Source organism: Pleurodeles waltl, chromosome 2_2 (assembly GCF_031143425.1).
Source record: "Pleurodeles waltl isolate 20211129_DDA chromosome 2_2, aPleWal1.hap1.20221129, whole genome shotgun sequence".
Taxonomy (NCBI): Eukaryota; Metazoa; Chordata; class Amphibia; order Caudata; family Salamandridae; genus Pleurodeles; species Pleurodeles waltl.
This window is the reverse complement of record NC_090439.1, coordinates 867,374,814-868,528,246: the sequence shown is the minus strand read 5'-3', so window position 1 is coordinate 868,528,246 and position 1,153,433 is coordinate 867,374,814. Positions and strand designations below refer to the sequence as shown.

General features: G+C 45.4%; 3 protein-coding genes and 1 long non-coding RNA gene across 4 annotated transcripts; all 4 read right to left on the bottom strand.

The window, feature by feature from the left end:
* Positions 1-130,597: 130,597 nt before the first annotated feature.
* On the bottom strand, positions 130,598-147,758 carry LOC138274246 (trypsin-like). The gene is made up of 5 exons (XM_069218979.1): positions 147,709-147,758; positions 143,133-143,289; positions 141,490-141,743; positions 139,748-139,884; positions 130,598-130,787 (listed from the first exon to the last, which is right to left on the bottom strand). Exons 1-5 carry the CDS (start codon positions 147,746-147,748, stop codon positions 130,638-130,640), a joined length of 738 nt encoding a protein of 245 aa, XP_069075080.1. The 5' UTR covers positions 147,749-147,758; the 3' UTR covers positions 130,598-130,637.
* Positions 147,759-283,030: 135,272 nt separating this feature from the next.
* On the bottom strand, positions 283,031-296,664 carry LOC138274230 (trypsin-like). The gene is made up of 5 exons (XM_069218978.1): positions 296,615-296,664; positions 292,070-292,226; positions 290,436-290,693; positions 288,690-288,822; positions 283,031-283,220 (listed from the first exon to the last, which is right to left on the bottom strand). Exons 1-5 carry the CDS (start codon positions 296,652-296,654, stop codon positions 283,071-283,073), a joined length of 738 nt encoding a protein of 245 aa, XP_069075079.1. The 5' UTR covers positions 296,655-296,664; the 3' UTR covers positions 283,031-283,070.
* Positions 296,665-428,145: 131,481 nt separating this feature from the next.
* On the bottom strand, positions 428,146-1,013,992 carry LAPTM4B (lysosomal protein transmembrane 4 beta). The gene is made up of 7 exons (XM_069220520.1): positions 1,013,575-1,013,992; positions 812,866-812,977; positions 728,587-728,660; positions 719,125-719,247; positions 633,165-633,263; positions 484,186-484,281; positions 428,146-428,838 (listed from the first exon to the last, which is right to left on the bottom strand). Exons 1-7 carry the CDS (start codon positions 1,013,671-1,013,673, stop codon positions 428,764-428,766), a joined length of 678 nt encoding a protein of 225 aa, XP_069076621.1. The 5' UTR covers positions 1,013,674-1,013,992; the 3' UTR covers positions 428,146-428,763.
* LOC138282698 (uncharacterized) lies at positions 997,368-998,413 on the bottom strand. Its single transcript, XR_011200986.1, has 3 exons — positions 998,352-998,413; positions 998,211-998,266; positions 997,368-997,937 (listed from the first exon to the last, which is right to left on the bottom strand). It is a non-coding gene; the product is annotated as an uncharacterized lncRNA (long non-coding RNA).
* Positions 1,013,993-1,153,433: the final 139,441 nt, after the last annotated feature.

Genomic DNA, 1,153,433 nt, shown 5'->3' with positions numbered 1-1,153,433 from the left:
GGATTGTCAGCGTGCGACAAATCGTCCATGTCTTCATCATCGGTGTCCAAACTTTTTGAGACAACAATCTTTTTTGGCTCGTCAATGTGCTTCGATTTAAATTTCCATTTTAAATGAGAGGACAAAAGTTTTTTAGTACTATTCCCCTCCTTCACAGGAGGCCTGTGAGGAATCAAGTCCTCAGTCTGTTGTGAGGCAACCTCACTGTCCAATTGCGCACCTTTAACAGGTTTAGCCGTAGCCTGTTTGCATTTTCTGCCTTCCCCCGCAGAATGGGCCAGAGAATTGGACACCATGGACTTTACACTATTTTCAATGTTCTTAGACATTTTATCCATAGATGCTTGTAAAGCATGTTTCACTGATGACTGGATAAACATGTTTAAATACTGTTTAAAAACATCCTCATCCTCATTGATTTCAGGCATAATTGGGGAACTGTCAGGATCCATAAGCGAAAATTAATAAAAAGATTTAGGCCAATAAACAGAGAAAAAACAGAAAAATTCGAATAAACGATTAAAATTGAAGCAAATTTAAATGTCTGGGCAGGAGGGGGTTAACTGGTTGAACAGCAAGCTCTCCGGTGAAGGAAACCACTCCCCGAGGGCGGGGCAGTATCAGGAAGCCGGCTACCAGAAGGAGCCGCGCCCCTAGCACTTGGACACGGACCGCAGAGAACAGCGCAGTGAGCCAAGCCGCCTGAGCAGGACGAACGTCGCCGGTAGTCCTACGAAGCTTGAAAAGCCGTCGCCGAGGTCAGTAGCGCGAATGTACACAACACGCTGACAGGAACCGGCGGAATGCAATGATAGAACACGCGGAGGTTGAGATGCGCACAGCGCGAGAACAAGGTGGTTGAGGGGAGGGGAAGGGGGGGCAAGAATTAATGTGTGAAACAGTGAAAACAGTAGTAATGAAAAACCATAGGGCAATAAGTAACCATAAATACATAGACAATCAAAAAATACAAGTATTACAAGCACAATTGAAGGGAAACCATGAAAGAGTACTTATCTTGACTGTGAGCAGCAAGAAAAGAGGGCTGCTTGCAGTCAAGGGTAGACTCTACGGTTGGTGGGTTTCCCTTATTGTTCCAACGTTTGACTCTGTTTTGCTCCCATTGGCTAGCCTGTTGCTAGTCCTTTTGGGAGCTGTAGTTCTTGATTGCTGCTGCTTAAAATAAAGTAAAAAAAGAATGCATAATAGAGCCTCCGGTCTTGACATAAAAGTGTCATTATCATGGACAAACTCATGTCGAAGTACCACAATGAGTTATTTTGCCACTGCAGTCCTAGACTCTGACAACTTACTGTCAAAATGGGGTCTCTAGTTGGCAGAGGAATGCACCCTCTCCAAGTAGGGACCACCACTCTAGTTAGGGTAAGTCAGATACACACCCTAAATTAATCTGTGCTCACACTCGGGTAGCTTTGCACACAGCAGTAAAGCTTAACTTAAGAGGTAATGTGTAAAGTATCTGTGAAACACTTCAAACAGTAAAACAGTGAAACCACCACACAAAGAAATACCATAACTGGTTAGAACAATATATATTAATTTTATGGGTAAAACAAAACCAAAAGGTAGAAAAATAAAAGCCTAGATATACATTTTTAAAGAATAAATTGAACTGTAGTGCTTAGAAGCAGAAAGCGCCAACTGGGGCTATCTGGCACACTAGACCAGGCCAAAGTCAAACGTTCAGGCTGACCGAGATGGATCGCAGGCCGGATACAAGGCCCACGCAGGGCCTGCTGAGCAAAAGTACCTTGTCTTTTTCCTGTTCTGATCAGCGATGATGATGAATCGGTTCTGGGTCTGTGCTGAAGAAAGCAATGGAATGTGCATCAGCGTCGACCTGGAGGATGAAGGCGTGCTTAGGCACTGGACCATGCAGAGGGGACGATGCATCACACAGTCGAGAATGCAGTACTCCAATCATTGCAGCAGCAGCAGGCTGTTGTTGATGACGATGCAGTGTCCTTGATCCTCGCAGCAGCACTGATGCCACAGTGAAGCATTGATGGCAAAGGTGATGCTTTGGTTATGATTGGTGCAATGAGGTTGATGTAATGTTCTTTGCAGGAGGAGCCAGAAAAACCCCCTTTCTGGGTCCCAGGACTGCCTTTGGCACCACTTGGCAGGGCAAGACCCGCAGGCTAAGGCAGAATTGTTGGAAGTCTTTTGTGTCATTGAGACTTCAGAAAACAGGAAGCAAGCCAGCAAGTCAGTCTGGGTTAAAGTGATGCAGGTCCATTCCTTCTCACCCAGACACAGGACTGCAGACAGCAGGGCAGCTCAGCAAGGCAAGAGTCCAGCAAGGCAGGGATTCAGCAGAGTTCTTTAAGCAGTACAGCAGTCCTTCTTACTGACAGAGCCTCCACAGATCCGGAACTGTACTGATTTGGTGGAGTCAGAGACCCAGTACTTATACCCAGTTGTGCCTTTGAAGTGGGGGTGACTTCAAAGAAGGATCTTTGAAGTGAACAGAGGTCCTTTCTTCCCAGCCCTGGCTCTAGACTATCAGAAGGGGGTAATCAGCCTTTTGTGTTTGGACAGACCCAGCTCTTTCAGAGGCAAGTGTCAGCTCCTCCCTCCCATCCAGCCCAGAAAGACCCATCAGCCTAGTGATGGGCCATCAGGAAGTGAATGGCTCATCATGCACACCCTAGCTCCCTTTGTGTGTGGCTATCTGGTGGGAAGACACAAATCAAAAAAATGAGAGGGACTGGGAGAATTATGGTCCAGTGTACAGTCTCCCAGAGCCTACGTATATAAGTAGAAATAGTACACTGTTCCATTAATTGTGTATGCAGGGAGGGAAAAAGGGTCAGTATTGACAGGAGAGCCCTCACGCATCTTTTAGGATGCTGAGCATCATCATTGGGCGATCTCCTTCATCAGACCGGCACTGCAATGCCTGGCGGACCAACCACACATGGTGGTGGTGGCACTCAACGGAAGTAATGTAGCAAATGAGGTCTGAGAGAAATACTGACAAAAGGAGAGAAAAATACAGTTAAAATTGACTCTGACCCATAAGCATCATGATTTAATGAATCAGAACAAAGATCAGGCCAAGATTAAAAAGAAACATCGGGAGTTGGAACGGGGAGTAATGTCCCACAGCACTCCAGAGAAAGGAAAAAGGAAGTGTACCTAGTCCTAACACAATGTGGTCAACATGTTTTGCGCTGCTATAGTCACAAAAATGATCCCTTGGCGCTTCATCAGGACCAAAATAACTACTTCTCCTAATTATATAAAACAAGTGAAATAAGTGGTAAAAAGTCACTTACAGAACGAAGACTATTTTGTCTCCGTCAAATAGTCAATAGGTCGCCCTGCATGCAAGATAAAAGATATAAAGAAATAGACATACATTGGTGTCTACCAAATAGAAGCAACATGAAAAAGATGTGATTACCCCAAATTATACTTCAAAACAGGTTTAAAAAAAACTGTTGGTATATGTCTAACAATAAATGTAAATCCAAGCGTCATGCCCCTAGGTAAAAGGGGGAGTCTCCGTTATAAACTCTGCTAAATAGCAGTATGTGTTGGAAATGCCTTGTATAACGTTGTGTACAGGTACAGTGAATGCTCCTAAGACCAATTGTGGATGATCATATTGCCCACTTGGAGGGTGAGTCTACGTCAAACTGTTTAAATGATCAATAGAAAAAACATGCTTGCACCGGCCCAAATACACGTTTAGATTAAAAATGCTGAGAGAGTATCTCAAACAGAGCCATGGCCAAAATAGCACTTACTTGGAGTCTTCCCGATGCGGCAATTAACCTACCCAGGGTCGCATGCCTGCAAACATTAGCACAGCGTCCCGGTGGTTATTAAGTACTCGGAATGAAATGCGGACACTCACGTTCAATCCGGAAGTCGGCCGTGATCGAGAGTCATCATGGAAATAGAAAAAGGGACTACCAGATGTAATGGCGACGATCATCTTGGTAGAACCAGTGTCAAAAAAGGACCACAAATACACGTATAAATGTATTTAGTAGGAAAAGTAAGAAGTTCAGGTATAGAATGCTATCAATTGATAGCCTCAAAAAGAAAAGACATCAGGACTAGAACCATTCACAACTGATGTGGTTCATAATATTCACAGAGTAGTATGCATTGGTATAAAAGGAAAAGATGTCACTCATAAGCCCAGTAATTGAGCACCATAGGGAAACCCTGCAGGAATTCTCAGGGGCAGACTAAAATGTAGGAGGCACAGCTGGACATGCCGGCACCAATGGTGTCTTAAAAATATGTTGATACAAAGCTGGACATGATTACTGTTACCATGGTCAACAGGTGTTTAGTCAGACAAAGGTCACTAATGTGATTTTACGGTGATAGGGTGCACCATGGGATATCAAAATTCAGGCCCTCACTGGATGTTGTGAGTCTGAAAATCCAACGTTGTTCAATTCGAAATAAATGTTTGGGATCACTGTCATTATATCTAGGTACCTGTAAAACTATCCACCATAAATCGTCGGGCCCATAGTGTGCTTCCAGGACATGGGAACTTAATTTGGTGGTAATGCGAGAGTACCTGATATTGCTTCGATGTTCATTAATTCTCTGTTTAACAGGTCTGGTCTTACTGCAAGTTGCAGGGGCAAGTAATCAAGTAGATACATTGTCGAGTATTGCAATTTGTATGTCTGTTCAAATGCCAGGTACCGACATAATTCAAATCTAATTGGTTAACTCGTTTGGTCAAACTGCAAACATTACAAGAATCACATGGGTAATGTCCAGTAACCGGAGGTAAATTCCATAAAGTTGTCTGATTTGACGTATCCCGTTATATACATGGGCGTGTATGTACAACTAAGGCCCTCATTCTGACCTTGGCGGGCGGCGGAGGCCGCCCGCCAAAGTCCCGCCGTCAGGTTACCGTTCCGCGGTCGAAAGACCGCGGCGGTAATTCTGACTTTCCCGCTGGGCTGGCGGGCGGTCGCCTTCAGACCGCCAGCCAGCCCAGCGGGAAAGAGGCTTCCACGATGAAGCCGGCTCGGAATCGAGCCGGCGGAGTGGAAGCTGTGCGACGGGTGCAGTTGCACCCGTCGCGTATTTCACTGTCTGCGCAGCAGACAGTGAAATACATGTAGGGGCCCTCTTACGGGGGCCCCTGCAATGCCCATGCCAGTGGCATGGGCACTGCAGGGGCCCCCAGGGGCCCCGCGACCCCCCCTACCGCCATCCGGATCCCGGCAGTCGGACCGCCGGGATCTGGATGGCGGTAGGGGGGGTCGGAATCCCCGCGGCGGTGCAGCAAGCTGCGCCGCCGTGGAGGATTCAATGGGGCGGCGGTACACTGGCGGGAGCCCGCCAGTGGTGCCGGTCCGACCGCGGCTTTACCGCTGCGGTCGGAATCCCCATTGGAGCACCGCCGGCCTGTCGGCGGTGCTCCCGCGGTCCTCCGCCCTGGCGGTCTTTGACCGCCAGGGTCAGAATGAGGGCCTAAGTCTTTTATGTTGGGAGATCTCTTGAATGCAAAAAATGGGCTCATAATCTGTGTACCCCCACTCTGTAGAATGCTCCAACATTTGTTGATGAGTTTTTTAACAGTATTGGACAGAGGGGTATATGTGGATAAACAGGTTATCTGGGCCTCTGGTTCCCTTGCCACAGGTGCTAACAAGGCCTCCCCATGGTTGTTTCGAGCCCTCTTATAGAATGGATTGATAACCTTCTTAGGATAGTGACGGTTGTATAGTTTATGTTTCAACTCAAGAGCCTGGGAATCAAAAGATTGCACCGAACTGCAATTATGACGTAACCTCAAAAATTGGCCCACAGGGAGATTGTCACGCAGGGCTTTTGGATGATGGCTGTCGTATAAAAGCAGACTGTTCCAGTCAGTACTCTTGTGATAAGTGTCAGTCACAAGTTTGCCGTCAACAATCCTAATCATTAAATCCAGGAAGGGAACTTGAGTAGTGGAAGTATGAGCAGTGAATTTCAGGAAGGGGTCTAGAGTATTGACCCAGTTGGTGAAAAGATCAACCTCCTGTATAGAGCCTTGCCAGATGATGAGAATGTCATCTATATATGTACGCCACAACTTGATGTTCTCAAAGAAAGGATTGGAATACACAAAGCCCAGCTGTCTCCCACCCCAGATGTGTATTGGAGGCAGGCAGAAGGCACAGATTGGTTTAAGTAAGGAAAATGCCTACTTTCTAAAAGTGATTTTTTTAGACTTGCAACTTAAAATCCAACTTCACCATACATTGTAATTTTAAATTGTGAGTCCAGTAACACCAACATTGAAATATCTATCTTGTCCCAATTGGAAATTACACTTAGTAAAAGGCAATAGTGAAAAACAAATTTAACAGTCTTTCACTACCAAGACATGTAAAGTTTAAAAGTACATTGCACCCTGGCCTGTGGGTACTGCAGGGCCTAACTTATGACTTATAAGTATAAAAAGGGAAGGTTTAGGCCTAGTGAGAGGTTTACTTGCCAGGTTGACATGGCAGTGTGACCCTGCAGACATAGGCTTTGCAGTGGCAGTCTTGAGACATGGTTAAGGGGCTACTTTGTGGGTGGCACAATCAGTGCTGCAGGCCCACTAGTAGCATTTTAGTTACAGGTCCTGGGCACATGTAGTGCACTTTACTAGGGACGTATACGTAAATTAAATATACCAATTGGGTATGAGCCAATGTTACCATGTTTAGAGGAAAGAGCACATGTACTTTAGCACTGGTTCGCAAAGTGTCCTGAGTCCTAAAGCCAACAAAAATGGGATAAGAAAAAGAGGGGTGACCCTTCAGAGAGAGACATTTTCCAACACTTGCTGTGTATGCGACTCATGGCTCAGTATGATTGGGAAGTCATTGATGCCTGGAGAGAGAGAATTGCTGGTTGATGCCTGGAGTGAAAGAATTGCAGGTCATGTTCAGCATAGGGTTCACAATGTTCCTATAGCATACAGAGAAAACCAATGGAGATTCTGGATGACATGGGCAAAGAACAATATTGAGCTTATAGACCCTTCTCGCTGGGTCTACTTGGTGGTGATCTCTTTAAATGAGTCAGTGAAACTGAGGTTATGTATGGACTTACACAGTCTGAATTTGTGCAACTTGGTCTCCTATTACTTTTGGCAAAGATAGTTTATTAATCACATCCAAACTGGGTTGGTTGATATGCCCTCATCATGGAGACTCCATCTTCGCTTTTTACGGTGATTTAGGCCTATATGTACGAACACATTTTCCCACAGGCATAGAATGGGAAAAACCTTTTGATATATCAGGCCATTGGACTAGTTCAATCAGCCAATATGCAGAGTCACAGAGAAACCAGAGAAAGGAAAAGCACTGCTTTGTACATGTAAATCAATGCCTGGCAGGCTTAGAAATACTTTTGTTTGCTAAATTGTTCTTGATGGAGTTGACAACCTAGGTGGGGGAGTGCAACCTTCCTCCATTTGTCTACCCCTGTTTTAGGCAATGATGGCACACAAGGTTTCTCACCAACAGATGTTTTTTTTGTACATTTGCTATATAGGATACTTAGGGGGTCATTGTGACCCTGGCGGTCCAACGACCGCGGAAGCACCGCCAACAGGCTGGCGGTGCTTCCTGGGCCATTCTGACCGCGGCGGTAAAGCCGCGGTCAGAAAAGGGGAACCGGCGGTTTCCCGCCGGTTTACCCCTGGCCCAGGGAATCCTCAGCGCCGCCATGGGGATTCCGACCCCCTTTCCGCCATCCTGTTCCTGGCGGTTTTTACCGCCAGGAACAGGATGGCGGGAATGGGTGTCGTGGGGCCCCTGGGGGCCCCTGCACTGCCCATGCCACTGGCATGGGCAGTGCAGGGGCCCCCTAACAGGGCCCCACAAAGATTTTCAGTGTCTGCTTTGCAGACACTGAAAATTGCGACGGGTGCCACTGCACCCGTCGCACCCCTGCAAATCCGCTTCCTTTTACAGGGGCTTCCTCTTTGGAGGGGCTTTCCCGCTGGGCCGGCGGGCGATCTTTTGGTGATCGCCCGCCGGCCCAGCGGGGAAGTCAGAATGACCGCCGCGGTCATTTGACCGCAGTGCGGTCTTTTGGCGGTCTCCGCCCGGCGGGCGGCACCCACCGCCCGCCGGGGTCGGAATGACCCCCTTAGTAGCCTTCAACCACGTAGATAAAAATATTTTTGGAAGATGCTAGCAGCCTGGTGAATAGATTATTTCCTTCAAATTCTGTTGAAACCACTGCATGGTAATACATTGACTTGTTTACTGTACAGGAAGGGTAAATGTTTATCCATATCCGAATTACATCCTTACCTCACTACAATTATGCCATTAAACTCCTGATCTTGATGTTGCTCCTAGGTGATTACGTACCTATCTCCCAAGTAAAACAACTGTTTGATTAGCAACATGATGCATGCTGACAATGCTTTCTTTCTCAGTTTTCAGTCACTTTGGAAGGCAATGGATTGCTTGGACAGAAAGAATGCTAGGAATAATTAAGTTCCATCAATGACCATAGCAAAAGCTGCAACATTTGGGATGAAGAGAACAAACACAAATCGATTCTTTGTAGAACTGAACTTACTATAGTTAACTCACACAATAAGTTAAGAACAGAGTTGACTTCATCTGTAATTAGGAATCAGCAAGTTAATTTAAAAAATCAAAATATCAAAATTGGCCTCAACATATTTTTCTTATTTGTAGTGATATAAACTTTTGAATGAATACCATAATTTCTGAATAGAAGCAACGATTTTGTAGCAAAATGAATTCTAATTTAGGGCCTGATTCAGATCTTGGCAGAAGTGGTCCTGTTGTCGTTTTTCCATCGGATAATCTGTCCATCGACTAGATATCAGCCCGCTTTGTTGAGATGCAGGCAGGCAGGCCCATAAACGAAAGTCCGTTGATGAGCCGCCATCACTGCCAGAATTTTACACCCATGTTGACGACGCCATAGGCAAAAGTGGCTAGCGGCGGAACCTGAGCCAGTTTTTACCGCCAGGCCAATCACGATGTGCCTTCCCGCCGGCATAACTGTGGCAGGTAAGCCTCCACACCCGAGTTGGCAAATTCAAAGGCATATAAGTTCAGAACTTACCTATCTTCTAGTTTTCACTTTCCTTGCCGCCATGAATCTAATCGTACAAGTCCTTCCTGTGCTGCTGCTACTTGAGCACGACGCAAATCGACCCTGTTGTCGTCAAAACCGAAGGTAAGTGACTTTTTTTAACTGTTACCATTGGAATTGTCTGTTTACATTAGCTTTGGACTCGTGCATTTCTTATAAATATCTACAAGCAATAGTATATTGATGTCAAATGCATATTTGTGTATTGTGGTAGTTTAAGAAATTTAAAGAAACATGCATGTATATTTTATTTATATTTACCAATTTTGTCCAAGCTGCCTTCATGCTAATGGACAACCACACAAAAAGTCACATTAATCCCAAATTCATGGTGTGTCTATACATGTGTATCTAATCATTTCGCTAAACTATCAAATCAGATACGTATGATTTACACATTATTTGAACAACATCAATCAAATACAATTAGTAACAACACTACACAATGCAACAAGCTGGTTTGCAAGAACTGTACATTCAATGTCACGTCTAAGCTTAAAGCACTTCACATATGTATAAATTACACACTTCCCTTTGTCTAGTGCATTTTCTGTATTTCATGTATTTCATTTAACTCTAATATTTTATGTGTAATGCATATGTGTTTATTATTAATACTTATCAATTTTACATAACCACACCTGTATCAACATGAAAAATAAATGTAAACATTTTTGTGTAATGTCCATTATCATAATGAATGCTTGCACCAAAATTACCATGTCCTTTACAAATGTTCTTCACTAATGTATGCACTATGCACATATGTCAAAAATTAAACATGTTTTTTTTCACTGTCCTAAATGAAATTAGGTTCACGTTACTCACATGTTCATAAATAACATTGTCATCAATCAATTACTTAGAAAAGTTTTTATTGTTAAATGAGATCAGTCTCCCAAAAACATATATGAATAAAAAAACATGATTGTCAAAAAACACAGGTTGCACTACATCAATTTTTAGGTTTATGTCCAAGAATTTGCCTCCTAATTACACTACCAAGAAACAACCTCCTCAGGAAAGGGCAGCTACTGGGCACATAGCAGGCACCTCAAGGAACCTTCTTGGGACGGGTGGGCGTGGGTTTCACAGGGTTCAGGGACAGGTAAGAAATGAAATCAGGTGGAGAAGAGGTAGAGGGGGTGGGAAAAGATTGGGCTTGGGAGGTAGAGGAAGTTGGAGTGGGTGATATGTGTGTCTGTTTTGCCGGTGCATGCGGGTCTGGTGTATGCGGTTTATGTTTGGGTGTGTGTTTCTTGAAGGTGTTTGGTGTTCAGGTGAGTGCGTCTGTTTTTTGGGTATTGTTGTGGGTGTGCTTTTCTCTGAGTGTCTCTGGATGAGTGTGCTGTTAAGGTGGTTAGTGTGGTGTGTGTGTCTGTATGTCTTGTAGATGCATGTGTGTCTGGTGTATGTTTGGATGTGGGTGGTTTTGTATGTGTTTTGGATTTGAGTTACTATGAGCATGTGGGGTTTGTGGGTGTTGTTTTGCATGTAGGAGTGTGTGCGTGTGAGACTGTGTTTGTTTGGATAAGTTTACTGTTGAGGTGGATGTTGTGGTTGTGGTGTTTGTGGGTGTGCTGGTTTTTGTGGGTGTGCTGGCCATTGTGGTGATTGTGGGTGTGGTGGCGGTTGTTTGTGTAGTGGTGGTTATAGTAGTGGTGGTGCTTGTGTCTGTGGTGTTAGGTATTGTGGGTGTGGTGGTAGGTGTGGTGGTTGTGGTGGTGGTTGTGGTGGTGGTTGTTGTGCCTGTGGGTGTACTGTTCGTAGTGCATGTATGTTGGATGGGTATATGTTTGTGTTGCTTTGTGTGTTTTTGTTTATGTTTGGGTGTGGGTATGCTGCTTGTGTCTGTTGGAGTGAGTGCATGCAAAGTGAGTGTGCATGGGATTTGGGTGGGTGTTGGTATTGAGTTGAGGAAGAGACCAGAGTAGGAGCACAAGGTTAGGCCAGTTGAGGAGCTGTGGTCAGTGCAGAGTCTATTTTCACAAGCGATTGCTACATGTAAGACATTAAACTATAAATGGCATCCAGAAATGCAACTATTTTTTGCATTTGGCATCTAAGGCCCTGGATGCCATTCACGATCACTGTCTGGTCTACCGCGATGCTGCATAACAGGTCAATAGCCTCTTCACTGAGCATTTCTGGGAGGACAGGGGTGGGGGGGAGGTACCTGTGACAAAGGAGGCCCCAGCTCTCTTTAGGGGGTGGACAATGATGCAAATGGTACAGGAACTGTAGGGTCTACCACCACTAGGGACTGGTCACTTGTGAAGGCCTCCGTTGATGATTACGAGTTAGTGGCCTCTGTTCCAGTCCCCTCACCCTCCATGCCACTGTGTCCTTCGGTCTCTGGGGTCTCACTGCCCGACACACAGTGGGCAGTTGCTTCTCCGCAATTCGTGGCCAATATCCTCTTTACCTGCTCAGGAAGATGCAGAAAAGACTGATACACCATTGTTTTTGGATCTGTGCAAAGACAAATTATCATGAGTTTTAAAAAAATCCTAATTTTCATATTTCACCTCCTTCAAGCCTTTCAAACTTAAATATACTTTTCCTTTCCATTACCCCATGCATGTAGGGGACATCTTAAGGACCCATTTGTTCACAGTTTTGTAATTTACTATCATTTCTCCCATGTCATTCTTGATAATTTCTCTTAAACATTTCACTTTTCTCCTGGAATTGTTTAACACCTCTGCATAGTACAGATTGGTTGTTTAGATTAGTGAACTCATGTTACAAAAATAAATGTGTAGCAAGAATCCTTTTTACCATGTACATTGCACATCTGCAAAAGTCTCTTTAAATAACTCATATTCATCAATATAGATTTATCATCTGAACACAACAAAGGATACAAAAATGTTGTTTTGGGGTATGTGTTACCCTGTCAGCAATGTGTACACATCCCTGTCTGTTTTAATTAATAATGTTTGCCTATCAACGTCATGTTTGTAAAAACAGACTGACTTGCAGGCTAGTTTGTGACGGAGTAAGGCTTCATGCCAGTCTGCAACTGTGAACATGAACTGAGTCTAATTTTGAAGTGATAACATATTTTCACATGTTTTTGCTAAAAAATGTTGCCATTGTTCTCGTGTTCCTAGTTATTTTGGATCACATGCTCACTGTTCTTTGTATATTATACCTACTCCTCAAGGTGTGGTTTGGAACATCCACAGTATCATAAGTGCATTGTATGCTATGTTACCTGTAAAGGGCTAATATAACCTCCTCACAATTGTGATGGAGCATCACACCTGACACAATCATGAATTGTGACCTGTTTGGTACAACTCTCCCTCATATCACAGACAAAATCCAGGCGCATCTTTTTTGTTAGGTGGGCATGTGTCTGCTCAAAGCAGTCCTTTGGTATTGATCAGAAATCTAGTGGTAACATTTTCACAAATCAATACACAAAGCATATCATCATACACCTTGTGCAGAACTTACACCTTCCCAAACACTTCTTATGCGTTGGATGTGTGTCATCCTTTATGTTGATGTCATAATTTTTAGCTGTAACCAAAATAAAATGATGGAACAATAAAAAAAAAAAAAAAGTACTTACCCCCTTGATGCCTCTGTTGGGCTCTCAACTGACCATCAAGCTCTGGATAAGCCACCACAACTTTGCGTGCCATTAGCTGGGTCAGGCTGCAGTGCACGCGCTACCCACGTTGGGAGAACTGGCGAAGCTGGACTTCTGATGACTTCATGGCCCAGTGTTGTAGGCCTACCTACCTCTTTCAACAGTGAATGCTGCGCTGCTTGTAGAACCCCAGGGTCCGCAGCTTCTTGCCGATGGCCTTAAATTTGGTCTTTTTCTGATGGGCACTGACCTTTATGGATACGGAAAAAAAAAGAAAAACATTTTTGGTTATGTCTATTTGTATTGCCAAATGCTAGCCAATGGGAGCAAAACAGAGTCAAACGTTGGATCAATAAGGGAACCCCACCAACAATGTAGTCTACCCTTGACTGCAAGCAGCCCTCTTTTCTTGAGCGAGCAGATCAAACAGAGTCATAAAACAAAGGGTAAATAAGTCCAATAATTGCTAGAGCGAGGGAAGCGGAGCAGAAGTCCTGAACACGGGCAATAAGCCAGGAAACCGTTGGTGAAGGACAAAGGTCCTGAAGATTGTGGAGAGTTGAATCTTGAGGTTTTCCTTCGACAAGAGTGGAAATGGAGGAACTTGCACTATCCCGAAGCCTGAGGTAATGCTGGAGTCACTGGGATGGGAAAAGAAAAAATACGTGTTAGTAGAAACAGCAGTAGGATAATATTCACCTCCGTGTCTGTAATAAAATTAAGACTTTCTGTCATAAATTACTAGTAAAATCTACATTTTATGTCAAGACCGGAGGCTCTATTATGCAAGTTTAAAGCTTGTCAATGACTAAAGAAGTTGCAGTTCTAACAGGTTTGCAATAAAGGTCCTAAAAACATTGTCATTAGACCAATCGGCCGACCTGAGAATGTCCTCCAAACTGGAACCCAGGGAGAATGCTTTAGACGCCATCACTCCCCTAGAAGAATGGGCTCCAAAAGTGGAAATATCTATACCCACTAGGGACATGACCCATTTAACCCAACGGGCCAAAGTGGCTGAAGAAACAGGTTTATGGGGCTTACGAAATTAAATCAAAAGTTGGTTAGCAGAGGGCGTTCTCAGGTTATAGGTTCTTTTTTCATATTCCTTTAAACAGAGGCCCACACATAGTTTTGGTTTGTCAGGAAAGAAAGGATAGAAAACAGAGTGTAGATTGGTTTTGGTACTTTTGGAAATATGAAATAGGACACCCGTAGGTAAGAACTGACGGGCAGAAACGTCTAGAGATTTAACATCCGAGACTCGTTTAATAGAAATCAGACACAACAACATAGTTAGTTTGGCAGAAAGCATTTTTAGAGAAAGACCTAAATTGTCTGGCCAATTAAGAAAAAAGTTCAAGACTAAATAAACATCCCAAATACGGGAATACTTGGCGGACGGAAGCCTGCAAGAAGCTCTAAACAACTTATATGCAATTTTTACTCCTCTGTGGACCATATACCACCAGTCGATATCGAATCATAGCGGGCGCCCCAGCCCGTGCGACTTGCATCTGAGTCTAACACAAGATCGGGCACAGAGGGGAAGATGGATCTGCCGTTCCAAGCATCTAAATGGGATATCCACCACTAAATCTCCATCCGAGATTCCTCGTATAGAGACACGAGGTCGGCAAAAGCCAAACCTCTGCGAAGATGAAGAATTTTTAGTCGTTGGAGAGCGGGATAATGGAGCGGTCCTGGGAAAATGGCCTGGATTGAGGAGGAGAGAAGACCCACAACCCTCGCTAGGGACCTGAGAGAAATTAGATCTTTTTGAAGCGTGAGAGTCAGTTCTCTTTTGATTGAGGCAACCTTGGCAGAAGGGAGGAGAAGAGTGGCCGAGACAGAGTCTATTTGAAATCCTAGAAACTCTATTTGTTGGGAAGGAACGACCATAGATCTTTCGTGATTTATAAGGAAACCTAGCTCTGTGAGGAGCGAAGTTGCAGTATGGAGATGAGAAAGAAGAGAAGACACGTTCTGATGCATGATAAGAATGTCGTCGAGGTAAATTATAAGTCTGATACCCAGAGACCTAAGATAGGCTACGACAGGTTTCAACAGTTTTGTGAAGCATCAGGGTGCTGACGAAAGGCCAAAAGGAAGGGAGGAAAACTGATACGTTTTTGACCTCCATTGGAACTGCAAGAATTTCCAGTGAGCAGGATGAATAGGAATGGTGAGATAGGCGTCCTGAAGATCCAATCTGACCAGCCAATCCTATTGAAGAAGAATATCTCTGAGATGGATGATAGTTTCCATCTTGAAATGCCGGTAGACCACAAATTGATTGAATGATATGAGACTGATTACCGGCCTTAGTTTTTTGTTCTTTTTGTGGAGAAGAAAAAGGGAACTCATGAAACCGGAAGATTCGGGGATGCAAGGTTGGATCGCGTTTTTTTTTAAGAGCGATTGAATTTCTGAAGAAATGAGAGAGGACAGTGACAGAGAGAATCTTGGTGGGGGGAAGATTGGACTGGAAAGGAGGAGAAAGAAGCTCGATGTAATAACCCTGAACGGTGCTTAGAACCCAAGGGTTACGATGAAATTGACCTCCATTTTGGAAGGAAATAACATAACCGGCCTTCCACGGGAAGGCCAGAAAATTGTCTTACCTTGAGAATTGCTGGACTGGCGTAACGGTGTCCACGGTTGCGGAAGCCTCTTGACCTTTGCGGATAAAACTGCGGTTTAAACTCCTGTCCGTAGGAATTGAAGGAGTTGGAGGAGCCTCTTGTGCCTTGGTTTCGGTATGCCCGTCCGGTAAAGCGGCTTCTGCCTCTACTGGCCCGTGCAAAAACCTGTTGGTTAAAGACCTTTATCTAAAGAGGAAAAATTGGAGACATAACGGCTGAGGACTTTAATAAAAAAGAGTCACCGAATAGTTTGCCGTCGGCCTAGATGCCAGGATCTAAAGTGGCTAGGTTAGCTAGCGTAGGATCCATCTTTAACAGGAGACCCTTCCGTCTCTCATGGATGATTGCTGAGTTGGCGTTTCCTAAGAGGCAGAAGGCTCTTTGAGTCCAAAGAGAAAGATCCGAAGGATCAATCGGGGAATTCTCCAGTCTGGCTGATTCAGCTAAATCGAAAATTCGAGCGAGGTGTCCTACTACATCCAGGAGTTTGTCCTGGCAAGTCGTCCAGGCCATGTCAACCAATTTACGGGGATCCTTGCCAAATTGTGTGAAAAAAGTTATGAGAGACTGGTCAATAGCAGGAGTGGCGGTTATGTTAGATTCCAGTGAGGGCCTAGGGCATTCTGATCTCAGTTTTGCACATGTTTGCTTGTCCAGAGGAAGACGCAGGCAGGATGCAATGTAATCTCCTACGTGATCCAATGAAAGCCACTCGGTAGAGTTAGGGTGGTGAATCAGGGAAGGATCAAACATCGGGACACCCTCTGAATCGACAATGCTGGGAGAGGAGTTACTCAGAGAGAGTTTGGGACATTTGGGAGGAGGCGAGGATGGAGGAAATAAGTCATCAGGATTGTCAGCGTGCGACAAATCGTCCATGTCTTCATCATCGGTGTCCAAACTTTTTGAGACAACAATCTTTTTTGGCTCGTCAATGTGCTTCGATTTAAATTTCCATTTTAAATGAGAGGACAAAAGTTTTTTAGTACTATTCCCCTCCTTCACAGGAGGCCTGTGAGGAATCAAGTCCTCAGTCTGTTGTGAGGCAACCTCACTGTCCAATTGCGCACCTTTAACAGGTTTAGCCGTAGCCTGTTTGCATTTTCTGCCTTCCCCCGCAGAATGGGCCAGAGAATTGGACACCATGGACTTTACACTATTTTCAATGTTCTTAGACATTTTATCCATAGATGCTTGTAAAGCATGTTTCACTGATGACTGGATAAACATGTTTAAATACTGTTTAAAAACATCCTCATCCTCATTGATTTCAGGCATAATTGGGGAACTGTCAGGATCCATAAGCGAAAATTAATAAAAAGATTTAGGCCAATAAACAGAGAAAAAACAGAAAAATTCGAATAAACGATTAAAATTGAAGCAAATTTAAATGTCTGGGCAGGAGGGGGTTAACTGGTTGAACAGCAAGCTCTCCGGTGAAGGAAACCACTCCCCGAGGGCGGGGCAGTATCAGGAAGCCGGCTACCAGAAGGAGCCGCGCCCCTAGCACTTGGACACGGACCGCAGAGAACAGCGCAGTGAGCCAAGCCGCCTGAGCAGGACGAACGTCGCCGGTAGTCCTACGAAGCTTGAAAAGCCGTCGCCGAGGTCAGTAGCGCGAATGTACACAACACGCTGACAGGAACCGGCGGAATGCAATGATAGAACACGCGGAGGTTGAGACGCGCACAGCGCGAGAACAAGGTGGTTGAGGGGAGGGGAAGGGGGGGCAAGAATTAATGTGTGAAACAGTGAAAACAGTAGTAATGAAAAACCATAGGGCAATAAGTAACCATAAATACATAGACAATCAAAAAATACAAGTATTACAAGCACAATTGAAGGGAAACCATGAAAGAGTACTTATCTTGACTGTGAGCAGCAAGAAAAGAGGGCTGCTTGCAGTCAAGGGTAGACTCTACGGTTGGTGGGTTTCCCTTATTGTTCCAACGTTTGACTCTGTTTTGCTCCCATTGGCTAGCCTGTTGCTAGTCCTTTTGGGAGCTGTAGTTCTTGATTGCTGCTGCTTAAAATAAAGTAAAAAAAGAATGCATAATAGAGCCTCCGGTCTTGACATAAAAGTGTCATTATCATGGACAAACTCATGTCGAAGTACCACAATGAGTTATTTTGCCACTGCAGTCCTAGACTCTGACAACTTACTGTCAAAATGGGGTCTCTAGTTGGCAGAGGAATGCACCCTCTCCAAGTAGGGACCACCACTCTAGTTAGGGTAAGTCAGATACACACCCTAAATTAATCTGTGCTCACACTCGAGTAGCTTTGCACACAGCAGTAAAGCTTAACTTAAGAGGTAATGTGTAAAGTATCTGTGAAACACTTCAAACAGTAAAACAGTGAAACCACCACACAAAGAAATACCATAACTGGTTAGAACAATATATATTAATTTTATGGGTAAAACAAAACCAAAAGGTAGAAAAATAAAAGCCTAGATATACATTTTTAAAGAATAAATTGAACTGTAGTGCTTAGAAGCAGAAAGCGCCAACTGGGGCTATCTGGCACACTAGACCAGGCCAAAGTCAAACGTTCAGGCTGACCGAGATGGATCGCAGGCCGGATACAAGGCCCACGCAGGGCCTGCTGAGCAAAAGTACCTTGTCTTTTTCCTGTTCTGATCAGCGATGATGATGAATCGGTTCTGGGTCTGTGCTGAAGAAAGCAATGGAATGTGCATCAGCGTCGACCTGGAGGATGAAGGCGTGCTTAGGCACTGGACCATGCAGAGGGGACGATGCATCACACAGTCGAGAATGCAGTACTCCAATCATTGCAGCAGCAGCAGGCTGTTGTTGATGACGATGCAGTGTCCTTGATCCTCGCAGCAGCACTGATGCCACAGTGAAGCATTGATGGCAAAGGTGATGCTTTGGTTATGATTGGTGCAATGAGGTTGATGTAATGTTCTTTGCAGGAGGAGCCAGAAAAACCCCCTTTCTGGGTCCCAGGACTGCCTTTGGCACCACTTGGCAGGGCAAGACCCGCAGGCTAAGGCAGAATTGTTGGAAGTCTTTTGTGTCATTGAGACTTCAGAAAACAGGAAGCAAGCCAGCAAGTCAGTCTGGGTTAAAGTGATGCAGGTCCATTCCTTCTCACCCAGACACAGGACTGCAGACAGCAGGGCAGCTCAGCAAGGCAAGAGTCCAGCAAGGCAGGGATTCAGCAGAGTTCTTTAAGCAGTACAGCAGTCCTTCTTACTGACAGAGCCTCCACAGATCCGGAACTGTACTGATTTGGTGGAGTCAGAGACCCAGTACTTATACCCAGTTGTGCCTTTGAAGTGGGGGTGACTTCAAAGAAGGATCTTTGAAGTGAACAGAGGTCCTTTCTTCCCAGCCCTGGCTCTAGACTATCAGAAGGGGGTAATCAGCCTTTTGTGTTTGGACAGACCCAGCTCTTTCAGAGGCAAGTGTCAGCTCCTCCCTCCCATCCAGCCCAGAAAGACCCATCAGCCTAGTGATGGGCCATCAGGAAGTGAATGGCTCATCATGCACACCCTAGCTCCCTTTGTGTGTGGCTATCTGGTGGGAAGACACAAATCAAAAAAATGAGAGGGACTGGGAGAATTATGGTCCAGTGTACAGTCTCCCAGAGCCTACGTATATAAGTAGAAATAGTACACTGTTCCATTAATTGTGTATGCAGGGAGGGAAAAAGGGTCAGTATTGACAGGAGAGCCCTCACGCATCTTTTAGGATGCTGAGCATCATCATTGGGCGATCTCCTTCATCAGACCGGCACTGCAATGCCTGGCGGACCAACCACACATGGTGGTGGTGGCACTCAACGGAAGTAATGTAGCAAATGAGGTCTGAGAGAAATACTGACAAAAGGAGAGAAAAATACAGTTAAAATTGACTCTGACCCATAAGCATCATGATTTAATGAATCAGAACAAAGATCAGGCCAAGATTAAAAAGAAACATCGGGAGTTGGAACGGGGAGTAATGTCCCACAGCACTCCAGAGAAAGGAAAAAGGAAGTGTACCTAGTCCTAACACAATGTGGTCAACATGTTTTGCGCTGCTATAGTCACAAAAATGATCCCTTGGCGCTTCATCAGGACCAAAATAACTACTTCTCCTAATTATATAAAACAAGTGAAATAAGTGGTAAAAAGTCACTTACAGAACGAAGACTATTTTGTCTCCGTCAAATAGTCAATAGGTCGCCCTGCATGCAAGATAAAAGATATAAAGAAATAGACATACATTGGTGTCTACCAAATAGAAGCAACATGAAAAAGATGTGATTACCCCAAATTATACTTCAAAACAGGTTTAAAAAAAACTGTTGGTATATGTCTAACAATAAATGTAAATCCAAGCGTCATGCCCCTAGGTAAAAGGGGGAGTCTCCGTTATAAACTCTGCTAAATAGCAGTATGTGTTGGAAATGCCTTGTATAACGTTGTGTACAGGTACAGTGAATGCTCCTAAGACCAATTGTGGATGATCATATTGCCCACTTGGAGGGTGAGTCTACGTCAAACTGTTTAAATGATCAATAGAAAAAACATGCTTGCACCGGCCCAAATACACGTTTAGATTAAAAATGCTGAGAGAGTATCTCAAACAGAGCCATGGCCAAAATAGCACTTACTTGGAGTCTTCCCGATGCGGCAATTAACCTACCCAGGGTCGCATGCCTGCAAACATTAGCACAGCGTCCCGGTGGTTATTAAGTACTCGGAATGAAATGCGGACACTCACGTTCAATCCGGAAGTCGGCCGTGATCGAGAGTCATCATGGAAATAGAAAAAGGGACTACCAGATGTAATGGCGACGATCATCTTGGTAGAACCAGTGTCAAAAAAGGACCACAAATACACGTATAAATGTATTTAGTAGGAAAAGTAAGAAGTTCAGGTATAGAATGCTATCAATTGATAGCCTCAAAAAGAAAAGACATCAGGACTAGAACCATTCACAACTGATGTGGTTCATAATATTCACAGAGTAGTATGCATTGGTATAAAAGGAAAAGATGTCACTCATAAGCCCAGTAATTGAGCACCATAGGGAAACCCTGCAGGAATTCTCAGGGGCAGACTAAAATGTAGGAGGCACAGCTGGACATGCCGGCACCAATGGTGTCTTAAAAATATGTTGATACAAAGCTGGACATGATTACTGTTACCATGGTCAACAGGTGTTTAGTCAGACAAAGGTCACTAATGTGATTTTACGGTGATAGGGTGCACCATGGGATATCAAAATTCAGGCCCTCACTGGATGTTGTGAGTCTGAAAATCCAACGTTGTTCAATTCGAAATAAATGTTTGGGATCACTGTCATTATATCTAGGTACCTGTAAAACTATCCACCATAAATCGTCGGGCCCATAGTGTGCTTCCAGGATATGGGAACTTAATTTGGTGGTAATGCGAGAGTACCTGATATTGCTTCGATGTTCATTAATTCTCTGTTTAACAGGTCTGGTCTTACTGCAAGTTGCAGGGGCAAGTAATCAAGTAGATACATTGTCGAGTATTGCAATTCGTATGTCTGTTCAAATGCCAGGTACCGACATAATTCAAATCTAATTGGTTAACTCGTTTGGTCAAACTGCAAACATTACAAGAATCACATGGGTAATGTCCAGTAACCGGAGGTAAATTCCATAAAGTTGTCTGATTTGACGTATCCCGTTATATACATGGGCGTGTATGTACAACTAAGGCCCTCATTCTGACCTTGGCGGGCGGCGGAGGCCGCCCGCCAAAGTCCCGCCGTCAGGTTACCGTTCCGCGGTCGAAAGACCGCGGCGGTAATTCTGACTTTCCCGCTGGGCTGGCGGGCGGTCGCCTTCAGACCGCCAGCCAGCCCAGCGGGAAAGAGGCTTCCACGATGAAGCCGGCTCGGAATCGAGCCGGCGGAGTGGAAGCTGTGCGACGGGTGCAGTTGCACCCGTCGCGTATTTCACTGTCTGCGCAGCAGACAGTGAAATACATGTAGGGGCCCTCTTACGGGGGCCCCTGCAATGCCCATGCCAGTGGCATGGGCACTGCAGGGGCCCCCAGGGGCCCCGCGACCCCCCCTACCGCCATCCGGATCCCGGCGGTCGGACCGCCGGGATCTGGATGGCGGTAGGGGGGGTCGGAATCCCCGCGGCGGTGCAGCAAGCTGCGCCGCCGTGGAGGATTCAATGGGGCGGCGGTACACTGGCGGGAGCCCGCCAGTGGTGCCGGTCCGACCGCGGCTTTACCGCTGCGGTCGGAATCCCCATTGGAGCACCGCCGGCCTGTCGGCGGTGCTCCCGCGGTCCTCCGCCCTGGCGGTCTTTGACCGCCAGGGTCAGAATGAGGGCCTAAGTCTTTTATGTTGGGAGATCTCTTGAATGCAAAAAATGGGCTCATAATCTGTGTACCCCCACTCTGTAGAATGCTCCAACATTTGTTGATGAGTTTTTTAACAGTATTGGACAGAGGGGTATATGTGGATAAACAGGTTATCTGGGCCTCTGGTTCCCTTGCCACAGGTGCTAACAAGGCCTCCCCATGGTTGTTTCGAGCCCTCTTATAGAATGGATTGATAACCTTCTTAGGATAGTGACGGTTGTATAGTTTATGTTTCAACTCAAGAGCCTGGGAATCAAAAGATTGCACCGAACTGCAATTATGACGTAACCTCAAAAATTGGCCCACAGGGAGATTGTCACGCAGGGCTTTTGGATGATGGCTGTCGTATAAAAGCAGACTGTTCCAGTCAGTACTCTTGTGATAAGTGTCAGTCACAAGTTTTCCGTCAACAATCCTAATCATTAAATCCAGGAAGGGAACTTGAGTAGTGGAAGTATGAGCAGTGAATCTCAGGAAGGGGTCTAGAGTATTGACCCAGTTGGTGAAAAGATCAACCTCCTGTATAGAGCCTTGCCAGATGATGAGAATGTCATCTATATATGTACGCCACAACTTGATGTTCTCAAAGAAAGGATTGGAATACACAAAGCCCAGCTGTCTCCCACCCCAGATGTGTATTGGAGGCAGGCAGAAGGCACAGATTGGTTTAAGTAAGGAAAATGCCTACTTTCTAAAAGTGATTTTTTTAGACTTGCAACTTAAAATCCAACTTCACCATACATTGTAATTTTAAATTGTGAGTCCAGTAACACCAACATTGAAATATCTATCTTGTCCCAATTGGAAATTACACTTAGTAAAAGGCAATAGTGAAAAACAAATTTAACAGTCTTTCACTACCAAGACATGTAAAGTTTAAAAGTACATTGCACCCTGGCCTGTGGGTACTGCAGGGCCTAACTTATGACTTATAAGTATAAAAAGGGAAGGTTTAGGCCTAGTGAGAGGTTTACTTGCCAGGTTGACATGGCAGTGTGACCCTGCAGACATAGGCTTTGCAGTGGCAGTCTTGAGACATGGTTAAGGGGCTACTTTGTGGGTGGCACAATCAGTGCTGCAGGCCCACTAGTAGCATTTTAGTTACAGGTCCTGGGCACATGTAGTGCACTTTACTAGGGACGTATACGTAAATTAAATATACCAATTGGGTATGAGCCAATGTTACCATGTTTAGAGGAAAGAGCACATGTACTTTAGCACTGGTTCGCAAAGTGTCCTGAGTCCTAAAGCCAACAAAAATGGGATAAGAAAAAGAGGGGTGACCCTTCAGAGAGAGACATTTTCCAACACTTGCTGTGTATGCGACTCATGGCTCAGTATGATTGGGAAGTCATTGATGCCTGGAGAGAGAGAATTGCTGGTTGATGCCTGGAGTGAAAGAATTGCAGGTCATGTTCAGCATAGGGTTCACAATGTTCCTATAGCATACAGAGAAAACCAATGGAGATTCTGGATGACATGGGCAAAGAACAATATTGAGCTTATAGACCCTTCTCGCTGGGTCTACTTGGTGGTGATCTCTTTAAATGAGTCAGTGAAACTGAGGTTATGTATGGACTTACACAGTCTGAATTTGTGCAACTTGGTCTCCTATTACTTTTGGCAAAGATAGTTTATTAATCACATCCAAACTGGGTTGGTTGATATGCCCTCATCATGGAGACTCCATCTTCGCTTTTTACGGTGATTTAGGCCTATATGTACGAACACATTTTCCCACAGGCATAGAATGGGAAAAACCTTTTGATATATCAGGCCATTGGACTAGTTCAATCAGCCAATATGCAGAGTCACAGAGAAACCAGAGAAAGGAAAAGCACTGCTTTGTACATGTAAATCAATGCCTGGCAGGCTTAGAAATACTTTTGTTTGCTAAATTGTTCTTGATGGAGTTGACAACCTAGGTGGGGGAGTGCAACCTTCCTCCATTTGTCTACCCCTGTTTTAGGCAATGATGGCACACAAGGTTTCTCACCAACAGATGTTTTTTTTGTACATTTGCTATATAGGATACTTAGGGGGTCATTGTGACCCTGGCGGTCCAACGACCGCGGAAGCACCGCCAACAGGCTGGCGGTGCTTCCTGGGCCATTCTGACCGCGGCGGTAAAGCCGCGGTCAGAAAAGGGGAACCGGCGGTTTCCCGCCGGTTTACCCCTGGCCCAGGGAATCCTCAGCGCCGCCATGGGGATTCCGACCCCCTTTCCGCCATCCTGTTCCTGGCGGTTTTTACCGCCAGGAACAGGATGGCGGGAATGGGTGTCGTGGGGCCCCTGGGGGCCCCTGCACTGCCCATGCCACTGGCATGGGCAGTGCAGGGGCCCCCTAACAGGGCCCCACAAAGATTTTCAGTGTCTGCTTTGCAGACACTGAAAATTGCGACGGGTGCCACTGCACCCGTCGCACCCCTGCAAATCCGCTTCCTTTTACAGGGGCTTCCTCTTTGGAGGGGCTTTCCCGCTGGGCCGGCGGGCGATCTTTTGGTGATCGCCCGCCGGCCCAGCGGGGAAGTCAGAATGACCGCCGCGGTCATTTGACCGCAGTGCGGTCTTTTGGCGGTCTCCGCCCGGCGGGCGGCACCCACCGCCCGCCGGGGTCGGAATGACCCCCTTAGTAGCCTTCAACCACGTAGATAAAAATATTTTTGGAAGATGCTAGCAGCCTGGTGAATAGATTATTTCCTTCAAATTCTGTTGAAACCACTGCATGGTAATACATTGACTTGTTTACTGTACAGGAAGGGTAAATGTTTATCCATATCCGAATTACATCCTTACCTCACTACAATTATGCCATTAAACTCCTGATCTTGATGTTGCTCCTAGGTGATTACGTACCTATCTCCCAAGTAAAACAACTGTTTGATTAGCAACATGATGCATGCTGACAATGCTTTCTTTCTCAGTTTTCAGTCACTTTGGAAGGCAATGGATTGCTTGGACAGAAAGAATGCTAGGAATAATTAAGTTCCATCAATGACCATAGCAAAAGCTGCAACATTTGGGATGAAGAGAACAAACACAAATCGATTCTTTGTAGAACTGAACTTACTATAGTTAACTCACACAATAAGTTAAGAACAGAGTTGACTTCATCTGTAATTAGGAATCAGCAAGTTAATTTAAAAAATCAAAATATCAAAATTGGCCTCAACATATTTTTCTTATTTGTAGTGATATAAACTTTTGAATGAATACCATAATTTCTGAATAGAAGCAACGATTTTGTAGCAAAATGAATTCTAATTTAGGGCCTGATTCAGATCTTGGCAGAAGTGGTCCTGTTGTCGTTTTTCCATCGGATAATCTGTCCATCGACTAGATATCAGCCCGCTTTGTTGAGATGCAGGCAGGCAGGCCCATAAACGAAAGTCCGTTGATGAGCCGCCATCACTGCCAGAATTTTACACCCATGTTGACGACGCCATAGGCAAAAGTGGCTAGCGGCGGAACCTGAGCCAGTTTTTACCGCCAGGCCAATCACGATGTGCCTTCCCGCCGGCATAACTGTGGCAGGTAAGCCTCCACACCCGAGTTGGCAAATTCAAAGGCATATAAGTTCAGAACTTACCTATCTTCTAGTTTTCACTTTCCTTGCCGCCATGAATCTAATCGTACAAGTCCTTCCTGTGCTGCTGCTACTTGAGCACGACGCAAATCGACCCTGTTGTCGTCAAAACCGAAGGTAAGTGACTTTTTTTAACTGTTACCATTGGAATTGTCTGTTTACATTAGCTTTGGACTCGTGCATTTCTTATAAATATCTACAAGCAATAGTATATTGATGTCAAATGCATATTTGTGTATTGTGGTAGTTTAAGAAATTTAAAGAAACATGCATGTATATTTTATTTATATTTACCAATTTTGTCCAAGCTGCCTTCATGCTAATGGACAACCACACAAAAAGTCACATTAATCCCAAATTCATGGTGTGTCTATACATGTGTATCTAATCATTTCGCTAAACTATCAAATCAGATACGTATGATTTACACATTATTTGAACAACATCAATCAAATACAATTAGTAACAACACTACACAATGCAACAAGCTGGTTTGCAAGAACTGTACATTCAATGTCACGTCTAAGCTTAAAGCACTTCATATATGTATAAATTACACACTTCCCTTTGTCTAGTGCATTTTCTGTATTTCATGTATTTCATTTAACTCTAATATTTTATGTGTAATGCATATGTGTTTATTATTAATACTTATCAATTTTACATAACCACACCTGTATCAACATGAAAAATAAATGTAAACATTTTTGTGTAATGTCCATTATCATAATGAATGCTTGCACCAAAATTACCATGTCCTTTACAAATGTTCTTCACTAATGTATGCACTATGCACATATGTCAAAAATTAAACATGTTTTTTTTCACTGTCCTAAATGAAATTAGGTTCACGTTACTCACATGTTCATAAATAACATTGTCATCAATCAATTACTTAGAAAAGTTTTTATTGTTAAATGAGATCAGTCTCCCAAAAACATATATGAATAAAAAAACATGATTGTCAAAAAACACAGGTTGCACTACATCAATTTTTAGGTTTATGTCCAAGAATTTGCCTCCTAATTACACTACCAAGAAACAACCTCCTCAGGAAAGGGCAGCTACTGGGCACATAGCAGGCACCTCAAGGAACCTTCTTGGGACGGGTGGGCGTGGGTTTCACAGGGTTCAGGGACAGGTAAGAAATGAAATCAGGTGGAGAAGAGGTAGAGGGGGTGGGAAAAGATTGGGCTTGGGAGGTAGAGGAAGTTGGAGTGGGTGATATGTGTGTCTGTTTTGCCGGTGCATGCGGGTCTGGTGTATGCGGTTTATGTTTGGGTGTGTGTTTCTTGAAGGTGTTTGGTGTTCAGGTGAGTGCGTGTGTTTTTTGGGTATTGTTGTGGGTGTGCTTTTCTCTGAGTGTCTCTGGATGAGTGTGCTGTTAAGGTGGTTAGTGTGGTGTGTGTGTCTGTATGTCTTGTAGATGCATGTGTGTCTGGTGTATGTTTGGATGTGGGTGGTTTTGTATGTGTTTTGGATTTGAGTTACTATGAGCATGTGGGGTTTGTGGGTGTTGTTTTGCATGTAGGAGTGTGTGCGTGTGAGACTGTGTTTGTTTGGATAAGTTTACTGTTGAGGTGGATGTTGTGGTTGTGGTGTTTGTGGGTGTGCTGGTTTTTGTGGGTGTGCTGGCCATTGTGGTGATTGTGGGTGTGGTGGCGGTTGTTTGTGTAGTGGTGGTTATAGTAGTGGTGGTGCTTGTGTCTGTGGTGTTAGGTATTGTGGGTGTGGTGGTAGGTGTGGTGGTTGTGGTGGTGGTTGTGGTGGTGGTTGTTGTGCCTGTGGGTGTACTGTTCGTAGTGCATGTATGTTGGATGGGTATATGTTTGTGTTGCTTTGTGTGTTTTTGTTTATGTTTGGGTGTGGGTATGCTGCTTGTGTCTGTTGGAGTGAGTGCATGCAAAGTGAGTGTGCATGGGATTTGGGTGGGTGTTGGTATTGAGTTGAGGAAGAGACCAGAGTAGGAGCACAAGGTTAGGCCAGTTGAGGAGCTGTGGTCAGTGCAGAGTCTATTTTCACAAGCGATTGCTACATGTAAGACATTAAACTATAAATGGCATCCAGAAATGCAACTATTTTTTGCATTTGGCATCTAAGGCCCTGGATGCCATTCACGATCACTGTCTGGTCTACCGCGATGCTGCATAACAGGTCAATAGCCTCTTCACTGAGCATTTCTGGGAGGACAGGGGTGGGGGGGAGGTACCTGTGACAAAGGAGGCCCCAGCTCTCTTTAGGGGGTGGACAATGATGCAAATGGTACAGGAACTGTAGGGTCTACCACCACTAGGGACTGGTCACTTGTGAAGGCCTCCGTTGATGATTACGAGTTAGTGGCCTCTGTTCCAGTCCCCTCACCCTCCATGCCACTGTGTCCTTCGGTCTCTGGGATCTCACTGCCCGACACACAGTGGGCAGTTGCTTCTCCGCAATTCGTGGCCAATATCCTCTTTACCTGCTCAGGAAGATGCAGAAAAGACTGATACACCATTGTTTTTGGATCTGTGCAAAGACAAATTATCATGAGTTTTAAAAAAATCCTAATTTTCATATTTCACCTCCTTAAAGCCTTTCAAACTTAAATATACTTTTCCTTTCCATTACCCCATGCATGTAGGGGACATCTTAAGGACCCATTTGTTCACAGTTTTGTAATTTACTATCATTTCTCCCATGTCATTCTTGATAATTTCTCTTAAACATTTCACTTTTCTCCTGGAATTGTTTAACACCTCTGCATAGTACAGATTGGTTGTTTAGATTAGTGAACTCATGTTACAAAAATAAATGTGTAGCAAGAATCCTTTTTACCATGTACATTGCACATCTGCAAAAGTCTCTTTAAATAACTCATATTCATCAATATAGATTTATCATCTGAACACAACAAAGGATACAAAAATGTTGTTTTGGGGTATGTGTTACCCTGTCAGCAATGTGTACACATCCCTGTCTGTTTTAATTAATAATGTTTGCCTATCAACGTCATGTTTGTAAAAACAGACTGACTTGCAGGCTAGTTTGTGACGGAGTAAGGCTTCATGCCAGTCTGCAACTGTGAACATGAACTGAGTCTAATTTTGAAGTGATAACATATTTTCACATGTTTTTGCTAAAAAATGTTGCCATTGTTCTCGTGTTCCTAGTTATTTTGGATCACATGCTCACTGTTCTTTGTATATTATACCTACTCCTCAAGGTGTGGTTTGGAACATCCACAGTATCATAAGTGCATTGTATGCTATGTTACCTGTAAAGGGCTAATATAACCTCCTCACAATTGTGATGGAGCATCACACCTGACACAATCATGAATTGTGACCTGTTTGGTACAACTCTCCCTCATATCACAGACAAAATCCAGGCGCATCTTTTTTGTTAGGTGGGCATGTGTCTGCTCAAAGCAGTCCTTTGGTATTGATCAGAAATCTAGTGGTAACATTTTCACAAATCAATACACAAAGCATATCATCATACACCTTGTGCAGAACTTACACCTTCCCAAACACTTCTTATGCGTTGGATGTGTGTCATCCTTTATGTTGATGTCATAATTTTTAGCTGTAACCAAAATAAAATGATGGAACAATAAAAAATAAAAAAAAGTACTTACCCCCTTGATGCCTCTGTTGGGCTCTCAACTGACCATCAAGCTCTGGATAAGCCACCACAACTTTGCGTGCCATTAGCTGGGTCAGGCTGCAGTGCACGCGCTACCCACGTTGGGAGAACTGGCGAAGCTGGACTTCTGATGACTTCATGGCCCAGTGTTGTAGGCCTACCTACCTCTTTCAACAGTGAATGCTGCGCTGCTTGTAGAACCCCAGGGTCCGCAGCTTCTTGCCGATGGCCTTAAATTTGGTCTTTTTCTGATGGGCACTGACCTTTATGGATACGGGAAAAAAAAGAAAAACATTTTTGGTTATGTCTATTTGTATTGATGTGACACAATTTTCAGAAATCTCTCACAAACATTTCTAAAAAGTTAGTACAGCACATTTAAAAAAAAAAATTATTTATCTGAAACCACAAATTTATAGTGACCTATTCACTACCCTCATCACTTTGCATGTCCTTACTTTACAAATCAAGGCCAGTAACTTCATCTAGGCCAGGAGTCTGAAACATTCCCTGTAGTGAGAGCTACTTCTGATCAGTGCAAATCATTGTGTGGTACTGAAGGCTAAACACCATGTGCATTGTTACCACCCCCCGCCCCCTCCAGGCCAGCTACATTGGCTTAATGCCTAATGTCCAAAGAGTCAAATATTATGGTTACAACCATATACTATGACTAAGTGCAGTATGTAAAGGCTGCCATGTGTGTCAGTGAAAGGGTGGTCTTTGGTGATGGGTGATCATGTGTGTGTAGGAATGGGATATATTTGTATGGGTGATCAAGAGCCTGTGTTGCATGTACTTGAAACACAGGACATACCTTTCCCCATATGTGGCACCATCACATTTATAATACAAATAGACACTCATTATTCTGAAAATGGGATACATTTAAAGGGCAAAAACAATATTCAGACAAGTTCATAACTTGATTTTTTTTCAACACTTTGCGTTTCTCTCATTTCAACTTTTGGTTGTATTTTTTCAATACTTAGGGCATAGTGTCAAGAAGCCAGTGGAAGTAAGGAGCCTGCAGTTTGTAAATGGAAATCTTTGAAATGTGAGTACATTGAAATGAAAATTTACCTTAATCATCAAGATAACGTTTCATTTCAATTAACAGACATTTAAAAACATTGTTAAACATCATTTTGTTCACCACCAAATTATTGAATTGACTTCACTCAAATCACAACACTTCACTCCAGAACTAAAAGGGATGATTTAGCCTGTGTTTAAAACAAAACTAATTAGTTAGAAATACATTTTCCTTTCAAACATGTACCTTTTCCTCTGGTGTCCCATATAGCTGGCTGTATAGGGATAGGACCTCCGTGGTCAGCAATTCCAATTCCTCTGCTGAGAAGTTAGGGGCCCTGTCACCTGCTTTGCCAGGCATTGTGGCTCCCACAGGTCAGTAACAACAGCAAAAGTGAAGGAGGTATTGTTGGCTGCAGTGTTAGGAGGCAAGTGAGCTTTTTTTGAAGCATGGCGTACATGTACAGAACGTATGCGATAATCAATGGAGATGGACACATCCATTGGCTTTTGTACATTACTTTCACACACGTTAGTCTATGGCTGTGTCCGTTGTGGAGTTTTACACTCAGTACGTGGTCAAATCCTGCCGGCAGTCATCGGATTGCAAATGTCCTGACGGCAAAGTCAGGTGGTCGCCATTTTAGAATGTGAACCAATGTATTTTTAAATATCAAGTGCATTCCCACCACTCAAAATGGTAGCTAGTTTGTTTACATATTCAAAATGCAAACGTTAATGTTTTTAAACAGTATAATATTTATAAATAATATTTCTAATATTATAATAATATAATAATAATATTATAATATATTAATAATATTATAATATTTATATTATTAATAGTATATATTATAATATTTATAATAATATTTTAAACAGTATAATGTAATGCGTTATTGTGGTTAGATGAGATAGTGGTGATGTGTATTTTATACTTCCGATGATGGAACTTTAGCACAAACAAATTTGAAAATAATAATAATTAAAATTATTATTTAAAAAATATCAGACATGTAAAATTTGTTATTTTAATTTACAACATCAATAAAATGTTGTGTACACATATATCACAAAAACATATGAAATTTTACAAACACAAAACATGTGTTGATTATCAAAGAAAATGTTACACGTTTAAAGAGATATTTCTATTTTTTCTTAAATGCAGACATATGAACTCAGGGAGAGGTAGAAGACGACAGCCACGAGTATTAAGACCATTTCCAGGCCTTGCGACCATGGCAGAATGAGATATTACCAAAAAATGCAGATTGAATAGGCAAACTATTCTTGATTTATATCATCAGCTGGAGCCAGCTCTTCTGCCTCATAATAGAAATCCCACTGCAATAACACCAATGGTAAAAATCATGGCAGTACTTCTCTTTCTGGCCACAGGATCCTTCCAATACACCGTGGCAGTATCTGGTGGCATGCCACAATTAACTTTCAGTGGTGTGCTACAAAACGTTCTTCCTTCAGTGATCAGACACATCAACAGCTTCATCCAGTTTCCACAAAATGAGGATTTTGGCACTGTGAAGGGAGATTGTTATGCTTTAGGTGGCATACCACATGTGGATAGAGCAATTGATGGCACACATATTGCCTTAGTGCCACTACACGACAGAGATCAGGTCTACCGCGATCAGAAGAACTTCCATTCAATCAATGTGTACGTTGTCTGCTTAACTGACTTGTACATCTCAAGCGTGTACCCATTTCCCAGGATCAACACATGATTCCTTTGTACTACGGAACAGCAGCATACCCCTGCAAATGTCACAACTTGGATCTGAGAGGGCCTGGCTTGTTGGTAGGTACAATCTGTCATTATAATTATTTGGTTAATTTCTAGTTTAAGAATCTACAACGGGATTAGATATTTTTGCTCAATATATTTTTTATTTCACATAGGAGACTTAGCCTATCCTAGCCAACCATGGTTGTTATCATCACTGAGGAATCCAACAATGCCAGGGGATGTCCATTTCAGTGAGGCCCAAGGAGGAACACGGAGGCCAGTGGAGAGGGCTTTTGGGCTCCTAAAGGCCAGATTTCACTATCTGGACAAGACTGGTGGAGCCCTCTTCTTCTCACCTGATGAGGGGTGCAAAATCACCATGGCATGCTGCATGTTGCGCAACATAGCCCTGCGAAAGAACATCCCATACATTGCAGAGGATGGAGACTATGATAAGCCACTGGGTGAGGAGGTTGACATGTCAAATGAAGATGATAGTGGTGAAGAGGAAGGAATTGGAGTACATCAAGATGTTATTGACAACTTCTTCACTTGAGTGTAAGTATATCTTTACATAATGTTACATTCAATGTCAAAACAACTGGTAATATAGTGGGCATATCAGTCTGTGCTGGACATTTTTTATGAATGGGTAGTTCGGGAAATTTTGTGGCAAAGATGTTTGTTGATCAAATTTTTGACACATTGACTATTGTGTTCATTTATATTGTTTATCTGTGATTGTTCTAAATAAATATGTTCTCATAATTTATCACTTGTAATGTGTCTATTCTGTCATGTAATATAATTAATTGTTTCTTGTTATTCAGTTTTAGGATCCTTCACCATGTCATCTTCATTTGGACATTTCAAAGTTGTGGCATTTGCAGCTATATGCTGCTGTTTCAAAGTAGAAAGGGAACATGGGGTGATCCTGTGAAAGACACACACACTATGGATGTACATATCTTGTACAAAGACAACTTGCACAGTTGTTGAATAGAGGTTTTTGAGATTGCATTAGACTTGTTTTCTGTGAAATGTTGCCACTAAGGCAATATGTGCTGCTTAACTTGCTCTAACCATATATGTAAGTCAACCCATAGCATACTCATCTACCTTCACATTTGTTGCAAAATCCTTATTTTGTGTTAAGTGTATGAAGCTGTTGGTGTGTGTTATCATTGTAGAAACATTTTTTGTAGCATTCCACTCAAAGTTGGTTGTAACATTTCACCAGGTACTGCCACCGTGCATTGGAATGATCGTGTGGCCACAAAATGTGTTACTGCCATGATTTTGACTATTGGTTTTATTGATGTGGGATTCCTATTTTGAGGCAGGACGTGTGGCTCCAGCTAATGACATGAATCAATAATAGTTTGCCTATTGAATCAGATTTTTAGGATTATATCCCATTCTTCCATACTGTCAAGGTCTGGAATTGTAAAATAAAAATGACACAGGCTATTTGGGTTATGCATGGGTTGTACATTTTCATTTGAAATTTGACAATTCTTTCTTACAAATATATGAAATTAATACAGTAAGATTTGTGGTATTTGTTATATTTTTACTTTTTTGTAAATTGGAGAAACATTACCTAAATGCAACTTTTGTAGAAAAATATCTTTTAATTATTTTCCTTTTTAAAACAGTGATGGAAGGAAGAATTAAAAAAGTAAATACAACAAGAAATACAACACCAGTCTTTGACTTTGTAGTTTTAGGATTTATTTTACAAACACAAATAAACTGAAACAGGAAGAAAACCAAAGAACAAAGGAAAAAAAAAAAAACAGCCAATCATGGTGAATGAAACTATTATTGTGGAGGCAAAAATGTTTAATGTCCAATGTACAAAATACATCTGGAATCAAAAAGGTAAATGTGTCCAGAAAATAGTCCACACAGTGATTGGTAGTCACACACCGGAGGAAATTATGTTCTGCATCTCTTGCTGGGGTTAGTGGAGGTCTTGCCATCCTCTCCTAGTGGTCCGTATGAATGTCGCCTCGTGAGGGGGGAGAAGGAATCCACAGTTGCAGGGACTTAGGTGGTTGCAGGTGTATCTGCTTGTGGCAGGGCCTCCCTTTCTGTGGCTGAGGCAGGTGTAGTGGGCCCACATGTTATATGGCCACAGCAAGGGATAGATGTTGCTGAGAAAGCCCTGCATATATGGTGGTAAATATCAAACAGCACCCAAGTCAGTGAGCTCAAATTGGAGTTAAGATTCTGAATGTCTACACTGTGCTCCCTCTGCAACTGCCTAATGTCCTGGAGATCTGTAAAGATCTTGCCCATCATGTCTTGAGACTGATGTAGGGATACCAAGACTTGGTCAATGGTGGCCTGGGTGACAGTGAACCCAGCGGACTCACTATGCTGGCCCACAGATTCCTTCCCACGAACCCTACCTCCACTACCCTGTGCCCTTTAGCCAGTTTGCCCCTTCCCACTGGGTCCTGGCTGAACTGGAGATGTTGGTGGTGGCTCAACAGCAGCCAGGGCTGGGGGGCACATGATTGGGGTAATGTTCCTTTGAACAGAGGAAGTGGAGGTATCCATTGGCTGAGGTGCTGTAACAGCTGGGATGGGAGGTGAGTGAGACGCACTGGAGCTGTCTGCCCAGACAGACGAGATGGGCCAGCCAGGTCCTTATCATCTGGAGTTGCAGGAGTGGAGTCCTCACTGAAGGCTGGATCCTGGTATGGAGTGGAGGTATCCTCAGTGGCAGATATGAATTACAAGAATACAAATTGTAAAAGTCTGGATTATGCATTTTGAGCTACAAATGAAGCAAAGCAACCTAGTTTTTTTAAAAATAGATTAATATTATGATTAGACCTTTCAGTGCTTTTTTTGTTAATTACCCAAACATTGTAAATTACACATATGCAAACTTCAAAAAAAGCATGTGAAGAGATGTCCTGAAAAGAAAAAGATTACTTAGGAAATGTACATAAAACATACCACACATTCAACCGAACTCAGAAGAGAGGAGAAATGAGAAGTAAACCATTCCAAGTCTTAGCAGGCTAAAATTCAGACCAATATACAACTCAGTAGGATTAATGACATTGGTCATCATATGATCTTTGCCAGGTAAATGTATTATCATTACAACTTATTCCCACATACAAAAAACATTAAATAAATTCTTTAAGTTAACATACTTTGGTTTGTGAAACCAATTACATCACTTCAATGAAATAATAAGAAAGTGACAACATGCAAAAGTACATAAAATAATCCCAGTTTTATTTGTTGCATGAAATGGGGTTTGAGAAATGCCTAACATTTCTACAGATGTACACACATGGAAGAAAAGAGAGAATGGAAGAAAAGAGGGAATGACCAATATAACAGTGCAAACATATTTTCCAGGTACTCAAACAAGGCATGATGGTAGTTGTAGTCCTTTCAATTTGACATTACCGACACTTGGAAAATTGTAAGTACAGCTTTCCTAGTAAAATATGTGCAGTGAAGATGTACATACATTTACTAAATTATGACATATGTGAAATATGTTAAAAGGTGAAAAAACACTTATAAGAACCATACCTTAGTGGTATAATGGATGGGGCTTTGAACCTGTTATCTTAGCTACAACAACATACAATCAAACAAGCAAATACAAGACATGATCAATGAAGAACAACACACATATTAACCACACATATTGCCTGGAAGTAAAAGGATTGATGGCACCAAAATGCTACTAATTTGATGATGACAATTGATTTGTGGTTTTTAAAATTGGGTCTATATGCTTAACTTAAGAGCAAAAAACTACATTTATGTTTAGTGCGACATTCATAAGTCTAACTTACCAGACTCCACTCCACCAGGGAATCCTGTCAAGCCTTCAGGATGTAGGATCTGCAAGACCTCCTCCTCTCAAGAAAATAGTTGTAATGGGGACCTGGGAGAATCACCTGCAGTCCTCTACGCCTGAGGTGATACTTGGAGACCAGGGAATGCACTCTACCTGCAGGTCATTCCACCTCTTCCTAATTTACTCCTATGTGTGCAGGTTGTTGGCTACAGCATTCACTTTGTCAACTATTCTGGACCACCTTTGCCTTTTCTGAGATATGGTGGTATTTTGTACTGCTCCAAACAATGGTAGCTTTACTCTAATGATTTCATCCACTGTGACTCACAATTCTCCCTCTGTAAAACATGGATTTCTCCTCCTTTCCATTACGAGTAAATAAAATTGAATGTAATAGAGGACCCACAAGCTAGAGAAAAAAATTAAACAACTGAAACATTATCAGAGGTAGAAAAAAAGAAAATAACCTGACTTCTGTGAGTCAAATTCAGCAACCAAATGATGTTGTGCAGTGGAATGGCAAAGGATCATGGTCTGAAATGGAGTGTGTTTTTTAGTGTGATATGCAGGTGCTCACAATTAGCCAAAAGACATCAAGTGTGTGCTGCTAGCATCCATCCAATAGCCGCATACATAGTACAATGTTGACTGGGTCCCTCAACGGGCTCCTGTCATCAGGAACCCGCTGCTAGAACAATGCCAGCACAACCGTGAAATCTAAATCTGCTCAGCGCAATCCCGCCACCATGACGGCGACGGAGTAATGTTAGCCAACATAGGAGTCCACTGCGTGGGCAGCAGAAAATCGGTTATGCAATGGACTACACTCTGTTGACGCGAATGGAGATTCAGCCGACATACATCTAAATGTGGTGGTCGGAACTCCTTCAGCTTGACAGAGTACTTGAAACCACTGCACGGAAGGATGAGCTATGGGTTGAGCAATGCAGTTTCCAAGGCTCATATCAATCCTCAGTTTACAGTTAGGCTGACCTTTATGGTAGATGATAGATCTCTGCTTTTGGACAAATTGAAGGATCACATAATATTCGTTCACTGAGGGACTCATTAACAATGTTTTAGTGCAGGGCAGAGCAACAAGCCTTCTTACTGTTCTTAATCTAAACAAAAGGACAGGAATGCACTATAGCTACAAGATACGGCATTTCCATGTCCTTGTCCCCTGCACTGGCACACAAACTGCTGCCATGTGCCAACACATGCACCCAGCACCATGGTGCAGGGATGATTGTTTTTGTGCAGTTAGGGACACCTTCCTGCATACAAGCAATCATGAAATGTGTTTCCTCTTTCGATGTGTGCTGCAACATGCAGCACACAGAGAAAGAGGAAAACAGGCAGAAATAATGTTATTTCTCCCCATTGTGCCACCCTTACACCACCCCTGGGATGTAGTAGGCTTTTGATACATTCATAGGTTTACAAAACCTTGTAAATCTGGGAATGCGTCAAACTCCATGGGTGTTGCGAGGGAACACCCACTGCAACACCCATGGAACACCTCTTTGACGCAAAATAAGGCAAGACATCAACAGTCACAATCCCTGTCAGGGTGAACCCCAAAAGTCAGTGAATTAACTTGTGCTTAACTCTTAGGGAGCATGGCACAAAAGCAGTCAGGCTTAACTTAGAGGCAAGGTATAAAGTATTTATGCAGCAAACAAGCAGTAATTAAGTGAAAACACAGTACAAGAAAAATGACACAGCAATTTAGAAATAGTAATAGTAATACAATATTTGACAAACAAAATGCAAAAAATTCAATTCAAGCTGGAGTTATGATTTTTTTAATTTTAAGGTAAAAACTAGTGCCTAAAAGATTAAAGCACCAATCATTGATACTAGTCGCCTGAGCCTGGGTCAAAGTTGAAAAATATGGTCAGCCACGATGGCGCTCAAGTCAGATACAAAAAGGAAATTGGGCCCAGTTGGCACTTACCATTGGACTTCTAAGAAATGTACACAAAAATGTTTGAGAAGGTAGGCGTTCAGTGGGGCAAGGCTGCAGGTGATGTCTGAGGAGGAGGCGGAGTAGTCGGGAAAGCACTGAACAAAGTTGTGGTACTAATTTCCACATTCAGAGTTAATTTTTTGTTTGGAAGTCGAAAATCTTCAGCAGCGCAAGACTGGAGGCTGTAGAACATGAGGGGTCTACAAGGCCGTATACCCATCCTGCAAAGGACTGCTTAATAGGATTTGCTGCTGCAGAGAACAATGTAGTGGAAGCTTCTGCTAAGTAAGTCCGACCAGTGATGCAACTTGAGCAGATAGACAACCAGGTTAGTCCCTGTCTCCTCTCAGTTGTCAGAGTAGTTTTTAGCCAACAATGTTCTTAAGTCTCAAGGTTTGGGTTTTGGCTATATGGGCACCTTTACTACCACCTCCAAAGACCCAGGCCTGGGAAGGCAACACATGGAGGGTTGGGACTCATTCACTCAGCCGGAGTCCAGGTATGAGTTCAAGATGGTTGAAGCCTTTCCTGTCCCTGGGGCTCTGATCAGAAGGCCAGCCAACTAGCCGTTGGAGTTACACTGGTAGTACTGGGTTCAAGGCTCAAGCAAAGGAACAGGGCTCAAGCACCAGGGCAGGCCTCCGAGGTTGAAGGCAGGTTTCAAGCAGTACAGCAATCCTTCGAGGTGCAACAAAACAGTCCTCTGAAGTACACAATAGGCCGCAGCAGCAGGCAGTCTGCTGAGAGGACTTCTGCAGGTCTAGAAAGCAAACTGAAGAATGGGTCTGAGGGTCCTATTTTTGTACAGAGTGCCTTCTTTGAATTAGGATAATTCTCTTAGAGAATTCTCTTTGAAGTGCTTGGTGTTTCCTGCGTCCCTTGCCCTGGTTCCAGCCTGGCTGAAAGCACAATGCACTGGTGCTAAGTCCTTTGTGTGAAGGCAGGGCATAGCCTATTGATTTGCAAGTGGAGCTGTGCCCATCTCTGCCCCCAACATCCTCCCAGTGATGGCCCATCCAGGTACACCTAATCCCTCTATTGTGTAGCTGTCAGGGAGGCATACACAAAGAACAACTGCCAACTACACCCAGTCATGTGACCCAGGAACAGACTACAGGCACCAAATGCACCAAAGATTTAGGGAAGGAAAATCCCAACTTTCTAAAAGTGGCATTTTAAAAATTGTAACTTAAAATACGACTTTACCATTAAAGAGGGTTTTAATTATAATTTCTCAGACATCAAACATGAAATCCTCCTCACCTCCCAATCATTAGAAATTATTAAATTTAAGAAGGCAACCCAATGTTAGCCTATGGGAGAAGTATGCTTCACAGTAGTGAAAACACATTCAAAAGTTTTTCACTAACAGGACAGGCAAAACTTCAAAGTACAGGTCCAACCCCAACCTTTTATTTACAATGTATCCTGCCCTATGGGCTACCTAGTACCCCCCTTAGTAGAGACATATGTAGTAAAAGGCGAGCTTAAGGCTTGGACAGGGGATTATTTTGGCAAATTAGCAGTTTAAAAATGCATTTAGGCTGCAATGGCAGACCCGGGACATTTGTAAAGGGCTACTTAAGTGGGTGGCACAATAAGTGCTGCAGGCCCACTAATACTATGTAATTTACAGGGCCTGAATATATGGTGTACCATTTTACTAGGGACTTATAAGTGAATTAAATATGCCAATCACATGTTTAGCCAATTCTACCATCTTTATAGGAGTGAGCACAAGCATTTTAGCACTGGTTAGCAGTGATAAAGTGCACAGAGTCCTACCCATAACAAAAATGAATTCAGCAAAAATAGGAGAGGTGAAAGCAAAATGTTTAGGGGTGACCCTGCAGAGAAGGCCAAGTTCAAAAGTCGTCCACTGGGTTCACTTTGTCATGGCATGGGGAAGAATGCCACCTTCTCTTGTCCGTCTGCCATTTGGATTTTTTGCCTAGTAGTTTGCACTGTACAATGTCCTGAGGAGGGGCCCACTGTGATTTTTCTGGAATGGCCTCCAGTTGCAGTGAGAGTACTTGCATTCAAGTGCTGTACTGCAAATCCATGTTTTAGAATCAAAATATAGATCTACGAAGACCAGAATTCAAAATGCTGTAATTTAAAAGGCATGAACTACTGAGATGTGACACAGTGAATGGACGTTGACTGGAACAATAGAGTTGGCCCCTCAATTTCTGGGCTCTGCATTCTCTGACCGCTTGTGCTCCCTGTCATGGAGACGATGCAGCCAGTGCAAGTGGGCCAGAGATCAACTTGAATTTGCCCATCTCCCTTTTCCCCCACCCAAGCGAAGGGTCGAGCAGGCCAGTGGCTTATCACTGACCATAATGTCACCTCACTCCATTGAGGTGTATGGGGCCTTTTGATATTCCTAGAGCTGGAAGGGCAAATGCTTCTCTTCTACTTGGAGACAATACTTGGCACCCTGCGCATGCAGGTCCTCCCTTTCTTACCAGAGGCTACAGTTCATTTACCGCCTTATTAGCGCTCACATGGCCTGATGGGAGGGACGGGAAACATAAGTTCTGGCCCTCCATTGCAGATGAAGAAGTACAGATTTATGCTGCCACACAGCACACACCTTGATGGTGCTTCTGCCCCACAAACACCAGGCGCCATCAATATAACCATGATCCTGAAAGAAATCTGGTCCTCCCATCTGGTAGTGGAAACCAAACTGTAAGATGCAGGAACGTATGTCACACTCCTGTGCCAGGACCACCATAATGTGGCCAGGGGAGTCTCTGTTCCAGAGGGTCAGATCTTCACGCTGAAGGATGAAATGGCTACCCTCTGGACTGAAGTTCGTCACCTACTTGCAACCAGCAAAAACGTGGAACAAAGGGCGGAGAACGCTGAAAATCGGTCCAGGCATAATAGATGGGAATGAGGTGTGACAGACCTTTTTAAAATTTAAGAAGTGGGCAGTTTTGAGTCTGCAATCAGGAAATGTAGGAAGGGGGAACAGTTGGGGGTTATTTTTTCAGTTTGCTAGGTTTATGACCTTCACACACATGTGCACAGAGTCACAGAAATAAGAGGGGTCCCAGAGACATATCACTGACCTCCACCTCCCACACCCCCCCTCCGGCCAAACTCCCACCCTAATGACGAATAACGATGTAGAACCCAACATCATGAAACTCCTATCCTGGAACATTAATGGCCTGGTAAATAGAGTTAAAAAGGGGAGTGGCGGCCAGAGTGGTACATTGGCTTCAATGGTAAGTACCGCCAGCCTGTTGGCAGTACTTTCTCCGGGGTCGTAATGACCTCCTATATTGCACAGCAACAATGGTTATATGAGGTTGGGAATAAATCAAGCTGCTTTCTAGCATGGCTGAGCAGGAGAGGGGAGGAATTGAGGTGAGTGGGAGAAATCCTTCTGGAAGGTGGGCGAACGTGTAGCATTGATCATGAAATAGCTCATTTGCACGGTACTACCAACAACTGTATAAGGGGCGTCAAGCTGCATTGGCCCCAGATCTGGCTGAATTGTTACAGGAACTACACCTCCCACCCCTCACTAGGGAAGAGCAGATGTCCTTGGAACAGGGATTTTCCTAAGCAGAGCTCACGACGCCATTTTCGCCATGCCCAATGGGAAAGCGCCGGGACGCAATGGCTTCCCAACAGAGGTGTATAAGCGGCTTTTACGATTTGCCAGCCAAATATGCTTAATACAGTCAAAGAGACCTATAAAGACAATACGCTTCTTACTGATCTCTGCCACCCCACCATAATAGTGATACCGAAACCAGGCTAACTTTAGAACCTATGTATCTCCTACAGATCCATCTCTCTCTTAAACATGGAAGCAAAGGTGTTGACTGCAAAATTGGCTAGACACGGTGAACCATATGCTGGAACCACTGGCCATATTGTCCCTCAATGCAGAAAAGTGTTTGATTCCACTGGCTGGACATATCTTCATCAGACGTTAACCTCATTTGAGCTTGGACCAGTGGCCGCTGGTGAAGTTTGAAAGAGGTGGGGTGTAAATAGACCATCCAATATGCAGCATGTCAGTGTTTGTTCAACCTCATCAAGGAGTGATTACTGAATACAAACCCAAAGATCTTTTGTATAATAACATGGTAAAATGGTGTGTTTTCCAACAAATACTCAAGGGTTAATTGCATGGTTCCTGATAACTAAAGCTGAAGTTTTTAGTTTGTACTTGCAAATGCGAAACCCATGCACATGCATAGATACCCGAAGGAATACATTTATGTGTGTACACATACACACTTAGATGTATAAAGGGTTATCTACATGCTTGCATGGGGGCGTGGCCAAGATAGCGGACGAGACAGCCGTGTAGTACACAACTCCGTTTCGGGCCCAAGGAAATATCCTGCCAGGCATCGCCGTCACCCCAGCCACTTGCTATAGCAAGTGATGGGGCAATTAGAGAAAATCCCTGTGTCACCTGAGGTTGGAATCCTGCGCCGGGAGCCGTCGGACCGGACCGGACGGACAGGTGGAGGCACGGCCCGTGGAGACATCGGGCCTTCGTTAATCAGCCCACGACTCGCTGAAGGGAGTGACACGCGAGCGGCTCCCTGATTGTGCGGCGCACCGCTGGAGCAGTGGATATCTTGGGACCCGGCACAGTAGGGGACCCAAGGTGAGTGCCGCAACGAAGCCGGTCCACGCAAGCACACACTGGGGCACGTGGCCAGCAAACAGAGACATATGACAGACATGTCGCATGAGCGGCACAACATGGCGTGAGGAGCCACGGAGCTGTGGCTCTACTACAGGAATAAGCTAATATACGTACTGCACTCTGGCCTCCTACACTGAGACTTGCAGTGGTGATATGCCCCTGCCCATCCGGGATACCGCTGCCTGATGGGGGTGCCATGGGGACAGGCTACCCTGGGATCTGAAAATTGTGGCCCTGCAAATTAACGGCTGTGTCGCCGCATGGTGCATCACCTTCATTGGGGATCCTGAGGGGACACTTGGTTCTGCTAATGTCCAATGGTGTGACAGCGGCCCCCTATTACATCCCCCCTCCTTGTATGAAGATCTGGGCCCCTTCATGCGGACTGGGGTGTGCCGCTGGCGACTGCGGGATCATCGTGGCCTGCAAGTGTGAATCTGGGCTGCTGTGGGGAGGGACTCCCCCTCCTCCTTGCCCTCTCCTCGCCCCCTTTCTCTTTGGGCCCTGCCTGCATGACAAGTCATCCATATATCCGCACTGAATGGAAACACTGTAGGTAACATAACCTATGAGAAGCATATTACCCTAAGCAATTGGCTTGCATGAATAGAATGATGTAGAAAACAAAATCTGCCAAGTCACTATCGCAGTGCGAGGCAGTGACTCCTTCTGAGGCGTCGCTGGGAGCGTTCAATCTGCAAACTTTGGAGTCTACCCTCCGTGCTCATTCAGGACAATTTGAAAGGGTGTTGCAGGCTATCATGGACACTAAGCAGTCACTGGAGGCCAGAATTGACACTGTCTCTCAGGATCTTAATCTGCTCCAAGCCGATCACCGCAGGCTGGCAGACAGGGTGACGGAGACAGAGACCGGTTTGCAAGCCATTGACCCTGCTGTGTGGGACCTGCAAAAGCACGTGCAAAAACTGGATCTGAAAGTGAAAGTGCTCCAGCGGCGCGTGGAGGATGCCGAGGGTAGATCCCGCCACAATAATGTACGGTTCATAGTATTCCCAGAAAATGTAAAGGGCCATACCGCTGAACTATTCTTGGAGAATAGACTCATAGCAGAGGTGTTGAAAGGGGCACTACCGAAGTTTTTTTCTGTGGAGTAGGTGCACCAGATACCAGGCAAGGTGCCGGTCCCCAGACTGCCATCTCGTCCGCTCATTGCGCACTCTCTTAACTACAGGGACTGAGACATGATTATACAACACTTCCGTAACAACAGCCCAGAGTGCTGCAAAGGTACCTCAGTAACGGCTTACCCAGACTTTACGGCAGAGGTGCAGCGCCAAAGATACTCCTATGTGAAGATCAAGCAGCGCCTCAGAGAGCACAACAATCAATATGCCTTGATGTTTCCGGCCAAACTTCGGGTGATCACGGACGACCGCACTCATATCTTCTCCACATCTGCTGATGCCTGGATGTGGATGCATGCAAAGGGCATCACCTGAATGGCGGAGAGGGACGGTGAGGCGGAGGAGTGGCTCACATCAACTGCTCGTCGGAAGCCTCGGAGGAGGTTGAAGGCACAACCCACAAGAACGCAGGCGGCTGCAGAACGAGCGAAAGTGTTGAAAGACACGTCGATTCACACACAGAACTCCTTTACGCTGCTCCAAATTAATATGATGATGCGCATGGACTCGGACTCAGGCAGCACTGATTCGACGGTCACAGACATGCTTAGGGTCCCGAATGTCACTCCCCAGACAGCAAATGACCTCTAACGCACAGGAGTATGCCCCCAGGTACATGAGATTCTGGGGTAACACATCCACTGCTTCTGCTGTGGTCGGGGGTATACTGTGGACTTCGCGGGATTAGGGATCTGCACGACATCGGTGGATGGTGGGTCCCGTTGGTCAAGACCTGCAAGAAATGACGTAATGCTTAGTCCAGCCATAAATAGAGTGTTTCTTATGTCACATTGATAATTGTTCTCTATCACAGATGTGGCTGCGGATGGTGTTGTGGTAGCTACCAGTCATTCTTTTTGCTCTAGGGGCTGCTTCATAGCTTCCCCATGACAGCTACCATGTCCACCTGGTTTGTTTCCACATGGACAGCCCTCACGTGTGATTGTTCTAGATAAGTTTTACTGTTATTGTTAGGGGTGTTCACAAGTGTGCCTCTTGGCCACCAGATCTGGGGGTTTATGAGTATGATGGGGGTGGGAGGGTGTTTTCAGTATGTTTTGGTGGGTTGCACCGCATTTCAGTGTAATGGTCAAGCAGATATATTCCCTGATCTTACAGACACACAGCTCTTATTGGGATCGGGCACACGATATGGCACATGACACAGTACTACTTTTTGCATCATGGGCTCACGTAAATCGCAAACTTTTCAAGATTATAACATTCTAACATGGAACGCTCGTAGGATGGCTATGCCTGTCAAATTACATCGTATTTACTCATTCCTTAAACAACAGAGAGTACACTTTGCAATATTACAAGAAACGCACCTACTACATAATGATTTACAGTCACTGAAAAAACGATGAGGGGTCAGATATACGGCACGTCTTCATCTGCATACGAATGAAGGGTATTGATATGGGTGGCGCCTGGGGTGCCTTTTGTACACTGTAGACAGAGAGCGGACACAGGGGGTAGACATGTTGTGTTGGAAGGTCAGCTGGATGGTAAACCGGTCACTATAGTGGGGGTGTACGCTCCCAACTGCGTGCAAGGAGACTTCTTCCAGACTCTCCCTCCTGCACTGCTGTCAGATCCCATGGTGCCCACTATCTGGGGAGGGGATTTTAATTGTGTCCCTAATGTGTTACTGGACCTGCCCGCAGAGGGAGCAAATATTAGGCGGAATTCCAACCTCTTGGAGGCATGGGCATGGGCCAGGGAAAACGGGATACACAATATGTGGCGTATGGGTCACCCACAGCATAGAGAGTATTCATTCTACTCCCCGGAGCACGACAAACACACCAGGATAGCTCTGATTTGGGGAACCCCGGCAGTGTGTGCTATGATAACTTTCTCAAATTAACTTGGAAGGACGATCTCTGATTACTCTCCACTACTGCTAACTATCAGAGGGGAACGAATGAGCTCCACTATACCTACTTGGCGCTTACAGAGTGAGGAGCTATTGGACGCACCATTCAGAGAAGAACTGGCCACTTGTATTAAACAGTATTGGGAGCTGAACACTGAATCCACTACCTGGAGGGCTACAGAAAGGGATGCACACAAAGCTGTGGTGTTCGGTCACTGCCTATCGGCCTCATGGGGAGTGCATTGCTCCCTGCATCAAGAGGTAGTCACTCTAGAATAGGAGGTACGCGCACTGGAAATAGCAGTTGTGCAGGACACCCTTTACACTCCTTCGTGATAAACAACAGGTATACGGAGAAGCGGATCAAAGACTCCGCTGACACGACTACAATTATCACCTAGTGTGCCTGCATGCGGAGGGCGATCGTTCGTGGCAGCTCTTGCCATGGTTGCTCCGAGAGGAATGGCAACATACCCCTATAGGGGCCATCTGCTTGGTGAATGGGACAACAGTTTGCACACAGGAGGCCATTAACGGCGCCTTCAGTAATTACTACACGGAACTATATCGGGGCGGGAGATATCCGATAATCAGAAGCTAGGACTCTTTTTGTCCGAGACACCGCTTGCAAAGTTATCGGCCAGTAACAAGGCGGCACTTGATGAGTCCTTAAGGCTGTGGGAACTTAATGTAGCAATAGCACAAATAGCCCGAAACAAAACTCCAGGTACTGCACAGATGGTCTGCCGATCGAATATTACGCTACTTACTCGCAAAACTTATCCCGCCCCTTGCTGTCTGTGTATGAGGAAGCACGGACTCGTGGCATGCTTCCGGTATCCCAACGGGAGGCACTGATTGTGGTACTCCCCAAACCTAAATCGGGATCCCACAGATGTGAGGTCTTATAGGCCATTGTCCCTTCTCAATTTAGATTGTAAGATTTTGGGTAAAGTGCTGGCAAATAGTCTCGCCCCTGTTATACACACCCTAATACATGAAGATCAAAATGGATTTAAACCCACCCGTAACACGTTCCTGAATATACATAGGCTACTCGGCATCATTAGCGATACGCCAGCTGATGCTTTTGACAATGTGGCTGTGCTGCGCCGCCATGGGGATTCAGACACCCCATACCGCCATCCCGTTCCTGGCGGTTCGCCCGCCAGGAACAGGATGGCGGTATGGGGTGTCGTGGGGTCCCTGGGGGCCCCTGCAGTGCCCATGCCAATGGCATGGGCACTGCAGGGGCCCCCGTAAGAGGGCCCCACAAAGAATTTCAGTGTCTGCTTTGCAGACACTGAAATTCGCGACGGGTGCAACTGCACCCGTCGCACCTTCCCACTCCGCCGGCTCCATTCGGAGCCGGCTTCCTCGTGGGAAGGGTGTTTCCCACTGGGCTGGCGGGCGGCCTTTTGGCGGTCACCCGCCAGCCCAGTGGGAAACCCAGAATAATCGCAGCGGTCTTCTGACCGCGGTGCGGTATTCTGGAGGGGGGAACTCTGGCGGGCGGCCTCCGCCGCCCGCCAGGGTTAGAATCACCCCCCATGCTCTTTGCCACTTGATTAAGACAATCTGGCCCACGGAGATCGGGAGCCGTTGACCTCCCCTACCCTGCATGCTCTGCTCTTGGACAATGGTTCAAAGAAGGTCATCACCAATTTATACAGAGCACTGACTAAAGTGACCATTACACAGCACGAGGCAGCCCTCCATAGAAGGAACCTGGCTCTACCGATTCCCCTATCTGTTATGAAGTGGACTGAGGCCCTCCAACAGGTGCAGAGAGTGTCCCAAACCCCAGATTTAGATATACACAATTTGATTATGTCCATCAAACGTATCTGTCTCCATGAGGTATCCAACTAATGTACCCAACGGCGACTCCAGCATGTCCCCGCTGTGGGCTTCACGCAGCTAGCTTTTATCACATGGTTTGGGAGTGTGCCCCATTACAGAGGATCTGGCTGAACATTTTAGCAGACATCACAGATATAACTGGACATGCATTTACACCCACTCCGGAGTCTTGTCTTTAAGACATGCGTCCTAGAGCTCAGCAGCATAAACATATTCATAAATTTGCTGATCTGGCATTTATTATGTACAAGCGAATGATTTCTATGGGGTGGAAGGCCTCTCGACCTCCGGAATTGTCTAGCTGGGGTGCCATGACATTGAAATGGGCATGCGTGGAACTATGTGTCCTGCGAGCCCTGCGAGACAGGGGCAGGCATTTACAGACTATGACACTTCGGAAACATTGGTGGCCAAAATGGAGGCTAAGAATGAGCAGTCGCTGTGATTCCTTAAGAGGTATACAGAGGATTAATACAGGTATTAGCTTTTCGATGTTTGCTGTATCGAACCAACAACAAACAGTTTCCTAACTAAATACACATTACTAGTGGGGTACGGCCGGTGATGGAATGCCGTAATTACTAGACTATCACCTAACAACATGCTCAAGGGAATATCACAAGCGTTAGTTGTAGGAAAGTACCATCTTGCCTGGCATGTTACCCCCATATTTCACTGTATATATGTTGTTTTAGTCTATGTGTCACTGGGACTCTGCCAGGCTGGGCCCCAGTGCTCATAAGTATGTGCCCTGTATGTGTTCCCTGTGTGATGCCTAACTGTCTCACTGAGGCTCTGCTAACCAGAACCTCAGTGGTTATGCTCTCTCTGCTTTCCAAATTTGTCACTAACAGGCTAGTGAATAATTTTACCAATTCACATTGGCATACTGGTACACCCATATAATTCCCTAATATATGGTACTGATGTACCCAGGGTATTGGGGCTCCAGGAGATCCCTATGGGCTGCAGCATTTCTTTTGCCACCCATAGGGAGCTCTGACAATTCTTACACAGGCCTGCCAGTGCAGCCTGAGTGAAATAACGTCCATGTTATTTCACAGCCATTTACCACTGCACTTAAGTAACTTATAAGTCACCTATATGTCTAACCTTCAGCTGGTGAAGGTTGGGTGCAAAGTTACTTAGTGTGTGGGCACCCTGGCACTAGCCAAGGTGCCCCCACATCGTTTAGGACAAATTCCCCGGACTTTGTGAGTGCGGGGACACCATTACACGTGTGCACTGTACATAGGTCACTACCTATGTACAGCGTCACAATGGTAACTCCGAACATGGCCCTGTAACATATCTACGATCATGGAATTGTCCCCCCAATGCCATTCTGGCATTGGGGGGACAATTCCATGATCCCCCGGGTCTCTAGCACAGAACCCGGGTACTGTCAAACTGCCTTTCCGAGGCCTCCACTGCAGCTGCTGCTGCTGCTGCCAACCCCTCAGACAGGTTTCTGCCCTCCTGGGGTCCAGGCAGCCCTGGCCCAGGAAGGCAGAACAAAGGACTTCCTCTGAGAGAGGGTGTAACACCCTCACCCTTTGGAAATAGGTGTGAGGGCTGGGGAGGAGTAGCCTCCGCCAGCCTCTGGAAATGCTTTGATGGGCACAGATGGTGCCCATCTCTGCATAAGCCAGTCTACACCGGTTCAGGATCCCCCAGCCCTGCTCTGGCGCGAAACTGGACAAAGGAAAGGGGAATGACCACTCCCCTGACCTGCACCTCCCAGGGGAGGTGCCCAGAGCTCCTCCAGTGTGTTCCAGACCTCTGCCATCTTGGAAACAGAGGTGTCTGTGGCACACTGGAGTGCTCTGAGTGGCCAGTGCCAGCAGATGACGTCAGAGGCTCCTTCTGATAGGCTCTTACCTCTCTTCGTAGCCAATCCTCCTTCCTAGGTAGCCAAACCTCCTTTTCTGGCTATTTAGGGTATCTGCTTTGGGGAATTCTTCAGATAACGAATGCAAGAGCTCACCAGAGTTCCTCTGTATCTCCCTCTTCACCTTCTGCCAAAGGATCGACCGCTGACTGCTCAGGATGCCTGCAAAACCACAATAAAGTAGGAAGACGACTACTAGCAACCTTGTATCGCTTCATCCTGCCGGCTTTCTCGACTGTGTCCAAGTGGTCATGCTCTGGGGGTAGCCTGCCTCCTCTCTGCACCAGGAGCTCTGAAGAAATCTCCCGTGGGTCAACGGAATCTTCCCCCTGCAACCGCAGGCAACAAAAGACTGCATCACCGGTCCTCTGGGTCTCCTCCCAGCACAACGAGCGTGGTCCCTGGAACTCAGCAACTCTGTCCAAGTGACTCCCACAGTCCAGTGACTCTTCAGTCCAAGTTTGGTGGAGGTAAGTCCTTGCCTCCCCACGCTAGACTGCATTGCTGGGTACCGCATGATTTGTAGCTGATCCGGCTCCTGTGCACTCTTCCAGGATTTCCTTCGTGCACAGTCAAGCCTGGTTCACTGGCACTCTAACCTGCAGTGTACAACCTTCTGAGTTGTCCTCCGGCGTCGTGGGACTCCCTTTTGTGACTTCGGGTGGATTCCGGTTAACTTTTTTTCTAAGTGCCTGTTCAGGTACTTCTGCGGGTGCTGCCTGCTTTTGTGAGGGCTACCTACGTTGCTGGCTGCCCCCTCTGTCTCCTCATCCAAGTGGCGACATCCTGGTCCCTCCTGGGCTACAGCAGCACCCAAAAACCCTAACCGTGACCCTTGCAACTAGCAAGGTTTGTTTGCGATCTTTCTGCGTGGGAACACCCCTGCAAGCTTCTTCACGACATGGGACATCCATCCTCCAAAGGGGAAGTTCCTAGTCCTCTCCTTTCTTGCAGAACTCCAAGCTTCTTCCAACCGGGGGCAGCTTCTTTGCACCCTCAGCTGGCATTTCCTGGGCTCCTACCCACTCTCGACACTGTCGCGGCTATTGGACTTGGTCCCCTTGTCTTACAGGTACTCAGGTCTGGTAATCCACCGATGTTGCATTGCTGGTGTTTGTTCTTCCTGCAGAATCCCCCTATCACGACTTCTGTGCTCTCTGGGGGTAGTAGGTGCACTTTACACCTACCTTTCAGGGTCTTGGGGTGGGCTATTCTTCTAATCCTCACGGTTTTCTTACAGTCCCAGCGACCCTCTACAAGCTCACATAGGCTTGGGGTCCATTCGTGGTTCGCATTCCACTTTTGGAGTATATGGTTTGTGTTGCCCCTATACCTATGTGCACCTATTGCAATCTACTGTAACTTTACATTGCTTGCATTACTTCCTTTTGCTATTATCTGCATAATTTTGGTTTGTGTACATATATCTTGTGTATATATCTTATCCTCATACTGAGAGTACTCACTGAGATACTTTTGGCATATTGTCATAAAAATAAAGTACCTTTATTTTTAGTACTTCTGTGTATTGTGTTTTCTTATGATATTGTGCATATGACACCAGTGGTATAGTAGGAGCTTTACATGTCTCCTAGTTCAGCCTTAGCTGCTTTGCCATAGCTACCTTCTATCAACCTAAGCTGCTAGAAACACCTCTTCTACACTATTAAGGGATAACTGGACCTGGCACAAGGTGTAAGTACCTCTGGTACCCACTACAAGCCAGGCCAGCCTCCTACATTAGTAATCTATTGGGCCTATCCGGGTCCAGAAAGGAGGACAGGGGTACACATATGGGGGTTGCAGTACTTTTTTGTTAGATTTACATTGTACTAATGGACATGATGGCGGGAAATTGGAGAATGTGAACTACAGGCATTTCACTAGAATTTCTACTGTATGGCATTGTTGTAAGGAAGAGATATTATTCCATATTAGTGTTGCTCAAAATCAAATGATTGACCTAATGCCTGCCTAAGAGACCAAATTGCTGGAATGTGGTTTGACTTATTCAGTTGTGCAATTGTGACCAGTAATATATTGAAATTAATAAAAAGATTTAAAAAAATGTACATGCTTGCATAACAAATAACAAAATGCACTGAAAAAACAAAAGGTTACAGGGACGGTATGGTTAGGTTCTGAATTTACAAGCACAAAAACTTGGAAATTTAGCAGTTATAGTTAGAGATATTTCAAGTTACTATAATTCGTGCCCCCATGCACAGCTTTTTCTTTAATAATTTGATTGCTAATGTTTCATTTATATTCATAATAATAATGTTATAGAAGTTGTCATGAGTCCTCTAATATCTGGGGTAATTAGCAGTGCATGGCGAGGGCACAAGTTACCTTAGTTACCTTAGTGCATGAGTTATAGTTACTGGAAAAAACTCTAACTCTAACTGCTGAATTTTTAAGGTTTTGTGTGAGTAAACTCAGAACCTAACTATAACGTCCCTGTAACCTTTGACTTTTTCCTGTGAATTTCTATGGTTTTTAGCATGCACAAATGTAAATATAAGTAGCCTATGGCCAGGCGGACAACTATCATGCATGCACCCAAACCCAAGATGCACACAGACTTTGGCCACGGCCAGCATGAGTTTGAATGCAGTGGGTGTTTGTTTTCCCAATTTTTTGATTCACCCATGGATCAGCGGACCTGCAGATCGGATGAAAAAAAAATAACTGGGCAATTTTTGGCCCACAAGGTGTTCCTAAGGGACCCCTCTGTGTGTTCTATGCGGTCAGTATACCTGTACCCTGACTCCGTATGTGTTTTTTCAATCATATTCTCCAACCCCCGAGCCGATGCGACAAACAAAATGGCGGCTGCAACTATTCTGTCAGGTTGCGGCCAGCCTATCAGGGCCTTGTTTTTCCCCCAAATCCACGAATCCGAATCTCAGGGGCTAGATATCTATAATTTTTAAACACTAATATCTCAGAAACTACTGAACAGATTCACACCAAACCACAAAGTGTAATCTGCAGCACAGAAATTAGCTTTGTGCCAAATTTGGTGTAATTCCATTCAGCGGTTCGTACTGTAGGTGTGTCTAAAGAATGCAAAATCCCCATAGACACAGAATGGAGAAAAAGTGTTTTGGGACCCCCCCTTTATTTCAGCCCCCACTTCGCAGATCACCCCAAAACTTCAAGACAGCAGCTGAACTGACCAAAGTATAAGTTTTGAAAATTTCATGAAGATTCATCAAGCTGCGTCAAAGTTATTGGGGAAACAAAAAACACTATGGGGGTCATTCTGACCTCGGCGGTAAAAGGCGCTTACCGCCGGTCAGAAGGCCGCCATAACACCGCTGCGGTCGCGGTAAACCGCCACGGTCATTCTGACCCTCAAGAGGCAAACCGCCAAAAACCCGACACCAACAAAAGTCCGCCACACCAACGGCCAGCGTTAAACTGGCGAAGACCAAACCTCCACCGCCACGCCAACAGAAAAACGCCCATGCCATTACGACCCACGAATCCACGCGGCGGTCTTTCAACCGCGGTATTCCATTGGCGGTACACACCGCCGCGCTCAAAATACACATACAGCTCCAAAACACAGCCACATTGGACAATTTGAAATACACACACCTGAGACACATACACACAACACTCCCACACACCCAATTAACTATAAAACACACACCCACATCACCCACAAACCCCTACGACCACAAATCAGAGAAGAAGCCCAGAGAGAGACAGCACAGAATAGAGAACACCATCACACAGAGGCACACTACACCATCACCCACACAACAACCACGCACAAAACACCACACACCACTACACTCACCACACTCATCACCGCAAACACCACCCCACACCTCATCCACACCACCCCATGGCACCCCAAAGACACCCCAGGTTCTCAGACGCAGAACTCAGGGTCATGGTGGAGGAAATAGTTCGGGTAGAGCCCCAGCTCTTCGGGACACAGGTGCAGCACACCACCATTGCCAGGAAGATGGAGCTATGGCAAAGAATAGTGGACAGGGTCAACGCTGTGGGACAGCATCCACGAAATCGGGACGACATCAGGAAGCGGTGGAACGACCTACGGGGGAAGGTGCGTTTCATGGTATCCAGGCACAACATCGCGGTGCAGCGGACTGGCGGCGGACCCCCACCTCAACCCCCAGAATTTACAACATTGGAGGAACAGGTCTTGAACATCCTGCATCCTGAGGGCCTCGCAGGAGTAGGTGGAGGAATGGACTCTGGTAAGTCTCATCTTCACTACTTCATCCCCCCCACCCCACCAGCATGCCAACTCATACCCCCACCACCATCGCACATCCTCATTGCTAATGTCTCACCATCACAACCCACCCATCCCAACACCAAACCCTGCATGCCACCACAAACCATCGACAGCCATCACCTAAGCATGCCCACTGCACATACCCATCTCCCCCACAAACCGCCGTCACAACAGCCCCCACAAAGGAATGCCAGCACTGGGGTACACGGGCACCCACCCATTGCACGCTATGGCACACACAGAAGCAATAACCATACTCTTATACCCCTGCAGGACCCGAACGCCACCACACCGCCCAGGAGGGTCCAGAAATGTCCATCCCACCCCCAGAAGAGGCCCCCAGTGATGACAGCAGCTCTGTCTCCCTGGACCCAGATGACCAGCCCGGCCCATCGGGGACCTCGGGACAGTCGGTTCCCCTCAGACAGCCACAGGCTACAGCAGACCTACCCCCCTCTGGGAACACCAGCACAGCACCCACCCAGCGGGCCCATGCCTCTGTCTCCAGGACACGTCAATCAGCGGTGTGTCCACCACTACAGGGCATCCAGGTTAACCCACCACCCCAACAACAACAGGGACCTGGGGGCAGTGGTAGTGGGCACACGGTCCAGGGGACGGAGGCCCAGGGAAACAGGGGAACTGGGAGGGCTGCTGTGCGACAGGGGGGGGACAGGCCCTGGGAACCCACTCTCCACGAGGCCCTCTCCTCCATCATGGGAGCATACCACCACTCCCAGGAGACGATGGCGACGGTCCTGGCCAGGTTCCAGGAGATCCAGGTACTGCAGGAGGAACAGTTTATGGGGTTCAGGGAAGAAATGAGAAACATTAGTTCCGCAATGGGCACCATCGTTGTGGCTCTCAACCAGATTGTCACCACATTGCGGGACCATGTGGCACCACAAAGGGCCCCTGTCACTAGCATGGACCAGGAACAGGCTACCACCTCCGCCGGCGCTAGTGGACAGGAGGCCCCGACACAGCAACAACCGGCCACCAGAACCCCACCTCCTGCAGAAGCAGAACCACCCGGAAGCGGGGCCTGAGATCTAGGAAGAAGACAGAGTAGGATGTCAAGACCCCCGCCAGGAAAGGATACCCCCTGATGTCATCCCACTGTCCCACATTGTCACCCTGTCCAACCTTAAACTGCCTCTGCTCCACCTTCCACAGGCATATGGACAATGCACCTGTGAGACTGAGAATCTGGACTCTGCCATGGACATTCCTCCACCATCACCCATCACCGATTTTCAACCATGTCCCAAAATTGAGCACTTTAATAAACACACTTATTGCACACAAATAATCTGGAGTCTGCCTGTTTTTTTGAAAATATGTATTAGACATAAACGTGCCAAAATGACCAGTTACATTGTGATGACAACATACCACTGTCACACAGCTGTAGTCCATGGGCAAACAAAGCAGAGGTCACGCAGTGGGGCCCACATCTCTGAAATTGGAAGGGAAAGTCACAACTCTGTTAGCATACACTGGGTGAAAAGGACAGACAGTAGAGAGGCAGGAGACTGTAAGTAAATTTAAAATGCCGGTGTTGATTCTTACCTGTGTGTTATTGAAAATACTGCTGTATCACTGTGTCCCTGTTGTCTGTGTCGTCCTCTTCGTCTTCCTCCTCTTCACTCTCCGCAGGCTCCACAGCTGCTACAACACCACCATCTGGACCATCCGCCTGCAGAAAAGGCACCTGGCGTCGCAATGCCAGGTTGTGAAGCATACAGCAGGCCACGATGATCTGGCACACCTTCTTTGGTGAGTACATTAGGGATCCACCTGTCATATGCAGGCACCTAAATCTGGCCTTCAGGAGGCCGAAGGTTCTTTCTATAATCCTCCTAGTTCGCCCATGGGCCTCATTGTAGCGTTCCTCTGCCCTTGTCCTGGGATTCCTCACTGGGGTCAGTACCCACGACAGGTTGGGGTAACCTGAGTCACCAATTAGCCACACACGGTGTCTCTGTAGTTGTTCCATCACATAAGGGATGCTGCTATTTCGCATGATGTACGCGTCATGCACTGACCCAGGGAACTTGGCATTTACATGGGAGATGTACTGGTCAGCCAAAAAGACCACCTGGACATTCATGGAATGATAACTTTTTCTGTTCCTGTACACCTGTTCACTTTCACTGGGGGGTACCAAAGCCACATGTGTCCCATCAATGGCACCAATGATGTTGGGAATATGTCCAAGGGCATAGAAATCACCCTTCACTGTAGGCAAATCCCCCACCTCAGGGAAAACGATGTATCTCCGCATGTGTTTGAGCAGGGCAGACAACACTCTGGACAACACCTTGGAAAACATAGGCAGAGACATCCCTGATGAAATGGCCACTGTTGTTTGAAATGACCCACTTGCTAAGAAATGGAGTACTGACAGCACCTGCACTAGAGGGGGGATCCCTGTGGGTTGGCGGATGGGTGACATCAGGTCTGCCTCCAGCTGGGCACACAGTTCATGTATAGTGGCTCGTTCAAGCCTGTATGTCAGAATGACATGTTGTTCCTCCATTGTCGACAGGTCCACCAGCGGTCTGTACACAGGAACATTCCTCCATCTCCTCGCAAGTCCCAGCGGACGGTGCCTAGGAAGGACAATAGCGAGCACAGAGTCAATCAACCCACAGGTAAGTTCCCACAGCTTGCACAGTACACAATTCTCCATGCATTGAATGGCTTGTATGAGTGTCGATGCAAGGCCTAGGCATGTGTGACGCAGAAGAAATTAAGCCATGTGGGCCCTTGAAATGGCGGATGCCTGACCTGTGAAGTGCGACAATGGGATGTGAGGTCAATGCGCTGGCGGGGCACACCGTGGCGGTAGGCGGTCGAAGACCGCGGTGCAAAGCCGCATTGGTTAACCTTGAACCCTATGCGTTTCAGGAGCCAATGACGAAGTGCGCCGGCGGTCGCGGGACGCACCGCCGCGGTACGCACCGCCGCGGACGTGACCGCCGCGGACGTGACCGCCATTTTCTATCTGCTTAATCACTCGAGACCTGATCATCCACAGGAGAGGACCTATACTGCAAGTGCTGCTGTGACCTCGGTCTGGAAGATACAATGGCTGCTGCGACTGGGGAAAGGGCCCCTGCCTTCACTTCTGAAGAATTGGAGAAACTCGTGGATGGGGTCCTCCCCCAGTATGCGTTACTCTACGGTCCTCCAGACCAACAGGTAAGTACACTGGGAGCATGCTTTGGGGGCAATGCCTGTGTTGAGTCGGGTGGATGAAAGATGGTGGGGAGGGGAGCGATTGAGGCATGCATCAAACGACGGATGAGAGCATGTGCCACATGGCAAGGGTGGGGATGGGGGGCCACTCACATCGAGCATGCAGAAAATTATAATAATGTTATGTCTCCCCCTGTACATGTCACATAGGTCGGCGCCCATCAGAAAATCAACATTTGGCGTGCCATCGCCAAGGACGTCCGGACCCTGGGGGTCCACAACAGACGGGGCACCCACTGCCGCAAGAGGTGGGAGGACATCCGCCGCGGGAGCAGGAAGACCGCGGAGGCTCTGCTGGGGATGGCCTCCCAACGTAGGAGGGGTGCCACTCGTCAATTGACCCCCCTGATGTCTCGGATCCTGGGGGTGGCCTACCCAGATTTGGATGGGCGCGTGAGGACATCACAGCAGACACAAGGGGGTGAGTACCAGCACATTCTGCTATCTTAGTGCGCAGTGGAGGTGTCTGGGTGGGGGAGGAGGGCTGTAGATATCCCTAAGCCAGGGCGATTTCTGTAGGCTAGGCCCCTCCGTAAGGCATGGCCCTGTGCCCCGCCCCCCACCTCTGTAGGGTGCCAAGTACAGCTATCCATGGCCCTGTCTCACCCATGTGTGCAGTTGTCGTCCATAGGCTTGTAGGCCAAGTCCCAATGATTGAGTAGTGTACCCCAAGTGCACGGCGTAGTGCAGGGGGCTTCTGTGTCTGTCCTCTCCGCCAACTGTGTTGCCAATGGATGCACTCAACATGTCTTCATTTCCCCCCCCTTTTTTGCTGCTCTTCCTGTTCATGTGTGCATTAGCATCATCAGGCGGAGGAGAAGTGGCATCGGAGCACGAGGGAGCTGCATCTCACATGGCCCTGGAGGGCCAAGCAACCGACTCGGAGTTCACCAGTGAGACGGAGGGCGAGGGGAGCTCCACAACGGGGTCACGTGGAGACATCAGCGACACAGACACTTCCTCGGAAGGGAGCTCCCTTGTGGTGGCGCCAACATCCGTGCCCACCACAACAACAGGTACAGCCGCCACCCAGCGCACCAGCTCCGCCCTCCCAGCAGCCCCTCTGCGATCGCCCCATGCCCGCTCGCACACGAAGGCGGGCATCTCCTTCGCCCCAGGCACCTCAGGCCCTGCCCCAGTTACCCCTGCTGCCCTCAGTGAGGAGGTCATTGACCTCCTCAGGACGCTCATTGTTGGGCAGTCTACCCTTTTGAATGCCATCCAGGGGGTAGAAAGGGAGGTGCACCGGAGCAATGCATACCTGGAGGGCATTCATTCGGGTCAGGCTGCCCATCAGCGATCGTTCAACGCTCTGGCCTCAGCACTGACGACAGCCATTGTCCCCGTCTCCTGCCTCCCTCCTCCAACTTTCTCCACCCAGTCCCACTCCCCTGTTCCTCTGCCTATCCCAGACACACCTACAGACCAGCCTGCACACACCTCAACACCCAAGGGCAGCTCATCCAGACATAAGCACCACACATCACATGAGCATTCACACAAGCAACAGCCACATGCAGACATACCAACAGCCACTGCCTCCTCTGTGTCCCCCTCCTCCTCGTCTCCCTCCTCCCTCCCTGTGACGTCTCCACTCACACTTGCATGCACAACATCATCAGCCACTACGTCCATCACCAGCACACCCACCAGAACACTCCGCACACGTGCAGTCACCACCCCCACTGCCATTTACACGTCCCCTGTGTCCTCTCCCAGTGTGTCTGTCACCCCCTCTTCCAAACCACACAAACGCAGGCAGCCACCCACCCAACAGCCATCCACCTCACGACAGCCTCCGTCACAAGCACCTGCACCCAAAGACACCACACTTGACTCTCCTACAACCACATACTCTTCCTCCACTCCCATACCCACTGCACCTACCCTTCCCACTGCTCCTAAAAAGTTTTTCCTGTCCAAAATGAACCTCTTTCCATCACCTGACCCACCCCTCCATCTCGTAAGAGTCCAATCAGCACCTCAGCCACCACAACCCCTGGACCTACAAGGTCCATAGTACAGGGATATTGGAGTCCACCATCTTAAAGGGCAGCAACATCGGCCAGCAGTAAAGGGACAGCCAGTCCACCCCCTGGTAAGAAAACCAAGAAAGGCAAGGCCCGGCGTGAGAGGCCAGAGACGGCAGCCTCCAAAGGCACTACCCTGGCACCGTCAGGAAGTGGGGTGCCACCTGGCACATCTACAAAGGGAGGCAAGGGCCACAGAGAATCACGGAAGGAAGGCAAGGGCAGCACGGCTGACAAGTCCGGCAGCAAGCGAGCTACCCAGGAGGGCCCCACCAGCCCCATTCCGGGTGTGAAGGAGGACACCCACAGGCCCAGGACTCCAGCACAGGAGGGCCCCGGAAGCGAGAAGTCGGATGGCGAGTGAACTCCATATATTGGCCGGATATGGTGCCCTGGAGACACATGTCAAGAACCACTGAACAGGGCCCTTCAAGACAAGCACCGCTGAACAGGCCACCGCCATCTCAAGAACCGCTGAACAGGGCCCTTCAGGACAAGCACCGCTGAACAGGCCACCGCCGTCTCAAGAACCGCTGAACAGGGCCCTTCAAGACAAGCACCGCTGAACAGGGCACCGCCGTCTCAAGAACCACTGAACAGGGCCCTTCAAGACAAGCACCGCTGAACAGGGCACCACCGTCTCAAGAACCGCTGAACATGGCACTTCAAGACAAGCACCGCTGAACAGGGCCCTTCAAGACAAGCACCGCTGAACAGGGCACCGCCGTCTCAAGAACCGCTGAACAGGGCACTTCAAGACAAGCACCGCTGAACAGGGCCCTTCAAGACAAGCACCGCTGAACAGGGCACCGCCGTCTCAAGAACCGCTGAACAGGGCCCTTCAAGACAAGCACCGCTGAACAGGGCACCGCCGTCTCAAGAACCGCTGAACAGGGCCCTTCAAGACAAGCACCGCTCCGCTGGGCCCTTCATCTCAAGCACCGCTCCGCTGGGCACCGCCGTCTCAAGAACCGCTGAACAGGGCACTTCAAGACAAGCACCGCTGAACAGGGCCCTTCAAGACAAGCACCGCTGAACAGGGCACCGCCGTCTCAAGAACCGCTGAACAGGGCCCTTCAAGACAAGCACCGCTCTGCTGGGCCCTTCATCTCAAGCACCGCTCCGCTGGGCCCTTCATCTCAAGCACCGCTCCGCTGGGCCCTTCATCTCAAGCACCGCTCCGCTGGACCCTTCAAGACAAGCACCGCTCCGCTGGGCCCTTCATCTCAAGCACCGCTCCGCTGGGCCCTTCATCTCAAGCACCGCTCCGCTGGGCCCTTCAAGACAAGCACCGCTCCGCTGGGCCCTTCATCTCAAGCACCGCTCCGCTGGGCCCTTCATCTCAAGCACCGCTCCGCTGGGCCCTTCAAGACAAGCACCGCTCCGCTGGGCCCTTCATCTCAAGCACCGCTCCGCTGTGCCCTTCAAGACAAGCACCGCTCCGCTGGGCCCTTCATCTCAAGCACCGCTCCGCTGGGCCCTTCAAGACAAGCACTGCTCCTCTGGACCCTTCATCTCAAGCACCGCTCCGCTGGGCCCTTCAAGACAAGCACCGCTCCGCTGGGCCCTTCATCTCAAGCACCGCTCCGCTGGGCCCTTCATCTCAAGCACCGCTCCGCTGGGCCCTTCAAGACAAGCACCGCTCTGCTGGGCACCGCCGTCTCAAGCACTGCTCCGCTGGGCACCGCCGTCTCAAGCACCGCTCCGCTGGGCCCTTCAACTCAAGCACCGCTGGCCCATTGGCAGAAGGGGCAGGCCCGGATCTGTGTCGGGCAGGGCTGCACGATGCACTCTGGGCACCATGCCTCCTCCAGGACCAGTGGAGTCTGTAATCCACTTGAGAGACTGTGGCTTTGCATTCCCCAGGATGGCACAGTGGGCAAGCCACCCACTGTAGAGACTTGTGAGACTGTGCCGTTGCACTCCCCCTAGGATGGCACAGTGGGCAAGCCACCCACTGTAGAGACTTGTGAGACTGTGGCTTTGCACTCCCCAGGATGGCACAGTGGGCAAGCCACCCACTGTAGAGACTTGTGAGACTGTGGCTTTGCACTCCCCAGTATGGCACAGTGGGCAAGCCACCCACTGTAGAGACTTGTGAGACTGTGACTTTGCACTCCCCAGGAAGGGACAGTGGGCAAGCCACCCACTGTAGAGACTTGTGAGACTGTGGCTTTGCACTCTCCAGGATGGGACAGTGGGCATGGAGGCCCCTCGTGGATCTGGCGTCGTGGACTCATGTGGCTGAGGTGCCTCCCCTTCCCCCTGAGGTGCCTGTAGTTTTTCTATCTGATGCCCCTGCAGTGTTCTCTCCAATGGCTTCGGGTCTCCTGTGTGGGCTTTGCCCATGTGTTGAGGCCCATTGGACCACGTACAATGACTGAAACCCAATTTGGACAGGACAATTTACATATGTGTATATAGTTATAGATGTTTGAATTTTTTTTTTACGTAGCCTTACAATATATTTGAATTTCATGATCATTTTATTTTGTCTTTGCATTCTTCCAGGGGGTTTGGGGTGTGTCACTCTGAGTTGTTGCTCTGCATTGATGTGTAGGTAGTTGTGGGTGAGGGTGGGTGTGTCGCGTATGTGTGTGCCCGTAATCTTTTCTCCTCCCCTGTGTCGTAGGTGCAGTACTCACCGTTGTCTTCTGCGCCGGCGTTCGTGCTCCTGGTAGAGGAGCAGGTAGACAATGGCTGGTAGGATGTGTAGTTCTGGTTCCATGCTGTCCAGATTCCTCGTGGAGTGTGTAGAGGTGAGCGTTTTCCCGTTCGTAGTCTGTTTCTGCCGTGTTTTTATCAGCGGGGCTCCCGCCCCGGAAAAGGTGGCAGATTGGTGAGTTGTGATAGGGTGGGCGGTACATTGTCTCCCACCTGTCTGTTGGCGGTCACCGCCGCGCTGTTTGTTTGTCCCGCCGTGGCGGTCGGAGTGTTAAAGTGGCGGTCTGTGTTGGCGGTTTCCGCCAGGGTCAGAATTCCATTTTTTGGACCGCCTGCCTGTTGGCGGGTTGGCCGCCGCTTTAACACCGACCGCCAGGGTTGGAATGACCCCCTATGTCTATAGAAAAAATGGTTCTAACGATAACTACCTAGTGGCAATTGCCACTAGGAAATATATATATATATATATATATATATATATATATATATATATATATATATATATATATCTCACAAGAAAGTCTCGGAATGCAGTAACTCTACACAGCGGTCCTGGATGGGCTCCGAGAAGCCCTAATAAAGTTTCCAACACTCCTTAAAATAACAGGAGACCCAGGACACCTCCAAAGTGCAATTTAATTTATTTCAGCACGAACATCCAACGCGTTTCGGCAGCAGCCTTACTCATGGATATGCATGAGTAAGGCTGCTGCCGAAACGCGTTGGATGTTCGTGCTGAAATAAATTAAATTGCACTTTGGAGGTGTCCTGGGTCTCCTGTTATTTTAAGGAGTGTTGGAAACTATATATATATATATACATATATATATATATATATATATACACACACACACACACATATACATATAACCTAGTGGCTGTTGCCACTAGGTATATATAGTTAGAACCTAGTTTCTATAGAAAAAGCATTTTTTTACTTGCCTATATCTTTAGCTCCGGTTCATGAATCTACACAAAATTTTCCCAAAAAATTTGGCACTTACTTCAGCTGCTGTCTGGAAAGTTTTGGGTGATCCATCAAGCGGGGGCCAAAAAAAAGGGGGGTCATAAAACGTGTTTTCTCCATGTCAATTCCCATGGGAATTTTGAACAGGAATAGCGGCTGTGCCACTGGATGGATTTACACCAAATTTGGCAGAAATCTAGCGCTTTGTCCAGAAAGAACCCTTTTTGTTATTTGGTGTAAATCCATTCAGTAGTTTTTGAGATAGTAAAGAAAATTCAAATGTGTATGTATAGGAATGCGAAGGCTCCACGAACACTTCTGATCTTGTGCTGAGATCTGATTGCCTGCCAACACGTGAACAGTTGGAAGCCATCTTAGGACTCAGCTTAAGGCGACACCCATAAAGAAAAGACAAAAGCAAAGAAAAGGGGCCAGGGTAGGGACAACCTGACCTCTTAGCTACGGTACTGGGGTCCCAGAGGGACCCACCAGGGCACAAAAGCACCTTTTTTCAATATTTTTGCTGCAAATTCGCAACAAGGTCCCAAATCTGTGACAAAAATGTAAAAAGAAAGAAAAATAAGCACAGGCAACCACTCTTGTTTTAAGAAAGCCACCCGGGTGGGACAGGTTCCAGGGGCATATGAAAAATTAAGGAGGGGGCACAAAAGGCCATCCTCCTAGGGTTTATTTATGCCCCGGGGACCGCCACCTCCCCGGGACTTCATTTCATAGTATGTGGGGGTGCAGCTCGCCCCCACAGCCCCAAGGACCGCCAGTTCCCCAGGGCTGAATTTAAATAATGAAGGGGATCCGTTGCGGACCACCAGGGTTGTTCAATGTTGGAGGGGGCTGTGCGGCCCCTCCTCATGGAGCCAATAATGGCTCTAGGGGTGTGGGTAGACTACGTAGATCATGCAGAGAGTAATTTTAGCCATGCCAACCACTCCAGCCTGCTTAGACATGTTCCTTGCTTATTTGAGTAATGAGTCTGACAGCCACTAGTCATCAAAGTAGATGTACTTTATTGCCAGTATCAGGTGCTCTCACTCTAAAATTACGTCAAATATTGCATTAGACTAAAAGTAAATCTTCTGCCATGTTGGTTGTTTGCTTATACTTCCCTTTGTGAGACAGGAATGATTACACAATGTCATCCACAAGTAATTCCATCAGCTTGTGTGTATTTGTAAATTGTTGCATAGTATTGAGTAGTGTACTTTTACTTTATCAAAAGAAAAAGTACAGCCTGGACAATCATTTATTAAGTGTTATTCTTGCGTGCTGGTGAATGTTGTTTACTAGCCCACACCACCTCCCTTGAGTAAGCTTTGGACGGCTATGCAAAGCTAGCCTATATGAGTCAAGCTCTAAAATGGGGTGTTTAGTTCCCAGTGGTGGTTGAGCGCGGACCCCTTACTTGTGCAGGCCACACAACTAATGACATACCCTTTAACATTTGATGTCCAGCGATGAGAAACATAGTATCCCATTCCGGTATGCATTTATGGCACTTGATAAGTCCTATTTGGCCATATATTTCCTACGCACTAATGAGCAAATATGAAAGCGCAAGTCTCTGAGAAGGGCTTAAAGGTTTGGTCATGTGAATTAAAAGTATGAGAAAGGAAAGCCCCGGCGCACATATATATGTCATGTGAGGAAATGAAGGGTCAATGTTTTAACTGTGTTGTTATGACTAATTTGCCTGCACAAAGGAGAAAATGCCGGGGGCGGGGGAGGAGCTTTCAAGAAATGCTCTTGAAAAGTGTTTTAGGCCATAGTGTATCCTTTTCAACTGTAACACTACACACACTAAGCGTACATGAGCAGGGTTTCTTCTCTAAAGGGTTAGGGACAACAACTGATACCCACACCACAGATTGGGGTGTCGGACTGGACATGACTTTATGGGTTAGGAGGTAATCAGGGGGCCCCAAGAAATTCTTGCTCTTGTTGAGGACAGGACTGGTTCCATAGGTAGGGGGCTCCAGCTAGTTATTTTCCCCGCAAATATTTTTCCCGCCATCGGCGCAGGCCAAATCCACAGGAAAGGTGGAGGTTGGAGATTTCGTACCAATGGGTTGTGACACCCCTCGAGGAGTTCCTGAGGTGGGGAATCCTAAAAAATGTTTCCATGGTGGTGGGAGGGTGCTAGGAAGTTGTGATTCCATTAATCCCCATAGGTTATCTGGTGGGGAGGATGTGCAACCCTGGTGTGGTCATGATGGTGGGGGGTGCTAAAGGAGGGTGGCTCCACAAGTAAGAAGGTGTAGTGATAGCCCCTAGGATTCCTAGGTGGGCTAAGCGACTGACCCTGAGGTGTCAGGGTAGGGTAAATGGGATGTCATCCTGGACCCAAAATTAGTTTGAATCTGAGGTAGTGATTGGGGAGGTACCCGGCCGACTGACCAGTCAGGTAGGTCCTGTGGGATCAAACCCCAGGCCAAAGAAGGGGTCATGAGGTTTCGTCTGTTAGGGGGTGCTCTGGACTATCAATGAGTGATGGGCTGCAGAGGCTTTTGTCTAGCGGACCCCTGCTTGGGTCATCAGTGGTGTCCCAGCCCCAGGATGAGCCCGGGGGCCTTGTGAGGTGGCAATTGCTTGGGGGTGTCCCTTCAGCAAAGTGCCAAAGGCGGGTCCACTCACAGTGGCACAATTAGCGGTCACCTGGAGCCAAGTGGGAACTATCTTAAGTGAAGGGACTCTGTGCTCCTCTGTGGGGTGGTGCTGGCTAGCCAGGGATCTGTAGAGATCCTAAAGGGTCTCCCGCAGCACTGCAGGGGGACCCAGTAGGGCCCAAGGAAGTGGGCTTGGGTGAAGCTGACTAAGTGCTCGCGGGTCCTCCGATGGTACTCTAGGGGGTAGAGATCATCTCGTGGAGAAGACGGGGGCATAGGCCCTGTTATTGCAGTGCAGAACAAGGATAGGGTCCAGGTTCCCAGGTGGGTTCTGTGTGGAGTTACCAAAAATGGGGGAAGGGAGATGCGGGCTGCCTGAAGAGGCACCCTCAGTGCTCCTCCTCCGACACTTCCAAGGTGGTAGTGTGACCGGACTAGTATGCTTTTTAGGAGCCAGGCCAGGGCTAATGGTGCTTCTCTGTGAAGGATAGGGGCCAAGAGTTCTGAGTGGGCCGTCTTCCCATGAGTCTGCATCTTCAGAATGTAGGGATCTGGAAGAAAGAGGGTACTGGACTAATCTCCAGAAGGGAGACCAGCCCGTAGCCCAGGAAGAAGGTTCTAGACCTATCCAATGTGGAGGCAGCAGTGCAGAGGCACTGTACCCTTATCCAAAGGAGTGGGGAGCGTAGTGTTGTGTGACTCAGGGCAAGGGTAGACCTAATGTTGCTCGAACCATGCAGGAAAGTAGTGACCTACATGCATTTAACCTAGAACTATGAGGGGCCCTAGGGCAATCTGGTGTTCCGGTAGGGAAATGTGTTCTCATGGTTGGACAAAGGAGGTGGTCCTAGTGGCTGATGACCAGCATAAAGTATCGGAGGTCGCAGACAATTGGAAAGTGAGGTGTCTGGTCAGAATTCCTCGTCACTTTTTATCGTTGACCAGGTGAAGACTACTCATGTGTGGTGGTGACTTCTTCCCTGTAGGAATCAGATGGGCGTGGCGAGTGTGAGAGGATGGCTATGGCTATCTGATCTGCCCTGACGTTTTGCTTTTGGATCACCTGGTTTTTTAACCTTTTATTGTGAGGGTGCCTCATAGTTTGGGATTCACCCACAAAAACCTCATGGTAAAATGGACTGGGCGTATTTACTGCTGGTGCCACCTCGTTAAGCAAAGGCTGCAGTGACACAGAAAGGGTAGGAGGCCCAGACTGGTTACACGTGACCACGTGTGCACACACATTGGCACCCGTTTGAGGGCTGCACCAGGAGGATTCCTGACGTGCGAAGCCTAAGAACTGCACTTAGGTAGCCTGGCACAGAAGGGACCATGCGGAGTGGGTGGTGACCTGGACTAGGTGTTTTGAAATAGGTGTATACATGTGAGTGATACTCAGTATGCTTTACTTTCTTGACTGTAGTGACATTCCATCATATGCCAATGGGAAAGGCTGGCCTAGGGTGCAACTCCAGGTCTCTAAGGTTCACAGACTACAGACTTGCACCAATGTCCACAGTAACCTGTATGAAAAGAATAATGCATTAGGTTGCAAAAGCATATTTGTACAGCTTATGGGTAATCCAGGAATGTCATCTTTCTCTGACTCAGCTCAGGATTAAGGCCAATTACTGCTCTGTCCAGCTGCAGGAGCATGGCCTTGCATCAATCAGTCAGCTGTCACTCCATGCCAGGAGCCAGGCCTGCCCCAGTCCCCTCAGCGAGGTGAGGCTCCTTAGAGGAATTTCTGGGAGAGGCCCTGGCAGGAATGTCAGGGAGGAGGGCCTGTGAGTCTCAGAGCACATGTGGCAACTAACTCCTGGACAACGCCATTTTGAGCTTTCCCAGAAGACTGTGTAGGAAGGTTTGGACAGGGACAGAGAAGTGATGTGACACATCTAGATAGGCCAGAGGTGCAGCCCTGCTGGACATTCCTACCCCCACTTAAAAGCTCTTGCACAGGGGTAGGCTCTCACTCTTGGCTGTGTTTCTCTGCTGAACACTGGGACTGAAGACGGGCGTCATGTACAACTGGAAAGAGGAACCCCTGACTGCCACCAGGTAAAGGACTCTGCCCCTGAATGACTACGGACCCAGTAGGACACACTCCAAGGCCAGGTAAGCTGGTCCCCTTATGCTTCCTGCGGACCAGTGGGGGAAAAGACTGGTCCCTAGCGCAAGGAGAGCGTGCTGCCCAGAAGAAAAGAAGGCACCCAGATGAACGCTGGAGCAGGGAGTCGTGGGACTGGCTCCCTACCAATTTGGGAACCTTCTGGGCTAGGTGGCCTAAAGAGAGTGCTCCAGGTAGCCAGGGCTTGCCACCAGGAAGGAAATGAGCCAAAAATCACCGAAATTGGCCCAAAGGGGCATGAGATATCGTAATGTGAAGTTTGGTGTCCTTTGACCCTTTCCTGGTTAACGATGAAGCACATGGGGCTCTGCCGCCAAAGCACCGTTGCACATCCCCCACAAGAAGGCTGCCTGGGGGGAGCACCGTCCCGCTCCCATAAGGGGGAGCGGGAGGGGCCCAGGATGTCATACCTAGCCCCAGCACACAGAAGTTAAGACAGGCGATGTCGTCCCACCCCCACAAAGATTAACAAGGGGGGCCCGGACCCCATCTAGGGGCCCCACCAAGAAGTAAAGATGGAGGATGCCATTGCGCTCCCTGGGAGGATGGCCACTGGCTGAGGGTGCGGCCGGTGGCCGAAGAAGAAGTTTGGAAGCACCAGTGCGCTCCCCATGAAGACGGGGGAGGGACCCAGGAACCAATCCCTTGGCTGCAACAGTGCAGGGAAGGTGGGTAGTGCTGCCGCACTCTCTCCTGTGGCCGGTCCGGCCGCAGTACCCGATGCGTCTACCCACCGGAGTTGGCACAATCTCATTACAGAGCCATCTAGCCATGCAGGGAACTGGCAGGAGTGGACGGAGGTGGGGTCCCTGTGCCACTCCCCAGCAATCCATACCTGTGGGAAGGGGGGTGTCCAGGTGGGACCGGACACCCCTGAGGTGGTGATGGTCCATCCAGCAACAAAGCGGCTCTCCCCCAGTGCAGCAGGTGAGTGGCTTATAAAATATGCATGCTCCATAATGCCTTACAAGGCACAACAGTTTGCCTACAAGAAGTTACATCATGACTAACCACCAAGTGACTGTCCTTTAGGGACTGTCAACTGTGCATCATTTTTATGTGGAATAATTCGATGTGGATTATGATGAACCTTGGCCCACACACTTTAGGGGTGTGAGTAGACTGCATATGTTACAGTTAAATATTGCATTAGACTACAAGTGAAAGTTCTGCCATGTAGGTTGTTGGTTTATACCTCCCTTTGTGAGAGACAAGAATTGCATAGTATTGAGTAGTATGTGTGTGTAAGAAATATACTTTTGCTTTATCAAAAGAAAAAACACAGACTGGGCAGTCAGTCATTGAGTGTTGTTGTTTTGTGCTTGTGAATGGTGATTAGTAGCCCATACCACCTCCCTTGAGTAAGCCTTGAAATGCCCTGCAATGCTATCCTATGAGAGTCAAGCACTACAATGGGATGTTTCATTCCTAGTTGTGGTCGAATGCGGACACATTACTTGTGCAGGCCACACAACTAATGACCCACCCTCCAACACTCCTACACTACAGCTGCAGCTGTAGGGATTTTTTGTAAAACTTTTTAACTTATATAAGAAGGGACAGAGGGGGAGTCTCAAGACCTCCACGGTCTTAGGCCGGCTACCAACCTCCTGTGAGAGCTAGCATTGCTCCTACATACAGGGAGCTGCTGTAAATGCTGTTCCCTGCGTGCAAGAGCAATACTTTAATCTCCTTCCCTGTCATGAAAATGCCACTTTCAGCAAGCAGAAGCATTTTTAAAGTTTAAAGCTCCGCTTGCTGAAAGCAGAGTGCTTCCTTTTGCTTAGTGGGAGCTGTCACAGCTCCCACCTAGCAAAAACAAACAGCTATCTCCCTAGGGTGGGCACCTGGGGAGGTAGCAGGAGCCAGCCCTGTGGGGTGGCAGTACCCAGGGCCAGATATGGCTCAAGGAAAGGGTCCATATGGCCAACCTCCATTCATGTTTATGGCCCCAGGAGGTGGTGGTCCCCAGTATGAGGCCAGATGGCCCCCCTCCTTCTATTTTAAAAAGTTAGTTAGCCCCATGAGAGGTGGTGGTCCCTAAGTCCCGGGGGGCATGCGGTACCCACCTGATCATTTTGCATTATTGCCCCGGGGAGTTGGTGGTCCCCAGGGCTTAGGGGGGTCTGCACGCCCCCAGCATCGCTTTATCTATGTATATTCTCTGGGAGGTGGTGGTCCCCCAGGGCACAGGAAGTGCCCCTGCATAATTTCATTAGTGTAGCCCAAACGAGGAGGCAGTTCCCGATGCTGGAGGGGGTCATCCAGGCCCCGCATGACTTTATGTATTTATTGCCACGGGGAGGTGGCAGTCCCAGGGCCCGGAGGGGTTCTGCAGGGCCCCCCACATCTGTTCTTGTTTTTTGCCCTAGGGAGGTGCACTCTCCGGGCCTGGTGATGTCTGTGCAGCCTCCCCACACCTATTTCACATGTAGCCCCAAGGAAGTGGTGGTCCTCAGGTTAGGGAGGGTCTGCGCGGCCCCCTTCATTTAAGTACGTTTTGCCCCGGGGAAGTGGTGGTCCCCGGAGCGGAAGCTGAGTCTCAACATGGCTGTCAATGCTTCCTTGTTGAAGTGATGGCAGCCAATCAGAGCTGTGCACGAGATCGGGAGGATTTGCGAAGTGTGGGTGCCTCTAGATATATAAATTTGGTTTTCCTTTAATTTTAATGTCTCTTAAACGACTGAACGTATTTACACCAAATAACAATAAACGTAATCTTTTTACGAAAAGCACCCTTCTGCCAAATTTGGTGTAATCCCAACCAGGGGGCTGTAGTCGTGTTCTGAATTCCTATGGGAATGAACATGGGAAGTGCACTTTTTTAGACCCTCTATTTTTCGCGGACCCCACTTGAAGGATCTCCCCAAAACTTCACTTGCAGAACAAGATTCTTGAGCACAATGGTTTTGTAAAATGTTGTCAAACCGTGTCAAACAAAGATATAGGCAAGTCAAAAGACGCTTTTTCTATAGATACTAGGTCCTAACTTTAACTACCTACTGGCAACTGCCAGTAGGTAAGATAGATACATGTGTGTATGTATGTATGCATATATATATATATATATATATATATATATATATATATATATATATATATATATAGACATATATAGATATATATATATGTATCTATATATATATTATTTGTTTTTCCACTGAAAAAAACAAAGGTTACAGGTTTGGAATTTACTTGCACAAAACCATAGAAATTCAGCCGTTATAGGTAGAGTTATTTCAAGTAACTATAACATGCACCCTAGGGTAACTATAACTTGCACCCTCGCCGTGCACAGTTTTCTCTTTAATAATTTCACTGTTAATGTTTCACTGACATTTTTACTGATGTTATAAAGGTTGTCATGAGGCTGTAAGATATGGGGTAATTAGCAGTGCATGGCAAGGGTGCGAGTTATAGTTACCTTAGGGCGGGAGTTAAAGTTATTTGAAATAACTCTAACTACAGCTGCTGAATTTCTATGGTTTTGTGCAAGTCCCTGTAACCTTTTTTTTTTTCAGTGAATTTCTATGTTTTTTTAAGGTAAAATAATTGTAATTACTATATATTAATCCAACCACCGCCGCGCACGGCCTTCACGAGTGAGCAGCAGTGAGGCCCTGCATCCAGCCCACTTTAACCACCCAACCCCGTGCCACCTAGAATGAGAAATGCTCTGATAAATTGAAAAAAAAATGTATTTTGAGAAGTACAAATAGTGAGATCACCTTTCTGTACCTTAAATAGTTGAAGTTGAAAAGAATTTAAAGGTGAGATATGAGAACTGATGCACCTAGACTGGAATTCTCAACTGTTTGTGTGAAAGTCTGCAAGTTTAACCTCTAGGCTACAGGTGAGTCCTTACTACATAGTGTCCAGACATCTCTATGACATTCAATCCAAAGATGGTGATGAGAAAAAGACGTAAATCTTCCATCACTAGGAATGTTTAACATTCAAAACACAAGTAAATAATCATACACACTGCCATGAGATACCAGGATTAGAACCTTCAGCCTACTGAGTGACAGTGCAAGAGCTTCACCTGTAGGCCAGAGGCAACTCTGTTCTACTGTGCATCGAAAGGTAACTATAACATTTGAATCAAATATTGTGCTAGTGTGGCACTTTAATGCCGTTGTATGGAGCGACCATTGCAATAACAACCTCTCTCTCTCGCTGTCTTCTATCCGAAGGGATGGAAGAGAGAGAGAGAGAGAGAGAGAGAGAGAGAGAGAGAGAGAGAGAGAGAGAGAGAGAGAGAGAAAGTGATAGAACCACTGGAGAAGCGTCAAGGCCCCTGCAGTACCAGCAGGCTCTTGCGTCCTGTGGGAGCCGGGCATTGCTCCCCCAAGCAGATGCAACTCCCTGCTTGCGGGAGCAATGTTTTCATTTCTTTCCCTGCACACGTTTGAATGCAGGGAAAGACAGGAAAACTCCACTTTTAGCAAGAGCGAGCTGCTAGATAGCTCTGTGTTGCTGAAAGAAGAGTTATGTTTACTTTTGCTTGGTGGAAGCTGTTAGCTCCCACCAAGCTAAAGCAAGCAGCTACCTCCCAAGGGTGGGCACCTCAGGAGGTAGCAGCAGCCAGCCCTGGAGGGTGGAGGTCCTCAGGACCATCTATGGCTCCACGAGGGGGGCAATGCGGCCACCCTTCTTCATGTGAATTTGCCACAGGAGGTGGTGGTCTTCGGGGCTGTGGGTCCTTGATGGGCTCCCTCCTTTTAAAGTTATTTGAGCCCCAGGGTGTTGGTGGTCCCCAGGGCCTGTGGGGCTGCAGGACCCCCCCTTTCATTCTAATAGTATTTTCCCCCAGGGAAGTAGTTGTCCCCTGGGCATGGGGGGTATGCAGCCCCCGTAAGGAATCAAAAGTTAGCCCAGGGGAGGTAGTGGGCCTCGGGGTGAGGGGGTTCCACACCCCCCATAATGCTAAAATAATTTTGCCCTGCGGAGGTGGTGGGCCTTGGGGCGCAGGGTGCCAGCTCAGCCCCCCACATACCATTGATTTTGAGCCCCATGGAGGTGGCGGTGCCCAGGGTATGGGGGCCCACACAGCACCCTGCATTCTTTATTTGTTGCCCATGAGGTGGCAGTTCCCAGGACAGGGGCCCCGTGCGGCCATCCTCCATGCATGATTCATTGCCCCAGGGAGGTGGTGTCCCCGAGGCTGGGGGGCCGCACCCCACCAATATTTTGAAATCATAACCCTGAGGAGGTGGTGGTCCCCAGGGCTACTAAAAACCCTAGGAGGGGGGCTTTGTGTGGCCCCTATTTTAAGCCCCTTAGGCCCTGGGACCTGGCCCACGCAGGGGTAAAATCAATGAAGAGCTCAGGAGACCGTGTTTTTAAAAAGAAAATCTTAGCAAAATCTGCTGATCCATCTATGGATTTTTCTGAGTTTCTTGTTTAAAAAAAATGCTTTTTAGCCCTCATGGGTCCCTGGGGGACCCATGGACCAAGGCTCGGGCTCAGGGTATGCCTGCCTTGGTCTCTTTTCTTTTTTTTAAAATGCTTTTTGGAGGGACTCGGCTGAAACAGAGCCCCAAAATAGCTGCCAACACCTCCTTGTTGAAGTGTTGGCAGCCAATCAGATATCATCAGGGGTACAGTTGAATGTGCTGAGGATCCGCGTCCCTAGATATCAATATTTTCTAACCTTTATTATCTCAGAAACTACTGAACAGGTTTACACAAAATCACAAAAAGCACAATCTGTGTACCAAGTTCTAGCTTCCTGCCAAATTTAGGGTAATTCCGTTTAGTGGTTCAGGCTGTAGGCGTGTCTAAAGACCCTATAGGAAAATGCATGAGGAAAACATGTTTTGGGACACTCCCTTTTTCTCGGTCACTTGACGGATCACCCCGAAACATTTATGACAGCAGCTGATCTGTCTGTCATATTAGTTTTAAAAATGACATGAAGATTCGTCAAGCAGCGCCAAAGTTAATGGTAAAACAAAAAATGCTCTTCCTATGGAAATTAAGTCCTAAGTATAACTACCTACTGATGTCTGCCAGTCAGTGGTGTAATAAAGGCCCCCCAGACCCTGAAGTACAGGGGGAAGCCCAAGGTCCTGGGGTCGCCCTCAGCACAGTACACTGTGCGAGGGCGGCAGGCCCCTGGCTGGGTCTAGTGGGGAGGGGGCTCCCTCAAGGTACTTTGCAGGGGTGCCCCCTCAAAAATAAAAAGATCTGCCAAAAAGCCCTAGAATTTCTATGTAAGAATGCACCTTTTAAATTGTGGTATGTGCTTTTGTTTACCTTTAAACAGTAGACAATCACTCTATAAATGTACACGCCAACAGTATTTACTAATGACTTGGTACCACAGGATGGCACTTTGTGGTAAACAAACCATTAAAGAAAACATTATTTTTCACTATGTACTCAAGTAGCAGAATAAAGTGATTGTTGCATTGAAATGAAATGGGGTATGTTTATTGGCAGGACCAGGGTGCTGCTCGAGGCAGTGGTGGAAGCAGCTCTGGAGTCCTTTAGCTTTTAACAGTTTCTAGCAGTATGTGGGAGATGCTGAATAAGGGTCCATCAGCAGCATCAAAATAACCCAGTCACACAGGCATACTCATGCATATATGAAAGCATGCAAACATACAATCATGCATACACTCGTACATCGTTTAGGTAAAGGGTGTTGCTGTTCTACTCGAAGTTAAAGCAAACACCACACTGTAAACACCCAGGGAAAAGGCAACATATGCTAAAGAATGATAAATCAAAGGCAATCAGTTTTAGTATAACCAGTCATGCCCCATATTAGAAAGTTTAAAAAACTGTAAGATAAAGGGGGCCCTACTTCAACATAAAGACACTCAGGCTGAGAATGAAAGGTGAACTCCAAAACATTAAATATCGACATCTCACTGTAAACCTCTAGTCTAACGCTAGTCAATTAACTGTTCAATATTCCTTTTAACGTTCTTTAGATTCCATGCTCCAACACATTCCTATGGCAGCACAAGTGCGTAGACCTCTAATCTACGCACTTTGAGGAGCTAACGATAAACTTGGAAATCTACAGTCTGCACTCTGCATGGAGATTTCATGCTGAATAATGGGCACTTCATCTTAACAAATATTTTGAATACGTTAAATAAATTCATTTACATCAATGACATACCTTCTTCATTGGCTCCGTCAGTGTACAGACAATAAGTTGCTGGGCAGGCTGTGTCTTAAAATAAACATGGAAGATGAACTGTAAACCGGGGGCATTAACTGGAACAAAATGTGAGGAGCTGACGGCATCATGCAGGGCTTCAGTGTCCATCGCTCTGCAACACAATGGGGGTGATTCTAACCCTGGCGGTCGGTGTTGAAGCGGCGGCCAACCCGCCAACAGGCTGGCGGTCAAAAAAATGGAATTCTGACCCTGGCGGGAACCGCCAACACAGACAGCCACTTTAACACTCCGACCGCCACGGCGGTACAAACGAACAGCGCAGCGGTCACCGCCAACAGCCAGGCGGCAGACAATGTACCGCCCACACTATCACAACTCACCAATCCGCCACCTTTTCCGGGGCGGGAGCACCGCCGATAAAAACACGGCGGAAACAGACTACGAACGGGAAAACGCACACCATTACGCACTCCAGGAGGAAGGAGGACAGCATGGAACCCGAATTAAACATCCTACCTGCTCTCGTCTACCTTCTCATCTACCACGAGTACGAAGTCCGGCGCAGACGACAACGGTGAATACTGCACCTACGACACACGGGAGGGGGAGGACGAAAGGTTACGGCCACACACATATGCGACCCCCCCCCCCCAACTATGTACACACCAATGCAGAGCAACAAGTCACAGTGACACCACCCAAACACCCCTGAAAAATGCTATGACATAAACAAATTTGGAATAAATATTTATGTACCAAAAAGCTCCTGAAAATTATCGTACAACCATGAAAGATATTTACAAGAAAACAAATGATATACACATCAGTGTATAACCGAAGTAACAAGTCCTGCACATCCTACGAATTCATCATGTCCGTGGGCCAAAGTTTTGAGAAACAAGGGCAAAGCCCACACAGGAGACCTGAGTCCTTTGGAGAGAACACTGCAGGGGCATCAGATGTAAAAACTACAGGCACCTCAGGGGGAAGGGAAGGGGGGGCACCACAGCCACATGAGTCCACGACGCCAGATCCACGAGGAGCCACCATGCCCACTGTACCATCCTGGGGAGTGCAAAGCCACAGTCTCTCAATGTCTCTACAGTGGGTGGGCTGCCCACTGTACCATCCTGGGGAGTGCAAAGCCACAGTCTCTCAATGTCTCTACAGAGGGTGGGCTGCCCACTGTACCATCCTGGGGAGTGCAAAGCCACAGTCTCTCAATGTCTCTACAGTGGGTGGGCTGCCCACTGTACCATCCTGGGGAGTGCAAAGCCACAGTCTCTCAATGTCTCTACAGTGGGTGGGCTGCCCACTGTACCATCCTGGGGAGTGCAAAGCCACAGTCCATCAGGTGGATGACAGTCTCCACTGGTCAGGGAGGAGGCATGGTGGGCACAGTGAACCATAAACAGTGCTTGAGACGGCGGTGCCCAGCGGAGCGGTGCTTGAGACGGCGGTGCCCAGCGGAGCGGTGCTTGAGAAGAAGGGCCCAGCGGAGCGGTGCTTGAGACGGCGGTGCCCAGCGGAGCGGTGCTTGAGAAGAAGGGCCCAGCGGAGCGGTGCTTGAGACGGCGGTGCCCAGCGGAGCGGTGCTTGACAGGAAGGGCCCAGCGGAGCGGTGCTTGACAGGAAGGGCCCAGCGGAGCGGTGCTTGAGACGGCGGTGCCCAGCGGAGCGGTGCTTGACAGGAAGGGCCCAGCAGAGCGGTGCTTGACAGGAAGGGCCCAGCGGAGCGGTGCTTGAGACGGCGGTGCCCAGCGGAGCGGTGCTTGAGAAGAAGGGCCCAACGGAGCGGTGCTTGAGACGGCGGTGCCCAGCGGAGCGGTGCTTGAGAAGAAGGGCCCAGCGGAGCGGTGCTTGAGACGGCGGTGCCCAGCGGAGCGGTGCTTGACAGGAAGGGCCCAGCGGAGCGGTGCTTGACAGGAAGGGCCCAGCGGAGCGGTGCAGAGACGGCGGGGCCCAGCGGAACGGTGCTTGAGAGGAAGGGCCCAGCGGAGCGGTGCTTGAGACGAAGGGCCCAGCGGAGCGGTGCTTGACAGGAAGGGCCCAGCGGAGCGGTGCTTGACAGGAAGGGCCCAGCGGAGCGGTGCAGAGACGGCGGGGCCCAGCGGAGCGGTGCTTGACAGGAAGGGCCCAGCGGAGCGGTGCTTGACAGGAAGGGCCCAGCGGAGCGGTGCAGAGACGGCGGGGCCCAGCGGAGCGGTGCTTGACAGGAAGGGCCCAGTGGAGCGGTGCTTGACAGGAAGGGCCCAGCGGAGCGGTGCAGAGACGGCGGGGCCCAGCGGAGCGGTGCTTGAGATGAAGGGCCCAGCGGAGCGGTGCAGAGACGGCGGTGCCCAGCGGAGCGGTGCTTGAGATGAAGGGCCCAGCGGAGCGGTGCTTGAGACGGCGGTGCCCAGCGGAGCGGTGCTTGACAGGAAGGGCCCAGCGGAGCGGTGCTTGACAGGAAGGGCCCAGCGGAGCGGTGCAGAGACGGCGGGGCCCAGCGGAGCGGTGCTTGAGAGGAAGGGCCCAGCGGAGCGGTGCTTGAGACGAAGGGCCCAGCGGAGCGGTGCTTGACAGGAAGGGCCCAGCGAGCGGTGCTTGACAGGAAGGGCCCAGCGGAGCGGTGCTTGACAGGAAGGGCCCAGCGGAGCGGTGCAGAGACGGCGGGGCCCAGCGGAGCGGTGCTTGACAGGAAGGGCCCAGCGGAGCGGTGCAGAGACGGCGGGGCCCAGCGGAGCGGTGCTTGACAGGAAGGGCCCAGCGGAGCGGTGCAGAGACGGCGGGGCCCAGCGGAGCGGTGCTTGAGATGAAGGGCCCAGCGGAGCGGTGCAGAGACGGCGGTGCCCAGCGGAGCGGTGCTTGAGATGAAGGGCCCAGCGGAGCGGTGCAGAGACGGCGGTGCCCAGCGGAGCGGTGCTTGAGATGAAGGGCCCAGCGGAGCGGTGCTTGAGAAGAAGGGCCCAGCGGAGCGGTGCTTGAGATGGCGGGGCCCTCTTCAGCGGTGCCTATCTTCACGGCGGGGCCCTGTTCAGCGGTGCTCTTCTGCACGGCGGGCCCTCTTCAGCGGTGCTCTTCTGCACGGCGGGCCCTCTTCAGCGGTGCCTATCTTCACGGCGGGGCCCTGTTCAGCGGTGCTCTTCTGCACGGCGGGCCCTCTTCAGCGGTGCCTATCTTCACGGCGGGGCCCTGTTCAGCGGTGCTCTTCTGCACGGCGGGCCCTCTTCAGCGGTGCTCTTCTGCACGGCGGGCCCTCTTCAGCGGTGCCTATCTTCACGGCGGGGCCCTGTTCAGCGGTGCTCTTCTGCACGGCGGGCCCTCTTCAGCGGTGCCTATCTTCACGGCGGGGCCCTGTTCAGCGGTGCTCTTCTGCACGGCGGGCCCTCTTCAGCGGTGCTCTTCTGCACGGCGGGCCCTCTTCAGCGGTGCCTATCTTCACGGCGGGGCCCTGTTCAGCGGTGCTCTTCTGCACGGCGGGCCCTCTTCAGCGGTGCCTATCTTCACGGCGGGGCCCTGTTCAGCGGTGCTCTTCTGCTCAGCGGGCCCTCCTCTTCAGCGGTGCTCTTCTGCACGGCGGGCCCTCTTCAGCGGTGCCTATCTTCACGGCGGGGCCCTGTTCAGCGGTGCTCTTCTGCACGGCGGGCCCTCTTCAGCGGTGCCTATCTTCACGGCGGGGCCCTGTTCAGCGGTGCTCTTCTGCACGGCGGGCCCTCTTCAGCGGTGCCTATCTTCACGGCGGGGCCCTGTTCAGCGGTGCTCTTCTGCACCGCGGGCCCTGTTCAGCGGTGCTCATCCAGCAGGTCAAGGGAGCCAGACCTGGCCTGGACTCCCTGCTCAGTCGCCCTCGGACCGTGACGTTTCTGGACCCTTCGGGGACGGACTCCTGGCCTCTTCAGTGTCCTCCTTCCCAGCTGGGATGTGACATGTGGGGTCCACCTTCTCCGCGCTCCTGCTGCCCTTCTGCTCCTTTGATGGGGCTCTCGGGCCTTTGCCTCCCCTAGATGGTGTGGCTGGTGAAGTGGCCGCACATTGCTCCTTGGGGGCAGCCCTGTCAGTCCTCGCACGGCGGCCCTTGTTTTTGCGGGTCCTCTTGCCGGGGGGGGGCTGGACGTGTCCTTGCTGCTGATCGATGTGTCACTGCTGGCAAAGGGTGGACTCCAGAACCCATGCACAACAGTGACACTCGAAGCTGGGCTGGTGGTGGCTGCGGTGCTCTTGGGACTCTTTGCAGATGGAGGGGGGAGCTCATCGGAGGGAAAGAGGTCAAGATTAGCCAGGAAAAGCTTTTTAGGTCCAAGGTAAAGGGTAGGAGAAGTGGTGATGGGAGTGGAGGAAGAGGATGTGGTTGTAGGAGAGTCAGGTGTGCTGTCATTGGGTGAAGGTGCTGGTGCTGTAGGCTGTCGTGAGGTGGATGTCTGTTGGGTGGGTGGCTGCCTGCGTTTGTGTGTCTTGGCAGAGGGGGTGACAGACACAGTGGGAGAGGACACAGGGGACGTGTAAATGGCAGTGGGGGTGGTGACTGCACGAGTGTGGACTGTACTGGAGGGTGAGGTGGTGATGGAAGCACTGGCTGATGTTGGGGTGCATGCAGGTGTGAGTGTAGACGTCACAGGGAGGGAGGAGGGAGACGAGGAGGAGGGGGACACAGAGGTGGTTGTGACTGCTGGAATGTCTGCATCTGTGTGTTGCTTGGGTGAGTGTTTGTGGGATCTGTGGTGCTTGTGTCTGGATGAGCTGCTCTTGGGTGTTGAGGTGTGTGCAGGCTGGTCTGATGGTGTGGATGGGATAGGCTGAGGAACAGGAGACAGAGACAGGCTGGAGGCAGTAAGAAGAGGGAGGCTGGAAACAGGGACAATGGCTGCCGTCAGTGCTGAGGCCAGAGCAGTGAACGCTCGTTGATGGGCAGCCTGACCCGAATTAATGCCCTCCAGGTACGCATTGCTCTGTTGCACCTCCCTTTGCACACCCTGGATGGCATTCAAAAGGGTCGTCTGCCCAACAATGAGCGTCCTCACCAGGTCAATGAGCTCCGCACTGAGGGCAGCAGGGGCAACAGGGGCAGGGGCTGAGGTGCCTGGGGCGAAGGAGACGCGCGCCTTCCTGGGCGAGCGGGCACGGAGCGTAGGCTGAGGGGCTGCTGGGAGGGCGGTGCTGGTGCGCTGGGTGGTGGCTGTACCTGTAGAGGCGGGGGGCCCGGATGTTGCCGCCACCGCTAGGGAGCTCCCATCCGAGGACGTGTCTGAGTCGCTGGTGTCACCACCGGTCCCCGTTGTGGTGCTCCCCTCGCCCTCCGGATCACTGGTGCCCTCGGTGTCTGTTCCTGGGCCCACCAGGGCCTTGTGTCCTGCAGCTCCCTCGTGCTCCGATGCCAAATCTCCTCCGCCTGATGATGCTAATGCACACATGCACAAGAAGATGAAGAGAAAGGGTGGGGGGAGAAAAAAGAAGACCAGGTTGAGTGCATGCAATGTCAACACCGTTGACGGAGAGGACAGACACAGGAGCCTCATGCACTAAGCCGCGCATTCGGGGTACACTACTCAGTACTACTGATTAGGACAACAGGCCAAGAGACGTCAAACGCGCACATGGGTGATGCTGGACCATCAATGGCTGTACTTGTCACCCTACAGAGGTGGGGGCCGGGGGCACAGGGCCATGCCTAAGGGAGAGGACTACACTACAGAAAGCGCCCTGGCCTAATGTCACCCACAGCCCTCCTCCCCCACCCAAACGCCTCCACTGCGCAGAAAGATAGGAGAATGTGCTGATACTCACCCCCTTGTGTCTGCTGTGATGTCTTAAAGCGCCCATCCAATTCAGGGTAGGCCACCGCCAGGATCCGGGACATCAGGGGGGTCATGGTGCGACTGGCACCCCTCCTAGGTTGGGAGGCCATCCCCAGCAGTGTTTCTGCGGTCTTCCTTGTTCCGCGGCGAATGTCCTCCCACCTCTTGCGGCAGTGGGTGCCCCGTCTGTTGTGGACCCCCAAGTTCCGGACTTCCTTGGCGATGGCACGCCAAATCTCGATCTTCTGATGGGCGCTGACCTATTTGACATGTACAGGGTGGAAAGGAGGAAATCATCAATGACCTGCATGTTAGATGTGATTGCCCCCCCCCACCAACTTTGCCATATGGCACATGCTCTCATCTGTCGTGCGTTGCACTCCTCATTCGCCCCCCACCCCACCAACTTACATCCACCCCAATCCACACAGGCATAGCCCATTCCATGTGCACCCGGTGTACTCACTTGTTGGTCTGGAGGACCGTAGAGTAGCGCATACTGGGGGAGGACCCCATCCACGAGCTTCTCCAACTCTTCAGACGTGAAGGCAGGGGCCCTTTCCCCAGTCGCAGCAGCCATTGTCACTTCCAGACCGAGGTCACAGCAGCACTTGCAGTATAGGTCCTCTCCTGTGGATGATCAGGTCTCGAGTGATCAATCAGCTAGGAAATGGCGGTCACGCCCGCGGCGGTGCGTACCGCGGCGGTGCGTACCGCGACCGCCGGCGCACATCGTCATTGGCTCCTGAAACCCATAGGGTTCAATGTTAACCAATGCGGCTTTGCGCCGCGGTCTTCGACCGCCTACCGCCACGGTGTGCCCCGCCAGCGCATTGACCTCACATCCCATTGTCCCACTTCACAGGTCAGGCAGCCGCCATTTCAAGGGCCTACATGGCTTAATTTTGACTGCGACACACAGGCCTAGGCCTTGCATTGCCACACATACACGCCTTTCAACCCATTGCCATTCTTTAACTGTGCAAGCTGTCTGTACGTACCTGTGGTTTGCCTGACTCTGTGCTCCATGTTGTCCTTCCTAGGCACCGTCCGCTGGGACTTGCGAGGAGAAGGACGAATCCTCGCGTGTACCGACCGCTGGTGGACCTGTCGACAATGGAAGAACGCCATATAATACTTCGATACAGACTTGACTGTGCCACTATCCATGAACTGTGTGCCCAGCTGGAGCCAGCCCTGATGTCCCCCATCCGCCAACCCACAGGGATTCCCCCTCTGGTGCAGGTTTTGTCAGTCCTCCATTTTTTGGCAAGTGGGTCATTCCAGACAACAGTGGCCATGTCATCTGGAATGTCTCAGCCTATGTTTTCAAAGATTTTGAGCAGAGTGTTGTCTGCCCTGATGAAACTCATTCGGAGCTACATCATTTTCCCAGAGGAGGGTGACTTGTCTACAGTGAAGGGTGATTTCTATGCCCTTGGACATATCCCCAACATCATTGGTGCCATTGATGGGACCCATGTGGCTTTGGTACCCCCAAAAGACGATGAGCAGGTGTACAGAAACAGAAAAAGTTATCATTCGATGAATGTCCAGGTGGTCTGTTTGGCTGACCAGTACATCTCCCATGTAAATGCCAAGTTCCCAGGGTCAGTGCATGACGCGTATGTTATGCGAAAAAGCAGCATCCCCTATGTGATGGAGCAGCTACAGAGACAACGTGTGTGGCTAATAGGTGACTCTGGTTACCCCAACCTGCCTTGGCTACTGACCCCAGTGAGGAATCCCCGGACCAGGGCAGAGGAACGGTACAATGAGGCCCATGGGTGAACTAGGAGGATCATCGAAAGGACCTTTGGCCTCCTGAAGGCCAGGTTTAGGTGCCTGCATGTGACAGGGGGATCCCTGATGTACTCACCAAAGAAGGTGTGCCATATCATCGTGGCCTGCTGTATGCTTCACAATCTGGCATTGCGACGTCAGGTTCCTTTCCTGCAGGAGGATGGTGCAGATGGTGGTGTTGAAGCAGCTGTGGAGCCTGCGGAGAGTGAAGAGGAGGAAGACTCAGAGGACGACACAGACAACAGGGACAGAGTAATAGAACAGTATTTCCAGTAGCACACAGGTAATAATCACCCATGCCATTTTACATTTCCTGAAAGCCTCCTGCATCTCAACTTTGTCGATTTCCCCCCAGAACTATAAACATGATGTTTGATGTTCCCTTCCCTTTTCTGTGCTGTATGAGCCACTGCGTGTGCTCGGCTTGGTTGGCCCATGGACTAATGTTAAGTTACCTCGGTATGTGTAATTCACAATGTTAAAAATACGTAATTGATATGTAATGTGTCATACATTTGTAAATAAGACAGGCTGAGTCCTGATTGATTTCAGTGCAATGTGTAATTTATTATTAGTGCATAGATATTGGTACATGATAGTGAAACAGTGATGGGTGGGGGTGGAGTAATGTCCATGGCAGAGTCCAGTTCTCAGTCTCACAGGTGCATTGTCCATATGCCTGTGGCAGGATGGAGCAGGGGCAGTTCAAGGTTTGACAGGGTGGCAATGTGGAACAGTGGGAGGACTTCAGGGGGTATGTGATGCTGGCGGGGGTCTTGACATCCTACTCTGTCGGTTTTTTTGATCTCAGGCTCCTTTTGCGGGGTGGTTGTTGTTCAGCAGGAGGTGGGGTTCTGGTGGGCTGTCGTTGTGGTGGGGCCTCCTGTCCACTAGCGCCGGCGGAGGTGGTAGGCTGTTCCTGTTCCTGGCTAGTGACAGGGGCCCTGTGTGATGCCACATGGTCCCGAAACGTGTCCTCTATACGGTTCAGGGCCTGGACTATGCTCCCCATAGCGGTTGAGATGGTGGTGAGTTGGTCGCTGAACCCCATGTAGCGTTGCTCCTGCTGTGCCTGGATCTCCTGGAACCTGGCCAGTACCGTCGCCATCGTCTCTTGTGAGTGGTGGTAGGCTGCCATGATGGTGGTGAGGGCCTCTTGGAGAGTGGGTTCCCTCGGCCTCTCCTCCCCCCCCTGTCGCACAGCAGCCCTCCGAGTTGCCCTGTTTCCCTGGGCCTCTGTCCCCTGGACGGTGTGCCCACTCCCACTGCCCCCAGGTCCCTGTTGTTGTTGGGTTGGTGGGTTACCCTGGGGGCGCTGTAGTGGTAGACACACCGCTGCTTGACCTGTCCTAGAGACAGAGGCATGGGCCCGCTGGGTGGGAGCTGTGCTGTTGTTCCCAGAGGGGGTTGGGTCTGCAGTGGCCTGTGTCTGGGTGAGGGGAACCGACTGCCCAGAGGTCCCCGATGGTCCAGGCTGGTCATCAGGGTCCAGGTCGACAGAGCTGCTGTCATCACTAGGGGCCTGTTCCGGGGGTGGGATGGACATTTCTGGTCCCTCCTGACCGGTGTGTTGTCGTTCGGGTCCTGCATGTGGCAAGAGGGTATGGTTATTGTTTCTGTGTGTGCATTAGCTTGCGTTTTATGGGTGCCCTTGTCCCCCAGTGCTGGCATTCCCTTGGGGGAGGTGTTGTGAGGGTGTTTTGTGGGGGGGGGGATGGGTATGTGCAGTGGTCATGCTTAGGTGATGGGTGTCCATAGTTTGGGGATGGCATGCAGGGGTTGGTGTTGGGTGGGTTGTGCTGGAGAGACATTCTCAGGGAGGATGTGTGCTGGGGGGTTGGGGGTGAGGGTGGGGGTTAGCATGCTGGGGGAGGGGGGGTGAAGTGGTTGGCCTTGTACTTACCAGAGTCCATTCCTCCGTGTACTCCAGCGAGGCCATCAGGATGCAGGATGTTTAGTACCTCTTGCTCCCATGTTGTGAATTCGGGTGGAGTGGGTGGGGGTCCCCCGCCAGTCTTCTGCACTGCGATGTTGTGTCGCGAGACCATCGAGCGCACCTTCCCCCGTAGGTCGTTCCATCGTTTGCGGATGTCCTCTCGATTTCTGGGATGCTGTCCCACCGCGTTGACCCTGTCCACGATCCGCTGCCAGAGCTCCGCCTTCCTTGCTATGGTGGTGTGCTGAACCTGTGAGCCGAAGAGCTGGGGTTCCACTCTTATGATTTCCTCCACCATGACCCGGAGTTCTTGGTCCGAAAAGCGTGGGTGCCTTTGTGGTGCCATGGGGTGGTGTGTATGAGGTGTGGGGTGGTGTATGTGATGATGTGTGTGTTGGTGTGTGGTGCTTTGTGCTTCTATGTGGTGTGTGTGATGTTGTGGTGTGCCTCTGTGTGTCTGGCTATCTATTCTCTGATGTGTCTCTCTCTCCTTCGTCTCTGGTTTTTGTTGGTAGGGGTTTGTGGGTGATGTGGGTGTGTGTTTTATATGGTATTGGATGTGTGGGAGTGGTGTGTGTATGTGTTTCAGGTGTGTGCCTTTCAAATTGTCCAATGTGGTAGGGGTTTGTAAAGGTGTGTGTATTTTGACCGCGGCGGTGTGTACCGCCAATGGAATACCGCGATTGAATGACCGCCGCGTGGATTTGCGGGTCATAATGGGATGGGCGTATTTCTGTTGGCGTGGCGGTAGAGGTTTGGTCTTCTCCAGTTTACCGCTGGCCGCTGATGTGGCGGACTGCAGTGGAGGGCGGATTTTTGGAGGTTTTGCAGTTGTGGGTCAGAATATCCGTGGCGGCTGACCGCGGCCGCGGCGGTATTGTGGCGGCCTTCTGACCGGCGGTAAGCGGCTTTTACCGCTGAGGTCAGAATGACCCCCAATATTCCTTAGGCAGTCTTATAGCCTTTAATGGAGCCCCCTCTGTTATAACATCCATGGGCTTTAAAAAAAAAAGGTAGGCCCGGATATGCGCAGTGGGCTGCCTTTCTTGCCTGACTGCTCATGCTCCATATGAGGGTCAGACAACCAGATCATTTTAGAATTGCAAGCCAGAGGCAATACATTAAAACTCTGGAAATTAGAGGAACATGGCCCCAGCACCCTAGAAGAGAAACCACCCCTGGTCTGGACCCTGGTTTTGCAACTGGGTAACCTTGCTGTAGGAAGCGCCCATGGAGACGATCAAGGTCAATGGAGCAATGCCTGTCCCATTCCCTCAGGGACGTAGTACTAGACAGGGGTGCCCTCTATCGCCTCTGCTTTTTGCCCTATGTATTGAATCCCTGGTTTGCTGGGTGAGACTGAGAGGAGATGTCACTGGATTCCCAGATGTTATGGAAAAGCCTGAAAAAATGTTGCTATATATGGATGATATCTTATTGTACCTCTCAGATCCAGAGAAGGCTGTCCCGGCAGCTTACTCGGTATTCCAGTCCTTTGAAATATGTTCTGAATATAGGATAAACTGAATAAAATCAATATTGTATCCCCTGGGCCCATGGGATATACCGGGCAACTCCTACAGCACCCTCTGTGTGAAGAAGGTGGTGTTCAGACACCCTGGGATTGAGGTAACCCTGGACAAGAAGCAGTGCCTTAGGAAAAGACTAGACAGGGTCATTCACGACTACTAGGCAAATGCCAAACAAGGGAGATGGCTACCACTGTCCTTGATGAGGAGTGCTGCAATATTTAAACTTATTGCACTGCCTAAGCTACTGTATGTGCTTATGTATGTGCTGATGTATGTCCTGCAAAACACACCATTTAGTAAGTTTGTGTCCTACTTCGATAGAATAGTCAGAATCAAACAGCTACAGAGTATTAATGAATGTCAGTTTTCCACATGACTTGACCAGGCAATAACGCTGGAGAGTCTAGGGTTGGAAGACCACACCTGCATACACTATGTATACAGTGCAACAAGTATGAGGTGGTGTTGGACTCAACCAAGTTGGTGCTTCAGACCTGGGGCAATGGATGGCAGGGAAGGGTGACAAAGTAGATGCCGCTCCGGCATGAAGATGTGTCAGGGAAGTCAGAAAGGTGTCCGCATTTCACCATTGGGATATCATAGGCATCTCCATGTTAGGCGAGTGTATGCAAAGGGGAGTAAGTTGTTTGAATCCCTACAACAAGAATACCACTTAAGTCACACACAAAAATATAAGTTCCTGGACTGCATCATGATCTGCAGGCTGAGATCATAGGTTGGAATATAATCCCCAATAGAATCTTCCTGGAAGCTACGAGTCTGGGAGAGGGAATGAGATTAAAGGGGTATCACAAATATATTGCGTTATCATCAATAACAAGCCTGATATATTCATTCAACCTAGGGCGCCCTGGGAAAGAGACCTAGGATCTATGGAGACTCTAAACTGGGAATAGGCCCTAATGCATCCTAAAGAAGTAGCTAGTAAATCTAAATTACGGCTCATCCAGCTGAAAATCCTAAACAGAATTTACAACAATAGGTGCTCGCAATACCAGATGGGGAGTGCCTCAAACTCTCAATGCTTGCATTGCGGGGTGGGTGATGGCACATTTATGTACACTCTTTTGAACCTATCTCTAATTTCCAGATATGGGGGTACCATTGTTGGGGAATGGAAAGCCATCCTAGATGAGGCAATCCAAACATCACTACAGTTTTATCCTCTTCGGAATCCCATGCAATGTGAATCTTCCACATGCTGAACTTCTTGAAAGAGTCATTGGCCAGCTCTATGGTGGGTCGAGTGTACGAACTAAGTAGCAGTGGCTCACGGGCATGAATGAAAATTGAGGCGGAGAGGCCAAAAACATTTACAATATATGGGGCAAATGGAGGGAACAGAACAGACTTGAGTAGAAGGAGGGAACAACAATATCTTAAAGTCACTTCTGTGTTATAGTCAAACGAGTTCCTGTCCATCCATCTATCTGGGTAAGGATTGAAGATAGAACTGCATAAAAGGTGGATTTGGGCGTGAGGGATGGTTGGGTAGGACTATTGTATATGGGACTACTGCACTGCGGAAGCTATGTATTGATTTACTTGTAAAATGACTAGGACAAATTCTACTTTGGAGTGGATGTCAATTGTTCTTCATTGCAAAATGACATAAGAACATTTTAAAAAGCAGAGGAACCTATAGGTATCTATAAAACAAATGGAACTTTAGCTTGTCTTCTTTTTGCTTAATATTATTTTTTAACATCTCACAATACTTCCAATAGAATTATCAGAAAAAGAAAGTTGTTAAATTAGCTGTAGTATTAGTGTTTCTTCATGTTAGTATAATATGCAATGACACAGTTTACATTGTGGTGAATTAGCGTACCAAGGTCGAGCGTTTCGTGTTGGACAGTTGCTGGACCGAGGGACAAAGACAGACCTGTTTTCTGTGTACTGAAGCTTAAAGGAATAAAAGAAATTGAATCATGGCACGTCTTCCACAGATATTCTTTATTGTGATACTAGGATACACCACAACAATTTGGCAACAAGTTTGAAAGGACCCTGGCAACTTTCAGAGACCAACAGCGCAAATCCTTTCTGCATATCTAGTGGAAGGGATTACGAAGTTCAAGCTGTGATTGGCAAGAAGGGTTTTAAGAGCATTGCACAGTACTGCAAGTGGAATTTAATCTAAAGTAGGACTGTTTCACTACTTATAGACAGAGGACGACGAGAGACTATCGCGTGAGAACGAAGGATTCTGTCTCAAGCACTGAAGTATGTTGCCGGCTCACACATTTATTCTCGAACATAGCTTGACTCGTCCAGTCTTCCTTTCAAAAGTATATTGTGGTTAATAGAACATCGTACGCATGTTCGTTGCCATTGCCATAACAGCCTTCATAACTTCCACCATTAAAGGATCACAGTGGAAGATTGCGGTGCAATTATATTTAGAAGCATAGAGTGTGTTTCTATTCTCATTTGCACACCGTTAACGTGTATTTTTTTACCACTTGTGCTACCATAGTAGTGTGTTGGAGCAGGGAATTTCAAGTAATTATGGGCCAGATGTAGCAAAATGCAAAATTGCGACTTGCAATTTGCGAGTCCATCCGACTCGCAAATTGCAAGTCGCAATTTGCTATGCAGTACGGTGTCTCAGACACCGACTGCGACTCGCAATGGGGTCGCAATGACCCACCTCATCAATATTCATGAGGTGGGTCGCAAATTGCGGCCCCATTGCGTGTATAGGCACTCGCAAACATGGAGGCCTGCTGTAGTCAGCAGACCTCCGTGTTCGTGACTGCTTTAAATAAAGCAGTTTTTTTTTTTAAGTGTAGCCCGTTTTCCTTAAAGGAAAACGAGCTGCACTTAAAAAAAAAAACGAAACCTTTAGTTTCGGTATTTTTTCAGGGCAGGGAGTGGTCCCTTGGACCACTCCCTGCCCTGAAAAAATATTTTTGGGTCCATTCACAAAGTGGAAGGGGTCCCATGGGGACCCCTTCCAATTTGCGAGTGGGTTACCATCCACTTGAAGTGGATGGTAACTGAGAGTCCATTTGTGACCGCGTACGCGGTCGCAAATGGAATTGCATCCCACTGCGAGTCGCAAATAGGAAGGGAACACCCCTTCCTATTTGCTAATCGGAAATGCATTTTGCGAGTCGGAGCCGACTCGCAAAATGCATTTCTGAATAGCAAAGTGGCTTTTGCGCCTCGCAAACGGCGATTTTCGCCGTTTGCGAGGCGCAAACACTTTGCTACATCTGGCCCTATATCCCTTAAGTCGAAAGGAATATTGAACAGTTAAGTTGGTCCTGGTTTACTTCACACAGGAAACAGGTGAGGGCCAGTGTATATAATGTATATATAAAAATATTGTTTATTTATATATTTATATACACATATATGTTTAAAAGTTGAGTTTACTTAGGACTTATTGTTTATCAGCATGGCACAACAGAAATTTACCATTAGTCCTCCACATGCATTTTAGGTCTTGAGGACGGAGCGCTCAATGAAATGGGTGGAGTGGAAGGACTATTTTATAAATTATATTGGTGCCATTGATAAAGATGGAAAAATGTCAGAAGAGCTGAAAAAATAATTCTCCTACATTCTTTGAGACCAGTAGGTCTAAAAACCTATAATAGAATGCCAAAAACATTACCTGGAGGTGATGGAAATGTTTTCTGAGCAGTGCTACAAGACTTAGATAAATATTTTGCGCCTAAAGTGTGTATCGACATTACCAGATTAAAATAATTTCAGCACAAACCAAATAAAGGAGAATCTGTTCATGATAACATAGCATATTTAAAGAAATTGGCCATTGACTGTAAGTTCGATGTGTTACATGATTATCATATCAGAGATCAGCTTGTCATGCATGCTAATATCCTGGCCATACAGGAGCTGTTATGGATAAATGGTGACTCTCCACTAGAGGACGTTGTTAGAATAGTACGGAAGGTGGAAGTTTCAGATGTGCAACGGAACTGAAACAACCTGAAAAGGAAGGAGAATGTTTTTATAAAGTAACTAACTGTAGACAACAGAAAGACCAAAAAATAAATTACAGAGGGAAAGCAGGACGTAAAGAGAGGTGATGTTAATGTTGTGGAAGTAAAGATCACTTAGAATTTTAAAAGGCTTGCCCGGCATTAAAACAAAAGTGTAGCAATTGTGGCATAATTGGCCACTTTAAAAAGGTGTGCAAAAAGAAGAAAAAACAGCGTTAAATGCATTTATGAACAAAAAAGCCACAGTGATAGTGATTCGCAGGAAGATATTGGAAATTTGAAGGTTGTCAAGAATCTACAGGATAAATTTGTATTGAACATTGATGAAACTGATTTCAGAGGGAAACCTGAATGTGAAATGACAATTGGTGGTGTACCAATAAAGAATATGCAGAATCAGGATCACCTTTTACCATTATTAATGAGAATATATGGAGGAGCACGTTAGCAGGGAAAATTAGTGAATATTTGTTACCCCCTTACATTGAACTTGAAAGTTACACTGGAGAAAAAATCAATATTCTAGGTTACAGATGGTTGACGTTTTGTTTTAAGAACAGATATACTATAAGCAAATTATATGTAGCAAAAACGGGGCCTTCGGTTCGAGAGAGGCAGGTTCAAGGTTAGTTGCATATAGTTTTGGATCGTAATCGGGTTGAGATGGAAAGGACATTTCCAAATGTTTTCTGCAAACAACTAGGAAGATTAAATAGTTTTGAGTATGAAATTGTGCTAAAAGAGAATGTTCAACCAAAAGTACATAAGTTGAGACCAATACCTATAATAGTGAGAGATTAAGTGTTGACTGAATAGGAAATATTAGTACAATGGAAGTGATAGAGCCCATAGAGAGCTCTGAATGGATCTCACTGGTGGTTATCGCACAACATAGCATTGGTAAAATCCATGCTTGTGTGGATTTAAGACACTTGAATAATAACATTGTTGTTAATCGCTTTCCATTATCAAAAATCACGGAAATGGTATCATGCTTGAAATGTGCTACTTGGTTCTCAACTATTGATCTATCTGCGTCTTACCACCAAATTATGCTTACACCGCAGTCTAAGAAACTCACAGCCTTCATCACTCAGGTGGGCTGTTTCCAGTTTAAAAGGATGCCATTTGGTTTGGCACCAGCCGCAGCTTCTTTTCAGCGCTTGATACACAAATTGTTTGGGATAGAAAAATAAGTGATATTTTTCTAGGACAACATTTTAGTGTTTGGGGAAAACAAGGAACAACACGATGAAAGATTGTAATGTGTATTAAGAGTGTTAGAAAATAAGTGTTTGACTATTGGATTGAATAAGGACAAGTTTGCGGAAAGAACTGTGACTTATTTGGGACATGTCATCAGTGGTGAAGGGATTAAGCCTAAGCCATCATTAATTAATAAGGTTGATCATTGATGCTCCTGCACCCTCTAACAAGGATAAAGTGAGATTGTTTTTAGGAATGGCAGAATTTTACATGTGGTTGAGAAATCGCAAATAAGGATTCTCTAAACAGGCTCGCAAATTTAAGGAATCGCTATTTTTGCGATTCCTTAAATTTGCATTGTGAATGCCTTTCATAAATACTGAAAGGCATTTTTGCATTCGCACCGTTTGCTAATGCAAAAAGGCTTGATACATCTGGCCCTTAGTTTATAATTGCTTGCTTGCATCCTTATCAATAGTGGGATCTTATAAAGATGCATCACATTAGGGTCAAACAAGATACTTCGTGCATCATCAATACTCATTAATGCTCTGTCCTTTTTTGTCTTTTTTTGTCCTTTTTGTTTTTGACAAATATGCCTGTATGAAACTAGTGGAAGTTAGATTTATTTGCCGGGTCCTTGCCAGTTGTGTGAGCAGAGAATGCATCCTTTGAATCTTGGTTGTATGTATTAACACTTTTTAGGATTTTTTTGCCTTATTTATACTTGGTAGCAAAGGTCTTTTGCTTTTCTGGAAACTACTATCTATGTGCAATGAAGCATTGCTAGTAACTACTACAGAGAGAGACATCAAGATAACTGAATGGATCAGCCTAGCTAAATCTTGTTTTGCTCAATGTTGCTTTATACTGATGTTTGCCAGAACCGGATGTCGATTGGATGCGAATATTCAATAGTTATGTACTTATAATGCTGTCAATCTCATAACAAGAGTCTGGCATCTTGCTAGTGCCAGGGGCAAAGATCTTTTTCCCAGAGTTCCAGAATAGCATGCAACACAGAATGACTGTGTATTGTTCCACGATTTGGAACAGAGGAAGATAAACATTTGATAGAATTATTTTTTACTCTAAAGATCTCCTCTTCATACATTCCCTCTGCACTAGAGCCTTTCTGTGTCAAAGAAAGCTTATCATATGCCAATTGGCATCTTTAAGGGTGTACTAAAAAGAGAAAAATTAGTAGTGTGTGAGCCAAACATTCTATTATGCAGGGTTCAAATCTAATGGTAGTTAAGGTACAATTGCATTGCACAGGTTATTTCTATCAGTAACTCAGGGTGCTTCGCTCCCGGAGGTTTAATGGCCACCAACCTCCTTTAAGAACACTTTTTTTTTTTAAAACACTGAATGAGGGGCACATCAAATGTATCAATATTTCCATTTAAATAAACTCAAATAATTCAGTGTATCATCATCTCAATAAGGAACGTCAACAATAAGTATTCAAATTGTTATATCCAGGATCATCCCATGAAAAACAGTTTCAATCGTCATCATTGGAAAATCATATTCCTTGACAATTCTTGTATTTTCTTCATGTACATATTCAAGTCAGATCAACCGAGTTTCGTCCTTTACTAGGACTTCTTCAGGGCTGTAAAGTATACACCATATTTAGAATTATAATACATTATTTCACAAAATTAAATTTTTTTTTTTTTTAAATATATTTATTGGTTTTATATTTCGAAATATGATACAAATTGTTCAGTTTGCAACCACAGGATAAACCAAAACGATGATTAATTATCTAAGTCTTGAAACAAATACACACAACCCCTCTATGCACTTCACGGAACGCTTCTGGTCTTGCAATATCATTCCTGGCTGCACCCTCCCTAGGTTTATCCTTCACTGTTTATTTTATATAGGCATTCGTTTGAGACCAGTGTGGACCTTGCTTTACGTGCATGGGTTCCCTGAGTGTCTGAGGGAAGGGGCATCAACTAGGTTAGTGTATGCGAGTGGCTCCCCTGGTTTTCTGCTCCCCGCGCCGCGCCACCACTGTGGTGACATAGTCTTAGTGGGCATTTATTGCTAGAGAGATGGGCGGGTGTGATGCATGTGCACTGTGTTGTCTGGGTGTCTTATGAATTCTGTTCCCGTGATGAGGGGTGCAGGTGAATTTATGCTGTGGTTGTTGCGAATATGCGCGCCCCAATTTAAGGAGGCTTTTCATCGTTTTTGGCCTCCAGCTTTGTTACCATATCCTCCCATGTAGAGCAACCTATGTGTTGCCGCCCTTCACGCACCATTCTTTTTAGTACCTGATATTCAGGAGAGAGTGCCAGGATTTCAGATCGGGAGCCATAGAGGCTTTCCAATGCATTGCTATTAACCTTTTATACATTAAAAAGGCCAGGTCTATACATTTATGTAAATGTCTTTGTTTTTTGGGTCTCTTCCTAAGTCCCAACAGGCAGGACCCGGGGTCTGCTACCAGTGCCAGTCCCGTAAGCCCAGATACCTCCTCTACCACCTCCGCCCAGGCCGTTTGTATATTCGGGCAATCCCATACCATGTTGAAAAAGGATGCTGACGGCAATCTGCATCTGGGGCACATTGATGCTGCATCAGGGAACATGCTCTTTATTCTGGCTGGGGAAAGATATGTTTGATGCGTGTAATTGAATTGGGTATATCTAAATCTGGGATTCCTTGACACACCTCTGATGTGGGATAGGGCCTTAGGCCAGTCTTCCAGTGGGATCGGGGTGGGGAGTACTGCGTTCCATCTATCCCATGTTTTCCCTGTCTGTGTAACAGGGGTCTTGTTGAGGATTCTATATAGATTGGATATTGTTTTAGTTTGATTGCTGTGTTGTAGAAGCTGGTGAAGCACAGGGGAGATCTCTGGTTCCGAGGTGCCCATTCCCCAAATTTTCCTGATTTCGTGACATATGGCATGATATGTCAGGAACTGTCCCGGATTTATCTCCGTGAGGGCCTGAAGGGCCTCGAACGTCATTAGTTTACCGTCTTCGTAGCAATCCCCTACGGTCAGTATTCCTGCTTCGTTCCACTGCTTTGCAGCTTGCATTCTGGCTGCGTTCCCCACTAACAGGTAATTCAGCGGTACGTGTGGAGAGTATGGGAGCTTATCCGCTCTTTTTTGCACGTATCTGGCCCAGCACGCGTACGCAGCTGCAAGCAGTGGGTTGACCAGTGCCACTTTGGGGGGCTTCGTCGACAGCCAATTTAAAAGGGGAGTCCCGTTCCGCCGAGGCTCTAGGCTCGTAGGTTCCGCTTGCTCTGGTCTGTGGATCCAATATTGGACCCATTGAAGTTGTGCGGCTGCATAGTATTTTTCAAAATTCGGGGTTCCTAGGCCACCATTGTCCAGCGGACATTGTAGTGTGGGTAGCGCCACTCGCGCTCTGCCACCTCCCCAAATGAGCTGCAGCAATGCTGTGTTTAGATTGCTGAAGAATCTTTTGGGAATAATTATCGGTAGGGCCGCAAAGTAATATAAAAGCCTAGGTAGAATCAACATATTAGCAATCGCCACCTTGCCGGGTGGCGAGAGAGGGAGCTTGTTCCAGAATTGTAGGGAGCCTTTTATAGATGTTAGCGCCTTCCCCAGGTTCCCATCTCTTAAGTCTTCCGTGGCATGATATATGTTTATCCCTAAGTATTTAAATGTTGTAGGGCACCACTTAAGATGTCCTGTCTCTGGGGGATCATGATTATTAGGAGCCCTTTTTACCAGGGGAAAGACACACGACTTCTCCCAGTTTACCACAAGGCCAGATAGGCCTCCGAATTCAGCCAGTAAAGATATTACAGATGGGATAACTGCACAGCCGTTCCTGATATATATCAACGCATCATCTGCATATAGTGAAATCGTGTGATGTACCCCGTTCCAAATAATTCCCCATTCATGCTCCATGAGGCGAACTTTTGCCGCTAATGGTTCCATTGCTATGGCAAACAGTAGCGGGGATAAGGGGCATCCCTGCCGTGTCCCCCTAGAGATCGGGAAACTATCAGAAATCACCCCGCCTGATTTCACCCTCGCGTTCGGGCTAGAGTGCAATGTCCGAACCCAGCGGATATAGTTAGGGCCTATTCCCATACGGGCCATCGTGGCCAACAGAAAGTCCCACTCGAGCGTATCAAAGGCCTTTTCTATGTCTAATGAGAGCACCATTTCCTCCTGTGCATTCTTGGGGGTGTCTCCTATTATGCCCAACAATCTTCGAATATTCAGGAAGGTGTTACGTTTGGGAATGAAGCCACTCTGATCTGCATGTATCAGTAAGTGCATGAGGGGGGCCAACCTGTTGGCCAATATTTTGCCTAATATTTTGCAGTCTGTGTTCAGCAGCGATAGTGGTCTATAAGATTTCACATCTGTGTGGTCTCGACCCTGTTTAGGGAGTACTACTATCAGAGCCTCCCTTTGAGATGTGGGCAAGCTTTCTGTAGTCCACGCCTCTTGGAACACTCCTAGCAGATGAGATTTCAAACTGGGTAAATAGGCTTTATAATACTCCGAAGGGAGACTGTCAGTGCCAGGCGCTTTGTTCCTGGGTAGCTGTGCAAGGGCTAGTTCTATTTCTGCTATTGTTATAGGGGTTTCAATTCCATCTCTATCTGGTTGTGGTAGCTGGGGTAGGAAGGAGTCCGCCAGAAAGGCCTCTAGTTGTGTAGCCGTGCACGCAGTACGTTTAGTGTATAGGTTAGAGTAATAATTCCTAAACACCTCGTTTATTTCTGCTTGTGTAGTAGCCATTTCTTGCGCGCCCACCCGGATGGCCCCTATCGGGGCCTGCTGTCTATCTTCACGTAGTAGCCACGCTAGCATTCTGCTTGATCTATCTCCTTCCGTTTGCAACCTGGTTAAGTAATATTTATAGTCGTGGCAGCGGAGCCTGCTATCTGCCTCATTATATTTTAAGCGCTTTTCTTTCAGGGCAATACTGGTAATTTCCCCCCGTGCTACCGCTTTTTCCACATCCCGCAGCTCCTTCTCAAGTTTGCTAATTTCCGCCTGTAAGGAGCGTCTCACTTCCCACGTAGTGGACATACATACTCCGCGGGCCACTACTTTGTGGGCATCCCATTCTATCGCCCGGGTTGTTGCAGACATAGCGTTTATTTCCCAATATTGGCCTATAGTTTCCCCCAGTGATGTAGCGAATGCTTGGTCTTGTAGAGCTTCCGCCTGGAATCTCCAATTGGGTATTACCTGTCGTGCCCTGCCCCAATTCAGGGTTACCCGCAGTGGCGCATGGTCCGAGACTGTCTTTGCCAAGTATTCGGATTCAGTTATCAGCGCCCCTATTTCGCGAGTGCCCCATATTATGTCAATTCTAGTGTGGGTATTGTGTGGGACCGAATAAAATGAATATTCTTTTTGCTCTGGATGGCCTAACCGCCATACATCATATAGGCCCATAACATTTGCCCATTCTTGCAGGGGACTTACGAGCTTCCTATTAGGTGATGCGCTCTGGTGGGCACTAGTTCTATCTAATGCTGCCACTGGGGTACTGTTAAAATCCACACCCCAGATGGCAAGGGGCATGGGGTGGGTCAGCAACGTTGGGGTGAGAGTGGTGAGAAAGCCTATGGTGCCACTGTTTGGGGCGTATACCCCGACCACAGCCATTTGTCTACCATCTAATCTGCCCTCCATTACTACGTACCTCCCTCCCTGGTCTATCTTGTGTGTTGACATGAGGAATGGCACTCCCGCTGCTATCCAGATCAGCACCCCTCTCGCGAAGGTCGAATATGTTGTGCCAATCAGCTGGCCCCCCCACTTCACTCGCATGTCTCGTAGATCCCCCTCCAGCATATGTGTCTCTTGCAAAATAGCAATATGCACTCCTAGTCTCTTAAGTCGAGCATGCACTCTAGCCCGTTTGTTCGGGGTCCCTAGGCCCCTGACATTCCATGTTAGTATAATATACTGGTTCCCCATGTTGCTTCTAGAAGACATCTTATAGGGTGCAGGGGATATGTTGCTGTGACATGAGCCTGGGTTTTAATGTTGGCCCATCTGGTCTCTGCCTTTCTGCTGCTAACATTTAGATATAACGGGTGCAGGTCCATCTTTAGTGCATTAAGTAATTCCGATCGCTGCATTTCTACTAAACTACTAACCCCCACCCCCCTGGTTAAACCCCCTATGCTACTTACAACTACAATGAAACTACAAAACTTAAAAATGCGTAACATAACTTTTATCCAGTTGGATTTACTTAGTGGGATTCTCATATCTTACAGATGTGGCTCTTGTAAGGGGCTCACATCATGCCGCAGACTAAGTCTGCCAATATACTCAGGCGCCCCCCCTTGGCATGTTTCCGTTCCTTCTGGCCCCACCCGCCCGCCTCTTGCCACCTGTTAGTGCCCCAAGTCACTTAGCTTAGTGTTTATATCAAAGATGTATATTGTTGGAAGCGTTCTGTCCCCGCAACTCGGCAGTGTCATGGAGTCTCTGCAGGTTTTCCTGGTACGAGCGCCATCCCTAGTGTTCACTCTGGATCTGAGCGACTAGTTTATAGATCATCCGCAGATCTCGGAGTGACCTTCGGCCCACCTAGTTCTCCAGTTACCGTGGATACGGAGCTGGCTGTGTCTGAATCCAGTTCCAGCTCCACAAGCCCACCGGGAGTTATATTGCTGCTTTGCATGTGTAATGGCGTCTCTTTAAGCACTTTTGCTCTTTCCTCTGCTGCTTGCCGGACATTGGGCTGGCCTCTGGTACGCCGTTTGGATCTCGTCCCTGCAGTGGATCTCCCCCATTTCTCGTCCTCATCTGCGTCTTCTCGGGGGTGTGCAAGGCCCTTGGCATGGAGCCATGTCCAGGCGTCCTCGGTACTGGTGAATATATGGGTACGGTCCTCCATCACTACTCTCAACTTGGCTGGGAAGAGCAGGGCATATTTTATGTTCTGTTCTCGTAAGCGTTGCTTGATTTTAACAAAAGAATTGCGCCGATTCTGCACCTCTTGCGTGAAGTCAGGGTAAGCATTGATGTTCGAGTCTTCATACTTGAACGGGCCCTTATTGCGGAATTGTTGCAATATTGCATCTCGATCTCTGTAGTTTAAGAACCTGGCAATCAATGGTCTGGGGGGCTGGCCAGGGGCCGGAGACCTACCCGGAACTCTGTAAGCCCTTTCAACTGAGAAAAACTTGGATGGAGCCCCACTTAACACCTCTTTAATTAGCCACTGCTCTAGGGAAATTTCTGATTCCGGTTGACGCATACTTTCCGGGAATCCCAGAAATCTCACGTTATTTCGGCGCGCCCTGCTCTCCATTTCCTCGGATCTTCTCCAGAGTGTCTTCGGCTCTTCATCCATGCGCTGACTTTGTTTTTGATTCCCTTGCACTATTGGGGTTAGTTCCGCTATCTCAGCTTCAGTTGTTTTTGCTTTTTCGGCTAGGCTGCGATGATCCACTCGCAGGAGGTTCAGGTCTTGCACGACTGCATCAATTCTGCCCTCCAGTGATGACTTAGTGTCCAGTATTGCCTGCAATACTTTCTCGAACTGGGCTGAATGCGCTAGAAGTGTGTTTTCCAGAGATTATAAGGATGGGCCAAGTTGTTGATCTGTTGGCGTTATCGCTTGGGTTGTTCGATCTGGGTTCTTGATTGACTTGGCTCTACCGGCCATTTTGGCTGTCAGGGGGGTGCCTCCCAATCCGCAGGGATTTCGCACTGATGGGCTTGCGATTAGACAGTAAAGCAAAGGAGCATCCAGTCCTGATTTGGCTAATTTTGGCCTGTGTGTTCAGTGACAAATACTGCAGTCATTGATAAGTTCAAAGGTCTAACTCAGCGTTCCCATGGGGCTGTCCGCCAGGCGTGTCGAAATGTGTAGGGGATACTGTCCTTGGGGAAGAGCGCGTGTTTCTTCTTGTGTGGCGGCGGGGCTTGGTGTCAGAGGTTTCCCTCAGATAGAGGGGAGAATTGTTGGATGGCCGGGTGAGGCGCCGAGGCACGGGAAAGGTCCCGGGTTGGGGCGCTCGCGGGGTGCTGTGAATATGCCTTGTGCAGCTAGGAACCCTTGTGGCAGGGACCCACTGCTAGAAAGTCCAGAACAGTCCACGCATCTACAGTCCAGCCCAGCCATCCATTCTGCCTGTGGTGGATAAGCTGTGCTCCCAGGAGCACGCAGTGCGCTTCTGTCTTGCCCAGTTGCGTGGGTGGAGCGGTGGAGTGAGGGGCGCTTGCCGCCCCCTAGGTTTACCCCCTCCGCGAAGTTTGGTGTTCCCCTACTCATGGGCGCCCTCCTCGCCTTATTATTATTTTTACTCTTTTTTTTTTTATTTTTTTTTTATTCAGATGCACAAAGTTTCTGGTCCTGGACTCCCCGCTGCCTGCTGAGCCGCCGCCCCTCCGCGTCTGCCCCGCCGGGCCTCCTCACTGCTCCTCCGCCGCCCTTCTCCGCGCCGGCCGCCGAGATCAAAGATGGCGCCCAAGCTACTCAAGACGGAGTCCCAGGGCGCCCGGCAGTGCAAGACTGCACAATCCTCCGCCAGACGCGCCTCCCCTGCTCTCCCAGTCTCAAGCAGGCGGGGAGGCAGGCAGCGGCCGCGCCCGGTGAAATCGCGACCGGGGCCGCAGCCGCAGCTCCCCCCGCCTCTCACCTCTCTCGGCGCGGGCCGACGAGTCCCAGACTCGCCCCGCGGGGTCCAGAGTGCGCTCTCAGCGTGAGCTGAATGCCCCGGTCTCCCCCAGCCGCGCCGCCGTCCCGGCCGTCCCTGTCAGGCCGCTGGGGGGCGCCTGCCAGGATATCCCGAAGTGGCCGGGAACGGAGCGCTCGGATCAAGCGACCGTCCCGGCCGCCATCTTGGCTCCTTCACAAAATTAATTATATCACAGAAAGATTAAAAATATTATGGGCCAGATGTATCAAAGCTTTTTGCATTCGCAAACGTTGCGAATGCCCGTTTGCGAATGTAAAAAGCCATTTCAGAATGTATCAAAGGCATTCTGAAAGCAATTTTAAGGAATCGTTAAAATAGCGATTCCTTAAAATTGCGACCCTCTAAATAAGAAATCTCAAATATGGATTCCTTATTTGCGATTTCTAAAGCACATGTAAGAAGCAATTCCTTAATGCGAATTGGGCATTAAGGAATAGCTATTTACCACCAAGTTGAACTTGGTGGTAACCATGTGCAAATTTTAAAAATGCATGTAAAATGCATTTTTTAAATTTACATGTAAAGCACACATGCCCTTTTGGCATGTGTGCACCTTACATGTTGTACAAAAATATTTTGGGGTGCAGCAGAGGGGACCCAAGGCCCCCAGCACCCTGGACTTTGCATTTCCAATAATTGCGAATTCCAGTTAGGAATTCGCAATTTGGGACATGGAAAATATTCGCAATTCGAAAATATTCTACAGGCCCATAGATGCGAATGGGGGCCGGTATTGCAATTGGCGAATCGGTAATAGCATTTGTGATTTTTAAGAAATCGCTAATACAGAATCGCAAATGTGATACATTGCATTTTGCGAATCAGAAATAGCGATTTCTTAAAAATCGCTATTTCCGATTCGCAGAAGGCATTCTTGATACATCTGGCCCTATATTTCCACCTAAATTCTGCTTTCCTTTGATTTCATATGATATCCCTGTATATTTAAAAAATCATCATCATTTCCTTACTAAACCACTTAATATTAGTAGCTGAATAGGAACCTCACAATAATTCTTCATTTCCTTTCTTACACATAGGACCTTGGTGACATTCATATTTATATGTACCAAAACAAAATGAGCAGGACATCCATTAAGTTTTTGCATACTGTCTAGGCCTATCTCTTGCCTGGTGATTGACATGATTTTATTCACAGTTATTAGCTTTGACAAGCCTTTACTTATATGCAATAATATTTAAACATAATTTCCTACAACATTTTTGTTATTCTATTTTAATTAATTAACATTACATTTGAACTTTTTATGACCTATACACAAAGGTTCAATTGGCCAGGTGTTCCTTTAGCAAAGGTTAGTGGAGCAGTCTCAAAGACAGAAGTCAAGAATCACATTTATACCATATTCTACACATGGTTGGAGCAGTAGTCATGTGGTTAATTCTAAGAATAAACACAATTAGGTACCTACTTGAGATCACGGGAAAGAAAAAGGATAATATTCATATAATGAAAATGTTAATAGTTTCGGATGAGGAACTCTTCTCTGTTTTTCAAGCCTCAGTAGCCAAGATACAAAAGGGGCTCCAAGTCAGAGATGAGCACTTATAGGGGGTCATTCCAATGTTGGCGGGCGGCGGAGGCCGCCCGCCAGAATTCCCCCATCCGAAATACCGCGCCGCGGTCAAAAGACCGCAGCGGGTATTACAAGTTTTCCCCTGGGCTGGCGGGCGGTTGCTGAAAAACCGCCCGCCAGCCCAGGGGAAAACGACCTCCCCACGAGGATGCCGGCTCGTAATCGAGCCGGCGGAGTGGGAAGGTGCGACGGGTGCAGTGGCACCCGTCGCGTATTTCAGTGTCTGCAAGGCAGACACTGAAATACTTTGCGTGGCCCTCTTACGGGGGCCCCTGCCGTGCCCATGCCATTGGCATGGGCACGGCAGGGGCCCCCAGGGGCCCCGCGACCCCCCCTACCGCCATCCTGTTCATGGCGGCTTTCCCGCCATGAACAGGATGGCGGTAGGGGGGGTCGGAATCCTCATGGCTGCGGAGCGCGCTCCGCAGCCATGGAGGATTCACACGAGCAGCGGAAAGTCGGCGGGAGACCGCTGACTTTCCGCTTCTGACCGCGGCTGAACCGCCGCGGTCAGAATGCTCGTTGGAGCACCGCCAGCCTGTTGGCGGTGCTCCCGTGGTCGGTGGCCCTGGCGGCCACCGGCCGCCAGGGTCAGAATGACCCTCATAGTCTGCAATGTTAGCCCGAGCAAAAAAACATGGGTGAAAATGGTTACAGTTACACTGATACAAATAAATATGATTTACGTTATCACAATCAACCTCTCTTGCGCTAATTTATTTGTGCAACTTAAAATGCTTTGATATTCATTAGTATATCTTGTTCATGTTCCAAATCACTTTTACAACATTCTAAAATACCTTAAAATGAATTCCAGTTATTGTCATCATCGTCACCATCATGGGTAGCTAATGGGTAACATGAGCCAATAACCTTGCCTCTAGCAAGGCTCGATATTGAGGCAATACAGACTTAGACAAAGACGTAAGCCAGTAAGAGAACAAAATAATGATCGTGCTAACTCAGAGTATCTTTATTCTCCAATTTCCAAAAATGTCTTGTCTTCCCACTCTGACCAAAAACCCCATCCTTCAAAACTCATTACGTCATCAATTGTATGTAAGTCGTAGATATGTTTTTGTATTTTATATATCTGTTCATGCTTACCAGCACAAACGTTGGGGCACAAATATGCAGCTTTCAATACCAATGATGGGGAAAGTGCCTGTCCTTGCAGTGACAACAAAAATCAAGAGCCATTCTAGTTTGCAAAAGAACAGCCTGTAGTGCACAAATTTGATGGAGATTAAGGGCCTTATTACAACTTTGGAGGACGGTGTTAATCCGTCCCAAATGTGACGGATATACCACCTAACGTATTACGAGTCCATTATATCCTATGGAACTCGTAATACGGTAGGTGGTATATCCGTCACATTTGGGACAGATTAACACCGTCCTCCAAAGTTGTAATAAGGCCCTAAATCTAAAACAGTAGCAGTTAAGTGGGCTACCTCCTTTAATCCTTTAGCAACTGAATCTGTCTCTTGGATTTATAGTCCCATCCCATAACATTGGGTCAAGATAGCAAACGACTTAGCAGTTCTGAGATCACTTTGATTCACCTGGTGTGCAGAGTGGGTGGCTGAGATGGAAAATGTCTCATTGCAGGCACAACAGGGTAACACGATCCAGACCAGTCACTGGGTTGCCAAACTTAGGCCTAATTTTCGAACAGGTAATAGATCCAAGCCTGATCAGTAGTCCCACTATGGGTGAACAGGATTCTAGAAGGATAGATGGTTTATGAACGTTTGACTTGAGAATAGATAGGGAATGCAATAGGTTTAGTGTGCTTGGGTAAAACCTCATTGAACTCACTGCATCCCATGAAGTGTTGCGCTGCGGCAGACTGTGGCACGAGCCGGGCATTCGGCTCGGGGTGCGGCCACAATTCGTGGCGGCCGGGCATGCTGCGCCCCTGCTGTACTTTACTTTCTCGCTCAAGTCCCCAAATTGGGCATGGGGCCTCCGCGAGTTTTGGGCGTGACGCGCCCTCAGTATTTCCTTGGGCACCTTCCCCCACATCCCTCACCTAGCTGGTGAGCCTGTCCTTCTTTCCTTTTTCTTCATTTCCTCGTGTATTTATGTGCTTCTTCAGCTGCCATGTTCTTTCTTCTTCCCAGCATGCCTTCTCTTTCCCTGCATGCTTTAGGAACCTTTTTCAACATGGTATCTTTTCTCTATATGTTCCTATGTTTCTTTCCCAATCCAATATGGTGACTTTCTACTTCCTGTGGGTAATTTCCTGTTCTTGGGTATGTAAGGTGAGTGATTCTTGTTCTCCTTGACTGCAACACTTCCTTTGGTGGTGATCTTCGCTCCTGCTACTTTTTCTCCAGTTATTTTTTTCATTGCCTGTTCCAGCTTCTTTTAGTATTATTTTATCCGGTTGGAAGACTTACCTTTTTGCTTCTTTTTGTTCCAGAGAGTTCCTGCTTAGAGGTTTTTCCCTTTTTCGTTTTTTTCCTCTGGGACTCCTTCTAGAGTCCAGGTGGAGCATAACGTAGAAGATCATCGGGAAAACTTGCAGTTGGGGTTCCATCGCGGCATGGTTCTTTCCTGTGTCTCTAATGGTGAGTCCTTTCACTTTTGTGCTCTGTTTCCGCCAGGCTTTTGTTGGCGTTGGTACTGCCCCGGAAAAGGTGGTGGTTTGCAGGGTCTTCATATGGTGGGTGGAACTTTGGTCTCCGCCTGGCTGTAGGTGGATACCACGGTGGTGGCTGTTGTTTCCGCCCTGGCGGTCGGTGTGGTACATTGGCTGTCTATCGGAGATATCACTGCCATGGTCATGATTTGGCGGTAGTTACCACCAGCCTCTTGGCGGTATTACCGCCACTTTATCACCCACCCCCAGGGTCGTAATGAGGGCCATAGTATTTGTATCACATGTCATAGAAATAAGCCTCCAGTTGGAAATTGTCAGCAATTATCACAATGCTAAACACTGGAGGAAAAAAGTAGAGCATATCAAGAAATAAAAGTAATCAACATCGCATAACTATGCATCTGTCGCCCACATGTATTAGCAAGATATGAGCAAAGAAAAAGGGGAGGAGGGGGAGTTAGGGGCCAGGTGTGGTGCTCCCGCTTGTGTATGCTTGCAAATGGGATCATAAGGAAGGGGGTTCTAGTGAGTAGTGTAGAGGTCGTCAGCGAATAGTACGCCAGTAAAGAGAAAGAGGTCAGGGGATGATCGACCCTTTTTTTTTTGGCAAGATTAGGGTAGGGGTCCAAACAATTGTAGAGCTCGTTACCTGGGTGGATCGAATCAGCAATATTCCAGTTTAGAAAAGTATTGTATTAATGGGCTCCAGGTTCTATAGAATTTCCGCTCCGTACGTGTGAGATTTACTCCACTGCCAGTGTGTGCCATACGCATACAAACCATTGGGTGATAGTTGGAGGGGCTGTGTGTTTCCACGCTAGAGCAATGAGTTGTCTTGCTGCGTGGAGCATTTAACTAATGAGCGTCCAATCCGAGTGTATCAGAGCAGTTAATGAAGTCGGGCAGAGACCTAGTATCGCCATATTGTATGTGGATGGAGAGGGTGGCCTATCAGACCTTTGATATGGCGTTGGACTTCTTTACAAGATGTAGCAAACAAGGAGCATAACCACCAGATATGGCAGAAGTCGCCCGGTCAGGTTTACATCACCAGCATAGTACAGACGACCCCAGGTATATATGCGCCAGCCATGTAGGGGTGTGGTACCATTGATACATTATTTTGTAAGCAGTCTCTCAGAGGGAGAGGCTGTGGAACAGTTTGGGGATTTCGCATCATAACATTTCCCATTGCTTCAAAGGTATCTCCTTGGTTATCTCTGAGGTCCATGCGGACTGGTCGGGTTGCAACCACATGCAACCATGCATTCTACCACCATGGGGTGATTCCGTGGGTAGCAGCATCACAATTTTAACACACATTCTTTCACTCACCTTCTCACTGAGATATCCTTCAGTTAATTTGGATAATGGGATACTGAAGGGAATGGAGACCCCATGATGATGCTACCCACGGAATCACCCCACATTGGTAACATTCACCATTGAGGGTAGAATACGTGGTTGAGGGTCTGTTGAGAAAGATCTCAGAGGGCCTGGAATGATATGGTATGAGGGTTCTGTTGGTTGCTAATCTTATATAGTAATACACAAGTATGGGATATTCTATGCAGTAATTTAATATGTATTAGTCATACCCAGGGCGCCAGGAATTATGTGGCAGGAGAGGGCCAAATTATGCGGCAGGGTTGAGTAAATTATGCAACAAGAAAAGGGAAATTATGCAGTGTAATGCTGCACATTTTATGATGGTGTTATTTCATTATTTCACCATTTTCCACTCTTTAACACTGTCTGGGCATTGGTTGCACCTCATTAGTACCAGATTAAAACGCAAACATAGCAGTAACCAACAAATAGATGGTCAGTCAAACTTTGCAAAAGGCCTTCCACTACACAGTAACATGTTGCTGCATTTTTAGTAACTTTTGAACCGCGTGAGCTGGATTTTTTTTGTTAAAATCTACGTTTTATGTAGCAGATGATGGATTATGTGGTAAACGTGGAAAATCTATAATTATGCGTAAAACACCACGGCCATACAATCGCATAATTCCAGTGGCCCTGATCTTAACCCTGCCTTGATAGCTACCTTCCTTGGGTACATTAGGGCCTTTTCCCACTCTTTGTCGTCCAGTTGGCTAAGTCACCCACATTATTATTTACAACCTTGAACACCGAGATGCATGTCACAATATCAAAGTGACAAAATATAGTCATGTCAAAATATCATAACTAGAATGTTGATTATTACAATGCCATTAAAACTGCTTTAAATATGTTTTGGATTTTTAATTATTTTGTTTTCATACATCAACATGTCAGTTTCTCATAATACATGTTTTATTTTATCAAATGTGCATTTTTCATATTGAGTAAACACAACTAAATAAATACTGTGTGAGTTTACCCTGTATCCCAGTCAAAAATGTACGATCCCTTGGACACCTCCGGATTGTATCTATTAAGGTCCCTTGCTCTCCACAGTCTCTCTGGCACTTATCCGTCAGAATTCCAGCCATTGCATAAAGGCGGGTCCTCATGAAGTACACTCTGTGAAGCAGTTTCAACTGTACCAGTTGTAAGCCCAGGTGGACTGCAACCTTGCTAGGGCATCGCATGGCTACCTCCCAGTCCACATTGTCAAGTATGCCCAAATCTTTTTCCCATTTTCCTCATGGTGAGTAGTGAGGGATGGCAATTTTTGAGCAGTGACAAGTAGATGGAGGATATAGAATGTTTATTCAACAGGACCAGGGCCCAGTACTGTAGTGAATTTTCATTTGCCAGCTCCGGGCCTGAACCCAGTGACTTGTGTAGGATGAAGCTGACCTGCAGGTATCGCAGAAATGAACTCCCTGCTAGTTGATATTTTCCTCACAGCTCCTTGAAGGGCACAGGCCCCTCTGTGGTCCACAAATTACCCAGTTTGAAGATATGAACTAGGTCCCATTGTGTGTGGCCATTCACCTGTCGCAGACCTGCCATGGCTACAACATCCCAGAGGGGTGTTTCGAGGATCAACTTGCCCTCCCATCTCATTTTGTGAAGCTCTGTAGTCCCTATTCAAATTACCCTTGCTGTCGGATGTGGGAAGTCCATTACTCAACATCTACCATATAAGTATTTTGAGTACCTCCACGGGTCCATAGTTCATCAAACCGCTGGAATTCCGTAGAGCCCTCAAGACCTGGTTATTCAAATGAGCTGCTGAGATCTCCAAGTGCCTGGATACCCTTGAGGGTAATTAGTCACACTTTACAAATCTTGTTTGATTGATTGATTGACTGAAAATAATTGGGATGCCCAGTAGTAAAGTCTCAAGTCTGGAAGAGTATTGCCCCCTTCTGGCAGCCATCTGGTCAGGGTGGATAGGGCTATTCTCACCGTGCAGCTGCCCCAAAGTGATAATCCAACCTCCACTTCGATCTGAGTAAATACTTTGCCTGGTACACAAAAGAGTGAATTCTGTGGCACAGAGGGGAATTTGGGGTAGTGTATCATTCTATATAGTGCCGCTCTGCCCACTAATGACAGTGGAAGCCTGCTCCAGTGCCCTACATCCTTTCTAAATTCCGAGAGTATGCCCCTCAAGTTTTGTACATGGAATATTTGTGGATCTGTTGTCACATATATATCCCCAAATACTGGAAGTCCCCCCCATTCCCATATGCGAGGGGGCCAGTGGCGGCTGGGGAGGTTTGTGAGTGGTGGGGCTGGGCTTGGCGGTGAGGGGGAAGGGCGTGTGCATTTTTTCAGGAGTTTAGTAGCAATTTCCCTTTTTTCTGCAAATCCTATTTAACAAAATTGAGATACATTTTTTAAAATAAAAAGAACCAAAATAGCTATCATTGGCCTGGCTTGGTAGGCAAGCCTGACTTCCTTCTTTAGCAATGTGTACAGCATCAAGACGTTTTGGGGTTGATATCTCACTCATCTCCAAACCTATCAATCCACTCTTCCATCCTTTCACCTATCCATCCCTCGATCCACCCATCCTTTTAGTCAGCCATCCATCCTTTCAGGCATCCATTCAGCCTTTCCCTCGTCCATCTATTCAGCTTTTCACTCATCATCCATCCAACTTTTCACTCACCCATCTTCCCTTTCACACATTCATCCATTCTTTTACTCATCCATTTTTACATCATCCTTTCTTTTATCCATTCTACCTTCCACTCATCCATCCACACTTTTAGTCAGCTATCCATCCTTTCATTCATCCATCCACCTTTCCATTTACCCTTTCACACACCCATCTTTTTACTCACTCATCCATTCATCTTTTCACTCATCCTCCAACTATTCATGCACCCTTTCACTCATCCACCCACCCTTTCAGCCAGTCAGACATACACCCATCCATCCTCCCTTTCGCTCATAGATCCAATCTTCCACTCATACATTTACGCTTTCAACAAACCATTCATCTTTTCACTCATCCATGCATTCATCCTTTCATTCACTCATCAATCCATCCAGTGGTCATCAATCTATTCACCCACCCTTTCAGTGCTTTACTTCCTCTAGGAGAGCCTGAAGCTGCCCTCCTCTGAAACTCTGTGGTGCACTAGAGGGGGAGACATTGGCGCCCAAACTCCTAAGGTCTGTACAAGTGTGTAACACAACACATAGTACTCGTGACTGCGACATTTTATAAAAACACCACAATGGCGGAACTCGCTGGCATGTCTAAACCTGCCTTAAAGGGCTCCTTGCACGGCACCGCTATATCATAAATATATATATTTATAGATATCTTCACCGATCTCCCCTCTTGTTTCACCGGCGCATGATTTAAGGTCTTCAAAAGCCCCGAGTGCGAGGCGAACACTGAAACCACGGTCTGCACATTATAGCATGTGTGAGTGGCAAGCGTGTAGCTCTGCCAGCTGCCCAGCCCCTGAAAAATCTTCAAATAAAACAGGCCTTTTCAGCAACTTAACCCTGCAAACTGCGGCAGTAATCTACTGGATGCGGGACGTACCGGACACACAAGTCCTGGACAAACAACTCTTGGCTGCCACAAGCAACAAGAAGCCATGTGCACTGAGCATCACTAGATAACCCCACGGCCAGAGCTTCCCACCCTGGAGCCGGGGAACCAGTTTCGAGTCCCGGAGTCGGCTCAGCAGCCAGTGATTCTGGGCAAATCACTTCATTTCCCCGTGCCTGAATGCGCCCTTGTTTAATATAACTGGTGCTCACGTCAAGCGCTCCAATACCTGTGGGTCGAGTTAGCGCTATATAAAACTGAAACGGAAAAAAAAATGAAACTCGTATTTACTTTTAACAAATACATTCTGGGACTAGGGAGGTGTCTTGGTCGGCTTTGTTGGAAGATGGTGACCGCCCCAACCTGGGAGTCACCTGGTAACTACTATCCACGCACCCCTGGGATCACCAGCCCTGAGATTGGGAGTGAACTCACCTTGGGGTCTCAGGTGCAACACCACCGACCGACGACGAGGCAGGAGAAGAAGGGGGGGTAGCCTGGGTTGAAATCAGGAGACGGCGATGGTGCAACTCGGGGGTATGGTCGTCAAATGAGCAAGACGCATGAGGGTGAAATTAGGAGACGAGTCACAAGGGTGAAATCAGGAGACTGTAAAGATGCAGCCAGGGAAGCTCTAGACGAGTCACCAGGATGAAATCAGGAGATGGGGGTGAAATCAGGAGACACTGGGGGAACCCTTGATGACTCTGTGGCAGTCTGTCTTCGCGACCATACATATATCTATTGACTAATAACGAGGCTTTCTTCTGAAGAACGTTAGTGCAAACAGTTTCATAATGACTCATCGTAGAGGAAACTGTGAGCAGAAAAGAAAGGGAGAAAAAGCCGGGACAACCTGCAAAAGCACATTCACAGAGACATTTATGGCTAATATTGATGATATTCACATACCTCCATTCAGTGATTCAGTCAATCCATCGATGCACTGTTTTTCTCATGAAAGATTGATGCGATGCAAGTCTTCCCGCCTGCCACACCCTTTCCCAGCTCGTCACGGGGTGAGAGGTCCCACCACGCCCTCTGCCTCTGGCAAGTTGGGAAAGGGTGGGGTGACAAATGCTCTCCACTCCCTGATTGACATGGAGGCTAAGCACTTCAGGGCTTGAATAAAAACACCCGGGGCTAACTTGGCCTCTGCGTCATCAGGGGGTGGAGACTAGGCTTTGATGCGGGGTCTTTGCTGAACTGATGACATTACAGGCCTCAGGGCTGTGAGATTATCAGCCCGGAAATAGACTCACTTTGGGCTTGCCTACACGTACACGGGAGCAGTTGAAGTAGGCATGTGACGTCACGTCACTTCACTTGTCCAGCAACAATAATGCTGGTGTTGGGTGAGTGGGGGAGATAGTGCCCCTGTTTTCTAGAGGTATTATTTTTTTATTTAAAAAAAAAATGATTGGTTTGTTTTTAAAGGGGGCGGAGCCCTGACGCCCATGTACAGAAACCGCCACTGCAGAGGGCCTAGCTCCTGTAATTTGGGCTGTCACCCTGCGAGTGGATATGCTAAGGATTTTGTCCCATTCATACAGATGCTTGCAAATCATCTGAAGACTCGACATATTGCAAGCGCTCTTGGGATAGACTCTGCTGGGTTAGCAAGATATAGCAGTATTTCATCTTCATTTAGCTGGATTATATCCTCTCAGTCAGGGTCCCAGCGAATGCATCGTATCAGTGTGTCGCAACGGAACCAATTGGCTATGGGTTCTATTGCCACTGCAAAATTCTGGTGGAACAGGAGGCATCCCTGTCAGGTGCCCCTTCCAAGCCTGAACTCATCAGAGAGCAAACCATTCACCTTCACTCAGGCCGTCAGATCCCAGTACAGCACCGGCACCCAGGTCAAAAAGGATGGGCCACAGTCCAGCTGCTGGTGCCCCACCATAAGGTGTGCCATTCTAGGAAATCAAGTGCCTTCTCCACCTCCAATGCCAGGAGTACCACCGGCTCTTGTATATCTCTCGACGTGGCCATGCAGCCAAACAGTCATCGGAGGTTGTGTCTTGTGGATCTGTAGGGCATGAAGAATGATTGACCTGGGTTTACAAGGCCATCAATCACCTGCATCAAGCAGTTCATTAAAACTTTGGCTAAGATTTTTGTTTCAATGTCTAGGAGGGATATCAGCCTCTAGGACGCACTTTCATCTATGGCTTTTCCAGCTTTATGAATTAAGATAATGCATGCTTGTTGGAGCTCTTTTTGGAGTGATCCCTTAGTCCTAAAATCACTGCAATCATATCTCCGATAGGTTGCACCACTCGTGTCCCTATACATTTAAATAATTTTTGCTTTAGGCCATTAGGTCCTGGGGATTTCCCACTTGTTAGACCTGCCTGTCTTAGGGTGGTCTTCTCCCGAAGCCTTTGCCTCTCCTCCATTTTGGTTGACCCTTAGAACTCTGTGCACTTTACCACTGCTAACCAGTGCTAACATGCATGTGCTCACTCCTTAAAACATGGTAATATTGGCTTATCCCCCAATTGGCATATTTAATTTTCTTATAAGTTTCTAATAAGGTGCACTAGTTGTGCACAGGGCCTGTAGATTAAATGCTGCTAGTGGGCCTGCAGCACTGATTGTGTCACCCACTTAAGTAACCACTTAAGCATGCCTCATGCTTGTCATTGCAGAGCCTGTGTGTCCAACTGAAACTGCCATGCCGACCTGGCAAAATAAACCTTTTGCCAGGCCCAAACCTTACTCTTTAATAAATATGAGTCACCCCTAGGGTAGACCATGGACAACCCAGAGGTTAGGGTGCAATGCTGGTAGTGAAAGACTCTTAACTTCATTTTTCACAACTGCGAGGCCTATCTCTCCTATAGGATAACTTTGGAGTTGCCTTATTACATTTTATAAGTGTAGCTTCAAATGGGAAGAGATGACCTCCTTCATGTTTGGTGTCTCTGGAATCACAATTTAAAATCCTAACTTATGGTAAATGGGATTTTTCAATTCTGAAAATGCAAGTTTTAGAAATTTGCCATTTTCTTGCTTCACCCATTTGGTGCCTGCGAGCTGTTTCTGGTCACATGACTGGGTGTAGTTAGCAGTTGGGCTTTGTGTATTCCTCCTATACAGCCACACACAATGAAAGCTTAGGTGTGACTTAATGGGTTATTCTATGTGGGTGGGAAGGAGGAACTGGACACAACCTCACTTACACCTTAATAGGCAGTGTCCTGCCCACACAAAGGGCTTAACAACCCTGCATTGTCACTCCAGTCAGCTTGGATACAGGGCAGGGGAGGAAGAGGATTCCTTGCACTTCAAAGCCAATCTCTAGAAGCTTCTCCCACCTTCCAGATCCAGGGCACCAAAGTATAAATACTGGACCTCAGACACTACCACTTCAGTACACTCCTGGACCTGTGGATACTCTGCCAGGAAGAAGGACTGCAGTGCTGCTAAAGGCCTGCCACTCTACTGGACTCTGCTTTGCTGGACTCCTGCTCTGTTGTGCTGACCTATTCCTGCTGCCCTCTTTCATGGGAGTGAGAAGAACTGGACCTGCATCTCTTCAACCCAGAGTGACTCTAAGGGCTAGTTGGCTGAACTCCTGAACTGAAGTCCTGGGGGCATAAAAGGCTTCCAACAACCTGCTCCTTCTCCTGCACCTGGACTCTGTCATCTGACAGTCTGCCTTGCCAAGTAGTAGCACCCCAGTCTTAGACCCTCAGAAGTGGCCCTCGGGTGCTTGCACCAGCTGAACCTATGCATCCTCTGCCTTGGCAGCAGAATTGATGCATTGTCGCTTTTCCGTGGAACAGAAATGGTGCATCACTGCTACTGCGTGGGTCAGAACTTATGCAACAGACTCGTATTGACACTACTGTGTTGGTCAGAATCAATGTATCATCTTAGTTGCACCACATTTCCTCAACACTGGTCTTCGCATTGCATGCCCCATTGACAGGATCCTTGACTTCAAAGGATTAGGATCTTGCATCACAGCCTCACTGCATCTCGAAACTGACGAATTGCCCCGGCTGTGCAACCTATCTTTGTTTTGGACCCACACAACGCTCCACTTAACTGGGTCTCTGTGGCGAACCGGCGCTTCATTGCAGTTGGCCTGAACTCTTGACTTTGTTCTGGGTCAGGACAACCAGATATCTCCAGTTAGCGCTTCTTGCTTCTAAGTGCTGTTTTACAGTTTATTCTTTAAAAGTTCATAACTCCAGTTCTACTTATTGTATTTTTGTCATTTTGGTCTTGTTTTATTTATTAAATCAAGTTAAATTTTTTATCTTGGTGTGGGCTTCTTGAAGTGACGAGAAAACACCAAAATATTCTTTCAAGATAGTTTATTGCAAAAAATAACAATGACTGCTATCAAGTAAAAAGGGGCACAGAGAATAAACACCAGGAACCGACTCCCAGAACCTCATGACGGAATCCTAGAACCTCATTACATTGCAAGCACTTGATGTCATGAAGTTCTATGAGACCTTCACCAATTATCTTCAGCAACATCACCACAGTTCTTTTTGTGTTGTGTTTTCATTGTTTTACTGTTTGAAGTGTTGCACAAATATTTTACAAATTGCCTCCATCTTAAGCCTGACTGCTCTGTGCCAAGCTGCCAGAGGGTTGAGCACAAGTTAATTTGGGGTTGGTCTGTGCCTTAGCCTGACTAGGATTGTCGTTGATGCTTGACCAGGACATACATACTAGTTAATCAGTAACTCAATTTCTAACACTGCTCTTAAGTTGGGTGAGGGGCTCGGCGATCTCCTTCTACTGCAAAACTTCATCCAAGCTCTTCCTGCCCTTCTTGTTCATCAGGGTAACCTGGATGCCCTTTATAAAGTCGTTCATGTTTTCCTGGTCCCAGGGTACCATACGAGGTACATATAATTTACCCAGGTAGCCTGCAAAGACCTAAGCAATCTCTTGGGTGGATTTTAGCTGAGAGCCATCGTCTGTACGTACCCCATGAATCCACCTATGGCTTCCCCCCCACTTGGCCAACCAGGCTAAACTTTTCCCTGCCTTGTTCCCAGTTTTGTAAACCCTACTTTGTTTTGACCTGTATAGTGTTCTAATCCCCATTAAATTACAACCTTTTATACTCCTCCTTAAGCTGTTTTAATTTTGTGGACAACATGTGGGCCGGCTTCAGTGCATTTTGAGACTCCTAATCTAGGATTTACCCTCTCTCTCTCTTTCTTCCCCTCCGCATATGGGCTATTAATTGACCTCTGACAACCATGTGTGTCCCTGCCACAGAGTCACATGCGGTTTTACTGAGCCCCTATTCTTTTCAATAATTTGTTGAGTGATTTCCTGTATGTTTCCTTCTATCCCAGTCTGTCAATTCGCAGGTATCTAGCCTCCACCTAGTATTGACCCGGGGCAGCGGTTTCCATAAGTTCGTCTCCAGTGGGGAGTGGTCCGAAATACTCCTCGGCAGGTATTCAGTAGTGCGATATCTGTCTTATTGAGTTGCCAGAATCTGGAAATAGTCAAGTCAGGAGAGGGAGTGGGGTGAGTTTGTGCCATGTACCCGGGTGGTAGTTTGCCATAGATCAACCACAATAAATGACATTATTCTAGTGTCCCCCTCTAATCAGTTTCCACTCCTTGTCATTCTGTCCAGTCCTCCATCTAGGATGAGACTGAGATCTCCTCCCACTATCAGGGTGACATCGGATAGTGTTGCTATCCAGTCCCCCATTTCCTTTAACCCTTTTTTTCTGAAGGCGGGTGGGAGGTACCAGGAGGCCACCACCACTTCTCTTTTTCACATGCCTCTTACTGTCACTCAACAGCCCTGTGGGTCCGTCCACGTCTGTGTCTCTTGTAGTGGGAGGGACCTACGGACCGGTATCCCTGTCCTCCTTGACCCAGTGGAGAAACCAGTGTGTACCAGCAGTTTATATTTGCCCCTCCCAGGAAACTGCAGTGTTTGCCTACTAGATGGGTCTCTTGCAGGAGGACTAAGTCAGGGCAATGGCGTGCCAGATACCTTGTCACCAGCCCCTGTTCCAATTTGTTCCCCAGGCCATTCACATTTCTGGAGAGGAGCTTAAGAGATGTGCTTCTGTCTGTTTGCACCATCTGGGGTGGCTGACAGTCCCCATGCAGGCTGAATAGATGCCCGCTTTCTCAAGCCATTTCTACACTGCTGCTGGTGCAGTGAAGAAGTGAGATACCCCCTAACTGTGTTTTGAAATTATTCCGGATAGAGCACTGCATATCACATGTTGAGCTGATGCAGATGTTTTTTTACTGCAAGGTAGAATTCACGCTGATATTGCACCGCATTGGTGTAAACCGGGTATATGCTGATTTGTAGGATATTGTCCCTATCCCAGACCTTAAGCAGTCTTGCCACCACAGTTGTGGTGGGACCCGGTATTGGGGGAATCCACGGACCCTGTGTGCTCGTTCTACGGTATAAAGGTTAGATGCCTTGCCAACCCCCTCCCTCATTCCCTCTGCCCCCAGCACTGTAGAAACCAGCCACTGTTCCACAATAAGTTCGGCACTAGGGTCCCCTGATTTTTTTTTATGTGTCCAGTTATACGTATGGTATTTCTCAGTGGCCACCTGCCTTGTCCAATTTGGCCACAATGCAGCAACTCCACATCCTGTGCCACTGATTCAATTGTATGTACTATTTTATTTTTATTTTTATTGAGTCAGAAAGAAACAGCACAGAAATAACCAATACAAAAAAGAGGTTGAGTGATAACTCCTGTTGCAGACACATGAACACAAAAAAGTACACTAACATGCCCAACTGGGATAGAGCAATAAGGTACATACAAATGCGCACAGAAAAAAAGTACACCATATAAGGAGAAGCATAAACAGAGCAGAGAGAGGGCCGAAAAATACAATGAAGCAGATAACCACTTCAAATCTAAGCATATCAGCTATAAACTGGTGAGAGTTAATTTCAGACATTGATCTGTTCATCCCAGTTAAAACCTGCCCATACTGTATTCAGTCAATTTCTTAAGCGAGTGAATGCCTCTAGCTCTAGCCAGTGCAAGTTCAATCAAGTAAACTCGCCGCATAAGCGTCGACCATTCAGTAACCTGTGGTGGGAGCGAAGATACTCATGATCTGACCAAGCACAGCCTGGCAGAGACAATGACTATGGACAGCTGCCATCTCAACTCAAGATCATATTCAACTGTATGCTCTGAGGAGTCTTTGGTATCCCGGATCATTGCTAATATTGTGGTTGTCTGTGCCTCAAGGTCTTTCACTATCCTGGCTTCAGTCTGACCACGTGGGGGGAGGGGTAGAATCCTCCTTGCCGGCATTATCTTCAATTCACCAAAATGCCAGGGGTAGAGGACGTGACATCACCCATTTGACCTCCACTTTCACTCACATACACACACTAGCTTACAACAAAACACGCTCACCCGCTAGAATGCACACACCATACATTTAAAAGCATTTTTACACACCTCAACTGCCATGGAAGCGCATATTTCAGCTAATTGTAACCCATTTTTACACTATTAGTAAATAATATGTTATTATTCACTATCAGTGTAATAAAAAATGTACAGAAAACAGAGAGAGTGGAGTCCCAACTGACGCCCATAAGACCGAGCTGACACTCTGTTCGAGGCACTGATTTTGCCACCTCAGAGTCCAGGGTTCACAAAGACAAAACTTTCCACGAGGGAATCTCACACATGAAGATAATATTGTGCTGTGTACCTATGCTACTAGCAATAAGATTTTGGACCTCATTTACAATGTTTTGGCGCAGAACAGCACCGCAAGTCTTCCTGCTGCGCTGCCCTGCGTCAAAACAAAAGAGCAGGAATGCACTGTATCTACAAGATATGTTACTTCCTGTCCTTTTCCCTTGCGCTGGCTCACAAATTGCTGCTGTGTGTGCCAACGCAGGCACCCTTGCACCCTTGTGCAAGGGTGCCTATGTTGCAGGGATGATTGGTTTTGTGCAGGAGGGAACACCTTCCTGCACAAAAACAAACATGAGAGGCATTCTTCTCTTTTTATGTGTGCTGCAAAATGCAGCACACGTAGAAAGAAGAAAAACGGGGAGAAATAAAGATATTTCTCCCTGTTGCGCCACCCTAAAACCACCTCTTGAGTGGTATAGGCTTTTGATGCATTCCCAGGTTTACAAAACCTTGTAAATCTGGGAATGCGTCAAAATCCATGGCTGTTGCGTGGGAACACCCAACACAACACCCATGGAATGACTGTTTGAGGCAAAGTAAGGCAACGCAGTGACTTGCCTTACGCCATCTCTACAAGGTCATGAAAAGCCACGCAAAGTAACTTTGTGTGGCCTTGTTGATATGGGCCAGCAGCCTGCACTGCCGATGTGTCACGGAAAAAGTGATGCAGCGCAAGCCACTTGTAAATAAGCCCTGTTGTACATAAAAACAGTTGTTGTGGTCATTTCATTACGAGCACAATTACTCGTCAGGTTGCCTTGTTTACATTGTATCGCAACAGCAGACGTGGAGGAATGTGCAAAAGAAAATCTCTCCTGTCTGTCATGGATTCCCGTGTTTGTAGCAGTTTTGAAATTCCAACATGCAATTGGTTCTCCCCTTTAGGACAAGTTGACTGTCTCTGTTTACCAGCAGAGACTTTGTCATACTTTAGTTTACTGCAAATCCCAGTACTACAGGCGAGAACAGGAGATAATCTAGCTGGGAATCCAACTTTGCCCATGCTTTGTTTAAGTTATTGCCCCTGCTGGTTATTGATGAACTAAGTTTGCCTACACCAGTGACTGCTTCACCGACAGAGCCCCACACTAGAGACTACTCCACTAAAATCTGATTATTATTTTACTGACTCTGCTGTGAATAACCATGTAGTTCCTAGGTCTGGGGATTTTTTAGGCTTTACAGCCCCTATCCTCAAGTTTAATTGTATGTTTTGGAATGTGGCTGGCCTTTCTAGCAAATTAGATAGTGTTGAATGGCTTGATAAAATAAAGAACTATAGCATTGTGTGTCTACAGGAGATTTGAACCTGTGAGGTTGCGTTTGTAAATGGGTCCTAATCAATTCATACCCTGGCCATGTCTTTGAGAGGGGTCATCACAATGGGGGACTTTTAACTTTGATCTCAACCTCCTCGGGGCTAACAGTATTTAAAATATATTTTAATTCACCCAATTTTCAGATTGTGATGTTTCCGGTTAAGCCCTGGGACATGTTGGCTGTCATTAATTTCTATCACCTTAATTTAGTTTCTACTAAATCAGACATAGTTGCTTCTCTTGAGCAGTCACTCAGTAAGGTTCTTTGTAATCCTAATGTGGATTTTGTAATAATTTAGGAGTGTGGGGTTTGGTTGCAGATTATGTCCCATTCCTAAGAATATGGTATGTGGGGTGATATGCTGCAATACAGTGGATTAAATACCTTTTGAGCATGCCCAGTGCTGAGACATTTTTAATTATATTGTGAATAAGTATTCTTTATTTATTTCAAATGATTTTGTAGTGCCTACCGTTATTGGCAAGATTACTTATTTGACAGAGGAAGGGGCAGCTTAATTGATTTGATCATATTACCACTTTATTGTAGGCTTAAGGTCTCGGAATTCTCTGAAATGCATAATTGCCTCAGCACTCATTATCCATTAATTATCTCCCTTGATTTAGGCCATGAGAGACCTTAGTGTTTGCCTAAAAGCTTTACATCAGAATGAGGGGATCCCGTGTAAATGAGCGACGCTAGATGCTAAAGCTGTCCTGAGAGATCTAGTAGAGAGAAATAGGGAAGAATTTATGTTTTGCTTAGATACTGAATCAGACCCCAAGTTTGTCCTGCAGGGGCGGGGCTAACTGCCAAAGATTGCGTCAGCGTAGCGGAGCGGCTCCGGACCGGTCTCCAGATAGCCCTGCTGATCCGGGCACTGCTCTGGGCTATGCACGGCTCCGGACCCGGCGGAAGGTGCCTGGGAATGGAGAGGCTGCAGGACGGAGGCTAACAGCCTCCTGCGACGAGAGGCGGCGGTGCTGAAGACGCGGCGAGCAGAGACGGCGTGGCCACAGAAAATGGTGGGCGCGCGCCGTCCCTAATGAGCTAGTGGAGAGCACCGGCTGCCACCAGTGGACGGAATGCAACCTAACACCGGGCACTGTTACAGGCAGCCACTGCAGGGGCTCTGGGCCCTCAGGGGACAGAGATCATTCACAATAGCAGGCGACGAAGACAGGAGGAACGGGGGACTGCCGGGCTCCGGTCCCCCTCTCGCCTTGCCTGGCGTAAAGGCGAATGGACAGAAGGCAACTGATGGAGAACTGGCAGTCTTCCACAGTGCGAAAGGTTGTGGGCACATCGTAATGTGGCAGAACCAGGCAGAAGTACCTGCACCGGTGAGCGCTGTGGATCTGGCCTCCCATAGACTGTCTGGGCAGGGCCCATAGCGCCCGTAAGGAATGAAGCGGAGAGTGGAGTGAGTACAGCTACGGTGTAGGACAGAGCCCCCCCTGCTGGACCTTGGAACCCTGGGGAGGTGCGGACAACCGGTTTCAGATGGACTGATCCCCCTCGGGGGCCAAGGGCGACGACGGGCCCCGGGTGAGGTGACACCGGGGGAAAGCCCAGGTCGCCGGTGGCCCTGTCCTTTCATGAACCTGCTTGGATGCTGCGGACCCCGGGTGGATGGAGGGGGCCAATGTTGGTGACAAGAGGCCCCCCCCCTTGATTTATACCTGGCTGCCATGAGCAGGTGGGCCTTATGGGGAAGCAACATCCTAGGCCGCAGGAACCGCGGGCGGTAAGCCTGGAGGCCGACTGCGGAACCACAACACCGACCTCACAGAGAGCACCCCAACCGCCCCAGGTGTAAGGCACCTTACAAAAGATCCGGGAGGCAATTGAGGACTCTGAGAACACCCTCTGACAAGAAATAGGGAAAGTGTCAGCTGAACTGGTCCTCTTCCGAAAAGATAACCGAAAGCTGGTGGAGAGAGTGGACAATGCAGAGGAGGAGCTGAATGAAATGAACACATCCCATCGGGCGCAACAAACTCAACTTGCCCACCTTACAGACAGAGTGCAGAGACTGGAACATAGGACTGAAGATGCTGAGGGCCACAGCTGGCACAACAATGTCTGAATAGTAGGCCTACCAGAAGGAGTGGAGGGCAGCGGCATGGTGGCCTACTTGGAACCCTGGATGAAAGGAGTTAAGCGCCCTCACCAGCTCACAACCTTCTTTGCCCTGGAGAGAGCGCACAGGGTCCCAACCAAGCCTCCCGCTCAGGGATGACCCCCCCAGACCTGTAGTGGCTAAGCTGCTTCATTACAAGGATAGGGTCTTGCTACTTCAGAAAGCGCGGGAAGAGTGGCCCTTTGACGTGGAGAACAGCAGGGTCATTATGTACCCAGACTACATAGCCACGGTGCAGGCCAGGAGGGCGTCTTATATTGAAGTGAATAAGTCCCTACGGACTGAAGGGATTCGATATGCTCTGCTCTTTCCCTCAAAATTGAAAATAATGTGGGATGGCCACACCAATTTCTGCCTGAGCCCAGAGGAAGCATTATCCTGGCTTGAAACACATAAAACTGGAACAATCGATCAGAACCCGCATGAACCCCCCCCCCGGCCAGACGCCGGAAAAAGAGACACTGCTCAGGTGACCGCGCTCACCGAGACAAAGTGCTTGGGCCAACAAAAATACAAGCCAGCCCAGGTAAACGGGCAGCGACTCAAGCAGCCGCGTCTCTGACGGAGTCGCCCTCCTCTGATAAGGACAAACTAAGTCACACAGATGCAGGTGAGACAGGAGACTCATCGGACCATGAATCAGTCGTGGATTCACTTGGCGGTCTACCGCATGTGATGCCTCAGACAGCTGAATACATTATTTAACCTCGGCCACTTCTCGCCACTGCACGAAATTCTACTATAAGGAGAGCGGCGCCCGGGGTTCGGGTGTAGGGCAGGTCCGGCCGGGCTGATGACTGACGCTGCTGTGATGCTCAGAGATGAACAGAACCTCCCATTTGCCCCTGGACTGTTCCAGCTGTGCGAAGTCGATGGCTAGTATTAGACTGTTAACACAGAACTGGGCGGTCGGCCATTGCCTTTCTCCCCCAGGGATGGGGGGCTGGGGATTGTTTACCACTGTTGATGTTCTTGCTGTTGGTGATGCCCAAGATGAGGATCGGTGTGCAGAGCTGAGGGGCGGGATGGGGGGGTGATGAGGATCTAGCAGCGAGTAACAGGCTGGTCCCCTGATGCCTGCAGTAACTAACTGATGTCTTGGAACATTCGGGGGATGGGTAGCATGTCAAAGCACCACAGTGTCCTGACATATCTGAAGAGAAGGGGAGTCCATATTGCACTGCTACAGGAGTCACACCTCAACAAGGTGGAGGCCGACCGCCTCCATAAACGATGGCGGGGACAATTGTTTGCCACCACATACTCTGCATATGCACGCGGGACGCTGATCTGGGTAAGGGCGGGAGAGCAGTTTGAACCGGTCTCAGTGGACGCAGACAGAGAGGGCCAGTGTGTATTAGTGGCAGGCCACTTGTGCGGACGACTGGTGGTGCTGGGGAGCATATGGACACAAGGTGTCTGCCTGACTGGCCATGCACCCGGCTGGTCCTTATCTCTTGGGAGGTGACTTCAACGCTGTGTCTGACCCCGATCTTGACCGTTCTACTCCACCTCTGCGGGGGGCGACGGCAACCAGGATGGCCAAGGGCTTGGTGAGTTGGAGATTTGGGTGGGAACTGGAAGATATATGGCGGTTGCAGCACTGACAAAGCAGGGGGTTCTCACATTTACCAAATACGTACTAGAATCGACCATATGCTCTGTACGGCCTGCATTAGCAGTACGTTCACCCACTCAGAATACTTAGGCCGCACTGTATCAGATCACAGCCCATTACTAGTGACGAAGCAGACAGCTGAGAAATTACCACCTTTCTGACGTGGCGCCTATATCCTAGAGCTCTAGAGGATGAGGCCTTCCGCTGCACCTTAGAGACTAAACTGACAGAGTACTTCACATTAAATAAAGGGTCGGCCTCAGATCGGAGGGTGGAGTGGGAGACTCTGAAGGTGGTGGTCCAGGGCCATTGTCTGAGTCAAACAGTGGGAATCAGAAAGGACCTGACGGCAGAAGTCCATTGCATAGAGACAACAGTATGTAGGTGGGAGTCGGAATTGGGTATCACCCCGGAGGAGCCTCGACTGCTCTCAGCAGCACAAGAAGAACATAATGAGGCACTAGAATGCCTTCGCTGCCACAACTATAGTATACACACTGATTGAATTCATGAGGAGGAATGGAGAGCTGGGAAACAACTGGCCTGGCTGATAAAACCGGAAAGCATGGGTGCTCCAGTTACCCACCTGATGTCCCAGGACGGGACTATACTAAATGCACCGACACACATTAATGATGAGTTTAGATCTTACCACATGACCCTCTATAGTGCACCATTGCTGGCAGAGAAGGGCGCATTGCACATTTATCTAGGTGGCTTACAACTGCGAACGCTGCCAGGGCCGGACAGTGAACAATTAGGGGCGCCAGTGATGGCATTGGAGGTGCAGACTGCTATAAAAGACATGGTGATGGGGAAAAACCCTGGGAATGACGGTCTCCCCCCTGAATTTTATTAAAGATTCATGGTAATGCTGATGCCACGACTGGTGGAGATGTACGCAGAGGCCTATGAGAAGAGGGAATTGCCTCAATCTTTTAGGGAGGCATTGGTGATACCCTTGCCTAAGGGGAGGAGGGAAGTGGCGACGGTTGCTGATTATCACCCACTTTCAATGTTGAACACCGACTTTAAGATACTCAGCAAGGTGTTGGTGAACCGACTTCTCCCACATATGAGGGACCTCATCCTTGAGGACCAAAATGGGTTCACCCCTACACAAAACACCTCCAGTAATCTCCGGAGGCTCTACAAGCTGCTCTATGACAAGAAACACCCACATGACCCCACAGCCATGATAGTGTCAGTAGACCTGGAAAAGGCCTTTGACACAGCACGTTGGGATTTCCTGGGAACCGTGATGCAACGTATGGGCCTGGGACTGAAGTGGAGGAAATGGGTAAACCTGCTCTACACTCACTCTACAGCTAGGGTGAAAACGTTACACATGATCTCTGCCAGCTACGAGGTTCACAGGGGGACTAGACAAGGCTGCACACTCTCACCCCTACTATTTGCCTTGGCTAAAAAGCCCTTGGTGGAGAAGTTCAGGAGTAAGGGACAGGAGTGGGGTGTGATTAGAGGGGGGGTCCCACACAATATCTCCCAGTATGCAGACGACCTCCTTATCTATGTACGAGATGGGGGTGCTGTGCTGCCACAGGTGCTCCAGACGTTGGAGGAGTTCGATAAACACTTGGGTCTTTTAACAGACAAAAGACGTATGTGTTCCCTATGGTAGAGGGGGTGACACTTCTGCTCTCGATATACAATGGGCTCCCCATACATTTAAGTACCTGGGAATCCAAATTTACCATAATGAAAAAGATCTCTGCAAGGGCAACCTGGGGAAAGCATATCGAGCTCTGAGAGCGGAGGTGACCTTCTGGCGTTCCTTAAAGCTGCCAGTTATGGCCCGGATCGCGCTTACTAAGATGGTGATGCTCCCTAGACTCCTCTATTATTTCACCCACCTACCGCTGACGGTGCCATTATTGCGGTTTCGGACAATAGATTCTCTACAACGTGAGCTGATATGGGGCGAGGGACGTCACCGCGTGGCATTAGGGACGCTTCGTCTGCCACCTGTAAAGGGGGGACTTGGTGCCCCAGATTTTGAACTCTACTATCTACCAGCTCAATTACAATGGCTGGTGTGATGGCTAAATGGGTTACACTTGGCAAAGACGACGCTAGACCATTCTCCCTGGACGAGGGGAGGAGCTCATAATACAAATGCTCAGGGGGAAAACAGTACCGCCCAAACCGAACATACTGGTATCCACAGCTCTGGCAGCGTGGCGCAGAGCCCTTCGGAGAAGAAATACAACTAATCCCTATGCGCCTGCACTTCCCCTTGTGGGACTCCCACGTGAGGCAGCTGAGCCCACCTTCACCCCTGGACAATTTAAATACTGGACGGAGGCAGGGATCACTACTGTAGGCGACTGTTACCAGGGAGGGATGCTGATCCCCTTTGGGGACCTCGCAGTCCAGAAGGGCCTACCGCTCGGCCAGTATCTGACTTATGAAGTGGTGGCACAGACCATGTTTGCCCTATGGGGAGACCGTAGTGGTGAACCACCAACGGCAGCAGTCCTCCAGACTGCTGGTTGTGGGTGGAGGTTTGCACTTGGTTACCTGGATATATAAAGCCTTAAATGGGATGATTGAGAGGCCACTAAAAGGACTGCGACTCAAATGAGACACCGACATAGATAGAACCATGACAGATGCAGAATGGTATAAGATTCTAGCCTCAGCATGTAAGATTTTGCGCAATACACGTCTGAAGTTTATACAATACAACTATACACACAGGACTTATCTCATCCCACACAGAATTAACCAGATATACAGGGGGACGGCAGCAGCATGCCCCTGATGTCAGTTGGTGGATGCAGACCTTCGCCATATGTCATGGAGCTGCCCATCGCTAAGACCCGATTGGGGAAAGGTGACTGCCCGTCTCAACACAGTTTTACACAGACAGCTAGATGCTGGGCCAGCAGTGTGTCTGTTGGGCCTTTTTGACAGGCCTTCAGCTAAAAAAGTGGGGAATAGGTTTGCAGATTTGGCATTAGTGCTTGTGCGCTGGAGAGTGGCGATCTCCTGGAAAAGCAAAAGCGGACCCCAACGTTTCTCACTGGACAATTGCAGAGGGAAGAGCACTGCAAGGAGAAGAGATTGGGGGACTGAGGCGCCAACTGATTGCGCCTTTGTGGGCGGAGGTAGCGGATGCGTGGGAGGCGCTAAACTTCGAGGCGGATGATAACATGGGTGGGACCCGACTCCAAGCGACACGGCGATCACTGAGACCTAGTGTGTACCGGACCACTGCGATCTGCATTCTGGGAGGGATTTCCCCCTTGAGCTCTCCCTTCATGTCCCTCCCCCCCCATGGGCCCTCCGCCCCACTTCCTCTTGTCCCCTGGGAACTGGGGCCGGCACAGACAACCGCACACATGACTTTTACAACTCTGGGCAAGATAATGGGTTAAATTGGCATGATGTTTAGTTTCTTTTTATTCAGCGTTTGGCGTACGTACGCAGAGAGGACAGGTATACATCTTTGAGCTGTTGATCGGAGCGAATACCAGCTCCCTTTCTCACAAATACACAACTGAGACCTGGAGGGAGTTTGAGATGTTGTCACTATGACTCTGTATGCCATGGATTGAATAAGGTCATAGATGCTTTGTAATTATGGTTTTATGGTACAAGTACTGGTTACCCACAAGCTGTATACTATTGTGATGTGGTGCCTTGAACGCTTAGATCTGGCAAAATGAATGAACAAAATTGTATTATTTGAAATGCCAATAAACAGAATTGTTAAAAAAAAGTAAGTCCTGCAGGCATTTTCAGGAATATGTCATAGTGTCTTGGGCCTTTTGACCACTGAGGGGAGGACACTGGAGTCCAAGTCACAGGGGTGGTTTGATGCTAGTTATCAAAGGCTCATAAAGATTGTATTTCTGCCCTGAAACAAATGCCTAAGGACAGGTGGACTGTAAGAACATGTAGGGTGAATTATAAGCAAACAATTACCTAGAGGAAGGATCTGATTAGGAGAGAAGCACCCCTTGCTTTTCTGGAAAACTGTAACTGTCCCTTATTTTTGTGATACTCACAATACGCCCATTGATGTTACCATCCATTCGTCAAAATGGGTGAAGCTTTTTTCTGAGGTCTATGAAAGAGGCTCTGTCGACAATTGCTTTTCAAATGACCCCCAGCTTAATAGCACTCAGGTAAGTGCTGAGTTACTGTACCTCACATTAGATGAGGTTACTTGTGCATTGGAGCAGAGTGCAAAAAATAAGGCACCGTACCCTAATTCAGTCCCTGTTGATCTTTGTATTGATAATCTTGAATTGTGGGTTCTAATATTGATGAATGTGTTTGGTTCTGCAGTTGTCACAGGCCTCCCCTCAAGTCATGGTCTAGCTCTATAATATTACCGATATTCAAAAAATGTGACGGGGAGACCCTCTTTGCTACTGCCCCATTTCATTAATCGATTCAACAAGTAAAATCCTGGGAAGGATACTGTTGTGTAGGTTGGAATCTTGGGTGGTGGAGAAAGATTGTTTTTCTGAAGTGCAATATGGGTTTAGAAAAGGCCTGCACACTATCGACCAATGCCTCAATCTTCATCTGGTTATTAGTAAATATGCCATGGCCAAGAAGGGCCGGCTCCGTCTCGTATCCATGAACCTCACCTCAGTATTTGACTGGGTAAACAATAGAAAGCTTTAGAACAAAATGCTAGACATGTGTATAGACAAGGCTTTGGTTCAGTATTTGGTAAAGTTACATGAGGACGTGACCGGCCGCATTAGATATGGTGCGGGAGGGGCATGCACTGACCCTGTCAAGATGAAACATGTTGTGGAGCAAGGCTGAATGTTGGCACCATTACTATTCTGCCTTTATATTAATGTCTTAGATTGCTGGTTGAAAGACGGAGAAGCACATACTCCTGTGGTGGGCACCAAGAGGCTATTTGCTCTGCTTTACACAGATGACTGTGTTCTAATGTCAAGGACAGGAGTTGGTCTCCAAAAACTGCTAAATAAATTTGTTTCTTTTATGGATGACGTGGGCTTAAGGACCAACTCGGCCAAGTCCCATGTGATGGTTATGGTGAATGCATGTCTTGGTCTGAGGCCGTATTATGTCAATGGGGAAAAACTCATGAAGTCCAGACCGTCACATATTTAGGTGTTCCTTTTGATCGCAAAAATAAATGGTCCCATCTTACCAAGGTCAGAAGATTATGGTTTTGCCAAACTATTGAGGCCTTCTTCAAATTCTCAGGGAAGTTGGGTTCTAAACCATTGGATGCCATGATAGCCATTTATGAGGTAAGCTGTCAATCCACTATAACTTATGAGGCTGGCGTGTGGGGCTATGGGAATACTTCCACACTACAATAAAAATAAAATGTTTTTTTAGATTACTTCTGTCTGTCCCTAATGGCCTTCCAGGCTATTTATGTCAGATGGAGTTAGGTCTCTGCCCCTTTGAAGATCGTGTCAGACTTGCTACGATTATGCTATGGCATTCTGTTTCATCCAAACAACAGACCTCTCTTAATTGTGAGATGTTATATGATTGTTTGTCCCTAGATCATGTATGAAGAATCCCATGGCTAAGTTTCATGAGGGAACGTCTCGTCACACTGTGAAGACCAGATTGTTTTGATTGCCCCCAGAACATGGCATCTGTCCCTACATGGCAGCAGAAATGTGACCTCCTCAATTTCTTCAAAATACACAGAGAGGCCTCTATGAAAGGACTGAGGAGGGTGGAGGGTTATCTTCCTTTAGTGACTACAAGTGGTATTGAACAATATCTTCAGTTCCCATTAAAGTCCCACCAAAGTGTGATTCAGGTTTAAAATTGCTCACCTTTTAGTATCTTACCCAAGCAATGTTTATTACAATGCCGCACTTGAGCTCTGATCTTGTGATTCATGTACTGCATAGTCTATGCTGCATTTTGAATTCTTTTGCACTTTATACACAGTAACAAGAAGGAAGTTTTTAATTATTAGGAGGTGCAGACCTGCCTTGCTTCATTTGCAGCTTTTACAGTCGGAATATGTGTGCCTGATGGTTTATAAATTTATCCCTGCAGCAGTAAGATTAAGAAGTTTGGTAGGGAAATAATTGTGATTTTATCTTGTTTATGCTTGCGCATGTCACTTTGTAATAGGGTATATGTGAATGTCAGCACGCATGTGTTTACTGAATGGTGATTTTCTATTTTTGTGCCTGAGTCCTGTTTTGGGGCTTTTAGGCTTTTAATATGTACTTGCACATTTGTATTTTGCACATTCTGTATTTTATCAATTGTTTTATTATTATGTGTTTTTTTGTATTTACACAAGTTCTATTGGAAATTCTGCATAGAGAAACCTAATTGAATATAAACCCATTAAAGAAAAGAGAAAGAAACACAAAAAAGTTAATGGCTACGTGAACTATCTATCCATGTTCAATACACAAGGGGTGAAAAGAAACATATGTAAAATTACACTGACCACTATGAAATAGTCAAAGAGGACTGTAAGAAAATATAAGCACCCAAAAAAGGCTACAAAAGCACAGCAATCCAAAACAAAGTGGCATCTGAAAAAAATGCAAGTAATACATATAGGGGCAGATTTAAGAGCCTTTAGGGCCTCCTTGCGCCGCATGCAAGTCAATTTTTTTTTTACATTAATGTGGCTTAACAAGGCAATAATCGCCATGCCAAATTTACAAACTGCTGCAATGCATGCATTGAGCCACCTTGTAACCCTTTGCGTTACATTATGGCTGCGCCAGGCACTATGGTTGCAAAGGGGGCGTTCCCCCATTAGGGGGGCGAAAATATGGCACAAAGAAGTCTAAGAGATTTCTTTGCATCATGTTCTTTTGGCACTTTTAACATCTACTCAGGGCAGGCATTAAAAGGAGGCACGCCATTGTTTACAATGAGCCTCAATGGGCTTTGCAGGATTAGAGTCAAAATATTTGACCCTAATCCTGCAAAGCGCTGAACTAGCGTAAAAGATTATGACAGTAGTTCCCTAACTTCCACCATGGGTCGCCGTATATTAAATACGCCGCACACATGGTGGCGTTAGGGGGGCAGTAGAAAAGTGGCTCTGCACTAGGTGTAGCACCACTTTCCATAAATCTGCCCCATAGTGCTTTACCAAGCATCTCAGGTACAAAAGAGCAAAATAAAGACACAAAGTACAATTAAGATCCTCCAGGAGAAGAGAATTGGCAATCCGTTTTATGATCATGGGGATTTAGTAGTAGTAAAGAAACGGTCAAGCCTAATCCATAATTGTCTGTATTCTGGTTTCCAGGGAGAGTATTGTGAAGCAATATTATCAGTGCCCCTAATATGTATGATCCAGTTCAGCCAAGATTTAAAGGAGGTGGATGCAGTATATTTCCAATTGGAAAAAATGGATTTACAAGTTGCTGTTAATAAAATGTCTAACGGTATTGCATATGGTTGGGACTGTAAGTAAGGGTCGAGAAAGCCCATAATAATCTATTGGAATGCATGTTTAATCCAAAAGCCAAATAGTGAGGAGAGGAACTCAAAAATGCTGTCCCAGAGCCTTGCTACAGCCCTGCAAGAAAAAAGTTGGTTCACCTCTCAGGCAAGCTCTACGAAGGAGTCCAGAATATTCTATGAAGGAGCTAGAATTGGGTTGGCAAAGTGCAGGTATAATTTTTTGGGAAACCATGGATTGTTTTCTGTCTTTCTCTTCCTCAGGGTTCCTGATCTGTGTTCTTCTGTCTCCTGCACTTGCACTGGTAAATAGATGATGTGTGTTGGACCTGGCCCTTTTTGCAGGGTCATACCCAAATGTTTTGCCTTCTTCCTCCTATCTATTCGGGCCTGTTTTTTGGCTTTAGGACTCTGGGCACTGCTGCCCAGTGCTAGAGTGCTAGTGTTCTTTGTCTAAATTGTTTTAGTGATTGATCTCTCCATGATTGGCATATCTGATTTACTAGTAAGCCCCTAGTAAATTCCACTATGTGTGCCCAGGGCCTGTAAATCAAATTCTACTAGTGGGCCTGCAGCACTGATTGTGCCACTCTCATGAGTAGCCCTGTAAACATGTCTCAGACCTGCCCCTGCAGTGCCTGTGTGTGCAGTTTTAAACTGCTATTTCGACCTGGCAAGTGCACCCTCTTGCCAGACCCAAACCTTCCCTTTTACTAAATGTAAGTCACCCCTGAGGTAGGCCCAAGGCAGCCCTATGGGCAGAGTGCATTGTATTTAAAAGGTAGGACATGTACTGGTGTGTTTTACGTGTCATGATAGTGAAATACTGCTAAATTCGGGTTTCACTATTGCAAGTCCGTCTCTGTGCCACTGCCTGCACCAGGAACTGTGGTCCCTGCTGAGTGCAATGACAGTGACCGACGCTGCAGGCCCGACGCCACTGCAGCACCTCTGAAATCCTACCACAGTGTTAGTCCTGAGTGCCATGTCCACGACATCCGGGACACCTGACTCTTACTCCAATGCAGCACCTGTGGCCCCATGATGTGATCATGACACCGCGAAGTCAACGCCTTGTGTCTTGAGCCGCTGGATTCATTGACCCCGCTGGATTGTGAGGAACTGACGCCTTGCCACCAATGCCGCATCACCTCCCCTGCAACTGTAAGGAACCAACACCTCACTTCCCCTGCCTCGCAGTAAGGAACCAATGCCTCACCTCCCCAGTAGCAGTAAGGAACCAAAGCTGCATCGGCTCCAGCAACACCTCACCTCCCTGACTCCGTGCAACGCTTTTGTTTCATTGTTTTCCAAAGGTACTGTGGTCTGTGCCACTCTGTGACCGGCCCCCACTTCCTTGAGAGTGGCATCAAACTGTTGGGAACTCCGTCAATGATGGTGTGGTAGCCCGAGTTGGAACTATTGTGTTTCTAAATGCTTTACTGAGATTCATCCTTTACAAATGTGTATCTTTGTTTGTGTATGCTTGAATTTGTCATTTTGGTCTTGTTTTATTCAGATAAATATTGGTTATTCTTCTAAACTGGTGTGAAGTACTTTGTGGTATTTCTACTGTGTTACTGTGTTACTGTGTGTGTGTGTGTGTGTATGAATACTTTACACATTGACTCTGAGAGAAGCCTGACTGCTCGTGCCAAGCTACCAAGAGGGTGAGCAGGGCTGCGTAGCTCTCTTACCCTGACAACAGTGAGGGTCTCTACTTGGACAAGGTGCAAACCACTGCCAACTGGAGACCTAATTTCTAACAATCTGGAAATATAAGTGCCAGTGGCTCCCACCGGCAACCAATGGCTTGAATCAAGTACTGTAATTGACCATCTTGATAGGAACATACACAGTGCTTGACTTTTCAGTTTTTCGACTTTACGGCTGCCCATGACTATATTTGACTTTGGATGTTGCATACTCTGAGAGCACATAAACACCTTGCATGTCAATAAAGCTAGACATACTTCATAATGGTTACATGTAAAATCTGTCACAGGATTGACACACATATACCTTGTAGCATATGTTTTTAAATATTTATTTAATATTTAAAAGGCAGGAAATTGATACGGGCCTGGCAACACTCCTTACAGTGTTCATACTGTTCCGACTTTATAACAACACATCGTGCCAGTGGCCTAACAAGCTCAATTACTGAATAATATTTGGAAATAAGCATTTCAATTAGTTAGCTGCTATGGTGTTTTTGATCCAAGTATTATAGTTGCAGACTTTGGTGTAAACTCCTGGATAGTTTCTTTGAGCGCAGCCTGTCCCCCATGAGACCACACCTTGAAGCTGACCATTACAGACAACTGGGCCACCAGAATCACCCTGAAAGGAAGAAAGTAAAATCATATTAAAATTATTAAACTATTTTCTTAGATTTTACAAAAGCATATAAAACTCAAAGCAAACTGTGCATTGTCCATCCCAAGTACTTCAGTGACATATCTTTCACTGCTATGCATAACATTAGCATAGTATTAAAAATAAGGTCATCCCAATTCGGCTGTATGCATCAGTTTACAGACAAAATGGGAATAATAGCTGCAGGAACATTTTAGTTCTTTGTCCTGTGTGCATTCTTCCAAGAACAATCTGGCAAAATGTTTGTGAGGAAAAGTACCTGGAATGATGGAAAATGTGCCAAGATCACTTTGCGAACAGCAATTACTGTGATAAACCCTTTTTTCTGAAGGTGAAAAGTCAAGATAGTGTAGTAAGGGTACATGCTGAAATTAACATACCCTGTAGTTGGCCTGACCAGAGCTGACATTTCTCCCTCAGTGGCTGCAGATAGCTCTTAGTAAAAGGACAACAGTCTTGGTGGAAGCCACAGCATTGGGCACTTTTGTTTTTATTACTATTTTCTTGCAGCAGCATTAATCTTTGGAAAGCAAGCTGAGCTCTCCAACCTTTCCTGTAATAAGAGCTACTTATGTTCAGTGAAAATCATCCAGAGCTACTAATACTATTAGTGCTGTAAGAGCGACCATATCAGACAAGATTACATTAGTGGTCACCATTTGCAACATTACCAGCTGTGGTCACCTCAGTGCACAGTGCTCAGTACACAGTTGCCACCAGTAATATAAAACGTATTGTCAATGTGGAATGCCTCTACAAGGGTAATACAGCCACATAACAGCCACTGTTGCAGCGCTCATGGCACCAAGATAATATTAGTAACATCTTTCCCCAACACCACATGATTTTTCACTGAAATATCAACTTCAAATATATTTAGAAATTCAACCATCTTTCTTCAAACATCAGCTTAAGAGTTCTGAAAATGCTTACATTTTTATCACAAATACACACATTTCAATTTTTGTATACATACATTAATCCAACAAAGCAAAAGCCTCTAATTTAGTGGGCTGGGCTGCACGCCTGAGAAATACTTACATGTAGGTCTGACGACTTTCTGGGGAGCCTGGACTACAGGCACTTTTAAAAGACAATAAAGCTGTCTGTTTCACCAGTTCAGCAACAGAGGCAAAAAAAGAATAAAAACTAGAAATGGAAGTGATTTATTATTACCAGTGTCAGAAATTCAGAAAACTTTGAGAAAGGGAGAGGAGGAAGGTGTTGTTTTTCAACATTTTAAGATAGTGACAGAATGTCAAAATACGGCTGCTTTCCTACAATGTGGTTTCATTATGAATGCAATGTACTTTAATGCTTGTGGAGCAAATTGTATTTAGGCCATTTCTGCCCCCTTTGGGGGCAGATTGGCCGATTTTTGCTACGCCAATCTACCCCCAAGGGGGGCAGAAATCACTAGGCACCGGGGATTTTTTTTGTGTAGTTTTACAGATGGGGAGCGACCCCTTAGGCAAGGGTCGTTCCCCTGGAGGGGCAAATTGTATTTAGGCCATTTCTGCCCCATCGGACGATTTTTGCTACGCCAATCTACCTCCAAGGGAGGCAGAAACCACTAGACACCAGGGATCTTTATTTTTTTCCGTCACTTTCACGCAAGTGGAGCGACCCCTTAGGCAAGGGTTGCTCCCCTGGGGGGGGGGAATTTATTTTAGTCCATTTCTCCTCCCCTTGGGGGCAGATCGGCTTATTTCTATTAGGCTGATCTGCCCTCGGGCAGAAACCACTTAGGCACCGGGGATTGGTGTGTGTGTATGTGTGTGTTTTGTTTGGGGGGGCAGCCCCTTGGGCAAGGGTCGCTCCCCATGGGGGCACATTACTGTTGGCCATATCTGCCCCCTCTGGGGCAGATTGGCTTATTTTGTTAAGGCCCATCTGCCCCCTAGGGGGGGCAGAAAGCCCACCAGAGACCAGGGAAGATTTTTTTTCAAAATAAGAGCGTGGGGGTATGGCCATTCCCCCACCCCAAATAAATGGGGACAAGGTTGTTCTGCAATTACCCCCGATCCACACCCTGGGGGGGCAGAAAGTCTACTAGATTCCAGGGAATTTAACAAAAAAAAAAATAGTGGGGTGGTGGCTAACAACCAGTATGGGCCTGGTTCTGCCCCCCACCCCTACTGAAGGAGGTAACAGTCTTTCAGCTCTCCCCCACACACTAAAACATCTTATCCCACGGCAAGCAAGAGGACATTTGATTATTTGGGGTTTTTCGTTTTACATTTGGGCCATGAGAGCTTGGCTAACTCTCAAAATCGTCCCACTTGGAATGGTGAGGGTTGCACTTTATGGACTTTGGGATGCTGCCATGTAGAAAAATCCACAAGACCTAGACACATCTGAAAACTAAACATCTGGGTGATTCCTGGGTGGTGTGCTTCGCAGGCACCCCGCACCATTTATTAACCCACAATGCCCTGCAAACCTCCAACTTTGCTGGAAATCACACATTTTTGTGATGGAACCTTCCAGAATCTGCAGGAATCCACAAAATGTCTACCACCCAGCATTGTCTCATCTATACTGATAAAACTTCTGCTGCACTTGTCAGCCTAAAAATGTTTTTTCCTCAAACTGCCCTTTTGGACCCGCTTTGGTTCCCCCTCAATTTCAACATGTTTTTGGCTCTTCCCTGTCACAAGCACTTGGTCCACCTACACAAGTGAAGCACCATTTTTATGGGGAGACTTGGGGGAACGCTTGGTAGAAAGAAATTTGTGGCTCCTCTCAGATTCCAGAACTTTCTGTCACCGAAATGTGAGGAAAAAGTGTTTTTTTGGCCAAATTATGAGGTTTGCAAAGGATTCTGGGTAACAGAACCTGGTCAGAGCCCCACAAGTCACCCCATCTTGAATTTCCCTAGGTGTCTAGTTTAAAAAAATGCACTGGTTTGGTAGGTTTTCCTAGGTCTTGGCTGAGCTAGAGGCCAAAATCCACAGCTAGGCACTTTGTAAAAAACAGGTCTGTTTTCTTTAAGAAAATGTGATGTGTCCATGTTGTGTTTTGGGGCAAACCCTGTCGCGGGCGCTAGGCCTACCCACACAAGTGAGGTACCATTTTTATCGGGAGCCTTGGGGGAATGCTAGGTGGAAGGAAATTTATGGCTCCTCTCAGATTCCAGAACTTTCTGTCACCGAAATGTGAGGAAAAAGTGTTTTTGTTGGCCACATTTTTAGGCTTGCAAAGGATTCTAGGTAACAGAACCTGGTCAGAGCCTCACAAGTCACCCCATCTTGGATTCCCCTACGTGTCTAGTTTTCAAAAATGTGCAGGTTTGCTAGGTTTTCCTAGGTGCCGGCTGAGCTAGAGACCAAAATCCACAGCTAGGCACTTTGTAAAAAACAGGTCTGTTTTCTTTGGGAAAATGTGATGTGTCCACGTTGTGTTTTGGGGCATATCCTGTCGTGGGCGCTAGGCCTACCCACACAAGTGAGGTACCATTTTTATCAGGAGACTTGGGGGAACGCTGGGAGGAAGGAAATGTATGGCTCCTCTCAGATCCCAGAACTTTCTGTCTCCAAAATGTGAGGAAAAAGTTTTTTTTTTGGCCCAATTTTGAGGTTTGCAAAGGATTCTGGGTAACAGAACCTGGTCAGAGCCCCACAAGTCACCCCATCATGAATTCCCCTAGGTGTCTAGTTTTCAAAAATGCGCAGGTCTGCTAGGTTTCCCTAGGTGCCGGCTGAGCTAGAGGCCAAAATCCACAGTTAGGCACTTTGTAAAAAACAGCTCTGTTTTCTTTCTGAAAATGTGATGTGTCCACGTTGTGTTTTGGGGCATTTCCTGTCCCGGGCGCTAGGCCTGCCCAAACAAGTGAGGTACCACTTTTATCGGGAGACTTGGGGGAACGCTGGGTGGAAGGAAATTTGTGGCTCCTCTCAGATTCCAGAACTTTCTTTCACCAAAATGACAGGGAAAAGTGTTTTTTTGGCCAAATATTGAGGTTTGTAAAGGATTCTGGGTAACAGAACCTGGTCAGAGCCCCACAAGTCACCCCATCTTGGATTCCCCTAGCTGTCTAGTTTTCAAACATGTGCAGGTTTGCTAGGTGCTCCTAGGTGCCGGCTGAGCTAGAGAGCAAAATCCACAGCTAGGCACTTTGTTAAAAACAGCTCTGTTTTCTTTCTGAAAATGTGATGTGTCCACGTTGTGTTTTGGGGCATTTCCTGTACCGGGCGCTAGGCCTACCCAAACAAGTGAGGTACCATTTTTATCTGGAGAATTGGAGGGAACGCTGGGTGGAAGGAAATTTGTAGCTCCTCTCAGATTCCAGAACTTTCTTTCACTGAAATGACAGGAAAAAGTGTTTTTTTGGCCAAATTTTGAGGTTTGCAAAGGATTCTGGATAACAGAACCTGGTCAGAGCCCCATAAGTCACCCCATCTTAGATTCCCCTAGGTGTCTAGTTTTAAAAAATGCACAGGTTTGCTAGGTTTCCCTAGGTGCCGGCTGAGCTAGAGGCCAAAATCCACAGCTAGGCACTTTGTAAAAAACAGCTCTGTTTTCTTTCTGAAAATGTGATGTGTCCATTTTGTGTTTCCTGACACGGGCGCTAGGCCTACCCACGCAAGTGAGGTACCATTTTTATTGGGAGACTTGGGACTTGGGGGAACACAGAATAGCAAAACAAGTGTTATTGCCCCTTGTCTTTCTCTACATTTTTTCCTTCCAAATGTAAGACAGTGTGTAAAAAAGACATCTATTTGAGAAATGCCCTGTAATTCACATGCTAGTATGGGGACCCCAGAATTCAGATATGTGCAAATAACCACTGCTTCTCAACACCTTATCTCGTGGCCATTTTGGAAATACAAAGGTTTTCTTGATACCTATTTTTCACTGTTTATATTTCAGCACATGAATTGCTGTATACCCGGTATAGAATGAAAACCCATTGCAAGGTGCAGCTCATTTATTGGCTCTGGGTACCTAGGGTTCTTGATAAACCTGCAAGCACTATATATCCCCGCAACCAGAAGAGTCCAGCTGACGTAACGGTATATTGCTTTCAAAAATCTGACATTGCAGGAAAAAGTTACAGAGTAAAACGTGGAGAAAAATTGCTGTTTCTTTCACCACAATTTCAATATTTTTTTATTTCAGCTGTTATTTTCTGTAGTAAACCCTTGTAGGATCTACACAAATTACCCCTTGCTGAACTCAGAATTTCGTCTACGTTTCAGAAATGTTTAGCTTGGAAGATGGTGATTTTAGCACCGTAAACCCTTTGTTGTTGCCATTTTCAGGGGAAAAACCACAAGCCTTCTTCTGCAGCCCTTTTTTCTAATTTTTTTGAAAAAAACGAAATTTTCTCTGTATTTTGGCTAATTTCTTGGTCTCCTTCAGGGGAACCCACAAAGTCTGGGTACCTCTAGAATCCCTAGGATGTTGGAAAAAAGGACACAAATTTAGGGTGGGTAGCTTATGTGGAGAAAAAGTTATGAGGGCCTAAGCGCAAGCTGCCCCAAATAGCCAAAAAAGGCACAGGAGGGGAAAAGGCCTGGCAGCGAAGGGGTTAAAGTCTACAGATTATGCAGCAGATGCTGGATTATGTGGGAAATGCAGCAAATCTATAATTGTGCAAACATAGCCACAGCCAAACAATTACATAATTCCAGTGGCATTGGTTATAGCATTACCACTGGACAGCTGCATCACGTGGCTCCAAGTTCGGCATGCTAAAATGGGGATCACTAGAGTTCGGTGTTACTGAATGGTAAAACTGCTTATTTTACATGCGCACCTTTCCTCGGGTACTATCTGGTGAAATTTTAGCATGAGAAAATCCCAGTTCAATGCATAAATTTAATCTTTGAGTTCAGTGGCAGATATTGGATTTATCACCTTACTCACAATGAGCCTGAAAGTGATATTGTTCCCATTTTCCATTGGTGGCAAAAGGGACCTGAATTGCTCACTGCTTCTGATGAATCTTGCTACAGTCTGACTTTAACATCTGGAATTTGAGAGTTATGTTGTCACCTGCAGTTCCTTCTAATGTTGTGGGGGGACAATCACACCATGTAGCAATTTAATTGTATTTTTCAACAATGGTATAATTGTATTGTAAACTTGTGTTAGTATTATTCTCTATATCCTTGCTTGAAGTGTATATAACTTAAGTGCTAGGGCTGCATTCTGTTACTCCCAGCAGACTCAGCCAGATGCAGGCATTTCACCATATGTGGGTTCAGTGTATGACAGCAAGTGCCTGTGGAAGCCGCTTGGTTGAGGGGGGTGAGGACCTTTCCAAGTGACACCTTTAGGGACACACTTACCTGTAATATGGCTTAGGTGCAAGCACATGATGTTCTTTCACTTCCATGGAGCCACACCCCTTGACAAATAAATAAATATATATATACAGGGAGTGCAGAATTATTAGGCAAATGAGTATTTTGACCACATCATCCTCTTTATGCATGTTGTCTTACTCCAAGCTGTATAGGCTCGAAAGCCTACTACCAATTAAGCATATTAGGTGATGTGCATCTCTGTAATGAGAAGGGGTGTGGTCTAATGACATCAACACCCTATATCAGGTGTGCATAATTATTAGGCAACTTCCTTTCCTTTGTCAAAATGGGTCAAAAGAAGGACTTGACAGGCTCAGAAAAGTCAAAAATAGTGAGATATCTTGCAGAGGGATGCAGCACTCTTAAAATTGCAAAGCTTCTGAAGCGTGATCATCGAACAATCAAGCGTTTCATTCAAAATAGTCAACAGGGTCACAAGAAGCGTGTGGAAAAACCAAGGCGCAAAATAACTGCCCATGAACTGAGAAAAGTCAAGCGTGCAGCTGCCACGATGACACTTGCCACCAGTTTGGCCATATTTCAGAGCTGCAACATCACTGGAGTGCCCAAAAGCACAAGGTGTGCAATTCTCAGAGACATGGCCAAGGTAAGAAAGGCTGAAAGACGACCACAACTGAACAAGACACACAAGCTGAAACGTCAAGACTGGGCCAAGAAATATCTCAAGACTGATTCTTCTAAGGTTTTATGGACTGATGAAATGAGAGTGAGTCTTGATGGGCCAGATGGATGGGCCCGTGGCTGGATTGGTAAAGGGCAGAGAGCTCCAGTCCGACTCAGACGCCAGCAAGGTGGAGGTGGAGTACTGGTTTGGGCTGGTATCATCAAAGATGAGCTTGTGGGGCCTTTTCGGGTTGAGGATGGAGTCAATCTCAACTCCCAGTCCTACTGCCAGTTCCTGGAAGACACCTTCTTCAAGCAGTGGTACAGGAAGAAGTCTGCATCCTTCAAGATAAACATGATTTTCATGCAAGAAAATGCTCCATCACACGAGTCCAAGTACTCCACAGCGTGGCTGGCAAGAAAGGGTATAAAAGAAGGAAATCTAATGACATGGCCTCCTTGTTCACCTGATCTGAACCCCATTGAGAACCTGTGGTCCATCATCAAATGTGAGATTTACAAGGAGGGAAAACAGTACACCTCTCTGAACAGTGTCTGGGAGGCTGTGGTTGCTGCTGCACGCAATGTTGATGGTGAACAGATCAAAACACTGACAGAATCCATGGATGGCAGGCTTTTGAGTGTCCTTGCAAAGAAAGGTGGCTATATTGGTCACTGATTTGTTTTTGTTTTGTTTTTGAATGTCAGAAATGTATATTTGTGAATGTTGAGATGTTATATTGGTTTCACTGGTAATAATAAATAATTGAAATGGGTATATATTTGTTTTTTGTTAAGTTGCCTAATAATTATGCACAGTAATAGTCACCTGCACACACAGATATCCCCCTAACATAGCTAAAACTAATAACAAACTAAAAACTACTTCCAAAAATATTCAGCTTTGGTATTAATGAGTTTTTTGGGTTCATTGAGAACATGGTTGTTGTTCAATAATAAAATTAATCCTCAAAAATACAACTTGCCTAATAATTCTGCACTCCCTGTATATATATATATATATATATATATATATATGTATATATATATATATATATATATATATATATATAAATATATTTTGCACTGGTGTCATCTATATTACAGAAGGAGCCACACAAGTGTCTGTGGCCCATTCTGTAATACTGAATTGCACCAGGTAGTGAAAAGAGGGTGAAAACACCTTTACTTTGAATAGATTTTTGCACCCAATTCTTAAAAAGTATTGTTTCAAATTATGTATATATACACTTACATATACAAGCATTTTTTATTCTGCCTAGAACTTTGGCGCAATTTCACAAATCATCATGAAATATCCTGACCCCATGGAACTGATGGAGGGGTCTCTGAGGGACCCCTCATGGGGAAGAAATTGCCCATTTTCAAGGTGGGGGGCACGCAATGATCTGCGGATCCACTGAGGTGCACAGCACGGCCCCCAGTGTAAATGTCTGAAGGATCCCCTTATCCAAACCCCAAAGAGTAATAAAATACACACACTCACTCACCAAACCCCCCTATGGCAGTGTGCAGCATGGGGTTGTGTGCATGCAGTGAGTTGGCCGCAAAATCACACAAATTCTGCAGTTACAGTTAAACTTATCTGAAGAAACTATAACTTGTGCCCTAAAGTAACTTTATGGGTGGATTTCCTGCAATAGTATGTTTTCAGCAATTGGTGGAATACAGGTGGCTCTTTGGTGGTCATGTAAAATACAAGAGAAACGTAGAAGGCCATCACCATCTGCAAATACACTACTCACAAAGGTTGGAGCAAGTGTAGTTCCAGGAAGTGAAAGGTTGAAAGACAATAAAAAAATGAAGTGTACAGATCGTAGGATTCGTCCTAAGATTTTAGTAGTTTTCCAACTTAAAAAAAATAGTTTTTGTGAATTGGCCCAGATCTGACTGTTATGCAAAGCAAGTGAAATAATGTCAAAGAAAATATTTTAAATCTAAAAGACTTCATATTGCTTTCATTACCTGGCAAGAGTCTTTGCCACCCTCAAGGTATCCCACACAGATCATGTTGTTGGTGATTTGTCCTGGATACGATTTGCTGCACTGGCTTGAAGTCAAAATTGGTGCTTTCAGACACTGCAGTTGATTTGGGTTGCTAACTGAAAAATAAGCATGTAAATGTTACCTCTGGTAATAAATAATTCTGACAGTATGAGACACTTAAATAACCTTATACTAACTTCTGAAGTGGTTGCATCCGGCTAAAATAATAATCTTTAATCTTTGCTCAGAATATAGTCACATATTTTGTACCCAGTAGTGACATTAATTTAAGCATTCCACCCATCACTTTTTAAATTTTCTTAGCAAGTTACTCCAAGTGGAACGTGTGTGCCCAGACATGGGTCTTGTGCTGTGTCACAGGACTCAAGCGGAACCTCATTGATGAAATCTAACAATTCTGAAACTAATCTGGGGTTCAGTGGGGATGTGTCTTGGAAGCTTGGATTGGACTGTTCCTCACTAAATCAGATTTTTACAAAATAGTTCCTGTCGGAAGGGGCACTATGAACAAAGTAATGGTCTGGCATATAGCCCAGAGTAATTAACAGTGGCTGAAATTAATTATTTGTCCTTTAAAATGGTCTGCGGTTCATTCATAACTAACAAACTGCGTGCTGCAGCAAATCCTCTCAAATAGTCAGTCATTATGGCTCCACAGAGCAACATTTTTACCTGTGACTTCTTGATTTTGACAATTGTGTGCCAGTCCCCTAATTGGATATAGGGCCTGATTCAGAAGTCGGCGAACGGGTTACTCTATCACAACGGTGACAGATATCCCGTCCGCCGAAGTCTAAATCTCATTATGCACTTTGATATTTAGATTTCAGCGGACGGAATATCCGTCACCGTCGTTACGGAGTAACCCAACCGCTGAGTTCTAGATCAGGCACACAGTCTTTGTTAGGGTAGTGTCACCGAGCATGTGATGTGCGGACAAAATGGATGACACCTCTTCATCCTCAAATGATAGTCCTTCCACTGTGGTTCCACTAGATACCACTAGTACTTTAAAGAAGTATTTTCATAATTAATTTGTTATAGAACAAAATTGGGCAGAGACTGCCAGCCATCGTACTTTGATGCGGTTAATTTGTTGCCTGTGCAGGGTGTATGGTGGCGTACCTCCATCTCTCCCTTTGTTGTTACGTGCAGAGGTGTAACCCACTGAAGAGGAGGTTGTTCTTGCGATCACGATCAGCTGACTGCTTGACCTTTCAAATCACGATCAGCTGACTGCTTGACCTTTCAAATGGAAGTCAAAGCCCCCACCCCTCAGCAGCTTTCTGGCTAGACTCGCCCTGCAATGCCTTGAAATAAACAACATTGTAGGTCTAATGCATGAGCACAGGTCTTTCTTCACTGTCATCCACCGCAGACATGCTTGGCTCTTGTAAATGAAGTTTTTGAGACTTCTATTTAATTACAGTTGTATTCAAACTGGTGCCTTTCCAATTAAGCGGTACGGGATTTTCTACATATATTTTAGCAATATTAATTTTGAATCATTTTACATCTAATTCTGCCTAATAAAGTATCTCTTTCAATATCCTGTAGCATTACAGACAGATGAAGGCACTCGATACGCCAGGTCCTTGTTTTACGTCCAATGTAGCAAGATCTTTTATGATTTTTTTGTTCAATATATCTGTCATAATACATATTTCAATACTAAAACTAAGTTGACTGTGAATACTTACCGCCATTACTGAGTGTGTTGCCCCAGCCAGAAATCAGGCAGCTGGTTCCGGCTGCCGCACAGCTGGTTGGCATGGCGATGGCCTTCACGTAGCTGTTGAGCGTAGCGGGTTTGGAAAGCTTGATGAGCATGATGTCGCTGTCGAAGTTCCTGGAGTTGTAGCTAGGGTGCTTGATGACCTTCACGGAATCAATGAACTGTTCGGTCCCCTCATTGGTTGCAATGTTGTGGTCCCCAAGCCTAACACTATAACGCCTGCAGCCACAAAACACAAGAAGTGTTGCCAAGATGATTTGTTAAGGCCTACCTAGAAGCAGTTTTAGATCCTTCACAGGGTTTGACTGAGGAAAACAGGAAGAGGAATCATAAGCAGGGCACTAGGTCACAAGGTGGGAGCGCCTGGTAGGCGGTGTTTAACAGTACAGGAAGTCAGCTCATGTCATGCTCTTCCTTGACTCTAGCAAGTGTGGCTTCTGCAGTGTTTACAATCACTTTGTGTGTTTTGCAGCACTAAGCACTGGATAAATAATCATGCTCACAAAAAACGTAATGGATATAATCACAGACGTCTGGCCTTTGGGAATTATGAATATGTGGCACAGTTCTGAATTGCCATGTTTAGGCCCATAGATATCACACATTTAATGATGAGGTAGCGGTATTTTGCGCTCGCACTAGCATTCGGTAAGCAGAATTGTACTTAAATAGTTTACATAGCAATATGTACAGAAACATTATTATACATTGAAAGGTTTCCTCTTTCTATGTGACTTCCCCAAACAACTTGCATATTGTTACGTCTACAAATCTGTTTTTCCTACATGGCCTCTACTGTGTCTTAAGCTTTATTTGTTGATAGGAATTGGTTTGTCACATTGCCCCTGCAGTAAGAGTATAGGGATGTGAAGGAGAGAGTAGTCACTTATGACCCATCTGCTCTTCTTCCAACAGGGCATCCAACAGAGACTACTCAACAAGGAGCAAAGACGGGTGTACCATCGAAGAGCTATACAACTGGTCAGGATGATGATATACCAAGGTTACAGGTAGAACACCCTTAATACATTCTACAGATATATCACCATACGAAACCTTGGATAGCTTTCCTATTCATAACCCTCTTCCCCTGGGATATGCCCCTGGTGCGTTCACTCTCCGCTCTTATAGCGTGCTGCCATTTTATATCATTGGCACTAACAGTCATTTAGCAACAAGTGGCAAAATTATTTCATGACTGCACACTAAAAGCCAATCAGCAGCAAATGGCCAATATCCCTCAATGAATCATGCAAGGCCCCAGTGCCCTCACAGTGGCAGTGAATAACCCCGATAACCCACTTATCACACCCCATCTACCACTGAGAATTTCTGATGCATCCCTGAAAACTTGCGCCACGGAGCTCTGTATTGCAAATACAGTGCATCCATGGCGTTTTTAGGGCATTTGCGTCAGATTCTTGCAAATATGCTTCTAGGTCTGAGAAATAAGACGTTATGTCACATAAACACTGACATCAGTCACAAAACAACAGTTACTCAACTTTAAGGTAGGTACACATATGTTTGCTATAGAAAGATGTGGTACTTAGATTGACCAACATCATATATTGACCACATGTCAATTTTTAAACACAAACCACTTACGATTTGTAACAATGAGCAGCGGAGAGGACCCATTGGCTGTTAATAAGCGAGCCTCCGCAGTAATGGTAGCCAATATTCAGAGACACCTGGTATGGGACGGAGTTCTTCGCACAGGTATAACCTCCGACAATTTTATCATCCTCCACTGGGAAAGCAGCTGAAGAGGGATTGGAAGAGGAATCTCATTTGTTCAAGTTTACTACGATAATCAAACTTTATTTACAATTTAGTCCAATTTTAATACATTGTGTTTTCATTCAAATGTGTAATACTACACCTCACTTAAGAGGGGCACATGTAACACAAAGCACTTTGATTGTATGCCCTATGCATGTATGCTATGATACAAATGAGGGGTGATGAGATGAGGGGATGGATTGGTGGAGGAGGGGGCCAAGCCATTTTGCACCGCAAACCCTGCAACTGGCAAAATTACAGGGTTTGCAACTGTAAAATGTTTTTACAATGTACTGAACCTTTTTGGAATTTGAACAATGGTATCACAAAAAAAGGGTTTTGTGACTCATTTTAGAATCAAAATTAGGAGATGGCGTGAAAGGGGCGTCCCCTTCTATTTGCAATTTGTAGTATGGTGTATTAATGGTATGTGACTACAGTTGTGGTCAGGGCTGGCTTTAGATCTGGTGGCACCCTGTCACTGCCATAGCCCCCTTTTCACATACATCCGTTTGTTTTAAAAACGCTTGTAAAGTCTGGCTTTATTAATCCACTCAGCTATAAAATATAGTTCTGATCTTTGCAGCAGGCATATTAACCCTCTACGCTACTTTATGGTGCGTCAAAGCTGCGGCTAGACAAAACTCCCATCTCTCTCCCTCGCAGCAACATTAATTACAAGAGGTATCTTGACATTTTAGTTGTTTCCTGAAGACTGGGCACACAAGGAACTTTTCAGCAGGTGCATTTAAATTGCAAGTTTCCTAAGTTATTGCTAAACCCAGCGCCCCTCTGAGGTCACCGCCCCCAATCCAGGGCAGCACCTGGTATGGCCACACCACTCGCACTGCCCTAAAGCCGGCCCTGGTTGTGGTTGTGAATCACTGAACAGATACCAACACCTCAAATGAGCTTGTAACTGTGTCACACAGGGGAATCAATCCCCACTGGACAGATTCCCCTTTGGTTAACTGTGTGGGAAGCCCTGGCGGTTGGAGGGGGTTGCAGACAACTTTCAGCCCTCTATTAGGGAACACTATTAGGGAACGACTGTTATATTAACATAAGACTAGGGTGACCACCTGTCTGTAAATTTCAGTGCCTGTAATTACGCCCTGCGGTCCGTTGTCCGTGATGAAAGGCTTAACGGACGGCATTTGGCCATAATTTTAGCCTTTCACCTAAAGGACAAAGGAGGCAGGGCGAAATTACGGGGCAGATCAGTTTCCCCAGCTGGATTGAAAGGCAGGGAGTCTCCTGTGCTGGGAGGGAGGGGCAGACAGATAAGAAAAGGCCTTCTTGCCATGGTGTCTCCTTCCCTAAAGAAATGCAAATGTGTGCAACTGGTAAATATGCAAAGGGGCTTGAAAACTTGCATTGACTTTAATCAAAGGATTCACTTGAAAATTTCTGATTGCAAAGATATTTTCTTTTAGAGAGGTACTGTAATGGTGTTCCAAGGTGAGCTGTGGAGTGTGTGGTTTTAATGGAGTGCTAGAATTTTTTTTAGTACTAGGTATAAACTGTATATTATTCAAATCTGTATTTGAGAAGCACTTTTTTTATTTAACCGAAATGTATTTGTGCATTTTGTAGCTGCCTATATTATGATGTAATTGTATTTCTAGTGCTTACCACCTCTGACAAGGCGTCAAAAGCATGTTTAAAATAAGGACTTACACGTTCACGGTTCTTTCAGGGACCTCAGTACCTCATAGTACTAACAAACATTGGCAAAGCCAATAGGTCTCTTCTACGCAAGAGTTATTGGCTTTGCCAATGTGTTTTAGCCATGTTATTCACCAGAGTGGCTGCTGTTCATGGCTAAAAGATAGTGATGTAGAGTGGAGTAGAGTGGCAAGGGAGCAGTGACGTAGTGGTGCAGAGAACAGTGCAGTGGGGTACAGTGCAGTTGTTTAGAGTGCATTGGTGTATAATGCAGTGGTTTAGAGTGCAGTGGCATGGAGTGGCATGGGGCAGAATAGAGTGGCATAGAGTGCAGGGGAATAGAGTGGCACACAATAGAGTGGCAGAGAGTGCAGTAGTGTAGAGTGGTGCAGCGGCATAGAGTGCAGAGTAGGCTTGTCGGGCAGAGAGTGCAGTGGCGTAGAGTGGAGTAGTGTAGAGTGGGTGGTGTAGTGCAGAGTAGAGTATAGTGCTGTAGAGTGCATGCGTAGAGTGGAGTGATGCAGAGTAGAGTGGCATAGAGTGCAGTGGTGTAGAATGGAGTTGTACAGAGTGGATTGGTGTACAGTACAGTGGCAGAGAGTGCAATGTTGCAGAGTAGAGTGTCAGTGCAGTGATGTAGAATGGAGAAGAGTGGAGTAGAGTGGCACAGAGAGCAGTGGCGTAGAGTACAGTGGTGCAGAGTAGAGGGCAGTGGCGTACAGTGCAATTGTTTAGAGTGCATTGGCGCAGAGTGCAGTGGCATAAAGTGGCATGGGGTAGAGTAGCATAGAGTGCAGTGGAGTAGAATGGCATACAATAAAGAGGCAGAGAGTGCAGTAATGCAGAGTGGTGCAGTGTCATAGATTGAAATGACCATTACATTTGCACAGACATACAGTTTTTCAAATCAAACTATACTGTGCACAGACGATGATGTGTGGGAATTGCATCACCTAATACAATGATTTGTTTTAATCACATAAAGGTATTTGTTTCCAGCACACACAGTGCTGAAGGGCATTCAGTTACTACTGAACAAAGACATAATTTGACACCTGAATGTAGCACACCAGGAGGCAATCACAAAAAGACCACAGTGAATAAATAGTACTATGTTAAAAAAAAGAGTAAAGAAATGCACTGATAACGTAGTGAGGCATGGCCTCGCTTGGGTGTGTCTGTAAAACTGATGTTTGTTCTTGAATTTTTGTCCTGAATTTTGACCCTTTGTCCTGATTTTTTGTGCTGAATCTTGACCCTTTGTTCTGAATTTTTTACAGTCCTGTCCAGAATTTGCTTCAGTCACCCTACATAAGACAGATGTGCCAACACACATGGTGGCTCCACCGGTCACACGATATAAGCTCCCACCACGACGTGAAGAGCCGGTATTACACGACTTTCACAAGGTGAGGTGGAAATCTTTACACAGAGGAGCTATTTCCTTTTTGGCGGTTCTGCACTAGTGAAATTCATTAAGGCGTTTGCATTCTCCAGAGGTCCCAGGAAAAGGCTCCAGAAGCCTCTTGTTTGTGTTTCTGGTGAGAGTAGGAGACGCACTGAGGCAGGACCAGGCACAAAACACAAACCCCGCCCCCTTCAACTTCCCGCCACAACTGCTTATACAGTGATGACCCAAAGCCCTGTCCTTGTCACCAGGCTATAGCAGGACTAAGGCTCAACCATCCCCTCTCACATAGTGAAAACACGTTCAGGGTTGGCAGGTCTGATATAAACAGCGCGCAGACAACTTTACATGTAACTTTGTAGCATGAAAAAACATAGATGCATTTTTAATCCTCTTAATTTGCTGTCTTTTTCTGCACACTTTTCAGGATAACCATTCTCTTTTGTGTTCTTTCACTTTATGAGATTGAGTTATCGTGGGTTGGCTTGATACGGAAACTACTTCTTAGCTAGTCCCTGGCGGGTTTATGAAATGATTTGAGTACTTTACATGCTAGCTTTACTGACAACAGTCTGATGATTTAGTTATTGATAGACAGCTATGCACAAAGCTTTATGAGACAGGAAGCAATGCTAGTGGCTGATCTGCAGACCCTGTGACCAGGAAACAGGTGCTCTCATCCCGACCGCTCCACTTGGCCGAGGGTTGGGATTCTTGTGAATCATTCCCTGCACTGTGCCTCCTTTACCATGACGACCGGATTTGGGGACACCCCAGCAGGCTTCAAGAGGTTCAGTTCGGAAATGTAGAGAGCAAAATTAGAGTTGATAGACTACATCGGCGTTAATATATTAATAAAACCGTTTAGCAATGATTTAGCGAATGACACATAATGAATTCTTTGCTCATTCCTGGCAGCAGTATGGCAGCATCTTGGGGTGACTGGAGGCTTTCTTACATTATTCTAAATTGACGTTTCCAGGTTATTAATTTTAATAAATATCAGGAAATGAAGGAACAGTCTAATGTACTAAACAAGCTAGTTTTGAATTTTAGAAACTTTATCGCACAACATTTGGGTTACATTTATGATTTCTTTACTGGCTTGGCTCGTGTTTTTGCGTTCAGGGCCGAGCCAGATTGTAAAGTCAGCTCTGCCTGGGCTGTCCGTACGAATTTTAGGGCCCTCATGCAGCAGCATATTTGGTTTTGTGATATGTTTACCAGGTCACCACACTGTCATATTTTGATAACTTTAATAATATCTCAACATACTAGTAATGTGGAGATGCTGAAGCCTGGTATAGTAAAGCGGAAACATACCTGCTGCTCCCAGGAGAGCCGCAATGAGAAGAAGGTTCATGGTTGGGAGTCTGGGGTTCTGCCGCCGCTCGATGTCCTGGACAAAGTACTCCACCCCTATATATGTGCATAGAACCTAAAGACATGGCTGCTTATCATGTCCAAGGTTGGAAGCTTGTGAGATAAACCAAAATACATTGTACGAAAGATAGCAAACACCTGGGAATCACAGGAAATCCATACTGTGAGCCATACAGCTAGGTAATTATTAACCTTATTTTGAAATACTCGTTTTAAAATTTAATATTTTGGTTCTTCGTAGTTTTAAAAAAGTATTGTTTGTTTGCACAGCTTGAGTTGGTCCCACCAGTCGGTTTACACAGGGTGAAGTTCACAGCACACACATGCCATCTGTTGTGTTAACCTGTGCTCTGGTCATTCTGTGTACAGTTAAAGGCTGCTAAGCTGTGAACTAGTACCATCTAAATATTGAGTGACTTCAGTCTTGTATAGAAATATCCCTGGGCAGGCAATAATTTGAAAGTGGATTAATCCATTACATGCTATTGAAGATCAAGAAAAAAAAACAGCATAAATCGCTTCAACGCCTCGCCTGGGCAGTAATCGCCATATAAATGCCAAACAGTACAAATACAATTGTGAAGAAAGTACTGACTTATGACGTACATTAAAGACTCCTAAGGCAATACAAATATAACAATGCACCATTCGAAATTAAAAAGCTAATTGACTCAACCTTGGAACAAATATTGTTATTTGTTTACCCAAAACTGACGCCAGTATGGCTTGCTTTGGTGATAATTGCATGTCATTTTCCATCAGAAAACTGAAGAAGCAGTTACCCTCCACCAGCGCCTCAAACTGCAATGTTGCCATTTGAATGCACAAGAAGTAACAGGTGTTGCCGTTACTCAGTTTATGGTTCACATGGACCATGCTTGAAATGACTGGAGGCTCTGTCTGCTTTGCATGAATCCAGAATGTTAGATCATTGCAGATGTAAAGGGAGAACATTAACTCACTCAGCCATCTTGATGGTATAAGCGTGTCAAAGCGTTTCTGAGGCTTTGGAGTCAGAGATGCGTCCAATAAAAAATACGCTTCCTTGATGCCAACTATCCCAGAAAGTCATGAGTGCAGAAAAAGGTGTGATGATGAAACAACGCATTTTTTTGGTTGGAATAATCATTCAGCCGAATTGAAAAGCCTGATGCATTGTCACAGATCAGAATATCAATAACAAAAATAGCGTCTGGACGTATATTGTGGACCCAGTTCATTTACAACGGTATCACTCAATTGGCTGGAGATATTCTTTTATTAACTCCACCACAGCGATGTTTTTGTAAAAGGTATTTCGGGCATCATACTTTTCACCGAATACATTTATGCCACAATATTCTAGTACCATATACTGGGCACAAACTAAAACTATAAAATATGTGCAATAACGAGAAAATCATCTTATAATACATTATTGTACTTTGTGACCTTTAAAAATCCATAGATTGTCAGGAAGGTATAGTACCAGAACGTAAAAAAATCTGATAGAAATGTTGTGTCCTAAGAACTGACGGATCTGAATACATGGGAGGCAAGCGCATTGGGCATTTCCAGCGCCCACTCTGCGGCCATGGCACTCCTTCCAGCCATCTGTACCACTACACTCCATTGGCGCTCAGCGTTCCCGCCAGCAGTGGAGACTTGGTGGGGAGCCCTTTGCAAATGGGGCACCGCTGAAGAAGGAGCACCCCGTGACGAAGAGGCACATGGCCTCGCAGACACCCATCTCTTCTCATGGGCTTATCTACTCCTGAACTTCCAACAAAACTCACTAGATGATACCCAGGGGCATCAATTCACCAAAATGCCGGGGGTAGCAGAAGTGACATCACAAGCCCTTTGACCTCCACTGTCACTCACACACATATACTGACAGGCACACAAATTCACACTCTCACAGGCACTCTCTCATGTAAACACACTCTCACCCGCAAGCACGCACACAACATACATTTAAAAGTATTTTTACTTACCTCAGTTGCCATGGGAGGGCACATTCACATTTTTATTATACTAATAGTGAATAATATTTTATTATTCACTATTAGTGTAATAAAACGTCACACAAAACAAAGAGAGCCGAGCCCCAACTGATGTCCACAGGGACGAGCTGCTACTGTGTTCTTGGCACTGAATTTGCCACCTCTGAAGCCAGGGGTCGGAAAGGCAAGTCATGAGTCGCAGCCGCGACCCCTGGTGACCCCTAAATGACGTCCATGATGATGCCATGCCCCCATGATCTCACTTATGCTCGTAGCATTATTTTCACTGTCTCTTATATCAATTCCTATTTTGCTACTCCTATCCATCGTCTGTCTCAATCTCAACCCCTCCCCAATCCCCTCACCTCGGCCCCAGAACCCAACCCTCCAAATGCTGCTACCCCACACACTCCTGCTAGGCATCACACTAGCTATATTCCTCTATTTTCATACCCTGTACCCCACAATGAGCTCACTGCACAGATCTGCTGAATGCTCTCAATTAGATGCACCTGCACCCCCTTCCTTTTCCTGTTCCCCCAGTTACATTTCACATGAAGCAGTTTGATTATAAGCACAATTACCATAACCTTACTCACCGCACCTATTTTACTTTGCAGCACCGATGTGTGGATGTCCCCCCCCCCTTCTAAATCAGCTTGGTAAATATGAACACTCAGCTGTTCAGGGTTTATATAATCTCTTTCATTTTATTTTTAACAAATTAACTCCACATACTGTTTGCTGCCTTGCTTGTACTGTATACTTTGATTTAAAAAATAAACTAAATGTTATGTCCTTGTTGGAGGCGGCATGTTTTGGTTGGCAGTGGTGGGTCCCCAGCCAGGCAAAACCTACCACTCTGGCAGGGGTGGGTGATTACACTCACTCTGCAATCTGAGTAGCTTGGCACTGAGCAGTAAGGCTTATCACAGAGGGAATGTGTGAAGCATTGGCACAGCACTCTCACGCAATAAATACACTGAGCGTCCCAAAGAGACTTCACAAGTATGGTAGGTGAAAACTGTTTGTAGTCAATACACACATTAATTAACACAACATAAAAATCATGAACTTCTGGACATAAATCACACTTGGTAATATTACTAGCCGTACTAGTTCCAATCGTGTTAAAATGACATCTGTAGCATGTACATTTGTGAGAAATCCTACATTACCCCCCTCCCCCAGCACCCTTATGCATTGCGAAACATTGTCAAAACTAGGCCCAGCCTGGAAATTAATATAATGCAATACCACACAGATATAGGCTGCACCCCGGATCAGAATGATATCAAGAATATGGACTCACAGATAATGACAAAAGGTTTAAGAGCACCGTGGGCCAAGGCTGCACGGATAGAGCCAATGTCAAATGTAGTATCCAGTTGGTAAGAAATTAACGTGTAAAACAGCACCGCCGGTCGATGTAATCACTGGCAGGTGGTCTTCATGCAGGCGATCCCACATGCACATATTCACTCAGCACCACTATGCAGTGCTATGGATATCAGGCAGTGTCTGTATGGAGCACACTTGCACCCATACACACATGCAGCACCGTAATGCGGTGCAACTGGTATCTGGAAGGTCAACTGGTAACAGAATGCAGACCCCATGGCCCAAACCCTCCTCCACCCTCTGTCTCACCCCGACTACCCTACACCCACGGATTAGAAAGAGATCATCCCACCGAGGTTAGGTCGCTCTCAGCCTGTCACACTCGGTTGAGGTCCCATGGAAGAAGGTGAGGGTAAGTAGCAGGACTGATTAGGAGGCAGTTGACAAACAAAAGGGGTATGGACACCACACAGGAAGTTCATCCACATGATGCGGCTGAGGACAATAGTTTGTTCAATTAAAGGTTTCCATAACGTGCTTTCCGGCACCAGCCCAGTTCTACGAAGCACCGGGGGAGGGGATCAAGGGGTTGCGCTGTGTCTTGACCTGCTTGGATCCCTCTTGGAAGCATTCCTCCAGCCCAGTTAATTGCTCCTGCAACCCAGTCCCGGTCTGGGCAATACCACCTGGCACACGCTGTCACCGAGGGCCAGGTGAGGAGAGGGCAGGTAGTTCACCACTCAGAGGGCCCATAAGAAACGATCAGTGAAGAGAGGAATGTAGCAGGGGAGTCTCTCAGAAGGTAGCGGTACCCCATCAGGTACACGATAATTAGAGTTGCACCCAGGCAATCCGGGCACAACGTCTGGTGAGTAATGATCCAAGTTCCACTAGACTATTCCAGCTTCACACACAACGAGTTGCCGATTCCGTGCCTCCCTCGAAATGAGGCACAATGCCTGGTGTGCATTAATACAAGTAGCACCAGACAGTTCCTATCACTTACGATGAAGAGTAACCAACCCCATGCCTCCTGAGAAGTGAGGCACAAAGCCTGGTGCGCATTGAGTAACACCAGTTAGTTCCAATCACACACAATCGAAAAGATGCAAATTCAGTATCTCCCTGGAAATAAGGCACAAAGCCTGGTGCACATTGATACTCACCAGACAGTTCTGGTCCCACACACAGGCACAAGTTCAGTAGTGTCGCACGAGGTAGAATGAGGCACTACTACGGTTACGCCCCCCACCTCCAAGGGTCAAAACCTGTGAATCAGACACCGCACGCAATGCGCATACAGTCGACATGACGCACGAGGGAGATGCAGTACGATCGTCAAAGCGGGCCACGCGGGGTCCCACAAAGGGTGAATCTGCTCACCACCAGCAAGATGCTTATGTGTGCTAAGGCCCACAATGCAGGGGCCCCACTCCTTAGATGCGGGCAATGCTTTTGGGGCTCCATTCCAGGCAATACAGTCTTCAGGCACAATTCTTAGTTTCACGCTAACTCCATGCTGTCCGTTGGATCCCAGCAGGCAATGTGGGCACTTGTACGGATCCCGCTCTCCAGGTGTCACAAGCAGACAGTGTGGGTGCCTCGCAAGAGGTCTTTGATGTACCTGCGACATCCACAAGAGAACAGGTGGCAAGCTGGAGAGGACACAGGGTGCCATACAGCAGCAGGCAGTCTGCCTAGGCCAGCCACGATTCAGGAAGGGTGCACAGTCCTTTTTAAGGGCAGTAGTCCTCCTTGTGCACAACAGATCCCTCTGGCAGTGTGCACCACGTAGACCAGGCACTCTGGTTTGACACCCCTGCAAGCGTATCTCTACCCTGCTGCAGTGTAGCACCAGTAGTTATACTGTAGTGTGCCTTTGAAGTTGGGGGTGGTTCAAAGGGTCTCCCTTTGAACCACTGATGTCTCCCCTGAATTTTTGTCCTGTCTGTCATGGGGCCATGGAATGCAGATCTTATTCTTTAGTGGGGCCATGATCTGGCTTACAGAGGCCAAAACCTCTCCCTCCAGTCTATCCAGCTAGCCCCTCAAATGGCAGAGGTCTGTCGTTCTAGCTGTGTGTCCAATGTTTATAGCTGTCACTGGGGAATTACCAGATGTGCTCCCCCAACCTCTGGTGTCAACTGGAGCCAGGCAGAAATGCTCACAACGAACTTTAGAGCAGAGAAATGCCCACTTTCCATTTCAAACAAAATGAGGCGCAACCCAGTAACCCCTGGACCTGTGTTAGTAAATAGAAAGCAGAAACAAGTTATTCTGAAGAGCCACTGACTAATAAGTGACAATATAGGAATAGAGGAATCGTTTACCAATCCCAGCGTTCTACATGGATTATTTGACCTTGTTGAAGTACAAACATTAATATTGGAGCAACAACCATATCTGACCGTGAATAGCTGTTAGTAAGAAACATTTTGAAGAAATTCTCATTGAAAATTATCTGACTAGTGGGTGCTACCGTCAAAAAGAATAGTAGTCCTGATGATGACCCGTTTTTGATTTGTGCTCATATGCTAGGTCGAAACGTCGACAGACATAATTTGATGTGGACTAATGGGAGATAAATGGTGACTTCAAGACATCTGGATTGAAGGGGTCTTCTGGAACATCATTGATCATTTTAACAACATTTTTGTATATTTTGTATATAACACTTCGGCACTATATCACATTACTCACTTTCATTGCGTCGTCACTATAGGAGCACCTAAATCAGTTTTTAATTGACATGTTACTTTGAAATTACTGAATAAATAAATGATAGGAATTAATTTAAGTAAACCACATTTAGTCAAAAAGGTTTTTTGAATAAGTGCTTGAATTAATGCTGTGGAAGTCAAGGCATACATTTTCCCCTTGGGGCCAATTGTTTTCTGCTTTACACTTTCCAGAAGTAGCATTTCTCAACTATTAATGACAAAACCGTCCTTAGCACAGGAAGGGGTTCATCACTGGAAATCCAATGATAGGACATATCATGAGACTGCTCCACTGCAATCCACTATTGCAGTTGGGAGTGGTTTTAATCAGTCCCCCATGTTACTCTATGGGCAGAGCAACCTTCTGAGGTAGTAAAAACACAGATAGGTTTTCTTCACTACATTTAGAAACACCCTTGGTGCAAGTGTGCACACACTGGCCTGCAATGGCAGGCTGAACACATGTTAAAACACTATTGTGCAAGCGTGCACGCACTGGCCTGCAATGGCAGGCTCAGCAAACACTGGTCAGAGCCACTTCCTAACGTATGCATGAGGGGGCCAGGCACTTTCACATTGTACTTTTAGTGAGAAAGTGCCCAGGGCTCTAAGGTCACTAAAAGAGAATCAGCAAAACCCACAGGAAAAGCAAAAAAGTTTGGGGAAACACTACCTCAGAGTGTAGGTCTAACAATCCTAATATCGTTTACAAAAAAAATACTACATTTGAGTTGATAATAGAAAATATACACCCTGTGGGACAATATTTTCAAGACACACTTATGTTAATCTGACAGAACCATTAGAAAGTCAGGGCCATATTTTTCAAAAGAATTGCGTTGCTCTAGCACCATGCAACATGGTGCAAGAGTGACACAACTCTTAAGGCAGATTTATCAAGCCAAGCAAGGCCACATTGCATGGTTTTGCGTGGCGTGATACATTTAGAGTAATGCAATGCATCACAAATCCCACACATCCACCTATGGATTTTGGCCCATACCCTTATTTACCATTACTGGATGAACCCATCCTCAGCACCCGACATCACCAAAGCCATCCCGGATGGCTACAAGATCACCTGCAGAGACCACACCAACAGACCGGGAGGAGGGATCGCCATCGTCCACAGGAACACCATCAGAATCTTAACCAACACCAAAGACACCCTCAGCACCGCCGAACACATGCACTTCGAAATCCACATTGATCCCAAGACCACCCTCAGAGGTAACCTCATCTACAGACCCCTCCGGACCTCGACCTCAGTTCAGTGACTCCATCGCCGATGTGGTCAGCACTCAAGCCCTTGCTTCTACAGACTACATCCTCCTCAGAGACCTGAACTTCCACCTCGAAAACACCAATGACAGCAACTCCACCGCCCTGCTTGACAACCTCGACAACCTCCACAACCTCGACATCCTCAGACTCAAACAGCTCTTCATGTCACCCACCCACTCTGCCAGACACATGCTCAACCCCATCTTCTCCGCCAGCAGCCACATTGCCTTCAGCCACACCACCGAACTCCATTGAACCATCCACTTCACCTTTGAGAAACCCACCACTCACCACCACCCGCAACTGATCCCCTGCCGCAGCTGGAACAAGGTCACCAACGACCAGCTGATCTCCGCCTTCGCCCGAGCCCCACCAGCTGACACCACTGACACAGCTGCTCGCAACCTCAGGCAATGGATCGACGATTGCGCCAATGCTCTCGCCCCGATCAAGAAACCCTCCTACAACCGCGCCGTCATAAAGGCCACCTGGTTCACCACCGACCTCCGGACCTCCAAACAGATTTGCCGAAAACTCAAGCAGAAGTGGCACCAAGAACAGACACCAGCCACCCACATGGCCCTCAAGAACACCATCCACAAGCCCCACCAGCTCATCCGGACCACCAAGAGATCCTCAATCAAGGAACGAATCGACAACAATGCGCACAATGGCAAAGAGCTCTTCAACATCGTAAAGGAACTCTCCAACACCAGCTCCAGCTCCAGCACCAACGACATCCCACCTTCGCAAGGCCTCTGCAACTCCCTCGGCACCCTCTTTCACCTCAAGATCGCAGACATCCACGACAGCTTCAACACCAAGACCCCACCAGCAGTTGCCAACACCTCCGACTCACCATCCCCTAGCCACACCAACCTCCTGCTCTCCTGGACACACGTCAGCTCCGTTGACACCACCAAAGTAATGAACACCATTCACTCCGGCTCACCATCTGACCCCTGCCGGCACCACATCTACAACAAAGCGAGCTCCATCATTGCCCCCCAACTCCGTATGATCATCAACAGCTCCTTCAAGACCGCCACCTTCCTGCAAAGCTGGAAGCACGCCGAGATCAACGCCTTACTCAAGAAACCCAAGGCGGACCTTAAGGACCTCAAAAACTACCGGCCCATCTCCCTGCTTCCGTTCCCGGTGAAGGTCATCGAGAAGATCGTCAACAGGCAACTGACCCACCACCTTGAGGAAAACAACACTCTGGACCCGTCCCAATCCGGTTTTCGCAGCAACCACAGCACTGAGACCGCCCTCATCGCTGCCACCGACGACATGAGGACCTTCCTGGACAAAGGCGAAACCGCAGCCCTCATCCTCTTTGAGCTCTCTGCCGCCTTTGACACTGTCTGCCACCACACCCTGTGCACATGCCTCCACGACACAGGGACCCGTGACAAAGCCCTGGATTGGATCACCTCCTTCCTCACCGGCAGAACCAAGAGAATCCACCTCCCTCAATACCATTCTGAAGACACCAAGACCATCTGTGGTGTACACAGGGCTCCTTCCTAGGCCCGACCCTCTTCAACGTCTACATGGCACCACTCGCCAACATTGTCCGATCTCACAACCTCAACATCGTCTCATACGCCAACGACACCCAGCTGATCCTCTCCCGCACCAAGGACCCCGCCACCGCCAAAACCAACCTCCACAAAGGTATGAAGGCCGTCGCCAACTGGATGGAGAACAGTCACTTAAAACTGAACTCGGACAAGACAGAGGTCCTCATCCTCGGCCCCACACCCTCCATCTGGGACGCCTCCTGGTGGCCGTCCACACTGGGAGCCGCACCGACGCCCACCAACCACGCACGCAAACTGGGTTTCATCCTTAACTCATCGCTCTCCATGACCCAACAAGTCAACGCCATCTCATCCTCCTGCTTCAACACCCTCCGCATGCTCCGCAACATCTACAGGTGGATCCCTACTGAAACCAGAAGGACGATTACCCAGGCCCTCATCATCAGCAGTCTGGACTACAGCAACGCTCTCTACGCGGGAACCACAGCCATTCTCCAGAAAAGACTGCAATGAATACAGAACGCCTCCACATGCCTCATCCTCCCCAGGTGAGGCGTAACAAGGAGAAATGTCTTTATTTCTACTTGTTACTTCCTCTTTCTAAGTGGGCTGCATTCCACACCATGGTGCAAGGGTGCCTGCTTTGGCACTAGTTAGCACATTGTGCAGCAGTGGTGAGAAAAGCCAGAATGCGCCATACAATGTTAAGTATGGTGCATTCCTGCCCTTACGCTATCACGCAGCGCAGCAAGGTAAATGGCTGCATGATATGATGATAAATATGGCCCTCAGTGCATCAAAATTCATTTCACACCCATTGAATAACATTAAAAGACAGGCACTGTGGTGAGAAGCTATTGTATGTTACCATCCAGATAAGAATGAGTAGGTAAAACCCATTTAACAATTCAACACTACAGGGTAGTTTTGTAACTAAATGACAATGTATACATGATCTTACTAATACAGTTGTTAGTAACGAGAAGCGATGGGTTGTAGTAGACAAAAATCACAGTTTTCCTGAGTAAATTGATGTAGATTTATTATAATGTTAAGCGACCCACTGCAAACAATTGCACTGCCAACTGTCAGCTAACCAAGCAACGTTATGACAGCCCAGAATGTATATGGGCTAGATTTAAGATATTCTTGCGCCCCTTACACCCCCCTAACCCCAACTGTCAGCTAACCAAGCAACGTTATGACAGCCCAGAATGTATATGGGCTAGATTTAAGATATTCTTGCGCCCCTTACACCCCCCTAACGCCACCATGTGTGCGCTGTATATAAGATACGGCTCACCATGGTGGTAAATATGGAACTAGCGTCAATATTTTTTATGCTAGTTTGGAGTTTTGCAGAATTAGCATAAAAAAGTTTAATGCTAATACTGCAAAGCCCATTGAGACCCATTATGAATAATGGTGTGCCTCTTTTAACTCCTGCCTTAAGTAGGAGTTAAAAGTGCCCAAAAAATGGCGCAAAGAACTCTCTTAGATTTCTTTGCACCATTTTTTCAGACCCCCTAACAGGGGAACACCCTCTTTGCATATATAATGCATGGCGCATGCATGATTTAGCGCAAAGAGTTTCTAAGTGGCACTATGAATGCATTGCGCCACTTTGTAAATCTAGCGTGGCATTTTTGGCCATCTAGAGCCACATTAGCGTGAAACAAAATGATGCTAATGTGTTGTTAGGTGTAGTTAGATGTCACAAGGGGCTCTTAAATCTGCCCCATAGATTCTAAGAAAAACACAACTGTGAAAGTAACATAGTACAAATGAAAAGAAACAGTACTTTATTTACCCCTTAAAACTCAAACAAAACACAAAAACAAACAGGAAAAAAACTACGTTAAATGATAATCTAACAATTTTACAGGCAATTTCACCTGACGTAAACTGTGTGTAAAATTTTGCTGTATTGTGAGGAAACATGGTTGTATCAAATTGTACCATCATAGTCCGCTCCTCAACTACATTGTCATTTACATGAGTTTCAGAAGCATTTCCTGTTTCAGGCTCTTGATTGAAATTTGAAGAAGTGGGAAAATTAACATTGGAAAGTCAAGCAACAACATCAGATGATAACGTTGAGTCTGACATTTCAAAATTCCCATCAGAACACGTGGTACCAGCGGGTTTATAGATTTCAGCTTGAACAAGGGAAATAGGAATGAGATTAGTCTTATTCCACCACACTACCATGTACAAACACCAAACCTTTACTAACTTTATCAGTTTTCACGGATGACTAAACTTGGATTGTACTATTCTCACTTCACAGGTTTCTTTTTACGAGGACCCAATTGTCATCCTTAAAATCTAGCATTTTGGTATGTTTATTGAGAAAATGTTTTTTCTGTTTATTCTGCTTGTATACCACTTCATTAGACAGCATAGTTATTTCATCCTGCAAAAACATTTGTCTCATAAATTGGGCTTAACCAGTGAGGAATCAGTTTGGCTTTAGGAATTCTTTCCCTCAATAATTTGAAAGGCGAGACCCTTGTAGTAAAATGGGGAGACGTGTGATACACCCATATTTTCTCTTTAAGAAAACTTTTGTCATCAAGTTTACTGGACAAAGATGTTTGAACTCCTCTCTTTAAAACTCCATTTGCTCTGTCACCCAAACCATTGGCTGAAGAACTATGTAACTCAACCTGAAAATGTTTAATGTCATGTAATTCAAAAAATTGATTGTGCATCTCATTGGATAACAGATTATCACTAACTGTTTTTTTATGGGAAACCTTCTAGTTGGAACACATCCTCTAAAAATTGTATTACATTTCTTTTAGAAGGCATGTCAATAAAGGTAAAGCATATCCATTAAAAAATATATTCAACTAATACTATCAAATTTTTTTTTTCTGATGACAAAAGATAGAAAGATCCTGAAAAATCAAGTGCCACTTTGTGCCAAGGACCATCAAGCAATGGTACATTTTGAAGAGGTTTTTCAGTAGTTTTCCAGTGTTTATCCAACACAATACGTTGTGGACAAACATAAAGTTAAAAAGCAACCTGAGCGAAGCTCTTGTGCTCCCCTGGAAATTTTCTAGTAGGGGGGCAATCTTCCCATAGGTACTCAAAAACCTTCAGTAAAATAGTATCACAAGATGTAGCAAATACCAAATCTGACTCTGAAAAAAACCCTTCACCTTATCAGCGGCATCAATGACAACCACTACACACCCATTGAAAGTCTGACACTGTATGACAAGAAAAGAAAGACAGCCAGCATGAAAGTTCTTGCCACCTTCAATGTATTTTATGCTCATGTCATACTCCTGTAACTTGTGCAAGAATCTAACTAAGTCTGCTGAGGCTCTGTCCACCACGTACACTTGATCTATGATCGATGTAGGCATCAAAGATGTTCCCAAAAGATATGTTTTAAACTCCTGGACCTCCCACACACAAGCCAGGGCCTCCAGTTTGATTGTGCCATATTTGGTCTCAGCACACTGTAGAGTTTCAAATGCAGATGTAATCGTCATCTCTTTGACATCCACCCATTAACCACATCTAGCCCCTACACCTTCCAAACTAGTATCTACAGTTATGAAACCTTTATAACCAGGAGCACATGCACTTAAAGCTGGAGCATTCACAACAAGATTTTACACAGTATAAAAGGCATTACTTTCTACTAAATACAAATAAAATTTGCCTCTTTTTTCAATAAAGATCTGAGAGGCTGCACTGCTAGTGCATTACCAGGAACAAAATGAGAGCAATACTTACAAAGTCCTAAGAATGAACAAAGTGAGTCTGTATCAGTGGTAATTAGTGCCCTTTGTGTAGCCACTGGTTTGCAAAACGTAGGTCTTACATCCTCAAAAAAAGTGTGATGCAAATAATCAACTTGCTGAACAAACAAGTGGCAGTTTTCCAATCTGACTGTCATGCCTCTATCACAGAGGATTTGTAAATCCTTGTGAAGTACGAATAAATGTCCCTCCCTGGTTTTTGTAAAAATAAGTATTTCATCCTCAAACACCTGAACATTATCAATATCACCAAAAAGAATATCCACTTTTTTCCACACATTTGCAGCCGATGCCTACCCAAACGACAATCTTAAATATTTATATGCCCCCAAATGCGTGACAAAGGGGGTGAGATCCTGAGATTCAGTACTTAAGGCAATCTGGTGATACACCAAATGTAGATCAACAGTCGAAAAATACTTTGTTCTGTAAGTGTGGCCATCTCTGCTTAACAGGTACACCAAAGGTTTACGATCACTATAGACATCAAAAGATGTTCCCCAAAGATATGTTTTAAACGTCTGGACCACAACCCAGCACCTCACGTTTGATTGTGCTACATTTGGTCTCAGCATACTGTTGACTTCTAAATGCAAACACATCTATGATTTCTTTGCCATTCGCCTACTGACCAAATGTAGCCCCTATGCCTTTCAAACTAGCATCCGCAGTTATGAAACGTTTCCAACCAGCAGCATATAGACTCAAATGTGGAACATTCACAACAAGATTGTTAACAGTAGAAAATGCAATATTTACCTCTAAATCCTAATTAAATTTGACTCCTTTTTTCAAGAAAGATCTGAGGGGCTGCACTGGTAGTGCATAACCAGGAATGAAATTAGAGCATTACTCACGAAGACCTATAGATGAATAAAATGAGTCCTTGTTGTTGGTAAATAGTGCCTTATACCTGCAGCAGAAATGGTGTGTGACACAAATAAGCAACTTGCTAAACCAATAAGTTACAGTTGTCCAGTCTGACAGTCATACCTCTTGCCTGGATGATTTGTAAATCTTTGTCAAGTACAAATACATTTCCATCCCTGGTTTTTGTGAAAATAAGTATATCATCCTGAAATGCCTGAACATTATCAATATCACCAAAAAGAATATCCATATTTTTGCAATACACTGGCTGCAATTCCAGACCAAATAGCAATCTTAAATATTTATATGCCCCCAAAGCAATAACAAAGCTGGTAAGATCCTAAGATTAGGTTCTTAAGGCAACCTGGTAATACATTAAATGTAGGTCAAAAGTGGAAAAAATACTTTCACTCACCAACATTTGCTATCTTCTCCTGTATGTGTGGCTAAGGGTGGCAATCTACTAAAATATTTTTACTCAGGGACCATAAGTCCACTACTAAGGGTAGATCTCAAGACCCCTTCTTTGCTATAACAATTGGGGAAACCCATTCGTAAGAATTAGTGGAACAAGTCACGCCTTCAGCACAGAGTCCGTCCAGTAGAATCTTCAATTATTTGTGAACGCTATTGAGAACTGGCCTGACTTTGTGTATGACAGGAACTGCACCCTGTTTAAGCTTAATAACATGCTCAAACCCAAATTCATTTCTGAATACAGAAGAATATTTAGAAGCTACGGACTGGAGTATATGATCATTAACATAAATGTAGAGAATACAGACTGCACCCAACATAATAGGTTGTTCACGACCAGGTCTTAAAAGAATCCCTCAAGTGATTACATCCTTCCAGTCAACAATGTCACCGCCATTTATTGCAACATAAGTTTTAGTTCAAGTTTTTCTTACCAGAATCTCTCATAAAGAGTTAAAATACCCCAGAAAATCCATGTCATGGCCCCCAAATGCCTTTTGATTAAATGTTTTATCAGCCAAAACTGTGACTGACACAAAAGAGTCAGCCATAACTTCTCAGGTCTTGCCATCAATCTTAGCTTGACACAATGTACCTTTAATTTTACCTTTGTATTTCTCACACTGTGAGAAAATGTATTACTGATTGAGGGCATGAAACCCTACTCAAGCAGCAACCACAATCCTTGTCAGGTTAAATAAATCAAAACCACAACAACAAAAATCAAATCAGTTGAACCGGAGATATGCAATTATAACAATTTAAGTGAAAATAGTGCCAAAAAGCCAAAGCGCCAATCATGGCTAACTGGTCATGCAAGACTGGGTGAAAGTCACAAGTTCAGGCTGACCTCGATGGAGTGAAGGTCAGATACAGAGACCAGGTTAGTCCTGCTGAAAATTTACTTTCTCAGTCCAGCGCGAAGAGTCCCATTTGCAGTTGGGGGGCATGAGAAGCAAAGAAGTGTTCCGGATGGTCATCAATGTAGCATGAAGAGCAGGTCTGGTGTCATGGATGGGTGTACATCCTGTTGTTGTCGTAAGCGGGCGGGTCAGAGCTTCGCAGTAGCACTCTCCGCAAGCGCTTAAAGCTGTAGCATGAAGAGTCAGGTTGATGGAACTTTACATTGGCAGGCTTTGCTAGCGCAAGGTTTTGGCACCAACAGGCCCATTTGGAGTTGTAAAGAACCTAGTTCTTCAATTCAGCCTCTCTGAGGCCAAACTAAGGGTCCAGGACCTGAAGGGCACCACTTGAGTGTCAGGGACTTGCTCCAGCTGGATCTGGGTGTCTCGTTCAGGTGGTTGTGAGCCTATTATGTCCCTGTGGCTCTGAACAGGAGTCCAGTAGACAAACCCTTGGAGTCACTCTGGGAGTCCTGGATTCAGGTGCAGGACTCAGGCAAGAGGGCAGCAGGGTTTTAAGGCAGCAATCCAGAAAGGCAGCAGTCCAGCAGGACCGCAGTCCAGCATAGTGGCAGTCCTTTCAGAAGCATAGCAGTCCTTCCTGGCAGAGTCTCCACTGGTCCAGAAATGTACTGAAGAGTTGGTGTCTGGGGTCCAATATTTATATCTGGGCATTCCTTGGAATTGGGAAAAGCTTCAAGAGATTTCCCTTTGAAGTGCATAGGTGTCTTGCCTTCCCTGCCCTAGATCCAGACTAACTACATGGGATATTCAGATCTTTGTGTGGAGGCAGTACATAGTCTATTCAAGTGTAAGTAGGGCTGTGCTCAGCTCCACCCTCCCATCTTGCCAGTAATGGCCAATCCAGGCACACCTAAGCTCTCCATTGTGTGTGGCTGTCTAGGAAGAATACAAAAAGCCCAACTGTCAGCTAAACCCAGTCATGTGGCCCAGGCACAGGCTGCAGGCACTAAATAGCAAAGGTGGAAAAATGCCAGCTTTCTAAAAGTGCCATTTTTAAAATTGTAATTTAAAATCAAACTTTACCACAAGAGATGATTTTTCATTATAGTTCCAGAGACCCCAAATGTGAAGTGGTTACTTCTTCCTATTTAGAAGTTACAGCTTATTAAATGTAATAAGGTAACTTCAATGTTATCTTATGGGACAGGTACCCTTGCAGTAGTGAAAAATTCATTTAAGAGTTCTTCACTACCAAGGTATGTAAAACTTAAAAGTACATGTCCAGGGGTATGTGGTCTGGCCACGCATGAAAATGGCCACTTGACCGATTGGCTCTGCACGCCGGTGCAGCACACATCAGAGGACGGCAGGGAAAAACAAGCCACAGGGGTGCCAGCACACATCAACCCCTCCCCTCCAGTGCAGCCGGGCCGACCTGGCCCACATCGTGGCACCCGGCATGAGAACACAAGGCCCCAACAGCCCCACCTGCGATATCACTGCGGGCCTGCTGCAAACAACAGAGCAGTGGCCCAGAGAAAACATTGAGGGCTGCCCAGCCTGCACTTGGAGTTGATGTCGGCTCCTGCGGAGACCTGCAAACAACATGGAACAGGCTTGGGGCTGCTGGGGGTTGGCCCACCCCCCCTTTATTTTTTTAACCTCTCTCACTGGATGGCTTTATCCTGGACCCTGGACATGAGGTATTTGCCCCTACCCCCACCGATCAGCCTCCAATGGGGGAGCCGTTTGCCGCCTTGCAACCACACGAGCCAGGCTACAGACACTCCCCACATAGAACAGCAAGCTAGCTCAGCCGAGCAGAGTGGCCTGAGCCATTGCGGCCTACTTAGTCCACGCCATCTCGACAGACCCTGCCTGGTGGGAAACTGCGTGGGGTGGTTTGGCGGCAGTCCTCATGACAAATGTCACGCAGGGAGCCACAAACCATAGCTGCCTCACTCTCTTACGGCCTACCCAGTCTCCCATCCTGCACTCAACACACCCATGCACAAGATGGCACACGCAGATGCAATAGCACTGCATTTTCCCCCACTCAATGTCACCGAAGAGGAGGTGCCACCAACATCCAGTCCCCCCACAAGAAGAGGCCCACAGCTCTGCACACCTGGATCATGATGACCAACCTGGCCCATCAGGGACCTCTGGACAGTTGATTACCCTGCCACAGTCCCATACCACCACAGACCCTCCCCCCTCAAGAAACACCAGCACAGCACCCACCCAGCGGGCCCATACCACTGTCCTCAGGACACGTCAATCAGCAGTGTGTCCACCACTACAGGGACCCCAGGCAACCACACAAACCCAAGAAAATCAGGGACCTGGGGTCAGTGGTAGTGGGCACACGGTTCAAGGGACAGAGGCACAGGACAACAGGGAAGCTGGGAGGACTGCTGTGCGATAGGTGGAGGACCGGCCCAGGGAACCCACTCTCCACGAGGCACTTGCAGGGATCCTGGGAGCATACCACCATTCCCAGGAGACCTTGGGCCAGATACTGGCCAAGTTGCAGGAGACCCAGCAGCTGCAGGAGGGACAGTACCTGGAGATCAGGGAGGACCTGAAACACATCCACAGCATCCTGGTCACCACTGCAGGGGTGCTGGCTGGCAACACCATGAGGGAGGCAGTGGCACAACAACGGGCCCCTGACACTAGCCACAGCGATGAACAGCCCTCTACCTCCACCGGCGCTAGTGGACAGGAGGCTCTGCCACTGGAACAACAGGCCATCAGCACCCCACCCCCTGCAGAAGGAGAACCACCCCGCAAAAGGTCCCTGCGATCCAGGCAGAAGACAGAGAACATTGCCAAGACCTCCACCAGGAAATGAGACTCTCCTGATTGTCACCCTTGTGTCCCACTCAGTCACCCTGTCCACCTTGAACTGTCATTGCTCCCCTTCCTATGCCCCATTGGACAATGCACCTCTGATACCAAGAGACTGGACGCTAACTGGACATTCCTCCACCATCACCCCAGCCCATTGCACATAACCCTCTAATTTAGCACTTAAAGGAACACCCTTGGAACAAATACAATTCTGGAGTCTGTCAATTGACTGAAATATGTATTACTAAAAAAATCTGAAAACATTGCAATTCATATTTACAGTTATATATACTTTGGTATGACCTGTAGTGGGCAACAGTAAACACACCAGGAGCCAGAGTGGGGAACAGAGATCTGAAAATAGAGATGCCAAAGGGTACAGTAAGCGGCCATAGACATAGGGAACTCATGCTGCTATGTACAATGTCCAACAGAAAACTGAAATGTAAAGTGAAGTTACAGTGTCTTACCTGTGTGTCACTGGTAGTACTTATGTTGTCCACATCTTCATCCTCTGTCTCTTCTTCACTGTCCACAGTCTCCACCGCTGCCACAAGACCATCTCCAGGCTCATCCTCCTGCAGAAAAGGCACCTGGCGTCTCAAGGCCAGGTTGTGCAACATGCAACAATGATCTGGCACACCTTCTTGGGTGAGTAGTACAGGGATCCACCTGTCAGATGGAGGCACCGGAACCTGGCCTTCAGGAGGCCGAAGGTTCTCTCAATAATCCTCCTTGTTCGCCCATGTGCCTCATTGTAATGTTCCTCTGCCCTTCTCCTGGCATTCCTCACTGGGGTCAGTAGCCATGAGAGGTAGGGGTAACTAGAGTCACTTGCAAATATCGAGGGACAACTGTTAGACACACACTAACCCTTAGGGACAACCTCAGACCCAGACACCCATATATACTGGATGGGGACCTTGGGCTCACCTATTAGCCACATCCGGTGCATCTGGAGTTGAACCATCACATATGGGATGCTGCTATTCCTCAAGATAAAGGCGTCATGCACAAAGCCAGGATACTTGGCATTCACATGGGAGATGTACTGGTCCACCAAACACACCATCTGCACATTCAGAGAGTGCTAACTTTTTCTATTCCTGTACACCTGTTCATTTCTCCGGGGGAGGACAAATGCTACATGTGTACATCAATGGCACCAATGATGTTGGGGATATGTCCCAGGGCATAAAAGTCAGCTTTCACGGTGGCCAAATCCTCCACCTGGGGGAATATGATGTAGCTGCGCATGTGTTTCAGCAGGTCAACACATTGAAAACATTGGCTGGGACATCCCTGATGCCATGGCCACTATTGTTTGGAAGGAACCACTTTCCAGGAAATGGAGCACTGACAGGACCTGCACTAGAGGGGAGATACCTGTGGGCTGGCGGATAGCCGACATCAGGTCTGGCTCCAATTGGGCACACGGTTCTTGGATTGTGGCCCGATCAAGTCTGTAGGTTAGGATAATGTGTCTGTCCTCCATTGTCGCAAGGTCCAGCAGGGGTCTGTACACTGGAGGATGTTTCCATCTCACATTCATCCTCAGCGGTTGAAGCCTAGGGAGGAAAACGGTGAGCAGAGGGTCATATTCACTCATTTACAGAACCAGTATGTGAATCCGAGAGTCAGTTGATGTGCCAATGTCTACTGTGACGCAGTTAGGTGCCATGGCCTATGCCCCCCTGAAATGGCAGCTGCTTGACCTGTGAGGAGGAACAAGTGGAAATGAGGTAATTCCACTGGCGTTGTGCGCCGTTGCGGTAGGCGGTTGATGACCGCTGCCCAACTTCGCATTGGTTATCATTGGGCCCTATGAGCTCCAGGAGCCAATGGCGGTGACGGTACGCACCGCCATGGACGTGACTGCCATTTTCTATCTATTCACTCACTTGCTACCTGACCCTCAACAGGAGAGGACCTACACTGCAAGTGCTGCTGTGACCTGTGTCTGGAAGCGACAGTGGCTCATGTGTCTGGGGAAAGGGCCTCTGCCTTCACTGCAGAGGAGTTGGAGAGACTGGTGGATGGGGTCCTACCCCAGTACAATTCACTCTATGGTCCTCCAGACAAACAGGTGAGTACACTGTGAGCATGATGCGTGGGCCATGAATGTATGGAGTGCTGTGTGTGTAAGCCACATGGAGGGGGTGCTGAGGGGTCCTGGGCAGAGTGCTGCATGTATGGTGGGCAATGCATGTGCGTTAGTGGATGGGAGGGATATGATGGGCCATGAGTGTGACGGACCGGACGGTATTACGAATCCCTTTTCTGATGTATTTTTCCTGCAGGCCACCGCCCATCAGAAAAAGGGTGTTTGGCATGCCATCGCCAAGGAGGTGTGGACCCTGAGGGTCTTTGACAGGCGGAGCACCCACTGCCGCTAATGGTGGGAGGACATGCGCCGCTGGGTAAGGAAGATGGCGGAGGCCTAGCTGGGGCTGGCCTCCCAACGAGGAAGGGGTGCCCGTCGTACCCTGACCCCCCCTAATGTTCCACATCCTGGCAGTGGCCTATCCAGAGTTGGATGGGCGCTTGAGGGCATCACAGCATCCCAAGGGGGTGAATACAAATTCAGATTCATGACTTTGCGCGCGTTGAGGTTTTACCTGGCTGGGGATGTGGACTGTGAGTGCCCCTAGGCCAGGGCGAACATGGCAGGGTAGGTCCCTTGTTGGGAAGGCTCTGAAGCACTCCAACCCCAATGGTGTTAGTGGACATCTACTACTGTGCAGGGTCCTGTCGGTTTCAGGTGTGCAGCTGATGGCGTTATACTATGTACCCCATGGGCTGGTGACTAGCATTGTGACTGGTAGTGCATGGCATAGTGCAATGGGCAGCTCCCTGTGTGTTGTGTACGCCAACGGTAGTGTTGTTTCTGGCATTAACCAAGTGTATCCTCTGTCTCTCCCCCCCTTTTTGTTTTGTCACCCTGTCCTTGTGTGCATTAGCATCATCTGGCGGAGGAGCAGAGGCACCGGCAATGGAGGGAGCTGCATCCCACATAGGCCTGGAGGCCTAATCCACTGAGGGTGAGGTCACCAGTGGGACGGAGGGCGAGGGGAGCACCACGACGGAGACAGGAGGGGACACTACAGACAGCGACTCCTCCTCCAATGGAAGTTCCCTGGCGGTGACGGACACCTCTGTGCCCACCCCAACAACAGGTACAGCCGCCAACCCCCCTACCAGTACCGCCCTCACAGCAGCCCCTCAGCATGTTTCCTGCGCCCGCTCACCCTGGAGGGTGGGCATCTCCTTCGCCCCAGGCACCTCAGGCCCTGCCCCAGTCAGCCCTGCTGCCCTCAGTGAGGAGGCTATTGACCTCCTGAGATCCTTCACTGTTGGGCAGTCAACCATTCTGAATGCCATCCAGGGTTTCGAGAGGCATTTGCAACAAACAAATGTATACCTAGAGGGCATTCACTCTGGTGTGGCGGACTAACAGGGACCATTTCAGGCTCTGGCCTCCGCACTGATGGCAGCCATTGTCCCTGTCTCTAGCCTCCTCTCTCCAACTTCCTCTACCCAGTCCCAATCCCCTCAACCCCAGCCTGTTCCAAGCACACCGTCAGACCAGCATTCACCCAAATCAACACACAGAAGTGGCTCAGGCAAACACAAGCACCACACTTCATCTCACAGGCACTCACACAAGCAACATCCCCAGGCAGACACACTAACATCCCCTGCCTCCACTGTGTCCCCCTCCTCGTCCACCTCCCTCCCAGTACCATCTCCATTCACACCTGCATGCACTACATCCTCATCCACTACCTCCATCACCAGCACGCCCATCACCACACACCCCTCACTGGCAATCACCACCCCCACATCCATGCACACGTCCCCTGTGTCCTCTACCACTGTGTCTGTGACCCCTCCTCCCAAAGTACACAAACGCAAGCACACACACACCCAACAGCCATCCACCTCACAACAGCATCCAGCTCATACACCTGCACCCAAACACAGCGGACTGACACCTCCTACCCACTCCCTCTTCCTCCACAACCAAACCTTCACCCTCTTCCCGCCCCAATGTCCCTAAGAAGCTTTTCCTAGCCAACATTGACCTGTTCCCTACCCTTCCCCCCCCCCCGTCCTTCCCCTCAGGCCAGGGTGGCTAAAACCCAGCCAAGCACCTCAGCCACCAAATCCACGTCCGCTGTGGTTCAGAGGCTCAAAGGGGACACCCGTCAGCCCAGCCAGGGTGCCACCAACCCCTGCCATGCAAAGAACATTCCGCCACCTCGCAAGGTGAAGAAGGGGACAGCATCCAGCAAAGGGAAAGAGCCACAACCACCCAGCAAGGCTCAAAGACTCCAGCTGCCAGACCCAAGGTGACACCACCATCTGCCATAGGGCAGGAAGGGGCACAATACACCAGCCAAGGCACTTCAGCCATCCGAACCTGCAGGTGAAGGCCTGGTGGCTACCAGCACAACTGCAAGCACCGCCACCTGCACTGCGGTCAGCACCGCCACTTGCACTGCCGCAAGCACTGCCACCTGCACCGCCACCTGCACCGCCGCAAGCACCACTAATGCCAGCAGCAGCAGCCCCTGTGGGCAGCCGTCCGAGGCTGCAGGAGAAGTGCTGGAGCCTCCCCCCACCACTGGCAGTACCCCTACCAGCACCAGCACTACCACCACTGTGTAGCTGTAGCCGCCGGCGGATGGACTGTAGCCCTGCCTCCATGGACTATCATGCATCCTGACCACTGCAAATCTCTTGGCAGTGACACCCCCCAGGTGAGGGACTGTGACCTGCATCACTGGGCACAAAGCCCCCTCCAGAACCAGTGGAGAAAGGCATCCACTCACCCTATCCTTGGCAGGATGAAGCACACTGGGCACAAAGCCCCCTCCAGAACCAGTGGAGAAAGGCATCCACTCACCCTATCCTTGGCAGGATGAAGCACACTGGGCACAAAGCCCCCTCCAGAACCAGTGGAGAAAGGCATCCACTCACCCTATCCTTGGCAGGATGAAGCTCACTGGGCACAAAGCCCCCTCCAGAACCAGTGGAGAAGCCATCCACTTGAGAGACTGTGGCCTTGCACCCCCCCTAAGGACCAAGCAGTGGGCAAACCACCTACTTGAGAGACTGTGGCTTTGCACTCCCCAGGACCAAGCAGTGGGCAAACCCCCCACTTGAGAAACTTGAGAGACTGTGGCTTTGCACTCCCTAGGACCAAGCAGTGGGCAAACCACCCACTTGAGAGACTTGAGTGACTGTGGCTTTGCACTCCACAGGACCAAGCTGTGGGCAAACCACCCACTTGAGAGACTGTGGCTTTGCACTCCCCAGGACCAAGCAGTGGGCAAACCCCCCACTTGAGAGACTTGAGACTGTGGCTTTGCACTCCCCAGGACCAAGCAGTGGGCAAACCACCCACTTGAGAGACTGTGGCTTTGCACTCCCCAGGACCAAGCAGTGGGCAAACCCCCCACTTGAGAGACTTGAGACTGTGGCTTTGCACTCCCCAGGACCAAGCAGTGGGCAAACCACCCACTTGAGAGACTGTGGCTTTGCACTCCACAAGAATAAGCAGTGGGAAAACCCCCCACTTGAGAGACTTGAGAGACTGTGGCTTTGCACTCCCCAGGACCAAGCAGTGGGCAAACCACCCACTTGAGAGATTTGAGAGACTGTGGCCTTGCACTTCCCAGGATATCACTGTGGGCATGGAGCCCCCTCCAGGAGCAGTAGCGTTGTCCCATCTTCCGGCTGAGGTGCCCTCCTTCCCCGTCCCCCTGAGGTGCCTGTGTGTTTTCGACCTGATGCCCCTGCAGTGTTCTCTCCGTATTGAGGCAGGAGTCAAGTGTGGGCTTGGCCTATGTGTCTTGGCCCAGTGGGCAACAGACTTTTTGTGTGGACATTTTCCCATCTTTTTTTACATATTGTATATTTTGTGAATACTGTTTTTGTATTATTAACATATATCTGACTATTTCTACTATAACACTCATTTAAGTCCATTCCTTTTGTCCTTGCGTTATTCCAGTGGGTTACGGGGTGTATATGTAATGTTGCTGCATGTGTTTGTGTGTATGGTGTTGGAGATGAGGGGGGGTGTTGCGTGTGTGTGTCACTCTCTTTTTCCTCCCCCCTCCCCTATGTGTTAGGTGCAGTACTCACCGTGGTCGTCGCTGCCACTGTTGGTACTCCTGGTATATGAGAAGGTAGACTAGCATGGGGAGGACCTGCTGCTCGGGATCCATGGCGTCCTGGTTCTTCCTTAAGTCTCAAGAGGTGAGTGGTTTCCCTTCCAAGTACTGTTTCTGCCGTGCTTTTGATGGTGTTGGTACCACCTCGGAAAAGCTGGCGGATGGGCTGGTTGTAATGGGGTGGGCGGTACATTGTCTTCCGCCTGGCTGTTGACGGTGACTGCCACGGTGTTTGTTGCTACCGCCGTGGTGGTCGGAGTGTTAAAGTGGCCGTATCTGTTGGTGGTTTCCGCCGTGGTCATGATTCCATTTTTGTTACCGCTGGCCTGTTGGCGGTATTACCGCCGCTTTAACACCGACCGCCAGGGTTGTAATGAGGGCCTTATTGTCGACAGTACTAAGAAAATTACTAAATCTGTTAGCACACTCTTCAAATTCCACATTGTTATTCTTACCATTACTCCCTTGTTCTCTACAAACAGCCTGGAACTGCCCCAGCTTCTTAGAATTATTACATTTCTTCCCAACCGCAGGACATGAAAGATTGTTGCTTAAATTATTTTTGGAATCATATCTGTACCAGCTGGCAGGTCCGTTCCTGTTTCTTAAGACTCTGGTGTTCATAGCACAGACAATGTTTTCTTTGGAAATACAAGAGGTGACAAGCCTTCTTGATTAGCTAGTGCTTAGGATGAAACAATTGATCTCTCAATGCTTTTTGTATACCCACAAACTCAGACAAAGACAGATTCCTACATGTAAATAATCTCTCCTGTTTTTTTGTAGTAAAAACAGCTATAGACAAAACAATCTCCGATGTAAGTCTCTAACAATTTTCATATTCACATTTGGAAACCAGGACATGTAAGACAGCAATACACTCTTCCATGGTCTTGTCACTGCTCAGCTTAGCCTGACAAAATGGTGTCCCTATAAAAGGACACCGGTTTCTTCAAAATACTCTCTCATCATCCTTTCTTTGGCTTCAACATAAACGCTCCATTCTATATTTTCATCACCAGGTGCTGCTCCAACAGGAACGTTATCAAAGAATTTTAGACCAGCAATACTAAGATGGTTAAACAAAAGAGCCAGGGTGGTTCATAACTTACAGCATCAACGGCGGTAAGAGATATTACAAGAAGCAAGATGGCCGATAAGTTTCTCCTTATGGAGCTATTGTTGGCAAATTGAAAATCCTGCATGAATCCTCAAGAATCATGAACCATCTCCACCCCTGCACCCATATTGCACACTGCATTCCTGGGGGACTGTGGGGCGACCCTGGATACACTGGGAGTCATTGGAAAGAGGGAGCCGAGGACTGGGCCACACTGGGCCTTCCTGGACTTGGACCTGAAAACTGTTGCAGCCCCTAAACTTTAGAACAGTGCTGTGCAGTGCAGATTAGAGCGTCAGTGCTTTTGCCAGGAATAATTGCTGAAATAATGAGTGCATAGCACAACAGGGGCCGTCTGATGGTGTCAGAGGAGCGTGTCAGACCCTTTTGCGGCGAGGCTAGGTCCCCGTGAGGGATGGCAACACTATACATTAAACTGGCCATGATTGAGCTAACACTCTGTGTCATGTCTGGAGCCCCAGGGGAGGCACCAGTGCGACCCTGATGAAGACTGAGAGATAGGGCAGGCTCTGACTCCCCAAAAAGTGGATGCATTGCTTTGAGAGCAGCATCTGACATGTGACTGGGGGAAAATGCATCCTGGGGACGAACCCACCCATTCCTGCCCAGCCCACATCCGCATCAGGCGGACCCTGAGGCTCTGCGTGTCTCCTGGTGTCCAGAGGGTCCTGCAGATAGGGCTGGACTGGAGACCGACACTTCCATGCAGTGGAGTAGTGAATTGGAAGAGATTGAGAGCTAATTGCCTGTGGTGCACCTCTATGATACCTTGACCTGGTGCTGGGAGGGGGGTCAGTGAGAGTCTCCGATGAGACCTAGCTGTGGGGAACCCTTAATGACATTGTCAGTGGTGCCTGCCTGCTTGGCAGACTGCTCCTTGTGTTTCCCCCTCAAAGCGCTGACGACTGCCTGGGGACACCGGACTATACCTGGGTCACTATTTACTCCAGGTCATTTGGATTGTTCAAAGTAGGTCTTCATGCATATTTGTGACTTGAACAGTGGCATAAGGTTATAGAGAAAGAAGGTGCATTAGCATTTCCTCGCTATGGAACATTCAATTTGAGAATTATTGAGAATTTGAGGCGAATACTATATCAGATAAAACCGCCTCCAAGAGTAGCACAATTTGAAGCACTTAATACATGGGAACACAAAGGCCCTGATTTATATTTTTTTGCGCCACATTAGCGTCATGTTTTGTCGCAAAAGTGACATAAACTTACAAAACACTATTGTATTTTGTACGTTTGCACCACTTTTGCGTCAAAACATGACGCTAATGCAGCACAAAAAAAGTATAAATCAGGGCCATTGTTACTCAGAGACAGAAAGAGAAGTATGAGGGCAGAGTAAAGAAAGCAGTAAGATCTTTTGCAGAAGCTAAGGCTTGAAGGGCAGACATAAGAGAGGGGACTAGATTGTATCCTGTCTTAAGTGAAAAAGGTGACACTAAACCAAATAGCAAGGAAAAGATAGAAAAGGCAAAACAGACAGCAGAGACAGAGAACAAAAAGCTGAAGTCTATGAGAATGACTTGGGTGATAATTCTAAAAATCAGTTATTGTAAAATCGTACGCCTTCATATAATTCTGAGCAGACAGAAGTGTCAAGTGAAACATTCAGAAATGTGACTTATGATGTGATTACTGCACCCTTTGCCTAAACACGGGGAAATAACCCACAACCCAGGGACCTGGGTATACACAGTATCAGACACAAATGGTCCCCAAAAGGGGAAGTGTTGCCCTTGACTTCCACGGCTACTCTTTTTTATGTAGTTCAACATCCTTTCTTGGAAGGAAATATACATAATTTTATTAGTATCAAGACAAACGTTTTGTCATAATACCATAATATATAAAGTGCTCCTATGTAGTGAAGGCACAGTGCAAAGTGACAAAATGAAAAAAGTGCACTGATGCTATATACAAATATACATGTGAGTGGGACAAATGATGTGTTATGGTAGGATATCTATCCTTTGGATATCCACATCCGCATTGACAAATTAAAAAAACAGTACACAATTATGTATTCTGTTGATGTTTCGACTGCGCAAAATTTTTTTTTGTCTGTTAACAAATGGTGCAGCTCGTTGTTTGGTTCCCAGCTCCTAACCTAATTTTCACAGTCTTTGATACTTGTGCCCTTACGTACATCCCGATCGAGGGAGGAGCCTTTTCTATCCGTATTTCTAATGGACCGCAAAGAAGAATAACAACATATTCCTTGGTGTCTCCATATTTTTACTGTCCTGATGATGATCCTGCACTAATTAATCTGAAAATAGGGCCATCACTACATAGGAGCACCTTATATATTATGGTATTATGACAAAAAGTTTGTCTTGATACTAAGAAAATTATGTATATTTTTCAAAACTTTCCTCCAAAGAAAGGGTGTTGAACTACATAAAAGGAGTAGCAGTGGAAGTCAAGGGTGACACTTCCCCCTTGGGGACCATTTGTGTCTGATACTGCACAGTTTTAACAGAACCCTAGTAAATCAGTACAGACTCCAAATGTGAACCCAATGGCACAGAGTTATAATCCAAATCAAACAGGACAGAGTTTCAATATGCATTTAACAGGACAAGGCTTAGGGATGACAGTTACATGGAATGAGATGAATTACCTTAATCCAGATGCATTAACAGTTCCTGTGGCAATAGGTCCAGTTGTTCCTCTATGTAGTCCAGGTATGATAGGAAATAATGCACATGCATTCAATGTTCAATATGTCCATAACGTTTCAAATGTCCCAAATGTTCCAAATACCCCAGTTGTTTCAAATGGTCTTGCATCCACAAGTGCCCAAGGATTTTTTAGTCCAAGTGGTTCAGAATTAGATAGAGTTCTTATACTCAAAGACCATTGGCCCCCACATGCATTTCAGATCTGTTTCCAATGACAAATGAAACAGGATTTACTCCTGATTCAAGGTTTCCTCAGAGATCCACACCATAGTTTGTGCCAGATCAGAGTCTACTATGCAAACTATTTGTGGTAACCCTAATAAGAGATTGTCCTTTAATTCTTCGGAAGAAGAAATGTCTATTGTGGATTCTCCACATCAGGCAAATTTGAGTTCTGAAAGAGGAGAAAGCATTGTCAAATCTTCCAGTGAGCTTGTCAGGGCTCAATGCCCAGTATTAAACGATTGGTTCAATAACTTGAGTGTTAAAGGTGCAATAGGAGGAAATACAAATTTCAGTGAAAGATCAGTTCAAATCCCAGAAAGAGAAAGACCATTAGATGTACTCAGATTGAAATTGGAGTTAAATGAGATGATATGGGGAAACATAGATACAGACCAATTAGATATATGCAGAGAGGACAAACTGTGAATCATATGCAAAGACATTACAAAACTTGCAGGACAAGCTTATGAAAGACTAGCTGAATTAGCCCAGAAATATGATGTAGATTTGGAGAAATTAAATCCTTTAAAGACGAGCTATCGTTTAGAGTTAATGGATATCATGAACATGAGACCTTCCGGAATGAAATTGCAGATTAGAGAATTAATTGGTTACACTAAAAAATGGGGTGCATTAGATAAGTGTGAAAGACGATGGGCAAAGAAAAGAGATCAGAAATGAATGAGAATGGAATTGCCTCTGGCTGGAGCAGATCAGAGTGAGGCGTTCACACTGTGGGTATTCTGAGACTAGTACAGCAACAAAACTCATCATGGTTTCTCCCTTATGGGTATTCTCATACAATACTGTTGTCTTGGTGTAATTTACGTGTTCATCAGATTTGTGAAATGAACAGGAGTTAGTAACTTGGCTCATGGTTTCTCTGACGATTTATGAACTACTTGGACATTTATAGCCCATTTGCTTTTTCATTATTGAATCTCGTTCAACTTACAGGGCCATAGCCTTGAAAAATTTGTCATAGATGAAACACGTGTCGGCTGCTCGTTCATCTTGGATTAAAAAGCATATTCATCCACTGAGCCCCAAGTTTGGACTTTCTTTTACTGGTGCTACGTGCTTGATTTGAAGAACTACAGGAACTTGCTCTGGGTGGTATCTTGTTGTTGTTACGTATGTGGGAGATTTCTCCCAACTTGCAGCCCATGGTAGGTAGCACAGTACTGTCACCCGTAGAGCCTCTAGGTTACTTCTACTGTTATTACATTGTACACCATAAGGGTAGAACAATTTGTTTTGTATCACTGCTACCATATCTGTGTTCAGAGTGAGGGAATTGTTAAGATGCTTCCCCTGAGAGAAATTCCCGGTGAAGGATATTTTCATGTACCTAGGAGAAGAAGTGATATTTTTTCAAGGCTCCAAAATCAGCATTACAAACAAACATTTAGTTCATAAATATGTGCAACATCATGATATAGTAAAAAAACCTGTACCCAATTGTGCAATTAACACTCTCATGACAGTTTCACTCCTGAAGAAAGAAAGGCTCTTACTCAGCTGTTCACTGCCTCTGTTATTGTCATTAAAGATGCAGACAAAGGGAGTAATATTGGGCCAGATGTATCAAAGGATTTTGCATTCGCAATCAGTGCGAATCAGTAAATCCCACCGTTTGCGAATGCAAAATCGCATTTCACGATGTATGAAAGGCACTTGCAGTGCACTTCTAAGGAATCGCTAAATTAGCGATTCCTTGCACCTGCAACAAGAAAATGCAAATCGCATACTGCGATTCGCAAATAGTGACATGAATTTGCAAATTGCATTCTGCGATTTGCAAATTCCATATCGCAACGCAATGCATCAACAAGTTGCAAATTGTGAGTTTTCACAGAATGGCTCTTTGCTAGTGCAATTTACCACGAATTGAAATCAGGTGGTAAGCAGGTACAACCTATATCAAGAGGCCCAGAATGACTCAGCCTCTTTTCCACAATGGCTACACTCTACATCATGGCGAGGAGGATGAGGATCCTGGCAGGTTTGAGGAGAGGGAGGTAGAAACAGGAGTGCATTTTCAGAGTGCGCATTACCCTTACCAGACAGAGGAGGAGCTATATGATAAGTACAGGTTAAACTTAGCCATGGTACTTGACCTGACAGCTGATCTACAACCCCTACTGCAGCAAAACACACACAGGACCAATAGCATACCCACCCATGTGCAGGTATTATGCTCCATGCACCTCTTAGCCTCAGGGAGCTATCAGGGAGCTGGAGGTGTCTCACAGAGTGCTCTTTCACGCTTCTTCAATGCATTCCTCAATGCCATGCTTAGCAAAATCCATCTGGATATAAGATTCCCAAACACCCCACAGGAATTGCTACAAACCAAATACAATTTCTACCAGATTGCACAATTCCCACATGTCATTGGCTGCATCGATGGGACACATGTAGCTATCTGTCCACCATCGGCCACAGAGGATGCTTATCAGAACAGAAAGAGTACACATTCCATGAACATATAAGTCATAAGTAATGCCTCCAAAGTTATAACGGATCTTGTGTCCCAATAGCCAGGTAGCACACATGACTCCTACATGTCAAGGCACAGTGAAATACACACAAGACTACTTGCTGGGTAGTGTGGCGAAGGATACCTATTTGGTAATGTAATAGTTGACAATGTCGCCTTGATGTATATGTGATGTCACGGATAACAAATACAAATTTTACTCTCCTGTCATTCTAGGAGACAGTGCCTATGCAGTGCGCTCCTTCATACTTACACCCTATCTGAATCCTGCCATGCCAGGCGAAAGGAGGTACAATGCAGCACACAGGACGACATGCTGCGTTGTAGAGACGACCTTTGCCTGCTGAACAGCCGTTTCAGGTGCCTGCACAAGAGTGGTGGTGCACTGCAATGCAGCCCCGGAAACACCTGCAAAATCGTGACTACATGTGCCATGTTGCACAACATCACAACAATGAGGGGCATACCAGTGGAACCCACAGAGCCTGACTATGATGAGGATGACGATCCCTTGCCACCCCTTCAGCCAGCAGACAGAACCAGTGCAGCAGAGGGCAGACCAAGACGTGCTGAGATCATGCACAACTATTTTTGATGTAAGTAATACCAACACCATGTCAACTTTTATGTATTGCTGTAGGTAGCATCTTTATTGCCTTGACTTCAGGTTATAAATGTGTGATTAGAACATAGGTAAGAACTATACACAAACAGGTGCTAGTTACAGTGTCACACTGTTTGTAGGAGGCTGGCCTGGCTTATAGTGGGTACCTTGTGGTATTTACACCTTGTCCCAGGTCCAGTTATCCCTTATTAGTAGAATAGAGGTGTTTCTAGCAGCTTAGGCTGTTAGAGGTAGCTATGACAAAGCAGCTTAGACTGAACTAGGAGACATGCAAAGCTCCTACTATACCACTTATATCATATAGCACAGTATCATAAGAAAACACAATACTCAGACAATATGCCAAAAGTATCTCAGAGGATACCCTCACTTAGGAGGTAAGTAATATACACAAATTATATGTACACAAACCCAAAACAGGTAAGTAACAGTAAGAAAAGTAGTGTAAACAATGTAGAATCACAATAGGATGCAATAGGTAGACATAGGCCTTGGGTCAACACAAACCATATACTCCAAAAGTGGAAGGCAAGTCACAAATGGACCCCGGCCTATGGGAGGTTGTAGAGGGTCGTTGGGACTGTAAGAAAACAGTAAGGGTGTCCAAAATACCCCACCCCAAGACCCTGAAAAGTAGGAGTAAAGTTACCCTACAACCCCAGAAAGACAGAATAGTTGTGATAGGGGATTCTGCAAGAACCACAAGCACCAGCAAAACACTGAAGATGGATTCCCAGACCTGAGGACCTGTAAAGGAAGGGGACCAAGTCCAAGAGTAACAAAAGTGTCCGGGGGGGCAGGAGCCCACTAAACCCTGGATGAAGGTGCAAAAGGGCTGCCTCTGGGTGGAAGAAGCCAAAGATTCTGCAACAACAAAAAGGGCTAGGAACTTCTCCTTTGGACGGAAGATGTACCATGGCATGCTGGAAGCTGCAAAAGTGTTTCCAGGCAGAAATACCACAAATAAGCCTTGCTAGCTGCTAGAGTTGCGGTTAAGGATTTTGGGTGCTGCTGGGGCCCAGGAAGGACCAGAATGTCGCCCCTGGGAGGAGGAGACAGAGGAGGCACTCAGCAACTCAGAGAGCCCCTGCAGAAGCAGGCAGCACCTGCAGAAGTACCATAACAGGCACTTAGAAGATCTGAGGACAGCGGTCAACTCAGAGTCACAAAGGAGGGTCCCACGACGTCAGAGTCCAACTCAGCGAGTTGGGCAATGCAGAACGAAGTGCTGGGGACCCAGGCTAGGCTGTGCACAGAGGAAGTCCTGGAAAAGTGCACAGAAGCCGGAGCAGCTGCAAATCACACAGTACACAGGTTTGCTGTCTGGCATGGGGAGACAAGGACTTACCTCCACCAAATCTGGACATAAGGGCCACTGGACTGTGGGAGACACTTGGACCCAGCTCCTGTGTTCCAGGGACCACACTGGTCAGGATGAGAGGGCACCCAGAGGACCAGTGATGCAGTAATTTGGTGCCTGAGTTGGCAGGGGTAAGATTCCATCGACCCACGGGAGATTTCTTCTTGGCTTCCAGTCCAGGGTGAAGGCAGACAGCCCTCAGAGCATGCACCACCAGGAAACAGTTGAGAAAGCCGGCAGGAGGAGGCGCTACACTGTTGCTGGTAGTCATCTTGCTACTTTGTTGCGGTTTTGCAGGCGTCCTGGAGCAGTCAGCGGTCGATACTTTGCAGAAGTCGAAGAGAGAAGTGCAGAGGAACTCTGGTGAGCTCTTGCATTCGTTATCAGAGGAATAGCCCAGAGGAGAGACCCTAAATAGCCAAAAAAAAGAGGCTTGGCTACTAAGAAAGGAGGTTTGACTACTGAAAGAGGTAAGCACCTATCAGAAGGGGTCTCTGACGTCACCTGCTGGCACTGGCCACTCAGAGCTGTCCATTGTGCCCCGACACCTCTGAATCCAAGATGGCAGCGGTCTGGGACACACTGGAGGAGCTCTGGGCACCTCCCCTGGGAGGTGCAGGTCAGGGGAGTGGTCACTCCCCTTTCCTTTGTCCATTGTTCCTCCAGAGCAGGGCTGGGAGATCCCTGAACCGGTGTAGACTGGCTTATGCAGAGATGGGCACCATCTGTGCCCATCAAAGCATTTCCAGAGGCTGGGAGAGGCAACTCCTCCCCAGCCCTTCACACCTATTTCCAAAGGGAGAGGGTGTAACACCCTCTCTCAGAGGAAATCCTTTGGTCTGCCTTCCTGGGACCAGGCTCCCCAGGCCTCAAGGGGGAAGAATCCTGTCTGAGGGGTTGGTAGCAGCAGCTGCAGTGGAGACCCCGGAAAGGTAGTTTGGCAGTACCCGGGTTCTGTGCTAGAGACCTGGGGATGCATGGAATTGTCACCCCCAATACCAGAATGGTATTTGGGTGACAATTCCATAATCCTAGACATGTTACATGGCCATGTTCGGAGTTACCATTGTGACGCTACATATAGGTAGTGACCTATATGTAGTGCACGCGTGTAATGGTGTCCCCGCACTCACAAAGTCCGGGGAATTTGCCCTGAACAATGTGGGGGCACCTTGGCTAGTGCCAGGGTGCCCACACACTAAGGGCCAGATGTAGCAAGCAGTTTTGCCCATTCTGTGTCTATGGGAAAATGTGTTCGTACATGTGGCCCTAAGTAACTTGGCACCTAACCTTCACCAATTGAGGGTTAGACATATAGGTGACTTATAAGTTACTTATGTGCTGTGAAAATGGCTGTGAAATAACGTGGACGTTATTTCACTCAGGTTGCAGTGGCAGTCCTGTGTAAGAATTGTCTGAGCTCCCTATGGGTGGCAAAAGAAATGCTGCAGCCCATAGTGATCTCATGGAACCCCAATACCCTGGGTGCCTAGGTACCATATACAAAGGAATTATAAGGGTGTTCCAGTGTGCCAATGAGAATTGGTAAAATTAGTCACTAGCCTGCAGTGACAATATTAAAGCAAAGAGAGAGCACAAACACTGAGGTTCTGGTTAGCAGAGCCTCAGTGATACAGTTAGGCACCACACAAGGAACACATATAGGCCATAAACCTATGAGCACTGGGGTCCTGACTAGCAGGATCCCAGTGACACATATCAAACACACTGACAACATAGGGTTTTCACTATGAGCACTGGGTCCTGGCTAGCAGGATCCCAGTGAGACAGTAAAAACACCCTGACATATACTCACAAACAGGCCAAAAGTGGGGGTAACAAGGCTAGAAAGAGGCTACCTTCCTACACTATTAGCATCATAGATTCACTGAATTGCTACATGATATGCAGGTCCCCTGTACCTCTCAACATTACTTTCTACGTCCACACACTCCACTTGAGTACTCAGTGGTCTCGGTTGCACCTCTTGTTGTGGGTTCCGAGACAGTACTGTGTCTGGTACTGCGACGCCTAAGATCCATCACAGGGGCTGTGAGACTGCTGAGGCTAGAGAGCTCCTCACTATCCCCACTACCCAGTTTGCTGTTTGTAGCACTCTGGGCTGTCTGCATTGTCTCCAACAATTCTTGAGCAACGTCCAAACTGCAATGTGCCATCTCCACTTGCATGCCCACAGCACGTCGTGACACAAAGGCAGTTGTGGTAGTGAGCCGATTGACAGATCTGCAGAACCCATCCAACCTGCCCATCAATTGGTGATGACGCCTACAGTGGTTGACATGCTCCTGCTGCATCACAGTGCAGAGTTCCCTAATGCGTTTGTCATCTCCTTTGCGTGTTCTGCTGCTGTTTGCTGTCCCTCATGCAGCTTGCACATGTTTTCATTGAGAGACTCCAACTGCTTGTGCATTGATCCCATGTTTTCATTGAGTGACTCCAACTGCTTGTGCATTGATCCCATGTTGTCATTGTGAGACTCAAAATGCCTTTGCATTGCTCCCATGTTATGATCGATTGACACCAACTGCCTATGCATTGACCTCATGTGTTTACATTGCAGGTGCTGCACTTTCAGCATGGAAGCCTCAATGCCACCAAACAGTGATGGACCCTCACCTTCCTCTGTGCACTGTCTGCCTTCTTCACAGTGCCTCCTGAGGGGAGTGGACTCATGATGGGGCAGGGACTGCTGTTTGTCGGTGCTTCTAGCCTCTGGGGGTGGTGTGGGTACTTCATCTGGCATTTCATCAGAGTCCAGGATATACTTAGGGAGGGGTAGCACTCTTGCCCTGCGTCTAGTTGGTGCTTGTATGAAGGACTCACTGGTGTTTGAGTCAGACTGTGGCTGACTTTCGCTATCCCCCACATTTACACCTTCTGCTGCTTCAGGGCCCTCAACATCTGCAACAACAATGTGCAGCATGTCATTCTTGGATATGTACTCACACAGTTGCATAATAGGATTAAATTTACCCTGGCATAGTATCTCTGAGAGTCTTTTGTGTTGTGTATCTGTTTGGTTTTACACTATCTCGCTATTTATGTGCACTTTAGGGGTGTGGACTACCATTCCCATAATGCATTGTTGTGTTGTGTGTAAGACGTGGCATGGACTACTTATCACACTGCATAGTGCCATAGCTATTTTCTAAGGGACATTTGTACATGCATATATGGGGAAACACATAATTACTGCCCTTACCTTTGTTTGTGCTGGGTGTGCCTGAGGCGTCAATGTTAGTGACACCACTGACAGCTTCAGGAAGCAGTGTCGACTCCACCATGTCTTCCATTGGTGTAGATGGTGTCTGGGTGGTTGGTGCTCCTCCTGTGCTCCTTGTCTCCTTCAGCCTGCTTGCTACTCTCTCTTTGGCACGTGAACGCAAGTCGTACCAGCGCATGTGTATCTCCTCGACAGAGCGCTGCACAGCACCCACTGTGCATATTTTGGTCTGGATGTCTGACCACAGTTTTCTCTTCTTACTTTCAGGTACCTGTAGTGAGTGTTTTCCAAATAATTTGTCGTGGTTCCTGACCACCTCCTCGGTGAGCACCTCCAATTCCTGCTCACTGAATTTGAGTTTGCACTTCCTCTCTCCTTTCTCCTTCACGTTCCCATCAGTGGCCATTATTCTGTTTGGTCCTGGCTGACTCTCAAGACTGCCTCCCTGGTGCTTGGCTAGGTCTCTCTGCCTGCTCCTGTGGCTGGGGCTTCTGGAAACAGCATGTACTGACTCACTTCCTGGTTGTGATGTCATCAGGCTGTTCCAGGTTGCCGGATTTGCAATTTGCGATTTGCAAATACTGATTCGCTATTTTTTATGATTTGGTATTTGGTACTCACAAATTGCGATTGCGATTTTTAAGAAACCGCTATTACCGATTCGCAATTTTCATACATCCCATTTTGCATTTCTTAAATAGCAATTTCTTAAAGTTCGCTATTTAAGAAATGCAAACAGGAAGTTTGATACATCTGGCACATTGTCCTAATGAACAAGAACAATTACATTGGTGAAATTGACAACAATTCTCTGACAAAACTGCATAGCATACGTTAGATTAAACAGCAACCCCCTGAAGGACATCACTTGTCTTTTGAAAAAGAAACTTAAGGGCTGGAGAGATGTGTGTCTTATTCAAGACCTAGAATTCAGATTCATGTTTAATCCACAACCCAAGGCACCTTGTATTAATTTTTTACCCAAAATTGATAAACAAGGAGTCTTTCCCCCAGACAGGCCTATAATCTTGTACATCAGTTTCCCCACCGAGTGCCTCTCTGAATATATTGATATATTCTTACAGCCATACGTATGTAATCCTCCCTCTTTTGTCCGGGACACCAAAGATATTTTGAATCAACTCATGGACTTCACCTGGACTGAGGACCGTTGGTTTGTGACTCTAGACATAGGCCCTCATTATGACCTTGGCAGTAAATACCGAATACTGCCGTGCTGACTGCAGCCAGCATACGGCCACGGAGGCGTACATCCGTCAGCCACATTATGATTTGTACATACAAAATCTACAGAAAACGGCCACAACCACAAATCCACCAGACCCACTGAACGTGATAAACTGTTGGTACTACCACCCATACCATTACGCCACCAATACTACGCCCTCCAAATAATGACCTACCAATTGCCACAGCGGACATTCAACGGCGGTAAACCATTGGCGGTGAACACTGCAGCGGCGGATAAGACCACCCAAAGACAAAACAAGACAACATTGGCCAGAACAAAAAACCCACACCTGACACAAACACACCCACCAACATCACTATAAAACACACACCCACATCACCCACAATACTTTGCTAACACGAAAAGACCGCAATAGCTAGCCATGCAAATCACAGAGACAACTTCACACACACCACAACCACCCGTTCATCCGTCATGGACCCCACACCCCACCACATTACTCAACACCCTCTGCACAAAACACACACCACACAACACCCATGTCCCCACAAAGACACCCCTTTTTAACTGATGGGGAGGTGCGGTCATGGTTGAGGAAATAATCAGAGTAGAGCCACAGCTGTTTGGAGCACAGATCCAGCAGATCTCCACTGCTAGGAAGATGGAGCTATAGGATTGTGGACAGGGTGAACGCTGCGGGACAGCATCCACGAACAAGGGACGACATCAGGAAGAGGTGGAACGACCTACCGGGAAAGGTGCGTTCCATTGCAGCAAGGCACCAGCTCGCAATCCAGAGGACTGGAGGTGGATCCCCACTTTCTCCCCCACAGCTGACAGCATGGGAGGAGCAAGTCTTGGCAATCCTGCATCCTGAGGGACTCACTGGAGTTGCCGGAGGACTGGACACTGGTGAGTCAACATTTACTACCTGTCACCCCCCCATACCTGCATGCCACTACCACCCCTCACCCTGACACCCATCACTCCACTCCATCCCACACAGTGCACCACCACAATTAACAAACCAAAATGCCAAGCCCTGCATGCCATACCCACTGCATGCACATCCCTTCTAGCTCTGCATATACACCCACCACCAATGCATGCACAGCATGGAGAACTAACAATCCCACAATACATTACCATGCACAAACAAAGGTGGCAGGGCAAAAGCAACAATATAGCGGAAGCTAGGGATGCAGAATATGTCACAGACATTTAGCATAATACACCACTTATATCCCCACAGGTGCCCCAGCCAATCTCAGAGGCGAGGAGGTGCCACAGCAACCCAGTCCCCCACCCCAAGATGCCCCCAGTGATGACAGCAACTCTGGAGTTCTGGATCTGGATGAACTCCCTGGCCCATCAGGGAACACTGGTCAGTTAGCTACCCCAGCACATACCCAGTCCACCACAGAGCGTCCCCCCTCAGTATCCAACACCACAGCAACCACCCAATGTCCGCAGACCTCTGTCCCCAGGACATGTCAATCAGCAGTGTGCCCACCTGCATAGGGACCCCAGTCCACACCCCACAGGCCAGACAATGAGGATCCTGGGGTCAGTGGCAGTGGGCACACCATTCAGGGGACACAGGCTCAGGAGGTCTGGGACACTCGGAGGACAGCTGTACACCAGGGATAGGACAGGCCCAGGAAACCGACTATCTAGGAGGCACTCTCTAATGTCCTGGGGGCCCACCAACAATCCGAAGACAAGATGAGTCAGGTGATAGACATCATGCAGGAGAACCAGCGGCTGCAGGAGAAACACCACCAGAAGATCAAGAAAGAATTGCAGGCCCTGAACACCACCATGGTCTCCATTGCAGGTGTATTGCTGAGTGATGTGCATAACATCATGTGGACAGGAGGCCCTGCCACTTGACCCACAGGCCACCAGCACCCCTCCCCCTGCAGAAGGTGAACCACCCCGCAAACATTCCCTGGGACCCAGACAGACACCAGAGACAGTTGCCAAGACCAAGATCACTGCCAGGAAATGAGACCCTCCTGAATGTCCCCGTGTGTTCCACTGTGTCACCTTGTCTACTTTGTCCACTTCGAACTGCCATTGCTCCCCTTCCTATGGCCCCTTCTACACTGGACATGGGCTACAAACAGACTGGACCACCACACTGGACTATTCCCAACCATCACCCCACTCGAATGCACTTCCCATTGTAGAACAATTTTCAATAAACAACCTTGGACACAACTTGAGTAATAGTGCTTTATCTACAGGTAATGTACAATGTAATGAACTGCATGATCCTGTGTAAATGCCCAGTAACATATTGATCCATCCAACAAATGTGTTTCAGCAGTCGGTACACATCACAGCAGTACACTGTTGGAACAACACCAACATCTGCAATAAGGGAAGGCATAGGTGACAGGCAGGTGGGATGCAAAGGGAATGACTGGCATTATGCTGCAGTCACACAGTACAACACTAAAATGTAGAAATGTTTAGTTCAACAGTCTTACCTGAGTGTCATTGGAAGTACTGCTGGATTACATGTGACCTGTTGTCCCCATCCTCCTCCTCTTCCTCCTCCTCACTGTCCTCAGTGTCCACTGCTGCCACACCTGCATTGTCACCTCCTCCTCCTGCAGATAGGGTGCATGCCGTCTGAGGGCCAAATTGTGCAATATGCAGCACACAACAACGATTCTGCAGACCTTCTCAGGTGAGTAGCACAGGGATCCACTTGTCAGATGGAGGCACCTGAACCTAGCCTTTAGGAGCCCGAAGTTCCTTTCTACAATCCTCCTGGAACACCCATGAGCATCATTGTACCAATTTTCAGCCCCTGTTCTCAGATTCCTAACAGGGGTCATGAGCCATGACAGGTTTGGGTAGCCAGAATCACCTGCAAGAAGTAAGGGAAACACATTAGCCCTGCACAATGGCATGGCCTATGACTCTTGAAGGCATACATTCACATACATTGGGTGGGGACACAGGCTCACCTATAAGCCACACTCTGTGCCGCTGTAGTTGTGCCATCAGCTGTGGAATACTGCTATTCCTCAGGACGAAGGCATCATGCACCGACCCTGGATACTTGGCAGAGACGTGGGAGATATACTGGTCAGCCAGATACACCATCTGGACATTGAGTGAGTGGAAACTCTTCTGATTCCAGTACACTTGTTCATTGGCCCTGGGGGGAACTAAGGCAATATGGGTCCCGTCGATGGCCCCTTTAACATGAGGTATATGTCCCATTGCATAGAATCCAGCCTTAACAGTGAGTAAATCATCTATGTGGGGGAATGCAATGTAGCTGCACTTGTGTTTGAGCAAGGCAGACTAAACCCTTGCAAGCACAATAGAGAACATTGGCTGTGACATCCCTGCAGCCAAGCCCACTGTCACCTGGAAAGAGCCTGTTGCCAGGAAATGGAGCACTGACAGTACCTGAACAAGAGGAGTGGTTGCTGTGGTGCTATGGATAGTAGGTACCAGATCAGGCTCCAATTTCTCACACAGCTCTGTGATTGTGGCCCTGTCCAGACAATAGGTGAGTATGATGTGCCGGTCCTCCAGTGTAGCCAGGTCCACAAGGGGTCTGTACACCGGTGTGTGCCTCCTCCTACTCCTACGCAGTGGCTAGTACTTAAGGGACCCAATTGTAAGAAAGGAGTGACAACAGGAACCATCAACACACTACAGCAGTATACACAAAGCATGCTTGTATGTTGGACACTGGAATTGTGTAGGTGAGTACATTCAACTACAATGAAACACTAATTAATCTGTACATGTGTACCAGCATTAGAAAATGGCACCTGCCTGTCCTGTATTCATGGACAGGTGGAAGTGACCTCACTCCGCTGGCGTTTGCGTCATGGCGGAGGGCGGTCTGCACCGCCGCGCAATTCCTCATTTGCTAACATGACCCTCTATGGATAATGGGAACCAATGATGATCAACGCCGGTGTTGACGGTGTTCTCCGACGCGGGCGTGACTGCCATTTCCTTTCTACCACTTCACTTGATTCTTGACTTTCCACAGGATGACATCTCCACTGCGTGTGCTGCTGTGACCTGTGTCTGGAACCTGCCATGGCCCGTGCTACAGGGGAAAGGGCCCCAGCCTTCACGTCAGAGGACTTGGAGAGTCTCGTGGATGGAGTCCTACCTCAGTATGGGCAGTTATATGGGCCTCCAGACCAACAGGTAGTACACCATGGGTACGTTGCATGCAGCATGACTGCATGGAGATGTGTGTGTGTGCTGGCAGTGTGTCCCTCCCCCTCCTCCAGTCCTGTCTGTAAGAGGAAGGTCACACCACCCCATCCCACTACCTCAAGCACCCAGTCTCATGCAGCTCCACCCCCAAAGTCTCCAGCTGCCACTAAGGGGCAAATGAGTGAGAAGCTTGCCCCCTGCACCAAGGACACTCCTCTCCCCCAAAAACAGAGGGCTAAAAGGCCACCCCCTCCCAAACAGACTGGTAAGACCATGGGGCCACCTCCAAAACGTAGGGCCAAGGAGGCCCCACCCAAATCCCAGGACAAAGAGGCCCCACAGAAATCTAAGGCCAAGAAGGCCCTACAATAATCCCTGGCCAAGGAGGCCCCACAAAACTCCAAAGCCAAGGAGCTCCCAACAAAATCCCTGGACAAGGTGGCCCCAACAAAATGCCTGGACAAGGAGGCCCCAACAAAATCCCTGGACAAGGAGGCCCCCCTCGAAACCATGGCCAAGGAGCCCCAACTCTAAATTGTGGCCAAGGAGCAGCATCCGGTACCAGATGCCAAGGAGCAGCATCCGGAACCAGAGGCTAAGGAGCAGCATCCAGAACAGGAGGCCAAGGAGCAGCATCCGGAACCAGAAGTCAAGAAGCAGCATCCAGAACCAGAGGCCAAGGGGCACCATCAATAACCAGTGGGCAGGCAGCCCCCTCCAGAACCAGTGGACAGGCAGCCCCCTCCAGAAACAGTGGGCAGGAAGCCCCCTCCATACCCAGTGGCCAGGAAGCACCCTCCAGAACCAGTGGGCAGAAAGCCCCCTCTAGAACCAGTGGGCTAGCAGCCCCCTCACAATGAGATGCAACCCCCACCCACCCCACCCCCTGAGGTGCCTGCCCATTTCCAACATGATGCCCCTGAACAGTGGAGTCCCGATGTTGTCAGGAGACAAGTTGGGGCTTGGACTTTGCCATGTGGGCATTTGTGACTTTGGACTGGCCTTTGGGTCTGCATGTATTTATTTCTGCAGTTGTGCGTGTTTTTGCATTTTACACATTCATACAACAGGAATACAATGGTTGGAACTGTGTATGTGTCTTGGGTTTCTTTACTCTGGGGTTCTGTTACTGTTATTTTCCTGTGCATGTGTTTCTGGGTGTGTGGTGTGCATGTGTGTGTCACTCTCCCCCCCTCTCTTGTGTGCTATGTGTCTGTACTCACCGTCATCATCTTCGTCGGTGTTGGTGCTCCAGGACGGCCATAGCATGGTACAGCATTGGGAAGACTTGCAGTTCTGTTCCATGGTGGCCGCAGACTCCTGTATGTCCCTGGAGGTGAGTGTCTCATTTTAAATGATGTGTTTCCGCCAGGCTTTTGGTGTCGTTGCTACCGTGCCTGAAATCGTGGTGGTGTTCTATTTCATAATATGGTGTGCAATCCTTGTCTTCCGCATGCCTGTAGGTGGCTACTGCTGTGCTCGGTGTTCGTATCACGTTGGCGGTTGGTGTGGTACATTGGCTGTCTATGGGAGGGATCCCCACCATGGTCATAATTTGACAGTCATTACCGCCAGCCTGTTGGCAGTGATACCGCCACGTTAACCCACAATAGTCTCACTTTACACTTCCATTCCCAAGACTATGATTATTTAAGCTGTTTGTCATTTCTCTCTTAAAGAGATGAGACTTTACTTGAACACACCAATATGCTGATCGAAATGGTTTTTTTGATACTGGACAATAATGTCTTCATTCATAATGGTACCTGGTTCAGCCAATGCCAAGACATGGCAATTGGCTCTAAATATTCACCCTCTTTAGCAAACCTGTACATGGGGTGGTTAGAGAAAATATACATCTGATCAGATTGCCTGCCAAGACTTTTCAAACATGTGGTCTTTTGTGGGAGATCCATAGACAACATACTGTTGATCTGGATGAGCAGTGTAGACTATTATCTGGATGAGCAGTGTAGACTATTATCTGAATTTGTCTCCTTTCTGAACAAAAATTCTTGTAACATTTCTTTTACGCACCAATTCAGCCGGAAACAGATGGCATACTTGGACCTTACTCTCTACACTAAGGATGCCAAGATTCTTACCACACTGCTAGAAATCCCACCACATGCAATTCCACTCTATACGCTATTAGCTCACACCACAGATTTCACTGGTACACTCCATCCCCTATGGGGAGATGACAAGGCTTAAGTGCAACTGTAGTGAGGAATCTACTTTTTATGCCGAACGCAGGGATTTGGAGAACAGATTTTTGTCCCGAGGCTATTGTGCTGCAGTCATTACTGAAGCAAAACGTAGGAATTTGAAAGTTGAACATCAGACTTCGGTAAAGAATAAGCCCAAACCATCCAAGGGGGCAACAAAAATGACGCTTGCCAAACTGTACCATAGTTCCAGTCACGTCCTTTATAAGATCCTCTTTTGACACTTGCATATATTGAACTTAAATGCATCCCTGAAGAACTTTGTCTCCAACAATCCTTCGATCACATATAGCATGGGTAGAACTCTACGCAACATACTATGTCCTAGTTTTTGGGCCCAGAATAAGCCCAAACCATCCAAGGGGGCAACAAAAATGACGCTTGCCAAACTGTACCATAGTTCCAGTCACGTCCTTTATAAGATCCTCTTTTGACACTTGCATGTATTGAACTTAAATGCATCCCTGAAGAACTTTGTCTCCAACAATCCTTCGATCACATATAGCATGGGTAGAACTCTACGCAACATACTATGTTATAGTTTTTTGGCCCAGAATAAAAGACAAACCACTTTGAGCTGGATTATGCCACAACCTCTGGGCTTTTTTAAATGTTGGTGTTGCAATATGTGTCCCTTTGCCATGGACAAACTTAAATGCTTCCAATACAATACTCTTACAAAATATACCATAAATTCCTTTTTTAACGAAAACACCAAATTTGTGGTCTACTGTATTGTTTGCATTTGCCACCACATTTACATAGGAAGCACCATAAGACCGCTTAAACAAAGAATTCAAGAGCACATCCGTGCCATCAAGAATGGAAATGGGAACTATCCTCTTGCATCTCACTTCAACACAGAACACAGAATTTGCGAGCTATCTCAAATAAGTTTCATTCCATAGGAGTGGCCTTGGAACATCCAAGAGAAAGTGACAGCGTTCGGGCACTTTGTGAACTAGAAACCAACTGGATCACCAAACTTAGAGCTGTGGACTAGGGACTAAATTTGGATCGGAAGCTTCATGTCTTTTTGGATGATTCATGAATATGTGTATGGTGGTCACTGCCATCAATTTTTCTCAACAATCAATGTGACGTTTAAATATGTATACCTATGGATGTGTGACCTATACTGTTCTGGGCACTTCTCCCCGTAGGACTTGTCCTTAATCAGTAGTTCTCATTAGCTCAGCCAGGCTCATGAACCATGAACGCTGTTTAGCAGTAAATAACACACTTTTTTTTCCAATAAATTCTCAATATGTACTCCATTATAATTATTTCTATTTTCCCCCTTATTCTGGTTTCTGGACTTGAAGTATCACTTGTACGTTTTTTCTCTCCTGTTCGGTAGCTCACGGGATCTTTGCTCATGACCAGTTCATTTTGACAGTGGGATTACTTCACTTTCATTTGAGTTCTGTATCCACCGGTTGGGCTTACATTCACCTACCTAATTATTTTGTTCAACCTATTTCTTACCTTTATTCTTTTGATACACTTGTGTATTCTCGTTACACTCTTTTTGTTCCTTTGTTGTTCACTTATTAATATTTTGTTGCACCACTTCATTTAATTAACTGTAGTGTATCTGCTACTCACTTCCTCTTCCTTTATGATTAGAGGCTAGTGAATACAATCACTATTACACACTATACACTTCCAATATGGTGCTCAATTTTCTTGCCTTTAAATATCCTCTCCTTGCCAGGCGCCCACAGCAAGTAGCAGTAGGGTGCCTTTAGGCACTCCACGGGCAGGAGCCAAGGAGGGAGTACCTTGTCCGCCAGCAAGGAGGGTCACCTGTGACGTCATCTGGCAGCGCCTGGAACAGCAGCATTTAAGCCATTGTGAGGCTAGGGAACAGCCTCTTTCTCTCTTCACCGCGCACCAGGAACCATATACTGCATCAAACACCCACCCATCCCCGGGATGAAGGCAGAATTTCTTGCAGAAGGAAAAGGGGGTACCCAAAAATTTTGACTGATCTACTGAACTTTCCCCTTCGAGGGGTGTTGATTTGTGGGGGCGCTGGGCAGGCGGGGGGGACTGACCTGCTGGTGGTCTTGGACCTTTCTTCCCTAACCCGGGATGCCTGGAGTTGAACATTTTGGGGATTTTGCCTGGTGAAAGGTACCTCAGCAGGGTCGGTGCACTATGTGGTGTCCTGGGTGTGTGTTGGTATGGAACTGAAGGTACTGCCCATCCCTCCGTGTGATGAAGGAAAAGTAGCTACTAGGATATGCCCTGGATGCCTTTGGATGAGGGCGGGGTCGATGGATGAGTAAAAGGGCCTTCCAGCACTTTTTGCATCCTGAAGTTTTGCGCTTTAATGGAAGGGGGAGACAACTGCGGTATTGCTTGCACAATGTTGCTGTTTTTGATGATCTTATGTTCTATATTACGTTCTGTATTCTCATAGCAATGATGTCTGCCTAACTATGGATATCATTTCCTTCTGATACTATGTGACTATACGAATAAAAGGCTACGCCATGGTCAAACCACTTTAATTGCAATGGTCTATCTCCTGGAGAATTGTTTCAGTGGGTGGGGGCAGCGACTTTCACATTGTGAGTGCACTATCATTCGTCCCATTTCTCTGTCTATCATACACGCTACGTAAGCTTTTGAAATGGTGGGGTCGGCTACAGCTTCACCTCCAATAGCACATGTGTATTCTATTGCTATGTCCACATACCTTCCAATTGCTTTTCATCTTTTATAGTTGTAGTTAGTTTAATGTATTTCCACCTCATTTTACCGAACTCGGGGACTTATAATGGTTTCCCCTGTGTTTAATATTTTGACCACTTTCCAGAATGGCTCACTTTGCCTACAAGGTACGCACATCTCTTCTTACTCGAGATCGCTTCAGTCAGATGGGTGTATCTCAAGCGCCCTTGCGCTAATAACCTTCACCTTGTTCCCTTTTTTCTTTCACCAGTTACCATGTTGATTTGATAGCATGTCTGAGGCTTGTATTTACAATTATGAATCGTTGCACAGATTGCTCCTTCACAGTACCGCTATTGCACATATTACGCTTGGCGATCACGTTTTTTTTCAAATTATTTTTTATTGCAGGAAAAGCAACAGACAGAACATTGCAACAGCAAAATTGACAATATCAGGACACAGTCAATCAATATTATTGCCCCTGGTAGTCTGGTGATACCCAATCCCTCCGCCTTGCGCACGGACAAATCAAAGAGCATCTGCATCATCAGTTTGTGTCCGGCAGCGAACATCTGCTCCTACGTTCCATTTCCCCATATTTTGGTCCATTTTCCCAGGCAACCCCTACGTTCATATATCACTCTTTTCACTAACATGCACCAATTTAAACCATGCTTCCAATCAGCTACCTCCGGTGGCCAATCTGCTTTCCAAGTACGAGCAATATTAGGTTTTGCAACCATTAACCGCAAAGTGATCCAGGTTTGGCCCCTACGGGTAAGATCAGTTTTCACCCAGATATTTAGCAAACACCATTTAGGGGAAGGATTAGGGGTGATACCAAAAACATTATTTAAGCAAGTCATCATCGATTCCCAACATCCCTGTATGACCAGGCAACTCCATAGCATATGATAAAATGTCCCCATTTGCTCACAGTTCTAAAGACAGTAGGGTGTAGCTGTTCTGCCCATCTTTGCTAAGTTAGTGGAGGTTTAGTAACATTTATGGAGGATTTTCAACTGCACCAAACGGAACCTATAATGGATGGTTACTTCTCGCAGGGAAGCCAAGGTCTCTGGCCACCCATCATCATCCAACTCCCCAAGGGCATGTCCCTAGAGTTCCCTTAGGCTCCCTAGTGTATTTGGTAAGTCATTAATTAGCTTATGATATATGTTTTTTGGGCATGTGCTCAGTCAATAGTCTATCTGTGAGCCAGGAGGATTCTGGGGGGGGGGGTTGTCTTCTCCTTTTGGCAATACCTTGTGTAATGGATGATGGAGTTGAAGGTAGTGGAAGGCCTCGGTAGGCCCAAGCAGAAACTCAGCCTGGAGGTCTGCGAATGGAATGATGACACCTTGCGTCCATAAGTCACCCACCTTTGCAATTCCAATTAGATCCCATTTATGGAATCCCGGTTGTGTACCTAAAGTACCTAACTGTGCAGTGTCCCATAGGAGAGTGGCTTATATGATCATGCCTCACCAACCCAAGGAGTGTAGTGTTTCATGCCAGAGTGTAAGAGGTACCGCCGTGGGAGTGTGGAAGGCCTGGGGTCTTTTCCCTCCATATACTGCCCAAAGGAAGCCCCCAGGCCGCATGGCATTGCAGTCCATGTGGTAAGCAGGTTCCAAATCAGAGAGGTGAACCCAGTGATTAATGGTTATAATTTGCGCTGCTCAGTAGTAGTTTTGTATGTTCCGCAGGGCAAGGCCTCCATCATACCAGCTTCTTGTTAATTTCTTGGTAGCTATGTGGGCGGGTCCCCCGCCCCAGAGTAAGGTGCGAACTTCCTAGTCAATAGTCTGAAAGTATGAGGCAAGGATTGGGTATGGCTTATTGTGAAGGGCATAGGGGAAGCGAGGCAGTAAAATTATTTTGAATGAGGCAGCCCTAACCAGAGTGATGTGGAAGGGATCTCCAGCATTCAACGTCTTTCTTAAAGCACACCAATGGGGCTCTAAGTTATGAGTATAGAAGATGCTTGGTTCCTTGGTGACATATATACCGAGGTTTCAAAATCCCTCTTTAGTAATGCAAGCAGTGCATCCAGCGGGTAGTTGCGGGGCCTCTCCACAGAGAAGGTAAATCATAGATTTGTCCCAATTAATGGTGTAGCCAAAGTACTGGCAGAACTGCGTAAGGATATGCATTATCCTATCAAGGATGCGGAATGGGTCCATGACATAGAGCAAGATTGTCATTGGCATAGAAGGATATCCTATCCTCCCACTCCTCTGTCCATCTGAGACCTCTAATTAGGGGGTCACCACGTATCCATACCACCAGGGTTTCTAGAGCCACGGAAAAAAATCAAGGTGGAAAGTGGGCATTCCTGGCGAGTGCCTCGTAAAAGCCAGAATGGTGCTGATTTGCCCCCATTGACAATTACTTGTTCGTGGAGAGAAGATGTACCCAGGCCAAAAATTGCGGTCTAAAACCAAATAGTTGGAGAACTTCGAACACAAACAACCATTCAATAATGTTGAAGGCCATCTGAGCATCCAGTGAGAATACTAGGGCATCCTCTCGAATTCTTGGTGCCCGATCCAAGACACCAGACACCCTCCTCAGATTCAGGGCAGTACTTTGCCCTGGCATGAAGCCAGACTGATCCGGATGAATTAGGGAGGTGATCATCAGGAGGCCGGGAGTTTCGCTAGGATCTTTCCTTCCACGTTGAGGAGTGAGATAGGCCTGTAGGAGACCCAGGCCTCCGGTGGCATAAAGTCTTTAAGTTTGACTATTGTGCTGGCTAGTCTATGACCCCTGTGCATGACACCCTTGTCCCGGCTCTCAAGAAACATTACAAGGAAATGGGGGACAATCTTGGATGCTGTAAGCTTATAAAGTTCAATGGGGGCCACTGGGCCCAATAGCTTTACCAGAAAACAAGTCACAAATTGCTTGTATTATTTTGTCTTGTGTACTTTCTTGATTTTATCTGAAAGGGAAAAGGTGGGGAGATTGATATTGGACAACTGTTCTCAAGATTCAGCAGCCGAAGCCGTTGGGACAGAAGAGTACAATTGTGCTTAGTAGGTCCCGAAGGCGTCTGCTATCTGTTGCCTACTCTGCACCCGTTCCCCTTTATCAGTTAAAATTTAAGGCACCCACCGATTAGCTCTCTCTTTCCCATCTAGCCAGGCCAGTAATTTTCCAGCCCTATCACTCACTTCATACAAGCAACGCTGGGTGGCGAAGTAATGGGAGCGAGCTGCTTAAAATGCAGCGTCTCTGAACTCATTTTGCTTCAGAGCTAGGCGGTGTTGTCCACTCACTTGGTCTGAATGTGGGAGCCCAGATTCCAGCAGTCACATTTTTGATCCTACAGCAGGCCTCGAAAAATCATAAAAATTTTACTAGACCTGCAGATCGAGTAGCTTGAATAATCTACTTAACCTAACTGTAATGTACTTGACCCAGAAATAGTTCTCAAATTGTGTGATCCTAGGCAAATATTGTATTTTACAGTCGCCTTTTTCTTCATTCTCACATATGAGTGCACCTTCGAATATGTGAGTTTGGTATTTCCGCTGTAAAAAACAAAATCCTCTTTTGTTTGATTAAATGCACTAAACATTTGCCCCATGTATAATAAATCAAGCCCACATATACGGTACACATAATCCATGCATGGCTTGCTTCTTAGTTTACTAATAGCTTTGCCATCAGGGCAGGAGCGAATCTCTCAGTTTATGTTTAAACACTCACTTTTAATATATATATTACTAAAGCATGATGTGGTAGCACATTTTCATTTACAGACAGTAAATTTCAAAGACATGTCCAAAAACCTTCCCACTAACTTGCAAATTTACTGATAAAACTATATACTGTAATAACAATAATCTGTGAAAATTGCGTTTCAGAAAACACCTATCATTTGAACATCACCAAGTAAAGTGTTCTGACTTTTTCCGTTCGATTAAAATATTTTTTCATCACACAGATGTAGAAAAAAATGGTCTTTCACAGCTACTGAAATATATTTTGAAATGTTTGTAAAGTTGACTTAGTTATATAAATGATGTGTGTTAGAAAAAAACTGATACCAAAGCCTTTCATTTCAAGTAGGTCAGACAGGTCATCTTACAAAATCCTGGAACTCTGCAGTCACAAGGAAATTGCAAGAAAACAAACTGACTTTTGACCTCTGTCTCTGAACACAGAACAAATGTGACAAGAATAAGATTTAAAAGCATTTTAATTGCTAATTCAGTTTCTGACTGAACAGAACACCTGTTCTTTGTCCACTGCCATAAGGGTCGAGTGGAATCTAAAAATAGCTCGATCTCATAAAATAAAACTTGCCATAGTGAGTGGAGTAGATTTTTCTAGCCCTGTACAAGTAACAATTAATGTTGTCTTTGCTGTCTGGGCAATACAATTTTGCTTTCTTCACGACCACCTTGCATGAGATTTTTTACATCTACCTACGGTTGGAGTTTCTTTGTCGAGTGTTCCATTCTTTTCAGTCTCCTGTATTACTATGTGGGTGTCTCTGTCCACTCTCCACACAAAGAACCTTTTTGTAATACAATTACAATTGGCAAGCTGTTGAAACTTTTCTTCGCTTGTTTGTAGATTGTTTTTGTACCTATGCCCACCAATATCACAATTGGGTGCTGCTTTTTTACTATATTGTGATGCTGCACATATTTATCAACTAAATGTTTGTTTGTAACGCTGATTTTGCAGCCTTGAAAAAGTCCTCATAGACAAAGCACAAGTCGGCTGCCTTGTATTGGAGGAGTAAATACTTCACCCTTTCACTGAACCTCATCATTCTCGTCTATTAATTGGACAAACTTTATGTTTTTTTTACTTTTTAAGGACTGCTTTACATACTCTGGGTGTATTTTGTACTCACATTTGTGTGGGGGCATTCTTGCACACTTTACTGACACTATTTGCGTAGCATAGTGCCTTCACCTGTCGAGCATATTAGCCTTCCTCACAGGAAGAGCAGTAATCTCTGTACCACTGCTACCAGACCTCTGTTTCAGTTTAGAAGTAATATTTTGTCACTCATAAATAATTTCCTGAATGGTATAGGCAGACTAAAAGTTTTCTGAAACTTTACAAATGTTTGTACGAAGATTTGAATACATTGTTTGTCATTCTGGTTCTGAGTGATTTGTGGACTGAATGTAAAGTTGCTGTCAATTGGCCTGACAGAGAACCTCCAAGAGAAACAGTGACAAAAGCTCTATCTGAAGAAGTAATGAAAAAGTATCAGAAAGTGATTGTATTTTTGAAAGAAAAGGTGTCCCATGAAGACAATGATTGGCTGAGAATTGACAGAATCGCTCAGGAGTCTAAAGAGTCGATACATTCCTACTATAAGAGATTGTTGCAGGCGTTCAAGCATTTCAGTGGTACTGAAACCATGGAGGCAAAAGATATAGGTCATTTTGTGTTCAGAGTTGTTCAGGGATGAAAGCCATAAGTGAATGCCATGATTTAGCAGCATTTGATTTGTTGGCAGAAAAAAACAGTTGATGAGATCCTGCAACATGCAAAATATTGCATTGATGAAATGGATTTGAAGCCAAAAAAGTTGAAAAAGAAGCTAATGGTGAAGCAATTGAAGGCTGCACAGAGAAATCAGGATTTACAGTTTACAGGGAAGAATGGTGGACTGCAGGCAGCTCAGATGATACAGGTAACTAATGGTTTCCAGTATCAAGATAGGGGATGAGGTGTTCCTTCAGATGTGAATGTTGTTGTGGATGTGATGACTTTGAAGAGAACTAATCCGTGTCATGTGTGCAGCACATTGGACCATTGGAAACTGGAGTGTCCCCTTAATGCGAATAATAATCAGATGCAGAATAAGAGATTTGTCCAAACACAGGAGAATAATCAGGCCCAAATGCACATAGTACAGAGACCCCAAATGCAAAATTCCCAAAGACAACAGATCGAAGTTCCACAACCTCCGATGCCCCATCAACAGTTAAATGTTTCCTGACAGAATGTAAACCAGATCAGAAATGTAAATTCAGATCAGATGACAACCCAGTGTCCCTTAATTGATTTGAATGATGGGGAGCTTTCAGATGTTTTCCAGTTACAGTGTCTGAAAAGGAAAAGAAGAGTGCATACTTGGCACTTCCTTAGAAGTGGATCATCGTGGTCCCTATGTTGATGGTGATGTGAATGGTCACCATGGAGTAGATTTAAGAAAAGTGGCGCTGCACCTAGTGCAGCGCCACTTGCCTTGCACCACACTACCGCCACTATGTATGCGGCGTATTTAAAATATGGCACATCCTGGTGCAGGGTAGAGGGCAACAGCATCAACATTTTTGACACTATTAATGTACTGTTCAAACGTTTGGCACTAACCCTCAACAGTACATAAGGGCCCAATATAAATAATGGTGTGCCCCCTTTTAATGTCTGCTCTGAGTAGGCGTTAAAAATGCCGAAAAAAATTACGCAAATAAATCTTTTATATTTCTTTGCGCCATTTTTCGGCTCCCTAACAGGGGAACGCCCCCTCTTGCTTACATTATGCCTGGTGCAGGCATACTGTGGGTCAAGGGGTTATAAAGTGGCGCAATGTATGCAATGCATCGCTTTGTAAAGCTGGTGCATCGTTTTTGCCAAAATATGGCACAGTACCGTAAAAAAAATGTGACTAATGTGGTGGTATTATGGCGCAAGGGGCCCTTAAATCTGCCCCCATGCGTCATTTTTAGTTGATACAGGTGCTACTCGCTCTACTGTGAGATCAGCAGAGGTACCACATCTGCCTCTATATGGAAAGAAAATTCAAGTTGCAGTAGTTGCAAATCAGCAATTGACCAACCCTGCAAAAGAAGCTGTCCCCGTAAAAATAGGTTCCTTTACAGATGAGCACCAATTTGTGGTGTGTGATTCAAGTCCTGTGGGTTTGCTTGGACATGATTTGCTGTGCAAGTTTAATTTTTCCATTTGCTGCACCCCAAGAGGAACTGAAATTCATACCAATGATGAGGATGCAGCATTTAAGATTGTGAATTAATCCCCACATGTCACACCGTACCCTATGTTGACCTGTAATGATTTACCCACAAATTTGAAAGACACTGTGTCCCTGAAGTTTGGGACTATTCAGGAAATTAGATAGGACTCATCAAAAGTGTTGAGCCTGTCAAGATAACTGTGAAACAGAATGTTATGTATCCAACAATCCTGAAACAGTCGCAGGAATTACACCAGTGATCAAGTTATGATAGAAAAGGGAGTTTTGAAAGAGGTAATGGGAAGTCCATGTAACTCTCCCATTATGGGACTGCGGAAACCCAGTGGAAAGTACTGCATAGTCCAGGACCCTAGAAAGATAAATTAATTAGTTGTTCCTTGCTGTCCCATGGTACCAAATCCAAAAGTGATTTTATTCCAAAGTCCATGTGAAGCCGAGTGGTTCACCATGACTGACCTGTTTCAAGCATTTTTCTCCATACGGTTGCATGAGGAGAACAAGTTTCTCTTCACATTTCAGTTTGGCAGTCATGCTTTGGCATGGTGACGAGTCCCACATGGGTACACCGAGAGCCCCTCCATTTGTAACCAGATCTTGAAAAAGTATCTTGTGTCACTTAAAATGCCCTACCACCCAGTTCTGATTCAGTATATAGATGATCTGCTAGTTGCATCAAACACTCAAGAAGCTTGTAGAAGAGATATAATTGCTTTGTTTTTTAATCACTTAGCCGAAAATGGCCATAAAGATTCCCCAACTAAATAGCAGTACTATAAGAAAGAAGTCTTCTACTTAGGACACAATATTGAAAAAGGTGCAAGACAGGAGTCACAAGGGAGAATCTCAGCAACTCTGAAAATAAATTTCCCATGGACTCAGAAAGAAGTCAGCATGTTTTTGAGAATGGTTGACTAAGGTCACCAGTGTATTCCAAACGTTTCCCTATTGGCCAAGCCTTTACAGATGCTGACACATAAAGATGTGCCTGATCTGCTACCATTGGATGACAACTGCATATGTGCCTTCACAGAACTGAGAGAAAATCTCTGTTGTGGCCTTGCTCTGAGAATGCCTGATTACAACAGATGTTTTACTTTGTACTGCTGTGAGATGGAGAGATGGGCTCTCTCAGTTTTGGCTCAGTTGCATGGAAATGCAAACAGACCAATGGAATGTTTTTTAGCCGCTCTTGATCCTGTGGCGTCAGCATTGCCCGACTGTCTTAAAGCAATTGCTGCCACCAAGATCAGCATCGAGTAGTGCGAAAGCATTGTTATGGGCCACCATTTGAATGTTTGCTCCTCATTACATGGATCATTTGTTAACCTGTCCAAAACACAACACTTAACTAGTGCCAGGCTAACCTGTTATGGGCAGACCATTTTAGCTGCTCCCAATGTTGTCCTAAAGAAGTGTTTTTCCTTGAACCCAGCAAATCTGTTACCCCTACCTGTTGATGATAAAAATTTAAATCATTGTATTGATGAAATTGAGCATGACTGTCTAGATGTCACTGAACTATGCACCAAGCCAAGACCAAGATATTCTTCTTCCTGAATCTGATTATGTGATGTTTGTTGATACCTCATGTTTAAGAGACCATGATGGAATCCTGCGAGCTGCTTATGTGTTTTGCACTGTCTCCGGTGTGGTCAAAGACTCCTGGCTTCAAGGAGTCTTTTCTGCCAAAGTAGCTGAATTGGTTGCTCTTACAAGACCTTGTTGTGTTTCTGAACAGCTAAATGTGACTGTTTAAACTGATAGTCAGGACGGCTTTGGTGTTGTTCATAATTTTGGACAGTTATGGTCCCAGAGATACTTTATGACCATTTCTGGATCGCCTATTAGAAATGGAGAAAAAGTTTACAAGTAATTGTTTACATTACATTTGCTTTCTCAAATTGCGGTTGTGAAGTGTTCTGCGCACTGCAAATGTACTGATTATGTTGCTCTTGGCAATAGTTACACTGATTAAGTGGGAAAGTATTGTGCCATGAATTGTCCTTCCTTTAATGGGGAATATGCAAATAAGGGAAATAATAAAACAATTTCTAATCTCTTGTTAACTGCCAGAGATAGATGGGAGGAAGTCAAAAGATTGCAAGAGGAAGTGTCAGAATAAGAACAGCAGAGTTGGAATACAGCAGGTTGTGTCAAAAGAGATGAAGATGATGTTTGGGTTTCAAGTGATTGAAGAGTTATGATGCCTAGCAGTTTGTTGCCACCTATGGCGTGGCATTGCCGTGGTCCAATTCATGTTGGTCGTGATGCTATGGTCAGAATTTTTTGACATACATGGTTTAACCCCAGATTCAGATTGATGGCATAAGTTCTTTGTCACAGGTGTGTCACATTTCAGCAGATTAATGTAGGCAAATGTACTGCAGTTACACTGAGTCACATAGATAGGTCAGAAGGACCTTTCAACATATTACAGCTCAATTTCTTTGAGCTACCTGTGTGCAATGGACTAAGATACCTCTTGGTTATTGTATGCGTTTTCTCTCGTTGGGTTGAAGCTTACCCGATCAGGAGAATCTTACTGTAGCAAAGCTGTTGCTTAGGGTGTTAATAACTAGGTTTAGTTTGCCGACTTCTCTGGAGTCAGTCTGAGGGACTCACTTTAATAGTGACGTTCTGAAATTACTGGGTGTGGCATTACAAGTTGAGCAAAGGCTACATTGCAGTTACAGGCCGGAAGCTTCAGGATTGGTGGAGCAGATAAATGGAACTCTGAAGTCCATAATGACAAAAGTTTGTTCTTCCACCGCATTGAAATGATGAATTGTCTCTTGTTTTGAAGAGTTTACACAGTACCCCAGACAGGAGAACGGGATTATCTCCCTCTGAAATACGCATGGGACATGCCATGAGGTTACCAGCTATGACTAAAAATACACTTGTGAACATTACAGATGACATGCTACATGATTATTGCAAAGGACTTGCTGATGTGGTTCATTCTATCTCTCTCGGGTTGGAGAAGCTACACTCCAGCAGCAGAAGGAGTTATGTGATGACCTGTGTCCAGGTGACTATATTCTAGTTATAAAGCATGTCCAGAAGTCCTGCTTAGAGCCATGGTGGAATGCAACACACCAGTTAGTACTGGTGACATCGACAGCAGCGAAGTGCACTGGTCTCCCTAACTGGTTTTATGTGGCACACACTTGCAAAGTTTCAGGTCCCCTTGATGAAACAGCACCTGTCCCTGTAGGGCCGGTTACAGTGAGACAAAGGGAGCAGGTTAGTCAAGTTTTGGGAGTGAGCAAGTAACAGAAACAGCACAATGAGTCAACAGCAACAGTTGGTACAGAAGGGTCAAGACAAAAACAGTTGAACGTGCAAAACTCAGATGTTGATGAAGGACTTAGTGATGTAGCAAAACGAGATGTGGCTGGAGATCAGTGGCCATGTGAACAGACTGTGCCAGTTGTGCAAGTGCCCCTAACAATTCAAGAAGGAGCGGAAGAGTCTGGTCAGAGTGATAGTGATACAAAAAGACCAGTAGCTCGGAGATCAAAGCGAAGGAGAGTACACAACACCTGAATGGACATATATTTCAGTAAATGAATAGGAGAAGGAATTTACAATGTTTTGTTTTAACAATACTTATCCAGTTGAACATTCTTTAATTTGTTCTGGTGGCAGAGCTGAAATTTGAAAACGTAATTGCCACTTGACAGACTGAGACATTATATCCTGGATGTGATTTATTAGTGATTTCAAATTGCACATTTATTAGAGACATTTGAACTTTTATTGGGGGCATTTTATGGACCTTGTAGACATTAGAAGAAGATTTTGTAAATTACCATCTGAACTTTGAAAAAAAAATGTTTATTCTTGCTATTTGCTTTGCTCACAACGAAAAGACTGAAAAAGGACTGAAGGAGGCAGTTGCTATTTTTTTTGCAGCTATTTGCATGTTTAGGTTTTGCTTGCATGTGCCCTTGCGCGCATGCTTGCAAACTCTTTTGTTATTAAAAAAAAACTTAAAAGGGATTTGGAACCAGCCCCTTACTTACCTGAACTTACCACTGGCTTACTCCAACGTCGCTCTGATTTACAAGCTTCAGATTGGCCAGCGCATCATCCTCACGTCACTTCTTCGTCTTCGTCTTCTTCGCTGATATTGCCGTCGACTTGCCTGTGGACTGAGTACTCGTTCCGGTCACTTCCTATTGGTCACTGGCCAGTGTCCTTCCTCTGGCTGCAACGCTGAAGGTACTTATTTTTTCTTTTTGCATGCCGCCTTCTTTCTTCACCGATCTCTTCTTTCTTCAATGCCTTCTTGTTTGTCTACTTTCTTCATTGCCGTCCACCTTTTTTTTTCTTTCTGCAACTGTCTTTTGTCTTTGCTGTCTTCTTTACCACATGCTGTCTTCTGTCTTCTCACTTCTGCACTCTTCTCACATCTTCTGTCTTCTCACGCCTTCTGTCTTCTATCTTCTCCCGTCTTCTCTCCTCTCCTTTCTTCTCTCTTCTCCCGTCTTCTCTCCTCTCACTTCTTCTGTCCTTTCTCATCTTATGTCTTCTTCTGCCTTCTGTCTTCTTCTGCCTTCTGTCTTCTCACACCTTCTGTCTTCTCACGCCTTCCGTCTTCTGTCTTCTTCCGCCTTCTGTCTTCTCACGCCTTCTATCTTCTTCCACCTTCTGTCTTCTTCCATATTCTGTCTTCTTCCATCTTCTGTCTTCTGCCGTCTTCTGTATACTTCTGTCTTCTGTCTTCTTTCTTCTAACATGCATGACAACACGTTTTGCCTTTGTCTTTTTTTCTATGTAACTTGTTTACAAATATTAGAAAAATGTTATAATAATGTTTGTTTTTAATTTAATAAAAGAACCATTATTATAACATTTCTCTAATATTTGTAAGCCAGTTACATAGAAAAAAAGACAAAGGTGAAACCTGTTGGCTTTGCCAATGCTTGTTCATTTTTGTAATTTTTTAATTTCAATTGATTATCAGTCTGAAATTTCAGATACCTATGTGTAGGAGTTTTAGTTGTGACAGTTATTTTGATGAATGCATTGGTAATTGGACTAAGTTTACCTACACTTTCTAGAACAGGAAACGTTAGATCAGCAAGTGTTCCAAATTCCACAATGCCCACTGATAACAGAATGCATACACTAGATGATAATGAGTTACATGTAGATAGTTCAAGATAAGATCTTTCTTCAAATGCTTATTATAAATTGCTTTATGAGTATGTTGACACAATGGATGTGAAAAATTGCTATGTTTGTACACAGTTGGCCGCATCAGTAAGTGAGAGAATTACATATCACAGTCCTCCCTTGACACATGGTATTTCATGTAGTTTGTTAAGGAGCCAACTGTATGAACAGGAACACTTTCAATATTATTACTCTAATTATGATCTTGTCTTTTCAGAAGTACCCATCATGAGACACCTGAATAAAGTTGCAAAAGGTAAAAGCACAGAGACAGTAGGGGTGTTCTTTGAGCCTACATTGACATTTGGTGCAGTTTATGCCCATAGAAATAATTTTACCTGTATTCTTACCCCAAATAGAAAAGGAATTTCTAGGACAAGTTAAAAATAGAGAAGAGCAATGAAAACAAAGGCAGAGATAGGAGTAGTAGTTTGAAATTGGGAAAAAGGAGAAGAAGCCCATTCAGCAGCAGGAAGTCAAGCTACCTTGACACTAGATTCGAAACATGTAGGGAAATTATGCAAATATAGACCTATGTCAAAAACTGACATATAATTTGCAGGGACAAGTGAGTGCAGACATGTATTCAAATTTCAGGGTGCTTTGGCCTTTATGTTAAATGGACAAGACCCAGCAATTCCAAGAGTTTATTTCATTTGTGGAAAGATTGCTTATTTTACATTTCAGAAAGGATGGCAGGGTACATGTCATTTAGAAGTAGTTTTTCTGAAGATTTATCATGTGGAACATTTTGTTGATCCCGTGTGGGATGAGAAGTCAAATGCCCGAATCAAGAGATGCCAGTGCATCAGAGATTTGTAGGAGATATTTTTACTGCAGTGATTAGATCAGTAGGAGTGATCCTAAATGATCGGAAAATGAGAAAGTTGTCAACTTTTGTAGGTAAGTTGTCTACAGATACAGCAGGTGCATTCTTCTTAGTCAACCATGACATGGTGGCCATAAGATCAATGGTTTTGCAAAATTGTCTTGCTTTAGACATCCCTCTTGAGAAAGTGGGTGCAGTTTGCAAGATGCTGAAAGTAAGTTCAATAAGGTTGCACTTTTATACCAGATAATAGTAAAGAGATGAGAAAGTACGTTAAGAATATGACAAATCGGAAAGAAGATTTGAAGGAGTTAGAAGCAACAGGTGCTTGGGAAGCTATAACGAGTGTTTTTTCGGCAGTTGAAAAAGTGGTTTGGAAATCTTGGTGGTGGAATTATTGGATGTATCTTGAAACCTATGCTGATAATAGTTTTATGTGCCTTAGTTGTGATTGGTTCTTTCAAGTCGTACAAGAGAATGAAAGTGAAGAAAACAGAGAAGAAGGGAAGACGAAAAGAGGAGTTTGAACTTGAGAATGGAAGAACATCTCTTACAGTGACATTAAGCAATTAGAGGAGCCCAGACGATCTTACCTGGCACGACCTCAGAGATTTTGATGTGTCTCATGTATAGGAGAGATTGTAATCTGACGTGATGGCTTGATTTGCCATCAGAGGGGGAATGGTGCAGCTGAAATGTGGCTGTTATCTTTTGTGTCACAATGATGATCTATACATTAACATATTTTCATTATATTGTGTGAAATGCTAATAGGTTAACTGTAATGTGCTGCACTGGAAACACATATTGGAGTGCATTCACTGTCGACTAATGTTTTGATGTATGTTGTACAGTACCATTAATCTAAGTATAATCATGTAATTTGATTTCATTTGTTTCCTTAACATGTCAAGGAATAGATTTAATTGAAATAATAATGAATTTTCTTAAGAATGGGTCTTTAAAAGTCACCTCCTAATGTTGAAAATTTGAGTTCCTCATTATACCTACAGACATGTATTAACAAGTTATTTCATCTTTTGAAACTTACTGTAACATGAATTATTGACAAGATTTATTAATGAAGAATTCACAATTATAACGTTTATATGTTTTACTTGGCAAGAATAAAGTGTGCCATTTTCATTCTGTTCTGCTTTAGTTAGCCAAATTGATTTGCTAGGCCTCAGACTTTCAGAACACAAGAAAGCTGTTTTTTTTTGCTAAAGTTGTCATATCTTTTCAGATGTTGTTCCCATAAAATGTGAGTTGGGAAATAGATGTGCTATTGTCTTATTCACAGAGGGCCTGAGAAAGTAACATTGAAATTGGCATATGAAGATGGAATCAATTCGTTATTTGTTGCCAAATCGTACATGAGAGCAAAGATGGATGCCTTTCTCATGATGGACTTGGGAAGATTTCCTAATGTTACAGGTGCATGTTGCATGATGTGCTTTGATTGGACAATAAAATCTTTTGATCTAGGTTGTGTCATTAATGGACAAATTACTGTTCACCTTGGACTTTAATTTAACACTCCCCAGATGGATTTGGAGCAGACATCATCTGGACTTTAGACAGACACCTTCTGGACATTGAGTGGACTTTTTCCTTGGACTTTCAGAGGCACAGAACTGTTTGCCCTTGCCTCACACATCCCAAATGCTTAGACGGAAGACTTGGATTTTTCCCCAAACCAAATGAAAAGACTCTTGACCGAGCCTCTGAGATGCTGACACTTTCCCTTCTAACTTACTTTTTGCCAGCCTTAGCTTTATTTTGCCCCAGGGGTCGTTTCCCAAATTACTTTTGTCCTTTATTTCCTTTTTACTTTTTGTCCCTATGTTTTGTAGTCCAGCACATGTCAGTTAGTGACTTGTTAAATTTTATGGATTGCCTTTGCTCAATCGACTAGGTGATTTAAATTGCCTTCATGCTTAGAAGAGTTGGATAGAGCTTGTTTACTGAGCACCAAATATTACTCTTATTGTTCTGCATAGTATATATTATGTTAATCAAGCTTTGATTTTTCTAACGCCTGGGACATCCAATGGTAATATTGTATCTTTATAGCCTTGTATTGAGGCTTGTTTACATTAGCCTGAGTTAGAAAAATAATCCTCTCCACCCAAATCCAAATATATAATTTAATACTTGGTCTCCTGCCATGCACCCCCACCACACTTTGTGGCTTCCCTCCCTCTCCATCCTCAAAGGCAAGAGCTTACCCCTAACTGGCTCTGTGAGAACTGCTGGTCAGTGCAGATTGTTTTCTCCAATCAGTGCAAACCTGCAGAGAGGCAACTCACACTGACTGGGGAGAGGGCGGTTGATGTAGGCATAGCACCACCCATATTCCCCCACCTCACCTGTCTGTGGAGACCCGGGAAAGGTGAAAAAGGCAGATGAGAGTGCCAACCACCATTCTTTCATCGAAAGACAGCTGAACAAATGGGAAATGAGTGCTTTCCCTGCTGATGTCACAACAGTGGGTAACAACTTTTGTTATCCACTGTTGTTATGTTACAGCAGTGAATAACCAGATTTTGATCTAGTGAAAACCATATATAACAAGACTCTTGACATTCCCAGCTAATACCTACCCTTTGTTTGCATACAAAGAGACACTGTATGACACCTGCTTATCGAGTGTTTCCACTACACAGTCCTAGTTTGAAAGAGATGAAAATCCAAAGTGAGTCCATCATCATCCATTAAAAATTACGGTTTCACTAGAAGAATGAGTTTCTTATTAGGCTGTTCTGGAAATCAGACACAACAGATTTCACTCAATTTGCTGAAGGGTCAAAAGTAGCCCAACAAGTTCCTTTGTTTGTTAACAGAAGGTGTCAAGATGATGCAGAGAGCAGTGAACGGATCTCAGAGTTACCTCAATTGTTCTTCCATGTTCATTGGGTTCTACGCAGCAGCACAAAGCAGTTTTTCTGACATTCATTGCTAATGACGCTTGGCTAATCAGGTTCTTATACTGTCATTCCACCTGGCACAGATATGTTTTTCAAGAGCCTTCATTTCACTGCACTTCTTTTCGGAGACTGGTGGCTACCTTTGATGCATACCTGTATCCCTCTTACCCGGAATCATCGATGTTGCTGAAAATGGCTTCCTATGTTACAAACATGCTTTTTCTGTGCACTTTACCACTGCTAACCAGTGCTAAAGTACTTGTGGTCCCTCCCTAAAACATGGTTTGATTGGCCTATACCTGAGTGGCATATTTCATTTACATGTAAGTCCCTTTTAGAGTGGTATGCCATATACCCAGGGCCTGTAAATTAAATGCTGCCAGTGGACCTGCAGCACTTACTGTGCCATCCCCTTAAGTAGCACTTCAAAACATGTCGCAGGCCTGCCATTGCAGCCTGAATGCAGTGTCCCACTCCAATGTCGACTTGGTAATTAAAACCCCTTGCCAAGCCTTAAACTCCCCTTTTATGACATATAAGGTAGGCCCTAGGTAGCCATTGGGGCAGGTTGCTGTGTAATTAAAAGGTAGGACATGTACTTTCAAGTTTTACTTGCCCCAGTGGTGAAAATCTCCCAAATTAATTTTTCGCTACTTAAGGCCTACCCATCCCATAGGGGATTCCTTATTATATTTAATAAGCTGTAATTCATAAACCAGAGGTGGTAGCTATATCATGTTTGGTATCTATGAACTTGTAATGATAAACTCTCTTTAATGGTAAAGTTTAATTTATCATTACAAGTTTGAAAAATGTCACTTTCAGAAAGTTGTAATTTCCCTTTCCTTAGCCCTCTGTGCCTGCAGCCTGTCTTAGGTCACATGACTGGGTGTAACTGACAGTTAGGACTTTGTGAATTCCTTCCAGACGTTCACACAATAGGAGGATTACCGGAGTCTGAATGCACCTTTAACTGACTTGATGAGGGGGGGAGGAGGAGGGCAGAGCTAAGCACAGTCCCACTTGCACCTGAATATGCTGGGCTCGCCGCCACACAACAGGTTTAACAACCCTGTATTTTCAGTGCAGCCAGCTAGGAGCCAAGGCAGGGGAGGTAGGAAACTCCTGGAAGTTGAAAGAACCCTTCTAGAAACATCTCCCAACTTCTACGAGCAGGGAACCAGGATATAAAAATAGGGGTCTCAGACCCACTCTTCAGCTCACTACTGGCCCTGTGGAAAGACTCTCAGAGGACTGACTGCTGCTGTGACCTGCTGTGCATTCTGTCAGACTTCTGCTGTACCTGGAAGGACTGCTCTTGCTGCCTAGAGCCTGCCTTGAACCTTCAGAGGCCAGCCCTGATGAGAAGTCCTGCATCTTCACCTGCACCCACGACTCCATAAGTGACTCCAGGGGCTAGTTTTGACGGCGTCCTGTTCAGAGCAACAGGGCTATAACAGGTTCCAACCATCTTGAACCAACACCTGTACCCAGCCTGAATGAGTCCTAAACCCCCAAGAGGTCTCCATCCTCTCCAGAACCCTTGGTTGTAGTGCTAAAAGTGCCCAGATGGCCAATTTCACTTAATACTTTAAAAAGTTATAACTCTGGTTATACTAACTGGATTTTGATGGGTTTGGGGTCAAATAATTTATTGAAATTATCTCTATTTCTCTAAATTGGTTTAGGATTTTTTATTACATTGTGTTATCGTTGTATTGCTGTTTGTGTATTGCATAAATACTTAACACATTAGCTCTAAGTTTAGCCTTTCTGCTTTTTGTGTCAAGCTACCCAGGGTTAAGACAGGTTAAATTAGTGACGTTTTGTGGTTCACCCTGCAAGGGATTGTGGCTGTTGCTTGACCGGGGGTCACACCTCATTCATCCAACAATGCAGTATCTTACAGAGAGGCAATGAGCATGTAGCACAATGGGGGTGGCATGCATTTGTGAGATATTTTAAAGGGCTTGTTCACAATTTCAGTCTATTTGAATTGTTTTGGTGGTGGCACAAGTGCACATTATAGTCACATAGATTTACAATACTGTTGTTTTTGTGGATTGATGAGTTTTATTGGATTTGACTGTGTTTTTGTAATCTCTACATATTTTTGGTAGGATTTCCACTCAATATTGGTTTGAACTGATTGTGGGTTGTAATTTTCTACTATGAGGTGAAGGTTTTACAGAATGTATTTATGTTTGTAAAACAGAGGTGTTATTTTTGTTTTTAGACCTGAGAAATTCATGGGGCAAGATGCCCGAGCGACGAAACACATGTCAGCAGTAGGCAGCAAACCAATAACAGATTGGATATGTGCAATACTGGAATCAAGGACCTTTCTTCTTTTTTTTGACTCCATATGCTAACATGTGCTTGAGGAGTTGTAGTTGTGCTCCTGAAACAAGCTGGTACAGCGTATTGCATGGTATCGTTGAGGCAGAGGTCGCAGAAGGAGGTGATGGAGCTGCAGAGAAACAGAGAACCGGAGCAGAGGTGTGGCAGAGGCGGTTAGCGGCTGTTAGTGACAGTCGGGGGAATTGAAGAGGAGGGAAGGTGAGCTGAGGCGAGTTGAGGCGTGGCATTGTGCACACCATTCTCGACATAGATGGCTATAGACTGCTTCAACGTATTCCCACCACATAGCTATTCCTTTCCACCTAACCATTATACCATTGCATTGCGTCACCGCTATACCGCAATAGGTGAGCTTTTCCTCACTGGGCCGCAGTTGCAGCCACTTTACATTTGGTTATACTGCTATCCAACTTCGGTGGTGCCGGGTTAATTTGTGGCAGGATCCAGTGAGTGGCCACTCTGTATTATTATATCATACTGTATTTCGGGGTGCACAGGTGCTGCGAGTCCTCCTTTTTGTGGTGATGAACAGGAAGCTTTAGGCAGCTGGTGGTCTGCTCACGCAGAGGCGGCTGGCGGTAGGCCAGTGCGACTTGCTTGGGATAGGCATCCTGCCATGCTTTGTGCTAGTTAAAGTGGAAACTGTGGTAGTCTGAGGTCTTTGTCTCCTGGTTTTTTGCGTTTAAAAGTTGTACTGGCAAACCCCCTTCCTGTGATTGAGTTCTCATTATATATCTTGTTTCGTGAGGAATTTGGACAATTTACTCCCTTTGTCCGCCGTTGCTGTTCAAGTGACTATATATCAAGCTTCTAGTGCATATTCTGTCTCTGTTTAGGAAAAAAGTTGGTCAACTACGCTCTCTGCTGCTGTGTAAGGGACGTTGCTTTCCTCCCAGGGCTCGCTCTGGAGAAATCAGTTGCCTGAAAAGGAAGTCAGTATAGTGCTCCCTTTTTCCAGGCCATAGCGCTGTGTCAGCTTTGTGGGCCTCAGGGGTTGAAATTTAGGGCGTGGGATTCTTAGAGAGGTGGAATTCTCTGATTATGGACCTTTAAAGTCTTAAGGCTTAAGAATGGCTATACAAAAGTTGAGATCAGGCCAGTTGTTGTAAGGGAGGGCTTATGCAAAGACTAAATAAAATCCATTAAGCTATAAAGATGCTTCCCTGTTGATGCAGAAAGGGATACATCAGTTATTTAGTTTGTGGGAAAAAGATAAATTGTCACAGGAAGGGGCGAATATGACGAATCAAAATGGGGGGTTACGTGCAAACAAGAACAAGATTTGGGGCCAGATGTAGCAAGTCGGCAATTTGCGACTTGCAAATTGCGAGTCCCTGCGACTCGCAATTTGCAAGTCGCAAATTGCTATGCAGTACGGTGTCTCAGACACCGTCTGCGACTCGCAATGGGGTCGCAATGACCCACCTCATGAATATTCATGAGGTGGGTCGCAAATTGCGGCCCCATTGCGAGTATAGGCACTCGCTAACATGGAGGCCTGCTGTCGTCAGCAGACCTCCATGTTTGCAACCTGCTTTTCAATAAAGCAGTTTTTTTTTTTTTGAAGTGTAGCCCGTTTTCCTAACAGGAAAACGAGCTGTACTTCAAAAAAAACGAAACCTTTTGTTTCGGTTTCTTTTCAGGGCAGGGAGTGGTCCCTTGGACCACTCCCTGCCCTGAAAAAATATTTTGGGGTCCAGTCACAAACTGGAAGGGTTCCCATGGGGACCCCTTCCAATTTGCGATTGGGTTACCATCCACTTGAAGTGGATGGTAACTGCGATGCCATTTGCGACCGCATATGTGGTCGCAAATGGTATCGCATCCCAATGCGACTCGCAAATAGGAAGGGAACACCCCTTCCTATTTGCGAGTCTGAAATGCATTTTGCGAGTCGGTAACGACTCGCAAAATGCATTTCTGCATTGGGATACGCGTTTAGCGAGTCGCAAACGGCAAATTTTGCCGTTTGCGACTCGCTAAACGTTTGCTACATCTGGCCCTTGGTATCCTGTTGTGCGACTGAATCAGGCTGTGATAGGGAAAAGTCGCCCAGATCCCAGAAGGAATTTATGCATAGTGCAGAGGGTGCCATAGATTTTCCCATTATTGGTTCTTTTTCTCCCCTTCCAACACTAAATCATTCTTTAACTGTAACAAAGGAGGTATTTGCAAACTCCGGAAGCTTATCCCACCCTCCTACACAGTCTTATGTCCGGGATAATTTTACTCTACTTTGAAATCCCAATTATCTGTAACAACAAATTGGGAATTAGATCATCCACCTGAGGATGAGTTGATAGTTTCAGCTGCCTTTTTGTTTTTGGAAAGCTTTTGACTTCAATTTTAAAGCTATTAGAAAAATGTGTTGGGGGCACTGATTGTGTTTTAGACATGGTTACGAAAATATTAGAGGAGTTTGTAAGCTGTACACCAGAAAAGGTTATGAGCACAGAGACTGTAAGGGTAATTGACGTGGTTGATGGGGCTGCTAGGTCAAGTTTGGGGCACACTCTGAAAGGAGGTGTTAGTCTAAGGGATTTTTCCACGTAGGCTGGAGAACCATATTGTAAGAAGTCTATGAAAAATACCCCCAGTATTGAGAGTCCTGTGGAGTCTATTAAATGTGTCTTCCATTTCTCCCCCACTAAGAAGAATATGGTTAGGGGCAGTCAAGGAGTTGATCAGAATGTGTTTCAGATTTTTAAAACTGGGCCCAGACCGCTAGTATGTATGGATGAGCTGGTTGTTCCACAGGTGGAGGAAAGAAACAGGAAGCTAAACCAAAGAGGGAAGAAGAGCAAACCCCTCAGCAGATTTCCCAAAAAAGGACACAGGAAACTCCATTTTAGAGAGGATCTGATTGAAACACACGCAGAAGGTGCTATAATGTATCCCAAGCACACAGTCAAGCATCAAGTCTTGCATCAGATCTTCCTCCTAGTCCTGTTCATGGTGAGGCAGAGGTTAGGAAGACAGAGCCTACGGAAGAAAATAGGGCATCAATGGTTTTAGTCCTTTCCTCTTTGAACCCCATGGCTGCCTCCTTTTCTCAGATAGGGGTGAAAAGGGGCGTCACACCATCTGAAGGGTTAGATGTCTTATGGCTCCCAGTGGATTCTTATAGGTTATTCATTCCCCTGTTTGATGCAGATTTAATTTTAAATAAGCACTCATTGTTTAAATGTGTCTCAGAGATTGTAAATCTTAAACTCATTAATGGAAGTGACGTTGATTTGGTCTCTTTAGTTCAATTTGAAATAGGTTTTAAATTAAGGGTTACTTTTCGTTCTAAACTAATAAACTTACCGACCATAATCCTCTTCTTCTCTTGGTACATTTTTGCAAGCCACATATTGGTTCTTGGGATGCTGCAAGGTTTTCCAGGAAAACAGGAAGGACGTTTTGGGACCCTAATGCAAAGGCAGGCCTGAGAGCCCTTTTAGAGGCTACCCTTGACAAACTCCCCGACTGGGTGGGGATAGAATTAGAGTGTTCTGCTTCACTTATGCAGTTGTTAATTAAAGCTGCTAAGAATATGTCTGTTGTTGTGAGATCAAAAGGGATTCCCAGAACCTTCTTCTGTTTGAACAGGGAAATAAATTTCCTGGTGAGAAAGCAATATTTGGCTCCTCTCCCTGAGAAGTGTGCTAAAGTACAACTCTTAAAGAGGAGGAGAAGTTGCTTAAGGGTGCACCTAAAAGAGAGGAGGAAGATAGATTGTGGATAAATCTTAGAGAGGCGGTATTTAAAGGCCAGATGAGGTCCTTTTGGGCAAGTGTTGTGGAAGGGTGTGGTACAAAGGTTAGATCCTTCCCAATGGCCATCAATGAATCCAGATGGGTCACCTTTATTCAGGGGCCTTATGCGATAAATGAGGGGTTTCGTTAATAACTGTAGAATAGGGGAGGATACTTTGTTGTGTACTCCCCCAACCCAGAAAGAGATTGAATTAGTAATCAAGGGAATGTGCAGCTCAGCAGCTATGGGTTCATATGAAATCACTGTTACTTTGTTAAAATGCAATATTCTCCCTAGAGTGAAATCCTCTGCCCGGTGTTTAGAAGATGTTTTGAGATCAAAAAAGTTCCCCCCTCGTGGAAGGGGAGTATTATAGTTCCACTTTTCAAGAAGTGCGATTCGCAGCTTACAGAAAAGTACTGCCAGATTGCATTCTTGGATTTTGTGGGGAAAGTTTTTCTAAAATGTCTACTTTCACCAATCAGTCACTGGGCGGAAGAGCATAAAGTTAGCCCTATGGAACAAACATGCTTCAGGCAAAAACATGGTACACTTGATAATATGACTGCCCTCCAAGTAATAAATGAAAAGTACATTAAGGTTCGGGGAGGATCAGTAGATCGTATCATTCTGTGGAATAAGCTCGCTAGGTTGGGTATGCCACACACCCTGTTAGAGTTCGTCCCTGCCCTCCATACTGACACTTGGTGTAGAATCCTTCTGGGTGGGATACAGGTCTTTCTCAAATTATTTCGAACCCTAACGGGCTAAAACAAGGCTGTCTCCTTGCTCTCCTCCTCTTTTCCTTATATATTTCCAACCTGCCGGATTTTTTATCTCTGGGTAAGGGTATTGCTCCATTGGTGGGAGGAAAACCTGTCGTCTGTTTGTTGTATGCCGACGACATAGACCTTTCAGTGTAAGGTGGAAAATGACTAAGTAGTCGTTCTCAAGCTTTACAACTCTTTGCCGAATCTCATGTTTCGAGGATTAATGTTTTTAAAAGCAAAGTAATGTGTGCTCACAGGAGGAAAAAAATGGGATATGGAAATTACGCTTGGTTTTTGTAAAACAATATACCTTCCTGGGGAAGATTGTTTGTGGCAAACTTAGTGATAATGTCCATATGAAAAATAATATGTCTAAAGCAATCTCACAGGCTAAAGGCTTGGGCTTCCTCTATAGTGCCACAGGGAGGAGGCATTTTGCCCTTTTATTGGAGGTTTTTCGAGCCAAGATACCTGCTTCCCCTTTATATGGCACTGAAATGATTCCAATCTCGAAATGGGACTTCTTAAATAGGAGAGAAGGTAGAGCCCTCCGAAATTTGGTCTCTGTTAATTCAGGATATTCAGTGCCTTCCCTAAGATTAGAATTTGGGCTAAGAAGTGTATTTGTGCAGGGTCTCACTGGGGTAGTGTGCTGGATTGCGTGCCTGGCAAAGGGGTAACATGATACATTAAGGTATTGGCTATGGAAAGAAATTTCAGAAGGCCTTAATGAGAAATTAATTCTCTACAGAAATGTCCCCACTGTTGTAGCATTGTTGCAATTAGAACCCTCTCCGATTCACTCCCTATCCAGACAGCAATTAAACGTCTGCCTAAGACAAGCGACTTGGACCTTGAGCTTTAGCTCCGATAGGGGGGCTTGCTCCTTAAAGAAGGGTCTCAAGGCGCTATCGTCTCCTGCACAATTAGGACAGTACAGTCTTATACGTCGTTTTTGGCTTTTACTAAGACATAGCATACTTCCCCAATATGTAACTTGTGCAATAACAGTCTCTAGGATTTTAAGCATGTTTTATTTGCCGACCCGGCACTTTGGCAGCATCGAAGGATCTGGTTGAGGAAGATTTGTAAACAATCATCTATTTCCTCCTCATTGGATTTCTTGAATTCATTTTATGCCCCCCCCCCCAATGAAATGTCCTGTTACTAAAGTTTTAACTTTTTCAAGGGCTTTTTAAAACTTTATTAATGACATTTTAGTGGTTTGCTTGTAATGGATGTAAAACTGCTATATGAATTGTAACTTTTTAGGTTTTTACCTTCAGACATTACTTTAATCTGGTATTTATGGCAGGCGTGGAGGTTATATATTGTTTAATTGGCACTTGACCTATTGTGAACTATTTATCTCCATTCTGGCATAATTTGTACTGATGGTTCCTGAAGGGAATTTGTTTTAATGTTAGATCAGAAACAATGACAGTTTTTATGTGCTTTGATATGTGTTAGGTGTGGAATTTTATCTTAGTATGTTTATAAGTGTTTATATACATTTACTTCTATGTACTGGGTTTCATATGTGAACCTGTAAGGAGTTCTGTAATCATAATAATAAACTTGAACTTTAACTTGTACATGTGCGCTTGAGGATTGTTTGCTGTTCCCATAGCATAGTCTGAAGGTGATGACACCTAGGTTAATCATTTTCCTGATGTTCTCTCATACCCACTTGCACATTTTCTTCAGCATTATTAGTGTGTTGAAGCACGCCACAATCACTTGGTTGACTTGGGTGTCATGTCTAGTTTGTTGTCTGACGATTCTGAGGTTTCTCGCTCGCTAAGTAAATCTCACATTTGAAAGGTGTTAGTCGGAACTTTGGCTTTGCTAACACTTGCGTAAATGAATAGTTTGGCCAAAGAATCCACTATGAGCACCAGTGGCGTAGCGTGGGGGGTGCAGGGGGGGCCGGCCGCACCGGGCGCAACATCTGGGGGGGGCGCGCTCGCACTCGCGAGTGCTAAAATCCACGGGTTAGGGGGCGCAAATTACTTGCCTTGCCCCGGGTGCTGACAACCCATGCTACGCCACTGATGAGCACGCCTGGTGTTCACCCTATTGTAACCACAAGAATCAGGCACATTCTGCACCACTTGATCTGGGGACTGGGATGGTACGGCAAATACAAGCTCAGTTGTGGGATGGATCGCCATTTGCCTGCATGTCTCCACAATTGCCGGTCCCAGGTGCCCTTCTCCCTGTTTGACCAGTCGACAGGAAAGAGAGCCCTCAAGAGAGCCCTTCCAGCACTGCCTCATGGTTTCTATACTTTTAATAGTGCAATACACGTAGGTCCAGATTTACTATATTTTATGCTGGGGTTGCGTAACTTTTTTGACTCAGCTCTGACGCAAAATGTATTTTAGGATTTACTAAGCCATGAAAAGCCCAATTTGTGTGGCTCTGCACGGGTTAGTTAAAAAAAAACAACAAGTAATGCAATTCATAGCAATGCCTTGTGTTACTTTGTGTAAGGGAGGTATTCCATGGGTGAAGCTTGGGTGTACCTGTGAGTCCACCCATGGATTTTCTGCAAACCCATATTTACTAAAGTCTTTAAACTTAGGTTTGCAACAAAATTGTGTGCCTACCTGACCTTGGCATAGTGAGAAGAAATACCCTTATTTCTCCTCAATACTTCCTCTTTCCATATGTGCTGCATTCTGCAGAACATATATAAAGAGGAATAAGCCTCTAAGGATTGTTTTTGTGCAGGGATGCATACCCCTCCTTCCCTAAAACAATCCTACCAAGAATTCAGGCACCCTTGCACCACGGAGCAAGGGTGTCTGCATTGATGCTTGGCCGTCACAAGTAGGCCTGCTCTGGGACAGAGCTGAACAGGGGTATGTCTTTCTAAATATGTTGCATTTTAGCTCTCTCCCCTTCACAAAACGTAGCCCACAGCTTGCCTTGCTTGCCTACATTGCATAAAACATTAGTAAATATGCCCCTTAGTTCTTTTCCGTTTCATCAAAGAAACCATTGCTTGAATTGGCAAGGAGTGTGGAGGCATTGTTTATACTAATGGGCATGTTTGAGGACTTGATATTTTAACATTAAAAGCAATAATAAGGGGTGGTGGCCTAACTCAACATGGTGTAAGATACATTCTACTGGACCTCCGGTCCCTCGCAGTGCTCCCAGCCCCACACACAGCACCGGGGCAGTTTTGGATGCCCTGGTTGGGTCGCAGAGCATGGGCACACTTCAATGCCACCTGGCATGGACCTGATTTTGGCATTTTACAGAAGCCCGACCTCTGCACAGCATCTGCCATCTGAAGGGGAGTGGGCAGTGCTGTTTCTTGGCTGCAGAAGAGACATCAGCCTCCTCCCGGGCATGCAATAACTGCTGCTCTTCCTCTTGGATACCTACGGGAGCGGTAGCCTGCCTGCTCCTGCCCGATGCCCTGATCTGCACACGGTGAGCACCATTGGCAGCCGGACTCAAGGGCTGCCCTTCACCAGATAGTGAGTGGCCCTGCTATGTGGCCGCTGGGGAAACACTGGTCCCCTCTGTGGCTTGGAAACATTGTTGCCCTTCCTAAGGAGTGCCTGTGGGGCCGGTGGGCCCGCCTGCTCCTGTTTGGTGCCCCGCCTCTTGACACGGAGTGATTGGAGCCAGAGGCGGCTTCTGTAAAAGCCTGCAGCAGCGCACACGAGGAGGAAACACAGCGCTGACAATAGCATCAAAGGCATTCTCTGAGATAGGAGATCAGGCAGACAACCTTGAGCGTACAGTCGATGCCAGGTCAGTGGAGCAGGACCACTGCCATATCCTGGGGAGTGCAAAGTCACAGTCTCTCATGTCTCTGCAGTGGGTGGCGTGCCCACTGTACCATCCTGGGGAGTGCAAAGCCACAGTCTCTCAAGTCTCACAAGTGGGTGGCTTGCCCACTGTAGCACGTAGTAGCACCTCAGCCAAGAAGATTCCGGTACCACTGGTGCCTGTTAGAGGTATGTGGAGTGCACCAGGCACCAGGGCAGCCAGTGTGACATGGAGCCAAAACACTGCCAGTCCACCCCCTGTGAAGCACCAGAAGCTGGACAGTGCCCGACGGGAGAGGGGGAAGACACCTGTCGGCAAAGCCGCCCACAAGGGTCCCGGGGGGAGTGTCGAGTCAGCTGTGACTCCTCCCAAGGTGGGGAAGGGGCATAAGAAGTCTCCAAAGTCTGGGAAGAGCAGCACGGCGGAGAAGGCCGCCATCCTCCCCGCTGCCAAAGACGCCACCGCCAGCCCCATCGTCACTGGTCAGGAGACCACCGCCGGAGTCAGTGCCCAGGAGGGCAGCCCCATCGTCACTGGTCAGGAGACCACCGCCGGAGTCAGTGCCCAGGAGGGCAGCACTATCGTCACTGGTCAGGAGACCACCACCGGAGTCAGTGCCCAGGAGGGCAGCACTATCGTCACTGGTCAAGAGACCACCGCCGGAGTCAGTGCCCAGGAGGGCAGCACTATCATCACTGGTCAAGAGACTACTGCCGGAGTCAGTGGCCAGGAGGGCCCCGGCAGCCACAGCCCCGCTGGGCAATGAGGGACCGCCATGGCACACACCGCTGCACAGGTCAGAGACAGCAAAGTCAAGCACCGCTGCACAGGGCAAGCACCGATGAACAGGGCAAAGACCGCCATGGACAGCACCGCTGAACAGGGCAAGCACCGCTGAACAGGGCAAAGACTGCCATGGCAAGCACAGCTGCACAGGGCAAGCACCGCTGAACAGGGCAAAGACCGCCATGGAAAGCACCGCTGAACAGGGCAAGCACCGCCAACTCAAGCATCGTTTGCCCATGTGCGGCAGGGGCAGTGACGGAACTGGGACCGTCACGGGGAGCGTGATGCACTCTGGGCACCAGTCCCCCTCCAGAACCAGTGGAGACTGTTATCCACTTGAGAGACTGTGGCTTTGCACTTCCCATGATGGAACATTGGGCAACCTACCCACTGCAAAGACTTGTGAGACTGTGGCTTTGCACTCCCCAGGATGGAAGAGTGGGCAAACCACCCACTGAAAAGACTTGTGAGACTGTGGCTTTGCACTCCCCAGGATGGTACAGTGGGCAAACCACCCATTGCAAAGACTTGTGAGACTGTGGCTTTGCACTCCCCAGGATACATCAATGGGCATGGAGCCACGTCGTGGATCTAGCGTGGTGCTGTCATCCGGCTGAGGTGCCCCTCTTCCCTTCCCCCTGAGGTGCCTGTTGTATTTCTATCTGATGCCTCTGCAGTGTTCTCTCCGTTTCTGGACAGGTATCGTGTGTGGGCCTCGCCCATGCATTTTGGGCCCAGTGGTCCACGGACATTGAAATGTGCATACCTGCACTACTAATCGTGATGTATATATTTGGAATGTGTATATATTTATGTATATATGAGCTTACTGTATTTTGATACATTACAATGGTTGTACTCATTTCGTTTTCTCTTTGCATTCTTCCGGGGGGGGGCTGGGGGTTGTTTCTGTGATGTTTGGAAATGCATTGGTGTGTGTGTTGTAGTGGGTGAGGGTCAGGTTGGGGGTGGGGGTGTTGCGTGTGTGTGTCCGTAACTTTTGCCTCCCCCTCCCCTATGTTGTAGGTGCAGTACTCACCGTTGTCTTCGGCGCCGCCGTTGCTGATGTTCGTAGATGAGCAGGAAGACAAGTGCAGGGAGTATTTGGAGTTCCGGCTCCATGGTGCCCTCCTTCCTCGTGGAGTGTGTTAAGGTGAGCGTTTTCCCATTGCAAAAGCTGTTTCCGCCGTGTTTTTTTCCACAGTGAATCCGCCCCGGAAAAGGTGGCGGATTGGCCTGTTGTAATACTGTGGGCGGTACTTTGTGTCCCGCCTTTCTGTGGCCGGTGACCGCCGCACTGCTTGTCTGTACCGCCGTGGCGGTCGGAGTAATAAAGTGGCTGTCAATGTTGCCGGTTTCCGCCACGGTCATAATTCCCTTTTCTTTCCGCCGGCCTGTTTGCGGTATTACCGCCGCTTTAACACTGTCCGCCAGGGTTGTAATGACACCCTAAGTGTTAGAATTCTAGATGTTACATTATATGTGCATAATAAGTCCCTTAATACAACTCCTATTGTGTTCCATAAAACATTCAGATTATTTCCTTGTCCTCATGCAAAAAGACTATGGGGGTCGTTACAACATTGGTGGTAAGTGCTGCGTACCGCCGTGCAGAAGACCGCCAACCCACTGCAGTGGCCGCGGAATTCCACCACAGCTATTACGACCCACAGCCCGGAATCCGCCAAAATCCAGACACCCACGCAAGTCCCCCAAAGGTCAGTGATAAACTGGCGATAACAAAACCTCCACCGTCACGCCAACAGGAATACGCCCACACTATCACGACCCACGAATCCACGTGATGGTCTTTCAACCACGGTATTCCATTGGAGGTACACACCGCTGTGGATGTGACCGCCATTTTCTCTCTGTTCACTCACTTGATACCTGATCTTTGACTGGAGAGGACCTACACTGCAAGTGCTGCTGTGACCTCGGTCTGGAAGAGACAATGGCTCGTGCGTCTGGGGAAAGGGCCACTGCCTTCAGCACGGAGGAGTTGGAGAAACTAGTGGATGGGGTCCTACCCCAGTACACGCTACTCTATGGTCCTCCAGACAAACAGGTAAGTACACTGTGAACATGCTGTAAGGGCAATGCCTGTGTGGAGTGGAGTGGTGTGGAGGGAAGATGGGGGGGGGGGGAATGAGGCGTGCATGAAACAACAGTGAGTGCATGTGCGTCATGGCAAGGGTAGGAATGCGGGCCAATGACTGTGACGGTCCGGACGGTTATATCTTCTCCTTTTCCCCTGTACTATTCCTGTAGGTCAGCGCCCACCAGAAGAAGGATATTTGGCGTGCCATCACCAAGGATGTCCGGACACTGGGGGTCCACCACAGACGGAGCACCCACTGCCGTAAAAGATGGGAGGACATTCGCCGCTGGAGCAAGAAGACGGCGGAGGCTCAGCTGTGGATGGCCTCCCAACGTGGGAGGGGTGCCCGTCGCACCATGACCCCCCTGACGTGGGGGAGGTGAGCTGTGGGTTCCCCTAGGCCAGGGCGTGTTTAGTAGACAAGGTCCCTTCGTAAGGCAGGCCATGTGGCACCCCCCCACCTGTGTTCAGAGGCAACTACACCTAGTCAGGCTCCTGTGACTTTCATGTGTGAAGCAATCAGGCATAGGCCTTGTAACCCATGTCCCTGAGATTAATTAGGGTACTTAAAGTGCACGGTGTAGTGCAGGGGGCTTCTGTGTCTGTAGTGTCCGCCGACGGTAGCGGTATTGCATGCACTGAACGTGTATTTCTTCTGTCTTCCACCCCCTTTTTGTGGTCTCCCTGTTCTTGTGTGCATTACCATCATCAAGCGGAGGAGCTGTGCCACCGGAGCAGGAGGGAGTGTCATCCCACATGGCCCTGGAGCCACCAGTGGGACAGAGGGCGAGGGGAGCTCTGTGGCTGGGATGGGAGCTGAGACCAGCGACACAGACTCCTCCTCTGATGGGAGCTCCTTGCGGTGGCAGGCCCCTCTGTGCCCCCGCATCTACAGGTACAGCCGCCACCCCTCCACCAGCACTGCCCTCCCAGCAGCCCCTCAGCGTGTGCCCCGTGGCCACTCACCCAGGAAGGTGGGTATCTCCTTCACCCCAGGCACCTCAGCCCCTGTCAGCCCTGCTGCCCTCAGTGAGGAGGCCATTGACCTCCTCAGATCCCTCACTGTTGGGCAGTCTACCATTTTGAATGCCATCCAGGGTGTAGAGAGGCAGTTGCAACAGACCAATGCATACCTGGAGGGCATTCATTCTGGTCAGACAGCCCAACAGCGAGCTTTTCAGACTCTGGCCTCAGCACTGATGGCAGCCATTGTCCCAATGTCCAGCCTCCCCCCTCCAACTTCCTCCACCCAGACCCAATCCCCTGTACCTCAGCCTATCCCAAGCACACCATCAGACCAGCATGCACACACCTTAACACACAAGGGAAGCTCTGGCAAACATAAGCACCACACTTCCCACAGGCACTCACACAAGCATCATACCCATGCACACATACCAACATCCACTGCCTCCACTGGGTCCCCCTCCTCCTCGTCTCCCTCCTCCCTCCCAGTATCGTCTCCACTCACACCTGCATGCACTACATCTTCAGCCACTACCTCCATCAGCAGCACGTCCATCACCACACACCGCTCACGTGCACTCACCACCCCCACCACCATTCACACATCCCCTGTGTCCTCTCCCAGTGTGTCTGTGAGCCCACCTCCCAAGGTACACAAACGCAGGCACACAGCCACCCAACAGCCATCCACCTCACGACAGCCTCCAGCCCATGCACCTTCACCCAAAGTCAGCAAACGTACATCTCCTAAAACCACTATCTCTTCCTCCACTCCCAACCCCCCCTCCATCTACCCATCCCAGTGTGTTCCAAAAACCTTTCCTGTCCAACCTTGACCTCTTCCCCTCACCTCCCCTACCCCTTCAGTCCCCTAGGGCCTGCCTTTCCAGGTCCCAACCCAGCACCTCAGCCACCATATCAGCGGGAACAGTGGTGCCAGCAGTAACCGGCTTCTGGAGTGCGCCAAGCAGCAGGGCAGCCAGTGTGCCAAGGAGGCAGACCACGGACAGTCCCACACCTCAGAAGCATAAAAAGTTGGCCACTGCCCGGCGGAAGAAAGGCAACACATCTGGCACCAAAGGCTCTCCCAGGAGTACAGTTGGGAGTGGGAAGACAGCTGTGCCACCATCCAAGGTGGGGAAGGGGCACAGAAAGAAAGGCAAGTCACCGCAAACCTGCACGGCGGACAAGACTGCCACTAGCACCGCTGCCAAGGACACCGCCACCACTAGCACCACTTCATAGGATTCCGCCGCCACCAGCACCGCTGCCAAGGACACCGCCACCACCAGCACCGCTTCACAGGACACCGCCGCCACCAGCACCGCAGGCCAATAAGCGCAGAAAGCTCTGACGCTACTGAGTCCGCCACGAGCAGGTTGTAGCACTCTGGGCACAAAGCCCCCTCCAGAACCAGTGGAGAAAGACATCACCGCCGGCGCACTTCGTCATTGGCTCCTGGGACCCATAGGGTCCAATGTTAACCAATGCAGCATTGCGCCGCAGTCTTTGGCCGCCTACCGCAACGGTGTACAATGCCAGCGCAGTTACCTCACATCCCATTGTCCCAGTTTAGAGGTCAGGCAGCCGCCATTTCAGGAGCCCACATGGCTTCATTTTCAACTGCGTCACATATACCTAGGCCTAGACTCAACACACATACAGGCAACTTTTTGGATTATGTTTCGTGTTCTGTGTAGACTGTGGGTACATATCTCTGAGTTGTTTGACTCTGTGGTCGCTGTTGTCCTTCCTAGGCACCGTCCGCTGGGACATGTGAGGAGATGGCGGAATCCTCCGGTGTACCGACCGCTGGTGGACCTGTTGACAATGGAGGAGCGACATTTAATCATCACCTATAGGTTTGACCGTGCCACAATCCATGAACTGTGTACCCAGTTGGAGCCTGACCTGATGTCAGGAATCCGCTATCCCAAAGGGATCCCCCCTCAAGTGCAGGTGCTATCAGTGCTCCATTTCCTTGCAAGTGGGTCATTTCAAATAACAGTGGCCATGGCATCAGGGATGTCCCAGCCTATGTTTTCCAACGTGTTGTCCAGAGTGTTGTCTGCCCTTCTGCAACACATGCGGAGCTACATCGTTTTCCCTCAGGTGGAGGATTTGGCTACAGTTAAAGGTGACTTCTATGCCCTTGGACATATCCCTAACATCATAGGTGCCATTGATGGGACCCATGTAGTTCTTGTCCCCCCCACAGGAGTGAACAGGTGTACAGGAACCGGAAGAGTTATCATTCCATGAATGTACAGATGGTATGTTTGGCAGACAAGTACATCTCCCAAGTAAATGCTATGTTCTCTGGCTCAGTGCATGACGCCTACATCCTGCGGAATAGCAGCATCCCTTATGTGATGGGTCAACTCCAGAGGCACCGGGTGTGGCTATTAGGGGACTCTGGTTACCCCAACCTGTCATGGCTACTGACCCCAGTGAGGAATCCCAGGACCAGGGCAGAGGAACGCTACAATGAGGCCCATGGGTGGACTAGGAGTGTGATCGAACGCACCTTCGGCCTCCTGAAGGCCAGGTTCAGGTGCCTCCATATGACAGGTGGTTCCCTGTTCTACTCACCAAGGTGGTGAGCCAGAAGGTGTGCCAGATCATCGTGGCCTGCTGTATGCTTCACAATCTGGCTTTGCGACGACAGGTGCCTTTTCTGCAGGAGGATGGTCCAGATGACGGTGTTGTGGCAGCTGTGGAGCCTGTGGACAGTGATGAGGAGGAAGCAGAGGAATAAGTCATTGACAACAGGGACTCAGTTATCCAGCAATATTTCCAGTGACACACAGGTGAGAACACATTCATGCCTACTACAAGTACTTTCACACTTCTACCTCTATCCTGTCTGTCGATTTCAACCATTATATGGAAACTGAGTTGTACATTTCCATTACGGTTTCACAGGTGTGGTTACCAACGTGTGTCATCTGCTTAGATTCCTCATGGACTCGTGATGTGTGACATAGGTATGTTGACTTTACATTTGAGAACTGATTTTTTTCACTGTCATTGCTAATACACACTTTCATAATCACAGACTGACTCCAGATTGTTTTGTGCTTCAAGGGTGTTTACTGAAGTGCTAAATATTGGAGGGGGGTGGTAAAATGGTGATGGGTGATGGTGGAGGAATGTCCATGGCAGAGTCCAGTCTATTAGTCTCACAGGTGCACTGCCCATATGGGGATAGGAAGTGGAGCTGGGGCAGTTCCAATATGGACAGGGTTACAAAGTGGGACAGTGGGATGACAATCAGGGTGGTCTCATTTCTTGGTGGGGGTCTTGGCATCGTGCTCTGTCCTGTTCCTGGATCTCAGGGACCGCTTGCGGGGTGGTTCTCCGTCTGCAGGGGGTGGGGTGCTGGTGTGGTGGTCCTGTGGCGGTGCCTCCTGTCCACTAGCGCCGGCGGAGGTGGTGGGCAGTTCTTCATCCATGCTAGTGTCAGGGGCCCCTTGGAGTGCTACGGTGTCCCTCCTGGTGTTAAGTATCTCCTTCAGCACCCCTACGATGTTGCCCAGGGCGGTGCTGATGGTTCTGAGTTCCTCCCTGAAGCCCATATACTGTTCCTCCTGCATGCGCTGGGTCTCCTGAAACTTGGCCAGGACAGTTGTCATCGTCTCCTGGGAGTGGTGGTAGGCTCCCATGATGGAGGAGAGGGCCTTGTTTAGAGTGGGTTCCCTAGGCCTGTCCGCCCCCTGTCACACAGCAGCCCTCCCAGTTACCCTGTGTTCCTGTGCCTCCGTCTCCTGGACCGTGTGCCCACTGCCCCCAGGTCCCTGTTGTTGTTGGGGTGGTAGGTTATCCTGGGTTCCCTGTAGTGGTGGACACACATTTGATTGACCTGTCCTGGGTACGGAGGTATGGGCCCGCTGGGTGGGTGCTGTGCTGGTGTTACCAGAGGGTGGAAGGTCTGTGGTGGCCTGTGACTGGGTGTGGGGAACCGACTGTCCCGAGGCCCACGAAGGTCCCGGGCTGGTCATCTGGATCCAGTTGGACAGAGCTGCTGTCATCACTGTGGGCCTCTTCTGTGGGTGGGGTAGAGATGTCTGGACCCTCCTGTCTGGTGACGTTGGGTAGTGGTCCTACAGGGCATGATTATTGCATCTGTGTGTGTCATGGTGTGCAATGGGTGGGTGAGCGTGTACCCAAGTGCTAGCATTCCTGTGTGGGGGCTTGTGTGATGATGGTTGAGGGGGGTGTTATGGGTATGTGCAGTGGGCATGCTTTAGTGATGGGTGTCCATGCTTTGTTGTGTCATGCAGGGCTTGGTGTTGGGATGGGTGGTTTGTGTTATTAGTACATTAGTGAGGAGTTGGAGTGATAGGGGAGGGGGTGAGGGTGGGGGTCTGTGATAGCATGCAGGTAGGGTGGGGGATATGATAGTTTAGATTTGACTTACCAGAGTCCATTCCTCCACCGACTCCTCCGAGGCCCTCAGGATGCATAATAGTCAAGACCTGCTCCTCCCATGTTGTTAGTTGTTGGGGAGGAGGTGGGGGTCTGCCGCCAGTCCGCTGTACCGCAATGTTGTGCCTGGAGACCACGGAACGCACCTTCCCCCGTAGGTCGTTCCACCTCTTCCTGATGTCGTCCCGATTTCTTGGGTGCTGTCCCACTGCGTTGACCCTGTCGACTATTCTTCGCCATAGCTCCATCTTCCTAGCTATAGAGGTGTGCTGCACCTGTGATCCAAATAGCTGTGGCTCTACACATAAGATTTCATCCACCATGACCCTGAGCTCCTCCTCCAAGAACCTGGGGTGTCTTTGCCGTGCCATGGGGTGGTGTAGGTGATGTGTGGGGTGGGGTGGTGTATGTGGTGATGAGTGTGGTGATATGTAGTGGTGTGTGGTGTTTTCTGCGTGGAAGTAGTGTGGGTGATGGTGTTGTGTGCCTCTGTCTGGTGGGGTTGTCTATGCTGTGCTGTCTCTCTGGCCTTCATCTAAACTTTTGGTCGTAGGGGTTTGTGGGTGATGTGGGTGTGTGTTTTATATAGTATTGATAGTGTGGGAGTGGTGTGTGTATGTGTATCAAGTGTGTGTATTTCGAATTGTCCAATGTGGCGGTGTTTTGGAGATGTGTGTGTATTTTGAGCGCGGCGGTGTGTACCGCCAATGGAATACCGCGTTTGAAAGACCACAGCGTGGATTCGTGGGTCGTGATAGCATGGGCGTGTTTCTGTTGGCGTGACGGTGGAGGTTTTGTTTTCGCCAGTTTATCACTGGCCTTTGGTGTGGCGGACTTGTGTGGGTGTCTGAATTTTGTCGGATTCCGAGATGTGGGTCCTAATAGCTGTGGCGGAATTCCGCGGCCGCGGCGGTGTGTTGGCGGTCTTCTGCACGGCGGTAAGCGGCTTTTACTGCCAATGTTGTAATGACCCCCATAGTCTAGTAAAGATTAATGTGATATGATCTTGATATTTGTGTGTGTTTAACCTTTTGTTTCCTACAGGTCTCCTTCCCAGCTGTTCCCATCCTAATTCCCTTTTCCCCCGCTTGGACTCTCTCAGTCTCTGTGATTATTTTATCAGAGTCTAGGAGCTGTCTAGTGGTGGACGTGTTGGGAACATGCACAGACTCTGAGGATCTGGTCTCTCTGACAATTATGATAAAGTACATGGAGTGAAACCCATCAGATTAAAGTGGGAGATTGAGTGCAAGTTAAGAAACCTTATATGGTGGCAAAGGGGGAAAGTCAATTCTTTTAACCAGAAAAAGGAATGGAACAATTACAGAATGCTATAAGTTTGCAGAGTGGAAAAGTATGGAACCTGAAGCTCAATGCTTTATGTTTAGATAAACATTGTGGAGAAGGTGATGTGTTATGTGCTAGAGGATCTATATGGCTGAAAGACATGGTAGACAAAGTTGAAAGACTGTATACATCTACACAAGGGGAAGAGAGCAATGGAAGACCGCCTACATCTACACAAGGTGAAGTGCGTAACACTTCTAGCATGTCCATTGTGTCTGGTAATGGGAATGAGGGGAATGTGGAAGGACCTAGTAGTGGATTGGAAGAACACAGGTTAGAACGAAAGTTGGATGATGCTACGTCTAATTGTGAGAACATCAAGAGGGAATTGCCTGACTGGTTGAAAGATTTTGTGTTGGATTAAACATACTGTGAACAACACATTGTGAACATATTATGTGTTGGTTTTATGCGTTTCATTTTATTTGGAGTTGTTTTCTTATCTCTTTCTTTTTTCCTTTTTTTCCCCTTATTTTGTTTTTTGTTGGATTATTCTTTTTAGTGTGTCACGAGGGGGATGTGTTGTTTCATTGCTTCTTCATGTTGGTGTAATGTGTAATGACATAGTTTATGTTGTGATGTATTAGCGTTCCAAGGTAGAGCGTTCTGTGTTGGACAGTTACTGGACCGAGGGACGAGGCAGACCTGTTTCCTGTGTCCTGAAGTTTAAAGGAATAAAAGAAATTGAATCATCGCATGCCTTCCGCAGATATTCTTTATTGTGGTACTAGGATACACCACAACATGAGTTACATGTAGTGCTCTCAGAAATAAAGAAAAACACATCATAAGAGAAATGCCTGAGTTTTACATCAAAGGTGCTACCAATGAAGAGCTTTTTATACGATGTGGCACAAAGGAGCATTGCACAATTATCCAAAAAAGAGTTATTGGAAAGAGACTCAACATCCACCTGGAAAAAAGATGAAGTAAAAGATTAATATTCCAAAGATTCTAATCTTATACCTCCCCTGTTTTCCCACCGACTTTCACACCACACCTGCGATGTAAATGGCTAAATAGTAACTGTTAACTGTACAATAAATCTTCCCCAGGAGGTCAGAAATCCCAGGAATTTCAGAACGTAAGTGACATCTTCTAAGAGTACATCTGCTAAAATGCATCAATACACCTTTCCAAGTACCCTTAACACTGAGTTGTTGATAAAGCTTTGTAACAATTCCAGAACTTTTCATCTGAGCTTTAAAACCAGTCATAAAAACGTAAAATCGTCGTGTTGGTGCAAAAATGCAATCAGGTATCATGAGTATGTCACAGTGAGTTTGCCTTCTTTTTTCTTGGAAAGGTACAAAGGAACATCACAACATGATTTAGTGAGCTATTAGGAGGTCTGTATGAAGCAGACTTCACTGTTGATTCAGAATCTGTAGGACTAAGACATGTGTATGTTAAAGTTTGGATTGCCAATATTGTGGTACATTGTGGATCCCCAGTAGGTACTCAACGTGGACCTATGTTTGGTGTTGGATGCAGAATTTCTTTAAAACTTTGTCTGGTTTGGTAAATACTTTTTGATGAGTTCCTTTCAGTTGGTTTGTTACCGCAACCAATATGAGCTGGAATATCCATAGAATACCTAAGCATTATGCTCTTTTTGGTGAAATTGTGGTTTTAAGAAAGAAATAAACTTGTAAGTGACACTAAACAGTTGATGTCAGCGTGAACCTTTCTATTATATGCATCCAAATGATGTAGCCACCAACGTTGTTCCCCCCTGGATTCTAAATCTAATGAAAAATGAATTTTTGTGAGAGGGTTCTTTCTACTGATAGTGAATATTTAAGTGCTCAATACTTTATTGATTTGAGTTATCTTGAACTTTGGGAGGTGCAATACAACTGTCACTAAATCCATCATAGGCCCATAAATTCTGTATGAAAAGATGAATTAAGACTTTGTACAATTGATGACAAAACAAATAATATGGAAAAAGTCCATGGTCATTTGTTCATGTGGAGAATGTAATCTAAAACAGTATCTTATGCGGAGTTTTGTGTCACATCACAGTACCGACAATAAGCTGAAAGGAAATGAAGTGAACCAGTAAATGTAATTCTCCAATTAGAATTAAAAGAACCTACTATAATCTCCACTCATTAGAATGAACAGGTAAACTCACCAGGTGCAGCATTTCCATCCAGTCTTGCGTGAATAGGAGGAACTATTATTTACACCCTGAAGTGACAACAAAGTAGAAAGATATTGAAGTTACATAAGTTTATTACTTGTAAGCAATTTATTGTTTTTTTTTTTACAATGAAGGTGCTGCTTGGAAACCAAGGGGTGTACTAAGGTGCTGTTTCTGTGGCATTTGTTTGCAAAAAACTTCCACTTAATGATTATGGGCCACGACTGAATCTTTCTCTGAGAAATAGAGATGTTTAGGTATTGATATTGGAACAAGAATGGCATTTAATTATATAATGCCCAAATTGTTTGAGGAACCCAATGAGCGTATGGAATATTTTAGGGATTATAAAAAAGATAAACTAGGCATAGATAATGGTGGCTGTTCTTTGACCTACTGAAAAGTCACATTGAGAACATCTGTGTGTCCTTGGGAAGACAACTTGTCTTTGATTTTGTTGTTCTACAAACAGCAGTTTTATCACTATGTTGGAACTGATTGCTGATGAGAAAATATTTGTCAGAGCGACCCCTGTTTTTACCAGTTCTGTCAAAAATCTGAGGCTGAAAATTCTTGGTAAAGATGATGTGGCCTTAGGCCAGATGTTCGAAACTTTTTGCACTTTTTGCAGTAGGCAGTGCTCTGAAAAAATGAAATGTAAACATTTCATTTCTTAGTTTTGTAATGCATCTCATTTTCCTTTAAGGAAAAAGGGCTGCATTGCAAAAAAAAAAAACTGCTTTATTTAAAAGCAGTCACAGACATGGTGGTCTGCTGTCTCCAGCAGGCCACCATCCCTGTGAGTGCCGCCACTCGCAAGGGGGGTCGCAATTTGCGACCCACCTCATTAATATTAATGACCCCCTTGCGAGTCGCAGATGGTGTAAGGGACACCATCCTACATTCTGGATTGCGACTCGCAAATTGCGAGTCGGTCTGACTCGCAATTTGCACGACGCAATCCAGATTTTTACTACGTCTGGCCCTTAATTCTTTGAGGTGAAAACTATAACATACTTCCATATTTAGCAAAATGGTCACTAAGCTGATGACCCTGAGCAGTAGAACCAGTTTTAAAAACAGCTTATTCATCAAGTTGACCTTGTATTTTAAAGGAACAGTCTTTTTTCTTCTCTGTACACAAATGGCAGGATTGGCATTGCCTAAGAAGCACAATGTATTGCGCCCAAATTAAAAACACTAGGTGGCCCTCCTGTTGATACTCATGAAGCTCACATTTCTAAATAATCAGTTTTGAAATATGTACTTTAATAAGTAGTCCTGAATTATGTACCTTACTATGTACACCAGTCTCTTCTGTTCCCTTTTTGGGATATTGATCACTTTCAATAGAAGAGTGCTAGTTTTGGAAACATGTACAGCGTTAGAAATACTTTATCTGGATTTTAAGAACCTAGTGCATTTAGTTTACAATTGCTTGCTTGAATCCTTATCAATAGTGGGATCTTATACAGATGCATCACATTAGGGTCAAACAAGATACTTTGTGCATCATCAATACTCATTAATGCTCCTTCCTTCTTTGTCTTGTTTGTTTTTGACAAATGTGCTAGTAAGAAACTAGTGGAAGTTAGATTTATTTGCCAGGTCCTTGCCAGTTGTGTGAGCTGAGAATACATCCTTTGAATCTTGTTTGTATGTATTAACACTTTTAAGGATTTTTTAGCCTTATTTATACTTGGTAGCAAAGGTCTCTTGCTTTTCTGAAAACGACTATGTGCAATGAAGCATTGCTAGTAACTACTACAGAGAGAGACATCAAGATAACTGAATAGATCAGCATAGCTAAATTTTGTTTTGCTCAATGTTTCTTTATACTCATGTTTGCCAGAACCTGATGTCGATTGGATGCCAATATTCAATAGTTCTGTACTTATAATGCTGTCAATCTCACAACAAGAGTCTGGCATCTTGCTAGTGCCAGCAACAAAGCTCTTTGTATCCACAGAGTTCCAGAATAGCATGCAACACAGAATGACAATGTATTTTGCCACAATTTGGAACAGAGGAAGATAAACAATTGATAGAATTAATTTTTACTCTAAAGATCTCCTCTTCATACATTCCCTCTGCACTTGAGCCTTTCTTTGTCAAAGAAAGCTTATCATATGCCAATCGGCATCTTTAAGGGTTTACTACCAAGAGAAAAAATAGTAGTGTGTGAGCCACATATTCTATTATGCAGGGTTCAAATCTAATGGTAGTTAAGGTACAGTTGCATTGCACAGGTTATTTCTATCAGTAACTCAGGGTGCTTTGCTCCCGGAGGTTCAATGGCCAACAACCTCCTTTAAGAACACTTTTTTTAAAAACACTGAATGAGGGGCACATCAAATGTATCAATATTTCCATTTAAATAAACTCAAACAATTCAGTTTATCATCATCTCAATAAGGAACGTCAACAATAAGTATTCAAATTGTTATGTCCAGGATCATCTCATGAAAAACAGTTTCAATCGTCATCATTGGAAAATCATATTTGTTGCTAATTCTTGTATTTTCTTTATGTACATAGACAAGTCAGACTAGCTGAGTTTCGTCCTTTACTAGGACTTCATCAGGGCTGTAAAGTATACACCATATTTAGAATTATAATACATAATTTCACAAAATTAATTATATTACAGAAAGATTAAAAACATAATATTTCCACCTAAATTCTGTTTTCCTTTGATTTCATATGATATCCCTGTATACTTAAAAAAATCATCAGAATTTCCTTACTAAACCACTTAATATTAGTGGTTGAATAGGAACCTCACAATAATTCTTCATTTCCTTTCTTACACATAGGACCTTGGTGACATTCATATTTATATGTACCAAAACAAAATGAGCAGGACATCCATTAAGTTTTTGCATACTGACTAGGCCTATCTGTTGCCTGGTGACTGACATGATTTTATTCACAGTTATTAGCTTTGACAAGCCTTTACCTATATGCAATAATATTTAAACATCACTTCCCAAAACAGTTTTGTTTTTCTATTTTAATTAATTAACATTACATTTGAACTTGTTTATGACCTGTACACAAAGGTTCGATTGGCCAGGTGTTCCTTTAGCAAAGGTTAGTGGAGCAGTCTCAAAGACAGAAGTCAAGAATCACATTTATACCATATTCTACACATGTTTGGAGCAGTAGTCACGTGGTTAATTCTAAGAATGAACACAATTAGGTACTTACTTGAGATCACGGGAAAGAAAAAGGATAAGATTCATATAATGAAAATGTTAATAGTTTCGGATGAGGAACTCTTCTCTGTTTTTCAAGCCTCAGTAGCCAAGATACAAAAGGGGCTCCAAGTCAGAAATGAGCATTTATAGTCTGCAATGTTATCCCGAGCAAAAAAACATGGGTGAAACTGGTTACAGTTACACTGATACAAATAAATATGATTTACGTTATCGCAATCAATCTCTCTTGCGTTAAGTTATTTGTGCAACTTACAAAGCTTTGATATTCATTAGTATATCTTGTTCCAAATCACTTTTACAACATTATAAAATACCTTAAAATGAATTCTATTTATTGTCATCATCGTCACCATCATGGGTAGCTAATGGGTAACATCAGCCAATAACCTTGCCTGTAGCAAGGCTCGATATTGAGGCAATACAGACTTAGACAAAGACGTAAGTCAGTAAGAGAACAAACTAATGATCACGCTATCTCAGAGTATCTTTATTCTACAATTCCCAAAAATGTCTTGTCTTCCCACTTTTACCAAAAAGCCCATCCTTCAAAACTCATTACATCATCAATTGCATGTAAGTCGTAGATACGTTTTTGTATTTTATCTATCTGTTCATGCTTACCAGCACAAACGTTGGGGAGCAAATATGCAGCTTTCAATGCCAATGATGGGGAAAGTGCCTGTCCTTGCAGTGACAACAAAATCAAGAGCCATTCTAGTTTGCATAAGAACAGCCTGTGGTACCGCAAATTGGATGGAGATTAAATCTAAAACAGTAGCAGTTAAGTTGGCTACCTCCTCTAATCCTTTAGCAACTGAGTCTGTCTCTTGGATTTATAGTCCCATCCCATAACATTGGGTCAAGATAGCAAACGACTTAGCAGTTCTGAGATCACTTTGATTCACCTGGTGTGCAGAGTGGGTGGCTGAGATGGAAAATGTCTCATTGCAGGCACAACAGGGTAACACGATCCAGACCAGTCACTGGTTGCCAAATTTAGGCCTAATTTTCGAACAGGTAATAGATCCAAGCCTGATCAGTAGTCCCACTATGGGTCAACAGGATTCTAGAAGGGTAGATGGCTTATGAAAGCTTGACTTGAGAATAGATAGGGAATGCAATAGGTTTAGTGTGCTTGGGTAAAACCTCATTGAACTCACAGCATCCCATGAAGTGTCGAGCCGCAGCGGACCATAGCACGAGCCGAGCATTTGGCTCGGGGTGCAGCCACAATTCGTGGCAGCTGGGCATGCCGCGCCCCTGCTGTACTTTACTTTCTCGCTCGAGGCCCCAAATTGGGCATGGGGCCTTCACGAGTTTTGGGCGCGGCGCACCCTCAGTATTTCCTTGGGCACCTTCCCCCACCCCCCTCACCTACCTGGTGAGACTGTCCATCTTTCCTTTTTCTTCCTTTCCTCGTGTATTTATGTGCTTCTTCAGCTGCCATGTTCTTTCTTCTTCCCAGCATGCCTTCTATTTCCCTGCATGCTTTAGGAACCTTTTTCAACATGGTGTTTTTTCTCTATATGTTCCTATGTTTCTTTCCCAATCCAATATGGTGACTTTCTACTTCCTGTGGGTCATTTCCTGTTCTTGGGTATATAAGGTGAGTGATTCTTGTTCTCTTTGACTGCAACACTTCCTTTGGTGGTGATCTTCGCTCCTGCTGCTTTTTCTCCAGTTATTTTTCCCTTGCCTGTTCCAGCTTCTTTCAGTATTATTTTTACGCATTGGAAGACTTACCTTTTTGCTTCATTTTGTTCCATGGAGTTCCTGCTTAGAGCTTTTTCCCTTTTTGGGTTTGTTCCTCTGGGACTCCTTCTAGAGCCCAGGTGGAGCATAACATAGAAGATCATCGGGAAAACTTGCAGTTCGGGTTCCATTGCGACGTGGTTCTTTGCTGTGTCTCTAATGGTGAGTCCTTTCACTTTTGTGCTCTGTTTCTGCCAGGCTTTTATTGGTGTTGGTACTGCCCCGGAAAAGGTGGCGGTTTGCAGGGTCTTAATATGGTGGGCGGAACTTTGGTTCTGCCCTGGCGGTCGGTGTGGTACATTGGCTGTCCATCGGAGATATCACCGCCATGGTCATGATTTGGCAGTAGTTACCACCAGCCTGTTGGGGGTATTACTGCCACTTTATCACCCACCGCCAGGGTCGTAATGAGGGCCATAGTATTTGTATCACATGTCATAGAAATAAGCCCCCAGTTGGAAATTGTCAGCAATTATCACAATGCTAAACACTGGAGGAAAAAAGTAGAGCATATCAAGAAAAGAAAGTAATCAACACCGCATAACTATGCATCTGTCGCCCACGTGTATTAGCAAGATATGAGCAAAGAAAAAGGGGAGGAGGGGGAGTCAGGGGCTTGGGGGCCACGTGTGGTGCTCCCGCTCGTGTATGCTTGCAAATGGGATCATAAGGAAGGGGGTTCTAGTGAGTAGTGTAAAGGCCGTCAGAGAACAGTACGCCAGTAAAGAGAAAGAGGCCAGGGGATGATCGACCCTTGTTTTTTTGGCAGGATTAGGGTAGGGGCCCAAACAGTTGTAGAGTTCGTTACCTCGGTGGATCGAATCAGCAATATTCCAGTTTAGAAAAGTATTGTATTAATGGGCTCCAGGTTCTATAGAATTTCTGCTCGGTACGTGTGAGATTTACTCCATTGCCAGTGTGTGCCATACGCATACAAACCATTGGGTGATAGTTGGAGGGGCTGTCTGTTTCCACGCTAGAGCAATGAGTTGTCTTGCTGCGTGGAGCATGTAACTAATGACCGTCCAATCCGAGTGTGTCAGAGCAGTTAATGTAGTCGGGCAGAGACCTAGTATCACCATATTATATGGCTTTGGACTTCTTTATGAGAGCATATTTACCAGATATGGCAGAAGTCGCCCGGCCAGGTTTACGTCGCCAGCATAGTACCGACGACCCCAGGTATATATGCGCCAGCCATGTACGGGTGTGGTACCACTGATACATTATTTTGTAAGCAGTCTCTCAGAGGGAGAGGCTGTGGAACAGTTTGGGGATTTCGCATCATAAGATTTTCCATTGCATCGAAGGTATCTCCTTGGTTATCTCTGAGGTCCATGCGGACTGGTCGGGTTGCAACCGCATGCAACCATGTATTCTACCACCATGGGGTGATTCCGTGGGTAGCATCATCACAATTTTAACTCACATTCTTTCACTAACCTTCTCACTGAGATATCCTTCAGTTAATTTGGATAACGGGATACTGAAGTGAATGGAGACCCCGTGATGATGCTACCCATGGAATCACCCCAAATTGGTAACATTCACCGTTGAGGGTAAAATACGTGGTTGAGAGTCTGTTGAGAAAGATTTCAGAGGGCCTGGAATGATATGGTATGAGGGTTCTGTTGGTTGCTAATCTTATATAGCAATACACAAGTATGGGATATTCTATGCAGTAATTTAATATGTATTAGTCATAACCAGGGCGCCAGGAATTATGTGGCAGCAGAGGGCCAAATTATGCGGCAGGGTTGAGTAAATTATGCAACAAGAAAAGGCAAAATATTTAGTGTGATGCTGCACATTTTATGATTGTGTTATTTCATTATTTCACCATTTTCCACTCGTTAACACTGTATGGGCATTGATTGCACCTCATTAGTACCAGATTAAAATGCAAACATAGCAGTAAGCAACAGATAGGTGGTCAGTCAAACTTTGCAAAAGGCCTTCCACTGCACAGCAACAAGTTGCTGCATTTTTAGTAACTTTTGAACCGCATGAGCTAGATTTTGTTTAGTTAAAATTGACGTTTTATGTAGCAGATGATGGATTATGTGGTAAACATGGCAAATCTATAATTATGCGAAAAACACCACGGTCATGCAATCGCATAATTCCAGTGGCCCTGATCATAACCCTGCCTTGATAGCTACCTTCCTAGGGTACATTAGAGCCTTTTCCCACTCTCTGTCGTCCAGTTGGCTAAGTCACCCACAGAATTATTTGACAACCTTGAACACCCAGATACATGTCACAATATCAAGTGACAAAATATAGTCATGTCAAAATATCATAACTAGAATGTTGATTAATAAAATGCCATTAAAACTGCTTTAAATATATTTTGGATTTTTAATTATTTTGTTTTCATACATCAACATGTCAGTTTCTCATAATACATGTTTTTTATCAAATGTGCATTTTTCATATTGAGTAAACACAATTAAATAAATACTGTGTGAGTTTACCCTGTATCCCAGTCAAAATGTACGATCCCTTGGACACCTCCAGATTGTATCTATTAGTGTCCCTTGCTCTCCACAGTCTCTCTGGCACTTATCCGTCAGAATTCCAGCCATTACATAAAGGTGGGTCCTCATAAAGTACACTCTGTGAAGCAGTTTCAACTGTACCAGTTGTAAGCCCAGGTGGACTGCAACCTTGCTAGGGCATCGCATGGCTACCTCCCAGTCCACATTGTCAAGTATGCCCAAATCTTTTTCCCATTTTCCTCATGGTGAGTAGTGAGGGATGGCAATTTTTGAGCAGTGACAAGTAGATGGAGGATATAGAATGTTTATTCAACAGGGCCAGGATCCAGTACTATAGCGGATTTTCATTTGCCAGCTCGGGGCCTGAAACCAGTGACTTATGTAGGATGAAGCTGACCTGCAGGTATCGCAGAAATTAACTCCCTCCTAGTTGATATTTTCCCCACAGCTCCTTGAAGTGCACAGGCCCCTTTGTGGTCCACAAATCACCTAGTTTTAAGATACCAACTAGGTCCCATTGTCTGTGGCCATTGACCTGTCATGGCTACCACATCCCAGAGGGGTGTTTTGAGGATCAACTTGCCCTCCCATCGCATTTTGTGAAGCTCTGTAGTCCCTAGTCAAATTACCCTTGCTGTCATATGTGGGAGGTCCATTACTCAACCTGTACCATATAAGTATTTTGAGTACCTCCACGGGTCCATAGTTCATCAAACCGTTGGAGTTCCGTAGAGCCCTCAAGACCTGGCTATTCAAATGAGCTGCTGAGATCTCCAAGTGCCTGGATACCCTTGAGGGTAATTAGTCACACTTTACAAATCTTGTTTGATTGATTGATTGACTGAAAATAATTGGGATGCCCAGTAGTAAAGTCTCAAGTCTGGAAGAGTATTTCCCCCTTCTGGCAGCCATCTGGTCAGTGTGGATAGGGCTATTCTCGCCGTGCAGCTGCCCCAAAGTGATAATCCAGTCTCCACTTCGGTCTGAGTAAATACTTTGCCTGGTACACAAAAGAGCGAATTCTGTGGCACAGAGGGTAATTTTGGGAAGTGTATCATTCTATATAGTGCCGCTCTGCCCACTAATGACAGTGGAAGCCTGCTCCAGTGCCCTACATCCTTTCTAAATTCCGAGAGTATGCCCCTCAAGTTATGGACATGGAATATTTGTGGATCTGTTGTCACGTATATATCTCCAAATACTGGCAGCCCCCCATTCCCATATCAGAGGGCCTACCTCCTGTAATTTGGGCTGTCACCCTGCGAGTGGATATGCTAAGGATTTTGTCCCATTTATACAGATGCTTGCAAATCATCTGAAGACTCGACATATTGCAAGCGTTCTTGGGATAGACTCTGCTGGATTAGCAAGATATAGCAGTATTTCATATAGATTTAGCTGGATTATATCCTCTCAGTCAGGGTCCCAACGAAGGCATCGCATCAGTGTATCACAACGGAATCAATTGGCTACTTCCAAGCCTGAACTCATCAGAGAGCAAACCATTCACCTTCACTCAGGCTGTCAAATCCTAGTACAGCACCGGCACCCAGGTCAAAAAGGATGGGCCACAGTCCAGCTGCTGGTGCACCACCATAAGGTGTGCCATTCTAGGAAATCAAGTGCCTTCTCCACCTCTAATGTCAGGAGTACCGCCGGCTCTTGTATATCTCTCGACGTGGCCATGCAGCCAAATAGTCATCGGAGGTTGTCTTGTGGATCTGTAGGGCATGAAGACTGATTGACCTGGGTTTACAAGGCCATCAATCACCTGCATCAAGCAGTTCATTAAAACTTTGGCTAAGATTTTTGTTTCAATATCTAGGAGGGATATCAGCCTCTAGGATGCACTTTCATCTATGGCTTTTCCAGCTTTATGAATTAAGATAATGTGTGCTTGTTGGAGCTCTTTGGGGAGTCATCCCTTAGTCCTAAAATCACTGCTATCATATCTCTGATAGGTTGCACCACTTGTATCCCTACACATTTAAATCATTTTTTCTTCAGGCAATTAGGTCCTAAGGATTTCCCACTTATTAGACCTGCCTGTCTTAGGGTGGTCTTCTCCTGAAGCTTTTGCCTCTCCTCCATTTTGGTTGACCCTTAGAACTCTGTGCACTTTACCACTGCTAACCAGTGCTAACATGCATGTGCTCACTCCTTAAAACATGGTAATATTGGCTTATCCCCCAATTGGAATATTTAATTTGCTTATACGTTCCTAATAAGGTGCACTAGATGTGCACAGGGCCTGTAAATTAAATGCTGCTAGTGGGCCTGCAGCACTGATTGTGTCGCCCACTTAAGTAACCACGTAAGCATGTCTCATGCTTGTCATTGCAGAGCCTGTGTGTGCTACTTAAACTGCCATAACAACCTGGCAAAATAAACATTTTGCCAGGCCCAAACCTTCCTCTTTAATACATATGTCACCCCTAGGGTAGACCATGGACAACCCAGAGGTTAGGGTGCAATCCTGGTAGTGAAAGACTCTCAACTTCATTTTTCACAACTGCAAGGCCTATCTCTCCTATAAGATAACTTTGGAGTTGCCTTATTACATTTTATAAGTGTAGCTTCCAAATGGGAAGAGATGACCCCCTTCATGTTTAGTGTCTCTGGAATCACAATTTAAAATCCTAACTTATGGTTAAGTGGTATTTTAAATTGCAATTCTGAAAATGCAAGTTTTAGAAATTTGGCATTTTCTTGCTTCAGCCATTTGGTGCCTTCAAGCTGTTTCTGGTCACATGACTGGGTGTAGTTAGCAGTTGGGCTTTGTGTATTCCTCCTATACAGCCACACACAATGGAAGCTTAGGTGTGACTTAATGGGTTATTCTATGAGGGTGGAGGGAGGAGCTGTACACAACCTCACTTACACCTTAATAGGCAGTGTCCTGTCCACACAAAGGGCTTAACAACCTTGCATTGTCACTCCAGTCAGCTTGGAGACAGGGCAGGGGAGGAAGGGGATTCCTTGCACTTCAAAGCCAATCTCTAGAAGCTTCTCCCACCTTCCAGATTCAGGGCACCAAAGTATAAATACTGGACCTCAGACACTACCACTTCAGTACACTCCTGGACCTGTGGATACTCTGCCAGGAAGAAGGACTGCAGTGCTGCTAAAGGCCTGCCACTCTACTGGACTGCTGCTTTGCTGGACTCCTGCTCTGTTGTGCTGACCTATTCCTGCTGCCCTCTTTCATGGGAGTGAGAAGAACTGGACCTGCATCTCTTCAACCCAGAGTGACTCCAAGGGCTAGTTGGCTGAACTCCTGAACTGAAGTCCTGGGGACATAAAAGGCTTCCAACAACCTGCTTCTTCTCCTGCACCTGGACTCTGTCATCTGACAGTCTGCCTTGCCAAGTAGTAGCACCCCAGTCTTAGACCCTCAGAAGTGGCCCTCGGGTGCTTGCACCAGCTGAACCTATGCATCCTCTGCCTTGGCAGCAGAATTGATGCATTGTCGCTTTTGCGTGGAACAGAAATGGTGCATCACTGCTACTGCGTGGGTCAGAACTTATGCAACAGACTCGTATTGACACTACTGTGTTGGTCAGAATCAATGTATCATCTTAGTTGCACCACACATCCTCAACACTGGTCTTCGCATTGCAAGCCCCAATGACAGGATCCTTCACTTCAAAGGATTAGGATCTTGCATCACATCCTCACTGCATCTCAAAACTGACAAATTGCCCCGGCTGAGCAACCTATCTTTGTTTGGACCCACACAACCCTCCACCTAACTGGGTCTCTGTAGCGAACCTGCGCTTCATTGCAGTTGTCCTGAACTCTTGACTTTGTTCTGGGTCAGGGCAACCAGATATCTCCAGTTAGCGCTTCTTGCTTCTAAGTGCTGTTTTACAGTTTATTCTTTAAAAATTCATAACTCCAGTTCTACTTATTGGATTTTTGTCATTTGGTCTTGTTTTATTTCGTAAATCAAGTTATATTTTTTATCTTGGTGTGGAGTTCTTTTTTGTTGTGTTTTCATTGTTTTACTGTTTGAAGTGTTGCACAAACATTTTACAAATTGCCTCCATCTTAAGCCTGACTGCTCTGTGCCAAGCTACCAGGGGGTTCAGCAAAAGTTAATTTGGGGTTGGCCTGTGCCTTACCCTGACTAGGATTGTGGTTGATGCTTGACCAGGACTTACATACTAGTCAATCAGTAACTCAATTTCTAACACCGCTCTTAAGTTGGGTGAGGGGCTCGGCGATCTCCTTCTACTGCAGAATTTAATCCAAGCTCTTCCTTGCCTTCTTGTTCATCAGGGTGACCTGGATGCCCTTTATAAAGTCATTCAGGTTTCCCTGGTCCCAGGGTACCATTCATGGTACATATAATTTACCTAGGTAGTCTGCAAAGACCTAAGCAATCTCTTGGGTGTTTTTTTAGCCGAGAGCCATCGTCTGTGCGTATCCCATGAATCCACCTATGGCTTTCCTCTCACTTGGCCAACCAGGCTAAACTTTCCCTACCTTGTTCCCAGTTTTGTAAACCCTGCTTTGTTTTGACCTGTATAGTGTTCTACCCTGCACCAATATATTACAACCTTTTGTACTCCTCCTTAAGCTGTTCTAATTTTGTGGACAACATGTGGGCCGGCTTCAGTGCATTTTGAGACTCCTAATCTAGGATTTTTGCCTCCAGGTCAATCAATTTACCCTCTCTCTCTTTCTCCCCCCCGTATATGGGCTATGAATGAACCTCTGACAACCATTTGTATGCCTGCCACAGAGTCACACTCGGTTTTACTGAGCCCCTTTTCTTTTCAATATTTTGTTCAGTGATTTCCTGTATGTTTCCTTCTATCCCACTCTGTCAATTCCCAGGTATCTAGCCTCCACCTAGTATTGACCTGGGGCAGCGGTTTTCATAAGTTTGTCTCCAGTGGGTAGTGGTCCGAAATACTCCTTGGCAGGTATTCAGTAGTGCGATATCTGTCTTATTGTGTTGCCAGAATCTGGAAATATTCAAGTCAGGAGAGGGAGTGGGGTAAGTTTGTGGCATGTACCCGGGTGGTAGTTTGCCATAGATCAACCACGATAAATTACATTATTCTAGTGTCCCCCACTAATCAGTTTCCACTCCTAGTCATTCTGTCCAGTCCTCCATCTAGGATGAGATTGAGCTCTCCTCCCACTGTCAGGGTGACATCGGATAGTGTAGCTATCCAGTCCCTCATTTCCTTTAACCCTTTTTTTCTGAAGGCGGGTGGGAGGTACCAGGAGGCCACTACCACTTCTCTTTTCCACATGCCCCTTACTGCCACTCAACAGCCCTGTGGGTCCGTCCACGTCTGTGTCTCTTGTAGTGGGAGGGACCTACGGACCGGTATGCCTGTCCTCCTTGACCCAGTGGAGAAACCAGTGTGTACCAGCAGTTTATATTTGCCCCTTCACAGGAAAGTGCAGTGTTTGCCTGCTAGATGGGTCTATTGCAGGAGGACTAATTCAGGGGAGTGGCGTGCCAGATACCTTGTCACCAGCCCCTGTTCCAATTTGTTCCCCAGGCCATTCAAATTTCTGGAGAGGAGCTTAAGAGATGTGCTTCTGTCTGTTTGCACCATCTGGGGTGGCTGACAGTCCCCATGCAGGCTAAATAGATGCCCGCTTTCTCTAGCCATTTCTACACTGCTGCTGGTGCAGTGGAGAAGTGAGATACCTCCCAACTGTGAGTTGAAGTCATTCCGGGTGGAGCACTGCATATCACATGTTGAGCTGATGCAGATGCTTTTTTACTGCAAGGTAGAATTCACGCTGATATTGCACCGCATTGGTGTAAACCGAGTACATGCTGATTTGTAGGATATTATCCCTATCCCAGACCTTAAGCAGGCTTGCTACCACAGTTGTGGTGGGGCCCCCAGTATTGGGGGAATCCAGGGACCCTGTGTGCTCGTTCTACAGTATAAAGGTTAGATGCCATGCCAACCCCCTTGCCCCCAGGACTGTAGAAAGCAGCCACTGTTCCACAATAAGTTCGGCACTGGGGTCCCCTGATTTTTTTGTGTGGCCAGTTATACGTATGGTATTTCTCCGTGGCCACCTGCCTTGTCCAATTTGGCCACAAGGCAGCAACTCCACATCCTGTGCCACTGATTCAATTTTATGTAAAAAAAAATATTTATTTTTATTGAGTCAGAAAGAAACAGCACAGAAATAACCAACACAAAAAAGAGATTGAGTGATAACTCCTGTTGCCGACACATGAACACAAAAAAGTACACTAACATGCCCAACTGGGATAGAGCAATAAGGTACATACAAATGCGCACAGAAAAAATATACATCTTATAAACAGAAGCATAAACAGAGCAGAGAGAGGGCCGAAAAATACAATAAAGCAGATAACCACTTCAAATCTAAGCATATCAGCTATACACTGGTGAGAGTTCATTTTAGACGTTGATCTGTTCGTCCCAGTTAAAACCTGCCCATATTCAGTCCAATTTCTTAAGCTAGTGAATGTCTCTAGTTCTATCAAGTAAACTCACCGTATAAGCGTCGACCATGAATATGTGACAGAACAACTAGGTCCTAAACAACTATAGCCTAAACCACTACTGCTAAACAACTAAAAAGTCTCTACAACTAAGTACTGAACAACTACTGTCTAAACAACAATTATGCCTGAATAACAATTGCCTGAACAACTAATTTTAATATATATTCTAAACAACTAATAAACCATAAAAACCAAAAAGAAAACCTTACCTTAAAATTAGTTGTTCAGGCAATTGTTATTCAGGCACAATTGTTGTTTAGACAGTAGTTGTTCAGTACTTAGTTGTAGAGACTTTTTGATTGTTTAGCAGTAGTGGTTCAGGCAAGTAGTGGTTTAGACATAGTTGTTCAGGATGTTTCCCACTATGGACAGCTGCCATCTCAACTCAAGATCATATTCAACTGTATGCTCTAAGGAGTCTTTGGCATCCCGGATCATTGCTAATATTGTGGTTGTGTGTGCCTCGAGGTCTTTCACTATCCTGGCTTCAGTCTGGCTACTTGGGGGGAGGGGGTAGAATCTTCCTTGCCGGAATTATCTTCAATTCACCAAAATGCCAGGGGTAGAGGACGTGACATCACCCATTTGACCTCCACTTTCATTCACATACACACACTTGCTTACAACAAAACACTCTCACCCGCAAGCATGCACACAACATACATTTAAAAGCATTTTACACACCTCGGCTGCCATGGAAGCGCATATTTCAGCTAATTGTAACCCATTTTCACACTATTAGTAAATAATATGTTATTATTCACTAAAGGTGTAATAAACATTTACAGAAAACAGAGAGAGTGGAGTCCCAACTGACTCCCATAAGACCGAGCTGACACTGTTCGAGTCACTGATTTTGCCACCTCAGAGTCCAGGGTTTGCAAAGACAAAGCTTTCCACTAGGGAATCTCACACATGAAGATAATATTGTGTTGTGTACCTATGCTACTAGCAATAAAACTTTGGACCTCATTTACAATGTTTTGGTGCAGAGCAGCACTGCAAGCCTTCCTGCTGCGCTGCCCTGCGTCAAAACAAAAGGGCAGGAATGAACTGTATCTACAAGATATTGCACTTCCTGTCCTTTCCCCCTGCGCTGGCTCACAAATTGCTGCTGTGTGCGCCAACGCAGGCACCCTTGCACCCTGGTGCAAGGGTGCCTATGTTGCAGGGATGATTGGTTCACAAAAACAAACATGAGAGGCATTCTTCTCTTTTTATGTGTGCTGCAAAATGCAGCACACGTAGAAAGAAGAAAAACGGGGAGAAATAAAGATATTTCTCCCTGTTGCGCCACCCTAACACCACCTCTGGAGTGGTATAGGCTTTTGATGCATTCCCAGGTTTACAAAACCTTGTAAATCTGGGAAAGCGTCAAAATCCTGGGTGTTGCATGGGAACACCCACCACAACACCCATGGAACGACTGTTTGAGGTAAAGTAAGGCAACGCAGTGACTTGCCTTACGCCATCTCTACAAGGCCATGAAAAGCCACGCAAAGTGAATTTGTGTAGCCTTGTAGATATGGGCCAGCAGCCTGCGCTGCTGGTGTGTCTCAAAAAGTGATGCACCGGCGGCGCAAGCCACTTGTAAGTAAGCCCCGTTGTACATAGAAACTGTTGTTGTGGTCATTTCATTACGAGCACAATTACTCTTGTCAGGTTTAGGTTAAGAAGGGGGTTAAGACAAGATAGTGAATGGCGCTCCTACCTTCTAATTACATATATTAATAATATCTAGATGCACGGAGCCTAAAACTAAGGTTAACCCCTCCAAATACCTCAACTGGTAACATAAGTTACCTATAACATATAAACAAAGTAATGGCTCACGTGCTATGTCTCATACGATTAACATATATTTAAAACCGATCACAATAGTTGTACTTTAGCAATAGCAACTTCAAATTGAATTTTAGAATTTCAAGAAGACTAACAAACCAGTTAGTAAATTTTATGTATTATAATTATGCACAAATTATATAGAGTCAGTATAACATAAATTCAATAACAAATTCATTCAACATAAATTCATATCCAAATATTTGAATCCATATTATTTCAGTGTATCGTAAATTCAATAGTAAATTCATTAGACATAGGTGCATATCCAATTCTATGAGTCCATGTTGTTTCCCTATTCCAGATATGTGTCCAAAGTTCCAAGATCCCAAAATATAATCAATATGGTTCAATCCGATTCAAAATTATCCACATACAATATGTCCGTCCTGTAGTCAGTCAACACGTGTTTCATCCGGGGGGTGCCCCTGTATTTCATCAGGACCTCCTACAATAATGTTATCAAAAAATAACATTATATAAATTACCACAGATTTAAGATACAGTTCCACAGTTATATCATTATTAAATGCATAATGTATGCATTGGAAACCATATATAATTACAATTACTGAAATATTCTATAAATCTTAACTTAGTTATTCCTACTACAAAATGTCATCACATCATCATGTAAACAAGAATTAAAAATTATATTCACTCAAATTGATCAATATAAATATATTCCAAATCTCAATATGCGTGATACCCTAACAGATATTCCAAATAATAGCCTAAAGCATCTCAGTGTAGGTTATATCTATACCACATACCCTACCTGCCTCCACCTGTGAATACTAGTTATATATCTGTGCATCTTACCCTATATAGTGTCTCCTTTTATTACATATATAGTCGAACTTCGTTGATATTGTTACCTACAATAAATATGAATGGAATTTGTGAGGAATATTTAAAAATTAAAGTGATTCAAAGATATAAAGACCTCGTGTAGTCACTTACCCGATTCTTCAATAAACCATAGCGACGCTTAGCGAGTACGCGATAGCGTGTGTCAAAGCCGACACTGCGGAGCTGCAGACGCTTTATGCAGCTACCTTCAACAAAATAGAAATAGGACTATGCTAACCTCGTCCATACACGCGGTAAATATAGAAAACGGACACTATTGATAACACTACAAACCTACGAGATTCTTGTAATTCTAAACTAAAGCTAGATTAAGTGTTTCTAAATTAACCCTTCACTTAAAATTAAAAGAATTTCTACATTCTACTATATGGAGACTATTCCTAAAGATATAATAAATATATAATATTGTTAACAAAAGTATTCAATGTTCCTATATCTATATTTCAAAATTTAACATGTATTGGAGACTTCCCTAAAACTATCCCCACAAATTAATTATTAATCACCTAAAAAGTACTCTAATTCGTAATCTGTATTCAAACCCCTTTCTACGGCTCCTAATTTCAAAATCCATCGCGATTCCATTCTTCTAAGGGCTAATTCCCTATTACCACCACGGGGATTAACTTCGCAGTAGTCAAAACCGAAAAATTTGAATGTCTTATAAATTGTCTGTGCGCTGCATGATTTCATATGACATGCTATAGGATAGCGCTCATCTTGTTGATTTATTGCCCTCCAATGTTCTGAAATTCTAACCTTTAGTGGGCGTATTGTACTGCCTATATAGATTTTATTACATTTACATATAATCATATAGACCACATATCTAGTGTTACAATCTATATGTGATTTAATTGTTATTCTTTTGTCTCTATCATAATCATACTCTTTCAGAGGCTGCCAAGCCCATTTACAGACCGCACATGAACCACATTTAAAAAAACCTTGGTTCCGCTGATTCAACCAGTCTGGCTTTGTCTTCTCCAGTGGGTAACTGGGACTAAGTATATTGCTTAGGGTGTTTCCCCTTCTAAATACTACATCTGGTTTGTTTCCTATAAATTTGTGGAGTGCATGATCCTGAATTAGTAAAGACCAGTGTTTCTTCATACTCCTAATAAGTATTTTGGACTTCTCTGTGTGGTCCAATATAATTCTGATCCTTTGTTCCTTAACTATAGCATTAGTATCCCTCTTATGTATATCCAGACCTAATAAACGTTTGCGTGAGATATTTTTCGCTTTCCGTAATGATTTATTAATCAGAGAGTCTGAGTAACCTCTAGCTCGAAATCTCTGTCCCATATTTTCAATCTCTTCTAAAAATTCTCTATTCAAACTACAATTCCTCCTAGCTCTGATCATTTCTCCAAGTGGTATTGCCTCTATCTGATGTTGTGGATGGGCACTTGTAGCGTGCAATATAGTATTACATGAGGTTGGTTTGCGATATAGTCTGCTTTCTATTTTATGATTTTCTACAAACAGTTCCACATCAAGAAATTCTAATTTAATTTCACTATATTTATGTGTGAATTTAATGTTCACCGTGTTACCATTTAAATATTTACAAAATTTCTCCAGTTCATACACATCTCCTGTCCATATCATGAAACAGTCATCTATGTACCGTCCCCAGTACAATATATGAGTGTGCCAATCTGCTGCACCAGAGCCCCAAATCCAAGTTTCCTCAAACCACCCCATGAACAAATTCGCATAGGATGGCGAAAATTTAGAGCCCATTGCTACGCCCTGTTTTTGCTTATACCATTCTTTTTTAAAAAGAAAGTAGTTGTTATTCAGAATAAGATCGATCATATTAATGATCATCTGCGTATGTTCCATCAAACTAACTGACCTCCTAAATAAAATATGTTCTATGGCTTTCAAACCTATATCATGTTGGATGCTTGTATATAATGCTACCACATCTAATGTGACCATAATCATTCCTGTGTCCCAATAGATATCTGAAAGTATACTAAGGATATGTTTTGTATCCCTAATATAGGAGGGCAAATTACTAACAAATAGTTGTAAAAAGGTATCAACAAATTCTGACAATCTTTCTGTAGGACCGCCTATTCCAGATACAATAGGTCTCCCCGGTGGAAATATTAACTGCTTATGGATCTTAGGCAGTGTATAGATACATGGAAATTTGGGGCGATATACTTGAAGATATGAATATTCATTCTCATCCAACAGCTCCCTTTCCCGCCAATTCTTTAAAAGAATATTAATCTTTCTGGTCAAAATATTGATTGGGTTAAAAGAAAGCTTCTCATAACAGGTCTCATCATTTAATTGTGTGTATATTTCTTGTTCATAGTCTTTCCGGTTCATAATCACAATATTACCACCCTTATCAGCTCTTTTAATAATCAAATCTTCATCCTTTTTGAGGGATTCTAATGCTGTGTACTCCTGATGACTTAGATTTGATGTTCTTAGTTGTGTCTTCTTAGTTTCTAATTTGTTGAGGTCTTTCCATACCATTTTATAAAACATCTCTATGTTATTGTCCGTTGTAAGATTCGGCATCCATGTAGATCTCTGTTTCAGTCCGCTGGTAGTATGCACATTTGAAGGTAGATTTAAGTCTTGCAAAACAGTAGAAATAGTTGTCGGGTATTCTTCATAGTCCGTAATAGTCATTAGCGCCACTGTATCATGTACATCCTGAATAGATAAACCACTAAGTAATGGTTTGTTGTGAGAGACTACCTCCACATCTTTAGTACGTATTTCAAAATATTTTTTTAGTTTAAGTTTCCTAATAAATTTATACAAGTCAATTTTAGACTTACAAATGTCTCCAACCGAAGATGGACAGAATCCCAAACCTTTATTAAGAAGATTAATCATATCTGAAGACAGTATCTTATCTGACAGGTTAACCACATTATCGACAATATCTTCTAAGGATTCTGAGTCTTTTCATCAAAGGATGAAGATTTGATTATTAAAAGAGCTGATAAGGGTGGTAATATTGTGATTATGAACCGGAAAGACTATGAACAAGAAATATACACACAATTAAATGATGAGACCTGTTATGAGAAGCTTTCTTTTAACCCAATCAATATTTTGACCAGAAAGATTAATATTCTTTTAAAGAATTGGCGGGAAAGGGAGCTGTTGGATGAGAATGAATATTCATATCTTCAAGTATATCGCCCCAAATTTCCATGTATCTATACACTGCCTAAGATCCATAAGCAGTTAATATTTCCACCGGGGAGACCTATTGTATCTGGAATAGGCGGTCCTACAGAAAGATTGTCAGAATTTGTTGATACCTTTTTACAACTATTTGTTAGTAATTTGCCCTCCTATATTAGGGATACAAAACATATCCTTAGTATACTTTCAGATATCTATTGGGACACAGGAATGATTATGGTCACATTAGATGTGGTAGCATTATATACAAGCATCCAACATGATATAGGTTTGAAAGCCATAGAACATATTTTATTTAGGAGGTCAGTTAGTTTGATGGAACATACGCAGATGATCATTAATATGATCGATCTTATTCTGAATAACAACTACTTTCTTTTTAAAAAAGAATGGTATAAGCAAAAACAGGGCGTAGCAATGGGCTCTAAATTTTCGCCATCCTATGCGAATTTGTTCATGGGGTGGTTTGAGGAAACTTGGATTTGGGGCTCTGGTGCAGCAGATTGGCACACTCATATATTGTACTGGGGACGGTACATAGATGACTGTTTCATGATATGGACAGGAGATGTGTATGAACTGGAGAAATTTTGTAAATATTTAAATGGTAACACGGTGAACATTAAATTCACACATAAATATAGTGAAATTAAATTAGAATTTCTTGATGTGGAACTGTTTGTAGAAAATCATAAAATAGAAAGCAGACTATATCGCAAACCAACCTCATGTAATACTATATTGCACGCTACAAGTGCCCATCCACAACATCAGATAGAGGCAATACCACTTGGAGAAATGATCAGAGCTAGGAGGAATTGTAGTTTGAATAGAGAATTTTTAGAAGAGATTGAAAATATGGGACAGAGATTTCGAGCTAGAGGTTACTCAGACTCTCTGATTAATAAATCATTACGGAAAGCGAAAAATATCTCACGCAAACGTTTATTAGGTCTGGATATACATAAGAGGGATACTAATGCTATAGTTAAGGAACAAAGGATCAGAATTATATTGGACCACACAGAGAAGTCCAAAATACTTATTAGGAGTATGAAGAAACACTGGTCTTTACTAATTCAGGATCATGCACTCCACAAATTTATAGGAAACAAACCAGATGTAGTATTTAGAAGGGGAAACACCCTAAGCAATATACTTAGTCCCAGTTACCCACTGGAGAAGACAAAGCCAGACTGGTTGAATCAGCGGAACCAAGGTTTTTTTAAATGTGGTTCATGTGCGGTCTGTAAATGGGCTTGGCAGCCTCTGAAAGAGTATGATTATGATAGAGACAAAAGAATAACAATTAAATCACATATAGATTGTAACACTAGATATGTGGTCTATATGATTATATGTAAATGTAATAAAATCTATATAGGCAGTACAATACGCCCACTAAAGGTTAGAATTTCAGAACATTGGAGGGCAATAAATCAACAAGATGAGCGCTATCCTATAGCATGTCATATGAAATCATGCAGCGCACAGACAATTTATAAGACATTCAAATTTTTCGGTTTTGACTACTGCGAAGTTAATCCCCGTGGTGGTAATAGGGAATTAGCCCTTAGAAGAATGGAATCGCGATGGATTTTGAAATTAGGAGCCGTAGAAAGGGGTTTGAATACAGATTACGAATTAGAGTACTTTTTAGGTGATTAATAATTAATTTGTGGGGATAGTTTTAGGGAAGTCTCCAATACATGTTAAATTTTGAAATATAGATATAGGAACATTGAATACTTTTGTTAACAATATTATATATTTATTATATCTTTAGGAATAGTCTCCATATAGTAGAATGTAGAAATTCTTTTAATTTTAAGTGAAGGGTTAATTTAGAAACACTTAATCTAGCTTTAGTTTAGAATTACAAGAATCTCGTCGGTTTGTAGTGTTATCAATAGTGTCCGTTTTCTATATTTACCGCGTGTATGGACGAGGTTAGCATAGTCCTATTTCTATTTTGTTGAAGGTAGCTGCATAAAGCGTCTGCAGCTCCGCAGTGTCGGCTTTGACACACGCTATCGCGTACTCGCTAAGCGTCGCTATGGTTTATTGAAGAATCGGGTAAGTGACTACACGAGGTCTTTATATCTTTGAATCACTTTAATTTTTAAATATTCCTCACAAATTCCATTCATATTTATTGTAGGTAACAATATCAACGAAGTTCGACTATATATGTAATAAAAGGAGACACTATATAGGGTAAGATGCACAGATATATAACTAGTATTCACAGGTGGAGGCAGGTAGGGTATGTGGTATAGATATAACCTACACTGAGATGCTTTAGGCTATTATTTGGAATATCTGTTAGGGTATCACGCATATTGAGATTTGGAATATATTTATATTGATCAATTTGAGTGAATATAATTTTTAATTCTTGTTTACATGATGATGTGATGACATTTTGTAGTAGGAATAACTAAGTTAAGATTTATAGAATATTTCAGTAATTGTAATTATATATGGTTTCCAATGCATACATTATGCATTTAATAATGATATAACTGTGGAACTGTATCTTAAATCTGTGGTAATTTATATAATGTTATTTTTTGATAACATTATTGTAGGAGGTCCTGATGAAATCCAGGGGCACCCCCCGGATGAAACACGTGTTGACTGACTACAGGACGGACATATTGTATGTGGATAATTTTGAATCGGATTGAACCATATTGATTATATTTTGGGATCTTGGAACTTTGGACACATATCTGGAATAGGGAAACAACATGGACTCATAGAATTGGATATGCACCTATGTCTAATGAATTTACTATTGAATTTACGATACACTGAAATAATATGGATTCAAATATTTGGATATGAATTTATGTTGAATGAATTTGTTATTGAATTTATGTTATACTGACTCTATATAATTTGTGCATAATTATAATACATAAAATTTACTAACTGGTTTGTTAGTCTTCTTGAAATTCTAAAATTCAATTTGAAGTTGCTATTGCTAAAGTACAACTATTGTGATCGGTTTTAAATATATGTTAATCGTATGAGACATAGCACGTGAGCCATTACTTTGTTTATATGTTATAGGTAACTTATGTTACCAGTTGAGGTATTTGGAGGGGTTAACCTTAGTTTTAGGCTCCGTGCATCTAGATATTATTAATATATGTAATTAGAAGGTAGGAGCGCCATTCACTATCTTGTCTTAACCCCCTTCTTAACCTATATTTACATAGTGGGCAGCTCCTCCCTCTTATAACATTATTAGTTTGTTTTCAGTTTAGGATAATGGAAGATAGGTCAAAGATAGCGGAGGATCTATTTAGAAGTTTGGACAGGGGTGTAACAGTACGACAAGCAGTAGGCAGTGGAAACCTGAAGAAGAATGAAGGACTTAGGGATAAGTTTATAAGGTTAGAAAAACTTAAGAAGAATGAGATGTCGAGATGGTGGGATGCCGTCACATTACAACAATACAAGAAGTTGAATAGGATACCACGGGGTCTTCGTTCACATATTTTCCCTACATATGATGATTTAGATGAGGACTTATTGAATAAATGGGAGGAGGAGTTACGCTCTAACTCTATGAGATTAATGGATATTTTGATAGAAAATGCTGAAAGGAAAGTGGGAAGATTACAATCAGAAATAGATACACTCGAGAAAGAAATCTCAGCTATTGATTTAAAAGAAGCTATTGAGAAAAATTATCACATCTTAAACGATGTGATTATGAGATTTCAGGATGAGATCAAACAGAGAAAAGCCAGAAAATTTAAAAGGGACGAATTAGATTATGCTAATGGAAGAATTTTTACTTTTTCACGTAAATATGACCATTTGGTAAAATATGCTAAGGTGACAGTTGAATCGAGAACCTCAGCAGAATCATCGTCTACATCTAGGAGCAGTCTGATCACCAATACTAGTGATTCGGAAGGTCATGAATTACAAGAGAGTTCAGACTTACCAGGAAGGTTTTTTTTACAAGAATTAAAGATTATCAAACAAGGCAACTGGGAGCAAAACTCAAAGATAAGCAGATTAGAAAAACAAGAAGAGGGAAGAGAGGAGGGAAAAAGCGAAGTATATGTGGCTATGAGAACCAGATCAAGGAATCAAAAGACTCAGAATCCTTAGAAGATATTGTCGATAATGTGGTTAACCTGTCAGATAAGATACTGTCTTCAGATATGATCAATCTTCTTAATAAAGGTTTGGGATTCTGTCCATCTTCGGTTGGAGACATTTGTAAGTCTAAAATTGACTTGTATAAATTTATTAGGAAACTTAAACTAAAAAAATATTTTGAAATACGTACTAAAGATGTGGAGGTAGTCTCTCACAACAAACCATTACTTAGTGGTTTATCTATTCAGGATGTACATGATACAGTGGCGCTAATGACTATTACGGACTATGAAGAATACCCGACAACTATTTCTACTGTTTTGCAAGACTTAAATCTACCTTCAAATGTGCATACTACCAGCGGACTGAAACAGAGATCTACATGGATGCCGAATCTTACAACGGACAATAACATAGAGATGTTTTATAAAATGGTATGGAAAGACCTCAACAAATTAGAAACTAAGAAGACACAACTAAGAACATCAAATCTAAGTCATCAGGAGTACACAGCATTAGAATCCCTCAAAAAGGATGAAGATTTGATTATTAAAAGAGCTGATAAGGGTGGTAATATTGTGATTATGAACCGGAAAGACTATGAACAAGAAATATACACACAATTAAATGATGAGACCTGTTATGAGAAGCTTTCTTTTAACCCAATCAATATTTTGACCAGAAAGATTAATATTCTTTTAAAGAATTGGCGGGAAAGGGAGCTGTTGGATGAGAATGAATATTCATATCTTCAAGTATATCGCCCCAAATTTCCATGTATCTATACACTGCCTAAGATCCATAAGCAGTTAATATTTCCACCGGGGAGACCTATTGTATCTGGAATAGGCGGTCCTACAGAAAGATTGTCAGAATTTGTTGATACCTTTTTACAACTATTTGTTAGTAATTTGCCCTCCTATATTAGGGATACAAAACATATCCTTAGTATACTTTCAGATATCTATTGGGACACAGGAATGATTATGGTCACATTAGATGTGGTAGCATTATATACAAGCATCCAACATGATATAGGTTTGAAAGCCATAGAACATATTTTATTTAGGAGGTCAGTTAGTTTGATGGAACATACGCAGATGATCATTAATATGATCGATCTTATTCTGAATAACAACTACTTTCTTTTTAAAAAAGAATGGTATAAGCAAAAACAGGGCGTAGCAATGGGCTCTAAATTTTCGCCATCCTATGCGAATTTGTTCATGGGGTGGTTTGAGGAAACTTGGATTTGGGGCTCTGGTGCAGCAGATTGGCACACTCATATATTGTACTGGGGACGGTACATAGATGACTGTTTCATGATATGGACAGGAGATGTGTATGAACTGGAGAAATTTTGTAAATATTTAAATGGTAACACGGTGAACATTAAATTCACACATAAATATAGTGAAATTAAATTAGAATTTCTTGATGTGGAACTGTTTGTAGAAAATCATAAAATAGAAAGCAGACTATATCGCAAACCAACCTCATGTAATACTATATTGCACGCTACAAGTGCCCATCCACAACATCAGATAGAGGCAATACCACTTGGAGAAATGATCAGAGCTAGGAGGAATTGTAGTTTGAATAGAGAATTTTTAGAAGAGATTGAAAATATGGGACAGAGATTTCGAGCTAGAGGTTACTCAGACTCTCTGATTAATAAATCATTACGGAAAGCGAAAAATATCTCACGCAAACGTTTATTAGGTCTGGATATACATAAGAGGGATACTAATGCTATAGTTAAGGAACAAAGGATCAGAATTATATTGGACCACACAGAGAAGTCCAAAATACTTATTAGGAGTATGAAGAAACACTGGTCTTTACTAATTCAGGATCATGCACTCCACAAATTTATAGGAAACAAACCAGATGTAGTATTTAGAAGGGGAAACACCCTAAGCAATATACTTAGTCCCAGTTACCCACTGGAGAAGACAAAGCCAGACTGGTTGAATCAGCGGAACCAAGGTTTTTTTAAATGTGGTTCATGTGCGGTCTGTAAATGGGCTTGGCAGCCTCTGAAAGAGTATGATTATGATAGAGACAAAAGAATAACAATTAAATCACATATAGATTGTAACACTAGATATGTGGTCTATATGATTATATGTAAATGTAATAAAATCTATATAGGCAGTACAATACGCCCACTAAAGGTTAGAATTTCAGAACATTGGAGGGCAATAAATCAACAAGATGAGCGCTATCCTATAGCATGTCATATGAAATCATGCAGCGCACAGACAATTTATAAGACATTCAAATTTTTCGGTTTTGACTACTGCGAAGTTAATCCCCGTGGTGGTAATAGGGAATTAGCCCTTAGAAGAATGGAATCGCGATGGATTTTGAAATTAGGAGCCGTAGAAAGGGGTTTGAATACAGATTACGAATTAGAGTACTTTTTAGGTGATTAATAATTAATTTGTGGGGATAGTTTTAGGGAAGTCTCCAATACATGTTAAATTTTGAAATATAGATATAGGAACATTGAATACTTTTGTTAACAATATTATATATTTATTATATCTTTAGGAATAGTCTCCATATAGTAGAATGTAGAAATTCTTTTAATTTTAAGTGAAGGGTTAATTTAGAAACACTTAATCTAGCTTTAGTTTAGAATTACAAGAATCTCGTAGGTTTGTAGTGTTATCAATAGTGTCCGTTTTCTATATTTACCGCGTGTATGGACGAGGTTAGCATAGTCCTATTTCTATTTTGTTGAAGGTAGCTGCATAAAGCGTCTGCAGCTCCGCAGTGTCGGCTTTGACACACGCTATCGCGTACTCGCTAAGCGTCGCTATGGTTTATTGAAGAATCGGGTAAGTGACTACACGAGGTCTTTATATCTTTGAATCACTTTAATTTTTAAATATTCCTCACAAATTCCATTCATATTTATTGTAGGTAACAATATCAACGAAGTTCGACTATATATGTAATAAAAGGAGACACTATATAGGGTAAGATGCACAGATATATAACTAGTATTCACAGGTGGAGGCAGGTAGGGTATGTGGTATAGATATAACCTACACTGAGATGCTTTAGGCTATTATTTGGAATATCTGTTAGGGTATCACGCATATTGAGATTTGGAATATATTTATATTGATCAATTTGAGTGAATATAATTTTTAATTCTTGTTTACATGATGATGTGATGACATTTTGTAGTAGGAATAACTAAGTTAAGATTTATAGAATATTTCAGTAATTGTAATTATATATGGTTTCCAATGCATACATTATGCATTTAATAATGATATAACTGTGGAACTGTATCTTAAATCTGTGGTAATTTATATAATGTTATTTTTTGATAACATTATTGTAGGAGGTCCTGATGAAATCCAGGGGCACCCCCCGGATGAAACACGTGTTGACTGACTACAGGACGGACATATTGTATGTGGATAATTTTGAATCGGATTGAACCATATTGATTATATTTTGGGATCTTGGAACTTTGGACACATATCTGGAATAGGGAAACAACATGGACTCATAGAATTGGATATGCACCTATGTCTAATGAATTTACTATTGAATTTACGATACACTGAAATAATATGGATTCAAATATTTGGATATGAATTTATGTTGAATGAATTTGTTATTGAATTTATGTTATACTGACTCTATATAATTTGTGCATAATTATAATACATAAAATTTACTAACTGGTTTGTTAGTCTTCTTGAAATTCTAAAATTCAATTTGAAGTTGCTATTGCTAAAGTACAACTATTGTGATCGGTTTTAAATATATGTTAATCGTATGAGACATAGCACGTGAGCCATTACTTTGTTTATATGTTATAGGTAACTTATGTTACCAGTTGAGGTATTTGGAGGGGTTAACCTTAGTTTTAGGCTCCGTGCATCTAGATAGTATTAATATATGTAATTAGAAGGTAGGAGCGCCATTCACTATCTTGTCTTAACCCCCTTCTTAACCTATATTTACATAGTGGGCAGCTCCTCCCTCTTATAACATTATTAGTTTGTTTTCAGTTTAGGATAATGGAAGATAGGTCAAAGATAGCGGAGGATCTATTTAGAAGTTTGGACAGGGGTGTAACAGTACGACAAGCAGTAGGCAGTGGAAACCTGAAGAAGAATGAAGGACTTAGGGATAAGTTTATAAGGTTAGAAAAACTTAAGAAGAATGAGATGTCGAGATGGTGGGATGCCGTCACATTACAACAATACAAGAAGTTGAATAGGATACCACGGGGTCTTCGTTCACATATTTTCCCTACATATGATGATTTAGATGAGGACTTATTGAATAAATGGGAGGAGGAGTTACGCTCTAACTCTATGAGATTAATGGATATTTTGATAGAAAATGCTGAAAGGAAAGTGGGAAGATTACAATCAGAAATAGATACACTCGAGAAAGAAATCTCAGCTATTGATTTAAAAGAAGCTATTGAGAAAAATTATCACATCTTAAACGATGTGATTATGAGATTTCAGGATGAGATCAAACAGAGAAAAGCCAGAAAATTTAAAAGGGACGAATTAGATTATGCTAATGGAAGAATTTTTACTTTTTCACGTAAATATGACCATTTGGTAAAATATGCTAAGGTGACAGTTGAATCGAGAACCTCAGCAGAATCATCGTCTACATCTAGGAGCAGTCTGATCACCAATACTAGTGATTCGGAAGGTCATGAATTACAAGAGAGTTCAGACTTACCAGGAAGGTTTTTTTTACAAGAATTTAAGATTATCAAACAAGGCAACTGGGAGCAAAACTCAAAGATAAGCAGATTAGAAAAACAAGAAGAGGGAAGAGAGGAGGGAAAAAGCGAAGTATATGTGGCTATGAGAACCAGATCAAGGAATCAAAAGACTCAGAATCCTTAGAAGATATTGTCGATAATGTGGTTAACCTGTCAGATAAGATACTGTCTTCAGATATGATCAATCTTCTTAATAAAGGTTTGGGATTCTGTCCATCTTCGGTTGGAGACATTTGTAAGTCTAAAATTGACTTGTATAAATTTATTAGGAAACTTAAACTAAAAAAATATTTTGAAATACGTACTAAAGATGTGGAGGTAGTCTCTCACAACAAACCATTACTTAGTGGTTTATCTATTCAGGATGTACATGATACAGTGGCGCTAATGACTATTACGGACTATGAAGAATACCCGACAACTATTTCTACTGTTTTGCAAGACTTAAATCTACCTTCAAATGTGCATACTACCAGCGGACTGAAACAGAGATCTACATGGATGCCGAATCTTACAACGGACAATAACATAGAGATGTTTTATAAAATGGTATGGAAAGACCTCAACAAATTAGAAACTAAGAAGACACAACTAAGAACATCAAATCTAAGTCATCAGGAGTACACAGCATTAGAATCCCTCAAAAAGGATGAAGATTTGATTATTAAAAGAGCTGATAAGGGTGGTAATATTGTGATTATGAACCGGAAAGACTATGAACAAGAAATATACACACAATTAAATGATGAGACCTGTTATGAGAAGCTTTCTTTTAACCCAATCAATATTTTGACCAGAAAGATTAATATTCTTTTAAAGAATTGGCGGGAAAGGGAGCTGTTGGATGAGAATGAATATTCATATCTTCAAGTATATCGCCCCAAATTTCCATGTATCTATACACTGCCTAAGATCCATAAGCAGTTAATATTTCCACCGGGGAGACCTATTGTATCTGGAATAGGCGGTCCTACAGAAAGATTGTCAGAATTTGTTGATACCTTTTTACAACTATTTGTTAGTAATTTGCCCTCCTATATTAGGGATACAAAACATATCCTTAGTATACTTTCAGATATCTATTGGGACACAGGAATGATTATGGTCACATTAGATGTGGTAGCATTATATACAAGCATCCAACATGATATAGGTTTGAAAGCCATAGAACATATTTTATTTAGGAGGTCAGTTAGTTTGATGGAACATACGCAGATGATCATTAATATGATCGATCTTATTCTGAATAACAACTACTTTCTTTTTAAAAAAGAATGGTATAAGCAAAAACAGGGCGTAGCAATGGGCTCTAAATTTTCGCCATCCTATGCGAATTTGTTCATGGGGTGGTTTGAGGAAACTTGGATTTGGGGCTCTGGTGCAGCAGATTGGCACACTCATATATTGTACTGGGGACGGTACATAGATGACTGTTTCATGATATGGACAGGAGATGTGTATGAACTGGAGAAATTTTGTAAATATTTAAATGGTAACACGGTGAACATTAAATTCACACATAAATATAGTGAAATTAAATTAGAATTTCTTGATGTGGAACTGTTTGTAGAAAATCATAAAATAGAAAGCAGACTATATCGCAAACCAACCTCATGTAATACTATATTGCACGCTACAAGTGCCCATCCACAACATCAGATAGAGGCAATACCACTTGGAGAAATGATCAGAGCTAGGAGGAATTGTAGTTTGAATAGAGAATTTTTAGAAGAGATTGAAAATATGGGACAGAGATTTCGAGCTAGAGGTTACTCAGACTCTCTGATTAATAAATCATTACGGAAAGCGAAAAATATCTCACGCAAACGTTTATTAGGTCTGGATATACATAAGAGGGATACTAATGCTATAGTTAAGGAACAAAGGATCAGAATTATATTGGACCACACAGAGAAGTCCAAAATACTTATTAGGAGTATGAAGAAACACTGGTCTTTACTAATTCAGGATCATGCACTCCACAAATTTATAGGAAACAAACCAGATGTAGTATTTAGAAGGGGAAACACCCTAAGCAATATACTTAGTCCCAGTTACCCACTGGAGAAGACAAAGCCAGACTGGTTGAATCAGCGGAACCAAGGTTTTTTTAAATGTGGTTCATGTGCGGTCTGTAAATGGGCTTGGCAGCCTCTGAAAGAGTATGATTATGATAGAGACAAAAGAATAACAATTAAATCACATATAGATTGTAACACTAGATATGTGGTCTATATGATTATATGTAAATGTAATAAAATCTATATAGGCAGTACAATACGCCCACTAAAGGTTAGAATTTCAGAACATTGGAGGGCAATAAATCAACAAGATGAGCGCTATCCTATAGCATGTCATATGAAATCATGCAGCGCACAGACAATTTATAAGACATTCAAATTTTTCGGTTTTGACTACTGCGAAGTTAATCCCCGTGGTGGTAATAGGGAATTAGCCCTTAGAAGAATGGAATCGCGATGGATTTTGAAATTAGGAGCCGTAGAAAGGGGTTTGAATACAGATTACGAATTAGAGTACTTTTTAGGTGATTAATAATTAATTTGTGGGGATAGTTTTAGGGAAGTCTCCAATACATGTTAAATTTTGAAATATAGATATAGGAACATTGAATACTTTTGTTAACAATATTATATATTTATTATATCTTTAGGAATAGTCTCCATATAGTAGAATGTAGAAATTCTTTTAATTTTAAGTGAAGGGTTAATTTAGAAACACTTAATCTAGCTTTAGTTTAGAATTACAAGAATCTCGTAGGTTTGTAGTGTTATCAATAGTGTCCGTTTTCTATATTTACCGCGTGTATGGACGAGGTTAGCATAGTCCTATTTCTATTTTGTTGAAGGTAGCTGCATAAAGCGTCTGCAGCTCCGCAGTGTCGGCTTTGACACACGCTATCGCGTACTCGCTAAGCGTCGCTATGGTTTATTGAAGAATCGGGTAAGTGACTACACGAGGTCTTTATATCTTTGAATCACTTTAATTTTTAAATATTCCTCACAAATTCCATTCATATTTATTGTAGGTAACAATATCAACGAAGTTCGACTATATATGTAATAAAAGGAGACACTATATAGGGTAAGATGCACAGATATATAACTAGTATTCACAGGTGGAGGCAGGTAGGGTATGTGGTATAGATATAACCTACACTGAGATGCTTTAGGCTATTATTTGGAATATCTGTTAGGGTATCACGCATATTGAGATTTGGAATATATTTATATTGATCAATTTGAGTGAATATAATTTTTAATTCTTGTTTACATGATGATGTGATGACATTTTGTAGTAGGAATAACTAAGTTAAGATTTATAGAATATTTCAGTAATTGTAATTATATATGGTTTCCAATGCATACATTATGCATTTAATAATGATATAACTGTGGAACTGTATCTTAAATCTGTGGTAATTTATATAATGTTATTTTTTGATAACATTATTGTAGGAGGTCCTGATGAAATCCAGGGGCACCCCCCGGATGAAACACGTGTTGACTGACTACAGGACGGACATATTGTATGTGGATAATTTTGAATCGGATTGAACCATATTGATTATATTTTGTGATCTTGGAAATTTGGACACATATCTGGAATAGGGAAACAACATGGACTCATAGAATTGGATATGCACCTATGTCTAATGAATTTACTATTGAATTTACGATACACTGAAATAATATGGATTCAAATATTTGGATATGAATTTATGTTGAATGAATTTGTTATTGAATTTATGTTATACTGACTCTATATTATTTGTGCATAATTATAATACATAAAATTTACTAACTGGTTTGTTAGTCTTCTTGAAATTCTAAAATTCAATTTGAAGTTGCTATTGCTAAAGTACAACTATTGTGATCGGTTTTAAATATATGTTAATCGTATGAGACATAGCACGTGAGCCATTACTTTGTTTATATGTTATAGGTAACTTATGTTACCAGTTGAGGTATTTGGAGGGGTTAACCTTAGTTTTAGGCTCCGTGCATCTAGATAGTATTAATATATGTAATTAGAAGGTAGGAGCGCCATTCACTATCTTGTCTTAACCCCCTTCTTAACCTATATTTACATAGTGGGCAGCTCCTCCCTCTTATAACATTATTAGTTTGTTTTCAGTTTAGGATAATGGAAGATAGGTCAAAGATAGCGGAGGATCTATTTAGAAGTTTGGACAGGGGTGTAACAGTACGACAAGCAGTAGGCAGTGGAAACCTGAAGAAGAATGAAGGACTTAGGGATAAGTTTATAAGGTTAGAAAAACTTAAGAAGAATGAGATGTCGAGATGGTGGGATGCCGTCACATTACAACAATACAAGAAGTTGAATAGGATACCACGGGGTCTTCGTTCACATATTTCCCCTACATATGATGATTTAGATGAGGACTTATTGAATAAATGGGAGGAGGAGTTACGCTCTAACTCTATGAGATTAATGGATATTTTGATAGAAAATGCTGAAAGGAAAGTGGGAAGATTACAATCAGAAATAGATACACTCGAGAAAGAAATCTCAGCTATTGATTTAAAAGAAGCTATTGAGAAAAATTATCACATCTTAAACGATGTGATTATGAGATTTCAGGATGAGATCAAACAGAGAAAAGCCAGAAAATTTAAAAGGGACGAATTAGATTATGCTAATGGAAGAATTTTTACTTTTTCACGTAAATATGACCATTTGGTAAAATATGCTAAGGTGACAGTTGAATCGAGAACCTCAGCAGAATCATCGTCTACATCTAGGAGCAGTCTGATCACCAATACTAGTGATTCGGAAGGTCATGAATTACAAGAGAGTTCAGACTTACCAGGAAGGTTTTTTTTACAAGAATTAAAGATTATCAAACAAGGCAACTGGGAGCAAAACTCAAAGATAAGCAGATTAGAAAAACAAGAAGAGGGAAGAGAGGAGGGAAAAAGCGAAGTATATGTGGCTATGAGAACCAGATCAAGGAATCAAAAGACTCAGAATCCTTAGAAGATATTGTCGATAATGTGGTTAACCTGTCAGATAAGATACTGTCTTCAGATATGATCAATCTTCTTAATAAAGGTTTGGGATTCTGTCCATCTTCGGTTGGAGACATTTGTAAGTCTAAAATTGACTTGTATAAATTTATTAGGAAACTTAAACTAAAAAAATATTTTGAAATACGTACTAAAGATGTGGAGGTAGTCTCTCACAACAAACCATTACTTAGTGGTTTATCTATTCAGGATGTACATGATACAGTGGCGCTAATGACTATTACGGACTATGAAGAATACCCGACAACTATTTCTACTGTTTTGCAAGACTTAAATCTACCTTCAAATGTGCATACTACCAGCGGACTGAAACAGAGATCTACATGGATGCCGAATCTTACAACGGACAATAACATAGAGATGTTTTATAAAATGGTATGGAAAGACCTCAACAAATTAGAAACTAAGAAGACACAACTAAGAACATCAAATCTAAGTCATCAGGAGTACACAGCATTAGAATCCCTCAAAAAGGATGAAGATTTGATTATTAAAAGAGCTGATAAGGGTGGTAATATTGTGATTATGAACCGGAAAGACTATGAACAAGAAATATACACACAATTAAATGATGAGACCTGTTATGAGAAGCTTTCTTTTAACCCAATCAATATTTTGACCAGAAAGATTAATATTCTTTTAAAGAATTGGCGGGAAAGGGAGCTGTTGGATGAGAATGAATATTCATATCTTCAAGTATATCGCCCCAAATTTCCATGTATCTATACACTGCCTAAGATCCATAAGCAGTTAATATTTCCACCGGGGAGACCTATTGTATCTGGAATAGGCGGTCCTACAGAAAGATTGTCAGAATTTGTTGATACCTTTTTACAACTATTTGTTAGTAATTTGCCCTCCTATATTAGGGATACAAAACATATCCTTAGTATACTTTCAGATATCTATTGGGACACAGGAATGATTATGGTCACATTAGATGTGGTAGCATTATATACAAGCATCCAACATGATATAGGTTTGAAAGCCATAGAACATATTTTATTTAGGAGGTCAGTTAGTTTGATGGAACATACGCAGATGATCATTAATATGATCGATCTTATTCTGAATAACAACTACTTTCTTTTTAAAAAAGAATGGTATAAGCAAAAACAGGGCGTAGCAATGGGCTCTAAATTTTAGCCATCCTATGCGAATTTGTTCATGGGGTGGTTTGAGGAAACTTGGATTTGGGGCTCTGGTGCAGCAGATTGGCACACTCATATATTGTACTGGGGACGGTACATAGATGACTGTTTCATGATATGGACAGGAGATGTGTATGAACTGGAGAAATTTTGTAAATATTTAAATGGTAACACGGTGAACATTAAATTCACACATAAATATAGTGAAATTAAATTAGAATTTCTTGATGTGGAACTGTTTGTAGAAAATCATAAAATAGAAAGCAGACTATATCGCAAACCAACCTCATGTAATACTATATTGCACGCTACAAGTGCCCATCCACAACATCAGATAGAGGCAATACCACTTGGAGAAATGATCAGAGCTAGGAGGAATTGTAGTTTGAATAGAGAATTTTTAGAAGAGATTGAAAATATGGGACAGAGATTTCGAGCTAGAGGTTACTCAGACTCTCTGATTAATAAATCATTACGGAAAGCGAAAAATATCTCACGCAAACGTTTATTAGGTCTGGATATACATAAGAGGGATACTAATGCTATAGTTAAGGAACAAAGGATCAGAATTATATTGGACCACACAGAGAAGTCCAAAATACTTATTAGGAGTATGAAGAAACACTGGTCTTTACTAATTCAGGATCATGCACTCCACAAATTTATAGGAAACAAACCAGATGTAGTATTTAGAAGGGGAAACACCCTAAGCAATATACTTAGTCCCAGTTACCCACTGGAGAAGACAAAGCCAGACTGGTTGAATCAGCGGAACCAAGGTTTTTTTAAATGTGGTTCATGTGCGGTCTGTAAATGGGCTTGGCAGCCTCTGAAAGAGTATGATTATGATAGAGACAAAAGAATAACAATTAAATCACATATAGATTGTAACACTAGATATGTGGTCTATATGATTATATGTAAATGTAATAAAATCTATATAGGCAGTACAATACGCCCACTAAAGGTTAGAATTTCAGAACATTGGAGGGCAATAAATCAACAAGATGAGCGCTATCCTATAGCATGTCATATGAAATCATGCAGCGCACAGACAATTTATAAGACATTCAAATTTTTCGGTTTTGACTACTGCGAAGTTAATCCCCGTGGTGGTAATAGGGAATTAGCCCTTAGAAGAATGGAATCGCGATGGATTTTGAAATTAGGAGCCGTAGAAAGGGGTTTGAATACAGATTACGAATTAGAGTACTTTTTAGGTGATTAATAATTAATTTGTGGGGATAGTTTTAGGGAAGTCTCCAATACATGTTAAATTTTGAAATATAGATATAGGAACATTGAATACTTTTGTTAACAATATTATATATTTATTATATCTTTAGGAATAGTCTCCATATAGTAGAATGTAGAAATTCTTTTAATTTTAAGTGAAGGGTTAATTTAGAAACACTTAATCTAGCTTTAGTTTAGAATTACAAGAATCTCGTAGGTTTGTAGTGTTATCAATAGTGTCCGTTTTCTATATTTACCGCGTGTATGGACGAGGTTAGCATAGTCCTATTTCTATTTTGTTGAAGGTAGCTGCATAAAGCGTCTGCAGCTCCGCAGTGTCGGCTTTGACACACGCTATCGCGTACTCGCTAAGCGTCGCTATGGTTTATTGAAGAATCGGGTAAGTGACTACACGAGGTCTTTATATCTTTGAATCACTTTAATTTTTAAATATTCCTCACAAATTCCATTCATATTTATTGTAGGTAACAATATCAACGAAGTTCGACTATATATGTAATAAAAGGAGACACTATATAGGGTAAGATGCACAGATATATAACTAGTATTCACAGGTGGAGGCAGGTAGGGTATGTGGTATAGATATAACCTACACTGAGATGCTTTAGGCTATTATTTGGAATATCTGTTAGGGTATCACGCATATTGAGATTTGGAATATATTTATATTGATCAATTTGAGTGAATATAATTTTTAATTCTTGTTTACATGATGATGTGATGACATTTTGTAGTAGGAATAACTAAGTTAAGATTTATAGAATATTTCAGTAATTGTAATTATATATGGTTTCCAATGCATACATTATGCATTTAATAATGATATAACTGTGGAACTGTATCTTAAATCTGTGGTAATTTATATAATGTTATTTTTTGATAACATTATTGTAGGAGGTCCTGATGAAATCCAGGGGCACCCCCCGGATGAAACACGTGTTGACTGACTACAGGACGGACATATTGTATGTGGATAATTTTGAATCGGATTGAACCATATTGATTATATTTTGGGATCTTGGAACTTTGGACACATATCTGGAATAGGGAAACAACATGGACTCATAGAATTGGATATGCACCTATGTCTAATGAATTTACTATTGAATTTACGATACACTGAAATAATATGGATTCAAATATTTGGATATGAATTTATGTTGAATGAATTTGTTATTGAATTTATGTTATACTGACTCTATATAATTTGTGCATAATTATAATACATAAAATTTACTAACTGGTTTGTTAGTCTTCTTGAAATTCTAAAATTCAATTTGAAGTTGCTATTGCTAAAGTACAACTATTGTGATCGGTTTTAAATATATGTTAATCGTATGAGACATAGCACGTGAGCCATTACTTTGTTTATATACTCTTGTCAGGTTGCCTTGTTTACATTGTATCGCCAACAGCAGGCGTGGAGGAATGTGCAAAAGAAAATCTCTCCTGTCTGACATGGATTCCCGTGTTTGTAGCATTTTTAAAATTCCAACATGCTATTGGTTCTCCCCTTTAGAACACGTTGACTGTCTCTGTTTACCAGCAGAGACTTTGTCATACTTTAGCTGGCCAGAGGAGACTTTTGCAAATCCTAGTACTACAGGCGAGAACAGGAGATAATCTAGCTGGGAATCCAACTTCGCCCATGCTTTGTTTAACTTATTGCCCCTGCTGGTTATTGATGAACGAAGTTTGCCTACACCAATGACTGCTTCACTGACAGAGCCCCACACTGGAGACTACTCTGCCAAAATCGGATTATTATTTTACTGACTCTGCTATGAATAACCATGTAGTTCCTAGGTCTGGGGCTTTCTTAGGCTCTACAGCCCTTATCCTCAACTTTAATTGTATGTTTTGGAATGTGGCTGGCCTTTCTAGCAAATTAGATAATGTTGAATGGCTTGATAAAATAAAGAACTATAGCACTGTGTGTCTACAGGAGACTTGAACCTGTGAGGCTGCGTTTGTAAATGGGTCCTAATCAATTCATACCCTGGCCATGTCTTTGAGAGGGGGTCATCACAAAGGGGGACTTTTAACTTTGATCTCAACCTCCTCGGGGCTAACAATATTTAAAATGTATTTTAATTCACCAAGTTTCCAGTTAAGCCCAGGGACATGTTGGCTGTCATTAATTTCTATCACCTTAATTGTGTTTCTACTAAATCAGACATAGTTGCTTCTCTTGAGCAGTCACTCAGTAAGGTGCTTTGTAATCCTAATGTGGATTTTGTAATAATTTAGGGGCGTGGGGTTTGGTTGCAGATTATGTCCCATTCCTAAGAATATGGTATGTGGGGTGATATGCTGTGATACAGTGGATTAAATAAATTTTGAGCATACCCCGTGTCGAGACATTTTTAATTATGTTATGAATAAGTATTCTTTGTTTGTTTCAAATGATTTTGTAGTGCCTGCCGTTATTGGCAATGTTACTTATTTGGCAAAGGCAGGAGCAGCTTAATTGATTTTTATCATATTACCACTTTATTGTAGGTTTAAGGTCTCAGAATTCTCTGAAATGCATAATTGCCTGAGCGCTCATTATCCATTAATTATATCCCTTGATTTAGGCCATGAGAGACCTTACTGTTTGCCTGATGGCTTTATATCAGAATAAGGGGATCCAGTGTAAATGAGCGACGCTAGATGCTAAAGCTATCCTGAGAGATCTAATAGAGAGAAATAGGGAAGAGTTTATGGTATGCTTAGATACTGAATCAGACCCCAAGTTTGTCCTGCAGGGGCGGGGCTAACAGCCGAAGATTGCGGCGGCGTATTGTAATCATGTGGGATGGCCACACCAATTTCTGCCTGAGCCCAGAGGAAGCATTATCCCGACTTGAAACACATAAAACTGAAACAATCAATCAGAACCTGCATGAACCCCCCCCGGCCAGACGCCGGAAAAAGAGATGCTGCTCAGTTGACCGCGCTCACTGAGAAAAAGTGCTTGGCCCAACGAAAATACAAGCCAGCCAAGGTAAACGGGCGGCGATTCAAGCAGCCACGTCTCTGACGGAGTCGCCCTCCTCTGATAAGGACAAACTAAGTCACACAGGTGCAGGTGAGACAGGGGACTCATCGGACCATGAATCGGTCGTGGATTCACTTGGCGATCTACCGCATGTGATGCCTCAGACAGTTGAATACATTATTTAACCTCAGCAACTTCGCACCACTGCACGAAATTCTACTATAAGAGAGCGGCGCCCGGGGTGCCGGTGTAGGGCAGGTCCGGGCGGCGCTGATTACTGACGCTGCTGTGTTGCTCAAAGACAAAAATAACCTCCCATTTGCCCCTGGACTGTTCCAGCTGGGCGAAGTCGATGGCTAGTATTAGACTGTTAACACAGAACTGGGCGTCGCCCATTGCCGTTCTGCCCCAGGGATTGGGAGTTGGGGATTGTTTACTACTGTTGATGTTCATGCTGTTAGTGAAGACCAAGATGAGGATCGGTGTTCGAAGCTGAGGGGCGGGATGGGGGGTGGTGGGGATCTAGCAGCGAGTGACAGGCTGGTCCCCTGATGCCTGCAGTAACTAACTGATGTCTTGGAACATTCGGGGGATGGGTAGCATGTCAAAGCACCACAGTATCCTGACAAATCTGAAGAGAAGGGGAGTCCTTATTGCACTGCTACAGGAGCCACTCCTCACCAAGGTGGAAGCCGACTGCCTCCATAAACGATGGCAGGGACAATTGTTTGCCACCACATACGCTGCATATAAGCGCGGGGTGCTGATCTGGGTAAGGGCGGGAGTGCCGTTTGAACCGGTCTCGGTGGACGCGGACCGAGAGGGCCGGTATGTATTAGTGGCAGGCCACTTGTGCGGATGACTGGTGGTGCTGGGGAGCATATGGACACAAGGTGTCTGCCTGACTGGCCATGCACCTGGCTGGTCCTTATCTCTTGGGAGGTGACTTCAACGCTGTCCCTGGCCCCGATCTTGACCGTTCTACTCCACCTCCGCGGGGGCGATGGCAACCAGGGTGGCCAAGGGCTTGGTGAGTTGGAGATCTGGGTGGGAACTGGAAGATATATGGCGGTTGCAGCACCGACAAAGCAGGGAGTTCTCACGTTACTCTCACATTTAACAAATACGTACAAGAATCGACCATATGCTCTGTACTGCCTGCATTAGCAGTACGTTCACCCACTCAGAATACGTAGGCCGCACGATATCAGATCACAGCCCACTACTAGTGACGATGCAGACAGCTGAGAAATTACCACCTATCCTGAAGTGGCGCCTATATCCTAGGGCTCTAGAGGATCAGGCCTTCCGCGGCGCCTTAGCGACTAAACTGACGGAGTACTTCACATAAAATAAAGGGTCGGCCTCAGATCGGAGGGTGGAGTGGGAGACTCTGAAGGTGGTGTTCCAGGGCCATTGTCTGAGCCAAACAGTGGGAATCAGAAGGGACCTGACGGCAGAAGTCCATTGCATAGAGACAACAGTACGTGGGTGAGAGTCGCAATTGGGTAACAAACCCGGAAGAGCCTCAACTGCTCTCTGCAGCACAAGTAGAGCATAATGAGTCACTAGAATGCCTTCGCTGCCACAACTATAATATACACACTGATTGAATTCATGAGGAGGAAGGGAGAGCTGGGAAACTACTGGCCTGGCTGATAAAACCGGAAAGCAGGGGTGCTCCAATTACCCACCTGATGTCCCAGGACGGGACTATACTATATGCACCAACGCACATTAATGATGAGTTTAGATCTTACTACATGACCCTCTATAGTGCACCATTGCTGGCAGAGAAGGGTGCACTGCACATTTATCTAGGTGGCTTGCAACTGCGAACGCTGCCAGGGCCGGACAGTGAACAATTAGGGGCGCCAGTGACGACATTGGAGGTGCAGACTGCTATAAAAGACCTGGTGACGGGGAAAAACCCTGGGACTGACAGTCTCCCCCCTGAATTTTATCAAAGATTCGTGGGAATGCTGATGCCACGACTGGTGGAGATGTATGCAGAGGCCTATGAGAAGAGGGAATTGCCTCAATCTGTTAGGGAGGCATTGGTGATACCCTTGCCTAAGGGGAGGAGGTAAGGGGCGATGGTTGCTGATTATCACCCACTTTCAATGTTGAACACCGACTTTGAGATACTCAACAAGGTGTTGGCGAACTGACTTCTCCCACATATGATGGACCTCATCCTTGAGGACCAAAATGGGTTCACACCTACACAAAACAGCTCCAGTAATTTCCGGAGGCTCTACAATCTGTTCTATGATGAGAAACACCCACATGATCCCACAGCCACAATAGTGTCAGTAGACCTGGAAAAGGCCTTTGACACAGTACATTGGGATTTCCTGGAAACTGTGATGCAACGCATGGGCCTGGGACTGGAGTGGGGGAAATGGGTAAACTTACTCTACACTCACCCTCCAGCTAGGGTTAAAACGGGACGCATGATCTCTGCCAGCTACGAGGTTCACAGGGGGACTAGACAAGGCTGCCCACTCTCACCCCTACTATTTGCCTTGGCTACAAAAGCCCTTGGCAGAGAAGTTCAGGAGTAAGGGACAGGAGTGGGGTGTGATTAGAGGGGGGGTCCCACACATTTTCTCCCAGTACGCAGACGACTTCCTTATCTATGTACGAGATGGGGGCGCTGTGCTGCCACAGGTACCCCAGACGTTGGAGGAGTTCGATAAACACTTGGGCCTACGGCGTAACAGACAAAAGACGTATGTGTTCCCTATGGAAGAGGGGGTGACACATCTGCTCTCGATGTACAATGGGCTCCACATACATTTAAGTACCTGGGAATCCAAATTTACCATAATAAAAAAGATCTCCGCAAGGGCAACCTGGGGAAAGCATATCAAGCTCTGTGGGCGGAGGTGACCTTCTGGCGTTCCTTAAAGCTGCCAGTTATGGCCCAGATCGCGCTTACTAAGATTGTGATGCTCCCTAGACTCCTCTATTATTTCACCAACCTACCGCTGACGGTGCTGGTATTGTGGTTTCGGACAATAGATTCTCTACAACGTGAGCTGATATGGCGCGGGGGATGTCACTGTGTGGCATTAGGGACACTTCGTCTGCCACCTGAGAAGGGGGGACTTGGAGCCCCAGATTTTGAACTCTACTATCTGTCAGCTCAATTACAATGGCTGGTATGATGGCTAAATGGGTTAGACTTTGCAGAGACAATGCTAGACAGTCACCCCGGACGAGGGGAGGAGCTCATAATACGAATGCTCAGAGGGAAAACAGTACCCCCCAAACCGAAAATACTGATATCCACAGTTCTGGCAGCGTGGCGCAGAGCCCTTCGGAGAAGAAATACAACTAATCCCTATGCGCCTGCACTTCCCCTTATGGGACTCCCACGTGACACAGCTGAGCCCCCCTTCGCCCCTGGACAACTTAAATACTGGACGGAGGCAGGGATCACTACTGTAGGCGACCGTTACCAGGGAGGGATGCTGATCCCCTTCGGGGATCTCGCAGACCAGATGGGCCTACCGCTCGGCCAGTATCTGACTTATGAAGTGGTGGCATAGACCGTGAGAGCACTATGGGAAGACGGTAGTGGTGAACCACCCACAGCGGCAGTCCTCCAGACTGGTGGTTGTGGGTTGAGGTTCGCACTTGGTTACCTGGATATATGAAGCCTTAAATGGGATGATTGAGAGGCCACTAGAAGGACTGCGACTCAAATGAGACACGAACATAGATAGAACCATGACAGATGCAGAATGGCATAAGATTCTAGCCTCAGCATGTATGATTTCGCGCAATACACGTCTGAAGTTTATACAATACAACTATATACACAGGACTTATCTCATCCCACACAGAATTAACCAGATATACAGGGGCGGCAGCAGCATGCCCCCGATGTCAGTTGGTGGATGCAGACCTTCGCCATATGTCATGGATCTGCCCATCGCTAAGACCCTACTGGGGAAAGGTGACTGCCCGTCTCAACACAGTTTTACACACACAGCTAGATGATGGGCCGACAGTGTGTCTGTAGTGCCTTTTTGACAGGCCTTCAGCTAAAAAAGTGGGGAATAGGTTTGCAGATTTGGCATTAGTGCTTGCGCGCCAGAGAGTGGCGATCTCCTGGAAAACGTGGGTGGCAGACGTTACTCACTGGGCAATTGCAGAGGAAAGAGCACTGCAAAGAAAAGAGATTGGGGGACTGAGGCGCGACCAATTGCACCTTTGTGGGCGGAGGTAGCAGATGCGTGGGAGGCGCTGGACGTCGAAGCGGATAATAACATGGGTGGGACCCGGACTCCAAGCGACACGGGGATCACTGAGACCTAGTGTGGACCGGACCACTGCCGATCTGCGTTCTGGGAGGGATTCCCCCTTGAGCTCTGCCTTCGTGTCCCTCCCCCCCCCCAGGGGCCCTCTGTCCCCCTTTTCCTTGTCCCCTGGAAACTGGGGCCGGCACAGACAACTGCACGCATGATTTTTACAACTCTGGGCAAGATAATGGGTTAAATTAGCATGATGTTTAGTTTCTTTTTACTCAGCGTTTGGCGTACATACACAGAGAGGACAGGTATACATTTCTGAGCTGTTGATCTGAGTGATTACCAGCTCCCTGTCTCACAAATACACAACTGAGACCTGGAGGGAGTTTGAGATTTTGTCACTATGACTATGTTTGCCATGGATCGAATAAGGTAATAGATGCTTTGTAATTATGGTTCTACGGTACAAGTACTGGTTACCCACAAGCTGTATACTATTGTGATGTGGTGCCTTTAACGCTTAGATCTGGCAAAATGAATGAACAAAATTGTATTATTTGAAATGCTAATAAACAGAATTGTTTAAAAAAAATATGTCCTGCAGGCATTTGCAGGAATTTGTCATAGTGTCTTGGACCTTTTGACCACTGAGGGGAGGACACTGGAGTCCAAGCCACAGAGGTGGTTTGATGCTAGTGATCAAAGGCTCATAAATATTGTATTTCTGCCCTGAAACAAGTGCCTGGGGACAGGTGGACTGTAAGAACATGTAGGGTGAATTATAAGCAAACAATTGCCCAGAGGAAGGATCTGATAGGAGAGAAGCATGGGAAAGAGTACATAAAGTGACTGAGAGAAATGACCCCTTGCTTTTCTGGAAAACTGTTACTGTCCTTTATTTTTGTGATACTCACAATACGCCCATTGATGTTACCATCCATTCGTCGAAATGGGTGAGCTTTTTTCTGAGGTCTATGAAAGAGGCTCTGTTGACGATTGCTTATCCAGTGCTCCCCAGCTTAATCACACTCAGGTGAGGGCTGAGTTACTGAACCTCACATTAGATGAGGTTACTTGTGCATTGGAGCAGAGTGCAAAAAATAAGGCACCGGGCCCCGATTCAGTCCCTGTTGATCTTTTTATTGATAATCTTGAATTGTGGGTTCTAATATTGACAAATGTGTTAGGTTCTGCAGTTGTCACAGGCCCCCCCTCAAGTCACAGTCTAACTCTATATTATTACCGATATTCAAAGAAGGTGACGGGGAGACCTTCTTTGCTACTGCCCCATTTCATTAATCGATTCAACAAGTAAAATCCTGGGAAGGATACTGTTGTTTAGGTTGGAATCTTGGGTGGTGGAGAAAGATTGTTTTTCTGAAGTGCAATATGGGTTTAGTAAAGGTCTGCACACTATCGACCAATGCCTCAAACTTCATCTGGTTATTAGTAAATATACCATGGCCAAGAAGGGCCGGCTCCATCTCGCATCCATGAACCTCACCTCAGTATTTGACTGGGTAAACAAGAGCAAGCTTTATAACAAAATGCTAGACATGTGTATAGACAAGGCTTTGGTGTAGTATTTGGTAAAGTTACATGCGGACGGGACCGGCCGCATTAGATATGGTGCGGGAGTGGCGTGCACTGACCCTGTCAAGATGAAACATGTTGTGGATCAAGGCTGTGTGTTGGCACCATTACTATTCTGCCTTTATATTAATGTCTTAGACTGCTGGTTGAAGGATGGAGAAGCACATATTCCCATGGTGGGCACCAAGAGGCTACTTGCTCTGCTTTACACAGATGACTGTGTTCTAATGTCAAGGACAGGAGTTGGTCTCCAAAAACTGCTAAATAAATTTGTTTCTTTAATGGATGACGTGGGCTTAAGGACCAACTCGGCAAGTCCCATGTGATGGTTATGGTGAATGCATGTCTTGGTCTGAGGCCGTATTATGTCTATGGGGAAAAACTCATGAAGTCCAGACCGTCACATATTTAGGTGTTCCTTTTGATTGACCAAGGTCAGAAGATTATGGTTTGAACAAACTATTGAGGCCTTCTTCAAATTCTCAGGGAAGTTGGGTTCTAAACCATTGGATGCCATGATCGCCATTTATGAGGCAAGCTGTCATCCACTATAACTTATGAGGCTGGCGTGTGGGGCTATGGGAATACTTCCAAACTACAATCAAAAGAAAATGTTTTTTTAGATGACTTCTGTCTGTCCCTAATAGCTTTCCCAGCTATTTATGTCAGATGGAGTTAGGTCTCTGCCCCTTTGAAGATCGTGTCAGACGTGCTACGATGATGCTATGGCATTCTGTTTCATCCAAACAACAGACCTCTCTTAATTGTGAGATGTTATATGATGTTTGTCCCTAGATCATGTATGAAGAATCCCATGGCTAAGTTTCATGAGGATATGTCTTGTCACACTGTGAAGACCTGATTGTTTTGATTGCCCTCAGAACATGGCATCTGTCCCTACATGGCAGCTGAAATGTGGCCTCCTCAATTTTTTCAAAATACACAGAAAGGCCTCTATGAAAGGAATGAGGAGGGTGGAGGGGTATCTTCCTTTAGTGACTACAAGTGGTATTGAACCATATCTTCAGTTCCCATTAAAGTCCCACCAAAGGTTTTACTTGGTGCTATTCAGGTTCAAAATTGCTCACCTTTTAGTATCTTACCCAAGCAATGTGTATTACAATTCCGCAATTGAGCTCTGTCCTTGTGATTTGTGTACTGCATAGTCTATGCTGCATTTTGAATTCTTTTGCCCTTTATACACAGTAACTAGAAGAAAGATTTTAATTATTGGGAGGTGCAGACCTGCCTTACTCCATTTCCAGCTTTTACAGTCGGAACATGTGTGCCTGATGGTTTATAAATTTATCTCTGCAGCAGTAAGATTAAGAAGTTTGGTAGGGAAATAATTGTGATTTTATCTTGTTTATGGTTGTGCATGTCACTTTGTAATAGGGTATATGTGAGTGTCAGCACGCATGTGTTTACTGAATGGTGATTTTGAATTTTTGTGCCTGAGTCCTGTTTTGGGGCTTTTAGGCTTTTAATATGTACTTGCACATTTGTACTTTGCACATTTTTTATTTTATCAATTGTTTTATTATTATGTGTTTTTAGTATTTAGACACATTTTATTGGAAATTCTGCATAGAGAAACCTAATTGAGTAAAAACCCATTAAAGAAAAGAGAAAGAAACACACAAAAAACATGGTTACGTGAACTATCTTGCCATGTTCAATACACAAGGGGTGAAAAGAAACATATGTAAAATTACACTGATCACTATGAAAAAGTCAAAGAGGACTGTGAGAAAATATAAGCACCCAAAAAAGGCTAGAAAAGCACAGTAATCCAAAACAAAGTGGCATCTGAAAAAAATGCAAGTAATACATATAAGGGCAGATTTAAGAGTCCTTAGCACCTCCTTGCGCCACATGCAAGTCATTTTGTTTTTACACTAATGTGGCCCAACAAGACAATAATCGCCACGCCAAAATTACAAACTCGTGCAATGTATGCATTGAGCCACCTTGTAACCCTTTGTGTTACATTATGCCTGCGCCAGGCATAATGTTTGCAAAGGGGGTGTTCCCCCATTAGGGCGGGGGGGCGAAAAAATGGCACAAAGAAGTCTAAGAGATTTCTTTGCATCATGTTTTTTTGGCACTTTTAACGTCTACTCAGGGCAGGCATTAAAAGGAGGCACGCCATTGTTTACAATGAGCCTCAATGGGCTTTGCAGGATTAAAGTCAAAATATTTTACCCTAATCCTGCAAAGCACTGAACTAGCGAAAAAATGATGACGCTAGTTCCCTAACATCCACCATGGGTCGCCGTATATTAAATACGCCGCACACATGGTGGTGTTAGGGTGGCACTAGAAAAGTGGCTCTGCATTAGGTGTAGCACCACTTTTCATAAATCTGCCCCTTAGTGCTTTGCCAAGCATCTCAGGTACAAAAGAACAAAATAAAGACACAAAGTACAAGTAAGATCCTCCAGGAGAAGAGAGATGGCAATCTGTTTTATGATCATGGGGATTTAGTAGTAGTAAAGAAAGGGTCAAGCCTATTCCATAATTGTCTATATTGTGGTTTCCAGGGAGAGTATTGTAAAGCAATATTATCAGTGCCCCAAATATGTATGATCCAGTTCAGCCAAGATTTAAAGGAGATGGATGCAGCATATTTCCAATTGGAAGGAATGGATTTACAAGCTGCTGTTAATAAAATGTCTAACAGTATTGCATATGGTTGGGACTATATGTAAGGGTTGAGAAAGCCCATAATAATCGATTGGAATGCATGTTTAATCCGAAAGCCAAATAGTGAGGAGAGGAACTCAAAAATGCTGTCCCAGACCCTAGCTACAGCCCTGCAAGAAAAAAAGTTGGTTCACCTCTCAGGCAAGCTCTACGAAGGGGTCCACAATATTCTATGAAGGAGCTAGAATTGGGTTGGCAAAGTGCAGGAATAATTTTTTGGGAAACCATGGATTGTTTTACTGTCTTTCTCTTCCTCAGGCTTCCTGCTCTGTGTGTTCTTCTGTCTCCTGCACTTGCAATGGTAAATAGATGATGTGTGTTGGACCTGGCCCTTTTTGCAGGGTCATCCCCAAACGTTTTGCCTTCTTCCTCCTATCTATTCGGGCCTGTTTTTTGGCTTTAGGACTCTGGGCACTGCTGACCAGTGCTAGAGTGCCAGTGTTCTTTGTCTAAATTGTTTTAGTGATTGATCTCTCCATGATTGGCATATCTGATTTACTAGTAAGCCCCTAGTAAACTCCACTATGTGTGCCCAGGGCCTGTAAATCAAATGCTACTAGTGGGCCTGCAGCACTGATTGTGCCACTCTCATGAGTAGCCCTGTAAACATGTCTCAGACCTGCCCCTGCAGTGCCTGTGTGTGCAGTTTTAAACTGCTATTTCGACCTGGCAAGTGCACCCTCTTGTCAGGCCCAAACCTTCTCTTTTACCAAATGTAAGTCACCCCTGCGGTAGGCCCAAGGCAGCCCTATGGGCAGAGTGCATTGTATTTAAAAGGTAGGACATGTACTGGTGTGTTTTACATGTCATGATGGTGAAATACTGCTAAATTCGGGTTTCACTATTGCAAGACCTATCTTTCCCGTAGGTTACCATGGGAATTGCCTTGAAATATCTTTCAAGTGTAATGTCCCATTGAGAGCAGATAGGGATGTGGAGTTTGGGGTCTCTGAACTCTGAAATTTAAAAATGCACCTTTTGGTGAAGTTTTTTTTTAAATTGTAAGTTTGAAAATGCCACTTTCAGAAAGTGTGCATTTTCTTGCTTAACCATTCTGTGCCTCTGCCTGTCTGTAGAATACACGTCTGAGTCAAGATGACAGTTGGGCTGATTGTGAATCACTCTAGACAGACAGTCACACAAAGGGAGCTGAGGTGTGCCCTGCATATACCAATGGGTCTACCTGGCCTAGAGTTGTGGGAAGAGCTGACACTTGCACCTGAATAGGGCCGTGCCAATCCTTACACAAAGTAGTCTCCAACTCCCTGGAGTGTGTCTGGGACCAGGGCAGGAAAGGCACGGTATTGTGCACTGCAAAGACTTTCCTTTGAAGTTTGCCTACTTGAAAGGCAGAAATGATGATAAGTACTGGACATCTAAGACTACAACTTTAGAACTCTTCTGGACTGAGGAAATCCGGCCAGGAGGAAGAGCTAGATGCCATAGGAGGGACTGACACTCTGCCTATTGCTTTGCTGTGCTGGCCCCTTGCTTGATGGTTCTGTCCTTGGAGTAAAAGGACTGGACTTTGCTTTCTACATCCTGCTTTCCAAGGTCCCCCACGGGCTTGAACTGAGCTTGCCTCCTGTTAGAAGTCTCAGGGTCATCAAAGACTTCATCTGCCACCAGTTGGGCTCTCTTGCTGAGAGTCCTGACTTGCCAAGTGGTGCCAAATCCAGTTCCTGGACCCTTTGGTGTGACTCCTGGTGAAACAAAGAAGAAACCAAGTGCATCGACCCCAGAGCGACTTCGGAACCAAGGCCGCTGTCCGTCTCTGTTCCGCTGCCTGCACCAGGAACCGTCGTCCCTGCTGAGTGCAACAACAGTGCCCGACGCCGCAGGCCCAACGCCACTGCAGCACCTCTGAAATCCTACCACAGTGTTAGTCCTGAGTGCCATGTCCACGACGTCCGGGACACCCGTCTCTTACTCCACTGCAGCACCTGTGGCCCGATGGTGTGATCGTGACACTGCAAAGTCAACTCCTCACGTCTTGACACGCTGGATTCATCGACCCCGCTGGTTTGTAAGGAACTGACAGCTCACCACCAACGCCACATCACCTCCCCTGCAACTGTAAGGAACCAACACCTCACTTCCCCTGCCTCGCAGTAAGGAACTAATGCCTAACCTCCCCAGTAGCAGTAAGGAACCAATGCTGCATCGGCTCCAGCAAAACCTCACCTCCCAGACTCCGTGCAACGCTTTTGTTTCATTGTTTTCCAAAGGTACTGTGGTCCATGCCACTCTGTGATCGGCCTCCACTTCCTTGCGAGTGGCATCAAACTGTTGGGAACTCCGTCAATGACGTTGTGGTAGCCCCCGTTGGAACTATTGTGTTTCTAAACGCTTTACTAAGATTCATCCTTTAAAAATGAGTATCTTTGTTTGTGTATGCTGGATTTTGTCGTTTTGGTCTTGTTTTATTCAGATAAATATTGTCTGTTCTTCTAAACTGGTGTGGAGTACTTTGTGGTATTTCTACGATGTTACTGTGTGTGTGTGTACAAATACTTTACACATTGACTCTGAGAGAAGCCTGACTGCTCGTGCCAAGCTACCAAGAGGGTGAGCAGGGCTCTGTAGCTCCCTTACCCTGACAACAGTGAGGGTCTCTACTTGGACAAGGTGCAAACCACTGCAACCTGGAGACCCCATTTCTAACAATCTGGAAATATAAGTGCCAGTTGCTCCCAACAGGCAACCAACGGCTCGAATCAAGTACTGTAATTGACCATCTTGATAGGAACATACACAGTGCTTGACTTTTCAGATTTTCGACTTTACGGCTGCCCATGACCATATTTGACTTTGGATGTTGCATACTCTGAGAGCACATAAACACCTTGCATGTCAATAAAGCTAGACATACTTCACAATGGTTACATGGATTGACACACATATACCTTGATGCATATGTTTTTAAATATTTCTTTAATATTTAAAAGGCAGGAAATTGAGACGGGCCTGGCAACACTCCTTATAGTGTTCATACTGTTCCAACTTTATAACAACACATCATGCCAGTGGCCTAACAAGCTCAATTACTGAATAATATTTGGAAATAAGCATTTCAATTAGTTAGCTGCTATGGTGTTTTTGATCCAAGTATTATAGTTGCAGACTTTGGTGTAAACTCCTGGATAGTTTCTTTGAGCGCAGCCTGACCCCCATGAGACCACACCTTGAAGCTGACCATTACAGACAACTGGGCCACCAGAATCACCCTGAAAGGAAGAAAGTAAAATCATATTAAAATTATTCAACTATTTTCTTAGATTTTACAAAAGCATATAAAACTCAAAGCAAACTGTGCTATTGTCCATCCCCAGTACTTCAGTGACATATCTTTCACTGCTATGCATAACATTAGCATAGCATTAAAAATAAGGTAATCCCAATTCGGCTGTATGCATCAGTTTACAGATAAAATGGGAATAATAGCTGCAGGATCATTTTAGTTCTTTGTCCTGTGTGCATTCTTCCAAGAAAAATTTGGTAAAATGTTTGTGAGGAAAAGTACCTGGAATGATGGAAAATGTGCCAAGATCACTTTGCGAACAGCGATTACTGTGAGAAACCCTTTTTTCTGAAGGTGAAAAGTCAAGATAGTGTAGTGAGGGTACATGCTGAAATTAACATACCCTGTAGTTGGCCTGAACAGAGCTGACATTTCTCCCTCAGTGGCTGCAGATAGCTCTTACTAAAAGGACAACAGTCTTGGTGGAAGCCACAGCATTGGGCACTTTTATTTTGATTACTATTTTCATGCAGCAGCAATGATCTTTGGAAAGCAAGCTGAGCTCTCCAACCTTTCCTGTAATAAGAGCTACTTATGTTCAGTGAAAATCATCCAGAGCTACTAATACTATTAGTGCTGTAAGGGCGACCATATCAGACAAGATTACATTAGTGGTCACCATTTGCAACATTACCAGCGGTGGTCACCTCAGTGCACAGTGCTCAGTACACAGTTGCCACCAGTAATATAAAACGTATTGTCAGTGTGGAATGCCTCTACAAGGGTAGTACAACCACATAACAGCCACTGTTGCAGCGCTCCTGGCACCAAGATAATATTAGTAACATCTTTCCCCAACACCACATGATTTTTCACTGAAATATCAACTTCAAATATATTTTGAAATTCAACCATCTTTCTTCAAACATCAATTTAAGAGTTCGGAAAATGCTTACATTTTTATCACAAATACACACATTTCAATTTTGGTATACATATATTAATCCAACAAAGCAAAAGCCTCTAATTTAGTGGGCTGGGCTGCACGCCTTAGAAATACTTACATGTAGGTCTGACCACTTGCTGGGGAGCCTGGACTACAGGCACTTTTAAAAGAGAACAAAGCTGTCTGTTTCACCAGTTCAGCAACAGAGGCAAAAAAAGGGAATAAAAACTAGAAGTAGAAGTGATTTATTACTACCAGTATCAGAAATTCAGAAAACTTTGAGAAAGGGAAAGTAAAGGTGTTGTTTTTCAACATTTTAAGATAGTGACAGAATGTCAAAATACGGCTGCTTCCCTACAATGTGGTTTTATTATGAATGCAATGTACTTTAATGCTTGTGGAGCAAATTGTATTTAGGCCATTGGCCGATTTTTGCTACGCCAATCTATCCCCAAGGGGGGCAGAAACCACGAGACACCAGGGATCTTTATTTTATTGCATCAATTTCACGCAAGGGGAGCGACCCCTTAGGCAAGGGTCGTTCCCCTGGGGGGACAAATTTATTTTAGCCATTTCTCCTCCACTTGGTGGCAGATCGGCCTATTTCTATTAGGCCGATCTGCGTTCGGGGGGGCAGAAACCACTTAGGCACCAGGGATTGGTGTGTGTGTACGTGTGTGTTTTGTTTGGGGGGGCAGCCACTTGGGCAAGGGTCGCTCCCCATGGGGGCACATTACTGTTGGCCATATCTGCCCCGTCTGGGGCAGATTGACTTATTTTGTTAAGGCCCATCCGCCCCCAAGGGGGGGCAGAAAGCCCACCAGAGACCAGGGAAGATTTTTTTTCAAAATAAGAGGGTGGGGGTATGGTCATTCCCCCACCCCAAATAAATGGGGACATGGTTGTTCTGCAATTACCCCCGATTCACACCCTGGGGGGGGGAGGGGGGCAGAAAGTCTACTAGATGCCAGGGAATAAAAAAAATAAAAAAATTGTGGGGTGGTGGCTAACAACCAGTATGGGCCTGGTTCTGCCCCCCACCCCTACAGAAGGGGGTTCCAGTTTTTCAGCTCTCCCCCGCACACTAAAACATCTTATCCCACGGCAAGCAAGAGGACATTTGATTTTTTGGGGTTTTCATTTTACACTTGGGCCATGAGAGCTTGGCTAACTCTCAAAATCGTCCCACTTGGAATGGTGAGGGTTGCACTTTATGGACTTTGGGATGCTGCCATGTAGAAAAATCCACAAGACCTAGACACATCTGAAAACTAAACATCTGGGTGATTCCAGGGTGTTGTGCTTCACAGGCACCCCGCACCATTTTTTTTACCCACAGTGCCCGCAAACCTCCAACTTTACTGGAAATCAGACATTTTTGTGATGGAACCTTCCAGAATCTGCAGGAATCCACAAAATGTCTACCACCCAGCATTGTCTCATCTATACTGATAAAAATTCTGCTGCACTTGTCAGCCTAAAAATGTTTTTTTCTCAAACTGCCCTTTTGGACCCGCTTTGGTTCCCCCTCAATTTCAAAATGTTTTTGGCTCTTCCCTGTCACAAGCACTTGGCCCACCTACACAAGTGAGGTACCATTTTTATGGGGAGACTTGGGGGAATGCTGGGTGGAAAGAAACTTGTGTCTCCTCTCAGATTCCAGAACTTTCTGTCACCGAAATGTGAGGAAAAAGTGCTTTTTTGGCCAAATTATGAGGTTTGCAAAGGATTCCGGGTAACAGAACCTGGTCAGAGCCCCACAAGTCACCCCATCTTGAATTCCCCTAGGTGTCTAGTTTTAACAAAAATGCACAGGTTTGGTAGGTTTTCCTAGGTGCCGGCTGAGCTAGAGGCCAAAATCCACAGCTAGGCACTTTGTAAAAAACAGGTCTGTTTTCTTTGGGAAAATGTGATGTGTCCATGTTGTGTTTTGGGGCATATCCTGTCGCGGGCGCTAGGCCTACTCACACAAGTGAGGTACCATTTTTATCGGGAGCCTTGGGGGAATGCTGGGTGGAAGGAAATTTATGGCTCCTCTCAGATTCCAGAACTTTCTGTCACCGAAATGTGAGGAAAAACTGTTTTTGTTGGCCAAATTTTGAGGTTTGCAAAGGATTCTAGGTAACAGAACCTGGTCAGAGCCCCACAAGTCACCCCATCTTGGATTCCCCTAGGTGTCTAGTTTTCATAAATGTGCAGGTTTGCTAGGTTTCCCCAGGTGCCGGCTGAGCTAGAGGCCAAAATCCACAGCTAGGCACTTTGCAAAAAACAGCTCTGTTTTCTTTCTGAAAATGTGATGTGTCCACGTTCAGTTTTGGGGCATTTCCTGTCCCGGGCGCTAGGCCTGCCCAAACAAGTGAGGTACCATTTTTATCGGGAGACTTGGGGGAATGCTGGGTGGAAGGAAATTTGTGGCGCCTCTCAGATTCCAGAACTTTCTTTCACCAAAATGACAGAAAAAAGTGTTTTTTTGGCCAAATTTTGAGGTTTGTAAAGGATTCTGGGTAACAGAACCTGGTCAGAGCCCCACAAGTCACCCCATCTTGGATTGCCCTAGGTGTCTAGGTTTCAAAAATGTGCAGGTTTGCTAGGTTTCCCCAGGTGCCGGCTGAGCTAGAGACCAAAATCCACAGCTAGGCACTTTGTAAAAAACAGTTCTGTTTTCTTTCATGCGGCAGATGCTGGATTATGTGGGAAATGCAGCAAATCTATAATTGTGCAAACATAGCCACAGCCAAACAATTAGATAATTCCAGTGGCATTGGTTATAGCATTACCACTGGGCAGCTGCATCAGGTGGCTCCAAGTTCGGCATGCTAAAATGGGGATCACTAGAGTTCGTTGTTACTAAATGGTAAAACTGCTTATTTTCCTCCTGACATATTTTACCTGCGCACCTTTCCTCGGGTACTATCTGGTGAAATTTGAGCATGAGAAAATCCCAGTTCAATGCTTAAATTTAATCTTTGAGTTCAGTGGCAGATATTGGATTTATCACCTTACTCACAATGAGCCTGAAAGTGATATTGTTCCCATTTTCCATTGGTGGCAAAAGGGACCTGAATTGCTCACTGCTTCTGATGAATCTTGCACAGTCTGACTTTAACATCTGGAATTTGAGAGTTATGTTGGCACCTGCAGTTCCTTCTAATGTTGTGGGGGGACAATCACACCATGTAGCAATTCAATTGTATTTTTCAACAATGGTATACTTGTATTGTAAACTTGTGTTAGTATTATTCTCTATATCCTTGCTTGAAGTGTATATACCTTAAGTGCTAGGGCTGCATTCTGTTACTCCCAGCAGACTCGGCCAGATGCAGGCATTTCACCATATGTGGGTTCACTGTGTGACTGCAAGTGCCTGTGGAAGCCACTTGGTTGAGGGGGGTGAGGACGTTTCCAAGGGACACCTTTAGGGACACGCTTACCTGTAATATGGCTCAGGTGCAAGCACATGATGTTCTTTCACTTGCATGGAGCCACACCCCTTGACAAATAAAGAAGCTCACACAGGTGCATATTTTGCACTGGTGTCATCTATATTACAGAAGGAGCCGCACAAGTGTCTGTGGCCCATTCTGTAATACTGAATTGCACCAGGTAGTGAAAAGAGGGTGAAAACACCTTTACTTTGAATAGATTTTTGCACACAATTCTTAAAAAGTATTGTTTCAAATTATGTATATATATATATATATATATATATATATATACATATATATATATATATATATATATATATATATATATATATATATATATATATATATACTTACATATACAAGCATTTTTTATTCTGCCTAGAACTTTGGCGCCATTTCACAAATCATCATGAAATATCCTGACCCCATGGAACTGATAGAGGGGTCTCTGAGGGACCCCTCATGGGGAAGAAATTGCCCATTTTCAAGGTGGGGGGCACGCAATGATCTGCGGATCCACTGAGGTGCACAGCACGGCCCCCAGTGTAAATGTACGAAGGATTCCCTTATCCAAACCCCAAAGAGTAATAAAATACACACACTCACTCACCAAACCCCCCTATGGCAGTGTGCAGCATGGGGTTGGGTGCATGCAGTGAGTTGGCCGCAAAATCACACAAATTCTGCAGTTACAGTTAAACTTATTTGAAGAAACTATAACTTGTGCCCTAAAGTAACTTTATGGGTGGATTTCCTGCAATAGTATGTTTTCAGCGATTGGTGGAATACAGATGGCTCTTTGGTGGTCATGTAAAATGCAAGAGAAACGTAGATGGCCATCACCGTCTGCAAATACACTACACACAAAGGTTGGAGCAAGTGTAGTTCCAGGATGTGAAAGGGTGAAAGACAATAAAAAATGAAGTGTACAGATCATAGGATTCGTCCTAAGATTTTAGTAGTTTTCCAACTTTAAAAAAAAAGTTTTTGTGAATTGGCCCATATCTGACTGTTGTGCAAAGCAAGTGAAATAATGTCAAAGAAAATATTTTACATCTAAAAGACTTCATATTGCTTTCATTACCTGGCAAGAGTCTTTGCCACCCTCAAGGTATCCCACACAGATCATGTTGTTGGTGATTTGTCCTGGATACGATTTACTGCACTGGCTTGAAGTCAAAATTGGTGCTTTCAGACACTGCAGTTGATTTGGGTTGCTAACTGAAAAATAAACATGTAAATGTTACCTCTGGTAATAAATAATTCTGACAGTATGAGACACTTAAATAACCTTATACTAACTTCTGAAGTGGTTGCATCCGGCTAAAATAATAATCTTTAGTCTTTGCCCAGAATATAGTCACATATTTTGTACCCAGTAGTGACATTAATTTAAGCATTCCACCCATCACTTTTTAAATTTTCTTAGCAAGTTACTCCACTTGGAACGTGTTTGCCCAGACATGGGTCTTGTGCTGTGTCACAGGACTCAAGCGGAACCTCATTGATGAAATCCAACAATTCTGAAACTAATCTGGGGTTCAGTGGGGATGTCTTGGAAGCTTGGATTGGACTGTTCCAATAGTTGCATGACTAAGTCTGATTTTTACAAAATAGTTCCTGTCGGAAGTGGCACTATGAACAAAATAACGGTCTGGCATATAGCCCAGAGTAATTAACAGTGGCTGAAATTAATTATTTGTCCTTTAAAATGGTCTGCGGTTCAATCATAACTAACAAACTGCGTGCTGCAGCAAATCCTCTCAAATAGTCAGTCATTATGGTTCCACAAAGCAACAATTTTACCTGTGACTTCTTGATTTTGACAATTGTGTGCCAGTCCCCTAATTGGATATAGGGCCTCATTCAGAAGTCGGCGAACGGGTTTCTCTATCACAACGGCGACAGATATCCCGTCCGCCAAAGTCTACATCTCATTATGCACTTTGGGATTTAGATTTCAGCGGACGGAATATCCGTCACCGTCGTTACGGAGTAACCCAACCGCTGAGTTCTAGATCAGGCACACAGTCTTTGTTAGGGTAGTGTCACCGAGCATGTGATGTGCGGACAAAATGGATGACACCTCTTCATCCTCAAATGATAGTCCTTCCACTGTGGTTCCACTAGATACCACTAGTACTTTAAAGAAGTATTTTCATAATTAATTTGTTATACAACAAAATTGGCTAGAGACTGCCAGCCATCGTACTTTGATGCGGTTAATTTGTTGCCTGTGCAGGGTGTATGGTGGCGTACCTCCATCTCTCCCTTTGTTGTTACGTGCAGAGGTGTAACCCACTGAAGAGGAGGTTGTTCTTGCGATCACGATCAGCTGACTGCTTGACCTTTCAAATCACGATCAGCTGACTGCTTGACCTTTCAAATGGAAGTCAAAGCCCCCACCCCTCAGCAGCTTTCTGGCTAGACTCGCCCTGCAATGCCTTGAAATAAACAACATTGTAGGTCTAATGCATGAGCACAGGTCTTTCTTCACTGTCATCCACCGCAGACATGCTTGGCTCTTGTAAATGAAGTTTTTGAGACTTCCATTTAATTACAGTTGTATTCAAACTGGTGCCTTTCCAATTAAGCGATACGGGATTTTCTACATATATTTTAGCAAAAATAATTTTGAATCATTTTACATCTAATTCTGCCTAATAAAGTATCCCTTTCAATATCCTGTAGCATTACAGACAGATGAAGGCACTCGATACGCCAGGTCCTTGTTTAACGTCCAATGTTGCAAGATCTTTTATGATTTTTTTGTTCAATATATCTGTCATAATACATATTTCAATACTAAAACTAAGTTGACTGTGAATACTTACCGCCATTACTGAGTGTGTTGCCCCAGCCAGAAATCAGGCAGCTGGTTCCGGCTGCCGCACAGCTGGTTGGCATGGCGATGGCCTTCACGTAGCTGTTGAGCGTAGCGGGTTTGGAAAGCTTGATGAGCATGATGTCGCTGTCGAAGTTCCTGGAGTTGTAGCTAGGGTGCTTGATGACCTTCACGGAATCAATGAACTGTTCGGTCCCCTCATTGGTTGCAATGTTGTGGTCCCCAAGCCTAACACTATAACGCCTGCAGCCACAAAACACAAGAAGTGTTGCCAAGATGATTTGTTAAGGCCTACCTAGAAGCAGTTTTAGATCCTTCACAGGGTTTGACTCAGGAAAACAGGAAGAGGAATCTTAAGCAGGGCACTAGGTCACAAGGTGGGAGCGCCTGGTAGGCGGTGTTTAACAGTACAGGAAGTCAGCTCACGTAATGCTCTTCCTTGACTCTAGCAAGTGTGGCTTCTGCAGTGTTTACAATCACTTTGTGTGTTTTGCAGCACTAAGCACTGGATAAATAATCATGCTCACAAAAAACGTAATGGATATAATCCCAGACGTATGGCCTTTGGGAATTATGAATATGTGGCACAGTTCTGACATGTTTAGGCCCATAGATATCACACATTTGATGATGAGGTAGCAGTATGTTGCGCTCGCACCAGCATTCGGTAAGCAGAATTGTACGTAAATGGTTTACATAGCAATATGTACAGAAACATTATTATACATTGAAAGGTTTCTCTATATGACTTCCTCAAACAACTTGCATATTATTACATCTACAAATCTGTTTTTCCTACATGGCCTCTACTGTGTCTTAAGCTTTATTTGTTGATATGAATTGGTTTGTCACATTGCCCCTGCAATAAGAGTATGGGGATGTGAAGGAGAGAGTAGTCACTTATGACCCATCTGCTCTTCCAACAGGGCATCCAACAGAGACTACTCAATAAGCAGCAAAGACGGGTGTTCCATCGAAGAGCTATACAACTGGTCTGGATGATGATATACCATGGTTACAGGTAGAACACCCTTAATACATTCTACAGATATATCACCATACGAAACCTTGGATAGCTTTCGTATTCATAACCCTCTTCCCCTGGGATACGCCCCTGGTGCGTTCACTCTTCGCTCTTATAGCGCGCTGCCATTTTATATCATTGGCACTAACAGTCATTTAGCAACAAGTGGCAAAATTATTTCATGACTGCACACTAAAAGCCAATCAGCAGCAAATGGCCAATATCCCTCAATGAATCATGCAAGGCCCCAGTGCCCTCGCAGTGGCAGTGAATAACCCCGATAACCCACTTATCACATCCCATCTACCACTGTGAATTTCTGATGCATCCCTGAAAACTTGCGCCATGGAGCTCTGTATTGCAAATACAGTGCATCCATGGCGTTTTTAGGGCATTTGCGTCAGATTCTTGCAAATATGCTTCTAGGTCTGAGAAATAAGACGTTATGTCACATAAACACTGACATCAGTCACAAAACAACAGTTACTCAACTTTAAGGTAGGTACACATATGTTTGCTATAGAAAGATGTGGTACTTAGATTGGCCAATATCATATATTGAGCACACGTCAATTTTTAAACACAAACCACTTACGATTTGTAACAATGAGCAGCGGAGAGGACCCATTGGCTGTTAATAAGCGAGCCTCCGCAGTAATGGTAGCCAATATTCAGAGACACCTGGTATGGGACGGAGTTCTTCGCACAGGTATAACCTCCGACAATTTTATCATCCTCCACTGGGAAAGCAGCTGAAGAGGGATTGGAAGAGGAATCTCATTTGTTCAAGTTTACTACGATAATCAAACTTCATTTACAATTTAGTCCAATTTTAATACATTGTGTTTTCATTCAAATGTGTAATACTACACCTCACTTAAGAGGGGCACATGTAACACAAAGCACTTTGATTTTATGCCCTATGCATGTATGCTATGATACAAATGAGGGGTGATGAGATGAGGGGATAGATTGGTGAAGGAGGGGGCCAAGCCATTTTGCACCGCAAACCCTGCAACTGGCAAAATTACAGGGTTTGCAACTGTCAAATATTTTTACAATGTACTGAACCTTTTTGGAATTTGGACAATGGTATTACAAAAAAAGGGTTTTGTGACTCATTTTAGAATCACAATTAGGAGATGGAGTGAAAGGGGCGTCCCCTTCTATTTGCAATTTGTAGTATGGTGTATTAATAGTATGTGACTACAGTTGCGGTCAGGGCTGGCTTTAGATCTGGTGGCACCCTGTCACTGCCATAGCCCCCTTTTCACATACATCCATTTATTTTAAAACTCTTGCAAAGGCTGGCTTTTCAAATCCACTCAGCTATAAAATATAGTTCTGTTCTTTGCAGCAGGCATATTAACCCTTGACGCTACTTTATGGCGAGTCAAAGCTGCGGCTAGACAAAACTCCCATCTCTCTCCCTCGCAGCAACATTAATTACAAGAGGTATCTTGACATTTTAGTTGTTTCCTGAAGACTGGGCACACAAGGAACTTTTCAGCAGGTGCATTTAAATAGCAAGTTTCCTAAGTTATTGCTAAACCCAGCGCCCCTCTGAGGTCACCGGCCCCAATCCAGGGCAGCACCTGGTGCGGCCGCACCCCTCGCACCGCCCTAAAGCCAGCCCTGGTTGTGGTTGTGAATCATTGAACAGCTACCAACAACTCAAATGAGCTGGTAACTGTGTCACACAGGGGAATCAGTCCACACTGGACAGATTCCCCTTTGGTTAACTGTGTAGGAAGCCCTGGGGGCTGGAGGGGGTTGCAGATAACTTTCAGCCCTCTATTAGGGAACACTATTAGGGAACGCCTGTTATATTAACATAAGACTAGGGTGACCACCTGTCCGTAAATTTCACTGCCTGTAGTTACGCCCTGCCGTCCGTTGTCCATGATGAAAGGCCTAACGGACGGCATTTGGCATTAATGTTAGCCTTTCACCTAAAGAACAAAGGAGGCAGGGCAAAATTGGGGCAGATCAGTTTCCCCAGCTGGATTGAAAGGCAGGGAGTCTCCTGTGCTGGGAGGGAGGGTCAGACAGATAAGAAAAGGCCTTCTGGCCATGGTGTCTCCTTCTCTAAAGAAATGCAAATGTGTGCAACTGGTAAATCTGCAAAGGGGCTTGAAAACTTGCATTGACTTTAATCAAAGGAGTCACTTGAAGTTTTTTGATGGCAAAGATATTTTCTTTTAGAGAGGTACTGTAATGGTGTTCCAAGGTGAGCTGTGGAGTGTGTGGTTTTAATGGAGTGCTAGATTTTTTTTTAGTACTAGGTATAAACTGTATATTATTCAAATCTGTATTTGAGAAGCACTTTTTTTATTTAACCAAAATGTATTTGCGCATTTTGTAGCAGCATATATTATGATGTAATTGTATTTCTAGAGCTTTCTACCTCTGACAAGACATCAAATGCATGTTTAAAATAAGGACCTACACATTCACAGTTCTTTCAGGAACCTCAGTACCTCATAGTACTAACAAACATTGGCAAAGCCAATAGGTCTCCTCTACGCAAGGGTTATTGGCTTTGCCAATGTGTTTTAGCCATGTTCTACACCAGAGTGGCTGCTGTTCATGGCTAAAAGATAGTGGTGTAGAGTGGAGTAGAGTGGCACAGGAGCAGTGACGTAGTGGTGCAGAGTACAGTGCAGTGGGGTACAGTGCAGTTGTTTAGAGTGCATTGGTGTAGAATGCAGTGGTTTAGAGTGCAGTGGCATGGAGTGGCATGGGCAGAGTAGAGTGGCATAGAGTGCAGGGGAATAGAGTGGCATACAATAGAGTGGCAGAGAGAGCAGTAGTGTAGAGTGGTGCAGCGGCATAGAGTGGAGAGTAGGCTTGTGTGGCAGAGAGTGCAGTGGCGTAGAGTGGAGTAGTGTAGAGTGGGTGGTGTAGTGCAGAGTAGTATATAGTGCTGTAGAGTGGAGTGATGCAGAGTAGAGTGGCATAGAGTGCAATGGCATAGAGTGCAGTGGCATAGAATGCAGTTGTACAGAGTGGATTGGTGTACAGTATAGTGGCGGAGAGTGCAATGTTGCAGAGTAGAGTGTCAGTGCAGTGATGTAGAATGGAGTAGAGTAGAGTAGAGTGGCACAGAGAGCGGTGGCGTAGAGTACAGTGGTGCAGAGTAGAGGGCAGTGGCGTACAGTGCAATTGTTTAGAGTGCATTGGCGCAGAGTGCAGTGGCATAGAATGGCATGGGGTAGAGTAGCATAGAGTGCAGTGGAGTAGAGTGATACAATAAAGAGGCAGAGAGTGCAGTAATGCAGAGTGGTGCAGTGTCATAGAGTGACATAGATTGAAATGACTATTATATTTGCACAGACATACAGTTTTTCAAATCAAACTATACTGTGCATATACGATGATGTGTGGGAATTGCATCACCTAATGCAATGATTTGTTTTAATCATATAAAGGTATTTGTTTCCAGCACACACAGTGCTGAAGGGCATTCATTTACTAATGAACAAGGACATAATTTGACACCTGAATGTAGCACACCAGGAGGCAATCACAAAAAGACCACAGTGAATAAATAGTACTATGTTAAAAAAGAGTAAATAAATGCACTGATAACGCCTCGCTTGGGTGTGTCTGTAAAACTGATGTTTGTTCTTGAATTTTTGTGCTGAATCTTGACCCTTTGTTCTGAATTTTTTACAGTCCTGTCCAGAATTTGCTTCAGTGCCAGGTGGTCACCCTACATAAGACAGATGTGCCAACACACATGGTGGCACCACCGGTCACACGATATAAGCTCCCACCACGACGTGAAGAGCCGGTATTACACGACTTTCACAAGGTGAGGTGGAAATCTTTACACAGAGGAGCTATTTCCTTTTTGGGGGTTCTCCACTAGTGAAATTCATTAAGGCGTTTGCATTCTCCAGAGGTCCCAGGAGAAGGCTCCAGAAGCCTCTTGTTTGTGTTTCTGGTGAGAGTAGGAGACCGCACTGAGGCAGGGCCAGGCACAAAACACAAACCCCGCCCCCTTCAACTTCCCGCCACAACTGCTTATACAGTGATGACCCAAAGCCCTGTCCTTGTCACCAGGCTATAGCAGGACTAAGGCTCAACCATCCCCTCTCACATAGTGAAAACACGTTCAGGGTTGGCAGGTCTGATATAAACAGCGCGCAGACAACTTTACATGTAACTTTGTAGCATGAAAAAACATAGATGCATTTTTAATCCGTTTAATTTGCTGTCTTTTTCTGCGCACTTTTCAGGATAACCATTCTCTTTTGTGTTCTTTCACTTTATGAGATTGAGTTATCGTGGGTTGGCTTGATACGGAAACTACTTCTTAGCTAGTCCCTGGCGGGTTTATGAAATGATTTGAGTACTTTGCATGCTAGCTTTACTGACAACAGTCGGATGATTTAGTTATTGATAGACAGCTATGCACAAAGCTTTATGAGACAGGAAGCAATGCTAGTGGCTGATCTGCAGACCCTGTGACCAGGAAACAGGTGCTCTCATCCCGACCGCTCCACTTGGCCGAGGGTTGGGATTCTTGTGAATCATTCCCTGCACTGTGCCTCCTTTACCATGACGACCGGATTTGGGGACACCCCAGCAGGCTTCAAGAGGTTCAGTTCGGAAATGTAGAGAGCAAAATTAGAGTTGATAGACTACATCGGCGTTAATATATTAATAAAACCGTTTAGCAATGATTTAGCGAATGACACATAATGAATTCTTTGCTCATTCCTGGCAGCAGTATGGCAGCATCTTGGGGTGACTGGAGGCTTTCTTACATTATTCTAAATTGACGTTTCCAGGTTATTAATTTTAATAAATATCAGGAAATGAAGGAACAGTCTAATGTACTAAACAAGCTAGTTTTGAATTTTAGAAACTTTATCGCACAACATTTGGGTTACATTTATGATTTCTTTACTGGCTTGGCTCGTGTTTTTGCGTTCAGGGCCGAGCCAGATTGTAAAGTCAGCTCTGCCTGGGCTGTCCGTACGAATTTTAGGGCCCTCATGCAGCAGCATATTTGTTTTTGTGATATGTTTACCAGGTCACCACACTGTCATATTTTGATAACTTTAATAATATCTCAACATACTAGTAATGTGGAGATGCTGAAGCCTGGTATAGTAAAGCGGAAACATACCTGCTGCTCCCAGGAGAGCCGCAATGAGAAGAAGGTTCATGGTTGGGAGTCTGGGGTTCTGCCGCTGCTCAATGTCCCGGACAAAGTACTCCACCCCTATATATGTGCATAGAACCTAAAGACATGGCTACTTATCATGTCCAAGGTTGGAAGCTTGTGAGATAAACCAAAATACATTGTACGAAAGATAGCAACACCTGGGAATCACAGGAAATCCATACAGTGAGCCATACAGCTAGGTAATTATTAACATTATTTTGAAATACTCGTTTTAAAATTTTATATTTTGGTTCTTCGTAGTTTTAAAAAAGTATCGTTTGTATGAACAGCTTGAGTTGGTCCCACCAGTCGGTTTACACAGGGTGAAGTTCACAGCACACACATGCCATCTGTTGTGTTAACCTGTGCTCTGGTCATTCTGTGTACAGTTAAAGGCTGCTAAGCTGTGAACTAGTACCATCTAAATATTGAGTGACTTCAGTCTTGTATAGAAATATCCCTGGGCAGGCAATACTTTGAAAATGGATTAATTCATTACATGCTATTGAAGATCAAGAAAAAAAAACAGCATAAATCGCTTCAACGCCTCGCCTGGGCAGTAATCGCCATATAAATGCCAAACAGTACAAATACAATTGTGAAGAAAGTACTGACTTATGACGTACATTAAAGACTCATAAGGCAATACAAATATAACAATGCACCATTCGAAATTAAAAAGCTAATTGACTCAACCTTGGAAAAAATATTGTTATTTGTTTACCCAAAACTGACGCCAGTGTGGCTTGCTTTGGTGATAATTGCATGTCATTTTCCATCAGAAAACTGAAGAAGCAGTTACCCTCCACCAGCGCCTCAAACTGCAATGTTGCCATTTGAATGCACAAGAAGTAACAGGTGTTGCCGTTACTCAGTTTATGGTTCACATGGACCATGCTTGAAATGACTGGAGGCTCTGTCTGCTTTGCATGAATCCAGAATGTTAGATCATTGCAGATGTAAAGGGAGAACATTAACTCACTCAGCCATCTTGATGGTATAAGCGTGTCAAAGCGTTTCTGAGGCTTTGGAGTCAGAGATGCGTCCAATAAAAAATACGCTTCCTTGATGCCAACTATCCCAGAAAGTCATGAGTGCAGAAAAAGGTGTGATGATGAAACAACGCATTTTTTGGTTGGAATAATCATTCAGCCGAATTGAAAAGCCTGATGCATTGTCACAGATCAGAATATCAATAACAAAAATAGCGTCTGGACGTATATTGTGGACCCAGTTCATTTACAACGATATCACTCAATTCTCATCATACTTTTCTCCGAATACATTTATGCCACAATATTCTATTACCATATACTGGGCACAAACTAAAACTATAAAATATGTGCAATAACGAGAAAATCATCTAATAATACATTATTGTACTTTGTGACCTTTAAAAATCCATAGATTGTCAGGAAGGTATAGTACCAGAACGTAAAAAAATCTGATAGAAATGTTGGGGGTCATTCTGACCCTGGCGGCCGGTGGCCGCCAGGGCCACCGACCACGGGAGCACCGCCAACAGGCTGGCGGTGCTCCCGAGGGCATTCTGACCGCGGCGGTTCAGCCGCGGTAAGAAAGGGTAAACCGGCGGTCTCCCGCCGGTTTACCACTGCCCGTTGGAATCCTCCAAGGCGGCGCAGCTTGCTGCGCCGCCGAGGGGATTCTGACACCCCCTACCGCCATCCTGTTCCTGGCGGTTCGCCCGCCAGGAACAGGATGGCGGTAGGGGGTGTCGCGGGGCCCCTGGGGGCCCCGCTTGTATTTCAATGTCTGCTTAGCAGACAGTGAAATATGCGACGGGTGCAGTAGCACCCGTCGCACCTTCCTACTCCGCCGGCTCGATTACGAGCCGGCTTCATCGTGGGAAGGACGGTTTCCCCTGGGCTGGCGGGCGGCCTTTTGGAGGCCGCCCGCCAGCCCAGGGGAAACCTCAAAATACCCACCGCGGTCTTCCGACCGCGGTACGGTATTTTGGCGGCTCCCGCCGGGCGCGCGGACACCGCGCCCGGCGGGAGTCAGAATGACCCCCGTTGTGTCCTAAGAACTGACGGATCTGAATATATGGCAAGCAAGCGCATTGCGCATTTCCAGCGCCCACTCTGCGGCCATGGCACTCCTTCTAGCCATCTGTACCACTGCACGGCATTGGCACTCAGCGTCCCCGCCACCACTGGAGACTTGGTGGGGAGCCCTTTGCCAATGGGGCACAGCTGAAGAAGGAGCACCCCGTGACGAAGAGGCACATGGCCTCGCAGACACCCATCTCTTCTCATGGGCTTATCTACTCCTGAACTTCCAACAAAACTCACAAGATGATACCCAGGGGCGTCAATTCACCAAAATGCCAGGGGTAGCAGAAGTGACATCACAAGCCCTTTGACCTCCACTGTCACTCACACACATATACTGACAGGCACACAAATTCACACTCTCACAGGCACTCTCTCATGTTAACACACTCTCACCCGCAAGCACGCACACAGCATATATTTTAAAGTATTTTTACTTACCTCAGCTGCCATGGGAGGGCACATTCACATTTTTGTTATACTAATAGTGAATAATATTTTATTATTCACTATTAGTGTAATAAAAACGTCACAGAAAACAAAGAAAGCCGAGCCCCAACTGATGTCCATAAGGAGGAGTTGCCACTGTGTTCTTGGCACTGAATTTGCCACCTCTGAAGCCAGGGGTCGGAAAGGCAAGTCATGAGTCGCAGCCGCGGCCCCTGGTGACCCCTAAATGACGTCCATGATGATGCCATGCCCCCATGAACTCACTTATGCTCGTAGTATTATTTTCACTGTCTCTTATATCAATTCCTATTTTGCTACTCCTATCCATCGCCTGTCTCAATCTCAACCCCTCCCCAATCCCCTTACCTCGGCCCCAGAACCCAACCCTCCAAATGCTGCTACCCCACACACTCCTGCTAGGCATCACTCTGTAGCTATATTCCTCTATTCTCATACCCTGTACCCCAGAATGAGCTCACTGCACAGATCTGCTGAATGCTCTCAATTAGATGCACCTGCACCCCCTTCCTTTTCTTGTTCCCGCAGTTACATTTCACATGAAGCAGTTTGATTATAAGCACAATTACCATAACCTTACTCACCGCACCTATTTTACTTTGCAGCACCGATGTGTGGATGTCCCCCCCCCTTCTAGATCAGCTTGGTAAATATGAACACTCAGCTGTTCAGGGTTTATATATTCTCTTTTTCATTTTATGTTTAACAAATTAACTCCACATACTGTCTGCTGCCTTGCTTGTACTGTATACTTTGATTTAAAAAATTAACTAAATGTTATGTCCTTGTTGGAGGCGGCATGTTTTGGTTGGCAGTGGTGGGTCCCCAGCCAGGCAAAACCTACCACTCTGGCAGGGGTGGGTGATTACAGTCACTCTACAACCTGAGTAGCTTGGCACTGAGCAGTAAGGCTTATCACAGAGGGAATGTGTGAAGCATTGGCACAGCACTCTCACGCAATAAATACACTGAGCGTCCCAAAGAGACTTCACAAGTATGGTAGGTAAAAACAGTTTGTATTCAATACACAAATTAATTAATACAACATAAAAATCATGAACTTCTGGACATAAATCATACTTGGTAATATTACTAGCTGTACTAGTTCCAATCGTGTTAAAATGACATCAGTAGCATGTGAATTTAGGAGAAATCCTACATTACACCCCTCCCCAGCACCCTTATGCATTGCGAAACATTGTCAAAACTAGGCCCAGCCTGGAAATTAATAGAATGTAATACCACACAGATATAGGCTGCACCCCGGATCAGAATGATATCAAGAATATGTACACACAGATAATGACAACACATTTAAGAGCACCGTGGGCCAAGGCTGCACGGATAGAGCCAATGGCAAATGTAGTATTCAGTTGGTAAGAAATTAACCTGTAAAGCAGCACTGCCGGTTGATGTAATCACTAGCAGGTGGTCTTCATGCAGGCTGTCCCACATGCACACATTCACTCAGCACCGCTATGCGGTGCTATGGATATCAGGCAGGGTCTATATGGAGCATACTTGCACCCACACACACATGCAGCACTGTAATGCGGTGCAACTGGTATCTGGAAGGTCAACTGGTAACAGAATGCAGACCTGTGGCCCAAAGCCTCCTCCACTCTCTGTCTCACCCTGACTACCCCACACCCACGGATTAGAAAGAGATCGACCAACCCCCCACCCTCCCCCACCGAGGTTAGGTCGCTCTCAGCCTGTCACACTCGGTTGAGGTCCCAGGGAAGAAGATGAGGGTAGGTAGCAGGGCTGATTAGGAGGCAGTTGACAAACTAAAAGGGTATGGCCACCACACAGGAAATTCACCCACATGATTCGGAGCAGAAGCGGCTGAGGACAATAGTTTGTTCAATTAAAGGATTCCATAACGTGCTTTCCGGCACCAGCCCAGTTCTACGAAGCACCGGGGAGGGGATCAAGGGGTTGCGCTGTGTCTTGACCTGCTTCGGATCCCTCTTGGAAGTGTTCCTCCAGCCCAGTTAATTACTCTCGCAACCCAAGCTAGGTCCAGGCAATACCACCTGGCACAATCTGTCGCCAAGGGCCAGGTGAGGCGAGTAGTTTGCCACTCAGAGGGTCCAGAAGAAACTATCATTGAAGAGGGGAATGTAGCAGGAGAGTCTCTCAGAAGGTAGAGGTCCCCCATCAGGTACACAATAATCAGAGCTGCAAATTCAGTACCTCCCTGGAAATAAGGCACAAAGCCCGGTGCACATTGATACGCACCAGACAGTTCTGGTCCCACACACAGGCACAAGTTTAGTAGTGTCGCACGAGGTAGAATGAGGAACTACTAGCGTTACGCCCCCCATCTCTGAGGGTCGAAACCTGTGATTCAGACACTGCATGCAATGCGCATGCAGTCGACGTGATGCACGAGGGAGATGCACCACGATCGACAAAGCGGGCCATCCGGGGTCCCACAAAGGGTGAATCTGCTCACCACCAGCAAGATGCTTATGTATGCTAAGGCCCACAAAGCAGGGGCCCCACTCCTTAGATGTGGGCAATGCTTTTGGGGCTCCATTCCAGGCAATACAGTCTTCAGGCACAATTCTTAGTTTCACGCTAACTCCACGGTGTCCGTTGGATTCCAGCAGGCAATGTGGGCACTTATGCGGACCCCGCTCTCCAGGTGTCACAAGCAGACAGTGTTGGGAGGTCTTTGATGTCCCTGCAACCTCCACAAGAGAACAGATGGCAAGCCAACCAGCTTCTGGAGAGCACACAGGGTGCCACACAGCAGCAGGAAGTCTGCCTAGGCCAGCCACGATTCAGGAAGGGTGCGCGGTCCCTTTTAAGGGCAGTAGCCCTCCTTGTGCACAACAGATTCCTCTGGCAGAGGGCACCACGTAGACCAGGCTCTCTGGTTCGACATCCCTGCAAGCGTATATCTACCCTGCTGCAGTGTAGCACCAGTAGTTATACTGTAGTGTGCCTTTGAAGTTGAGGATGGTTCAAAGGTTCTCCCTTTATACCACTGATGTCTCCACTGAATTTCTGTCCTGTCTGTCATGGGGCCATGGAAAGCAGATCTTATTCTTTAGTGGGGCCATGATTTGGCTTTCAGAGGCCAAGTGTCAAAACCTCTCCCTCCAGTCTATCCAGCTAGCCCCTCAAATGGCAGAGGTCTGTCGTTCTAGCTGTGTGCCCAATGTTTATAGTTGTCACTGGGGAATAACCAGATGTGCTCCCCAACCTCTGGTGTCAACTGGAGCCAGGCAGAAATGCACACAACGAACTTTAGAGCAGAGAAATGCCCACTTTCCAGAAGTAATTAAACAAAATGAGGCGCAACCCAGTAACCCCTGGACCTGGGTTAGTAAATATAAAGCAGAAAACGCATGTCCTCCGTCTCGCCGAAACAAGTTATTCTGAAGAGGCACTGAATAATAAGTGACAATATAGGAATAGAGGAATCTTTTACCAATCCCAGCATTCTACATTGATTATTTGACCTTGTCGAAGTACAAACATTAATATTGGAGGAGCGTCCATATCTGACCATGAATAGCTGTTAATAAGAAACATTTTGAAGAAATTCTCATTGAAAATTATCTGACTAGTGGGTGCTATTATCAAAAAGAATATTAGTCCTGATGATGACCCGTTTTTGATTTGTGCTCATATGCTAGGTCGAAACATCGACAGACATAATTTGATGTGGACTAATGGGAGATAAATGGTGACTTCAAGACACCTGGATTGAAGGGGTCTTCTGGAAGATCCGTGATCGCTTTTGTATATATTGCATATAACATTTCGGCACTATGGGGGTCGATGACCGCCAGGGCCAACGACCGCGGAATCACCGCCAACAGGCTGGCGGTGCTTCCTGGCCAATTCTGACCGCGGCGGTAAAGCCGCGGTCAGAAAAGGGAAACCGGCGGTTTCCCCTGCAAGCAGCGCCGCCATGGGGATTCCGACCCCATTCCCGCCATCCTGGTCCTGGCGGTTCTTACCGCCAGGAACAGGATGGCGGGAACGGGTGTCGTGGGGCCCCTGGGGGCCCCTGCACTGCCCATGCCACTGGCAAGGGCAGTGCAGGGGCCCCCTAACAGGGCCCCATAAAGATTTTCAGTGTCTGCTTTGCAGACACTGAAAATCGCGACGGGTGCCACTGCACCCGTCGCACCCCTTCAACTCCGCCGGCTCCATTCGGAGCCGGCTTCATTGTTGAAGGGGCTTTCCCGCTGGGCCGGCGGGCGGCCTTCTGGCGGTCGCCCGCCGGCCCAGCGGGAAAGTCAGAATGACCGCCGCGGTCAATTGACCGCGGTACGGTCTTCTGGCGGCTTCCGCCGCCCGCCGGGGTCGGAATGACCCCCTATATCACATTACTGACTTTAACTGCGCCGTCACTATAGGAGCACCTAAATCAGTCTTTGATTGACATGTTACTTTGAAATTACTGAATAAACAATGATAGGAATTAATTTAAATAAATCACATTTAGTCAAAAAGGTTTTTTGAATATGTGCTTGAATTAATGCAGTGGAAGTCAAGGCATACATTTCTCCCTTGGGGCCAATTGTTTTCTGCTTTACACTTTCCAGAAGTAGCATTTCTCAGCTATTATTAACAAAACCGTCCTTAGCACAGGAAGGGGTTCATCACTGGAAATCCAATGATAGGACATATCATGAGACTGCTCCACTGCAATCCACTATTGCAGTTGGGAGTGGTTTTAATCAGTCCCCCATGTTAGTCTATGGGCAGAGCAACCTTCTGAGGTAGTAAAAACACACATAGGCTTTCTTCACTACATTTAGAAACACCCTTGGTGCAAGTGCGCACACACTGGCCTGCAATGGCAGGCTGAACACATGTTAAAACACTATTGTGCAAGCGTGCACACACTGGCCTGCAATGGCAGGCTCAGCATACATTGGTTAGAGCCACTTCCTAACATATACATGAGGGGGCCAGGCACTTTCACACTGTACTTTCAGTGGGAAAGTGCCCAGGGCCCTAAGGCCACTAAAAGAGAATCAGCAAAACCCACAGGAAAAAGCAAAAAAGTTTGGGGAACACTACCTCAGAGTGTAGATCTAACAATCCTAATATAATTTACAAAAAAATACCACGTTTGAGTTGATAATAGAAAATATACACCCTGTGGGACAATATTTTTAAGACACACTTATGCTAATCTGACAGAGCCACTAGAAAGTCAGAGACATATTTTTCAAAAGAATTGCGTTGCCCTAGCACCATGCAACATGGTGCAAGAGTGACACAACTCTTAAGGCAGATTTATCAAGCCATGCAAGGCCACACTGCATGGTTTTGCCTGGCTTGATAAATTTAGAGTAATGCAATGCAGCACAAATCCCACACATCCACCTATGGATTTTGGCCCATTCCCATATTTACGATTACTGGATGAACCCATCCTCAGCACCCGACATCGCCATAGCCATCTTGGGCGGCTACAAGATCACCCACAGAGAGCACACCAACAGACCTGGAGGAGGGATCGCCATTGTCCACAGGAACACCATCAGAATCTCAATCAACACGAAGACACCCTCAGCACCACTGAACACATGCACTTCCAAATCCACATCGATCCCAAGACCATCCTCAGAGGTACCCTCATCTACAGACCTCGACCTAAGTTCAGTGACTCATCGCCGATGTTGTCATCACTCAAGCCCTTGCTTCTACAGACGACATCCTCCTCGGAGACCTGAACTTCCACCTCAAAAACACCAATGACAGCAACTCCACCACCCTGGTCGCCAACCTCGCCAACCTCGGACTCAAACAGCTCGTCACGTCACCCACCCACTCCGCTGGACACACGCTCTGCCCCATCTTCTCAGCCAACAGCCGCATCGCCTTCAGCCACACCACCGAACTCCACTAGACCGACCACCGCTGCATCCACTTCACCTTCGAGAAACCCACCACTAACCACCACCCGCAACCGATCCCCAGCCACAGCTAGAACAAGGTCATCAATGACCAGCTAATCCCCGCCCTCGCCCGAGCCCCACCAGCCGACACCAACGATACCAACACAGCTGCCCGCAACCTCGGGGAATAGATCAACGATTGTGGCAACGCTCTCGCCCCAATCAAGAGGCCCTCCCACAACGTGTCATCAAAAAGGCCACTTGGTTCACCACCGACCTCTGGACCTCCAAACAGACTTGCCGAAAACTCGAGAAGAGGTAACGCCAAGAACAGACACCAGCCACCCACACGGCCCTCAAGAACGCCATCTGCAAGCACCACCAGCTCATCCGGACCACCAAGAGATCCTCCTTCAAGGAACGAACCAACAACAATGCGCACAACAGCAAAGAGCTCTCCAACACCGTGAAGGAACTCTCCAACCCCAGCTCCAGCACCAACGACATCCCACCTTCGTAAGACCTCTGAGACTCCCTCGCCACCTTCTTTCACTGCAAGATCACAGACATCCACGACAGCTTCAACACCAGGACCCCACCAGCAGTTGCCACCACCTCTGACTCACCGCCCCCCAGCCACACCAACCACCTGCTCTCCTGGACATACGTCAGCGACATTGACACCACCAAAGTAATGAACACCATTCACTCCTGCTCACCATCTGACCCCTGCCCGCACCACATCTACAACAAAGCAAGCTACATCATCGCCCCCCAACTCTGTATGATCATCAACAGTTCCTTCGAGACTGCCACCTTCCCAGAAAGCTGGAAGCCCGCCAAGGTCAATGCCCTAACCAATAAACCCAAGACGGACCCTAAGGACCTCAAAAACTACCGGACCATCGCACTGCTTCCGTTCCTGGCGAAGGTCATCGAGTAGATCGTCAACAGGCAACTGACCCACCACCTTGAGAAAAACAACACTCTGGACCCGTCCCAATCCGGTTTTCGCAGAAACCACAGCACCGAGACCGCCCTCATCACTGCCACTGACAACATCAGGACCTTCCTGGACAAAGGCAAAACCGCAGCACTTATCCTCCTTGACCTCTCGGCCACCTTTGACACCGTCTGCCCCCACACGCTGCGCACACGCCTCCACGACACAGGGATCTGAGACAAAGCCCTGGACTGGATCGCCACCTTCATCACCGGCAGAACGCAGAGAGTCCGCGTCTCTCCATTCCGTTCTGAAGCCACCAAGACCATCTGTGGCATACCACAGAGCTCCTCCCTCAGCCCAACCCTCTTCAACGTCCACAAGGCACCGCTCGCCAACATCGTCCGATCTCACAACCTCAACATCGTCTCATACGCTGACGACACCCAGCTGACCGTCTCACTCACCAAGGACCCTGCCACCGCCAAAACCAACCTCCACAAAGGTATGAAGGCTGTCGCCAACTGGATGGAGAACAGTCGACTAAAACCGAACTCGGACAAGACAGAGGTCCTCATCCTCGGCCCCACCCCTTCCAGCTGGGACGTCTCCTGGTGGCCGTCCATGCTGGGAGCTGCACCGACACCTACCAACCACGCATGCAACCTGGGTTTCATCCTTGATTCATCGCTCTCCATGACCCAACAAGTCAACGCCGTCTAATCCTCCTGCTTCAACACCCTCTGCATGCTCTGCAAGATCTACAGGTGGATCCCTACCGAAACCAGAAGGACAGTCACCCAGGCCCTCGTCATCAGCAGACTGGACTACAGCAACCCTCCCTACGCAGGAACCACGGCCATTCTCCAGAAAAGACTGAAACGAACACAGAATGCCTCCGCACGCCTCATCCTCGACATCCCCCGCCGCAGCCACATCACAGCCCACCTGAGAGACCTACACTGGATCCCTGTCAACAAAAGGATCACATTCAAACTCCTCACTCACAAAGCACTCCAAAACACCGGACCAGCATACCTCAATGATCGAACTCACCTTCTACACCCCGAACCAACAGCTCTGCTCCGCCGACCTCGCCCTCGCCCTCGCCACCATTCCACGCACACACAGGACAACAACCGGCGGCAGGTCATTCTCCTACCTCGCTGCCAAGACCTGGTACACCCTCCCCATCCACTTGCAGCAGACCAAGGACCTACTGACCTTCAGGAGACACCTCAAGACCTGGCTGTTCGATCAGTAGCAGTTCCCCCCTCCTGCACCACACCTCAAGCGCCTTGAGACCCTCACGGGTGAGTAGCGCGCTCCACAAATGTACTGATTTATTGACTAGTATACCTGGGAATGCGTCAAAAACCTATGTCAAAAACCTATGCCTCCCAGGTGAGCCGTAACGAGGAGAAATATCTTTATTTCTACTTGTTACTTCCTCTTTCTATGTGTGCTGCGTTCCGCACCATGATGCAAGGGTGCCTGCTTTGGCACTAGTTAGCACATTGTGCGGCAGTGGTGAGAAAAGCCAAAATGCGCTGTACAATGTTAAGTATGGCACATTCCTGCCCTTTCGCTATCACGTAGCGCAGCAAGGTGAATTGCTGCATGATATAATGATAAATATGTCCCTCAGTGATCAAAATTCATTTCACACCCATTAAATAACATTAAAAGACAGGCACTGTGGTGTGAAGCTATTGTATGTTACCATCCAGATAAGAATGAGTAGGTAAAACCCATATTACAATTAAACACTACAGGGTAGTTTTGTAACTAAATGACAATTTATACATGATCTTACTAATACAGTTGTTAGTAACGAGAAGCGATGGGTTGTAGTAGACAAAAATCACAGTTTTCCAGAGTAATTTGATGTAGATTTATTATAATGTTAAGAGACCCACTGCAAACGATTGCAGTGCCAACTGTCAGCTAACCAAGCAACGTTATGACAGCCCAGAACGTATATAGGGCCAGATTTAAGATTTTCTTGCCCCCTTTACATCCCCCTAACACCACCATGTGTGCGCCGTATATAAGATACGGTGCACCATGGTGGTAAATAGGGAACTAGCGTCAACATTTTGATGCTAGTTTGGAGTGTTGCAGAATTAGCGCATCAAAAAGTTTGATCCTAATCCTGCAAAGCCCATTGAGACCCATTATGAATAATGGTGTGCCTCCTTTAACGCCTGCTCTAAGCAGGAGTTAAAAGTGCCAATAAAATGGCACCAGAACTCTCTTAGATTTCTTTGCGCCATTTTTTCAGCCCCTCTAACAGGGGAACACCCCCTTTGCATACGTAATGCATGGCGCATGCATGATGTAGCGCAAAGGGTTACTAAGTGGCACTATGCATGCATTGCGCCACTTTGTAAATCTGGCGTGGCATTTTTGGCCATCTAAAGCCACATTAGCGTAAACAAAAATTACGCTAATGTGTTGTTAGGAGTTGTTAGATGGCACAAGGGGCTCTTAAATCTGCCCCATAGATTCTAAGAAAAACACAACTGTGAAAGTAACATACTACAAATGAAAAGAAACAGTACTTTATTTCCCCCTTAAAACTCAAACATAACACAAAAACAAACAGGAAAAAACTACGTTAAATGATAATCTAACAATTTTACAGGTAATTTCACCTCATGTAAACTGTGTGTAAAATTTTGCTGTATTGTGAGGAAACATGGTTGTATCAGATTGTACCATCATAGTCCGTTCCTCAACTACGTTGTCATTTACATAAGTTTCAGGAGCATTTCCTGTTTCAGGCTCTTGATTGAAATTTGAAGAAGCGGGAAAATTAACATTGGAAAGTCAAGCAACAATATCAGATGATAACGTTGAGTCTGACATTTCAAAATTCCCATCAGTACACGTGGTACCAGTGTGTTTATAGATTTCAGCTTGAACAAGGGAAATAGGAATGAGATAAGTTTTATTCCACCACACTACCATGTACAAACACCAAACTTTTACTAACTTTATCAGTTTTCACAGATGACTAAACTTGGATTCTATCTTTCTCAATTCACAGGTTTCTTTTTACGAGGACCTAATTGCCAACCTTAAAATCTAGCATTTTGGTATGTTTTCTGCTGAGAAAATGTTCTTTCTATTTATTCTGCTTGTATACCACTCTATTAGACAGCATAGTTATTTCATCCTGCAAAAACATTTGTCTCATAAGTTGGGCTTAACCAGTGAGGAATCAGTTTGTCTTTAGGAATTCTTTCCCTCAATAATTTGAAAGGTGAGACCCTTGTAGTAAAATGGGGAGACGTGTGATACGCCCATATTTTCAATTTAAGAAAACTTTTGTCATCATGTTTACTGGACAAATATGTTTGAACTCCTCTCTTTAAAACTCCATTTGCTCTGTCAACCAAATCATTGGGTGAAGAACTATGTAACTCAACCTGAAAATGTTTAATGTTGTGTAATTCAAAAATTGATTGCGCATCTCATTGGATAACAAATTATCACTTACTGTTTTCTATGGGGAACCTTCTAGTTGGAACACATCCTCTAAAAATTGTATAACATTTCTTTTAGAAGGCATGTCAACAAAGGTAAAGCATATCCATTAAAAAAAACAATGAACTAATACTATCACAAAATTGTTTTCTGATGACAAAAGATAGAAAGATCCTGAAAAATCAAGTGCCACTTTGTGCCAAGGACCATTGAGCAATGGTACATTTTGAAGAGGTTTTTCAGTAGTTTTCCAGTGTTTATCCAACACAATACGTTGTGGACAAGCATAAAGTTAAAAAGCAACCTGATTGTCCATGGAGGGTCAGCAGTAGAATTGTCAGATTTTTTACAAGTCGCTGAGACACTTAAATGCCCCTCATGAGTAATCTCGCACCTCCATAGGTGGTATGAAAAGTCCATTCATTATGATTGTCACACAATCCAGAGGAAACCCGAGCAAAGCTCTTGCGCTCCCCTAGAAATTTTCTAGTAGGGGTGCAATCTTCCCATAGGTACTCAAAAACCTTCTGTAAAATAGAATCACAAGATGTAGCAAATACCAAATCTGACTCTGAAAAAAAACCCTTCACCTTATCAGCGGCATCAATGACACCCACTACACACCCATTGAAAGTCTGACAATGTGTGACAAGAAAAGAAAGACAGCCAGCATGAAATTCTTGCCACCTTCAATGTATTTTATGCTCATGTCATACTCCTGTAACTTGTACAAGAGTCTAACTAAGTCTGCTGAGGCTCTGTCCACCATTCACACTTGAGCTATGATCTATGTAGGCATCAAAAGATGTTTCCCGAAAGATATGTTTTAAACTCCTGGACCTCCCACACACAAGCCAGGGCCTCCAGTTTGATTGTGCCATATTTGGTCTCAGCACACTGTAGAGTTTCAAATGCAGATGTAATCGTCATCTCTTTGACATCCACCCATTAACCACATCTAGCCCCTACACCTTACAAACTAGTATCTACAGTTATGAAACCTTTATAACCAGGAGCACATGCACTTAAAGCTGGAGCATTCACAACAAGATTTTACACAGTATAAAATGTATTACATACCACTAAATACAAATTAAATTTGCCTCCTTTTTCAATAAAGATCTGAGAGGCTGCACTGCTAGTGCATTACCAGGAACAAAATGAGAGCAATACTTACAAAGACCTAAGAATGAACAAAGTGAGTCTGTATCAGTGGTAATTAGTGCCCTTTGTGTAGCCACTAGTTTGCAAAACGTAGGTCTTATATCCTCAGCAAAAAAAGTGTGATGCAAATAATCAACTTGCTGAAGAAATAAGTGGCAGTTTTCCAATCTGACTGTCATGCCTCTATCACAGATGATTTGTAAATCTTTGTAAAGTACGAATAAGTGTCCCTCCCTGGTTTTTGTAAAAATAAGTATTTCATCCTCAAACACCTGAACATTATCAATATCACCAAAAAGAATATCCACTTTTTTTCAAACATTTGCAGCCGAGGCCTAACCAAATGACAATCTTAAATGTTTATATGCCCCCAAATGCGTGACACAGGGGGTGAGATCCTGAGATTTAGTACTTAAGGCAATCTGGTGATACACCAAATGTAGATCAACAGTGGAAAAATACTTTGACTCACCGATATTTGCTATGTTCTGTAAGTGTGGCCATCTCCGCTTAACAGGTACACCAAAGGTTTACGATCACTATAGACATCAAAAGATGTTCCCCAAAGATATGTTTTAAACGTCTGGACTGCCCACACACAAGCCAGCACCTCACGTTTGATTGTGCTACATTTGGTCTCAGCATACTGTTGACTTCTAAATGCAAACACATCTATGATTTCTTTGCCATTCGCCTACTGACCAAATTTAGCCCCTATGCCTTTCAAACTAGCATCCGCAGTTATGAAACGTTTCCAACCAGCAACATATAGACTCAAATGTGGAACATTCACAACAAGATTGTTAACAGTAGAAAATACATTATTTACCTCTAAATCCTAATTAAATTTGACTTCTTTTTTCAAGAAAGATCTGAGGGGCTGCACTGGTAGTGCATAACCAGGAATGAAATTAGAGCATTACTCACAAAGACCTATAGATGAATAAAATGAGTCCGTGTTGTTGGTAAATAGTGCCTTATACCTGCAGCAGAAATGGTGTGTGACACAAATAAGCAACTTGCTAAACCAATAAGTTACAGTTGTCCAGTCTGACAGTCATACCTCTTGCCTGGATGATTTGTAAATCTTTGTCAAGTACAAATAAATTTCCATCCCTGTTTTTTGTAAAAATAAGTATATCATCCTGAAATGCCTGAACATTATCAATATCAACTAAAACAATATCCATATTTTTGGAATACACTGGCTGCAATTCCAGACCAAATGACAATCTTAAATATTTATATGCCCCCAAAGCAATGACAAAGCTGGTAAGATCCTAAGATTAGGTTCTTAAGGCAACCTGGTAATACATTAAATGTAGGTCAAAAGTGGAAAAAATACTTTGACTCACCAACATTTGCTATCTTCTTCTGTGGCTAAGGGTGGCAATCTACTAAAATATTTTTACTCAGGGACCATAAGTCCACTAATAAGGGTAGATCTCAAGACCCCTTCTTTGCTATAACAATTCGGGAAACCCATTCGTAAGAATTAGTGGAACAAGTCACGCCTTCAGCACAGAGTCTGTCCAGTAGAATCTTCAATTATTTGTGAACGCTATTGAGAACTAGCCTGACTTTGTGTATGACAGGAACTGCACCATGTTTAAGCTTAATAACATGCTCAAAACCAAATTCATTTCTGAATACAGAAGAATATTTAGAAGCTACGGACTGGAGTATATCATCATTAACATCAACGTAGAGAATACAAACTGCACCCAACATACTAGGTTGTTCACAACCAGGTCTTAAAAGAATCCCTAAAGTGATTACATCCTTCCAGTCAACAATGTCACCGCCATTTATTGCAACATGAGTTTTAGTTCAAGTTTTTCTTCCCAGAATCTCTCATAAAGAGTTAAAATACCCCAGCAAATCCATGTCATGGCCCCCAAATGCCTTTGGATTAAAAGTTTTATCAGCCAAAACTGTGATTGACACACAAGAGTCAGCCATAATTTCTCAGGTCTTGCCACCAATCTTAGCTTGACACAATGTACCTTTAATTTTACCTTTGTATTTCTCACACTGTGAGAAAATGTATTACTGATTGAGGGCATGAAACCCTACTCAACTACTCAAGCAGCCACCACAATCCTTGTCAGGTTAAATAAATCAAAATCACAACAACAAAAATCAAATCAGCAGAACTGGAGATTTGCAATTATAACGATTTAAGTGAAAATAGTGCCAAAAAGCCAAAGCGCCACTCATGGCTAACTGGTCATGCAAGACTGGGTGAAAGTCACAAGTTCAGGATCACCTCGATGGAGTGAAGGTCAGATACAGAGACCAGATTAGTCCTGCTGAAAATGTACTTTCTCAGTCCAGCTGAAAGAGTCCCATTTGCAGTTGGGGGGCATGAGAAGCAAAGACGTGTTGCGGATGGTCGTCAATGTAGCATGAAGAGCAGGTCTGGTGTCATGGATGGGTGTAGATCCTGGTGTTGTCGTAAGTGGGCGGGTCAGAGCTTCGCAGTGGCACTCTCCGCAAGCGCTTAAAGCTGTAGCATGAAGAGTCAGGTTGATGGAACTTCACGTTGGCAGGCTTTGCTAGCGCAAGCTTTTGGCACCAACAGGCCCATTTGCAGTTGTAAAGAACCTGGTTCTTCAATTCAGCCTCTCTGAGGCCAAACCAAGGGTCCAGGACCTGAAGGGCACCACTTGAGTGTCAGGGACTTGCTCCAGCTGGATCTGGGTGCCTCATTCAGATGGTTGTGATCCTGTTATGTCCCTGTGGCTCTGAACAGGAGTCCAGCAGACTAACCCTTGGAGTCACTCTGGGAGTCCTGGATTCAGGTGCAGGACTCAGGCAAGAGGGCAGCAGGGTTTTAAGGCAGCGATCCAGAAAGGCAGCAGTCCAGCATAGTGGCAGTCCTTTCAGAAGCACAGCAGTCCTTCCTGGCAGAGTCTCCACTGGTCCAGAAATGTACTGAAGAGTTGGTGTCTGGGGTCCAATATTTATATCTGGGTATTCCTTGGAATTGGGAAAAGCTTCACGAGATTTCCCTTTGAAGTGCATAGGTGTCCTGCCTTCCCTGCCCTAGATCCAGACTAACTACATGGGATATGTGACCTTTGTGTGGAGGCGGTACGTAGTCTATTCAAGTGTAAGTAGGGCTGTGCTCAGCTCCACCCTCCCATCTTGCCAGTAAATGCCAAACCAGGCACACCTAAGCTCTCCATTGTGTGTGGCTGTCTAGGAAGAATACAAAAAGCCCAACTGTCAGCTTAACCCAGTCATGTGGCCCAGGCACAGGCACTAAATAGCAAAGGCGGGAAAATGCCAGCTTTCTAAAAGTGCCATTTTTAAAATTGTAATTTAAAATCAAACTTTACCACAAGAGATGATTTTTCATTATAGTTCCAGAGACCCCAAAATGAAGTGGTTACTTCTTCCTATTTAGAAGTTACAGCTTATTAAATGTAATAAGGTACCTTCAATGTTATCTTATGGGACAGGTACCCTTGCAGTAGTGAAAAATTAATTTAAGAGTTCTTCACTACCAAGATATGTAAAACTTAGAAGTACATGTCCAGGGGTATGTGGTCTGGCCACGCATGAAAGTGGCCACTTGACCGATTGGCTCCGCACGCCGGTGCAGCACAGAAGAGGACGGCAGGGAAAAACAAGCCATGGGGGTGCCAGCACACATCAACCCCTCCCGTGCAGCCGAGCGGACCTGGCCCACATCGTGGCACCCGGCATGAGAACAGAAGGCCCCAACAGCCCCACCTGCAATATCACCGCGGGCCTGCTGCAAACAACGGAGCAGTGGCCCAGAGATAACATCGAGGGCTGCCCAGCCTGTACTTGGAGTTGATGTCAGCTCCTGCGGAGACCTGCAAACAACATGGAACAGGCTTGGGGCTGCTGGGGGTTGGCCCACCCCCCCTTTATTTTTTTAATCTCTCTCACTGGATGGCTTTATCCTGGACCCTGGACAAGAGGTATTTGCCCCTCCCCCCACCGAACAGCCTCCAATGGGGAAGCCGGTTGCCGCCTTGCAACCACACGAGCCAGGCTACAGACACTACCCACATAGAACAGCAAGCTAGCTCAGCCGAGCAGAGTGGCCCGAGCCATTGCGGTATACTTAGCCACGCCATCTCGACAGACCCTGCCAGGTGGGAAACTGCATAGGGCGGTTTCGCGGCAGTCCTCATGACAAATGTCACGCAGGGAGCCACAAACCATAGCTGCCTCACGCTCTTACGGCCTACCCAGTCTCCCATCCTGCACTCAACACACCCATGCACAAGATGGCACACACAGATGCAATAACACTGCATTTTCCCCCACTCAATGTCACCGAAGAGGAGGTGCCACCAACATCCAGTCCCCCCACAAGAAGAGGCCCACAGTGATGACAGCAGCTCTGCACGCATGGATCACGATGACCAACCTGGCCCATCAGGGACCTCTGGACAGTTGGTTACCCTGCCACAGTCCCATACAACCACAGACCCTCCCCCTCAGGAAACACCAGCACAGCAACCACCCCACGGGCCCATACCACTGTCCTCAGGACACGTCAATCAGCAGTGTGTCCACCACTACAGGGACCCCAGGCAACCACACAAACCCAAGAAAATCAGGGACCTGGGGTCAGTGGCAGTGGGCACACGCTTCAGGGGACAGAGGCACAGGAAAACAGGGAAGCTGGGAGGACTGCTGTGCGACAGGGGGAGGACCGGCCCAGGGAATCCACTCTCCAAAAGGCACTTGCAGGGATCCTGGGAGCATACCACCATTCCCAGACCTTGGGCCAGACACTGGCCAAGTTGCAGGAGAGCCAGCAGCTGCAGGAGGGACAGTACCTGGGGATCAGGGAGGACCTGAAACACATCCACACCATCCTGGCCACCATTGCAGGGGTGCTCACTGACATGGCCAACACCATGAGGGAGGCAGTGGCACAACAACGGGCCCCTGACACTAGCCACTGTGATGAACAGTCCTCGACCTCCACTGGTGCTAGTGGACAGGAGGCTCTGCCACTGGAACAACAGGCCATCAGCACCCCACCCCCTGCAGAAGGAGAACCACCCCGCAAATGGTCCCTGCGATCCAGGCAGAAGCTAGAGAACATTGCCAAGACCCCGCCAGGAAATAAGACTCTCCTGATTGTCACCCTTGTGTCCGACTCAGTCACCCTGTCCACCTTGAATTGCCATTGCTCCCCTTCCTATGCCCCATTGGACAATGCACCTGTGATACCAAGAGACTGGACTCTAACTGGACATTCTTCCACCATCACCCCAGTCCATTGCACATAACCCTCTAATTTAGCACTTAAAGGAACACCCTTGGAACAAATACAATTCTGGAGTCTGTCAATTGATTGAAATATGTATTACTACAAAAATCTGAAAACATTGCAATTCATATACACAGTTATATATACATTGGTATGACCTGTAGTGGGCAACAGTAAACACACCAGGAGCCAGAGTGGGGAACAGAGATCTGTAAATAGAGACGCCAAAGGGTACAATAAGTGGCCATAGTCATAGGGAACTCATGCTGCCATGTACAATGTCAAACAGAAAACTGAAATGTAAAGTGAAGTTACAGTGTCTTACCTGTGTGTCCCTGGAAGTACTTCTGTATGATAGTACTTATGTTGTCCACATCTTCATCCTCTGCCTCCTCTTCTTCACTGTCCACAGGCTCCACCGCTGGCACAAGACAATCTCCAGGCTCAACCTCCTGCAGAAAAGGCACCTGGCGTCTCAAGACCAGGTTGTGCAACATGCAACAATGATTTGGCACACCTTCTTGGGTGAGTAGTACAGGGATCCACCTGTCAGATGGAGGCACCGGAACCTGGCCTTCAGGAGGCCGAAGGTTCTCTCAGTAATCCTCCTTGTTCACCCATGTGCCTCATTGTAACGTTCCTCTGCCCTTCTCCTGGCATTCCTCACTGGGGTCAGTAGCCATGAGAGGTTGGGGTAACCAGCGTCACCTGCAAATATTGAGGGACAACGTTTAGACACACACTTACCCTTAGAGACAACCCCATACCCAGACACCAACATATACTCGATGGGGACCTTGGGCTCACCTATTAGCCACACCCGGTGCATCTGGAGTTGAGCCATCACATATGGAATGCTGCTATTCCTCAAGATAAAGGCGTCATGCACAAAGCCAGGATAATTGGCATTCACATGGGAGATGTACTGGTCCACCAAACACACCATCTGCACATTCAGAGAGTGCTAACTTTTTCTATTCCTGCACACCTGTTCATTTCTCCGGGGGAGGACAAATGCTACATGTGTACATCAATGGCACCAATGATGTTGGGGATATGTCCAAGGGCATAAAAGTCAGCTTTCACTGTGGCCAAATGCTCCACCTGGGGGAATACGATGTAGCTGCGCATGTGTTTCAGCAGGGCAGACAACACTCTGGTCAACACATTGGAGAACATTGGCTGAGACATCCCTGATGCCATGGCCACTGTTGTTTGGAAGGAACAACTTGCCAGGAAATGGAGCACTGACAGGACCTGCATTAGAGGGGGGTACCTGTGTGCTGGCGGATAGCCGACATCAGGTCCGGCTCCAATTGGGCACACAGTTCTTGGATTGTGGCCCGATCAAGTCTGTAGGTTAGGATAATGTGTCTGTCCTCCATTGTCGCAAGGTCCAGCAGGGATCTGTACACTGGAGGATGTTTCCATCTCACATTCATCCTCAGCGATTGCAGCCTAGGGAGGAAAACAGTGAGCAGAGGGTCATATTCACACATCTATTGCAATAATGATGCATCTCTTCATTTACAGAACCAGTATGTGAATCCAAGAGTCAGTTGATGTGCCAGTGTCTGCTGTGACGCAGTTAGGTGCCATGGCCTGTGCCCCCCTGAAATGGCGGCTGCCTGACCTGTGAGGAGGGACAAGTGGAAATGAGGTAATTCCACTGGTGTTGTGCGCCGTTGCGGTAGGCGGTCGAAGACCGCCGCGCAACGGCGCATTGGTTATCATTGGGCCCTATGAGTTCCTGGAGCCAATGGCGGTGACGGTACGCACCGCCATGGACGTGACTGCCATTTTCTATCTATTCACTCACTTGCTACCTGACCCTCAACAGGAAAGGACCTACACTGCAAGTGCTGCTGTGACCTGTGTCTGGAAGCGACAGTGGCTCATGTGTCTGGGGAAAGGGCCTCTGCCTTCACTGCGGAGGAGTTGGAGAGACTGGTGGATGGGGTCCTACCCCAGTACACTTTACTCTATGGTCCTCCAGACCAACAGGTGAGTACACTGTGAGCATGATGCATGGGCCATGATTGTATGGAGTGCTGTGTGTGTAAGCCACATGGAGGGGGGGCTGAGGGGTCCTGGCAGAGTGCTGCATGTATGGTGGTCAATGCATGTGCATTAGTGAATGGGAGGGATATCGTGGGCCATGAGTGTGACGGTCCGGACGGTATTACGAATCCCTTTTCTGATGTATTTTTCCTGCAGGCCAGCGCCCATCAGAAAAAGGGTATTTGGCATGCCATCGCCAAGGAGGTCTTTGACAGGCGGAGCACCCACTGCCGCAAATGGTGGGAGGACCTGCGCCGCTGGGCAAGGAAGACGGCGGAGGCCTGGCTGGGGCTGTCCTCACAACGAGGAAGGGGTGCCCGTCGTACCCTGACCCCCCCTAATGTTCCACATCCTGGCAGTGGCCTATCCAGAGTTGGATGGGCGCTTGAGGGCATCACAGCATCCCAAGGGGGTGAATACAAATTCAGATTCATGACTTTGCGTGCATTGAGGTTTTACCTGGGTGGGGATGTGGACTGTGGGTGCCCCTAGGCCAGGGCGAACATGGCAGGGTAGGTCCCTTGTTGGGAAGGTTCTGAAGCACTCCAACCCCAACGGTGTTAGTGGGCATCTATTACTGGGCAGGGTCCTGTGGGTTTCAGGTGTGCACCTGATGGCGTTATACTATGTACCCCATGGGCTGGTGACTAGCATTGTAACTGGTAGTGCATGGCCTAGTGCATAGGGCAGCTCCTTGTGTGTTGTGTACGCCAACGGTAGTGTTGTTGCTGGCATTAACCAAGTGTATCCTCTGTCTCTCCCCCCCCTTTTTGTTTTGTCACCCTGTCCTTGTGTACATTAGCTTCATCTGGCGGAGGAGCAGAGGCACCGGCGACGGAGGGAGCTGCATCCCAGATGGGCCTGAAGGCCTAATCCACCGAGGGTGAGGTCACCAGTTGGACGGAGGGTGAGGGGAGCACCACGACGGAGACAGGAGGGGACACTACAGACAGCGACTCCTCCTCCGATGGAAGTTCCCTGGCGGTGGCAGACACCTCTGTGCCCAACCCAACAACAGGTACAGCCGCCAACCCCCTACCAGCACTGCCCTCCCAGCAGCCCCTTAGCATGTTTCCTGTGCCCGCTCACCCTGGAGAGTGGGCATCTCCTTCGCCCCAGGCACCTCAGGCCCTGCCCCAGTCAGCCCTGCTGCCCTCAGTGAGGAGGCTATTGACCTCCTGAGATCCCTCACTGTTGGGCAGTCTACCATTCTGAATGCCATCCAGGGTGTCGAGAGGCATTTGCAACAAACAAATGTATACCTGGAGGGCATTCACTCTGGCGTGGCGGACCAACAGGGAGCATTTCCGGCTCTGGCCTCCACACTGATGGCAGCCATTGTCCCTGTCTCTAGCCTCCCCTCTCCAACTTCCTCTACCCAGTCCCAATCCCCTCAACCCCAGCCTGTTCCAAGCACACCTTCAGACCAGCATTCACCCAAATTAACACACAGAAGTGGCTCAGGCAAACACAAGCACCACAATTAATCTCACAGGCACTCACACAAGCAACATCCCCATGCAGACACACCAACATCCACTGCCTCCACTGTGTCCCCCTCCTCCTTCTCGTCCACCTCCCTCCCAGTACCATCTCCACTCACACCTGCATGCACTACATCCTCATCCACTATCTCCATCACCAGCACGACCATCACTACACACCCCTCACTGGCAATCACCACCCCCACATCCATGCACACGTCCCCTGTGTCCTCTACCACTGTGTCTGTGACCCCTCCTCCGAAAGTACACAAACACAAGCACACACCCACCCAACAGCCATCCACCTCACAACAGCATCCAGCTCATGCACCTGCACCCAAACACAGCAGACTGACACCTCCTACAACCACCCCTCTTCCTCCACAACCAAACCTTCACCCTCTTCCCGCCCCAATGTCCCTAAGAAGCTTTTCCTAGCCAACATTGACCTGTTCCTTACCCTTCCCCCCCCGTCCTTCCCCTCAGGCCAGGGTGGCCAAAACCCAGCCAAGCACCTCAGCCACCAAGTCCACGTCAGCTGTGGTTCCTGCAGCTATCAGAGGCTCAAAGGGGGCACCCATCAGCCCAGCCAGTGTGCCACCAACCCCTGCCAAGGCAAAGAACATTCCGCCACCTCTCAAGGTGAAGAAGGGGACAGCATCCAGCAAGGGGAAAGAACCAAAACCACCCAGCAAGGCCACATCAAAGACTCCAGCTGCCAGACCCAAGGTGACACCACCATCTGCCAAGGGCAGGAAGGGGCACAATACACCAGCCAATGCACTTCAGCCTTCCGAACCTGCAGGTGAAGGCCTGGTGGCTACCAGCACAACTGCCAGCACCGCCACCTGCACCGTGGCCAGCACCGCCACTTGCACCGCCGCAGGCACCGCCGCAAGCACTGCCACCTGCACCGCCGCAAGCACCACTAATGCCAGCAGCAGCAGCCCCTGTGGGCAGCCGTCCAAGGCTGCAGGAGAAGTGCTGGAGCCTCCCCCCACCACTGGCAGCACCGGCACCTGCACCGTGGCCAGCACCACCACCTGCACTGCCGCAAGCAACGCCACCTGCACCGCTGACAGTAGCACCACTGCCAGCAGCAGCAGCCCCAGTGGGCAGCCATGCGAGGCTGCAGGAGAAGGGCTGGAGCCTCCCCACACCACTGGCAGCACCCCCACCAGCACGGCACTACCGCCACTGTGCAGCCGTAGCCGCCGGCGGATGGACTGTAGCCCTGCCTCAATGGACTATCATGCATCATGACCACTGCAAATCTCTTGCCACTGACACCCTCCAGGTGAGGGACTGTGACCTGGCACCCCCCAAGTGCTGCATCACTGGGCACAAAGCCCCCTCCAAAACCAGTGGAGAAATGCATCCACTCATCCTATCCTTGGCAGGATGAAGCTCACTGGGCACAAAGCCACCTCCAGACCAGTGGAGAAAGGCATTCACTCACCCTATCCTTGGCAGGTTGAAGCACACTGGGCATAAAGCCCATTCCAGAACCAGTGGAGAAAGGCATCCACTCACCCTATTCTTGGGAGGATGAAGCTCACTGGGCACAAAGCCCCCTCCAGAACCAGTGGAGAAGCCATCCACTTGAGAGACTGTGGCCTTGCACTCCCCAGGACCAAGCAGTGGGCAAACCACCTACTTGAGGGACTGTGGCTTTGCACTCCCCAGGACCAAGCAGTGGGCAAACCCCCCACTTGAGAAACTTGAGAGACTGTGGCTTTGCACTCCCTAGGACCAAGCAGTGGGCAAACCACCCACTTGAGAGACTTGAGTGACTGTGGCTTTGCACTCCCCAGGACCAAGCAGTGGGCAAACCACCCACTTGAGAGACTGTGGCTTTGCACTCCCCAGGACCAAGCAGCGGGCAAACCCCCCACTTGAGAGACTTGAGAGACTGTGGCTTTGCACTCCCCAGGACCAAGCAGTGGGCAAACCACCCACTTAAGAGACTGTGGCTTTGCACTCCCCAGGACCAAGCAGTGGGCAAACCACCCACTTGAGAGATTTGAGAGACGGTGGCTTTGCACTCCCCAGGACCAAGCAGTGGGCAAACCACTCACTTGAGAGACTGTGGCCTTGCACTCCCCAGGGTATCACTGTGGGCATGGAGCCCCCTCCAGGAGCAGTGGCGTTGTCCCATCTTCCGGCTGAGGTGCCCTCCTTCCCTGTCCCCCTGAGGTGCCTGTGTGTTTTCGACCTGATGCCCCTGCAGTGTTCTCTCCGTATTGAGGCAGGAGTGAAGTGTGGGCTTGGCCTATGTGTTTTGGCCCAGTGGGCCACTGACTTTTTGTGTGGATATTTTCCCATCTTTTTTACATATTGTATATTTCGTAAATACTGTTTTTGAATTATTAACGTATATCTGACTATTTCTACTATAACACTCATTTGACTCCATTCCTTTTGTCCTTGCGTTATTCCAGAGGGTTACGGGGTGTATATGTAATGTTGTTGCATGTGTTTGTGTGTATGGTGTTGGGGATGAGGGGGGGGGGGGGTGTTGCGTGTGTGTGTCACTCTCTTTTTCCTCCCCCCACCTATGTGCTAGGTGCAGTACTCACCATGGTCGTCGCTGCCACTGTTGGTACTCTTGGTATATGAGAAGGTAGACTAGCATGGGGAGGACCTGCTGCTCGGCCTCAATGGCGTCCTGGTTCTTCCTTGAGTCTCGAGAGGTGAGTGGTTTCCCTTCCAAGTACTGATTCTGCCCTGCTTTTGATGGTGTTGGTACCACCCCGGAAAAGCTGGCGGATGGGCTGGTTGTAATGGGGTGGACGGTACATTGTCTTCTGCCTGGCTGTTGGCGGTTACTGCTGCGGTGTTTTTTGCTACCGCCGTGGCGGTCGGAGTGTTAAAGTGGCTGTATCTGTTGGCGGTTTCCGCCGTGGTCATGATTCCATTTTTGTTACCGCCGGCCTGTTGGCGGTATTACCGCTGCTTTAATACCGACCGCCAGGGTTGTAATGAGGGCCTTATTGTCAACAGTACTAAGAAAATTACTAAGGGGGTGATTCTGACCCTGGCGGGCGGTGGAGGCCGCCCGCCAGAGTTCCCCCCTCCAAAATACCGCTCCGCGGTCGTAAGACCGCTGAGGGTATTTTGGGTTTTGCACTGGGCTGGCGGGCGACTGCCAAAAGGCCGCCCGCCAGCCCAGTGCAAAACACCTTCCCACGAGGACGCCGGCTCAGAATTGAGCCGGCGGAGTGGGAGAAGGTGCGATGGGTGCAGTGGCACCCGTCGCGTATTTCAGTGTCTGCAAAGCAGACACTGAAATACAAAGTGGGGCCCCCAGGGGCCCCACGACAACCCATACCGCCATCCTGTTCCTGGCGGGCGAACCGGCAGGAACAGGATGGCGGTATGGGCTGTCAGAATCCCCATGGCGGCGCAGCGAGCTGCGCCACCATGGAGGATTCTTAAGGGCAGCGGAAAACCGGCGGGAGACCGCCGGTTTTCCACTTCTGACTGCGGCAAAACCGCCGCGGTCAGAATGCCCTGCGGGGCACCGCCAGCCTGTTGGTTGTGCTCCCGCCAACCCTGGCCCCGGCGGTCAGAATGACTCCCTAAATCCGTTAGCACACTCTTCAACTTCCACATTGTTATTCTTACCATTACTCCCTTGTGCTCTACAAACAGCCTGGAAATGCCCCAGCTTCTTACAATTATTACATTTCTTCCCAACCGCAGGACATGAAAGATTGTTGCTTAAATTATTTTTGGAACCATATCCGTACCAGCTGGCATGTCTGTTCCTGTTTATTAAGACTCTGGTGTTCGTAGCACAGACAATGTTTTCTTTGGAAATACAAGAGCCGACTATCCTTCTTGATTAGCTAGTGCTTGGGATGAAACAATTGATCTCTCAATGCTTTTTGCTATACCCACAAACTCAGACAGAGACAAATTCCTACACGTAAATAATGTCTCCTGTTTTTCTTTTTTTAAACAGCTATAGACAAAACGATCTCTGATGTAAGTCTCTAACAATTTTCATATTCACATTTGGAAACCAGGACATGTAAGACAGCAATACACTCTTCCATGGTCTTGTCACTGCTCAGCTTAGCCTGACAAAATGGTGTCCCTCTAAAAGGACACCGGTTTCTTCAAAATACTGTCTCATCATCCTTTCTTTGGCTTCAACATAAACGCTCCATTCTATATTTTCATCAGCAGGTGCTGCTCCAACAGGAACGTTATCAAAGAATTTTAGACCAGCAATACTAAGATGGTTAAACAAAAGAGCCAGGGTGGTTCATAACTTACAGCATCAACGGCGGTAAGAGATATTACAAGAAGCAAGATGGCCGATTAGATTCTCCGTATGGAGCTATTGTTGGCAAATTGAAAATCCTGCATGAATCCTCAAGAATCACGAACCATCTCCACCCCTGCACCCATATTGCACACTGCGTTCCTGGGGGACTGTGGGGCGACCCTGGATACACTGGGAGTCATTGGAAAGAGGGAGCCGAGGACTGGGCCACACTGGGCCTTCCTGGACTTGGACATGAAAACTGTTGCAGCCCCTAAACTTTAGAACAGTGCTGTGCAGTGCAGATTAGAGCGGCAGTGCTTTTGCCAGGAATAATTGCTGAAATAATGAGTGCATAGCACAACAGGGGCCGTCTGATGGTGTCAGAGGAGCGTGTCAGACCCTTTAGCGGCGAGGCTAGGTCCCCGTGAGGGATGGCAACACTACCCTAGTCAAAAAGGAAGATCTTCCAAGAGTCATTCTGAAGTCATCCGATGACTTCAGCTGGGCTATTCCTGTAATTAACTGGTGAAGTCATCACAGGCCATCCTGAAGTATGCCTATAGGGCGAAATATTTAAATGAGATGACTCTAGAGTCATCAGAAAAACTACAGTAGGATGGTGTTCTGATGACTTCAAGGTGATGATCATTTACTACTATAGGATGGCCTTTTGATTACTTCAGTGGAAAGCCTGTGATGATCTTTTACTATTCCAGGATAATCTCCTGATGACTCCAGTGGACGCTAGTATTGCTTCATGATTATAATAGGATGATCTCAGCATGACTTCAGGATGGAGTGTTACTACACCAGGATTACTCCCTGATGACTTCAGGATGAGGTTTTATTACTCTAGAATGACAGCATGATGATTTTGGGAGGAGCTTGTTACTACTTCAGGGTGGTGCCCTCTTAACCCCTCGATGTAGTTGTTTTACTTCATGATGGTCCCATACTGATTTCAAGATGGAGGTGCTAAGCCAGGATGATCTCAGAGTATTACTGGGTGAACACTTTTACGAAAATTATAAAACCTGTTTTTGTGCGAAAAGCGTGGATCATGGCCACAGAAACACCAGAACTGCTTTGCAGGCAAACTAGAAAAAGGGGTGAAGTCCCTTATTTCCAAATATGAGAAAACACATGTCAAGCTGTCTGCATTACCTTGTGCTGCAAAATGATCCAAGAAGTCACTGGCTACCCACTGTTATTCTGAAAGGTTTTCCAGTGGCTAATCATAACTATCTAGCAACAGATACCTGTACTGATTGGTTGATGGGAACCAACTTGATGTGTATAAACAGCAAGCAGTGCAGTTGTTATACCCTTGTAATTAGCTTCTCAGAACCCATAATAGCCCTGTTCCTGCCTGCTCATTCCATCATGTAAACAATCTTGCAGCAACTCATTTTTTACTAGAGGATATAATTGGCTATTGGTGCCTTTTCTGTGCATCGTAATTGGAGGAGGAGGCGACAGAAAATAGCAGGTTCCCACTTACCATGCAAACTTCATCCAGACTCTATCATGAGTGCTGTAGGATATGTACTGGTACTTCAGAATGATTTGACAATTGCTAAGATCCATGACTACCACTCATCCTATTACAACGTAAACGCAAAGAATTATTGTTAAGCTAATACACAGCAACAACCACAAACCCACCTGTCACTTCTCCACTCCTTGTAGTCCTGCCTCCATATTGTTCTGTGACTCCTTCTGGTAGTAGTGGAAAGGCAGGAGAAAGTGAGTGATTGTAAGTTCCTGCGATAATGCAACAGGTGGAGAATTTGTGTGGAGAGAGTCAAGGGGTTTAGGTATGTGTGACTGTGTGATCAGGATTTTGTGACGAACAGTGATTGAGGCCTGTAACTGAGATTCAATGTAATATTGGGTACAGCAGAGCAGGATACTGCAATTCAATGGAGTTGGGTTTGAAGATATTGTAAAAGATTAATGTCAGTGGTGGGTGATTGGTGCTGTGGTGGTGAGTGGTTGGCAGTACCTGATGAAAAGTGGCTTGATCAGATGATTTCTGTGGTTCGCAATCCTACAAGTAAGGAAAGAAGTGTTGGTGTGACTCAAAGGTATTTAGAGTGGTTTCAAAAATATGGTAGCAGCGAACTTTCATACATAACTAAGTAATTGATTGAATGGCTGAATGCTGTGAGTGCTGAATGCTATGAGATCAGAGTGAGCCTCTGAGTATCTTTGGATGAGTAGCCGTTGGTAGAGAGATGAACAGGTAGTGTTGTATGAAATGGTGGGCATGTTATGAGTGGATGATAAAGTGAGGTGTAAATGACTATAGTCTGATTTAGAGTTTTGCCATCGGATTACTCAGTCACAAACGTGAAGGATGTCCCGTCCACCATGTTATAATTTCCATAAGCTATAATGTAATCGTATTACAGCGGATGGGATATCCATCACATTTGTGACGGAGTAACCTCATCCTCCAAACTCCAAATCAGGACCTAAGTACGATTACATGGTGCATGTGAGTAAAGGCAAGGCAAGTAATGTTTTGAGTGGATGGTGCAAGTAACTGAGCATGTATCTAACGCAACAGTGTTGTTTTGTGAATCTGGATGAATGGTGTGGGTAATAGAGAGCAGTTAGTGATACAAGTAACACTGAGTAGAAGGAGAGGGGTTTGCGTTTATACGGTCCAAGCCCTCCCTCACCCCCCCAACCAGAACTACAGGGGTCAGAGTTCTTGCAAGGACTTCCTCATTACACCAATATAAATTAGAAATCAAGTTGGACTGCAACCTATACACAACGCACTGAGCAATGGAAGTGTTTCTGGTAACGACCAGCCTCACAAGATAGGTTCAGCGACACAGTGGAAATCCAAAACCCTCTTGCGTAAACAAATAACACACTCACAAAAGCACAAAGAAACAATACATGTATTTTAAAATGTTTATTTTAAAATCCAACCCAGTGCATAAAATATGAATGGTAAACACACAGGATGCAAAAAAGAAATGCAACTAACCATGTCACCATCAGCAAAACCAATACGAAAGTCTCTAACATGGATATTTAGTTCTTTTCATCCTAATACCCTTAGGCTATTTCTAAGTACTGCGCTAAGATATAAAGCTGTAAATAGATAGCCTATGTTCACGTTTCTTAAAATGGCTCATGCAGCATACCCATTTTCAATAATAAATAGCAACTCAGCTATTCTCCATTGCAGCTTGTTTGGAGCTTTGGTATAAACAGCGACTGGCCCACAACATGTTTTCCAGTGTTGCTTCAAATTGAGGCTGGTTGGTGCTGCAAACCGGTGTGACCTCTGGTGTGATATTGCTGTAGGAAGTCCCTCTCCAACTATGATCCAATACCTGGGTTTCTGTAGCATCTGATCCCCTATTTCATCTTATTTCGTGAAGATAAATGCAAGGTTTGCAGACAGTAAAGCATCTAGAAGGCTAACAATCATGGCAACAAATTTGTCAAATTGATTCACATATGGATTAGATGCATTTATAACTAAAAAGCAAGTGAGGGCACACAATAAGTGGGCATGATGTTATGTGAGCCTAAATGGACACAATGCCAACATTTCTATGCATGTCTTAACAACTTTGCACATTTTAGGATAAAGATAAAAGTGTCTGAAACCAGCAAAGAGCTGCTACAGTTATCTCAAAAGAGTGTGTTGTGAATGGTTGCAGACATGTTGTGAAGGGTGGGTATGGCAACTGGCTATGGGAAATGTTACATGAGATTAAGCAGAAATATGGGAAAGGTGTTACTGAATATGTGTTGTTAAATGCTGGAGATAATTGGCTGCTGCTGTACAAAGTGATGTGTTGAATGAGTAGTGCAAGTAGCTGAGGCAAATGTTCTGATTGATTATAGGTTTGCAATATCAGATGTGAGCAGTAGGTTTTGCTGTGCAAGGCTGAAAGGGTATGCATCTGACTGTGGGTGAGAACTAACTGGTATGAGTGACTGGTTATGTTGATGAGTGGTGTTTAAAATGGTTGAGAGCGAGTAAAAGGTGTGAGCAAGTGGGTGAGGGTGAATGTCTGCACATGACTGCTTGCATAAATGAAGAATATGATTTAAAGAGTGCAGGTTGTGGGTGATAGTATGACTGGTGTTGCAGAATAGCTGTGGGTGTATGTCAAAGTGGCTGAAGGTGAGTAGCTTGATGAAATGGTGTTTGGGTTGTTCTAGAATGTAGCTGACGTGCTGTGAGTATTGGTGTAGTGAATAAGTACTGTAAGTGCTAAAGAGGAGTGGTGTTGCAAGTGACTAGGAATGATAGCTGTGGTGAAAGTTGTTCTGTGAACAGACAAATTATGAGAATGGCAGGACAATCTAATCACTGTCCAAGTTATTTGAGGAATAGTGATCTGTTGTAGAGTGGATCACCGGTGTTACATGTGGCTGAATGTGTGCTGTGTTGTGAGGTTGAGAGTGATTGGTGATGGCATGGATGAGCGATATTGCATCTGGTACACATTCTTAGTGTTGCAACTGAGTGGTATATGTGAATGATGGTAAGTGAATGGTATAAGCAGATACGTGTTGCAGGCTGTATTACTAGTTTAAAGTGGTGCCACTTAATAATGTTGCAGGTGGCAGTTCGGTATTGTGAGAGGCCAGCGGTATACCAAATTAATGACTGCTTGCAGGGGTGAGTTACTATATGAATCAGTGAGACAAGTGATTAATGTTGTGAGATATACAAATGTTGCAGAGGCTGGAGGCAAACGAATGGTGGTGAGTAGTGTAAGCAGCTGAAAGTTATTATATGGTGTAAAAGGCAGCAGATAACCATGTGTGGTAAGAGATCAGGGGTATTTTGAGCAGGTGGTGTAAGTGGCTGTGTACGAGTTTAAGAGGGACATTATAATATGTCAATGTGTGTAGTTCAATGGCATAGTGAATGGCAGGCTTTGACTGCGTGCCATGCTCCAATATTGTTGTAAGTAACTAGAAAACACAAAATATTTGGAGATGAATCATACTGTGTGTGTGAGAGATATTATGACGAGCTGTGTGGAGTGGCAGTGGGCATGAATACTTGCAAGAGATCCTAAGTGCAGGCTGTGACAGGTTCAAGCCAAGTAGCACTTACCCTCCTCTATGTTGATATGAGGCACTGGTCATGTGCTGTGGCCACTTACGTTATCCAAGTTATCGCAGTCCCTGCTCTCTTGAGGCACACAGCTCTGCTCTCTGTCTTTGAATGTTGCTTTATAAGGCTCCTTTGATTTTGAAATGTAGTGTCAGCTTTGTATACAAATGTGCTGGAAGTGGTAAAATACTTTAGATGGTTACAGAAGTACATTATAGGTTTTCTACAAATGAGCATTATGTACACCATATCTTGACACGATTACTCCCTTGATTACACACACCATCCTGACAAACCTCCCTTTCATCTCCCTCCCACCCAACCCCCTACTTTTTGCAGCTCTCTTCTACCACCCATCCCATCATCAATTGCTGTCCTTCGGTGCCCTACATGCAGCCCAGATCAGATTGCTCACTCCCCTCATGCCTTAACCTGTCCACTCCTGTTACTCAACCTTTTTTCCCTCTGGTCATGCCACCAAACCACCATGCGCATATATCATACTTATCTCCTCCAGTCCTTCTATTCCCCCTTTCTGTGTCACCCAACACCTGCCCTGACCAGTCATCCATTCCCTCCTTTCTCTTGCTCCCCCTTTCAAACCCTCCATTAGACATTCCAGGTTGATTCCTATTATCTATATTGTGTCCCTTTAAATATCCATTCCATCTTATCTGATTATCTCCTTTCCACTGTAGCACATCAACTTTCACAGTTTGTCCCTTATGCCCTGCCTCCTTGCTACCTCCTCAAAGCTGTGATTCATTCCGTGTATGTCCCTTATGATATGCCATTAATTCACAGCCCTGTCCTACCTCATACGCACCTGCTCCCACCAAGTCACCCCAACACCCATTCCTTCCCTCAACTATAATTTTCTTCTACTGTCACCTATCCCAGATACACTGTGTTACCCATTCTCCCAATTTCTACTATGTCAACCTGTCAATTAAACTACTACTTGTACATCCCATGTCCTGACACCAGCCCTTCAGTTGCAATACCCTCCACTCCCCACCTTTTCATGAACCACACACTCTAAGAAAACCATACCTGTCCCATCAGTCACCCCCCTCTTGTCATCTGTTGTGTGGCACTGCCACACGCATTTGGCTGTCCAATCAGCCTTCTCGCTTCCATCACACACCTTCTCACTTGACATTGGAAAGATGATTCAATGAGGGAAAGTTTGTAGCTCTGGTAGTCTTCAGGGCATAAGTCTGAATTCCCACAGTGCCAGCTTAGTCTTCCCTCCTTCTAAGATTGGTAAAATGAATACCATGCTAGAGTTAAAAAGTAACCTGTTATTTACAGCACTTGGAAACTAACACAACTACCTCTGCCATCTATCACCAGACATAGTTATCAAATGTTAATTAAGTTATAGTGTATGATGATATCTGGGTCAGAAACCACTCTATCATTTCTTCTGATCAGAATTCCATGTTATGTGATATTTTTGGGCCAAGGCTGACGCAGTGGGGTTCTAGTTATTTTAACAGAATGCTATATATTGGTATTGAAACCGGACAAACCCTCAGAAAACAATTGCTAGTATGTTTATGGAAGCTTCATAGAAGCGGATTACACATCTGTCTCTTGCAAAGTTAGTAACAGTCCTTTAATGTAAGAGGGGAGAACCATGAAAGACGGGTGAGAGAAGGACATGGAGGAAGGTGGTCAAGTGGGAGGTGGATTTGACAGAGAAGGGATGGTGAGGGAGGAAGAGAAAACTGAGGAAATTAAATTGAAAGGAACATTGGGGTGGAGAAGGGAAGGAAAAAACAGACAGGTGGGAAAGGAAAAAAAGAGGACAAGGGAGTTAAAGAGGACACAGTAAAGCGAGAAATATCCATACATGTGAAATGGGAAAGAGTAAATCATTGGTGGAATAGCACAAAAGGAGAGTGGAGGGAAGGGAATGGGGGAGCAAAACCGGAGAGTGAAGAGGAAAAGCAGACTGGTGGACTCTTTGGCTCTGGGGCTAGAGGTGTGTGTGTGTGTGTGTGAGACCACGTTTGGGACTTTGCTGGGTCTGCAAGTCTAACCTGTACTCTTTACTGTCCAAATTCGGTAGTGATACAAATATGCATCATAGCTGCAGGTTCTATCAGGTAGTACGCTTCTCTCCTCCTGCTGCACACTAACATATACAGAAGAATGAAAAACGGGGATACATTACTTAAATGTTGAATGCACAATAATTACAAGTTTGCTGTTGCTGTGGAGTGTCTAGCAATCGAGAACACAACTACAGGTGATGGGGACACATAGGCTGTACAGAAATGAAATGCAGACATTTTTAAAGGATTAACTTTGCAGATGCCTGAATTTGGGTAGGTTTGTGTGTACTCCTCCACAGCCAAGCCGTGCGCTCAACTTCGGTTGCAACATGAAATGAAAGCCCCGTTAGTTTTCTTCACATAAACCAAAACAACGGAGGCTGCTGCAGAAAGTTGCAGAGTTTAAAACAGACTCTGCTCACCATAGCAAAGTAACACGCTCCACAATTATCATCTTACACGCATTTCAAACAAAGATCCGACCGGGAAGATTGCTGATGTCTTTTCATAACTTCCTTGGAGCAACAGGTGCTGGTGCAACTCGATTTTGAGGCAAACAGAAGAGAGTCAAAAGTGCTTGTAAACGCGCCATAGTTCATCTCCGTAAAACATCTCCTGTCCTAAACTTCCTTACCCTCGAGGTGATTTTCTCACACGGTGACGCAGTAAGTGACGTACTTCCGTCGCCACCGGATGTGCGTACCAAAGCGGAGGCTTTCTTTGAAGCCAGTGACAGCAGGCTTTTTCTCATTTTATGAGTTACTTGTTTAGAGGTCCCTTGAAATAAAACACTTTTAAACTTGTGTATGGTATTTTGGTGCACAAACATGCGCTTCCGCAAAGGTCATTGGTGAGAATTATGCAAAATAGTAAGTTGTGTTCTGTGATATTTGCAGAGGCTGTTTTAGGTGAGGGTACATAAATAAATGTGTTGGGCAATGAAGATGTGCTCCAGCAGTCACAAACGGGATCAAATTAAACTGCTTTTTTTTGCACAAAAACAAATTGCATTGTGGGAGTTGTATTTTCATTATTTGCATTCTTTCTTGGATTAAAAATCCCAGAATGCAAAGCAACACATAGGAGCATCCTGTCCATTAAAATGTTTTTGACCTCAAGTAAATGAGCACCCAGTGTCCAAATATGTTTCTGCCTCCCCCAACCTTATTTGTATGAATTAAGTACTTGCTTTGCTTCATTTTCTTTGTAACATGCCCACCATGCCAGTTGCCAGGGCACAAGCCCTATAATCTGTAGATCACAGGAAATTAAATCTGTCAACCCCCGCTTTGTAACGGGCTACAAGCCCTGCGAAGTTTCCAGGGCCCATGCATGAAGTGCTGTTCTGCTCCAGGATTTTTATTGAAATTCTGGCACTTGTAGTTTTGTTTATCCCACTATAAAACACGACTTCAATTTCCAGATTTCAGAGGGGAAAACCTGGACTGGAGTAGCACATCATGCATGGAGCTGGACAACTTGGCAGCTATATGCTACCTATTTCAAGCTTTGCATTATGACTTCTCATACCTGGTTATATTCACTGCTGCTAAATACAGCATCCAGTTGCCCACTGCTGCTAGATCCGTAGGAGGCAAAGTAACTGAGACTTAGAATGACGTGCAGTAATCAGAGAGAGTGGCTAACGCTCAGCATGAGTTGGACAGAGCCTGACTGGGTCTGAGGACGAAAAAGACTGGCTGAAAGAGCTTGAGGCTGAAAGAGACTAAGAATGACAGACTCAGAGCGACTAAGATGATGATAAATTGAACCAAGCGTGGCACAGTGTCTGGGACTGAGAGTGACAGATTGAGAGCATATGGGAATTGAGAGGCTGGGAGTGACAAAGTGAGAATAACTTGGAGGATGCCTGAGTCTTATGCCCAGATTTAAGAGGGCCTAGCACCTCCTTGCCCCACATTAGTGTCATTTCTTTTTACGCTAATGTGGTGCAACAAGGCCAAAATTGCCGCACCAGATTTACAAAGTGGCGCAATGCATATTACTATAGTTTAGTGACTTCATTTACAAATTCCAATTTGCACACTGACCCCCCCTTATAAGTCCCTAGTATATGGTACCTAGGTACCCAGGGCAGTGGGGTTCCAGGAGATCCTTAGGGGCTGCAGCATTTCTTTTGCCACCCATAAGGAGCTCAGACAAACCCTTTCACAAGACTGCCACTGCAGCCTGTGTGAGATAGTGCACACACTATTTCACAGCCATTTTCACTGCACTTAAGTAACTTATAAGTCACCTATATGTCTAACCGTCGTTTACTGAAGGCTAGGTGCAAAGTCACTAAGTGTGACGGCACTCTTGCACTAGCAAAGGTTCCCTCACGCTGTCCAGGGCCAAATGCCTGGATTTTGTGAGTGCGGGGATACCATTACACGCGTGCACTACATATAGGTCAATATCTATATGTAGCTTAACAATGGTAACTCTGAATATGGCCGTGTAAGGTGTCTAAGATCATGGAAATGTCCCCCCATTTCAAACCTGGTATTGGGGGGCCAATCCCATGCATGCTGGGGGCTCCACCATGGATTCCCAGTATTGCCAAACCAGCTTTCTGAGGCTTGCACTGCAGCTACAGCTGCTGCCACCTCACAGACATGGTTCTGCCCTCCTGGGGTCTGAGCAGCTCAGTCCCAGGAAAGCAGAACAAAGCATCCTTCCCATCTCCCTTTGGAAATAGGTGTTACAGGCTTGGGAGGGTCTACACTGGTTTAGGGACCCTCCCAGTCCCTGCTCTGGCACGAAACTAGACAAAGGAAAGGGGAGTGACCATTCCCCTGTCCATCACCACCCCAGGGTTGGTGCCCAGAGCTCCTCCAGTGTGTCCCTGGCATTAGCCATCTTGTTTTCCAGGGTGTGGGGACATTCTGGAGATCTCTGAGTGGCCAGTGCCAGCAGGTGATGTCAGAGAGCCATCCTGATAGGTGCGTACCTGGTTAGGTAGCCAAGCTCCCTCTCAGGACTATTTAGGGTCTCTCCTGTGGGTTCCTCTTCAGATTCAGCTTGAAAGTTTCCTGCAGGAATCCTCTGCAGCTTCTGCTTCAGCTTCTGACCATCGGAACAACAGCAGACTGCTACAGGAACTGCTGTAACTGCAGCAAAGTATCCAGAAAGGCTACTGTGACCTGCAACTTCAGCTCCAGCCAGCAACTGCAACAGTTTCCAAGGTGTGCACACTCTGAGGACTCCCTGCCTTCATCCTGCACCAGAAGAACTGAAGGAATCTCCTGTGGAGTGACGGAGTCACTTCCCTGCTCCAGCAGGCACCTTCTAAGATGACGACCGGTTCTCTGGGATTCCTCTCCTGCTGACGAGCGTGCTCCCTGGAACACAGGTGGTGAACCCCTAAGGTCCAGCTGTCCAAATTTGGCAGAGGTAAGAGCTTGCCTTCCCGGTTTGCAACAGTACCCCTCTGCACTGCGTTATCTGTAGCTCCTGACGCCTCTGTGCATTATTTGCAAAACTCCTTTGTGCTCAGCGTGGCCCAGGTCCCCAGCACTCCATCCTGTGACGCACAACTCGCTGAGTTGTTCTCCGGCGGCATGATACCTTCTTTTGTAGTGCTGCAGCAACCGCAATTTGCACCTTCTTTATCCCCGGACTCCCATAGGTGCTGCCTGGTCATCTGTGGATTCCCTCCAGTGTTGGGAGCCCCGTCTGCCTCCTCAGTCCAAGTTGAGGCCCCCAGGTCCCTCCTGGGTCCAGGCAGTGCCATTTTGATGCAAACTGCGACATTGCTTGAACCAAGGCTTGTTGGATGAATCCAGCGCTGCAACTTGCCTGCAACCAACATCTCGATGTGGGACATCTCCTGCGCCACGCAGGAACCCCCAGCCATCTTCTTTGATGGTCTTCTGCAGACTTCCTCTAACCGGAAAATCCTCTTTTGCACCATCTTCTAGGTTGGCAGGGGATTCTGTCCTTCCTGGAATCTTCAGTGACTTCTGACTTGGTCTCCTCTCTTCACAGGTCTTCAGGTCCAAGAATTCACCATTTCTTGCTTGCAGTCTTGCTTGGTTCTTGCAATAACTCTTATCACAACTTGTAGTGTGACCTGAGGAAACTTGCAGTACTTTACTCCTACTTCCTGGGCTCTTGGGTGGGGTATTTCACTCACCTTTGTGGTTTTCTTACACTCCCAGTGCCCCTCTACACACTACACTTGCCTAGGGGGAATTTGTGATTCGCATTCCAATTTCTTAGTATATGGTTTGTGTTGCCCCTAGGCCTATTGCTTCCTATTGCATCCTATTGTATTTTCTACTGTTTGCACTATTCTGTGACTATTTACTTACCTGATTTTGGTCTCTAGTATATATTTTGTGTATAATACTTACCTCCAGAAGGAGTATTGCCTCTAAGATATTTTTCGCCTTGTGTCACTAAAATAAAGTACCTTTATTTTTGGTAACACTGGGTATTATCTTTTATTGTGTATAAGTACTGTGTAACTATAGTGATATTGCAGGAGCTTTGCATGTCTCCTAGTTCAGCCTAAGCTGCTCTGCTACAGTTACCTCTAGACAGCCTAAGCTGCTTGAACACTGACTACATTTCACTAATAAGGGATAACTGGACCTGGTGTAAGTTACCCAGGGTACCCACTACAAACCAGGGCAGCCTCCTACAAGGGCCTTGAGCCAAAGGTATTTTGGAGACCTCTTTTTGGAACAGCTTTGAATTTATGATCCAGTCTCAGCTTTCATTACATATTTGGCCAGGTCACTGACAGTGCACAGACATACTCGTCCAAATTCGAAATATTTCTACATCTACTATTCAGGGATAGAGACATGTTTTCAATATTGTAACAGCAGCAGCTCACTAATAATACTGCAAATGATCTCTGTGAGACCCTCCTTTTTCTCATATATCATGTCATGTTTTGAGCTAAAAAAAACGATGGATGTTGCATGAAACATAACCACAACATTTCTCTGCAAAATGTCTGTAAAGGGCTCACACATCACCCACATTAAAAATAAATGAAATAAATTAAAGGAAAACAGTATTTAATACATTCTGTTTAAGTATTATTCAAGGGCATCATGGCAAGAGACTCTGCAGAACAGAGCTGACTATCAGGGGCCCTCTGAAAGGCTGGGGCCCTGGGTCAGAGGCCACTTTGCTCATGCTTTAAAGCATGTAGGTTTCTTTTCTGATGAATGCAACTCAATGTATGTTGCTAGAAGATCCCTTTCACCTGTGGATCCCCCAGGGTCCCATCTTGTTCATAGGGTCATTTTAACCTTCTTAAGGAGTCCCTTGACCATGCCACAAATCAACAACATTGAAATTCCCCAGCAGCACGATGACCCACAGTCATCCTGTGCCCTAGCCATCCAACACCTCAAACACTGTCTTTATCTCATCAAGATATGGATGTCGAACATATATCTGATGCTCAACCACACCAAGACAGAACTCCCACTATTTGTCTAGAACAACAAGCAACAACTAGTGGAAATCTGGCACAGTGACATGAGCATTGACGTATTTGAACCCCAACATTTGCTCAAGTCATTCAGATTTACTCTGGACACCGACTTCAACCTGAATAAACTGATCGCTAAGAAAACCAAGATGGCCAGGTCCATCTATCCATACTGAAGGAAGTGAAACCATTCTTAAGAGAAAGTGACTTCAGAAATGCTATCCCAGTTTTTGTCCTCTCATATCCAGATGGTTGTAATACCCTATTCAACACACCCCAGATATCATACTGCCCCCAGCACCCTCCGCTGTGCATCCTGTATGCTGTAGCATTCCTCATTGAGGCCTCAAAAAATATGACCACATCACCTTCTACCCTGATGGAATTCCATTGGTTCCCCCTTGCCAGCTTGTACCATCCTCAAAGACAGCTGGCCAACATGCTCACCACCTCCAATGGCTCTCAGCACACGTAGTCAGGACACCATCAGACTGGAGATAATGTAGTTAAAAAAAAAAAAAACAATGCCACAGGCCTGCTACATTTGTCCACTCAGTATCTAGAATGACATCCCTAGCGCCATAAGGACCAACCCAACCATGCTTCAGTTTTGGAGACAGCTGAAGACACACCTCTTTAAAGAACACTACATCATGACAATAACAGTCCACCTCTACTGCCACAAGCCAGCTTTTCCTCCGCTACAGTCTTTTGACTGTATTCTTGCCTTTGCTCCTGTACAGTGCTCCTCTGTCTTTTGGCCAGGTTTGTGCTATATAAGCTTCATGTATATGTACTAGGCCTGCGAGAAATTTGTATTACAGCCACATCATTCACTTAATTTTGGGAATTATGTGTTATGGTTGCAACACGAAATTGCACCCACAATTGATAAACTGGAATCAAATTATAACATTTTGAACATTTTATCACAATATACATTGTTAATAGCAGCTATTATAAATAGAAATTATGTAAATTGTGTTAAAGAAAATAAAATAAAAAACTATTTACCTATGACTTTTCTCATATAGTCTTATGAACACACTGTATTTCAGTTTACATTTAAAGAAAACTGATTTAATACCTATATAGTGCTCACTAAGTAGTAATCAGCAAACAAAAACTAAAATCATAGAGAAAGTTGGACCTTTCTGCCAAAAAATGAAACCAACCAGTGGGCATAGTCTCGGGGTAATCAGCAAATCTGTCTCAAAACATCAGAGGCAGTTTCATCACGTTAAGAATAAATTATGCTTGTGGAATCATCAGATGTTTATTTGCAAATTACCCCCAAATCATCAAGAACAATTGGATCTAATGAACTGATCAGATACTCAGTTTTAAATCCTCCTAAAATCAGTGGGAATAGTCACACCTTGTGAAGTAGTCAGATACTCATTTTTAAATCATCCTGAAGTCATCAGAAATAGTCACAGCTTGTGAAGTAATCAGATACTCATTTGTAAATCACCCTGAAGTCATCAGGAATAGTCACACCTTGTGAAGTAATTGGATACTCGTTTTTAAAATCATCCTGAAGTCATCAGGTATAGTCACACCTTGTGAAGTCATCAGATACTCATTTTCAAGTCATCCACAAATCATCCAGCACAAGTTTCTAAACTTTGCTGATGACTTCCAGAGCTTGATGATGTCTGATGATGTGAAAATGACTTCTACAGTAGTTAGATGATCATCTGATGACTCTGGGATGGCTTCTAAAGTAATCCTGTTTGACATGGGTATACATTAAACTGGCCATGATTGAGCTAACACTCTGTGTCATGTCTGGAGCCCCACGGGAGGCACCAGTGTGACCCTGATGAAGACTGAGTGATAGGGCAGGCTACGACTCCCCAAAAAGTGAATGCATTGCTTTGAGAGCAGCATCTGACATGTGACTGGGGGAAAATGCATCCTGGGGACGAACCCACACATACCTGCTCAGCCCACATCCGCATCAGGCGGACCCTAAGGCTCTGCGTGTCTCCTGGTGTCTCCCCCCCCCCAACAGAGGCTCCTACAGATAGGGGCTGGACTGGAGACCAACACTTCCATGCAGTGGAGTAGTGAATTGGAAGAGATTGAGAGAGCTAATTGCCTGTGGTGCACCTCTATGATGCCTTGACCTGGTGCTGGGAGGGGGGTCAGTGAGAGTCTCCGATGAGACCTAGCTGTGGGGAACACTTAATGACATTGTCAGTGGTGCCTGCCTGCTTGGCAGACTGCTCCTTGTGTTTCCCCCTCAGAGCGCTGACGACTGCCTGGGGAAACCGGACTATACCTGGGTCACTATTTACTCCAGGTCATTATGTATTGTTCAAAGTAGGTCTTCATGCATATTTGTGACTTCAACAGAGGCATAAGGTTATAGAGAAAGAAGGTGCATTAGCATTTCCTCGCTATGGAACATTCAATTTGAGAATTATTGAGAATTTGAGGCGAATACTATATCAGATAAAACCGCCTCCGAGAGTAGCACAATTTGAAGCACTTAATACATGGGAACACAAAGGCCCTGATTTATATTTTTTTGCGCCGCATTAGCGTCATGTTTTGACGCAAAAGTGGCGTAAACTTACAAAACACTATTGTATTTTGTACGTTTGCACCACTTTTGCATCAAAACATGATGCTAATGCAGTGCAAAAAAAGTACAAATCAGGGCCATCGTTACTCAGAGACAGAAAGAAGTATGAGGGCAGAGTAAAGAAAGCAATAAGAACTGTTGCAGAAGCTAAGGCTTGAAGGGCAGACATAAGAGAGGGGACTAGATTGTATCCTGTCTTAAGTGAAAAAGGAGACACTAAACCAAATAGCAAGAAAAAGAAAAGGCTGAACAGACAGCAGAGACAGAGAAAAAAAAGCTGAAGTCTATGAGAATGACCTGGGTGATAATTCTAAAAATCAGTTATTGTTAAATTGTACGACTCCATATAATTCTAAGCAGACAGAAGTGTCAAGTGAAACATTGAGAAATGTGACTTATGATGTGATTACTGCACCCTTTGCCTAAACACGGGGAAATAACCCACAACCCAGGGACCTGGCTATTCACAGTATCAGACACAAACGGTCCCCAAAAGGGGAAGTGTCGCCCTTGACTTCCACGGCTACTCTTTTTTATGTAGTTCAACGTCCTTTCTTGGAAGGAAATATACATAATTTTATTAGTATCAAGACAAACGTTTTGTCATAATACCATAATATATAAAGTGCTCCTATGTAGTGAAGGCGCAGTGCAAAGTGACAAAGTGAAAAAAGTGCACTGATGCTATATACAAATATACATGTGACTGGGACAAATGATGTGTTATGATAGGATATCTATCCTTTGGATATCCACATCCGCATTGACAACTTAATATAAATATTTTTCAAAAGTTTCCTTCGAAGAAAGGGTGTTGAACTACATAAAAGGAGTAGCCGTGGAATTCAAGGGTGACACTTCCCCCTTGTCCTGATGATGATCCTGCACTAATTAATCTGAAAATAGGGCCATCACTACATAGGAGCACCTTATATATTATGGTATTATGACAAAAAGTTTGTCTTGATATTAAGAAAATTATGTATATTTTTCAAAACTTTCCTCCAAAGAAAGGGTGTTGAACTACATAAAAGGAGTAGCCGTGGAAGTCAAGGGTGACACTTCCCCCTTGGGGACCATTTGTGTCTGATACTGCACAGTTTTAACAGAACCCTAGTAAATCAGTACAGACTCCAAATGTGAACCCAATGACACAGAGTTATAATCCAAATCAAACAGGACAGAGTTTCAATATGCATTTAACAGGACAAGGCTTAGGGATGACAGTTACAGTGAATGAGATGAATTACCTTAATCCAGATGCATTAACAGATCCAGCGGCAATAGGTCCAGTTGTTCCTCCATATAGTCCAGGTATGATAGGAAATAATGCACATGCATTAAATGTTCAATATGTCCAGAACGTTTCAAATGTCCCGAATGTTCCAAATACCCCGGTTGTTTCAAATGGTCTTGCATCCACAAGTGCCCAAGGATTTGTTAGTCCAAGTGGTTCAGAATTAGAAAGAGTTCTTATACTCCAAGACCATTGGCCCCTACATGCATTTCAGATCTGTTTCCAATGACAAATGAAACAGGATTTACTCCTGATTCAAGGTTTCCTCAGAGATCCACACCATAGCTTGTGCCAGATCAGAGTCTACTATGCAAACTGTTTGTGGTAACCCTAATAAGAGATTGCCCTTTAATTCTTCGGAAGAAGAAATGTCTATTGTGGATTCTCCACATCAGGCAAATTTGAGTTCTGAAAGAGGAGAAAGCATTGTCAAATCTTCCAGTAAGCTTGTCAGGGCTCAATGCCCAGTATTAAACAATTGGTTCAATAACCTGAGTGTTAAAGGTGCAACAGGAGGAAATACGAATTTCAGTGGAAGATCAGTTCAAACCCCAGAAAGAGAAAGACCATTAGATGTACTCAGATTGAAATTGGAGTTAAATGAGATGATATTGGGAAACACATATACAGACCAATTAGATATATGCAGAGAGGACAAACTGTGAATCATATGCAAAGACATTACAAAACGTGCAGGACAATCTTATGAAAGACTAGCTGAATTAGCCCAGAAATATTATGTAGATTTGGAGAAATTAAATCCTTTAAAGACGAGCTATCGTTTAGAGTTAATGGATATCATGAGCATGAGACCTTCCGGAATGAAATTGCAGATTAGAGAATTAATTGGTTACATTAAAAAATGGGGTGCATTAGATAAGTGTGAAAGACGATGGGCAAAGAAAAGAGATCAGAAATGAATGAGAATGGAATTGCCTCTGGCTGTAGCAGATCAGAGTGAGGCATTCACAATGTCGGTATTCTGAGACTAGTACAGCAACAAAACTCATCATGGTTTCTTTCTCCCTTATGGGTATTCTCATACAATACTGTTGTCTTGGTGTAATTTACGTGTTCATCAGATTTGTAAAATGAACAGGAGTTAGCAACTTGGCTCATGGTTTCTCTGATGATTTATGAACTACTTGGACATTTATAGCCCAATTGCTTTTTCATTATTGAATCTCGTTCAACTTACAAGGCCATAGCCTTGAAAAATTCGTCATAGATGAAACACGTCTCGGCTGCTCGTTCATCTTTGATTAAAAAGCATATTCGTGCACTGAGCCCCAGGTTTGGACTTTCTTTCACTGGTGCTACTTGCTTGATTTGATGAACTACAGGAACTTGCTCTGGGTAGTATCTTGTTACATATGTGGGAGATTTCTCCCAACTTGCAGCCCATAGTTGGTAGCACAGTGCTGTCACCCGTGGAGCCTCTACGTTACTTCTACTGTTATTACATTGTACACTATAAGGGTAGAACGATTTGTTTTGTATCACTGCTACTATATCTGTGTTCAGAGTGAGGGAAATGTTAAGATGCTTCCCCTGAGAGAAGTTCCCGGTGAAGAATATTTCCATGTACCTTGGAGAAGAAGTGATATTTTTTCAAGGCTGAAAAATCCACATTACAAACAAACATTTAGTTCATAAATATGTGCAACATCATAATATAGTAAAAAACCTGAACCCAATTGTGCAATTAACACTCTCATGACAGTTTCACTCCTGAAGAAAGAAAGGCTCTTACTCAGCTGTTCACTGCCTCTGTTATTGTCATTAAAGATGCAGACAAAGGGAGTAATATTGGGCCAGATGTATCAAAGGATTTTGCATTCACCATCAGTGCGAATCAGTAAATCCCACTGTTTGCGAATGCAAAATCGCCTTTCACGATGTATGAAAGGCATTTGCAGTGCAGTTCTAAGGAATCGCTAAATTAACGATTCCTTGCAACTGCAACAAGAAAATGCAAATCGCATACTGCGATTCGCAAATAGTGACGTGAATTTGCAAATTGCATTCTGCGATTCGCAAATTCCATATCGCAATGCAATGCATCAACAAGTCGCAAATTGCGAGTTTTCACAGAATGGCTCTTTGCACATGCAATTTACCACAAATTTAAATCAGGTGGTAAGCAGGTGCAACCTATATCAAGAGGCCCAGAATGACTCAGCCTCTTTTCCACAATGGCTACACTCTACGTCATGGCGAGGAGGATGAGGATCCTGGCAGGTTTGAGGAGAGGGAGGAGGAAACAGGAGTGCATTTTCAGAGTGCGCATTACCCTTTTTGACCAGACAGAGGAGTAGCTATATGATAAGTACAGGTTAAACTTAGCCATGATACTTGACCTGATAGCTGAGCTACAACCCCTACTGCAGCAAAACACACACAGGACCAATAGCATACCCACCCATGTGCAGGTATTATGCTCCACGCACCTCTTAGCGTCAGGGAGCTATCAAGGGGTCATAGGAGCAGCTGGAGGTGTCTCACAGAGTGCTCTTTCACGCTTCTTCAATGCATTCCTCAATGCCATGCTTAGCAAAATCCATCTGGATATAAGATTCCCAAACACCCCACAGGAATTGCTACAAACCAAATACAATTTCTACCAGATTGCACAATTCCCACATGTCATTGGCTGCATCGATGGGACACATGTAGCTGTCTGTCCACCATCGGCCACAGAGGATGTTTATCGGAACAGAAAGAGTACACATTCCATGAACATACAAGTCATAAGTAATGCCTCCAACGTTATAACGGATTTTGTGTCCAGATACCCAGGTAGCACACATGACTCCTACATCTTCAGGCACAGTGGAATACACACAAGACTACTTGCTGGGGAGTGTGTCAAAGGATACCTACTTGGTAATGTAATATTTGACAATGTCGCCTTGATGTATATGTGATGTCACGGATAACAAATACTAATTTTACTCTCCTGTCATTCTAGGAGACAGTGCCTATGCAGTGCGCTCCTTCATACTTACACCCTATCTGAATCCGGCCATGCCCGGCGAAAGGAGGTACAATGCAGCACACAGGACGACATGCTGCTTTGTAGAGAGGACCTTTGCCTGCTGAACAGCCGTTTCAGATGCCTGCACAAGAGTGGTGGTGCACTGCAATACAGCCCCGGAAACACCTGCAAAATCGTGACTACATGTGCCATGTTGCACAACATCATAACAACGAGGGGCATACCAGTGGAACCCACAGAGCCTGACTCCAATGAGGATGACGATCCCTTGCCACCCCTTCAGCCAGCAGACAGAACCAGTGCAGCAGAGGGCAGACCAAGATGTGCTGAGATAATGCACAACTATTTTTGATGTAAGTAACAACAACACCACATCAACTTTTATGTATTGCTGTAGGTAGCATCTTTATTGCCTTGACTTCAGGTTATAAATGTGTGATTAGAACATAGGTAAGAACTATATACAAACAGGTGCTAGTTACAGTGTCACACTATTTGTAGGAGGCTGGCCTGGCTTATAGTGGGTACCTTGTGGTACTTACACCTTGTCCCAGGTCCAGTTATCCCTTATTAGTAGAATAGAGGTGTTTCAAGCAGCTTAGGCTGTTAGAGGTAGCTATGGCAAAGCAGCTTAGACTGAACTAGGAGACATGCAAAGCTCCTACTGTACCACTTATATCATATGGCACAATATCATAAGAAAACACAATACTCAGAGTTACTAAAAATAAAGGTACTTTATTTTAGTGACAATATGCCAGAAGTATCTCAGAGGATACCCTCACTTAGGAGGTAAGTAATATACACAAATTATATGTACACAAACCCAAAACAGGTAAGTAACAATAAGAAAAGTAGTGCAAACAATGTAGAATCACAATAGGATGCAATAGGTAGAAATAGGCCTTGGGGCAACACAAACCATATACTCCAAAAGTGGAATGCGAGTCACAAATGGACCCCGGCCTATGGGAGGTTGTAGAGGGTCGTTGGGACTGTAAGAAAACAGTAAGGGTGTCCAAAATACCCCACCTCAAGACCCTGAAAAGTAGGAGTAAAGTTACCCTACAACCCCAGAAAAACAGAATAGTCGTGATAGGGGATTCTGCAAGAACCACAAGCACCAGCAAAACACTGAAGATGGATTCCCAGACCTGAGGACCTGTCAAGGAAGGGGACCAAGTCCAAGTGTCACAAAAGTGTCCAGGGGGGGCAGGAGCCCACTAAACCCCAGATGAAGGTGCAAAAGGGCTGCCTCTGGGTGGAAGAAGCCAAAGATTCTGCAACAACGAAAAGGGCTAGGAACTTCTCCTTTGGATGGAAGATGCCCCACGGCATGCTGGAAGCTGCAAACGTGTTTCCAGGCAGAAATACCGCAGACAAGCCTTGCTAGCTGCAAGAGTTGCGGTTGAGAATTTTGGGTGCTGCTGGGGCCCAGGAAGGACCTGGATGTTGCCCCTTGGAGGAGGAGACAGAGGGGGCGCTCAGCAACTCAGAGAGCCCCTGCAAAAGCAGGCAGCACCTGCAGAAGTACCACAACAGGCACTTAGAAGATCTGAGGACAGCGGTCAACTCAGAGTCACAAAGGAGGGTCCCAAGACGTCGGAGTCCAACTCAGCTAGTTGGGCAATGCAGGACGCAAGATGGCAGAGGTCTGGGACACACTGGAGGAGCTCTGGGCACCTCCCCTGGGAGGTGCAGGTCAGGGGATTGGTCACTCCCCTTTCCTTTGTCCAGTTTTGCGCCAGAGCAGGGCTGGGGGATCCCTGAACCGGTGTAAACTGGCTTATGCAGAGATGGGCACCATCTATGCCAATCAAAGCATTTCCAGAGGCTGGGGGAGGCTACTCCTCCCCAGCCCTTCACACCTATTTCCAAAGGGAGAGGGTGTGACACCCTCTCTCAGAGGAAATCCTTTGTTCTGCCTTCCTGGGACCAGACTGCCTAGGCCCCAGGGGGGCAGAATCCTGTCTGAGGGGTTGGCAGCAGCAGCTGCAGTGGAGACCCCGGAAAGGCAGCTTGGCAGTACCTGGGTTCTGTGCTAGAGACCCGGGGATGCATGGAATTGTTCCCCCAATACCAGAATGGTATTGGGTTGACAATTCCATGATCCTAGACATGTTACATGGCCATGTTCGGAGTTATGATTGTGACGCTACATATAGGTAGTGACCTATATGTAGTGCACGTGTGTAATGGTGTTACCGCACTCACAAAGTCCGGGGAATTTGCCCTGAACAATGTGGGGGCACCTTGGCTAGTGCCAGGGTGCCCACACACTAAGGGCCAGATGTAGCAAGCAGTTTTGCCCATTCTGTGTCTATGGGAAAATGTATTCGTACATATGGCCCTAAGTAACTTGGCACCTAACCTTCACCAATTGAGGGTTAGACATATAAGTGATTTATAAGTTATTTATGTGCAGTGAAAATGGCTGTGAAATAACGTGGACGTTATTTCACTCAGGCTGCAGTGGCAGTCCTGTGTAAGAATTGACTGAGCTCCCTATGGGTGGCAAAAGAAATGCTGCAGCCCATAGGGATCTCCTGGAACCCCAATACCCTGGGTGCCTAGGTACCATATACAAAGGAATTATAAGGGTGTTCCAGTGTGCCAATGAGAATTGGTAAAATTAGTCACTAGCCTGCAGTGACAATTTTAAAGCAAAGAGAGAGCATAAACACTGAGGTTCTGGTTAGCAGATCCTCAGTGATACAGTTAGGCACCACACAGGGAACACATATAGGCCACAAACCTATGAGCACTGGGGTCCTGACTAGCAGGATCCCAGTGACACAAATCAAACACACTGACAACATAGGGTATTCACTATTAGCACTGGACCCTGGCTAGCAGGATCCCAGTAAGACAGTAAAAACACCCTGACATATACTCACAAACAGGCCAAAAGTGGGGGTAACAAGGTTAGAAAGAGGCTACCTTCCTACACTATTAGCATCATAGATTCACTGAATAGCTACATGATATGCAAGTCCCCTGTACCTCTCAACATTACTTTCTACGTCCACGCACTCCACTTGAGTGCTCAGTGGTCTCGGTTGCACCTCTTGTTGTGGGTTCCGAGACAGTACTATGTCTGGTACTGCGACGCCTAAGATCCATCACAGGGGCTGTGAGACTGCTGAGGCTAGAGAGCTCCTCACTGTCCCCACTACCCAGTTTGCTGTTTGTAGCACTCCGGGCTGTCTGCATTGTCTCCAAAACATTGGTGATTTGCAACAATTCTTGAGCAACGTCCCAACTGCAATGTGCCATCTCCACTTGCATGCCCACAGCACGTTGTGACACAAAGGCAGTTGTGGTAGTGAGCCGATTGACAGATCTGCAGAACCCATCCAACCTGCCCATCAATTGGTGATGACGCCTACGCTGGTTGACATGCTCCTGCTGCATCACAGTGCAGAGTTCCCTAATGCGTTTGTCATCTCCTTTGCATGTTCTGCTGCTGTTTGCTGTCCCTCATGCAGCTTGCACATGTTTTCATTGAGAGACTCAAACTGCTTGTGCATTGATCCCATGTTTTCATTGAGTGACTCCAACTGCTTGTGCATTGATCCCATGTTGTCATTGTGAGACTCAAACTGCCTTTGCATTGCTCCCATGTTATGATCGATTGACACCAACTGCCTATGCATTGACCTCATGTGTTTACATTGCAGGTGCTGCACTTTCAGCATGGAAGCCTCAAGGCCACCAAACAGTGATGGGCCCTCACCTTCCTCTGTGCACTGTCTGCCTTCTTCACAGTGCCTCCTGAGGGGAGTGGACTGATGCTGGGGCAGGGACTGCTGTTTGTCGGTGCTTCTAGCCTTTGAGGGTGGTGTGGGTACTTCATCAGAGTCCAGGTTGTACTTAGGGAGGGGTAGCACTCTTGCCCTGCGTCTAGTAGGAAGGACTCACTGGTGTTTGAGTCGGACTATGGCTGACTTTCGCTATCCCCCACATTTCCACCTTCTGCTGCATCAGGGCCCTGAACATCTGCAACAACAATGTGCAGCATGTCATTCTTGGATATGTACTCACACAGTTGCGTAATATGATTAAATTTACCCTGGCATAGTATCTCTGAGAGTCTTTTGTGTTGTGTATCTGTTTGGTTTTACACTATCACGCTATTTATGTGGTAGTTGCACTTTAGGGGTGTGGACCACCATTCCCATAATGCATTGTTGTGTTGTGTGTAAGACGTGGCATGGACTACTTATCACACTGCATAGTGCCATAGCTATTTTCTAAGGGTCATTTGTACATGCATATATGGGGAAACACATCATTACTGCCCTTACCTTTGTTGGTGCTGGGTGTGCCTGAGGCGTCAATGTTAGTGACACCACTGACAGCTTTAGGAAGCAGTGTCAACTCCACCATGTCTTCCATTGGTGTAGAAGGTGTCTGGGTGGGTGGTGCTCCTGCGGTGCTCCTTGCCTCCTTCAGCCTGCTTGCTACTCTCTCTTTGGCACGTGAACGCAAGTCGTACCAGTGCTTGCGTATCTCCTCGACAGAGCGCTGCACTACACCCACTGCGCATATTTTGGTCTGGATGTCTGACCACAGTTTTCTCTTCTTACTTTCAGGTACCTATACTGAGTGTTTTCCAAATAATTTGTCGTGGTTCCTGACCACCTCCTCGGTGAGCACCTCCTATTCCTGCTCACTGAATTTGAGTTTGCGCTACCTCTCTCCTTTCTCCTTTACATTCCCATCAGTAGCCATTATTCTGTTTGGTCCTGGCTGACTCTCAAGACTGCCTCCCTGGTGCTTGGCTGGGTCTCTCTGCCTGCTCCTGTGGCTGGGGCTTCTGGAAACAGCATGTACTGACTCACTTCCTGGTTGTGATGTCATCAGGCTGTTCCAGGTTGCCGGATTCGCAATTTGCGATTTGCAAATACCGATTCGCTATTTTTTTTGATTTGGTATTTGGTACTCACAAATTGTGATTGCGATTTTAAAGAAATCGCTATTACCGATTCGCAATTTTCATACATCCCATTTTGCATTTCTTAAATAGCAATTTCTTAAAGTTCGCTATTTAAGAAATGCAAACAGGAAGTTTGATACATCTGGCACATTGTCCTAATGAACAAGAACAATTACATTGGTGAAATTGACAACAATTCTCTGACAAAACTGCATAGCATACGTTAGATTAAACAGCAACCCCCTGAAGGACATCACTTGTCTTTTGAAAAAGAAACTTAAGGGCTGGAGAGATGTGTGTCTTATTCAAGACCTAGAATTCAGATTCATGTTTAATCCACAACCCAAGGCACCTTGTATTAATGTTTTACCCAAAATTGATAAACAAGGAGTCTTTCCCCCCAGACAGGCCTATAATCTTGTGCATCAGTTTCCCCACTGAGTGCCTCTCTGAATATATTGATATATTCTTACAGCCATACGTATGTAATCCTCCCTCTTTTGTCCGGGACACCAAAGATATTTTGAATCAACTCATGGACTTCACCTGGACTGAGGACTGTTGGTTTGTGACTCTAGACATAGGCCCTCATTGTGACCTTGGCAGTAAATACCAAATACTGCCATGCTGAATGCTGCCAGCATATGGCCACGGAGGCGTACATCCGTCAGCCATATTATGATATGTACATACAAAATCTACAGAAAGCGGCCACAACCACAAATCCACCAGACCCACTGAACGTGATAAACTGTTGGTTCTACCACCCATCCCATTACGCCACCAATACTACGCCCTCCAAATAATGACCTACCAATTGCCACAGAGGACATTCAACGGCGGTAAACCATTGGCGGTGAACACTGCAGTGGCGGATAAGGCCACCCAAAGACAAAACAAGACAACATTGGCCAGAACAAAAAACCCACACCTGACACAAACACACACACCCAACACACCCACCAACATCACTATAAAACACACACACACATCACCCACAATCCTTTGCTAACACGAAAAGACCGCAATAACTAGCCATGCAAATCACAGAGACAACTTCACACACACACCACAACCACCCATTCATCCGTCACGGACCCCACACCCCCCCACATTACTCAACACCCTCTGCACAAAACACACACCACACAACAACCATGTCCCCACAAAGACACCCCTGTTTCACTGATGAGGAGGTGCGGTCATGGTTGAGGAAATAATCAGAGTAGAGCCACAGCTGTTTGGAGCACAGACCCAGCAGATCTCCACTGCCAGGAAGATGGAGCAATGGCGGAGGATCGTGGACAGGGTGAACGCTGCGGGGCAGCATCCACGAACAAGGGACGACATCAGGAAGAGGTGGAACGACCTACGGGGGAAGGTGTGTTCCATTGCAGCAAGGCACCAGCTCGCAATCCAGAGGACTGGAGGTGGATCCCCACTTTCTGCCCCACAGCTGACAGCATGGGAGGAGAAAGTATTGGCAATCCTGAGGGACTCACTGGAGTTGCCGTAGGACTGGACACTGGTGAGTCAACATTTACTACCTGTCACCCCCCCATACCTGCATGCCACTACCACCCCTCACCCTGACACCCATCACTCCACTCCATCCCACACATTGCACCACCACAATTAACATACCAAAATGTCAAGCCCTGCATACCATTCACACTGCATGCACATCCCTTCTAGCCCTGCATATACACCCACCACCAATGCACGCACAGCATGGAGAACTAACAATCCCACAATACATTACCATACACAAACAAAGGTGGCAGGGCAAATGCTACAATATAGCGGAAGCTAGGGATGCAGAATATGTCACAGACATATAGCTTAATACACCACTTACATCCCCACAGGTGCCCCAGCCAATCTCAGAGGCGAGGAGGTGCCACAGCTACCCAGTCCCCCACCCCAAGATGCCCCCAGTGATGACAGCAACTCTGGAGTTCTGGATCTGGATGAACTTCCTGGCCCATCAGGGAACACTGGTCAGTTAGCTACCCCAGCACATACCCAGTCCACCACAGAGCCTCCCCCCTCAGTATCCAACACCACAGCAACCACCCAATGTCCCCAGACCTCTGTCCCCAGGACTTGTCAATCAGCAGTGTGCGTGCCCATCTGCATAGGGACCCCAGTCCACACCCCACAGGCCAGACAATGAGGGTCCTGGGGTCAGTGGCAGTGGGCACACCATTCAGGGGACACAGGCTCAGGAGGTCCGGGACACTCAGAGGACAGCTGTACACCAGGGGTAGGACAGGCCCAGGAAACCGACTATCTAGGAGGCACTCTCTAATGTCCTGGGGGCTCACCAACAATCCCAAGACAAGATGGGTCAGGTGATAGACATCATGCAGGAGAACCAGCGGCTGCAGGAGGAACACTACCAGGAGATCAAGAAAGAATTGCAGGCCCTGAACACCACCATGGTCTCCATTGCAGGGGTAATGCTGAGTGATATGCCCAACATCATGTGGACAGGAGGCCCTGCCACTTGACCCACAGGCCACCAGCACCCCTCCCCCTGCAGAAGGTGAACCACTCCGCAAACGTTCCCTGGGACCCAGACAGACACCAGAGACAGTTGCAAAGACCAAGATCACTGCCAGGAAATGAGACCCTCCTGAATGTCCCCGTGTGTTCCACTGTGTCACCTTGTCCACTTTGAACTGCCATTGCTCCCCTTCCTATGGCCCCTTTGACACTGGACCTGGGCTACAAACAGACTGGACCACTACACTGGACTATTCCCAACTATCACCCCACTCTATTGCACTTCCCATTGTAGAACAATTTTCAATAAACACCCTTGGACACAACTTGAGTAATAGTGCTTTATCTACAGGGAATGTACAATGTAATGAACTGTAATAAACTGCATGATCCTGTGTAAATACCCAGTAACATGTTGATCCATCCAACAAATGTGTCTCAGCAATCGGTACACATCACAGCAGTACACTGTTGGAACAACACCAACATCTGCAATAAGGGAAGGCATAGGTGACAGTCAGGTGGGATGGAAAGGGAATGACTGGCATTATGCTGCAGTCACACAGTACAACATTAAAATGTAGAAAAGTTTAGTTCAACAGTCTTACCTGAGTGTCATTGGAAGTACTGCTGGATTACATGTGACCTGTTGTCCACATCCTCCTCCTCTTCCTCCTCCTCACTGTCCTCAGTGTCCACTGCTGCCACACCTGCATTGTCACCCCATCATCCTGCAGATAGGGTACATGCCGTCTGAGGACCAAATTGTGCAATATGCAGCACACAACAATGATTCTGCAGATCTTCTCAGGTGAGTAGCATTGGGATCCACTTGTCAGATGGAGTCACCTGAACCTAGCCTTCAGGAGCCCAAAGGTCATTTCTACAATCCTCCTGGTACGCCCATGAGCATCATTGTACCAATTTTCAGCCCCTGTTCTCGGATTCCCAACAGGGGTCATGAGCCATGACAGGTTTGGGTAGCCAGAATCACCTGCAAGAAGTAAGGGACACACATTAGCCCTGCACAATGGCATGGGCTATGACTCTTGAAGGCATACATTCACATACATTGGGTGGGGACACAGGCTCACCTATTAGCCACACTCTGTGCAGCTGTAGTTGTGCCATCAGCTGTGGAATACTGCTATTCCTCAAGACAAAGGCATCATGCACCGACCATGGATACTTGTCAGTGACGTGGGAGATATACTGGTCAGCCAGATACACCATCTGGACATTGAGTGAGTGGAAACTCTTCTGATTCCTGTACACTTGTTCATTGGCCCTGGGGGGGGACTAAGGCAATAGGGGTCTCGTTGATGGCCCCTTTAACATGAGGTATATGTCCCATTGCATCGAATCCAGCCTTCACAGTGAGTAAATCATCTATGTGGGGGAATACGATGTAGCTGCACTTATGTTTGAGCAAGGCAGACTAAACCCTTGCAAGCACAATAGAGAACATTGGCTGTGACATCCCTGCAGCCAAGCCCACCGTCACCTGGAAAGAGCCCGTTGACAGGAAATGGAGCACTGAGAGTACCTGAACAAGAGGGGTGGTTGCTGTGGTGCTATGGATAGTAGGTAGCAGATCAGGCTCCAATTGTTCACACAGCTCTGTGATTGTGGCCCTGTTCAGACAATAGGTGAGTATGATGTGCTGGTCCTCCAGTGTAGCCATGTCCACAAGGGGTCTGTACACTGGTGTGTTCCTCCTCCTATTCCTCCACAGTGGCTGGTACTTAAGGGTCCCAAATGTAAGAAAGGAGTGACAACAGGAACCATCAACACACTACAGCAGTATACACAGAGCATGCTTGTATGTTGGATACTGGAATTGTGTAAGTGAGTACATTCAACTACAATGACACACTAATTAATCTGTACATGTGTACCAGCATTAGGAAATGGCACCTGCCTGTCCTGTATTCATGGACAGGTGGAAGTGACCTCACTCCGCTGGCGTTTGCGTCATGGCGGAAGGCGGTCTGCACCGCCGCGTAATTCCTCATTGGCTAACATGGCCCTCTATAGATAATGGGAACCAATGATGATCAACGCCGGTGTTGACGGTGTTTACCGCCACGGGCGTGACTGCCATTTCCTTTCTACCACTTCACTTGATTCCTGACTTTCCCCAGGACGACATCTCCACTGCATGTGCTGCTGTGACCTGTGTCTGGAACCTGCCATGGCCCGTGCTACAGGGGAAAGGGCCCCAGCCTTCACGTCAGAGGAGTTGGAGTGTCTCGTGGATGGAGTCCTACCTCAGTATGGGCAGTTATATGGGCCTCCAGACCAACAGGTGAGTACACCATGGGTACGTTGCATGCAAAATGACTGCATGGAGATGTGTGTGTGTGCTGGCAGTGTGTCCCTCCCCCTCCTCCAGTCCTGCCTGTAAGAGGAAGGTCACACCACCCCAGCCCACTACCTCAAGCACACAGTCTCACACAGCTCCACCCCCAAAGTCTCCAGCTGCCACTAAGGGGCACATGAGTGAGAAGCTTGCCCCCTGCACCAAGGACACTCCTCTCCCCCAAAAACAGAGGGCTAAAATGCCGCCCCCTCCCAAACGGGCTGGTAAGAGCATGGGGCCACTTTCAAAACGTAGGGCCAAGGAGCCCCAACCAAATCCCAGGACATGGAGGCCCCACAGAAATCTAAGGCCAAGAAGGCCCCATAAAAATCCCTGGCCAAGGAGGCCCCACAAAACTCCAAAGCCAAGGAGGCCCCAACAAAATCCCTGCCCAAGGAGGCCTCACAAAAATCCAAGGCCAAGGAAGCCCCATGGAAATCCACGGCCAAGGAGGCCCCACAGAAATCCCTGGCCGAGGAGGCCCCAACGAAATCCCTGGACAAGGTGGCCCCAACAAAATCCCTGGACAAGGAGGCCCCAACAAAATCCCTGGACAAGGAGGCCCCCCTCGAAACCATGGCCAAGGAGCCCCCACTCAAAATTGTGGCCAAGGAGCAGCATCCGGTACCAGAGTCCATGGAGCAGCATCCAGAACCAGAGGCTAAGGAGCAGCATCCAGAACAAGAGGCCAAGGAGCAGCATCCGTAACCAGAAGTCAAGAAGCAGCATCCAGAACCAGAGGCCAAGGGGCACCATCAATAACCAGTGGGCAGGCAGCCCCCTCCAGAACCAGTGGGCAGGCGCCCCCTCCAGAACCAGTGGGCAGGAAGCCCCCATCCATACCCAGTGGCCAGGAAGCCCCCTCCAGAACCAGTGGGCAGAAAGCCCCCTCTAGAACCAGTGGGCTAGGAGCCCCCTCACAATGAGATGCAAGCCCCACCCACCCCACCCACCCAACCCCATGAGGTGCCTGCCCATTTCCAACATGATGCCCCTGAACAGTGGAGTCCCGATGTTGTCAGGAGACAAGTTGGGGCTTGGACTTTGCCATGTGGGCATTTGTGACTTTGGACTGGCCTTTGGGTCTGCATGTATTTATTTCTGCAGTTGTGCGTGTTTTTGCATTTTACACATTCATACAACAGGAATACAATGGTTGGAACTGTGTATGTGTCCTGGGTTTCTTTACTCTGGGGTTCTGTTACTGTTATTTTCCTATGCATTTGTCTCTGGGTGTGTGGTGTGCATGTGTGTGTCACTCTCCCCCCCTCCCTTGTGTGCTATGTGTCTCTACTCACCAGCATCATCTTCATCGGCGTTGGTGCTCCAGGAAGGCCATGGCATAGTACAGCATTGGGAAGACTTGCAGTTCTGTTCTATGGTGGCCTCAGACTCCTGTATGTCCCTGGAGGTGAGTGTCTCATTTTAAATGATGTGTTTCCGCCAGGCTTTTGGTATCTTTGCTACCGTCCCGGAAATCGCGGCGGTGTTCTATGTCATAATATGGTGTGCAATCCTTGTTTTCCGCGTGCCTGTAGGTGGCTACTGCTGTGCTCGGTGTTCGTATTGCGTTGGCAGTTGGTGTGGTACATTGGCTGTCTATGGGAGGGATCCCCACCATGGTCATAGTTTGACAGTCATTACCGCCAGCCTGTTGGCAGTGATACCGCCACGTTAACCCTGGCGGTCAGTAGATCGCCAGGGTCATAATGACCACTATAGTCTCACTTTACACTTCCATTCCCAAGACTATGATTATTTAAGCTGTTTGTCATTTCTGTCTTAAAGAGATGCGACTTTACTTGAACACACCAATATGCTGATCGAAATGATTTTTTTTGATACTGGACAATAATGTCTTCATTCATAATGGTACCTGGTTCAGCCAATGCCAAGACATGGCAATGGGCTCTAAATATCCTCCCTCTTTAGCAAACCTGTACATGGTGTGGTTAGAGAAAATATACATCTGGTCAAATTGCCTGCCAAGACTTTTCAAACATGTGGTCTTTTGTGGGAGATCCATAGAGAACATACTGTTGATCTGGATGAGCAGTGTAGACTATTATCTGGATGAGCAGTGTAGACTATTATCTGAATTTTTCTCCTTTCTAAACAAAAATTCTTGTAACATTTCTTTTACGCACCAATTCAGCCGGAAACAGATAGCATACTTGGACCTTACTCTCTATACTAAGGATGCCAAGATTCTTACCACACTGCTAGAAATCCCACCACATGCAATTCCATTCTATACGCTATTAGCTCACACCACAGGTTTCACTGGTACACTCCATCCCCTATGGGGAGATGACAAGGCTTAAGTGCAACTGTAGTGAGGAATCTACTTTTTATGCCAAACGCAGCTATTTGGAGAAGAGATTTTTGTCCCGAGGCTATTGTGCTGCAGTCATTACTGAAGCAAAAGATAGGAAATTGAAAGTTGAACATCAGACTTCGTTAAAGAATAAGCCCAAACCATCCAAGGGGGCAACGAAGATGACGCTTGCCAAACTGTACCATAGTTCCAGTCACGTCCTTTATAAAATCCTCTTTTGACACTTGCATGTATTGAACTTAAATGCATCCCTGAAGAACTTTGTCTCCAACAAACCTTCGATCACATATAGCATGGGTAGAACTCTACGCAACATACTATGGCCCTCATTATGACCCTGGCGGTGTTGCACCGCCAGGGCCAACGGGGGCGGGAGCACCGCCGACAGGCCGGCGGTGCTCCCTTGGGCATTCTGACCGCAGCGCTTTGGCCGCGGTCAGAAATGGAAAACCGGCGGTCTCCCGCCGGTTTTCCGTTGCCCATTTGAATCCCCCATGGCGGCGCAGCTCGCTGCGCCGCCATGGGGGATTCTGACACCCCCTACCGCCATCCTGTTCCTGGCGGTTCGCCCGCCAGGAACAGGATGGCGGTAGGGGGTGTCGCGGGGCCCCTGGGGGCCCCTGCAGTGCCCATGCCAATGGCATGGGCACTGCAGGGGCCCCCGTAAGAGGGCCCGCTAGTATTTCACTGTCTGCATAGCAGACAGTGAAATACGCGACGGGTGCAGTAGCACCCGTCGCACCTTCCCACTCCGCCGGCTCGATTACGAGCCGGCTTCATGGTGGGAAGGTCGTTTTCCCCTGGGCTGGCGGGCGGCCTTTCGGCGGCCGCCCGTCAGCCCAGGGGAAAAGTCAAAATACCCGCCGCGGTACGGTATTTTGACGGCGGGACTTTGGCAGGCGGCCTCCGCCGCCCGCCAAGGTCCGAATGAGGGCCTATGTCCTAGTTTTTGGGCCCAGAATAAAAGACAAACCACTTTGAGCTGGTTTATGCCACAACCTCTGGGCTTTTTTAAATGTCAGTGTTGCAATATGTGTCCCTTTGCCGTGGACAAACTTAAATGCTTCCAATACAATACTCTTACAAAATATACTATAAATTCCTTTGTTAACTAAAACACCAAATTTGTGGTCTACTGTATTGTTTGCATTTGCCACCACATTTACATAGGAAGCACCATAAGACCGCTTAAACAAAGAATTCAAGAGCACATCCATGCCATCAAGAATGGAAATGGGAACTATCCTCTTGCATCTCACTTCAACACAGAACACAGAATTTGCGAGCCATCTCAACTAAGTTTCATTCCATAGGAGTGGCCTTGGAACATCCAAGAGAAAGTGATAGTGTTCGGGCACTTCGTGAACTAGAAACCAACTGGATCACCAAACTTAGAGCTGTGGACTAGGGACTAAATTTGGATTGGAAGCTTCATGTCTTTTTGGATGATTCATGAACATGTGTATGGTGGTCACTGCCATCAGTTTTTCTCAACAATCAATGTGACGTTTAAATATGTATACCTATGGATGTGTGACCTATACTATTCTGGGCACTTCTCCCCGTAGGACTTGTCCTTAATCAGTAGTTCTCATTAGCACAGCCAGGCTCATGAACCATGAACGCTGTTTAGCAGTAAATAACACACTTTTTTTTTCAATAATTTCTCAATATGTACTCCATTATAATTATTTCTATTTTCCCCCTTATTCTGGTTTCTGGACTTGACGTATCACTTGTACGTTTTTTCTCTCCTGTTCGGTAGCTCACGGGGATCTTTGCTCATGACCAGTTCATTTTGACGGTGGGATTACTTCACTTTCATTTGATTTCTGTATCCACCGGTTGGGCTTACATTCACCTACCTAATTATTTTGTTCAACCTATTTCTTACCTTTATTCTTTTGATACACTTGTGTATTCTCGTTACACTTTTTTTGTTCTTTTGTTGTTCACTTACTAATATTTTGTTGCACCACTGCATTTAATTAACTGTAGTGTATCTGCTACTCACTTCCTCTTTCTTTATGATTAGAGGCTAGTGAATACAATCACTATTACACACTATACACTTCCAATATGGTGCACAATTTTCTTGCCTTTAGATATCCTCTCCTTGCCAGGCGCCCACAGCAAGTAGCAGTAGGGTGCCTTTAGGCACTCCACGGGCAGGAGCCAAGGAGGGAGTCCCTCGTCCGTTTCGCCAGCAAGGAGGGTCACCTGTGACGTCATCTGGCAGCGCCTGGAACAGCAGCATTTAAGCCATTGTGAGGCGAGGGAACAGCCTCTTTCTCTCTTCACCGCACACCAGGAACCACATACTGCATCAAACACCCACCCATCCCCGGGATGAGGGCAGAATTTCTTGCAGAAGCAAAAGGGGGCTACCCAAAAATTTCGACTGATCTACTGAACTTTCCCCTTGGAGGGGTGTTGATTTCTGGGGGCACTGGGCAGGCGGTGGGGGGACTGACCTGCCCGTAGTCCTAGACCTTTCTGCCCTAACCTGGGATGCCTGGAGTTGAACATTTTGGGGATTTTGCCTGGTGAAAGGTTCCCCAGCAGGGTCGGTGCACTATGTGGTGTCCTGGGTGTGTGTTGGTATGGAACTGAGGGTATTGCCCATCCCTCCGTGTGATGAAGGAAAAGTAGCTACTAGGATATGCTTCGGATGCCTTTGGCTGAGGGCGGGGTCGGTGGATGAGTAAAAGGGCCTTCCAGCACTTTTTGCATCCTGAAGTTTTGCGCTTTAATGGAAGGTGGAGACAACTGCGGTATTGCTTGCACAATATTGCTGTTTTTGATGATCTTATGTTCTATATTATGTTCAGTGGCGGCTGGTGATTCCAAAAAGTGGTGGGGCGGAAGTCCATACACAGAATTACACCATGCAGTTGAGGAAACCTGATACCCGATTTTCTCAGGGAGCGTCTGAACACCCATATTCAATGTCTCACCCATTCACACAGACCCACCAAACCACTCATTGAGTGACCGGCAATTACACTCATAAAAGGTTACACTGAGTGGCCTTGTTAGTGCTTGTTTTCTCCTCCCTGCAGATCACATCTCGGTGCCCACTGCCAGAACAATAAGCACATATATCCTGCAATGGAGATAAAACAACCACATGTAGTTGTGGCAGTAAAGAGTTTTTCACTGACCCCATTAGTACTGCAGAGAAGACAGCAGTTAGAAAGGAAAAGAAAAAGAAACGAGAGAAGAAACAGATTTTTACTTCTTTCTCCAAACCTACTCGTGCAGTTTTTTTGAGGCCTCTGCTGATCTGTTCCTCTTTCTCATAAAGGTTACGTTACACCACATTACACCACATCTTTGTTCGTATTTGACATTTTTACAGCTTTTCATGTGGTAGTCACAGAGACAAACACATCCTGTTTCAATCCTTTCTGATCTTCACTAAACTAAGACCTCCAGCATGAACGTTTGTAAATCTCTCACCTCAAATACAGTGTTTTTTCAGTCACATTTATACTGTATGACAAATGTTCCAGGCCCTTCACTGCTTCAGAAGTAAAACTCTCCTCTTTTTTTTCCTAAGTTGCACAGGATGGGATCTCGGCTTTTCACACATGCTGGCATGCTGTGCTGAGCATGAATGTACTCAGAAATACACTAAATCAAGCGTGAGCTGTGAAACTTCATGAACTCACCCTTCCTCGTCTCGTCACAGGGTGGGGTTTGGTCAGTGAAGCTTGCTGGCTCCACCTCACCCTGTGACGAGGTGTGAAAGGGTGGGGTAACTGCTGTGAGTGGCATGCAAACTTGCAGAGCCCGGGCTTGAAAGCTGAACGCCCGACGGTGTTTTTAATGGGCTCTCTGGATGAAGGAGGGGAAATAAAAGCAACGTCACGGCGCTGCGAGGAAAAACCAGGGCTGTGCGTGGATAAGCCCTGCTAGTGCTGAATCCGGCACATTCTCACGAAGGGGCACCCCTTGCGAAAATGCCTCGTAATGCAACCTCGTCGTTTTATTTCTGTTTAGTGAAGCTTTCATTCTACGAAGCTATGAAAGCAAAGGGGGCGTAGCCCCTGCGCCCATACGCAGGAGCCGCTGCTGATTATGTTCTGTATTTTCATAGCAATAATGTCTGCCTAACTATGGATATCATTTCCTTCTGATACTATGTGACTATACGAATAAAAGGCTACGCCATGGTCAAATCACTTTAATTGCAATGGTCTATCTCCTGGAGAATTGTTTCAGTGGGTGAGGGCAGTGACTTGCACGTTGTGAGTGCAGTATCATTCTTCCCATTTCTCTGTCTATCATACACGCTACGTAAGCTTTTGAAATGGTGGGGTCGGCTACAGCTTCACCTCCAACAGCACATGTGTATTCTATTGTTAAGTCCACATACCTTCCAATTGCTTTTCATCTTTTATAGTTGTAGTTAGTCTTATGTATTTTCAGCTCATTTTACCGAACTCAAGGACTTATCACGGTTTCCCCTGTGTTTAATATTTTGACTACTTTCCAGAGTGGCTCACTTTGCCTTCAAGGTACGCACATCTCTTCTTACTCGAGATCGCTTCAGTCAGTTGGGTATATCTCAAGCACCCTTGCACTAATAACCTTAACCTTTTTCCCCTTTTTCTTTCACCAGTTACCATGTTGATTTGATAGCATGTCTGAGGCTTGTATTTACAATTAAGAATCGTTGCACAGATTGCTCCTTCACAGTACCGCTATTGCACATATTACGCTTGGCGATCACAGTTTTTTTCAAATTATTTTTTATTGCAGGAAAAGCAACAGACAGAACATTGCAACAGCAAAATTGACAATATCAGGACACAGTCAATCAATATTATTGACCCTGGTAGTCTGGTGATACCCAATCCCTCCGCCTTGTGCACGGACAAATCAAGGAGCATCTGCATCATCAGTTTGTGTCCGGCAGCGAACATCTGCTCCTACGTTCCATTTCCCCATATTTTGGTCCATTTTCCCAGGCAACCCCTACGTTCATATATCACTCTTTTCACTAACATGCACCAATTTAAATCAAGTTTCCAATCAGCTAGCTCCGGTGGCCAATCTGTTTTCCAAGAACGAGCAATATTAGGTTTTGCAACCATTAACCCCAAAGTGATCCAGGTTTGGCCCCTACGGGTAAGATCAGTTTTCACCCAGATATTTAACAAAAACCATTTAGGGGAAGGATTAGGGGTGATACCACAAACATTATTTAAGCAAGTTATCATCGATTCCCAACATCCCTGTATGACCAGGCAACTCCATAGCATATGTGTCAACACCAGAGCAGTACGCGCTCTATTGGCGACAAAAATGCAAAAACCCAGCACTCTCAAAACAAAGTAATTAATGCATTGTGCTGATATGTTGCGGTTTAACCTTTTGAATTGCAGAGTTCAATCCTGAAAACTTATTTTTAATATGCTTACAAATACTGTTCCTTTGCAATGTATTGCTGCAGGTTTTCAGAGTGTGTTAGGGTGTGGCCCCTTTCCAGGGCCTTCCAGAGACTTTCCCTGCAACATGCCTGGGCGTGGTTCTGTCTGGGCCAAGACTCTATAAAAGAGAGCTAGCCCAACTCCCAGGGCTCACTATTCAGAGGTCCCGGTGCAGAGCAGCAGCTTCTTCCTGAGCTCCTGTCCCGGTGGCCTATTTGGATCTTCCAGTCTTCTGCCCTAATCCTTCATTGGAGATCATTGTTCCAGGCGGTAAGACGGTGGTTGGACTGTCCCGACACCGTTATTTAGAATTTTCATATTCTTGGTTTAAATTCTTAAATGAGTAACAGATTACTTGCGCGGTACCATTTCTTGACATTTATATGGTAGTTTACAAATAGGCAAGATGCGCGATTTATTTCATAAAGGTTTGACTTTGTTATTCATTGCGCGCTACCATTTCTTGACATTTACATGGTGGCTTAAGAATCGGCAAGACGCGCGATTCGTTTTATGGTGTTTAAACATTGTTGTCCATTGCGCGCTACTATTTCTTGACATTTACATGATGTTTTACGAATTGGCAAGACGCACAACTCATTTTATGAGCATTTAACTTTGTTGTTCATTGCACGCTACCATTTCTTGACATTTTACATGGTGGCTTAAGAATCAGCAAAAGAAGCATGATTCGTTTCATTGTACTTTGATCTGGTTATTTATTGTGAGCTACTATTCCTTGACATTTACATCGTGTTTTACGAATCGGCAAGAAGAGCAATTCGATTAATGATGATTTGACTTTGATATTCATTGCGTGCTACCATTTCTTGGTATTTTACATGGTAACACTCGAATTGGCAAGATGCACAATTCTCTCCTCGAGTTTAATTCATGTTGTTTATTGTATGCTACTGTTCTAAGATATTTATTATGTAACATTCAAGTTGACAAGTTATGTGATTTGTTTCCTGAATCCATATTGTGTTATTCATGGTGCACAATCCTTTTATGGTGTTTACTATATATATATATATATATATATCTGCAATAAGCGCAATTTGTGTTGAAACATTTTAAGAGTACACAGAAGGCCAGAGGTTCTAGATGCAATATTGTATGGTCCTAGTATACATTCTCAAAACAGGATTTATATGACTGGTTTAAAATTTAGTCCGAATGTTTTTTCTGATTCTCATGTAAAGGAAAGTACTTGAATAAGAAAGTTTTCATTTAATTCATCTTGATTCCCCTACAGGTATCCGGCCATCTTGAAACTTAGTCATTTTAAAGTTAACTCTTAGATTGTTCATGTTTTCAGAGTGACTAGGCTTAGAATCATAGTCTAGTATTGATTTCAGGAGATATAATTTTCATATTGTGTGTTCTAACCTTTTTCTTACTACAGGTCTCCTTCCCAGCTGTTCCCTTCCTAATCCCCTCTTCCCATCTTGAACTCTCTCAGTCTATGTGATTTATCTATCAGAGTCTTGGAGCTGTTGAGTGGTGGACGTGTTGGGAACGTGCACGGACCCCGAGGATCTGGTGACTCTGACAATATGATAAAATGTCCCCATTTGCTCGAAGTTCTGAGGACAGTGGGGTGTAGCTGTTCTGCCCATCTTTGCTAAATTAGTGGAGGCGTAGTAACATTTATGGAGGATTTTCAACTGCACCAAACGGAACCTACAATGGATGGTTACTTCTCACAGGGAAGCCAAGGTCTCTGGCCACCCATCATCATCCAACTCCCCGAGGGCATGTCTCTAGAGTTCCCTTAGGCTCCCTAGTGTATTTGGTAAGTCATTAATTAGCTTATGATATATGTTTTTTGGGCATGGGCTCAGTCAATAGTCTATCTGTGAACCAGGAGGATTCTGGGGGGGTTGTCTTCTCCTTTTGGCAATACCTTGTGTAATGGATGATGGAGTTGAAGGTAGTGGAAGGCCTCGGTAGGCCCAAGCAGAAACTCAGCCTGGAGGTCTGTGGATGGAATGATGACACCTTGCGTCCATAAGTCACCCACCTTTGCAAATCCAATTAGATCCCATTTATGGAATCCCGATTGTGTACCTAAAGTACCTAACTGTGCAGTGTCCCATAGGAGAGTGGCTTATATGATCATGCCTCACCAACCCAAGGAGTGTAGTGTTTCATGCCAGAGTGTAAGAGGTACCGCCATGGGAGTGTGGAAGGCCTGGGGTCTTTTCCCTCCATATATTGCCCAAAGGAAGCCCCCGGGCCGCATGGCATTGCAGTCCATATAGTAAGCAGGTTCCAAATCAGAGAGGTGAACCCAGTGATTAATGGTTATTAGTTGCGCTGCTCAGTAGTAGTTTTGTATGTTCGCCAGGGCAAGGACTCCATCATACCAGCTTCTTGTTGATTTCTTGGTAGCTATGTGGGAGGGTACCCCGCCCCAGAGTAAGGTGCGAACTTCCCAGTCAATAGTCTGAAAGTATGAGGCAAGGATTGGGTATGGCGTATTGTGAAGGGCATAGGGGGAAGCGAGGCAGTGTCATTATTTTGAATGAGGCAGCCCTACTCAGGAGTGATGGGGAAGGAATCTCCAGCATTCAACGTCTTTCTTAAAGCGCACCAATGGGGCTCTAAGTTATGAGTATAGAAGATGCTTGGTTCCTTGGTGACATATATACTGAGGTTTCAAAATCCCTCTTTAGTAATGCAAGCAGTGCATCCAGCTGGTAGTTGCGGGGCCTCTCCACAGAGAAGGTAAATCATAGATTTGTCCCAATTAATGGTGTAGCCAAAGTACTGGCAGAACTGCATAAGGATATGCATTATCCTATCAAGGATGCGGAATGGGTCCATGACATAGAGCAAGATTGTCATTGGCATAGAAGGATATCCTATCCTCCCACTCCTCTGTCCATCTGAGACCTCTAATTAGGGGGTCACCACGTATCCATACCACCAGGGTTTCTAGAGCCACTGAAAAAAATCAAGGTGGAAAGTGGGCATTTTTGGCGAGTGCCTCGTAAAAGCCAGAATGGTGCTGATTTGCCCGAATTGACAATTACTTGTTCGTGGAGAGAAGATGTACCCAGGCCAAACATTGCGGTTTAAAACCAAATCAATGGAGAACTTCGAACATAAATACGCATTCAATAATGTTGAAGGCCATCTGAGCATCCAGTGAGAATACTAGGGCATCCTCTCGAATTTTTGGTGCCCGATCCAAGACACCATACACCCTCCTCAGATTCAGGGCAGTACTTTGCCCTGGCATGAAGCCAGAATGATCCGGATGAATTAGGGAGGTGATCATCAGGAGGCCAGGAGTTTCGCTAGGATCTTTAGTGAGATAGGCCTGTAGGAGACACAGGCCTCCGGTGGCATACTGTCTTTAAGTTTGACTATTGTGCTGGCTAGTCTATGACCCCTGTGCAGGACACACTTGTCCCGGCTCTCAAGAAACATTACAAGGAGATGGGGGACAATCTTGGATGCTGTAAGCTTATAAAGTTCAATGGGGAGGCCACTGGGCCCAATAGCTTTACCAGAAAACAAGTCACAAATTGCTTGTATTATTTTGTCTTGTGTAATTTCTTGATCTAATAGGTTTTTATCTGAAAGGGAAAAGGTGGGGAGATTGATATTGGACAACTGTTCTCAAGATTCAGCAGCCGAAGCCGTTGGACAGAAGAGTACATTTGTGCTTAGTAGTTCCCGAAGGCGTCTGCTATCTGTTGCCTACTCTGCACCTGTTCCCCGTTATCAGTTAAAATTTAAGGCACCCACCGATTAGCTCTCTCTTTCCCATCTAGCCAGGCCAGTAATTTTCCAGCCCTATCATTCACTTCATACAAGCAACGCTGGGTGGCGAAGTGATGGGAGCGAGCTGCTTAAAATGCAGCGTCTCTGAACTCATTTTGCTTCAGAGCTAGGTGGTGTCGTCCACTCACTTGGTCCGAATGTGGGAGCCCAGATTCCGGAAGTCACATTTTTGATCCTACAGCAGGCCTCGAAAAATCATAAAAATTTTACTAGACCTGCAGATCGAGTAGCTTGAATAATCTACTTAACCTAACTGTAATGTACTTGACCCAGAAATGGTTCTCAAATTGTGTGATCCTAGGCAAATATTGTATTTTACAGTCGCCTTTTTCTTCATTCTCACATATGAGTGCACCTTCGAATGTGTGAGTTTGGTATTTCCGCTGTAAAAAACAAAATCCTCTTTTGTTTGATTAAATACACTAAGCATTTGCCCCATGTATAATAAATCTAGCCCACATATAGGGTACACATAATCCATGCATGGCTTGCTTTTTAGTTTACTAATAGCTTTGCCATCAGGACAGGAGTGAATCTCTCAGTTTATGTTTAAACACTCACTTTTAATAAATATATTACTAAAGCATGATGTGGTAGCACATTGTCATTTACAGACAGTAAATTTCAAAGACATGTCCAAAAACCTTCCCACTAACTTGCAACTTTACTGATAAAACTATATACTGTAATAACAATAATCTGTGAAAATTCCGTTTAAAAAAACACTTATCATTTGAACATCACCAAGTAAAGTGTTCTGACGTTTTCCGTTCGATTAAAATATTTTTTCATCACACAGATGTAGAAAAAAATGGTCTTTCACAGCTACTGAAATATATTTTGAAATGTTTGTAAAGTTGACTTAGTTATATAAATGATGTGTGTTAGAAAAAACCTGATTCCAAAGCCTTTCATTTCAAGTAGGTCAGACAGTTCACCTTACAAAATCCTGGAACTCTGCAGTCACAAGGAAATTGCAAGAAAACAAACTGACTTTTGACCTCTGTCTCTGAACACAGAACAAATGTGACAAGAATAAGATTTAAAAGCATTTTAATTGCTAATTTAGTTTCTGACTGAACAGAACACCTGTTCTTTGTCCACTGCCATAAGGGTTGAGTGGAATCTAAAAATAGCTCGATCTCATAAAATAAAACTTGCCATAGTGAGTGGAGTAGATTTTTCTAGCCCTGTACAAGTAACAATTAATGTTGTCTTTGCTGTCTGGGCAATACAATTTTGCTTTCTTCACGACCACCTTGCATGAGATTTTTTACATCTACCTACGGTTGGAGTTTCTTTGTTGACTGTTCCATTCTTTTCAGTCTCCTCTATTACTACATGGGTGTCGCTGTGCACTCTCCACACAAAGAACCTTTTTGTAATACAATTACAATTGGCAAGCTGTTGGAACTTTTCTTCGCTTGTTTGTAGATTGTTTTTGTACCTATGCCCACCAATATCACAATTGGGTGCTGCTTTTTTACTATATTGTGATGCTGCACATATTTATCAACTAAATGTTTGTTTGTAATGTTGATTTTGCATCCTTGAAAAAGTCATCATAGACAAAACACAAGTCGGCTGCCTTGTATTGGAGGAGTAAATACTTCACCCTTTCACTGAACCTCATCATTCTCGTCTAGTAATTGGACCAACTTTATGTTTTTTTAATTTTTAAGGACTGCTTTACATACTCTGGGTGTATTTTGTACTCACATTTGTGTGGGGGCATTCTTGCACACTTTACTGACACTATTTGGGTGGCATAGTGGCTTCACCTGTTGAGCATATTACCCTTCCTCACAGGAAGAGCAGTAATCTCTGTACCACTGCTACCAGACCTCTGTTTCAGTTTAGAAGTAATATTTTGTCACTCATAAATAATTTCCTGAATGGTATAGGCAGACTGAAAGTTTTCTGAAACTTTACAAATGTTTGTACGAAGATTTGAATACATTCTGGTTCTGAGTGATTTGTGGACTGAATGTAAAGTTGCTGTCAATTGGCCTGACAGAGAACCTCCAAGAGACACAGTGACAAAAGCTCTATCTGAAGAAGTAATGAAAAAGTATCAGAAAGTGATTGTATTTTTGAAAGAAAAGGTGTCCCATGAAGACAATGATTGGCTGAGAATTGACAGACTCGCTCAGGAGTCTAAAGAGTCGATACATTCCTTCTATAAGAGATTGTTGCAGGTGTTCAAGCATTTCAGTGGTACTGAAACCATAGAGGCAAAAGATATAGGTCATTTTGTGTTCAGAGTTGTTCAGGGATAAAAGCCATAAGTGAATACCATGATTCAGCAGCATTTGATTTGTTGGCAGAAAAAACGGTTGATGAGATGCTGCAATATGCAAAATATTGCATTGATGAAATGGATTTAAAGCCGAAAAAGTTGAAAAAGAAGCTAATGGTGAAGCAATTGAAGGCTGCACAGAGAAATCAGGATTTACAGTTTACAGGGAAGAATGGTGGACTGCAGGCAGCTCAGATGATGCAGGTAAATAATGGTTTCCAGTATCAAGATAGGGGATGAGGTGTTCCTTCAGATGTGAATGTAGTTGTGGATGTGATGACTTTGAAGAGAACTAATCCGTGTCATGTGTGCAGCACATTGGACCATTGGAAGCTGGAGTGTCCCCTTAATGCGAATAATAATCAGATGCAGAATAAGAGATTTGTCCAAACACAGGAGAATAATCAGGTCCAAATGCACACAGTACAAAGACCCCCAAGTGCAAAATTCCCAAAGACAACAGATGGAAGTTCCACAAACTCCGATGCCCCATCAACAGTTAAATGTTTCCTGACAGAATGTAAACCAGATCAGAAATGTAAATTCAGACCAGATGACAACCCAGTGTCCCTTAATTGATTTGAATGATGGGGAGCTTTCAGATGTTTTCCAGTTACAGTGTCTGAAAAGAAAAGAGGAGTCCATATGTGGCACTTCCTTAGAAGTGGATCATCGTGGTCCCTATGTTGATGGTGATGTGAATGGTCACCATGGAGTAGATTTAAGAAAAGGGGCGCTGCACCTAGTGCAGCGCCACTTGCCTTGCGCCCCACTACCGCCACTATGTATGCAATGTATTTAAAATATGGCACACCGTGGTGCAGGGTAGAGGGCAACAGCATCATCATTTGTGACGCTATTAATGTACTGTTCAAACGTTTGGCGCTAACCCTCAACAGTACATAAGGGCCCATAAATAATGGTGTGCCCCCTTTTAATGTCTGCTCTGAGTAGACGTTAAAAATTCTGAAAAAAATGACGCAAAGAAATCTTTTCGATTTCTTTGCACCATTTTTCGGCTCCCTAACGGGACACATTACTGGTGCAGCCATACTGTGGGTCAAGGGGTTACAAAGTGGTGCAATGCATGCAATGCATCGCTTTGTAAAGCTGGTGCATCGTTTTTGCCAAAATATGGCACAGTACCATAAAAAAAATGTGGCTAATGTGGTGGTATTATGGAGCAAGGGGCCCTTAAACCACATCTGCCTCTATATGGAAAGAAAATTCAAGTTGCAGTAGTTGCAAATCAGCAATTGACCAACCTTGCAAAAGAAGCTGTCCCCGTAAAAATAGGTTCCTTTACAGATGAGCACCAATTTGTGGTGTGTGATTCAAGTCCTGTGAGTTTGCTTGGACATGATTTGCTGTGCAAGTTTAATTTTTCCATTTGCTGCATCCCAAGAGGAACTGAAATTCATACCAATGATGAGGATGCAGCATTTAAGATTGTGAATTAAACCCCACATGTCACACTGTACCCTATGTTGACCTGTAATGATTTACCCACAAATTTGAAAGATACTGTGTCCCTGAAGTTTGGGACTATTGAGGAAATTAGCTAGGACCCTGAAATTAGCTTCATCTTGGACCCTCTTCTCACCATGACCAAGCAAGTCAACGCCGTGTCCTCTGCCTGCTTCCTCACCCTCCGCATGCTCTGCAAGATCTTCCGCTGGATCCCCGCCGACACCAGAAAAACCGTGACCCACGCCCTCGTCACGAGCCGCCTGGACTACGGCAACACCCTCTACGCCGGGACCACAGCCAAACTCCAAAATCGCCTGCAACGCATTCAAAACGCCTCGGCCAGCCTCATCCTCGACATACCCCGCAGCAGCCACATCTCCGCACACCTGAGACACCTGCATTGGTTCCCTGTCAGCAAAAGGATCACCTTACGACTTCTCACCCACGCACACAAAGCCCTCTACGACAAGGGACCGGAATACCTCAACAGACGCCTCAGCTTCTACGTCCCCACCCGCCTCCTCCGCTCCTCTGGCCTCGCACTCGCTGCTGTCCCTCGCATCCGCAGCTCCACGGCGGGTGGGAGATCTTTCTCCTTCCTGGCGGCCAAGACCTGGAACTCCCTCCCCACCAGCCTCAGGACCACCCAGGACCACTCCACTTTCCGGAGACCTGGCTGTTCGAACAGCGATAACCCCCCCTTTTTCCCCTAGCGCCTTGAGACCCGCACGGGTGAGTAGCGCGCTTTATAAATGTTAATGATTTGATTTTGATTTAGGACTCATCAAAATTGATGAGCCTGTCAAGATAACTGTGAAACAGAATGTTATGTATCCAACAATCCTGAAACAGTCGCAGGAATTACACCAGTGATCAAGTTATGTTAGAAAAGGGAGTTTTGAAAGAGGTAATGGGAAGTCCATGTAACTCTCCAATTATGGGACTGCGGAAACCCAGTGGAAAGTACTGCATAGTCCAGGACCCTAGAAAGATAAATGAATTAGTTGTTCCTTGCTTTCCCATGGTATCAAATCCAAAAGTGATTTTATTCCAAAGACCATGTGAAGCCGAGTGGTTCACCATGACTGACCTGTTTCAAGCGTTTTTCTCCATACGGTTGCATGAGGAGAACAAGTTTCTCCTCACGTTTCAGTTTGGCAGTCATGCTTTGGCATGTTGACGAGTCCCACATGGGTACACCGAGAGCCCTCCATTTGTAACTAGATCTTGAAAAAGTATCTTGTGTCACTTAAAATGCCCTACCACCCAGTTCTGATTCAGTATATAGATGATCTGCTAGTTGCATCAAACACTCAAGAAGCTTGTAGAAGAGATATAATTGCTTTGTTTTTTAATCAGGTAGCCGAAAATGGCCATAAAGTTTCCCCAACTAAATAGCAGTACTATAAGAAAGAAGTCTTGTACTTAGGACACAATATTTAAAAAGGTGCAAGACAGGAGTCACAAGGGAGAATCTCAGCAAGTCTGAAAATAAATTTCACATGGACTCAGAAAGAAGTCAGCATGTTTTTGAGAATGGTTGACTAAGGTCACCAGTGTATTCCAAACTTTTCCCTATTGGCCAAGCCTTTACAGATGCTGACACATAAAGATGTGCCTGATCTGCTACCATTGGATGACAACTGCATATGTGCCTTCACAGAACTGAGAGAAAATCTCTGTTGTGGTCTTGCTCTGAGAATGCCTGATTACAACAGATGTTTTACTTTGTACTGCTGTGAGATGGAGAGATGGGCTCTCTCAGTTTTGGCTCAGTTGCATGGAAACGCAAACAGACCAATGGAAATGTTTTTCAGCCGCTCTTGATCCTGTGGCGTCAGCATTGCCCGACTGTCTTAAAGCTATGCTGCCACCAAGGTCAGCATCGAGTAGTGCGAAAGCATTGTTATGGGCCACCATTTGAATGTTTTGCTCCTCATTACATGGATCATTTGTTAACCTGTCCAAAACAGAACACTTAACTAGTGCCAGGCTAACCTGTTACGGGCAGACCATTTTAGCTGCTCCCAACGTTGTCCTAAAGAAGTGTTTTTCCTTGAACCCAGCCAATCTATTACCCCTACCTTTTGATGATAAAAATGTAAATCATTGTATTGATGAAATTGAGCATGACTGTCTAGATGTCACTGAACTATGCACCAAGCCAAGACCAAGATATTCTTCTTCCTGAATCTGATTATGTGATGCTTGTTGACAGCTCATGTTTAAGAGACCATGATGGAATCCTGCAAGCTGCTTATGTGTTTTGCACTGTCTCCGGTGTGGTCAAAGTCTCCTGGCTTCAAGGAGTCTTTTCTGCCAAAGTAGCTGAATTGGTTGCTCTTACAAGACCTTGTTGTGTTTCTGAACAGCTAAAGGTGACTGTTTAAACTGATAGTCATGACGGCTTTGGTTTTGTTCATAATTTTGGACAGTTATGGTCCCAGAGAGACTTTATGACCGTTTCTGGATCGCCTATTAGAAATGGAGAAAAAGTTTACAATGAATTGTTTACATTACATTTGCTTGCTCAAATTGCGGTTGTGAAGTGTTCTGCGCACTGCAAATGTACTGATTATGTTACTCTTGGCAATAGTTACACTGATTAAGTGGGAAAGTATTGTGCCATGAATTGTACATCCTTCAATGGGGAATATGCAAATAAGGGAAATGATAAGACAAATTCTAATCTCTTGTTAACTGCCAGCGATAGATGGGAGGAAGTCAAAAGATTGCAAGAGAAAGTGTCAGAATAAGAATAGCAGAGTTGGAATACAGCAGGTTGTGTCAAAAGAGATGAAGATGATGTTTGGGTTTCAAGTGATTGAAGAGTTATGATCCCTAGCAGTTTGTTGCCATCTATGGCGTGGCATTGCCATGATCCAATTCATGTTTGTCGTGATGCTATGGTCAGAATTTTTTGACAAACATGGTTTAACCCCAGATTCAGATTGATGGCATAAGCTCTTTGTCACAGGTGTGTCACATGTCAGCAGATTAATGTAGGCAAATGTACTGCAGTTACACTGAGTCACATAGATAGGTCAGAAGGACCTTTCAACAGATTACAGCTCAATTTCTTTGAGGTACCTGTGTGCAATGGACTAAGATACGTCTTGGTTATTGTATGCGTTTTCTCTCGTTGGGTTGAAGCTTACCCGATCAGGAGAATTGACAATCTTACTGTAGCAAAGCTGTTGCTTAGGGTGTTAATAACTAGGTTTAGTTTCCCGACTTCTCTGGAGTCAGTCTGAGGGACTCACTTTAATAGTGACGTTCTGAAATTACTGGGTGTGGCATTACAAGTTGAGCAAAGACTACATTGCAGTTACAGGCCGGAAGCTTCAGGATTGGTGGAGCAGGTAAATGGAACTCTGAAGTCCATAATGGCAAAAGTTTGTTCTTCCACCGCATTGAAATGACCTGATGAATTGTCTCTTGTTTTGATGAGTTTACACAGTACCCCAGACAGGAGAACAGGATTATCTCCCTATGAAATACGCATGGGTCATGCCATGAGGTTACCAGCTATGCCTAAAAATACGCTTGTGAACATTACAGATGACATGCTACATGATTATTGCAAAGGACTGGCTGATGTGGTTCATTCTATCTCTCTCGGGTTGGAGAAGCTACACTCCAGCAGCAGAAGGAGTTATGTCATGACCTGTGTCCAGGTGACTATATTCTAGTTATAAAGCATGTCCAGAAGTCCTGCTTAGAGCCATGGTGGAATGGAACACACCAGTTAGTACTGGTGACATCGACAGCAGCGAAGTGCACTGGTCTCCCTAACTGGTTTTATGTGGCACACACTTGCAAAGTTTCAGGTCCCGTTGATGAAACAGCACCTGTCCCTGTAGGGCCGGTTACAGTGAGACAAAGGGAGCAGGTTAGTCAAGTTTTGGGAGTGAGCAAGTAACAGAAACAGCACAATGAGTCAACAGCAACAGTTGGTACAGAAGGGTCAAGACAAAAACAGTTGAACGCGCAAAACTCAGATGTTGACGAAGGAATTAGTGCTGTAGCAAAACGAGATGTGGCTGGAGATCAGTGGCCATGTGAACAGACTGTGCCAGTTGTGCAAGTGCCCCTAACAATTCAAGAAGGAGCGGAAGAGTCTGGTCAGAGTGATAGTGATACAAAAAGACCAGTAGCTCGGAGATCAAAGCGAAGGAGAGTAAACAACACCTGAATGGACATATATTGTAGTAAATGACTAGGAGAAGGAATTTACAATGTTTTGTTTTAACAATACTTATCCAGTTGAACATTCTTTAATTTGTTCTGGTGGCAGAGCTGAAATTTGAAAATGTAATTGCCACTTGACAGACTGAGACGTTATATCCTGGATGTGATTTATTAGTGATTTCAAATTGCACATTTATTAGAGACATTTGAACTTTTATTGGAGGCATTTTATGGACCTTGTAGACATTAGAAGAAGATTTTGTAAATTACCATCTGAACTTTGAAAAAAAAATGTTTATCCTTGCTATTTGCTTTGCTCACAACGAAAAGACTGAAAAAGGACTGAAAGAGGCAGTTGCTATTTTTTTTGCAGCTATTTGCATGTTTAGGTTTTGCTTGCATGTGCCCTTGCGCGCAGGCTTGCAAACTCTTTTGTTATTAAAAAAAACTTAAAAGGGACTTGGAACCAGCCCCTTGCTTACCTGAACTTACCACTGGCTTACTCCAACGTCGCTCTGATTTACAAGCTTCAGATTGGCCAGCGCATCATCATCACGTCACTTCTTCGTCTTCGTCTTCTTCGCCAATATTGCCGTGTTCTTGCCTGTGGACTGAGTACTCGTTCCGGTCACTTCCTATTGGTCACTGGTCAGTGTCCTTCCTCTGGCTGCAACGCTGAAAATACTTATTTTTTATTTTTCCATGCCGCCTTCTTTCTTCACTGATCTCTTCTTTCTTCAATGCCTTCTTGTATGTCTACTTTCTTCATTGCCGTCCGCCTTCTTTTTTCTTTCTGCAACCGTCTTTTGTCTTTGCTGTCTTCTTTACCACATGCCGTCTTCTGTCTTCTCACTTCTGCACTCTTCTCACATCTTCTGTCTTCTCACGCCTTCTGTCTTCTCTCTTCTCCCGTCTTCTCTCCTCTCCTGTCTTCTCTCTTCTCCCGTCTTCTGTCTTCTCACTTCTTCTGTCCTTTCTCATCTTATGTCTTCTTCTGCCTTCTGTCTTCTTCTGCCTTCTGTCTTCTCACACCCTGTCTTCTCACGCCTTCCGTCTTCTTCCGTCTTCTGTCTTCTTCCGCCTTCTGTCTTCTCACGCCTTCTATCTTCTTCCACCTTCTGTATTCTTCCATCTTCTGTCTTCTGCCGTCTTCTGTATACTTCTGTCTTCTTTCTGCTAACATGCATGACAATACGTTTTGCCTTTGTCTTTTTTTCTATGTAACTTGTTTACAAATATTAGAAAAATGTTATAATAATGTTTGTTTTTAATTTAATAAAACAACCATTATTATAACATTTCTCTAATATTTGTAAGCCAGTTACATAGAAAAAAAGACCGAGGCAAAACCTGTTGGCTTTGCCAATGCTTGTTCATTTTTGTAATTTTTTATTTTCGATTGATTATCAGTCTGAAATTTCAGATACCTACGTGTAGGAGTTTTAGTTGTGACAGTTATTTTGATGAATGCATTGGTAATTGGACTAAGTTTACCTACACTTTCTAGAACAGGAAACGTTAGATTAACAAGTGTTCCGAATTCCACAATGCCCACTGATAACAGAATGCATACACTAGATGATAATGAGTTACATGTAGATAGTTCAAGAGGAGATCTTTCTTCAAATGCTTATTATAAATTGCTTTATGAGTATGTTGACACAATGGATGTGAAAAATTGCTGTGTTTGTACACAGTTGCCCGCATCAGTAATTGAGAGAATTACATATCACAGTCTTCCCTCGACACATGGTATTTCATGTAGTTTGTTAAAGAGCCAATTGTATGAACAGGAACACTTTCAATATTATTACTCTAATTATGATCTTGTCTTTTCAGAAGTACCCATCATGAGACACCTGAATAAAGTTGCAAAAGGTAAAAACATGGAGACAGTAGGAGGGTTCTTTGAGCCTACATTGACATTCGGTGCAGTTTATGCCCATAGAAATAGTTTTACCTGTATTCTTACCCCAAATAGAAAAGGAATTTCTAGGACAAGTTAAAGATAGAAGAAGGGCAATGAAAACAAAGGCAGAGATAGTAGTAGTAGTTTTAAATTGGGGAAAAGAAAAAGAAGCCCATTCAGCAGCAGGAAGTCAAGCTACCTTGACACTAGATTCGAAACATGTAGGGAAATTATGCAAATATAGACTTATGTCAAAAACTGACATAAAATTTGCAGGGACAAGTGAGTGCAGACTTGTATTCAAATTTCAGAGTCCTTGGGCATTTATGTTAAATGGACAAGACCCAGTAATTCCAAGAGTTTATTTCATTTGTGGAAAGATTGCTTATTTTACATTTCAGAAAGGATGGCAGGGTACATGTCATTTAGAAGTAGTTTTTCTGAAGATTTGTCATGTGAAACATTTTGTTGATCACGTGTGGGATGAGAAGTCAAATGCCAGAATCAAGAGATGCCAGTGCTTCAGAGATTTGTAAGAGATATTTTTACTGCAGTGATTCCATCAGTAGGAGTGATCCTAAATGATCGGAAAATAAGAAAGTTGTCAACTTTTGTAGGTAAGTTGTCTACAGATACAGCAGGTGCGTCAACCATGACATGGTTGCCATAAGATCAATGGTTTTGCAAAATTGTCTTGCTTTAGACATCCCTCTTGAGAAAGAGGGTGAAGTTTGCAAGATGCTGAAAGTAAGTTCAATAAGGTTGCACTTTTATACCAGATAATAGTAAGGAGCTGAGAAAGTACATCAAGAATATGACTAATCCGAAAGAAGATTTGAAGGAGTTAGAAGCAACAGGTGCTTGGGAAGCTATAACAAGTGTTTTTTCGGCAGTTGAAAAAGTGGTTTGGAAATCTTGGTGGTGGAATTATTGGAAGTATCTTGAAACCTATGCTGATAATAGCTTTATGTGCCTTAGTTGTGATTGGCTCTTTCAAGTCGTACAAGAGAATGAAAGTGAAGAAAACAGAGAAGAAGGGGAGACAAAAAGAGGAGTTTGAACTTGAGAATGGAAGAACATCTCTTACAGTGACATTAAGCAATTAGAGGAGCCCAGACGATCTTACCTGGCACGACCTCGGAGATTTTGATCTGTCTCATGTATATGAGAGATTGTAATCTGATGTGATGGCTTGATTTGCCATCAGAGGGGGAATAGTGCAGCTGAGATTTGGCTGTTACCTTTTGTGTCACAATGATGATCTATAAATGAACATATTTTCATCATATTGTGTGAAATGCTAACAGGTTAACTGTAACGTGCTGCACTGGAAACACATATTGGAGTGCATTCACTGTAGACGAAGGTTTTGATGTATGTTGTACAGTACCATTAATCTAAGTATAATCATGTAATTTGATTTCCTTTGTTTCCTTAACATGTCAAGGAATAGATTTCATTGAAATAATAATTAATTTCCTTAAGAATGGGTCTTTAAAAGTCACCTCCTAATGTTGAAAATCTGAGTTCCTCATTATACCTACAGACATGTATTAACAAGTTATTTCATCTTTTGAAAAATACTGTAACATGAATTATTGACAAGATTTATTAATGATGAATTCACAATTATAAAGTTTAGATGTTTTACTTGGCAAGAATAAAGTGTTCCATTTTCATTCTGTTCTGCTTTAGTTAGCCATATTGATTTGCTAGGCCTCAGACTTTCAGAACACAAGAAAGCTGTTTTCTTTTGCTAACGTTGTCATTTCTTTTCAGATGTTGTTCCCATAAAATGTGAGTTGGGAAATAGATGTGCTATTGTCTTATTCACAGAGGGCCTGAGAAAGTAACCTTGAAATTGGCATATGAAGATGGACTCAATTCGTTATTTGTTGCCAAATCGTACATGAGAGCAAAGATGGATGCCTTTCTCATGATGGACTTGGGAAGATTTCCTAACGTTACAGGTGCATGTTGCATGATGTGCTTTGATTGGACAATAAAATCTTTCGATCTAGGTTGTGTCATTAATGGACAAATTACTGTTCACCTTGGACTTTAATTTAACACTCCCCAGTTGGATTTGGAGCAGACGTCATCTGGACTTTAGACAGACACCCTCTGAACATTGAGTGGGCTTTTTCCTTGGACTTTCAGAGGCACAGAACTGTTTGCCCTTGCCTCACATATCCCAAATGCTTAGACGGAAGACTTGGATTTTTCCCCAAACCAAATGAAAAGACTCTTGACCGAGCCTCTGAGATGCTGACACGTTCCCTTCTAACTTACTTTTTGCCAGCCTTAGCTTTATTTTGCCCTAGGGGTCGTTTTCCCAAATTATTTTTGTCCTTCATTTCCTTTTTACGTTTTGTCCCTATGTTTTGTAGTCCAGCACATCCCAGCTAATACCTACCCTTTTTGTTTGCATACAAAGAGACACTGTATGACACCTGCTTATCAAGTGTTTCCACTACACAGTCCTAGTTTGAAAGAGATGAAAATCCAAAGTGAATCCATCATCATCCATTAAAAATTACTGTTTCACTAGAAGAATGAGTTTCTTATTAGGCTGTTCTGGTAATCAGATACAACAGATTTCACTCAATTTGCTGAAGGGTCAAAAGTAGTCCAACAAGTTCCTTTGTTTGTTAACAGAAGGTGTCAAGATGATGCAGAGAGCAGTGAACGGATCTCAGAGTTACCTCTTGTTCTTCTATGTTCATTGGGTTCTACGCAGCAGCACAAAACAGTTTTTCTGACATTCATTGCTAATGACGCTTGGCTAATCAGGTTCTTATACTGTCATCTCACCTGCCACAGATATGTTTTTCAAGAGCCTTCATTTCACTGCCCTCCTTTTCGGAGACTGGAGGCCACCTTTGATGCATACCTGTATCCCTCTTACCCCGAATCATCGATGTTGCTGAAAATGGCTTCCTATGTTACAAACATGCTTTTTCTGCGCACTTTACCACTGCTAACCAGTGCTAAAGTGCTTGTGGTCCCTCCCTAAAACATGGTTTGATTGGCCTATACCTGAGTGGCATATTTCATTTACATGTAAGTCCCTTTTAGAGTGGTATGCCATATACCCATGGCCTGTAAATTAAATGCTGCCAGTGGACCTGCAGCACTTATTGTGCCATCTTCTTAAGTAGCACTTCAAAACATGTCGCAGGCCTGCCATTGCAGCCTGAATGCAGTGTCCCACTCCAATGTCGACTTGGTAATTAAAACCCCTTCCCAAGCCTTAAACTCCCCTTTTAGACATATAAGTAACCCCAAAGGTAGGCCCTATGTAGCCCATGGGGCAGGTTGCTGTGTAATTAAAAGGTAGGACATGTATTTTTAAGTTTGACTTGCCCAAGTGGTGAAAATCTCCCAAATTCATTTTTCGCTACTTAAGGCCTACCCATCCCATAGGATAACATTGGGGATTCCTTATTATATTTAATAAGCTGTAATTCATAAACCAGAGGTGGTAGCTATATCATGTTTGGTATCTATGAACTTGTAATGATAAACTCTCTTTAATGGTAAAGTTTAATTTATCATTACAAGTTTGAAAAATGTCACTTTTAGAAAGTTGTAATTTCCCTTTCCTTAGCCCTCTGTGCCTGCAGCCTGTCTTAGGTCACATGACTGGGTGTAACTGACAGTTAGGACTTTGTGAATTCCTTCCAGACATTCACACAATAGGAGGATTACCGGAGCCTGAATGCACCTTTAACTGACTTGATGAGGGGGGGAAGGAGGAGGGGCAGAGCTAAGCACAGTCCCACTTGCACCTGAATATGCTGGGCTCCGCTGCCACACAACAGGTTTGACAACCCTGTATTTTCAGAGCAGCCAGCTAGGAGCCAAGGCAGGGGAGGCAGGAAACTCCTGGCAGTTGAAAGAACCCTTCTGGAAACATCTCCCAACTTCTAGGAGCAGGGAACCAGGGTATAAAAATAGGGGTCTCAGACCCACTCTTCAGTTCACTACTGGACCTGCGGAAAGACTCTCAGAGGACTGACTGCTGCTGTGACCTGCTGTGCATTCTGTCAGACTTCTGCGGTACCTGGAAGTACTGCTCTTGCTGCCAAGAACCTTCAGAGGCCAGCCCTGATGTGGAGTCCTGCATCTTCACCTGCACCCAGGACTCCATAAGTGACTCCAAGGGCTAGTTTTGATGGCGTCCTGTTCAGAGCCACGGGCTATAACAGGTTCCCATCATCTTGAACCAGCGCCTGTACCCAGTCTGAATGAGTCCTAAACCCCCAGGAGGTCTCCATCCTCTCCAGAACCCTTGGTTGTTGTGCTAAAGGTGCCCAGATGGCCAATTTCACTTAAAACTTTAAAAAGTCATAACTCTGGTTATAGTAACTGGATTTTGATGGGTTTGGTGTCAAATAATGTATTGAAATTGTCTCTGTTTCTCTAAATTGGTTTAGGATTTTTTATTACATTGTGTTATCGTTGTGTTGCTGTTTGTGTATTGCATAAATACTTAACACATTACCTCTAAGTTAAGCCTTTCTGCTTTTTGTGCCAAACTACCCAAGGTTAAAAGAGGTTAAATAAGTGACGTTTTGTAGTTCACCCTGCAAGGGATTGTGGCTGTTGCTTGACCGGGGGTCACGCCTCAGTCATCCAACAATGCAATATCTCACAGAGAGGCAATGAGCATGTAGCACAATGGGGGTGGCATGCATTTGTGAGATATTTTAAAGGGCTTGTTCACAATTTCAGTCTTTTTTAATTGTTTTGGTGGTGGCACAAGTGCACATTATGGTCACATAGAATTACAATACTGTTGTTTTTGTGGATTGATGAGTTTTATTGGATTTGACTGTGTTTTTGTAATCTCTACATATTTTTGGTTGGATTTCCACTCAATATTGGTTTGAACTGAATGTGGGTTGTAATTTTCTATTATGAGGTGAAGGTTTTACAGAATGTATTTATGTTTGTAAAACAGAGGTGTTATTTTTGTTTTTAGACCTGAGAAATTCATGGGGCAAGATGCCCGAGCGAGAAACACGTATCGGCAGTAGGCAGCAAACCAATAAAAGATTGGATATGTGCAATACTGGAATCAAGGACCATTCTTCTTCTTTTTTGGACTTTATATGATAACATGTGCTAGAGGAGTTGTAGTTGTGCTCCTGAAACAAGCTGGTACAGCGTATTGCATGTTATCGTTGAGGCAGAGGTCGCAGAAGGAGGTGATGGAGCTGCAGAGAAACAGAGAACCGGAGCAGAGGTGAGGCAGAGGCGGTTACCGGCTGTTAGTGACAATCGGGGGAATTGAAGAGGAGAGAAGCTGAGGTGAGCTGAGGCGAGTTGAGGCGTGGCATTGTGCACACCATTCTCGACATAGAAGGCTATAGACTGCTTCAACATATTCCCACCACGCAGCTATTCCTTTCCGCCTAACAGTTATACCATTGCATTGCGTCACCGCTATACCGCAATAGGTGAGCTTTTCCGCACCAGGCCGCAGTTGCAGCCACTTTACATTTGGTTATACTGCTATCCAACTTGGGGGGTGCCGGGTTAATTCGCGGCAGGATCCAGTGAGTGGCCGCTCTGTATTATTATATCATACTGTATTTCGGGGTGCACAGAGTCATTAGTCGAAAGCAAGCATACCTCATGCCCTTTCCGGTGGCTAGCCCTCCTCGAGCGCAGCGACCAAGTACAGAAAACATGCGAGGCTCGCTGTTTTCCATCGGGCTCGTGGACTTCTTTTTCTCTAATTTACGAGCGCGATCTCGCTTGGCAGAAGTCGAGCGCTTTACATAGTTAATTTCACTTTTTCGGGTTGTGTACATAAATGCACTTTTGCCCGATAGGTGAAAAGTCGGGTTAGGAGTTTACAACGCGATCAGCTCTAACATGAGCAAACGCGAGACCCGTTGCATTGTAAATGCTTGTTGTGTTTGGAAAGCTTTTGACTTCAATTTTAAAGCTATTAGAAAAATTTGTTGGGGGCACTGATTGTGTTTTAGGCATGGTTACGAACATATTAGAGGAGTTTGTAAGCCGTATACCAGAAAAGGTTATGACACAGAGGCTGTAAGGGTAATTGACAGGGTTGATGGGGCTGCTAGGTCAAGCTTGGGGCACACTCTGAAAGGAGGTGTTAGTCTAAGGGATTTTTCCACGCAGGCTGGGGAACCATATTGTAAGAAGTCTATGAAAAATACCCCCAGAATTGAGAGTCCTGTGGAGTCTATTAAATGTATCTTCCATTTCTCCCCCACTAGGAAGAATCTGGTTAGGGGCAGTCAAGGAGTTGATCAGAATGTGTTTCAAATTTTTAAAACTGGGCCCAGACCGCTAGTATGTATGGAAGAGCTCGTTGTCCCACAAGGAGGGAAGAAGAGCAAACCCCTCTGCAGATTTCCAAAAAAAGGACACAGGAAACTCCATTTTAGAGAGGATCTGATTGAAACACACACAGAAGGTGCTATAATGTATCCCAAGCACACAGTCAAGCATCAAGTCTTGCATCAGTTCTTGCTCCTAGTCGTGTTCATGGTGGGGCAGAGGGTAGGAAGCCAAAGCCTACGGAAGAAAATAGGGCATCAATGGTTTTAGTCCTTTCCTCTTTGAACCCCATGGCTCCCTCCTTTTCTCAGATAAGGGTGAAAAGGGGCGTCACACCATCTGAAGGGTTAGATCCCTCATGGCTCCCAGTGGATTCTAATAGGCTAGACTTCATTCCCCTGTTTGATGCAGATTTAATTTTAAATAAGCACTCATTGTTTAAATGTCTCTCAGAGATTGTAAATCTAAAACTCATTAATGGAAGTGACATTGATTTGGTCTCTTTAGTTCAATTTGAAATAGGTTTTAAATCAAGGGTTACTTTTCATTCTAAACAAATATCAAATATGGTGGCAAGGGATTCTGAATGTCTACAAAGGAGGGGGATTGATCTAATTCCTGTTTCTGAAGAGGATAGGTTGCACCCGGTGAGTAATAGCCCCTCATTGGGCTCCTTCCAGGCTCTCGCCCAAAGGTGGGAGCAGGAATCTAGGGGCTTGAAAATCCATCTGTATGATTGGAGTAGACAGGTATCCATTAGTGAATTGCCTGCATCCCCCATCCTGGATAGGGGGAAAGAGGTCCCTTCTAGATGGAATTGGTTGCCTGGTGTACTATCTAGCATTACGCAGAGCAGCTCTTTGCAACAGCCCTCCTATTAGCAATGAGCTAAGAATTTTATCATGGAATATAGCTCTTTAAAAGAATAGTAGGGAGAAATTGCATTATTTGTGTTCACTTTAAGCTGGTATAGTTTGTCTCCAGGAAACATGGTGGACAGAGGATTTGGCCTGCAAGGACTTCATTGTTTTAGACTGTAAAGCTTCCCCGTCAAGGAGGGGCCATGTAAAGGGGGGGATGGCATGCCCTTCGTCTAATAAGATCCAGTGGACCCTAGTAATCTGTTTATGGCAATATCTTTGTTTTGGGGTGAGGGCAATTGGAATACTTCACCGTTATTGTTAATCAATGCCTTCTATGATGTCGTCTTAGGGAAGGTTTTTACTTATATTGGAAAAGAGACTGACAGGGATCCCCTCCTCATTTAATTCTTGTGGGGAATTTGAATTGTAAGGTTTCTAATTTTGCATTGGAGCAGTTGAGAGACCTAGAAAAAGCTGATGTTTTGCAGGTTCCCACAGCTATTTTTCCTTCAAATATAAAAAGTAATAAGATAAGGAAAATGTTTTACCTTGTTGGAAGAGGGGAAAGGTTTGATAGTGAACTGAAGGCTTTTTTCTGATTCCCCCGCTTAATTTACCCATAAAGTACCCCAGGGCATATATTTTGGATTATGTAGTTGTGGGTTGTGCCTCTTTTTCTTTGTTAAGGGATTTAAGGGTTGTTGAAACCTTTCTTACCGACCATAACCCTCTTCTTCTCGTGGTACATTTTTGCAAGCCACATATTGGTTCTTGGGATGCTACAAGGTTTTCCAAGAAAACAGGAAGGACGTTTTGGGACCCTAATGCAAAGGCATGCCTGAGAGCCCTTTTAGAGGCTACCCTTGACAAACTCCCCGACAGGGTGGGGATGGAATTAGAGTGTTCTGCTTCACTTATGCAGTTGTTAATTAAAGCTGCTAAGAATATGTCTGTTGTTGTGAGATTAAAAGGGATTCCCAGAACCTTCTTCTGTTTGAAAAGGGAAATACATTTCCTGGTGAGAAAGCAATATTATGCTCCTCTCCCTGAGAAGTGTGCTAAAGTACAACTCTTAAAAAGGAGGAGGAGTTGGTTGAGGGTGCACCTAAAAGAGGAGGAAGATAGATTCTGGATAAATCTTAGAGAGGCGGTATTTAAAGGCCAGATGAGGTCCTTTTGGGTAAGTGTTGTGGAAGGGTGTGGTACAAAGGTTAGATCCTTCCCCATGGCCATCAATGAATCCAGATGGGTCGCCTTTATTCAGGGGCCTTATGCGATAAATGAGGGGTTTGTTAATAACTGTAGAATAGGGGAGGATACTTTGTTGTGTACTCCCCCAACCCAGAAAGAGATTGAATTAGTAATCAAGGGAATGCGTAGCTCGGCAGCTATGGGTCCATATGAAATCACTGTTACTCTGTTAAAATCCAATATTCTCCCTAGAGTGAAATCCTCTGCCCGGTGTCTAGAAGATGTTTTGAGATCAAAAAAGTTCCCCCCTCGTGGAAGGGGAGTATTATAGTTCCACTTTTCAAGAAGTACGATTGGCAGCTTCCAGAAAATTACTGCCAGATCGCATTCTTGGATTTTGTGGGGAAAGTTTTTCTAAAATCTCTACTTTCACCAATCAATCACTGGGCGGAAGAGCATAAAGTTAGCCCTATGGAACAAACATGCTTCAGGCAAAAACATGGTACACTTGATAATATGACTGCCCTCCAAGTAATAAATGAAAAGTACATTAAGGTTTGGGGAGGATCAGTAGATCGTATCATGCTGTGGAATAAGCTCGCTAGGTTGGGTATGCCACACACCCTGTTTGAGTTAGTCTGTGCCCTCTATACTGACACTTGGTGTAGAATCCTTCTGGGTGGGATACAGGTCTTTCTCAAATTATTTCGAACCCTAACGGGCTAAAACAAGGCTGTCTCCTTGCTCTCCTCCTCTTTTCCTTATATATTTCCAACCTGCCGGATTTTTTATCTCTGGGCAAGGGTATTGCTCCATTGGTGGGAGGAAAACCTGTCGTCTGTTTGTTGTATGCTGACGACATAGTCATTTTCCACCTTACACTGAAAGGTCTAAGTAGTCGTTCTCAAGCTTTACAACTCTTTGCCGAATCTCATTTTTCGAGGATTAATGTTTTTAAAAGCAAAGTAATGTGTGCTCACAGGAGGAAAAAAATGGGATATGGAAATTACGCTTGGTTTTTGGGGGGATATAAATGAAAAATTGTAAAACAATATACCTTCCTGGGGAAGATTGTTTGTGGCAAACTTAGTGATAATGTTCATATGAAAAAATAATATGTCTAAAGCCATCTCACAGGCTAAAGGCTTGGGCTTCCTCTATAGTGCCACAGGGAGGAGGCATTTTGCCCTTTTATTGGAGGTTTTTCGAGCCAAGATACCTGCTTCCCCTTTATATGGCACTGAAATGATTCCAATCTCGAAATGGGACTTCTTAAATAGGAGAGAAGGTAGAGCCCTCCGAAATTTGGTCTCTGTTAATTCAGGATATTCAGTGCCTTGCCTAAGATTAGAATTTGGGCTAAGAAGTGTATTTGTGCAGGGTCTCACTGGGGTAGTGTGCTGGATTGCGTGCCTGGCAAAGGGGTAACATGATACATTAAGGTATTGGCTATGGAAAGAAATTTCAGAAGGCCTTAATGAGAAATTAATTCTCTACAGAAATGTCCCCACTGTTGTAGCATTGTTGCAATTAGAACCCTCTCCGATTCACTCCCTATCCAGACAGCAATTAAACGTCTGCCTAAGACAAGCGACTTGTACCTTGAGCTTTTGCTCCAATAGGGGGGCTTGCTCCTTAAAGAAGGGTCTCAAGGCGCTACCGTCTCCTGCACAATTAGGACAGTAGAGCCTTATACGTCGTTTTTGGCTTTTACTAAGACATAGCATGCTCCCTTTGAATCCTCTCTTGGTGAAAAGGTACAGTACTCCCCCAATATGTAACTTGTGCAATAACAGTCTCTAGGATTTTAAGCATGTTTTATTTGCCGACCCGGCACTATGGCAGCATCGAAGGATCTGGTTGAGGGCGATTTGTAAACAATCAACTATTTCCTCCTCATTTGATTTCTTGAAGTCATTTTACGCTCACCCAATGAAATGTTCTGTTACAAAATGTTTAACTTTTTTAAGGGCTTTTAAAAACTTTATTAATGACATTTTAGTGGTTTGCTTGTAATGGATGTAAAACTGCTGTATGAATTGTAACTTTCTTTTTAAAGTTTTTAGGTTTTTCCCTTCGGACATTACTTTAATCTGGTAATTATGGCAGGTGTGGAGGTTATATATTGTTTAATTGGCACTTGACCTATTGTGAACTATTTATCTTCCTTCTGGCATAATTTGTACTGATGGTTCCTGAAGGGAATTTGTTTTAATACTAGATCAGAAACAATGACAGTTTTTATGTGCTTAGATATGTGTTAGGTGTGGAATTTTATCTTAGTATGTTTATAAGTGTTTATATAAATTTACTTCTATGTACTGGGTTGTATATGTGAACCTCTAAGGAGTTCTGTAATCATAATAATAAACTTTAACTTGTACCTGTGTGCTTGAGGATTGTTTGCTGTTTCCATAGCATAGTTTGCAGGTGATGACACCTAGGGTAATCATTTTCCTGATGTTCTCTCATAACCAATTGCACATTTTCTTCAGCATCCTTAGGGCCATATTTATACTTTTTGACGCACAACTGCGCCAACGCAGTTGTGCGTCAAAAATGTTAACGCCGGCCAACGCCATTCCAATGCGCCATGCGGGCGCCTTATTTATGGAATGACGTTAGCCGGCGGAGCTGACTGGTGTGCGTCAAAAAAAATGACCCACACCAGGCAGCGCCGGCGTAGGGGAAAATGGAGCTTGGGCGTCAAAAAATGGGGCAAGTCGGTCTGAGGCAAAAAATCTGCCTCAACCCGATTAGCGCCATTTTTTTTTACTCCCACCCTCCATTGACATGACTCCTGTCTTAGCAAAGACATGAGTCATGCCCCCTTGCCCAATGGCCATGCCCAGGGGACTTCTGTCCCCTGGGCATGGCCATTGGGCATAGTGGCATGTAGGGAGGCACAAATCAGGCCCCCCTATGCCACAATAACATTTTTAAAAAAATACTTACCTGAACTTACCTTAAATTCCCTGGGATGGGTCCCTCCATCCTTGGGCGTCCTCCTGGGGTGGGCAAGGGTGGCAGGGGATGTCCCTGGGGGCATGGGAGGGCACCTCTGGGCTCCTTCCGAGCCCACAGGTCCCTTAACGCCTGCCCTGACCAGGCGTTAAGAAATGACGCAAAAGCGGCTGGACGTCATTTTTTTTGACCCGCCCACTCCCGTGCGCCATTTTTGCACAGGAGTTTAAATAAGGCACACATGCCTTGGAGTCATTTTTTAGACGGGAACGCCTACCTTGCATATCATTAACGCAAGGTAGGTGTCCACGCAAAAAAATGACGCAAATTCCAAGATCTTTGGCGCTAGACGGGTCTAACGCCAAAGTATAAATTTGGAGTTAGCTTTGCGTCGGATTTGCATAAAAAAAAACGACGCAATTCCGGCGCAAACAGAGTATAAATATGCCCCTTAGTGTGTTGAAGCACGCCACAATCACTTGGTTGACTTGGGTGTCATGTCTAGTTTGTTGTCTGACGATTCTGAAGTTTCTCGCTCGCTAAGTAAATCTCACATTTGAAAGGTGTTAGTCGGACCTCTGGCTTTGCTAACACTTGCGTAAATGAATAGTTTGGCCAAAGAATCCACTATGAGCACTCCTGGTGTTCACTCTATTGTAACCACAAGAATCAGGCACATTCTGCACCACTTGATCTGGGGACTGGGATGGTACGGCAAATACAAGCTCAGTTGTGGGATGGATCGCCATTTGCCTGCATGTCTCCAAAATTGCCGGTCCCAGGTGCCCTTCTCCCTGTTTGACCAGTCGACAGGAAAGAGAGCCCTCAAGAGAGCCCTTCCAGCACTGCCTCATGGTTTCTATACTTTTAATAGGGCGATACACGTAGGCCCAGATTTACTATATTTTGTGCTGGGGTTGCGTAACTTTTTTGACTCAGCGCTGACGCAAAATGTATTTTAGGATTTACTAAGCCATGAAAAGCCCAATTTGTGTGGCTCTGCACGGCTTAGTTAAAAAAACAAGTAATACAGTTCATAGCAATGCCTTGTGTTACTTTGTGTCAGGGAGATATTCCATGGGTGAAGCTTGGGTGTACCTGTGAGTCCACCCATGGATTTTCTGCAAACCCATATTTACTAAAGCCTTTAAACCTAGGTTTGCAACACAATTGTGTGCCTACCTGACCTTGGCATAGTGAGAAGAAATACCCTTATTTCTCCTCAATACTTCCTCTTTCCATATGTGCTGCATTCTGCAGAACATATATAAAGGGGAATAAGCCTCTAAGGATTGTTTTTGTGCAGGGAGGCACACCCCTCCTTCCCTAAAACAATCCTACCAAGAATTCAGGCACCCTTGCACCATGGAGCAAGGGTGCCTGCATTGGTGATCGACCGTCACAAGTAGGCCTGCTCTGGGACAGAGATGAACAGGGCCATATCTTTCTAAATATGGTGCATTATAGCTCTCTCCCCTTCACACAACGTAGCCCACTGCTTGCCTTGCTTGCCTACATTGCATAAAACATTAGTAAATCTGCCCCTTAGTTCTTTTCCGTTTCATCAAAGAAACCATTGCTTGAATTGGCAAGGAGTGTGGAGGCATTGTTTATACTAATAGGCATGTTTGAGAACTTGACATTTTAACATTAAAAGTAATAATACGGGGTGTGGCCTAACTCAAAATGGTGTAGGATATATTCTCCTGGACCTCCGGTCCCTCGCGGTGCTCCCAGCCCCATACACAGCACTGGGGCAGCTTTGGATGCCCTGGTTGGGTCGCAGAGCACGGGCACACTTCAATGCGACCTGGCACGGACCTGATTTTGGCATCTTACAGCAGCCTGACCTCTGCACAGCATCTGCCATCTTAAGGGGAGTGGGCCGTGCTGTTTCTTGGCTGCAGAAGAGACATCAGCCTCCTCCGGGGCATGCAATAACTGCTGCTCTTCCTCTGGGATGCCTACGGGAGCGGGAGGCCTGCCTGCTCCTACCCAATGCCCTTATCGACACACGGTGAGCACCATTGGCAGCTGGACTCAAGGGCTGCCCTTCACCAGATAGTGAGTGGCCCTGCTATGTGGCTGCTGGAGAAACACTAGTCCCCTCTTTGGCTTGGAAACACTGCTGCCCTTCCTAAGAAGTGCCTGTGGGGCCAGTGAGCCTGCCTGCTCCTGTTTGGTGCCCTGCCTCTTGACACTGGGTGATTGGAGCCAGAGGCGGCTTCTGTATATGCCGGCAGCAGCGCCCATGAGGAGGAAACACAGCGCTGACAATGGGAGGCCTATTCTCTGCATCTGCAGCGCTCAGAGGGCAGACTCAAATACGACCTTCCCTGCTATAGCCTTGTTGCCCTCTTGCCCTCAGCCCTAAGCACAACAATGGACGGGAGAACTGGTGGGAATTGGCAGCAGATGCGTGGCCTACAGTGAGTTGGAAGCTGGGGAGAGCATTCCAGGGTAGCTGGACGCTCATGAAGGGGCATCCCCACCTGCATCGCTACACCTAGGGATGCATCAGTTGCCAGTGCTTTGGTGGCCGACTTCTGGACCCCCCCTTCACCTGGGTATCCTCTATGCATAGACTTCATGGACAGTGTTCCACTGTAGTATAGCGCAGAACTGATAAGACGCTGGGGACATCTCAGTATCTGATTGGACTTCCTGCCACTCCCCAGATATCGAAGTGGCATAGCAACTGCTTGGAAGTGGTGGTGGGCAGCACACCTGGCCCTGCGGACCTTGCACCGTTTTTGCCATTTCCTTCATTTTACCATTTCCTTCATTGAGGACCCCCTGGGGACAGGAGATGCAGAGATTTTACTTCCTCGTGCCCCCTCTACACTGTAGAAACCATAATGTACTTAACTTACCTATACACCGATTATTGGTTGGTTCTCTGTCTCTCCACTCTGCACGGGCGGATCCTCCTCTACCAACTTATCCACAAAAATTCAACAATATAGGTAGGACTGCCACCCCACACACTTGGCAGCCTGTGCGAGGCCCTCCTACCTCCTGGACTTTACCCCATCTCTGTCTCACACTGTGGAAAATCACCACGTAGACAGAGCCCGTCAGACACTGCAGCAACAGAAGGAGGCACAGTTGCATAGTGCCTACCTCCCAGCACAGAACGAGGTTGAAAAACCTGCTGCTAACATGCCTTGCAACAAACTACTCAAGAACACGCTGGTGACCTCCTTGTGGAGCAAACTACCCCCTCCAGACACTAGCAACCAGCCAAGCCCACCAGTGCTGTCCATGGACAACCTGCCTACTATACACATCACACAAGATTACATGGACCACATTTTGTAAGAAATATGTGTTGAAATTGGGTCCCTTAAAACTGATCTCAACACCTGCATCAAAGGCATTCTCTGAGATAGGAGATCGGGTAGACAACCTTGAGCGTACAGTCGATACCAGGTCAGTGGAGCAGGAAACGATGTGGAGGCGGATAACGACTTTGAAAAGCAATACTCCGAGCTCCAAACCAAACAAAAAAGGACCTTGAGTATCAGAGTTACCGCCATAATATCTGCATCAGGGCAATGCCCAGGGAGCTGAAGGGGATCACATCATGAAGTTCACGGCAGAGCTCCTTCAGACGATCCGAGGAGAAGAGGATGGCCATGTCGCCTTCAAACCTGGATGCCTCGACTCCCCCCCCCCAGATATCTCTATGTGAGTCCACTTTTTCACTGAGAGAAAGAAGCTATCCTCAAAGCATCTAGAAAACAGACAGACCTGATATTCAAGGGCCATACCAACTACCTGTACCAGGGCGTCTCACCAGCGACATTGCAACGTTGTCGGGATTTCAGGCTGATTACAGACAAGCTCTAAGAACTAGGCATCCGGTATGAATGGGGCCACCCTTTTGCACCCCTCTTCACCTGGGAGGGCAGGCAGCACTATATGCCTTCTTTAGTAGAGGCAAAACATCTTCTAGGACTCGACCCTGAACTGCGGGAGACAAACCGTGACATTATACAATACCTGTGCAACATGGGTGTCAGGGGCCTTAACTCTCCAAATGGAAACAGGTCTGGGGATACCTTCTACATCATGATGCTGACATCATTGTCCTCCAAGAAACCCATGCGCATAGGATGGCTCCCCCAAATACCTCATATGAAATTGGGCACCAGCGGCAGCTTGTACCTTTTTAAAGTGGTGGGCGAGTGAGGTGCCCACTACTCGGCGAAATAAATAAATAAATAAATAAAATACCACTCCCTCAAAAACCCCAACGTAAACCACCCCTCTGCCCTAAAGCCCAAATAATACTGTAACACAAACACCACACATACATGCACTACACACTTACATGCACTACACACATACATAACATTACACACATGCATTGCACAAACATTACACATTGTTTTAAAAAAAGGCACCTTCGGGCTGCACGCCCTCCTCCTTGTGCTTCTGCTTTCCAGTGCTGAAAGAGCTCCCCTAACCAACCCAGGCACTGCTCTCATGCTGTTAACCAGGATGAAATAAGCGCTTGGATTGGATGGGGAGTCCTGGCTGGATGCTCCTCCAGTCCCTAAAGGCCTGTGTCTGGCCTCCACCCAGCTGTCTTAGACAGCTGAGTGGACAGCTTCAAAGTGTGCAGGTCACTTTGGCCAGCGCAAAGCAGCCGGCCAGAATGACATGCATTCTTTGGAGCATCCCTGCCAGGGACTGCTCCAGTCCTCTGCTGCCTGCAACAGATAACACGCTCAGCATGTTTCTGGGCTGGAGCGCGATGCGGGGGAAAAAATAAAATGGCAATTAAATCTTTTCATTGCCATTCTATTTTTTACTCCACAGCTTGCAGCGGGAGGAGGGGTGACACTCCCCCACCCTTGAGAAGAAACCGCCACTGTTGGGCACACGCAGACACTAAGACACTGGGGGTGGGCATATTGTGTAAATCTGGCCTGGGTATTACGATCTCTTCGATGGCAAAGGACAAAGAGGGATGCTACCTGGCACTATATGCGTTATGCGGTAAAAATCACTTCAGCCTCCTTAATGTCTATGCCCCAAACACCATTCAGGACTCTTTCCTTTGCCACCTCCAGTGTGAAAAACTAGAGGGCAGAGGGTGATATCATAGTGGGAAGAGACTTCAATTTAGTATGGGACCCAGAGTTAGACTGGACAGCAATCACCTATCAAGGCACTGTGGTTATCTCTGCACAGCTTAAAAAGAACATAACAAACCTGGGCTTAATAGATGCTTGGTGATACAAACACACTGACATGCAAAACTACTTGTTCTACTCCTACGTGCATACATCATATTCACGCATTGATTGACTACAACTTAATCACCCATTCCCTCCTTCGACATCAGGCCGTGATAGAGATCTCAGATATCTCCATTTCTGACCATGCCCTCATCGCACTGACTTGGTCTAGCTCTCTGCCCTCCCTGAAGGGCTCTGCACGATGGTGTTTGCCCCCGTGCCTCCTACACAATCCTGTTGACATGGAGGAAATTTGCAAAGCATTCAATGAATACTTCACACTCATTGGGATTCTTGAAACCCCCAACACACCCTATGGGAAGGATTTAAGGCTACTGTTAAGAGGAGTAATTTTGTCCATAGCTACTGGGAGGTGAAGGGAGTCACACCAGGTAGAAGCCAACTCAACAGCTGAGGTCAAGACGTTAGAGCAACAGGACAAACTAGCGCCCTCTCGCCGCACCAAACACCCGCTTGCCATCCTCAGACGACCGCTCCAAGCCAACAGGACACATAGAGCGGAGCGCTGTCTCTAAGCATTGCAAGAGCGCTATTATGAGGGGAGAAATAAGGTGAGAACCCTTCTGGCATGCCAATTGTGACAGGCGCGTGCTAAGGCACATATTGTAAAAGTAATGGGTACTATCTCAACGGAATAAAAGACAAATGTTCTTTGAATACTATCAGAGTCTATATGATGCTGAAGAGGTTTCTGTCACCACCATCTAGGGCTTTTTGGATGCCTGTGATTGGTAACCTCTCCACCCACAGCACTCACGACATCTGGATGCTCCAAACACCATTGACGAAATCTGCATTGCAGTGCAAACATTACCTCTCAGTCAGACAGCAGGCCCCGGTGGCCTGCCCGTTAGCTTCTCCTATATGTTCTTGCCTGAACTACCAGGCTCACATAGAACCTATGTTCAACTCCTTACCCATCACACAAGCCTCACACCTTCTATGGCCGCAGCAGAGATCTCCCTTATACCTAAAGTGGGTAAGGAACCAGGGTTATGCTCCTCCTACGGTCCCAATATGGATGCCAAGATTTTCACTAAGATCTTGGCCACCAGACTTGAATGTTACCTTCCAGGCCTCATCGACCGGGTTCAAGTCGGCTTCATTAGGCAAGGACAGGGGGCAGATAACGTACACCATATAGCACATTTGGTTGAGAAATTTCAACACCATCACATACTGGCCTGCCTTCTCTCATTCTATGCAGAGAAGGCATTTTACAGGGTAAATTGGACTTTCCCCTGGGAGGTCCTGAGCAAGGTGGGACTGGGCCCAGGCATTATTGCCAAAATCATAACTACCTATGTCGCTCATATAGCTACACTCCAGGTTAACAGCCAAACCAACAAACCCATATCTATTCGGCAAGGCACAAGGCAGGTCTGCCACTATTACCCCTCATTCCCCCCTAGTTGTGAAACCTTTTAGTTATCACTATTCGTCATTCGACTGACATCGAGAGCATCTCCTTTGAAGGGCGAACACATAAGCTTAGCCTATTCGCTGACGATTTATTGCTTACTCTCACAAATCCTGCTACTTCCCTCCCAGCGGTGGTGGCTCACCTAAAGACCTTCGAGGTAGTGTTCAGGTTTAAAATTAATATGTCTAAGTACAGTGCCCTTAATCTTACAATACCACAACATGAACTCCCGGCCCTCCAGAGGCTGGTGCCATTCTACTGGTCCACAGTTACCCTTAAATACCTCTGTCTTAATTTAAAACAAACACTCACCACCTGGACTCATGGTAACTGGCCCTCCTTCCGCCGATCCATCCTAGAGGATCTCCAGTGATGAAAGCCTCTCCACATTTCATGACTGGGCCAAATCAACATTATTAAAATTAATGTATTACTGCAGGCCCTCTACTTATTCCAAACCCTGCCTACCCCGATTCCTCAGGATGACATACTGCAGCGTAACATTCAGGCCTTCATATGGAATGCCAGACGACCACAGGTTTCTCACGCTTTACTGATGAACCCTAGAGATGTGGGGGGGGTCTTGCGTGCCTTACGGTGCGCCCCATCTCCACTATGTCTCAGAGTTGGTGGTCAGAGAGAGTGAGAAGCATTGGTTTCATATGGAGAAGGGTAGTAGCCTGTCGACCCCTCTGGGATCTTGTTTCTCTACCCACACATACTAGGCCACGCAGCACCTACATTGCTACTCCCACCAAAATAGTGCTAGATATTTGGGATAAACTGGCCACCAGGAGACGGCTCACTACCTTTCACTACCCAAGACACCTATAGCTCGTAATCCAGCCTTCCCACCGGCCTAGGCTCTGCGGGCATTCCAGGCTTGGTCAGATGTTGACTGCAGAACCCTGCGTGATCTTTTTATAGGAGACACCATCAAAACATTCCAGTAGTGTAGATAAGAATATAATCTCCCTGAGACAGACAATTGCAATACTGCCAGCTGTCACACTGGGTGCTTCACACATCGATCTACCCTAGACCATGCACCCCTCCACCCCCTTTGAGAAATTGGTTAGAACATATGAGGGCTCGAGAGGTCTCATTTCCAATGCGTACCACACACTTCAACACTCTCTGCCCCTACGCGCACACTACTATCAGCTCATATGGCAAGCCTCCAACACGGAGGAAATAACACCCAAAGAATGGGAGGACCTATCGCACAGCATACCAAAGATGTACCAAAATATCTGCCTTAGATAGACAACCTGTAAAACTATGCTCCAATGGTACTATACTCCGGTCCAACTCTCTTGCATTTTCTCCAGCACACCCTCCCTTTACTGGCAATGCCAGCCCAACAGAGGGGATTTCTGCAATGTGTGGTTGTCTTGCCACCTCATAACTACCTTTTGGAAGGCAGTCCTGAGCCACATTAAGGGCCATATTTATACTTTTTGACTCAAAACTGCGCTAACGCAGTTTTGCGTCAAAAAAATTAGCGCCGGCTAACGCCATTCTGAAGCGCCATGCGGGCGCCGTATTTAATCAATGACGTTAGCCGGCGTTAGCCGCTGGCGCTGCCTGGTGTGCGTGGAAAAAAACGACATACACCAGGAAGCGCCGGCGTAGGGGGATATGGGGATTGGGCGTCAAAAAATGGGGCAAGTCAGGTTGAGGCAAATTTTTCGCCTCAACCCGATTTGCGCCATTTTTTTCGACTCCCAACCCCCATAGAAATGACTCCTGTCTTAGCAAAGACAGGAGTCATTCCCCCTTGCCCAATGACCATGCCCAGGGGACTCCTGTCCCCTGGGCATGGTCATTGGGCATAGTGGCATGTAGGGGGCACAAATCAGGCCCCCCATGCCACAAAAAAAAAAAAAAAAAATGACTTACCTGAACTTACCTTAATGTCCCTGGGATGGGTCCCTCCAGCCTTGGGTGTCCTCCTGGGGTGGGCAAGGGTGACAGGGGGTGTCCCTGGGGGTATGGGAGGGCACCTCTGGGCTCCTTCAGAGCCCACAGGTCCCTTAACGCCTGCCTTTTGCAGGCGCTAAAAAACGGCGCAAAAGCGGCCGTACGTCATTTTTTTTGACCCGCCCACTCCCGGGTGTGAATTTTGCCCAGGAGTATAAATACGACGCACATGCCTCGGAGTCAATTTTTTTGACGTGAACGCCTACCTTGCATCTCATTAACGCAAAGTAGGTGTCCACGCTAAAAAATGACGCAAACTCCATGGACTTTGGCGCTAGACGCGTCTAACGCCAAAGTATAAATATGGAGTTAGTTTTGCGTCGGAATTGCGTAAAAAAAAACGACGCAATTCCGGCGCAAACGGAGTATAAATATGCCCCTAAATCTCCTTGGATTTCGACTATCATCTCTAAAAGCGATGACACACACCTGCATGGGCTCTTATTAGCTATAAGCTCCTTGCTGCTAGGCAATCAATATCCCTAGCATGAAAAAAGAAACACTCAACTGCGCAGTGGACTGCCCACTTATGGCATATAATGGCCATGGAACAACTATTGCACAACCTCTTAAGACTGACATCACGTTCCGCTCAATATGGAATCCCCGCCTAAGTTACCTCATTTGTATAGAATTCACTTGCTTTAATCCGCCCAGACTCAGAGCACTGCAACTTTTCGATTGATCCCCACCAGTTGAGGGAATGCTTTCACCCTCAATGCCCTCCTACATATTTGGTAGACCCGCCCATGCTACACATTACATAATTGCTTCTAAGTAGACTTATAATGCTGTCTCAGAGTATGCAAACTTCAGAATCAGTATTGGTATACAGTGGTCTTGGTACATACTGCTTCTCTCACATCAACTGTGGTTAACTATTTGGATGTCAATTCCATTGTGTTGTTTGTATCATTGCAACTTAGTTATGGCTGTACTGAAATGGAAAAACTTTCAACAAAGAGATCTTGAGTAAAAACAAATCGGAAAAAAAGCAATAATAAGTAAAAATGCCATTGTTTAAAGGCATATGTTTGCCTAACAAATATATATGCAAAAGCTGATTACTCGCAAAAACAAACAAATGAAAAAACATAAATGAAAGCAGGAATTACAGCAGATATTGTCCCACCAGCATTGGCACTGTGCATTACATTTTAGGCGGACAAGTAAAATGGTGTCATTCACAGTGTCCAGAGCCAGTGGCTGAAAGTTATTAGCGTTGTAAACTCCTAAGCGGACTTTTCGTGCCACATAAACTGAAAATGAAAAGTAAAGCAGCTTCCAGCACGGATCAGAGGAGAAATGCTTTTGCATTTCTCTTCCGATCATGTGGAGGGGACAAGAAAGGCATCAAAGGAAAGGAAAGCTTTCCTTTGATGTCTTTCTCAGCATTTCTGCTGCCTGATGCCCACTAGACACCAGAGAGTTGTTTTTTTCCTTTAATTAAATAAGGGGAGCAGCCCCTTGGGCAAGGGCCGCTCCCTAGGGCGACAAATTATTTTTAGGCCATTTCTGCCCCCCTTGGGGCAGATCGGCCTATTATAATTAGGCTGAACTGCCCCCAGGGGGTGCAGAAACCGCTAGACACCAGGGATAAAAAAAAAATTATATGTGGGGATCCACGCAAGTCACACTTCCCTGGACTCCATCGGGTTTCTAGTTTTTAGAAATGTCGGGATTTGGTGGGTTTCCCTAGATGGCTGCTGAGCCCAGGACCAAAAATGCAGGTGCCCCCCAATCCCCCAAAAAAAACAATTAGTTTTGTATTTGATAATTTTGATGTGTCCAGATAGTGTTTTGGGGCATTTCTTTTTGCGGGCACTAGGCCTACGCACACAATTAAGGTTCCATTTTTATCGGGAGACTTGGTGAACGCTGGGTGGAAGGAAATTTGTGGCTCCTCTCACATTCCAGAACTTTCTGTCACCAAAATGTGAGGAAAAAGTGCTTTTTTTGGCCAAATTTTGAGGTTTGCAAAAGATTCTGGGTAACATAAGCTGGTGAGAGCCCCACAATTCACCCCATATTGGATTACCCTAGGTGTCTAGTTTTAAAAAATGCACAGGTTTGGTAGGTTTCCCTAGGTGCCGGCTAAGCTAGAGGCCAAAATCCACAGCTTGGCACTTTGCAAAAAACAGCTCTGTTTTCTTTGGGAAAATGTGATGTGTCCATGTTGTGTTTTGGGGCATTTCATGTCGCGAGCACTATGCCTACCCACACAAGTGAGGTACCATTTTTATCGGGAGACTTGGGGGAACGCTGGGAGGAAAAAGTGTTTTTTTGGCCAAATTTTGATGCTTTTGCATTTCTCTTCCGACCACGTGGAGGGGACAAGAAAGGCATCAAAGGAAAGGAAAGCTTTCCTTTCCTTTGATGTCTTTCTCAGCATTTCTGCTGCCTGATGCCCACTAGACATCAGAGAGTTGTTTTTTTCCTGTAATTAAATAAGGGGAGCAGCCCCTTGGGCAACGGCCGCTCCCTAGGGTGACAAATTATTTTTAGGCCATTTCTGCCCCCCTTGGGGCAGATCGGCCTATTATAATTAGGCTGAACTGCCCCCAGGGGGTGCAGAAACCGCTAGACACCAGGGATAAAAAAAAAATTATATGTGGGGATCCACGCAAGTCACACTTCCCTGGACTCCATCGGGTTTCTAGTTTTCAGAAATGTCCGGGTTTGGTGGGTTTCCCTAGATGGCTGCTGAGCCCAGGACCAAAAATGCAGGTGCCCCCCCCACCCCCCAAAAAAAAATCAATTAGTTTTGTATTTGATAATTTTGATGTGTCCAGATAGTGTTTTGGGGCATTTCCTTTTGCGGGCACTAGGCCTACGCACACAATTGAGGTTCCATTTTTATCGGGAGACTTGGTGAACGCTGGGTGGAAGGAAATTTGTGGCTCCTCTCACATTCCAGAACTTTCTGTCACCAAAATGTGAGGAAAAAGTGTTTTTTTTGGCCAAATTTTGAGGTTTGCAAAAGATTCTGGGTAACAGAAGCTGGTGAGAGCCCCACAATTCACCCCATATTGGATTATCCTAGGTGTCTAGTTTTAAAAAATGCACAGGTTTGGTAGGTTTCCCTAGGTGCCGGCTAAGCTAGAGGAAAAAAAAATCCACAGCTAGGCACTTTGTAAAAAACAGCTCTGTTTTCTTTGGGAAAATGTGATGTGTCCATGTTGTGTTTTGGGGCATTTCATGTCGCAAGCACTATGCCTACCCACACAAGTGAGGTACCATTTTTATCGGGAAACTTGGGGGAACGCTGGGAGGAAAAAAATTTTTTGGGCCAAATTTTGAGGTTTGCAAAGGATTCTGGGTAACAGAACCTGAGAGCCCCACAAGTCACCCCATCTTGCATTCCGCTAGTTATCTAGTTTTCAAAAATGCACAGGCTTGGTAGGTTTCCTTAGGTGCCGCCTGAGCTAGAGGCCAAAATTCACAGATAGGCACTTTCCAAAAACAGCTCTGTTTTCTTTGGGAAAATGTGACGTGTCCACATTGTGTTTTGGAGCTTTTCCTGTTGCGGGCATTAGGCCTACCCACACAAGTGAGGTACCATTTTTATCGGGAGACTTGGGGGAACACTGCATGGAAGGAAACTTGTGGCTCCTCGCGCATCGATAGATGACTTGGCACCAGAGACATCGAGCTCTGGATGGAGTCAATTAAACATATGCCCCGTACTCTATCGGAACATTTGCCAGTTATGCTAGTACTGCAGATCCCAGGTGGCCCCCGACGTGCATTCGCCTCAGGTTTCCCCATGGGTGTTAAGAGATCGGGTCTTTCGGGAGGAGATCCATGCTGCTATAGTGGAATACTTCTTGGTGAACCAGGGCTCGGTTTCCTCGATGGGCACCTTGTAGAAGGCCAATCAAGGTAGTGATACGTGGGAGCTGTCTTGCCAAACAACATGGTGTGCTGAAGGCATTAAGGCATGACTTAATGAACCTAGAGTCATGACTGGCTGACCTGAAGAGCCGGCTGACTATATATAGTTCCAGCGGTCTCCTGGCCAAAATAAGAGAAACGTTATCACAGTATGAGGAGGTGCCACTTTGGGAGGTCTGTTTCTTAGGGAAAGAGGCTAGAGCGAGAAGATGTGGAGAGGGCGAGAGAGCTGGTAGAACACTGGCTGCAACGCTTTGAATTATATAGTAGAGGTGACTGATCCGGCTGGCGTATATCATACCGGAACTGAAGAAGTTAAGCGTACTCTAATTTTCATTCAAATTTGTATGCAGAGGAGTCGAGATCGCCTGCTGAGTCTTACATTGATTATGTTGACGATATGATCCTACTTTGGCTTGAGAACTCGCATCAGCAGATCCTAGACGCCCCTTCTCAGTAGATGATGTAACTCAGGCTATAGGTAGCTTGCCAGGAGACAAGGCTCCAGGATTGGATGGCCTGTTGCCAGCTTTCTATAAAGAATACGCTGACATTTTAGCACAGCACCTCCTTGAGGTATATGCTGATGTGCTTGAGAGTGACATTCTTCCGGCCTCTCTACGGGAAGCCCTTATTGTTACCAATTTAAAGCCCGGAAAGCACCCTTGTAGCTGTGACTCGTATTGACCACTCTTGCTAATAAACATTGATAATAAGATCCTGGCGAAATTATTAGCGTCCCAGCTGCAGCCCCTTCTCCCGTATCTGGCACTACTGGATCAGTCTGGTTTTACACTGGGTTGCCCTACCTTAAATAGCCTTTGCACTTTTTTTGCGATCACTCGGATGGTCAAACCCGGCGAACGAGGGGCCACAGTGTTTCTGGATGCCACCAAGGCTTTTGATTCTCTAGCATGGTCGTACATGTTCGGCTTACTGGCCAAAGTCAGACTGAGTCCACGATTTATAAAATTGATCCGCCTATTGTACACGGCATTGACAGCCAGACTGCGAGTAAATGGGCTGCTCTTGGATCCTTTTTCAATAGCAAGAGGTACGCGGCAGGGATGCCCTCTCTCGCCGCTGCTTTTCGCGGTGGCGATGGAGCCACTTGCAGCACATTTGAGACAACACCATAGTCATAGGGGCTTAGCGTTCAGGCAGCGTCCAATACTGGTATCTATGTATAGGGACGATGTTGCTCTGTACGTCCGTGACCCAGAACTACATATTGATACGTTAATAAATGAAACCGCCCGCTTTGGCGGGATATCCGGGATCATGATAAACTGGACTAAGTCAGTGGTGCTCCCTTTGACGGCTGCTACGACGCAACATGGCTCTAGATATCCCAATAGTTGGGCAGAGGGACCAGTACAGTATCTGGGAATTTGGCTCAGTAGAGAAGTAGATGAGCTGTGGTCGGCCAATTATGGCAAGGCCATTATGTGGCAGGAAAATAAAGTGACACTGTAGCGCTCGCTGCCACTTTCACTGACTAGTCGTATAGCCATTGCAAAGATGGTGATCTTGCCAACATTTCTATATCAATTTGTTAATGTACCACTAGTCCTTACGACCAGCTTCCTGAAAAGACTCAGGTCCTCGCTGGTAGCCCTCGCCTGGGCAGTCAGACAACTCAGAATCGCATGGGAAACTTTGACCCTCCCGTTCAAGCAGGGGGTACTGGCGGCCCCAGATCTAGAACTGTACTATAGTTGCACACAGGCCCATTTTGCTCATTTTTGGATACACCCAATATGATATCTGCTGCATCTAGCTCCTGAGTGTGATTCGGTATAGCCTGACAGATTAGCGGGAGTGATAAGTGGACACCCCAGGCCTCCTCCGCGGGGTGCGGATGCAGTGACATGCATGGCACAGGCTTGAACGGTGCTGCCGCGGCACGTGGGAACGCCGGAGCCTTTTGCGCCCTCAATGCCATTGCAAGATATTGCAGGCTTGTCGCTGTGAGGTGACGGTCAGTTCAGCGAGAGGCTGCATGAGATAAATATGGTCATCCTGGGATCTTGGTTTCCGGAGGGGTCGTTTGTTTCCTTGGAGGCTGCGCTGGATGATGCACACAACACCGCGTTGTATTGACTCTTTTATCTCAGGGTGCGGGCTATGTTGCGGGTGCGATACTCCTGCTTCCCTGCAGTGCCTCCGGTGCGCCAACCGCTGGAGCTTATGTATACAGCACAGTCTCCTCGTAGGCTTATTACACGTCTATATGTCAGCAGGAAGACACCTGTGGCCCCCATCGAGTCCAAGGCTAGTATCTCTTGGGAGACAGACATCGGGGAGACTCTATCAGACAAAATGTGGCAATATTGTTGCGCGCAACTTCATGAACTCTCCCCCAACTATAGATTACGCCTTATACATTTTAACATTTTGCACCGCTTACACTATACGCTAAGTTGATTAAGGAGAATGGGTGTCAGAGCTGACGATTACTGTGAGAGATGCCGTGCTCCTATGGCGACTTTCATGCATTTGGTGTGGTGATGTGGGGCATTGCAGGGCTACTGGACAGAGGTGCTGCATGCGATTGGTGAGATGGTTGGAAGTGTGCTGCTACACTCCCCTAAACTTGCCCTCCTGGGTTATGTGAAGGAGATCTCCCCAGAATGCCGGAAATTAGTCGGGATGCTGTTGCTGCTGGCTAAACGTAGGGTAGACATGTGCTGGGGAGGCAACCAGCTGTTCGCTGTAGAGACTGCCTGAAGCATGCTTTGTACTGTCAGGAACAACTATAGACATACTGGGAGTTAATGCCTGAAAATTCCCGACTGCGTGATATATGGGCCCCCCTACGATTCTTTCTGGAGTCCCAATCATCATCATCATCATCATATACTTTATTCGACCATAGGTCATAAAAGTTACATATTAAATTGTACAAAAAAGGTACGTTTTCTTCATTATACTTTTAAACTGGCTGAAAATAGTAAGGTTTAGAATAGGAAAAGCTTCTGTAGGCAATGGCCTACTATAATCCACCATTGATCCCGATACATAACTTAACATTTAGATACCAGGGTTTCTGAGACAATTGCTTCATAACGTTAAAATAGTACAAATATTTAAAACTCTTAAAACAATATGGGGTGATTTCAAAATACATATTTCCCAGATGGTATCATCATCAAGATAAATACAAACTATCCGACCCAAGATGTAAAAATTTAAAGTGCTGATTTGATGTTACATAATAATATAATTCCTTAATAATTTAGATGGCATACTTTAACAAAAAGAGCCTACTACCGGCACAATCATTTGGCAAATTTAAGCACTGTCAAGTCGTTAAGACACAAGCACAGTGTGATAAAAAGCTTATATATTAACTTAAAATGGTTATCGGATTCATGTTAAAATGGCACGAGTACCAGACAGATGCATAAAAAATAGCTCTTTATGGCTAAAACTAGTGTTAAAATGGCAGAAACACATAATGATTACCTACATAATGTCTGAAAAATCTATTCCAAGCCCTATCCAACCCACTTCATCCAGATCATCTTCATCATCAACTTAGTTCATCAATGACCATAAAAGCACATAAAACAGAATATAATAATTCTTAAGTAAATAAATAAATACATGTCTGTAAATAGGTGTAAAATATTAAAACAATAACTTGATTTGTACATATGGCTCTAAATCTTACCTATATAGAGATAAGACCTTAAATAACTTTTTGAAGATGGCAACGTATGCGCCAAGCTGTTGCTAAATACTTACTTACTGAAAGAATTACGTGAGCTGAATTATGGCTTTTTAGAACCCGTAGAGCCAAGGAGCAATTCTTGAATCCCATGTCCCTGCAAATCTTGCGGATCCATTTTGTTCGCGGAATCGCATAGGCTGGGCAGAAGAACATAAAATGCTCAATGGTTTCAAAAATACTGCCACAGGCAGGGCATGTATCGGGAAGATTAATCGACCCCCACCTATGAATCAATGACATCAGGGGCAGTGAGCCAAAACGAAACCTTGCGTATAAGCTCTTGCCTTGCAAGTCCGGTATCACATCCAAATAGGATTCAAACTTAGGGGACCATTTAATATCAGTAAAGGAATTAGTTAAGCGACCATGGGATTTATGGATTATGTAGTTGTCCTTAACATAAGACCAATAGGTTAACTTTAAAACATTTTTGTGCCGTCTCTCTAATTTGTGGGGATTTTCCCAATAGTCGCCCAAGCCCAAAAGCCTAAGCCAATGGGCCACATGGCGAATCCAGGGAAGAGTATTAGCATTTTGGCATTTCAGTAAATCGAGTAATGCGGTCTTATATATATCTAGTTCGGGGGTTGTCCATAATCTAATCCAATAAAGGAGAGGTCTTAGAGTAGCTAGATCTGCTACTCGGCTTAACCCCAGATCTAGAAATAATGGAAGCAAGGGTGTAGTGCGTGGACATGCAATTAAAGCCCTTGCAAAGTTGTTTTCCCCCACACTGATCTTATTGCAGTTAGCGTAACCCCATACCTCCGCTCCGTACAGGGCTGCACTTTGAGCCTTAGCCGTGTAAATTTTTATTGCTGGGGAAACAACCTTTGTAAAGGAGCTTTGATAAAAACGCAATATGGATGAGGCTCTATGTTGAAGGAGCCCTGCACTTTTCGTAATCTGCTCTTCCCATAGTAGTTTACTGGTTAACCTAACTCCCAAGTAATCTATAGAGCTTACTTCCTTCAGCGATACTCCCTCAATGTGGATGGAACATCTTTTCCTAGGTCCCTTGGATAGGACCATCAATTTTGTTTTGTTAATGTTAACCTCCAGCCCATAATCGCTACAGAATTGGTTAAACCGGTCAACAAGGGTCTGCAACCCCATTGGTGTCTTAGAAATGAGGAGTGAATCATCGGCAAAGAGCAGGATAGGGATTTTTTGTGTATTCAGGGAAGGGGCATCATTCTGGCCTGTGGACACAGCCTTTACTACTTCGTTGATAAATATAGTAAACAGTAGGGGGGCTAACACGCAACCTTGGCGAACTCCTCTTCTGATTGGAATCCGTTCTGTCAGTTCGCCTTGTTCACCCCACCTCACTTGGGCATAAGTGTTCTCATGCAGTCGTTTTAACAGGAGTAATAGATCCTCTGGGATTCCCAATCTACCCAGCACTTCCCACAGTTTGGCTCTTGGGACCAAATCAAAAGCCGATCGCAGGTCTATAAATACCACATACAGGCATTGTTTGGCCACAAGTACATATTTCCAATGCAATATGGCCAATCGAAAAACCTGGTCTATCGTGCTTGTTTTTGCACGAAACCCTGCCTGTAGATGGGAAAGGATTTGGTACTCCTCAACCCAATTGATTAACCTCTGTAAAATTTGTTTTGCAAAGATCTTTTGTAGGTTGTCTATAAGGCTAATTGGCCTGTAGTTGGCTGGGAGATTAGCATTCCCTTTTTTATAAATGGGTATGATCTCTGCCCCCTTCCATGTACCTGGAATTTGCCCCCCTGCCGCTATACTATTTGAGATGGCATTTATATACCAGGACCAGATATGTGGTTCTGATCTATAAAGATCTCCAGGAAGCTTATCTGGTCCAGGTGCTTTGCCAGGTTTTAGGCTATTTATAGCCTCAAGGGTCTCTTCTATTTTAAAAATGAGGCAACGCTCAGGGACACACTGAGACTCCACTTGGGGGTCCATACGGGAATTTGGTTCCAACAATTCTGTTGGAGAGTGGACCACATTGGTGTCCATTGGGCCCTCTGGTAGGGCATAGAGAGTAGTAAAGTGCTCTACCCAGCTTTCTGGTTGGATATGGTTGCTGGGACAACTCCTACCTCCATTTTCCCTTTTAGACAGAAGCTCCCAGAAACGCTTATTGTTCTTCTCTCTGGAAGCATCTAATAATTCCTGCCACAGGGAATCCTCCCACTGCTTTTTAGCATAAGACAAAGTTGCTTTGTATAGGGACCTGGCTTGTTTAATTTCCCCCTGGGAACCAGACATTACTGCAACTCTTAACCCAGACTTAGCCTTTGAGCACCTCTCATCAAACCATCCCTTGCTTGCCCCTTTCCCTTCATGTGTCTTTGACCGCCTTGTTTTATAAAAAAAAGACCGTAGTTGGGTATACATGTTGTCATGTATTTTGAGAATCGGAATATTCCCCACTGCCTGGTCTTCATACTCTGCCAAATTATTTAAAAAAATCTGATATATTGCTCTGATATGATGAGGGTTGGACACCACTTTTGGCCATGTAATCTTGGTGAATTTGTTATTCCAACAAGATGGCGGAATGATTGTGACATGGTTATTAAGTGTTCTCCTGAACGTTTCTCCAGAAAGAGTAAGGAGCAAGGGGAAATGGTCACTGTCACATCTTACTTCTATTTTCATATCTACCAATTGGGGCCACAACCTAACATCGACCAAGAAGTAATCAATAGTGCTTGTCGACATGCCCCTTTTAAAAGTAGGTGCGCTGTTCATATCAGATGGAGTTCTACCGTTACAGGCCCTAAGGCCATGATTTAAACATAATGTGGCTAATTGCATGGCCACCCGAGATTTTTTGCAAGGCTGGGTAATAGATAGTTGTGGGATCCCCCACTGCTCATCTTCTTCATCAGTTAAACCACTTGTGAGAATAGAAGGCTCGAAGGTACAGTTAAAATCTCCAGCTATGATTAGAATAGTTGAGGGGTGGAGGCTGCCTACAAATTCAGACAGAATAGCCAGGGTATGGGACTCGGAGCCATTTGGGACCGATCGTATATAAGCATTAACAATAACAATTGATAATCTTCTGTTAAACGTAATACACATGGCTTTTAGATCTACAGAATCAATTCCCAAAAGCTTGTAGTCACACTGCAAATTCTTGTTAACAAGTAATAAGAGCCCACCTTTTGCCCGGCCCCTCCCCTTCTCTGGAGGTATAGCAGGTGCACTAAATGAGAGAAATCCATCTATGTTGGTGGCATCCTCCGCCCAAGTTTCCTGAAACAAACATATGTCTGTTTTTTTAATAAAAGAGGCCCATTCACCATCATCTAGTTTCTTTGCCAGGCCGGCAACATTCCATGACATAAGTTCTAATGTACATTTATCTTGGTTTGTCACCACAGGTGTGCATCCAGCGTCTACCACACTCGAGTCAGTACTACAAGTGTTTGGTGATAATGTTTTGTCATCCCCCGTAAAATGAAGGCCTTGGAGCAGGCCGTCACATTAGTTACTAGTTCAGTAGTCAGTCATACAGGATTGGGCAACAGCCTGGGATTAACTTCCTTTCGTGCAGCACCTCCGCGGGAATTAGTTAAACCATCAGATCCTGCCAGTCCCATGGCTTGTCCAGTATTTTGTGGGTGTAACATGAGTCTAATTCCCTCCCTGGTTGTTGCATATTCCAAGTGGGTACGACGATCAAAATCCATTAATTGTGTCACCATATACTTGTCTTCAAAATAGATAGTTATTATGTCAAGATTGGTCCCTGTGATGCTGCTTCTCTTGGCCGATATTATGTCAGAACGAATAACAGAGAGACAACTTCGTCGGGAACGTATCCAATGTATGACTTTGTTGATCAAGGAAGCTTGATTCTCAGCTAACCCTGGCGATAGTTTTGGAACATTTGTCAAATAGATTTTATTTGTTCCCTGACTTATAAACAGGTCCTGTTCTTTATTAACTATACTCTCAGTATTGTATCGGGAGAGAGTGATGTTGTTAGAGGGAGTCTTATGTGACTTGTTGGGGGGTTGTGTAAGGCTGGAATCTTGGACAGTTTCCAGTGGGTCGGATTTGCTAGTCCTACCTCTGGCCCTGTCACTAATAAGATTACTTGACCAACTACCTTGACGGTCTCTGTGCCTAGGTACATTTGTAGACCTCCTGGGTCTCATGTTGTCGATATTGGGATCACAACGGTAGTCTTCCCTCCCTAGAAGAGCTGCCCCCCTTCTAGTGGGGAGACAACAATTGTCCCTTAGCTCCGTCCCCATTGGTGGGGCAGATAATGGGAAGGCTTCTTCCCCCCTGACCTCCCCACAGACTTTACAAAGTCCAGCACAAGCACGATTGCTCTTCATAAGATCTATTAATACTAAAACCAGTCCCTTAACTTCATCAACTCTCTGGAGAACTGTAGCCAGGTTATCTCTACTAGCTGCTGGTTCTTTGCCTTCTGGCTCGAGCTGGGGGATCGGTGAAATAACACTAGGGTTGGGTTTTCCAACTACTGACTTGCACTTGGGCACACTCGTGGGCACGGGCGAATCCTCTATTACCAATAGAGGTTCAAAACGATTAGTACAGAATAGGCTAGGGACCACCTTGATCACCGGAGTCAATGGTAGAAGGGTTGGTGTATGTGGTACGTGTGGGAGACCCAGCTGGGATACTGGAGAACTCGCTATGTTATAAGTGGGTAGCGGTAGGGGGCCCTTGCAATTATGCGGGCCCCCGTCTCCATCTACCCCTATTATAGTATCTGTAGGATCCCTTGACCCCTTCTTTTTAAATAACTCTGGGATTTTCCTATCGTTAGGGGGGCCTCTCTTTAAATTAGTTGCCCCTAGAGTTGTTTGTGTACCTAACATAGACTCAACTTCTTTAACTAGGAGATCTATTTCATCCAATGGGTTTAACCCATTGGGTATAGCTGGATTCAAAGGTCTACTTGGGCGTTTTTTTGCGATTTTAGTACCCTTGGATTGTGCTGGTAAATCTATAGCCTTCCTTTTCCCCATATTGGGAAGATGCCCGCAATGGGGTAGCTTAGAGGAGGAATTAATGGGGGGAGGGCTGAGTGAAGAATAGGCTTCTCAATTTAGGAATAGTAGGATGGTGCTATAATCTGTACTCTCTTAAACAACTCTTAGATAACAAGTAATTCTCTTACTACAGGTGAAAGAGATGGGGCCCAGCCCAGCCTCCTCCGGTCTCTGACGGGCTAAGGACGGGCCCGCCCTTGGCCCGGGCTTGGCCCGGGCGCCGCCCGCGCGCGTCCCGCGCTGCGGGAGCGCGAAGATAATTTAAAGGGCTCCTGCCCTGTTGCGTGACTCTCCTCCCGGCCTCCCGGCTGTGACAGCGCTACCCGCGACGGCGGGAGCGCGAAGATAATTTAAAGGGCTCCTGCCCTGTTGCGTGACTCTCCTCCCGGCCTCCCGGCTGTGACAGCGCTACCCGCGACGGCGGGAGCGCGAAGATAATTTAAAGGGCTCCTGCCCTGTTGCGTGACTCTCCTCCCGGCCTCCCGGCTGTGACAGCGCTACCCGCGACGGCGGGAGCGCGAAGATAATTTAAAGGGCTCCTGCCCTGTTGCGTGACTCTCCTCCCGGCCTCCCGGCTGTGACAGCGCTACCCCCGAGTCCCAATCATAAGACGGCACAATGTCCCTCTATGTTTCCTACCAGGCCCCGAAACCGGACTCACTCCCTCCGAGAGGATAAGCGGTAGCTCCTTTTGTATTGAGAACTGTTGGCTGCTTTACTCCCCATCTCCTTTCTTCCCCATTTTTCCTTCCCTCTTTCATTGCTTGGATGTCATTATCAAGATATAAATCATCCTTGACGGAATAATACATAATTGGGCTGATTTTCCCTTTCTGATCGATATGCTGCTCTAATCACCCCCACAGTTCTGTGGTGGGAACCATCAATATTGTATGTTTTTGGTGTAGTGTATTGTATTGTTAGTCTTATTCGTATGATTGTATTTACTGACAAAGTCATAAATAAAAATAAAAAATGTGAGGGAAAAAGTGTTTTTTTGGCCAAATTTTGAGGTTTGCAAAGGATTCTGGGTAACAGAACCTGGTGAGAGCCCCGCAAGTCACCCCATCTTGGATTCTCCTAGGGGTCTCGTTTTCAAAACTGCGCAGGTTTGGTAGGTTTCCTTAGGTGCCGGCTAAGCTAGAGGCCAAAATCCACAGCTAGGCACTTTCCCAAAAACAGCTCTGTTTTCTTTAGGAAAATGTGATGCGTCCACGTTGTGTTTTGGGGAATTTCCTGTCACAGACGCTAGGCTTACCCACGCAAGTCAGGTACCATTTTTATTGGGAGACTTGGTGGAACGCTGGATGGAAGGAAATTTGTGACTCCTCTCAGATTCCAGAACTTTCTGTCACCAAAATGTGAGGAATAGGTGTTTTTTGGCCAAATGTGGAGGTTTGCAAAGGATTCTGGGTAACGGAACCTGGTGAGAGCCCCACAAGTCACCCCTTCCTGAATTCCCCTAGGTGTCTAGCTTTAAAAAATGCACAGGTTTGGTAAGTTTCCTTAGGTGCCAGCTGAGCTAGAGGCCAAACTCTACAGCTAGGGACTTTGCAAAAAACATGTCAGATTTCAATGTAAAAATGTGATGTGTCCATGTTGTGTTTGCTGTCCCGAGCATTAGGCCTACCCACGCAAGTGAGGTACCATTTTTATCAGGAGACCTGGGAGAACACAGAATAGTAAAACAAGTGTTATTTCCCCTTGTCTTTCTCTACATTTTTCCTTCCAAATGTAAGACAGTGTGTAAAAAAGATGTCTATTTGAGAAATGCCCTGTAATTCACATACTAGTATGGGCACCCCGGAATTCAGAGATGTGCAAATAACCACTGCTTCTCAACACCTTATCTTGTGCCCATTTTGGGAATACAAAGGTTTTCATGATACCTATTTTTCACTCTTTATATTTCAGCAAATAAATTGCTGTATACTCAGTATAGAATGAAAACCCATTGCAAGGTGCAGCTCATTTATTGGCCCTGGGTACCTAGGGTTCTTGATGAACCTGCAATCCCTATATATCCCAGCAACCAGAAGAGTCCAGCAGACGTAACGGTATATTGATTTAAAAAATCTGACTTCATAGGAAAAAGTTACAGAGTAAAACGGCTGTTTTTTCCACCTCAATTTCAATATTTTTTTTATTTTAGCTGTTATTTTCTGTAGGAAACCCTTGTAGGATCTACACAAATTAAACCTTGCTGAATTCAGAATTGTGTCTACTTTTCAGAAATGTTTAGCTTTCTGGGATCCAGCATTGGTTTCACACCCATTTCTGTCACTAACTGGAAGGAAGCTGAAAGCACAAAAAAATAGTAAAAAAATGGGGTATGTCCCAGTAAAATGGCAAAATTGTGTTGAAAAATTGGGTTTTCTGATTCAAGTCTACCTGTGCCTGAAAGCTGGGAAGATGTGATTTTAGCACCGCAAAGTCTTTTTTGATGCCATTTTCAGGGGACAAAAAACACAAGCCTTCTTCTGCAGCCCTTTTTTCCCATTTCTTTTTTTTTTTAAACAAATTTTTTGGTGTATTTTGGCTAATTTCTTGGTCTCCTTCAGGGCAACCTACAAACTCTGGGTACCTCTAGAATCACTAGGATGTTGGAAAAAAAGGATGCCTTGTATGTAAGGTTTGGAAGCCATAGTAAAATAGTTTTATTTGATGTCATTTTCACAGCCAATCATCCAGTGACCTTTGGATAGCTTTGGTTAGCACGCCGCAACCCATGTATTAAATGACATGTCTAGGACTACGGTTATAAGCGACTTCGTCTGTCATGAGCATTGTAGGCCATCATCAGGTTATTGGTCTCCTCCTAAATTACTGAAGAAGGTGTCAGATGTGCTTCAGGGGATGATAACTGAGCCAGTTGAAGGGAGAAAAGCTACCTCTTGGCCTAATCCTTCTAACGCAAATAATCTGTTTGCATGTCACGGTCTGAATATTTTTATGGAGGCCTTTCTGATTTCAGTGTTGAATTTAGAAGCAGTGACGAGTTCTGGCCAAAATACCCAGTTCATCGAAGTTCTGCAAGAACAAAACAAATGCTTAGAAAGTTTAATGCCCTACTCCAAAGCCCAGCACAGTTACACCAGGACTATTAGGACCTAAGCTACGGTTTATTTTCTAGTTGTCTCAAGGGTTTAACTCGGAAAGATCTATCTAACTACTATGAAAGATCTGAACCAGCAGCAGGCATGGCTGTAAACAAGACGTTACAGTTCAACTCTCCTTTAGTGAAACTCCATTCCAGAATAGACACCAAAACTCAGACACCTCTCCACATATCAACACAATTCTAGTGTGTCCCTTTCTGAGACCGCGACCCTTCCTGCCATTTGTTTCCTGATACAGAACCAGCCTCTTCCTATAAGGCCGCTCCAGTTCTACCTGTTTATAGAGAGCCTTTTAGAAGTGTACCAGTGCATCACAACTACTCCTTGGTCTTGCTGTTGGATTCTTCGCTGCTGCTCTGCTACAGTCCTGCAAGGTACAGCTCTGCTCCAGTAGTGCTACAATTCCGAAAGCTCTAGCATCTCCTCCAGCTTTACACCAATCCTGATTGTACCCAGATTCAAAGCTTCATCCTTGCAAAAAGTGTCCTACAATTGAGACCAAGCGCACTGAAAGGTTTTTTTAGAGGTGGACACAATATTTCACTCCGCCCATGGAATTGGTGGATATTTGGTCGCTCCACATTACTCTTTAACGCAGAGGTCCATCCATATTTTGCCATTCACCTTGTGGTGCATTTTCCCTCCCCTGAGGCTCCAGAAAATATGAGCTAGCAAGCCAGATGTGGCATCTCCTAGCAAGATTTTTTAACATGGGCGGTTGCAAGCGGTGCAGGTTAGAGGGTTGCAGCTCGAGTAGATTTTCTACTTAGTGGCAGCAAAATCAACTCAAATGGCTGACATCTCTCAAGAAACCCATGGTGCCCTTCGTGCTGAATTTTCTGTGCTGCTTGCGTTGGCGGTGTTAAATTGCACAGCAAGCTGCATGGTTTCCTTTCGTTGGCAGACCTCTGCAGAATCTCACAAGATTTATATGTAACTCCATGGAATTCCACGCAATTCCACGCACGCAGTAAAACTCCATAAGTTCTGCCCACCCCTAGTTTTGTTTAAGCCTTTGAGCTTTTCCTTTGTGCTGCCAGGCACCACTTGCCAGTGGGCATTCTCTCTATAACCCATGTTACACCAAGGAGAGACTCTGTGACTTCTTGAGGGGGCTGTTCTTTCTTCAGAGGCTCCAAAATATATGTACAGATTTGACTTCTACACCCAGGGAACAATTATGGTAGCTCAAATTATATTTAAAACTGCTAATTGCGCAATAGTCCATGCTAAGTTTGGGAATCGTATTACTGGTGGTGTTTTCTCAGTGCCAGAAAACACTTGCTCCTTTGGCTGCCATTCACAGGTTTGTGTGGAGGCATTTGTAATTTAGCTTAAGCAAGCTTTTATGTAATTATGGTTGTCAGTGAGACTTGAGCATGGTATGTTGCATTGGTGTAATCCGTATGTCGTCGTCTGAAGAAATTAAGGCCCATATTTATACCTTTTTAGCTCCGCATTTGCGTCATTTTTTGACGCAAAAGCATTGCAAACTTACAAAATCGAATTGTATTTTGTAAGTTTGCACCACTTTTGCATAAAAAAATGACGCAAATGCAGCGCTAAAAAATTATAAATATGGGCCCAAGTCTGTAACCTGAGCTGTATGAGAATTGTATCAAAAGTCTATATATGTTGTCAGTGTGATGAGATTGTGAGATCTGAGAAACGTGTAATTTTCCACCATGTCCTTTCCAAGTGAAATGTCATTCATAACATAAGAGTGAGTTCTACTTAGAGTGAAAAAGTGGAAGTGGAATGCAGAATTGAAGAATGATGCTGTGTACGTGAGAGGCCAGGTGAAATTGCTTACCCAGGTTTCTCTCATTACCCATTTTAGCTGCAATATTTCCCTTAAAAGCTTTCTTGGCGAGTGTGATCCCACAGCACCACTGAGGAGGGAGAGTAGTTTGGCAGAGCATGGCAGTACTGTAATATTCCTTAAGGGCCATTTCAGAATCTGCAACATGTTATCCAAATTATGTATAAAGTGTGATGCCAAACGCAAAATTTGCCGATTTTATTGTCAATGTCTCAGAGGCCAAAAGCCCCAGAATCATAATAGAGGAAGTTGGGCTAGTACACCTTGCTCATTCGCCGGGTGCAATTTTGGATAGGTAATTATGCCCCACCTCTTCTAAAGTTTCACAGATGCCACCACTGCATTGTCAGAGCTTTCTAGATGTCTAAGGAGTGGGAAAGCTGTCCCTGTTGGAGATCAGAAATGTTATGAGAGCTCTGTAACTGCATCAAAGCTGGGTCATCAATGTGTGGCGCAAGATAAAATAGGGTAAAAGAAATATTGACAGAGAGCACTCTACAGACGACTCATTTAATCCCTTGTTATTCATTCAGTCCCCACGCAATTCATTTGTAAGGGAAGCCTGTCAAAAAGCAAGTCACATGCAAAAAAATTGGATGGAAAAGTATTTATTCTGAGATCTAACTGCAGGAGCAAAAACAAGCGAAAGGGTTCCACCCCCTCCACCTCACCTGCCTCCCAGAGCAACACATCACCCAGGCATTCTGCAATCTGGTCACACAACATGTGTTCATATGAGATATGCTCAAAGTCGCAGGACACTGCCAAAGATCTTAATCCAGCAACATACTGATTGATATCTCCCTTTGACTCCTAAAATAAAATGTGTCGCTCTCTGGTAATACATTTATATTTTGCTCACCCATATCTCTCTTGCAGTTGATTGGTTGCAATCTGATAAACTTTCAGATTACCAGCATTTCCTAATGACAGTAGGTTTTTGATTTCTTTCAAAGCCACTGCCCAGAGAGACCATTTCAATTGGGCTGTCTTTGAGGACTACATAAGCCATCTTCCAACACTTCGACCTAAACCTGTAACAAATCATGGGTGGTTATCCAGGATCCACCAGAAAAGGTGGATGAACATTTGAATTTGCAATAATAAGATAGTTACAGTATGTACTAGTCACACTAACCAATGTGCCTTTCACTGCGTGATGCAGGCACTACAATGGCAGGCAGTGCTGAAAATAGCATCTGTAGGCAAAATAAGTGTGTGATTATTACAGGTGCGCCTACTACTAAAAATGCAGGCAGTCCAAACCCCAAAGATACCATCAGGCACAACAAAGTGATTATACAATTAATATAAAAGTGTAATGACTGACATCAATATTTGCTAAACAGTAAATTGTCACACACGAGGTGTGTCAATCCCGATGACGAAGGACAAAGTAATCAATCTGGTATAAAAGGGGTAAGTGTGCCTATCACCGAGAGATGCAGGCAACAATCAAATCCCAAATTTGCACTCACATCTGGTCCTGCAGTGTGGTCCAACAGTAGACTCTAGACCTATATATGAGCATGAAAATCGCTGTGTGCCAGTGTTTTCTATGCAGCTTTTGGAGTAAAGATGGACCCACAAAATATGCATAAGACATCTGATTGTTGCAACAATCAACTATTTCGAAGGCTGATCAGCACAAACTTCAAACATACGGATGAACATGCACGCTCCGACACGAGAGGCGCACGCCTCCATCTTCTCCACGCTCACAGGAGCAGTTTGAATTGGAAAGTACAACTACCCTTCAGTCGCTCAACTTCAAATTCTGACATCACCTCACCGGGATTCCCAGAGCCAATCTCGGCAATAGGTTTCAACAGTTCAGTGCATCCACAGGACCACTCGAGGAATCTTCAAGAACGTAAAGAGGCAGATCAAAACATGGGCGGGCTTGTCGCTCGTGGCCACTGTCAAAGCATATCACATACGAAGTTGGATGGTAAAGGATTTCCTCCGAGATCCAACTACAAGAGCAACACAGAACAGATGCCACCTTTCCCCGACCTCATCTACCATTCCTTTCAAACCAACACATCTCTGAACAGACATGATGTAAATATTATACTGTTGCGGGAAACTCATATCCCCTCTGGTCATGTGCCTAATCTGGCCTCCACATGGGGTAGTCACAGATACTTCTCCTCCTACTCATTCTACTCCAGAGGAGATACAATCCTCACTAAAAAGTCGGTTCATTTTCAACACATCACAACAATAGCAGATCCAAAGGGTAGATTCCTTATTCTGCAGGGAACAATCAACCAAACACATGTCACCATTGTAAACACGTATGGCCCGGCTGGTGACTGCCCTGAATTCTTTCATGCGATATTGAAACATTGTGTGGAGTGTGACCCATCTACAATTCTATTGGAGGGGGAGTTACCATAATATTATCTTTACTGCAGAGCTTAAATGCTCTGACCATAGTAGTGACAGATGACTAACTGTAGCTTGGGATGCATTCCTAGGTTCTATTCTATTTATAGGTACTCTTTGACCTGGTAGACCTTTGGCAATATAGGCACCCAACAGCACATGAATACACATTCCATTCTTCGATGCAAGACTCATCCTCCCAAATCGACTTCTCAGTGGGTTCTAATGATGTGTTGGGCTGGATGGGAGAGGTTATTCACCTTCCCAAGACTATAAGAACATTCCCCATTAATGTTTCACCTGGAAATGCCTAACAGATGGCAACAGACGTATAGGTGGCACCTTTAACCCAAGAACCTGCTGGTTGTAGATTTCAAGGAGGAAATAAGACAGGCCACTAAGGCTTAAACAGAGATTCAGTTTCCTCGGTTGTCATTTTATGGGAAGCCCTCAAGGCTGTAATTCGAGGGGAATGGATTGCAAAGGGAAACGGGATCCCAAAATTGATTACAGCACACCTTTCCACACTGGAGGGGAACCTGCAACATTTAGAAAAACACTTTGACAGCACTTGGGATAGGTCAGTCCTAATCCTCATAAGCACAAAGCTGTAGAGAAATGACATTTTTTGGTAAATACAGCCAAGCCCAGCGATACTATGAGGGGAACAGGTTGGGACACACACTGGCAGCTCTGCTTAAGCCAAGCTGGTATGCAACCCACTTGCCCGAATATATACACTGAGGAAGCATCTTGAGTATGAACCCACTGGTATTATGGATACCTTTGCTGCCTTCTATAAGGAACTGTATGCCTCTAGAGCCAAGGCAGAGCCATCTGCCATTCACAAGTATCTGGACAGGGTGGTCCTGGCATGGGTGGGATTTGAAGATCTCAATAGTCTATGTCAACCTATAACTGTAGAGCTGCAAAATAGCCACACCATAGGTAGCGATGGTTTACCCACTGAATTTCATAAAGAATACACAGAGGAATTAGCTCCAGTGCTGCTGGAAGTTTACGAACAGGCCTACAAACCTGGGCTGCTACCGCTCACTATGAGGGAAGTCATAGTAATAACTCTCCTTAAGCTGACAAACCCCCAATTGGTGTGAATCTTATTGTCCCCTCTCCCCCATCAATGTGGATAATAAGATTCTAGCTAAAATACTAGCTAATATGCGGCTTCCCTTGATGTCCCGAATGGTTCACCTGGAGCAATAAAATTTTATCACAGGTCGGTCCTCAGCAGACAACCTTAGATCACTATTTGTCCTCACACACCAATTAACCTCTGATCTAAAAGTCATGGCCACCTTTTTAGGTCGAGCATAGCATCGCTCAAGCGCTACTTTTTTGACGTGTTGTAATCTGTATGTGGGCTTCAACCACGCCCATCTCATGCCCATCACTTGGTCTGCCTTTCAAAATGCACATGCTTTCTTTGTTAAATGCTTTACGTTTATCCTGCCTTTAGGCTGCTTTGTTACCGCCCTGAGACTGACCCTGTTACATGGATGATTGTACAATCAGTCACATAGTTTTATCTGGCGCACTAAGATTTTTTCCTTTGAATGGCCGCTTTGTGCTGCGTGTCTGTATGTTGTTTCTTTGCTGTTTGGAGCATGTCACTATTGCGCGATTCGTACTGCGTGGCCATAAGTTGTTTTCTTCATTGTTGGGAGCATGCTGCCATAGCGCCGGTTCGCGCTGGTGTCCATATGGTGTTTCTTTATTGTTTTAGCAACTCTGCAATTGTCCCGCATCGCAAGCCAGGGCTGACATCGAATACACTTCATTCCCGACTTCAGCTCACAATTATCATTCAAGCCTGGGCAAGCCACTTAGGGGCAGATTTATACTTTTTGACACAAACCTGCGTTAGCGCAGGTATGCGTCAAAAAGTATAGCACCTACTAGCGCCATTCCATGACGCCGGCCGGGTGCCATATTTATCAAATGGAGCTAGCCGGCGCTAAGGCCCTGTTAGCATCCTTGGAAAGGACGCTAACAGGGACAGGGAGGCGTAGGGGAAATCAGTGCTTGGGCACCAAATTATGGCGCCACACTGTTTAGAGGCAAAAAAACTGCCTCTAAGCAGTGTAGCGCCATTTTTTGGTGCACAACCCCCATGGACATGGCTCCTGTCTTAGCAAAGACAGGAGCCATGCCCACAACCCCAATGGCCATGCCCAGGGGACAAATGTCCCCTGGGCATGACTACTGGGGCCAGCTCCGTGCATGGGGCCCACGTGAGGGCCCCCAAATGATGTAGGGGAAAACAAATATATACTTACCCGGACTTACCTGGGATGGGTCCCCCATCCTTAGGTGACCTCCTGGTGTGAGTTTGGGTGCCCCTGGGGCCAGAGAAGGGCACCTGTGGGCTGTTTCCATGGTCTCAAACCATGGAAAAAGGCCCACTGATCCCCCAACGCCTGCCCATACACAGGCGTTGAATAATGGTGCTAAGCAGGCTTAGCGCCATTATTTAAGGCCCTCCTCATCCTGTGTGTGAATTCAACACAGGAGGATAAATATGGCGCTATGGCCATAGCGTGGGTTTTTGCCCAGGAATGCCTACCTTGCATCTCATTGACGCAAGGTAGGTTCCCGCAAGCAAAAACTGATGCAAACTCCAAAACTTTGGCGCTAGATGGGTCTAGCACCAAGTATAAATATGGAGTTAAGTTTGTGCCGGATTTGCATTAAAAAAATGACACAAATCCGGCACAAACAGAGTATAAATATGGGCCTTAATCTCCTTGTGTCCAAAAAGGTGTAATATAATTTGGTTCTCATTTGAAGCACAAAATAAACTGTTCCAAAAGTGTCTCGGCATGCGCATGTGTGATACTGAAATGTGTCTGGGTGCTGTTCTTTCTTCTGTTTCTACTGTGAGGTGTTTGAATTTGAATCCTGGCAGCGCTGGACTTGAGTTGTTCTAGGGATATTTGTAGTTTTCTCCGCAGTTTTGACAAGGAGCAGAGTTTAAAATCGGGGTCATCCAAGATTAATGAGTTTTCCTAGTCTATCGGCTCTGAGGGGTTTTCATAACTCATGATTTGGTGCATGTGTGGGTGTAGCAACCCCCGAAATGTTTTGGAGAATGGTACTACTGCCAATAACCAGAGGATTCTTGTGGAGCTGAGCGCTGCCAATAGCTAGCTCCTCTGGTGTTTTAGCACGAGGTAGTGGGAGGGATTGAGGTGGACAAGGAAGAAACTTTGTGTACTACTAGTCTGGTCAAGGGGTTGTCTCCAGTGGTGCTACCCTGACAGTAAAGTTGTTGTTAATCAAGGAGTTCTAACACAATTAATGGTTTATAAGTAGTGGATAAGGGAGGCTTCAGACTACCATTACCTTACTGTTGTTCTCAAGAAATACTGTGGACAATGAAAAGTCGTAAATGTCGCATCTGCTGCCTGGGTAGGAGTCTTTTTTTGGGAGGGTACTGTTATGTGGGAAGAAAAGTACAGTTATACATTTACAACGCCAATAGCTCTAAATCAAGCACATGCCAGACCTATTGCATTGCAAATGCTCGTTGGATGCTGCAAAAGCATTCAACACCATTGAATGGTCATTTCTGCTGGGAGTGCTGGACAGAATGGGATTCAGCAAACCATCTGTGAAATGGGTCAAGTTCATTTATGCAGACCCCTTGGCCCGGGTACGGGTTAAAGGTTGGGTGTCCCCAGTGTTTCAGAACAGCAGAAGAATGCAATAGGGTTGTCCCTTGCCCCCCATTTGTTTGCACTTGCAGTTCAACCCCTGGCTTGCATCTTCCAGGAACATCATTGCAGACATAGGATTAACATGGGATTTCGTTATACTCTGTTATCAGCGTATGCAAATAATGCCCTACTGGTGGTTGGGGATCCTGATGTCAACTTAGGGCCCAATATTCATGAAGTGGTGCAGTCTGGTCGCTGGTCGACACTGCAGATCAATTGGTCAAAGTCTAGCATGGTGCCCCTGGCCAGAGCCACGACTCAACCTAACCTTTTCTACCCACTACAATGGCAATCAAGACCATTCGATATCTAGGCATACTCTATCACACAGATATCCCAACTATCCTCAAGAAGACTTTTGGGACATACATGGAGGTGCTCAAGGCGTGGGTAGATCGTTGGATCACCCTCCCACTGTCACTTGCAGGCGGGATTGCAGGGTAGTACTACGAAAGTACTGTACATTGTTTTACCCAGCTGAACACACTCATGGTCAAGTTAGCATTACATCACGTTGAGTAAAGCATTTTTTAACCAGCTGAACACACTCATAGTCAAGTTAGCATGGGCAGGCAAACAATCCCAGGCTCAGCAGGCATAAACTGAGACTCCTGTATATAGTGGGGTTTTGCAGCGCATCATTTTGAAGTGTACTAACTGGTGGCACATGCCTATTTTATGCACCATTTGATGCGTAACATTCAGCATGTACCTCATGTTGCCCTTGAAAGGGGGCATTTTAACCCACTTCTTATACAAGCTGTGCCACATTCTAAGGTCTCAAGACCCACACGTGAACTACATACAGTATGATGAACTGCATGGGCACTGACTAGATTGACGTCACTGTGCAGTATCCCAGTGCCCTACTCAGCCCACAATCACATTGCACATTACCACTTGCTCCAGCTAGACTGTATCTCTGTGCTGCGGAACTCCTTTAGTAGGAAACATATTGCCAACCTGGGGACCTATTCAGAGAACATAAATTCAAAACAGATCAGGACTATTTAGGTGATACAGCTAGTACTCAAGTAGATGTCATTGCATGTAGTAAGCTCTCGTATGAAGCCTGCTGAATCTTTGCCACATTCCCTGTGTAGACATTGGAGTGGCCAGCGCTGTCATTCTTAATATCCACCCTTACCCTAATAAGCTTGTTACCAAATGGTATACTACAGTTGTGGAGCAAATAGAGGGAGCTTCTCCATGGGTGAAGATGCAATGGGTGGGGGATCTGGGCATGGGCATTATGCATCACATTGATGTCAGCAAACTAAAGATGTATCTTTTTATGACAGGTCCAGATTGGTACATAATATGTTCTTGCATAGGGTCTATTTGTCCCCAACGATACAGGCTAAGAAAAGTCATACTGACAACGATAGATGTAACGCTGTGGAGCAGATTTCCTTCACCTTGCCTGGGCTTGCCCGAAATTTGCTGCATTCTGGGAACAGGTTATGGTGGCAGTGGCAGACATGACTGAACGTAACTTGCAGCTCACCCAATATGGTTCTTCATGGTTATGTAAAAAATGTCCCAAAGGGATATCGTAAACAGAGGGTCCCCCTTTTCCTTGACTGGCTCAAAGTTATGACCTTGTGAGAAGAATGATTGGGGACTTACGCCGCCAGCCAATTCAAAGAGACTTCTGAGAGCCCCTACAGACTTACCTAGCGGCCTTGGCCCCTGGTTAAAGAGTATAGTGCTGCATTTCCATCTCTATGAAGCTATTGTGGCCCCGGCCCTGGACTCTTGATCATTTTATTGTGGAAGTAATCTACCCTGTTGGATGTTATACAATGTGGGAAAGCCACAGCCATGTATTAGATAGGCCTGTGATTACTGTGCTGCCCTTATGTACACCCATGCGCTTATTCCATTGATTGTCGATGTCCGTGTCCTTGCTCAGCTATTATTGTCATGTTATGTACTTCCCTGCCTAAATGCTGAATAAACTGTTAAAAAGCCCACTACCCATGCATTCGGTGTCACACGTTCCACGCTACACACACATGCACACACACGCACAGTCTATTTTTGAGATGTCAATTTTCATCCCATCGGAAGAGGTGGAAGAACCCTCTCTTCTCCCAGCTCAGTGTTTTTTTTTTTAATATATCTTTATTAACTTTCACTGCATTACATCTGCAACATTCTTGGTGGCATCAACAGGTTTCCATTCAGTGCATATAATTGATCTTTGAATATACAATATATTCCTGCATTCTCTAATGCTCCCACCGCATTTCTTTGTATCCTAGACGTGTTCAGTTTCCTTAAGGATGCAATGTGCCTAGGTTGTTTCAGTGGCTTAGAGGTATATCCTTGTCCTGTGCTCGCATTTAACCTGGAGTGCCCGCGTGTCCGTATCGCAGACTTCTCTAAAACTACTTATTATTTTAACTTGATGGCGCTATTTCAAACAGGCTACATTCACAGCTGTGGTGGGTGTTACTCATTGTTTCCTTGTTCTTCTATTTATTTTTTTCCCCCTCTTTCATTCAACTGTGGCCGGGCCAGTACCTTCCTATGATTATTGTCCCTGTCTCCTCAAACTGAGATGGATGTGCTTGGGGGCTGAGAACATCCATGTCCTGTCTCTTGGGGTTCAGCCATCCTGTCCCCTTCCCTGCCTGCTCCAGATGGTCTTGGTCACCCCCTCTCCACTCCTTCTCTCTTGGTTTCTCCATCCTGCCCTATTAGTCACTCTGGGTTTCCACTGCCACCCCCCCTTCCTTAGTCTGACTATCCTATCTCAGGAGTATTTCTTCCCATGCCAGGGCAATGGGGGTTTGGCGCATACTCCTTGCCTCCTCACTTTTCAGCACTTGCAGTTCTGCTCGGGCCCATCTTGACACGTCCCGCCTCCATTCGCTCGCTGGTGGGCAGCTGGGAGATTTCCAGCCCATCGTGATTCGTCTCCAATAGAGAACAAGTGCCAGGTCCAGGAAGCGTCCCCTCACTTTCCCTAGAGGCGCATCCGCCCTCAAACCCAGTAAGCATGACGCTGGGGACAGTCCAATCTCCACCTCCATCACTCGTGCCAGGTCGGCCAGCGCCGCAGCCCAGCCCCTCTGGAGCTCTGGGCAGTTCCACACCATATGATCAAAGTCTGCAATTACGTTTCCACACCTAGGGCAAGCTTTGGGGGTTCCCCCATAAATTCTTGTCAATCTGTGTGGGGTGAGGTATGTTCTGTGCATATAGTTGTACTGTATATACCTCAACCGGGTGTTTCTGGATACCGTCCGAGGATATGCTAGTGCCCTGCCCCACTCCGCGTCTGTTAATTCCCTGCTCACTGTCTTTTCCCACTGTTCTCTTCGGGGCTGTAGTGCATCTAGTGATTCCTCATTTTGGGATCTGTAGATCCTAGCAATTAAGTGAGATTCCCCACCAGACGTTAGTAGTAAGTGTAGTACTCTGTGGGTGGGAGGCTTTGCATTAATCATTCCCCAGTGTTCTCTAAGGGTGTGTGTTAGTTTCCTATACTGGAGAAACTGTCCCCTTGGGACGCCCATTTCTGTTAAGTCCGAAAAAGACCTCAGCACCCCCTCTCGGAACAGCGCCCCGACTGTCCCCACTCCCGCTTTCTTCCAGAGTCCGAGGCCAAAGCCCACCAGATTCCTCTCATCTGTTCCTTCCCCTAGTACTGAGAGTGGGAACTCCGGGGAATAAGGCTGTCCCACCCCTACTCTTCTCGTACTTTTATTCCAACATGCTGCCGCTACTTTCGTCATCATACTGTCCGCCTGCTTGGTCCCTTTCATATTCACCATCCGCGCAATGATTAGTTCCATTCCAATCTCTCCTTGAGCAGTGCATCTATCCAATTGTCCCTTTCCTCCCATCCACGCCGCAATCCACTGCAATTGTGATGCTAAATAATAAAACTCAAAGTCAGGGACTCCCAGGCCCCCCATGTGTGTCTGCCTACAAAGAGTCGAAAGTGCCGTACGTCTACGGCCTTCGTCCCATATAAGCTCCCTGATCAGTGTTTTAAGTTCTCGGAACCACGCCGAATTGACCAGCAGCGGAAGATTCACGAAATAGTAAAGTAACCGGGGCAGGACTATCATTTTGGACAGTGCAACTCTGGCCATTATGGTTAGCCTCAGAGAGCGCCAGAACTTTACTGAGGAACGTATGGAGCAGATCGCCCTCCCAAGATTGCCATCACGGAGGTCCCCCACCTCGTGGAACACCTGTATCCCCAAGTACTTAAATGTCCTCGGCGCCCAGCCTACATCCTTGGGGCACGAAACGGGCCGGTCACATCCCGCTAGCATGGGAAAAACATATGTTTTGCCCCTATTGAGACGCAGTCCTGATAAGGACCCAAAATGCTCCAGGGCATCCAGAGCCCAGGTGAGTCCCGTCTCTCCGTCCCTGAGGTAGATAAGTATATCATCTGCATAAAGGGAAACAATGTGCTCTGATTGTCCCCATTGCATCCCTCTACCCTTGCCATCCCTTCGTAGTTGGGCTGCCAGCGGCTCGATGGCCAGTGCGAATAATAGTGGCGATAGGGGGCAACCCTGCCTAGTGCCCCTGTAAATTGGGTAGGTGTCGGATACCGTCTTGCCTGTCCTCACTCTAGCCAGGGGGGACGCAGATAGCAGGTCCACCCACTTTACCCAACCCTCTCCTAACCCCATCTTTCTCATCACTGTCCTCAGGTAGTCCCACCTAACTGAATAGAAGGCTTTTTCGAAGTCCACGGCGAGTAGTACCCCAGTCAAAGGTTTTGCTTCCCTGGGCATATGTAGGATGGCAAATAGCCGTCTCAAGTTAAGGGATGTGCTCCGGTGCGGGACAAACCCGTTCTGATCCTCGTGTATCAGCTTGGGCATGTGGCCGAGCAGCCGATTGGCCAAGACTTTGCTAAGTATTTTAAAATCATTGTTCAGCATTGACAAGGGGCGAAAGTTAGCAACAGATGTCTCTCTAGCTTTAGATTTGGGCAGTGGGACCACCAATGCCTCCCTCAATGTGGCCGGCAGCAAACCCCGGCTCAATGCCTCGGAGTACACTTCCGCCAGCCTGGGGGCCAGTAAGGTTTCGTATTTCTTATAGAAATCCATAGGCAAACCGTCCGTCCCCGGTGTCTTCCCGGGCGCTAATTGCGATATGGCATTCCTTATCTCCTCTACTGTCACAGCTGCCCCCAGCTCCTCCTGTTCCTCATTTGTCAGCGTTGGCAATGGGAGTTGCTGCAGATACGCCCCAAGAGCAGGGTCGTCGAGCTCCCTGGGTTTCCTATATAAATGAGCATAGTATTCCTTGAAAGCGTCATTTATAGCGTTCGGACTGTGTCTTCCCTCTCCCTCCATGGTTATCACCTTGGTGATAGGCTCTCCTTCCCCTCCAGGTCTTACCAGCCACGCCAGCATTCTGCCTGATCTCCCCTCCTCAAAGTGTAATGAGGCCATATAATTTTGCACACTATGGCATCTAAGTTGTTCCTCAACCTGGGAGTGGTCTCTCCGTGCCTGGGCATACTTATCCCTTTCCTGCTCACCTGTTCCCTGTCTCCGTTCCCCCTCATGTATTTCCTTCTCGAGTCTGGTCAGTTCCCGTTCCAGCGTTCATCTCACCCCCGTCGTCTGTCCCATGCAGTATCCCCTGGTTGTCACTTTAAGGGTCTCCCACTCAATGGATCTAGAGTCAGTGGATCCCTCGTTAATTTTAATATGGTCAGCCAGGAAGAGACGAAGGTCATCCCTGTACACCTGGTCCTCTAAGGCTCCAGGGGCCAATCGCCACATCGGGATGGGGGGGCCTAACCTCCTTCACTCTCCAAGTCAGCAGTAGAGGATTATGGTCAGAGAGCGTGCGTCCCAGGTATTCAGAGTGGACCATCCCCTGCATCAGTGTTGCTGTACAAACCACCCTGTCAATTCGGGTGTGCACCCTGTGGAGTCCTGAGTAGTATGAATAATCTTTTTCGGCAGGGTGTTGCTCACGCCATATGTCTAATAATTCCCATGCATCTAGCCATTCTCTAAGTTTTTGGGCTACTCTGCTTGTCATTGCCCCAGATAGTGGCGGGTGGAGCGGTCTAGTTCTATATCTAACACGCTGTTAAAGTCTCCCCCTATCAAGAGGCCTCCCCCCCGCTGACTCGTGCGTTGGCCTGACAGCCATGTCATAAAGGGGATCTGGTCCTGGTTAGGGGCATAAATGCAACTCAGGGTAATTGGTACACAGTGTAACCTTCCTTCTAAAACCACATATCTGCCTTCTTGGTCAATATTGGTGGATTATACTGCAAAGGGAACCCCAGCACGTATCCATATCAGCGCCCCCCTAGCGTATGCAGAATACTCCGTGGCATACACCTGACCCCTCCATCTTCGCCTTATCTTTTCTGCTTCCCCTTTTGCTAAGTGGGTCTCTTGTAGTAACGCCACTTGGATACCCCTCCTTTTTAGGTAGGACAGAATTTTGGGTCTTTTGTATGGTGTTCCCATCCCCCGCACCTTCCATGTTAGCATATTATACTCTGCCATATCGGAAGGACATTCGTAACATTTCCTTCTTGGCCCGTCCCATTGGCCTGAGACCTTCTGTGTCTGACTGTATGTCTAATCCTAACAACCCACCTACTGCAGAGCGCCATCAAAACTAACAATCTTGAACCCCAACTCCCCTTCCCCAGGGCGCCCCCTAAACAGAAGGCTGCCCAAAATATTGTGCAACTGTGCAACTCAGTCAAACTGTCAACTCTAGTTCTCACCATACTGTCGGAATGGACGAGACTCTGGTGGGGGGGACCACGCCTGGAGGGGCCACCAGATCGCTGTCCACCTCCACCTCACGGCTGCGCTGCTTTTTCGATTACCCAAGCTCATCCGCTGTCTGGGGGGGTCACCCTTGGTGCCTGCACCGAGCAACTCGACCCGTCCACCGAGGACATCACCGTGCCGTCCGACTCTCCGTCTGAGTCCCTGGGGGGCGACTCCTCTCTGCTCATGGAGGCAGCAGCCTCTAGTGCCGCCTTTTTCCCCATTTCCTTTTGCGACTGGGTTGGTGCCAAGCGGGGTTGGTTCCTAGCTCGTCGTCTTCCCGAGCCCCGGCGTACTCCCCCATTTGCGTGTCGCACCATTTGGGTCCCTCGGACATCCAGCCAGTCCCACGCCTCCTCGGGAGTCTGGAAAAATGTGGTCTTACCGTCCATGGTCACCTTTAGTTTTGCCGGGAAAAGGAGCGAGTATTGGATTCCTTCCTCTCTCAAGGCCCTCTTGACTGTCAGGAATGAGGCTCGCTTGGTTTGAACGTCCAGTGTGAATATCCCTGTCTCTATAGTGCAGGAGTCTGGCGATCACCACACGCGGTGGACGACCCGGCGCCAAAGGCCTAGAAGGCACCCGGTACGCCCGCTCCAGGGGCCACGACCGTACGCAACCATTCCTCTAGAAACTTCAACATGTTCGCTCTTTCGGCCCCCTCCGGCAGCCCCACCACTCGCACGTTGTTTCTGCGGCTTCTGCCTTCCGCGTCCTCTGCTCTTTGCTCTAGGCGCGCAACCCTATCTGTTAGGCACATCACCTTGGCTTTTAGGTCTTTTTGTTGCGGTGCAATTTCAGCCAAGACATTCTCCGTATCTTTTACTCTATCCACTAGCTTGTGGTGGTCCGCCCTCAGCAGGCCAACTTCAACTGCGACCTGGTTGATATCACGTTGTAGAGTAGTTTTAGTGTGCTCAATTGCACCTAGGATCTTATCTAAGGTGTCCTGCACTCTAAGCTGGGGAGGGTCCAGCGGCTCTCCCTCCTTGCATTCAGCGGGTGTCATATTGTCCATTATTTTACCTTTATTCTTGGGGGACATCTGGCACCCGGGGAAGACCACCTCCCAGATCTGGGCGATAGGCCGGCTTTACTTCGGTCTCCTACACGATTCCTCCCTTCCCGCACTACTCAGGCTGGGCCGAGTTCTGGGATCTCGCTGGCTTCCGTTTGGCCTCCCCCTTCGCTCTCCGCCTCCGACCCCCCGCGGCAACTTATCGTACCAGGCCTGCCGGGATCCCACAGACGGTCGGTGTCTCTTTACTCGTCACCGTTCGAGGCCGGAAGGCCCCTCGGCCCAGGTTCCGCCACCACCCGCCGGGGTTTCTCTCTCTCTGTTTGTTATAAATTTATTTATTTATTTAAGGGCCCCCTTCAGGGTGCTGATCTTTGGTGGCGCAGATATGTTCCAGTGGAGCTCAGCCGGAGTGCCAGGAGAGTCACTTGCAGCACTCACCCTACTCCGGGGCGCCGATTTCGACCCTCCGCCATCTCCTTTCTGTTCCTCGGTGCAGCCCCGTGAAGTTCTTATGTGTCCAGAGGGTCAGATCCCGTGTTCTCTCACCCCTGACTCCGGGCACAGGTGCCGATCGTCCGGCGATCGGGGCCCACTGGTTCCGCCCGCCTCCTTGCTGCTGTGTTTCTTTGGGGCTCGCACCTCGAGTCTCCGCAGCACGCCCTCGGCACTCCTTCGGCCCAGTGAGCGCCCTCTGGCCCCAGTGCCGTCACCTGCTAAGCCGATCCGCTTCCAGTCTCTCCTGTTCCTCGTGTGCCGCCGGCCCTCTCTTCGCTGGCCACGTGCTCATACTCGGGTCCCCGGCTGCACAGGGCTCGCCGAGCAGACAGCTCTGAAGTTCCCCAACCTTCACCAGAGCCTCTCAGCCTCGCTCCGTTCGGGCTCCACGGTTTTGCAGTGTCCTCCACAGCACTCCTGCTCTGTGATTGCGATTTGCCCCCAGGGCTGGGTGTAGATTTAACAGGATTATTTGCAGGCCCCTCCGGAGCTCCTAACTTATGCGTGCGCCATCTTCGATCACGCGGCCACGCCCCCTCCCAGCTCAGTGTTCTTGCATAGGTTTATGTTATCCTCACAAGGAGTGTTAACTAGCAGATATATCTCGCGAGAACGGTGGCACACCTGCTAAGTCATGGTTTGTATTTCTGTTTCACTGGTGCAAAACTGAAGGATGCTACTAATATCAAGAGTGGCTTGTATACCGAACGTTAGAAGAGGCCACCTCCCTGAGGCACAATATTATGTTCAAAGGAGTCGCAGGCTGCTGGTGCTGTAGGCTCTTCGTGCACAACACCTTGAAGCGGGCTCTGCTGAGTAGCGACTTGGGTGTATGAAGCACATAACACAGACATGCGTGTGTGAGGCAACATGAGAGAGACCTGGGAGTGTGAAGCACATAGGAGATATGTGGGTGTGTTAAAGATATAACAAAGACATGGGTGTGTGAAGGACACAACAAAGATATGGGTGTGTGAAGGACATAACAAAGATATGGGTGTGTGAAATACATAAATACTTGGGAGTGTGAAAAACACAATAAAGACATGGGTGCATGAAGGACGTAACACCGACTTGAGTGCGTGAAGGGAATAACAAAGCCATGGGTGTGTGAAGGACATAACAAAGACATGTCACGTGAAGGACATAGCAAAACATGCGTGTGTGAAGCACATAACAAAGACTTCTTACAGTTAGATTAGGAATACCGGAGTTTTGTCGCAAATTAAACTTTTGATAGGTGTTAGAGCTAAATGCAGCTAGGTGTTTAGACCACTGCACAATAACTTGACGGACCAACCATATTCAAATCAGTCTGACCCCACTGCACAAGGTGAAGTTCAGTGCTTAACTGTCATGTCACAACTTTCCATCATAATATTATGAAAAATATTAGCAACTGCGTAGTAGGCGGAGCTTGAGAAAATCTTCAAAGGGTCAAGGTAGCGTTACTAGAGTGATTAATAATGCAGTGTGCTTATAGAGCACTGTGGAAATGAATCTGGAACTTTCTAGGTAACTTGTATAAAAGACAAAACATGAATGTGAGCGATGCATGCAGAAAAATACAATTAAAATTTTATATTCAAACTCCATTTTATTTTAGTGGAATGGTTATGATGTAGCATGATGTACACAAAACAACTGTTTTGTAAATTTATCTTTAAAATTTGAAAAAAAGGTGCATTCAAACCTATGAAGTGAAAGTGCTTCAAGATGTACAATGCAAAACAGTGCAACTATCAATTATAGGTTGTTGGACACTCTTCTCCAAGAACTAATCAATGTAGTTAAATAAATAATTAAAATATAAGCACTCTTTTTATTTCAAACAAAACCTGCTAGCTTAATGTGATACAGCAAAGAGCCCCCCTGAAAACAAATGTGCTCCTCCAGCCATTAATCCACCAGACTCGCTGCGCAGAAGTCGTGATTTGTTGCTACACAGTTTGTCCCAGTGCGTCCCACCAATCAGTGAGCCCAGCATCTGTGCTGTGCCACGCGCTGCGCTCCTGGGTGGTCATAGATTGGGGCACTTTTTCCCTATCATTAAGGAAACATATGACCTGGAAATTTTGAAATACATCTTTTTAGGAGAGGAAACGATTTTCTTTATAAGGACATTCTATGAAAGTGTTACACATTATTGCTTCAATGAGTGAACTTCAAATATATTATTGTGTGTTATCAATCCCTTAAGCTGAGATGTAGGGTGGTGGAGGGTCCTTCACAGCTCCAGTCATGGAATCATCATAGGCGGGCAGCAGCACCTACACAGATATCAGAAACAAAAGATGTGGTTATAAAATTGTAGAAGCCGTGGTGTGAAAGTCAACATCTTCCAAAACAATGGTATAAAAGTTAGAATAGCTAATTATTTAATGAAGGGTATTACTTTACTTATGGCTACATTGGCAAACAAGCACTCTTGGTCAACAGGGCCTGGTTTTTCATAGTGCACACATATGGTAACACACATGACACAGGCACCCATACACACACTGAACACACATACAAAGGACAGCACAGACATACAGCTGCACACACAAATGTTTTGAAGGACGGATCAGTGAATGTATGGTTGTAGGGGAGAGGATGAAGGAATGTGTGGGTGGTTGTATTAATGTATGAATGTGGGTATATTAATGAATGCACTCATGTATGTGTGTGGGTGGGTGAGCGTGAGCAGGTGGCTGGAGGGCCGAAGTGAGTGAAATACATGGGTGGCTGCATGTAGGTGGATGTATAGGTTCATGCATAGTTTAGATTATTGGTCTCCAATAGGTAGCTGGGGAGCTACTAGTAGCTCGCAAGTACCCTGGAAGCAGCTCTCTGAATTGAAGCCCAGTGCAGTATGTAATCTAGAACATCTAGCCATTTTGAAGAAGGCAGCACTACACATTTTCTTATTCCTGGAGTAGCTGCCAGGCATACCAGGCCACAAACTTACACACAAAAACCCTGTGATACCCCCAAAATGGCTACCTTTCTCCATGCTCAATTTACCAAAGTCACATAGATTGGTCACATTGCGAACTTCACTCTATCGATCATATTATGCCTGGGAAAACTGGGCCAGTAAAGAACTGCTAACAATAACCAGAGTTATAGTGTGTGGGCTGTTGGAGACAGAATAGAGGTATGTGATAAATATGAGTTAGCAGCCTTGTTGTCATGGAATATATTACAAACTACACAGGGTGACCCAGTAAAGAACCTGAAGGATCTGGGTTAATCATATTACCAAACAACATTGATCCATCTGGGAACAATTAACTTAATTACTCATCTAATAACAAATTACACAAAAATTACACAAAATTACAAAAAATTGCAGCATAGATAAAAAAAACATTCAGAATTCCTCCTTTATTATATATGCACAATTATTTTCCAACAGCCCGCACACGCTCACATCCCCGGACTTCAACCGGTCTCTTGCAGTCTGAGGGGGTGAGAAGCGTTGCCTGCTCCTCTGTGGTGTGTTCTGGGAATGAACAAGGGGGGGTGCCACTTTGCATCAAGCTCTGCTTTTGGCTAGGGGCTCTCTTTTGGTGGGTGGCTGCAAGGGAATGGAATCCGAGTCCTGTTACAGGGGAGCATCCTCTGCTCTCCCATTGTGCTGCAATGGTCAGAAGTGGGCTGGCTGTGCTCCTGCCCTCAGCTTCTGTCCCTGAAGCAGGTTCGCCCTGAGCACACCCAGGGCTTGAAATACAGGGTCTGGATTTTGTAGACTCGGGATTACCAGACCTGGAGACACGAGGCCACTCATAATGATGGGAGGTGAAAATCAATCAGGAGTTACCACACCAAGTGGAATATCACCACTCATAATGAAAGCTAAATAAAACTGTATGTGCCTTTGCAATTCTTTGTGTGTTTAGTATTAGGGGTATTGTTTTTAAGCGATAAAGACAGAGCTAAACAATAACAGACCTTGACTACTGGAATGTGACGGTCACATAGGTATTTTTGTGGTTTCAGGGTGTACGCTGGTGAAAGAGGGTACTAGTGGTGGCCAAAGGTTCGCATATTGGCTTCTGCATATTCAGCATTGGATTAGCTTCATCTGCCTATGTTTGAATGTTTCCAAGACAGGTCAAGCTCATACCTAGATCACTCATCATTGCTGATTTCTCCTTCATACCACAAAAGAACACAGAAATGAGCAAATAACGGCCAGATTTACAAGGCCCTTGCGCCACCCGAGTGTCACTTTTAGTAACGTTCTAGTGGCATTATTCACTGCACCATATCCGCTTTTTGTGGCTTAATGCCTCCTTGCAAATATGGGCCCCTCTGCTGCAGTTTTCTGTGACAGATGGGTGTGCAATAGGTGTTGCTGTGGATGTTCCACCGCAACATCCATTGCTTTTGATGATGCCCCAGATTTACAAGAAAATATAAATCTGTGGCAGACCCAGGGGTGGCGTGAGCATGGTGCAACAAGGAGGAATTATTTTATTCCTGCTCGTTTTTTGTTTTTTCCATGTCTGCTTACACATAGAAGGAGCAAATAGCCATGAATGAATGATTATGTGCAGGAAGGTGTCCCTTTGTGCATCGGTGTGTGCTGCATTCTGCAGCACAAATAGAAGTGACAAATCACCATTATTGATTGTTTATGTGCAAGAGGGGACACCTTCCTGCACATAAACAATCAATCCCCTCAACGCAGACTCCCTTGCACTACGGTGCAAGGATGCCTGCGTTGGCGCCGGCTGCTAAATTCAGCACCAGCGCAGGGGGAAACACACAGGTGCACTGTAATTTTGTAAATTCAGCGCATCCCTGGGTTTCAAAAGTGGCATGGCGCTGCAAATTTTGTTGCAGCGCCACACTGTGCCACTTTTTTGTAAATCTGGGCCTAGTTTCGCCTATTGCTATCTGGAGATCCTCCTCACCCTATTATTCTCCCTGCAGTATCCCAGCCTCAGACTTGAATTTTGTGAATTTCAGAAGGGCACAAAAGACGCATGTGTTCTGCTAACAAATACATCTTAGAATTATAAACTTGTTTGCATTTGGTTCTCCCTTTCAGCTTTTCTGTTGTCCTCTTCCCTTCCCTCTCCTTAGCATTCTTGGTTTTATGGTTTCTTGTATGCCATTACAAAAGAACTAAAATTAACCACCATGTTAGAGTTTCCTGGACTGATTCTGCACTCACAACAGAAAGGAGCTATCTTGTTAATTTGAAACAAATATTAAAATGAGTGCAAGGGTATTAAAAAGAAGATAACTGTCCAGAAATACTTAACTTTTTCTATTATCACTATTTTTTCAAAAATGGCTGAGCGGATTTATACCAAATTACTGCACACACACTTTGTGAGTGTAGTTCTAACATTGAGATGTGGGTGAAATAATTTTTTGGGAATGATTTTTGTGGATTTGTCAAATGGTACTAAATTTATTAAGGAAAGACAAAATACTCTTCTTATATAAACTTTAACCAAATTTTAAATACACAGCAGTGACCGCCACAGTGTACTACATAAACCTAACATTTTGATTTACCGGAGCCCCCTGCTCATTTTCCAGCTCTATCGCAATGAGGGCCTAGGTATGACTATTTTTTTGATAAACAGATTTTATTGCTTTTAAACCACAACGAGTGGCAATGATGCACAACTGATACATATATCACATCCCCAAAGAAAAGGCTGCAACGGTGCAAACCATCAACTCTCTCAAGACAGCAAAGTTATAACAGATATTAGCCATAATTCCATCCCCATTATGCACTCAAACAACCTGACCCAACCACTTACCCCAAACCCACTCATGTTTATGAGGACATCCTCTGGCCTCGAAGACCACTCCCACCTGCTGCACACACCAATCTACCCCTCATCCCCATCTCAACAAGATAGAGGGAGCAAGGGCATCCAACATGCAGCAATGTCTCGTTTAGCCACTAAGAGGGCTGTGCCCAGGAACAATCACTTGGCCCTCGTGCCCCCACAGCCTTCAATGACCCCAAGCATAATCAAAACGGGAGAAAGAGAGTCTCGGATCACTGTGTTCCAATAGTTTGTCACTACAGAACAGGACCATACCATGTGGTAAAAATCTGCCGGCTGAAACCTATATTGGGGGCAGAAGAGCTCAGGGCGGGGGCCCACCGAGTACATTCAGATCTAACAGAGAGGTAGGAAAAATAGAGATCATAGGTTTGCAACAGCCTCAGTCGAGAGGAAATAGAAATTTCCTGAGGGGCCATCAGGGCGTTTTGCCAATCCTCATCATCCCTGGGACCTATCCAATACTCCCACCAGGATTGGAAATGTTGCAGAGTGTTGGCTGAGTTGTTTATCAGAGTAGGATAGCTCTGTGAGATTCCTCCATATCAAAAGTTCCCCATAAGAAGTTTGGCTTCCAGATGGCTAAATTTTGGTACATGGCGAATATAAGTGTAGAGAGCATGCCAAATTTGAAGCTATTTATAAAATTGGGTAGTTGCAAGGGTGCATGCTTCTTGAAGGTCCTAAAAGGAGTGTATATGGGTCCTGGACCAGACATCCCCCAGCTTTGTGATGCCAATAAGATCCCATTCCTTAAAACCTTGTACTGTAGTGTTGCCACTAACTTCAACCAGGTGCCATGCCAAAGAGGGGTCTGTTATGTCAATTTGGCATACTGCTGCACATGCCAAAGCGCTGCCTGCCAGACTAAAAACACCACTCTAGTTACCTGAGGAATGGAGTTGGGGATGGGATCAGGGAGCCATCATGGCCTGTAAGCGTGGAAACCCCAGTAGCAACAATTCTAGTCTGTAAGTAGGGTCGGACCACCCCCCACTAAACCAGTCATGAATAACAAGAATGTGGGAAGCCAAGTAGTAAAGATAAAGATTGGTAATTCAAAGGCCCCCATCATAGGGACCTTGCTGACTGTACGGACGGCAAGACAAGGTCAGAACCCATGCCACAGAAAAGTTCTCGCAGCATCCTTTAGATTGTAAAATCATGACTGGGGCAGGTGGAGTGGTAAGTTCTGGAAGATCTATAGGAACCGTGGGAAAATCATCATCTTGTATAGAGCGATTCGCCCCATAACATTCAAGGAAAGGGATTGCCATCTAGTGAGATCAGCTTTGGCCTTATTGACTACATACTGGGGCCCTCATTATGAACATGGGCGGGCCGAACCGCCATATAATAAACATGGTGACGGCCGCCAGCGGCAGCCGTCACCCACTGCCAGGCTCCCGCCGTCAGGCAGCCTGACGGCGGGATGAAACACCATCCGCCAGGGTAGCGGCGCTACCCTGCAGATAATGTTTCATTTTCCGCCAGCCTTTTCCTGGCGGGATATCCTGCCAAGAAAAGGCTGGCGGAGGGGGTGCCCCGGGGCACCCCTGGTGGCCCCTGCCCTGCCCATGCATTTTGCATGGGCAGTGCAGGGGCCCCGGTGCAGAGCCCCGTTGCGCAGGTCACTGCCTGATTTTCGTGCAGTGATCTGCGCGAAGGGTGCAACTGCACCTGCCGCACAGAGGAATTGATGGCGGCTTCATGTGGAGCCGCCGTCAATGTCCCAGCCGAGCCTTTCTGCCCGCCGGCTCACAGAAAAGTTCATAATGTGGCCGGTGGGTTCCGGAGTCGCTGGCGGTCAGTGTTTTGACCGCCAGCACGAGCACGGCAGTTGTTTCCACCGTGTTCATAATGACCGCCTGGATGTTAAGAGTCCAGGTGAGTTTGGGGTGCAGAGTGACCCAGATGCCCAAATATCTGAAGCTGAGCCGACGAATGGGAATATTTGTCTGTCAGTCAAATCAGTCCCTAGATGGGGCTGAGGGAACCAGTAGTGATTTAGAAGGGCGTTCATCCTAAGGCCCGAGGCTGCTTCAAAGCATTTCAGCAGTTGGAGACACCAGGGACCACTTATCCCAGGGTTTGCAAGATATAGGAAGACATCATATGCATATAAAGCTAAGCACTCCTCCTGGCCTTTTTCCCAGGTCCATCCCCTGAACTGGCCGTCTGTGTGGACTAGGCGGGCCAGTGGTTCAAATGCCAATGCAAAGAGGAGTGGGGATATGGGACAGCCTTGCCTAGTCCATCGTCTTACGGGAGAAGGTGCAGAAAGGACCCGATTAATCTGGACCCGAGCCATTGGGTTGGAATAAAGGGTATATACCATGCCGTGAAATCTAGGTCCGAAGCCTGCCCAGGTTAGCACTGAGGACATGTTTAAGGCGATTAGCCAGAATGGTGTCCAAAATAGTTACCTCTGCGTTGAGGAGTGAAATTGAGCGGTAGTCCACACATGACATGGGAAGGGTTGTGTTATAGTAATTATTACTATAGTGGCCAGGTCCAATTCCAGGAGAAATATGCATTTGTGGCACACCCCTTTATACAAAGATGGGGTGTTAGTATTTCACAAAACGTGGTATAGTACTACATCGGGTAGCCATCTGGACCGGGAGTCTTTTCAGAATCCAGATCCGATAGCGTCTCACCAACCTCTTCAGCTGTGACGGGGTCATCGAGCATGCAGGATTTAGAAGGAGACCATCTAGGAACAGTGACCGCATCAAGAGAGTAGCCTTAAGAAACCATGCCCCCGCCTACAGGTGCTGCATATAGTCATCTATAGTAGTGGGCAAACGTCGTCAGCGGTTTTAGGTATGATCCTATTCACCTGCTGATGAGAGGCCAATCAAAACAACAACTTCCCATTTTTGTCCCCGCAGCCTAAACCCTGTCTGTTGTGGGCCACCAAAGATGTTAGGCGGCTTCCTAGGAGTGCAGATGGATTTGTTCACGGTGGAGACCTAAATGACAGGAGATGTCCTCATGGTGATCCGACCCAAGGCATTGTTTCAATCAAAGGGCACACACTTCTAGTTGAGCAACGTGGGAAGAGCTCCTGGGCCCTAATATGCCCCCTGGCAAAGCCCCATATAGTTTCCTTGCTGGCAGGCCACAGGGTGCTAACTTTCACCATTGTCCCCTCGTTAATATGGAACTAGACGAAGTTTCTGTATACAAGGATTGAGCAAACATTTTGTCTTGGATATACCAGGTGTTAAGTTGCCACATGGGTCGTTGGTCAGCCTTGAGTAGTCCCAGATGAAGAAGTAGAGCAGAGTGATTCGAGAGCCCACGAGGTAAAATCTGAATGTGTGCAATCAGAGGCAAGTAAAAAGATTGAGTCTATCCGTGAATGAGTGTGGTGTGCCGCTGAAGTATGTGTAAACTGGCAGAGCCTTGGGTGCCATGCACTCCAGGCATCGCAGAAGCCAAGAGTAGAAATCCAGTCCTTAAGGCAGCGTGTCCCTGTCTGCTTAGGGTTTATGGGGGACCCAGATGTATCAAACTCTGGATCAGACACAACATTGAATTCCCCCTCCTATTATTATACTGCCCTGTGGGAGTTTCAAGAGGAGTTTAGAGAGGTCACGAAGACAAGTGTTAAGGGATGCGGGTGGAGCATATACGCTTACCAAAATTGCCACCTGTCCCTCCAACATTCTCTGCGGGTCGCACGTTTTTTGAGAGAAGGTAAAGGAGTGCTGCAACAGGATAGCAACTCCATGAGACCCACGAAGGTACTCTGTGTGAAAGACCCTGTCACCCCTTTGCGTGCCAGAAAGGGGCAGTCTCCTCAAGTAGCAATACTTTGAGGAGGTGGCGGTGGGCGAAGGTAAGATCTGTGGCTCACTTCACACTGTCCAGGAGACCGGTTACCATTCCAAAACAATATTCGAATGGTCATGGTTATGAGAGTGAGTGTAATCATACAGGGTGGCCAGCATACTGGGGAGACCTGAAAAGGTTCAGTAACTGGATGTGAGAAGTCACGACTCTACAAGCGCAGTCATGGCTAGTATGGAAATGCATGTCAAGACCTAGAAAGGAAATGGAAACAAATATGCAGTGTAAAAAACAGGATGGAGAGAACAATAAACTGCCAATAAATCCCCACCCCCCCCCCCCAAATCCCAGCACTCCCCCCACTTCTACCCCAGAAGCATCTATCACCCTAAAAAGATGGTTCATTAGGAAAAACAATGTATACAACAGTGTAGAAACTTCTAAAGGCAGAACCCCTTCATAATAGAGGATAACACAATAATGCTCTAGCCACCACTTTGTTGGGTTAGAGTGACTATCAGAGGAACACATGAAATACTATGTGAGTGTATGAACAGATACGTCTAAGAAGCAAACAAGGCTGTTCACAGAGCCTGGCATCTTACAGCTGCTGGGTACCCAGTTCAAGTTGAACCGTGGGACTGCAAGAGAGGTCGGTATCTGTGTGAGAAGCAGCCTGTGTAGAAGACAATGTTTTTTTTTAAATATATATATATATATATATATATATAGATCCAGCTCCCCCTCCTCCCCATCTGAGGCGAGGTTCGAAGCAGGCTGAGATGATGGCAGCAGCCAAGACTGGAGCGACGGCGAGGATGATTCAGATCGAACAGGCCTCCACTTTCTCTGAAATCGGGTGCATCTTCTGCAAGGCTTAGGCAACCACAGTGTTTTGGTGGGTCTTCAGAGTCCATTCAGTGTGACGACAAAGCCGCAGCATGGCAGTGAAGCAAATGATCCTCGGTTAGTCATTGCCATGCAGACTCTGGGTTGTCGAAGAAGAATGATTTGTTAGCAGGAATGACACTGAGTCGAGCTGGAAACAGTAGGTGGTACTTGAGCCCCATGGCCCAGAGCTTCTGTTTGACCTCTGTGTATGAGAGTTGCAGCTGCTGCACCTCACGTGTGTAGTCGGGAAAGAGGAGGATTTTGGAATCCCTGCATCAAAGATCCAGGTGCATTCTTGCCTCTCTGAAGATAGCATCCCTGTCTCTATAATTAAGGATGCAAGCAATTATTGGTCTAGGAGAGGCTCCGGGTTAGGATTTGGGGGTTAGCACTTGGTGCACCCTCTCAATTGCTAAACAGGAAGACAAATGCTCAGAGGTCATCCAGGACTCAATCCAGTGTTCCACGTAATCAGCCAACTGCTGGGGTTCAGTGCCTTCTGTGCCCTCAGTAACTCTGATTAAGCACACAATGTTCCATCAGGATCGGTTTTCTGCATCCTCAGCACGTCTGTGAAGCTCTGCAGTCCAGGTGAGCAGCATAGAGATCTGGGTTTTAAGAGTGGAGACCTCATCCTCGGCTGTGGAGATCCGAGTTTCAGCTTCTGTTATTCGTCCAGAGGTATTTCGAAGATTCTGACGCAATAACATCACATCCGTCCTCACTTCTCCTATTTTCATCTCAACTACAGTCTCTGATGCCTGGATAGCTTGAAGAATGGCGGTGAGTTCACTAGATAGAGAGGAAGCTTTGTCTACCTCTAGAGGTCCCGGTATACCACCTGTAGGTCCTGTAGTGTTTTGATCTATGCATGTCTGTGAAGTAGCTGAGCAGGTGGATCTATCTTTACCCATTACACAGAAGTAGTAGAACATTCAGTACCCACAACAAAGGAGAATCGTCCCGCTTGCCATGGGGACACAGCACCACAAAGAGCCAGCTCTGTGAGTACGTTCGGTATTCGCTGCAGCAGATAATTCGTGTTAAAGCAAGCCGGGCAATAGCCGGTCATCATGCCCTTCGCTGAAATATCAAGTCTCACTGCCCCTCACCACTACATGGAAACTTGGGTGTCGTTGACTGCTTCCATGGGGAGAACCGCTGCAGGTGCAGGTGGGGCCATTTCGGCCACTAGGCCTATTTGATGGGCCTAAAAACAGGCAAAGGAGAGCATCCAAAGCACCCCTCTGCCCAAGATGCCACAACTCATCACCTCTTGCCAAAAGGAGCTATAAAATAGCACACACAGCGAATCAGTCTTAGGCATGTTTGCGTCCCCAAGGACCGGGCAATAAAACTAGCAATGAAGCATTTACGTGGGTCCTAATCTCTGCGAACCTCCCCCCCCGCTCCCCAGGTGTCACGTCTAGTAGGTCCTCAAGGGCAGAGTCAGCCTTTGTTAAAGGTTCCCCTGCCATCGGTACAGGAGTAAAATCTGTGACATCAGTGACTGGCCCATGCAGACTCACCCGGCAGGCCAAGCTGCTTTAGGAATGTCTGGGTCGCTGTTGGGGGACACGTGAGGTCATGGGTTTTTTTGGCCACTCTGCTTTAATCTCGGGATGCACTCAGGGACACTTGATGGTGGCTAGGAGTCAGGATCTCTGTCAGATTTAAGGGGTTCAAGGAGGAGTAATTCTAAGGAGTGGCCACCATGTTGGCTGTCCAAGCCACGTTCCTCATTACTATTTTGTTTAATTCGAGTCCAGTTAACCAGGGTTAACATTTCTCATCAATGTTTATGTGGTGATTTGCGATATATACATAATCATATTCTTATGGTAAACTATAAGGAAAGCACAGTACGCAAATTTTCATATGATGAGTGCTCAGGTTAGGGTTGACTCTGCAGATCTGAGAGGGTGAGACCATATTCTCTTCTCCTAGTACTTTATGCAGACACTGTCAATGAGAGTTAAAATGGGACCTCCAGACCAGCTTAGTAACATTCCTCGAAGAAGAAGTAATTCTCATTAGGAATATAAATAGGGTGGTCCGGCATGCATACAGTGTATGATTACTTTCACACTACCCAATTACATTAAACAAATAACTAAATGCCCGTCCTACAATGGCACTAATCTTAAAACAGACTCTAATCTTAACGTAGATGGTTAGGGAGTTTCTTATACGGCAAGTGCTCATCTCACAAACAATAATCTAAAAAACGCTTCCTCCACCCACCAGTCTTCCTCCAAAAGTTTGACATTAGGACATTTTCTGAAACATGCCCGCTTTATGAAGATCTGCAGAATTCCCTAAAGCGTTAAACTAAAAATGATCAAATCTGATCAGTCTGATCAGTAAACCCGGGTGGCAAATTCATACATTGATGTTGAGTGGCGAAAGTGATGGAACTGTAGCTGTCCCAATAAGTTGAAATTAGATATTTGTTATTGAATATTTTTAAAATTGTACCGCGGTATCATTCATCCTATTTGTTTTTAACTAAACACCAAATTTAACGTGTGCTGAAGCCACACAGCTCATCGGCCTCTGTTCCTGATGTTGCCATTGGTTTTAATCATTTTTTAAATGTGGTTAAGTTTATGAGATTTTAGAAAAGTGGCTTTGTTGACTAACTGAATAATCGTGTGTATGCTGTAGGTACTATATGATAACGTTTTGTAGAGTAATGTATTAATAAACATGAGTTTAAAAAAGAAAACAAAATTTATATTCTATCGAATAAGAAGTAAGAAAATCGCAGTCTTATTGTAGCAAGGAAACTAGAGTAAACTTCAACCACGATCAAGACCAGCGCCGAGGTATACTGTATAAACCTGGGGCAAAAAAACAAGTAAATATTAGTGAGCAACTATGGCAAACTAAATCCCATAATGGGTTGATTCTGCATTTGTTTCTACATTTGAGTTACACTTCACTAACTCTCAATCCAGTCAGCCATATCACTGTGACAAATCCATAAAGGATGTAATGTATTGTTTGGATGCCCGGGCTTGCAAACAAGGTTATTTGAAGTTGATAAAGCATGCACTGTTTATAATGGCATTGCTTCAGGAGTAATTGTAATTGTAATTGTAATCGTATTTATATAGCGCTTACTACCCCTGACGAGGCGTCGAAGCGCTTTTCGATGAGTAGCACGCTACTCCGGTACCCAACAAGAATTAGTGATGGATTAGTATAATTTAATAAGGAGTACAGTTTTAGTATTATTATGAGTTAATTTGAGTTGCGGATATGAGAGTTTGTTAGTTAGATTGACTGGAGTAATGGAGGGGTGGAGGAGGAAAGAAATCCAGAAGTGTTAATTGGGAGTTTATCCTTCATTTACTCAATCCAAAGGCTTGAGATGAATAAAAGGGGAGCGGAGGGGAAAGAGGATGTGGAAGGGTTAGGGAGAGCATAGTAGCAGGGTGAGATGAATGCAGGAAAATTTAGTAGGGTTGTGTGGGAGGTCACAGAGGTAGAGTGAGGTTTGGTGAGTTAGATGTGGAGGTGGAGGGAAGAGCTTAGGCAGAGATATTTAGGAGATGAAAGTGGTCGAAGGGATTTGGGATGAGTCCGAGTGAGAATGGAGGATAGTTTGATAGAGACATGACATAAGAGTGATGAGTAGATAAGTGTGATAAAAAGAGAGCAGAAATTCATAGATATCTAGTATAACAACCCAAAAAAACCAGGAGCCCAAGAGTTAGGGTGGCTTGTCCTTTCCAGAAGCTGAGCTTCAACTGCGGCACCTGCTACGATTATATTTGTAAGTGCTTCCTTTGAGGTTTAGTTTCTGTAAAATGAGCATCGTGGCCTACCCAACCGGAGTATTTTCTACGAGTATGTCAGTAAGCGTAACCTAGCATGTTTTATACGCCCCGTTTATATTGTACACTAAGGGTACGTGATGGGCCACGGGGTAAAGGTCTCCAGCAACCTTGTGTTCCTTTGGCAATATGATTGTTACTAGTGCGTCTTTGTGGAGATGTCCTTGTGCTTCTGAGCATCAACAACGCACCACCGGAATCGTCGGTAAACGCATTGGGGTCGTTTTGGAAAGCTGTCCATCATCCTGGTAAAAGGCGGGAATTCCTTTACCTACTTCGAGGGTGGACGGGGCGTGGCTTAGCGGGCGGAGCTTACAGGGGCTTTATAAAGGGAGAACCTTCTACTCTGTGTCTCCAGCAGAGGAAGATAGAACCCGAGCGTCACAGTCAGATACAGATTACGCTCCAGTACATCATCAGTTCACCTCTAGGAAGGATTCTAGATCTTTTTCTGCTATGGGATCTCTGAGCGCACAGCCTTGCTTTATCTTTGCCAAGCCCAAGAGTTAGGGTGGCTTGTCCTTTCCAGAAGCTGAGCTTCAACTGCGGCACCTGCTACGTTTATATTTCTAAGTGCTTTCTGTTGAGGTTTAGTTTCTGTAAAATGAGCATCGTGGTCTACCCAACCGGAGTATTTTCTACGAGTATGTCAGTAAGCGTTACCTATCATGTTTTATACGCCCTGTTTATATTGTACACTAGGGGTACGTGATGGGCCACGGGATAAACGTCTCCAGCAACCTTGTGTGCCTTTGGCAATGTATGTGCACAGTTGGTTTAGGATGTATGTTATTTGTGGAGGCATGAGGGAGGGAGTGTTTGTATTATATGACGCAATGCAGTAAGAAACTGTGTGTGTTAGGTTTGGTTTTTGTGGAGTAGTTATCTGATATGTGTATACTGAATTTGTGTAGTATTTGTAGTGGTGGGGAGTGTATGTTAAAGGGAAAAGGGAGTGGTGATTGAGTAGCTTAAGTGGTGTGTTAGTGGTGGTGTTATGAATGTAATTGTTTTGGTAGCATGAAAAGGTAAGATTTGGGGTGGAGTGTAAGGAGTATGTAAAAAGAGGAGGGGTGTTGTCGAAGGATGATGAGAGGGCTGAGTAAAGTGTTGATGGGATGGGGTCTTGAGAGTGTGTAGAGGGTAAAGCTGTTTTTTGTATGAAAAGTGAGGGTTTGTTTGAGAGCATCAATGTTATGTGTAATGTGGTTTTGTGTTGTGTTGGTGATGTGTGTTTGACAGTGGTGTAGGGCAGAACAGTGGTTTGTGTGACAGTAAAGGTGCCACTGTGTGGCAGTGGGTGTGGAAAGGTATACAGATGTGTTTTGTAGTTTTGTTGAGGGATTGAATTGTGTACGGAGCATGCTTGTTGTGAATGAGTAGTGTGCATTTGCTGAAAATGTGGTTGGATGTTTAATGATGTGGATGGGTTATGGTGGTGGCTGGTAACTTGGAAAAAGGCCAGCATTTCTGGCCCGAACAGGCTATTATTTTCAGGGACTCAATTAAGGTCACTTCTCGTCCCCTTCAGCTGTCCGACTGAGAGTATGGCTTTTTCTATTTTATTAAATCCAGAGTGTAGTTTTTCAGAGGCTTTAGTATATTGTCCTCCTGGCCCAGCACAACAGTTTTTACAATTATTTCTGGAACAGTGTAGGAGGCTGGACTGGCTTGTAGTGAGTACCTAGGGGTACTTGCACCTTGCACCAGGCCCAGTTATCCCTTATTAGTGTATAGGGTGTCTAGCAGCTTAGGCTGATAGATAATGGTAGCTTAGCAGAGCAGCTTAGGCTGAACTAGGAGACGTGTGAAGCTACTACAGTACCACTTAGTGTCATATGCACAATATCATAAGAAAACACAATACACAGTTATACTAAAAATAAAGGTACTTTATTTTTATGACAATATGCCAAAGTATCTTAGAGTGTACCCTCAGTGAGAGGATAGGAAATATACACAAGATATATATACACAATAGCAAAAATATGCAGTATAGTCTTAGAAAACAGTGCAAACAATGTATAGTTACAATAGGATGCAATGGGGAAACATAGGGATAGGGGCAACACAAACCATATACTCCAAAAGTGGAATGCGAACCACGAATGGACCCCAAACCTATGTGACCTTGTAGAGGGTCGCTGGGACTATTAGAAAATAGTGGGAGTTAGCAAAATAACCCTCCCCAAGACCCTGAAAAGTGAGTGCAAAGTGCACTAAAGTTCCCCTAAGGACAAAATAGTCGTGTTAGAGGAATAATGCAGGAAAGACACATACCAGCAATGCAACAACTGTGGATTTCCAATCTAGGGTACCTGTGGAACAAGGAGACCAAGTCCAAAAGTCACAAGCAAGTCGGAGATGGGCAGATGCCCAGGAAATGCCAGCTGCGGGTGCAAAGAAGCTTCTACTGGACAGAAGAAGCTGAGGTTTCTGCAGGAACGAAAAGGGCTAGAGACTTCCCCTTTGGTGGAAGGATCCCTCTCGCCGTGGAGAGTCGTGCAGAAGTGTTTTCCCGCCGAAAGAACGCCAACAAGCCTTGCTAGCTGCAAATCGTGCATTTGGCGTTTTTGGATGCTGCTGGGGCCCAGGAGGGACCAGGAGGTCGCAAATTGGACCTGAAGAGAGAGGGGACGTCGAGCAAGACAAAGAGCCCTCACTGAAGCAGGTAGCACCCGGAGAAGTGCCAGAAACAGGCACTACAAGGATGCGTGAAACGGTGCTCGCCGAAGTTGCACAAAGGAGTCCCACGTCGCCGGAGACCAACTTAGAAAGTCGTGCAATGCAGGTTAGAGTGCCGTGGACCCAGGCTTTGCTGTGCACAAAGGATTTCCGCCAGAAGTGCACAGGGGCCGGAGTAGCTGCAACGTCGCGGTTCCCAGCAATGCAGCCCAGCGAGGTGAGGCAAGGACTTACCTCCACCAAACTTGGACTGAAGAGTCACTGGACTGTGGGGGTCACTTGGACAGAGTCGCTGGATTCGAGGGACCTCGCTCGTCGTGCTGAGAGGAGACCCAAGGGACCGGTAATGCAGCTTTTTGGTGCCTGCGGTTGCAGGGGGAAGATTCCGTCGACCCACGGGAGATTTCTTCGGAGCTTCTGGTGCAGAGAGGAGGCAGACTACCCCCACAGCATGCACAAGCAGGAAAACAGTCGAGAAGGCGGCAGGATCAGCGTTACAGAGTTGCAGTAGTCGTCTTTGCTACTATGTTGCAGGTTTGCAGGCTTCCAGCGCAGTCAGCAGTCGATTCCTTATCAGAAGGTGAAGAGAGAGATGCAGAGGAACTCGGATGAGCTCTTGCATTCGTTATCTAAAGTTTCCCCAGAGACAGAGACCCTAAATAGCCAGAAAAGAGGGTTTGGCTACCTAGGAGAGAGGATAGGCTACTAACACCTGAAGGAGCCTATCAGCAGGAGTCTCTGACGTCACCTGGTGGCACTGGCCACTCAGAGCAGTCCAGTGTGCCAGCAGCACCTCTGTTTCCAAGATGGCAGAGGTCTGGAGCACACTGGAGGAGCTCTGGACACCTCCCAGGGGAGGTGCAGGCCTTTCCTTTGTCCAGTTTCGCGCCAGAGCAGGGGCTAAGGGGTCCCTGAACCGGTGTAGACTGGCTTATGCAGAATTGGGCACCTCTGTGCCCAACAAAGCATTTCCAGAGGCTGGGGGAGGCTACTCCTCCCCTGCCTTCACACCATTTTCCAAAGGGAGAGGGTGTCACACCCTCTCTCAGAGGAAGTTCTTTGTTCTGCCATCCTGGGCCAGGCCTGGCTGGACCCCAGGAGGGGAGCTGCCTGTCTGAGGGGTTGGTAGCAGCTGCAGTGAAACCCCAGGAAGGGCAGTTTGGCAGTACCAGGGTCTGTGCTACAGACCACTGGGATCATGGGATTGTGCCAACTATGCCAGGATGGCATAGAGGGGGCAATTCCATGATCATAGACATGTTACATGGCCATATTCGGAGTTACCATTGTGAAGCTACATATAGGTAGTGACCTATATGTAGTGCACGCGTGTAATGGTGTCCCCGCACTCACAAAGTTCAGGGAATTGGCTCTGAACAATGTGGGGGCACCTTGGCTAGTGCCAGGGTGCCCTCACACTAAGTAACTTTGCACCTAACCTTTACCAGGTAAAGGTTAGACATATAGGTGACTTATAAGTTACTTAAGTGCAGTGTAAAATGGCTGTGAAATAACGTGGACGTTATTTCACTCAGGCTGCAGTGGCAGGCCTGTGTAAGAATTGTCAGAGCTCCCTATGGGTGGCAAAAGAAATGCTGCAGCCCATAGGGATCTCCTGGAACCCCAATACCCTGGGTACCTCAGTACCATATACTAGGGAATTATAAGGGTGTTCCAGTAAGCCAATGTAAATTGGTAAAAATGGTCACTAGCCTGTCAGTGACAATTTGGAAAGAAATGAGAGAGCATAACCACTGAGGTTCTGATTAGCAGAGCCTCAGTGAGACAGTTAGTCACTACACAGGTAACACATTCAGGCACACTTATGAGCACTGGGGCCCTGGGTTACCAGGGTCCCAGTGACACATACAACTAAAACAACATATATACAGTGAAAAATGGGGGTAACATGCCAGGCAAGATGGTACTTTCCTACACAACCCCCCCCAAACGAAGGACAATAAGACTAGCCATGACCTGATGAGTCTTCATTGTCTAAGTGGAAATATCTGGAGAGTCCATCTGCATTGGAGTGGCTACTCCCAGGTCTATGTTCCACTGTATAGTCCATTCCCTGTAGGGATATGGACCACCTCAATAATTTAGGATTTTCACCTTTCATTTGTTTTAGCCAAAGTAGAGGTTTGTGGTCTGTCTGAACAATGAAGTGAGTGCCAAACAGGTATGGCCTCAACTTCTTCAGAGCCCAGACCACAGCAAAGGCCTCCCTCTCAATGGCAGACCAACGCTTTTCTCTAGGGGTCAACCTCCTACTAATAAAAGCAACAGGTTGATCCTGGCCCTCAGAATTAAGTTGTGATAGGACTGCCCCTACTCCTAATTCAGATGCATCAGTTTGGACATAGAATTTTTTAGAGTAACAAGGGCTTTTCAGGACAGGTGCAGAGCACATGGCCTGCTTCAGCTCCTCAAAAGCTTTCTGACAGTTTGCTGTCCATAATACCTTTTTAGGCATTTTCTTGGATGTGAGGTCATTAAGAGGGGCTGCAATGGAGCCATAGTTCTTAATGAACCTCCTGTAATACCCAGTGAGGCCTAGGAAGGCTCTCACCTGAGTCTGAGTGGTAGGGGGAACCCAATCAATAATAGTTTGGATTTTCCCCTGAAGTGGTGCAATCTGTTCCCCACCAACAAGGTGTCCCAGATAAACCACCTTACCCTGCCCTATCTGGCACTTTGAAGCCTTGATAGTGAGGCCTGCCTTTTGCAGGGCCTCCAAAACTTTCCATAGGTGGACCAGGTGATCATCCCAGCTGGAGCTAAAGACAGCTATATCGTCCAGATATGCTGCACTGAAAGCTTCCAGCCCTTGCAGGACTGTGTTCACCAACCTCTGAAAAGTGGCAGGTGCATTTTTCAAACCAAAAGGCATTACAGTGAACTGGTAATGTCCTCCAATGGTAGAAAATGCAGTCTTAAGTTTAGCATCTTCTGACAATTTGATCTGCCAATACCCTGCAGTCAAATCAAAAGTGCTTAGATACTTGGCAGATGCCAGTGTATCTATGAGCTCATCTGCCCTGGGTATAGGGTGAGCATCAGTTTTGGTTACCAAGTTGAGACCTCTATAGTCTACACAAAACCGCATTTCTTTCTTTCCATCTTTGGAATGGGGTTTTGGTACCAGTACCACAGGAGAAGCCCATGGACTGTCAGAGTGCTCAACCACTCCTAGTTCTAACATTTTCTGGACCTCTTGCTTTATGCAGTCCCTGACATGGTCAGGCTGCCTATAGATCTTACTTTTGACAGGTGAACTGTCTCCAGTATCTATAGTGTGCTCACACCAAGAAGTGGTACCTGGCACAGTAGAGAAGAGTTCAGAGAATTGATCTAGGAGAATTATGCAATTATCTTTCTGCTCAGCAGTAAGACAATCAGCCAAAACTACACCTTCCACAAGAGCATCTTGTTCTGTGGAAGAGAAGAGATCAGGTAGAGGATCACTGTCTTCTTCCTGTCCCTCATCAGTTGCCATGAGCAGGGTGAGATCAGCCCTGTCATAGTAGGGTTTCAGGCGGTTGACATGGAGCACCCTGAGGGGACTCCTGGCAGTGCCTAAGTCAACTAAATAGGTGACTTCTCCCTTCTTTTCAACAATTGTGTGGGGACCACTCCATTTATCTTGGAGTGCTCTTGGGGCCACAGGCTCCAAGACCCACACTTTCTGCCCTGGTTGGTACTGAACCAAAACAGCCTTCTGATCATGCCATTGCTTCTGGAGCTCTTGGCTGGCCTGAAGGTTTTTACTGGCCTTTTTCATGTACTCAGCCATCCTTGATCTGAGGCCAAGTACATAATCCACAATATCCTGCTTAGGAGCTTTTAAAGGTTGTTCCCAACCCTCCTTTACAAGTGTGAGTGGACCCCTAACAGGGTGTCCAAAAAGAAGTTCAAAGGGGCTGAAGCCCACTCCTTTCTGGGGTACCTCCCTGTAGGCAAAAAGGAGGCATGGTAGAAGGATATCCCATCTCCTGCGGAGTTTTTCAGGGAGACCCATAATCATGCCTTTGAGAGTTTTATTAAATCTCTCCACCAGTCCATTTGTTTGTGGATGATAGGGTGTTGTGAACTTGTACGTTACACCACACTCCTTCCACATGGCCTTTAAGTATGCAGACATGAAATTGCTTCCCCTGTCTGATACCACTTCCTTTGGGAAGCCCACCCTGGAAAATATTCCCAGGAGGGCCTTTGCCACTGCAGGTGCTGTAGTGGTCCTTAAAGGAATAGCTTCAGGATATCTTGTGGCATGGTCCACTACCACTAAGATAAACCTATTGCCTGAAGCAGTAGGAGGGTCAAGGGGGCCAACTATGTCAACCCCTACCCTTTCAAAGGGAACCCCAACCACAGGCAGTGGGATAAGGGGTGCCTTTGGGGTGCCACCTGTCTTGCCACTGGCTTGACAGGTTTCACAGGACTTACAAAATTCCTTTGTGTCCTCAGACATCCTAGGCCAATGAAACAGGGGAACAAGCCTGTCCCAAGTTTTCATTTGTCCTAGGTGCCCAGCTAAGGGAATGTCATGTGCCAGTGTTAGGAGGAACTTTCTGTACTCCTGAGGAATCACTAATCTCCTGGCAGCTCCAGGTTTAGGATCCCTATGCTCAGTGTACAAGAGGTTGTCCTCCCAGTAAACTCTGTGAGAGTCACTGACATCCCCATTAGCCTGTTTGACAGCTTGCTGTCTGAGACCCTCTAATGTGGGACAGGTTTGCTGTGCCACACTCAGCTCCTCTCTGGCAGGCCCCCCTTCACCCAAAAGCTCAGCAGTGTCTGCTTCCAGCTCCTCTGGTGTAGGTTCTGCACAGGGAGGGAATTCTTCTTCCTCAGAAGTAGAATCCACTGTAGAGGGAGGGATAGTAGGAAGTGGTTTGCTTCTACTAGCCCTAGCTTTAGGGAGCACTTGGTCCATTGTTCCAGGATCCAAGCTTCCCTGTCCTTTTTGCTTTTTGGCCTGAGCCCTTGTCAAAGCAAAAATATGCCCTGGAATGCCCAGCATTGCTGCATGGGCCTCCAACTCCACATCTGACCAAGCTGATGTCTCCAAATCATTCCCTAATAGACAGTCTACAGGTAAATCTGAAGCTACCACAACTTTCTTTGGACCAGTTACCCCCCCCCAGTTGAGATTTACAACAGCCATGGGGTGGCTTTGTGTTATGTTGTGAGCATCGGTTACTTGGTACTGGTGTCCAAGTATGTGTTGTTCAGGGTGCACCAGTTTCTCAATCACCATTGTGACACTGGCACCTGTGTCCCTGTAGGCCTGGACCTCAACACCATTTATTAGGGTTAGTTGCTTGTACTTCTCCAAGTTATGGGGGCAAGCAACCAAAGTGGCTAAATCAATAGCCCCTTCAGAGACTAAAGTAGCCTCTGTTGTCTCCCTAATCAGACCAACCCCAACTAAGTTACCAATAGTGAGCCCAACTACTCCCTTGGATTGGCTATTAGTAGGTTTGCTCCCACCACCACTGCTATTAGTAGGGACACTAGGTGTAGCAGTAGGGGTTGTAGTGGTAGGAGCAGTGGTGCCTTTCTTTGGACAACTGGGATCTGTTGTCCAATGGCCTTTTATTTTACATAAATAGCACCATGGTTTCTTTTCCTTGTTCTGATTAAAGGAGGATTTGGACCCACCACCCCCACCAGAGTGTTTTTGTGGGCCTGATGAAGACTCATTTTTAGATTTGTCCCCACCCTTGTCAGAAGACTTACCATCCTTCTTTTTGTTGCCATCTTTGTCACCCCCTGTATGAACTTTTCTGTTCACTCTTGTTCTGACCCATTTGTCTGCCTTCTTTCCCAATTCTTGGGGAGAGGTCAGATCAGAGTCCACCAAGTACTGGTGCAACAAATCAGACACACAATTATTAAGAATATGCTCTCTCAGGATCAAGTTATACAGGCTGTCATAATCAGTAACTTTACTGCCATGTAACCACCCCTCCAAGGCCTTCACTGCCTGGTCAATGAAATCAACCCAGTCTTGTGAAGACTCCTTTTTGGTCTCTCTGAACTTTATCCTGTACTGTTCAGTGGTTAAGCCATAACCATCCAGGAGTGCATTCTTAAGAACTTGGAAATTATTGGCATCATTTTCTTTCACAGTAAGGAGCCTATCCCTACCTTTTCCACTAAATGATAGCCATAGGATAGCAGCCCATTGCCTTTGAGGGACATCCTGTACAACACAGGCCCTCTCAAGTGCAGCAAACCACTTGTTAATGTCATCCCCCTCTTTATAAGGGGGAACTATCTTGTGCAGATTCCTGGAATCATGCTCTTTTGCAGGATGACTATGGGGAATACTGCTGCGGCCACCATGGGTATCTAAACCCAACTTCTGTCTTTCCTTCTCTAATTCCAAAGACTGTCTATCCAAATCCAGCTGTTGCTTTTTGAGCTTCAGTCTGGTTTGTTCCACCCTCAACTTATTGAGTTCCCTCTCTAACATTCTGTCATCAGGGTTGGTGGGAGGGACATTTCTAGAAACAGAGCTATGATGGGAATGAACAGAAGGAGACCTGTCCCTTACAGAAGCCACCCTAGCAGCTTGGTTTACAGAAACATTACTACCAGTATGGTGAGAATAAATGCTTTTGCTATGATGTGAGACAACACTATTTATATGGTGTGGCTCATCATCATTACCATCTATGCTAGATTGTCTAGTAATGGGCAGGCTAGGAAGTTTCTTTCCTGAATCTTTTCCTGGGGGAGTCCCTGAATCAGATTGAGAACTATTAGGTACTTTTTCAACAGATGAGGCACCTATGGCCATATCCTGTTCTCTAAGCCTGTTAAGTAACAGTTCCAAGGAAGGATTCTTCCCTACACTCAAACCTCTCTCTATACAGAGACTCCTTGCTCTTTTCCAGCTAAGGTTGTCATATGCAAGTTTGGACAGATCAACATTTTGGCCTGTGCCAGACATTTTTTAGAGAGAGTTAAAGTGCTAGAAAAAGAGAAAAACGTTTTCAGAACTTTTTGGAAAGACAGAAAAAAACTTTTTAAACTTTTAAGAACTTTTTGAAAGTTTAGAAGTACTTTTCAGCACTTAGAAAAGAGTGAAAAGAGGAAATGCAAAACTTTTTGGCTATGTGTATATACACTGACCTTGTTTTGTATATTTTTCTCTTATGAAAAGTACAATGACAAGAGTGGTAAGTAGTCTCAAGCACTTATCCCACCTCTGCACAACCAATGTAGGAGGCTGGACTGGCTTGTAGTGAGTACCTAGGGGTACTTGCACCTTGCACCAGGCCCAGTTATCCCTTATTAGTGTATAGGGTGTCTAGCAGCTTAGGCTGAAAGATAATGGTAGCTTAGCAGAGCAGCTTAGGCTGAACTAGGAGACGTGTGAAGCTACTACAGTACCACTTAGTGTCATATGCACAATATCATAAGAAAACACAATACACAGTTATACTAAAAATAAAGGTACTTTATTTTTATGACAATATGCCAAAGTATCTTAGAGTGTACCCTCAGTGAGAGGATAGGAAATATACACAAGATATATATACACAATAGCAAAAATATACAGTATAGTCTTAGAAAACAGTGCAAACAATGTATAGTTACAATAGGATGCAATGGGGAAACATAGGGATAGGGGCAACACAAACCATATACTCCAAAAGTGGAATGCGAACCACGAATGGACCCCAAACCTATGTGACCTTGTAGAGGGTCGCTGGGACTATTAGAAAATAGTGAGAGTTAGCAAAATAACCCTCCCCAAGACCCTGAAAAGTGAGTGCAAAGTGCACTAAAGTTCCCCTAAGGACAAAATAGTCGTGTTAGAGGAATAATGCAGGAAAGACACAAACCAGCAATGCAACAACTGTGGATTTCCAATCTAGGGTACCTGTGGAACAAGGGGACCAAGTCCAAAAGTCACAAGCAAGTCGGAGATGGGCAGATGCCCAGGAAATGCCAGCTGCGGGTGCAAAGAAGCTTCTACTGGACAGAAGAAGCTGAGGTTTCTGCAGGAACGAAAAGGGCTAGAGACTTCCCCTTTGGTGGACGGATCCCTCTCGCCGTGGAGAGTCGTGCAGACGTGTTTTCCCGCCGAAAGAACGCCAACAAGCCTTGCTAGCTGCAAATCGTGCATTTGGCGTTTTTGGACGCTGCTGGGGCCCAGGAGGGACCAGGAGGTCGCAAGTTGGACCTGAAGAGAGAGGGGACGTCGAGCAAGACAAAGAGCCCTCACTGAAGCAGGTAGCACCCGGAGAAGTGCCAGAAACAGGCACTACGAGGATGCGTGAAATGGTGCTCGCCGAAGTTGCACAAAGGAGTCCCACGTCGCCGGAGACCAACTTAGAAAGTCGTGCAATGCAGGTTAGAGTGCCGTGGACCCAGGCTTGGCTGTGCTCAAAGGATTTCCACCGGAAGTGCACAGGGGCCGGAGTAGCTGCAACGTCGCGGTTCCCAGCAATGCAGCCCAGCGAGGTGAGGCAAGGACTTACCTCCACCAAACTTGGAGTGAAGAGTCACTGGACTGTGGGGGTCACTTGGACAGAGTCGCTGGATTCGAGGGACCTCGCTCGTCGTGCTGAGAGGAGACCCAAGGGACCGGTAATGCAGCTTTTTGGTGCCTGCGGTTGCAGGGGGAAGATTCCGTCGACCCACAGGAGATTTCTTCGGAGCTTCTGGTGCAGAGAGGAGGCAGACTACCCCCACAGCATGCACAAGCAGGAAAACAGTCGAGAAGGCGGCAGGATCAGCGTTACAGAGTTGCAGTAGTCGTCTTTGCTACTATGTTGCAGGTTTGCAGGCTTCCAGCGCGGTCAGCAGTCGATTCCTTATCAGAAGGTGAAGAGAGAGATGCAGAGGAACTCGGATGAGCTCTTGCATTCGTTATCTAAAGTTTCCCCAGAGACAGAGACCCTAAATAGCCAGAAAAGAGGGTTTGGCTACCTAGGAGAGAGGATAGGCTACTAACACTTGAAGGAGCCTATCAGCAGGAGTCTCTGACGTCACCTGGTGGCACTGGCCACTCAGAGCAGTCCAGTGTGCCAGCAGCACCTCTGTTTCCAAGATGGCAGAGGTCTGGAGCACACTGGAGGAGCTCTGGACACCTCCCAGGGGAGGTGCAGGTCAGGGGAGTGGTCACTCCCCTTTCCTTTGTCCAGTTTCGCGCCAGAGCAGGGGCTAAGGGGTCCCTGAACCGGTGTAGACTGGCTTATGCAGAATTGGGCACCTCTGTGCCCAACAAAGCATTTCCAGAGGCTGGGGGAGGCTACTCCTCCCCTGCCTTCACACCATTTTCCAAAGGGAGAGGGTGTCACACCCTCTCTCAGAGGAAGTTCTTTGTTCTGCCATCCTGGGCCAGGCCTGGCTGGACCCCAGGAGGGCAGCTGCCTGTCTGAGGGGTTGGCAGCAGCAGCAGCTGCAGTGAAACCCCAGGAAGGGCAGTTTGGCAGTACCAGGGTCTGTGCTACAGACCACTGGGATCATGGGATTGTGCCAACTATGCCAGGATGGCATAGAGGGGGCAATTCCATGATCATAGACATGTTACATGGCCATATTCGGAGTTACCATTGTGAAGCTACATATAGGTAGTGACCTATATGTAGTGCACGCGTGTAATGGTGTCCCCGCACTCACAAAGTTCAGGGAATTGGCTCTGAACAATGTGGGGGCACCTTGGCTAGTGCCAGGGTGCCCTCACAATAAGTAACTTTGCACCTAACCTTTACCAGGTAAAGGTTAGACATATAGGTGACTTATAAGTTACTTAAGTGCAGTGTAAAATGGCTGTGAAATAACGTGGACGTTATTTCACTCAGGCTGCAGTGGCAGGCCTGTGTAAGAATTGTCAGAGCTCCCTATGGGTGGCAAAAGAAATGCTGCAGCCCATAGGGATCTCCTGGAACCCCAATACCCTGGGTACCTCAGTACCATATACTAGGGAATTATAAGGGTGTTCCAGTAAGCCAATGTAAATTGGTAAAAATGGTCACTAGCCTGTCAGTGACAATTTTGGAAAGAAATGAGAGAGCATAACCACTGAGGTTCTGATTAGCAGAGCCTCAGTGAGACAGTTAGTCACTACACAGGTAACACATTCAGGCACACTTATGAGCACTGGGGCCCTGGGTTACCAGGGTCCCAGTGACACATACAACTAAAACAACATATATACAGTGAAAAATGGGGGTAACATGCCAGGCAAGATGGTACTTTCCTACAAACAGGTTGCTGAACTTACCTGCAAAAGCCAAATTTCAATATTCTTGGTGATTTTAATATTCACGCAAAAATCACGACAATGCTGTGGCCAAAAGATTTTTGTCTGGTATGGCCACCCTGGATCTAATATAATTGGTCAGTGCCCCAACACATAATAAAGTTCACACTATCAACCTAGTTTTTAGTAATGCCACTGGTCTAACCGCCTTGCCCACTACTCCTTTGGCCTGGTCGGACAATTTCATAATTTCTCTTAACCTGCCTACTTCAGTAGCAAGCAAAACCTCCTAAATTGTAACTCAGCCCTATAGGCGCTGGCATACGCTCAACGCTAAAGAATGGGTAAGCACTTTAGAGAGCTTTAAACCTGCCTTAAGGGGGAATATGACTAGACCCTAGACCTATTTAACAACTGGATTACCAAAAGTATAGATATTGCCCTCCCCTATACATTAAGGTTAAGAGGACATCGGAAAAAAGGGGCTCCTTGGTCCCCCCCAACCCCCCACCTACATCTCTTAAAGTGGGGCTGTAGACGTTTGGAAAGAAGATGGAGAAAAACTTATGAGAATATTTCTCACTAAGAATTCCTGAGGCAACAGGTCGGAAATTCTCTCAATATTTGGCCACAGACATCTGTGCCATGTATTTACATTGAATAACGAAATTAAAAGAAATTATGCGGTAATCATGCTGTGGAGTGAGTTTAATGAGTTCAGGGATAAACATATCAGCACTGTTAAAACAAACTGGGTTTCAATGACAAGGCCTTTTGTGCTCTCCTGTTCAACACCATAGAGCTCACCTCCTCTGTGTGTGTGTGTGTGTGTGTATGTGTGTATGTCTGTGGTGACTACAGAGATAAACATTTCCACACTGCTAAAACAAAGTGGTGTTTGGGGGAGTTCAGTGGTATGAACTTTTGTGCTCTCATTGCAGTACTCCCATCAATGTTCTCATATTTAGAGAAATTGTTCAAATCATTGGCAAATGTGTGTCGGATATGTTCTTTGACAGTTTCTAAATTGAATCAAAACTAATTTTCTTATAGAAGTCCAGGGTGGAATGAAAGAACTTCAAAATTGTCACTAATTGGATGTATCAACATTCATATTGAAATACCAATAACTCATTATAAAAATTGACTATGCTTAAATTTGATTTCGAAATTTCTTTTGTGCATCCTGAAATATTGTTGATTACATTCGTACACTGAAGAGTGAAACAGTGAAGGGGAAGTAACGCATTACTGGTACTGAAATGACTGATACTTGGTGCACTCAGTAAATGAGCTTTCTTTAATGACACTTGGACATACAAGTCATTTAGTCAACCAGTTAAATAGTACCAGTGTTACCCGTTTGTAGAGACCCTCTTCTATTTGTAACTTTGGGGGCTTTAGCATGAGCTGGGGAGTGCCATATCCTTCTGCTAACCTGCTCCCTCTTCTTTTGTTGCAAAGGTTGTGGTGTCCTCTGCAACAATCTCGAACCAAGAAGAAAGTTGTACATCAGCCGCAGCAGGCAGTGCTTCATGAGCACTCTCCACAAGTAGCGGGGAGGATCCAGAGTGTGCCTGACCCGGCCCCCTCCTTCAGGGCCATCCTCAAGCTGGGGAAGCCATACGGAGGTTGGAAGAGCTAAGGTGGGTTCTGACTTCTTGGGGCACGGCTGCAACTGGTGAGTTGGTGAGCCTTTGAGTGAGAAGCAGCTTTAGGATTCATCTGTTTTTGAATCAGCACATAAATGTAGAAAATACTTATGTATGTCATGGTTTTCAATGTAATAGGACGAGCATTTGAAATCTCAGTTTTGAGTGAACTTGGTGACCACAAAAGACAGTCTAGTGAATCAATGTGAGGTAACGTTAGCCACCCAGACGTTCGAGGGTTTTATCAGAAATGGCAGGCGAGGACGCCAAGATAACTAGCCTCGGATGTCTACAAACACGTTCAAAGAATTAGGATGTAGACATTCTCTGCACTTGATTGACACAGCCACAAACCCCAATTCCTAAGCGGCATTCCAGTCAAGGGCTGTAACTGATCCAACAGGATTGAAAGAGCCACAAAAAACACAGCGATGTGCAAAATCAGCATCTGTTAGTCTTAAATAGCTCCTTTACGTTTACATTTCAAGGCAGATATTGTAAAATTGAAACATTATTTCCTCCTAAAAGAAAATGAAGATGAGTGGAAAATCAGATTCTGGTCCAAACCAGCGGAACCTAAAAATAGGCAACCCAGACATTCGACTTTTATAGAAATATTGGAAGCGTGTGATAGCCCATTGGAATGTTTTTGGGAAATATTTCTCTTAGTTCTCCAGCTGTACGTCTGGAGTTATTACATCGTGAGTAAGTTTTAATACTTTAATACTTTTTAATTCACAGGGTTAAACTTGACAGGTAAGCTTACTTTTTATGTATGCACATTATATATAAATATATATATATATATATATCATTGTCAAAGAACGGTGCACCTAATAAAGCACCAAAAGGCTGCACAATATCCAAGAGCTCGTGGAAAGTAGAGAATGAGCACAATTCAAAAAATCATTCATGTGAAAAATCGTCAGCTCCATTTATTGAAGAAGTTCATACAGGTGAACAAAAATAGAAAAAAAGGGACTTCAAAAATGCATATAATAATAATCAATTAGGTGCCCAGAACGAACAACATACACATGCTGTCCCGGCCAAATGTCGACGCGTTTCGGCAAAAGCCTTCAACTGGACATATATATATATATATAAATGAAACAAATTGGCGGTAGCCACCCTAGCCATAGGTGGGATTCTCAGGTGCAGGAATTCCTGTGATTTATGCTTGCTAATAACTTTGCCCCTTGTGACTGAATCTCCTCTAGACTTTCTAGATCTATAGCTTTTTCTACATTGGCAGAGGATAGATAGTTTCAAGGTGATTGGACAAGGGGGTGCAAAGATAAAAGGGGGGTCTAAAATGTTTTTTTCTATTAGTACATTTTCTATAGACTTTTGTATTCGAAGTAGCGTGAAAATGGCTGAAAGGATTTCCATGAAATTTGGCAGGATTATACATTATGGTGAGCGGATGATCGTTTTGGGTTCTATGAGTAAGTATTCTTTAAATTCTGAGGCATTTTAACTTAGTCATATCTATTGTCGCAGTAGTTTTGTGAAATCTTTCGGTATTTAGCAGAAGTACTGTGGTACACAGCAATGACAAATCATGATGTGATTGCTAATGACTGCCTTTACAAAAGTTAAAGACATCCATGTTGTTTTTAGGTACAATTTGCTTGTGTTCTTCATTTTGCCCGTAGATGTAGGTAAGTATTAGGTTGAATATTTTTCCTTACCTAGTACTACTGTATTGAAGTGGTACTAGGTACAGAAAAATATTTATAAGTTTCTATATATTTAGAAAAAGACAAATGTACAGACTACTGCGGTACTACCTTTGGAGGACTGCAGTACCAAAAATATATTACATTAAATAAATATGTTAAAAAATTCAAAATAGACTGTGGCACCCCACATTTCACAATTTTTAGCATATTTAAATCTTCACAAAAGGTCTACAGAGTACCACAATATTGCCTATAAATTACTGCACTACTTAAAAAAAACAATTAAAAAATGTGTAGTCCCCTAAAGTACTGTAAATACATGTAGAAAATTATAAACACATTTCTCTGCCTACTAACACTGGAACAACAATAAAACCTTTTACTTACTTAGATTCAAGCCCCTAACTCAGACCACAGTTAAATGTAGAACGCAGTCAAAATGTGCTGATAACGACACGGCTGCCTTATACGTTTGGTAAATCCAGTCATTATTCAATCACATAATGCCTTACCATGCACATATACCATGGTATACCGCAAACTTATTGCAGCACAATATATAACTATTTTAAAAACTATAACTTTAACACTACTTTCACTATTCACACATGCTACCAAAGATTACCATTTCCACCAAATAGTCTGCTTTCCTGCCTCATTACATCTACGTCTGTTAATATGCTTTTGCACTGTCTATTTCAATCACCACACTCCGCTGTAAGCCACTACAGTCTAAGCCACCCTACTCTACGCCATGCCACACCACGGTGTTACACTTTACGCCACTCCACTCTATGTCACGCTGTGCCATTCCACTATACGCTATTCCACTGTACGCCATCCAACTCTACACCACTATACTGTATGCTATTACACTCTAAGCCACTCAATTTTATGACACTCCAGTGAATGCCACTACACTGTACATCCCTCCACTCTATTCTACTTCACTGTACGTTATTTCGCTGTATGCAACTCCACTCTATTATACTCTATGCTATTCCACTGTACGCCACTGCAGGGTACACCTCTGCACTGTATGGTATTCTTTTGTAAACCACTGCACTTTATGCCACTCCACTAGATGCCACTCACCTATACACCCCTCCACAACAATCCACTGTATGCTATTACACTGTACATCACTCCATTCTACGGCACTCCACTCACTGTATGCCATTCCACTCTATGCCAGCCCACTCTACCGTACTCTACTCTATGCTTTTCTACCATATGCCATTCCACAGTGTGCCAGTAACAGTTATTCCACTCTACTCCACTGTATTACTTTCTACCCCACTACACTCAACGTTATTCCACTCAACACCACTCCACTCTACTGTATTCTACTCCAATACACTCAGTTATCGCACTCTACACCACTCCACTGTACTATATTCTACCCCACTCCACTCTACCTCCTCCACTCTACAACACTCCACTCTACGCTATTCCACTGTATGCCACTCCACTCTAACACAATCCACTGTACACCACTGTACTTCACACCACTACACTGTACACTATTCCACTGTACTCTGCTCTCAACTGCACTGTACCCCACCATCATGTCCACCAATTCACTCTATACTGTTCCACTGTACGGCACTCCACTCTATGCTATTCCACTCTATGCCACTTCACTCTACTGCACTCCTGTCTACACTATTCCTCTGTATGCTACTACACTGTACCTCACTCCACTCTGCCACTCTACTGTATGCTCCTTCATGGTACACCACTCCACTCTACCCCACTCCACTTTAGCCCACTTCAGTGTACACTATTCTACTGTATGTCACTCTGGTTTTACACCACTCCACTCTGCGCTATTCCACTGTACTCCACCACATTGTACCTCATTCCACTCTTTGCAAGTCCACTCTAGAACACTTACCTCTATGGCACTCCACTGTACGCTACTCCATGCTATGCCATTCTACTGTACACCACTCAACTCTAACATACTGCACTCCTCACCACTGCACTGTACACCACAACACTGTATGCTATTCCACTGTATGCTGCTCAACTCTATGAAACTCTACTTTTCACCTCTGTACTGTACGCCACTACATTCTATGCCAGTCCACTCTACACTATTCCACAGTATGCACCTCCACTATATGACACTCCACTCTATGCTACTCCACTGTACGCCACTCTAATTTACAGTATTTCACTGTATGCCACTCCACTTTATGCCACTGCACCCTACTCTCCCCCACTCAATGTCACTCCACTCCACTCTATGCCACTTCAGGCTATGCCACTGCACTCTACACTAGTCCACTGTATGCTACTCCACTCTTCGCCAATCCACTGTATGCATGCCACTACACACTTTCAACTCAATGCCAGTCCAATGTAGGGCGATCCACTGTATGACACTCCACTATACATTATTCCACTCTACACCATTCCACTCGTACTGTATGCCACTATACTGTACCCCACTCTACTGTACGCCACTCTACTCTATGCCTTTCCAGTGCACACTATTACACTCTTCCACACTGCACTCTACGCTACTCCACTTTTTGTCACTCCACTGTACACTATTCCACTGTATTCCACTAAACACCACCCCACACTATGCTATCGCACTCTACGCCACTCCATTGTATGCCACTACACTATATGCTATCCACTGCATGCAATTACACTCTATGCCACTCAACTCTACCCTATTCGACTCTATGCCACTCCACTCTACCCCACTCCACTGTACGCTGTCCCATTGTACACTACTGCACTATACCACACTACACTTTACACCACTCCACTCTACAGTACAATAGTTCAATCTATGTCACTCCACTCTACGGCACTCGAATGTACGCTACGTCACTGTACACGACTCCACTCTATGCTACTCCACTGTACGCTATATCAGTGTATGCTATATATATGTGCCCTATTCCACAGTATGCCAATCCACTCTACAGCACTCCCTTCTATGCCAGTCCACTGTACGCTATTCCACTGTACACCAGTACACAACTCTACTCTACGGCACTCCACTGTACGCCACTCCACTTTAGACTATTCCAATGTATGTCACTACCTTCTACCCTGCTGCAGTCAAAGACACTTCACTGTATTCCACTCCATTCTCTGACACTATTCTGTACACTATTCCATTGAATGTAACTCTACTCTATCATACTCCACTGTATTCTATTCCACTCTTTGCCACTCCACTCTATGCCACTCCACTGGAAGCTATTGTGCTGTACACCATTCCACTGTATGCTACTCCATTCTACACCACTCCACTCCACTCTACCAAACTCCATCATTCCACGTCACTCCACTATGCTCCAATCAACAGCATTAAAATTCCACTCAACAACGGTCTACGCCCCTCCACTGTACCACACTGTACAGAACTACACTGTACAACAATGTATTCCTCTCACTGCCACTGTACAACACTCTACTTTATTCTATAGCACTTTACAACACTCTACTCCACTCTGACAATCTACACCACTTCCCTCAGGTAATATACTCTATTTTATCATACACTACTCCACTCTATTCCATTGTACTCCACAACTGCACTTTACAGCACTTTACTGTACGTTACTCTATGCTACTTAACTGTAGGACAGTCTATCACACTCCACTCCACCATACTGCACCGTACTCTACTCCACTCCAATGTACAGCACATGAATACACTATATCACACTATACTCTATGACCAGACACTATACACCACTCTACAACACTTTACTCCATTGTATACTATACCACTTCATTCAAGTCGATTCCACACCACTGTACTCTAGAGGCATTCTATCCTATGCCATTCCACTGGACTACACAACACAATACTCCACTGAACAACGCTTTACTCCACTCTATGGCACTGTATAACACTCCACTCTAAACCACCCCACTGTACAACACTGCAATCAACTCTATGCAACTCCACTCTTCAAGGCTCTACTACATTCTGTGCCAATATGCAACAGTGTATTCCACTCTACCCCTACATTACACTGTACAACCCTCTCCTCTACTCTTTGCCTCTGCACCCAGCATACAACACTCTACTCCACCATCCGACACATTCCAACATTCTACGACACACCTTTCTACAGTACTGTACAAGACCTCACTCCAACTTATAACAATTTTTTCAACAGTATACTACGCCTGTCCACTCTACTGCACTCCACACCACTGTACTATACAACATGCCACTACACTACTGTATATAACAATTTACTCTACTGTATGCTATCTCACTGCACTCTACTTCACTACCACTATACTCTACCCCACTCCACGGTACCCCAATCTACTGTGCAACACACCGCTCTACCCCACTCAACTGTACACCACACCCAACCTCTCCACTTTACTCTATTCCACTATAAGCCATTCCACTGTACCACATTTCAATCTACTCCACTCTACTCAAGTCTACAACACTGTAGTCTACAGTAGTACACTTTACAACACTCTCCTTCACTTTGCTGTATCACTTTCAACTTAAAGACACTCCACTCGACAACAGTTTTTTGTTTGTTTGTTTTTTAAATAAATAAAATTATATTTAATTTCATTTGGGGTTCAGGAGTGAGTTGGTTTGACAACAGGTTTTTTTTTTTTTTTAAATAAAAAAATGATATTTAATTTCATTTGGGGTTCAGGAGTGAGTTGATTTGAGGGATAGTTATAGGTTTTGAGTGATGGGTAGGTAGGTAACTTTATTGCATGATTACTTAAAATCGTTGCAGACAAAATACAATAAACATGCATGAAATAAAATAAAATACATCTTGTCATATGCAGTAATAAAATAGTGTCAACCCAGCAAAGAAAGTGCAAATGTCAATGAAGACAATCCTAAGGTCTGGTGTCAAATCAATTGGTATAAAATTTCATTGGCTTAGAATGAAAATGCAGATGTCTTAAAATGCTATTTTCTTAGCAATGAAAGTGCAAAACGCCAGAAGAGGCTATCCTTAAAGTCTGACGTTGCCTCTGATATAAAAAAATTCTATAATCTTAACTTATAATACAGTGAAGACGCAAAAAGAGATACCTCTTATCCTATGTTATAATTCAGCAACGTAATCACAACAATGAACATGCGGAGACTGATTGAGTGATGGGTAATACAAAGCTACTTTATATTTTAAAAAAACCAATAAATTTAAATAAAGTATCACGTTAAAGTAAAATTAGTTAAATAAACATTATTACTTTTTAAATACTGTTATTATTGTCATTAAAAATATTTGTTTAAATTAAAAAAAATACTCATTTTTATAAATTGGAAAAATTAAAAACATTGAATCTGAGATCCCATTAAGTGGATGTACCAGCAAGTGCACAAACTCTTTATTAACTGTTGTCCTACCGGCCTGCGTTGCACTGTGGAGGCTGGAACGACAGCATTAAATATTGTATATACCCCTCCACAGTGGAATTAGAGTAGTGAGATCTCCTCACTTCAGGTCATTACATGCACTATCTCCAGACTGGAACTTGTTATCTACAAATCAATGATTTCAGGTTTAATAGTCTAGTTCAGTGAAAACAAAACAAGAGTAAAACAGGTGGTCACACTGAGGTCCAGAGCTGTGGGTCTCCCCGCCCTCCTCTGTGTCAGCTGCACTGAGAATCGGGACATAAATGAGCCATATGTACCATACCTATTACTGGACATTAAAATAAATGTATTCACATTAGACTCAGTTTCTTTGTTCATGACATCATGATGATGAAAATTAATTTAACTATCATTTTTTTTCAAATAGTGTTTATCATCTTCCATTTTAAATTTGAATATCCTTGTCTATTTTTGCTTTTTTGTAGCATATTCTAGAATAAACGTGCTTGAATCATGCTCGGATTTAGGTGATTTCACTAATCATTCTAATCATACAGGTTTGTTACAGTTTAGAAAAACAATGATTAATAGAAACATAACAAACACAACCCCAAATTCAGCCTGCAGGGTCGGACCGGTCTATGAGGCAATCAGGCAGTGACTGAGAGACTGATCTAGCAGATTTGTGTGTGGGCCAGTTTTTCGCTGTTTGTGGGCCACTTTTATGGTCTGCTGGGACAGTTTTTAGGGTCAAGCCAGCGAATGCATGCACTTGCACATGCGTCTCATATGCAAGATGCTGTTGTGTTCAGTAAAGGGCTTGGAGTCAGCCTGTCGCTCACCATTTGTTGGTTTGCGTGGCACTGTTCTTTACAGCCTCGTATTTCGTCAAGGCATACCTGGCATCATTTCTGTCCCTCTGCGTCGAGGAAGGATCAAGCACTAACTGATTTCAACTTAATTAGTGCCCGTTCGCTGCTCCTAACGTGATCGAGGCACTATTTTGTTCTAACTTCCAGTGCCCCCCAAGTGGGCTTGTGACTGGCAAAAACATGCAGAGCAGGACAAAAAAAATCGCAAAGTTTTATTTTTTAAAGCTAACTTCATTTTATTTTGTTAGGTCATCTTTTCTCAGTTTCCACTCATGTTTTTTTTGTTTTTGCTCGAGGGCACTGTGGCAAAATACAGTGGTGGCCTCCACAAATGTCAAGGGGGGCAATGAGGAAGGGAGGAGATAAATACCTTTTTCGCCATTTTGCCACCTCCTGTCGCCTCGCCCCTCATCTGGTGTCCCAGCATTCACTGGGACACCAGTACAGGCTCCCCACCAATCCTGGAGCTGCTTTCATTCAAAAGCTAGCATTAAAGCAGCGTCAGGATTGGTATAAGTGGCAGTGACTGCTGCTCAGACACAGCCAGCAGATGAAAAATAAATTCATAGGGACAAAAGATGACAATTAACTTGTTTGAGATCTATTGCATTGCAAATGCTTGTTACTGTTGATTTCACCAATAATAAAACAAACATGGCATGCAGCAATCTCAAGTCCATGCAGTCTTCCATATGTCCAAAATACTTGTTCAAACCTGCCTCCATTTGCCAACATGGGACTTTTTTTTCATCTATATAATTCACTAATGGGGACCACTTTTATTTTGGTGACCAGGCCTATTTTCTGCCCCAGTCTATCCCTGCCACTATGTGTATGTTCACCATAATATTAAACAAAGAGGAAAAAGTATCACTAATGTATGTCCCCCAAGCAAAGCACACGGTCTATTTGTGAGAAAAAGAGAATGTGCTAATGCCAGCGAGTTATCTCATTCTACATAACTTGGCAAAGTTCACAAAAGAAAAGAGAAATAGTAGCGAAACAGAAGGAGAAAGGAAAGGTTTGTTTCTATTTGGATCCCAATCCTTCTACCTTCGTGCTTTGGTCTTCAGGACCGGTTCCATCCTGTCTCATATCCTGTCTGCCGGGCCTATCACTGGCCTCAAGAAGGGCTGGACTGGCGAAATGAAACACAGGGAAACCCCTGGTAGGCCGAGGTCTAGGGGACTAAGCCTTAAGGGTGGATATAAAGCGAGATCATCGGCTATCCAGCCTGGCAGACAGCCTTGAAGAGAACACACTTATCTTGTCAACACGTGTACAATTTTCGCCCCTTGAATACTTCATGAGTAAGTTGGACTCACTCTCCGCTAGAAAGCTAGAATGAACACATTTCCCAAAGCTGCTTGTTGCGCCGAGCCCATGGTGCCTTAAATATGCTAATTTTAGTTTTCCTGACTCAGCTGGCACCGAGGGAGATAAGTAAAGGCACTTACACTGTAACAAGCACCCAGGAGCAGTCATCTGTGAAATCGTGGCCCTGGTGTAGAGCAGGCAACAGTCAATTCCTAAACTTTTAGCAGAGAGGCTCAAAAGCTGCTGGCAAGCGGAAGGACTTCTCCACCTGACCGTGATATTTATCACTTAGTCGGGTCTTTTAAGATGCCTAATTACCCCTTTCTGAGAGCACAACTAACCAGTACAAACACACGTGTGCCTTGCATGCTGCCTGCCGCAGCCGAAACCTTCTCGTGCACGAAGTGGCCTCTTCCCCAAAGTGTCTTCTACTCACATCCTCCACGTAGTGGTGCAGCCTGCGCTACTAGCCTATTCGACGCCTCGTCAGGGGTAGTAAGCGCTATATAAATTCTGTTACAATACTAATAACTGGATGTGAGACATACAGATCCCGAAATCATAACATTTAGTTGGGAGCCGGGTTGTCTGCCTCGCTGTTTTGTGATGCTGGTTTATGTGTTGTGTTGTTGGGTACTTGCAAAGTGCCCACTCCAGCCCTGAGGTGAGTTATAGAGACAGATTGTGTGTCTGTGTTTGGGGGGTGGGGGTGGGGGGGAGATGATAGGTGCGATCAGGAGAAAGGGATAGAGGATGAGTCATGTGAGCAGAAGCATGTGACATAAAACCCTTAAACAATATATGCTGCAAGACCAGTTTTTGCACAAGCTGCAGGGAGCCTCGGAGTTTGGTAGGCTGGAGCAGAAGACTTGCACAGAAGGGAGCTGTGCCAGTAGGGGCAAGGATGGGGGCGTTGAGAGGGAGGCATGGGTTGGCACAAAAGATCACTTTAGAAAAGCAGATTCTTAATGTGGCGGCGCGCTCACTAGGCAGTAGGTTTCACAAAACAGCGAATCCTATGTACGATAATCCCCGCAGGCGGCTGGGTGGGGATTCGACTAGACAGAATGCTTCGGGAATCAGCAAAACCGCTGCACAAGACTATTGTGCTTCTATATATCTCATTAAAGAGCTGGCAGCCTGGAGTGTGGGATAATCTGGAGACTGAGGAAACCTTTCTTTCCACTTCGGGGACACTGAAGTAATGATCCTGGCAGAGTTCTCTCCAGCTCAGGTCTTGAGGCCTTCTGTCATGCAAGGATGCTCAGCTCGAAATCAAGACTCCAGCGGATTCTGTGCGCGTGAAAAGCTCGCAGAGGAACACACGCTTCCCCCTCATATGCCACCGAACTTTTACTTGAAACCTGAAGAGAAAGATTTCACAGGGAAAGTGTGAGCACCGACGCTTTCTGCTTGTGCTTTGACTCTAGTGTGACTAGCCCTGACAACGATTCTGTGGGACGATCACAGTGAGCGTTTTTTTTCTGGTGAACATTAAAGTCACTGTTATTCGCCTTCATTTTTATCTTGGCACACCATTGACGTGGTCTGGTACCAAATAAAAGAGTTATGAAACTATGATTGATATGAAAGCACAAATGTATGCTTCCAGCCAGAAATGCCATTCACAAAAATGTCACTCTCTTGATATTCTCTACACCATTCAAAACATTCCTTTTTTATCTAGAATATGAAAGAGTGCAAATCAAGGCCAGACACATTCCAGAAAACTGTATACCAGATCTCAAAGGTCCAATGATGTAAGTGAATAAGTGGTCTAAACCTATGAAGACATGGAGCACGGTGAGCTTCCTTAGCACTGTGTCAATGGTGATACAACATAGCATGTATATGTAAAACCTACGTTCACCCTTAAATCTCTCGCAGATGAAATAACAAATGTTTATTGCTACGCAACTTAATGGTATTCATTTCATTGACATCGGATGGATGGAAAGCTGAGTGAACCCACTGGAGTGATGCCTCCGACTATGAGGTCGAACAGATTCTTGAAGTGGACGCACTACTCTACTGAGACACTGCTTGGATGGGAATGTCCCCTGCATGGTGCACAGTCATGTCCCCTGCCCAACTGCGATTATCTGGTATCCTGATTTCTGGCCCCAGCCTCACACTAGTCCAGAGTGTACATGAAGGCTTAGGTCTAGGCCTGCCCTTAATTTTCAACTAGCCCTGGACCTAGAGGGGAGCACCAAGCAAACCCTTAGTAGTGAGAGAAGGACTACAGTGTAATGTTGTAGTGGCGACATTTGTAGTAATTCTAGTGTCACTTGGCCTTTTTATTTGTCACATTACTGGAGAGCCTACTGCTCCATTAACACCCAGTGAACCCGGAACACAAGCACTGAGATCCCATATGCATGCATATGTGCATGTATGCTTCTGAGGTGAGGCCATACTCCATGATTAAACCACAGTGACACAGGCCTCTGGGTTCTATTCCGGAAGCCCCTGGGGTGTTCATGTGCTGGCGAAGATAGCTGTGAGGTTGCTTTCCTAGGCAGTGGAAGTGCATTGCTGAACTTTCTGGGAATGGAGGGAGGGAAGCGAGACAATGAAGTGGGAAGGAGGAGACAGACTTCACGTTAGACATTTGATTAAGTCATTTCTGATACTGAGGGCTGGTGGTTAGTCTTCCTGAGACTTCCCTTTGGTGGATAGCAGGGCTGATGAGTCTCTAGACTATCACTGTCAGGTGTAGACTGCTCACACCTTGTTTTGCCTCAGTTGTGGGTGTTCCAACATGGAGATGATCCTGCTGTGAACAGCATCATTTAAGACAAAGGCTGAGGCTGAAAGACAGCTTGAGAAGGACTTGAGGAGAACCAGCCCAAACTGGCTCTGAAAAAGCAAAGAGATATTACACATTTCTTGTCTGCTATTCCTGTATACATGAGGGAGCTCCTGACCAAATTTTTGTTCCAGGTCCCAGTTTCAAGTTGTCTTTTGAGGGGGTGCTCCACAGAGGAACAAGAGGACTTCTGTGCAACCAGGATTGATGTCTGCCAGTCTGATTCCCATAGGTGAGGGGACATCACCTGGGGTCCGATATGGAGGAAGAACTACTTTACTTGTCCTGGGAATCCAAAGAGTCTTGCCTAAGCGAGAGGGTAGGAGCAAGCCAATCCTGCAGATGGTCTGACTGTTGGTGTCGAAAAGAAGGGTTTAACCTGGTGCTTTGGTCCATCCACCATAGACTCAAAACCCATCTGACTGGCGTGCTCAAGATTTTTAGCCAGTTCCTCAACTCCTCGGAGGAACTGCAGCACTCTTGAACCATATCCGAGCAGTCTTCTCTGTTCTATCCATTGCTGAAGCTGTAGTACTTGCCAAAGTGTACCAGTCAGGCTAGCCAACTAAAGCCGGGATCAACACTGCTGCTTGGAAACGACTGTGTGCCTGTGATCGAAGTCAGTATGACTGTAGAACTTCTGAACCTCTGCCCATGTCTGAGTGGCTAGCCTGACACTGACCCCCAGGGGTGCCAAATGGACTATGCTACTCTGAAGCACAAGGATACCACCTCAAGGCATTTTATACCGAGGAATTGCCTGGCAACCATGACACTGAAGGCAAAAGTGTCTGATTAGACTTTTGACACTTTGAACCATGAAGCAGCTTAAAGCTCTGACATTGCAAATGCAGACCTGAGCCTGGAGAAAACGACTGTGAGATCCCACAACCCAGCGAGGTCTCTGCAAGAATATCAGTGTGACTCGCCAGAGTGGATGAATCGGGCCCGTAGAGATCAGAAGGCCTGTAGGCTGCTGAGAACAACCAGAGCCCAGAAGAGGGCTACCTCCAGAGGCCAGGCGCTGCCCTAAGGAATTATTAATCAGCCTGCACTCACCCAGCCTGAGCAGTTCTGCTGTGTGTGGTGACTGTGGTCCAGTACGACTTCAGTGAACCTGCCTGCAAGCGGAAAGCCTACTGTGGCCGTCCCAAACACTGTGTCACTAAGCCCCAGACAATTTGAGCAGCGAGGGAGCATAGATTTTCTAGGAGGAGCCCCACCTTCCCACCTTGGAGCACAGTTGGCTCACACCCATACATCTGATATTATTGTGTATTGTGTAGTATTTGCCTTTCTGTAGAATAAAGTATTTGTCTTTTAACGAATCCCTGCCAAGTACTCAGCTTCCATTACTATATATCAGGATGCTCGGAGGGAAGGGGCCCCCTTTAGTGAGCAATTTAGGTGGCTAACTAACCGATGTCCTTGCAGCTGGCCTTTTTGCAGCTTCTTTTGGGAAGGAAGAAACAGCATGCCCAATTTAAGGTGTATTTGACATAGCAAAGAGACATATTGAAAACAACAGTGGGGCTCTTGGCTTAAGACTCCAATACCTGCTACCTTCACTGGATCAAATCATCAAGAACTGAACATTATGCAGGAGAACTATCATCTTTACCTGGCACAATGAAGCCGCACATGAACACAGACAGCACATTGTGACATACTGCTGCAAGAGCACGCACAGCGAACAGCACTCATATAAGAGAAGCAAAGGGCTCTGGTCAGAGCTGGATTTAGCGTAGTGCATCCAGAGTGGCTGCACTGGGTGCTTACCTGGTGGGGGTGCACTGACCTTAGGCTGGGCACTGTGTTTAGCAATAACGTACTATTTAAAAGCACCTGCTGCAGAGCTCCTTCTGTATTCAGCTTTCAGGCAGCAATACAAATGTCAAGATAACTATTGTGATCAATGTTCCTGCTAAAGCGAGAGATTGGAGTTTTCTCTAATGGCAATTTTGACTGCCATAAAGTAGCTGAGAGGGATAATATGCCTGCTGCAAAGAACAGATCTGTATTTTATGTGGATAGCTGAGAGGATTAGTAAAACCAGCCTTTACCAGCTCTTTAAAAAACATGAAATGTATGAGAGAGAGAGGGGGGCTATGGAGAGATGAGGGGCACTACTGCCAGATGATAGTGAAGGAATCCTAGGAGGACGTCCTGGACAGGGAGGGGCACCACAAAAAGATTGTTGCACCGGACACCACCAGTGCTAAACCCGTCCCTGACTGGTTATGGGGTGTGAAGAGGTTTTAGTGAGAAGGCCTGTAGAGTTATCCAATTTGGGTGGAGGTAACATATCCCTACTACAGACTACCAAATACACTGCTGGGAACAGTCACCCCATAAATTGGGGAGTAGTATCAGGCTCGACTATGGTGCAGAAGCACCCTAACCAGCAAAACCTCGTACTCTGCTGGGAGATCAGCAAACGCATGGGTCCTGCACTACTCCTCTTGAGGACATTAGGTGAAGTGAAAGAAAAAGACACAGGATCCTAGAAACACACAACAAAGTGCAAGGTGGAACAGCACTATACACGGACTCCTATTTTGACCTATTTTTGCTTATAATGCCTTTTTTTTTTTTTAGCACAACCATAGATTTCTTTTGATGTTACTCCCTTGAGCACTTCTAGGTGAACCACCACTGCATAGAGGCATACATAAAGGATGTTGTTTCTTTATAAGTCACTCCATATGTTTTGTTATAACTCAAACAAAGGGCGATATCTGTCCCATTTTAGTTCTTAAAGCTCCAGCATCATTCATCAATGAAAGAATTACTTCAATCTTTAACCTATCCTGAGCGTGAGGCAGAAGAGCATTTCAATGGATGGCGGAAGTGGCCATTCCTTTGCTTAAGAAAGATAATATGAACAATACAAAGGTTGACAACTATTGTTCTATCACCTTGACACTGGAAACCGGGAGATTTCTAGAAAAACTGGTTACTAGGAAGGTAAATTCATATCTGGAGGAGGCAGGGCTCCTTAATCCCTGGCTACTGGGCTTCCAAAGAGGCGAAAGGCACCAGGACATCTTTACTCGCAGCTGTTCTGAAGAATAATACAAGACGAGGGGGACACCGCAGTCTGGGTTTTGTTAGATCAGTCTGCTACATTCAATACTGTGGATCACACAATCTTAATCCGTACACTGGTGTATGCAGGGTGTCTCGGGAACTGTGGTGACTTGTATGTCTTTTCTCGGTAATCAAACCCAATTTGTGTCCATCCCACCACAGCGTTCCTTAAATTGTAGCGTACTATACAAGGTCCCACAGGGATACTCCCTCTCATAGTGTTCAACATTTATGTCAGACTCCTGCTGGGAATGATGTAGGTCATGGATGTCATGCATTAACGAGGCTGCTGCGAGAGAATAATTTTTTTTAAACGTAATGGGAGCGAAATCAGACTGTTGTTGGCACGGCACAATAAGCACTGTTGGTGGAAGTCCACCTGACCAACTTCCTCAGTACTTTTCCCTGGTGGGCGTGGTTAAAAGTCCAGGTATATACCAATACGTCGGGAAAAACAGCGCTTGCGCGCTGCTATACTAGACCTAAAAAGGCCAGGGAGGTTAAAATAAACGGAATGATTTTACCTGCTGTTACGTCCTGCGGCTTTTTGGGCAGGGTCTCTAAGCGCTACCACTGCAAGAGTTATATTACCCAAGAACTATTGCAGTGGTCTCTCCCTGGGCCTCCCTAACTCTACAACTGCCAAGTTACAAGCGACAGGAAACTCTGCGGTCAGACAGGCAAGAGGCCAGAGGAAATCTGACCAGGTGTTGACTTCCCACAGAAACGCTTCACGGACTCCCCGTCCAAGAGAGGGTGCAGTTTGAAGCACTTTGTTTAATGAGGAGGATTTATTATGGGCTCAAAAGGCCTAGCCTTAAAGAGAGATTTGCAAAGTAGAGCACCGCAAGCACCTTGAACTGCAGCTGTGGTTCATTAATGAGGTTTCAAGCTCTGAGTTGGCCCGTTTGGGAGTCCAATCTGTGTGCCACGTGGGCCAACCTACCCTTATATTTCACAATCGGTAAAACCATTTGCCTTTTCTGAAACGGTCTCCACGCCGTCCTGCTCTGATCGTTCCGTCCGGGGCTCGGTTTTCCCGGGCTTAAGCTGGCTGTCAGTAGAAGGAGCGCCGGGATGCCCTCAAGTGACTGAACGAGTTACAATTGTTAAACAAACACGTTACGTTATATAGCTTTCCATGATGATTTCGCCCTCTACAGCAGATCCCCACCAAATACCTCCTACAGCCCACGCTTGTCAGTAAAGGACTAGGAGGCAGCCACGTTAACAAACTCTCATTTGTTCTGAATTTTCATGTCAAGGGGATTGCGGGGAGGTGCAGCAGACCCTTGAGTATTTTCCAAGTCTCCCGAGGGCAAGGCGCGGGTTTCCACTGCGCTCAGCGCAATTCTAAGGCGTTAAAGAAAGGTTTAAATTGATTTTTTTTTTTTTTAAAGGCACTGCGCATCACTTACTGCATTTGTTGATGGGGAAAAACCAAAGTGTATACATTCCAATGTGACAGACACAGAGGGATCCATGGGTTGGCTGGATCCTCCCACCACCTTCTTCTCGATTGGCCAGGACCTGGCACTGAAAGTGGAGTTCCTTATTTCTAGTATTTCTGTTATCTGGTATATTCATGCTCTGCCTCTTTCCGATAGAACATGCAATGGGTGGGAGCTGAACCTACGCCCATACTTCTTGATCCTGTAATTGTAAGCAATATGTATCTATGTGAATGTTCCCTCTGACCTCTATCTGGGAACGACTGAGGCGTCCTACGGATGTCACTTGACAATGTATTTCGAGTAGACCTTCTCTTGTGTTTAGGAAAGCAGTCGATGGACCAAGACAAAATAGGGAACATACGTGCACTTCCTGGCTCTGCATTAGTATAAATAATCTGCTGGATGTTCAAGGGACAGACGAGAAAACATAACCCTTGATTGTCAGCTCACATATTTTAGAAAATATTCTGCCTCCATCATACAGAAACATGACAGTGAGGTGGGTGGACACAGAATATTATTCCACAGCATCAATATCAGGCATGTACAGCATGAATATGAATACTTATGGTTTATGTCCTCTGGATTTGGGTGATCTATGACGTGGCTACCTCTTATCACAGCGTGGAGAGGGTGGTCCCCTTGTGTTTGTTTAAAGCTATCCTGAGACTGGAAAAACATGTTTATTCTGATTCTGACCATCACAGTGAATCAATGTTTGTCTTTCACTTGTATGAGTCCTTTGTATAACGGAGGCCTTGCTTTCTGGTGAGAAATCCCCAATTCGAGCTTTTATTCAGCCTTTGTCACACAGGAGTGTGGGACACAACAGACAATACAGATAATGGTTCAAATTAAATTAATTAAAGTACACAAGGCCTGTTTAGTTTCCATGGATCTAAATCAGTGTCAGCATATTTTACTTTAGATGAATAACATTTATGGTGCGTTCCATACTTACCTTAAAATAAAAAAGTCCAGTTCTGTAACATGACCTAGGCAAATGCTTGATTTTTATCTTGGCACGTGCATTTACTAAAAGTACACAAGAAAGTACGGGGTTCTCTAAAGAGGGCGTCGCGGGTACCAGAGTAGCCCTAGGTTGTACGTGTTCTTATTTGGAAGGGTAATGTCAGTGAAATGTCAGTAAGTAACTGCAGAGTGCATGCGCGGGGAGAGACACCGGGGGGAGTTCCTTTTACGGACTAGGTGGTCTCACACACTATATAGTGTCATGCTTCATCATTTGACCACCTAGACCCACCCAGGTAGGACAGTGCCACCTGGGCGGACTCAACCTCACTGTTAAAGGAACAGGAGGGAGTGCGTAAATAAACTTGTTTCTGGAAAGATCGGGATCCAGATAATCTAGTGAAAAAATTAAAAACACTTAAGCAGACACCTGTGAGGAGTGACAAATTTAATGGTGGTGTCTGATTGGTGTAGTTAAAACAGGGGTTGGGACACCTCTGTGAGGATAAGGACTCACAGGGTCACCTAACTAATAGCCAACATGTTTCTGCCCTCAGAAGTGAGCCAATAGAGGTCTCGGGGCATTCGTCAGGGCCTAGGATCCCTACGTCTCACGTTGGAGAAAATTTACTCTATGTGAAGGTCAAAGAGTGTGAAGTAAAAAGTCTACCTTACCCAAGGAATTACCTTGAGGCGGCCCTTTCATAGAGGCTACTAGCCTCTGGTATCCAGGAGGGGGAGTGTCCCCTTATAGTCAAACATGCATCAAAGGGGGCGCTCGCCGTGCGCCTATACCGTCCTCTCCTTGGTTCCAAGCGGTCCAAGGAGAGGACGGTATAGGCGCACGGCGAGCGCCCCCTTTGATGTATGTTTGACTATAAGGGGACACTCCCCCTCCTGGATACCAGAGGCTAGTAGCCTCTATGAAAGGGCCGCCTCAAGGTAATTCCTTGGGTAAGGTAGACTTTTTACTTCACACTCTTTGACCTTCACATAGAGTAAATTTTCTCCAACGTGAGACGTAGGGATCCTAGGCCCTGACGAATGCCCCGAGACCTCTATTGGCTCACTTCTGAGGGCAGAAACATGTTGGCTATTAGTTAGGTGACCCTGTGAGTCCTTATCCTCACAGAGGTGTCCCAACCCCTGTTTTAACTACACCAATCAGACACCACCATTAAATTTGTCACTCCTCACAGGTGTCTGCTTAAGTGTTTTTAATTTTTTCACTAGATTAGCTGGATCCCGATCTTTCCAGAAACAAGTTTATTTACGCACTCCCTCCTGTTCCTTTAACAGTGAGGTTGAGTCCGCCCAGGTGGCACTGTCCTACCTGGGTGGGTCTAGGTGGTCAAATGATGAAGCATGACACTATATAGTGTGTGAGACCACCTAGTCCGTAAAAGGAACTCCCCCCGGTGTCTCTCCCCGCGCATGCACTCTGCAGTTACTTACTGACATTTCACTGACATTACCCTTCCAAATAGGAACACGTACAACCTAGGGCTACGCTGGTACCCGCGACGCCCTCTTTAGAGAACCCCGTACTTTCTTGTGTACTTTGAGTTATAGAAATAGGGAGCTAAGTACGGTGGGTTCCTCCATATTTGTCCCTCCTTCTCCCTCATCCTCTCTCCATGTGTATTGACGTGCATTTACTATACATATAATTCTGGAAAACTACATTTTCAGAAAATATAACATGAGCACAAATGGGGTATTACAGTTTATGTATGTATGCATGTATGCCTATTTTTACAGTACACACCTTGTCAAAGGGCATCAGGGTGTTGAACAGGGTCAAAGTCACGCATAAAGTCAATGAGTGATAGGACAGGTATCTGGGTTGTAGACTGTTCAGTAGCGGTTTCTATACAAGGGAGCAGGGGTGTTGACCCCATGACTGCAGCCATAGCCATTACATTACTTGCATGCACATACAAACTGTATGTATGCTGCTGCACGGAGCTGCCAGCTTCTCGCAGACAGTAGTAGGCGTGGCTTTATTGCTGACTGGCAGCTAGGGCTGTTTGACCAAACTGCGCATGTCAGGTGGACCTGAACTTTGCTTACAGACAACTCAACGTGCAGTTTATGGATTACCCCTAGACATAGCTTTCAGCAAGCAGGACAAACAACACAGCCTACAAGCAACACAGCCTAACCGGTCTCCGATGGAGCGCTGTGATCACCTATCCCAGCCAATCCTTGCACTGCTCTTATGCTGTTTAATGTTATAAATCACATGAGAGCAGTGATTTTACTGGAATGGTGTTTTTGTTTCACTTTGTCCGCCCAACATGCATTGCTCAGCTCTTCACAAGGTGTGTGGATAGAGTCAGGCTGCTGGTGTAGAAGATTTACTGCAGTGCTGAGGTAAGCTGATTTTTGGTATGTTTATTTTTTCATAATACATCTTGCCTGTTTGTTTCATGCACTCCCTTTCCGTCACAGGGTTTCCTCCTGTTATAGCACTCTGATTGATGTGGGTCATTGTTGGCAAAGGGCGTAGTCAAGGGCTCACCCAGATTTACTGGTTGAGTTGACATCCCAAAGCCCCTGCACCAGTGATCGCCTGGGCAGGCATTGTCTGCAGCCATGTTGTCTTGGCACATTCCACTGCATACAGGGTCACACCTTTTACTCATCTATGTTAGGTATGTCGAGAGAGCAACAGAGTACTTACGAAGGACAGGCGACCTTCACAGTGAAGCACATGCTTGGCTTTGTCCTACCCGCCTCTGTAAGGGAAACGGTAATGCACCCTCAAAGGTGCAAGGCATTGACAATTTGTCGTCCCTAGGGGTGCAGTCGAGCATGTCCCTTCCTCGCAGTCCCAAGCATGTTTGTGGGTTATCATACCAAGTCCATAGGAAGGCATAAGCCCCTTGTCTCTCTTGCTCCTGGGACCTAGTTGAAAGGGTTCTTCCCCCCTCCAGGGAGTAAGAAGAGCCAAGACACAGGAGTGCACCTGGAAAGGGAGCTGGCCCTTGCACACACAAAGCAATTGCTTTGCAGCCTATTTATCTTTCCCAGGTAAGAAGTGAAAACGTCCATCTGACTTCAAATAAAGAGATGGCCGTAGGGAGTGGGGAAGAGGTTGTTGACTTTTTCTGAAGGTTGCTTGAAAAGCGCTTCCTAAATTGCAATCTAATCGAATCAAGATAGATTCTATCATGAGCGTTGTGCAGTATAGATTATATTACCCCACTGATAGTCATTTTATGATCTACGAAAGAGTAAAATACTGTAAGGCGCCAGCAAAGTGTCAGAACTATTACTTACAGGATGCGATGTAAATCACTGCAGCATGAGGCTCAGCTATCTTACTGATAAGAAGTAACACCGTAGAATATGTGTGTTGGCATCCGTAATGGGAAGCTAGAGTACTCACTGCCTCGTTTCCTCTATTCTGTTGCCTTGACCTATTTTACTCTTCTTTATATTTGATGTTGCTGCCTACTGTTCTGTTGCCTTCCTTTGTGTGGATGCAGAAAGACAGACTAACACAAGGAACGATGTAAGGTAGTCTGTCCCACCGTGCATCTAGCGTGTCCCACTAGCAAAAGGTCTGTAAAGGCCTTCAGTACACTGCATTTTTGCGATCACAAACCCTGTGATTCACAAAATGAAATGCCTGTGTGACGTAAGGGAGTTGTGAAGTGGGAATTTTAAGGATAACATGGATCAGTTACGTCATAGTAGGAATGGTTCTGCAGGTTTGTCGGAGTGACAGTTCTGTGGGGAGTTTGCGGACGTTTGTTGTGAACAGAGTACTTTAGAATTATCGGGAGAATTCACTTACCGCAATGTTCTGTGTCTGCGATTTGAGATTGCAGGAGGCTGGGGGTGCAGTGAAGGAGAGAGCACAGGGAGGCGGGATTGCAGGACTAAAGCACTGGAGTCGAAGGATACCACAGAAGGCTGATGGTCCAGAGAGGTAGAGCATTGGGAGGAAAGGGAGCACACAAGCAGTGGAAAGATGCCAAAAGATAGCACAGGAGACTTCTGGTACAGCCCAGAGTCTGGGAGAGCATGGGGATGGAGAGAGCACACAAGCAGTGTGTTAACTGAGGGAGCACAGGCAGCACAAGGGGTTGAATGGCTGGTTACGAGGGGGAGATAAGGGAGAGAACTAAAACAGAAGGGGCTGGCAGGAGGGAGGATAGAGGCTGGGGCTCGAGATGAGCCAGGGCAGAGAGAGATGGGCAGCCATGTCAGGCAAACTGACAGCTATGTGGTTATACCGAATAAGCAGCTACCTACATCATTATCATATGAAATCTCTTTATTGATGTAATAACTACACTTTCACAATTGCTTTATTAACCTTCTTGTCTTCTCAAATATGCTTGAAAAGGCACCATTTGTCCACTTGTTTTTTTCAAACTTTTCTCGAGGGGAGAACCCCCCCAAACCTCACATGACAGTCTGGCTCGCTCACTACGCTCGCTCACCACCAAGCACTCATCATGGACTTTTACGCACCACCACTTTCAAATGTCACCAGCCGCCACTGGGACTGTTAATGCATTGTGATGTAGTGTTGTTGGAAAAGCTGAGTCTTTAACTCTTTCCTAGAATGGAGCAGTGTTTGGCCAGTCCTGATTGATACAGGGGTTTGTTTTAGGTCCTGTGTGCATAGAAAATGGAAAAGGAAATAGGCATAGGGAAATGCCTGCTGCCTCAGGTTCTTTCTTTCGTAGACTCCTTAGTCTGGAATCTGATGGTGTCCTGCCTGTAGGTATGCAGAGAACCACCAGAGATGGTGAGTTTTTCTGAAAAATAAGCACAGGTGCTACTCTTGATGGCTTTGTAAACAATTCAACTGGTTTTGACAATGGCATGGGCCAGCAACGGGAGCCAATGGAGTGCCATCAGGATTGGATTGATGCCATCATATGTCTTCAGACCCTCGATAAGTCGTTCTGCAGAATATAGGAGCACCAGTGTGGAGTCAGGAGGTTTGAACAGCAGTTCTGAAGTTTCTTTCTAAAGAAACAAGTTCACATTGTTTGGAAGAGAGAGCTGGTACCGGGTCGTCTGTTTTCTTGGCACTGTGTTTCCTGAGGGTAAGGTTGGTGTCAAAGGTGAATCCTAATGAATTGGAATTCAGTGAAAGTTGGGGGTATAAGACATCAGGGTGCATGTTATTGTCAATCCATTTTGACATGAAAGGGGAAGGTAAGCACAGAGAGGCACCAAAATAGGGTTCACAAGAGATAGCTGCTGCTGAGATGGAGGAAGCTGGTGTGGTCTAGGGTGCTGCCCACCAATACAAGGCACACACAAGGAGAAGGGAGCTACAAGCCACACACTACTTTTTTGCAGTCCTATAACATTAGCTATAGCCTGCAAAGGGAGCATTTTGATTGGCTGGCCACCCATCTACATTCCACATTGGATGCTAATAATTGTTACTACTGGTGAAAAGTATTAAAGGCGCAGCCAGGGCTAGTAGTGACCGGGACCAGACCCAAATTAAAATGACCCATTGCTATTTACTTATTTCCTGCCTCCCCAATAATGTGTGAACATAGCAGAGATTAATTTGCAGCACTTACATATGGTAGGAAAGGTTGCATATGAGATATGTATGTATAAACCCATCAAAGGAATGTTAGTTTACTTAACATAATGCTATTGTACCAGGTGAGCATGATCATCTTCACACTGAGATTTCTAGTATAGTGCCGATGCGTTATGTGTATATATGCATCTCGAGGAGGCACTATCAGCGTGCGTTCCTCTCTAGTGCTAAGAACATTTGCCTTAAATATGTGCTTATCTTATTTTCGTGTAAAAATATAGCAAATCAGATGTGTGACATTGATCGGATGTATTTTGTGCTTGCATTGGAATGTATATTTAGTCCAGTCTTTATGCCTTGTATGATTGTTGGAGTTGAAACCTGTTCTGACCTAGGCAGATAATGGGGTTTACATTGTGTACTCAGGCGCTATCGTTTTGTGATAAAGAATGGGATCGTGAGGAAACTTCTCACAAGAATAGCAGCAGCTGGGACAATAGACAACACCTGTGTTTGTCTCGGGACGTCCTAAGTTGAGGCCTTGCACTGCTCAGGTTCATGCTGCTACCAAATGAGAGCACTGCTGCGGCCGGTGACACACTTGTATGAAATCTGTATGCAAAGCAGACTGGTTATTTTTCAATAATTAACTCCACGTGACAAGTTCTGATCATCACACTCAAGCCAGAGGGTAATTTCTCAGGCTCTCAAATTTTTTAAAATAAACATACTGGGTGGAGTGAGTGTGAATATGTCTCTCAAAAACAAGGTATAAGACTGAGTATATTCTGCAGAGGGTGAGTTCAGCTGAGAAGTAAAGTAAGCCCTACTGCATAGGGGAGCTCATTTGACCATTTAGTGACTATACCGGCAAAGCATACCTTCAATCACAGAGAAAAGATGCAGTAGAAAGGCAGGACAGGGTAGTGCACATGATTTTGTGTGCATTGCTTTACAAAAATCAGCGAAACTATTACTGTTGACTCGCATGACAGCCAGTGGTACAGTGCTTCGGATCACAGAATGCATAAGTACCAGTAACACAAACTATTAGTAGAATATTTTACAAAAATCTACCAGATGAAAACGTGGACCGGGTTTCCACCTCAATATTGTAATTAACACGTCAGTATTTATTTTTGTCAGGTACACAAAGTAAACACTAATAAAGTAGCTTATTACCGTCATTGAGTTTTGTAGAAATTGAAATATGAGAGTGTGTCTTGGGAATCCCCTGCAAAGCTTTTTAGTTAACCCCTTCTAAATACATCCACCCCACAAAAACATATTGCCGATTAAAATGCACTAAACAAATGTCATCAGCTCTTTCACCAACCGGAAAACAAGCACAATATCTGATAAAAGCCATCTCCTTTAAAATCAACAGGTATTTGGGTTTCAGTAGTTCGCTCCCAGTGGGCTTTATTGGTCTATGTGGCAGAACGATGGGACGCTGCCACTGGACAAGGTGGCAAGATCCCAAAAGATTGTTTTGGACTCCACTACTAGGATGTGTAGGGTAAAGTGAAAGGGAAACACCCGTTTGTACCACAATAACAAAAAGCCACAGTTTCTATCATAATGTAACACTCAGTTCACAGATGTGTACCTGGAGCATTAGACTTTTCAGGTCCAAGCATATCAGAATGCAGCTGTCTGATATGCAATGACCTCTTGGAGATATTCTGAAAGCTTCACTGGGAATGCATTCTGCCCATTGCTTACCATTGGCATTGTGGCTGTAACTCACATGTGCTTGCTTTCTATTTGCTAGCTTTATTTGTGTTATGATGTCCAGCACTCCTGGTATTCTTCCATGGGTGCGTGCTTTCTGTAAACAGGTCTTTATATTATGTTCATATTGTCACATTTGCTTTGCATTCAAAGACTGAGGCCAAATGGCAGGCTCCTTAAGGAAGCTTGGTGTTTACTCTTCTTTCTCTGACTTCAAAGTGAGAGAATTTATGGGACAATCCTGCTGGCTAGCCACGTAAGAGGAAATACTGTAGGATGTTATTTGTTCTAGCACACAACAACATTTAAATAACTGTAAATGAACTGTGCAAATACTTCAGAATATATCAGGATTAGGAAAGCAAAAATTAAGCATTTTTTAAACATTCTGAAGTGTGGAGGTAACAAATATTGATAAAATGATCAAAAAAAAACTATACACCTGGTGATGCCATTTCCACACATTATCATTTGTGCACTGTATAGTTTATCAGTAAAACTGTATCTGCAAATGTAATGGTAATTACAATTGAAAGAGTGTTGTCTATAATGTCAGTGCGCAACCAAACCATGCACACTCCACTCTATGCTACTCCACCGTGTGCCAGTCCATTCAACAACACTTTATACCAGCTATGCTACAGCACTCCAATCTACGCCACTCCACTCAGTGACAATCCACACCACTCTACTAAACTCTACTCTTCTCCACTTTGCGCCACTCTAGTCCACTCTATGCCACTCCACACCACTCTATGCTACTCCACTCTATGCCACTGTACAACTCTACGTCACTACACAACACAACACTCCACTCCACTCTATGCCACTTGACATTATGCCACTCTGTGCATGTTATGACATTCTATGCCATTTCAATCTAGGCCACTTTACACCATTCTACAACACTCTATTCCATTTTATGAGCCTCTATTCCATTATATTCTATTCTAAGACACTCCATTTTACAACACTCTAACTTTAGTTCACTCCACTCTACGACACTCCACTTTATGATATTCCACTATACAACACTCCACTCTACGACACTCCATGATACTCCTGTCTACAACTCTCCAGTCTAAAACACTCCACGCTATGCCACTTTGGCACTCTTTGCCACTCTATGTCACTTTACTCCATTCTATCCCAATCCTCACTACGTTACTCCACTCTATGACATTTTGAACCAATCTACACTATGCCACTCCACTCCACTCTACTCTATGGCACTCCACTCTACAACACTTCACTCCACTCTATGCTACACCACTCTGTGCCCCACCACATCACTCCACTCCATGACACAATAGTCCACTATAAGTCAGTGCACTCTATGCCAATCTACTCCACTCTACGACACCTCACTCCTCTCCACTCAAAGACACTCTACTCCACTCTATGCTTTGCCATTTTACATTTCTCTATGACATTTTACGTCACTCTGTGCCCTTTACTCTAGGCTGCTCTACTCCACTCTATGACACTTTACTCTAGGTCACTCTACGATACTGCACTGTACAACACTTCACTCTATGACACTCTACTCCACTCCATACCACTTCATGCTCGGCCATTTTAGGCCACTCCTCTCTACGAGCCAGCACTTTACAACCTTGCACACTATAGCAAAACAGTCTACACTATGACACTCCACTCAATCACTGCGGCACTCCAGTTTACAACACTCCTCTCTACAACACTCTATGCTACTCTTCACCACTCAAATCTCATCCATTCCACTCTACAACACTCTAATCTATGACACTCTATGTCACTCTTTGCCACTCAAACCTACGACATTCTACAGCACTCCACACTAGACCGCTCTATGACACTTACCCCACGCTAAGCTTCTCTACCCTACTCTGTGGCACCCCACTTCACTAGGCACTCCACTCTGCTCCACTCTTCCCCACTCCACACTAGGCCGCTCCACTCTATGACACTTTAATCCATTCTACGCTATATTACACTACTCCACTCTATGGCACTCCACTCAATGCTACGCCACTCTACACCCCTCCACTCCATATCACTCCACTCCATGACACACTACTACACTTGATGCTGCTCTAATGGATGCCAATCCACTCCACTCTATTCTTCTCCACTCTACGACACTCCACTCATGACACTCTTCTCTATGACACTCTATTCCACTCCAATCTAAACCTTTCTATGACTCCACTCTATGCAACTTTACTTTAGGCCACTTTACGGCACTCCACTCTGATACTCTACTCCACTCTATGCCACTCCACTCTATATTACTCTTCTCCTCCACTTCACTGTATGCCACTGCACACTATGACCCTGCACTCTGCAACCCTCTACAACACTATTCCATACCACAAGTCTACTCCACAACCCTCCACAACCCTCTATGACACTCCACTCTACGACACTCTATGTCACGCTTCACCACTCAACTCTTAAGACACTCCACTCTATGCCGCTCCACAACATTTTATGCCACTCTTTGCCACTCAAATCTATGACAATCTATGCCACTACCCTCTATGACATTTTACTCCACGCTACGCTTCTCCACTCCACGGCACTCCAATCCAATCCACTCTAAGGCACTTCACTCTACTCTACCACACTTTACTCCACTCTATGCTATTCCACTCTATACCCCTCAGCTCTGACACTCCAATCCACTCTATGCCCCTCCACTCTACTCCACTATGTGACACTCTACTGTATGACACTCCACTAAATGACACTCCCCTCTACAACACTCCCGTCAATGATAGTTCCCTCTTCGACACTCCACCCTATGCCCCTCCACTCTGCGACACTCTACTCCACTTTATAACATTCTTCTCCACTCTACACCACTCTACTTGTTTCTCTTCCATGACTCTCTACTCTACAACCCTCCATGACACTCTAATCTATGCCCCTCTACTATATCACACTCCACTCTATGCCACACCACTCCACTCTACGATATTCCACGCTACAACAATCCACACCACTCTACTCCACTCCATGACATTCCACTATGTGACACTGTACTCCACTCTATACAACTTCACTTTATGACACTTCACTCCACACCATGCTACTCTACGGCCCTCTACTGTTCGCCCCTCCAATTTATGACACTGTACTCCACTGTATGCCACTACAAGCTATGACTCTCTACTCCACTCTGTTTCCCTCCACTCTACGCTACTATACACCACTCTACACCACTTCACTCTAATCCACAACACTCCACTCTACTCTATGCCACTCCATTCTACAACACTCTATGCCACTGTACAGCACTCCACAACACTCCACTCTACGCCACTTCACTCCACGCCACTCACCACCACTCCACTATACACCACTCCATTCTACTCTAAGCCACCTCATTCCATGTCAATCTCCTCTATGCTGAGGAGCAGCCACGCTGGTGTAGAACTTGGCTAAAATACATTGGCAAAGCCTATAGTTCTTGCATAGCCGAGATATATTGGCTTTGCCAATGCTTGATTTTAATCTAAACACAGACAGTAAGAGGTGTAACACAAAATTATCTGTTCTTTCAGTTTGTATCTACACATCTGGGTTTTGTCCAGGTAGGTAAGACGACATGTTTGCCATCCGCAAAGGGACAATAGAATTGTTTCACCGAAAGAGGACAAGATCGGGAAAAAACCTTCTGCACAAAAAGTCTACACAAATAGCAGTCATGAAATCCCTCCCTTCGAAAAGGGAGTGGTCACTCAGAAATGTTCTGCAGATCATAGAAACACGCGAATTAGGGTATTTATGAACCAATTGATCACCCGCCCCCCACCCACCAAAACCCCATTACATCATCCAAAATATGTTAACTTTGTTGTGCTCTCGCCATTAGAGCTCTGATTGCTTGAATTGAGAAAAGTCACGTGCTTACCGTGGTGTCATTGGTGGTGACGTAGACCAGCACATCGGAAGAGTTCCTGCTGTTGATATACCGGTAGCAGTTCCACACGCAGCTAATCAGATAGGCCTGAAAAAGATCAAAAAGAAGTTCTAGCTCCAGTGCCCAGAAAAGTTTGCAAAAGGTATGAGAAGGCTATAGATTGAAAACGTCCAGTCTGTGGTAGTAATACTCACAAATAAACCATCCAGCTGGCTATGATAATGGCATTACTTGTTTGTGTGTTGTGTGTCTCAGCGAATATGGCTTCGGAAACCTGGTGGGGGTCACTGACATCATTGTGACTGTGTATGTTACACATCATGTAAAACTAGCTTTATTCTAAGGTTTGCAAAGCGAACTAATTGCAAAGGCAACAGACTGGAGAGGTTTAGCTTTCTGACACAACACTGCTCTCCAAAGACAGCTTCGAGGCTGTTCTGACTCTCAGTCAGGAATGTAATCGGACGTGAAACCCCTTTGTTCAAACCGTGCATTAAAATTCATCTGCATAGTGCACATCTGGAAAGTGCATTGAATTGTAATATCTGGAACCCGTCGCGTGCGCTGCGTTTTATGAGCTTGCAGTGCCAACTGATGCTGTCGTCACTTCAATCAGGTTCCACACAGACTCATACTTTCTGTTGGATGCCGAGGCACCTTGTTAAGCAGACATATTACTGCATTGCAGCGGCGGGAGAAGGGCCTCTTCCTATTACCCTCCATCACTCAGAGGCCCTAGCACAGATCCTAACCTGCCTGCATACTTCTCTGTTGCCCCAGAATAGGAACTGACCATTGCAAGAACGCGTGCAGTATGTTGCATCAGCTATAATCTTGTCTGCCAACCGCAGCAGGGCGGATTACTTTTACCCAAACCTTTGAAAGGTGCTATAAAACATCATTAATTTATTTAAAATACGTCACTGGTTATCTTTACACAACCGCAGTTAATCTGCCTTCCATCCAGTTTTGCAGAAAGCAACTGGTGGGATTTCATTATTCTCTCTCTGTGTTAATCCACTAAAGCAGTGGTTCCCAACCTGTGGTCCGGGGTCTTTCGGGGGTCCGCAAAGCCACCTCAGGGGGTCCCCGACTGCTTAGAAAATTAAATAATATTTATAGATTAGGTCCCCAGCTTTCACTAATGACTCAGTAAGGGGTCCCCAGTTTCCAATAATGATTCAGTGGGGGTCCCCGAGTTCCAGTAATGATAAAGTGGGGGTCCACAGAAGTCAAAACGTTGGGAACCACTGCACTAGAGCACAGAATGGGGCGCCCTTCACTTGCATGCACATTAATGTAAGCCAGTTCTACATACTAGCCTTATCTCTGCAGACCCAAGATCAAAGCCGAGCTGATAAGAACGTCCAGGGCAAAATCCCACCTTTCTCAGGGAAGGCATTGGCCATAAGGCCCACTAATAGCAAGGAGTCATCTTTTCCAGTCCACACCTAGTGCGCAGCAATCCAGGACAACTCTGACCATAAGAATTATTTATGAAAGTTCAGTTAGTTTATACACTTATCAAACGTACGTGTAATATTTTAAACTATATTCGTACATGCGTAAGTTAAGTAGTGCAAGGAATCTAACCCCTGAAAACGCCAAATTGTTCACTTTTTCAAGTCTTATTTTTGTATCTCTGCTGTGGCCTGGGACCTCCTCTGTGATAAACTGGTTTTGAAATGTATCCTCCAGGGCTAAACTTTTAAAATAAGGTCATCTGGTGCGTCAAGGGTTATGCACTGGTTGCATGGGAACACATATGTGCACCTGTGAACGCTGAATGAGGATTAATGTTGTGTGAATCAGGCAGGCTCCTCCACACCGGTAGTACTGTGGCAGGTGGGTTCTTTCTTATTCCTAGCAGCTCAAGCTTGGAAAACTTAACCAACAAACACATCTTCAAGCCAAAAACATTCTTTCCAAGAAATCATTTACTCTAGTTTATACCACGGTTTACTGTTACAGACCCTCCGCTTTCTGAATTCACCCGACCCTTGCTTAATAAAACCTTATTAACATCACCATTAATGACCTATTCCTACAATTTTAACTAAAAATCCTATATATGACATGCTCATAATTTAGGATATACCAAGAGTAGCAGCTGCTACATTTGGCTTGCTTTTGGTATCCACTGTACTGCCCTTTCCTGAACCCTTTTAAGGGTTTATGAAGTCCATGGCAAGAGCAAGAAACAATAAGGGCTTAATGAGTCATTCTTATGTCCTGCAGGTGCCACTCTCAGATTCACCCAGCCCTCTCAGTTGGAAACTTAGGGCTCAACCCTAAGATGCCATCTGGAGGTCAGTATGTGTATGTGTGACATCACTTTCAATATACCTAACCGTTTGTAGAAATTCATGTTAATTAAGTGCAAAAGTTCCAACTAGGTTTAGTGCTGTTTCTAACATGGCAGCTCAAGGGAGTTGGCTGTTTCGTAATGGGCTGGACGCTCTGCGGCTTAGGAAGGAATAGGGTCAGCAGCAAGAACACATTAGACAATTGGCAGCTACATCACCAACCCACTCACACCAGTGTCCTGCCAAGTACTTAACTGAGCTTGGATACAATGGCAGACAATTAATCTGCTAACGGTTCAGCTCTTGCAGACTCCGAACACATTAACTCTGCGCCTGTAAGGTCTAGCGAAGGCTGCCTTTCTGCTTCTACCCTACTTTACACCAGCCGAAGATCCAGTTCAAGACTACCGGGGAGGAACTATTTAATGACATGGGTTGCAGTGACTACAAAGGGGCTCCTCTGGTCTTCAGTGACACCCAGTTGAGATCTTCAGAGTTCACAGTACATCAATAGTGATTCTACCACAATTGAACAATCCTTTCACCATGCAAAAGCCTTTGTCGCAATGCACATTAAAAGCCAACATACAATTATTTTACGTCTCCCAAAATATTTCTGTCATGCAACTGGCGCACACTTGCAGATAGTGTCTATGTGACCCTGTGAAGTGTTCTTTCCAAAGCTCTATATGTGGTTTATTACATTTAGTTTTCTTTACATTTTCATCACAGTAAAGGTTCCTGCTGCAGATTCAAGTAAAACACACAACACAGGAGATGTGGCTACTAGCATGCTGGCACTCAAGTACAGTGGCATTTTCTTTCACAATGAACAAATTCTTCAAATCCAATATCCTACTGGCAGTCCGTATGGATAGGCTGCACTAGCAAACAGGCTTACAGGCATCTTGATGTCAGCAACGCCTCTGGTTTAATAAATCCCTTTGCGTTAAAACTATTAGAAAGAGAAACTACTGTGAGACTAATAAATTGGAGAAGTAGTGACAAACGTTCTAAATTTTGGACTATTTTCATTATTATTTGTATTAGTAATAAACACATTTACTCAGCAGAGCGCCACGAAAAACCTGTCGGTAAGGGGCAGGGAACAGTTCAAAGTGACACCCACACCGTGGGAGACAACTTCCATGGTGTGGAACAACTCCCAAGGCAAGAGGTTCATTAGTTTGTTTATTTTCCAAAATTTCAAAAACAAAATCTCGCTTTGGAATTTTGTTTTGGAAAATACAACAATATATTAAACTTTGGACGGATGGTACGTTTTGACAGTACTCTACATCAAACTTTTTCTACATTTGGACTGCAGAGGATCCTTGGTGTGGCCGGAGTAAAGTACTCCAGCATACTCACAGATAAACATCCATCCACCAAAGTTTAAATCGGGTCTGAAGTCCACTAAAATTAAGACACAAGAAAGGGTCACTGACTGATCCAAGGAATTATTGCTTTGTTGGGTATGGCTACCATACAAAACCTTTATCATGAATAACAGAAAATTCAGTTATTTACTGCAGTGACATCGTAACAGTGGTTAACCGTTGTGGTGATATCATCCAGGGCAATTGCTTGCTTCCCCTTTGTTCCACTACTTCACCAACTTCTAAAGAGATTAGAGTGTGACAATCAAATGGAGGTTCACGGACTAACCCACTTTCTCCTGTCTCTCTGCAGGTCACTACACCCCAGAAGGAGATGGGCGAATGCCAGCAGCGTTATGTCTGTGCCAATGGCATTCTCCTTCTAGTCCCGGGCCCTTGATATACCTCAGTAAAAAAAATTCTCCAGAGAATTTCATTTTTGATTTGCATTTTTGTATCATTAGAGAAGTAATTTAGCTTGGGTAGACATTGCTAATCCGGGCTGATTTTATCTGGATGACATTTTTTAAAATGGGGAATGTGTTGCAGTGATGATGTAATATTTCAGGAACCATGAGACCTATATATATTTTTGGTGTCAAAACATAAGTTTTGGGGGTCAAGTAGTCTTATAGACAGAAAATAACTCCTCAGAGGAACCCTTTTGCCATTTTCCAAATTGGCGGCTATAATAGAGGAAGAAGAGACATATTTAGAATTGAAACAAATAATAATGGTTTTTAATCCTTTTATGTATACACCAAAAACTGTTTATGATCAGAATATGAAAAATATAATGTTTATCACTCCTGTTTTAGACACATTTTCATAGTTCACTTTATTTGTTTCAGCAATCGCTCATGGTACATTTGCAGAATGCTGAACATTTGATAACAGCATATCGACATGGACATCTGTTTTTTTAGCACAGGTTTTGCACGTACATGTACGTGTAAGTTCTGTGGGTAGAGGGTTTAGAAATTTCATAAGTTTCAGTATCTTCCCAAACAAATTCACATGGATCTTTCTCTACATATGCATGATCCAAAACATTTACACATCTTCTGATCAAGTAAAATACTCTTATAATGTGTCCACACACAGAATATGGCGTTGGTGAAAGGTCACTTAGTGTGACTGATCTCTTGAATTCACTGTACCGAAGATCATCAAATGTGTGGTGAGGGTGAGTGGCAGGAGGTGAGGTATATTTTATATACTTGTATTTGGGGAGGGTTTTTTTAGAGGGTGGTGTGGGTGTGTGGGAGGAGACCTGACATTTATTTTTTAATTTGGAAGGAGAGTTATCTAGAGGGCGGTGGGCTGGCTGGATGGCAGAACACGAGGTATTTTAAATATTTAATTTTTATATGTTGTATATGGCTGTCTCATCACCCCTTGCCTTTGCATATATGGTGGCAGGAGGGACAGATGTTTTCTGACGGCATATACAGGGCCAATGGAATACACAATTCCCAGGAATTACATGGCACAGGAGGACCAAATTATGTGGAAGAGTTTACTAAATTATGAGACAAGAAAAGGCAAATTGTGCAGCATAATGTGACACATTTTTCAATAGTTTTAGCTCAACATTTTGTAATTATTTTACACATGATAACCAATCTGAGCATAGATTTCATGTTATTAGTACCAGTCTGGCACCCAAATAGCAATACGTAACTGAAAGATGATCAAACTTTGCGAAGAGCCTTCTTCTGCAAAGTAACATGTTGCTGCATTTTTTGTAACTTTTGAGCTCAATTAGAGATAGCTTGTTAGAATCGGCAACTCAGAACACACAGGTGACAAACATTCCTATTATTCAGTTACTCTATATACTGGATGGCGAGGATGTGATGGACAACTCTTGTGAAATTTTGACTACGAGTTGCACCTTACTGGTGAGTGCAATTTTGCAATCAAAATTATCTTTACTGTGTGGTAACACCCCACCAGTAATCCACAATTATAGTTAATCCCAAACACATGGGGAATAGCAAAGTTGACCTGTTTTGAGCACTTAGGCAGGTTTGGGGGATGAAGGGGCAGAACAAAAGAAGTGTACTGGGAGAGGGAAGCATGCAGGGGAGCATTACATGCTTCCCCCATTGACAGAGAAAAGGGTTAGTCAAGGGCAGAAACGGAGACTTGGTCGCGGACAATTTTGCAAGCGTTTTTTATTTATCAGTTTTTCATCTTGTAAAACTGAGTGGGGAAACACCAGGCTAGTCATGATCAGCCGAAGTGGAATATCATATAGAAATTCTGCTTCACTGGACTCGTAATCAAGACCTTAGTACGTAAACGTGAGAGACATGTTGAATGGAACAACTTACACCTTTCAATCAGGCAAGATTTACAGCAGGAATGTCCTCATTAAATAATGTTATTTATCACCTTCAAATGTGAAAGTAATGGTGCATGGGTCCCTGAAACGTAATGACTGTAACACTGAAACCTCAGTTGTCTTAGACATAGTGGACAGACAGAGACCGACCTAGACAGAGAATCACCTTTGTTAAAACAAATGAAGGGATTATACTTAGTGGTAGCAAGTGAGAGAAATACTTTGCCTCTGTGACTGCACCATATTATGTACACGGGTGCAGAGGCAACGTGGCTGGAAGGAGGTGCACCACAAAAAGTTTGAGCACTCTCAGGGAGCCCACTGAAGACAGCCTTTAGAGAGGGTGAGGGAAGGGGTTCCATGGACCCTCCAGACATCCCTCTCAATGTGGTAGCAATCACTCATTCCACCCTCTTGTAGGGGTATCTCCTTCCCCTCTTTGAAGTGCAGGCCAGTGCTGCCTACACTGTGAATGACAGAGCAGCTACTTCAATCAGCTGGTTCCTCTTTCATGAATGCGTCTGCATTTGCCCTGAGGGCAGCACATTATCTGCAATAGGGAGCACTGCCCTTGTATGCACACAACACATATTATTAGAGGTGCACCAAGATACAAACAGGGACAAAGCACCTGGATGTGAAATGAATCCCTTGGAAATTGAGCTTTAGGATCAGACACCATGGTCTCTAGACTCGATTATGCAGTGCAAATTAGACATTTCAGACCACCTATACACATCGGACTTTCGATAAAGCTAGTTGAAAACATGTGTGCTGTCAAAACAGTATTCAGTGGTGCACTTCGGATTGCCACAATGAGGACAATATGTGCAAACAGTGAGCGGCTTTAGCATCCATTACTTCCTACAGACAAAATTGATGAAATAGTTTTTTACATCAACAGCACCAGCCTTTAGTATTCTAGTCATAACAAAGTTACCAAATGTCCCCTCCCGAGTGTTGCCAAAATTTGCATGAATATCATGCAATAGCATGAGTGATGTGATATGTAGGGTAATTAGCAGTGCATGTCAGGAAGACAGAAGCAAGCTCGCCGAAGCCCTGGGGGCACCACATTAATGAAATACAGAGTGGCTGCAGATACATTATTGTGGTGTGGTAGGTTGATAAGTTCAAACTTCTAAGACAGAAGTCTGCACATTGAAGAGTCTTGAGTGAGGGCCATGTGTTTTTACAATGTCTGGTTCATATGGCATTCTACAAACGCTGATTGTAGAGTGCCCGGAGAGAATTCACCCCACCAAGATCCTATGGGATTTAGATTTCATCAAACAGGATATCTGTCACTGCTGTGACGAAGTAACCCATCCACCAATATCTAAATCAGGCTCTAACTCTGCTCAAAGCAAGCAGGAGTAGGAAAACTGCTCCCGCTAGCTGGGAGTGGAGTTTTCATCTGTTTACCTGCCCACTGTCATGCAGGCAGGGAAACAGATAAAAGAATTGCTCCTGCAGACAAGGTGCTGCGTATTTCCCAGCTCCCTGTGTGCTGGAGCAATGCCGGCTCCCGCAGGAGGTGGAGAGTTGGCAGGGGCTGCGGGGGAATTGAGGCTCTACCCATGGTCCAATTTGGGATGCACAGAAATATGAGGACATCTCCACCAAACAGAGAAGCACTTACTACACAAGGAGGAAGACGCTTGAGGAACAATCACATTGCCAACATTAAGGATATACAAGGTCACTGGAGACATGACCTTGGTATCCTTTATGCAGGTGTAGTGTGGAATACACCATATATTTACCCAACGAGGTAGCACTTACTATTTGGCCAGTAGAAAGTACTCCAAATGGGTAGACATTCTGTGCAAATCTGTGGCTTCTTCTTGGATAAATAAGCATATCAGGATGCATTCTGGCACCGATACTCATTTCACAGAAATTATACCTGGACCCTCCCCCAGGGTGCCTGGGAGGTGTTGGCAACAGGTCTTGCCGTGCGCGGCACATGGTTAGACGTATGTCGGGGTTAGCTGCAGGGCCTGGCCACAGGCCTGGTCACTGCGGCCAACACCTGCTGTGTGCAGTCAAAGGTCATGAGTGGTGTGGGGTTTGATGCCTACGGGGGATTGGGTGCAAGGCCTGGCCCTTGGACAGGCCCTACGGCCAAACCTCGCCGTTCACGGCCAAAGGCTGTGCGTGGCATGGCATTGGGTACCTGGGGAGATTGGCTGCAGAGCTGGGACTGCAGGGCGTGGCCCCTCTGCACACAACCATAGAAATTCAGCTGTAAGAGTTATTTCAAGTAACTACATCTTATGCCCGAAGGTACCTATGACTCGCAGCCTCGCAATGCACAGCTAATTACCCCACATCATTGACGACATCTTCTCCAGCATTATTGATATTATCACTACAAAATTTGCAATAAAATTATTGATGAGAAAACTGTGCATGGCGGGGGGGTGAATTATAGTTACCCTATGGCATAAATATATGTATATGCACATATGTATATATATATATAATAATATATGTGTGTGTGTGAATATTGAAATACAGCTCCTTGCAATTCTTCAAAAAATTTCAGCACTCCATGTATGATTTTGTGTAGATATTTTGATGGGCAGAAGTCTGTCAATGCATTTCATCACTCCAGCGCCTTTGTCATGACATTGATTGTTAAAACACCCCCGTGATATATACTAGAAATCGTTCATGCTCACTGTTGGACCTGGCCCTTTTGGCAGGTTCATCCCCTGACTATTTGCCTCCTTCCTATTTTTTCTGACCTCTCGCTGTTGGCTCTAAGACTCTGAGCACTTTATCACTGCTGATCAGTGCTAAAGTGCAGGTGCTGTCCATTCTAAAGTTGCTATGATTGGCTTATACCTAATTGGCATATTTAATTTACCTGTAAGTCCCTTGTACAGTGGTATCCCTATACCCAGTGCCAGTAAATTAAATGCTACTAGTGGGCCTGCAGCACTGTTTTAACTGAAGTAGCCTTTCAAACCTGTCTCAGGCTTGCTAGTGCAGGGCCTGCGTGTGCACTTTTCTGCCACAGGGACCTGGCATCTAAATTTACTTGCCAGACCCAGAACTCCCCTTTTACTACATGTAAGTCACCCCTAAGATAGGTCCTAGCTAGCCCTATGGGCAGGGTGCTATGTATGTAGAAGGCAGGACATGAGCCTAGTAGCACGGCCTGTCCTGGTAGTGACAAACAGCCTATTTGGTTTCTCACTGCTGTGAGTGCTGCCTTCTCATAGGATTGCATTGGAAATGCCCTGCCTTATGTGTATGGGGTATCGTCTGATTTATGAGGGGTAACGTAGGCATGTTTGGTATGGTTGTAATGGTAGTAGGAAATGCTGCTTACTGGTGTAGGTGGATTTTTTATTACTATTACAGAAATAACACTTCTAGAAAGTGAGCATTTCTCTGTGCTTAGACCCTGGTGTTTTGCTGCTTGACTTCAATCCACATCAGGGCAGAGTGACAGCTGTGCTTTGGGCATACTTTTCAGACAGCCTGTACACAGGGAGGGTGGTGTCACAGAGGTGCATCTGCATATGAATAGTCTTCCTGGGCTGAGAGAAGGGAGAGGCAGGTCACATATTCTTTTGTAAATGCTGTGCCCTGGCCTCACACAAAAGGGTTGTTTACCCCCTACTGATGTTTGGAGCCTGTGCTGGAGGAGGCACTCCCAGGACCAGTTGTAACTGGTTGGAACCTGCTCTCCTCTTCTTTGTTAACACACTAAAACTGAGTATAAGTACAGGGGAGTTTTCCCCACAATTTGGTGACATTTTGGAAGTGGACACAGAAGGCTGCTGGAAGGACTAACCAGGAACAGTCAAGGACTACTGCTGCTGTGCTGACCTGTGACCTGCTTGCTCATGTGAAGGAACTGCCAATTGCCTGCATTCACCTTGTGCTGGCCTGCTGCTGGGCCCTGCCGCACTGTGCTTCCTGTGTACTTTGTCCCCCAAGGGCAGGGTGCCGTGGCCCCTGCAACTATCAGAAGCGCATGAGGAGCTCTTCTCCTTCTTTGATCTAGTGCCTGGAGGGCACTCTGCTTATTCTTAAACCAGAGCTTTGAAAGTGCTTTGTTTCATTGCTCCAAGCGCTTCAGAGCGCTTTCTGCCACCAAGAATCACCGCCACAGCCTGGGCTCATTGAAGTGCCCCATCGCTCGTGAGTGCGTTGTTGGCAAATGATTCACCACTGCAACCCGGTTTTTGGTTTATAAGTGCGCCAGAGTCGCACTGTCCCCAGGGCCACCACTAAAAGTAGGGAAAGGAGCAAGTGCGCTCCTACTGTACCCCCGGAGCACAAGCAAACACCTGCTTTGGTGCTGCTTCACAGCCACAGGCCTGGGCGGACCATGCTATTGTTCTTGGAGCCGGGTGGGGATGGAAGCCTCTTTGGAGGCTCCCCACCCCACCAGAGCCCCTCGCTGTGGTCCTGAAGATAGGCATGTTGTGTTTGGTCTAATAACTACGTTGTGTACAATACAGTTTATTTTTATATAACTTGGTGTTGTGTTGCCTTTGTGATGGGGATAGTGCGTCACCTGTGTTGTGTGTGTTGTGCAAACGCTTCACACATTGCCCCTGGGATAGGCCTGACTGTTCGTGCCAAGCTACCAAGTGGGTGAGCAGGGGTTATCTTGAATGTGTAACTCCCTTGACCTGATTAGAGTGGATGGTTTCTGTCTGGCTTAGGTGCATACCCTTGCCAACCAGAAACCCCATTTCTTACACTCACTATCATAATTATTAAAGACTGACCAAAAGAAAAGTGCAAGAGGCAGCGCAATCTTTAAAATTGGCTCAATACATATTGGCCCTCATTTTAACATTGGCGGTAAAAACCGCCTACCAGCGAGACGACAGCAGCCAAAAGACCATCGCTGCGGCTACCAGCCATATTATGACCACAGCCAGATTTCCACCACAAGAAAGGCAGAAATCCAGCTGTAGCCATACTGGTGGATGGCAGTAAGGTGGCGCTGCTACCACCAGCAGCACCACGCCAGTAGACCGTCGCCAGCCATATTATGAGAAATAATACAGCCTGGTGGTGTTCTGCTGGCGGGCGCTGCTGGCGGTAGCAGCGTCTCGTCCCATCTCCTGCCGGAAGACCCCCTGGATCCAGGTAAGTCAGGTCTCTGACAGGGGAGGGTAGGTGGGGGGTGGTGTGTGTGTGTGGGGCTGTGTGCATGTATATGTGTGCGTGATTGCGGGTGTGTGTTGAGTGTTGATTGCATGCATGAATATATGAAAGTGTGAGTGTGTGTCTGTATAGAAATTTGTAATGCATGTATGTTTTGAAGTGTGTGCGGATGTGTGTGTGATTGGATGTATGCATGTGTGTCTGCGTGTGTGTCTGCGTGTGTGTCTGCGTGTGTGTGTGAATCGAGGGCGCAGATGTAGGATGGGGTGGGGGGTGTTTGGAGAGGTAGGGGGTGGGGCCTCCTATCAGTGACAGGGAAGGAATTCCCTGTTACTGATAGGGCCTACCGCCCTGGTTTTAACGGCGTTACGAATGCCACGAAAACCATGGCAGTAGACGGGTCATAATCCCGCAGGCGGCATAATGGTGGCCGCCGGGCTGGAGATGGTTATCTCCAGCCCGGCGGCTGCTACCGCCAAGGCGGTCGGAGTGGTACATTGGCGGGTTGGCTGAAGCCAACCTGCCAATGTCATAATGTGGCAGTAAGTATCTTAATGACCCCCATAGCATCATTAATTGATTGCAGAGGGGAAGAACCGATAATACCTATTTATTACCTACTGTCAACACCAGGGCAGTGCACGCTCTATTGGCGACTAGAATGCAAAAACCAAGCACTCTCAAAACAACGTAATTTATGCATTGTGCTGATATGTTGTTGTTTAACCTTTTGCATTGCAAAGTTTAATCCTGAAGACTTATTTTTTATGTGTTTACAAATACTGTTCATTTGCAATGTATTGCTGCAGGCTTTCAGAGTGTGTTAGGGTGTGGTCCCTTTCCAGGGCCTTCCAGAGACTTTCCCTGCAGCATGCCTGGGTGTGGTTGTGGGCTGGGCCAAGACTCTATAAAAGGGAGCCAGCCCAGCTCCAAGTGCTCACTATTCAGAGGTCCCGGTGCAGAGCAGCAGCTACTTCCTGAGCTCCTGTCCCGGTGGCCTATTTGATCTTCCAGGCCTCTGCCCTTCATTCTACATTGGTGATCCTTGTTCTGGGCGGTAAGACGGTGGTTGGGCTGGCCTCCCGACGCCGTTATCGAGAACTTTCATATTCTTGGCCTAATTCCTTAATGATTAACGGATTACTTTGCGAGCTACCATTTCTTGACATTTACATGGTGGCTTACGAATCGGCAAGACGCGCGATTCGTTTCATGTTGATTTAATCTTGTTATTCATTGCGCGCTACCATTTCTTGACATTTACATGGAGGCTTACGAATCGGCAAGATGCGCGATTCGTTTCATGTTGATTTAATCTTGTTATTCATTGCACGCTACCATTTCTTAACATTTATATGGTGGCTTACGAATCGGCAAGACGCGCGATTCGTTTCATGATGATTTAATCTTGTTATTCATTGCGCTCTACCATTTCTTGACATTTATATGGTGGCTTACGAATCGGCAAGGCGCGCAAAGTTATTCATTGCGCACTACCATTTCTTGACATTTACATGGTGGCTTAAGAATCGTCAAAAGACGCACGATTCGTTTCATGGTGCTTTAATCTTGTTATTCATTGCGCGCTGTTATTTCTTGGCATTTACATTGTGGCTTACGAATCGCCAAGACGCGCAATTCGTTTAATGGTGATTTAACCTTGATATTCATTGCGTGCTACCATTTCCTGATATTTTACATGGTGGCACTCGAATCAGCAAGACGCACGATTCTCTCCTCCAGCTTAATTCATGTTGTTCATTGTATCCCACTATTCTAAGACATTTATTAGGTAGTATTCGAGTTGACAAGTTGTGTGATTTGTTTTTCTGAATCCATATTGTGTTATTCGCGGTACACAATCCTTTTATGGCGTTTACTATATATATGAAAATCTGCAATGTGCGCAATTCGTGTTGAAACATTTGAAGAGAACACAAAAGGCTAGAGTTTCTAGATGCAATATTGCATGGTCCTAGTATCCATTCTCAAAAAAGGATTCATATGACTGGTTTAGAACTTATTCAGAATGTTTTCCTAATTCTCATGTAAAGGAAAGTACTTGAATTTGAAACTTTCATTTAATCCATCTTGATTCCCTTACAGGTATCTGGCCATTTTGAAACTTAGTCATTTTAAGCCTAATTCTTAGGTTGTTCATGTTTTCAGAATGACTACGCTTAGAGTCATAGTCTAGTATTGATTTCATGAGATGTAATTTTCATATTGTGTGTTTTAACCTTTTTCTTACTACAGGTCTCCCTCCCAGCTGTTCCCTTCCAAATCCCCTCTTCCCCTCTTGAACTCTCTGAGCCTCTGTGATTTATCTATCAGAGTCTTGGAGCTGTTCAGTGGTGGACGTGTTGGGAACGTGCGCAGACCCCGAGGATCTGGTGACTCTGACAGAATAGTGAGCCCACTAATTATTATCCTCCTGGTTTGTGGATGTTCTCAGCATGGCCACGCTGGATGAGTTAGTCAAGGCTATCACCCAGCTCCAGGCAGAGATGGTATCATCCAAAAAATTGACAAGTAGCCTAGCTGAGAGAGTGAGTCAGTTACAAGATAAGGTAGAGAAGAAGGAACAAAGTCCCACAGGTGTGCATTGGCCAGGTACATCTTCTCAGACTTCTGGAAGTAATCCGACAAGCATTTCCCTCAATGTCCCTTCCGCAATTCCTTTAGCTCCCCAAGAACGTTTCTCAGGTGACCCTTTGAAAGCGCAATCTTTCCTGGTTCAAGTGGAACTACACTTCATCTGCAGACCACATACTTTCCCAGATGCCCAGTCCAAAGTAGCTTTCTTGTTATCATATCTGTCTGGGGATGCAGCTACCTGGGCAATTCCTCTTGTGCGTAAAGATAGTAACTTGTTGTACAACTGGAAAAATGTTTTTCATGAATTTGAGAGAGTTTTTGATCGTAGAACTGTAACATAGTCAGCAGATCGTGAATTATTAGATTTACGCCAAGGGAATCAGGACCTAGTGTCGTATTTAGCCAACTTTAACCGGCTGGTTGCCGAGACATCCTGGCCTGAAGAAAAACAAGCTGTCTTGTTTTACAAGGGACTCAAAGAGGAACTAAAAGATATCTTAGCGCAAATCGACCCACAACCTACAGACTGTCAAGAATTAATAAACCTTGTCTTGAGGCTTGATCATCATTTAACAGAACGTGAAGGAATTCGCAAAAAGACTGAAAAATATTCATGGCGTGTTCATGATAACAGAGACTCAAGAACTCAGAAAGAAAGAACGCCGGAACAAATGGAAATTGGAACCATCAGAAGACCTTTGACCAAAAATGAAAAGGACCTTTGCAGAAAAAATTGACAATGTCTTTATTGTGGGCGGAAGGGTCATTTTGCCAAAGACTGTCCATTCAAACCAAAGAGCAAGCAAGGTCCAGTTCAGAAGGTCGCAGCCAATGCACCAGTCGAGTTGGAAAACTAAAACACCAGAGATGCAGAGAAGGGTTGCTCTTGGGTGTCACTGTGGACCCTTCACAATCTAGACATCTTAAACTGGAAATAAGAGTTCAGGTGAAGAAAAATATATATTTCAAAAAAGCTCTAGTCGATTCTGGGGCCACTGGGAACTTTGTTGACCCCCAATTGGTTTGTGCATGGGGGATCCCATGTATTGAAAAGAAGTCCCCAGAAATCATCCAGGCAGTCGATGGAAAACTCTTGACTGGAGGTCCAGTAACTCTTCAGACTATTCCCTTGTCGATGATTTGTGAAGATAAGAATCAAAGAAAGAAACATAAAGAGAAAATCATCCTTGACGTGATCCATGCTCCTCAATATAGGATTATCTTTTGCTTGCCATAGTTAACTCATCACAATCCAGAGATCAATTGGGCAGAACGAAAAATCATGTTCTCATCTGCGCTATGTAAAGAACAATGTCTCCAAAAGATTCAAGTACCAAAAGTCTGCAACTCTTACATAGCTACTGCCGCGGAGAAAGAAATTCAGCTGCCCAAACAGTATTCATCTTACAAACATGTATTTGATGAGAAAGGAGCAGAGACCCTACCTCCTCATAGATCTTATGACTGTCAAATTGATCTAGCCCCAGGTGCGATACTCCCCAACTGTCGTGTGTATGCCCTGTCAGAACATGAAAATCAACATTTACGAAAATACCTAGATACATTTTTGGAGAATTGTTTCATTCGCCCCTCTAAGTCTCCTGCAGCTTCGCCTTTGTTTTTTGTTCCAAAAGCTAATGGAGAACTTCAAACTTGTATCGACTATAGGGGATTGAACAAAGTCACCATCAAGAATAAATATCCTTTACCCCTAATTCCGGTCTTATTGGAACAAATACAGAGAGCAAAAATCGACACGAAGCTTGACCATTGAGGTGCTTATCATTTGGTCAGAATGAGAGAGGGTGACGAATGGAAAACAGCATTCAAGACAAAATATGGCCTTTTTGAATACACCATCATGCCTTTTGGTCTGTGTAATGCTCCAGCAGCATTTCAATTTTTCTTGAATGACGTTCTTAGAGAGTACCTCAACATATTTGCCATAGTATACATCGATGACATTTTGATCTACTCAGACAATGAAAAGAAACATGTCCAACATGTCAAGAAAATTCTTGCAGCCCTTCGAAAATACCATTTATATTGCAAACTAACCAAGTGTGAGTTTCATGTTACCACAGTTGAGTTTTTAGGGGTTATTCTTACCCCTCAAGGTATGGTGATGGCAGAAAGGAAAGTAAAACCCGTATCTGATTGGCCCACCCCAAAGACTGTTCGTGATGTACACTGTTTCCTGCGGTTTGCAAATTTTTACCGGAGGTTCATAAATCATTTCTCCCAGACAGTGGCTCCAATCACTAAGCTATTAAGAAAGAAAGAAAAGTTTGTATGGTCCCCAGAAGCTGACCAAGCCTTCTCTACTTTGAAGGAAGCTTTCTCCACTGCCCCAGTCTTGACTTATCCTGATGCGAATCGACCTTTCATAGTGTAAGCTGATGCTTCAGATATAGCAATAGGAGCTGTCTTATCGCAACAAAATAAAGACACTGGTCAACTCCATCCTGTAGCTTATATGTCTCGGAAGTTGAACGGAGCCGAACAGAACTATGTCATTGCTGAAAAAGAGCTTCTGGCGATTCGTGATGCCTTTAAAGAATGGAGACATAATTTGTTGGGTGCCAAATACACTGTCACAGTGTATACTGATCATCGTAATCTTCAATTAATGAGTTCCGCCAGACTTTTGACTCCTCAGCAATTACACTGGATGCTGTTTTTTGCCAAATTTGATTTTGTAGTAACCTTCCGGCCTGGTAAAGATAATCGCAAAGCTGATGCCTTGTCCCGCCAAGAGGCTACCACTTTGCCTGCATTTCAAGCCTCCAGAGCTATCATTGCTCCTGACAAGATTCTATGTATCATAAAAACTGAAGATTTCTTTGAAGAAATTCGCAACTCTTTCACTGTTGAGAAATGGCAAACATGGGCCCAAGCAGACCCCAAAAGGTCAATCAAGCAAGGACTACCCTTTCACGACGCTCGTTTATTCGTACCCACTACCAAACTTCGCAAGATAGTGTTTCATTGGTTGCATGTTATACCTAGGGCAGGTCACCCAGGTACTCCTAAAACTCTTGATATGATCCAACGCTATTTTTGGTGGCTTACCCTAACAAAAGAGGTAAAAGCAATGGTAAACAACTGCGAAGTCTGTGCTTGCACTAAAACAAGTCATTCAAAACCAAAAGGGTTGTTACATCTACTTCCAACCCCAAGTCGTCCATGGGAACACATTTCTTTAGACTTTATTACCGGTCTGCCAGTGGTTCAACAGCATTCAGTAATTCTGGTGGTAGTAGATAGTCTCACGAAATATGGACATTTCATTGCCTGTAAGAAATTGCCCACTTCTAGTGAATTGGCAACTATTTTACTGAACAGAGTGGTTCATTATCATGGACTGTCAAAAGTTATCCCCTCCGATCGGGGGTCGCAATTTGCCTCCAATTTCTGGAAGACATGGTGTAAAACACTCCAAGTGACATCTACACTATCTACTAGTCACCATCCTCAAACAGATGGTCAAACGGAGAGACTAAATCAGACTTTGAAACAATACCTACGTGCCTATGCTGCAAAGGCACTTCATTCTTGGACATCTATGCTCTGGTTAGCTGAGTTAGCCTACAATAACTCATTCCACACTCCTACTGGTGTTACACCCTTTTTTGGTTTATTTGGCTATCATCCTGACACCTTGCCCATCACAATTCCTCAAGAAAGTTCTCTTACTCCAGCTGTGTCAGAAACCATTCAGCATTTGCATCAAACCCAGAAACTGATTCAACAGCATTTAGAAAAAGCCAAACAAAAATACAAAAGGCATTATGACAAGAAACATTGTGAGGGACCGCAATATCAACCAGGTGACAAAGTGTGGCTTTCCACAAAACATATAGGCCCTCATTCCGACCCTGGTGGTCCAAGACCGCCAGGGCTGCGGGCAACGGAAGCACCGCCAACAGGCTGGCGGTGCTTCATTGCCCATTCTGACCGCGGCGGTAAAGCCGCGGTCAGAAAAGGGGATCCGGCGGTTTTCCGACGGATTTCCCCTGGTTGGGCTGAACCTCCATGGCGGCGCTGCAAGCAGCGCCGCCATGGGGATTCCGACCCCCCTTCCCGCCAGCCTGTTTCTGGCGGTTTTTACCGCCAGGATGGCGGGAACAGGTGTCGTGGGGCCCCCTAACAGGGCCCCAGCATGATTTTCACTGTCTGCATAGCAGACAGTGAAAATCGCGACAGGTGCTACTGCACCCGTCGCAAACCTGCAACACCGCCGGCTCCATTCGGAGCCGGCTTCTGTGTTGCAGGCCCTTTCCCGCTGGGCCGGCGGGTGCTCCCTTGGCGGGCGCCCGCCGGCCCAGCGTGAAAGTCAGAATGGCCCCCGCGGGGCGGCCATTTGGCGGTGCCTGCCCGGGTCAGAATGACCCTCATAGACTTCAAGAAGAAGCACATGTTTAAACCCAAATTCATAGGTCCTTACACTGTCCTCCAGCAAATCAATCCGGTGACCTCTAAACTACAATTGCCCAGATCCTTAAGGATTCATCCAGTGTTTCACACTTCCCTCTTGAAAAAGGCAGTCCAAAAGGTCCCTCCTCATCCAGCTCCTGTTCTAGTACAAGGGGAAGAAGAATACGAAGTTAAGAAAGTGTTGGATTCTAAACTGAGAGGGCGTAATCTATGGTACTTAATCTCATGGAAAGGTTATGGTCCTGAAAGTAACTCATGGGTTTCCGCATCTGATGTTCATGCTCCAGTACTTGTGAGACGCTTTCATTGTCTTAATCCAGGCAAACCAGGCCCTAGAGCACGTCTGGGAGAGGGGAGTACTGTCAACACCAGGGCAGTGCGCGCTCTATTGGCGACTAGAATGCAAAAACCCAGCACTCTCAAAACAACGTAATTTATGCATTGTGCTGATATGTTGTTGTTTAACCTTTTGCATTGCAGAGTTTAATCCTGAAGACTTATTTTTAATGTGTTTACAGATACTGTTCATTTGCAATGTATTGCTGCAGGCTTTCAGAGTGTGTTAGGGTGAGGTCCCTTTCCAGGGCCTTCCAGGGACTTTCCCTGCAGCATGCCTGGGTGTGGTTGTGGGCTGGGCCAAGACTCTATAAAAGGGAGCCAGCCCAGCTCCAAGTGCTCACTATTCAGAGGTCTCGGTTCAGAGCAGCAGCTACTTCCTGAGCTCCTGTCCCGGTGGCCTATTTGATCTTCCAGGCCTCTGCCCTTCATTCTTCATTGGTGATCCTTGTTCTGGGCGGTAAGACAGTGGTTGGGCTGGCCTCCCGATGCCGTTATCGAGAACTTTAATATTCTTGGCCTAATTCGTTAATGATTAACAGATTACTTTGCGCGCTACCATTTCTTGACATTTACATGGTGGCTTACGAATCTGCAAGACGCGCGATTTGTTTCATGTTGATTTAATCTTGTTATTCATTGCGCGCTACTATTTCTTGACATTTATATGGTGGCTTACGAATCGGAAAGACGCGCGATTCATTTCATGATGATTTAATCTTGTTATTCATTGCGCGGTACCATTTCTTGACATTTATATGGTGGCTTACGAATCGGCAAGACGCGCGATTTGTTTCATGATAATTTAACTTTGTTATTCATTGCGTGCTACCATTTCTTGACATTTACATGGTGGCTTACGATTCGGCAAGAGACGCGCGATTCGTTTCATGGTGCTTTAATCTTGTTATTCATTGCGCGCTGTTATTTCTTGGCATTTACATCGTGGCTTATGAATCGCCAAGACGGGCGATTCGTTTAATGGTGATTTAACCTTGATATTCATTGCGTGCTACCATTTCTTGATATTTTACATGGTGGCACTCGAATCGGCAAGACGCACGATTCTCTCCTCCAGCTTAATTCATGTTGTTCATTGTATCCCACTATTCTAAGACATTTATTAGGTAGTATTCGAGTTGACAAGTTGTGTGATTTGTTTCCTGAATCCATATTGCGTTATTCACGGTACACAATCCTTTTATGGTGTTTACTATATATATGAAAATCTGCAATGTGCGCAATTCGTGTTGAAACATTTCAAGAGAACACAAAAGGCTAGAGTTTCTAGATGCAATATTGCATGGTCCTAGTATGCATTCTCAAAAAAGGATTCATATGACTGGTTTAGAACTTATTCAGAATGTTTTCCTAATTCTCATGTAAAGGAAAGTACTTGAATTTGAAACTTTCATTTAATCCATCTTGATTCCCTTACAGGTATCCGGCCATCTTGAAACTTAGTCATTTTAAGCCTAATTCTTAGGTTGTTCATGTTTTCAGAATGACTAGGCTTAGAGTCATAGTCTAGTATTGATTTCATGAGATGTAATTTTCATATTGTGTGTTTTAACCTTTTTCTTACTACAGGTCTTCCTCCCAGCTGTTCCCTTCCAAATCCCCTCTTCCCCTCTTGAACTCTCTGAGCCTCTGTGATTTATCTATCAGAGTCTTGGAGCTGTTCAGTGGTGGACGTGTTGGGAACGTGCGCAGACCCCGAGGATCTGGTGACTCTGACAGAATAGTGAGCCCACTAATTATTATCCTCCTGGTTTGTGGATGTTCTCAGCATGGCCACGCTGGACGAGTTAGTCGAGTTAGTCAAGGCTATCACCCAGCTCCAGGCAGAGATGGTATCATCCAAAAAATTGACAACTAGCCTAGCTGAGAGAGTGAGTCAGTTACAAGATAAGGTAGAGAAGAAGGAACAAAGTCCCACAGGTGTGCATTGGCCAGGTACATCTTCTCAGACTTCTGGAAGTAATCCGACAAGCATTTCCCTCAATGTCCCTTCCGCAATTCCTTTAGCTCCCCAAGAACGTTTCTCAGGTGACTACACTTAGAGTCATAGTCTAGTATTGATTTCATGAGATGTAATTTTCATATTGTGTGTTTTAACCTTTTTCTTACTACAGGTCTCCTTCCCAGCTGTTCCCTTCCTAATCCCCTCTTCCCCTCTTGAACTCTATTAGCCTCTGTGATTTATCTATCAGAGTCTTGGAGCTGTTCAGTGGTGGACTTGTTGGGAACGTGCGCAGACCCCGAGGATCTGGTGACTCTGACAAATACCTATTTTTTACCTTATTCCTAAAGTGCATAAGGATCTTTGTAACCCTCCTGGTAGACCAATCATAGAGGCGGTAGGCAGCCTATTTGAGAACACCTTCATTTACATTAACCAGTTTTTGCAGCCCAATCTCAGGACTGTCCCATCATACATCAGGGACACCACAGATTTTCTTAAGAGGATATTTGATGTTTCATGGGAAGAGGATATGCTCATGATTACTCTTGAAGTGTCTACCTTGCATGAAAGCATATGACATAGTGATGGACAGAGCAGTACAACATTTTTTGAGAATGTGACCTCTTAAGTTCTATGCCCACAATGTCATGTTGCTAAAAATGATAGAATGGTGTTTGACTTGTAACATCTTCATGTTTAAAGGAGAATTGTTTCAGCAAGAGAGGGGAACAGCGATAGGAACCTGCTTCACTCCCAGCTATGCAAATTTGCATATGGGCTGGTGGGAGGAGCATATTCTCTATGGCGCTGAGATGGAAAAATAGACACATAGAATCTTACTTTTGGTAAGAGTTATTGATGTTAGAATTGTGTTTCAACAATCTAGACTGGAGACCTTAGTTTTCAGGGAGCCAACTGCAGTTAATAGCACCTTGCATGCCCAAAGTTTTCATCCTGTAGATTTGAAACAGAATATTCCACACAGAGAATTGTTGAGGGGAAAGCGCATCTGCAGTACTAAGCTTGAATTTGACAATTCACAGAAGGCCATGATATTGAGATTACGGAGTAGAGGGTGCTCAGAAACTAGCTTGTCCCTAGCCAAATGAAGAGCTTTGAGCTGTGAGAGAGAGGAAATTCTTTTTGGACCAAGCAGAAAGAAGAGTGTTAAAAACAGGGAGGAAGCCAACATTACAAGGTTTATAACTAAGTACAGTGATAGACACCCACAGCTCAGGAAAAAACTGGTTAAACACTGCCATCTGATCAAGAATGATCCTGTAATTGGAAGAGAAATTAGTAGTAGACCGCAGATCACTTTTAGGAGAATCAGGTCTATGAGAGACTATTAAGTGAGAAGTGAAGTGATTACTGGAAAAGGAACATGGCTTAAACCCACACCAGGATTCTGCAAGTGTCTAAGATGTAAGGTATGCAAGAATTGAAGGAACATGCCAGAAATGCAGACAACTTTTGGAAGAACGATCAGGGTCAGGAAGTCATTGAACTGTAAAACGGAATATTCAGTTTATGCATTATTTTGCCCCTGCCCTAAGGTGTATATAGGGAGTACGATTCTTCCAGTACATAAGCGCATATTGAAGCATCTGAGGGCAATTAAAAACAACATGCTACTTACCCAGCTGCCTCGCACTTTTTCAAGGTGCATTGTAGAGATCATACCCTGTTATTAAACTGTTTAATTGACTACATGCCTAAGAAACTTGAGAGGGGGAGACAGGGAAAAAGAATTGTGTAAGAAGGAATCTAAATATATTTTGGAGATGGATGCCAAAGAACCTATTGGTCTTAACAATGATGAGGAATTATATGTCCACCTCTGATATCATGGTTTCTTGTAACTAACCACCTAGCTGCTATCTGTAGATTGTTAAAAATGTCCTTAATGAATATGTTTTGTAAATGGTTTTAAAATTTGGATTTATGAGTATGTTTTCACAGGGGCAGAGCCGTCAGGCAGAATGCGGGGGAAAATCTCACATTGGCAGGTCTTTCTTCTTATATACAGTTCTTTTTGCCGGATAAGACCTATTAATGAATTGTAAATTGCTTAGGACACAGGAATGCAATGACAGTGAAGTGATGCACACTTGAGCTTGATAGAGGGTAAGGGGACCCACAATCGTATGATGTACTGATGTTTAAAGATAAAGTTAATTTAGGATGAAGTGCTATAATGACTGAACAAGAAAAATGTAGTGTTTGTGGAGCAATGCCCACTTGGACTTCATATTTATGAAGTGAACCCCTATGTAAGGATTACTTTGCTCTGAAGTTTGTGATATATACTTTTGTCTGTGATTAGATTTATTTTTTAGTTTGTCTGTTCACACATAATGAAACAGATACAGGAAAAGGAGTTTAATAAATGACCAAAGATGCTGGGATTGTATCACTAATTTGAAATGTTGTGGTGCAATGACTTTGCTGCCTAAGAAGAAATTATTTATTGGGAGGAATGCAATTGATTAATGATGATATATGTATTAAGCTGATTTTAAAGTTTTAAAATATTTGGGGGGGGTCACACAGACCCCCAGGCCCTGGAGACCACCACCTCCCAAGGGCTCCATTTAATAACTATATGGGGGTGTGGATCCCCACCAAGCCCCGGGGACCACCATCTCCCTAGGGCTACTTCAAATAAATTGATGGGGGGCACACGGGAACCCCCAGGAACCACCTCCTCCTGGGGGCAATAAATTAAAAACATTTGGAACCTAGGGGCCACCACCACCCCAGGGCCATTTTTACTATTAGTAAAGGTAGGGGGCACACGGCCCCCATCCATAGGCTGATTTCGGCCCCGGGGACCCCATCCCTCAGGGCCCAGCCACATCTTCCGGGGTTCCCTGGCCTCACCCATGGCACCCGGTAGTGATAGATGGAGACTGCAGGAGGAGCCTCAAGGCCTCTATGGTCCCACCGGCTCCCATCTCCTGCAGGAGAAATCATTGCTCCTCTGTAAATCATTCTTTAGCCCCGAGGAGGCCCCCCGCACACTATATATACATAGCCCTGGGGAGGTGGTGGTCCTCAGGGTCTTCTGGACCACCCTTATATTTGTTTAGTATGCTGCCCCAGGGAGGTGGTGGTCCCCGGGTTGCAGAGTGGGTCTTCTGGACCCCCCCCATTACTTTATTAAACATACAGCCCCAGGGATGTGGGGGTCCCCAGGGGCGCATGCTGGACCGCATAATTATTAATCATAGCCCCGGGAGGTGGTGGTCCCCAGGGCTACTGAAAGCCCTAGACGGAGACGGTAAGTGCACTCCTCAAATTTTTACCCCTCAATGCCCCCGGGACCTATCCCACCCGGGGGTCAAAGCCTTTGGAAACGTGGGAGACCTTGTTTTTCTTTTTCAAAATCACGGTAAAATTTGCGGATCCAGCCACAGATTTCTCTGTGATTTAAAAAAAAATACCTTTTAGTCAGGGGGGGCATCCAGGGGGACTAAGGCTAGGGGGATAGGGTATATATGCCCTGTCCCCTTTTCTTTTTTGCTATTTATTTTTTGGGACTCGGCTGAAGCTGAGTCCCAAAATGACTACCAACACTTCTCATCTGAAGTGTAAGCAGCCAATCAGATCTAAGCAGGAAAGCTCTCTGGATCCACGGCCCTAGACATACACATTTCCTTTCCCATTTAAATATCTCAAAAACTACTGATCAGAGTTACACCAAAATTAAAAAAGAGTGATTAGTGGATCCAAAGCTACCTTTTTGCCAAATCTGGTGTAATTCTGTCCAATGGACTGAGTTGCCGGAGTGTCTAAACAGAGTCTATGGGAATTAAATGGGAAACACATGTTTTTGACCCTCCTTTTTCTTCGTCCCCGCTTGACGGATCATCCCAAATTTTCCATACACAAGACCCAACATGACACTTTATAACTTGACACTTTTTTGGGAAACTTTTGTGAAGATGTGTCAAACAGTGCCAAAGATATAGGCAAGTAAAAAAAAAAAACTTTTTCTAGGGAAACTAAGTCCTAACTATAACTACTTACTGGTGACCGCAAGTAGGGGGTAAAAATATATATATACATTTTTGTATTTCATGTAGCATGAAAACGCTGAGTCGGAATTGGATGAAAATCAGCAGGAATGAAGATTTTGGCGTGCAGACGATTCTTTTTGTGGTTGCATCTAAAAAGGGTTGTAAAGAGGTGAAAGGTAGGGAAAAATAATTGAAAGCACATTTATTTTTTTATATTACGGACTACCACAGTACTTACACTAAATTTTCTAGAAAGTAGCACAGTACCTTAAAACATTTTTTGACAATAATACAGCAATTGTTTTTAGTATAATTTGTTTAAGGTTAGGGTGTCTCTTAAAAGAGCCTTTAATTTAAATTGTTGCATTTTAAATTATATATGATTACTTACCATTCACAGATGTTTCTGAAGAACATATTATTGATATAGAGGTTAAGTGAACACCATTGCCACATTATAGGTAAGGTTTGGAAAAAACAATGTTTAGGAGATAAATGGAAGACTTGCTATGATCTCTCAGGAATGGAAACACAGTTTGTTGCTATGCCTGCAGCTTTTCTCAAATTTTGCAACAGTTGTTATTGAGTATATCCATTTTTGCCTTTGGCAAATATTTGAAAACACAAGATGTGTATTAGGAAATGTACTCATTACACACTGAAAAGTAGCTTTCATCTCTCACCCGCTCTATTCTTATACCAGTGAGGTTATCTATTATCTTGCCCTTCACAATAAATGATCATAAACTGTAGATGCTTACAACCACTAGGTGAAGAAAGGCGGAGGAAAGATGTTATTCCACCTCAAACCTAGGAACCGATGTAATATCTACATTTTACAAACCCAAATTAGTTTCACAACAACTCTTTCTGGCATACTCTCTGGCCCAATAAATGATACTGTGTCCAACTATCCAAACTCAAACTATCTTGCTACACACTACAAAAGACATTTCCCAAATAGTCAGTCACTAAGGGCCTCATTTTGAGTTTGGCGGATGGGAAAGTCCGTCTGCAAAACTCCAGACAGGGTAGCTGCCGTCTTCGTCGGGACCTCCCCACCGGAGTTATTACAAGTTTCCTGCTAGGTCTGCTGAGGTTTCCGCCCGCCGACCTAGCAGGAAATGAGCTACAGCATTATCTTCGGCTTGCATTGGAGCCGGCAGCAATGCTGTAGCCAGCATAGTGAACCACCACCCTCGCAATGTTCACTGTCTGCAAAACAGACAGTGAACACTGTGAGGATGCTGGGCAGGGGGGCCCTGCACTACCCATGCTAAGTGCATGAGCAGTGCAGGGACCCCCTGTGGCCCCCTGTATCTGTTCTACGCCAGCCTTTTCACTGCAGTGTAACCACCATGAAAAGGCTGATGGAGAACAAGGTCATAATCCGCATGCTGCGCTGCCCTGGCGGATTATGATCCCTGCCACCCCCAGGCCACAGGGATCATGGATCCTGGCGGAGCTGGCGGTCTGACTGCCAGGGTAGTAATGTGGCAGTCAGAACGCCTCGTCAGCACCACACTCGTAATAAAGCTCTAAGTGAAAGTGGTATATGTATATACTGGGAAAGAATATTAACCAATTACATACTTAATAACAGTTGATAGATTTACAACACTGGAATTGGTCATATGATATATTGGGCTACTAAGATAGCCCAAATATGAATAAAGAAGCACATTAAGTGATGAGTGAGCTAGAATGCATACCTTTATTACATTACACTACATCTACACCTATCACACACCTACCACACACACATTAAAGGTCCCATGGCAGTGCAAACCACTACAATAGCTTAATAGAAGCACAAAACTGGACAAACATGTACTCTATTTGGTCATTTGGGACTAATACATCTGAAGCTGAGGCCAACTTTTATCACATCATTTCATACACAATTCGAAAGCTAGATAACCAATATACAGGCTCACTAATAAACAATCTATTTTGATCTCAAGTTTACTGGGCTTAGCCCAAGCCTTAGCCCAAGCCTGTTAAATATATGAATACACCATTTCTACTGTGGTAATATTCCCAGTGCAATTTAAGCTGATAGGTACATACTCATTCATTCATTTGTACCTTCATCACTTTAAGTATTTCAGGTATGTTTAACTATATGCAGATTATAATAAATCAGACAAATGTGTATTTTTTGACCTGTTATGTGATAATTTATTTACTTTACCAATTACTAACACCCATGTTACCTTTTGTTTAATATTTACATACGGGTTAATCAACATTTAGCAGTATGCTTTCAAAATATTACTCAAAGCATATGAGAGAAAAAGTCAACACACCTACTAAAGGAGACAAGGGATGGAACAAACCAAACACCGGGAAAGTGACTACTACTTGTATGCACTGTAATGACCAATGTTGTACTTATAAAAAGCATCTTAATCTTACAAAGGGCCCTCATTATGGCCCTCATTATAAATTTGGCGTAAACTACCGCCTAGCGCCACGGCGACAGCCGCCAACATACCACCGCCGTGGCTACCAGTCGCCTACGCGTATTATGACCACAAGCGGTATTCTGCCAGAATGCTGGTGGAATACCACCGACGGTCATGGTGGCTGACGGTGGTAAGGCGGTGCTGCTGACAGCAGCACCGCAACACCAGCAAAACACAGCCGACCGTATCATGAGCAATGATACGGCCTGACGGTGTTCTGCTGGCGGCCGCTGCTGCTGACAGCAGCGCCGTGGACCGTCTCCAGCCGGAGGACCCTCTGCAAGCAAGTAAGTCGGGTTCTCTGACAGGAGAGGGGGGTGGGGGGTGTTGTGTGTATGTGGGGTGTATGTTTTGGAATGGGTGCATGCGGGTGTGAGTCGCGTTGAATGCATGCGTGTATGACTAAATGTGAGTGTATGTTGTGTGTTCTGAATGCATGTGTGCGACAAGGTATGTTGGTGTGTGTTGCAGTGTATGGGCATGTATGTGTGCATGGGTGGGTGGTGGTGGGTATGCGTGTGTGCATATGTGTATAAGGGTGCAGGTGTAGGTGTGTATATGTGTGGGGGGCAGGAGAGGGAGGGGGAGGGTGCGGGAGGGATCTGGGGAAGGGAAGACCCCTATCAGTGCCAGGGAAGGGATTCCCTGGCACTGATAGTGCCTACTGCCATGGTTTTCGTGGCAGTAAGCTTGACACGAAAATCATGGTGGTAGGCCGGGTCGCAATCCCGAGGGTGGGATTGTGATGGCCACCGGGCTGGAGACCAAAGTCTCCAGCCCAGCAGCCGTTACCACCCATTTTTTTTACCGCCGGCCTGTTGGTGGTATTAACACCGTTTTAACACCGATCCGCCAGGGTCGTAATGAGGGCCTATATGTATAGAACAAGTGTGTAAACAGCAAAAGAACACTTTGCTTACACTGTCGGAAAAAAAAGGAGACCATAAGATATAATGTAGGTAAACAGTTTTAAAATAGAGTGTGCTGATTTAATACATAGAAATCACTCTAAAAAAAATAATACTGACAGACTCATACACAGGCGCGGCCCGTCCTTTAGGGTGGAGGAGCCACGCCCCCCACCTTTTGCCCCTCATGAAGAATGTCTGTCAGGGTGAACAAAGGTCAGCCTGACAGACACTCTTCATTTTCAGCTCAGACAGCCAGGAGTGAGACGTGCGCAATTTGAGCAGACTCCTGGCTGCCTCAGCTGAACTTTGCTGGGCTGAGGAGGTCACAGCTCCTATGGGCGTGACCTCCTTGGCTCAGCAAAGGTGCCTGGAGGCCCTCCCCTGGGTGACGAGGAAAGCATCACCCATTGACTTCGACCTGGGCGCTTCAGGTTTAAGCCCTGACGCGCCCAGGGCGAGTGTCAATCAGTGACACTTCGTCACAGAGTGGGGTGGGGTCAGCAGTCTCACTGACTCCATCCCACTCTGTGACGAGGCTGGGACTGCTGCCTTCCCTCTTTGGCTGACTGAGGGAAGGCAGCAGTCCCAACCCTCCTGGGACCTCGAGGCTGAAGGTAAGTGTGTGTGTGTGTGTGATGTTTTAAAATGAATTTTTGGTGCGTGCGTACATGTTTGAATGTTATGAGTGTTGTTAATGGCTGTGCGTGCGTGCATGCGTGTCTGTGTGTCAAAGAATGAGTGTGTTTGTGTGCGTGTGTATGTGTGTGTTTGTGCTTCCCACCCACCCCACTCCCTCCTAAAGCTGCCAGCCGCCACTGCTCATACAGAAACAATATGTTCAACATATTGTAGAAAAAGCTTTCAGAGTGATATGAACAGTAGTTATTTTAACAATAGATTGCATGACAAACCTGAAACGTTTAATTGGAAAATATAACTACATACTTTAAAAAAATGTAAATACACTTTCCTTCTGTAATATTTTTGGAGACTTTTGGAGCCACACCTCCAGCACACAACCATACTTTCATCAAGAGATTTGCCATCATACACTAATTGGATACTATTTGTCACTGATAAAGGATGTTGCTGTGAGGTTTTACATAGCTCTGTTGTAGGCTTAGAAAAGAAATTAAAATATTTATGCAATGCCTCCAGAACATTTTCAGGACAGAATTGCTAAGAATCCTCTCTACCAATGGAATTGTATTCCTATTTGCAATATTCAAAAGAAATCAATTGAAAAATGAGTTTTGTGATTTCATTTAATAACTCACCTATCCAAGGCAAATTAAAAATGTTGCAACTATTTGAGAGGTGTCCTTTTAGAAAAATTACAAACTACAAGAACATTCTTTAGCCTAGCTTCAAAATAAGACGTGCAATTCCACTTTCCATGATATTAAAATGACTTCCACCTATCACTCAAGTATAAGACAACCTGTACAGACTTTATACTTTGTGAAAGGACTAGCTATACAATTGGGGCAAATTAATAATGCTCTCCAACACTCATATTCTCATAAGGCACTCCCAGTTACACAGTACTTAGATTAAAATTACTTTAGTGGTGAATCAGAAGAATCTGTGAGCCTGATTATGAGTTCAACAGACGGGAAGACCTGTCCGCCGAACTTATGACGGGGAGGTTGCCACCATACTGGCTACCTCCCCGTCAGGCCATTACGATTTTCCCACTGGGCGGAAAGCCTTTTTATGAAAGTGAAACCGACATTAAAAGGCTGGCAAAGAACCAGGTCATCATCAGCAGGGTGGCACTGACTTCAACTCCGCCCTGGATGATTTAGACCTCTGCCACTGTCAGCCTGTCGGGATCACCAATCCCAGCAGAGACAGTGGTACCCTGGCGGTCACCACTGGGTTAATAATGTGGTGGTCAGGCCGCCTCAGCAGCGGCCAGCCTCGTAATGAGACCCTGTGTGTCCAGATGTTGTGTACTCCCAAATTGCTTCAGACAATACAATAATGGACTTATAAAACTATCAATTAAATATACTGCATTTTCAAGAAATATATATATATGCTGCGGGAAGAACATAATATGCTAAACAAATAAAAATAACTGATTAGTTAAAAAACTGAAAAAGAAGAAAGAAAGTTTCTTGGAGAAACGTGTTATTGTTCTGATTGTGGAAAACAGATTTAGGTGGTCATTATGACATTGGTGGTGAGTGTTAAAGTGATGGTAAATACTGCTAAATTATGACCATGGCAGTGATATCTCCCATAGACAGCCAATGTACCACACCAACTGCCAGGGTGTTAACACCACTGACCACGGTGGTAGCCATCAACAGCCAGGCGGAAGCCAAGATACTGCCCACCATATTATGACATAGCAAACCGCCACGATTTCATGGGCGGTACCAATGCCATAAAAAGCCTGGCGGAAACAGAACACAGAAAACAAAAGACTCACCAACAGGTACACAGAGGACTCTGCTGCCACCATGGAATCGGAACTTCAACTCTTCCTGATGCTATTCTACGCCAAGGCCATCATGGAACACCAACGCCAACAAAGACGACGACGGTGAGTAAAGCCACCTAGCACACAAGGGAGGGAGGGAGGAAAAGGAGAGTGACACACACATGCACAACACACTCCATTCACACACACACCATACACAGAACCATCAGCAGAGTTAAAGCAATGTCACAGGACACACGTTAAAATAAAACAAGGACTACTATGAGAATCAGCAAACACTGTAAGTTAATGCCAACAGCCACCATACTGTCCATTCAATTCCAAATGCAGACGACAATGTTCAGAATGGGCCAATGGCCAGTCCAAAGTACAAAAGGGCAACATGGCCACAGGGCACAGTCCAAGGCCCAACTTGACTCCTGACAACTTCCGGAATCCACTGTTCAGGGGCATCATGTTGGAAATGGGCAGGCACCTCAGGGAGAAGGGGGGAGGGCAGGGGGGGCACCTCAGCTGAAGTGGGGAACTTGCTCACTGGTTCTGGAGGGGGCACCCTGCCCATTTGTCTTTGCTGGAGAGTGCAAGGCCACAGTCTCTGAAGTGGGGAACTTGCCCACTGGTTCTGGAGGGGGCCCCATGCCCATTTGTCTTTGCTGGGGAGTGCAATGCCACAGTCAATGAAGTGGAGAACTTGACCACTGGTTCTGGGGGGACTTCTTGTACAACTGCCCCTGGAGGGTGGCCTACGTGCCCTCTGCTGGAGGTGAGGGCTGTTGTGTCTCTGCTGGAGGTGAAAGCTGATGTGCCTGTGCTGGAGGTGAAGGCTCCTTGCCCTCTGCTGCAGGTGGGGGCTCCCTGTCCTCTGCTGAAGGTGTGGGCTGCTGTGTCTCCACTGGAGGTCAGGGCTGCTGAGTCTCTGCTGGAGGTGAGGGCTGCTGTGCCTCAGCTGGAGGTGGGATCTCCTTGCCCTCTGCTGGTGGAGTGGGCCTCTTGCCTTTCATTGGTGGTTGAGTGGTAACCTTCACTTTCATTGGTGGTTGAGTGGGATCCTTCACTTTCATTGGTGGTTGGGTGGGAACCTTCTCTTTCTTTGCTGGTGGAGTGGGATTCTTGGCAATCTTTGCTGGTGGAGGGGAATCCATGTGTCCCGTCTTGTGACGGGTCCCCTTGGCCTTTGACATGTCACTTGTGTCCTTGCCTCCAGGACTAGGAGGTGCCTCCACTGTCCCCGTCTCCTGTCCCTTGCTTTTCACCACCCTAGTCCTCCCTTTCTGAGCCAGAGGTGTGCCCTCAGTAGGAGTGGCAACCGTCACACTCTGGGGCCCTTTTGTGCCAGCAGCTGATGATTTGATGGGAGCAGTGACAGACTGTTTGGCTTAGGTGCTCAGCTGGGTCATTGGGACCCTGCTCTTACGGGCAGGACGGGGAGTGGAGCGGGAGGGAAGAGGACAAGATGTGCAAGGAAAAACTTCTTAGGGGCGTTGGGGTGGGATGTGGGATGGGAGTGGAGGTTGAGGGAGTGGTTGTCGGAGGTATACGTCTGCTGGACATGGGTGCAGGTGCATGGACAGAATGCACGTGTGAGGTGGATGGCTGTTGGGTGTCTGAGTGCATAGTTTGTGTCTCTTAGGAGGGGGGCAGACAGGGTGGGAGAGGACAAAGGAGACGCATGCATCGATGTTGTGGAGGTGTCTGCAAGTGAGATGTGTGTGCTGCATGATGTGGTGATGGCGGTAGTGGCTGTTGATGCAGTGCATGCAGGTGTGAGTGCGGATGTGACTTTTAAGGAGGAGGAGGAGGGGGAGACAGTGGAGGCAGTAGATCTGGTTGTGTGTGCAAGTGTCTGTTGTATGTGTGAGTGCTTGTGGCCTGAAGTGTGCTGCCTGTGTTTGACTGTGCTACTCGTGTGATGTTTTGTGTGCACGCTTGTCTGTATCTGTGCCTGGCATGGGTTGGGATTGAGGAGACTGGGACTGGGAAGTGGTAGTTGGAGGGGGGACAGTAGGAACAGGGACACTGGCTGCCATCAGAAAAGAGGCCAGAGCCTGAAATTATTTCTGTAGGGCCACCAACCCACAGTGGATGCCCTCCAGGTATGCATTGCATTGCTGCATCTGGGATGCCAGCCCCTGGATGGCATTCACAATGGTTGACTGCCCTACAGAGATGGATCTCAGGAGGTCAAAAGCCTCCTCGCTGAAGGCAGCAAGGCTCACTGGGGTAGAGCCTGGGGTGAAGGAAATGCCCACACTCCTGGGTGAGCGGGTGCGGGCAACTGGGTGGGGGGTTATTGGGAGGGTGGTGCTGGTACAGGGGTGGCGGTTGTACCTGTAGCTGGGGTGGTTCCAGAGGTGTCTGCCACTACCAGGGAACTTCCATTGGAGGAGGAATCAGAGTCAGTGTTGTCACCTCCTGTCTCCACCATGGTGCTCCCCTCACCCTCGGTCACACTGGTCCCCTCGGCGTCGGTGGACTCTGCCTCCTGGGTCCTGTGAGATGCAGCTCGCTCAGTCGCCGGTGCCCCCGCTCCTCCGCCAGATGATACTAATGCACACATGGACAGGATAGCAGAAGATAATGGGGGAGAGAGAAAGGGAGCACTGGGTCAATTACAGCAACAACACCACAGTTGGCATACACATTACCATCTCACACACAGGGCTCAGGATTGAGGACTATGCATCGCACTGGCATTACATTGGCTAAGTGCCACAGTAAGATGAGAGCCAACCACCGCCAACTGCACCCCTCCTCAGACCCACTAAACCCTCTCTGACATGGAATACTACCTATCTTGGGGACAGATGTAGCAAAAAAAGGATTTTGCGAATCGGAAATTGCGAGTCGGTGCGACTCGCAATTTCCGATTCGCAAAATCATATGCAGAATGGTGTCTCAGACACCTTCTGCGAATCGCAAGGGGGTCGCAAAGACCCACCTCATTAATATTAATGAGGTGGGTCGCAATTTGCGACCCCCTTGCGATTCCCTGCACTCACAAGGATGGTGGCCTGCTGGAGACAGCAGACCTCCATGTCTGTGACTGCTTTTTCAATAAAGCAGTTTTTTTTTGTATTGCAGCCCATTTTCCTTAAAGGAAAACGAGTTGCAATACAAAATAAAAAATGAAACCTTTTGATTTTGTTTTTTCAGAGTAGGCAGTGGTCCATTGGACCACTGCCTGCTGTGAAAAAACATTTTTTGCGACATTCACAAAGGGGAAGGGGTCCCATGGGGACCCTTTCCCTTTTGCGAATCAGTTAGCACCCACGTCTGCGAATTGCTGTGTGACTGCTTTTGCGGTCACAAAGCAATTCTGCATCGCAGTGCGAGTCACAAAATGGAAGGGAACACCCCTTCCTATTTGCGAGTCGCATTCCCATTTTACGAGTCGGAACCGACTCGCAAAATGGATTGTGCATCGCGATGCGCGTTTTGCATGGCACAAACTGCGATTTTCGCAGTTTGCGCCATGCAAAACGCTTCTTACATCTGGCCCTAGGTTGCTAGATGTTGCTATACACCCATTTACCTTGAGCTGGATCACGCAGAAATGGCTGAGCTGGCATTAAGGGGCACCCACTAACTAAAACCCACCACCAGGATCCCATGCCACCCAAAAATAATTGTTGCCACGCTCACTGTACTCACCCCCTTGTGGCTGCTGTGCTGCCCCCAAGTGCCCATCCAGCTCTGGATAGGCCACTGCCAGTATGCGGGACATCAGGGAGTTCAGGTTCCGACGGTCACTCCGCCTTCGTTGGGAGGCGATCCCCAGCTGGGCCTCTGCGGTCTTCTGGGCCCAGTGTCTCAGGACCTCCCACCTTTTCCTACAGTGGGTGCCCCGCCTGCTAAAGGCCCCCAGGATCCGCACGTCCTTGGTGATGGCATGCCACAATACCTTCTTCTGATGAGCGCTTATCTGCAGTGGTAATACAGACAGGAGGATACCATTAACCATACAATCCAGCCTGTCACACATATGGCCCACAAATACCATTTCCATATCCATTGGCACACACATCACCCGGAGCACTGCATGTACACTACCACCAGACATACCCTGCACCCAAATTACACATTGGTAGCACACACATCTCCATGCAACCTTGTCACATGCATAATGCCCATGGTGAACTCACCTTTTGGTCTGGGGGCCAATACAGCTGTTGATAAAGGGATAGGACCCAATCCACCAGGCGCTCTAACTCCACCAAAGTGAAGGCAGGGTCCCTTTCCCATGTCACATGGGCCATGGCAGGATCCAGACACAGGTCAAAGAAGCACACACAGTGGAGGTGTTGTCCTGTGGAAAGTCAGGAATCAAGTGGGGTTTTAGACAGAAAATGGCAGTCACGTCCATGGCGGTGTACACTTTCACCGCCGCAGGTGATCCCTATTAGATACTGTACTCCATAGATCCCCATTTTAGCCAATGAGGAATAGCATGGCAGAGCAAGAACGCTTTTTGCCATGACACCCAACGCCGGTGGAGTTACATCAGTTCCACCTGTCCATACTGACAGGACAGGCAGTCGTGATTTTATGGTGGTGGACAACATTCTGAAATTGGAAACTGCATCATTGCTATAAATTGCAAATACATTGCCATTCACATTGTCCGATTACATACATGCTCTATGTACACTGAGGTGGTGGTTCCATTGTCCAGATTGTGACACCCTACTCACTCTTGTGTCCTTTAGATACCTACCACTAACGAGGAATGGGAGAAGGAAACAAGACCCGGTGTACAGACCCCTTGTGGACTTGGCTACACTGGAGGACAGGCATATGATACTGACCTATAGACTGGACAGAGCCACAATCACAGAGCTGTGTATTCAATTGGAGCCTGATCTGAAATCAGCCATCCGTCATCCCACTGGTATCCCCCCTCTTGTGCAAGTTCTATCAGTGCTCCTTTTCCTGGCAACTGGTTCTTTCCAAGTGACAGTGGGTTTGGCAGCAGGAATGTCACAGCCAATGTTCTCAATAGTGCTAGCAAGGGTTTACCTGTCTTGGTGAAACACATGTGCAGCTACATCGCTTTCCCCCAAGTGGAAGATTTGGCTTCTGTGAGGGCTGGATGCTATGCAATGGGACATACACCAAATATTATTGGGGCACTTGAGGGAACACATATTGCATTTGTCCACTCCCCGGCACAATGAACAGGTATTCAGGTATTCAGGAATCAGAAGTTTCTACTCACTCAATGTGCAAATAGTGTGCCTGGCTGAACAGTACATCTCCCACGTCACTGCCAAGTATCCTGTGTCGGTGCGTGATGCCTTCATCCTGAGGAATAGCAGCATCCAAAATGTGGTGGCACAACTACAGAGGCACAGGGTGTGGCTAATAGGTGACCCAGGTTCCCCACCCACTGTATGTCCGTTTATGCCTTCAGGAGTCATCCCCCATGCCATTGTGTTAGGCTAATGTTTGTCCCTTAATACCTGCAGGAGACTCTGGCTACCGAAACCTATCGTGACCCCTGACCCCTGTGAGGAATGCCAGGACAGGGGCTGAGAATCGGTATAATGATGCACATGGGAGAACCAGGCAGATCATAGAACGTACCTTCGGCCTCCTGAAGATCAGGTTCAGATGCCTCCATCTCACAGGTGGATCCCTGTGCTACTCCCCGGAGAAGGTTTGCCAGATAGTTGTAGCATGCTGCATGTTGCACAACCTGGCTCTCAGACGACATATGCTTTATCTGCAGGAGGAGGAGACTGGACCCTGAGGACAGTGAGGATGAGGAGGCAGAGGATGAGGATGTGGACAACAGAACATCAGTTATATGTCAGTACTTCCAATGACACACAGGTGAGACAGTGGAACTGACCATTCGTCTGATTATTTATCCTTTCAGTGTGGCTGTAGCATGATGGCAGCCAATTCCTTTGCATCTCAACTGACTGTCACATATGCCTTTTAATTTTGCAGATGTTGGTGTTATAACAACTGTGTACTGATGTGATGAATACAGACAGCTACAGGTCATTTTATGTATGCTATCACGGAGTTCAGGTTATTGTCACAAAATGTAACTGTTACCATAATTGCACATTTTCTTCACATAAAGCACTATCACTCAAGTTGTGTTCAAGGGTGTTTACTGTAGTGAAATTTATAGACGGAATGGTGCAACAGAATGGGGTGATGGTAAAGTTAAGTACGGGGTATTGGTCCGGTCTGTTTGTAGCACAGGTCCAGTGTTCAAGGGGCCATAGGAAGGGGAGCAAAGGCAGTTCAAAGTGGACAAGGTGACAGAGTGGGACACAAGGGGGACATTCAGGAAGGTCTCATTTCCTAGCGGTTGTCTTGGTCTTGGCAAGTGTCTCTGGCATCTGTCTGGATCGCAGGGACTGCAGGGTGGTTCACCTTTGGCAGGGGGAGGGGTGCTGGTGGCCTGTGGGTCCTGTGGCAGGGCCTCCTGTCCACTAGCTCTCGCAGATGTGGTGGGCTGTTCAATTGACTGGCTAGTGGAAGGGGCCTGCTGGTTTGCTCTGTATTCCCTCATTATGTTGGCCATGTCAGCCAGCACCCCTGCTATGGAGACCATGGTAGTGTTGAGGGCCTGCAAATCGTTTGTGATCTCCTGATGGAATACCTCCTGCAGCCGCTGGTTCTCCTTCATGATGTTTAGAATCTGGCCCATATTGTACTGGGATTGTTGGTAAGCCCCCAGGATATTAGTGAATGCCTCCAGGACAGTCGGTTCCCTGAGCCTGTCCTCCCCGGCGCACAGCTGCCCTCCTAGTGTGCCTGTTTCCCCTGAACGGTGTGCCCACTGCCACTTACCCGAGGACCCGGATTGTCTTAGATATGAGATGAGGACTGGGGTCCCTGTACAGGTGGGCACACTGCTGTGTGACGTGTCCTGGGGACAGAGGTGTGGAGACGCTGGGTGGATGCTGTGGTGTTGGATACTGAGCGGGGAGGCTCTATGGTGGACTGGGAGTGGGCTGGGGTGGCCGACTAACCAGTGGTGCCTAATGGGCCAGGAAGTTCATCCAGATCCAGATGTCCAGAGTTACTGTCATCACTGGGGGCATCTTCTGTTGGGGAACTGGACTGCCTTGGCACCTCCTCGCCGCTGGGATTGACTGGGGCACCTGCAGGGATGTAAGTGATGTATTATGCTTCATGTCTGTGACATAGTCTACATCCCTAGCTTCCCCTAAATCATTGATGTTGCCATGCCACCACCTTTGTTTGTGTATGGTGATGTATTGTGGGATTGTTAGTTCTCCATGCTGTGCATGCATAGGTGCTGGGTGTACATGCAGGGCAGGGAGGGCTGTACATGTAGTGGGTATAGCATGCAGGGCTTGGCATTGGGGTTAGTCATATGTGTAGATGCACTGTGTGGGATGGAGTGGAGTGATAGGAGTCAGAGAGATGTGGTGAGATGGCATGCAGGTATGAGGGGGTGATAGGTCGTAAATTTTGATTCACCAGTGTCCAGTCCTCCCGCTACTCCAGTGAGTCCCTCAGGATGAAGTATTGCCAAGACTTGCTCCTCCCATGCTGTCAGCTCAGGGGGGTGGGGTGTCCACCGCCATTTCTCTGGATGGCTAGCTGGTGCCTTGCTGCCATGGAACGTACATTCCCCCATAGGTCGTTCCACCTCTTCCTGATGTCGTCCCTTGTTCTTGGATGCTGTACCACGGCATTCAGCCGGTTAACAATTCTCAGCCATAGATCCATCTTCCTTGCAATGGATATTTGCTGTACCTGTGCTCCAAACAGCTGTGGCTCTACCCTGACTATTTCCTCCACCATGACCCGCAACTTCTGATCTGTGAAACGGGGGTGCCTTTGTGGGGATATGGGTGTTGTGTGGTGTGTGTTGTGCAGTGGGTGTTGAATGATGTGGTGAGGTGTGGGCTGCGTGACGGATGGCTGGGTGCTAGTAGTGTGTGTAGTTGTGTCTGTGATTTGCGTGTCTGTCTCATGGCTATTTTACGTGTTCGTAAAGGGTTTGTGGGTAATGTGGGTGTGTGTTTTATAGTGCTGTTGGTGGTTGTGGTATGGGTATTAGTGTCAGGTGTGTGTTTTGGGTATTGTCTAATGTTGTGTTTTTTACTATTTGGGTGGCCATTCTAACCACGCTGGTGTGTACCGCCTATGGTTTACCGCCGCTGAATGTCTGCCGTGGTGATTCACAGGTCACAATGTGGAGGGTGTTGTTTTGTTGGCATGACGGTGGAGTTGTTCATACCAACAGTTTAACACTTACCTTTGATCTGGCCTATTTGTGTTTGTGGTAGTATTCTGTCGGTTTAGTGTGTGTGTGTGTGTGTCATAATATGGCATGCGGATGTTCGCTTCTGCAACGGTATGTTGGCAGCCGTCACCGCGGCGGTAAGCGGGATTTACCACCAGTGTCATAATGACCACCTTAATGTTTGTGCAGGGGCGGCTGGTGGTATTTGAAAGTGGTGGGGCATAAAAGTTGGGTATGACTTTTATGTAGCGAGTGAAGTGAGCAAGCCTAATGGAAGAGTGTGGGGTCCAAGATGAGTCCTCCTACCAAGAAAACATTTAAAAAAGATTGAAAAATGGTGCATTTGAAAACAAGTGAATTTAGTGAGAAAGCAAGGTTGATAAAGCAGTTGGAACGTATAGTTTTGAAGTACTAAACACATTGAAAACTGCCCCATATCATACTGCATTAATACGTTCAACATACAGAAATATATGCAGACAGATTTTTAAGTGGGATGAAAAAAGTGGGGGCTCTCTAAAAAGGAACATGTAAAATACATTTCTGTGATTCCCATAGTGTGCCACCCGGCCTGTAATTTGGTTTCTCTCTGAGATGTTATTGCATCTAGAAATATAACACAACAACTGATGTACACTAAAACCTGTCAGTACTATTGGCTTTGTCAGTCGTTGTTAGCTGTTTAAGATAAATGAGTAACAACGATTAGTTATAAATATTTAACATTTTTAATGTTTCAATTCTGAGACTGTGAATTAAATATTATTGAGGCCTATGGAAGGAGTATTGCCTTCAATTATGTGTGCCTTACGTTAGATATGCTTGCCCTTTTTCTCTTCACATCTCATCCATCTGCACATTTTCAACCTCCTCTCTTTCCCCTTCAGCAGTCTCTTTTCCTTCTCCCCTGAACGCACTTCCTCGCATCTTCCTCATTTTACCACTCCATACACTGCACTCATTCACATTTAAGCACTTTATTTCACTTTGCTTTTGCCTTCTAAATAATTTGACCTCTATGCACCCCTTCACACACATTTACACTGAATTTCATTTGGAACTGGAATACATGACCACTGTTCTGTGCGCTCTTCAGAGAGACCAACACACTGTCAGGCACTTTGCTTTGCTTTCAGCCTCAGTACCAGCGCTCTCAATCAAAGCCCCTCATAAACACCTGGCAGGAGTCAAAGTATGCACTATGCAAGAATAATACAATGTGCAGAAACAAAGCTTTATGAAACAGCTAACTCTCTTGGGGAATGCAACATTAAGTAAAATGTGAAATAAGAGGAACTAAGAGGCTGATACACATTACACACATTTCAACACTCATTGTCCGCATATCAATCCATGTATGTGGCATTGATTTTAAGGGCATTTTTAACGCCATACAGCAGATAAATGCCCTTACTGTAAGGATGTATTTCTCCCCTGGCACTTGACTCAGATATTTGGATGCATTTCACAAGGGAGCAAGAATCCTGCTCATCTTTTGGAGCAGTTTCACGAAAAACAAATACAGCACCTCCACTTCTAAAGGAACCAGAGATATGTAGCCAGGGCCTACGATGAGACATGGGGGAGGTTAGCATGACAAGAGGTCTTAGTACAAAGAAAATAATACAAAATTAGCATTATAACACTTACCATTACCTGAGACAAGGCACTAAATCACACATGCTTGAGTCCACCCCTACTGTGTGATGAATGGGGAAAGGGTGAGATCTATGCTTATGAATGATGGAGGGCTGCCCTCATGCTGGGAAGGAGACTCCAAAGCCCAAAACCATGATGCTAAAGGCATCCCTGGCCAATAGTGGATACTGCCATGGACCACAATGAAAATGAGGGGCTTTAGAGCAGTTAGCCCTGCGACGTGCGTCACAGTGTAGAAAGTTGATTTACTGCCTGGCTTACGTCTCCTGCTTCAAAGCAAGGCAGGGCAGGCAGTCTCGGACAGTCAGCCCAGACTTAGATGCATCGATTTGTTTAGAGATACGATCGTATTTCTAACCAAATCGATCCGTTTAATAGTTATTATATGACTGTATAGGAATTTCGGAGGGGCACAGCCCCTCATCCCTAAAAGACAAACCACCCCTGTGTTTGTGATGACTTAATTGCATGCAACTATTCTCTTGGAAAATTGAACCATAACTCCTTCACATGCAATTCATAACAATTCCGTAATTTGTCCTTTACCTAATCTCAATTTATACTAAAGTATTTTGATTCAAATTACAAATCCATTACAAACAACTATTAGAATGCAGCCTAAATCAGGAACGTTCCAGTCCTGTGAATTAGTTTGTACCCTAAAAGGTAAAGTTATTTTCCTTCTATTAGATTTTTAAAAAACATTGAAACTCTTGGAGTAGAACACAAATGACAAGAACCTGTAGTAGTGTTAGTGAATAGATTCCTAACAAAAGACAAAGAAATTTAGCAAGAATTAATATTTATTTACAAAATACAAGATGCAATTTTGTATCTTGTAAAAAAAACTTCTACAACAAAAATGATTTCATATCTACTACTCAACTACCATTATCTTAGAAAATAAAATTGGCTAGTTTGAAAAAAGAACTACAAAACAGTCAGAGCAAATATATGATCACTAAGGTATACACTTACTATATTCTAGAGATATGAGGGGTGATGCATTAGAACTGTATCAAATGAGACAAGGTGCAGGACACCTGGTTAGTATCTAGGAAAAAACAGAAGCAAGATGTTTTCCACATTTATTTCCAACTCGGGAAAGGGGCAGATATGATGATCAACCTGTTCAAATTTCCGCTTCGGGATATCGGTCTATAAGACTATATTCTGTGGTGGCATATTTTCGCCAAAACATTCCTTACATATTTACTTTATTATATGAAAGTGTGATATTCATCATATCTTATGCTGTTGGGCATGTGATGTGAAGTGGAACAGAATTTATTAACTTAACAGCAATTTTCTAGACAAAGTGGCCACCAATAATGAAACCTGAAATATAACTTGATAAGCATTGTGGCATTCCAACAAGGTACAAATGAATATTGGTTCAGAAGACATGGAGAACTAAGATGTATGTTCAGAAATTTAGGACCACCTACTTAGTTTCTGACTTTGAGTTGTGCTGAATACCTATCGGATGATTTACACACTTTTCTACTTGAAACAAGTGCATTATGTTTTTTAGATCCTGCAAATGTTTGCCGATTATTAAATCACCTATTCCCAAACTATTCTGAAATACTTTATAGTTAGGTCAGGTTTTCCACAGGAAAGGTACTTTTTTGTTTTGCTACTAACCTTTGTGTTGTTTGATGAACCTGCTCCAAGAGAAGTTCATCCACTTTGGCTATTTGATTGAAAATGTTGTGCTGACCTGTCAAGTGAGTAGGGGGTGGGATTCTCTGGGTGTTCCCTCCATGAGTGCCTAGGAATTAGGGTGTTCCTACACTGGACCCTTATTCCTTATTTTTAAAACATTTTCAAAATAAAGGGACTGAGACTTAAAATCATGTAATGGCGACCACAACATTTTCTTGGGAGTTGCAGTCAGCCAGTCAGATTGCACACTACTGCTGAACCACAGTCCTGGAATGGTCAACAGAAGTAAAACACCAATCAGAAGGCCCTATTTTCTTTTTACTTTTGTTATTATGGGACTCTTGCAGGACCAACCACCCACATATCCCTGACATTTTAACCCCTTCATGCCTCCCCAAGCACCTCTTTAAATGCTAATTCTCTCAGTTATTTTAGGTTCTGTAACTGAAAACTTTGACCCTGTTGCAAAACATGGTTGCATTAAGTACAGGTGACTTTTTATGCATTCACCTTCTTTTCTCGTTGGGGATGAGTACACACTTTACATATCTCTGTATGGATGCCCACTCCTCCTTGAAGTTGTTGGCATTTCAACCACATTTCTATCTGGAACCTCTATTAACTGAATTTTGCTTGTTTCATGCTTCCACTGGCTTTGTTCTTGGGACATTGGCCTCTACATAATGTCTGCTCTGGACTGCTCTGAATTTCTTTCTCTGTAGAGAGTTAGATGATTTGGCGTTTGGTATGCACAAATGATGGGCTTCTTTTGACAAAGGGTATGCTTTTCTTTTTTAAATGTGGTTTGTAACCAGAAGCCGTGTTTTTTGTTGCTGTTGCTGTTTAAGGATTCGTAGATGTTCTGCAGATCCTCCAAAATAATTAGTTTCTTTGGCCTGCAAGTCTTTTTACTGGTTTGCAAATGAGGGACTTCTATTCTAAAACCAAAACAAGCTCCTATCTTCCTGTACATTTTTTAAAAGTTGTGTCAGGTATGAAAATGAATTGCAATATGTTGTTTACAGTAGGGGTTACCTAAGAACATCTAAAAAGTCACATATGTAGTGGTAGTCTTCAGTTTTTCCAAGTTTTTAGTCATTTTTGTTTCACAGGACCAGCCTGCACAATGAATGCAAGGCGTACTGGATCCACCCATGCCTTTCTTGGATCTGCAAATCCCTATTGACCATTTCAGAGGTTTGACTGGTTCCAGAGAATGTATGTATAGCTCTATATTCAAAGAGTTCTTGACTGTTTTGCACAGGTCACTGCACTCCTTAAGCAAAAGAGTGTGTATATGTATATGGACGCTATAGTTAGGTTCATATTCTAACCGTACAAAACCATAGAAATTCACTGGTTACAGAAAGAGTTATCTCAAGTAACTATAGTTCGTGCCCCCGCCATGCACAGTTTTTTCATTGGAAATTTTACTGCAAATCTCACATTGATAATATCAATGATGCTATCAAAGATATCATGAGTGCTGTAATTTGTAGGGTTATTAGGAGTGCAGTAAAAAGTCTGTCCGTCAGACCAGCGGGAAAGTCGCAATGGGTCTGGCGGGGAGGTAGCGAGCATGGCGGCAACATCCCTGTCTGAAGTTCGGCGGACGGGTCATCCCATCTATCGAACTCCTAATCGGGCCCTTAATTTGGTACCAAACTTGCTATATTTAGCTCATCTCCATTGGAAATAAGACTTTATTATTTTACAAAAAGCCTCCCAATGTTAGCCTCTGGGGTTCATTGACTACAATGGGGATAAACAAATTTGGCTGTTTTTCCCTCACCAGGGCTTATACATCGTTTATAAGGCCCCTGCTCATATTTACACTGCACCCAAACCTGGGGCACCTAGGGCAGACCTTAGGAGCGACTTATATGCAAAAATAAGGTAATCTGAGACTTTGGAAGTACTTTTAATTCCAAAGTCGAATTTGCAGTTAATTTAACTTAAAAGCAGCCAGCAAGGCAGGCCTGCCTTTACAATGACACCAGGGATCACAGCATTGCACCCAAGAGTGGCCCATCTACCCTGGGGTCCCTAAACCCTCATGCCCTACCATATACTTGGGACTTATAGGTAGGTTGTCAGAGCCAATTATAATTAGATCTATTTTGCATGAACCATTTTACACAGAGCACTGGCCATGGGACTGGTGAGTAGTGCCCAGGGCACAGTCAGAGTCAGTAACTACCAGTATCAGTCAAAAGGTTTGGGGGTGATCAGGGCAAAAAGGATGACTTTCTCACACTTGCCATCGGTTCATAGCAAACCGGCATGAAGCTTGCCCTGGATTTGTGAATCCTTTTTGGAATTTACAAATTTCTGACACAATGTTGGCAAGGGTCTGCAGTACCTGTTTTGGTACCACAGACTCATGCTGGCATTTTAGGAGTTGAGATTCCATGAATCCTGCAAAGATTAGTGGGCTCTGCAACTCTTTTTTATTTTTTTTAATGCAATCCAGACGGTGTCCTTGGAGGTGCCCTCCAATGGACTGGGAGTTATTGTGTGTTCACCCTGCCCCGACATATAGCCTTTCTTTTTGAAGGACCCATGTCGTAAAATGGAGCCTAGCAGATCACATTATTCGGATCCTCCATTCCAACTTTAGAACTGCAGATCTGAAAAGGATGATGGGAGAAAAGTCTTCCTCGTTCAACGAGACTCCCTTAATCTTTTACATTTTGGCTCCACTGTGAATTTTCAGATTCCAAAGGGCCAAGATATATAAAAGTGTTTGCCCTTCCATGCCATTTTTTTAAAGGCTTATATCTCAAAAACTGATTACATCAAACCAACAAAAGCACGCTTTCTGAGTTTTCTTTTCTTTTTATGTCATGTGTGGTGTAAATCCATTCAGCGGTGGTGGTTGAGAAACATGCACCCTCTAACTTTTCCCCCAGCAAGGACTTTTATGAAAATTGGCATACCACTCTTTAGCTGGCCATGCCAAGAAGTTGCCATATTTGGTGCAAATCCATCCAGAAGATTATAGGGAAATCAAAAAAGCATTTTCAAAAGAAAGTGTGGCTGAACCATAAATAGTAAGCAAATGCCACTGCACAAATATTTATCTTAAAAAGTACATATAAAGTGATTCCATCACCTTCGCAAATCCATTTTGTGGATTGCGAAGTTCCACACCATCTACAAGCATTCATGATAACATTGCCAATAAAGTTCTGTAGCAACTTTCTCCAGCCCATTGAGCCTGACAGGGGCAGAGGGGGCAGAATTGCTTCATAACTTCATAAAATATATATATATATATATATATATATATATATATATATATATATATATATATATATATATATATATATATATATACAAAACAGAAAAATAAGGAGCACACATTTTTGCCATATATATACTATTTAGGAGGCACTCTTTCTTTCGATTAGCATTACTTCTCATCAGATAATTCTGCCTTTTGTCCAAATAACTGAAAAGAAAAATGCAGTTTACTACTTCGCTGCCAAGGACAATACCTCCTAGGCCGCAGCCTTTAGCCATTCAGTGACTGGTGCTTCCTATGTATATTATATTTACAAGCATGCATTGGTTATCTATACACGATCAGTTATATAATTATATATTTAACCATAGTCTTTTGTTATTTTTATTGTTAAGGCTTTACGGGTGTTTCTTGTTACATAAGACACTCAAGCAACTATTTCCAAACCAATCCAGGCATCATCAAATAAACAAGCATTTGACAGAACCAACAGATCTCAGCTCTAAAAATTTAAGCTATTGGGGTTGCCAATGTTTTTTTTGATGTTCATTGTATGCAAATACATGTGTCATATGTTGTGACATGTTACTTATTTTTAATTTACCGTTCTAACATGGTGGACGGCCATTTTAAGACAATAAATGTAAAGAATAAAGTGTGCAACAGTAGGAAAAAGGAACCGAGAGATCCAGTAGCACTTTGCAGCAGCTGTGCTCTAGTAATAAAATAAATATTAATGATAAAAAAATAACATTAACAAAGGTCAGGGTGTGGAGCAGGGAGCATCGGGCAGAGAAGTAAAAAGAGAATGCGTGGAAATACAAAGGAATTAGTGGGGTAGCAAGCCAGGAAACACACACACGCACGCCCATGTAGGACTGTATATAAAAGAAAAAGAAAAAAAGTCCCCTTAAGCCAGCAATAGAAGGATAAAACATATCCGAAAAGAACACTGTGAGACCAAGAAGTCCCTGGGTGGGCAAACAAAAGTACAGGAAGGAAAGCTGTTTGACCAAGAGCCTAAGAGAAAACCAACAAAGCCACCCATTCATGCTCAAAGGATTGAGCCAAAGCCCTACGCGTACTTATTTTCTGTTGGAAACAATAGTTCTTTCAACAGCTGACCTATAATGAGACACATCATTTCTACCACAAAAGGCTATTGCTGGGGGGAGTTATTTGTGAACGGCTTAAGAACACAGAACTTTAAATTGCAATGCTGTCCTGATATGGGCTGTTTTGATCACAATAGCACATTACTTACATTCCACAATAAATATGTTTACTTTTTTTCCTAAATTATTGTTTCTCATTTTAACAATGCTGTACTATCTGTTATACTCATCATGCTGCAAAAGAATGCAGTAAAATTCATAAGTTGAGATCTAGTGTTTGCTGCTCATTGAACTGGTTCTGAACCTCTCCACAGTAGCACTTGCCGCAGGGAATTCGGAGTGTAATGACAGATGCAGCTGTGCATCCAGGCAACTAAGAACTAGGAAGACAGAGGATCACTTGCCTTTGACTGGGAACATGTGACTGACAAACTGTGGAAAATCCTTCTCAAACACATTAAGATTAATTTTGATCCCTTCACTCCTTATTGCCTTTGGCTTTATTTCTACTATAGTAAAGCCATATTATGAAAAACTAAATTATTTGCGCCCAAATCACAAACTGTATTTTGGTGTACATAAAGCAGTACTATAGCAGTTCTACTTCTTGCTACAAAATGCAATTCACAAACATAAAATTGTACCCCTATTCGTCACCTATTCTTTATATGGGAAGACCCTTATACTTTTAAATTTACCATTTAGTACTAAATGTGGGAAGGGCTAGGGGAATGGCTGGAAAAAGGGGATACTTATTACTAAATGGGAGGGGTTTAGGAAGATGTAAGTAGGAGTTAAGGGAGGGCTAAGTAGGGCCTTTGGGAGTGACAGAGATCCATCCACAAAGAGTAAGCCCATTGTTATTCACAAACCAGACTTCTAAAGTTACTACAAATGAAAAAGATTCAAAGCATTAGTAAATTTACTCCAGCTCAAAGTTGGAGTAAGTCCAGCAACACACATGGCCAACCACTGGTACTGCAAAACCTCCCCATAGAAAATAATGGATGTAGAGACTTAAAAATAATGTTAAATGAACTTATTTCCACTACCTAAAAATATAATTACATTTAATTTACTGTAAAACGAAACCTACAAACAAAATATTTAAACTTTTTGAATTAAAAAAATTATGTAGCATTAATTTTGTTACTCTGTGATCAAATTACTTTCAAATAATTCTGTACATCATTTAATCATTTTTCATACATAATACTATTTTAATTTAAACTTCGATAAAGTAATTTTAATTTATTTAAATGTATTCAAAATAATGTCATTGCCAATTTAAAGTTTCTTTACAGTGTTTCGCATTTAAAATAAATGTCTAAAATTAATTTCCTTTAATATTTAACATACAATATTTTCCCATTTTGTTGAAGTTTAACAACTTTTTTATATTTTACATTAAGAAAATCGCCCGCTGCGTTATAAAAATATTTTATAATAACATATTTTTTTTAATTAGGTTTACATTTTCGAACATTAAATTAATTCTAAATATATATATCTAAACAGGATAAGCTAAACTAATTTCATTTAACATTATTCCCTACAAGGGCTCTATTTCAAGTCCCTTCATCCATTATTTTTTAAGGGAGGGTGTTGCAGTATCAAGAAGTGACCATGTGTGGTGCTGAACTTACTACTGCTCCTTTTTGGAAGTAATAACTCCTGGACAGGGAGTGTAGACATGTAAGTTACACTTTTGAGTAACTTTACATTGCAGAAATACTGAATAGCCAAATGTAAAGTGTAAGAGTAAACTTACACAGGTACCTTATTCACAAGTGTAAGCTATTACTGTTTATTATTATTTCATTGCATTTATCAACAATAACATACAAACTTCATGTACATCTTTGCCTGATTACGACAGGAGTACATCTAGGTTGTCAGTTGAATACATGGGTGCATAGGTAGAGTCTCAGATGTTGAGGCTGATGCAAGTTCCCAGATCTGTGAGAACGAAGGAGACTTCATTGGTTGATATGTGTTCAACAGGATTGGCTTGGACATAACACAAAGCCAGTTTAGTATGGCAACGCAGAGCATTTCATGTTGATAATGCCCAGCAGCCCCATTCACCCGCTAAAGGGTCAGGCCTAGTTGCCGCATATATCTTAAAGAGTGCCCAAATATCCTTCGGCCTGGTGTGCGCGGCATGGAGAACCAGTATTCTGTCAGCTTTTCCTGGCAGAAGGCAACATCCACCAGCCAGTTGCAAACGATGGGCACCGTAGCGAGTCCACAATGCACAGTGATGAGTCTCTTTACCAGCAGCATTGCAGTGAGCTTATAGACTCCAGTGTGGATGTCTTGAATGTATCAATCGGTGGCAACAACAAGCAGTCACAGGACTGCAGTGCCCATGATGTCCTTTATCACCCCTAGTATCCAGTCCCAGCATTTCACTGTTTGAGCACAGACAAGCCAGATGCAGGAATCCAGTCCTCTCCTACCCACCATGCAATCATCTGGCATTCTCTGCCAGAGGTGCTGAAGAAGTGTGGTATAAAGTCTGTAAAGGAATTTTAGGTGTATGAGACAGAGCCTATATTTAATTGAAAGCATAAGAGTGTGGGCTCAACAGCAACACCAATGCCGCTTTGGGATATCAATGCCTAGGCCCCGCTGCCACTCCGCATGTGCCCAAGGCATAACAAGCAGAGCCGTGGTTTCCATAATGGTATACAGTTTTGCAATTAGTCTCTTAGGAGAGACCGATATCAGGATCGAGTCTAGAGCTTGGAGACCAGGGGACTCACGGGAGAAAGAGGGATCTGCTGTGCAGCCTGTAATACAGAAATACATCCATGGCCGTACAATCGGTAGCTGTTTGGATATCTTGAAATTCGATAAAGGAGTCCTCCGGTAAAAGAACACCAATTACTCACAATGCCATGCGACAAAGTTGCTGTCAAGCACAACTGTCCAAAGTAGGAGAAATTGTTGGATTCATTGTCAGTGGTAATTCTGTTAAGCAGAGTAGGGAAAACTGGGCTCTACGGCCCAGTTCACCCCACGTGCAGCTCACAGTGTCCAAGGTGTCCATTTGGCGACTCAGTGTGGTCCGTACAGCAATAGTCAGGAGGCATGGGAAAGCGCTGTCCCATTCCGCAGCCGCCTGTGGGATGCGCTGCTCCAGATGAAGCCACTGATGTACAGACTGTGCTTGTGCACAGTAATAATATAATTCAAGTTCAGGAACACCCATACCATCCTCGGCCCTCCCACGCCACAGTGGCTGCCTCCCACCCCAGGTGCAAGCATTATCAGAAGGGAAATGAACGAGTTAAAACAAATGTGTGCAAAAGGCATGGGAGTATCAACTAAATGATAGAGGAATCTAGGTATTATCACCATCTTGGCTATAGCCACTTTTCCAGTCATTGAGAGTGGGAGTTTGGACCATCACAGGATCTGTTCCTCTAGCCATGCTACAGCCCTCCCATAGTTCCTGTGCCACAGTTTGTCAATATCCTACTAACAGACACCCCAAAATATTTGACCAAGGAATCAGCCCACTACATGGTAACTTCTTATCAAATATGAGGGTAAGCGGATTCCGGGGGAATGGCTCACTGACATAATATTGAAACCAGCAATATTGTATAACAAAAATATTGTATCAAATATATAGTTTACAACAATATTGTTTCCCTATCCTTATAATGTTAAGTACAAAAATATTTTCTTTTAAACTTTCACACTAATATAGCTAAAAAACATTCGGAATATTGTTTCTTAATATATAAATAGTTTAAATTAGTAAATCTTAAATATATAATACATTCAATTACTAATATTTAATACTGTATATAAATATATAAACACACATACATATATGTCTGTATGTTTATTTATATTTATGTATATATAATATAGCACAATTATTTTAAGTACATATTTTTTATATTTTTTTGTTTTATTATTTAAATGTACTATAAAACACTCATTATATAAATTTATATAAGTATTTTTTACATGAAACAAAAAATATTAATTCAATTTCAAAACATGACATAAATTACGAAACAAAATTAAAAAAGTAAAAAATGACACAAAATTATAAAAATTTAGAAAAATAAAACTATAAACAAATACCTTAAAATTATATATATACATATATATATATATGTGTATGTGTGTGTGTGTGTGTGTGTGTGTATATAAATCAAAATAAATAATCTCCCGACTACAGTATCTGCAACAGTAGGGAAAGCATTGGACTTTTGAGGTGTAAAATGTACTATTCCCATTCCAGTCTGTGCAACGATAGGGAAAGCACTGGACTTCAGAGAGGTAATATTTACTGTTTCCCACCAGTCTGTGCAACAGTCGGGAAAGCACTGGACTCAGTGGGGGTAATGTTTACTATTCCCACTCCATTCTGTGCAACAGTAGGGGAAGCGTTACACTTTAGAGGGGTTAAAATTGATACTCCCACACCAGTCTAAAGAACAGTAGGGAAAGCAATGGATTTCAGAGGGGTAAGATTTACTATTCCCAGAACAATGTGCACAAAAGTAGGGAAAGTATTGAGTTTCATAGGGATTAAAATACTAATCCCACTCCGCTCTAAGTAACAGTAGGGAAAGCATTGGACTTCCGATGAGTAAGATTTACAATTCACATTCCATTCTAAGCAATAGTAGGCAAACTACTTCATTAAAATACATTATGTATTTGCATAACCATATTTTAGACAAAAATATAAAACTTCTAATATAAACATTATTACTTCGCATAAAATGTATATTTCTGTAAAAAAAAAAGCAATTAACCAATTTACAAAATTCATAAACAATAATTTTAAAATAATGGTTATTTAATTATTAATTAATTAACTTGCCACTGTATACCCCTGCAAATCTACCAACCCACACCTAAAATATAATTAAAATATTACTGCACCCGCCTGCAAGGGGATGTCTGGGGTGGGGCCCATAGGACCCCTTTCTTATTTTCAGAGGCCTGCTTTTAGGAGGTGCACTGAAAGTGCACCACCTTTTTGAGGCTCACTTTTGGTGTGCCTCCGAAAGGCAAGTTTGCCTCTGCACCCACATCATTAATATGACGTGGGCACAGAGGCAGAGATTCCCTCATTTGCACAGGACCACGCCCCCAAGGAAATGAGGGTACGCAGTCTAATGATAGCGCTGGCGCTACATGTGGCCCAGCACTTTTGTATTACAGAAGGGGGTGCACAAGCGTTTGCAGCTTCTTCTGTAATTCCTACATTCCCTGACGGTGCACAAAGCTGATGCAAACAAGCGTTGCACCCCCAGAGTACTAATGTAATACAGCCCCTGGAGCACGTGTATTGCATACTTTGATGCTTATGATTTTGCTAACATTCTTCATTGGAATGAAATACATGGGATGAATCCTGCCACCTTGTGAAGACCAAAAGTGGTTGAGGGTGGAAGAGGGCATAGACGTCAACAGGCCAGGAAACTGAACTTCATCCAATCCAGGTTTCCAGTCACCAGGCTTCATAGATCCATTTTAATTGACAGGGAAAGCGAGTCTCCATTTTCAAGGATGCCATGTGCTTCTTCCTTACCGATTAGGCCGTTGAAAGGTCAGTCTCCCTTTTGGGGCCGGCGGACACGTGCTTGAGACAGTTCTTAATTTGTAGAAGTTTGTAAAAGAAAGAATGCGTGCCGAAGCTCTGCTCAGAAGCCCTGGTCGGTGAAATGTAACGCGAGGCTAGTATATTTTAATCTACCTCATGCAACTTTAATCCACTACCAGACACTCCTTGTTCCTTTATCTTTCTTTATTTGATGGTTTTGCTAACTCGCTTCTTAGTCTTTCCGATCTGTGTGTTTTTCTCTCTATTGCGCACATAAGTGTAAATGAGGAAAAATAACCGCCGGTCCCAAAAATTATTTCCGATGGCCCGCAACCACTGAGTCAAATTAAGTACTGTCTTGAGATGCTACGTATTAGATAGTTTTTTACCAGTAATGGCCAAACATTCACGGTGATCCGAATCCGTATCCGACCTTAGTGCTAATCGAAAAAAGCCTCTCCAAATAGGCTGAAGGGAACACAATGAAACAAAATAACACCATTCCGTTTAACGGTCGCCTGTGGAAAGCACACAGTGCGCGCCTGCATTTCTATGTTACACACAGTAAAGGATTCTGCCAGTTTGGTGTTAAAGCTGTAAACATTAGCACCGCGGGATGAGTCCTGGAAGCCCTCGCTCCCTCGTCCCCTATTATTAACCGGAAGCCTGTCATTGCTTCCCGTCCACAGGCATGATGACCAACTTCAGAAACTGTGTTGACTGTTTGTGAAATACGGAAATGTACAAAACAGTGCGCAAATCATTTCTTTAACAGATATTTGAACGAGAACTCGAGTAGTATTTTTTTTACCGTGTGTTTTTCGTCGGTGACTTTGCATTCCGAAACCAATGGAAAGTGTGCTTTTTAATTTTCGTAGAGCTCTAGACCTCTTCTAGTCAGGCAGTGCCCCGAAAATCTGTTCCCTACGTCGATTTATAGAGCGTACCTGCTCCTCACCAAGCTATGGAACGTTAGACGGTGACAATAATTTCTTGTTTGGGGCTACAGACCATTTTACCAGTGCTCTTTTAACAGTTCTCTCAGAAAATGTATAACTTTTCTAAGGTAGTTAATTCCACAACACTATATTGAGGCCTGTGGGTTGTATGCTACCCGAATTGGGGTGAGGGACACCATATTCATGTCCCTGGGGCCAGCACGTAGAGAGATTCTGTCGCTTGTGGCGGGAAGGGTGATGGGGAGGAGAGAGAGCGCGCTCTCTCTCTCTCTCTCTCTCTCTCTCTCTCTCTCTCTCTCTCTCTCTCTCTCTCTCTCTCTCTCTCTCTCTCTCTCTCTCTCTCTCTCTCTCTCTCTCTCTCTCTCTCTCTCTCTCTCTCTCTCTCTCTCTCTCTCTCTCTCTCTCTCTCTCTCTCTTCCATCTCTTTGAATACCTATTTATTCTCTCAGGGGAGGTTTCTCTTTTAGATCTGAGAGGCTGTGCCCCTCTGAAATTCCTACACATTGATATATTAATAACTATTAAATAGATCGATTTGTTTATGAAATTCCTACACATTCACATAATAGCTATTAAATAGATCGATTTGTTTAGAGATATGATGGTATCATTAAACAAATGGATGCACTGAAGTCTGGGCTGTGTTTGAAGCAGGAGACTGCACTGTGACGCAGAGGCAGGGCTGACTGCTCTAAAATGTTTCATTTCCATTGTGGTCTATGGCCGTATCCTAGGGTGACCAGAAGTCCCGAATTTCCCCGGACAGTCCCGGTTTTTAGAGGACTGTCCTGGTGTCCCGACGTTTCCATTAATTTTAAACAAATGTCCCTGTTTTTGGTACAATGGTCAACAATTAAATTAATGTACTGGTTTTGGGACAAAGGTCAGATTATGTAGGGAAGCATAAGTAAAGTATGAAATAATTAAAGTAATTTATCTGTCACTGTCAGGCAACACAGTCCACTACCTGCTCCCAGCAGAGAGACGGAGTGGGGAGCAGAGAGAGGTGGGTGGGGGCGGGTTGGGTTGCAGGGTGGGAGGTCAAGCCATAGCTAATTTGTGTGTGTTGTGTGTGTGTGTGTGTATATATATAAATATATTTATATATATATATATATATATATATACTGTATATATATATATATATATATCAAAGAAACCAACACCATCGTCGTATCCTTCGCCAGCAACATGGCAGACAGAGACGGGGTCGCGACCCTCACAATATCAATCCAACACCATTAATCAGGCCGGGGCGAAGCGTCTTAACACACCACAGATGTAAATAATGAATCTCTGTCACAAATAAATAATTGAAGTGGAAATTTTAATGGGCAAAGCAACCCAATGCGTTTCGGAAACAAAGTTTCTTCAACCTGTGAACAAGGAAACTTTGTTTCTGAAACGCGTTGGGTTGCCCCAACTTTTTTCATCCCACTTAAAGATCTGCCTGCATATATTTCTATATGATTTATTGCAGCCAGCAGCTGTGGGTGCTTCCTGATGCCTGGTTAGGGTATTTTCTTCCAAAGTTGATGCTGCATGCAGTGCATGACACTGGGCAAGCATACACTTTAAAGGGCCTGAAGATGTTGCTGTACAATTTACATTAAAGTAACTGTTGAATGTATTAATGCAGTACAATATCGGGCAGTTTTTAATGTGTTTATATTTCAAGACTATACATTTCCACTGCTTTATAAACCTTGCTATTTCACTAAATTCATTTGCTTTCAAATACACAATTTGTCAATCTTTTAAAAAAAAAAATGTTGGGAGGAAGCCTCACCTTGGACCCCACGTTCTTCCATTACGTTTCTCGCTTCACTCGCTATGTAAAAGTCATATTCAACTTTTACGCCCCACCACTTTCAAATGTCACCAACCCCCACTGTTCTCATCTCCTTCCACCTTCCTGGGAGAAGGTCCCTGAAGAAAGATTTCAAAAATGCCCCCAGCTGTAGATCGCTGGACAGTTTATATTGAAGAGTGACACACTTTAGGATTCGTGCAGCTTCCTTCTAGTGCAGTGGTCTTCAAACCTTTTGATGCCGCGCCCCCCCCCTACCTCCTCCCCCCCAGTGGGGGGAAAAAAGTCATCGGGCCACCCTTCAAATTTTTACCAATTGTTCTATTAAATTGGCAATGTTTAAATATGTCTAGATGGACATAAACACTGCAGTTATGTTCTGTTACTGTTTTAAAAATCCATTCAAATACATGACGCCAAACATACTATTCTGGTCAGGAAGGCATTACTAACGTGTAAAAGTATCCACAGTTTGATTGTTGGGGTGGGGGGGGTTAGTTTGAAGGGTATCTGGTGTCCCTTCCCCTTTGACACATACTCCCAGCTTGGATATAGATGACAAAACATGTTAGTGATGGCCCATTACAGAGTGGTTTACTGCTGCTGATTTTTTGTCTGGGTAAAACAAAGCCCTGTTATCAGCACAATGCTTCTTTTGGCCAAAGACTGTCACCCCTCCTGGGATCATTTGAGGTCCCCCTAGGGGGGGGGGCAGACCACCACTTTGAATACCCCTGCTCTAGAGTACTTCCTTGTTATGTTCGTTGTAGGCAGCTTGCTGCCACTTATTCGGAGGTGCTTGGCTCCCTGCTCACTCAGAGGCTATCTTACAAGGGTGCCTGCCCTCACTTTACTTATTTTATGGTTTAAGATTGCTCACTTTTATTTTAATTAAACTTACTTTACCAGTGTTTAATCTGCCAGAGGGGAGCCTGTGTCAGGTTTCTGGGGTTGCTGGACCCCGGTTTGCTCTTTATTTTGCCCATTGCTTTTTTATTGAAAATAACCCATTGCAGAATGGTCTGCAAATGCCCCCGCTCATGGTGGTCAATATCTTGGGCAGGAGAGTGCGTCATGCCGAAGGTACACCGAAGGTAAGCCTGTCCGCACCTGGATCACGCTGAGCACCAGAACCCCTGGCCGAATAGCCTCCAATGGTGGACTACTCACAGCTTATTCCTGAGAGATGCTGTTAACACTCAACACATGTAAAAGATATGACTGCAACCTCCTAGTGCCCTCCCTTAACAACACCTCTATCACTTTAGACTGCTCGCACTGCGACTGCCATTTACTTCTCCTCTGGTCCCATGCTCAGAGAGCAAATATCAACACTGTACTTAACTCAACTTCTCCGACATCCGAGCCAAATAAACCAAAGAAGTGGCTAAACTACCTCCTCACTAAAGCTTGCTTATTAGTTAAACTCGTTATACAGTTACGTTTACTAATAGAGACACATAATCATTTGTCTTTGTCAATGAAAGTGGGCCGACCCTTCCTCTGGCCCAGCTATTCAAGCCCTTACCTAACAGCTTTGCTATCCTCCGCCTAGATAGACTGGGATGGCGAGGTGGTGAATTTGCTATTATATAAAAGTGCAGAACGTTCAGCTCAATGTAATCCAGTGCCATCCTCAATTTGCAAGGCTCTTGCCTTTTCTATAACTTTTTCTGCCAATCAAACCCTTAAAGCTCTGGTCATATTTCACCCACCGGACCCCAGAGCTGTTTGAAGTTAACATACTACAGTCTGATTTCAACATTTAGGTGATTTTAACTTTCACCCTGATGATGCGCAGGATAAAAACAAAGACTAACTTCTTCAACCTATGTCCTAGTTCACCCCACACACACAGCTGAACATAACTTAGATGGGATTTTTACAAATAATTCAGTGATTGGCATTATTTGCTTCCTCCCTATGCTATGGTCAGATCATTATGCATCAACTCCCCTGCACCTACTATTAAAGCCCGTCCCAAAACATTGGCAATCTGGCCTTGGAATAACATCCAACCCTCGCAATTTAACAATTTGCTAGCTGACTCCTTCCTAAACCATTCGGATGACCATGAAGAAGCTGTAGCTTGTTATTTCTCCTGGTTAGAATCTGCTGCCCATACCAAGGCCCCTGTTAAACTAATCAAACCAAAAAGACATAATACTCCTGTCTCCGTGGTTTTCTGAAAAGCTCAGTGTCATGAAACAAAGCTGCAGGCATCAGGAGAGAAGATGGAGACTTGATTATAGTGAGACAAAGAAGACCAAATACAAGAATTGCCTGGCTAAATACAAAGCCTTGCTTGCTATGGAAAAGGCTGCATATTATAGTAATAAAATTGAAGTTTCTGCCAATTCCACCAAGGCACTATTCAACATGATCACCAAACTGACCACAGTCCCCACTATTGCTACAATCTGTTTCAGCCACTCATTTTGCCACATGCTGACTAACTTCCTCCAAAAGAAAGTGGAATATGTATACAGTGACTTTGTCACTGTAAACTCAACACCTAATTCATCTGCAGGTACATCCTTTTCCCTAGCCAACGGACCTCGTCTTGCGGGTTTTAGGCACCCTACATAAGAAGAAGTAATACATCTTATTTTTTTTCACCAACTCTTGACCTTTGCCCCCCTAAAGTGACAAAGTTAGAAGCTGAGACCACTGTCCCCACCCTTCTTAATATTGATCAGGCCATGTTCAAACATGGCTCTTTTCCGGTTCCTTGGAAAAAAGCCTTTGTGCTTCCTCTGATAAAGAAACCCAACCTGGACCCAAATGACCCATCCAGTTATCATTCAATTTCCCACCTTCCATTTCCAGCTAAAATTGTTGAACAGATTTTAAATAGGCAGTTGACAGAGTATATTAACACCAATAATATCCTTGATGAAACCCAGTTTGGGATTTGAAGTAATCACAGCAAGACTCCCCCTCATTTTCTATCCCTTGCGGGGCTCGCAGAGTTCTTTCCTGAGTCCCATTCTTTTTAACTTATGTTAAGTCTCTAGCCTGTTTAATCAGATCGTGTGGTTTTTCACTTACTTTCTATGCCAATGACACGCAAATGACATGCAAATTGTCATCTATTTTGCAAGCACAGACCTCACTACTGGACCAGATTTTGCCACTGTATGTGTGCCATCAGGATGGCCGCTGGAACTAGGTCCCCTACCAGTCCCAGTCTCTAAGACACGCAATCTGGGAATCCTGCTTCACAACAGATCACAATAGACTGTCCTTTACTGACCATGTAACTTCTAATGCTTTCTTTATGCTCAGGATCTTAAAGAAAGATTCTACCATTTATCCTAGGTCACCTACAGAACCTTGCCATTACCTTATTGGTAATGTCCAAGTTAGACTATTGCAATGGTCTTTTACTCTATGCTAAACAATCAGATGTAAACAAACTTAAAACTCTGCAAAACACCGTTGTTCGTTTACTCCTCAACATTCCCAAATATTTTCCGGTCTCTGATCATATCAGAAAATTGCATCAGCTTCCTCTAAGGCAGAGAATTGTCTTTAAAGCTCTCTGCATTACACATAAAGCACTGAACACTCAAGGCCCTACTTTTTTTAAGGATAACATGAATTGGTATAAACCGGGCAGATCACTAAGGTCTGCATTTTGTATGCTTTCTTCAGTTCCAAGATACAAACAACTTACCTGAGGAGACAGAAGTTTCTTTTGCGGAGCTTCCAAGACATAGAATGCCTTTCCCATCACTATCAAATCAGCTGCCACTCTACTAGCCTTCAGGAAAGTTGTCAAAACCTGGCTTTTCAAGGAGACCCTAGAGTTATCTACCCACTAGGCACCTAGTTAGGTTCTGAATTTACTCACACAAAACTTAGAAATTCTGCAGGGATAGTTAGAGTTGCTTCAAGTAGCTATAACTCGTGCCCTCGCCAGGCACAGTTTTCTGATCAATAATTTTATTGCAAATGTTGCAGTGATAATATCAAAGATGCCAAAGAAGGTGTCATCAGTGATACAAAATGTTTAGTAATTAGCTGCGTATGATGAAGGAGCAAGTTATAGATACCCTAGGTCGTGAGTTATAGTTACTTGAAATAACTATAACTATAACTGCTGAGTTCTAAGGTTTTGTGCGAGTAAATTCAGAACCTAACTATACAGTCCCTGCAACCTTTGTTTTTTTCATTGAAATTCTATGCTTTTTTTTAGCAAGCACAGACGTGAATAAAAGCATCGCCAGACGAGGCCTTCAGCTGGGGTCGACGGGGTTTGGCCACAAGTCCGGCGGGCAACCCTCCTACATGCACCCAAACCCAAGAGGCGCAGCATGAGTTTGGATACAGTGGGTGGGGATTTAAAAAAAAAATTCTCTGGATTTGTGAATCCTCAAGTGGATTCGCAAATCCGGGATCCGTGGGTGAATCCGCAGATCCCTAAATGGGACAAAAAAATAATAATTGGGCAATTTGTGCGCATGACCCCTCTATGTGTCCTATGGGGTCAGGATACCTGTATCCTGACTCCTTATGTATTTTTCTCTCTTCTTTTCCCACCCCAAGCTGATGCGACAAACAAAATGTCAGGCACAACGTTTCTGTCAGGCTGCGGCTAGCCAATCAGATTCTTCTTGTGGCGCATGGATTCGCAGTGGATATGTGGAGGATCCGCGTTCCTCTATATCTATATATTTTGGCCTTAAATTACTCCGAAAATGCTGATCGGATTAACACCAAATCACAAAAAGTGTGATCTGCGCAACAGAATCTTCATTCCTGCTAAATTTGGTGTAATTCCATTCAGTGGTTCTGGCTGTAGGATAGTCTAATGGTCCTATGGAAAAATGGATGGGGAGTATGCATTTTGGGACCCCCCCTTTTTCTCAGCCCCTGCTTGACAGATCACCCAGAGACCTCCAAGACAGAAGCTGAACTTAGCAAGGTATATGTTTTAAAACTTTCGTGAAGTTTAATCAAACAGCACCAAAGTTATCAGCAAAGCAAACAATGCTTTTTCTATAGAAACTAGGTCCTAACTATAACTACTTATATTCAATGGAAAAAAACAAAGGTTAAAGTAACACTATAGTTAGCTGAAATGTTCATTTTTAAACTCAAAAAACCACTGAAATTCACAAGTTATGGAGTTATTGCAAGTAACTATATCTAGTGCCCTAAGGTAACTACAACTCGTGCCCCGCCATGCACTGCAAATTACCCTACATATTACATCACTCATGACATCTTCTTTGACATCATTGATAATATCACTGTGCATTGAGAGGGCACAAGTTATAGTTACCTTAGGGCATAATGTATAGTTACTTGTGATAACGTTAAGTATATCTGGTGAATTTCAGTGTTTTTTAGAGTTTAAAACTCAAAATTTCACATAACAATATCAATACTTTAATCTCTTTTTAAGTGAATTGTTAGTTTTTTAAATTTAAAGTAATATTTAATTACCACACTTTAATCCAACACCCTGCTCGGCACTGCCTCTGACAATTCGCAGCGAGGGGTTGGCTGCAGGCCAACCCCGCCGCATGCAGCCAACCCCCACGCTCCACAGGGGGTTCGGTCCTGCATGGCAGGGGTTGGCCACAGGGCCTGGCCTGTGGCACACCATGCAGCCAATCTCCCACAGGCAACCAACCACATGCTGCATATGAGCTTTCACCTGTGGGAGTGTTGGCCACAAAGTCTGTGCCTGGGGACCCCAGGGCCATTTTTTTTTTAAAGAGGAGGTAGCCTGCATGACCATCTCGCGCCAAACCTATTATGGCCCTTGGGACCCTAGGGCCATACATATTTTAAGGGGGAGGGGACCATGTGGCCCCCTTGCCCGAGCCTCCTTAGGCCCTGTTGACACCATTACCCAGGGCCACTATTAACATTAAAGTAGAGGGGGCTGTTTTTTTAAATAAAGGAGAGGGGGGCCATGCAGCCCCCGTCCCCAAGCCTTGCTACGCCCTGAGGACCAATTTGTTAAAAGTAATAGGCATTTAATGGTGGATTGTTATTACACTGTGCTATGGCCTATAGACAGGTATTGTGTTCTCACAGGTTACTATAGTAGGCACAATTTTGTTTTTAGTTTCACTCCCTCTAACAAATTTGAGGGTGTTAAACATTGTTAGGGCCTCATAAGAGGCATTGCACACTGTTTTGTTATCTGTAATTGTGTAAATATTTTTTAATGTATTACTGTGCGTGTAATGCCATGTTGACCTGACTCCCCTTCTCCATCTACATCTCAAACTCAAGCTGTGTGGCACTTCTAACATTTTGTTAATGCTGATAAGCTTTCCGATTCTGGTTGCTGCCCACACAAACCTTTAATGAGACATTCCAATACATCAGCAAGGCACTCTACTCTATGTCCCTAACTACTGTTAGCTGTACCTGTCGGACACTTATCTGTCTACTGAGTTCCTTGATGTAGGAATGCAGCAGTGGTAATGGGGTTCTCTTTCACTTCAGCTGGCTTTGACACTCCTGCCATTGCCAAGAACGGCCACCTCCTTGAGAAGTACATTATGGTGCTTATCTCTTGCATTCACTGGCTGACAGGTCCTCAATCCCCAGCTTTTCTTCCTCAGACATACTCAGCCTCGGCTGGTGGTGTCACATTGTTTCTTCTACAAATACACAAAAGGAGAGCACTGGGAGTGTTGCTAGCCCACACCGCCTCCCTAAAGAAATCTATATAATCACTAAAGGTGTGGGGTAGTAGGGAACCGAAAGTAAGACTGGGTCAGTCTTAAATCGGTGTTGGTTAGGTGGCTTTGGATCTTAACGCGGAGGAATCATTGTTGGAGAATATCCAGACAGGGGGGGTGCTGTGTAGTCCCACAGGGGAAGGGGGAGTCTCCCTTACGGACTAGGTGGTCTCACACACATAATAGTGTCATGCTTCATCATATGACCACCTAGCCCCACCCAAGCAAGATGATACTGCTTGGGCGGACTCAACCTCTTGGTTAAAGGAACCGGAGGGAGTACTGAAATTAAACTTACTGGATAGTTACTTAGATCCAGATGAGGTGAGTAATAAAATTACCAAGCATGTCACTGATAGTTGCTGCTAGTTTTAATATAGGTGCATGCTGGTAAGACTAAAAGCAAGGGGAAAAGGCTCGTTGGAGAGTAATGTCTCCTGGAGTCTAAAATAAAAAATGGATGACCAACATGTTTCTGCCCTCACTAGGTGCTGGTAGGTCAGGGGCATTCGTCAGGGTCGGAGCACACGCAATAAGTGGGGTGCTCAAAGTGGATAATGAATGGCCTACCTGAACGGGTAGTTCACGGTGGGGTAGGTCAAGGGGTAGGGGGCGATTTGCCTCTGGTCTGGCTAATGCCGGGGAGGGGTTTTCCCTTTTAGTCACACTCACTCCAAAGGGAATACCATGGGGGGTACCTACATGCCGGAGCCAGTTTCTTCTACCACTTTTTAGTGCCTTCTGCAGCCCCGCTTTTCTTCTGTTGCCGTTGCTGGCCTCGAACACCCTGCCTTCTAAGGCTACTACTTTTCCTGTGTATCCTTCACAAGTCCACCTGATAGCTTCTTAGCCCCCCTCACATGTGATTTTTAAATCAAGTTCTAAAATAACAATTGCATCTGAAATAAATTCCTTATTCTATCTCTGTTTTGCTCATTCTAGGTGTACACTATAACCTCACTGCAGTAAGTATACAGCTGTTAGTTTCACATTTCATTCCAGAACCACTGTTAATGTTCTCAAGTGACTCAGTAATGCTATGCGGTGCACTCTAGTTAACTGTCATAAATGCAACACTGATTGGCCACTGAATTCCTTCATTGTATTGTGTGTTGGCATAGATCATCCTGGCAACCTGTGTTCTTGCATTATACAGCTGCATTCCAAAGGACTGAAATATCTATTATGAAATGTGTTCGAGAGGATAATGCGTATTCACTTGTATACTAAGAGGATATCAAATGATAAACGGTCTGTGGCTACACTCAGTCATGTTGATTCACACCTCAATAAATGTTTCCATGTCAGTTCAATAAAAACTTAACACTTGGCAAGGTACAATAGGAAACACTTTATCTGGAATGAGAAAACATTTCAGAAAGAGATTTTTGTCAGCTTCATAGCAGCATATGCTATCTACTGACTGGAAGTTAACAGTAGCACATAGGAGCCTGGTGATCAAAATCCCCATCACTGCCACTGACGCGTCTGTGTTAGTCTCAGTGCTATAAGCAAACTAATCATTTATGTCAGTTATGCTGTGCCTTCTCGGTCCATGGCCTAAGGAAGAATCTAAACTTGTGTTTTTCCTTGTAATAATTATCTCATGTTTGGCATGGCTGCGGACAGCTGTAGTATCTGGAAACGTTCATGTCTTAAGTTCTTCAAAAAACTTAAACTAGGAGAAGTTCAGAGAGATGGGGTGGGCTTCTGGTTAGCCCCGTCAGCTCTCTGGCTCTTGTTTTTTTTTTTGTGGTTTTCCTTTGCTTGCATAGGGTGTTGCCCACATCCATAGTACTCTGAGGATGTTGAAATTGTCCCATTTGAGGTTCCAATAAGGCATGCTAATTGGGCCATCAAGTAGTCCCTTTCTAAAACTGCAAAAACAATGCGTGGCTTGAGATCCAGAGTGTGTTTTTTGTGGATTTGCTTTGCTGAAATGAGAGCATTTTAATTGCAGATTTATTGCTTTTTTTGTTTAAGAGGTGCTTGATGTTACATGCCTCGGCATTTTACAAAAACTGGGCGCTATTCATCAATCACCCTTACATGTTAATTTATTTTTCTTTGCTATTGAAGTAATATATTGTGGATTTACAACTGCTCTTGATCACAAAGTAAAAACGTGTGAGCAAACATGCTTTCTTAATGTGTGCTTACAACACCAAATTTATCTTCAGATTTTGGCCCTCATTATGACATTGATGGTAAATCCCACTTACCGCCATGCTGACTGCCGCCAACATACCGCCGCTGCGGATATCCGCTAACCCTATTATGACACACACACACCAATCCACCACTACTCAGCCACACAAACAAATCCGCCAGCTCAAAGGTCAGTGATAAATGTCGGTAGCAAAATCCACACTGTTACGCCAACAGAACTATGCCCACAACATTATGACCCATGAATGACCACGGCGGACATTCAGTGGCGGTAAACCATTGGCGGTACATACCGCTGCACTCAAAATACACACACTCAAACAAACCACCACCACATTGGACAATTCAAAATGCACACATCTAACATCCATACACACACCATTATAAAACACACACCCACATTACCCACAACCCTTTACGAATACCAATAATTGCCAGCAGAGAGAGACAGCAAGAGCACTCACACAACCAGAGCCACATACCACCATCACCTATACACCACCTACGCACCATACATCACACACCCCAACACATCACCCTACACATCCTCACCCACACCACTCACACTACACTCATGGCAACACAACAACACCCCAGATTCTCTGAAGAGGAGCTAAGGGTCATGGTGGAGGAAATCATCCGGGTAGAGCCACAGCTATCTGGATCACAGGTGCAGCAGATATCCGTTACAAGGAAGATGGAGCTATGGCGGAGAATCCTGGACAGGGCCAATGCCGTGGGACAGCACCCCAGAACAAGGGATGACATAAGGAAGAGGTGGAACGACCTACGGGGGAAGGTGCATTCCACTGCAGCAAGACACCAGCTCGCAGTATAGAGGACTGGCGGTGGACCCCCACATCCTCCCCCACAACTAACAACATGGGAGGAGCAAGTCTTGACAATCATGCATCCTGAGGGTCTGGATGGAGTAGCAGGACGACTGGACTCTGGTAAATCAACTCTCTACTACTATCACCCCCCTACCTGCATGCCACCACATACCCCCACCTTACCCTCACTCCCATCATTCAACCACCTCCCACACACCCCACCATCAAAACCCACGATTTCTGAAGACCTGTTCTTTTTGCCGGGGCAGGGGGGAACAAATGCAATATGTGTCCCATCAATCGCACCAATGATGTTGGGGATATGTCCCATTGCATAGAAGTCAGCCTTCACTGTGACCAAATCCTCCACCTGGGAAAAAACGATGTAGTTGCACATTTGTTTAATCAGGGCAGACAACACTATGGTCAGCACTATTGAAAACATTAGCTGTGACATTCCTACTGCCAAGCCCACTGCCACTTGGAAAGAACCAGTTGCCAAAAAATGGAGCACTGATAGCACTTGCACAAGAGGGGGGATCCCAGTGGGGTGACGGATAGCAGATATCAGGTCAGGCTCCAATTGGGCACACAGCTTTGTGATTGTGGCCCTGTCAAGCCTATAGGTGAGGAAAATGTGCCTGTCCTCCAGTGTTGCCAAGTCCACAAGGGGTCTGTACACGGGGGAATGTCTCCATCTACCATTCATCCGCAGCGGTTGCAATCTATGGGGTACAATAGTGAGCAGCTGGTAATTATCTGTACATTGTAATCACTACAGTTCAATACATATTGTGTTTGTTACAATATTTTGGTGGCATATGTCCAGAATGTGAAATTGTGAGCTATGATGCAGTTATGATCCATGGTCTGCCTCCCCCCCCCTGAAATGGCGTTCGTCCAGTATGGATGGACAGGTGGAAATGAGGTAATTCCGCTGACGTTGTACACCATTGCGGGAGGCGGTCGGGAACAAATCCTCATTGGTTATCATTGAGCCCTAGGGGGTACAGTGGCCAATGGTGATCTACACCGGCAGTGACGGTACGCACCGCCGCGGATGTGACTGCCATTTTCTATCTGTTCACTCACTTGCTACCTGACCTTCAACAGGAGAGGACCTACACTGCATGTGCTGCTGTGACCTGTGTCTGGAACCTACCATGGCGCGTGTGACTGGGGAAAGGGCCCATGGTGTAGTTGGAGTGATTAGTGAATGGGGTCCTACCCCAGAACCGACTGCTGTATGGGTCTCCAGATCAATAGGTGAGTACACTGTGAGCACGGATGCATGGGGCATGAATGCATGGAGTGCTATGTGTGAAGGCCATGTGTGGGGGGGTTGGTGGATGGGCCCTGGGCAGCATGCAGCATGTATGCTGGTCCATGTCTGTGCTAATAGGGATGAGAAAGGGCATGGTGGGCCATTAGTGTAACAGGCAGGACGGTATAACTAATACCTTTCCCTCTGTGTATTTTCTCTGCAGGTCAGCGCCCACCAAAAGAAGGATATATGGCGTGCCATTGCCAAGGATGTGCGGACCCTGGGGGTCTACAGCGGGCAGAGCTCCCGCTGTCAGAAACGGTGGGATGACCTGAGAGCTGAGCACGGAAGACGGCAGAGGCCCAGCTGGGGATGGCCTCCCAACGAGGAAGCTAGCAGGCATCCACTACTACGCAGGGGTGTGTGGGTCTCAGGTATGCTGCAGTTGGTGGTACGTGTTCCTACCCATGGCCTGGTGACTAGCATTGTAAGTGCTAGTGCATTGCCCAGTGCGTAGGGCTGTTCCCTGTGTGTTATGCACACCAATGGTGGTGTCAGTGCCACCCTTGACCAAGTGTATCCTTTGTCTCTCCCCCCCTTTTTGTTTTGTCATCCTGTCCTTATGTCTATTAGCAACATCTGGCAGAGGAGCAGAGGCACCGGCGTCGGCGCGAGCTGCATCCAACAGGACCCAGGAGGCCGAAGGGAGCACCACGGCGGAGACTGGAGGGGACAGTTCGGACACGGATACCTCCTCCAATGGAAGATCCCTGATGGTGGCAGACACCTCTGTGCCCACCCCAGCTACAGGTACAGCTGCCACCCCCGTACCAGCACTGGCCTCCCAGCAGCCCCTCAGCGAGTTGCCCGTGCCAGCTCACCCAGGAGGGTGGGCATCTCCTTCGCCCCAGGCACCTCAGGCCCTGCCCCAGTTAGCCCTGCTGCCCTGAGTGAGGAGGCTATTGACCTCCTGAGATCTATCTCTGTTGGGTAGTCAACCATTGCGAATGCCGTCCAGGGGCTGGCAGCCCAAATGCAACAGTCCAATGCATTTCTGGAGGGCATTCACACTGGCTTGGTGGCCCAACAGAGATCAATCCATGCTCTGGCCTCCTCTCCGATGGCAGCCATTGTCCCTGTTTCCACCCTCCCCCCTCCAACTTCCTCTAACTAATCCCATTCCCCTCAACCCCAACCTATCCCAAGCACAGAGGCAGCGAGCGTGCACACAGGACAACCCACAAGAGTGGACATGGCAAACAAAAGCACCACACTTCATCCCACAGGCACTCACACAAATACCATCCAGATGCAGACATACCAACACCCAATGCCTCCACTGTGGCCCCCTCCTCCTCATCCTCCATCTCCCTCCCAGTTGTGTCTACACTCACACCTGCATCCACTACATTCTCATCGACTACCCCCATCACCAGCACACCAGAACACACACCTCACTGGCAGTCACCACCCCCACATCTATGCACACGTTCCCTGTGTCCTCTCCCACTGTGTCTGTGCCCCCTCCTCCCAAAGTACACAAATGCAAGCACTCAGACACCCCACAGCCATCCACCTCACAACAGCATCCAGCCCATGCACCTGCACCCAAACACCAAGCAGACACCTCCTACAACCACTCCCTCTTCCTCCACTCCCAAACCTTCTCCCTCTTCCTGCCCCAGTGTCCCTAAGAAGCTTTTCCTCTCCACCACTGACCTCTTCTCTACCCCTCCCCACCCGTCCTTCACATCAGGCCAGGGTGGTCAAAATCCAGGCAAGCACCTCAGCCACCCAGTCCATGGACACAGTAGTTTCCCTAGCAACTCCAGGTGGGAAAGGATCCCGGCCACCAGCCAGCCAGACGGAAACGGTGCCTGCCCCAAGTGCTGCAGGAAGGAACGGCAAGGAGCCAGCCCCAAGTGCTGCAGGAAGGAACAGCAAGGAGCCAGCCCCAAGTGCTGCAGGAAGGAAGGGCAAGGAGCCAGCCCCAAGTGCTGCAGGAAGGAAGGGCAAGGAGCCAGCCCAAAAGTGCTGCAGGAAGGAAGGGCAAGGAGCCAGACCCAAGTGCTGAAGGAAGGAAGGGCAATGAGCATGCCGCAAGTGCTGCAGGAAGGGAGGGAAAGGAGCCAGCCCCAAGTGCTGCAAGGAGCCAGCCCCAGATGCAGGATGGAAGGGCTTCACCAGCAGGCAGTAAGGATAAAGGGGCCTGGTGCTGGGACTCAGTCAGAGACCCCACCACCAACCATGGTGGTTCATCCATCCGAGGCTTCAGGGGATGGGCTGCTGCCTCCCCCCAACACCACCACCACCAGCACCAGGGGGCAGCCGTCCGAGGCTGCAGGAGATGGGCTGGAGCTTCCCCCCACCACCACCTGCACCAGTGGGCAGCCGTCCGAGCCTGCAGGGGATGGGCTGCTGCCTCCCCCCACCACCACCAGCACCAGTGGGTAGCCATCCGAGGCCGCAGGGGCTGAGCTGGAGCTTCCCCGCACCACCACCAGCACCAGTGGGCAGCTGTCCGAGGCTGCAGGGGATGGGCTGGAGCTTCCCCCACCCCCACCACCAGCAGCAGCACCACCACTGAACAGCCGTCACCACCGGCTGACATTCTGTAGACCTGTGTCCATGGGCTGTTGTGCGGCCTACCTCCTGCCTGCTGAAAATCCAGTAGGAATGACACCCACCTGAGAGACTGTGACCTTGCACTCCGCAAGATCTGCATCACTGGGCACGGTGCCCCCTCCAGAACTAGTGGAGATGCCATCCACTCACCTCATCCTTCCCAGGATGAAGATCACAGGGTACGATGCCCCCTCCAGAACCAGTGGAGATGCCATCCACTCACCCCATCCTCCCCAGGATGACGATCACAGGGCACAATGCCCCCTCCAGAACCAGTGGGCAAGTCACCCACTTGAGAGACTGTGGCCTTGTACTACCCAGGACCAAGCACAGGGCATGTTGCCCCCTCCAGGACCAGTGGCATTGTACCATCTTCCAGCTGAGGTGCCCCCCGGTTCCATGTCCCCCTGAGGTGCCTGCCTATTTTTGACCTGAGGCCCCTGCAGTGTTCTCTCCGTGTTGTTGCAGGAGTGAAGGGGAGCCTTGGACTTTGCAATGTGGCCCTGTAGCCCACAAACATTGAGGAGTGGGCAGTGTCCGTACATTTGTAAATATGTATATACTTTTTGATTTGGATGCATGTATTGCTACTATTTTATCTTATTAAACTCACTTTGATCTATTGGAGTTGTCCTTGTATTGTTCCTGAGGAGTACGGGGTAAATATGTTTTGTTGCTGCATCTGCTTGTGTGTATGGTGTTGGGGGTGTTGCGTGTTGCGTGCGTGTGTCACTCTCTTTTTCCTCTCCCCCTCCCCTATGTGCTAGGCGGCTGTACTCACCGTCGTCGTCTTCGCCGTCGTTGGTGTTCCCAGTGGAGCAGCACGTAGAAGATCATGGCGAAGACATGCAGCTCGGGCTCTATGGTGGCGTGGTTCTTCCATGAGTCTCCACAGGTGAGTCCTTTAACTTCTGAGCTCTGTTTCCGCCAGGCTTTTGATGTCTTTGGTACTGCCCCGGAAAAGGTGGCGGATTGTACTGTCTTAATACAGTGAACGGAACATTGACTTCCGCCTGGCTGTAGGTGGTTACCGCCATGGTGCCTGTTGATTCTGCCTGTAGGTCTGTCTGAGCTGTTTCCGCCATGGTCATAATTTGGCAGTATTTACCGCCAGCCTGTTGGCGGTATTACCGCCAATTTATCACCAACTGCCAGGGTTGTAACGACCTCCTATATTTCATAATACTCTTCTTAACCCTTTTGAACTTAGCTTAACTCTGCTAAGGATGTCTGTTCTGCAAAGGGGCCCCAGTCCCATTTTCCATATTGTTGTTGCCCAAGATGTTGCTCCGTTATGGAATGTTCATTCTAGCACAACTGGAGACCGCATAAACAATGTTGCCCACCTAATATAAAACACTTTTGACAAAAAAGCCAGACCTGTAGATTTTGCTACTGCCTGTTAATCCTTGGTATTTGTCAAGCTTTAACTTCTTGAATGATTTAAATGTCAAAGTTACTTGTGGCTGTACACCACAATATCAAGGCAAACGTTTCAACCTACAATAACAGTGCACTGTCTACCACTGCATAAGCAGCTGCTGGGATGAATGTCTACCTGTTGTGAAGCCTCGTAGCCTGCCGGTTGCAACCTGAATCTCTGGTGGCTGGCTGGCTGGATGCTACAGTAGTTTCCTGTCTGATGCATGGCACCTTACTGGCTTATGCATAGCCATCTGCTCTTGGGGTGAATACCTGATTCCTGGATGTTTCCCTAGTGGGCGTTGTTCCTCTGCATCGCTGGCTATCAGATACAGCTGAATATTCATTTGCTTCTTGCTGCTGGGCAATCACTGACTCTGTATGTGTCAAATGTTTTTAGGCGTTCATCTTTCTATCTTTATGGGTATGTGTTGAGGGGAAAAGCTCAACTTTCTCCTCTTCAAATGCTCCACCAAAGCTTCGACCCAGGCCACTGAAGCAGTGTTGATAACAGACTCGAACTTCTCCTCCCGTGAATGGGCCAGCAGGAATGGGATATTATGCCAAGGCAGGCCCGGTGATTCCAGATGATAAAGTCTCTGGCATGGTCTTCTAGCCATGTCAGCAATACTTGCAGTCTGCATCACTTGGCACTGTGGAAATGACGTCCCACAAACTAGCGCACCTTCTTGAGTGCTGTAGGTCGCCACTCTGGTAAACAGGGACTCATATTCCTTTTTACCACTTCTGATACCATCAGGAGCTTCCGCTCCAGGAACTCTGCACGGCTATCATGTTTAACTGCACAGGGGGTGGAAAAAGGGATGTCTTGGAGTTCATTGCCACGTGCATGAATCGGACATTGTGCATTTGCATTAGTCCCTCATTGATGTGTGATTCCTGTATTCCTGAGCTGTGATCCTGAATATGTTGGCATTACCAGAGGCAGTGCCTGCAGTTGTAAAGTCATAATGATTCAGTATCACCAAAGGAGGGTTTAAAAGTAGAGTTATTAATGGACCACAAAGTTTTCTGCAGTAATAATGCAGAATTCTACATCAGGATGTCTCCTAATGGTTGGTTTCAAAAGGAAAACGTGTTGCAGTGGCGGAAGGAACCTGTCCCAGATGCCACTCCACCAACCCATGGATAGCACTGCACCCACTGATCTGTGGCCTTACAAAGTCCGGCATTTATTACAAATCTGGTTGGTAAACACAACAGAAAGGGTGGTGCTGGCAATACCATTTCCACCACATTTAACCTCTTAAGTGCGGGCGTCGGCCACTGGCCGACGCCCACACACCCTCCCTGGTGCGGTTCACGACCAGTGTCCGACACCAGGAAGGGCATTAATAAATCCTCGGGTGCGTCGCACCCGAGGATTTTTTTTTTTTTTTTTTTTTTTTCCCCGGGAGACACGGAAGCTACCGTGTCTCCCCCCGCCCCCCACCCGCCCCTTTGTGACGTCAGCGCGCCGCGAGGCGCGCTGACGTTGCAAAGGTGTTTTCCCCGTGAAAGCAGGAAGCAGCCTTGCGGCCGCTTCCTGCTTTCATGGGGAAAACGGCCTTTTACACGTTCGGGAAGGCCTCGTAAGAAAGGGGAGAGTCTCCCCTTTCTTACGAGGCCTTCCTGAAAGTGTTTCCTGGCCCCCAATCGCAGCACAGCTGCGATCGGGGGCCAGGAAACACTTTCAGGAAGGCCTCGTAAGAAAGGGGAGACACTCCCCTTTCTTACGAGGCCTTCCTGAAAGTGTTTCCTGGCCCCCGGTCGCAGCTGTGCTGCGATCGGGGGCCAGGAAACACTTTCAGGTTTCCTGGCTCCCCCGATCGCAGCACAGCTGCGATCGGGGGGGTCAGGAAACATTTTGAAAAGGCCTCGTAAGAAAGGGGAGACTCTCCCCTTTCTTACGAGGCCTTCTGAAACTGTTTCTGGCCCCCAATCGCAGCTGTGCTGCGATCGGGGGCCAGAAACAGTTTCAGAAGGCCTCGTAAGAAAGGGGAGAGTCTCCCCTTTCTTATGAGGCCTTCTGAAACGGTTTCCTGGCCCCCGATCGCAGCACAGCTGCGATCGGGGGCCAGGAAACCCCACTAGACACCAGGGATTTCACTTTTGGGGGGCGGCCCCCCCCGGAAAACGGGCCGCCCCCCCCCCCCCGGCATAATTTTCTTTAAAAAAAAAAAGGTAGGTGCCCCCTGGGGGGGGGGGGGGGGCGCAATCGCGCCCCCCCCCAGGGGATTTTTTTTTTTTTTTTAAAAAAAATAAAAAAAAAAAAATGAAATGACAGGGGGTCGCCCGTGGGCGGGGTGACCCCCTGTGGGGGCAATTTTTTTTTTTAGATGTTGTAGGGTTTCCCTGGGGGCCATTTTGGCCCCCAAGGAAACCATACAACAACTAAAAAAAAATATATGTATATATCTATATATATATATCTATGTAGATAGATATATCTAGGTACATGGATATATCTATAGATATATCTATGTAGATATATATTTATATATATATATATATATATATATAGGTAGATCTGTATCAAAGAGATTTATAAAGCGCGCTACTCACCTGTGAGGGTCTCAAGGCGCTGGGGGGGGGGACGGGGGGGAGGGAAAGGGGCTAGGAGGTTCACTGTTCAAAAAGCCAGGTTTTGAGGCCCTTCCTGAAAAGAAGTAGGTTTTGGGTCTTGCGAATGTGGGTTGTGAGTGCGTTCCATGTTTTGGGTGCAATGTAGGAGAAGGATCTGCCCCCAGTGGTGGTGTGTTTGATGCGGGGGTCAGAGGCGAGAGAGAGGTCATCTGAACGGACGTTTCGTGTGGGGGTGTGGAAGGTGACTCTCGTTGAGGTAGGCAGGGCCTGTGTTGTGGAGTGATTTGTGTGTGAGGATGAGGATCTTGAAGGTGATCCTTTTGTCAATGGGGAGCCAGTGGAGGGATTTGAGGTGTGGAGAGATGTGTTCGTGTCGGTGGAGGTCGAGGATGAGTCGTGCTGCTGAGTTCTGGATGCGTGTAGTTTGCACTTGAGTTTTAGAGTGGTGCCGGCGTAGAGGGCGTTTCTGTAATCAAGCCTGCTGCTGATGAGTGCGTGAGTGACAGTTTTTCTGGTCTCTGTGGGGATCCATTTGAATGTTTTTCAGTATACAGAGTTTGTTGAAGCATGAGGAGGTAAGAGCGTTGATTTGTTGGGTCATAGAGAGGGAGGAGTCTAGGATGATGCTGAGGTTGCGTGCGTAGTTGGCGGGGGTGGGTGCAGGGCCTAGCGTGGTGGGCCACCATGGGGGGTCCCAGGTTTTTTTGGTGAGGGCCAAAGAGGATTATTTCAGTTTTGCTTGAGTTGAGTTTCAGGTGGTTGGCTGTCATATATACATCACTTTTGTCAATATGTGTGTGGTTTCCCTGGGGGGAAAAGGGTCCGACTTGTCTAGTGGCAGTTTTAGTGCCATAAAGAAGCGCAGAAGGTTTATATGCCTACTGCAAAGAGCACATCTGTATTTTATGTAAATAGCTGAGTACATTAGTAAAGTCTATGGAGAGATGAAGGGCACTTTTGCTGGGTGGTAATGAGGGAATCCGAGGAGGAGGGAGTGGGAGCACCAATAATGATTGTTGGACTGGGCGCAGGAGGTGCTAAAGACTGTGACGAATGGTATGTGACAAGGTGTTTTTTGAGTGTCTTGAAAGTACGTGCTGATTGAGGGAAGAAGCGCAGGTAAGGTGGCCTCTACTGTTGCACTTATCTCACACACACCATCGATTTTGTGACTGTCTACGTAGGCTAGTGTTTTAGAGCAACAGTTTAGCCAATAGCAGAGATGGCATCTTGATGGATGACTGCTGCCTGCACTCGGGTTATAGAGGACCGCTCTGACATAGGATCAGAGACTGAGACATCAGATACTGAGACAGCATCTGAGGGATAGGACAATGGCGCAGACTCTGGGAGTGATTTTTCAGTCAGAGGAGTCCCATTCGAAAACTCCTCTTCCAGTACATTATGAGGGAGGTGATGAGGACAGTCCTGCTGTCCCTTCGCAAGCTGTTCGTGCAACTGGGTAATAGTGGGTTAGGCCAACCCAGAGAGCAGGTGAATGCGGCGGCAAGCAGAGAGAGAGTGCTCTCTTGGGAGCTCACCAATTTAGTTCAGCCCCAAATTCCACCACCCAAATCATATTGTGGAGACATCAAAATTGTCTATGGCAAAACAAACTGGTTTTGTAAGGCAGGCACCTGTGTTTTTGGTCCTGGATTCGGCGGCCATATAGAGAAACACACTAAACCCAAACATTTCTGGAAACTAGACATTCGGGGGAGTCCACAGAGGTGTGACTTGTGTGGATTCCCCAAAGTTTTCTTACCCAGATAACCCTGCAAAGCTGAAATGTTGAAAAAAAACTCTATTTTTCTCGCATTTCTGTCACACAAACTACAGGAATATGCTGGGATCCACAACATTCCTACCACCCAGTGACTCCTCACCTGTCCTGATAAAAACACTACCCCACTTGAGTGCCTACACCTAGTGCCTGTGTCAGGAATGGATCACCCCAGGGTCAACAGCTGCCTCACGTAAGGACCAACATTGACCGTTGTGTGATGTATTCCTGTCGCAGGCACCAGGCCTAACCACACAAGTGAGGTATCATATTTATCGGGAGACTTGGGGGAACGCTGGGTGGAAGGAAATTTGTGGCTCCCCTCAGATTCCAGAACTTTCTGTCACCGAAATGTGTGGAAAACGTGGTATTTTAGCCACATTTTGAGGTTTGCAAAGGATTCTGGGTAACAGAACCTGGTCCGAGCCCCACAAGTCACCTCATCTTGGATTCCCCTGGGTTTCTAGTTTTCAAAAATGTGCTGGTTTGCTAGGTTTCCCCAGGTGCCGGCTGAGCTAGAGGCCAAAATCCACAGGTAGGCACTGTTTTCTATGAAAAAATTTGATGTGTCCACGTTCTGTTTTGGGGCATTTCCTGTCGCGGGCGCTAGGCCTACCCACACAAGTGAGGTATCATTTTTATCGGGAGACTTAGGGGAACGCCGGGTGGAAGGAAATTTGTGGCTCCTCTCAGATTCCAGAACTTTCTGTCACCGAAATGTGAGGAAAACTTGTTTTTTTGGCCACTTTTTGAGGTTTGCAAAGGATTCTGGGTAACAGAACCTGGTCCGAGCCCCGCAAGTCACCCCTCCTTGGATTCCCCTAGGTCTCTAGTTTTCAGAAATGCACAGGTTTGGTAGGTTTCCCTATGTGCCGGCTGAGCTAGAGGCCAAAATCTACAGGTAGGCACTTCTCAAAAAACACCTCTGTTTTCTTCCAAAAATTTGGATGTGTCCACGTTGCGCTTTGGGGCGTTTCCTGTCGCGGGCGCTAGGCCTACCCACACAAGTGAGGTATCATTTTTATCGGGAGACTTGGGGGAACGCTGGGTGGAAGGAAATTTGTGGCTCCTCTCAGATTCCAGAACTTTCTGTCACCGAAATGTGAGGAAAACTTGTTTTTTTAGCCACTTTTTGAGGTTTGCAAAGGATTCTGGGTAACAGAACCTGGTCCGAGGCCCGCGAGTCACCCCTCCTTGGATTGCCCTAGGTCTCTAGTTTCAGAAATGCACAGGTTTGGTAGGTTTCCCTAGGTGCCGGCTGAGCTAGAGGCCAAAATCTACAGGTAGGCACTTCTCAAAAAACACCTCTGTTTTCTTCCAAAAATTTGGATGTGTCCACGTTGCGCTTTGGGGCGTTTCCTGTCGCGGGCGCTAGGCCTACCCACACAAGTGAGGTATCATTTTTATCGGGAGACTTGGGGGAACGCTGGGTGGAAGAAAATTTGTGGCTCCTCTCAGATTCCAGAACTTTCTGTCACTGAAATGTGAGGAAAACTTGTTTTTTTAGCCACTTTTTGAGGTTTGCAAAGGATTCTGGGTAACAGAACCTGGTCCGAGCCCCGCGAGTCACCCCTCCTTGGATTGCCCTAGGTCTCTAGTTTTCAGAAATGCACAGGTTTGGTAGGTTTCCCTAGGTGCCGGCTGAGCTAGAGGCCAAAATCTACAGGTAGGCACTTCTCAAAAAACACCTCTGTTTTCTTTAAAATTTTTTGATGTGTCCACGTTGCGCTTTGGGGCGTTTCCTGTCGCGGGCGCTAGGCCTACCCACACAAGTGAGGTATCATTTTTATCGGGAGACTTGGGGGAACGCCGGGTGGAAGGAAATTTGTGGCTCCTCTCAGATTCCAGAACTTTCTGTCACCGAAATGTGAGGAAAACTTGTTTTTTTAGCCACTTTTTGAGGTTTGCAAAGGATTCTGGGTAACAGAACCTGGTCCGAGCCCCGCGAGTCACCCTTCCTTGGATTGCCCTAGGTCTCTAGTTTTCAGAAATGCACAGGTTTGGTAGGTTTCCCTAGGTGCCGGCTGAGCTAGAGGCCAAAATCTACAGGTAGGCACTTCTCAAAAAACACCTCTGTTTTCTTCCAAAAATTTTGATGTGTCCACGTTGCGCTTTGGGGCGTTTCCTGTCGCGGGCGCTAGGCCTACCCACACAAGTGAGGTATCATTTTTATCGGGAGACTTGGGGGAACGCCGGGTGGAAGGAAATTTGTGGCTCCTCTCAGATTCCAGAACTTTCTGTCACCGAAATGTGAGGAAAACTTTTTTTTTAGCCACTTTTTGAGGTTTGCAAAGGATTCTGGGTAACAGAACCTGGTCCGAGCCCCGCGAGTCACCCCTCCTTGGATTGCCCTAGGTCTCTAGTTTTCAGAAATGCACAGGTTGGGTAGGTTTCCCTAGGTGCCGGCTGAGCTAGAGGCCAAAATCTACAGGTAGGCACTTCTCAAAAAACACCTCTGTTTTCTTCCAAAAATTTTGGTGTGTCCACGTTGCGCTTTGGGGCGTTTCCTGTCGCGGGCGCTAGGCCTACCCACACAAGTGAGGTATCATTTTTATCGGGAGACTTGGGGGAACGCCGGGTGGAAGGAAATTTGTGGCTCCTTCCAGATTCCAGAACTTTCTGTCACCGAAATGTGAGGAAAACTTGTTTTTTTAGCCACTTTTTGAGGTTTGCAAAGGATTCTGGGTAACAGAACCTGGTCCGAGCCCCGCGAGTCACCCCTCCTTGGATTGCCCTAGGTCTCTAGTTTTCAGAAATGCACAGGTTTGGTAGGTTTCCCTAGGTGCCGGCTGAGCTAGAGGCCAAAATCTACAGGTAGGCACTTCTCAAAAAACACCTCTGTTTTCTTCCAAAAATGTGGATGTGTCCATGTTGCGCTTTGGGGCGTTTCCTGTCGCGGGCGCTAGGCCTACCCACACAAGTGAGGTATCATTTTTATCGGGAGACTTGGGGGAACGCCGGGTGGAAGGAAATTTGTGGCTCCTCTCAGATTCCAGAACTTTCTGTCACCGAAATGTGAGGAAAACTTGTTTTTTTAGCCACTTTTTGAGGTTTGCAAAGGATTCTGGGTAACAGAACCTGGTCCGAGCCCCGCAAGTCACCCCTCCTTGGATTCCCCTAGGTCTCTAGTTTTCAGAAATGCACAGGTTTGGTAGGTTTCCCTATGTGCCGGCTGAGCTAGAGGCCAAAATCTACAGGTAGGCACTTTGGAAAAAACAGCTGTGTTTTCTATAAAAAAAATAGGATGTGTCCATGTTGTGTTTTGGGGCATTTCCTGTCGCGGGCACTAGGCCTACCCACACAAGTGAGGTATCATTTTTATCGGGAGACTTGGGGGAACACAGAATAGCAAAACAAGTGTTATTGCCCCTTATCTTTCTCTACATTTTTTCCTTCCAAATATAAGAGAGTGTGTAAAAAAGACGTCTATTTGAGAAATGCCCTGCAATTCACATGCTAGTATGGGCACCTCGGAATTCAGCGATGTGCAAATAACCACTGCTCCTCAAAACCTTATCTTGATCCCATTTTGGAAATGCAAAGGTTTTCTTGATACCTCTTTTTCACTCTTCATATTTCAGCAAATGAATTGCTGTATACCCAGTATAGAATGAAAACCAACTGCAGGGTGCAGCTCATTTATTGGCTCTGGGTACCTAGGGTTCTTGATGAACCTACAAGCCCTTTATATCCCCGCAACCAGAAGAGTCCAGCAGACAAAACGGTATATTGCTTTCAGAAATCTGACATCGCAGGAAAAAGTTACAGAGTAAAACATAAAGAAAAATGGCTGTTGTTTTCAGCTCAATTTCAATATTTTTTTATTTCAGCTGTTATTTTCTGTAGGAAAACCTTGTAGGATCTACACAAATGACCCCTTGCTGAATTCAGAATGTTGTCTAGTTTTCAGAAATGTTTAGCATTCCGGGATCCAGCATTGGTTTCACACCCATTCCTGTCACTAACTGGAAGGAGGCTGAAAGCACCAAATATAGTAGAAATGGGGTATGTCCCAGTAAAATGCCAAATTTGTGTTGAAAAATTTGGTTTTCTGATTCAAGTCTGCCCGTTCCTGAAAGGTGGGAAGATAGTGATTTCAGCACCAGAAACCCTTTGTTGATGGCATTTTCAGGGAAAAAACCACAAGCCTTCTTCGGCAGCCCTTTTTTCCCATTTTTTTGGAAAAAACTAAATTTTCACTGTATTTTGGCTATTTTCTTGGTCTCCTCCAGGGGAAACCACCAACTCTGGGTACCATTAGAATCCCTAGGATGTTGGAAAAAAAGGACGCAAATTTGGCGTGGTTAGCTTATGTGGACAAAAAGTTATGAAGCCCTAAGCGCGAACTACCCCAAATAGCCAAAAAAGGGCTCAGCACTGGGGGGGGGGGAAAGGCCCAGCAGCTAAGGGGTTAAAAGTCGACCTGTAATCCAGAGGATAACATTGTTTCCTCAGGCCAGTATTGCATGTCTTTTCTGGAAACAAATGGCTGGTGAACACTTCCCAGTTATAACTGGACATGTCTGTAGTGCTCTGGTAACCTGATTACAGGCCATATTTCAGTGCCACACAATTCCCACTGGATGAGCTTCTGTTGTAGGTTGGTTTCTAGCAGAGGTAGTCCTCAACATTTTGAACAGTGACAGCAACATGGGCGGCATCTGGTAGCACAAGCGGACAAGCTCAAAGTGTACAGAGGGGAGGGTTCATGGGCATTTTAAGCAAAGTATTGCCTTGATTCCTTACCAATAATAGTCACTCCACAACTATTGCTCCTTCATCTCAGTCGCTTTGCAAAATGGGTCAATGCATGATGGAACTTTTAATTATTTAAAATCACCCAACTAAGCCTAAGGGGGGATAAGTATCCCCCAAACCTCTACAAATGCCACTCTGTACCTCTACTGAGGCAGTCAAATCCATTCAAGCAAATGGTCACCGATGAAAGGAAGGAGAGAAGGGGGAAAGGATTGGGATGAGACAACGTCCTGTAATAAATATCTATGAATAGCAGTGGCGGCCCGTCCTTTAGGGCGGAGGGGCCACCCCCCCCACCTTTTGCCCCTCATGAAGAGTGTCTGTCAGGCTGAACAAAGGCCAGCCTGACAGACACTCTCCATGTTCAGCACAGGCAGCCAGGAGTGAGACATGCACATGAGTGAGACTCCTGGCTTCCCGAGCTGAACTTTGCTGGGCTGAGGAGGTCACATGGGAGTGACCTCCTCGGCTCAGCAAAGGTGCCTCAAGGCCCTCCCCTGGGTGACGAGGAAAGCGTCACCCATTGACACTCGCCCTGGGTGCTTCAGGTTTAAGCCCTGAAGCGCCCAGGGCGAGTGTCAATCAGTGACACTTCGTCACAGAGTGGGGTGGGGTCAGCAGTTTCACTGACCCCATCCCACTCTGTGACGAGGCTGGGACTGCTGCCTTCCCTCATTGGCTGACCTAAGGTCAGCCAATGAGGGAAGGCAGCAGTCCCAACCCTCCTGGGACCTGGAGGCTGAAGGTAAGTGTGTGTGTGTGTGTGTTTGTGTGTGTGTGTATGTGTGTGATGTTTTCAACTGAATGTTTGGTGCACGCGTGCATGTTTGAGTATTATGAGTGTTGTTAATGGATGTGTGTGTGTGCGTGAAAGAATGAGTGTGTGTGATCTTTTAAAATGAATGCGTGAATGTTTGAATGTTATGAGTGTTAATGGATGTGCGTGCGTGCGCGTGTGAAAGAATGCGTGTGTGTGATTTTTTAAAATGAATGTTTGGTGCGTGCGTGCATGTTTGAATGGTATGAGTGTTAATGGATGTGCGTGCGTGTCTGTGTGTGAAAGAATGAGTGTGTGTGTTTGTGTGTGTGTGCTTCCCGCCCGGCCCCCTCCCTCCTAAAGCTGCCCGCCGCCACTGATGAATAGGTAATCTGGGCATGACTCCATCATACCACTTCATCACATATTCCATCATCCCACTTCATCGCATGACTCTATCATCCCACTTCATTGCCCTTTAGCATACTGCCTTAACGTAGATTCAGCATTGACTCACACTGAGGCTATGGGATTTCCACACATCTACTCGTATTCAGAAAGTAATAAATAAAACACAAGAAATGCTAGCACTGCAGACTAACTCAAATGAGCACTGCGCTGTTGACATTCTCACCCTCTATACTCCCAGTCCTCAATATGTTACACATCATGAATGGGGGAGGGAAGCCCCAGGAAGCAGCTTTATAGAAGTCTTCTATTGGCACCCCCTTGAAAACCACACATGGAGCTGCCATCCACCTGGTGATGTGAGGTGAAGGCAGATTTCCATGTTTGTAAACCAGGACTATTGTTCATTTCAACCAACCGCTTATCATTACTGTCAATGACTGTGCAGCGATGGCCCAAACCGAAAGACAAAGCAAGTGCTCCAACATCTGGAAAGCAGAAGTATGGTTAAGAGAGAGCACACATTTGCTCTATATGAAATGGATGCCCGAGCTAGGGGGACAAATTGCCGAGTTACAAGAGTAACAGTAGTATTTTGAGGAAGAGGATGCTGGGTAAAATGCGAAGGAGACGCACAAGGAGACAGGTACCTGCGCTTAGGGCCATGCTTCCTCTTGTACTTTTGATTCTACAGCAGAATAGCTAGAGTCACTGCACGCATGGCTCTATTCCCCACAACAGCCATGGTCAGCCATCTTGCAGAAGGCCAAGCTTTCCTGCGCAAATGTTTAGGAATGAAAATGAGTCTATGATGCCTGGTCAGAACCTACCAATGCAGTGCAAAAGGAGCAAAGTGCAAGTCACGTGATATCGCAGTCTACTAATGAACCTGCGAGTGTAAAGCACCATGCCTCTGTAGGTGGGCGCACATCTCACACTGTACTTTCCACTCAAACACCATACAGGGCAAAGCATCTGTTTCACATTGCACCTGACTCATTGAGGCGACTTGTAATCAGCTTCAGAACCTGCTGACTCAACGCTCTGAGTGCCACTCTGAGCTGCTCAAATTGTTGCAGAGGTAAGACAACAACTAACAAAGCCAAACAACAAACTTGCAATACTTCAAGTGAACATCCAGCTTCTGGTGAGGACGGAACAAATACAGAACATGTCCCTCAGAGGTGTGGCTATCTGTCCTCCCAGCCCTCCATGAATAAATAAACAGATCCCTGTCACAAAGTGATCATCTTATTGTTAAAACAGGGGATGAGGAAAGAGGACGATGGAGTAATGTGGGTGCAAACCTTAGGTAGAGCTATTCGGTATCTTGCTGTGTTGCTCCAAGTGTCACTCTTTACTGTAAGGCTATAATTCTGCAACAAAAATGCTATTCTGTCTTACTTTAGTAGCCTGAAACTGACCACATTCTAAAGCAGCTTACGAGGTTAACGCACCTCATGCAAACATGCGTGAGTTTGAATGGACAGGTTCAATTATAAACAGACTTTGAAATGGGGCCTTATATTCATATCCTTAATTTTACCAGCAAAATTACGGAAAATTTTCTCAGAAACTACTGTAAAAACCCTTATGGTAATATCAGCAAATCAGTCCAAGTTTACGTTTCACGTTTTACTTAATCTTGCATATCCCAAGAGTGTTTACTTTTTCCAGATGCTGTGTTTCTCTAGGACTCGTTTAGTGCATATCGTGAACTCAGGTACCCCTAGGTGTCAGGTCGAGTTTTGTTTGGGAATTCGTGATAGGGGACAATGCAGAGCTCTGAAGCGGAGGCTGAAAGCAGTATGTGTTTATCACACTGCTCGTCAGTCAGGCCATAAAAGTGTTCAGACTACATGCACATCTCATGCTTGGTCTCTCTACAGAAAACAGGGATGGTTGCATGTGTGTCAAATGTAATTGTGATTCTAGGAAACAGTGAGTGTGTGTATGAAGGAGGTACACAGCTGCTGAAATGCCGACAGGACCAAAGGAAAGAGAATGCATTGTTTAAAGGAGATTGGGTGGGATGTGTGTGCCATGAGAGTGGAAGATGAATCGAGTACTGTGTAGAGACAGAAAGCAAATAGACTGTGCTGATGTGGAAACAGATGGAGTGGGGAAGAAAAGGGGTATTTGTAACAGAGTGAGAGATTGCAGAGAAAAGTGGGGTGAACACAAGAAAGAGAGTGATTGGGGCACTCTACAGATCACTATCCCAGCCACAGTCCTTAGTAATGTCTAATTCGCAGTTTTACAACTTCAGAATTTAAACATTTTTAAAACTAATTATTCACAACAAAATCATTGTTGTGACTCATTTAGTTGGTACTCCTAACACACATTGGCAAAGCCAGTAGGCTGTTTTAGCATAGGCCAGTTGTTTTATATGTTTAGATACAATTACAAAAATCCACAAAGAGGCCCTCAAAACCTGCTGAGGTGGCAAGTAGTTTACATGTTTTAAGCCACACCCTAAATTAAATAGGCCACACCTCTTGGAAAAGATTCTTAGTTACATCCCCTCACCCCCATACACACACCTTTTTCTTCTCACATAAAGTAGTGGGAATTGAGGCATTTAACCCCTTCCCCGCCGCTGACCTAATGGTTACGTCCGTGGCTGCGGCGCTCAGGTGCCATGGATGTAACTATTACGTCCAGGTACCGGCCCTCGGGGGAAGCGCTAGCGCTCCCCCTGAGGGCCGCCCCCCAGGTCAGGGTTGGAAGGGGAATCACTTCCCCTTCCACCCCGACCCCCAACCCCCACCAATGATGTCAGTGTGCGATCGTGCACTGACATCATCAAAGGGTGCAAGACGCGGTGGAAGCCATTTGCTTCCAGCGTGTCTAAGGAGGAGGAGGTGAGTTTTTCCTCTGGGCCAGGAGGGTGGGGGGGCAGATTGTACAAAAAGAGGCATTGGGGGAAAAGGAAAGTGTTTTCCTTTCTCTCGATGTCTCTTTCAGCATTCCTGCTGCCCGATCGTGATGCAATCGGGCAGCAGGAATGCCCACTAGACACCAGGGAATTAGTGTGTGTGTGTGCTTTTACAGTGTGGGGGCAAGGGTCGCTCCCTTTGGGGGGGCCATTATATTTATTGCCATTTCTGACCCCCCTTGGGGGCAGATCCGCCTTTTATTTTTAGGAAGCGCCTAGAAACCAGGGATTGTTTTTGTGGCTGTTTGTTTGTGTTGGGGAGCGGCCCCTTACGCAAGGGTCGCCCCCAAGGGGCAAAAAGCACTATTAGGAAGTTCTGCTCCCCTTGCGGGCAGATCGGCCTATTTTTTTTAGATCCACTTAGCGCCAGGGATCATGTGTGTGCTTTGTGTGGAGGGGTGGCCCCTTGGGCAACGGTCGCCCCCTCAATGGGGGCAATATATTCTATGCCATTTCTGCCCCCATTGGGGGCAGATTGTCCTATTTGTTTTAGGCCCATCTGCCCCCAAGCAGAGAACACTAGACACCAGGGAAAATTTATAAATGGTTGGTGGCGGGGTGTTTGTCAACTGGCGAAGTAGTTGCATTTGTGATTATAACAGTCTATTTCTCCTTTTTGTTCTAGTTCAACGTTTTTGCTTCCTTTGCTGTGGCTTGTTGCGGGTTTGGCAGTGGTTGTCCTGCGGTTTGCATAGTTGCATGTTTTAGGTAAGTAAATAAATTTACTCCAAAGGAGTATTGTTGCCATGCATGAATGACATGTTTGTAGGTGGTGTACTGAATGCAGGATTGTGTATGAAATTGTCCTTTGATTTATGCACAATTATATTTGTGTTGCCTTATGTCTAATTTGCTTTTCTTTTTTTCTTTTTAGTGGGATATCATTGGTGATTGCTGTGGCTGTGCAGAGTAGTTGCTGGTGAGTCAAGCTTTTTCAGGCAAGTGAGCGGTATTGTTTTTGAGTTTATAACTCTTAGTGATAAAGCTACACTTTGTTTATTACTTATCTTACACAGTGCTGGTTGTTGGGGGATGCATTTGTCCAGTTACTTTTTGGAGGAAGGATCATGGCTAGCCGCTGGATGACCGCTCAGCAGGTTGTTGGTGTGCTTTTTGAAACATCTTTTGACCATGATTATGAGACCGACTCTGTAGCTGAGGCAGAGGAGGAAGTGCAAGATTCTGGAAGTGAATTTTCTGTCAGAGAGGAATCATCTGATGATGAAGCCACTCTCAGTGCTGATGAAGTGCCTGTTTTAGAGGAGGACACTGATGTTTCAATGGTTTAGCAGCCAGCGGCTGAAAGGCTTCCCACTGGAAGACCTGACATGTGAGTTGCACCAAACATGGAGCAGCCACAGTTGCCTGCATTTACTGGTTTCCCAGGGTGTTGAGTTAATACAGAAAACTTTTTGCCTGTCAACTTCTTTGAGTTGTTTATGGACGATATAGATTGTTGAGCAGACTAATTTGTATGCAGAGCAGTCTTTGAGGGACAACGCTGCCAGACTTAGGCAACACTCTAGAGCTAGCCGGTAGATTCCCACAAATCTGGAAGAGTTGAAAAAGTTCTTGGGTTTACCTTTTTTGATGGGACTGATAAAGAAGCCATCACTGTCTTCATATTGGTCTACTAGTCCCTCGATGGCAACTGCTGTATTTCCTGCAATCATGAGTCGTAAACGGTATGAGCTTCTTCTTCGGATGTTGCATTTTGTAGATAATGCTTTAGCCTTGCCATGAGATCACCCTGATTCTGACCTTCTTTTTAAGATTAGACCTGCCCTTGATCATTTAGTAGATTGGTTTTCAGAGATCTATGTTCCAGGCAAAGAAATATCTGTAGATGAGTCTTTGGTCCTGTTCATGGGTCATTTGGTTTTTAGGCAGTACAGTCCTAGCACAGGGCATGGTATGGAATTAAATTGTATATGCTGTCTGAAATTAGTACAGGATATGTTCATAATATCCGGGTCCACACTGGTAGGGATTTCAATATTGACCCCTCCTGGTTGTCCACCCACTTTTGGAGTTAGTGAAAAAATTGTGTGGGAACTTGGTAGACGACTGTTTAACAAAGGTCACCATTTATATGTAGATAACTTCTACACTTGAGTTCAGTTGTTCAAGGAGTTGTTCAGAGTGGACACTATTGCTTGTGGCACAAATCGCTCTAATTGGAAAGGCTATCCAAGAGAGCTTGTCTGTAAAAAACTTGAGAAGGGACAGTGCAGTGCCTTGTGGAACGATGAGCTGCTAGCTTTGAAATTTGTAGACAGGAGGGATGTGTACATGTTAACTACCATCCATGATGAGAGTACTTCACCTGTGGTTGTTTGATTTTAAGTTGCTGAAGTGCACAAACCTGTGTGCATTTTAGACTACAATAAGCACATGGGTGGGGTTGATGGAGTAGATCAGAGGTTGGAACCTTACACTGCTGCTCGTAAGTCTTATGTTTGGTATAAGAAATTAGTGGTTCACCTGTTCCACTTGGCAACTTTTAATGCTCTTGTTGTGTTCAAGGATAGTTCTCCAGAGTCAGGGATGACATTTGTGAATTTTCAGGAGTCTATCATAGCGAACCTTGTTGTGCTGGAACAGGCAAGAGTTCCTAGAGAAGCAGTGGTGGAGGATGTGGCTAGATTGAAAGATCGTCACTTTGTTGAGCCCATTCCTCCCACAGCCAAAAAAAACTTTCCTGCTAAGTCTGTGCTCAAAGAGCTATCAGTAAGGAGACTAGGATGTACTGCCCTGATTATCATTCAAAGCCTGGACTGTGTGTGGGTGCCTGTTTCAGGAGCTACCACACACAGAAGAATTATTGGGAAATACCGTGAGCGTAAACTGCTGCTTTATATTTTCATATGTTCCGTTTCACAATTGGCATTACTGTCAAGTATTCAGTTAGAGCTTTTGTGTTTGTAGTTTTGTACTTATTTATAATTAGTGGTTCTTTGTTGGTTAAAAACTAAAAAAAAGTGATGGTGGTGTGCATGGACTGGCGCTTGGCTGGCGGTGTATGTGGAGTAGCGCTTGGCTGGCGGTGTGTGTGGGTTGGCGGTGTGTGTGGGTTGGCGCTTGGCTGGCGGTGTGTGTTGGGTGGCATTTGGCTGGCGGTGCGCGTGAGTTGGCACTTGGCTGGCGGTGTGCCTGGAGTGGCGCTTGGCTGACGGTGTGCATGAGGTGGCGCTTGGCTGCCGGTGTGCGAGGTATGGCGCTTCGCTGGCTGTGTAAATACTGACTTGCTGTTGGCTACTGCAACACACTGCCAGCCAAACGCCACTCCACACACTCCCATCAGCTGATGTGATTGCTATATGGAAGTGATGGGCCCTTGAGTGGCGCTGTCTGTCGATGCGTGTATTGTAATGTGCTGGGCCCATGGCTGGCGGCGTGAATGGTCTTGTGCATGTCATGTGTGAAAGGTGTGTGAATGGACTGCAAAGCGGTTGGTGGCTTGTCGTGGCTTGACAGCTCACGAGCTGTGAGTCATTGGTTCAGTTTTTTGCCTCAGTGTTTAACAGTGCATTTCATTTTTGTGAAATCTCTTGTTAATAAAATTTGACCTACTGAACCATCACTCACCCTCATGCCAAATCCAACCAGTATGTGTGGTAAAAATAACAAAACCTGCTCCGCTGTAATCAGGCGTCGCAGCACACCTGTGACATGCTAGGTGTCTCAAGTGGGACCGTGATGATGAAGCATGCCACCAACTTGGTTGGTGGGTGAGGGGTCTTTTTAACATAACCTAAGTGCGTATTTTTTCACAATTTTAGGGTTTGGAACTTCACATAAGTACGTAGGCACAACAAAATGTTCTATTGCAAAACTACCTGTGTTTGAGGAGGGGGACACCTATGTTTTTGGTCCTGGGTGCAGCCTTCATCTAGGGAAACCTACCAAACCCAGACATGTTTTAAAACTAGAAACCCCAAGGAGTCCAGGGAGGTGTGGCTTGCCTGGATCCCCCAACATTTTCTTACCCAGACTCCTCTGCAAACCTAAAAAAAAAAGCATATTTTCCTCACTTTTCTTTGTAGGATCACCCCTCCAGCACAAATTTCCTACCACCCAGCGTTCCCCTCAGTCTCCCAAGTAAAATGATACCTCACTTGTGTGGGTACCCAAAGCAGAGTCAGCCTAAAAGATGTATAAAAGAAAAATATGTGCTTGTCAACTCGCTGTGCTAACCACTCAATCTCTACAGGTTATTGGCATTTTGTGGTTGCAGGCACCTGGGCCACGCACACAAGTGAGGTATCATTTTTATCAGGAGACTTGGGGGAACGCTGGGTGGAAAGAAATTTGTGGCTCCTCTCAGATTCCAGAACTTTCTGTCACTGAACTGTGAGGAAAAAGTGTTCTTTTAGCCAAATGTTGAGGTTTGCAAAGGGTTCTGGGTAAGAAAACACTGGAGGATCCACGCGAGTAACACCTCCATGGACTCCCTCGGGTGTCTAGCTTTCAGAAATGTTTGGGTTTGGTAGGTTTCCCTATATGGCTGCTGAACACAGGACCAAAAACGCAGGTGTCCGCCACCTCCGCAAAAACAGTTAGTTTTGCATTTGATCATTTTGATGTGTCCACATAGTGTTTTGGGGCATTTCCTGTCCCGGGCACTAGGCCTACCCAAGCAAGTGAGGTACCATTTTTATCGGGAGACTTGGGGGAACGCTGGGTGGAAATATTGAGGTTTGCAAAGGATTCTGGGTAACAGAACTTGGTGAGAGCCCCACAAGTCACCCCATCTTGGATTCTCCTAGGTATCTAGTTTTATAAAATGCACAGGTTTGGTAGGGCAAAATCTACAGCTAGGCACTTTGCAAAAAAACATGTCAGATTTCAATGTAAAAATGTGATGTGTCCATGTTGCGTTTCCTGTTGCAAGCATTAGGCCTACCCATGCAAGTGAGGTACCATTTCTATTGGGAGACTTGGGGGAACACAGAATAGCAAAACAAGTGTTATAGCCCCTTGTCTTTCTCTACATTTTTTCCTTCCAAATTTAAGACAGTGTGTAAAAAAGACATCTATTTGATAAATGCCCTGTAATTCACATGCTAGTATGGACACCCCAGAATTCAGAGAGGTGCAAATAACCACTACTTCCCAACACCTTATCTTGTGCCCATTGTGGAAATACAAAGGTTTCCTTGATACCTATTTTTCACTCTTTATATTTCACCAAATGAATTGCTGTATACCCAGTATAGAATGAAAACCCATTGCAAGGTGCAGCTCATTTATTTGCTCTGGGTACCTAGGGTTCTTGATGAACCTACAAGCCCTATATATCCCCGCAACCAGAAGAGTCCAGCAGACGTAATGGTATATTGCTTTAAAAAATCTGACATCGCAGGAAATAGTTAGAGTAAAACGTGGAGAAAAATTGCTGTTTTTTTCACCTCAATTTCAATGTTATTTTCTGTAGGAAACCCTTGTAGGATCTACACAAATTACCTCTTGCTGAATTCAGAATTTTGTCTACTTTTCAGAAATGTTTAGCTTTCTGGAATCCAGCATTGGTTTCACACCCATTTCTGTCACTAACTGAAAGGAGGCTGAAAGCACAAAAAATAGTCAAAATGGGGTATGTCCCAGTAAAATGACGACATTGTGTTGAAAAATTGGGTTTTCTGTTTCAAGTCTGCCTGTTCCTAAAAGCTGGGAAGATGGTGATTTTAGCGCCACAAACCTTTTGTTGATGCCATTTTCAGGGGAAAAAAACACAAGCCTTCTTCTGCAGCCCTTTACTTCTGTATTCTGGCTAATTTCTTGGTCTCCTTCAGGGGAACCCATGAACTCTGGGTACCTCTAGAATCCCTAGGATGTTGCAAAAAAAGGACGCAAATTTGGCATGGGTAGCTTATGTGGACAAAAAGTTATGAGGGCCTAAGCGCAAACTGCTGCAAACAGCCAAAAAAAGGCTTGGCACCTGAGGGGGGGAAGGCCTGGCAGCGAAGGGGTTAATAGTGTTGTACTGGTAAAACAGAATATACATAACTTAGGTCATTAATGTACTTTCCAATGATATCTGTGACCTGCTAGTCACATGCTTGAACCCGTGGCAATGGTTATTACTGGCATGATTACGAGTCACTCTACATAAGTAAAATGCACTGCACATAGGTGGTCATTCTGACCCTGGCGGTCTTTGACCGCCAGGGCGGAGGACCGCGGGAGCACCGCCGACAGGCCGGCGGTGCTCCAATGGGGATTCCGACCGCGGCGGTAAAGCCGCGGTCGGACCGGCACCACTGGCGGGGTCCCGCCAGTGTACCGCGGCCCCATTGAATCCTCCGCGGCGGCGCAGCTTGCTGCACCGCCGCGGGGATTCCGACCCCCCCTACCGCCATCCAGATCCCGGCGGTCGGACCGCCGAGATCCGGATGGCGGTAGGGGGGGTCGCGGGGCCCCTGGGGGCCCCTGCAGTGCCCATGCCACTGGCATGGGCATTGCAGGGGCCCCCGTAAGAGGGCCCCTACATGTATTTCACTGTCTGCTGCGCAGACAGTGAAATACGCGACGGGTGCAACTGCACCCGTCGCACAGCTTCCACTCCGCCGGCTCGATTCCGAGCCGGCTTCATCGTGGAAGCCTCTTTCCCGCTGGGCTGGCTGGCGGTCTGAAGGCGACCGCCCGCCAGCCCAGCGGGAAAGTCAGAATTACCGCCGCGGTCTTTCGACCGCGGAACGGTAACCTGACGGCGGGACTTTGGCGGGCGGCCTCCGCCGCCCGCCAAGGTCAGAATGAGGGCCATAGTGTATTCTACAGACATGCTGTTTGTCCTCAGCTGTCTTAAACAGGGCCCACCACATGTTGTCTTAATTGTTCTAAAGCTATCATCAGACAAATGTTGTTCTCGTTTCTTTGGGAAGTCTTTTATCAGTATTCTGAAGTGAAATGTTATAATTTTTTCAGTTTATCCTTTGACCCTGTGTCCTTAGACCTTGTTCTAGGCCAGAAAAAAATGCTAAGAAAAAGAGCATTTGGAGCCAGAAATTCTTGATGGGAGTGGAGGCGCTGGAGAGGACAAGCCTGCACAAACCGATCCTTTCCAGATTACAGATCGGCTAGGAACAGACTGGAAAGTCTAGTGTACCAGAGACGCTTTCAACTAAATACCCTCGGATCAATGGCATCGCAAGGAGAAAAGGCAGAACAGTGGCAGCACAGGCTGCCACTGTTGCCATGGGAGAGGTGTCAGTGGTTTCTACTGACATCAAGTCACCAAAATTCCTCCTACTTGCTCAGACACCTTTTGCGCTTTGCTCGTTCCAAAAGGATAAACAGGCACCACATGGAATTTAGAATCTGGACTGACTGCCCCGTGCAAGCTTTCTACCACTATACTTCACCATCCAAAAAACCCTACAAGCCCTACAAGGAAATACAAACAATGCGCTCCTCTGTAAGTTGACCATGATTGGACTTGGTTGTTATTTTGAAATAAAGTTTGAGAGGGATGTAGAGTCCGGCTGGACTCATTCTAGTGTTTCCACCAGGCACTCTTCTGAGGGCTGGCTTTCACATTCACTCCAGGCCTATCCATCACAGGCGTCATCAGTCAGGTGATCCTGCAAATAAAAGAGTCCGGGCGCACTTGCCCTCGGCCAGTTGTAACAACTGGAACTATGTGCCTGTGTCATCATTTAAAGTAGCATGAAGGCCCAAGGCTCTCAACACTACAGACTTCACCCGTCCAAAAACCATACAAGCCCTAGAGGGAAATACGAAGGGTGCGCTCCTCTGCAAGTTGACAATGATCCAGGCATTTTATTCACTCCTAGCCTACCTGAAAGGGGTTGGCGGAGGTGGGGAACAGCACACGGAGCAGGTGCGGGGTTGGACCAATAATAATAAAAAGAACAATTACCTGCCACCTCGGTGTTCCGCTGCTACTGCCGCCTCGATTCTTCTTGTCTTCTTCCCCCCACCCCACCCAATCCCGATGCTTCTCTCATGCTGTTACTAGAGAAGTGCCGGGATTAGCCTGAGCGTGCAGAAATGCCGCTTAAGGAGGGAGAGAGTGGGAGCCTGCGTTTTGTCTCCACCTGGCTGTGCAACACAGACGGCCGGCCAAACTGACATGTCCACTTAGATGTGCACATATCACTCCTCCTCCCTGGTGACGTGGGGGTGGCTGGCCCGCCCGCCTTCACTAAACTGAAAATAAAGTGATCATAAAAAACTTTTATGATCACTTTATTTTGCTACTTTCAGCAGCAGGGTGATGCCTCTCCGCTATGGCAGAGGGGCCACCCCTGCTCGTAGCCCCACTGATTAACAATCCAAGTACTTGAATGACAGATCAGCAAAATACAATAAAACAGTTACAGACTGAACAACTGCATACGCCCAGGGACTTTCGTTAACAAGACATTTAAAACATTTGCAACGATGTCTAAATCACCTCTTTGGTGCTATGTCAGAAAAAACCTACTGAGTGGCAGACACTTTCTCCCCAAACCCTGTCCTAATTAACTACTCACAAAGATGTGTAATATATAAAATTCTAGATGAGTGCCAGTGGATCAGAGGGATGTTCTTCACTGAGGGGTTCTTGGTGATATCAAATATACAACAAACGTGAAACACCTTAAAGTCAGATAAGAAGCACAAAGTACACTGTATTGAAGGCTTTCCAGTAGTTCCTCATACAAATTAATGGAAGCACTGGAGTGAAGGTGATAAAATGCACCAAAATTGTGAACAGCATTAGGTGAGGCATGAGTAGTCCCCTGGGCTGAGCAAGACATGACTGGCATAGCTTCAAATGAATGGCTGAAAGAAGCTGGTCAAAGACAGCCATGGTTGTGAGGGGCAGACCCTATGCCAGCTCTGTAAATATCGTAAGCAGTGGGTCTACTGGGCCAGCTGCACTATCAAAACCCAAACCTCAAAACGTGTGAGTAATAAATAAAGATGCAGATGCATTTCAGAACAGTGTAAATTACAGAATGCATGACGAGTGTCTATTTAATTTTTATTTTCCATGGTAAATGAGGATGGATTGAGGAAGCATCGAATGGTCACTTGTCTACTACTGCTAGAAACCAAATGAACTCGCCAATCCCACCTTATCCTTGGCAACATTTGCAATCTGCCTGTTTGATCATGGATTGAGGAGTTGAGGCCGGGAGCGGTGGGCAACAGCTTGTGATGGCCACTCAGGTAAAATCCATGGGATTTATCTTCGATCCAAACTGAAACTACATGTTTATATATAGGACCTGCTACAGTCAGCAAAATTTTAATTGTTTCTGATGGAAATTCAGGACTTTCTTCCAGCGCACTCGTTATGAGAGTGATGTAGGATATTATTTTCTCCTGGCTGGACTAAAAGTCATGGAAGGCTTCGCTAAGGTCACACTTATAATTCTGGCACTGCGGCATTCAACAGCCAGGCTAATTGCCATGGATGGAAAGTTCGATTATACCATGCATTCACGTTGTATCACCATGTCCTGCTTTGTTATGACCTCACATATTACATGAATCACTTTAAACACGATCTATGACATCATTGATGTCAACAATGTGCATGGGGAGGGAACTGGTAAATTTCAGAACTTTTTTGTGTTTAAAATGTTACGTTTAAATTGACATTTTCACCTAACTATAACGTCGCTTTAACTTCTCTTTTAGTGACATATATATATATTCACTGAAAAAAGCCAAAGGTTACTGGGATGCTATAGTTTGGTTCTGATTTTACTTAACCATAGAAATTCAGCAGTTATAGTTATAGTTCTTTCAAACAACTATAACTTGTGCTCTAAGGTAACTAATTACTAACTTCCACTTAGGTAACCAGGAGACCAAACACACTAGAGCTCTCACTGGCAGTTTTTTAAATTTTGGTCTGAACCAAATAGTCAAAAGGCCTACTCTTCTGACTAGACATATACTTGATGGCATTTTTTCTATCCAACTTGACCTATTCATGGATGATGTCCCTCAGGTCCTGTGGTCTGCTCACCTGACGGTTCATTCTCATTTACGCACCACAGTTAAAACGCCGCAGCCTAAACTACCTAACAGTTGCTTTCAGGGTAGGTCTTGGAAAAAAGTAAACAGGGCTGTGTTAGGGGACATCCTGATATCATCTAACCACCTCCTAAAGGGGAGCTACAAGATGATTGTTAGCTTCAATAACTGGATCAATGATGCAGTAAAAAAACTGGCCCCTTTAAAGGAATTTAAGACCCATAGATTGAAACCATCTGTACCATGGTAGTCCACCGATCTCAAACTACTGAAAAGTAAAGAGCTTGGACGATTACCTATTCCCCAGAAAAAAGGCTCAAGTATAAACAATGAATAAAAGAATACAAAGACCTAATCATAATGGAGAAAACCAGTTATTTTACAAACAAGATATAGAGGGTCATTCTGACCCTGGCGGCCGGTGGCCGCCAGGACCACCGACCACGGGAGCACCGCCGACAGGCTGGCGGTGCTCCAATGAGCATTCTGACCGCGGCGGTTCAGCCGCGGTCAGAAGCGGAAAGTCAGCGGTCTCCCGCTGACTTTCCGCTGCTCATTGGAATCCTCCATGGCTGCGGAGCGCGCTCCGCAGCCATGAGGATTCTGACTCCCCCTACCGCCATCCAGTTCATGGCGGGAAAGCCGCCATGAACAGGATGGCGGTAGGGGGGGTCGCGGGGCCCCTGGGGGCCCCTGCCGTGCCCATGCCAATGGCATGGGCACGGCAGGGGCCCCCGTAAGAGGGCCCCAAAATGTATTTCACTGTCTGCCTTGCAGACAGTGAAATACGCGACGGGTGCAGTAGCACCCGTCGCACCTTCCCACTCCGCCGGCTCGATTACGAGCCGGCATCCTCGTGGGAAGGTCGTTTTCCCCTGGGCTGGCGGGCGGTTTAACTGGAACCGCCCGCCAGCCCAGGGGAAAACTCGTAATACCCGCCGCGGTCTTTTGACCGCGGCGCGGTAATTTGGAGGGCGGGATCCTGGCGGGCGGCCTCCGCCGCCCGCCAGGGTCATAATGAGGCCCATAGTCTGCTATTAATTTCTCTAGAGAGCTTTTCAAACAATCCAGGAGTTATCACCCCCACCAGCTACTCCAGCCATGGGTCCATCTCAACAGCTATGTGATAATTTAGACAATTTGTTCCAACTTAAAATTGTGACCATCTATCAGGAATTAGTAGAAGCCCCCAATGAGGTACCTAAAGCACATATGAATGACCCCATGGCATGGTTATCGCAACAGAGCAAAGCCACCGTACTCTTGAGTATTTCCCCCATAACTCTGTGGAGAGACTAATTAATCTAATAAAACGCACAAAATCTGGCTCTTCTTGTTGAGGTTTCGGAACATATTGCAGCCCCGATTTCGGTTCTGCTATGGCTTCCATTCCATCACTATTAAAAAACCCTCTCTCAACACCCAAAAAGTAAAAAAATTATAGACCAATCTCAAGGCACCCATTCTTAGCCAAACTTTTAGAAAGACACCTTACCTCCACCTTAGCTGATTATGTAGGTCAGCATGACATTTTGTTTTCAGGAAAGAGCATAGCACCGAAACAGCGCTTATCGCTGCCACCGAAGAAGTCAGACACATCCTGGATGAGGGTGGTAAAGCAGCAGTGATCTTACTAGATCCTTTGACACCGTGAGCCATTATAATTTGAAACACAGGCTAGAAGAAATTGGTGTTGTAGGCACAGCTTAGAAGCTTTAGAAGCTTTTGAGTTCCTTCCTGGAGGATAGAGAACAGATTGTTGCTCTGGGAAACTTCTCTTCAAAACCGTTGACCTTGCCATGCGGCATACCGTAGGGAGCTTGCTTGAATCCCACGTTATTCAATATTTACGTGACCCCACTCCTGAAGCTGATAAGGTCCTTTGGCTTCTTGATCATGTCCTATGCCAATGACCTGCAAATTGTGAAACCCGACCTGGAGGACGCGGAAGAGGTAGCCTCGCGCTTTAACAACTGGATGATGGAAATTGTTAAATGGATGAGCAGCCAACTAAATTTGGATAAAACCGAAGTTGTTCTGTTTGGTCACAACACACATTTTTGGAATGATTCTTGGTGGCCTCAGTCATTGGGGGCCCTGCCCACTCTGGTAGAAAAAGCCAGAAACCTTTGACGGCAGACTGATGTCAAGCTTAATTTTTGCCATCTGGCAAATCAGCTAGCTTTATCCTGCTGCATCCTTCTAAAAACTCTGCGCAAAGAATTGCCTTTTATTCCCTAGGACCTACAAAAAACTGTGGTCATGTCCCTTGTCCTGTCCAAATTGGACTATTGTAATGCCCTGTATGTAGGGGCACCACTGGGCATTATAAAAAAGCTCCAGAGATTACAAAATGCAGCAGTGAGGCTTTTAAAAAATATGAAGAAATATGAAGCAGTCTCTAAGGCCAGAAAAGAATTGCACTTGCTTCCGATCAAAGAAAGAGTAGCCTTTAAGCCCCTCTGCTTCGCTTACAGGACCTTACACCAGGTGGGCCCTAAGCCCCTGAGAAAAAATATTGCATGGTACGTTCCCTTGAATTTCGTACGTTCCATGACAGTAAAAAAGGTAATCATCCCTAAAAAACATAAAGCCACTTGGGGCGGGTGCAGTTTCTCGTATTCTACTTGCCTGCTCTGAAACCTATTCACTTATTTACTAAGAAACTAGTCCAATCTTATTTTATTCGGAAAACATCTTAAAACCTGGCTTTTTTTCTGCATAGCCACACCTTTACTTATTAGCCTTGATACAGTTCGGTAGCGCCTAGATGCCCAGGGGCAACTGCATGCTTTATAAAAATTAATAACAAAGTAATTTTCATTACTATATGTTAATCCAACGGTTGGCAGCAGAGCCTGGCCTGCAGCCAGGCCCTGCAGCCAACTCCTATAACAACAATACCCTGCGCATGGCCTTGCTCAGCAGAAGCTGGACGCAAGGGAGGGCCGGTGGCCACGACCTGTGGCCAACCCCTATAACAACCCAACCACACACACCCTCCCTCCCCAGGCCGGTCTTGGCCCTGGATACTCCATCCCCTGAGGCCCAGCCTATATATGTAATTTGTTTTTGGGAGGGAGGCCCTGCGCCCCCCCCAGGCCAATGTTGCCCCCCCTGGATTCCATCCCCGGGGGCCGGCCTAAACATTAAATTGTTTGGGTGGGAGGGTGGCTATGCGGCACCACCTCCCCATGGCGATCTTGGCCCTGGGGCCCCATCCCCTGGAGCCCAGCCTAATTAGAAAATCTTTTGGAGGGGCGGGGGCTGTCTGGCCCCCCCACCCCAAGGACGATCTCAGCCTTGGGGACCCCATCCCGGGTCCCAGCCATGCGACCTGGGTGCCCCAGGGCACCCAGTGACAATGTTGGGGACCGTGGGGGAGCCTGAAGGCTCTCCATCACTGCAAACTGAGTGTTTGCTGTGACTTGGTGGGAGCTGACACCTTCCGCAAAAGTCACAGCAAACAGCTATGGCCAGAGGGTGAGCACCCCAGAACATAGCACGAGCTGGCCCTGCAGGCTGGAGGTCCCCAGGACCTGGGAGTCTGAAACTGACCCTCTATCTCTTTTAAAATTAGCTTTAGGTGGCGGTCCCTGAGGCTTCAGGGGCCCGGGTGCCCCCGCATGAGTTTTAAATTTGAGTCCCGAGGTGATGGCGGTCCCCTGAGCTGCAGGGGAGGGGCGGGTGATCATCCCACATAACTTGTGATTAGTGCTGCGGGGAGGTGGTGGACCCCGGGGCTGCTGGGGGATCCCTGCATTATTTATGATTATTGCCCCAGGGAGGTGGCAGTACTCAGGGCTGTTGGGGGGGGGTGAGAGGGCAGGCAGCCCCCCAATATAACTTTTGATTAGTGCCCTGGGGAGGCGGCAGGGGAACACGCTCTGTTTCACATCTATTCTCTTGCTGTTTCAGACCTTAATGTACGAGATTCAATAAACTACTTGTCATCACTGATCTGCCAAAGTGCATGTGAGTTTCTTGTAACTGTGGAGGGGCTACAGGAGGAAGTGCTGTATGTAAATGATGGGGAACCCGACCCAACCAAGCTCTGCTACCTCAGGACTTTCCAGCAAATGGGGCCCTGGATGTGTACCACAGAGTCGGATGCGATGAGTTAATTTGGATTTGCCCTATGGCTGCCTGTTGCCGCAGAGGGGGCAGAGTGAATTGAGTGGCAGAATAGCCAGGACCTCAGGAGACTGAGGTGCTGAGTTGGAGGACCTGACACCTGCATTGAGAATTAGCCGGTTCTTGCTCACGTCTTTGAAAACTGTATACCCTTTTCATTGAAAACGCGGTAACATGACTGCACATAACTATGTATACCTGCCCTTGTGTTAATATGGCAGCACAGTGACTCTTTGTTGGAGTAGTACTTGCTACATATTATCTAGGACCTAGGCATCACATTACAAACTTGTAATTGAGCAGCAGGTAGTGCTCATGATTCTTGCACCTTGTGTTGATTTTTATGAGCATGGTAGCAGCGTTTGGTTTTGACTACGCTCTGGAGGTAGCACTTTAAGAACTTCTTGCATGGTCACAATACTAACAGGAACAGAATGGATGACACAGAAAGGAGGAGAAAAGCTGAGGCTTTGTTTGCACAAGCAGACAGAAGCACGATACAGGATGGAGTCCCAACTAATAACCTAACCACCAGACAAAAATACTTCAAACTGGAAAGATTAATGAAACAAGAGATTACAAAGTGGCAGGAAGCTGTGAACCTTAAAAAGTATATTGAATGGGTTCTCATTCCAAGGGGCTTGCGTAAAATAATAGCCCCCTCTTCTGAGCGTTCCAACTCTGAGATGCTCCAAGAATGGGCGACAAATAGCTCAAACTGCTTGAAAGAAAAGATGGATATTTTAATGAGATATGCGTGGAATGATCGTAAGCAACTTTTGCACATTGCAACAATAAAACAGGAATTACAAGCAATAGACAACACAGAAAGCTTTGATAAGCAGATGTTGGTGATCACTGAGAAAGTAGCAAAGTTGGAGACAGAAATGAAGGCGAAGAAACAATATAAATTCTTAAGTGATCAGAGAGATTTTGAATCAGGGAGGGTCCTTACATTTAGCTATAAGTATGACTGTAAAACCATCTACAGTCACTAAACAGCAATAACCCAAAAACCCAGAAAGTGGAAATAGCGAAATCAGTGAGAGTGACATCTCAGTGGATGAAACAGGGGGCAACCTAAGTGGTGAAAGCAATAATCCATCACATTTATGGGAGAAGTTCAGACCTATCGGGAAAGAATGAAAGCAGCGAAGTGGGAAGAAAGACAGGGGAAGAGGCAGAGGCAAAAGCAGAGGAAGACCAGAAGAGGAAAACACATAAAGAAAGCCAACCCCCATGGGAATGATACAAAGGGGGCATAAAATAGGTCAATAATGGATAAGAACATCAATGTGATCAACCGCTCCACCCACGTCCTTAATGAGCCACAGGTAGGAGTTTTGAATCTAGGTCTCTCCTTCTGTCTCACAGATGCCTTTAACTTTGCATGCAGTAGAATCTACCTTTTCTGTTTTACCTGAAAATTAAAACTGCATAAATGGTACACTTTGAAGGGTACTTCTGTACCCGGACCACCCGAAAGGGATAGAGTGGGTAATCTGACATTAAGTGGTATTGAGACCCTCTTTACCCTGTCAGAATTGGATACAGATTCCAGCTACACAGGGGATCCCCTTTTGAACCTGAATGACATGGACATAACCTGGAAACAAGCTGTCCCAGCAACTTTAAGGTGAAATCCACTTTCAATCCAAAACGTAATCATGATGCAGTTGATACCTTTAAAACCCTTGTTGTACAGGATTTGAAAAAATTGGTTTGGAAGAAGTACTTAGATTTGGATAATTTGACCAGGGACAAAAGTTAGACTGTTAGGAGCTTTCAGGAATATACCAATATTGTGATTAGACAATCTAACAAGGGTGGACCTGGTTATACTTCCAAGAGAGATGTACCTACAGGAAGGGTACTGACAGCTGAATGATAGAGAGAGTTACTCTGTATATCTCTAACAGTAGGTATCATGGCAAGTTGGTGGGATAGGGAGAGAGGGTTTTACTTGAATGGGAAGAATTCAGATTTCTCTTTCTCAAAATTCCCATCATCTACCCCTTGCCTAACATTCATAAGAACCATGTGAACCCACCGGGTAGGCCCATTGTGTTTTCAATCAATTTTCTATTGGAGAACACTTCATGTTACATTGAATATTTTCTTGGACCTTTCATCCAGACCCTTCCTTCATACATACAGGACAGCAGGGATTTCCTAAATAGGATTGCTATCCTATTGCCTATTGCTCACTTTTGATGTTGCTAGCCTTTATACCAGCATTAGGCATTCAGGCGGTATTAATGCTGTGTGCCACTTCTGGCAAGCTAGGTCCCTCTCTCTGTTCTTTCACGCAGCCATGATCCTGCAGATGGCCTAATTTTGCCTTGAAAACACATTTTTAGCAAAAAACAGGGGGCTGTGATAGGTACCTGCTTAGCTCCTAGTTTTGCTGGCCTCTTTTTGGGGTGGTGGGAGCAGCAGGTAGTTGAGACCTATGATGATTTCGATTTAAAAGTGGCCTTATGGTTAGACATATCAGTAACATTTTTGTCATCTGGAAAGGCACACAAAGATAAGCTGAAAGGTTTATTTAAGATCTCAGTAGTAACCCTTTTAATATTACTTTGACAGCATTTATTGACACTGTATTTTGCAGAAATATTGCCCTGTGCTTTTAGTTGAGGAGAGTCTTTTAGGGTACATTGATGATGTCCCAAGTGTGACATTTAGGAAGGGCACCACACTGAAGGATAGACTCTGTGTGAGTGATATTTGCAGAGAAGACAAAAATAGAGGAATAGGAAAAGGTTTTTACCCATGCTCTAAGTGCAATCCTGTAAATGTGGTAAGAAGGTTATAGAATACATATCACCTCTACCTGAGACCATGGTCACCATTAAATCATATTTTACATGCTCCACTGATTTTGCAGTATATGTATTGGAATGTCCATGCCCACTTAGGTACATAGGCAGTACAACACATGCGGCCAAGAAGAGAGTACTAGAACACATCAGGGCCATTACGCATGCTGACCCACATTGCCCGGTGGAGAGACATATTGACCAAATGCATAACAGAGACATTTTTAAACTCACATATTACATCATTGACATGATATCACCAAACAAACGTGGGGGTACCAGAGAAAAACTGCTTAGACAGTTAAAGTCTCTGCCCTTAATACCAAAACTCCACATGGTTTAAACATGGATGAGGACTAAGCAGTTCATTTGGGATAGTGTTTAGGTTCATGTACCGGTTTTGGGCTGTTTTTGAGCTTTATATACGTAGATGAAATAAATACTTAGCCTTCTCTCAGTTAGTTTCCAATCCCTTTGTGGGACTTTTAAGTACTTTTAGTCTTTCCTGATGTGTCTCTATATCTTAAAATATTGGGCATAGGGTTATCTTCACAAATTGGTCACCTTTTCATGGTACTCCCTTCTTTCATTCTTTTTTTATTTTAATTTTCTGCAATTTGATTTTCCAAAAAGAGATCTGTGTGATAATAATTGATTTTGGAAATACAACTATGATTAGCCTTTATGGACAGCATTACCTTACTATGGACAGTATTGTATTTCTTTATTATTGATTAGTATGCATATGATTTTTTACATGTTACTCTATGCTTTGTTTATTTGGATTATTTAATTTAGGTCTTTTCCTCTTTATAGTCTCTTTCACCCCCCTCCTTGGTCCTACCGGTACTATTTAACCTTCTAGTTGCCCATTGGGTAATGATTGTGCTTAGCCCACTGGGGCATGAATGATTGTGTTTAGCCCACCTTGATGTGATTATGAAGACATGATTATACAGTTTGGACCTCCTTATGGCTGACATCTTAAGACGGTGGTGGGGATTCATTTAGAATAATCTTTTACCTTTCCAAGGATCCTTACTGTCGAGAAATGACAGTATTGTAAGACAATACATGCATGGATTGGGATCAGATCACTTATACAACACTGTCCATTACCTATAGCAGTCGCAATATGCTGTCTATGAAGCGTTATGAATGATGCATTGGTTGGCTTACCTGCGGATCTTATTCTGGCACAATATGTGTTCATTTGAATGGTCTATCATTAATATTTCTTTAACATTTTGCGTACTTTTTGCAATAGTGTGACTTATGGAACTGGTCTGTTGATATGATTTGGATGGCCACCAGTGTTTTGTGAAGCAATGGGACTGATTCTTTGTCCTTTTTTTATGTTGTTCACCATCTGTTTCGGTGTTAAATATCTTGATGTTGGGACATCGATCCACCCATGACCAAGATGTGCAGGACGCTGAAATGTGTTGGGTTTCACATCCATTTTGTTGCTGTTTCACACCCTGATCTAAAAGATTCAATAAACTACTTGTCACCACCGACAGGCTGCTGGAGTGCACATGAGTTTCTGTGTGAGTGCTGTGTGTGTGTATGCATATATATATATATATATATATATATATGTATATATATATATATATATATATATATACACTCACTCGAAAGGCAGTTGAAACAATTTTACTCCAACACAATTGTATTTGGAGAAAAATGGTTTCAACTTCCTTCTGAGTGAGTGTGCACTCTTTTGGTGTTGGATTTGAATTTTCTTGCCAACGTGCTCCTTAGGCAAATGCTCCACCTACCTTGGGTATTGGGCCCCGGTTGGAGTACTTTTGCTTACCTAGGTAGTTATAGTTAGGACCTAGTTTCTATAGAAAAAGCGTTTTTTTGTTTTGCTAATAACTTTGGGTGCGTTTGATGAAACGTCACTAAATTTCCCCAAAAATACAACTCTCACTTCAGCAGCTGCCTGGAAAGTTTCAGGGTGATCCATCAAGCAGGGGCGGAGAAAAAGGGGGTGGTTCCCAAAACGCGTTGTCCCCATTCATTTTTCCCCATAGGGATTTTGAACAGCGATAGTGCCGGAACAGCTGGACAGAATTACACCACATTTAGCAGAAAGGTATCTCTTGGTCCAGAAAGAGCCCTTTTTGTTAAATGATGTAAATCCGTTCAGTGGTTTTCTAGTTATTAAGTGAAAAACAAATTTGTATAAATAGGGACGCAGATCCGTCGCAGCTCCTGCACGGGATCATCGCAGCTCCTGGTGACAGAAGCAGTACTGTGATTGGCTGGCCACAGCCTAAGGAGAAAGTTGCAGCCGCCCTCCTATGAACCAGTGCATGGTCCGAGGGGATGAAAACAGGGACCAAAAACAATAAAAGGGGCCAGTGTAGAGGTACTCTGACCCCATGAGGTTTATTAATGGGAGTCTGAGGGACCTCTTATGACTTTAACAAGGTTAAAAAATATTTTTTGTCACAATCGTGGAGTCGTGACTCCGTCGTGTGGCTCAGAACGGCCCCCGTGTAACGCCGTAATGGAGTCGCGAACCCTGCCTGGAAAAAAAATACACATTCACAAACTAACTCACACACTCATGCACCCACTCACAGACCCACTGAGACACTTTCATACCCACTCAGATCCAGACAGATACTTGTACACCCACACAGAGACCTATTCAGTCACTCATACACCCACTCACAAACCTACTGACACCCTCATGCACCCACTCACAGGCCCAGTGACACTCATACAGTCACTAAAAGACTCAGTCAGACACCCACACATCCACTCACAGACCCACTCCCAGACCCGCACAGACATGTCATGCACCCACTCACACCAAAGGTTACAGGGGTGTTATAGTCAGGAAATAGAATTTAAAAAAACAGAGACGTTCACTTAAAAAACAAAGTTTACATGAAAGTTAGAGTTAGGCTCACATTTTAAATGTACCAAACCACTGAAATTCATCTGTTATAGTTATCTCATACCCTAATGTAACTATAACTCACACCCTCGCCATGCACTGGTAACTACCCCACACACTACAGCACTCAGGACATCTTTAATGACATGACTGATAATATCAATGTCATATTTGCAGTAAAAAAAAATAAGGAAAACTGTGCATGGCAGGGGTGCAGGTTATAGTGATCTTAGGGCATGAGTTATAGTTACTTGAGATAACTATAACAGGTGAATTTCTATGGTTTGGTTGCCTAGCTATAACTTCTCTGTAAACTTCGTTTTTTAAGTGAATGTATATATATATATGTATATATATATATATACATATATATATATATATATATATATATATATATATATATTTTTTTTTTTTTTTTTTTCCAATAACACTCCTGTCGTAGTTGGACTCTCACTCCTTAGCAAGACTGCTGGTTTAGGGGGGACAGCACTTCTGTTTGTAGGTGACTGAGTCACTCCTACATCAAGTCGTAACTGTCGGCCCAACCTTCCCGAGTCACAAGCAGTACCTCACAGAAACTTAAACAATAAAGGGGATTTCTGACAGCCTTACACATGGACTCTAGATAAGACCTCTCATGGAAGTCGTGGTGGAACGGAAGTTACTCTTTTCTCTCGTTAGCAACAAGTCTTGTACACACATAGGCAATGAAGGAGATGCCGGAGAGTTTTCAATATATTTACTGAAAAGACTGCAATCTACGATAAAATTCATGAGCTACAATGATTAAGATAATGAAGTGTAATAAAAGCAGAATAGTGACTATGAGAGTTGTGAATAGGAAACCCCCTACCATCTTACAATAAACACGAGATATATAAAGCCTAATCTCTACCCTAATGATAGCTAGGTGTTATAAAACTAATCTGCCAGTACCATGTCCATGTGAAGCGCCTCCCCCCAACCCTTGTTACCTTGGAATGAGGTCTCTAGGTCAGACTCTGTGAAGGCACAAAGGCTCAGTTCTGCAGCAAGGTGACGTGCAGTGTAGATGGCATCTGGAAGGAATCCCTCTAATGACCTTGTCCGTGTGAGGTGTATTTATACAGATCATGTAGGATCACTGACGCAGGTATGTTTCTAAACAACTGATGATGTGGCAGATTTGTGTCTAATGAGTGCGCATGATGTTCCTGTGACATGTTAGTGAGATAGGGACATTATGACAATACCCACGTGTATCACTGATAGTGAAGTCGATAATGACGGCTTCTCATAAGGGCACTGATAATGAAAATCAAAACATTTCTTACAAAATGTAAGCAATGATAAAAGCAGAAGGAAATAATAAAATAAATTGAATGAAACAGAGCATACTAAATAGGTAAAAGATCACTAGGTGACGGGGGCAAAAGGCCTGCATGCCAAAGCTGAGGAACTAACTCCCTCCCCATTGTCGAAAGAAGGATGCTACTTACTAGCGAGGGTGCACGAGTCCAAAACTAAAAATGCTCGGTGCAAAAAGTCTAAAAGTAAAAATGCTCTGAGATAAAACTTAAGCTGAAAACGTTTAAAAGAGATATAGGGCCTGATTCTAACTTTGGAGGACGGTGTTAAACCGTCCCAAAAGTGGCGGATATACCACCTACCGTATTACGAGTCCATTATATCCTATGGAACTCGTAATACGGTAGGTGGTATATCCGCCACTTTTGGGACGGTTTAATACCGTCCTCCAAAGTTAGAATCAGGCCCATAATGCCAATCGTGATAAGCAAGGCACACCAAAACCAGGCCGAATCGAAAAAGCAATTTGGAATTACAGGTTATGTTTTGAAAAAGCCAATGGTCGAATTTATTCAACAATAGGTAAGATCATGTAGAAGGTCTCCGAAGTCATCAAATGGGAGTGCGTCCAGGAAGGACTCCACATTGTAAATGTAAATTGTAAAAATGGCAGATGTCAGATCGATCACAGGATTGGCAGAAGGATCCATGGAGCAGAGGTGCACAGATGCCTCAGACGCAGGATCGCCCATGTAGGCAGCACCATCCATAGTGCCAGATGTCATTGGAGCCAAGTGGTTCAGAAGCGGTGGCTTATAAGTGGTCTCGCGAATCAACCTCACTCTCCTGGGGCATGACCATGAATGGACCCTCATCAGGAACATTAACTGTTCACTGTCCACAGGAGGCACTGGCTGTACAGCAAGACACACCAGCAGGATACACTCAAAGAGGTACCAGGTGTAATGAAAGACTGGTTGCACGCTCCACAGGACTGGTCGGTGTGAAAATGACCAATCATGCTCCAATTCTTCCAGCAATGAAGCGCCAAAGTACTGCATCATACGATCACGACACAGCTGGGCCGGTAGTAGCTCCACTGCGTATCAGGAACAGCAGTAGCAGTATTCCACCAATCAGCACCACAGTTATAGGCAATCTGCCAAACACACCTGAAAAGAGTGACTGAATAGCTGAAGGAATGACTCCGAAGACGGTCTGGAAGGTGGAGACAAGTCCAGACCCAACAGCCTTAAAAAAGTGTACAATCCATGCAGTGTTCAAGGTGTTGAATATTCTCCAGACCAGCTCTCCAAAGGGCTTGGGAAAGTTAGGGGCAGATTTATGAAAGTGGCGATTTTTGGTGTCAGTCACAGATGACACAATATTATTGAGTGTATAGATTCTGTTGGACAGAGTAATCATGCCGTTATCGACAGCAGCTGAAGCTTTTTCCATATTTTCCATATCTATCTGCCTTGAACATGCAGCGGCTTGCATTTGAGAAAGTTTCCAGATGTCATTGTATATGGCATACAGGAATTATTTTGGGCTGGGTTTTCTTGGACCTATCAGGAAATCCTGCAAGTCGATTTCAGATGTCCTTTAATTGCAGCTAAGGTGTTAGTGCCCAACCATTGTTGGCACAGTTTTCCCACACTGTGGCCCTCATTATGAATTTGATGGGCGGTGGAGGCCGCCCGCCAAACTCATTAGTACGAAAGTTTCCCGCTTGGCCGACAGGCGGAAACAGCATTTCCGCCCGTCTGAGCCGGTGTTAATGTGGCGGTGTGTCGGGTGTGGGACCACACGTCGGGCTTTTCACTGCCTGTAATTCAGGCAGTGAAAAGCCCAATGGGGCTGTCCATGGGGGCCCCTTCACTGCCAAGTGCATGGGCAGTGCAGGGGGCCTCCGCACCCCTTCTCCGCCGGCCTTTACATAGCGGTGTTGCCTCCATGCAAAGGCTGGTGGAAAGGGGACTCGTAATCCCCAGGCCAGCGCTGGAAGCAGTGCTGCCCTGGCGGATTGAGACCACCAGCATGCCAGGCTGTCAACTGGCGGCAACCTGGTGGTCCCGGTGGTCAGACCGTGGCGGCTCCACCAAGGTCTGAATACCACTGCAAGTCTGGCGGTCCATGGACCACCAGACTCGTAATGAGGGCCTGTATGTAGTAACTATACCAGAGTGATGACCAGAGACATAGCAAGGGTCTGGCCGCCTAATCTTGAAACCCCCTGAGGAATTAACAAAACGTGCCTGACACCCATTTGTGTCTAAAGGCCACAAGAACCACCTGCTGGGATTTGAAAGTGTGGAATTAAAGGTACCATTCTGGACCCAAGCATTCAGTTCTTCCTCAGTGACATTTAGAAATGTTTGCCAATTGGTGAATTTGGCTGGTGTGGGGATACTTGGCGCGTTGATTTCTTTTTTTATTTTTGCAAACCATAAAAAGGATGTTCGTTGAAATGTGTCATTTAAAAATATAATTTGTTTAGGAATAAGGCATGCTCTAAACAAAGCTTCCCTACCCTGAATTTGCAAATCTTGTCTTTCCCATAGACTTTTCACATCTATAGTGCTCTTTCAGTATTCATAACCTTCAATAGCAAGCCGGAAAACAAAAGCATCTGAACAGAGTAATTTGGTGTTGGTTAGCAAAATTTTCTGCATTTTAGTAGGTGGTAATTTAAAATAATGTGACTCTGCATTTGTAGTGTCATGCCCAGAAAAATATGCAAATTTGTCTACATATGCTTTGGGGCTCCCACAGGTGGAGTTGAACAATGTTCCCATTGTGTGTAATTAAGTAATGCTCTATGTCTAATTCCTCGTTCAGAAAGTAATGTCCCCAGTGATGATAACAGAACATTTCCCCATAATTTGCAGTGTTCATATACACATTTTCACTTTCAAATACAGTGTAATCCTGCAGCTCAGACGGCGTATAATCAACTGTTTTACCATCCCAGTCATCAGAAACAACACCAGGTGTAATTACATCAGTCGTGGAAATTTTAAATACATAAGGAATTTGGATAACCTCAGTAAGCCCGTATATAGCAAAAGGAGCTTTATGCCAAACAAGACCATCCAGGATTGGTATTCCTGAAATGTTCACTTCGGCCCTTATGTGAGGAAAGATATGGTGTTAGAACTTTATCAACTGACTCAACAGAAGAGCGTTCCGGAAGATAATCAAAAGAAAGAAAACAGTCACAAAACCAATCCATAACAGAAAGGCAAGCAATGCCAGCAGTATCCACAAATAATACCATGGATAGACCAAATAGTTATTTTCAAGCCAAATGTGCAGCTTACATGTCTTTGAAACAGTTTCATTTGCAGATGTAGATGAAGTTGAAGAAAGTCAACTTGGTCGATAAAGTAACCAGAAGCAGTCTGTGCAAACACAGGAGCCAGTGCTGAGTTGGTGGATGGATCCATTTCACATAGAGGTGCATACTAGACAATGTTATCAGTTTGTGTTGCATTGGAGTAATAAACAGCCACATATTGGACAGTTCTTTTCGGTGAAGTGGTAACAGGAATTAGCGGAAGCTCATTCTCTATCCTCCCCATGCTCGAGGAGGCACTTGTAGCAGTGTTGTACATGCTGGTATATTCAGAAGCGTTCTTGTTTCTTCTTTGAAGAGGTATATCCTGTTGGGTAGTGAGAGGGGACCGGGAACTACCCAAGGGACCTCAGGGTCTACTGTGCAGGATCGGCAACATGGTGCAATTTGATGTTGTCAATAGAGACACATCTGTTCCCTTTGAACCTGGCAGCGGTGGCAGAATGACAGTTCAGGTACCTTGAATTTCCAGGACTGAAACCGGTGCTCTGTATGATGGACCAAATTTCTTCTTCAAAGCAATCTTCTCACAAACCAGATCCCCAACTTTAGGAATCCAGCCTGTGGATGTTGTTGGTAAATCCCTTACTCCTAAGGTGGGTGCACCTGCAGATGAATTATCATCACAAAATTGTTGAAACTCCTGTAAGACAGTGAGATGTTCATTTATGTCAAATGGTGTGTCTGCCGCCACAATACCAGGGCTATCTAGATCTGGGACGTACATAGGTATCCCAAAGAGGACATCATAAGTAGTGCGACCATCCCAAGGACCGTCTTGGCAGATTATTCAGTGCTCTCTGGACCCCATATAGGTGATGAAGTCAAGTGTGGCCTTAACTCCCTTTGTTAAGGACTGCTTAAAGTAAGAGTAATGGAGTTCAACACCATTCGTCCTCATGGTGTCCGTGAATGTCTTCCAGGCAAAAACAGGGCCCTGGTCCAAGTGGAATGCTACAACCACGGTACCGCACGTCACACCCCCGCTTCATACTGCAGCCCTGGTCTCACTGACACAGCTGGACGGCATCACCGAGCCATCACCGAGCCACAACCTGCACCCTGACCTGTGGGCACCGCACATTGCATTGTCCCGCTTCACATCGTAGCCCCGACGCCATCAACACCAGCGCTCCTGACTTCATCAGACGGAGTTCAATCCGCAAGGTGTGTGACATCAAGGGCCTGAGGTCTCCATCACCAGCCCTGGAACCGACACCGTGACGCCGCTCTCTGGAGCTCACTGTGAGGATCACGACGCCCTGCAAATCCAAAGGTACTGTTTGCGGGTCTTCTCGACACCGTAGCTGGCACGTGATGAGGCGGCTGGCCTGAACTGTTGGTTTTGTTGATCATGACGCTGTGATAGCCCCAGGTGGAGCTATCGACTTCTAGGAAGTGTATTTTTGAGTAAATCTTGCAGAATTCATATATATATATATTACTGTATGGTGGATTTTTATTGTATTTGGTCTCGTCTTATATAGATAAATATTGGCTATTTTTCTAAAACTGGTGCGGTGTCCTTTTGTAGTGTTTTCATTTATTACTGTGTGTTATGTGCAAATACTTTACACATTTCTTCAGAGATAAGCCTGACTGCTCATGCCAAGCTACCAAGGGGGTGAGCAGGGGTTATCTGAGCAGGTATCTCCCTTATCCGGTTAGAGTGAGGATCCCTACTTGGACAGGTTTCAAACCGACTGCCAACTAGAGAACCCATTTTTAACATTGCCCCATTTCTAACAGCGGCGAATCCTAAAATGATCCGATCGACCCTGGCAATATGAATGTTGAGGTCATCATCTGTACGCTAGATATCATCCACATAGGTCAACACCTAAGGATCAATATCATTCAATATTGAGGTTACACGGGCAGAAAACAACCCTGGGCTGTTTGAATAGCCCTGTGGCAAATGGCAGAAGTGCTGCTGAGAGCCAAATTAAAACTGCGTCAGGTTCCGACTTTCATGTGCTAAGTTTTTGCACAAAAAAGCATTGGAGATATCCAAGGTTGCTTTGTATTTCTTGAGCACTATGTTGTTAATTATTGCGGAGCTGTGTGCATTTTGGATTTCGTATGTGTGTGTGGAGTTGTTTAAGTGTCTACAATCTAAGACTATTCTATATGAATGGTCGTTTTTTGCAAAAGCGAATAGTGGGTTATTTATTGCAGAGACACAGTGCTCTATTACTCCCAGATATTCTAGTTGAGTGAGGATCTCACTCACTGAAGCTATAGCCTCATGTTGAACAGGATATTTGGGCTGAGGCTGAAGTGTAGACCTAATAGGTATTACATGGTAGGGGGAATCCTTATTCCACCCTACATGGTAGCTGTACAGCGAGGATGCCTGCGCCAAAGCCCAGTCGACAGCATAGGCCTCTTTTACCGCATCCAGAACAAGATCTGAATAGGAAGGCAATATCCACCCCCCCATGTGGGAGTTTGTAGACATGCTCAGATGGCCAGTTTTTTTTTGCTAATAGGATATCACAATTAAGTTCTCCCAAAAAGTTACACTAACAGTGCGCTCTATGTCTCCTTCAATTTGGATATTTAAATCATAAACCATGTAGTTGTGGGAGAATGCACCCATCCGCAGTCTTCACCACAAGTAAGTTGTTAGCTGCTGTCACATCCAGATGATCTTTCAGACTCTGGCAACATATAGTGACTTCAGCTGCGTTATCCAGCAGGGTCATTGCCCACGTCATGTTCCTCAGCAATGTTGTCAAGTTTGCTATCATGTTTTATTAAATTGCTGCCACCTTCTTCTTTTTAAAATTGTGGCTTTTGTTCTGGGGATTTGTCCTCTTTCTTGTCTAAGGAATGCTGTGAGTCTTTCTTCTATTTCATGTAGTCAGTGCATTGCTCTGACCAGCCTACTCTCTCATTCCTTCTATCTGGCAAGTCCTGAAAGGAACAAGAGGGTTGTGCATCATTTTATATGTGAGAAGCCTTTAAAGTTTCTCTATGTCTGAGATTATATCTCCTTTCGGAGCTCTCTGGATGCAGAGAGCCTGCTCTCTGAATTCTTCTGTCTTTTTGTAAATTTTGTTTATCACTGCTTGTTTAGTACCGTCCTTAGGGGTGGTACTCTGAATTTCTGGCTTCTTTGGCTTGACTCCCAAACTATCCCATCCTATGCTAGTATAGGTGTCGGAAATAATTTTTGGCAGTTGACACTCCTGTTCCAATGTGGAATCTCCCAGAACTGCTGGCGTATATCGCCAGCTCTACCGCTTCCCCTTTTATGTTGCTGAGTACTATTGAGGAGACTGTGTCGAAGTTCTGCATCAGTTTCATCTCCAAATCCAGGGCAGGAGCATCCCTCTGCTCATCTTGAATTTGTTTTAACACTTCCAGTAAGTTGGCAAGTGTCAGGGCACCATGCGTAGTTGTGTAAATTGAAGCAAAGACTTTACCCCATGTGGCGAAGTCATCCACTGAGGAAACAACTTTGAATGGCAAGCATATTGTGAGAATTCTATGTTTATCTTGGGGTCCCGTATGGGTAAATACTGCTTCCAGCTCGTTAGTTTTTTGTGCTATCCAGAACGGAATCTCCTCACGTTCCGTAGATGCCTTGCCCATGATGGAATGGGCTGTTTGTGGGTTAATCCCAGCAACAGCCAATTGGTGACTGTAAGAAACTAGGGCTGATTGCAGAGGCCCCATAACTTTTTGCCCCCATTTTCCACTTTATGCTGGTGTTTTCCTGACTCTGATGGTGCCCTGGGTACTGCTAACCAGTCCCAGGGCCTGTGCTCTGTGTAAAATGGATATGCAAATTAGGCTAATTATAATTGGCTAAGTTAACCTACCTATAAGTCCCTAGTATATGGTAGGGCATGTAGGTTTAGGGACCACAGCATAGGTGGTGCACACCTAGGTGCACTGCTGAGGTGCCCAGTGTCATTTTAAAAGCAAGCCTGCCTTGCTGGCTGCTTTTAAATTAAAGTTATATGCAAATTCGACTTTGGAATTAAAGGTACTTCCAAAGTCTTAAACTACCTTATTTTTACATATAAGTCACCCCTAAGGTGTGCCCTATGTGCCCCTAGGGCTGGGTGCCATGTAACTATAAGCAGGGACTTTATAAAAATAGATTTATAAGCCCTGGTGAGGTAAAAACAGCCAAATTCGTTTTTCCCTCATTGAAGTAAATGGCCTTCATAGGCTAGAATGGGCAGACTTAATTTTAAATTTTAAAGTCTCCTTAAATGTTACATACCAAGAATTTGGTATCAAATTAATTGTTGTAATAAATCCCACAACTTCCAGTTGTTGGATTTAATATAACTTGTTCAGGTAAAAAGTTTAGACTTTACCTAAAAAGTTGCCAATTTCAGCTCTGCATTGTTTTTGCTGCTGTGCTCTGATTGGCCAGCCTGCAGCAGCTTCTGCCAGGCTACTTTAATGAGGTGTGAAGTGGCCTGGCTTCACACAAAGGAATGTGCTTGGGGGAGAGAATCTCCCCTCAGCAGATGGTGAGGCAGGAAGGGGGAGGGCTGCCAAACTGGTCTTCAAAGGCAGAGAAGGACATTTGGAGCACCCAGCAACACCCCCACATCCTGCAACCCCAGACAATTAGGTGCCCCCTTGATTAGATTAGGAGAGGGGTGTGTTTATGATTTTTAGCCACACCAGTGGGTGGGCTCAGCCAGATGTAACCTCCAAAAATCAGATTCATCCATGTTGGATTTTTAGAGACTGTTGCCTTCTGGGATGGATTTTTGCCACACTTCCCAGGAAGTGGTCATCACAGGGGGACGACCCTGTCCCTGATTGGAGAACCAGGACCCCCCTGCTTTTCACCCAGGAGCAAGGATAAAATTGGCAGACCTGCACCCACACCTCAGATCCCCTCCAGAATTCAACAAGAAAGGAACTAAAGAAGAAGAAGGACTGCCCTGCTGGACCCCTGGCCTGCACCTGGACCCTGCACTCAGAAGGACTGCACCAGCTGCACACTTGGGCTTCACCACAAGAAGGACTTTGCCTGGCTTCAACTGGTTCAAGGAGGGACTCCCTGTTTGCTACAGGTGAAAAATTGCTAAACCAGAGTCCCCTGCACCAACTCCTGAAGAAAGCGACCAGCTGACCACGGTCCAGTGGCCAAAAAGGAGTTTGCGCCAGGTGCATTCTGGGAGTTGAAGTCCGCACCCCCCAAGGACCATCACAGAACTTCTGGACCCTTGGGGTGAGCTGTGGACCCCAAAAGAACCTTAAAAGAACATCTGGGTGAAGCCCCAGAAGTTTGGAAAAGATTTGAGAATTTTGGGAAAAAAGCTCCAGAGAGGGACCGACCCGCCGTGGAAATTCTAGCCGGCTTGCCTCAACCGCGACCCGGCCTGACTTCGTGGTTCGTCCCGGTAAAGAAAAACATCCAAAAAAGAGACTAAGTCCGAACGTAAAAAGTTGACCGGGACCTCCCAGCCATCGTATCCGAGAAGGGCTCCATGGACGTCGGATCAAGATCCAGGTTTACCCCGGTCGAAGGATTTTCATCTCGAAAAAACGACTAAGTCCGAAGGTAAAAGTCTCCACCGAGGAAACCCACATCGCGTATCCGGACAAGGGCTCCAGGAGGTCGGATTCAACTGGCAGGTTCGTCCCGGTGAAGAAAAACTTCAAAATAAAGACTAAGTCAGAAGGTAACTTTTTAACCGAGGCCTCCCGCGACCTGTAGCCGAGCAGGGCTCCATCGCGGTCGGCCTGAAAGTTTGACTTTGCCCCGGTCGAGGTGCAACCAGATGACCCGATTGGCGCTTTTTGTTTCTAAGCGCTAGAAAAGTAATAATTCTTTAAAAATTCATATCTCCGGTTCCCCTGAACCGATTTTAATTGTTTTTGTGTCATTTTAAAGATAAAAATATAAACTATTTTTATAAATTGGTTTTGGATTTTTAAACTGTTTCCTGTGTTTTATTTAATTACTGTTTTGTGATATTTGAATGCTTTACACTTTGTCTCCTAAGTTAAGCCTTGACGCTCGTTGCCAAGCTACCAAGGGTTGAGCTGGGATTAATTTACTGAGACCTAACTGTACCTATGTGGAGGTTAGTGGCTTGTTGCTAGGTGTAGGTACCTACCTGCCCTACCAATAACCCATTTTCCAACATAATTGGAAGCAGCGACGGGATCCTGTACTTGTGTTCAATATCACGTTACAGTTTTAGGTAAAACAAATTAAAAATCCTTTAAATTGTCCTAGTGCAAAAATTGTTTTTAATTTTTAATTTGGATTACTTTCAATTATTGAATTTTTGTAATTTTTCTAAATTCTTGTTTCCAATTTTTGCAAAAAGTTTTTGTTGACACAAAACTAGGGAACCATGGAGCTTGATCTGGCTAGCCTACCCACACTGACAGTAGTCCAGCTTAGGGGGTTGTGTATTGAAAGAGGGTTGCCTGCAACCACTGATCTCAGGAAGCAAATCCTGATCACATCCCTGACAGCATGGGCTGAGGCCCAAGAGGTAGAGTCAGAAGAAGCTCCAGAGGAGGGAGAAAGAAGGGAGGATGCAAGCTCTAACCACTCAGGGGAGGGAAGGCATCTGACCCTAAGTGAGGACGAGGAAGAACGGTCCTCAGTAAATACAGTCACTAGGGGCAGATCCAAAGCTAGTGGTGGGAAGGGGGTCCTTTCAGGAGGAGAGAACCCATCCATCAGAGAAAGACAGCTGGAGGCCCAGCTAGCATACATAGCTTTGGAAGCAGAGAAGCTGGCCCTAGAAAAGAAAAAGTGGGCATACAAAGAGAAAAGAGATGGAAGCAGCGATAAAGAAGCTGAGGTGTCCATGGGTGGGGGAGTTTGCCCCAGATTACCCACGGGGGTAGTTCCTGCTTATGTAGAGGGGGATGACATAGATAAGTGGCTGGGGGCCTTTGAGAGGGCACTCCAAATGAGAAGGGTTAGGCCTCAATACTGGGGTTCCCTTTTGTGGGAGTTGGTCCCCAACTCAGGGAGAGATAGGCTTCTGACCTTAAGGGGGGAGGAGGCAGATTCATACCCTAGTATGAAGAGGTGCTTAGCCAAGAAGTTTGGTCTGACCCCAGAGCAATATAGAATGAAGTTCAGGGACACCCAGAAGGTCAGTACCCAGTCTTGGGTTGACTTTGTGGACATTTCACTAAAGGCACTAGAGGGCTGGATTATTGGTAACAAAGTAGATACTTATGAGGGGTTATACAATCTGATCATGAGAGAGCACATCTTGACCAATTGTACCCAAGAAAGGTTACGCCAGCATCTAGTGGACTCTAAGCAGACCAACCCTAGAGAGCTAGGGGAGGCAGCTGATGAGTGGTTGAGAACTAGGGTGGTTGTCAAGTCCCAGGGGGGAGACTCCAAGAAGGGGGGGACAGGTCCCCAAAAACCTAAGGAGGGAGGTGGTAAGCCCACCACAGAGACTCCCTCTGTACCCCAGAACCCTAAGAAGGAGGAGAGTAAATCCCACTCTGACAAGCAGAGACAGGGAGACCCAGGGTTAAAAAAACTCTTGGACAGTAGGGCTTGCTTTGACTGTCAGCAGACAGGTCACTTCAGAGGAGATGCAGCCTGCCCAAGGAAGGTGGTTAGCACTGGGCTGTCCAGTGTAGCCATAGAGGAGGATTCCTCAGATGATGAAGTCCTCCTAGCATTGTGCTGGGAGACAGGACCGGATGGTAAGCTGGTGATCCCTGAGGGTGGGAGTAGGCACTTCCACCACATTCAAGTGAATGGGATCCCTACCACTGGCCTGAGGGACACCTGTGCCAGTCACACTATAGTGAGTGACCGGTTAGTGACGCCAGACATGTATGTCCCAGGAAAGACAAAGAAAGTCAGGATAGCCACAGGAGAGGTCACCTCCAAACCTGTAGCCATAGTGCCCCTAGAGAGGGAGGGTATCCTTGACTGGATTAGGGTGGTAGTCAGTGCTGACCTTCCCCTAGATTGTATCCTGGGCAATGACCTCCCAGAGGTGAGTCTGGTCACAGATGGGGTGGTCGCCCAGGGAGCCCCCCCAAACCAAAGTCCTGGGGAGTCAGTCCCTACAGTTAGGAGACAGGGGTCCCCAAGAAAAGGAAAGAAGAAAAGGAAGGGTAGGCCACTCTTAAAGAGAGTTCCAGGGAGCCAAAGGCCTTCTGCCCCAGTAGGGGGGGAGCCCAGAGTTGGCACTGGTGAGGCCTCACCTGACCCCAAGGAAGTCCTGAGTAGTCAGGCAGCTGTCCAGAAGCAAGGTGTTGCCCCTGCACTGACAGAAGGGAGAGTGGAAGGAGGGTGTCTGCCACAGGAGGTGGTAGCCCCCCACTCTAGACAGCAAGAGGGGTACCAGGACCCCAAAGTTGCCCTTAAAGCAGCTCAGCCACCTGTCAGTGGAGAGCTTAGGGTGTAGTTCTGGGTACTGACAGCTGTCAGTAGCCTCTGCTGGGTGCTAGCCTTCCTGGCAGCACTGTACTTGGCCTGGGAGGCAGACCCCAAGGCCAATAGCAAAGTAGGCCCCCTGACCCTGTTGGTCATGGTGGGGTTGCTCAAGTGTTGGGTGACCTCTTTGGGTAAGCTAGGTGTTGCCGTAGCAAAGTTAGGAGTAGGGGAGGTGGCCACCTCACTACCCAAGTTGGCAGAGAGAGAGGAGGAAGACCCCCCTAGAGGGAAGTTTCAGTTTGAGTTGGGTCCTTTTACTGTTGGGATGGCTTCACTACCCAGAGGGAGTGACCCTGACAGGAGGATATAAGGCAGAGTAGGCCCTGCAAAGGGACAGCCAGTTTTCTTCACTGTCTTCCTCGCCTAACAAGCCAGGAAGACTCTCCCAGGGTTGGGCTGAGTCTCCTGGGCGTGTGGGCTGGAGGGGGGTTGTGTAAGAAACTAGGGCTGATTGCAGAGGCCCCATAACTTTTTGCCCCCATTTTCCACTTTATGCTGGTGTTTTCCTGACTCTGATGGTGCCCTGGGTACTGCTAACCAGTCCCAGGGCCTGTGCTCTGTGTAAAACGGATATGCAAATTAGGCTAATTATAATTGGCTAAGTTAACCTACCTATAAGTCCCTAGTATATGGTAGGGCATGTAGGTTTAGGGACCACAGCATAGGTGGTGCACACCTAGGTGCACTGCTGAGGTGCCCAGTGTCATTTTAAAAGCAAGCCTGCCTTGCTGGCTGCTTTTAAATTAAAGTTATATGCAAATTCGACTTTGGAATTAAAGGTACTTCCAAAGTCTTAAACTACCTTATTTTTACATATAAGTCACCCCTAAGGTGTGCCCTATGTGCCCCTAGGGCTGGGTGCCATGTAACTATAAGCAGGGACTTTATAAAAATAGATTTATAAGCCCTGGTGAGGTAAAAACAGCCAAATTCGTTTTTCCCTCATTGAAGTAAATGGCCTTCATAGGCTAGAATGGGCAGACTTTATTTTAAATTTTAAAGTCTCCTTAAATGTTACATACCAAGAATGTGGTATCAAATTAATTGTTGTAATAAATCCCACAACTTCCAGTTGTTGGATTTAATATAACTTGTTCAGGTAAAAAGTTTAGACTTTACCTAAAAAGTTGCCAATTTCAGCTCTGCATTGTTTTTGCTGCTGTGCTCTGATTGGCCAGCCTGCAGCAGCTTCTGCCAGGCTACTTTAATGAGGTGTGAAGTGGCCTGGCTTCACACAAAGGAATGTGCTTGGGGGAGAGAATCTCCCCTCAGCAGATGGTGAGGCAGGAAGGGGGAGGGCTGCCAAACTGGTCTTCAAAGGCAGAGAAGGACATTTGGAGCACCCAGCAACACCCCCACATCCTGCAACCCCAGACAATTAGGTGCCCCCTTGATTAGATTAGGAGAGGGCAGGAGAGGGGTGTGTTTATGATTTTTAGCCACACCAGTGGGTGGGCTCAGCCAGATGTAACCTCCAAAAATCAGATTCATCCATGTTGGATTTTTAGAGACTGTTGCCTTCTGGGATGGATTTTTGCCACACTTCCCAGGAAGTGGTCATCACAGGGGGACGACCCTGTCCCTGATTGGAGAACCAGGACCCCCCTGCTTTTCACCCAGGAGCAAGGATAAAACTGGCAGACCTGCACCCACACCTCAGATCCCCTCCAGAATTCAACAAGAAAGGAACTAAAGAAGAAGAAGGACTGCCCTGCTGGACCCCTGGTCTGCACCTGGACCCTGCACTCAGAAGGACTGCACCAGCTGCACACTTGGGCTTCACCACAAGAAGGACTTTGCCTGGCTTCAACTGGTTCAAGGAGGGACTCCCTGTTTGCTACAGGTGAAAAATTGCTAAACCAGAGTCCCCTGCACCAACTCCTGAAGAAAGCGACCAGCTGACCACTGTCCAGTGGCCAAAAAGGAGTTTGCGCCAGGTGCATTCTGGGAGTTGAAGTCCGCACCCCCCAAGGACCATCACAGAACTTCTGGACCCTTGGGGTGAGCTGTGGACCCCAAAAGAACCTTAAAAGAACATCTGGGTGAAGCCCCAGAAGTTTGGAAAAGATTTGAGAATTTTTGGAAAAAAGCTCCAGAGAGGGACCGACCCGCCGCGGAAATTCTAGCCGGCTTGCCTCAACCGCGACCCGGCCTGACTTCGTGGTTCGTCCCGGTAAAGAAAAACATCCAAAAAAGAGACTAAGTCCGAACGTAAAAAGTTGACCGGGACCTCCCAGCCATCGTATCCGAGAAGGGCTCCATGGACGTCGGATCAAGATCCAGGTTTACCCCGGTCGAAGGATTTTCATCTCGAAAAAACGACTAAGTCCGAAGGTAAAAGTCTCCACCGAGGAAACCCACATCGCGTATCCGGACAAGGGCTCCAGGAGGTCAGATTCAACTGGCAGGTTCGTCCCGGTGAAGAAAAACTTCGAAATAAAGACTAAGTCAGAAGGTAACTTTTTAACCGAGGCCTCCCGCGACCTGTAGCCGAGCAGGGCTCCATCGCGGTCGAGGTGCAACCAGATGACCCGATTGGCGCTTTTTGTTTCTAAGCGCTAGAAAAGTAATAATTCTTTAAAAATTCATATCTCCGGTTCCCCTGAACCGATTTTAATCGTTTTTGTGTCATTTTAAAGATAAAAATATAAACTATTTTTATAAATTGGTTTTGGATTTTTAAACTGTTTCCTGTGTTTTATTTAATTACTGTTTTGTGATATTTGAATGCTTTACACTTTGTCTCCTAAGTTAAGCCTTGACGCTCGTTGCCAAGCTACCAAGGGTTGAGCTGGGATTAATTTACTGAGACCTAACTGTACCTATGTGGAGGTTAGTGGCTTGTTGCTAGGTGTAGGTACCTACCTGCCCTACCAATAACCCATTTTCCAACAGTGATCAGCTGGTGCAGCCTGTGCTGGGGCGGTATTCAAAAACTGCATAGTGAATTGTACAAGTCATCTGATAAATGCTACTAGCTCATTATAAAGTGTGAGTATGTCAACTATTTGCATTGCCTGTACTCCAGGATGTGGTGTGTATGTGGCAAACATGGGCCACTTTGATCCGTTATTACTTAAGTGACCTAATCTCACAGGTTGTGTTACATGTGGTAGGGCGCCACTGAACCAGTTTTGATGTTCTTGATAGGAAAACTGTATCTCTAGATACCCACAAGCCTGGTACTGCTGAGGTGCATTTGCTATTTGGTGTGTGTGAAATGCATGTGTTGTATCCTCATCTACAGGAAAGGTGACCCATGAATAGAAAGTTTCTGTTTCTGTTTGGTAAGCTTCATGAGCTCCCACAATAAACATGACCTCCCCACCCTCATTTATTAAGCACTGGGCTACTAGATGTTGTGTTATGCGTGTCTGACATTTTCTGAAATGCCTATGGTGTTAGCCATGTTGAATAATGGGTACAGAGAAGGAACACCAAATGGGGAAAAATCCTTTTAGAGATTCAAGCTAGTTAGGTGCTCCCTATTCAGCTGAGGAGGATTACTCATAAGACCACAGAGGTCTCCATATAATGGTACTTAGGGTACCTACTGTGTGCAAGACAGAGATACTCAGGATATCCGTAAATCAGTGCAAAAAACACCATCAATGGGCGTCATACCATAGTTGAACTCTCACTCCGTAGCAAGACTGCTGGTTTAGGGGTGACAGCACTTCTGTTTGTAGGTGACTGAGTCACTCCGACAACAAGTCGCAACAGTCAGCCCAACCCTCCCAGCACACAAGCAGTACCTCACCAAAACTCAGAGAGTAAAGGTGATTTCTGGCAGTGTTACGCATGGACTCTAGATAAGACCTCTCATGGAAGTAGTGGTGGAATGGAATTACCCTTTTCTCTTGTTAGCAACAAATCACATACGAGGGAGAGTTTTCAATATATTTATTGAAAAGACTGCAAAGAATGAAATTCATGAGCTGCAATGCTTAGGATAATGAACAGTAATAAAAGCTGAATTGTGAAGATGAGAGTTGTGAATATGAAAGCCCCCACCTTCTTACAATAAACATTAGATGTACAATTCCCAACTAAGAAAGCCTAATCTCTACCCTAATGAAAGCTAGGTGTGAGAAACCTAATCTGCCAGTACCATATCCATGAGAAGCGCCCCCCAACCCTCTTTAACTTGGAATGAGGTACTAGGTCATACCCCGTGAAGACACAAAGGCTGAGTTCTGCAGCATGGTGACGTGCAGTGTAGATGACATCTGGAAGGAACCCTTCTAATGTTGTTGTCCATGTGAGATGTATTTATACAGATCATGTAGGATCTCTGACGCAGGTATGTTCCTAAACAACTGAATGTGGCAGACTTGTGTCGGCAACTGCATAAACAATCCCTAATGAGTGCGCATGATTTTCCTCTCACACCTAAGTGAGAAAGGGACATGATGACAATACCTATGTGTATCATTGATAGTGACGCTGATAATGATGCCTTCTCAAAATGGCACTGATAAAAAAAATCCAAACACTTCTTATAAAATGTAAGTAATAATAAAAGCTGAAAGAAATAATAAAATAAGTAACTACAACTCATGCCCTAAGGTAATTATTACTCGCGCCCTTGCCATGCACTGCTAAATAACCCCAGATAATACAGCAATCATGACATCTTTTATAACATCATTGATAATATCACTGTAACCTTGGTTGTAAAATTATTCATTAAAAAACTGTGCATGGTGGGGCGTGAGTTATAGCTACAATAGGGCACAAGTTATAGTTACTTGAAATAACTCTAATTATAACTGCTGAATTTCCATGGTAAGTAAATTCAGAACCTAGCTATAACGTCCCTGTAACCTTTGTTTTTTTTTCGGTTAATATCTATCAATATACATATAAATATATATACATAGACAAAGCATTTTTTGTTTTGCTAATAACTTTGGCGCTGTTTGACGAATCTTCACAAAAACAAATTAAACAAATGTCCTACTTTGCCTAGTTCTGCTTGGGAAGTTCCGGAGTGATTCGGCAGGCGGGAGCCATGAAAAAGGGTGGACCCCAAAAACTTTTTCCCCATTCTGTGTCCAAGGGAATTTTGCATTCTTTTGACAAACATACAGCCTGAACCGCTGAATTGAATTACACCAAATTTGGCAGGAAAGTAGGTCTTGATCTGCAGGTTGTTATTTGGTATAAATCCATTCAGTAGATTCTGAGTTATTTAAGATATATACAGCTGCGGATACACGGTACCGGGGAAAAGCAAGGCCCTGATTGTCTGGCTGCAACCAGACAGAAAAGTTGCAGCCGCCATTTAGTTTCTTGCATCGGATGGTGGAGGGGTGGGAAAAATCAGTGTAAAACATGTAAGGGGTCAAGATACAGGTATCCTGACCCCATATGACACATTCAGGGACCCCTCAGGGCAAAAAATTGGCCCATTTTTATACTCATCCAATTTGTGGACCTGTGGATCCACCGCGGCGCTCACCGCAGCCCCCTGTGTAAATTCATTGTGGATCCGCGAATCCAGAGAAATACTGAAAAAAACATCCTCTGCCTTCAACCCGTGCTGTGCACAGCCAAAGGCCATGCACAGCTTGGGTTTGGATGCATGCAGGAAGGTTGGCCGCCCAACGCGCTCTCACCAGGCACAGCTAATTACCTAACATCTCACATCATTGATGACACCTTCTATGGCATCATTGATATTATCACTGCAACATTTGCAACAAATTATTGATGAGAAAACTGCGAGTTATGCTTACCTTACGTCATGAGTTGTAGTTACATAAAATAACTCTAACAGCTGAATTTCTATGGTTTTGTGCATATTAATTTCAGAACCTAACTATAACGTCCTTGTGACCTATGTTTTTTTCAGTGTGACAGGTAATTAACAGATGCAGATTCTCCTCCTTACCCTATTCCTCCTCAAGAGCTGAGGGGAGCACTGTTAATTACTCCTTTTGTTCAGGCCAGCATTTGTTTCCTCTGCTGGAGAGAGATGTGATTATTTTAGCCCAACAGGGTGACAGCGAAATATGACAATTCAGGATGACCCAGAATATGTACAGATGTATATCTAGGACTTGCATAATACATCTTGGAGCACAGATTTCGCATCATTATGATAGCTTGATGGAATTTGTAGGCCAAAGGGAAGAGAAATTTCACTCTAAGGCAGATTTACTCCATGTATATAAAAGTGCCAATATAGACAAAGCAGTAAATCATACTGACTTTCCTTATGAGTGCCCCTAGTATGGCCAATAATATTGTAAGGCCTATCCCAGCTCAATATATAACACTGCTAAGTCCCTTCTGTGCAGGTTATCTGTGTGCCTTTAACTGGCAGCGCATGACGGTAGTCTCACACATGCAGCCTGAACACGTGTGCACGCATGGGAACACATATTCACGAGTACCAAGCCAAGTGTCCCCTTCTCTAGTTGGTGGCCTTGTCTTAAAAGTCAGACACTGGCGATAAATATGCACAGTCCATTTGCCATGTGATTACCATGGATGAGACACATGTAGTGAGACTCAACCACAGAAAATAGTCAAAACCCAGGTGATCCAAAAAGCACATGGGGGTATTAAATGGATGGAATCCATTTTGCAACATGTGGGTACAAGGGTACTTGATCTGGAAGCAAAGATAAAAAAGTTGAGCTAGCTGAGTCCTTCCAGAAAGCTAAAATAGCCACCCTCCAAACACAAAGAGATATGGCAATCCGCCATTGTAAAGATTTAGATATTTGTTCATGTTGGTACAATAGTTGAGTCAGGGAGCGGGAAGAGTGGGCGGACCATGAGACATTCCTGGTAAGACTGTTCTCCACACTACTGGCTCTTGGAGATCTGCCTAGAAACAACCCAATGAGTTGGTCAGCCACAATCTGTAAACATATAGGGTCTGAGAGACAGCCTAGTGAATGTCCCCAACTATAAACAAAAGGAGAAAGCACTCCAAACATGAAGAAACAGAAACTCGGTCTCTGCTCATAATTGTAAGTGCCCTTTGTAACAAGACATTGCTCTGGCCACTCTCAAGAAAAATCTGAAATTTTGGTTGATTACTGAAAATTACTGAAAAATTACATTAAGTAGCAATCATATCAGATACCGGTGGAGATAATCCTTTGGTATTTCCTTTGGATTACAAATAAACCGTCCCATTTTATGGACAGAAACTATGCCAATAGAGACCTTGGAAAACTGTATTAGTGAGTGGGCCTGAGAACCCCCAAACACAACTAGAGGGCACAGGGAAGTTGCAGAGGAGCGGTGGACCAAATCTAAATAACAGAACTGAAGAAACAAGATGCTAAACAAGGTCAAGCCAGGACTGTAGCTAGAAGTAATGATTGTATGAAATGCACATGACATCCATAAAGCCAACTGATATATTTGATAAAGGATGATGAGGGACTAGGAGTGAAGTGTAAGAACCCCCAGGGAGGCCCTACTCCCAGATCTGGAATGATGCCAGCAGCTAATGACCTACATACAGTAGGGACATAGGATGACCTTTTTATTTCCCTCTTTCGTTTCTCCTCCTCTTCTTGCTTCTCAAACTTATTGCTGGTGTCTGAGCCCCTGGTAGTATCATACCACTTCAGTGTGGAAAAGTGGCCTATATAATTCAGGCCCACTGTGATTCTCTAGCGGAAAGGGGGCACTACAAACATTAGCACTAGGTTACTGTTTATTGTTATGAAGTTTAAATGTTTTTGGGTTATGTTTGAGGGAGGGGGAGGTCTACATGTCACCAGCATTATTTGAGTAGAATTACATGCATCACATCCCCTTTGATAAGGGCAGTAGAGGGCCCACTTTAGCAGACAGATTATGTTGGGCACAAACACTCCAACTATACTCAATGATAAAAAATATTTCACTTAACATTGAGGGGCTGAACTCTTCTAACAACAGAGTCAGACTCTGGAGTGTTCTCTGGGAAGTGAGATATGATATCATAACCCTACAAGAGGCACTCCTTTGGAGGCAAGACAAATTCCATCTCAATCATAAGCAATAGCTATTAGATCACCATGGATTCTCTTCATTCACAAATCCCTCGGTTTTACCCCATTGGTGAACAAGAAAAATGAAGAGGAGGTAGGGGATGGTCATAGGACAGATTTAAGGCAGATGAGTAATGACAGCCACTGTGTACACTCCTAATGGTGGCCAGGACATCTTCTTTGTGGCCTATTTTGCCACACTGGTTGGCATTGCAGAGGGAAAGATAGTAATATTCTGAATCTGCACCCTGGTCTGGGACACTTAGGACAGATCATGTGCTTCTGAAACAAAACGGGGTGCTTTCTCTAACATCCTTAAACATGTTAAAAACCTTGGGCTTCTGAGATGCTTGGAGACAAATGAGGCAAAACTACGAGAATGGTGAAATACAACTCTATTTGGGATTAGTCTTCACATTGGAAGAGGATTTGTTAGAAGCTTTTCGAGACTTCTGCACTAAAGCATAACCCTGTGGCCTTCTCTATGACGAAGATCAATCTACAAACATATTATGTTCTTCTCTCTTGCTCTTAAACCGTGACAAAAGAGATGACAATGAGAGCCCCATCTCAAAAACTCAACTGTGGCCAGCCATAAAATCCATGATACACATACACCCCATTCAGACTGCTTCACTGGAGGCTTTTATAAAACCTTTGTTAACTCCCTAACCACAAATTTAACCAACCTTTTAGTACATTTTCAAAGGAAGAGAAAGTGACCGCCATCATGGGTGAAGTCAACATTTTCTTAACTTCAAAATCAGAAAAAATCTCAATCTATGCGTTACTTAAAGGCCCCTAGTGTTGCTTAATGTTGGCACCAAAGTGAATACAAAAATTCTTGTGCCCAAATTGGACACCCTCCTCTCCAACCGGAACCATCCCAGCCATTCAAGGTTTTTAGTAAGGGTTTAGCAAATGCATGATAATATTTGCCCATATAGTCCATCTGACCGAATAAGCCAGAAGAAAAATGATATCTTAAGTACTGTTTTTTGTCGAAGAGGCATCAGAAGGTGAAGTAGTGATTTCTTCTCAGAACACTCTTCAGGATTGGTTTAGGGCCTACCTTCATATGCATTGCAACATCCACTTTGAGGTTCTCCATCAAGCCCTAACTGAAATTCCCTTCTGCTCTGGGAACAGGTATGTACACATAAAGGTTGCACCTTGTCCGCACTGCTCTTTGCCCTCAGCATTGAGCCTTTTGTTGCACGTATCAGAACAGATAAGACCACTGAAGGCATAAATCTTGGACAAGAACTGCATAGAATGCCCTTTTTTGCAAGCAATGTCCTCCTAACCCTATGCCAGTCATACCAATCTCATAAACTCAATCCCAACTTTTGGACTTCAAGTTTCTGGTTTTAAGATTAACTGAACAAATCAGAAGTTTTGAGCTCATTTTTATCTCCGGACAGGGTGAATACTTTGAAATCTTAAACTGGGTGACCCAATTGATCAAATATCAGGACCTCCACAAGGTCAACTATCTACTTATTTTCGCATCTCTTTATCATGACTGTAGCAGATAGTTGCCTTTCTTTCGCTCATGAATAGGCAGGATAAATACCATCCAAATGAATGTACTACCTAGACTTTTCACATTAGTCAAGCCCTCCCTCTCTTAGTTCTGCATAAAGATTAAAAAAGTACTTTGAATTTCAATTAATCTAGCAAAGCACATCCCTGTGTTAACCTAAATATAACCCAGGGGGCAGGAAATGCTTTTCCCAGTGTATTACTTACTGGTCGGCACAGATATGTACTGTCTCCTTAGAGAGGCCCAAAAACTATGGCTACACAGGGATGGGGCAGTGGTGGGCATGACTCTTAGAGACCTGCATGGAAGCCCCTAGTGCTTATACGTGCATATTCACAAGCACCCAGCAACAGACTGGGACACTTTAAGAAAATGCTTAAATCTGACTACATTTCCCTTACCACAAACCTCTGAGACATGTAAATGAGTCTTTACGTAGGCAGAACGCTTTTATTACAACCAGCTAAAATACTGGGTTATGAACGTAATTGTTAAAGAGTGTGCCATCCGTAACCTAATTCCCAACTCACAAGGGTAACTACAAATTTGCACATTAAGGCCCATATTTATACTTTTTGACGCTAAACTGCGCTAACGCAGTTTAGCGTCAAAACATTTTGCGCCGTCTAACGCCATTCTGAAGCGCCATGCGGGCGCCGTATTTATGGAATGGCGTTAGACGGCGCAATCAGACCGGCGCTGCCTGGTTTGCGTGGGAAAAAAACACGTAGACCAGACAGCGCCGGCGTAGGGGGAAAATGGCGTATGGGCGTCTTAAAATGGGGCAAGTCAGGTTACGTCGAAAAAATCGTCGTAACCCGACTTGCGCCATTTATTTTCGACGCCCATCCCCCATCAACATGACTCCTATCATTGTAAAGATAGGAGTCATGCCCCCTTGCCCAATGGCCATGCCCAGGGGACTTCTGTCCCCTGGGCATGGTCATTGGGCATAGTGGCATGTAGGGGGGCACAAATCAGGCCCCCCTATGCCACAAAAAAAAAACAAAAAAAAACTTACCTGAACTTACCTGAATGTCCCTGGGGTGGGTCCCTCCAGCCTTGGGTGTCCTCCTGGGGTGGGCAAGGGTGGCAGGGGGGGTCCCTGGGGGCAGGGGAGGGCACTCTGGGCTCATTTTGAGCCCACTTGTCCCTTAACGCCATGCCTGACCCAGGCGTTAAAAAGCGGCGCAAATGCGCCGTTTTTAGCCACGCCCACTCCCGGGCGTCTCTTTTGCCCGGGAGTATAAATACCACGTAAAGGCCTGGGAGTCATTTTTTAGACGGGAACGCCTCCCTTGCATATCATTAACGCAAGGAAGGGGTTCACGCTAAAAAATGACGCACATTCCGGGAACTTTGGCGCTATACGCCTCTAACGCCATAGTATAAATATGGCGTTAGTTGGCGTTAGTTTAGCGTCGAATTTGCGTCGAAAAAAACGAAGCAAATTCGGCGCAAACGGAGTATAAATACGGCCCTAAATCTAAAGCAACAATTCGAGTTAACTCTCTGAAGGTAGGCTTTCCCCTTTATCAAACCTACGGCCATAAGGATACACTCTGACTGTCAAACTCAACCCCACCTTCAGAATTTTCCTAAGATCTCAATGTATGCTGGCAATATTGCATTGTATCTTAAAGCTGACCTAGGAAATATCCAATTGGTATTAGAATTAATGGCAACATTTTCTGAAATGGGGGTATAAAGTTAACCATTTAAAAACTGAAGCTCCTAATTAACTGTATCAGTAAAATTCTACCCATTTAATTAAACCACAGATACATCACTCGTCCCAAAAGGTACATAGGCATACTTGTCAATAAGAAAATTAAAGATCTCTTTCCTATAAATTATAATCCACTCATTGAAAAGGTTCACTTGCCGTTTTGTAGATGGAAATTACATTCGATATCAATTAGGGAACTGGTTTCATGAATCAAAATATACATCCTTCCACATTTCAACTTTTTAAAACTTCTCTGGCCTTCCAATAGTCCTTGATGGAAGGTTTTTTGTTTAGTGATAGAGTATTTATGGCATACACCAATGTTCTTAATTTTGGAACACTCAGTGGTTCCAATTTTCATCGTATTCGGAGCTACAGTAAATAGTTCATATATTTAACACCCATTTTTGTTCAAGAAGTTCGAACAAGTAAGACCCAGGATGTCCAAGATATTCTAATGAAGCACCTGGAGGTGAACAAGATATTTAGTTTCATTTGCTCACGAATGAGAGTGGTGACAGCCCCCCAAGAGAGACCCTACTCCGAAGGTGTTCTTGACATTAATTCAGCTTGAGCAAACCTTTTATTGCTACGGTGGTTGCTAGATCTCTGATTAATTATCTAGGAACCTATGATTATATCTTTTCTTTATATCATAGATCCCTTTTCTGCTGCTGCAAAACAGAATATGTAATCTATTTTTATGATTCATCCTAATAAAAATTAAAAAAATCTGTCTTTAGAATGCTAAATAATGCATACACATGCAGGAACAAAGGAACACGCCTGTATTTATATTAAATACAGGGATTGCTAGTTAGAATATGCAAGCTGGAGGCAACAAAAACCTGCAACCACTGCACTAAGTGACCGAGGAACTAGTCGATAGAGACTCCACAAATACAACAAGCGTAAGTGCGATAGTTGCACAAGATTATGGTGAAAAGTCTTCAAAATGGAAAATAACGGCATTGTGTCCTTAATCCACGCATGAATTGCACCTTCATGTCACAGGTCACCTGCATTTAAAACCAAAGCCCTGGTGTTTTGAATGTTTTAATGCGAGTATGTACTTTGTATCGGTTGATGTGAATAGCAGGCAGTGGTTTGGGTGGCACTGTTAGCCCAGATACCAACTGTTAGACTTGGCATCGTTGGTGTGGTCTCCCCTAACGTTTTGCCTCTGTTTCCCAGGTTGTTGATGTGTGCTGGACTCTGATTTTGCTGTTTTTGTTACTCTGGGCACTTTACCGCTGCTATCCAGTGCTGTTTTTGTTACTCTGGGCACTTTACCGCTGCTATCCAGTGCTAAAGTGCAAGTTCTCCTCTATAAAATGTGTATGTAATTGGATCTCCATGATTGGCATATTTGATTTACTGGTAAGTCCCTAGTACAGTGCACTAGATGTGCCCAGGGCTTGTATATCAAATGCTACTAGTGGGCCTGCAGCACTGGTTGTGCAACCCACATTAGTAGCTCTGTAATCATGTCTTAGGCCTGCCACTGCAGTGTCTGTGTGTGCAGTTTTAAACTGCCAATTCGACTTGGAAAAAAACCTTCCCTTTTCTTACATGTAAGACACCCATAAGGTAGGCCCTGGGTAGCCCCATGGGCAGGATGCAGTGTATATTTAAGGTAGGACATATACTAATGTGTTTTATACGTCCTAACAGTGAAATACTACCAAATTCGTTTTTCACTGTTAAAAGGCCTATCCCTCTCATAGGTTAACATGGGGGCTGCCTTTAAATATGATTAAAGCTTAGATTCCCTTTGGGAGCGGATAGACATGTGGAGTTTGAGGGCTCTGAGCTCACAATTTAAAAATACATCTTTTAGTAAAGTTGGTTTTAGGATTGTGTGTTTAAAAATGCCAGAAAGTGAGCATTTTCTTGCTTAAACCATTCTGTGACTCTGCCTGTTTGTGGATTCCCTGTCTGGGTCTGTTTGACAGTTGGGCTGTTTGCACCTCTCTCTAGGCAGTGACACAAAGGGAGCTGGGGTGTAGCCTGCATATCCTGATGAGCCATCTGTGCTAGGAAGGAGGGGAGGAGTGGTCACTCACACCTGAAAGGGCTGTGCCTGCCCTCACACAATTCAGTCTCCAACCCCCTGGTGTCTGTGTCTGGGGCCTGGCCTGGCCAAGGCATGATTTCACAAACAAGAGAGACTTTCCTTTGAAGTAAGCCTACTTCAAAAGCCAAAATGGGTTTAAGAAGAGCAACCAAAACCACAGACTTTAGATCACTTCTGGGCATCAAGAGGAACCTCTGCCTGGAGAAGAGCTGAGGAGAAGTGCTGCCCTGCCTGTGACTGTGCTTTGTGGAGCTATCCTGCAGTTGCTGCTTCTGCCTCGTGAAAGGGGACAAAGACTGGACTTTGTTGTTTATTCCCGCTTATGAAGAAATCTCCAAGGGCTTGTCCTGAGTTTGCCTACTGTTGTTGACAAGTCTCAGGGCCATCAAAGACTTCCCCTGCCAGCACCTGGACTCTCTGCTGAGACTCCTGCCCTGCCAAGTGGTGACCTATCCAGTTCCTGGGGCCTTGACAGGTGAAGCTGGCAGACCAAGATTGAAAATCCACAGACAGACCGACGTGCGGGGAAATTTCTGACGCAACCTACGAGACGCGGCTGAAGAAATGACGTGCCGCCGGCTCTATGGCTGAAATCAACGCACCGCCTGCAGCATGGCTGGAAGAACAACGCTCGCGGCTGGAGAGACGACGTGCCGCATCGCTAACAGAGGCTGGTAACATCGCAATCCACACAGCGTGGTTTTGCTAACGCCACGCAGCAGGATTTTCAACGCAAACCTTGCTGGGCACGGAAAAATCACACAATGCCTGCCCGGACCCGAGTGCTGCCCAGATCGACGAATCGCTCTCCTGCAGAGAGGAAAAACGATGCACTCTGACCCAACCGGAGAAGGAGAAACGATGCACGGTCTCGCTTGCGGGTGAGAAATCGACGCACCACTTACCTTTTGACACACACTCGCCCGTGCGTGTTATTTTTATGCTACCCAGGTACTTTTCAACGCTAACAGTGTTTTACCTGTTTACAAAAGGATTTAAGACTCTTTTGCTTTTAAAATTAAAATCTTGATGTATGTATGTTGGATTTTTGTAGTTTTGGTCTTGTTTTGTTTAGGTAAATATTTCCTATTTTTCTAAACCTCTGTTGTGTCATTTTGTAATGTTTCACTAAGTTACTTTGTGTGTTGGTACAAATACTTTACACCTAGACTCTGAAGTTAAGCCTGCCTGCTCGTGCCAAGCTACCAATGGGGGGAGCGGGAGTTAGCTGAGTATCATTCTCCTTTACCCTGACTAGAGTGAGGGCCCTTGCTTGGACAGGGGGTAACCTGACTGCCAACCAAAGACCCCATTTCTAACAACAATTATTAAAGAAAGAGAAAGGTTGAGCAGCAAAAATATTGATGTGTGAAGTAACACATGAGTTGGAACACAGTGACACAAATCCCTCTTTTAAAGTCACCTGTATAGAACCCCAACATGCTGTAAAAAAAACTAAAGAGCTCAGATAAGCTACCCCACAGACGGTGGGGATCATAGGTGAACAATCCTTCTGTGGATTTGAATCTTTATAGGGATAAATATTAAACTATGTGCAGATGAGCTCTATAGCGCAATAGAGTATACTGAGTGTTAAAAATGGGGTCTATCGTTGGCAGTCAGTTTGCACCGCGATGCAGCTGGAGTGTTGATTTTAGTCGTGAAGTGGGTGGGTCGTTGTTTATCAGCTGCGTTGCATCAAAATGTTCTTGCACTGCGTTCTGTGCTTGGATTTTAGCTCTTGTTCTTCCAACTTCACCTTTCAAGGGCCCAGGGACTGGCTAGGGCACCACTTGCCAGGGCAGGAGTCTCAGCAGAGAATCCAGGTACGGGCAGAGGAAGTCTTTTATGGCCCTGAGACTTCAAAATAGGATGCAAGCTCAGTTCAAGCCCTTGGAGATTCTTCTTCAAGCAGGAATGCACAACAAAGTCCAGTCTTTGGCCCCTTTCACAGGCAGAAGCAGCAACAGCAGGATAGCCTAACAAAGCACAGTCACAGGCAGGGGCAGCACTTCTCTTCAGCTCTTCTCCTTGGCAGAGGTTCCTCTTGGTTCCAGAAGTGATCTAAAAGTCTGGGGTTTTGGGGCCACTACTTAAACCCCTTTCTGCCTTTGAAGTGGTCAAACTTCAAAGGAAAGTCTCTGTTGTTCACAAGACGCTGCCTTGCCCAGGCCAGGCTCCAGACACACACCAGGGGGTTGGAGACTGCACTGTGTGAGAGCAGGCACATCCCATTCAAATGTAAGTGACCACTACTCTCTCGACTCTAGTTCAGATGGCTCATCAGGAAATGTAGGCTACACTCCAGCTCCCTTTCTGTCACTGTCTACAGGAGATTCACAAACAGGCAGAGTAACAGAATGGTTAAAGCAAGAAAATGCCTAATTTCTAAAAGTGGCATTTTCAAACTCACAGTCTAAAAAACTACTTCACTAAAGGATGTATTTTTAAATTGTGAGTTCAGAGACACCGAACTCCACATTTCCATCTGCTCTCAAGGGTAATCTGTACTTTAAGAATATTTTAAGGCAGCCCTCATGGTAACCTATGAGAGAGATAGGCCTTGCACAGTGAAAACCAAATTTGGCAGTATTTCACTGTTAGGACATGTAAAACACATTAGTATATTTCCTACCATTAACATACACTGCACCCTGCCCATGGGGCTACCTAGGGCCTACCTTACGGTTGCTTTACATGTATAAAAAGGGAAGTTTTGAGCCTGGCAAGTGGGTACCCTTGCCAGGTCGAATTGGCAGTTTAAAACTGCACACACAGACACTGCAGTGGCAGGTCTGAGACATGTTTACAGGGCTACTAATGTGAGTGGCACAACCAGTGCTGCAGGCCCACTAGTAGCATTTGATTTACAGTCCATGGGCACCTCTAGTACACTTTACTAGGGACTTACTAGTAAATCAAATATGCCAATCATGGAAAAGCCAATTACACACACACTTTACACAGGAGCACTTGCACTTTAGCACTGGTCAGCAGTGGTAAAGGGCCCAGAGTACCAAAACTGCAAAAAAGGAGTCCAGCACACAGTTAAAATATGGGAAGCAGAGGCAAAAAAACCAGGGGAGACCACGCCAAGGATGCCAGGTCACTAAGGGAAAACGCTACTACGTAATATTATGAAAAGTATGTGAACTAAAGCAAAGTTTTTCTAAAACAAACATTTGAAGCAGCTTCACATTTTCTAAAATGATCAGATCCGTCCTGGAGCATGCAGATTCGCTCTATTCAATGGCTTTAGTTGTTCCACTAAATACGTTTATGGTGCAGTTCTGCATACACTTGAAAACTTCAAATAATGCCATTTATGTAAAAATGTCAGGGAGGACTCGGAAAAATAATCCTTCATTTGTAGCTGGCTCTCAGGGAAGGAGCCAGTCATCAGAGCTGATGATAAGTAAATAGCAGCACCTGACATAGGGATGGTGTTATGTTGTATTTATTTTCATTGTACTGCTTGTGCTCAATAGCATTGCGGTCCCCTTAAAAACAAGGGATTCTAGATTGTGAAGGCAAAAGAACAGTTGCCTGAGTAGTTAGAGAAGCAAGGAGCTGAGCGTAGGTTGTGAATGCTATTCCCTTCCCAGTCCCTTTCATCTTCACCCTTATAAGTGGAAGTAGAAGGGAGTGGATGGGAGTGAGTGGGAGCGTTTGGAGGGTAGGGAAGGAGATGGAAGGAGATGGAAGATGATGGACAGGAGTGAGAGGGGAAGGAAGTGGATGGGAGGGTGAGAGGAGGAAGGAAGAGGGGAAGAGATGAGGGGATGGGAGGGGAAGAAACAAGGGGATGGGAAGGAAGTGGAAGGGGAGAAGAAAGGGGGAGGAGGAGATAGGATGGGAGGAAAGCTGAAGGGGAGAGGTAGGGAATCTTCCCTTCTACTTCCTTCTCTCCCACTCCCATCCACTTTTCTTTCCTTCCTTCCCTCTTCCCTTCACCTTCTGTTCCCTCTCCCTCCCGTCCCCTATTCTTCCCTCCCATCCTCTCCTCTACCCGCCCCTCCCCTCTTCTACCCTCTTTACTTCCTTTCACCTCTTTTCCTCCTCTGCATTCCTGCGTTTCTCATACTCTCCACTTGCAGAATCTCATCCCAGCTTCTCCTCTAACGCCGTCCTCCTCTTCCTATTCTTCCTCCTCCTTACTTTCTCCTTCTCCTCCACCCTCCCCTCTACCACTGTCTTCCTCTCCACTACCTTCTTGCATCTGCCCTATTCCTCTTTTCCCTCCTCCTCACTCTCCTGCCACTACCCTCTTCCCTCCTCTCAACTCCGCTACCCCTCCTCCCGAATTCCCCCTTACACTTCCATTCTTTACACTACCCTCTTCTCTTCCATTTCCCTCCACTCCGTTCCCCTCTCTCTCCTTTCCTATCCCTCCCACTGCCCTCTTTCCTTCCACTTTCCTCCTCGCCACTCCTCTCTCTCTCCTCCCCAATCCCCACTCCTCTCTTCCCTTCCACCTCCATCCTCTCAAGTGGCAGGGAAGGGTGGAGGTGAGAGGAGGGGATGGGAGGGTGGAAAGGAGAGGAGGTGATAGGAGAGGGGAATGGAAGGGAAGTGGAAGGGGGAGGTGGGAGGAGGGCGTTGGGAGGGAAGTGAAAGGAGGAAGAGGGGAGTGGATGGGCAAGTGTGGAAGAAGAGGGAAGGGAAGAGGGGAGGAAATGTCAGTGGATGGGAGGAGAAGTGGCAGAGACTGGGGGATGGTATGAGAGGGGGAGGGGAGGGAAACTGTGTTTATTATTCTTTCCTTGTGAAAGGGGAGGGGCATTGGGGGTGACGAGGAAGAGGGGAGTGCACTGTGCCCCTCAGAGTGCATGTCTGTTTGGCTGGCCATCTCGGGCCGGCCAAACACACATGTGCACAGGGCTCTTTAAAGCCCAGCAACACAGTTGCTGGGCTGGAGAGAGCCTTCACAGGCTCCCAGTGTGCCTGGGAGCGTCCTGGCTGGGCGCTCCCTGCCAATCCTGACGCTGCTCTGAGGAGTGTTGTGGGTGGCCGCAGGGCAGGCTGGGAGCCTGTGCCTTTGTGCAGCACAGGAGCAGAGGCGCGGGAGCGGTGGTAAGTTTTTTAATTTTTATTTTATCTTTTTTAGATGTTATTAATTCCCCCCACCCCATGTGCGCCCCCCTGCCCCACCCCCAAAGAATCTCGCGAACCACGACTCCGGTTTTTCCCTCCTCCCCATTTTCCTCTTCCAAACTTCCCTCTTCCCTTCCACTTTCCCTCTTCCTCCTCGCCTTCCATCCCCTTCCTTCCTCAGCTCTCCTTGCCTAATTCCCTCTTATTCCCTCCCAGGGCCAGAATGGCTGTAGCGGGCATCAGGTGTTTCCCTGGGAGGCTGGAAGGGTGGGGGGCTGGTCTTGCAGTGGTGCTGGAATACCACCACTAACAAAAGCAGCAGTACTTCACACTTAAAGACCCCCCACCCGACAGCTGGTCTGAAAAAAATTGCAAGTACTGCTTTGTGTTCCCAGTCTGGCCCTGCCCTCACTTCTAATTCCTCTCCTCTCTCCTCCCTTCCTCTCCTTTTCCCTTCTCTGGCCTCCCCTTCCCCCTCCTCTCCATTCTTCTCCTCTCCCCTCATCTGTTCTCTCCTCTCTTCTTTTCCCTTTTCCAGTCTACAGCCTCTCATCCTCTCCTAACCTCTCTCCTACCTACTCTCTCTTCTCCTCTTGTCTTATGCCTCCCCTCATCTCTCCTCTCCCCGCCTCCCCTCATCACTACTCCTTCACTCATTTCCCTTCCCCTCCCATCCTTCCCTCTTGCCTTCCATCATCTCTCCTCCTTTCCCTTCTAGCCTCCCGCTGCCTTTCTCTCTCATCTCCCCTAACCTCTCATCTCCTTGTCTCATTTCCCCTCCTCTCATCACCTCCTCTACTTTCCCCTACCTTCCACTTCTCCTCCCCCACCTTCTCTCACTACTCTCTCCTCCTCCCTTCTCTATCTCTCATTTCCTGTTACCTCTACCCCTACAATCCCCTGCTCCCATCTGCTCCTCTCTTCCCCCTCCCCTTATCTCTCCTCCTCTCCTCTCCCCTTCCTTCCTCCTGTTTCCCCTCCCCTCCCACTCCCATACTCTATCCTAAAGCCTCCTCTAATCTCTTTACAATCCTGCCTCCCACCCTCTTCTCTCCACTTCACTTCCCTTTTCCCTTCTGGCCCCTCCCCCCTCTCGTCTGTCTCCCACTTCCCTCGGCTCTCTCTTTTACCCCTCCTCCTCTCCTCTAGTCTTGTCTTCTCTTGTCTCATCTCTTATCCATTTGTCTCATCTCCACTTCTATTCTCCCCATCTGTCTCCTTCCTACCTTTTCCTCCCCTTGCCTACCTTCTCTCTCCTCTCCTCTCCTCCTCTCCCACATCCAATCTCGCCTCCCCTTCACCCCTTCAATACTGTCCTCTATCCTCGCCTCGCCTCCTCCTGTCCTCTCCTTCCCCACTTCTCTCCTCCTTTCCTTTCCCTTCCCAGTCCAATGCCATCATATCTCCTTCTCTCCCTTCCTCTCCACTAACTTCTTCCCTTCCTCTACTCTACCATCTTTCCCTCCCCTCCTCTCTTGTCTTCCACCCACCCTCATCTCTCCTCCTCTCCCTTCCTCCCCTCTCGTCTTCTCTTGTCTTGTCTACTGTCCACTCATCTTATCTCCCATTGACTCTTCTTCCCACATCCCCTCCCTCTTCCTCTCTCCTCCCCTGCCACCTTTGGCCTCTCTTCATCTCCCCTCCTCTCTTGTCTCCCCTCCGCCTCTACAATCTTCTCCTCTACCCTCATGTCCTCACTTACTCTCAAATCTTTACATCCCTTCCCTACTCCTGCTACTCCTCTCATCTCTCATCCCCTATTCCCTTCCTCTCGTCTCCCCTCTCTTTTCTCGTTTCTCCTTTCTCCTATCATCTCTCCACGTCTCCTTTTCTCTGCTCTCCTTCCACTTCCCTCTTCTTTCCGCTCCTCTCCTCACCCCTTGCTCTCCCCTCCTCTCCCGTCACTTCACTCCGCCCCTCCCTTCCTTCTCTTCCCTCATTCTTACTCCGGTCTCTACTCTCCTTCTGCCCCGTACCATCTTCTCAAGTCCTCCCTTCCCCTTTGCTCTTCCCCTTCAGTTATCTCTTTTCCCTTCCCCCCTCCCTACTCTCTGCCTCCCCCTTTGTCTATACCAATCTCGTTCCATCCAATCCTCTCTTCTCTTCTCTTTTCCTCCACTGCCCTCCCCCTCCTCTTCTTATCTCCAGGGCTGGACAGGCCTCCTATTCTACCAGGCTTTTCCCCACTGGGCTGGAGTGCTTGGAGTCCTGTTTTGAAAGTACAGTGCCCCTCCTCTTCCCTTCATCACTTTCCCCACCTCCCTGAGGTTAAGTACAGCAGGCACAGAAAGGTTTGAAGAGAGAGAAAGAGTGTGAGGAGGGGAGAAGTAGGGAGAGAGGACGAATGAAGATGGAAAGAGAGAGATTATGGGGCTTGGGTGGTGATTTGAGCATTTTTGCCAGAGCTGTTTTTTGTTCCCCTGTCCAGCCATTCTCATCTTCTACCCCCTTTCATCTCTTCTCCTCTCCTTGTCCTTCCCCACCTCTTGTTGCATCTCATCTTGTCTACTCCCATCCCATCAGCTCATCCCCTTCCTGTCTCTCCCACATCTCTTTCCCCCTCCCTTCATAATCGTCCCCTCCTCTCTCATCCCTTCTCCCCGTCCTCCCTTTCCTTCCCCCTCTCTTTCACTCCTGTCTCCTCCTCCCTTCTCCTCCTGTCCTGTCTTTTCCTCTCCCCGCTTCTGCCCTTTCCTACTCCCATCTCATGCCCTCCTCTTCTCCCTCTTCTTTTCCCCTCACCTCCACTCCTCTAGGCTGTACTCCATTCCTCCTTTCCCAGCCTCTTCCCTCCTCCCCCTGCCCACTCCCTTCCTCTTCCCTCCCCTCCCCTCCTTTACCCTTGCCACTCCCCTCCCCTTCCCCATCCTTGCCTCTCCTTCCTTCTCCTCGATCCTCTCCTGTCCTCTTCTCTCCAGTCCCCTCCTATATCTTCTTTTCTCAGCCTCTCTTTACTTCCACTGCCCTCCGTCTTGTCTGCTCTCATCTACCATTTCCTTCCATTCTAAAACTCCTCCCCTTTTATTCACTTCTACAGCGCACATTTCAATTTGTTTCTTTATCTTCTCTCCCCTTCCTTCGCCTTGCCTCCCTTCACCTCCTTTTCTCTTTCCTTCTCTTGCCCTTCCCTCCAGTTTATTTCACTTCTGCCTTAGCCCATCTGTCTCTTTCTTTATCTTAATCCTTTCCATTTCTTTCTTTATCATCTCTTTAGCCTTTCTTTTCTTGATCCATCCTTTCCCTGCCATTCCTTCCCAAACCTTCTTCAATTCATACCCTATCCACTTTACTCTTCCTTACCTTATCTTTTCCTTTCTTCATTGCTAAATTCCCTCTGCTTTCCCTTTCTTTGCCACTCTCCTTTCCCCTTTATTTACCCCACCTTATCTCTCCTCCCCTCTCTTCTTTCATTCCCTTCTCTTTCTCTTTCCTTTCTTTCACTGTCCTTAGCTTGCTTTTTCATCTTGATTTTGAGATTCCATTTAAATCAGGAAAACGTCTTCAGTGTGCTGATGTGCTCAAAGAGTTTGGAAGACCCTCCTAATACAGAATCTCCAACCACATCCATCAAATAATTGGATCCTTACAGAAGGAAACATATACAAGATTTAGCTAAAGACTGCAAGCTGATGAAACACCAAACTGTTACAACAAAGTTATCCCTATTACATCAAACAGCCCTCCAAATTCTTCGCCCACAAGGAAATGTTGGTTATTACCTACAAAGAGATCAGAGAAAACAATTAAAATGTTGGTGTCATGATCCTTCCAGAGCAGGCAATTTTGGTCAAAAACAAACATTAGAATGGATACAAATATATCTTAGGTAGTCAGACATATAGTTTGAACAATAGGAGCACATAAATATTTGCCCTGTCTGTGCAGTTTTAAGAAAAGTACCCACCTTCAAGCAAATGATTTCCATACTGGAACTGACCCAACCTTGAACACAGATTTCTGTTACATTTATTTACTACTAATTTACTTATCACAGAGAAATACTATGGCACATTTTTTATCTTCTATCAAAATACCCACCACCAAGGAATTAGCCTGCCTTTTTCTTCTATATCAGGTACACAGATTGCATGAATTACCATAACAAATCTTTACTAATCAAGGAACACTGTTTATGTCAAAGTTTTGAAAGGGACTAAAGGCTTGATTTTGTTTGTGGATACCCCTCACACTTGTGATAAAGTAAGCTATCTGCCAATCTCTAAATCAGGCCCAAACTCATTTACTCTAGTTTGAATTCACATATTCTTCTGCACACCATCCCTAGACTACTGGGCAAATCAAGATGGTGTATCTCACATTAGAGCAATATCTTTGTTGATATGCTGAAGATCAACATAACGGCTAGAATACATGTTTTCCTCTTGTCGAAATTGCATATAATAATTCCATACAAGCTACACTGGGAAACATGCATTTCTTCAGTTCTTATGCATATCATCTACATTTTCAGCAATACAGTTCCAAGATGCTTAATCCACCTGCAACTAAATTCATACAACAGATACAAAAGACACAATAGATATATTAACACCTCCAGTGGGCTATAATCTCACTCTTTTCAAAGAGCCAATTCACATTGTTGAAAAGAAACACAATTTCAAATCAATCACTTGGTGCCTGATTCGTCACAACGGTGGCGAAAATCCTGTCCACCGAATTATAAATCTCATAGGAAATCATGGGATTTATATTTCAGCAGATGGGATATCTATCACCATTGTGATGCAGTAATCCACCTGCCGAAATCTAAATCAGGCCCTTGGTATCATAACCTACTAATAATCTCATTATTCTCAAGCAGCTGAGAAAGTACAGCCAGTTTATACAGGTCCACTGCCCATATATAAAGCCATTTATCCACTGGAAGATGTATCCAATTAAAACCTGCAACTACTAATGTTCAATATTTACCAGCCAGATTCCTCCTAGAACTTTGCTAAGGTTATGTACAATAGGAAGTATGACAAATTTGTGATCCAAGAAGATGGAAAAGAAAGTCACACTACTTAATTACTTGAAATGTGTACGGGCCAAAGGATCAAACATGGGAAAATGCCCTGGATGCCCATGCTCCCTGTCTTGTCAGACATTTTCGTCAACAATTTACTCTGAAAACCTCACTAATAATGTATCACCCACCTAGAGTGGTGGCTACCATCGGGTATCAGATTCTGCAGCAACAATTAATTAGAATCAAGCTGTGACTCAAGTAGATTATCATGTGCCTTCAATACCCGACACGCATCCTTGAGCTGATATAATCCGTCAGGCAGGAAGTTCTCCCAAATGAGGTACGGATGTTTGTTCTTCACATGGATCATGGCATCAGTAAAGAAAAGATACTGTCTAATTTGCACACTGATGTATAGTAGTGTGCATGTGTACTAGATTAGTGTCTATCTAGCATTGTGTTTGCTTAATACTAGGGACACTACTTTTCATACAGTGTTTATCCTAAAAGGAAGTTGTTAATCCATATTTTATTTAACAACTGTAGGCCAGTACACAAAAGGTCCGGAAGAGTTCCAGCTTTTTTCTGCCATCCAGTACATTGTCTGTTCAGTACCCTAGCATACCCCACCAGTCAATGTGTCAGTGTTTTTTTATATTTTTTTCTATCTCAGGTAATCTCTGTTTGTGTATATATATATATATATATATATATATATATATATATATATACACACATATGTGTGTGTAGCATATTTTTGGTTTGCTAATAACTTTGGCCCCATTTGACGAATCTCCAAGAAACTTTCCAAAATAATGTTAATCCACCTCAGCTCATTCCTGGAAAGTTTCAGAGGGATCGGTCATGCGGGAGACGAGAAAAAAGGGCAGGCCTAACATGTAAAATCTCCATGCATTTTTCATAGACTTCTTTAGACATGGCTACAGCAAGAACTGCTAAACAGAATTACATCAAATTCAACAGGTAGCTAGAGTTTGATCCGCAGATTGTGCTTTTCGTGATTTGGTGTAAATCTGTTCAGTAGTTTTTGAGAAAATAACAGTCAAAAAAATGTTTGTATTTGGACGGTTGACCTTGCAAGAGTGCCGCAAACCTCCTGCAAGAGCACAAATTTAAAAAGGGAGGCCTGTGATTTGTGGCAAGGCCCATTTTTCCCATGAGCCTTCACGCCCTCGCGAGAACAAGATGCTCCCGTGAATCTCTCAACAGCTCTGATTGGCTGGCTGCTGGAATGCTAGAAACGAAATGGCTGTTATTACTGTTTGCAGTGAAAAATTCGAGGTGTTCTGGAAATTAAGTAACAAAGCTATATAGGGGCAGGAGAAAAGCAAGCTGACCCCCTAAGTTTAGAGAGGAAGTATCTAGGGAATAACTACTGTGATAACTACTATGAAGGGAATAATGCATATTTTGTTTAACAGATTTTTTGGTCATTGTATATATATGGTCACCAGTAGGTAGTTATATTTAGAACCTAGTTTCTTTTGCCAATAACTTTGGCACCCTTTGACAAATCTTCATGAAATGAGATCTGATTGGCTGCCAGCACTAAACCAGGAACTGCTGGCTGCCCCTAGGCATGGTGGTGGGGTTCCAGAGGGACTCCGCTGAGGCCACAATCGTTTTTTTAATTTTTGCTGTGAATCGCCTGTAATTTTTTGTTTAAAGGCCCAGCTCTTCCCCTCCACTGCATCACTCTTGCTTCAGTCTTCCCCTTGCTTTTTTCCCTGTTTTTTAAGTGCCTTATCCTTGCTTTTCCCTCATTCTCAATGCTTTCACCTTGCTTTTTCACTGTTATTTTATGTGTCCTCTCCTTGCTTTTCCCTCATTTTCACTGATTTCTCTTTGCCTTTTCTTCTGTTTTTGTGTGCCCACTCCTTGCTTTTCTCTCATTTTCTCTGCTTTCTTCTTGCTTCCCCCCTCTGTATTTTGTTTGCCTTCTCCTTGCTTTTCCCTTTTTCACTGCATTCTCCTTGGTTTGGCCCTGTTTTTTGCGTGCCTTATTCTAGCTTTTCCCTCATTTTCCCACCTTTCTCCTTGCTTTTTCAACTGTTTTTGTATGCCATCTACTTGCCTGTCCCTCATTTTCACTGCTTTCTGCATGTCTCATTTTTTGTGTGTCTTCTCCTTGCTTTTCCTTCATTCTTGCTGTTTTCTCCTTGCTTTTTCCTCCATTTTTTGTGTGCCTTGTCCTTGCTTTCCTCTTGTTTTTCTGGCTTTTTCCTTTCTTTTGCCTTGTATTTTGTGTGCCTTTTCCTTGCTTTTCCCTTGTTCTCACTTTTTCCTCCTTATTTTTCTATCCATTGTTTGAGTGCCTTCTACTTGCTTTTTCCTCTTTCGCACTGCTTTCGCCTTGCATTTTTAGTGCCTTTTCCTTGCTTTTTCCTTGTTTTTACTGCATTCTCCTTGCTTTCCCCTAGTTTTCACTGCTTTCTCTTTGCTTTTCTCTTCATTCTCACTGCTTTCTCCTTTCTTTTTCGCACATTTGCATTGCTTTCAGCTTGCTTTTCTTTATCTTTTTCTGTGTGCCCTCTCCTTGCTCTTCGCTCGTATTCACTGCTTTATCCTGCTTTGCCCCCATTTTTTGGTGTCCCAGCTCCTTGCTTTTCCCTCATGTTCACTACTTTCTCCTCACTTTTCCCCCACATTTTGTGTGTCTTCTTGGTTTTCTGCTCATTTTCAATGCTTTCTCCTTGCTTTTCTCCAAATTGTTTGAGTGCCTTCTCCTTGTTTTTCCCTAGTTTCCACTGCTTTCTCCTTGCTTTTCCCCCTATTTTTGTGTGGTTTCTCTTTGCTTTCTCCTCATTCTCAATGCTTTCTCCTTGCTTTTTCTCTCATTTATTGTGCACCCTCTCCTTGCTTTTTCCTCATTCTCACTGCTTTCTCCTTGTTGTTGGCCCCCTGTTTTTTGTGTGCCTTCTCCTTGCATTTTCCCATGTTTTCACAGTTTCTCTTTGCTCTTTCCCCTTTTTTTTTTTAGCTCCTCCCCCTTGCTTTTCCCTAGTTTTCACTGCTTCTTCCATGCTTTGTCCAACATTTTGGAGTGCCTTCTCCTTGCTTTTCTCTTATGGCATGAGGTTGGATCCATGCGGCCAACCCTCTGCTGTATTAAGGAAAACCATAGAAATTCACTGAAAAAGCAAAGGTTATAAGGACAATATAGTTATGAATTAGCATTTAAAAAACCTTAGAAATTCACCCCCAAAAAACCTGTAATTTTTTGTTTAAAGGCCCAGCTCTTCCCCTCCACTGCATCACTCTTGCTTCAGTCTTCCCCTTGCTTTTTTCCCTGTTTTTTAAGTGCCTTATCCTTGCTTTTCCCTCATTCTCAATGCTTTCACCTTGCTTTTTCACTGTTATTTTATGTGTCCTCTCCTTGCTTTTCCCTCATTTTCACTGATTTCTCTTTGCCTTTTCTTCTGTTTTTGTGTGCCCACTCCTTGCTTTTCTCTCATTTTCTCTGCTTTCTTCTTGCTTCCCCCCTCTGTATTTTGTTTGCCTTCTCCTTGCTTTTCCCTTTTTCACTGCATTCTCCTTGGTTTGGCCCTGTTTTTTGCGTGCCTTATTCTAGCTTTTCCCTCATTTTCCCACCATTCTCCTTGCTTTTTCAACTGTTTTTGTATGCCATCTACTTGCCTGTCCCTCATTTTCACTGCTTTCTACATGTCTCATTTTTTGTGTGTCTTCTCCTTGCTTTTCCTTCATTCTTGCTGTTTTCTCCTTGCTTTTTCCTCCATTTTTTGTGTGCCTTGTCCTTGCTTTCCTCTTGTTTTTCTGGCTTTTTCCTTTCTTTTGCCTTGTATTTTGTGTGCCTTTTCCTTGCTTTTCCCTTGTTCTCACTTTTTCCTCCTTATTTTTCCATCCATTGTTTGAGTGCCTTCTACTTGCTTTTTCCTCTTTCGCACTGCTTTCGCCTTGCATTTTTAGTGCCTTTTCCTTGCTTTTTCCTTGTTTTTACTGCATTCTCCTTGCTTTCCCCTAGTTTTCACTGCTTTCTCTTTGCTTTTCCCTTCATTCTCACTGCTTTCTCCTTTCTTTTTCGCACATTTGCATTGCTTTCAGCTTGCTTTTCTTTATCTTTTTCTGTGTGCCCTCTCCTTGCTCTTCGCTCGTATTCACTGCTTTATCCTGCTTTGCCCCCATTTTTTGGTGTCCCAGCTCCTTGCTTTTCCCTCATGTTCACTACTTTCTCCTCACATTTTGTGTGTCTTCTTGGTTTTCTGCTCATTTTCAATGCTTTCTCCTTGCTTTTCTCCAAATTGTTTGAGTGCCTTCTCCTTGTTTTTCCCTAGTTTCCACTGCTTTCTCCTTGCTTTTCCCCCTATTTTTGTGTGGTTTCTCTTTGCTTTCTCCTCATTCTCAATGCTTTCTCCTTGCTTTTTCTCTCATTTATTGTGCACCCTCTCCTTGCTTTTTCCTCATTCTCACTGCTTTCTCCTTGTTGTTGGCCCCCTGTTTTTTGTGTGCCTTCTCCTTGCATTTTCCCATGTTTTCACAGTTTCTCTTTGCTCTTTCCCCTTTTTTTTTTAGCTCCTCCCCCTTGCTTTTCCCTAGTTTTCACTGCTTCTTCCATGCTTTGTCCAACATTTTCGAGTGCCTTCTCCTTGCTTTTCTCTTATGGCATGAGGTTGGATCCATGCGGCCAACCCTCTGCTGTATTAAGGAAAACCATAGAAATTCACTGAAAAAGCAAAGGTTATAAGGACAATATAGTTATGAATTAGCATTTAAAAAACCTTAGAAATTCACCCCCAAAAAACCAAAGGTTACAGGGATGTTATAGTTAGGATCAGAATTTACATGCACAAAACTCAGCTGTTAGAGTTATTTTAAGTAACTATAACTCATGCCCCTAGGTAACTATAACTCGTGCCTTCACCATGCACTGCTAATTACCCCACATATTACATCAGTAATTGTCATCATTGATAATATCATTGCAACATTTGTGAAAGGTTGCTGAATACTTTAAACATAAGCTCATAAGAAGCCTGGATCCTTTTATACCTCTCCGTAACGTTCAATATCATTCAGTACTACCTTCTTCCATGCTGTCTAGAATTAGACGTAGGAGAAGGAGTTTGCGGTTCATGTCCTTCAGCTATAACATTCTTTGCAGTTTTTACAGCGTGAATCATGCCAAATGGCATTAGAGCGCTTTACCTCAGAACCAGACTCAACTGCAAGTTTGTTGTCCTTTTTAGGCACAGGGAGATTAAGTAATTTACCAAGAATCACAGGATTTGGAGCTTAGCCCAGAATTCAAACCTGGTTCTCCAAGTTCCAAAATCAGCAGCTCCAGCCACCAGGCCCCATTAACTTCATCACATCATTCACAAATATTGTCTGCATGGCCCTAAGAAACACGTCCTCTATAAATCATCATTGACGTTGTTCACAGTGTTCCCAATAGCTTTAACATGGACTACCACCTAAATGCAGATTATATCAAATTCTATCTCTGACTGAGTAAGGACACTGGTGGTCACTGGCAAATCAAAGAACAACTATGCAGATCCTGAGCTGTGAGCACAATAACAACTGCTACCTATTTACAAATGATTTATTGTGGTTGCCACAAATATTACAACATACAATCAACAGAGAAGAGAAACAATTAGATGATCTGTATTTCACCTTATAGCCCATAAACTCACAGATAGTTCACAGATATGTCAATAGTGTACGCAAATAGCAGTGAAGAAAAACAATAATCATAATATACTGCCTATATTTAAAACATAGATCAAGCACATCACCCTCTGTCTCATAAGCCATAGATAAGCCAACCCTAGTGGAGATTTGATGGGTGAAACTGCAGTTTCAGCATCTCAATATGGAATAACTTTTTAAGAAACTACCCCAAATAAGGTCAAACTTTTCCATTTGGTCATGAGGTTTATAAATTGTTTTTTTATAGGTGCCTATTTGACATATGGCCTGTAGCCTAGTTCAATACATCAGTAGAATTGTTGTCAACCAATATCCAAAGATCACAATTTTAGCCACTTCTAAAGAAACTTAAAAGCAAACTCCTCTTTGATGAGTGACTGTAGACACGTTTTTTGTGTCATGAAAGAAGGCCACTTGTACATCTAGGTCAGCCACTGGATTGAGTTCAGATTTCATTTTGTTCCAGAATAGAACGGTGGCGCCTACTAGCAAAGTATACTCTACCCATCCAATCTCTTTTCAGTTTGGCTTTTTTGTGAGGGGAAAGGTGTGCTTGCTGGAGTAATGATATGTTATGATGGCTATTATGCAGTGCAGTGAGTACCTTTCTCCTCTTTATGTAGTGAGCAAGGCTGTTACCTTTAAGGGATAAGATAAAGAGAACCATATTGTGAGTTTGGAAGGACCACAATTTTATCGACAGGTTATAATATTCACTTAGTAAGACTACTAGGATGAGGCCCTGGTGCCCTTGCAATGATGCGAATAAAATTGTGTCAAGGAAACTTTTTTTAACTTGTGCTTTGACTTGGCAATGAGTCTAGTGGGAAGGTGTGCGAAAACCCTATTTTTTTGGAAGGAATCAATCAATCAATCAATCAATCATAGCATTTATAAAGCGCGCTATGTACCCGTCAGGGTTTCGAGGCGCTGAGGGGGGGGGGGGAGCGCTGCTGATTTAGCGGTCGAAGAGCCAGGTCTTGAGGAGCCTTCTGAATGCGAGGAGGTCCTGGGTCTGGCGAAGAGATGTGGGGAGAGAGTTCCAGGTCTTGGCGGCGAGGAAGGAGAAGGATCTGCCGCCGGATGTCTTGCGCTGGATTCGGGGTACGATGGCGAGGGCGAAGTTGGCGGATCGGAGTTGACGTGTTGGAGTGTAGAAGTTAAGTCTGGTGTTGAGGTAGGAGGGTCCGGTGTTGTGAAGTGCCTTGTGAGCGTGGGTCAGGAGTTTAAAGGTGATCCTCTTGTCTACCGGGAGCCAGTGGAGTTCCTTTAGGTGAGGGGAGATGTGACTTCGGCGGGGTATGTCGAGGATCAGTCGGGCGGAGGCATTTTGGATACGTTGGAGTCGTTTGATGTCTTTGGTTGGGATGCCTGTGTAGAGTGCATTGCCGTAGTCAAGTCTGCTGCTGACGAGGGCTTGGGTCACCGTCTTTCTGGTTTCTGTTGGAATCCACTTGAAGATTCTGCGGAGCATTCGAAGGGTGTTGAAACAGGAGGAGGAGACGGCGCTGACCTGTTTGGACATGGTGAGGTCGGAGTCCAGGATGAAGCCGAGGTTTCTTGCGTGGCTGGCAGGCGTGGGCGGGGGTCCGAGGACTGAGGGCCACCATGAGTCGTTCCAGGCCGAGGGAGTGCGCCCGAGGATGAGGACTTCCGTCTTGTCGGAGTTGAGTTTCAGGCGACTGTTGTTCATCCAATCGGCGATGGATTTTAGTCCCTCGTGGAGGTTTGTTTTGGCGGTGAGCGGGTCTTTGGTCAGGGAGAGGACGAGCTGGGTGTCGTCGGCGTAGGAGATGATGCTGAGATGATGTTGGCGGGCCAGTTGAGCGAGGGGGGCCATGTAGACGTTGAACAACGTAGGGCTGAGGGAGGATCCTTGGGGGACGCCGCAGATGAGGTTGGTGGCTTTGGAGCGGAAAGGGGAGAGACGGACTCTCTGCGTTCTGTCGGAGAGGAAGGATGAGATCCAGTGGAGGGCTTTATCTTGGAGCTCACATTTCAGGAAAGTGATAGTAGAGAAGAATCTATGGGCTCAGTGCCACTAAACTAAGAGAACAGTGGAGAAAAGGGTAGTAACCTGAATTACAATCACACTATCTGAGTAGGACCCTGAGTTAATAAGGCAGTCCACCCTCTGTAATATTAAGTATTGAAGGAGCTAATGTGGATAGAGTCAAAAACCCTTTATGAGCATCCATGTTATTGAGTATAGGAACATATGGCATAATATAATGGAAGATATGCCCCATATCTGACCTGACCTGACCTATAAGGGACAGAGTCTAAGGCCTCTTCTCAAGCAAAGATTTAAGAGTACACTTCAAATAATTATAAAAGTACATAAAAGATATGCCAGAGGGTGTCTCTCTTCTCCAGTTACAGTCTTACCCATCTGCCCCAGTGTTAGGACAAACATTGTGATTTATCTCTTGGTCATTAACATATGTGAGAACCATTTTGCACAGCCATTGACCAGTTAGGCACCACCTTCTCCAGCCTCTCTCTTTCCTATTGTTACACTTCCAGTGGGGATGGATGATCCATCAGGGATTGGGTTAGCCAGTGATGTCCACTGGGATCTGTCACAGGGAGTTCAAGATTCTCCACAAATCGGTCTAGGTAGTCAAAGTCAGTAAATTGCATGGTTTTACCATTTATGATCATTAACATGGTGTTAGGACTGACAAGGTTGAAATGTCAGTCAAAGTTCTTCAGCTGAGGCCTCAAGGATAAGATTTTCTGCAGTTGTTTCTTAGCTACCATGATTAACTATTGAAGCTGTTGGTATAGTACAAGGCAGGCAGTGATTTGTCTGGGACTAGATTTCGGAGAAGTATGTATGGATTTAATTTGATGGGCCCCTGGTATTCCAAGGGAAGAGCTCACATTTCAGAGCTGTAATTTCTGACAGGAACATAGCGAGGAAGGCGATCATGTTCCCTCCTAATTGTTTCAGGTATGCCAGTTAATATGATATTATTCAACCTCTTTCTGTACTTAAATTTGGTCAACATTTGCTGTAGGTTCCAATGTGCAGTCTCCCAGTCCCCCAACTGCCATTTTTCTCTTTTCTCTCAACAGGTTCCAGCCATTATTCAACTGAAGCCAGAACAAATTAAAGGTAGCAATGTTATTTAACATCAAAAGCCACATTGGCTGTTGTATCTTCTACAGAGTTTGTGAATTGTTTAACTGCAGTAAGTCCCTCCTTAGAATTGTGTATAGCATGACTTTGGGCATTGTAGAAGACTGTTGAATATACAGAAACTGCTACTGGAATGCTTCCCAGACTGAAATCTTGGTCATTGGCCCATATGCAAGGCCTCTATTATACTCTCTTACTGACGAAAACCTTGATGCACATTCTGAAACCAAGTCAAGCCTCTTGCATCTTATTAATCCTCTACGATTCCTTCTTATGCTTATCCTAAAAGTCAACATTGTAATAAAGAATGACCTCTACCAGTAGTGTGTTCATCAGTGGGGGTCGTCTGCAGCTCTAAACTCACTGGATTGCACTGTTCATCTTAGAGGTCAAGTGTTGCATTGGATATTGCAACTTAAACTACATGGGATCCCCAGCCAAGAACATGACTAAACTGCATTGAGTGATCTTGGCGGTTAGGAGATCAGACCATTTTACCACCACCTTGACTGCACAATACTGACTAGCAATTAAGGAAAGATCAAGCTTCAAAGTACTCAACTTAGTTTAGAAGATCTTTCAGGGCTGTCCACCAAAGTACATCAATGTATTATGCACATTTAACGAACCAACCAGGAGCCATGGGCTGGACTTTCATCTTTGTAACTTCTAGATCCCTCACACGTGCTTCAAAGAGGTGTTGTACCACAATAAACAAATTAAGAAAAATTAAAAATCCAAAATAAAGGACATTCTAGATTGCATTTATTATTCCCTTGGCCCCCCAAATTCCTGGATAGCCTCCTTGGAGACACTAATAATGTAAGGGATGGATGATGTGGGTGAAAAATAATGTGTTTTAAAAAGAGGTCTCACCTTGAAAGCCAGGATGATGCTTATAAACAGGAGAATGACCACAACTACACAAGCTGGGTTCACAGACAAGATCTCTTCCTTGTACGGGAAATTATCAGGCTGAAAAACAGAAGATTGTAGGTTATTCAATTAACCTGTTCACTATCAGTCAAGTTCCCTTTGCTTTACAGACTTCGCATGACAAAATTTGATACCCAGTTTTAAACCATGCTGCTCTTAAATATCGTTCTTAAGTTTTGGCACATTTATTTGCATCTATCACCACACACTAAGATTTAGTATTGAGAACTTAGATAACAATAATAGCACTTTGTTAAATGAGACATGTAGTGTTGACCAAATCAATTCAAATTTGCAAGCACACAGGCACACTTCCACTATTAATCACAATACTTGTCAGAGTGAATCACAAAAGTCAATAAATAAACCTGTACTTAGCCCTCTGGTAGCTTGGCACAAAAACAGTCACGCTTAAATTAGCAATGTGCAAAGTATATATGCAATATTCAAACAGCAATAAAGTGAAAACACAATGCAAGGATAATCCTAAATAATTTAGAAAAGTAGAGTACATTTTAATAAATAAGATTACATCAAAATGACCAAATTCCAATGAGTAAAATCAGAGATATGATGTTTTAAAGGTGTAGGTACAAATACTGCCAAAAAGTGTGTACCACCAACTACCTGTATCTGGTCGGCCCGGACTTGGATAAAGTCACACATTCAGGCCATCAGTCCTAAGCTGGATACAGGACCAAGGTCACCTTGCATGGGTTTCACCTTCTCACTCTGGTGCAGGGTCTGTGCTGCGTTGTTTTGTGTAGCTCTGTCGCTTATTGTTGGATCCAGTGAAGCTTTCAGCTGCACGCCAAAGCTCTGCATCGCTCACCATTGGATCCAAAGAGACTTTAAGCTGCACAACGATGCTATGCAGGGCTCTGCCTGGATCAGATCCAACTGAGCTTTCAGTGATGAGAGGCATGGCTCTGCAGGGCTTTGCGTCACTTCTCATCTGAACTGGCGAAGCCTTAGGAGAGGAGAGGCACAGCTCTGTGGGGCTTTGTGTCACTTCGTGTCGCATTTGGCGAAGCCTTCGTTGAGAAGCGGTGTGGCTTTGTGGGGCTTGGCACTACTTTGGATCTGGTGAAACCTTCAATTAGGCATGGGGACACTGACTACAGAGAAGTGTCCAGGACCTTGATGTCAGCACTTGGGATCAGGACTCACTCTCACAGAGGCCAGCAGATAGGACCATATCAGGTTCAGTTAGGACTGGTCAGCAGTAAAGACCTCTAGAAGCTTGTTGTGTCCTTGTAGCTCAAACAGTAGTTCAGCCAACTGACCCTTGAAGTCGCTTCTTGGATCCTAGGTGAAAGGCAAGCAGGTCCAGTCTTCCTTCTTCAGACAGCAGGGGTAGAACTTCAGAATATTTTCAGGTCCAGGAATATTCTGATTTCAGGTTCTGGGGATGCCGCTTTTATGCCCAGTGCCAACCTATGGGTGCAGGTTGCCTCTTTGTATAACCCTAAATCTGGTTCTGGTCATTTCTTTACTTTCCTGTTGGTTTGGCTCCAGCTTCACTAGTGAAACAAAGGCAGGCAGGTCCAGAGGTGAGGCTTCTGCAGTTAGAAAGGGCTGGGTAAAGCCTGCAGGCTAGCCTTTGAAATGAAATCAGGGCATGGACACAGCCCCTCCTCAGCTATCCTGTCAGGAATACCCACTACCCTCTACACCCAGGTCCTTTACTCTACTGTCTGGCCCCAAGACACATTTACCGGTGAAGGAGACATCACCAGCCAACAGCAACTGGTCACTCACAGAAAGCGCCCTAGAAGCGTAAGGGAAGGAAAAGCCAACATTCTAAAAGTGGCATTTTCAAAATTATAATTTCAAATCTGTCTTTACCACTAAAGAAGATTTTAAATTGCAATTAAAATAATTGAGTGGAAAAAGCATCTCTCTAACTGCTCCCAAACTGAATTTAGCTCTCAATAAATATGATAAGTTAAACTTGTGTCAGTCCGTGGGATAGCTAGCCTTGCTGCAGTGAAAACGACTTTGGAGGTTTTTCACTGCCAGGACATGTAATACATGAAATATAATTGTCCTACTTTTTAAATACCAAGCACCCTGTCCTATGAGCTCGTAGGGCCTACTTTAGGGATGACTTATAGGTATTAAAAAGGAAGGTTAAGGCCAGGCAAATAGTTTATAGTACCAGTTCGAACTGGCAGTTTAAAACTGTACATACAGGTGTGTAGCATTTACTTTACAGACCCTAGGTACATTGTAACACCATATACTAAGGACCTATACCCAAATGAAATGTGCCAATCGTGTATGCCAATTTTAGCAAGTTTAAAAGCAAGCAAGCTTCACCATTGATTAGCAGGTGAACGTGCACAGAGTCCTACTGCCCAAAAAATGGGTTCAGCTACAAAAGGCAAAAATCTGAGGTGACCCTGTAGAAAGTGCAACTTTCTAACAGACATGCAGTGTTTGTTGGCCAAATCCATTCAAATGTGCAAGCACACAGGCACTGCGACCTTTGTAATCTAAACGTAGGACCCTTACAGTAGTTTTCTAATTCAACATTTTAAGCAGGAGTTACTTTTTATGTCATGTGTCTTCTGGTAGACATGGACTATGCCACAATCATTGGTCCCTGCTGATGAGAAACAGGCTATTGCTAGGGATATAATACCAAAAAACAAAGTTTGGTAGACACTGTCCATTTCCTGTAATGCATAAAAATGTCTAGGCACTTTTGAAATTATTCAGGATCATAAATGTGGGTGGCCTCGATAAAATGGTGTTTGTGAAACATATGGGACACTACACCTCTCCAGAGAACAGAGAAACTGTGGATGAGTCTATGAATGGTGGTGGCCAAGAGGACTATCGCACAGCTGTGGGTGGCGCCACACGCACCACTACTGAGGGACCAGAAACGAGACATGGAATGGTGCAAGTTGGCTGACATATGAGAGTCGTGGTTCTCCCCAGAAATGGGTGAAAATCAGGGGGCAATGGAACGTTGACAAGGGAAGCCCGTGCACCAACCCCCTACTAACCCATCTGCTGGCCTGATCCTAACACATAGAGAACACTTGGGTGTTATCTAGGATATGTGTTTAGTGATGTAATACGGAATCCAAGGATATGTGAGTATTTAGCTTGTTGCTAGGCTCGTAGGAGATTCTGAGAAAGTAGAGATTTAAACGAGCGGCAGGTGCGGGCTGGCGGTGTGAAGAGGAGTCGAGCTTTGCTGGTTGAGGTGATTTTATCCATCTCAAATAAATCATCTCCAATAGACTTACCTCGCATGTGTGGCGTCCTCACTTTCACACCTGGCACTGCCTGATGGGGTGGGGGAAAAGAACAGAGCACTGTTCGGGCGCTGAATTGTATGATTATTATGCCTCTAACTGATGTGGTTTTCTTTTCACGACATGCTTTTGGGTGTACTGTATACTCTTGCCATGTTACTATTAAAAAGATCATATAAAAAAGATGTGGGTAGCAACATATTTTAGGTGAAATCTTATCTCCAGTGTCTAGTAAATTTCAGACGCAGAATATAGCATAAGGCACCCTTTGTTGTTCCTGAGGGACAATACTTGTCACATTATAGGGCAAAATCCCTTATCCCACACAGACACGGAGGGGTTGCACAGCTTGAGGTGTAAACAAAGAGGCCCATTCTGTGCCAGAGCAGCTGGACTTCTACCTCCCTCGGGGAATAATGTATGCATTAAGCAGTGATTCCACTATGATTTGGGGGCAAAGAAACTGCACGCAGTTGCATAATTGTGGACTCACATCAAAGTATCGCAGCTGAGAGAGTGTAGTTTAAACATTACTTATTTTAGATGTGAAATGCTTATATTAACAACGCTAATATTATTCATTGAAACGTATTTTAAAGGTGGAGATTTTTTTTTTCACATGCATGAACTAATGTCGACTGTAAGGAATAATTGCTTGAATTATGACTAATTGAATATATTAATACGTACGATAAATGCATTTTATTAGAATCCATAAGCCTTAAGTTAGCGTGAGTCGAAAACAAGCTGTGTAGCTCTCATATTAAAGCATATTTTTCTGTTTCTCCAGTGTGCTGACTTGCAAAAGGCCATGACCCATCATTTGTTCTTTTCCTTCGCTTATTGTATCATTGACTGTTATACTCTCATCCGCATGCTAGTCGCTTTAGGATAAAGTTGCACGCTTTGCAACAAATATGGACACTTTCAAGGATACTGAACCACGGAAAAGAGAACTCTTGACCCGAAGAACGTGCCAGAAAATGAAGTAACCCCGGATATGCCACCTACGAAAGACGTCAATTGTGAAGACCAATCAGAAGAATGTAAATTATCGTAGAATGACAAATGCATTACTTAATGTATAATTTGATAGGTTACAGATAGTGGGGTGTAGTGACTATCCAATAGAATTTTGGGGGAATGTAATTACGAAAAAGGGATAAAAACCCATGACACAAGAGACTAGAGAGCATTAGGTAGGGAATGATATCGATTGCATCCAGAAACTCTGTCACTCTATTTGGTGATTTGAGACTTAGACAAAACCATCCTCATAGTCTGCCCCATTACACTTTCATCCTTATGAGGGAAGTGTCCCCTGCCATTCGACTAGATAGATTGACGGCGATCTAACTGATGTCCTGAAGACGAAGACTGATCCTGTATGCTGACCTATTCCGAGGAGGGTAAATTATGTTGTTGCTATTGAAATTCATTTATTTGCCTTTTCTTTCTAGGTACCAACTGCTGTGTATTTTTGATTAGAGACCTTAGTTAGATGTTTTCCAAATTGATGTTCTAAATTGTTTTGCATGAAGTCCAACATGCTGATGCTAATTGTGGTTAGATGAGGCATTTCATCTTGACTGACGTGACTGACATGACTGACGTGGTGCTATGCTGAACTAAACATATATGAGGTCTTATGCGTCTAGATTTGTTCATCTTCATATTACTATCTTATGTCTGTGATCTTTGCATTATTACCATACTGTGACTATGCTCTTTTGCTTCTTGGTTTTGAGATTAATACATTTGCTATTAGATTGTAATCAATAGGGAATAAAATTCACAAAACTTCAGTAAGGTGTGCTTATTCATGACTGAAAGGTCATGGTTGCGTCAAAGGTTTACTAATGTCTAAAGTGAAATATACTGTGGTGATATATGTTGACAACATTATTGATATATTGATTGATATATTGATCAGTTATCTCGTCTTACGGTGCCTCACCACTGGGTCATAAGATTCATCGGCCTAAAACGAGTCCCGATGTGTATAAATGAACATAGAAGGACACGTTAGCAGTTCTGGTAGCAGAGCGACGGTTTGGCCCTTGGGGGCCCTAGGACGGAGTTTCATTGTTTAATTTGTTTTTCTGTGGTAATGCAATTTGGAGAGATGATGGGTTGCTAAGTTCGCCATGGCTTTCCCGGGATCTCGGAGCCTGCCTAAATGAGTTGGGAATGTTCTCGGCGCCATAGTGTGTGTGGTTAGGGTCTTTGCGCTTACTTAAGCTTATGCATCTTGCAGGTGGTTGTGAAAATTTTGTGTGTATTTAGGCCAAATTAAGTGTTGTTTAGAAGGAGTAGGCGTACTCCACAGTATGAGAGTAGGGAAGTCGGCATACTTCATGTGAATGTAGCGCTTGTTGCTCAAAATTATCCACGTGGTTGACTGTCGTGTACGGACCTGTTGAGGTCTAAGACTCCGGAGTATGATGATAAATGTGGTTATGTTGTAATTTGTGCGGTTTAATAGGTCAATCGGGCGTGGTTGACAAGTCGAGTTTGAGTTATGATGTATGTATGAAACCTTCGATGGAGATTTGACAAATTCTAAAGTGCACTAGAAGGAGTCATTGACAAGTCAAGAGTAGGATTTGCAGGTCGAATTTTGCTTGCGTATGTGGGAACTGAGAAGGAGAGAGTAGCGGCCGAGGCTTCAAGTAAGATCTCTGTAAAGTTCTGAAGCAAATGTGTTACCCTCCCTGTAGTAAACCGACAGATTTGTGTTGTCATTTTAAGGTGCTCGCAATAATTCACATTAGTTTGTATGAGTTGTAGGGGTCAGTGAAGAGTGGACGAGCCGCAAGACTTTATCAGCTGCAGTGTGTGTGAGTGTGACGTCAGTGGTGCCGCGCTGAGATAGGTCAGATGCCGAGAGGGGTCGCACACGGATTGGCTGCCGTCCGTGAGAGGCAATAGGTTGAGAAAGGGCAGGTGAAGAGTGTCCTGGGAACTAAGCCATTTCTGATTAAATACAAAATAAAGAATTGCAAAAATGAACTTTGTCAAGGCATTCAAAAGCGCTCTAAAAGGAGATGTATATATTGTAGCAACTGATGGTGAACCTACACCACCTGAGGGTACTCCGGCTTACATAGTGATGGAAGAAAAAGGTGTCGCATCTTGTTTATGGATGAAACAGTGGAGCAAATTAACGGAAAAAGAAGGGTGTTTAGCGTTTCCAGAGCATGGGACGTTTAATCCAAAGGTATTAGAAAACCTGAGGTGGATGTTAAGTACACAGAAGCCACCTCCGAGACCGGCACAATACGATGCTTTAGCGATTTGGGACTTAATGGCTCTTAGACACAGACAAGAAAGGTTTCAGAGAAGGCTGAGAAGGGCAGAAAAATCATATGCAGAAGCTAGGTGGGACAATGAGAACAAAATGTGGAGAAGGGGAATCGTAGATGGATTGAAGTTATTCCCGGCAATAACCCAGGGAGAAGAGACACAGGGAAAGAAAGCCTCTCGTAAAACCGACAAAGATTCTGGCAAAACTAAAGAAAATAAGAGGTCCTGGGAAGAGAAAGATGATTCAGATGATGAGGAATTTATGGATAGATTGTTACATGATCGTCCGCCACCGTATGCGGTGAACGACAGCGCTCCAAGCACTAGCTTGGATCCTGGGAACCAGACGCAGGAGAAGGGAGTTACTGATACGGTACAGACTAGCGATACAGCTTTGATACAGAATGGTGTCAGTGTACCCACTGCACCAGACTTACAGATACAGTTGCAACCTACACCGCAGATAAAAAGAATTTACCCTAATGTTCCAGTGCTTGAGACTACTACGAACTTGATAGTGCCGCCAGACCCGATATACACAAAGCCAAAGTTAATACAGATTGAATCGACTCCGAAGCTGGTGTCTCAACCGCCACAGCTGATACCTGGGTATAACCCTGTAGCAGGACCACCGTTAGTACCTGTACCGGGTACACTGGAGCAGACCTATGGTATTGCGGCTCCAAGAAGTCTGAGTTCAGGTCAGACACCTGCCGCTATATCGTTACCTATTACTGTTGGTCCCCCAGTGCCATTATATGCGCAAGATAAAACAGGGACGTGTGATCAGGGAGTTATGACTCAGGAAGCGATAAGAGGAGGGCCTATGAGAACTCCACAGATAATGGCCCCGGGAGAGCAAGTAAATGAACCACCGAGACCCTTGATGGACCTTAGTCCAGTAGGGGCACCTCTCGAAGCGATTCGTCAAGCAGCGTTGGGAGTTTTAACTCCCCAAACCATGAGTACAAATACTTCACACTCTCCAATGATACATGCAGGGAACATTTCACTGCAGGGTTTTACAGTACAACAGTTAAATGAATGGTTAGAGAAAACTTGTACCTCACAAAAGACTACAGTAACCACACTTGAACCTGAAAAAGAAAAACAAGACGAATACTTGAATATTGTATGATTAGGGACAGAAGCTGCCGAGTTAGTGGAAGGAACAATGGGAGTAAATAGGTTGGAATCATACACTGAGGCAGAATTGAGATACTTATGTCCCAAAATTACCAAAGAGGTAGGCAAAGTACATCAGAGATTAGCGAATCTGGCAGACAAATACATCAATATCGGAAATACTAAACATTTGAAAAGAAGTTACAGATTAGATTTTGATTCCAAAGATTTCGAACACATGAGATCTGCAGGCATGAAGGCACACCTGAGAGAACTGTTGCAAAGTGCACAGATTTGGGGTGCATTGGAGAAATGGGAAGGCCGATGGGCAAAGAAAAGAGATAAGGGAAAGGGAGATAGTCCAGGGTCCAATGAAGTTAGGACCACACCTAATCTGGATTCAGTAAAAATCTTACCTATGAGAGAGACAGCTGGTGGTGTTTTAGTGCATGTGCCATGGACTAGAGGAGACATTTTATCCTTTACGAATGATTAGCCTAGGCTAAGAGAGAAGCCGATCGAGTGGTATCAACAGACGGACAGGTTCGTGAAGCTTGCAAAGTGTCTCTGGGAAGACTTGAATACTTTGTTTGAGATTATTGTTCCGCCGGATTTGTGGCTCGAGTGTAAGAGAGGGGTAGATTGGCCCACAAAGGAGCCGGCAAGAGATAAGGTGACTGGAGCACCTTCAGAAGAGGTGATGAAATATTATCATAAAGTAATTGAGTTCTTGAAACAAAAGGTGTCGCCGAAGGTGACCGATTGGCAGAAAATCGACCGGACCTCTCAAGAGGTTAAGGAGTCAATACATGCGTACTATGAGAGATTATTAAAAGCGTTCAAACATTACAGTGGTACTGAGACTATCGAACCGAAGGACATGAATCACCTTGTGTTTAGATTCGTTGAAGGGCTGAGACCGGAGGTCAGTCAGATGATTAAGAATCATTTGATTTGTTGGCAAGCTAAACCGATTGATGAAGTGTTGCAGTATGCGAAATACTGTAGTGATGAGATTGAGTTGAAGCAGAAAAAGTTGAAGGAGAAAGTGATGGTGATGCAGATAAGGGCTGCACAGGCAGGAATACAGGGAAATGGAGTTCAGCAAATGATACAGCAACAACCGCAAATGAATGGTGTGTTTCAGGCACAGCCGAGAGGCAGAGGTCGAGGGTTTGTGAACCGTGGTTCGGACATGAATAATGTTGTTATTCAAAACGACGGTCATGGAATGAAAAAGATGTCACCATGTCACGCGTGCGGGGGCGTGGGGAATTGGAAACGGGATTGTCCGAATATGGTGCAGGATGGTGCAGTTCAGCAAAGCATTAATGTCGGTACATTACAAAATCCACGAGGTCCAAAAGTGAGACATCAAAACCTGAATTTTCAGAATAATTTGGTACAAATGCCAGGGGTACAGCCCATGCAGCAGATGCAAATGCCGCGTTTTCAGTCAGTATCAATGAAACCAGTGCAGCAGCAGATTCCTATGGTGCCTAGACAGCAAATGCAATTACCCATGGCTCCGATGGGACAGCAACAGGTGATGCTTCCTCAGCAGGTCACAGGCCAGGTAACCAATCAAAATAACACTGTGCAACAATTCCCATTACGAGGTGAAAGTGGCATGAATGAGGATTGGTCAGATGACAGCTCAGACAGTGAAGAGTGCGGGCTTGCAGCATCTTTAGAGGTGGATCAGAGAGGCCCATATGTAGAGGGAAAAGTAATGGGCTATAAGGTTTCATTTTTGGTTGACACAGGAGCTACATGCTCTACAGTTCGAAGTGCAGAAGTCCCGAGATTACTTCTCTCAGGGCGTACTATACGAGTGGTTGGTGTGGCAAACCAGTACCTGACTAATCCGATTACTGATCCGGTGCAGGTTGAAATTGGTAATTTCCAAGGCCTGCATAGATTTGTTGTATGCGATTCAAGCCCAGTATCCTTACTAGGAAGGGACTTACTATGTAAGACAAAATGTTCGATTACCTGTTCCAACGATGGAATAGAAGTACAAACAAACAGCGACGATGAGGGAGATGAGAGTCAATTCATAGAGGAAGGAGGAGAGACAAATGAAGACTATCCTTTGATTACCTTATTCCCAATGCATACTTTGATCGACCTACCTGTTGATTTACAAGGGACCGTAACAGAAAAAGTGTGGGATTTGACTGGGAAAGAAGTAGGGTTGATAAAAGGAGTAGAACCAGTCAAGGTTCAGATAAAGCCGAATGCAGTGTTCCCACAAGTACCGCAATACCACATGACCCAGGATGTCCTCATTGAGGTGTCACAAATAATTGCAGATTTTCTCAGACAGGGAGTCCTGAAAGAAGTTTTGAGCAGTCCGTGCAACTCTCCCATTATGGGTTTGAAGAAGCCCTGTGGGAAAGTTCGAATTGTGCAGGATTTGAGAAAAATAAACGAAATTGCGATAAAATGCTGCCCTGTGGTACCTAACCCAGCAGTAATAATGTTCCAGGTTCCTTGTGATGCTGAATGGTAGACCTATCACAAGCATTCTTCTCGATACCTCTTCATGAAGACAGCCAATTTTTGTTCAGTTTCAAATTCCTGGATAAGGTGTACAGTTGGTGCAGAATTCCTCTGGGTTTTTCTGAGTCGCCATCCATCTTCAATCAGATATTGAAGAAGGACTTAGAACCTCTTGTGCTGCCTTTTAATTCTACTCTTGTGCAATACATTGATGATTTGCTGATTGCATCCAAAACCAGAGACAGTTGTAAATATGATACTATTGCATTGTTGAATCATCTGGGAAAGAATGGACACAAGGTGTCACCCAGAAAGTTGCAATACTGTCAAAAAGAAGTGAAATACTTGGGACATTTGATTGAGAAAGGGTCCCGAAGAGTATCAAAGGAAAGAATAACAGCTGTTTTGCAGATGAATCCCCCAATAACAAAAAGAGACATCAGGATGTTTTTGGGAATGGTGGGCTACTGTCGCCAGTGGATACCCAACTTCTCGATCATCTCAAAACCTTTAATAAAATTGACAGGAAAAGAAGTCAAGGATGAGCCATACACAATAACTTTGACAAAAGAGGAGCTTGAATCATTTCTAGAATTGAAGGAATGCATGTGCAGGGCACCAGCATTAGGAATGCCTGATTATGAAAAACCTTTTCTGTTGTTCTGTCATGAACGTGATGCTTGTTCTTTGTCTGTTTTAACACAGGTCCACAGAGATGCAAATCGCCCTTTAGCATATTTTTCAGCTACCTTGGACCCTGTCGCAGCAGCCTTACCGGGCTGTTTGCGTGCAGTTGCAGCAGTTGGTCAAAGCCTTTCACAATGTGAAGGCATAGTCATGGGATACCCTCTGACAGTAATGGTTCCACATTCAGTTGAAATTCTGTTGACGCAAACTAAGACACAACACATGACAAATGCACGACTCACTAGATATGAGACGATTATACTGGGGTCACCAAATGTCACACTAAAGAGATGCACTGTGCTGAACCCGGCAACCTTACTTCCCAATGAAAATACAGAAATCAAAGATGGGGAAGAATTTGAGCATGATTGTCTTGAGGTGACTGAGCTCCGTACCAAACCTCGCCCAGACATACAGGATACCCAGTTAAAAGAAAACGATTGCATTATGTTTGTTGATGGGTCCTGTCTAAGAGATTCAGCAGGAACATTGAGAGCCGGTTACGCAGTATGTACCATAACTGGCATTGTCGAAGCCTCCTGGCTCGAGAAAGTGTTTTCTGCACAGGTGGCAGAATTAATAGCTCTTACAAAGGCATGCCACGCAGCTGTAAATTTGAAAGTCACTATCTATACTGACAGCAGATATGGATTTGGAATTGTGCATGATTTTGGCCAACTTTGGTCACAAAGGGGTTTCATGACCTCCTCTGGTTCTCCTGTGAAAAATGGCGAACAAATAAGAGATTTGTTACATGCGATTCAGTTACCTCTTGAAATTGCCGTGGTGAAATGCAGTGCTCATACCAGATCACAAGATTTTGTGTCCATGGGAAACAGTTATGCAGATCAGGTCGCAAGATTTTGTGCATTAAATTGTATATCGTTTAAAGAGCAGTGGGAATTGTTACCACAACCTGAAAATGACACGAGTTTAAGTCTAACATTACGAGTGGTTGATATCTTAGATGAACTGAAAACATTACAAGGTTGTGCTAGCAAGGAAGAAAAACGTTCCTGGCAGAGAATGCAGTGTGTACAAAGGGCAGATGATCTATGGGTTTCAGAAGAGGGAAAACTGGTTCTGCCAAATAGTCTTTTGTCACAGTTTGCCCGGTTATACCATGGGCAGGCCCATCTAGGAAGAGACGCCATGATCAGATCCTTTAAGATTGATTGGTTCAATCTAAAATTCAGACATGCCGCAGAAATCACTTGCCACAGGTGCGTCATCTGTCAACAGATGAATGCTGGAAAAGGAACTGTGGTAACTTTGAGCCACATTGGGAGAGCTGGAGGTCCATTCAACAAAATGCAAATGGATTTTATCGAAATGCCTGTTTGTGGAGGATTGAAGTACGTGTTGGTGATTGTGTGTGTTTTCAGTCATTGGATTGAGACATATCCCACACGTAGGAATGACAGTCTTATAGTTGCAAAACTACTACTCAGAGAACTGATACCAAGATTCAGGTTTCCAGTTTCTATAGAATCAGATAGGGGGAGACATTTCGACAATGAGGTGATTAAACTTCTGTGTGCCGCACTCAACATTGAACAAAAGTTGCATTGTAGCTATCGCCCTGAAGCATCAGGACTAGTTCAACAGATGAATGGTACCTTAAAATCAAGAATAGCAAAAATGTGTGCTGCAACAAACATGAAATGGCCAGATGCTTTACCTCTAGTACTGATGTCTATGAGAAACACCCCAGATAAGAAAACGGGACTGTCCCCCCATGAAATCCTCATGGGCAGAGCAATGAGATTACCAGCGGTACCTGCAAATGCACTAGTGAATATTACAGATGATATGGTGTTGGATTACTGCAAAGGTTTGGCTGACGTGATTCGCTCTTTCTCTCACCAGGTGGAAGCTAACGAGTTGCCACCAATTGGCGAACCTGGTCATTCTCTGCAAGCTGGAGATTGGGTGGTTGTCAAGAAGCATGTAAGAAAATCGTGTCTTGAGCCGCGTTGGAAGGGGCCGTATCAAGTAATATTGACGACCACCACTGCTGTGAAGTGTGCCGGGGTTCCCAACTGGATACATGCCAGTCGCACAAAAGGGTAACGTGTCCTGTTGAAGAGGAACTTGAAGTTTCCGGTACAGCAACTTCAGGAAGAGAAATCTCAGAGTCAGAGATCAGTCAAGAAGGAACTGAGACTACTAGAGAGCCCACTGAGAACAGCCTCGTTCCTCAAACTGTCAATGAGTTCGAGAGAGGTTTGAGAGTACCTATCTCAGTTGAGGCAGCAGGAGAACTAAGTCAAGGAGAGGTTCTCCCAGAAGTAGACGAGTACGGGTCAGAGTCCGAACTCAGCATAGAACCAGAAGACGAAAGAGAAGGAAAAACTGTAGATACAAATCGAAACGTGTGAGAGTCTCCTGAACCAGTTGCAGGTCCGTCAAGAGAAAACACCATATCACAAGAGGAGGGTGCTGTCCAACGTCCTGAAGGAAAACATCGAACAAAGACACATAGAGGCGATAATTGGCCAGACAAGTCACATCCTAAAATAAGAGAGGTATCGAATGACACAATTATAGAAGAAAGTGATACTTCACAAGCAGATGATCTGAATGAAGGAGAGCAACAAGGTGAACGAAGGCTAACAAGAAAAAAAATAGCAAACAGAAGATATACAGGTCCTGAATGGGCATATGCTACAACCTCTGAATGGCAACAAGAATTCTTAGCATTCTGTTTTGATCGAGAAATACCAGGCCAGTATTACGGTACCTGAAGATATTCAAAGGGAAGAACTCAACTGAAATTGAATTTGCGAAAGCTGAAAAAAAAAAAAAGACTTTAGAAACTACTGGAAGTGACACTAAAACCGGATTTGACTTTAAAGAAACCTGATTACGACAAGCTGCTAACCGGAATTGACGAAAAAGGGTCCTGGAGTGAGTGAAGACGCTGTAATATACGCAAATAATTTTTTTTTTCCTTTTTCCTCAAGTTGATTGTTGAACTGCTATTCTGATTCTATACAAACATGGCTTACAGTAGCAAAGGAAGTAAGGTGTGTGGTTGGTTAGGTCTTATAATAGGTGTTATATGTGCAGTAGTGATTGTGGGAATGCCCTGGAGAGAGAAAGAAACTATTAATGCAACTTTGAAACCTGAAACTACCACTACTAAACTATCACCGTGGGAGAGATTTGAGCAAGACGCAAGACATATGCATGAGGGAACTAATGCAAAAGGGGAACTTTCTACTAATGTCTTCTATCGCTTATTAAATGAGTATGTGGAAACTATGGATGCGAAAGATTGTTATGTATGTACTAAAATCCCTTCATCTGTGCAGGAGGGAGTTACTTATCACAGCCTCCCTCTTACTTATGGAATTAGTTGCAGTTTGCTATTAACAAGATTCTATAATCAAGAGCATGTGCAGTACTTTTATTCAAACTTAGATGTTGTGTTTTCTTTTGTGCCTGTGATTGAATACCTAAATAAATTAGCTAAAGAGCATGATATTAAAATAGTTAGAGGATTATTTGAGCCAACACTTACATTTGGAACTGCTTATGCACATCGCAATAATTTGACTTGCTTATTATCTCCTGTAGAGAAAAGCTTTTTAGATCACACAGATGATAGACGCAAAGCACTGAAAGAAAGGTTAGAAAAAGGACTAGAAAAACGTACTCATGCAAATGATTATGCTTACACTGCAATCAAAACACAAGGCAAACTAGCTATAGATGCATTACACGTAGGTAGGCTCTGTATATATAGACCAAAATCTGATCAAGACAATTTGTTTGTAGGTACGAGTGAATGTAGGCATGTGTTTTTGTTTCAGAGTAAATGGACCTTTATGTTAAATGGACAAGATCCAGCAATCCCTGGAATCTATTATATTTGTGGACTGAATGCATATTACCGTCTCCCTAAGGGATGGTATGGGACATGTTATTTGGGAATAGTATTTCCAAAGATATACCAGATTGATGACTTGAAACAAATACCTAAAACATCTGAATTACAACATCCTAGACAAAAACGAGAATCAGTGGCGGCTGTCATTGGTGATATATTTGGAGCCATAATCCCATCAGTGGGGGTTATCTTAAATTCTATGAAAATTCAAAAGTTGTCTACTATTGTGGATAACATGCTGACAAATTTTACAGGAGCTATACTCCTGATGGATACTGAACTTGCTGCAGAAAGAGCTATGACTCTTCAAAATCGGCTTGCTTTAGACATTCTTTTAGCAAAGAGTGGAGGTGTTTGCAAAATGCTTAATGAGCGTCATTGTTGTTCATTTATACCAGATAACAGTAAGAAAATTAGAAGCATGCTTACTAACCTTACCAGAGATAGTACAAATTTGAAGGATTTGAAAGAACCTGGTGTTTGGGAGAAATTTGGGAAAGGAATTGCCCGAGTGGGAAGCTGGTTTACCAACATTTGGAATGGGGTACTTGCAAAAATTATGATGGGTCTATTAATTGTTTTAATTTGTCTATTAGGATTATGGGGGGCATGTAAAATCAATGACAAAGTGAAAAGAAATTGGACTAAAAGAACCAGAAGAAATGAAGAAAGTGAAAGAGAGAAAATGTTCAATGAAATATGGGAAAGCTCACATAAGGGGCAAGATGTTGAAATGCGTATTATGCGCAAGGTGAAAAATTAAAATCAAAGAGAAAGATTGTGTGATGACGAGCGTCATCAGAGGAGGGACTGAGAGAGCGTAGTTTAAACATTACCTATTTTAGATGTGAAATGCTTATATTAACAACGCTAATATTATTCATTGAAACGTATTTTAAACGTGGAGATTTTTTTTTTCACATGCATAAACTAATGTCGACTCTAAGGAATAATTGCTTGAATTATGACTAATTGAATATATTAATACGTACGATAATTGAATTTTTTTAGAATCCATAAGCCTTAAGTTAGCGTGAGTCGAAAACTAGCTGTGTAGCTCTCATATTAAAGCATATTTTTCTGTTTCTCCAGTGTGCTGACTTGCAAAAGGCCATGACCCATCATTTGTTCTTTTTCTTTGCTTATTGTATCATTGACTGTTATACTCTCATCCGCATGCTAGTTGCTTTAGGATAAAGTTGCACGCTTTGCAACAAATATGGACACTTTCAAGGATACTGAACCACGGAAAAGAGAACTCTTGACCCAAAAAGGCCAGAAAATGAAGTAACCCCGGATATACCACCTACGAAAGACGTCAATTGTGAAGACCAATCAGAAGAATGTAAATTATCGTAGAATGACAAATGCATTACTTAATGTATAATTTAATAGCTTTCAGATAGTGGGGTGTAGTGACTATCCAATAGAATTTTGGGGGAATGTATTACGAAAAAGGGATAGAAACCCATGACACAAGAGACTAGAGAGCATTAGGAAGGGAATGATATTGATTGCATCCAGAAACTCTGTCACTCTATTTGGTGATTTGAGACTTAGACAAAACCATCCTCACCCATAGTCTGCCCCATTACACTTTCTTCCTTATGAGGGAAGTGTCCCCTGCCATTCGACTAGATAGATTGACGGCGATCTAACTGATGTCCTGAAGACGAAGACTGATCCTGTATGCTGACCTATTCCGAGGAGGGTAAATTATGTTGTTGCTATTGAAATTCATTTATTTGCCTTTTCTTTCTAGGTACCAGCTGCTGTGTATTTTTGATTAGAGACCTTAGTTAGATGTTTTCCAAATTGATGTTCTAAATTGTTTTGCATGAAGTCCAACATGCTGATGCTAATTGTGGTTAGATGAGGCATTTCATCTTGACTGACGTGACTGACATGACTGACGTGGTGCTATGCTGAACTAAACATATATGAGGTTTTATGCGTCTAGATTTGTTCATCTTCATATTACTATCTTATGTCTGTGATCTTTGCATTATTACCATACTGTGACTATGCTCTTTTGCTTCTTGGTTTTGAGATTAATACATTTGCTATTAGATTGTAATCAATAGGGAATAAAATTCACAAAACTTCAGTAAGGTGTGGTTATTCATGACTGAAAGGTCATGGTTGCGCCGAAGGTTTACTAATGTCTAAAGTGAAATATACTGTGGTGATATATGTTGACAATATTATTGATATATTGATTGATATATTGATCAGTTATCTTGTCTTACGGTGTCTCACCACTGGGTCCAAAGATTCATCGGCCTAAAATGAGTCCGATGTGTATAAATTAACATAGAAGGACGCGTTAGCACAGCCATGATCAATACTCATATCAGTAGATGAAAGAGGGGTCATTTTCAGGGGGATGAATCTCACTTGTGGCCCTAGTAGTAAACTCATGACACCATATACACTAATAAGGGAACTCAGTCCCTCCTAATAATCACTTGAGACTCTAGTTGGCTCCTGCCCCAACACTGACGGAAAGAAGGGCATAGGTGCATCTTACCTATATTTGGGACCTCTGGTCTTAAATAGGGACCTCCACGCAATCCTCTAATCTGAATCCCTTACACTGAATACTTTCTGCCAACAGCACACCAGTCCAGCAGTAGCTAAATGGGTCATCCCGAGGGAGGGAGAGCAGTGTTTCAAGAAAGTACCTACCCTTTAGGTACCTTAAGGGGGAAGAACCATTCTTATCCCTGCTTGTAATTTATCACACTAATCAGATTGTGATCGCTCAAAGACCCATTGATACGCTGCCTATTTGGGGACAGTACCCACCGTGACCTAAGATGAAGTTCTGACTGAGTGCCCCATCCATCCCAGAGGATTGGTGGCCTGGTGTAGTTGTCAGCGCATTCAGCTCCACTTCTTGCTCTCGAGAGCTCAGTAACCTTCCAAAGCTGATCCATAAATAGTATTCCCAAGGAACAAACCGCTTGAGGAGAACAGGTTAATCTAGTGTCAGCATATTCAGCTCCCTGCATCCTGTTCCTACCCTGTTCCTTCGTTCAAGCAAAGCCCTCCTCTGCCGTTCAGTCATATTTATAGTTTGTAAACAACGTACAAACATAATTTATTCTTTAAAAAGTTAAAATCATGAAAATGAATATGCATGATAAACCAAAGAATAGGCAAAGAGAAACACAGTACATTTCGTCATACCAAACCCAGAGTGGACGATTTTGCATCTAGCAAAACTTTATTTTCGATTAAAGGGACACATAGAGTTGGACAATTTCAACCTCACAAAACTGTAGTGAGGTAATATGATAATTTTAACTGCAGAAGGTTAAAAAAACTGCAATTTCCGATCAACCATGTTTTATATGCAAATAAACTTATGTACACAAAAAATTGAGTCTTTTTTCTCTGCAGACCTTATCTTATGCCTTGTCAGGTTCATGATAAGGCCTTCCAAGTATTTTTTCAAGGTTTCACATTTGAGGCCGAAAATTCTATGAAAGAAACTAACTCGCCACTACTCCTTCAATAACCACGGGAAAGAACTCACCTAAGCACTGGATGACAACCTTGCACTTCTGTACCCCACCAAAACAGATACTCTCCTAGCACTGCCGATAGCTGCAAGCCACACCCTCTGACATGGCACCTTCCATGAACTCACCACCACCTAAGAAGCCAGAGGCGGCCGGGCCTGCAGGGCAGTCTAGGAGTGCCAGGGGCTGGTCTGACAGGGCAGTGTGCTGGCCGGCTTTGGGCTCTTGTGCGCCTGTTTAATGGTTTGGTGGGTTGGTTTTTACTGCTGATTTCCGTGATATTACTACAAATACTGCTGGCAACAAGCACAAATTCGCGCAGGGTGCCGTTTTACACCCATACATCGTTTCTTTACAAATTTAAAACAGCCTGACTTGCAAATGTTGTTACTATTTTAGCAATCGGATTCACTAATGGGGCCACCCGGACCTATTGTCTGTCTCAGTCCAACCCCGTAAGAGATCAGAATATCCAGGAGCCCCCCCCCCCTAACCATTTCACTCAAAACGATATGTAAGCAGAAACAAATAATGCAAGTACTCTTTCCATCCACCATTACATTTGTTAACACTTCTCCTGAACAGAATAAAGTGATTCTGCGAATAGAAACGTCTCCATAACTCTTATTGAGGAAAGCCAACGCCGATTCGGAGTCGACACTCTTGCTGGAGATAACAGGCAAAAAAATGGCTCAGAAAGTTAAAGCTCACTGTTGACATCTGCTGTGATCCACTAGTCGCCAGTCTGATTCTTGATACAGCGAGTCTCAACCATCCATCTTTCTGAAGTTGAAACTTTTAAATCGAGTAATAGTAACACCTATTATTTATAATAATACCAATTCATGACATTAGTGTGGAATACAGCACTATATTAAAAGTTATTTATATTATCACTTACGTCTTACTACCACTTCATTCGGCTTGAGAAACTGTCCAGCTTTTATGGATTTGTATTTGCAGCTTCTCTGATTGAATGTACAGTAATGAGTCGAAAACATTTATTTTTATTTTCTTATTTTCGTATGTTCTATCTATTGTTTCCTGTGAGATTGTCACAGGAGCCAGGTAATAAAGTGAAACCTCAATGTGCCAAATGAGGGCAAACTTTCTCAGGGGAGATTACAAAAACGTCCCCCTTGATCCTTGTAGGTGGGGGTTCTACCACATTCAGCACCCCGGGCCATGTGACTCTACAGTAAACACTTGAGCATGTCACGGTGACATCAGCTGCTAGCTGCTTTGCATCCAGTACACCAAGCACGCATGCTTAGCACAGTTACAGAGGTATCACCTCTTTGGACACTGTGTCCTGGGTGTTAGTGTCTTCTCTCAGCTTCCCCTGAGATCTCTTTGTGCTATTTTGCTCCAGTCTGGTACTGGTTTCCAGTGTGCTGCAGATCATACCAAGGACTGTCTTTCCCTCACAGGTAGTTTTACAAACATAAACGAACGACATAGCGGGTTTCTGAGTGGGAAACAATGGAGTGTGAGAATCCTAAACATAGCCATTGCTTGTAGTCCTAAGGCACCTTCCAGGTTACACAAAACATCAGCGTGTGAAATCCTTTAGGGGCTGAGCAAGAAGCACAGTGAGTGGCCTGTTCGACAATGCCCTATGGCAGCCTAAGTGTACAATTTCCAACAATCACTATCCTAAAATCAAGGTCTTTACATGGCAAAATCATGAGGGCACTTCTAAGTGGGACAAAGTGGCTGCTTGGATTGGATAATGCCTCACACTTTACATCAAAGAGAAGATGAAGGTTATCATCAGGATCCAGACATTCTCAAACTCAGTGGCTAGGATTGCGGTTTCAATCTAACAAATTATCCAAATAACATGAGTACCAGAGATGACTAGATGCACTCGCTGACCCACGATGACCTCACAGGGGTGAACACTGGCCCCACTCTTTGCTCATCAGCAGGTTTTGTTTGCTGCTGAAGGGCTGGGATGAGAGCAAAAACTTGGCCATACGGGTCCCGCGTTCTTTCAATTCATGCTGCTGTCTTCAACACTCACAAAAGTTGGGGTATTAGAAGCATTGAAAGGGGCAATATATGGTAAGTGAGGGGATTGGCAATCTGTACCTGACATCAATCTCTTTTACAGAGTTTTACTTACAAGGCAGCTGGTATAAATAGCTGTAACTCTTCTTCCAAAAAGAATTAGAAATACATTGTACGTGTCCATACGTCTATGGCGGAATGGACCTTAACATATCTAAAATGAAAAGCTCTATGTTTCGGGACCGATAGGGTGGAACACACACCCCGACAATAACCTGAAGAAGGCAAAAAGTAATTCATGAAAAGAACATGCAAGTTCATTGTAATTATCTAATTTATTTTTGTTTCTGCACCTGAAGTGACCTCAGTGCCGCAAAATAATTGGATGCGGAAGTGGGTTGGGCGCCTAATCAACTGCCTACTCATAAACAAACTATGGTTAGCAGGACTTCGCGACTACCCCCTTGCAGGCATTTGATGCATCCCATCTATATCTCTAACAAACAACAGGGAAGACCTCTCAAAATGCAGAAGTGGTGGTCCCCCTTCATACACTGTGCAGGCAACAAGAGCAGCTCTCAAGGGAAACAGTACGAGACCTGCACCAAAATCATGCCGTCAGACCTCACGCGCATCCAAGGCAGTGCAAAATTTTTTGCTGCCATAAGCACAATCACCTTTTGCCACCACAATGCTGGAGTAATGGGGACACAATGGCTGAGTATGAGCCCTGCCCATGAACATGTTCATTGAATAAGACGGGCGCCTCAGAAGAACAAGACAGTTTAAGGGTCAAAAGCAAAGTTTCCTTGTCCAATCCTGAATGCACTTCAGAACTGGCAGTTCTACCGCACAAACATTTCATTCTGATTTACATTTCGGTCATTGCTCTTCAACAACATTTCTCGTCCTCAGTGTTGCACTGTTGCTAGTGATTTAGTAGAATTTGTAGAAGTTTATTGAAAATGTTTTTGGTATTTATTTAAAATATATAAATATTTGCAACGGTTGAACGGTTACTTTCGTAGTTGCTGACACACCACCGTGAAGCAGTGGTTCTCTATACTAGCTATAGATGATGTATTTTGGGCTATCCCTCAAATCTCCAATGCTTTAAATGCTGTTTTCATCTTTGGGGTGGGTATGTCTTTCTGGCACCGTAATGTGTGATAGTTTAAGTGTGGTAGGCAAAACATTCAATGCTACAGTTTTCCTCCTGGCTGGAGCTGTTTCCTAAGACTAATTTTAAACTCTCATCTTCCAGTTAGTTTGCTTCCTTTAAGTTGTCTTTTAGGAGAAAGAAGATAATAAGATTAAGGATTCTGCCCAGAGTGTTCCTACTCAGGTCGGTGTGGTAAGTGGAAGCACTTCTCAGGACAAAATACACTCAGGGCTGAAAATACGATCTGGTAAAATGAACTGCTGTTTCAAACCTGTTGTTTCTTCTCTTCGAAAGTATTCTTAGAGATAATGGCAGGGAGTCAGTTTACGATGCTGGTTAGGTTCCTTGGTGAAAACCTAGCTCTTCTTTAGCATGTGCTAAAGAAGATCCTGCTCTCTGAGCCAAGGACTCCTTCTGTTCAATCTACTCAAGGTGTGTTTTAATGGAGCTCCTAAAGAGTCCAGCCTTCCTACCCCGACAGAGCATGTTAGACCAATCATCTGACACCATTGCATGCACAACGCAACTCGAAAGCTATGTAGTTGGCTAAACATTGCCACCTCAACACACGTATATCAAGATTTAGCTGTACATTGCCTTATTTTAACAGAGTACACAAGATACATTCTCTTGTACTATTGGCATCCAATCTAACACTGAGCCCTTTTCAATAGCACAACACACCAGCCCTGACTACGAAACATAAAATGCCATCACACACCCACACATTTGTTTGACCATACCATAAAACCATGCATGTCAACTTATCACAACATATTAGCCCACATTGCTCTTCCAAATTCCACATAATTCGACACCATCCTATAAACTCAAATTGTGTCACATTGGCAATACATTACTTTGTATCACATAAACAGCTATTACAACACACAACGCAACATCATAACATACAATAAAGTACAACCACATATCGCTCAACACAACTTGCCTGTTAAGTTGCACCACATCGCCCTAGTACCACACATCACACCTCAGCATCATCAACCATTTCACACCACTCTGTACCTCACCACACCTTTTTACACCATCCAACTCTAGCATCTGAAACATCCCACCATTTCTAAGAATGCCATCCACCACACCATTAAAGCACACACCTCTCCACAACCTCATACCGTTCCATGCAAGATAAAACAAAACATACCCAGCACTTCATATTTTAATCACCACACCACCCACTACATATCACACTGCACATTCCATTCAACTCCACAACCACCACATCATAAAACCAAACACACTCCACAAACACTGTAAAGTGTTTGATATAGTGGAAAGAACAACACACACTCCATGTCACACCCTTGACCCCAAGACATCACAGAGATGAGAAGCTGCCACTCTCCTATATGGAACTGAGACATCTAAGACCCAGCTGGCACAAACAATATCAAGGTTAACAAAAGACATGGTAGGGATACCAGCTGCTACCTCTGTAGATACCTAATTGATGTCTGTGCTTGAAGATGGTAGAGAATTACTTTTTATTGGACGAATAGAATTAGTCCTCCAAGGAGCACTACAAGTTGCAAACAATAGAGGTTCCCTGAAAAAAACAGTCAAAGAGATGGAATTCTAAAGAAATAAAATCCATAAACAATGAGTCTTATGGCACACAGTCTGAAGTATCACGGTTCTGAGAAGTAGAAATCAAGCAAAACGAATCACTGGGACAAAGAGGATCAGGTAGGTCAATAAGAGCTAAGTAGGGTGGTCGAACACTAACAATGATCTTGGGTTACCGAACAAATTAGAATAAGCATTAGTACAACCAAAAACAGCTTAGCTAGAGAGCACCCAGTGTAGAAAGGCTCAGTCACAAATAGAACGGCATGATTACTCTTATGACACAATCGCAAAAGCTCAGGAGAGGGCAACAAGCATGCTCTTCACCTGAAATATGCCTCACCAAAATACATACAACAAACAACATCACCATTGCTGGCACAGATTAGGCGGAGCACCTGAAGTCCTTAACCCATACTGCAATGCATCCTCCAGCAACAATCTATAATCACATCATTCCCACAGGAGATTGGCTAGGAAGTTCCAAGACCGCACCCCCATTGCAGGATAATGGTTGGGAAAACCTCACCTTATAAAGCACACTACGCAAACTAATTCAAATCAAGGTTGCCAGGTGCACAACACACAGAAAAGGCATTTTGTGTGCAAATCTGCAACTCTACATCCACCTTCTGCAGAAAGAAGTGCTAAGGGGCCAAGTACGTGGTGAATATGTGCTACCTAAAAACTGCATACTCTAAAAGAAAGGACTTGCGCATGTGGGGTGAATGTTCCCTAAAGCCTGTGCTTGTGCATTCATTATGACAGTCATCTTCAGTTGATGACTCACCCTCATGGACCAATGATTTCCATCAACAAAGGATCTAAGGACATGTTCTAAGAAAGCCATTTTTAAATGCAAATTAAAGATTAAAAAGGCAAGAATACTGCAAGGGTAACGTGCATTGACAAATACATCAAATCTAGCTTTAATGTGGCAGTGCATGTAAACGCAGGTATTCACAAACGCCGTTTACATGCATAAATGCTGTTCATCACATTAAAGTCTGCACTATTGGCTTTGTCAGTGCTGGTGGAAAAGTAGCAAAAAAGTAATGATTGCTGTATATGATGCAGATAGGAGGTAAAGACGCCTGTCCCATTTTATCGAGATCTGCGTGATCTCATCTAGTAGGGTTCCTCTTTTATTTTGAAATAACTCTGCAATGGTAGAGCTTTGAACCCCCCTGGTATGTGTTCCACTATCATCGACAGGTGACATATTATTATTATATACAACTGAGTCTTACTAGCGAAATTTGCCACATCATCTGCACATGCAGGAACTGTATGTATTGTACCACTGAGGTAAAGGGGGGTACAGCTGACGGCTGCTGAAGCCTTTTCATGTAGGATTCTAAATATCGAATAAAGAATTGAGGGAAAAGCGGGCAGCCTTGCCGGGTCTCCCTCATAATCGATTTTTTTCAGACAAGGTGCCCACTGAAACCACCTTTGCGGTAAGATCTTTATAAAGAGCTTGTATTTTTATGTGAATACAGACCCGGACACTCTATTCCTTTGATACGGTAGCTACAATGTATTCTATTCCGTATAATGTTTTTTAAAATTATTTACAGATGTGAGAATAACTTGTGAGTAAATCTAGCAGTTTAGAACCAATTCCATATTTTGAAAGTTTAGCCACCACTAAGCATAAGGGGATCTTTGGAAGGGTCTATCGGCTGCAGGAAGAGAAACAACCATACGATATGAAACAACTTGCGACCAGCTGAATGAGACAGTGACAGTGATAGAACATACTATTGTTCAAAGTCAAAAACTCCAAAATATCTCCGGACTTAAACTCCATCACAATGAAACTATACAGGATATATAGTAGGCAGACTACAGGTATAACAATTCTTCCTTCTCATGAACTGATAGTCAAAGGTTTTACTGACCCAGTAGTACTGCGCAGGTTTGATGAAATTGTTTTTGTAGCCATCATTTTTGACAGATTGCAAACTAAAAATCTATGGCTACAAAAACCCCACGGACAACGAGGGGCGCGCAGAATCAATTTATTGACATCTGTGGCATGGAACTTGTCATAATACAAAATGACGGGGTTCTACAGCACTTGCCGTCTTTGCAAGCCACTGATTTCCTTTTTAACTATACTCCAACAATGAACATTCTTACACTGAATGAACTGATGTATAATCAGTATGGTGGATTGATGATTTTTCTTAATTAATGTATTTTATTCGGCAACAGCCTCTTTTCTGTGTTTGTGTGTGTTTCTGTGTTTTTTAAACATCTGAATGAAAAACGGTGAAAACAATTAATGTGACTAACATGGTAATGACTGAGTGCACTTTTCAGATGTAAAATAGTATTTATTCTTTCTCAATGGAACCACTTCCTGAAAGAAGTAAAGATACATGAAATAGACAATACCATGAGGCAGTCTAGAAGGAGCCAGTCCACCCTATGAATACTTCAAACAGCTGGTAACATTAAAGCAGTACAGACAGCTGGGTTATCAAGCCAGACCTCAACCAACATAAAAGAAGACTCAAAGTTCAGCAGCTTAGAAAAGGTAAGGTTCTGTATCAGCTCCAGTTTTTCCCCTCTGTGGACAAATATTTTCCTAGGTGTACACATGTATCAGATGTGTAACAGTGGAGGTCACACGGATATCTGCCCGGGTATAAACGCAACAAGCTAATACCCGCTAAAAAGATTCACTAAGCAAAAATGCTCGAAATTACAAATGACAGCAGCACAAATACATGCAAGAATTAGGTCAAAATAAAGAGCATGTGGTAGAAGTAGCTAAGAGGTTAAGGCTGCAGGGAAAATTGAAATCTGGACTCAATTGTTAAATTCTGTCTCAAACTTGACAGAGTATTGCAAGTAGGCCAGTGGTTCTCAACCTTTTGAACTCTATGGACCCCCCGCTTTATCATTAATCGAATCTGGGGACCCCCACTGAATCACCACTGGAAGCCGGGGGACCCTGGCCTAAACATTGTTGAGATTTTGAACCATAAAACAATACATACAAAATATAGAAACAAGCTTTCATCAAGCCCATACACAAATGATAACACATTTTATAGAATTTGCAAACAAATAACTATACAAAAAAATAATTTTAATAGGAAGTTTTGAACTTTTCTAACTTCAATGGAAGCCATACATCATCCATACCATATTCTGTTTGATGAGCCTGCACTGTACCCATTAATCAATCTGAGGATACGAACTACATTTTTAGCCTCCAATTTCAAACTCCTTGATATTTACATGTTTTAACATTTTCAATTATACATTTAGCCACTTATTTATATACACTTTATTAATTTGTTAATAATATTTAATTTTGTATGCAGTCACAGACCACCTGAGGAGGCTTCACGGACCCCCTGGGGGTCCACAGACCACAGGTTGTGGGTTGTGAATTATTGAAGTGGGCAATCCCTTTGTCCATGGACCTACCCCAGCCCCACATATTACTTTGCTTACTTGGACCACCTGTGAACATTTAAAACATTTAAATTGCAAGGGTGTCCCAAAAATCTTCACCATAAACACAAAAAACACAGATTAGCACTCCATTTTACATTGAAAAATAAAGATGCAATCATCTGTGGCAAATATTCATTGATTGATGAGAAGGTATTAGTGTATAAATATAGAATAACCTCCTATTAGATCCATATCCTACTTACACTATGCTGCAATTTACACATGTAAAATCCACATCCTGAAGGTGGAATGTTACATTTGGAACGTGGCCTTACAAATGTGGGAACCTGACCCTGTGTGGAAATACTAGCTCCGCAATATTGTGGTTGGTGAAAAGCGAAACTGTATTCCAGAGGGTGAAGCTGCAAAAAATATAAAAGGCAGTTACACGAGAAGAGCAGATCTCTGGTAATTTTACAAAGGGCTTTGTGAATCTGATCCTAAGAGATTATTTTACATGCACATTGGTGTTGATACCAGGGGCTTTATTATACATACGGTGCACTATCCTTTCAAAAGGTGCACCGGGCGCAAACATGGACAGTTTGCTGTATTGCAAAGAATGCGCTGCCCCCAGAACAGCCGCTAACTTGCACTGTCCTTGGGGCAACGCAATCAAATGAAACATGAAGAGACTGCTTCAAAGCTGCTCCGTGTTTCACAGTGCATACGGCATGCTGCCTACACTTCGAAGAGTGGGGAGAGCCTCTTGCAGATTGGTGCAGTAAGTGACTGCACCCGCCTGCAGGGGGACGTCTCGCAGGATCCATGGGACCCCTTTCATCCCTCCAGAGGGCTGCCTTTAGGAGGCACACTGAAAGTTCACCACCTTTTTGTGGCACCCGTTCAGTGCGCCTCCTAAGGGCATGTTTGCCTTTTGTGCTCACATTCCTAATACGGCGCAGACGCAAAGTGATTCCCTCATTTGCATGAGGCCACACCCCCATGCAAATGAGGGAATGCCCTCTCATGATAATGCTGGCACTTTATATGGGCCAGCGCTATCAGGATTACAGAAGGGGACACACAAGCATCTGCGGCCCCTGCTGTAATACCACAGTGCCCCGCGGGCGAACAATGTGGGCACCTATGCACTATGCATCTCCAGGACACAATCCATAGTGCGTCCCCAGATTCCATTTCATGATGGGCTTTGCTACTGCAGCTCAGAGCCAAGCTTCTGTTTTATGTGTCTGTTCGGGGTAAAGTGAATTCATTTAAGGAAGTATTTCTATGAGATAGTGTTATATTTGCAGACAGCACAGAAACTGAAAGAGGCAAATTTTACTTACTGTTTCCAAGCTGTACTATGTGAAAATAAAGCACTAATTCACACGACTGGACTGGCCCACAAGGCAATCAGGCAGTGCCGACGAGTTGGTCTGTCAGGTCATCATGAGGGTCGGTCTTTTGGCTGTTTTTGGGCCTGTTTATGGTCTGCTGGGTAACCAAGGGCTACCTTTTGGGTAGCTAAGTCTGGGGCCACTTTTATTTTGGTACCCAAGTCCGTTTTCTGTTCCAGTCTGACTCTGCTTACTCTCAGAATTATCGGATTAAAGGAATTCTTTGCACGCCCTGCAGGCGCATAACACAGGCGCTCGGGTCTGCCCTGCGCCAGCAAAGCCCATCATGACAGAGCACCTGAAGTGCATCTCCCACACTTGGCTAATAATGACTCATAGCACTGGAACAGCGAAGTGGAAAGTCACAAAACAATGAGCTGGCTGTGTGAAAACAAAGTGGTGTGCAGGGCTCCAGGGAAAGCAGAGAAATGCCAAATAGTAACAACTAAAAGAAAGTCCTCGGGGAAAAAGGAAAAAATTAAATTCCCCTCGCAAATTGTCTTTTAAATGAGAAATGTTAGAACGTGTTTCCATGGAGTTACACTAAATGCATATATATTATATATATATATATATTTTTTTTCATGCCTTTATGAACCCGTTGCCAGGGGTCAGGACGATATGCATGTGTAGTGGTTCGATGGAAAATGTTGAGGCCCCCTGCACCCTGTTGTGAGGAGCCCTGGATACTGCAAAACCTCACAGCTATGTATAGGCCTTGGGGTGAATGCAGGGGCTGCAGGGACTTGTATTAACACCCCTGCATTTATGCACTTGTGGCTAACGGGGTCAGAACCAAATGCATGATTGAGGATTTGGATAAATGTTGAGGGCCGAATGCTTGTATGCACTTGCGACTAAGGGGTCAAGCTGACTAGAAATTATATGTATTGGAGGCAAAGAGGTTAGGAGGTTAATTTGAATTTTTATGCACTGGTGGCTAAGCATAAGCATGAAATGCATGTGTGTGCACTCATGGCTCAGGAATAATGACGAAATTCATGTCTGCACTCGTCACACAAGGTTCAGGACAAATTGCAAGTTTTAGCACTCGTGGATAGAAGGTGAGGGCGAAATATGTGTTTCAGCATTCATGGTTTGAAGTTGAAGATGGAATGTGCGTTTTCAGCAAGTCCCAGAATTGAAAAAAACAACTGGACTGGAGCAGTCACTTCACGCATGGACCTAGAAACTTGGGAGCTATGAATGCATATTTGAGCACTCGTTGTTAAGGTGTAGGACAAAATGTATGTTGTTGCACTTGTGGCTTAGGGATCAGGAAGGAGTGCCAAATTTGAAGGCATCCGATTCCCAGAATGGAAGGATAAATGGAGAATCAGTAGTACATTCAGAAGAAGGGGTGCCAAGTTCAGGACAATTTGAAAGTTGTGTTCTCCAAGAACAGAGTTGTATACCCCCGGACACCAGAGAGTAACCATGAATATCTCACTCCCAACTTAGTGTATACGCAGCCAGGATTTTGAGTAGGATGAAAAAACGGGTTGTGGGCGGGGGGTCCTATAAAAGGGGCATGGCCTATGTGAATAAGGTGTGGCCTAAACATGTAAATTAAATTTCCATGATTTCCGTAGTGTGCCACCTGACTGGTATTTTGGTGCCTTTCTGTATCTATCTATCTATCTATCTATCTATCTATCTATCTATCTATCTATCTATCTATCTATCTATCTATCTATCTATCTATATATATAAATATATATATATATATATATATATATATATATATATATATATTTATATTACACACAACTGACATACAAAACCAGCCAGCACAAGTGAGTCTGTCAATAGTAGTTAGGTGTTTAAGTGTAACAACAAAGATTTTTTGTAAATAACATTGAAAATTTTTCAATTCTGAGACTAAGGCGGTCATTCCTACCTTGGCGGGCGGCGGTCGCCGCCCGCCTGGCGGGAACCGCCAGAAGACCGTACCACGGTCAAAAGACCGCGGCGGTCATTCTGACTTTCCCGCTGGGCTGGCGGGCGACCGCCAAAAGGCCGCCCGCCCGCCCAGCGGGAAAGCACCAGCAACGAGGAAGCCGGCTCCGAATGGAGCCGGCGGAGTTGCTGGTGTGCGACGGGTGCAGTTGCACCCGTCACGATTTTCAGTGTCTGCCAAGCAGACACTGAAAATCAATGTGGGGCCGTGTTAGGGGGCCCCTGCAGTGCCCATGCCAGTGGCATGGGCACTGCAGGGGCCCCCAGGGGCCCCACGACACCCGTTCCCGCCAGCCAGGTTCTGGCGGTGAAAACCGCCAGAACCAGGCTGGCGGGAAGGGGGTCGGCGCCGTGGAGGATTCACAGGGGCAGCGGGAAGCCGGCGGGAAACCGCCGGCTTCCCTTTTCTGACTGCGGCTTTACCGCCGCGGTCAGAATAGCCCCAGAAGCACCGCCAGCCTGTTGGCGGTGCTTCCTCCGTCCCCTACCCTGGCGGTCTCGGACCGCCAGGGTAGGAATGACCCCCTAAGACTGTGAATTAAACATTACTGAGGTCTTTAGAAGGGGTAGCGGTCTTCAGAGACTCTTATTCACTCCTGTTACGTTCACTTTATGTTACACATGTACATCCTGTTTTTCTCCACATCTCATCCACCTACATATCTTGCACTTCATCTATTTCCTCTTCAGCACCCTCTTTTTAAATCTCTGCTGAATGAACTACTTCACATCTCATTCACTTCACCACCCCTAAAAGCACAACGCACGTACTCACCTCTAAGCAGCATATTTTCTTTTCAGTTTGCTTTGCTAACATTTTCACAACTATGTAGCTCCTTCACAGCACTTGCACAGAATCAAAATTGCAACTGGAATAGGTGACCATTGCTGTGGAAGTTCTGTAGAGAGGGCAAGGATATTTTCTGATAGAGGGACTCAGAACTGAGTTACTGTTTAGAGTCTAAGGTGCCTTTTCCCTGAGGCCATCATCAAGACACGAAATATAATCTAATTATACTGTTCAGTCTGTGGAAATTGGTGTTGTCTGTGCACTAGATTGGAATCCTTGATCGCGCTGGTATGGTGGCTTTACACCTGGTGAAAAACCTGTGATGTGGTGTCTTTTATTAGATCTGTGCACTCATAACTTAACAGTCTTATTTATTTTATTGAACACCTCATCTAGCTGTGTTCCGCAGAGATCTGAACCATCAAGTGGCATGTTCAATAGAAGATTTAGAGCTTCTAGTCTAAATCCAGACACTCCAAGCCAAGAATGCTTCCTCGGCAGGATGCCCGTATTGATATGGAGACTGGCAGTGTCCGCAGTATCCAGTGCACACATATGGCCATGAAGGAGATAACGTTTCCCTATTCCACATTTTCTAGGGGCCTTTTACTAAGCTTGCAGGCAAATACTGCAACAGTTATGCGATTTTCTGTCATTGATTGTGATCATACCTACTCAATAAGGCCTGTTAATTGGCGATATGCCAACCCTTCCTGCCATGTTTTTGCGCTTGCTGTCTTTTCCAGGAAATTGCATCTATCTTGTGTCCTCTGCATCAAAGCTCTATTTCTGGGTGTATGGACGATCATAGAACCTGGAAGAAAATGGCTTTTGATGTAAGATGGTTTTGGGAAGGCAGCCTTATATTTACATTCTGCTGTTGCGATTATTGGCGCCTTGAGATTTTCTGTTCAGGTTTTCAAAACAGTTTTTAACATAGGTCGATATTGATTACTCTTTTACATCCTTAATAACTCCACAATTACGAAATCACCCCCCACCCCCTTGTATTTCTGTAAATACTTTGTTTTGTAAGGCTTCCTTTGAATGTCTAAATAGTAGAAGTTTCATTAGGTGGCAAAGCCCTAACAAGAGGATGGTTCTGGTGTCCCTTCCTCATCTAACTAAATCCATGACATATGTATTCTATGCGCCATCTTCACCTTGGCTTCCTGATTCTGATGCTGACTTGTACAGCTGTTGTTGGACTTTTGCTTTTGCAGGGTCATCCCCAGACTTTTTTGCCTCCTGCCTCCTATATTTTTCTGACATGTTGCTGTTGGCTTTTCAACTCTGAGCACTTTACCACTGCTAATCAGTGCTAAAGTGCATATGCTCTCCTGTTTAAATTGTATGTAAGTGGTTTATCCATGATTGGCATATTTGATTTACTAGTAAGTCCCTAGTAAGGTGCACTAGAGGTGCCAGGGCCCGTAAATCAAATGCTACTAGTGGGCCTGCAGCACTGATTGTGCCACCCACATAAGTAGCTCTGTGATCATGTCTCAGACCTGCCACTGCAGTGTCTGTGTGTGTATTCTTACACTGTAAATTCGACTTGGCAAGTGTACCCACTTGCCAGGCCTAAACCTTCCCTTTTCTTACATGTAAGGCACCCCTAAGGTAGGCCCTAGGTAGCCCCAAGGGCAGGGTGCAGTGTATGGATAAGGTAGGACATATAGTAATGTGGTTTATATGTCCTGACAGTGAAATACTGCCAATTTCGTTTTCACTGTTGCAAGGTCTGTCTCTCTCTCATAGGATAATATGGGGGCTACCTTTAAATATGATTAAAGTGTAGATTCCCCTAGAGAGTAGATGGACAGGTGGAGTTTGGGATCCCTGAACTCACAATTTAAAAATACATCTTTTAGTAAAGTTGATTTTGAGATTGTGCGTTTGAAAATGCCACTTTTAGAAAGTGAGCATTTTCTTGCTTAAACCATTCTGTGACTCTGCCTTGTTTGTGGATTCCCTGTCTGGGTCAGTTGACAGTTGGGTTGTTTTTCACCTCACACCAGACAGTGACACAAAGGGAGCTGGGGTGTGATCTGCATTCCTGATTAGCCATCTCTGCTAGGAGGGAGGGGTGGAGTGGTCACTCTCATCTGAAAGGACTGTGCCTGCCTCTGACAATGCTGTCTCCAGCCCCCTGGTGTGTGTCTGAGGCCTTGCCTGGGCAAGGCAGGATTTCACAAGAAGGTGTGAGTCCCCTTTGAAGGAAGGTGACTTCAAAGACTAAAATGGGTATAAGAAGGGCACCCAAACTTACAAACTTTAGAAACACTTCTGGAATCAAGGGGAACCTCTGCCTGGAGAAGAGCTGATCGCTGAGGAACAAGTGCTGCCCTGCCTGTGACTGTGCTTTGTGGAGCTTTCCTGCAGTGCTGCTTCTGCCAGAGTAAGAGGGCAAAGACTGGACTTTGTGTGCCTTCCATCTTGAAGAAGAAATCTCCAAGGGCTTGATGTAGAGCTTGCCTCCTGTTGTTGAAGTCTCAGGGATAGCAAAGACTTCTTCCTGCCAGCACCTGGAGTCTCTGGAGAGACCCCTACTCTGCTTTGTGGTGCCCTTCCAGTTCCTGGGACCCTGAAAGGAGAGGCTGGCAGCCTAAGGACAAAAATACACGCACCGAGCGCCGTGCGGAGAAAAGATCGACGCGAATCCGATCGCGGCTGAGAAAACGACGCGACGCCGGCTCCGCAGCTGAGAAACGACGCCGCAGGAAACGCGACCGGAGAATCGACGCCCGGAGCAGGAGAAACGACGCGCAGCATCGCTGACGAAGGCTGAGAGATCGCAACCTGCGCCGCGGGACTTTCGGACCGTCGCGTGGCTGGCTTTTTCGACGCGCATCGCCGTGCCGAGCTGTTTTCGACGCATATAACCGTGCAGGGTTATTTTCGACGCACACCGCCCGTGCGGGGTTATTTTTGACGCAAACCAGGTACATTTACACGCTAGCAGCGCTAGTGTGTTGTTACAACTACCTAAAGACTCTTTTTATTTTAAACCTTTAAAAAATCATAACTTGACTTGTGTATGTTGGATTTTTGTCGTTTTGGTCTTGTTTTGTCTAGATAAATATTTCCTATTTTTCTAAACTGGTGTTGTGTCATTTTGTAGTGTTTTCATTAAGTTACTGTGTGTGTTGGTACAAATACTTTACGCCCAGCACTCTGAGGTTAAGCCTACTGCTCTGCCAAGCTACCAAGGGGGTAAGCAGGGGTTAGCTGAGGGTGATTCTCTTTTATCCTAACTAGAGTGAGGGTCCTTGCTTGAACAGGGGGTAACCTGACTGTCAACCGAAGACCCCATTTCTAACATTGGTGACCAGCGGTTGGGATTGGACTTGTGTTTGTACTTGACATACAGTAATTAAGTGTACACTACTGTTTTGATCTCAGACCACTACGTGACCACATACTACTTGTTTGGTGATCTTTTGATTTTTCTCTTAAGGACTCTTTTTATTCTACTTCCATGATTTTGCTGATCCCTTGACTGATTCTTTTTACTTCATTGGGAAATTATTTTTTTCTGCCTTTTGGAACTTTGCACTTGTGACCATCATGTCTCAATCTGGAGATGCAACAGCTGGAGCTGTGTTTGAAATGGAGAAACTGAAGGAGTACTCAGTTGCTCAATTGAAACAGTTCCTTAAAGATCTTGACTGTCCCACTGAGAGCTCCACCAGGGAGGGGGAGCTGCAACAGGCACAGAGGGCCTGGGTGACAATCAAGAAGGCTGGAAGGCACACAGAGGAGGAGAATATGGGGGGGGAAGTGCAGAGGATACACAGTGGTGTAGTGGAGGAACCTGTTACGCCTGGGGGGAGGGTCCCCAGGAGGGATGGCAGGGTGTCACCCAAGGGTCTGACTCCTGAAGAGTTACAGGACAGACAGGCAGAGAGGGAGTTCCAATGGGAGATGAAAAAGCTCAATTGGGAGTTGGAAGAAAGGAGGAGGAACTTAGAGATTAAAAAAATGATTTATGCTTACGAGCTTAAATTGAAAGAGCTGGAAGTCATGAGGGCTGAGTCCAGCTGGAATGGTGGCAGCAACAATTGTATATCCAGTGATGCTGCAGAAGTGCACATGCCCAGAGAGGTGGTGCCCTACTTGAAGGAGGGAGTTAACACACGCCAGGAGGTTCAGGGGTATGAGGTAGCTCCAGTGATGCACAGGGTCCCTGAGGTGGATTGGGGAACTGGCATGGGGAGTCATATTCCTACTGGTGGGAGGGACACTCTACTGACTCTAGGTGAGAGTGACAGGGAGAGGGGTTCCCCCCAGGTAGAAGTCCTGGTTATGGAGTGTGAAAACATCCCAGAAGAGTGTGGGTTGAGTGTCAGGGACAGTCAGGTACTGTCTCACCAGTCTCAGGAGGGTGATGTGGGGTGCTTTTTCAAAGCAGAGTCACTGGATGGTTGGGTGAAGGGTACTTTGGTTAATTCATGTGAGGGGCTGAGTGATGTAATTGCTGGAGAGCATATGTCTAGTCCTTATTTTCCAGAGCTATGCCAACACCAGGTGGAGTGTGAGTTCTCTGACCCCAGGGAGCTTACAATGGAGGCAGACTTCTGGGTGAGTACCAGAGAGTCTGAAGAGGCATTTGGGGGTGCTCCTGAGAGGAGTGGTCTAGGTAGTTCCCAACCAGGTGAGGTAGGGAAGGATTGTAGTGTCCCAGGTAGGTCCCAGTGTAGTGGGATGGGTGAGGGACCCCATGTCCAGTCTCAGAGGAGAGGGAATGGGGATGGGTTGGGGCCCAAGGTGCCCGAGATCCGGTCCCAGGTCCTGGAGGGTTCCCTGCGGGAACACCAGGAGGGGAGCCTAGCCTGTACCATAGGGCCATCTGTTGAGGGAGACCCCACAGTGTCAGGAGAACTTGGGGGGGCGGCTGTAGCCAGCGTCCCACCAGTTCTGGTGTCTGGCAGTACCACTCCTAGTGAGGGGGTGCAGAAGTCCAGACAGAGGGTTGAGAGGGGGTTGCGGACCCCAGTGGAGAACCTGGAGGGTCAGGGGTCAGCTCTGAGAGCAGAGCCCCCCATGAATGACCTTGGTGAGACCATTTCTGGGCTGGGGGGAATCCAGACTCTGTCACATGGGCAGAGGTCAGGAGACCTGCGCCAGCCAGACTCTTGTGTGGCCCTTCGGGACAGTGTGTCCCTTGAGGGGGGTAAGTGTGCCCCCCTGGAAGTCCTGGTGTGCCAGGCAATGGTTCAACCGCAGGGTGGTGACTCTGGGTTGAATGATCAGGTTCAGGGGGTAAACTCTGACCTGATGGGGGGTAAGTGTGCTCCCAAGGAAGTCCTGGTGTGCCAGGCAGTGGTTCAACCGCCGGGTGGTGACCCTGGGTTGGATGACCAGGTTCAGAGGGTAAACTCTGACCTGGTAGGGGGTAGGTATGCCCCCCAGGAAGTCCTGGTTTGCCAGGCAGTGATCCAGTCTGTGGGTACAGACCCTGGATTGGGAGGCCAGGTTAAGGGTGTCCCCCCTGACCTGGAGGAAGGGGCTACTGCTAACAGTGCCCCTACCATGTTGTCTTCTGGGGGGGCCACTCCTAGTTGGGTGGTTCAGGACCCCAGAAGAGAGGGCAGGGGGAGGGAAGCCTCACCCCTGGCCCTGGTCCAACCTGAAGGTACAGACCCCAGGTTGGAGGATCAGTTGCAGGTTAACATCCCTGCACTGATGGAAGAATTGTGCAGGACTGCTTCTACAAGCACCCTGACAGTTTTTGACTCTGGGGGTGCCGCTTCTGCAGGGAGGGTACAGAGCCCCAGAGGGGAGGACCAGGGTCAGGTTAACATCCCTGACCTGGTGGAAGAGAGAGTGGTCAAAGGGTGCCAGGCACCTGGGGCTACCACCCCCCACTCTCCACAGTCACAGTGGTTAGAGAGGCCTGAGGTCGGGCTCTCATCCCTGACAGTTGTCTGGGGCCACTGTGGCTTGCTGTCCTGGTGGACAGAGTTGCCCCTGGGGGGGGGAGGACGAGAGTCACACCCCGGGGGTGGAGTGGGCAACACCACCGTGTTGGCCCTGGTGGTACTATCTGCCCATTGCAATACATCTGTGAGCAAAGTAAAGTTAGGTGTTGCACAGATGGTGTCTGTAGATGTGGAGAAGGGTTCCCCATGGGTTAGCTTAGTGGGCCCTGAGAGTATGGACAGAGGGATCCAACTGGAGTCAGGAAGGCGTAGAACTGGAACATGCCCCTGCTGTTGTGGGCCTGGGTCCCTGTTCTATCGCCCCAATCAGGGAAGTACATCAAGGTATTGATTGTTCTCCCCTGGCTTTAGGCTGGTAGGGGGTCGTGTTGGACTTTTGCTTTTGCAGGGTCATCCCCAGACTTTTTTGCCTCCTGCCTCCTATATTTTTCTGACATGTTGCTGTTGGCTTTTCAACTCTGAGCACTTTACCACTGCTAATCAGTGCTAAAGTGCATATGCTCTCCTGTTTAAATTGTATGTAAGTGGTTTATCCATGATTGGCATATTTGATTTACTAGTAAGTCCCTAGTAAGGTGCACTAGAGGTGCCAGGGCCCGTAAATCAAATGCTACTAGTGGGCCTGCAGCACTGATTGTGCCACCCACATAAGTAGCTCTGTGATCATGTCTCAGACCTGCCACTGCAGTGTCTGTGTGTGTATTCTTACACTGTAAATTCGACTTGGCAAGTGTACCCACTTGCCAGGCCTAAACCTTCCCTTTTCTTACATGTAAGGCACCCCTAAGGTAGGCCCTAGGTAGCCCCAAGGGCAGGGTGCAGTGTATGGATAAGGTAGGACATATAGTAATGTGGTTTATATGTCCTGACAGTGAAATACTGCCAATTTCGTTTTCACTGTTGCAAGGTCTGTCTCTCTCTCATAGGATAATATGGGGGCTACCTTTAAATATGATTAAAGTGTAGATTCCCCTAGAGAGTAGATGGACAGGTGGAGTTTGGGATCCCTGAACTCACAATTTAAAAATACATCTTTTAGTAAAGTTGATTTTGAGATTGTGCGTTTGAAAATGCCACTTTTAGAAAGTGAGCATTTTCTTGCTTAAACCATTCTGTGACTCTGCCTTGTTTGTGGATTCCCTGTCTGGGTCAGTTGACAGTTGGGTTGTTTTTCACCTCACACCAGACAGTGACACAAAGGGAGCTGGGGTGTGATCTGCATTCCTGATTAGCCATCTCTGCTAGGAGGGAGGGGTGGAGTGGTCACTCTCATCTGAAAGGACTGTGCCTGCCTCTGACAATGCTGTCTCCAGCCCCCTGGTGTGTGTCTGAGGCCTTGCCTGGGCAAGGCAGGATTTCACAAGAAGGTGTGAGTCCCCTTTGAAGGAAGGTGACTTCAAAGACTAAAATGGGTATAAGAAGGGCACCCAAACTTACAAACTTTAGAAACACTTCTGGAATCAAGGGGAACCTCTGCCTGGAGAAGAGCTGATCGCTGAGGAACAAGTGCTGCCCTGCCTGTGACTGTGCTTTGTGGAGCTTTCCTGCAGTGCTGCTTCTGCCAGAGTAAGAGGGCAAAGACTGGACTTTGTGTGCCTTCCATCTTGAAGAAGAAATCTCCAAGGGCTTGATGTAGAGCTTGCCTCCTGTTGTTGAAGTCTCAGGGATAGCAAAGACTTCTTCCTGCCAGCACCTGGAGTCTCTGGAGAGACCCCTACTCTGCTTTGTGGTGCCCTTCCAGTTCCTGGGACCCTGAAAGGAGAGGCTGGCAGCCTAAGGACAAAAATACACGCACCGAGCGCCGTGCGGAGAAAAGATCGACGCGAATCCGATCGCGGCTGAGAAAACGACGCGACGCCGGCTCCGCAGCTGAGAAACGACGCCGCAGGAAACGCGACCGGAGAATCGACGCCCGGAGCAGGAGAAACGACGCGCAGCATCGCTGACGAAGGCTGAGAGATCGCAACCTGCGCCGCGGGACTTTCGGACCGTCGCGTGGCTGGCTTTTTCGACGCGCATCGCCGTGCCGAGCTGTTTTCGACGCATATAACCGTGCAGGGTTATTTTCGACGCACACCGCCCGTGCGGGGTTATTTTTGACGCAAACCAGGTACATTTACACGCTAGCAGCGCTAGTGTGTTGTTACAACTACCTAAAGACTCTTTTTATTTTAAACCTTTAAAAAATCATAACTTGACTTGTGTATGTTGGATTTTTGTCGTTTTGGTCTTGTTTTGTCTAGATAAATATTTCCTATTTTTCTAAACTGGTGTTGTGTCATTTTGTAGTGTTTTCATTAAGTTACTGTGTGTGTTGGTACAAATACTTTACGCCCAGCACTCTGAGGTTAAGCCTACTGCTCTGCCAAGCTACCAAGGGGGTAAGCAGGGGTTAGCTGAGGGTGATTCTCTTTTATCCTAACTAGAGTGAGGGTCCTTGCTTGAACAGGGGGTAACCTGACTGTCAACCAAAGACCCCATTTCTAACAGCTGTCTACTCTTACGACTGCATATTTTTGATGGACTGACGAATCAGTGAGAGTTGGCTCTATGTCTTGATTTTTTATGCGTACTTTTGGAAATTTTATAGAAGATTAATCAAATGCATTTTTTCTCTTTTTTGTGCATACATGACGTTTCACTTTGAGTTGTCCTAATCAGACCTGCTTCAGGATCAATCTGAATTCTTGTTTCTTGAATCATCCTGTGACAGTGAAAAGGAGAGGTAGAATAGTGTGCTTTTCCTCAATCCCCCGCATCGGACAGCTTTGAAGGCTGTTCTTCCAACATCAAATCCTTTCAAGGCTAAGACCATGCAAGACTTCGAAGCCATTCTTTGTCTCTGTACCAATCAAGTTTGGGGATTTACCTCCTTTCAACTCACTGCCTCACTTTAAGGCACTGATGCTGTCTGAGTCAATCCTTCTTTTGAGGTCACTGAGTACTTTGACTCTTCTGACCCTTGTTTATCCTTCAATGGTTGCCCCTCGGGACTTTCCACCTCAGAGGTGTTCATCCGGGGCTTAGACACAACCTTGAATGGAGTCTCTGTTGATTGAACACTGTGTTTTGTGGGCTGTTTATGTTTTGAAGAAACAGCAGTGTTAGGAGTAGTCTACTGATTCTGAGCAGAACTGATACTGATACTTCTTATCGAGGTCAATTATATTTTGTCAGGCTATATTACTGATTTGATGATATCAAATTCCCCTTCACATTTGATATCATCTTCACGTTCCTCTTTCACACCCCTGTGGTGTATCAGATAGCCCTCTCTGTGGTGACATAGGAAGCGCACTGCCTTATGTGGCACTAACAAACTAATTGTTTGTTTTGACTTAAATAATTTACATGTAGAACACTTAGATTTGTTGTGTTCTTTTCGTAAACACAAATGACAGACTGTAATACCACTCTGAGATTGCAAATTTTGCATGCCACCATAGACAAAAAAAAAATGGCGTATATTCCACATCCTCCCCTTGGAGTCATCCTCTTGTGACCTGGAAGGCTGTATAAAAACCACAACAATGACTACTGATGAAACCCACAAGTTGTTTCTTGTATTTCTTGTCTTTCGCTGATACGTTGATTCAACACTACTGTGAATTATCCGTCAATGTTGAGTTTCTCTGCTAATAGCATATCAACAGAGCAGCTCTGAACCTAATGGTGAAAACAAAATCTAAGGTGGAACGTGTGTCCTGAAGCATTGTGAGCTCCATACACTCTCAAAACGAAAAGAATGACTGAAGAAAAAATACTAGATGGTAGAAGAGTGCACTGCATGTGATTTACAAGAGCGGAATGTTGGAGTATGAAGTTACCAACTTGGAAATGTAGCCTGTTAGGTTGCCACCAGCAGTCAGTCAGGTGGGTGGCCACCTTTACTCATGACATCCAATCTAAATGTCCTCTCTCCTCTTCCTTACTTAGTATGGGCCTCAATAGCCTGTAGATTACCAGTCTGTAAATAAATGTTTTTGCAGGTACCACTCAATCTTCCTAGATATTCTCCTGTACTGGAGGAATGCTGAACAAAGCTACACCATAGAATCGACAAAACTACCACACGCTTGTCAGGAGCAACACACAGCTCTGCCTATGTCACCATGCACAAGTAACATAGCCTTTTTTTTCTCTCTATGTCCCAACCCTAACAGGAAATGGAGCCAGCGGCTAGCGCAGTAACATCTGGTCAGCAGTCACAGAGTGTAACGAAAAGTATGGGAACTGTAATCCTGGATATGATGGGGGGTGTCAGTGAGTGTTGAGGGCGGGGTCAAAGACATGCCTAAAAGGAACAAAATATTCTGCAGCTTTTTTTGTTGACATTTCACCTATGGGTCAATGCACACATCTTAAATTAAAAATAAATGCACATTTAATTTATTTGTGGGAAATGCATTTTTCTGGTGAGGCAGCTTAATTGGTTAATGCGATCACTTCAGATGTCTGTAGGTGTAACTGTACAGTCACTGATTTGAAAAGTGTTCAGTATACTGGGGACATAGTAACATATTTATAATGCTAAGAAGTCCAATCCTGTAACAGAAAACACTGTGAACAAGTAAATGAGTTTAAAAAATGTGCACTAAATACAGTATAAGATAGGTTGCACACAGTGTAAAAATGCTGTTTCAAAATGTAAAAAAGATTTTCTTTGAAGTTTTACACTGTTTTCAAAAGTTATGTTTTAGTAATATGCTGATTGTAAACAGTGCAAACCCTTTCTGTTGGTTTCCTTTAATGGACAAATTCTAGATTCTACCAACTAAAACCGAGACTGCCTTCCAGAAGTCTTTAGATTTGCTGACCAAGCAACTTCACATATTTTTTTTTCTTCAGATAAATAGCACCTTGGAGAGACGGCGTGTTTCTTGTTTAGCTGCCTCTCCCTTCTCTCACTTCACAGCATAGAAGTCACGTCTTTCCCCCTTCCCACGTGGGGCAACACAACCATACAGGATCGGTTCTTTTTTGTAAATAATTGCAAACTATTTTGATCAAATTAACAGAGCTTGGGAACACCATTTCCCTGTCCACATTAATATTATGTTATGCAGATTTGAGTAGTGTGTGTTATTCACCTGTGAGGGTATCTAAGTACTCTGCAGGTAGGTAAGCAATGGTCTCCTTGGAGATTCTTTGAAGAGCCAATTCTTCATCTTCTGGTGGATCTTAAGAAATGATGAGTAGGCTCTGATGTGCTTTGGAATGTCATTCCATCCTCTGTGGAAAATGTATGCGAAGGTGCAACCTCCTGCTCTGCTTTCGTGTTTGCAGAGTATGTGTGCCAGTGAGAGTGTGGCCAAGAGGAGATGTTTGGGGGGGTTGGTGGAAGTGTATCAGCTGCTGAGGTAGGTGAGGCCTATGTTGAAGTAGGTGAGGCCTACGTTGTGTAGTGTTTTGTGTATGGGGAGTTTGAATTCAGTGTGTTTCTGTATGGGGAGCCAGTAGGTTCCTGAGGTATGGTGTAAAGTGGGTGTGGCGTGGTAGGTTAAGGACAAGTCTGAGTCCTGTATTCTGAATGGTTTGGAGTCTGTTCAGGGGCTGTTTGGTGATTCCAGTATATAGTGTAGTGCTGCAGTCAAGTCTGCTGGTTATGAGGGCATATGTGGCTGTGTTCCTGGTGTTATCTGCTGTTAGCCGCTTGATTTTTCGCAGCATCCTCAGGATATAGAAGCAGGTTGTGGCGACAGAGTTGACCTATGGGAGTTTGTCGTCTAAGATGATTCCTAGGTTTCTTGTTTGGAAAGTGGGGTGGGAGTCCTAGTTTTGTCAGCCACCAGATGGAGGCCCACAGTGAGATTTTCTTTCTGAAAATTACTACATCAGTCTTGCTCAGGTTGAGCTTGAGGCAGCTGGACGTCATCCACGTGGCCATTGTGGTCATGCAGGCTGAGAAGTTGACTCTTGTCCTGGGCATCTTGCCAGTGAGGGACAGTTTTAGTTGTGAGTCGTCTGTGTAGGTGAGTATGCTGATGCTGTGCTTTCTGATGAAACTGGCAGTGGCGTCATGTAGATGTTAAAAAGTGTTGGGCTTAGTGGAGATACTTGAGTGACTCCATGGATGAGGCTACTGACTTCCAAAGTGCAAGGTGGCAGGGGTTCTTCCAATTAGGAAGGAGCAGACCCAGGTGACGGCAGGACCTTGGATGCTGGCCCTGTGCAGACTTCTGATCAGGGTGAAGTGGGAGACTGCACTGAAAGCTACTGAGAGACCGAGCAGAATGAGGGCAGCTTTTTCTCCTTGATCAAGGATCTTCCTGATGTCGACTGTTGGGTCTGAACTCTGATTGTGTGGTGTCTAGAGGCTGGTGTTTGCTGAGGTAGTTCCTTAGTCACTTGCTGATTGCTTTTTCCATGACCTGGGCGGTTGTTTGCTAGCTCGGCGAGATCTGAGAAGGGTTTCTTTAGGAGTATGTTGACTGCTGAGTGTTTCCAGGCTTCTGGGAATGTGGCAGTGGTGATGGAGGTGTTTAGGATGCTGGTGAGTGTTTCGCTGATCAGGAGGGCCCCATGTTGCATGTGGTGGTGGCACAAGTCCACCTGGGCCCCAGAGTGTGTAGTTCTCAATGATGGTAGCTGTCTCTTCTGAGGTGATCGGTTTCAATGAGGTCATGGCGCTTACTTGGTTTTCGATCTCTGCTTCCGGTGGACATTCTGACCTTATTTTTACAACAGGTCCTGCTAACGGACACGGTGAATTTCAAACTTTAAACACTATAAAATAAAAAAGGGGGAAAATAACATTTTACAAACGAAAGCAAGAGTCAACATTATTGCAGCTGTGTGGCTTTACAAAATGAAAACACTCTCGTGTGAAAAGTGCCTCGTTAACATTGTGTTGGTTTAAAGAAATACTGGGTTAAGGCAGACATCTGTTCACAGACAAACTGCCAAGTTACAACATCATTGAACGAGCGCCGACCTTTTAAATGAATATTTTGTATCCTTTAAGTACACAAATATGAAGGCTCTCTGGCAGGGTGAACACCGACTTAATTTTCAATTTTCACGAATTAAACAGAATATCTACCCAGCGTCATCAGTAAGTAAGTAACTCTTGAAGCGGCGAAGAAATCGAGTTTAACTGGGAAAAGTGTTTTCTTGCTATTTTCTGCTAAGCTCCACTGCTGACTATCTGAGAACACCGCCCGGGGGCCGGCTGAAAGCCTGGTCAGCAGTCTCTTCCCAGCCACGTGGCCCCGTTCCAGATCTCATCCGTCCTTGTGTTATCCAAGTCAAGCCGCGGCGCCCTGGCTGCATATAACAAACGTCCTGTTACTTTGAAGCACATCAGCCGCAGAATCTGCTAGAATTAGAGGGACTTGGCAGGGCCCAGCAGCGGGTGTTATCCTTCAGGTCCGGCCCACCCAAGAACGTCAGCGCCTGCAGCCCCGAGTACAGAGGACAAAGTAAACAGCTTAACAAACATAAGAACACATTGATGAATAGGCAGAAGAGTGCAGGGACTGTGGCTGTTTGAAAGGTGCCCTCGTTTATGCACGTCAACACTGAGTGAGGGAATAAAAAAAAAGAAGAAACGTCTCACTGTGCAAGTGCTTGTACACCAAGAAAGGTCGAATCGTTTATGATGTTCACGTTTGTGTACTCACACAGGACCGTCACAACAAGGGAGGGCTGGAGACTTCCGGTTATTCAGGGTCAATCGCGCTTTCCTGTTAATTACCGAGACTGCACTTAAAGTCATACCACCAGAGGGCGCCAGTGGTCGGCACTGCAGTGTTTTCTCTTTCCCTGAAGGATTTATTTTAAGACCTGGCACGAAACATATAACTGGTCGCGGGTCACACAGACTTGATGGGTTGGACCGGAGCGAAAACGCAGATGTTTGCAGTGTTTTGGCACCTTATTTACGCGGTGGATCAAAACAGCGGAAGAACGAGGGCAAACGGGTGTTTGCGCCTGTTTTGTGCACATTAGTCCCCGATATAACTAGTGCTGATCTAGCTGGTACCACCAGAAAAAACAAGCATTTGCAATGCAAACGGTCTCGCGTTTGCTTGAGCTCGAGCAATTAGCATTGTAAACTCCTAACCGGACTTTTCTTGCCACATAAATTGAAAATGAAAATAAAACAGTTTCACGTAACTAACTGGACTTTTCTTGCCATATAAACTGAAAGGTAAAAGTTTCACATAAGCGAGCTGACGGCTGCCATCATTGCACAGCAGACCCTCAAACTGAAATAACAGTTCACTCGTAGTGAAATCTATCGGCAAAAGTGCAATTATCTACCTAACCAGCAAAAGTGCAATTAACTATGTAACAGGATCGATGTCATGCAAAGCGCTTGACTTCTGCCAAGCGAGATCACGCTGCGAAAAAGAGAAAAAGTAGTCCACAAACTGGCCGGAAAACAGCGAGCCTCGTATGTTTTCAGTACTTGGTCGCTGCGCTCAAGGAGGGCTAACCACTGGAAAAGGCATGACGTATGCATGCCTTCCACTAATGAAAGCAAGCAGATTTTAAAAAGCAAGTCCACGAACCAATGAAAGACACTGATATGACATGGGCGTGGTTTGAAGCCCAAAGAGAGATAGCAAAACGGAACAGAGCGCTTTGCATTCGCCCATAAAAAACAGGTGACAATATTAGAGCGTGAAAGTTTAAAACAGCGTAATTTAGAGTCACTTGTAAAAAGACGTGTGTAAATGAAGGGGGCAACGGCAACAAAGGACGTGGGGGTAATGGGCACAAATACTGCTTGTGCCCACTCTTGCACGCGTACCGGGGTCTGAAGTGGCAAAACAAGAAGTGCAAGGATGCCTGGCTTGAATTCTCAAAATACGACAAAGGCAAATATGAACACAGTGTCAAACAGTGAGAAGATCTCAAAAGAAGAGGAGGAGCGAAGACAATTCCGCAATTAGAGGCATCATTAATTTTTCTCACTTGGTAGTCACAATCAGACCAACTAATCAATACATATTCAAAGATAGATGTTCTGACAAACACAATTCACGTTTTCTCCAGTGAAACAATGTTCAAACATAATATTAAGCGATGTGGAAAAATGAAAATAAGTGCAGGCCACTTCTCAGTAAAACAGACCCAGTTGTCCACAGTTTGCAAACTCCAGCTTAAGGCATTTCCAGAAATCTTGGTCCTTCATCGAGGAAAATTATGTATTTGCAAATAAAAGATCTATATTGGAATAGAAAAGGGGCACTACGCCAGGGACAAGGTAAACCCGCATCTGCTGTCTGGCAGGATGAGAACTCAGAGGTAACAAAGTTGGTTATAAGAACTTAAGGAAATGGCTGTTGTTAAAGGAGGATGCAAAGAGATACCTATAAAAGAAACTCCTCTATAGATTGGGGAAGCAGTGGGAGAGGTAGCCGGATGGACTAGATTTAAGATATGGGATCAGTATCAAGACTCAAGGACCAGTAATATAAATGATCCAAAGTACTTTGATCAACTGAAGAAACGTACATACATAAGGAGAACGTTCTAGAGATACTACCTGACTTAAAGCCAGCTAGGCCAGGCTCTATTTTGAGCAGGCCAAGGCTCAATTTTCTGCCTGATTATCAACATGTCTACCTTGGATGTAGATGCTGTCTGTAACTATCTTTTAAGAAACTCAAGGTGTCCAATCATCCAGACAGTGACACTGATAACACACCTAATACGAAATCAGTCTAAGACAACCATCTTGTTATCTATATTTCAAGGCCAGCTATCAATAGTAACATAAACAATTTAGTTTTAATTGACATATATTTACCATATTTGTCTATATTAATAAGTCTGAAACAAGCATATTGATGCACAAATGTTATGTCAGACACTTCTAAAAAAATCCCCATATCAGATAAGATCCGTGATCAACAATGTAAAAGGTTCTCCAGGTGGGCACATAGAGAGGTCCTTCACCCCAGGCTATCGCACAAGATACTGCCAGAAGATTCTGACAGACTGCCACATTACGGTACTTCTGCAGCATCCTGTCTTACACGGAGAGCTGACAACTAGCCAAGTCCGAGAGGAGAGGAGCTGAGCCCAGATGATGTTTGTTTCCCCTTCGAGGGAACACTCATTCCCGGCTACTGATACAGGCAGCTTCTTGCTGAAAACTGTTATGCAGAGAGCTGATTCCTCCAAAGACTAGATGCAAGCCAAGCTACTCAATGCTCTTATATTATAGCACATAGAAGTAGACTTAAGGGTGTTAGGTTGCCAAATGATATTTCCACTGTGGTAGAAATATTATTATGTTCGTTATTAGCAGCACGTGTTAGTGTTGTTTTAATAGTATTATTTGTGGTAATTTTACATGTGCTAAGCAACTGAATGAGACTGTTGAAATAAAACACGTTTAAGCATAAAGGGGGTCATTCTGACTTTGTAACCCCGTCGAAAGCGGTCAAAAGACCGCGGGGGTCATTTCGACTTTCCCGCTGGGCCGGCGGGCGACCGCCAAAAGGGCGCCCGCCGGCCCAGCGGGAAAGACCCTGCAACAATGAAGCCGGCTCCGAATGGAGCCGGCGGAGTTGCAGGGGTGCGATGGGTGCAGTTGCACCCGTCGCGATTTTCACTGTCTGCAAAGCAGACAGTGAAAATCTTTATGGGGCCCTGTTAGGGGGCCCCTGCACTGCCCATGCCAGTGCCCATGCCAGTGGCATGGGCAGTGCAGGGGCCCCCCAGGGGCCCCACGACACCCGTTCCCGCCATCCTGTTTCTGGCGGTGTAAACCGCCAGAAACATGCTGGCGGGAAGGGGGTCGGAATCCCCATGGCGGCGCTGCAAGCAGCGCCGCCATGGAGGATTCTCCGGGCCAGGGGAAATCCAGCGGGAAACCGCCGGATCCCCTTTTCTGACCGAGGCTTTACCGCCGCAGTCAGAATGGCCCTGGAAGCACCGCCAGCCTGTTGGCGGTGCTTCCGTGTCCCTCCACCGCCAGGGTTGGAATGAGGGCCAAAGTGTCTTTCTCTTAGAGCAATGCGTGCGTGAGACATTATAAAGAATGACATTGGGTTTGAATTACTACTGCATCCCTGACCCCCTGTGTGAGGGGCTGTTAGTAATCCAGAAAGCTCGGACATCACATCAACTATGTGTTGAGTGGGGTTTGTGGGACTACAATAACCGGTTCTTTCACACGCAAGCGTTGGTGCACTAAACTAAGTTCAGGCGCTCATGGGTGTGACAGTAAACCTTGTAGAAGCTAAGCCAGATTCCTAGTTTATGCAACATTACAAATCTGGCACATTTTACAGAGAGGCCACTGGTGGAAATATTACTAGGGCTCAATACTATAAGTATATAAAATCTTATAAATAATACAGCAGGCTGGTCAAGCACGTGAAGACTTAATGGGGGAAGAGACGTATTTACGCCTAAGGTCAGACGTGAGGGAAGCTCTGATGCATCCTACAAAGGTTGCCAAGTGAGCCTCTGATGGGGCACCTCAAAATACTCCCCAGAAAGCAGTGCACACAAACTGTGGTGGGAATCTGTTTTCCACAGGCATAATGACTACACATAGAGACATAGTTTGAGAAGGAGGGAGCACTAGACACCAGATATAAGCACATGATGCCGGGTATAGTCTGGAGCACATCATTGCAGAAAGTGGTTTAGAAGAGTAGGGGATGCCCTAAGAGATGCGGGACAATATCGGGGCCATGGAATAGGTACCTTGGGCTGATTTGAACACTGGAAGAATTGGGAAATGGTTTTGAAATAAAACAAGCAGAATGTATATTGAGGTGTACGGTTGAAGACAAAACTACTTCAAGTTTATGATATGCGTGCATAGAGTTTATGTATGTGAATGTTATTAATCAACCAGCGATACGTACATGTCAGCACTGTGCCCTATAACGTGAAATTCACAGAACATTGGATGTTGACGGAGAGGATGGCAGCCCTTGCACATGCCCTACCCTCAAGCTTGGAGCACTGGAACTAGAAATGTAGCAGTTTTCTCTGCTACTAAGTGGAAAGGTTGGAACGATTTGGGTATGTTTTTAAAGATCAGCAAAGAATATAATGCAGGATTTTAGCATCTATTTACTAAAATGTGAGTGAGCTGCTCTTTGTTCACATTTCTGTTACATCCCTTTTCTAATGCATTATTTGTTACCATAATCACTTGTTATTCTCAATGCACGAAGTTAGTGATGAATAAGTATAACTACATTATGTTTGTATTCCTTGACTACTCAGAACCCAAAGTGGGGGTTCACATAAACAGCAATCTCCACAAGAGTCTCTTGCAGGGCTAGAGTAGTCTCGATGCTGACTGACCCCTTCCCCATGACTTAGCCCACCTAGTGTCTGTGAGGCCCCTATACACTCCGTTTGCTCCAAAGCCCACAGGTTAGCTGCACACATCAAAGGGCCAAGGGGATCTACCGGAGGAGAGGGAGGAATAGGTAAGGTCCCTTTCGCTCACAATACAGCAGCAAGATCTGATTGAGAATATAGCTCAAGCATATAACCTTAATCATGCACAATCAGTTAATAAGTCCAATAAATATTCCTTACAATGTCCGCACTTGGCGAAAGCAAAAATATTAAGAAAAATGTTTTAATATGTACCACAAATGGTCTGTCCACGAATCAGTTTGAAAGCCTCTTTCAGATTCCAATAAAGTATAATATATAAAACATGAGACTGGGCAGTTACTTTCCCATATTGCTTGGCTAGCTCAGTAGAGAAATGACATGTAGGGGTCAGAAAGACTATTCATCTGCACAACTCCAGTACATAGAACCACACCTATTCAATGCAGGTACCCGATTCTGGTCAAGGTACCTGAACTTCATAGCAGGCACCTGCTAGATATGAGAAATAGCCATATCTAGGGTTAGGTTATTTCTAAATTGCACAAAAAGTTAAATTATTTTTCCTCACACATTCTTGAAAAATGGGAGTGATATTCCACACACATTCAAACATACTCTGAACTCCTTATACCTGGTTTATTTAGGTGCAGGTTTAGATGTTCACAGAAGTGTGGGCAGGAAATTTCAGATGGCTGTGAATAAGCACAAAGTTTTACTTTGTGTGTGGTCTCCTCACTTGCATAGACCACTCTCCTAACAATACCCAGAGCACTATCTAGGGAATGCAAATGAGAATGCATCTGCCTATATAGCAGAACTTCAACACCTATAGGCACGCTGGAGGTATGCCTTTCATCACTTTTTCAATCAGAATTGGACTTTGCATACAGAGACTTCCAACTTATTTCATGTGCATGTCTCAGGTGGGTGGAGAAAATGCTTTAAGAGTCCAACACTAGTTTTTGTGTATCTCACAACCCTTGATATAACTGTGGCCACCACATCTTTCGAACTATACCCCAAACTTTGCCATGCCGCAGAGTGAGTTTAAATGCCTTGCAAAATTAAAAGCACATTTCCTGGCAGCTACACACATCACGAGGCTGACTTAGCACCAGCACAAGTTATACATGGATTTTGTGGGTGTATGTAAAATGCCTCAGACAAACAAAACTTGCCTTTTAATTAACTCAGTCGCCAACTGTGAACGTGTGTCAAACTCAGCACACAGATGGCACTCTCATACCACTCACAAATCCCGTTTGAAGTTTTCTAAGAGAAAGTTCCAAGAGCAAATATGGCACATGTTATGATGGTATACATTAATTCCAACCCACCACTAAAGGATTGGCACAACGCTTCTGCAAAGTACTGAACAGATGCCTGGTTCACTTTTTGGGAGGGATAACTGGCTGACAAAATAGAAAGGGAACAGATGCAGCCGTTTGTGAAGGCAGCCTCTAGTCCCGTTAGCAGTAATTCACAAGAACACAGCCACAAAGCTAACTTAGCTTAGCTCTGGCTTCCTGATTCCAGTGTCTACACGAGTCCTGTGTCCAAGCAAGAGGAAGCTGTATGAATCAGGGGTGTCAAACATGTTCCCAGCAGTAGGCCTGTTTAGTAACCCTGCTTTCCAAGAGTACATTTCAATGATAGTGGGAGAACAGGGAGACAAAGACATTGTGATTGCAATTCTCCACTGTGAAAGCGGAAAGCTGCGCCAGCCTGTGACCCCTTCTCATGTCATCGTAGGAGCTTGAAACACCATCACTTTGTGTTAGACATTTTCCTGTAAGTGTTCAAACTCAGGACTTCAGCACTGAACCACTTTTGAATTTACGTCTTTCTGGCAACTAACAACTGCCAGATAAAGTGAAACAAACCTACCTGACCTGGGGGCCAAGATCCCAATAGCACTGAAAAAGCAGGGAATGAAACCTGTGTAGAAACCTAACCCCTGGAATCGAATGGGAAAAAAAACAAAATGTGCTCTGCGTATAACACAAGTGGAGCTTTGGACTTGGCACCCTCTGGCATTAGTAGTGTGTAGGACTCTATCATTTTGTGGTATGCTGCAGATAAATCTCAGTCTGAGAGTCAAAGGTCCATGAAACTGACCCACAGCAACACTTTATGGCAGACAAAGAACAGGGCACTACAGTGTTAATACCCCAAGACTCACTCATAAAAGAACAGAATGGAATAAATTCACCATGTTGATGTGCAGCCACTGGAATGGACCAATTCGGCCTGGGGTTCGGTGGCAATCTATTCACTACCAGCAGCCCACCTCTGCTTGAAGGACCTAAGATTCATAATTTCTTCTACTGGACCTGGCCCTTTCTGCAGGGTTGCCCCCAAAGGTTTTGCCTTTTTTCCTCCTCTTTTTGCTGAATTTGTTTCTGTTGGCCTTAGGACTCTGTGCGCTTTACCACTGCTAACAAGTGATAAAGTGTTTGTGCTATCTCTTTAAAAACATTGTGACATTGGATTGTTCCCAATGGGCATCTTTCATTTAACTGTACGTCCCTAGCAGGGGTGTAGGAGACACTAAATTTCTGGGGGTTACACGGACAGCCTTGCGGACTTTTCTCTGACCCTATAGAAAGTTCAAGTCGTCTGAGAGCCGCATGCTTCAATAAATGCATATCGTGCCATATTTCTGAAGTGAAATAGCAAGAAAGGATGGCATGTTGTCACAGACTGTAATTATGCTTTATTGTCAATTACATTCTGGAAAGTAATTAGAAAATATGTGAAAAACGTGAAGTTTGCATCTTCATGCACCAGGCAAACAAGGGTGGGAGTGAAAGAGCTGGCCGTTGCTGAAGTGTTATACTCTCTCCTTTAAGTATGGTAAAACTGGCTTACATCGAATTGGCACATTTAATTCATTTATATGTCCCTAGAAAAGTCGTATTACATTTCCCCAGGGCCTGTAAATTAAATGCTATGGTTGGGTCTGCAGCACTTATTGTGTCATCCACTTAAGCAGACTTTTAAAACATGTTGCATGCCTGCCATACAAGTCTGTAGGGCAGTTTTAAACTGTCATTTCAACTTGGCAAAATAAACCTTTTGCCAGGCCTAAACCTTCATTTATAATGCAGGGTAGGTGGTAAGTGGCCAATAGGTGAGGATGCAGTGTACTTAAAAAGTTGGCCATGTGCTTTCACATGTCCTGGTAGTGAAAAACTCCTACATTTATTTTCCACTACTGCAAGGCCTGCCTCTCCCTTAGGATAACATTGGGTTACCTTGTTACATGTAATAAGTGATAACGTTCAATTGGGAACAGGTGGGAAGGTCAAGTTTGGTGCCTACAAAATTGTACTTTAAACCCCTCTTTAATGGTGAAGTTGGATTTTAAGTCACAATTCTGAAAATGCCACATTTAGAAAGTTGGCATACACTTGTCCTAACCATTTGGTGCCTACAGGCTGTGTACTGGGTCACAGGACTGGGTGTTGTTGGCAGATGACCTTTGCGTATTCCCCTCAGACTGTGAAACATAGGTGGATTAGGTGTTGGCAGGTTTGAAGAAGCAGAGCTGTTCCCCTGCCTTATTACTTTTCAAAGGGGCTGCCTCAACACAGTCACAGAGAACTTGACACCAGTCTAATGTAACCCCAGAACCCTTGTAGACTGGGTAGGGTAAGGGAGGAAATTCCAGAAGTGGGGGAATTCTAGTGATTTCTCCCACTTCAAAGGCTGGTACCAGTTATAAATATTGTACCCTCAGACCTGCAGAAGGACTGCCGTGTACTTCAGTGGACTGCCCTGCTGCTTGAGGCTCGCCACAGGACTATCCTGCTGCTTCAGATTTGTTTTGTTTCTTGGAGGAATGCCCTGCTGCTACCAGTGGACTGCTCTGCTGCTTGAGGCCTGCCTTTTTCTGCAAAGAATGGCCCAGTTGCTTGAGGCCTGCCTTATTCTTTGGAGGACTGCCCTGTTTATTGAGGCCTAACTTTTTGCTTGAAAGAGAGAGGACTATCTCCTTGAACCCAGGACTAACAGAGTGACCCCCATGGTCAGGTAGCTGACCTTCTGTTCTGAGCTACAGAGGCACAACTAGCTTCCGGGACCTCCCTGCAACTGTCCAGCTGATCTGCTGCAATTGGCCTTGCCTGGACCTGCAACTAGACATGTCTGGACCTGCAACTGGACCTGCCTGAGACCTGTTGGCCTTTGCTGGAGTGAGCTCCCGATCCCCAAGAGGTGCCTCCCCAGTACCTGGACCCTTGGTTGCCATTAGTTGAGCTCCCCCAGTGAAATCCTGAGCTTTGAACTCTGTGCGCAGGACTTTGAGAAGGTAACCTTTTCAGCTGGACTAACCTAGTCCCTGTATCTGGCCTACATTCCATTGTGGCCAGCTAGAACTTGTGATTTTTTCCTGGTCTAGTGACCAGAAGCCCACAGTTAAGAGCTATCTATGTCTTGGTGCTATTTTTACTTAAGCCTCTAAAATAGCATATCCCTGATTCTACTGATTAGAGGTTTGTCATTTTGGTCTCATTTTATTTATTAAAGGTTACTCTATTTTCTAACTTGGTGTCACGGTTTTCTTGTTTTGAGTTTTCATTTTATTACTGTTTGTGTGCTGCATAAATACTTAACACAGTGCCTCTAAGTTACTCCTGGCTGCTTTTATGCAAGGCCATCAGAGGGTTAAGCACAAGTTAATTTAGTAACTTTTGTCATTCACCGTGACCAGGATTGTGGTTGTAGCTTGAGACAGGTTTTCACTGCACTCAATCAAAACCTCATTTTTTTAAAAAGTGTCAATCATTCAGTAATACCCCAGGTCTCTAGAAGAGGCTTAACAAACTGCGTGTCAACAATGATAGAGCTTAGAAATAATGCTAGTAAAAAAGACCTTGACTAGACCCCCAGTTGGCAATTCACTGGAGTAACAGACATCACCACTCTCCTAAATGTGGTCTTGTGTGTAAGTTTTAGTCAAAGAACCATTAGATTTCTAATCCCAGCTTCTTCTTTTCAATAAAAGTATGATGTAATAACCACTAAGTTAAAATCTGTATAGGGCTCACAACAGTGCCATTTGTCCATGAAGGCAATCTCTGGGCAGTTTTATCAGAACCCACCCCACCATACCTGCAGTGCTGTGGGCAATGTGGGATCAGGAAAAATTATTATTCACATCCTCCCTGTTGGAAAATTGTGAGCCTGTGTTGATTTATATTTTCACCACATAAATGTGCTTCCATTTACTTAAGCATTGCACAAGGCAGGGATGGGTGGGGTTAGGGATATTACTACATACAGTTAAAGTGTATTGCTTCCTTTCCTGTGGCTGTAAGGTGGACGCTGAGGCCCTGTATGCCCACCTAAAATATATAACACATTAAAAATGCTTTAAACTTTTGCTGTCTAATCTGCAGGAAGAATTAGTGCAGATGGATGCCATGAGTGTAGAATGCTCACAAAACAAATAGCTGCTGATGCAGACAAACATGACATGAAACATGCCTTCTGTATGAGATGCTCACAAAATGTGATGCACAGTGTGTATTTTGGAGACAGATGCTTTACAAATGTGAAAAGCCTGATGTGAAAGAAACAGATAAATAAAGCATAGTATTTGACATGTTTTCAAACAAGATGCTGTGTTTGTTTGTAGGTGTTGTGTGTGTAACGTTTGAAAAGTAAACCAAAATAAAGAGCTACTTCATAATATTAATAAACCCAGATCAGGAACTGGGGCATCCTTAGGTTTTAATCAACCTAAAGAAGGATGGTACAAATTGATGGAGTTGAGGAAAAAAGTGAAACGAACAGAGTTGCATGCAGATTTTATCCTAGAATTCTTAAGACCAGGGGTTATTCCATTGGGCCTCAGAGTAAGAAATATACCAGGTCTATTTGTAGAGATCAGGCAAATGGTCATTAATATCCAACCGTTGTTGACTGGATTGGTTGATCCTCATAGTAGAAACAGCAAGAGAGTTGATGGAAGTATTGATAAAGGAAATTCAAACGTTAGAAGATGAATTTAAAACACAAGATTCGCTCCAGGAAGCGAAAAAACAATTAGAAGCAATCAATCAGGACCTTAAGTCTTTCAATTTATATATTATTAAAAGAAAGACAGATAAGTTAAGGAAGGACATCAGATGGTTTTCAAACGAAAGAGCTTACCCGTACCTGTCAGAAAAATACTATCAAAACCAGCAACAGAATGTACCAGAACAGGATCAGCAGTTCTGGACTAATAAGAAAATCGTTACATTTTTGGATACCTCCGAATCCGATGGAGAGGGAAACTCTAACCAGTTTGACCAATATGGCAACAGAGCAGGTCAAAATGAGGGGTCCAATCGTTCCAACCATTTTTTATCCAGGAGAGGGGGACAGAGGACAGATTCAGGAATTTCCAGAGAGGGAGATATCACAATACAGACAATCCGCAACATTGTATTACAAACACGAAGGCTGCAATATGGGAGGGATTACATGCTATACCAGTCTTTAATCTTAGTTCCACCACAATAGACATTGATACCGATACACTATTAAAGAAAGGTTTATCAATTGTCCCTAGTGTACCTATAAATCAGTTTGGATTGCTATCTGATCTTCATGCCTTTTTCAGGGGTATTAGACTCAAAAGATTTTTTGAAGGTAGAAATGTTACCATAGAGATTAATCTGTCGAGACTTAAACCTGTTTCAACGTTTACTCCCCATCTGGATATGGTAGGTCCGGAAGTTAAGATATTTGAAAACATTGTTCTGGAAAAAATTAGAACTATGTTTAGATTTATTCCAAAACCTCGATACAACCTATCCATAGGTGAACAACAGGCTCTTGTAAAGTTAAAAAAGGACAAACATACTATGATCAAACCCTGTGACAAAGGGGGTGGTATAGTCCCTGATGGATTCTGATATTTATAAATCTAAGATATTGTGCATGTTGAATGATCCAGCACATTATAAAAAGGGTAAAAACAGCTGGCAAATACATGTTAGACAGGTAATAAGGAAAATAAGCGACGAGGCCCTCAGTAAAGGATTAATCTGTGAGCAAGAATACCAATACCTTAATCCTCAAACAACTAAGACTCCAGTCCTCTATGGAGTACCAAAGTTACATAAAAATAAGGAGGATCCCCCTCTCCACCCTATTGTCTCCACAGTAGGGTCACTTACTGAACCCCTATCCAAATATGTTGAAAACAATGTGAAATCGAGAGTGGCCGACCTTCCTGCATATATAAGAGATCCTGGGCATATTATTTCCAAATTGGAAGGTACACCATATAATCCGACCTTCCAAATCCTAGTTACCATGGACATTGATGCTTTGTACACTAATATACCACAGAGGGAAGCTTGGCAGGCAGTTGCCCGCCTGTTGCCTAGAGAAGGTATGACAGACCATTTTAGATTCATCTTACAGTGTCTGAATATTGTCCTTCAAGAAAACGTTTTTGAATTCGATGGGAATGTGTATCAACAGAAGAAAGGAGTCAGTATGGGGGCAGCATGTGCCCCAAGTGTAGCGAACATCTATGTGGGTAATTTTGAAGAAACACATATCTACAATGAAATGGCTCCTTTCTACGAAAATATACAATCTTGGTCCCGATATATTGATGATGTCTTCTTTATTCGGACATGAGGAACTACTTAAGGAATTTTGTGAATGGATCAATATCTGTGACCCTAATATAAAGTTTACTATCCATACAAGTAGAGAGAAGGTTGAGTTCCTTGATATTTGGACAGGACACAATAATTTCCAACTAGAGATGTCCCTATACACTAAACATACTGCTAAAAATACCATACTACATACTATACTAGAAGTCAGAAACAGGGAATACCTTTTGGTCAATTCCTACGAATTTGTAGAAATTGTACGAATTTACGAGACTTTGAATACCATGCTGACATCTTACAGCAGAAACTCCTAGTACGAGGATACCCTAGAAGAACTATAAGGGAGTCCTATAAAAGAGCAAAATATTATAATAGGGAGAGTATGTTTGAAAGACAGAATAAAGACTCCAAATCTCAGATGGTGTGTGTTATACAAAACTCCAATTTGAGTGAGAGAATCAGGAAAATAATTTTGAAATAATTGGCACATACTCAACAGTGATCAAGTTCTATCCACCCTAGAACGCCCTTTATTTGCGTTTAGGAAAACCCAAAACATCTGTAACAAACTAGTTAGAGCACGTTTACCTAAGGATGGATACTTTTGTCAAAAGTCCATTAGGGGAGAACAGCCAATAAAAGGCAACTACAAGTGTGGTATATGCAAGGCCTGCTCTGGAGCGATCGTGGGAGACACACTACAATAGAATCAAAAGGAATACAAACTTCAAGATATGACAAATTGCAGGACAGCTAATTGTGTGTATTTGATTCGCTGTCCCTGTTCCTTGGGCTATGTTGGAGAAACTGGACGAGAAATAAGACTTAGAATACTTGAACATATGTCCAATATACGCAACAATAGGGAGGGAGCTCCCTTGGTCCAACATTGGAGAAATTTAGGACATAAAACAGAAGATGTAACATGGACTATTCTAGAAAAGATAAAAACAATCAGGAGGAACAGAGGAGAGTAAGATTAGGAAAAAACAAGAGGTATACTGGATTTTTACCCTAGATACTTACAACAAAGGGTTGATTAATGCATTCCTTGGGAGAATGCTATTGGCTAAATCCAGTATTCATTTGTGTATTGGAGCACTTTCTAGCCGAGTATGCTCTATTATAAAGCCATAGGTGGCTTTTCCTATTAATTACTAAGTGTGATCTTTATTGATTTGGACACAGTCACCACTTATGGCTTATGTTTATTCTTATATACACATTTTTCTCTCCCCAGTGACATTGTTTAATAGTGAATTAGATGGAGACATTTTTATTCTTGGTCTCTATCTTTTATGGGCCCTTTTGAAGGCCTTGTATTGTTAAAAATATCTTTGGTCTCAGTTCATCTATTTTTGTCTCACCCTTGTTCTTAGGCAGCTGATGCCCTAGCTGGCATCGTCTTATTTACTATGGCAGATATACTATTTATATGTGCGTAAGTAATAAGGTTGCAGGCAAGTCATCGATAATGTCAGTAATTCCATCTCAAGATGGCGGCTATTCTCGCCCGCTGTAGCCCTCACGCCTTATCCATGCTAGCGTCAAATGACGTGTAGTCATGTGACTGCATTCATAAAATGGAGCGTTTCTCATCGGCGTTTGTGTTAATAACTATGTGCGCGTTCGCCGATATTCCAGGTAAGAAGGTTGATTTGGGCTAGCATTTAATCGTATACTGCCCTCTCTTATGTGAAACTAACACGCTTAGTGTATGTATAGAGACATTGCGCTCTATGAATTCTTTCTTCTTTTTTGTTTCTTTTTTCATAAGATCTAAGAAACATATAAGGCGCATGGTGCACTCTACCCATTTGGGGGAAATAAAGACTCGGACAGAGGAGGCATTTCGATAGCTTGAAGGTGAAATACCTCTAAATAACCATATAGGTCTCTAATAAATGCTATCGAATTTTTTCATATCCGTTTTTTCTAACCGGTATCCTGTCTTCCTTGATAGACAATATCTCTACATTTCTATTTCTACAATGCCGTGAATAGCCGAGAAAGTTACTCTTCGTATTCTCCTATGAGCTATGGTCATTTTATTTGACAGACTTTATATCATTGTCTCACTGCAGGTACCTTTACTAGGTGTTCGTTTCTGCCATTTATTTTTTCTATTATTCTTAAACCTATTTTTTCTCTATCTCTGTTAGTTACCCTCGTTCACCCTTATTTGTAGCTTTAGTCACCTTTTGGTGTCACATCTTCATACCCACAGGTATTAGTTATTTTACTAACTCCACATGGGTTTTTATAAATATTGGTTTTATATATTTGGTGTTTTTGCACTTAAGCTTATACACTTTCGGCCGTGGGCTCTTGGACTCCCTCCATTCAAGGTTACTATTTATATGGTTATGCATATATTTGTTTGTATTAGATATCATCCATCATTGTGATATACATCTGGAATTTGGAACATTGAGGTGCCAGTTCGTCCTGTTACTGGGTCTACACCAACATTGGATTAGATGGTTGAGAACTGCCCTGATGAAGGTAGTCTCTATACAAGAGGATTACCGAAACACGCGTAGGCTCTGGGTTCCTTCTGTATTATCAATTGGAATTGTTGTAATATCAGACTCTAGAACAATTTTTATATATTTTTGTGTGTATATAGGTATGCAATATTCGTTTATTTAAGCCCATGATTAGTTCTTTGTTGTTTTCTTTTTAGGTCTCTTTCTATGTATATTTATACTTATCTCTTTTCAGTATGAATGTGGAGTGATTGAGTCTACTTTGTAGTCTTTTTTGTATTATATTAGGTTTTGTGTACTTTGTTATTCTATTTAATAAAATGATACATTGTTGATATAACTTTAAGATTTCATGATTGAATATTCTATAGAGATGTATATGAGATTATTGATGTAGGCTAGACTGAAGATATAATTTAAATGTTCCTGTTCCGATGCACATATATTCTTCAAGACATTCATAATCATTCACATTGATATATATTTAATGATTGTTGTTGATGAATATAATTTATTAATATTATGAAGTAGCTCTTTATTTTGGTTTACTTTTCAGTTTTTATTCCCTGGTTGAGCTACTCTATTTAGGTCAGGGAATCCCATTTGTTGTTCACTTGTGTGTGTAACGTTTGCCAACACAAGATGCAGTGTGTGTTTGACAAGACCTACAAATGCATAAATCTTGTTGTGTGAGACAAAGAGTAGCCTGTGTCATCAGATGCTTGAAACAATTAGAAATGTGGTACCAGCTTCCAAGATGCTCACAGAAATTCAATCTAGTGACATATGCAGAATGAGATGAGTGTTAGTGATGCTTAGTTAATAAGCAAATCTAAGGCTTTTTATGGAGCCCGACTTTAAATCATAGAATCATTTGAAGCTTTCTCGTGTCAGGTATTCTTTCTTTGAAAAGCACTCTAAGGTTGTTAACAGTCCTGGAAGGAAGGTGTGCACTAGGTACAGTCTGAATGTGTCGTTCTAAAAAAAAAAGTTTTTGAAACCACTGTAAGAATTTAAACATTGAGGGGCAAAGTTGTAATTTTAGATGCAACATAGCACAGTAACTAAAGATGCTTTTCCGCATCAATAGGCGGTAGTAGTCCATATCTACTGAGGTATGACACAGTCATGTCTTTCTCTGCATGTACCACATTTGGCAGACTTGTGCCAATGCACACAGACACACACCTTTGTGTCTGTGTGATGTCAAGCAAAGGTTTTTGGAGTGGAAGGGTAAAGTTCTGTTCAAAATCTATGCTTTAACATAGTTTAATATTTTTATCACTGTATATATGCTTTAAAGCGCTGTACATGTGTAAAGTTTGCAAAGTTTAGAGAGAAGAAATCTTTACTCATTCCTTATGCCTGTCTCAAGGAGGTGTAAATTTTGGCACAAAATCTGATCTTCCTTTTTTAAGTAAATAGGGCTTTGCCTCAAAAACTATGGATGGTTACATGGGAATGCAACCACATGGAATTTCCCGCCGGCGTTTTCTCGACTGGGGTTTTCCCACTCACCGTTCTTCCTGCCAACAGAAGCCCCACCCACCCTGGGACCTACTTAATGCAGGCCACAGCACGTTCACATCAGTAGGTCACGTGGGCAAAATCTTAGAGACCAGCTGGGCCGATGCCTTCAACACCTTGAACCTTGCTACTGCCACCAACTTCGAAGAGGAAGTGAAAAACTTCAACACCTGGATCACCAATTGCACCAACAGTATTGTTCCCATCAAGAGCAACATCCAGATAAAATCCTCCAAAAAGGCCAGCTGGTACAACCAGGAACTCGGAACAGAGAAATGAGACAGCAACAAGCTGAAGAGGAGATGTCGCATCAGCAAGGACACCCCCAACAGAGGACAGCCTTAAAGACCTCCCTCAACATCAATCACCGCCTACTGAGGGCAACAAAGAAGACAGCCCTCCTGCATGTATCAAAACAGTGCCAAAAATACAAAGGAACTTTTTGACATCGTTAAAGAATTCTCCAACCCAACTGCCAGCAAAAACATAACACCCTCACAGGAGCTGTGCGACAACCTCACCCGCTTCTTCCATGATAAGATCGCAACCGTATACAGAAACTTTGAATCCCAAACCACACCTACGGACTTCCTTGACAGATACACCACCACCGTAACTGACACAAACCGCACACTGATCACTTGGTACATAGTCTCCATCCAGAACATCACCTACACCATGAAATTCATCCACTCTAGAGCTCCCACAGACCCATGCCTGCACCACATCTTCAACTTTGGTAACCAAAGGATCTGCCAAAAACTCACCACTCTGCTCAGCACCTCTATCACCACCTCCACAATTATCAAAACCTAGAAACATACCAAAGTAAGACCACCACTGAAAAAACCCCGCCAACCCCAGCGAACCCAAAAACTACCGGCCAATCTCCCTGCTCCTATTCCCAGCGAAAGTACTTGAAAAGATCATCAACAAGCAACTCATGACATACCTGGAGCAGAACCAGCTACTCTACGCCTCCCAAATTCGGCTTCCGCAAGAATCACAGCACTGAAACTGCCCTGATTGCAGCCACCGATGACAAACCGAACCATCCTCCCCCAACTTCCACAGATGCATGACAAGCGTTGCTGACTGGATGAAGAACAACTGTCTGCAGCTGAACACAGACGAGACGAAAGTACTGATCTTTGGCAACAGCAGCAACACATGGAACGACTCCTGGTGGCCATCAGACCTAGGACCGCACCCGCTCCCTCCAACCAGTGGCGCCTGATAACCTTTGAAACTGGTAGGGCGTAAACACAGCCGTTATGATTCATTGAGTCATGATCGTAAAATGAAACCATGCATTTGACTGTGTGAGAGCAAGGGGCGAGCACAAATGTCCCGAGAGTAATTCAGTGGGATAAAGGGATATGTTCTTCCCCCAAAGAAATGTTTTCAACAATGGAGTACAATTATGTACTTTCCAACACAATATCTATATTAAAATGACTATAAACCGGTGGCTCTGGACTATGATCGATGTAGAAGACCTTCAACCGGTGTAGCCTTTGGTAATGGTCTATAAAGCTATGGTAACCTAAGGGTATCCATTTTAATAGCATGCTAATTATTAGCATGAATTTTGTTAGACTGAAGGTAGTGAGTGAGAAAAGTATTTTTTAATTGATGCTAATATATTTATCCTAGCATTAGTTTAAAGTGCAGACGGTGTTGTTGTAGGCAGTATGTTGTTAGTTCTTATTAGTTTGAAGTGTGCTATCAGACCACATAGCTGCAAATAAGCACTTGTGCATGTTTTATAATGGGTGCAAACATGACGTTGGTCGGCCTGCAGAGCTCTCAGATTAGAAAGATGGTGAGCATGTTTAACAGAGGAAATGGGCATTCAGATATTACACCTTGGCTCAGAAAAATCTGAACACATTGCAGTGGACAAGAAAAAAAAAACGCTTTCCAGAAAGAGCAACCTTGAGTATGAGCAAATAACACAGATGTATGGACTTTTTCTATTGTGGATTGGTTCTGGTACTGATGAAAATATAAGACAAGTTTCTCTTACTATTAAAGAGTTACCTCCCATTGAATATGAGCATAGCAGTGAAGCTTGACAACAAAGATAATTATTGCTTAATTAACACACTCTCCTGCTGTAATATTGTTTCGGCATAAGGCATTGCCTAAAGACGATATGCACTTTTGGAACATAAACACTTTCTGTTCTGACTGCACATCAATTAAGGCGTATCACTTGTTTACTTTCCATGGGTATTTAAACATTGTCTAGCAAACCTGTCCAGCTTCTGTATACACTTATAGAAACACAATTAAGTTTCAAGACAGTGCACATCTTGTGATGTATTCTTCTGTCACCTATAGAAAAGTTGTTCACCAAAAATAGATCTAGTCTAACACCAGTGGGCAGTTAATTTTCAGAACATAACCTGGAACCATTGCTGACAGTCTGCTGCCAAAGGAAAGAGTCCACAACAATGCAGCATATTATTTAGATTACTTAGCAGCAAAAACAGTTGCATAAAATCTTAAAATCCTGTAGAAAAAAATATTTGTTCGTCCTTAAAATGTATTGGCACTTTGTGTACTGTGTTAATCATTCAGGGAACACTAAAAGGAATTGTAAGCTTGCAGTGCTACCAACCTTTTTGCATCTATATTTATGACTCCAAATATCATTAAGACCATGGCTACAGGTTAACAGAAAAAACCTTTCAATAAAAGCACACGACCAGTCATCAAAACAGAGCTACCACAATCACTAGGAAAATACAGCACATATGAAATGCAAAGAAGCAAATAAACACCGATTTAGAGTAATTTTATTTTTCTGCTTGGCCCTGTGCACATGCACACACTGTTTTATTTGAAGATGTGTGCACAGAGTAGGCGATCAACTATTGAGTTATACAGTGAGTGGGTCCTCAGAATTGAGGCAAGCACTGTTGTGTGAAGGCACCCAAAACGGTTCTTTGTGCTTTGGGTTTTCAAACAACAATTTTCGCTCCTGAAAAACAGAGCTGACTAAAAAAAAAGTACATGTTTAAAACAGCACACCAATACTTTGTGTAAAGTGGTGCTAACCCACACCTCTGTGCTATTATGCCCAACTTCTTTCTTCCAAAAATCATTGTTGCTCTGTGGCAGAAAAAAATCAACATTCCTAATTTCTTCCATCTAGACTAAACAGACGGATAAACACCACTAGCAGTTCAAACGTTTACAATTTCGAATGTACTTAATTGCATAAACCTGACCGGTTTATTATGCGGCCTTGCATTTTAATAAATCATTTCTTTGACATACACATTCTTGCATACAGCAGGTACATACCCGTGATATGTATCTCCAGGACTCACATTTGTCCCCTTTTGAGTTTTATTGCCTATAAGCGGTGTCTGCTCAATATGGTGAATATTTCCAAGACAGAAGAGCGAGCGAGCTTCCAGGCTAGAAAGAGAGCAGCCGTGGAAGAGTAAACAGAGAGAGCACCACTCGGATTACACACTCTAACAGAAATCAACTCCTGTCTGTCACACCTCGCTGCACGGTGCACGGTGCAAACTCACCTGTTTAAAGGAACTATGCAGTTCATACTCTCTAGCTCGAACCAGTCAGTATATACCCGGGCCCTCAAATCACAGAGCAAGAAGCTCGGCCCTGAAGCCTGCAGAGTAACACCAAAACCTACGCTGGTACGCTACGCACGCTCTAAAGCTCAGCTTCTGCCTGCACCCTCAAACCTCAACCTTTCACAATTTCTCACAGGGAGAGGTGGCGCCAGCGAAGCTTATTGACCACTCCCCATCCTGTAACGAGTTGTGAAAGGGTGGGGTGGCTGAAACTGCAGTGCTTGATTAGCGTGAAGCCTGTGGTGCTGCAGGGCTTCAAGCCGAAGCGCCCAGGACAAACGTCACAACTCTGTCTTCAGGGGGTGGAGCTCAGCACACAAGGCTATGGCTTTGCCTGGCTGGTGACATCACAGTCCTCAGGGCTGTGTGAACTCCAGCCCTCAAATGCATTAACAAGGTAGATTGCTGTAAATGTGCATCCGTGCATAACAAAGTCCAAACAGTGTTCATAGGGAACACAGAGAGAGTGTGTTGCATCAGGTAGGAATATGTGTGTGTGTAACTTTAGTTGTTTATTTGTTTAGTTACATTAAAAAATTTATAAGGAAAGCAATTTTTATCTTGTTGGAAACAATTAAGGGGGCGGAGCCCCGACACCCATGAAAGGAAATGCCCCTGCCTCCAACCACAACAGAAACCTTGGAATTATCACTGACAACAAGCTCACTGAGAAATCACAGATCAACACCATCTCCTCCGCCTGCTTCCTCACTTTGCACATGTTACATAGGACCCTCAAGTGGCTACCCCTACACACAAGACGCAACGTGACACAGGCCCTCATCACCAGCCTACTGGACTACGACAATGCCATCTAAGTAGGAATCGCTGCATGCCTCCTAGAGAACATACAGAATGCCACAGCCAGGCTCATCCTCAGCCTTCCCCGACGAACCCACACCACACCCCACCTCAGGCAACTCCACTGGGTCCTCGTACAGAAGAAATGCCAATACAAGCTGGTCACCCACTTAAACAAGGTTTTACAGAACCAAGGACCTGCGTACATTAACCACCGCCTGAACTTCTACCAACCGTCAAGAAGACTACACTCCGCCTCCCTTTCACTTGCCCATACTCCTGCATCTACTGAAGCAGAAGTGGAGGATGCTCTTTCTATCACATCGCAGCAAAAACCTGGAACATCCTCTCCACACACCTCCAGACCATCACCTCAGTTCAGGAATTCTGAGTGGCCCTGAAGGCCTGGCTGTTCAAATAAGCCTCCGGGACCTGCAAGCGCCTGGATACCGTAACGGGTGATTAGCTGTGCTTTATAAATCCGAATTGATTAATTAAGTAACTTTGCAAAGCAAATCAGGACGTGTGTTGGAAAGTAAATTCCAGCATAACACTTGGTTTGTGTCACTTTTTTTGTGGCAAAAACCTAGTGAAAAAAGTATAGTAAATTTTCCCTTGAGTCTTCCTTCATACTTTCAGTCTGTCTTATACTGTGTGCAGTCAGTAATGCATGTTGAAATTGTCCTACATATAGTGCTTTCATTCCCAGGCTTCGACCTCATAGGTCTATAAACACACAGGTCACTAGACCCCAGTGCACCAACCGTTTATGCGTACAGATATCGGTAATAATCATATTAACTTAGAGATGTAGAAGTGGGCCAGCCACTGATAGCTCAAGCAGGCTTGAGCCTGAAGCCTGGCTCAGATCGGGTTCCAGTTGGAACCTCAAGCCTATAACAAGACGAGCTTTCATGTGGCTTCTGCCTGCCACCCTCACTCTACCCTCATGCAAAGAAAGTAATAAGAAAACATTAACATTTGAGGTAAAAAAGAGACAAATTCCAATTTAGTGCTGATTTGTAAAAAGTGAAACCAGAAAACCTGGATTAATCATGGCTTCCCCGCTTAACCAAATTTTGTGATCTTAGGCACTAGTTTTATTTTACCCATCTTCTTTTTCTTTATTATTTCTATGAAAGGACCTTCAGATACTCGAGTTCAGTACGAGCTGTACAACTGCTATTTTGTTTAAGCTAAAAGACGGTAATGTTGCTCTATTTATAAGAATGTGAATTTCATAAAGGATTCACATCACGTGATACCTGTCAAGACAGGAATGGTTCTAAGTTCATGTTTGAAAACTATCACTTTTAATAAATACTTCTCTGTGCAGCGCTATAGCATGACATATTGATGAAAAAACATCCACATGTTAATTAAATAAACTTTTTGAATTTTAAAGAGAATTTATCAAGTTTTAAATGATGTTTGGTGTGATTTTTGTGGCAAACATTTTCAGGGCTCAGCTTGTGCATGAGCTCTGAGAGCCAAGCCTGGGCTCAGCTCTGACTCAGCTTGCCCTGGTAATTTGTTGGCTCACCCATATCCATGTTAACCAACTAAGCTTTACTCTTAGAGCAATTCATTTCTCACATATTGGTTTATCATGCATTTACTTTTCATTTAAGGTGTCTGCAATTATATTTTACATGCAGTTATTGCCATAGTCAGGGCCACTGGGAATATGTGGCAGGAAGGACCTAATTATGTGACAGTACTGACTAATTTATGCAGCAGTAAAAAGCAAATTATTCTGCATAATGTGACACTTTTTGTGATGGTATTACTTCATTATATTGCCATTTGTACACATCCTAATACTGTATGGGCAACGGTTTCACCTCATTAGTACCAATGTAATGCTCAATATGATCTGAAGGCTACCAGCCTTCAGAGTTGCAAACCTAGGGGCAGATTTAAGAAAAGTGGTGCAGAACATAGTGAGCGCCACTTATCTTGCGCCCCCCCTAACAACACCATGTGTGCACCGTATCTAGGATACGGCACCCCATGGGGGTAGTCAGGGGGTACTAGCATCATACATTTTTACGGTAGTCCGGCGCTTTGCAGGATTAGTGTAAAAAATCATGACGCTAATCCTGCAAAGCACGCAGAGGCCCATTGAAAACAATGGGAGCCTCCCTTTTAAGCCTGCTCTTAGCAGGGGTTAGAAATGGCAATAAAAATGATGCAAAGAAATCTTTTAGATTTCTTTGCAACATTTTTTTGCTCCCCCAGCGCCGGAATGCCCGCCCTTGCATACATTATGCCTGGCGCAGGCATAATACTGCGCAAGGGGTTAGAAAGTGGTGCAGTGCAAGCATTGCTCCACTCTCTAAATATGGCACAGTGTTTTTAGGCTTCCAACGCCACATTAGCATCAGACAAATGACGCTATAGTGACGTTGGAATGGTGCTAGGCCCTCTTAAATCTGGGCGCTAGTGCTTCAAGCAGGTAAAAGGCCTTTACATTCACCCCCAAGCATTTTCAGTAGGAAGAAATTGCGACATGCACTTCACAGTACAACTGGGCCTGTAGCACCCACAGTACACTTTGCTAAAGGCAACAATTCACTGGAATGAAAAGAGAAGATGAACTTGGAGGGCTGGGCCATTAAATAAAATCATTTATAGAATCCAATGACAGTATATATTTTTTTTCATTAAAGATTCTGTTTAAATGACTTATGTAATAAATGGCTTCAAGGCACTAAGAAAAGAAAATACAAAATGTTTAAAAAGTTACTAACATTGGTATTCTGTCATAAATATTTTGTAACAGGTTGTAACAAGAGTTCGTAAAGCCTTATTGAAATTCCCATATAATACAATGTAACATGCTTGGTCATTTATATTTAAAGGAAACTTGCACAACCCTTCCTTTGCAGTAGTTTAATGTGTGACAAGGCGCTACTGCAGTGTATTTGTCAATGGGTGGAAGATATGCTAATTGAGCCATTTACCCCAGTTTATCTGTGCACCTTCGAAGTGGGCTGGAGAGAGATTGAGACTTGCAGGTGGCAAGAGAAGCAATTACATAAAAACACAAAGACTCCTCTACTTTTAAAGGCCTTTGAATGACCTGTGAAGTAGGAGAATCCAGTACACAGATCAGATAAGGATCCTCTGTGTTGTGAAACCTGTCGCAGCCTGGGCTACAGCACAGCAGGAGGGTGGGGCCGGGGATCTGAGCGCTTGTAGAGCATTAGGCATTGTGCGCTTGGAATTAAGTCAGCAGCCTATTTAAACTTCATTTGTTTTTCAGTTTCTATGCTTTTAATGCACTGAAACATTAATGGAGTTCAAACAGGGTCTGCAGCTCTGTCTCTTTTTAAACTTTAGGGCTGTTTGTCCCCCTCTTCCCCCCACCTTTGTCCCCTGTGTCCTCCCACATCCAAAATCTGGGGGGGATAAATCCCCCGCATCCCCCACACTTCCTACACCCATGGTCCCTAGTAAAGTGTAAAAATTGTGCCCAGGGCCTGTAAATTAACTGCTACTAGTGGGCCTGCACCAATGATTGTGCCACCCACTTAGGTAGACCTCTAACCATGTCCCAGGTCTGCCAATGTAGAGCCTGTGTGTGCAGTTTTACACTGCCATGTCTACCTGTCAAAGTAAACTTTTTGCCAGGCCTAAACATTCCCTTTTCATTTATGTACGTCACCCTTAGGGTAGGCCACGGACCACCCAGAAGGCAGAGTGCAATATTTGTCAAAAGGTAGGACATGTATGTGTAAGTTATACATGTCTTTGTAGTGGAAACACTTCCAAAGTTGTTTTTTCACTACTACAAGGTCTATCTGTCACATAGGATAACACTGGGATTACCTTATTCGGAGATATATTTTTTGAGTTTGGTGTCTTATGGGCGAAGTCAGATTTTAAACTGCAGTTCTGAAGATGCCACTTTGAGAAAGTTGCCATTTTCGTATTTTAGCCATTTGGTGCCTCTTGTCTGTCTTTGATCACATGCTATGTGACAGCTGGGCTTTTTGTATTCCTCCTAGACAACCACACACAATGGGAGCTTAGGTATGACTTGAAGGGCCATCCTGGCAGGATGGGAGGGAGGAGCTGGGTACAGCTTCACTTACACCTGAATAGGCTGTGCGCTGTCCACACACAAAGGGCTGCATAACCCCATGTAGTGAGCCTGAAGCCAGAGCAGGAAGGACAGGGACTCTGTGCACTTCAAAGGCATGTCTTTGATGTCCCAGCCACTTTAAAGGCACAGCTTGGTAAAGTACTGGACCTCTGACACCACAAAGTCAGTACACTTCTGGATCTCTGAAGATTCTACCAGGAAGAATTGCTGTGCTGCTGAAGAACTGACACTCTGCTGAGCTACTGCTTTGCTGAACCCCTGCTTTGCTCTGCTGCCCCGGTGCCTGCTGCTCTCTTACTTGGATGGGAAGGACTAGACCTGCACCACTTGACCCCAGATTGAATCCAAGGGCAAGCTGGCTGGCCTTCTGATCTGAAGTCCCAGGGACATAAAAGACTTCCAACCACCCTGCTTCTACATCTGGACTCTGCCATCTGTGAGTCTGTCCTTTCCAGTGGTGCCACTCCAGTACAGGATTCTTGGAAATGAACCTAAGGTGCTTGCTTGAGATGGAACTGATGCATTTTCTACAGAACCAATGCATTTTCTGCAGAACTGACGCATCGCCGCTGCTACGTGGATTGGACCCGGGGTATCAAACTTGCATTGTCGCTGCACCCCACATCTTGGGACCGACACATCACATTCGGAACTGCCACTGTGCAATGCTTTCTCTGGTGCAAAGCCCTCACATCTCTGTCGACAGCAGTCTCAGCGATGACCCCGAAACTCCACATCGCAGCTTCATCATTCATTGGAACCGAGGCAAAGTATCCCAACACAGGACTTCGCATCGCAAGTCATGTCACCGGGATCCTCAACGTCGGCGCATCAGGACCTCACACTGCAGCCTCACCACATATTGGAACCGGCACATCGTCACTGCTGCTCGACACATCTTTGCTCCAAGCGCATGCAACGCTGTGCAACTTAGAATTAAGGTACTTTTGTTCAGCGGGCCTAACTGGGTTTCTGTAGCCAAACATCGCTCCATCACCGCCGGCCTGAACCTTTGACTTCGTCCAGTCCGGCACGACCAAATAACCTACCCAAGAGTTTTACTTCGCTCTATTTTTACTTAAAACATTTAAGAATCAATATTTCAAGTTCTACTTATTGGATTTTTGTCGTTTGGTTCTTGATTTATATATTTAAGGCTGATCTATTTTTCTAACTTGGTGTGGTATCTTTTTGTATGGTGTTTTCACTGTTTGAAGTGTTGCACAAATACTTTAAACACTGCCTTGCAGTTAAGCCTGACTACTCTGTGCTGAGCTACCAGAGGGAGAACAAAGGTTACTTTAGGGTTTGCCAGACACCCTGCTTAGGATCGTGGTTGCTGTTTGACTGAGGTTCACACCCTATTCAAGCAAAACCCCAATCTCACATCAACTAAATCTTCATTGGCATGTTAGATGACTCCCACGCGTAGGTGCTGGAAGCAAGGGTGCTAGGGTTTCCTGAATTAACCATGCTGGAGTTCAAAAGGTTAATGAGCAGTAATGATGCTTTCAAATTTTGTTTAATCTGGAAACATTTGCTGTGCTTCAAAGAGAGAGGGCAAATACCAGGCTATAGCTTTAGGCCAATATTTGCTTATTCCTTTAACAAGATTGGTGTTTACTTTAAATGACTGCAAAGTGGCAGACGGTTTTGTGAAGTGAACTATGTGGCAATCTTGCAGGCTTACCGGGAGTGTGAAAGGAAAGGGTGTAGGATGTCATTTTTTAAAACAGATAATATGATCTAAATACCTATAAAGGAACTATACAAAGGTTTCAGAATATATCAACAGTTCAGAAAGCACAAACAAAGCTCACTTTTTTGGTAATTCTGAAGTGTGTTGAGTAACAAGATTCTAATAGGATTTAAATAAATCAAGACACTTATTTACAGATAATTGACTTCCACACATTATCTTGTGTGTGCTTTTTATCAGTAAAACTGCATTCCTGAGCAAATTTGATGGCCATTTCAATGGAAAATCTGATGTCTATCAATGATACTGCAGTACCATTTCATGCTTTAGTAATATATTTGCGAAAGTGTTCTCCAAAAAGCACCACCAGCTGCATACTACATACACCCTTTCCACTCTCATTCTGAATACATTTGCTTCACTTATTCTTTGGCTGGCACTCAGATTTTTTTCACAATCCTATGACTTCAGTGATTTAACATTGATGGCAGCACCCCCGCTCTGAAAACTGTTCCAGCACCACTGCACTCTCAAATTTGCCAGGTGTACTTGATGCTGGATAAGGGTGTCGTGAAAATTCAATTTGAACGCATTAAGCCCCAAAATTATTTTTCATCTAAAGAGCAAGCAACCATCTCACAATGCAGTATGTTCTGGGGGTACGATTTCAGCAAAACTGGTTAAATTTACCAATAGTACTTGATATTTGGAAAGCACCACATACAAACAAGCATTCCTCAGTTAAATCTAGTTGCCAGTTTGTGGGTATAGATTCTGTTTTTTGAGACTGAAGAAGGGGGCAGAACTTTACTTCTCCCCAGGGTCAGAGTCACCTCTACAGTCTCTGCTGGACATCTAGAGATACCCATGATTTCTTAAATAAGGGTTGTATTTTTGTTTTAATGGAAGGTTTCTGTGGTACCCGTAAATGTACATAGTCTAGTTCCTAAATCTTTTTCTTTATCAAATCAAATCAAATCAAATCAAATCAAATCAAATCATTAACATTTATAAAGCGCGCTACTCACCCGTGCGGGTCTCAAGGCGCTAGGGGGGAAAGGGGGGGTTATCGCTGCTCGAACAGCCAAGTCTTTAGGAGTCTCCGGAAAGCGGAGTGGTCCTGGGTGGTCCTGAGGCTGGTGGGGAGGGAGTTCCAGGTCTTGGCCGCCAGGAAGGAGAAAGATCTCCCACCCGCCGTGGAGCGGCGGGTGCGAGGGACGGCAGCAAGTGCGAGGCCAGCGGAGCGGAGGGGGCGGGTGGGGACGTAGAAGCTGAGGCGTCTGTTGAGGTATTCCGGTCCCTTGTTGTGGAGGGCTTTGTGTGCGTGGGTGAGAAGACGGAAGGTGATCCTTTTGCTGACTGGGAGCCAATGCAGGTGTCTCAGGTGTGCGGAGATGTGGCTGTTGCGGGGTACGTCGAGGATGAGGCGGGCCGAGGCGTTTTGGATGCGTTGCAGGCGGTTTTGGAGTTTGGCTGTGTCCCGGCGTAGAGGGTGTTGCCGTAGTCCAGGCGGCTCGTGACGAGGGCGTGGGTCACGGTTTTTCTGGTGTCGGCGGGGATCCAGCGGAAGATCTTACGGAGCATGCGGAGAGTGAGGAAGCAGGCGGAGGACACGGCGTTGACTTGCTTGGTCATGGTGAGAAGAGGGTCCAAGATGAAGCCGAGGTTGCGGGCGTGGTCTGCGGGGGTCGGTGCAGTGCCGAGGGCCGTGGGCCACCAGGAGTCGTCCCAGGCGGACGGGGTGTTGCCGAGGATGAGGACTTCCGTTTTTGCACCCTTTATAGTTTATCTTAGTTCAGGTTCAGGTGTGAAATACACCTGCATATCAGGCCCTAATTGCCATACTGTAGGCTTAGGTGTTATTTTCTCCCAAAGCGTGCTTACTCATGATATCTATGTGTAAGCAAGTTTTATCCTTGGAAACACTCACAGACAATTATTTACAAGCCAAGTCGAGAAATTCAGTACAAAAGCCAGGCGGAAGAAAGGCCAGAATGTAATGTACAGATTTAAGACAAAACACCACAGCAAATGACCAATGAATATTTTCAACCCAAAGATCTACTACTCACAGATCAGAACAACTGGACGCGCTCTTGGCATTTCCTCAACAGCCTGCGGCGGGACTACATCCCCCAGACTCCCGGCGACTCCCAGCTCCTGCTACAAATCAGACCTGACCTCGCGTGGCGCGGAACGCACTCTTGGCATTTCCTCAACAGCCTGGGGTGGGACTACATCCCCCAGACTCCCGGCTCCCGCTACAAATCAGACCTGACCTCGCGCAGCGCGGGATGCACCCGGGAGGCAGGGCCCACTAACTTGGCTGGTTAAGTAACTTATAAGTAAAAGTAAGAGGACTTTTTTTTTATTTTCATTATCCGGGTTGTTACATTACTTATTCATTATGGGGAAAAGGAAGGCCGTTGATTTTCCTGTGCCAGCGAATGGCACTAAAAAATTTAAAAAACGCTTAAGTAAACAAGCGAATTCGGCATCCGCTTGTGGATCGAACCCTCTTGATGAAATTGATCTACTATTTGAGGAAGTAGAGGCTATTTTGAACACTCATTCAACTGGGGGCATGTCTGCCAAGAAGGATTCATCTAGAGATAGGAAAATCCCGGAGATTTTTATTAAGAAGAGGAGGAGGCAATTATCAGTCTCTACCACAGAGGTTGTTGGAAGGGAGGAATTGCATATCCCAAGAAATACTATTATATCTCTATCGCTGGCAATACCTTGTAGTGTCCCTAGTTCTCCTCCCTGTCAGAAGGGCACTTTTTCTGAGACAGCAATGCCCCTTCCTCTTCTGCTAAGTCCAGTGGTAAGGGTGGTCCCAAATATACTGTGTACTAATTGATTTGATCCACTGACAGAGGAAGGAGACCTACCTATGGGCACATTACAATCTCTGCCCGGAGCAGCCATTGATGACAATACTTTGACCAATCCCCCGTTTGATTCCAAAGGTTTGGAATCATTAGATAACGGGATTAACATGGCTCTTATTCTACAGAGTGTGGATGAAGTTATGAGCCTGGTCTTAGTATTAACAGGTTTAATGAAGGAAAAAGTGTCACACCAATGTGGTTGTAAATGCCAGCGGAGTAATGGGGAGGTAAGGGGGGACGAAAACCCTGCTATGGCTAAATCAATTATATCAAACGATATCCCCCTAAGGGGGCCAGAAAGTCCCCCTGTTTGTGAAAAATTGTCTACATTTGGTGCAGAGGGTCATCAGCTAATTCCTATAAGTGATCACATGAGCAACAGATGGGGGCCCAATAAACATCTAGTTGCAGGGATTCTCTGGGAAATCAGCTATGCAATATTGCTCACCCCGATGCCCCCAAAGATAGGCGAAGAACAAGGGGTTATGATATCATTAAAACACCTGGCAAGGAGGTTGGCCCCCCACCCCCTCAATTAAATCATTGGAACCTTCTACCAACATTATTACTCGTTCTTGTAATGACACCAGTGGCTTAGCAACTAGGGCCCAGGATCTGGGCCTGAAAAGTGGATAGTATAATCTACATGGTTGACATCCCAAAATTGACACCAGGCTCTGTTGAGAATCACGATTCTTTGATTAATATTGTAGTACACTGGTTACGTATCCGACAAAACTGTCTCTCAGTTATTCGTTTGGATATACTCGCAGCGGATAGATGTACTACGCCGGGTTAAAATTTCGATGTAATTTCTGTTCATCTTGCTGACAAGATATTGGTGAACCAACTTATGGCTTTTGATTTACGTACCCACCAGTATAGGGAGTCGAGGGGGTGGGGGGATTAGTCTTACATTGAAGCCACTTGGTGCTTGTTTGACTGCTATCCACAGAAGTTCAAAGTATTCCCTAGGAAGTGATCTACCTATGGCAACTAAAATTCCTTGTTTGTTGACAAACCCTGTATGACTAACTATTGATCAGGAAGCACCTATGGGGATCTGTTCTGAGGTTTTGCACATGAACAAGAGTAACAGGGTGGTGTCTCCTTGGGATTTGTAACGAGGAAATGAACTTGAAGGAGGCTGGATGCCCGATACATGGAATTGAGTCAGACAATTATGAATTAATTTTAATGACCTTGAACTTAGCTGGCCTTGATAGGAAATTGGCCGACCCAGAATGGATTACATAGATCAATAATCAGGACATTTGTCTGTTTCAGGAAAGTTGGGCTGAGGTCGAAACTAAAATAGATGGGTTTCTTTCATTTAGTATTTCTGCCCAACCTCCAAAGAAGAGTTTAGGCTGTGCCAAAGGAGGCCTGTCAGTACTTTTAAACAAGAAATTGCAATGTGATCATAGGATATTAGATCTTGATTCTGTTGATTTAATGGGTATGCACATTTCATTTTAGCAGAATTTTAAAGTTATTTTTATCAATGTTTATGCCCGGTCTGTCACACATGGTTCTGAGTCTCAGACCTTAGTTTTATTGTCTGAATTTTTAGATACTTTTCAACCTTTGACTTTTTTAATCTTAGCAGGTGATTTGAACTGTACCTTTGAATCTTCTGCTTTGCTCAGTGGTTTAACGGTTGAAGAGGACGAACTCTGGGGAATTCCACAGATAACTAATTCTCTGCATTGTACTCGCTCTTGTGTGGCTTCTCAACTGGCCTCTTTATGTCTAAAGTATGGCCTTAGGGCTTGCAATGGACGTACACCCTCTGATTTAAACTTTGCGCTGACATTTAAACGAGGTATGTCGACAAGTGTCAATGATTATTTTTTGGTGGACATTAGGTTGTGGCCTCTGCCGAGGGACATGAGGGTGGATTTGAGATGTGAGAGCGATCACTATCCCCTGCTTCTCACTCTTTCTGGGGAGGTGTTCAGGAGGACACTTAATAACCAACACACAGTGGCTCCATCCCCATGTTTGAACAATAATTCTACAAGGGTTGGTTGGCCAAAGATGATGTCTAACCCCCACTTGACAGGAGGGATCTATCAATTGTTTATAGACAATCTGGCTGCTTATGAAGAACAGGATGCTAATAACATCCCAATACTTAGTATATACAATAGCATGTCCATAAAATTGCAGAGCTTCTTGTACAAAAAGGTTGGTTCCAGGCCTTGTGGTGGGAAATTGGTTAGTAATGGTTGTTTGATTAAATCTGTTCCAGGGTGAAGTCTGGTTTAAAAACAGCTATTATGACTGGTTCCTGGGGGAGATTCAACAAGCCAGACGTATATACAAGGAGACTATATCACAAGCAAAAAGATCATGGGAAGACTCTATCTGGCAGGATCTATTAGATGCCTCAAAAGCAAACAATAATATGCTGTTTTGGAAATTGTTGTCCAAAAGACAAAGAGGGGGTAGGAATACTATTAGGAATCACATACAACCAGAAGGTTGGGTGGATCACTTCTCCCGTCTTTATGCTATACCTGTTAATGTCTTGGCATTCGATTCATAAAATGGAGATTATGTCCTCTCATTGAGGTCAATTACAAATCCTAGTTTTGATGCACCTGGGAAGGGTGCCAATGCCCCTAAGGATTATATTTTTTTCTCTGTGGAAGAAACCCTTGATGCAATTAATTCATTAAAACCTGGCAAAGCTCCTGGGCCAGACAAGCTTCCGGGAGATCTTTATAGATCAGAGCCAATTATATGGTCCTGGTATATAAATTTGATCTCGAATAGAATCGCTGCGGGGGGTCAAATTCCGTGCATGTGGAAAGGGGCTGAAATTATCCCCATTTATTAAAAGGGTAATGCAACTCTCCCAATCAACTATAGACCAATCAGCCTTATTGATAACTTACAAAAAATAAATTGCCAAACAACTTTTAGGGAGGCTAATTAGTTGGGTCCAAGACCATCAGATTCTTTCTCCACTTCAGGAGGGGTTTTGCCCAAAAACCAGCATGGTAGATGAGGTTTTCAAGCTGGCTGTTCTATATTGGAAATATGTAAACCTTGCCAAGCAACATTTATATGTTGTTTTCATAGACCTACGATCCGCCTTTGATTTGGTTGCAAGAGAAAAACTGTGGGAAGTGCTGCACAGATTGGGAACCCCAGCTAACATAATTCAATTGTTAAAGCGGCTGTACGAAAACACATATGAGCAAGTGCGATGGGGTAACCAAGGTGAGCTGACTGAAAAAATCCCCATCCAACGGGGAGTTCGTCTAGGCTGTGTGATGGCTCCATTATTATTCACCTTATTTATTAATGAGGTGGTGCAGGCCATGATTTCCTGTCAGAACGATGCCCCTTCCTTGAATGCACAGAAAATTCCCATTCTTCTTTTTGCTGACGAGTCACTTCTTATTTCAAAGACACCAATGGGTCTACAAACTCTTGTTGACAGACTTAATTTATTTTGCAGGGATTATGGGTTGGAGTTGAATATCAGTAAAACCAAACTGATGGTGTTTAATTCGGGACCTTGTAAGAGATGCATTATTAAACTGGATGGAGTCCCTTTAGGCAAGGTTAGCTCGATAGATTATTTGGGCGTGAGGTTAACAAGTAAATTACACTGGGAGGACCAAAATAAGTAAAAGTGCAGGGCTGTTACAGCACAGAGCTGCATCTATCCTGCGCTTTTATGAAAGTTCGATAACAAAAGCTGTATCTCCAGCTATTAAGATTTACCTGGCTAAGGCGCAGGGGGCTGCTGTCTATGGTGCGGAGGTATGGGGATCATCCAATAGTAATAGGTTAACTGTGGGCGAAAACAATTTTGCGAGGGCTCTGATTGCGTGCACTCGCAGTACACCACTGATCCCAATGTTTCTCGACCTGGGGTTAAATCAAGTAGCTGATTTAATTGCTCTAAGACCTTTATTATATTGGATAAGGATCTGGACTGTCCCTGAACTGGATATATATAAGGCCTCATTGCTCCATTTACTAAAGAAACCAAATGCTGCTACTATTCCTTGGATCAAACGTGTCTAACTGGTTTCATACCTTGGGGTTGGGAGATTATTGGGAGAATCCTCATAACTTAGGGAAATCCCATAAAACTGTTCTGAAATCAGTTTATTGGTCCCATGTAAGGAATGATTATATTTGTCGCAAATCTCATGGTCGATTAACTAATCTTTTTATCGATTTTAAGTGGTACCCACAGTATGAACCTTATTTAGATACTATACCCGATTTACTGGGCAAAGGCTTATATGCAAACTTTTGTTTTGGGAACTTACCGCTATTGTCCTTAACTAGCAGTTGGGGTCAACTGCTATTTCTGACATATGCCCGGAAACCGTTGAACATTTTATGTTCTTCTGCCCCGCCTATTTTACTCCACAATCAAAATGGATTAGTAAAACTTGTAGAGAGATGGGGCTGAAAAATTGTAGTATAGCAGTAAGGGTTTTAAAAAGCCACAGTTCAAATGAGTTAATTCTTGCAGTTAGTAAGTTTGTAGTGGCAGCATGGTATATGCGTAACTGCTTTTTAAACAAGGACTCATGAAGATTGACCAGGCGGGATTTTAGATGAGTAGCTTGATATTATTCGTATATATTTATTCATCTGTTTTTATTTATTTATTTAATGATTGTATAGGTTATAAAATTAGTTCTTCTTTTTTAATGTTTTGTGATGCTTTGATGGTTAATTGACCGAATAAAGCTTGTTTTGATGAACTGGAGCTTATTCTTTGGCAGGAGTTCTCGATCAAAAATGTGAGCAAAGGTTAGAGAATGTCCTTCAGTATTTCTATATGACAGTCCTTTGGGTTTTACTTTCCACTGTCAAAAGCCATTTCAGGCGGTTCTGGTCTGTCTGGATTTTTGACAAGACAGGAGCACTTTGAAGCCTGAAGAATTGTGGAGCATTCTCTCAACCACTGCCCAGCTTTGTTTCCTGGTCATGAGTCAAGAATAGGTAGAAGACAATGGATGCCCATGGCTTTCCTCCTTCGGCTGAGCTGGAATCCAACTCCTTTGTCTGACACATTGGCAAGCACTTTGGAGGGCTAACTTAAGCCAGAAGCCTTTAAATACAAATCCTTCATTCAGGGCTGCCTTTAACATGTCAAACACCTCATGACACTCTGTAGTTAAAATTATCTTTCATAACTTCTCTTTTTAGAGGCCTGCAGGAACCTCTTGGGTGGAAATGCTAATACTTCCAGCTGTTACTAAATGTTGCTATGTTGTCCACAAAGAAGACGAAGGGCCTGATTTGGATGTTTGCGGTCTTACAGCCAATCTGCAGCAGACCCGAAAAGACAATCAAGGGAACGGTCTGCCACCCACCCTATTTAGATGTATTGCAGCTGAGCCAGCAACTGCCATGATAGAGTGCTCTTCCTAGTTGTCAGGCCGGCGGGTTCCTGCCACCCGTATATTTAGATGTTACAGTCCTGCAGGCAGTGTGCTGGCTGCGGTTTGATGACAGAGGGATGACATCGCAGAACCCAATGGACATCAGACAATGGCAGTGGCCATGGATTAGGAATAAGTCACACACTCAACCCTTTCCATAGGTGTCCCCCTGCATCACACACAACACAACACAACACATCACGTTCACAGGAATATCCATTGGTATTACAACACAATACAATACGTATATGTAGCAAATACACATGAAACATCATACACACACTAGTGATACTGCACCCACACTTAACACAACCAACACAACTACACACTCATCTACACAAACACATGCGCACCCAAGCACAAATACGCACATCACAGCAGCAAACACCACACAACAACATGCACCTGAATCCTGCAACAAACAACATACTCAATAACATCCATGCCATATGCAAGTGGCACACATACTGACAACCACATCACCCACTATACCTCCCTCCACCTTACACTGCCAATCGCATTGCACACCCTCCTACATGTACTGAGTTACAGACAGATCTGGAAGCACAACATGACAATTACAGGTCCCCTTGCAATTGGCACACATCGGCACAGTTGACAAGTGTAAATGTACCGTCACTGTAGTGCCAGAATTCATTTGGCAAAGAATACTGATGCCACAATGACAGTTTGATCTGTGTTGTGTACCAGTGTGTCCCACCTGCATCTGACCCACCTGTGTCCCCTACGCATGCCTATCACGGTATTGTAATAAAATTACTGTGACATGTATATGTCTGCAGTGTCCCGTGCCGATGTGCAGTGACTCCTTCAATGTGCACAGTCAATGTAGGGTGCCTACCTTCATGTTTAGCAACTTGGAGAGTCGTGTTTTCTCTGTGGTCCCATGGCAGTAGCGATGAAGGGTCTCGTCCAGTCGTGTCTAGCCAGAAACAGAAGTCGAAGTTGGGACAAAAGATGAGTTTTCACTACCTGTCCCCAAAATCCGCCAAGTCAGAAGTGAATGCCGGACTGCCACTTTTTGCTTGACGGTTTGGCACATCCAAATCTGCTCGGCAGTCCCCCCCATCAGCCACACTTTCTTATGGCACCGTCATGGCTGATCAGAATCTTTGGCGGGGTCGGCGGGACGCGGGCAGGTTAAAGTCTTTGGGACCGCCAACATCTGTATCAGGCGGGCGGACGGCCAAGGTGGCAGACGGGTTTTCAATCGGAAAACTGACACCGGGGCAGTTACCGCCAACATCTAAATCAGGCTCAAATTCTTTATCCATTCAAATGAAGGAAGTTGTTTACCAGCCACTGCATTGTGGCCAGGGAATCTGTAGACCACAGAGTATCGCCCAGAACTGGTAAAGACCCTCCTGGCACGGACATAGGCACTGTCTCCTTGGATACTAACAATAAATTTGTGTCAACTAGTGAGATCAAATGTGCAGATGAACTTTATGGCTCCCAGCTCATCCAAGTACTCAGCTTTCCTTCGCGTGTGGTGTACCTCTGACTGGCACTGTGCAGAGGACCTACTAATACAAAAACAATGTAAGTCAGTGTTTATACAAGGGTAGGTCAGGCTGGATTGTTGCTTTTGAAGCAGGGCGAAGACTGATTTGCATGTGGTTGGGTCTAAATTAAGGTGGTATGGTGAGCAAACAAACAATGTTGAAATGGTACCCCAAGCAATTGTCAGTGGTTAGACTAATTGCAAGTATCCTCCCTTCACCTTTTGTGTGCTTGATTGGTGTGCACCCTGAATAGCAAATCCAGAATATTGAGGCATGCAACTATTGTATAAGTACAGATTTTGTATACCTAACTCGCATATATGTAACTTGGTGAAATATATATCCTCAAGGTATGTAGATGTGGAATAAGGAATAATAAATCTATGCTTCCAATTATATCCTCAAACCATTCGATATTTTGTCCCTTGACATTCTGTTTACAATATTCTTGTATGTCGATATTCCTGGTTTCCATAATCAGCAGTACAAATTGTTTGATGCACACTGATATAGATATATACATATATATATATTTATATTATTTTTTTTTCATTTTTTTTTTTCAATTCCAGTCAGGAAGAAAATGCAGCATGTGTAAAAAAAGTGTCAATGATACGAAAATGTGGCCAATTTTTTTTCTTTGCCTTTACACTTTAAGTAAACATGGGATTCTTCACCTCTATTTCACCTTAAAGAGGTTTTTAATGTTTTTTACAGAAACAAATTTGCATGCATTTTTTTGGGTGGGATACTGCCCTCAAAACGTAATTTTCGGCAAACACATCTGGCAGTCATTGACTTTTGCTATGCAAATCCTCCTGTAAAGGATGCTACACGTGACACATGTGACTTGAAATTTTAGTGACTATATGAAAGGGACTGCATTTAATGGAGGTTTGGCTTGGCAGTCTGAGTTAGAGATGGAATACTTACTTATGGTTTTAACACATTTACACACATCAACTTCATAAGGGTTTATTCTGTGAGGCGAGCCACGGGGCAAGGGAGATTTCCGGTCACTAACCAGTGCAGGTGACCTTGAGGGGACCGACGTGCGGCCAAGCATTAGCACCCAGGCTAAGTACATGGTATTTGAAAGATGAGGACGTTAACAATAAGCTTAGAGGGGGAGCAGGCCTCTATTTTTTGAGAGAACAAGGGAATAGTTGCATCTTGTTGTGTACTGTGGTAGGCCTTTAAGGTGGTAATTCGCAGACAGGCTCAAGTTCTGATAGGGGAAAGAAAAAGGAAAAGAAACTTCAAATTGAAGCCCTGGAGCGAGAGGTGCGAGACCTTAACTCCCCCCTCCCCACTGATAATAGTCCGGCGCTGCATCGCAGCATACAAACAAATCAATCTGAGCTGCGGGAGCTGGCAGAAGATAGTGCCCGCAAATATGCCCTGGCCACAAAGAGGCGGTTATACGATATAGGTGATAAAGTGAATAAACAATTTGCGTGGTTTGACAGGAGAGACCAGGGTCAGAGAGGGGGCAGGAGAACATGAATGAAGAAGGGGAGGTTAAGCAGACAAGCGAAGAAATAGCAGTCACCTTTGCCTCCTACTAAGCACCTGTACACTTCCAAAACGACTAGGACAGAAGGGGACTCTGTCGACTTTCTAAAGGACATTGACCTTGTGACACTCACGGCTGATGATAGGGCAGCACTTGAGGAGGAATTGACAGCAGGGCAAATGGGTCAGGCGATTAAAGCACTGCAGTCTGGCAAGGCTACGGGGCCCAACAGGCTCCCAGTGGGATTATATAAGGGGATGGTGGACAAGTGGCTGAACATCTGACAGCTATGTTCCACAAAGCATTGACAAGCCATAAACTCCCTGAGGACCAACATACAGCCATGATTGTGGTCATCCATAAGAGAGGGAAGCCATCCGAGGAGTGTGGGTCATATCGACTGATATCCCTCTTGAATGTGGAGGAAAATTATTTGGCCAAAGTCATAGCGACTAGGCTACAGAAGGTCATCTTCTCGATTGTCCACCCCGATCAATCGGGCTTTATGCCCTGCAGGAGTACACACCTCAACCTGAGACGATTGTATGGGGTGCTCCATATGATGCAGCCACCGCAGGATATCCCAGCTGCCCTCCTGGACCTGGACGCCAGAATGGTGTTTGACAGCATCAAGTGAGGCTACATGTTTGCGAAGCTGCACAGCATGGGCTGTGGCCCATGGTTCTGTGACTGGGTTAAACTGTTATATCAGGAACCATTGGCGAGGGTGCGAACAAATGGCACAGCGTCCCAAGCTTTTGCCCTTCAGAAGGGCACGAGGCAGGGGTGTCCTTTATCCCTGATGCTCTTCACTCTGGCCCTGGAGCCGCTGGCGGCCTGGGTTTATCAGGACCCCCTGGTCCGGGGGATTCCAGACACAGGGGGCTGGGAAGAACACATCTCATTGTATGTGGATGATGTGTTGCTTCATGCCCCGGACCCGAACCTATCCTATGATGGACTTCTGCAAGTATTCAAAATATTCGGGGACCATTCTGGTTATTGCGTTAACTGGGGGAAATCTCTGCTTTATCGGCTGAAGAGGGCTTTCAGTACCTCGGGATACATGTTACACGGGACGTATCTGAATTCCTCGGCCGGAATCTGACCCTACAGCTGGACAGGCTGGGTCAGGACGCAGACCATTGGAGACCTGCCAGAAGTATATTTACAGAATTCTACTATTGGGCTCTTTTAATGCTTATCTTCTTTACAATGTTGGGCTGTCCTTTGACGCATGTATTTTTTTCTAGTACGCGTCTAGTACGCGTCTTGGGCAGAGTGGCCTTATATAAAATGATGACCTTGTATTGCGTATTGTACACTTTTCAAAACACAACTGTCATGATACCAGCCGATGTTTTTGGGAAAATTAATCAGGCAGTTCGAACATTGTTATGGACCGGGGGCATCCCACGCGGTGCCCTGCACAAGCTCCAGAGGAGAGTCTATGATGGGGGGCTGTCAGTCCCAGACGCACTCTTCTACTACTTGGCAACGCAGTTAGTGGTGGCAAATGACTGGGTCTTCGCAGAACAAACAGAACCAGCCTATCGGACTGATACAGAGGATATGGGTTCCAGGGTGTCTGAGGGGATCATATACAGTAAACGATCAGATAAGGTCCTGCCGACACATACAGAGACTATGGTACAGGCCTGGAGGGACCCCAATTGCCATCTGGGTGGGATGGAGACACTCACCATGCAGAACCCGCCTCTTACGGGAGGTGAGCAGCCTTAGAGGATTCTCCAAATGGGCACTGATTGAAATAGAACACCTAGGAGACATCTGGAGCGACAATGCCCTCATATCCTTTGAAGGACTGCAGCAGGAGTATGACATGAGGGGACCCGAACGTTACAAATATTTACCACTGGGCCTTGCACTTCAGAAACATACTGGAGGGGGAACAGTTACCGGATGCAACACGGCTTGAGGATAGGGTCCTTACGGAACCACTCCCAGACCATGCGATCTCAATCATCTAAAGGAAAGTGATTAGTAACTCACCAGATCCCATGGGGGGGTGAGGGAAGGAGGCGTGGGAGGAGGATGTGGGACCCCTAGGTGATGACTGGGCAGATGCTATGAAGAGCACACATGAAATAGCCAGAAGAGCTTGTTTCTGTCTAGTACGATGTAGGATACTACATAGGTCCTACTTTTCCCGGGTAAGACTCAAACAAATGGGATGAGTAGACACAGTTATGTGTGAGAGGGTGTGGGATGGTGGGTACATTCTACCATAACCTCTGGGACTGTCCCCGATACAGCTCTTCTGGGGAGCATTGGTGTGTAAAATCTCGTGGGTGCAGGGTGCGCCAGTCCCTGGTTATCCCAGGTGGCGCCTCCTGTCAATAACGGGGGAATCCTCATAGACAAGGTACCAGCGCACATGGTTGTGGCTTGCAGCAGGAGTAGCCAAACAGAATGTGGCCAGGGCAGGGGGTGCTCCCTAACCTGCAAGCATGGCAGAGTGGGTCTCAGATATGGACTGATGTCAAAGGGTGGAACGAGTGGTTTATCAAAGTAGAGGCTGCCTCAAGAAGTCAGAGAAGTTGTGGGGACCATGGAACGTCCTATAATGACAGTGAGGAAGGGTGGAGAGGGATAGAGGTTTGGGGGGGTCCCTGTTTCAGGACGAGGTGGCACATGCCATACTGTCAATGTACAGCACGGACTGGAAGAGATTCTAGCTTTAGATGATTCCAAAACAAAACGGAGTGTAGCATTCCCACACTGTGGAAATCCAAAGAATGTCTCTCCTTTTACCATATAAAAGCTCTTGTATGAACAAGCATTGGCTAAGACATTTAAATCATGACCCTAGTGCCTGCAAGGTAACTGCACTTGTGACTGCTTTTACAGTAGTAAAATATAGCAATAATCGGGGTTCGCCGCCAATCCATTCCGTACGGTGTAGGGAATCTACAGTTCTTTTATGATCCTCGTGTGCACAATAACCAAGAATGGTCTCAGAATTTAATGATGTATGCTTAGATTACATAAGTGACTATTAAGAAAAAAAACAATTTATGAAAACCTATACACACTTGGTATTGCCAGACTCAAGCAAACGTGGCATGTAAAGATTCTACATTGTATGCTGGTCCGTCTGATAAACACGAGAAAGTATTAGTGTATCGAACAATTTTAGTAAAAAAAAAAAAAATACATATTTCCTACGAGTCTTGTTATATTAAAACAGGACGCGTACCAGAATATACAAACACATGCATCTAAGGACAGACAGGACAACATAGTAAAGAAGATCAGCAATAAAAGAGCTCAATAGTGGAATTCTGTAAATACTTCTGGCTCAGGTTGTGTGAACAGGATAAGATGTCAGCAATCTGGTCAGGTCTCATCGAATGTTATTTTCGTATACATTCTGACTCAATTAATTGTTGCCAATTTTAGCTCCTTCCGTTGCAAAGTCCACAAGGTGGCGCTAACACCACGCATACTTGATTCGGATGATTTAGGCGTACTAATACTACTCTCCGTGCTGGCACTGATAGACGACCGTGAACTTTAACTCTCCGCTTCCCTGGGTACATTGTAGCGTTAAATGTGTTTTTACTGCCGGACTCACCATCACCCCACGCGTACAACAACGGACATGCAATCAATGCTTACGTGACACGAGACAATAACAAAGTGCACAACACAAATATTAAAATAGATGCGTGCCATGAGGCAATAATAAAATAAAGAAGGCAAATATATTTTTTAAATCAGTGATTTACCAGCTGTCGCAAGTAGTCTTGAACTGTGTTTGGATACACAAGCACACTGACTGCAACCAAAGTATTCAGAGCGAAGTCGAAGATCTGGTAACAGAAGAATGGGATGATCCAGGCAGCATGTTGCTACAAAGAGAAAAAGTTACCAAAAGATGAATGTAGGCATAAATAGTAATATCTACTTACTCCATCTGCAGCAGCGTATGTAAGTGAAAAAGCTCTGTCTACTCTCCTCGACGGAGGCCACATGGAGACAACCAATCTTTACTGCTTGATGTGTCATCTTGTAGGTTGTATGACTGTACTGTACAGCAAAGACTCTACAGCCACCGCGCGCTGCTCCGGAATTGGTTATGCTAAGTGGCTTTCACTGTTCAACTTGGGGTGTAGTTACAAACTGCATTTTGTAGTACCACCACAGTACTAAAACCATTCTACAAAATGCTATTCAAAAATCTAGGTGTGAAGTTTCTGCCTCTGCCTTTCCCATCTTTTTCTGTTCAAACATCTCCGCCCTTACTGCGGAGTCTACAAACACACGTAAGAATATGTTTTAGTAGTAAATGTGGGAAGGACAGGTTGGAATAAATGGATAATTGTGAAGGCTTACCACTTAAGGTGAGGGGTTAGGGACATGCAAGGAGGGGTTAAGGGAGGCATTTAGGGAGGGACATGTACCCACCCACAAAAGAGTAAGGGCCTCATTACGAGTCTGGCGGTCCGAGGAGCACCAGACACGCGTTTACAGTGCGCATTCCAATTGTGCTGTAGTGCTACGATACTGGTCTCTGCTCCCTTTATACTGTAGCACTGTTCCCGTTGGGCTGACCGGCGGGAACGTACAATGTTCAAGCTGGTCAGCCCTGCAGGAACATTGCAATACGACTGGGGGGACGCCACCAACATGATGGTGGCATCCTCCCAGCAGCACTTGCGGTCCTATGGTGGGACCGCCAATGTAATAATGAGCCCCTAAGTCTACTGCTACCCAAAAACTACCTTTCTAAAGTTACTAAAGCCAAGAAGGGACATAAAACATAAGTAAATCACTCCACGTCAGACCTTAAGCCCAGCACCACACCACACAGGGCCAACTACTGGTTCTGACGCACCTGTCCATAAACATCAATGGTGTTGGGGATTGAATAACACCCCATGGGGAATAATGTTAATTTAAAATAGTTAAAAGTAGGCATGAATATAACCGAATGTAAAAAAAAAAAATGTGAAAACATTATACATACTTATTATGTAATTATAAAACATTTTGCATACAAAAGTAACGTAAGACTACATTTTAATAAAATATAACTCAATTACTTTTAAATCATTCAATACACCACTTTAAATAAATTTCATTTAAAAATAGAAACATGTCTTCTTTACTTGGGGCGGGAATTTCATTTTTAATTTAAACTTGAGAAAAAACAATTTATTATATTTAAGATATTTACATTCATTTTAATTTCAAAATTAAGTCACTAGTGCTGTCATATCTTTTCTTCAGTTCTACTTAAAAAAAAATATAAATCATTTTACATTAATGTTTACATAAAAATATTTTACTAATGTTTTTGAAGTTTACCATAGAGAGAGCTCCACAGCTGAGTGGAGATCTCTGTTTGGTAAAGTATAGGCAAAAGTGATGTATGGAATCAATAAAAGTAATTTAAGTATATTTTGATACAAATTACTGTTACATGAATTTCTAAAATAAAAAACGACTATTTAAATATTTTCTAATTAAAAATCAATACTTATTATATATGTGTACATATATTTTAATATACTTATTTCTGTTTAAAATATTATATATATATATATATATATATATATATATATATATATATATATATATATCTCTCTATATTAAATAATTTGATTTAACATTATTTCCTATGGGGTTTAAATTTAAGTCCCTGCCTCCATTATTTTCTTTGTGAAGGTGCTACAAGTACCAGTGGTTGGCCCTGTGTGTTGCTGGACTTACTACTGTCGTTATTCAGTTCTAATTTACACTCATAAGTTTGACCCCACCCACTTTATCTGTGGGTGGAGACGTGTAAGTCTACACTTCTGAGCAACTTAACACTCACATTTTGTGAATATCCCAAAGTAGTAAAGCTCCTCAAATTTGAGAGTGAATAATTCATGCAAGTTACTCACAAGTGTAAGTTACCTTTGTGAATAGCCCCTTTTGTTTCTTGAATAGAATTATAAATCCATTTCTGAAGCAGAAAAGTTAGATTCAATGGAGATAATAGCAATCTGAGAACTACTTGATTTTAGTTTAGTACATTTAAACATTTAGCACAGATGAAAATGGAGTATTAGTTATTGATAATGCAACTTCTTAGATTATCAAGCTTCCATTGGTGTAGGTATACACTATGCAACGTTTTGTGGCACAACATCTGCTACAGGATCTTAATACTGAAATATTTGATGACTATTTAAATATGTAATATTGTTTAAATTAATTTGACTACAATGGTTTTTGAATATTTGGGTTTATTATTTACTGGTGGGCACCCTCGACTACTGCGAGACTTTGTAATGTAATAGTTATCTACAATCAGTTCATCCAAAAAGCATATGCAAAGTTATGTGGCGAAATATTACTTATGTACTATCTTAACAAGTTCTGAATCCTTAACAGGCCTCTTTATATAATGCCATGACTAGCCCACTTTAGGTGACAATGCACAGTGCTGCTGTAAAGGTTTTGTTAAACAGAGCATTAACACAGCTATACAAACTGCAGCTGTTACCTTTGTGTGTTACTACTATATTCCCTACTGCTTTCACCAATAGATACGCTACTATGCTGTTGGGGTTCTGAAAAGTAAATGTAAAGCATATCATCAACTTACCTTAGCTCACACCTTGAAACTCAAAGGCCCAAGCCTATCCCATGACTTTCAGGGGTGTCGCTATTGCAGACATTCCTGAGCCCAACTACTCAACATTGAAGTTTAGCCCAAAACTGGAAAGGATATATGTTACTCGTGACTGAAATCTCTCAATACAGCTTGGTAACTACAGTCTAAGACGATTATCTGTATTTTTTCCCACACTTCTATCACTGACACATCTCTCTTAAACCTCAGGAAGACAACCTAACTCAGAACTCCTATAAACACATGCATTTTATAACCCAATCACATGCCATGAAATAAAAGTATTATTTGAATAAATAACACAGCTCTCTCATGTAAAATATTTATATAAGATTCCTTTTCTTAAATCTAATGCCCAAGATTTCAACAAGTATTAACAAACCAATCATCTTTGCTACTGAACGCTGACCTACTGGCTTGGTCAATTCTTTAAATTTTCTTTGTCGCCTCTGATGCTGCCACATATGCATGCACAGCAGTCATCCTGTAAAGGCTTTTTTTGTTTTTGAAACTCCATTACAAGCTGACCACCTGTTTATGCATGTAAATGTGCAACAACCATTTTGGAATGACTTTGCTTTGCTAATGCTTGTGATGTAATTTAAAAGGAATTAGGCAAAGCCAAAATAAGCAGACCGTGGAAAAAATTGTTTTCCCTTTCGCGGGACAGTCTCCTTGATGCAGATATGGGCCTCCACACCAGTGTCACATTTTAGGGGTGGGCTTGGGACGAGGTTTCTTTTTGTCCGGATCATTTTTAGCGACTACACTGACATGTTGAGATTTAGGGGTTGTTGGAGGGCCACCTCCATATGTGCAGCACATGTTTTTGAAAGCTATTTCAATCAGCCATGGTGAGAATGTTGGACATGGATATTCTGGGAACTTGCAGAATGTGATCCCGTAGGTTGGCCGAGCAGCAATCCTGAATGAATTGGGCCCTGATCCTATCATTCGCTTGCAGCAACGTGCATGTGCTCGCTACCTCTTTCAAATGCGAGTAAAACGAGTCCACTGATTTCTCAGGCTTTTGTTTGGCTTGGCATAAGAGGAACAGCTCATAATTCGGGTTATGGAGAGGCTTGAATGGTCTGGTAGGGCTTGTTTCAGGGTGTAGGTAAATGATGGACCAGCTTCTATGTTCTTTGCAATCCAGTGAATGGCAGCATCCACCAGTTGTAAACGTATGGGGCGCTTTCTCCAAAAGCATGGGGCTTTTGTCCAAATCTACATCAGCGTAATAGGTTTCCTGACATTCTACCCAGGCCTTCCATTTCTATGCGTATGATGATGGAGATCCTTAAACCTCAAACGGCTTGACAGCTGGTACTGACGCCATGGCCATTTTGTTTTTCACCCTCGGATATGGAAGATGAATGGACCAGCTAAAGAACACTGCACAACAGGGTGCACACAAAAGTTGCAGGCAAAACGTTCAGTGGCCACCCTGCCAAATCATGAGAAAAACAAATGTAAGAAATGATCGCCCCTGTATAGTGTCAGATGATGAATGGGGGTCAAGACATACAATGTTACTGAAGAACTCTTGCACAGGTTTCCATGCATGAATAGGCAAGGGGCTCCCACCAGACACAGTAGTTACAGGACAAGAAAGCAAAATACCAGATGAGTTGGCCACAGGCTAACACAATACAGGTTCTGAGTTGGATGCAAGTAGCACCATGTGATTTTGCCACAGTATATTATTTCTTCCTTTGTTAGTTTTTTTTGTTCTAGGTCAAGAGTGCGAGGGTTCAGTTCGAGATGCTTGCATGCTGCAGGGGAGTCTTCGATTCCAACGATTAAAGCCAGCTGCAAGGATGGGCGTAAGAGGCGCTGTGTCACTGGGGAAGGGCGAGATGATGGGGTGCTGATACAGGTGGGAGGGAGGTTGCTTCTCCGAAGAGCCAGATTGTTATGAGGAACATGCCCTCCTGGCACAGACAGTGTTGCGGAGAATGCAACCTCTGGAGGATCAGAGATGTCCGGCAGTTCTCCTCTTACACCAAACTCCAAATGATCACCTAAGAGCAAGAACCTGAGCAAGTACATGGGGCGGGCGGGGGTCAGAAGCAGCCCTACAAAGTGCTCAGATTTCAAATGTGCGAACAGATACAAATTGATATCAAACAAATTGGATTCAAACAGAGGTGGTAAGGAGGAGTGCGCTAATGCCTACAAATGATAAGTAAAGGTACCTAAAGCGCAAACATCAGAATTAAAGGGGCATATTTATACTCCGTTTGCGCCGGAATTGCGTCGTTTTTTTTTACGCAATTCCGACGCAAAACTAACTCCATATTTATACTTTGGCGTTAGACGCGTCTAGCGCCAAAGTCCATGGAGTTTGCGTCATTTTTTAGCGTGGACACCTACTTTGCGTTAATGAGATGCAAGGTAGGCGTTCCCGTCTAAAAAATTGACTCCGAGGCATGTGCGTCGTATTTATACTCCCGGGCAAAATTCACACCCGGGAGTGGGCGGGTCAAAAAAAATGACGTACGGCCGCTTTTGCGCTGTTTTTTAGCGCCTGCAAAAGGCAGGCGTTAAGGGACCTGTGGGCTCTGAAGGAGCCCAGAGGTGCCCTCCCATGCCCCCAGGGACACCCCCTGTCACCCTTGCCCACCCCAGGAGGACACCCAAGGCTGGAGGGACCCATCCCAGGGACATTAAGGTAAGTTCAGGTAAGTGTTTTTTTTTGTTTTTTTTTGTGGCATAGGGGGGCCTGATTTCTGCCCCTCTACATGCCACTATGCCGAATGACCATGCCCAGGGGACATAAGTCCCCTGGGCATGGCCATTGGGCAAGGGGGCATGACTCCTGTCTTTGCTAAGACAGGAGTCATTTCTATGGGGGTTGGGAGTCGAAAAAAATGGCGCAAATCGGGTTGAGGCAAAAAATTTGCCTCAACCTGACTTGCCCCATTTTTTGTCGCCCAAGCCTCATATACCCCTACGCCGGCGCTGCCTGGTGTACGTCGTTTTTTTCCACGCACACCAGGCAGCGCCGGCGGCTAACGCCGGCTAACGTCATTGATTAAATACGGCGCCCGCATGGTGCTTCAGAATGGCGTTAGCCGGCGCTAATTTTTTTGACGCAAAACTGCGTTAGCGCAGTTTTGCGTCAAAAAGTATAAATATGGCCCATAGTACCTGCTGAAATGAACATTGATATTATCTGATTGGACACACCGCACTGGTATTAGGGCATTTACCATTTTCCAAGATGGCTGAAATGTCTAGCAAATGGGGAGGTCTTAAGCACAATTACACACATTGAGTTCACCACTCAGATATGTATACATTTGTTAATTTTGTCTTTTGCAGCCAGCACTAGCTTGATTAGTTTGTTGTTTAATTCTGATATTATTAATTGTTTAAGAGGTAAATCATTTGTACCTTACTTGTAAACTGTTGTGCATATTGTTGATATTGGGGTATTTAACCATTCCAATATGGCCTTTAAGTTTTCTGTTTGGGGTGGGAGAGGCTATCTACCCTTTGACTAGGTTTACATTCACTTTTGTATTTTAAATAGGGTGCCCTGACTATGAGTCACTCACCCGTGATCAAGGCGTTTACACGCAGAAACACATTGGGTTTTGATTTTTTGCATGTGTTGCACCTAATAAACAATCTTTTTTTTTTTAATGGTGGATTACTGGCTCCGGCGTGCTCGTCTCGTCGTTGGTGGGAGAGAATGCATGGGAAGTTCAAGGGGTTCCTCACCCGCACAGACACCTAGAGGTTTCAATATATATATATATATATATATATATATATATATACACACACACATCTATATTACCTAGTGGCAGTCACCACTAGGTAGTTATAGTTAGGACCTAGTTTCTATAGAAAAAGTGTTTTTTTAATTGCCTATATCTTTGGCGTCGGTTGATGAATCTTCACACATTTTCCCCAAAAAATTGATATGCCAGCAATTGTCTGGAAAATTTCAGGGTGATCTGTTAAGCGGGGGCTGAGAAAAATGGGGGGCCCCAAAATGCTTTTTCCCCCATGCATTTTTCCATAGGGATTTTGAACAGGAATAGCACCCGAACCACTGGACAGAATTACACCACATTTGGCAGAAAGGTAGCTATTGTTCTAGAAAGTGACCTTTTTGATATCTGGTGTAACACCATTCAGTAGTTTTTGAGTAATTAAAGAAAAAACTACTTTTTATATAAAGCGACGCAAAGGCTCTGCAAACCCTCCCGATCTCGTGCTAAGATCTGACTGGCAGTCAGCACTTCAACAAGGAAGTGTTGGCAGCCATGTTGGGACTCAGCTGAGGTCCCCTGAGACCAGGCCCCGCGGGCAACCCCTAAACCAACCAAACCCTGCACAGCTTCCCCTTCCCCAGTCCGATCTGGGCCCCGTGGACCCCATGCCCCCAGGCCCAGCATAAAGATTTCCTTTTTTGGGGTGGAGGGGGGCCGCACAGCCCCTCTCCCCAGGCTGATATCGGTCCCCGGGGACCCCATCCCCCAGGGCCCAGCCATGTGACCTGGGTGCCCCCAGGGTACCAGGTCACAATGTTTGGGACCAGGGGAGAGCCTGAAGGCCCCTGCTTTCCAAGTTGGCTCCCCACCTCCTGTGGGAACTGACATTGCTGTCACAAAGAGGAAGCAGCTAAAGCAGCTACCTCTCTGTGAGAGCAGGTTCTTCTGTTTCCCTGCCTGTATCTCTGCAGGCAGGGAAACGGAGGAAACCTCTCCTTGTATGAAGTGAGAGCTGTTTGACAGCTCTCACTTCATCGGAGTGGAGTGTTTGCTGTGACTTGGCGGCTGCTGTCAAAGTTGCCGCAAAGCCACAGCAAACAGCTATGTCCCTGGGGTGGGCACTCTGGGACATAGCAGTGGCTCCTTGAGGGGGGCCCGCACATAACCCCTCTCACGGAAAGAGCCCCAGGGAAGTGATGGTCCCCAGGGTTGCGGGGATCCAAATCTGACCCCCTTTCTAATTTTTAATATTTGTGTTGGGGACGTGGTGGGTCCCTTGGGCTGCGGGGATGGGGGGACTGGAGTTTGGGTGCGTGGCCCCCGCATACAATTTTCTGAATGCACCAGGGAGGTGGTGGTCCCCTGGGCTGCGGGGGGTGGGGGAGAGGGCTGTGTATCCCCCCCACACAATTAGACAAATGCCCCAGGCAAGTGGTGGTCCCTGGAGCTGCAGGGGGGCTGCACAGCCCCCCTTGCACTCAATTTACATTTGTGCTCCAAGGAGGTGGCGGTGCCAGGGCTGCGGGAGGCCGGGCAGCCCCCTTGCACTCCATTTAAATTTGTGCCCCGGGGAAGTGGTGGCCCACGGGGTTGTGGGGGACCGGGTGGCCCCCGCACACACAATGTTTTCAGCCTTGGGGAGGTGGCAGTCCCCGGGGCTGTAGCAGAGCGGCCCCCTTACATTACAAATATCAATGCGCCTGGGACTTCCCCACGCAGGGGCTTAAGTATGAAGAAGCGCAGGAAATAGCACTTCTACTTTTTGAAAGATTTTTTGGTGTGGATTCACCACCCCATCACAAATTTGTGGTAATTGTTTTTTTTTAAGTGCTTTTTAGCCCTGGGGGGATCCCTCTATGACCCCACCACCAGAGCTAAGGGGTCAGGGTGTCACTAGCCTGGTTCCTCTTCTTTTTTTTAAACCTTTTTTCTGGGACTAGGCAGAAGCGAGTCACAACATGGCTGCCAACACTTCCTGGATTGAAATGTTGGCAGCCAATCAGATCTAAGCACGAGATCGGAAGGGGTCGCAAATCCTTTGCGTCCCCATATATGTACATTTGGATTTTCTTTAATTTCTCTAAAACTACTGAACAAATTTACACCAAAAATGGCACTTTCGGGACCAAGAGCTCCTGTTATGTCAAATTTGGTGTAATTCTTGGGCACTTTTGCTGCTCAAAATCCCTCTGGAAAAAAGAATGGGGAAAATGTTTTTGGGACCCCCCCCTTTTTCCCAGCTCCCCCTTGACGGATCACCCTAAAACTTTCCAGACAGACACTGAAGTGAGCATCATATTTTTTGGGAAAAATTTGTGAAGATTCATCAAACAGTGGCAATGTTATTAGCAATACAAAAATTGTTTATTCTGTAGAAAATAGGTCCTCGTCCGCACTTAGCATCTGTGTTGTGCAACAGGTAGTGACCCTGTTAAATTATGTCCACAGATACCTCCTTTTGTGTATAAAGAAGCAAGCCAGTACTTCAGAGTTCAGGTATTCACAGTTTATTCATGATAACACATTTTAGCATGCCCCACCTTCCTCAGATCTGAGGAAGGTAGAGCATGTTGAAACGCATTAATGCCAAAATGAGTTATCACGAATAAATGGTGAATACCTGAACTCCGGCGTGCTGGCTTGCTCCTTCATACTCAAAAGGTGGCGTCTGTGGACGCACAGTTTATAGACATTGCCACAGAAAAACAAACACCACATAAAGAACACAGAAATTACTGACCGATAGTAAAACAGCTGTTTGTGTTCGAAGAATTGATAATTAATCAAACTATTATGAGAAAAACAAAAACATATGGTAATTGAGTTTATTGAATTACCTTATATGCGCCATATGTTGCCATAGCACAGATCAAAATCATCAGAAGAGAAATTGCAGTAGCAATGCACACATCTAAGAAAAAAAGATTGAAGTGAACCATTATGTCATCATGTAACATCAGAAAGAAATATTAATGATAATAGTAAATAGTTTGCTTTATTATTCACTTATATACCATGCGAAGGCATAGGTGACGCAATATATAACACACTTTAGGATCACAATGGCAATTTTCCTGGCGAAAAGGAGAGTTCCCTAGAAAATCAAAATAGCCAGGTGAAAGATGGCTCCTGAATTAATAAACTGCTGTGAAGAAATAAGGTTCGCAACTCTTCGCAGTTGAGTCACACAACTAAAACAATACAAAAAACACATTTCTTAGAAGCTACTGGGAAAGAAAATCAAACTATGTGAGCTCAATGAACCAATCAAGGTCAAACACATGATATTCAGGCTTTACTGTTTTCAGTTCCTATTTGTTATTTAATTCTGCTTTCAAATCTTCGTAAAAATTAGTATTCACTTTTTGTGTGCTGTAAAAATTCACAGGGACGGTGTTTTCCTGTGGTTACAAAGAAACCTGCTTTTATTTCCTTCCCTCATTACTACTGTAGGTTCTTCACTTCTCCTTTCCTTATCATCCCTTCCTGCTACCCTTTTCTTAAAATGTGTTATTTTCAATATTCAATATTTCAATAGTTTCTGACCTCCCTCTGTAGCTTGGCTTCTAACAGGCTTCTTTTTCAACAGTCTTGCTCCATGGGACATACTCGTCTGTCCAGCACTGTGCAGTTGGTATATGTAAGTTTTGTTTAGATGTAGAGATTGATTCAATTCATATGCTAAATTTTCAGTTACAGCTAGATGAAAAAGAAAAACCTTTGGAACAGTGTATTTCAATGCCAGATCCTTTAGTTTGTAGGCTGCTTGGGAGCATACGTTTATCAAGACCACAAAATGGCACTGTCACATTTCATACACGCATTCATGGGATTTTCATACGGTTTTAGGTATATTTAACCCAGGACCACTGAATGAAGAGGAAACCTGGAGAGCAGCTAGTGAATAAAAGGTCCAGATATCACAGCACTGGAAAGGGGCAAGACTGGATTGAACCAAAATGGTTAACAAATGTTTAACATTTCTAGATAAAACAAATCCAGCACCCATACAGTAATATACCAGAGCTTCCCAGACCAACCCAAGCTCTTTGTGGGTTTCTGTGCAACGTTCTTAGAATACCTTTAGGTATATTAGGCTAGAGGGAAGAAAAGTTACAATTCTATGAAGGCGAGAACCATCCCAACCAGTTGCTGAAATGGGGGCCAGGAGGGACATCCTGTAACAAATAATGAATAATATTGATTTACTTATTGTTGGTATTCCCGGGTTTCCAAACAAATGTAGATGAGTCACAGGCAGATGTCCATTCAAGTTGTGGCCAGATGGGACTAGATGTTTTGACTAATGCACTGTATTCCGTAAGGACTGGTCATGTGTTATCTTTCAGGGGTATCTGTGCAACGTAAGCTCTAAGCTAAGGCGACATAGCTGACAAACTGGTGTGGTCACCACCACACTATGCCTTCAGCGGCCTGAGGTGCCAACTTATTTTCATTCTGGATTGTTCTGTAACTCTTTGCTTGTGGCACGTAATCAACACATGCCTGCCTTCAGCTGCCAGCAGCTGAACACTTACCTGCCCACATAGTTCAAGAAACATGAACATTTATTACTAGCCATCTTCAAGTCATTATGAGTTGGCCATGATCGCGTGCCATAAATATCACGAACAACAAAACCAACACCAAGACGTTCGGTGTTTATCAACTGCAATAATTATCATATCACAAGTGTTTTTTGGGAATAATATGCAGCATTTAGTGGTATGTTTCCCTTGGATATGCTGCCAGGTTTGACTTGCTGAAATTTTACAAAAAATCATACAGAATTCGTCTGACTCGTTGTAAGTGTCTTAGTATTATGTCTATTTGGTAAATGAGTCTCCGACCAGCTGTGGCTGTTTAGCCAATATCACTCTGCACGCCTGGATTTTTAAGCCCATACTTATAATTGTAAAAGTGAACGTTAAAGCACGCCAAAGGGAAAGAACTGGCTGAAGATGTCACACGTAACATGAAGCCATTTAGTGTAAAAAATAGAAATCAAAAGATATATGATTCTTATGCTGGCCTGGACAGTACATATTTCTCAAGCTGTCAAGTTTTTTGTACAATAAACTTTGGTCCAATCCAACTTTTCGGTTGAAGAGCATGGAAATAAATGAAAGACTGGTATCTCAGTTTGAGAAATATTTGGGCATTTTTCCTGTTGAAGGTTTAATAACAGTAATAGGTCTAAGTTGGCTAAGGTATTAACCACAGAGGACTGTGAAGCTATCTTGCAGGAATCAATCCCAGTGTAAAATGCTTGCTAGAAAGGAAGCCAGGCAGGTTAGTGAGTGAGTGCATGTTATGTGTGTGTTTGATGAAAATAACAGCTGACCCTAGCCACCATAAACAAAAGGCCTCATTCAGTGTACACCCTTTGCCTCGCGTGTGTGCCAGGTTAGGGGAGGCTATGGACTCCACTCCCTGTGCAGAGGACCGCCTGCCATATTTAGAAATCCACGTGTGGAGATCCCACTGCCTTCAGTGGAAGTGAATCTGCAGTGGCTCTATTGAAGGCACTGAAGGTTTGCCAAACATGCACGAAATGGATGTGTCCGCTCTGTAAACTTTTTTGTTTTCTGAAAACAAACTCCCAACAAGGACGTTTGTTTTCTGTAAACAAAGAAACATTTGTCCTGATATATAGGGAGTTTTCTCCCTTTACATATGGGCTGCTGTGCATTTTCCCTACCCGTAAACACAATGCCTGGCATGGCAGTCTCAGTTGGAAAAATTAGTATTATATTCCATTGCAGAGTTTAAATAGCACTTATTACCCCTGTGTGGTACGCTGAAGCGCTTACCCACACGGATAGCAAGAAATAACCTGTAACATGAGTGGTAGAAAAGGTATTGTTTTTGTTCTGACCTTATGGAATGTGTTTTCAAGTCATGTGTGAAGACCATCAAGGTATGGTTACGTTATTGGACGCAGTGCCTGGAAGGGTGAGGGTATTGTGAGGGATAGCCATATACATTATAATTGTAATAAAAAACTAAATATATAGGTAGCAACACCGGCTATTCGGCCATAACGGTAGAGTGATCCTCGGTGTGTATGTATACCAAAGGTGAGTGGGTAGTCAGAGAAGGCTCAGTAATCCATGTGCCAACAAGCACCAGGCAGAGACAAGTGAGAATTGGTAAAAGGATGACAAGGGGGTAAGAAATGGAATTGGTTATATGAGTAGTTAAGTAGTGTGAACGCTGAATTTACTACTTATGAATTTTGTGTATTTTGGGTTAAAAATTTGCATACAATTTGACTAATATAGAAAATAATGTGCGTCTTTGAAAATGTGCCCACTTGAGTGGTCGTCATTAATTTACGATATGTCATTATTAAATGCTTATTAATGTTAATTGAAGTGCCTGCATTAGGAGAAATGTAGCAGTGTGTTATATTAATGATTTTACATTATTTATTTGCTTTATTAATTATAAGCCATAAGTTAGTGAGGTTTGGACCTAGTTTTGCACAAGCCTCATATTAAGCTGCACTGTTTAATAAAATCATGGGAATGTATGTCCAAAGAAAAATTAATTCATGTGTTATTCTCAGTGCGTTGACCAAACGATAGCGGATGTCTTTAACTTTCTCATGAGAACTGCTTACTAGAATATCTTGTATTAAGTTTTTGTTACACTGTATAGTTTGATGCGTGAGACAGTGATGTTCCAGGAGCGAACAATAGATGCACTGACTGGAGTACAGTTGGATACAAAAGTGTTACCTGACAAGCCTGACGATGGGATCAGAAGAAGAGGAGCCAATCATCGACATGTGAAAGACAGATTAGTTATATCTTAGATTTGAGCTTTTATTTCTATTGGACTAATTATAAACATACAATCTTTTGACCAATGATAATGTGGGAAGTCCTTTAGGTGAAATTGAATTAGCCCGACTGCACCGAAAGGAGCGTGCCTTTTCCTACTTTGATTTCCTTAGTAAAGGTTTATTCTATTCTGTCTGGGGAGCTGAACAGTTCTTGAGAACCATGTTCCTATCTTTGATTTATTGCTTGAACTTTAATGCTGAATGCTGATTCTTAAATGCTTCTTAAATGGTTCAGATAGTTTAGAGTCCCCGTTTCTGAACCATTCCCCTTTCACTGTCCGTTGCTGATGCTGACCGTACCGTTGTCCAATTGACAAAGATAATCGCATAAGAGGGAGAGGTGTAACAAAATGCTTTGTTCTTATTGTAAGTTTGTTCTTGGTTTCTTGGTACCAACCGCTATTTTGATAGAGCCATAGTTAGATCTTTTCCAAATTTATGTTGACTAAATTGTTTTGCATAAAGTCCAAACATGCTATTATAATCAGAAGGTTAGTAAGGGAAAATTAAATGTTAACAGGTTGCAATTACCAGATAATTGGGGTTGCTCAGTTGCTGAACCTAGATGTATGCTATTTCTATTGCACAATTATTCTTGCTATTAATTTGTATTGTAACTCTCGAATGTGTAGTGATCAATGCGTTAGCTAAATTGAGATTCTTTAGAAGATTTGGTCAACCCTTGTTGTTCTTGTATGTTTATCAATTGGTTTTGAGACTCATTTACGTGATATTAGCATTGTTAATATAGGGAAATAAACTTTCTAACTTTTACATAAAATGTGGTTATTCATGGTCAAATGGGTGACGGTGTGTGATGATTCCTGACTCCAAAGGTATTTGATGTTGTTTATTGATTATGATGAAGAAATTGCATTGTTTGTGGGATTTATGGTGGGAATCACTGTAAGCGCAGTCAAAAGGTCCATTGAACCTCTAATGCATCCCCTTATAAATTAATAATAAAAGGCCAAATAAGGACAGACTTTGTCAGCTGCAATACGTGTGAGTGTGACATCATTGGAGCCGCGCTGGGATAGGTTGGTTAGCGAGAAAAGACGCAAACTGATTGGTGGACATTTGTGAAGCGTAACTGGTTAAGAAGGTAGGTGAAAAGGATTTAAGGATTGAAAGTCAATTCCTGATTTGATTGAAAGTAGCGTAAATTACAGAAAGGACATTTTTCAAAGCTTTAAATAGTGCCCTAAGGGGAGACACGTTTATTCCAACTAGAATAGGAGAAATTACACCACCAGAGGGTACACCCACCTATATTGTATTCAAAGAACAAGGTGCTGTGCCATCTCTTTGGCTGAAACAATGGTGCAAAGAGACAGAGAGAGACAGAAGCTAAGCATTTCCTGCCCATGGAACATTTAATGGATTTTAGAGAATTTGAGAAGAGTACTGTATGATTTGAAAACTCCTCCGAGACCCGTACAATTTGAAGCACTAGTGATTTGGGAACTAGTAGCTAGCCAACAACAACAACTGACATTTGAGAGGAGAATGAGAAAAGCTGAAAAGACTCTAGCAGAGGCTAGATGGGATAGCGAGCAAATATTTTGGAGAACTGAGACTTTACAGGGAATTAAGCTGTTTCTAGCAATTGCACAAGAGAACAGGAACAAGGCTAAAAAGAGTACTAAGAAGAAGGATTCTTATCTTTCGGACAACAGAGAGCAGAAATCCATAGAGAGTTCGGAATTCTTTAACATCTGAGGAAGAATCAGAGGATGATGAGTTTATTTTACAGTTACTGAGAAATCATCCCCCACCATATGCACCACAAAATAGAAGTTAAAGTACCAGTGTAGACCCTACAGCCCGAAACCAATTGAAACCACACAAAGTCAGATTCAGGCTAGTCATAATATTCCAGATTCCAGATTTTCCCAGAATTTATCCGGATGTATCTATTGTAGATGCCACAATGAACCTAATAGTGCCAACAGACAAGTTTACCAGAAGTGGACATTGGTTCTGATAGAGTCTACCCCGAATCTGATGTCCTCGATACAAACAAAGACGATCCTGAGATATACTCACATAACAGGATCACAGAGATGTCTGCTTTGACAAGTCAAAATACATGAATAGTGTACCCTAGAGATCCAAACGTCCAATCAAGTCCAGATGCAGTGTCAGTACCGGTTACCATAGGTCCAGTCATACCGTTGTTTGCCGAAGGAAACAATAAGAACAATGAACAGAAAATCCTGAGTCTGAGCATAGAGAGGGAGGGATTCAATGAGAACGCAAGAATAATGACTCCCATGAGAACTCATTTTACAGAACAGGTCCGTTGATTGATTTAAGTCTCTTCAGGACTCCTCCAAATAATGAGGTGAGATCATACATAGGTCTTAATCCAAGCATGGTGACACCAGAGACCCAAAACCTAATGATACAGCAAGTGCCCAGTGTAAGCAATAATAACATTTCATTACAAGGTTTGACAGCTCAGCAGTTGACCGAATGGTTAGAGAAGTTGAGAAACAGTCAAGGAGATTCCAGCGGAGAAAGTGCCCTGAATTTGACCAGGCTTAGACTAGAACCAGAAGATCTAACTGAGGGAACAACGGGGCTGAACAGGATTGACAAATTCAGAGAAGATGAGTTGCGTTGTTTGTGCAAACTGATTACTAACAAACCAGGAATGGCACATCAGAAAGTAATAGATTTGGCAGGAAAATATGATGTAGAAATTGAGAAAACAAAGCATTTAAAGGGGAGTTACAGATTAGAGTTCGACTCAAAGGACTTTGAGAACATGTGAGTCCCAGGAATGAAATTTCACATTAGAGAATTAGTTCAGAACATTCAAACACGGGGAGCATTAAATAAATGAGAAGGTAGATGGGCAAAGAAAACAGACAAGAGGAAAAGGGATTCTGGGAATCCTAATCTGAATGTGCAACAGGTTGACGATCCAGAGAAAATCTTACCAATGTGAGAGATTCCCGGAGCGAATTTTGTGCATGTCCCTTGGAGCAGAAGTGACATTTTGGGGGTTATTCTGACCCCGGCGGTCAAGGACCGCCGGGGCCGGGGTCGGCGGTAGCACCGCCAACAGGCTGGCGGTGCTCCGCCGGGCATTCTGACGCCGCGGCCAGAAACGGAAAGTCGGCGGTGTACCGCCGACTTTCCGCTGCCCATTGGAATCCGCCATGGCGGCACAGCTTGCTGCGCCGCCATGGGGATTCCGACCCCCTCACCGCCATCCTTTTCCTGGCGGTTCCGCCCGCCAGGAACAGGATGGCGGTGAGGGGTGTCGTGGGGCCCCTGGGGGCCCCTGCAGTGCCCATGCCAATGGCGTGGGCACTGCAGGGGCCCCCGTAAGAGGGCCCCACTTTGAATTTCAGTGTCTGCTCTGCAGACACTGAAATTCGCGACGGGTGCTACTGCACCCGTCGCACATCCTCCACTCCGCTGGCTCCATTCGGAGCCGGCATCCTCATGGAGGGCTGTTTCCCACTGGGCTGGCGGGCGGCCTTTTGGCGGTCGCCCGCCAGCCCAGTGGGAAACCCAGAATAACCGCGGCGGTCTTTTGACCGCGCAGCGGTATTCTGGCGGTTCCCTTCAGGCGGGCGGCTTCCGCCGCCCGCCGGGGTCAGAATGACCCCCTTTGTCTTTTACAAATGATTATCCCAAGTTCAGAGAGAAGCCAGTATGCCAGTAGAGAGGTATTAGCAGGCAGATAGGTTTGTGAAGATTGTGAAATGTCTGTGGGGGGATTTGAACACCTTATTGGAAATATTAGTTCCAGCAGACTTATGGGTTGAGTGCAGAAGGAGTGTAGATTGGCCAACAAGAGAACCTCGGAGAGCTCCAGCAACAGGTGCACTGGCTCCTGATGTAATGAAGTATTGCTATAAGGTGACTGAATTCCTGAAAACAAGAATTTCACCCAAGAACATTGACTAGCAGAGAATAGACAGGACAGCCCAGGAAGGGGAGTCAATACATGCATACCATGAAAGATTGTTGCAGGCGTTCAAACATTACAGTGGCACAGAAACAATTGAGCCGAAAGACATGATTCATTTTGTGTTCCAATTTGTTGAAGGTTTCAGATCTAAAATTAGCCAGATGATTAAGAGTCATTTGATTTGTTGGCAAGTGAAGCTGATTGATGAAGTATTGCAGTATGCAAAGTACTGTAGTGATGAAACTGAGTTGAAGCAGAGAAAACTGAAAGAGAGGGCAATGGTGATGCAGATTAAAGTGGCACAAACAGGAATGCAGGGAAGTTTTCCACAGCAGCAGTAGGAAAACGTGTCATTTCAGAATCAAGCAAGAGGAGAGGTCGTGATGGAATTGGAAATGTGAATCGTGGTCCAGATTTTAATTCAGTGGTTGTTCAGAATGACAAGCAGGGAATGAAGGGATTGTTGCCATGTCATGCTTGTGGAGGCCTCAGACACTGGAAACAGGAGTATCCAATGTTAGTACAGGAAGGTGTTCAGCAAACGAGCAAAATCAATTATTTTTCAAATATGAGAGGATCAAGAATAAAAGGTCACAACCCAAATTTCCAAAGTAATGTGAATCAAGTGCAAGGGTTTCAGCCCAAGCAACAGATGCAGATGCCCCGTTTGCAAATGCCCCAGTAGCAACAAATGCAACCTCAAGTCCAAATGGTACCTAGAGAGCAAATTCAAGTACCTCAAGCCCCAATGGAGCAGCAGCAGGTGATGCTTCCTCAGCAGGTCACAGGTTTAATTAGAGTAGCAACACAGTACAGCAATTCCCACTACACAGTGAGGATGAAGCGAATGATGATTGGGTGAGTGAGAGTTCAGATTGGAGGAATGCGTGTTAGGAGCTTCACTAGAAGTAGATCAGAAAGGCCCATTGGTGAAGGGAAAAGTGATGGGTCACAAAGTCTCATTTTTAGTAGACACACGAGCTACATGCTCTACAGTGAGAACTGAAGTAGTTCCTAACCTACCCCTGTCAGGGAAAACAGTCCAGATTGCAGGAGTTGCAAATCAGTATTTGACAAACCTATTCACAGAACCAGTTGAGGTTAAAATTGGTAATTTCAAAGGGTTACGCAAATTAGTAGTTTGTGACTCGAGTCCAGTATCCTTACTATGAAGGGACTCATTATGCAAGACGAGATTTTCAATTACTTGCTCAAATGATGGAATTGCCATTCAGACAAACAGTGATGATGAAGATGACTTGTCCACAGAAACAGACTGTGACACCGTGAGTGAGGAATACCCCAAATCAGTTTCTTTCCAGTTTTCACAGTGAGAGATCTTCCCTCTGACTTACAGGGAACTGTTAAAATGAAGGTGTGGGATTTTACAGGAAAAGACATTGGTCTAATAAAAGGAGTTGCGCGAGTTAAGGCCAAAATCAAGCCAACTGCATTTTTTCCCCAGATTCCTCAATACCACATGACACATGATACAATTGAAGGAATTGCACCCATAACTGCAGAGTTTGTAAACCAAGGTGTTTTAAGAGAAGTGCTGAACAGCCCATGTAATTCACCGATAATAGGATTGCGAAAGCCATGTAGAAAAGTTCGGATTGTTCAGAATTTGAGGAAAGTAAATTACATGATTAAATGTTGTCCAGTGGTGCCAAATCCAGCTGTGATATTGTTTCAGATCCCATGCGATTCTGAATGGTTCACTGTAGTGGACCTGTCACAAACATTCTTTTCAGTACCTCTTCATGAGGATAGCCAATTTCTCTCCTGTTTCAATTTTTTGGATTGAGTCTACTGTTGGTGCAGACTTCCTCAAGGTTTTTCAGAGGTCCCATCCATTTTTATTCAGATCCTGAAAAGGAACCTGGAGTCTTTTGAAAAGCCTTCCAATCAACATTAGTCCAATACATTGATGGCATATTGGTTGTGTCCAAGACAAAGGAGGCTTGCAAGTATGATACTATTACCTTGTTGAATCATTTAGGGAGGAATGGACATAAAGTGTCCCCAGGGAAACTGCAGTACTGTGAGAGAGAAGTTAAATATTTCAGTCACCTAATTGAGAAGGGAACTAGGAAAATTTCTAGAGAAAGGCATACAGCTATATTGCAGATGAATCCCCCAACTACACAGAGAGATATCAGGATGTTTTTGGGAATGGTGAGCTATTGTAGTCAGTGGATTCCCAACTTTTCAGCCATTTCAAAGCCATTGCAGAAGCTGACTCATAAAGAAGTTACCGATCCCTTAGTGTTAGACCAAGCCTGTATGAAAGCCTTTACTAAGTTGAGAGAGAGTCTGTGCAAAGCCCCCGCCTTTGGGAATGCCTGACTACACAAAACCTTTCATGTTGTGTTGTCATGAGCGTGATGCTTGTTTGTTGTCTGTTTTGACCCAAGTCCATGGTGGTGTAAACCGCCCAGTAGCATATTTTTCGGCTACTTTGGACCCCGTTGCAGCAGCTTTACCAGGCTGTTTACATGCAGTTGCAGCAGTAGGAATAAGCCTCACTCATTGTGAAAGCATTTTGATGGGACATCCTTTAACTGGCATGGTCCCTCACTACACTGTAGTTTTACTCACCAAATCCGAGACTCAGCACTTAACTAATGCCAGGTTGACCAGGTATGAAACTGTCATCCTGGGTTCCCCGACTGTAATGCTAAAAAGGTATACAGTGCTTAACCCAGCAACTTTACGTCCAAAAGAAAATATTGAGGTTGACAAATTGAAAGATGTTGAACATGACTGTCTGGAGGTTACTGACGTGTGCACAAAACCGAGACCTGATATTCGAGATACCCGACTGGAGGAAAATGACCAAATTATTTTTGTTGAAGGTTCCTGTTTAAGAGATAACATGGGAACATTGAGTGGGATATGCTGTATGCATAATTTCTGGTATACTTGAAGCGTCCTGGCTTCAAGGAGTGTATTCTGCACAAGTAACGGAGTTGGTAGCCCTTACAAAAGCATGCCATGTCTCTGCACAGCTTAAAGTTACCAACTATACAGACAGCCAGTACGGGTTTGGAATAGTCCATGATTTTGGCCAGCTATGGTCACAGAGAGGTTTCCTGACCTCTTCTGGTTCACCAGTTAGAAATGATGAAAGAATTCATGAGTTGTTACAAGCTATGGAAATGCCTGAAAAGATTGCTGTGGTGAAATGCAGTGCACACCTGAAATCACAAGATTTTGTTTCAATTGGAAACGGAAATGCCGATCAAGATGCAAGGTTTTGAGCATTGAACTGTATATCATTCAAAGATAAATGGGAATTGTTACATGAAGAAGAGGAAATGTGCCCAAAATATGCATTACATGTAATTGACACATTGTAAGAACTGAAAGCACTTCAAGAAAATGTTGACAGGGACGAAAGGAGAAATTGGGTGAAGTTAAAATGTGTGCAACATGAGGATGATATATGGGTTTCAGGGGAGGGCCAAGTGGTTCTTCCTAATAGTTTGTTGACTCAAATGCCTAGATATTATCATGGTCAAGCACATGTTGGGAGGGATGCAATGATGCAAACCTTTCACCAGTTTTGGTTCAATCCAAAGTTTAGACCAGTTGCCAAAGCAATTTGTGTCATCTGTCAATGGATTAACGTGGGTAAAGGGCCTGTGGTAAATATGAGCCACATTGGAAGAATGGGAGGTCCATTTAGCAGAATTTAGATGGATTTTATTGAAATCCCTGTGTGTGGGGGACTGAGATATGTGTTTGTGATTATCTGTATCTTTAGTCACTGGATCGAAGCCTACCCTACATGAAGAAATTACAGCCTTACAGTAGCAGAATTATTGCTTAGGGAACTGATACCACGTTTTGGCTTTCCGGTCTCTTTAGAACCAGACAGGGGAAGTCACTTCTGCAATGACGTAATCAAACTGCACATTGAGCAGAAGTTACATTGTAGCTACTGCCCTGAAGCATCAGGGCTCGTTGAGCAGATGAATGGTACCTTGAGATCAAGAACGGAAAAATGTGTACGTCCACGAATCTGAAATGGCCAGATGCACTTCTGTTAGTTCTGATGACTATGAGAAACACGCGCGACAGGAGACCAGGACTGTCACCGCATTAAATCCTCATGAGCAGAGCAATGAGGTTGCCAGAGGTTCCTGCCAAAGCTTTTGTGAACATGACAGATGATATGGTGTGGGACTACTGCAAAGGTCTGGTTGATGTGGTTCGCTCTTTCTCTTATCAGGTGGAAGCAACCACACTGCAACCGTCTCAAGATCAAAGCCACAACCTGAGAGCGGGAGATTGGGTTGTGATAGCATGTGAGGAAGACTTGTTTGGAGCCTTGGTGGAAAGGCCCTTACCAAGTAGTACTGATTACTGCTACAGCTGTGAAGTACGCTGGAATTCCGAACTGGGTTCATGCTAGCCATGCGAAGAAAGTATCCTGTCCTTTGGACAATGAGGAAGAGTTGTTGAGAGTACCGACAACTTCCATACGAAACGCAGGCTCAGAGAAAGAAACAGGAGAATAAGAGACTGAATATGAGCAGACTGGAACCAATGGAAATAATCCTGTGAGAAACAAAGTGGAAGACCTGCAGGAGAGCGACAGTGAACCAATCTAAACTGAGATAACAGGAGAGTCTAGTCAGAGGAGGGCTCTCCCAGAAGCAAATGATCTTGCAGGACAAACAGAAGAAACGACAGACCCCGAGGGGGAAGGAGTTGAGGGGGATCAAAGTCAAAACGATCTGACTCCTCCTGAACCAGCTGCAGGTACGTCAAGTGCAAATCCTGCAGAACAAGGAGAAGTTACAAGTCCAGCACTGAAAAGAGCATTGACAGAAGGTCCACTGAAAGGAGATAAGTGGCCGAAATGACATGCAAAGAGGAAAGAAACAATTACAGTACCAACAACCGAAGAAGAAATAGACAAAACAAGAAGAGAAGACTTCAGTGATGGAGAGTTACATGGAGGTCGAAGATTGAAAAGAAAGAGAATTGCAAATCGAAGGTACGCAGGTCCTGAACGGGCATATGCAACGACAAGTGATTGGCAGAGTGAACTTTTGCCCTTTTGTTTTGATCGAGAAATTCTAGTCAATATTTTGGCACGTAAAGAAGATCAATAAACTGAACTTTGTAAGACTGTGAAATCATGGAAAAGAGAAAGGGACTTTTTTTGTTTTTTTAAATAACCTGATTTGAGAAGCTGCTAAACCGATTTTGACAAGCTACCTATTTTTGACAAAAGATCCTGGAAAAAAGACTGAAAGCTGTAAATACCTGCTAAAGAAGATTGACAATTTTTGTTGTTTTATTTTTGCTGCATAGTTATAATTTTTCCTTCTACTTTCTGATTCTTTACAGATCATGAGTAACCATAGCCAACAAGTTAGGAAGAATAGCTCATGTAAATATACAGGTATTGGTTTGGTGATTGCATGTACAATATTGTGTCTGGTGTTGATTGTAAGCATGACTCTTTTTGGCAAGATTGTGGCCAACCGTATCTCTGCTTTAGAGACAACTACTGCACTCACAGAATTAGATAGGTTTAGGATAGATGAGAAATATTTGCACGTAGATAATACCCAAAGAGAACTTTCTTCTAATGTTTTCTATCGCCTATTGCATGAGTATGTTGAGATGATGGATGTGAGAGATTGTTATGTTTGCATACAGATTCCTTCATGAGTGGAAGAAGGAGTTATTTATCATAGTTTGCCCCTTACTTTTGGAATAAACTGCAGTCTTTTACTAACAAGATTTTATGGACCAGGAGTACGTGCAGTACTTCTACTCCAACCACAATGTGGTGTTTTTGTTTGTGCCTATAATTAAGTACCTGAGTAGAGTAGCTAAGGAAAACACTCTAGAATAAGTGAGAGGATTCTTTGAACCTACATTGACATTTAGCACAGCCTACGTGCATCGCAACAATTTGACATGCTTGCTTACACCTGCTGAAAAGAGCTTCTTAGATCAGACAAATAGAAGAAAGTCATTAAAGGAGAAATTAGAAAAGGGTTTAGAGAAAAGGACATTTAGAAATGATTATGCATTTAGCAACATAGACACAAGGAAGGTTAGCTTTAGTTGCACAGCATGTAGGAAATCTTTGTGTATATAGACCTAAATCTAGAACTGATATGTTGTTTGTGGTAACGAGTAAATGTAGACATATATATTTGTCTCAGAGTAAATGGACGTTCATGTTGAATGGACAAGATCCAGCAATTCCAAGAGTTTATTACATCTGTGGACCAAAAGCATATTACCGTCTTCCTAGAGGATAGTAGGGCACATGTTACTTGGGTATAGTTTTCCCAAAGATTTATCAACTTGAGAACCTGAATAAAGTACTTAAAATGACTGAATTACATCACATTAGACAAAAGCGAGAATTATATTCAGGCATAGTTGGAAACATATTTTGAGCAATCATTCCTTCCATAGGAGTTATACTGAATGCTTTGAAAATAGAAAGTTGTCTACTATTGTGGATAACATGCTGACAATTATTTTAGGAGCCATGATCCTAATGGATACAGAAATGGCTGCTGTAAGATCTATGACTCATCAGAACCACCTTGCCTTAGACATCCTTTTAGCAAAGGAGGGCGGAGTTTGTAAATTGCTGAACTCGCAGCATTTTTGCTCATATATACCTAACAATAGTAAAGAAATTAGAAGCCTTATTAACAAACTGACTAATGAAAGCGATGATTTGAAAGAACCTAGAGTTTGGAAAAATTTTGGCAAAGGTTTTGCTTCTGTGGGAAATTGGCTGGGCAACCTAGGGAAAGGGATAATATTGAAAATAATACAGATAATATTGATTATTGTGATTTGTATAATTGGAGCATGGGGAATTTATAAATTGTATCATGTGATTAAAATGTCGAAATTGAAAAATGATCAGAGTAGGGAAGAAATTAAAATGCAAAGATTTTTTTTTAATTTTTTTTATCAACACATAGCTTTATTCGGTTACTTTCAACCATAAAAGTAAGACAACCAAAAATTGAATGAAAAAGGAAATAGAATTTAGGTTAAAAAGGATAAGAATAAGATAAAAACATATATTTCAGCCTTAAAACACATAAAATTATTTTCCTTAGAAAAAACACCTAACCCCCTAATACCTAACATTTAAATTAAACATGGGGTTTTATTTCAGTCTAGGTGTGTAGTTAAAATTTAGCAACTAAAACACTTTTTTTTTTTTTTTTTTTTTTTTTTTAAACATTTGGTCCTCATCATCATTATTTCCCCAAAAGTTTAGTACGTATATGCCAAGCAGCTACAATATACTTGCTAACCGCACAAGATAGAGGGAGAGAAGTTTCCCTCATCATGATCCTTAAGGCAACAATACAATGTCTTACCCCCATATTACTGCACACAGGTCGTAACCACTTCCGTCGCGCAATCAAATAAGCAGGGCATATAAAAATAAAATGTACAATAGATTCTGAAATTTGATTGCAACTCGGACAAGTATCAGGACTCGGGGTCGCACTCCGCATACTGCCATAGGATTTAAGAGGCAGACAACCATATCTGAACTGAATATATAGACTCTTACTTAATGGATCAAGAATTGTATCCATAAATGGTTCCAGATATGGATATCATTTAAAATCAAAGAATTGTGACGTCAATCTACCGTGTGTTGAGCACAGCAGGTAGTTTTCCCTGACATGTATCCAGTAAACAGTTTTCAGATGATTCTTCTGATCCTTCCTTATACTTTCTGGATGACTCCAAAACTCACTAAGACCCAATCTATGAAACCATTTTGAGATGTGGTTAAACCAAGAAATGGTAAGGACATTTGGTCTATCTAGAATGTCTTGAATAGACTCCTTGTATGTGGATAGCTCAGGGGTGGTCCATACACGGACCCAGAAAAGCAATGGTCGTAGGGCAATTACATCTGAGATGCGTGGAAGGCCAAGGTCCCAGAACATTGGCAGCAGTGGGGTACTGCGAGGACAGGCCAAGGTTGACCTTACAAAGTTGTTTTCCCCCACTGCTAGCTTGCCAGTGTTCGAGGACCCCCAAATTTCTGCCCCATAGACCGTAGCGCTCTGTGCCTTTGCTCGATAAATTTTAATAGTTGGAGTAATCACTCTCTCAGAGGTAGACTTGTGGAAGCGTAAAATGGCCCCAGATCTCTGTGCCAGAAGAGCTAAGCTTTTATCGATTTGGGGCCCCCAATGCAGGTTGTTGCTAATTCTCACCCCCAAATAATCTATGGAGCTTACCATACCTAGGGGGGTTCCATTATAGAAAATTTAGTATCTCTTAGTGGGGCCACAGCCCAGGGTCATAAGTTTAGTTTTGCTATGGTTGAGTTCAAGTCCATAGTCAACACAAAACGAACTAAACTTATCCACAAGTACCTGGAGACCCATAGGAGTTCTGGAGATCAGGAGGGAATCATCAGCAAATAGCAAAATTGGAATTTTGTGATTATTCAAGGATGGAGCATCATTTTGGCAGTTGGTAACGACTTGCACCACCTCATTGATAAACAATGTAAATAGCGTTGGGGCAAGAACACAGCCCTGACGCACTCCTCTCCTAATATCTATTTTGTCGGTGAGTTCCCCCTGATTACCCCATCTGACTTGTGCAAATGTTTTTTCATGTAATCTTTGAATTAAATGCACTAAATTTCCTGGGATACCGATTTTGTTTAATACTCCCCATAGTTTCTCTCTTGGGACAAGATCGAATGCAGATCTCAGATCTACAAAGGCAACATAAAGTTTTTGCTTGGATAAGGTAACATACTTCCAAAATAGTAATGACAGTCTGAAGACTTGGTCCATGGTATTAGTTTTGGGCCGAAAACCGGCCTGTAAGGGGGATAAAATTTGGTTGTCTTGGATCCAATCGGTAAGCCTATCTAAGACTTGCTTAGCAAACGTCTTCTGAAGGATATCAATAAGGTTGATTGGTCGGTAGTTTACAGGTGAACCTACATCACCCTTTTTATAGATTGGTATTATTTCTGCGCCACGCCAAGAATCTGGAATAGGGCTACCAGCTGCTATGGCATTAGACAATAAATTGATGTACCATGCCCATATCTTTGGTTCTGATTTAAACAGGTCCCCTGGGATCTTATCTGGACCAGGGGCTTTAGCTGGCCTCAAAGAATTGATTGCAGATGTTGTTTCGGCTAAGGTAAAAACAATGCTCTCAGTCGAAGTCATGTTAACAGCCCAACACTCATCGTATCCAGGATCCTCCGGAGCTTGCGGTGCAGGCAGAGCGTATATTCCAGAAAAATAGGACACCCATCTTTCGGGCTGTATGTACATACCAATGTCATCATTACCCCTTTTCGAACTAGAGGTCAACAGCCGCCAAAAGGAACTATCATCTTTGTATTTGACTGCTGCAAGCAGCTTCTGCCATATCTCATTATCCCAGTCTTTTTTTGCTTGTTTCAGGGCATTAGCATACCTACGTCGGGCCTCTTTAATAGCCACTTGGGTAGAGTTTTTTACAGCCTCGTTTAAATTAGATCTTGCTCGCACACAATCCTGATTATACCAATCCCTACGGGGGTATCAGCAGGTCTCGGTTTGGAAGGGATTTCCCTATAGAAGATACCCTGTAGGGAATCCACCAATTTAATGTGGATAGCCATAATGGGAATGTCAGAGGCTTCTTGTTCCTCATAATCTACGAAGAGTTTTAAAAATGATGAATATATTTCCCCAATCAAGTACGGATTGGATTCAACCTTTGGCCAACAGACCCGAGAACGTCTATGGTTCAGGTAAGGGAGTGGGACATTAGTGATCGTTGTGTGCTGGACTCTTAAAAATGCATGGTTGGTCAATACAAGGCACAGAGGATTATGATCGCTATCCAAGCGAGGTAAAATTTCCATGTCCAGTGAACTTGACCATAACCTAATGTCCACCAGAATATAATCAATAGTACTAAAGGAAAGCCCTCTCTTGAAAGTGATGGCTCGCTCTGAATCAGATTTAGTGCGGCCGTTACATTCTCTCAGGCCATATTTCAGGCAAAGGGAAGACAACTGAGATGCAACACAGGAAACGGGAGAAAACGCCATTTCCTTAGATTGGGGAATACCCCAATGTTCGTCCTCTTCAGTAGTCAGATTGCTGATGGTGTTGTCCAACACAAAGGAACAATTAAAATCGCCTGCTATAATCAGAAGATCTGAAGGGTCCAGAAGCTCTATGTAGTCCGTCAGCTGGGTGAGAACAATTGATTCTGACCCACGGGGAACGGATCTTGCATAGGTATTCAGAACTATCAACCTGAATCCAGGTCGGAATGTGAGTTGCACACCCAGCAGATCATAGGAATTAAACTTTATCATAGAGTGGTCACATTCTAGCTTGTTGTTCAATAAAATCATTAACCCTCCTATCTGTCTTCCAAAGCCACCGGAGGCAGGTTGGGCAGCAGAAAAATAGGTTGTAAAGCCTTGTATGGATAACTGTTCTGCAGTCCAGGTTTCTTGAAAAAGACAGATATCTTGTTTATTAACAAGGCTTACCCATTCCGTGTCATCCAACTTTGACTTGATTCCTGCTACATTCCAAGATATAATATTGATTTTAGGAGGCGTAGTTATTAATTTGGATCTCATTAGAGAGGCGGGAGATGGAGTCCCTATAAGGTGACACTCATCATTTGCTATTTTAGGAAGTACTATACAGGGGGTAATCAGTCAGTCTGATTCAGAAAGTAAGGGGTAAGGGTTCTCAGGTTTAGATGTTGCAGAATTATCTGAAGAGGAAATAACCCCGGCTACTATAGTTCCAGATGTACAACATCCTCTACATAGCGGGGCCCCAGGCGGCTGACTACTAAGTCTAAGATTCGATTCCCTACTTATACATAATGTACCTATCCGTGTATTAAAGGCCAGGAGATCATTAACTAGACTACTATCATTAAAAAGAATCGAAATATAATCAAATTCTGACCCTAACTGATTATATCTGTGTGCCTCACGTATATCAGACCGGATAACAGAGAGACAGTTCCTCTGGGAGCGTATCCAATGAATGACTTTGTTAGTTAGAGAGTCACTCGTCTCTCTATTGCCCTGAGGTAGCTTTGGCACCCTAGTCAAATATATGGTGGCATCTTCCCTCCTCCTTCTTAACCTTCCCTTGATGTCACAGGTCTGCGAGAGTGACAAATGATCAGGGTGAGTGGCAGAACGGGAACTAACACAACAACTTGCTGCAGAGGGCAATCCTCCTAGGTTTAACTGAGAGGTTTTTGGGCGAGGAGTACCTTTGTCCCCCCGTCCAGAGATGGATCCACACTCGTTTACACCTAATTTTGGAACTCGCTCATGGGTGGAAGACATGGTCTGACAAGCAGACCTACCATGTGTTGGGGAGCTACCATTTCTTCCCCTAGCGATGTTATGTGTAGAAGAAGATGTCAATTTATCACCTACGGTAGAGGGACTAGGTTTTTTAGTTTCCGTCAATAAATCAGAGGAAGGAACAGACTCATGTGGCACAATGCAATTACAACAAGACTTTTGATCATAGAGTCCAGCAATTTTGTTCATCAGAGATACCAACAAACACTTAACGTCATCTATTTTCTGAGAAATGATAGTCAATTGAGAAGCTTCGTTGTTGCCCATCTTTCCATCCAGAGAGTCTTTGTCAGTTCCTTCTACAAGTAAGGTTTGTGAATGTCCAGGACTTACAGAATCAGAGGACAAAACCGAAAACCTATTTGAACAAGGAATGATAATAGGAGGTGGGGACATGCACCTCAAATAAGGTGCACCTTCTACAGATAAACAACCATTAGTTTGCACCAAGGATGGTGAAATCTCCAAGAGTGAAGGAATTACACCCTGGGAGTGGGGAGGGGGATGTAAATCAGCCATGACCTCTATTCTATGCATCTGATTTTTTTTCTTAAAGAGGTCAGGAATCTTTTTGGGAGGAATGGTATCCGGTATGGAAAGACCCGCAACAGAAGGACTCCTCAGTATAGCCTCAACCTCTTCAAACAATGAGTCGATTGTTTTAAATTGCTGTAGATTTGTAGTAGGACATCCCTCCACTTTCCCAACAGAACGTTTCTTGGGTTTTTTAACCCGAGACTGGGGTACTGATACATCATCGGCCTTCCTCTTCCCCATATCGTCTATCCAATGGCCCAGCTGAATAAATTTCAAACACGTCTGAAAGAAAAAGATGGCCCAGCCCTGGTTCCTAGTGTCAAGTACAAGTGGTATCAGGAAGAAAAGAAGCCCCTTGAAGCGAGAGGAAATAGTAGCTTGCTCCACTGGCCCTTTTGGTGCTAAGTGGAGCTCGAGGTCAAGTAATACCAGACAAACTATGCAAAGGAAATTCCTGAGGCCTCTATACCAGACCAAATTTCAAAAGAACAGAACTTCAGGGGGGTGGCCCAGCCCAGTCTCCTCCTGGCGATGACGGGCGCAGGACGGGCCCGCCCTTGGCCCGGGCTTTGCCCAGGCGCCGCCCGCGCGCGTCCCGTGCGGCGGGAGCGCTATCCAAAGTTTAAAGGGCTCCTGCCCTGCCTGCTCCTCCCTGTTAGTGACGCGCTTGCCGCGGCGGCGGGAGCGCTATCCAAAGTTTAAAGGGCTCCTGCCCTGCCTGCTCCTCCCTGTTAGTGACGCGCTTCCTGCGGCTGCGGGAGCGCTATCCAAAGTTTAAAGGGCTCCTGCCCTGCCTGCTCCTCCCTGTTAGTGACGCGCTTCCCCATTTAGTTAAAATTCAAAAAGGGAAAGGAGAAATAAAAATTTTAGGTGAACAAAAATTTGTATGAGGTGATGTAAAGTGTGATGACATATTTAGTCATCAGATGGGGGGATTGTGAATGCGGAATTTATTACTAATGAACTTTATGTATTTTGAGTTAAGAATCTGCATAGAATTTGACTAATATGGAAAATAATGTGCACCTTGGAAAATGTGGCCCCTTGAGTGGTCGTCATTAAATTAAGAAATGTCTCTATTAAATGCTTATTAATGTTAATTGAAGTGCCTGCATTAGGAGAAATGTAACAGTCTGTTGTATTAATGATTTTACATGATGTATTTGCTCTATTAATTATAAGCCTTAAATTAGCGAGGTTTGGGCTTAGTTTTGCACAAGCCTCATATTAAGCTGTACTGTTTAATAAAATCATGGGAATGAAAGTCCAGAGAAAAATTAATTCTTGTATTATTCTCACTGCGTTGACCAAACGTTAGCATATGTCTTTAACTTTCTCATGAGAACTGCTTGCTAGAATATCTTGTATTTAGTAATTGTTACACTCTATAGTTTAATGCATGAGACAGCGATGTTCCCAGGAGCTAACAATGGATGCACTGACTGGAGTACGGGTGGATACAAAATTGTTACTTGGCGAGCCTGACGATGGGAACAGGAGAAGAGGAGTGAATCATCGACATGTGAAAGACAGTTTAGTTATATCTTAGATTTGAGTTTTATTTCTATTGGACTAATTATAAACGTTCGATCCTTTGACCAATGGTAATGTGGGAAGTCCTTTAGGTGATTTTGACTTAACCCGACTGCACCGAAAGGAGCGCGCCTTTTCCTACTTTGATTTCCTTCATAAAGGTTTATTCTATTCTGTCTGAGGAGCTGAACGTTCCGTGAGGACTTTGTTCCTATCTTTGATTTATTGCTTAAACTTTAATGCTGAATGCTGGTTTCTTAGGCATTGCTTCTTAACCCCCAGGGTGCCGCGGGCGAGCTGGTCTCGTCCAGGCACATGGTTCCCGTGTGCCCTGGATGAGACCAGCTCGTCCTGCACCTGGCCCATACCCCTCCATCAGGGATGAAAGGGGAATTGCTTCCCCTTTCACCCCTGACCCCCAAGTGACGTCTGATGATGTCAGCGCACAAATCGTGCGCTGACCTCATCAGAGGTCACCTCGGATCCCGGAAGAGAAATGCTTTTGCATTTCTCTTCCGACTGGGAGGTGGGGTGGGAGAAACAAGAAAGGAGTGGAAAGGCCTTCGATGCGATCGGGCAGCAAAAAACCACTAGACACCGGGGATTTTTGGGGGGGCATATTTCAAATAAGGGGAGCAGCCCCTTGGGCAGGGGCCGTTCCCCAGGGGGGGCAGATTATTTCTAGGCCATTTCTGCCCCGCCGGGGGCAGATCGGCCTAATATTATTAATGTTATTAGGCCGGTCTGCCCCCAGTGGGGGCAGAAAACCACTAGAAACCAGGGCTATTTTTTTTTTTTTTTAATTTATGTTTGGGGAGCGACCCCGTAGGAAAGGGTTGCTCCGGGGGGGGCAAATTATTATTAGGCCATTTCTGCCTCCCCAGGGGCAGATCGGCCTTGCGATCTGCCCCCGGGGGGGGGCAGAAACCACTAGACAACAGGGATTATTTATTTTATTCATACTTGCGCATAAGGGGAGCGGCCCCTTGAGCAACGGCCGCTCCCCAGGGGGCCAAAATATTATTAGGCCAATCTGCCCCCAGGGGGGGGGGGGCAGAAAACCACTAGACACCAGGGATAATTTTTTTTGTTTATTTTTATTTTTTTATGTGTGGGGAGCGACCCCTTAGGCAAGGGTCGCTCCCCTAGGGGGCAAATTGTATTTGGCCCATTGATGCCCCCCTTGGGGGCAGATCAGCCTATTTTTGTTAGGCCAATCTGCCCCCAAAGGGTGCAGAAACCTCTAGACACCATGGATTGGTGTGTGTGTATGTGTGTGTTTTGTTTGGGGAGGCAGCCCATTGGGCAAGGGTCGCTCCCCAGGGGGGCACATTACTGTTGGCCATAACTGCCCCCCTTGATGGCAGATTGGTCTATTTTTGGAAGGCCGGGCAGAAAGCCCACCGAGACCAGGTAAGATTTTTTTTTTCAAAATAAGAAGTTGGGGGTATGGCCACACCCCCACCCCAAATAAATGGGGCCAAAGTTGTTCTGCCCACCAGTGGGCAGATTGGGCAACTACCCCCGATCCACAACTCGGGGGGATAGAAAGTCTACTAGATGCCGGGTGGTGTGGTGGCTACCAACCAGCATGGGCCTGGTTAACAGTCTTTCAGCTCTCCCCCGCACACTAAAACATCTTACCCCATGGCAAGCAAGAGGACATTTGATTATTTTTGTTTTTTGTTTTACATTTGGGCCATGAGAGCTTGGTAATTCTCAAAATAGTCCCACTTGGAATGGTGAAGGCTGCACTTTTTTTTACTTTGGGACGCTACCATGTAGAAAAATCCACAAGACTTAGACACATCTGAAAACTAAACATCTAGTTGATTCCAGGGTGGTGTGCTTCATATGCACCCTGCACCATTTCCTTACCCACAATGCCCTGCAAACATGCAACTTTGCTGGAAAGCACACATTTTTCCCACATTTTTGTGATGGAACCTTCCGGAATCTGCAGGAATCCACAAAATTCCTACCACCCAGCATTGTCTCATGTATACCGATAAAACTTCTGCTGCACTTGTCAGCCTAAAAATGTTTTTTTTCAAACTGCCATTTTTAACCCACTTTGGTTCCCCCTCAATTTCAACATGTTTTTGGCTCTTCCCTGTCACAAGCACTTGACCCACCTACACAAGTGAGGTATCATTTTTACCAGGAGACTGAGAGGAACGCTGGGTGGTTTGAAATTCCTCCCGGTGAGGTGATCCCACACAGAAATGTGGGGACAATGTGATTTTTTAGCTAAATTTGAGGTTTGTTGAGGATGCTGGGTAAGAAAACATTAGGGGATCCACCCAAGTCACACCTCCCTGGACTCCCTCGGGTGTCTAGTTTTCATTAATGTCTGGGTTTGGAAGGTTTCCCTAGATGACTGCTGAGCCCAGGACCAAAAACGCAGGTGCCCCCGCAAAAACAGGTAGTTTTGTATTTGATAATTTTGATGTGCCCAGATAGTGTTTTGGGGCATTTCCTGTCGCTGGCGCTAAACCTACCCAAACAAGTGAGGTACCATTTTTATCAGGAGACTTGAGGGAACGCTGGGTGGAAGGAAATTTGTGGCTCCTCTCAGATTTCAAAACTTTCTGTCACCGAAATGTGAGGAAAAAGTGTTTTTTTTTGCTAAATTTTGAGGTTTGCAAAGGATTCTGGGTAACAGAACCTGGTGAGAGCCCCACAAGTCACCCCATCTTGGATTCCCCTAGGTCTCTAGTATTAAAAAATGCACAGGTTTGGTAGGTTTCCCTAGGTGCCGGCTGAGCTAGAGGCCAAAATCCACAGGTAGGCACTTTGCACAAAACACCTCTGTTTTCTGTGGAAAAATGTGATGTGTCCACGTTGTGTTTTGGGGCATTTCCTGTCGTGGGCACAAAGCCTTCCCACACAAGTGAGGTATCATTTTTATCGGGAGACTTTGGGGAACGCTGGGTGGAAGGACATTTGTGGCTCCTCTCAGATTCCAGAACCTTCTCTCACCGAAATGTGAGGAAAAAGTGTTTTTTTAGCCAAATTTTGAGGTTTGCAAAGAATTCTGGGTAACAGAACCTGGTGAGAGCCCCACAAGTCACCCCATCATAGATTCCCCTAGGTCTCTAGTTTAATAAAAAGGAACAGGTTTGGTAGGTTTCCCTAGATGCCGGCTGAGCTAGAGGCCAAAATCCACAGGTAGGCACTTTGCAAAAAACACCTCTGTTTTCTTTGGGAAAATGTGATGTGTCTATGTTGTGTTTTGGGGCATTTCCTGTTGTGGGCGCTAGGCCTACCCACACCATTTTTATTGGGAGACTTGGGGGAACATAGAATAGCAAAACAAGTGTTATTGCCCCTTGTCTTTCTCTACATTTTTCCTTCCAAATATAAGACTGTGTGTTAAAAAGATGTCTATTTGAGAAATGCCCTGTAATTCACATGCTAGTATGGGCACCCCAGAATTCAGAGATGTGCAAATAACCACTACTCCTCAACACCTTATCTTGTGCCCATTTTGGAAATACAAAGGTTTTCTTGATACCTATTTTTCACTCTTTATATTTCAGCAAATGAATTGCTGTATACCCGGTATAGAATGAAAACCCACTGCAAGGTGCAGCTCATTTATTAGCTCTGGGTACCTAGGGTTCTTGATGAACCTACAAGCCCTATATATCCCCGCAACCAGAATAGTCCAGCAGACGTAATGGTATACTGCTTTTAAAAATCTGACATTGCAGGAAAAAGTTACAAAGTAAAACGTAGAGAAAAATTTCAGTTTTTTCACCTCAATTTCAATATGTTTTTATTTCAGTTGTTATATTCTGTAGGAAACCCTTGTAGGAGCTACACAAATTACCCATTGCTGACTTCAGAATTTTGTCTACTTTTCAGAAATGTTTAGGTTTCTGGGATCCAGCATTGGTTTCACACCCATTTCTGTCACTAACTGGAAGGAGGTTGAAAGCACAAAAAATCGTAAAAATGGGGTATGTCCCAGTAAAATGCCAAAACTGTGTTGAAAAATTGGGTTTTCTGATTCAAGTCTGCCTGTTCCTGAAAGCTGGGAAGCTGGTGATTTTAGCAGCGCAAACGCTTTGTTGATGCCATTTTCAGGGAAAAAAAACATAATCCTTCTTCTGCAGCCATTTTTCCAATAAAAAAAAAAAAAAAAAAAATGTTCACTGTATTTTGGCTAATTTCTTGGTCTCTTTCAGGGTAACCCACAAAGTCTGGGTACCTCTAGAATCCCTAGGATGTTGGAAAAAAAAGGATGCAAATTTGGCATGGGTAGCTTATGTGGACAAAGAGTTCTGAGGACCTAAGCGCACCCTGCCCCAAAAAGCCAAAAAAAGGCCTGGCACCTGAGGGGGAAAAGGCCTGGCAGCGAAGGGGTTAAATGGTTCAGATAGTTTAGAGCCAAAAAACACAAAAAGGGTATGGGGTTCAAAAGTGATGAGGAGCTGTACCCACAGGAGATTATCCAGGGGCTCCTAGACCTCAATGGGTGTATGAATGAAGTGTGAGTGCTGTGAAATGGTGATGGGTAGGGGGAGGGGGTTTTTCCTTTACGGACTAGGTGGCCCCACCCAGGTAGGGCAATGCTTAGGGTAACTGCTTAGGTGTTTTTATATCTTTTCCTAGCTTAGCTGGATCACACTTAATCCAGATAATAATAATTCACGCACTCCATCCCGTTCCTTTAACGGCGAGGTTGAGTCCGCCCAGGTGGCATTGGGGTCTAGGAGCCCCTGGATAATCTCCCGTGGGTACAGCTCCTCATCACTAGTGAACCCCATATTCTTTTTGTGTTTTTTGGCTTTATATGTAGGGAGTTAGTATGGGTCGATTCCTTCTAATTGTTTTGTTCCAATCTCCATAACTCTCCTTTTGTGTGACGATGGTCAGATAGTTTAGAGTCCCCGTTTCTGAACCATTCCCCTTTCACTGTCCGTTGTTGATGCTGACCGTACCGATTTCCAATTGAAGAATGTTAGAAATGGGGTCTTTGGTTGACAGTCAGGTTACCCCCTGTTCAAGCAAGGACCCTCACCCTAGTGACGGTAAAAGAGGATCACCCTGCGCTAACCCCTGCTTACCCCCTTGGTAGCTTGGCAGAGCAGTAGGCTTAACTTCAGAGTGCTAGGTGTGAAGTATTTGTACCAACACACACAGTAACTTAATGAAAACACTACAAAATGACACCACACAGGTAAATATGAAATACGTATCTAAACAAAACAAGACCAAAATGACAAAATTCCACAATACACTAGTCAAGTTATCAATTAAAAAGCAAAAAGAGTCTTTATGTAGTTTAAAACACACACTAACACTGTTAGCGTTAAAATGTACCTTGGGTGCATCAAAAATAACCCCACACAGACGAGTGTGCGTCAAAAAGGGCTTGCGATGCGTCAATTCCACTCACGAGCGGGACCTTGCGTCGTTTCTCCTTTTGTCGGGTCAGGGTGTGTTGTTTCTTCTCTCTGCAGGAGAGCGAGAAATCGATCCGGTCAGCACTCTCGGGTCCGGGCAGGCCTTGCGTTGTTTTTACACGCCCATCGGTACTTGCGTCGGAAATCCAGCCGCACGATGATCCAAAAACCACGCAGCGCGGGTTCCGATCTCCGAGTCTCCGTCAGCAATGCTGCGCGTCATTTCCCCAGCTCCGTGCGTCGATTCAGTTGCGTTTCCGGCGAGCGTTGATTTTCAGCCGCGGAGCGCAGTTTCTTCAGCCGTAGATCGGAGTTGCGTCGATCTTTTCCCCGCACAGTGCTCTATGCGTGGATTTCCTCCTCTTAGGCTGCCAGCTTCTCCTTTCAGGGTCCCAGGAACTGGATGGGCACCACAGTGCAGAGTAGGAGTCTCTCCAGAGACTCCAGGTTCTGGCAGAGAGAAGTCTTTGCTATCCCTGAGACTTCAAACAACAGGAGGCAAGCTCTAAATCAAGCCCTTGGAGATCTTCACAAGATGGAAGGGACACAAAGTCCAGTCTTTGCCCTCTTACTCTGGCAGAAGCAGCAACTGCAGGATAGCTCCATAAAGCACAGTCACAGGCAGGGGAGTTCTTCTTCCTCAGCTCTTCAGCTCTTCTCCAGGCAGAGGTTCCTCTTGGTTTCCAGAAGTGTTCTAAAGTCTGTGGTTTTGGGTGCCCTTCTTATACCCAATTTCTCCTTTGAAGTAGGCCTACTTCAAAGTAAAGTCTCTTTTGATTGTGAAATCCTGCATTGCCTAGGCTAGGCCCCAGACACTCACCAGGGGGTTGGAGACTGCATTGTGTGAGGGCAGGCACAGCCCTTTCAGGTGTAAGTGACCACTCCTTCCCTCCCTCCTAGCACAGATGGCTCATCAGGAAATGCAGACTCCACCCCAGCCCCCTTTGTGTCACTGTCTAGTGTGAGGTGCAACCAGTCCAACTGTCAAACTGACCCAGACAGGGAATCCACAAACATGCAGAGTCAGAGAAATGGTATCAGCAAGAAAATGCTCACTTTCTAAAAGTGGCATTTTCAAACACACAATCTTAAAATCAACTTTACTAAAAGATGTATTTTTAACTTGTGAGCTCAGAGACCCCAAACTCCACATGTCCATCCGCTCCCAAAGGGAATCTACACGTTAATCAGATTTAAAGGTAGCCCCCATGTTAACCTATGAGAGGGACAGGCCTTGCAACAGTAAAAAACGTTTTTAGCAATATTTCACTGTTAGGACATATACAACACATTACTATATATCCTACCTTAACCATAAACTGCATCCTTCCCTTGTGGCTCCCTAGGGCCTACCTTAGGGGTGTCTGACATGTAAGAAAATGGAAGGTTTAGGCCTGGCAAGTGGGTACACTTGCCATGTCGAATTTACAATTAAAAAACTGCACACACAGACACTGCAATGGCAGGTCTGAGACATGTTTACAGAGCTACTTAGGTGGGTGGCACAACCATTGCGCAGGCCCACTAGTACCATTTGATTTACAGGCCCTGGGCACCTCTAGTGCCCTTTACTAGGGACTCACCAGTAAATCCAATATGCCAATCATGGAAAACCCAATTATATACAATTTACACATAGAGCATATGCACTTTAGCACTGGTTAGCAGTGGTAAAGTGCTCAGAGTTCAAAAGCCAACAGCAACAGGTCAGAAAAAAAGGAGGCAGGAGGCAAAAAGATTGGGGATGACCCTGCATAAGCAAAAAAGTCTAACAACGAAGATAATCACAGCTTGCTGATCCATAAGAGGGAGAGGTATAACAAAATGCTACTGCTCTTGTTGTAAGTTTGTTCTTTGTTTCTAGGTACCAACAGCTATTTTGATAGAGCCATAGTTAGATGTTTTCCAAATTTATGTTGATTAAATTGTTTTGCATGAAATACAAACATGCTATTCTAATCAAAAGGTTAGTAAGAGAAACTCTGAAATGTTAACAGGTTGCTATTAACAGATAATTGATGTTGCTTAGTTGCTGAACCTAGATGTATGCTATTTCTATTGGGCAGTTATTCTTGATATTAATTTGTATTGTAACTCTCCAATGTTTAGTGATCAATGCGTTAGCTAAACTGAGATTATGAAGAAATTGTGTTGTATTTGGGATTTATGGTGGGAATCACTCTAAGCGCAATCAAAAGGTCCATTGAACCTCTAACGCGTCCCCTTATGAATTAATAATAAAAGGCCAAATAAGGACAGACGCGCTAACAGTAGTGATGCACATTTTTTTAGTGATAGTCAAGTCAGTCCAGTCTAAAAAGGACAGAGTGATAGCAGTGGTGTAACAGAGATATGCCAAGTAGGTCAAAGATGTCAGCAGTGAGGGCTTAGCATACTGAGCCATCTTATCTGTCTTTCCTTCATTCCTGCAACCACCTCTTGCATATAGATTAGTCAGATCATAAAATGTAATACATTCCACATGTCCTTTGTGGAAACGTGACTTCCCTTTTACACTAGCTAGGGAAATCAACATTTTCTTACACACACACATACGAGTTGCTGCTGCTAAGAAAGAAGCTCCGGGGTTCTGTGCCAGATCACGCAGTATTGGAATTATTCATGAATTTCAGTTCAAAATTGCCACTAAAACCTAGGGTTTTTAAAGAATTAATTTTGCTAAACTGTGCTATAATATGAATCATTTGCCTCCTGGAGACTGCTGTATCAGGTATCTTGATTGATCGCTCTGTGGAGTTAGTAATAACTCATCGTCCTGGGCTTTGTCTAACTCCAGTGCGGTCCTGCCCAGGTTCAGCTGCATAGTTGCGAAACATAGAACTCACACAAGCTTTTAAGCTACAGAGCTCTAGGAACTAAGGACACTAGTTCCTCGTTGGTGATGTAGGAGTTTGTGACGGCCAACATCAAGACGCTTCAGACGCTTCAGAGGCAAAGCAGAGACACCACTACACAGGGCAGCATGCAGCCTGGTATCCTATTCCACGACTACACCAATCAATTTAGAGATGGAGGGTTCTCTTCTTGTTGCTTCTGATAGTTGGCATTCTGACTCTGCCCCCATAGAAACGGTAGCACAGACAAAGGTAACTTATAGCCATATCTGGAAGGTACAACCACTGCGCTTCTGTGTGATGGAATCTGTTCTCACCCCCATTGAATGCAAATCATCAATTTAAGACTGACTGTCTGCCTTTCAAAGTGACCCACTTGAAGTCATCTGAGTATCTTATATAGGAACGTATATAGCCCAAGTCACAATTCATAAATCAACACCCAAAGGTCTCCAAGCTCACTTTCTTTGTGGGAACCACAAAATCCTCCAAATCCTTCACAAACATGTACAGGTACATAAATTTCTGTAGCAGGAACCTAGCCAAAAGGCAGCAGAGCACTGCACAGAAAGGTTACTCCATCAAAAAACGTTTCAGATATCACATCCACCTTACTACATGAGCATTATATTCGGAGGCACTTGCAATAAGGTGGACGGGATATCTGCGATGTTTGTTATGGAAGAACGCGACAACCAAACTCTAAAGTTGAAACCATAAGTTTGAATGAATGTATTTGCTGTCTAGAGCTGTCTCAAAAGCAAGACAAGAATTTGCCTTTACTGAATACCACAGGCACCAACTGTTACTGAGGGAAACATGTGAAGCTTCAAATGAAGTGATCAGGGGCAACCATTGAGATGAGAATGATGCATTTTCATCAGAATCCCACATGCTCAAACTCACAATCTGAAGAATTTCCACGCTCTCAAGCAATAAGGACCAACCGACTCCCTCTGAAAGAAAGTTTTTCCCGATCAAGAATAAGGTTTGCTACATAGACCTAATCTCTGGCACTAGTATCTGGGTTGTTAACTTGACTGAGCTAAGTACCAGTGCACTTATCCACTGTCAATAAAATCTGGGCACTCTAGTGCTTATGATAAGTAATGTACAAGGTGGAAAACAGCATAAAGTGTGAAGTGCTTCGTACAGGAAAGTTAGCGCAAGAACATTTGGGAAGATTTTCGAACTGAGTTCCATACAGTGGGAATATAAACAGAACGTGCAGTGTTACATCTAAGACGTATAACATAAAATGTACATTAGGGGTTCCATACTAAATCTCAATAAGGCTCCATGCTAGTTGTAGTTGATAAAACTAAATATCGGACAATCAACTGCATGCTTTTTGCCTGCATAATACACACTTTTTTTACAATGAGTGGAAAACAGGCGATTATGAAGATCTTTTGATGTGATGACTATACTCTCAGGATTTGTAAGGACCCTCAAGGTTCTGAATGAATGAATTAAATGGTTTAGCCAAGGGATTGCTAACATGTTGTTAGCAGTCCTGCATGACTGCCCAAGAGAAGCTGTTTTCTGGTTTCCACCAAATTCTTAGGGAGCATAATAAAAATGACAGACCTTTAACCCAGATCGCTCAGTGCCACCTTGGAATGTCACATACGTGATGTGAGGAGGCTTCTGGAACGGCTAGAAATCTGGGTTTTCTATCTTCTGCAAAATTTCAAAATCGATATACCCCATGCAACTGCCTCATATTGGCCCACAGGGATACTACATTTGTTCTTGTAAATTTGTAGTATCCCTTTAACTGGCTCATAATACAGCTTAGGAGCAAACCAAAAGGGTTCTTCTACAGCTCTGTGCACCTGTTCAATCATTAAATTAAGTGTCCCCAGGTTAATGCAGAATCAAACTGGATTCCTAGGCATGTAAACGTTTTTACTACAGCTACCAGAATGCTCTCCAATGTAGTAGGACTTTGCCTTCGTGTTTTTAGGTCCACTTGGTATACATGAATGAGTTAGATAAGTTTGTTTTTTAATCTAAATCCTTCATGAGAGATAAGTCTAACAGACTTTGCAGACTATTTGCAGTTCTCAAGATGAAGACCACATCCTGTGTATACAGTAGGACTGGCCATTTTCCCAATTGTGGCATGTCTTTTCCATCTGTGGTCAAGTGTTTTCCTAACCCATTGATACAGATGGTAAACAAAAAAGAGCTAGCACACATCCCTGATGAACCCCGGCTGTAGACCCTAAAAACAGAATATTCTCCATTTGGTTAACATTGAACTCTAGCTGATGTTTTCCGTGTATATGGCTCAGCAGAGTGACTAGGGCCTGTTCCGCCCCCATATTTCCCATAAGAGTCTAGTTTGGAACAATTTACTGTGTCAAACGCACAGGTTAGTCCATAACTGCAATGTGAAAGTCTCATCTCCTGGGTCTGACATATTTCCAATGATGAGGTAGAGATTTGAACATTGCTCCACAGTTCCCAGGCCCTGGCAGAACCCAAGCTGTACTTCAGAAAAGACAGAGTTTTCTGCACTTTGGGCCAGATGTAGGTAGGTTGAAAATTGCGACTTGCAATTTGCAAGTCCGTGCGACTCACAAATTGCAACTCGCAATTTGCCATGCAGAAAGGTGTCTCAGACACCTTCTGCGACTCGCAATGGGGTCGCAAAGACCCACCTCATTAATATTAATGAGGTTGGTCGCAGTTTGCGACCCCATTGCGAGAATGGGCACTCACGGGGATGGTGGCCTGCTGGAGACAGCAGACCACCATGTCCGTGACTGCTTTTTAATAAAGCAGTTTTTTTTTTCTATCTGCAGCCCGTTTTCCTTAAAGGAAAACGAGCTGCACTTAGAAAAAAAAACCGAAACCTTTTGTTTCGGTATTTTTCAGAGCAGGCAGTGGTCCATAGGACCACTGCCTGCTCTGAAAAATTGTTTTTGTGATCATTCACAAAGGGGAAGGGGTCCCATGGGGACCCCTTCCCGTTTGCGAATGGGTTACCATCCACTTCAAGTGGATGGTAACTGCGAGTTCATTTGTGACAGCTTTCGCGGTCGCAAATGAACTTGCATAGCGTTGCGAGTCGCAAATAGGAAGGGAACACCCCTTCCTATTTGCGAGTCGGAAACACATTTTGCAAGTCGGATCCGACTCGCAAAATGCATTTCTGCATCGCGGGGAGGCTTTTGCGCCTCGCAAACGACGTTTTTCGCCGTTTGCAAGTCGCAAAACCCTTGCTACATCTGGCCTTTATTCTTCGGCCTCAAGCGTTTGCTGCGAGCAAATTACACATATGGGAAAGACGGAGGAAGAGGAAAACGAAAAAGCGTCACAAAGGAAGAAAGCAGAAACCTGTTAGAGTGAGCTGAAGGGGCAAGGAGGGGCTTTAAATGCATTGAAGTGCCCCGAGATGGCTTCAGGATTACGCCGCCTCAGTATTCCCTGTTCCCACATTTAATTGCAGCAGCCGCGTGTTTAAGAGCACAGCTTTGGGTACCTTTGTATTTACAAATTAAGCACTGCTCTAAGCTGTCTGTGTGCCGCTGAGCATGCTGTATGAAACCACTAGCACTGCTGCTTGCTCCTCGGGGCTTGCAGGGCTTTTAACATTGATACATTGAGACGTTTAACATTTAACATTAACAGAAACAGCAAAAAGAATCTACGATAATACAGATCATATAACATGGTTTCAGATTGATTTTGTTCCATTTTAGTCTGACGCCTTCATTTTTGGAATACCCAATAACCTGCGCCTCCTTAGGTCTGCTTTTGACCCTCATGTGTGTTTATGCAAATAGAGTAAGCAGGGTATGGGCGTTTATACAATTGGTAATAACTCTAAAGTTGGACGGCATTGGAACTAGCTCTGCTGATATTAAAGTAAGATCTACTGTGCTTCCCGAACCAGTACCATTAAACGTAGGAGCTTGATGCTGAGTGGGCAACCTGAGATCACAGGCAAACGCCAAATCATTTTTCATTTCTAACTCATTTAGAGATTCACCACAAGTCACATCCTTAAAATGTGTCTATTCCACCCCACTCATGTCCATCGAACCACATATGAGTGTGTTACTAAGTTTACATAAAGCAACGTTAAAATCTCTTACCCACACCATTAAAGTCTACCTTTTAGATTTCGCCATAAAGCTCACAATAACACTACTAAGTTTGTCAATTACCTGGGTAGATCTATAGTCAAATCTCCTAAGTAAAAATCAACCAAAATAACATCAGAGGACGTACAGGACTTCACTAGCAGTATTTGGACATAAGGAGAGCACCTAATTGATTCGATGATAACTTCAGCTAACTTGACCAAAACAAGTGTAGCCAGACCCCCGTTAGCTTTGTCCACTCTGTCCGCAGTGGAAGTAATTGCCGAGTTGCACAAGGTAAAAGAAACATTTAATTAGAAGTCGTCCATTGTCCATATTTCTTGGCAAAATTATATCAAATCCATTAATGAAGGCCAGCCAATCAGGGTTACTCAATTTAGATGGTAGTCCTGCAATATTCCATGAGAGCAGTCTAGTGCACTGATTGGAAAAAACTCCCCAAGTGAGTGGGGACTGAACTGAGTTATCATGGGGTTCTTGTGGTTTCACAGGGTTGTCTAGTTCTGTTTGATTGGCCCATGGTTGAAAGGATTTTGCGGCACCTAAAGGCAAGAATAAATCTATTAGTTCCAGTGACTTAAGCGGTTCAAATGTTTTTACTGTCTCAACAGTGTTGTAGCCTCGGAGATTTAATGCATCAGTAGGAAAGGGAGCAAGCTGATTGGACTGGGGATGATACTTGATTCTACCGGGGGAATTGGCCAAATATTTCAATCTTGTAGCAAGCTTCTTGCAACAAAAAAATCCTTTAAAACCGATTACCACATAGTCACCCCGGGTATTTTTAGGGTTGTTGCTAATCTAAATAATCCTCATGACTAGGTGAATTTCGCCAAACAGGTCCTGGACCCACCCAAATATTTCTTGACACAATTAACTACCCTGTATTTTACGGCAAAGCACTCCTCTCTTTTAGTTGAAACTAGAGCAGGTGTGTCCTCTAAGACAATACCACTGAGGGTACAGCCTAGGGGCAGTTGTAGATGGCCCTTACTTCCTACTTGCCTTACTAGTGATCTGAGTTTTCGGATATGTCTGAGGGGTTAAAGTTGCCTCCCTTAACTGATTCCCTTGAGCAGGTGTTGATTTAAACTCAGTTGCAAACGCTTGCCGGGCAGTTTGTACTCTTTGAAGGACCTGGGACATTCTTCTCCAGTAATGCATCTCTGCCTTGTTGTATAGGGTAAATTGTCCCTGAGTCTAATGCCTGGGCATGTTGCAATTAATCGGGTAAATTATCTCATTTGAATAAAAAAAAAATAATTGTCAGTTTGTCATTTAGCCTTTTCAATTAGCCTTGAATCTCTACACAGAAGCCTTTCATATCTCTTCATATCATTTTATCCTCTAACTTTACAAAACAAATTGGTACAATGCTCAGTCATCCTATTTTGTAAGCCTTTCAGGTTCCTCAAATTGTTCCTTTTGTGTTGGTAATCTTGTTCTTGTTTCTTGGGGGTAAGGGGGGAGTGTTGATGCCATCAACAAATAAAGGGGTTCATTACTACACCGGCGGTCAGTGATAATGTGGCGGTAAGTACCACCAACAGGCTGGCAGGTACTTACCACCAATGTACCACTCTGACCGCCACGGCTGTAACAGCCGCTGGGCTGGAGATATCCATCTCCAGCCAGGTGGCCCCCATTGTTCCGCCTGCAGGATTATGACCCTGCCTACCACCATGGTTTTCGTGGCGTTCGTAACGCCATGAAAACCATGGCGGTAGGCCATATCAGTGACAGGGAATTCCTTCCCTGTCACTGATAAGGGTCTCCCCCCTCCCTCTCCAGTTACTCACCCCACCACCGCCTCACCAAACCCCCCCTTAACCCCCCTACATTCACACCCCTTCACACACACACAAGCATGCACACGCTCATTCACACATACATACATGCATGCATACATCCAATCACACACACATCCGCACACACTTCTGAACATACACGCATTCACAACATACATGCACTCACACGTCGGTATATGCCCACACACATTCAACACTCAACACACACCGGCATTCACGCACACATATACATTCACACACCCCCACACACACACATATCACCCCCCACCCCCCTTCCCTGTCGGAGACTCGACTTTTCTGGATCCAGGGGGACCTCCGGCTGGAGACAGGACGGGGTGCTGCTACCGCCAGCAGAACACAGTCGGGCCGTATTATTGGTCATAATACGGCTGGCAGCGGTCTACTGGTGTGGCACTGCTGGTGGTAGCAGCGCCACCTTACCACCATCCGCCGACATGGCCACAGCAAGGTTTCTGCCATTCTTGTGGTGGAAATCCAGCTGTGGTCATAATATGGCAGATGGCTGGTAGCCGCGGCGACGGTCTTTTGGCGGCCGTCGCCGCAGCGGTAGGCGGTTTTTACAGCCAAGGTTAAAATGAGGGCCAAAGTGTTATCTTAACACTATTTTGTTCAATTCTGATCAAAAGGTTATGGCATCTCATATTTTCCTTATGGGAGGATTGAACTAGGTAGCATTGTGTTCCTGCTGATGCTGGCACACAAGGATCAAACTAGATGCAAGGATTAGATGTTGCTTTCTTGCCTCTTTTATGATTGGCATAAAGACTTTCATTCCTAATAAGTTAGCCCCTGCCGTCGCAGGCACTTTTTCTAGGTTTGGGCTTGTTATCGGATTCTCATTGAGAGAGTGCCAATCTCCTGCCTCAATCCTCTCGACAAGTCCAAATTCAGTATTAATTGCCCTCATAACTATGGTGAGATAGCTAGTAATTGAAGCAGTCGTTTCACCTGCCTTGGTCTTTGCACCCCTTGTTGAGTTAGCTTTCCTCCTGCCCATGGGCATTAGGTGATTGAGAAAGAAAAGGTAAGGAATAAACCAGTTGCTACGTTGCAAGCATATAACTTAAATAGTTGAGAGGGTGTTTCGGTGTAAAGTTAGGCCAAGTAGGGTGGTCCAACCCAGCCTCCCTTGGTGAGCTTAGTAGTGCTGTATTGTTTTCCCTGCCTTGCAGAATCCTCTGGTGTCCCATGCAGCAGGAATTACTATATAGTACTGCATCACGGCTCTCCACTTCACAAGCAGGCAAGGAACTGTGGACTTTGTAGTTCTCTAGTCTCTGCACTGCAGAACTACCTGGTCTCCCTTTTATACATGACACAAATAATTGAATGCACTTCAATGGACTGTCAATCACTTCATGTTCCAAGGTAGCTCATCACGGCTGCAACTGGGAGCCCTGGCGGGGGTGAGTTCATTGAAGTCCTCTCCAGGGTTTCAAGGGTCCTGGGAGCTGCACAGATGTCAGGGCAGGCCAGCCCCTAGGTCCCGGGCCATTAATCAGTGTGGGTGGTGGAATTCAGGGCACGGACATGCAGTTGTGTCCAGGCGACCTGATGTGCACACTCCTGGTACTCTCCAGTCCTGCCCCACTGGGGGCCTCCTCCATCTCCTCCTGTCACCAGCTCTCCAGATCATGCTGTCTCCCCCAGTTCATGGTGGAATACCTGGATCAGTCTACAGAATGTTTTCACTGCTTTCCATTGTGTTGTGCCCATGATCCTCAATTCAACCACTCAGTGTCAGCTGGTGACCCTCAACAATGGAGGGTCGTCGAGCCATGTGCCAGTTCTGTGGCAGGCATGGTAAAAAATCACAATGCCTTTAGGCTCCCATTCCAAAGCTCCCAATCGTGGCTCGTTGACAGGTTTCAGAACAGGCCAAAAGATAACAATAAAAAGAAAATTGTACTTACCCACACTCCTCGTCTTGCAGTCAGCCCAATGGTACCTCATGGAGCCTCAGCCAGCTCCCCCCTCCAGATCCCAATGCTGCTTTCATGCTGCAAATGAGCAGCATGACAGCAGCAGCAGGATTGGCTGGAGCAGGCTACTTCAACACTCCAGCAGGAACAGGGGGCCTGTGCCTGCTCTCCACCAGCTGTCTAAGACAGCTAGGTTTACACTGTGAATGTGAGGCTGGCCGGCTCAAGACAGCCGGCCAAACTGACATGCGCAGTGGAAACTGGTGGAGTGAGCTCCACTCCCCTGCTGCCAGTCGGCAGCAATGCCACACCCCCAAACACTGCTCGGGCTGGGAACAATGAAAAATCAAATGGTAATTAATTTCATTGCCATTTTATTTTTCACATTTGCTACACTGGCAACAATTCTCTGCCCTAATGGCGGGGCCACCGCTGCGTCCCCCATTATGGATCAGGCTCCATAAGAAACCACAGGCCAGGAGACTAGCGCAAATATTCAAAGCTGCTCGGTCTCCAGTAGCAAACCTACCCCGTTCCGTGTTCCTGCAATAAAAGGAATGGGGGACGGTTGACCTTTACATGTGACTAGCCTGATGTGCAGTTGACTTTTGTAAGTGACCGGAGACGTTAAAACTGACAGTTGGAGACTGATTGAGGTCCATATGTAAAATTAAGGAGAAGTATTGAGCTATCTGGTCCTGAAGAAGCGTCATTGGATCCGTATGGACCCTTGAGACGTGAAACATGTTGACCCATTAAAGGGGTTGTAAGGTAGTTCCCGCCCCTTGTTTTTCGGTGTGATTCAGTGAGTGAATGAGCATTATCTCATTCCCCACTCTCCTTGTTGTTTTAACCTTGGCCAAGAGCCTCTTTGGATTAATAAATAATTGTTTTGTATTTGGGTTTTGAGCTAATTTTATTCTTTCCCTTTTTTCTCTCCTATCTATTCCGTGCCTATATCTTTGTTTATGGCACCAAAACATTGAGAAAAGATCTCTGGCAAAGAGCCCCCCTCATGTGGTGCCTGTCAGACATTGCAGCGCCGGTCTGATGAGGAGCAGGCCCGATGATGAAGCATGACATCCATGTGGATGTGTGAGGGCTCTTGCTTCAAACAATAGGACTATCTTGGAAAGTGTATATTTGTTTGTTAGTAATCCAAGCATGACACAGAGCCCAATTCAGAGCAGTCTTAATGCACATATTACTCCAGTAGCACTGAATCAGGTGCCCCAATCAAGAGCCCCAAGAATTTACCATGATGTACCTATAGTGGAAACATCCACAAACCTTGTAGTACCTACAGGACAGGTTTCGCCGAAACCGAGGTTGGTTCAGACGGAGACAACTCCACTTTTACTGCCTCAAATGGAGCCACAAGTAATGCCTGAGTACACTCCGATAACAGAGACTCAGACAGATTGTCTGTACTGATGAGCCAGAACATGGGAACTACACACCCACATAACTTGAATATCAGACCAAGCCCAGATGCTGTATCGATACCTGTTACTATTGGTCCTATTGTGCCTTTGTTCACACAGGAGAATAACAGAGCAGGTGGACAGGGAGTCCTGAGTCAGAATTCAATGAGGGAGGACTCAATGAGAATACCCGAGTAGTCTCTCCAGTACGACAGACTTTTGAAGGAACGATAACATTGCTAGACCTTTGTCCATTCGAAGTTTCTCCGGGCAAATGGATCAAATGTTAGTCAGAGTCTAAAATTACTGACACCGCAGTCCCCGAATATAGTGGTACAACAGGTGCCGCCTGCCGAGGCCAATAATATTTTGTTGCAAGGTTTGACTGCCCAGCAATTGACTGAATGGTTAGACAAGCTGAATACCCCGCAGAGTGCTCCTAAGGGAGAGTACTTGAACTACACAAGACTAGGAATGGAAGCAGGTGAGCTCATTAAAGGAACTATAGGTGTGAACAGATCAGACTCCTACACAGATGCAAAATTGAGATATCTGTGCCTGACAATTACCAGGGAGGTGAGCAATGTGCATCAAAAGCTAGCAGACCTGGCAGAGAAGTACAACATAGAAATGGAGAAAACAAAACATTTGAAAATGAGTTACAGGTTAGATTTTGATGCAAAGGATTTTGAGCACATGAGATATGCAGGGATGAAGGAACACCTTAGGGAGTTACTCCAAAGTGTCCAAACATGGGGAACATTTAGACAAACGGGAAGACAGATGGGCCAAGAAAAGAGATAAAAGGAAAAGGGATTCTGCAGAACTGACTGCAAATGTGCAGCAGAGCAAGGATCCAGTGAACATTTTACCACTGAGAGAGATTCCAGGAGGGAATTTTGTTCATGTCCATTGGAGCAGAAGTGTCATTCTGTCCTTTACAAATGATTATCTCAGGTTCAGAGAGAAGCCAGTAGAATGGTGCCAGCAGACAGACAGGTTCATGAAACTTGCAAAGTGCCTGTGGGAAGGCTTGAACACTCTATAAGAGATAGTAGTTCCAGCTGATCTATGGATAGAGTGTAAGAGGAGCACAGACTGGCTGACAAAAGAACCAGAGAGAGATCAGGTTATGGGTGTGCCGTCTCGTGAGGTAATAAAATATTACTATAAAGTGACTGAATTTTTGAAGACGAAAGTTTTGCCCAAAAATGTTGATTGGCAGACAATAGACACGACAGCTCAGGAAGCGAAGGAGTCAATACATGTGTATTATGAGAGATTGTTGCAGCCGTTTAAGCATTACAGTGGTACAGAAACAATTGAGCCGAAAGACATGATTCATTTTGTGTTCAGATTTTTGGAAGGATTGAGAACTGAAACTAGCCAGATGATTAAGAGTCATTTGATTTGCTGGCAAGCAAAGCCGATTGATGAGGTGTTGCAGTATGCAAAATACTGTAGTGACGAGATTGAATTGAAGCAGCGAAAGTTGAAGTGAAAGGCGATGGTGATGCAGATTAAAGCAGCACAAACAGGTATGCAGGGAAACTTTCCACAGCAGCAGCAGGTAAATGTGGTATTTCATAATCAGATGTGAGGTAGAGGTCGCGGAGGTAATAGAAATCGTAGTCCTGATTTGAATATTGTAGTGGTTCAGAATGATGTGCAGGGAATGAAGAGAGTGTTGCCTTGTCATGCTTGCAGAGCGATCGGACACTGGAAGTGGTAATGATGGTGCAGGAAGGTGTTTTTCAACAAACAAGTGACATCAACTTGTTGCAAAGGTTAGAGGACTGAGAATGAGAGGTCATGATCCGAATTTTCATAATAATGTGAATCAAACACAGAATTGGCAACCCATGCAGCAGGTGCAAATGCCACGGGTACAAATGCCACAGTTTAGAAGAAAGCCGCTAGGAAGAAGGACATAGGTAACGGGCGCTCACAGTAAGTCCATACAGTCGAGTTCACAGAATATTTTGTGTCATGGTGCTCATGACAGGAGGATCTTCCTGACTCCTCCAATGTTTCAAAGGAAACTGACAGTAACAACAAACAGCTGTCAGAGCACTCACAAAAGTAAAATATAAGAGTATGGTGATGTAATAAATCCTCTGTGTGAAAGGCAATCACGCCAGGCTCTGGTTCAGGATAAATTTATTTCTTGAAGTAGTTCAATCATGATAGGAAAATGTCCTTGAAATCATATACAATTAGCCTCCACAGCCAACACGTGTTTCGTCCAATGAGAGATCCCTCTCACGGACTTCATCAGGGATTGTTTTTAAAACTGCAACGTTGTTGCTCTTCTTTGCAAACTAAGTGTATTTTGGGTCATAAATCCTTCATAAGGGTGTTTTTTCTCTGTGCCTCGAAGTGGAAAGCCGTGCAGTGCGAAGGGTAGAGCGGCCACCCCGCAGTGGGGGGGTGTGGCCCGTTAGGGGAGACCTCTCCTTCGAGGCACAGAGAAAAAACACCCTTATGAAGGATTTATGACCCAAAATACACTTAGTTTGCAAAGAAGAGCAACAACGTTGCAGTTTTAAAAACAATCCCTGATGAAGTCCGTGAGAGGGATCTCTCATTGGACGAAACACGTGTTGGCTGTGGAGGCTAATTGTATATGATTTCAAGGACATTTTCCTATCATGATTGAACTACTTCAAGAAATAAATTTATCCTGAACCAGAGCCTGGCGTGATTGCCTTTCACACAGAGGATTTATTACATCACCATACTCTTATATTTTACTTTTGTGAGTGCTCTGACAGCTGTTTGTTGTTACAAATGCCACAGTTGCAGGCAATGCAACAGCAGGTTCAATTGGTACCTAGACAGCAAATTCAAATACCTCAAATCCCAATGGACCAGCAGCAGGGATGCTTCCTCAACAGGTCACAGGTCAAAAGTGTAGCCAGAGCAATAACACAGTTCACCAATTCCTGTTACACAGTGAGAACGGAATAAACAATGATTGGGTGAGCGAGCGTTCAGATGAAGAGGAATGTGTGCTTGCAGCTTCCTTAGAAGTAGATAAAAAAGGCCCATATGTGAATGGAAAAGTAATGGGTGATGAGGATCATTCTTGGTTCACACAGGAGCTAGACGCTCTACAGTAAGGACTGCCGAAGTTACAAACTTGTCCCTTTCAGGAAAGAAAGTCCAGATTGTAGGAGTAGAGAATCAGTATTTGACCAATCCAATTACAGAACCAGTTGAGGTCAATATTGGCAACTTTAAAGGACTGCACAAATTCATAGTCTGTGAATCAAGTCCGGTATCTCTATTGGGAAGAGACTTGCTGTGTAAAACCATGTGCTCGATTACTTGCTCAAATGATGGAATCAAGATACAGCCGAATAGTGATGATGAGGATGACCCAGCTCCAGAGACCGAGTGTAAAACAATAAATGAGGACTATCCTCTGATTAATTTCTTTAAAGAGAAAGTGTGGGATCTGACAGGGAAAGAAATAGGTCTGATAAAGGGAGTTGAGGCAGTTAAAGTTCCTGTAAAGCTGAACGCGGTTTTTCCTCAAATTCCCCAGTATCAAGTGCCACAGGACACACTTATAGAGGTTGTTCAAATAATTGCAAAATTTGTGTAACATGGTGTCTTGAAAGAAGTATTGAGCAGCCCATGTAATTCACCGATAATGGGTTTGAAAAAGCCCTGTGGGAAAGTTCGAATTGTCCAAGATTTGAGAAAAATAAATGACATTGTGATCAAAAATTGCCTCGTGGTGACAAATCCAGTTGTGATAATGTTTCAGATTCCTTGCGAAATTGAATGGTTCACTGTCATAGACGTGTCACACGCCGTCTTTTCTGTGCCCCTTAATGAGGACAGCCAATTTCTATTTTGTTTCAAATTTCTGGACCGAGTTTACTGTTGGTGTTAAATTCCTCAAGGATTTTCAGAATCACCTTCCATATTCAATAAGACTCTGAAAAAACATTTGGAGTCGTTGGAATTATCTTTCCAATCGACATTGGTACGGTATATTGATGACTTATTGATTGCGTCCAAAACGAGGGATGAGTGCAAGTATGATACGAGTGCTTTACTGAACCATTTGGGAAAGAATGGTCATAAAGTGTCTCCACTGAAATTGGAATACTGGCAGAAAGAAGTGAAATATTTGGGTCAATAGATTGAGAAAGGATCAAGGAAAATATCCAGAGAAAGGGTCACAACCATTTTGCAGATGAGTCCCCCTACTACACAGAGAGATGTCAGGGTGTTCCTAAGGATGGTAGGCTATTGACACCAATGGATTCCCAAATTTTCAGTCTTTTCCAAGCCCTTACAGAAGCTGACCCACAAAGAAGTTACCGATCACCTAGTGCTAGATCAGGCTTGCATGAAAGCGTTTTCTGAGTTGAGAGACAGTCTGTGCAAAGCTCCGGCTTTAGGTATGCCTGACTACACCAAATCTTTCACATTGTTCTGTCATGAGCATAATGCATGTTCTTTGTCTATCTTGATGCAGGTCCATGGAGGTGAGACCCACCCAGTAGCATATTGTTCAGCTACTTTGGACCCAGTTGCAGCAGCCTTACCATGTTGTCTGTGTGCAGTTGCAGCAGTTGGACAGAGCCTCATACAATTTGAGGGCATTGTGATGGGACATCCGTTTTCTATCATGGTCCCTCACTCCATTGAGATCTTACTTACAAAAACTAAAATCCAGTACCTAACAGGTGCCAGATTGACACGTTATGAGACGAGTATTCTAGGATCACCAAACGTGTCATTGAAAAGATGTGCAGTGCTTAACCCAGCAACTTTGCTTCCAAATGAAAATGTTGAAATTTAAAAGTTTAAAGACATGCATGATTGTCTCGAAGTAACTTATCTGTGCACAAAACCAAGACCTGATATTAGAGATACCCGATTGGAAGAAAATGACCAAATTATTTTTGATGATGGTTCCTGTCCAAGAGACAATACAGGAGTACTGAGAGCAGGATATGCTATGTGCACAATTTCTGGTATAATGGAAGCGTCTTGGCTTAGAGGAGTATATTCTGCACAAGTAGCGGAACTGGTAGCCCTTACTAGAGTGTGCCATGTTTCTGCCCAGCTAAAAATTACCATCTATATGGATAGCCAGTATGGATTTGGAATAGTCCATGACTTTGGCCAATTGTGGTCAGAGAGAGGTTTCATGACCTCTTCTGGGTCACCAGTGAGAAATGGTGAGAAAATTAAAGAATTATTGCAAGATATCCAAATGCCTGAAAAGATTGCTGTGGTGAAATGCAGTGCACATTTGAAATAGCAGGATTTTGTGTCAATGGGAAATGACTATGCGGATCAAATTGCATGATTTTGCGCATTGAACTGTCTATTGTTCAAAGATAAGTGGGAATTGTTACCTGAAGAAGACGAAACGTGTCCAAGTTTTGCACTGCATGTAATAGATACATTGGAAGAATTGAAAACACTGCAGAATAATATTGACAGGGAGGAAAAACGTTCATGGAGCACAATTAAATGTGCACAGCGGCAGGATGAATTGTGGGTTTCAGAAGAGGGTCAATTGATTTTGCCAAACAGTCTGTTGTCTCAAATGGCTAGGTATTTTCATGGTCAAGCACATGTTGGGAGGGATGCCATGATTCGTCTGTTCAAACATAGTTGGTTCAATCCAAGGTTTTGAAAAGTTGCTAAAGCAGTTTGCCATCGTTGCGTCATTTCCCCACAAATGAATGCGGGAAAAGGGACAGTGGTTAATTTGAGCCACACTGGAAGAGCAGGAGGTCCATTCAGCAGAATGTATATGGATTTTACGGAGATGCCTGTGTGCGGAGGTTTGAGATATGTGTTGGTGATTGTCTGCATCTTTAGTCATTGGATTGAAACATATCTTACATGAAGAAATGACAGCCTCACAGTAGCAAAACTATTGCTTAGGGAACTGATACAACGTTTTGGGTTTACAATCTCATTCAGATAGGGGAAGTCACTTCAAAAATGAAGTCATCAAATTACTATGTGCAGCCTTAAACATTGAGCAGAAGTTGCACTGTAGTTACTGCCCTGAAACATCAGAACTAGTGGAACAGATGAATGGTACCTTGAAATCAAGAGTGGCAAAGATGTGTGCGTCCACAAATCTGAAATGGATATACGCACTACCTTTAGACAATGAGAAACACACCGACAGGAAGACAGGACTGTCGCCGCACGAAATCCTCATAGGCAGAGCAATGAGGTTGCCAGCGGTTCCTGCAAATGCGCTTGTAAACATTACAGATGATATGGTGTTGGACTACTGCAAAGATCTGGCTGATGTGGTTCGCTCTTTTTCTCAGCAGGTGGAAGCCACCACACTGCCACAGATCCATGACCCAGGGCACAACCGGAGAGCCGGTGACTGGGTTGAGGTCTAGAAACACGCGCGGAAGACGTGTTTGGACCCTCGCTGGAAAGGCCCGTTCCAGGTAGTTCTGGTTACTACCACAGCTGTGAAGTGTGCTGTAGTTCCGAACTGGATCCACGCCAGCCACACAAAGAAAGTAGCATGTCCTTTGTACAATGAAGAGGAGTTGTTGAGGGTGCCAACAACAAACAAACAAGCCTTAGAGCCGGAAGGAGAAGAAAGAGGAACTGAAACCAGATCTGAGCCCATTGACGACAGTTCAGTCACTCCTGTGAGAGACGAAGGAGAAGAATTGAGCCAATCTCAATTGAGGCAGCAGGAGAGCCTAGTCGGAGGAAGGCTTTCCAGGAAGCAGATGAATTCAAAAGACAAAAGTAGCAAACGCCAGACCCCAAGGGGGAAGGAATTGAGGCGGATCAAAGCCAATGTGATCTGACTCCTCCTGAACCAGTTGCAGGTCTGTCAAGAGAAAATCCTGCTGAGCAAGAAGAAGTTTCAAGTTCAACACTGAAAAGAGCATTGCTCAAAGGTCCACTGAAAGGAGATAAGTGACTTTGATTGCAATTATTTCGCCGATTTGGACAGCCAGTACTGTTTCTGTATGTTTATCATGTGATTTTGAGGTTAAGCTACCTGACATTAGCATTGTTAATATAGGGAAATTAACATTTTAACTTTTACATAAAGGTGTGGTTATTCATGGTGGCAGGGTCATGGTGAGTGCAAATTACTGACTCTTACTGATTATTGATTGTTGATGCTATTGATCTGCCTTGGTACAGGATATATGGTGGGAAAACCTCAAAGCGAGTCAAAAGGTCCATCGGCCTATTTGCATCTCCCTTGTAAGTTTACTTAATAAGGTCTGACGCGCTAACACCCCACACACTTGTCTCTAACCCTTTCTGCATTTGTCTGTGAATCTTCTGCACACACAGAGGACCTGGGTCAAGGACCTGGGCCAGAAACTCAACTTTCCGAAAGGTCTCAGATAATGCTGACAGGAAGTGGTGGCAGGCACAAGGTGCATTACACAAGGGCGCACAGAAACTGCACCAATGTTTAAATGACTGGATGTATCAAAAAGGTTGTAGTAACCCATGGAACTGGCAAAGCTTCTGTGGCAGTGGGGAAATGAGGTGAAGTGACAGGTACTAAGTGATGGTGAGGACTCAGCCTGGAGACAGGATGAGGTCAGAGGTGAGTGTGATGAGATGGGAGGTGGGCTGAATGGGGAGCAGGGAAGCTCACAGTTTAAAGCCTCGTCTAATCATACAGCTCGAATTCAAAGCCTATATGGTGACAGTGATGGCCCTGATAGGATGTAGCGGGGAGCCCATCTCTCAGTCTGGACTTTGAGGGCCTGTGTTCTCAGTCAATACTTCTAGCTTGTATAACTTGTACATGTTTCTCTGTTTAAGCTCACAGTGTTTGTTGTTTTGTACATTAAACTATCTGCATTGTTCTCTGTACTGTGTGTTATCTGCTCTAGGCCCCCAACTCACTTCTGTGACAACTTATCTCACAAGTTGTTGAAACATGTCTTCAAATTGTAACGGAAAAGGGCCAAGAGAAGGGGCTGATGATTTGGGAGCTAATCCCTCTGCCCCAAATATCTGCACTAAACCTTCAATGAAAGCAAAGACAACCAAAATCAAACTTAAAGGCTAGTCCAATAGTGCACATTTTTACACCAATAAGGTTCATTACAGAGCACCTAAGACCTTTGGTAAATCGTCCAGCATAGTGAAGTACTGATTCTACGACACGCTAGAGAAGATTGTTGCAACTATCCCTTCTGCTAGAGAGCCCAACTGCCCCAACGAATACTGGTGCCCTATGGAAAGAATAGGAGAGGAATGAAAAGTCCAACACTTGTTTTACCATCATGAATGCCACAGAAGTGGAATTATAAAGAGGTTTATTATGGATCCGAGGATGGGTGGATGTGCTGAACTTGATCATTTCTACCAGGTTCCAAAGTACTCCTGCTTTACTTAACTCTGATGCCTCGACCAACAGTTGAGCACCCAAGCACTCTGACATGTTGTAATCTATCTGTGGGCTTTTAACAACACCCACTGCACTGCATCACTATCACTCGTTCATGGGCTTGCCTTTCAAAAATCCTTTGTTATTATTGGTAAATGCTTTACGTTTTTCCCTGCTTGGGGCAGGTTTATTACTGCCTTGGACATCAACCCTGTTACATGGATAATTGCACCTTTGCCGATATGTTTGACTGTCAGCAAACTTCTTTTTTCTTTTGTGTCTCTCCTTCGCACTCACGCTCATGGTGGCCATGCCGCTTTGAATTGGCTTCCTTATGTCAACTGTTTTACTCTTCATTTTCAATTTATGTGGCAAGAAAAGTCCAGTTAGGAATTTACAGCGCTAATAGCTCTAACTCGAGCAAAAACGAGACCAATTGCATTGCAAATGCTTGTTAGATTTGAAGGTTCTGACCAAAAACAGAATGAAGAAGCTCTCTGAAGGAAGCACAGCTGCCTCTAGAGGTGACAATCATCCTCCAACATCCACTCTTCATCATTTTCTCTATCAAATACGTCACCCCTTGTGTATTCTCCTGAACCTTAGATAACTTATTCTGCTGATTTCTTCCCAATTAACCAGACACCAACAGTGACATCAGCTGGAAAATGTATGAAACTGACCCATTTTGGTGCCGCCCAAGGGAGAGTAAAGGCTGCCAAAGGGACCTTCCGTACATCCAATTCAAAGTGCTACCCTGTGGAGAGGTTTGTGGGGAGTCCTCTGTCGAGTCGGGGAAGAACATCAAAAAAATAAAAGGAATTTCAAATTAATCTTCATTATCTATTATCAAGTTCATCACTGGCACGAGTCTAAAACCAAAAAGTACCATGGAGGAAAGCCAGAAAAGTGAGATCATCTACAAATAAAATCTCACCAATATTATGTGAAGAAAGGTTATAGCGAGAAAATCCAGTGTATGGAAGACAATGGCCTTGATCTATGAACAAAAGAGCACAGTCGTGAGGCACAAGGAGGTCTAGGCAACACAGGCTCATAATTTTGGAAAGATAAACAACCTCATAGGGACCCAGTTATTCTGGCAAGAACGAAACAGAAAAGATCTCCAATAACTGTAAATTAACACAGATGGCAAATAAGGGTGCCTAAGGTTCCAAACAAAAGTCCCAATTGCATCAAGAGGAGAGAGAAAAATACAAATTTAGGACGAAAATATAAAAACATTACAGCAAGCAAGCGCCAAAATTACTGTGAGAGAGAAAAGAACTCTAAAACTTAGCCATCTGTCACTGACAAGAATACACATGAATTATTCATGGATCGGCAGAACATTTTTGTTACCAACATTGAAACCCCACTAGAGAGTCTCATGGGGCTATTAAGAACAACTTGTTGCTCTAGGGCCAGGAATGGTCATGGCATTAGGTTTTAAGCTTCAGAAGAGGGCAGCATTTTCCGAGTGGGTTGCAACCAAAAATTGCATTATTGTAGGATGCTGAAATTGGAAGTTTACAAAGTTCTTTGTGTATTGGTAGGGAGTTAAGAAATAGGCACTTAACACTAAAAGATATTGTGGATTCAACCCTGCCATGCCAATATCCAGAATTACTTTTTTTCAGAACTGACAGATTACCTTATATTTTTCTCCATACTTCACCAAGATTGTGTTTTTAAATTTCTGTCAGTTTCGCAATGATGTCTGCTTCAGAATATATTATCCCTCTTTGCAACCACAGAACCCCAAGCTCTGAGGATGCAATGAAAGGTGAGTGAGAGACGACCTAAAATTGCACTATATGTAGCTAAAATATGTAGAGCTTACCCTAGGAAGCTGCTACGATTAGTAATACAATAAAATCAAATCAAACATCATCTGAATAGGTCAAAGTCTTATCTTGCTGAATCTGCACAGAAATTCCTTAACCAATATGCATTCTCACGATTTATTAGAGATTGGAGGACAAGTATGATAGTGGACACCCCTGTCTAATTAAGGGGTCTTCGTAAATGAAAGGCCATAGCTACCTTTCTATAATCATAAATGTGGCCTTTGAATTCGTATGTCAAATCATCAATTTTAAAACCATGAAAGGATTTCTGTAAAGTCAAAAAACCTTAAGGATGCTTGCAATGAGAAGCCCAGGCAGATTAAGACTATTCCCCCATACAGAATGATGATTTTTAATTAAATGACTGATTTCCCAAATCATTTCCTTCTTATTATTAATGCTATTTTTCATAATTCGTCTATTTTGATGTTGCCCGTTCATTTTTAATAAAAGATGAAAGTGTAACAGACTCCCCCTTTCTCATCCCTCGTGCCAATGGTGTATCTGCTTCCCATAATGACTTCTTAGCCAGATGACGAGCAAAATCAACTTTGTCTATGAAGACAACTACTGAACACACATTTCACTTTAGTTAATTAACATAGATCTGTTTCCTTCTCAGCAGAAACAACTGTTTTCCTCAAATGTTTAGGCTGGCTTTCAACTCACAAATCAAATACCAGAGCCAATTACATACTAGAAAATGCAAATCAACAACACAATACAGATCAAATGTTGTGACAGAATAGGGACTGTCCCCAATATATCCAAATAACTGTTCGGAGTCATTGCTGAATTGAATTCCCAGCAAGCCATTCAATGTACTTGCCCTACTGCAAGTGAATTTTGGCTAGAATTGGGCAGTATTTCCCCAGCCATAATGGCTAAATAAGGGTGCTATTGCTCAGCGTACAATAATGTGCCAAACTTGTAATGGGGGTCTTCTGCTCTTCTATTTCAGTTTAAGGTAAAATGGCCTCATATTAGTTCTCACAGAAATCATCTGTCCAAAGGAAACATGGTCAACAAAACTGTTTGGACACCTAGTCCTTTGCTTTCAAATTAACTTACACTTTTTTTTCAATAATTATTTTTTCTCTTCAGTAATGACACAGACAAGCTGTTGGACCTGGCCCTTTTTGCAGGGCTTTAGGACTCTGGGCACTTTACCACCGCTAACCAGTGCTAAAGTGCATTTGCTATTTGTATAAACTGTACTGGTGATTGCTTTATCAGTGATTATGATATTTGATTTACCAGTAAGGCCCTAGTAAAGTGCACCAGAGGTGCCCATAGCCTGTAAATCAAATGCTACTAGTGGGCCTGCACCACTGATTGTGAAACCCACATGAGTAGCCCTGTAAACATGTTGCAGACCTGCCACAGCAGTGTCTGTGTGTGCAGTTTGAAACTGCCATGTCAACCTGGCAACTGCACCCACTTGCCTTATAATACATGTAAGGCACCCCTGAGGTAGGCCCAAGGTAGCACGATGGGCAAGGTGCAGTGTAGTTAAAAGGTCGGACCTGTGCTAGTGTATTTTACATGTCCTGAAAGTGAAATACTGCCAAATTCGATTTTCACTATTACAAGGCCTATCCCTCCCATAGGTTAACATGGGGATTGGCTTGACATATATTTTAAGTGTAATTTCCCATTTAGAGCAGATAGAGATCGGGAGTTTGGGGTCTCTGAACTCACAATTTAAAAATACATCTTTTAGTAAAGTTGGGTTTTCTATTTTAAGTTCAGCATTTTCTTGCTTAACCATTCCGGGCCTCTGCCTGGCTGCTGACTACACATCTGGGTTAAACTGACAGTTGGACTCTTTGTGAATTCACTCTAGACAGTCACACAAAGGGAGCTCAGGGGTGTCCTGTATATACTGATGGGTCTTTCAGGACAGGAGTGGTGGGAGGATCTGACACTTGCACCTGAATAGGGCTGTGCCTGTTCTTTCACAAAGCAGTCTCCAATCCCCTGGAATGCATCTGAGGCAAGAGCAGGAAAGGCAGGGACTTGTGCAGTACAAAGACTTTCCTTTGAAGTTTGCCTACTTCAAAGGCAGAAATTAGTGTAACTATGGGACTGCTGACCCCACAACTTCAGAACACTTCTGGATCAAGAGGAGCCTCTTCCAAGGAGAAGAACTGAAGAGCTGTGAGGAGGACTACTGCCCCTTTGCTGTGTGTGCTTTGCTGGGTTGACCTGCAGTTGCTGCTTCTGCTTTGGAGAGGACAAAGATTGAACGTGGTTGTGTAGCCTGCTTTTTCCAAGGGCTTGGATGGAGCTTTCCTCCTGTAAGAAGTCTCAGGGACATCAAAGTCTTCAACTATCAGCCTCTGGGTTTGCTTGCTGAGGAACCTGACTCGACAGGTGGTGCCCACTCCAGTTCCTGGGCCTTTGGGAGTGAAAGTTGACCTAAAAACAAAAAGAACCAGGCACATCGACTCCGGACGACTCCAGAAATGGCACTGCTGTCCAAATCTGCACCTGTGGTCCCGTGGTGTGACCACGCCCTGAGAGGTCGCCTCATCTTGTCTTGACCAGCTGGACTCACCGACGCTGCCGGATGTTAAGGAACTGACTCCTCGCCGGAGCCGGCACCCCACCTCTGCTGCCTCCATCAGGAACCAAGGCCTTACCTATTTAAGGAACCGACAGACACCTCACCTCCTCTGTAGCCGCACGCTGCACTTGCTCCAGCCACACCTCACCTCCCCGACGCCGTGCAACATCTTTGTTTCATTGTTTTCAAAGGTACTGTACCTGGGGTCTATGCGACTCTGTGACCGGCGCCGGACTCCTTCGCGAATGGCATTGGACTGTTGGGAACGATTTAGTAAATGTCATCATGATAGCCTCAGTTTGAGCTATTGTGTTTCTAAGAGCTTAATTGGGATTTAATCTTTAGACATTCATATCTTTGCTTGTGTGTGTTTGATTTTTTGTTGTTTTGATCTTTTTTACATAGGTAACTAGTGGCTATTTTTCTAAACTAGTGTGGTGTCCATTTGCAGTGTTTTCAATGTGTTACTCTGTATGTGTACAATACTTAACACGTTGCCTCTGAGATTAGCCTGAGTGCTTGTGCCAAGCTACCAAGGGGGGTGAGTTCTTGTTAATTTAGTAGATAAAATGCTGTCTAAAACTGTCTTTAACAAAAGCCATATGTTGAGTCAGCTGAGAAAGCCTCTCTGCACATGTGCCCATCTGACAATCCTTTCCTGGACCCATATTATATATCAGGTGCACTGTCCCTGTTTGCACTATGTACACCTTTCAAAACAGTGTGTCCAATTATCATGAATGCACTGCCCCAGGGCCGCCACAAATGTGTGCTGCACTGAGGGCTGCGTATTCAGTGAACTACAGAGTGGCTGCTTCCAAGCAACTTTGGATAATTACATCTTCCCAATGACAGATACTCTGACCAGTGTCCAGTGTAAATTTGGGTAAAGAGACAAGTGCTCAACTGATTTGCTGCCATCCTCTCACCCTACAGGTTCCAGAATCAAGTATTGCTTATGATTGCACTGAAGCTACTTTTCAACAGCTGTTTTATTTAATATACGCTATCACAATGATCATTTTGTCAAATACAATATATTAAAGACATCCATACCACAAGCTGTCTTCTATGGTTAACTTTAAAACCAGGCTGCATCAATGTCAAGGTACTTCACTATTCTTTCCTTACAAAACAGTGTTAGACCTGTTCAGCATTAGGGTGGTTTTTCTCCCAATGTTTAAACTTCCTCTTCCACTTTTTCTGATCGTGTTTCTGCTGCTATTAGGTCTCTGCGCCTTTACCACTGCTAACTAGTTCTTAAGTGCTTTTGGTCTCTCCTCTAAACATGATAATAGTGGCTTATCCCCAGCTTATAAGTCTCTATTGAAGTGCACTACATGTGCCCAGTGTCTATACATTAAATGCTGTTACTGGACCTGCTACACTGACTGTGCCATCCACTTAAGTAGCCCTTTAAAAATGGCTCAGGCCTGTCATTGCAGAGCTTGTGTGTGCAGTTGTAAACTGCCATTGCGACATGGCAAAATAAACCTTTGCCTAATAACCACAAGAAGTGAACCCTCATACCATATCATTCCAGGCCATCTGAGATCTTTCTCAACAGACCCTCAACCACGTATTCTACCATCAACGGTGAATATTACCACCGTGGGGTGATTTCATGGGTAGCATCATTACAGGGTCTCCATTCACTTCAGTATCCCATTAACCAAATTAACTGAAGGATATCTCAGTGAGAAGGTAAGTGAAAGAATGTTGGAAATTCTCATAGAAAGCAATGCAGTCCGAGGGAAGGAAAAGTAACAACACAATTCACAGGTAAGTACTTTACTTACGATTCCAGTCTTCAGTGGTTTAGGTGTCCACAGGGCAAAGTTTAGGAGGGCACCAAGAGTGCACCACCAGCAACACGGGCCGGCCAGGTGTAGAGGTCAAAGTTGGTGTCGGGCCCCAATGGATTCCTATGGAGATGGGGGCGCTCAGAAAGAAAATCCTTGCAGGTAAGTACCCTTGACTTCAGGGCACAGATCTGGGGGGTTTAGTTCAGCACTGAGGGGGCCACAGGTTAACACCAAACACACACCGTCAGCAGCACAGGGGTGCCCGGTGCAGCATAACAACACAGCATCAGGCGCAGAATGCTTTTCAATAAGGGAACCCCGGGATCACAAAGATGCTGCAGGTGTTGTCCAGAGAGTCGACCAAAGAAAACAAACTGCTGGACTGGTAAGTAGAGAGCCCACTGGACGATGCTGGACTGTCTGGTGGGTTCCCCAAGGCCAGGGGGCTGCGGGTGCAGGGGTACCTTTAGGCGTCAGGAAATCTTCACCAGAGCTGGTCGTGGTCAAGGGTATCCTCTGGATTTAGGCTGCAGGTGTCGTCATGTTGGTCAGGAGGGGTCAACCCAGGTTGGACTCAAGGTTGGAATTGCCTGGGGACCATCTCTGGACACCTAGACATGGGCTGTGGGCAATGTGTGCAGAGTGGGCAGGACTTGCAAATCAATGACAGGTCTGTCCTCAGGAGATCTTGGTCCTTGAGTAGGCAGGCAGTCCTCAGGGGGTTTGTAGAGGTCGCTGCTCCTGCAGGACGAGTCGTCTTCTTGTAGGAGGGTTCTTTGAAGCTGCAGACAGGCCTGCAGGGCTCGGGCCAAGTCAGTTGTCGTCTGGAGTCTTCTCTTTTGGTGCAGCTCTTTAGTCCTTCTTCTTCTTGTAAGAATCTGAAGAGCAAGGTTTCGGGGTGCCCCTAAATACTAGATTTAGGGGTGTTACAGGGGTCAGAGGGCAGTAGCCTATGGCTAATGTACCTGAGGGTGGCTACACCCTTGCTGTGCCCACTTCCTCTAGGGAAGGAGGCACATACCTAACCCTATTGGCTAACAACCTCCAAAGCAAGATGGAGGATTCTGCCAGGAGGAGTTCACCTCAGCTCTGGGCACCCTAGAAGTATTCCCAGCTGGTGTTTACTAATTTTCCTGCTGGACCTACCCCCAAAAGTGCAGTCTTCCCATGGGTGGGAATCTCCACTAGCTGGAGGGCCTTGGATTAGTGTAACAGAAGGCAGGTGCCTTTGAGGCTCACCACCAGGTGTTGCAGTTCCAGCAGGAGGGATGTGTGAAGCACCTCCACCCATAGCAAGCGTTGTTCCTAACCCCAGAGAGCTCAAAGGTTGTCTATTAGTGGCAGGGTGGCACAGACTGGTCAGCCCTACACTACAGGACTGGGTGAAATAAAGGGGACTTCACTAAGATTCCTCTGTGGGCATTTTTCAATAAATCCAGCACTGGCACCAGTGTGGGTTTATTGAGCTGAGAAGTTTGATACCAAACTTACCAGTCTTCAGTGAAGCCATCATGGAGCTGTGGAGTTCGTAATGACAGACTCCCAGCCCATGTACTTAATATGGCCACCCTGCATTTACAATGTCAAAGAATGGACTTAGACACTGTAGGGGCATATTGCTCATGCAGCTATGCCCTCACCTGTGGTACAGTGCGCCCTGCCTTAGGGCTGTAAGGCCTGTTAGAGGGGTGTCTTACCTATGCTACAGGCAGTGGTTTGTTGTGGGCATGGCACCCAGAGAAGGATGCCATGCCAACTTTACCTTTTTCTCCCCAACAGCACACACGAGCTGCAATGGTGGTGTGCATGTGATTCATGAGAGGTCCCTGTGGGACCCTCCCTGGCCACAAAGCCCTTGGTATCACTGGTACCCTTTACAAGGGACTTAGCTGTGTGCCAGGGGTATGCCAATTGTGGCAGCAATGGTACAGTTTAGGGAAAAGACACTGGTGCCAGGGTCTTGTTAGCAGGATCCCAGCACACACTCAGTTAAGTTAGTATCAGATATAAGGCAAAGAGTGGGGGTAACCATGCTAAAAGGGGCACTTTCCTACAACTTAAATTCGTTTTTCACTGCTGGCAGGTCTCTCCCCTATAGGATAACATTGGAGTTGCTGTATTACATTTCATAAGTATAATTTCCAAATGGGATTGGCAGGATGGGAGGGAGGAGGTGGACACAGTCTAACTTAAACCTGAATAGGTTGTGTCATGTCCACACACAAAGGGCCTAACAATTGTATTTTCACTCCAGCCAGTTTGAAGCCAGGACAGCGGAGGCAGGGAATTCCTTGCACTTCAAAGCCACTGTCTCGAAGGTTCTCGTGCATGTTGGAATCAGGGTATAAAACAAATCAACCTCACGCACCACCACTTCAATACACTTCTGGACCTGAGGATACTCTGCCAGTAAGAAAGACTGCTGTGCTGCTGAAGGACTGCCACTCTGCTGGACTGCACTCCACTGGACTCCTGCCTTGCTATGCTGACCTGCTGACTGCTGCCTTCCTGTCTAGATGAGAGGGACTGGACCTGCATTGCCTGAAACCAGAACCCAGAGTGACTCCAAGAGCTAGTTGGCTGGCCTCCTGATACGAAGACTCAGGGACAAAACAGGCTTCCAAAAACCTTGCACCTGCACCTGGACTCTGCTATCCATGAGCCTACCCTGCTAAGTGGTGCCACCCTAGTGCTGGACCCTTGGAAGTGGGCCTAAGGTGCTTTCTAGCAGAATCAGCACATTGCCTCAGCTGAGCAGTGCATTCCCAAGCCAAGTAGAACGGATGCAGCTGCTGCGTGGATTGGACTCATCACAAAAGACTCACATCGCCACAGCATCCTGCATCTTGGGTCTGATGCATCACCTTTGGAACCACTGCTGTGTGATGCTTCTCTTGTCGATGGCAGCCTCAACGCCAGTGCCAAACCTCTGTATCACAACTTCACCGCTCTTCGGAATCGACGTATCGCCTTGACTATGCATCGCATCCCCACTGCCCGCCTTCACATTGCACGCCCTGTCGGCAGGATCCTTGACCTCACACCGCAGCCTTGCCACATCTCGGAATCAGCGCATCGCCTCAGCTGCACAACACATCTTCAACACGGCCCCATGCAAAGCTCTGCAACCAGGATTAAAGTACTTTGTTCAGCGGGTCTAACTGGGCTCCCTCTAGCCAGCCTGTGCTCCATCGTAGTCGGCCTGAACTTGTGACTTTGTCCCAGCCCATCACAACTAGAAATCCCCAGTTGGTGCTTTAAGCTTTTAGGTGCTATTTTCACCTAAAACTTTAACATTCAATATCTCCGGTTCTACTAATTGGATTTTTGTCTTTTTGGTCTTGTTTTATTTATTAATATTTACTCTGTTATTCTAACTCTGTTGTGGGCTCCTTTTGTGGTGTGTTTTCACTGCGATACTGTTTGGGGTGTTGCACAAATGTTTCTACATTAAGCCTGACAGCTCTGTGCCAACCCACCAGGGGGTTGAGTTCAGGTAAATTTGGGCTTTGCTTGACTCTTGTCCTGACACTGGCTTTCCACCACAAAAAGGTTGGTGGAAAGCCAGTGCTGGGGGCCACAGGGGTCCTGGCATTGGGGGTGCAGGGGACCCCCCTGCCCATCACCCTCCTAGTGCACACTGCTGGCCAGCCCCCTCTGTGCTTCAGTATAGGACTCGGCTCCCCTAAGGGAGCCAAGTCTTATACCGTAGCACTGTTCCTGCCGGACTGACTGACGGGAACGCATATTACAGTGTTCCCACCGGTCAGCCTGGCAGAAACACTGTAATATGCTCGGGTGGGGGGCATCACAGCCATGGCCGTGGCATCCTCCCCATGAGTTTGGCAGTCCCGCAGTTGGACAGCCAAACTCATTCTGAGGCTCTTAGAGGCATATTTATACTCCATCTGCACCAAATGTGCGTCAAAAATTCTGACGCACATTCGGTGCAAACCTTGCCCCATATTTAAACTTTGATGCCCGAGCCTGCGGACGTCAAAATCCTGCCGTGTGCGTCATTTTTTGGATGCGGGAACCCACCTTGCATTAATCATATGCAAGGTAGGCGTTCCCGTCCAAAAAATGACTTCAACGTCCCTGCGTCGTATTTATACTTCCGGGCAAAAATGCTGCACGGCCAGGAGGCGAAGGCGGAAAATGACGCACAGCCCGATTTGCGTCAAAAATTAATGCCTGGGTCAGGGCAGGCATTAAAATGGGGCAAACACACCTGTATTTAATCAGAACACACAGAAGCAACAGCAGAGCAGCAAAAGGGAGACATGGAGGTGCTACTCATCAGGCGTGCACGCAGACGCAGAGCCCAGCAACAACAAAAGCAGCTACCACAACACCAGCAGGGACCCCAAAGGCAGCGCAGAAGGCAGGAGAGAATATTCCGCACCAGAACAACCCTTCATGGCCTCAGGGAACATGACATCATCCAGAGGTACAGGTTGAACTGGCAGGCCATTCAGCAGCTTCTGCGCAACATGGAGCCACAGTTGGCACCCACCTTGCTGACACCCCGAACCATCCCAACAGAAACCAAGCTGCTAGCTGTACTCCACAGCAAGTTGCTCTTTTCAAAGCACTGGCGCCCTGGTTGCCGGAATATCACAGCCATCATTTTCTGCCTTCTTGCCCAAAGTACTGGATGCCATCATTGGACTCACACCCTGCCACATGGGCTTGATAAACCCTCCTGCTCAATATCCTCCGCTGGCGGTTCAGACAAGTCCCTTAAAGATAAATTCAGGGATTGGCCTCATGAAGAGGTATTGTCCTCTTCATCCCCAAGTCCCATGGAGGACCATGAATATTCTTCCTTCTAACCAGCCTAGCTCTCCTGACATAATTCCAATTAATCATTTTGCATTTGATCCAGAAGACATTGTACATCCCAGGTCTTCAGGTCTGGGCCTCAGCTCAGACAAAGTATCTCTATGGTAAATTACACAAACATTTTGATAAAGAGGTGCACAATCATTTCAGGGCCGAATGTCCCAGGCCAGACTAACAAAATAAAGTGTCGCACATGCCTGAGATCAACCCTAGTATGCTGATATTCTTAAAAAAGTGTGCCATGCAATCTAAGTAAGGAATGGACAGGGCTTGGCGAGTGTGCCAAGTCAAAATGTTGGTTGTAGTGGGTCCTCTGGTGAAATCCCTAAAATGGACCTTCAGGCCTAGTAGAGTGGATAGTCTATTGATCCAGAGATCCTTGCTGGGTGGACGCAGCGGGTGATTTGTCTTTTAGGCAACGGAAATTGCACCATATCAGTGGAAAGATGAAAGTCATTCCTGAAACAAATGGATCACAAGCTAACAGAATTGGCTACAGCTGAAGTGAGTCCATTTAGGGAGGGACTGCTGTTTAGAGATAAATTTGTCAAGGATATAGGTAAATATGTAAAAACCTTTACAGCCTTGGACAAGGCAAAATACTACCTAAAGAAGGTATTCCAAGCATTCTGCGGTAGGGGCCCATTTGCTAGGCCATCAATATCTCCAAGGCACCCAGAGGGGCTACTATGGCCACAAACGTGGAGGATTCCACCAGAGGAGGAACACTCTTCCCTTCCCAAGCCTTTTATAGCAAAGGATAACTCAACATAGGCCCTAGGAGCAACTTGCAGGCCACCACTTCCTGAGGTAAGCCTCAGAAACATGTTGCAAGAAACCTACTTATATACACACTGCACAGCAACCCTCTAGGACACACAACACATACACCACAACAGCAACATGTGGACAGGAACACACAGAGGTCATGACATTGCTAGCCATGTTTCATAGGTCTGCAGTGAACCTGTCACACATCTGAAATTAGTGTACAGTCTAATGTTAAGACGTCAATGATCGCAACGTTTGGAGAGGTTTGGCCAATTGTCACCTTGCAAAATGTAAGCGTGTCACTGATGTTTAAATTAATCCATTGCATAAGTCTAAAGGTATGGGATGTCCAGGGCACATAGATGCAAACTTGTTACCACCACTGTCAAAATTAATCTGTGTATGGAACTATCATCTCACCCCCAGTGAAGACACAGGGACACCTGTATCACAAGTCACAATGCTAGGGAGTGCACACTACTGCAAATACCCAAACATACTGCTGACAACTGGTCAGCAGGCAAACACTTGTTCAGCCAAGGAAACAACCCAATGCAGATGGTACATCCTACAAGCCTAGGAAGGAACACAATAATACAAAAGAGTCACAGACAACACAAGAAAACTACTGCCATGCAAGGTGATACCAATGGGGCAAGCTACATCAACATGATCCCATTCATTTTCTTTTTCAGCTGATCAGGGGTATGGGATCCAGCCATGGATTATGACACCATTTGGCAACTCAAGCACTGCAGCAGAGCGTGCCTACAATGACGCACATAGGAGGACACGCAGCATAGTCGAGAGGACCTTCGGCATCCTCAAGTCGAGATTTAGGTGCCTCGACATCACTGGTGGCAGCCTCCTATATTCCCCAGAAATGGTCTGTAAGATCATTCTAACATGTGCCATCCTGCACAACATTTGCATACGAAGGAACATTCCCCTCTTAGAACCAGAGCCACACATGCCTGAAGAGGAGGAAGAGGAGGATGCTGGCCTGCAACATGAGGGGGAACAACAAAACACAGCTGCTGGATTGCGTAGGCGCCAACATATTGTGAACAATTTATTTTAAACCAACTCACCATCACCACTGTATTAACTAATGTAAATAAACACTGATAATAATCACCGTATCATGGTATGGCTAATCATTTGTGCTCACCTTTATATCTAAATATCAGAATAAGAGTGTAGCCTCATGGAGCATTGCTGCTATACCGATCAGGACACAGAAATTTCCTGAGCAATTGTGATGCGTATCATACAACAGTCACATACACACACACTGTAAATTACATATATCCTGTACATTTCACCTTTGAAGGGCAATAGCAGAGGACCACACCTATTTCACGCATACATGTTTGCAACATGGTTCATCGCAGCATATGGCGTACAACTAAGACACCATTAGTCAATAAGGGAAAAAAAGCCTCATACATGACGCAGTGGATGTGCAATTGCATTGGGAACAGGAATGTATGACCAGACCCTTCACAGCAGTAAGTCGTACAGCACCTACCTTTGCAAGGACTATCTGTGAATAGAGTTCCATATAAGCAGAACATAGACAGCACAAGTGCCATACCTGGACAAGCATTGCGCACATGACATTCCATGTACATGTCAGCCCATTTCCTAACTCCTGACACACCCATGCTCCTGGTCTCAAACCACCTGTATGAAGAGGTCCCTGGAATGGTAATATGTGTACCCCGATATTCCCTCCTCTACACATACAGACTAACAATAGTAATCCAGTGTGCTACACCCTTTCCTATGTTATGCCATTGTCATAGTACATCTGACTGCATGGACATCAGGTCAATTAATACACTGGCTTGTAGTTTCTAAGCCCTGTTATCACCTGTAGATTGCTTCCCGTGTGAAAGGTACTGCTGGCCATTTGAACTCGAATCTCACCTACAGGACTTGTGAGAAACTGATGCAGCACACACCTGTGCTCACCTCCATGCACACCACCCATTTGAACATGCACTGCCCCTGCAGATGATTGGAACAGCATAGAAGCTGCCATTTTGTCAAATACACTGCTATGCATTGCTAGTATTTAAGCCTTGTAACACAGCCCTTGGGTTTATGTGTCACCTTCAAAAACACAGGACAAACACAGTTCTCCTTGTCAACTGTCTTGTTCTTCCTCCGACCAGTCTGAGTCAGACCACTGAGTATGTACCTTGTGAAATTGCTGGATCCTGATTGACCCTGCATCCTGTCAGCCTGACTGGCACCTGTCTGTGCGTTACCCTAAAGGTTCCTTGTGGCTACATATGTACTACACTTGCTTTGCCAAACCTCACATTCCTCAGGCGGTATTTTGTCAGGTGCTTCCTCAATGCATACCCAAATACATTGTATAGCATCATCTGCTTTTTATTTGTACCATATTAGTAAAATTGTCTTTGAATACCAAAATCATGGCCTATCCATTGTCTGGGTCTCATGTATGCATGAAGAACAAAGTGTGACTGTGAACCAGGGCCGTATGCAGGGATTCGGTATGGTGCCTCCAGCAGAACCAGCTACCTCTGATAATGTGCATGAAAAGTCCACACGTTAGGACCCTGACAGTTCACACGCAGAATCACATTGCTCACAACATATTGATGGGCTGTGCGTGGTGAATAGCTGCAAGATTAATCAACACAGAGGCTATGATGTTCCAAGATGCAGTGGGAACTTTACAGGCCAACCTGTGTACAAATGTTGTAATGACACCTGCCGGAACATGACTCCTGAGATATAATCTCACTCAGCACACCAAGGTTGCCCTGTTGACAGTCTCAAACCACGTCTGCAGTGACAGGGTGGGACCATCCCCATGTAGGTTCTCATGTCCTCATCGACTTTACTCACATTGATCTCCGAAGGTTACTCAGTAGATACAGGAATAGCCGCCACTGACTCATGATGACACCTGGACGTAACCGTGACAACATACACCCCTGAAAATATACTGGATCTACATTGGGCCACAGACATGAACCAGACACCTCTGTGCAATTGATCAGTCAAAATATGTGGCCATGTGTTGCCTCGAATGCTGGTCCACCACTACCACTGGAAAATTGTGGCTCAGTCAAGGATGCCCTACGCAACCATCACCAACTGATCCGCACCACCAAAAGGACCCACTTCAAAAACCGCATTGACGCCAACACTCACAACAGTAAAGAGCTCTTAGGCATCGTCAATGAGCTCTCCACCCCCAGGACCTGCTCCAACGATACCCGCCATCACAGGAGTTCTGCAACTCACTGGCAGCCCACTTCCGTCGAAAGATAGAAGAAATCCACAATAGTTTCAAAACCCAGACCCACCAGCTGACTACAAACACCCAAGAACCCAACGCTCCAAGCAACATCCACCTCCTCCACACCTGGACCCCCGTCAACATAGAGGACACCGCCACCACCATGGCCTCCATCCACTCCGGATCACCATCGGACCCCTGCCCACACCATATCTTCAATAAGGCACACATCATCATCGCCCCCCACCTCTGCAAAACCATCAACAGCTCCTTCGAGTCAGCCACCTTCCCAGAAAGATGGAAGCACGCAGAAATCAATGCCCTGCTAAAGAAACCAAAGGCAGACCCAGACAACCCCAAGAACTACCGGCCGATCTCCCTCCTCCCCTTCCCAGCCAAGGTCATCGAAAAAATTGTAAACAGCCAACTATCCCGGTTCCTGGAAGACAGCAAGGTACTCGACACCTCCCAATCCGGATTCCGCAGAAACCACAGCACTGAGACTGCACTCATTGCTGCCACAGACGACATTAGGACCATGCTCGACGAAGGAGAAACAGCAGCACTATCCTCCTGGACCTATCCGCAGCTTTCGACACGGTATGTCATCACACTCTCCGCACGCGCCTCCACAACACTGGAATCCGCAACAAGGCACTCGACTGGATCTCGTCATTTCTCTCAGGCAGAACCCAGAGAGTCCGCCTCCCACCGTTCCTGTCAGAAGCCTCCAGAATCATCTGTGGCGTTCTCCAAGGATCTTCGCTCAGCCCCATGCTCTTCAACGTTTACATGGCCCCCCTCGCCAACATCGCACGAACCCACCACATCAACATAGTTTCCTACGCAGACGACACTCAGCTCATCCTCTCCCTCACGAAAGACCCTACAACTGCAAAGAACAACCTCCACAACGGACTTCACGACATCGCCAGCTGGATGGTATCAAGCCACCTCAAGTTAAACACAGACAAAACAGAAATCCTCATCTTTGGCACCAACCCCTCAACTTGGAATGACTCCTGGTGGCCCACCTCCCTAGGAACCGCGCCCTCACCCACCACCCACGCACGCAACCTAGGCTTCATCTTGGACTCCACACTCAGCATGACTCAGCAGGTCAATGCCATCTCCTCTTCCTGCTACAAAACTCTCCGCATGCTCCGCAAAATATTCAAGTGGATTCCTGTCGAAACCAGGAAAACTGTCACCCACGCCCTGGTCAGCAGCCGATTGGACTACGGAAACGCCCTATATGCAGGAATAACAACCAAACTCCTAACAAAAAGGCAAAGAATCCAGAACGCATCTGCCCGCCTCATTCTGGACATCCCACGCTGTGACCACATTTCCCCCCACCTCAGAGACCTTCACTGGCTACCAGTATCAAAGAGGATCACCTTCAAACTCCTCATCCACGCACACAAGGCCCTCCACAACACAGGCCCAGCCTACCTCAACGACAGACTCACCTTCCACACCCCCACCCGCAATCTTCGCTCCGCCAGCCTCGCCCTTGCCTCCATCCCCCGCATCAGCCGCACCACCGCCGGAGGAAGATCCTTCTCTCAACTAGCCGCCAAGACCTGGAACTCCCTACCGCTCCACCTTTGCCAGACCCAAGACCTCTTGACATTCAAGAAACGCCTCAAGACATGGCTCTACGACCAGTAGCTCCCCTCCCAGCACCTTGAGACCCTAACGGGTGATTAGTGCGCTCTATAAATCCTTGATTGATTGATTGAGTCATATGACCACAACTGTGGCGTGATATAACAGTTGGGGGTCACCTTTGGCTGGCTGTGCCAATAACATGGTACCCACTTAGTCTGTACATGTGCAAGATTCACGGTGGGTTTACCAACAAGTGCCTAGGAAGCAGTTACCAAATTTCTAGGACATGGGATGGGCAACTTGTGGACCATTGACATGAACAAGCGTCTGCCATCTTTCCGGTGCATGCTTTGTCATTTGTGGTGTCTACGTTACTTAACCTCTTCTGTGCCTTGGACGAGATGATCTCGTCCAAGGCTACAGTTCCCCTGTGCCTTGGACGAGATCATCTCGTCCATGGCACAGGGGAACTTGGGGGCGCGCTAGCGCGCCCCCCGTGCACCCCCCTTCCCCCCCCCAAGTCGGGGATGGAAGGGGAAGACCTTCCCCTTCCACCCCCGACCCCCCCACCCCCCCCTGTGACGTCAGCGCGCGCGCGCGCTGATGTGTCACGGGGCCTCCCTCGTCGCGCTGGAAGCTCTGCTTCCAGCGCGATTGAAAAAGAAATGCAAAAGCATTTCTTTTTCAATCACTTGGGAGGCCCAGAGGGGCTTCAAAGGGAAGGAAAAGTATTTCCTTCCCTTTGAAGTCCCTCCGAGGGTTTCAAAAGCTGGATTGCTTGCAATCCGGCTTTTGAAACCCCACTAGACACCAGGGATTTTCTTTTTTTTTCATTGAAATTGACAAAAGGGAGCGACCCCTTGGGCAAGGGTCGCTCCCAGGGGGGCATATTTTCGGGAAGGCCTTTTCTGCCCCCCCTGGGGGCAGATCGGCCTACTATTAGGCCGATCTGCCCCCAGGGGGGGCAGAAACCTCTAGGCACCAGGGACCATTTTTTTTTTTTTTGTTTCATTTTTTTTTTTTTTTGGTGGGGAGCGTCCCCTTAGGCAAGGGTCGCTCCCCTTGGGGGAAAATTATATTTTGCCCATTTCTGCCCCCCTTGGGGGCAGATTGGCCTATTTTGATGAGGCCAATCTGCCCCCAAGGGGGGTAGAAACCACTAGACACCAGGGAGTTTTTTCTTTGCGTGAATTTCACGCAAAGGGAGCGACCACTTAGGCAAGGGTCGCTCCCTGGGGGGGAGGGCAATTTATTTTAGGCCATTTCTGCCCCCCCTGGGGGCAGATCGGCCTATTATTAGGCCGATCTGCCCCCAGGGGGGGAAGAAACCTCTAGGCGCCAGGGCAAATTTTTTTTTTGTGTTTTTTTTTTTTGTTCTTTCTTTTTTTTAGAGATGGGGAGCGACCCATCAGGCAAGGGTCGCTCCCCTGGGGGGCAAATTGTATTTAGACCATTTCTGCCCCCCTGGGGGCAGATTGGCCGATTTTAGGTCAATCTGCCCCCAAGGGGGCAGAAACCACTAGGCACCGGGGATTTGTTTTTTGGCGCCAATGTCACGCAGGGGGAGCGACCCCGTAGGCAAGGGTCGCTCCCGGGGGGGGGGGGGGGAGGGGTGGGGGTTGGGGGGGCAAATTTATTTTAGGCCATTTCTGCCCCCGGGGGGGGGGGGGGGGCAGAACACTCTAGGCGCCAGGGCAATTTTTTTTTTGTGTTTTTTTTTTGGGGTTGTTTCTTTTTTTAGAGATGGGGAGCGACCCAACAGGCAAGGGTCGCTCCCCTGGGGGGGCAAATTGTATTTAGACCATTTCTGCCCCCCTGGGGGCAGATTGGCCAATTTTAGGTAAATCTGCCCCCAAGGGGGCAGAAACCACTAGGCACCGGGGATTTGTTTTTTGGCGCCAATGTCACGCAGGGGGAGCGACCCCGTAGGCAAGGGTCGCTCCCGGGGGGGGGGGGGGGGGGTTGGGGGGGTAAATTTATTTTAGGCCATTTCTGCCCCCCCGGGGGACAGATCGGCCTATTATTAGGCCGAACTGCCCCCGGGGGGGGGGCAGAACACTCTAGGCGCCAGGGCAATTTTTTTTTTGTGTTTTTTTTTTTTTTGTTGTTTCTTTTTTTAGAGATGGGGAGCGACCCATCAGGCAAGGGTCGCTCCCCTGGGGGGGCAAATTGTATTTAGACCATTTCTGCCCCCCTGGGGGCAGATTGGCCAATTTTAGGTCAATCTGCCCCCAAGGGGGCAGAAACCACTAGGCACCGGGGATTTGTTTTTTGGCGCCAATGTCACGCAGGGGGAGCGACCCCGTAGGCAAGGGTCGCTCCGGGGGGGGGGTGGGGGTTGGGGGGGCAAATTTATTTTAGGCCATTTCTGCCCCCCCGGGGGACAGATCGGCCTATTATTAGGCCGAACTGCCCCCGGGGGGGTGGGCAGAACACTCTAGGCGCCAGGGCAATTTTTTTTTTGTGTTTTTTTTTTTTTGTTGTTTCTTTTTTTAGAGATGGGGAGCGACCCATCAGGCAAGGGTCGCTCCCCTGGGGGGGGCAAATTGTATTTAGACCATTTCTGCCCCCCTGGGGGCAGATTGGCCAATTTTAGGTCAATCTGCCCACAAGGGGGCAGAAACCACTAGGCACCGGGGATTTGTTTTTTGGCGCCAATGTCACGCAGGGGGAGCGACCCCGTAGGCAAGGGTCGCTCCCGGGGGGGGGGGGGGTTGGGGGGCAAATTTATTTTAGGCCATTTCTGCCCCCCCGGGGGACAGATCGGCCTATTATTAGGCCGAACTGCCCCGGGGGGGGGGGGGGGCAGAACACTCTAGACGCCAGGGCAATTTTTTTTTTGTGATATTTTTTTTGGGTTGTTTCTTTTTTTAGAGATGGGGAGCGACCCATCAGGCAAGGGTCGCTCCCCTGGGGGGGCAAATTGTATTTAGACCATTTCTGCCCCCCTGGGGGCAGATTGGCCAATTTTAGGTCAATCTGCCCCCAAGGGGGCAGAAACCACTAGGCACCGGGCATTTGTTTTTTGGCGCCAATGTCACGCAGGGGGAGCGACCCCGTAGGCAAGGGTCGCTCCCGGGGGGGGGGGTGGGTGTTGGGGGGGCAAATTTATTTTAGGCCATTTCTGCCCCCCCGGGGGGCAGATCGGCCTACTATTAGGCCGAACTGCCCCCGGGGGGGGGGGGGCAGAACACTCTAGGCGCCAGGGCAATTTATTTTTTGTGTTTTTTTTTTTTTGTTGTTTCTTTTTTTAGAGATGGGGAGCGACCCATCAGGCAAGGGTCGCTCCCCTGGGGGGGGGCAAATTGTATTTAGACCATTTCTGCCCCCCTGGGGGCAGATTGGCCAATTTTAGGTCAATCTGCCCCCAAGGGGGCAGAAACCACTAGGCACCGGGGATTTGTTTTTTGGCGCCAATGTCACGCAGGGGGAGCGACCCCGTAGGCAAGGGTCGCTCCCGGGGGGGGGGGGGTTGGGGGGGGCAAATTTATTTTAGGCCATTTCTGCCCCCCCGGGGGACAGATCGGCCTATTATTAGGCCGAACTGCCCCCGGGGGGGGGGGGCAGAAACCTCTAGGCGCCAGGGGAATTTTTCTTTTTTTTCTTTTTTTTTTTCTTTGTTTTTTTTTTTTTAGAGATGGGGAGCGACCCATGAGGCAAAAGTCGCTCCCCTGGGGGACAAATTGTATTTAGGCCATTTCTGCCCCCCTTGGGGGCAGATTGGCTGAGTTTAGGTCAACCTGCCCCCAAGGGGGCAGAAACCACTAGGCACCGGGCATTTGTTTTTTGGCGCCAATGTCACGCAGGGGGAGCGACCCCGTAGGCAAGGGTCGCTCCCGGCGGGGGAGGGTGGGGGTTGGGGGGGCAAATTTATTTTAGGGCATTTCTGCCCCCCCCCCTGGGGCCGGCTGAGCTACAGGCCAAACACCACAGGTAGGCACCTTGCAAAAAACACCTCTGTTTTCTGTGAAAAAATATGTTGTGTCCACGTTGTGTTTTGGGCCATTTCCTTTTGTGGGCGCTAGGCCTACCCACAGAAGTGATGTACCATTTTTATCGAGAGACTTAGGGGAACGCTGGGTGGAAAGAAATTTGTGGCTCCTCTCAGATTCCAGAACTTTCTGTCACCGAAATGAGAGGAAAAAGTGTTTTTTGGGCCAAATTTTGATGTTTGCAAAGGATTCTGGGTAACATAACCTGGTCAGAGCCCCGCAAGTCACCCCATCTTGGATTCCCCAGGGTTTCTAGTTTTCAAAAATGCACTGGTTTGCTATGTTTCCTCAGGTGTCGGCTGAGCTACAGGCCAAAATCCACAGGTAGGCACTGCTTTTTATAAAAAAATGTGATGTGTCCACGTTGTGTTTTGGGCCCTTTCCTTTCGTGGGCGCTAGTCCTACCCACACAAGTGAGGTATCATTTTTATCGGGAGACTTGGGGGAACGCTGGGTAGAAGGAAATTTGTGGCTCCTCTCAGATTCCAGAACTTTCTGCCACAGAAATGTGAGTAACATGTGTATTTTTAGCCAAATTTTGAGGTTTGCAAAGGATTCTGGGTAACAGAACCTGGTCCGAGCCCCGCAAGTCACCCCTCCTTGGATTCCCCTAGGTCTCTAGTTTTCAGAAATGCACAGGTTTGGTAGGTTTCCCTAGGTGGCGGCTGAGCTAGAGGCCAAAATCTACAGGTAGTCACTTTGCTAAAAACAGCTCTGTTTTCTGTGATGTGTCCACGTTGTGTTTTGGGGCATATCCTGTCGCGGGCGCTAGGCCTACCCACACAAGTGAGGTATCATTTTTATCGGGAGACGTGGGGGAACGCTGGGTGGAAGGAAATTTGTGGCTCCTCTCAGATTCCAGAACTTTCTGCCACAGAAATGTGAGGAACATGTGTTTTTTTAGCCAAATTTTGAGGTTTGCAAAGGATTCTGGGTAACAGAACCTGGTCCGAGCCACACAAGTCACCCCTCCTTGGATTCCCCTAGGTCTCTAGTTTTCAGAAATGCACAGGTTTGGTAGGTTTCCCTAGGTGGCGGCTGAGCTAAAGGCCAAAATCTACAGGTAGTCACTTTGCTAAAAACAGCTCTGTTTTCTGTGATATGTCCACGTTGTGTTTTGGGGCATATCCTGTCGCGGGCGCTAGGCCTACCCACACAAGTGAGGTATCATTTTTATCGGGAGACGTGGGGGAACGCTGGGTGGAAGGAAATTTGTGTCTCCTCTCAGATTCCAGAACTTTCTGCCACAGAAATGTGAGTAACATGTGTATTTTTAGCCAAATTTTGAGGTTTGCAAAAGATTCTGGGTAACAGAACCTGGTCCGAGCCCCGCAAGTCACCCCTCCTTGGATTCCCCTAGGTCTCTAGTTTTCAGAAATGCACAGGTTTGGTAGGTTTCCCTAGGTGGCGGCTGAGCTAGAGGCCAAAATCTACAGGTAGTCACTTTGCTAAAAACAGCTCTGTTTTCTGTGATGTGTCCACGTTGTGTTTTGGGGCATATCCTGTCGCGGGCGCTAGGCCTACCCACACAAGTGAGGTATCATTTTTATCGGGAGACGTGGGGGAACGCTGGGTGGAAGGAAATTTGTGGCTCCTCTCAGATTCCAGAACTTTCTGCCACAGAAATGTGAGGAACATGTGTTTTTTTAGCCAAATTTTGAGGTTTGCAAAGGATTCTGGGTAACAGAACCTGGTCCGAGCCACACAAGTCACCCCTCCTTGGATTCCCCTAGGTCTCTAGTTTTCAGAAATGCACAGGTTTGGTAGGTTTCCCTAGGTGGCGGCTGAGCTAAAGGCCAAAATCTACAGGTAGTCACTTTGCTAAAAACAGCTCTGTTTTCTGTGATATGTCCACGTTGTGTTTTGGGGCATATCCTGTCGCGGGCGCTAGGCCTACCCACACAAGTGAGGTATCATTTTTATCGGGAGACGTGGGGGAACGCTGGGTGGAAGGAAATTTGTGTCTCCTCTCAGATTCCAGAACTTTCTGCCACAGAAATGTGAGGAACATGTGTTTTTTAGCCAAATTTTGAGGTTTGCAAAAGATTCTGGGTAACAGAACCTGGTCCGAGCCACACAAGTCACCCCTCCTTGGATTCCCCTAGGTCTCTAGTTTTCAGAAATGCACAGGTTTGGTAGGTTTCCCTAGGTGGCGGCTGAGCTAGAGGCCAAAATCTACAGGTAGTCACTTTGCTAAAAACAGCTCTGTTTTCTGTGATATGTCCACGTTGTGTTTTGGGGCATATCCTGTCGCGGGCGCTAGGCCTACCCACACAAGTGAGGTATCATTTTTATCGGGAGACGTGGGGGAACGCTGGGTGGAAGGAAATTTGTGGCTCCTCTCAGATTCCAGAACTTTCTGCCACAGAAATGTGAGGAACATGTGTTCTTTTAGCCAAATTTTGAGGTTTGCAAAGGATTCTGGGTAACAGAACCTGGTCCGAGCCACACAAGTCACCCCTCCTTGGATTCCCCTAGGTCTCTAGTTTTCAGAAATGCATAGGTTTGGTAGGTTTCCCTAGGTGGCGGCTGAGCTAGAGGCCAAAATCTACAGGTAGTCACTTTCCTAAAAACAGCTCTGTTTTCTGTGATATGTCCACGTTGTGTTTTGGGGCATATCCTGTCGCGGGCGCTAGGCCTACCCACACAAGTGAGGTATAATTTTTATCGGGAGACGTGGGGGAACGCTGGGTGGAAGGAAATTTGTGGATCCTCTCAGATTCCAGAACTTTCTGCCACAGAAATGTGAGGAACATGTGTTTTTTTAGCCAAATTTTGAGGTTTGCAAAGGATTCTGGGTAACAGAACCTGGTCTGAGCCACACAAGTCACCCCTCCTTGGATTCCCCTAGGTCTCTAGTTTTCAGAAATGCATAGGTTTGGTAGGTTTCCCTAGGTGGCGGCTGAGCTAGAGGCCAAAATCTACAGGTAGTCACTTTGCTAAAAACAGCTCTGTTTTCTGTGATATGTCCACGTTGTGTTTTGGGGCATATCCTGCCGCGGGCGCTAGGCCTACCCACACAAGTGAGGTATCATTTTTATCGGGAGACGGGGGGGAACGCTGGGTGGAAGGAAATTTGTGGCTCCTCTCAGATTCCAGAACTTTCTGCCACAGAAATGTGAGGAACATGTGTTTTTTTAGCCAAATTTTGAGCTTTGCAAAGGATTCTGGGTAACCGAACCTGGTCCGAGCCACACAAGTCACCCCTCCTTGGATTCCCCTAGGTCTCTAGTTTTCAGAAATGCATAGGTTTGGTAGGTTTCCCTAGGTGGCGGCTGAGCTAGAGGCCAAAATCTACAGGTAGTCACTTTGCTAAAAACAGCTCTGTTTTCTGTGATATGTCCACGTTGTGTTTTGGGGCATATCCTGTCGCGGGCGCTAGGCCTACCCACACAAGTGAGGTATCATTTTTATCGGGAGACGTGGGGGAACGCTGGGTGGAAGGAAATTTGTGGCTCCTCTCAGATTCCAGAACTTTCTGCCACAGAAATGTGAGGAACATGTGTTTTTTTAGCCAAATTTTGAGGTTTGCAAAGGATTCTGGGTAACAGAACCTGGTCCGAGCCACACAAGTCACCCCTCCTTGGATTCCCCTAGGTCTCTAGTTTTCAGAAATGCATAGGTTTGGTAGGTTTCCCTAGGTGGCGGCTGAGCTAGAGGCCAAATTCTACAGGTAGTCACTTTGCTAAAAACAGCTCTGTTTTCTGTGATATGTCCACGTTGTGTTTTGGGGCATATCCTGTCGCGGGCGCTAGGCCTACCCACACAAGTGAGGTATCATTTTTATCGGGAGACGTGGGGGGAACGCTGGGTGGAAGGAAATTTGTGGCTCCTCTCAGATTCCAGAACTTTCTGCCACAGAAATGTGAGGAACATGTGTTTTTTTAGCCAAATTTTGAGGTTTGCAAAGGATTCTGGGTAACAGAACCTGGTTCGAGCCACACAAGTCACCCCTCCTTGGATTCCCCTAGGTCTCTAGTTTTCAGAAATGCATAGGTTTGGTAGGTTTCCCTAGGTGGCGGCTGAGCTAGAGGCCAAAATCTACAGGTAGTCACTTTGCTAAAAACAGCTCTGTTTTCTGTGATATGTCCACGTTGTGTTTTGGGGCATATCCTGTCACGGGCGCTAGGCCTACCCACACAAGTGAGGTATCATTTTTATCGGGAGACGTGGGGGAACGCTGGGTGGAAGGAAATTTGTGGCTCCTCTCAGATTCCAGAACTTTCTGCCACAGAAATGTGAGGAACGTGTGTTTTTTTAGCCAAATTTTGAGGTTTGCAAAGGATTCTGGGTAACAGAACCTGGTCCGAGCCCCGCAAGTCACCCCTCCTTGGATTCCCCTAGGTCTCTAGTTTTCAGAAATGCACAGGTTTGGTAGGTTTCCCTAGGTGGCGGCTGAGCTAGAGGCCAAAATCTACAGGTAGTCACTTTGCTAAAAACAGCTCTGTTTTCTGTGATATGTCCACGTTGTGTTTTGGGGCATATCCTGTCGCGGGCGCTAGGCCTACCCACACAAGTGAGGTCTCATTTTTATCGGGAGACGTGGGGGAACGCTGGGTGGAAGGAAATTTGTGGCTCCTCTCAGATTCCAGAACTTTCTGCCACAGAAATGTGAGGAACATGTGTTTTTTTAGCCAAATTTTGAGCTTTGCAAAGGATTCTGGGTAACCGAACCTGGTCCGAGCCACACAAGTCACCCCTCCTTGGATTCCCCTAGGTCTCTAGTTTTCAGAAATGCACGGGTTTGGTAGGTTTCCCTAGGTGGCGGCTGAGCTAGAGGCCAAAATCTACAGGTAGTCACTTTGCTAAAAACAGCTCTGTTTTCTGTGATGTGTCCACGTTGTGTTTTGGGGCATATCCTGTCGCGGGCGCTAGGCCTACCCACACAAGTGAGGTATCATTTTTATCGGGAGACGTGGGGGAATGCTGGGTGGAAGGAAATTTGTGGCTCCTCTCAGATTCCAGAACTTTCTGCCACAGAAATGTGAGGAACATGTGTTTTTTTAGCCAAATTTTGAGGTTTGCAAAGGATTCTGGGTAACAGAACCTGGTCCGAGCCACACAAGTCACCCCTCCTTGGATTCCCCTAGGTCTCTAGTTTTCAGAAATGCACAGGTTTGGTAGGTTTCCCTAGGTGGCGGCTGAGCTAGAGGCCAAAATCTACAGGTAGTCACTTTGCTAAAAACAGCTCTGTTTTCTGTGATGTGTCCACGTTGTGTTTTGGGGCATATCCTGTCGCGGGCGCTAGGCCTACCCACACAAGTGAGGTATCATTTTTATCGGGAGACGTGGGGGAACGCTGGGTGGAAGGAAATTTGTGGCTCCTCTCAGATTCCAGAACTTTCTGCCACAGAAATGTGAGGAACATGTGTTTTTTTAGCCAAATTTTGAGCTTTGCAAAGGATTCTGGGTAACCGAACCTGGTCCGAGCCACACAAGTCACCCCTCCTTGGATTCCCCTAGGTCTCTAGTTTTCAGAAATGCATAGGTTTGGTAGGTTTCCCTAGGTGGCGGCTGAGCTAGAGGCCAAAATCTACAGGTAGTCACTTTGCTAAAAACAGCTCTGTTTTCTGTGATATGTCCACGTTGTGTTTTGGGGCATATCCTGTCGCGGGCGCTAGGCCTACCCACACAAGTGAGGTATCATTTTTATCGGGAGACTTGGGGGAACATAGAATAGCAAAACAAGTGTTATTGCCCCTTGTCTTTCTCTACATTTATTCCTTCCAAATATAGGGGTGTGTGTAAAAAAGACATCTATTTGAGAAATTCCATGTAATTCACGTGCTACTATGGTCACCCCGGAATTCAGAGATGTGCAAATAACCACTGCTCCTCAACACCTTATCTTGTGCCCTTTTTGGAAATGCAAAGGTTTTCTTGATAGCTATTTTTTACTCCTTATATTTCAGCAAATGAATTACTGTATACCCGGTAGAGAATGAAAACGCACTGCAGGGTGCAGCTCATTTATTGGCTCTGGGTTCCTCGGGTTCTTGATGAACCTACAAACCCTATATATCCTCACAACCAGAGGAGTCCAGCAGACGTAACGGTATATTGCTTTCGATAATCTGACATTGCAGGGAAAAGTTACAGAGTAAAAAGTAGAGAAACATTGATGTTTTTTTCACCTCAATTTCAATATTTTTCTTTTTCAGCTGTTATTTTCTGTAGGAAACCCTTGTAGGATCTACACAAATGACCCCTTGCTGAATTCAGAATTTTGTCTACTTTTCAGAAATGTTTAGGTTTCTGGGATCCAGCATTGGTTTCATGACCATTCCTGTCACTGACTGGAAGGAGGCTGAAAGCACAAAAAATTGCACAAATGGGGTATGCCCCAGTAAAATGCCAAAATTGTGTTGAAAAATTGGGTTTTCTGATTCAAGTCTGCCTGTTCCTGAAAGCTGGGAAGCTGCTGAGTTTAGCACCGCAAACCCTTTGTTGATGCCATTTTCAGGGGAAAAACCACAAGCCTTCTTCTGCAGCCCCTTTTTCCAATTTTTTTTAAAAAAACGAAATTTTCACTGTATTTTGGCCAATTTCTTGGCCTCCTTCAGGGGAACCCACAAAGTCTGGGTACCTTTAGAATCCCTAGGATGTTGGAAAAAAAGGACGCAAATTTGGCTTGGTTAGCTTATGTGGACGAAAAGTTATGAGGGCCTAAGCGCGAACTGCCCCAAATAGGCAAAAAAAGGCCTGGCACAGGAGGGGGAAAAGGCCTGGCAGCGAAGGGGTTAAAATCTTGGAAGTGCACACAACAGATGTTGCTACATGTATGACTAGCACATGTCCTCTCTCATTTCCACACTGACTTGCATCTAAGGTTTGGACACATTGAGTTCACATTCATACAAGCATATTTTCAATAATGCATCTTGTGATGCACACACACTGGGTCAACAACTACATTTGTAGCCAATGCACACACATTGAGCCATAGGCATTGAGGTTTTGTACTTATGTGCGTCACCTTGCTATCCTCTCCTGACACCAAACATGCCCAATTTGTGCAATACATATATGTAGGCCACACATATGGCCATCTAGTGCGTCAGCCAAGCGTGAGAATCCTGTTAAGGAAGTAGCGGATCATGGTCTGCAGCAGTATGATGTCTCACATGTGACCATACACCGTCAACACTAAAGTGGGTACAACCAGCCTATCTCAGTTGTGTCACAAATGTAACATTACATTAAAATGGCAAAATTACCCAAACCCAGTTACTGCCCTGAAATTTTGACGCATAGGTGTCAAAAAATGATGCACAAGCATCAAAAAATGACGCTCATGGCCGAAAAACGACCCATAATGCCCTTAAAATTGGTTAAGTGTTAGACTATTTTAAAATATATGGATGCGGCCTAATTTTTACTCCTGTGCGTCGAAAAAAATGACGCACATACTGTATGCGTCAAAAATTATGACGCATAACGATAAAAACGCCAGCCATTTTATGCAGGAAGTGATGTAATAGGATTTCCTGTTTACAGATTATGTACAGTGGGGGTACTTTCACTTTCACTTTGCAGTCTGTGATTCTTCTAGACTGTGTGGCTGTGTTCTGAGTTTTGACCAGTGAAATTGTGCTTTTGTCTCCTGTGTGCTCCATTACTTGTTAGTTTGTTATCTAAAATTGTTGTTGTATACTGTCTGAGTGTTTTTTGTGTACTATTGTCCAGAATTGTATTGTCTTTGTTATTTGTGGGAGTCTGTTGTGGGTAGTTTTAGTTTGGGGATAATTGGGCTCTTTTAGTTGTTAAGTTTACTTTATTCTGATTCTACTTTCCCCCTTTTCTCCTTTGTTCTTCTTTATCTCCTATTCCCCTTTTTCGGTGCTAAGATGTTGGGTAGGCCACGTCTTGGCAAGATGGGTGAGGAGGAGCTTGGGGGGTTTATATGGCTGGTGTGCCATTTCCTCCCACTTATGATTGAGGCAGGGGGGTGGGTGATACAGGGGTATCACACCGAGGCGCGTCAAATCAGGTGGGGAAAGGTCCTGCATCCCTTGCAGCACCTATATCGGAGCCAGAGGAATGACCACCAGCTGAAGCACCGCTGGGCTCACCTCATCTCCAGGGAGCAAGATCTGCTGGACCACCTGGGAGTAGTGATTGGTGGCTCTGTTGGTGAGTACAAATCACGTAAATGTGCACAATTAAAAGCTCTGAAGTGGCATCAGATGATTTGTACAATATCTGCCGACTATGTTGTTGAGTGTGTGGAATGCTCTGGAAACATACAGGGTCATTGATGGACTGTGTGAAGGACCACAATTGCTAGCTGTCAGGAAGCAAGTGCTCTGCAAACTTGCTGAATACTTTTGCTTAATGTAAGTTGGTGCCCCTTTTGTGTCAGACAGCAACACAAATTAGGAGCCAATCATGTCTATATAGGTCTCATTTGCCAGTGAGGTATACATTTTCCAAAATATTACCGACCTTTGTTGACGCAATAGCTAGACTGACTTTCGCAACACTACATGATGCCGAAAATGAGTGCAGGCTTAACGTCAATTGATGATAGCAATGTGGCCCAGACATATGTCACATGAGTGTATGGAAAGCGTCCACGGAAGTTCTATGAATGTTAGGGATTATTGTGGTCCTAGACCATTTTGGATACATGTCAGATCTGGATTTGGAAACATAGGGAAAAAGTTCAAGGTGCCCTCAGCTAACATCTTACACTGGTATTTGGTGTTTGGTGTTCCACCTATCATTTAGGGATGGCAGGCCAAAGTTATGCACATGGGTTCATATCTCTATGGTTGGTGCAACTCATCATAGCAGGGTCACTTCAAATGAAGAAACGGTAACAACATGAGGGCATACAAATGTTCCTTCCCCTCTGTACATTGTACTTATGTCTCATACATTTGGCATGGCCACAATGGCTGTTTGATTGGTAATGCACTCCTCAAGGAAAGTGGCTTTGGATGTCTCTCTTGGATGCACATGATGAGACGAATACACTCCATTATTATTTCTGCTCACTAATGAAGGAGCATGTTTGCCACCACATGATAGTTAGGGTCACTGCATGTGTGCAGATATGTGTGTAAATGTCACAGGAGACCCATGCTATGTACATGTTAGCAGTGCTATATCGGATGCAGTATCATCATGTCTGAGTGGCTTTACTTACTTATGTAATCTTACACATAGTTTTTGTCTTTGGAATTGTTGGACAGTGCACAGATTTTGAGCACATTTCTTCCTTCCATGCCTTACAGGTGGACCCACACCTACACTGTGGGCGAGGTGGCTTCATTCGAGGATCCCGACAACTCCAGTAAGTGTTGATATGTATGTTATGTGTTGTGTTTGCTGGTGATGTGTGATGGACTCCTGTGTGTTGAACAAATAGCAAGGTGTGATGCGTTGGCCCATCATTTGTCTTGTTCCATGAGTGGGATTTAATTAACTCTGCATTATGGAGTTTGCCAATGCTTTTCCTATTGTCTTTTCTAGGATTCTAGGTCCTTCCTGTCGGCCCGCAATGTGAACTGGGGTGAGTCATGTGGGTAACACTTGTATCAACAAGAGTCGCACTGGACCTAATCTCAGATTCAGTCTGCCAATCAGACCCACATTCTCCCAGAATGGGGCTGCAACATGCTTACCCACAGACTTCTGCTTCCCTATTCACTAATGTACTTATGAAACTGTAGGTTGAACTTCCTAGCAGCATGTAGCTCCACATGTAGTGCTACAGGTATGTGGCACTTGAGTTCAATGGCCTAGGTGTGCATGCAAATCATGGCCAGGGGTGTTCTTGCAACTCTGTGTTAGTTGTAAGTCATGGCTTACTGGAAGTATATGATGTGGACAAAGGTCTGCATTGCCAGACATGTGTGGCGCTGGGATTGGTCAAGGGTTTGCTGTCTCCTATTTGTAGATACACCTTACCTGTGGTGTGTGTGTTGAGCCAAACACATGTCCAGCTTTCCTAAGCTTCCTGGGTGTCCATGTTGTTGGAAATTGTTAGTTGTTTCTCCACCCCCCCACCCTCAAACACAGGCATGGGTTTGTGGATAGTGTACCTAGGACTGATGATACAAGTGTGTTACACAGACATGTAAATCAGTGAATCTTTGGTCGGAACCTAGTATACACACTCAGGTATAGCACATGAGTACTATACTAGCAAGTCCATTTACAACTTGCAGATCATGTGGCCCTAGATTTCCATCCCATACACTGACATTTGTAGCCCTGGCATTGGCGGAGGATGTGCAGCATGATTGTTAGCTGACAACTGGCAGAACATAGATGCCAAAATCATACCAATTGTTACCCATCTTGTAGGGTTTGGATGTGCTATGTGTGATACGACCTTTGTAGGCTGGTCTGCCATGTACTTCCTCAGGGACATTCAATGATCTGTATGATGATAGGAGCTGTTACAAGTACAGTAGATGTACTGTCTGATTTACTTCTTGTGCCATTTCACACAATGCAGTTCCTAATGTAATATTTTTTCCTTTGTCTTCACAGCTGCTAATATGACAGCCATCCAGGTCCGTGATTTCCAGAGGCGGGCAATGCGTTACCAGCATATCCTGGTGGTAGAGTCGGGGTACAGAAGAATGGTCTGAAGATACAGGACCGAACGTGCCTCCGGAGCCTGGAGGGCTTTCCCACAGGGTGGCCCTACTTTGCCCACCACAGCCACCACCAGCACGACCACCACTACCACCCAGGTGGCACCACCCACAGCTGGGACAGTTGTCCCAACAACATCTGCAAGTGCTCCAGGCCCTAGCAGTGGACAGCCTTCAGGGCAGCCCACAGGCATTGACAATACACGTCCTCAGCTGGTACCCAGACTGCCCCAGCTGCAACAATTGACCCTGCTGCTTTTGAGGACATGAAGTGCAAAATGGACCGTGTCCTCCGAAAAATGAGTCACCTGCGGCAGGATGTTCGCCATATCAACAGGGGTGTGCGGTCCATTAAGCGGACCCTCCGGAGGGCCAACCTCTAGACTTTGTTGATGGGCATGATTCCCTTCCCTCCCTCCTCTTTCCTTATTCTTATACTTAGTGGGCTTAGTGTTAGGTTAGTATAGGTTGTTTGTTTAGTTAGTGTTATTGGGTGGCGGGTCCTGAATATTTAATTTTTTTCTTTTTGAGTGTATGGGCTATGTTGGGGTTCTTCTGTGTTTAGAAAAAAAAAAAAAAATACAAAAAATATATATTTGTTTAGTATAGGATAGTATGTGTTTAGGTTAGTATCTGTTGTCCTCCATGTGTCCCGTCTCATAAGGGGGGGTGGGGGATTGATGTTTAGAACGTTTTGTTACATGTGATAAGTAAGTTTAGCTTAGGTTAGTTAGGGACAGTTGTGGGTAATGAGTAGTTAGGGTAGATTAGGGTAGGTAAGACTTTTCCCCGAGTTTCCTCTTCTGTTATTACTGTTTAATAAATATGCAGTGAACCCTTTACAGTATCTGTAAAATGCTTGTTGATCAGGGCCTTGGCATAAGTGTACACCAATTCTGTTCTATTACATTTGTGTCCTATGCTACGAACAAATCCCAACTGAGCTGTAAGATTGGCAGCTACCCCAAAGCTACTTTGCAAATATTTGACCATTCCTTGCAACCACCAATCACAGTTACTATGGATCCCAACGTCTTTTTTTCATTACGTATGTTTTCAAAGTCACAAACAGTGCTTCCAGATTTGGTATTGGGGACACTGTGTTATGTCTGACTGCAGTGTGATGTTCAAGGAAACCCTTATTAGCTGAGTTGTAGTAAGCACTCTTGTAGTAACGTGTTCATGACTCACAGACATAATGTGTGACACTGTTCAGCATGATTACTTATTTGAATGTAAACTCAGACACCTTCATTCATGTAGTTTGTTCACTGTTTGCTTAGATTTGTGGGCACTGTTATATGTTAGTATTGCATGGTGACAACAGTTTGCTGCCACTATTTAATGGCTTAGATATCCCTTGAGGAAGCATTATTCTGTCCAACACAGCATGATGGTGTATGGTTTCTCTTTTCATCAGATATTACCCTCAGGAAGGGCAAAGTATGGTGCAATCCAGGCCACTGTGCATAGTTATCAGACTACATAATTTCAGGACAGCTGTATTGACAAGCCATGTAATGTGACAGGAGGCACATTTCAGTGATCTACTGCACTGTTGATGTGTCACATTACACAGAGACAAAGTGGTTGTGTAAGTGCTATTTATTGAAAAGTGCTGTAGTGCTATATGTACATTGTCCATGATTGTGAGTCCATTATAGTGACATCTTCCATTGTGATCCTACACAAGTGCTAAAGAAAAATGCATTTGACATGCTGGGGTGATGTGTCCGACAGTGCAGAGGGACAGGATTTGCCAATGAGTAAGTGAAAGACAATCACTGGGCAGGCTGAGAAGATAAACAGTGGTTTGCAGAACAGTCATTGAGTACAGTTGTTGTAAGACCGGCATGTTACAAATCGCTGGACCTTGGTAATAGTTGGCCATGTGGCAGGGACTAGTGCTTCCAGGTACTTTTCCGTGTGAAAGTGATCTGTTACACGTTTTCATCTTCTGATGTGTGTTTTGCCTCCTCTGTCCTTGGTGGTGGTGGTTGTGAAGGGGTAACACATACCTCAGTGTTAGAAGACGTGGAGTCAGACATCCCGGCCGCTGCTACCTGTGAAGATCTTAAGAAGGGCAGTACTGCTGCAAGGAGGATCTGCTGGTTCTTAAGAATAGTAGCCACATCAGAATGGTAGGCAGCCAGGTCGGCACCGAGGGTGTCGTGATTAGATTGTTGCATGCAGTGGAAGGTTTGGGGTGTGAGGTGTTGTAGCAACTCCCTTACTGCAGTGGTGAATTCCTTTACAGTTTGCTGTAGTCCTTGCAGGATGGATGTTAGCGCTTGCATGGCTGCTGCCTGATCTGCAGATGACATCATGCATGAAGGCACCCCCTCTAGGCTGGCTGCCATATTTTGCATCCCCACCCGCACCTCCTTGGCCAGCTCCCACTGTACTCCGACTACAGTTCTCTCAAAGCTGGTGCCTGTGTCGTCTGAGTCCTCAGCTGTATTGAAGCTGGCAGGTCTTACAATTGGGGTTGTGGGTGGGTGCTCTGTGATGGCTGCTTGTTCTGAGCTCCTCCTTGTGACAGAAGGTGGGGTCTGGAGGGTTCCAAGGACATCTTGGAGGGTCTGGTGGCTGATGTTTGTCAGCTCGTCATCCATGTCATCAGGGTAGTCTTGGACAGGCATATCCGCAGGAGATCCATCGTCCTCTGCAATGAAATAGGGTACAATTAGTGTGTTTGTGTTGTGGCATTAGTGATGTGATATGCCTGCCTTCTGATGAATTCACATTGTGATCTTGTTTCCTGTTCATTGCTCCAGTCTTTCAGATGGGCATTCTACCAGGCCTATGGCCCACCTACTTGTCACATGTATTGTGGTAAGTTCTTTGACTTGTCGGCATCATCTCCTCTAGGTCTTGGTTTAGGCCAAATATTGATTTGCCACCTTCTTGTCCTACTCAAACCTCCGTCTACTTCCATTCTAATGGTGAGGCCTTTCACTGGCTGTGGGTGCTCTGATGGCACTAGTAGCACACTTAACAATCTGGACCTGACCCAGTCTCTGATCTTTCACATCCACTTATATGTAGTTGAAATGTAGCGTATCCTATGCATAGCTATGTAATGGCACGATATGGATGTTAACATTGGTAATGTGTACCGCTGATGTTGGGGAATGTGTGGAGATTGGATTGCCCTGAAAGTTGTAGCAGTGTCCTATTACCTCCGCTGACTGTGCAGGTGTATGTCAGTGACCAGTTACATGTGTCCTCCCCCTCAATGCTGTTGTCTGAGCAGTATGACATTTTGGATGTTGCATTGTGACCCAGGCACAGGATGGACCCTGGCATATGCTGCATGGGTGTGACCTTAGTGCTGTGTAGCTCCTAATGTTGATGACATTGGCTGATGTTTGCGGCAACTATGGGCATTCACAACTGACAGGACTGGAACATTCGTCTTGTTTCAGGGGATTGTTAAAGTTGTCATCCTCAACCCACTAATTTAGGTGTGTATGATCCATGAGGACGTTACTGCCATTGGCTACTTGAGATGCACACAGAGCGTAGGTGGTAGTGGCAACTTTTGTCACTGTTACATTCCAGTTGTCGGTATGGCTAGAGGTTGTTAATTGGGCCCTAGTTAATGTAGGGGGTAGTGGTTGACGTGTGACGGGATGCCAGTTTGACGTTGTGCCCTTCCCTCCTGGCGTGGTTTTACCTTTGCTACATCGTTGGCATGGCAGCATACCCCCAGGGGACTGTTGTTGGTGTTGTGTTATGGTGTGCCGCAGCTTCTCTCTGTACAGGCCATGCCCCCATGCCATACCCCTTTACCCATGCCACTCCATGTATATCATGGCTTCCGCATTTTGTGGTCAGTATTCCCCCCCTGCTTACAGTTGACATTAGTGCATTTTAATTCCCCATGCCACTTACCCTGCATGTGCATTGTCTCCTGGTAGTCTGCGCTGTCCTGTCCTTGAATCCCTGTGACGATCTCCTCAGGGTTGACGGCTGCGACTATCTCCTCCATGTGGTCCAAGGCCTCCTGGTGTGCTGGACTCCCACCTCCAGTCTGCAGTGCTGCCTTCCTGTTCCTGGCCATCTTTTCCTTGGTCCTGTGCTTGCAGTCATGCCAGCGTTTCTTGCACTCGATGACTGTTCTGCATACTTCTGCCACACTGTTAATCTTGTCAACAATTTGTTGCCATATTGCCTCTCTCCTACTGATTGGCAACTTTGAGGTGACAAACAGTTGGTGCTGGTGTTCCGTCACCTCTTGAACCAGAATTTCCTGTTCCTCTGCACTGAAGCGACACTTTATTTTCTTCTTCAAACTGTCCTGGTTCTTGTGTGGGTCCTCCTGGCTGGTTTCTGGTCTGTTGTCATCTTCCTGGGGTCTGTACAGGCATCTGGGATCCATTTTGGCTCTCCTCTGCTGAAATGGCTGTGTTTTGGGGGAATTTTGACGCTATTTGACCCACAGTCATTTCCGCTGTGTTAACGTCGTTTTGCTTTACGACTTGACGCTGCGGTGTGCGTAAAAAAAATGACTTACATCTGAGGTTTGCGACGACGTGCGTCAAAATATAAATGTGACGCCCGCACAGCGCACCGAAATGGCGTTAGCCGGTGGTAATATTTTTGACGCAAAACTGCACTGGGGCAGTTTTGCGTCAAAAAGTATAAATATGGGCCTTAATGTCTATTTCATTAAACAGGCTTTACTGAAAACACAACTGTATGTTCCTTTAATATCCCTTTGTGTATGCCATATAATCCATTTCATTTACTCACATTAAGGTGTGCACACTACAGCAGTTCCTTATTTTGGTAATGTTTAGCATCTGCCTTGTCCCTAGTTATCCCCCTGCAGTTCCTCTGAAAATAGATAATTACCTTGTATTTTGAATGCAGAACTAGACATTGATTCAGCAATGTAGCTTTTCCCTAAACTTACATTTTCTGTTTTTCCCTTCTCCTACTACTTCTACATGCAATGTCCCACATCAGTAAATCTAGTAATGGGCAACACAAGAGCATGAAAGCCATACCAAACGTAGACCAATACTGTGGTACTTACTATACAAGATTTTTTGAGAAAATGATATAGGATGCTACAAGAAATTTAAACTAAATATTAAAGGTTTGACATCATCTACTTTTAGTGGTGTAACAAACTTGAGAGGGCCCCTCTGCACAGTGCATGGAGGGCCCCCCTCTGGAGCTCTCAGGACAGGGTACTGTGCTGGGGGGGCTCCACACCGCGGGGGCTGCAGGGACCATTTTTACACCATTGTCTAATTTCTCCATTGGACTGTGATCAAGTAATGGTGCCAGACCTTCAGGTACTGTCAGCTGTGTCACAGTGGTTCGTATCAGCACTGGTAATCCTGTTACTCGTTGTATTACACTAAGAGGCCTGAAAGCTGGTCAGTGGGATCAGAAATAGTGTTTGGCGGAAAGAGCTGGTGCGCTTCTTCTTACGGCAGTGACGATTATCACAGCATAAGGTACCTCTGGAGTGTAGTTCAATCGTTTTACTGCGTGCAATCAAAAACACACCTGCATAAAGACGCTAAAGCCAGTTTTAAATGTAAAATCAGAAGTATCAATACTTACTGGCATCATCCATGAAGTCGAAGTCATTGCTCAGTTCAGTCGTTGGCAAATGGTACTGGTCAGGATCAATGAGGGCACTCAAGAGGATAAGCAGTACCACCGAATTAATGATCTACCAGGAGAGAAAAATATGAATGCTCAAAATTCAGATTTCAAAAAAAAAAATAACATAGGATCAATTTTATTCACAGAACAAAATAAATAGGTGTTTTCTTTCCATCCATGCGCAATAAAAGCCCATTGGACACTTGAATAGTATTTGTAATATTTATATAGTTAGATGTAAGGTATAGAGAACAGTACAACTGTTTAAAAGTTGTCTACCAGCTACTCAAAGCATTTGGCTCGCCTCTGATTTTGAAATTAGAGATTATTTTCCTTTGTCTAACCTAAATGCTCTCATTTTATTTACATCTATTGAGGAAAAATAGGAATAGGTGCTGCTTGCTCTGTGTTTTATTGACACGTAACAAAAATAAAATATTACAACTACACCAAATAATCGGAACTGTTATGTTAATAAACATGGGGGCATATTTATACCCCATTTGCACCGAATTTGCATCATTTTTTAAGCAAATTTGGCGCAAAACTAACTCCATAATTATATTTTGACGTTAGACACGTCTAACATGAAAATATTGGAGTTAGTATCGTTTTTTTTAGATGCGTGAACCTACCTTACATCAATGAGATGCAAGGTAGGCATTCCCATCTAAAAAATGGTGCTTACCGCCATAGCCCCATATTTATCACCCCCGGGGTCAAATGACGCATGGGTGGGGGGAGGGGCTAAATAATGTTGCAAAGATTGCTTTGCATCATTATTTAATGCTGGGTCAGACCAGGGGTTGAGGGACCTGTGGACCCATTCCCATGGTTAAACACCATGGAATGGGTCAACAGGTGCCCTCCTCAAGCCCTAGGAACACCCCCACCCACACCAGAGGGACAACGGAGGATGGGGGACCCCATCTCAGGTACGTAGGTAAGTATAGGTAAGTAATTATTTTTTTAATTAAATTGCCATCTGGGGCCCAACTTGGGGCCCCATGCATTTCACAGGGTGCAAAGGCCATGCCCAGGGGACACTGGTCCCCTGTGCTGGTCATTGGGGTGGTGGGCATGACTCTTGTCTTCTGTAAGACAGGAGTCATGTGGTATGAATGTTTTTGTGTCAGAAAAAGACTCTAGGCTGGTTAGAGTTATCTTTTTGACTCTAACCAGCCTAACGTCATTTTTGGGTGCAAAACCCCCTTCCCCATACCGCCAGCCCCACCCAGCTAATGTCTTTTTTTTTTTATGCTAGCCCACCCTTCACACTGGCTTGCGCCATTCCATAAATATGGCGCCCGGCTGGTACTCAGGAATGGCGCAAGTGCAGTTTTGACCCAAAAAGTATAAATATGCCCCATGAGGCGTGGGACTAATCCTGAACGAACTAGTATCACTTCAATCTACATTCCTTGTACTAGCAAGCATATGTGAATCTTGCATGCAGAATATGAATGTATGTGAGAACAAGTAATATCTACGACAAAACAAGTTGCAAATACAACTATTTTTATTCAGTGCATCCCAAACTCAGTTTTCTGGGGACAACACAACGAGAACCATTTCACATCTGCACCGCATTACATGTGCAGAAGTGGTTCATGCAGGTTCAACACATCAGTACATTCCCTCCGCTTAAAAGGGAGTAATGCATTTAACCCATCGCTCTCATGCCATTAAAACAGGCCCATCTCCAAAGATTCTGTGCATCAATTGACAAGCATTGTTTACAAGATTAGGTGCTATACATCTAGCACCTAACCTCTTTAAATTCTCATTTTTGGGAACACTATGCTAACTGTAAGATAGACAGCTGTGCAGCATTTGTGTGGAAGACATGCATGCCCAGTCCTCCCTCGCGCCCTGCAACAGTTTCGCCTGCTTGCCCTACTCTGAATGTCCATTCAATGCTTTCACCTGGCTTCAGAAATAACCCAATGTCAGGGTTTACAGCGAAAGTGAATTAGACAGTGAACTAAGACACATTGGGTTAATATTGCAATGTTCAGATGCCATTATTCTGCCCTGTCACATCGCCAGTATTTAGGGTATTCACCCAGGAGAGACCCCTGACCTCTTTTGGCCGGAGCTCGCTCCCCTGCGCCGACAGCACCACCTTGCTGTGCCGCTCCTCCCTGACCCTCGCCCACGCGACCGATCGCTTGTTCGAGGCCCCCTCCGCACCCTTGGTGTCCAGTGTACGCTGGTAAGTTCTACTAATCTGTGCACTGTCTCCTGTTTTCCACTGTTTCCACCGTTTTCTGACCTCTTCTCCTTCCTTCTGTCCTCCGCTGTTAGTCTGTGCCTTGTATTGCCTGTTTCCACTGTTTCCACCGTTTTTCTGACCTCTTATCCTTTCCTTCTATCCTCCGCTGCTAGTCTTTGCTTTGTATTGCCTGTTTCCACCGCTTTCTGACCTCTTCTCCTTCCTTCTGTCCTCCGCTGTTAATCTGCGCTTTGTATTGCCTGTTTCCACTGTTTCCACCGTTTTTCTGACCTCTTCTCTTTTCCTTCTATCCTCCGCTGCTAGTCTGTGCTTTGTATTGCCTGTTTTCCACTGTTCCTCTGACCTCATCCACTTTCCCTCTATTTTCTGCTTCGCTTTACTAGTCTGTGCATTGTGTTTTGCTTTTTTGTGCCTTTTTCACTGCTTTTTCACTGTTTTTTTCCCTCACCGTTCCTTCTTTTCTGGGACATCTCCCCCGGCTCCTGCCTATTCCCTGCCACTGCGTCCCTGTGGCCCCACCCCCTCCCGCCCTCATTCGCTCTCCCGCCCACCTCCTGCCTCCCAGCTGCCCCTCCCTCCCACCTCCCCCTCTTAATGGCGGTCGCTGCGCGGCCCAGGTGAGAGGCCCCTGACCTCTTTTGGCCGGAGCTCGCTCCCCTGCGCCAACAGCACCACCTTGCTGTGCCCCTCCTCCCCGACCCCCGCCCACCCGACCGATTGTGTGTTCGAGGCCTCCCTCCGCATCCCTGGTGTCCAGTGTACGCTGGTAAGTTCTACTAATCTGTGCACTGTGTCTCCTGTTTTCCACTGTTTCCACCGTTTTCTGACCTCTTCTCCTTCCTTCTGTCCTCCGCTGTTAGTCTGTGCCTTGTATTGCCTGTTTCCACTGTTTCCACCGTTTTTCTGACCTCTTCTCCTTTCCTTCTATCCTCCGCTGATAGTCTGTGCTTTGTATTGCCTGTTTTCCACTGATCCTCTGACCTCATCCACTTTCCCTCTGTTTTCTGCTTCTCTTTACTTGCCTGTGCATTGTGTTTTGCTTTTTTGTGCCTTTTTCACTGCTTTTTCACTGTTTTTTCCCTCACCGTTCCTTCTTTTCTGGGCCATCTCGACCCTTGTGCGCTCCCCCGGCTCCTGCCTATTCCCCGCCACTGCGTCCCTGCGGCCCCGGCCCCATTCGCTCTCCCGCTCCCGCCCGCCTCCTGCCTCCCAGCTGCCCCTCCCTCCCACCTCCCCCTCTTAATGGTGGTCGCTGTGCAGCCGCGCCGCTGGCGCGCCGGAGGTGCCACATAGGCAAGCCTGTCTGCGCCCGTCCGCGGCCGGACAACGCCCAGCGCCAGTCCCCCTGGCCCAACCAGCCAAAACCCCCCCAGACTACACTACCACCCCCACTCCCCCCTCTCCCTCAACCCCGGAGCTCGCCCCAACTGCATACTAACCAGCCCCACACACACATAAGGCCCCTTCTCCTGCCGCACCTGCCTATTCTCCTGCTCCACCTCCCACGCACCCCACACCAACACCAAACACAACAGCCCCCACACAACTACATCTGCACCCACCAACAAGCCCCACAACCCGCACAAGCCACACGCCAATATCACCTCTACCCACAGCAACACCACAAGCACCCCCGCAAACGCTATCTCACATCACAACAACCACACCTCCCACAACCACCTCAGCTGTCTGCTACTAAACACCCGGTCCCTACACAAACATGCCATAGAACTCTGGGACCTCATCACATCACACTCACCCGGCATCGCCTTCCTCACAGAAACATGGACAAACCTCACATCTGAGCCAGACATAGCCACAGCCACCCCGGAGGGCTACAAATTCCAACGCAAAGACCGCCTTAACAAACCTGGAGGCGGCATCGCCATCCTTCACAGAGACACCATTAAGGTCACCACCAACACCCTTGACACCCTCAACAACGCAGAACACATTCACTTCCTCATCTACATCAACAACACCACCACCCTCAGAGGCACACTCATATACAGACCCCCTGGACCACGCCCCCCCTTCTGCGACACCATCGCTGACACCATCAGCACGCACGTTCTCACCTCCACAGACTACATACTCCTCAGCGACTTCAACTTCCACCTGGAAAACCCCCAAGACCACAACTCCTCCACCCTCCTGGACAACCTCACCAACCTGGGACTCAAACAACTGGTTACAGCCCCCACCCACTCGGCTGGACACACACTCAACACAATTTTCACCTCAAGCCAACACGTCACCTACACCCACACCACCAAACTCCAATGGACAGACCACCATTGCGTCCACTTCTCCTACAACAAACCACCCACACACCACCACCAACACACCACCCCCTACTGCATGTGGGACAAGATCCCCACAGAACACCTGAACTCCCAACTGACACAAACCCCCCCACCCAACACCACCGACCCCAACATCGCCGCACACAACCTCAACAAATGGATCACCACCTGTGCCGACGCTCTCGCGCCCCTCAAAAAAAACATCACCACCCGCAATATCAAGAACACCCCATTGTTCACCACTGAACTCCACGAGTCCAAACGCAAATGCTGCAAAGCAGAGAAAACTTGGAGACAAGAACCCTCCGCCACAAACTTCTCCACCCTCAAAACCACCACACGCATCCACCACCAACTCATACGCACCACCAAAAGAGCACACTACAAGGAACGTATTGACAACAACTCCCAAAGGAGCAAAGAACTCTTTACCATCATCAAAGAGCTCTCCAAACCCAAAGCCAGCAACCAAGACCCCACCCACACACAAACCCTCTGCAACTCCCTCTCAAATCATTTCCACCACAAAATCCAGGACATACACAACAGCTTCATACCACACACACCCTCCACACACAACCCCCACCCACCCAACACAAACCCACCACACACACCCCCCAACCTACTCACCACCTGGTCCCCCACCACCGACGAAGAAACTGAAAAGACAATGAACTCCATTCACTCTGGCTCCCCCTCCGACCCATACCCCCACCGAATATACAACAAGGCCAGACCCACCATCGCCCCTAAACTCCGAGCCATAATCAACAGCTCATTCGCAACCGCCACCTTCCCTGACCTCTGGAAACATGCGGAAGTCACAGCGCTCCTAAAAAAAAACAAAGCCAACCCAGACGACCTCTCCAATTACCGCCCCATCTCCCCCCTCCCTTTCCCAGCCAAGGTCACGGAAAAAAACTAGTCAACTCCTGCCTATCCCACTTCCTCGAGACAAACCACACGCTTGACCCCTCCCAATCTGGGTTCCGCAAGAATCACAGCACGGAAACCGCTCTCATCGCTTGCACCGACAAAATCAGACCCAGAGTCGACATGGGCGAGACCGTAGTACTCATACTCCTGGACCTCTCCGCAGCCTTTGACTGTCTACCACCACACACTCCGTACACGACTCCATGACGCCGGGATCCGCCACTTAGCCCTGGACTGGCTCACCTCCTTCCTTACCGACAGAACCCAAAAAGTCCGTCTCCCACCCTTCCAATCCTCCGCCACCAAAATCACCTGCGGAGTCCCACAAAGCTCCTCCCTCAGCCCCACACTCTTTAACATCTACCTGGCCCCACTAGCCAACATCCTCAAACCCCACGGCATCACCATCCTCTCTTACGCTGATGACACACAACTCATTTTTTCCCTCACCCGCAACCCCACCACCGCCAAAACCAACCTACAAGCTGCACTCCTTGACACCGCTGCCTGGATGACAGCCAACCACCTTAAACTCAATTCCAACAAAACCGAAATAATCATTTTTGGTCCACACAAAAACACTTGGGACCCCTCTTAGTGGCCCACCACGTTAGGCCCCGCACCCACCCCCGCAAACCACACATGCAACCTCGGCGTCATCCTGGACCCCTCCCTCTCTATGACACAACAAATCAACGCCCTCACCTCCTCATGTTTTAACACACTCCGCACACTGAAGAAGACATTCAAATGGATCCCCACAGAGACCAGAAAGACAGTCACCCACGCACTCATCAGCAGTAGGCTTGACTACGGCTATGCCCTCTACGCCGGCACCACACAAAAACTCAAACGCAAGCTACAACGAATCCAGAACTCAGCAGCACGACTCATCCTCGAACTGCCCCAACATGAACACATCTCACCACACCTCAAATCCCCCCACTGACTCCCCATAGACAAAAGGATCACCTTTAAGATCCTCATCCACGCACACAAATCCCTCCACAACACCGGCACAACCTACCTCAACGAAAGAGTGACCTTCCACACTCCCACACGCCACCTCCGCTCCGCCGACCTCTCCCTCGCCACAGTCTCTTGCATCAAACACACCACCACTGGAGGCAGATCCTTCTCCTATCTGGCCCCCAAAGACTGGATCTCCCTCCCCACCCACCTCCGCAAGACCCAGGACCTCCTACTTTTCAGGAGAAACCTTAAAACCTGGCTTTTCGAAAACAGTGATCTCCCCTCCTCCCCTCTCTCCCCCCCCCCCCCCGCTTCAGCGCCTTGAGACCCTCACGGGTGAGTAGCGCGCTCTATAAGTCTCTTTGATTGATTGATTGATTGTGTAATGTATTGGGTAGGGAAAGCATAGTTCAAGGTCAGCTTTAAAAAAGTTAGCTGCAGGTTAAATTCAGTAATGAGGTTATAACATCAAAAGAGCAGCCAGGGAGAGCTTTTTATGCAAGAGTAATCCGCGTGGTAGCCTTGAAAATCTCCTTGATAGCACGTGTCCGTTATCTCCAGTGGTTTACTCGTGGGTCTCAGCCCTCTCTAGAATATCGCAGCATTTGTACAAGCAAGCCTAACCTAGGAGAGATGGAATTCACGGAATCTTTCCAAGAGAGGTTTCTCTGCTAAGAGCATCCTCACCCAAGGCGAGGCAAGCCATGAGCCCCATGTGATGCTCCGGTGCTGGAAATTACAGTACATTGTCACCCTCATAACGTAAAGAGTTTCTTCAACACGAGTGGATTAAGATTTGGGAATAACATAGGGGGAATGATTTCTGACTGATGTGCTACCAGTAAAGACACTCAGAAGGAGGCGAGGGCGTGTTCAAGAGACGACTTTGTATCTGAGGAAAATTCGCTTAAATAAGCAATGTTATACTCTGAAAACTTAGTGCCAGCAGCCACCAGTGAACAGGAGACCTTGGGGGCACTGCCATGTTAATATTCGTGCCCAGAGGTGCATGCGAGTCCCCTCTCAAGCGAACATATGCAAGTGTTATTTTGCAAATGGATTGGATAAAAGTAAATACATCTCTGGAATGTCTCTGCGGTTCCCAGAAACATTTAAGAAATATTACACGTTATCAGCTTGGTGTCGGATTTCAAACAAATGTTCAGTAAAATACTTAAGGTTGGCAGTAGCTAGTGCAACAAATTGATTTTCCTCCACTAGGCCCTCTAATGAAACCTGAAAAAGTGATTCTGCATTCAGGGTGCAACCATCATTGCTGCACTCCGGGCCTAATGACACGAGGCGTAAAGCAAGAGGAGGGAAAGCCGATTCCTCATTCATAAAGCGTCGAGCACATCAGTCATGGGATCAGCGGTGATTTAAAGAGGGGGACACGTCGTCACTCAGATCTAGCCCTCACGTGAAAAAGCTTTTGGTAGCACAGATGTGACTTCCTTCAGGCTTGATGAATACCATAAACACCTGAATCCCTTTTCACATTTGTGACCTTTTATACAGAAACACCTTGGCCAATGTTACTGTCACTCAACATTCGCCTGAGGCAGGTTTCAGATCAGGAGACGGTCACTACCATCATTTCATTTATTCGTTCAGCCTTTAGATGGAAGACTACAGTTACATTTAGGTCTACAAGATCTGCATTAGTCTCTCACTTAAACAAATTGTCAATTTTTGCAGCTGACCCCTCGCTATAGTCACAAAACCGCAGAGATTCATTGGCCAACTGCTTGTGCTTTCTCAAAGAACACTGTAGATGCCTCAGGCTACCTGTAGGCTGCTGCTGACAATCAATTAAAATGATGTTTCTCAGTGGGTATATCTGGCCACACAAGTCACAATAAATGAAAAGCTCTAAGCAACCAAACTTCGAATTTTAGTTGGAGCAATTCTTTAAAAAAAAACTTTCATAACAGTAGTATAAATCAACTGCTAGTGCTGGACGTTTTGCAAAACTATGGCATTTACTGAACACAGAGTTGAAACTGTCACATCTCATTATTCAAAGACTTTGTACCCCTACAATGGCAGCCCGAATAAAAGAAAGAAACATTCTGGCATGAATATTTCTTATATACCTCCCCAGGTATTCTACGGTTCATCCGATCAAGGAATCTTAGACCACTCGCACAGCTAAACTGTGGAGAGAGCTGCAACAATTGTGGGAAACCTGCAACCAGGTGTGGTTTCTCAGAGCGTTGGGCTAATGCTACAATACTTACTACATAATATCATTTTTGATAATGCCTAGTCCTAACTTTTAGGTCACAGCCAATAGAGTCAAAACAAAGGGGGTATGGAACAGACAATGTCCTTATTACCTTTCTGAATAAGAAATTTTAATTGTTATGCTGCTATAACTTTTTTACTTCTACTTGATAGTCCTCAGGTCACCTTTTTTCTTTTACGTTAGCACTTCAGAAGAAAAACACTTAATTTTGCAATTCTGGCATATTATTATTTATTTGCTTCTTTGTTATACATATGTGGTTGTGTTTGTGTTGTAAGAATTCATAATAAGAAAATCTATTAAAAAATACAACCAAAGCCTATAAAAAGCTTTAATGCTATTGAATATCATATCTCAATGTTTTATCGGTGTGCTCTGCTGAATATAATATACTAGGAAGAACTATTTTATTGCGTTTGAAGCTGTCACCCTTACTTTAAGAATCCACTTTGCTCTTGTGAGATTAGCAGTCATAAAATTCAGGCTAGTTTCACTGCTCTCATTTTTGTGAACATTTTACAATTGCAATTAAACAAAATGGCCCTGTATTATATGATTAAGGCCCCTTAGGCATTATATAAATTATTTATATTAGTAGATGTTATTTCCCCTCTATTGAATGTAGAGAAGTGCTGAAAACGTTTGAGTGTAGCTTCAGCAATGAATGTTTTATAACATTCGATTAAGTGCCCTCGGCCCCTTACGGCTGCCTGGCCGCCGGTGCGGATGGAGTATCCCTTGCGGTGGGCTACTGACCCGTTCTTTATTTGGGAATACAGGTCCACACTGACCGACTGTTGTACTGCTAGACAATAATGGCAGAGCTATTTATCGACTCATGGATGCTATCGGCAGATGGACTAGGCTTCTGCTGTAGCTCAGCAGGCGCATAGCCATGATGAGAAGGTGGTGCTGCCCCGTTCCTGCTCCTCATTATGAATATCCCAATACTGCTCCGAGAACCTTTTTTTCTGCTCCCTGCAGACACTCCTGGTGTGCCTAGCCTGGGCAGGCAAGCAACCGCAAGTCAGTTGAACTATGTTAACTCTTTCTTACGATAAAGGAGGCCTGAACGCGGGGTGATGATACTGTGAGTAGTTCAGATGGACTGTGAAGACCCCAGGAATGATGGATGTTTTGTGAATGGATGCGAACGGAAGGTTGAATGACAGGTGAATACGTGCTGTACCCGAGACCCACCTAACGGGACTCCATTGACTTTCCCTAACTGTGGTCTGTGCTGTGGGAGGATTTGGTGACAGAACATGTAAAATCTCATTACCGACTCCCCGGATACCGTATATCACCATATAATCTGCACAGTTGGAAGTCATGTATTGGGTTGTTCTTACTGTGCTCTGTACGTGCAAAGATTGAATAAGATGTCTTTGCAATCTGCTTGGTTATCTCAAAATTGAAATGAAAGTGTTTAAAAATAATAATAACTGCCGCGACCTTTCTGTTTTACAATTGGTGCACTGCTTGGGGTATCGCTGCTTCGACCCACTTATAAAAGTTATTTTAAAAGGTTCACCAGCTTCAAGATGATCATGAAATTAGCAAAGTTTTAGAAAGATAAGTATGCCAAAAAAAATATACGATTCGTAGATCAGAATTTCTTCGACGATTACTCTCGGCTGGGAAATACTGCTGTTCATGCATTATTAACTCTGCTTTGGATATATTGGCTTCTTCAAATTAAAAGGCGAGCACCAATTTTTTTCCAGTGTGAGATGTCCTTGAAGAAATCATCCTGTTCAGCTGATAAGGGTCTGCTATAATACATTCATCAGAATTTGTGGTAAAGGGATTTCAATATCGTGGTAATGCCTTTGTCTTTAGTTTTGATGTGGACTATCTCACCCTTACGAGAGAATTGTGGTTGCACTCTTTCTCGATTTTCAGATAATTTGCTAGGAATGTTTATGGCAGAATGTGAATTTCATTGTTGTTCCAGCCTTTAGTTTTTGCTCCATGGGGTTCTGGGTTCATAAGACTTAGGCTGTGTTAGTGATTTGTAATTGTTCCTTCATCTCTTTAACAAGTCTCAGTCAATGTGTCATTGTTATTCTGTAGACGAAAAAGTCAGAGAAGAATTTGTACCATGTGACATGAGAAGAGCAGTACCTGGGCTTCAGCTAACTGATTTGTTTTTCTATTGACCTGTACCTACACTTATCAAGTCATGTTCTGAGAGAATTATGAGAGCCATGTCTATTTTATGGATGCTGTTTTTTAATAAGTTGTCTGTAAACACAAAAATCAATTCTGAATTAACAGTGATGAATCTGGGAGAAGAATGAAAACTATGGCAGCTGGATGGAGAGAAAAGTGTTGCGCTTGTTCTAAATGTTTTGGTCACTAGTTGTTGTTGTTGCACATGTGTTTATGATCATGTAGGGCTGAATTTGTTTGTCTTTGTTTGAAATCTGGGTGTAGACTCAGATACCTTTCTGGCCTGATCCATATGTGGTGATGAGCAATGCTTTAACTGCCTTTGATATTTTGATAGTTACTCTGGATCTTTTCCTCCTGCCTTCACATGGATACCCGGACTGTTTGGCTTCTCACATTCTAAATCCGGAAGCATCAGGATTGGTCTCAGCAGCTTGGACTACCGCTCACACACTGCATGGGAGTCTGTGCAGTTTCCCCAGCCTGGCTGTGTAGCACAGCCGGGCTGGAGAAACTTAAGTGTGCATGTGTGTTTGGCCAGCCTCAGATGGCCTGCCAAACAAACCTGTGTACATAGGTGCACTCTCACCTCCCCCTCCTCTCCCACTCCTCTCATGGCCCAGCTCCGCCCCTCCCTTCACTTGCTGCTGGCTGAGCCAGCAGCTGAAAGATAAAAACAATAATGAAATATCGTTTTATCTTTCAGCTCCTGGCTTAGCCAGAGGGGTGACGCTCCTTTGCCACTGCGAAGGAGCCGCGCTTGCATATCACATCCGTCTTTCAATGTCAATGAATATTGCATGACGCATTTAAAATAACCCTCATCTATCAACTTGAAGGCTATGTAAGTATTGTTTAATATCAGCCGGAGCATCCTAAAACATAAGTTAGGATATCAACTGGAATAAATAAAGGAATTATGCCACATAATTCCTTTATTTATGCCAGTTGATATCCTTATTTAGCCAACATAGCACATTATTCCAAGGGGAGTAATAAAACAAGAAAAAAATAGATTTTCTCCTGAAAACATTACAACCAACAAAAAAGAAACAAGAAAGATCTGATGTGGGGAGGGGTATAGAAAATATCCCACAAATGTCACATTTACCATCAGTGTTTCCTGCACAACACCCACCCATATTCAGAGTTTGCAGAAGGTGGACCGCAATCTGGTCTACTGAAGTGTGAATGGCATTCTACCGGAAATGGTGGTGGACCTAAAGTGGATAATACCAGACCACATCTCAAAGTTCCATTCCTGAGAGTCAGCCATAGAAAGGGACAAAGAACTTTCTCCAGAAGGTTTGTATTGTCTCTTCAACATGCTTGGAATTACCCCCTCCCCCACAGCCCTACCCTAATGTTTGGAGACTAGATATGTGAGCACTGACCATGTATCCCTCTACATGTTGGAACAATTCTAGTCTCCCTACCTGTTGCTATAATTCCAGCAGCAGTTAAAGACATTAATGGATTGTCTGCCCTGGTGGAGCTGTGAAACATTTCCTACGAGTTTAGTAAGACTATGTACATGTCAACAAGAACTTCACAATATAGATTCTTGGTCTACATATATTATCAGTAAATGTTGGTTTTCTTTGGCTAGCTCACACTACAAATCAAAATCCCTAACCTAACCAGGGTGATAGATGTTATTCATAACTTCGAACATGACCACTTTGATTCCCAAAGGAATTAATGGAAACAGATCTAACTCTTTCATTTGTTACTCCTGTGTGCCCAAGGTATACACAAGAAAGATATGAAAATGCATTTTTAATACATTTATTGAAATGATTGTACTCTTGCAACAAAAACGTGAGCTGCTATGATTAGACAGATGAGACACGTTATTGTAATGAGTATTATTAGAACAATGAAAAATACAAACAATTCAACCATGGTAATTGTTACTTATGTTACTCTACTCCTGTCTCTAGCACTATACTAAAGAAAGCATTGTAGAAGTATTCGCTGCCAGACCAATTGGTACAGTCTACCCCCATACTTTGGTCTTATGTGTCAGGAAGCCAGTATAAGTGCTCAGGTTATCTTCCGCCGCAGGATGAAGATCGGAGTCATAATGGCTGCATCTCAGTCACAGTTCACAGCAGTACCATGATAAACCCAGCACAAAGTGCTCCTCTCACCAAGCCTAGCGTGGATGCTGTTTATATAATAAAACACAGTCCTAATCACGCTGTGACAGAGGGCCAGTACAGCTTATTTGGTTTGTCTAGCATAAACGGGTTGCCTCCGGACGAGCACAGAAAATAAAACAAGGGCATTGCGTTCTGATTGTACAACCTTGGAACTAGATGTGCAGACTACAGGGTGACAATAGTTACCAAGAATAAAAGTATATGCAAAACATTCTCGAGTTCGTGGAAAATATGTAAAAAGTCACCATTAGAAAAAGATGTCAAGCTTAAACGAAAATCTAAAATGGAGACTACGTGCAGGCCCTACAACAAAGCACTTTATGCACAGTGAGCTTTCAACGTCCAATTTATGCAAAAAATGATAACTTCCTTCAGTGGGAAACATAAAGTCCATCAGGCCCAAACCCTTTACACACCATGATTGTCATAGGGCAGGATGATAAGCAACAGTGCTTAATTTGAGGCAGAGTTAGGTGTGGATTCCCCTTACACTTATTTTTTGGGACCAACACTTATTTTCCTCATCAGACGTCTTCTAAGAGCAAAAGAGGAAAAAACACAAAGTGGAAAGACGAAGAAGAGAACAACAGAAAGAGAGAAAGCAGGGCGGTGCAAGACTGATATGAAGGGGTGGGGGTTGTCCAATAATGGCTTAAAGAGGCGTGAGTTAGAACGACCTCAACCCTACACAACCCTATTCTACCCCTAACTCAACCCTTAAAACTGAATTATGCATGGCCCATTCCATTCATTTTTCATATCAGTAAATCTTATCTCAGCCATAACCCTTAACATTACTCGAATCCTAACCTGTTTATCTTACATCATCCCTCACTTTACACTTCACTCTTAACACTAATCTTCAAGCATAACCTAACTCTAACCTATGTCATAGCCCAAACCAAGCATTTTTCACTACTTTTATTGGATTGTTTTGTACATTCTAGTTCTTTTGTATTGTACTGCAAGTGCATTTACGTAGCACTTAATACTCCTGATGAGGCATTCAAGCAGTTTATGCCAGGCAGCATACTGCTCCAGAACCTAAGGTTAGTGGTTAGTTGTAGAAAACTGGGCTATGATTTGGGAGGGATATTAACCACGTCAAGGAATAATCACAACCCTTTTCAGGATCACCCTAAAAAATCACTAAGGTAACCTGAGCTCAACCACTGGACCCTGTATTAGAATAAGGGTGCACTTTTCCTGTTGTGCCACATTTTACCTTAAAACATGTGCACCAGGTACAAACTGGGAAAGATCACCCTATTGTGGTGAATGCGTTGCCCTTAGGGCAGCCCCGAAGTCACGCTGCCCTGGGGGGAGCACACTGAACTGAAATAAGGATCAGCTGTTTCAAAGTTGCTCCGTGCCGCCTGCACTTGCAAGAGGGGAGAGAGATCCCCTTGCAGGCAGGTGCAGTGAGTGACTACAACTGCCTGCAAGGGTATGTATGGGAGGTCAATGGGATCCTCTTTCTCCCATCCAGAGTGCTGCCTTTAGGCGCTGCACTGAAAGTGCCCCTCCTTTCTGTGGCACACTTTCAGAGCATCTGCTAAAGGCAAGTTTAGCTCTGTGCCCATGTCCATAATACAGCGCTGGCGCAGAGGCAAAATTATTCCATCATGCAAATGAGGGAATGCCCTCCTATGAATACGCTGACACTACATGTGAGCCAGCACTATCAATATTAAAGAAAGGGCTGCACAGCGTCTGCAGCCTCTTCTGGTAATACCAAAATGCCCCAGGGGCACACAAAGTGGGCGCACGTCTGTTGTGCCCCCAGGGCACTTTCTGTAATATGTCTATAGCACAGAGCAAACAGGCTTAACTAAGGGCATTGAGTAACATATTTATGCAGGGCCAAAGCAGTAATAAAGTCAAAATGCAAAACAAAAAAATATCAAACTGAATTAGAAAATAGAGTAAAATGTAATGAACAAAATGACATTGAAATGATTAAAAACCAAAAGGAGAACCAGAAATATGAATTTTTTACCTTTTCAGTAGTGTTAGCTCCTTAAAAGCACAAAGTGCCAATGATAGCCACTGGTTGTGATAAACTGGGACCCAGGCACAAGTAGTGGCTGACCACAATAGAGAACTGGTTAGATACAATAACCTGGTTTGTCCTGGTCAAAGATTTTACGTTTGGACTAAGCCCTTTAAGTCCCACTCCACCACAATAGTACACTTATAAAGCTCACCAGGACCTCAGGAAGGCATTCAGAAATTCACAGGGTGTCAAGCAGAGGACAACAGCAAGGCCCAGGCCCAGTTGTCACTGGTCAACTGGATACTTCCAGGAAAAATCCCTTATAGCTTGCTGTATCCCTGTAGCTTACATAGAACATCAGCCAATTGACCCTTGCAAAATACGTGTCTGTCCTGAGTGCAAGGGAGAGCAGGTCTTGCTCTTCAGGGCTCCCCTAAGGTCACTGACAGAAGGTCCAGTCCGCTTCTCAACTTCCGTAGATCCAGGAAGTGTTCTGGAGTGTATGCCTGGTGGTGACACATTTATGCCTGGCACTAGCTAGTGGGAGGTATTGCCTTCTGGCAATGTGCTAACCAATGGGGTAAAGGTTCTCGGGGCCAAGCCTACCCACATTTGACATTTTCAAGATGGTGAAAGTCTTCTGTTACACTAAATGTGGGCTCTGAGGGCTGGGTTGTGTGTGAGGGATGTGCTGTTTTAATTCTAGTATCTTGTAACATCTAACACTAAAATCCAATTTACGACAGCCATCCTACCCACAACAAACCCAGAGACAAAAGTCTGGTAGGACGAAAGCAGTGCCCTTAAGCGACCAGTCAGTGGGTCCATAAGAACTGTCTTGGCATACTGTTCTCATCCCTTTCAGGTGTCCCCTAACGATTACATGGAAACCAAAAGTTAGAAGTCTGGATGGCCAAAAACAGAGTCCTTCAGCAACCTGACAGTGGATCCACAAGAATTTCCTAGTTATACTGTTTTCTCCCCTTCCTAGTGTGCTCCAAGTGCTATATGTAGCTCAACAGACCTGTTAAGTAGGAGTTGACAGTGTGGTGTCAACATGATGGGCACAGCTCCCACCCTTCTGCTGTGTGCAAAGGAGTCATCCCTGCCCTTTCATGTCAACTTGTCAGTCACAGTAACCTATTGTGTAGCTTCAATGAGGAACTTCACACCTCATTCAGGCCTTGCACCAGCTGGGCGAAGCTTAAGAGATAATGCAAATGAGTCTCCAGGAACTTCATCCAGGGAAAAGGTAATTTTCTAAAAGTTACTTTTCCTTAAAATGTAATAAAAATCTTCATCATGAAACTAGATTTTTAATAGCCATTAAAAATAGTTGTTTAATTATTTTATAGCTGGTCCCTTTCCAAAGACATCATATTAGTATTTTAATCAGTACACTGGTTGGTTTTCTACACAGGACTGCTAGGCCTACCACAGTAAAAATAGCTTTTGGGTGCTAATTACTGTAAGGACGTTAACATAAAAATTCTACATGTCCTATATTCATATACCATGCACCCTGTTACAAGGCCTACATTGGGGTGACTTATTAATATTTTAAAGGGTTTTTTTTACCTGTAAAGTGGTTTATTTTGACAGGTTGAATTGCAGTTTTTACAATTCTACACTCAGGCTATAATCGTGGCGGGCACCTCACTCAGGTTAACCCTGGAGAAGAGGTATACTGGATACCTGACCCTGGTTGCCAGGAGAAGTATGGGTACCTATGCTGCCCCTGTTGGCAACATCCATAGCCACGTCATGGCCTGGTGGAGCAGGCCTGCGGGGCCTGCAAGCACCTGCATTCAGAATGAGTACTCCTCAAAGCTAATCAACTCCTAAGTGGGTCCTAGTCCGTCACTAGAGAGACCCGATAGAGAGGTCGGCGGGCGAGGTAGAGCCAGATGGATACATCCCAAAGGATGTGCCCAGGTAGGGAAGGCCTCCTAAAAGAGGGGCCACCTACCGGAGGAAAGCTAGCCAGGAACCCACAGGGGAAGCCGGGTACCTGCTAATTGGCCTTGGGCCACTGGCCCCAACCCCCTGTGTGGGTAGGGGGGAAGGGGAAAGCGATGGTGCTCTCTGAATATGGAAACCACGCTGACTCGTATATGGGGCCCCAGGCCCTGCTGGCCCTGGGTAGACCCAAGTAAGGCGTTCACCTGTGTCTAGGTACACTGGTGGAGGACTTACTACACGAGGCGAGCCAAGGCAGAGGCCCAACTGATGCATAAAGCTATGTAAGGGCACCAAATGACCAAGAGCCTAGGGCTCGGAGCCCTTTACCTCTCGCAATGCAGAGTGAAGCGCACACGCCATCCATACTGATGGACACTAGCCCTGATGACAGGGTACAAGGTTTACATAGCCGGGCAGAGCCAGGTATAGATGGCGGTTAGCCTCTCTGACCCCGGGTGTGCATGATCACGGCTGGGTGGAGTGGTTCTTATAGGAGGACGTGCATGGCCATAGTGACCACGAAGCGCACATTCACGCCTGAGTATTTCCTAATAGGAATAGAGCCTGTGGGATCGGGCTAACCACAGTGCACAAGCACTATGTTGATTGCTGTAGCCAAACTGTCACATGAGTTAGCAGAAGGGTGTGTGCACCAGGGCATTTGTGCCCGGGAAGTGCCAAACACCCATGCATGTTCGCACTATCCATGAGAGTTGTTTTACCCATTTAGTAATTTGGTAAGATGAGTCTTATTAAGTCCATTTGCACTACTGGATTGCAGGAGAGCAACCTCATACTGATTGGTATCACTGAACTCAGGATGGCAAACCCCCACCGTTGATAACAGTAGTTTTTTCATCACTGCCCAAGAAGTGCCACTTTAGGGAAATGGGCATTTCTAGGTCAGGACTGGTTGTGGTGCCCCCTAAATTAGGATTAATTCTATCGGTCTCAAGGGAAGAGCACATCTGCGCATTCCCTAGATGACCACTAAAAAACTCAGGAATCTGGAACAGATCCCTGCCTTTTGGGGCCTGGTCAGATAGATGGGGGGAGAGGTTGTGACACCTGGCCTTCCGGAGCCAGAGCCTGGCACCCATAACAGTATGGATCTGCATTCCAGGACCCCAGGCCAGACAGGGAGGACATTTAGGGGAGACATGTGTGGTTCAAAGGGCTACCCTTTGAACCACCCCCAGCTTCAAAGCATATACCTAGCATAAAAAGGGGTACACAACATATGCAACTCAGAGTCCCACCTACGGATACACAGGACAGGGTTGCTGGACTGTGTTGTTGCACTGGCAGAAGAATCTGGGTGCCCAGGAGAATAACTGTCCAAGAAGGGGATCTGCCTGTGGCTAATACCTGCTGCAGTGTGGCAACCCGAAAGTGGCTCTCCAAGGGCACGTTGGCTTGCCCCCTGTTTTCGGCAGAGCTCTTAGGGACATTAAAGACCTTCTGAGAGAGATGTGCATAGTAATCGGTAATATCTGGAGAGCATTGCCCTCTGTTGCGTGTACACTGTACTGGATTCCACCTGACAGGAGAAGTGTGCGAGTGGCCTAAGGAAGAGGTCTGGAGTCCGGACACATCAGGTGCGGGGTAGCAAAGTACTACGCGCACGACTGGTGTGTGGCACTTGAAGGTGAGGACCACTGCACCCCAAGACAGCTTGTGAAGTAAACGGATCACTGTTGTGCATCCCTGCTGGGGCTTCGTGGAGGTCAAGTGGGAAGCATTTCTCTCGCGTGAAACCTTGTCTGCATACTCATTGTGTGCTGTACTGTTCATAGGCCAGGACCCTTAGAGGTGTGGGTACAACCCAGGGAGTGTTGCACATAGTCTAGTGCAGCATGACAGACCTTGCGTCCAGTGTTTTTGTCTGGAGCGAGAGTCCAATACGGCTAAGGTCACAGTGCACTGGACCGAGTACCTTAATCCAGAGGGAAGCCAGGAGTTGGATGGAACCAACTTGTGCCTCAGGGAACCCCAAGTCATTGTATCCCTGAGTGAATTCCTCTGTTGTGTGGGGACATGGCACTGAGCACTTTCTACATTGGATCGAACCTGCCTGGGGGGCAAGGTGAGCTTCCTGGGTAACAGACAGGGAAACTCCAGACCAGAGACACGGACCTGGTAACTTGTTGTGTACAATCTGAGCTGTATGGTGTCAGTTGAGACAACACACCCTAAAAGCATCACTCTCATTCTGGAGGTGCTGAACTTAGTTACTATTTTGCAACACTGGACTGTCTGGTGGAGCTGGGCACCTCTGGGTCTGTTCTCTGTTCCCAGGGACCCACCCCTGTGTTTTGTAGACCTCTGAGTAAACCTCCTATTTGGAGCCTGAACGTCTCAGCCTTATTTGTCTGCTGGCCTTTGTTTCTCCTGTCTCCCACCTTAACCCTGACACCTGGAGAGTGTGACCTGGCTGGGAGCAGCTAGATACCCAGGAGAAAAGTACAATATTGTGGGGGTTGCAGTGGGGTGAGGGCAACTGGAGTGCCGGGATGCTGGTGGAGGGAGGATTGGGACACAGGGGGTCTGAAAGCAGAAGGGCATCCACTTACTAGTTGTCAGGGCACCGCATCAGGGTGCCGGAAGCAGGTGTGTACAAGAGTGTGTGCATGAGCACCTGTGCTGATACCCGAGCCCTGTGCTAAGGCACTGGGTGGACGTGAGGGAGTGAGTCCGAGTGAGAACTAGTGAGTGCCGGGGCAGCACCATGGTGTTGCTATGTACTCAGGTTCTGCCAGGGTGGTCCTAGGATTGACATAGCAGTTTGCTAGCACAGCTGAGGTCGTGGGTTTGAGTGCGAGAGTGTGAGTACTTCTTTGCTGCTATTGCCAGCCCCAGTCAACACCCTATCTACACAAATTACTCTGATTGTGGGGGACCTGAGGGTGGGCCTTCTGCTGACAGCGGGTGGGCACCTTATGCAGGTGTGAGGAGGGAATATGTGTTTTCTCCAAATGTATATACAGTGATTGAGGTTTAATGCAGTGGGGTCTATTACTATGTATTGTTTTGCTCATTGAGATTAACATCTCTGTTTACAATGTCTATAATTATGCGTTGTATGATCATTGACATACAGGCGGAGAACACATTATGACTGAACTGCGTTGATCATGTGTGTGTGTTGAATACAAGTTCTCTATACATACAACCCGTGTGAAGTCTCCGCCTGGATGGGCCTATGCCTTAACCAACCAGACCGAGCTGCCTCCAACAGATATGCAATTAGGAGTATGTAAATTTTACCATTTCTGAAGGGACAGCACTTTTCTACTGATTAGCAGGGTTAAGGTGCACAGAGGTCTAAACAGAGCACAAATATAGGGTTAACAAAATATAAAAAATCTAGAGTGAGCACACAGAAAAGGCAGATTTCCTACATTAGTCGAGTGTTATTGGGTATTGTTGGTTATTGGGATTAGTCTTGTGTGTGCAAGCAAAAACCATTATGTGCTTTCACTACAAGACTCTTTGTGCTAGATTAAATTAACAGGAGTTAGGTGTCATCATTGGTGAGGCTGGTATGTGAGTTTATGCAGATGGTTGGTGGACGTAATAGCTGAGCGAGAGGAGATTAGGTGTTATTAGGTTGCAGGGTTATGACTCTCAAGGAAGAGGGGGTTGTGGTCTTTGAAAATGTAGTGAGCAGTTCGCAGAAATATATAATAGAGTTTAAAGCTAATATGAATGCGACTTAGCGACGTTTGTGGTCATTAAAGGAGGAGTGCAAAGGATGAAGGGAAGGTCCATTTGAGGAAAAAAGGAGAGGCTGCAATCAGAGTTTTTAGGAAAAAGGTTAGTTTTCATGCTGGATTTTAGAAATATAGAAGATGCTTGCTGCAATTTGAGGATGCAAAGATGTAGAAAGAAACATTACTTGCATGTGAAGATATCGGGTACCTTTGATTGACCCTAGAATCAGGTGAACATTGTACACTGCTTTACCAAAGACAGCACATCCTTTCAGAGGCTGATAGCATAAATTATTAGCTGAACACATGTAGGGACAAATACTGAGAGCACTAGGCTGCTCTCAAAGGAAGCAGTAACCTCAAGATCACAGCAATTTGAGAAAATATGTAGATAAATAATTCAGACATTGGAAAGGAGATTCTGTAGACGCTGGAGTGGATGTCTTCTTTTTATGTTTACAAAGCAAAAGGAGATCCATTTTCAATGCCTCTAGCCTGACATTGCACAAGAAGGATGGCGAGGACAGTTTTCTCATACAGTGGAAGTATGCTGCCCTCAATCCTGTGGCTGGAAGGTGGAGCTACATACAATGAGCTCAGGAGGATAGGGACTACTTTCCTTTCAGAAATTCCATGAATACTTTGTTAGTAAAGGGTCCCTTATTAAACCTCCTGACCTTTTGGTAGATGGGAGGAGGGATGGATGGGACTGTAGCTTCTGTTGTGCAAGGTGAAGAGGACTCTTTAGGTAAGGCCCAGCTTTCCGTCTTCCTTGATCACACTGAGTTGGTCTGATGACAGATAAATACATAACTCTCACACCTCTTTGTGCTTCTAATTTGGGTGCTCCAGGCCAGAGAGGGTGCTGTAAGGGACATCACTACACAAAGGCTGTGCCTTCAGAGCTGCAGTGCAATATATTAACTTTTGTACTTTTTTTGGTTTTAGTTTTGCGCTACTTTACCTTTTTAATTCAATGTTTTACTGCAATTAGAAAGGAAACCACTCACCACGCAGTTGAGTTACAAGTTTAATAAGGTGGATGTGCAATGTCTGGATGTGTTTGTCTTGAATCATAGCCATGTTTGGTTTTGGTTCATTCAGGGGTGAATGGCCTAGTTCAACACAAAGACCAAACGTGATAACAGTTTGTTGTATCCATGGACAGTATTGGGGGGGGTGGGTGTAGGAATCCTATTAAAAAGTTAATAGGAAGGTTGCATTGTGTTATACTGAGTTGTTAATTAGTTGGCTACATCTTGAAGAGACTAGGGTCAGTGTTGAGAACTTCCTCATCTTGAAAAGGGCCCATTTATTTTGCTCGTGATGGAATACTGTAAGAATACCTGAGGGGGCGGGTTGGTTACTCTAAATGTTGCAGATTAGGCATTGTTAGCTGAAAATGTTGTACTTCAAAAGAATGAGGTTCTAGAGTATAATGAGTTTACCCTAGCTGAACGGGGTCACCTGCAGAAGAGCTGGCCTGAAAAGTGAACTAGGAGGTTAATATGATAAAATATTGAAGCAAGGCTGATCAGAGAGGATGAGGTCATGCAGGCATTGCAACCTGATATATGATCATAGGGTAAGCGGAAGGAAGATTAGGAGCCATGTGATACTTGCTTCTCTTCCCTCAGCGGTCTTTGGAGAGGGTAAGTTTGAAGTTCCCCAAGTCTTCACTGAATAGCTTATCAGGTATCACATTTGGAATGGCAGAACGGGGAGTGAGTGCCGCCAAGTGCTGGTACACTTTCCAAGCAGTCTTACTAACACTATTTTCAGTGACTAGTAATTTGCACTTTTTGTGAGAGGTCTTTAAAGTATTTTGGCAGGTGGCTTGAGCAAAAGAGGTATTTTTCATTGTGGTTTAACTCTGTAGCATGTCTGTCTTTAGTTGGCTCTCACAAATGCAGAAATGTCAAACACTGTTCCGTGGGGCGCAAGGCAGAAAGAGGCTACTGGGTCCCAGTTGTGGTGGCTCAAGTCATTTGACACTGGTGTCAATCCTAGTATGGATGTGCAAATTGGGCCAAGTACAAAACTTACTGCATTTCAGTAACAGAGTAGATAGGGGGAGCAGTCACAGACTTCTCTGGGAGGTACTGTGGAAGGAATGAGCACATAACTAACCAATGAACAACACATGCAATAAAGACATATCCATCCCACTGTTTTTGTCTTTATTAAAAATAAAGGGGGTGATTCTCACCCTGGCGGGCGGCGGAGGCCGCCTGCCAGAGTTCCCCCCTCCAAAATACCGCTCCGCCGTCGAAAGACCGCTGAGGGTATTTTGGGTTTTGCACTGGGCTGGCGGGCGACCGCCAAAAGGCCGCCCGCCAGCCCAGTGCAAAACACCCTTCCCACGAGGACGCCGGCTCAGAATTGAGCCGGCGGAGTGGGAAGGTGCGACGGGTGCAGTTGCACCCGTCGCGAATTTCAGTGTCTGCAAAGCAGACACTGAAATTCTTATTGGGGCCCTCTTACGGGGGCCCCGCGACACCCCATACCGCCATCCTGTGGAGGATTCATTTGGGCAGCAGAAAACCGGCGGGAGACTGCCGGTTTTCCACTTCTGACCGCGGCCGAACCGCCGCGGTCAGAATGCCCAGCGGGGCACCGCCAGCCTGTTGGCGGTGCCCCCGTCATTTTAGCCCTGGCGGTCTTGGACCGCCAGGGTTAGAATGACTCCCAAAGTATTTTTAATCTTATGACAGAACTAAGTACTGTATAGTTCAATGTGTATGACAACATAGTTGCAGAAGGTTGTGTTCTGAGCATGAGGAACTTTCATCCTTTTTCTTCCTAGTAATTGCCCATCTCCCCAGTAGAGTTAAGTCCCCGATATGGAGTTAGGCAGCATTTGGCTCTGATGTAGTTCTCTCAAATGTTCTCACTGTTTTGAATTTGCCGACCAGTTCAATAGTTTATAGTTCCTTAGTCTTAATTCAGTAATCTCAGGGGAAACGGTGGTACCTTCCATGCCTTTGTATCTCCCCAGGAGCAGGCTATGCCTTGCAGTTTACCTGCACAATGTTTTCAGCCGTCCTGAGCAGGCAGTGGATACAGATGCACCCTCCCTCTCCACAGAGTGGACTCCTTTCTGAAGGGGCGCTACAGGAAATTCTCTGAATGGCACAGCTAGGAGGTTTTAGGAAGTTGGGTCTTCACAACAACAGTAGGCTCGGTGGTGGTGGCCTCTCTGAGCAGCTGTGGGCCCGTGCTCAGCCAAGGATTGTTGAGACTTTACACTAAATCATATCACGATGATTAATTCAGACAGTGGTAGCTTCTGGTAACATTTGACTATTCATTCAGGGGTGATGAAGTCCCTTTGCTTTTCTCCGGCAGCAGCAGCATTCCATGATTCCATCAATAAACACTGTTAGGTCACATATTTCAGGCACAACTTAGTGCAGTTCCCTACATGAACTCAGCAGAGAGACCAGTAGGACCTTCCATGGCAAGAGCTCTCCTGGCACACTCTCTTTGGGTCATAGACTTTCTCTGGACTTTCCATGCTGGGAACACATCAACCTCTTCTACTGGACAGTTCCCCTCTTCTTCAGGGCCAGGCATGCTACTCCTCTCTCTCAGCAGACTGTCTTCTCTGCACTTAAAACATACCCTCAGCTCCTCCAGCAGAAAGTGTAGTTTTCAGGTGATGTTTCTTCATCAGCCTTGATTACCCCTCTGCTCTTCATGTACCCTATGGAGCACTCCCTTCCTTGGTCAGGAAAAACGTGGAACTGATCAAAGATGAGGTAGTTTGTAAGTATTTTTAGACAGGGGATATGGATCCTCTATCTTTAACTTCAGAACCAGTTTAGGTGACTGTATTTCAAGTGTCCTTCACAGGCTGCTGTTTGGGAAGCTATCCTCATCCTCCAGATGGTGTCTTGCTACAACCAGGAGCATCCAAAATGGATACCACTGACTTCAGTACTGGTCTTCATACCATACACTCACTCAACATATAAATAGGATGTAAGCCACCACAGATGACATCAGGACCCTCCCTTACCGAGGGGAGAATAAAGCTCTGGTCCTTCTGGACCTCTCTGCAGTGTTCAATACAGTCTCCCACCACACTCTCCTCAACAGACTCCACAACATAGGCATTTAACAAAGCGCCCTTAAGTGAGTTGCCTCTTTCCTCTCATGCCGCACACATAGCATCCACCTTCCTCCCTTCACTTCTACACCCAAGAACATCACCTGCAGTGCACCCCAAGAATCCTCTCTCAGCCCAACCCTGTTCAAGATCTACATGACCCCCCTAGCAGAAATCGTCAGATCCTATGGACACAATATAGTCTCCTACATCAAGGACACCGAACTAATCCTCTCACTCACGAAGACCCCCACAACGCCAAAGCAAGCTTCTGCAACCCCATGACCAACTTATCAACATGGATGAAAAACAGCTGCCTCAAACTAAACACCAACAAAACAGAAGTCCTGATCTTCAGGAAGAACCCCTCTGTATGGAACCACAACTGGTGGCCAGCAGAACCCAGACCACACATGAAACCTTGGCATCATCCTCAACTGTCAACTATCCATGAATTGATAAGAAAACTCAGTTGCCTCCTCCTGCTTCTACATTCTCCGCATGCTCCACCGAATCTACGAAAGGATCCCTAACAACACCAGAAAGACAGTCACGCACTCTATGGTCACAAGTTGCCTCGACTATGGCAACACTCTCTACGCCAGAGTGTCCTCCCAGCTACTTAAAAGACTCCAGACTTGTTGTACCAGCAAGACAACTATGCTCCGCCCTCCCTAAACCTTGCACACACATCCGCAGCCACAGCGGAGGCCGCTCCTTCTCCTTTACAGCAGCAAAGTCCTGGAACACTCTGCCCCTCCACCTCTGAATAGCTCCCTCCCTGGCAGACTTCAGAAGGAGACTCAAGATGTGGCTTTTTAACAGAGACACAGCACCCTCAGTGCTCAGATACCCCTAGGGGTGATAGTGCTCCACTTTACAAATACTATGATTGATTGATTCATAAGCACAAGATCCTGAGTTTCACATAACAACAGAACATTGTACACAACAAGGTCATCAGGCTTCAGTCTTACCAACAGATAAAAGATCTGGTCATACTAATGATTCAAAATAAACAGTATGCTGCTGCAATCACATTATGTGCTATAACAAGGACTGGGTCAGTTGTCCACTATCTACTATAAAGGCACCCTTGGTGCAACCTTCCGGGTTGCAGAATAGCTCCTGGACCTCATATTCTCTAGGACAGGCCTGCATTTCTCCAAACAAGCTAGATTAGTGTGACACCAGGGCTAAAAATAAAAGCCAGATCACTGTTTCACATGCAGTTAGGCATTGAGGGCAGGTGTACCCGCTAGGGAATATTCCCATCCAAGTATGGAGAATGTCCCAGAAATGTTACTAGAAAGCAACTTTGTTTATTGAAAATGTTATTTCAGGTCTTGCTTTAGCCAAGACCTTTTGATTTGACTAAAATAATATGTATAATACCCGGGGCATTATTGAATGTAATAAATAGGTTTGACCTTCTTAATGCCTGGGATGCTGTTGATCCAACCCACTGTTCAAAAGCTACCTTTGTTAGGAGCAGCTATGGGTCCATTATTGATTACGCCTTTGTTTCTAGGTCCATCTGGAGTTGGAGCACATGTGGAGATACCAATTGTTACTGTGCTGAGTGACCACAATCCTCTATGGTTAGGTTTTGGTATCCCAATGCGGAAGGTTAGGGTTGCTGGTAACCCCAATTCTTCCCTATCTGTTTAGTCGCAGGGGCTCTGCCTAGTTTGAAGGAACATGGATCAAGGGGTGATACTGATAAATCTGTGTACCAATCATCTTGATACCATATTTAATTGTCTAGCCTATCTGACTGACCCTTGTATACTGGCTAATGGCTTTGTCTGTCTAGGGGCTGCCATAGCCAGTTTATTTATAAAAACAGTCAGGCCAGTACTGCCGGGGGTGAACTGGTTTGATTCTACCTGCAGGAAGGCCTCTGCAGCTGTGCACTGAGCCCTAAAGGAGGCACCTAGAGACGGCCAAAAAATTACGGAATACAGAGCAGTGTACAAAAGGGTCCCGAGTAGGAAGTGCAAAGACATTAATACAGAGCAATGGGAAGGTTGGTGCTTTCTTGCAGGAATAAGCACTCTATGTCCTTCTGGAGGGCTGTTAAGGATATTAGTTCTTAGGGTTCCAGGGACAACTCAGTTATCACCAACATAAGCCTAGAAGATTGGGTGAGCCACTTCTGTGCTCTCTATCATTCAGATATGTCACAGGATTCTCAAGAAGACAAGGTGGCCTACACAATCCCCATCAGATTTGCCCTGGAAGAGGTTTGTGAGGCCACTGCTAAGTCTCCATCTAATAGGCCCCAGAACCGGACGTGGTCCCTATGGACTTGAATAGATCTGCTCCGGAACTGTGGGCCCTATTATTCTGTAATTGTTTTAATGCTTTTATGTAATGTGGCCTCTCAGACTCTTGGCACACTGCCATCCTTGTCCCTATTTTTAAAAAAGGTGACCCACAGTCCCCCAACAGTTATCGTCCAATATCTTTGTTGGATTCTGCCTTCAAATTTGATGGGAGGGTTGTATTGGATCGCTTGCCGACTTGGGTCACTGAGTCAAACAAACTGGCGGAGGTCCAATAAGGTTTCGGTGAAGCAATGTCTCAATTTTCACCTGCTCATTTTCAAGTACACCATTGCTAAGCAGGGCTCCATCTGCCTGGCCTTTATGGACCTGTCTAGTGCCTTCGGTAGTGTGGTTAGGTCTAAGCTCTGGGACATGCTGAGTGATCTGAGGGTAGACCCTGGGCTAGTTCAATTTCTGTGCGCACTCCATTTTGACCTTTAATCATCTGTTAGGTACGGCCCTGCTGGAAAGTGAACCTCCAGCATTACGCTGGGAAAGGGTTTTCACCAGGGATGTGTATTGGCCCCTATACTTCTCCTGCTGTATATCAATGGTCTGGAGAATACTTTGTCCACTTGTGTGGTGGACATTCCTATGGTGGGTGGGAAAAAGTCCTTACATAAATGTCTACCTCTAAGGTCATCATCCACTCAGGAGTTTTCATATTTGGGGGTGGTTGTTCATGCCAAAGGCAATTGGGGCCCTTGTAAGAACAAAACAGCTCAGAGGTTCATCAGTGGTACTGGTTTTATATATGGTTTTGCCTCGTGTATTGGCAGAAAACCTACGAAGTCTGGAAGTGTTTAGGAGCAAATGTCTCTCCATTCTCACTTATGGGGCTGGCATATGGGGTTATTCTGGAAGCTCTGCTGTGCAGATTGAAGAGAATAGGGCTCTGGGATGCCTCCTGGGTGCATCTCCATCATGCACCACTTATATTGTCTATCAGGACATTGGTGGTGGATTTGTCGAAGATTTTATAAAACATGCCCCTCTGGCACTTTGGTGTGCCATCTGGATGAATCAACACGCAGGCTTCAACAGTCTTGAACAGGAAGGAGATCCTAGCTATTCCTCGGTTGTCTTATATCAAACAGGAACTGACTGATTTGGGGAGACCCAAGCTTTTTTCTGCCCGTACTTGTATATCCAAGGCTGACATATCTTGGGTTAAGAATGTGTTCACAACCAGGAATAGACCGTGCAGAGAGGGACTTGAAGCAGTTAAAGTTTCCATTAGGGAATATGATAGATTGCAATCTACCCCCATATGGAACGTTGTTATTTGTCCTGGATGGACACTACCTGAAACAGAGTCCTATTAATAAGATTTAGGCTGGGTTCAGTAAGGTGTTGTTTAAGCTTCCCACGTGGTCAATTTAATTATACCAATGTGTTAATTTGTCCCTGTGATGAATATTGCCCCCAGAGGTTATTCCACTTCACTTTTTTAACATTGTGTCTGGCTGGTATTGTGCACATTCATTTATTCCGAGTATTTTATTGTGTATTTATCTTTTTTGCAATCAACGATCAACTGTGATTTTTTTGGGTTGTTTTCAGGATTTTTGTTCAATTGTATTGTGCTTTTATTTCTGTGTCTTACCGCCGAAATTAATATTTCTTAAGTCTTGAGAATATATATAATATACTTAAAGGGGATTTCAGCCACCATCCATTAGTCTGTTGTGAAATTCCAATTTTGCATCCGCTGACTATAGCATACAGCATGAGGAAATGGGTCAGCCTACTTAAGCCTGAGGTTAACGTCACTTTCAGTGACTGCATTTTGCTCTTTCACAAGGTGCACATCTACACACAATGAGCTCCCTTTAGTGCCAGTGTTTCCTGATGTGAAAGTAGGACACACGTGAAGTGAGCACAGGGCACATTCCAGCTTTATCAGTCCTAGGCTCCTTTCAACGCTGCTGTATATTCCTTTTGAAGTGGGCTGCTGATATTTCACAGCATACCATATTTTGTTCCTGGACTAGGTTTCATCGATGGTCCATTGATAGCCTTTGCCCCCGAAAAAAAACCTGTATGGTGTTTAATTTGCAGCCCACTTGTAAACAGATTTATTTAAGCATAGGTGGGTGTAATTTAGGTTTTAGTACCAAATATCTTATACTGTCAACCCTGTTTCCTTCCTTCTTTCCATCTTCTTTGTTTCCTTTTTCTTTCCCTTTTGCCTTCTTTTTCTTTTTTGCCTTCTTACCTTCTTCCGTTCTTTGTTTCTTTCTTTTTGCCTTTCCTTTTTCTTTCCTTCTTTTCTGCCTTCTTCCCTTTTCTGTCCTTTGTTCTTTTTTGTTCTTTCTTTGCTTTCTTTCCTTTTGAGTTAACCATCTTTCATTCTTTCTTTTTGCCTTTTTTCCTTTACTTTTGTTCTTTCCTTTTTTGTGCGTTCCTTCATTCCTTCTTTCCTTCCTTTTTCATTCTCTCTTTTCCTGCTTATTTCTGTTTTGCTTTCTTTAATTCTTTCTTTCCTGCTTTCTTTTCTGCCTACTTTCTTTTACTTTCCTTCTTTTTTCCCTTATTCCTTTCCTTCTTCCTCTTTTGTATTCATTCCTTTTTCCTTCCTTTTTTTGCATCTTTATTTCTTGCCTTTTCTCCTTTTTTCCTTTTCCTTTCCCTCTTTCTTCTATGCCTTCTTTCCTACTTTCTTTCCTTTGTGTTCTTTCTTTCCGACATTCTCATGCCTTATTTCTTTAATTTGTTCTTTCTTTTTAACCTTCTTCCCTCCTTCTTTATTTGCCTTCTTTCCTTTCTTTTTGCCTTTTTTGTTGTTCTTTTTTTGCTTTCTTTCCATTTTTCTTTCCTTCTTTCTTTCTGTTTTGTCTTCTTTCTTTCCTCTATTTATTTTTCCCTCTTTATTTCTATTTTGCTGGCTTTCGTTTTTCTTTTATTTTTGCCCTCTCCCCTGCTTTCTTTCCTTATTTTTTGCCTTCTTTATTCCTTTCTATCATTCCTTCTTTCTTTCTGGCCTTCCTTCCTTTTGCCTTCATTCCTTCTTTCTTATCTTCTTTCGCAATAGTAGGTGTACCAGCCACTTCCAGACTGGTGGCTTTTTTTAGCTCTCTGTTAGCCATTTTGTTTTGATTTTACTAAAGGTATCTATGACGTAGTTCTTTATATGGGTTTTCAGTCAGACTTCACACATTAGTCTGTGATTGTGCCATTCACATTTTTCTTCCTCACATTCCAGCATGCATCAAGGGGGAATGCTAGCCCAATTTAGCCACTGTCTGACTTCTCTGAGTTATGGCCTGCTGCCCTTTTGAGGGACCAGCAGCTTTCCAAATAATAACGTTTTGCAAAAACCATGACAAAGCAAAACAAAAGTTGCCAAAAGTCTGGCAGCCAAAGCCAGACCTATTGGCTTTCCAAATCCTGGTTCATACGGGAATGAGGACAACTGGTTGAGAAGTTCAGCCTAGCCACTGGTCTGAGAGTTTAGCTTGAGGGTTATTTTGCCTGGAAAAAATAATGGTGTGGTCAACGTTATACAAGGTAGTCATGAGGCCTGACACAGAATCATGAGATCTTGAGCAAATGGATAATGTTGTGAAGCCTGGAGCATGACTGAAAGATTAGAGACTGGCTTGTGAGACCAACAAGGGTGGGATGGTTTATTTTTTCAGACCAGAGACAGGTATGGGAAAACGGTGTGCTCATTTGCTGTTTACACCATGTTCAGGCCAACGATGCAGAGTTTACAAACTGAGGTGTAATCTTCTAAACAGTCTTTTGTTAAAAGGAGTCCTTGTGTAGCATAAATTATTCACAGAATTTCCTGGGAGTAAGGGAGATCTTCTTTGTCTCCCACTGAAATGGATGGCATGAGAAGGCAAAGTGAGTGCATGGACTCAAATTTGTTTGGATTAGCCAGGAGGGAGATGGTCATCTGTAGGAAGGTACTTGAAGCAGCTATGATAGTCCCACACATTCACCTTTTTCAGAGATAGTGAATGGCATCTAAGCAGCAGCAAGGTGCATATTAGGGGGGAGGTTTGTGCATGGGTGATACTTAAGTGCTGACTTTCAAAGGTGCAGCTGAACTATGTTGAGTTGGTTGGCGCAACAGAAAGAATATATCACAAAAATGTTGTTGGGTTAAGTTTTGTTAAGTAGCAGCTGCTGCCAGGAAGAGGAGAGGGGAATGGTGGGAGCCGAGGGTGGGGGCAGTGCACGGAGTGTGGGGTGGGGTGCGGGAGTGCAATAAAAAAAAATCATTAACATACTTGCCGCTTCCGTGTTCTACCACTTCAGCCGCCTTTTGTCTCTTCTTCCCCCCCTCCCCACTAAATCCCAACACTTCTCTCATGTTGTTACCAGCATGAGAGAAGTGCCGAGATTGGCCTGAGAGGACAGAAATGCTGCTCAGGGAGGGAGTGGGACACTGCACTGTCTCCACCCGGCTGTGCAACACAGTCCGGTGGTGAGTTCAAAGTGCGCATGTCAGTTTGGCCGGATGGCCTGCCAAACTGACATGCGCACTTAAAAGAGCACCACCACTGCTCCTCCACTTGTTGACGTGGAGGATGCTGGCCCCACCCTACGAAAGCAGAAAAATAATTATTATCCCTTTATTTTTCTGCTTTCAGCAGCAGAGCAACGCTGCTCCGCCATAGCGGAGGGGCCGCCCCTAGTTTTGTTACAGTGCATGAAGCTTATTTTTTCTAAAGGAATAATGTCAAAAGGAGGAGGAGTAAGCTCTGCACTCGGGCAACAAGGTGGTCTACTAGCTAGTTGGCCAATAAAGAGGACTGCAATGTCAACGTACTGGAAAGTGGCTGTGAAGGGGCTCCACAAGACCCAGGAGACATGGGGTTTAGTGGAAGAGAAAATGGCGCTTAAGTTTGGAGTGTGTCTTTATACCTTCCTTTTTGTATAAAAACAAAAATGCCTTCCCTTGCTTAGATGTATATTTCTTAATATTACACTCTCTTCTTTTTTCTTTCTAAATGTATTGATATATATGACTGTTATTCTGTAGTATGATTGCCTTTTACCTTTCCAATAAAAATTTATTTAAAAAAAGTTTCAGGCGTGATTGTAAGGTCGTAGGGAAGGATTTAAGAGGCTAGGAGGGGTGTTTAGAGTGTTTGAGGGTCGTGAGGTACATGAACAAAAATGTATTATTTTGAAGTTTTGGGCATGTTGCCTTTCCAAGCAAACCTCTTTTCCTGTATAATATGAGACCCTTTTTAAAGTGACCAAATTGGTCTCTGTGTACGACTTGTGGCAGAAACGAAAAACTCCTAACGTGTTATCAAAATGTAACATTTCTGAGTGAAGAAGACATAGAAAGGGTCAGAGTGGATGCAATTTATCGTAGAATTCCAGCTCGCACTAATCGTGACCACCAGCAGATTGCAAGCAAAATATCCATTTAGCAGTAAATGACTTCAGCCTTTCATCGTTTGCCAGGATGCCTGTTTTATGTGAGGAGGGCCTGCGACTCGTCCTTAGAAAAAGACACGAGAGATAAAAACAACGGAGTCTGGTAATTCTCCTTATGGAAAGGGAAATCGCCGATACTCTATCTTCCCTAAACGCCCTAGAATGGGTACCAACGACTAAAACAAATTACGTATATTTAAATAGGTGTATAAAAGTACTTTCACATCTTCGAGATGTGCTTCTACGTGCAAATCAAAGTTGCGGCCCACTTGCAAAAGTGCAAAAGCCTTTAGGTCAGCACTGTTTATCACTGCCTTTGTCCATACCTAACGCTGTAAGTGTACCCAGGGCCACAGGAATTATGTGGCAAATGAGGACAAAATTATGTGGCAGAGTTGGCCCAATAATGCAACAAGAAAAGGCAAACACATCTGCCAAAATGCGGCACATTTTGTATTAGTATTACTCAATCATTGTGTAATTTTTAGGTCGAGCGCACAAGCGCTTTGACCTATTGTAATTATTGTGGACTTTTAACCAAGCCCACGTTACCCCCATCACTTTCAATCGTTCATGGGCTTGCCTTTCAAAAATCCTTTGTTATCATTGGTAAATGCTTTACATTTGTCCCTCCCTGGGGTGGTTTTGTTACCGCCTTGCAGACTGCCCCTGTTAAATGGATGATTGCACCATTGCTGATAGCTTTGACTGCGAGTGAACTTCTTTTTCTTTTTGTCTCTCTCCTTCGCACTCGCGCTAATGGCAGCCATGGCACCTTGAATCAGCTCACTTATGTCAACTATGGCAAGAAAAGTCCAGTTAGGAATTTACAACGCTAATAGCTCTAACTCTGGCAAACCTCAAGACCCACTGCTTTGCAAATGCTTGTTACACATGTACCACTGTCTGGGACGAAACTTGACCTTATTAGCAGAATTTAGCACCCAAATACAGCAATCAGCAACTGAAAGATGACCAGTCAGTCTTTTGAAGGGCCTACCAGCATGCAAGAACACGTGTTGCTATGTTTTTAGTAACTTTTGATCTTCTGTGACTCCTTGTCGCCGTTTTTGGATTTGGCTTAAATTGCATGTTAACCTACACATCATATCCATATGGAAAGGATGATTCTCATGTTAAGTTTGACCATAGTTGGCCATAGTTAGTAATTTTCACATTAAAGTTGGCCACAGTTAAAATGTTTTCGTGTAAAGTTAGCATTTATAAATGTAAGCCTCAGCTGATTAATTCTTACTAACACTGAAACATAAAATAGTCAAATGCCCTTATGCATTGGTCACCTAATAAAGGAGGATAAATTGAAGCTTGTACTGGGTGGATGTCAAGGTCACTGTAAAAGGTGTTAAATCTACTAGCCTCCAGAACATATCACTGCAGCATTCGCGCCTGGAAATAGATCCCACTTAAGTTCTGTTGATTATTGCCCAAGCATCAGTACAGAACTCAGCAACTGCAGACACGAGGCTTCTAGGGACTCCCAGGCATACCATCTTATGCAGCACCTATTAGCAAAATCAAAATCAAAGGCTTCACTATTGGCAACACAATCGTCATAAAGTGGCACCATTCAAGTTCCAGTGACATGAAATGCCCAACTAGCCATCAAAACAAAGGCCAAAAGACTTAGAAATAATACAGAATCCTTTCTGAAAGACAGTCTGGGTCTTGGGAATAATTTTATCAGACTTAACTCAAGAAACCAAATTGACCAGGAAAATCCTACCAAACAATTTAACTGGTGAGTTAACTGTGGACAGGAGCCGAATGGTCAGTGATGGAATTCTTTTTCCACAAAGGAATAATTATATCACTTTTACAGTTGTGAGGAATATCTGTCCATTGCAAAGATGCATTTTAACCAAACTGCCTACAGTTAAGCCCACCAATTAGAATTATATTTTTTAATAAATTGCAGGTCCAGCAATTGAGTACACAGAAGATTTACTTTGCTTAATGAAATTGGTGCTAGCAGTTGGAGTAACAGCAAAAGAATTGTCTAAAAGAAACAGTAACTAAAAGGGAACAGTTTCTATCTGAACATAAATGTAAGAAATATACTGCCTTAATTATACGATTAATGATTATAGGGGAAGATTGCTCCCTTAAATCTTTAAAATAGAGTTGGTCAACAAGAGAACAAAATAACCTGTTATTGTTATGACTAATAGTCAGTTTTCAAGTGCATTTATCTTTTATTTGTGCTAAAATGACATTTTAAGGCTTGATTGGCTGCTTTGGTGTATGGTTGTCATCAAACGAGGAAAATTTAGGTCTACAAACTGTTTACGTATGAATTAGGGAAAATCAATCTCGTCATAAAAGGTGGCTCTCCTTAGCCAACCCAACAGAACTACGACACCTTTGAGAACAGTATTGCTACTAGTATTGTGATTGTTACTGGATGCGGAGAATCCCTCCAGAAAAACCTCAAATAGCTTGATGACAGAGGTGGGTGAAGAAGGCTCACAAACTAAATTTGCCCTCTTGGATCGAGAAGTAAAAGTGCCAGAAAGAAACTAAAAAGTATGGATTCAGTGAAAAGTGTCACTACTTGTTCACTGATTGGTCCACTCACACAGGAGTCGCCCTACTGATTTGCGACAGTGAGTGAGCGTGTGCGAATGATAATTTGTGCAATGCCCTTGAAAATCTAATGTCGTAATTCACAAAGACTATTAAATGGATGTGTGTGACTTACTCATCTAGTAATCCTGGCTTATTCGTGAATTTTAGTAGAAAGCTAGGAGTACTACAAGAGTAAGTCGCACCAAAATGTTTGAGAATCGGGCCTCAGTTTCTTGGCTGAGGTTAAACCTAGACCTTCGAGCCAGACATGACTTTAAAATGGCACTCCGTTCGCTCCTTTGCTATAACACATTTTACGGAACAAAGAAAACATCAGGTCCTAAGAAAGCTTCTCCTTAATTGTGCTTCTTAAACAAATAATTCCTTTCTTATCCTCCCTTCATCACAATATAGAGGATGCGAGTTAGCACTTCGCTGACAGTACTCCATCAGTAAAGGTGGTGAGGGACATTACCTCCATCATCCTGATGTACATATGTCCATCAAATTTAGAGATGACCATCGGCCCAGTGCTCATCTATGTACATTGAAAGGAAGTGTTGTCACAACGGTTCCTTTCTATGTCAAAAATGTTTGGTGAATGACCGCTATCAGTTTTGACAGCTGCTCACCAAACTTTTCAAAAGTTTTTATTTTTCTAAAAGAAATTCCCAAAGCATAAGCTGATCCCAGAAAAACAAAAAAAATGGTTCCCCACCCTGGGGGATTTCTCCCAGGGCGTGGAGGTGATTTCTGTTCTGTCACTCACTACCAGGTTTTTCCTGGCTATAACAGACAGGAAAACAAGCAATGGCATAGCCAATAGGTTTCGCCTATGCAAGGCCTATTTGCATTGTCGGTGTCTTTTAAAGATGTTACACAGCAACGCAAGCTGCTGTGTAACATAGTTTAAAGTACACTGCCAGCATTGACCCCACATCGTGCTCTGTTTTTATTTACTTTAAACCATGTTAGACAGCAGCTTGTGCTCCTGTGCAACATGTTTGAATGAGAGAGGCATGATAGAGGGCTCCTGGGAACAGCAGGCAGAGGGGTAGTGGTCGAAAACAAGGAGAGAGTGGGTAAAATGCATGTTTGGAGGACAGCAGGGCCAGAGGGTGCATGGTGGGTGGTGTACAGTCGGAGGGAGGAGTAGGGAGGACAGGGAAGCAAAGTGACAGGGGTGAGGCAGGAAGGTTTGGGCAAACAGAGTGGTGGAAGAAGAAAGTCGGGAAAAGCATAGACGGGATTTAGCAGAGGGACTACAGACAAATGCATTCATAGAGAGTGCATTTGTTAAAGTAAAAAAAGGACTTTGGGGAAGAATGTGGTCAGTGGAAGGACACTGACAGCCTGAAGAAGTCCTTGGTCCAAGCGCCAGCACATGGGCAAAGACTTCAAGCCCAGGTGGAGGAAGCTGAGGCCTGGAGGACAGATGACCAATCGGGAGCATGGAAAGGAGACCCATATGGGAGCCAGCCAATGGTGAGTAAAGAGCTGGTGACCAACAGGATGTAAGAAAATGAGATCCACTTGGGAGCCAGCCAATAGTAAGTAGAGGTAAGTAATGGGCGGGCTCTGAGCCCCTTTTAAGTTTCTTTAATACAATAGATTTTGCCACAGTGCACGCGCTATGCGGGCGAAACCTAAAAAACATAACACCATCCATCATAAATACTGTAAACCTAAAACGACAACTACCTCAAGAAATCAGTTAAAATATCTTAGAAATCCTTCTAAATGGTTTCTGAATATTTAATAGAGCAAAGATATGTTTAATTAATATGGTATAAAAGAATCGTCACTATTTCAGATACATTTCTTTTCACATTCTAGCTTTTGGCTGCTCCATAACAGGAAATTATATGGTCAATGAAACCAGAACAAAGCAACTCGTGTTTGCTCCAAGAGATACTGCCCCAAAGACTGCAAGCCTCTGCTGTAAAACCACACTCCATCATGGGCAGGGACTCGAGAGTTACGAGCTTGCCAAAAACAGGGCCGGCTTTACGATTAAATGACATCACACAAGGGCAGACATTTTATGCAATTACCATTATCATTGCACACAGATCAATAGCGCCTGGCTGAATGAATTCCATTAAGAAAATTGCTTACAATTCCACTAAGAGGACACCTGATATGTCATTGTCATTTAAATGCTGATCATTCATTGCCCCAACCGGAGAAACGTGTGCGTGTACATCCGACAAACGGCTTCAGTTCTATCGTGAGCAATTATGCTAGAAAACATTATTCAATGTGCTTTTAGCTTGATAACAGTGCCTGTTTCTGAAACATTTTATATGCCATGTAATGTGATAAAATAACAACGGCAGACATGATTTGTTCATCCACGGGATGCTAACAGCCTGACTCTGGTAATGCCACATCAGTTAAATTAAACTCAACAGGAAGGTTCTGAGAGTAATGCACAGAGGCTGAGTGACCTGATCACAAGGTCACTGTGCGTACCTCAGTGTATGCTCACTCAGGAGCACTCGTGAGATCACAGGCTTCTATGGAATGAAGGTTAAATTATTGAATAGGTATTGATACTTGAGACCCTCACGGGTGATTTGTTGCTTTATAAATCCTGATTGATTGATATTTACAGAAGTGGGCACACACAGGGTGCACAGCAGGGAAGTAGGATGCCCAGGCGGTGTGAGGAGGAACCTGGGCTGCATGGGTGTAGGATAGTAAGTACCCAGGTGATGAAGCTGGTAGGAAAGGGGGGTGGGAGAAATACCAGCAATGGATTTCCAGCCTGCGATTCATTCTCTCTCCACATTAGTGACTGCATAACACAGTGCAGAGGTTTACTTGGAATAGGGGAGAAGCCATGTCCAGGTGAACCAAGAAACTGAACTCATCACCTTTCCATGACACTCTATGTGGGTGAGTTCATTATGGGCCCCACAGTGAACCTTGCTCCTACAGAGCCACCCACACCAAAAAACGATCAGTATGGCTTATATTTTTCATTTGGTCTCAGATGGAAGGAGGCTACTGCGGCACGAATAAGGCAGGTGACATAGCCTCTCTGTTGATTGATATTGATTCCCAGGTTAGAGCCACCACGTGCTACCTGGCCCACTATGCCATCCTCATCACTAGAGTATGACACAGGGCAACTGTAACTAGGGTTCGATAATGTCGTGATTGAGACAGGTGAGGGGATAGAACCCACTCAGTGCTTTGATCACACAAGCCATTTAAGGGGCACTAAGAACCCCACTATCAGGACAAAACCGCCAGTGAATGCTGAATGATCTCAGGTGTTGAAGACACCACTAGCCTAAAAAAGTGGTGATAACGCACCAAACCCCTTTCCCACCACTGCTTCTTTAACAGCAATAGTACTAGCCATTTGTAGTGACTTTGGGTTAGTTGTAACATAAAAAGTGTATGTACACCCAATTTCTTGATGCTGAAGTTATTGACAACATGGGTAGTGGTCCCCTACCTAAGGCATGACATGAAACTCATCAGGTTTTCAAATTATTTATTCTGTTCTTGTTATACCTGGAAACAAAGCCTTCGCTTCAGGGGGCAGCCTGTGTAGCGAAAAACAAAATGGTAAGATATAATCACACTTCCATAACCACATCAGCAGTCTGGCTACAGCATTTTTCCTATGGTGCAGACAATACATGAATACAGAAGAGGCATCTAAAGGAATACTGTTGGGCTTGGCCCTCTCTGCAGGCTCTGCCCCAAACTTTTTGCCTTCACCCTCTTGTTTTCTGAATCCATTTGTGTTGGCTTTTAGGACTGTGCACTTTACCACTGCTAACCACTTCTAAAGTGCTTGTGCTCTCTTCTTTAAACATGGTGAAATTGGCTTACATCCAATTTGCAGATAAAATACTCTTGTAAATCCCTAGTAAAGTGATACAACATATAAGTAGGTGCTGTAAATTAAATGCTACCAGTGGGTCTGCAGCACTGATTGTGCCACCCACTTATGAAGCCTTATAAACATCTTTCAGGCCTGTCATTTCAACCAGTGTGTGCAGTTTTAAAACTGCCATTTCAATCTAGCAAAACAAACCTCTTACCAGGTCTAATCCTGCCTTCCTAATACATATAAGCCCCCTTTAGGGTAGGCCCTAAACAGCCAATAGGGCAGGGTGCAGTGCATTCAGTAAGTTAGACATGTATTTTTAACTTTTACATGTCCTGGTAGTGAAAAACTCTTAAATTCCTTTTTCACGACTGCAAGGCCTACTTCCCCAACAGGATAATATTGGGGTAGCTTATTACATTTAATAAGTTATAATTTTCAATTAGGAGCAGATGTGTATGTCAATTTTGAAATCGAAAGAATTGTAATTTAAAACAAACTTTATGAGTAAAGTCAGAATTTTAAGTCATTATTCTAAAAATGCCACTTTTAGAAAGTTGGAATTATCTTGTCCTAACCCTTTGGTGCCTGCAGCCTGTATGCTGGGTCACATGAGTAGGTATAGCTGGCAGCTGGTCTATGTGTATTGCTCCCAGACAGTGAGATGGAGGGGGGAATAGGTTTTGGCATGATCAGCCATCTCTGACTTGACGAAGGGGAGGAGTTGTCACCTATCACACTAAACATCTGTGGGAAACTGGCATCTTGTTGCAGTACCCCTCACTTTTTGCCTGGTTTCTAAATGCAACTTGGACTGGAGTGCACTGGGATCCTGCTAACCAGGTTCCCAGTGCTCTTTCCCTAAACAATAGTAGAGGTAGTCGGATACATCTTTAGCTACTACTGTAAGTCCCTAGTAAAAGGTACCTAGGTACCAGGGCATGGGGTACTAAGAGTAGGCCCCTGAGGGCAGCAGCACTGATTGTGCCACCCTCTAGGGCCATGCATCCAGAAACACTCAGCACTGCCATAGCAGGCTGAGTGTCCTGGTGCAAACCTAAAATGCGAACTCGACTTGGCACACTACCAGTGTGCCCTGTCCACCGCACACTGCATTCACTTTGGGTAAGACACCCCTCTAGCAGGCCTTACTGCCCTAATGCAGGATGCTCCATATTATATGCAAGGGCATAGTTGCATGAGCAATATGCCCCCACTTTGTCCCTGCCAAACCTGGGACATAGTGAGTGAACAGAGCAACCATTTTAATATATGTGCTGGACGCTAGTCAACACGAGTTTCCCAGCTATATAGTGGGTACTCTGAACCCTGGGTTGTTTGGTATCAAACAACTCAGAATGATAAATCCAAACTGGTACCAGTACTGGATTTATTATGAAATATACTCAGGGGTCACCTTAGAGGTGCCCCCTGCAAAAGCTAACTATCCTGGCATGGTTGCTGACTAGTTCCAGCCAGCCTGCCATATCCAGACAGCCAATACACAAACCTTGGGGGAGAGCCCTGTCTCTCTGGTCTGTAAAACAATGCCCTTCCTTGGTGAAGGACCCAACACCCCCTCCCTCAGGAATGTGCACTGCCAAGGGCTACCTCTCTTGAAACTTGATTCCCAGGACTGCTGCTAGCAGCAGATGCCCTCCCCTTTTGCAAACCCCACTTTTGGAGGGAGCAAAGGCAGGAAACCACACAAAGGGTAGTCAGAGGGTTCTCACTGAGCATGCACCACCTCTAGGGCTTGCAGGCGAAGTGGACCCTCCATTTCATTTCCTCCATGTTGGATGGCAGGAAAATAGCTAATGAGGTTTAGGGTAGTGACCCTTCCCACAGGAAGTGGTCACTGTAATGGGTGTAGCCACCTAAGGGTAAGTCTCCCATTGGACTCCCCCTAAAACACCCTCTAGATTCAGTATTTAGTGGGCTCCCCAGACCAAGAAATTAGATTCATGAGGAAGAATAGAATACAGCACCAAAGAACCTGACAGCATGAGAACAGAGGGCCTGCTGCACCAGAAGAGGCTCCAAGACCCCTGCTTGCTGCACCAGAGTGCTGACAATCACCACTGCGGAGCAGCTGACCACTGGACCAACCTCAAAAGACCCAGAGGACCTCCAGCCTTTTTGAATAGCCCAAGATCTCCCTCCTGAGTAGAGGCACCACTCAAAAACAAAAAGGAACCAGCAAGAACCAGCAAACCGGTGAGGGTCACTTAAATGACCAGTTGATATCGCCGCAACTGGAAGCCCCAGTCGGACCAAATGGCACAGTCAGACGAGACCTACAAGTGTGCCACGTTTGGTGGCACTGCGCCCTCCAGTGGCAGAGTTACACCAATACCCTGGGTACTGATCAGCTGACGTTGGACAACTAAAAACCAGCCCCCTCAGAGCTGAAAAAGGATCAGGAGGAAGCCCCAGTCAAAGCACTTCAGGGACACCCCAGACCTCCCGCCAGAGTGCCCCGTTGTCCTGTAAGCAGCCCTCAAAGAGACTCACCTCCAGCTCCAAAGGGCTCCATTGCACACAGCTCCTGGATCACCAACTCACCCTGCATCTGGCCGCCCAGCGCCTTGCAATGAGGAACCAGCTGTGCTCCACGGGTCCCTAACCCCTTGCAACCTCAACAGCCCAAGGGGACCCCAAGGCACCACCTTTAAATCTGCCAACCATTTCCTTTTCCAGGTAGCCCCTCCAAGTGGCCCTGTGCCTGTGCTAAGAGACTTCCCAGCTCTGCTCCCGCCGGAATCAGGCTCTCCAGCTGGCACAGTGTGCCCACCAACTGCTTCAACCATCCTGCAAAAGAAGAGACTGGTAACCCAACTGTACAATTTTTTATGCATTTTTTAAAGTAACTGTCTATTGATTCATATGGTGCATAATTACATACAGAAAGACTAACTTTATTAAAACTTTGAAAAATCGTAGCTCAAAATGTACTTAACGTACCTTGACCATCTTGGTCTTAAAAATTATATAAAAATTTGAAGTATTTTTATAAATTCTGGTCTCAAGTTACTCATTGAGTGTGTGTGGTGCATGACTGATACTGGATTAGCCTAACTGCTCGCCCAGCTACTTCAGAAATTGGAGCATTAGGTGATCTGATTTTTACCTCTGGAAACCAGCGTGTGGTTGCCTGGACCCCCTGCACAGTGTGCCTAGCTTTGCACACTACATAGAGGGCCAGCCTCCTACAACATCACAAAAGCTCTGCCTAAGCACACTCAAAGGATTTGACACTAGTCTTTTGTGCCCAAAGACAAGTTGGGGCCAGAGCAGGTAGGCATGAAATTCCAAACACCTCTGGGAGTGGAAACCTCAAGAACCTTCTCCTACTTCAAAATGGGCACCAGGTATAAATAGTAGACTCTCAGACCCAACTCTTCTCTACACTCCTGAACTTTTGGATACTACAATAGAAGGCCTGCTGTGCTCCAAAAAGGACTGCTACCCTGCTGCCCTGTTACCTTGCTGCCCTGCTTGCTAAAAAGGAAGGCTGGACCTGCATCCCAGGCTGAATTCACTGCAAGGGTCATCTGACTAACCTCCTGATCTGACCTACAGGGACATAACATGCTCCAGAGGCCTCTCTACAACTGTCCAGCTGACATCCTATCTAGACCTGTAAATGGACCTGCCTGAGCCCTGCTGGCTTCTGTTGGAGTGAGTTCCTGATCCCCAAGAGGTGCTCCGCAGGTCCTGGACCCTTGGTGTGGCATCAGTTGAGCTCCTCTCCAAAAAAAGAAGGAATCCTAAAGTTTGGGCTGCTCATGACTGCGCATAGGTCTGCTTGTGCCACGATCCTGCCACCTGTGCTGACCACCAAAGCGAAGCTCCTGTGAACCCGACTCTTTGCACTACAGTGACAGCCAGCAATGACAGTCAATGCGGGTTCTGCACTTTGCGCTTCAACATCGACAGCCTGCAGTAACCGCCAACGCAAATCTCCAGCAACAACAATCCACAGACCCTTACGCTACAGCAACTGTCCTTGACACCTGGCCTGCCCTGTGTGCTACGGTGAGGACCAGCCTTGACACTCTCCTTGCTTCTCGCGGCCACCTCCACTGCGAACTAAATTCTGTCAGCTAGACTCTGGAGGTAAGTCTTTCAGTGGGGCTAACCTAGTCCCTGAATTCAGCCTGTGCTCCATCACAGTCTGCCTGAAAGTGTGAGTTTCACCCGGTCTTGCAAGACCAGATAGCCACAAATGGCGCTTCGTACTTTCAGGCATATGCTTACCATAAATCTTTAAAATTGCATATCTCCGGTTTTAATAATTGGATTTTGTCATTTTGGTGTCCATTAATCTATTAAGTTTTTACTCTATTTTTCTAAATTCTTGTGGGATTGTTCTTGTGTTGTGCTTTCTCTTTATTGCTGTTTGAAGTGCTGCATTGATACTTTATACATTTCCTCTAAGTTGAGCCTAACTTCTTGTGTGCCAAGCTACCAAAGGCTTAGGCACAAGTTAATTTGGAGTTTGATTGTGTTTTACTCTAACAAGAATTGTGGTTGCAGCTTGAGTAGGGACTCACCTCCCTCAACCAGTAAACTAATTTCCTACTAATACTATCTCCGTAATTTAGCTGTAACTGCAGTAAGGCATTACGCCCTCACCATCTCTCATGTTACAGTCCTTACACTAGAACATTACCCACGTGCCACCTAAAGCCAGATATGCAATCCAGTGCCTGTGTAAGACACAGTAAAAAAGTGAAGTAATCCATTCTTTATGTGCTGTATACTTCCTCTATTTCCCTGACTACATAATCTTTTTGAAGCCCTTCCTACAACTTACCATCTCTTCTTTTTATGTGATGGAGGGATGGCAACACATTAACAAAGGACAGCACGGGCACTGGGTTGTCTGTTTTACAAGAGAAGAATAGGGTGCATAAATTCTATATTGCTGAGCCCCAGAGAGCAGGCCTGTTTATTAGGTGAAATAGCCATGCCTGCGTTTTGTGAAACAGGGATTTTCTCGTAGAATTGGTAAAAGGCACACACAGCATCTCCAACATAAGCTAGGCCAAGACAAGGACGTTTGCCAGGGGACCATGCATGAAAAACTGTGCCCACCCTAACAGGCTATGGTAATCCTGATGGAGCAGGCCAATTCACTTTAAAGCAGTAATTTTAAACGGAAGTGGAGCGACACAGTAAATTCATCTTAAACTGCAAATTATTAGATGTTTATGAAGTGCCTCTGGAGGAGAACCACTACTCTTCAACCCTCTCTCTCGGGGACCTCTTGGTCAGGAGTAACACAGAGTCTACAGAAGCCTGGCTGCGTGAACAGTTAAAAAGTTATAAAGGGAGAAAAGGGGTGGAGGCTGCTCTCCTCCCAAAAAAGGAAATATGTGTTAGCCCAGCAGTAACTGAAAGTAATTTGGCTCATTAGATAGTATGTGGAATTAAAGGGAAGTGGAAAGATCTTGAAAATGTAGGCTTAAACTTCACATTTGTATAGCGCACTACTCACCTGTTAGAGTCTCAAAGCATTGTATGCATACCACTGTGGAACCCCTCCTGGCTTTTCCCTGCGAGGTACCCACTCCAGGGCAACCCCCAAGGTGAAGCCAGGCATCCAAGTGCTATAAGGGCCATTGTGGAGATTAAGCAAGCTATTGCCCACAGTTACAGGGTGGGACCCACTAATTAGATTAGGCCAAGGGAATTGAGCCCAAGACCAGCTGAGATGGGAATTGAACACTGGTCCCAGGCTAAATCTCTGCATTAGGGTCTGCCCTCTAACCATTGTGCCACACTTCTCCTAGGTTTCTACTCCAGTGTTATCCAATGAAGGAATCTCATGTAATTGATCAGCAATACTTCTCCAACACAGGGTAACTAAAAGAGAACCCATGGATTCAGTTTGTTTTGCGCAAAATATCTACACAAAAATAACGAGAAAGGAATATTTAAAATAATCTTGTAGAAATTAGGTAAAGGATTAAGGCCCAATATATTTTATTTGTTTCTACTGGCTCTGTAGGCCAGTGATTGGTGAGTCATTCTAGATACGGATTTATGACAGGCAAATAAAAAATAACAAAAGCATAACGTAGAAGATACACACATATGAAATGCAAAAAAGCACCCTAAACCAACACAGCTCCCAAAACGCTATTGACAACACCATTGTTTACTGATACGTTAAGTCTATTTTGTATAGGTACTGAAGGTAAGTGCACGTAGCGAGGTACAGGTTTATTCGAGTTAGCAAAAAATAAATACTAGAAAGATTGTAAAAGATTATATTTATGTTATACATTAAGAGTGGTTGGATTCAATAGAAATATTAATTAAAAATAACAACAGCAGAGAGGTAAAGAATAAAGCACGGTAAGTTGGTTCTCATGATATAATTGGTTTAAACTAATTTCCTTTCCATACAAGGAATACAAATAATTACTCTCTCTTCTTGATTGCTGCAGAAACTGAATAACTCTCTCTCATCTCCTACGATTTAGTGTACATATTATGAGATAACTTTCCCAATCTGAATTTCGCTGACATTTATTGAAAACATGGCTCCTCTCCAGTGACTACAGTGAAAGGAAGTTAATTCAAAACCATAGGGCACACTACAATTTATTCTGCACAATACTGCTTAATCCAGTCGCAGTGCGTTAATATGAAAGGCACAATGATTTTACCGGCCCGTTCTGGTTAATATAACCCTGGATGTCAGATTTGGAGCAGTAGTCTGCAGACCTGCAAATCGAGGGCAGGGTGTTGAATGTCATCTCAATAGTCTTGCAAGTTAGCTGAGGACCACAATCTAATCCAAAAAGGCTGTATGTTCAAAATACTGTTTCAAAAATATTAAGCTACCATAATAGCATGGGCAAAATATCAGGTACCAAAATACCGGGAAGGTAAGTATATGTAACTAAGTACAGATTTATGTTGTGTGTCGCTTCACAATACTGGCAGCTAGCGAAGAAATACTTGTGTACTCCTGGCCCTTACCCCCCGAATATACCACTACGTGGCCACCGGCTACCGATGGGTACGTTAACGACAAGGCGACTAGCGGCAGGAGAGCTATCCCAGTCACTGACACTTTCGACATTATTTTCAGACGGGATACTTATAACGCACGCAGATTTTATAGCTACCCATGGATTACCGACAATTTATTTTTAGTGCATGCTAGTATACTGCACTATGACCCGATGCTTGATGGGCAGAATCCAACCACACACGACACGATGGGCCACATCTCTCGCTTAATTACGTGGGCTATATAGGGGAATTAAAGTTCACACAGGGACCACACTGACACCCCTCTGCACACAGTGGGAAGAGGATTTGTCCCATGTTATCTCCGACAAGGACTGGGAATTTCTGCTATTGTTCCCTAAAACAGTGTCTCGCAATGCTAGGTTCAAATTTATTCAGTTCTCCATCTTTCACAGAGCTTATTTTACCCCAATCCGGATAAATAATATATTTCCGGGTGCGCCGGCGAGTTGCCCCTGTTATGGCAGTGTGTGGGCGGGCCTGCTTCATATGCTCTGGGCCTGCCCGGCCTTGGTGAGTAACTGGGAGGATATAGCCCGGTCTCTAACAACCCTTAAAAGTCAATCACACTGGTGGACCCCTGACTCCTGCATATTGGGCCTTTACCCTCGGCTCCAAAAGGCCAAGCTAACCACAGAATTCACGGATCTAGCATTGCTACTGGCCAAGTGCTTAATCACTAGGCGTTGGAAGTCCCCCAAACCTCTGCAGGACATTCACTGGAAGGAAGAAATGACGGGATGTGGGCTTGCAGAGAGCAGTGCACTGCATAGGGAGGAATACAGAGGGCTGCGCAGGACACCTATTGCTTTGGAGTGGGACCTACTCTTATATCAGGGCAAACCATACACAGTAGTGAAGATGAGCGTTAGCCCACCCCAGGACCTGACAGGTAATGTAGGCATCACGAAATTAACACTACCCAATGAATTTTCTTTGTGGTGCGCCCGAGAGCTCCTAACCCTTCGATTCAGCCTTTATTACTGTTTTAATCAAGGAGTGACGCAATTTGTTGTAATATGTTGTCATCTGGAGGGAGGGTTAGGGAGAGGTTAACAGAAATACTATCACACTATCCTCTGTTATGATCTTAAAGAATGGGTATTGTGTGATGAATACTAGCTCCTCTATATACATAGCGGCAACATTATTTGCATGTGATAACTTTTACAGTGTGAATTGTGATAACTTGAAAATGCAATAAAGTTTGCATTAGAAAAAAAGTAAGTACATATTTACTATTCTTAACACCACATCTATGTACCTTGAAGACATATATGGAGTTAAGCAAAGGAAACTTTTACTTACCCATGTATTCTTACACCGTCAATTATTTGGTCTCAGTATTTTCCCCCACAGTATTATGTTAGCACCACATTTTTGAAATAATATTTAGATTGAATACCTACAAAAAGGCAGAGGTTTCCCCAGGAATTCTTGCTCTATGCCCATGGTGTGCATGGGCAAGGGCCTTTCAGCCACCTATCTTCATCCACTGGTCTGATGATGTGTAATTCAAATTTTGCTTCCAGTTGCTACAGCATGGAACCAAGTGCCAGCCTACTTAAGCCACTGGTTAACTTCACTTTGAATGTATGCATTTTGTTCTTTCACAAGGAGCACATCTGCAAACAAGGTAATGCCAATCTTTTGTTATTAATTAGCGTTCTCTTTGTATTTAGAGCCTGGTATGATAGCAGGATACTTTTGATGTGAACATAGGGCACAGTCCAGCTTTATGAGAACCCATCTCCCTCCAGTGCTGTAGTAAATTCCTTTCCAGAGGCCATTGTTTATCTGACTGCTGTGATTTCACATCAGCTCATAGGAGCTCTAACTACAGACATATCAGTATGCTCTGTCCATCTCGTCAACCCTGTCTTTCTTTTTCTTACTTTTTGTGTCTCCTTCTTTCTATTTTGCCTTCTTACTCTTTTGCCTTCTCTTCTCTCTTTCTATCTTTTTTCCTTTTTCTTTCTTTCCATCTTTCTTTCTTTCTCGTTCTCTCCTCCCTTTCTTTCTCCAACCCTTCTTTCTTTCTTCTTTTCCTTCATTCTTTCCTTCTTCTTTATCTTTCCTCCTCCTTTCCTTGCTTTCTTTCCTTCTTCCTTTCAGCATCGCCTCATAGATTAATTTCCTTCTGTCGATCTTCATTTCCTTCCTTCCCAACTTCCTCCCTTTCTTTCTTTCCATCATGTTTTATTCTTTCTTTCCTTCTTGCCTTTTTCTTTCCTTTGTTTTCCTTCCTTCATTCTTTACTTTCACTTCCCTTCATGCTTTCCTTCTTTCTTTCCTTTGCCTTCTTTCTTTCATTCTTTGTGGTTTCTTTACTTCTTTCTTCCTATTGCCTTTTTCTTTCATTTGCAATCCAATGCCCGATGCAATCAAAAGTACGTGTTACCTTTTACAGAAATTCCGTTTTCATTACTGACAGTGATAGCTGTTTCAGAAATGCTTCAAACTCAGCACACTGTGTAGGATGGTTCTTTGGCCTGTGCCTTCTAAGGTTGTAGTAAGACTTTGGTGGCTCTGCCACAGAATCAGATAGTAACTCGGGGCGGTACAACAGCTTGCAAGGTAAGATCCTTATGGCCATGTGGGAATGGTCTATACAGTCTCTATATAGCTGATAAATCAAATCCTGAGACAACAAAAATATTACACTCCTTTCATGTTTTCACTGTTCATAGACTAATTTGTAGGTCATACTTTACCCATATTCACAACCAGAGACTTGGTGTCAGTGAAATTAGTCACAAGGGCCTTTTTTGTACAACAGGAAAAGAACGCATGTTTCAAAGACTGTGGCCCTCATTACAACCTCGGCGGTCTTTTATAAAGACCGCAGTGCCGGCGGTATTCCTGGCTCCGTATTATGACTTTTCTGCTGGGCCACTGCATGGGCAGTGCAGGGGCCCCCAGGGGCACCCCAAGTCCCCCTTACCGCCAGCCTTTCCATGGCGGTGTTTACCGCCGTGGCCAGGCTGGCGGTCGGGGACTCATAATCCCCAGGGGCAGCGGTGGATTATTAGTATTGTATGTTGGTGGGGCCGGCGGTATGGCCGTGGCTATTGCGCCACGGTCATAATAGTTGGCGGAACACCGCCAGCCTGTTGGCGGTGTTACCGCCAGCTTACCGCCGGACGCCAGGGTCGTAAAGAGGCCCTGTATGTTTAGGTTTGGAGTTAGCAAAGATCTTCTGATTCTACTGAAATTATAAGTATAATATCCTTATTTAAATGCCTTTTAGCCACCTCTCTTCATCCATTGATCTGCTGGTGATCCATTCACATTTTGCTACTGGCTTCTACAGCATGGGACAACGGGTCAGCCTACTTAAGGCACTGGTTAACTTCACTTTAAATGTCTGCATTTTGTTCTTTCACAAGAAGCACATCTGCACACAAGGTAGTGCCAATGTTTTTGATTTTAATTAACGCTGTCTTTGTATTTGGAGCTGGTGTGATAGCAGGATACTTTTGATGTGAACATAGGGCACAGTCCAGATTTATCAGATCCCATCTCCTTCTAATGCTGTAGTAAATTCCTTTCAAGAGGCCTTTGTTTATCTGACCGCTGCTATTTCACATTAGCTTACTTGAGCTCTGGCTATAGGCTAGTCAGTATTCTCTGTCCATCTTGCCAACCCAGTCTTTCCTTTTTTTTTCTTACCTTCTGTTTCTCCTTCTTTCTTTCTTGCCTTCTTACTCTTTTGCCTTATTTCTTCTTTCCATCTTGCTTCTTTTTTCCATCTTTTTCTTTCATTCACTTTTGTTCTATATTCCTTCCTTTCTATCTTTTCTGTCTTTCCTCTAGCCCTTCATTCTTTCCATCTTTCTTTCTTCCTTTTGTTCCCCCTCCTTTCCTTGCTTTCTTTCCTTCTTCCTTTCAGCCTTTCCTCACAGATATTCTTTCTGTCCTTTTTTCCTTCCTTCCTTCTCCCACCTCCTCCCTTCCTTTCTCTCTTTCATATAATCCTTATTTCTTTCCTTCTTGCAATTTCCTTTCCTTTCTTTTTCTTCCTTTTTTTCCACTCCCTCTTCCTTCCTGTCCTTCGTCTTTCCTTCATGCATTCCTTCTATCTTCCCTTCTTCCTTTACCTTCTTGCTTTTTTGCCTCGTGTTTAATTTCCTTCTTTCTTCCTATCGCCTTTTTTCTTTCCTTATTAACTTCTCATCTTCTTTACTTGTTGCCCTTTTCTTTCCATTTTCCCTTCCTTCTTTCCTCACTCCATTTTTTCCTTCCTTCTTCCCTTCGTGCTTTTTTTCTGTGCTTCTTTTTTCTCTTCACAAACGAGGTAGGGGGCACACTGCCTAGCATACTCATGCATAGTTAGCCCAGATGAATTGCAGTAAATGCAGTGCATGATAACATTCATGTTATTTGAAAGTCTTTTTAGTATTCATCATTGTTGGTGGAGCCAGTGCTATGGATCTTTAGACATGTTTTAGGATTGTCGTTCTTCTTTAGGGAGGAACAAGTGAAAATTGGGGGTACAGGCAATGCTGCTCACAGTCTTTTCAGGTATCTGCACCCCTACTAGGATGCAGGTGCATCCCAGAGCTTATCAGCCCAACAACTCGGAAAGGAGCTAATCCCAAAAGAGGCAGTGAGCACGCTCCCTACTATACCAGCCCTGATGCATTGTGGTAAATGGAATGCATGACAACACTTAATTCATTTGAAAGTATTTAGTATTCACCCTAGTTGGTGCAGCCAGTGCTGTGTATTTCTAGACAAATTTTTCAGGATTGCTGTCCTTCTTCAGTAGAAAGTAACTGCACCAACCATGGTGAAAACAAATTACTTTTAATGAAAGTAAATGTTATCATTCACTGCACTGCCTACCCCTTTTCTTTTTTCCTTCTTGCCGTTTTATTTTCTTTGTTTCCTTCCTTTCCTACTCCCTTCTCTCTACTTTCTTTCCATCCTTGCTTCTCTTCCCTTTTTCTTTCCATCCTCCGTTCTTTTCTTGCTTTCTTCCGTACCTTCTGCCTTCTTTTTCTTTACCTTTCTTTTCCTTTCTTTCCCTCAACTCTTACTTTCATTTTCTTTCCTTCCTTTCATTCTTTCTTTCCTTCTTGCCTTTTTTCTTTTTTCTTCCTTTCTTCTTGCCTTTTTTCTTTTCTCCATATTTTCAGTTTTTCTTCCTTTTTCCTTCCTTCTTGCCTTTTTACTTTTCTTCCTTCCTTCTTTCTTCCTTCCCTTTGCCGTCCATCATTTTTTGCCTCCTTTCTTCCTTTCTTTTCCTCTATTTTTCTTGCCTTCTTTCTCAAAGGAAAGAGGCTGGCAGCTAATGCCGGACCAATTGGCCCTTTTAGTCTGTTTAGCCAAGACTTTTTACTAATATGATATATATAACATACTTACTCATAGGGGGTTTCAGCCAGACTTCGTCCATCAGTTTGCGGTTACGCCTTTCACATTTTTCATCCACCCACTCCAGAATGGTCAAGGGGCAATGCATTAGCCCACTTCAGCCATTGGCTAACTTCACTGTGGTTTGTGGTGTGCTGCTTTTTCACAAGGAGCATATCAACACACAAAGTAGCTCACTTCTGTGCCAGAGAGTTCTATGTAATGACAATGTTTTTTTGTTAGTCAAAAACATTTTTGCCTTTCGCCAAAGCTTTTTTTTTAGTTAGATGAGGGCATAGCAGCTTCTTGAGCAGTAAAGTTTTACAAACTCCATGGCAAAATAAAAGAAAGATTACCAAAATGCTGCCAGGCCAATGCCAGACCTGTGGGCTTTGCCAATACTTATTTTTATTTGTATTTACAATTCTGTCATTGGCAAATAGGAAGATTGGTGCAGCAGCCCTTATAGAGGAGCTCACTAGTTGGACCTAAAAGAACCCGCCCAAAATTTAATTCATGAAGTGCCAGCAAAACTCTTGTTACAAACCTGCTATCCACTTTTCACCATGATTATACACAGAATTAAAGCTAAACTGTGAATTCACTCCGTTCTCTCTTTCAGATACTCTGGGCCACATGTAGCAACTTTCAGATTTGCGACCCGCAAATTGCGAGTCAGAGCGACTCGCAATTTGCGAGTCACAAATCCGAATGTTGAATGGTGTCCCTGACACCATCTGCGATTCGCAATGGGGTCGCAAATGCCCACCTCATGAATATTCATGAGGTGGGTCGCAATTTGCGACCCACTTGCGAATGGCGGCCCTCACAGGGATGGGGGCCTGCTGTGGACAGCAGGCCACAATGTCTGTGACTGATTTTCAAAAAAGCAGGGTTTTTTTGTAATGCAGCCTATTTTCCTTAAAGGAAAACTAGATGCATTACAAAAACAAAATCTGAAATTTTTTTACAGTGACATTCACAACGGGGAAGGGATCCCAAGGGGACCCCTTCCCTTTTGCGAATGGGTTACCACCCATTTGAAATGGGTGCAAAATGCGATTGGCTTGCGACCGCGTTCGCGGTCACAAAACAATCCTACATTGCACTGCGACTTGAAATTAGGAAGGGAACACCCCTTCCTAATTGCGAGTCACAAACCCATTTTGCGATTCGGTAACCATGTTACCGAATCGCAAAACGGGGTTTGTGCATTGCGATGTGCTTTTTGCACGTCGCAAACAGCGAAATTCACTGTTCGCGATGTGCAAAAAGCTACCTACATGTGGCCCCAAATGTGTGCTAAACCCTTCAGGCGACAGTGATCATTTATAATGGTTAGATGTAGTATTATGTTTACAAGCTTAAGCTGACTATGATAGAAATGAAGCAGGGGCCCTTGGGCAATATGTTATTCTTGATATACCTCAATCATGGAAAACACTGAGGACCAAATAAATGTACAATAGAGAGGCCACCTGGATCAAATATATTTAAACTGGTAATCCGTCGATTATGCAGCAAGCACCACACCTACCGTGGTGAGTGCCCATGCTGGCAACATTTACTTTATGTTCTGTATCGGGGAAGGGCAGCACTGGATTGTGAATTAGAGAAACTCATGCATCCTCAGCTACCCTGACTGTTGTGGATGATGAGTTTGTAGTCTGTGCACAGCAGAGTGAGGCAGCTCTGAGGAAACAGAGATGAGGGGCAGCGAGCCATTCGTAGGAGGGCCGGGCCTCAAAGAGGGGCTGCAGGATGGAGTTAAAGGGGCATCAGCCTCCTCTGCCCAGAAGAAGGTGCAGAGAGGGCTGGGGTGCAGTGGTGGGGAACCAGAAGAGCTGCTCAGTGGTGCATGTGGAGTACTGCTTGGAGGCCATCAGCAGCAGTGGTATACAGTATAGTGAGGATCCGCTCATGGTGTCCTGGCTGCAGGTGGTCCGACAGCCGCAGGAGTTGGAGAGCTTTTCAGCCAGGTAGACAGTGTCATGTTGACTTTCTAAAAGATTATACTGGCTTTGCATCAAGATGAAAGAGTACTATGAACAGTGTGTATAATGCTTGAGGTGATGCTGCCTATGCTGTTCCTTTTCAGTTCGTTAGTTACCTGCACGGTTCCAGTTTCTGTGCTGTTCCTACTCAGAGTGAGTGAGTGAAGCTAGCACAACAGCCACAGATGAGTTTGCTGTTACTGGTGCTGCAGTGCTGTAGAAGTTCCTCTTACGGAGCTGTGCCTGTTTTACATCTTGTCATATTAGCTTTTGGAGAATGCTTTATTCTGCCTGTGATTGGCCCCCTTCAATAGGGGGGGGTGGGGAGGGGGGGCGAGAGGCATACAGATTTACATAATTAGGATTTGTTAAATTTTCAGAAAGCAAAGTACACTCACAACATTGTGAAAATCAGTACAGTGACATATTATCTGACTACTAAACACTCACGGGAGGATTCGGTGGAAGGAGGAGTCAGGCCTGTGGCTAGAGGAGATGAGAAGAACACCCACCACATCATGACTGTGTGGGCATTCACAAACATTTAAACTGGATTTTACCACCAAACACCTAAAGCTACTACAAAGAAAGGATGGCAATTGTGCGTAAATGGGCCTCAAAAAATCCCCAAACAAGCCCATATTTACTAAGGGTGCAGGGGATGGGGTTTTGGGTATGTGAAATTTAAATTATGCTTGCATAATTTGCATAATTTCACATTTCGCATGTTGAAAGAAATTCTCTAAATTTCACCATTACTCCACTTCAAGTAATTATGTGTCAGTCACTGTAAGCATTTACTGCCAATTCACGAAAACAACAGGACGTGAACAGCTGTTGTTTGCAGTGTTTTTGTTTTCTTGCACATTTGTTAGCAAAAAAAAAGAATTCGGGATGCATTTCGTGTTCAAATATATCATGAAATGATGGATTCGCATTTTGTATAATTACAATTGATTTTGCTGAAATTACACATATTTCCTAAAAAGCAAATTATACGAATTTTGCACACCCTAGGTTTGCCAAAATGAAAAATATGTTAACTGTAAAACAGTCCAAAAAAAGACAAAAAAGGTTAAGATGCATTTCGCCTTATGGATAACCGTTAACATGGATTTCCTGCTGATCGTAATTCTGCCAGTTTAATATTACACAATCACTGAAATCTATGATTGGTGATATTTTGGAATTTTGAAAATCATTTAAGGTCGTCGGATAAATTTGAGGTTGTGTCCATAACAATTTTAAACAAATAACTTTGCAAATTAGGCAAACAGTTAACATGTTATTCCTTATTTTGTTTGATGTTGTCACATCCTCCCCAGTCTGGGAGCCTGCGCAAGAACATGCCACACACGGAGCTCTTACCCAACATCTTCATTCCTCAGCCTCCAACATGCAACTAACTTCTCAACAGCCTGTAACTGTTATAGACCACACCTTAACACCTCCCGGCGTGATTGTGTAATCCCGTTCCTTGAGTCTGCCCCTTAGACTAGGGGTCTTAATGCTCACAGTCCCAAGATGTGACAAGTGTGCGTAAAAGAGGTGACAGACATACACTTTGCAATATTCACCTTGATGAATCCATTAAGATTCAGCCACAGCTTTTTTTGAGCCAGTCTACCTATTAGAAGTCAAAAGAAGCAACTGAGATCAGCAACCAGTGTTCCCAATTCGCTCAGTCCTGCAGCAGCTCACTCTGAGGTGTTTAGAGCTCTGCCAACACAGGTCAGTAAGGAAGTATCCTTAATACGAAATATAAAAAGCAAGGAAGGCCTGCTTTTCTGCCTACCCCTAGATGGAGGGGCGTAATGCAGGCCCCTGCAGCCTATGTGGGCCCAACCCCCTGGGGGGGGGGGGACAGTCAGCCAATACCAATGTATATTTGTGAGATATGGGAGACTCATGGGCCCCTCATCACATTCTGTAATGGGGCTCCTTCATTTTGCAGTACGCCACTGACTAGAAGCCTTTTTATGAAAATATGCCCGGGCGCCCAACACAAGTTTTCCACTAAACATGGGACTCTGCCTATAGATTTTGGTACATACGTACTTACCAGGTGTTTTTCTCCTGTTAAATTCTGACAGGATTGACCTGCTAAATTGTGATCCCTACGGAAACAGCTGTTTGAACAAGGATCATAAAACGCCAGAATACCTGAAACCAGGGCATAACTCAGAAAACTTCTGTAATTGGTCAGGAATTATCACCACTATGCAAGAGCAGATTTACAGATATTTTAAGGTGAAATATGTTATTTTTGTTATTCTTTACTCCTTAAAATTCCGGTGCAAATAGAGGGGAAATAAATCTCCTTCAAATGTTCACTCTATATCTTCCTCTTATATATTCTCAGGTACTGTACGCGTACTTAGTATAAACTTATATTTGCTTCATTACTCAATAATCCTTACTGCATGTTCAACTTCTCATGCACTGCAGACACTACAGCTCAAAAACACAAACCAGCAGCCACAGCTCTGTTTCTGACCTAAACTATCTAAGCTCATGTAATAACTCATACAGTTACCGAGTTGGTGCATGCATCTATATACAGCTGATTTCATTCAAAAGCACATACTTCGGTTCTGGCATTACATATGGGCTGAGCACCACCATCATGCAAAGATTACTCACAATATGTAAAGAATTAACACCGTTAGGGTGGTGGAAGCATTACAGAAGGGGTGGCTACCATTTCACATTGAGAGGAACAACGCTACTGCTAGTAATGTAGATTAGGATGCAGGAAGCCCTGAACCAGGAGCACATGAATGACATTGAGAGTGGCGAGGCTGTAACTGCACCATCATCCAACAGTGCTAAGGCTATAGATGCAGAAAATGCCACCACTGATAAAGCACACTCACTCGCCTCCTCTTCTCTCCTAACGCCCTCCACTCGATATCTTCAAGATAAATGGTTTGTAATATTTCAAGGGCCGTGACAAATATCAGGTCCATTTCCACGAGCTCTAGACCAAAAAATATTTGTCTTCATGCACTGTATTGAAAGAAGAATACCAGGCTTGTTTCGAACTGCAGCGGATTTCACTGTCACATGTCCCAGTATTAGACTTTTCAAGTCATCATGCACGTGAGCTCATTTCTAAAAAAAAAAAAAAAGGGTCTATTGTTGGCTCTAGTTTTGTGAGTGTTACATAGGTTTGACTATACGTCAACAAGAGTTGAAGACCTTGAAAAGTTAGCCTTCCCACCCCAGCACTGCAAGATTCTGAAACATGGCGAAGATGTACACATTTAATGGAGAAGCGTGTGGACTTTCTCCCACGGATTGGAAACGGTGAGAGAAATGCCACACCCTCTGTACTCGAAGCGCAACAGAACATATTCACCTATATGTTTAAAAACTCAGAGGTTTCACTTTTTTCTCAACTGATGGCTCACCCTCAGTGGAAACCAGTTTATTGGATTTTTGTGACACCCTTCCATTAACAGTTGGTAAAAGTGCACCCGAGATAAATTAACTTTATGCCTATCTGTTAGTACCCACGGAGTGTGAACGCCTTTATCAAATTACATTTTTTCTTGGAAGGGATTTCCATCCCAGCATAACATAAAGATGTATAAATTACTAAATTAGTATAAATATAGGATAATCTACAACACAAGACCAATCATCTCTTTTATGACAGAAAAGTAGTGGTCACAAGGCCTCTGTCAGGGAGAAAGTACAAAGGCATAGCTAATGTGGAACAGTCAATCACGTGGCCCACTGACGAGAACGAAAGTGGAACAAAAATACCCTTAAAGTGTACAGGTCTTTCCTGGGCTTAGGGATGTAGAGGTCATGATGGCAATCAAGAGCATGCATAGGTTACTGTGGTTCCACAAATACGCGTGGAGTCCATGCAGGTGTAAAAGCCAAGCCAGCCCTGCAGCCAGTGTGTTTAGCATAACAAGAATTTAGTCCTGAAGGATGTCAAACGTGCCCACGCTTAATAACATCTTTGGACTTGAAGGACGTATAATTACATTCTTTGCAAACTATATAAAGTGTTGGCACTTGCTGTCATCTCTGAATTTTCTTCTAGTACAACCTTAAAATACTATTTCCAAAAAGATGGTCATCTCGGACCAAATCTTTAGTGTCACTCCATTATTGTGTTACAGAGGTCCTCAATAGGTTGTTAAGTACTATATTTTAGAGTACAAACTGCTTATTACTAGGAGCGTTAGGGTGTCGCCCTTCTCTCAAGAGCTGTGTAAAGATTTGGTGTTTGACCAGTACTGCCGATAGCACTAGCAGAAGACAGCTCTCACTGGCCTATTGTGGCATCCTATTCCAAGGCATTAACGCTGCCTGTTGCATACAGTGGTCACTGATGGTTTCTGATGCTCCTCAAGGTAAAAAAGTGGTCATAGGTGATATTTGGTGAAAGCCATGAGCATATGATGAGCATCCATGTTACTCCAACAGATGGGCATGAGCAGCATATTTTGTCCACATTAAGAAGTAGAACATGTAAATACTTTAAGTTGATATGTGGATCACGTGGATATAAAGGTCAAACATGCAGATTTAAACACTAGTATATGGGGAACAAAAATGTATTTAAAAAAACAACCTTGTGTTTTGGGTAATTTTTATTTGTTTACTCAAAAGCTGGTATTTGGCAACAAACGTATGGGTTTTTATAACACAGCAAACTGATGGCTGGAGATAAAACTATTGCTTTCTCTTCAAAAATATAGTATGCTGCCACCACCTTCTAATGACATAAGAAGGCATAAACGCTAGTTAATTGTCTATTATGAGGGCATGTGTAGTACCTCATCCATGATAAAGAAGAGGTCCTGGACCTTGCATTGTCAGGATTATTAAGGGCTTAAGAGAGCCTGATTCCACAGCACCTCTCCACGCCCTCCTCAGAGTCCACCATAGTTTCTAACAGCCCTCCAACTCCTTTTCAACAACAGATCCCTCAACTTACTCAAGGACATGGTTTCCAGGTCTCCTTCCACCATCTTATATTCGATCATGACACCTGGAACTGGAACCTGCATTTCTCACACTGACTGCTGCCAGTTATCAGACCTCATTTGCGGCCACATGGCAGACAGGGATAATAGAGCCCTAACTTTGGTGGTTGAAGTAACTTGCTATTTGTATCCTTCGTTCCATCCTACTAGGACTTTGCAAACTGAGTTAACAACAACCCTTTCCATACTTGACTCTAAGGCGAGCAGTCACAAGTTTTTCAGGGAGATAATGTGGGGGGCCAGAGCTCAGAACTGAACAGTTGACCAGCAGGCACAATAACAAAGTCCTACCCAGAGGCTGTCTTTTAAGGAAAAAAAGTACTTTGATATCACATCAACACTAAATACTACACAATCCAATAGGTCATTTATACATGGTGGTACTAAGTTGTATACTAACAGTGAAGTGCTACACCCTCCCCCACAATTCCATTAATCTCTCTCCCTCCCGTTTAGCTTCCGATTCTACTATTACCATACCCAGTTCTCTACTGTCTCAGGAAAGGTTAGGCTCAGATGGATCAAAAGTTTTCACTGACTTGATAAGCAACTCATTACAATGTTTTTATCATTCCATATGCAAATAACCCCAGTGGCTGAGTTGGGCTCACCTTGGAGTCACTGTGTTTTGTACCCTGTACAGGGTAAGCCAGAGATTTACTTGCTGGCTGCTTGGGGCAGACGTAGGTTGCACTCCGACCTCTTGACTTGACTTTTAGCAGGGGAACTACGACATTGCTCAAAAGAAGGTTTGTTGGACAGTCTCAGTGAGATGGGGATGTGACAGCAGCTTACTCCAGAACCAGTGTCCCTTCTGGTCAGCTGAGGGCAGGTGATCAGCAGTGGTAGTTATAGTTTCCAGGATGAGTTCCTCACAGTGTTGTCTTTGAGGGAGGTTACAGCCTCCAGGCTGATCAAGGATCTTTGTTTCCTCGGCAAACACAGTTTTCCTCTTATCGTCGACCAGTCTTCTGAACCTGCAAAGGGCTCCCAGTCTTCACAGAACGACATGCTCAGGTTCAGTGTTGGTACTGTTCACTCATTAACTGCACCAAGAAACTGGAAAACACATTAGCAGCACAGATCACTCCTTAATGGCTTTCTTGACTTGTCGGCTTCGTTTGGGGCTCCTAACGCTGGAAACATGCTGGGGTTCTCCCCTGGACAGTCTCTGCTGCTGCAGGGCCAGCCACACTCCTTACATTTCTGATCAGGAATGGAGACTTCTAGGCTTTCAGCTCCTCCAGTGCTGACTTGAGGTGACATCCGGTCACCTGTTTCCAGCGAAGGCATTTGTGCAAAGGGATGTCTTTCACAGCAGGAATGGGCTGTCTCCTAGCAGGAGTATCCACAAAAAGGATATAATTAAGTATGAGTTCTCTGCACCCGGCTGGCATCAGCCTTCCTGAAGTAATATAATTTTACAAAAAGGCCCAGTCCAGAGAACTTTCCAAAGGGTCACACATTTGTCGAAGCGACACTCCTGCTTTCTGCCTAATGCTCACCTCCCCAGGGTCTGAAAGCGGGAGTGTCGCTTTGACGAATGTGTGACTATAAGTACACCCCCCTCCCAGAGGATCTATGATGCAAAAGCGTAGACACTAGAAAGTTTTCCAGAAGGACATCGTTACCAATGGGTATTACTTTACCTTAGTTGTAGGTACCACATCATACCACAAAGCATTTAATGTTAGTGCTTTCACTAGTGGTAGTAAATCAAGGAGTGACACTAGGGAGTCCAACTTGGTCCTGAAGAGGAGTCTAGGGGTAGACTCCGAAACATGTAGACCATTTAGGAGGTAAAGTACATAGTATACCCCACCTCCAACACCCCTTTTTTAACCATACCACCCCTGTGAGACACATTAAATTAGTAATACCATCCATAGGCAGGTATTTATAACCCACCTAAGACCCCCTCCACTCCTATCCCTCTTAGTATTCACACTGATGAAAATATAACAGTGCTCCCACGTATTCCATCGGTCGTAGCATGCCTCGTTCTGCAGAAGAACGGGAGGAAATCCAATGATGAAGCATGCCACCAAGGGGTAACCCTGGTGGGTGAGGGTTTTTCACACAAAAAAACATTTTCCACCCTGTGGAAAGTTCCTTTGGGCTGGGCCTTTTTATAAAATTATATAGGCTCTAAGGGGGACAGACTCACTCTAATTATTACTTCAGGAAAGAGGGAGAAGGAGGTTTTTAGGTTCAGTCAAAATGGCAGGATCTGCCCAGAAACCTGCTCTCCTTGAACAAATGAAACTACAGTCCCAGCCCTAAACGCTAAGCTCTACCAAACTACAATGCTCAGGAACAACTAATCAACAGTCATTTGTTAACAAGGCCCTTGTGGAATTTCTAAAGGGGGCCATGTCTCCAGCCTAATTTCTTCAGTTTCTGGTTTCCCATCCTCCAGTCACAGCAATGCACACAAATACACTGCTTTTTCAAATTTTGTTTATTAAGATTTTTAAACAGACATCAATGGTAAGTCACAAAATAAATGCAGTGCCTATTTGTAGGCAGACTGAATAACATCAGTGTACATGGCATGCTGGTACGTAAGTAGAGCCATACCTGCTGAAACAGGGGACATTTGCCATAATGGTGAATAGTACAAAGAAGCGGACATTTCAACATACTCTAGGGCAGAATAGCTCCTAGTGAGGCACTGATGACCAGTACGAGATGTTGTGAGAGGATCCTAAGACTGGAGATCCAAGAAAACAATCTCAGAACAAGAAATACAAAGCCTTGTCTGTGCACATAAGGCACAGTGTATCGCACACAACCAATAATCATAAAGTAAGCACATAGTGTAGAAAAGCAGGTGGCCAGTTTCAAGGGGGGAGGGAAGGATAGCATGTCCCAAAGCATATGGAAAATCCATCTACAGCTAACACCCAAGGATGTCTAGATGGGGTTGTCCAAGAGGGGGGATGAAGGAGCTAAGGGGAAGGTATAGTGCGTAATTGCAGCATCCGAGGTGTTCGTGTCTTGCAACATCTCGGCTGCCAACAAAAAGTAGTCTTGTAGGGGCTACCAGATGTCCTATGGTCTAGAAGTTGGGGTTGAAGGGAGGCATGCAGCTCACTGGTGGTGTCACAATATGTCAAGCTCTTGAGCCAGTTCTTAACCGTGGGTAAGCTTCCACTACCCCAGTCTATCATGACCTCATGCTTGGCTAAGAGGAGGGCCATAGCGGTAAAGCATTTGATACCTTTAGGGAGAGTTTGTGTGTAACCCAACAAAGCTAGGAGCAGGTCCGGATTGGAATCAATATCCATCATTTGGGCAAGTTAACAAAGACCTCGCTCCAGTAAAAAGCAATGTGTCTGCACGTCCATATCATATGGATAAAGTCTACTGTTGAAGTGTGGTATTTGGGGCAGTCGGATGATCTAGTGTGAGCAAATCTGTGTTGATCATTAGGGCTGATGTAAGATTGTTTCAGAAATTTAAAATGTATGAATTTGTGAATCAAGGAACAAGACCATGCTGGCATGAAACAGTTTTGATACCAGTGGGGTGCCACCACTGCCTATCACCATTGTCAGAGGTGGGAACTCATATGGTGCCAGCAAGTATGATAGGATGGTGGCAGACAGCATGCGGCGCATTGTGTATGGAGTGCATTACAAAGCGGTCCACAGGTCAGCATTAGTAAAGCGGGAGTCAGAGTACATTTGCATGGCCAGCTGGGAAATGATCCCCGATAGTATGGAGGTCATACCGCATTAAAATGCGTTTCACCAGAGCTTCACAATTGGTGGGGAGCCAGAGGTTTTCTAACCAATGTTAGTGATGATGAGAAAAGCATTGAGCCGCCCAATTTGCATTGCAGTTTCCGCCACGCCCAACATGTAGTGAACAGAGTCTGGATGTCCTTAGGATTAAGGGGGATTCCACTAAGGAGAATAAAAGCTAGAGGCACCAGTGCGGCTGGATCCCTTTCAGGTTTGGCATAGGGGATTCTGGCATCCGCACTGAACCAGTGGTGTGCGTATTGCCATTGTGCTGCTAAGTAGTGTATGTGCAGATGTGGCACACCAAATCCACCCTTCTCATATGGGGGCACCAATGTATCCGAGCCAACGCTTACTGGCCCAAATGGCCTTTAAGAGCAGGCTGCACAGTGAATTGACGAATGCTTTGGTTAATGGAATGGGAATATTCAGACACAGATAAAGAAATCTGTGGAGAACTACCAATTTTTATAATCGCTATGCGTCCTGCTATGGACAACAGCAATCGGATCCACTGATCTACGTGAGCAGTTAGTGTGTCGATAGCAGGGCCGTACATCAAGCACACTACCTGATCTTTATTGGGAAGAAAGATGCCTAAGTACTTAACTGGGCCATCACTCCAGCGCAGTAGAAATTCACATTGAAAAGGACTAGTGGTCTCTGTGAGGAGGAACATTTCAGACTTAGACTAGTTAATCTGGAGACCGGAGTGGCATCCAAATCGGACCACCACCCGGAGGAGGGCAGCAAGGTTATCCTCCGGGTGTGAAACAAACTGCAGTATGTCATTAGCGTAAAGTGAAATGAAGAGGGGACCAGTGGGAAACTGTAGGCGGCAATGCATATGAGTCAGTTGGAGGTGCCGGACTACAGGGTCAATGGCTACAATAAAAAGTAATGGGGATAGTGGACAGCACTGGCTACTGCTACGGGTAATGAGAAAGAGGGGAGATAATGAGCCGTTGGGTCTGATACGAGCTATAGAATCAGTGTATAAAAGTTTAATCAGTGAGAAGAACCCGGAGGATACCTAGTTTGAGGAGAACAGCGTAGAGAAAGGACTACTCTAGAGAATCCAATGACTTCTCCATATCTAGGAGAGCCACCACAGCTGGGGTGCCATGGGAAATCCTATTAATGACAGTGAAGACAGTTTGTAGGCTTAAGGAGGTAGAGTGGTGGGTGATGAATCCTGATTGTGCAGGGGACAGTAACTGCTCCTCTAGGAAGGCAAGTCGATTGGAGAGCACCTTAGCCAATATCTTGTTGCCAAAGTTTAGGAGCGATAAGGGTCCATACGATCCACATTAGTGCAGGTCTTTACCTGGCTTAAGGAGTAAGGTTATTACAGCCTCCTGCAGGGAAGGAGAGAGGACACCAGCCTCAAGGGATTCCGCATACACGGCCAGAAACCGAGGGGCAAGGAGGTGTTTAAAATGTTTGTAAAATTCCCTAGTGAACCCATCCAGCCCTGGAGTCAATAGCTTGCACTGGAGTCAATAGCTTTCACAATTTCCTCACTCGATATTGGTTCACTAAGGAACTGGCTGTGGGAAGGGGGCAGCCATACCACTGCCATCTCCTCCAGGTATGTTGTCTGTGCTGTCCCACCTCCTCAGAAACGGTTGGCATGGAGGAGTGTATAATACTGGAATAGAGTCGACAGAATGGCTTAATTTGTATGTAGTCACCCTGCTTCCCCCATCTAGGTGGAGTTCAGCTCTATAAGAAGAGCCCCTCAGGGTCGGCAAAGATTTGCAAATGTGCACCTCAGATGTTCACCATCCCTATATCTGTGGGCTCTGGCATATTTATCCAAGAAGAGGACCTCTCCGGCAACTAGATCGTGGTATTCTGTCAGCAGCATAGCACGCTCATGCGAGGGAGGCACATCATGGTGTTGGGCTGCGACAGAGTGAAGTTTGGTCAGTTCCTTTTTGATACCCTCTAGTTTCCTACGCATGTCCCTCAGCACCCCAGAGTGTTTGAAAATACAATTGCCCCTAATGTATGCTTTGAATGCCTCCCATAGAGTATCCTGAGTGGTCACTGAGCTCTTATTGAGGCGCTAATAGTCGATCATCGCTGTACGAACAATGCATCTTGTAGCGGTAATGTAGGGAAGCGCCATTGTCTCTCCCGGCTGCTTCTGAACGGGAGGCATAGTGTGAGATGTACCGGAGCTTGGTCCGAAAGTGTCCAGCCATGGTCATAAGGTGGCATAAGGTGGCGGATAGGAATCAATAATCAATGTGGGACCATTTCTTGTGGAGAGCGGAATAATGGGTATATGCTAGTGTTGATGCACCTTTCAGACACCAGCCATCCCTGAGTGCATATATGTCACAGATGTCATGCAGAATATAGAGTGCTCATTACCTACTGGGGAAACTGCTGTGGTGTCTAGGGTAGTGTCTATCAGGAAGTTGAAGTCCTCTCCCTTAAGTATGTGATTAAATTATATATGCCCAATTTGAACCTGGAGTCCCTGGAAGAATTTGGGTGAGTCCACATTTGGGGCATATATATTGGCAAAGAGGATGGAATGCTCTGCCAGTGAACCCGCAACCAAAACGTGCCTAAGTAGGAGTCTGTGGGGTGAAATGGCAGATTACTGTGAATGAGGGTGCAAACGCCTCTGGAGTATGTGCTGTAACATGAGTAGTAGAGATGAGGGCCCCACTTGGATGCAAATGTATGAGGCCGTCCAGGTGGAAGATGTGCTTATTGCAAAAATGCGATCTACGCCCTATGACATGTTAAATATTGCAAAACCTGTTTACCCTTCCAAGGGTTATTTAGGCCCCTAATGTTCTATAAAAGTAGGGTGATTTCTTTAGGCTGAAGCGCAGTGGATCTTGTGAGTGCCATTCAGTAATGGAAAGAAATCAATGGATGGTGGATGTATGTGATGTGGTCAGAAATGCACAGTTTTGAGGACATAACAATTACAAACATACCCCCTCCTCAAACCCTTACCCACACCTGGCCACACAGATCCTGGGCAATCCTCAAACAGTCACAACCATAAACATTTAAAAAAGAAGGAAACAGATTTTTGTAACTGTGTCTACCACTTGGAGATGGCAACGCCACAGCAGAGAGCCCAATTATGAACGAGTCCATGTAGACCGCTGGTGTAATGGGTAAGAGTCAGAGAGTTTGGTAGCAACTCTCTAGATGTGATGCGAGTGAGGCTTCATGGCCTTGCACCACAAGTAGAGCATTGTGTAAGCCAGTCAACTGAATGAAGGGATCATCCTGTGTGGAACAGCTCTACAGTGGCACTTTAGTGGATTTCCAGCAGGGACCCATCTGGAGTGGAGCGTTGTGAGGGTGAACGGCCTTTTGGGTACTGTTTGTAAACATTTTGTTCCGGGATATCAAAATAATGACAATACAAAATAAAAGGATGGACGGAGTGTTGAAACTTTTCACACACTCACCCCAAGGAACAGATCTGGGTTTAATCCATTGTTATTTTGCTTGCCACGTCACCAGAGTTTGGTCCCAGCCATATGCAAATCATTCATGACCCTGCTCCCCATGGGAATAGTCCAGACCGAACTACCAAGCCAGGTCTTCCCTGAACCAGAAACAAGCATCCTTATCAAAATAATGAGTCTTGCCATCTTCATCCACTCTAATTCGGCAGGGTACTGCATGCTATATCGGAGGCCCATTTTACACAGTGAGGATTTGACATCCACTAATTTTCGTTGGGCGTCCTGTGCCACCATTGTAAAGTCCGGGAAGAAGGAGATCATAAAGCCCTGCCATTGCAAAAGACCATACTCTCTGGCCAACTGCAGAGCGTTGACGCGGCCCCGAAAGTTAAGCAGTTTGGCAATGGAGGACAGCCTGAGGCGGGTCATGGGCCCAGTGATCTACGGGCACGCTTTACCACAGAAGGAGGTGTAAAGTTTAGCAAGTCCAGCAACTCAGATAGCAGCCTTTCAACAAAGAGATCCAAGCACCCAGTATTAGTGGAGTCCGCAACCCCCAAGATTTGCATGTTGTTGCGTCTTCCTCTCGCCTCTAAGTCTTAATTCTTCAGGGTCACATCTTTCAGCAATTCTTCTAGCTTTTCCAAGCTTTTCTTGGTTTGAGTGGTTCCGTCATAAAGGCTCAAGCTCTGGTCCTCCACGGTGTGCAGCCTGGCTTTCTGACAGTCCAAACGTTCACCTATTCTATTGAGACTTCCAACTAAGGCGTCAAACCGGCCATCAATGGCCCAGAATCCCGCCCTGAGCTCGGCCGTGATGGCATCTGAGCCTGTCAGTTGTCCCGGGTCTAAACCCCCAGCAGCACCCCCATCTGCCATGGGTGCAGGCTCTGCGGTGTATGAATGTCCATGCCTGTCAAAAGCGAATATCCTTTGCTTGGGGTCCCCACGTACCATGTCTAGAGAATAGTGAGAAGGGCAGTTATTACACTGTGCCAGCACCTCCAGGGAAGCGCAGCTTCTGGGTGCCTCTCAAAAACCCAGGCATTGTGCACTGAGCCTGCCACGAGTTGTCAAGCAGCAGAGTACTGGAGTCTGCCTCCGGGGAGCACCGAGGTCAGCAGATGTGAATGGGGTACTTTTTCGAAGTTTCAGGGGCATGGGCAAGTAAGGGACTTCAAAGAAACGCCAGGTGACAGCACTTTTGCAGCACGTTTGTTGCAGCGCACTCAAGGCGCAGGGCCTCAATTTCAGTGATATCCAGTATGAGGCTGGCCAGGGGAAGCAGCACAGTGCGATAGTCCTGGACTAGGCACAATTACAGCCCGTTGTGGGAATAGCAGCAGTGACTTACCCCAGGTTGTCAGGCAGCCACGGCATTCTGCAAACTGTAGGCCTCATGGTGAGTTTCATAGAGTGGCCAGAGGCCAGGATTGTAGGGTAGAGAAGGTCCGTGGCATGAGGCAGTTGAGGCCCAGCAGGGAAACAAAGGGCCTCACAGCTCACATTTGTTGTGGCAGGATCCAAGACTCTGCTCGCAGCTGAGGCACATCGCCCCAGGAGGCAGTCGTGGGCCCCGCAGTCTGGTAGGGTGGAGGGGCAGGCCCCCACAGGTGTTGCAGAGGGGGGCCAACAATGTTCCAAACTAGGGATGCAGTAGGCCAGGAAGTCACTCCATACACCCCGGCACTGGAGAGGGCCCTGCATCCAGTGCCAGCCCATGCGGCCCAGGCCTGTATGGCGGCCGGGCCAGAGCATCAAGTGGTGCAACTCAGCGCGAGCGCTAGTAGGCGCAAAGCTGCATAGGATCAGAGAGGGCAGCTCGTGGTTACAGAGGCGAACGGGAAAGCCCAAAGCGGCCCAATGGCCATGGAACCTCAGAGTCACTCCAGCCCCTCTCATCACAAGAGCCTCCAAAGTGAGGTCAGGCCACCCGCTACTCCTGATGTTATTAGGCTGTGCACCCCTGCTCACATACCCCCTGGCTCCACTGCACACCAACACTCCAATTAATGCCACAATGTCATCCTCTGTGAGGTAGGATAAGACCCATTTTAGCTAGATTGAGGGCAGATTCCGCCGGATCTTTAGTGCCCTGCACCATCATGGTTGCGGGCTGGGCCATGCCAACCATGCAATACACTTCTGCGGTCTGAGGGAAGCTGTTTTCATCCTCCTTCTTGTGTCACACTAATATAGGGGCACCCAAAATGGACCCTGCTGGCCCCATACTCACACTCTAACATACATGTGTCACACAGGTGCACCACACACATGTGCACACTCAACATGTATAAGGTTCTCGGTTTCATATCACAGCACAGCTTTATAGCAGCGGGGTCAGTAAACTATATTCACACAGACAAAGGAGAAAAGTATGATACACCGTATAATAATAAACATAATAACGCTGCCACCAACGCCAAACGTTATACTCCAAGCGTATGGATAGTAGTTCACTGCCTGTTATAAGGGCATATTTGGTGCGCCACTCCAAATACATGAGGTATTGGACTTTGCCTGGTCAGGTACAGGCCGAGGCCTCTGTACCCACAGTAGATTAGCATAATATAATAATGTCACAATACCTGTTTCACTTGCAGTTGGGCATTCAGGGCAGAACACATTCCAACACCAACACTGCCTCTTTGTTAATCCTACAGAGAAAATGGCCCTCATTCTGACCTTGGCGGTCTTTTCGCAAGACCGCCGAGTTACCGCCGCGGTGAAGACCGCCGACCGCGGCGGTATGCCGCTGTGCGCATTCTGACCGCTGGGAGCGTACCGCCGGAAAACCGCCAGCAGCCACACTGGCGGTCGGCGGGAAAGTGGAGACTGGTCAACCTCCACCGCCACGCCAGCAGAACACCGCCCACAGAATTACGACCCACATTTCTGTGTGGCGGTCTTCTGTTGGCGGTCTTCTGTTGGCGGTCACCTCCCCATGGCTCCTGTCACCTCCCGGAGGACCAACGCACAAGGTAAGTTGATCGTCCGTGAGGGGCGGGGGTGGGGGGGTGTTGTGTGATGTGTGCGTGCATGGGGGTGTGCGTGGGAGTGTGTAGAGGGGGTGTGTGAGTGCGTGCATGCGGGCGTGGAGTGCTGCTGTGCCTATGGGCAATGTGTGTAGTTCGGCGGGTGCGCATGTCGGCATGTATGTGTGCGGGTATGTGTCCCCGTTGTGTATGTGTGTGTGTAGGGGGTGTGTATATGTGCATGTAGGGGGTGTGTGCATGTCGGGGTGCGAGTATGTGCATGTCGGGGTGGGGGTGGGGAGGGGGTTCGTACCACCTCTGGGGGGTGGCAGGGGGGTGGAGGGTGTGGGGGGAGGACTCGGGGGGGCAGTGGGGGGTGGGGGAGACCCCTATCAGTGCCAGGGAAGGAATTCCCTGGCCCCGATAGTGCCTACCGCCATGGTTCGCATGGCGGTTCCCGACCGCCAGAAACCGCGGCGGTAAGCAGGGTCATGATACCGTTGGCGGTCTTGGGTCGACCGCCGGACCGGAGTGCGCAGACTCCAGCCCGTCGGTCATGACCGCCGTGGCTGTCGGAGTGGGGAAGTGGCGGTCGGTCGCGGCGGTGACCGCCGCGGTCAGAATGCCATTTTTAATACCGCCGGTCTGTTCGCGGTCCGACCGCCGTCTCTCCGCCGACCGCCAAGGTCAGAATGAGGGCCAATGTCTTTAAGCAATCACACAGCAGTCTGCCAGACAGATATTCCTAGATGTTTCCAACATTCTCAACCTCTTGTCCCTTAACCACTTCAACCCCTTGAGTAACCCCAGAACTGAAACGCACTAGTCATCTCAGTCACTCAAGGGGTCATTATGACCCCGGCAGTCATTGATAATGCAGCAGTATTACCGTCAACAGGCTGGCGGTACATACCGCCACATTATGACATTAACGAGTTGGCTGCAGCCAACCCGCAAATATATACCACTCGGACTGCCATGGCAGTAGCAGCCTCCGGGCTGGAGATAACAATCTCCAGCCCACCGGCCGCTAATGTACAGTCAGCGGCATTTTGACCCTGCCTACCGCCATGGTTTTCGTGGCGTTCGTAACGCCATGAAAACCATGGCGGTAGGCCCTACCAGTAACAGGGAATTCCTACCCTGTCACTGGTAGGAGGACCACCCACCCCCCAAACACACCTAGATGCCCCCCTCCATCCACGCTCCCCCCTTCCAATCCTCCACCCCCCCATTCACGCACACTGGCAGACACGCACCACGCATACACACACTCACTCACAGAGGCATACAAGCATGCATCCATTCATTCTCGCACACATCCGTACACACATTCACACTGACACACAGACACACATTCACATTTCCATTCATACACTCATTCTCACACATGCATACACACACGCAAACCAAACAACACTACACACACATTTGCATTCATGCACACACTCACACATTCATGCACCCCCCCACACACACACACAACACCCCCCTCCCCTGTCGGAAACCCATCTTACCTGCATCCAGGGGGTCTTCCGGCAGGGGACGGGACAGGGTGCTGCTCCCGCCAGCAGCCCCCGCCAGCAGATCACCTCCAGGTCATATTATTTCTCATAGTACGTCTGGCGGCGATCTATTGGCGTGGCACTGCTGGTGGTAGCAGCACCACCTTAACTCCATCCTCCAGTTTGGCCACAGCTGGAATTCCGCCCTTCTTGTGGCGGAAATCCAGCTGTGGTCATAATTTGTCAGACGGATGTTAGCCGCGGCAACGGTCTTTTGGCAGCACTTACCGCCAATGTCTTAATGAGGGCCTTAGTAATGCCATTGTGTTCAAGGATTATGGACTATACAGGTTTTTAAGAATAAGTGTACACATACACGTCACCATTTGATGCTTTAGTCATAATGAGCAAAATAGAGTTTTTTTGATTGTTAACCTCACATGCTGTTTGTATTTTTAAAAATAAAACACTAAACTGAGGCCAGCTAATCTACAGCTTTGAGTGACTAAATTTATAAGTGCCTTTTAAACAGAAATGTTGTAGTATACTTGCAGCTAAGGGGTTTGGTGGTGTTGGTATCTCGTGTTGACACTTGTGTTGACACTCGTGCTGCACTCCTAGTTATTTTTGCTAAATATTATTTCCTCTTGTTTCTTCCTTCTAACTTTCTTCTTTCCTTTTTTATTTTGCTATGGAGGGTAACTGAAAGGGCATTAACAAGTTTTGGCAACGTCAATGAGTCTAGTTTATGGATTAAAGTACCTTTTGTGACACTTAGGCCCTCATTCTGACCTGCTGCGGGCAACGGAAGCACCACCAACAGGCTGGCGGTTCTTCATTGCCCATTCTGACCGCGGCGGTAAAGCCGCGGTCAGAAAAGGGGATCCGGCGGTTTCCTGCCGGAATACCCCTGGCAGGGCTGAACCTCCATGGCGGCGCTGCAAGCAGCGCCGCCATGGGGATTCCGACCCCCTTCCCGCCAGCCTGTTTCTGGCGGTTTTGACCGCCAGGAACAGGATGACGGGAACGGGTGTCATGGGGTCCCTGGGGCCCCTGCACTGCCCATGCCACTGGCATGGGCAGTGCAGGGACCACCTAACAGGGCCCCAGCATGATTTTCACTGTCTGCATAGCAGACAGTGAAAATCGCGACGGGTGCAACTGCACCCCTGCAACACAGCCGGCTCCATTCGGAGCCGGCCTCTGTGTTGCAGGGCCTTTCCCGCTGGGCCGGCGGGCGCTCCTTCGGCGGGCGTCCGCCGGCTCAGCGGGAAAGCCAGAATGGCCTCCGCGGTCTTTTGACCGCGGAGCGGGCAAATTGCGGTGACCGCATGGCGGGCGGCGCGGTCAGAATAACCGCCTTAATATCTAATCATAAACATATTCTGTCACTCTTCTCTGCATTCGTGCATTCATTCATCGATTTACTGACTTATGCTTCCATTTACAGTCTGACACAAGCACACAAACTCAACAGCATATGCAAGATAAATTAAAAGACTACAAGTAGAAAAAAGAAAACATGCTGCATTCTAAACATAGTGGGCATATGTTTCCAATACCAAAATTAAACACAGCAGTCAATGTCTATCTTGCAAAGGTATTGTACTAGTCTATTGTTGTTTTAAAGTTCAAGTATGACTGCCACATTAGGAGTCAATGTGTTGGTCATTTTGGAATGGTAAAGCAATGATACACTATGGACAACAGCATTTCATAATGTGTACTGGTTTAGAGGAAGTGGCCATGTGGAATGTGACGCACTGGTGATGAAATGAGTGGCAAGCAAGCAACCTACTGCATTGCCAGGAGAGCTGTTATACCCTCCTAAAAAAGGTTAAAATAAAAAAAAAAGAGAAGCAAAGAAATTGCAGGGGGATTATTGAAGAAGAACATCCAAAATGAAATGACTGGCCAACCAGCCCTGATATTAAAGCACATTCATTTTCAGGTGGATGTACACACACATTCAGAAAAAATGTAATGGATGGAAGTATACTGTAAATGACACTCAGAGCAATGGCAGAACACAGTGTGTGAATATATATCTATATCTCTCTCTCTCTCTCTCTCTCTCTCTCTCTATATATATTATATATATATAGAGAGAGAGAGAGAGAGAGAGAGAGAGAGAGAGAGAGAGATAGATAGATAGATAGATAGATAGATAGATAGATAGATAGATACATAGATAGATAGATAGATAGATAGATAGATAGATAGATAGATAGATAGATAGATAGAGTTAATGTACGGTGGACATCTCCACCCCCAGAGTATGTCAGAGGCAGTAACCAACACCAAAATCAAAGTTAAATTTACATTTGTGTAATAAAATACCTATCCGTAGACTTTAATACAGAGAAATAGCAATCCAACCTTAAATGCATGTTGATTTTAATATAGGGGAACATCCGGAACAACGACCTACGTTGTTAACGCAAGCAGAACCACGACTCCCTTTTTCTCTGCCTTAACCACGCATGGTTAAGGGAAAGAAAAAGGGAGAGTGCATCGGGAGAGGACGCAATCAGATAAGTGGAGCTGGGGAAGGGTAGGGGGGTAGTTTTTAGGGGTGGGGTATGGATTAAGAGCTTGGGGTGGGGGGAGGTCAGGGTAGTTTGTTTTTTTAGCGGCAGGCTGGGGAATCTGGGTAGTTCTGGTTTTTAAAGGCAGGGGGATCGGTCAGTTCTGTTTTTTGGGGCGGGGTGGGGGTTCGGGATAGATTTGTTTTGGGGGCTGGGGGGATCGGGGAGTTGTTTTTTGGGAGTGGGAGGATCGGGGTAGTTAATTTTTTGAGAGTGGGGGTCGGGTAGTTTGGTTTGTGGGGGTGGAGGGATCGGAGTAGTTTCGTTTTTGCGGGTGGGGGTCGGGATAGTTAGTGTTTTTGGGGGTGGGAGATTGGGGTAGTTTTGTTTTTAGGGGCGGATGGGGGATCGGTTGTTTTTAGGGTGGGTGGGTGAGGTCGGGGAAGGGTTTAAGGCTCAGGGTGGGTGGGTGGGAGGTATCCGTGGTAGTTTTGTTTTAGGGTTGGTGTAGTTTTAGTATTAGGGGTGGGGTACTTCTGGGCCTTAGGACAGGTGGGGGGGTTGCAGGCTAGAACCATGCATGCTGTTTCCACACATGCCTTTACTAGGCATGCTTTTACAACGAAAAATCGTTGTAAAGGCATGCGTGGTAAAGGCATTTGTGGTAACAATGCGGTCGTGACCGCATTGTTCAGGCATTCGTGGTTCCAGCATTCGTTGTTCCATCATACATTTTTTACTATATTCTTTTAAACAATCAATGCATCAAGCCTAATGTGTATATAATTTCTTTCCATAATAAACAGACAAGACCAGTGGCAACAGAAATATTGTTTCCTAGTGAACCAATCAGGCCTGTACTTGATATCATACCAGGACCATCTGTGGGCCTCCTGTTCTGAGTATAAGCTTTCCCACAAGATAACCATCAGCATAAGGTTATAAAATTACATAGTATACTAAATTACAGTTGACAAAGCAAAATACTACCTCCCCTACAAAGCCCTAAAAAGGTTTCTGACAGTACATGTCTTCTGTACCCATGGTTTGTCAGAGCGGGTAACCAACACCAAAATGTTATGTGTACTTGTATAGCTCACACCTCACCAGGGAGGGTATCCTGGTACTGAAGCAGGGGCTGTATGGGCAGAGTGAGGGTCAAGACTATGTGAAAAGCCAGGTCCTTCAGTTTCTTGAGAAATTCAGATTTTGAGGAGGAGGCTCTGATCTGGGGGAGGTATTGGGGGAGGGGGCAGGTCATTCCAGGCTTTAGGAGCATTGTAATAGAAGGAGAAAATGTTTCTGTGTATGAGGAAGTTGTGTGCAAGTAGACTTCCAGCTGAGCAGAGGTGTCTGGTGGGTTTGCGGAAGTTTATGCAGTTGTTGAGGTACATGGGTCCAATATTGGTTAATGCTATGTATGTGTGCGTGAAGAGTTTGAAGAATGCTTGTTTGTGGATTGGGAGCCAGTGGGGCTCTTTGAGGTGCAGGGTGATGTGAGCATGGGCTGAGAGGTTGAGGGAACTTGAGGGTGAGCCTAGCCACTGCACTTTGTATGGTGTGGAATCTTCTGATCAGTTGAGTGTTGATCCCAACATAGAGCGTGTTACCGTAGCCTAACTTGCTGGTAATAAGGGCTTGGACAATAGTTCTGCAAGTGTTGGTGGGAGTCTTTTGAAGATTTTTTTCTTGAGTGTGTGGAAGCAGGAGATGGGGACTAGTATGGTAATCTATGAAACTCCATGTAACAAAATACCTATCTGTTGGCTTTAATACAGAATAATAACAATCTCCCCCTAAATGCCTATTGAATTTAACATATTAGTTTCACGATCAATATATGAGGCCTACTGCTTTATCGTAACTTTTCAAGCCTACAACCTTTATCATTGGCTTTTACCATAAGCAACTCAGACATACTATATCAGTTCTTAAGCCTTCCCACAAGGCACCCATCAGATATACTGTAATAAAATTACAGATAAATATTTTCAAAATACTGTTGTCCAAACAATGCAAACTCCCTACTATTAGAGCCTAATAAGGATTACCATAGTATAAATTGTCTATCTCCATGGTTTGCTCAGGTGTGACACCAGCACCAAATCCTTTGCCTACTACAGTAATCTGCAAAATTACATGTAACAAAATGCCTGCCTATAGGCTTTAACACATGGTAATAACAGTCAACCCTTAACATCGGTTTGCCTTTAATGCATCCTCTTCAGAATAAGTAAATAAGGTATACTTGTTTTGTCATAACTTTTTGTTATGAGCAGATCACACCTAAGGAATCTGACACAACTTTTCCCACTGAACTAATAAAACCCTTTACCAATGACTTGACTTTATTTACAATCCAGGCCTACAGAAGTGCACAGAATCTGGCAACCATCAGGGATTCATTTATAAAATAAACAGATATGAACAAAATTAAAGTTGGCAAAACAATATATGGCACCTATCAACAAGAATCATATCAGAAAATTCTACTTCCAGGGTTTTGTCAGAGTGGCTGACCAACACTATGACCATCGTCTACACTGGTAATCTGTGAGATTACAGGTAATAAAGTACCTTTCTACAGCCTGTAACATAATGTGACAATACTCCACTGTTGGAGGCCTTCTGGCTTTTCCCATTTGCTTTTTACAATAAATAAGTTAGGCCTATTGACTTTGTCTTAACTAATAAACAGACCTACGGCATTCGGCATAACATGTTCCTGCACGGTAATCAAGCCTATAGCTGTTATCAATGGCTTGTCATCATAACCAATTTAAGCCCATTACACTAACAGCAAGCTTTACACAAAACAACAATACAATGTATATTCATAATAGTACACATGTATACAACATTACAGTTGGCAAAGCAAAATCCTATCTCTCCTAAAATAGTTTAATAAGGATTAATGAACTGCATATTTTCTACCCCTCAGTTTGTTTGGGTAGGCCACTGACATCAAAACCCTTGTCTATTGTAGTAATATAAGAAGTTCTATGTCTACAGGCTGTAGCACTCAGTAATAACAATCCATCCTTAAAATCATATTGTTTTTTTAATGCTTTTCGCAACATGTAGGACAGGCCTACTGGCTTTGTCATTACATTTCATAATAAATAGATCAAATCTATGAAATCTGACATGCTTTTCCCAACAAGCTGATGAACATTATTTATTCTTTACCATTGGCATTATGGGCGTGGCCAAGCACCGAATGGATTAGGAAGCAGGGTACCAGAGCTCCGGACCCGTGGCCATACCATAACCCCCACGGACCATCCTGCACAGAGAAAACACTCCTAGACTCCCGAGAACCCAGGAGCCAAAACAACGGTCGCACCGTCCATCTCAGCCCCCCGAACACGGCATCAACGGCAGTGGAGCGTGGCCTGCCAAAGATGGCAGCCGTCCTTCTGTGCGGAGGCCGCTGATGGTGACGCGGGCACCAGAGGCAGTGCCGACAGTTTGGGGCACCCGGCTGCCTGGCCTTGCCGCTGAGGAGGAGATGTGAAGGCAGGGCCAGAGGAGACAGAGCCCCAACCCAACAAGCAGACCGCCGACTTCAGTGACCCCACGTTGCAGGGGGGTCCCCCGAGGCTGGGGGACCCACTGGAGAAGAACCCAGAGGTCAGTGCCCTGAGGACCTCCAGCGCTAGACAAGAGGTGGGAGAGGCATGTGGGGCCCGGACAGGGGCAAGGGAACCCTGGAATGCCCCAACAGTCGGCGGGGGCAAGAAGGAGGCGAGCAAGGACCACAGGTGAGCACGGCTTAGCAGGTTACTGGCAGCACCCGGCGACGTGCACAGCACCAGAGCAGAAAAGAGGGCAAAGAAATGAAGTAGGACACACACCATACCTCTGCGGTGACGTGGGCCGGTACAGCAGATGACAGCGCCTCACGGAAGTGGGCAGGAGATCGGGCGTAGAGGAGGAATAGACAGCACACAACTACAAGGCCGCAGGGAACAGCCCCCCACAACAGTACAGGAGTAGGAGCGGAAGCTACTCAGAGGGAGCACAAGCAGACAAATGGCGAACTTGATATACAAATCTTGTTGCCACAGAGCTCTGGGAGGCCAACTGAAGAGACTGACCACTCTGGGGAAGCAGGCCACCTCGGTGGGGCACTGGGTACCACAGTGCTACACCTGAGCAAGAGCCAGGGCCAAGAGACCTATCCTACCCAGACGAGACCAGCGCACCTGAAGGAAGGTGTGATAACATCGGGAAACTGAAGGGAATCAGTGCCCTGAGGTGAGGGGAGGGCCGAAGCGACGGGGTGAGGAAAGACGGAACCCTCGTCAACTCTCAGCAAACTGATCCTTCCCCCAGGAGTCCTAAAGTGGCCCTGGACAAAAAGGGGCACAAGTGAGCACGCCATTTTGTAACCCTTTAGCAGCAAGACCCACATCACACGGTTAGGAAGCGTCAAAGCGGCTGCCACCTAAGCAAACCCAACCCAGGAGACCCAGGGGACTCCAGATCTACAGACCGGACAGACCACAGCCGTAAGAAACCCTGAAGGGGCCTCCTCGGGGCACAGGTCCGCAACATAAGGAAAAACCCGTGCCTGGGGCATAAGGAGCACCCAGGGGAGGAACCTACTCCCCAAAATATCACCAAATGGGGAAAGCTCTCAAAAAGAGGGCCCCTTGTGGCCTAGGCCAACCAAGGAAGCAGCGGACCCAATTACACTCCCCACAGTGGAGATGACGCCTACCACACCAACACTACAGGACGTTCTCCAGGCCGCTGCAGCCTCACGAACAGCATTGGAGGTCAAAATAGATACGCTGAGTATAGATCTAGGCCTCGTTCGGGACGACCACAAAAGATTAGCAGAGAAAGTCACCACGACAGAACAGGAATTAGCAGAAGTGGTTCCTGCCTTGACCCTTACAGATGGCCGTTTGAATGCCATGGAAAGCACTGGAAAAAGCACTGGAAAATAGAGCGGAAGATGCTGAGAACAGAGCAAGGTGCAATAACATTAGGATAATAGGACTTCCTGAAAAAAACTGAAAGATCCGATATGGTGGGGATATCTGGAAGAATGGCTTAAAACAGTGGAAGCCCCGGAAGGCCTCTCATCCTCCTTCGCACTAGAAAGAGCTCAGAGTACCTAATAAAGCACCCCTTCCGGGAGCTCCCCCAAGACCGGTGATAGCGCGACTACTTCATTTCAGAGACCGAGACCACATATTACACCAGGCATGACTACATGACGATCTGAAGATTGCAAACAGTAAAATATCAATATTTCCTCATTTCTCCCAAGAAGTCCAGCGGCGGAGAACTGCATTCACTTCTGTGAAACGCAGGCTTAGAGAATTAGAGATCCCTTACTCTATGCTGTTCCCGGCTAGGCTCCGAGTGGTCACCCAGATAGGGGTGGAATTCTTCAACACACCGCCAGAAGCATGGGCCTGGCTAGAGTCGGGACTGGACCCAGGCCCAAGTGCCACTTCGCAACACCGAAAGAGAAAACGCTGACCCAGATCTCGCAGGAGACAACCATCATCCCGGATTGACCCGCCCACGCCGGAAGAAGCGCAAGAGGCACGACAGAGGGTGGTTGCGTCGTTGGGCGGGACATCAGGGGACACAATGCCCCCGAGGCAACGGAGGGCGAGCAGAACAGATGGACTCTGACAGCGAGACCACAACCTCAACCCGATCAAGTGTGGTTCTGCCAGTGGTCACCCCAGGCACAGCAGACGAGCTCATATAGAAGGGAGGCAGAGCATTTCAACAGAGCTCAGTTGGGAACTCCAACTGCTAATCTGTTGGTGGGCCCTGGATGGGCAGTGGGAAGAGTGATGCATCCTTCCCTAATACTATTGACAACAATGCCTCTACCACGTGATTTTGGAAAACTCTCACATAGCAGACAAAGAGATGAGGCGTGAGATGCGGCCCGAGGGAATCCCAGGGTGCATTGGACAACAAAACCACCACACCCGCACACACCATGGCCTTAACTTTAGAGACTATGAACATTATTGAAGTTTGGTTATTTGACTGTTTGGGCAGAAGCACTATGGTCCTCGTTACGACCTTGGCGGTTGGTGACAAAGTGGCGGTAATACCGCCAACAGGTCGGTGGTAACTACTGCCAAATTATGACCATGGCAGAAAGATCTCCAAAAGACAGCCAATGTACCACATCGACAGCTAGGGTGGAAACAACAGGCACCACGGCGGTAGCCACCTACAGCCAGGCGGAAGTCAAAGTTCCGCCCACCATATTATGACCAGACAATCCGCCACCTTTTCCGGGGTGGTACCAACGACATCAAAAGTCTGGGGGAAACACTGCACAGAAGTGAAAGGACTCACCATTGGAGATACAGGGAAGAACCACGCCACCATGGAACCAGAACTGCAAGTATTTCCCATGATATTCTACGTTCTGCTCCACCATGAACACCAACGCCGGCGAAGACGACGATGGTGAGTACAGCCGCCTAGCACACAAGGGAGGGGGGGAGGAAAACAACAGTGACACACACATGCACCAAACACACCACACACACACACACCCCATACACACAACCAGATGCCCAAGAAAACAAGTTAATGGACACAAGGACAACAGGAATGTACTAAAGTGATTGTAAAAAGATCAACACAGTATAAATAATAATTTAGCCAATGCTACAGATATGTACAAATGTACAGAAAAAGGGACACTGCCCAGTCCTCAGTTTGTGTGGGCCACTTGGCCCCACTTGTCACCTGCATCAATACGGAGAGAACACTGCAGGGGCATCTGTTGGCAAATAGGCAGGCACCTAAGGGGGAGGAGGGGCACCTCAGCCAGAAGCGGAAACAAGACCACTGGTTCTGGAGGGGAGAACATGCCCTGTGCTTTGTCCAGGGGAGTGCAAGGTCACAGTCTCTTGAGTGGGTGTCTTCCCCACTGGTTCTGGAGGAGGCAGCATGCCCTGTGCTTGGTCCTGGGGAGTGATAGGCTACAGTCTCTCGAGTGGGTGTCTTCCCCACTGGTTCTGGAGGGGGCAACGTGCCCTGTGCTTGGTCCTGGGGAGTGAAAGGCCACAGTCTCTCGAGTGGGTGTCTTCCCCACTGGTTCTGGAGGGGGCAACATGCCCTGTGCTTGGTCTTGGGAAGTGATAGGCCACAGTCTCTCGAGTGGGTGTCTTCCCCACTAGTTCTGGAGTGCACAGCAGCCCATGTAGGCAGGATCACATTGCGTCCGCTGGAGGTGACGGCTGCACTGTGGTGGTGCTGGTGGTGGGAAGTTCCTGCACAGCCCCTGCACCCTCGGATGGCTGCACTGTGGTGGTGCTGGTGGTGGTGGTTGGATGGCTGCACTGTGGTGTTTCTGGTGGTGGGAGGCTCCTGCACAGCCACTGCACCCTCGAGTGGCTGCACTGTGGTGGTGCTGGTGGTGGGAGGCTCCTTCACAGCCACTGCACCCTCGGATGGCTGCACTGTGGTGGTGCTGGTGGTGGGAGGCTCCTGCACAGCCCCTGCACCCTGTGATGGCTGCACAACCACGGTTGGTGGTGGGGGCTCTGTGACAACTGCTGGTGCAGGCTCCTTCCCCTTCTTGCCTGCTGGTGCAGGCTCCTTGCCCTTCTTGCCTGCTGGTGCAGGCTTCTTGCCCTTCTTGCCTGCTGGTGCAGGCTCCTTCCTCATTTGGGTGGCAGGTGCAGGCTCCTTCCCCTTCTTGCCTGCTGTTGCAGACTCCTTGCCCTTCTTGCCTGCTGGTGCAGGCTCCTTCCCTTTTCGGATGGCAGGTGTAGGCTCTTCCCCCTTTCGGGTGGCTGGTGCAGGCTCCTTCCCCTTCAGTATATGCGGCCTGGAATCCTTTCCACCACAAGTAGGTGCTGATGGAACTGGTCCCGTGGACTGTGTGGCTGAGGTGCTTGGCTGGGTTCTTGATACCCGGGCCATACGTACAGGACGGGGGGGGGGAGAGGTCAGTGGTGGAATGGAAAAGCTTTTTAGGGACATTGGGGCGGGAAGAGGGAGAAGTAATGGGAGTGGAGGATGAGGGAGTGGTTGTTGGAGGTGTCTGTCTGCTGGATTTGGGTGCAGGTGCATGGGCTGTATGCTGTTGTGAGGTGAATGGCTGTTGGGTGTCTAAGTGCTTGCATTTATGTACTTTAGGAGGGGGGGACAGACACAGTGAGAGAGGACACAGGGGACGTGTGCATGGCTGTTATGGAGGCGTCTGCCAGTGAGGTGTGTTTGTGTGAGTGCCTGTGGGATGAAGTGTGGTGCTTGTGTTTGCCTGTGACACTCCTGGGTATTGTCCTGTGTGCATGCTCGTCTGGCTATGTGCTTGGGATGAGTTGGGGTTGAGGGGAATGGGACTGGGAAGTGGTAGTTGGAGGGGGGACAGTAGAAACAGGGACAATGGCAGCCATCAGAGAGGAGGGCAGAGCCTGGATCGATCTCTGTTGGGCCGCCAATCCAGTCGGAATGCCCTCCAGGAATGAATCAGATTGTTGCATCTGGGCTGCCAGCCCCTGGATGGCATTCACAATGGTTGACTGCCCTACAGAGAGGATCTCAGGATGTCAATAGCCTCCTCACTCAGGGCAGCAGGGCTCACTGGGGCAGGGCCTGAGGTACCTGGGGCGAAGGAGATGTCCACCCTCCTGGGTGAGCAGGCACAGGAAACTCGCTGAGGCACACACATAGCCCAGCACACAACGTGTACACCACAAAGAGGACATCCACCCACCCCCCTTGTACGATGCTTTCACACACACAACTCCATGCATTCATGCCACATGCATCGTGCCCACAGTGTACTCACCTGTTGGTCTGGAGGCCCATACAGCAGTCCATACTGGGGTAGGCCTCCATCCACCAGTCTCCCCAACTCCTCCGAAGTGAAGGCTGGGGCCCTTTCCCCGGTCACACAGGCCATGGTAGGTTCCAGACACAGGTCACAGCAGCACATGCAGTGTAGGTCATCTCCTATAGAAGGTCAGGTAGCAAGTGAGGAATCAGATAGAAAATGGCAGTCACGTACGCGGCGATGCAAACCGTCACTGCAGGCGTAGATCACCATTGGCCGCTGTACCTCATATGGCCCAATTTTAACCAATGAGGAATTGCACGGTGGTTCCCGACCGCCTCCAGCCACGGCACACAACTTCAGCGGAATTACCTCACTTCCACCTGTCCCTCCACACAGGACAGGCGGACACCATTTCATGGGGGGCGCAGCCCTATGGAATTATGCTGCGTCAGAGGAGAAATAGGCACATACTGGACAAATCACACTGACCCATTACATGTTTACAGAAAGCAAACTACTGTTGTGGCTCCAATGTTCAGTTTGTGACAGCCTCCTCACTCTTGTGTCCCTTAGATACCTTCCGCTGCGTATGAATAGGAGATGGAGACGTACCCCTGTGTACAGATCCCTGATGGACTTGGCTACACTGGAGGACAGGCACATTCTTACCTATAGACTTGACAGGGCCACAATCACAGAGCTGTGTGCTCAAATGGAGCCTGACCTGATATCTGATATCCGTCACCCCACTGGGATACCCCCTCTTGTGCAAGTGCTATCTGTACTCCATTTCCTGGCAAATGGTTCTTTCCAAGTGACAGTGGGCTTGGCAGCAGGAATGTCACAGCCAATGTTCTCAATAGTGCTGACAGGAGTGTTGTCTGCCCTGATAAGACACATGTGCAGCTACATTGCTTTCCCACAGGTTGAGGATTTGGCCACAGTGAAGGCCGAGTTTTATGCAATGGGACATATCCCCAACATAATAGGGGCGACTGATGGTACATGTAGGAAGTTGGCTCTGTATGTGCTATTTGAAAGTAAGGAATAGCATGCACAGAGTCCAAGGGTTCCCCTTAGAGGTAAAATAGTGGTAAAAATAGATAATACTAATGCTCTATTTTGTGGTAGTGTGGTCGAGCAGTAGGCTTATCCAAGGAGTAGTGTTAAGCATTTGTTGTACATACACATAGACAATAAATGAGGTACACACACTCAGAGACAAATCCAGCCAATAGGTTTTTATATAGAAAAATATCTTTTCTTAGTTTATTTTAAGAACCACAGGTTCAAATTCTACATGTAATATCTCATTCGAAAGGTATTGCAGGTAAGTACTTTAGGAACTTCAAATCATCAAAATTGCATGTATACTTTTCAAGTTATTCACAAATAGCTGTTTTAAAAGTGGACACAGTGCAATTTTCACAGTTCCTAGGGGAGGTAAGTATTTGTTAGGTTAACCAGGTAAGTAAGACACTTACAGGGCTTAGTTCTTGGTCCAAGGTAGCCCACCGTTGGGGGTTCAGAGCAACCCCAAAGTCACCACACCAGCAGCTCAGGGCCGGTCAGGTGCAGAGTTCAAAGTGGTGCCCAAAACGCATAGGCTAGAATGGAGAGAAGGGGGTGCCCCGGTTCCGGTCTGCTTGCAGGTAAGTACCCGCGTCTTCGGAGGGCAGACCAGGGGGGTTTTGTAGGGCACCGGGGGGGACACAAGCCCACACAGAAATTTCACCCTCAGCAGCGCGGGGGCGGCCGGGTGCAGTGTAGAAACAAGCGTCGGGTTTGTAATGGAAGTCAATGGGAGATCTAGGGATCTCTTCAGCGCTGCAGGCAGGCAAGGGGGGGGTACCTCGGGGAAACCTCCACTTGATCAAGGGAGAGGGACTCCTGGGGGTCACTCCTCCAGTGAAAGTCCGGTCCTTCAGGTCCTGGGGGCTGCGGGTGCAGGGTCTCTCCCAGGTGTCGGGACTTAGGATTCAAAGAGTCGCGGTCAGGGGAAGCCTCGGGATTCCCTCTGCAGGCGGCGCTGTGGGGGCTCAGGGGGGACAGGTTTTGGTACTCACAGTCTTAGAGTAGTCCTGGGGTCCCTCCTGAGGTGTTGGATCGCCACCAGCCGAGTCGGGGTCGCCGGGTGCAGTGTTGCAAGTCTCACGCTTCTTGCGGGGAGCTTGCAGGGTTCTTTAAAGCTGCTGGAAACAAAGTTGCAGCTTTTCTTGGAGCAGGTCCGCTGTCCTCGGGAGTTTCTTGTCTTTTCGAAGCAGGGGCAGTCCTCAGAGGATGTCGAGGTCGCTGGTCCCTTTGGAAGGCGTCGCTGGAGCAGGATCTTTGGAAGGCAGGAGACAGGCCGGTGAGTTTCTGGAGCCAAGGCAGTTGTCGTCTTCTGGTCTTCCTCTGCAGGGGTTTTCAGCTAGGCAGTCCTTCTTCTTGTAGTTGCAGGAATCTAATTTTCTAGGGTTCAGGGTAGCCCTTAAATACTAAATTTAAGGGCGTGTTTAGGTCTGGGGGGTTAGTAGCCAATGGCTACTAGCCCTGAGGGTGGGTACACCCTCTTTGTGCCTCCTCCCAAGGGGAGGGGGTCACAATCCTAACCCTATTGGGGGAATCCTCCATCTGCAAGATGGAGGATTTCTAAAAGTCAGAGTCACCTCAGCTCAGGACACCTTAGGGGCTGTCCTGACTGGCCAGTGACTCCTCCTTGTTGCTTTCTTTGTTCCCTCCAGCCTTGCCGCCAAAAGTGGGGGCCGTGGCCGGAGGGGGCGGGCAACTCCACTAAGCTGGAGTGCCCTGCTGGGCTGTGACAAAGGGGTGAGCCTTTGAGGCTCACCGCCAGGTGTCACAGCTCCTGCCTGGGGGAGGTGTTAGCATCTCCACCCAGTGCAGGCTTTGTTACTGGCCTCAGAGTGACAAAGGCACTCTCCCCATGGGGCCAGCAACATGTCTCTGGTGTGGCAGGCTGCTGGAACTAGTCAGCCTACACAGACAGTCGGTTAAGTTTCAGGGGGCACCTCTAAGGTGCCCTCTGTGGTGTATTTTACAATAAAATGTACACTGGCATCAGTGTGCATTTATTGTGCTGAGAAGTTTGATACCAAACTTCCCAGTTTTCAGTGTAGCCATTATGGTGCTGTGGAGTTCGTGTTTGACAAACTCCCAGACCATATACTCTTATGGCTACCCTGCACTTACAATGTCTAAGGTTTTGTTTAGACACTGTAGGGGTACCATGCTCATGCACTGGTACCCTCACCTATGGTATAGTGCACCCTGCCTTAGGGCTGTAAGGCCTGCTAGAGGGGTGTCTTACCTATACTGCATAGGCAGTGAGAGGCTGGCATGGCACCCTGAGGGGAGTGCCATGTCGACTTACTCGTTTTGTCCTCACTAGCACACACAAGCTGGCAAGCAGTGTGTCTGTGCTGAGTGAGAGGTCTCCAGGGTGGCATAAGACATGCTGCAGCCCTTAGAGACCTTCCTTGGCATCAGGGCCCTTGGTACTAGAAGTACCAGTTACAAGGGACTTATCTGGATGCCAGGGTCTGCCAATTGTGGATACAAAAGTACAGGTTAGGGAAAGAACACTGGTGCTGGGGCCTGGTTAGCAGGCCTCAGCACACTTTCAATTGTAAACATAGCATCAGCAAAGGCAAAAAGTCAGGGGGCAACCATGCCAAGGAGGCATTTCCTTACACAACCCCCCCCCAAACGAAAGAGGATGAGACTAACCTTTCCCAAGAGAGTCTTCATTTTCTAAGTGGAAGAACCTGGAAAGGCCATCTGCATTGGCATGGGCAGTCCCAGGTCTGTGTTCCACTATAAAGTCCATTCCCTGTAGGGAGATGGACCACCTCAGCAGTTTAGGATTTTCACCTTTCATTTGCATCAGCCATTTGAGAGGTCTGTGGTCAGTTTGAACTAGGAAGTGAGTCCCAAAGAGGTATGGTCTCAGCTTCTTCAGGGACCAAACCACAGCAAAGGCCTCCCTCTCAATGGCACTCCAACGCTGCTCCCTGGGGAGTAACCTCCTGCTAATGAAAGCAACAGGCTGGTCAAGGCCATCATCATTTGTTTGGGACAAAACTGCCCCTATCCCATGTTCAGAGGCATCAGTCTGCACAATGACCTGCTTAGAATAATCTGGAGCTTTTAGAACTGGTGCTGAGCACATTGCTTGTTTCAGGGTGTCAAAGGCCTGTTGGCATTCCACAGTCCAGTTCACTTTCTTGGGCATTTTCTTGGAGGTGAGTTCAGTGAGGGCTGTCACAATGGATCCATATCCCTTCACAAACCTCCTGTAATACCCAGTCAAGCCAAGGAATGCCCTGACTTGAGTCTGGGTTTTTGGAGCTACCCAGTCCAGAATAGTCTGGATCTTGGGTTGGAGGGGCTGAACTTGGCCTCCACCTACAAGGTGTCCCAAGTAAACCACAGTTCCCTGCCCTATCTGGCATTTGGATGCCTTGATAGAGAGGCCTGCAGATTGCAGAGCCTTCAAAACCTTCTTCAGGTGGACCAGGTGATCCTGCCAGGTGGAGCTAAAGACAGCAATATCATCAAGATAAGCTGTGCTAAAGGACTCCAAGCCAGCAAGGACTTGATTCACCAACCTTTGGAAGGTGGCAGGGGCATTCTTTAAACCAAAGGGCATAACAGTAAACTGATAATGCCCATCAGGTGTGGAGAATGCTGTTTTCTCTTTTGCTCCAGGTGCCATTTTTATTTGCCAGTACCCTGCTGTCAAGTCAAAGGTACTTAAGAATTTGGCAGCACCTAATTTATCTATGAGCTCATCAGCTCTTGGAATTGGATGAGCATCTGTCTTGGTGACAGAATTGAGCCCTCTGTAGTCCACACAAAACCTCATCTCTTTCTTTCCATCTTTGGTGTGAGGTTTGGGGACTAAGACCACTGGGCTAGCCCAGGGGCTGTCAGAGCGCTCAATTACTCCCAATTCCAGCATCTTGTGGACTTCTACCTTGATGCTTTCCTTAACATGGTCAGACTGTCTAAAGATTTTGTTTTTGACAGGCATGCTGTCTCCTGTGTCCACATCATGGGTACACAGGTGTGTCTGACCAGGGGTTAAGGAGAAGAGTTCAGGAAACTGTTGTAGGACTCTCATACAATCAGCTTGCTGTTGGCCAGAGAGGGTGTCTGAGTAGATCACTCCATCTACTGTGCCATCTTTTGGGTCTGATGACAGAAGATCAGGGAGAGGTTCACTCTCTGCCTCCTGATCCTCATCTGTTACCATCAACAGATTCACATCAGCCCTGTCATGGAAGAGTTTAAGGCGGTTTACATGGATCACCCTCTTGGGGCTCCTGCTTGTGCCCAGGTCCACCAGGTAGGTGACCTGACTCTTCCTTTCTAGCACTGGGTAAGGGCCACTCCATTTGTCCTGGAGTGCCCTGGGAGCCACAGGCTCCAGAACCCAGACTTTCTGCCCTGGTTGGAACTCAACCAGTGCAGCCTTTTGGTCATACCAAAACTTCTGGAGTTGTTGGCTGGCCTCAAGGTTTTTGGTTGCCTTTTCCATGTACTCTGCCATTCTAGAGCGAAGGCCAAGTACATAGTCCACTATGTCCTGTTTAGGCTCATGGAGAGGTCTCTCCCAGCCTTCTTTAACAAGGGCAAGTGGTCCCCTTACAGGATGACCAAACAGAAGTTCAAAGGGTGAGAATCCTACTCCCTTCTGTGGCACCTCTCTGTAAGCGAAAAGCAGACATGGCAAGAGGACATCCCATCTCCTTTTGAGTTTTTCTGGGAGCCCCATGATCATGCCTTTTAATGTCTTGTTGAATCTCTCAACCAAGCCATTAGTTTGTGGATGGTATGGTGTAGTGAATTTATAAGTCACTCCACACTCATTCCACATGTGCTTTAGGTATGCTGACATGAAGTTGGTACCTCTGTCAGACACCACCTCCTTAGGGAAACCCACTCTGGTAAAGATACCAATGAGGGCCTTGGCTACTGCAGGGGCAGTAGTCGACCTAAGGGGAATAGCTTCAGGATACCTGGTAGCATGATCCACTACTACCAGGATATACATATTTCCTGAGGCTGTGGGAGGTTCTAGTGGACCAACTATGTCCACACCCACTCTTTCAAAGGGAACCCCCACCACTGGAAGTGGAATGAGGGGGGCCTTTGGATTCCCACCTGTCTTACCACTGGCTTGACAGGTGGGGCAGGAGAGGCAAAACTCCTTAACCATGTTGGACATATTGGGCCAGTAGAAGTGGTTGACTAACCTCTCCCACGTCTTGGTTTGTCCCAAATGTCCAGCAAGGGGAATGTCATGGGCCAATGTTAGGATGAACTTCCTGAACAGCTGAGGCACTACCACTCTCCTAGTGGCACCAGGTTTGGGGTCTCTGGCCTCAGTGTACAGGAGTCCATCTTCCCAATAGACCCTATGTGTTCCATTTTTCTTGCCTTTGGACTCTTCAGCAGCTTGCTGCCTAAGGCCTTCAAGAGAGGGACAGGTTTCTTGTCCCTTACACAGCTCCTCCCTTGAGGGTCCCCCTGGGCCTAAGAGCTCAACCTGATAAGGTTCAAGCTCCAAAGGCTCAGTTCCCTCAGAGGGCAGAACTTCTTCCTGAGAAGAGAGGTTCCCTTTCTTTTGCTGTGTTGCAGTTGGTTTCCCAACTGACTTTCCTTTCCTCTTGGTAGGCTGGGCCATTCTTCCAGACTCCAGCTCTACTTGTTCACCCTGTGCCTTGCATTGTGCTCTGGTTTTCACACACACCAGTTCAGGGATACCCAGCATTGCTGCATGGGTTTTTAGTTCTACCTCAGCCCATGCTGAGGACTCCAGGTCATTTCCAAGCAGACAGTCCACTGGGATATTTGAGGAGACCACCACCTGTTTCAGGCCATTGACCCCTCCCCATTCTAAAGTAACCATTGCCATGGGATGTACTTTTCTCTGATTGTCAGCGTTGGTGACTGTGTAAGTTTTTCCAGTCAGGTATTGGCCAGGGGAAACCAGTTTCTCTGTCACCATGGTGACACTGGCACCTGTATCCCTCAGGCCCTCTATTCTAGTCCCATTAATTAAGAGTTGCTGTCTGTATTTTTGCATGTTAGGTGGCCAGACAGCTAGTGTGGCTAAATCCACCCCACCCTCAGAAACTAGAGTAGCTTCAGTGTGGACCCTGATTTGCTCTGGGCACACTGTTGATCCCACTTGGAGACTAGCCATACCAGTGTTACCTGGATGGGAGTTTGGAGTGGAACCTTTCTTGGGACAGGCCTTGTCTCCAGTTTGGTGTCCATGCTGTTTACAGCTATGACACCAGGCCTTTTTGGGATCAAAGTTTTTACCCTTGTACCCATTGTTTTGTGAAGAGGCTCTGGGCCCACCCTCCTGTGCAGGTTTTTGGGGGCCTGTAGAAGACTCTTTACTATTTTTAGTTTTGGTTGTCTCATCACCCTTCCCCTGGGGAGTCTTTGTGACCCCTTTCTTTTGGTCACCCCCTGTTGAAGTCTTGGACACCCTTGTCTTGACCCAATGGTCCGCCTTCTTTCCCAATTCTTGGGGAGAAATTGGTCCTAGGTCTACCAGATGCTGATGCAGTTTATCATTGAAACAATTACTTAACAGGTGTTCTTTCACAAATAAATTGTACAGCCCATCATAATTACTTACACCACTGCCTTGAATCCAACCATCTAGTGTTTTCACTGAGTAGTCAACAAAGTCAACCCAGGTCTGGCTCGAGGATTTTTGAGCCCCCCTGAACCTAATCCTGTACTCCTCAGTGGAGAATCCAAAGCCCTCAATCAGGGTACCCTTCATGAGGTCATAAGATTCTGCATCTTTTCCAGAGAGTGTGAGGAGTCTATCCCTACACTTTCCAGTGAACATTTCCCAAAGGAGAGCACCCCAGTGAGATCTGTTCACTTTTCTGGTTACACAAGCCCTCTCAAAAGCTGTGAACCACTTGGTGATGTCATCACCATCTTCAAATTTTGTCACAATCCCTTTGGGGATTTTTAACATGTCAGGAGAATCTCTGACCCTATTTATATTGCTGCCAACATTGATGGGTCCTAGGCCCATCTCTTGTCTTTCCCTTTCTATGGCTAGGAGCTGTCTCTCTAAAGCCAATCTTTTGGCCATCCTGGCTAACAGGAGGTCATCTTCACTGAGAGCATCCTCAGTGATTTCAGAAATGTGGGACCCTCCTGTGAGGGACTCACTATTTCTGACTAACACAGTTGGAGACAGGACTTGAGGGGTCCTGTTCTCCCTATTTAGGACTGGAGGAGGGACATTGGCCTCCAAGTCACTAATTTCTTCCTCTGTGAGGTCATCATCAGAGGGGTTGGCTTTTTCAAACTCTGCCAACAGCTCCTGGAGCTGAATTTTGGTAGGTCTGGAGCCAATGGTTATTTTTTTGATATTACAGAGAGACCTTAGCTCCCTCATCTTAAGATGGAGGTAAGGTGTGGTGTCGAGTTCCACCACATTCATCTCTGTATCAGACATTATTTTGCTAAGAGTTGGAAGACTTTTTAAAGAATCTAAAACTGTTTCTAGAATCTAATTTCAAACTTTTAACAAACTTTTAAACTCTAAAAGACAATGCTAAACAGGGACTTAACACACAAGGCCCTAGCAGGACTTTTAAGAATTTAGAAAAATTTCAAATTGCAAAAATGAATTTCTAATGACAATTTTGGAATTTGTCGTGTGATCAGGTATTGGCTGAGTAGTCCAGCAAATGCAAAGTCTTGTACCCCACCGCTGATCCACCAATGTAGGAAGTTGGCTCTGTATGTGCTATTTGAAAGTAAGGAATAGCATGCACAGAGTCCAAGGGTTCCCCTTAGAGGTAAAATAGTGGTAAAAATAGATAATACTAATGCTCTATTTTGTGGTAGTGTGGTCGAGCAGTAGGCTTATCCAAGGAGTAGTGTTAAGCATTTGTTGTACATACACATAGACAATAAATGAGGTACACACACTCAGAGACAAATCCAGCCAATAGGTTTTTATATAGAAAAATATCTTTTCTTAGTTTATTTTAAGAACCACAGGTTCAAATTCTACATGTAATATCTCATTCGAAAGCTATTGCAGGTAAGTACTTTAGGAACTTCAAATCATCAAAATTGCATGTATACTTTTCAAGTTATTCACAAATAGCTGTTTTAAAAGTGGACACAGTGCAATTTTCACAGTTCCTAGGGGAGGTAAGTATTTGTTAGGTTAACCAGGTAAGTAAGACACTTACAGGGCTTAGTTCTTGGTCCAAGGTAGCCCACCGTTGGGGGTTCAGAGCAACCCCAAAGTCACCACACCAGCAGCTCAGGGCCGGTCAGGTGCAGAGTTCAAAGTGGTGCCCAAAACGCATAGGCTAGAATGGAGAGAAGGGGGTGCCCCGGTTCCGGTCTGCTTGCAGGTAAGTACCCGCGTCTTCGGAGGGCAGACCAGGGGGGTTTTGTAGGGCACCGGGGGGGACACAAGCCCACACAGAAATTTCACCCTCAGCAGCGCGGGGGCGGCCGGGTGCAGTGTAGAAACAAGCGTCGGGTTTGTAATGGAAGTCAATGGGAGATCTAGGGATCTCTTCAGCGCTGCAGGCAGGCAAGGGGGGGGTTCCTCGGGGAAACCTCCACTTGATCAAGGGAGAGGGACTCCTGGGGGTCACTCCTCCAGTGAAAGTCCGGTCCTTCAGGTCCTGGGGGCTGCGGGTGCAGGGTCTCTCCCAGGTGTCGGGACTTAGGATTCAAAGAGTCGCGGTCAGGGGAAGCCTCGGGATTCCCTCTGCAGGCGGCGCTGTGGGGGCTCAGGGGGGACAGGTTTTTGTACTCACAGTCTTAGAGTAGTCCTGGGGTCCCTTCTGAGGTGTTGGATCGCCACCAGCCGAGTCGGGGTCGCCGGGTGCAGTGTTGCAAGTCTCACGCTTCTTGCGGGGAGCTTGCAGGGTTCTTTAAAGCTGCTGGAAACAAAGTTGCAGCTTTTCTTGGAGCAGGTCCGCTGTCCTCGGGAGTTTCTTGTCTTTTCGAAGCAGGGGCAGTCCTCAGAGGATGTCGAGGTCGCTGGTCCCTTTGGAAGGCGTCGCTGGAGCAGGATCTTTGGAAGGCAGGAGACAGGCCGGTGAGTTTCTGGAGCGAAGGCAGTTGTCGTCTTCTGGTCTTCCTCTGCAGGGGTTTTCAGCTAGGCAGTCCTTCTTCTTGTAGTTGCAGGAATCTAATTTTCTAGGGTTCAGGGTAGCCCTTAAATACTAAATTTAAGGGCGTGTTTAGGTCTGGGGGGTTAGTAGCCAATGGCTACTAGCCCTGAGGGTGGGTACACCCTCTTTGTGCCTCCTCCCAAGGGGAGGGGGTCACAATCCTAACCCTATTGGGGGAATCCTCCATCTGCAAGATGGAGGATTTCTAAAAGTCAGAGTCACCTCAGCTCAGGACACCTTAGGGGCTGTCCTGACTGGCCAGTGACTCCTCCTTGTTGCTTTCTTTGTTCCCTCCAGCCTTGCCGCCAAAAGTGGGGGCCGTGGCCGGAGGGGGCGGGCAACTCCACTAAGCTGGAGTGCCCTGCTGGGCTGTGACAAAGGGGTGAGCCTTTGAGGCTCACCGCCAGGTGTCACAGCTCCTGCCTGGGGGAGGTGTTAGCATCTCCACCCAGTGCAGGCTTTGTTACTGGCCTCAGAGTGACAAAGGCACTCTCCCCATGGGGCCAGCAACATGTCTCTGGTGTGGCAGGCTGCTGGAACTAGTCAGCCTACACAGACAGTCGGTTAAGTTTCAGGGGGCACCTCTAAGGTGCCCTCTGTGGTGTATTTTACAATAAAATGTACACTGGCATCAGTGTGCATTTATTGTGCTGAGAAGTTTGATACCAAACTTCCCAGTTTTCAGTGTAGCCATTATGGTGCTGTGGAGTTCGTGTTTGACAAACTCCCAGACCATATACTCTTATGGCTACCCTGCACTTACAATGTCTAAGGTTTTGTTTAGACACTGTAGGGGTACCATGCTCATGCACTGGTACCCTCACCTATGGTATAGTGCACCCTGCCTTAGGGCTGTAAGGCCTGCTAGAGGGGTGTCTTACCTATACTGCATAGGCAGTGAGAGGCTGGCATGGCACCCTGAGGGGAGTGCCATGTCGACTTACTCGTTTTGTCCTCACTAGCACACACAAGCTGGCAAGCAGTGTGTCTGTGCTGAGTGAGAGGTCTCCAGGGTGGCATAAGACATGCTGCAGCCCTTAGAGACCTTCCTTGGCATCAGGGCCCTTGGTACTAGAAGTACCAGTTACAAGGGACTTATCTGGATGCCAGGGTCTGCCAATTGTGGATACAAAAGTACAGGTTAGGGAAAGAACACTGGTGCTGGGGCCTGGTTAGCAGGCCTCAGCACACTTTCAATTGTAAACATAGCATCAGCAAAGGCAAAAAGTCAGGGGGCAACCATGCCAAGGAGGCATTTCCTTACAGTACACATATTGTATTTGTTACTCCCCACCCAGCCCCCAGCAGAATGAACAGGTGTTCAGGAATCGTAAGAGTTTCCACTCCATGAATTTTCAGATGGTGTGCTTGGCGGACCAGTACATCTGCCACGTCAATGCTAAGTATCCTGGGTCAGTGCATGATGCCTTTGTCCTAAGGAATAGCAGCATCCCAAATGTGATGGGGCACCTACAGAGGCACAGGGTGTGGCTAATAGGTGAGCCCTGGTTTCCACCCAGTATATGTTGGTGTATGCCTGTAGTATTGACCATGTAGGATAGTGTGTGGCTAAATGTTGTCCCTCAATATCTGCAGGTGACTCTGGTTACCCAAACCTATCATGGCTGCTGACCAATGTGAGGAATGCCAGAACAAGGGCAGAAGAACGTTATAATGAGGCACATGGGCAAACAAGAAGGATAACTGAGAGAACCTTTGGCCTCCTGAAGGCCAGGTTCCAGTGCCTCCATCTAACAGGTGGATCCCTGTGCTACTCACCCAAGAAGGTCTGCCAGATAGTAGTGGCATGCTGCATGTTGCACAACCTGGCCCTCTTACGCCATGTACCTTTGCAGAAGGAGGAGACTGGAGATGCCCATGAGGACAGTGAGGATGAGGAGGCAGAGGATGAGGACGAGGACAACAGAACATCTGTGATCCATCAATACTTACATTGGCACACAGGTAAGACAGTGTAACTTTACATTTCAGTGTCTTTGGTTGTAATCGGTGTGGCAATGGCATGCTGATATTTCCCACTTCTACTCCCACTTACTGTTCCCTCTGGCAATTCATTTTGCAGATGTTGGTGATTTGACAAAATACTCCTGGTGTGATCACTACAGCCAGCTACAGGTCATTCTATGAACAGTTCATTTGCAATGTTTGTACCTGTTTAAAAAAATACATCTTTGATATACATGACATACTCCAAATGGATTTTTTTGAAAGGGTGGTTATTGAAGTGCTAACATATAGGGGGAAAGTGCAATAGCTATCATCACTGTGGGCCTCTCTGTTGGGGGACTGGATAATGCTGGCACCTCCTCTCCCGTGACATTGGCTGGGGTACCTGTGGGGATGTAAATCATGTGTTATGGTTGATGTGTATGACATATTGTACATCCCTGGCTTCCACCCCATGGTGTGATTTGCCCTGCAGGCTTTCCCTTTTGTATGTTAGTGTATGGTGGGATTGTTAGTTCTTTATGCTGTGCATGCTTTAGTGATGAGGGTCCATGCAGGGCTGTGAGGGGTGTCCATGTATTGGTACAGCATGCATGGCTTGGCATTGGGATAAGTGAGATGTGAGGGTGGAGTGTGTGGGATGTAGTAGAGTGATGAGGGTGAGGGTATGTGATGGCATGCAGGTAGGGGGGTGATAATAGTAGAGAGTTGACTTACCAGAGTCCAGTCCTCCTCCGACTCCGGACAGGCCATCAGGTGAGGGGGTGAGATGGCATGCAGGTATGGGGTGATTAGTAGTAAATATTGACTCATCAGTGTCCAGTCCTCCGGCTACTCCAGCAGTTTCTCAGGATGCAGTATTGCCAAGACTTGCTCCTCCCATGCTGTGAGTTGTGGGGGAGGATGTGGGGGTCCACCGCCAGTCCTCTGGATAGCGAGCTGGTGTCTTGCTGCTATGGAATGTACCTTCCCCCGTAGGTCGTTCCACCTCTTCCTGATGTCATCCCTAGTTCTGGGGTGCTGTCCCGCGGCGTTGACCATGTCTACGATTCTCCGCCATAGCTCCATCTTACTGGATATTGTAATCTGCTGCACCTGTATTCCAAATAGTTGTGGCTCTTCCCTGACAATTTCCTCCACCATGACCATTTGCTCCTCCTCTGTGAGACAGGGGTGTCTTTGTGGTGCCATAGGTGTTATGTGAGGTGTGCTGGTGAGGGTGTGTTGGGTAATGTGTTAGGGTGTGTGATGTGGAGTGTGTGAGTGGTGTACAGGTGTGAGTAGTGTGTGGCTCTAGTTGTCTCAGTGGTCTTGGTGTCTCTCTGGTGGCAATGATTTGTAATCGTAAAGGGTTGTGGGTAATGTAGGGGTGTGTTTTATAGTGGTGTGGGTGTATGGATGTTAGGTGTGTGTTGTTTGAATTGTCCAATGTGGTGTTGTTTTGTATGTGGGTGTCTATTGTGAGCGCAGCTGTATGTACTGCCAATAATTTAGCACCATTGAATGTCCACTGTGGTGATCGTGGGTCATAATGTGATAGGTGTTGTTCTGTTGGCATAACGGTGTGGGTTTTGATCCCACCAGTTTATCACTGACCTTTGGACTGGCGGATTTGTGTATGTGGTTGAATTCTGTCGGATTGGTGTGTGTGTGTGTCATAATATGGTGAACGGATATCTGCCGCCCCCACGGAAAGTTGGCAGCCGTCAGCGTGGCAGTAAGCGGGATTTACCACCAATGTCATAATGAGAGCCTATGTCTCTTACCCTGGGGAAAGGGAGTTGGCGAGAATGTTGTTTGATTGCAGATCAATCCACTTTATGTTGCCTAGATATGTCATATAATCGTGTAGGTGTGAGTAGGGCACCCTTAGGATGGGTAGGGGGACTGGACACCAGTCACTGGGTTCTCCAATACACTGTTAAGGGATATCACACTAAATATCAAGTTCCTCATATGGAATGTTATTGGGATACGATCCATGACTAAGCATCATAAGGTATTTTCATTCCTTAATAGACGGGGTGTCCAAATAGCGATGCTGCAAGAGACACATCTAGGTGCTGTTGAAAGTTGTGCCCTCCAAAAACGATGGAGAGACCAGGCATACTATACCACTTACTCTGCCTTCACCAGAGGGACCTTGATATGGATCAAACATGGGGTACCATACCAACACACAGCGACTGTTATAGACCCACTGGGATAGTATACCATAATTATTGGAAAGCTAGATGGGAGGGAGAAAGTGCTGGGCAGCATCTACGGCCCCAATATGGACCAGGGGGTATTTCTATTATCCATTTCTGAATGGCTGGCTGCACACTTCACGGGACCGGTATTGTTTTGGGGAGACTTCAATTGTATGGCAGACACGTCATTAGAAAGGTCACACCCCCCTTGCCCTCGTCACCAAACTCTAGGACAGCCCAAGAGTACTGCACCTGGCAACAGAACTGGGGCCTGGTCGAGTCCTGGCGCGTCCAACACCCAGACCAAAGAGATTATTCCTTTTACTGACCAATGCATGATCTACATGTATGACTAGATACCTTCCTATGTACACCAGAGATACATGAGCTGACATACCTTAGTAAATACCTAACCCGAACAATTTTAGACCATAATCCATTGCTCATTAAGCTTGGATGGACTCGGACAAGGGCACCAATCCCCACATAGCAGCTCCAGCCAACTTTACTAGAGGATGAGACCTTTAACCATACTATAAGTATGGCAATAGATGCTTCCTTTGAGACTAACAAGGGATCGACAGCTTCAAAACTGATAGAATGAGAGGCGTTCAAGGTAGTAATTTGAGAGAACTGTCTCTCAGCAGCTGTCGGTGAGCGTCAGGCGCTGCTTGGAGATATAGAGAAAGCTGAGCAGGAACAGCCTGCACTCGAGCAGAGACGCCCCAACGCCCCAGAAATACATGTGGCACTCCTAAGGGCACAAGATGCAACAGCAGTGGCAATAGATAGGCTGCGCTGTTATGACTATAAGACCTATCTAGCACGTACTCATGCGGAGAGGGATCGTGCAAATTCCTTACAAGCATGGTTAGCGAATCCAGCGAAAAGAGGGTCTGTTAGAGTTAAACTAACACATCGTATGAGGCACAGCATATACTCCCAGACTGCAATTAATTGTGAATTTCATAAATACTATTCTGAACTCTACACAAGCAAGATCCACCCAACTGAGGGTGAGATCTGCACCTTCTTACCACATCTCACACTCCCTACTATATTGGAGAAGGAGGTGACAGAACTGGGGGCAGCGATCATCATTGCAGAGGTGAATGCTGCCACAGCCAGTATGGCGCGTAATAAAACACCGGGTCCAGGCGGTCTCCCAATAGAATTTCACTTGGCATACATCTCAAAGTTGGGCCCGCAACTGTTCACCATCTACGAAGAGGCTAGGGTATGTCAAACTCTTCCTGCATCCACCTGAGAAGCCCTGATTATTCCTTTGCTGAAACCGAGGAAACCCCCCATGGACATAGCTTCCTATTGTCCCCTATTGATGCTATCAGTCAATTATAACATATTGAGTAAAATTCTAGCGATGCGCCTCATGCGACACATGCCACACCTGGTACATATGGACCAGGCTGGGTGTATCCCAGGGAGTCAGACAGCGATGAACATACGGTGCCTCTTTTCTTTTCTCTGCTTCATAGTGATGATTACGATAAGCAAAGGTCGATGATATTTGCAATTGATTTAGAAAAGGCTTTCGAATGGCACTACCTATATGAGGTGCTTCACAAATTTGGGCTGGGGGACCAGTTCATCACATGGATGAGATTACTTTATACTGACCTGACGGCCAGGGTTCCCACAGGCAGCACTATCTCAGAGAGCTACCGGGTGGCAAGGGGGAATAGACAAGGCTGCCCTCTCTTCCCCCCGCTTTTTGCATTGGCAATAGAACCGCTAGCTTGTATGGCTTGGACGGGAAACGCCTACGAGGGTATAGCAGTAGAGGGGCAGACTCTTCACATTGCTCTATATGCTGACGACCTCCTTCTCCTCTTGAAAGATGCAGGAGACGCGTTACATGGAGCTCGTAACTTATCAGAACGATTTGGACATATGTCTGGGCTTAGAGTGAATTGGCAAAAATCCAGTTTATTTCCTACAATGGAAGGAAGGACTGCTTCCCCAGACCTTAGGGACCTACAGTGGGAGTCGAGATGTCTGCCATACTTTGGAGTTAAAATCTACCACAGTGACCTGGACTTGCTTGAAAGCAATGTGGCACGGGCTCTGCGAGGACTTCCCGGTACTATGACCTTCTGGGCCACCCTACCACTATCAGTGGCAGGCAGGGTAGCACTTCTGAAGATGATAGTGCTGTCCCGTCTCTTGTACTTTTTCATGACTCTCCTGGTATGGATCCCAAGAACCATCTTCAAAGAACTGAACTCCATGGTCATGGGTTTTCTTTTGGGGGCGGGCAGGCAATGATTGGCGCTCACTGTACTACAGCAACCACTCGAAGAGGGAGAAATGGCAACCCCTGAAGTCAAAGCTTATTATTTAGCAGGCCAATTACAGTGGCTGACAAGATGGGTAGCAAGTCGTATGATGCCGGATCGTGAGATTACCCCATTCACACCAGACCTGCACTCGCTGACTAGGGTCGTCCTTCATCTAGGCCCCCCACCTGCCTCTAGCTCCAATGAGTTAAAAGTAGTGCACAAATGTTGGCTGCGGCACCTCCGCAGAGCACGAACTGCCGCAACCTATGCACCTGAAATACCACTGAGGTGCCTGCTGACACTGCTGCATGGAGTGGACTGGAAGAGACTCTTGAGATGGGAGGCAGCAGGAGCAACTACTGTGGGCACCCTATACAAAGCAGACTCCCTGATACCCTTCAAGGACTTCTGCACTAGGTATCGGATCCCTGTAGGGCACCTCCTACTCTACAGGGCAATCACTGAGGTGACTGTCAGGCACTGGCAGGTGGGAAGGACAGAACCACCCACATCAGTGGTGGCTCAATACTTGGTGAGTGCCATGGGGACTCATAAGGCAGTGACCTGCCTTTATAGAAAAATTAGGTCCACACTATGCCAGCCACTGACAACCCTTAAGCAGAAATTGGAAGCAGATTTAGGATACCCTATTACAGATGCCGACTGGGAGGAAATATTAGCTCGGACTCCGCAAGCCTCTAGGGACGCTCGATTCAAACTGATCAATATATATGTTTTGCACAGAGCATACCTGACCCCAGACAGGATCAGGAGAAACTTCGCGGTGGCAGAGGCTAGATGTCTGAGATGTGGAGCGGAAGAGGTCGAATTCATCCACATGTTCTGGTACTGCCCAAAAATACTAGAGTACTGGAGCTTGATCACACAACATTTAACAGACACGATTGAGCGGGAGGTACCCAATGATCCCAGACATTGCCTGCTAGGGGGCTATCATCGACAGGCCAAACACAAAATCACCAACCAGTTCCAAGACCTGGCCCTGGATTTAGCTAAACGAGAAATTGCACTGTCGTGGAAGGCGACACTGGGCCCCCGAGAAAGTACATGGAGGAGAGAGGTCCTTATGTGGGCCAAGGCAGAGGAAGCAATAAGGCACCGGGAAGCACGGAGAGGCTATGGGCCAAAAGAGAGGCCACAAGCGTGGAGCACCATGGTTTGTGACTGGGAGCACCTGGCGGAGAGACCACCAGCAGACATAGCACCACCCTGAATGCCCCGAGTTGACGCTCACAGCGGGGACCCAGTGACGACTCCGGGAGCAGACTAATAGACAAACAGCAATCCCTGGGGAGATTGGGGCTGATAGACAGTAGGCAGAGGTTCCCACCACGCAGAACAACACTAGGGACCCGAAAACAACGACACATCAAATCATCTAGGCACATGAGAGGGAGGGGGGGGTGAGTTTGATCCCTTAAAGGAGAGCTCCACCATGATGAGATATCAACTGATACTTTTGCTATACTATATAAGGCTTTGAAAGTAGATTTTAAAATTTGATACTTATGCATGTGATGCTACCCAATTATGCTGAATGTTGAATGTATCGCAACAATGGACACCGATTAACATGTATGGGGTATCAAAAGCATTTAGCATGATATGCTGTTGTCGAATTGAGGAGCGCCTAAATAAGGGTTGCACTGTTTGTTTTGTATTGGAAAACCAATAAAATAAGTTTTTTTTGTTTTGTTTTTTTAAACATTGGCATTACACTTTACCCAACACCGGACCATTCCAGTGCACATAAATTGGCAACAATCATGCATACAAATATAAAATTGCAAATATGTAGAAAAATACAGCTTACAGAACAATATACAGCCACTCTGAACATAGCCTACTAATAACCTTTACAATGAAATACCCCAGCGTTTGTCAGAGTGGGTGGCCAACGCCAAAACACTTGTCTGTGAGACTCCATGAACCAAAATACCTAACTTTAGGTTTTAATATAGTGTAATAACATTCCACACCTAAATGCCTATCACCTTTGACATATGCTTTCTGCAACAAATATGTCGGGCTTAGTGCCTTTATCATAACATTTCAGAATAACCTGACAAGACCTATAACCATGATCATTGGCGTGCCACCTTAACCAACTTAGTCCTGCTGCATCCAGCATAAAGAAAGCCACAAGCCAAAAAGTGCAATACATGCAGTCTTTTAGTCGAAGCACACATATTTGGTCCAATCAAAACCTGTGCTTAAGTGAACAAACATGTGGGTGGAGCCTACGCTCCTTTCTCAGTAGGACGCTTAATGCTCTTTTTTGTTGATCACATAATGTCAGGTGACAGCAGCACTGTCAGGCCAGATCTTAAGATTCATGTAGCTTAATGACTGCCCTCCTCCATCCAATCTGTGCTGCTTCTAGAGGAAAAAATAAACTATCTAGTTATCAAAGACACTTTAATGGCATTACAACGTCTCTGTTCTCCTGAAAGTTCAAGTTCAGGCAGCTGGATAAATAAAATGATCACAACTGCAAGGAGGGCAAGCACTTTTCTTGTTGAAGCACACAGCTTTTGCCCAATCAAACATCCCAACATGGGGGTAGAGCCAATGACCCTTTCCTGGTGATCCTCCCATAATTGTCTGGTGACAGCTGTGCTGCCAAGCCAGACCATAAAAAGGTATTGCCCTTATTTTCTTTACATTCTATATTTTTCAAAGTATTTGCTACTGCTGTCGCGGCTGCCTTACTGCATTTTGCTTACTTGAAACTTGACTCAAGTTCAGTCTTTGAAAAAATGAACTCTAAAGTGGACGCCATCCTAAACATAAACCCGAGACCGACTAGCAGCTCTTTCGTTCATTCCTTTCGTTCGTTCATTCTCAATGGGCCTCCTTTATAACTTTATTACATCTTCTGAAGTACTTAACATTCTCTTCGGACTCCAGCAAGAAGCTTACATCCTCTCTAGGTGCTGTGTTAAAGAGAGGAGTGTTCTTTTGGCAGACATCCAAGCTGCACCGTCCATCTCTCATACAGACACTTCATCCCGTTTGCATCTCATGCCAACTTTTTCTGCCTCGAACAGAATGTTTGCTCAACATCTTCCTTGGATGTCAGAGACATTTCCACAGTTAGCCCAGAAAGCAAGATCGACATTTCGAAAATAATATGTAATTTAGGACACACAAAAAATAGAAATGCAGTGAATCTCAGTCACTTTTTGTACTCCCGGACTGTAATTTTGCCTTGTCCATCTTTAAGAAACTGTGTACAGTCCTAAGATCTTAATGTGAAGGGTCATCTCCACTCTCATTCGCCTTGTTTACATCACGTTATTGGGAAATACCCTGAATTCAGACGTTATAAAATAAAAGTTCTGGTTCAGATGACAAAACAATTTAGGGTGAGTGGACAACGTGTCTGCCGCCCAGAGAGTGAGAGACAAGTAATCCCTCTACCCGCTGAGCGGCTTGGTGAAAAAAGGGTAGGTGGGCCTAATTTATCACCCCTCTGCCATTTTTACCTGGGTCGCTGGGCTGTCTGAGCTGCGCAGTTATCCCCCCTTGAAGATCCCTCTGTGGCCCTCACCTCCATGAGCGAAAGGTGTCCCCTGGGTCCCTACACTTACCAGCGGAAAGCGAGGACACTTGGCAAATACTAGGTACAAGAATAAGACCAGCATAAAACTCTTCTAGCTGCTGGTGAACTTTGCGCTGCACCATGACATGTTCAGAACATTTAAATGATACAAGATGAGCCTGGCACTGGAATTTCTTGTGCAGCTTAAAATGCATGTTTTTTATTTTATTTAAAAAAGTGTATGGAGCACATGGTATATGGGTGACCATGCTCGCAGCGGCCTGGCAGGAATGGGAGCACTACCCAGATGATTGCTGTGTATGGCCTGGAGGTCGTGCTACTCTGTGAACCCTCTATGCTAACCGGGCTGAAGGGACGCTGATGGTTGCAGGTTGATCAGCAGCCTCCCCAGCCAAGGCCATAGTTGGGAGCCACAAGAAATGCTTCGGTAGAGTCCAGTTTGTTTGACCCAGGGAGGAAACACCAAAACTATACAGGGTTGTTTTCTGGACAAGCCGGCCCAATAATTTAGCCTCTGTTCTGGTTTTGTCCCAGTTGATGGTAGGCCTACAAGTAGTCTACATGTGTGACAAGGAAGGGAGCAAGCTACTAGGTCAGCATGTCTCAGTACTAAAAGAAAGTGAAGTGAGTTAAAGAGAGGTTGAGCTTTAGAGAAATAGAGGTAGACAAGAAGAGAGGAGAGGCCTCACAGGAGATGGAAGGTACACCGAGACTGGTGAGGTAGGGCAGGGATAAAAGTGAGACAGAGAGAAAGTAGAGAGAGCTGACATAGAGCGAGTAAGATGAAATAAACAAGGTGATGCAGAAAAAGAGATGAAAGTGTGTGAGAGGAGATAGTGAAAGATGGAGAAGAAGAGAAAGAGAAAGCAGGAAAGGACAGATGATCGGTATAGAGAAGTAGAAATAAAGTGGAACTTAAGAACCTTTTTTGGTGTCTAAGAGGCTGAACAAGCTTCTCTCCTGGAAACTGCCAACCGAAGCCTTTCTCCCATTTCCCTTCACTCTGCATGCTCTCTTTTCCAACCTATAAGGTGGACATTCTTCCCGCCTGCACCATACACATGTGCTAAATTGCTTGGCCGCACCTCCATTGAACGACTACGTGCATCATGCATTTTGGGATCTTGTGCCTGCCTGTAGGCGTCCTGGCACTAAGCATGAAAAATACAAAGATGGCTACAATAGTGCAATTTCCAAAAGGCAGGTGTAGGCTTTTTAGCAATAACTGCTAATCGGATTTAAGTGAAATGTTTGTAGGATGGCGGTTCCAAATATTGAAACCTAAAACAGAGAAGGACCCCCCCACCTCGGAATTCTGAAAGACAGACTGCGGGAACCAGTAGTAATGTCATTAAAGAGGACTAAAGAGCGAAGGCAGAGCCCAGGGTTGAAAGGATGTCCTGGGAGCTAGAGACACAATACCTGTAGCAGCCTTGTGATTGTGACAATGGTACTTACTTTTGCTGATTGACAGATACTGATGTTTTTTTTTCAAGGTGGGCATTTGTTTGAAGTACCTGGAGGCAAGTTCGCAATCAATCAGACAGTTGCATTTTTCACGACCTACAGCCTGGAACTAAATATATTTTGGAAAGTCCAGAGCAGGGCCACTGCCATAATCTAAGTGTGAGCATGGACGATTAATTGTTTTCCCTCAGAAGAAACATAAAGAAGAATTTAAGTAGAACAAAGCAAAGCAGGTAGCAGTAAGAGTGTTCACATGCAGGGCAGAGGACACGATGGTACCAGCAGTGACCTTAGGCTTCTGACTCAGCAGGTAGGTAAAAAAAGAACCGTAGAATGGGCTGTTATAATGACAGAACGCTGTTTGCCTAAAGGCAAGGGCATCCAGCTTGAGCATATTCATGGACATCCAGGCAGGAATGGTTCCAGGCTGCTAGAGTGCAGGCGTAGACCCAAAAAGGAGGAGCAGAAGAATGTGATGAAAGTTGCATGAAGGGGGCGGAGGTAAATGTTGAGCAATGTAAGACTCAGGGACGACCGCTGGGTAAAGCCACAGTTCGAAGATAGAAGAACAATTATGAAGTAATGGAGGCAGTGAAATACAGTCCACCAAACAAGGCCCTGTCCTCAGCCTCCAGATTCCTGCCCCTCACTACCCAACACTCTACTCCAGACCCCTGTCCATCACCCTGGACCCTTCTGCAGAATCTGGACTCCTCCCTCACGCCTGGCTGATGGGACGAGGCAGGCTTTCTATGACTCTGTGATGTGGTGGGATAACTTGGAATGAAAACTGGCTCTTCACAACGTGAGTGTGATGAAAACGAGAGCAGCATGTGGTGTGGTGTCCATTTTCACTGCAGCCCAGGGCTTAATTTGTAAAACTGTACGTGCTGGAGCCCAAAGGTTTGATCAGAAGCTGCTGCCAGTGCTGCAAAAGATCTAGGTGCCGAATACCAGGGCTGCATAGCCTTGGTTCCCTTTCAAGCTTCTTTAATTCATCCCCAGACACTCCCTATCCTTCAGACTCACTCCTGCATGTTCTTTTTGGTGTCTGCTGCCTAACTTTGTCATTGTTTTGGCGGAATTAGAGAGAGTGAGGAAGACGATGAGAGCTGTTAGAAAGAAAAGCAGACAAAGAGAGACAAGAAAATCATGGAGTACAGGGATGCTGGGCTCAGGGAAATGGGGGTGGCACTTACACACGGTAAAATACCTGTAGGACGAGGTTGAGCATGACACTGAGTGGGAGAGTATTGGAAAAGGCGGTAGAATATTGGGGGACAGGTAGAACAGAGAGAGAGGTGAAGCGATACAGAAGGGGGTGATGGTGTGTGCTGTGAAGGGCCATGATCTGAGACAGTGGAGGGAGAGTTGCAGAGAGTGTGATCACTAGATCCCTTTTAGAATGGCTTCAGAGCTGAGCTGGCATGAGTAGAGAACTGGATTTCTTGTCACTGTCCAAGGAGTTGAGGATGGAGGTGGATGGCACCGTTGGTGCTCAGTTTCCTCTGGCACTCTCAAAGGCATTTGACACCATTAACCACCCTCAAATGTATAGAAAGCTTTTCTCACAATGGCAGTCGGGCGACTGACGCTTAGTGGATTGACTCTTCCCTCTCCAACTCGATACAAACTACATACTTTGGATCATTTACAACTCTGCTCCAGACCTTCCACCAACAAAAACATCTGAAAGCACCTGAGACGATTCTTTCCTTTTCTGCTCATTTCACGCTGTTTTACAACAGCCAGTGATTTGGGCCAATCTAAACTAAATTAGCAGTGTCTATTTGTGCTTTCCAAAAATCTGATTACAATAGTCATGAAAGTTGAGAACTCCTGAAACCCTAAATATTGATTCCCTTCACTGGCTTCCTGTAAGCAAGAGTTGTGTTTAAATAATGTGCGCAAAATGATTTATGTCCCAGCATGTCACTTCCTAGTGAAGGAGTTCAAACCAAGTAAAGGAGTTCGAACATTACTGTCCTCATCAGATACACCCTTTTAAAAAAAGATTTGTGACTCTATTGGGACGGAATACCAACACGGTAAATGGGCATGTACCCCTGCCCTTGGTGTCTGACTGCATGAGGATCTGGTATCCCGGCTTTTTGTAGGCATTGACGCTACACTAGTCTAGCCCCAGAGGCCTAAGCAAGCACCTGGTGATGCAGGGACCAGAACCTCTTCTGCAACCTGAAGAACTAACAAAGTGTGCCTTCATAGCAAGCATGGCACTACTGTTCATGATGTGGGTAAGTTACAAAGTTACGTTGGAAGAGTACCAAATTTTGTGATTTTTTTTAGAGTGACTAGACTTGTTTCTTTGTGTCGAGAAGAGTGTGGCCTATTGACAAATCTCACTGAATATCCCTGAATATCCCTCTGCTATGCGAACTCTGGCACTGACTTCCAGTGTGCGTATGTGAAGTGAGTATGTGGCATAGTATGGTAGTAGAAAACTGCTTGTAGTGAGAGTGTGAGTACTGAGTCCAGTTGGATCTATTTTGATTGCCCTCCGTTTAGTTTGGCACAAGATGCCGGGTTGATCAAGCTTCCCCAGACAGTGTATTGACTGCATTCCTGTGGCAGGAGGGTGGAGATACAGTAGTAAGGGATGGGCCAGGTAGAAAAGGATACCCTTAGAAATTTAATGAGGCCTTTGCCTGCAGAGGGCTGCTGATTAGTTCTTCCTGAGAACTACCATTTGGTGGATGGCTGGGGGGAGGGGTGATACTGCAGTTTCTGTTGTTCAAAGTGAGAAAGTGTCTATGTAAAGCCTTCCTTTTTGTCTGTCCTTGAGTACTGCTTCATGAAGGGTGGTGATAGACAGGCAAAGGGATTTCATACGTCTTTGTGCCCTTGATTTGGATAATTCTGCTTGGAGCCAATATTATGGCCACCTGCTGTGAGAATCATCACCTTGCACAAAGGATGTGTCTGAGGAACAGAAAAAAAACATTTGAAAGAGAAACAATCCACACAGATCCTGACACCTTAGGCAGTGGATCAAAGCCCCCACTCAGAAAATGTATATAAAGGTTGGATCCAAACCATCAAACTTCATTCCACTTACAGGTTCTTCATGACAAGGAGTATTTGAAGATGTGCTTTTTGGCCATGGCTGGATAAATACTTGACACTTGTCTCCCAGAGGTGAGGGCCCATCACCCGAAGTCTGCACTTTCTGCAGTAGGGGAGACTATGCAAGAAAAGCCACTCAGAGTGTTCCTGGAGTGAAGAACAACCACAGAAAGTGAGTTACTATAAGGGAGCAATGACAGCAGTGACCCATGTGTGAAGGATCCCATGGTCTACCTGAGTGGTTCTTGCTGTGAATTGAGCCAACTCTCAGGAACAGGAAGTATTGTGTGTGATTGACATACTGCTGTGTGTGGACTGGTTCGGTCTCTGCAAATGTTGCAACTTCCTTCTTGCTCCTAAGGCAGGAGCCCTGATTGGCTTGGAGGCCACAACTGCAGAAGACACACATCTACTGATGACTGCCCCTGCCTGTCTTGTCTGCATCCAGGTTAGGATGCCCACTACTGCCAAGGACCAATGACGCAATGTGAGCCGCGTTACTGATCTTTTCCAAGAGTCACGTTCCAAGTGGGGTGGTTGCAATTGTGGTCCCGCCCTGCAAGTGCTGCAGGAGTGGGACAGCTGCAGGCACCGGCCCCACATTGCTAGAACTGCGTCTACAGAACATATATAACTGTGGGTACTAAACTGAGAGTGAAACTAGAGACTGAGGCAGCAGAAAGAATTCTGTTTTGTGAACGTAAGACTTACTGAGTGAATTTTAATTGGTGAGAGCGAACTGAACTTTAGTGCACATTTATACTTTGGGGTATTTTGAATGAACAGCACCTGTTCCTAATCAGAGCCTTGTCCCATGTCACATACCCAGGACTGTAGACATTAGCAAACGTCATTAGTCGGGGAGGGTACCAAAAGGATGTATGTAGCACCTCGCTGAAGATCGCAAACAGGATTATAACTCTCTGAGATTCCTAATTGTGTTGTGTAGCATTATGTTAAGCTGTTTAATTAAAGTACTTTCTTTTAACTTAAAAAAAGCCCTGCTCTGGTCAATATGTTACTGTGCCTGTTGGGTGACTGTTGATTCCTGACCTCTTACCCCCACACTACCTCTCTCTGAAGACTTTAGCTGCTTGCTCTCTCTACCCTGAGAGTCAAGTACAAAACATGTGTACTCGGCCCAGATTGCAGAGGTGGGCCCCAGGCACAAGTAGCGAATGACCTCAACCACCACAGTTGGGGCCCAGAAGCTCCTGCCTGCCCTGTGAACTCCCCCTTTCGGAATTGGGTCTAAGAAACTCTATGTGCCCAAGTTGAAATCTGGTGGTAGAGCTAGAAAATGAAAAATACCATGGGGAGTTGGAGCTTGAAAGAGTTTTCTCATTGAATCATCAGGAAACTGGTTGTATTTTATAGTATCATCCCACAAGCATGGTAGTATGCAACATTGGCAGCATTATCTTATATCAACTCATTACACTGTAAGTAAAGCAAAACTAGTAGAGAATGATGGAGGGACATAATTGTTTGGAAGAAAATATGAGTTCATTATAGAAGATGTGCTAAAATTGGCACTGTTTCACAATATGTTGATAAACAAAGGAGCTTTGACTTTGGAGATTGGGCGCCATGCTCATGGAGCACATTTGCTGAAGTATTTCTGTTTTCAAAAGCAGATCTCACACAAGGGTTTGTGGCTGGAAAACAACAAACTAGTAGCCAATATAGAGTTTTCTCCATGTGTGTCAAGCCTGCTAATTTGTTTCCCTGTCTAGGACTTCCATGCTTCACATGTCCCTATCCTGGTTAGGAATACCTAGTGACATTCACCTCACCCAAAATAGGGCAGGTCAGCCGTCACTATGACCTGATGGCCGTGTAACAGGAAGGCCTCCAGGTCAAAGCTTTGCAGCACAGAGTCAGCTGAGGCTGTACCAATACAAACCTGGTGCTTCTTCCATCTCTTAATGGGGCAGGAAAAAACATATTTGATGAGGTCAGACACCCACTACAACAGGATTAGAAAATATAATTGCAAATGTGGAGTGTTAGAAATGGGGTCTTTGGTTGGCAGTCAGGTTACCCCCTGTCCAAGCATGGACCCTCACTCTATTCAGGTTAAGTCACACACAACCCAAATTATCCTGTGCCCACCCTCTGGTAGCTTGGCACTGAGCAGTCAGGCTTAACTTAGAAGGCAATGTGTGAAGTATTTGTGCAATAAATCATACAATAACACAATATAGCACCACAAAAATACACCACACAGTGTTTAGAAAAATATATAATAATTATCTGGGTATTTACAGGTCAAAACGATAAAAGATGCAATAAGAAATTGTAGAGATATCACTGAAAGTGATATGAAGTGTCTTAAGTCTTTAAAAAGTAAACAAAGTCTCTTTCAAGCACAAAGTACCTGGTTTGGAGAGGAAAATCTCCGCAGAGGGCCGCAGAGGAGGAGATGCGTGGAAAAACGGTATGTACATCGGTTTTGCCCCTTCACACACAGACTTGCATCGTTATTTTCCACGCGGAGAAGACGTTGCGTCGATTTCCGGTGCGCGGACAGTCTCCTCTGTGGGTCGTGGGATTACCAGATGTCCCGGGGTCTGTGCGTGGAATCCCGAGCTTGTTATCTGGCTGCGCGTCGTTCCGGTGGGCTGTGCGTGGAATTTTCTCCCTCACGGCAGGTGTCACGTCGATTTCCTCTCTGGAAGTTGGGCGGCGTTGTCCAGGCGGGCCGTGCGTCGAAGTTCCGGTCGCACCGCAGTCGTCGCGTCGATCTTTTCCTTGCAGGGTCGAGCGGCATCTTTCCGGATCGGGATGCAGTGAATTTTTCACCGCGGAGCAAACTGTGCATCAAATTTTTTGGCGCACAAGGAGTCCAGTTGAAAGATGGAAGTCTTTTTGGTCCTGAGACTTCAGGGAACAGGAGGCAAGCTCTATCCAAGCCCTTGGAGAGCACTTCTGCAGCAGGGCAAGAGTTCAGCAAGGCAGCAGGCCAACAGCAAGGCAGCAGTCCTTTGTAGAAAGCAGTCAGGTGAGTCCCTTGAGCAGCCAGGCAGTTCTTCTCGGCAGGATGCAGGTTCTGGTTCAGGTTTCTTCTCCAGCAAGTGTCTGAGGTGGTAGGGCAGAGGCCCTGTTTTATACCCAAATGTGCCTTTGAAGTGGGGGAGACTTCAAAGAGTGGCTTAGAAGTGCACCAGGTTCCCTTTCAGTTCAATCCTGTCTGCCAGGGTCCCAGTAGGGGGTGTGGCAGTCCTTTGTGTCAGAGCAGGCCCTCCACCCTCCCAGCCCAGGAAGACCCATTCAAAATGCAGATGTATGCAAGTGAGGCTGAGTAACCTGTGTTTGGGGTGTGTCTGAGTGAATGCACAAGGAGCTGTCAACTAAACCTAGCCAGATGTGGATTGTAAGGCACAGAAAGATTTAAGTGCAGAGAAATGCTCACTTTCTAAAAGTGGCATTTCTAAAATAGTAATATTAAATCCAACTTCACCAGTCAGCAGGATTTTGTATTACCATTCTGGCCATACTAAATATGACCTTCCTACTCCCTTCAGATCAGCAACTACCACTTCAACAATGTATGCGGGCAGCCCCAATGTTAGCCTATGAAGGGAGCAGGCCTCACACTAGTGTAAAAACGAATTTAGGAGTTTTACACTACCAGGACATGTAAACTACACAGGTACATGTCTTGCCTTTCACCCACACAGCACCCTGCCCTAGGGGTTACCTAGGGCACCCATTAGAGGTGACTTATATGTAGAAAAAGGGGAGGTTTAGGCTTGGCAAGTACTTTTAAATGCCAAGTCGAGGTGACAGTGAAACTGCTCACATAGGCCTTGCAATGGCAGGCCTGAGACAAGGTAAAGGGGCTACTTAAGTGGGTGGCACAACCAGTGCTGCAGGCGCACTAGTAGCATTTAATTTACAGGCCCTAGGCACATATAGTGCACATTACTAGGGACTTATAAGGAGCTTAAATAGTCCAATTGGTTATGATCCAAAGTTACCATGTTTAAAGGGAGAGAGCATATGCACTTTAGCACTGGTTAGCAGTGGTAAGGTACGCAGAGTCTAAAAGTCAGCAAAAACAGTGTCCAAAAAGTGGAGGGAGGCAGGCAAAAAAGTTAGGGGTGACCACCCTAAGGCATGTCAGGTATAACATGGAGGCTTCCTGTTTTAACGGAAATCGTTAATATAACGATATAAACATCACTAGGTTCAAATCCTCTGGCACAAAAAGCTGAATCAAAGGAAAAACAAGTACCGCCAACAGAAAGAAAAAGATGTGTACACAATTGGAGTATATATTAAAGGTGATGAGAACCCACTTCAAATAATAATCAAAACCTTTGTCAGTGTAAAACACAAATGTCACTGAATAAAGCTGTGCTTAATCCTCTAGTAGCTTGGCACAAAGCAGTCATGCTTTACTTAAAGCCAATGTGTAAAATATTTATTGAGCTCTCAAACAGTAATAAAGTAAGAACATAACACAAGAAAAATCAAAAACCAGTGTAGCAAAATGAAGATTATTTTAATGAATAAAAAAGTGACACCAAAACGACAAAAATCCGATAACTGGAACTGGAAATATGAATTTTTATAATTTGAATTAAAAATAGCACCAAAAAGCACAGAGCACCAACTGCAGTTATCTGTCCATGATGAAGGGGTCAAAGTTAAAAGTTAATGCCAACCGCGATAGAGCACGGGTCACATAAAGGGACCAGGTCTGTCCCAGTGGAAAGCTTTATCTTCTAATTTAGAAACTTTTATGGAGAAAAAGTGGTTGTAGACATTTTTTTTTTTTTTTTGGGGTGGGGGGTTCTGTGACACATGAGCTAATTCTCTCCCTACCCCGCAATATTCTGTTCTGTTAATGACCTCAGGTATAGAATGATGCAGTTGTAGGAGGGACGAAATTTTAAAAGTGTGCTCCCTCACCGGAAAAGCATCTGTATATCTGCACTTTAGTTGGTTCTAGGAATCACCAATAAGTTATCCTGATAGGACACCTTTGACGAGACTGCCAAACATTATATTGAAACAAAAATGAACGCATCACAGTTTCATCTCATAAAAGATCCCCTGGCATCAGTTCTGATTTCTTAACTCCTGCATATTCTCCATTGGGAGAAACAACACAATGTGTTTCCCTAAGTAGGACGGGTATACCCAGATGGGTGTCCTGTGCACACTGTGACACTGGAACCAACCTGTACCCAGCTGATGAGCCCATAAATAGGAGGAACCTGGTCCTGGGTTGCTAATGCTCCAGCTCAGGGAGGACCTGACTCAGCAGTACAGGCTAGACTGTTCCTATTGGAGCAGGGTCAAGATTGATTTGCATATAGCTGGCCCCAAACTGAGGTGGCATGGTATGCAGAATAATGATGGATTGGGATTTGCATCCAAACTGAAGTGACATGGTGTGCATGGGGTGATGCAGCCCGAGTGATTACCAGTGGCTGAGATTAATTCAAGCATTCCATTCATCACTGTGTCGTATACTTATTCTCAATGGGCACCATGTGTACTTGTGCAAGCTGTTCTATATTAATTGACCTGAGGGTGGCACCCTTACATTCAAATACATATACATCCTGTGTTGCCATTTTCCCTCTGGCAAACTATAAGCTTCAGCAGTCATCTTTATCAGGACCTTACATTTATGTGCTATTCTTTTTTTATACTATTTGTACATTGGGGACTTGTTAAATGTTTGAATTAATTCTGCCAAAAGACAGCCTAACATCTGAAACTTCATAGGCACCAAAAGTGGTCTACCACATGGTGATTCCTGGGATTTCCAAAAGATACACACTGACACCACTGATTATAATGGATACAGGAATTGAAAAGCAAAATAAAACTAACTTCTACCCAAAAGCATCAATATTTTTGGATGATGAAATGTATCTTATGCAGGTTTTCCACTTGAAGCTTCCTAGCATTTCAAAACAATTAAACAACTTATTTGGGAATTTAACTTAATCAGTGGATGTTCAATAAAGTTTACTGTTGTGCACCACACACCAGTTTTGACAAATTGGATCTGACCAACACAGAGTTTAGCATCAATGTGTCTGAATAAAAGCCAGCTTGAGGATTGTAACCAATGCTCACATCAGGCCAAAGAGGATGGGAAAGAGCAACCTCATCTCAGTATCTATAGGACACTCAAAGATAACATAAATATCAAGCTCCTGCAGGGCAATAGTCCTTCCTATCTGCTAACAGCTTACCTTACGAGACTGGTAGTTTTTCATTTCTGATTATTACTACAGGAGTAAGGTTTACAACAATAATATAGATGAGTTAAGCCCAGGGTTGGGCAGCCTCCAAAAGCCTCCACTGCAGACCAGTTAAACAGTTAAGACCAGGGGTGGGCAAAACCCATGGAGTTTCAGTCTGTGGGATTCCACAGAGTTACCTGAAAACTCTGTGAGATACTGCAGAGTTCCGCGAACGGGCAGAAGACTTTGCTCTGCTCATGCAAATTGTTTGTGCCGGGAGCTCGTTCCATGCCGAGAAATCAGTGCGAATGGCACCATGTGGCATGCCAAAGGGCACTGTTGCTCGAGTTGGTTTTGCTTGGAATGTGAGTTGATTTTCTACTTCAGTGGCAGCTTTCTCACTGTGAATGGTCGCAACCGCACACAATCGTTCGCAGTGAGAAAATCCCACCGGGTATCCTCCTAACACGTGAAAATGGGGCACGCCAAACCTCGCTTCCTGTTTCCAACTTACCATTGGTGAGCCTCACAAAGAAAAAAAATCTGCAGCACGGCACTTGGCAGAATTTGGCCAGACGTCCACATTAGACGCTTTTTGCAAGGAGGTCAAAATTCCACCAACTCCACCAGTGGAGCAGAATTTATCACCCAGTCCTAGTTAAGATAGGATACAGGACCCCAGTTGGGTATTCCAGAAGAGAGACCCAACAGTACCATCCATTAGTCCTCACTTGATAATTCAGTGGAAGCTCCAAGCCCAACAAAGAAAGGTCGGGCCCCAGGCTCTCCCAAACAAGCCACTAACATATCTTAAGGAGAAGACATAGGGCATGACCCCAGGTCTATCCAAATAATAAAATGGGAGACAAAAGCAGGATACATGTTTTGTTTATTTACAGATACATAACACCTGTGTCTTTGTAATTTAAAATCACACCCCAAGACAACCCCCTCCATAATTTCAACACCCAGGTTATGCTTTCTGTACCCTACACCACTCATGTGAACGCTCCTGCAGATGGGGGAGAAAACAGACAATATGGAACAGCTAGACCTGTAGTAGTCCCTTACAGCTATCCCGACCATACACTAAATACTAAATATGACCAAAAGTTATTTTAAAAAAAACCAAAAAAATGTATATTTTTTAGAAACACAATGCCTTTGTCATGCTATGACAGTGTTTCGAAATTGGAAACTTTAGATAATGCATTCTTTATTCTTACTGCCCACAATCCACCAAAAATCAATGTTACTCAACAAACTAAAGTAAAAACGATGCATGACTAAAATTATTTCTTCCGTGCTGAGCTCAGGTAGAAGGGCACACAATTGCACACGGAAAATATATGCCACCTTAGCAGGGAGAACCATGTCAAGTGGTGCCATTCAGGTTCAATATTAATAACAGGATGAGCTCCTCATCAATCCACTTTAAGGAACTTTCCTTCCGATAGAGTGGTCTAACAGTAGCAACGGTTTTACAACATACCAATATTTAAAAATGCATGTATTCTTAGATAACATGAGATAAACATAGGTGCATCACCTAGTTCTTATATGATAGGAACGATGCAGAAGCCCAGAAATTAATTAACCTACCTCATGCAGAACGAGTTAAACCGTCTTTCTCTACATGACTGCATTATGTGTGAAGCTCTACATTTGGTTTGCAGGAATAAAACAAGTCCTGCCTTTGAGGATCCTACCCTCAACTTTGACGGAGCTACTTGAGACTTTGGGCCTGGTTGAGAGTTTCTCGGAGGGGGTTAGTCCATCACAAACGTGACAGATATCCTGTCCACTGTATTACGATTCCATTATTTCCAATGGAAATGCTAATACGCTGGACAGGATATCCGTCATGTTCGTGATGGAGTAACCCGTCTGTCAATCTCTAAATCAGTACCTTTGTTTTGTATCACCATTACCAGCCTCCACAGTTCCGTCAAGACAACATTATTTACTTCATGTGTTCCCTGCCACATTTCTACCCTTTGTTCTAAGGCTAGTGTCCTCTTTGCTTATCTCATTATGTCCTTTTCCAAAATAACCTGTGAACTTCACAATTCAGCACAGCATGTACCCTGTTAATCAATGGAAATAGTGAGGGAAAATGTAAAGTATTAGTAACTTTTTTCCATATCGCTATGAGGCAAAATCCAGTTAAGGAAAAGAAGCAATCATTGAGGGTAGTCACACTAACCTCTTACCTGGGTAGCAATTTGTTGGGCAAACGTAGCAATTTCTTGCGCCATACAATGTAAATAGTTTTGCATCAGCGATATTTGAATTATTTGACATTTTTTGAAGTAAAAGCTGTGAGTGATTCTTTGTAAATAGTGAAATGTAGTGATTGATGTTAACAGCACATTACACCATACATTGTAACTTTGGTACCAGTTATATTTTAATAAATGATATTTTCCACAACAAATAAAAATGCCACTGACAGCTTGGCCGACAGTTTGAAATTTAGCTGACATCAATCTGTTTATGTTATAAAGGAACTGCACAACACCTGGTAGATGTAGCAAATGCTTCCCAGACACCATTAACCATTCGCTCATTTTATATATATGCACAATGGTATCCCTTTCCCTCACAAAAGATACCTAACTATCCAAAACATCTCAATGACCAATCCCTCAAACTGCCTGCATAGATTAAAAGAATAGACTAAGGTCAAATTTAATTTGAAAGATGCATGGACTGAAATTTAAAAGATGCATGGACCACAATATAATTACAGAAGAAACTCATTTAGCCATATCAATTCCTAAATTCAAGTTAGAGTATATCGGTATCACTGGAAGGTGTGCTGAGCCATTGCTTTCCGCTCACCTTTACAAGATGCATGTAAGTGCTATGGAAATAGACGAGGCAGGGGGTGTACTATGTATCTGCTATCAGCAAAGTCTTTTTGGTTGTGCTCAGCCAGCAAGGGAATACTTTGCTTCTGCATACATTATATTTAAAAATGTTAAAAACAGAAGATGAGTCTTGTAGTTTCGAATACATTTCCAAATGCTGTGCATACGTTGTGCATGGCATCTAAAGAAATGTTTGTGAATAACAGAAAATATACACGCTTTACCAATAATCCCTGCTGTAAATCAGAAGCAGGGAAGGTGCTAATAGCCAAAAATAAGATCTGCACTTGAAGCAAATTATTGTGACCCACAAAACTGGAGTAAACTTGCCCCAGTCTAATATTTTATTTAACAAAAATACTTGAAGCTGCTATTAGGGCACTCGTAGTAGTTATCCTGCACTAGTGCAACACAGGTAACAGGTCTACTGATGCTTCTAGGAACACATTATGTTAAAAGAGTTTATGAGAGAGAGAATTTTTGAAAACAAATATAGAAAACATATGTAGCATCAAATTGAATTAACATTTATTTAAAGCGTACCCTTTTTCTGCAAATCAGACTTGCAAACCCTATACGGAATCCCATCTATTAAACTTTATATACAGAAAACAATCAGTACATGCAAACAATACAAACGATTTTGACAAGATAATCATTGACAAATAAGGGAAGGCAAATCATCAAATGGACAAAACAAACAACTCCAAGGCACACTACTATGAGTCCTTTCAGGTGATGGCCCTTTAGGTTATTCCCATCACTGAAACAACCCTGACGATTATCAAATCTGTCAACATTTCAGTTCCACTTGAATTCTTATCAGGACCATCACCAACAGTTGTAGAAAAGTTTGTAACCTAATGATATAGAGGGTCATTCTGACCCTGGCGGGCGGCGGGAGCCGCCCGCCTGGCGGGAACCGCCAAATGGCCGCTCCGCGATCAGAGGACCGCGGTTGCCATTCTGGCTTTCCCGCTGGGCCGCCGGGCGACCACCAAAAGAGCGCCCGTCGGCCCAGCGGGAAAGGCCCTGCAACAAGGAAGCCGGCTCCGAATGGAGCCGGCGGAGTTGCAGGGGTGCGACGGGTGAAGTTGCACCCGTTGCGATTTTCACTGTCTGCTAAGCAGACAGTGAAAATCTCTATGGGGCCCTGTTAGGGGGCCCCTGCACTGCCCATGCCAGTGGCATGGGCAGTGCAGGGGCCCCCAGGGGCCCCACGACACCCGTTCCCGCCATCCTGTTCCTGGCGGTAAAAACCGCCAGAAACAGGATGGCGGGAAGGCAGTGCCGCCATGGAGATTCAGCCCATGCAGGGTAAACCGGCAGAAAACCGCCGGATCCCCTTTTCTGACCGCGGCTTTACCGCCGCGGTCAGAATGGGCTGGGAAGCACCGCCAGCCTGTTGGCGGTGCTTCCATGGTCCCCGGCCCTGGCGGTCTTGGACCGCCAGGGTCGGAATGACCCCCATAATCTCAATATACCAAATTTCCAACACCCGACACTAGCTGAAAAATCTGGTGTTGCTCAATACAAGAATACATTTGTTAAATCACTGCTAATTCCCAGGGTATTGCTACTACATCAATTGCAGTTAGTTGGTTCCTGAAGAAAAATACTCTGTCCAGGGGCCTGCTTCTGGCAGTTCAGTCTGCTCATTATTTCCACCCATTGATGCTGTGATAGAGGGAAGAACGGGATGCATTGTGTATAGATCTTCACAGTTCAAAGACCCCCATGAAACATTTCAGGTTAGAGATAGTTTTAAACTTATGTAATTAGTGACAGGCTCAACATGGGAACAAATACACATGCTGAAATAGAAAACGCTGGGTTCAGCAGAGATCGGCAGGTTACAAGTAGGTTGCATAGCATTCTTTAGTTTCAGGAAACATCTGTGGTAAGTGCAAATGAGCCATTGTACCAAATAGGTCACAAGTCACAATCCTCATCTGTTAGGGGAACGAGTCGAGATGCACCAATCAAATAAGGGCCCGCTTTCCTAAAGCACTGCATTTTTTCACACCACGTACACAGGATGAGACACCTTGTGTCTCATTCTGCCTTAGAACATATACTAAGGAAATGTGCACGCTTCAGCAGAGATCACATCTAAAGGTCAGATAGCTTGGTCGCTCACTTCTACAGAAACCACACAGCATGCATTTTTAGCAAGCTATAACTATATACTGTGCTATCACGTAAATATTTTTTGCTTCGCTTGAATTCTGAGAACAGAAACTGAAGAGCTTGGGGTACCTTCAAACCAAACATCCGAGACCATGCTAAAGGTCAGAGAGCTAGGACCAATTAACTCCATAACCATGCACTGCTAGGCCCACATATACACTCTTCATTGTATGGTAACTGTACTGCAAGGAGGGGAAATTATGGGCTTTTATGTCTAAGAATTGCAATCATATTTCCAAGAATTAATATGTCTGATATTGTTATTTGTTTGTCCTGCGTGGAAATTACTTATATCACAGCTGGAACTAGAACCTTTATGTGGCCGCTTCTTCTGTGCTTTTCGGCATAAATACAGCAGCTACAGAGCAGTTCATCAGAGATCAGATTGCATCTCAACAGAGGTGACTGATCTCCCTTGCAGTATTTTAGCAAACCTATATTATTTAGTCAAATGGGTCTTGGTGTTTGTTCAACAGATTTTCCTTCCAACATATTGATGCATTTCAGCCAGGACTTCCACTTTGCCTCACTGATTGCCATCATCCAGAACACCGACTACACCTACCAAATGGATTGTGTATCTTAAAAGAAGGCAGGCCGACGCCTATTTTATTAAACTTCTGCCCATTTTTTCGGGGTCAGATAGGCTTTTGGAGTTGGCATCATTTAGGTATGGTCAGTGTGATATGGACAATTTTGGTGTTTGCATGCAAGATTGTGCATACATTGTATGGCACAATATTTAGGGATCTTGGTGGTAAGTCCAGAAGATACAGAGAACTCAACTAAACAGCTGAAAGTAGTCAAAGGCAAAGTATGGCTTGGGGCTCGGCAACCAGGATATATTCTGGCGTGTGGCAAAGAGACAGTTCTAAAAACCGGTGTCAGCAGATTTCACCCTGAGCAAGATCAGAACACTCTAAACGCTTTTGCAATCCCAGACCTTAAGTCTTCAAGTCACGATTGGTAGTTAAAAATAGTAAGTGTTTATCCCTCTCAGAATCCGGAAGGAAGCAACCAATGCTTATTTGCCCTAGTATGTAGTTTAGAATTGATGAATGTGTACATATATATGTAAGGAGAAATGTGGCCACAGAATAATGTCATTTTGTAATTTTATGGTCTGTATTGTATTGCTTAAGTGGTTCCTGCTTTGTGAGGAATGTTGCAGAATGTTAGGAAACGAAATTTAAGTATCTGACTAAGTTAGGCAAATGTCTCAATAGTCTGCGAGTGATCAACCACAACACGTCCCCAAATTAATTGTATTTCTGTATAACAGTCAGGTTCTTGGCTTTTCCAAAGGCACTGACCCCAGCAGACTACCAATACCATAATCCTTTTATGGGCGAAATTCTTGAACACTTAGGTATTGACAGTACATCACCTTTAGGTGTAAAGGCAACACACATTGATGTGATAACTGTAGATTTTTGGAGTGATTAAACAAGCCCTCCAAAGAACTTATTAGAAACATTTCTAAAACTAAGTGTTTGCGCCACCACAACAGCCAACAAGAATAGTCATTTATATCAGACGGTTGCGTGTAGTCACCTCATAAGCACCAAAACAACTAGTGATAATAACAAATAAACCCCCCATGACAGAACCATAACTACACACCATCAGGATTGGAAACTAAAAGTATGATGAGACAGTATAGACCGTAGTATATTTAACTGTCTTAAAGGTGATTCTGAGTGGGACATTCATACAGTTAGAATCGAGGAGTTTGTTGTAAAACCTGTTGCAGTTATCCAACCAATGGTGAGGTACCCTTCAACCACCCTCAAAAGAATTGGCTTATCTCTCTATGGATATACAGTAGAGGGAAATGACCAATTTATCATATGTCACAATAATAAGGGAGAAATAATAGAAGGTTGACTGGCTCTCACAGTTCTTTGATTTTGTTGACTATAATTCCTTGATTTCTTTTCTGTTTCTTGGGGGTTTGTTAGATTGAGTCACGGGTGAGTCCCTGCTTCTCAGAAGAGGGTGTTTTCAGTTTCACAGTGGTCTATCCCAGCCAATTGACTTGAGTTGTCTATTGGGTTATTCCTCTCATATTCATTGCACTTGTTGCCATTGTTAACAATGGTGATTACCATTTTATTGTTAATTATGGATTCCCCACATTTTATATATCATGTACGTTTTAACATTTCCAGTATCGCCACATGGTACATAGTGTTTACTAATTTCCCCGTGGTTGTGTATTTCCCGCTTGATAGGTGGTAATTATTATTTTTTTCCCATTATTCCGCAGGATAGGGCTTTGGGACCCTCCGGTGTGAGGGTAGAACATACTTAGGCTGTTAGGTTAGGGTCACTCCCCGCTTCCTTGTGTATGAATGTATATGTGAACGAAAGAGGGTTCACCTCCACGCATTTCTAATTTTGTGTTGAATAAGCATGCTTATGGTGAATTAATATCACAAGACCTTGTCTTCGGAATATTAGTTTAATTGAGCGCTTCTCTTGCTTCTTACTAATAATATTGCACAAGGCTGAAAGAGTCTTCTGGAGAAGGATTGCAGTGTACATGTTATTGGCTTTCTCTCTAACCAGACTACATTTTCAAAGCAAAAAAACAAATATCACATGTGGTGAAAGAGTTTCCAATACCTGTATCTGTTGATGTAGTATTTCGTCAGCACTTCAAGCTGCTGAGTGTAGCTGACCAGCAGTGCATCTGTCATAGGACTCCTAACTACAAGAGGCACTAAAATGGGCCATGCGGTGAATTATGTCACAATATGTCTCTAAACGCCAGCTGATATCATTAAAAAAAACATATTAGAATGCTTATTGTTACTAATTGCAGGTGATGAGGGACTGGGTTAGGAGGGTTGTTTTTTTCTCTTGAATGGTGCTCCTTTGAATATTTTCTCAAAGCAACTCCCAAATCATCCTCCTTCAAAACTCTGCATAAAATCCATTAGCTATTTCAGTCTGCTCCACTCCAATTGACTTCACAAATATAACATTAAAATGCATCAAAGTATGCTCAAACTTCTCATCCATACCAAAAGAAGGATTACAGTTAATTAGGAGGGACGGCTGAGGCTCCACTGCCATAACATACATGTTAAGCCAGTTTCTTGGTTACATGGTAGGAAAAACGTTATTTCAAGTGCAGAGCATTAAAGCTTTATTTCAACTGCGGATTAATGACACCAAATGTGTCCAGCAGCAGAGACAGCATCAACTGCAAACCAGATGCTTATGTCACCATTCCAAATGACATACAAGTTACTTAACTTCAGTAATGAAATATCTGGTAGAGACATATTCTAGTTGCAGATTCCTTATCTTAGAATTTTCCCCCAGGCGTCAGACTGGATCCGGAGATTTTTCTTTGAGAGATACCTTTGCACATCGTTAGGTGGCGTTGGGAGCAGTATTTAGATGCCACCTCAACTCAGTGACGTCAGTTTCTTTTAACGACTTTCCATGCCAAAGCGCAGAGCCGCTAAGAACACTGAGATTGGTGCGCCAGAGCTAAGGACCTGAAGTGGGAATCCCTGTCCCTAGCAATCAGTTCGCAAGCAGGGAGGAAGGGTGGGTCGGTAAGGAATCTGCAACTAGAATATGTCTCTACCAGATATTTTGTTACCAAAGGTAAATAACTTGTACATCTGATAGAGACTTCTAGTTGTAGATTCCTTACCTTAGAATAGATACCCAAGCAATGCCATCCTCAGTGGTGGGCTGCAAACCAAGATCATACTAGGAAGTCCTGCAGGACCGAACGACCAAAGTAGCTATCCCAACGGACCTGACTGTCCAGGCAGTAGTGTTTAGCAAATGTGTGCAGGGACGCCCACGTAGCTGCCTGGCACATATCCAGGACAGGAACTTTGCGTGTAAAATGCTGTGGAAGCAGCAGTTGCTCTGGTGAAATGCGCACACAAGCCCTCAGGGGGTTGCTTCTTGGCCAAAGCGTAGCACAGCTTAATGCAAAGAAGTACGCATCAAGAGATGGTACGTTTTTGCACCGCCTTCCCTTTTTTCACACCCACATACCTGACAATGAGTTGATCGTCCACCCAGAAATCTTTAGTACGATTAAGATAGCACGCCAACGCTCTTTTTGGGTCCAGACGGTGGAGTCTCTCCTCCCCATGGAAAGGATGTGGGGGTGCGTAGAAAGTAGGCAGGGTGATGGACTGGCCTACATAAAAAAGGCGTAACCACCTTTGGAAGGAAGGAAGCCTTAGTGCGCAACACCACTTTGTCAGGGTGCACAGACAAGTATGGAGGTTTAGATGAAAGGGCCTGAAGCTCACTCACCCTGCAAGCAGGGGTGATGGCAACAAGAAAGACAGTTTTGAAGGTGAGGAGCCATGAGGGACAGTTGTGCATTGGCTCAAAAGGGAGTACACATTAAATAAGTAAGGACAAGATTGAGGTCCCAGTGAGGCATGATAAATGGAGTGGGAGGAAATGAATGGGTGAGACCTTTTAGGAATCTACTCGCAATAGGAGATTTAAAGAGTGAGGGCTTATCAGGTAAATTAAGAAAGGCTGAAATGGCATATAAATACCCTTTAATGGTGCCCAAAGCAGAGCCCTGCTGGGCCAAAGAAAGAATGAACCAAAGAACCTCAGATAGAGGGGAAGAGAGGGGATCAACAGATTTGTTGGTGCACCATGCCACAAATTTATGCCAACGACAGGCGTATACAGTTTTGTTAGAGGGACGCCTGGCTGCCAAGATAATATCACAGACTTCGGATGGAAGATCAAAGGTCGGCAACAGTCTCCGCTCAATCTCCACACATGAAGGCGAAGATTGGACAGGTTTGGGTGCAGCGACAGAAGATCTGCCCGAAGAGGAAGTCTGAGTGGAGGATGGATGGCCATACTCAATAGCTCTGGATACCATACTCCCCTTGCCCAGTCCAGAGCCACCAAGATGACTTGGGCCCGGTCGTTCCTGATCGTCTTGAGAACTCTCGACAGAAGTGGTATAGGTGGAAAGGCATAAAGGAGGCTGCAGTTCCACTCGAGACTAAAAGCGTCTCTGAGCGAGTGCCACCTTGGAAAATCCAACGAGCAAAACAGCTGACACTGAGTGCTCTCTGCGGAGGAGAATGGATCAAACCTAGGATCTACCCACTGCTGAAAGAGACCTTGCACCACTTCCAGATGGAGACACCATTTGTGATCGGCTGTGCATCGATGGCTGAGTTTGTCCGCTCTGGCGTTGAGAGAACCCGCCAGATGTTGAACCACCCAGGAAATGCCTTAATGTTCCAGCCATGTCCAGAGATGTAGGGCCTCTTGACAAGGGGTCCAGGACCCTACTCTGCCTTGTTTGTTTCAGTACCATATGGCAGTATTATTGTCCGTGAACACTTGCACTACTTTCCCTTTGAGAGAGGGTAATAATGCTTTAAACGCAAGCCTGATAGTCCAGAGCTCCAGAAGATTGATATGGCGCGCAGACTCCGCCGAAGACCAGACAGAGGCATCTGATCTCCGCCTCTCCCATGTGGCCGCCCCAACCCAGAAGTGACGCATCTGTCTACTATAGATAGATCTGGTTGGGGAAGGGAGAGGGATCCACCGTGGACCCAAGGCGGATTTGAAAGCCACCACTGCAGGTCTTTCACAGTCCTCTCCAAGATCTGGACCATGTCAGAGAGATTCGCCTGATGCTGCGCCCACTGGAACTTCAAGTCCCAGTGCAGAACCCCCATATGCTATCTGGCATGTGTCACTAGCTGGATGCTCAGCAGCCTCAGAGTCAGTGTCACCGAAACCCAAGACAGAGGCTGAAAGATCAGAATCATAGCCTGAATATCTTGGACTTGCTTTTCGGGAGGATAAGCCCAAAACTGCACTGTGTCCAGAAGAGCTCCAATGAAAGGGGGCGTCTGAGAGGGAGTCAAGTGTGACTTCGGCACGTTTATAGTGAACCCCAGCATGTGCAGGAGGTTCGCACTAGTCTGAAGGTGGGAGACTAGTTTCTGGGGCAAGTCCTCCTTCAAAAGCCAGTTGTCGAGCTAGGGGAAGACTGAGACCCCTAACCTGCGCAGATGAGCTGCAACCACCACCATCACTTTCGTGAACACACGAGGGGCGCTGGTAAGGCCGAAGGGGAGCATGGTCAACTGATAGTGATTGTGAGCTATCACTAATCGTAGCTAACGTCTGTGGGCAGGCAGGATGGGTATGTGGAAATAAGCATTCTGCAATTCCAAAGCTGCCATCCAGGCACCTGTGTCTAAGGCAGACAGAATCTGAGCCAGGAGTTGAACTTCTCCTTCATGAGGAAGTAGTTTAGGTCCCGAAGGTCTAGAATAGGACGTAAGCCCTTGTCCTTTTTCGGCATCAGAAAGTAGCGGGAATAACAACCACGACCTACTTCAGGCACAGGGACCTTCTCTATAGCTCCCTTGGCCAAGAGAGCCGTGACTACCTGGCAGAGAAGTGCCAAATGATCCTCCGGGAGTTGGCTGAGTGATGGAGGCATGGCTGGTGAGGCAGCTTTGAAAGGGAGGGAGTAGCCCTTTCGAATGATCTGCAAAACCCACCTGTCCGTAGGGATGGACTCCCAGTGGGACAGGTGATGGCAAATCCTGCCGCCACTGGATGGGAGTGAGGGAACCGACTAGGAGGATTCGGAGGCTGCAGCAGGGGCAGAAGTGGACTGGACAGACCTCTGGGATTCCACATCCCCGGCCACGCAGCGGCTGAACAGCATGGGTGGCACGGTGGCTGGGCCGAGGACATGACAGGGAGCCCCTTCTGTGGCCACAAAAGGGCAAAAAACAGACTGCAGGGGGCGATGGGCAGAGGAAAGACCAAGGGACCGGGCCGTAGTCCGGGAATCTTTGAATCTCTCCAAGGCCGAGCCCACTTTGTCTCCAAAGAGACGGGTGCCATCAAAGGGCACGTCCATGAGAGACTGTTGGACATCCCCCAAAAAAAGAGAAGTACGCAACCAGGTGTGGTGTCTCAATGCCACTGTCTTAGCAACCAATCTGCCCAGAGAGTCGGTCGTATCCAGCCCACATCGGATTGTGAACTTCGCCGCATCTCTCCCATCGTTGACAGCTTGGGAGACAATAGCACGGCTTTCTCCGGTATCTGCGGCAGGACGTGCACAACCGTATCCCACAGAGAGTGGGTATAGCCGCCCAAAAGGCCTGCAGTACTCACAGACCGCAGCGCGAGACTGGAGGAAGAAAAGAACTTCTTCCCAAATTGGTCCAGCCTTTTTGATTCCCTATCCAGAGGTGCGGAAGGGAATGCGCCTCAAAAAGAGGAAGCCTGGATGACAAAACTCAGGCATGGGGTGTTGGGACAGGAATTTAGGGTTGTTCGGAGCGGGCAGATGGTGGCGTGCGATAGTCCTATTCACAGGAGCCCGTGTGTTGGGTTTGGACCAAGTACCCAAAAGGACATCGGTGAGTGCTTCATTGAACGTTAAAAGGGGCTCAGATGTGGACGCCCCTGGCTGAAGCACTGCCGTCAGGAGGTTGGACCTGACCTCTACAGTAGGAAGCTCAAGGCCAATGACCTCGGCCGCCCTACTGACCACCATACCGTAAGTCGCTCCCTCTGCCGTAGCCACAGTAGGAGGAGACAGCATGCCAGCATCTGGAGAAGTTTCCAGTCCACTGGTGTTGCCCAATTCCTGTGTCCAGTCCAAAGATGGGTAATCCTGGTATTCATAAGGGTCCAGGGACCCCTCTAATCCTTCCCCGAATTCATATCCATAGGAGAAAGGGACCAAATCCGACCTACGGTGAATAGGCCCCATCAAAGACCAAGGCTCCATCGGCCGCCGCTGCTCCGACTCCGAGTCGTCGGGGATAAGGATCGGGTCAACATCAATAGTGGGCACTACAGATGTTGGGAGCGTCGACAACGGACCCGGCGCTGGGGAAGGTTTCAATGGTGCAACCAGCGCCGGTGCAGATCCGTGAGCAGATCTGTAGGGGACCAGGGTGTCCGGAATCGTAGCCTCCAGCACGAACCCGAAGGCCCCTCAACCTAATCCCTTGGGCCAGAAGGCGCTGTATCAAGTTGGGCAGGGGTTGCTCTGGCTCCTGGAAACTCGGGGAAGCATGGAGCGGACCCAGACACAGGCTCGGAGGACAGAGACCTTGAGCATCGACGCTCCTCCCACATCATGTCAGCCGAGCGATGGGGCAAAGTCGAAGAGCGATGAGACCGCTTCAACTTCTTCTTTTTACCTGCACCCGAAGATTTTGGGGACGATGAGTGGTGATGGCTCTGCGCACGGTCTCAAGACCTTCCTCTCGAGTGAGAACGGGACCTACGTAGAGTCGAGAGCCAGGCCGCCATGAGCTTGAGGGACCGCTCCCTCAAGGCCTTCGGGTGCATGGCCTGGCACTCAGAGCATGACTTCGGGTCATGGTCGCGCTCAAGACACCACAAACAAACCCGATGCGGATCCATCACCGACCTCATGCGGTGACAGTCCTTGCACGGCTTGAACCCGGTCTTCGGGGATATACTCGACACACCAAAAGCTCACTAGAAAACTCAACAAAATGGTTGAAATCAGTCAAAAAGAGACCAGGGTAGATCTCTGTGGATCAGCGCGTAGCACAGAAAGAAAAGAACTGACATCACTGCGCTGAGGCAACGTCTATGTGCTGCCCCGACATCATCACGGCAACTACGACGCCTGCAGAGTCGACAGACGTCACCTACCAATGCCCTAGGGTATTGCTCAAAGAAAAATCTTCAGATCCAGTATGACGCCTAGGGGAGATTCTAAGGTTAGGAATCTACAACTAGATGTCTCTATCAGACATGGTGAGATTCAACACTCCTATATACATGGTGTTCTCAACATTCCCTGAACTACCAGAAGACAAACTAAAACACATCTCTCCCATGAAACGAATGAATGAAAAACAAACCATAATTGATAAAAAACAGAATAAAATATAAAGAAAACACACACTTATGACACAAAACAACCTATAAAAATTCTACAACCACAAACAACTAACTGAACATCAGTGGCATACCAGAATGCTGATCATCAAGGGGTGCATATCAAGTACAAAACTCCACAAGAAGTAGATCACAAAGGCTCAAAGTCCTTTCACCATCTGTAAGGAAATGCCTCCTTGGCATGTTTACCCCCTGACTTTTTGCCTTTGCTGATGCCAAGTTATGATTTTAAAGTGTGCTGAGGCCTGCTAACCAGGCCCCAGCACCAGTGTTCTTTCCCTAACCTGTACCCTTGTCTCCACAGTTGGCACACCCTGGCATCCAGGTAAGTCTCTTGTAACTGGTACCCCTGGTACCAAGGGCCCTGATGCCAGGGAAGGTCTCTAAGGGCTGCAGCATGTCTTATGCCACCCTGGGCACCCCTCACTCAGCACAGACACACTGCTTGCCAGTTTGTGTATGCTGGTGGGGAGAAAATGACTAAGTCGACATGGCACTTCCCTCAGGGTGCCATGCCAACCTCACACTGCCTATGGCATATATAAGTCACCCCTCTAGCAGGCCTTACAGCCCTAAGGCAGGGTGCACTATACCATAGGTGAGGGCATAGGTGCATGAGCACAATGCCCCTACAGTGTCTAAGCAAAACCTTAGACATTGTAAGTGCAGGGTAGCCATAAGAGTATATAGTCTGGGAGTCTGTCAAACACAAACTCCACAGCACCATAATGGCTACACTGAAAACTGGGAAGTTTAGTATCAAACTTCTCAGCACAATAAATGCACACTGATGCCAGTGTACATTTTATTGTGAAATACACCCAGAGGGCATCTTAGAGATGCCCCCTGAAAACATACCCAACTTCCAGTGTGGCTGACTAGTTTTACCAGCCTGCCACACACCAGACATGTTGCTGGCCACATAGGGGGAGTGCCTTTGTCACTCTGCGGTCAGGAACAAAGCCTGTACTGGGTGGAGGTGCTTCTCACCTCCCCCTGCAGCAATGGTAACACCTGGCGGTGAGCCTCAAAGGCTCACCCCCTTTGTTACAGCGCCACAGGGCATCCCAGCTCATAGAGATGCCCACCCCCTCCGGCCAAGACTCCACTTTTGGTGGCAAGGCTGGAGGAGATAATGAGAAAAACATGGAGGAGTCACTGGCCAGTCAGGACAACCCCTAAGGTGTACTGAGCTGAGGTGACTGACTTTTAGAAATCTTCCATCTTGCAGATGGAGGATTCCCCCAATAGGATTAGGGATGTGACCCCCTCCCCACCAGGAGGAGGCACAAAGAGGGTGTAGCCACCCTCAGGGCTACTAGTCATTGGCTACTAACCTCCCAGACCTAAAACACACCCCTAAATTGAGTATTTAGGGGCCCCCAGAACCTAGGAAGAGAGATTCCTGCAACCTGAAGATGAAGAAGGACTGCTGACCTGAAGCCCTGCAGAGAAGACTGCTTTGGCCCCAGCCCTACCAGCCTGTCTCCCCACTTCGAGAAAAACTGCAACAGCGACCCGTCCCCCAGGGTCCAGCGACCTCTGAAACCTCAGAGGACTACCCTGCATCTAAAAGGACCAAGAACTCCCGAGGACAGCGGCCCTGTTCCACAAAGACTGCAACTTTGCAACAAAGAAGCAACTTTTAAAGACCACACGTTTCCCGCAGGAAGCGTGAGACTTTCCACTCTGCACCCGACACCCCCGGCTCGACTTGCGGAGAACCAACACTACAGGGAGGACTCCCCGGCGACTGCGACCCTGTGAGTAGCCAGAGTTGACCCCCCCTTAGCCCTCCCCCAGCGACGCATGCAGAGGGAATCCAGAGGCTCCCCCTGACCGCGACTTCCTGCTTCAAAGAACCTGACGCCTGGGAAACACACTGCACCCGCAGCCCCCAGGACCTGAAGGATCCGACCTCCAGTGCAGGAGCGACCCCCAGGTGGCCCTCTCCCTTGCCCAGGTGGCGGCTACCCGAGGAGCCCCCCCTCCTTGCCTGCCTGCATCGCTGAAGAGGCCCCTGGGTCTCCCATTAAAACCTATTGCAAACCCGACACCTGTTTGCACTCTGCACCCGGCCGCCCCTGTGCCGCTGAGGGTGTAGTTTTTGTGCTGACTTGTGTTCCCCCCCAGTGCCCTACAAAACCCCCCTGGTCTGCCCTCCAAAGTCGCGGGTACTTACCTGCTGGCAGACTGGAACCGGGGCACCCCCTTCTCCATTGAAGCCTATGCGTTTCGGGCACCACTTTGACCTCTGCACCTGACCGGCCCTGAGCTGCTGGTTTGGTAACTTTGGGGTTGCCCTGAACCCCCAATGGTGGGCTACCTTGGACCCAACTTTGAACCTTGTAAGTGTTTTACTTACCTGACAAACTAAAAATACTTACCTCCCCCAGGAACTGTTGAAATGTGTCTAATTTTAAAATAGCTTATTGCCATTTTTGTCAAAACTGTACATGCTATTGTGTTGATTCAAAGTTCCTAAGATACCGGAGTGAAATACCTTTCATTTAAAGTATTGTGTGTAAATCTTGAACCTGTGGTTCTTAAAATAAACTAAGAAAATATATTTTTCTATATAAAAACCTATTGGCCTGGAATTGTCTTTGAGTGTGTGTTCCTCATTTATTGCCTGTGTGTGTACAACAAATGCTTAACACTACCCTCTGATAAGCCTACTGCTCGACCACACTACCACAAAATAGAGCATTAGAATTATCTCTTTTTGCCACTATCTTACCTCTAAGGGGAACCCTTGGACTCTGTGCATGCTATTTCTTACTTTGAAATAGTACATACAGAGCCAACTTCCTACACCATCCAAATCTTTTCTTCTATCTTTGACTACTCCATTGCTTCTTGCAAAGTTTAGTAGTTGTGATCTTATTGTAGACTGTTTGAAAATCATTAATAGCACGTCCAAACCATTTTACTTATCAGGACACGTTCCACAGATCCGGCTGAACGACTACATTTGTCCTTTCTTCAGTGACTGTGAATGCATCCAGAATCATAGATTCACATTTTGTTTTAACGAATCCTGGCCTTAACACTAACACAACATCACCCATTTTCTAATTTGCCCTCTGAACCTATACTTTTGACTATATCAGTGCTTGTATCCATGCTGGATTAAATCGTCTCTTGATAGCATCTTCCCCCATATTTGAGTTCCTCTGCCTTGAACCACACTCTTACCATAAAAGGATAAACTTGGATCCTGTCATCCTTCATTTCAAACAGACAAATGAGAAAACATGGGTCACGCTGTTATATGTGTTGAGATGAGCTCACCTTGTCTCTTGCAAAACATCTTTAACTGGTTCTTTTTTACTCAACCTCGCTTTGCACACAAAACCTAACAATTCTGTGGTGGTCATTATGAGCATGGCAGGAAAGACCACCGACCGCCGTGTCGGGGGTGAACAGAATCCCGCCGTTGGCGGTGAATGGAAGCCCGCCATATAATGAACAAAAAACCCAACCCCGCCCAAAATTCCCAGACCACCACTCCCTGCCAAGACTCTGTCGGCGGGAATGCCGGCCCACCCCACCCCGCCACTGCCAAGCACACCCACATCCCGCCCTCCAAATGATGCACAAATCACCTCGGCGAACAGTGGAGGCAAGACAACCATTGGCGGCTGCGACCGCCACGGGCGACAAGTGGACTCAACAGCAACAGGTGCACACATTGGATAGGTGTATCACCCACACACCTGACACACATCCAGAACCCCATAAAACACCCCCAGACACACCCCACAATCTCTTACAACGAAACCAGGACAAGAAGACGGAGAACAGCAGAGCCAGACAGCGAACGCCAGCATACAGGAGACGCACATCGACCCACAGAGAAGCACCCTTACCCCGTCCCCAGTCCCGACGCCATCCATCACATTCACCATGTCCCCCCCAAAACAATCCACGGTTCACCGAAAGGGAGCTAAGGACCCTGGTGGATGAGATCCTGAAGGTGGAGCCACAAATATTGCGGGCCGAAGTGCAGCACACACCCATTGCGCAGAAATTGGGGCTGTGGCAGACCATTGTCAACAGGGTGAATGTAGTCGGACACCATCCACGCACCAGGGACTACATCCGGAAGAGATGGAACGACCTGTAGGGGAATGTCAGGGCCATGGCATTTAGGCACCACATCGCAGTGCAGAAGACTGGGGGAAGGGGCCGCCACCAACACCACCCGACTACACCGACTGGGAGGAGAAGGTCCTCGCCATCCTGAACCCAGAGGGACTCACTGGAGGAATGGACTTGGGTAAGTCATCTACAATTACCCCATATACAACACACCTGCAATGAATGCACCACCCAAACCCCTCCCACACCCACCTGGACCTACACCCCACCCAGCCATTACCCACCACATCCACCACCCTGCATTACCTACAACCCACTAACAGGCCCACATCACTCCCACTGTGCACAGCCACCCACCCGTGCACGTACCCACAATGGAACAATACCCCCCCACCACAATGCAACCCCACCACTGGCGCTAAATGCTATGTCAACCTCACACACAAAGGCACCCTGGAAGGCCAATGAAACTAACACCAGCACAAAATAGCACAGTCCTGTACACCTCAAATCTACATGCATATGTAACAGACATGTGTATGTCACCACCACCCCTGCAACCCTAACGGACGGGACAAGGAGTGCCACTGCCCTCCAGGGAGACAAAGCCACCTCACAAGACCTTGGCAAAGGATCCCTGGACACTGATGAGCAGGCAGGCCCCTCACACAGTCCTGGATTCTCACCATGCAGCAGTCCCACCCAGGAAACCACTGTCACCCCTAACACCCAGTCAAGACCAGCAGGCCAGGGGAGGCGTACCCACACCAGTGTACCCAGGGCACAGACTGGTGGAACACAGCTACAGAGGCCACAGTCTCCCACTCCCAACATGCAGGAAGGCAAGGGTCCCAGTACAAGTGGTACGTCCAGACCTGTGCAGGGGACACAGGCTCAGGGGGCTAGTGAAAGTTCAAGTGTCCGAGTGGGCTAGGGGGGAGGCCACAGGATGGATGCAGCAGCCCAGGACATTATTGCAGAGGTATTGGGGGCCTACCAGAATACCCAAGACAGGTTGGCACAGATTGTGTCCACCCTGAAGCAACGTCAGAGGATGCAGCAGCAACAACACCAACAGGCCATGGAGCAATAGAAAGAGCACAATGCCACAATGGCCACCATTGCTGGAGCACTGCTGCAGTTGGTGAAAAAACAGTCAGACACCCACACCGGGCAAGAGGCCCCCACAACAGCCCTGGACAACCAGCATCTGATGACCCAAGCAGCAGAAACATCCCAGAAAAATACCCTCCCAGGAAACACAAGGGCCAACTATGCCCCCCAAGAAGCTCCACAGCAGGCGCTCAAACATACACTTAGGTCAAGATATGGCACTGGAAACCCAGCTAAGAACAAGGCCCCCTCCAACAATTGACTCTGCTACTAATGCAAAGCAACATTCCCACCCATTCACCAACAACACTTAGCTGATGGCAATATGAAGAACTGTTCGACAAAATGGAGCCATCTAAACCATCCAACAAGGCTGCCACCAAGTTGGACTACCATCACTGTATATAGCACAATTCACTCAATTCTACCAATAAAACACATTTCACACCTGTAACACTGTCCCCTGTCTTAAATTGTGAACAAAGTGGAGTATGGATGCAACTGGCAGAGAACAACTTTATTGGCAATTTGTGCTTGATAGTGGTACTGTGTGCCCAAATGGTGGCAAGGAGGGAATGCATATATTTTCTGTCAGTACCATGCAGAAGTGGTCCATGTATCGCCTATCATGACCAATCCCCCCTATATGACAGAGCACACTGACAGTATTAGTCATTAACCCCAATGACAGGCTTAAGTCCCACACAGTTATTGAAAGTAGAGTTGTATCAGTTGGTTCCTGGAATGGACATCTTCCCCTTCCTCATCCTCACCATCACTCTCCTCACCCCCCTCAGGTAGCTGATCAGGACCTATAACACCCTCCATCTCCAAGAGGGGGATATAATGTCTCACTGCCACGTTGTGCAGCATGCAGCAGGCCACCACTATTCTACACACCTTATCAGGCCCGTAGGCCAGGGAACTCCCAGATATATGTACACACCGGAATCTAGCCTTCAGGAGACCTATAGTACGCTCTATTACCCTCCTAGTACGTCCATGGGGCTCATTGTATTTCCTCTCTGCATCCGTCCTGGGATTCCCCACTGGTGTCAGGAGCCAACCCAAGTTTGGATAGCCAGAATCACCTACAAAATGGTTCAATACAGACTCATCATTGTTATGTCCCTTAGTCAGACAGGCTGTTTTTCAGCAATGTGTCAGTTATTGACAGGCAAACTTACATATGATACACCCTCTGTCCTCTTGTAGTTGTTCCATCTTCTGTGGCACGCTACTGTTCCTCAACACAAATGAATCATGGACTGAACCTGGACACATGGGATTCACATGTGAAATGTACTGGTCTGCAGTACACACCAATTGAATGTTCATGGAGTGAAAGTTCTTCCTGTTTCTGTACACCTGTTCACTCACTCTTGGGGGGATGATGGGTATGTGTGTGCCATCAATGGCACCTATGATATGGGGAATGTTTGCAAAGGCATAGAAGTCAGACTTGATGGCAGGGAGGTCAGTACTTTGGGGAAACTGCACATAGGATTGCAGATGTACAAATGCATTCAAAAATCTTGTCAGTACCTGGCTGAACATTGGCTGTGAGAAACCAGCACCCATGCCCACTGTCACTTGAAATGAGCCTGTGGCCAGGAAATGGAGTGCGGAGAGCACCTGCACTTCAGTTGGAATGGCATGCTGATTATGATTTCCCAGAGGCAGTGCAGGATCCAGTAATGCACAAAGGTCCTGAATAGTTGCACGTGTGAGTCTGTAAGTGATTATGATCTGACGCTCCACCATGGTCCCCATATCCACAAGTGGTCTGTACACCGATGGTGCCCTTCCTCGCCACAAGGGTCGGTACCTACGAGGGTTTACAAAAAGAAGTGATGAAGACACATACATAGGCACACTTCTCAACATTTCTGCACTGCATTGTTGATTGTAGTGTCTCTACCATAACTGCTACCTGACAGATATACATGTACATCACTAGGAGGGAATAGAGTAATTCATGTGTGCTACTGTACGGAATGGATAGAGGCCTAGGTGCTTCATGTGGCTAGTAGGCCCTGCATTGTGAGTAGTAGGAAATTCAAGATGCGTAGGTGATGGCAAAATGTCTGCCCACTGTAGATCTACCCCTTCGTTGTGGAAGTGACCTCATACCGCTAGCGGCTGACGTCACAGCATAAGGCGGTGTTGACCGCTGTTCACACCCTCATTGGCTAACATGGATGCCAATGGGGAATCCTGGCGTATCATGAGCGCCGCCGGCGGTGACGGTGCATACCGCCGCGGAACGTGCGCGCGTTCTGCATCGTTTGATCACTTGACTCCCTGATCTCGTGCGGACAGGTACTCCACTCTGTGTACTGCTGTGGCCTGCCTCTGGCTATGGATGTGCCACATGGTACAGGTGAAAGGGCCCCGGCCTTCACCCAGGAAGAACTGGAGAAGCTAGTGGACGGGGTCCTGCCCCTGTACGGCAAACTCTACGGACGGCCAGAGGTACAGGTGAGTCTGGGTTTGGAGCGCACTGTGTGTGTAATGGATGGTGTGGATTGGACATATGTGTGCTCCTCCGAGCCTGCATGGGCCACGGTGCATGGAAGGCTGCGAAAGACTGTCCTGTATGTCTGAGAGTAATGTCCGTCCCATGTTGGATAATTTGCCAGCTGTTCCTATCGTGCAAGTGCCTGACCTCTGTGTTCCATTTCTGTGTCGCCCTTCTAGGTCAGCGCCCACCAGAAGAGGGCACATTGGCATGCCATCGCCAAGGAGTTGCGGACCCTGGGGGTCTACAACCGGCAGAGCACCCACTGTCGAAAGAGGTGGGAGGACCTGCGGCGCTGGGCGTGAAAGATCAGTGAGGCCCAGCTGGGGAAGTCCTCCCAACTTGGAAGGGGTGCCTGTCGGGCACTGACCCCCCTCATGCAACGGATCCTGGCGGTGGCGAACCCAGATCTGGATGGGCGCTTAAAGGCTGCACAGCAGTCACAAGGGGGTGAGGACTCATTGACCATACTGCAGTCTTGAAGGATGACTGGGTGTGCAATAGGGCTCATGCTGCTTAGAGCAGGGAATTTGACTGGAGTCCATCTACTGTATGTTTCCCAAAGGGTGCAGGGGTGTCCCTATCAGGTTTCACCTACCTCAGCTCCAAAATTATTTCAGGGGATGGGTGTAGAGCAGTATTCTGGTCAGTAGTCAGGGGCATGGCCATGGGCATAGTGTATGGTGCTGCCTGTTGGGTGTGTTTGCTGGGTGGGTGGGTGTATGTCTGGCCATTCTGTATCTGCGTTCAGCTGTTTACAAGTGTCTCTCCTGTTTTGTCTCCCCATCCCTGTTCTCTTGTGTTGGTTTGGTACAGCATCAACATCAGGTGAGGGAGATGAGGCACCAGCAAGTGGGGAGGCAGCGGCCCACAGATCCTCCGAGGCAGAGACAACGGACGCCCAGGGGACCAGTGGGTGGGAGGGCGAGGGGACTTCCATGGGGGAAGGCTACTACCACAGGAGGTAGTGACTCTGAGACCTCCTCCGATGGGGGTCCCCCGGCGGTGGCGAACTGTGGTGCACACACCACTACCATGAGATCTTCCGCCACCCCCATACCATCACCGCCCTCCCTTCTGCTCCCCACAGAGTTGCCTGTGCCGGCCCACCCAGAAAGGTGGGCGTCTCCTTTGCCCCAGAAACCTCCTCCCCTGCCCCAGTCAGCCCTGCTACCCTCACAGTGGAGGATATTGACCTCCTAAGAACCATCTCTGTAGGGCAGACAACCATTGTCAATGCCATCCAGGGGCCAGCATGAGAGGTGCAGCAGACCAATGCCTATCTGGATGCCATTCACTGTGCCGTGCCTGTCTTTTCAGGGTCTGGCCTCCTTTCGGATGGCAGCCAGTTTCCCTGGCCATTCCATCCCCCCTCCAACCTCCTCTACCCCTTCCAGCACCCCACTCCCTTCACCTGCCCAAAGCATACAATCAGACCCGCTGAAAGGCACATGAACACACAAGAAGCACACTTCAAAACACAAGCACCACACCTCGCACCACAAGCATTCACACAGCCAACAGACACCTGCACACACAACAACATCCACTTCCCCCAGTGTGCCCACCTCTTCCGCCTCCCTATCTGTCCCCTCTACATCCACACCCTCCTGCACTGCACCTTCACTCACTGTTACTGCTCCTCTTCCTGCACTCACCACAACAGCAGACAGCCATACATGCACCCCATACACCACACCTGCACTCACCACCTATACTGTAGTTGACACATGCAGCACACTCACCAGACTTGCAGGCACCCACCCAACATACATCCACACTAGCTGTCTGTCTACGCCCACTGTATCCACCCCCACCTCCCAAGACACACAAACACACCAAGACACCCACCCATCAGACATCCACCACATAACAGCATTCTGAGCAGTCACCTGCACCCACTACATGCACCCCTACACCCCATACATCCACTCCCTCTGCCTCCACTCCCACTCCGTCATCCACGCCCACCCCAATTGCTCCCAAGAAACGTTTCCTCTCCCGTGCTGACCTCTCCAACCCACTGGCCCACTCCGTCTTGTCCCCAAACGTGCCCACCTCCTTGCCCTTTCCGCTCCTTCCACATCACAGCCCACCCTGTCCACCCTTCACATTCCCGTGCCCCTTCCCCAGAGAAGAAGGAGGCCCGGTCAGAGCCTAGGCCAACCAGCTCCAAGCTGAGCCAAACTGACCCCACCCCCTTCAAAGGAGAAGCCCACCTCCCCTCTACCCTCCACAAGAAAGTCAAAGGCCCACCCCAGTCGAAAATCCCCACCCCCACCACCCCCTGCCCCCCTTCAGTGAGGTGCCTGGATCTCCATATGGTGCCCCGTTCTGTGGAGTACCCAGCACTTGTGGGAGTCAGGTGGGGCCCGTTGTGGCCCATGACAATTGGGATTTTACGGACTGGCCACTGGCCCTGTTTGCACTGTTTGGCTCAGTGAGCTTCTTATTAAAGTTTTTGTGTGGCCTGTGTTTGGGCTGCACGCAGTTACACTCTGGTGTTTGTTTTGATTTTTAATGGGTGTGGGACTTTTGTATATAATATGGTCAAGTTGCATTAGCCTTCGGTTGGGTACGTACCTCTTGGTGTGGGGTGTATGACTTGTGCTGCTGGGAAGGGTTGGGGGGCGTTGCCTGATGGGTGGAGTGGGTGGGTATGTAACTGTGCCCTTTCCTCCCTTGTGTCGTAGGTTGTGGTAATTACCGTCGTCGTCTTTGTCGGTGGTCTCGGTCGTATAGGTATATGGCAAGGAGCAGGGCCGCCATGGTCTGCAGCTCTCTATCCATGGCTGCCGCTGCATGTTCTGTGGGACTCCGGTACGTGGTTCCTTATATTTGGTTCATTTCTGCCTGGCTTTGTGTGGCGGTGGTTCCTGTCCCGGAACTGGTGGCGGAATGGTGGTTCATAATTTGATGGGCGGGTTGGGCCTTTCTGACGGCCTGTGGGCAGACTCTGCCGTCGTCGGCTTGACTCCTCTCCTGGTGGTGGGTGGTTTGCAGGTTGCATGTGTTTCGTTTGGATCATTATTTGGCGGTCTGGACCTCTCCTCTGTTGGCGGTTTCTACTGGCAGGTGTAGCGGAATGGACCGCCATGTTCGTAATGAGGGCATGTGTGTGCCCTTTGCCAACTCATTGGTCTGTGATGAGTACAGAGCAGTGTTTTGATGGACTATAGATATTTTCCTCATACCTTCTTGTATCGTTTGAGACACAAACTGATCACCATTGTCAATAACAGGTGTCTTGAGTAGTCCTGCACAAGAAAACCTGTCCATCAGAAAGTTCAAAAACACTTGTGTTGATAACATTTACACACTTGGTGGTGCCCATTTGGATGTAGCAACAGGACATATCTCTCCGAGGGATTAAGAAGTTTTAAAGGGCCTATAATATCTAAACCCAATTTACAGGACTTTCCTCATCCACAGCTCATACACAAAACGTCCTCACAACCACAGTCTTCAATGCGCAGCGACAACAAGCAATCTGCTGCTTGGTTTCTGATGCCAGGAAGATAATCCAGCTGGTAGTTAAATTCACTCATGCCTTCTATCCATCTTTCAATTCTCAGTGTAGTCTTTTTTTAATTACTGCTGGCAAAGGTTTGACTAGAGTCCTGATGATCTAGCCTCACCACAAATGGAAGCCCGCACAAACAACTTCAAGATCTTAATGGCCCATTCAAACACCAACACACACTTTCCTTAGCCAAAACTCTGTTAAACAACTGGCCCATATTATGTACAAATAGAAAATAATACTCTGACAATCCTTGAAATAATCTAGCTTGTTCCTTGTTACAAGGAATGGGAGCTTTCATTATGCTTTCTGCTAGGCCTGACTTTAGCGTGATCCTTTCTCCAAAGATTCTGTGTCCAAAGAATGATACAGTTTTCACCTGGAAATTAAGTTTCTGCCTCTTCAGAGTGAATCCATTTTGTTTCAGCCTTTCCAGATGTCTCTGAGTTTTATCATGCTCTTATCTATCTCTCTCAAAGACAAAAATGTTGCCTTGGAAAAGCAAAACTTGCGTCACAACCCCCAAAACCTACTTCATGGTTCCATGGATGAATGCCGCTGCAAAAGCCAGATGGAAAGGCATCATAATAAAGATGTTTGCCCCCTAACAGTGTGGCAAATGAAGCTTGGTGTATGGAACTTTAGTATTACATGGTTTGGAGGTATGCTGATTACAGATTCATGATGCTGAACAATTTGGCATCACTCAGAATGTCCAAAGTCTCAGGAATTGCCTACTTACTAAACATTCCTATTACGATTGTGAAGATCGACACACATATATATATATTCTCTCACCACTTTACTTTTGGCAAGCACTCAGAGACTTCTCCCTCTTCTATCACCTCTAGACTAAGCAACCTCCCAAGCTCATCGTTTAAAGGGTGTATCATCATATTGAGGAAAAAACCTGACTTTGTGAACTACTGGCTTTGCCCTCTCCTTTAAAATTCTTTAGCAAACTAAGATCTTCACTGAATACAGAAACTAATCAAATCCTCATGCCCAATGAACCTTGCTATTAGCATCACTTGTTCAGGGTCATTGAGACTGAGTGTAATCCACAAATCCCTTTGATACCTACAGGCAAGGAGATTATCTCCCCATCTTGCAATGTAGTATCTTTGCATCTAAACGTTATGTGGACCACAATAAATTCTACTAAGTGTATGTTTACCCCTCCATTGCCACTGGATTTATATCTGGAGCTGCAAATTCTAAATGTATGTCTCCATATGTTTTTTTCCCGTTCTTATTCCCAATAAACATGAAAGGTGAACCAGAATCCGCTACCAATATGATTGCTTTACCTCCAACCTCAGTTTCACATTCAAACATCCTAATCTTATCCTAGTCAACTTACTCATTGATATTTTGCATATTTAAAACAATTTTCCTGGTTACCTCTGACATGAAATTTTTTCAGTTTTATACCTTTGTCCAAACTAACCCTTCTTGGCACACTTATTACATACAGCACCCCTAGCAAAAATAAAAAGATGCCTAATGCTGCCACGGAAATGCTATCTGTGGTGACTGACTCTTGTTCAGCCAACTATTTTTAGCATCATTGTCCACCTTAACAACACCAATTCTGGTTGAGCACGTTTCACACATTTCCTTCACCAACCATGTTGTGCGTTTCATGCCCTTGAGTATTGCTTCCCCAGCTTTGAAACAGGGATTTTTAGCTAACTGTTTTTCTTGTACTATGGAGTTATTGGTTCACCTCACCAACTGGTCTAAGTAAAATAATATGCAAGCTCTCCAAACCCATATGAATGTCCTATGTTTCTTAGACAAGCCTAATATTTTCCTACCATTTTTGTTCTACCTTCACCTTCAACCCAGGCAAAATCCTTTGATACTCTAGTACTACATATAAATGAGGAACAAAAGGTTACTAAAACATTCTTACAGACTTTTCCATTCCTGATTGGTACTTCTTCAATAATTTCATAGACATTACTTAACTTGCCTAAATGCCTGAATTATGAACAGTCACTGTAGTAAATGGTTCACCCTCAACGTCAACCAAATGAGTCAAATAGATTTTTCCATCTCTTCCAAGGCAAAGGGGGATCCTCCACTTAAAGGAAAATAGGAGTTTGCAACATACTGACTGCTGCCATGTTTATGGGGAGGCGATCTTATGTATGGGATGATCTCAGGGAAATTATTGTTCCATCTGTTAGTACTGTTGCAATTGAAATTCAAGGACTTGTTTTAAATAAATGATAATGCTGGAAGAAATTGATACTGTCAGTTTACTCTCTACTCTTCTAGAGACAAATAGTGACTAGGTATCCAGTTACCAAGGTATGTGATGTGAAATTACTGATGGAAGCAGGTTTTTATGAGCTAATATTTGAACAGCTGTTGGAGGGAAAATCTGTTAAATAAACATCAAGACACATTTGACAAAATAATATAGGCTTACTACAATACTGCAGGGGCGATCAGTCACCTCTGTGGAGATGCAATCTGATTTCTGATGAACTGTTCAGAAGCCGCTGTATTTATGCCAAAAAAACACAGAAGGAACACCCACAGAAAGGTTCTAGTTACCTTGTGAGGTAAGTAATTCCCACACAGGATATACCAATAACAGAATTAGACATATTAATTCTTAGAAACATGATAGCAATTCTTAGAAAACAAAATTCCATAATTTCCAATCCTTGCATTGCAGTTAACATACAATGAAGAGTGTGTATGTGGGCCCAGCAGCGCATGGTGATGGTGTGCTGAAACTCGATTGGTCCTAGCTATATGATCTTTAGCATGGGCCCGGATGTGTGGTTTGAAAGTACGCCAAGTTCTTTGGTTTCTGATCTCAGAATTCAAGCAAAGCAAAAACATGTTAACGTGATAACATATGGCTTTATCTTGCTAAAAATGCTAACTGAGTCAAGACTGTCCAGAACCTTGAAGCATTGTAAACTGTTCATACTGTTCAAGGGGAGGAAACTGCTGAAACAATCTGTTCTTCTCTGGCAACTTCATGTGCACAGGGGTTCCGATACAAGAGTGGAAGTGATTTAGTGGCATTCAAGAGATTACCACCCTATACTATAGTGCCATAATTAAATCCAGCAAGTATGTTTGTCCCGTAAAGGACTTGCGACTAGCAACTTCCATCTTTTAGTGCATGATAATACGTTGTACAACATATTTCAGGCTGCCTATAGAGACTTGACAAACATTTATCAGGTTTTCTACAATGGTATTCACCAGTGTTCCAAAGAAGGCATAGGAATCCCCACCTGTGTTACATAGGATCTTGCCTGGCCTCATAAATACGATGATCCTTATTTCCTGTCACCAATGATGGCCTCTGCACTAAATTGTCTCATTTTGGAAATGTCTACTAAAATGTGTGAGTGGCATATGTGTCAGTATAATTTATCCCCGAAGTTGAAAGAGGCTTGCCATAATAAAAGGAACCAGAATGAGAGTGTAAAACCCCTTCCCATATAAAATCCTGCCAGTAAAGCCACACAGAATGTAAATAACTATTAGATATACTTTTTGACTCACAACTTAAAATTCTGCAATGGCCTTCATCTGTGGGTTCCCAAGATGAACTGGCTGAATTACTGCTCCTAGCGTATGACTGGGCAGAAGAAGGCTCTTGTCTCTTTCATGGCCTTTATGTCCACTACATTGGAGTCTCTGGCATGTTGTTAGAAGGTAACTGTAGAAAAAAGAACATGCCTAATAAGTATAATGTGCCCCCTAATGTGTCTTGTTTTATGGCAAGTGAGTTAAAGACATGGGCTTCATTAAAAATACTGTCTCACCTTCGCCAGGCGGTAGTACAAATACGACTATTTAGAAAATATATTCAAGACCTTAATGACCAAATATTTCAGTTACAAATATAAGAATTTATACCCCCTGGCACCTTGGTCTCAAGAGAAATACAAAGTGAAACAACAGACCCGAAGTGTTCTCCTTGTCTTAGTTCTTGATGGAGAAAGAATGCTATTCGCAATATCACAAAATAAAATGATGGCCGGAGTGTTGAAACATTTCAAACACTCACCCCCACTCACAGATCTGGGTTTAATCCATTGTTATTTTGCTTGCCACATCACCCCAGTTTGGACCCAGTTTTATGCAAAGCAGTCTTGTGCCTGCTCCCTAAGGGAGCAGTCTAGCCCAAACTGCCAAGCCAGGTCCTCCCTGGACAGGATTTTAGCATCCTGAAACCGGTTTCAGGGTATCACCCTTCTTCAGTCAGGCTAGCTTGAATCCAGTGGGGCAGCAAGCAAGGGACCCATGTCTGGGCAGTTCGGGCTGGACTGTTCTCATGGGGAACAGGGTCAAGACTGATTTGCATATGGCTGGGTCCAAACTGGGGTGGCATGGTGAGCAAAAGAACAATGGATTAAACACAAATCAGTGACTGGGGGTGAGTGTTTGAAAAGTTGCAACACTCCGTCCATCATCCTTTTATGTTGCAAAAGAGTGCTAGTCTCCATTTCAAAAACATTAGGACAGTTGGGGGGGAACATAATACATTTACATTCGTGTTAAGAGATGCCTAATGTGTCACAAGCTTCAGCTCTTTTGTGATGCCCACAGTCTAAGGAAGGAGTAAATGTGCAACATCATACTTGTAGAAAAAGGGGAAGTGGTACCTGACTCTAGCGATGCCTGCAGTATAACAGCCCGTCTAGCCTCGCAACAAGAAAAAAGTACATGACAGGGACCCCTCTACCTCATCTTTCTGCTTTTATCCATTTGAAAGACCGACTGTACAAAAATGTCCTATTAATGTGAAAAGTGTGATAGCCACAATTCATTCAATGAGAAATTAATTTTAATATTAACACAATTAAAAGATACAGACACTTTAAAATTAAGCTTATATTCAGTTTAACTTCCCACTACAAACTCTGGGCACTGGTCCAAGCGCTAAGCCACTGATTGTTGCAATATCCTGCAATGGGACGCATAGGTGTGCTGTGCACAGTAGATAGGATAACCTAGTGGGGTTAGCATTTGTTCTAATGTTGATACCTAATAGATATTTGGATTCTCTTAAATTTAATGTTTGTATATTTTTTTTTCCATACACCCTGGATGCAGGGATGTGTATATACAAATATTATTGATGGTTTAAATAATTGGTTGGTGCAAAAATAATTTTTCCCCCCATGTTTTTCCTAGGTTTCAGAACATTGATGTGGAGTTGCGTTTTTCAGTATATATCTGTCTGTGTTCCATTTTATGTTGTTTTCATTGTTTAAGGGAGTTTTGGGGGTACAACTTAGTATATCAAGTACAGTGAAGAGTAAAGGGGAGAGATTAACAGTATACTCAGAATCAGCTGATGTCTGAAGTATATTCAAGTATCATGAGCGGGAACAGGAGGGGGGTTTCTTAAACCAGATGGCCTGTCCTGTCAGGTATTGCAACCTTCTGGAAGTCTTAAAAGGATATTTAGCCCTACCACAAGCGTTTCATATCCAGGGAAATGCCCTAGGAGACTGGGCCAATAAGAATGCAGTATTACATCCATCACCTTTCCCTCCCACTACTACTCACATGCCCCTAAACTACTTGCCACAGAAATGCAACCAGCATTGTGCCCAGATCCTTCTACACCATACACAGAAACTGCGCATTTGCACCTCAGTGAAATACAGGAAAGTGACCCTGAACACAAGAAACAGCTGAAGCAGACCAGGGGTTGCTCTCAGATGGCCCCAGAAAACATCTATAGGTAAGTGTCCACAGAGAAGGCCAATATGCCCCAGTCCCTGCTCCTCATTGCCCTTAACCAAGTATACCTTCCTCCATATACATTAAGGTACAACATGCCTGTGATCACACAACAAGATTGGTTTGTTCCCAACTTATATGTTACTAGCAATGTACATCCACAACTGCACGATATGTCAGCACTGTTCGCCCAACACCACCTTGAAGGTAATAGCCTCACTATTTCACGACCTCAGGGGCCCTTCAAAGCCCTACACCTTAACTATGTTGACATGATTGAAAATGCAATAATTACCATTGCCTCACTGTTGTTGTCTGCCCATTCTCCAGATGAATAGAAGCTGGATCTTGTGTCCCTTGTGATGCCAAGTCTTCTGCTAAGTTTCTGGTCCATGAGATAATACCCCATTGGGTTGTCACCGAGGGGATCAGGTCGGACAATGGCACACATTAATAACATTTTTGCCAACTTCACGATGATGCTCAGCATCACACATAAACTTTCTTCTATCACCCCCAAAGCAAAAGAACTGTTGTCAATTCCTCCTCCTGAAAAATAAAATAAGCAAACTGTGTGCAACCCTACATGAGAAATGGCTGTACTGCCTCCCAATAACTTTGTTTCATTTGTGGAACACCACTAGTTCTGCAAGTTTCTTCTCTAAACAGGTCACATGTACATCAGACAGACACGCCAACTCACTTCCAGTGGATGACCAACAGACACCCATGTCTGTGGGAACTCCAGTCTACTTAAAGGACTATGTTCCACAAGTGAAAGGTCCCCTCTCTGTGACGAACAACACAGGTACAGCAGGGAAGGTCCAAGACCACAAACCATGAATGCACCTCTGCGATATTCGCCTGGCCCCAGCTGTGCTATTCATCCCTTTGGACACCGAACAGGAAAAAGAGGGGGAGAACAGGAAAAACAACCAGAGTAAAGCCTCCCTCCACTGCTCTAACAAGAGACAAATGGTGGTAATTATGACCCTGGTGGTCTTCTGACCAACAGGCTGGCGGTAATGACCGTCAAATTATTACCATGGCGGTGATACCCCCCATAGACAGCCAATGTACCACACCAACCTCCAGAGCGGTACGAACACCAAACACGGCCGTAGCCACCTACAGACAGGCGGAAGACAAGGATCTGCCTACCATATTATGACATAGCACACCACCACAATTTCCGGGACGGTAGCCACAACGCCAATATCCTGGCAGAAACACATAATTTAAAAGGAGACACTCACCTCCAGGGACACTCAGGAGTCCACTGCCACCATGGAACCTGAACTGCAAGTATTCCCCATGCTGTTCCACGCCATGGCCGTCCTGGAGCACCAACGCCAACGAAGACGATGACGGTGAGTACAGCCGCCTAGTACACAAGGGTGGAGGGGGTGGAAGAGTGACACACTTATGCACAACACACACCATACACACACCACACACACAGAAACACATGACAGGAAAATAACAGTAACAGAACCCCAGAGTAAATAAACCCAGGACACATACACAGTTCCAACCACTGTATTCCTTTTGAATGAATATGTAAAATGCAAAAACATGCATGTAGGAAGTTGGCTCTGTATGTGCTATTTCAAAGTAAGGAATAGCATGCACAGAGTCCAAGGGTTCCCCTTAGAGGTAAAATAGTGGTAAAAATAGATAATACTAATGCTCTATTTTGTGGTAGTGTGGTCGAGCAGTAGGCTTATCCAAGGAGTAGTGTTAAGCATTTGTTGTACATACACATAGACAATAAATGAGGTACACACACTCAGAGACAAATCCAGCCAATAGGTTTTTGTATAGAAAAATATATTTTCTTAGTTTATTTGAAGAACCACAGGTTCAAATTTAACATGTAATAGCTTGTTTGAAAGGTATTGCAGGTAAGTACATTAGGAACTTTAAATCATAAAAATTGCATGTATACTTTTCAAGTTATTGACAAATAGCTGTTTTAAAAGTGGACACAGTGCAATTTTCACAGTTCCTAGGGGAGGTAAGTTTTTGTTAGTTTTACCAGGTAAGTAAGACACTTACAGGGTTCAGTTCTTGGTCCAAGGTAGCCCACCGTTGGGGGTTCAGAGCAACCCCAAAGTCACCACACCAGCAGCTCAGGGCCGGTCAGGTGCAGAGTTCAAAGTGGTGCCCAAAACACATAGGCTAGAATGGAGAGAAGGGGGTGCCCCGGTTCCGGTCTGCTTGCAGGTAAGTACCCGCGTCTTCGGAGGGTAGACCAGGGGGGTTTTGTAGGGCACCGGGGGGGACACAAGCCCACACAGAAATTTCACCCTCAGCAGCGCGGGGGCGGCCGGGTGCAGTGTAGAAACAAGCGTCGGGTTCGCAATGTTAGTCTATGAGAGATCTCGGGATCTCTTCAGCGCTGCAGGCAGGCAAGGGGGGGGTTCCTCGGGGAAACCTCCACTTGGGCAAGGGAGAGGGACTCCTGGGGGTCACTTCTCCAGTGAAAGTCCGGTCCTTCAGGTCCTGGGGGCTGCGGGTGCAGGGTCTCTCCCAGGCGTCGGGACTTAGGATTCAAAGAGTCGCGGTCAGGGGAAGCCTCGGGATTCCCTCTGCAGGCGGCGCTGTGGGTGCTCAGGGGGGACAGGTTTTGGTACTCACAGTATCAGAGTAGTCCTGGGGTCCCTCCTGAGGTGTTGGATCTCCACCAGCCGAGTCGGGGTCGCCGGGTGCAGTGTTGCAAGTCTCACGCTTCTTGCGGGGAGCTTGCAGGGTTCTTTCAAGGCTGCTGGAAACAAAGTTGCAGCCTTTCTTGGAGCAGGTCCGCTGTCCTCGGGAGTTTCTTGTCTTTTCGAAGCAGGGGCAGTCCTCAGAGGATGTCGAGGTCGCTGGTCCCTTTGGAAGGCGTCGCTGGAGCAGGATCTTTGGAAGGCAGGAGACAGGCCGGTGAGTTTCTGGAGCCAAGGCAGTTGTCGTCTTCTGGTCTTCCTCTGCAGGGGTTTTCAGCTAGGCAGTCCTTCTTCTTGTAGTTGCAGGAATCTAATTTTCTAGGGTTCAGGGTAGCCCTTAAATACTAAATTTAAGGGCGTGTTTAGGTCTGGGGGGTTAGTAGCCAATGGCTGCTAGCCCTGAGGGTGGGTACACCCTCTTTGTGCCTCCTCCCAAGGGGAGGGGGTCACAATCCTAACCCTATTGGGGGAATCCTCCATCTGCAAGATGGAGGATTTCTAAAAGTTAGAGTCACCTCAGCTCAGGACACCTTAGGGGCTGTCCTGACTGGCCAGTGACTCCTCCTTGTTATTCTCATTATTTTCTCCGGCCTTGCCGCCAAAAGTGGGGGCCGGGCCGGAGGGGGCGGGCAACTCCACTAGCTGGAGTGTCCTGCGGTGCTGTGACAAAGGGGTGAGCCTTTGAGGCTCACCGCCAGGTGTTACAGCTCCTGCCTGGGGGAGGTGTTAGCATCTCCACCCAGTGCAGGCTTTGTTACTGGCCTCAGAGTGACAAAGGCACTCTCCCCATGGGGCCAGCAACATGTCTCTAGTGTGGCAGGCTGCTGGAACTAGTCAGCCTACACAGATAGTCGGTTAAGTTTCAGGGGGCACCTCTAAGGTGCCCTCTGGGGTGTATTTTGCAATAAAATGTACACTGGCATCAGTGTGCATTTATTGTGCTGAGAAGTTTGATACCAAACTTCCCAGTTTTCAGTGTAGCCATTATGGTGCTGTGGAGTTCGTGTTTGACAAACTCCCAGACCATATACTCTTATGGCTACCCTGCACTTACAATGTCTAAGGTTTTGTTTAGACACTGTAGGGGTACCATGCTCATGCACTGGTACCCTCACCTATGGTATAGTGCACCCTGCCTTAGGGCTGTAAGGCCTGCTAGAGGGGTGTCTTACCTATACTGCATAGGCAGTGAGAGGCTGGCATGGCACCCTGAGGGGAGTGCCATGTCGACTTACTCGTTTTGTCCTCACTAGCACACACAAGCTGGCAAGCAGTGTGTCTGTGCTGAGTGAGAGGTCTCCAGGGTGGCATAAGACATGCTGCAGCCCTTAGAGACCTTCCTTGGCATCAGGGCCGTTGGTACTAGAAGTACCAGTTACAAGGGACTTATCTGGATGCCAGGGTCTGCCAATTGTGGATACAAAAGTACAGGTTAGGGAAAGAACACTGGTGCTGGGGCCTGGTTAGCAGGCCTCAGCACACTTTCAATTGTAAACATAGCATCAGCAAAGGCAAAAAGTCAGGGGGCAACCATGCCAAGGAGGCATTTCCTTACAATGCACAACTGCAGAAATAAATAAATGCAGGCCCAAAGGCCAGTCCAAAGTCACTAATGCCCACAGGGCAAAGTCCAAGCCTCAACTTGACTCCTCACAACATCGGAACTCTACTGTTCAGGGGCATCATGTTCGAAATGGGCAGGCACCTCAGGGGGTGGGGGATGGTGGGTGTTGCATCTCATTGTGAGTGGGCTTATAGCCCACTGGGTCAGGAGGGGGCTTCCTGCCCACTGGTTCTGAAGGGGGCTGCCTGCCCACAGGTTGAGGAGGGGGCTGCCTGCCCACAGGTTGAGGAGGGGGCTTCCTGCCCATAGGCTGAGGGGGGGGTTCCTGCCCACAGGTTGAGGACGGGTGCTTCCTGCTCACTGGTTCTGGAGGGGGCTGCCTGCCCACAGGATGACGAGGGGGCTTCCTGCCCACATGTTGAGGAGGGTGTTTCCTGCCCAATGGTTGTGGAGGAGGCTGCCTGCCCAATGGTTGTGGAGGGGGCTACCTGCCCACAAGTTCAGGAGGGGGCTTCCTGACCACTGGTTCTGGAAGGGGTTGCCTGCCCACAGGTTGAGGAGGCTTCCTGCCCACAGGATGAGGAGGGGACTCCCTGTCCACAGGTTGAGGATGGGGCTGCCTGCCCACTGGTTATTGATGGTGTCCCTTGGCCACTAGTTCCGGATGCTACTCCTTGGCCTCTGGTTCCGGATGCTGCTCCTTGGCCTCTGGTTCCGGATTCCTGATGCTGCTCTTTGGCCTCTGGTACCGATGCGGTTCCTTGGCCAAAGTTTTGAGTGGTGGCTCCTTGTCCATGGTTTCGAGTGGGGCCTCCTTGTCCAGGGATTTAGTTAGGGTCTCCTTGTCCAGGGCTTTTGTTGGGGCTTCCTTGTCCAGGGATTTCTGTGGGGCATCCTTGACCTTGCATTTCCGGGGGGCCTCCTTGGCCTTGGATTTCCGGGGGGCCTCCTTGGCCTTGGATTTCTGGGGGGGTCCTTGGCCTGGTATTTCTGGGGGGCCTCCTTCGCCTTGGATTTCTGGGGGCCTCCTTGGGCAGGAATGTCTGTGGGGCCTCCTTGGCCTTTGATTTTTGTGGGGCCTCCTCAGCAGGGATTTCGTTGGGGCCTCCTTGGCACTAGGTTTTGGAGGTGACCCCATAATTTTGCCAGTCTGTTTGGGAGGGGGCAGCACTTTAGCCCTCTGTTTGGGGGGGGGGGGGGAGTGTCCTTGGTGCAGGGGCCGGCTTCTCACTCATGTGCCCCTTAGTGGCAGCTGGAGACTTTGGGAGTGGAGCTGTGTCAGACTGGGTGTTTGAGGTACTGGGCTGGGGTGGTGTGACCTTCCTCTTATGGGCTGGATGGGGAGGGGTGGGAAGAGGTCATGGCAGGCAAGGAAAAGCTTCTTAGGGACAATGGGGCGGGATGTGGGAGGAGGGATGGGAGCGGAGGTGGAGAGAGTGGGTATAGGAGGAGGAGGTGTACTGGACTTGGGTGCAGGTGCATGGACAGTGTGCGTATGTGAGGTGGGTGGCTGTTGGGGGGTCTGAGTGCGAGCGTGTGTGTGTTACTGGAGGGGCAGACAGGGTGGGGGAGGACAAACATGAAGTGGGTATGGATGTTGTTGTGGTGTCTGAAAGTGTGGTGGGTGTGCTGCATGAGGTGGTGGTGGTGGTGACAGTGCATGTGGTATATGGGGTGCATGTCTGCGGGTCTGCTGTGGTGGTGACTGTGGGCAAGGCTGTGCCGGTGGCAGGATCTGGGACTGATGATGCAGTGCATGCAGGCGTGAGTGCGGATGTGACTGTAAGGGAGGAAGAGGAGGGGGCGACAGTGGAGGCAGTGGATGATGTTGTGTATGCATCTGGGTACTGGCTATGTGAGTGCTTGTGGACCGAAGTGTGCTGCTTTTTTTTGTCTGTACGAGTCTTGTGTGTTGTTTTGGGTACATGTTTGTCAGAATGTGTGCCTGGGATGAGTTGGGGGTGAGGAGATTGGGACTGTGTAGTGGTACTTTGCTGTCAGTGAAGAGGCCAGAGCCTGAAATGATCTCTGTAGGGCCACCAACCCACTGTGGATGTTTCTCCAGGAAGGCACTGCATTGCTGCATCTGGCAGGACTGCCTTCCGGCATGACACGAACGCCAGTGGAGTGAGGTCACTTCCACCTGTCCCTGAATACAGGACAGGCGGGTGCCATTTTCTAATGCTGGTACACATGTACAGATTAATCAGTGCATCATTGTAGTCGAATGTACTCACCTACATAGTTTCAGTGTCCAACATACAATCATGCTCTGTGTACACTGCTGTAGTGTGTTCATGGTTACTGTTGTTACTCCTTTCTTACATTTGGGTCCCTTAGGTACCAACCACTGCGGAGGAATAGGAGGAGGCAGACACCCGTGAACATATCCCTTGTGGACTTGGCTACACTGGAGGACCGGCACATCATACTCACCTATCGTCTGAGGTGAGCCTGTGTCTCCACCCAATGTTTGTGAGTGTATGCCTTCAGGAGTCATAGCCCATGCCATTGTTCAGAGCTAATGTGTGTCCTTTACTTCTTGCAGTTGATTCCGGCTACCCAAACCTGTCCTGGCTCATGACCCCCGTTAGGAATCCGAGAACAGGGGCTGAAAACAGGTACAATGATGCTCATGGGCATACAAGGAGGATTTTAGAAGGGACCTTTGGGCTCCTGAAGGCTAGGTTCAGGTGCCTTCATCTGACAGGTGGATATCTATGCTACTTCCCTGAGAAGGTCTGCAGAATCATTGTTGTGTGCTGCATGTTGCAAAATTTGGCCCTCAGGCGGCATTTACCCTATATGCAGGAGGAGGGGGGTGACAATGCAGCAGTGGACACGGAGGACAGTGAGGAGGAGGAGGAAGAGGAGAAGGATGTGGACAACAGGCCACATTTGATCCAGCAGTACCTCCAATGACACTCAGGTAAGACTGTTGAACTAAACATTTCTACATGTTAGTGTTGTACTGTGTGACTGCAGCATAATGCCAGTCATTCCCTTTGCATCCTACATGACTGTCCCCTATGCCTTCCCTTATTGCAGCTGTTGGTGTTGTTCGAAAAGTGTAATGCTGTGATGTGTACAGACTGCTGAGGCACATTTGTTGGATAGATCAACATGTTACTGGACATTTACACAGGATCGTGCAGTTCATTACAGTTTATTACATTGTACATTACCTGTAGATAAAGCACTATTACTCAAGTTGTGTTCAAGGGTGTTTATTGAAAATTGTTCTACAATGGGAAGTGCAATAGAGTAGGGTGGTGGTTGGGAATAGTCCAGGGTAGTGGTCCAGTTTGTTTGTAGAAAAGGTCCAGTGTCCAAGGGGCCAGAGGAAGGGGAGCAATGGCAGTTCAAAGTGGACAAGGTGACACATGGGAACACAAGGGGGACATTCAGGAGGGGCTCATTTCCTGGCGGTGGTCTTGGTCTTGGCAAGTGTCTCTGGTGTCTGTCTGGGTCGCAGGGAACATTTGCAGGGTGATTCACCTTCTACAGAGGCAGGGGTGCTGGTGGCCTGTGGGTCCCATGGCAAGGCCTCCTGCCACTAACTGCAGCAGATGTGGAGGGTTGGTCAGTTGACTGGCAAGTGGAAGGGGCCCGCTGGTGTGATGTGTGGTCCCTCATGATGTTGGCCATAACACACAGCACCCCTGCAATGGAAAACATGGTGGTGTTCAGGGCCTGCAATTCTTTCTTGATCTCCTGGTGGTGTTCCTCCTGCAGCCGCTGGTTCTCCTGCATGATGTCTATCACCTGACCCATCTTGTCCTGGGATTGTTGGTAAGCCCCCAGGACATTAGTGAGTGCCTCCTGGACAGTCGGTTCCCTGAACCTGTCCTCCCCCTGGCGCACAGCTGTCCTCAGAGTGTCCCTGGCCCCCTGTGCCTGTGTCCCCTGAACAGTGTGCCCACTGCCACTGACCCCAGGACCCTCATTATCTTGCCTGTGAGGTGTGGACTGGGGTCCCTGTTCAGGTGGGCACACTGTTAATTGACGTGTCCTGGAGACAGAGGTCTGGGGACGTTGGGTGGCTGCTGTGGTGTTGAATACTGAGGGGGAGGCTCTGTGGTGGACTGGGTGTGGGCTGGGGTAGCCGACTGACCAGTGGTCCCTGATGGGCTAGGCAGTTCATCCAGATCCAGAACTCCAGAGTTGCTGTCATCACTGGGGACATCTTCTGGTGGGGGACTGGGTAGCCGTGGCACCTCCTCACCGCTGAGTCTGGCTGAGGCACCTGTGGGGATGTTACATATTCTGCATCCCTAGATTTCCCTATATTGTTGCTGTTGCCCAGCCACCTTTGTTTGTATATGGTGATGTATTGTGGGATTGTTAGTTCTCCATGCTGTGAATGCATTGGTGGTGGATGTACATGCAGGGTATGGCATGCAGGGCTTGGCATTTAGGTTTGTTAATTGTGATGGTGCACGGTGTGGGATGGAGTGGAGTGATGGGTGTCCGGCTGAGGGGTGGTGGTGGTGGTGGCATGCAGGTATTTTTTTTGGGGGGGCGAAAGGTGGTAAAAGTTGACTCACAAGTGTCCAGTCCTCCGGCAACTCCAGTGAGTCCCTCAAGATGCAGTATTGCCAAGACTTGTTCCTCCCATGCTGTCAGCTGTGGGGAGGTGGTGAGGTCCACCGCCAGTCCTCTGGATGGCGAGCTGGTGCCTTGCTGCTATGGAACGCATAGTAGGACGTTCCACCTCTTCCACCTCTTGTTCGTGGATGCTGTCCCATGACATTCACCCTGTCCATGATCCTCCGCCATAGCTCCATCTTCCTGGCAATGGACAGCTGTGGCTCTACCCTGACTATTTCATAAAACATGACCCGCAACTCCTCATCAGTGAAACAGGGGTGCCACTGTGGGGACATGGGTGTTGTGTGGTGTGTGTGTTGTGCAGAGGGTGTTGAGTAATGTGGTGGGGGTGTGGGGTGTGTGATGCATGACGGATGGTTGTGGTGTGTGTGTGAGGTTGTCTCTGTGATTTGCGTGGCTAGCTATTGCAGTCTTTTTGTGTTAGCAAAGGATTGTCAGTGATGTGGGTGTGTGTTTTATAGTGCTGTTGGTGGGTGTGTGGGGTGTGTGTAATTGTGTCAGATGTGGGTTTTTTGTTCTGGCCAATGTTGTCTTGTTTTGTCTTTGGGTGGCCTTATCCGCCGCAGCGGTGTTCACTGCCAATGGCTTACTGTTGTTGAATGTCCGCTGAGGTGATTGGTGGGTCATTATTTGGAGGGCATAGTATTGGTGGCGTAACGGTATGGGTGGTAGTACAGACAGTTTATCACGTTCAGTGGGTCTGGCGGATTTGTGGTTGTGGCTGTTTTCTGTCAATTTTGTATGTATGTGTCATAATGTGGCGGACGGATGTCCACCTCCGCGGTGGTATGCTAGCGGCAGGAAGCACAGTGGTATTCAGTATTTACCACCAAGGTCATAATGAGGGTCAATATCTATTTCAAGTTATGTGTTTCATTTTTGTTTTTCTTCCTCAGTGTACTAATATTGATGGTTTTAGCCCTTGTGTATAATACTGATGATTTCAGTCCTTGTGTATTTCTATTTCTTTTCTCCTACACCAACAATTACACACACACCGCTGCTACTAATACTGACCATCACCCTCTGCACACTGCTATGTTTGAGAATATGTGGTACCAGCACGTGCACACTGTAGGCACATCTTTGTCCAACACCAGATGTTATGTATGCTCCCTCATTCCCCATGCCTCCGCCATATACAAATTGCATTACCCTACAGAGGTGTGCCCAAACATTACACACTGTCTCTTGCACCTCTTTTTATATGGAATAAAAGCACAGCAGCAACCAATACATGATAGCCCTGTTACTGCTCGAGTTTAAGCAACTATAGTTGATTCCACTCCTGAAGTACTACAGATCCTGACAAATAAACCAGAGATAAGAGATCAGATATCAAGAATGAAGAAAGCAGGTCATAAGAGAGAACGGCCAAAGTGGGAAAAATCATTATTACACAGCGGTATCTTATGTGTAACTCAACCACTGTTTGAATGTACTAACTATAAGGCTAAGCCCCTTCCCCCTGATTACGTGGGTAGACCAGGTCTCAGCATCACAGGATCAGTATTTGCCCACGACAAATGGAATACTGGAGCCAAGTTCATATGTACAGCAATATCATTATGTAATGGTACCAAGTTAGACAGTCCTTTAAGATTTCATAAGATAATAGGACTGTGTAAACAATTACGGGATATGAATATACATGATATACATGGACAGGAACTACCACATTCCCTAGAATAACAATGAAATTAATGCAATTTCTGTCTGTTTCGGAGGAAATGGGACAGTAAACGTTGTCAGTAACATCAAGTGCAAAACCATCATATACAACGCTGATATGTAGGGAGGCACATCCAGCCTGAAAGACCACTACAGGCAGTCCAGGGTCGGCTCCGTATGCAACTACCCCAAACTGAAATGGCCTCTACTTCCCAGTAGCTATACACCCCCCCTCCCTGGAGACACCAGAAGTGGACTTCTCTGATTAGTATGACTATCCCATGAGCCATCCAATGACCTTGTTTCACCGTCACCAGAAGAAGAGAACTGCAGAATACAATGGCACTGTGGTTTCAGAAAAAATCCCACAGACTATTCAATGACACAAGTGGTTATAAGTAGCGTGGTGGCAGTCTTTAGGTGTTGCCACCAGAGGGTTGGATCGGGGTGAAGGGGAGACATCTGGCTAGGCCCAGGTGTGGTCTGCAAGCCCTCCGTAAGCTCCCCCGCTCTTGATTTTGAATGAGAACCAGAATTAAAGTTGATAATGATGGCCATGAAGGTGGGAGAGAGCAAGAGGACATTAGGACATTCAGACGTTGCATGACCTACAAAAGAAAATGGTCAATGAGGGGAGTGCCCCTGACAAGTGGTTCATGGGTTGGTTTGAATGGGTGCTGTCCTGGATGTCGGGGTTGTTGAAGGCTTTGTTGCCTCTGGTGGTCCTGTTGCTCTTGACATGTTGTATTTTGTTCAGCTATTAATGGCCAGCTGCAAGAGGTTGACAGCTAACGTGCGCGGAGCTTCCATGGTTAGGAAATCTACTACAAAAGCTAGGGGGAAGGGTAGTGGATATGAGGTAATACCCCTAGAAGACAGGAGGTTAGGAGAGGTAGTTGAAGTATCAACTAGAGAGGGTGATGATAGAGGGAAGAATAGGATGCACTGTGTATAGACATTTCAGGTTAGAGACACCTTTAAACCTATGTAATTAACCAACATGGGAACATATATACATCCTGAAATAAATAAAAAACACAAGGTTCTCCAACCTCACGTTCTCCAAATGCGAATATTTGGGTCGCACCATCTCAGATCACAACCCACTTTTAATGCAGGTGCATTGGGGGTCTCCTGCTCCTCCAATTTTCTCCTCCTGGGGCCTTCAGAGTGTTATTCTAGAGGATGAAGCATTTTGGGAGGGGTTTAGGGATGTCACCATACATTATTTTCAAGAATCCTAGGTACAGCCAGGTCACTTTTGATAGAGTGGGAGGCATTCAACATGGGGGTGAAGGGCCATTGTATTGGGGAATCGGTAGGGACTCATATAACCCTGGAAAAAGAACTGAGGTCCATTGACACAAAATTGAAAGAACTAGAAAAGGCCATGTCTATAAACCAAACTATCAGCCACACACCTACAGCAACAAGGGAATGGAATGCTCTTTTGGTAGATAAACTGAGATGCTTAAATTATGCAGAGTACTTGGTGCAACAGCATACAAAATTAGATAAGTCCCAATATGTTAGATCAAGGTGGCAATGTCCCTTGTCCATTCTTATGGACATTTTTAATCACTCCCTGGGAAGTGGCCTTATTCCACAAGCATAGAAACATACCATGGTCACGAGAAGCGGGTAAGTGGCTAGAAGCCATCCTGGGAAACAGGAGCTTCCAGATGTGCGAAAGCTCATATTTTTCAATCAGCCATCCTCTACAATGTGGAATTCCACAAGGTTCATCCTTGAGCCCTACACGTTTTAATTCATATGTATGCCCCCTAACAGAAACTGAATGACCACATGGACTCGCCTTAGTGTAATATGCTGACTACACTCAAATCATCATTGCCCTTACTCTCGACGTCAGCCATATCCCCACTCAACTCAATTCATGCCTTAAAGAGGTCACAGACTGGGTGGACAGAAGGATGTCCACAAGCAGTCAAACTTAACGGCGACAAAACTGAGGTGCTTGTCGAAAACAATAGGGCAAGATGTTTGGAAATGGCCAGAACAACTTGATTATTTACCTAAACCTGCTCAAGCAGTAAAAAGTCTAGGAGTCTGGAGAGATAAGCTCACAATGGAAACCCAGGCCATAAAATTGAAGGGATCTTGTTTTGGCATTCTTAGATCATTTAGAAAGTTTCTACACATGCTGCCACAGCCCACTAGGAGGATAGTGGCGCAGGGTCTTATAAACACAGGTCTAGATAAAGGGAACTCCCTTTCCTTAGGGAGTCCAAAATACGTGATAAATAGACCCCAAGTAGTCCAGAATGCAGCAGCTAGAGGCCTTCACAAAATACCTACACACCAATCAGCCAGACCAGCCGTAGTAGCCCTTTACTCATTCGTAGTTCAAAACAGAATTCTGTTGAAGGCTCTATCTCACATCGGGCCATCCATGGGAAGGACCCACTTAACATCTGGAACTTACTTACCTCCTATGTTCTAGGGAGGTCTGCTTGATCAAGTAGTCAAGGACTCATGTCAGTGCCCAAGGTTAAAAGAGTGGGCAGTGGTAGCCGTTCCTTTGGGTATCTTGTCCCCACGCAGTGGAACTCCCCTCCCGTCTACCTTAGAAGTCAGCAGCCAAACGTCAGCTTCAGGAAACTTCTTAAAAAACATGTTTTCTCAAACAGAGGCTTTAGATATATATGTATTACAGAGAGGCTGTTCAGTAAGTGCTGGGTGGCCCGATCGAGTAGCTATGCACTATATAAATACAGCTTGAATTGAACTGAAGTCGGGAAAATTATTGGCTTGGCTTACAAAACCGAACCTAGAGAGCACAACCATCACCCAGGTTACAGATTCACATGACACCATGCGTTCATCCCAACCCGAAATAATTTAGTTATTCTTTAACTATTATAAGACATTGTACTGTAAGTGCCAGACGGGCCCTGAACCGGTGATAGTGAACTACCTACAGCAAGATACTGTTGGCGTGGTATCAGCAGAGGTCAGAAGGCAGCTTGGAGCTGCGGTTACAGAATCGGAAATCATGGCAGTAATTTAGGACATGTCTAAGGGAAAAATGCTGGGGTCTGACGGCTTGCCATTATAGTTTTACCACATCTACTCTAACCTCCTAGTGCCTCACCTAGTAAAATTATACACCACAGCACTAGAAAGAGGGACCCTGCCATCTACTGTGCCTATTTTGCATACCTGAAAGCACCCCACACAAAAACAGGCTGAAGGCCTTAGTGTTATTAATAGATCTAGAAAAAGTATTTGACACATTGAGTTGGAGGTACCTGCAGGTCGTACTTGGGACATATGGACATAGGAGGCCAGTGGATCCAATGAATCCAGCTGCTGTACTCACAACTCACAGCACAAGTCAGAATAGGTAGAATAATATGTCCTGCATACGAAATAGGTAGGGGAACCAGACAAGGGTGCCCCTTTGCCTGATGCTCTTTGCAATGGCGATTGAGCCCTTTGCCGCAGTTATTCGGATGGAGCACGCAGATAGAGGAATAGCAATTAGAGATGGGATACTAACCATATCACTGTATGCAGATATTATGTTGATTTCCGTTAGGATTGGCACTGCAGACCTAGGGCGAGCGTTACCCTTATAAGAGGAGCTTAGACCGCTCCCTGGCCTTCACACTAACTGGGCTAAGACGTATGCATTCCCACTTGATGCACACAACGCTGACAAGCCTGAGCCGCAAGAGCTCAGGAACACTGAATGGCGTACCCAAACCTTTAGGAAATGGGAAGTGAGAATACACCATAGTGATACAGACACACTGGAAGGCCACATTACAACTCCTGTACACAATGGGGAGTGGCAGCAAACTAGTTTATTGGTTCTAGAAGCCACTCATACATATGGCCAAGCCATCTCTTTAGACGTTAAAGGGCAGGCGGGAACGCAGCACAGGAAGGGCACTCATGGACAAGGAATGGGAAAAGCTAGGAGCAAGAGACTCCAATATGTACATTTTAATTATCTCCACTCCACCTCACATCTAGATGCCAGGACTTAACTATGGGAGTAGACACACAGAGATGCCCGAGATGCAAGAAAAGAGACATGGAATTTTCACATATGGTATGGCATTACAAGACCCCGTGGAACTACTGAGAGCAGATAAATAGTCAACTGGTACTAGTTTTTGTATAGTGGGCTACATTTAAAAAAGACAGGTCAGCATATGGTAATTATACAAACTTTGCCAAAATACACACAAGAGTAGGACTTTCATTTGCCAACATGTTTTCATGACAACGCAGACTCAAGAAAGACTGTACCTATCCCAATAATCACTACTGCCCTAGTAAGCTCTTTCCTCTCCACTCTCCTAGGTCTGCTCCACTGGTCAAGTTACCCTCCTCGCTAACTTCACGCTCAGTGCCAATCTCCTCGTTGTCTTTCTCTTTGCCCAGCTCTCTCCTCTCCTGCCTTATTCCTACCCTACCCTACTAATCATTATTCCAACGAGTCTTCTGCTCTCCTATGTTTCTCTCTCCTCCTATACTCCTCCATTAAATCCTCTACCTGTTCATCTTGATGTAGCTTTGTTAATTTGTGCAGTGTATGCCTGTTATTTGTAAGACCATGCATGGCATTATCATTTCAATGTAAAGTGCAATTATATTGTGAGTGACTGTGCACAGTAAAAATCTGTGAAATAAACAAATAAATAAGAAACTGATCACTGATCATGAGAAATAAAGATGACACAAAACACAAAAACACTTAAATTGCAGGCTACTCTAACCCTGAAAGGGTCTTGTTTTGGTTTATACTGGGTGCTCCCTTGTGTCTGGACAAAGCTAAACCTCTCTGAAGAGCTTTAATGAGAGCGAAACACGTGTCAGGGGTTGCTTTACACATTCCAGGTTGGCTTGGATGGTATTTGACCAGTCCAAAGCTGTAATACTGTGCCTGGAGTGGTAAATGGCTTTTGTCATTGTACAGCTCGGCGAGAATGACACTGTGTCAATCCTATGCTTAAAGATTTTGCTGCACAACTGGCAAAAGACTTTGGGGGTCATTACAACATTGGCAGTAAATGCCGCTTACCGCCGTGCAGAAGACAGCCAACACACCGCCGCGGGTGCGGAATTCCGCCACAGCTATTATGACCCATAGCTCGGAATCTGCCAAAATTTAGACACCCACACAAGTCCGCCACAACAAAGGTCAGTGATAAACTGGCGATAACAAAACCTCCACCGTGACGGCAACAGGAATACGCCCACACTATCACGATCCAAGAATCCACGCAGCGGTCTTTCAACCGCGGTATTCCATTGGCGGTACACACTGCCGTGCTCAAAATACACACACATTTACAAAACACTACCACATTGGACAATTCAAAATACACACACCTGATACACATACACACACCACTCCCACACATCCAATACAATATAAAACACACACTCACATCACCCACAAACCCTTACGACCACAATTGCGACTGAAGGCCAGAGAGAGACACCACTATCTACAAACAAGCATCCCCAGGCATTCAACACCATCACTCACACAACATCCACGCACAAAACACCACACACCCCTAAACATCACCCCACACATCACAACACACACCACCCCACACATCACCCACACCACCCCATGGCACCGCAAAGACTCCCCAGGTTCTCTGAGGAGGAGCTCAGGGCCATGGTGGAGGAAATTATCCTGGTAGAGCCACAGCTATTTGGATCACAGGTGCAGCACACCACTATAGCTAGGAAGATGAAGCTATGTGCAGAATCGTGGAGAGGGTCAACGCAGTGGGACAGCACCCAAGAACACGGGATGACATCAGGAAGAGGTGGAATGACCTACGGGGTAAGGTACGTTCCGTGGTATCCAGACACCAGATTGCGGTTCAGAAGACTGCCGGCGGATCCCCTCCTCCTCCCCCATAACTAACAACATGGGAGGAGCAGGTCTTGGCTATACTGCATCCTGAGGGCCTCACAGGAGTAGCTGGAGAAATGGACTCTGGTAAGTCAAATCTTAACTATTACATCCCCCACCCTACCTGCATGCTATCACATACCCCCACCCTCGCCCTCAACCCCATCACTCGAACTCCTCACATATGTCCCACTATCACAAACCACACATCCCAACACCAAGCCCTGCATGCAACACCAAAGCATGGACACCCATCACCAATGCATGGCCACTGCACATACCCACACACACCCCTAAACAATTATCACACAAGGTCCCACACAAGAATGCAAGCACTGGGGTACATGGTCACCCACCCATTGCACACCATGCCACACACAGATGCAATAATCATGCCTTTACACCCCTGCAGGAACTCAACCCAACGTCACTGGCAGGAGGGTCCAGACATGTCCACTCCACCCACAGAAGAGGCCCACAGTGATGACAGCAGCTCTGTCCAACTGGATCTAGATGACCAGCCCGGCCTATCTGGGACCTCAGGACAGTCAGTTCCCCTCACACTGGCACAAGCCACAACAGAGCCTCCCCCTCTGGAAACACCAGCACAGCACCCACCCAGCGGGCCCATAACTCTGTCCCCAGGACACGTCAAGCAGCAGTGTGTCCACCACTACAGGGAACCCAGGCTAACACACCACCCCAACAACACCAGGGACCTGGGGGCAGTGGTAGTGGGCACACGGTTCAACTCGACAGAGGCCCAGGAACACAGGGAAACTGGGAGGGCTGCTGTGCAACAGGGGGAGGACAGGCCCAGGGAACCCACTCTCTATAAGGCCCTCTCCAACATCATGGGAGCCTACCACCATTCCCAGGAGACGATGGCAATGGTACTGGCCAAGTTTCAGGAGACCCAGCGGCTGCAGGAGGAACAGTATTTGGGGTTCAGGGAGGAACTCAAATCCATCATCACCACCTGGGGGACTGAAGGAACTCATCAACACCAGGAGGGACACTGTGGCACAACAAGGGGCCCCTGACACTAGCCTGAATGATGAACTGCCCACCACCTCCACTGGCGCTAGTGGACAGGAGGCACCGCCACAGGACCACGACACCAGCACCCCACCCCCTGCAGATGGAGAACCACCCCGCAAGCTGTCCCTGAGATCCAGGACAAAGACAGAGAACAATGCCAAGACCCCAGCCAAGAAATGAGACCACTCTGATTGTCATCCTTCTGTCCCACTTTGTCACCCTGTCCATCCTTAAACTGCCCTAGCTCAACTTCCTATGCCCCTTTGGACAATGCACATGTGAGACTAATAGACTGGACTCTGCCATGGACATTCCTCCACCATCACCCCTGACCATTTTACAACCCCCTCCAATATTTAGCACTTAAATAAACACCCTTAAAGCACAAAACAATCTGGAGTCAGTATCTGCTTTTGAAAATGTGTATTTGCAATAACTGTGTAAAACTGATATATCCATTGTATTGTCAACATACCTATGTCACACAGCTCTAGTCCATGAGGGAACAAAGCAGATGTCACACAATGGGACCCACATCTGTGAAATTGAAAGGGAAAGTGACAACTCAGGGTCCATACACTCGGTGAAGGTGACAGACCTGATCAGATGTAGCAGGCAGTGATGTCTTCTTACCTGTGTCTCACTGGAAGTATTGTTGGATCACTGTGTTTCTGTTGTCGATGTCCTCTTCTTCTGCTTCCTCTTCTTCAATGTCCACAGGCTCCAGAGCTGCCACAACACCTCCATCTGGAACATCCTCCTGCAGAAAAGGCACCTGTCGTCACAAAGCCAAGTTGTGAAGCATACAGCAGGCCACGATGATCTGGCATACCTTCTTTGGTGAGTAGAATAGGGAACCACCTGTCAGATGGAGGCACCTGAACCTGGCCTTCAGGAGGCCGAAGATCCTCTCTATAACCCTCCTAGTTCGCCCATGGGCCTCATTGTAGCATTCCTCTGCCCTTGTCCTGGGATTCCTCACTAGGGTGAGTAGCCATGACAGGTTGGGGTAGCCAGAGTCACCTGCAAATATCGAGGAAAATCTGTTAGACACACGCTAACTCTTAGGGACATCCCCAGACCCAGACACCTAGTCACACTGAATAGGCTCCATGTCCTCACCTAATAGCCACACACGGTGCCTCTGGAGTTGCCCCATCACATAAGGGATGCTGCTATTCCTCAAAATGTCAAGAGTCATGCACTGATCCAGGAAACTTGGCATTCACATAGGAGATGTACTGGTCGGCCAAACACACCATCTGCACATTCATTGAATGGTAACTCTTTCGGTTTCTGTTCACCTGTTCACTCCTGCGGGGGGGACCAAGGCCTCATGTGTCCCATCAATGGCACCTATGATGTTGGGGAAATGTCCCAGGGCATAGAAGTCACCTTTCACTGTAGGCAAATCCTCCACCGGAGGGAAAACGATGTAGGTGCGCATGTGTTTCAGCAGGGCAGACAACACTCTGGACAACACGTTGGAAAACATAGGCTGGGACATCCCTGATGCTATGGCCACTGTCATTTGAAATGACCCACTTGCCAGGAAATGGAGTACTGACAGGACCTGCACTAGACGGGGAATTCCTGTGGGATGGCGGATAGCTGAAATCAGGTCTGGCACCAACTGGGCACACAGTTTCAGGATTGTGGCACGAGCAAGTCTGTAGGTGACAATTACATGTCGCTCCTCCATTGTCGACAGGTCCACCAGTGGTCTGTACACTGGAGGATGCCGCCACCTCCTCATCTGCCCCAGCGGACGTGCTCTATGGAGGAGAAAAGCGAGCAGAGAGTCAACCAACACTGAGGTATGTTAACACAACTTTATTCCTAAAATTTTTTAAACTGATATGTGCCTGTATTAGTGTGTATGCAAGGCCTAGATATGTGTGACGCATTTAAAATTAATGCCATGTGGCCCACTGAAATGGCGGCTGCCTGACCTGTAATGTGGGACAAGGGGATATGAGGTAACTGCGCTGGCATTGTACACCGCTGTGGTAGGCGGTCGTAGACCGCGGCGCAATCCTGCATTGGTTAACATTGGACCCTATGGGTCCGAGGAGCCAATGACGATGTACGCCGGCGGTGATGGTACGCACTGCCGCAGACATGACCGCCATTTTCTCTCTGTTCAGTCACTTGATACCTGATCTTCGACAGGAGAGGACCTACTCAAGTGCTGCTGTGACCTCAGTCTGGAAGAGACAATGGCTCATGTGTCTGGGGAAAGGGCCCCTGCCTTCAGCATGGAGGGATTGGAGAAACTAGTGGATGTGGTCCTCCCCAGTACACGCTTCTCTACGGTCCTCCAGACAAACACATAAGTACACTGTGAGCGTGCCGAATGGGCAATGCCAGTGTGGAGTGGTGTGGATGGAAGATAGGAGAGGGAGAATGAGGCGTGCATGTGCGTCATGGCAAGGGTAGGGATGTGGGCCAATGACTGTGATGGTGCGAACGGTTATATCTTCTCCTTTTTCCCTGTACTATTCCTTTAGGTCAGCGCCCACCAGAAGAAGGATATTTGGCGTGCCATCGCCAAGGAAGTCCAGGCCCTGGGGGTCCACCACAGACGGAGCATCCACTGCCGTAAGAGATGGGCTGACATTTGCCGCTGGAGCAAGAAGACGGCGGAGGCCGGGCTGGGGATGGCCTCCCAACGTGGGAGGGGTGCCCATCGCACTATGACCTCCCCTGATGTTCCGGATCCTGGCGGTGGCATATCCAGAGTTGGATGGGCACTTGAGGGCATCACAGCAGCCACAAGGGGGTGAGTACAGTCACATTCAGCTGATTTTGTGCGCAGTGGGGGTGTCTGGGTGGGGGAGGTGGGCTGTGAGTTCCCCTAGGCCAGGGCAAGTTTAGTAGGCAAGGTCCCGTCGTAAGGCAGGCCATGTGGCACCCCACCTGTGTTCAGAGCCAACTACACCTAGTCAGGCTCCTGTGACTTCCATGTGTGCAGCAATCGGGCATAGGCCTAGTAACCCATGTCCCTGTGATTAATTAGGGAACTCAAAGTGCACGGCGTAGTGCAGGGGGCTTCTGTGTCTGTAGTGTCCGCCAACAGTAGCGGTATTGCATGCACTCAGCATGTCTTTCTTCTGTCTCCCCCCCCCCTTTTTGCGGTCTCCCTGTTCTTGTGTGCATTAGCATCATCAGGCAGAGGAGCAGGGGCACTGGAGCAGGAGGGAGCTGCATCCCACATGGCCCTGGAGGGTGAGACAATGGAGTCTAAAGCCACCAGTGGGACGGAGGGCGAGGGGAGCTCCACGGCGGGGACAGGAGCTGAGACCAGCAACACAGACTCCTCCTCCGATGGGAGCTCCGATGTGGTGGCGGGCCCCTCTGTGCCCACCGCATCTACAGGTAGAGCCGCCAAGTCCTACCTCACCGCCCTCCCAGCAGCCCCTCAGCGTGTGCCCCGTGGCCGCTCACCCAGGAGGGTGGGCATCTCCTTCGCCCCAAGCACCTCAGCCCCTGCCCCAGTCAGCCCTGCTGCCCTCAGTGAGAAGGCCATTGACCTCCTCAGGTCCCTCACTGTTGGGCAGTCTACCATTTTGAATGCCATCCAGGGTGTAGAGAGGCAGTTGCAAAAGATCAATGCATACCTGGAGGGCATTCATTCTGGTCAGGCAGCCCAACAGCGAGCTTTTCAGACTCTGGCCTCAGAACGGATGGCAGCCATTCTCCCTGTGTCCAGCCTCCCCCCTCCAACTTCCTCTACCCAGACCCAAACCCCTGTACCTTAGCCTATCCCAAGCACACCATCAGATCAGCATGCACCCACCTCAACACACAAGGGAAGCTCTGGCAAACATAAGCACCACACATCCCACAGGCACTCACACAAGCATCATACGCATGCACACATACCAACATCCACTGCCTCCACTGTGTCCCCCTCCACCACGTCTCCCTCCTCCCTCCCAGTCTCGTCTCCACTCACACCTACATGCATTACATCTTCAGCCACTACCTCCATCACCAGCACACCCATCACCACACCCCGCTCACTTGCACTCACCACCCCCACTACCATTCACACATCCCCTGTGTCCTCTCCCAGTGTGTCTGTGAGCCCACCTCCCAAGGAACACAAAATCAGCCACACACCCACCCAACAGCCATCCACCTCACGACAGCCTCCAGCCCATGCACCTTCATCCAAAGTCAGCAGACTTATGCCTTCTACAACCATTACCTCTTCCTCCACTACCAAACCCCCTCCATCTACCCATCTCAGTGTGTCCCAAAAACTTTTCCTGTCCAACCTTGACCTCTTCCCCTCACGTCCCCCACCACTTCAGTCTCTTAGGGCCCGCCTTTCCAGGTCCTAACCCAGCACCTCAGCCACCACATCACCGGGCACAGTGGTGCCAGCAGTAACCGGGTTTTGGAGTGCGCCAAGCAGCGGGCAGCCAGTGTGCCAAGGAGCCAGACCACGGACAGTCCCCCACCTCAAAAAGTTGGCCAGTGCCCAGTGGGAGAAAGGCAAAACATCTACCACCAAAGCCTATCCCAGGAGTACAGTTGGGAGTGGGAAGACAGCTGTGCCACCATCCAAGGTGGGGAAGGGGCATAGAAAAACAGGCAAGTCGCAGAAAACCTGCACAGAGGACAAGACCGCCACCAGCACCACTGCCAAGGACACCGCCGCCACAAGCACCACTTCAGAGGACACCGCCGCCACCAGCACTGCTGCCAAGGACACCACCACCACAAGCACTGCTGCCAAGGACACCGCCGCCACCAGCACCGTTGCCAAGGACACCGCCGCCACCAGCACCGCTGCCAAGGACACCGCCGCCACCAGCACCGCAGCCAAGGACACCGCAACCACAAGCACCACTTCAGAGGACACCGCCGCCACAAGCACTGCTGCCAAGGACACCGCCGCCACAAGCACTGCTGCTAAGGACACCGCCGCCAGAAGCACCGCAGGCCAATGAGCGCCAAAAGCTCTGACGCTACTGGGGCCGCCATGAGCAGGATGAAACACTCTGGGCACCAAGCCCCCTCCAGAACAAGTGGAGTATCCCATCCACTACCTCAGTCCTTGGCAAGATGAAGCACTCTGGGCACCAAGCCCCCTCCAGAACCAGTGGAGTATCCCATCCACTACCTCAGTCCTTGGCAGGATGAAGCACTCTGGGTACAAAGCCCCCTCCAGAACCAGTGGAGTATGGCATCCACTACCTCAGTCCTTGGCAGGATGAAGCACTCTGGGCACAAAGCCCCCTCCAGAACCAGTGGAGTATCCCATCCACTACCTCAGTGTAAGGAAATGCCTCCTTGGCATGGTTACCCCCTGACTTTTTGCCTTTGCTGATGTCAAGTTATGATTTTAAAGTGTGCTGGGACCCTTCTAACCAGGCCCCAGCACCAGTGTTCTTCCCCTAAACTGTACCCTTGTCTCCACAATTGGCACAACCCTGGCACTCTGGTAAGTCCCTTGCAAATGGTACCCCTGGTACCAAGGGCCCTGATGCCAGGGAAGGTCTCTAAGGGCTGCAGCATGTCTTATACCACCCTGGGGACCCCTCACTCAGCACATATACACTGCTTGCCAGTTTGTGTGTGCTGGTGGGGAGAAAATGACTAAGTCAACATGGCACTCCCCTCAGAGTGCCATGCCAACCTCACACTGCCTGTGGCATAGGTAAGTCACCCCTCTAGCAGGCCTTACAGCCCTAAGGCAGGGTGCACTATACCACAGGTGAGGGCATATGTGCATGAGCACTATGCCCCTACAGTGTCTAAGCAAAACCTTAGACATTGTAAGTGCAGGGTAGCCATAAGAGTATAAGGTCTGGGAATCTGTCAAACACGAACTCCACAGCACCATAATGGCTACACTGAAAACTGTGCCAGTGTGCACTTTATTGTAAAATACACCCAGAGGGCATCTTAGAGATGCCCCCTGAAAACATACCCGACTTCCAGTGTGGGCTGACTAGTTTTTGCCAGCCTGCCACACACCAGACATGTTGCTGGCCACATGGGGAGAGTGCCTTTGTCACTCTGTGGCCAGGAACAAAGCCTGTACTGGGTGAAGGTGCTTCTCACCTCCCCCTGCAGGAACTGTAACACCTGGCGGTGAGCCTCAAAGGCTCACCCCCTTTGTTACAGCGCCACGGGGCATCCCAGCTACTGGAGATGCCCGCCCCTCCGGTCAATGCCCCCACTTTTGGCGGCAAGGCTGGAGGAGATAATGAGGACAACAAGGAGGAGTCACCCCCCAGTCAGGACAGCCCCTAAGGTGTCCTAAGCAGAGGTGACTCTTACTTTTAGAAATCCTCCATCTTGTAGAAGGAGGATTCCCCCAATAGGATTAGAGATGTGCCCCCCCCTCCCCACAGGGAGGAGGCACAAAGAGGGTGTAGCTACCCTCAAGGACAGTAGCCATTGGCTACTGCCCTCCCAGACCTAAACACACCCCTAAATTCAGTATTTAGGGGCTCCCAGAACCAAGGAAGATAGATTCCTGCAACCTAAAGAAGAAGAAGGACTGCTGACCTGAAGCCCTGCAGTGAAGACGGAGACGACAACTGATTTGGCCCCAGCCCCACCGGCCTGTCTCCCTACTTCGACAAAAACTGCAACAGCAACGCATCCAACAGGGTCCAGCGACCTCTGAAGCCTCAGAGGACTACCCTGCATCTAAAGGACCAAGAAGCTCCTGATAACAGCGGCCCTGTTCAAGAAACTGCAACTTTCTGCAACAAAGAAGCAACTTTAAACCACCGGAAGCGTGAGACTTTCCGCTCTGCACTCGATGCCCCCGGCTCGACCTGCAGAAAACTAACACTACAGGGAGGACTCCCCAGCGACTACGAGCCCGTGAGTAGCCAGAAGTTGACCCTCTGATCCCCCACAGCGACGCCTGCAGAGGAAATCCAGAGGCTCCCCCTGACCGTGACTGCCTGTAACAAGGAACCCGACGCCTGCACCCGCAGCCCCCAGGACATGAAGGAACCGAACTCCAGTGCAGGAGCGGCCCCCAGGCGACCCTCTGCCTAGACCAGGTGGTGGCTACCCCGAGGAGCCCCCCCTGTGCCTGCCTGCATCGTTGAAGAGACCCCCGGGTCTCCGCATTGAGTCCTATCTGAAACCCAACGCCTGTTTGCACTCTGCACCCGGCCGCCTCTGTGCCGCTGAGGGTGTACTTTCTGTGCCTGCTTGTGTCCCCCCCAGTGCCCTACAAAACCCCCCTGGTCTGCCCTCCGAAGACGCGGGTACTTACCTGCTGACAGACTGGAACCGGGGCACCCCTATTTCCATTGAAGCCTATGTGTTTTGAGCACTTCTTTGACCTCTGCACCTGACCGGCCCTGAGCTGCTGGTGTGGTAACTTTGGGGTTGCCTTGAACCCCCAATGGTGGGCTACCTTGGACCCAACTTTGAACCCTGTAAGTGTTTTACTTACCTGTGAACTTAACATTTACTTACCTCCCCCAGGAACTGTTGATTTTTGCACTGTGTCCATTTTTAAAATAGCTTATTGCCATTTTTGTCAAAACTGTAAATGCTATGGTGATTGTTCAAAGTTCCTAGAATACCTGGGTGAAATACCTTTCATTTGAAGTATTATTTGTAAATCTTGAAACTGTGGTTCTTAAAATAAACTAAGAAAAGATATGTTTCTATATCAAAACCTATTGGCCTGGAGTAAGTCTTTGAGTGTGCATTCCTCATTTATTGCCTATGTGTGTACAACAAATGCTTAACACTACCCTCTGATAAGCCTACTGCTCGACCACACTACCACAAAATAGAGCATTAGTATTATCTCTTTTTGCCACTATCTTACCTCTAAGGGGAACCCTTGGACTCTGTGCATACTATTTCTTACTTTGAAATAGTATATACAGAGCCAACTTCCTACACTCAGTCCTTGGCAGGATGAAGCACTCTGGGCACCAAGCCCCCTCCAGAACCAGTGGAGTATCCCATCCACTACCTCATTCCTTGGCAGGATGAAGCACTCTGGGCACAAAGCCCCCTCCAGAACCAGTGGAGACTGTTATTCACTTGAGAGACTGTGGCTTTGCACTCCCCAGGATAAAGCAGTGGGAAAACCACCCACTTGAGAGACTTGTGAGACTGTGGCTTTGCACTTCCCAGGATAAAGCAGTGGGCACACCACCCACTGTAGAGACTTGTGAGTCTGTGGCTTTGCACTCCCCAGGATACATCAATGGGCATGGAGCCCCCTCGTGGATCTGGCGTTGTGCACTCATCAAGCTGAGGTGCCCCCCCTTCACTTCCCCCTGAGGTGCCTTTTGCATTTCAAACTGATGCCCCAGCAGTGTTCTCTCCATTTTGATCGGGTATCTTGTGTGGGCCTCGCCCATGCATTTTGGGCCCAGTGGTCCACGGACTTTAACGGTGGAATACCTTGGACTTGTATTATTGGTGTATATATTTGTTAATTAATAGTGTATATATATTTTTTGAATACTGAATTTTAATAGATTACAAACGTTCACCTCATTTCCTTTTGTCTTAGCATTCTTCCGGGGGGGTTGGAGGGTGTAACTGTAATGTATCATGATGCATTAGTATGTGTGTTGTCGTGGGTGAGGGTGGGGGTGGGGCTGTTGCGTGTGTGTGTCATTCTCTTTTCCTTCCCTCCTCCCGCATGTCGTAGGTGCAGTAATCACCGTGGTCTTCGCCGCCGGCGTTCGTGCTCCTGGTAGAGGAGCAGGAAGACAAAAGGCAGGGAGTATGTGGAGTTCCAGTTCCATGGCGTCCTGGTTCCTCGTGGGGTGTATAGAGGTGATCGTTTTCCCTTCCAAGTCCTGTTTCTGCCGTGTTTTTGTTCGCAGTGAATCCGCCCCGGAAAAGGTGGCAGATTGGACTGTTGTAATACTGTGGGCTGTACTTTGTGCTCCGCCTGTCTGTTGGCGGTTACCGCTGCGGTGTTTGTTTGCACCGCCGTGGCGGTTGGAGTGTTAAAGTGGCTGTCTATGTTGGCGGTTTCCGCCACGGTCGTGATTCAATTTTTTTTACCGCCAGCCTGTTGGTGGTTTTACCGCTGCTTTAACACTGACCGCCAGGGTTGGAATGACCACCTTTGTCTCTATCTAGCTTGGCGTGGATAGCACAATGCTGATCCTATGCTTAAAAACTTTGCTAGATAAACAGACATTTGAGGTGAGCAAATCTAGAGTGTCGCTGGTGTTGTAGAGTGCTCCTTATTGGAGCTGCTCTCCACCTAAATTTGGGAACTACCCAGAGTTCTCGCTTGTATTTTGCATATATATACACACACACATACATTCACTTAAAAAAACAAAGGTTACAGGGATGCTATAGTTAGGCTCATATTTTAAACGTACAAAAGCATAGAAATTCACCAGTTATAGTTATAGTTATCTCAAGTAACTACAACTCGTGCCCTAAGGTAACTATAACTTGCGCCCCGGCCATGCACAGTTTTTTCATCAAAAAATGTACTGCAAATATTACACTGATATTATCAATGATGTCATCAAAAATTTCATGAGTGCCATAATTGTGGGGTAATTAGCAGTGCATAGGGAGGGCGCAAGTTATCATTACCTGTTATACAGCTCTCACTTGAGGAAATTGAAGTGTTTTGCTCTGACTTGACAGGGGCTGTCAAAGTTCCCACCATGTCAGAGCAAACAGCTATGTCCCAGGGGTGGGTACCCCGGGACATAGCAGAAACTGGCCCTGGGGGGCCATTGGCTCCATGAGGTGGTCAGCCCCAGGGAGGTAGTGATCCCCAGGACTTTGGGGGGGAGAGGGGGTGCAGCCCCAGCACTGTATTCCACCAAAGCCCAGGGGAGGTGGTGGTCCCTGGGGCTGCTCGGTGGCCGCAACCACCCCACATTATATTTTAGCAAAGCCCTGGGGAGGTGGCGATCCCAGGGGCTGCAGGGGGGCCGCGCAGTTCCCATGCATTGTATTAGATTAAAGCCCCGGGAAGGTGGCGGTCCCCGGGGCTGCGGAGGGAGTGCGGCCCCCCGCATTATATTTAATCAAAGCCCCGGGGAATTGGCAGTCCCCCGGTGCTGCAGGGAGTCGCGCGGCCTTCGCCCATGGCATTTCACCAAACACTGGGGAGGTGGCGGTCCCTGAGGCTACAGAGGGGCCACGCAGCCCCTGCATTATATTTGATCAAATCCCCTGGAAAGGTGATGGTCTTAGGCCTATGAAGGGACTGCGCAGCCCTCCCATATTCATCATAAATAAGCGCTGGGGAGGTGGCAGTCTCAGGGGCATCAAAATGCCCTAGGAAGGGGGCCCCATGGACCCCCCAGCCTTTATTTCAAAATGCCCCTGGGACCTAGCCCACCCGGGGGCTTCATAAACAGAAGCACAGGAGCCCTAAAAATACCCTTGCCACCCAAAAACCCATAACCACACTAAAATCACCCTTGCGACCCAAAAATAAATTTCCACGCTAAACCCTAAAATCTCCCTGCCCACCCAAAAACCCATACCAAACCTTAACCCTAAAATCACCCTTGCCACCCAGAAACCCATACCCACCCTAAGCCCTAAAATCACCCTTGCCACCCAAAACCTATACCCACTCTAAACCCTAAAATCACGCTTGCCACCCAATAACCCATGCCCACCCTAAACCATAAAATTACCTTGCCACCCAAAAATTAATACTCATCCTAAACCCTAGAATTACCCTTGGCACCCAAAAACCCATACCAACCCAAACCCACTCTAAACCCTAAAATGACCCTTCCTACCCAAAAACCCATACCCACCCTCGACCTTAATAACGCTAAATCCTTTTTAAAACATTTCCCTAATATATATATATATATATACACACACAAATATATATAAAAAACTATATATATATATATAGAGAGAGAGAGAGAAAGAGAGAGAGAGTAACGCTTAAAACTCACCTAATATTTATAAAAGCAACCCAAACCCACCCTAAAATGCCCACCCTAAACTCTTTATAAAAAACATTTCCCTAATATGTATGTAGTTACCTAATATTTACATTTAAAACACATATGCCCCTGGAGGGAAAGCAAGATGGCGGCCGCGTGAATCGGTTGTGTCAGCTCTAACCTGCTCCCGTCTGAATGTAACGATTTCCTTGTGCCCAGTGCTACCTGTGAGACGGCTGTAAGGAATGTGCGCTGATTTCGGCAAGTGTGAAATTTTGTCGGCGTGGACCGTCGGAAACGCGAGGATACTTTGTTTCCTCTGACGCCTGCTTCACTGGCTACATTGTTGCGGCGTACATACTTGTTGGCTGTTCAACAGGAGACGAATGCCGCCTAAAGGAGCGAAAGCGTCTCTCTCTGTAGGATGTGAAAAACCGCTGAGGACTAGTGCAACCACCCGGCAGGGTGCAGCGATTGAGGTAAAGCATGGCTCGGGGGAAAAGACGAGTGTTAAATATAAAAATTCCTCGCTGGATAGATTTTTTGAGAAAAGCAGGGCGGTTGCACAGGGAGAAACAGGAGCGATGGCTTCATTAATCTTGGCTGAACAATCGGTGCTTATTGAGACGGAGGTTGGGGCAGGACCCCCCCTCGCAGGAAGGAGGGGGGTGAAGAGATGATAAACTAGATGCATTTCAATCAAAAAACTATACCGCAGAAAATCAGGCGGACCTAACGAATAACTGTCGAATTGACACGACATTAAACACAATTACAACAGCGGTCCCCCGGTTGTAATGAAGGCAGCAATGGAGATAGTCCAATAGAGGATTTGGTAGACCCGGTTAATTTGAGTCCAGTAAAGGATAGTAAAATGGAAACAGCACATTCAGTCACACCCCGAGACAAGGAAGTGACACAGAGTGATACATTGTTTTCTTTATCAGATCACTCAAGTTGGTCAAGTAATGAGCAATTGGACCTTGAGGCAGATAAAATTTCCTCTGAATCGGATTCTGAAATGTCCTCTTTAACATCGGATAAAGAGCAGCATGAGAGTGGATAGAGTGCCACTGTAAGGAAGAAACATAGGAAGAGGAGCAAACATTCAGGCTCTATTAAACATTTATCTAAACCTCAGGATACTAAGGGTCTTCAATGGGACTACTCCAAAGGCGATTTGACTCTCTATGATAATACTGAGAAGCAATGTAACTCTGTCTCGTTAGAGACTATATATCAAAGTATTATGGAGCACCGAGAGGAGTCAAAGATTGAGAGTCGCAGAACCCAATTAGCCTGTCGTAAGATGCAAACTCAAATCCGCCAGGTAGCTAAAACATGCTCGGAGTTTACTACGCGTATGGAAGAGGCCGAAACTCGGATTTCTCGTTTGGAAGATGATGTTGGATCCCTGAGAATGACTCGTGAAACCATGGAGAAACAACTTGAAGACACGCAGTGGAAAATGACGGAATTAGAGAGACAGACTGAGACGCAATAACTTGCGAGTACTGGGTATACCTGAAGGAGCTGAAGGATCTGACCCACATGGGTTCATGAAAGCCTTGTTTAAAGAGGCCTTTCTGGATCTACATCAATGGGAATGGGACAGAGAGATTCAAAGAGCTCACCGGTTCCCATTTAATAGGGGAGGGATATCGTCTACAGAAGGGGGTGGCAGGCCAAGGGCAATGCTAATTTCCCTCCTTAACTTTCAGGCAAGACAGGTTGTCTATGACCGTGCTCGACCCAACTTTAAATTTAAGGGCAAGGGGTGTGAGTTTTTTGTGAGGCCAGACTTTTGCCATACGACAGTTGAAAAAAGATGGAGGCTCCGTCAATTGATTCAGCCTCTTCAAAACAAGGGTGCACAGGCCTTTTTGATAAACCCTGCTAAATTAAAGGTGGTAGTGGACAGCAAGATTCAGTATTTTACGTCTGAGCCTAAAGTAAGGGATTTTTTGGGCAGCCTGGGTGTTTGATTGTGGGACCGGGTTAAGGGGTGAGAAATGGAGGAGGGGGAAGGAAAGAGAGGAGAATGGGATAAGAGATGAGGCGTAGGAGGGAAAGGAGGTGTTAGCTTGGCTTCTTCGTCTCTTCTCCCTCCCCCTCCGTTTAATGACAGTAACAACATGAATTAATCTTGTGAAATGCTACACTGGGGAATAAGGTGAAGGGATTATGGTATTATGGTGATTGTAACGAGTTTTCTGAGGCCTTAATATCTGAAGTACAAATGGTCATGGGCGGGACGGTTAGAGCGATCACGCATTCATCATTAGGGACAGTGGGGTCCCATACTTTCCAAGACTGGGATGTAAGGGTAGTGGGGGTGGTGGGGGTGTAGGGGGGGCACTAGGTGGGTAGGGAGGTGAGGGTTTGGGGTGGTGGATGGGTGGAGTCTGGGTGGGAGCGGTTGGGGGTGTTCTGACAGTTAGAAGCGTACGGAATAATCTAGTTAAGACATACCAGCGGTTGGTGCACAGGGTTAAGGAGAGATTTAAGCAAAGACTATGTGCAGACTTTATTGGAGGAAGGAATAGAGACGAGGTAGTGAAGGTGCAAGAGGATGTATATTCAGATCAGGAAGAATGGCAGGCAGATTAAGGATTTGCACGGATAATATTTGTGGTTTTAATAATCCCCAAAAAAGGAAAAGAGTGGCTGCTGGTCTTAAAATAATTCAAGCAGATTTATATTGTGTACAAGAGACACATATTCCATGGGATAGATGGGAGGTGTTAAAGGAACTTGGGTTAGCACTTTTAGCCTGCACCCGGCAGATGGTGGCGACACAGGGCGTGGCGATACTAGCTAGAATAGGTAGCTTTCATATTAGCTGTTCTTATGCAAGTAATGATGGGCGGTGGGCTCTTGTGGAAGTCTCTGTGAGCACACATAAATTTACTCTTTGCACTATTTATGGGTCGATCTTTGTTGAGGTTTTAGATATTTTAAATGCAGAACTAACAAGGTGGCCAGTTCCATTAATAGTATGTGGTGATTTGAACATTCATATAGAAGTCAGCAATAACAGTATGGGTTTCCAGAGCCAATATAAGGGACAGAAACCTAAAGTATGGAGGGCTTTGAGAAGGTTAGTGGCGGATCATGACTTAATTGATGTCTGGGAGAACATTATGGCTCTAGACCTGGGCTATACTTATTACTCCTCTCCTCATGCGAAATTAGTACGGTTGGATTATTTCTTTATTTCGCGTAGCTTGATCCAAGGGGCTAGAATAGAATCTAAGCCTAGATTTTTGTCAGACCATAATCCGCTAATTTTGACTATATTGGTAAAGGGACTATTAGGCCCATGCCGTGTCTGGACATTTGATAGGAAACTCTTGGTCGATCCAGGATATATATCCCACATGAAAGCTTGGATTTATCAATTTTTTGATATTAATAGAAACACGGCAAAGACTGGAGTGGTGTGGGATACATTTGAAGCTGCAGTTAGGGGTGAAACCTTAAGTTACAGTTTGGGACTGCAGAAGGCAAGGGGGGAGGAGGTTAAAGAGCTTCAGGAAAGACTCATAGTAAGGGAGGGGGAGCTAGCTATAAAAATTATTAACAAGGAAGATTATACCCCCACACAGACCCAGATTGTGATGTTAAAAGCCAAAATTAATGCATACTTGAATAAGACTGTTGCAGCTGACTATCAAAGCCATAAGACTGAGTACTATGAATATGGTGAGACAACCGGTAAAGTTTTAGCTAGGCGTATAAGGCAAAAGTCAGCCAAAAAAATGATCTCTGATATTATTGATGCCAATGGACAGAAACATGTAAAGTCAGAGGAAATTATAGAGGTCTTTAAGGACTATTATCAAGACCTATACAGAGAAGATATAGTATATTCCAAACAATTGTAAAGGGAGATTAGAGGATTTTTAGGAGAATTAAGAACCGTGAGACTTCCCCTAGAGGAACAAAGAATATTGGATACACTGATACAAATTGAGGAGATAATTGAAGCTGTGAGCTCCCTGGCAGCAGGGAAGGTTGCAGGACCAGATGCTTTACCACTGGAATTTTATAAGGCTTTCCTTACAGAAATAAAGAGGGATTTACATACCACTTTTTGTAAAGCACCAGAAGGTCAGGCACCTGCATCATGGGAATATGCTAATATCATAGTGTTAAAAAAAAGGATACGCCATCAGGCCTCCCTGGCTCATATGGGCCAATTTTGCTGCTGAATGTAGATGGGAAGATCTATGCAAAGGTGCTAGCCAATAGACTGGCAAAAGTTATAGCTAGTTTAGTTAGTAGAAAGCAGCATGGATTCATCCCCGGTAGAGATACGGTTGATCACATAAGGAGAATAATCTCCCTGTTTGATCTTGCAGAGTCGTATCAAACATCTTTAGGATTACTACTATTAGATGCCGAAAAGGCATTTGATCGTGTGTCTTGCAATTTCCTATGGGAACATTTGAAGTGGAAGGGGATAGGGACAGGGTATATAACAGCTATAAAAGCTTTATATGAAGCTCCTAAAGCTAGAGTATGTGTTGGGGGCTTGGAATCTGATATTATATCAATTTCTAGGGGAACTAGACAGGGGTGTCCATGCTCCCCCCTGCTTTTTGCCTTGTACATTGACCCCTTCTTATCTAAATTGGAGGAATGTACAAGTATTTAGGGCCAGATGTAGGTACTTTGCAAATTGCGACTTGCAATTTGCAATGCAGAACGGTGTCTCAGACACCGTCTGCGAGTCGCTATGGGGTCGCAAAGACCCACCTCATTAACATTAATGAGGTGGATCGCAAATTGCGGCCCCATAGCGACTATAGGCACTCACTGACATGGAGGCCTGCTGTAGTCAGCAGACCTCCATGTCCGTGACTGCTTGTTAATAAAGCAGTTTTTTTTTTCAAGTGTAGCCCGTTTTCCTTAAAGGAAAATGAGCTGCACTTAAAAAAAAATCTGAAACCTTTTGTTTTGGAATTTTTTCAGGGCAGGTCGTGGTTGGACCACTACCTGCCCTGAAAAAATATTTTGGGGTCCATTCACAAAGGGGAAGGGGTCCCATGGGGACCCCTTCCAATTTGCGAGTGGGTTACCATCCACTTCAAGTGGATGGTAACTGCGACTCCATTGGTCGCAAATGGAATTGCATACCACAGCGAGTCGCAAATAGGAAGGGAACACTCCTTCCTATTTGCGAGTCAGAAATGCATTTTGCGAGTCGGTCCCGACTCGCAAAATGCATTTCTGCATAGCAAACTCCGGTTTGCGACTCGCAAACGGCAATTTTTGCCATTTGCGAGTCGCAAACTGGTTGCTACATCTGGCCCTAAGTCACTAATTTACTACGGTGAAGAGTATAAGGTGTTTGCTTATGCAGATGACGTAGCCGTAGTAACAAGTGATCCGGAGAGTGCCATCAAGGAAATTGAAGTGGAGGCTCGAAAGTTTGGAAGATATTCTGGATATAAATTGAATTTGAGTAAGACACAGATAGTATGCTCCGCATATACCTCGATAACGGATAAGCGGGTGGTACCGGGTGCTATGTATTTGGGGATTAAAATTACTGCAGCTGTAAATCAATTGGTAGAACTTAACTTTGTTCCATTATTAAGTAAAATAAAAAGGGATTTAGATAGAAAGCACTATTTGTATCTATCACTTGAAGACCGTTGTAATGCTTTAAAAATGATGATCCTGCCAAAAGTATTATATCTATTTCGGGCCATTACCCTCGAGATTACAAAAAATTGGCTTAAACAACTGGAAAAAATAGGCAATAACTTCTTGTTGGGTTATGCTAAGCCAAGGAGGGCAATGAAATATATGATGCTCCCTAAGTGTCGTGGAGGTTGGTCGGCTCCTAATTTTACACTGTATTATTATGCTTGTTGGCTCCAACATATGGATGAACTTATAAGGGGAAACCTCAGCCGAGAAATCTAAGTAAATCAACCCTCTCCATATGCAATGATGGTGGGTGTGGAAGCAAAAGGATGGTTGTCGAAATTCGAGGAACCAAGCTACTTTAAAAAAGTAAGATGCAAACCTCTCCTAGCAGCCTATAAGGTTTGGGCTCAGGTAAAACGGAGTTTGGGACTGGGTAAGATTACTGCCTATACGCCATTGGATTATTCCATCATTCCCAGTCTTATTTTTAAAGACTCCATTTTAACCTTTTGGCGATGCCAGGGAATAAAGAGTGTTGGGATATATTTGGAAAGGTAGGGTGTAAATCTTTATCGGAGCTGCAGTCACAATATGGTTTACATAGAACCCATTTTTTTAAGTTTCTGCAGATACGGGATTTTCTTTATCGTCATAGGCATGATATGTTATCTATGGATAAGATCCCATTAGTAGAGGCCATCAGTCGTGGTGATAAGATTGGAATGATTTATACAATATTAGTTGACTTTCAACCAGATGATATGGTACAGCAGAATGAAAGATGGGCTAAATGGTTGGGTAAGGCCGGGGAGGGGTTGGGTCAATCTTTAGAGATTGCGATACAACCTTTCTTTCAGCTAACTTGAAGACGCAGCATTATAAAACATTGTTTGATTCATACTATACACCAGCAAAGCTGAAAAAATGGGGGAAATCAGATGGGTTTTGTAATTGTTGTAAAGAGGAGGAAGCCGAGATGTTGCATATGTTTTTTCTTTGCCCAAAGTTGAGATTATTGCTTTTTGAAATAGAAGTATTCCTCAAGAAGATTACGGGTTGTAACGTGCAATTGTCTGCCATATTGGTATTATTAGGAGTTATTGATTCAACTGGAGGCGTAGAGCCACAATTGGAAAAAATAAGACTTTTCTATATGTCGCAATGGCAATATTTCGACTCTGTATTACTGTGGATTGGATTAAAGAAGAACCCCCCACGTTTGAGCTATGGCGATCAAGATTATTAGCAACCTATAATATTGAACTGAGTTTATATAAACTTAAAGGACACAAGAAGAGACATAGGGGGGAACAAATTTGGGCACCATTGATCAATTGGCTGGATAATCAAGATATATAGGTATGGTTGTTGTGATAAGTGATGGATCTTTGTTCTCTCCTTCCTTTTTTTCTTTAATTTTTTTAGTTTTTGTCTTTTCTTTATGCTCTCTCTTTGTAAAAGTATTGTACGTATTTTTCTTGATATGTCAGAACATGAATAAAAAATTTACAAAAATAAAATAATAAAACACATATGCCCTCACCATTCATGCCTTTACAATAAAGCTCATTGTAAAGGCATGCGTGGTAAAGGCATATGCATGGTAAATTCCTGTGTGGTAAAGGTTATACATGGTAATGGCATTTGCATGGTAACGGCCACGTTATAATTGGAATGAGTGGTAACAGCCGCGTTGTAATGGTTGTTTCCCACAATAAAGGAGACACCAGTGACATCAAAAGAAGACACCAGCAACATCACTATCAATGCACATGATAGAATCAAACTCACTACACACCAATGGACACTATAAAATCACAGGCATCAGCAGCACCAGCCAAATTGTACCTTAAAAAACATGGAAAAAGCAACATTCCACTAACAATTGCAAGACTGATAACCTACGAATAGACCTCAATTTCATTCACATCAATTTCCTCTGACATGCATATGGGATAACCCAAGGGGAGGGGAACATGCAGGATAATGATGTGCAAACCATGAGCAACACTTCAGAATCACACCAACACAAAATTGATACACATACTTTTCTCAACATTGACACTACTATTGTCCTGTACCACATGACACCCAAAATAACTTTCTCGACCATGACCACAGACACAAAGGTAATAGACATATTAGAATACTGTGGAGCTGTGTCCCAACAGACAGCCACCATAAATCCATTCTCCATTTTACAAAAGACTGTCTCCCATGCTACTTGGCAAGCCATGGGCACATTAAAGCCTCATCAGGTGCACAAGGGTACCATCCAAAGAGTGCCCCCTTCACCCTATTACTAATATTGATGTGTACTATCAAATCACCATTCACCACTGGTCTAAAAACTTCCAAACAAACTTCTATTCCAGCTTTGTGAAATAGTAGCCAGACATTTTTGCTCAATGTTGATTCTTAAACTGACTATCCTTTATAAGAACTGAACATGTTTTGGAATTCATTGAGACTCTTGAATTCAAATAAAACATAATCCACCAACATTAATTTCTCAATGTTTAACTGGGTTAAAACCTTTTCCCTGGGTAGTAACTGTACAGGAGTGTCAGGGACTGAGACCTGCTCTCAGGATACTAATGTTATTCAGTAATTATTGCGGTACTCACATTTTGAGCAGTGGAAACAACAAAAGGGGTCTCCAAATGACCCCCAACAATCAAAAACATTGAGCTCCTACTGAGAAGAGAAAAAGACATTTGCAATGCCTGAACGAAATAATGTACTGGGAAATGAAATAACCATGAGCCAATCTTCTCAAATGGTATCTTCTATTTAGAATTCCGTACTGTGCCAGAGATAAGATCTCCCAGCACTATGAAAGATTCAAGACGTCCTAGCTTACCTTCTTCACCTTGGTTTCAAGTTTCAGTTGGTGAAAATACAGTCACTACTCTGTTGATTTCCATCCATTCAAGCCCTTCCACTCTTCCGGATTTACAAATATCTAGTGTGGAGCAGGAAACACCTGAGGGGAAGCTTTTGCAGCTTCTCTCAATCAAGGACCTACATCTGCATTGTCCAGAATTCTTATGTTAGTTTTCTTGCAGATAATGTGATGCTAGAAGCAATGATTGTAGAAAAGTATGCAGCAATTAAACAAAACGAACTTCTCCAAGAAAGTAGGAATGTTATCAAGGCTGGACTGGCCATACCTGGCACTGGAAGGGTGGAAGGCTGCTTTTGTTACTGGGGGGTGGGTTTGTAGCACTTCAACAGTTCTCCTGCCGAGTTCCTTGTATGTCCAACAGTTTTCAGGCAACAACAAAAGTGCCAAGATAACTCTGGTGATTAATGTACCTACTGAAGAGAGATTAGAGTATTGTCTAGAGGCAGTTTTGACCAAATTAAGGTAGCACAGAGGGTTAGTAAGCCTGGTGCAAAAAACGTGTACTATGCAGATTACAGAACAGATTTTTATGTGCCTATATCAGTGGGGTACTGCTTTTGTCAAAAAGATCCTTTTGTTACTGTGCAGTTATACTCTAGCGCAGTGAGCTATGAACTGCCATCGAAGAACTTCCTGAAAACTGAATGGTACAGGTTAGAAAGATATGGTTCTTTTTCCTAGCCTTGGATTATCCTAATTTTGCTAAAAAGGGTTTGTTTGGGTAGAAATAATTTGTGATTAGTAAAATTAACCCAAATCACTGTGTTACATTCTGAATCTTGAGTTTATGCTTCTCCACAAGCACTGTTAAAAGATGCCTACAAGTATGAATGACATGTGAATCCTACACCTTGTAGTACCCGTTGTCTTATATAATATGTTCTATACATTAATTTACACATGTATGATTCATTGTCTCAGTATGTATGTACGTAATGTAAAGTGCTCCAACACTCTACGCTGGTAAGAGAGGTGCTGAAAAACAAACAGAATACATGTTAGAGAGGGGCTATGGAGAGATGAGAGGCCCTGTTCGAAAGTGATGTTGAGGGAAGCATTGAAGAGCCTCAATATGGATTGCTGTATCCTGGTGCAACTTTAAGGTCATCATTTACTATGCTTTAAAAACTAACATAACTCTATATATAATAATAATGAATAATGTGTTGTAGAATGGATTGTTTTTGCCACTTTTATCCAAATTTTCTGTAGAGTTGAGAACCTTCCAAGCCCCACTGTAGTAGTCATGCTCACTCGCTATGCGTCCTATGGGGCTGATCTGACAACATTTGTCAGGGTTGCCTTTGGGTTCCAAGATCAGCCCTGAATATAATCTTAAAAAAGTAATGTAAATACAAATATGTCTAATGCAACTGTAGGATTACCAAATAATGTATTGCTAATTAGATGATCAGAAACTGTTCCATTTACAAATTTTAGCAAGTATATCTTTTACTCCCCAAAACAGATCTATAAAATAGGTGAAAGATATGCTAAAGAGTGCCTTAAACTACGGAAGCTAAATTCAACGCCACTTAATAAGAGGATTAAAATTAGGCACTCTGCTGAGCGCAAGAGAAGAAGAGCTAAACCTAGCAAAGTTGCATCTTTGCATTTTATGGAGACCTCTAACAAATTATCAGTTTAATAAAGAAGGCAATCTTGCTGCACTTACAAACAAATAAATGGTAAGAAAGATAAACATTCCAGATTTACAAAAATGCACAGAACCCAGAAGAAGGAGCTTAAACAAGAAAAACCTAGAAGCCAATCATGTAGGAACGATTATTCTGCCCATAAAGGGCTTTTTTGTACATTCTCAATATAAGCCAGTGTTATTCTTTAGTACCCTTAAACGGGAGATGCAGAAATCAAAACCCCACCCCCTAAATCGTAATAGATTGCTAGCCACCTTCTAATTGATTAAATCAATACCAAAGATTTGAAATCAATGTGTTTTTTGTGACAAAGTAGGTCGAGAAATAGCAAGAGTCTGCTTGTATTCTAGGATGATCACCTCTGTGATTCAGGTTGCAAATGATAATCTTCCTTAGAATATCATTTGCAACCTGAATCACAGAGGTGATCATCCTAGAATACAGGGATCAGGGATTGTATTATGTGAGAATCACTTGAGACTTTTCACTGACAAAGTAGAATACCAGCTCCTAAAAACATTTTGTATGGTTAGTAACCAAGTGGATCATTACAATGCTGCTTAGTGAACTCATTCTCAAACGAAAAAAAGGTTTCCTGAGGTATACCTTAGAAAGGACCAAAGAATGTGTAGTGATTATTAATGGTATGTTCGAAAATGGACAGACTCCATTGACCCCAAACTTCCATCCAAGACCAACCCATGCTTATTTTGCCTTGTCTTCAAGAAAACAATGTGACTACTTTTTGGTCTCATGCAGCTTCGCAACTTCAGGTATTCTAACATGGAATATACATGGATATAAAATGGATATATAGTGATACCAGATAGGTGTTTTTACGATGAACAATTGAAATTACAGTGATGGCATATCTGGCGCACAATGTGGAATGGGTGGTGAAGGGTTTGGAGCGCTCTGTATCGTTCTGGAATAAGCTGCCTCTATCTGTGATGGGAAGGGCAGCTGTGGCCAAGATGGTGTTCTTTCTGTGGTGTCTTTACTTGGTCCAGAATTCTTTGTTTCCATTGACTGCTCCGCTTTTTAATCACCTGGATAGCTTGTTGATTTCCTTGGTTTGGGCTGGCCGTCGTAGCAGGGTAGCGATGTCCACGTTACAAAGGGATATGGAAGATGGAGACTCTATTATTATGCAGCTCATTTACAACATGCTGCCAAGTGAATGACGCAGACGAATAATTGGGAGAATCGGCTGTTCGCTGGCATGTTGGGAGATGAAGCACTGGTGCACACATTAATGTCGGGCGGTAGGTCGGTGACTCCTGTCCCCTATCTGGTCAAGAATACAGCTGGGATCTGGGAACAGGCGGTTGAACGTGCTCCCTTTGATAGGGAACTGAAGATCAGGAGTCTGGCCCCCTTTCGGGATATGGATAATTTCATGTCAATGGAGGCTTGGAGAATGGGTGGCTGCTTGGTGGCAGGTGATTTATATCCCAATGGTGAGTTTATTTCCTTTCAGGAGGCGTGAGATACGTTTGGATTGAACGCTGGCCAGTTCTTGCAATATGCCAAGACTGAGAGTGTGGCTCGAGAGGTCTAGTCTGGGTTCCCAGTGGCCACCTTGGCATCAAAGATGTTGAATGGGTTAATAAATTGGGGAGAGGATTCCCACTTGGTTACTCTGTTTTATAGAGCACTGCACGTGGATAGTGTTGGGGTAGATTATGCAGCACGGAGGGGCCTGGGATTGAGAGCTAGAGAACCCCATGGAAGACGTGGACTGGAATTTGGCACTGTCTCTGATACGTATGGTCTCTTGTAACCACAGATTTAAGTTGTTGCACTTTAATTTTTTCTATCGTATGTACATCACGCCTGCTCGACTTAATATGATGTACCCGGGATGTATTCTATACAGAGACCATGGGGTAGGCGTGTCCCATCCAGATTTGCGCATCTTGCTTTGGTGCTGGCTAAGCGAAGGGTGGCTATGGGCTGGATAGGTACACGAAGCCCATCCCCTTCTAACTGGTCCCGTGATGTTCTGGAATGGGGTGCGGCTGAAGAACAAAACATGAGACTGACACGTAGGGAAGACGGGGCGCTGACAGACATAACAGTCTGGAGTATACTGTTAGAACACTTCACTGGGGTCCAGGAGTCCAGCTCTCATTGGAGCACGGATGAGGATCCTTGACCGTAGAATGTTATGCTATGCATATAGGTTACAACCAACTGTGGTAGTAGAGTAATGATGGTAAACATGGTGTATGAACGATTTGGTTACATATGAGGTCCTTGAAAGGAGAGGGGGTAGCTATTTCTGCCCTGATTGGATATGTTCCATGTTTTTGCCTACATGTATAATCGTCCCCTGCACAGGAGAACAATGGACATTGTGATATCTCATATGAAAAAGCACTGCTTGTTTTGTCTTTATTTTAACTTGTTTATTATATACTCAATAAAACAGAGTTTAAAAAAAAGAAAGAAAAAAGTTAGCCTGCCTGCCTTTGGCACATTTGCATTACAAACGACAAATGGTCCCAAGAACAAAAACAAAAACACATACAGTATACAAATTAAATTAGCATACCATGATCGAATTCAACAGTCTATTCAACAATCAAAGGGCACAGGAGAGAAAAAAGAAAGAAATACAACAAAAGAGGCAAATTTATGCAAAACCTTTCGAGTTGTATACAAGATCAGTAATATATACACATGACTTCAAGTACAATGGTTGCTCCATTATGCACAAACAAAGTGGTGGAAAGAGTGCTCATGTGAAAGTAACAGTAGCAGTCCTCACAGGCAACACCACATGGCCTGCCAGTATCAAACAATAAATCATCAGAATATTGTCCATTAAGTTGGGGTGGCTGCTTGACTCAATCTGCTTCACCCTTTAAAGATTTTAGATCCAGTACAAACAGTCTCAGTAAAAAAAGTTGTTGATTTTTCAACCCCAGCCAAAATGTACAAATCAAAATCTTACATGAAGGTCTTCATCGGAATAAAGAAAATAAAAAGGTGCAACCTATGAAGAAGGGAAAAAGAAACCAAATTGAAAAACTGTGGTGCATGTTGTTTTCTACGTGATAGAAATATCCTCTGCTATGTGCCCACAAACGCACCTAGAGTTGTGCGCTGTCCGTTTTACACTTTGGAATAAATTAACCTATCCTCTGGGCAACAAAAGCAGCGTGGCTCCCCGTATTTTTGCTGAATTCTGTAAATTCAAAATATGTCCAATCAATATGGCATAGACTGTAAGTCAGGCTAATGAGTAGCTAAGCAAAGATTTGCTCACCTGTGGAACAAATCAATGAATCCCCTGGTATCAGGCTTCAAACTAAGTTTGCGGGGCTGAAAATTACATAAAAGAAAATTCTTAGTGGCTCCCCATACAACAGTATGCCAAAGAAGACAAAACAGGCAACAGAGTACTCACCAACAAGGGCGTCTATATCAGTGTACTCCAAAGTGGAACATCCCTCCCTGAATCAAAACTGTAAAAAATGTTTCCAGAATACGAGTATTAATCAAAAGGGCTGAATGGGAAGTTCACCTAATATAGACACAGGCGGACAAGTCGCATTGCTTTCTGCTCATACAACAATGTATCTCCATTTCACTTGCAACAAATGTCAGCAATTCCAAGGGAGAAAAAATTGAACGCTGTGTAGTTTAAGCTGTCAAAAATGTTGCCAAGATGCAAATATTAATAACACAGACAAAACGGAAAGGTCACATAAGGAGGACTCGGGCGGGCAAGAGGTATTGCTTACTGATCGTGCAACAACGTATCTCTGTTTCCTCGCTCTTGTAACAAAGTCAGCGATCCCACAGAACAAGACTGAAAACGCTGCATAACGTCAGCATGCATGACTAAATGAGTGTGACCTCCTTTAAACTGGCCGGCCTACTGGTCAGAGGCCGCCCATACAAAAAACACTGGTATTTAAAGGGTCACAGTCGATCTTAAAGGGGCAATGTAGAAATACAGGGACTGATTTAAAGGGCAAGCAAAATACTCAGAGAATCCTACTATAAAATAAATTAAAAATGTCAAAAATTAATACAAAACTTATTTGACCAAAAAGCATATCCAAATTGAGACATCCTGATTGAAAAATCTTGGAGTACAATGCATCCAACATAAAATAAAAAATAATAAATAAACTTAAACATACTTTACATCAACAACATCAATTTGAAGTTTACAATTCAACATCAGCTCACAAAATGCACAATGCATTGCATCTTCCGGCCCCAAGATTAACAATACATCATGTGATATACTTCAATAAGAGCACACACGTTCGTCATCCTAGTAGAATATGTGGTGGTTACATGACACAGATAACCCCCTACAATACCAAAAAGGGTTGACTTATATGCACATGACTCATAATGAAAACGTTCATCAAACACTGAGTTAGATGGTGACCCTACAAAAGAGATATCTGAATTGACTAAGCAGGTAACGGCTGTAGACCTAGAAGAGTGATTTCTTGATTATTTAAACATGACTTTTTGAATAAAAGACAATTGTGGATAAAGACTATTTACACTCTCCAATAAAAGTATGGAAAGACCTCAGGGCCCGACGATTGAATCTGACGTAAAGTATGTTAATGTTTATTTTTTGTTTTTTATTTTATGTTGGATGAAAGGAGAGGAGCTGAGCCCAGCTGATGTGTGTTTTCCTTCCGACTGAACACTCTCTCACAGATGCAATTTGATAATCACAGCTGCTCCGCTGTAATCAGGTATGCAGTGTATAGAGTCCCAATAAACTTAGGCAAGTTAGCTACTCCATGCTCTCATAGAGTAGTGCATAGACATATTTCTTAGAATGTCAGGCTGCTAGGAACATTCCAATCATGTTAGAAATGTTCATATTATTCGTGCTGCTAGTAATTAGCATTAGTGCTGTTCTATTATACGCGGTTATTACTCGTGCACTAAGCAACAGGATGAGACTGTTAAAATAAACAATTTTCAACATATATAATCCATTCTTTTAGTACAGTACTTCTGTGTGCTATTCTAAGGAACAAAATGTGGTTTGAATTACCACTGCATCCCTGATCCCTTTATGGGACTGTTAGTAACCCAGGAAGTATGGACACCACACCGGTAAGCATGTCAAGTGGGATTTTGTGGAGCTATAATAACCTGAACTTTCTCACTCAATCACTGATGCACTAAACTTAAACTTAAACTCATAGAACTAAGCCAGTGCTCAAGTTAACACAACAAAGCCTTGCCATTAAATGCTAGCTAACTTTATAGGATTAGAGTCCAAATTATTGAAGAAAGCATCAAAGCAATTTCTAGGATGTCTCGGATTAAAATGAATGACGATCTGTTTTCCTTTTCCCAAAATCGTGATAAGAAATGGTATAGCATTTAAACAGCCAAAGTACTACCTTGCTTAAAATCTAACATAACAAATAGGAAAATCCTACATAAACAATATTCTGGATGATCTGAAATGTAATATTATAACTTAAGAAAGGAACTCAATGCGCGGCAAAGACCTTCAACAACTTAGTAAAATGTTCTAATAGTGATAGATAGGTATTTCTAATTTTCTTAAAGTTGTTTAGTTTGGAAAATTCAAGGCTATGAACAGAAGTGTTAGAAAGAGATGCTAGATGTAAACGCTAAACACGTCAGGCAATGAGTCAATAAGGGAGATAAGAACAATCTGAATGCCTTGGAATGCATAGTTTCTAAAGATAAATGGACTCTCCGTATACAACTGAGATCGCTACGCAAAAAAGGTTTGAAAATGTGCCCTTAAACCCAGCTGACCATTATTTACCAGACCCAGATTTACTTATGTTTCAGAAAGCTGAAATAATTGCTGAACTAATTAAGGCCAAGAAAGTATCACAAGCTGGAGATCGTGACAACCCACAACAAGCTCTCTATAGTTAACTTGTGGTGGCGGGCTCCAATCCTTAGCCCTTAGCCTTTTTGTTACTCAGTAGTCCAAAACAGGATAATTCATGACTCTAGGCAAGGAACTATTATAAAACCCATCCATAAAATGGGTGACAAATGATCCTTCCAATTACAGACTGGTATCTTTGCTAGATTTCACAGCAGGTTAATATCCAAATATGTGCTGTGGTCAAAATGTTACATCAATTGCACATTTGGGCAATATAAGTTGACACTTCTGGGTCTCTCTGCAACCAGGTTTCTAGAAAAAAAACGAGAACGATGTATTCTTTCAATTGTCCATCTTCAAAGCACCTTTTTGGTATCACTGCATATCCATTTTATATCCATGGATATTACATGTTACAGTACCTGGAGTTGCAAAGCGGCCTGAGACCAAGAAACAGTCACTTAGTTTTCTTGAAGACAAGGAAAAATAAGCATAGGCTGAAAATTTTGGGTCAACGGGGTCTGCCCATTTTCAGACATATCATTAATAATCACTACACATTCTTTGGCCCTTTCTAACCTATGCCTCAAGAAACCTTTTTTTATATTTTAGAATGAGTTCAGTAACCAGCATTGTACAAATCCCTGTGATTACTAACCATACAAAATGTTTTGAGCTGATATTCTACTTTGTTCGAGAAAAGTCTCAAGTGACGAGCACATGATCCTATCCCTGATCTCTTTAGATTATCATTTGCAGACTGAATCACAGAGGTGATCATCCTAGAATAGAAGCAAATTCTTGCTACTTCTCAACCCCTTTTGTCATAAAAAAAAACATTGACTTCAAATCTTTGGTATTGATTTAATCAATAGGAAGGTGGCTAGCAATCTATTACGATTTAGAGGGTGAAGTTTTGATTTCTGCTTCTTCCGCTTAAGGGTACTAAAGAATAACAGTGGCTCATATTGAGAGCGTACAATAAACCCTTTATGAGCAGAATAATTGCCACTACATGACTGGCTTCTAGGTTCTCCTTGTTTAAGCTCCTTCTGGGATCTGTGCATTTTTGTAAATCTGGATTGCTTAACTTTGTTACCATTTATTTGCCTATAGGTGCAGAAGGATTTCCTTCTTTATCAAACTGATAATTTGTTAGAGGTCTCCCTAAGATAAAGTTTTGCTGGGTTTAGCTCTTCTTCTCTTGCACTCAGCAGAGTGCCTAGTTTTAACCCTTTTCTCAAGTGGCGCTGAATTTAGCTTCCACAGGTCATTGCACCCTTTGGCATATCTTTCACCTACTTGTAGATCTGTACTGGGGAGCAGGAGATATACTTGTTAGAATTTGTAAATGGAACAGTTTCTGATCTAATTGGTAATACAATATTTCGTAATCCTACAGTTGCATTAGACATATTTGTAGTTACATTACTTTGTTAAGATAACACTGAGGGCTGGCCTTGGAACCCAAAGCAGCCCTGGCAAATTTTGTCAGACCAGCTCCCATTGGGTGCATAGCGAGCGAGCCTGACCACTACAATGGAGCATGGGATGTTACCCCACCCCCGCAAGAAAATTTGGAGAAAATGGCAAAATCAGTGCATTCTACAACACACTTTTCATTACACATTCAATTGTATTAGTTTTTAAAGCATAGCAAATGATTAACTTACAGAGCACCATGATACAGCAATCTTTATTGGGGCTCTTCAATGATTGCCTCACCATCAACCTCTAACAGTCCTCTCTTCACTCCTTAGGCCCTCTATTACATGTATTTCATTTGTTTTATAGTGCCTCTCTTTCCAGTGTAGGGTGTTGGAGCACTTTACATCCAATGAATCACACATGTGTATATCAGTGTATAGAAAATTTTACATAGGTCAAAGGGGACTACAAGGTGTAGGATTCACATGCCATCCATACTGGTAGGCATTTTTTAAGAGTGCTTGGTCCGGGGAAGCACAAACTTGGGATTCAGAACGTTACACACTGGTTAGAGTTGAATTTACCAATAAGAATGTATTTCTACCCAAACAATCATTTTTAGCAAAATTAGGATAATCAAAGAGCGGGGAAAGAACATAACTTTCTAACTGGAAGCATACAGTTTTCATGCAGCTCTCTGTTGACAGTTCATAACTCAGCGTGCTACATTATGACTTATGAACTACAAATGTATTGCTGTGGCAAGAGCAGTTATACACATAACATACTATCCTTTAATCTGCATAGTACAGGTTCTTTGCAGCAGGCATATTAACCCTCTGCGCGACTTTAGAGGAGTAAAAACTGCCACTAGATAAAACTCAAACTCTCTCCAGCAGGAACATTAGTCACCAGAGTTATCTTGGCACTTTTATTGTTGCCTGAGAACTGTTGGGCGTACAAACTCTCAGTGTTTTTGAAACTGCTGCACTGTAACACATTACACACTCTCCGGGTAGCGTGGGAACATGACTTGGACCCTCTGGACAGTGATGATTGGACCGAGACTCTGGGGGCTCTCGTGGAGGCCACAGTCTTGACACGTCTCCGCCTCATCCAATTCAAATATTTTCAATATTTTCATAGGGCCTACTATACCCAACACCGCTTGTGGCGTTTGGGCCTGGTGGCTTCACCTTAGTATCTCCGCTGTGAAGAACCCAAAGGCACTTTCCTACATTCGGAATGGGGCAGTCTGGCATGTGTTTTGGCGCAGGATACTCTCCTGACTCAGTGAGGTTCTCTCCTGGACCATACCACGAGATCCTAAGTTGTCCCTTCTCCACATTAGAGAGGGCCTCGGGGGAAATAGGTACAAATGCACACTCCTATTTCTAGGCCTTACCCTTGTCAAACATGATATTTCCAAACATTGGAAAGCTTGAGGTCCTGCATCCGCATGCAGTCTAAAAAAGGGGGATGGACCATTGTATGGGTCTCGAGGTAGCTGTATATGAATCTCGGGGCTGCCCACAGAAATACTATAAGATCTGGCAGAGGGGCTGATTACAGAGGAACTGGTCTGGAGAAAATTCACCCTCATGATTCTGGGGCTGACAACAACATTCAACTCTAAAAATCTGTACAGGGAGGTCGGGTGCCCGAGCACAGACAGCTAGACAGAGGCCGATGTAGATATGGTTGGGGAAGTGGGGGGGGAGAGGGGACGGGCTGACCTGCACAAGTTGTTTTTCTTACTGTTCTACCTTAATATTTGTTTTTATTACCACATGCTTGATATTATGCTTTCAGCACATGTCAGGTCCTTCTGGAACTCCGCATGACTTGCATGTGTACAAAAACCTAATAACATGTGTTTTTGAAAAACTGCTGCACTGCTACAAAACAATCCCCAAGTAACAAAAGCGCCCCACCCTTCCAGCCTCCATAGGAAACACCTGATGCCCATTAGGGCCAGTCTGGCCTTGGGTTTTGGCACTGTCAGGTCAGGAGCCAGGCTAGGTCTCTTATCCTATACTGGCTGTGATGACACTAGCCATCATCTGGTAGAACCAATGCCCGTAGTGTGATCAGCATGACACTGTGGCCTAAAGCCTGGAAAGAGGTTAGGAGTCAAAAGTAGGCAGTTACATGTATCTGAAAAGGAAAAACAGGAAAAGACTTGGGCGAGGGTTTAAACAGTGAATAGATTACAAGATAGTGACTCAGCACCTCCTCCACCTCCTATTGGGCCACTCTCCTCTTTCTGAAATGTTAAGTAACTTACAATATTTCTACTAGTTGCCAAGAACGGGACTCTCATAAATTACTGGTAAAAATGAATCAGGGTTCCAACTGTGTTCATCCCACTTCATTCTATTGCTTCTTTCTTCCCATGGGGAACCAAATAGCACAGCTTGTTGGTGGTGCCTGTTGCTGTGATTCAGATCCAACATTATCTAGACAAAGGCCTGGGTCACACCAGATCTCTTTGTCCAGGCCCAAGGTTTGGATTTCTGAATTGGGGGAACAATGGAGCAATTATGCCCACCCCTAGAAGAGAAAATGGATCAGCCGTAGCAATGATGCTTATAACTAAGTAGAGAGACAGTGGTACCAGTCTTCAGACAGTAGCAGCAATGACTGTGCAGTGAATAGAATGTGACTGTTGCTTACATTTAGAGGCTGAAGACCTGATCAGGAGTTGGGACAAGAGTGTAGATTGTAATGCATACCCAGACAATTCAACACAAGATAAGGCTTGAAGTAGCATTTAACTAGTAAATGTCCGGCATACACCATTCTAGTGAACCCAGCCTCCTTTTCGGCACTCTTCAAACTCCTCTGTTCCTTGTATCTGCCATGAACCAATGGGGTTGCCTTTCTTACGTTTATGTTTTATTCTAATATCAGGACTGCTAACAGTTTTGGATAAGTGGACTCGCTCATGAATGCCTGGTATGCATAAAGAAGGGTCACAGAGTTAACTCCTCTACATTGTAGTGTCTCTTCCTTCGTGAGGGTCGGGCGTAGCACAGGTACAAAGGTAAACTTAGAACAAAAGTCCAAGTTTAGACCTAAAGTCTAACCTCCCTCGAAGTAAAGTTAGACTTTTGGTAAGTTTACACTTTTGGTCTAAACTTCAACCAAAAGTGTAAACTTAGACTAAAAGTCTAACTTACTATGAGTAAAGTTAGACTTTAGGGCTAAACTTAGACTTCTGGTCTGTTTACCTTTGTGAATTGGGACCCTAGTTTGCAAGATACTATGTTTCAGTTCCAAAACTGGTGACGCTGAGAGCCGCATCGCGCCAAAATGGCTCCCCCCGCACAAGAGGAACTTATGTTGGCAGAGAGCGTGTTTAACTGGACAAGAATCAGCATAGTAATTCGCAGGTATTATCTACTTCGCAATGCACTCTTAATACACGTAATAATGCAAGCAGAACTTGAGAGTTTGCATCGCACTGCAACTTTTTTCCATTGACAATGAGGATTATTGAACCCGTTTCAGATAAAGCAAAAGCCTACGGCAGCGCTCCGCCGACTCCTCAGATACTTTGGAGAGTACCGTCTTTCCTTCTGGTTTGTGACAAACACTTCACTTTGTAAACAGTATCAACCTTTCCAGCGGCCGCCATTACATAAATCTACCGGCGGCCTCTTACCTCACAAGACAAATCCCTCTGAGGCTTCTGTGTCTTTCAAGAAGCTGTTAAAACGAATTACATTGTGGCAGGCCTGCCCAGGGGGTATTCGTCTTTCTTATTATACTCCACAATAATCGATCAGACCAAGCCTCAAACCAGTAACCACATTTATGGCAGGTTACGTTTTATAAAAATGAAGGCACTCTTCATAGATTACAAAACATAGGAAGCATGCTTCATTTACACTAAATTGGGGCAGCCTGAGCACTTTAAGACAAAGTAAATAACTCAAGAGATGAGATGTTATTTTCTGAAGCATAAAATACGACTATTGCGGGTTGAATTTATGACGAACTGTGCATTAGCTGAAATGAGTTTGAGTGCAAACTGGGCGAAGCTGTCCGTTGTGCAACATGTGCAGTGGCAGCGGGGACCACGGATATAGGATGGTCCATTTAGGTTGAGGGTGCACCTTCTCATTGTTAGCAATGGGTGTCCAGGCATCCTTGCTTCGTCACTGTTTGCATGAGACATGGGGTTGTGGGAGGAAATAGAAGGTGACATAAGAGAGTCCCACACATACCTCTAGTGCCGCTCTCTGTAGGGAAACTTCAGCTTTCACATATCCAAGTTAAGTTGCGACATTGACACTCGTGGACGTCATTTTGGGGTTGCTGCTGTGACCCCCAGCTTACCCCTTGCGACCCATGGCACTGCCTCTGCGACCCCTGACCTCAGAGGTGGCAATAAGTGCCAGGAACACAGGGAAAGCTCATCCTTGTGGACGTTGCTTAGGTCTCCACTTCCTTGTTTTCAATCAGTTTTTTAATTACACTAATAGTGAATAATATTATCCACTATCAGTGTAATAAAAATAGATCACAGTTAACTGGAATATGACTCTCTTTGGTAGCTGGGATAAGTAAAAAACACTTTTAAATGTATGTTGTGCGCATTCTTGCAGGCGAGAGTGTGCTAATGTAAAAGAGAGCGTGTGTATGAGTGAATGTGTCTATGTAAGCTTGTGCGTGAGTGAACATAAAGATGAAATGGTGCGGGATGTCACTTCCCTACCCCTGGCATTTTGGTGAATTGACGCCCATGTTGACAGTCCTAAAAACTCGCCCTGTAGTCTTATTTTTTTCCCTGCGAAAATGTGTTCCACGTTTGTAAGTTTCATGACTGTGTACTCTCTGGCCCTAAACTCCCTTCATCTAGTAAAGGAACAGCCTGAGTATCAGAGCCCCAAGCTAAGATGGCGCCACCGAGGTCAACCTTGCCTCCCTTCCGATTCCGGTCAAGCTACCCGGGAAACTGCCGAGAATACGGGGACGAGGGCCCAATGAGGGCTTCCATGGTGGGTACGATAAAGACAGGATGTTGACGCACTCGGTCTATGTGTTTCCTAAGTGAGGGGGTAGCAGCGAGTCTTGTTTAAGTTAATAGTTTCTTGTCACTCATGATAGTGGCAGAGTAGCCTCCAAACTAATTGGGCCTGGTGATCTTTGTCTGCAGGAACCTCCTGCCAGGAGGACCACTAGTTAATGGTAGCAATAGGGCAGTGCGAATACTCGGCCACAGGAGGCCACTGTATTTACATGGGAACCCTTTTGCTCAGGGGTGGCTCTTTCTAAGTAAGACTGTTGCTGCACTGAGGGTCTGGCTTTAGCCTACATTCTGCCTGGAGGTGCATGAATGAGAACATTACTAGTCCCCTGAGTGAAATACATCGCGTGACTGATGCTTCTTTGATGTAGTGAACATAATGAATGAGGCCAAGACCTTTTCCTCTAACGCTGTTGCTCCACTGAAGCCATAAGTGGTCACTTGTGCCACCTCAAGCCTGGTGTGGCTGTGCCTTGCTTCCATGGCGCCTCTACTTGTGCCCACACCGTGCACAGGGGTTTAATGTAGGCTCCAGACGTGCGGGGGTTGTGGGGCAACGCTATAGAGGCCCCCAAACCTTCAAGGGGTCCCAAGGCCAAAGAACACCTGTGAGATAGGGGAGGCCAGCGGGTACCTCTTCACATTCTGCAGGCAGGCCCATCATTTTGCTTTACACCACTGGCCATGCAGCCACCTGCTGCGCTATTGCCGCAGGGTCAGGCTGGCCTACAGGCCTATCACAAAGTGCCCGATGGGCTTTTCTGACAGCCCAGTGGGTGAGCCTATCTTTGGTTATTTGTGGGCCTGTTTTACGCCCTGCCAGGCCAGCTTTCACTGTTAATTTCCCTGACATTAAAACAAACATTGCTTGCAGCAAGCTCAAATCGATGCAGTCTTCCATACCTTGTATAATACGTATGCAGAGGGTCTTTACAATTTCAAAACTACCCCAATTTGCCAAAATGACCACTTTGCTCTAGTTATCTAATTCACTAATGGGGCCACGTTTAGTTTGGTGCCCGGGCCTATATTGTGTTACAATCCGACCGTGCAATGCCCTTGGCCGGCGTCGGGCCCTGTGACCCGCTTAAAGGCAGCGCTACATCATCCGCCACAGCTCTGCTGGGACCGGCTTAGCGCGCAGAATTAGGCTTCTGGTTATACAATCGTTTATCCGAGCGAGGACGCGGCCTCCACGTGAGTAGCGCTGTGGTGTCCGTAGCTATCGCTGCCGGATGCATCGAGTTATTTTTTGTCTATTTTTTTATTTGATGGCTCGGAATGTGTTAAATGCACCCGATGCACGAGAATCCACACACAATACACATCCAATTTTTACATAAAATGGACTGCAATATTTAAAAATAAATGCAGGAGCCGAAGGATCTAAACATATTGTCTGCAAGACAACCATAGATAGACGAATTGTGTGTATTTTCAGTTACTTTCCTTTGCTCTTGCTTTAATCAATACTATTATCATAACACATCCTCGTTGACATGTTCTTTTCTTAACAAGTGAAACCCATGTGCATACCAAGGCGCCTCCGCCTCTTGGGGAGCTCACCCGGAAGCTGAATGCGGACTCCAGAGTTCCCTGGAGAACATCGTATCCGGAACATGGACACGTGGATTGGTAGCTTGAGATAGGCACTGGCAGTTCTAGCAATACATATGAAGTCACCTCCGGCCCATCAGGTCTTGATGGACACAGGGTTCAGGTAAGCAATGCGTGCAGTGCAGAGATGGCCGTCCTGGCACTGTGCTTCTAGTCCAGGTGCTATTTCTCACACCTGTTCTTTAGGGTGACTCACCCCCCAGGTCATTACAGACACTGTCGCCAGTCCAGAACATATCTGTAAAAACCTATCGCATGCTGAATGTTGTAGTCTTGGTTTGCTTCCCTTGAACTAATTAAACACACACACACCTGAAAAATAATTTGTAGGTGAAAAGTTGAGGGCTGGGGACGGTGTTCATATCGACGCGGAGTAAGGGGGTCACCCGGCGGGTTCTCCACTGTGAGCTGGCTGCTCCCATTATAATGTTTTCACTGAGGGCTTGGTAAGAGCAGTGCTTAATTTGTGCTTGTTGTTTCCGGTGCTGAGCACCGGCACTTATTCTTATGCCTCAAGCATTTGCTGTGAGCAAAAGACACATATGGGAAAGACGGAAGAAGACAAAACTAAAAAGCGTCATAAAGGGACAAAGTAGAAAGTTGCAGGATGAGCTGAAGGGGCAGGGATGGCCGTGAATGGATTGAAGAGGCCCGAGATAGCTTCAGGATTACGCTGCCTCCGTATTCAGTGCTGACAGATTTAATTACAGCAGTCTAGTGTTTAAGAGAAGGGCTTTGAGCACCGGCACCTCTTTATTTACAAATTAAGCACTGGGTAAGAGCGACCAGCTATAAAACTACACAGAAGTGTAATGGAAAGACCTCCATGGGCTATAACACCATTGGGCATGGATACCTTAAACTCAAGTCCATCCCATCGCAAAGGGGCGTGACAGATATACTACTTTTGGCGAGATAATAATTTCCAGCATGGGAACGTAAAAATAATGATTCTTAAGTTCAAAATGTAAACTGCACCTCTAGTTCCACTTCTTATACCCATTTTTATACAGGGTGTGGAGGGGTATGGCCCACTTGCCAAGGGCCCGGGCCCCCAGGTCTGGTGACTCAGTAGACTAATACTCCCACTGTGGTGATCTGTGTTTGATCCCAGATGTATGAATTCTGGAAGGTCCACACAGTCATCAAACCGTCCAAGAGCGATAAAATGAGCATCTTTGACTGCGTAGCAATAAACATCTATATACAAATAGGCCTCTTATATCATTGAAAGTAGACAGGAGGCCCATTCAAGACGCAGTGTTGGTAGAGTGGTCAAGATGTGGCATGCTTGCACAGGATCTACCCCATCATCCACCATGAGAGTGCTGCTCAGAGTGGGCCTTATGTGTATGGCATCGATTCAATGTGCCCGTGTTGTCATTAGACCAAAATTGGATTTAATACACAACATAGGTATTAATGTAGACTGTTGGGGCTTTAGTGCAGTAGGTAGGGGTTGGGCCGGACTGGGAACCAGAAGCAACCTGGCAAAAAATGTTCAAACTAGCCCTGCTTTTTTATTTTCTGTTTGCCTCTCTCTTTCGCCTCTGTTATGCCTACTGCCATAAATCCTGGGTACCTGGAGAAAGTGACAGAAGCAGCAGCCTTAAAACGGGCCTAAAATTGTGCCAGTCATCCTGAGATATGCCTGATAGCATAAATGGCCAATCCAGTCCTGGGCATAATGTAAGACAGCAGGGATAGAATTCCAGAAGCCAGTCGGCAGAAGATGGGGCAAATGTGCTGTGGCGAGGCATTACAGCCCAAGGTGGCAAACTGGCACAGAAGGGCAGCATTACTACAGATGGTGAGATATTAGTGAAAAGGCAAATGGGGCAGTGCAGATGCAGGCTGGCGTTTGTGCAAAAAGAGATATAGTTTAGCAAGAAGTGGCTGCATTTAGATCAGAAGATGGAGAAAAGGTACATAAAGTGGGGTCGTGGTGCATAACATGGGGCATATGTGCATAAGAAGGGTACACTGATGCAGAAGGGAATAGCCTGAGCTTTATACTGGATGTTAGTGGCGGAGAGTGGCACTGATGCATAAAGTGAGGTATTACTACAGATGGTGGATCTTCAATCCAATTACTTGGGGATTTTCAGATTGGGCGAATCAGTGGAATAGTTTTGAAAGTTATTGCAACAATGACTGCCTCCGATGATTGTCCCTGTGCCACCGATGCATGGATGACGAATAATCACCACAAAACTAAGATTTTGACCTGCAGACAGTGGCACAAATTCTATTCTGTTCTATTCTCCAGTTTTATAGAGCGCATGGCTACCTGAGCTTCGGGTTTCCCAGCGCTATCAGACTGGTTGGAGTGAGTGAGTTAAAATCACTAAAAGAAAGATTCAGGAAAGAGGTTTTCTGAAATGCATGAGATTGCCCTCCATTCTAAGGCTTATATTCAGAGTGTTCCAAAGCTTGGGTGCCAGATAGGTAAAAGACCGACCTCCGCTCCTCGCACTTTTGATTCTGGGGACAAGCAGCTCAATATTGTTTGACATCAGGTCCCTAAGACCCAAAGAACTGGGTGCCACACCAAGAGCAGTGAGAAACATTAAGGTAATCATGCACTTAGACCTGCCCTAATACTATGTCAACAATGTCAATGGCGGCGCATTCTGCACCATGAAAACACTTAGATTCATCTTTCTGTACCCCGGATATCGATAAAATCTACAAGCTACGGTCACCTTTGTGACCTTCAAGGCAGGTCATGTCAGCAGCTTATAGCTAGGGGCCCTGTGCTTCCTGACATGCAAATTATAAGCCCAGAACGCTTCAGCGAAACGTCTCCCCCACCTACACCCCAAGCCACACATAAGAGCAGTCTTACACGCCGTTCACTGGCTACCTATATCTAACTAATCAATGTTAAAGGAACTTTGTATTGTCAGAGATCCTCCCGTGGAATAGGATCATTATGTTTACAGTTGTTAAGTTTATATTCACAAAGGAACTCTACATTAGAGATTAGCATCATGGATCACTGTACCCCCTTGCAAACAGAAATCCATTAGAGGTGCCACATTATCTGTCCAAGAAGCAATTCGCTGGAACATCTTACTAAGCAACATACGAAGTAGACAGGTCCCCATTAAATTTAGATGACGGGCGAAACCCAGCTTGTTTCCAAAATAAATGCTGGTCTACTGGTCCAAGCTAGAGCCGGAACTACAACTTACCACTTATATGCGTGGCTCACAGCTGTCATCTCCCTCGGCCACCTGCTGCAATGTATTGACAGAAACAAGTACCACACCAGGACTAGAGGGACATTGTTATATCTACATGACATTTGCAGGAAGGACAATCTGCATCTATCAAGTATTCAATCATGAGATTGCTCCTATGAGTGGGATGTAATCAACCAGCCCAGTATCACCACTATATACCAGTTGGACAGTCATGTAATATCAAAACATGATCTGCTACTTGTTGCTGGCTAACGAAGGATTCTACTCAAGCAAATCCCTCAAAAAACACCCCGAAGAACAAAAGACCGCTATAACGAGGAAGAAAGCCTCGTTTACACAAGTATTGGTATAGTAAGTATTTACCATGTCAAAAGTTCACTGAGGAAGAAGCGAGAGGGAGCGAAATGAAAACACAAATTTGATGTTTAAAAGTAGGAGAGAGTTACTATTTGAACACATAGTAATGTAAACGCGTAGTTTCCATACAAATAAAATAAGCATTTTTAATCATAAATACAAGATTAATGAAATGTCTTGAATGCTGAAAATCATTACCAGTGGTGCCCTGCAAGACGGTTTGCCAGCAGCAACATGCTTCTCCTTCACCCGGAGATCCTAACACCGTCCTAGATATAGTCAGATAGAAGCTTAGCTTCAGGTGTGGCTTTGGGATGTTACAACCCCCTAATACATCTATTTCCTGATAAATAACTGAGTACAGGTGCTTTCTGTCGTGTACGGCGAGATGTCTGACGGATTTCACCAGGAACGTTTACATACACACAGACAAAAACGCATACAGACTTTCTTTTCCACTGTTTTAATATTCCTGAAATCATTGGTTATTTTACAAAATATTGTGTTTTGTCTCACTTAGTGCCCATACCAATCTGCATTCCTTTACTTTTCCACTACCCCTTTAGCCTCTCTTATGCACCCTGCTTGTCGGATTTTGTATGTTAACATTATATGCCAGCGTGACTGTTGTAAAACCAGAAGCTCACAACCCACCATCTTAGCGACCAAGCCACGCCCCTGTAATCAGACCATTATTTGACACGGTTGAGAACTTATTATGATGGAACTTGCTGAGTCAATCACAGATGCCAGCACACTACTAATTATAAGCCGCGAGTTTCGCGCACACCCGTCATCCACCATACCGCTGAACGCAGCGCCCCAATACATGTGCATCTATGATAGGATATAAACCCAAAGCAAGGAAAAAACACATTTCACCACCAAAAATCCTACATAGGTTGCTTCGTTAGTTCACCGTACTGGGTATTTACGCAACAGGTTTAAGCAATGCCAATAAAGGCTTGGCAATAGTGTAGAGGGTTGAGGCATCAGTGAAACAGGTTGGTGCGTTATTGCAGTAGGTGACTCGGAAGGTGTAATAGAAGGTACATTATGGCAGGGGTCTGGGCTAGCGGCGGAGTACTGAAGTACTACTGCAAAAGCTCTGCGCCATCCTCACCAGGTACCAGACTCCGAGGATGATGGTGCCGGTGCGGACATGGCAGCACAGGCAGCAGCTGTTGGAGTAAAAACGAGCCCAGGGGGAGTGCATCTTCATGACCGCGTCCCGCTGCCCTCCGCCGGTGCACTAAAGGCAATGGGATGTCCGACTGTGGTGACGGGGGAAGAGGTATCCCTGGTGAGCCCGGGTCCAGTCTCTCCTGGGGACGGGACCTGCGTCTCCTGGGCCCGGTCCTCTCCTGGGATATTAATGCTCACTGGTTTCTGCACCGCCACTGCCGATCTGACAGCTGAGGTCCGGTCCTTGCAGCAGCGGCCGGTCTGAGCTCAGCTCCTTGGGGGATTGGGGGAAGGGGGGAGGGGGGGGAGGAGGAGGGGGGTGTTGCACGTGACCCACGTTCTTCCCCAGAGCCCTAGCTCAGAACCTTCCATGACGTCACCAGGCCGCCTGCAGCATCTCTCCGATAGGTGGCACTATGCCAGTTAGACACAGCACCCATGCCTGAACACAGCTCGGAGCCTTCTGTCCCGTTCTAACACCCAAACCGCTGTACACACAGACATCCCAGAAACAATAATTGAAAAGCAAACAATCTTTTCATCTGCTGCACTGTCAGACTCTAGTCTGCGCTCGCCACCTGTTAGGGGTTTTGTTCAGCACTTTTAACTCAAACGCGTCTCCGCTTACATTTGCTGTATCGCATAAAACATTTAATGAGTGATTCGTATTTTCTCCGCGGAAAGATAAATAATATCCTTTCTTAAAAGATAGCATCCTATTTCGTGGTATTTTAGATGCTGGATTATTGGCACCCCAGGGATGTGAGGGGTCCACCATGTTACATAGGCGCTGGAAGTAGGAATGTTAAGGGTGTTGGATCACCCCTAAAATAACTATACTGAAGTTCAGAAAGTGAATGAATAATAAGTATGCTTTTTAATTTCGTTTTTATCTTGTCACATTTGCTGTGTGTTCTAAAACAAAGGTCACATGTCAGGCTGTCTTCTGACAAACTGCTGCTTATTCTTTTAACTTAAACTGGTGTTTATTTTTCTTTCTCTGGCTGCAAGGTTAGAAAATTTTGTAAAGTGAGCTATCTGACAATCTTGCTGGCTGCAGAGAGCATGAAAGGAAAGGGTATAATGTCATTTTTTTCTAACACATAACATTTAAATACATGTAAATATTTCAAACTATATCAGCAGTCACAAAAGCACAAATTAAGCAAGTTGTTTTGAAATTCACAAGTACGGAAACAAAGGATTTAATAGGATCAAAACAAATCAAGACACATAGTTGGTGATGTGCAACTGATAAATATTTGCAGAAACCCAATTTCTGCACATTATCTTTTGTGTGCTATTCACAGTTTTATCAGCTAGAGTGCAGTTTATTTGGCCATTTCAATGACACCCCCCACACTATATTTTAATATTAAATTTGCAACAATGTACCCCATAATGCGCCCCTGGCCACATACTACTCCTTTACGACTCTGCTGCTGAATGGACATGGCTCATTGGCTGTACTTATTTTTTGTGAAACACTTGGACCTTTCACAGTCCCTATGACTTTAGTGATGTAACAATGATGGACGTACCCCTACTCTGAAAATTGTTCCAGCATCAGTGCTGTGTTATGTTGGATGGCAACACAATATTCCAGGTGTATTAGTTTAGCTAATTTATTGGGAACAAAATAAGGCTACAGTAGAGTCCTCCCCAGCCTGGGTGCTCGCCAATGACTACGCCACACACAGAGCTGAATATCATATATCTTTATTCATCTGCGTGTAATTGCGAACTCAACATTCTAAACCAAGCTTTCAGTGCATTCCGCACAAACAACTACTTATCACTTCTATGGAGTCTGTTCGATGGAGTTGAAAGGGCTCTGTCATAAAACTCAGAAGACACTACGGGCCTGATTATGAGTTCGGCAGACGGGATGACCCTTCCACCGAACCTCCAACAGAGAGGTTGCCGCCATACTGGTGACCTACCCGCTAGGCCCATTATGAATTTCCTGCTGGGCTGACAGGCAGAAACCAAGGTTTCCGGCCATCAGCGTAGTGGGAAAGTGGCAGCAGCAGCATTGTCGCCGGCTCGTTTGCGAGCTGGCGGCAGTGCTACCTCCCGCAGGGTGCACCAGCACCCTTGCAATGCTTACTGTCTGCATTGCAAGGGTGCTGGACAGGGGACCCCTGTACTGCCCATGCCAAGTGCATGGGCAGTGAAGGGGCCTCCATGTGGCACCCTGCACCTGTTCTCCGCCAGCCTTTTCACCGGCCATGAAAAGAACGGGGGAGAACCAGGTCATAACCTTGGGTGATTCTGACCTCAGTCACCCCGGAGGGTTAAAAGGTCCCGGCGGAGAGGGCAGCTGGCAATGTGACGGTTGGACCACACACTCGTAATTAGGCAGTACAACTCCCCCTGTTAAATAAAAAATGAAAATAGTTTTATAAAATCTGTATAAATATATAAATATGTATAAATGTATATGTATATAAAAAGAAATATATATATATATATATATACACACACACACACACACATATAGTGGCCACCAGTAGGTAGTTCTAGATAGGACCATGTTTCCATAGAAAAAGTGTTTTTTGACTTGCCTATATCTTTGGCACCATTTGACGAATCTTCACAAAATATTCTGAAAAAAAGAGGGCGGTGATTTGTGCAGTGAAAGTTTGGAGGCGATCCGTCAAGGGGGGGCCAAGAAAAAGGAAGAGGGAGTGAAAAAAGTTGTGTTTCCCATGATAATTCCAATTGGACCTTTGAGCATGACTAGAGCCAGAACCACTGAATGGAATTACACCAAATTTGTCAGCAAGCTAGCGTTTGGTGTGCTTTTGCATGTTTGTGTAAATCTGTTCAGTAGTTTAGTAGAAATTGAAAAAGAAATCCAAATTTGTATAAATGAGGTCGCAAAGACTTTGTGAATCATAACGAGCCCGTGCAGGGAAATGCAGAGCTCTTATTGGCTGCCAGCACTTCAACCAGGAAGTGTTGGCAGCCATCTTAGGACTCAGCTTCAGCCGAGTCCCACAAAAACAAAACATAAAAAAGGAAAAGGAATCAGGGTAGGGACTCCCAGACCACTTAGCTCTGGTGCAGGGAACCCAGAGAGACACCACAATCGCAAAAAACACTTATTAAAAAAAATAAATTACTGCGAATTCGCAATGTAGTCGCAATTTTGCTGTAAACATTATTAAAAAACAAATGCGGTTTACTGCACTTGCTTGATTAAAGCCCCCAGGTGGGCCAGGTCACGGGGGCATGTTTAAAATAAAGGCGGAGGGGTGCACCGTGCCCCCCTCCTGGGCTTATCTCTGCCCCGGGGACCGCCGCCTCCACAGGCCTTTATTGTTATTATGTCCGGGGTCCACAAGACCCCCGTAGCCCTGAGGACCGCCACCTCCCCGGGTCTTAATGGTAATTCTATGTAGGGGGCACGTGGCCCTCTTGCAGCCTAGGAGACCGCCACCTCATGGGGCTTAATGCTAATTGAATGCAGGCGGGCCGCACAGCACCCCCCGCAGCCTCGGGGACTGCCACGTCACCGGGACCTTGAAGAAATTGAATGCAGGGAGGCTGCCCTGCCCCTCCCATATCCCCGGGGACCGCCACCTCCCCAAGGCTTTAAACAAAATGAATGTGGGGGGCCGTCTGGCCCACCCAGCAGCCCCAGGGACCGCCACCTCCCCAGGGCTTTAAAGAAAATCATTGCAGGGGGGCTGCCCACCATCACACGGCCTCGGGGACTGCCACCTTTCCAGGGCTGTATAGGTTGGAGGTGGGCTGCTTGCCCTGGGTTACCACCACCCCCTACGGCCGGCTCCTGCTATGTCCTGTAGTGCCTTTCCCCAGGACAGAGCTGTTTGCTCTCACTTGGGGGCAGCTTTCACAACTGCCGCCAAGTCCGAGCAAACACTGCTTGCAGCATGTGAGAGCTGTCAAGCAGCTCTCATTTGCTGTGAGCATGTTTCCTCTGTTTCCCTGTCTGCATAGAGGAAAGAATTGCTCTCGCAGAGAGGGAGCTGCTTCTTTAGCAGCTCCCTTTCTGCAACAGCAATGCTGGCTCCTACACAAGGCGGGGAGCCAGCTGGGACCGGGGGGGGCCCTACGGCATCCTTCGCCGTCCCCACATGGCCCAGTCCCTGGGGATGGGGTCCCTGGGTCCGAGATTGGCCTGGGGTGGGGGGACGCATGGCCCTATACCCCCAAATAAAATAATTAGAATGCCGGGCCCCAGGGGATGGGGTCCCCAGGGCGGAGATCGGGGAGGGGAGCCACTAAATATATTAACACGGGGCCATGGGGTTCCCTGGGATAAAATCTGCCAGTGGAGGGGCACGCAATGCCCTCTCCCCTCCCCAAAAACGTTTTTAAAGGCCAGTTTCTGGGAGACGGGGTCCCCGTGGCTGAAATTGGCCAGGAGAGTTGGGCCACGTGGATCTACAGCCAACTGCGCATTGCCAAAGCTGTGCACAGTGTGGGATTGGGTGGTCTGGGAGGAGGGTTGGTGGCAAGTACTAGCCGCAGGCCAGGCTCTGTAGCCAACCCCACCGTGGTGCACAGTGCAAGGCTGAGGGGTTATAGGGGGTTGGTAGCAGGGCCTGGCCACAGGCTATACTCTGTGACAAATTGTCACTGCGCTCCGCTGAAGGCCATAGGCGGCGGTGGTTGGGTTAACGTATAGTAATGAAAATTACTTTACGTTAAAAAACATAGAAATTAACTGAAAAAAAGAAGGATTACAGGGAAGTTATAGTTAGGAAATAGAATTTAAAAAAACATAGAAATTTACTTGAAAAACTAAGGTTACAGGGACGTTATAGTTAGGCTCATATTTTAAACATACAAAACCATCGAAATTCAGCTGCTATAGTTAGAGTTATCTCAAGTAACTATAACTCATGCCCACACCATGTACTGCTAGTTACCCCACAAATTACGGCACTCATGACATCTTTGGTAACATCATTGATAATATCAATGTAATATTCGCAGTAACATTTTTGACAAAAAAAACAGGGTGGGAAAACACACAAAGGACAGGAGGAGGGGCCACCCACAGCTTCCATCATCCCTAAGGTGTTGCATGTGAGGTGACCCCTCCATTGCATTGTCCTCCATCTCACATGGTAGGGAACTAGCCTATCAGAGATAGGGAAGTGACCTATGCCCACAGGAACTGGTCACATAGTGGGTGCAGCCACCCCAAGGTAGATGACCCATTGGTCACTACTGGTTACTCCTGTAAACTCCCACTAAATGCAGTATTTAGTGGGTACCCTCAGACCTGCAGATTAGATTCCAAGGACAGAAGAAGATCAACAACAAAGAAGACCCAAGGCTTGAGAATTACATCCTGCTGCACAAAGAAAAAGGCGCCAAACCGTGCCTGCTGCGCACAGGACTCGACAATCGCCCCTGAGGGTTTGCTGGGATATTGAACGGACTCTAAAAATCCCCAGAGGGCCTTCGCTGTTCTGAAAATCACCGAATATCTCCCTCCAGAGTGAAGACATCACTCTCCTGCAACAAAGACAAAAAGACCAGTGAAGTCCAGTTCACTGAACCGCTGCTCACCAAGGAACTGGACACAGCAGCTGAACCAAAATTTACCCAACGGATTATGACGACAAAACCTGCAAGTGTGTCAAGTTTGGTGGCACTGCACTCTCCACTGGCTGAACTGTGCAATAGCCCTAGGTAGTGGTCACCCAACGTCGGACACTAGGAAGGAAAGCCTAATCCAGACTCTGAAAGGACCAGGAGGAAGCCCCGGTCGAGGGACTTCAGAAACCACCAGAACCACCCACCATAGTGGCCCTGCTGACCTGAAAGCGACCTTCAAAGTGACCTCTCTCCTGCTTTCAAGGGCACCTTTGCACACAGCTCTTGGCTTATCTATCTGCTCAGCACCTGCTTTCCCTGGGCCCTGCACCAGAGAACTAGCTGTGCTCTAAGGGTCCCCCACCCCTTGCAACCTCTACATTCCAAGGCAACCCACCGAATTCACCTTGATGTCCACCTGTGCATTGCTTTTCCAAGTGTTCCCCCGCAGTGATCCTACACCAGCTAGAAGGACTTTTCAGCCGCTCTCCCACCAAAACCGGGGTTTGCCCAAACTCCTCCAACTGGTCCACAGGACTCCTTGATGCCCTCGACCTATATGGAAAAGGAGACATTGGTAAACGCATTGCCTGATTTTATATGTATTTTAAAACTTTTCTCTCGTTGAGTCCTGTGGCGCGTAATTACGCACAAAAAGACTATGGGCCTCCTTACGACCCTGGCGGTAAGCTGGCGGTAACACCTCTAACAGGCTGGCCGTGTTCCGCCAGCTATTATGATCGTGGCGCAATAGCCACGGCCATACCGCCGGCCCCTCCACTATACCGCCAGGCCCAGGGCAGCGGTGCTTGCACCGCTGCCCTGGGGATTATGAGTCCCCGACCGCCAGCCTGGCCACGGCGGTAAACACTGCTATGGAAAGGCTGGCGGTAAGGGGTCTTGGGGTGCCCCTGGGGGCCCCTGCACTGCCCATGGCACTTGGCATGGGCAGTGCAGGGGCCCCCAGGCATAACCCCGTCACGCATTTCACTGCCCGAATTTCGGGCAGTGAAATGCGCGACGGGTGCTACTGCACCCGCTGCACATCAGCATTGCCGCCAGCTCTATTACAAGCCGGCAGCAATGTTGATGTGACTTTTCCGCTGGACCAGCAGACGGCAACACTGTTAGTGGAGCATGCACATGTTTCTCTGAGATAAATATCGACATGGCACAACCATCTTCCTCACTCCCACTTGATATTGAGGTGGAAAAACTGTTTGACAGTGATTTAAATGACAAACAACATAGTTCAGTTCGATTTGTCTCAACTGATGTCACCGCTTGGCCTTGTGAGCGTGCGTCGAGCGTTGCTTTTGGAACGTTCAGATAGCCATTTTGTCTTTGGGCTATGATGCACTTACTTTTTCCTTTGCTTTACAAACTTTCACAAAATGGGTCCCCCCCTCACAGCCTTTACATATCTGTTCAGTGGCGGGACATTTACCTTCATGTGGAAACAAAAATACACATCTAAAATATAACTTCTTTTTACAGGTAAACATCTCTTTGTGTCCTTCAGTCTTTTTCTTTGTCTCACTTTTCACACTCATGACTGATTTACTCTGGGCACCACTGCCCTCCATGTCAACAGTACAGCATCCATTTTAGGACATATTCATTCCTCACTCCTCATCCTTACTTCTCATCCCCGCTTCTCATCCATCATCCCTACTTCTCATCCATCATACATCATCCCTACTTCTCATCCATCATCCCTACTTCTCATCCATCATTCATCATCCCTACTTCTCCTCCATCGTCCCTACTTCTCATACATCATACATCACCCATACTTTTCATCCATCATCCCTACTTATCATCCATCATCCCTACCTCTCCTCCATCATTCATCATCCCTACATCTCATCCATCAACCCTACTTCTCATACATCATCCCTAATTGTCATCCATCATCCCTACTTCTCAACCATCCTACATCATCCCTACTTCTCACCCCTGCTTATCACCCTACTATTCATCCATCATCCCTACTTCTCATCCATCATCAAGCTCTGCTGGTTTGGGAGATACAAGGAGCTCACAGCTTGGGCCATAAATCAGCTCTTGGAGAAATGGTTATATAATTCATCTACAGTTCAACTAAAAACCTTTCTGATTGCAGTTTCATATGTAGAAAGAAAATGTTTGAAATCAACTCTGGTGACAGTGCAATCCAATTCATCCAAAACGTTTCTGGTTTCATTTTTATTTGTAACAAAATGTTTCATTTTGAGGCTGCCTTTATTTCTGAGAGCTGTTTTTTTCTTTTCTGAAACCAGAAAGGTTTTCATTGAACTGTAGATGAACTGTATAACCCTTTCTCCAAGAGCTGATTTATGGCCCAACCTGTGGGCTCCTTGTGTTTCCCAAACCAGCAGGGCTTTTTGCAGAGACCTGTGTAAACAGAAACACATTTAGTTAAATAAAATTAAATGTTGTACAGCCTTGAATTCACTGGAAACAAACACACAGTTGCATTTCCTCTTCTCAGTCTTCACCCAGCACTTGTAATGAGAAGGCTGTTTTTCAGTGAAATAGAATGCAAGCCTCTCTCATAACTCTGATTGACTGTTGCCAACCAATCAGTGTGAAGGCGTGCTTCACAAAACTGAAAATGTGTTGGTATGACTGCGGGATGGGGAATGAGGAGTAGGGATGATGGATAAGGAGTAGGAATGATGGATGAAGTATGAGAAGTAGGAATGATGGAAGATGGATGAGAACTATGGATGAGAAGCAGGGATGAGAGATGAGAAGTAGGAATGATGGAAGAGAAGTAGAGATGATAGAAGAGAAGTAGGGATGAGAAGCAGTGATGATGGAAGTGAAGTAGAGATGAAAAGCAGGGAGGGATGAGAAGTAGGGATGATGGAAAAGAAGCAGGGATGATGGATGAGAAGTAGAGATGATGGATGAAAAGCAGGGATGATGGATGAGAAGTAGGGATGAGAAGTAGGGATGATATATGATGGATAAGAAGTAGGTATGATGGATGAGGAGTAGGGATGATGTATAATGGATGAGGAGTAGGGATGATGGAAGAGAAGCAGGGATGATGAATGAGAAGTAGGGATGATCTATTATGGACTAGAAGTAGGGATGATGGATGAGAAGTAAGGGTGAGGAGTAAGGAATGAGGATGTCCTAAAATGGATGCTGTACAACAGCCTGTCTTTCAGCATGATCTTCAGCTCTGGCAGCCATTTACACTCACTCTAGACTAAGAGTTTCTCTCGTCATTTGTCATCTGAATGAACCTGACAGGCAAACATCAATAACTCGAAGACGCATAGCTTTTTCATCATGAAATTAATTGAACTTACATTGTTTGATGAGTGTATCGAGTCTCTGCCCAAATTTATTGATGGTTGCACCAATGTTTTGCCGTTCTTGACTGAAAATGTATCTTTCATAATCAATGTGTGGTACTGGATTAAATTTGAGATTCAGCGCTTCTTTAACCTGACGGTATGTGACTTCTTCGCCAATTCTCAGCATTTTCTTTATGACTTCTTTTACACCATTACCAGCAAGATTTTTGAGATACTTGTTCTTTTTTCTGTTACCAGTCTCTTCCAGTGCATCAATGACATCATCAAACGTCTCTATCCAAGTAGTCCATCGATTGCCAATATTTTGCTTTTTGGCAGTATCAAAAGGTATTAGTGGTATCAGGAAGGCGGCAGCATAGTAACTAGTTATGTGAATGGCTGACATTGAGGATGGAGCTCTTTCAGATACTGTCTGCTGCCCACTAGGACCTGCATCATCTGTGCCATTTGTGAGGCCCTGCAATGGATCGCCCTCTGGGTCATCCCGGACAGTTTTTAGAACTGTGACCTCCTTCCTCGTCTGCACTGGACCACTTTCACTTTTGGAGATCTGTAGGAAGTTGGCTCTTTATGTACTATTTCAAAGTAAGAAATAGCATGCACAGAGTCCAAGGGTTCCCCTTAAAGGTAAGATAGTGGCAAAAAGAGATAATTCTAATGCTCTATTTTGTGGTAGTGTGGTCGAGCAGTAGGCTTATCAGAGGGTAGTGTTAAGCATTTGTTGTACACACACAGGCAATAAACGAGGAACACACACTCAAAGACAATTCCAGGCCAATAGGTTTTTGTATAGAAAAATATATTTTCTTAGTTTATTTTAGGAACCACAGGTTCAAGATTTACAAGTAATACTTTAAATAAAAGGTATTTCACTTAGGAACTTTAGGAACTTTGAATTAGCAAAATAGCATATACAGTTCTCACACAAATGGCAATAAGCTATTTTAAAACTAGACACTGTGCAATTTTCAACAGTTCCTGGGGGAGGTTAGTGTTTGTTAATTTTGCAGGTAAGTAACCCACCTACAGGGTTCAAAGTTGGGTCCAAGGTAGCCCACGATTGGGGGTTCAGGGCAACCCCAAAGTTACCACACCAGCAGCTCAGGGCCGGTGAGGTGCAGAGGTCAAAGTGGTGCCCAAACCGCATAGGCTTCTATGGAGAAGGGGGTGCCCCGGTTCCAGTCTGCCAGCAGGTAAGTACCTGCGTCTTTGGAGGGCAGACCAGGGGGTTTTGTAGGGCACCGGGGGGGACACAAGTCAGCAAAAAAAGTACACCCTCAGCGGCACGGGGGTGGCCGGGTGCAGTGTGCAAACAGGCGTCGGGTTTGCAATGGAGTTCAATGGGAGACCAAGGGGTCTCTTCAGCGATGTAGGCAGGCAAGGGGGGGGGCTCCTCGGGGTAGCCACCATCTGGGCAAGGGAGAGTGCCACCTGGGGGTCGCTCCTGCACTGGAGGTCAGATCCTTCAGGTCCTGGGGCCTGCGGGTGCAGTGTCCTTACCAGGCGTCGGGTCTTTGAAGCAGGCAGTCGCGGTCAGGGGGAGCCTCCGGATTCCCTCTGCAGGCGTCGCTGTGGGGGCTGAGGGGGGTCAACTCTGGCTACTCACGGGCTCACAGTCGCCGGGGAGTCCTCCCTGTAGTGATAGTTCTCCACAAGTCGAGCCGGGGGCGTCGGGTGCAGAGTGCAAAATCTCACGCTTCCGGCGGGAAACGTGTTTTCTTTCAAAGTTGCTTCTTTGTTGCAAAGATGCTTCTTTCTTGGAGCCGGGCCGCTGTGCTCGGGAGTTCTTGGTCCTTTTAGATGCAGGGTAGTCCTCTGAGGCTTCAGAGGTCGCTGGACCCTGTGGAACGCGTCGCTGGAGCAGTTCTTTAGAAGTGGGGAGACAGGCCGGTAGAGCTGGGGCCAAAGCAGTTGGTGTCTCTGTCTTCTCTGCAGGTTTTTCAGCTCAGCAGTCCTTCTTCGTCTTAGGTTGCAGGAATCTATCTTGCTGTGTTCTGGGAGCCCCTAAATACCAGATTTAGGGGTGTGTTTAGGTCTGGGGGGTTAGTAGCCAATGTCTACTAGCCCTGAGGGTGGCTACACCCTCTTTGTGCCTCCTCCCTGGGGGAGGGGGGCACACCCCTAATCCTATTGGGGGAATCCTCCATCTGCAAGATGGAGGATTTCTAAAAGTCTGAGTCACCTCAGCTCAGGACACTTTAGGGGCTGTCCTGACTGGCCAGTGACTCCTCCTTGTTTTTCTCATTATCTCCTCCGGCCTTGCCGCCAAAAGTGGGGCCGTGGCCGGAGGGGGCGGGCAACTCCAGTAGCTGGAGTGCCCTGGGGTGCTGTAACAAAGGGGGCGAGCCTTTGAGGCTCACCGCCAGGTGTTACAGTGCCTGCAGGGGGAGGTGAGAAGCACCTCCACCCAGTACAGTCTTTGTTTCTAGCCACAGAGTGACAAAGGCACTCTCCCCATGTGGCCAGCAACATGTCTGGTGTGTGGCAGGCTGCTAAAATTAGTCAGCCCACAGTGGTAGTCGGTTAAGGTTTCAGGGGGCATCTCTAAGATGCCCTCTGGGGTGTATGTTACAATAAAATGTACACTGGCATCAGTGTGCATATATTGTGCTGAGAAGTTTGATACCAAACTTCACAGTTTTCAGTGTAGCCATTATGTTGCTGTGGAGTTCGTGCATGACAGACTCCCAGACCATATACTCTTATGGCTACCCTGCACTTACAATGTCTAAGGTTTTGCTTAGACACTGTAGGGGCATAGTGCTCATGCACATATGCCCTCACCTATGGTATAGTGCACCCTGCCTTAGGGCTGTAAGGCCTGCTAGAGGGGTGACTTATATATACCTATAGGCAGTGTGAGGTCGGTATGGCACCCTGAGGGGAGTGCCATGTTGACTTAGTCAGTTTATCCCCACCAGCACACACAATCTGGCAAGCAGTGTGTCTGTGCTGAGTGAGGGGTCCCCAGGGTGGCATAAGACATGCTGCAGCCCTTAGAGACCTTCCCTGGCATCAGGACCTTTGGTACCAGGGGTACCAGTTACAAGGGACTTACCTGGATGCCAGGGTGTGCCAATTGTGGAAACAAAAGTACAAGTTAGGGAAAGAACACTGGATCTGGGGCCTGGTTAGCAGGCCTCAGCACACTTTCAAATCATAACTTGGCATCAGCAAAGGCAAAAAATCAGGGGGTAACCATGCCAAGGCGGCATTTCCTTACAAGATCTCTGAAGTTGTTGTGAACCACCACCTGGTAGCTTTGGTGGTGTGCTGCTTCAGGTATTGGACAGCTCAGTAAGCACAACCCCCATGCTTGTTCTGGGATCTCCTCTCCCAGTGCTGAGGTTGTAAATCTTCACTTATCACAACTCTGGTAAGTGTAATGAAAATATGCTTCCTTCTTACGTGTTCTGTCAGCCAGCGCTTCTACATATTTTGTTAGTATTTGACTCCAGCACTTTTCTGTATCTGTGCATAACCACCTTGTGCAGTAGCGCACCATAAAATGTACAATTGTATTTTGTGTGGCAGCACTGTACCTTAATGTATGGCCTGACCAGCAGTTTCTCGGCCAACGACTTGTAGATTCTTTGGAATGCTTTTGTTGTCTTCAACTGCTTCACAATTGCTGGAGCATGCATTTAGCGTTGATTCTGTACTTCAACAGTGATACTCATGGCACGCATGAGCAGTTTGTTTGGACCACAGCAAACTCTCTGGGAGAGCATGATCACTCTTCTGGTTACTTATTCCCTATGTCATTGACAGTTGTAGCATCCTCCCCAGCCTAGGTACTCGCCACTGACTATTCGACACACGAAGCTGAATATCACACATCTTTATTTATCTACGTGTAACAGCGAACGCAACATTTTAAACCTTTACGCTTTCACTGCATTCCACTCATACAAATACGTCACACTGCTATGGAGTCTGTTCACAGCCAAAAAGGTTCCATCATAAAACTCGCAAGGTTCTACAACCCCCAGAATGCATTTGTCTGTCACACAGTGGTATCCTGTAAATACATGGAAACCAGGCTTACATTTCGTAATTTAATTTCATATTATTGAATGTAAGAAAATGGCTCTTTTGGTCATGATCACCTCCATGTTTTGGACTGAGGCTGCTGGTGTTTTGACTCCGTACAGAGAGAGTCTTGTATCCAGGCCCAATTGCATGTGCTCTTCCCCCTAAACATTAAGTATACAAGCAGTGATGGATGGAATGCTTGAATTATTCTTAGCCACTAGTAATCACTCGGGCCACATTGGTACTCTGCACATCATAGCACCTCGGTTTGGACCCAGCTATATGCAAATCAGTCTTGACCCTGCTCCACTAGGAACAGTCCAGCCCAAATTGTCATTCTAAGTCCTCCATGAACCAGAACACAAGCAACCCAGGACCTGTTTGCCCTGGTTATGGGCTCATCAGGTACAGCTTGGTTCCAGTGACACAGTGTGCATGGGACCCACATCTGGACATGGCTGTCCCGCTTAGGGCAACACAATAAGTATACAAAAGAGTGATGGATGGAAACCACAAATTAATCTCAGCCACTGGTAATTAGTCAGGACACATCCCAATCCATTGTTATCCTGTACACCATACCACCTCAGTTTGGACCCAGCTTTCTGCAAACCAGTCTTCATTCTGATCAAATAGGAGCAATCCAGCCCTTAACTGCCAGGCAAGGTCCTCTCTGAATCAGAACACAAGCAAACAAGGACTGGATTTTGCCCTAGGTATGGGCTCATCAGCTGGGTACAGCTTGGTTCCTGTGGCACAGTGTGCATGGAGCCCACATCTGGGCATACCCGTCCCACCTAGGACGACAATAGGTATACAAAACAGTGATGAATGGAATGCTTGAATTAATCTCAGCCACTGGTAATCACACGGGCCGCATCCCAATCCATTGTTATTCTGCACACCACGTCACCTCAGTTTGGACCAAGCTATATGCAAATCAGTCTTAACCCTGCTCCAACAGGAACAGTCCATCCCAAACTGCCAAGCCAGGTCCTGACCCCTAAACATGTCAAAATTGAATATACTCCTAAATGGCACATTCAACTTACATATCAGTCCTTAGTATATTTGTGAGGATTTGCGTGTACTATATGATATGGCTGGGTAGCCTTATCGTACAGCAATCAATCAATCAATCAATCACAGCATTTGTAAAGCGCATTACTCACCCACGAGGGTCTCAAGGTGCTGGGGGGGTGCTGCTACTTCTCGTATAGCCAGGTCTTGAGGTTACTCGTGAAGGCAAGCAGGTCCTATGTCTGTTGCAGGTGGATAGGAAGAGGGTTCCATGTCTTGGCAAGGTGGGAGAATGATCTGCCCCAGCAGTCGTCTGTGGATGTGTGGAACGGCAGCGAGGGCAAGGTCAGCGGAGCAGATCGGGGTGTAGAAGGAGAGTCGCCTTTTGAGGTATTCTGGTCCGGTGTTGTGCAGTGCTTTGTGAGCGTGGGTGAGGAGCTTGAACGTGATTCTCTTGTTGAAGGGGAACCAGTGCAGGTCTCTCAGGTGGGCTGTGATGTGGCTGTGGTGGGGGATGTCCAGGATAAGGTGTGCAGATGCGTTCTGTATGCGTTGCAGTCTTTTCTGGAGCTTGGCCGTGGTTCCTGCATAGACGGCATTGCCGTAGTCCAGTCTGCTGCTTACGAGGGCTTCCTTCTGGTTTTGGTGGGGATCCATTTGTAGATCTTCCAAAGAATGCGAAGGGTATTGAAGCAGGAGGAAGAGATGGCGTTGACTTGCTGGGTCATTGATAGTGATGAGTCCAGGATGAACCCCAGGTTCAGTGCGTGGTCGGTGGGTGTCGGTGCGGTTCCCATTGTGGCAGATCAACCAGGAGTAGTCCCAGGCAGAGGGGGTGGAGCCGAGGATAAGGACCTCAGTCTTGTCACAGTTCAGTTTCACGCAGCTGTTCTTCATCCACTCGGCGATGGTCTTCATTCCTTCATGGAGGTTGGTTTTGGTGGTGGCGGGGTCCTTGGTGAGGGATAGTATCAGCTGGCTGTCATCAGTGTATGAGACGATGTTGAGGTTGTGTGATCGGACGATGTTTGTGAGCGGAACCATGTAAATGTTAAAGAGGGTCAGGCTGAGGGGTGACCCCTGGGGTACACCGCAGATGATCTCTGTGGCTTCAGAGTGGAATGGAGGGAGGCGGACTCTCTGGGTTCTTCCAGTGAGGAAGGAGGTGATCCAGTCCAGGGCTCTGTCATGGATCCCTGCATCATTGAGGCATGTGCGTATGGTGTGGTGGCAGACGGTGTCAAAGGCGGCCGAGAGGTCCAGGAGGATGAGGGCAGCCGTTTCGACGTTGTCAAGTAGGGTTCTGATGTTGTCGGCGGTGGCGATGAGGGTGGTTTCGGTGTTTTTTTGCTGCGGAATCCAGATTGGGACGAGTCCAGAGTGTTGTTCTCCTCCAGGAAGTGAGTCAGTTGTTTGTTGACAATCTTCTCGATGACTTTTGCCAGGAAGGGGAGCAGGGAGATGGGCCGGAAGTTCTTGAGTGCCTTTGGGTCCGCTTTGGGTTTCTTGAGGAGGGCATTGATCTCAGTGTGTTTCCAGCTCTCTGGGAAGGTGGCGGTCTCGAAGGAGCTGTTGATGATCTTCCGGAGTTGGGGTGAGATGACGGAGCTCGCTTTGTTGAAGATGTGGTGAGGGCAGGGGTCGGATGGTGAGCTAGAGTGGATGGTGTTCACGAGTGTGATGGTGTCGTTGACATGGGTCCAGGAGAGCAGGAGGTTGGTGTGACTGGGAGGCGGTGAGTCTGTGGTGTTGGTGGTTGACGGGAGGTCTGTGTATTGAAGCTGTCATGGGTGTCTGCATTCTTGCGGTAGAAGAAGGTGGCTAGGGAGTTGCAGAGGTCTTGCAATGGCGGTGTAGTGTAGCCATTTTTAATGTAGCTTTCTGCGCGTTTGCTTAAAGTATTAGGCCTCTGTGTATTTTGCCCTAGATGCATTTTATTTAGCCTCGCACTGTTATTTTACAATAACCAGTTTCACGGTCTTGTTTTATTTTCTTCTATCACACTGTTTAACTTACTTCAGCAGTGAAGTTCTCAAACAATACATTCTTAATCGCTCTGTGCTTCAGTCAAGGATACAGTCTGGTACATTGCCGATAGACGTGGTAGAAGTTTAGTCTTTAGGGTTCGTAGAAAGTACACATTCTTACATAGGGATGTTTCTTAGAACACCGGCGTGTTAGTTATAAAAAGACTTCCTAGTCCTGGTACACATAAGAGGGAGATTCCGACCAGGAACCCACAACTAGACGCTGACTGCCCTGTTGCAGATACTGATCCCGATCACAGGCCTTTGCTCAGGTATGAGAGACAATGTCCTCCCGGGGGAACCTGAAAGGCAGGCTTAGAGCTTAACATACTGTGCTCAAAATAGAACTTAGAAGAGAGAACGTAATCTAGTTGCACTATGATAGCGTTATTCTTATGTTTCACTCTCCTCGTTACTATTTCAATCCTACTGTGTTGTATGGTTCTGGTTATTGCGGCTCACGCCTTGTTATCTAAAATGCAGTTGTTTTATTAAACCAATCTTTAAAACTCAAATTGCCTTTGTCATTTAAATATGAGACCACACTGTGTATGAGAGAATTGGTTGGGATCTGAGTGACCACGACTTCCCTGGGAAGCACTAAGATGTCATGCGCTCAGCTGCCCAATTGTCTCTTCCCTTTGGGAGAGATAAGGCACTGCTAGTTAGCCGGAGATCAACCCGGATTTGGGGTGACAAGGGTCCTTCGCCATGGGTTAGACTTAGTCCCCCACACTGTGAACGATCTTACCGCCCAAAAATCCAGTAGTCTCATTAGGTTAATGAGAGCCTACGCGACAGCAGTATGTCGTTGACATTGAAACAGGGCTGGAGAGTTCCTTCATGATGTTGAAGAGCTCCTTATAGCTGTGTGCGTTGTTGTCGATGCGTTCTTTGAAGGAGGTTCTTTTGGCGGATCAGATGAGTTGGTGGTGTCTGCGGATGGCATTCTTGAAGGCTGTGTGGTAGTCCGGTATCTGTTCTTGGCGCCACTTCTTCTCGAGTCTTCGGCATGTTTGCTTGGATTCTTGGAGGGCAGGGGCTAACCAGAAGGCTTTTCTGTTGGTGTGTCTGTTTGAAGGTTTCTTGATCGGTGAGAGAGTGTTGGCACAGTCATCGATCCATTGCCTGAGGTTGCGGGCGGCTGTGTCGGTGGTGTCGATTGGTGGGTACAGGGAGACGGTGGTGGTCAGCTGGTCTTCGGTGACCTTATTCCATCTACGGTGGGGAATCCGCTGCGGGTGGTGGTGCGTTGTGGGTTTCTGAAAGGTGAAGTAAATGCTGTGGTGGTCGGTCCAGTGGAGTTTAGTGGTGTGGCTGAAGGAAACGTTTTTGCTGGCGGAAAAGATGGGGTCGAGCGTGTGAGTTGGTGGGTGTCATGACGAGCTGCTTCAGTCCAAGGTTGGCAAGGTTGTCGAGCAGGGTGGTGAAGTTGTTGTTGTTGGTGTTCTCGAGGTGGAGGTTCAGGTCCCCAAGGAGTATGTAGTCTGTGGAGGAAAGGCCGTGCGTGCTGATGGAGTTGCTGAACTGCTGTCAGGGTCCGGAGGGTCTGTAAATGAGGGTCCCTCTGAGGGTGGTGTTTGGATCGGTGTGGATCTGGAAGTGCAGGTGTTCAGCGACACTGAGGGTGTCTTCTGTGGTGGTCATGATTCTGAGGGTATTCCTGTGGACGATGCCGATGCCTCCTCCTGGTCTGTTGGTGCGGTCTCTACTGGTGATCTTGAAGCTGTCCGGGATAGCTATGACGATGTCGGGCGCTGAGGAGGGGTTCATCCAGGTCTCGGTCAGGAAGGCGACGTCTGGGGAGGCTGAGTCGAGTAGGTTCCAGAGTTGGATGGCATGTTTGTGGACGGAGTGGATGTTGAGTAGGATACATCTGAGATGGTTGCAGGTCGCTGGCATGGAGGCTGGTGAAGGTGCAGTCCTGGCTGGAGAAGGGCACACTCACAAATACCATCTTGGATCCAGTCAGGTATATTTACTTAACCTTAAGCTCAACCCTGAGTAGCTGTAGCTGCCAGCAGTAAGGCTTAGCAAAGGAACAATGTGTAAAGCATTTAACAGCACCAAACAACGAAATAAGAAAGTCACTCGACATGAAGAAAGCAAATCACCAATTTATAAAAATAGATTATAATTTTATGAAACCTTAATCATCAAAATCCACCAGAGAGTTCTGAAGATACAGATTTTAGAAGCAATAAAAATGTTTAAATTAACCAGAAACCTGGCCATCACAGCATTTTAAAGCAAGAGTCCAAACTTTACAGAATGACCGCCATAGACGACAATGGAGTGGTCCTAATGCTGAGACATAAAGATGCTCAAGTATGCTCCTGATGCAGTGTGGTCCATGGGGGTGAAGTCCGGTCGAGTCCTCGGTCCACAGGTGAGTGAGGCAACAATGTCCATGGACTCAGGGTCCCACAAAGTCCTCCTTGCAGGGTTCCAAGAGGATGGCAATGCAGACCTTGCACTTTTGCAACACAGCGGAGGTGCAAATCTTTGGTGGAGGCTGGTTTCCACCTTGGGTGACAAATTCAGTCACAACCAACACTCAGGAGTCCATGATATATGGGTGCACCTTTTGACTATCTTCTAATTGTCCTTTGGTATGCCTGGCATCGAGTAGCAGCAAAATGTCTGTGGCAGTGCTTAATTTGTGCTGGTGGTTTCCGGTGCTTAGCACCGGCACATATTTAACAGGGCTAGGGCTATTGAATTTTTCTCTCCTGTGGGATGGGCCCAGTAATTATTAAAAATATACATACCTACCTGTCATGTCCTCCTCCATCAGTTCACATACCTGTTCTGCAACCCACAGGCATTGTCTGCATTTCATGGTGTGCTCAGAACACTTTAAGTTTGTTATGTCCCCCTTTGTCTGGCAGTGGATTAAAGTGGCCTGAGGTTGATTTAAGACTATGCAGCATGTTGCTTGGTGCACCGCTGCCGCCGCTGGTTTCTGAGCAGTGCTTTCAGCACCAGCACTTATTATTCTACAAATTAGGCACTGGTGTGTGGTGACTACAAGAGATGCATCTTGGGCACTCTCAGCTTTGATGTTCCCAGTGCCGTTCTGGGGAGCCTTCCAGCTGACCCTTGGAGTCTCTGCTTCGGGCTGGGAATCAACTTTTCTCCAAGCCAGCCACACAGAACAGGATCCAAACTCTGCTAGCCTAAAGAGCAGCAGGTGCAGTCTCTCTGGCGTCGTTACCTTTCTTTGTACCCTTCCAATGGGTGCAACATGGTCTTCTTCTCATCCTCCTTCCAAGTCCAGTGAGTATTGAAGTCTTGGGGGCCAGGGGTGCCCATTAGATCACAGTAAGTGCTCAAGCAGACAACGCAGTCACTAGCCAATGGGCTAGTTGTTCTCCTCCTCTCTGGTGACACAGTTCCGGTGATGTGTGGCACCAGCTATCCCAGAGTTCACACATCTCCCAGGCAGGCAGAATGCTGTCTATGTGCTAGTGCCTTTGTGAGGCTACTGGACTAGCTGGGGCACGGAGTGGCAACTTCATAAAAGTTGCTTATCTTTAAAAGTCAAATTAATTATAACTTGCCCATTAAGTTGCATTTAATGCCATGATTAATTTGTTACATTAAATGACCCACTTTGGTAGTCCCAGACAAAAGTTAGCCGGGTTGCATGCCACCTGGTAACTGTTTTAGCCAATGGGGCTACCAACTTTACCCACAGCAAAATGAAAATTTAGAAAGTATGGCTCCTAAGACATACTGTAAAACATATGTATCACTTAACAAAATTCAGCTCCCTGCAGGGGCAGCTCATCCATAGTAGCATGGGGGCGTTAGCCCCCACTGCGAGCCACTACACCCTAGACAGACTCCATACTGGCATTAATTTGGTTCCTTTAGGGTAAAGGAGGAGCTGAAGATCTCTCGCTGCTGCCGCGGATTGAATGGGAGGCTGTGTTAAGTGTTAAGTAAACTGAGTATGTCAGATTGGCCCATGTTTTTGCTGTGGCCAGCCTGACATGCACAGTTCAGGCCCCTGTAATCAACACAACCTGGGTGCCAGTAAAGCAGAGAAACATCCCTACCGGTTTCCAATGGAGCGTCGTGCTTCCTTGACCCAGCCAAACTTGGCACTGCTTTTATGCTGATTGATATTAAAATCAGCATGACAGCAGTGATTGGATTGTGTGAGATGCTGTTGCCGAGCATGCACATCTTTGCCAGGCTGCGGCAGGCAGGAAAATGAGGGCTTTAGTTGTTCGAGGATGAGCTTTGTTAAGGTAAGGACAACATCTCTTATGTTTATTTACTTCACACCCGTACTCCCAATATGCTACAAAAATAAATTTGTATTACTGAGGTGATTGGTGCGCATTCTATATGAATAGACTGTACCTATAAATAGAATGCGCCCCAGGAATAGTGTGGCCCGATCACCTCTGTTAGCGCGTCAGAGCCTTATAAGTAAACTTACAAGGAGACGCGTTTAGGTCGATGAACCTTTGGACCACGTTCGGGGACTTCCCACTACAAGATGTCTTTTTGGCATCACATATCAATAGATCAATAACCCAATCAGTAATCACAATAACTAATCAACAAGCTAATCAAAACATTTAATAAGAATCAATAAGTTGAACACAGAATGACTTTTAGCTATGAATAACCACACCAATTTAGTTGAGTGTTAGGATATTTATTTCCCTATTGGTTACAATCTAATGTCATTTCTGTTAATCTCATTAGCAATTCAAATCTCACTAGGAACTCAACTAATTAGCAATTAAATCGCAATCAATCAATGCATAGAGAATATTCATTCAGTATTTAGGCACATCATTAATATAAAGCAAGTTAGCAAAGTCTCAGTAATACAAGATTCAACAAAGCAAGAACTCAGTCATTTGTCTAATTGCGTAGGATATTTGTGAACACCTTAACTAACCTCAAATTAGCATTAGCACGTTGAGCTTCATGCAAAACATTTTAGCAAACACGAATTTGGAAAACATCTAAACTATGGCCTCTATCAAAAGAGCAGTTGGTACCTAGAAAGAAAAGGCAAACAGTCAATTCAATTTTGCATCAGATAGTTACCAATCCAACGGATCAGCAAACAGTGTCAGTCTTCGTCCTCAGGACATCGGTCGATTCACCCTCAGCAGAGATAGGACGGGGCAAAGTCTTGATATATCATAGCTAAGGAATAGGATCTTCCCTCATATGGAGGAGAAGTAGATATCAGGTAAGAATGGGTAGAGGATGGTTTAAAGTATTAGGACAAAGCAAAAGAGTGAAAAGTCTCAGTGAGTGAGTGAAGTCTCTCCTCTGATCTTTGTTTCTCCTTGGGTCACTCAGTTAAATCAAAACTGTCTAATTAGCCCTTAACTTCTCATTGGATAATAATTGGTGCATCGTTATCTCTGTCCAATAATTTTTCACGCATCTTGCCAGAATTTTCCACAAACCACAGTTCTCATGTCGCGGATTGGTCCATGTTATTGACCTCTTCATTGGTTAGAATGTCAGGTAAGAAAAGTTACACTTTGCGCTCCAGTCAGTGTCTCCATTGTTTTCTCCTACTACAGCTAACCTTGCACCTGTTATGAATTACACTGTTGCATTCAGCAAGAACATCTCCTTGAACAAGTCGGTTCTCATGAGAAAGAATTTACTACGGCTACACACACATAACTTCTGGAAAAGTACAGCTTCGTGTCCTTCAGAAAACACAGCACATTACACGTTAGAAAAATGCAGTTTAATATGAGACCGGGCAGCTAGGACCAGACCCTTGCTAAGCTATGGCCTTCTAACTGAATAAGCAACTCCTAATACGTAACTCTAATTGTGATATGCTAATACAAATTCAAAACATTAGTACATAATTAAGTCAGAATTAACAACTTTCATTAGTCTTCATATACATTGGTAGCCACTCCCCGTGGGCACATCTCAAACGTGTGCATTATTTTCTGTGTTAACAGATTTTCTATGCAGTTTCATCGCACAATATATTGCAAGCTTTTCATGTTAATATTGCTTTTAAAAGACACGCTCCAACACCTCTGCAATACAAATTTAATCACATCGCTCGTTCACAGAAAAGTTTAACTTATACATACCCCACTACTTTAGAAAATCACCTGCCGCCGCAAGCTCCTTGATGTAGGACTCTAAAGACCTTCCTTAGGGGAGACACATGTAATGTTAAGGGATAGGGTGGCTTTGCCATAGGTTTAAATGTCAAAGTCGAACTGGCTGTGAAAACACTGCCCTTCTAGTCTGCAGTGGCAGGCTGGGGCCATTTTGTCTCTTGTCACGTGAAGGTTGACACAAACAGTGCTTCAGTCTTGAGTGGACACTCTGTCTTACATGCCCAGGGTACCCTGGATACCATATACAAGGGACTTACAAGTAAATCAGGCCTTGCCAATTGGATGAATCCAGTTCAGCATGCAATTTGTATGGTGTTAAAACAATGGCAGTAAGGTCTGGCTAGTAGGCCTCAGTGTACTTTCAGGGTCAAAAACCAGCAGCTAATAGTCGAAATGGGGGCAAAAAAGTAGAGGGAAACCTACAAAAAGCCTGTTTTCTTACAATATGGAACAAAGTGTACTCAGGGCCTGTAAATTAAATGTCACTATGGACTTCAGCACATCTTGTGCTACCACTAAAGTGGCAGTGCAAAACATGACTGCAGGTCTCCCACCAGTAACGTCTGTGCAGGTGTAAATTGCAAATTAGACCTGTCAAAATAACCCTTTTTCACAGGTTTAAACACTCCTTTTACATATTAGCAGCTCACCCATTGTCAGAACCCAGTTCAGAGAGTCACAGGGCAACCAGGAGCTACTGAACCCAACCATGAGGGTTGAGGACTTTTACTCCTCATATCCTGGGACCTGACCTACTAAGGATCCTGAGCGTCTTGGCCAAGTACCACTTTAGCACTTGACTATCAGGAATAGTTTGGTCTGAGCAATCTGAGGCTCCTCAGGGGGAGCACAGGAAGTGAACACTCAAAATACATGCAGCAACAAATTATTTTCCAGCCAAAAGGAAAATATGACATTCACAAACAACTTCCACAGTTCCCCTGAGGTCTCTAGTATTTCTTAGGCTGTTCACCGTGTTCCACTGTCTCGTCGCTCTAGCAATAGTTGTTATTCTCCATTCACAGAAGGCAACATCCAGGGTAAACCCCACTAGTAATCTCAATCACAGGAGTCCACCCCAACTCTGTAGCTAACATTCCAATCTATAATCTTAGTTGAGTGGGGCAGCAGCAATTTTAACGTAATAAATATGTATATGAGGGCTTTACTGGTTATGTTTTCTAGTCCCATGTTCAATTTATTCCTAAACATAGCAGCACCACATGCAATTGATGTAGCTGGTGGGTTTAGGACGTTTATGCACACCTTCCTTAGATCATGCTATAAGAAGGTGGTTTTGAGTTTCTGAGCATTTAGATGAGTTTTTGCCCCAGCCCTTATATCTGGCCACCCCCCCAAATACTGGCAGGAATAAATCCGGTCTATTTTATAGTCTCCCATCTTCTTATAAATTATATACTTAGTTCAACCATGGATTTAAATCGTTATTTCCTTCGTATTCACCAGCAAATCATCCTTGGATTATGTATGTTTAATGTGCTCAAAGAACGTAGCAGTCCTAGCAGAGAACTTCCGTTAGCAAATTTGAATTTGGGTGTGTGCTAAGCTCCCAGTGTGGGAGGGGAATTTCCTATACCATGAAAAGAATCCCCCACTTCCGTAAAAAGAATGAACAAAAGAGGGACCAGCATTCACCTCTGCTTGAGCCTTTGTTAGCGTGTCAGACCTTAATAAGTATACTTACAAGGGGACGCAAATAGGTTGATGAACCTTTTGACTCGCAATTAAGAAGTTCTTACCATAGCTCCAGTACATGATCAATAATCAATACACCCTAATCAATAGTTACTAATAATCAATAAAATCAATAATCAATGGAGTCAGTAATCGCCACGCACCATGACCTTTCAGCCATGAATAACCACACCTTTAGTAAAAGTTTAGTAAATTTATTTCCCTATATTAACAATGCTAAGGTCATGTAGATTAATCTCAATATCAAATGAAACACATATAAAAACAATACTGGTTATTCAAAGCGGCGGAAGAAGCGCAATCTAATCAAAGCTTGAACCACAACACATTCTAGAGCTACAGTGCAAATCAATAGTGGAGTCAGCTGCGACTAAGATATAACATACATGGAATTCAGCAAGGTAATTCATCAATCATTAGTCCCTGTAATTGTCAGTCATTTGTGAGGGCCCTTAACTAACGTCAGATTAGCATCAGGGTGTTGGTCTTCATGCAAAACAATTTAGAAACACAAATTTGGAAAACATCCAGCTATGGATCTATGAAAACAGCGCGGTTTGTACCTACACAGAAAAAGCATAAAATGCATAACAGTCACATTACAATATATACCTATCCTCGGTATGGGTTAGCAAAGCAGAATCAGTCTTCGTCTTCAGGTCATCAGTCAATCAGCAAGGCATCAGGCTCTCAGTCGGAGAATATGAGCCCAATGTCGGTATGAATCTCGAATCTCCCCTAAAGTGTCTTCTTCTCTCAAAATCTGCATAAATCTGAATAATTCTCCTCTGTTGCGTTGTTACATCAAAGTCACCTAAACTATCCCCTAATTCCCTATTGGTCAGTTAATCGTATGTTCATATTTTACCCAATAATATTTCTATACCAAATCTATGAGTTCTAATATTTCACTATTCAGATGTAGTTGATTGGTCCACTTTACGATGTTCTCATCATCTGGCTCGTCAGGTAACAATATTGTTGCAGCTTCAGATCCAGTCAGTATCTTCATTGTTCTTCACCTGGGAAAGTCAGTCTCACACACATTACACATAAAATGTTACATTAGCAAGAACATCATCTCCTAGCAGTCGGTTCTCACGAAAAGCTTCTGTTAAGCACATTTAACAAGACAATGGACATTTCACAGTTTGATTCACCCTGTCAGCTTTTGTATTAAATGTTACGAAATACAGCTTCTGCATGAGGCCTGGCAAAATAGGCCAAGACAGTCGCTAAGTTAAAGCTTTCAATTAATAAATATCAAGCATACTTCATAACCCTTAATATGACACATTACTGCATTAATCTAGCACATATTCAATATTTCATAAGTATTAATCATTAATTAGTACATTTCGTGAACATTGGTGGCCATTCTTCGAAGTCACATTTTCAAATGATCAAATACGTGCATTATTTTTCTACGTTAATTCATTTTCTACTTAAACTCATTATTCAAAACACTTATTAATCATTTTTGTTAAAGACACCTGCTCTAGCAATCCATTCTCTGATGACTAAATGTGTCATCACACCAACCTTTACCTACAATTTCTGTGTTAACTAAAACCCTTATAATTCAATTTCTTCCTAATTCTGTCTCACCCTTGAATTTCTCCTGTAAAATGTTTCCCTTTTCTTTTCTTCCCTCCTCTGATTATTCTTAGACCTTTTCAATGTAATCCTTTTGCATAATTTGCATAATCCCCATATCCCAAGTAGACAAATCCCTGTAATATTTTCAATAGTACCCCATTCCAAATGTTGCTGAGCCAATTTCCCACTGAACCAAACCCTTTGCCAACTTTTCCCCAAACACCTGGTTCTATCAATTCCTTTAAATCAACACTTGCATTAGTCAGATTTGTAAGTAAGTCTCTTTTTACTATTATTAGGTATATACGAACAACAATGCCTAGAATTAATCATTCTACAGACTCTGTCATCCTTTGCTAAAAGAATGTCTAAAGCAAGATGATTTTGAAGTTTCGGCTCTATCTGCAGCTAATCCAGTATCTATAAGAAGTATAGCCCCTGAAACATTTGTCAGCACTTTATCCACAATAGTAGACAACTTCTGAATCTTATTTGAATTCAGGATGACTCCCACTGAAGGAATCACTGCTCCAAATATATCTCCCACTATCGCAGAAGAGGACTCCCTCCTCTGTCTCTTATGATGTAATTCAGTCACTTTTGGAAACTTTTTCAAATCCTCCATTTGATAAATCTTTGGGAAAACTATCCCCAAATAACATGTCCCATACCATCCTCTTGGAAGATGATAATAAACATTAAGTCCACAAATATAGTATATCCCTGGAATTGCAGAATCCTGACAATTCAACATAAATGTCCATTTACTCTGAAATAAAAACACATGCCTACATTCACTCGTACCCACAAATAAAGTGTCAGTGTCTATATATACAAAGCTTCCCTACGTGTTGTGCATCTCAAGCTAATTTCCCTTGCGTTTTAATTGCACTATACGCATAATCATTATTGTAAGTCCTTTTCTCAAAGCCTTTTTCTAGTTTCTCCTTTAAAGCCTTTCTCCTATCATCAGTGTGAACTAAAAAGCTCTTCTCTAAAGGTGTAAGCAAGCATGTCAGATTGTTGCAAAGCACATGAGCTGCGCCAAACGTCAGTGTAGGTTCAAAGAATCCTCTAACTAATACTATGGGGGTCATTACAACATTGGCGGTAAATGCCGCTTTCCGCCGTGCAGAAGACCGCCAACACACCGCCGCGGCTGCAGAATTCGGCCACAGCTATTACGACCCACAGCTCGGAATCCGCCAAAATCTAGACACCCACACCAAAGGTCAGTGATAAACTGGCAATAACAAAACCGACACCGTCACGCCAACAGGAATATGCCCACACTATCACGACCCACAAATCCACGTGGCGGTCTTTCAACCGCGGTATTCCATTGGCGGTACACACCGCCGCACTCAAAATACACATACATTTACAAAACACTACCACATTGGACAAATGGTAATACACACACCTGATACTCATACACACACCACTCCACACACCCATTACAATATAAAACACCCACCCACATTACCCACAAACCCTTACGACCACAATTGCGACTGAAGGCCAGAGAGACACCACCATCTACAAACTAGCATCCACAGGCACTCAACACCATCACTCACACAACATCCACACACAAAACACCACACACCCCTAAACATCACCCCACACATCACAACACACACCACCCCACACATCACCCACACCACTCCATGGCACCGCAAAGATACCCCAGGTTTTCTGAGGAGGAGCTCAGGGTCATGGTGGAGGAAATCATCCAGGTAGAACCACAGCTATTTGGAGTACAGGTGCAGCACACCACCATAGCTAGGAAGATGGAGCTATGGCGCAGAATCGTGGACAGGGTAAACGCAGTGGGACAGCACCCAAGAACATGGGATTACATCAGGAAGAGGTGGAACGACCTACGGGAGAAGGTACGTTCCGTGGCTTCAAGATACCATATTGCAGTTCAGAGGACTGGCGGCAGACCCCTACCTCCTCCCCCAGAACTGACAACATGGGAGGAGCAGGTCTTGGCTATACTGCATCCGGAGGGCCTCGCAGGAGTAGCTGGAGGAATGGACTCTGGTAAGGCAAAGCTTTCACTACTTCATCCCCCACCCTACCTGCATGCTATCACATACCCCCACCCTCACCCTCACCCCCATCACTCCAACTCCTCACATATGTCCCACTATCACAAACCACACATCCCAACACCAAGCCCTGCATGCAACAACAGAGCATGGACACCCATCACCAATGCTTGGCCACTGCACATACCCACACACACCCCTAAACATTTAGCACACAAGGTCCTACACAAGAATGTAAGCATTGGGGTACAGGGTCACCCACCCATTGCACACCATGGCACACACAGATGCAATAATCATGCCTTTACACCCCTGCAGGCCCCCTACCCAACGTCACCGGACAGGAGTTTCCAGACATGTCCACTCCACCCACAGAAGAGGCCCACAGTGATGACAGCAGCTCTGTCCAACTGGATCTAGATGACAAGCCCGGCCCATCTGGGACCTCAGGACAGTCGGTTCCCCTCACACTGGCACAAGCCACAACAGAGCCTCCCCCCTCTGGAAACACCAGCACAGCACCCACCCAGCGGGCCCATACCTCTGTCCCCAGGACACGTCAAGCAGCAGTGTGTCCACCACTACAGGGAACCCAGGCTAACCCACCACCCCAACAACACCAGGGACCTGGGGGCAGTGGGCACACGGTTCAGGGAACAGAGGCACAGGAACACTGGGGAACTGGGAGGGCCTCTGTGCGACAGGGGGAGGACAGGCCCAGGGAACCCACTCTCCATGAGGCCCTCTCCAACATCATGGGAGCCTACCACCATTCCCAGGAGACGATGGCAACGGTACTGGCCAAGTTTCAGGAGACCCAGCGGCTGCAGGAGGAACAGTATTTGGGGTTCAGGGAGGAACTCAAATCCATCAATACCACCCTGGGCACCATTGTAGGGGTGCTGAAGGAACCCGTCAACACCAGGAGGGACACTGTGGCACAACAGGGGGCCCTGGAAACTATCCTGGACGATTAACTGCCCACCACCTCCGCCGGCGCTAGTGGACAGGAGGCACCGCCACAGGACCACGACACCAGCACCCCACCCCCTGCAGATGGAGAACCACCCGGCAAACAGTCCCTGAGATCCAGGACAAAGACAGAGAACAATGCCAAGACCCCCGCCAAAAAATGAGACCACCCTGATTGTCATCCTTCTGTCCTACTTTGTCACCCTGTCCATCCTTAAACTGCCCCTGCTCCACTTCCTATGCCCCTTTGGACAATGCACCTGTGAGACTAATAGACTGGACTCTGCCATGGACATTCCTCCACCATCACCCCTGACCATTTTACAACCCCCTCCAATATTTAGCACTTAAATAAACACCCTTAAATCACAAAACTATCTGGAGTCAGTCTGTGCTTTCGAAAATGTGCATTTAGAATAACTGTTGAAAACTGCTATATCCATTGTATTGTCAACATACCTATGTTGCACAGCTCTAGTCCATGAGGAAACAAAGCAGATGTGACACAGTGGGACCCACATCTGTGAAATTGAAAGGGAAAGTGACAACTCATAGTCCATACACTGGGTGAAAGTGACAGACAGATGAGAGGTAGAACAAGGGTATCAGATGTAGCAGGCAGTGATGTCTTTTTACCTGTGTCTCACTGGAAGTATTGATGAATCACCATGTTTCTGTTGTCGATATCCTCTTCTTCTGCTTCCTCGTCTTCACTGTCCACAGGCTCCACAGCTGCCACAACACCTCCATCTGGACCATCCTCCTGCAGAAAAGGCACCTGTCATCGCAAAGCCAAGTTGTGAAGCATACAGCAGGCCACAATGATCTGGCACACCTCCTTTGGTGAGTAGAATAGGGAACCACCTCTCATATGGAGGCACCAGAACCTGGCCTTCAGGAGGCCGAAGGTCCTCTCTATAACCCTCCTAGTTTGCCCATGGGCCTCATTGTAGCGTTCCTCTGCCCTTGTCCTGGGATTCCTCACTGGGGTCAGTAGCCATGACAGGTTGGGGTAACCAGAGTCACCTGCAAATGTCGAGAGACAACTGTTAGAGACACACTAACTCTTAGGGATATCCCCAGACACCTAGTCACACTGTATAGGGTCCATGTCCTCACCTAATAGCCACACACGGTGCCTCTGGAGTTGCCCCATCACATAAGGGATGCTGCTATTCCTCAGAATGTAAGCGTCATGCACAGAGCCAGGAAACTTGGCATTCACATGGGAGATGTACTGGTCGGCCAAACACACCATCTGCACATTCATCGAATGGTAACTCTTCCGGTTTCTGTACAACTGTTCACTCCTGCGGGGGGGACCAAGGCCACATGTGTCCCATCAATGGCACCAATGATGTTGGGGATATGTCCCAGGGCATAGAAGTCACCTTTCACTGTAGGCAAATCCTCCACCTGAGTGAAAACGATGTAGCTGCGCATGTGTTTCAACAGGGCAGACAACACTCTGGACAACACGTTTGAGAACATAGGTTGGGACATCCCTGATGCTATGGCCACAGTAGTTTGAAAAGACCCACTTGCCAGGAAATGGAGTACTGAGAGGACCTGCACTAGAGGGGGAATTCCTGTGGGATGGCGGATATCTGACATCAGATCTGGCTCCAACTGGGCACACAGTTCATGGATTGTGGCACGGTCCAGTCTGTATGTGACAATTACATGTCGCTCCTCCATTGTCGACAGGTCCACCAGCGGTCTGTACAACGGAGGATGCCGCCATCTCCTCACCTGCCCCAGCGGACGTGTTCTATGGAGGAGAACAGCGAGCAGAGAGTCAGCCAACACTGAGGTACGAAAACACAACTTTATTCTACATTTATTTAAATCCGCTATGTGCCTGTATTAGTGTGTATGCAAGACCTAGATATGTGTGACGCATTTAAAATTAATGCCATGTGGCCCCCTGAAATGGCAGCTGCCTGACCTGTAATGTGGGACAAGGGAATATGAGGTAACTGCCCTGGCGTTGTACACCGTCGCGGTAGGCGGTCGAAGACGGCGGCACAATCCTGCATTGGTTAACATTGGACCCTATGGGTCCCAGGACCCAATGATGATGTACGCCGGCGGTGACGGTACGCAACCGCCGCGGACATGACCGCCATTTTCTCTCTGTTCACTCACTTGATACCTGATCTTCGACAGGAGAGGACCTACACTGCAAGTACTGCTGTGACCTCAGCTAGGAAGATACAATGGCTCACGTGTCTGGGGAAAGGGCCCCTGCCTTCAGCACGGAGGAGTTGGAGAAACTAGTGGATGGGGTCTTCCCCCAGTACACGCTACTCTACGGTCCTCCAGACAAACAGGTAAGTACGCTGTGAGCATGCTGAATGGGCAATGCCTGTGTGGAGTCGTGTGGATGGAAGATGGGGGGGGGAGAATGAGGCGTGCATGAAACGACGGTGAGTGCATGTGCATCATGGCAAGGGTAGGGATGCGGACCAATGACTGTGACGGTGCAGACGGTTATATCTTCTCCTTTTCCCCTGTACAATTCCTGTAGGTCAGCGCCCACCAGAAGAAGGATATATGGCGTGCCATCGCCAAGGAAGTCCGGACCCTGGGGGTCCACCACAGACGGAGCACCCACTGCCGGAAAAGATGGTAGGACATTCTCCGCTGGAGCAAGAAGATGGCGGAGGCCCAGCTGGGGATGGCCTCCCAACGTGGGAGGGGTGCCCGTCACACCATGACCCCCCTGATGTTCCGGATCCTGGCGGTAGCCTATCCAGAGTTGGATGGGCGCTTGAGGGCATCACAGCAGCCACAAGGGGGTGAGTACACTCTCATTCAGCTCATTCTGTGCGCATTGGAGGTGTCTGGTTGGGGGAGCTGGGCTGTAGGGTCCCCTAGGCCAGGGCGAGTTTAGTAGGCAAGGACCCTTCGTAAGGCAGGCCATGTGGCACCTCAACCCACCTGTGTTGAGAGCCAACTACACCTAGTCAGGCTCCTGTGACTGCCATGTGTGTAGCAATCGGCATAGGCCTTGTACCCCATGTCCCTGTGATTAATTAGGGAACTCAAAGTGCACGGCGTAGTGCAGGGGCCTTCTGTGTCTGTAGTGTCCGCCAACGGTAGCGGTATTGCATGCACTCAACATGTCTTTCTTCTGTCTTTCCCCCCTTTTTGTGGTCTCCCTGTTCTTGTGTGCATTAGCATCATCAGGCGGAGAAGCAGTGACACCAGAGCAAGAGGGAGCTGCATCCCACATGGCCCTGGAGGGTGACACAACGGAGTCTGAAGCCACCAGTGGGACGGAGGGCAAGGGGAGCTCCACGGCGGGGACAGGAGCTGAGACCAGCAACACGGACTCCTCCTCTGATGGGAGCTCCCTTGCGGTGGCGGGCCCCTCTGTGCCCCCTGCATCTACAGGTACAGCCGCCACCACCCTTACCAGCACCACCCTCCCAGCAGCCCCTCAGTGTGTGCCACGTGGCTGCTCACCCAGGAGGTCGGGCATCTCCTTTGCCCCAGGCACCTCAGCCCCTGCCCCTGTCAGCCCTGCTGCCCTCAGTGAGGAGGCCATTGACCTCCTCAGGTCCCTCACTGTTGGGCAGTCTACCATTTTGAATGCCATCCAGGGTGTAGAGAGGCAGTTGCAACACACCAATGCATACCTGGAGGGCATTCATTCTGGTCAGGCAGCCCAAAAGAGAGCTTTTCAGACTCTGGCCTCAGCACTGATGGCAGCCATTGTCCCTGTGTCCAGCCTCCCCCCTCCAACTTCCTCCACCCAGACCCAAACACCTGTACCTCAGCCTATCCCAAGCACACCCTCAGACCAGCATGCACACACCTCAACACACAAGGGAAGCTCTGGCAAACATAAGCACCACACATCAGACAGGCACTCACACAAGCATCATACCCATGCAGACATACAAACATCCACTGCCTCCACTGTGTCCCCCTCCTCCTCATCTCCCTCCTCCCTTCCTGTCTCGTCTCCACTCACACCTGCATGCACTACAACTTCAGCCAATACGTCCATCACCAGCACACCCATCACTACACCCCGCTCACAAGCACTCACCACCCCCACTACCATTCACACATCCCCTGTGTCCTCTCCCAGTGTGTCTGTGAGCCCACTTCCTAAGGTACAAAAACGCAGCCACACACCCACCCAACAGATATCCACCTCACGACAGCCTCCAGCCCATGCACCTTCACCCAAAGTCAGCAAACGTACACCTCCTACAACCACTACCTCTTCCTCCACTCCCAAACCCCCTTCATCTACCCGTCCCAGTGTGTCCCAAAAATGTTTCCTGTCCAACCTTGACCTCTTCCCCTCACCTCCCCCACCCCTTCAGTCCCCTAGGGCCCGCCTTTCTAGGTCCCAAACCAGCACCTCAGCCACCACATCAGCGGGAACAGTGGTGCCAGCAGGAACCGGCTTCTGGAGTGCGCCAAGCAGCAGGGCAGCCAGTGTGCCAAGGAGCCAGACCACAGACAGTCCCCCACCTCAGAAGCATAAACAGTTTGCCACTGCCCAGCACGAGAAAGGCAAAACATCTGCCACCAAAGGCTCTCCCAGGAGTACAGTTGGGAGTGGGAAGACAGCTGCGCCAACATCCAAGGTGGGGAAGGGGCACAGAAAGAAAGGCAAGTCGCCGCAAACCTGCACGGCGGACAAGACCTTCAAAAGCACTGCTGCCAAGGACACCACTGCCATCAGCACCACTGCCAAGGACACCGCCGCCACAAGCACCGCTGCCAAGGACACCGCTGCCACCAGCACCGCTGCCAAGGACACCACCGCCACAAGCACCGCTGCCAAGGACACCGCCGCCACCAGCACCGCTGCCAAGGACACCGCCACCACAAGCAGCGCTTCACAGGAAACCGCCGCCACTAGCACCGCTGCCAAGGACACCGCCGCCACAAGCACCGCTTCACAGGACACCGCCGCCACCAGCACCGGTAAGCACCGCTTCACAGGACACCGCCGCCACCAGCACAGCTGCCAAGGACACCGCCACCACAAGCACCGCTGCCAAGGACACCTCCGCCACCAGCACCGCTGCCAAGGACACCGCCGCCACAAGCACCGCTGCCAAGGACACCGCCGCCACCAGCACTGCTGCCAAGGACGCCGCCACCGCCACAAGCACCGCTGCCAAGGACACCGCCATCACAAGCACCGCAGGCCAATGAGCGCCGAAAGCTCCGATGCTACTGAGGCCGCCACGAGCAGGATGAAGCACTCTGGGCACAAAGCTCCCTCCAGAACCAGTGGAGGAATACATCCACTACCTCAGTCCTTGGCAGGATGAAGCACTCTGGGCACAAAGCCCCCTCCAGAACCAGTGGAGATTTACATCCACTACCTTAGTCCCTGGCAGGATGAAGCACTCTGGGCACAAAGCCCCCTCCAGAACCAGTGGAGACTGTTATCCACTTGAGAGACTGTGGCTTTGCACTCCCCAGGATACAGCAGTCGGCAACCCACCCACTTGAGAGACTTGTGAGACTGTGGCTTTGCACTCCCCAGGATACAGCAGTGGGCAAACCACCCACTGAAAAGACTTGTGAGACTGTGGCTTTGCACTCCCCAGGATAAAGCAGTGGGCAAACCACCCACTGGAGAGACTTGTGAGACTGTGGCTTTGCACTCCCCAGAATAAAGCAGTGGGCAACCCACCCACTGAAAAGACTTGTAAGACTGTGGCTTTGCACTCCCCAGGATACAGCAGTAGGGAAACCACCCACTGAAAAGACTTGTGAGACTGTGGCTTTGCACTCCCCAGGATAAAGCAGTGGGCAACCCACCCACCGGAGAGACTTGTGAGACTATGGCTTTGCACTCCCCAGGATAGAGCAGTGGGCAAACCACCCACTGAAAAGACTTGTGAGACTGTGGCTTTGCACTCCCCAGGATAAAGCAGTGGGCAACCCACCCACTGAAAAGACTTGTGAGACTGTGGCTTTGCACTCCCAGGATACAGCAGTGGGCAACCCACCCACTGAAAAGACTTGTGACACTGTGGCTTTGCACTCCCCAGGATAGAGCAGTGGGCAAACCACCCACTGAAAAGACTTGTGAGACTGTGGCTTTGCACTCCCCAGGATACAGCAGTGGGCATGGAGCCCCCTCGTGGATCTGGCGTAGTGCACTCATCCGGCTGAGGTTCCCCACCTTCCCTTCCCCCTGAGGTGCCTGTTGTATTTCTTTCTGATGCCCCTGCAGTGTTCTCTCCGTTTTGGTCGGGTATTGAGTGTGGGCCTCGCCCATGCATTTTGGGCCCAGTGGTCCACAGACTTTAATGGTGCAATACCTGGACTTGTATTCTTGGTGTATATATTTGTTTATAGTGTATATATATTTTTGAATACTGGATTTTAATAGATTACAAACGTTCATATCATTTCCTTTTGTCTTTGCATTGTTACGGGGGTTTACGGGGTGTAACTGTAATGTATCATGATGTATTAGTGTGTGTGTTGTAGTGGGTGAGGGTGGGGGTTTTGCGTGTTGCGTATGTGTGTCACTCTCTTTTCCCTCCCCCCTCCCCTGTGTCGTAGGTGCAGTACTCACCGTGGTCTTTGCCGACGGCATTCGTGCTCCTGGTAGAGGAGCAGGAAGACAAAGGCAGGGAGTATCTGGAGTTCCGGTTCCATGGTGTCCTGGTTCCTCGTGGGGTGTGTAGAGGTGAGCTTTTTCCCTTCCAAGTCCTGTTTCCGCCGTGTTTTTGTTCGCGGTGAATCTGCCCCGGAAAAGGTGGCAGATTGGCCTCTCATGAAACTGTGGGCGGTACATTGTCTTCCGCCTGTCTGTTGGCGGTTACCGCCGCGTGTTTGTACCACAGTGGCGGTCGGAGTGTTAAAGTGGCTGTCTATGTTGCCGGTTTCCGCCACGGTCGTGATTCAATTTTTTTTACCGCCGGCCTGTTGGCGGTTTTACCGCCACTTTAACACCGACCGCCAGGGTTGTAATGACCACCTATGTAATTATCCTTAGCTACTTTACTCAAATACCTAATTATAGGAACAAACGAAAACACCATATCATGATTCGAGTAGAAGTATTGAATATACTCCTAGTTATAAAATCTTGTCAGTAACAGACTACAACTTATCCCATAGGTTAGGGGAAAACTATGATGGGCGACTCTTTCCTCGACTGATGAAAGAATCTGCGTACACACAAAACAATTCTTCGGTAACCATTGTCTCAACATACTCACTCAATAAGCGATAGAAAACATTAGAAGAAAGTTCTCCCTACGCATTAGTATAATCATGCAAATATTTCTCATCTAACTTAAACCTCTCTAATGCCATTAGTGCAAAAGTCGTCTCAAAAGCAGAAGTATGGTTGGCTCCTTTCTTATCAAGAACAGACATACCCACAATCAACACCACAAACAATATCCCACACATAATTGGCAAACTAATGCTCATATGTTTACAGCGCCTAGCACCTCTACCTTATTGACTAAAGTCAGCCATGATCTGTAAAGAATCAGAAAGCAGAAGAAATTTTGAAAACTTTCAGCAAAAATCAAAAACAGACAATTCTTCTTTCAGCAGTTCAGTTTTGCTTCCAGGAACCCTTATCCTTGTCAAAATTGGTTAGCAGCTTTGTCAAAATCAGGTTTCAAAAGTCAAATCAGGTTATCAATGCCTTTTCCGGTTACTTTCAACAGTCTCCTTTTCAAAACGTTTTTCTGACAGATTGTTGCCTCAGTTGAGATAGGCTCTGTGATACTCTCCTGGAGGTCTCCCCCCTTGTCTCTCACAGGAGTGACTGAACCATCCTCAACGAGCTCAGATCCGGTCTCAGTTCCTCTTTGCTCTTCTTCCGGCCCTGAGACTTGTCTCACTGTTGTTGGTACTCTCAACAATGCTTCCTAATGGTCCAGTAGACATGCCACCTTCTTTGTGTTACTTGCGTGAATCCAGTTCGGGATCCCATCACACTTCACAGCTGTAGTAGTCGTTAGGATCACTTGGTATGGTCCCTTCCAACGAGGCTCCAAACACGTCTTTCTCACATGCTTGCGGATGACAACCCAGTCCCCAGCAGGTTGTGTCCTGGGTCATGGATTGGTGGCAGTGTGGTGGCCTCCACCTGCTGAGAAAAAGAGCAGACTACATCAGCCAGACCCTTGCAGTAATCCAACACCAGATCATCTGTAATGTTGACAAGAGAATTTGCTGGCACCGCTGGTAACCTAATTTCTCTGCCCATGAGGATCTCATGAGGCGACAGTCCTGTCTTCCTGTCAGGTGTGTTTCTCATTGACATCAATACTAAAGGCAACACGTTGGGCCGTTTCAAATTCGTAGCTGCACACATCTTTTGCAACTCTTGACTTCAAGGTACCATTCATCTGCTCCACTAGCCCTGATGCTTCAGGGCGGTAATTACAATGCAACTTCTGCTCAATGTTCAATGCTGCACACAGTAATTTAATTACTTCGTTATTGAAGTGACTTCCCCTATCTGATTTGAAAGAGATCGGAAACCCAAAACACGGTATCAGTTCTCTAACAGTAGTTTCCCTACTGTGAGACTATAATTTCTTCGTGTAGGGTACGCTTCAATCAGTGACTAAAGATGCATACAATCACCAACACAAATCTCAACCCTCCACACACAGGCATCTCAATAAAATCCATTTGCACTCTGCTGACTGGACCTCCTGCTCTTCCAATGTGGCTCAAATTAAGCACTCTCCCTTTCCACGCATTAAACTGTTGGCAAATAACACAACAATGGCAAACTGCTTCAGCAACCTGTCTAAACTTAGGGTTGAACCAATCATTTTTGAACAGACGAACCATGGCATCCCTCCCAATATGTGCCTGACCATGATAGTACCTTGCCATTTGAGACAACAGGCTGTTTGGCAAAACCAACTGACCCTCCTCAGAAACCCACAATTCATCTTGTCTTTGAATACATTTCAATTTGTCCTATGAACGTCTCTCCTCCTTGTCAACATTATTCTGCAAAGATTTTAATTCTTCCAAAGTGTCAATTACATTTAATGCATAACTTGTACACGTTTTGTCTCCTTCAGGTAACAGATCCCACTTGTCTTTGAACGATATACAGTTCAATGCACAAAACCTTGCGACTTGATCTGCATATCCATTTCCCAATGATACATTGTCCTATGACTTCAGATGTGCCCTGCATTTCACCACGTCAGTCTTTTCAGCCAATTGTATTACATATAAAAGCTCTTTTATTCTTTCACCATTTCTCACTGGTGAACCAGAAGAGGTCAGGAAACCTCTCTGTGACCACAATTGACCAAAATCATGAACTATTCCAAATCTGTACTGGCATCCGTACAGTATAGATAGTAACCCTCAATTGAGCAGAAACATGGCACGCTCTAGTAAGGGCGACCAGTTCCACTACCTGGACAGAATACACTGCTCGAAGCCAAGAAGCTTCCAAGGTACCTGCAATTGTGCACACAGTATATCCTGCTCTCAGTGTCCCTGTATTATCTCTCAGATAGGAACCATCAACAAAAATAATTTGGTCATTTTCTTCCAATTGGGTATCTCTAATGTCAGGTCTCGGTTTTGTGCACAACTCAGCGACTTCGAGACAGTCATGTTCAACATCTTCCTCTTTTTCGATTTCAACATTTTCACTCGAAAGTATAGTTGCCAGGTTCAGCACTGTATATCTTTTCAATGTCACGTTTGGTGACCCCAAAATACTAGTTTCATACCTAGTCAACCTAGCACCAGTCAAGTATTGGGTTTTTGTCCTTGTCAGTAAAATTTCAATTGCGTGAGGGACCATTGCAGTCAGGGGATATCCCATCACCACGTCTTCACACTGTGAAAGACTTTGACCAACTGCGGCATCTGCACGCAAACAACCTGGTAAGGCTGCTGCAACTGGGTCCAAAGTAGCTGAAAAATATGCTACTGGGCGATGTGGGCCTCCATGGTCCTGTGTCAAGACAGACAATGAACATGCATCACGCTCATGGCAAAACAATGTGAAAGGCTTAGTGTAGTCAGGCATACCCAATGCTGGAGCTCTGCACAAACTCTCGCTCAACTCAGTAAACGCTTTCATCTCATCCTGGTCTATTACTATGGGATCAGTGACTTCCTTATGAGTCAGCTTCTGCAATGGTTTTGAAATTCCTGAAACATTTGGGATCCATTGGAGGCAATAGACTACCATTCCCAGGAACATCCTGACATCTCTCTGTGTGGTTGGGGGACTTATCCGCAATGTCGTTGTAATCCTTTCTCTGGATATCTTTCTCGACTCTTTCTCAATCTGGTAACCCAAATACTTCACTACTTTCTGACAATACTGCAATTTCATTGGTGACACTTTATGACCATTCTTTCCCAAATGTTTCAACAGGGCAATCGTATCATACTTGCACTGGTCCCTTACCTTGGACGCAATCAGTAAGTCATCAATGTACTGCACCAAAGTCGATTGGAAAGGCAATTCCAGCTACTCCAAATTATTTTTCAAGACCTGGTTGAATAGGGAAGAAGACTCCGTATACCCTTGAGGAATTCTGCACCAGCAATAGACTTGATCCAGGAATTTGAAATAAAAGATAAATTGTCTGTCCTCATGGAGAGGCACAGAAAAGAATGCTTGTGGCAAATCAATGACCATAAACCACTCTTCATCACATGGAATCTGAAATAGTATCACAGCTGGATTAGGCACTACGAGACAACATTTGGCCACAATCTCATTTATTTTTCTCAGATCCTGAACAATCCGAACCTTCCCACAGGGCTTCTTCAAACCCATTATTGGTGAGTTACATAGACTGCTCATCACTTTTTTCAGAACCCCCTGTTTCACAAAATCTGCAATTATCTGAGCCACTTTCATCAGGACATCTTGTGGCATATGGTACTCTGGAAGTTGGGGAAAAACTGCATTCGGTTTTATGGAAACTCTGATTGGCTCCACTCCTTTAATCAGACTTACTTCCTTTCCTGTCAAATCCCACACGTTTTCTTGTACTGTTCCCTGCAAATCAGGGTGGAGTTCTTTCACTGTGAACATCGGGAAAAACTCAATCAAAGGTTACTCCTCACTTGTATTTTCACACTCTATTTCTGGGGTTTGGTCTTCTTCATCATCACTATTCGTCTGTATCTCAAATCCATCATGTGAGCAAGTAATCAAAAATTTTGTCTTACACAGCAAGTCTCTTCCCAGTAGGGATACTGGACTTGAATCGCACACTACAAACTTATGCAGTCCCTGAAAATTGCCAATCTCAACTTGAACTGGATCTGTAATCAGGTTTGTCAGATACTGGTTTGCTACCCCCACAACCTGAACTGTTCTACCTGAAAGCGGCAAATTCAGAATCTCTGCACTTCTCACTGTAGAGCGTGTTGCTCTCGTGTCCACCATAAATGAAGTTCTATGACCCATAACCTTTCCCCTCACATACGGTCCCCTCTGAGCTACCTCTAATGAAGTCGCAAGCACAAATGGCTCCTCATCTGAACTACCACTCGTCCATTCATCATTTATTCGATCCTCATTGTGTAATGGGAATTGGTGCACTGTGTTACTACTTCTATCTTGTCTCTGACCTGTGACCTGTTGAGAAAGCATCATCTGTTACTGCTCCACCGGAGCTTGAGGTATTTGCATTTGCTGTCTAGGTACCATGGGAACCTGCTGCTGCCTCGGCTGCAACTGTGACATTTGTGCACGGGGCATTTGCGCCTGTTGCATGGGCTGAAAATTCTACATTTGATTCACATTATTCTGGAAATTTGGATTAGGACAACTTAGTCTCAGTCCTCTCACATTCTGAAATGAATTGATGTAATTACTTTGCAGAACAACACCTTCCTGCACCATCATCAGACACTCCCGCTTCCAATGTCCCACGGCTCCGCAAATGTGACACAGTAGTAGCTTCTTCATTCCCTGCACGTCATTCTGAACCACTAGAGTATTCAAATCCGGATCACAATTCATATTGCCTCCACCTCTCATCTCTGGCTGAAACATGACATTTCCCTGCTGCTGTGGCATCTGCTGCACAAAATTTCCTTGCACTCCTGTTTGAGCTGCTTTAATCTACATCACCATTGCTTTCTCCTTCAACTTTTTCTGCTTCAACTCAATCTCATCACCACAGTATTTTGCACACTGCAACACCTCATCCATCGGCTTCAATTGCCAACAAATCAAATGATTCCTAATCATCTGGCTAATTTCAGGTCTCAATCCTTCCATGAATTTGAGCACAAAGTGTAGCATGTCTTTCGCCTCAATTGTTTCTGTACCACTGTAATGCTTGAATGCCTTCAACAATCTCTCATAGTACACATGTATTGACTCCTTTGCTTCCTGCGCTGTCCTGTCAAACCTCTGCCAATCAATATTCTTGAGCAAAATCCTCGATTTCAGAAACCCAATCGCCTTATAGTAATACTTCATTACCTCATGTGACTGCGCACCTATATTCCTGTCTCTCTCCGGTTCACTTGTTGGCCAGTCTACACTCCTCTTACACTCGACCCCCAAGTCAACTGGAATCACTATCTCTAGTAATGTGCTCAAGTCCTCCCATAAACACTTCGCAAGTTTCACAAACCTGTCTGTCTGTTGATACCACTCTATGGGCTTTTCTCTCAATTTTGGATAATAATTCGTAAATGATAGAATGTCACTTCTGCTCCAAGGGACATGAACAAAATGTCCGCCTGGAATCTCTCTCATTGGTAACATTTTTACTGGATCTTTATCGGGCTGCTTATTCTCAGTCAGCTCCAAAGAATTTATTTTCCTCTTGTCTCTTTTTTTACCCATCTGCCTTCCCATTTATCTAATGCTCCCCAGGTCTGAGCACTCTGCATTAATTCTTTAAGGTGTGCCTTCATTCCGGCCGACCTCGTGTGTTCAAAATCTTTTGCCTCAAAATCTAATCTGTAACTTCTCTTCAAATGCTTTGTCTTCTCAATTTCTATGCCATACTTTTCTGCTAAGTCTACCAATCTCTGATGCACTCTGCTCACTTCTCTCGTAATCTTTGGGTACAAATATCTCAACTCTGCTTCTGTGTAGGATTCTAAACCATTCACCCCCATCATTCCCTCAATAAGTTCACCTGCTTCCATGCTTGGTCTGGCCCAATTCAAATACTCCTCTCCTTTAGAGGCATTCTATAGGGTATTCAGCTTGTCTAACCATTCAGTAATTTGCTGAGCTGTCAGTCCCTGCAAAGAAATGTTACTCGCTTGGATCGGGGGCACCTGCTGCGCCACTACATTCAAAGTCTGCGGTGTCAATAATTTCAGGCTCTGGCTTACATTTGGACCTGTCGTGGCATCTGGAAGTGCAACAAGTGCACTAAAATCTAACAATGATCTTGATCCGTCAAAAGTCTGAACCACAGGAGAGATTACCAGAACCTGTTCATTATGTCCTCCCTCATTAGACTCTGGGCCATTGATCCCTGTTCACTCACAATCGGTTTCTTTTGTGCAAATAATGGTACCGCTGGACCAACAGAAATCGGTAGCGATATTGCATCCGGGGCTGCTCTGGCACCCACACTTTGTGGGAGAGTAACTCCCATATTCTGTTTCATCTCGGAGTCAGGTCTGACTGTGTCCCTGTCATTGGCGTAAATCTCGGCATTACCTGTGGCTGCACTTGTGGTAACAAAATCAGAGATGGCTCAGTCTGGAACAGTATTGGTCTCTGAACCACCTGCTCCGTGGGCACCACTAAGTTTGAGGTCGTCTCTCAAATGGGCATATCAGGATATATTCTCGGTATCTGTGGCGGCTGCATCTGTGTCTGCACTACAGGAGTAGTCGGCACATTAGGCCCACTTTGCACCGCCTTCAGTGTCAGGTTAGCATTACCCTGCACCGGACTTGCTGTTCCATTAACCTCTGTCGGGGCTGTCGGATCAGCACTAGTACTCAGACCTCTCTCGTGTACTGTGTATGGGGGTGGTCGGTCTCTCAATAACTGTGTAAGGAACTCATCATTATCCGATTCCTCCTCTACTGTTGAAGACATTCTAGCTCCCTTACTTTCGGACAGACATCTATTTGTCTTCCAAGTCGCTTTTTTTCCTTCCTTCTAATCCTCCTGTGTAATCACCGGAAACAACTTAACTCCCTGCAAAGTCTCTGTTCTCCATATCTTCTGATCCCAATCCCATGCAGCCTCTGCATAGTCTTTTCTGCCTTTCTCATCCTTCTCTCAAATTTCAATTGCTGTTGCTGTCTACCTACCAGCTCCTAAACTGCTAATGCCTCAAAATGTGCTGGTCTCGGAAGGGGCTTCGATTCATATAGCGTCATCTGCAAATGCTCCAAAACCCTCAAATTGAATGTCCCATTTGTAGGAAACGCTAAGCTCCCAAATGCACCACTGCTTTAGCCAAAGGCGACACCTCTCTCTTCCATTACAATGTAAGCTGGTGTATTTTCTGGTGGTGTAGGCTCGCCTACACTCGCTGTAATATACGTATCTCCCCTTAGGGCACTTCTCAACAACTTGAAAAACTTAATCTTTTCTACTTTTGCTTATTCAGAATCAAATCAGGAAATTACTTTTAATACCAAGATTCCTTTCACCCACGTTCTCAACCAATTACCTCTTATGGACAGCTGCCAATCCGTGCGCGATCCTTCTCACTAACAAACCTATCCCAGCGCTGCTCCAATGATGTGACATTCACACATACTGCAGCTGACAAAGTCTTGCAGCTTGTCCTCCTAAACTCCAATCCACACAGAACTTATGCAAAATATTGCAAGCACTAATCAAAAAACAAAAAACAAAAACAAATCTGCTGGTTTACTACAGGAAAGGTAACACGTTAGCTTCAGAAACCTTATGGATTTTCACTGATGGCTCTTTTCACGCATACAGGTATTCCTCTTTCTCAGTCTCCCAGATGCGGAAGCAAAATTCGACCCGCAAATTTTACTCTCAACTGATCAATGGGTCTGTCCAGGTGCACCTAGGACTCGCCAAATCTCAGTCAAAATTTTCCTCTCGCCCACTTTAACTCACACACTGACTTGTTGACCACGCCCGATCAACCTACTAAACCAGGCAAATTACAACATATAACCAAGTGCCTCATACACTTTTCAATATACTCCGGAGTCTTAGACCACGCAGGGTCCGTACATCAACAATACGTGAACAATATTTGAGCACAAAGCACCACACGCATGTGAAGTTCGACGACTTCCCTACTCTTACGCTGCGGAGTACGCACACTCCTACAACTTAATTTGGAGTACGCAAACTCCCTAAAACCCTCACAAACCTCATAATTCACCTGCGATTTGCATAAGCTGTGCAAGCGCTACCTATTTCACTCACTCTACCACTAGAACGCCGGGAACATCCTTAACAACCATTAGCAGGATCCAGGATCTGGGAAAGTCATTTCTGGGCTTAAGGGAGCATCATTTTCTCTCCAATTGTCGTCATTGAAAAACAAATCCAAATCTCAATAAAAATGCCTCTCAAAAGGAGCAGCTTCAAACTGCTCCATAACCGTTATCACTCTGTACCACACACCTATGGCAAGCTCTTTAGGAAGCTAACCATCAGTCTGCTACCATAACTGTTAGCGCATCAGACCTTAATAAGTATACTTACAAGTGGACGCAAAAAGGTCGATGAACCTTTAGACTCGCAATTATGAAGTTCTTACCATAGCTCTAGGACATAATCAACAATCAGTACTCAATAATCAATAGTTATTAACAATCAATAATCAATGGAGTGAGTAATTGTCATGCACCATGACCTTTCAGCCATGAATAACCACACCTTTAGTAAAAGTTTAGTACGTTTATTTCCCTATATTACAATGCTAAGGTCATGTAGCTTAATCTCAATATGAAATGAAACACATATAAAAACAATACTGGTTGTCCAAAGTGGCAAAAGAAACACAATCTAATCAAAGCTTGAACCACAACACATTCTAGAGCTACAGTACAAATCAATAGCAGAGTCAGCTGCGACTAAGATATAACATATATGGAATTCAGCAAGATAATTCATCAATCATTAGACCCTGTGAATGACAGTCATTTGTGAGGACCTTTAACTGACATCAGATTAGCATCAGCATGTTGGGCTTCATGCAAAACAATTTAGAAACACAAATTTGGAAAACATCTAGCTATGGATCTATCGAAACAGCGCAGTTGGTACCTAGAAAGAAAAAGCATAAAATGCATAACAGTCACATTTTAATGTATACCTATCTTCGGTATGTGTCAGTAAAGCAGAATCAGTCTTCCTCCTCAGGTCATCAGTCCATCAGCAAGGCATCCGGCTCTCAGTCGGAGAATATGAGCCCAATGTCGGTATGAATCTCGAATCTCTCCTGAAGTGTATTCTTTTCCCAAAATCTGCATCAGTCTGAATAATTCTCAGCTGTCGCGTTGTTATATCAAAGTCACCTAAACTATCCCCTCATTCCCTATTGGCCAGTTAATCATATGTTCATATTTTACCCAATAATATTTCAATACCAAATCTATGAATTCTAATATTTCACTATTCACATTTCTTTGATTGGTCCACTTTACGATGTTCTCATCATCCGGCTCGTCAGGTAATAATATTGTTGCAGCTTCAGCTCTAGTCAGTGTCTTCGTTGTTCTTGTCCTGGGAAAGTCAATCTCACTCAAATTACACATAAAATGTTACATTAGCAAGAACATCATCTCCTAGCAGTGGTTCTCATGAAAAGCTTCCGTTAAGCACATTTAACAAGTCAATGGATATTTCACAGTTTGATTCACCCTGTCAGCATTTTTATTAAAGGTTAAGAAATACAGCTTATGCATGAGTCCTGGCAAAATAGGCCAAGACACTCGCTAAATTAAGGCCTAAAATGAATAAATCTAAAGCATACTTCATAACCCTTAATATGACATATTACTGTATTAATCTAGTACATATTAGATATTTCATAAGTATTCATCATTAATTAGTACATTTCGTGAACATTGGTAGCCATTCTTCGAGGTCACATTTTCATATGCGTGCATTATTTTTCTACGTTAATTCATTTTCTACTTAACCTCATTATTCAAAATACATAAACACTCATTAATAATTTTTATTAAAGACACCTGCGCTAGCACCTTCAATTGGTGTATATTCTTTTGGCCACCCTGGTGCCATCACCCACTTTCCTGTACCCATGTATTCCAGTATAACAATTGAATGTCCCTTAAAAGAATGATGTGAGCACCCAGCTTACAAGCTTTTTTCATAGCAAACCTCAGTTGACCAAATAGAATGCTAAATTGCAACCGAGACAGCACACACAGGTACTCTCCAGTGTTTGTTAATGCTTTTTGGGCTGCGATATTTGATAGGGTTCTAGTCTAAATATCGGCTACAAAAATATCGACCTACATAATATCAAGGTCAAATATCAGTGACCAAAATATCGAGTTTCTATTCATGAATCGTAAATAAACAAAGTATTGACTCCAAATATTCCAGGCTGGTGTCAGAAAAAGGTGTGAAATCATCAATAATATATATGGGATAACCTACCTACTGCCGTGCATTATAAAGATTTTGCAAGTTACCTCGGAGTTCCTGTATATTGTCACGGAACTCCGAGTCGACTTGAATTATAATTGAAATGTACGGCAGGATGTATCCTATTGACGGTTTCATACCGTTTTCTGAAACCAACATGGAATATTAATAAACGTTTGGCCTCCTCCTCCTCCCAAGTCTCCAGTTGCAAATTGTTTCATTTCCGTTTCAAGTAAGGTATTTGTTCAGTAGCTCTTATTCTTAGCCTTGTTTCCCTTTGTAAAAATCAGATTGAGAATTGAATCTCTTCATGAGTCTGAGACTGCCTGCAGTTCCAGAGAGGTTGAGAAATTGGCTCGAAATGAACAGGACCAAAAATGGGATTTGCCTTAAAAGTGTTAATTGGAATATTGTTTGGGCCTACTCCTCCTGGGCAATGAGAAGCTTTCACGTTCCAAGTAACTGTTTTCCCTCAAACCTGAATTTTTTGTCTATTGGTTAAAATAATCTATGTGTTTTCATTGTGATCAAAGCACAATATGCTTGCAAATGAGATCCAATCTTCAGCATGATGTGTTATAAACACGTTTTCTGATGTATCCTTTCATCTTGTGTTTAGTACCCTAAATTGTTTGTAACCATGCAGCCTTGGATATATAATTATGTCTTCCCATCAACTGGGCTGAAAGCGTAGCTGCGCCCCTCAATTCAATTTCTTACATGACCCCTCCTTATAATTAGTTCCTCTCAATTCCTCATTTTCTGGAAATTGATGTTTTTCTGGTAAATCAGTTAATGCTACATTTCACGGTTCTCAAGTCACTCATGTGCCAGTTGGTTTCTAAGCCAGAGCCTTGTCTGGCCTTGTTGGAAAAGTGTTTCCTATCTTTCTGAATATTGTAGTGTAACTGGACATCTTTAACAGACCTCTGAGTAGACCACTCCAAGATAATAAGGTGCCACTTGCTGGAGTGGCTGATGAAGTTAGATTTTCACATAAGGCACTGCCTCACCTTGATTGCCACTCCGTACCTAGCATACCATTCACTCTAATCTGTTACCAGTTTAATTGTTTTAAGGCTGCAATTCCCTCTTGAAGGCCTAGAGTGACCAAGGCAGGGAATTACCGGATATCCCAGCAAAGACTTCAGCTTGGAAAAGCGAACACTCTCCATGTGGTCAATTGTTCTGTATGATAAAACCTGCTAGAAAATTACCAGAGTTCCCAAGGTATAATACAAAAGATTTCCCCTATTCCCTGAGAATTGAGACGCTTTAGCTTTAGCTGGGATGTCTGAATGGATCCTAAAATGTATATTCTGTAATGTGAATGCCCTGAGTTCAGACGAGAAATGGTCACTGTCCTTATTTCTTTTCTTAAAAATGAACAACATATTAGGAATGCCATCGAGTCATAAGATTTCTTGGTTAAAGCAAGTATCGTTTTTTGAAGCTTCAAGTACATCATTCACATTGTCCCTGAAGAAGATATTGGTGTTTGGATTTTGTATGAGCTTATAACTGATGTAATTCCAAAGAACATTTTTGGTTATGGATTTCCGCAATTTATCAGGAGGGATGTGTACATTGCATAGAGTAGGTTTTAGTATGCTTCCTGATTCTGAGTTGTAGATAGTTGGGGATGTAATTTAATTTGAAATTAACTGGAACAACTATATAATCCCAGCATGCTGATATAAAAGTGATTAGGCCTTCTAATAGGCTTCCCTTCTCTGAAAATCTAATCACAGGTTTCTCACAGAAAGAGTAATTTTTCTTTAACCCAAGTTTTCTGAACACTTATTATTATATACTACACTTGTATGAAAATTTAATTCCATTTCCATAAGAGCGTTTGTGGGTCTCCACCACATTCCATGAGAGGGTGTCAGTAATACGTGATTCTTCCTTGATGCAGTATTGCGTTTTTTAACAAGTCAATTAGTTTTGAATTCAATCAACATGGAAATGATGTGTGCTGGATGAACGATGCCAGCAGTAATAGGATGTCACCTCTTGAGTTCATGGATCATCCTGTCAGTGGTTCTTAACATGAACATTGGTTGCAGACATGTCTAAAGTAATGACAATAGATTCAGACGATCGACAACAAACAGGGAAGACAATGCCTGAAGAGTATGGATTCAGTCCACCTTGGTGATGTTTACAACAGACTGTGGTCATTGTTCATTGAGGTGTCAGGGGTTACACAGCATTGGCTGCTATGCTTAACTTTCAAAGGCCGACGTAGGGCTACTGCTATCCAGAATTCCTTCAGTGGAGCAGTGCTGAGTCTGTTTCTATGGTGAGAAGGGGCCTCTGTTGTGCCACCAAAGGACTGTATTTATGGTATAATGTAGATTTTCCTAGTAATTCCTGAAGGAAAGTCTTAATTTTATTAAAGACACAGAGGCGAGTATTATGCCTTTTTTCTTGCTTTATTTTTAATAGCAGCACAGTCAAGAATGAAAAAACACCAATCCCATGACGGCCAGAGGAAGATCTCGGCCAATGGGAACAAAGAATGAACAGAAAGGGCCAATCAATACACAACATAGCCAATATATACCTATCTAAACCGCGAGCATTCCTCTTTTCTTGAGCGAGAAGTCTAAGAATATTCAGAAAACATTGGAAAAATTGAACTAATTAACAGAATAGTCTATATAAAAAAAAAACTGTTTCGAGAAAGATGAATCCAGTGAAGAACAGCGTCGGAAAACTGGAATCGGTTTGATGTGGAGATCTTCGGAACACAAGGAGTAACTTGAGAAGACCACGAGACTGCCACAGGGAGACCCCGATCTTCATGCGTTATTTGCTGGAGTGGCGGCAGATGTAACTGTTGGGTGGGAAAGAAATATGGTTAATATGATTTTGTGGTGGGATAATACCCGCCTCCGTGTCTTTAATAAAATTAAGACTTTCCTTCATAAATTACTAGGAAAATCTACATTTTATGTCAAGACCTGAGGCTCTTATTATGCTTCTTCAAAGCATATCAACCACCATAGAAGAAACTGTATCAATTGGTTTGCAATAAAAGGTTTGAAAGATACTATCATTAGACCAATCAGCCGATCTTAGAATGTCCTCTATCCGAGACCCAGCCCAGAAGGCCTTAGAAGCCATAGCCCCCCTGGAAGAGTGAGCGCCGAAACTGGAGGTATCAATCCCCGCCAGGGACCTGACCCACTTCACCCAACGGGCTAAAGTGGGAGATGAAACTGGCTTGTGAGGTTTTTTTAAAGAGATGAGCAGTTGGGAAACAGAGGATGTTCTAAGATGTACTGTCATTTGTTCGTACACTTTTAAACAATTTTCCACACAAAGTTTTGGTTGGTTTGGGAAGTAAGGGTAAAAAACTGAGGTAATATTTGTTTTGGTTCGCCTGTAAATTTTGAAATGAATACCTGTGGGAGTAAAATGACGACCAGAAATGTCTAAAGCTTTTACATCCGATAACCGTTTTATAGAAACTAAACATAACAACATTGTCAATTTAGCAGAAAGCATCTTAAGAAATAAAGATAAATTATCCGGCCATGAAAGAAACAGTTGTAAAACTGCATTCATATCCCATAACTCACTATATTTAGGAGTAGGAGGATTGGAGAATTTTACTCTCTTCAAAAGACCACAAATAAGGAGATGTTCTCCAACTGGTTTCCCATTGACATGGTTGTGATTAAGTGAAATCGCAGAACAATAGAGGTTGATGTTTCTATAGGACTTACCTGAACTTGCTTGGGCTGCTAAGAAATTAGCGACTAAGGATATATCTGCTGAAAAGGGATCGCAAGATTTTCCCACACACCAGCTATGCCATAGAGACCAGGCCGATATGTAAGCCTTTGTGGTTCCGGCAGCCCATGCTTTAGAGATATAATGAGAAGCTTCCTTTGAAATTGCTGAATAAGATTGGGCAGACCTGTTATCTTCCAAGTCGAAAGGATAAGAGAATTGTTGAGAATCAGATTGTGAGGATAACCTTCCAAGTTGAGTAATAGATGTGGGAACACTGGGAGAATGATAGGAAAGTCCATGGTATGTTCTAGAAGAGGGGGTTACCACACCTAGGATTGCCAGAGGGGAACTACTAGAATAATACAGGCCTTTTGACATTGTACTTGAGAAAGGACTCTTTTGAACATAAGGAAAGGTGGAACGGCATAATTGATTGGCTGAGACTGATCTTGTTGAAAGGCATCTGTTGCTAATGCAAGAGGATCATGTCTCCAGCTGAAAAAATGAGGCAGTTGAGCATTCAGACGTGATGTGAAAAGATCTATGTGTAGAGGACCCCATTTGTGAAGTAAAGTTTTGAAGACGGAAGGATGGAGCTTCCAGTCGCCGGAGTAGGTTAGAAATCGTGAGTTCCAGTCTGCTACTTGATTGAGATCTCCCGGTAAATATTCCGTACGAACAGATAACTTTTGATGTAGGCAAAATTCCCAAAAGCTTTTGGCTAACTCTGCCAACGGTTTGGACTTCGTACCTCCCAGGTGATTGATGTATCGGACAGCTGACCGATAGTCCATTAGAAGCAGAATGGAACAACAGACTTTGGGGGTCATTCCAGCCTTGGCGGGCGCGGGAACCCCCAGAAGACCGTACAGCGGTCAAAAGACCGCGGCGGTCATTCTGGGTTTCCCACTGGGCTGGCGGGCGACCGCCAAAAGGCCGCCCACCAGCCCAGTGGGAAACACCCTTCCACGATGAAGCCGGCTCCGAATGGAGCCGGCGGAGTGAAAGGGGTGCGACGGGTGCAGTTGCACCCGTCGCGAATTTCAGTGTCTGCTATGCAGACACTGAAATTCAAAGTGGGGCCCTCTTATGGGGGCCCCTGCAGTGCCCATGCCATTGGCATGGGCACTGCAGGGGCCCCCAGGGTCCCCATGACACCCCTCACCGCCATCCTGTTCCTGGCGGTCGAAACCGCCAGGAACAGGATGGCGGTGAGGGGTTCAGAATCCCCCATGGCGGCGCAGCTTGCTGCGCCGCCATGGGGGATTCCCCTGGGCAGCGGAAAGTCGGCGGTACACCGCCGGCTTTCCGTTTCTGGCCGCGGCTGTACCGCTGCGGTCAGAATGCCCAAAGGAGCACCGCCAGCCTGTTGGCGGTGCTCTTGCAGACCCCGGCCCTGGCGGTTTTTACCGCCAGGGTCGGAATCACCCCCTTTGTTTTTTGCGAGGCTTTTGATCGCAAAGGAGCCTGCAAGCATCTCTAAACAGTTGATGTGCAAGGAAGCCTCCTGTGGAGACCATGTACCTCCAGTCGATATTTGACCACACCTTGCGCCCCAGCCGGTTAGACGTGCATCTGATTCTATCACAAGATCTGGGGCTGATGCAAAGATAGTCCTGCTGTTCCATGCGTTGAGATGGTCTAGCCACCACTGAAGTTCTATACGGGATTCTTGGTCTAGAAGGATAGAATCTGAATAAGCAAGACCCTTGCGAAGATGACGAATCTTTAATCTCTGAAGGGCGCGATAGTGGAGAGGACCGGGAAAGATTGCTTGGATTGAAGAGGAGAGTAGACCTGCAATTCTTGCAAGAAACCTGAGGGAGATGGAAGGAAGGAATAAAGAGCGGGTTATCTCTGATTTTATTGCTTTTATATTTGTTTTGGGTAATTGGAGAGTGGCTTCTACTGAATCTATGAGAAAGCCAATAAACTCCAATTTTTGAGCTGGGACGAGCACTGATTTCTCTTTGTTTATGAGGAAACCCAAGTCTGCCAGGAAAGAAAAAGTCAGATGCATCTGCGAAAGCAGGGATTGAAGATTTTGGCCCATCAACAGAATATCGTCTAAATAGATGATGAGAAATGTTGCCACAGGCTTCATTAATTTGGTGAAACACCAAGGAGCTGAAGAGAGACCGAATGGAAGGGAGGAAAACTGATATGTTATTCCTTGCCACTGAAATTGAAGAAATTTCCTGTGGGCTGGATGAATAGGAATGGTAAGATAAGCATCCTGTAGATCCAAATGAACCATCCAATCGTTCTGTTGGAGGGTGTCTCTGAGATGTAAAATGGTCTCCATTTTGAAGTGACGACAAATTACAAATCGATTGAAATCTCTGAGATTTATGACTGGTCTTAATTTTTTTGTTTTTCTTGAGAACTAAGAAGATGGAGCTTAGAAAACCTAGAGGGTGCAGTAAAGTGCATTGAATTGCATGTTTTTGAAGGAGGGATTGAACTTCTTGAGATACCAGAGAAGAAATTTCTGCTGAAAATTTTAATGGAAGAGGGTGATTTGCTTGAAAAGGAGTGTCGTAAAGCTCGATAGAATAACCCTAAACTGTATTTAGAACCCAAGGATCTGAACTTATTGATTCCCACTTGTGGAGAAAAAACTTTAGACGACCTCCCACAGGAAGATGGCCAGAAGGTAGACTTACTTGCTTGTTGAGCGGATCTGTGATAAAGTTGGTTCCTTCCTCTGAAGCCTTTGGCTCTTTGGGGGTAGAACTAGGGATGAAATTCCTGTGTGGTTGATTTGCAGGAGTCTCTGAAACCCTGAGATCTTGGGTAGCGACTGGTAAAGCGACTCCTTCCTCCACCGGCCCTGGCAAAAACACGATTGGCAAACACTTTCTTTGATGATTGCTGAGCTTTGTCCAATAAGGCAAAAGTCGTAACGTATTTGCTTAATTCCTTGATAAAGGAATCTCCAAATAACAAACCATCGTCCTTGATTCCAGGATCCATAGATGCAAGATTTTCTAACTTGGGATCTAGTTTGAGGAGTAGACCTTTACGTCTTTCGTGAGTCATTGCCGAATTGGCGTTACCCAACAAACAGAGAGCTCTATGGACCCATAAAGACAATTCTTCAGAATCAATGGCCAAATTGTCTAATCTGGCAGTTTCGGCTAAATCAAAAATCCGAGCCAAAGGACCCACTACATCCAGCATTTTATCTTGGCAAACCGACCATGCGCTATCCACCCCTTTGCGTGGGTCTTTGCCAAACTTTGTGAAGAAGTCAACATAGAAGGGTCTATGGCGGGAGTAGCGGTGATATGAAGAGGTAAAGCAGGACGTGGCCATTCAGCTTTTAATTTTGCCCTGGTCTGTTTATCTAGGGGCATACGTAATTTTGCTGAAATATAGTCTCCCACATGAGATGACGGAAACCATTCCGTAGAATTGGGGTGGTGAATGAGAGTTGGATCAAACATCGGATTACCCTCCGAGTCCGAAATAGATTTGGCTGCAGGAGTGTCTCTAAAGACCACCGTTTTTTGTTTCTTAGGAGGAGGCCCAGACCAAATATCGGAGATGTCATCATCATCATAATTATTATTATCAGAATCAGGGTCAACATCATCATCCGTATCCTGGATGGAAGAAATCACAATCTTTTGAGCACTAGTTTCAAAATCCTTAGTTTTTCTTTTACTTTTTTCACCTGAAACTTTCCCCTCCTTATTAGGAGGTCTGAGAGGAACTTCGTCCTCAGTCTCGTGTGAGATAGACTCACCGTCCGGAAGCGCAGATCTTTTAGGAGTTTGTTGAGTTTTAGAAGCCACCATGGCTTTGCGCTTTCTGCATTCCCCCACAGATAGGGCCGATGTAGATTTTCAAGATGTTTTGTGACCCTGTTCATGGAAAATGAAACAGCTTTGGCAACAGATTTAAAATCATTTAAATTAATTTTGAATTCCTCCTCACTGTCATTGCCTTGAAAAGCATTAGAAAAATCAATGTTTTGTGAAACAATTAAAAGAATAATGAAAAAAACAGAATGTAAAGGGTTAACTGGAAGAAACAGAAGAGCGGGCATGTTCAAGACAAGGCAGCGCCCCTTCTGAGGGAAATTCAGGAAGGAAAAACGTCCAGCGACACCACAAACAGCACACGGAGCATTGTGAAGATGAGCCTGGTAAAATGCAGGAGACGCGAGTTATTTAAGGGCAACAGTTCTAAAAATAGAACTATGGAACAGCCTGAGGTGAAACAACAAGAGCGCTCCTGAAAGGAAAGGAGGCTTTTGAACGCCCGCAAAACGGAGTGACGCAGTAAAGCTTGGAAGGCACTAAAGCCGACAGCAAATAGGGGCATTAAACGCTCGAAACACCGGAGGCTGTATAAAAAGAACGAACACAGGTAACGTAAAGCGCAAAGCATATAAACGCAATTACACATTTAAACATACATGAACCACATGCGAGGAAACATAGAAAATATATAGTTATCTTGACTGCGAGCAGCAAGAAAAGAGGAATGCTCGCGGTTTAGATAGGTATATATTGGCTTTGTTGTGTATTGATTGGCCCTTTCTGTTCATTCTTTGTTCCCACTGGCCGAGATCTTCCTCTGGCCGTCATGGGATTGGTGTTCTTTCATTCTTGACTGTGCTGCTATAAAAAATAAAGCAATAAATAAGGCATAATACAAGCCTCCAGTCTTGACATAAAATTAAGCTGCTCCTGAGATAATTTAAAAATGATGAGCAAATGTCAAATCACCAGTATAATCTTTGGGAGCAAGTAGATCTTGGTCAAAGCATGCTAAAGACTGTGTTAGGATACCAGTGGGGAGAGCAGGGGGAACATTGATGGTTTTGCTATTGCTAAGGATGCTTTTTTTAAACTTTGGCATGATACAGAAGGTCAGACGTATATGATATGGGTGTCTCAATGCATTCCTAGGCAAATGTTAATCAGGCCAGTTCGTTGTGAGATACCCAGGGTGGCGAATTTGTAGGTGAAATGTAACTGCTATAAATTCTCTGACAGTTGTAACTTTCCAAACTTTCGCTGTCTTAGCCATTAACAGTTTGTTCACAGATTCGTAGTAGTTATTTTGATAGATGATTTTGCTACCACTTTGGCAGACTCGCAGTTCACTTGAGAGTATCAGGATGGACTTTGTTTCCTGGTAGGCTTGTGAGTTGCGAGGGCAGTGCAGGTGGGAGATCTACACCTTTCTTGAAGAATCCACATCTTTAGTTTGTGTGAGTCTTCTGTGGTTCCTGCCTTGAATGCCTACGCATTTAAGGCAGCTGGTGATGGATAGTAGAACAGCTGCTATGAGAGGCCAGGGTTAGGAAGCAGGTGCATCTGGAGTGGCTTATTTATTTGTTCTCCTACTCTAGACCTAGGCTTGTAGGAGAGCAGGGAAATCTTGTGTGTGGATCCTCATCCAGTGTGGACTGCTTGACTGTTTCTACAATAAACTATTGAGGCATTGCCTTAGCTTTTCTTCACCGTCAAAGTAGATGCATGTCTTCTCAGTGTGCATGTATGTTTGGCCGTCTGTCTCAGGCCAGCCAAACACACATGCGCACTATGGTTTCTCCAGCCCGGCACTGTGTTGCCGAGCTGGAGAGAGCAGACACAGGATCCCAGTCTGCTTGAGAGCACCCTGGCTGGGTGCTCCCAGCCAATCCTATTGCTGCTCTGAGCAGCGTTAGGATTGGCCGCAGGGCAGGCTGGAAGCCTGTGCCTGCAGCCTGCTGAGGAGACGGAGGAGCAGCGGTGGAGCATGGCGTGCAGCTATGTTCGTTTTGCAAAAATTGTATTAATATTTCTCACCGCCACCTCCTTTGCTCCCCCAGCGCACCACCGTGCCCCCTGTAACACCCAGCAGCTGTGACTGAGCAGGAGCATGTGTGGAGCTGTAAGTGAGTGACGATACTACCTGGTCTTTGTCCCAGTGTCTGTGCCTTAGTGATGCAGTATCAGCTACCATTGTAAGGATCTGTCAGTGAGAAAGTCTTCAGGTGAGTCATGAGATCTGATCATCAGCTGCAGTGGAGCACTTCTCTCACTTGGGCAGGAGTGGGCCTCAGGTTTGTAAGTGTGGACTTGTGGATTACTCCATCCTATTTTTGGTTGTCGATTCTAGGTCAATAGGGCCTCTGTAATACTCTTGCAGTGAGGGAGGATACCCTGGGATAGGAGTTGACCCTCCTCACATACAGGAAGTGTGTTGAGGCTGTATGCCCCTGTTATCCCTCACAAGGGACCACTTTGGCTTCAGGTTTGTGAGCCAAGTGTGATGGCAGCATAGAGGTTTGCAGGCACGTGCAGTGCTCTTTGCATTCAATTAAGGTAAGGGAATTCCTTTCCACTGTGACTCGCCCAGGTACGTCTCTATACTTTGTTGAGGGCCAAGGTTTGTTTGTGAAGCATCTGGCTGAAGGATGCGTTCAGCTAAAGAATTGAGAGCTTCTTTTCCTTTACTTCCTTTGGATGCCTGGCCTGGTGGAACTAGTATACTGGATCTGGCTTCCACAGGTGCAGGGTAGGGCCTCTGATGGCTGTACTTGTTCGCTTATCTTATTTGTTCAATACAAGGGAATGGCTGTAGAGAGCCTGATTAGTGGATAAATATTATAAGCAGAACTAAGGCCTTCCGTAAACAGTCCCTTTCTTTTACTGGCAGTCTCTTGCTTTATTGTGGGGACCAGTCCGTAGTTGTGCAGCAACTGGGTGCCAGGAGCAGCCAGGTGAAAGTGGTGTGCAGGGTACCTGACTACTGTGTGCAGACACAGTAACTGGCTGCAGTGCCTCAGTTTGGAAGTTGCGAGGTTTGATGCAGGCCGCTCCATGGAGCCCATTCTCAGGGCATCCTAATTGCAATGTGTCTGTCTTTAAGTTTTATGATGAAGTTGGTAGAGCACACAGTTCAGTTCTCCAGCAAGGGCATGCCACTTCCCACAACTGAGAGGGAAAAAGGGACATCAGGAGATTTGAACAGGTCAGTTGCACATTCTCAAAATATACACAGAACAAGAGATGCCATATTCCTACAAAAAGCCTCTGCCTAACATCTAAGGGTTGAGGCTAATATGTATGCGATAGGTTCCCTCTTAGTGTCCATCTCAAAGTCTCAGCAATAACTGCCCCATCTCATTCTTCCCAGTCCATACCATTGTATCACCACTCTGTCACTATCTATTCCTAGTTCCTGACTGAAGAATCGATTCTCTGCCTGGTCCCGGCATATTTCACACTTGAATGCCCACAAATCCAATCTCCTTCTTTACACTCCCCCACATACATTTCCTTCTTTGCTTGTGGGGCAAACACAAAACGGTTAGGGCCCACCTGCTCCACATGCCCCCCACTGGTTTTATGTGTGTATGTATTTGGTATGTCCATAGCATGAACCTAGCCAAAAGACAGCGAAGCACTTTACATGGTCAAAGACAAGCTGAGAGTTGGCGAGTAACAAGTGAGGAAGCTGAGTAGTGGACGGTTAATGCATTGTGATGTAGTGTTCTTTAAAGAGGTAGGTCTTGAACTCTTAACTAAATTGGAGCAGCGTTGCGGCAGTCCTGATGAATACACAAATGTTGTTTATGATCCTCGGTGCATAGATGGAATTGGCCTTGTTTTTTTCTTTTTTAATTTCTTAAACTGCAGTCTGATTATGCCTTCACTGCAGGTGTGCCCAGAACCATCAGCGATGGTAAGCTAGTCTGATGATACAGATGGTTATGAAGATGGTACGAGCAGCATGTAGGATGCCCCTAAAGGGTGCCAGTGTGGAGTCTGGGAGGCCATGGAATAGGGCATTACCACCATTCAGATGCAAGAGTACAAGTAATTGAACAGCAGGTCTGAAGTTGCTTTCTGGAAGAAAAGAGGTGAGTTTATTTGGAAGAGAGAGTTGGTACCAGGCTGTCTTTATTTTATTGGCAGCGTATTCCTTGAAAATGAGGTTGGTGTTCAGGGTCAATCCAAGCGATTTGGCATTCAGTGACAGTTGGGGCTCGAAACTGTCAAGGTTCATAGCATGGAGCCAGGTTATTACTAAAACTTGTTTGTTGTTCTTGGCCAGTAATAGGAATTCTGTCTTAGTTGAGTTTCAGGTAGGCAGTGGACATCTAGATCTTGATTACATGCAAGCAGTGTTTGAAGCATTGGATGTCTGAAGCAGAGCAGACTTTTAGGTAGAGTTGCATAATATCGGCATCTTGGTGAATCTTGATGCTGTTATCTGAGAGTAATGCACCAAGTGCACATGTTGATGACAGGAGACGGTATTCAATCCTGGGAGACTTCTTATGCGATAATGATCTTTTGTGACCTTTAGGTGCCCATGTGAATAAACTGATAATGATTAGAAAGTTAGGAGAACCAGTGAAGTACACTGCCAGTGAACCACATTTGAGACTCAAGGTGCTTGTGTGGGTGGGATGACCGACCATGTGGAAGGCAGCTGAGAGGTCCAGGAATATCAGGAAGCAGGGCTCATCTTCATCGGTGGTTAAGAGGACATCATCTGTGGTGTGTAATGTGGTAGTCTCTATGCTGCAGGGTGAGCTGAAGCCAGACTGGTAGTCATGCAGGAGATAGTTAGCATTGATGTGATCCTGGAGTTAAACATAGACTGCTTTTTAAATGATCTTACCAATGAGCAGTAGACAAGTGATCAGCCAGTATTTAGTGAGGTCATCGGGCTTTAATGGAGGGTTTTTTAGAAGTGGGAGGGTCTGACCAGTCCTGAGAGCTTCTGGAAAGATGCTTTGATGTGGGAGGCATTGACAGTGGTAAGTAGGTGTAAGAGCATCCCCAGAGAGAGCTTTGATGAAGGACAGTGGTAAAACATCATCTTCATAAGAAGTAGCTTTGTGGGACTTGAGTATGGCAGCCACATCTGGGAGGGATAGGGCTTTGAAGGCTGACCACTGCAGGATTCTACAGGAAGGGGTGAGCATGAAAGACAAATGAATCAGGCTTGGTATCGTCAATGTGCTGTTGGGTCTTCTGTATGTTTACACTGAAAAAGAGGTTGATGGCAGTGTACTTTTCTGTGGAGTGAGGAATAGGAAATTCTGGCAGTGGGCTGATGCAGTGATTGATTGTCTTGAACAGCATTCTGCTTCTGTTGGTGGCTTCATTGATGTTGAAGGCACAGTGCCTTGTTTTGGCTGATGTGATGTGATGTGCTGTCTGAGTGTTGAATTGAGGTCATTCAGTATCAAGAGGTCCTCTGGAGTGCTGTTTTTCTTGCATTTATTTTTGTGTCTGTGAATGGATCATTTCTTGTCAGCAAAGTCTTTAGAATACCAGGATGCTGAAGGTTTTGGCTTGCACTTGTGTGTTGTAATTATAGCATGGACATTCTCATAGGTTTTCAAAAAGTTGTTGAAGCTGTTTAGGAGGGTGTTGGCATCAGACGTGGAGTTGCCACATGCAGTCACTCCCCCACCTACCCAGGCCTTTTAACCTGTCTTTACTCATTCTTAAGAGAAAACCTTCCATTGCCGCCCCTTTCCTGAGTGAGTGCATCCTGTATTCCTTTTCCTCCCAACCCGCTTACTTCAAGCATTTCCTCATTACCACCAAGATCTCGTTTTCTATCGCCAGTGTCACAGACTCATGCACAAAAATGCAACTTCCTCACAGTCTCTTCTTTCCAAATACTGTCCTACTTTCCTTATTGGGCAAATGCCCCTATTTCTAGACATCTTCAGCCACACCACAAACTCCCTACCTTTCTGATCTGCTTGAAGCTTCTAATCTTGATGCCCACCTTATATCTGCTCCATGCCAGATCTCTCATCAATACCACTGCATGGCTTTTCATTCTCACCTGTTCCAATATCCTGAAAGCGTCTAGGAACAGGGTCATCAATAGAGCCCCAAACAAAGGTTCCTCTCACCTGGAGAGACACATGATTCTCACCTAGATTCCCAGCCTCCTCAGCACCTCTTTCATCATGCTTTCCTCAATGTTTTCCCTTCTCTCTTTCTCCCTTGCCCAATCTTGCAACATCTTTTTTCACGAATTCCCCCACAGGGGTCATATCCCCAGTAGAATCTTCCATACAATGCCATCCCTGCCATCTTTTCCTCTGTAGTCACTGGGACTAGCCCCCTCTCAATCAGTTCTAATAAGAAGTTGACCATGTCATCCCTGCATTCTTCTAACACCTCCAACCAGCCCCCGACTGCAGGAACGCACCTATCCCTTCTTGTATATTTTTCTTTGAGATTCTGCCAGCAGATTTTCAGCCAGCTGCAAAGGTCATCCTGATCTTCCCCAAATCCTATGGAACTCATAAGCCTCTTTCATCTGCATCAGTTGCCAAACAATGGAACTGCCTCCACTGCGAATGAGCTAGCTCATCAGTTGCCACATTGTCTATTCCTGCAATATGCCTCGCTCTTAACAAAACATTCCATTCCCGACTTATCAGCACCAACCCTCTCAGCAATTATAGTACATATTAATCTTTTGTCAACATTCTGTTTATCACATGTACCATCACTTCACTGGTAATTACAAATGTATCCTTTTTATTCATTCGTTTTTCCCCCATAGCTTACTGTTAAAAGTTCAAGGTAGTGATGCTGCGCCTCTTTTTCTCCAAGGCTGTGACCCTTTCTCTGGGCTCCACTGACACGCCCAGTACACTCTCCATAGCCACCCTAGCACATCTGAAAATATTTTCAACATCGATATTACTGGATCAATTTAAAGACATTATGGCCCTCATTACAACCCTGGCGGTGTGTGATCAAGTGGCGGTAATACTGGCAACAGGCTGGCAGTTACTACCGCCAAATTATGACCATGGCGGTGATAACTCCCATAGACAGCCAATGTACCACACTAACAACCAGGGCAGAAACAACACTCTCCACAGTGGTAGCCGGCCACCATATTATGGCACTGTAAACCACCACCTTTTCCAGGGCGGTACCAACGCCATCAAAAGCCTGGCAGAAACACTGCACAGAAGAGAACTGACTCACCATCGGAGACACAGAAAAGAACAACGCCGCCATGGAACCCGAACTGCAAGTCCTACCGATGACCTTCTACGTTATGCTCCACCTGGAACACCAATGCCGATGAAGGCGACGAAGGTGAGTACAGCCCCCTTGCACACAAGGGAGGGAGGGAGGAAAACAAGAGTGACACACACATGCACAACACACACCAGATACACACATACCACACACACAACCAGCTGCACACAGAAAACAATGGCACCGAGACACGGCAGAATAATGCAAGGACAACAGGAATTGGCCAAAGTGAATGTATTCATATCAACAGCTAATAAATATCGAATTGACAATTAAACAGATATGTACACATGCACACAAAGGGACACTGCCCAGTCCAAAGTTCAAAGGATCCACATGGCCACAGTCTAAGGCCCAACTTGAATTCTGACTCCATCCGGATAGAACTCTGCAGGGGCATCAGTTTGCAAGTGGGCAGGCACCTCAGTGGGAGGGGGAAGGAGGGGCACCTCAGCCGGATTCGGGAACAAGCCCACTGGTTCTAGATGGGGGCAACAAGCCGATTGCTCTCTCCTGGGGAGTGCAAGGCCACAGTCTCTCAGGTGGGTGACTTGTCCACTGGTTCTGGAGGGGGCAACATGTCCATTGCTCTGTCCTGGAAAGTGCAAGGCCGCAGTCTCCGAGATGGGTCACTTTCCCACTGCTTCTAGAGGGGGTCCCTTGTACTGAAGCCCCTGGAGGATGGCATACATGGCATCCACTGGTGGTGATGGCTGCAGTGCGGTGGTGGATGGCGGTTCCTCCTGGGCGGCCTCTGCAGTCGGTGATGCCTGCAGTGTGGTGGTGGATGGCGGCTCCTCCTGGGCAGCCTCTGTAGTTGGTAATGGCTGCAGTGTGGTGTTGGATGGCAGTTCCTCCTGGGCAGCCTCTGCAGCTTGTGAAGCCTGCAGTGTGGTGGTGGATGGCGGTTCCTCCTGGGCAGCCTCTGCAGTTGGTGATGGCTACAGTGTGGTGGTGGATGGCGGTTCCTCCTGGGCAGCCTCTGCAGTTGGTGATGGCTGCAGGGTGGTGGTGGATGGCAGTTCCTCCTGGGCAGCCTCTGCAGGTGGTGATGGCTGCACTTCCTCAGCTGGTGGTGGGGGCCCGTGACCGCTGGTGATGGTGGAGGTGTCACCTTGACCTTCCTGACAGGGGTGGATGGCTTCTTCCCCTTCTTCGATGGAGGTGCAGGCTCCTTCCCCTTCTTGAATGGAAGTGAAGGCTCCTTCCCTTTCTTGCTTGGAGGTGCAGGCCCCATCCCTTCTTGCCTGGCGGTGCAGGCTCCTTCCCCTTCTTGCCTGGAGGTGTGGTATCCTTACCTAGACGGGTAGGTGGTTCCACCACTGTCCCCGTGGACTGTTTGGCTGAGGTGCTGGGATGGGTCTTTAGTACCCTGCTCGTATGGGCAGGACAGGGTGGGGTCGGGGGAGGGAAGAGGTCAAGTTGGGCAAGGAAAAGTTTTTTAGGGATGGTGGGTAAGGAGGAGAGATGGGAGTGGTTGTAGGAGGTGTATGTCTGCTGGATTTGGGTGCAGGTGCATGGGCTGTATGCTGATGTGAGGTGGATGGCTGTTGGGTGTCTGAGTGCTTGCGTTTGTGTCCTTTAAGAGGGGACAGACAGTGTGAGAGCGGATAGAGGGGACACGTGCATGGCTGTTGTGGAGGTGTCTGCTAGTGAGGTGTGTGTGCTGCTGGTGTGGTGATGCTGGTGGTGAATGTTGATGTAGTGCATGCAGGTGTGAGTGTGGACATGATTGGGAGTGAGGTGGAGGAGGAGGAGAGGAGACAGTAGAGGCAGTAGATGCTGGGCTCTGACCTGCAGTCACAATACAGACAGGAGAATACAATGAAACAAACAGTCTACTCTGTCACACACATGGCCCACCATACCCGTTTCCATCACCATTGGCAGACACATCGCCCAGCGCAAACCATGTTCACCGACACAAGAAATCCCCCCAACCCCCTCCTTACATGATGGTTGTACACACATCCCTATGCATCCTTCCCACATGCATCATGCCCAAAGTGTACTCACCTGTTGGTCTGGAGGCACATACAGCAGTCCGTACTGGGGTAGGACCCCATCCACCAGTCGCTCCAACTCCTCCAAAGTGAATGCAGGGGCCCTTTCCCTGGTCACACGGGCCATGGTGTAGGAGGCTGGCCTGGCTTGTATTGGGTACCAGAGGTACTTACACCTTGTGCCAGGTCCAGTTATCCCTTATTGGTGTAGAAGAGGTGTTTCTAGCAGCTTAGGCTGATAGAAGGTAGCTATGGCAAAGCAGCTTAGGCTGTACTAGGAGACACGTAAAGCTCCTACTATACCACAGGTGTCATATGCACAATATCATAAGAAAACACAATACCCAGAAGTACTAAAAATAAAGGTAGTTGATTTTTATGACAATATGCCAAAAGTATCTCAGTGAGTACCCTCAGTATGAGGATAAGATATATACACAAGATATATGTACACAAACCAAAATTATGCAGGTAATAGCAAGACAAGTAATGCAAGCAGTGTAAAGTTACAGTGGACTGCAATAGGAGCACATAGGTATAGGGGCAACACAAACCATATACTCCAAAAGTGGAATGCGAACCACGAAAGGACCCCAAACCTATGTGAACTTGTAGAGGGTCGTTGGGACTGTAAGAAAACAGTGACGGTTAGAAAAATAGCCCACCCCAAGACCCTGAAAGGTAGGTGTAAAGTGCACCTACTACCCCCAGAGAGCACAGAAGTCGTGATAGGGGGATTCTGCAGGAAGAACAAATACCAGCAATGCAACAACAGTGGATTTTCGGACCTGAGTACCTTTAAGACAAGAGGACCAAGTCCAATAGTCGCGACAGTGTCGGAAGTGGGTAGGAGCCCAGGAAATGCCAGCTGAGGGTGCAAGGAAGCTGCCACCTGTTGGAAGAAGCTTGGAGTTCTACAAGAAAGAAGTGGACTAGGAACTTCTCCTTTGGAGGATGGATGTCCCACGTCGCGATTAAGCTTGCAGAGGTGTTCCCATGCAGAAAGACCGCAAACAAGCCTTGCTAGCTGCAAGGGTCGCTGTGGAGGTTTTTGGGTGCTGCTGTGGCCTAGGAGGGACCAGGATATCACCACTTGGAGGAGGAGACAGAGGGGTGCCCAGCAAGTCAGGGAGCCCTCACAGAAGCAGGCAGCATCCGCAGAAGTACCTGAACAAGTACTTAGAAGAAAATTGAACCGGAGTCCATCCGAAGTCACAAAAGGGAGTCCCACGATGCTGGAGGACAACTCAGAAGGTTGGGCACTGCAGGTTACAGTGTCGGGGACCCAGGCTTGGCTGTGCATGAAGGAAATCCTGGAAGAGTGCACAGGAGCCGGAGCAGCTGCAAATCACGTGGTACCCAGCAATGCAGTCTAGCGTGGGGAGGCAAGGACTTACCTCCACCAAACTTGGACTGAAGAGTCACTGGACTGTGGGAGTCACTTGGACAGAGTTGTTGAGTTCCAGGGACCACGCTCGTTGTGCTGAGAGGGGACCCAGAGGACCAGTGATGCAGTCTTTTGGTGCCTGCGGTTGCAGGGGGAAGATTCCGTCGACCCACGGGAGATTTCTTCAGAGCTCCTGGTGCAGAGAGGAGGCAGGCTACCCCCAGAGCATGCACCCCCTGGAAACAGTCGAGAAAGCTGGGAGGATGAAGCAATACAAGGTTGCTAGAAGTCGTCTTGCTACTTTGTTGCGGTTTTGCAGGCGTCCTGAGCAGTCAGCGGTCGATCCTTTGGCAGAAGGTGAAGAGGGAGATGCAGAGGAACTCTGGTGAGCTCTTGCATTCGTTATCTGAAGAATTCCCCAAAGCAGAGACCCTAAATAGCCAGAAAAGGAGGTTTGGCTACCTAGGAAGGAGGATTGGCTACCAAGAGAGGTAAGAGCCAATCAGAAGGAGCCTCTGATGTCAACTGCTGGCACTGGCCACTCAGAGCATTCCAGTGTGCCACAGACACTTCTGTTTCCAAGATGGCAGAGGTCTGTGACACCCTGGGGGAGGTGCAGGTCAGGGGAGTGGTCACTCCCCTTTCCTTTGTCCAGTTTCGCACCAGAGCAGGGCTGGGGGAATCCCTAAACCGGTGTAGACTGGCTTATGCAGAGATGGGCACCATCTGTGCCCATCAAAGCATTTTCAGAGGCTGGGGGAGGCTACTCCTCCCCAGCCCTCACACCTATTTCCAAAGGGAGACGGTGTTACACCCTCTCTAAGAGGAAGTCCTTTGTTCTGCCTTCCTGGGCCTGGGCTGCCTGGACCCCAGGAGGGCAGAAACCTGTCTGAGGGGTTGGCAGCAGCAGCAGCAGCAGCTGCAGTGGAGACCCCGGAAAGGCAGTTTGGCAGTACCCGGGTTCTGTGCTAGAGAACCGGGTGATCATGGAATTGTCCCCCCAATGCCAGAATGGCATTGGGGTGATAATTCCATGATCTTAGACATGTTACATGGCCATGTTCGGAGTTACCATTGTGACGCTGTACATAGGTAGTGACCTATGTACAGTGCACGCGTGTAATGGTGTCCCCGCACTCACAAAGTCCGGAATTTGCCCTGAACGATGTGGGGACACCTTGGCTAGTAACTTTGCACCCAACCTTCACCAGGTGAACTTTAGACTTATAGGTGACTTATAAGTTACAGAAGTGCAGTGGTAAATGGCTGTGAAATAACGTGGACGTTATTTCACTCAGGCTGCACTGGCAGGCCTGTGTAAGAATTGTCAGATCTCCCTATGGGTGGCAAAAGAAATGCTGCAGCCCATAGGGATCAGCTGGAACCCCAATACCCTGGGTACCTCAGTACCATATACTAGGGAATTATATGGGTGTACCAGTATGCCAATGTGAATTGGTAAATTTAGTCACTAGCCTGTTAGTGACAAATTTGGAAAGCAGAGAGAGCATAACCACAGAGGTTCTTGTTAGCAGAGCCTCAGTGAGACAGTTAGGCATCACACAGGGAACACATACAGGGCACATACTTATGAGCACTGGGGCCCTGCCTGGCAGGGTCCCAGTGACACATAGACTAAAACAACATATATACAGTGAAATATGGGGGTAACATGCCAGACAAGATGGTACTTTCCTACACATGGCTGGTTCCAGACACAGGTCACAGCAGCACACACAGTATAGGTGTTCTCCTGTTGAAGGTCAGGAAACAAGTGAGAAATCTGATAGAAAATGACACTCATGTCGCGGTGGGGTACACCGTCACTGCAGGCACAGATCCCCATTGGCCACTGTACTCCATAGAGCCCCATGAGGAACTGCATGGTGGTGCAAGACCGCCTTCCGCCACGACGCCCAACGTCGGCAGAGTTACCTCACTTCCACCTGTCCCTACATACAGGACAGGCGGTCGCCATTTCAGGGGGATGGGAACAGTAATATCGACAATAGCTGCATCACTGATTAGATTGGCGCATACCTCGCCATTGACACTCTTCCATTACATAAGTGCACCAAGTCTACTGAAGTTGTGGTACCATTTTTCCAATTGTGATAGCCTCCTCACTCTTGTGTCCCTTAGATACCTACTGCTGTGGATGAATAGGAGGTGGAGACACACCCCCGTGTACAGACTCCTTGTGGACTTGGCTACACTGGAGGACAGGCCCATGTAGACTGGACAGGGCCACAGTCACAGAGCTGTGTGCCCAATTGGAGCCAGACCTGATCTCATCTATCCGTCATCCAACTGGGATCCCCCCTCTTGTGCAAGTTCTGTCAGTACTCCATTTCTTGGCAACTGGTTCCTTCCAAGTGACAGTGGGCTTAACAGCAGGAATGTCACAGCGAATGTTCTCAATTGTGCTGGCAAGAGTGTTGTTTTCCCTGGTAAAACACATGTGCAGCTACATTGCTTTCCCCCAGGTGGAGGATTTGGCCACTGTGAAGGCCGGATTCTATGCAATCGGACATATCCCCAATATTATTGGGGCGATTGATGGGACACATATTGCGTTTGCCCCCCCCGCCAGAATGAACAGGTGTTCAGGAATCGTAAGAGTTTTTACTCACTGAATGTACAGATGGTGTGCCTGGCTGACCAGTACATCTCCCACGTCAGTGCTAAGTATCCTGGGTCGGTGCATGATGCCTTTGTTCTGAGGAATAGGAGCATGCCGAAGGTGATGGCCCAGCTACAGAGGCACAGGGTGTGGCTAATAGGTGAGCCTTGGTCCCCACCCACTGTACGTTAGTGTGTGCCTTCTGGTGTTAACCACATAGGACTGTGTGTGGCTAAATGTGCTTCCTCAATACTTGCAGGTGACTCTGGCTACCCAAAACTACTGTATTGTGCCTGCCAACCCGTGTGAAGAATGCCAAGACAGGGGCTGATGAACGTTATAATGAAGCACATGGGTGAACCAGACGGATCATCAAAAGGACCTTCGGCCTCCTGAAGGCCAGATTCAGGTGCCTTCCCCTGACAGGTAGATCCCTGTGCTACTCCCCCGAGAAGGTCTGCAAGATAGTAGTGGCATGCTGCATGTTGCACAACCTGGCCATCAGACTCCATGTACCTTTTCTGCAAGAGGAGGAAACTGGAGATGCCCCTGTGGCAGCAGTAGACCCTGAGGACAGTGGGGATGAAGAGGCTGAGGAGGAGGACAACAGAACCACAGTTATCAGTCAGTACTTCCAATGACACACAGGTGAGACAGTGCAACTGCACATTTCTATGACTATTGGTGTATTCTGTGTGGCTGTGGCATGATGGCATTGTCTTTCTTATTATTTCAACTTGCTGTCACCTATGGTTTGTCATTTTACAGATGTTGGTGATATAACAACTGTGTACTGATGTGCTGACTACAGCCAGCTACAGGTCATTATTTCTATGCTGCTATCACAGTGTACAGCTCATTTGCAATGGGTATGACTGTTTCCATAAATACACATTTCTAAAACATAAATTACTAGTAGTCAAGTTGTGTTCAAGGGTGTTTATTGTACTGCTAAGAAATTGAGGGAAACGTGCAATGGAATGAGGTGAAGGTGGAGGAAAGTTCAGGGTATTGTCTGTTTGTAGCACAGGTGCAGTGTCCAAGGGCCCATTGAAAGGGCAGCAATGGTAGTTTAAAGTGGACAAGGTCACTGAGTGGGACATAAGGGGACAATCAGGAGAGTCTCATTTCCTGGCGGGGGTCTTGGCAAGTGTATCTGGCTTCTGTCTGGGTCGCAGGGAACATTTGCGGGGTGGTTCACCGTCTGGAGGGGGAGGGATGCTGGTGGCCTGTGGGTCCTGTGGTGGGGCCTCCTGCCCCTAGATGCAGTGGAAGTGGAGGGCTGGTCAATGGACTGGCTAGTGGTAGGGACCCGCTGCTGTGCTGTTGCTTCCCTCATGATGTTAGCCATGTGTGCCAGGATCCCTGCTATGGAGATCAGGGTGGTGTTAATGGCCTGCAAGTCCTCCCTTATCCCCTGATACTGTCCCTCCTGCAGCCGCCTGTTCTCCTGCATGTTGTCAAGGATCTGACCCATCGTGTCCTGGGAATGTTGGTATGCTACCAGGATCTCTGAGAGTGCTTCCTGGAGAGTCGGTTCCCTGGTCCTGTCTTCCCCCTGGCACACAGCAGCCCTCCCAATGTCCCTGTTTGCCTGGGCCTCTGTCCCCTGAACAGTGTGCCCACTGCCCCAGGTCCCTGATTGTCTTTGGGGCGAGGTGTAGCCTGGGGTCCCGGGGACAGAGGTGTGAGTATGCTGGGTGGGTGCTGTGGCGTTGGATACTGATGGGGAGGCTCTGTGGTGGTCTGTGAGTGGGCGCTTGGGTGACCAACTGTGCAGTGGTCCCTGATGGGCCTGGTAAGTCATCCAGATCCTGAAGTCCAGAGTTACTGTCGTCACTGGGGGCATCTTGTGTTGGGGGACCGGTTAGTCATGGCACCTCCTCTCTGCTGACATAGGCTGGGGCACCTGTGGGGATGTAAGTGATGTATTATGCTTCGTGTGTGACATATTGTACATCCCTGGCTTTCCCTCTATCGTTGGTGTTGCCCTGCCACCTTTTGCTTGTGTATGTTGATGCATTGTGGGATTATTCATTTCTCTATGCTGCGCATGCTTTAGTTATGGGTGTCCATGCAAGGCTGGGAGGGCTGTCCATGCATTGGCGTAGCTTGGCATTGGGGTTAGTCATATCTGTGCGTGCAGTGTGTGGGAGGGAGTGGAGTGATGGAAGTGAGGGTGAGGGGGTGGGATGGCATGCAGGTATGGGGGTTGATAAGTAGTAAATATTGACTTACCAGGGTCCAGTCCTCCGGGTACTCCAGTGAGTCCCTCAGGATGCAGTATTGCCAAGACTTGATCCTCTCATGCTGTGAGCTGTGGGGGAGGGGATGAGGGTCCACCAGACCTCTGTATGGCAAGCTGGTGTCTTGCTGCTATGGAAGCAAGACACAAGCAGCAAGTAGGTTGTTCCACCTCTTCCCTTGTTCTTGTGTGCTGTCCCACAGCGTTCACCCTGTCCACGATTCTCCCCCATAGCTCCATCTTCCTGGCAATGGATATTTGCTGTACCTGTGCTCCAAACAGCTGTGGCTGTACCATGACAATTTCCTCCACCATGACCCTTAACTCCACATCAGTGAAACAGGGTTGCCTTTGTGGGGACATGGGTGTTGTTTGGTGTGTGTTGGTGAGAGTGAGTTGAGAAATATGGTGGGGTGTGTGATGTGGGGTGCCTGAAGGATGTATGGGTGCATGTGGTGTATGTGTCCAGTTGTCTCTGTGCTGTTCGTGCCAATCTCCTGGCAGTAATTGTTGTTTGTAAAGGGTTGTGGGTAATGTGGGTGTGTGTTTTATAGTGGTGTGGGTGCATGGGTGTGGTGTGTGTGTGAGTGTCAGGTGTGTGTTTTCAGTATTGGCCAATGTAGTGTTGTCTTGTATGTGGGTGTCCATTCTGAGCGCAGCAGTATGTACCGCCAATGGTTTACCGCTGTTGAAGGTCCACTGTGGTAGTTCGTGGGTCATAATGTGATGGGTGTTGTTTTGTTGGCGTAAAGGTATGGGTCCGCCACATTTGCACTGAGCTTTGGGCTGGCGGATTTGTGGATGTGGCTTTATTCTGTCGGATTGGTGTGAGTGTGTCATAATATAGCGAACGGATATTCGCCACGGCGGCGGTATGTTGGCAGCCGTCACTGTGGCGATAAGCGGCATTTAACACCAATGTCATAATGAGGGCCTATGTCATTCTATTGTAGCTTTCTAAAAAACCCTCCCACATCCAAAAATCCTGTCTCACTTTCTGTGTTACTTGCACAATGTGATGGAGAACAAGGGGGTGTCTGCTCCTACACTTGGAGCAGTTATGTCTAAATTTACAAGGGTACCTTCCATAGGCCTCTTTGTTGAAATTCTGACAGACTCTTATTGTACCTTGTTATGTACAGGTTGTTAACCCCACATTCCCGGGTGGGACACCTGTGAAAGGGCATGTATGGCAATGGCAACCCACCTGCTGTGTACGTTGACTGCAGTGGCCTAGCAGGTGTCATGTATTGTCCAAGTCACCCCATGACTTTGTGATAATATGCTCCTTCTGGATCTGAGCTCCTTATCATACCAGAGCCAGGTCATTCCTGTCCCCTGAAACTAGCTGTTCTAATGAAATCCATATATTTCCATGGTGCCACCCAATGTTTGGGAAAATTCTCGCACATTTATTGCCGTATATGGTAAAGGCTGGTGGCCAAGTGTTGATAATAGTTGGCACCTTATGCTGTTTGACTGACTCTCTCTCCTTTGCCTTCGAGCCCTCCATGTATTTGGCCTTTCTGTATATCAATTTAAATATGTCTACATATTCATTTGCCCAGATCTTTTCCCTGGAGCTCAATAAGAGGTGGTCTACTAGCAGGTCTACAACACCCGTGCATGGCAGCTTAGCTTGTCCATCTAATGTCTCTCCTGGTGTAATTTATTGCCCGTTTTGTGGTCCAGTTTGTTTCTACCTCAAGCCCCCAATGCTCCTCCCTACCTTTACTCCTTTCCATAGCCTGCTGTACCCCATCCCCACCTCTGTTCACTGTACCCGTTGTCGCTATACCTTTCTTCACCATGTTATCAGTTTGTACCTGTCCTCTGTCCATGTGGTTGTGCGTGTCTGCAACATTAGCTTCGCCCACATTTCATACTCCACCCTCACCCTGCCATCCACTCCCCACCTGCTGCACTGTCATCATACTTTTCACCACAATCCTTTCACCATAATCCTTCCATCTCACTCCTTACACTTCGTCTCTCACGCCACATATCGGCCCAACTCTCTCTTTATTCACATTCCTGCTTGTACCTGTTTTTCCTCTAGCTGTCTGACCGTCTATGATGCTTTTTCGCTCTCTGCCCTCTTTTTTTTCCTGCCATCCTTTAGCCAATGGAACCTTTCTCTGTACTCTGTAGCCCATTAAGGACTGAGTTGCTGCCATCAGTGGACTTCTTGCTTTGTTTTGATGTTCTGTCGTACACTGTTTCTTTGCAGCCGTTTTTTCCATGTATCTTCCTTGTCACAGTCTCTTGTTGCACCCCTCATCTCCCTGTCCCTCCCATTTTCACAATTTCTAATTCTTCCTGCTTGACACTGCGTTTGCTCTCCAGTTCCATCCTCAGTTCCTCTTCAGCCATCACATACCCTTTCTGGCCTTGACTATATACCTCCACCACTGTGGATCTGGGGACAGCCTTATGCTCCACGCCTTACCAGCCCTTTTCGCCTCACCGATTTCATAATTCTTCTGTTACACTCCCCTTTCATGGCCAGATCCTCTTCTTCATTCTGCAACTCCTGAGGAAGTGAGGATAGAAGAGGAGAGTACCAGCAACTCCTGTCCTCTTCTGCAGCATCTCCATCCCTAAAGTACTACCAATCAAGATTCCTGTATTTGACGAGGGCAGCTGCCCAATGTTGCCTGTAGTAGGATTGTGACCATGTGCACATGCTGCTTTTTTTGCGGGCCACAAGCTTCTGGAGTGCCCCTTTTTCTATTTTATTCCCCTAAACACTGTCACCAGACCAGTGTCACTTCCCCAGCCCTTGCAGCTCCTGCTCTCGCTTGGTCGATCTGTCCAGTTCCAGTCACGGCTCGCTGCATGGTGAAGGGGCGGAGCAGCTCGCGAGGGGAGGGGGCGGGGACTTCAGGGGACAACAAAATAATCAAAAAAATGTCATAAAAAAACTTACCTGACTCCCGCATTGCTGCCGCTTCGCCAGTCTTCAGGCTGCACTGCAGGCATAGGTTCCCAGCCTGCCCTGCGGCCAATCCTAATGCTGCTTGCATGCTGCTGGCAGCATGAGCGCAGCATTAGGATTGGCCAGAGCACCCTGACTTGGCATTTCCAGGCAGACTGGGAGCCTGTGCGTGTTCTTTCCAACCTGGCAACACAGTGCTTGGTTGGAGAGAGCTCAGTGCACATGTTGGTTTGTCCGTCCTGTGACGGCCGGCCAAACACACATGCGGACTCAGAGGAGTGCGCACTACTCCACCTCCATGCTTGTCATCCCCATTGCCCACCCCTTTAAAAATAAAACAATCATAAACACTGTTTATTAGCGTTTTATTTTTTAAGTTTTGCAGCTGCTGGAGGAGGGGGGGCCACACCAGAGGAGCTGCCACTGTGGACCAGTTCCCCTCACTGTTGGGCTCCCTGAAAGCCATCCACCTCCCCACACTGCAAAGTCCTCCTGAGGGGAGGGGGCGTGACAGCCCTGCCTCCACCTGGTGGTGCCTTCCTGTGTTGTGGCCTGACCATCTCCTTTTTTCTGGGGCTCATCTGTTTGAGTTGGCCACTCATTTGTTGCAGTGCTTCTTTGCTGGGCGCTTGTAACTTTAATTGCCTTTCTGAGAGGTCCCCACCTATGGGAGTACACAACAAGACCAAACCACCTCCATTCCTGTCCCACCATGTGACCACCCTCAAGGGCACTGTGTTGCTTACTTCCAGCAGCTTCTGTAATGCCTTGGCTGTCCACATCACCGGCTCCTATAGAGCATTCTTTCTTGTGGCTTACTCTTTTTTTTAATGTACTATGCATATAACAATAGGACAAGTACACGTAAGAACAGTTGATGGCAATAGCTGTGAAGATGACATTGAATATAATACCCAATCACTCACCAGAAAAAAGCAGTAAACATATTACAGTATAGTTCTCTATAGAGCCTTGTTGGTGGTGTTTTACATAGAGCCCAGAATCCAATGGCCCCAGATCTTAAGGTGTTGTTTGGCACAACCTCGCCATTTGTATATCTCTTTTTCTGCATCACAGCACAAATTCATTCCGCTGTACCACGTGGGTTTAGAGGGATGGTCTTAGAATCTCCATTTCCGAGCAGTGACTCTTTTGACCACTAAATAGTCGATACCTGCAAATATTCTATGATGTAAATTGAAGCCCATCTGTCAATAATCTCGAGAAGTGCCAACCTAGGGGTCAATTTTGCCTCAGTGTGTGCTCTTTCCATATTATTGTCCACTCACTACAGCAGGTGCCTTCTGGCACCTCTACTCTTGATCTATGTCCACTCACTCAACAGCCCCCCTGACTTGGAGGGTAGCCGGTTCAGGTTCTTGCTACCCGCAATTCTCCTCTTTAAGAGTGAGCAGCATTTCATCATGGCAGCTGGGGTTGTCACTGAAACCACTCTACCTTTCTTCCACCTTTTCACCTCTACCCTGGGCTTGCTGTTAATTCAGACAAGAGGCACACAGGATCCTTGATGTTTGTTCCACCTCACTCCATGAGGAAGGTACAATGCTATCCATCTTTTCCAGCTGGTGCATGGGGAAAAGTACTTCCCTGCATGCCAGGGATTCAATAATGTATTTGACGCCGTCATTGCACACTCCTTTCCTTCTCCCAAAATGCACTGGCTGACGAAGGTGCTCCCAACTCCCTCACTTGGGGCCTGCTATCGTACATGCTCTTTCAATAAAGTATGGCGGAGTCCACCATCTTGGAGGCACTCACATGCATTTTTCCCTAGTGTGCGTTCACCGTATTCTGGAGCTTTAACAGGGTCACCGCATGTGACGACAAAGACCGGTCACTATACAAAACAAGAAAGTCTTCCAAAAAAATCGACATACACCACATGAATTACAAAACAAGCATTTCCAATGTAATGGGTCTTACATTTCCTTTAGTTAGAGCTATTGGCGTTCTCAATTCCTAACTGGACTTTCTTGCCACAAATATGAAAATGAAAAGTAAAACATTAGTTGACATAAGCAAGCCGATTCAAAGCGCCATGGCCACCATGAGCATGAGCACGAAGGAGAGACACACAAGGAAAAAGAAGTTCGCTTACAGTCAAACATATCGGCAATTGTGCAATTGTCCATGTAACAGGGTCAGTCTGCAAGTCTTGCTCCTTCCACCTAAAATATAGACTGGGATGAAGTGTTGAGAGATATGGGCTCCTAAAATCTGGTATCTCCCTTTAAGTGAAAGTCCATTTCCAGCACTAGTCATCTACTGTTTTGTGAATTTGGAGTCCAGGTGGGCACAGCAACTAGTATCCTACTGAACTATGCCCAGTTGCCGTTAGTCACTGGCAAACTAAGCTCACTAGTCCCATTACTGGGACTCTGGAACTCTGATTCTGCACCATAAAGAAATTATTATTTAGCAGATGGAAATCCCAGATCACAATTGAGTGATAGGCCCCTGTGTGTACAGACTTATTTGTGACATGTTTGTCAGATTATCAGTTGCCCAGGCTCAAACCAACTGTGATGTCCATCATTCCACTCAGTCACTGGGAAACGAGGCCAAAGGCCAGAAGTATCATAGCAAACTTACTACGGTATAGCACTCTGGCACCTTCAGTCCTGTGATCTCTAATATAACAATAGTAGGAGATGTGAAACCTAAGGCGCCAATGTTATTATGAACATAACACCTTACAACCTAAGTGCTATAAATGAGTCTAAAGTCATATTGCGTCCCAAGAAGGTGACAGCTTGGTTGATCATCATTGCAACTGCCACACACTCCCTATAGGTAAATTCAAATAATTTAAAAAAAGATAAACAGATCTAGCACTCAATGGTGATTCAGTTTAGTGTGTTTGAGGATTGTGCCATACTGTATCCAAGTTCCTACACTACTGCCACTTCCTCAAGTAAGGCTTAATTGAGCAACAAAGCTACCAATGGAGTCAAGTGTATTTTCGAGTAACTTGGTACTCCAGTTGGAGAATAATATGACCTGAGGCTCTGGGAGATCAGTAGTAAAGGATCCACCACAGATATTGCCAAGATCTCTCTGACTGCTTCAAGAACCAGAAAAGAGATCTCACAGAAATGTTAAAAATCATCTTTTAAATTATAAAACAGTTATTAAATTATTCTGGGAAAATTATGTATATCTCCCCGTACCTAAATAACGAACGTGACCTTGTGTGATGTAGCAGATGCTGATGTAAACCACTTCAATACCTTCAGGTTGAGTTCGCACTACATGAATCAGCAAAAAAAGGACATACAGCATTAAAAATCCTTCAAGTCCCCACATTTTTTACAGTTACTAAACTAGCAAAATAAAAAAAATTATTCTACTGTGTTTTGAAAATTTTAAATACTGACCGGGTCTGTTAGAAGGTAACAACTGTGGTTAAATGCTAATCGGAACAGCACACCGATTTTGAGACCTCTAAACAAAGGAATTTAATTAACTGATTTTAACTAGAAGCACATCTTCAACAAGGGTTAATGATGTGCATGGCATATAATGGTTCAGCAGGGAGCAGTTTGCTGATTTAGGCCCATTACATTGGACACTTTAAAAATGTTAAGTAAAAACGTTGACATAAGCGAGCCGATTCAAAGCACCAAAAGGAAAAAGAAGCTCGCTCACAGTCGAACATATCGGCAAACGCGCAATTATCCTTGTAACAGGGTCTGTCCCCAATGCGGTAACAAAACTGCCCCAAGGAGAGACAAACAAAGTATTTACCAATGATAACAAAGGATTTTGGAAAGGCAAGAACGAGTGAAAGTGATAGGTGTGAGGTGGGCATGGTTAAAAGCCCACATCGATACCAAGATGTCGGAAAAGCAGCGCTGCTATGCGCGACCTAAAGAAGATACAGTTGGAAAACTAGACCAACTGGGATTTGTCATATGGGGGAGTTTCAAATCAAAATACAAAGGTGAAGAGTGGCAAAGTGCAATGAGAAAGTAATATCAAAAGGCACATGAAATTAATTAATATTGCGTAAACTCAGAGGTGGAAAAAAATAGTAGCAGCTTAAAAAAATTAACTATTGCCTCAAAGACTGAAAAAAAACTGATGCATAGGCAAGTGCAACCAACGTAACTATAAGGTTCAAAGCAGCACAACTAAAACAAATCACACTTAACATAAATTTACTCTGAGGACTTGGGGGTTATTATGTGATATGGCTGTGGGGCCTTATCGTGGAATACACTCGCAAAAACTGTCTTGGGTCCAATCAGCCTTGTTTGTACCACCTTTAGCTCAACCCTAAGTAGCTGTGGCTTCAAGCAACAAGGCTAAACAAAGAAACATATTGTAAAGCATTTAACAGTACCAAATAACAAAATAAGAATGTCACACAACAGGAAAGAACCAGGACGCCAATTTATAATTTTTTTTTTTATATTTTTATGAATGTTTAGAGACCTTGATGAGCAAAATCCACTTGAGGGTTCCGGAGATACAGATTTCAGAAGATATTAGTACTTTTAAATATAACTGCAAACAAGCAATGGTCAACAAAAAGTTTGTAAACTTTTGAAAAGTTTGAAAGAGTTAGTTTGATTACTCCAGCCCGGTTTGGGCGACAAAATCTGACAGGATAGAAGTCCAGGGGGGCAGAATGGATCTTTGGAAAGTTACCTGCCCAATAGAGCGTTTTGAAGGCAAGTTTCAAAATGTACAGGACCGCCACTTTAGACTTCAAAGGAGTGGTCCTGATATTGAGAATATAGTTGAAAAGATGCTCAAGGACGCTCCGGTTGAGCCACAGAGGTCATGGTTCCTCGAAATCCTATACGTTTCAGTAGCTGGCCAGCTCATGCGGGGCCACTGATCTCCTTGCACCTTGGTTGGAGTGAAATCATTAGGTGGGGGCTAGTGTTCTGTGAGGGCAAAGAGTCAGGACTTGGATAGCACTCCTGGGTCCAACAAACTTGGGTGCAACTTTTGGCTATCTCAGATTTGTCTTTTGGTGCGCCCGGTGACTAGTAACACCAAAACTTCTACAGTGGCTACCAACTTGTTGGTTTGGACTTTTTCACCTCTTTTGTCCCTGGAGCTGGTTCCAGGGGGGCAGCCAACTGATTCTACTTTGACCTGGGGCCAAGAATCAACATTTCCCTGAGTCAGGGGCCACAGACACAGGAAGCAGGTGCAGTCCTTCCGACGGTGCAGCCTCTCTTCCGGCAGATTCAAGGGCAGCTAGGTTGTTTCTCCAAATCCAATACAATTTGAGAGGAAGGGTGCCTGGGGTGCCATTTTTATCTCAGGAAAGTGCCCTGACTGGACCCTGCAGTTAGGGACCAAAGGGCTACTAGGTCCCCTCCCTTCTGGTGACATGTTTCCTGCAATGTGTGGCATTTGGCTGTCGCAGAGTGCACTAGTTTAGCCACTTTCAAGATTGCAGGACCCCTTCTTCAGTTGTCAGAATCTTGGTAACCCACCCTAAAGGTGTGGCTACCTGAGGGCTACACTCACATGGGAAAACCACTTTTTGGCACTGGGCTTCCCTCTCGGTGCCTGAATCCACCTTGTCTACATAAGCAAAGCGCAGCCTGCCTAGGAGTGTTATCACCATTTGCCCAACAAAGGCGGCTTCCCCTTTGAAGCTTACCTTTTCGACTAACACCCCGAGTGGCCATCCTGGGAAAGGAGGTCACACCCTGCTCTGCAGTAACTGCCTTTGTTCCTAAGCCTGGAAGTCATTTACATGTCTCCTCAGGTAGGCAGAAAGCTGTCTGTGTGCCGGAGCTCGTGTGAGTCTACTGGATCAGCTAGGGCACAGAGTGGCAACTTTTAAAAAATGGCAGAACTTTAATTTTGACATTAAATTGTGACCTGGGCATGAGGTCGGGGTTAATGCCATGATTAATTTGATACCTTACAATAACTACGTAGGTAGTCCCATTCAGGAGTTGGCCAGGCTGGGGTGGCAGCCAGTAATTCTGTGTTACCCTGTGGGGCTACTACCTTTTCTCCAGTAAAACAACAATTTCGAAGTGTTGCTGTTAAGACATATGAAAAAGATGTCTTACACCATGGATACACAAAGTACGGCCCGCGGGCCTCATGCAGCCCCTCTGACCTTTACATGCGGCCCCTTGGGCAACAGGAGCACTGGGCAGCAGTTTGCTAGACTCTGCACTAACAATAAAAATATTAAATAGAAACACAATCATTTATTTCAAACTTATTTGGTGTTAAAGAAAGGAAGTAACTAAGGACTCCTGCACTTAACTTAAGAAACGCCTTCATTTTTAAAGACATCTTGTAGCACAAGTGTAAAATTAAGACAGTCTCTTCAAAATTAAAAAAGTGTATTTAGTTAACATGTAGAACCTTTTCGCCTTAGTACAATTTATTTTATCAGTGCATTGAGATGTATTCATTTAAAAGTGATAGTTTTCAAACATAAATTTGGAAACATAAATTCTTTCCCTTACCCTGCGATCACCACCAATAGTAAATTAAAGAGGCACTTGGTATGTTCACTTTATGGGTGGCCTGGGTTCCCATCATACATGAACAACATTATAGTTTAATAAATCAAACATAGAAGCAGGTTTTGTGCAGCGCACACCATGAATCATGTATTCTGAGGTCATCTTAAACGTGATAATGCAGAAAAAGGATGGAAAGTGAGACTAAACAATTGCCTAGGATCACACAAATTGAAAAAGTGGGTAAGCTGGGATTGATTCCGGGTTTTCTGGTTTCCCATTGTTTTTTTCAGTTGTGTATCATTTGCTTCTCCTACACCTACCTTGTCACCAATCCCCTCAGCCACCCTACCCGACTGCCACTGCCCTGACATCAATGTAGCCCCCAGGCACGTCACAAGCCAAACATTTTGGACCCTGGGAAAATGTTTGTGAGTACCCATTTCTTACACCATGTAACATTAGTTGCTGCAAATCAACCACACGTGCTTGACGCAACTGCACCTCTTACACCATTACAGTACTCCAGATGTCCACATACGACTTGGCAAGCTTCTTGATGTCACAGAGGAAATTGACTTTAATGGCTTGATCAAAGCACTGAATGACTACTTAAGTACAGGAACCAACCCAGGCAAATGACATATTCAAATTATTGAACACTAGGTGAGGCACAGAAGAAACTGTTGGCCAGTTTCATGCATGCCTAAGACACCTGGCATTATCATGCACATTTGCAAACAAGGCACATTAAATAAGTGCACATAATGTGTTTTGCAATCATCACAGCTGAGGAGGCTTATACTGAGCAGACTCAGTGCTGGAAATTAGGGGGATCCCGCTGGATTCCCATTTCAACAGATATTTCTCCAGGGAAATATACTGAATTTATTTTGGTGTCATTTTCCAACACCAGAACACAATTAAGCGGTGTTGGCATGTTGTCTGCCTTTCTGCTCGAAGCAGCAACCTGCGGCCAGCAAGGGGGCTCTCATATGTTAACATCCAGCTGGGTCAAAAAACAAAGATCAGATTTAAGAGGCAGTCAGCCATCCCTTTAGTACAAGAAACATCTTGGTTTGGAGCACTCTGGAGCCTAACACCTAGACACTAATGTAATGTAAAGGAAAAAAAAGGTGCACAGCTTTTTCTTAATAGAAACTATTGGAGGCAGGGTTTTAACTTTGTTCAACTCCCTATGTAAGAGATGTACTTGCATTTTAAGAATGCAGGATGTATCTGTTTGTCTGAGTAATTACACAAATATTGATTTAAATAGCACCTACCATAATTTTTAAGTACTGTTTATAAGGCTACTCATCTATGTGTAGGGTGTAAGAACATTTTGCATGACACTTAGAGAAACAATAACTCATACAAGTGTGTACATTAATATAGAAGAAATGTTACATAAGAGAATGAGGGTTATAATGTGTAGAAATCCCATATGGTGCATACTTGTAAACATTATGGCCCTTATTATGACTTCGAGTATTTTGAATGCCACCGGATATCCGCACTGCTGGCAGTCGGATATCCAGCGGCATTCATCGTAGCAGTCTGCGGTGCTTAGGTGGTTGCACCGCCGGCACAGCCACACCAGAAAAAGACCACCACACAACCAGTAATTCTGTGTGGCGGTCTTCTGGTGGCTTGGCGGTGCCAGTGGTAGGGCTCGTTACCTCACGGAGGATGTGGTGATCAGAATGTTGGATAGCTACAATGAGAGTAGAATGTGGGGATGGAATGTTCGGCCAAAGAGTATTTTGTGGGTGGCAGTTGCTGAGGGGCGGTTGCTGGAGGATGTCGAGTTGACGTTGCTGCCTTACAATGAACCTTGTTTTTTATTAAATTGAGTTGGAAAAAAATTCATCTTGCTGGCACGTTCTTTTCTCCACAATGGCGACGATGATGGGAGGATTCCTTTTTACAGCTTTGGTTGTCCGGCAGTCGATAAGAATATTCACTTCGACTTTCCTCTCTATCCTGCGCGTTCGGTGACATGCACACCTTTAATTACTGAAGGATCAGCAATCATCAGTTGGGTTGGGCAATTGGTACAACAATTTAGTTTGACTCTGCGCGTTCGATGATGCACACACCCAAAAACTGGACAAATAATTACTTTGAGGGGTGACATGCACTGGCCACACACACATACTTGGGGCAGTGGAAATTGTGGCTACACGTAGAGTTTTATTGATTTACTTCCTATTGTGGGATCGATATGTCTAGCATTCAACCACCACTTTTCTTTTTATCTAAGCATGGAGGCCCACCCATTCCATGGGAATTGTGGTTGGATTTGCTTGCGGCATATATGGAAGTATTAGAGGATGGGGAATGTACACCGGAAATACATTTGTCTGTACACAGCACAGACTAGGTGCAATAGGTCTTAGAGAATTAAAAAATCTGCAGAGTTTGGACAACGTTGATGAGGAAGATGTGTATAAATGTGCTCTCAAACAGTTACAAGAAAGATATGGTAGGAAAATTCACGTAGTCATGGAACGATATAAGTTTTACTCAAGAGGGCAAACATGAAGATGAATCAATTGATCAGTATATGGCAGTATTGAGGGGACTTGCTGTAACTTGTGCGTTTGAAAACATGACATATGACCAAGAATAAAGGGACCAGCTATTAATGAGAACCAAATCAAAAACATTCAAGAGAAACTATGGTCTTACGGTGAATTATCTTTAAAAAATGCGATAGAAGTGGCAAGAGGTATTTTGATTACTGAGAGATGTATACAGGCAGTGAGGAATGAAAAGAAAGTCATTGGTACTATGTGTGGGGTAGGGAGTGAGAAGAGTGGTAAGGAAAAAAAGAATCTTGCGGTTGGTAAAACTAGGGGTCTACTGTGTTTTCGATGCAGAGCTAATACACATTTAGCTAATTCTAAATTGTGCCCTGCCATTGGAAAGACATGCAATATGTGTGAGAAGAGAAGACATTTTTCATGTGTGTGTATAAGTGTGGAAAGAAAAGTAAATTGTATTGTGGAGGATCCTAATGATGAGGAGCTTGAGTATAGAATGCATGATGTAATATTAAGTGTGAAGAGCGAGAAAAGCAAAGCGAAGAATGTCCAATTGCCTAAGTGTACACTAAGCATGGATTGAATACAGGTTGAAGCTATTGCGGACTCTTGTGCATTGTACACCATAATGAGGAGAATGTTTTTTGACAAACTATGGCCTGGTAGATTGTTAGAGAATACTAATTCAAGCCCATTTAGTTATTCTGGTCATATAATTTCTATTGTAGGTTGTGCAAGCTGAAATTGGATTCGCCGGAAAATTATGTTTAGGAAATGTGCTTATAGCAGAAAGAGGAGATATGATTTTAGACTGGCCACACATGACTGAACTCGGAGTGAGAGTTGACCCTAAACTGACCCACCTGTGTATACAGTGGGTAAGGGTAATATTAAAAGTACAAATGATACATGTTCTTCTTAAGGGTGGAATTAAAAAATGTGTTTAGCAGCGAGTTAGGATCATTGAACATTTTTAAACATAACATAATCTTAAAAGAGAATGCTATACCTGTGAGGCAAAAGTTAAGAAATTGTGCTTGATTTATGTGAAAGGGACATTATAGAACCAATTGAAATTCTGATTGGGTATCTCCAATTGTAATTTCCCTGAAATCTAATGGCGATCTGAGACTTTATGTGGACTTACATTCTTTAAACAATGCTATTTGAGTGGATGCCTTCTCGTTACCAAATTTTCAAGAATTAATGTTGTCTATTGGTGATGCTAAAATGTTCTTGGCAATTGACTTAGCTAGCGCTTATCATCAGATGCTGCTGGATCCGACCTCTAAGGACTGCACAGACTTCATAACACCTCAAGGTTTGTTCCAGTACAAAAGTATGCCATTTGGTTTAACCAGTGCATCCGCTGTGTTCCAAAGGGAATTATCTAGAGTATTATCAAATATAACTGGTGTGAAAGTTTTTCAGGATGACATATTGATACTTGGGAAGGATAAAAAGGAACACGTTTACATATTGAGGAAAGTTCTACAAGCACTTATGGACAATGAATTAACTGTGAAAGAACAAAAATGCTAATTTGGGAAACAACATGTGGAATATTTGGGTCACGTAATTTCAGAGGATGGCATTATTCCCAAAATTAACCATTTGAAAGCCATTTGCAATGCTCCAGAACCCAAGAGCAAGGAACAGTTGGTATCCTTCTTAGGGTTAACAGAATTTCACGCACGTTTCGTAGAAAATTACACATCCAAGGTCCAAAATCTTAGAGCGCTATTAAGGAAAAATGCAACGTTTTGCTGGGGACAGAGACATACTGAAGAATTTGCAGCACTTAAAAAAGAAATTGTAAGTGCATCATACCTAAGATCATTTGATGAAGATGCAAATTGTATCATTTCTGTGGATGCTAGTGGGTATGGCATTGATGCTGTCTTATCCCAAAAAAGGAATGGGAATGAGTGGGTGGTCACATATGCATCCTGTACTCTAACACAAGCAGAGAGGAACTACTCTGTTATTGAAAGGGAATTACTAGCTGTGACTTGGGCTGTGCAACATTTTAGGATGTGTGTGTGGGGTCGCAAATTTAAGACCACAAACCCTTGGTAAGTATCTTGAGTCCTGGAGGTGGGAGAAATTTTACCCATTATGAGATTATGCACTTGCCAGGGAAAGATAATTGGGTGGCGGATGGATTATCATGGTTGCCTTTGACGTATGAGAATTGTGAGGAAGTGGATGATAATGAGTGTGATGTGGCATTTTACGCATGATGATGTGGTATTTATTGAAGATCATGGGATGGAATTAGAGTTTTCCGAGGATAAGTGGACCAAGGAAATGCAAAAAGATGGAATCTTAGCAAAGGTAAAGGGGAATTTCTTATGAAGGGGTGGCTATCTGAGCGGCAGCTTCAAGGAGAATGTAGTACATTTTGGAAGATCAAGGATGAGTTATCCATATGTAATAACATTGTCTTGAGGGGCGATAAAATAGTACCTCCTTATGGCATACTTGAACTTATTGTCAGGTTAGAACATGAAGGGCATGGTGGTATAGCAAGTATTAGAAGGAAAATTAAGGAAAGCTTTTGGTGGCCAGGGGTGGATAGTATGGTGGACTGTTGGGTGAGGGAATGCAATGCATGCAAGGCAAGTGACAAGTCTGTCAAGCCAACGGTAGTACCTCTGCAGATGGTCGAATTCCATGAAGGACTTTGGCGGAAGGTAACGATTGATTTAATGGGGCCTTTTGTCACCTTACCACCCAGAGAGGTGCATGCCATTGTCCTTATTGATTATTATTCTAAGTGGCCAGAAGTTCGTATGGTTGGCAGTGTGACCACGGATGTTGTCATCGACTTTTTAGAGGCTGAGTTTTCCAGATAAGAGATTCCTAAGACTCTAGTAACGGATAATGGTGTGCAGCTCACATCTAGTAAAATGAAATTGTTCTTGAAAATTTATGGTGTGAATCACCTAAAGGTGTCATTATATCATCCAGAGGGAAATGGTCAAGTTGAAAGGTTCAATAGGGTAGTTAAGGAAGCTATACAGTTGGCTCTGAAATCTAACCTGTCATGGAAGAAGGCTCTTCAGAGTATATAACTATCTAATAGGATTACGCCCCATTCGGTGACAGGGAAAACCCCATTTGAGTTTTTAAGGGGAAAGAAACCGTCTTCCAAGTTAGTTCCATGTTGGTTAAAGAATAAAAAGGGAGCAGGGGTTAAACAACAGTGAAGATCTAATTAGTAAAGTGTGCTAAAACACCAAGGTCATGTGCTGAGTAGAGTCAACTGAAGGAGAACCATGCCTAAACTTGTTGCAGGGAAGTATGTACGTGTGAGGAACCCTGGGTTCATAGAAAAAGGGGCAGCTCGTTGCTCAAGTCCTATTAAAATAGTGAAGGTATTGGATGGAGCTGTCAAGCTTGAGAATGGTAAGATACGTGATCTGCGGCATGTGAGTCTGTGTGAAGGAGTGAGCATGCGTGAAAACGATTATGAAATCAAGGGGTATTTGCTGGGAAGTGATTCCGAGTTGCAACTAGTTGTGGGTCCTGATATCCATTTAGATATATGTGCTGACTCTGGTCATAATGCAAACAAGTGTGTTTCGACCACCGATGGTATAGCTCTTCGATGAAGTCAAAGGGAAAATAAATTACCTGGGCATCTCCAATAATTTGTCATGTGACATTGAGCAATAGTAATGTAATGTGAATATTATTAATCTGGTTAGATGAAGAAATGTAGCTCCTGCAAAGTGTAAATTGGTATATCGCTATGTAAGATAACGTTAGTAATTTTGTGGTAGTCAGAGATTTTGTTTTTGTTTTGGGGGAAGATGTGTGGTGATCGGAATGTTGGATAGCTACAATGGGAGTAAAATGTGGGGATGGAATGGTCGGGCAAGGAGAATGTTGTGGGCGGCAGTTGCTGCGGGGCAGTTGCTGGAGGATGTCAAGTTGACGTTGTTCCCTTACGACAAACCTTTCTTTTTATTAAATTGACTTGGAAACAAATTCGTCTTGGTGGCACATTCTTTTCTCCACAGAGGAGCACCTCATTGGATAAGCTAAGTGCCGTCCGCAAGTGGAGAGGGGTGGGAGGGTGTGAATGGATGTGTGTGAGTGTGTGTGTGTATACGTGTCATGAATGGGGGGTGGGAGGGGAAGTGTCTGTGCGTGCATGTGTGCCTGTGTGTGAATGTAGAGATGGTGATGCGTGTGTGTATGCATGTGGACGGGGTGGGCGATGTGCATGGGTGAATGTGTAAGGGTTAAAGGGGGTGTGAGTGAGTGCGTGCAGGTGCGTGTATGTATGTAGTTGAAGGGAGAGGGTGGGGGATGGAAAGTGTATGCATGTGTGATGTGTATGGGGTGCATGCGTGTCTAAGGGGTGAATGTTGTGAGTGCATGTGTGAGTGGGGTGTGTATGTGTGTGATTGTGTGTGTGTGTGGGTGCATGCATGCGTGTGTACGGAGGTGTTTGGGGGGTATCCTGGTGACAGGAACACAAGTTCATGTCATCAGGATACCTTAACGCCAGCATTTTGAGGTGATGAGACCGCCAGGAAAGTGCTGGTGGTGTCCCAAGTTGGCATGACCTCGCGGTTATCCCACTCCCACCAGGCTGCAGGTGGAAACCTTCAGCCCGGCAGGCCGCGGTAAAGCAGGACGGGTGGGGATGCCTCGGTTTGTCAGTGGCCAAACCACCACTGTTGTAATATGGTGGTCTGCACCGCCGGTCCCGCAGCGGTGAGACCGCCCTGGCGGTCTGAATCGCCAGGGTCATAATGAGGGCCTATATGTTAAGACTCGAAGAGGGGGAGAAACACAAAGTTAGTAACTAAATGTAACACAGTGATTGTAATTGTCTGTACTAACAAGAATGTATTACTTTCCTAAGGACCTCTTTTTTGCAATCTTAGAATAACATATTTAGAAAAAACAATACCAATCTAATTGCATGACTTAACAGTTAGCAGGCAGCTCCTTGATGCAGGTAAAAAGATCACTGTGCTATATTAGAAGACTTGCAACTCATGAACTGGAAGTAACAAAATTATCTCAGTATCAAAAGCAGTACCCATGGCTTTCTTTAAATCTGCGATCTTCAAACTACTTGGGGTGTGTGGAGTTGGTTGAGTTTTGGCCACTCCTTGTTACGTATGTAACCCGGAGTTCGGTTCAAATCCTGCCAACAGCCATGTGGCGGAGTTTTTTCTCATGTGCGGCTTGCCAATGGGAAGATGGAGAGCAAGATTTGGCATCCCCTAGAGTGATTTTCAGCCTTTAGGAGGGCACCTGGCGAGATTTCCCCAGAAAGCTGCCGCTCAGGTAGAAAAGCTACTCAAGAGGCAGCAAAACAACTCAAGAAGCAGTGCCCTGTGGCAGGCCCCATGGTGCCCTTAGCGTTGATTTTTCAGAGCTGGGCGAGCTTCCGGTGCTAAAAGTCAGCATGAGCAATGGGATGTGCTTAATTCCCTCATTTGCAGAACTCTGTGGAAACTCACGGAGTTTTCATGTAACTCCATGGAATTCCACAGAGGGAAACTCAGCGAGTTCCGCCCACCCATACATGTTACACAATATGCTTTGCAGCATGTACATGAACCCCTTTTGCTACTTTGAGTAAAAACTCTGACTCGACAAAACGAAAGAACTCCCCCAGAACTGTGTTAACCACAAGCGTTATCTTACCTCTATTACAATATCCTCTATATTGCTTGGTACACAAAGATATCTGCAGCAGGTGCCTTAACCCTGTAAAATATTTTAAAGCGCAATCTCTTGGGACCAATTAAGTAATCTAGTTCAGGTTTACGGTCACATGTGTCCTCATTGCCAATTTCTTTGCAGCAGATTTTTTTAAACGCATAAATTGACTGTCAGGCACTTCTTTTGAACGCCTGCCCCTGTTAACTCCTCCTCCTTTTCTCTGCCACAGCTTGGCCCCCAATTTATTGGTTCCGAGAGTAATTTGTTTCAATTCTAGCATTGACTAGACAAAAAATGACCTAAAAGAAACTGTGCGTTAACAGGAAGTGGCTAAAATACAGACAACGGGTATTGAAGAAAACTCAAACAAAAACGCTCAGGTAAAGAACAACTTAGAGTGAACGTTATGCAGCAAAATAAACAAGACCGGAGCGCACAAAACTCAGCACAAAGAGGACATGTCTGGGGACTCAGCAGCGGAGCAAGACCACGACTAGACTCGGAAGAAAACAACATTGCTTGCGGAAACTATGGAGGTACACACCAATTAGGAAGAAACGGTCCTGCGTTTGAAGAATATGCAGGCTCGCTTTCTAATGAGCGTAGATTAAAACCTGGCCCTCCCGACCTATAACCAAGAAGAATAAATTACTTGACAGAAGAAGCTGATGGGGAAACTGAGCTTCGAGTTCACAAGTCGCGGAAAAGAGCCAGTTTGCAGTAACAATCCATGTGCAGACGTATACTAATTTGGAATAAGTACAAAAATAAACGTAATAAATACAGTTCACCCACTCCTGGGGCGTTGGTAAAGATAAGGCCCTGGGCCCTGTATGCATCAAACCAATCTAAACATCTACACCTATAACAGCTAACCACCACTGCCGCTGTGTGGTTGCTCTAGAGCCAACACAGAAACTAAACAGTCTCCCACCCAGGCATAGTATTATGTGGTAGAACACAGCCCTGGGACACTTTAGAGTTTTGAAACTAGCAACCATCACAATTATGAATGAGAACTAAAGAGGAAGTAGGAGGGGAAGCATAAAGAAATTCAAAGGATTACTCCTGGGATTGGTAAATTGGTAAACTGAAAGAAAGAAAAAGAGTTCAGACTCCACACCGATGCATCACTAGCACCAGTGGCCAACCTCACCAGTGGATTCCTTTAATGCTCTGAGAAAAAGTGGAAAAGAACGCCAAAGGTTAGAAAGGTTGGATGTAATTGAGAAAGGGTTGGAGCCAGCTTCGTGGTTGTTGACAGTAGCAGTGGCGGAAGCAGGTTTTTGTGCCATAGGGGGCAAATACTTCTTCAGGAGTGCCATTGTCAGTCATGGCTGGTGAAATTTCAAACTTGGGGTAACATAATGGTGTACATTGTATCAGGTGTACACCGAAGTATCATGCATGTCCACAATAAAGCAGGAATCAGCATCATTACCCCTTGTGAATAAGGTGACTGAGAGGGATGTCTTTGAAGAGTGTCAGACTGGATGAGCTTCCTGTATTGGACATCAGAACCCAAAGGTAGAGTCTACCTTGCCAAACAATCTAGACCTTTGTGTTTATTCAGGGACAGTCATTCCCAAACAGGATGTTAAACCCTCACACGACTACTGGTGCATGCTTCATCATCTGGTTTCAGGTTTATTACTGGAAAGCATCCTGGGATATTCCTATTGTCAAAACACAGTTTTGACAATAGGAATGTACTGTGCAGTGAGGAAATACAGTGGTGTGTTTAGGTGAAACTATAATGAGTTAAAATTGCTTGTTGGGTGGTCTTGCTCCAGAAGGGGCACCACTTACATAGATCAGGTGGACTGGCTTGGTTCTAAAAGTGGCACCATGTTCTTCATCAGGTGCATGCATGCTCCAAACACAGTCTCCGAAGTCTGAGACTGAGTGTAGATGCACAAGATATTGACCACACACAAGATATGACCCCTGCAGACGTCACATGTAAGGATGCCCAGGCCACCCAGTGCAGTAGTCCAATATAGAGAAAGGCTCAGACTTGACATTTCTCCTGGATCAGACCATTCAACTCTGTACTGTAGTTTGAGAATGAGCATGCATGCTCATGATGTGGACTGGCCTGGGTCTAGAAGTGACTCACCTCCAAAATGTTATGCATGAATGCTTTGGACTGTCAGACTCTAAAGTCTGATCAAGCATGCACATGATGTGGAAGGCGGTGTAATGCCTAAAACTATGCATACCCACATCACTTGCTTGCTGGTCGTCCATTATTCATTGATTGAACTGTAGATAGAGCTTGTGAGCGCAATCAAATGTAATCTGTAATGAAATGTAATTTCTGACGTCCATTCCATTCCAGAATAGTACTTGCATCAAATTACATAATCATTCTGCCCCCATTCTGGCCTGTGCAAATGGGGGCAAGGGGTTTAATACGTAATCCAACACAGAAATATCTCACCTGGGAACAGATGGCATTCTCTCTCTCTCTCTCTCTCTCTCTCTCTCTTTCTATATATATATATATATATATATATATATATATATATATATATATATATATATATATATATATGTACATATATATATATATATATATCTCCCAGCTCTGTCCTCTCTGTGTCTTCACTCCCATTCCTCTGTCCTCTCGTCCTGCATCAACCCTCCTCAATTTGCGATCACAGTAAATGGGGGCCTGGCTCTCTCACCCCAAGAAACCCTTGCACCTCACGTTATATTTTACTGACAATTTTTCAGGATAATGATGGGCACTGATAAAGTGGAAGAGGTAGAGAGGTCATACAGTTTTGTCACACTAAGGGCCTCATTTACAAGATTTTGGCGCAGGGTAAAAAATAAAGGGGTAGGAATGCGCCATATCTACAAGATACGGCGCACTCCTATCCTCTTCCCCTGTGCTGGCGCACAATGTGCTGCTATACGCTAACAAAGCACCCTTGCACCATGGTGCAAGTGATTTCTGCATTGCAGAGATTATTGTTTTGTGCAGGACCTTACTGCACAAAAACAATCATAAGAGACATTCTCCTTTTTTCAATGTGTGCTGCACAATGCAGCACACATAGAAGGAAAAACTAAGAGAAATAATATTATTTCTCCTTGCTGTGCTTCCCTTATGCCTTCCCTGGGGAGGCGTAGGCTTTTGACGCATTCCCAGGTTTACAAAATCTTATTAATCTGGGAATGTGTCAAATTCCATGGGTGTTAAATGGGAACATCCACCGCAATACCCATGGAACACCTCCATATCGCGGGGTGAGGAAACGCAGTGACTTGTGCTGCATTACCTCAGTCCATATCTACAAGGCCATGAAAAGCCATGCAGGCTGGGTTTACATGGCCTTGTAGATATGGCCCTGCAGAGTGCTTTACCAAGCCATCACTAAAAGTGATGTTTCGGTGGCGCACAGGGGCTTGTAAATAAGATCCTAACTTGCCTCACTTCTTGTCCCCTACCCACCTGGAATTACCCACCTGCCTACCACAGTGCTGTACCCTCCTCCTCGTCAGACATGAACCTCCTGCCCCCACCTCTGTCACTAACCACCAACTTACTTGCCCACTCCCACCCTTCCTACCTCCTGTGCCAACCTTGTCACTATCCACTTGGCATCAGCCCACAGACCACTGTTAACAGCGTAATTATTTCTAGCAACAATACAATGTACCTGCTCTCACACCTCTGGCGAAATTAATTTAAATAATTGGTCCATAGCCTGCTAATCCCAGAGACACTGTACAGCTGGCAGCACATTCTACAACTTCTCCCTGACTGTGCCACCAGGCCCCCAGAGACACCAGACACATTTCCCCATCAGTCCTTCACTCTCACATCTACACTCTGAGGCCCCATATATTCACCCCTGCGACTTCATCAGGTCCTGTGACCCTCATAGGGCTTAAATATCTGGAAATCCATGATCAGTGCTGGAACTAGAAAAAATGTACTCTTGAGAACTATGCCCCTCATTACGACCCTGGGGGTCTTAAGACTGCCAGGGCTGTGGTGGCGATCGGACCACTGCCAATGTGGCGGTCCAACAGCCACATTATGACCGTGGCAAGTGCCCATGGTCAGACCGCGAGCACCGCCACTTCTCCTCCACTGGTTGGGCTGGTGGTTCTGGCGGTGATGGTGGTGCTCACGGCGACCCTGGCCGTCAGAATGACCCCCTTAGTCTTATAAGTGAAGAAGAGATTTTAAAACATCAATCTGTGATGCTGATTTAAAATGCTTCGAAATGCAAGTAAACTGTCTAGAGTCGGGGTACCTAGTGCATCACAGATACAGCAACCTATAATCTACGTTAAGACTCCCTACCAAAGTCACTGATTTATATTTTACCTGCCTTTTACCTTTAGAAGAAGATTCTATAGCAGGACTCCGAAGCAAATTAAACCCCCCACCCCATAATGAGTGAGCTCCTTACCTCCAGTCAAACTGCATATATCTGTATTAAAGAGAGTATTGTCTTCTATTGGGCTAGAATAATTTATGAAATTAAAAATCTGTGATTCTAAACTTGCTACAACCCAGAACCATCACCCCTGGTTATCTCTTTTAATATTCACTATTTTACAATTAAGGAATTTTAAGAAAAAATAGCTACTCCGTGACATTCCACTCCAGCAGATGAAAGGGTAGCATTGGAGAAACAAGGTGTGCTGGTTAATCTAAATAAATCTTAACCAGCTGAGAATTGCCAAGCACGTTCATCTATTGCTTGCACCATGTATATGACATGAAATGAACTTAACTGACTGTACTATCGCAAATAACAGAAACAGTGTTCTTGTGTCATATGAATTGAATTACTTCATATTGTGCTATCATAGAACAAACTATACAGTCCCCTTGTTCATGGGAACCCTCACCATCACCCTGCCCCTGACCATCCCATCTCCCAGACTCACTACCCCAATTCAAAAAAACCCCTCCAGAAGGAAATTCACCATCAACACCCTCCTGCCCCCTTCTCCCCCTCTTGGTGGGTGCCGTAGAATGCCAACTTAGACTTTGCTAGAGCCCCCCTCCAAACCATCCTCACCCTCCAAAACTTAAGCCAAACTAAATAACCAAGTAAACTCCTAGGCCCATATTTATACTTTTTTAGCGCCGCATGTGTGCCGCTTTTCGACGCTAAAGTGACGCAAACTTACAAAATACAACTGTATTTTGTAAGTTTGCACCACTTTTGTGTCAAAAAATGACGCAAATGCGGCGCTAAGAAAGTATAAATATGGGCCCTAATATCTTAGTCATACATCATACAACTGTCAGCCCCTCAAACTAAACTCATTGTGACCTGTTTTAGCAGAGCCTCAGAGTCGCATGAGGGGAATGCATCCTTTATGTTTAGATCATGATTAGGGCTCCTGGTTTTACGGTATTTATACTTTTTCACCATTTTCCTCTGCATTTATCCATATTTATTTTTTGCTATTTTTTTATGTATTCATGTTTATTGTGTGTTTACTGAATAAATGAAGCTGCAGTGGGTATTTTTCCATATTTATTTAGCTGATAAGTGTATACTCACATTTCAATATCCAAAAGGTTTCAGCAGTAACACTTGCCTTGTAGAATAGCATGAATAACTGTACATCTGCACTTAATTTGGAAAATCAATTGTCTTTTTTCATCTCCCCTACATTTCTATCTGTACACCTACTGACCTGGTACACTAGACTGGCAGTAGAAAAAAATCATCCAAAGGAGACCTATTTTCTGTATTTAAAAATAAATACAGACAGGAAAATAAATAGGTTTCTGTCTTTTTTTTACCTGTAACAATCAGTAAAAACTGAAAACTAGGAGCCCTAATCATGGTTTCTCGCAGGATGCTTTCTACCAACTGCATTTAGTTTGAGCACAGGGCACATTCCAGCATCATCACTTCCTGTCTCTTGCTAACGCTGTGGTTAATTTGTTTGGAGTGGCCTTTGTTTATTTGCCTGCTGCTGTTTCACAGAATACCAGATTGTGTTCATGTGAAACTCTTCTTTATGAAGTTATCCTCTGCACATAGGGAAGAGCATTTATAACTGCACTCCTGTATGTCATGTCTATCTAGATATCTATTTATCTATTTATCTATCTATCTATTTATCTATCTATCTATCTATCTATCTATCTATCTATCTATCTATCTATCTATCTATCTATCTATCTATCTATCTATCGTTATTGGTCTATCTGTTTGTATATCTATTAATGCAATTCTATCTATCTTTCATGTCTTATCTCTAGCTATCTGTTCATCCGTCTGCCAGTATATCTATCTGTCTCTATCATTGTCAGTCTATCCATCTATCTATCCATCTATCTATCTATCTATCTATCTATCTATCTATCTATCTATCTATCTATCTATCTACCTATCTATGAAACCTCCCCTATATGCAACCTTCTCTGTGTATGCAACACTATCTGTCTATCTATCTATCTATCTATCTATCTATCTATCTATCTATCTATCTATCTATCTATCTATCTATCTATCGTTATTGGTCTATCTGTTTGTATATCTATTAATGCAATTCTATCTAACTAATTTCATGTCTTATCTCTAGCTATCTGTTCATCTGTCTGCCAATATATCTATCTGTCTCTATCATTGTCAGTCTATCCATCTATCTATCTATCTATCTATCTATCTATCTATCTATCTATCTATCTATCTATCTATCTATCTATCTATCTATCTATGAAACCTCCCCTATATGCAACCTTCTCTGTGTATGCAACACTATCTATCTATCTATCTATCTATCTATCTATCTATCTATCTATCTATCTATCTATCTATCTATGTACATCTACCCCCTATCTCTATCTTTCTCACTCTCTCTCTAGCTGCATCTCTTCTACATCTCTCTCTCTTTATATATTTATTCATAGATATATATAATGTGTATAGATAGATAGATAGATAGATAGATAGATAGATAGATAGATAGATAGATAGATAGATAGATAGATAGACAGATAGATAGATAGATAGATGTTTTTTACTGGAAAAAAATGCTACTGTGATGTTATAGTTAGGTTCACGTTTTACCGACAAAAAACCATGAAAATTCAGCAGTTATAGGTATAGTTATACTTATGTTAAGAAGCTATGGGGGTCATTCTGACCTCGGCGGTAGAAGGCGCTTACCGCCGGTCAGAAGACTGCCACAACACCGTCGCGGTAAACCGCCACGGTCATTCTGACCCTCAAGAGGCAAACCGCCAAAAACCCGACATCCACAAAAGTCCGCCACACCAACGGCCAGCGATAAACTGGCGAAGACCAAACCTCCACCGTCACGCCAACAGAAATACGCCCATGCCATTACGACCCACGAATCCACGCGGCGGTCTTTCAACCGCGGTATTTCATTGGCGGTACACACCGCCGCACTCAAAATACACATACAGCTCCAAAACACAGCCACATTGGACAATTTGAAATACACACACCTGAGACACATACACACAACACTCCACACATCACCCACAAACCCCTACAACCACAAATCAGAGACGAAGCCCAGAGAGAGACAGCACAGAATAGAGAACACCATCACACAGAGGCACACTACACCATCACCCACACAACAACCACGCACAAAACACCCCAAACCACCACACTCACCACACTCATCACCGCAAACACCACCCCACACCTCATCCACACCACCCCATGGCACCCCCAAGACACCCCAGGTTTTCAGACGCAGAACTCAGGGTCATGGTGGAGGAAATAGTTCGGGTAGAGCCCCAACTCTTCAGGACACAGGTGCAGCACACCACCATTGCCAGGAAGATGGAGCTATGGCAAAGAATAGTGGACAGGGTCAACGCTGTGGGACAGCATCCACGAAATCGGGACGACATCAGGAAGCGGTGGAACGACCTACGGGGGAAGGTGCGTTCCATGGTATCCAGGCACAACATCGCGGTGCAGAAGACTGGCGGCGGACCCCCACCTCAACCCCCAGAATTTACAACATGGGAGGAACAGGTCTTGAACATCCTGCATCCTGAGGGCCTCGCAGGAGTATCTGGAGGAATGGACTCTGGTAAGTCTAATCTCAACTACTTCATCCCCCCCACCCACCAGCATGCCAACTCATACCCCCACCCCCATCACACATCCTCCTTGCTAATGTCTCACCATCACAACCCACCCATCCCAACACCAAACCCTGCATGCCACCACAAACCATCGACACCCATCACCTAAGCATGCCCACTGCACATACCCATCTCCCCCACAAACCACCGTCACAACAGCCCCCACAAAGGAATGCCAGCACTGGCGTACACGGGCACCCACCCATTGCACGCTATGGCACACACAGAAGCAATAATCATACTCTTATACCCCTGCAGGACCCGAACGCCACCACACTGCCCAGGAGGGTCCAGAAATGTCCATCCCACCCCCAGAAGAGGCCCCCAGTGATGACAGCAGCTCTGTCTCCTGGACCCAGATGACCAGCCCGGCCCATCGGGGACCTCGGGACAGTCGGTTCCCCTCACACAGCCACAGGCCACAGCAGACCTACCCCCCTCTGGGAACACCAGCACAGCACCCACCCAGCGGGCCCATGCCTCTGTCTCCAGGACACGTCAATCAGCGGTGTGTCCACCACTATAGGGAACCCAGGTTAACCCACCACCCCAACAACAACAGGGACCTCGGGGCAGTGGTAGTGGGCACACGGTCCAGGGGACAGAGGCCCAGGGAAACAGGGGAACTGGGAGGGCTGCTGTGCGACAGGGGGGGGACAGGCCCAGGGAACCCACTCTTCACGAGGCCCTCACCTCCATCATGGGAGCATACCACCACTCCCAGGAGACAATGGCGACGGTCCTGGCCAGGTTCCAGGAGATCCAGGTACTGCAGGAGGAACAGTTTATGGGGTTCAGGGAAGAACTGAGAAACATTAGTTCCGCAATGGGCACCATCGTTGTGGCTCTCAACCAGATTGTCACCACATTGCGGGACCATGTGGCACCACAAAGGGCCCCTGTCACTAGCATGGACCAGGAACAGGCTACCACCTCCGCCGGCGCTAGTGGACAGGAGGCCCCGACACAAGAACAACTGGCCACCAGAATCCCACCCCCTGCAGAAGAAGAACCACCCCGCAGCTGGGCCTGAGATCTAGGAAGAAGACAGAGTAGGATGCCAAGACCCCCGCCAGGAAAGGATACCCCCTGATGTCATCCCACTGTCCCACATTGTCACCCTGTCCAAGCTTAAGCTGCCCCTGCTCCACCTTCCACAGGCATATGGACAATGCACCTGTGAGACTGAGAATCTGGACTCTGCCATGGACATTCCTCCACCATCACCCATCACCGATTTTCAACCATGTCCCAAAATTGAGCACTTTAATAAACACACTTATTGCACACAAATAATCTGGAGTCTGCCTGTATTTTTGAAAATATGTATTAGACATAAACGTGCCAAAATGACCAGTTACATTGTGATGACAACATACCACTGTCACACAGCTGTAGTCCATGGGCAAACAAAGCAGAGGTCACGCAGTGGGGCCCACATCTCTGAAATTGGAAGGGAAAGTCACAACTCTGTTAGCATACACTGGGTGAAAAGGACAGACAGTAGAGAGGCAGGAGACTGTAAGTAAATGTAAAATGCCGGTGTTGATTCTTACCTGTGTGTTATTGAAAATACTGCTGTATCACTGTGTCCCTGTTGTCTGTGTCGTCCTCTTCGTCTTCCTCCTCTTCACTCTCCGCAGGCTCCACAGCTGCCACAACACCACCATCTGGACCATCCTCCTGCAGAAAAGGCACCTGGCGTCGCAAAGCCAGGTTGTGAAGCATACAGCAGGCCACGATGATCTGGCACACCTTCTTTGGTGAGTACATTAGGGATCCACCTGTCATATGCAGGCACCTAAACCTGGCCTTCAGGAGGCCGAAGGTCCGCTCGATCACCCTCCTAGTACGCCCATGTGCCTCATTGTACCGTTCCTCTGCCCTTGTCCTGGGATTCCTCACTGGGGTCAGTAACCACAACAGGTTGGGGTAACCTGAGTCACACAATTAGCCACATTAGTCTCTGTAGTTGTTCCATCACATAAGGGATGCTGCTATTTCGCATGATGTACGCGTCATGCACTGACCCAGGGAACTTGGCATTTACATGGGAGATGTACTGGCCAGCCAAACAGACCACCTGGACATTCATGGAATGATAACTTTTTCTGTTCCTGTACACCTGTTCACTCCTGCTGGGGGGGGACCAAAGCCACATGTGTCCCATCAATGGCACCAATGATGTTGGGAATATGTCCAATGGCATAGAAATCACCCTTCACTGTAGGCAAATCCCCCACCTCAGGGAAAACGATGTATCTCCGCATGTGTTTGAGCAGGGCAGACAACACTCTGGACAACACCTTTGAAAACATAGGCTGAGACATCCCTGATGAAATGGCCACTGTTGTTTGAAATGAGCCACTTGCCAAAAAATTGAGTACTGACAGCACCTGCACTAGAGGGGGGATCCCTGTGGGTTGGCGGATGGGTGACATCAGGTGTGGCTCCAGCTGGGCACACAGTTACTGTATAGTGGCTCGGTCAAGCCTGTATGTCAGTATGACATGTCTTTCTTCCATTGTCGACAGGTCCACCAGCGGTCTGTACACGGGAACATTCCTCCATCTCCTCGCAAGTCCCAGCGGACGGTGCCTAGGAAGGACAACAGCGAGCACAGAGTCAATCAACCCACAGGTACGTTCCCACAGCTTGCACAGTACACGATTCTCTATGCATTGAATGGCTTGTATGAGTGTCGATGCAAGGCCTAGGCATGTGTGATGCAGTAGAAATTAAGCCATGTGGGCCCTTGAAATGGCGGCTGCCTGACCTGTGAAGTGCGACAATGGGATGTGAGGTAAATGCGCTGGTGTGGCACACCGTGGCGATAGGCGGTCGAAGACCGCGGCGCAAAGCCGCATTGGTTAACATTGAACCCTATGGGTTTCAGGAGCCAATGACGAAGTGCGCCGGCGGTCGCGGTACGCACCGCCGCGGTACGCACCGCCGCGGACGTGACCGCCATTTTCTATCTGCTTAATCACTTGAGACCTGATCATCCACAGGAGAGGACCTATACTGCAAGTGCTGCTGTGACCTCGGTCTGGAAGATACAATGGCTGCTGCGACTGGGGAAAAGGGCCCCTGCCTTCACTTCTGAAGAATTGGAGAAACTCGTGGATGGGGTCCTCCCCCAGTATGCGCTACTCTACGGTCCTCCAGACCAACAGGTAAGTACACTGGGACCATGCTTTGTGGGCAATGCTTGTGTTGAGTCGGGTGGATGAAAGATGGTGGGGGGGAGCGATTGAGGCATGCATCAAACGACGGATGAGAGCATGTGCCACATGGCAAGGGTGGGGATGGGGGGCCACTCACATCGAGCATGCAGAAAATTATGACAATGTTATTTCTCCCCCTGTACATGTGACATAGGTCAGCGCCCATCAGAAAATCGACATTTGGCGTGCCATTGCCAAGGACGTCCGGACCCTGGGGGTCCACAACAGACGGGGCACCCACTGCCGCAAGAGGTGGGAGGACATCTGCCGCGGGAGCAGGAAGACCCCGGAGGCTCTGCTGGGGATGGCCTCCCAACGTAGGAGGGGTGGCTCCCGTCAATTGACCCCCTGATGTCCCGGATCCTGGCGGTGGCCTACCCCGATTTGGATGGGCGCGTGAGGACATCACAGCAGACACAAGGGGGTGAGTACAAGCACATTCTGCTGATTTAGTGCACATTGGAGGTGTCTGGGTGGGGGAGGAGGGCTGTGGGTATCCCTAGGCCAGGGCGATTTCCGTAGGCTAGGCCCCTCCGTTAGGCATGGCCCTGTGCCCCCACCCCCTCCTCTGTAGGTTGCCTAGTACAGCTAATCATGGCCCTGTGTCACCTATGTGTGGATTTGTCGTCCATAGGCTTGTAGGCCATGTCCCACGGATTGAGTAGTGTACCCCAAGTGCGCGGCGTAGTGCATGGGGCTTCTGTGTCTGTCCTCTCCGCCAACGGTGTCGCCAATGCATGCACTCAACATGTGTTTATTTCTCCCCCCCCCTTTTTTGTTGGTCTTCCTGTTCATGTGTGCATTAGCATCATCAGGCGGAGGAGAAGTGGCATCGGAGCACGAGGGAGCTGCATCTCACATGGCCCTGGAGGGCCATGCAACCGACTCGGAGTTCACCAGTGAGACGGAGGGCGAGGGGAGCTCCACAGCGGGGACACGTGGTGACACCAGCGACACAGACACGTCCTCGGAAGGGAGCTCCCTTGTGGTGGCGGCAACATCCGTGCCCACCGCAACAACAGGTACAGCCGCCACCCAGCGCACCAGCTCCGCCCTCCCAGCAGCCCCTCAGCGTTCGCCCCGTGCCCGCTCACCCAGGAAGGTGGGCATCTCCTTCGCCCCAGGCACCTCAGGCCCTGCCCCAGTTACCCCTGCTGTCCTCAGTGAGGAGGTCATTGACCTCCTCAGGATGCTCATTGTTGGGCAGTCTACCCTTTTGAATGCCATCCAGGGTGTAGAAAGGGAGGTGCACCGGAGTAATGCATACCTGGAGGGCATTCATTCGGGTCAGGCTGCCCATCAGCGATCGTTCAACGCTCTGGCCTCAGCACTGACGGCAGCCATTGTCCCTGTCTCCTGCCTCCCTCCTCCAACTTCCTCAACCCAGTCCCACTCCCCTGTTTCTCTGCCTATCCCAGACACACCTACAGACCAGCCTGCACACACCTCAACACCCAAGGCAAGCTCATCCAGACATAAGCACCACACATCACACAAGCATTCACCCAAGCAACATCCACATGCAGACATGCCAACAGCCACTGCCTCCTCTGTGTCCCCCTCCTCCTCATCTCCCTCCTCCCTCCCTGTGACGTCTCCACTCACACTTGCATACACAACATCATCAGCCACTACGTCCATCACCAGCACACCCACCAGGACACTCCGCACACGTGCAGTCACCACCCCCACTGCCATTTACACGTCCCCTGTGTCCTCTCCCAGTGTGTCTGTCAACCCCTCTTCCAAACCACACAAACGCAGGCAGCCACCCACCCAACACCCATCCACCTCACGACAGCCTCCAGCACAAGTACCTGCACCCAAAGACACCAGACCTGACTCACCTACAACCACATCCTCTTCCTCCACTCCCATACCCACTGCACCTACCCTTCCCACTGCTCCTAAAAAAGAAATCCTTTCCAAAATTAACCTCTTTCCATCACCTGACCCACCCCCCCATCTCTTAAGAGTCGAATCAGCACCTCAGCCACCACATCCCCTGGACCTACAAGGACAATAGTCCAGGGATTTTGGAGTCCACCACATTCAAGGGCAGCTACATTGGCTAGCAGTAAAGGGACAGCCAGCCCACCCCCTGGTAAAAAATCTAAGAAAGGCAAGGCCCGGCGCGAGAGGCCAGAGACAGCAAGCTCCAATGGCACTACCCTGGCACCGTCAGGAAGTGGGGTGCCACCTGTCACACCGACAAAGGGAGGAAAGGGCCACAGAGGAGCAGGGAAGGGTGGCAAGGGCAGCACGCCCGACAAGTCCGGCAGCAGGCGAGCTGCCCAGCCCCATTCCAGGTGTGAAGGAGGACACCCACGGGCCCCGGACGGCAGCACAGGAGGGCCTTGCAAGCGAGAAGACAGATGTGCACGAAGGGCCCGGCAGCCACATGTCGGGTGGCGAGTGAACTCCATCTCATGGCCGGATCTGGTGCCCTGGAGACACATGTGAAGAACCGCTGAACAGGGCCCTTCAAGTCAAGCACCACTGAACAGGGCCCTTCAAGACAAGCACCGCTGAACAGGGCACCGCCGTGTCAAGAACCACTGAACAGGGCCCTTCAAGACAAGCACCGCTGAACAGGGCCCTTCAAGTCAAGCACCGCTGAACAGGTCACCGCCGTGTCAAGAACCGCTGAACAGGGCCCTTCAAGTCAAGCACCGCTGAACAGGGCCCTTCAAGTCAAGCACCGCTGAACAGGGCACCGCCGTGTCAAGAACCGCTGAACAGGGCCCTTCAAGTCAAGCACCGCTGAACAGGGCACCGCCGTGTCAAGAACCGCTGAACAGGGCCCTTCAAGACAAGCACCGCTGAACAGGGCCCTTCAAGTCAAGCACCGCTGAACAGGGCGCTTCAAGTCAAGCACCGCTGAACAGGGCACCGCCGTGTCAAGAACCGCTGAACAGGGCCCTTCAAGTCAAGCACCGCTGAACAGGGCACCGCCGTGTCAAGAACCGCTGAACAGGGCCCTTCAAGACAAGCACAGCTGAACAGGGCCCTTCAAGTCAAGCACCGCTGAACAGGGCACCGCCGTGTCAAGAACCGCTGAACAGGGCCCTTCAAGACAAGCACCGCTGAACAGGGCCCTTCATCTCAAGCACCGCTCCGCTGGGCCCTTAATCTCAAGCACCGCTCCACTGGGCCCTTCATCTCAAGCACCGCTCCGCTGGGCCCTTCATCTCAAGCCATGTTTTTATCGGCGGGGCTACCGCCCCGGAAAAGGTGGCGGATTGGTGGGTTGTGATAGGGTGGGCGGTACATTGGCTCCCGCCTGTCTGTTGGCGGTGACCGCCGCGCTGTTTGTTTGTCCCGCTGTGGCGGTCGGAGTGTTAAAGTGGGGGTCTCTGTTGGCGGTTCCCGCCAGGGTCAGAATTCCATTTTTTTATCCGCCTGCCTGTTGGCGGGTTGGCCGCCGCTTTAACACCGACCGCCAGGGTTGGAGTGACCCCCTATAACTTGTGCACCAAATTTATTTAACAGCACTAGTTATAGTTTCTTCGGCTAAGTATAACTATAAGTATGACTATAACTGCTGAATTTCTATGGTTTTGAGTGGGTAAAATGTGAACCTAACCATAACGTCCCTGTAACCTTGTTTTTTTTCAGTGAATTTGTATGGTTTTTTTAACATAAAATGTAATATATAATTACCGTATATTAATACAACCATCGCCGCACATGGACGTGTGCAGCGGTGCCCTACAGCCAACCCTAATGTGCACCCAACTCCATGCTACACATGGCATTTGACCGTACGCTGTAGGGTTATAGTGTGAGGTTTCTTTTGTTCCAGGATGGCGTCCCCAGAGCCTAACAAGGCTAGTGGAAGGGGTGGCACAAGCAGACCCCTGGATCGATTTTGGCCCTGGGGACCCCATCCCCTGAGATCCGGCACATGTTTTATGGGGAGGGGGCATGCAGACCCCCTCCCAGGCCGATTTTGGGCCCGGGGATGCCATCCTCCGAGCCCCAGCACCATTTTGAAGGGGAGTAAGGCATGCTGCCCCACTCTTCTGGAAAAGTTCTGCTCTGAAGACCCATTCCCTGGGGCCCGGAACCATTTTGAAGGGGGGGGCATGTAGCCCCCCTCACCGTGCTGATTTCGGCATTGGGGACCCCAATATAAAGGGGCTGAGCACCATATTGAAGCAGGCATGCAGCCCTCCTCCCCATCTCCAAGCTGATTTTGGCCCTTGGGACGCGATCCCCCTGGGCCCACCACAAGGACAGGTGGATACTCTGGTTCCCACCCACTGCACTGTTTTTGGAAGCAGCGGGGGAAGCCTCTGCAGCCCCTGCAGACGTAGCTGGCACCCTGCATCCAGTGGGAGCAATATTTAGATCTGCTTCCCTGACTCCATCACTGTGGCAAGGGAAACAGAGCAAGAGAAACAGATCTCAAGTCCACTCCCAGCAGATAGGAGCATTTTTGAAGCTCCCGCCAGCTAGGAGCAGACTTGTGTTTGCTCCCACTTGGCGGGAGTTTTGAAAATGCTCCCGCCAAGCAGGAGCAAACACAGATTTCCCTGCCTGTGCTGCTGCAGGCAGTTAAACTGTTATGTCTTGGATGTGGGCACCCTGGGCAAAAGTTGCTGAGCTGGCCCAGGAAGGGTACTGCACAGCCCCCTTTCTTTAAAGGAATTGGCCCTGTGGGTGGGCTCCATGAAGCCTTTTCAGACTCGGGGACTGGTGCCTGGCCCCCTCCATATTTTGTGAATTTTCAGCCCTGGAGGTGGGCTCCCCAGGACCTCTTCAGGCATGCGGAAGCGGGAGATGCGTTCCCTCGCCTTTACAAACAGAGCTCCAAGTGTAGGCTCCCAGAGCTTATATTAAATAAATGCGGCCCTGCCACTAGTTTGTTTTTTCTTTTTTGGCCCAAAGGGGGTCACTCTGGGAGACCGAAGGGAGCCTAGTGGGTCAGGGTATCCCTGCCCTGCCCCCATTTCTCTTTCTTTTTAAGAACTTCAGGAGAAGGGACTAAGGCCCTCATTATGAACATCGCGGTCCGGACCGCCATATTATAAACATGGGGAGCCCACCACAGGCGGAACTCCACTATCTCCAGGCTTCCACTGCCAGGCAGACTGACGATGGCGGAGTTCCTTATCCGACAGGGCAGCGCTGCAAGCAGTGCTGCCCGCCGGATAATGAACCTGTGTTCCCCCAGCCTTTCCCTGGCAGTTCAGTCTGCCAGGGAAAGGCTGGCGGAATGGGTTCCCTGGGGGCCCGCATGCACAGCCCCGTCGCGCATGTCACTGCCCAATTTACAGGCAGTGATATGCGCGATGGGTGCTGCTGCACCCGCCTCACTGCTACATTGCCGACGGTTCCATGTGGAGCCGTCGGCAATGTACAGGCCCTGCATTCGGAATGTTCTTAATGTGGCTGGCAGGGTCCTCAACGTGCTGGCAGTCGTTGTTTCGACCACCAGCACCGAACTCGGCGGCATTTCCCGCAGAGTTCATAATGAGGGCCTAAGTCCCCAAAGTCTTGTAATGGCTGCCAGCAAAATTTTTCTCATGTTGCTGGCCACCAATCAGTGCACTCGCTCTTGCTTTTTGACCCTTCATTTCTTAAAAACTACTGAATGGATTTACATCAAATCACAAAAAGTCAATCTGCAGACCAAGATCAAGATTCCTGATGACTTTGGTGTAGTTCCTTTCAGTAAATTGTGCTGTAGCTCGTCTTAAACAAGTCTATGAAAATGCATAGGGATTCTCCATTTTGGGACCCCTCTTTTATCTCGGCGTCCGCTTGACAGATCAACCCAAAACATTTGAGGAAAGAGCTGAGGTGGATGAACTTTTGTTTTTGGAAAATTCTGTGAAGAAATGTCAAAAGGAGAGAAAATTACAGACAATTTAAAAAACGCTCTTTCTATGTAAAAGCAGACTTAACTGTAACTCCCTAGCTGCAACTGCCACTAGGTAATAAATATATATTTACTGAAAAAACAAAGGTTACAGTAACATTATAGTTAGGTACAGAATTTACACACAAAACCAAAGAAATTCAGCAGTTATCTCAAGAAACTATAACTCGTTGGCCTAAGGTAACTATAACTTGTGCCCTCGCCATGCACAGTTTTCTCATCAATCATGTCACTGCAAAAGTTGCAGTGATGTTAATAATTATTTCATAGACGATGTCAACAGTGACATAATATGTGGGGTTATTAGCAGTGCATGGCGAAAGCACAAGTTATAGTTACATTAGGGCGCAAATTCTAGTTTGAATTCTATTTCCTAACTATAACTTCCCTGTAACCTTTGTTTTTTTCAGTGACTTTTTATGTTTTTTTTTAATGCAGCCAACCCCCGCATACAGCCAACCCTGCATGCAGTGCACAACCTTCACCCACCTACAAAATCTTTAAAAATGTTTTCGGCCCCTGGCACCAGGCCTAGGAGGTCAGGATATTCCTGCTCTGCCCCCTTCTTTTTTTTCACCTTTTTTTCTGTGACTCGGATGAGTCTGAGTCTGAGTCTCAAGATGGCTGTCACCACTTCCTGGTTGAAGTAGTAGCTTCTAGTCAGATCTTATTTAGAAATCACTGGGATCTGCGGGCCCTTCCTCTCCCCATATATATATACTTTTTTCTAATAACTTAATCACTAGTGAATGGATTTACACCAAATTACAAAAAGCTCTCTGTCTGGACCAAGATCTAGCTTTCTACCAAATTTGGTATAATTCTGTTAAGTGGTTCAGGCTGTAGTTGTGTCTAAAATTCCGATGGGAAGTTGCCTGAGGAAAACATGTTTTGGGACCCCCCATTTTTCTCAGACCCGCTTGATGAATCACCCTGAATCTTTCATGACAGCAGCTAAAGTGAGTAGCAAACTAGTCATGAAAATTTTGTGAAGATTCCTCCAACGGCACCAAAGTTCTTAGCAAAACAATAATGGTTTGTCCTTGGAACCTAGGGGCCTGATTCCGATCTTGGCTGCTGGAATATCCTGTCTGCTGTATTACGATCTCCATTTAATATATTGGAATCATAATACGGCGGACGGGATGTTTGTGACGAGTGGCGGAGTATTCCCCTCCACCAAGATATAAATCAGGCCCTAGGTCCAAACCATAACTACCTACTGGCGAACATCAATAGGTTTTATATATATATATATATATATATATATATATATATATGTATATATATATATATATATCTATATACTTCTTTGCACGGGATTCTGTAATAAAGATGTACTAACACATTAAATAAAAATCATTGGCAAAGGTAAGAGGTTGGCAGTCAATGTTAGACTGATTGGCCAAGACTGCTCACCAAGAATAATTTTACTGAAATTATGTATATATCATAGTTGTTATTAGGGGTTCTCAGCCATATATCAAACATTAGTCTGTTGTGTCATTGAAATTTCTGTTCCACAACTCTAGCATGCATAATGAGGCAATGATCAGCCTACTTCAGCCACTGGCTGACCTCACTGTGAGTTAAGGCAGGATGCCCTTTCACACAGAGCACATTTGCACATAAATGAGTTCCCTTCAGTGTCAGGGACTATAACAGTAATGTGTGCTTTTTGATAGGAAAAAATATTTCGGCTTTCAGCCAATGTTTTTTTTAAAGTTTGATGAGGATCCAGCTGCCTCCCCAGCAATAACTTTTCATTAAAAAAAAGACCTTAGAACAAGACATAATTTGACAAAATGCTGGAGGCCAACGAAAGACCTATTAACTTTATCAATGCTTGTTTGAGACGGGTCCAGAATAAATATTGCAATTGGTAGATTTAATTGAACGTGCTCCATTATTTAGTGCATAGAGCCCTCGGTGTGGTCTCTGCCACTCTTGCCCATTTACAATTCTATATAATCAAACTTCGCTTTTAACATAGGCTTTTCGCACACATCCACACCAAAATTAGAACATCGTGACCGCATGTCATACATTTATGAATGCCGGTGAGGGCCACGTTTCGTTTAACTATTCTTTCTGACCACTACCATGCATTTCTCAGACCTCGCGAGTGTTGGCAGTAACTGTAAATGACAGCAGCTCTTAGAGGCGCGTGTCCATTTAAATCCCTCCGAAGCAGGTCACCAGGATGTTACTTCCCCCTCTGCCCCGTCTTCCTCAGAGCAATGTCAATGGATGCCGGTGCCCGGGAGCAGCTCTGTAAAAGAAAATCCATAATCCAATAACATATCTAGCATTAAACTGTGTCTGGCAGACCACGGACTAATCTGCTTTAGACCCAGCAGTGCCCTCTGCTTTTTTCTTGCTCTAGTTTCAGTTTTGCATCAGTTGAATAATTCATATTTGAAGCCTGGAGCGGTGGTGGGTGTATAGGTATCAGTGCCTGCTTCTGCCAGAGCTCTCTAGCACGAAAGGGATGACGCTTCTCATTTTACAGCCTGTGAGAACACTGTTCAGTTCATTCTTTCATCTTTCAGATTCGTATAATCAGACCAAGCCATGCATCCTTTCCTGATATATTGTCTTCCTAGGGTACAGGAGGTATAGCATGGATTCCAGTGGGGTTGTTTACAACTAATTCAGTACATAAATGCTATTAAAATTGACTGGTGAAAGAATTTTGGATTACCTGCTGGAGAATGAGTTGGTGTGTGAACATCTGAGTAAATCCACGCATGCGTAGGTCTGCCTGCAGTCTACATAGCTTTTCCTCATTTATTGTGATCAAGTAGCAAGCACCACTAATTCAAACTCCACTTTTTATACTTATCCAACTCATTTCTAGAGTCCCTATCCCTATGACTGTAGGTTCAGTGCAAGAGAGCTCGTGCGCTGCTTAGTGGGCAAGTGCACGATTATAGCCCCCTTGAACAAATATGGGTATTAGAGTGGTTTGTAAAACTCATTGCATCGGTTACACCTACTTGAAATATCTCCAAATTAATAAGTGCAATAAGTATGGAGCAACCATTCACCGTATTTGTGGAGTTCATAACTTCAAAAACAGTCTGGTTCTTTCAGCCATTGCAAAGCTTGCTTGGATATATAGGCAATATGTATTAGATCTCGCCATTCAAATACCACCCTTGTACGCCCTCTGGAAGCTTAAATGGGATTCATTGGTAATGACCTTCACTTGTTCTCTTCCTACTTTTCCACCCAACACCAGTCTGTTCATATGTCAACCTCCCGGTCACAAAAGACCCCTGTCTCTTGTGGAATCCCTGAAGGTTCCATACTGTTTCCTTTGTATGGAGCAACTTGGTGCTCTATTCACAGATAACAGCACCAAGATTCACCAAAATGCCGATGATAAACAACTCTACTTGAAAGTCTTCTCTGCTTCATACATTCATTACCTCAAACACTTGCATACACATGATCCAGAAATAGATGTTCAGCACCTACCTGAAGCTCCACCCAACTAAGACAGAATTCCTGCTATTTGCCAAGAACAACAAACAAGTTGCAGTACAAACGTGACTTAATGGCACACACCTTGACAGCTTCAATCCCCAACTTACAACGAATGCCAAGTCATTTGGGTTTGCCCTGGACATCAACCTCACTCTCAAGAAATGTACTGGCAAATAACAGAAACATGGCCTCATATCAGCTTTCTTTTCTGAAGAAACTCAGGGCCTGATTCCAACTTTGGAGGACGGTGTTAAACCGTCCCAAAAGTGACGGATATACCACCTACCGTATTACGAGTTCCATAGGATATAATGGACTCGTAATACGGTAGGTGGTATATCCGCCACTTTTGGGACGGTTTAACACCGTCCTCCAAAGTTGGAATCAGGCCCTCAGTTTCTTCCCGAAAGCTACTTCAGAACTGCTGTTGAAACCCTTGTACTCTCACATCTGTATGGTGGTAATGCCCTGCTCCACAGCCTTCCAGACTCCACAGTGGCGCCTAGTGGCGTAACAAGTCTTGAGGAGGCCCCCCTGCAAAGTACCTGGAGTGGGACCCCAGGACCCAGTCAGAAGCTCTCAGGCCAGGGGCCTGCTGCCCGTGCACAGTGTACTGTGCTGAGGAGACCCCCTGGAGCTCAGAGGCTGCGGGGGCTAATGTTGCAACACTGGTGGCACCCCCTAGGAGTACACTACACACCGCAGCATGTCTCATCCAGGGCCTGAAAAAATATGATCATATCATCACGATCCTGATGGAACTCACTTGGCTCACCTTGCCTGACTGCATCATCTTCAAAATCAGCTGCATCATTTACAAAGCTATCACAACCGGCACTCTGCTTATTTTGCAGACAAGCTTACCACCTCTGGCAAGTCCTTGACACACCCACAGCCAGGACACAATCATGTTGCAGACTGAGAAAAGACAAACCACAAGTTAGCAGACTTTTCCTATCTATCCACCCAGAATCTGGGACAACATCCCAGTATCAATCCGGACCGTCCCAACGCTTCTCCAATTTAAAGAATAGTTGAAGACACAATTCTTTAAAGAACACTACATCACAATACATTAACTGTCCAGAACCCAGCTTCCTCTCTTATTACTCGTCTTCATGTTTGTATTTGACCACTTACAGCTCTCTACTGTCTTTGGCTAGGTTTGTGCTATAGAAATACCATGTACATAGATGCATACATGCATACGTACATACATGCCCCCTGTTCAAAGAGAGAGCAGACAACATATATAAGGGTGCGCAAAAAAGCCATGCTGCCTCGTTCAAATCTGACATATTACAATCTTGTAAAATGCTACTGAAATCAAGACGAGCTAGCTGTTGGCAGGTCCAGTGGTACTGAACACACAGGGCCTAATTCATAAATGGCCTCCACAGTCACGGTGGAGGCCTCGCAGTCGTGGTGGGGTCTGACACTTATAGTGGGACCTCCATACAGAATTTTCCATTGTGGAGATCCTGCATGAGTGCAGGACCCCCACTTCGACTGCGAGGCCTGCACAGTGACTGCAGAGGCCGTTTGTGAATCAGGCCCTCAGTATAAAAACTGATCTGAACTGAGAAACTCAAAAATTACGAGAGACAGTGGTGAGAGCTGCATCATGCTATTTCATATTTTAAGCAGCCTAGGAATTTAATAGCTATCTCTTGCGGGATTGAGTAGGCCAGTAGACTCTTAAGTCTCTCCTATTGTATGCAAAATATCGTCTGACAGAAATATTAGTTCTCAAAATATTTTTCCATTGAGTGACAACTTTTATTGTCAACTTCAGTGGGCGATATTTTTGTACACACTATTTAGGACACATTATTTCTGTCAGGCAATAGGGTTTTAGAAAATGGTGCTCTGCAGTAGACAGTATAACTGGCCCTGGCACTTCGGGCAGAAACAGCTTTTAGAGTAACCGCAAAGATGTAATCATTGATGTGCTGATTGAGTTTTATAAGGGGACGTGGGTCCAAGTACATCTGGTAGCTTACAATACTTTTTTTTTTTTTACCACAGATTAGGAATTCTTTTTTTTACCAATCTTTATTGCATTTTAAGATCAGCAGAAAATAATACATGAATATCACCAACCATCTAGCTCAGCACAGAACAGTAACTAAACAGTATTTCACATGTGATAATCTTACACATCATGACCAACCCTTGTAACTGCATTGTTCATAGTGTCAGGCCCTCGGTATGGAATGTAAAGCTAACAGCTTCAATAAATGACAGTAGTCCAGATGTGGTTCCTCTGCAAGGGTGGAAGAGTGTCACCCTCCCGCCAGAAGCAGCAACTGCAAACCTTTTACTACAAACCGATAATAAACCAGGTTTATTATCGTTTTGTAGTAAAAGGGGCAGGGCATTGGGAATGACAACCATGGAGGGGAGTGCACAGAGCACTCTCCTCAGTGCGCATGAATGTTTGGCCGGCCCTCTTGGGCCGGCCAAACACTCATGTGCACTGGGCTCTCTCCAGCCCGGCACTGTGTTGCCAGGCTGGACGGAGCAGGCTCCCAGTCTGCCTGCTAGCGCCCTGGCTGGGTGCTCCCAGCCAATCCTTATGCTGCTCTGAGCAGCGTCAGGATTGGCTGCAGGGCAGGCTGCAAGCCTGTGCCTGTAGCCTGCAGCCAGAGCAGAGGAACGGCGGGGTGGTGGCAGCAGCGGCGGTGACGATGCAGTTAAGTGTTTTTTTTTTTTTGAATTAATTCCCCTGCCATCTCCATGCGCCACTCCGCCTCTACCAAGTACCATGAGCCGCTCCTGCAGTAGTCAGTCCACATATTCCAGATCTTGTAATATTACGGAGGGCATCCCTGCACCCTATATACTTCTTTCTCAATAACAGAACATCTGTCCATTCCTGTGACACATTCTCTCTGCGTTAGTGCCATCTCAGAACACCACCTGCAGGCAATGTCCCCTTTTGCCAAAATATAGCAAATCCCCAATAAAAAGTCTGGAGGTGCGGGGTACCTTCTCTTCTTCCAGTAGGCCATGGAGAGTGATCTTGTGGGTGAGTCTAAGCAGTGTATCAAGTGTAGCTAGTGCTGATTCTATCTTGGACCAGTATCTCTGTATTATCAGTGATGTCAAAACTACATGGAAGACGGAGCCCTCCTCAGCTAAGCAATAGGGTCATCCCTTTAGCCTATCTTCCAAAACTTCCCATGGGTGTAATATGCTCTGTGAAAATACTTCAGCTGAATTAGATGAAGGCGGGCGAGACCGAGGTGGCCATCTCAGTCTCCCTCTATTCGTCATCATTGTCTAGTTTACCTAGGTATGGCTGTCATTTTTATGTTAGATTCACCAGCGAATCAGGCATTTTTACCACCAGTGTTTGGTAGAGTTGTGATATGCGCCCCCTATAGGTTCTCATGTGAGCTTGGCATCTAAGGGCTGTACTCTGAGAGGGACAAAGCTGTCTGTTTCAGGGGCGTCTAATTGGCTCCTGAGCAGCACAAACCTGAAAAACTGTAACTTATGTAGGTTAAAGTAATCCCTGAATTCTTCATATGTCTTCATATATGATCCAGTCCATACTTACCCTCAAATGTGCAATGCATTTCGATCTCAGCCGATGAAACTTTGTGAAATTTTGGTACTAGTCAATCAGATCCCTTCCTGTAGTAGTGCTACAAGCATAGGCTTCCAAAACAAGTCAATGTGTTTTAACGGCTTCTGCCAGGCCCGTAGCATGGTCTTTGTGGCCTCAGCAATCAAAGACAGATCTTAAAGTCATAGTAAGTGTGTAATAAACATTTCCCCAAATAGAGATCTCTCTACCCTATAAGTAGGGTCACGTTTGTTGCCAAACAACCAGTAAATGATAACCGTCAACTGTGCCACTTAGCAATACAATTGGACGTCACTTGCTCCTAAACCACTGTCATACATGCCTGTGGTGCACTTTAACAATAGGATCTGTGGGTGTTTCCTCGACCAAATTAAGGACACATATGAAGCCTGTCTGAAAGATACTGATACGGACTTCCAGTGAGAGGTATTGTAAGATGTATAGCAATCAGGGAAGGCATATCATTTTATATGTATAGAAATCGGGGAAGGCCTATCATTTAATAAAAAGCTATCTTGCCTAGAATGGATAAAGGGAGCAATGTTCATCGTTTGATGTCTTGGTCTATCTTTTCCAAGATCGGGGCCAAGTTGTATGCCCAATGGTTTTGTGTTTGTATGGGAATGTGGATTTCTAAGTATTTAAAGGAGTTTGTCTCTATGCTTAACTGTAAATGCAGAGGACAGTGGCTATGTATAGGGTTTGCACCTCCTATACATAAGTATATTGTAGTCTAGCAAACAGTATCTGCACATTTGTATATAGTAGCATAGAGGGTGCCAAACTGGTAAGCATCCAACCACTAAGGATGCAGTAGTGTCAGTTGAAGATCAAATGACACTTGAAAGTTCCATACTGTAGTACCAAGGCACACCATAAAGGTCAATTTCTTCTTGTTGTATCAGTAAAAAATTCCGATTCAATATGGGTATGTGGTAGCGTTTTTATTCATCCAAGTATTCCATATGGTAACATCCATCATGAATCCAGAGATACAACAGCCAACACCTGTTTCGTCAACAAGACTTCCTCAAGGCTGTACACTGTACATACAAGAATATATATATATATATATATATATATATATATATATATATATATATATATATATACGTAGATCTACAATCAGATTCTATAATAGACGAACAAAGAGTTCACTTTACATAAATCATCCAAAATTAGAGACCCATGATCAAGATGATGTAGCAAGGGTGAACCAAGCATGCCCAGAAATGACCACGTAGAGAGTGCATACAGTCACACATGGAATAGGTAGAGGAATAAGATACTAAGAATAATAGAATCAAATATTGGTTTTAGTGTCAGGAGTCAAATGTGAATAGTGAACAGTGATTTGAACAACCAGTGATAGAAGAGACATCTGGAGAGAAAAAGATCCTCCCCAGATAACCCATATGTGTGATAAAAGGTAAGTAGCTGAAACATGACCTACCCCGAGGCTAGGTACAATTCCAAGTCACCAAATATTTTTAATGCATTTTTAAGCACAGAGAAATCCTGAAGGTGTAGTAGTCAAATCCATGTACATTGAACCTGTATTCTAAGCAACAGACACAACCATGATAAGAGAAAAAGAGAACCACAGAGAATGGTGTAAAACAATAGTAACCAATGTTAAGAAACCTCTCTGTGTATTGCAAACTAGCAGAAACAGAGAAAATCGTTCTCCTGTTGCGCAAACAGAAGAAGAATGAGAAACCAGAGCCAGATATCCCCAAACTATTTTTTATATATCATAAAAAATGAGCAAAATCGTATAGAGTATAGTGTCTATCTTACAAAACGAAAATGAAAAATGTGTCATCAATACTATAAGTATAGTACAAATCTGCAGCAGTTACGTGCCACCAAGTTTGTGATTCGAAGGAAACATGATTAGAACATCTGAGATATAAGGCCATACATATGTACTAGTATATTTTGTATCAAAACTGAGAAAAACACGGCAAAAAGACCAATAATCTAGCACAAATTAAATTTGAAAATGATCTACTTGCCGATGCGATAAAAATAACAACAATAGTGAAGTGGTCCCCTGGGTATGAACACACAGTTGAACGCCCGTGCACCTTTATATAGGACCCTGCTGCACGGTGGTGGTAGTAGTAAGTCGTAAGATGTAGAGCATTAAGTATATCCGAGAGTAGCTATATAGCAAACTGCAAATACCAGGACCACACATGCCCGACACATAAAGTCATGCCATAAGTCTGTATACGGCCAATCTGCAATGATACCCTCCATTTTTTTTTAAAGTGTGCATCTAGTAGAAAATTACTGAGAAGTAAAACATAGTAATGGTAACCAATAGAGCCCAAAGCGCCACATTACCTGTTGGACATCATAGAGGTATTTGTATAATAAGTATTGGCTGCGCGGGTGCTGCCATTTTACCCTCTTTTAAGCCTCAGAACAATGATCATAGAAACAGGACTTGCAACAGTCAGGGGGACAGAAATCTAGGTAGCTAGTCATGTGGTTTTCACAAGTGTGGACACTGTAATATCTGCGGGTATGTGCAAAATATAATATTGACTTTCCAATACAAAACTTGAATATCCTATAAGATTTCTACATTTAATTGTAAATCTGGATATGTTGTATATTGTATAATATGCACTTGCAAACTCATCTATCTTGGCAGTACAATCAGGTCCTTCACAGAGCGAATCCAGGAACACACTAGAGCCATTAGGAACAACAATATAGATTATCCCTTTGCAGTGCACTATAACTCCATACACGGACAAAGAGAAATCTTGGGAATTTCAGTGCATGGTATTGACACATTGGGCATATGTCCACGAGGTGGCAATAAGACTTTGATGTTGAGACGTATGGAAAGCAAATGGATTTTAAAATTGAGAGCAGTAGAAGAAGGGTTAAACACCGAAAAGGACCTTCATGTCTTTTTGTAATGCTTGTGTATTACAGTTAACTGTACATTTATATGTTAATGCCAGATTTATCATTAGATGTCACTGATTGGTACAGACACTTGCTCTTAAGTATGCGTACCTGCTGGGTTAACATTTTCCACTGCATGGTCTCTATTTATAACCCAAACTACATAACATGTTGTTCTTCCAAGTGCAGTCTTTGTCTCTATGTTCCAACCCAGATTCTGTGAGTGCTTTCTCAATACAATGGACTAGTTAATGTATGGATATGATTTTTATCCACCTCTTTTGGTGGTGGCATTTCTTGCATACTTTCTGTTTTTCTTCTTTTGCATGCGATATACTATTTATTTGCCACATAACGATCTCTTCTGTACTTACCGGAACTCCAGTGAAACTTTGTTTTGGGCTTTCTTATATTTGCTTCTTTTGACTATGTTTAGTCCTTTTTCCATGATTATTGTGCTGAGGCCTCCAACATGCTAAAATGGCGGCACCCATGCAGCCAATACTAGCTACCTAGATTTCTGTCCCCCTGACTGTTACAAGTCCTCTTTCTATGATCATTGTTCTGAGGCTTAAAAGAGGGTAAAATGGCGGCACCGGCGTAGCCGATACTTATCATACGAATACCTCTACGATGTCCGACAGGTAATGTGGCGCTTTGGGCTCTACTGGTTACCATTACTACGTTTTACTTCTCGGTAATTTTCTACTAGACGCACACTTGTTAAACAAGCATTTGCAATGCAACGGGTCTCGCATCTGCTCAAGTTAGAGCTATTAGTGTTGTAAATTCCTAACTGGACTATTATTGCCACATAAATTGAAAATTAAAAGTTAAACAGTTTCACATAAGGGAGTCGATTCACAGCGCCACGGCCGCCATGAGCTTCAGCATGCAGAGATGCAAAAAGGAAAATAAGTTCACTTGCAGTTAAACTAATCGGCAAAAGTGCAATTAACCATGTGAAAGGGGCGATGGCCAACGCAGTCACAAAACCTACCCAATGAGGGACAAAGGTAAACCATTTAACAATGTTATCAAAGGATTTTTTGATGGGTAAGCCCACGAGCAAGTGGTGGTGATGGGCGTGAGGTGGGCGTTGTTAAAAGCCCAGATACTTACCAACATATCGGAAAAGCAGTGCTTGCGCGCTGCAATGCTCTACCTAAAAAATAGAGGGTATCCTTGCAGATTGGCCGTATATGGACTTATGGCATGACTTTACGTGTCGGGCATGTGTGGTCATGCTATTTGCGGTTTGCTATATAGCTACTCTTGAATATACTTAGTGCTCTACAGCTTACGACTTACTACTACCACCACCGTGCGGCAGGGTCCTATATAAAGGTGCACGGGCGTTCAACTGTGTGTTCATACCCAGGGTACCACTTCATTATTGTTGTTATTGTTATTGCTTCGGTGAACAGATGATTTTCAAAATTAATTTGTGCTAGATTATTGGCCCTTCTGCCATGTTTTTTCTCAGTTTTGATACCAAATATACTAGTACATACGTATGGCCTTTTATCTCGGATGTTCTAATCATATTTCCTTCGAATCACAAACTTGGTGTAATGCAACTGCTGCAGATTTGTACTATACTTATACTATTGATAACACATTTTTCATTTTCGTTTTGTAAGATAGACACTATACTCTATACGATTTTGCTCATTTTTGATGATATATAAAAAATAGTTTTGGGATATCTGGCTCTGGTTTCTCATTCTTCTTCTGTTTGCGCAACAGGAGAACGATTTTCTCTGTTTCTGCTAGTTTGCAATACACAGAGAGGTTTCTTAATATTGGTTACTATTGTTTTACACCATTCTCTGTGGTTCTCTTTTTCTCTATTTGTTCAGGCTTATCATGGTTGTGTCTGTTGCTTAGAATACAGGTTCAATGTACATGGATTTGACTACTACACCTTCAGGATTTCTCTGTGCTTAAAAATGCATTAAAAATATTTGGTGACTTGGAATTGTACCTAGCCTCGGGGTAGGTCATGTTTCATCTACTTACCTTTTATCACACATATGGGTTATCTGGGGAGGATCTTTTTCTCTCCAAGTGTCTCTTCTATCACTGGTTGTTCCAATAACTGTTCACTATTTACATTTGACTCCTGACACTAAAACCAATATTTGATTCTATTATTCTTAGTATCTTATTGCTCTACCTATTCCACGTGTGACTGTATGCACTCTCTACATGGTCATTTCTCGGTATGCATGGTTCACCCTTGTTACATCATCTTGATCACGGTCTCTAATTTTGGAAGATTTATGTAAAGTGAACTCCTTCTTCATCTATTATAGAATCTGATTGTAGAGATATATATATATATATATATATATTTTTTTTTTTTTTTTTCTTATATGTATACTTTACAGCCTTGAGGAAGTCTTGTTGACGAAACACGTGTTGGCTGTTGTATCTCTGGATTCATGATGGATGTTACCATATGGAATATTTGGATGAATAAAAACGTTACCACATACCCGTATTGAATGGGAATTTTTTACTGATACAACAAGAAGAAATGGACCTTTATTGTGTGCCTTGGTACTACAGTATGGATCTATGCTTAACTGTGATAGTCTACCGCATTCTCCTGCATTGCCTCTTAGTGGCACCAAGACTGATTTAGTTTATTTGACCTCCAGTCCCGTTGCTGAATCAAAGATGTCCAATATTTGCATAAGTCTATCTCTGATTTACAGGTGATCCTCCAGAAAGAGCAGGACATCATCAGCATAAAGTGCAATCCACTGCTTCACCCCACCTCCCCATCCTAAACCCCAAATCAAAGCATCCCTCTGTACTCACTCCACCAGTAGTTGAATTACTAATGAAAATAAGAGGGGGGTGGAGAGGACAGCCTTGCTGAGTTTCTTGTTTAATGGGAAAGGGACAAGAAAGAGCCACATTAACTCACTCTTGTGCCCCGGGAGAAGAGTATAGAATCTCAGAAGTATAGTATCTTGATCCATTACATGAATCTATAGTCAGAGTTTGTCTGGTGTAGTTCCTGTATGAAAACATCTCTGCACATTGAATTGGAGACCTTCTCAAAGTTAAGTAAGAGTAAAGCCATGGCCCCTCTAATCCTATCATGAAGCATTTTTGGTCACTGTGGACAAGTCACATTGGTTGTTATTTTGATCTCTTTGTTAAGTAGTGATGTTGGCCTGTAGGAACTAAATAGGTCCAAGGGCCTCCTAGATTTCAGGATTTCAATTATGGTGACCTCTTCGAGATCATATGGCAAGTGTCTCATTAAAGAAGGGCAGTAGGTGTGCTGCCACAACTAAGGTAAATCCTTTAAACAATTCTACTGGGAATCCATTAGGACCTTGTTTTCTCCCATGGTGAAGGTTCTCAATGGCTATCCTAGTTTCAGCGACATTTTATCATTGTGTTGGAGGCGTTCCAGGACTAGATCAGGTAAGAGTAAAATTCTATGTCGAGAGAGGGTAGTTTGTGTATAATATGTTGTATAGTATGGAGCAAAGGTATCTTCAATATCTCATGCTGCAATCTTAGTGGAGCCCGAGGGGTCTTGTATGGAGGGTATGACCATGGGGGTAAGATCTCTCATGACCAGCCAAGGTAACAGTTTACCCGCCTTATCCCTGCCTTTGTATAGACATCCTTTGGAGGCCAGCCAGATGCCCTTGGCCATATTTAGTGTAAGGTTCTGGAACTGTGTACGTTTAAGTTTCTCCTCCTCTAGGAGGTGTATGGTCCCAAGGTTATGTTTCTAGTGCACAAGGGGGATGATTTCAGATTCAAGCTCTCTCACCTTAGCTTCCTTGTCCTTTTTACTGTTTGTAAATGACTCTCATGACTCTACCAGTTGGAGTGAGTTTGCATTCCACTCAAAGAATTCCTCAGCAACATCCTTAAGGGCATCAGCGAAGTTACCATTGGTCAGCCACCAAACATTCAAACACCACATCACTTGTGGTCTCTCATTACCTCTACTGAAATGAAGTTGAGTCAGAGAGTGGTCAGAAATTCCCCTTGGTATGATTGCCACTTCTGCTACATTATGTGCCTCCGTTCTAGGGAGGAATTAGTAATCAATTAATGAAAATCAACCTTGTAAATGTCAGGATAGGGAAATTGATGGGGAAGATCACAACTACTGCCGCCCCACATTGGATATGGTTGGCATTTGTCGCCTCTCGGAATCTCACATACCAGGAGCAAAGCTTTATCTTCCTCATGACGGACCCTCCAATACAAGGGAAGATGTCCAGTCCCACAGTCTAGACGATCGCTGGATGGGAGGCCTATATGGGTGCCAGGTGTCTAGCTGTGAATTCATAACCATGTTAAAATTGACCTCAATAATGAGCCTCCCAGTATTTCCACAAGTGATGAAGGCAGTCAGAGTATTAAGAGTGTCTTCAAACAGTGTTGGGGGAACATACACAGACAGGAACTAAAATCGTAGCCCATCTATAGATCATGCCAGATCCTGCCACTACTATGTATACAGTTCTGAATTCTTGGTAACTCTCCCCCCTCCACATCCAAATTGCAAGCATCTGTATCCCCAAGAAGCCTTCAATCAAACAAAACAACTTAACCTGAAAAGAAAAAAACTATTCATTAACACAAAGGCAGTTTTAACCTGGAAAGTGGAAAAACTATCCCAGATGAGACCTTATTCTTTTTGTTGGATTGTTAAGCCCTGTAGAGGCATAAAGTCCTGGCAGAGGAGGTCATTGCTGAATAATAAGGTCACATTAGTCTCTTCATCTCATATCCTCTCTCCGGATACAGAGTGATCGATTTTCGAGCCTGAGGACTGTAGAACTTCAGATCGGGGTCTCCATGTGTTCCTCCTATTCCTCCGGTCTGACTCTTTTCAGGGTAGAGGCCTTCCACTGTCTTGCCCAATTCAATTTCTTGTGAGTTTCTCCTATTGTTAACAGCTCATTGTAGGAGGCTGGCCTGGTGTGTAGTGGGTACCTATGGTACTTACACCTTATACCAGGTCCAGCTATCCATTATTAGTAAAATAATAAGTGTCTAGAAGCCAGGCTCTCTACAGGTAGCTACGGATGAGCAGCCAAGGCTTATCTAGGAGACATGCAAAGCTCATGCAATACTACTGTAGTCACACAGTACTCACACACATGAAAGAACATACTCAGTGTTACCAAAATAAAGGTACTTTATTTTGGTGACACAAATGCTAAAAATACCATAGAAACTATACTCCCTCAGGAGGTAAGTAATACACACATTATATGCACTACTATGCAGAAATAGACTAAAAATACAGTTAGAAAACAGTGCAATTAGTGAAAATCATAATAGTTAGAAATGGTCCTAGGGGGAGCACAAACCATATACTATGAAAGTGGAATGCAAAAGACGGTCTCCCACCTAGACAAGTGTAGTGTGTAGAGGGGAGCTGGGAGTACTAGAAAACCCGAAAGTAAGTACTAGAACCCACCCAGTGACCAGGAAAGCAGGAGTAAATCACAGTAACTTTCCCAGAACACACACAGAAACGAGAAAAATAATTATGCAAAACCCAGAAGAGACTGCAAGACATCAACAGTGGATTCCTGGGCAAGAAGACCTGCGGAAGAATGGGTCCAAGTCCAAGAAGCACAGAAGAGTCCAGGAAGAGCAGGAGCCCCTGCTAACCCGGATGAAGGTGCAAAAGGAGAACTACTGGTGAAGAAGAAAAGTCAGCACTGCACCCAAGAAGATGAAAGTCATGTTCCTGGAGGGTGTAAGTGATGTCCCAGGCCGGATGGAGGATTGCAGTCAGGTTTGCGTCATCGGAGTCCGCAAATAAGCCTTGGCACTTGCAAAGCTCGCGGTTTGCGAAAATTGCGCTTCCCGGGACAGGAAGGACCAGGTGGATTCTACCCAGGAGGGGAAGACAGAAGAGGCCCTCAGCAACTCAGAGACCCCACAGAAGACCAGGCAGCACACTCGAGTCCCACAGCACGCAGACAAGAAAGTTACCGTAGAGGCCCACTCAGCACTACGACAAAGACTCCCATGCCGCCGGGGAACTACTCAGGAAGCTGTGCATTGCAGGGTGGAGTGCTGGGGGCCAGAGCTGCAAGATGCATGAAGGACTTGGAGGAAGGATGTCAACAAGCCTTGGCAGCTGCAAAATACACAGTACATGGAGGTACTGTCTTGCGTGGTGAGGTAAGCTCTTACCTCCACCAAAGTTGGGCAGTTGGAAGAGAGTACCGTTAGGACCACTTCAGTCCACCATCCGTGATGCAGGATCCACACAGCTCAGCAGGAGAGGGGATCCACGCAGCCAGTCATCATTGCAGTTGGTGCCTGCAGAAGCAGGGGAGAAACTTCTTCACCCCAAGGGAGATTCCTCCGCTCTTCTCATACAGGCTGATGACGGACTGTCTTCAGAGGATGCCCGACTGGAAACAGTTTCAGTTGCTGGCAGGAGCTGGAGATACAATGTTGCAGAAGGCATCTTGCTTCTTTGTTGCAGCTCGTACAGTTCCTGGAGGGTCCAGATGCAGTTTCTTCAGTGAGAAGCGGAAGTGGAGGATGCAGAGGATTCCTGCTGGAGTCTTGCAATCTGAATCTGAGGAACCACCCAAAGGAGAGACCCTAAATAGCCCTAAAATGGGGATCGGTCACCTAACCAGGTAAGCACCTATCAGTGGAGGGCTCTGATGTCACCTGCAGTCACTGGCCACTCATATGCTCCCAGAGTTCCCTGCCAACCTTGAATCCAAGATGACAAAACCCAGGGACCCACTGGAGGAGCTCTGAGCACCACCCCTGGGGTGGTGATGGACAGAGGAGTGGTGGTTCCCCTTTCCTTTGTCCATTTTCATGCCGGAGCAGGGACTGGAGGTCCCTGAACCGGTGTAGACTGGTTTATTCAAGGAGGGCGCCAAATGTGTCCTTCAAAGCATTTCCAGTGGCTTGGGGAGGCTACCCCTCCCAAGCCTGTAACACCTATTTCCAAAGGGTGTAACACCCCTCTCCCAAAGGAAATCCTTTGTTCTGCCTTCCTGGGCTTGAGCTTTTCAAGCAACAGGAGGGCAGAAACCTGTTTGTGAGGTGGCTGCAGCTGGGGCTGTCTGGAAAACCTCAGACGGCTGAAATGGCAATACTGGGGGGTCCTCTAAGGAGCCCCCAGAGTGCATGGAATCATACAACCAGTGCTTGCAAAAGCCTTGGGGTATGATTCCAACATGTTTGATACCAAACATGACTATGTTTGGAGTTACCATTATGTAGCCAGACATAGGTAGTGACCTATATCCAGTACACGTGTAAAATGGTGTCCCCGCACTCAGAAAGTCCAGGAAAATAGCCCTGGAGGTCGTGGAGGCACCTCTGCTAGTGCAGGGATGCCCTCACACAAATGTACTTTGCACCCTGCCCTTAGGGCTAGAGGGCCTGCCATAGGGGTGACTTATAAGTGACCTGGTACAGTGCAAATAATAGTGAAAGGTTGCTTGCACCTTTTCACGCAGGCTGCAATGGCAGTCCTGCAGAAGCCTTTGCATGGGCTCCCTATGGGAGGCAAAATATATGCTGCAACCCATAGGGATCTCCTGCAACCCCAATGCCCTGGGTGCCTATGTACCATATTCTAGGGACTTATAAGGGGGCACCATTATGCCAATTGTAAGTGAAATAGAGAGCTTTGGGAGAGAGAGCATAATCACTGGGGTCCTGGTTAGCAGGATGCCAGTGAACACAGTCAAGCACACTGACATCAGGTAGAAAATGGGGGTAAAATGCCAAGAAAGAGGGTATTTTCCTAAACTCATTCCCAGGCTCTCTCAGAGGTTTTGAAGAAGCATGTTTTGTCCTTCTAAATCACTTTTAACTTAGTCAGGAACAATAACATATATCCTATGTCTATAGCTCTCAGCTTTTGTTTAACTTTGAGGAAGACACATCATTGTTTCTTTACCTTGAGGGTATAGTCCAAGAAGAACATGACCACTGCGGCTCACATCTTCGTTGGGTGACATTTCTCACTGTTTGAATATTCAAATAATTATTGGGTGAGGCAGGGCCCCTAGAGGGGGTTAGTCGTCTATGTGTGTGTTCAATCAGGAAACTAGGCAAAAGGTCCTGTACTTGGACCCAGGATTTAAGCCAAGTGCTGAAAATCTTCATAGGTTTTCAGCCTTCCATGGCATCAGGGATTCTGGGAATGCATTTATTGTTATGCCTTGAGTGCCTCTCAGCATCCTCCACACATTCTTCCAGCTGGTGTACTGTTCATTGTACTGTAATGACCTTAGCTTGCAGTCACTGGACATGGTTCTCTGCTTCCGATATCCTCCCCTTTGCCTCCGTCACCCAGTCCACTGTGTTGCAGTAGTCTTGGTGCAGCAGTGAGAGGTCCACACTCAACTCCTTGATCTTGTTGTAATCCTGTTTCACCAGAAGTATGGAAGTTGTGTTATCAGAGACTGGCACCCCCGTACATGTGTTGTGTTCTCCAGAGTCTGATGGTTGAGGGGCAGTTGCAGCACTGTATATATCTTTTTCTGTTTGGGCTGTGAGGACTGTGTGTCTTTGCCCATTTTGACCAATGAGTCATGAACATTAGGCCTGAATGAGGGTCTGATTTTATTGATGGGACTTTAATGAGTTTTGTTTTCCACTTGTGGATGAGCAAACCCCAGCAACAACCTGTGAAGGTAGGAGAGGGATGGAGAGATCAGCCAGGCCCCCTTGACATACTCCTTAAAGAGAAGCATAGTCTGGGACGCCCTATATACATCGGTGTGGCACTACAGTAAGGGCTCTGCATGTGCCACAGTTACTGACAGTCTCATGCCCCTAGTCTGCACTTTCCAAGAAGCTTTTAATCCCTGCACTCTCTCCCTATGGCCATCAGTTTATTCCCATGGCCCCAGCTCCTCAGGCATAGCAGCGCACTTTCTGGCAGAAAACACGGGCCAGCACTTCCCTCCTCTAAAGTCTACTTATTCTGCTCAATGCATGCACTGCCTCCATGATACAGGTGTCGTAAAGACCAGAGGTCAAGTGCTACAGTGTGTCTCACTTCTTCTGTTGGTGTCCGCCCTCATTCTCTGTTCTCAGGGGCCTCTGGCACTTTCCCCACCCACTTGGGATCAAAGCATAGGCTTGGAGCCTCTCCACTGCACAAGAGTTCAGATGGAGCTCCCGTCCGCCTGCAGGGGTCCCGTGGCTACTCCTTTTCGGGGTCGCGCGGCTGCTTCCTCAACCGACATGCCTCCGCTTCACAGATACAATGGTCTGCTTGCACCTCTGTCCAGCGTCAGTCAACTGAGCCAGGACTAGCGGGCCACAGCATCCACTCCTCAGATCGGCTAGTGTGGTGGCCCAACCCTACCTCTCTTGACCGGGCCTACACTGGGCCCAGCACAGTTCCTCCACTTCTCAGTGCTCACAGATGGGGTCCCATTACCAACACTCACAGCTGACAAAGGGGGACACCACAGCAGTGCCCTCCACATTGCCACCGCTGCAAAAAAGCCACCCCACAGGGTTACAGATTTCACGGATTCTAGTGCCCCGGCAACTGAGTGTAGAACCTCATATTTTCAATTTTAGGCCACTTGGCCACCTAATTAGGACTTCTTGATGGCATTAACAAAGGAGGATCGTTTCTCTAATGATCATGCTCGTGGCCGCCCACAGGATTCAGAAATCAGCTGAGCGCCAGGGGCAGTGCCTCCATCAGGGTATTGCCCCACTGATTATTTTGGCCCCTCTGGCCCCCAAAGAGAAGTGCATAAAGAAAAGAAGTAACATTTTTATATATTTTAAAAAGTGCAGCAGCGTGATGCTGCTGTGAGCAGTAACTTCACTTGTCGAATTTGAGCAAGGAACATTCTGAGGCAGCGGCGGGCCTGAGGGGATGGGGCGTAGTTGCAATAGCAACAATGTTGCCACAGCCTCTTGACTGTGAGAAGTTAAGAAAGATTCCCCAGCCACCGCTGCACCTAAGTGCTCATGTCAAGTTGGATGGCAGCTTTCCTCCGGCCAACCCGACATGTGCACTAGGTATCAGATAAAGCAAGAGGCTATAGCACAAGGGGGGCATGGCCAGCGGGGAAACATGGCGGACACGAGTTAAATCGGCTCCGCTCAGCCACCCTATTATTCGCCAAAATGGCAAGGCATGCAGACCGCCACTGAAACACGATTCCCTGTCGCTCTGAGACAGCGGGGGACCGTGTAGCAGCCCAAGCAACCAGAAACGGCCACGGGAAACCAACTGCCCGCAACCTCCAGCCTTGTGGATCTGAGCTGCGGGGGCGGATCGTGAGGCTCACATTGAGGCCAGCGCTGCGGGATCAGCATCCAGAGCACCTGTATGGGGGCCGAGCAGATAAGGAAGAAACAGGGCTCAGCCTCATGCCACAAGAAGCTGCTGTGGCGGAGGTCACCACACCCACAGAGAAGGAACACAGAACGAGTCCGGGGAGCGACACAGAGGGTCGATACTCTGGAGCTTAAAACTGAGGAACTGCCTGACTTACAAGGTATGTGGCACAGTACGCCTGCTGTAGGGCCATACTACAGACAACCAAAATCAGCAGGAGACACGGGGCAGATTGGCAAAGCATCAGGACCTAGCAAGGGACCTGGACACTGAGGGCAGGGGAGGCGCTGAAAGCCTACCTGACGGTCCTGGGATACGGAGTAAGTGCGAAAACCATGGAGCGGGACTCATGGTGCTGGATGTCTGATCATCCTAATCGCTGAGGCCAAAGCGCTGGAAATGCTGCCACATATCACTTAAACTACGGCAGACAGCGGAGACAGTACCGCTATAGACATTACAATAGGAGACAATTATCGGCCTGAGTGAAGCACTAAACAATTGCTATTTCCTGACCTATAGGAGTAGCCCCTGTGAGGGACCAAGTGACTACTGGTGAGTGAGTGATCGTGTGAATTGGCCCCTGTGGCCTTTCGGAAAGTATCAGCCCTCCGGCACCACAAGCGCGGAATAGACGGACTAGGCCCCAGAGTGTGGACCAGCACTGCGGACCCCTCTTGAAAGTGGTGCTGTGACCACAGTGAGCAAGATGGGGAAAACTCGGACAACTGACTCTCCAGTGACTCCTCGTGGGCAAGCAACATCCTTGACAATGATGTCACTGCAGGACTAGGGAGTGCGACAGGCTTCTTTGGAGACAATGCTAGATGCAGTGCTATCCACCATTGAACAAACTTGGTCATCGCTAGAATCTAAAATAGACACTGTGGCATCCAACCTTAACCTGCTACACGCAGACCACTGGAAACTTGCGAACAAGGTAGATGCAACTGAACAAGTACTTGACTCACTGCAACCAAAAGTTCTTACCGTAGACACTACAAGCACATTCTAACCAAGTCCAGGTTCTGGAATTGCGGATTGAGAACACAGAAGGGAGGTCCTGTAGGAATAACATTTGGGTTGTGGTGCTTCTGGAAGGTCTTGAGGGCCGAAATGCGGTCCAGTATGTAGAATCCTGGTTACGTGGCTTACTACCTGCAGATTCACTGTCAAGTTTCTTTTCCATTGAAAGAGCCCACTGGGTTCCTGCTTGTAAACCTCCGGCTGGAGCGTACTCCAGATCCATGGTGATTTGCTTTCTTCACTACCGTGACAGGGACACAGTGCTAAGGGAAACCAGAAAAATCTCCAAAGTACAGGTCGAAAATGCAAAAATCATGTTCATACCAGACTATACACTAGTGGTCCAACAACAGAGGGGAACATTTATGGCAGTTAAACGGCAACTCCAAGAACTGGATCTAAATTATTCATTACTGTTTCCAGCATACCTGCGAGTGATAGCAAAAGGTACTACACACTTTTTTGACTCCCCTGACGATGCATGGAAATGGCTAAAAGACTCTGCCATGGACAGTCAAAAACTGACTACCTGGAAACAACAGTGTGCACGCAGGGGAGCCCACAGGAAGGGAGGAAATGTGCTGAGTCCTGTCCCAGATCTTAAACAAATAACAGCGGCGCAATGTCAGGTCCTAAAGAAAGTGGCAGCGCTGACGGCCACACACCGCTGCTCGAGCCAAGAGATGGAAAAACTACAATCATCCAGTGGGGAGAGCTCAGTTGCTAGGTGGCCCTCTGGCAATGACTTATTGCATCCACTGGATGTCATCCCGCAGACAGCAGACACTGTAATTTAATACCTCGTAATGGGCCCGCAGCTGGGTTTTTCAGTTATACCCAGACAGGGAGTTGCCAACAGACTGCCCGTGATGAATAAGGGGTGGCTTTACATTCTTCTAACTCTTCCCCTGACATTCAAGACAGGGTGTACCGGCCTCTCGCTGTATCATCATCAACCCCCCCTTAAAGTAAAAGTTTGGGAAAAGTTTGGGAGGTCACTGGTCAAAGTATACCGCTCTCATGGTATTTAGACTGTTACTGTTTACATGTTGTGTTTTATGTATTCAATGTATCTGCCAGCTGGTTTGCAGAAAGGCCAGAATTCCTTGCTCCATTGTTTCCGCTTATAACACTGGTTATGGGGGGGGGGATTGGGTTTCTATCCATATGGTCCAAACGCTTGTATGACTCCCACTAAAATACTGACCTGGAATGTGCGGGCATTCATACACCCAGTAGACAATATGCCATCTACTCCTACGTTCGAAGCCATGCAATACAAATAGCGCTGTTGCAGGAGTCCCATCTGACAGCCCTAGAAGCAGACAGACTACGTCGACGGTGGCGTGGGCAGAGACACTCTACTAGTTACTCCTCCTATGCTCGAGGAGCTCTGATTTGGTCCGAGCTGGGGTCCCATTTGCAAATGAAGTAGTAGTAACGGACCCAGAGGTCAGATATGAGTTTGTGAGAGGCCGCTTGGACGGTAGATATGTCCTCATCAGCAGCATTTACATCCCTAACACTGACCTGGCCTCATTCCTAAGGCAATTATCAGAACTTATGTCTCGCTGGGGGACATGCCATGGTTACTACAATAGCATCTTAGATGTAACACTTGATCGCTCCTTACCACCACTCCCCGCCATCACAGCGACCTCTAACGCACATCCCTAATTAAATGGCGACATAACTGGGGTCTCCTTGATATATGGCGATCCCGTAATACCACTACCAGAGTCTACTCTTTCTATTGAGCTCCACATAGATTACATGTGCGTATTGATAGGTTGCTCTGCATTTCTAACCTAACACAGTATGTCCAACACACAGACTATATGGGCCAAACACACTCAGACCATAACCCCCATTATCTCCAACTACACTGGGATCTAGATCCTACACCAACGCCTATGTGGAGCCTACAACCAGCAGCCCTAGAAGACCCTGCGTTCTGGGAGTCAGTCAGTGACATGATAACGCACTATAATGATAGAAATAAGGGCTCTGTCAACACAACTCCCACGGAGTGGGATGCCTTTAAGGTAACTCTGCGGGGTCATTGCATGTGTCTAACCTGGAACATGCGAAAGCAGTTAGATATGAGGTGACCCTGTTAGAACAAAAGTTGATACACCTAGAAAAATGAGGCTGTACACAACACTGAGAACCGAGCTCCACTTATTGCGGCACAGAGGGAAGAATTGTCTCTCTTATAAAAATGAAGTTGCTTAAACTATGCAGCACATGCAACTAGAACTCACACAACAGCAGATAGGGCTTGTTCCCTCCTGCTTGACTAATAAAACAAGACAGACCCAGGTGCCCAATCAAAGTACTGCATGATTCCACAGGAACATTATTGTATACTCAACGCGAAAGCCATACAGAGTTGACCCACCATTTCACTACACTATATCGCACTTCTGGTTCTCCACCTGTGGGAGACATAGGCCCTCATTCTGACCTTGGCGGGCGGCGGAGGCCGCCCGCCAAAGTCCCGCCGTCAGGTTACCGTTCCGCGGTCGAAAGACCGCGGCGGTAATTCTGACTTTCCCGCTGGGCTGGCGGGCGGTCGCCTTCAGACCGCCAGCCAGCCCAGCGGGAAAGAGGCTTCCACGATGAAGCCGGCTCGGAATCGAGCCGGCGGAGTGGAAGCTGTGCGACGGGTGCAGTTGCACCCGTCGCGTATTTCACTGTCTGCACAGCAGACAGTGAAATACATGTAGGGGCCCTCTTACGGGGGCCCCTGCAATGCCCATGCCAGTGGCATGGGCACTGCAGGGGCCCCCAGGGGCCCCGCGACCCCCCCCTACCGCCATCCGGATCTCGGCGGTCCGACCGCCGGGATCTGGATGGCGGTAGGGGGGGTCGGAATCCCCGCGGCGGTGCAGCAAGCTGCGCCGCCGCGGAGGATTCAATGGGGCCGCGGTACACTGGCGGGACCCCGCCAGTGGTGCCGGTCCGACCGCGGCTTTACCGCCGCGGTCGGAATCCCCATTGGAGCACCGCCGGCCTGTCGGCGGTGCTCCCGCGGTCCTCCGCCCTGGCGGTCAAAGACCGCCAGGGTCAGAATGACCACCATAGACTCATTCCTGCTGGATGTCCAATTACCGCAAGTGCCATTAGAACACCGAGCAGCATAGAATGAAACTATCTCATTATCCGAAGTTCAACCGGCCATTAAAGCCCTGTCTACCAATAAAATCCCTGGCCCAGATGGGCTGCTCTCTGAATTTTACAAGACATTTGTCCCACAGCTAGCACTCCACTTGCTTCTTCTCTATGGGGAGGCGCAGCTCCCCACCACACTCAGAGATGCCTTTCTCATTACCCTACCGAAACCACAGAAGGACCCAACACAAACCAGCTCCTGTAGGCCACTAGCACTTCTCAACACTGTCTATAAGATACTGGCTAAGATCCTAGCTGACTGATTAGCACCCTTGATACCAGACTTGGTCCACAGAGATCAGAATGGCTTTGTATTAACCCGTAACGACATAGTTCAATATACGCAGGTTTGTTCGGCTTCTAAGGCACCCACCGATGCTGTGGCTTTTAGCCGGCTGTCTGGTGCTTGACTTGGAGAGGGCCTTTGATTCCCTGGAATGGCCGAACCTATTTTGGGTATTACAACAAATGGGGTTGGGCACCTGATTCACTAATATGGTGTGTGTACTTTATACATCCCCAATGACCACAGTGTGCACGGGATCTGTAATCTCTCCTCCCATCTCTATAGAGAGAGGCACACACCAGGGATGCCCCCGCTCCCCCTTTCGATTTGCCCTGGCAGTCGACCCTTAGCAGTGGCACTCAGGGTGCGGGGACAAGAATGGTTAATACCCTAAGGAGATGGCATGCATGCATTGTCGCTTTATGAGGATGACATTCTCATTTACCTACAGGATGTCACACATCTGCCTAGTTCTGTCACAGAAACATTTAATGCCTTTGCACAACTATCAGGGCTCTGCGTCAATTGGACCAAGTCATGTATCTTCCTATTTTTGTCTACCACACCAGATCCCGGCCCTCTCCCAGTTGCAGCGCCATTGGTATGGCAACTGAAAACATTTAGATATTTGGGGATACAGATGTACCGCACGGATGATCACCTGCTAGAAGGCAACATAACGTGGGCAGTGATCTCTTTAAAGACACAAATGACCTTCTGGAAGTCCCTTCAACTCTCTATGGCAGGCCGGGTTGCACTGATAAAAACGGTTGCATTACCTCGCTTATTATATTACTTTACAAATCTCCCAATATATATCCCGGCATCATAGTTTCGTTCAATACAACATTTACTTTGTGAGTTCCTATGGCACGATTCATGTTACCGGTTAGCGCTTCCAAAACTTTTCAGGGATACTGACTAGGGCGTAATGGCACTGCCTAGCTTTGAACTTTACTATCCCGCGGCCCAACTTCAATGGGTGTTGCACTGGTTTGCTGGCAGGAATCTGGCAGACACAGCAACCCTCACCCTGGCATGGACACTTCCCAACTTGCTCCACTTATTCCACCCATGGACAAAACAGCCTACACCAGAGGCCCCTCTACTCCAAATAGCGTATCATGGCTATCGCCAGAGTCTAGCCCTTATGAAGGGAGTGATCCCTTACGCACCAGCGGGAACGCCACGTGGAACACATATCACGTCAACATACGAAGTGGCCACTTGGAGTGCAGCCAGGATACATACACTTGGGGACCTGTACGATAACGGCACTCTCCTCCCATATGCCACATTACGAGAAGATACTAATGTACCCCTTCCTCCTACACCGCTCCCTCACTGGAGCATTGCGAGAGGCATGGGGGGACATCAATCAAGAACCTCCCACACACCCGACATTACAATATTTGCATGTACTGCAGAAACACACCTGGTACATTGGCTAGCAGAATCCTTTAGACACCACACCTCCCCTCCACTCACGCGGTTATACGAGCATTGGGAGGCTCAAAAGGATGCACCATGCAGAGATAAACAATGGTATCAAATATTGGAGAGCCCTCTGAGAGTGCCACGTAATGCTAGATTCCGCCTCATCCAATACTATATTATCCATCGAGCTTACCTGATGCCAAAGCAAATTAATTGCTTCTTCCTCAGAACTGACGTGAGCTGCCCCCAATGTCAATTGCTGGATGCAGACATACTGCATATGTTATGGTCTTGCCCCATGCTGCAGGACTATTGGAGGGCAGTGATGGATCGACTGAGGCATTGTACAGGCTTATCAATTGCTAACACCTGGGAAACATGTATACTAGAACTACTCCACCGTACTAAACATAACCGTGCCTCCTCTAGGTTTCTTGACTGAGGATTTATCCTAGCCAAAAGATTAATTACCCAAAGACGGAAGAAAACTGAGGCGCTATGTTATGAAGCCTGATCCCGATCCGAGACAGTTTGGGCACAGGTGGAAAGCGTAACATCCTTCGCAGGGAGAATGCGCTGGGTCTCCGCAAATACCCCATAGCGAGCCAGTGGGACTCAATAATAGCAGACTTACACATACCTCTCACTGACAATGCACAGGAGGATCGGTTGCCTCAGTAAACAAAATGTCAGGGATGAGAAAACTTTCATTCATGCTCACATGACCAAATGCAACACGCAAACGCAGATGGTATCGCTATTATAAGATAGCACTGCCCTGAACTGCACACCACACACCATACTAAACCATCAGAATGGGACCCCTAAGACCACCGTTTTACTCACACTGTGGATGTATTTGTAAAACTGAAAATCTGCTACTTAATGGTCACGGTAATCACATACCCTCATACTTAGTAGAACCGAGTTTGCTCCAGAGCTGGCTTGTTACTCTTTTAGTTCTCTTTGTTATTAAGTTAAAATAAAAATGTATGATCTGTTAACTGAGGATACATGCAGAGAATGGTCATTAATCAGAAGAGACACAGCGTGCACCTGCCATGTAAAACATTACTCTTGCTGAAGGTGATTCAATAACTTTTACTTATGGTGATGTTCATAATGTAAACCGTTGAAAAACATGTATCATAATGAAAAATGTCATAAACTGGATGATACCATTGTATACACCTTTTCGCTGTGATTTCAACCTCAAAAATTGAAAACAATAAAACAGATTCAAACAAAAAAAGAGGCTATAGCACACATTAGTGAGCCAGGGGTGACTCAGAAGGCGCCGCCCTGGTCTCAGAAATGAGCGTTGAGGCCCCCTGCCCCCAACCAATCCTGGCGCTGCAACAGCAGCAGGACCAGCACCAGTATTGGTTGAGTGAGACTGTTGTGTTGCCAGGCAGGCAGGGGCCTGAGGTGCAATTAACAACAAAGAGCAAAGTGCACGTGACGCAATTGGGAGAGGAGGAGACTGTCTCTCCCCTGGTTTTTCGTCATTTGGTGCAGTGCCAGCACACGAACAATGACGAGAGATAAACCGACATTGTACGTTTATTAATATAAAAAAATAGTTGACGGTGTTTCAGCTTGTGAAATTAAATGATTAATATTACTGACTAACTGCGTTACATCGTGATCTTCGTGTATGTCATGATGTTTATGACGACGCACAACTAGTTTGAAACTGTCCTGCTAAGTTTTAAAGACAGGCGACTCAGCAGGACAGTTTCAAAGTAGCCGTGCGTTGTCATAAACATCACAAAATACACAACCACGACGTGTCTTCTTTTAGTTTTAAAATGATGGCACATCAAACCATTTTATTAAAATGTGAGCTATCGTCAAGCTTACGCTGCAGTTTTCAGCTTGTGAAATGTATATTATTACTGTTACATCGTGGTCATCATGTATTTTGTGATCTCAAATTTACTTAAAAATGCACCATTTGCCCACTATTTTTAGGGTCGAGCCTGCGTTGCATGCGCTCGCGCATGCGTTTCGCTAGCGAGACGCTTTAGGTATGAGAAAAGGGCTCGGGCCCTGTGGACGTCACGTCAGTGTGTTTCATAGGCAAGTTGGCTTGCCTGTTAGAATCCGCTTCTTTTGATTAGCGGAAGGCACGCATACGTCATGCCTTTTCCGGTGGTGAGCCCTCCTCGAGCGCAGCGACCAAGTACAGAAAACATGCGAGGCTCGCTGTTTTCTTCAGGTTTGTGGACTACTTTTTCTCTGTTTTCGCAGCGCGATTTCGCTGGACAGAAGTCCAGCGCTTCGCATACTATCGACCTTGTTTAAATATATGTTGGACAATTGGATGCCTTTCCCGCAAATTTCTCTCTCTATATTAATTTCCTTCTTCCTTGCCTTATTTCCTTCTTTCTTGCGTTCATTGAAAACATCTAAAGTACTTTAATGTTGTCAGCGTGGTCTGTGTCGTATACAACTTTAAGTCAAGGAATAAAAAATCTTCAGTTATCAGCATTCGCAGGATTCTTGACTCTATGGAATGTCACCCGACAGACCACTGTTCATCCTACATACACCGAGCTGGCATGTCTACGGTCTTGCGATAATTGCACTGTTCAGCTCGTGGTTTGTGCACATCGGGGGACGTAGCTGGCACAGGAAATATAAGCTAAACACAGAGTGGACATAACGGAAATCAGAGTTAGTCACATCTGAAATAGGGAAGAGCTAAGTGAGATAGGTGGGAATGACGCACCCCTCCTCCCACCCCACTAATCCCTCACCTCCAGCCAGCTTTGACTGTGTGCTCTGTCATCTGCCACCCTTCTCTCCCTGTTGTACTCCGCCATCCGCAGACAGCAGCCGGCTTGCTCAGGCCTGGTCCAAGAACTCCCAATCCCCTCCATTCACCACCTGCCCACCTTGTTTGTGAAGGAGAGGCACTTGACAGAAAAGTTATTTGGCGCCCGACTCACCAGGGCATGCACATCTTGCAAGCCTCGGACAGTGGGGACGCCAACATCCCCGCTCATTTTCACTGGTAATAGGCGTTTATTACTGAAGTATGTACTGCCAGTCAGTGCAGAAATAAAATTTGCACCAACTAACCAGTATAAAACCGACACTTTGCGGGTCATGCAGCACAAATGTTCGCTCACAACTGATATATTCTTGTCCACTACTACAGTAAAATTGCAGAGCGCCAGTTTAAAATTGCCTTGCAATGTATGTGATCTGTAGTTTCTGCTACAGTGTTCTTTGATCCATCACCAGGGTTGCATTGCAGATATATACATACATTTAATTTCTAGTGCAAGAAGCTAAAGTCAGGCAAATTAACACATTTCCATTTTTATTTTTGTCACATGAGGTCTATGTAGAACAAATCAAAGACATTTTAGATGTTCGCCGATTTTTGTTTGCCATTGTTTTTTCACACTACCATAGACAAAAGATCTGATTTACAAATGTTAATTTACGTTTTTTTTTTTTTGCTATTCACAAATGCATTTTACCAATAGTAACTTTATAACTGCGGAGTCTCCTCTCTCGTAGTAGAGACTCCCACATAAAAGAACAGGACAGGAGTATATTTTTATGTGATGAGTCCATACCACTCGTAAAAAACAAAATTGTGGGTAGCAAATCATCATAAGCTTACAGCAATGTGTGAGTTTACCTTTGTGAATCCAGCTCAGAAATGGCCTCCCCACGTTCTTAGTCCTCAGGTGCCCAAACGTCCTTACTGTCTTCACAAAGCTTGTGATTTTGAGGGGTGTTGTCAAGAAAACCACACAAGCGTCTGTGGTCTGTTTCTTGACTAGGAAGACCGTGAAGGCTTCCAGCAAGTGCAAGCAATGTCAGGCACATTCTTTCTTCCAGCAGCTTCTCAAAAGCACACTTTTCTTGGGCTTCTTGCAGATGTTTATTCTTTAAAGATGCTCTTAATATGCTGTTTGCAAGAATGCAGTCCCCCTTCCCAGCTTCTCATAGTTGTGCTATTCCTTAGGAACATTTCATAAGAAAATAGGATGGAGCCAAAACAAACCTAAAATGATAAAAACTGACAGAACTAAAATAAAGATCTGTATACATTTTAAGAAACATTATAATATTTAAGAAAGTGAACTTTGATTATGACCTGAACTTGATTAATTGCTTGCAACCTCCTGGAAATGAATGATGGATAAACTAAACAAACAACACCAGGGTATGCACAGAATATTAAGCTAATACATGCGAGGGTTGAATTACGTCTGTGGAAGCTAATAATCGCTTCCAAATTACAGTTAACTTTCATCATCAATATTTTCCTATACTAGGGTGCTGCAGGAGAGATTGATCAGTGCCACTTTTTAGGGTTGAGCGCAACGTGCTCTGTCCCCTGTAGCAATCTCTCTTTGGGCTTCCAACCACGTCCATGTCACCTCAGTCACTTTCATTGGTTTGTGGGCTTGCCTTTTAAAATCCGCTTGCTTTCATTAGTGAAAGGCATGCATACTTCTTGCCTTTTCCGGTGTTTAGCCCACCTACACAGTACCGGTAAACTACTAAAAACATACGAGGCTCAATGTTTTCAGTATGGTTTCCGGACTACTTTATCTGTTTATTTTCCACGTAGAGCGATCGCACTGGGGTTTACATAGAACGATCGCGCTCGGTTTTTCCGTTTTCAATTTCAGCACGATCGTGCTGCATTTTACATAGTGCGATCGCGCTGCATTTTTTTCTTTTAATTTGCCTGGCAAGAAAAATCTGGTTAGGAGTTTACATCGCTAATAGCTCTAACTCGAGCAAATGCGAGACCCGTTGCATTGAAAATGCTTGTTTCAAGATGTTCTCAGGAGGAGAACCCCCCAGATCCCCATTATGGCACTTGGGCTCGCTGGCGTCAGGTCACTCATCGCAAACTTTTACGCCCTGCCGCTTTCAAATGTCACCAGCCGCCACTGTAAGCATGTTCGCTCAATGTTTGCTTTGGAGATGACTGCTCCGCTTTTCGCCGCCTCCCCACAGTACATCATTGTACAGGTTATAGTCAGGTATTCAAACTCTTGGATTGTCGGATTTCCGGATTGTTGTGCAGACGCCCAGCCGTTCGCAATCCCAATGGGTGTTGGACTGTTTGGCGCACGGCTCAACTGTGCTCAATGAAGTGCTCTCATAGCTGCCTAGGTTTCAGATTACTATGTGTGACATTTTCATAATTTCAGTGCTGTGGAGAAAGGAGATGTGTAGTGCTACAAGGTCACAGCCTCTGACAGAAAGCACTGTGAATATGTAATTAATTATTTTATACTTGTAGTACACACAGTATGAGATAGACTGCTACAAAATGTGCAAAATCTTTAAGATAAAATGGTGCTCCCAAAATATAGATTTTAGTAATACCCAGAGTGAACATAATGCAATTTTATTACATTACTGTCCCTTCAACACCTCCAGCTGTAGTAAGCACAATATAAATACAATTACAAGCACACATTTCACAGCCCAGTTGTTAACTCTTTGCACTACCATTCAAAAAGAATAAATCTTTGTCATCACAAAGCTTCGAGTGCTTAGGTCAAATTAAAGCCAGTACGGGCTCCCAAGCATCTTTTATATTTGCAGATCACCCTTTATGTTTGCAGATTAAGTCGTTGCACACAGACTCACTGAATAACACTTTAACTGAGGCATTTAAACTGGGACGGTTGTCTTTTTACAAAAGGTAGGGGAACGGTGTTTCAAAAATCATAAAAGTATGGGCACGCCGCGCCCCTCCGATCCCGCCCACTTCTACCCCTGTTTGAGAGCAAGTGTTTAGTGTTTCTGTGTCTCTACAAAGAGGGCAAATAACCTCTGAAGGAACTGAAATCAGTACAAAGAATTGGTTTTCATGCTACCTTTGTTTCTTCTTTACCTTTGTTACTTGTTCGACTGACCTCGCTTAGGGTGGCAGTGGCTATCATAGGCATTAGAGAGAGAGGTAAGTCTGTGAATAGTACATAGTTTCTTCATCTCTCCTTTTTGGGATTTTGTACTTGTTGTGGTGCAGTTAAGCAGGAGGAATTATGACTGTTAGAAAACTAAGAAGTCAATCCATTCAAGTGAAAGGGCAACCAGTGGGGACAAGAATAAAGTGAGGATGCAGAAAGTCCCTTCACATTGGCTCTATAGGTGGCCAGCCTTTCATTCCAGAGTTATTCCCAAAGTTAAAACTCACTGCATGAGATGAATGAAATTACCAAGGGAAAGGAAACTGTTGAAGATGACCGTCCCTTACAAAAAACCCAGAACAATAGACACAGAGAATGCCTCTCTGAAAAATCCCCATCACAACTGGCAGACACAAATGCACCATCTTCTGTAAATATATCTTGCAATATCAGTATTGATGAAGAGCACCAGACAGCTGTACTCTCTCTAGCCTGTACCTGATCTTGACTTGTGAACACTAACATATGCAGGGAAGAATAACACTCCGAATGAGACACTTAAACTCTTCAATTGTTCTTTAAGTGATGAATATCCCCATATAGATGAACCTTCTTGCTCACCTAACATTCCTATTAGCAGCTCCTATCATCCTTCAGGAGCATATGTGTGTTTCTCTGAGGCTTGCCACGCTCTAAAGAGAGTTTTAGAATGAATGATGCAGGTCTTCAAAAAAACTACAGTAAATTCAGATCACATTTTGGAAACCTTAACTGCAATTGTGAACTCCCCTACATCACAAAAAGATATTCTTATTCTATCAAAGGTGAGGAAGGAAACAGGGACGGGAGAACAAATAAAGGATCAAACCAAGAAAAGTAAAGCGGAGAAGACAGATTTAAAACATAGAAGGTCATGGGCAATACAAACAGTTAATGTTCGATAAGTCATAAAGATTAGCAGCATCCTAAAGATTTATTAAGTGCTGTCCTCTCTACGTAAATTGAGTGCCTCAAGATTCTCAATCCTATCCAATTCCAAAATCTACTCCTTATTTTCTCGTTCTTAAAAAAACAACCTATTCTGAAGGCCAGGGAAGAGTGTTATAATCCAAAAGGGGAAGTGGAAATAGACAAAAAAATATGGAAGTCCCGGATAAGGACCTGACAATCAAAAAAAGCTGGAAAAGGAGAAAGCCCAAGCACAGAATCTCTAAAAAAGGTCCAAAAAGGATAACATTCAACTTCAAAGAAGACCGTAAAGCAAACAACAAAATATTTACTCCCCATAATACAGAACATCCTACTGAGCAGGACCAGGAGATTCCTCTGGACTTATTTCCTTCTACCGACATTGATGAAGGTGGGTTGTTAAATCCTCAAGATCCAGAATTTAAAGTCGCCCTTTTATTACCAGATGAAAGAACATTTAAATCCAAAGATCCGCCAGTTGCAGCTAATAGAAATACAGCAGTAGAAAATGGAAATTTGTTTTATTTTTTCGTCAATTATTGAAATTATAGATCTTTTACCACATGATAATAGACTATTAAATAGACAAAGAATACTCACGTTTTTACATACTCATCCTGAACGGCAATCCCTTTCCTTAGCAGAATTAACATGATCTGTCCACGGTACAAGTAGAATTTTGGTTGAATCTCATACAATCGTTAATCATGATGGAAAGTGATGTTTTACATAAAAATGACCATGACATACATTGTATTCCTTTTTTTAAAATTCAAAAAGTTCCCACAGTTGTTTTTATTAAGATAGAAACACTAAAATGGGTTCTTCCAGGAAATACGGATTCTTTTATCATCCATGTTATCTCAAATGGTAGACAAACTAGAAATCAGGAATACCATTCTTACGTGTTTATAGACAAGGAGGAGTCCTGGACATGGCGTGCTCATTCAATTTATGAAAATAAATCAAAAACGCTCTTTAGGTTACCCTTTTGAGTAATAACCAGACAATAATATCTTGGAGTCTGACAGGTTTCACTGAACAGAAAATCACCTCTGTTGCAGACTTGATACCATTGATTATTTGTCTGCAGGAGACTTGGCTCACTAGTAGTCTTACTTCATACATGTACTTTGTAAAAGAGGCTCTTGTGCAATCAGTATCCTATGGCCGCACTAAAGGAGGCCTTGGGATTTTGCTTTCCATAGATCAATATTGGGATTTTGATATTCTTACCCTGCCATCCAAAAATATGGAAGGCATTTGTATTAACCTCCAAAGAAGTGTAACCAACAAGGAAATTCTCTTTTGATATTCAATGTTTATATTCTCATGGCCAGCAAAACAACTTTATTTTCAACCAAATATTCAAATTTGTTGTAACACTAATAAAAGTTAGAAATACATTTAATATACTCTAAGTAGGGGATTTCAGCACTAAAATTTCCAATCCAGCCTTAGATTTATATAGGAATAGAGGACTCGAAGATCCCTGGAACATATTTTGGAAGCAACACTCGATTAATTCTTTGAATGAATCAATACTGTCGCATTGGAACTTTCCCAAGAAAATGCAGGCTAATTGTTCACTTTGAAAAAGTAACTAATGAGATAAATGAGATAAAGATCGCCAACAAGCCACTAAAAAAAGAGGGAAATGATATTTAAAAATGATCTGCATAGGAATATTTCTTCAGAAATAAACTCCTTCAATTTTTTTAATATTCTGTCTCCAGAAATAAAGGAATTCATATTCTCGATAAAAAAGGAAAAGGATTTGTTTAACTTTTAGACAGAAAAGCTGACCAGAAGTGGTATGACTTAGCAGCGCAAAACAAAGCTCAAGGCGGTTTAGGAGTTTAATTGCGTTACACAGTGGAACCAAAAAAGCTCTGCTTGTTGTATCTATTACAGGATCAGTCTGAGCTGAATATATTTAAAATCTCAATAGGGAAAATATGGCTTCAGACACTGATAATGGTATTTCAAAACTTATACAGAATACACTAAATTCCTCAGTGGAAATAAGGCCTCCCACAAGTAGTCCGATAGAAGGTTACATAAAAAGAGCTTCTTCAGCAATGGATCTGGATAAAATTCCAGTTACAGTTTTAAAAAAGGATCAGAGTCATGGTGAAAACTCTTAACCTCACTTTTGGAATATTGTTATCAGACATTTCACATTCCCCATTTCTGGAAAGGCGGCATTATAATACTGTTCCATAAGAAAGTTTCCCGATCTCTCCCAAGTAACTTTCGCTAGAACACTGTCGTAGATGCCACTGGAAAGACCTTTGTAGTAAGTATATTGGAGTAGCTTCAAAATTGGGCAAGTGAAAAAAAGAATAATCCCACATGAACAGACCAATTTTAGACCCAATCATTCAGTAAATGATAACATTGCAATTGTCTAAACTTTGATTGATAAGTATGTTGTTAACAAGCAGCAAATTTTGCATAGAGCTTTTATATACTTCTCAAATGCATTTCAGAAAGTGGACAGACCAACTTTATGGTGGAAATAACTTGAATTAGGAATTCCTATAAACTTCCTGAGATTGCTAATCATTCTTCACTCATCTACATGGTGCAGAGTGTTACTGGGTGGTAATAAAGGTCAAGTGGCTGAAATCAAACTAATAATGG

Excerpts from the sequence above, each read along its gene's own strand:
- LOC138274246 (XM_069218979.1), bottom strand. The coding sequence starts at position 147,748 with ATGAACCTTCTTCTCATTGCGGCTCTCCTGGGAGCAGCAG. Across the intron at positions 143,290-147,708 it reads GGCTCTCCTGGGAGCAGCAG|CTGCTTTCCCAGTGGAGGAT; the intron begins GTATGTTTCCGC and ends ATCCCTCTTCAG. Across the intron at positions 130,788-139,747 it reads GTGGCAAAGACTCTTGCCAG|GGTGATTCTGGTGGCCCAGT; the intron begins GTAATGAAAGCA and ends TCTTCCTTTCAG.
- LOC138274230 (XM_069218978.1), bottom strand. The coding sequence starts at position 296,654 with ATGAACCTTCTTCTCATTGCGGCTCTCCTGGGAGCAGCAG. Across the intron at positions 292,227-296,614 it reads GGCTCTCCTGGGAGCAGCAG|CTGCTTTCCCAGTGGAGGAT; the intron begins GTATGTTTCCGC and ends ATCCCTCTTCAG. Across the intron at positions 288,823-290,435 it reads ACACTCAGTAATGGCGGTAA|CAACCCAAATCAACTGCAGT; the intron begins GTATTCACAGTC and ends TTTTTCAGTTAG.
- LAPTM4B (XM_069220520.1), bottom strand. The coding sequence starts at position 1,013,673 with ATGAAGATGCACTCCCCCTGGGCTCGTTTTTACTCCAACAGCTGCTGC. Across the intron at positions 728,661-812,865 it reads CGACTTCATGGATGATGCCA|ATGTGTGCATTGCTACTGCA; the intron begins GTAAGTATTGAT and ends TTTTTTTCTTAG. Across the intron at positions 633,264-719,124 it reads AAGACTACTTGCGACAGCTG|CCTGATAATTTCCCGTACAA; the intron begins GTAAATCACTGA and ends TCTGTTTTTCAG.